The sequence below is a fragment of the Chiloscyllium plagiosum genome, unplaced genomic scaffold, assembly GCF_037043375.1.
Source record: "Chiloscyllium plagiosum isolate Xiang-an unplaced genomic scaffold, Cpla_swu_hap1 HiC_scaffold_7, whole genome shotgun sequence".
Lineage (NCBI taxonomy): Eukaryota > Metazoa > Chordata > Chondrichthyes > Orectolobiformes > Hemiscylliidae > Chiloscyllium > Chiloscyllium plagiosum.
Window position 1 is genome coordinate 9852639 of NW_028270145.1, and position 1058770 is coordinate 10911408.

Below are 1058770 nucleotides of genomic sequence, written 5' to 3' on the forward strand. Positions count from 1 at the left end.
CATTGTTAACTTTTCAGAACACAAGTCACAATTTAACCAAAGGTAATAAAAATCACTTCTGCTCATGTTAATTTTGGATATCATGCTATAGATACATGTATATTCAATACAAATTACACCATTCCCATTTTGCTGCAAGTATGGATAAGGGGTGAGTACTGAATGTAACTATATAGCAGAGCTTTTAAGGTTCTGACCTAGAATACAAATGAAATACCAACAGAATTAAGAGACATGCAAAGGTAGCCATTTTCAAATCTTCATGAAAGTAGAAGCAAACACAAGATACATTCTAAATTGACACAGGGAGGAAAACTGTTGGGTATTCTGTTTCCTATTGATATAACTCTCAACTGATTTATCAGGAGAATAATCTCTCCCCAAATTTCAAACAAAATATAGTCAGCATAATGTAACTTAACGTGGCAGAGTTCTGGAAATAAATGAGAAACTAAACAGTATATATATATAAATAACATTGAGAGCTGAAATGGAAAAGTTACTTCTCATGAAGCTCTCATGTTTCACATTCTGTACATTGGATTGTCATCAAGTGCTCAACGATAATGCATAAACTAACATTTCCTTTGACATGACTCCACTTTCACTGCTAATGTACCGATTAACTATACAGGCAAGTGTTTTATGTCTAGCCAGTTTCTGGATTCAGAGGCTTGATACTGATCTGGATTGGATCTCAGCATCAACAATTATAGTACTTGTCTATTAGTAGCCAGGCAATTAAATGAAGCTTCTCACAGTAGCAGTACATTAAGTCTTTAGAGTGTCGTAAACTGAAAACATGTTTTATATTAACCAAAAATGATGCAAAGGTGCTTGGTGCCCCATTCAAATTAATTGAGTGTCAAATGGTGACAAAATGGTATGAAATAGATTTTTAAAGATATGCAATACATGTATTTCAGAAAGGCTGCTGGAATGGCTGATGATGAACTTGAAAAAAAAACTGGAGTTTTGAGGGGGCACCAAACATCTTTGTGTCATTTTGGTTAATATAAAACATGTTTTCAGTTTATGTTACCCTAAAGACTTAATGTACTGCTACTGTGAGAAGCTTCATTTAATTGGCTACTAATTGGAGTTTTAGTAAATTTTGCAGTGAAAATGTCCAAGTAATCAAATGATTAAATAAATTACTGAATTTTGCATAGAAAACAATAGTTTACAGTTCCAAAGATACAATGGTTTAAACTTAGTAATGCTTTGACCAAATCATTACCTTGTGTTATATCTTGTACTAGCCACTAAAGACACAAAGGAAGAAATTAAACTTTGGAAGCAGTACTTAGAAGAACCGTAAGACTATTTGTTGATCTTATTCATTTAGACTTAGAGGCTTTCATATGGTGTGTGATGACACAGCCAAAGCATGTCTGTTTATACAGAGAGATTTTCCTGGAACAGATCACCCAGTCTATTGAGGAGTACCACTCCACATTGTGTTTCATTGACTAACAAACTCTTCCATTCTTGCCATCTGCCATAGACTATTAAATTAATGTGTAGACTAATAATCAAAGGTCTGAATCACCTTTCATGGTCATCAAGACCTGGAGTGCCACTGGAACCCAGAGCTTCTGATTCAGAGGCAGAGACATCACCTTCTATGCCACAAGTATGCCTTTTGTTATTTTTAGAGATCCAAATGATGGGAAATAGTCATAGAAATTTGAGGTTTCATGACAAGAAAGGATGCGTCCTAGAGGTGATCATACTTAGAATATTATGATATCTTCAGAGTAAATCTTATGGAAATTCTAGAGAGTTTTTACAAGTGGGCTTCAGTTAAAATTACTTGAAAACAAATTTAGGTCTGTTAGCAGGAAGTTATTTTTCAGATAAGTGATTATTATTGGGCTAGACCCACGGTCAAGGTAGTGGAGATATAAATCGCAGAATCGCTTAAGCCTACTCCGATACCACAGTGATGGAGTACAAGTTCCTTTTGGGTAAGGTCACCAGATCTTTGGGAACAATACAACCTGCAGGTTCCCCTCCAAACCACACACTATGCTGACTTGGAAATATGATCATAGTTCCTTCATTGTCGTTGGATCAAAATTCTGAAACTTCCTTTCTACTTGCGCTGTTACATTTCCCACATAGACTGCAGTGGTTCAAGAGGGAGGCACAGTACCAATATCAGGACTCATGGCAGAAGCAGTAATGCAGAGACTTGAACAAGCTGCCCTCCCATCCATCCAACCCAAGTTTTTGGGTCCACTACGCAGATGACACCTCTGTCATCACAAAACGAAACAAATTAGAGGAAACATACAACACCATCAATAATATCCTGACAGGCATAAAATTCACAAAAGAGGAGAACGACAAGACTCCCTAGATGTGACAGTTGAATGTAAAGTTAATGGAGAACTTCAAACCAGGATCAACAGAAAAACAACACACACTGACCAAATACTTAACTTCAGATGCAATTAGCCCAACACCCACAAACCGAGCCGCATCAAGACATTATTTCAATGAGCTGCAGCACCAAAGAACTGCAAACAGCAGAAGAAAAAATCTATACAACGTTTTCAAGAAAAACTAATCCCAATAAACGCAATTCGCCGACTCCTCAAAAACAAATCCAAACCAGCAGACACAATGCAACCAAAAACTATAGCCACATTACCTTACATCAAAGACATATCAGAAATGACTTCCAGACTACTCAGACCCCTTGGCATCATGATAGCCCACAAACCTACCAACAGACTTAAACAACAACTAATGAACCTAAAGGATTCAACAGATACCGTGTAAGAACTTTAAAAACAAATACTACATCGGACAAACTAGCAGGAAACTTGCCTCCAGGTTACATAAACACCAACTGGCCACCAAAAAACATGACCCACTATCACTAGTTTCTATACAAACATACAAAGTTGGAAACTACTTTGCGTGGGACAACACCCACATCCTTGGACAGTGAAGATAAGACACACACAAGAGTTCTTAGAGACATGGCATTCTAACCAGAACTCTATCAATAAACACATCGATTTAGACCCTATCTACCTTCCCTTGGGAAAAAAAGAACCTGAAATGACATAACCCACCTTAAGAAACCAAGACCTCTAAATAGAGAGGCGTGACATGCCACCAGTGCTTCACCAGAGACTGTCATTGATGATGTTACCTAGTCATGGTGACAAAACGTCTGAAAACAAACCTTCAAGCTCAGTGAGCAAACCTACATGCTTATAATTTTAAAAACTGTATCAGGTTGCCTCTCAGTCTTCTCTTTGTTCAAGTAAAGTGTCTTTCCTGATGGCTTTATCTTCTCAAGCTCCTTAAAAGCAGTTATGTTTTTTCAGTGCTTAAGGATTCTATAGGTAGTGTGGGTACCAGCCTGTGATTGATACCCTAAATGCAATCTAACCAAGGTTATTTTATAAATTTACATAACCCCTCTGTTTTTGAATTCTATGCCCTTACAAATGAACCACAACCTTTGTTTGAATTTCTTATGGTTACATTAAAGTACGCTCACATTTCCATCACTTTATTTTTAAGCTCTCATAAGTTTTAAATGCATGTTTATCAAAATTCTAATTCATTTAAGTGCATGCAGTAAATACTTTGAACAATCATGCACGTTACCTGCAAAATTCTGTTTTGTCTCATTGGCTTACTTGTGAAGGTGTGATCAGCAAGCGACATTTCAATTATGGTTATTACTGGGGTATCTATTACAAGGTATGAGAGGACATTGTAACATAATACAAAAAACAGAAAAAAAGCAATTTATGTATATGTGAAGAATAATCTCACAAAATTGAATATGTAAGCCTCCACCAAATGCTTCCCCAATGAAAACAAAGCCTTTTTAAAATAAGTCACAATTATGAAAATATTTTATAGTAAGCCACAGAGCTGGTCTAACATAATTTTACCCGAAATGTACTGCTGGATGAGGAACTGTTTACATTCCCCAGTATTTCATGTTTGTGATATAATTACTGCAAAGTTCCTGGAGTTCAACCTTTAATTACTAGTCTGCAGGACTGCCCTGTGTGCTATACACACCAATTAATTTAAATGTAGAGTTTTGTTCCATTTTATGAATATGCTATTGGAAGTTAATCAGACGTTAGAATTTGCCCACATTTGAAACAAGATGATGAAACTATTTCCTTAGTTTTTATAAAATCCTTATTTCTATGAAAGTTTATTAATATACAGAAATGGTAATAGGGCTGAGAAAGGAAAAAGACCCAGCTTTCTAATACACAACAAAGCGTGGTTATCTTGGGAAATGATTTCTTGTTGACTGACCAAGGTGCCAGATAATTATAACTCTAAACCTGGTGCTGGAGGTGAATCTCGTAAATGTTAAAAAAAAAGCTGAATTTCTGAATAAAATATATATGAAATATATTTACTTGGCTAAATGAAACAAGTATACATAAAATCACAATCCAGCATTCAGTTTGAGATCTATGGTTTGAATCTCTAGTATGATGTAATGATCATAAATAATAAAACACTATTAATGTATGAGTTCATATTTCTAAAGTCAGTGATGTTTCTTAGCTGTATTTATATATTAGTCCCATGTAATGAAATGATGCTGCAAATGCTTAACTAAGGTTTATTGAGACAGTCACACAAAAAAAACAGGGACAAATATTTGTTTCATTTCAGTTGTGCCATTCAAATTAATTGTACACATTTTTGTGGAGCAGGTTGGTTCAGTTAAATAGATGTAAAGACTTAGTCCTTTATCCAATGCTACTGCCATTTCAAATAAATCTACACAATACGTTATGCTTTTACAATGGCTGGTTGGTTTTATTGCTTTGCTTACTGAGCAAATGGGACAAAAAGATATTGGAAAGGGTGCAGCTGATTAACTATTTAATATAAAAAGACCCTGCCCTTCATCCTCATTGCCCTGCAATGAGGATGAAGATAGGATTGGGTTATGTAGATTTCCAAGAAACCATCTTGCCTTGAAACTGCAGCAAAAAATACAGTAAAACTGTCTTCAGAAGGAGAATCAATTTTATTAAAAGTTAATGTCATCAGTCCTGAATGCATACAGAATGTCAAACTGAGGCTTTTATTAATGTACTGTTTGTGCTTTTATATCGGTATAAAATTGTATCTTGTAACATTGATTCAGATGATTTCTGCGCCATCGTTAATTATATTAGACTTCTTCATTTTTTGCAAGTTATTTTTTAAAATAACCCACAAGAGTCAATTTTTGGGGGGTGGGGGCAAAGTTAATTTTTTTTTCTTTAATCAAATTAAAGATGTAAAATACTAAGAGCATTGTTGGATGGTTCCCTGTAAGACCAGTATCACTCAGATGGTGCCAACAGCATAAAGCAATAAATATTAAGACAGCATAGTTATCCAGTAAGAAAAATTGAAAATATGTTTACATTTAGGAAAATAAATATTAAGCAAAACCACTTATATACCATAATTTGTGATTGAACCCCTCACTTTGTGGTGTTAAAATCTCAGATCAGATATATATATGTAAGCTTTTCATTTTCTGTATCAAAGTGTAAGATCCAGGTGACTTACTAAGTGAATAAAGCCACAAGAACCCATGATTTTTGACACGTAACTATGTTAAAACAGTAATGCGATCCATATGTAGAACTCAGAGCTAACACCGAGATTTAGCATGTGTTATCTATAGGTGATAGACTGTGATCAACATCCCACAGCGCACATTAAAAAGCAAATGCAATTAAGACAGACCTAATGGATTCCTCAGTAATTTCCCCCCAGACAGTTGATTATCAAATATCATTAAAACTTCACAAGGGGTCACAATACTTCTCACTTACCAGTTTAATCTTGAAACTCCATCTCAGGACCCACCCCATTATAGACTGCCCCCAGTGAATCTTCAGTTCTGGTTAATTATTCTCCTGAATTCCAAAACAGCACTCCAGTATTTGTTCACAAGCATGACTCCAGCTCTTCAGTGACAGCAAGCTTCACCAGGTCAGTCTTGCCCCTGGGAATTTCCCCAGTTTCAATCCCACTCAGTTACATCAAGCAAATACTGCTTGTAGCCTTTTCAACTTCTACACTCTCAATTGCACTGAACTTTTTTTATATAGGTATTTTTATTGAAAAAAGAAAATTTTTAAGATTTTTTACAAAATTACATAAAATAATACAAACAAGTATAAGCACCAATATAAAATTAAATAAATACAAAACAAAACAAAAAAAGGAAAAAAAAACAACTAATCTATCCTATAAACAACCAAAACATAAAATAGGATATCATACATTAGCAGTAAACAACAAAATAATTAAATAACTAGATACATGCTCAAAATAGATTTACATCAAGTCATAATAAAACCCGTATTTATACGAGATTCCTCCTCCCGGGGGTCCCCGAACCAGCCAGAACCATTACCACAGCTAGACAAAAGCCCTGGACAGTGTAGCTGAAATATCTGTGTCAATGTAGTTCAAAAAGGACTGCCATGTTTTATAAAATAATTCCGCATTTTGGTGCACCATATTTGTGGGGAAGTCAAGGGGGATATATTCCATGACTATCCTGTGCCAGTTCGAAAGTCCTGGGGGGTCTTCAGCTGCCCAATTCACGAAAATATTTTTCCTTGCACAAAAGGAGAGAATGGCAAATAATTTCCTCCCGTACACATCCAGGGAGGGGAAATCTGAAGAGCCCAAAGATAGGGACACTGGATCCAATCTAATCTCCGTACCCAAGATCTCTGTCAAGGCATTCGCCACGCTATCCCAATACCTGTGGATCTTATGGCATGTCCATAAACAATGCATGAGAGGGCCAACTTCAGTTTTACATTTAGGACACATTGGGGATGCTCCTGCCTTGAACTTTGCGGGTCGTTCAGGTGCTATATGAGCCCTGCGAAGTATCTTCAATTGAATAGCCTAAGTTCTATTACAAATAGAGATCTTTCTGGCATTTTCCCTGATATTCTCCCACATTTCAAAAGAGATTTCCAACCCTAATTCTTGATTCCAGGTTTTAAATAATCGTTCCATGTCCTTCGATACCTTATTATATAATGAGTGATAAAGAGTACTGACTGAGGACGACCCCCATCCGCCATAGCACTCTCCTTTCCCTATCTGATTTGTAGGGATTAACGATCAATGTGGTCTTCTTTTGTATAAAGTCTCGTATTTGGAAATACCGAAAGAGGTCCCTGTTAGGCAGTCCAAACTTCTGGCCCAACTTCTCAAAGGACATCATAACTTCCCCATCGAGCAGGTCTCCCAAGCAGGAGATACCTCTGGACTTCCAAGTTTTAAATGTAGCATCTGTCAACCCTGGCTGAAATCCTGATGCTCCCACTATAAGGGTATAAGGGAGGTTTTTTTGCAGGTTACCCTCATCTTGTCACATTATCCTCCAGGCTTTAATTGTATTTAATACAATAGGGTTTTTACAATAGTCCATAATAGCTCTCATCTTGTCCATGAATAATAGATTGATGAGGGGACATTTTGCTTGGGTGGTCTCAGTATCTAACCAAATTGCTTGTGGGTCACAAGAGACCCAATCAGCCACATAGGATAATAAGGAGCTCAACTGATACCTCCTGAAATCTGGAAAGTCCAGTCCTCGCCTTGCTTGTGGGAGCTGTAGCTTTTCTAATTTGATAAGGGGCCGTCTATGATTCCAAATAAAGGAGCCGAGCCAGCCGTAGAGCTTACACAACACCTGTCTCAGCAGCATTCTCATAGGGTATAGAAGATGAAGTAGAACCCCATCTAGGACAAACCTATAAATAGAAAGCAGGAGACAACAGCTTCGCTTCACTTGGAGGTTGCCACTGATGATGTTACCTAGCCAGGTAATGAAACATCTGGATATCAAACCTACAGCTCAGCGAGCAAACCTCAAACTGAGCTACAAACCTTGTAGAATATTCATCTTAACTAAGGCTACTCTGCCTAGCCAGGATATTGGGAGATCTCCCCACCGTTGAAGGTCCTGCCTTATTTTCTCTAATAAGTGCACAAAATTGGCTTTATATAGCTGACCAAGTACTGGAGTGATAAAAATACCTAAGTATAGAAAACCTTCTAATGACCACCAAAAGGGAAAGCAAGATCTGTCCAGTAGATTGGATATGCTAGCGAGACAACCCAACGACATGGCCTCTGATTTCATAAAATTGATTTTATAACCTGAGAACATACCAAATAGATTGACCGCTTTAATTCGGTGGGGCACAGATATCAAAGGAGGAGGAGGACATCATCCGCATAGAGAGTGATTTTGAGCTTACCCGATCCAACCCTCTGAGCCGTTATGGTAGGGTCAGTTCATATAGCTTCCGCTAGTGGTTCAATCACTAGCGTGAATAATAATGGTGAGAGAGGACATCCCTGACGACAGCCCCTGCCAACACTGAAGCTATCCAAACCTAAACCATTGGTGAACGCTGCTGCTTTGGGATCATTATATAATACTGAAACCCATTTAGTAAATACCTCCGACACCGAACCTTTCCAGTGTATAAAAAAGATATCTGAAGTTTCCTGAAGAAGGGCTTATGCCCAAAACATCGATTCTCCTGCTCCTTTGATGCTGCCTGACCTGCTGTGCTTTTCCAGCGATCTCCAGCATCTGCAGCCCTCACTTTCTCCTATAAAAAAGATGTGGCCATTCTACCCGATTAAATGCCTTCTCCAAGGAGACAACTAAACCTGGTATTGTTCCCTGTTGACAGGTTTGTATCATATTTAAGACCCTTCTAATGTTATTAGTTGACCTGCGATCCTTTATAAACCTCGTCTGGTCTTCTTTTATGATGTATGGTAAGACCCTCTCCAGTCTTAATGTTAACATTTTGGAAAGAATTTTGAAATCCATATTTAGTAAGGATGTGGGTCTATATGATGAGCAATCTTCTGGGGTCTTTCCCTTTTTAAGAATGAGAGAGATATTTGCTTCTCTCAACGAAGGCGGGAAGCAGCCCTGACTATGTGAGTAATTGTACATGTTTATGAGTGGCCCAGCCAGTTCCACTATAAATTCTTTATAGAACTCAGCCTGGAATCCATCTGGCCCAGACGCTTTGCCACTCTGAAGCTGCCGAACCGCATCCAGTACTTCGTCGGTTGTCAGGGAGGCACTCAAGATCGATACCTGCTCCGAAGTCAAGCCTGGAAGGGCCAAATTTTTAAAGAAGGATTTCATCTTCCCAGTTCTATTCTCACAGTCCTGCAATTTATACAGTTCAAAATAGAACTTTATAAAGGCTGTATTGATCTTTTTATGATCACAAGTCAAGGTACCAGCACTTTCTCTAATGGACATAATGGCTTGGGGAGCCTTTTTCTTTCTAGCAAGGTACGCCAGATATCTGCCAGGCTTGTCGCCATATTCAAATAATCTCTGCTTTGCGAATAATATTTCCCTCTTTGCTGTTTGGGTAAGTGCGGTTATCAAGGCTGCCTAAGGGCTGTCATCCTTTATCGCTTAGTAATGGAGGGCCTGTCAACATACACTGTCTCAGCTGCCTTCAAGTGAGCCTCGAACAGGCGATGTTGCTCTCCCTTTTGTCTTTTCCGGGTCACAGAATATGAGATGACCGAGCCTCATGCATATGCCTTAGTGGGCTTCCACATCAATGACGCGTTACTGGCCGTACCTGAATTAATTTCCCAGAAGGTTTTGAATTCCTGCGAAAAATACTTTATAAATTTGCTATTCTTCAATACGAAGGAATCCAAACATCCAATGTCGGGGGCTTATCACATCATCCCTAGTCTTGACTTCCATATATACTGCGGCATGATCAGAAATAGCTATATTACCTATTTTACAAGTCAGTATTGAATTCAAAAGGGTTGAGGGGGCAAAAAACATATCAATTCTGGTATGGCACTTATGTGGGTTAGAGTAGAAAGTAAACTGTCTACCCTGGGGATGAAGGCACCTCCACACATCTACTAGTCCTAGCTCCTTATTCAGATCTGCCAGTTGTCCAGATCTCAGAGATATACCCGTAGTGCTCTGAGGTATCCTATCTGTCTCTGGGTCCATAATACAGTCAAAATCTCCTCCTATAATTGTATGGCAGACTCCAAAAGCCATCAACTTAGAGAACACTTCTGTTACAAATTTAGAAGGGTGTGCTGGGGGACAATAAAGATTCAAAATCCCGTATTCCTCTCCGTGTATTAGGGCTTTGATCAATATATACCATCCAGACTCATCTTTTATCTGGCTTAACATTTTGAAAAGAAGATTCTTCCGAATAAGAATGGCTACTCCTCTACTTTTTGAACTGAAAGATGAAAAGAAAGCCTGATCAAATCCACTCTGTTGTAGCTTTAAGTGTTCTTCATCAAGTAGATGTATCTCCTGTAAGAGAGCTACATCAACCCTTTCTTTTTTAAGACTTGATAATATCTTTTTCCTTTTGATTGGTGAATTGCTCCCCTTGACATTCCAGGTGCACCAACTAATCGAATGGCTCGCCATGATGGTCCAGGCAAGCCCGAGACCCCCCCCGCAGGAAGAAGAACCCCACCCAAAAGACCTTGAATAAAGACGATAGAAAATTCACAAATACAAGAATTCTTTAAAACATTTAAACCAACACAATTAAAAACTACTCCTAAATAAAAAAAATGCAAAACATATTTGAAAGGAGACTTTCCCCCTTGCTCCCAGGAGGCATAACGACCTTTCAATAACCCCACCATAACTTCTCCGAGCTCGGGCCCTGCCCTCTGCCCAGACATTATAGAATGGAGTAAACAGATTCAAGTGTTTTATCAAACCTGAGTTAAAAGTGAGTGACCCAACCACCCCCCAACACCAACACCTGGGTGCATTTAGCAAACACAATACAAAATAGAAATATATAAAGTTACAAAATTATAATCCCAGCAAGTAAGAGGCAACTAAGTAAGATGAAGCAAGAGGAAAACCCCGCTCTAGAAAAACAAAGCAAAACAGGACATGGCCCCCTCCCCCACAAATCAAGTAAGCTGCATTAACTATAAAAATGAGACCAAAGGAAGAGGAAAGAACAAGCCCCCCCCCCCTCACCCCCAGGGAAAGATGAGTGGAAGAGAGATGAAGAAGGAAAAAAAGGGTGAAAAAAAGGATAAACAAAGGGGGGGGCAAAATAAAGTCATTATCCATATGGTTCGAGTCGCAGTGTGTTTAAGAGAGTCCAAGAATTCTTTTGCTTTCTCCGGTGATCCAAAGTTATAAACAGATCCTCCATGGGTGAGGCACAGCGTTGCCGGATAATGCATGGAGTACTGAATATTAAGGTCTCTCAAACGCTTCTTCACCTCATCGAATGTCCTCCTCTTGCGGACCACAGCTGGAGAGAAGTCCTGAAATAACATTATCCTGGAACCCTTGTGCATCATGGCCTGGGGATCCATCCCCAGGACTCTGGAGGCTTCCAGGAGCATTTGTTTTTCTCTATAACATTGGAGTCGGATTAGAATCGGGCAGGGGTGCTGGTCCAACCCAGGCCTGTGTACAGCAACCCAGTGGGCCCAGTCCACCCGCACCCGGCCCGATCCCTGCACCAACTTCAATAATTGCGGAAGCCATTGTTCCAAAACGTCCTGAAGAAGGGCCTGTGCCCGAAACGTCGAATCTCCTGTTCCCTGGATGCTGCCTGACCTGCTGTGCTGTTCCAGCAATAAAGTTTCAACTTCCAAAACGTCCACAAGCTGGCCTTCCTCTTCCCATTTGGGAAGGCCCAGCAATCAAATATTTTTCCAACGGCCCTGATTATTGAAGTCGATGATCGCTCCTCCAAGGTCCGGATTCGCAGTTTGAGAGCCCAGACCTGACCAACGGATGACTCGGCAGCAGACTCCGAGACCGCGGCCTGTTGCTCTGCCCCTCCGACACGCTGCTCGAGTTTTTCGATCTCTCAGTCATGCTTCTGCAGCATGACCGAGATCGACTCTCACCTGGACCGGGTGTCCTCGATGAAAGTGTTGATCTTCTCCTGGAGTTTGTTGATCCCAGAGAACAGGCTCGCCACCGAAGGTAAGTCCCCCCAAAGCGGCCGCGGACATCTCTGCTGCTGTGGGAGGGGTCCCTGCCTGTTGCGAGCTGCGGGAGTTTTTGCCCTTAGTCATTTTAATAAAAACAACCAAACCATCCAAGTTTGTTGTAAAATGGCTGAGTACGCAGAGCAAAAACTATTCTAAATGATTTAAAGGGTAAGGTGAAGGTGGGGCCCCACTTTGCCCGAGTCTTTGGCAGAGCTCTACAGACTCAGACTTACTGGGTCGCTGCCATCTTGAATCCCCTTGTACTGAACTATTTATGCTTGCAAGCTTCTTAGCCCCTTACCACTCCCTCCAACACACAGTGAGTGGTTTTTCTCAGCTCCCTGGATAACTTCTGCAACTTCACTCTCAAACAAATTTACCGACTAATTCCTACAGCTTTTCCCTGAGCTCTAACAGGTCAGAGCCATCAGATGTTCTTGACTTCTCACTAAGTTCCCAACACACAACCTAGGAGAAAGTGAGGACTGCAGATGCTGGAGAAGCCAGAGTCGAAAAGGGTGGTGCTGGAAAAACACAGCAGGTCAGGCAGCATCTGAGGAGCAGGAGAGCCAGTGTTTTGGGCATGAGCCCTTCATCAGGTATGTGGACGGGGAAGAGGAGTGAGAGATAAATTAGGGGGATGGTAGTGGGGCTGGGGAAAGGCAGGTGGAAAGGCAATAGGTGGAAAGGCAATAGGTGGATGCAGGTGGGGGCTAATTGTGATAGGTCAGTGGGGAGGGTGGAGCGGATAGGTGGAAAGAACAATGGACAGGTACGACAGTTCAAGAGGGTAGTAACGAGTTGGAGGGTTTGATCTGGGATCAAGTGGGGGGAGGGGAGATTTGTAAAATAGTGAAGTCAGTGTTAATGCTGTGTGGCTGAGGGGTGCCAAGGCAGAAGATGTGCTGTTATTCCTCCAGTTGGCAGGTCTAGAAGGTTCAGGATTTCCATATCCTTGGGGGACTGTAGGGGGAGTTGAATTGGTCAGCCATAGAGCGGTGGGGTTGTTTGGTGCGTGGATCCCAGAGATGTTCCCTGAAACACTTCATCAGTTGCCATGCGGTCTCCCTGATGTAGAAGAGACCACAACAAGACCAGCGTATACAGTAGATGAGGGGGGTGGATGCACAGGAAAATCTCTGCTGGATATGAAAAGATCCTTTGGGGCCTTGGATGGATCTCTCATCCCACTCCCTCCCTCCACATTCCTGATGAATGGCTTATACCTGAAATGTCGACTGTCCTGCTCCTTGGATGCTGCCTGACCTGCTTTGTTTTTCCAGCAGCACCCTTTCGACCTGTACACACAATCAGTGCAGTTAACTGCCTTCCCAGCAGTCTGGCTAACTGAAGCACTCCTCAGGAGCAGTCTGCTTCTGTCTTCAAATCCTCACTGTTTATAACCTTTGAACTCCTTTCAGTGATCCAGTACTGTCTTGACTGACCTATCAAAATTCTTACAACATGACTCTCCCCTATTGCTTGGCAGAATCTTATTAACATTTTGAAATAGGTTTGTATCCTTGGAACTGAGCATACCCTGAAACTTACACTTTCATAGAGGCAAATTAGTACAGGACTTATACACATAATGGTAAGGTCCTGGGGAATGATGCTGAACAGAGACCTTGGAGTGCAGGTTCATAGTTCCTTGAAAGTGGAGTCCCAGATCAACAGGATAGTGAAGAAGACATATAGTATCGAGAGTGCACAGCATGTCAGGCAGCACCTGAGGAGCAGGAGAATTGACGTTTCGGGCCGGAGCCCTTCCTCAGGCTTATGCCCAAAACGTCACCTCTCCAGCTCCTCGGATGCTGCCTGATCTGCTGTGCTTTTCCAGCACCACACTCTCGACTCTGATCTCCAGCATCTGCAGTCCTCACTTTGTCCAAGACATGTATTATGCTTGCCTTTATTGGTCAGTGCATTGAGTACAGGTGTTGGGAGGTGATGTTGCAACTGTACAGGACATTGGTTAGGCCACTTTTGGAATATTGTGTGCAATTCTGGTCTCCTTGCTGTAGGACGAATGTTGTGAAACTTGAAAGGGTTCAGAAAAGATTTACAAGCATATTGCCAGGTTTATTGGGTTTGAACTACAGGGAAGACTGAATGGGCTGGGGCTGTTTTCCCTGGAGCGTCAGAGGCTGAGGGCAATCGTTATAGAGGTTTATAAACTCATAAGGGGCATGGATTGGGTAAATAGGTCTTTTCCCCAGGTTGGAGAAATCCAAAACTAAAGAACATTGGGTTAGGGTGCAAGGAAAAAGATTTAAAAGGGACCTAAGAGATAACCTTTTCACACAGAGGGTAGTGTGTATATGGAATGAACTGGGAGAAAATGAGGGTTGCAGATGCTGTAGATCAGAGTCAAAAAGTGTGGTGCTGGAAAAGCACAGCCGGTCAGGCAACATTGCTGATGAAGAGTTTATGCTCAAAAGGTTAACTCTCCTGCTCATCAGATGTTGCCTGGCCTGCTGTATTTTTCCAGCACCACATTTTTCAACTCTGATCTCTAGCATCTGTAGTCCTTACTTTCTCCATATCCATCTAAACCCTTCCTATTCGCATACCCATCCAGATGCCTTTTAAAGTTGTAATTGTACCAGCCTCCACCACTCCCTCTGGCAGCTCATTCCATAGTCAAAAAGTGTGGTGCTGGAAAAGCACAGCCGGTCAGGCAACATTCCTGATGAAGAGTTTATGCTCAAAAGGTTGACTCTCCTGCTCATCAGATGTTGCCTGACCTGCTGTGTTTTTCCAACACCACACTTTTTGACTATGGAATGAGCTGCCAGAGGGAATGGTGGAGGCTGGTACAATTACAACTTTAAAAGGCATCTGGATGGGTATGCGAATAGGAAGGGTTTAGATGGATATGGAGAAAGTAAGGACTACAGATGCTAGAGACCAGGGTTGAAAAATGTGGTGCTGGAAAAGAACAGCAGGCCAGGCAGCATCTGAGGAGCAGGACAATCGATGTTTTGGGCATAAGCCCTTCTTCAGGAATAAGAAGGGCTTCTGCCTGAAATGTCAATTCTCCTGCTTCTCGGATGCTGCCTGGCCTGCTGTGTTTTTCCAGCACCACATTTTTCAACTTTAGATGGATGGCAAATGGGATTAGATTAATTTAGGATATCTGGTCAGCATGGAAGAGTTGGACTGAAGGGTCTATTTCCATGCTGTACAGCTATATGACTCTATAATTAGATGTAATCACAGCTATTTGGTATTACAGGCAATTTACCAACATCCAACTTGTGAATGCGCATACCTACTCACTTGATCCCACTTTGTGTGTTAAATAATTTTAGAGATTTGATTGTAGTTATGTGCAGCTATTGTGTGTTTGACTTGCGTACAAATCCGTTTAGAATGTACTCAAGAATTGTAACCTGGGGACTGTCTGTATTTTCTTGTATTGATTGTTCCAGTCCTTTCATTACCCAAGTCTCATTGTGCATGCACGTTGCTTTCCCACTCTGCTCTGTTGTGTTCGTCTGCCTGTTTATCCACTGTTGAACCCATCTTTTAATGTTGATTCCATACTATACCAGCTTGCTTGTATGTGCTCACTGTTATACCAGTTATCTTGTATAATACTAGTCTACCTGTGAGCACTTTAATGTTGTACAAGATTGCGTATGTTCAGTGTAATACCAGTAGACTTGTGTATACTTGATGTTCTGCAATTTCTTTTTAAGAATCCCTACAGGATGGAAACAAGCCCTTCGGCCCAATAAGTCCACACCGACTCTCCGAAGAGTTACCCACCCAGACCTATTCCCCTACATTTTACCCTGACTATTGTACCTAACACCACGGGCAATTTAGAATGGCCAGTTTACCTCACCTGCACATCTTTGGATTGTGGGAGGAAACTGGAGCACCCGGAGGAAACCCACGCAGACACGGGGAGAATATGCAAACTCAACACAGACAGTTGCCCGAGGGTGGAATCCAACCACTGAGCACCCTGCCACCCTTTAAATTTGCTGAGTACATCCAACATAGCAGTTTGCCTGTGTGTACTCAGTTCTATGTTTCTGGGTAATCCAAAATGGAGGATGGGAAAAATTTCTGGCTGTAAGAGCTGCTCCTTTTTTTGAGGTATTTTAGGTGTTGGAGGTGATTTCCTCGAATTCCAGGAGCAGCAATTACTGTTTTATATGCTGTTGCATTGTTTTGGAACTTTGGAAAAAAAAGTCAAAACAACAGCAGATTAAAAGGGAGAAGAGCAGACAAAGGAAGCACATGGTGAGGACAATGCAGGAGAGAGAGAGAGAGAACCTGCACAGTTACTGCCTTTGCTGTTTGAATTTGTGTATCGCTGGACATCCAAGTGCATCTGGGAAAATTAACAAACAGTGAAATTCACAACTAATCTTGGAGGAACTGTTGGGCGAAGTTCACAGCACAGAATCAGAGAAGTTAATTGTTATTTTAAGTCTGTCCAAGAGAAAGGCTGCAGTAGTGAGTATAGTGGATTCTTTCTTGATTATATGTTTTTGGAGATAAGTCTCTTGATTAAACTTAAAATATAAGCCATAGCTATTAATTTAATCTGGGGCAGTGTTTGTAGAGGAATAAGACGGTGTTATTTTCTGGGTCTGTAGATTGTGAAGGAGCAAAAATGGCCTTTGCAGTGATATGCACTTCTTGTCAGATATGGGAGTTTAAAGAGAGTTTAAGGGTAACTGTGGATTATATCTGCCATAAATGCTGTTGGATGTGAATCTTATCAGATCGAGTGGATTGGTTGGAGAGACAGATAGAAGCAATGAGGAATTTGCAACAGCAACAGTATGTGATGGATGGCAGTTATAGGAATGGGGGGAAAGTCTCAGATACAGTCACATAGATGTCTTAACTCGAGGAAGGGTGAGAGAGGTCGGCACCTAGGGCAGGAGTCTTTTGTGGATATACCCATTTCAAACAGATATGCTGTTTTGGAAAATGTAGGGGGTGATGGATTCTCAAGGGAATGTAGCACAAACAGCCAAGTTTCTGGTATTGAGACTGGCTCTAATGCAACGAGGGGTACGTCGGCTTCCAAGAGATCAATTGTGTTAGGGGATTCTGTAGTCAGAGGTACAGACAGACGTTTCTGTGGCCAGCAGAGAAAAAGCAGAATAGTGTGTTGTTTCCCTGGTGCCAGGATCAAGGATGTCTCAGAGAGGGTGCAGAATGTTCTCACAGGAGAGAGGGGCCAGCGGGAGGTCATTGTCCACATTGGAACCAACAACATTGGAAAGGAAAAGGTTGAGACTCTGAAGAGAGATTACAGAGAGTTAGACAGAAATTTAATAAAGGACATCCTCAAGAGTAGTAATATTAAATTAGATTAGATTAGATTACATTACTGCCACCGTGCCGCCCACATCTGGATTACTCCGAGTGCTACGAGCTAGTGAGGACAGGAATAGGAGGATAGAGCAGATGGATGCATGGCTGAGGAGCTGGTGTATGGGAGAAGGATTCACATTTTTGGATCATTGGAATCTCTTTTGGGGGAGAAGTAACCTATACAAGAAGGACGGATTGCACCTAAATTGGAAGGGGACTAATATACTGGCAGGGAGATTTGCTAGAACTGCTTGGGAGGATTTAAACTAGTAAGGTAGGGGGGTGGGACTCAGGGATATAGTGAGGAAAGAGATCGATCTGAGACAGGTACAGTTGAGAACAGAGGTGAGTCAAACAGTCAGGGCAGGCAGGGACAAGGTAGGACTAATAAATTAAACTGCACTTATTTCAATGCAAGTGGCCGAACAGGGAAGGCATGGTTAGGAACATGGGACTGGGATATCATAGCAATTACGGAAGCATGGCTCAGGGATGAGCAGGACTGGCAGCTTAATGTTCCAAGATACAAATGCTACAGGAAGGATAGAAAGGGAGGCAAGAGAGGAGGGGGAGTGGCATTTTTGATAAGGGATAGCATTACAGCTGTGCTGAGGGAGGATATTCCCAGAAATACATCCAGGGAAGTTATTTGGGTGGAACTGAGAAATAAGAAAGGAATGATCACCTTATTAGGATTGTATTATAGACCCCCAATAGTCAGAGGGAAATTGAGAAACAAACTTGTAAGGAGATCTCAGTTAGCTGTAAGAATAATAGGATAGTTACGGTAGGGGATTTTAACTTTCCAAACATCGACTGGGACTGCCATAGTGTTAAAGGTTTATATGGAGAGGAATTTCTTAAGTGTGTACAAGACAATTTTCTGATTCAGTATGTGGATGTACCTACCAGAGAAGGTGCAAAACTTGACCTACTCTTGGGAAATAAGGCAGGGCAGGTGACTGAGGTGTCAGTGGGGGAGCATAATTCTATTCGTTTTTAATAAAGGACATAATTCTATTTGTTTTAAAATAGTGATGGAAAAGGATAGACCAGATCTAAAAGTTGAAGTCCTAAATTGGAGAAAGACCAATTTTGATGGTATTAGGCAAGAACTTTCGAAAGCTGATTGGAGGCAGATGTTCGCAGGTAAAGGGATGGCTGGAAAATGGGAAGCCTTCAGAAATGAGACAACAAGAATCCAGAGAAAGTATTTTCCTGTCAGGGTGAAAGGGAAGGCTGTAGGTATAGGGAATGCTGGATGACTAAAGAAATTGAGGGTTTGGTTAAGAAAAAGAAGGAAGCATATGTCAGGTATAGACAGGATAGATCGAGTGAATCCTCAGAAGAGTATAAAGGAAGTAGGAGTATACTTAAGAGGGAAATCAGGAGGGCAAAATGGGGGCGTGAGATAGCTTTGGCAAATAGAATTAAGGAGAATCCAAAGGGTTTTTACAAATATATTAAGGACAAAGTGTAACTAGAGAGAGAATAGGGACCCTCAAAGATCAGCAAGGCGGCCTTTGTGTGGAGCCACAGAAAATGGGGGAGAATACTAAATGAGTATTTTGCATCAGTATTTACTGTGGAAAAGGATATGGAAGATATAGACTGTAGGGAAATAGATGGTGAGATCTTGCAAAATGTCCAGATTACAGAGGAGGAAGTGCTGGATGTCTTGAAACGGTTAAAAGTGGATAAATCCCCAGGACCTGATCAGGTGTACCCAAGAACTCTGTGGGAAGCTAGAGAAGTGATTGCTGGGCCTCTTGCTGAGATATTTATATCATCGATAGTCACAGGTGAGGTGCCGGAAGACTGGAGGTTGGCAAACGTGGTGCCACTGTTTAAGAAGGGCGGTAAAGATAAGCCAGGGAACTATAGACCGGTGAGCCTGACCTTGGTGGTGGGCAAGTTGTTGGAGGGAATCCTGAGGGACAGGATGAATATGTATTTGGAAAGGCAAGGACTGATTCGGGATAGTCAACATAGTTTTGTGTGTCGGAAATCATGTCTCACAAACTTGATTGAGTTTTTTGAAGAAGTAACAAAGAAGTAGATGTGATTTATATGGACTTCAGTAAGGCGTTTGACAAGGTTCCCCATGGGATACTGATTAGCAAGGTTAGATCTCATGGAATACAGCCATTTGGATACAGAACTGGCTCAAAGGTAGAAGACAGAGGGTGGTGGTGGAGGGTTGTTTTTCAGACTGGAGGCATGTGACCAGTGGAGTGCCACAAGGATTGGTCTTGGGCTCTCTACTTTTTGACATTTACATAAATGATTTGGATGTGAGCATAAGAGGTGACACCAAAATTGGAGGTGTCGTGGACAGCGAAGAGGGTTACCTCAGATTGCAACAGAATCTGGACCAGATGGGCCAATGGGCTGAGAGTGGCAGATGGAGTTTAATTCAGATAAATGTGAGGTGCTGCATTTTGGGAAAGCAAATCTTAGCAGGACTTATACACTTAATGGTAAGGTCCTAGGGAGTGTTGCTGAACAAAGAGACCTTGGAGTGCAGGTTCATAGCTCCTTAAAAGTGGAGTCACAGGTAGATAGGATAGTGAAGGCGGCGTTTGGTATGCTTTCCTTTATTGGTCAGAGTATTGAGTACAGGAGTTGGGAGGTCATGTTGCGGCTGTACAGGACATTGGTTAGGCCACTGTTGGAATATTGCGTGCAATTCTGGTCTCCTTCCTATCGGAAAGATGTTGTGAAACTTGAAAGGGTTCAGAAAAGGTTTATAAGGATGTTGCCAGGGTTGGAGGATTTGAGCTACAGGAAGAGGCTCAACAGGCTGGGGCTGTTTTCCCTGGAGCATTGGAGGTGAGGGATGACCTTATAGAGGTTTATAATTTATGAGGGGCATGGATAGGATAAACAGGCCAAGTCTTTTCCCTGGGGTTGGGGAGTCCAGAACTAGGTTTAGGTTTAGGGCATAGGTTTAGGGTGAGAGGGGAAAGATATAAAAGAGACCTAAGGGGTAACTTTTTCACAGAGAGTAGTACGTGTATGGAATGAACTGCCAGAGGAAGTGGTGGAGGCTGGTACAATTGCAACATTTAAGAGGCATTTGGATGGGTATATGAATAGGAAGGGTTTGGAGGGATATGGGCCGGGTGCTGGCAGATGGGACTAGATTGGGTTGGGATATCTGGTCGGCATGGACAGGTTGGACCGAAGAGTCTGTTTCCATGCTGTACATCTCTATAACTCTATGAACTGCATGGTGTGTGTGTGTGTGAGTAAATACTGGAATATATAAAATCATACCTGTGGGAAATATCTAACAGTTTGAATACTTCCCTTTTGTGTCAATGAATGGCACAATATGCAATTATAATTGCAGTGTGAGCCCAGGAAGTTGGCGCCGAGTAGAATCCTAAATGATTTAACTTTGCATGGTGTAAACCAAAGGAAAATAAAGGGGGTGGGGGTAGTGAGCTGCTCACCCCTAACATGTCGCAACAGCTGGAGACAACAAGAAGATGTTGCTCCATGACCGGCTGTCCTGGAATCGTGCTGAACCTTGGTAACTCGGTAACCTCGGTGAAGCCAGTTCGGGGTGGTGGGCTGGTTTGATGTCTCTCTGGTGAAGGCTTTGTGGCGTTGCTGCTGTGATGGAGTATGTTTCTGTGCAGGGGGCGCTGCTGCCTTTTCATTAAATGCCTTTTAATATTTCTCGATTTTACTTCGAATTTCAAGGCTCGTGTCTGCGCCTTCCACTCGGCAAGAGACGGTCGTGCGCGCCTGGGGGGGGGGGGGGCTTCAACTATAAAACTGTGAGCAGAGCAGTGCTTCGGGGAATGCCACCTCTTGGTCTTTGTTCTGGGATCTTGAATGCATTGCAACTCCTCCCAAGGCAGCTTCAGAGAATTCGGCGAGATGGAGGAGACTGAGTGCATTTCTGACCCTCCTTCCAACTCCGGCTTCTATTGAATTCCAAACTGTAATCAGTCAGCATTATGTGCATGCGTGTGTGTGTGTGTAATTTATATAATTGCATGGCTTTATTGCACAGGTATTTTTAATTATCCGTTTACTAAGTAGCAAACGCAAACTACAAAAGTTGAAAACCATGGTCATTAACAGAAATTCAGAACCCAGTCAGGGGGAGGTCGGCGCAGGATGTGGATTGATTAATGTCTAACAAGATGTGAATGATACCAACAATGCAGTAATGGCTTAAAGCTGAGCTGGAAAGTCCAGCTCCTCCGTCAGGGCAGAGATGATGTATTTGTATTCATTGGGTGCTGGTGCAGTCAGTAGGATCGGGCTGGGTGCCAGACGAAGCAGTAGGCAATCCTTCTCCCTGGTTCGTTTCGTACATGATGGTAGGAATAAGACAGAAGACCAGAATAAACATGTTTAAAACACACAATTTGCTTGGGTATTGAACTTGAAAATGTACAGCGTGGCGGTAAAATATTAATCTCGGCTTCTACCCAAGGTTTCCAGGACAAATACTGAGGAGAAATGATTAATGTAGTAATAACGTCGAAACAGCTCGCTGCTCATACCGTATTCCATACCAGCCTCTCTCCACCCAAGTTCTGATCTCTCCAGCCAGTGGAAACATGCTGGAAGTTTAATCAGATTCCTTTTTATCTTACCTTCTTAATTCATATGCAACATAAGGCCGGGAGTAACGTGTGTGTTTTTATATAAATAGCGAGAGAGAAAGAGAGAGCGCACCTTTATTTTAAAAAAAAGATTGGCCAGAGATTGTCATTGGCAGAGATTTGTGACGCGATGACCTAGGACACAGAGCTATCTAGACAGAGGAGTATGCTTGCCACTTTCGAGCTCTGGTGTGTGTCCTTTTGCACGCAATCTTTCTCATATTTTCAATTAGTGCAAACGCATTCTGATTCTAGTTCGGACGTCAGTACAGGTTCAACTCTTGGGTCTTCAGATGTTCTCAGGAGGCGTGCAGGTCATGTTTCCACATGTGTGTGGCATTCGCTTGTCACCTCGGAGGCAAGGAATGCACAGGACAATGTATCATATTCCTGGAGAGACAGGCCGTCTGTGTTCCCATTCAGTCAGAATCTGGGATACAAATGCAATAGAACACAACCAATAAATCGGCTTTAGCGTTCTTGTGGTGAGTGGTATTCCGGTCCGAGTTTAAGCCCCACCTGCTCCAGAGGTGTGTAATAACATCTCTGAACAGGTTGATTCCTAAAATAAGAGGTAAATATATCTTGGAACCCTGGAGCCTAATGTTGTGTATGTTTCGGTGGAGAAATATAGGCGACTGGCCAAACCCAGTCCTCGTAATAATCTACTGTCAGTGGAATAGGTGTGTGTGGGTCAGTGGGGAATCATCTCAGAATGCATGGATCTAGTTAGTGCCCCTAAAGTGACAGATATAAAGGACAAGATAGATGTCGGAAAGCTGTTTTAATCTTGGGCTAGAAAACATGGATAATACAAATGACGAAGGAGCAATGTTAGAGGTGGAAGATCATTATACTTGTACAAAACGGCGAAGAAACTTCTCGATAAGGTAATTGATTCATTGAAACTTTTTTTTTCAAAATGGAGAAAACGTAATTAAAGATAATAAAAAACATATATTGTTTTATTTAAGATCGTACCCCTGAGCAGCTAACATCCAGTGAATTACTTGTGGATATGCCACATCCAACTACTTCCATCAAGGGCCCACAAACTATAGCTGAGAGGAGTGGCCAGTCATGTGTCACATTTTGGACGGAGTTGACATGATGGTTATTCTCTTTTACACAATCAAGCCAAAAATCATGAATCTGATTGAACGTCAGAAATAAAATTTAATAGCGCCAAGGGAGACCGTTCGATTCTTAAACTTTGTGTCATTGGAGACTTTTAACATTTTTAATCCGGTCATCAGGGCCTCAAATAGAAACGTTTTCTGAATAATGGCTTCCCTATTATCTCAAATGATGAGAGTGTGAAACATGGACCTATCTGTGTAATGAACTATAGTGCGCGATTGAATGAAATAGTCTTACTTCACTAAGTCACTTGTTCACACAGTTCACGGTTCGGTACCAATCGACTGAATAACTCTTTTGGTCCACTGTAAAACGAGTTATTCTGTATTGCTACATTTGAACGCGGGTTGGTTTTGAATGATGTGTTGTTGATCACAATGTTATGGAATTCAGAGATCAAAAATGACCTCAGCAGGAGAATAATCCCAGTCCGCAATCAGTGCCCATGGTAGAGCAGGCGGGGAATACTCTCGGAGCGTTGGCAGAGATGAGAGCGCAGTCAAGAGCACAAAGACACGCCGTTCACGTCAAAACATGTACTGCTTTAGGCCCTAACTACCCACAGTTAAACCCCCAAGAGAGTTAGTGGGCGTCCTATGTTACTGATAATGGGTTGACTCAGGCCCTAATAAAACATGAGGCGATTTCCCCCAGTGATGATAATACCAGAGACTATATCCATATCCAATATTCCTTTGTTCATACTAAGAATGCGTTATGTGTTGTACCTGGGTTGAAGTATTAGAAGGTATAGCTCTATATTTTGGCTGTTTCCTTTCCTAACACTAGTTATCTCTGTGTGTATGATGACGTGTAACCAACAACATAAGAATAACGCAATCATGTAAATGTGTTTCAAGCATTAATAAAAAAAGTGTCCAACTTGACCTAGTTTCCGAATTTTTCAGAGTCAGTTGCATTATTCATTCCTACAAATGTTGGTGGCGTCACAAGAAATGGCGTCAGGAAAGTTATTTCCAACTTGTTTGATACGCCATTAACGATCATGAGTACCAAGAGAACTGAGGCTAATGGTGGAATTGCAGAATTTCCTGCTTTTACCGGAATACACTCATGAAATAAGTCAGTTTGAACAGAGGTACAAAGAGAAAGTGAGGTCTACAAATGCTGGAGGTCAGAGTCGAGAATGTGTTGCTGGAAAAGCACAGCAGGTCAGGCAGCACCCAAGGAGCGGGAGAGTCGACGTTTCGAGCCGGAGCCCTTCGTCAGGAATGTGGGCTATCAGACGGTTCCGTAGGCAGGTACTGAGGCCTGTATCAGAACGCCGATTCTCCTGCTCCTCGGATGCTGCCTGACCTGCTGTGCTTTTCCAGCACCGCACTCTGAACAGAGATGCAGTCAATAACTCAATATTTTGCTAATCCTTCATCGCAAAGTCATGATGGGTGTAGGAGGAGAAAGTGAGGACTGCAGATGCTGGCGATCAGAGCTGAAAATGTGTTGCTGGAAAAGCGCAGCAGGTCAGGCAGCATCCAAGGAGCAGGAGAATCGACGTTTCGGGCATTAGCCCTTCTTCAGGATGGATGTAGGACTCCTTAACGTAAATTCGCCAGGATGAAGCCTCAACATCCTTAAAAAAAGATGTTGCTTCTGAGCAAGCGTCTAATTAAGAAACTAAGAGCAACCTTTTATTTCCCATTCTTTTAGTAAAGACTACATGTGAAAACTGAAGTGAGTTAACAGACAGGAGCTTAACTTCTGAAACTGATAATATTATAGATATTAAGACTGTATTAACGTGAAGTCATCTTCAAATGAAATAGGTTTTTCTGAATAATACTCATTACTAATTGACGATTATCCGTCTCCCGACTAATTTAGCAACTGTGTTAAAACGCTCCCACAGTCGCCCCGTGAGAATGAAGTAATAGAGAAAAAAAGTGTGGGAAGGGATATAATTAGCAGAATGTAAATCAGACTCTTCTCTCTGATATTAATACATTCATGTGAGGTACGTCTTTCATTGGCTTCCAGTGTTAAAACATGCACACAATCCAGCCAATTTGATGTTACCTGGGAACGGCTGCCACTCTGAAGATCCTCCCCATCATCCTGAACCCTGCTACTCATGTGACACGGCGTCTGCTTGGACAAAGCGGGCGCGGTGCAAGCGCTTTCGCACTGCCTAGGCTCTCCGAAGAGAAAGAAGGCACACGCTGGAACATCACCCGCCCCACACCCAACCCTTCCCGAATCCTTGGCTCAATCAGCATCAGCTCGAGTATGTCGCTGGCTTAACTTGGGATCAACTTTTCGGCTTTAGAGGGCAGGTTGGACTGAAGAAGCAATGATCGCTTCAGCTTGGCCAAAGCGCGCAAGTCAACACAAGTGCTCGGGTGCCTGGGGCTGACTCCTTGAGATCTGAGTCAATGTACTTACACTCATATCCTCTCCTATTGTTTAATCCTTTTTAATGGCTACGGCTGTTATTGTCAGTACACGAAAAGATGCCTGTCATGAAAGGGTTGCTTGCGCCGCAGAACACCTTTCTGGATACAATAGCAACACGATTCGACGGAACTCGTAAGTGAACTACATCGATGCATGTCTTTGCTTAGAAACCGGGTGAGTTTAGGTATGGGAGGAAGGAAGGGATGTTTCCTGTGTCAGTTCGGGAAGATTATTATTTAATCCGAGGACTTTTTTTTAATCTTTATACCAAAAGCGAAACTTTGCCAGCCTGTGCCGTGACTTTGATAAGGGCTGATGGAACACACTCACAGACAGTATTCTCATTGTAAGAACACACTTTCACTCCAACTTAGTGAAATCGTAAGCTGAATATAGACCTCTGTGCAGCCGAAGGACACAGGGGGTGTCTGCTATTTTAATTACAATGTTCAGTCTGATCCAGCGCCTCTACTAAAAGGGAAAGCGTGTTGGAACGGCTTCTTGTTAGTGATTATTGACCAGCTGTGATATGACATGCATAGTGCTGTAAAACGACCCGTTACATTAAGGCAGTATTTGGACACTGGAGTTCTCAGTACGACCTAGCACGATTCCCTCAGACAGCCCAAAATAAATTGCTTGGCTGAACACTGAGCCCCTTTAGAAATCACCCAGCCCATTCCTCTCTTTTCAAATCGCTTAATAATGTAACAGCTACAATTCCCACTGTCCCATTTCCCTTTGGGAGCGCTGCAGCTGGTTTCCTTGTTTCAGCACCATGGTCAGAGACAATGGAGGCGCCTAAACAAACAGCCAGGAACCTGACCAGAAATGAAACATAGCAGAGTTCCTGGTGAACGTTAGTCCTTTCGCCCGCCCACGGTCAATAAAGGAACTAGATACGCTCAAATAGTTTCTTTAAAAAAAAATCGGTTTCCGGATTATGATTTCCTGGTTAAAAGAAAAACACCAAACAATTGTCTGATTATTCAAATTCTCTTTTGATGAAGAGTGTATGTCTCCCTTTCAGATTATTCAATGTAAATGGTACTCAAAAAAACACATGAACATGAGTGCTCTGAGATTACAACCACCAGAGAGCAGAACATGAGCTTCGGATAGGTTTGAATAGTTGTGTATGTTAAATGATCCAGACTCGAAAGAGTCATAATTTAATGAAAGATTTAGAAATCACTCGCTGTTTGGCATAGTTCTTTCATCCTTCCTGATGTCTAATTCATTCACGAGCCAGAGTACTTGTGACTATGAAATACCTTTTTTTTTTTAACTTGCAGAAAGTCTTTAGGTCCACTTTGTCAGGGAGACAACTCAGACCTGACATAATTCAAAAAAAGCAAATGGGTTAGAAAAATAATGACTATTTATTGTCCACTACAGCCATTGAATGATAGATACTTTATGTAGGGAAAGCTGACATACTAAAAGTTAACAACTGCAAAGTAACACCATTTGTGATCAGCAGTAGATGGCTGGAGTGGGAGAGAAAGACACTTTGTGCACATTAGCACCCATTGTTTGGATGGGACAAGTGTCCTTGTACTACCAAATTGACATCAGCAGTGGGTGTGCATACACTTGAGGTTCAATTGCACTTTATTAGTGAGAGCACATTTCAATGGACACCCCATTCGAAGCATACAGCACAGACGGGTCATGGCACTGTCTATTGTGCAATGCTGATTTAGTACAAGCAGTGCAATTTTGGATCTGAGCACTCCAGCTATCAGCCTCTTGTAAACTCACACTGTTGAATATACATTCAGCAGTTTGAAGAATTACCCCCACCTCCATTAAGTGTTTTTTTCTGCTGCTATGATTCCCCAAGTATTTAGCACTTCCTACAGTTGTTTAAATTACAAAAGTCTACATGAATTAGTTCAATAACAGCTAAAAGAGTCTTCAAGACTTATGTACAAACCAATTACCTTTAGAGACTAGGAACCCTCATTCAAATACAGCATAATGTTGGGGTATAAACAGAGACTGTGAAGTGCAATACAGGTTGTTAGAAGAGGGAAGAAAGCTTTAGGTGGAGGTCAAAAACACACAAGGTGTTCAGGCAACAGTTCTCCAATCTGTGTCCCAGTGTGGAACAATCTGTGAGACATCTGTGTGTCAACAAGAATGTCCTCTCTGGAATTTGCCACTTCCTGCAGCCACAATTGCATCTTCAGAACAAGACAAGGACTGCATTGCCAGTGTCTATGAAGGTGACCATGTCAATGATTTTGTTTTGTTACTTTTTAAAATTAATTTGGAGGTATTGTAACTTTTCAGAGTTTGCTGTTGATTGCTGTGGAAGGCAGGTGATTGATTCCCTTTCTTACGACAACTAACGACAATAGATTTGTCTAAATAGAGAAAAGCAGGTGGAGCACACAGAGCTCTTCAATTGGCATACAGGCTTTCCCATGGCGCTGACTATTTATCATTTTATGAGTGCTTTATGTCAACTCCACCCTTTACCAGAGACAAAATGAATTTTCTCAATGTCCAGTTAGTGTGTGGCAAATCACAAGGTCAATTGTTAGTATTCAGCAAGGTGTCACACAGTGGCATTCTGTGGTACCAGTTACATTCCAGCTACCAAGGCAAAATAAAATTAGTTGCTGTGTAACAAGGGCTGATAATATGACTGAAAAACTGAAAGAAGACAATGGATTCATATTCTATGGAGTCACTGCCAGCCCTCAGTAGTCATAGTTATCTAGGAGAGACCAGATTGCTGGCTTGATGCAACACCACGTGAGCCATTTAGCAGATGATCCTCAACCATAATGGCAACAATCTGAGGCTGGGGACTAAGCTTATATGACTGTAGTCTCAGATTCTACTGCAGCACCCACATATTGTATGCCTGCTACTTGCACTGCAAGGGAAACTATGGCACTGGCTTTTGGAGGTTTCATCAATGTACCAATGGAATTGGAAACCACTTGCATTCTGGAAGTGTTGGACTACTACTTCTGAACAAACTTTATACCAAGCTGGTACTAGAGTCAATGCTTTTATGAGATTGATCACAAGTTTTCTGGAATGCTTCCCAATGTATTGAACATCTCAGTGTGCATACCCATTAGCATTCTTCTGTCAGCTTACACATCAATATCCTCAACTGAGGACTGTGTAGCTGAAGCTGTGCCTTTTGGTAATCTGGCATCTGTACTTAGTCCTTGCTGTGACTGCATATTACTCGTGGGTATTTTTCTTATCAACCTGTTCTGACATGTTATTGCAAACCTCTGGAGCAGGTGGGGCTTGAATGCGGGCTCCCTGGCCAAGAGGTTGAGACACTATTGTTAAACCACAAGAGCTTTTCTGCACATTACTTGTGCCGTATATCCCACCACATGCAGATCACCCTTCAGTTTTGTTCTCAAAGGTACACAAAATGTCAGTATTTGAGCTGATAGGTGCAAGTGTGCAATCGTTTGACAGACTATGTCATCAACACTGCTTTACTTCTCCTTTCGTACCTGACCGGGTTGTACCTCTTGAATATATGACACTTAAAAAGCTAAGGTTAAGAGTCTGTTGCAAGAAGTTAGGAAAGTAACAGATGCTTTCTTACACTACCTATGACTGGTAAATTAGAATAGAGTGTAGTATAAAGTGAAAGTTGGAGACGAGAAGGATGATTAGCTATCACTATAATGTTTAACCTGACCACTGGTTACGGTCTCAGCAGTGAGCATCCCGTTAATGGTCAGCACTATTTCCTCTTTGGGAGTTAGGAACTATGAGTGCCTGCCTCTAATTTTTTAGATTAGATTTCTTATGGTGTGGAAACAGGCCCTTTGGCCCAAAAAGTCCATACTGACCTCCGAAGAGTAACTCACCCAGACCCACTTCCATCTGACTAATGCACCTAACCTTATGGGCAATTTAGCATGGCCAGTTCACCTGATCTGCACATCTGTGGGAGGAAACCAGAGCACCCAGAGAATACCCACACAGACATGGGGAAAAATCTGCAAACTCCATGCAGATGGTTGCCTGAGGCTAGAATCGAACCCGGGTCCCTGGCGCTGTGAGGCAGCAGTGCTAACCACTGAGCCACCTTGCCATCCCTGGTTTATTGTTGCTGTCTCCATTTGTGTACCACCTTGTGGTGCAAATGAACTGGATGGTGTGTCAACATGTGTTGTATGATCTGTTTGGTGATATGACTGTCATGTAGAATAGATATCAGGGTTTGTAATCTGTGAGATGTGTAGTGTAAGCATTGCCATAATGCTAAGTGTAAAAATACTATGTAAGAATGAAGGCATATGAAAGTCAGGTATGAAATTTAATTGGTAGATATTGTTGATAGCTAAGTGATGGGGATGTGGCAATGTGAGCAGTGCCTGATACTACAGATGTAGTTGGTAGAGAGAACATGGTGTGTGAGGATGCATTTGTTGACCACTTATATGAACGTGTGAGGTTATTTAGCAACATGTTTTACTGCATCTAGGTCCTCGGGGCTTGACTTTCTGTGATTTGCTTTCAAATATTTGCTTTGAAAATATTTCAAGAGAATAATCTCAATTCTTAAATTTTTCTGTAGATTTCTTTCTTTTATATCGCTCTCTTTCACAGTTCAATCTTTTCGCCCACACCTTGGCATTGAATTTGCTTACCTGACCCAGCAGTGACATTAGGTCAGAAAATCCCAAAGAATTTGGAAGTCATGATTCTTTCACACAACCCATGGAGTGATAAGGACTTATTAAGATTGTACTTGAGAATGAATCAAAAACATTTGTGCTTTGTGACTCTGATCCATTGGAGCCCTGATGACAGCCTCAGTAAGTGCCATTGGGCTGGGTAGCCTGTGCTGGGATGCAGGAAGTTGGTTAATATCTAGCAAGAGTTAGTTTTGTAAATGTGGAGGCAAATGTTTTGTTTAACCATCAAATAGTGAGTGGGAGGTGGGATGAACCCACTGTGCTGGGATGCAGGAAGTTGGTTAATATCTAGCAAGAGTTAGTTTTGTAAATGTGGAGGCAAATGTTTTGTTTAACCATCAAATAGTGAGTGGGAGGGAGAGGGGAGCCTCTGTTCTTGGGGAGCGGATTGGAGGCCTCATTGGGAAGGTCACTAGACTGGTGCCTGATCCTGAGGACCCCTCAGGCAGGCTGCCAGTTCCAGGAAACATGTATAAAGACATTCATGCCCTGCATCCCTAAGTCCTGCCTCGATGTAGCTGCTGTGTTTCTAAATGGCAGCAAACCCAGACAAAAACAGGTAAAATTTAAAACAACAGATTAATATTTAAATATTATAATGAGGCTGTGAATTTCAAGAATTAAACTTTCTTTTTGGGGCTTGTTGCTACATTTTGCGTCTGTCATATGTAAGGTGACTCTCTCTTAAAGGTAAAATAAGACCTGTAATTTCTGAAACCATCACTAAACTATTCTCCTCACCCTTTTCCTATTGCATCCAAAGGAACCAGTCCCTGGTCCAGTTCTCAAACATCTCAAATCACCTCCCTCCAAAGCCTTCCCCTGGCATTTTTTCATGCAAGTGTAGAAAGTGTGAAGTCCATCCTTTTACATTTCTCCCCTCATCGTCCGGACCTCAGAAACACTCCTTTCAAGTAAAGCAGCATTTTACATTCCCTTCTTTCAATCTAGTACACTTTGGTGGATGGCTGGCTAAATGATACAGGGTGGCACCAACAGTTTGGGTTCAACTCCTGAACCAGCTGAGGTTACCATGAAAAACTCTCATTCTCAACCTCTCCCCTTGCCTGAGACATAGTGACCCTCAGGTTAAACCAGCACCAGTAGTCTCTCTCTGATGAGAGAGCAACCCTTTGGTCTGGTAAGTCAATGGCTACTTAATACTGTGTTCCTTGTTCACAATGCAGTCTGCCCTACATTAGGAACACAGCCACAGATTTTGGGACCATTTTTCAAAACATACTCATGCAGCCCCCAAGCATGGCCCTTCCAATGGTCATTCATTTTAATTTAAGTCTTCACTTTGCTTTTGTGCTGATCTTTCAGGTTTAGACCTCTGCCTGTGTTCCAATGAAACCAAACTCAACATAAGCTGAAGGAACAACACCTTATCTTTGAGTGTGGAGTTTACAGCCTTCCAAATTCAACACTGAGTTTAACAGATTTCATTGTTCAGTCTCATCTTTAGTTTCTCTGTTCCTTCTTTTTTCTGTCCCAACATTAACCCTTTTGTCATTTATTGACTCCTGTTCCACCCTATCATGCTTCTTTTCTTTGGGTCTTTTTCCCCACCTCTCCCCTTTCACCTGCTTAGTACCTTATTAAATTTCTAACTTCTCACCACTTCACTAAACTTTAACTTTGTCCACTCTCCACAAAAGGTGTCAGACATGCTGAGTATTTTGGTCATTTTCTGTCTTTATTTCAGCCTTCCAGCATCAGTAGTATTTGGTTCTTATAAGTTCAGAATCCTCTTCGACTTCATGCACATTCATTTTCATTCAGTGACATCTTGCCTTTCTATTTGAAGCTAAGATATGGTGATGCAGGCCAGATTATAGTTATTGTTAAGAGCATAGTGCTGGAATAGCACAGCAGGTCAGGCAGCATCTGAGGAGCAGGAGGATCGACGTTTCGGGCATAAGCCCTTCATCAGGAATTAGGCTTGTGGGCCGGGGCTGAGAGATAAATAGGATGGGGGGTGGGGCTGGGGGTAAAGTAGCTGAGAATGTGATAGGTAGATGAAGGTGAGGGAGAAGGTGATAGGTTGGAGAGCAGGGTGGAGCGGAAAGATGGGAAAGGTGATGGACAGGTCAGACGGGCAGTGCCGAGTTGGAGGCTTGGGACTGGTATAATATTTGGGGTGGGGAAGGGAAATGAGGAAACTGTTGAAATCCACATTGATACCATGTGGTTGCAGAGTCCCAAGGTGGAATATGAAGCATTCTTCCTCCAGACGTCGGGTGGTAAGGGTTTGGCGATGGAGGAGGCCCAGGACCTGCATGTCCTTGAGGGAGTGAGAGGGGGAGTTGAAGTATTCAGCCATGGGGAGGTGGGGTTGGTTGGTGCGGGTGTTCCAGAAACATTCTCTGAAATGATCCGCAAGTTGGCGTCCTGTCTCCCCGTCGGGTGCAACCGATACAGTAGATGACATTGGTGGAGGTACAGGTAAATTTCTGCTGGATGTGAAAGGATCCTTTGGAGTCTTGGACTGAGGTGAGGGGAGTGGTGTGGTCGCAGGTTTTGCACTTCCTGTGGTGACAGGGAAAGGTGTCAGGAGTGGGGTGTGGGCTTGTGGGGGGCATGCTCCTGACGAGTGAGTTGTGGAGGGAACAGTCTCTCCAGAACACTGATAGGGGTAGGGAGGGAAATATATCTCTGGTGGTGGGGTCTGTTTGTAGGTGGCGAAAGTGGTGGAGGATGATGCGATGTATGTGAAGGTTGGTGGGGTGGAAGCTGAGGACCAGGGAAGTTCAGTCCTGGTTGCTTTGGGAGGGGAGGGGTTTAGATTAGATTTAGATTAGATTACAGTGTGGAAACAGGCCCTTCGGCCCAACCAGTCCACACCGACCCGCCGAAGCGAAACCCACCCATACCCCTACATTTACCCCTTACCTAACACTACGGGCAATTTAGTATGGCCAATTCACCTAACCTGCACATCTTTGGACTGTGGGAGGAAACCGGAGCACCCGGAGGAAACCCACGCAGACACGGGGAGAACGTGCAAACTCCACACAGTCAGTCGCCTGAGTCGGGAATTGAACCCGGGTCTCTGGCGCTGCGAGGCAGCAGTGCTAACCACTGTGCCACCGTGCCGCCCACACAAGAGCAATGATGTGGGAATTGGAGGAGATGCACTGGAGGGTGTCGTCAACCACGTGGGAAGGGAAGTTGTGATCTTGGAAGAAGGAAGCCATCTGGGATTTCTTGGAAGAAGGAGGTTGTAGTTATTGCAAGCCCTGTTTGGTCATAGAGATGGAGGTGCATTTCCTCTTTGAACTAAAGCAGTAATTGTGCACTTACAGCCTGAGAAAGTTCCAGAATATTGATGAGCAATGATGAAAAATCACTGCTATATGCTTATCAGTTTGCTCTGAGACTTGGTGGGGTATTTAAAGATGATGATGATGATGATCCCAAGTTACTGCAGTTTTGCCCGAACAATTGAGAATGTACTTATCAGGCATCACAAATTGAAAGAGTACGTAAAATGATAGATGGACCTATTCGGTTGGATTTTGTTGAAGTCTTTTGAAAATATGCGTGTGTCAAGACTTAACAGTTGTAAATTATGGCTTGCCTGTGTGCTGGATTGGGAATGCCTGGTTAGCAAAGTCTGCAAAGTAGTGAAGTACTTGATATAGATGAGCAGTAAATGGATAGCCGATTGCCTAGCAATCATTTCTGTCGTGCACACTTAGGGTCTTACCAGTTACAAAAGTAGTGCTTAGTAACTGATCCTGGCAGTCTTATTTATGATTTTCCTTCATCTACTACATCTGCTGCTGTACTGTGTGGGATGTGCTGAAATTGACAACAATCGCTTGCTGAAAAGGTTGCACTGTTCTTGTCTAGCGCAAGTTCCTGAGTGTAGTAAATGTAGGAACTCTACTCACTTCCATAGAATAATAGAATTTTACATCACAGAAAGAGTCCCTTTAGTGTCTGCATCTATCAAGCACTTTACCCACTCTAGTCCATAGATTTGCATGCTTTGTGGTTTCAGGTATTCACCCCAACACATCTTAAACGCTGTGATAGTTTCTGCCCCCGCCACCCTTTCAGACAGTGAGTTCCAAATACCCATCACCCTCTATGTGGGGAAAAAATACTCTTTTAAATCCACTCTAAATTTCCCTGCCCCTTACCTTAAATCTATGCCCCCAGGTTAAAAGATATTAAGGGGAAAAGTTTAAAAGTTTAATTCGTTTTCTATCATAATCTTATACATGCAGTCAGGTTCTCTCTCCATTCCCCTCACCCACCCACCACCACCAGCAGGTATCTCTCCACTAAGGTAAAAAAAACTAACCTATCTTGTCCGTTTTCACAGCTGAAATACTCCAACCCAAACAACGTCCTCGTAATACTCTTCTGCACAGTCTTTTGTGCAATCACATCTTCCTTGTAATGTGGTGACTAAAACTCAACACAGTATTCCCGTGTGGCCTAATGGAATGCGTGTACATCTCAGGCATAACCTCCCTACTTGTGTATTCTGTGCCTCGGCTAATAAAGGCAAATATTCCATATGCCTTCTTAACTACATTAACTGCCTGTCCCCTGCCTTCAAGGAGCTCTGGGCATGCACACCAAGATTTAAGGCTTTCCTCCTCACTATTTACCACACCACAGATCTTCATGTCATCTGAGAAGTTGCTGATCAAACGTCGTGCCCTAGCTCTTCCAGGATCCATCAAATTATTCAGTGTGGTCAGAGGGGGGAGGTGGATGGACACCATGCAATTCCATAAATTATCAACAGTATGTTCCATCTCTCCATTTATACTCTTGCTATCATTGTTTTTGATTGATAATTTTATTTACCCTGTACAGCCTTTGGAACAGTTGAAATATTAATTTTAACTATTTTTGTCTTCATATGGACCGTAACTATTTTTTCCCACATATATGCAACCTTTAATTGCTCTTGCCTATTTGAGATTTTATGGTTTTTTTCAAGCTATCAGGTAAGTGATTTCTTTCTTATCCTTTTGTGGATCAAGAACCCACCATAGATAATGAATTGGGATTGATTGTGAATTCTACCTGGCAAGAGCAATAACTTTGCCGTACTCTAGTGTGAGCACCATCAGAAACTGTCCAATTGAATGGGGATAGGCAGGCACATTATCTTTCTAATACAATGGTTAGGCTGTGGCTGTGCTGTAGGGGGATGATATTCATACTATAACCAACTTCAGACAAAATTGAAATCAAGAATGAACCAATGTCCTGAATAAAGTTGATTAACAGTGAATATTACAAAGTAAAGGTTCCTGTTAACAATGTAACCCATTGATAAGTAAAACAAAGAATTAACATTTTTCGGTTCTTCACAAGAGCTAACATACCATCCCTGACTGTAGCATAATGCAGTTCCTTAGTTTACCTCAAGTGCAGTGACTGTATTTAAAAAATGATAGAAGGGAAATTGTTAATGAAGTTTTGTTTTAACTCAGAGCCTAATCTAATGAATATAAACAATGGCAGCTGATAGTAGCCATCAATTTGCATAGTGATTGCTGTCTGACATGTTTGCTCGTGGGATGGGAAGGCTTTAGATTGAAGTGGTATATGCTGGTAGCAGTACATGATGGAAGGGAAAGCAAAGCTGTTTGTTATCTCTAAGAGAATATGTAGTGTTTCTATAATACACTGGAAAGCACTGAGGTAAAAGATCTTTATGCCAAGAACTATTAATCTCACTGCTCTGCTCTGCATCGAATTTATCCTTCAACCTGACACTAATTCCCTCCAACCTGCTATCTCTCTCCCCTTCAAAAGCCTCATCAAATTGTGTTTCCACTAACTCTTCTTTCACTTCTTGCAGGCATAGCTATTTTCATTTCTGTGAAACGTGAAGGACATTGTAATGTTAATGCGCAGCACAAAAACAAGTTGTTCTTTGTGTGTTGACAGTATATTTGTACAATGATTGATTCTTTGATATTAATTATTTAAAGTTCTTTTTATTTGCACCAGCAAGTAATAGCAGAAACTTCAGATCACAAAATATCTCAAGAGGGGTGACCCTTATAGAGGTTTACAAAATCATGAGACATGGATAGGGTGAATAGACAAAATCTATTTCTTAGGATGGGTAAGTCCAGGACTAGAGAGCTGAGAGGGGAAATATGGAATGAGCTGCCAGAGGAAATGGTGGAGGCTGGTACAATTACAACATATAAAAGGCATCTGGATGAGTTTATGAAGGATTGAGAGGGAAATGGGCCAAATGCTAGCAAATGGGACCAGATGAGTTTAGGATATTTGATCGGCGCCAATGAGTTGGACTGAAGGGTCTGTTTCCGTGCTACATGATTGTATGACCTCAGGAGGAGCTTTAGGCACCAAGTAAAAATGGAGAGAAGCTGGGGAAAATACCAAAAACAAGGTGGAATAGATTGTTTCTGTGAAGGATTTGAAGTTGGTGTTAGAAATCTGAGAACTGAAAGCATTATTTCTGATGGTACAGAAGAGGAAGAAGAGGGGAGTATGATGTTTAGAAAGGTGAAGAACGCAAACTGAAATTAGAATTGGACAAAATCACAGAGGTGGTTTGAATGAAGATCTGAGAGAATTTGAGATTGAGGAATTTGAAGCTGATAAGTCAGAAGCCAAGGAGTCAGTAAAAGTCGGGGAGGATTGAAGAGATGCAATTGCTACTCTTTATTCAGTGTGAGATGTGGCTCACTTACCTCCCAACCAGGCCCAACAATAATCTGATAACTAATTGTTTATTTAATTGCTATTTGTGGGTGCATATTGTGCAAACATTGATCACTGTATTTCACTACGTTGTAACAATGTCTAGACCTCTTGGTCGTCAAATACTTTGAGAAGTATTAAGACCAGGAAAGATATTTTATAAGTATTGCTTTTGTCATTCATTTGTGAATGTTTTGACTGCAAAAGTTGATTTTGTAACTGTAAAGAAGGGGCATGTGAGAGAGAAATCAAGCTCTTCACAGAACACCCTAACCGCTGAGAAATTCGAGGGACTATCTCTCCCGTCTCCACCTCAGCCAGAATCTCTATCTGAGTTGCTTGCATTTCAGAAAAGAGGTGGTCACTGAATTGTGTCAATGACAATAATACTTGGATCCTCACAGCAGGGTGAGAATAATATTGTCAGCAGCAATCAAGATCATCAATGATGGGAGAGATGGCATCTACATTCAGTGTTTGCTGTCCACTTTTTCATTATGGAGATGACAGAGGCCCTGTATAGAAGGTGTGGGGACGTACCATGTTCTCACTGTCCAAAGAGCAGCAGGCGGTTAGAGTGTCTGGATTTACTAAGCTTATAGGGTTCTTGAAGTTGCACGATGCCATCGACTGCACACACATGGATCTACAGGCACCATATATGAAAGGGGAGGTGAATCAAAAGTAGTACAGCTTTATTAATTATTGTGCTCATGCTCAGATGTTCCACTTAATGAGTATTTGCTGTCCTGGCATTCATTCTGTGCCAACCAGGTACACTGCCATCTTTCATCCATCCATGAAGTACTGAAGGCTGGTTGACAAGGGATGCCCACTCAATACTCAGCTAATGTCTCCCATCCATCACTCAACAATTGGAGAACAGCATGCCAATAATACAGCCAAACAGTCATCAGATATATCATAAAACGAATTATCAGCATTCTCCACGTGGAGCCCTCCAATACTCACCTCCGCCAGAACCTGAATAACATGATCCCTTGCTATTTGGAGCACAAAGGCCATCTCAGGGGAAGGAGGAGGAAGTGGAGCACACGAGAAAGATCCCTTCACTTTGGTCTAACTATTCCTGGGCCAGTACTCAGATTCTGGTTCCCCTGAGACATCATTCCCACATCTACAATTCCCAATCTTTCAATCCATCTACCACACACCATTGGCATGTCCAAAATTCCAAAAAAGCCTTTTGCTGAATGTATCCTCACCAGCATTGGTTTGGCAAATGATACATCAGGCAGATATACTGCCATCATTCTCCTTTTAGATTGGGATCTAAACAGACTGACTTGTCTAGTGTGGCAGAGGAAAGCCACTAGCTTGCCTAATGAGAAGAGGCTTTTGGTTTAAACTAGATCTAGTTTATTGCATGGTCAGAATCATGTAGAAGTTACATTGGTTTGGTAGACATTGTTGCAAAAACTAGGAGAGAGACCTAGATGGTAAGTCTATCTCCATTGAAATTCTGAGCTGTTCTCTCAACCAACTCCATGACAACATCATGAATACCTCAGCATTATCCCTTTTAAAGCCTAACACCTTATACAGCAAAGTCCACCAACATAAAATCATTCCATAAGAGCTTTGTCCAATAATACTTTGACTAATATATTAAAAATTGAACTATTCAGTCTTGTGCATTCCTTTAGTAACTATTTTTGTGAATGGCTTTGTCTTACACTGCTACCCAGTGGTATCCCAGTGCTTGAGTAGAGTTGACAGAAGGTTTCTGAATTTCACAGGGGACACTAAAGATGGCTTTGCAGGTGAATCTCAGGCAGCCCTGAAAGTAGAAAACCCAGCTACAGGCTGCAACACCTTAGCATATGCAACAGCAGTCTGTGCTGGCAGGCTGAAAAGTGATAGCAAGCAGACTGGTCAGGTGGGAGTGCTGGAAGCAGGACTGCTGCCAACCTGAAAAGTTAGTGCTCCAGAGAGTCACTTGCACATTCCTGGATTGTGCCTCAACATGTGCTAGCAATCAGTTCGACTACAACTGTGTTGCTGCTGTGGGAACCTACATATACTTTGAGCGCAGGTGTCAGCCATGATAGCAACAATCTGAGCTGATATGGATCCAAACTTGCATCTCATGATTTCAGTCTGAGTGTCCGCTTTAACATTGAGGTATTGGACAGTTTCTGCTTGTGCTGCAATGGAAAGAAATACTTTGACCCCCAGATAAAATTTTCAAATGCTATAATGAATGAGTTCTGAATTCTGCAGAAACCAAGTGCCAAGGAGGAACCAGTGTTCTCCTGGTTCCTTGACAGTGATAAGTGGTTCTCTGGCTCAGGGTATGCCTTGTAGGATTCCTGGGTCCCTTTGGGACTTGGCAGATTTCCTCCCTTCTAGTTCTACATCACTAATTGTTTCAGCACCCCATCATCTGAAATCCTGGGAGCTTGTTTGCTGACATGTGTTTCTATTTACTTTGTTTTTCCTTCCAGATAATATTAGAGGCATTCTTGTTGCATGAGTGTAGCTCCCCTTTAAAATAAGAAAACTGTTTTTATACACTCAAAGCTAGCTGTGCTTCACACCAGCCACACATGTCACTGTGCCCACTCTAGAGTATGCAACCAGTCAGCAGTATTAGTTGCACTGGCTTAAAAGCCAAAGTTATTTAACTGAAGAGTATGAAACTTGCATTCTGTTTACCTCAATGCAACCAGATGTAGGGAATGTGATGAAAAAAACCCAGGCCTTATCCAATTTTCCCCCTTCATGTTCTTCCAAATAGAGGATGTTCATCCTTGAGATGCAGCATTTGTTGCTTAAAAATACTTGTTAAGTTTACTTTTTTTTGAGTCTGTAAGTTTTAAAGAGATGGTGATTTATAACTCACTGGTTAGACCTCATCCACATTGTAGATAATTGGGAGCAATTTGGAAAAGATGTCAATGCTTTAGAAAGGACACAATAGAGGTTTTCTATGACATTACTACTGCTGAGGGGTTCATTCATGAGGAAAGGTTTGAAACTTATGATTTTTTCTTGGAACAGTGAAAATTAAGAGATGTCCTCATCAAGAGATTTTGCGAAGATGTGAGGTTTAAATAGAGATCAAATTTACTCTGTATCAAAGGGACCAAGAACCTGAAATCAGAAATATTTTTACATAAAGAAGTGTTAGCATCTGTAGCAAGCTAGTTGATATAAGCTGATTCCATATGTAGTTTTAAAAAGGACTGAACAGATAATTAAGCATGAGAAAATTAGAGTTACTGTCAAAAGGGTGGAAGGTTTGGGCATAACTAAGTGCAATTATTCTTTTAATTAACCAGTAGAGGTAAGAAAAGCTGAATGATCTCCATCTGTAGTGTAAGTTTCTATAGTTCTGTAGTTCTCAAATTATTGTTTTTTAATACTTATTCATTCTGCTTTGCATTAATATAATCTATTTCCTACTACAATTTAATTCTGAGTTAATTAGAATTTTTGCCCACAATAAATCACATGCTTAATCAACAGATGCACACTATTTTCTGAAGGAGTCAAAATTCATAATTAGTTTTGGCAGTAGAACTGTTGATGTTGCAGTTCTACTCTTGCAGAACCGATGATAAATACTATAAATATAAACAGTGCTACATTTTGGCAGCAATTGCAAATTATTGTGCAAACCTGCAGTAATAAGATTATGACTTTTAGCTCATCATTTTGTAGTTTATAGTTGAGTTAATTTTGCATAAAAGAAGATAGTTGTGGTTGTTGGAGGAGATCACTGCAGGAGTTTCTCAGGGTAGATGTTTTGCTAATCAAAGATGTTATGACACACCTATGGAGCAGATGGGACTTGAACCTCCTGCACCTCCTGGGTCTGAGGTAGGAATACAACCACTGCACCATAAGAACACAACTGAGTTTCTCAGGGTATGATCCTGAACTCAACCTTTAGCTGCTTCATCATTATGTCAGAAACAGGGATATTAACTCATGATTTCACAATATTCATCATCATTCATGACTCATCAGACACTAAAGCAGTCCATGTCCATGTGAATCAAAACCTAGAAAGATCCAGAATTGAGTTGCTCAGTGGCCAGGAACATTGTGCCATACTAGTACAAAGCAATTACCATTACCTACTGGAAACATCTAACCATTGCCTTTAAAGTTCAATAGCATTTTTCATCATTGAATCCCCCAATATCAATGTTCTGGGGTTTGCTATTGACCAGATTTGGAGAGCCATATACATACTGTAGCTACAAGAGAAGCTAGGAATCCTGCAGCTCACCTCCTGATCCCTCAAAGCTTCTCCGCAAAGCAAATGTGAGGTTAATGATGGATGTTCCCCACCTTTCTGGATGAATACAGTATCATCAACAATTAAGAAGCTTGACACCATCAGGCCAAAGCAGTCTATTTGATTCATACTCCATCCACCATGTTCATCATTCACACCCTTCATTCTTTTTCTGTAAGAATTCTTCCTCTTAGAGAGTGGTGGGAATCTGGAATGTATTGCCTGGGAAGGCAGATGAGATAGGAAACCTCATAATCTTTAAAAATTACAGGGATGAACTCTTGAAACATCATAGAAGTTAAGGCAGGTTTGGGCCAAGTGCTGGGAAGTGAGATTAGTGTCAATAGGCCTGCACAGAGTCAATGGGCTGAAGAGATTTTTATGTGCTGGATGACTCTCTAACTATGATTATACATGGCAACACCACCATTTCCAATTTTCCCTCCAAGCCACACACTGTCCAGGCTTGGAACTATATCATCATTCCAGTATGTCACTGGATCAAAATCCTGGAACACCCTCCCTTAACAACACTGTAGGTGAATAGCCCACAGGTTTCAACAGCTCAAGAAGGCAGCTCACTACCACCTTCTTAAGAGGAATTAGGGATGGGCAATAAATGCTGGCCAGCTGGTGATTCCATGAATAATAAAAAAAAGACCCATCCCACATCTCACAAGACAAAGTACAGGAAGCAGATAGACAGCTTAGTGGCTTTGTATAAAGCAAGCAATCTCACCCTCAACGTCAGCAAAATGAAGGCGCTGGTCATTGACTTCAGGAAGCGGAATGTCTGTATCAATGGTGCTGAGGTGGATATGGTTGAGAGCTTTAAATTATTTTGAGTAAATAATACCAACGATCTACCTTTGTCCATCCACATTGATGCTACAGTTAAGGGAGCGCACTGTCTCTACTTTCCTATCCTGATGCATCACAGCTTGGTATAGCAACTGCTCTGCCTAAGATGACAAGAATTTACACAGATGTGAACGCATGAAAACCAGCCTTCCTTCCATTGACTCCATCTATATTTCCCACTGCCTTGGGAAAGCTGCCAACATAATCAAAGAGCCTTCCCACCCCTGTTATACCCTCTTCCATTGCTTCAATTGGGCTGGAGATAAAAAAGGTTGAAAATATGTCCAAATATATTTAAACACAGCTTCTTCCCCACTGCTATCTGATTTATGAATGGACCTCTCATATATTAGAGTTGATCTTTTTCTGTAGCTATAACACTATATTCTGCATTCTGTTCTATTACTCTGATAAACTTATGTAGGGTATGATTTGTCTGGCTAGCAGGCAAAACTATACATTTCACTGTAAATCAATACATATGACAATAGTAAATGAAATCAAATCTTTTTTTTATTTAATCACTCGATTTACCCATATCTTATCCCTCATTTTTAATTTGAATTGACTCCACAAGTGACTTCAAAAACCTTCAAGTATCCTAGAATGGTATAGGAAAGAAGTGTGTCATTTGGCCTATCAAGTCAATGGCAGTTTGTATAAAGAGTAATCCCAGTTGGTCCCACTTCCTTGCTTGTTCCCCATATTCCTGCATTTTTTTTCCTATTTATTCAATTGTCTTTAGAATGTTGCCATTCAATTTGTATCCATCACCCAACCATACGGTGGACTTGAAATCCTAATTTTCTGTTGTATACAAATGCTTTTCCTAATATTGCCACTGGTTCATTTGTCAATGATATTAAATGTGTGCCTTCCGATCTTCAAACATTCAGTTTTATTTTGTTTACCTTATCTGAACTCTTCAATGAGTTTATATACAGCTAACAAATTTCCTATTGGCCTCTTTGCCATAAAGCAAACAACGACAGCTTCTCTACTCTAGCCACATAGCTATCTCTTATCCATGGAACTATTCTAATAAATCTCTTCAAAACTGTCTCCAGAGTTTCTGCAAGCCTGAACGGTGGTGCCTAGAATTGGATACAATATTCCAGCTGGGTCTTAACTAACATTTTAAACAGATTTACCATAAGGTTCTTGCTTTTGCAGTTTGTGCCTCCATTTATAAAGTCTAGGATTACAAATATTTTCTTAACATCTACACACACACATTTCCCTCTCTTTGCAAATCATTTAACATTGCACTGCATTGTCTCTCCTCAATTTTCATATAAAAACACATCGCCATGGACTCTTCCATCACATAGTTATCTACTCACAGGGTGATGCAGCAAAACATTTCCTATTGATCCAATTTGTTCCATTCATTCACAGATTTCATAATAGTGATCTGTACCCCATGTACAAGTGGTTAAGTCCCATCTCTGAACCAGAAGGCCTAAATTCAAGTCCCACCTGTTCCAGAGATGTGTAATAAATCTCTCAGCATGTCTATTAAAATAAATCTCTCAGGTACCTAAGATGGACCCCAAATGTTTGACTTATCCATTTTATTTATGGCCTGCCTTGCCGGTCCCTCTTTATCTGTTCTTATGTCATCCTGTATTCTGCCAATCTTGTCATTTTTCATAACTCTGACTAAGTCCTCTATTTTAGGGAAAGAAATAAAATTGCCTACTGATTCTCAGTAACAGACCATGAATAAATAATAAATGCAAGGTCCACTAATTCATGGATAAGCAGGGACTGTGCAGAAGTGCAACTGAAACCTGAAAAGGCCACAATTGGATCTCATCATTGTTTTAATTCTGCAAAGGTGACTGGTTTTGAAGGGGGCTGGAGGATGGAAGCTGATGGCAAGAGTCATTAGCTATGATCCCAGAAATTGACAGGACAGGTAGCTGGAGGGGTGCTTAGTGGGATGAATTCAGAGCCCAGCGTGAGGCTTGAGATCAAAATTTGTTGGGAGCTGAGGTTTCAGGGCTGGCAAGTGTATAAGCTATGTGTTTTTATTTTGCTGTATTTTTGATTGTGGACTGAAGTAAGAAAAGAACTATGTTAAAAACAAAGGATTTTTTGAAGGAATACTGTGACTTTTAAAAGTATGTACCCTGCCACTCATTGTACACACTGTTTACACAACTGCTTGTTCAAGCAGTAGTTGCAGCATAGGTTGCAGACAAACTGGAGTTAAAGGTGGAGGTAACAAATAAAGATTCAACTGGCAACAAGAAGCTGATTGGTGATTAGTGATCAGTTATTGATGACAAAGACCTTCTGTCTGCCAACAGTTAGCTGAACAGCTTGAGGATGTGAACAATGAAGTAAGAAGCCATCAGATTTCCTCCAGCTCAGGAGCTCTCTCTGTTATCTGCAGTATGAGCCATTTTATGCCTGATGAGAACCAGTTTAATTTTTTCAGCAGTTGTAGGAAGCTGTCACTTTTAATTAATAAGTCAGAGACCTTTTATTTGTGTGAACCACCTCCTTTGGACCTCCTGCTCTCAGTGGAAGTACCTGGAGAAGGAGAATTGAGAAGCAACATTCAAATAAGTATATGGATCATTCAGCAAATCCTATGAACAGAGATGACTGAACTGCCTTCCTAGTTTTCCCACAGCCCCCAACACCCATGTTATTTTTATCCCTTCCTGTGTTTGTGCATGTATGTATGTGAGGGGTTGTTTGGTAAGGGGCATGATAAGGAGTTTTATCTGTTGGAATTATATGCCAATAGTTCGTAATTGTTTACCTGTAGCCAGAATTTGATTATTGGAATAAATAGTTCTTGTTAAGTACAGATATCTGGTCTGTGTTTTTTGTTAACCTGCATCTAAAAAAACAAGTACGTTGGGAATTACATGTACTATATAAAAGCGCTAACTTCTATCACAAGTCTGAGAATACTGGGCTTGATGTCTGGTACACTACTCCAGTAAGATACAACACAGGAAATGCATAACCGATTGGGGAATGTGGTGGTGAAAGTCGTTGACTTCAACACTAAGAATAGATTCTATTCAGAAGAAGCAAAGCTATATGGGTGGTTTTTAATTCCTATCTGAATTTTGCTTAAAGATTCTCTGAACTCTGTCCAGCAACTGTTAAATTTATGTCAGGCTCCAAACTGCTCTAGAGGAACCCCATTTAAAAATAACAATGATGTGTCCCACATGTTGAAGAACTCAGACATTTGTGTGACATGCAACCCATGCCATTAAAAATGGCAGTAGGCCGAGGCCACACTCCCCAGTTTTTAATCCATTTCCCAACTCTCTCCCAGACTGAGAGGATCGGTATCAATGCTCAAGGTATTATTTTGCCCTTGGGATTCGTTGCATGAGTTCAGCTATGTGATAAGGTAATAACTACCTTGTAAATGTTCCTGGATGTCCATTAGTCTCTTTGTTATTTCAAGTGGAATAATATTCCATCCACCCAGCTATAATTGTGCAGTGTGTCACTATATCCTAGTGGTTTGAATGGCTGCTGACTGTTTCTGCCTGCTGACAGACTGCCAGTTTGTGGTATGCTGACAGTCTTGTTACTGTATCTTTTACATAGACCAGTCAAAAGGAAAGAAAGCAAGATAGCCAGGGAAACGATCACGATCAGCAAAGAATGCACAAGTTACGCGTTTGCATTATACTATGATTTACAAACAACTCCAATCAAGTTGAAAAGAGCATATTTTAGTAGCAATTTTTAAAATTCACTCTTGCGCAAGATCAACATTTATTGCCTGTCCTGAACTGCTGTGGAGAAGGTGATGATGCAACACAGGGCTGCAGGGGAGAGAGTTCAAGGATCCTGACCAGTGACACTGAAGGAATGGTGATCTAGGCCTGACTTACTCCAAGTCAGGATGATTCAAGAGCCCTTTACAAATGACAGACAATCCCAATTCTGAGATTTCTATCTCAATCATGGAATTTCCGATTTTCACCACTGTGGATTAAGGTTCGGTTTATGAGGCTGAACCTTGGAAGCCTGACCCTGGCTGGCTCTATTGTGGGGGCAACCTCGTGTCATAGTTCTTCACATGGTCATGGAGTTGAGCCAGCTCAGAGTATTGTGAACCCTAGCTTGTATGCAAGTTAAGTTCAAATGGTCTGCCTCATGCCTTCCCATGCCAAACTATGACCTTGTCTCTCCATAGCCACTGATTCACCACATCCCATGTTATTGGCCTCAACCCCCAATCCCTGGGGCTCTCATGCTCCCAACTCCCCCAAGCCAAGATATGCCCCCTCTCCACACACACACACATCCATGTTCCACCCATTCTGCATTATGAAGCAATTAACCCTCTGGTGACAATCGGACGTGTAAAAACAGTTTTAAAAGAAAGTTATTCTTTAATTATTATCTCCATAGAGGCATGCAGTCATACAGCATGGAAATTTACCCTTTGGTCCAATCAATCCACACCAACCATGTTCCCAAACTAAACTAGTCCCACCTGTCTGTGCTTGGGCCAAACGTTACTGCAAACTTTTCCTACTCATGACTTATTAAAATGCCTTTTAAACTTTGTAACTGTACCTGAATTCACCACTTTCTCTGGAAATTCATTCCACACACAAACCACTCTTTGTGGAAAAAATGTTGTCCCATGTCCTTTTCAAATCTTTCTCCTCTCACCTTAAAAACATGCCCACTCGTTTTGAAATGCCCCACTTTTTGGAAAAGACTCTTTGGCATTCGCCTTGTCAATGGCCCTCATGATTTTACAAATCTCACTAACGTCACTGCTCAACTTCCTATGCTCCAGTGAAAAAAGTGCAAACTTTCCCGTCTATTTTTATAGCTCAAACCCTCCACTCATGGCAACATCCTAGTAAATCTTTTCTGAGCTCTCTCCAGTTTAATAATATCCTTCTTATAACAGGGTGACGAGAACAGCATGCAGTCCTCCAGAAGAAGTCTCACTAATGCCCTGTACAGCCTCAACATTATATCCCGACTCAAAGGTCTGAGCAATGAAGGCAAGCATGCTAAACACCTTCTTAACCACCCTACCTACTTGTGAATCAAATTTCAAAGAGTGATGTACCTGAACCCCTAGGTCTCTCTGTTCTACAATGCTTCCCAGGGCCCTACCATTAACTGTATAAGTCCTGCCCTTGTTTATTTTACCAAATGCAATTCCTCACGTTTATCCAAATTAAATTCCATCTGCCACTTTTCAGGTCATTGACCAAATTGATCAAGATCTGTTTGTAATCTTAGATAACCTTCTTCAATGTCCACTAGACCACCAATTTTGGTTCTCCAGTCTTGGCAATTTCTTCATATCTCCATATACTTCCTGGGGTCAACAATTACTGTTTGGGTCAGTGAACTCCTGAAACTGTCTGGTCTTCTAGTGCATGACAGCGAGCCATTAGGTCAGAGAATGGTCAGAGAAGAAGACTGGATTGATATCGGTGAAAGTTACAAACAGGAAAATACCAATCATCTGGCCTTGTCCGGTTGTATCAGCTCAGCGCTCCATTTGTAGACTTGTTGAAGCTCCCAAGCACTAAAAGAACAAATGATGCACCCTGGCCCAATCAAACAAGCAGCGAGATTTGACTTTCATGTCGGCAATCCTTGCGTTTAGTCTCCTCACGGTGGGTGGTAAGATAGGAAGCTGCCAAATAATGAGGCAAGATGAGCCGTTAACAAGGCTGACAACAACAGGCATTTCGCTGCTGCCAAGCGGGAATCTCATCTGGAACTCTATAGGAAAAAGTAGTTAGTTGCGCCCAACATCCAGAAAGACCTCACTGGACTTCCCAGATGATTCATCACAATTTCTTGTCACAGCCAGATACAAGCAGAGTCCTATAACATATCACCATGAGGAAATCATCTGTGCCTCATGACAGTATTGATGTGACTGACCAGCTAAATCTTCCTCACCTCACGTTGCAAAAAGCCCATTGACCTATTGATTCCTTTCTGATTTTGGTGGAAAGTCTCCCATGCCATTACGTCAGATTTCCTCGGCTCTGACATTGCCTTTCCCTCTCAGTGTCTTTCCTGTCACTCTTAGTTTTACCCATTCCTTCCTGAGATTGGGCACTTTGTTCATTCTCTTTTACCCTTGAACTGTGGTGTCCTTTCTACTCCTTAGTCTTTTCAGTGGTTATGTCCTGAGTCTATTAATTCTTCCCTTACTTTATTGCCCTATTGATTAAAATGAAGCCCAACCTCTGCTAAGTATTTTCCTATCAACAGCAGTGTCTGATTTTCATGGGACTAGTATCTGAAGCAGACATATCTTCTGACTTTCCCTCAGACTAATGCCAACTCGGCCTCGTATCTCACTAACACCCAAAAGAAGCCAGATCCCTCAGGAAGGTTTTCTTCCACCCCTGCACAAAATTAAGTCACCAAACAAATTTCTAACATGTTAAATGCAAGTTATGAACTGCGTTGCTCTGACAGGAACCAAAACATAACCAGGTAATTTCTTTCTTGTTTTTTTGAAAAATATCCACAGTCTTTCCCTTCCCTAACTGATTTTCTATTTCACCCAGAATACAAATTGTAAAGCAGACTATTCCTTCATCTGTTCCTCATCTATTTACCAAATCTGTGCTTTACTTGAAATTGTTTCAATGAAAGGTGCCTTTAATCTAACTCACTAAATAACACAGAGTATTCCATCACATTGCTAGTCTGTTCCCTTTAGATGGCAACTACCTCTGGTGTGTCAAGGGTTAAGTTATTTTTTGCAAGTGGACAAAAATTTGGAAGAACTTTGGCAGGAAGAGCATAAAAGTATAGTTTTTTTTAATGGAGAGAGATTGCAAACTTGGAAATTAAACGAGATCTGGATGTTGTGGTACATGAATTGCAAAAAAACTTAGTACAGTAAAGAAGCATAGCAAGTGATTAGGAAGACAAATGAAAAGTTGTTGCAAGGGAAATGCAATCTAAAAGTAGGGTTGCATTGCTACGTTTGTACAGGGATACCACATCTAGAGTATGGTGTACAATCCAATTATGTAGGATATGATTGCATTGGAAGCAGTTTGGATATGAGTTTGCTCAATTGATTCCTGGGATGAGGAGTTTCTCTTCTGAAGGAAGGCTGGATACATTGAGCCTGGATCACAACCACAACCAGATGGTTGAGGGCTTTCCCCCGATTCCTGTTGATTTCAGTTTTATTAGGGCTGTCTAATACCACATTTGAGAAAATACTACCCTGATATCAAGGCCAGTGATGCTAACCTTACCTCAGGAGTTCTTGGTCATGTTTGGATCAAAGTTCCTGGAAGACTTTAAACTGAGCACTGGTGAGCATGTTATTGGTGTGTAAGTGTCACTTGGTAGCTCTGTCAATGACACCTTCCATCACTTTGCTAAGATCTACATAGACTGATGGGCTAGGAATTGATTGGATATGCTTTGTCCTGCTTTTTGTGACAAGACACATTGTCCACTTTATCAGGTGTGTTCTAGTGCTGTATCTGAACTGGAACATTTGGTTATAGGCACCACTAGCACAAATCTTCAGTACTAAGCCTGGAATTTTATCAAGGCCCATAGCTTTTGCTGTGTCCAGACTGCTGAGACATTTCATAGTTAAAAATCACACAACACCAGGTTATAGTCCAACAGGTTTAATTGGAAGCACACTAGCTTTCGGAGCGACACTCCTTCATCAGGTGATTGTGCATGAAGGAGCGTCGCTCCGAAAGCTAGTTTGCTTCCAATTAAACCTGTTGGACTATAACCTGGTGTTGTGTGATTTTTAACTTTGTACACCCCAGTCCAACACCGGCATCTCCAAATCGAGACATTTCATGTTATCATACGGTACGAACCAAATTAACTGAAGACTGACATGTGTGATTTCAGGAAGAGACTGAGGTGGCACTTCTGACTGAAGGTGGTGACTTTGTCACTTGCACTGATGAGCTGAGTTCCACCATCAATGAAGGCAGGGATAGGAGTTGAGCGCCCTCCTGTTTAATTGTTCACTGCTGTTCTTGACTGGAATTCTCAGAACTACCTCTCCCTTTAACGCATGAATCATAAAGCTGTAATTCAAAACTCTCAGCCAGGATATTTCATGGGTGGACCACTGCAACTCTGCCTTTATGTAGCTCAGATCAGAAATTGACAATGTATGGATCAAATCTACCTTTATATTCTACAATTTAGTTTGAGCGGTAGTATTCAGTGCACTGTGTAAAGAATTCTATGTGTACAGCACAGATTAATAATACATTGTAATTGTTCAGTATAACTTTTTTAAATGGTTCAGGTTTATAAAGACTGCTCTTGTATTATCCATGTAAAACAGTTAGGCTGACAATACTTTATCATGACACACATTGCACGTTTCCTTGCTAGCAGTGATGCATTTCTTAATCTCACTACACACAGTGACATCAAAGGTTTTTATGCAAGACGATGATCTATTAAAATTGTGAAGGATCCTAGATAAGGTGAATGTAAAGGGTATTTTCCTTAGGGTGGGGGAGTTCAAGACTAGGGAGCATATTTTTAAGGTGAGAGGCGAAAGGTTTAAAAATAACATGAGGGGCAACTTTTTGCACAGTGAGTGGAATGAACTGGCAGAGACAGTGGTGGATTCAAGTACAGTAACAACATTTAAAGCACATTTGGATAAGTTAATAAGTAGGAGAGGTTTAGAGGGAAATAGGCCAAGTGCAGGCAGGTGGGACTAGTTACGTTTGGGAACATCGTCAGCATGGACTAATTAGACTGAAGGATCTGTTTCAAACTGTATGACTCAATGACTCTCCAACCTTTAATGTCGATGTAATCAGCACACATATTACTTCAGCTGCATTCAAAATTCAAATGAAGAAATACTTGTCTTTTATTACTTCAGAATGTTCTAAAGTGTTTCAAAAGTCAATGGGTGCTTATGAAGCATATTCACTGTTGTAACACAGGAAATGCAGTAGCCAATTTTCACACAGCAAGCTCCCACAAACTGTACATTGATAATGGCCAGATAATCTGTTTTAATAACGTAGGTTGGTCTACTTCAAAATAATCTTCTGGAATATTTTACATCAATTTAGTTGCTAAAGGGGGTTTCAGTTAAATATCTGAAAGATGGCACCTCCAACAGTGGAGCACGATCTCAGATTACTTTATATTATGTGGTCAAATCTCTGCAGTGATGGTCCAACCTACATGTTTCTGACTCAGGGGTGGAAATAACACTGATCCATAGTTAGCAGGTCTAAATTTACAAATGTTTTGCAGAACACGTCTGAATAGTTAGTGCTAAATGCACCAAATAGTATGATACTGAACCATATAGTTCAAATCTCAAAATATTAATTCTTGCTCTGCATTGAGTTGGAAATCTTAGGTACAGCTATAATAGGAACACCACAAATTCTCTTATCAGTTGAGGGGCAAGATTTGTTAAAGTTCTTACTGTTACTTACTATTCAGTGATATAGTGCAAAGGCATTGTATGCATGTTTGCATACATTCATCTGTGGGAACTTCAGTTGAATGGCTGCTGGCTTAGGAACCTAAGAGTTGTTAACGCTCAATGAATAGTACCTTTGCGTGAGACTTTTAGAAGAGACAATGGAAGAAAATACAAACAAGACTGCCTGCAATTTACACGATACAAAATGGAAGTGAGCACTTAATATTATTTTTAGATTGTATAGTTGACTATTTGTGCATTGATCATTTCAAAATAATATTTTCATTCTATCAGAGCAAAAGTAGCCATTCTTAATAAAGATTTTGATATCTATGTAAATGGCCATTCAGAGCCTTTTTAAGAAGTTGATTGACAATTAAGTTTCCTGCTAACTCTCATTGAACATGCTGCACGCCACACGATGTGTACCTCCCTTAACAATGACTAATTGAAGCCACCTTATGGTGCAGTAGTAGTGTCCCTACCCTGGACTGAGAGGCCTGAGTTCAAGTCCTGCTTCAGAGGTGTGTAATAACATCTCTGAACAGTTTGATTAGAAAAATAGGTTAAATTTTTAAAATTCTTTTAAAACACAATAACCAGTTGAACAGGAGTTCTGAAAATTCTCCAAGGACTTCACAAAGAAAAAGGTGCTTGTAGTTTGTGCTCCATAGGCGTTACCAGGAGAAAGGGAATGGGACCTCTGCTCATCTTCAAGAGGAATAGGAAAAGGAGTAAAGACCAAGAGGGACCACACTAATGGCTACAGGAGAAAGGGACAGTCGACTGAGATGGAATCCTTTCCTTCTATTAGTAAATGATACTAGTTCTTCTAACTACATGATCTTGAGCGCATCCTTCCTCATTCTCTGAGATATTCTGCAACTGTTTTTGAGACTCACTACACGTGCACAGTACCACTGAAGGTGTGGAGTTTGATCATACTGTTCCACAAAAATGCATGAGAGGTAGATCTGTGCCGATGTTTAATGTAATGTGTGCACTTAAGTTTATATTAGAAAAATAAGCAATTCAGATCAAAATTACATGTTAAGACCAGTCTTTCAGTTCTAGCATAGAATATGTTCATCACCTGTTTTCACCATTTAATTTCTGCCTGGTTCTCAAGAGTTTGACAATAGACAATAGGTGCAGGAGTAGGCCATTCAGCCCTTCGAGCCTGCACCGCCATTCAATATAATCACGGCTGATCATTCCTAATCAGTATCCTGTTCCTGCCTTATCTCCATAACCCTTGATTCCACTATCTTTGAGAGCTCTATCCAACTCCTTCTTAAATGAATCCAGAGAGTGGGCCTCCACTGCCCTCTGGTGCAGAGCATTCCACACAGCCACCACTCTCTGGGTGAAGAAGTTTCTCCTGAGCTCTGTCCTAAATGGTCTACCCCGTATTTTTAAGCTGTGTCCTCTGGTTCGGCACTCACCCATCAGTGGAAATATGTTTCCTGCTGCCAGTGTCCAATCCTTTCATCATCTTATACGTCTCAATCAGATCCCCTCTCAATCTTCGAAACTCAAGGGTATACAAGCCCAGTCGCTTCAGTCTTTCAGTGTAAGGTAATCCTGCCATTCCAGGAATTGACCTTGTGAACCTACGCTGCACTCCCTCAATAGTCAGAATGTCTTTTCTCAAATTTGGAGACCAGAACTGCACACAGTACTCCAGGTGTGGTCTCACCAGGGCCCTGTACAGCTGCAGAAGCACCTCTTTGCTTCTATACTCAATTCCTCTTGTTATGAAGGCCAGCATGTTATTAGCCTTCTTCACTACCTGCTGTACCTGCATGCTTGCCTTCATTGACTGGTGTACAAGAACAGCCAGATCTCTCTGTACTGCCCCTTTACATAAATTGATTCCATTGAGGTAGTAGTCTGCCTTCCTTCTTGCTACCAAAGTGGATAACCATACATTTATCCACATTAAACTGCATCTGCCATGCATCTGCCCACTCACCTAACTTGTCCAGGTCACCCTGTAATCTCCTAACATCCTCATCACTTTTCACCCTGCCACCCAGCTTTGTATCATCAGCAAATTTGTTAATGTTATTGCTGAACCCATGTCCTTCTGACTTAAACTCAGGGTGATAAAAGCTGACCATTAGTATCAGACAAAAAGTAGAAGAATAAAAGCAAATTACTGCAGATGCTGGAATCTGAAACCAAAAGAGAAAATGCTGGAAAATCTCAGCAGGTCTGGCAGCATCTGTAAGGAGAGAAAAGAGCTGACGTTTTGAGTCTCACTGACCCTTTGTCAAAGCCAAAAAAAGGGGGAGAAATAGGGAGGCATTTATACTAGGCTGAGAGAAGGTGAGTCATGGCTCCAGAAGCAAAGGTAGCAATAAAGAGGTGATAATGACAGTGCATAAAGAGATTATAGGGAGATTAGGAGCTGTGAATGACCAAGGCTGAAGCCAGTGCTATGTGACAAAATATGTGGGGGATGGGGGGTTGGGGGGAAAACAGAGGCAAAATGGAAAACAGGGGAGAAGGGTAGCAAAGGGGAAAGAGGAGTGGGAAAAGGTGATGAGAGAGTGGGGGTGCAAGAGAAAGAGAGACAATCAAAAAATAAGAGGTACAGAACAGTGAAAAAAAATATAAAAAGATAAATAAAATAAATGAAATAAAATTACAGAGCAGAATGAAAACAGAGGGGTCGAGATGGGATAATCATGTGAAGTTGTTGAATTCAATGTTGAGACCGACAGGCTGTAACGGGGCTAGTCGGAAGATGAGATGCTGTTCCTCCAGTTTGCTTTGAGCTTCACTGGAACATTGCAGCAGGCCCAGGACAGACATGTGGGCATGGGAGCAGGATTGGGTGTTGAAGAGGCTTCCCACCTACAGTTGTTGACAGGGCTCTCGACAGCGTGGGGTCCATCACCCGTGCCATGACCCTCACCCCCTCCCTGCCCTCCCAGAACAAGGATAGGGTCCCTCTTGTTCTCACCTTTCACCCCACCAGCCTTCACATGCAAAGAATAATCCTCCGCCAGTTTTGCCAACTCCAACACGATGCCACCACTAAACACATCTTCCCTTCCCTCCCCCTGCCTGCATTCCAGAGAGATCGTTCCCTCCGGGACAACCTAGTCCACTCCTCCATCACACCGAACACCTCTCCCACCACACACGGCACCTTCCCATCACCCCTAACACCTCTCCCACCACACACAGCACCTTCCCATCACCCCTAACACCTCTCCCATCACACACGGCACCTTCCCATGCAATTGCAGAAGGTGCAACACCTGCCCCTTTACCTCTTCCATGCTCACCATCCTTGGCCCCAAACACTCATTTCAGATTAAGCAGCGTTTCACTTGTACCTCTTTCAATTTGGTCTATTGCATTCATTGCTCCCAACGTGGTCTCCTCTATATCGGAGAGACAAAACACTGACTGGGTGGTCGCCTTGCTGAGCACCTTCGGTCTGTACACAAACAGGTCCCGGACCTTCCCGTGCCACTTCAACACCCAATCCTGCTCCCATGCCCACATGTCTGTCCTGGGCCTGCTGCAATGTTCCAGTGAAGCTCAAAGCAAACTGGAGGAACAGCATCTCATCTTCCGACTAGGCACGTTACAGCCTGTCGGTCTCAACATTGAATTCAACAACTTCAGATGATTATCCCATCTCGACCCCTCTGTTTTCATTCTGCTCCGTAATTTTATTTCATTTATTTTTTTTTTGTTTTCACTGTTCTGTACCTCTTATTTCTTGATTGTCTCTCTTTCTCTCGCTCCCCACTCTCTCATCACCTTTTTCCTCTCCTCTTTCCCCTTTGCGACCCTTTGCCCCGTTTTTCATTTTGCCTCCTTCATCCATCCCCCCCACCCCCCACATATTTTGTCACATAACACTGGCTTCAGCCTTGGTCATTCCCAGCTCCTAATCTCCCTATAATCTCTCTGTGCACTGTCATTATCACCTCTTTATTGCTACCTTTGCTTCTGGAGCCATGACTCATCTTCTCTCAGCCTCGTATAAATGCCTCCCTATTTCTCCCTTTTTTTAGCTTTGACAAAGGGTCAGTTAGACTCGAAACGTCAGCTCGTTTCTCTCCTTACAGATGCTGCCAGACCTACTGTGATTTTCCAGAAAGTAGAAGACCTCATTCAAATGTAGCTTGATTGCTGCATTGTCACTGTGGATTGGGAATTAAGAAACAGCTACTTCAAGGAACAGGAAAATGCAAATTATGGCACAGCGGTGTCTGTGATTTATATTTTTACTCTCAACAGAAAGTCTGGTGACCTGCAATTAATTTATTGTGGTATGTAAAGTTCTTTATTGAGCCCAAACCTTTTTTGGGACTGTCTTTGTGGAGTACTGTAACAAAATAAATGTGAGCAAGAGGTTGCCAGTTTTTCATTGGTGCAACCTTCACTGAAGTTATTAATGATTGTTGATACAAACTTGAGTGTCCTGCAAAAGGATGGACAACAGCTGTGAATATGGATCTTTCATCCCATTTCTGTGATTTGTGGATGCACAGATTTTGTAAGTAATGGCTACCACTAAAGATGGTCCCAGGTTTGTATGGAGATAGCCTAGAGGTTTGTAACTTTGAAACTCTATCACCAATGAAAGTATGTTAGGCCTTAGAGAGTTATCATTTTGTTAACATTTCCCTCGCTCAATGTGAAGAAAACATAAATTGCCTTTCCTGAACAGGTACTTCGTCATGAAATTGGCATCTCCATAAGTTACATAGTCATTTATCAGGTGTTCAGGTATTGTTTTCTAATGAAAACTGACAGGTATTGTTCTCTTGTGACACCTCTTGTTTTTCTCAAGCTTTGTTCTAAGATCCTAATTACCTCTGCATTTCCTTCTGACTTTCATTTATCATGAATGAAAACATGTACAATGTTTGCTCCCTGGTAATTTTCAGTTTGCTCCAGGCCAGCTGGGGGAGGTCGATGTTCACTGCTATTACCCACTCCTGGGATTAACCTAAGAAGCTATTTCCCATGAACATCAGGTCCATGAAGCCCTTCAAATCACAAACCATGTGAGACTTTCAGCCGAGCACAAAGCCCAGTTTTAGAAATTCGTGGACCATCCATTGGGTTGACTGAGGAGTTTTTATATCTTTTAAAGTCTTGCTCCCAACTGGACAGATACCTGTCCACCTTTGTTCCAATTTCATGGCATTTCAGATTCTGGCAAATTTGATTTCCTTGGCTGGTACTGAACAATTTTGAAGAATTAATGTAGGAGTGTTTTTCGTGACCTCAGCATGTCTCAGAATGAAGTATTTTGAGGTGTAGTCATCATTGAAATATAATAAAATGCAGGAGGGAAGATCCCTTGGACAGCTTTCTGTTAATGGACAGATTTTATTTTTGTGATGTTGTTTGAGGGGTAAGTAGTGCTCAGGACACAGTGGCTGTCATCCACTGTTCTGTTTTGAATTGCTGCCATGGTTTCTTTCAATACCACCTGAGAGGACAGACCGGACCTCATTTTAACTTCTCATCCATAAGATAGTACAATCTGACAATGCAGCATTCCCTTGTAATTTTTGCACAAGTCCTTGTAGAATGGAACAAGAATCTACAACCTTCTGACTGGGAGGTGAGAATGTCACCACTGAACCAACCAGATGAGTTGGAGTGATAGAGCTATAATATAACAATACTTTGGTGCAAATTGCTTACAATGTAGCAAGGCGAACACAAATGGGTTAAACAAAATCCACAAGCAAAAAACAGGTAACTCAATTTACAAAATCTTGTTCATCCATGATTAAATCACTTCTGAATCACAGGGCTATATTAACCTCATATAAATGGTGAGTTTGGGGTGAGCGGGATGATGAATATTTAAAAATCAGAATCCTGACCCAAATTTGCCAACAATCCACCCATTTCTGGCTTTAATTGAGATCAGGACACGGACAGATGACCAATCTGATCCACGGAGGCTGGTTGACACTATCATAGGCCAATGATTTTCTTTCTTCTTGAGTTTTATAACTTTAGCTATGGACTGCTGGGCTTCCCAATCCTCAGGGGACCTGGCAGCTATGTGGGCGGCACGGTGGCACAGTGGTTAGCACTGCTGCCTCACAGCGCCAGAGACCCGGGTTCAATTCCCGCCTCAGGCGACTGACTGTGTGGAGTTTGCACGTTCTCCCCGTGTCTGCGTGGGTTTCCTCCGGGTGCTCCGGTTTCCTCCCACAGTCCAAAGATGTGCAGGTCAGGTGAATTGGCCATGCTAAATTGCCCATAGTGTTAGGTAAGGGGTATATGTAGGGGTATGGGTGGGTTGTGCTTCGGCGGGTCGGTGTGGACTTGTTGGGCCGAAGGGCCTGTTTCCACACTGTAAGTAATCTAATCTAATCTAATCTAATCTATACCCAGCTAAGAGCTTGGCAGATCCAGGAGGTATACAGCAACCACTGATTGGTCACTATATCTGGCAGAATCCCTCTTACCTGCCTGTCAACCACCTCACATATTTACCAGCCTCTGATCCCCCTCATGTGCATCTGACTAGCCACCAGACATCAGCCACCAACTAGGCCTCTGACTGTCCTCTTTCACTTTCAATTTCCCCATTCTCTCAGGCCTCTATTCTCCTCAACAAGCTACTACAGTATCCTCAAGTATCTAATTCCACTCTCAGGCCTTCAATTGTCCAATGCTCTCTCCAGGCCTCCCACCATGCTCTCCTACAACCCTCCCCTGAGCCTTCCCCAAGACCTCTGATTTTTCCATCTTCTGCCCTCCAAACTTCTTATTAGCTCACCTGAATGCTCTGAGGCCTTCAATTCTCCTATCCTCTTCTCTGGCCATTTGAATCTTTCCCCTGATGTCATCCAAGACTTCTGCCTTTCACCTCCTTTCCCCCTTCTCCTGGAATTCTTATTCCCCTAGGGTTTGCACATCCACCAAATAGAATTCCCTTTTGCCACTTCCAGTGCCCTACCTGAGATCGCTCTCATTTCCTAGCCCTAGTACAGACCTACCTCAGCCTCTAGCCATCACCAGCTGGCTTGAGGGCCAATTGAAAGCCAAGCTTGTTAGTCAGGCTGACTTATGAAAGAGGAATCAGTTGATCATGTTATAACTCCAAGTGCCTGAGGGAATTTTAACTTCCTGGTTGCTTGTGCTTTGGAGGGTCAAGTCAGTAAAATTCAAGGCTGTATTTTCTGGGTGAAATTTCTACATTAATTGGTAAAAACAAACAATTAGATAAAATTGCCAACTATTAAGTCCAAAATGGTAAGAGGACATAAAGCACTATAAAATATCCTGGCCTACTCTTCCTTTAATACTGCCTATAAAGACCCCCCACTTTGTCGAAACGTTTGGTTGCCATTCTCGATGGGTTGCACATTACTGAGAAGGTAATGGTGTGATAATGACATAAACCATTATCATTGTATAGATCAGGCAACAAGTTCAGGAGATTAAGAGATATGCCACATGTTATAACTTTCCAGAACTTTCTGGTTTATAAATGTTACTTTGCCTTTTACATTACACATTGCTTGCTTCCCTGTAATTTTTCGGAACTTTCTGTATTTGTAAATTAATTACCAGAACTTTCTCTGCAGCAAGTTAGATTCATTATCTAAATGTATTTGGACATTTGAACAATGTGATTTTAGTTAATGGCTGCTATTCAACTTCTTGGGACCTGATAATGAATAATTACAAGTATGGAGTCTCATTCCTTTAAGTTGTAAATTGTTGTTGGAGATTTGGAAAAGGTTAATTTCAAATTTTTCTTTGCATTCTGTCTCTTTCAATTAATTTAATATTTATTTTCTTAATTCTTTTTCTGCATGTAATTCTGCATCGAGTCCATTCTTCTCTGCCCTCCATCATTTTCTTTCTCAATGCTTAGATTTCATTAAGTAGATACATTGTTGGTCCATTTATTCATTAAGGTCCCAGATGCTTTATTACCATAGCCACACTGTTAGGAGGTCACGCTTAGAATTTGTTTCTGTGTTAAGGGCACAATATAAATATAAGTTGTCAGTATTTGGGACTTCATATTTTTTGATGTGTTAGTTTATCTGTGAAAGCTTAAAACTTGTGATGTTGCCTGTGATATGTAAAAACAGGTTGTAAAAGTGCAATGCAAGTATGTCCAACATCGCATGGTTTGCGATGCAGGAAAAGCAAAATGAAATGTCAACCAAGAAACCCCAGCACATAATGTAAGGTTAAATGTGACAGATGTAGGGCACTGCAGAAGGAGACTTGTTTTTTAATGGAGGAAATTGTGTGGCTGGAGAATTCACTACTGGCATTTATGATTGAAGTAACATTTACATTAGTTGGGAGATCGAAGGAAAGTGGAACACCAAGACAGGAAAGCAGAATGCCTGCATGAATGTATTGATGCTTGTGTGGAGAATAAAAATCAAAATGATCTGCTGAGTTGAATGGTCTGTTTCTACTTTGAAATTGTTGATATAATGCTATTTAAAATGTAGCCCATATCAGAATTTTCAAAGAATTAACAGATTATCTTGTTTTTAGTGCATATCCTTTATTAAAACTCAGCTTTTATTCAAAATCCAAGACATGACAAATAACTTTTTTATGTCATGAGTAGTAATGATCTGAAATATGCTGCAGGCTCTGAGGCAGGTGGAAGTGGAGGTGGTCGATGATTTCAAGAGGAAATTGGATAGATCTTTGAAGGAGTTAAGTCTGTCCAGTGACAAGCCGTGTCATGGAGACTGGGAAGATTCCTGGTTCAGTGCCTGCCTTCTGCTCAGTTGTCTTAAGGAGAATAATTGTAGGATTGTGCAAATGACCTCAATGGCATTGATTCAAGGAGAGTAAAATGAGTGGAATTCTAACTCTTGCTCAATTTCTACTAATGCTTACTAGAATGGTTTAAATATGGCCTTTGTGTTAGTGCTTGGCCTAAATCATAAGGGCAATTGAGCACAATCCCACATGGAGGAGAAAGTGAGGACTGCAGATGCTGGAAATCAGAGTCAAAAAAGTGTGGTGCTGGAAAAGCACAGCCAGTCAGGCAGCATCGAGGAGCAGGAGGAGAGCCGACGTATTGAGCATAAGCTCTTCATCAGGAATGTCCATGCTGCAAAAGAGCCACTTTGACTCATCTTTTCCTCGCTTGCTGAAGTTTCATTGGAAAAGCTAGTTTAAGAAAGAGTGGTTGTATCATTGTATGCCAGAAAACCTTTGTAGAGATGCGAGTCTAAGAACATATCAATAAAATTCAGCCAATTGAACCTCTTCCACCATTCATTGCCGATCTGTGATCTAGCTCCATACATCTGATTTGTTACTTAGTCCTTACTACCTTTGGCGAACAAAATTCTACCAATCTCAGATTTAAACTTAACAATTGATCTGGCCTCAATTGCTATTTGCAGAAGGGAGTTCCAAACTTTGTGCAATTAAGTATTCCCGAGCGTTACTCCTGAGAAATCCAGCTCCAATTTTTAAACTATCTGAAATTTGTTTTTTCTTAACTTAATCAAAACATTGCATGATCTCTAAAGCACAGTAGTTGTTTACCATATCAAGGAATGATTTAAAAAAAATTAAAACTGGAAAACTTCCAAAATCAATGTATCTTTATCAAACCTGCATAAGCTTTAATAAAGAATGAATGTTCATGCGATTTTATATTTGCTTTAACGTTGATAATTAAAGTTTTTTAATTTCAGCTTTTAAATATCCTTATGTTTATTTGACGGTGTTGTGTATTTCTCAATAAATTTTATTGTCAGGTTCATGCAATAAATAATTAAGTGCTGTTGCTAATAAATTTTATATGTTTAACATCTGTCAATGTAGCTGTTATTAATTTTGAGTTTGAGTTTTACTCTGGGCATGATAAAGGAAAATGAATGTAAATCTAATTTGTAATCAGACCATTTATTTGGGAGATAATGGGTAGTTTTAACAGAGGTCCCATTTAATTCTGTCCAAGCTTTGGGCTGGTTAGATACCAGGAGGAAGTGTATTAACTCACAGTAGAGGGGTTTGTAATCGAATGATTTGCTGGTTGTAGATTGGTGAGGGAGCTGTTGATGTTGTGGGAGATGACACAGGAGATCCAGAATGATTGTAGCCACTTAACTTCTGGATTTCCCAATCAATTGAACTCCATTAAAAGAGCACAGCGAAAATGGTTTCTGGAAATGAAAAATGGAGCCCACTATTCTAACTGTGTGCCTTGCTGTTGTGATTCTTCCTTGGATGGGAGGCTGACGGCTGTAATGGTGCATAGAGAGATATTGTCCCCTACTGATGACATGAGGGTGGATTCCCACAAAAGGAGGAAGATGTGATGAGAGATTGTCTGTGAGATCAACAACAGAATTGTGGTATCATGCTCTTGGATCCTGTGCCAAAAGCAGTTCAACGAATTAATCGGGACAGGAAAAGATTTTAAATTAATGACATTCTGATCAAGCCAACTCTGTCTCCCACAAATCACTCCTGACACCTACGTGCCCTAGGGATACACCCACCAACCTCTGTCAGTGAAAATCTTCACATTCCCATCTGTCCAACTACCTCTAACCCTTATAGTCCTCTTAATATACCCCTCCCTCCATCATTCTCAATAAATGTTGCCATTCATACATTCAGCATATTCTATTGCTCTCACTTTCTTCTTTCCCTCTTTGCTGGGGAGGAAAGCAGAACACCAGGGAGAGACAGATAACTTGAAAGGTCCTTTATTAATCCAACAATTCACATTGACAGAGGAGAAGCTGGAATTGAGTGCAGGGTCTGTGCTTTTGGCTAGGAGAGATGAGAGCTTCCTAACTATTTCACAGCATTAAATACTAAACAGGAAATAGCATACGTTACAATGATTTCAGGTCAGCAGCAAGTGAAAAAGGTTGTGTATATAATGTTTATTTGAAACATTTGTACAGAGACAGCTCTGATTCACATCTGTAATAATATCCCAAGAGATGATGTCGGGTGACATCTCAGAGGAGGTCGCTCACTGTCAGAGAGTGCTGTCACAGGATCCATTTCAACATAGCAGCAGCAAGGATTCTTACACTTTGGTGGGATGACTAAGGAAGACAGTTGTGTTTTCATCACAAGTGAGAAAAAGGCAGATAGTGGAGACAGGGACAGAGAGGAAAGTCCATATGGGCAGGCATTGGGCACTTAGAGCTCTGCACAACTAGTCAGAGATATTGCAGTCCTTCAATAAAGCAGACACTCTGAAGCAGCAGAAGAGAGCAACTGATCAATAGTAGGCTTTCAGGCTGCACTGTACATACTTGCAGAAAGATTGGTAGAGTCCTCCTCAAGCGTGGGTGTCTCAATGTCACAGGCATTTGTGAAAGTAGCGCTCTTCATGGAAAGAGTGGCCACCTACGTGATGTATCAAAGACAGTGACCAAAAAGTGAGTGTGGGTCTCACCAGTGACTTGCCACCTTAAACAGGATTTCTGAAACCCAACTTTTGTCCATTCACTGCCTCACTGCTCTGCAGAAAAGTGTTTTCAAACTATGCAGAGTGCAGCATACCAGAACCACAAAGGAGACCTTGGCTGATGTATACTGCAATGAGGTGAGCTTCAAAAGTTATCAACACTCTGGAAGTGCATCTTCAGCGTGTTGGTCAGTTTTGCCACATGCATCTGGCTGTTACGTGGGCTTTCATTGTAGTGTTCCCAGGCCTCATTTGGAAGGTTCCTCATAGATGTTGTTAACCATATTTCACATGAATGTCCTTTGTTTGAGCAGTCAACTGGTAATCTTGCTACATGATGAAGAAACTCAGGGAGGTGGGTAGCTTGGGGGCAAATGGCTGGATAGAAAGTAAGTATTCCCCTTATCTGAAAGGTCAGTAACAATGGGGATACATTTTTTACGGTGAAAGGCAGGAGGATTAGAGGGGATTTGAGGATTAGTTTTTCACTTAGAGGGTGGGGGTCTAGAATGCACTGCCTGAGAGGATCATTGAATCCCACGACCTTTAAAACGGGCGTGGATGAGCACATGAAATGTCATTGGACCAAGTACTGTAAAGGAGCACTAGCATAGATTTAGTCTTGTCATGGTTCGATGGGCCAAAGGGTCTCTTCTATATTATATGATGCGACAAAAACCGTCAAGACAATTGTCTGGGAATCTTGCATATGAATGCATCAAGATCTTTTTTATGTTTGCATATTAATGGTGTGACACCCCCTGTGTTTATCTACACTCCTGGTCAGTTAAAACTCACCAGTTGACCTGTCTTATCCATTCTCATCCCCTCCTCCCACTGAGCTCTGCTACTCCTTGGCCTGTTGAAGTTTCTGGCTGGCAGTTCTGGAGAGTGAGATTTCCTTCCACTAAGGGGCAGAAGTCCTGTTTGCACACATTCAGCTCATCGACTGCTTGTTTTGCATCTGTCAACATATCTCCCAAGGCTCAGGAATAGGGCGTTGTGAGTTGCCCAAACCCACCCCACAACCCCACCACATCCCTTCAACCTCTGCCCAGAATCTTAGTCCAAATAATCCAATCCTTGTATAATTTAATTCCAATTGTTACCTCAAAGGGTTCATTTAATTACTTGTTAAACAGTATCATTTAACATCTGAATGAATTTCAGTCATTCATTATAAAAGGGTTAATTTCATTAACTAATCGATAGCATTTTTAGAATCTGAAATAATTGCTAAGTAATTAGTAATTATGTTGGAAAAGAGGATTATTAATACTTCATAGCATTTTAAAAATGTGATTCTTTTTAACTTTTAAAAATTACTTGAGGATAGAGAAGGAAAAAGAACAAAATGTATTTGAGAGAAGCCTGAGGTCCCCATTGTGATCTTGACAGAGTAATGCACTATGTGAGCTGTCACACAACAGTTCAAGTGCTTATTATTAGCTGTGACATGCTGCTGACTGGCTTCAAATCCAAAAACCAAGCTTTGCATTAATTTCCATAATCCCCAGCTCTCGAGGGATTTAAAATTAAAGACAATACAATAGCAACCATCTTGGAAAATTCCCTTAGGCACCATATTTATTTGTGTCTAATTTAATTAATGCCTATTTTTAAAGATGTAGTCTTGATTATCAATGAGTGAGGAGAAGTGGCAAAGAGCAATTTGTTAAGGTGTGGTCTAGCATTTCTTTACCCACTTCTGGTGTTTTTGATTTTGACAGTTAAGTGTGGCCTTAATTTTATTTTCCAATAGCCCATTTTGCTTCTTCAGTAGAGCCACTTAATATTCCACATGACCACGTTGGTCCCTGCCTCATCATCATTAAATTTATACAGGACTACTTTATGATCATTGTCATTATTGTAGCTCAATGGTAAACCACAGTGCAAATTCATAGATTAACCTACCTGGCATCTAATTACTAGTGTGCATTTGAAAGAAAGAATGTCCATATGATCTGACTAAGAGTCTTATAATTGGACTGCAAGTTCTCAATGACAACATAATTGATTAAGCTGCAGAGATCGTTTATTTTGAATTTAGAATATTAAATAAATGCCTCTTTAGAATTTCAGAACTCAGAGACACTTCCCATATGTTGTAACTATCAGGCAATCTATCTAAATGAATCAGTAAGTAACATTTTAATTATTTCACTGTTTTCACAAAGTTTTCTTCATGTACAGTGATGTATTCACTGAAATACAAAGAATAGGGTAGAGAATGATCTGAAAAATACAATTTAAAATCTTTCTGTTTTAGCCAGCTTTTGTGTGACCTTCATTGTACAGAATAATGTTGTCCAATGTCCAAGCACATTCAAGGGCTACATGGTGAAGGTGGGGGCTTGGCGCTCAGGACTTAAGGGATCTGATGCAGACATTATTGCACTGAATAGCTTCTTTCTATGCAGCAACTATTCAGAAATTTGCCTGCTTTCCTGTTGCAATCTTGTCAAGAGATTGGTGACCAAAGGACACAATACTGATAATTAAAAAAAACAGCAGGGAAAGGAAGGGCACCTTTCTGGGTGTGCAAAGGATAGTTTCCGAATTTCCAGGTGGCACAAACCTTTGCCCTGTTGTGAACCGCGGAGATGATATCTATAGTTTTCACAAGGCCATAGAAAGGTTTGTGGAATGGCCATTAAAACATAATTAGCCATTCAACGGTTTGGGCCAGGCCCAGCTTTCAGTAAATTCATTCATGTGTCTGATTATAATCTTAATTCCGCTCTGCTGTCTGCTGCCCATAGCCTCCAGTGCTTTTTGGAATAGAGAATTCCTCCAAGGGAAAGACTTTCTCCTTATATCCATCCCAAAAGGAAGGTCTCTTATTCTTAAACTGGGTCCCCTGGTACCAGTCTGCCCCACAAAAGGAAATTCACCGAAGCTTCCTCGCACATTCCAAAGCCATTGTAATTGCTATTCACAAAAACAAGAGCAGCTGTTACATGGAAACCTCACCACCTGCTAAAGTCTCTTTAAGCTCGTCACCACTCTGACTTGGAAATATGTCACCACTTCTTCACTATTGCTGAGTCAAAAGTCTGGAACTTCTTCTCCAGCAGCAACTGCAGCAGTTCGAGAAGGCAACTCATCCATCAATTTCTCAAGGACAGTTAACAATTAGCAATAAATTCTCACCTAGCCAGAGGTGGGATCAAGACCCTGGATAGCTGCAGGAAAACATTCCTTCTTTTATATTCTGTTCTTGGCAATCTTGGCAATTATTCTTACAATAATTGCCAAGATTCCAAGTGCCTTCCTAAATCAGTATCTGCACACTAACTTTTTGTGATTCATGTGCTTTTAGAGACTCTAACTATCTGTTCTTACATTACCAGCTAACTTTCTCTCATACTCTATCTACTCATATATTCGATCATTCATTATTCCTTGCTAGTTCTCAAAATGTGGAGAGATTTCCATCAGTGTACTTCCATTTGATATAACTCCTTACTCTATATTCAACCACTCATGATGCATCCTTCTCAGAAAGCCTTTCTTTCACATTGGTATGAATTTTTACTGAGAAGTATTAAATAATATTTTAAAAGTGTACCACTGCATCTCTCTTGCCTTAACCTTTTCACCTGGTTTCCTCGTTTACTGTTGATAGCTTTGCTTTCATATCTTATAATTACCTTTATTCAATTTTAAGAAAAAAAAACTCCTTGACACATACCTCTCACCTTCAAATGGAACTCAGCATTCTATCATGCTATGACTGACGGTGTCTACTTTACTGTGAGATTATTGATTAATTCTGTCTCTCTGCTTATTACCAGACCTAAAATAATCTACTAGTAAAAACAGAGAAGTGCAGATGCTGAAGGTCTGAAATGAAAACAGTAAATTGCTGGAAGAACTCAGCATGTCTGGCAGCATTTGTAAAGAGAAAAACAGAGTTAACATTTCTAGTCCAATATGACCCTTCTTGGAAGTGGAGTTGTATAGGAACAGAAACATTTGGGCCAAGGGGTCGCAGGTTGGATTGGAAGACAGGCCAGACGACACAGGAACAGCTTAGGAAGCTTACAGTGCTGAGGTGGACTTGGCAGAAAGTCTGGCTTTGGCTCTAGAATGGTGTCCAAACATTAAACTAAACTAATTAAATAGAGAGCATTCCTACAACTCCGTTCCACATAGTCCTCATGCCCGACCCATGCCAAATCATGGAATAATACTCCATTTCCAGCCCTATGGTTCCTTTGGCCTTCACACCACACCAAGCTTGGCTATCCACTCCCCCCATGGTTCCTCATGCCCCTATACCAACGTAGTACCATCTCATGCCGACACATGGTTCCATCCTTAACAGACCTTAACAATTTGTACTTAGATAGGAGTAGACCACATAGCCCTTTGAGTGTGCTATATTATAAATGAGACTGTGGCTGATCTGGTTGTGGTCTCATCTCCATTTTCCTGCCTGCATCCTAAAACCTTGACTCACTTTTTTATCAAGCATCTATCCCAGCTTTGACTAGACTTAAGGACCCAGCTTCCATACATTCTGAGGAAGAGAATTCCACAGACAATGACCCTCTGAGATAAAATAATCCTTTGTTATCTTTGTCTAAAAATGGAGAACTCTTACTCTTAGCTGAAAATGTGTTGCTGGAAAAGCGTAGCTGGTCAGACAGCATCCATGGAGCAGGAGAATCGACATTTCGGGCATGAGCCCTTCTCATTTTCAGCTCTGATCTCCAACATCTGCAGTCCTCACTAACTCTTATTCTTAGCCCATGCCACTATTTTCAGTATCCTCTACAAAAAAAAAAGAATTCCACACTATTCGGCCAGATCAAGGTCTTATATATTTCAATAATTACCAATCATCCTTCTCATCCCTGATGAATATAATTCTGGATCAGTGGTGCTGGAAGAGCACAGCAATTCAGGCAGCATCCGACGAGCAGCAAAATCGACGTTTTGGGCAAAAGCCCTTCATCAGGAATAAAGGCAGAGAGCCTGAAGCGTGGAGAGATAAGTTAGAGGAGGGTGGGGGTGGGGAGAAAGTAGCATAGAGTACAATAGGTGAGTGGGGGAGGGGATGAAGGTGATAGGTCAGGGAGGAGAGGGTGGAGTGGATAGGTGGAAAAGGAGCTAGGCAGGTCGGACAAGTCCGGACAGGTCAAGGGGACAGTGCGGAGCTGGAAGTTTGAAACTAGGATGAGGTGGGGGAACGGGAAATGAGGAAGCTGTTGAAGTCCACATTGATGCCCTGGGGTTGAAGTGTTCCGAGGCGGAAGATGAGGCGTTCTTCCTCCATGCGTCTGGTGGTGAGGGAGCAGCGGTGAAGGAGGCCCAGGACCTCCATGTCCTTGGCAGAGTGGGAGGGGGAGTTGAAATGTTGGGCCATGGGGCGGTTTGGTTGATTGGTGCGGGTGTCTCGGAGATGTTCCCTAAAGCGCTCTGCTAGGAGGCGCCCAGTCTCCCCAATGTAGAGGAGACCGCATCGGGAGCAATGGATACAATAAATGATATTAGTGGATGTGCAGGTAAAACTTTGATGGATGTGGAAGGCTCCTTTAGGGCCTTGGATAGAGGTGAGGGAGGAGGTGTGGGCACAGGTTTTACAGTTCCTGCGGTGGCAGGGGAAAGTGCCAGGATGGGAGGGTGGGTTGTAGGGGGGCGTGGACCTGACCAGGTAGTCACGGAGGGAACGGTCTTTGTGGAAGGTGGAAAGGGGTGGGGAGGGAAATATATCCCTGGTGGTGGGGTCTTTTTGGAAATGTCGGCGGATGATTTGGTTTATGCGAAGGTTGTTAGGGTGGAAGGTGAGCACCAGGGGCGTTCTGTCCTTGTTACGGTTGGAGGGGTGGGGTCTGAGGGCGGAGGTGCGGGATGTGGACGAGATGCATTGGAGGGCATCTTTAACCATGTGGGAAGGGAAATTGCGGTCTCTAAAGAAGGAGACCATCTGGTGTGTTCTGTGGTGGAACTGGTCCTCCTGGGAGCAGATACGGCGGAGGCGGAGGAATTGGGAATACGGGATGGCATTTTTGCAAGAGATAGGGTGGGAAGAGGTGTAATCCAGGTAGCTGTGGGAGTTGGTGGGTTTGTGAAAATTGTCAGTGTCAAGTCGGTCGTCACTAATGGAGATGGAGAGGTCCAGGAAGGGGAGGGAGGTGTCTGAAATTGTCCAGGTAAATTTAGGGTCAGGGTGGAATGTGTTGGTGAAGTTGATGAATTGCTCAACCTCCTCGCGGGAGCACGAGGTGGCGCCAATGCAGTCATCAATGTAGCGGAGGAAGAGGTGGGGAGTGGTGCCGATGTAATTACGGAAGATCAACTGTTCTACGTAGCCAACAAAGAGACAGGCATAGCTGGGGCCCATACGTGTGCTCATCGCTACCCCTTTGGTCTGGAGGAAGTGGGAGGATTCAAAGGAGAAATTGTTAAGGGTGAGGACCAGTTCGGCCAAACGAATGAGAGTGTCGGTGGAAGGGTACTGTTGGGGACGTCTGGAGATGAAAAGATGGAGTGCTTGGAGGCCCTGGTCATGGCGGATGGAGGTGTAGAGGGATTGGATATCCATGGTGAAGATGAGGCGTTGGGGACCAGGGAAACGGAAGTCTTGGAGGAGGTGGAGGGCGTGGGTGGTGTCTCGAACGTATGTGGGGAGTTCCTGGACTAGGGGGGATAGGACAGTGTCAAGGTAGGTAGAGATGAGTTCAGTGGGACAGGAGCATGCTGAGACAATGGGTCGGCCAGGGTGGTCAGGCTTGTGGATCTTGGGAAGGAGGTAGAACCGGGTAGTGCGGGGTTCCCGGACTATGAGGTTGGAAATTGTGGGTGGGAGATCTCCTGAGGTGATGAGGTTCTGTATGGTCTGGGAGATGGTAGTTTGGTGATGGGGGGTGGGGTCATGGTCGAGGGGGCAGTAGGAAGAGGTGTCCTCGAGTTGGCATTTGGCTTCAGCGGTGTAGAGGTCAGTGCACCAGACTACCACTGCACCCCCTTTATCTGCTGGCTTGATGGTGAGATTGGGATTGGAGCAGAGGGATTGGAGGGCTGCGCGTTGTGAGGGTGAGAGGTTGGAGTGGGGGAGGGGGATCGACAGGTTGAGGCGGTTAATGTCCCGGCGGCAGTTGGAAATGAAGAGGTCGAGGGCAGGTAATAGGCCAGCGCGGGGTGTCCAGGTGGATGCAGTGTGTTGGAGGTGGGCAAAGGGGTCCTCAGAAGGTGGGCGGGAGTCCTGATTGTGAAAGTAAGCTCGGAGGTGGAGGCGACGGAAGAAGTATTCGATGTCACGGCGTGTATTAAATTCATTGATGCGTGGACGGAGGGGGATGAAGGGGAGTCCTTTGCTGAGGACTGATCGTTCGTCCTCAGTGAGGGGGAGGTCTGGGGGGATGGTGAAAACTCGGCAGGGCTGGGAGCTGGGATCTGGTGTGGGTGTGGAGCTGGGAGTGGGGTCGGAGCCAGTACCTGGAGTGGGTGTGATGGTGGGGGGAATGGGGGTGGAGGCATGAGCAGGGGTAGTGTTCCCCTCAGGGTTCTGGGGGGTGGGGATAGTGACAGTGGGGTCTGTGGGGGGGGGCGTGTCAGCAGAATACAGGTGAGTGGCGCTGGTGAGGTCGGAAGTGGTGGCAGACATGGCAGTAGGGGTGGCGGAAGTCACTGAGCGTGTGGCATCAGCGATGATTTGAGGGCCGGAAGTGGCTGTGGGAGTGGCCATGATGGGGGCAGAAGTGACATCATCAATCAGCGTGGGGGTGGTAGCTGCATCAGCCGCATGGTTAATGGCGTTTCCGGAGCCAGGGGAATCTTCTGGAATGTTTGAGGAGCGCTGGTTATGGAGCTGGGTGGATAAAAGTTTGTTGTACTTACAGTTTTTGATGTTTGAGATGGAATTGAAATACTGTTTGTTGAGAGTATGAATTCTCCTGAGGATGTAGTACAGAGTGGGTCCTTTGCAATTCTGAGAGAGTGTGGCCCTCAGCTGAGGCAGGGCAGACTGTAGAGAGGTTAGGTGCCGGCGCATTGCTGCAAGCGTGCAGCGGACCACTGATCCAGAATCTGGTTTCCAGCATCTGCAGTCATTGTTTTTACCTGATGAATATAAACCTAACTTGTTCAGTCTTTCCACATAGGATAAACTTTTCATCTGAGAGTGAGTTAAGTAAACTTACCTTCAACAACTTTGAATACATTTTTCAAATCATGAGATCAAAGCTGTACACAGCACTCCAGATGTGGTCTCATCAAGTCCCTGTAAATGTCATCCATCTTTCAATATAGTACATAGAACATAGAACATAGAAAGGTACAGCACAGAACAGGCCCTTTGGCCCATAATGTTGTGCCGACATTAATCCTAATGTGAAATATAGTAACTTAACCTACGCACCCCTCAACTCACTGCTATCCATGTTCATGTCCAGCAATCGCTTAAATGTGGAGAAAGTGAGGTCTGCAGATGCTGGAGATCAGAGCTGGAAATGTGTTGCTGGAAAAGCGCAGCAGGTCAGGCAGCATCCAGGGAACAGGAGAATCGACGTTTCGGGCATAAGCCCTTCTTCAGGAATGGGGAAAGTTTGTCCAGCAGGCTAAGATAAAAGGTAGGGAGGAGGGACTTGGGGGAGGGGCGTCAGAAATGTGATAGGTGGAAAGAGGTCAAGGTGAGGGTGATAGGTCAGACTGGGGTGGGGGCGGAGAGGTCGGGAAGAAGATCTCAGGTTAGGAAGGCGGTGCTGAATTTGATGGATTTGACTGAGACAGGGTGGGGGGAGGGGAAATGAGGAAACTGGTGAAATCCGAGTTCATCCCTTGTGGTTGGAGGGTTCCTAGCCGGAAGATGAGGCGTTCTTCCTCCATACGTCGTTTTGTTGTGGTCTGACGATGGAGGAGTCCAAAGACCTGCATATCCTTGGTGGAGTGGGAGGGGGAATTGAAATGTTGAGCTACAGGGTGGTTGGGTTGGTTGGTCCGGGTGTCCCAGAGGTGTTCTCTGAAACGCTCCGAAAGTAGCCGGCCTGTCTCCCCAATATAGAGGAGGCCACATCGGGTGCAGAGGATGCAATAGATGATATGTGTGGAGGTGCAGGTGAATCTGTGGCGGATATGGAAGTTTCCTTTGGGGCCTTGGAGGGAGGTGAGGGGGGAGGTGTGGGCGCAAGTCTTGCACCTCCTGCGGTTGCAGGGGAAGGTGCCGGGAGTGGAGGTTGGGTTGGTGGGGGGTGTGGATCTGACGAGAGAGTCACGGACTCCGCCGCATCATCCCATTCTCCCAATTCCTTCGACTCCGCCGCATCTGCTCCCAGGAGGACCAGTTCCAAAAAGGCACAACCCAGATGGCCTCCTTCTTCAAGGACCGCAATTTCCCCCCCGACGTGGTCGACGATGCCCTCCACCGCATCTCTTCCACTTCCCGCTCCTCCGCCCTTGAACCCCGCCCCTCCAACCACCACCAGGACAGAACCCCACTGGTCCTCACCTACCACCCCACCAATCTCCATGTACAGCGCATCATCCGCCGTCATTTCCACTACCTCCAAATGGACCCCACCACCAAGGATATATTTCCCTCCCCTCCCCTGTCAGCATTCCGTAAAGACCACTCCCTCCGTGACTCCGTGACTTCATTCTCAGTGTCTGCATGAGGTGACAAACTACTCCCTTCATATTTGCTTATCTGCAACAGATACATGCCAGATGAAATTTAGTAAATAGAGATGTAAGGTGATGCATTTTTGTGCGAAGAATGAGGAGAGACATTATGAAATGAAAGGTCATTCTAAATAGGGCGCGGTGGCAGAGAGAGAGCGTTTATCTGCAATACTCATTGAAGATTGCAAGGTGGTTTGATAAAGTGCTTAAAAATACACATGGGGCCGTGTACATTATAAATCAGAGTGCTGAGTACCAAAGCAAGGTAGTTATAGTTAATCTTTTTTAAAAAATACACAGGTTCAGCCTCAGCTGGAGTACTTAGTTCAACTGTGGTGCTGCAATTTGAGGAGGCTCTGATGGTTTTAGGCAGAAACGGTTTCTGAGATTAATGTTAGTGAAGAGGCAACTTAGTGACATTAAGATTGGAGAAGTTTGGTTTTGGTGGTGAAACGGTGGTTTGGTGGAATTAGCAGTATAACTCCTGCAGAGAACCAACATGAACTTGATAAATTGAAAGGCCTCTTTATGGTGTAAACATCTATTCTAAATGTATTTGTTATCATCTCACTGTCATTTTTTTTCTTACATTCAGTACCTACTCAGAATCTGCCACAATGAACTGGCATCATCCCCTTAGCTGTGATGCAGCATACAGGTTATTGTTTAAAACCATAGAGAGGGCTTTTCTAACTTACTTAGTAATGTCATCACTTGTGAGCCACATTGCTTCTCTTGCTTATGAATAAATTCTGGATTCCATTTTTGGATATGGCCAGCAGGGTGTCCTATTATAATGAGGAAACCTCTGCAATGCTAAAACTACCCATGAAAGGGCTGGTGTGTCATAGACACTGCCTGAATAAATACTTGTGAATAGTTGCAATATTTACTCTCACTATTTTCTACAAGCTTCAGCCTGCATTCTGAACCACATTCATAGTGCTGTGAATAAGCTATGGGTTACTGAAAAACTTAGCAAAAGAACAATGGCATACTTTAGCTTTTGGAATACTGGGGCTGGATATTTCCTGTACCTCAGTGAACCAGGATATATGCCTCCTCCTTTCAAGAAACCAATGATATTTGTAAGGGCGAAGAGGGAAGTGAGGTGAGGACAGGCCAGTGTCAGTCAGCAGGTTAATTCCAATAGTTAAGGAGTTTATTCGGTGCTTTTCTGGACTGTTGTAATTTTCACACAGGTTGTGAGGGGCAGCCTTCAGCAGGTTATATTGCAGCTCAAGGAAGGCAAAGGTGATTAGCTGCAAACTTAGGTGAAATTCAGCAGTTCGAAGAAACTGAGCAAGACAGAAGATTCCAATCCCATTATGCAACAAAAAGAAATTAGAAGAAGACATTAAAAACCTACTCTGTGCCAGATGCCAGGCCTCCCACTGCCCTCCACAATGTGAAAAATATTAACTTTTCCAACTTTTGTGTTAAAACCTTACAGTATAACAAACCTCACCAAGCAGTCTTCTGTGGATATCCCATGTCTCCAATGAGCCTTCATAAGGCTGCCACCATTCCCCTCACCCCACTCCAATAAGCCTTGCCCTTTTCTTTATCTGTGACCTGATCTCTGTGCATCAATGCCATCTCTCCCATGATTCAATAAAGCTCCCCATCCAAGAAAAGCAGCTCCCACTCAGTCCAAATCCAGTATGAAGACTACCTGACCCTCTGTTCACCACTTTTCACCAATTCTGAATCTGAAGGCTCGGTGTTTATTGTTTCATATTTAGTTTCAAAAATGTGATTTAATCTGGAAGAGTTGTGTTTCAATGAGGATGTTTAATACACTTATGCATCAAAAATAGTTCCTGCTGCTTATCTTCAGGAAAGACAGTCTACCCTCAATTCATTGCCAACTTAATAAGCAATTTTCATCCTGACTTAGGAAGTAGTCATTTTATCTCCTGTTGAATTAAATGTCCCTGCCTACCTTGTTTCCTGATCCTGGGAACTTCATAAGATTCCAACCATTCCAGTCTGTTCATATGCATGTTTTAAAAAAAGATATATCTGGCATCTAATTTCACATTCTACTGAGGAGTCTATATTTTCATTGAGGAAGAAGGAGACCTAATAGGAATGAAATCGCATAAGGACAATAAAGTGGAGAGAAAACTACTGTCAGGAACTTCCAATGTTGAAACGGAACGTCACTGCGCCATGCAAAATGGGCAGTTGTGATATAAACCAGCACACTATTATTCTGTTAAACAAGCTTCTGTTAATTAAGTTGGTCTTGATGGTTTCCTAATTTTTGTTTAAATGTCATCAGTAATTCTGTTGAACATGTAGCTTGTTTATCTAGCAGTACTTGCGTATTATACAGTTAAACTGGAAGCATTAGGTAATGATTGCCCTTTACTGTAAGCCATGAGCATGAGTCAGAGCACCTCTAACTAACAACGAAAAAAGTTTTTGATGAAAAAGGATCTCCTATTTGCTTTATGTTAGTAGAGTTGAATTTTAGGTTTGATCTGCATCATCTCTGTTGTAAGCAAATGTGCAACAATTGAGACAGTTGTTTATGCAAATGCTGACCAATCATTAATTGCTGCATGTTTGTGTCTTTATTCTAATTGGTTTGTCGCAAGTAGTACCCAGAGAATTAATAACTTACACCACCGATGTAGCTGACAACGCTGAGAATCACAGAGAAGTATCTTGTACAGAAGACAGCATTTCTTACACATGAGCTTGTTGGCATAACAATCTATGATACATCAAAAGTCTTGGCCATTTACCCTCAGAGACTTGGCATTAGCCCTGCTTGCAAGGGCAGGTAATCAAGCCAAACCTACACAGGGAGAAAATGGGAGTGTAGAAAATGGAGTATTTCCATATCTTTGTATATATGAAATAGAAAACATCTTTCAACGTTATAATCGCAAAGTGCTTCAATGTTGAAGTTTTATGTTATACAACACATTACATTTGTTTTATGATAGCCAGCATGACAACCTCTGATAACAATATAACATGGGTGATTGGGCAGCCTGTTTTGCATCTCTCCCCATTTTTAATTCGATTATCCATGAATGTTTTGTGTTATCTCACAATGTCCTTGCCCATCCCAGTGTGCACAATTGGTTAATACAGTACCAGATCTCAGTACTCATAATAATTCACATGTATCTCACATTTCCATGCTACTGCTTATTCATGTCCAGGGTACAATTGTGCCTAAGATGGCCCAGCTTAAGTATCAGTTGGTGAAGATGCATGGAAATAAGGTGACAGCAGTAATGGTCTGCTCTGGCTGAGACAAGGAAGGCTCTTTGCATTAGAAAACTATTCACACTTTATTAATGCATTTTGATTACTGAAAATCCTATGTCTTCCTTTTAAATCTGAAAATAAAAAAAAAATTATGTATTTATGCAGTACCTTTCATGACTTCTGGATGTTCTAAAGTGTTTTGCAGTGAATGAAGAAGTCTTGAAATATGGTTATTTTTGTAATATAAGAAACCTGACAATCAATGGGCACACAGCAATCTCCCACAACAGCAAAGATTTCACTTAGTAATTTCTTACATGTTGATTAATGAATACATATTAACCAAGATACTGAGACAATATGTTCAGTTGTGCACACTGTGACCACATCTCATACAGAATAAATGGAGGTGTGATGAGAAACATAGGAATCATTGTGACTAAGCTAATACTGCCTTAGCAATGTATTCACAGAGGTAGGTAGCCCTAATATGGCCACCTGAGAGAATTCTATCAATCCAAATGTCAAAGCACAGTTTATGAAGCCTTCATGAAACTCAGCACCACGACTGCAAGTATTAAGGATAATTGCATTTGAATTCATGTCATTTCCTTGGTTAAATCAGATAGTTGTAAAGCATGGAATGCAGGGCTGCACAAATAACATTAAACTTATCATTTGCACAAATCATTGAAGCTGTTATTAATAACCGTTGTACCGAAAAATGAGAGAAAATTACATTTACAAAGCTGTCCAATTTCTCCAGTAAATGGATGATTTTCTGATTATCCAAATCATTTTATGTGTATATTTAAACAATAAAATCTATTTAGAAAAACTGTACAATTTACCTTGGTTGCTGCTTGTTGCCAAAGCAGAAGCTCTCTTACTCCTTCGTAAACTTTTGTAAAAGATTTTCTGCTCTCTAGTTATTTCCATGGGAACCTCTAATAGGTGAATTTTAGATGATTCCATAACTTTATAGAAACAGATGTCTTATGCAAATGTTAGCAACAAGTTAATGTGTTTACCAATATCTTTGTTTATTTGTCTAGAAAGCTAGTTTATTTGCTACTTCACAGATAGTATCAACAAGTGTTAATAATGTTAAAATATATACTGAAGCAATACCTGCTGGAAAATGGATCCAAAGTGATCATGGTTAATTAGAAGTCTCTGCTACCTGACTCCTTGACCAAGATAAGGCAAACTACTATAACAATACATACGAATACCAGAGGTAAAAACAAGGGCTGGAGATGCTAGAAACCAGATTCTAGATTAGAGTGGTGCTGGAAAAGCACAGCAGTTCAGGCAGCATCTGAGGAGCAGGAAAATCAATGCTGCATGAACTGCTGTGCTTTTCCAGCAACACTCTAATCTAAAATACGAATACCATAGCAAAGAGAAAAACAGTCTTAACTCTATTGCTTAGCTGATTGGTGAGATGAGGTCAATTATGTTTTTCCTTTGTAACTGTTTCCCCACCACCTGCCACAGATCCTGTCCAGCAGTGATGTTCTTTAAGACAAGATCAGTTGAGTCAGTAATGATGGTTCTGAGCCACTCTTTGTGGTGAACACTGAAGTCGTGGAATATGCCATTTTCAACCTCACTATTTCTTCCAACTGTTGCTCAACATAGAGGAGGTAGTGAGAACTGCAGATACTGAAGAAATCAGAGATGATAAAGTGTGGCGCTGGAGAAAGCACAGCAGGTCAGGCACCATTTGAGGAGCAAGAGAGTCAAGGTTTTGGGCTTAGCTCTTTTCAGAGGGTGGTGCATGTGTGAAATGAGCTGCCAGGGGAAGTGGTGGAGGTAGAACATTTAAAAGGGCATCTGGATGGATAAATGAAAAGGAAGGGTTTGGAGGGAAATGGGCCAAGTGCTGGCAACTGGGACTACATTAGTTTAGAGTATCTGGTCAGCATGGACGAGTTGGACCGAAGGGTTGTTTTCGTACTGTACATCTCTGTGATTCTGATTCATTGGCCAAGGAAGACAGTACTTAATAAGCAACAGGAGGGTTCCTTGCCAATGTTTGACCTATTGCCCTGAGACTTCATGGAGTCTGGAGTTAATGTTGAGGGCTCCGAGAGCAATTCCTCCTGACCTTCTACCATGTTCTGCCAACCTGGTGGGACAGGATATACCCAGGAATGATGGTGGTGGTGTCTGGGACTTTGTAAGGTATTATTCTGTCTTTGTGACTACGTCAGGCTGTTACTTGGCCCAGTTTGTGCACTAGACCCTAGATGGTAAGAAAGAGGACTTTGCAGAGGTGACAGGATTGTGTTTGCTGTTGATATTTCTCGTGTCTCTGTCAGTGCCTTTTGGCCACCTGATGTCACTACTATTTTGAGACGTTCCCATGCTTGATACAGCTGAGTGGCTTGCTAGGCCAGCTGAGAGTGAAACACATTGCTGTGGGTCAGGAGTCACATGGAACCAGGCAAGATAAGGTTGGCAGTTTCCTTCTGTCGAGGAGTTTCAGATGGGTTTTGATGACAATTGACAATGACTTCAAGGTCATCATTAGACTTTCAATTCCAGATTTTTAAGGAATTCAAACTCACCCATCACTGAGGTCTCCCCTAATATGGGATAATTGCCTGCATTATCATTTGCAAAATAATCTTGAGTGCGTGAAGAATTATTCTAACAACCAATTTAGTCTTAATTATATTGCCAATTTTGAACCGAGTGCAAGTTGTCTCAGATATTTATCGATGTAAAAACTCCCCAGCACTTCAATGCACAATAGAGTCATAGAGTAATAAAGGTGTACCGCACGGAAACAGACATTTCGGTCCAACCCGTCCATGCTGACCAGATATACCAACCCAATCTAGTCCCACCTGCCAGCAACCTCCAAACCCTTCCTATTCATATACCCATCCAAATGCCTTTTAAATGTTGCAATTGTACCAGCCTCCACCATTTTCTCTGGCAGCTCATTCCATACATGTACCACCCTCTGCGTGAAAAAGTTGCCCCTTAGGTCTCTTTTATATCTTTCCCTTCTCACCCTAAACCTATGTCCTCTAGTTCTGGACTCCCCCACCCCAGGGAAAAGACTTTGTCTATTTACCCTATCCATTCCCCGTATAATTTTGTTAACCTCTATAAGGTTACCCATCAGCCTCCGACGATCCCTGGAAAACAGCCCCAGCCTATTCAGCTCTCCCTATAACTAAAATCCTCCAACCCTGGCAACATCCTTGTAAATCTTTTCTGAACCTTTTCAAGTTTCACAACATCTTTCCGATAGGAAGGAGACCAGAATTGCATGCAATATTCCAACAGTGGCCTAACCAATGTCCTGTACAGCCGCAACATGACCTCCCAACTCCTGTACTCAATACTCTGACCAATAAAGGAAAGCATACCAAACGCCTTCTTCACTATCCTATCTACCTGCGACTCCACTTTCAAGGAGCTATGAACCTGCACTCCAAGGTCTCTTTGTTCAGCAACACTCCCTAGGACCTTACCATTAAGTGTATGAGTCTTGCTGAGATTTGCTTTCCCAAAATGCAGCACCTCGCATTTACCTGAATTAAACTCCATCTGGCACTTCTCAGTCCATTGGCCCATCTGATCAAGATCCTGTTGTAATCTGAGGTAACCCTCTTCGCTGTCCACTACACCTCCAATTTTGGTGTCATCTGCAAACTTATTAACTATGCCTCTCATGCTTGCATCCAAATCATTTATGTAAATGACAAAAAGTAGAGGACCCAGCACCGATCCTTGTGGCACTCCACTGGTCACAGGCCTCTAGTTTGAAAAACAACCCTCCACCACCACCCTCTGTCTTCTACCTTTGAGCCAGTTCTGTATCCAAATGGCGAGTTCTCCCAGTATTCCATGAGATCTAACCTTGCTTACCAGACTCCCATGGGGAACCTTGTGAAACGCCTTACTGAAGTCCATGTAGATCACATCTACCACTCTGCCCTCATCAATTCTCTTTGTTACTTCTTCAAAAAACTCAATCAAGTTTGAGAGACATGATTTCCCACACAAAAAGTCATGTTGACTATCCCTAATCAGTCCTTGCCTTTCCAAATACATGTACATCCTGTCCCTCAGAATTCCCTCCAACAACTTGCCCACCGACGTCAGGCTCACCGGTCTATAGTTCCCTGGCTTGTCTTTACCCCCCTTCTTAAAGAGTGGCACCACATTTACCAACCTCCAGTCTTCCGGCACCTCATCTGTGACTATCAAAGATACAAATATCTCAGCAAGAGGCCCAGCAATAACTTCCCTAGCTTCCCACAGAGTTCTAGGGTACACCAGATCAGGTCCTGGGGATTTATTCACTTTTATGTGTTTCAAGACATCTAGCACTTCTTCCTCTGTAATATGGACATTTTTCAAGATGTCACCATCTATTTCCCTACATTCTATATCTTCCATGTCCTTTTCCCCAGTAAATTCTGATGCAAAATACTTGTTTAGTACCTTCCCCCATTTTCTGCGGCTCCACACAAAGGCTGCCTTGCTGATCTTTCAGGGGCCCTATTCTAAGGTTTTGAGCTGACAAATATATTCTGGCAAATATATTGCAAAACTCCTTCTAAAGATCTCCTCATAACAATAAGAGCTAATATAGGCTGCAGTATAACTCTGGATGGGTGAATAGCTGCATCTCTCCAGAAACTTTGAATTAAATTTTTGTATTATTAAAAAGGAATAGATGTCCTCAACTATTCTCTAGTTAACTGGGGCTAAGGGAAGTACATAGAACATAGAACATCACAGTGCAGTATGGCCCTTCGGCCCTCGATGTTGCGCCGACCTGTGAAACCAATCTGAAGCCCATCTAACCTACACTATTCCATTCTCGTTCACATGCCTATCCAATGACGATATAAATGCCCTTAAAGTTGGCAAGTCTACTACTGTTACAGGCAGTGCATTCCATGCTCCAACTACTCTCTGAGTAAAGAAACTACCTCTGACATCTGTCCTATATCTATCACCCCTCCATTTAAAGTTATGTGCCCTCATGCTAGCCATCGCTATCCGAGGAAAAAGGCTCTCACTGTCCACCCTATCTAACCCTCTGATTATCTTATACATCTCAATTAAGCCACCTCAACCTTCTTCTCTCTAATGAAAACAGCCTCAAGTCTCTCAGCCTTTCCTCGTAAAACCTTCCCTCCATACCAGGCAACATCCTAGCAAATCTCCTCTGAACCCTTTCAAAGCTTCCACATCCTTTCTATAGTGTGGTGACCAGAACTGTACGTAATACTCCAAATATTGCTGCACCGGAGTTATGTACAGCTGCAGCGTGATTTCATGGTTCTGAAACTCAATCCCTCTACCAATAAAAGCTAACACACCATATGCCTTCTTAACAACCCTATCAATCTGGGTGGCAACTTGCATGGATCTATGTACCTGGACACCGAGATCTCTCTGCTCATCTACATTACCAAGAATCTTACCATTAACCCAGTCCTCTGTATTCCTATTACTCCTTCCAAAGTGAATCATCTCACACTTTTCTGCATTAAACTCCATTTGCCGCCTCTCAGCCAGCTCTGCAGCTTATCTCTGTCTCTCTCTGAAACCTACAACATCCTTTGTCACTATCTACAACTCTACCGACCTTAGTGTCAACTGCAAATTTACTAACCCATCCTTCTATGCCCTCATCCAGGTCATTTATAAAAATGACAAACAGTAGTAGACCCAAAATCGATCCTTGCAGTACCCCACTAGTAAATGAACTCCAGGATGAATATTTCCCATCAACTGCCACCCTCTGTCTCCTTTCAGCAAGGTAATTTCTGACCAAACTGCTCAATTGCCCTCAATCCCATGCCTCCGTGTTTTGTGTAATAGCCTACTGTGGGGAACCTTATCAAACGCCTTACTGAAATCCATATACACCACATTAACTGCTTTATCCTCATCCATCTGTTTGGTCACCTTCTCCAAGAACTCAAGCTTTGTGAGGTATGAGCTACCCTTCACGAAACCGTGTTGACTGTCCCTAATCAACTTATTCCTTTCTAGATGATTATAAATCCTATCTCTTATAACCCTTCCCAACACTTTACCTACAACCAAAGTAAGGCCCACTGGTCTATAATTACCAGGGTTGTCTCTACTCCCCTTCTTGAACAAGGGGACAATATTTGCTATCCTCCAGTCTTCTGGCACTATTCCTGCAGACAATAATGACATAAAGATCAAAGCGAGTTTTAAAAACATTTGTAGCTCAGGTTGAGGTTCTGGATGTAGGTTTGCTCACTGAGCTGGAAGGTTCATGTTCAGATGTTTCCTTACCATATTAGGTAAGATCTTCAGTGAGCCTCCAAATGGTGGTGTAGCCCACTTTCTATTTGAATGTTTGGGTTTCCTTGGGTTGGTGATGTCATCGCCTGTGGTGACATCATTTCCTATGGTGATGTTATTTCCTGTTCTTTTTCTCAGGGGGTGGTAAATGGAGTCCAAGTCAAAGTGTTTGTTGTTAGAGTTTCAATTGGAATGCCATGCTTCTGTGAATTCTTGTGTGTGTCTCTGTTTGGCTTGTGCTGGGATGGATGGGTTGTCCCAGTCAAAGTGGTGTCCTTCCTCATCTGTATGCAAGGAGTGAGAGTGGGTCATGTCTTTTTGTGGCTAGTTGATATTCATGTATCCAGGTGGCTAGTTTTCTACCTGTTTGTCCAATGTACTGTTTGTTACAGTTCTTGCAAGGTATTTTGTAGATGACGTTAGTCTTGCTTGTTGTCTGTACAGGGTCATTCAAGTTCATTAGCTGCTATTTTTGTGTGTTGGTGGGTTTGTGGGCTACCATGATGCCAAGGGGTCTGAGTAGTCTGGCACTTATTTCTGAGATGCCTTTGATGAAGGGGAGAGTGGCTAGTGTTTCTGGACATGTTTTGTCTGCTTGTTTGGGTTTGTTGCTCAGAAATCAGCGGACTGTGTTCATTGGGTTCCCGTTCTTTTTGAATACACTGTATCGGTGATTTTCCTCTGCTCTGCATAGTTCCTCTGTGCTGCAGTGTGTGTTGGCTCAATGAAATAATGTTCTAATGCAGCTTCATCAGCACCAACCCAAACATATAAATATGTGGGCTACACCACCAGTGCTTCATTCGGAGGCTCACTGAAGATGTTACCTAGCATGGTGACAAAACATCTGAAAATGAACCTTCCAGCTCACCAAGCAAAACTATATCCATAAAGATCAAAGCCAAAGGCTCCACAACCTCCTCTTTGGCTTTCCAAAGAATCCTAGGATAAATCCCATCCAACCCAGGGGTCTTACCTATTATTACACTTTCCAGAATTGCTAACACCTCCTCCTTATGCACCTCAATCCCATCTAATCTAGTAGCCTGTGTCTCCGTATTCTCCTCAGCCACATTGTCTTTTTCTAGTGTGAATACTGACGAAATGTATTCATTTAGCACTGCACCATCTCCTCTGACTCCACGCACAACTTCCCAGTCTTCTCCTTGATCGGCCTTAATCTTACTCTAGTCATGCTTGTATTCCTGATATACCTATCAAAAGCTTTAGGGTTTTTCTTGATCCTATCTGCCAACGACTTTTCATGTCCCCTCCTGGCTCTTCTTAGTTCTCTTTTTAGGTCATTCTTGGCTAACTTGTAAATCTCAAGTTCCCTAACTGAGCCTTCACACCTCAGCCTAACATAAGCCTTCTTCATCCTTTTGACAAGAGATTCAACTTCCTTAGTAAACCACGGCTCCCGCGCTCAACAACTTCCTCCCTGTCTGACAGGTACATGCTTATCTAGGATCTAGTAGCTGGTCCTTGAATAAGTTCCACATTTCAATTGTGCCCATCCCCTGCAGTTTCCTTCTCCATCCTATGCATCCTAAAACTTTCCTAATTGCATCATAACTGCCTTTCCCCAGCTTTAACTCTTGCCCTGCAGTGTATACCTATCCCCTTCCATCACTAAAGTAAACATAACCGAATTGTGGTCACTATCATCAAAGTACTCACCTACCTCCAGATCTAACACCTGGCCGGGTTCATTACCCAGTACCAAATCCAATGTGGCCTCGCCCCTTGTTGGCCTGCCTACATACAGTGTCAGTGATGGAAAGGGATAGGTATATACTACAAGGCAAGAGTTATAGCTGAGGGAAAGGCAATTACGATGTAATTAGGCAAGTTTTAGGATGCATAGGATAACACTAATAGTGCCTCGCCAACCCCTCTTTTATCATTTTCTCTGTTCTTACTGAAACATCTAAATCCCAGAACTTGCAACAGCCTTCCTGTCCCTGCTTTACCCATGTCTCTGAAATGGTCACAACATCAAAATCCCAGGTACCAACCCATGCTGCAAGTTCACCCACCTTCTTCCAGATACTCCTGGTGTTGAAGTAGACACACTTCAAACCAACGACTTGCTTGCCGGTGCCTTCTTGTGATCTTGAAATCTTTGGTCTGTCTTCACTACCCTCAACCTCCCCTATACTCGAACTACAATTTCGGTTCCCATCCCCCAGTCGAAGAGCATTACCAAATTCCTTCCCCCCCAAGATATTGGTACCCCTCTGGTTCAGGTGAAGACCAACCTGTTTGTAGAGGTCATACCTATCCCAGAAAGAGCCCCAATTATCCAAGAATCCAAAACCCTCCCTCCTGCACCATCCCTGTAGCCACATGTTCAACTCCTCTGTCTCCCTATTCCTCGTCTCGCTAGCACGTGGCACGGGCAACAAACCAAAGACAACTCTGTTTGTTCTAGCTCTAAGCTTCCACCCTAGCTCCCTGAATTTTTGCCTTTAATCCCCATCTCTCTTCTTACATATGTCATTGGTGCCTATGTGGACCACGACTTGGGGCTGCTCCCCCTCCTCCTCAAGGATCTCAAAAACAATATCAGAGACATCATGAACCCTGGTACCTGGGAGGCAACACACCAACCATGAGTCTCTATTGTTCCCACAGAACCTCCTATCTGTCCCCCTAATTATGGAATCCTCAATGACTTATGCTGTGTTCCTCTTTCCCCTTCCCTCCTGAGCAAAATGGATAGATTCTGTGCCAGAGACCTGTGCCCCATTGCTTACCGCTGGTAAGTTGTCCTGCTCAACAGTTTCCAAAACTGTATATTTGTTAATGAGGGGAATGGCCACAGAGAATCTTTGGACTGCCTGCCGGTTCCCTTTCTGTCCCCTGACGGTAACCCACCTGTCTTCTTCTTTTACCTGAACTGTGACTACCTCCCTGTAACTCCTATCAATAACCCCCTCCACCTCCTGAATGATCCAAAGTTCATCCAGCTCCAGCTCCAACTCCAGCTCCAGCTCCCTAATCCGGTTTTTGAGGAGCTGTGCATTTCCCACAGATGCGGTCAGCAGGGACACTAGTGGTGACCCTTACCTCCTACATTCTGCAGGAGGAACATTCAGCTGCCCTAACCTCCATTCTCACTATTCTAAATTCCCAACAAGACGACTGAAGAACTAAAAAAAAAAGAAACTAGTCACCTTACCAATCCAGCGCACAAAGCCTTTTTTTTGTTTGAGGAAGAGGACAGGTGGGTGATCCTACTGAGTCTTGGGGAAAGCAACCGCCAAAATCTAAAGCCTCACTTACCCAGCAGTCCCATGTCCACTCCTGCTCAGTGTGTGCTCCGCCTATTCATGAGGTAAGCTTTTATACCTTTTAAAATTTATCTTCCCATTGGGCCTCTGGTCCTCGCTGTTGCTCCTCCCACTTCAACAGCCGCTAAGAAAGTGAAGGTAATGGGAGGATGGGGTGCAATGAAGAAATGGAACATATGTTGCAAGGTGCAAAGCTCTGTGGTTACCACCGTTCCATGCTACTCAGCTGGCAGTGATGACGTATTAATGTAAGAGCAAGCTGACAACTAACACTTAAAAGGTTCAGATCATTAACTAAAATATAACTGTGGCCAAATTGCTAGCTAGTACACTTCAGTAGATGGGAATCAATGGGCAGAAATCAAATTTTGACGTCTGAAACTTGGAAATTTCATAGCTAATAGCATAGTGAAATGGAAATAGAATTGGTGGAGGAGGGTGAAGGGATTAATACAAAACTCCAGTTACAGCCTAAAAACATTTCAGCCAGATTTCCTGAAATAGCTGCTAACTTGTGTAAAAATAAAGCTACCTCCATTTACTGTATAGTAACGCAAATGCCGTCCAACTTTGACTCTGGGTAGAGATAATAAGTATAATCCCAAATAATACATTACTAAAAACATGCTTATGACAAAATATTTCATTTGTTTGCCTAAGAAATCATTTGAAAATGTGAAGATTGAAATTGCATGTTATGTATAAAACAAGGTTGTGCAGCGTAAATTGTCAGAATCCAGTTCAATCTGAATCAAAGTTCTGGATTGTTCTGAGTCAGGTTTAGCTAGGCCTGGGTGTGGATCAGTTGGCATCCATTTAACTGTAATCTTTTGAACTAGAATTCAACAAGCTAAGGTGGTCTATCAATTTGAAAAATTATCCTAATACAGTATTCTAAAAGTGTTTTATTTCTAATTAAGAAGCCAAGGACTATCGCCTGTAGTAATGATTACGAGGTTGAGAAGTGTAGAGAGAGAGAAAGATGTATTAGGTTGAGTCTAGTTTTAGAAAGTTGAAACAGTGTAAGAAAGGAAAGAAGGAGTCAGAGAAGCAATTCTATATTTTCTGAAGTCCTGGGGCTAGAATGAATTAGAGGAACAGCTGGTGCTATAAGTCTTAGGCTTCAACATGATTTCAACAGGGTAAGATGAAGAGGAACAGTTTGTACTGTGATAAGAGAAAGAAGAGAGAGAAACAGTCACAGGAGGGTTAATGTTCGTGACAAAATAAGAATTGCTAAGAAGGGTTACCATTGGAGCGAAAAGATACCAGGTAAGAGAAGGATTAGGTGGTTCCTTGCAATGCTCAGAAGCAAAAGCTAGGCCCAAGTCACACTTCATCTGAACTGAAGTACCTTTCAGGATTTGAACATTTTGGGATTTATGGATATAAGCATTGCTGAAGGAAAAAGAAATATTTAGCACAACAGTAAAAAAGTGCAACTTTGAGAGAGAGAACTTTTATTTAAAGATATTTGAGTGACTCTCCAAATATATACTTGGAGTGAAAGCATTCTTAACAGAAGCCCACGCTGATCCTGGAATAATATGCACTGGTTCTTGTTCTATGAGTTCTTGTCCAGCTCTGTCCACTGATCTGCTGCTGATGATTTGAGGTTGTACCAACATCCTTTTTTAAGTTCAGGAAATTACAGGGGGCTGTGTAATCTAATGTAACGGAGGAAACCACTTCCTGGTCTAATAGAAGAGTCTCCCTTTGAAAAGATACAGGGCAGAGTTTTTATAGTGACCTGAGTGATGTGGGCTATGTCAAGATGTGGCAGGATTAGATGAAAAATCTCTACTTCAAGATCAACAAATTCTATTTTTTATTCATTTGCTGAGCAATGAGGTGAGTTTTTCACTTGGCAGTAATGAGTCATCAATTAAGGAGTACTATTGCTTGTTAAACACTTTGTTATCCGCATATGTCAATACCCTTCAGCACAACTTACCATGCACACCAAACAAGTTAAATGTCGAGAATTCTTGACATGGAAATCAAAGGGTAGATGGCGACTTCAGTTGCTGCTTCTTCCAAGATGTGATTCCAAGATGGCAGCAGAGTAGGACTGTTCAACCACAGCTCGTTTTCTCTGTCCATTTCTTTTTCTTCGTTTTCTCTTTTTTTCTCTTTTGTGTTTTCTTTCCTTCTTGGCCTCAGCACAGACTTGGACTCTCAGCCTCAGCGTGGACCCAATATGGTGGTCTCCTGCCCCAGCATGGTGGTCTCTTGGCAGCTCAACTCCCAGCCCAGCGTGGCAGTCACTCAGCCCGACATGGCGGACTCTTGACAGCCCGACATGGCAGTCTCTTGACAGCCTGACATGGCATGCTCTTGACAGCCCAACATGGAGGTCACTTGGCAGCCCGACATGACGGTCTCTTGGTGAAGCTCAGTGTGGTCTGAAGTCAAGGCACAGAGTGAACCGGAGGATGGGTGCCAGCATGGACTGTTATTCTGAACATCTTATTTATTTTTCTACTTCATGCTATGAAATGTAACACCCGACTATTTATTTATTTACTTTTCTAATTTTTTGTCCCCCTAAAAATTCTTCAGCACTAGGGGAATGAATCCAGTAAACGGCTGGGAGGAGTGGAAGGGAGGAAGACGGGCTGAATAGGGTGTCCTGGGGATTTGAAATTAGAGAACTCAATGCTGAGACCTCCGGGCTGTAGGCTGCCCAAGTGGAAGGTGAAGTGCTGTTCCTCTAATTTGCGGTTTGGTTCGGTTTGACAATGGAGGAGACCAAGGATGGTCATGTCGGAAAGGCAGTGGGAAGGGGAATTAAAATGGGCGGTGACTGGGAAGTCTGGTTGGCCCCTGCAGGCCCAGCTGAGATACTCTGTGAACCGTTCTTTAAGCTTATGTAAGGTCTCCCTGATGTCGAGAAGGCCACATCTGGAACACCCGATGCAGTAAACTAGGTTAGAGGAGAGACAGGTGAAGGACCTGGAAATAGACCTTCTCATCTGGAAGGACTATTTAGAGGGATGGAGGTGAGGGGGGTGGTGTGCTGGTAGATTTTGCATCTTTTCTGGCTACAGGGGAAGGTACCTGGGGGTTTTGGTGGGGGTGGGTGGGGGTTGATGCAGAGAGTAGCGCAAACCAAGGACTGTCGAAGGGAATGGTCCTTGCAGAAGGCAGAGAGAGGTGAGGAGGAAAAGATGTTCTTGGTGGTGGGGTCTAATTGGAGTTGGCGGAAGTGTTAAAGAATGATACATTGGATGCGGAGACTGGTGGGGTGGTATGAGGACCAGGAGGACTCTGTCTTTATTGTGTTTGGGGTTGTGGTTTAGAGCAGTGGAACAGGAAACAGAAGTGCTGCAGTGTAGAGCCTCATCCGGATGACAGAGGGAGGAAAAGCACGTTGCTTGAAATAGGTGGAATCTGGGATGCTTGGGAGTGGAATGTCTCCTCATCTGAGCAGGTACAGCAGAGGGGGAGGAATTGGGAAAACGGGATGGGGTTCTTGCAGAATACTCGGTGGGAGGAGGTGTAGTTCAGGTAGTTATGGGAGTCTGTGAGTTTGTAGAAAATGTCCATCTGGAAATTGTTGCTGGAGATGGAAATGGAGAGGTCAAGAAAGGGGAGGAAGGTGTCTGAGATGGACCAAGTGAATTTGAGGGCAGGGTGGAAACTGTGGATGAAGTTGATGACCTGTGCCAGTTCAGCCTGGGTGCGGGATACAGCACTGATGCAGTCATCGCTGTAATGGTGGAAGAGTTGGGGAACAGAATCTGTGTCTGAAGAGTAGCTAGGGCCCATGCAGGTGCCCATGCCCTGGATTTGGAGAAAGTGGGAAGGATTGAAGGAAAAGTTATTGAGGGTGAGGATTAATTCTGCAAAGCAGAGGAGGGTATTGGTGGGGGAGGGACTGAATGGATCTGTTGGAGAGGGAAAAACTGAGGGGTCTGCAGGCTGTCATTGTGGGGCACAGACATGTATGAGGACTGCACATCCACAGTGAAGATAAAGCATGGGGGATCGGGGAACTGGACGTTTCTGAAGAGGTGGAGGGCATGGTTTCTGTCCTGGATGTAGGTGGGAAGTGACTGGTCCAAGGGGGTGAGAATGGATTCGAGGTTGGAACAAGTGAGTTCAGTGGGGCAGGAGCATGCGGAGACAATGAGTTGGCCGGGGTGGGGGTTGGGCTTGTGGATCTTGAGGATCAGATAGAACGCTGCCCAGGATTCTGCCGACAAAAGGATTGGGACCTGCCTCAACTTTCCTGCAACTTCCACCTCCACTCCAGACTCAACCCACTCCCTAATCAACAAATGGACTCCAATCCCCAGGGGCACTCCTGGGTCCTACTGCCCACCTACAGTTAGCCATCCCAGAGGGGACATGTATCTAGACCTAACAGACATGCCGAGGACTTTCTTGCCAGAGGAAAGTGGATGCTCCTCAGCTATAACTTCCAAGGTTCAGAGTGGGTTAGGCAGGGTGGAGGTGAAGCAGTGTCCTGTGAGGGGATTCCTGAGGGGCTTGTGTGTGCTTCCTTGCCCAGCTGAGTGCCTCCTGGCACTGCCTTGGTCTCCCATGAGGAAGGGCACCTGAAGGATGTGCCAGGTTCCCTGTCTCCCAGTTGACATGCCTTCGGTCCTGGAAGATTTGGGGGGTGAGGGGGGGGGGGGGGGGGGGTGGTGATGGAGTGCAGGCCTGAGAGTGCTGGACCTGACTGTCCTTGCCAGCACTAACCTGTAGCTGGGTACAGACAGTCACGCGCATGACCCACTGCCCTACTGCAGCTTCTGGGCAGTGAAGGCCACTGTGTCTTATATCCCTCTCGGCCTCTCCTGTTTCTCCCTGTGCCTGTGGGCCAAGTCTCTGATTGCCCACACCACAGGGTCTCCTCCTGCCTGGGGCTCAGCACCCCCCCAGTGCCCAGCTTTGGGGCAGTCCTCTGTGTGCCCGCTTCCTGGGGCTGTTTCTTCCTGGGCCCAGTGCAGAGCTGTCCCAGTGAGCTGCTCTCAGACTGTGCTCCCACATTTTCCAAAGTGATTGATCCCACCGAGGTGTCAGTATCTGAGCTGGCGGAGGTGCAGGAGGCAGTCTTGTTGATGCATCCTCAGAGGCCTCAGTACTGTCATCCTCAGAGAACAAGGAGGTGGCATTTCTCTGCCATGGTGTTTAAGGGAGTTGGCATGATGGCCAGTGGTTAGAAGTGTGTGCAATGAGTGACACTGACATTGGGGTTCATGTGAGAATGGAATGGTACTTACTTGGTTGGTGGGACGTCTCGACATTCCTGCAGAAGCAGTCCTGCTCTTTCCCTGCGAGGGCCAGGATTCTCTCCTGGGGGCCTAATATCTTGCAGCCTTTCACTCGTCTGGACTCACCTGCCTTGAAACAGGCTGTTTTGAGACAGAGTGATATGAAAGTGAGTGGGACAGCCATTAAACTCTGATCTCCAGCATCTGCAGTCCTCACTTTCTCCTAGCCATTAATGTTGGTGTAAATGTGCAAAAGATGGTGAGGTGTCCTGAGCAGATGTATAGGCTGCACTGAGGGTGTGCAGGGTACATGGGGTGGGGTGCAGCGATGGCACAGGACAGCAGTTGAGAGAAGATTTTACATGCAACAGTGAGAAGGTGGTAGAGCATGAGCATTGGTGGGAGGTGAAATAGAGTGAATGGGAGCTACCAGAGAGAATGCGATGGAGCCTCTTAACACCAGTCTGCCTTTCAAATCAAAAAGAATATGAGCTTTTAGTGAATATCCCAAAGTTCCAATTGATGGAAAAGGTAAAAATCTATACAGATAAAATTACCTTGATTTTCGTTTCAGGTCAAGAGTGCAGAGAAGGGAAAATTCCTGAACCAATCTTTAAAGTTTTTCCTCAAACTTCCATTTCTTGGGATTGCGGAGGGGGTAGTCTTGTTTGGAAGTCAGCTTGTATCCAGTATGGGTAGAGCTCAGGACCCCTGCACAGCTGAGAAAGGGAAAGTTACATAAATTAGCTAAAGTGAGTGTACTACAGCCTTCAGTATACTGGCAAATCACTCTAATTTATAAAAATAACATCATTACAGTTTCATTCATTCACCTTAATAAAACATCTTATCAAAATCAACTGCATTTTATTCAAGTGCAACAGACATTGGAATTCATAGATCCATATCAAAGAATCCAAAGCCATTTGTAGATAGCAATCAAACTGTGAAATAGAAGGCATCCCACTATGATAACGGATCCTCATGAAAACTAGTCATGCTGCACTAATCCAGGAAATCCTCAGGTTAATGTCTTCAGAAAGATTGGTATTGAAATAACTCTTCTTTGTAACTCTCCAGACTTTTATCAAAAATTAAAAGACCTGAGGTTTTAAATACCTTATGCACCTTGACAGCGTGACAGTTCCATTGAGTTTGTGCATTTCATGCACGGGCATATCTCCTCTTAACAATTCAAAAGGGGTACCCCACCTCTCCCACTAGGACACTTTTCCTCTCCTACTGCTATGTTAGCTCCCCAAAAGAATGAATCCACTAGGTTCAATCTGACTCTGATCTGGTCTCATCTCGGACATGTCAGCTTTGAGGCACCTACCTCACCAAACTCCCACAGTACTGGAGGCAGGTGATAATGTAAATGGTCAGCTGGCTCTGTAAACTGCACTTGAGCAAATCTCAACATCATTCCTGCCCCTGTGAAAATGGAAATGCTGTGTTTGGAGACAAAATGCAGGATTTCCGAGAACCTGCTCTGTTTTTGCCACCTTGGAGAGGCTGTCTGGTGTGGCAAAATTTGGGTCAGCATCTTTAAATATGAGTCTCCTGACCTGTCAGTAACTCTTTGTTACTTTGCGTGAAAATAATTCAACAATTTATTAAATCACGGTAGTATTTATTCATCTTTAACTTAGAGGGGCTGAGAAAACTAAAGACCTACTTTCAGATATCAGCACGGACTGTCTCTGAGTTAACACCAGTTACATTGCAGCTTTAGAAACATGACAAGTGATTCTGAAATTAAGTTCCATTTCTCTTATGGAAGGAACAATCCTTTTATATAGAGCGGGACTGATCAGTCTCGACTTTGATAAAAATTAAATTTGAACCAAAACGAACAATGCATTAGTGCTTTTCTTTTCAGCCATGTGATATTCTTTTATTGTGAACAACAGTGGAAGAGCAAACAGAAGGAACAAACTGATCACTGGTTTAAGTGGCGCAGAATCTGTAACAACTGGAGACTGTCATCTTTAGGACAATGACTTCAAAACGTTGGCTCAAGTGCCACAAACATCCAGTGCAACAGTTTTCTTCTCCCATTAGTTTTTGTTCTCACTATTTTCGTTTAGATGGTAACTTTAATGCCAAAAACATGGGAGTTGTGATCATCTGGGAAGGTTAAAATGCCAAAAACTCTGGAACAAGAAACCTAACCCATCTCACACTCTTCCACCTCTGGACTGGACTGAAGGGAGCAGATGATTACTCCACTTTCAGGGAATGAATCAGCCATTTAATTATTTTAAAAGGGCTATGTGCCATTATTTTAACAGCGATTGTATTGTTGACCACAGTCAGACTGTTTCCGGATGTCAGGGAACCGGTAAAAGGAGTGGCAAGGGTTGGACACAGTATGTAAATGTCTTTTCAACATGGTGTCTGGGTCAGCAGGAAGCAATGCTTTTCCTTCAGACCCAGCAAGCTAACCTGCAAAACCATCCACACCTCTGTGACTTCCATCCTGAGCTCTCAGGATCACCAACCTCCCTCTGTGATTGCTGACCACCTACTCCCTCTTATCTCTGAACACACACACGTTTCCACCTTCCTGTCATTACCCAACCACTCGCCAACTCTCCCATTGTGATCCATATGCCAAGTGTGGTCTAAGTGTTCCTATACTTTGGCCTTTCCTGACTTCTCTCCCATCAGTTGGGAGAAAAGTCAGTCAATCAGATTGGCTTTGAAAGAGAAAAACCTATAGTAAGAGAAAATCCATAATCAGAACTCTGTAGCATTTGGCCTGACTAGAATTTCACTCCCTTTTGAAATCCCATCTTGTAGTTTGTAAGATTTAACACAGATTAGTGCTACATTTTAGGAGAAAGTTTCATGATAAATAGTTCTTAAAATAAATTAGTTACGGTCACAAAAACAAAAACAAATAAATCTGACTTGTATAATATCTATTCTGAGCTAAAATTGCAGCACTGTTGTGCTTTCTAATCCTTATTCTCTCCTGCACTTGTCAGGAAGAATGTTTTATTCATATTTTTAAATTTTGTCATCAGCATTTCTCCTCTGGACCAAGGTTGTAATAGTGTGAACTTGACAGGTTTACCGAATGATAATGCTCTTCTCTGGGCTGAAATATGTGCTAAAATGGTGGAACTCATTATAAGCAATCTTCAACAAGACTTGACTTTAATGTCAGATATACTGTGTTCTCATCATATGTTGCAAAGCTGCATTCAGGAATCTGGGGTTACTGATTTAAAAGAGTACTTACTGAAGTAAGTGAAGCTTTAGAATTAAATGAGAAATTTCAAATGAGAAGTCTTTGAGATAGTTTGCTTTTAAAATTGAAAAGACGACTAATAAAACTGGAAACTTTAATGGTCTCTCAGAATGTTGAGTAATAAATAATCTCATTTAAACAATGCTGTTTTATTGCTGGCTTTTAACACACGACAAATAACATTCTGAAGAAGGGTCACTGTACTCAAAATATTAACATCACTTTCACTCCACAGATGCTGCCAGACCTGCTGAGTTTATCCAGCAGTTTCTGTTTTGTTTGTAGAATAATGCTTTATTGGAATTTTGTATTGTACACCAGTTGAACTAATGGTTTGGGTTTATATGATGGTGTGGTGATAATGCTAAATGTGTTGTGAAAAACAGGCATAGTATACACCGATTGTACACTGTAAGTTAGAGGTAAGGAGGCAGATAGAGAATGTGTTACCACCAGGCAGTCCAGGAGACACATGCACAGCTCCCCTGTGGTTCTGCTTACTTACCAATGTTCAGTTCTGGGTATTGGTGACGGTGATGGAAGAGAGCAGCAAGAGCCAAGCTCCATGGCCCAGCTGTACAGAGGGGATGGAAACAAAGACAAAAGGCCATACTGATATGGGACTATTTATTTGGGGAATACACCAGTGTTTCTGAGGCTGTCGATGTGACTCCAGGATGGTACATTGCCTCCATCGTGCGAGGGTCAAGGATGCCACAGAGTGGCAGGACATTCCTCTGGTGGAGCACAAACAGTGGAGGTCTTGGTCCATGTTAGCACTAATGACATAGTTAGGAAGGGAATGTGGTGCTGCAATCAAAATTTAGCGAGTTAGGTAGAAAATCAGCAAGACGAACCTCTGAAGTAGTAATGTCCAGATTATTCCCAATGCTGCATGCTTGTGAGTACAGAAAGATAAGGCAGAGGAATTTATTGTTGGAAAAATAGTACAAAAGGGACATTGGGGCTGGCTGTAGGGGAGATGTACGAGGCAGACAAGTTGCTGCTGTCAGGGTGAATCTAAACTAACTCAAAGGATCCTGGGAACCAAAAGGCAATTTTAGAAAGTAATAAAAGGGTGCATTAAATTCTGGCAGAGTCAGATATCATTAAAATAGAGAATAGAAAATGAATAGATGGAGTTGGAGTCAGGACGATAGCAATGAGGTCTGCATGTATGCAAATACATAGCGTATAGTTATTAGACTGGGAAGTTGCAGGCACAGATTGTCTTGTTGGATTATGATGACGTAGCAATAACAAGACCTAATTTAAGGAAGGACAAAACTGGATGCAAAAGATTCTTGGTTACAAGTTGTTTAGAAAAGATAAGAAAAGGAGAAAAAGAGGGGGCATTTTTGATTTTGTTTCAGAGGGCTCAAGGATAGAGTTGAATTGGCTAGAGCTAAGAAATAAAATCCTGCATCCTGTAAATAGATTGGAGCAGTGCTAGAGTAAGGGACCACATGGGCCAAGTGTTCCTAGGCAGTATTCAGAGCATTTCCTATTGTAGTATGTGTCTGGTCCAACTGTTGTCATGTTTAAATGACACTAGAAATGGATGTGGTTGAGAATCTGAATAAGGCAAAAGATTTATTGCACAAATGTGTACCCAGGTGATACTGCTTGTGAAGAGACAGTTTCTCTGTTTATAGCTTGGACTGTGTATTTATAAGCTATAGAGTCATATTAGTATCGCTGCCCCACAGTGCCTAGGGACTCGGGTTTGAGTCGAGCCTTGGGTGGCTGTCTGTGTGGAATTTACATGTTCTCCCCATGTCTGTGTGGATTTCTGCCGAATGCTCCACTTTCTTCCTACAGTCCAAAGATGTGCAGGTTAGGTGGATTGGCCATGCTAAATTGTCCTATTGTGTCTAAGACTGTGTAGGCTAGGTGGATTAGTCATGGTTAATACAAGGTTATGAGGATAGGGTGGTGGAGTGTGTCTTGGTAGGGTGCTCTTCAGAGGGTCAGCACAGCCCTGAAGGGTTGATTGGGCTATATCTGCATTGTGGGGATTCTATGATTAATCAGTTCCTCTACTTTGCACATTCCACAACGTATATGTCCCTTAATGTGACTTAGAGATGGTGAGGACTTCAGATGCTGGAAAGTCAGAGTCGGTAAAATGTGGAGCTGGAAAAAGCACAGCAGGTCACACAGCATCAGAGGAGTAGGAGAGTCAACATTTCAGGCAGAACCCTTCATCAGAACTTCTTCAGAGTCTTGATGAAGGGGTCTTGCCCAAAACATCAACTTTCCTGCTCCTCTGATGCGGCTTGATCTGCTGTGCTTTCTCCAGCTCCACATTTTATTGACTATGTCCCTTTATGTTTCAAGTGACAAACAAAAACAGAAACTGTTGGAGCAACTCAGCAAATCTGGTAGCATCTGTGAAGAGAAAACAGAGCTTACATTCCAAATCCAGTGACCATTTTCATGCCAGACTTGCTGAGTTTCTCCAGTCATTCCTGATGTTGTTTGTTTCAGATCTCCAGCAGCTGCTGCTTACAATGAAGTTATAAATCTATGTGTATTGGCTTGATCACACTTCGTGGTTTTGAACAGGCTCCACCTCTGTTCACTGGAACCATTTCTCTATAGGGTTCAACAACTTCCTGCTTTGCACATACTGAATTGGTTTTGGCCTCCTTTGTACTTTTAAGTAGTCTCGTTTTTGAGCCCGATAAGCAAGCATCAATCACTTTTGATGTCCACAGCCAAATTAGCTGGCTAATAATTTTCATATCTATGCCTTACTTCACTAACTTGAAAGGAGGCACTGCTAGACCTGGTTCTTGGGTATCAGGTGAGCCAAATAGATCAAGAGACAGTGGTGGAAGGGGCCAGTGATCTCTGCATCTAGGGTTTAGGATCATGGCAGAAAATGATATTGGTCAATCTAGAATAAGAATAAATAATTGACTTCAATGGTGCAAGAATGATTAGGAATGAAGGTTGGCGGAAGAAGCAGGAACTAAACAATGGACTATCTTCAATGCGGAGATAGTTCAGGCACAGTCAAGGTATATCCTCGCAAAAGGGAAAAGTAGAACAAACAAATCCTGAGCTCCTGGATGACAAAAGAGACAGCAATTAAATTAAAAAAGAAAAAAGTATACTTATGACAGGTGTCATATAGTAAATAGAATCGTAGAATCTCTACAGTGTGGAAATAGGCCATTTGGCCCAACAAGTCCACACCAATCCTCTGAAGAGTGTTCCACCCAGACCCATTCCCCTACCCTATTACAGTAACTAATGCACCTAACCTATACATCCCATACACTATGGGCAACTTAACATGGTCAGTTCACCTAACGTGCACTTCTTTGGACTATGGAAGGAAACCAGAGCACCTGGAGGAAGCCCACGCAGACATGGCGAGAATGTGCAAACTCCACACTGACTGTCGCCCGAGGCTGGATTGGAACCTGAGTCCCTGGCGCTTTGAGGCAGCAGTGCTAATCACCGAGCTACTGTGCCACCCAAAATGTTTAAGAATCAAGCAGTATACAGAAGATTCAGAAAGGTATTGAAAAAGCAAATACGTGAAGCAAAGAAGAATCATGAATAAAGCTGTCAGCTAGCATAAAAGGAAATGTCAAAGTCTCCTGTAAGTAAATCAATAGTAAAAGGATCATAGAAGGAGGTGTAAGGCTCTAGGATCTATTTTCAGCAAGAGCTGCACAAGCTTGTCCAAGGCCTGACTCAAGAATTAAGTGAGGTCATAAAGTAACAGGAAACCAGGATAATAAAGGGATAGCATGGTGTCTTACAGGTTAGCACTGCTGCCCCACAGCACTTGCGATTTGAGTTCAATTTCAACCTCGGGCAACTGTCTGTGAGAAGTTAGCACATTCACCCCATATTTGTGTGGTTTTCCACCAGGTCCTCTAGTTTCTTCCCACAGTCCAAAGACGTACAGGTCAGGTGGATTGGCCATCGGAGGTTGTGCCTTCATGCCTCAGGTGTGCAGGCTAGGTAGATTAGCCATAGTAAATGTGGGGTTATGTGAATAAGGAGGCTGTGTATGGGTGGGATACTTTTTGGAGTGTTGGTACAGACTTGGTGGGCCGAATGGCCTCTTTCAATACTGCAGGGATTCTATAATTACAGTGGAAGTTTAGTAAACACCTGTTAGTGCTGGCAGAGAGTTTTTGGGCAGCATAGATTCATGTATGCAGAATTAGCCAATAGGTAGGCTACAGTAATGGGAGTGTGTATCTTTAGATAAGTAATATTGGCAAAGTAAAAGTATTGGAGAAGCATAAGGGTTTAAAATCCAGCAAATCCGCAGGATTGTCTATTTCATACTATTCTAAAAGGAGTAGCTGCAGAGATAGTGGCGGCGTTAACTTTGATTTTCTATTAATTGGCCAAGTAAGGGTCTCAGTTAGCAGAAGGGCAGCTTGACTGGTACTTCTCCTGCTACTTGTAAAATTTCAATGGGAGAAACAGATATTGATCATTATCTTTTTCAGGCCATGTTGCCTGAAAACTCATTGCAGCAGGTTGTAAATTTCTGTCCCTGAAATACCATGCACAATGTTGGTCTCCATATCTTAGGAATGATATATTTGCCTTGGTAGCAATAGAGTGAAGATTCACTATATTAGTTCCCGGGGTAAGACACTAATTTTGTGCAAGACCATTAATGGAGAAGTCATACATTTTAAGATATTCTTTTAAGATTGCTCCTCATCAACTGATCAACGAATTGACTTAACATAACTTAATGCATAGACCAACATTAACTGTTTATCTTGGTTATTAATTACAATTTACAAGATAAGATACAAAATCACACATGCTGATCTAAAGTGCACATGATGTCTATTTAAGGGTGATGCCTACTTAAACAGCAGAGAGGATGGTAGATGTCTGAGACATGTGGTTGAAAGGGACTGAACTGTGTCACCTTCCTTGCAGCAAACCTTTGTTGCACACATTGGTATAAGAAGAAGGACCCAAATGTTGAAGAAAGGGTTTGAGGATTGACGCAGATAAGGACATTTTTTAATTTGTGCATCTACAGATATCCTGAAGTTTCATCTATGCAAACACAAGGGAATTATCTGCAGAACCTGCTTGCAATTCGGCAGGCAGCAGTCGAAGTTTCGAGGTTCTAGTTACCCAGCATGACAAAAATAGTTGTCCAATCCCAGATGGTCAGCTTTCTGTCTCTCCTGGAGATATGGGTGCTGGCAAGAGATTGCTGCTGGTTTTGAGAGCCCGTTTTGGCACACTGCACTCATACCATTTTGGAAGTTGAACCCTGCTAACAGAGGTCATTTTGGTTTATTGAGCACATCAGAATCTCCGGTATCCACAGAAGTTTTGCATTCAGGTACAGAAACAGTCCTACAAGATGCTCCATGTGCCTATATACTTGAAGTATTCACTGACTGATGTCAGCTTGGCAATAATCAAAACTGTAGACAAGTCTTGCTGCATGACTTTACAACAGTTTCTGCAACAAAATAATGGTTAATAGTGTTAGCTGGACTCCATAAGTATCTTCCATGGAGCAACCCGATAGGGACTTTCTTTAGCAGCCAATTCTATCTATGCCACCTGACAAAACGTACTTGCCTCTGGGCACACTCTTCTAAATCATCACAGTCATCCAGTGTCTCTTTCTGGATCAGGGTCAGTCTCAAGTTGTGGTAGAGTCACTGAACATCACAGTGAGATTTGTTGGTCAGGAAGACATACTTGTTACTCTGGGATGCAAATAGATACAGATAGACCCATCATATATAACGTTATCCATGTATTGTAATATCCATATTTAGGTTTGTCTGCCCATGTGCACATGTTAACAGAAATGCTTCCCTATTTAAAATGAACTCGCCAAGCAGTCAGATGTTGACTTTCACTTTGAAGGAATACTGTGGTAGATTTCAACTTCACGTTTTGACCTGAGTAGAAGTCCTCTCTGTGATGAAAGGTATCTAAACTCCGAAGGTGAAAATGACTCATACTGCTTTTAACAATATTTTAACCCAGATTTCCTGTCAGTTATTGCAGTGGTGCACATTACTTCCAGACTTCCCTGCTTTGCAACTGTTATGAACAATTAATGGGTATTTCCTGCAAAGGTTTTCTGTTTCAAAGCTCATTCGGTAAAGCTGCTCATCTGGTTTCAGAGTCACTTGCTCAATGTCTGGTAATGATGTGTAACATAAACCATTAGTGTCTAATGGATTCTCATCTCAATTTTTTACAGGTTCACTGTCATAGTGCAATCACATTGTGCTTATTTCATCAGTGAAAGTAATTCCTTAATACATATTTTATATGGATTGTTATTTAAATACAAAATATCTGCATGCTAATATCAGCAAAGTGATTCAGATGATATATAATCTAATAGATCCACTTGTTATTCAAAATAATCACAAATCTAAGAATTGTGATAAAGCCAAATCCTGTTTCTGCTAGAAATCTGACATTAAAAGCAGAAGGCATCAGAAATATCTGCAGGTCCGGCAGCATCTGTATAAAAACATGTTATCAGGTGTGTGACCATGTATCGGTATTGTGAAGAGTTGGGCTTATAAAATGTAAATCACATCTACTAAGACTAGTTGATTTTTTTTAGTGATAATTAGTGTGGTAGCTAAAAGAAGGTCTAGAGATATTTATATGGATTTCCAGAAACTGTTTACAAAAATGAGAAAATTGATTGGGAGGCAGGAGAAAGAAATAATGGATATGTTCTTAAATTAGCAGGATGTGATTAGGGATCTGCAATGGGGCTTCAGCCTTTTATTGTATTTATAAAATAATACTAAAATCTTACAAATCCCCGGGACTTGATGACCTACATCCTAGGATTCTAAAAGAGGTAGCAATAGGATGTACTGGTTATAATTTTCCAAAGTTCCTTAGATTTTAGAACCTAGTGGAATGAAGGTTAGCAAATGATTATTGCCATATTTAAAACATGATGGAGAGAGCTAAGAGGTCAGTTATTCAGCCATCTGGGAATAGCTAAAAACCTATTAGAAACACAGAAAGATTACAGAAAGAGACCATTCAGCTCATTGTGTCTGCACTGACTGACAAAACCCATTGCCCGTACAAATCTCATTTTTCAACATCTGAATTCCAGACACTCATTAACCCCATATGCCTTCTCTATCCTTATCAATTAAACTTTCCAGCTTCAGGGACATGTGGTTATGGCCTTCAAATTCTCTCACTGCTTCCTGTGATGGTATTATGGCTTTAAGAGGTTATTTCATCCTGTTTTTCTTTTGAAGAGAGGTTTTAAGGCAGATCTAGTGAGCAGCTTGCCAAATTCACTAGAGTAAACAGTTTGTAAAGCCTTGGATTTTTTGTTTAAGTTGGAACAATAGAAGCAGCCTGTATAGGTATGGCCAAGCTCCACAGAACTAGGATTTTTAGTTTTAGATTTCAGCATTGCTGTTGGGATCTTGAAGAAGGGGAAGCTATTTTTTTCTCTCTCTCAGGTACAGCCAAAAGCTGGGGTTCTCTTCCTGATGCAGGAGTTGTGTGTGAGACAACCTGTTTCTGAATTTGCCTTTGCCATGGGCGTGTTTATGGGATGTTCATATATTGGAACAGTTAATTCATAATAGTTACTGTATCTATGATTCTGTTAAGTTCTCTAATAGAGTTAAGCTATTCAAATTTCTCTTTTTTTTACTGTAGTGGATGAATTTGACCAATCAATTTGCATCTGGAATACAATACTTTAGATTTACTTTCAAAATAAGAAAAGGTTAGGGTCTAGTCTATCTTCTTAATATATTTAGAGGGTCTTTTTATTTGGTCCATAACATTCCACCCCTCTTAATATCCTCTAATTGATTGTGTATTCCTTGCTTTGTTTGCCGTCCCCAAATGCATAAATGTGCCCTTCTCTGGATTGAACTCCATTTGCTGCTTTTCCACCCACTCTAATCAAACTATTGATAACATCCTACAGTTGACAGCCAACAGTGTGCACTTTGAACCAGTTTTCATTCATGAAATTGACATTTGCCTCCTGCCACATCGTCACTGGGTTTTAATTGTTTCAACTGGTCTGCGATGTGGGACTTTGTCAAATGCTTTATTAAGATCCATGCAGACAACATCTGCCACATTATCCTTATCAATGCTCTTGCTCACTTACTTAAAATTAAATTAGACTATTAAGACACAACCTTCCCTTTATTAAAAATGCTGATTATCCCTGGTTACTCTGTGCCTTTCTAAGAAACAGTAACTCCTATCCTGTAGTCCTGCTTCTACTATTTTGCCACCACTGCCTTATCCTTTGCAGCTCCTTTGAATAATTGTACAACATGCACGGAAGGCTTTGTCAGACCTTTGACACAATTCTCCCATATTACTCATGTTGTTCAGGTCCCCGTGAGATTCTACTCAGGGACACCTTGACTATAGTGCTTGCTGTTGCTGACAACACAAAGCAAAGTGGGAATGTATGACTTGAGGAGGACAGAATTTGGAAAGGTTGATATAGACAAAAGAACACTGCTATTCACTGGATTTTCCTTTGGGCTGAAGCTCTCATCCAGTGTTAAGAGTTTGTCACTCCCTAAAGTTTGTCAGAATATAAAGTGATTCCATTGAATTATACATGATTCTGAAGGGGTTTGAAGGGGTCGCTTCAGAGGGGATTTTGTTCTCCTTTGATTAAGAGTGTAGAACATGAGGGCACAGTTTCAGGATAACGGGCCAAGTATTTAAGACAGAGTTGGGGACACATTTCTTTGCTCACATTCTCATCAATCTTTCAAAACCTCCACTTCAGAAGTTGCTGGAACTCCATCATCGAGCTCAGTTCTGAGGAAGGGTCACGAGACCCGAAAAGTTATCTCTGATTTCTTTCTGCAGATGCTACCACACCAATTTAAGGGTTTTTGTGGGTCACTAGAGGTTGTTGGAAAGTTGTAAAAATTAATTTAAAATGCAATTTGAATGTTGGCTCATGCCTTAAGGAGGATAGAATACATAGGACCGAAAAGTTTGGCTTGGTTTGGCTTCGTTTTAGAGAAGGATCAATTGGCTTTGCAACGGGTGCATCGCAGTCATCTGAATGATACTGAGGATAAAATGGTTAAATTATGAGGACAGGGGTCATGTAGATTAAGCTTGTATTCCTTTTAAAATAGCAGACTAAAGGAAGCATTCAGTTGAAATGTTTAAGATGATTTAAGGTGTTGATATGTTTAAGAAAGATAGAGGAACTATTTCCTTTGGGATCAAATCTGGGGATTTCAGAAGAAAGGCATACAATCTCAGATGGCAGTTCAGGAGTGAGGTCTGTTTTTCACACAAAGGTTAGTTGAAATCTGGAGCTCTCGCCATACAAAAAGCTGTTGAGACCATGAACTTTTCAAAAGTAATATTGATAGATCTTTGTCAAGAAAGCGTGATAAAAGTCGTGGAATCAAAGCAGATAAATGGAGCTGAGAAGCAGATTAATCCAAATCTCATTGAATCGGAGAATTGACTCAAGGGGCTGAATAGCCTATTCACATTACAATGTTCTACAACAATCACCCTTTACATAGTGCAACAATTTGAAGTGATAACATTTTAAAAACATTTTGAAGCCCGAATCCCTGAGAGTGGTAACAAAGTAGACTTATGATATGGCCATTAGTGCAAAGGATTTTGTTTTAGTTGTGGCATTATTACAATGGATTACAAGGCCCTCTGAGCCCGCATGAAAGTTGTATTAGAGAGATTTACTATTATGACAAGTTACAATGGCTATTCCAATTACTGGTTGGCAAGTTCCAATTAATAGCCTAATCTACAGTATTAAAAATCACACAACATCAGGTTATAGTCCAACAGGTTTATTTGAAAGTAATTGTTGGACTATAACCTGGTGTTGTGTGATTTTTAACTTTGTCCATCCCAGTCCAATTTGGATCATGGTATAATATCTCTGCTTGTCTTTCTGCTGCTGAGTTTCTGGATGTTTTATTTTGCATATTCGATCTTAAGTTGCTTTCTGATTTCCTTCAATGTCTTTTCTTCGTCTCAAAGGTGAATGATCATTTATAATGTTCTGAATTTTTTTTTGGAATCAGATTGGATTTGTAATTTTCCGTTACAGTACCAGAAGGCCAGATGGTATTGCGTATCCCCTCTCTCATCACTGCACCATCATAGATTTGATAGATGGACCATTGTCATGGCATCACATACATTACACCTGCTTGTCTATTAGTGCTAGCTCACATCACAAGTTTTTTTCCAGAATTCATTTATATAGAATTACATAGAATTTCAGCAAAAAAGGGATAATTTATTCCAACTTGTGTACTACAGTATTTTTGCTCTACAAGAACTTACCCTTTGAGAACTTTATCCAACCTGATAGGATTATCTTTATGCCACTGTCTCTCTAGTATTGTCCTTGAAGGTTTTCCTTGAACTTCATCAATGCTATCCACCTGAGCTTTCCCTTGTGGTACTAGTGTCCACATTCTATTCACACTCAGGATAAAAAAAATTCCTGAATTCCTTATTAGATTTGTTTCTTACATCTATCTTTTCACATTTTCGTCAGAGATAGCTTAACATCCAAATTAGTTTAGATGTCTGTGGATTTATTTCAGGTGAAATGAATTATGAATGTTTGGCTGAGTTCCAAAAAAACCCATGCATGTATTAGTTCAACAATTGTGAAAACATTCGAGAAAAAACTGAAGTAAAGTATTTACTCTAATTATATATTTTTTTTCTCAGTAATTTATTTGGTCAATGTCTGTACATTTATTTGTGCAAGATTAAGTTTTAAAGTAAGTCATTGCTACTGTCTGATAAATTTTATAATGTTATATGATTATGCAACTTACTTGCCTAGCAGATTTCTGAATGGGCATTTTTTTCAGCATTCGACACTTCCTATTATTTGATGGCTCCTTGGCTCTGTACTTATTGCATATTCAAATAGGGCGAATGGGAGAAGTATGAACGGGACATATAAAGTGGGTCAGTGATGCAAGTGGGTGATGGATGAGCACTGAGGGCCTAACTACTTGTTTAGTTCCCATGGAAAATAACTTAATACTATTCAGTGGTACTTACTCAGATCAAATCACCAAGTGCATTACCTGTGCATGAATCATCTACAGCTTTGCTGGTAGCTATACATTTTCTCTTGTAGTCACACTGTCGTCTTTGCATACACAGTCACTCATTTTCAGAGTCAGGAGACAGTGCAAGGCACATGCTAAGGACAACAGTACTCAAATGTAATACTAACATGGTGAGGCTACAACACAGGACAAAATGAATATTGAACAGTAGAAGCAGCCTGCTATAGGTAGAGCTAAATGACCTCATAGTAAGAGATCATATCAAAATTCTACATTACTGCCTTGACTGATGGTCAACAGTTAGAAAACAACCAAGAGAAAGGTCCATGAACATACAAATTATGGACAGTTTAATACACCAGTGCAAATAACAAGGCTGAAGCATTTTTAACCTTCATCGATCAAAAGTGCCAAGTAAAAACAGAATGTGTTGGGGAAACTTGTCACGTCTGACAGCATCTGTAGAGAGAACAACTGTTAATGTTTTGAATGCAATATGGCTGTTCTTCAGAACCCAACAAAGAGTCATACAGGACTCAAAATAGTAACTCTGCTCCATATCTCATTGCAGACTTGGTTTTTGAAGAAAAGAGCTAAACTCACAAGTAGTAATTGCTCTTGATATCAATACAGTATTTGACTGAGTATGGCATGAAGAAATCTGAGCAAATTTGAAGTCAGAAGTATCAGAGGGAAAGTTTTTCACTGGCTAGAGTCAGACCATCACTAAGGAAGATAGCTGTTGTCATTGAAGGCTAATGATCTCAGCCCCAGGACATCACTGCAGGAAATTCTCAACTCATTGTTCTGGATCATCTACCCTCCACTAAGAACTCAGAACTGTGAAGGTTTTGATGATCATTGTGCAGAGTTCCATACCATTCATAATTGCATAAAGCAAACTCAGGCCAAGATTTAGGTTCGGGCTGATAAGTGCTAAGTAGTAATCACACTTCCCAATTACAAAGCAATGACTAGTTCCAATGAGAGAGTTTAGACACCTCCCCTGAGTAATTGCTGAGACTGCCATCTTAGAATTTTCCGCCATCAACATCATTGGGTTGGCATTGGCCATTAGGAACTGAGCTGTGGACCAACCACATATATACATGACATTTGAGGTTGGGTAATCTGCAGAAAGAAACTCACCTTCTGACTCCCTAAAGCCCGTCTGACATCTTCAAGGTATATTTCAGGACTGTGTTGGAATAAGCTCCAGTTGCCAAATGAGTGCAACTCCAGAACAGTCAAGAAGTTCAATGCCATCTGTGACCATGCAATAATTTTGATCAGCACCGCATCCACCATCTTAAAAAGTTTTCACCTTTTAGTATCCCAAATGTTCATATGCTTTAGAGATACAGCTTTTAGTTTTAGAAACTGAATCTTTAACGTAATTTCAGTACCATTCACAATTCTTCAGATAATCAAGTAGTCTGTATCTTGAGGAAGAGTAAATCCTGTTGTCCAAGCTGCAGCCTGGAACTAAGAGCTCATATTTGGTACAAGACAAGGTTGGAAAGGGGCAAAAAAAATTGAGGTCTTGAGTAGTTCAAAGCTAAAGGAAGAAATCTGCAGTAAGCCTCTCAATAAAAGGATATCGACCTTGTTTTGGAAGTAATCGGCTTGGTTGCAAGCTATTCTCACATCAGTTTCCTAGGCCCAAGCATCTTCCCTCCATTACAAGTGGCTGTTGGAAACCAAGGTGTTTTCTGATGTTATAAGTTAGGGAGTTGCAGGAAGGCCTGTGCTTGAGCTATGAAATCCAGAATTGTGATGGAGATAAGGAAATTGGAGGGTCACTTGCCAAAAGCTATAGAGCCCCATTTAATCTTGTACTGTCACTGAAGAAAAAGCAGAATGAATTCTGCAGGATAGTGAAATACCTTTTGAAGAAGAGTGAATAAACGTGAAAGATTACATGAGATAAGGGATCTCTTGCAAAATGCAGAACTGAATTTATAGTTCTGGAACTCACTCGCTGACAGCAACAGTACAATAACTTCATCACACAGAGTGTAACAATTCAAAAATGCAACTCACCACCAATTTCTTGAGGGTAATTAGTTATGTGCAATACATGCTGGCATTCCCATATATGAATAACAGAATAACTCAATATAGAACAGCCCATTTGTAAGATATCAGCATTTTCTATTTTTAGCATGACCAATGGAGTGATGTCAAAAAGGGTAGCATGTGACTACTTAGATGACATCTTGATTGCATAAATACTGCAATTCCAGCTAATGCAACACTTAACCCTGAAGGATGCTGTGTCTGCACAATTTGCAGATCTCACAATCTGTGATACTTTTGCTAATATAATGCTTGTTATTATTTTGTCCCTGTCTTATGGCACCCAGTCTATCAGCCATGCAAAGTGCCCCCTGAGCAGACATAAAGCAATCCTCACATATGGCAGGGTATTCCAAACAGAAAGCATTTAATGTCAATTTATTGCATGATGGTATTTTATTTTTAGTTATTCTTCAGTAAAATGCTGCAACTTTGTTGAAAGTGATCATGATTGCAAAGTATAAAAATAACATTGAACATTGCAGTGGGACAGTGGCTCAGTGGTTAGCACTGCTGCCTCACAGTACCAGGGTCCCAGGTTTGGTTCCAGCCTTGGGTGACTGTCTGTGTGGAGTTTGCACATTCTCCCTGTGTCTGCATGGATTTCCTCCCACAGTCCAATGATGTGCAGGTCAGGTGAATTGGCCATGCTAAATTGCCCATAGTGTTAGGTGCATTAGTCAGAGGGAAATGGGTCTGGGTGGGTTATTCTTTGGAGGTTGGTGTGGACTGGTTGGGCCAAAGGGCCTGTTTCCACACTGCAGGGAATCTATTTATGCTGCATGGGTTATGAATCCAGGCAAAACTGTTTGCTAAATCACAAGACATTGTTAGAATTTAGTGGAAGCCATCAATTGGAATAAGGAAGAGTTGTTAGACAATGGCAATCTGTTCAGACATATTGTTAGGGCTACGGCTGGTCATTTGGCTTCAGTTAACCTCGTGAAAGCTGAATTTCGTTTCACGTGATCAGATATCTCAAATATATCGAACATGGTGAGTTGAAGGGGCAAGTTTCTTTTTAATAATACCAACAAGATGTAATAGGCAAGTGCTGTGCATAGACTCTTAAGATATGACAGATGTTTATAATAAAGATCTATGGAAAACATGAGAAAGCAAAATTGGGGAGAAAGCAGCGATGACACTCTGTCAACCTTCTGATGTAAATATTGTTTTATATGTTGACACATCTTGATAAGGAAATGCACTTATTATAATTGATGGATGATTTTGAGGTTGACTTCAAGTGTACTGGAGACTTGATTGAAATATAATTTTAGTCTGAATATTTACAAATGAAACCTCTATACTTCATTTTTCTCTGATGTCTATATTAGTCCTCTTTTCACAAACCCTCTTAAATTTCTTCTATGATCTGGGCAATCCCTATCATTTAGGTAATAGCTACAATCAGCTTCCCAGTATTAACTTCCCAGTATTATCACTCATTTTAGTTATTACAGAACCATATGTAAGAATGGAAAGATGACCGCAGACAAGGATTAATGTATAATTGCTTAATGTGCACATATATTAAATATATATCTGCCACTTTATTAATGTGATTCTTTAAACAACAAACAACAGAATCCCATATGAACATGTTCAGCATTTGGATACTGGTATTTACAGAAAATGAGTTCAAGAGCAAAGAATGCAGTGAACAGAAGTCATTCACCCTGATTTTTATATGACAGGCAATCAAGATAATTGGGAAATTGTTTGGAAATGTATCCAACCTCATTCATTTAACTTAGCTCAGAAGAAAAATCAACATCAAATTATCTAAATCTGAAAAAAAAAACCCCTAAGTTCTAAAATCTGTACAGGTCATTCTCCTGTAATGTACATTTTGTCCTCATGTTTTGGCTGTCATGCAATTGGTGAATTGGGGAACGGTTTTCTGAAAATGCAAACTCCTGTTGGCTATTATGTGATTCTGTGAGATCATGAACAAAGGAACTTGAGGAGATGGAACAGCTTCTAAGTGTGTGGATAGAAGATCAATCGAAAAAGCGATCTGGGACCACCTTTCTGACTGTAAAACAGAAAGCCTTATCAAGTTATGAGGACCTGAGGAAAAAAGCTGAAAGCCTTACAGATGTGCCTACTTTCAGTGCTAGTAGTGGCTGACTTGCTGGATTTGAACCGCTATGTTTTTCATAACGTGAGGTTATGTGGCGAAGCTGTCAGTGCGGCTGAGGAACGTGCGCTGTCATTTCCTCCCGTGGTGAAAAAAATTGATCAAGGAAAAAGGTTACACCTTAGGTCAAATCTTCAATTTGGACGAGACAGGTTTATGATAGGTGGAAATGCCATCCAGAACCTACATTTCTATGAATGAAGCAAAGGATGTTGGATGATTGGGCAATTTTTTTCTGACCTTATTGTTGATGTTTTCAAGGATGCTTTTAGGAATTATTGCAGGAGAAAAAAAATTGGATTTCAAGATTCTCCTCATTCTGGACAATGCTCCAAGCCATTCTTCCATCATTGATGAGCTTTTTGAAAACATCAAAGTGCCATTTTTGCCTTCAAACATAACATCTCTTATTCAACACATGATCCAGGATGCAATAGCAGCTTTTAAAGTTTATTATTTAAGATGCACACTCAGGAAGCTGATCGCAGTTACTGAAGGGGATATCGAAGACAGTGTTCTCCAATTTTGGAAGAGCTTTAACATTAAGAGTGCTATTGACATCATTGTGGAGGCCTGGGGTGATGTCAGTAAGGACTGCTTGCATGCAGTTTTGCAGAAGCTTTTCCCAGAATTTCTTCATGATTTTAAAGGCGTTGAACCGTTAAAGGAGCTTCCAGCAATCAAAGAACATTGTGTTGCTCTTGCAAAGCAAGTTGGATTTGAAGAAACGGAGACTGAGATGTTGAGGAGCTGCTTAGACCATAAGACCATAAGACCATAAGACATAGGAGTGGAAGTAAGGCCATTCGGCCCATCAAGTCCACTCCGCCATTCAATCATGGCTGATGCGCATTTCAGCTCCACTTACCAGCGTTCTCCCCGTACCCCTTAATTCCTCGAGACAACAAGAATCTATCAATCTCGGCCTTGAAGACATTTAGCGTCCCGGCTTCCACTGCAATTCATTCCGTGGCAATGAATTCCACAGGCCCACCACTCTCTGGCTGAAGAAATGCCTCCGCATTTCTGTTCTGAAATGACCCCCTCTAATTCTAAGGCTGTGTCCACGGGTCCTAGTCTCCTCGTTTAACTGAAACAATTTCCTAGCATCCACCTTTTCCAAGCCATGTATTATTTTGTACGTCTCTATTAAGTCTCCCCTTAATCTTCTAAACTCCAACGAATACAATCCCAGTATCCTCAGCCGTTCCTCATATGTTAGACCTGTCATTCCAGGGATCATCCGTGTGAATCTCCGCTGGACACGTTCCAGTGCCAGTATGTCCTTCCTGAGGTGTGGGGACCAAAACTGGACACAGTACTCCAAATGGGGCCTAACCAGAGCTTTATAAAGTCTTAGTAGTACATCTCTGCTTTTATATTCCAACCCTCTTGAGATAAGAGACAACATTGCATTCGCTTTCTTAATCACGGACTCAACCTGCATGTTTACCTTTAGAGAATCCTGGACTAGCACTCCCAGATCCCTTTGTGCTTTGGCTTTATTAATTTTCTCACCATTTAGAAAGTAGTCTATGCTTTTATTCTTTTTGCCAAAGTGCAAGACCTCGCACTTGCTCACGTTAAATTCCATCAGCCATTTCCTGGACCACTCTCCCAACCTGTCAAGATCCTTCTGCAGCCTCCCCACTTCCTCAGTACTACCTGCCTGTCCACCTAACTTCGTATCATTGGCAAACTTCGCGAGAATGCCCCCGGTTCCCTCATCCAAATCGTTAATATATAATGCGAACAGCTGTGGCCCCAGCACCGAACCCTGCGGGACACCGCTCGTCACCGGCTGCCATTCTGAAAAAGAACCTTTTATCCCAACTCTCTGCCTTCTGTTAGACAGCCAATCCTCAATCCATCCCAGCAGCTCACCTCGAACACCATGGGCCCTCACCTTGCTCAGCAGCCTCCCGTGTGGCACCTTATCAAAGGCCTTTTGAAAGTCTAGATAGACCACATCCACTAGGTTTCCCTGGTCTAACCTACTTGTTACCTCTTCAAAAAATTCCAACAGGTTTGTCAGGCATGACCTCCCTTTACTAAATCCATGTTGACTTGTTCTAATCAGACTCTGCTCTTCCAAGAATTTAGAAACCTCATCCTTAATGATGGATTCTAGAATTTTACCAACAACCGAGGTTAAGCTGATTGGCCTATAATTTTCCATCTTTTGCCTTGATCCTTTCTTGAACAAGGGGGTTACAACAGCCATCTTCCAATCATCCGGGACCTTTCCTGACTCCAGTGACTCTTGAAAGATCTCAACCAATGCCTCTGCTATTTCCTCAGCCACCTCTCTCAGAACTCTAGGGTGTATCCCATCGGGGCCAGGAGATTTATCAATTTTAAGACTTTTTAACTTTTCTAGCACTCTCTCTTTCGTAATGGCAACCATACTCAACTCAGCCCCGTGACACCCTTTAATTTTTGGGATATTACTCATGTCTTCCACTGTGAAGACTGACGCAAAGTACTTGTTAAGTTCTCCTGCTATTTCCTTATCTCCCATCACTTGGCTTCCTGCATCAGTTTGAAGTGGCCCAATGTCTACTTTTGCCTGTCGTTTGTTTCTTATGTACTGAAAGAAACTTTTACTATTATTTCTAATATTACTGGCTAGCCTACCTTCATATTTGATCCTCTCCTTTCTTATTACACTCTTTGTTATCCTCTGTTTGCTTTTGTATCCCTCCCAATCTTCTGATTTCCCACTGTTCTTAGCCACTTTATAGGATCTCTCTTTTTCTTTAATACATTTCCTGACTTCCTTTGTCAGCCATGGTTGTCTAATCCCTCCCCGGTTAATCTTTCTTTTCTTGGGAATGAACCTCTGTACAGTGTCCTCAATTATACCTACAAACTCCTGCCATTTTTGCTCTACTGTCTTCCCGGTTAGCCTCTGCTTCCAGTCTATTTTAGTCAGTTCCTCTCTCATGCCCTCATAATTACCTTTATTCAACTGTAACACCATTACATCCGATTTTGCCTTCTCCCTTTCAAACTGCAGACTGAACTCTATCATATTATGGTCGCTACTTCCTAAGGGTTCCCTTACTTTAAGATCTTTTATAGAGTCTGGTTCATTGCAAAGCACTAGGTCCAGAATAGCCTGCTCTCTTGTGGGCTCCATGACAAGCTGTTCCAAAAAGCCATCCTGTAAGCATTCCATGAATTCCCTTTCTTTAGATCCACTAACAACATTATTTACCCAGTCCACCTGCATATTGAAGTCTCCCATGATCAATGTAACCTTGCCTTTCTGACATGCCTTCTCTATTTCCCGGTACATGTTGCGTCCCTGGTCCTGACCACTGTTAGGAGGTCTATACCCAACTCCAATTATGTTTTTTTTGCCTTTGTGGTTCCTCAATTCCACCCACACAGACTCCACATCATCCGACGCTATGTCATTCAATACCATAGATTTAATTTTGTTCTTAACTAACAAGGCAACCCCACCCCCTCTGCCCACCTCTCTGTCTTTTCGATAAGTTGAAAAACCATGGAGGTTTAACTGCCAGTCCTGACCCCCCTGTAACCAAGTCTCTGTGATGCCTACTACATCATAATCATTCACTATTATCTGTGCCATTAGTTCATCGGCTTTGTTATGTATGCTACGAGCATTCAGGTAAAGTGCCTTAATGCTAACTTCCTTATCATTAGAGATGTTGGAAGTCATATGTCCTAAGTTATCCTTGCTTTTTACTGCATTCTCAGTCTGCCTCAATTTTAAATCCGCCTGGAAACATTCTATCCTGCTGCTAATCTTGCCATTTACCTCCATACTCCCTGATGCTTTCACTTTCCCTTCCCCCCAACTCAGAAGTTTAAAGTCCTACTGACCACCCTATTTATCCTCTTCGCTAGAACATTGGTACCTGATCGCCCCTGTTCCAAAACTGATGCCAATGCCCCATGAAGTGGAATCCCTCTTTCCCACACCAATCCCTTAGCCACGTGTTTACTTGCCTAATTTTCTTGTCCCTATGCCAATTGGCACGTGGCTCGGGCAGTAATCCGGAGATTATGACCCTTGAGGACCTGTGCTTCAATTTCCTGCCTAGTGCTTCATAATGCCCAAACAGGTCCTCCACCCTAGTCTTGCCTATGTTGTTGGTACCAACGTGGACCACAACAACTGGATCCTCCCCCTCCCGCTCCAATATCCTTTCAAGACGGTCGGAGATGTCTCGCACCCTGGCACCGGGCAGGCAACACACCATGCGAGACTCCCGATCCGGCTTGCAAAGGATACTATCTGTCCCCCTAATTATAGAATCCCCTATAACCCCTATAATTGCTTGAGTCCAATTGTGAAGACCTCTCCACAGCTGATCTACAACACTTTGTTGCTGTGGGGGAAATTGAAGCTCGAGATGAAAGCAATGAAGTCCAGGATGCAGCATCACAAGAGTTTTCCACTTCCCTTTTGTCTTTTATCCTGAGGGAAGTTGAGAAGCAATTGCAGCTCTTAGAAGACCATGACGACAACGCAGAATACAGCAGGATAGTAGTTAGTGGAATGAAGTCTTAGCGGGCACCCTATGAACAGCTTCTTCATGAAAGAAGAAAGATGGCAAAACAGCAAAGATTAGATGTTTATTTTAAGCCAACCCCCAAGAAACACTCTGAGGACAATGAATCACAACCATTCACTCCTGAGCTAAATATTTTATTTTGTTGTAACCTTGCACTTGAAAGGGATGATGATGCTGACGATGACCCTCAGCCCCTGCCTTAATACAGTACTGTAACTCAGCAAACTCAGAAACTCTTTAAAGTGTTAAATATACTTTATTATTTCATTAAAATCTATAATGTAAAAATTTACTTAGACTGTTTTATCATTTGTGTCAGGCTAGCTACTAATGTTGTTTTGATTTTTATTGATATTTTTGGTGGTTAGCCCCGAACGCTGTTTTTCCCATAGGCCCCGTTATTTCTATTGCACAATTTTCTATAACATGAGGTCGCATGGGAATGCAACTATCGTGTTATAGCAGGACAGCCTGTAAGACCATACATACAATGAAAAAGCAACATATTTCCTTTCTTCAGACAGAACAAGCCAATCTAGCAGGTCTTAAAACTAATGTTTCTCAGTCCAGATGCTGATGGCAAAGCTATTTGAAAGAGTATAGATAAAAATCTATGGTTAATAGTTCCATTTATCAAGTGACCTTAAACAACTTATTGGCTCTCCTATTCATAAATTAGCAAAGTGCAAGTTACTCCATATCATGGATTTCTGATGAGTTGTGACATGTCCTGATGTATGAAGGCAACTCATAAAAGAATTAAGTATCTGTGAGAGCAGACACAAAATGCATTAATCTACCTCAGAATTTCTCAAAGTGCCCATTGGAGAATAATGCGTGGTTAATGGTCCATTTTTCTGGCATCAGGTCACCCTTTTAGAGTGTCATTTTAGACTGGAAATACTACCTCTCAATTAGTCCTAGTTCATAATTAGCATTGGGTGTATAGACCCAGCACCAAATTACTTCATAATTCTAATCAAATATCCAAAATTCTATTCTTCCCTGTGAAGCATGAGATGAACAAATCATTCTGAAGTAATAATTTTGCAGAAGACTTCAGTTAGTCCATTTTATGCTTTTGATATAAATGTCAACTGCATTTTTTGAGACTGGAATATATGTGGTGGATGATTAATTATAGAAGTGGGAATAGACTTCCCTTAATCTGGGGAGGATATTGCAATGATTGGCTAATAAAAATAATTTATAATGAATGTATGTGAACATTTCAAAACTTCAGGTATAATTGAGATTTCACTTTTAGTTTATGATGTTAGCTGAATTTTAAAAGTGAATTACAGCTAAATATTCCTAATCATGCAGAGTAATAATTAATTAATCAATAATATCACTGAAAAGCCAGTTTGATCAGATTTTCCTATTCTCCTTTCATTAGTGTGAATTATGTATATTCAGTGACAATAAAGATGCTCTTTGGGATGAAACTGGAAACCGTCAACCAATGACAACTCTGCACAAATTAGAGTTGTAGTGGAAAGGCGGAATCCAAAAAGATACATGAACACAATAATTTATAAAACTAAATAAAGCTTTCAATCAAACAAACCATAATTGAATTGTTAGAATAATTACTGTGAAATGTGTTTTGTGACAATATGATTCACCATGCATGTTGTCAACAGCATCCATAATTAGGAGGGCATCTAGTGCATTGGGTGATCTGAAGGAACCTCAGAGACAGATGGTACTAATCCAAAAATAGCACCCTGACTAATTTTTGTCACTCATCCAACATCACCAGAAAGAAAAGAACATGCATGTATGCGGCACCTTTCTTAAGCTCAGGATGTTTCAAAGTGCTTTCCACCTAATGAAGTGAACTGAAATATATTTCAGTTGTAACGTAAGAAATGCATCAGCCATTTTGACACAACAGTTTGAAGTCCCACAAGCAGCAATGAGCTAACTATCAGAAAATCCCTAAACAAAAGGACCAAAGAACTGTGGATGCTGGAAATCAAAAACAAAATCAGAAATTTCTGGAGAAACTCAATAGGTATGTCAGCATCTGTGGAGAGAACGTAGAATTAACATTTCAGGTCCAGTCACCTTTCTACAGAGCTGAAGTGTTTCTTTAATAAATTAATTTGACTGAATGTAGGATCAAGACCATTGGCAAAAATGGAGTCAACAGGAATTAGAAAAAAACCTCTCCGCTTTTGCTGGCATAAGGAAGATGGTTGTGATCGTTGGGATCAGTCCTCTCAGTTCCAGGACATCTGTGCAGGAGTTCCTCAGGGTCATGCCCTGAGCCCAAACATCTTCAGCTGATGCTTCAATGACCTTCCCTCCATCAGAAGGTCAGCAATGGGCATGTTCATTGATGATGCACAATGTTCAGCACCATTCGCAATTCCTCAGATACTGAAGCAGTCCATATAAAAAATGATATATTAGTCTATATATGATATAGCGCAAGGATTCAAGAACAGGAGCGGGATGTCATGCTGCAGTTACAAAGGATCACACCTGAAGTATTTTGTAAAATTTTAGTCTTCTTAACCGAGGAAGGATGTTGTAGCTATTGAAAGAGTGCAACAGAGGTTCACCAGACTGATTTCTTGATAGCAGAAAGACTGTATGAAGTATGAAGAAGGACTGGATCAGTTAGGAACTAAATTCATTGGAATTTAGAAGGCTAAAGGAAGATCTCTTGGAAACCTGTAAAGTTTTAACAGGATTAGATAGAGGAAATGCAGGAAGGATATTCCCAACGACCAAAAGTCCACACCAGGGTCACAATCTAAGGGTACAGAGAAATCTGTTTAGGACTGAGATGAGGAGAAATGTCTTCACTTGGAGATTGTCAAGCTGTGGAAGTCTCTGCCACAGAAAGCAGTTAAAACTGAAACATTGACTGTTTTCATGAAGGAGTTAAGCACAGCTTTTAGGGCTAAAGGGATCAAAGGAGCAGGGCACTGAATTAGATAGTCAGTCATGATTATATTGAATGGATGAGCAGGCTTGAAGGGCTGAATGATTTACTCTTGCTTCTATTGTCTATTTTTCTATGTCTCAATGTCCAAATGCAAAACATCTGGACAATATTCGAATATGGACAGAAAGGTAGCAAGTTACATTCATGCCACACACAAAAGTGCCAGGCAGTGTCTGTCTCCAACAAGAGAAAATCCAATCATCACCCCATCACTCTCAATGGTATTCTTATTGCAGAGTCCTCACTGTCTACATCCTGGGGGTTACCATTAAACAGAAACTGAACTGGACCAGCCATTAAAAATACTGTGGGGAGAAAGTGAGGACTGCAGATGCTGGAGATCAGAGCTGAAAATGTATTGCTGGAGAAGCGCAGCAGGTCAGGCAGCATCCAAGGAACAGGAGGATCGACGTTTTGGGCATAAGCCCTTCTTCAGGAATATTACTGTGGCTACAAGAGCAGGTCAGATGCTAGGAATCCTGTGGCGAGTAACTCACCACCTGACTCCAGAAACCTTGTCCATTATCTACAAGGCACAAGTCAGGAGTGTGATGGAATATTGCCCACTAGCTGCTCTAGCAACACTCAAGAAGTTTGACACCATCCAGGACAGAGCAGCCTGCTTGATTTGTATCACATCCAAAACATTCATTCTCTCCACCGGTGCAATGTTAAACAATTATGTGTCATTTACCGCTGCAGAAATTTACCAAGACTCCTTAATCAGCACTTTTCAAACCAATGGCAAATATCAACTAGAAGGACCATAAGACCATAAGACATAGGAGCGGAAGTAAGGCCATTCGGCCCACTCCGCCATTCAATCATGGCTGATGGGCATTTCAACTCCACTGACCCGCATTCTCCCCATAGCCCTTAATTCCTTGTGACATCAAGAATTTATCAATTTCTGCCTTGACAAGGTCAAAGCAGCACAGACATGGGAACTTGCAAGTTCCCCTCCAAGCTACTCACTGTCCTTCTATGTTGCTCAGTCAAAATCCTGGAACTCCTTCCCTAACAGCATTGTGGGTACAGGGGTCCCTGATTTATGCATGTCCAATTTACAAATGTGACCTTATACAGAAGTATCTTAATATTAATTTTAAAGATCCGACATATGAATATTTCTTTGTCCTTACAAACTGCTACTTTATGTTGTCCTGCATTTTGTTTTGACTTGCGTACAAATCAGATTGCGAACAAACTCATGAATAGAATCCATATGTAATCCTGGGTATGCCCGTGGAGCAAATCAAATGGTTGTTAGCTCACCACCACTTTCCCAAGGGCAACTGGGTGCAGGTAATACATTCTGACCCAACCAAATGAATACAAAACCCACAAAATTATTAATTTGTTATTTAAAAAACTCATCCAATGGAAATGTAGAACTTGTTAACGTACACAGTTTGTAATCTGAAAATATAAATGTTTATCTCTCAATAGCCCAAAACATGCAGACAAGCCAGCTCACACATGCATTACAGATAAAAGGGAAAATAAAATGACGTTCTCACTTTGAAAAAGAAAAACACTTGCTTTTCTTGAGTGCAAAATTGGATATGGGATAAAATGTCTGGAGTCTGGTGTTTTTGCTTGTGTCATTATGTCTCTGGGGTCTTGGCAGACATGGTTTTGCTCAAGATACAAAATTGAGAAGATTTTTCAGTCACTCCCCAGAAGAGCAATCAGTTTCATCCCTGATCCCAAAGCAAAGGCTTTTCAGAAAAGGCATCGTGGGCTGAACAGCTTGTTTGGTAACAACCTGTCTCCAACTGAAACTTGAAACACAGCAAAGAGCTGGCAAATATGCTTAACAGGCCAGTCACAAATCCAATCCCAAAACAGCTGGGTGATTTCCCTGTAGAGTGTTTAAGCAATCAAGACCAAGAATTATCTGGTTCTAAGTAGTTCCCAGAAATGACTTTTTTTTAAAAAAACTCCAATATCTTTTCATTGATCTCTTGAAACAACAATTCGGTCATCTCCACAATCCATAAGATTAGACACAGTTGTGGGGTATGCCATTAGCATGGATAGAGGATTGGCTAACTCACAGAAGAAGGAGTCTTGGTTTAAAGGGTGGCATTCATTCATGGAATGTGAGCGTTGCTGGCTTGGCCAGCATTTATTGCCCATCCCTAATTGTCCAGGGGACAGTTAAGAGTTAACTGAATTATAGTGGGTCTAGAGTCACATATAGGTTGGAATGACAGTTTCGTCCCTAAAGAATATTAGTGAACTAGATTGTTTTCAACAATTGACAACAGTTGCTTGATTATCATTGAAGTATTAGTTTTGTTATTGAATTCAGATTCCTGGGTCCCAGACACGCTCTTGGTCTCTGAATGAATAGTTTAGTGATAATATCATGATGGCATCACCTTCTTGGAATCATAAAATTCCTATAACGTGGAAACCAGCCATTCAGCCAAACAAAAATCCACACTGACCCTCAAAAGAGCATTCCACCCAGACCCATCCCCCTACCCTATCCCTAAATTTCCCATGGCTAATGCAGCTCACCTATACATCCCTGGACACTATGCATAATTTAGCTTGGCCAACGCACCTAACCTGCACATCTTAGGACTGCGGGAGGAAACCGGAGTATCCGGCAGAAACCCACGCAGACAAAGGGAGAATGTTCAAACTCCACATATATTGAGTCGCTCAAGGTTGGAATTGAACTTGAGTCCCTGGTGCAGTGAAGCAGCAGTGTTAACCACTGAGCCACCATGTTGCCCTATAAGTTTCAGGATGGCAACCTGTAACTAGTGGAGAGCCACAGGAATCAGTGCTGAGTTCACGGTTATTTACAATATATACCACTAACTGGGACAGGGAAAGTGAATGTACTATTGCCAAATTTATGGGTGACACAAAAATAGATAGGAAGGCAAGTGGTGATGATGACACAAGAGTTTACAGTGAAATATAGACAGGTTGTGAGTGGGCAAAAACTTGGCAGAGGGAATATAATTTGGGAAAATATGAGGTTATGCACTTTGGCAAAAAGAATACAGGGGCGGCACGGTGGCACGGTGGTTAGCACTGCTGCCTCACAGCACCAGAGACCTGGCTTCAATTCCTGCCTCAGGCAACTGTCTGTGTGAAGTTTGTACATTCTCCCCGTGTCTGTGTGGGTTTCCTCCAGATGCTCCGGTTTCCTCCCATAGTCCAAAAAATGTGCAGGTTAGGTGAACTGGCCATGCTAAATTGCCCATGGTGTTAGGTGTAGGGGAATGGGTCTGGGTGGGTTGCTCTTCAGAGGGTCGGTGTGGACTTATTGGGCTGAAGGGTCTGTTTACACATTGTAAGTAATCTAATCTAATATAAAGTAAGAAAGTCTTGTTAAAACTATAGACGGTACTACTTCGATCACAGATAGAATACTGTGAACAATTGGTCCTTGTCTCTAAAGATATATTACTTTTGAAGGCTGTTCAGGGAACGTTCACTAAGTTAATCCCAGGTATTGAGGCTTTTTTTAAGAGGAGAGGTTGAGTAGGTTGGGTCTGTATTCATTGGAGTTTAGACGAATAAGGGGTGATCTTGTTGAAATATATAAAATTCTAAGGGGTCTTGGCAGCTTAGGTGCTGAGAGATTGTTTTCCCCTTCTGGCTGGGTTAACTTCCCGAGGACATAATCTCAGAATAAGGAGTTGCCTGTTTAATATAGAGATGAGGAGGGATTTCTTGTCTCAGCGAGTAGTGAACTCTTTTAAGTAGAAGGCCCTAGAGCTGGGTCATTATCTATATTTGTGGCTGACTTTTAGTAGGTTAAGGAATCATGAGTTACGGAGAAAAGCCAGAAAAATGGAGGTGAGGATTATCAGATCAGCCCTGATCACATTGAATAGTAGGGCAGGACCAATGGGCCAAATGATCTACTTCTGCTTCTACGTCTTATAATCTTCAAACCCAGGTTCACAATAAGTATTAAACATGGAGCATCTTCATCATAAATATGGACCAAAACGTTACTTCCAAGTATTTGGGCGGGACTCTGAAATCAAAGGTCTGTATTTAATGTGGCAGGACACAAAATTTCAATTTCTGATGATGGGTTTGAGAGGCAGCAATTAAGTGAGAGATGTAGGAAAAGTCAATCAGGCTTCATGCTATACCATGGTGGGTTCCTACTTCTAATACGTTTACATGTCATTACTTACTGTAATTTCTTCCTAACTTCAAAATTAAATCAGCAATGCATAGGAATCTCAAGGCACTCAGATCACATTCATGTAGAGGTGATATGTAACAATTAGTTAACTTGTGTGCTGCTGAGGAGTATTCAGTTTTGTTGTTGAACTCTGTCTAGAACAACAGAGAGGAGCAGAAGAATGGCAGCTTTCATGGATGCTCAAGATCAGTTGGAGAAAGTCCAGGGTGGAATGAGGTTAGGGGCATGGAGAAGTCAGGGATACTGCAGATGGTAGAGGCTGGAGACAGGAGTGGGAGGAGAGGGTATCACAAAGGAGGGCAAGCTGCAGTAGAGGTGGAGGCTGGTCAGGAAGCAGCCATCCAGGGAAGGCACGGCATCATAGAAGACAGGTACCGATGTCCTCAGGAGAAGAACTAACAACCCACACATTTTTGAGTGGTAATGTCAGAGACAGGCCCAGGACATTGTCACTGAGATCTATGGGATTGTGCAGCAAGTCCTGCATCCATGGTCCACATGGATGGGGTGGGACCTCAATGTCAGTGGCCCTCAAGATAACTGTGTTGTTCAATTGTTTTGCCATCAGTAAATTCCAGAGCTCTACATAGACATGGGGTGGCTTTTCACAGGTTGTCGCATGCAGATGCCTTCTTCCTCATTGTGTGAATTTGATAGGTGCTACATAAATGCGGTTTCTTTTCTATGTCATGGTCTGAAACAGAATGAATCCTCCTAGTCTATCGCAGTTCCTCAGAGATAATTTCATAATGAGTTCTGTAGAAAAGGGGTTTGCGCCGGTATTAGTCATCATTTTAGTAACATCAACATTAATCAAATGAAGATGAAGGTCATTGGCTGCCTGCAGTCAACTGCAGAAAGCTGCTCAATCTACTATTGGACTTGTCCTAATTCTTTCAGTCCTTCTTAAATTAAAGAAGCTCCACAGCCAGGAACTAACCATCATTATAACTAAAATACGCAGATTTCATGCATGCATTTACTCCAGTGGTTGCTTGTTAATTCTTTTATTGCAAATTGTTAGGAAAAAGGCTTATCAGATCAGCCATGATCCCAGTGAATGACAGAGCAAACTTGGTATGCCAAATGGCCCGAGTCTGCTTCTATCTCTTCCAGTCTTATGGATAAAGGAAAAATGGAGCAGTATTGTTGTGGATGGGTGTGGAAGTTCCATCAATCGAAACTAATCATTCACTGAATTTAGGGGATTTGTCATTGTTTGAGAGAGAGATTTTGAAAGAGATAAGAGTAATGTTGAATCATGGATCAGCATGATGGCATTTCCTAACAATGATGTTTGCCTTCCTTTACTGGGCACCCTGTCATATGCTGTGAAGGAAACTCTCCATTAAACTGAAATAACATGCTCCTTTTAAGACTAGGCAGTGTTCAGTTCTTAGGCTGTGTTATAAGTGAATTTTGGTTCATACATCATATCAAGATGTACTTTGCAATTCATTATCTTCCTTCCCTCCTGGGCTGTTGGATGTCTGGTATTGGATTTCAAAAGATTCAGACAACGTAGTAAAGCAAGTGAGCAAAGATCAGGAGCCAATGGAATCCAGGAATGAGGAATGGTCTGGTTTAAGGGGACAAGTCGCAGATGAGTGAAGACATATCAGTGAAGGAGCTTTTCATGGACAATACCCAAAAACGAAGTTGCGTTTGGTGGGGTGGAAAAGGATGAGATGGTTAAATAAGGGAAAACTGCTGTGAGATTTTGATATAAGCATCGCACCATCAACATAATGGAGAGATACAAATCTAAATGTGCAGTGGCTTTCTGAGGGAAAGGTATTGTCAGCTATGAACCAGTCTGTAATCTAGGTCAGGTTAAAATGTTCCTCCAGCAGAAAGATCATGGATAAAAATGCATTTTTGAACCATTTTGAACAAAGACGACTAGGGTGCAAGGGGGGTGCTGGCTAGTAAATCATGAGAAAGGAGATTGGCCACAGGCATTAGAAGAATCAGAAGTGTAGCACAAAAATAAGATGAGCGGTTTGCTCAGGTAGTCACTGGAATTGAACCAGCACTCAGTCAATGTGACAGAGGAAGCCCAGCTCGAGGCATAAGGATGATGAGTATTAGTCTTGGAGAAACAAGATGCAGAAAGAAAAATAATAAAAGTAAGCAGAAGCCAAACTGTGAGAATTACAGTTATGCAGGATGTGATGAAGATAACTACAAATAAAAGGAGAGCTTTGGAAAAGAATGTAGGTAGAGGGACTTGGCAAGGGAGCAAGGGTGATCAATCCATATGGGTACATGGCAGCATTAGCACAGCTCGGGATAAGCTGCAGGACAAATGGACAATATTCTAAGGAGATGCTTAGAGATTAAGGCTGCAGCATGTCATAGAGTCGTAGAGATGTGCAGCACGGAAACTGACCCTTCGGTCCAACTCGTCTATACCGACCAGATATCCCAACCTAATCTAGTCCCATTTGCCAGCACTTCCCTCTAACCCCTTCCTATTCATATACTCATCTAGATGCCTTTTAAATGTTATAATTGTACCAGCCTTCACCACTTCTGTGTTTTCTATTAAATCTGGATCCACCCTGAAAAAACAGTGAAGTGATAGAATTTGTAAAGGTGGCCTCAGAATTATGCCTGGAATGCTGTCAGACTCTAGGTCTTGAAATTGTCTGTTTGAATGCAGGATGATCCACAATGAAAATCACATTTAACCACATATTTCAGTTGAAAACACTATCACAATCATTGCACATAGACAAGTACATTTGTCAGGAGAAATATTCTGTACTCATTTTAAGCTCATTAATAAAAAGATTATATTCAGCTCATAAATACCAATTTGCCTTGCTTCTAAACTATATACTAAACAGGATTGATGCACCAAGGTTACAACATAGAACATAGAACAATACAATGCAGATCAGGCCCTTCGCCCTCAATGTTGTGCTGACCTGTAAACGATTCTAAGCCCATCCCCCTATACTATCCCATCATCATCCATGTACTTATTCAAACATTGTTTAAATCTCCCTAATGTGACTGAATTGACTACATTTGCAGGTAGGGCATTCCACGCCCTTACCACTCTCCGAGTAAAGACCCTGCCTCTGACATCTGTCTTAAATCTATCACTCCTCAATTGGTAGTTTGCCCCCTCGTACACGCTGACGTCATCATCCTAAGAAAACGACTTTCACTGTCAACTCTATCTAATCCTCTGATCATCTTGTATGTCTCTATCAAATCCCCTCTTAGTCTTCTTCCTTCCAATGAGAACAGACCCAAGTCTCTCAAGCCTTTCCTCATAAGACCTTCCCTCCAGACCAGGCAACATCCTGGTAAATCACCGATCACATCATCAATCACAAACACACCTTATTGATCACAGACACACATCATTGATCACAGACACATCATCAATCACAGACGCACATCATTGATCACAGACACATCATCGCTCACAGACACACATCATCAATCACAGACACATCACCAATCACAGATTCACATCATTGATCACAGATACACATCATCAATCACTGACACACAATATTGATCAAAAACACATATCACCGATCACAGAAACAAATCAATAATCATAGACATATCATCGATCATTGACATACATCATTGATCACACACACATCATCAATCACAGATACATCAATGAACACAGAAACACATCATCAATCACAGACACATCACCGATCACAGATACATCTTCGATTACAGACACACATCATCAATCACAGACAGATCATCAATCATAGACACATCACCGATCATAGACACACATCATCAATCACAGACAGATCATCGATCACAGACACATCACCGATCACAGACACATCAATGAGCACAGACACATCATCGATCACAGACACATCATTGATCACAGACACATCATCGATCACAGACACATCATTGATCACAGACACACATCACCAATCACAGACACACATCATCGATTACTGACATGCATCATTGATCACAGACACATTATCGACCATAGACACACATCATTGATCATTGACACATCACCGATCACAGACACATCACCGATCATAGACACACATCACCGATCATAGATACATCATCGATCATAGACACATCACCAATCACAATCACAGCATCAATCACAGATACACATCATCGATCACAGACACACATCATTGATCACAGACACATCATCGATCACAGACACATCATCGATCACGCACACACAGCACCAACCATATACACATCACCGATCACAGACACACATCACAGATCACAGACACACATCACTGATTACTGACACACATCACCAACCACAGACACATAACCGATCACAGGCATACATCATCGATCACAGACACATCATCGATCATAGGCACATCATCAATCATAGACACATCACCAATCACAGACACATCACCAATCACAAACACATCTTCAATCACAGATACACATCATCGATCACAGACACACATCATTGATCACAGACACATCATTGATCACAGACACATCATTGATCACAGGCACACCTTATTGATCACAGACACACATCATTGATCACAGACAAATCATCATCGATCACAGACACATCATTGATCACAGACACACATCACCGATCACAGACACACATCATCGATCACAGACATACATCATCGATTGCAGACACACATCACCGATCACAGACATACATCATTGATCACAGACACACATCACCGATCACAGACACACATCACCGATCACAGACACACATTATCGATTGCAGACACACATCACCGATCACAGACATACATCATTGATCACAGACACACATCACCGATCACAGACACACATTATTGATCACAGACGCATCCTCGATCACAGATACATCATCGATAACAGACACATCATCAATCACAGACACACCACCGATCACAGATACACATCATCGATCACAGACACATCACCGATCACAGATACACATCATTGATCACAGACACATCATTGATCACAGACCCACATCATTGATCACAGACATACAGCATCGATCATAGACACATCATTGATCACAGACACATCATCGATTACAGACACATCACCGATCATTGACACATCATCGATCATAGACACACATAATTGAGCATTGACACATCACCGATCACTGATACATCATCGATCACTTGACACGCCTCATTGATCACAGGCACACATCACCGATCACAGACACATCATTGATCACTTGACACACATCACTGATCACAGACACACATCATCAATCATAGACATATCATCGATCATTGACATACATCATTGATCACACACACATCATCAATCACAGATACATCAATGAACACAGAAACACATCATCAATCACAGACACATCACCGATCACAGATACATCATCGATCATTGACACACATCATTGATCACACACACATCATCAATCACAGACACATCATTGATCACAGACACACATCACCAAGCACAGACACATCATCGATCACAGACACATCATTGATCACAGACACACATCACCAAGCACAGACACATCATCGATCACAGACACATCATTGATCACAGACACACATCACCAATCACAGACACACATCATCGATTACTGACACGCATCATTGATCACAGACACATCATCGACCATAGACACACATCATTGATCGTTGACACATCACTGATCACAGACACATCACCGATCATAGACACACATCACCGATCACAGATACATCATCGATCATAGACACATCAACAATCACAAACACAGCATCAATCACAGATACATATCATTGATCACAGACACATCATCGATCACAGGCACACCTTATTGATCAGAGAGACACATTATTGATCACAGACACATCATCATCGATCACAGATACAAATCATCGATCACGGACACATCACCGATCACAGACACACATCATCGATCACAGACACATGTCATCGATCACGCACACACAGCACCAACCATATACACATCACCGATCACAGACACACATCACAGATCACAGACACACATCACTGATTACTGACACACATCACCAACCACAGACACATCACCGATCACAGGCATACATCATCGATCACAGGCATACATCATCGATCACAGACACATCATCGATCACAGACACATCATCGATCATAGACACATCACCAATCACAGACACATCACCAATCACAAACATATCATCAATCACAGATACACATCATCGATCACAGACACACATCATTGATCACAGACACATCATTGATCACAGACACATCATCGATCACAGGCACACCTTATTGATCACAGAGACACATCATTGATCGCAGACACATCATTGATCATAGACACATCACCAATCACAGACACATCACCAATCACAAACACATCATCAATCACAGATACACATCATCGATCACAGACACACATCATTGATCACAGACACATCATTGATCACAGACACATCATCGATCACAGGCACACCTTATTGATCACAGAGACACATCATTGATCACAGACACATCATTGATCACAGACACATCACCAATCACAGACACATCACCAATCACAGATACACATCATCAATCACAGATACACATCATCGATCACAGACACACATCATTGATCACAGACACATCATTGATCACAGACACATCATCGATCACAGGCACACCTTATTGATCACAGAGACACATCATTGATCACAGACACATCATCATCGATCACAGATACATCATAAATCACAGATATATCATCGATCACAGACAAACCACCGATCACAGATACATCATCGATCACAGACACACCACCGATCACAGACACACATCATCGATCACGCACACACATCACCAACCATATACACATCACTGATCACAGACACACATCACAGATCACAGACACACATCACTGATTTCTGACACATCACCGATCACAGACACACATCACCGATCACAGACATACATCATCGATTGCAGACACACATCACCGATCACAGACATACATCATTGATCACAGACACACATCACAGATCACAGACACACATAACTGATTTCTGACACATCACCGATCACAGACACACATCACCGATCACAGACATACATCATCGATTGCAGACACACATCACCGATCACAGACATACATCATTGATCACAGACACACATCACCGATCACAGACACACATCACCGATCACAGACACACATTATCGATTGCAGACACACATCACCGATCACAGACATACATCATTGATCACAGACACACATCACCGATCACAGACACACATTATTGATCACAGACGCATCCTCGATCACAGATACATCATCGATAACAGACACATCATCAATCACAGACACACCACCGATCACAGATACACATCATCGATCACAGACACATCACCGATCACAGATACACATCATTGATCACAGACACATCATTGATCACAGACCCACATCATTGATCACAGACATACAGCATCGATCATAGACACATCATTGATCACAGACACATCATCGATTACAGACACATCACCGATCATTGACACATCATCGATCATAGACACACATAATTGAGCATTGACACATCACCGATCACTGATACATCATCGATCACTTGACACGTCTCATTGATCACAGGCACACATCACCGATCACAGACACATCATTGATCACTTGACACACATCACTGATCACAGACACACATCATCAATCATAGACATATCATCGATCATTGACATACATCACTGATCACACACACATCATCAATCACATCATTGATCACAGACCCACATCATTGATCACAGGCATACATCATCGATCACAGACACATCATCGATCATAGACACATCACCAATCACAGACACATCACCAATCACACACACATCATCAATCACAGATACACATCATCGATCACAGATACACATCATCGATCACAGACACACATCATTGATCACAGACACATCATTGATCACAGACACATCATCGATCACAGGCACACCTTATTGATCACAGAGACACATCATTGATCACAGACACATCATCATCGATCACAGATACATCATCAATCACAGACACATCATTGATCACAGACACACATCACCAATCACAGACACACATCATCGATTACTGACACGCATCATTGATCACAGACACATCATCGACCATAGACACACATCATTGATCGTTGACACATCACCGATCACAGACACATCACCGATCACAGATACACATCATTGATCACAGACACATCACCGATCACAGATACACATCATTGATCACAGACACATCATTGATCACAGACCCACATCATTGATCACAGACATACAGCATCGATCATAGACACATCATTGATCACAGACACATCATCGATTACAGACACATCACCGATCATTGATACATCATCGATCATAGACACATATAATTGAGCATTGACACATCACCGATCACTGATACATCATCGATCATTGACATACATCATTGATCACACACACATCATCGATCACAGACACATCATTGATCACAGACACACATCACCAAGCACAGACACATCATCGATCACAGACACATCATTGATCACAGACACACATCACCAATCACAGACACACATCATCGATTAGTGACACGCATCATTGATCACAGACACATCATCGACCATAGACACACATCATTGATCGTTGATACATCATCGATCACAGACACATCACCGATCACAGATACACATCATTGATCACAGACACATCATTGATCACAGACCCACATCATTGATCACAGACATACAGCATCGATCATAGACACATCATTGATCACAGACACATCATCGATTACAGACACATCACCGATCATTGACACAATATCGATCATAGACACACATAATTGAGCATTGACACATCACCGATCACTGATACATCATCGATCACATGACACGCCTCATTGATCACAGGCACACATCACCGATCACAGACACATCATTGATCACTTGACACACATCACTGATCACAGACACACATCATCAATGATAGACATATCATCGATCATTGACATACATCACTGATCACACACACATCATCAATCACAGATACATCAATGAACACAGAAACACATCATCAATCACAGACACATCACCGATCACAGATACATCATCGATCATTGACATACATCATTGATCACACACACATCATCAATCACAGACACATCATTGATCACAGACACACATCACCAAGCACAGACACACATCATCGATCACAGACACATCATTGATCACAGACACACATCACCAATCACAGACACACATCATCGATTACTGACACGCATCATTGATCACAGACACATCATCGACCATAGACACACATCATTGATCGTTGACACATCACCGATCACAGACACATCACCGATCATAGACACACATCACCGATCACAGATACATCATCGATCATAGACACATCAACAATCACAAACACAGCATCAATCACAGATACATATCATTGATCACAGACACATCATCGATCACAGGCACACCTTATTGATCAGAGAGACACATCATTGATCACAGACACATCATCATCGATCACAGATACAAATCATCGATCACGGACACATCACCGATCACAGACACACATCATCGATCACAGACACATGTCATCGATCACGCACACACAGCACCAACCATATACACATCACCGATCACAGACACACATCACAGATCACAGACACACATCACTGATTACTGACACACATCACCAACCACAGACACATCACCGATCACAGGCATACATCATCGATCACAGGCATACATCATCGATCACAGACACATCATCGATCACAGACACATCATTGATCACAGACACACATCACCAATCACGGACACACATCATTGATTACTGACACGCATCATTGATCACAGACACATCATCGACCATAGACACACATCATTGATCGTTGACACATCACCGATCACAGGCACACCTTATTGATCACAGAGACACATCATTGATCGCAGACACATCATTGATCATAGACACATCACCAATCACAGACACATCACCAATCACAAACACATCATCAATCACAGATACACATCATCGATCACAGACACACATCATTGATCACAGACACATCATTGATCACAGACACATCATTGATCACAGACACATCATCGATCACAGGCACACCTTATTGATCACAGAGACACATCATTGATCACAGACACATCATTGATCACAGACACATCACCAATCACAGACACATCACCAATCACAGATACACATCATCAATCACAGATACACATCATCGATCACAGACACACATCATTGATCACAGACACATCATTGATCACAGACACATCATCGATCACAGGCACACCTTATTGATCACAGAGACACATCATTGATCACAGACACATCATCATCGATCACAGATGCATCATAAATCACAGATATATCATCGATCACAGACAAACCACCGATCACAGATACATCATCGATCACAGACACACCACCGATCACAGACACACATCATCGATCACGCACACACATCACCAACCATATACACATCACTGATCACAGACACACATCACAGATCACAGACACACATCACTGATTTCTGACACATCACCGATCACAGACACACATCACCGATCACAGACATACATCATCGATTGCAGACACACATCACCGATCACAGACATACATCATTGATCACAGACACACATCACCGATCACAGACACACAATACCGATCACAGACACACATTATCGATTGCAGACACACATCACCGATCACAGACATACATCATTGATCACAGACACACATCACCGATCACAGACACACATTATTGATCACAGATACATCATCGATAACAGACACATCATCAATCACAGACACACCACCGATCACAGATACACATCATCGATCACAGACACATCACCGATCACAGATACACATCATTGATCACAGACACATCATTGATCACAGACCCACATCATTGATCACAGACATACAGCATCGATCATAGACACATCATTGATCACAGACACATCATCGATTACAGACACATCACCGATCATTGACACATCATCGATCATAGACACACATAATTGAGCATTGACACATCACCGATCACAGACACATCATTGATCACTTGACACACATGACCAATCACAGACACACATCATCGATCACAGACACATCATGAGTCACAGACACATCACCGATCACAGTCACACATCATCGATCACAGACACATCACCGATCACAGACACATCAACAAGCACAGACACATCATCGATCACAGACACATCATTGATCACAGACACACATCACCAATCACGGACACACATCATTGATTACTGACACGCATCATTGATCACAGACACATCATCGACCATAGACACACATCATTGATCGTTGACACATCACCGATCACAGACACATCACCGATCATAGACACACATCACCGATCACAGATACATCATCGATCATAGACACATCACCAATCACAAACACAGCATCAATCACAGATACATATCATTGATCACAGACACATCATCGATCACAGACACATCATCGATCACAGGCACACCTTATTGATCAGAGAGACACATCATTGATCACAGACACATCATCATCGATCACAGATACAAATCATCGATCACGGACACATCACCAATCACAGACACACATCATCGATCACAGACACATCATGAGTCACAGACACATCACCGATCACAGTCACACATCATCGATCACAGACACATCACCGATCACAGACACATCAACAAGCACAGACACATCATCGATCACAGACACATCATTGATCACAGACACATCACCGATCATAGACACACATCACCGATCACAGATACATCATCGATCATAGACACATCACCAATCACAAACACAGCATCAATCACAGATACATATCATTGATCACAGACACATCATCGATCACAGACACATCATTGATCACAGGCACACCTTATTGATCAGAGAGACACATCATTGATCACAGACACATCATCATCGATCACAGATACAAATCATCGATCACGGACACATCACCGATCACAGACACACATCATCGATCACAGACACATGTCATCGATCACGCACACACAGCACCAACCATATACACATCACCGATCACAGACACACATCACAGATCACAGACACACATCACTGATTACTGACACACATCACCAACCACAGACACATCACCGATCACAGGCATACATCATCGATCACAGGCATACATCATCGATCACAGACACATCATCGATCATAGACACATCATCGATCATAGACACATCACCAATCACAGACACATCACCAATCACAAACACATCATCAATCACAGATACACATCATCGATCACAGACACACATCATTGATCACAGACACATCATTGATCACAGACACATCATCGATCACAGGCACACCTTATTGATCACAGAGACACATCATTGATCACAGACACATCATTGATCATAGACACATCATCGATCACAGGCACACCTTATTGATCACAGAGACACATCATTGATCACAGACACATCATTGATCATAGACACATCACCAATCACAGACACATCACCGATCACAGATACACATCATCAATCACAGATACACATCATCGATCACAGACACACATCATTGATCACAGACACATCATTGATCACAGACACATCATCGATCACAGGCACACCTTATTGATCACAGAGACACATCATTGATCACAGACACATCATCATCGATCACAGATACATCATCAATCACAGATACATCATCGATCACAGACAAACCACCGATCACAGATACATCATCGATCACAGACACACCACCGATCACAGACACACATCATCGATCACGCACACACATCACCAACCATATACACATCACTGATCACAGACACACATCACAGATCACAGACACACATCACTGATTTCTGACACATCACCGATCACAGACACACATCATTGATCACAGACACACATCACCGATCACAGACACACATCACCGATCACAGACACACATTATCGATTGCAGACACACATCACCGATCACAGACATACATCATTGATCACAGACACACATCACCGATCACAGACACACATTATTGATCACAGACGCATCCTCGATCACAGATACATCATCGATAACAGACACATCATCAATCACAGACACACCACCGATCACAGATACACATCATTGATCACAGACACATCATTGATCACAGACCCACATCATTGATCACAGACATACAGCATCGATCATAGACACATCATTGATCACAGACACATCATCGATTACAGACACATCACCGATCATTGACACATCATCGATCATAGACACACATAATTGAGCATTGACACATCACCGATCACTGATACATCATCGATCACTTGACACGCCTCATTGATCACAGGCACACATCACCGATCACAGACACATCATTGATCACTTGACACACATCACTGATCACAGACACACATCATCAATGATAGACATATCATCGATCATTGACATACATCACTGATCACACACACATCATCAATCACAGATACATCAATGAACACAGAAACACATCATCAATCACAGACACATCACCGATCACAGATACATCATCGATCATTGACATACATCATTGATCACACACACATCATCAATCACAGACACATCATTGATCACAGACACACATCACCAAGCACAGACACACATCATCGATCACAGACACATCATTGATCACAGACACACATCACCAATCACAGACACACATCATCGATTACTGACACGCATCATTGATCACAGACACATCATCGACCATAGACACACATCATTGATCGTTGACACATCACCGATCACAGACACATCACCGATCATAGACACACATCACCGATCACAGATACATCATCGATCATAGACACATCAACAATCACAAACACAGCATCAATCACAGATACATATCATTGATCACAGACACATCATCGATCACAGGCACACCTTATTGATCAGAGAGACACATCATTGATCACAGACACATCATCATCGATCACAGATACAAATCATCGATCACGGACACATCACCGATCACAGACACACATCATCGATCACAGACACATGTCATCGATCACGCACACACAGCACCAACCATATACACATCACCGATCACAGACACACATCACAGATCACAGACACACATCACTGATTACTGACACACATCACCAACCACAGACACATCACCGATCACAGGCATACATCATCGATCACAGGCATACATCATCGATCACAGACACATCATCGATCACAGACACATCATTGATCACAGACACACATCACCAATCACGGACACACATCATTGATTACTGACACGCATCATTGATCACAGACACATCATCGACCATAGACACACATCATTGATCGTTGACACATCACCGATCACAGGCACACCTTATTGATCACAGAGACACATCATTGATCGCAGACACATCATTGATCATAGACACATCACCAATCACAGAAACATCACCAATCACAAACACATCATCAATCACAGATACACATCATCGATCACAGACACACATCATTGATCACAGACACATCATTGATCACAGACACACCATTGATCACAGACACATCATCGATCACAGGCACACCTTATTGATCACAGAGACACATCATTGATCACAGACACATCATTGATCACAGACACATCACCAATCACAGACACATCACCAATCACAGATACACATCATCAATCACAGATACACATCATCGATCACAGACACACATCATTGATCACAGACACATCATTGATCACAGACACATCATCGATCACAGGCACACCTTATTGATCACAGAGACACATCATTGATCACAGACACATCATCATCGATCACAGATGCATCATAAATCACAGATATATCATCGATCACAGACAAACCACCGATCACAGATACATCATCGATCACAGACACACCACCGATCACAGACACACATCATCGATCACGCACACACATCACCAACCATATACACATCACTGATCACAGACACACATCACAGATCACAGACACACATCACTGATTTCTGACACATCACCGATCACAGACACACATCACCGATCACAGACATACATCATCGATTGCAGACACACATCACCGATCACAGACATACATCATTGATCACAGACACACATCACCGATCACAGACACACAATACCGATCACAGACACACATTATCGATTGCAGACACACATCACCGATCACAGACATACATCATTGATCACAGACACACATCACCGATCACAGACACACATTATTGATCACAGATACATCATCGATAACAGACACATCATCAATCACAGACACACCACCGATCACAGATACACATCATCGATCACAGACACATCACCGATCACAGATACACATCATTGATCACAGACACATCATTGATCACAGACCCACATCATTGATCACAGACATACAGCATCGATCATAGACACATCATTGATCACAGACACATCATCGATTACAGACACATCACCGATCATTGACACATCATCGATCATAGACACACATAATTGAGCATTGACACATCACCGATCACAGACACATCATTGATCACTTGACACACATGACCAATCACAGACACACATCATCGATCACTGACACATCATGAGTCACAGACACATCACCGATCACAGTCACACATCATCGATCACAGACACATCACCGATCACAGACACATCAACAAGCACAGACACATCATCGATCACAGACACATCATTGATCACAGACACACATCACCAATCACGGACACACATCATTGATTCCTGACACGCATCATTGATCACAGACACATCATCGACCATAGACACACATCATTGATCGTTGACACATCACCGATCACAGACACATCACCGATCATAGACACACATCACCGATCACAGATACATCATCGATCATAGACACATCACCAATCACAAACACAGCATCAATCACAGATACATATCATTGATCACAGACACATCATCGATCACAGACACATCATCGATCACAGGCACACCTTATTGATCAGAGAGACACATCATTGATCACAGACACATCATCATCGATCACAGATACAAATCATCGATCACGGACACATCACCAATCACAGACACACATCATCGATCACAGACACATCATGAGTCACAGACACATCACCGATCACAGTCACACATCATCGATCACAGACACATCACCGATCACAGACACATCAACAAGCACAGACACATCATCGATCACAGACACATCATTGATCACAGACACACATCACCAATCACGGACACACATCATTGATTACTGACACGCATCATTGATCACAGACACATCATCGACCATAGACACACATCATTGATCGTTGACACATCACCGATCACAGACACATCACCGATCATAGACACACATCACCGATCACAGATACATCATCGATCATAGACACATCACCAATCACAAACACAGCATCAATCACAGATACATATCATTGATCACAGACACATCATCGATCACAGACACATCATCGATCACAGGCACACCTTATTGATCAGAGAGACACATCATTGATCACAGACACATCATCATCGATCACAGATACAAATCATCGATCACGGACACATCACCGATCACAGACACACATCATCGATCACAGACACATGTCATCGATCACGCACACACAGCACCAACCATATACACATCACCGATCACAGACACACATCACAGATCACAGACACACATCACTGATTACTGACACACATCACCAACCACAGACACATCACCGATCACAGGCATACATCATCGATCACAGGCATACATCATCGATCACAGACACATCATCGATCATAGACACATCATCGATCATAGACACATCACCAATCACAGACACATCACCAATCACAAACACATCATCAATCACAGATACACATCATCGATCACAGACACACATCATTGATCACAGACACATCATTGATCACAGACACATCATCGATCACAGGCACACCTTATTGATCACAGAGACACATCATTGATCACAGACACATCATTGATCATAGACACATCATCGATCACAGGCACACCTTATTGATCACAGAGACACATCATTGATCACAGACACATCATTGATCATAGACACATCACCAATCACAGATACACATCACCGATCACAGATACACATCATCAATCACAGATACACATCATCGATCACAGACACACATCATTGATCACAGACACATCATTGATCACAGACACATCATCGATCACAGGCACACCTTATTGATCACAGAGACACATCATTGATCACAGACACATCATCATCAATCACAGATACATCATCGATCACAGATACATCATCGATCACAGACAAACCACCGATCACAGATACATCATCGATCACAGACACACCACCGATCACAGACACACATCATCGATCACGCACACACATCACCAACCATATACACATCACTGATCACAGACACACATCACAGATCACAGACACACATCACTGATTTCTGACACATCACCGATCACAGACACACATCACCGATCACAGACATACATCATCGATTGCAGACACACATCACCGATCACAGACATACATCATTGATCACAGACACACATCACCGATCACAGACACACATCACTGATCACAGACACACATTATCGATTGCAGACACACATCACCGATCACAGACATACATCATTGATCACAGACACACATCACCGATCACAGACACACATTATTGATCACAGACGCATTCTCGATCACAGATACATCATCGATAACAGACACATCATCAATCACAGACACACCACCGATCACAGATACACATCATCGATCACAGACACATCACCGATCACAGATACACATCATTGATCACAGACACATCATTGATCACAGACCCACATCATTGATCACAGACATACAGCATCGATCATAGACACATCATTGATCACAGACACATCATCGATTACAGACACATCACCGATCATTGACACATCATCGATCATAGACACACATAATTGAGCATTGACACATCACCGATCACAGACACATCATTGATCACTGGACACACATCACCAATCACAGACACACATCATCGATCACAGACAAATCATCACCGATCACAGACACACATCACCGATCACAGACACACATCATCGATCACAGACATACATCATCGATTGCAGACACACATCACCGATCACAGACATACATCATTGATCACAGACACACATCACCGATCACAGACACACATCACCGATCACAGACACACATTATCGATTGCAGACACACATCACCGATCACAGACATACATCATTGATCACAGACACACATCACCGATCACAGACACACATTATTGATCACAGACGCATCCTCGATCACAGATACATCATCGATAACAGACACATCATCAATCACAGACACACCACCGATCACAGATACACATCATTGATCACAGACACATCATTGATCACAGACCCACATCATTGATCACAGACATACAGCATCGATCATAGACACATCATTGATCACAGACACATCATCGATTACAGACACATCACCGATCATTGACACATCATCGATCATAGACACACATAATTGAGCATTGACACATCACCGATCACTGATACATCATCGATCACTTGACACGCCTCATTGATCACAGGCACACATCACCGATCACAGACACATCATTGATCACTTGACACACATCACTGATCACAGACACATATCATCAATCATAGACATATCATCGATCATTGACATACATCATTGATCACACACACATCATCAATCACAGATACATCAATGAACACAGAAACACATCATCAATCACAGACACATCACCGATCACAGATACATCATCGATCATTGACATACATCATTGATCACACACACATCATCAATCACAGACACATCATTGATCACAGACACACATCACCAATCACAGACACACATCATCGATCACAGACACATCATCAGTCACAGACACATCACCGATCACAGTCACACATCATCGATCACAGACACATCACCGATCACAGACACATCAACAAGCACAGACACATCACCGATCACAGACACATCATTGATCACAGACACACATCACCAATCACAGACACACATCATCGATTACTGACACGCATCATTGATCACAGACACATCATCGACCATAGACACACATCATTGATCGTTGACACATCACCGATCACAGACACACATCACTGATCACAGATACATCATCGATCATAGACACATCACCAATCACAAACACAGCATCAATCACAGATACATATCATTGATCACAGACACATCATCGATCACAGACACATCATCGATCACAGGCACACCTTATTGATCAGAGAGACACATCATTGATCACAGACACATCATCATCGATCACAGATACAAATCATCGATCACGGACACATCACCGATCACAGACACACATCATCGATCACAGACACATGTCATCGATCACGCACACACAGCACCAACCATATACACATCACCGATCACAGACACACATCACAGATCACAGACTACACATCACTGATTACTGACACACATCACCAACCACAGACACATCACCGATCACAGGCATACATCATCGATCACAGGCATACATCATCGATCACAGACATATCATCGATCATAGACACATCACCAATCACAGACACATCACCAATCACACACACATCATCAATCACAGATACACATCATCGATCACAGATACACATCATCGATCACAGACACACATCATTGATCACAGACACATCATTGATTACAGACACATCATCGATCACAGGCACACCTTATTGATCACAGAGACACATCTTTGATCACAGACACATCATTGATCATAGACACATCACCAATCACAGACACATCACCAATCACAAACACATCATCAATCACAGATACACATCATCGATCACAGACACACATCATTGATCACAGACACATCATTGATCACAGACACATCATCGATCACAGGCACACCTTATTGATCACAGAGACACATCATTGATCACAGACACATCATCATCGATCACAGATACATCATCAATCACAGATACATCATCGATCACAGACACACCACCGATCACAGATACATCATCGATCACAGACACACATCATTGATCACAGACACATCATTGATCACAGACACATCATTGATCACAGACACATCATCGATCACAGGCACACCTTATTGATCACAGAGACACATCATTGATCACAGACACATCATTGATCATAGACACATCACCAATCACAGACACATCACCAATCACAAACACATCATCAATCACAGATACATATCATTGATCACAGACACATCATCGATCACAGACACATCATCGATCACAGGCACACCTTATTGATCAGAGAGACACATCATTGATCACAGACACATCATCATCGATCACAGATACAAATCATCGATCACGGACACATCACCGATCACAGACACACATCATCGATCACAGACACATGTCATCGATCACGCACACACAGCACCAACCATATACACATCACCAATCACAGACACATCACCAATCACAAACACATCACCAATCACAGATACATATCATTGATCACAGACACATCATCGATCACAGACACATCATCGATCACAGGCACACCTTATTGATCAGAGAGACACATCATTGATCACAGACACATCATCATCGATCACAGATACATCATCAATCACAGATACATCATCGATCACAGACACACTACCGATCACAGATACATCATCGATCACAGACACACCACCGATCACAGACACACATCATCGATCACGCACACACATCACCAACCATATACACATCACTGATCACAGACACACATCACAGATCACAGACACACATCACTGATTTCTGACACATCACCAACCACAGACACATCACCGATCACAGGTATACATCATCGATCACAGACACATCATTGATCACAAACACACCTTATTGATCACAGACACACATCATTGATCACAGACAAATCATCATCGATCACAGACACATCATTGATCACAGACACACATCACCGATCACAGACATACATCACCGATCACAGACACACATCACCGATCACAGACATACAGCATCGATTGCAGACACACATCACCGATCACAGACATACATCATTGATCACAGACACACATCACCGATCACAGACACACATCACCGATCACAGACATACAGCATCGATCATAGACACATCTTTGATCACAGACACATCATCGATTACAGACACATCACCGATCATTGACACATCATCGATCATAGACACACATAATTGAGCATTGAAACATCACCGATCACTGATACATCATCGATCACTTGACACGCCTCATTGATCACAGGCACACATCACCGATCACAGACACATCATTGATCACTTGACACACATCACTGATCACAGACACACATCATCAATCATAGACATATCATCGATCATTGACATACATCACTGATCACACACACATCATCAATCACAGATACATCAATGAACACAGAAACACATCATCAATCACAGACACATCACCGATCACAGATACATCATCGATCTTTGACATACATCATTGATCACACACACATCATCAATCACAGACACATCATTGATCACAGACACACATCACCAATCACAGACACACATCATCGATCACAGACACATCATCAGTCACAGACAGATCACCGATCACAGTCACACATCATCGATCACAGACACATCACCGATCACAGACACATCAACAAGCACAGACACATCATCGATCACAGACACATCATTGACCACAGACACACATCACCAATCACAGACACACATCATCGATAACTGACACGCATCATTGATCACAGACACATCATCGACCATAGACACACATCATTGATCATTGACACATCACCGATCACAGACACATCACCGATCATTAACACACATCACAGATCACAGACACACATCACTGATTACTGACACACATCACCAACCACAGACACATCACCGATCACAGGCATACATCATCGATCACAGGCATACATCATCGATCACAGACACATCATCGATCATAGACACATCACCAATCACAGACACATCACCAATCACAAACACATCATCAATCACAGATACACATCATCGATCACAGACACACATCATTGATCACAGACACATCATTGATCACAGACACATCATCGATCACAGGCACACCTTATTGATCACAGAGACACATCATTGATCACAGACACATCATTGATCATAGACACATCACCAATCACAGACACATCACCAATCACAAACACATCATCAATCACAGATACACATCATCGATCACAGACACACATCATTGATCACAGACACATCATTGATCACAGACACATCATCGATCACAGGCACACCTTATTGATCACAGAGACACATTATTGATCACAGAGACACATCATTGATCACAGATACATCATCATCGATCACAGATACATCATCAATCACAGATACATCATCGATCACAGACACACCACCGATCACAGACACACATCATCGATCACGCACACACATCACCAACCATATACACATCACTGATCACAGACACACATCACAGCTCACAGACACATATCACTGATTTCTGACACATCACCAACCACAGACACATCACCGATCACAGGCATACATCATCGATCACAGACACATCATTGATCACAAACACACCTTATTGATCACAGACACACATCATTGATCACAGACAAATCATCATCGATCACAGACACATCATTGATCACAGACACACATCACCGATCACAGACAAACATCACCGATCACAGACATACATCATCGATTGCAGACACACATCACCGATCACAGACATACATCATTGATCACAGACACACATCACCGATCACAGACACACATCACCGATCACAGACACACATTATCGATTGCAGACACACATCACCGATCACAGACATACATCATTGATCACAGACACACATCACCGATCACAGACGCATCCCAGATCACAGATACATCATCGATAACAGACACATCATCAATCACAGACACACCACCAATCACAGATACACATCATCGATCACAGACACTTCACCGATCACAGATACACATCATTGATCACAGACACATCATTGATCACAGACCCACATCATTGATCACAGACATACAGCATCGATCATAGACACATCATTGATCACAGACACATCATCGATTACAGACACATCACCGATCATTGACACATCATCGATCATAGACACACATAATTGAGCATTGACACATCACCGATCACTGATACATCATCGATCACTTGACACGCCTCATTGATCACAGGCACACATCACCGATCACAGACACATCATTGATCACTTGACACACATCACTGATCACAGACACACATCATCAATCATAGACATATCATCGATCATTGACATACATCATTGATCACACACACATCATCAATCACAGATACATCAATGAACACAGAAACACATCATCAATCACAGACACATCACCGATCACAGATACATCATCGATCTTTGACATACATCATTGATCACACACACATCATCAATCACAGACACATCATTGATCACAGACACACATCACCAATCACAGACACACATCATCGATCACAGACACATCATCAGTCACAGACACATCACCGATCACAGTCACACATCATCGATCACAGACACATCACCGATCACAGACACATCAACAAGCACAGACACATCATCGATCACAGACACATCATTGACCACAGACACACATCACCAATCACAGACACACATCATCGATAACTGACACGCATCATTGATCACAGACACATCATCGACCATAGACACACATCATTGATCATTGACACATCACCGATCACAGACACATCACCGATCATTAACACACATCACAGATCACAGACACACATCACTGATTACTGACACACATCACCAACCACAGACACATCACCGATCACAGGCATACATCATCGATCACAGGCATACATCATCGATCACAGACACATCATCGATCATAGACACATCACCAATCACAGACACATCACCAATCACAAACACATCATCAATCACAGATACACATCATCGATCACAGACACACATCATTGATCACAGACACATCATTGATCACAGACACATCATCGATCACAGGCACACCTTATTGATCACAGAGACACATCATTGATCACAGACACATCATTGATCATAGACACATCACCAATCACAGACACATCACCAATCACAAACACATCATCAATCACAGATACACATCATCGATCACAGACACACATCATTGATCACAGACACATCATTGATCACAGACACATCATCGATCACAGGCACACCTTATTGATCACAGAGACACATTATTGATCACAGAGACACATCATTGATCACAGATACATCATCATCGATCACAGATACATCATCAATCACAGATACATCATCGATCACAGACACACCACCGATCACAGACACACATCATCGATCACGCACACACATCACCAACCATATACACATCACTGATCACAGACACACATCACAGATCACAGACACACATCACTGATTTCTGACACATCACCAACCACAGACACATCACCGATCACAGGCATACATCATCGATCACAGACACATCATTGATCACAAACACACCTTATTGATCACAGACACACATCATTGATCACAGACAAATCATCATCGATCACAGACACATCATTGATCACAGACACACATCACCGATCACAGACAAACATCACCGATCACAGACATACATCATCGATTGCAGACACACATCACCGATCACAGACATACATCATTGATCACAGACACACATCACCGATCACAGACACACATCACCGATCACAGACACACATTATCGATTGCAGACACACATCACCGATCACAGACATACATCATTGATCACAGACACACATCACCGATCACAGACGCATCCCAGATCACAGATACATCATCGATAACAGACACATCATCAATCACAGACACACCACCAATCACAGATACACATCATCGATCACAGACACTTCACCGATCACAGATACACATCATTGATCACAGACACATCATTGATCACAGACCCACATCATTGATCACAGACATACAGCATCGATCATAGACACATCATTGATCACAGACACATCATCGATTACAGACACATCACCGATCATTGACACATCATCGATCATAGACACACATAATTGAGCATTGACACATCACCGATCACTGATACATCATCGATCACTTGACACGCCTCATTGATCACAGGCACACATCACCGATCACAGACACATCATTGATCACTTGACACACATCACTGATCACAGACACACATCATCAATCATAGACATATCATCGATCATTGACATACATCATTGATCACACACACATCATCAATCACAGATACATCAATGAACACAGAAACACATCATCAATAACAGACACATCACCGATCACAGATACATCATCGATCATTGACACACATCACCAATCACAGACACACATCATCAATCACAGACACACATCATTGATTACAGACACACATCATTGATCACAGACACATCATCGATCACAGGCACACCTTATTGATCACAGAGACACATCATTGATCACAGACACATCATCATCGATCACAGATACATCATCAATCACAGATACATCATCGATCACAGACACACCACCGATCACAGACACACATCATCTATCACGCACACACATCACCAACCATATACACATCACTGATCACAGACACACATCACAGATCACAGACACACATCACTGATTTCTGACACATCACCAACCACAGACACATCACCGATCACAGGCATACATCATCGATCACAGACACATCTTTGATCACAAACACACCTTATTGATCACAGACACACATCATTGATCACAGACAAATCATCATCGATCACAGACACATCATTGATCACAGACACACATCACCAATCACAGACACACATCTCCGATCACAGACATACATCATCGATTGCAGACACACATCACCGATCACAGACATACATCATTGATCACAGACACACATCACCGATCACAGACACACATTATCGATTGCAGACACACATCACTGATCACAGACATACATCATTGATCACAGACACACATCACCGATCACAGACACACATTATTGATCACAGACGCATCCTCGATCACAGATACATCATCGATAACAGACACATCATCAATCACAGACACACCACCGATCACAGATACACATCATCGATCACAGACACATCACCGATCACAGATACACATCATTGATCACAGACACATCATTGATCACAGACCCACATCATTGATCACAGACATACAGCATCGATCATAGACACATCATTGATCACAGACACATCATCGATTACAGACACATCACCGATCATTGACACATCATCGATCATAGACACACATAATTGAGCATTGACACATCACCGATCACTGATACATCATCGATCACATGACACGCCTCATTGATCACAGGCACACATCACCGATCACAGACACATCATTGATCACTTGACACACATCACTGATCACAGACACACATCATCAATCATAGACATATCATCGATCATTGACATACATCATTGATCACACACACATCATCAATCACAGATACATCAATGAACACAGAAACACATCATCAATCACAGACACATCACCGATCACAGATACATCATCGATCATTGACATACATCATTGATCACACACACATCATCAATCACAGACACATCATTGATCACAGACACACATCACCAATCACAGACACACATCATCGATCACAGACACATCATCAGTCACAGACACATCACCGATCACAGTCACACATCATCGATCACAGACACATCACCAATCACAGACACACATCATCGATCACAGACACATCATCAGTCACAGACACATCACCGATCACAGTCACACATCATTGATCACAGACACACATCACCAATCACAGACACACATCATCGATTACTGACACGCATCATTGATCACAGACACATCATCGACCATAGACACACATCATTGATCATTGACACATCACCGATCATAGACACACATCACCGATCACAGATACATCATCGATCATAGACACATCACCAATCACAAACACAGCATCAATCACAGATACATATCATTGATCACAGACACATCATCGATCACAGACACATCATCGATCACAGGCACACCTTATTGATCAGAGAGACACATCATTGATCACAGACACATCATCATCGATCACAGATACAAATCATCGATCACGGACACATCATCGATCACAGACACATGTCATCGATCACGCACACACAGCACCAACCATATACACATCACCGATCACAGACACACATCACAGATCACAGACACACATCACAGATCACAGACACACATCACTGATTACTGACACACATCACCAACCACAGACACATCACCAATCACAGGCATACATCATCGATCACAGGCATACATCATCGATCACAGACACATCATCGATCATAGACACATCACCAATCACAGACACATCACCAATCACAAACACATCATCAATCACAGATACACATCATCGATCACAGACACACATCATTGATCACAGACACATCATTGATCACAGACACATCATCGATCACAGGCACATCTTATTGATCACAGAGACACATCATTGATCACAGACACATCATTGATCATAGACACATCACCAATCACAGGCACATCACCAATCACAAACACATCATCAATCACAGATACACATCATCGATCACAGACACACATCATTGATCACAGACACATCATTGATCACAGACACATCATCGATCACAGGCACACCTTATTGATCACAGAGACACATCATTGATCACAGACACATCATCATCGATCACAGATACATCATCAATCACAGATACATCATCGATCACAGACACACCACCGATCACAGATACATCATCGATCACAGACACACCACCGATCACAGACACACATCATCGATCACGCACACACATCACCAACCATATACACATCACTGATCACAGACACACATCACAGATCACAGACACACATCACTGATTTCTGACACATCACCAACCACAGACACATCACCGATCACAGGCATACATCATCGATCACAGACACATCATTGATCACAAACACACCTTATTGATCACAGACACACATCATTGATCACAGACAAATCATCATCGATCACAGACACATCATCGATCACAGACACATCACCAATCACAGATACACATCATTGATCACAGATACACATCATCAATCACTGACACACAATATTGATCAAAAACACATATCACCGATCACAGAAACAAATCATCAATCATAGACATATCATCGATCATTGACATACATCATTGATCACACAAACATCATCAATCACAGATACATCAATGAACACAGAAACACATCATCAATCACAGACACATCACCGTTCACAGATACATCTTCGATTATTGACACACATCATCAATCACAGACAGATCATCAATCATAGGCACATCACCGATCACAGACACACATCACAAATCACAGACACATCACCGATCACAGACACATCACCGATCACAGACACATCAACGAGCACAGACACATCATCAATCACAGACACATCATTGATCACAGACACACATCACCAATCACAGACACACATCATCGATTACTGACACACAACATTAATCACAGACATATCATCAATTATTGACATACATCATTGATCAATGACACATCACCGATCACAGACTCATCATCGATAACTTGACACACATCGTAGATCACAGACATACATCACAAATTACAGACACATCACCGATCACGACACATCAAAGATCACAGACACATCAACGATCACAGACACATCATTGATCACAGACACACATCACCGATCACAGACACATATCACCGATCACAGACATACATCATCGATCACAGACACCCATCACGGATCACAGACATACATCACCGACTACTGTCACACATCATCAATCACTGACAGATCATCGTTCACAGACACATCATCGATCATAGATGCATCACCAGTCACAGACACACATCACCGATCACAGACACACATTATTGATCACAGACACACATCACCGATCACAGACACACATTATTGATCACAGACGCATCCTCGATCACAGATATATCATCGATAACAGACACATCATCAATCACAGACACATCACCGATCACAGATACACATCATCGATCACAGACACATCACCGATCACAGACCCACATCATTGATCACAGACATACAGCATCGATCATAGGCACATTATTGATCACAGACACATCATCGATTACAGACACATCACCGATCATTGACACATCATCGATCATAGACACACATAATTGAGCATTGACACATCACCGATCACCGATACATCACCGATCATTGACACATCATCGATCATAGACACACATAATTGATCATTGACACATCACCGATCACCGATACATCATCGATCACTTGACACGCCTCATTGATCACAGACACACATCACCGATCACAGACACATCATTGATCACTTGACACACATCACTGATCACAGACACACATCATCAATCACTGACACATATCACCGATCACAGACATATCATCAATCACAGGCACATCATCGACCACAGAAACACATCATTGATCACAGACACACATCATCAATCACAGACACAAATCATCCATCACAGGCACATCACCATCGATCACAGACACATCACCGATCACAGACACACATCATCGATCACAGACACATCATTGATCACAGACACATCATCATCGATCACAGATACATCATCGATCATAGACACATCATCAATCACAGACACACATCATTGATCACAGACACATCATCGCTCACAGATACACATCATCAATCACAGACACATCATATATCACAGACACATCACCAATCACAGATACACATCATTGATCACAGATACACATCATCAATCACTGACACACAATATTGATCAAAAACACATATCACCGATCACAGAAACAAATCAACAATCATAGACATATCATCGATCATTGACATACATCATTGATCACACACACATCATCAATCACAGATACATCAATGAACACAGAAACACATCATCAATCACAGACACATCACCGATCACAGATACATCTTCGATTACAGACACACATCATCAATCACAGATACATCATCGATCATAGACACCTAATCATCAATCACTGACACACATCATTGATCATTGACACATCACTGATCACTGACAAACATCATCGATTACAGACCCATCATCGTTCACAGACACACATCATTGATCACAGATAACATCGCTCCCAGACACACATCATCGATCACAGACGCACCATTGATCACAGATGAATACCCGATCACTGACACATATCATCGATCACAGACACATCATCAATCACTGACGCACATCATTGATCACTGACATGTCACTGATCACAGATGCATCATTGATCACAGACGCATCCCTGATCACAGACACACATCATCAATCTCAGACACATCATCACCGATCACAGACACAAAGCACTGATCACAGACACATCATCGATCACTGACACATCACCGATCACAGACATACATCAATGATTACTGACACACATCATTGATCACAGACACATCATTGATCATTGACACACATAATTGATCACAGACACATCATCAATCACAGACACATCAGCGATTACCGACACATTACCAATCATTGACAAATCATCGATCATAGACGCATATCATTGATCACTGATACATCATCGATCACTTGACACACATCACCAATCACAGACACATCACCAATCACAGACACATCATCAATCACAGACACATCATCAACCACAGACATACATCATTGACCACAGACACACATCGTTGATCACAGACATACATCATTGACCACAGAAACACATCATCGATCACAGACATACATCACCAATCACAGACACTTCATCAATCACTTGAATCACATCATTGATCATTGACACACATCATTGATCGCAGACATTTCATTGATCATTGACACATCACCGATCACAGACACAACATCGATCACAGATACACATCATCAATCACAGACACAAATCATCGATCATAGGCACATCACCATCGATCACAGACATATCACTGATCACAGGCACATCATCGATGACTGACACATCATTGATTACTGACACACATCATTGATCACAGACACATAATCGATCATTGACACACATCATTGATCATTGACACATCACTGATCACAGACACACATCATCGATCACAGACACACATCACCAATCACAGACACATCACCGATCACAGACACACATCACCAATCACAGACACACATCATTGATCATTGACAGATCATCGTTCACAGACACATCATCGATCATAGATGCATCACTGATCACAGACACACGCCACAGATCACAGACACACATCACCGATTACTGACACACATCACTGATCACAGATACATCACCGATCACAGACACATCACCGATCACAGACACACATCATTGATCACAGACACATGTCATCGATCACGCACACACATCACCAACCATAGACACATCACCAATCACAGACATACATCATTGATCACAGACACATCATCATCGATCACAGACACATATCATTGATCACTGACACATCATCGATCACAGACACGCATCACCGATCACAGACACATCATCGATCACTGACACATCATCGATCACTGACACATCCCCGATCACTGACACATATCATCGATCACAGACACATCATCAATCACTGATGCACATCATCGATCACAGACACATCATCAATCACTGACATGTCACTCATCACAGATGCATCATTGATCACAGACACATCCCGATCACAGACACACATCATCAATCTCAGACACATCATCACCAATCACAGACACATCACTGATCACAGACATATATCAACGTTTACTGACACAGATAATTGATCACAGACACACCATATATCATTGACACATCACTGATCACTGACACATCATCAATCACAGACACATCACTGATCACAGACATATATCAACGTTTACTGACACAGATAATTGATCACAGACACACCATACATCATTGACACATCACTGATCACTGACACATCATCGATCACTTGACACACATCATAGATCATTGACACACATCATTGATCACAGACACATCATCAACCGCCGACACGCATCATTGATCACAGACACATCATTGATCATTAACACATCACCGATCACAGACACATAATCGATCAACTGACACACATCACTGATCACAGACACATATCATCAATCACTGACACACATCAACGTTCACTGACACATCATCAATCACAGACGCGCATCATCTGTCACAGAAACGCATCATCGATCTCAGACACACATCATCAATCACAGACACAAATCATCGATCATAGACACCTCATCATCAATCACAGATACACATCATTGATCATTGACACATCATCGATCACTGACACACATCATCGATTACAGACTCATCATCGCTCACAGACACACATCATTGATCACAGACACAATATCGCTCCCAGACACACATCATCGATCACAGACGCATCATCGATCATTGACAAGTCACTGATCACAGACGCACCATTGATCACAGACGCATCCCCGATCATTGACACATATCATTGATCACATACACATCTCATCAATCACGGACACACATCATCGATCACTGACGCACATCATTGATCACTGACACGTCACTGATCACAGACGCATCATTGATCACAGACACATCACCGATCACTGACACATATCATTGATCACAGACACATCTCATCAATCACGGACGCACATCATCGATCACTGACGCACATCATTGATCACTGACACGTCACTGATCACAGACGCATCATTGATCACAGACACATCACCGATCACTGACACATCATTGATCACTGAATCTCATCGATCACTGACACACATTAGCGATCACTGACATATCGTCAATTACAGACCATCATCAATCACAGACACATCACCATTGATCACAGACAACTCATCGATCAAAGACACATCAATGATCACAGCCACGATACAATTCATCGATCACAGTCACATCATAATCAATCACAGACACACATCATGGATCACAGAAAAATCACCGATCATTGACACATCCCTGATCATAGACACATCATCGATCTCCAACACATCATTGATCACAGACACACATCATCAATCTCAGACACATCATCACCGATCACAGACACACATCACCGATCACAGACACACATCATTGATCACAGACACATCACCGATCACAGACATACATCAACGATCACTGACACACATCATTGATCACAGACACATCACCGATCACAGACATACATCAACGATCATTGACACACATCACCGATCACAGACACATAACATTGGTCACTGACACATCATCAATCACAGACACATCATTGATCATTAACACATCACTGATCACAGACACATCATTGATCATTAACACATCACTGATCACAAACACATCATCGATCAATTGACACACATCACCGATCACAGACACATATCATCAATCACTGACACACATCAGTGTTCACTGACACATCATCGATCACAGACACATCATCGAATACTGACACACATCATTGATCATAGCCACACATCATCGATCACAGACACATCATTGATCATAGCCACACATCATCGATCACAGACACAGTATCGATCACTGACACACATCATTGATCACAGACACATCATCGCTCACAGACACACATCACCGATCACAGACACATAACATTGATCACTGACACATCATCGATCACAGACATGCATCACCGATCACAGACACATTATCGATCACAGACACGCATCATTGATCACAGACACATTATCGATCACTGACACACTTCATTGATCACAGACACATCATCACTCACAGACACACATCATCGATCACAGACACGCATCACCGATCACAGACACATAATCGATCACAAACACATCATCGATCATGGACACATATCATTGATCACAGACACATATCATTGATCACAGACACACATCATCGATCAATGACACCTCATTGATCGTTGACACACATCGTTGATCACAGACACATCATGTATTACTGACGCACATCAATGATCACAGACACATCATCGATCACTGACACGTCACTGATCAGAGACGCATCATTGATCACAGACACATCACCGATCACTGACACATCATTGATCACTGAATCTCATCGATCACTGACACACATTAGCGATCACTGACATATCGTCGATCACAGACCATCATCAATCACAGACACATCACCATTGATCACAGACACATCATCGATCAAAGACACATCAATGATCACAGCCACGATACAAATCATCGATCACAGTCACATCATAATCAATCACAGACACACATCATCGATCACAGAAAAATCACCGATCATTGACACATCCCTGATCATAGACACATCATCGATCTCCGACACATCATTGATCACAGACACACATCATCAATCTCAGACACATTATCACCGATCACAGACACACATCACTGATCACAGACACATCATCGATCACATACACATCATTGATCACAGACACATCACCGATCCCAGACATACATCAACGATTACTGACACACATCATTGATCATTGACACATCACCGATCACTTGACACACATCACCGATCACAGACACATATCATCAATCACTGACACACATCAGCATTTACTGACACATCATCGATCACAGACACACATCATCGGTCACAGAAACACATCACCGATCACTGACACGTCCCTGATCACAGACGCATCATTGATCACAGACACATCCCCAATCACAGACACATACCATCAATCACAGACATATCATCAATCACTGACGCACATATTCGATCACGGACACATCATCGATCACTGACATGTCACTGATCACAGATGCATCATTGATCACAGACACACATCATCAATCTCAGACACATCATCACTGATCACAGACACACATTACTGATCACAGACACATCATCAATCACTGATGCACATCATCAATCACAGAGACATCATCGACCACTGACACGTCACTGATCACAGACGCATCATTGATCGCAGACGCATCCCCGATCACAAACACACATCATCAATCTCAGGCAAATCATCATCGATCACAGACACATATCACCGATCACAGAAACAAATCATCAATCATAGATAAATCATTGATCATTGACATACATCATTGATCACACACACACATCACTGATCACAGATACATCATCGATTACCGACACATCTTCAATCACAGACAGATCATCAATCACAGACACATCGTCAATCATAGACACATCACTGATCACAGACACACAACATCGATCACAGACACATCATCAATCACAGATACACATCGTCGATCACAGACACATCATCGATCACAGAAACACATCATCGATCACAGACACATCATTGATCACAGACACATCTTCACTCACAGACACACATCAATCACAAACACACATCACCGATCACAGAAACACATCATCGATCACAGATACACATCATCGATCACAGATACACATCATCGATCACAGACACATCATCAATCACAGACACATCATCGATTACAGACACACGTCAGCGTTCACTGACACAGCACTGATCACACACACACACATCGTCGATCACAGACACATAATCGATCATAGAAATACACCATCGATCACAGCCACATCATTGATCACAGACACATCATCACTCACAGACACACATCACCGATCAGAGAAACACATCATCGATCACAGAAACACATTGTCGATCACAGAAACACATTGTCGATCACAGAAACACATTGTCGATCACAGACACATCATCGATCACAGAATCACATCATCGATCACAGACACATCATCGATCACAGAATCACATCATCGATCACAGCCACATCATTGATCACAAACACATCATCACTCACAGACACACATCACCGATCAGAGAAACACATCATTGATCACAGAAACACATTGTCGATCACAGAAACACATTGTCGATCACAGACACATCATCGATCACAGAATCACATCATCGATCACAGACACATCATCGATCACAGACACACTTCAGCGTTCACTGACACTTCACTGATCACAGACACACATCGTTGCTCACAGACACATAATCGATCACAGACACACATCATCGATCAATGACACCTCATTGATCATTGACACTCATTGTTGATCACAGACACACCATGTATTACTGACGCACATCAATGATCACAGACACATCCCCAATCACAGACACATCATCGATCACTGACATGTCACTGATCACAGACGCATCATTGATCACAGACAGATCCCCAATCACTGACACATCATCAATCACTGACACGTCACTGATCACAGATGCATCATTGATCACAGACAGATCCCCAATCACTGACACATCATCGATCACAGGCATAACATCGCTCCCAGACACACATCATCGATCACAGAAACATCATCGATCACTGACACGTCACTGATCACAGACGCATCATTGATCACAGACATATCACCGATCATTGACACATCATTGATCACTGACTCTCATCGATCACTGACACACATTAGCGATCACTGACATATCGTCAATCACAGACACATCACCAATCACAGACACATCATTGATCACAGACACACATCATTGATTATAGACACGTCATCACTCACAGACACAAATCACCGATCACAGACACACATCACTGATCACAGACACACATCATTGATCACAGATGCACGTCATTGATCGTTGACACACATCATTGAACACAGACACATCATCAATCACTGACACACATCACTGCTCATAGACACATCATCGATCAAAGACACGTCATCGATCTCAGACACACGTCAACGTTCACTGACACATCACTGATCACAGACACACATCGTCGGTCACAGACACATAATCGATCATAGAAACACATCATCGATCACAGACACATCATCGATTACTGACGCACATCAATGATCACAGACACATCATCGATCACAGACACATCATTGATCACAGACACACATCATTGATTACAGACACATCATTGATCACAGACACACATCATTTATCACAGGCACACATCATCGATCACAGACACATCATTGATCACAGACACACATCATTGATTACAGACACATCATCACTCAAGACACACATCGCTGATCACAGACACATCATCGATCATTGACACATCACCGATTACAGCCACACATCATCAATCACAGATACATGACATTGATCGTTGACACACATCATTGATTACTGACACACATCATTGAATGCAGACACATCATCAATCACTGACACACAACACTGCTCATAGACACACATCATTGATCAAAGACACATCATCGATCTCAGACACACGTCAGTGTTCACTGACACATCACTGATCACAGACACACATCGTCGGTCACAGACACATAATCGATTACTGACACATATCATTGATCACAGACACACATCATCGATCAATGACACCTCATTGATCATTGACACACATCGTTGATCACAGACACATCATCGATCACTGACATGTCACTGATCACAGACGCATCATTGATCACAGACACATCCCCAATCACTGACACATCATCAATCACTGACACGTCACTGATCACACACGTATCATTGATCACAGACACATCACCGATCACTGACACTTCATTGATCACTGACTCTCATCGATCACTGACACACATTAGCAATCACTGACATATCGTCGATCACAGGCATATCATAATCAATCACAGACACACATCATCGATCACAGACACATCACCGATCAGAGACACATCACTGATCACAGACACTTCATCGATCACAAACACATCATCCTTCACAGACACACATCATTGATCACAGACACACATCATCGATCACAGACACACATCATCAGTCACAGACACATCATTGATCACAGACACATCACTGATCATAGACACATCACCAATCACAGACCCTTCATCAATCACAAACACATCATCATTCACTGACACACATTATTGATCAAAGACACAAATCACCAATCACAGAAACAAATCATCAATCATAGATATATCATTGATCATTGACATACCTTATTGATCACTCACACACATCACTGGTCACAGATACATCTTCGAATACTGACATACATCATCAATCACAGACAGATCACCAATCACAGACACATCATCGGTCATAGACACATCACTGATCACAGATCACAGACACACATCACCAATCACAGACACATCGTCGATCACAAACATATCATCGATTACTGACACACATCATTGATCACAGATACACATCATCGATCAATGAGACCTTAATGATCATTGACACACATCGATGATCACAGACACATCATGTATTACTGACGCACATCAATGATCACAGACACATCCCCATCACTGACACATCATTGATCACAGACACATCACCGATTACTGACACATCATTGATCACTGACTCTCATCGATCACTGACACACATTAGCAATCACTGACATATTGTCGATCACAGACGCATCATCAATCACAGACACATCACCATTGATCCCAGACACATCATCGATCACAGACAGATCAACGATCACAGCCACATCACCATTGATCACAGACACATCACCGATCATAGACATATCATCAATCACAGATACAAATCATCGATCACAGACACATCATAATCAATCACAGACACTTCATCAATCACAAACACATCATCCTTCACAGACACACATCATTGATCACAGACACGCATCATCGATCACAGACACACATCATCAGTCACAGACACATCATCGATCACAAACACATTACCAATCACAGATAAACATCATTGATCACAGACACACATCATCAATCACTGACACACATTATTGATCAAAGACACATATCACCGATCACAGAGACAAATCATCAATCATAGATATATCATCGATCATTGACATACATCATTGATCACTCACACACATCACTGATCACAGATACATCATCGATTACTGACACATCATCAATCACAGACAGATCATCAATCATAGACACGTCATCAATCATAGACGCTTCACAGGTCACAGTCACACAACATCGTTCACAGACACATCATCACTCACAGACACACATCAATCACAAACACACATCACCGATCACAGAAACACATCATCGATCACAGAAACACATCATCGATCACAGAAACACATCATCGATCAGAGATACAGATGTCAGCGTTCACTAACACATCATCGATCACATAAACATCATCAATCACAGACACATCATCGATCACAGACACATGTCAGCGTTCACTGACACATCACTGATCACAGACTCACATCGTCGATCACAGGCACATAATCGATCACAGACACATCATCACTCACAGACACACATCTCCGATCAGAGAACCACATCATCGATCACAGAAACACATTGTCGATCACAGACACATCATGTATTACTGACGCACATGAATGATCACAGACACATCATCGATCACTGACACGTCACTGATTACAGATGCATCATTGATCACAGACACATCACCGATCACTGACACATCATTGATCGCTGATTCTCATCGATCACTGACACACATTAGCGATCACTGACATATCGTCAATCACAAACCTATCGTCAATCACAGATCCATCATCAATCACAGGCACATCATCATTGATCACTGACACATCACCGATCACAGACATATCATCAATCACAGATACAAATCATCGATCACAGACACATCATAATCAATCACATTCACACATCATCAATCACAGACACATCACTGATCATAGACACATCACTGATCACAGACACTTCATCAATCACAAACACATCATCATTCACAGACACACATCATTGATCACAGACACGCATCATCGATCACAGACACACATCATCAGTCACAGACACATCATCGATCACAGACACATTACCAATCACAGATACACATCATTGATCAAAGACACATCATTGATCACGGACACACATCATCAATCACTGACACACATTATTGATCAAAGACACAAATCACCAATCACAGAAACAAATCATCAATCATAGATATATCATTGATCATTGACATACATTATTGATCACTCACACACATCACTGGTCACAGATACATCTTCGATTACTGACACACATCATCAATCACAGACAGATCATCAATCACAGACAGATCATCAATCACAGACACATCACCAATCATAGACACATCACTGATCACAGACACACATCACAGATCACAGACACACATCACCGATCATAGACACACATCATCCATCACAGACACACATCATTTATCACAGACACACATCATCGATCACAGACACATCATCGATCACAGACACACATCATTGATTACAGACACATCATCACTCACAGACACACATCGCCGATCACAGGCACATCATTGATCATTGACACATCACCGATTACAGACACACATCATCGATCACAGATACATGTCATTGATTGTTGACACACATCATTGATTACTGACACACATCATTGATTACTGACACACATCATTGAACACAGACACATCATCGATCACTGACACACATCACTGATCATAGACACATCATTGATCAAAGACACATCATCGATCACAGACACATGTCAGCATTCACTGACACATCACTGATCACAGACACACATTGTCGGTCACAGACATATAATCGATCATAGAAACACATCATCGATCACTGACACATCATGTATTACTGACGCACATCAATGATCACAGACACATCCCCAATCACAGACACATCATCGATCAGTGACACGTCACTGATCACAGACGCATCATTGATCACAGACACATCACCGATTACTGACACATCATTGATCACTGACATATTGTCGATCACTGACACACATTAGCAATCACTGACATATCGTCGATCACAGACCCATCATCAATCACAGACACATCACCATTGATCACAGACACCTCACCGATCACAGATATATTATCTATCACAGATACAAATCATCGATCACAGACACATGATAATCAATCACAGACACACATCATCGATCACAGGCACATCACCAATCATAATACATCACTGATCACAGACACTTCATCAACCACAAACACATCATCCTTCACAGACACACATCATTGATCACAGACATGTATCATCGATCACAGACACACATCACTGATCACAGACACATCATTGATCACAGACACATTACCAATCACAGATAAATATCGTTGATCACAGACACATCATTGATCACAGACACACATCATCAATCACTGACACACATTATTGATCAAAGACACATATCACCGATCACAGAAACAAATCATCAATCATAGATATATCATCGATCATTGACATACATCATTGATCATTCACACACATCACTGATCACAGATACATCTTCGATTACCGACACATCATCAATCACAGACAGATCATCAATCACAGACACATCACTGATCACAGACACACATCACAGATCACAGACACACATCACCGATCACAAACACACAACATCGATCACAGATACACATCGTCGATCACAGACACATCATCGATCACAGATACACATCATCGATCACAGACACATCAGCGATCACAGAAACACATCATCGATCACAGAAACACATCATCGATGTTGTGGTTCTGTTCGCTGAGCTGGGAATTTGTGTTGCAGATGTTTCGTCCCCTGTCAGGTGACATCCTCAGTGCTTGGGAGCCTCCTGTGAAGCACTTCTGTGATCTTTCCTCTGGCATTTATAGTGATTTGTATCTGCCACTTCCAGTTGTCAGTTCCAGCTGTCCGTTGCTGTGGTCAGTATATTGGGTCCAGGTCGATGTGCTTATTGATTGAATCTGTGGATGAGTGCCATGCCTCTAGGAATTCCCTGGCTGTTCTCTGTTTGGCTTGTCCTATAATAGTAGTATTGTCCTAGTCGAATTCATGTTGCTTGTCATCTGGGTGTGTGGCTACTAAGGATAGCTGGTCGTGTCGTTTCGTGGCTAGTTGGTGTTCGTGGATGCGGACCATTAGCTGTCTTCCTGTTTGTCCTATGTAGTGTTTTGTGCAGTCCTTGCATGGGATTTTGTACACTACATTGGTTTCGCTCATGCTGGGTATCGGGTCCTTCGTCCTGGTGAGTTGTTGTCTGAGAGTGGCTGTTGGTTTGTGTGCTGTTATGGTCGCAGTAGTCTGGCTGTCAGTTCGGAAATGCTCTTGATGTATGGTAGTGTGGCTAGTCCTTTGGGTTGCGGCATGTCCTCATTCCATTGTCTTTCCCTTAGGCATCTGTTGATGAAATTGTGCGGGTATCTGTTTTTGGCAAATACATTGTATAGGTGTTCTTCTTCCTCTTTTTGCAGTTCTGGTGTGCTGCAGTGTGTTGTGGCCCTTTTGAACAGTGTCTTGATGCAACTTCTTTTGTGTGTGTTGGGGTGGTTGCTTTCATAGTTCAGGACTTGGTCTGTGTGTGTGGCTTTCTTGTATACCTTTGTGGTGAATTCTCCGTTTGGTGTTCTCTGTACCATCACGTCTAGGAATGGGAGTTGGTTATCCTTTTCTTCTTCTCTCGTGAATCGGATTCCTGTGAGTGTGGCATTGATGATCCGGTGTGTTTTCTCTATTTCTGTGTTTTTAATGATTACAAAGGTGTCATCAACATATCTGACCCAGAGTTTGGGTTGAATTTGCGGTAAGACTGTTTGTTCTAATCTCTGGCTAGGGTTTTGTTGATAGAGGTGAAAACCCTAGCCAGAGAAACAATAGCCAACCTGCTGGACATACAGAACAAACAACAGGACTTTAACCTATCAACAAAGACGGCATACTCAAAGTACTGGACCTGTGCCTCACAACACACTTCACATTCAACAACCAAATATATGAACACAATACCAATCACAGATACACATCATTGATCACAGACACATCATCAATCACTGACACACATTATTGATCAAAGACACATATCACCGATCACAGAAACAAATCATCAATCATAGACATATCATCGATCATTGACATTCATCATTGATCATTCACACACATCACTGATCACAGATACGTTATCGATTACCGACACACAACAACAATCACAGACAGATCACCAATCACAGACACATCATCGGTCATAGACACATCACAGATCACAGACACACATCACAGATCACAGACACACATCACCGATCACAGACACACATCATCTATCACACACACACATCATCGATCATTGACTCATCAGCGATCACAGACACACATCATTAATCACAGACACATCATCGATCAAAGACACCTCATCGACCACAGACACATCATCGATCGTTGACACATCACCGATCACAGACACACGTCACTATCACAGACACACATCATCAATCACAGATACACCTCACTGATTTTTGACACACATCGTTGATTACTGACACACATCATTGATCACAGACATATCATCGATCATTGACACACATCATTGAACACAGACACATCATTAATCACTGACACACATCATTGATCATAGACACACATCATCGATCACACACACATCATCTATCATTGACACATCACCGATCACAGACATCAATGATTACTGATGCACATCACTGATCACAGACACACAACATCGATCAGAGATACACATCATTGATCGTTGACGCACATCATCAATCACTGACACACATCATCGATCACTTGACACACCTCATTGATTATTGACACACCTCATTGATTATTGACACATCATTGATCACAAACACATCATCGATCACAGATACGCATCATCGATCAAAGACACATCCCCGATCACAGACACATCACCAATCACACACTCATCATCGATCACAGACACACATCATCAATCACAGATACAAATCATCGATCACATACACACACCATCAACCACAGACAGACATCATCAATCACAGATACATCATCGATTACAGACACATCATTGATCACACATACATCATCGATCACAAGCACATCATCAATGACTGACACATCAACAATCACAGATACACATCATTGATCACTGACACACATCATCGATCACAGACACATCATCGATCACAGACACATCATCGATCACAGACACACATCATTGATGACAGATACACATCATCGATCACAGACACACGTCACCGATCTCAGACACCTTCCTGGACCCAGCAAGACCAGATCACCATGGAGGACAGCATTATACTATGGGGAGCAAGAGTGATTGTCCCAAGTAAAGGTTGCTGCTAAATACTGGCTGATCTCCACCAGAATCATCCAGGGATTTCCACTATAACAATGTTCGCAAGAAGCTATATCTGGTTTGCCAAGGTTGGATGTCGACATAGCTGTGTTGGTGGTGCAGTACCCAGAGTGCCAACAAGCACAAAAAGTACCACCAGCCATTCCCCACATTCATGGGAATGGCCAGGTAATTCCTGGACCCTGTTACATGATGACTATGCCAGCCCTTTCATGGACTCAATGTTCCTGGTCATTGTGGACACCCTTTCAAAGTGATTGGACGTACATAGAATTCATTTGGCAAACTCAGGCATGACGAGTGAAAAGCTGTCAGCATTTTTGAGAAAATTTGTAGCTCAGGTTGATAACCTGGAAGGTTCATTTTCAGATGCTTCATCACCATACTTGGTAACATCATTAATGAGCCTCTGGATGAAGCACTGGTGGTATGGCCCGCTTTCTACTTATGTGTTCAGGTTTTCTTGGGTGATGTCATTTCTCGTGGTGGTGCCATTTCCTGTGGTGATGTCATTTTCTGTTCTTGCTAGAATTGTAACAAACATTACATTGGACAAACAGAAAGAAAACTAGCCACCAGGATACATGAACATCAACTAGCCACAAAAAGACATGACCCTCTCTCACTAGTATCTCTGCATACAGGTGAGGAAGGACACCACTTCGACTGGAACAACACATCCATCCTAGGATAAGCCAAACAGAGACACTCAAGAGAATCCCTACATTAGATTGATTAGATTAGATTCCCTATGGTACGGAGACAGGCCCATTGGACCAACCCTCCAAAGAGTAACCCACCCAGACCAATTTTCCTCTGATTAATGCACCTAATACTATGGGCAATTTAGCATGGCCAATCCACCTGACCTGCACATCTTTGGACTGTGGGAGGAAACCGGAGCACCCGGAGGAAACCCACGCAGACACAGGGAGAATGTGCAAACTCCACACAGGCAGTCGCCTAAGGCTGGAATCGAACCTGGGTCCCTGGCACTGTGAGGCAGCGGTGCTAGCCACTGAGCCACTGTGCTGCACTCTAGAAGCATGGCATTCTAAGTGGAACTCGATCGACAAACATATTGACTTGGATCCCATTTACCACCCCCTGCGAAAAAGAACAGGAAATGATATCACCACAGGAAATGGCGTCACCACCAGAAATATCGTCACCAACCCAAGGAAATCCAAACACAAAAACAGAAAGCGGGCCATGCCACCAGTGCTTCATCTGGAGGCTCACTGATGATGTTACCTAGTATGGTGACCAAATGTCTGAAAATGAACCTTCCAGCTCAGCGAGCAAACCTACATCCAGAAGATGTTAGCACCATTCACAATACATGGACTTCTGGAAACATTGGTCATGGACAATGGGACTTCATTTACCAGCAGGGAGTTCAAATATTTCCTGAAGTTGAATGCATTTTGCATGTTCGGACAACTCCATACCATCCATCTTTCAATGGTCTAACAGAAACATTGAAGGAAGGCTTAAAGAAACAGCCCACAGCTTCATTCAATACCAAACTGTCCTGGTTCCTGTTCGATTATCGGACAATACCTAAAACATCTATAGGGATGGTTCGAGTCGAGTTGCTGATGAGGAGAAAGTTAAACTTGATATTCCTGGGCCCTGGGGAGAGGGTGAAACAGCAGCAGGAATGTCATTGCCGGCCATTTGCTTCCCCAAAGTGCAAGTTTACTGCAGGAGGCAAAGTTTGGTGCCAGCACCACAGATATGACCCAGCATGTGTTTGAGACGAAATCAACTCAAGGTCAGGTCCCCTGACATATAAAGTTCGGGTAGGTGAGGTGGTCTTGAACAAACATATGGATCACCTGAAAGCTGCTACCTCATAAATGGGGCAGGAGCAAAATATACCTGGCGCCTCAGAACAGCCTGAGGGTGTATCAGAAACCATGGATTCTCCCCCACCGAGTAGCATCAAGGAAACCTCAGAGACCGAGATGGATGCAGCCTCGATACTATTACCACCAGAAGAAAAGGACAAAATTCTCCCAAAACACTCTGGACGTAAGGGTTGGACTACAGTCCAGTACCTGCCGACATGCTCACGTCTGAGTCAGAGGAACTGGATCTGGGGCAAAGACATCTCAGGTGAAGCTACTAGAGAAATACCAGACCTACATCCCCAGACTAAGTGGAGGAGGGATATAGTGATTGGAACCAGATGGATCTCTGTGACTATGAAATCCTTAATCAGGGTTGTTAACCTGGGCCAATCAGGGAGCCCTAGCTAACAGGTTTAAACAGGAGATTTCCCCTTCACTGTTTAATCACGCAGTATTGCCCTTTGATGTTAAGGGCACTGCTTGTCACTGGCCACTTGGATGTTTCTTTTCTTCCTGGTGGTGGAAAATGAATAAAGATTTGTGCACCTTGTGTAAGAAAAAAATATAAACAGGAGCGTCAGAGCTGGCCCTGAGGGAGCTGGATCAGTGTCAAGGACTCTCCATGTATAAATAAAGGGTGAATTGGTGATGGGACCCCAGCCTCTGTAGAGCTATTTAAGAAAAAAAAGAAAAAAAACCCAAAAATAAATAGGAGATACAAAGCGTGTTCTAACTTTCGGGACTGACTCTGAGCTGACTGGCCACAGCCAATGCACATGTAAATAAAGAGTGCTGGGATATTGGCCTCTATACAGTTATTTAATATGAAATTGCCCATTTTGGCAGGAAGTATAAAGAAGAAATGCATTATTTAAACAGTGAGAGGTCACAGAGCTCTGAGATTCAGAGGGACATAATGCATGAATCAGACACATTTATCACAAGTATTGGGGAACACTAGTGGAATGTTATCATTTCTCACAAGGGGAGTTGAATACAAAAGTAGAGAGGTTATATTAAAATATACAGGACACTAATAAGGATTTAAATGTGTTGCAGGCCATTCAAAGAAAGTTTGCTGGACTAATACTTGGAATTGATGCATTGTCTGATGTGGGAAGATAGGACAGACTAGTCCTGTAGTGCTGAAGTTTAGAAGAGTAAAAGGCAACTGAATTGAAACAAAGAATATGGAGAGGATGTTTCCTTTTATGAAAATCTATAAATGGAGTCATTGTCCCATGCTAATTACTTAATTATAAACGGTCTTTGAGCTTCTCTTGATTATATTTGCCATTACATTCTCGTATTCTTTCTTTGTTTTCCTAATTTCATTTCTCTCCTCCATAAGTGAGGATCCCTGGACTCTTCACAGAGGAGCGTGGAATCTTCCTGGCATTCTGATTAATATTCATCCCTTTACCAGGATATCTTCCAGCTCCTTGGGGAAAACTCTTTGGTGGCTATTCAGAGGATGGGCTAGTTTTATGGTGTCTCAAATCTGATTCTTCCATTCATCAAGCATAAGAATTAGGAGCAGGAGTATGCAATTCAGAATCCCGAGCCTGCCTAGCCTCGTGATAGCTGATCTCATCTTGCTTCCACCTTTCAGTCCACTCTTCATAACCGTTCACCCCATTACTATTTAAAAATCAGTCTATCTCCTGCTTAAACTTACTTGATGCTTGACATCCCACCACAATCTGGAGTAGTGATCTCCAAAAACTCATGGCCTTTTAACATAAGTGATTTCTCTTCATCACTATTTTAAATCTGCTACCCATTATCCTAAAACTATGACTTCTCATTCTAGAGTGCCCTACATGAGAAACATTGTCTCTTCATCTACTTTGTCAATCCCCTCTAGATTCTTATATACCTCAATTAGTTCTTTTCTCATTCTTCTAAACACTTGAGAATATAGGTCTAAGCTGCTCAATCTCTCTTCATAAGACAAGTTTCTCACCTCTGGAATCAATGCAATGAATATCCCCTGAACTGCCTCAAATACAACAACATCCCTGCTCAAGTAAGGGGAACAAAATGGTAAGCAATGCTCCAAATGTGGTTTCATTGATTCCCTGTACAGTTCCTGGAAATAATAGTTCAAAAGTAGGCCAGGCACCCATTTCCAACATTTTCTTAAATTGTTTCATTCTATTAAAGGTCTCCGATGAAGATTTTCAAGTGTCTGCAGCTAGGAGGTCAGAGCATATGGGAAGGATATGAATGGGATCGACAGTGATGTGTTCCCCCGTGATCCATTACCCAGTCCACCCTTTTGTTTTAGACTCTCAGTTGAAGAGTAGTTACTTCAGTGAAATATATTGGGCTATTTCTCCTGTGATTCAACATCAGAAGGAGAGGGTAACCTCTTTTTATATTATGTGGACAGTCATCTGAAGGATGCATCCAGAGTTCTGAGCTATATGGATCCTAACAGATTTTCCAGGGTGAGATTATGTTCTTTCATTTCACTCTTGGTGATGAGTCATGGACACGTCTGGTTTGGTCAGGGAAGTAGAATACAGTAGCAGAAGTGGCTGAACTCCATGAGAAGGACTGAACTTTAACCACTCTCCTCCACCCAGACTGCATGAAGTTGAATTTCTCTTAAATTAATGGAGGATCCACCTCTGCTATGAAGAAACACCTTGAAAATCAGGTCATTAGGAGAAGGTAGCTCTGGGAAATCTTATGTCAGGATTTCTACTCACTGGCACTGCCCTCTCTCTGCTCCTTACACAACAGCACATTTTTGGAGTATACACAGTCTCCATGTCTCAGCCCATAGTTTTAAAGAAGCCCCACTCAATTCCCATTGTGGAGAGCAATAGATAATCCCTGCTTTTTTGATCCCAACATTTCTTGTTAAGGTTAGCAGGCACGCCAACAGAACAGTTTGGATTCATTTCCCAAAGAACATAGAGTAAAATGAATTAATAGACTGGTTTGACAGTATATTCTCAAACAGGCAATGGCTGCACAATTGGCTGTAGCTGTACTCTTTACTATAGCAACCACAGTGAGGTACGTATGGTGACCTTGCTGCACCATGACAACAAACTCCAAAAAAACTTTGACCTTTTACACTAACAATAGATTTCAACATGAGTGAGCAGACAGCATTAATTAGTACCTGCTAACATAGATGCTAATTACCATAAAGAAATCAATATAAATGACGCTTGCTGTACACCTTTAAGATAGGACAAAATGGTTTAATCAGTCTACTAAGCATTTTAAAACATGAAATAACTGTGAAATAATATCCATAATATTTCTTGAAATTTTATAATTGGCTAGAAATTACTGTTGTCAATGTTAACAAATGAACATTTAACACATTCATTGTTCTGTGTGGAAGCATTAATCCAGTGGGCAGAGGAATGTGCCTTAAGCATCTATCCACTAATGTCATCAGTTAATAACTTCTACCTGTATATATTATTCATCTATCACTGCTTTAGTTTCATATCATGAACTGTGGTCTCTAGTTGAATTTCCATTGACAGAATCTGGTCCATTAAAAGAATTGGTCTTAATGTGAGATGTGTTGTTCTTTATTGCTCTTAATAAATCATCACTATAGCACATGCAGTTTTCTACGTACTTATAATGTTGACCCAGTGGTGCCTACGAATTGTTAAATATTTTGTACAGTTTTACCTAAATTGACCTTCCTCACAAGTGAGCATACTACACAACATAAGTGAACTAAAATGACTCAAAATTACAGATCTCATTAGCTAATTTTATTCTGCTTCTTGACTTATGTTTGTACAGATTAGTGTTTCCTTTCAGTACTTGAGAATTCTATCCCATTGACAATATCATTAGTACTTACATGGATTACGTAAAATCAAAAGTAGGAGCCCATCATTACATTGTCTCAAGATAATCTAAACTTCCCCCTTCTTTGGTGCTTGTTGAATTTTAGTTTCTTGTAACTCTAGACTGTGGCATGTTTTTACTGAGAATAGTTAGTTAAATCATCATTACCAGTTCCACAAACTCTGCTTTTGTCTAATGGAAGAGAAATGGCTGTCAGAGCCGTTTGGTGCTATTTGATGTATCTTTTTAACCCTACTGTTAGACTAACAATTTCAAAAGAACTCATAGCATAGTCAGCTTGACATTGACAAATACAATCGAAATAACTCTGCTATCAGTCTGTCAACACATTTACTTCATAATCCTTCTGTTCTCTTGACGTTGTTCAGTTAGAACTTTGTTAATGCTCTGGTGACTTAAGTTCCACATCTCAATCTTTCTAATTAAATTGGTACTGGTAAAACAATAGTTGCTCACATTTTCAAGCAGGTGTCGCTCTGTTTATTTCACCTTCCTAAGCTTTTCTATTATAATCAGCTAAGTAGTAAAATAATATTACCAGGTGATGCTTTGACATAATTTTCTGAAGCAAGTCACAATTTGACATTGGCAGAATAGTTGATATACACAGAACAGCTGTACTTTCACTCACTTACCTGTCTTCCTCAAAGCTGTGCTATGGAAACCAGTTGACATCTAGGATCTTGTTTAGTGACCATTTTTCATTTGAGAGTCTATACAGTGATTGTTTGCAGGTACTCAACACTGGAATCATATTAAAACAATGACTACAAATGTTAAAACTGATCTCCAGCCTATCCTCATCTGCCCCATCCATAGGTGCACTCGTCCAACCTGATATTATTGGTTAATGCTCAGGAGCAGGACCCCTGTCTGATTTGCCTCCTCCTGAGCCAAGGAGAATTGACAAAAATTGCGATGTTGCAATTGGCAACCTGTCTGAGGCCAGTTAACCAAAAAGACTGGAGATCGAGCCTGAACCTGATTGGCTCAAGCCCATGACAACTGAATAAAAGCTGATCAGGAGCCTCAAAGATGCTGGTATCACCTGAAAAAGTCTAAGAACTAAAACTAATTTTGAATACAGGCAATCCATTTAATTATCCAGCAAGAGTCAGGAGATAGGTGATTGTCATTATTTACCCAGAATTCCATCATGTGTATAATGGATGCAAACACCTTTCTTCACTTCTCAGTTGGTATTGGCACACACCTCCCTAACTCCCTCCACATCCGATCAATTCCTCTCCAGTAGCCAGTGTTTTGCCTTATCTTCTATAACGTGGCTGTTCCATTGATGACCCAATTAAACTAAACCATCTCCCATTCTGCCAAAAGCAAAGTACTGCGGTTGCCAGGAACAAATAAGAGCAGAAATTACTTGGAATGCTCGACAGGTCTGGCAATCTTGGTGGACAGAGAAGCATAGTTAACAGGTGGAATTTTCTACCATCTTTTGAGCAGTACAAGCAATGGTGAGAAAGTTGGAAAAAGGCAACAAATATTGAGAAATCAGATTCTTGTTATCGAGAACTTTAAAAAAAAATCCCCTTAGTGTTTAAACGGCAAGCTGGAAGTGCAGAGTAGATGTTTCAGTGGTCCTCAGCATTATATACCGCAGTTTTCAGCCAATTCAGTTCATTCCACATAATATCAAGAAAACTGTTGGAGGCACGGGATACTGCAAAGGCTATCGGCCCTGACAACGTTCCAGCAATACTACTCTAAACATCTGGTCCAGAATTTGCTGCTTCCCTAGCCAAGCTGTTCCATTAGAGTTACAACACTGGCATCTACCTCACAATGTGGAAAATTGCCCAATTGCACAAAAAAAGCTGAGCAAATCCAACCCAATCATTTTACCACCCCATCAGTCTACTCTCGATCATCGGTAAAGTGATGGAAGGTGTCATCAACAGTGTTATCAAGCAGCACATGCTGAATTGACCCCCAGTTTGTGTTCCACCAGGACCACTCAGTTCCTGACTGTATTATAGCCTCGATTCAAACATGGACAAATGAGCTGAATTCCTGAAATGAGGTGAGTGAAATCCCTTGACACCAAGGCTTCCGTCTAGAAGGACAGGAGCAGCAGATACATGGAGACACTTCTCTAAGCCACTCACCCATTCTGACTTAGAAATATATCATTATTCCTTCGCTGTTGCTGTGTCAAATTTTCATAATCAGTCTGGTTTCAACACGAAGCCAACAAGGGCATGGCAATTCAGAGGCCAGACAAAAGCTCACTGAAACCCACCATCAGGAACAATAAGTTGGGTTTGCACTTTCTTTCTTACTTGCATTTGGTTATATGGCAAATAGCCCTTGGTCAGTCAAAATCACTTGTGCACTTGGTGGTTCCTGGACTTCTTGAACTTTTCTGTTGGTATATCAATGTTTCCTTATCCGCATGATTGTACAAGTGGTATCTTCAATTGATCTCATTTTCAAGTGTCTGCACTTTACAGGTCCTCCTGACTATTCAGATCACAGCAGCAGTCAATGAGGCAGGACTGCAACATGGCAAGACACCAAAATCGGGTAGTTCTTAAGGCTGCAGCTGGCATATGGAATCTGAGTGCTGTTCAGTGCAGTGCAGGCCCTTATAATAGAAAGCAGGTTAGCAGTACTTCTGAGGCACCTCCTTTTCATTTTTCTAACATTACTTAGCTTTCATGTTTCAGAGTTTGCATTGACTGCTAAATTGCCAAGTGGGCGGCACGGTGGCACAGTGGTTAGCACTGTTGCCTCACAGCGCCAGAGACCCGGGTTCAATTCCCGACTCAGGCGACTGACTGTGTGGAGTTTGCACGTTCTCCCCGTGTCTGCGTGGGTTTCCTCCGGGTGCTCCGGTTTCCTCCCACAGTCCAAAGATGTGCAGGGTCAGGTGAATTGGCCATGCTAAATTGCCCGTAGTGTTAGGTAAGGGGTAAATGTAGGGGTATGGGTGGGTTGCGCTTCGGCAGGTCGGTGTGGACTTGTTGGGCCGAAGGGCCTGTTTCCACATTGTAATGTAATCTAATCTAAAAAAATCATTTTATAGGGCATAGTTAACCCTGAGAGAGGTAGTGCTCGGTGCAGTTTCTCTTGGCTAAGTTATGAGGGAGAGTGGAGATGTGAATTTCCCATGGTGCACCTCCCAGGTTTGAATGGCAATGCACCTCCCTTGAAGACTGAAAGACTGGTCACTCAGCATTTTCCTCATTACAGGATGAAGAGGCTAATGTCTGCCCTCTTTGCCCGGTTATGAGAGATTTCTTTTTCCTGCCATGACACAAATGAAGAGAATGCATACGTTGTAAGTGTATGGAAAATCTATGTTAGGCCTCATTTAATCATATTTATTAATGGCTTGAACAAGGGGATACAAAGTTAGGTTGCATTATAGACATCTCTAGGTCTCGTGGTGAAATGGGTGCCAGTTTCATTTTCTGGGCCATTTCCTCAGTTGCTCCATGCAAGGCCAATTCCTGCCTTGCAGTGTCAGAAATGCCATGGAACTGTGGTTTAAATAAAATGCCAGTGGCATGAACATTGCAAAGTTCAAGGGAGCAGCATGCTCTACCACCTCTACTGGCGCACAGTGCCACGGCGAGGGCAAACGTGGAGGTTGGTTGCGTATCTAATGAGCTGAAGAGCAGACCATTGCATGAGAAAAGGTGACATGGGCAATGGTGGGCCACCCATCATGAATCTTACTAAAAACATTGCCAAAAAATGGGAAAATTCATCCCAAGATTTTATGTCTGTCCATCATTAATAGTGTCATCCCTATCACCAAACCACAGGAACTTTCTGAACCTTAGTTTCAATAGTGTCTGGATTATGCTGCTGCATTTGCAAGTTGAAATTTTGGCATTGTATTGTCGGTAATTTCTAGTATCACAGCAGCAATTCTTTACCTGCATCATAGTCTAAAGACCTGCCACAGGGGTTGAATGAGCAGTTTACCATTATAAATTTGCTGTCTTGTAGCTTACCTTGCAGTAACATGGAATTATCGCCTAATTGGAAATAAACAAATTGTTAAGTCAGGAACTGATGAACTGAATCATTGAATTTATGGTTATCTCTTGGTCCCCATGCTTTCATGTGCTATTATTGTTTTCCTTGACACAATTTTTCCATCTCATATTACATCAGTAGGCCAGAAGTATTTGAGGGACATGTTTTTGACCATTATCTGCACTGAGGTAAAGCTGTTCATCTCTTTACAATGGAGAGTCATTGTTAAGAGTCCAGTCAAAGTGAAATCAATAAAATCTTCAGTAGCACCAGTGTGTAATTTAGTCAATGCATTATATTGTCTTTATTTCAGTTCTCTGGAGAGCCACATGAGACCATGGGAAAGAAAAGAGTGAACTTAATTACAGACATGTATTACACTGGGCTTCAGGTTTCAGGTTTAATTTTTTTTTCTTGTGGCTCAGTCTCCTGAATTTATGTCCTACTAAAATATTCAGACTGAACGAATATTGCTGCATATTTAATGTTTTCAACAAAAATTGATTTAAAGAATCTGCCAGCTAGTTAATATGTAATTGGTATAAGGCAATATGGAACAATCTGGATTTTCCAACTTTCCCTTCAGAAGTGGCTGGAATTTGCTCCTGAAGGGAGCCAGTTGTACAGTTCAAATCTCTGTATCAGACTGGGAGTTACTGTGTACAGTTCCAGTCTTCATATCAAACTGGGAGTTACTGTGTATAGTTCCAGTCCCTGTATCACACTGGGAGTCACTGTGTACAGTTCCAGTCCCTGTATCACACTGGGAGTCACTGTGTACAGTTCCAGTCCCTGTATCACACTGGGAGTCACTGTGTACAGTTCCAGTCCCTGTATCACACTGGGAGTCACTGTGTACAGTTCCAGTCCCTGTATCTCACTGGGAGTCACTGTGTACAGTTCCAGTCTCTGTATCACACTGGGAGTCATTGTGTACAGTTCCAGTTCTTGAATCAATCTGGGAGTCACTGTGTACAGTTCCAGTACCTGTATCACACTAGGAGTCACTGTGTACAGTTCCAGTCCCTGTATCACACTGGGAGTCACCGTGTACAGTTCCAGTCCCTGTATCACACTGGGAGTCATTGTGTACAGTTCCAGTTCTCGAATCAATCAGGGAGTCACTGTGTACAGTTCCAGTCCCTGTATCGCACTGGGAGTCACTGTGTACAGTTCCAGTCTCTGTATCACACTGGGAGTCACTGTGCACTGTTCTAATCTCAGTATCACACTGGGAGTCACTGTGTACAGTTCCAGTCTCTCTATCACACTGGGAGTCACTGTGTACAGTTCCAGTCCCTGTATCACACTGGGAATCACTGTGTACAGTTCCAGTCTCTGTATCACACTGGGAATCACTGTGTACAGTTCCAGTCTCTGTATCACACTGGGAGTCACTGTGTACAGTTCCAGTCCCTGTATCACACTGGGAATCACTGTGTACAGTTTCAGTCTCTGTATCACACTGGGAGTCATTGTGTACAGTTCTAGTTCTTGAATCAATCTGGGAGTCACTGTGTACAGTTCCAGTCCCTGTATCGCACTGGGAGTCACTGTGTACAGTTCCTGTCTCTGTATCACACTGGGAGTCACTGTGTACAGTTCCAATCCCTGTATCGCACTGGGAGTCACTGTGTACAGTTCCAGTCCCTGTATCTCACTGGGAATCACTGTGTACAGTTCCAGTCCCTGCATCACACTGGGAGTCACTGTGTACAGTTCCAGTCCCTGTATCACACTGGGAGTCACTGTGTACAGTTCCAGTTCTTGAATCAATCTGGGAGTCACTGTGTACAGTTCCAGTCCCTGTATCACACTGGGAGTCACTGTGTACAGTTCCAGTCCCTGTATCACACTGGGAGTCATTGTGTACAGTTCCAGTTCTTGAATCAATCTGGGAGTTACTGTGTACAGTTTCAGTCTCTGTATCACACTGGGAGTCACTGTGTACAGTTCCAGTACCTGTATCACACTGGGAGTCACTGTGTACAGTTCCAGTCACACTGGGAATCACTGTGTACAGTTCCAGTCTCTGTATCACACTGGGAATCACTGTGTACAGTTCCAGTCTCTGTATCACACTGGGAGTCACTGTGTACAGTTCCAGTCCCTGTATCACACTGGGAGTCACTGTGTACAGTTCCAGTCCCTGTATCACACTGGGAATCACTGTGTACAGTTTCAGTCTCTGTATCACACTGGGAGTCATTGTGTACAGTTCCAGTCTCTGTATCACACTGGGAATCACTGTGTACAGTTCCAGTCCCTGTATCACACTGGGAATCACTGTGTACAGTTCCTGTCTCTGTATCACACTGGGAGACACTGTGTACAGTTCCAGTCTCTGTATCGCACTGGGAGTCACTGTGTACAGTTCCAGTCCCTGTATCACACTGGGAATCACTGTGTACAGTTCCTGTCTCTGTATCACACTGGGAATCACTGTGTACAGTTCCAGTCTCTGTATCTCACTGGGAGTCATTGTGCACAGTTCCAGTCTCTGTATCACACTGGGAGTCACTGTGTACAGTTCCAGTCCCTGTATCACACTGGGAGTCACTGTGTACAGTTCCAGTCTCTGTATCACACTGGGAATCACTGCGTACAGTTCCAGTCTCTGTATCTCACTGGGAGTCACTGTGTACAGTTCCAGTCCCTGTATCACACTGGGAGTCACTGTGTACAGTTCCAGTCCCTGTATCACACTGGGAATCACTGTGTACAGTTCCTGTCTCTGTATCACACTGGGAATCACTGTGTACAGTTCCAGTCTCTGTATCTCACTGGGAGTCACTGTGCACAGTTCCAGTCTCTGTATCACACTGGGAGTTACTGTGTACAGTTCCAGTCCCTGTATCACACTGGGAGTCACTGTGTACAGTTCCAGTCTCTGTATCGCACTGGGAATCACTGCGTACAGTTCCAGTCTCTGTATCTCACTGGGAGTCACTGTGTACAGTTCCAGTCCCTGTATCACACTGGGAGTCACTGTGTACAGTTCCAGTCCCTGTATCTCACTGGGAATCACTGTGTACAGTTCCAGTCTCTGTATCACACGGAGAGTCACTGTGTACAGTTCCAGTCCCTGTATCACACGGAGAGTCACTGTGTACAGTTCCAGTCTCTGTATCACACGGAGAGTCACTGTGTACAGTTCCAGTCTTGTATCACACTGGGAGTCACTGTGTACAGTTCCAGTCCCTGTATCACACGGAGAGTCACTGTGTACAGTTCCAGTCTTGTATCACACTGGGAGTCACTGTGTACAGTTCCAGTCTCTGTATCACACGGAGAATCACTGTGTACAGTTCCAGTCTCTGTATCACACGGAGAATCACTGTGTACAGTTCCAGTCTCTGTATCACACGGAGAATCACTGTGTACAGTTCCAGTCCCTGTATCACACGGAGAGTCACTGTGTACAGTTCCAGTCTCTGTATCACACGGAGAGTCACCGTGTACAGTTCCAGTCTTGTATCACACTGGGAGTCACCGTGTACAGTTTCAGTCTCTGTATCACACGGAGAATCACTGTGTACAGTTCCAGTCTCTGTATCACACGGAGAATCACTGTGTACAGTTCCAGTCTTGTATCACACTGGGAGTCACTTGAGGGAGGTGATGGCCTAATGGTATTATTGCTGAATTGTTAATCCAGTGACCCTGGTTATGTTCCAAGGACCCAGTTCAAATCCTACCCATAAAAATATGGAATTAAGAATTGAATAATAACCATGTTGATTGTTGGAAAAATCCATCTTGTTCACTAATGTTCTTTCAGGAAGGAAATCTGCTATCCTTAACTGGTCTGGCTGACATGTGACTCTAGACTCACAGCCATGTGGTTAACTCTTATCTGCCCTCTGAGCAATTAGGGATGGGCAATAAATGTTGGCCTACCAGTGATGCTCTCTTCCCATCCACCAGCCTAGTTGAGATTCACTTTACTGCTTAAGCAGAATTGTCACAGCTGTTTGGAATGTGTGCCTCAGAAATGTGTGGTGCAAGGGTGCTATAGGCTCAGTAGTGTTCCAAGCTTTGCGCTGACCACTGCAGTTTAAAGAGCCATTTTCCCAGTTGGAATAATAATAATAAAAAAATTGTCTGAGTGGGGTATCAGTTCACTGAACCTATGGTCTGTAGGTTTCTTGGGAGATGTTTCATTGTACTAGATAACGGGAAGGAGTTATTCACATCAAGGCATGGATTTCAAACAAAAACAGCGTGCTTTTGGTATAGCACACATTTAAATTCTTGAAATGTCTGGCTGGCCCCACACAGGATAACTCAGTGACGTCACCAGGGAAGCCAAAGTAAGGAAAGGTAAACTTATGCATGTTTTAACCTGCTCTTGTCCCCCACCCCTCCCTGTTGAGCATTGCTTAACTGTTTGCCGCAATATATTTCATGCAACCTTTTCATTACACAGTACCCTTCTAAAACCTCACTATCACTCCCATTAAAGAAAGATTATTCATATCCAGTTGTACATTGTACTTGTGTGTGCAGCCAGGGATGTCTGAAGAAGGCTTTTATTAATTATTTGTATGTAGTGGAGACTGACAAATGTTTGAGCTGGAATTAATTGCTATTTCTGTAAAGGATAAACACGGTGATGTGACTGCATATGCAGTGGGCACAGGTGGTAATTTAAAAAAAAACATTCTTCCAACACAGCTGTTACCGTAGAGATCTGAACTTGACAAGAGATTTAGCTCTGTCGTAACAAAAGCAGTTCTCAGTCTCTGATCTTGCAATCCTGAATCTTTCTCCTCTGATGAGTCCTCTTCTAAGTACTAAATTATGAGAATACAATACAGAATAACTCCCCAGTTTGTTGAGAAGATGGCTTTATAATTTCAATTATCTATTGTAGAATCATAGAGCCATACAGCATGGAAACAGACCCTTTGGTCCAAATAGTTCACGCCCACCATATTCTCAAACTAAACTAGTCCCATTTGCCTGTATATCCCTCAAAAACTTTCCTATTCATGTACTTATCCAATTATAACCCGCGTTCACCACTTCCTCTGGCAGTTCACTCCACATACAAACCACTGTCTGTGTAAAAAAAGGTTGCCCCTCATTCTACTTTAAAAGATTGGTAGTGAGGTAGCATTTTCATATTGGTGCTCAGGTTTAGTATGAATGGTGCTAGGGTCATCATCCATCACTCCAGAAAACACCCTCCACCTCACTGACTTTGGCTAGTGAAATGTCGTGACACAATGAGCTAATTGTCCAAGGTTTGTCAATCTCACTCAAACTGCCACTCGGGTCCTACTCTTTTCTGTTAAGATTTAACCCTGAATTTCAGACAGGAGACTGTGATCACTGCTCCTTCAGATCCTTCAAAGTGCAAGATATTAAGAGAGATCAAACCTCACCACCTATTTAAAAGCAAAAGTCATTGTATTCTGTCATTTAAATGTCCATGAGCACAAGGCAACATTTTGATAGCTCAATTTAAAAGGTATGTTTAATCGGTAAGTACAACTTTAGGGTGCCATGTGTCTGATGTCCCAGGATGTAAGAGGTAGGTGGGTGCCAGGTAACTGATGGAGTGTAGTGATACTTTGCAGTGGGGATGGGCATCTTGTCCGGAAAGCAAGGAGAGGGGTTCTCGGGTCTGGGTGTGGAGGAGGGTTATGTTGATCTTGGTGTGAGGGCAGAGGTGGGGTGTCAGGTCCTGAGGGGAGAGGGAGTTGTTGGCTCTATCAGTGGGGCAGGAGGGCGAGAGAAGCCGATTCAGGTTCCAATGAGTGTGAGGGGTCCGGGGAGGTGCAGTAGGATTTGGTGAATGGACAGTCAGGGTTGGGGTTCATTGTCACACAGGCAATCAACTTGGTTTTAATCTTTTAACTTTTCCTCTGTGACAGTTAACAGCCGATGAACCTTCTGAAGTCTGATTACAATTGATACTTTTGGAGAGTTGTAAGCACAGGGAAATTACCCATCAGAGTCTTCAACTTCCTGGGACATCCCTCATAATCTATTATTTCGGGGATACTACAAGGTCCTGATGCACAACACCTGTCTACACTGCAAAATTGGCTATTTGGCCATTGAAAACTCCAGGGGATTAGTTTGCCTTTTGAATTAATAGTAACAGATATTTTACACCAAATATTTATACACAACATGATGCGTTGATCATTAACCAATGATTGATTCACTGAAACACTTTCCTGTTCAAGCAGTTGATAGCCTTTTGAAAAATGGTAGTCAATGATTCATTGAACCTATGGAAATCTTATCACTCAATAAAATTTATGTAGCTCTCCTTCACTGATGATCTGAACTTATTGGGAATGCAAAGAACTGGCTGGATTGAGAAACTGATGCAGAAGTAACTTGTTAGGACTGATGTATAGCTGATCCACTAGCACATCTGAAATTATCTCCTCATACAACAACCCTTAAGGACAAAAGTTAAGGGCTGTGGCTAGTTTTTGTCATTATATTTGGTGTGTAGAAGTAGCCTGTGTGAGCAAGCATGTGGGTTTACTCACTCTGCCGGGAGGCCAAACCACCTCACGCTTACTCATTGTTGAACTTTTGATTAAAGTCAGAAGTCACACAATGCCAGGTTATAGTCCAACAGGTTTATTTAATTTCACCCCTTCATCAGGTGAAGTGCAAGGGAAGCAGACGGAACACATAGAATTTATGACCAGAGAGATCAAGGGCAAAGAGATCAGAAGATCATACAAATGGTGTGAGTTGAGTGTCGAACAATAAATCTGTATAGGTGACCAAGGGTGTTAGACAGTATGAGTAAAGTAGGAGAAAGTGAGGACTGCAGATGCTGGAGATCAGAGTCGAGAGTGCGGTGCTGGAAAAGCACAGCAGGTCTGGGAGCATCTGAGGAGCAGGAGAATCAACGTTTGAGACAAAAGCCCTTCATCAGGAATGAGACCTCACTCCTGATGAAGGGCTTTTGCCCCAAACATCGATTCCCCTGCTCCTTGGACGCTGCCTGCTTTTCCAGCACCGCATTCTCAGTGTGAGTAAAGTATCAATAGCAGAATAAAAACCGAAGGGATGGTCTATAATCCAATTAAATGAGACAGAGAGATACAAAAAACACTTTAAAATAAGGTGGTGCTGAAGACACGCCAAATGACTGGAGTAACATGGAACAAAAACAGAAGTTGCTGGAAAAGCCCAAGAGTCCAGTGGCATCTGTAAAGAAAATCAGAGGAAGGATCACTGGAGCCGAAACATTAACTGTGATTCTTCTTCACAGATGCCACCAGACACCCCGCTCCCACAACTTGCGCCCTGGCAACCCCTGCCCTTGCTCCTGATTTACAATATCGGCAGTTCTTTCGGTTTTTATTTGACAGGAATGACATGATAGGCATATGAGTCACATGCTGAGGGTCTAACCCAAATAATAAGTAATCCAAAACTACACAAACTGTCTCATTTAATGGATTATAGGTCATTCCTTCAGTTGTCATTCAGCTATTAACACTTTACTCACACCGTCTAACATCCTTGGTCACCTTGGTCACAAACTAATTATTTGATACTCCACTCACACCATTTGGATGATCTTCTGATCTCTCTACCCTTGATCTCTCTGGTTCTAAATTCTGTGTTCTGTGTGCTTCCCTCACACTTCACCTGATGAAAGGGCTAAGCTCTGAAAGCTTGATATTTCAAAAAAAACCTGTTGGATTATAACTTGGCGTCATGTGATTTCTGACTTTGTCCTCCCCATTCTAACACAGGCATCTCCACAACATGAAGTTCTGATCGGAATATATTGCTTAGGTAGATGGGTATGTGTGAATCAATAACGTGTCCTCAGGTGCTAAAGGAGTCCTTATCCCCATAGAGCTCCTGTTCTGCTGCTTTCGTATCAGAAGAGGACTCACAGTGAGTGCCCAGGGGTCCATTGTGAATTATTGTAGTAAATTCCATACAAAGAACCATAGCAATAGTCTCATGCTGAATTTTGAAAAGTATCAAAATTATTGATTCAACCACAGCAGAGAGCATTCATCAATATTTCTGCCCTTTTGTTTTTGTGTTCATTAATACTTTATCATATATGGGAGCTGGCTGATGCATATCTGTGGTTTGTTTCCTGCATTACAACACTGATCACAGTTCAAAAAAGATCTCATCGTCTGTAAAGCACATTGTGACATCTGGTATTCACAAAAGTCTAGGTATAAGCAAGTACTTCTTTCTTTCGATTATACCTCTTGCACAGGCCTGTTTTGAGGTATGTACTGGGTAGTCATGGAAATAAATACCAATATCAAAGGACCATTTAAATTCAGTGCAGTGGAAGAACTTACGTGCATTGGAGAAATCTTGAAACATTGTTTACAGTAGGGAATTCAGCAATGATTCAGCAATCCCATTTTGTTTCATCCACTGAAAATCCATCACAGAACAGGAGATATTTAAGAGGAAATCCGAGGCCAATACATTGAACAGATGGAGATTGCAGTGGCATTGTAATAAAATGAGATATTACAATATCCTGGACCAAAGAACCTTCACTCTCCTGCGCACCACTATGAGCAGGTGTTAAGGCCAGACCAAATGGCAAGACAAGGGGTTAATACAGACCATTATCACATTGCCCCTACCAGATGGTTAGAACCATCTATAGATGAATTGGCAGAGAGCCAGGAATAGGTTATAATTTGGACAGGGTGATTTGAAAAGCAAAACATTGGAAGGCAAAACGGGAAAATATCTTTAGCTACACTACACCTTGGCTCTCTATGTGCTTGTTGGAACAGGAATATATTTTTCTTTTTACTTTCAAATTTATATATGAATGCTTTAATCAAATTGGAATTATTCTTCCTTTGCTAAATTTCTTTGGAAGTACAAACACAGGTTAGCTCTGTCCATACCAGAAATCAGTTCTTGGTTACATCATCGAAATACCTCCCCATCCACATTTTGCTTATCTACCTTAGTTAGTTAATATTTAAACAAGGAACAGTTGGGTTTAATGAGAATGGCTTGATGATAATGGATAGCAAAACCTTATCTAAATAATAGACTGATGAAATAAGACATTTAAGGTGAGGTAAAATGAGTAGATTGGCATTTCTTCTTCATTGTTTTAAGATTTGTAGATTTCTGTAATCTTGCAATATGCAAAAAATAAGAAAACACTTTGGATTGCTTATTCCATCATTATTCTTACCAATGAGGTCGACAGTCAGTCTCAACATGCATTATGTGTAAGGTAATACCAATCCATACAAAGTTACTCCAGTTTTATTGTGATGTTAATTCCTGTGTTTTCTGAAGGTTATCCGTGATGGCCATTTTAAGTCACAAGAGAAGCTTTCAATAAACAATAATCAAAGTTGAATGCTACTTCCTTTTTACAGCTCATTACACGATTAATTAACTTTGAAGTGTTTGACTGCACCCTGCACACAAAGGTAACATGGCCAAACTACATCAGCAACATCACTCAAACAGCAGGATTAGTGTCCAATTAATCTCTGCACATCTCTTTTAGCAAGAACAAAAGTACAGATGTATTTGGATTTTGGATTTAATACTTAAAGTAAGCCAGCAAAAAAAAGGAAATCGTCTTTGCAGAGTTGTAAAAATACATGATAGTATTAGAAACTCAGAACCATGAAGTGCTATGATATAGAACGAGGCAATTTGTTCTGTCATGTCCATGCCAGCTATTTGAAAGCACCTTTTAATTATTTCCATTCACATGCACTTTTCTCTATAGCCCTGCAATTTTTCCACTTTAGGTATTAATCCAATTGATTTCTAAAGGTTATTATTGAACATGCTTCCATTGCCCTTTCAGATAGTGCATTCCAGATCAAAACAACACTCTGGTTAAAATATGATTTATCTTGTTACTTTTAGTTCCTTTACATTAGATATGTGTCCTCTGGTCAACAGCCATTCTACAACTGGAAACTGTTGCCCTTAATTTACTCCCTCAAAACTCTTGCGTTTCAATACCAATATCATCTGGGATGTAAGGTTTATTATATTTATGTAAATTATGTATTTTTAAGTTTGATTGTTTGATTTTGCAATAGTGACATCTGAGTTTTTCTGTGTGTCTGGAAGGTTTAAGGATTAACTTATAAGAACATATCATTCTGATATAAAGTGTGTTTTTAATGCGAATTCACTATAACATGATTGATGAATTGGGGATACTGTTTCTAAAGTGTGAACTTTTAAAGCTTGTATTGGTTATAAAGTAATTCTAGTCCCATTAGTTTACAGGGTACTGCTATTAGGTGATTATTTTTTTAACATGGGTTGAACGAGCACGGAACTACTGTGTTATAGCAGAACCAACTGTATTTCCATAGCCATAATGATTTCTTATGAAACAAATTGATAAGTAGCATCTTCTAGATGAATGGGCTTTTGTATATATTAGGAGATTTTAAAAAAGAGCAAGGTAAACAATTGTGCTTGAGGATTCCCATTAGAAATTTCAGTGATTGTCTCTTTTAAGTTTAGAGAAAACATCCATAGTTTGAAAATCAGTGTTTTTGTTTGAGACTGTGGCAGTTCTGCAGAAGTCCTTGGATAAAGATGAATGTAAAAACAGTACTCCTGAGAAATGGGAAGGTGGCAAAAATAGATTACCTTAGAGAATGGAACTTAGCAATAGTTCCTTGCAGAATTGTTTTACTAAAACTCCACCAAGGTTGTTGGAGGCTGAGAATGTTTAAGTTCAGGCATATAACAGCTCCAGAAAAAGGCAATCAGATTTTATAGATTGAGAGTTAAGTCACAGTTAAATTAAACTATGGAGATGTAAGAGAAAGGAATTATTCTCTGGTCTAAGTTCTACACAATTGGCATTTTTAGGTGCTTCACAGGTTGTTTTGGGGATTTGTAATATAGTTTTTTTTTAGATTAATGGGGCTATATTTTACCATGTTGGTAAATTATTTCAAGTTTTCCAAAACTGTGTTGAATGGAAATAGTTTGATTTTATTCAATTTTACCTTCATGTCTTTTGTGACATAACCTTCTGTTATATTGGTAAAACCCAATCTGCAACATTGTTTCCGCCTGTTTCACTTAGACACCATCTCATTTATACCAAAACAAACTCATCAATGATTTACCAAGTCCAGATTCTGACTTGTCCTGTAAGAACATCAGCTGAGATAGAATACAGGTCTCCTCTTGCCCTACTCTGCTCTAAGGAGAACAACACCAACATTTTCAAGTCTCTTCAGAAAAAAAAATCTTTCATCACTGGTACTGTTTCAATAAATCCTGTCTGAACACTTCCCATTGACATTTTCCTAAAGAATGCTGGCTAGAATTTGACACAATACTCTAACTGGGGCCTAATCAGTATTATCCATAAGCTGAGCATAATCTCCTTGTTTTTGAGTCATTTATTTATGTGTGTTAGGCCAGGAATTTTTAACCTTTTCACTTGTTTCTCCAGAGTCTGTGTTTAGGTATGTTTTCAATTTATCAGACTCCCTACCTTCTTTTCAGTTGTGCTATTAATTTTGTATTGCCTTTTTCTTTCTTCTAAAATACTGAGCAATTCTCGGCACGGTGGCTCAGTGTTAGCACTGCTGCCTCACAGCGCCAGGGACCCGGGTATGATTCCAACCTCGGGCGACTTCTGTGTGGAGTTTGCACATTTTCACTGTGTGTGCGTGGGTTTCCTCCGAGTGTACAAGTTTCCTCCCACAATCCAAAGATGTGCAGGTTAGGTGAATTGGCCATGCTAAATTGCCCAGATTGTTCAGGGATGAGTTAGGTGTATGAGTCAGGGGTAAATATCAGATAATAGGGTAGGGGAATGGGTCAGCGTGGGTTACTCTTTGGAGGGTCGTTGTGGACTTGTTGGGCCAAAGGGCCTGTTTACACACTGTAGGGATTCTATGATCTATGATTCTATGAAAATGAGTTGCTCCACATGTTTCTTTGTTGAATTTCATTTGTAATATATCTGCCCATTTTACCAATTGTTCAATTGCCCCCTGGCTCTGCTACTATCTTCCTCACTGTTTACTAAATTTACAAGTTTTGTATCATTTGTGGATTATGATATTCTGCAAAGTTTACCCAAGCCAACATCATTAATATATATATATATATATATATATATAAGAGAAAAAAAATTGAGAGCCAAACATTGACTTCTGGAGATCACCAGAGCAAGATTTCCTCTGGTCCAAAAACCAAACATTCACTACTACTCCTGACTTTCAGTTCCTTGACTAGTTTCATATCCAAGCTGAAAATGTGTTGCTGGAAAAGCGCAGCAGGCTAGGCAGCATCCAAAGAGCAGGAGAATTGACGTTTCGGGCATGAGCCCTTCTTCAGGAATGTTTCATATCCACACAGCCACTTCCTCTTTTACTATAAGTTTGGTAGAATTCTATTCTCATGTGAAGACAGTTATTTCTTCTGTCTATGCAGGAATGTCCCTTTCTTGCTCCTTTAACAGCACTTCAGCTACCTTTTGGTTAGTAAAATATTTATAAAGACTGTTGGGTTAAATTTTTTTGCTCCCTGATAATGTATTCCCATAGACCCTTTTTTCCCCTCTAATCACAGGGATTTTAATTTTGCTTACAACTTATACTTTATCATGATATTTTTGTAGTCCATATTCACAACGTCAACTGCACTATCATCATTAAACCTCTCCATTACTTCAATGAATTCAATCAAATTAGTCAAATACATAACCCCAATGATGTCTTTATTATCCAGATTTGTCTAAATCTCAATTAATTTTGTTCCGGATCTTTGGCTCTAAAGGTTTATCCTGTCCAACATTAGGCTGACTGGCCGATAGTTGCTGGTTTTGCCATTCTTCCATTTTTGAGAGAGGTGTAACATTTATGATCCTCCAGTCCTCTACCATATCTAAGAAGGATTGGAAGATTGTGGCTCAAGCAACAGCAATTTCCATTTCCAACCTTCCTTTCCACGGCAACTTAAGACTCCCTTGAGACTGAGTGACATTATTTCTTTGAGGATAGTCAATGTTTTTACCATTTCCTCTTTTACTATAAGTTTGGTAGAATTCTATTCTCATGTGAAGACAGCAAGTACATCAGTTATTTCTTCTGTCTATGCAGGAATGTCCCTTTCTTGCTCCTTTAACAGCACTTCAGCTACCTTTTGGTTAGTAAAATATTTATAAAGACTGTTGGGTTAAATTTTTTTGCTCCCTGATAATGTATTCCCATAGACCCTTTTTTCCCCTCTCATTATCTTTTTCTTTTGCATGTATATCTTTGATCAAACCTGCTCTGACACTATAGACCGGTGAGCCTGACCTCAGTGGCGGGCAAGTTGTTGGAGGGAATCCTGAGGGACAGGATGTACATGTATTTGGAAAGGCAAGGACTGACTAGGGATAGTCAACATGGCTTTGTGCGTGGGAAATCATGTCTCACAAACTTGATTGTGTTTTTTGAAGAAGTAACAAAGAAGATTGATGAGGACAGGACTGATTAGCAAGGTTAGATCTCAAGGTAGAAGACAGAGGGCGGTGGTGGAGGGTTGTTTTTCAGACTGGAGGCCTGTGACCAGTGGAGTGTCACAAGGATCGGTGGTGGGTCCTCTACTCTTTGTCATTTACATAAATGATTTGGATGCAAGCAGAAGAGGTACAGTTAGTAAGTTTGCAGATGACACCAAAATTGGAGGTGTAGTGGACAGCGAAGAGGGTTACCTCAGATTACAACAGGATCTGGACCAAATGGGCCAATGCGCTGAGAAGTGGCAGATGGAGTTTAATTCAGATAATTGCGAGGTGCTGCATTTTGGGAAAGCAAGTTTTAGCAGGACTTATACACTTAATGGTAAGGTCCTCGGGAGTGTTGCTGAACAAAGAGACCTTGGAGTGCAGGTTCATAGTTCCTTGAAAGTGGAGTCGCAGGTAGATAGGATAGTGAAGAAGGCGTTTGGTATGCTTTCCTTTATTGGTCAGAGTATTGAGTACAGGAGTTGGGAGGTCATGTTGCAGCTGTACAAGACATTGGTTAGGCCACTGTTGGAATATCGTGTGCAATTCTGGTCTCCTTCCTATCGGAAAGATGTTGTGAAACTTGAAAGGGTTCAGAAAAGATTTACAAGGATGTTGCCAGGGTTGGAGGATTTGAGCTATAGGGAGAGGCTGAACAGGCTGGGGCTGTTTTCCCTGGAGCGTCGGAGGCTGAGGGGTGACCTTATAGAGGTTTACAAAATTATGAGGGGCATGGATAGGATTAATAGTCTTTTCCCTGCGGTTGGGGAGTCCAGAACTAGAGTGCATAGGTTTAGGGGTGAGAAGGGAAAGATATAAAAGAGACCTAAGGGGCAACGTTTTCACGCAGTGGATGGTGCCCCAGAGGATGTGGTGGAGGCTGCTACAATTGCAGCATTTAAGAGGCATTTGGATGGGTATATGAATGGGAAGGGTTTGGAGGGATATGGGCCTGGTGCTGGCAGGTGGGACTAGATTGGGTTGGGATATCTGGTTGGCATGGACAGGTTGGACCGAAGGGTCTGTTTCCATGCTGTACATCTCTATGACTCTATGACTCTATTTCATTCTCTGTCTTTACTGAATGCATTTCTCACCATTCAGCCTATTGTTTGACCCAACTTTTCATTATGATTTGTCCCATTGCTCAGTGTGTTTTTTATTTTCTTATCATGCCCCAGTGGACCACTTTGTATAAGAGGCCTTATATGTTAAGGTTATTGTGGGTTCTTGTGTCCACAGTTCAGTAATTTTATTTACCATGTCTTGTACATTTATGTATGTGTAATCTAAACATATCTTAGTCTCTCTCATGTTTCCAAACTGTTTGCTCCTTCCTATTCCTGAACTACTTAGTTGTATTGCTTCCTTTTCCTTCCCTGTCTCAGAAGCAGGGATCACTGTCTCAGGTTTTGGGGGAGGCCATTTAGGACAGAGATAAGGAAAAATAGCTTCTCCCAGAGAGTGGTGGGTCTGTGGAATTCTCAGCCGTTAAAGTGGTTGAGGCCACAACATTGAATGTTTTCAAGAAGCGATTAGATGTGGTTCTTGGGGCTAACGGGATCAGCAGATATGGGAGAATACAGGAAGAGGATACTGAGCTGGAGATCAGCCATGATCATACTGAGTTGGAGATCAGCCATGACCATAATGAATGGCAGGTCAGGTTCAAAAAATATATTAGCACTGCTGCCTCACAGCGCCAGAGACCGGGTTGAATTCCCGCCTCAGGCAACTGTCTGTGTGGAGTTTGCACATTCTCCCCGTGTCTGCGTGAGTTTCCTCCGGGTGCTCCGGTTTCCTCCCACTGTCCAAAAATGTCCAGGTTAGGTGAATTGGCCATGCTAAATTGCCCATAGTGTTGGGTGAAGAGGTAAATGTAGGAGAATGGGTCTCGCTGGGTTGCTCTTCGGAGGGTCGGTGTGGACTTGTTGGGCCGAAGGGCCTGTTTCCACACTGTAAGTAATCTAATCTAATTTCTGTTTCTATGTTTGGGCAATTGCATTGAATAACCCTTTACAATTTCATACTAACTCTAGGCTAAACCTTCTAATCAACTTGTCACAGAATTGCATCCCAGGCTCTAAACCAATAGATCTAATTTGATCTTCACCCAGTCCCTGCAGATACTGTGGGCACCATGAATTGAGTTAAAGGACAGCTCATTTAACACATTCTTCAGATATGTTATGACACACATTCAGGGCAGGTGGGACTTGGATGCCATCCTGCTAGCTCAGAGGTAGGGACACTACCCATGTGCAGCAAGAGCCCCAAATTAACATTATTACTCACACATATTTTTAATCAGCCCTGTTCAGACAGAGTTTTGATCCAGCTCTGGAACAGTGTGACTTGAATCCAGGCCTTTCTGGCTCAGAAGCAAAGATACTGACAGGGCACGGTGGCTCATTGGTTAGTACTGCTGCCTCATAACATCAGGAATTCGGGTTTGATTCCTGCCTCAGACATTTGTCACTGGTGGAGTTTGCATGTCCTCCCTGTGTCTGCATGGATTTCCTCCAGATGCTCTGGTTTCCCCCCCCACAATCCAAAGATGTGCAAGTTAGGTGGATTGCTAAGGAGAGCGCAGGGTAGATGGGTTAGCCATGGAAAATGCAGGGTTTGAAAGGGTCGGTGTGAACTCGATGGACTAAATGCCCTGTTTCCCACACTGTAGGAATTCGATGACTTTACTATCACATTACACAAGACCCAACACTTTCTCCTAACATTTTGGTAAGACGCTGTTCTAGTCTAGATATTTTACCTGTCTTCTTATGACCATGCTATAATGGCCATTGCAATTTGCATTTGGCAAATTATGATTGTGTGAAGGCACTGAAAATGTTCAAGGATTAGGCCTACCATTGATATGTAATTATAATGAATGAGTTATATACTTGACCTTGCCAGAGTACCCCCACATTCTAAGTTCATGTAAAAAGAATGAATTAAATCACCTTGTTAATTTCAGAACCATCACTGAGTTACACTTTTAAAACTTGAGCTGCTGACCTTAAAGATTGCTGTTTTGTTCAGTACAGAATTGTGGGTTAGCTAATCCATAGACATGGCTATTAATTAGCAACTGCTAATCTCATTCAGTCTTCACATCTGATAATGAAAAGATTACAGAGTGGAGATCAGATGAATTATTCTTGTACTGTTAGCAATCTTGTCATCATTAACAGGGGTATCAGTTTTGTAATGAGTTTTTTTTTAATTTCAGAAATTAGATTACTTACAGTGTAGAAACAGGCCCTTCGGCCCAACAAGTCCACACCGACCTGCCACCCAACCATTACCCTACACCTAACACTACGGGCAATTTAGTATGGCCTGCACATCTTTGGATTGCGGGAGGAAACCAGGGCACCCGGAGGAAACTCACACAGACATGGGGAGAATGTGCAAACTCCACACAGACAGTCACCTGAGGCAGGAATTGAACCCGGGTCTCTGGCGCTTTGAGGCAGCAGTGCTAACCACTGTGCCACCGTGCTGCCCATAATGGCATGTACAAATAGATTAGATAAATTTACAATAAAGCTTATATTTTTCACAATTCCCATTTTGTTTATAGAAATCATTTGACACATGAGCATGACATTTGTTGACTCTGAGGGAAATTATATGTTTTGGTCCAATATCCATCACTTCAAATCATTTCATGTTGGATTTATAGCAATCAGAGAGAAATTCACTTTCTACAAGTCTGGGCTGGAATTGGACCTTTGCAAGTATGGACCTCAGCATAACATTTATTCAATATCAATCATATAGTTCTTATTCTAAGGACTCAAGAATGCCTGCTTTTGAAAAAAAAAGTACATTTTAATGTTCATAATGTCACACCTATTTTGCTTGAGGCTTCAGATGAAGGTATATCACTTGACAATGCAGAAGGACTTTCTGTACTTAGCAACGCTTTCACTGTTCACAGGATGTAGATGTCACTGACTAGGCCAACACTTCTTGTCTTTCCCTAATTAACTTTGAGAAAGTGAAGGTGAACTGCTTTCTTGAATTGGGGGTGTAGATAAACTTACAGTGCTGTTAGGAAAGGAATTCCCGGATATTGACCCAGCAACAGTAAAGGAGCAGCAACATAGTTCCAAGTCAGGATGGTGAGCAACTAGCAGGTGGTGGTGTTCCCATGTACCTGCTGCCCTTGTCCTTTGAGACGGGAGTTGTGAAAGGTGCTACTGAAGGAGCCTTGATGCATTTCAGCAGTGTATCTTGAAGATGGTGCACTGATGGTGGAAGGGCCTGTTTCCACACTGTAAATAATCTAATCTAATCTAATTTCTGTTTCTATATTTGGGCAATTGCATTGAATAACCCTTTACAATTTCGTACTAACTCTAGGCTAAACCTTCTAATCAACTTGTCACAGAATTGCATCCCAGGCTCTAAACCAACAGATCTAATTTGATCTTCACCCAGTCCCTGCAGATACTGTGGGCACCATGAATTGAGTTAAAGGACAGCTCATTTAATACATGATTGTCATAGAATCGTGGAGTTGTACAGTGCAGAAATAGACTCTTCAATCCAACTCTTCCACGCCAACCAGATATCCTAAACTGAGCCAGTCCCATTTGCCAGCATTGGCACACATCCCTTAGAATAATTCTTATACATTTGTCCATCTAGATGCCTTTTGAATGTTGTAATTGTACCCGACTCCACTGCTTCCTCTGGCATGCATGCACTGTACATGTACCTCTCTCTGCATGAAAGAGCTGCTCCTCAGTTCCCTTTTAAATCTTTCCCCTTATTGGGTTGCATTTATTTTTTGTGTAAATATATTTATTAGCAAAAAAAAACTTTTTTTGACTTTACAAAAATATAGAGTTATTGAAAATATAACAAATACTAGTATAATACAAAAAACACAAATTACAATTACTGTCCATGAACTATTACCCTAACCTATATTACAAAACAAAACAAAACACTGTGCAAAATGACACCATTAAACCTGTGCAGAACTTTTAACTGCATAGTGTGTGTCCTATTACAAATTGAGATCTCTTGTACGTTCTCCCCTATGTCCTCCCACATTCCAGAAGAGATCTCCACTCCTAGCTCTTGCTCCCAGACCTCACATAACTGGTTAATATCCTGCCAGACCCTACCACCCAGCAGGCGATAGAGGGCACTAACCGAAAGGGTGCTTGTGGAGTGTAGCAACATCCTCTCTGTATTGGGCTTATGGTGCTTAGTGAGAAGCATAGTCTTCTTCTGGATGAAATCCCTAACCTGGAAAAAACGGAAAAGGTCTCTGCTGGGCAACCCGTATTTGCGGCTCAGTTGCAAAGACATCAAAACCTCTGCCACAAACAAGTCTCCCAAACTGGAAACTCCTCTGGCTGCCCAAAGTTTGAGCCCTGAGTCGGCGGCACGGTGGCACAGTGGTTAGCACTGCTGCCTCACAGCGCCAGAGACCCGGGTTCAATTCCCGCCTCAGGCGACTGACTGTGTGGAGTTTGCACGTTCTCCCCGTGTCTGCGTAGGTTTCCTCCGGGTGCTCCGGTTTCCTCCCACAGTCCAAAGATGTGCAGGTCAGGTGAATTGGCCATGCTAAATTGCCCGTAGTGTTAGGTAAGGGGTAAATGTATGGGTGGGTTGCGCTTCGGCGGGGCGGTGTGGACTTGTTGGGCCGAAGGGCCTGTTTCCACACTGTAATGTAATGTAATGTAATGAGTCCATCATCCCTGGTCGGAACCCCAGCATACAACTATGGGAGTGAGTGGCGAAGTCTTAGATAAGCAACCCTCACTCTGACCCATCACCCTCCATGCCTTGACCGTACTAATAACAATGGAGTTCCGGCAGTGGTCCATAATTGTCCTCATCTTATCCATGAACAGCAGGTTAACAAGAAGGCACTTTGCCTGGGATCCACATACAGTGTATTCTTGTGTACCCTCGATCCCACTTCCGAGTGGTTATGTGGATGTTCTGATGAATGGCCTCTGCCAGCGGCTCTATTACCAACGTAAACAACAGCAGTGAGAGGGGGCAGTCTTGATGATTATCCCTGCCAATCCTAAAGTTCCCAGACTTCACCCTGTTGGTGATGACCATAACCAGAGGGTAGCAATATAAAACCTCCACCCACCTAGCAAAGACACCCCCCAACCCAAACTGCTCTAAGACATAAAAGGGATACAGGAGAAAGTGAGGTCTGCAGATGCTGGAGATCAAAGCTGAAAATGTGTTGCTGGAAAAGTGCAGCAGGTCAGGCAGCATCCAGGGAACAGGAGAATCGACGTTTCGGGCATAAGCCCTTCTTCAGGAATTCTTGTGTAAAAGGGATACAGCCATTCCACCTGGTCAAATGCTTTCTCTGCATCTAAGGAAATCACCAACCCCTGAACTGATTGTTGCTAACATGTTTGGACCATATTCAGCAACCTTCTAATATTATTAGAAGACCTACAGCCCCTTATAAAGCCTGTCTGGTCCTCTTTGACAATATGGGGCAACACCTTCTCCAATCTCAGCGCCAAAATCTTAGACAGAATCTTAAAATCTGGGCCTATATTAGGCACAATCCTCAGGATCGTTCCCCTTCTAAAGAATGAGGACATTTTTAGCTTCCCTAGAAGATGGTGGTAGGCCTTCATGCATATAGGAGTGATTGTACATCTCCAGCATTGGCCCTGACAGAATCCCTATAAACACCTTGTAAAACTCACCTGGGAGACCATCAGGGCCAGGTGCTTTCCCACTCTGAAGTTGCCTAACTGCCTTCTATGTTTCCTAAACCGTCAAAGGGGCATTAAGGAGAGAGGCCTGTTCCAGGGTTAGCCTTGGCAGGTCTAGGCTCTTAAAAAAGGCTTCCATCTTGGCCCTCCTGTCCTCGCAACCTTCAGACCGATACAATTCAGATTAAGAACTCCAAAAAGCCTCATTAATCCCTTTGGCATTGTATGTAAGGACTCTGGCGTTGTCTGTAACTGCAGTAAAGGACTGGGGAGCACACTGTTTCTTAGTCAGATACGCTAAATACTTCCCTGGCCTATCCCCATTTTGACAGCCTTTGTCTAGCAAAAGCAAGTTTTTCTTTGCGGTTTGTGTCAATGTTGAATTCACGGCAGCCCAGAGGGCCGTGATCTGTTGTAGCGTAGTCACCGAAGGCCTCACAAAATGTGCCGCCACAGATGCTTTCAACTGCATCTCAAGTAGACGCTGATGTTCCCCCTTCTATTGTTTCCAGCTAGCCGAATGGGAAATAGCTAACCCCCTGACAAAGGCCTTAGTGGTCTCCCATAGCATAGACGGACTACTAGCTGTGCCTGAGTTGATAGTCAAGAACTCCTGAAACTCCTTCAAACAGTATTCCACAAATTTGGAATCCTTAAGGAGAAAAGGATCCAGATGCCAGTGCCGCAAACCTAGCTCCTCATTCTTAACCTGGCCTTAACCTCCAAATGTACCGCCACATGATCAGAGATAGCCATATTCCCAATTTTACAACCCATAGTCGAATCCAGAAGGGTTGAGCGACCCAGAAAAAGATCAATACTCATGTGCCAATTATGTGGGTTTGAAAAAAAGGTGAAGTCCCTGCCTGTGGGGTGAAGACATCTCCAAATGTCCACCAGACCCAACTCCTCACATAAGTCAGCATCTGCTTGGCCTGCAAAGAAATAGTTGGGGGCCCACTAGGCATCCTGTCCACTGTTGGATCCAAAAGGCAATTGAAGTCCCTCCCTATAATAATGTGCCGTGTTCCAAAGGCACTCAGATTAGAGAAGGCACTAATGAAACATTTGAGCGGATGCGCTGGAGGACAGTAGACATTAAAAATGCAATATTCTTCCCCATGTATCAGGGCCTTTAGTATCACAAATCACCCCTGCTCATTTTTCACCTGCTCTAATAACGTGAACGGAAGATTTTTCTGGTTAAGTACCACCACTCCCCTGTTTTTAGTAGTAAAGGATGAAAAAAACCCAATCATAACCCCCTTGTTGTAACTTCAGGTGTTCCCCATCATTAAGATGGGTTTCCTACAACCGGGTGTTATCAACCCTTTCCCTTTTAAGGCTAGAAAACACTTTTTTTCCTTTTAACAGGGGAATGACTTTTCATGATGTTCCAGGTGCACCATTTCACAAGATACTTAGCCACATCCCCTTTCAGGCACCCTTGAACCATGTGGAGGGAGAATCTTGCTTGCAATGCATCGAGCACAAGTAAATGGAAACTCAAAGTTGCAGAATTGTGGATACAAAAACTACTCTATCATAACTATAAATAACTACTGCTACCAAAAACTACAAAGATAACCAACTATAAAACCTTGAATGGGAGACTCTCCCCCCTGCTCATAGGGGGCACTCAACTGACCCATTCCCTCCTGCACAGCACCTTCAGGCCCAGACTGTGCCCCAGCCTTAGGCAAAAAGAAGTAAATAAACAAGGAGATGATCCTTAAGTTAACGAAAGAACAGAAGGTCAGGATGAGCACTCCACCCATTCCCGGCTTCATGTCACCCTTACTTGTGATTAAAAGAGAAAAAAGAACAAAAAAAAGGGAAAACAACAAAGGCACCCACAAAATTTCCCATGATCAAATCTAGTTATAAAAATATAATAGAAACAACGTATTCCAAAATGTTTGTTTTTTTCAAATTATGATTAGGGAAAGAGTTAAAAAAAGGGAAAAGGGAAAACACAGGGAAAGAAAGAAACAAAGACGAACATTAACTGTATTCTTCAGGCCAGTCAGTCTATTTTAATGTGTCTACAAAGTTCTTGGCTTTATCCAACTGAGTCCTCGTGGCTGGAATGTGGGGTATCTCATGGAGTACTGGATGCCCAGGTTCCTCAGCTCCTTTTAACTTCATCAAAGGGCTTCCTCTTTCGAATTGCAGCTGCTGAGAAATCCTGGAAAAACACAATTGTGGACCCGTTATGCAGCAGTTCCTGTGGATCTTTCCCCAGTGATCTAGAAGCTTCTACCACTCTTTGCTTGTACCTGTATGTGAGGAAGTGCATTAGGACTGGGCGGGGGCACTGTACCAATCCAGACCTGTGCACTGCCACCCGATAGGCCCTTTCAGTCTGCAGCCGCCTGGATTCTATTTGAAGGCCCAGAAATTGTGGCAGCCTGTTTTCAAAGAAGCTGACTGACTGCCCACCTTTTACACCCTCCAGGAGCCCGACAATCCAAAGGTTCGTCCTCTGACCTGATCTCGCAAGGCCCGCACTTCCCGCTCCCCAGTACTTGGATCCGTCCGGATGAAGACTCAATCATTGTTTCCGAGGCTGTGGTTTGACCCTCCACTTCCTGCATCCACTCCCCAAGGCCCTGGATCTCCCATTCATGCTTCTGCAGCATGGACACGATGGGTTGGACCTGGGCACACATCTCCTCGATCGCAGCCTCGACATTCGAGGTACGTCTCGCCATCACCACCGCCAATTCCTGTTAGTCAGTCAGGTCCCCCGGGGGTTCGGGAGAGGCGGCTGCTGTGGCCTCTGATGTACCTGGTGCTGCAGGAGAGTGCCCTCCTTGCTGCTGTCTGCTCGCACCTTTTCCTTTTGGCATCCTTCCCACTCCAAATTGTCAATGAATATGTGTTCTTCAAGTTTTTAAATTAACAATTCCTCCATATAATTTGGCCATGGATGGTAAAAAATACACCAACGTGCCTTGGCTGTTAGGCAGAGCCATCCACGACAGTGCTACTGAATCGCTGCCATCTTGCCGAGTCCATGTTGTGTTTCTTAAATGTTGCTGGTATTGCACACATCCAGGCATGTGGAGAGTGTTCCATCACACTGCTGACTTGAACCTTATAGATAGTAGACAGGCATTGTTTTATATTGAATTAGAGAATTGACACTCTTGGCTAAATGCAAAATTCCAATGGGTACTGTTCCAATTTAGATTGCTACAGTGTTTAAATGAGCTGACCCTATTGAAAGAGCAATACTGCTACCCTTGGGTACAGGATTGGAAATTATTCCCCATCAACCCATACAGGCAGTGTTCTTGTGACAATGTTTAGTCTGGTTTGACTATAGGTTTTTTAATGTTAAGTAGGTTGTCATACTTGAGTGCATGAGAAAGAAATGATATATGAGCAGAGAGTTGAGAGGATACTAATGTTTGGAGCCAGGCTGCAACTTGGGCAGAATAGGAGAAAAACTAATCGAGTGATATCAAAATAAAATAATCAGTTTGACAAACAACATGACTGATGTAATAGATGTAAGGTTATGATATTTTGGGTCCCTCGTCATAAAATGGTAATCCATATAAATAACTAATTTCCAGGTGAAGGCAGAGCTTGGAAATACAATAATACATTTTGAATTGGAGGTGGATTGGGATGGTGTTAGGTGCTGAACAAGAGAAAATAAATGTATGAAAACTGCAGGCCTTAAAGCTGCTTTGCATATAGTTACTGTACAGTGTTACAATGAATGCACTGTCTTTCTCTACTTCCACTATTTTATGGCTCATAACTATTGATTTAATTATCTTACCCAGTTCCTTTACTTTTGGGGCGCATACGTCAATTAATCTCAGGGGATCATTCCTATACATGGCGTTTGCTACAAGGAGGTGTCCCCCCACTACCTCCTTAACCTCGGAGATGGTAAATTTGCCTCCCCGCAGCAGAATAGCCAGGCCAGAGGAATAGCATTCATTGGCCATTGGGCCAATAAGCTTGACCATTTCCTGTAGCTGCTGAGGTACGATACCCATCGCCTAAAGAAACAGGATGTCCACTTTGTCATTTGTCAGGTAAGCCAACATGGAAACACATTATGTAGTAATCTACACACGTTGACACTGGCAACTTTAAAACCCATTTTGAGAATTTATAGAATTACCCAATGTCCGTTCTTGTCGCTGGGGGAGTCCCCGCAGCCTCTTGGGGTGGGTGAACTATTGAATACTCTCTGCACTGAGGTAGCTGTCCTGCTCCTCTCTGGGACCACTGTCTGACCCAATGTCATTGAGGTGAGGACAGAGTCCGGAAGGCCTGCTTCTGTCTCCGACAGATGGGCTGCCGTGCTCTGCTTCTTATTGAGAGCATTGCTGCTCTCAGTTGGGCAGAGCAATGGAGTGATGGGTATACCGTGGTTCCCAACAGCCGGAATTTGAGTTTCACCTGACTTCTCACGCTGTCCAGCATTTCTGTATTGGGATGTGCTCCTCTTCTTCTCCCCGTGGTGCTATTATGCCTCTTTTTTTGTTGGTGGCCATCCCTCTGCACAGGAGAGGAGTTGCTGGTATGTCCGTCATGCAGCTGCCTCTTTCCATTCTGCTGCTGGTCTGTGGGGGCTGATGTATTTTCCTTTTGCGGTCGCTTCTCACCGGTGTTCATTCCCCTGCCTTCTTCGTTTCTCCCTCCTCCATTGACTCCATCTGTTCAGGTGGAGGTTGAGTCGGTACACTGTGCCTCTGCACTGGCTACCTTTTCCTCCTCCCTGGCCTGCCCCTCCTTCTGGGTGTCCCTCGTTACAGTTTTCTTGCTGGAGGATGACATCTTATTGGCCTTTGAGGGTCCATGGCTTGCATTGCCTCCAGCTATCTGAGTATATGTGCCCCCTCCTCTGCCCCACCTTGTCCAGGTGGCCTGCATTTCCATACAGGTTGCAGCTCTTGGACATCTTGCAGTCCTTAATCAGGTAGCCCTCCTGTTTGCAGTTTCTGCAGAGGATCATTTTGCAGTCCACTGTCATGTTGCCTTGACCATCCATAGGTTCGGCACACTCTAGGCTGCCCGCCCCCCCATCTGCGTATGTTGGGTAGTATCAGCTGTCTCCCATAGCAAATCTGGAGGGCAGGTGGAGGATGTTCATATACTGTTGGTTTTGCAAAATGAAACATTGCTCAGTACAGAAATGATTACTGAATCGAATTGATGACATATGCTTTGATTCTAACTGTATGTATTTTGAAATACGGAACTGAAGTTTTTCCACAATGAATCAGGTTTTACAGAAATTAAATGTTCAATGATTTCGTGTGAACACAAACCGCTCTTGTTCTTTACTTGATTTGGAAGTGACCCTTATCACTTGGAGTCTCTGGTCAATTTGGCATTGCCTGAATGATTCTGTACCATGATGGAGTGCATTTTGAGAAAGAACTTCCCTCTTGATTAGAGTTAGTGGAAAAATGGCTTACCCATGTTCTGTGCACATCGTTGTTGCGTTTATTTAATAAAGTGTTGGAAGGCTATTGAAATGTATGTAAAAGGGTACTCACATAATATCAAATTATGCTATGGAGCTAATTCTAAAAGTATTATCCAGCAATTATATGCGAACTGCCTTTCAGAATTACTGGCGGCTAGGCCCAATGAGAGGGATCATGGGTCTTGAAGTTGTGCCTGATTCTGAGGCCGTATTTCCATTCACTAGCAGCCCTCCAACCTTTCACCCTCACATCATTCAGATTCCAAGAATTAACCGCCTGTGGGGTTGAAATATTTTGTATAGTTTTACCAAAAGTTCTCAGCTTTTTGTCCTCTATTGTTCTTTTTGTAAAGCTCTTCAAAACTTCAGATTTCAAACTGATACATTTTACAACCACAGATTTGATAGACAATTACAAACAAAAATCTTGGTCATTCATATTATCCAACAAGATCTGCTTCTTTGAACCTGGCCCAATGCGTTGTCTGAACAGTTACATCCAAAAGATTTTGACCAGGTCAACAGAAGATTTTTTTTTTCTTCCTATATTCATTCACGGGATGTGGGTATCACTGGCTAGCAGCATTTATTGCCCATCCCTTTGGGTAATTAAGAGTCAAACATATTGCTGTGTGCTGGAGTCAAACGTTGGCCAGACGAGGTAAGAATGATAGTTTCAAAATACATAGTTAGAATCAGAGCATATATCATTAATTTGATTCAGTAATCATCCCTGTACTGAGTAATGTTTCATTCTGTAAAACCAACAGTATACTAACAACTCCCTTCATTCTATAACCAGACCAGTAAGATTTGTTTTAATAAAGCTCCTGTTCTGTGTACTAACGCAAACTCATTAAGCACTTTGTGTTAGTCTATCAATATTAAGTATATTGTAACAATGAACAGCTTTCAATTTTCTTCTATTTTCATAAGATTGGAGGTCTTGTGGGTTAGGCATATCCCCAGTTGCTTTTGAGAAGGTGTTAGATCCTAGCAGTGGTCAGGCTGATGGAACTTAACATACCTTTGACATTTAAAACTCTGCCCTGTGCCTCAGTGATTCACAGTGGCTGTTGTTTGCCCTTTTGCATATACTGACATATGGCATCTTGCACATCATGCTGGTGGCATGAGTGAATCCATGAGGAAATGCATCATCACCCTCATCGACAAGCCGAAGAGGGAGAGGGAGGAAGTTAAAAATTGGCAGCCAATGCAGACTACAAAATTCTAGTTTCCTTCCTTAAAGGACATTATTGAACCAGATGCCACCAGAACATTGTCATTACAATTAGAGCAAAAATAACTCCATTTGCCATATCTCTGAAAAGCAATCAGTCTTAAAGTGAACCTTTCATTACTCTCCAGCAAGAAGTTCATTAGCAGCTGCCTGAGCTGAGGTTTGGCCCAACATTGAACAAGAATTAAAAAGAAGTTAAGGTCAGTAAAACATAAATAACTTGGTTAAAAATCACACAACACCAGGTTACAGTCCAACAGGTTTAATTGGAAATGCACGAGCTTTCGGAGCGACGCTCCTTCATCAGGTGATAGACGAAGGAGCGTCGCTCCGAAAGCTGGTGTTTTTCCAATTAAACCTGTTGGACTGTAACCTGGTGTTGTGTGATTTTGAACTTTGTACACCCCAGTCCAACACTGGCATCTCCAAATCATAAATAAGTTGCTGAGGATAAGACATATCAAAGTTGATCACATTTTGAAAAATAAGTCATGAATAAAAAACTAACCATGATGAAGTTGCTGGGTTGTGCAGGAATTTGTACTTTGGGATTTGAGTGTGTGTGAGGTTCAGGGGGAATGCGTGAGGTGTATGTAAGACTGAATGTGTGCACGTGCATGTGCAATGATGTGTGATATTGTTGTGCAGCTCACTAATGCTAAGGTTTTGTTTCTTGCGTTTTTTGAGTCAGAGGAGATTGGGTCTGGAAATGTCCAGCTCAGGGTCACACGCCATCAAGACAGAACAGCTTTGGAAGGGTCTTTGTGATGTTAGAGTGAGTTACGAGGCATTCACCTTACATTGTGCTCCCTCCAGCTCAAGTGAGGACTGCAGATGCTGGAGATCAGAGCTGAAAATGTGTTGCTGGAAAAACGCAGCAGGTCAGGCAGCATCCAAGGAGCAGGAGAATCGACGTTTCGGGCATGAGCCCTTCTTCAGGAATGAGGAAGGTGTGCCAAGCAGGCTAAGATAAAAGGTAGGGAGGAGGGACTTGGGGGAGGGGGCGTTGGAAATGCGATAGGTGGAAGGAGGTAAAGGTGAGGGTGATAGGCTGGAGTGGGAATGGGGGTGGGGGCAGAGAGGTCAGGAAGAAGATTGCAGGTTAGGAAGGTGGTGCTGAATTCGAGGGTTGGGACTGAGACAAGGTGGGGGGGAGGGGAAATGAGGAAACTGGAGAAATCTGAGTTCATCCCTTGTGGTTGGAGGGTTCCCAGGCAGAAGATGAGGCGCTCTTCCTCCAACCGTCGTGTTGCCCATGGTCTGGTGATGGAGGAGTCCAAGGACCTGCATGTCCTTGGTGGATTGGGAGGGGGAGTTGAAGTGTTGAGCCACGGGGTGGTTGGGTTGGTTGGTCCGGGTGTCCAGAGGTGTTCTCTGAAACATTCCGCAAGTAGGCGGCCTGTCTCCCCAATATAGAGGAGGCCACATCGGGTGCAGCGGATGCAATAAATGATGTGTGTGGAGGTGCAGGTGAATTTGTGGCGGATATGGAAGCATCCACTGGGGCCTTGGAGGGAAGTAAGGGGGGAGGTTTGGCACACGTTTTGCATTTCTTGCAGTTGCAGGGGAAGGTGCCGGGAGTGGAGGTTGGGTTGGTGGGGGGTGTGGACCTGACGAGGGAGTCACGGAGGGAGTGGTCTTTTCGGACCGCTGATAGGGGAGGGGACGGAAATATATCCCTGGTGGTGGGGTCCATTTGGAGGTAGCGGAAATGACGAAGGATGATACGATGTATATGGAGGTTGGTGGGGTGGTAGGTGAGGACCAGTGAGGTTCTGTCCTGGTGGTGATTGGAGGGGTGGGGCTCAACGGCTCCGGAAGATGGACTGTTCCACATATCCTACGAAGAGGCAGGCATAGCTGGGGCCCATGCGGGTGCCCATGGCTACTCCTTTGGTTTGGAGGAAGTGGGAGGATTGGAAAGAGAAGTTGTTCAGGGTGAGGACCAGTTCAGTCAGTCGAAGGAGGGTGTCAGTGGAAGGGTACTGGTTGGTACGGCGGGAAAGGAAGAAGCGGAGGGCTTTGAGTCCTTCGTGATGGGGGATAGAGGTGTACAGGGACTGGATTTCCATGGTAAAGATAAGGCATTGGGGACCGGGGAAGCGAAAATCATGGAGGAGGTGTAGGGTGTGGGTGGTGTCCCGAACGTAGGTGGGGAGTTCTTAGACTAAGGGGGACAGGACCGTGTCGAGGTATGCAGAGATGGGTTTGGTGGGGCAGGAGCAGGCTGAGACAATGGGTCGGCCGGAGCAGTCAGGTTTGTGGATTTGGGGCAGGAGGTAGAAACGGGCGGTGCGGGGTTGTGGGACTATGAGGTTGGAGGTGGTGGATGGGAGATCCCCTGAGGTGATGAGGTTCTGGATGGTCTGGGAGATGATGGTTTGGTGGTGGGAGGTGGGGTCATGGTCAAGGGGGCAGTAGGAGGAGGTGTCCGCACGCTGGCGTTTAGCCTCAGCGGTGTAAAGGTCGGTGTGCCAAACTACTACCGCGCCTCCCTTGTCTGCCGGTTTGATAGTGAGGTTGGGGTTGGAACAGAGGGAGTGGAGGGCTGCACGTTCCGAGGGTGAGAGGTTGGAGTGGGTGAGAGGGGTGGAGAGGTTGAGGCGGTTAATGTCACGGCGGCAGTTGGCTATGAAGAGATTGAGGGCAGGTAAGAGGCCAGCACGGGGTGTCCAGGTGGATGGGGTGTGTTGGAGACGGGAGGAGGGATCGTCAGAGGGTGGGTGAGAATCCCGGTTGAAGAAGTAGGCGCGGAGGCGAAGGCGGCGGAAGAATTGTTCGATGTCTCGCCGCCTGTTGAACTCGTTAATCCGAGAGCGTAGTGGGATGAAGGTGAGGCAATCCGAGAGTGTAGGGGAATGAAGGTGAGGCTGAGCGTAGGGGTACACTGGCACCACCCCCCACCTTTTCCTCCACTACATCGATGACTGTATCGGCGCTGCCTCGTGCTCCCACGAGGAGGTTGAACAGTTCATCCACTTTACCAACACCTTCCACCCCGACCTCAAATTTACCTGGACCGTCTCAGACTCCTCCCTCGCCTTCCTAGACCTCTCCATTTCTATCTCGGGTGACCGAATCAACACGGACATTTACTACAAACCGACCGACTCCCACAGCTACCTAGACTACACCTCCTCCCACCCTGCCCCTTGTAAAAATGCCATCCCATATTCCCAATTCCTTCGTCTCCGCCGCATCTGCTCCCAGGAGGACTAATTCCGATACCATACAACCCAGATGGCCTCCTTCTTCAAAGACCGCAATTTCCCCCCAGACGTGATCGACGATGCTCTCCACCACATCTCCTCCACTTCCCGCTCCTCCACCCTTGAGCCCCGCCCCTCCAATCGCCACCAGGACAGAACCCCACTGGTCCTCATCTACCACCCCACAACCATCATATACATCGTATCATCCTTCGTCATTTCCGCTACCTCCAAATGGACCCCACCACCAGGGATATATTTCCCTCCCCTCCCCTATCAGCGGTCCAAAAAGACCACTCCCTCCGTGACTCCCTCGTCAGGTCCACACCCCCCACCAACCCAACCTCCACTCCCGGCACCTTCCCCTGCAACAGCAAGAAATGCAAAACTTGCGCCACACCTCCCCCCTTACTTCCCTCCAAGGCCCCAAGGGATGCTTCCATATCCACCACAAATTCACCTGCACCTCCACACATCTCCGCTGCACCTGATGTGGCCTCCTCTATATTAGGGAGACAGGCCGCCTACTTGTGGAATGTGTCAGAGAACACCTCTGGGACACCCGGACCAACCAACCCAACCACCCCGTGGCTCAACACTTCACCCCCCCCCGCCCACTCCACCAAGGACATGCAGGTCCTTGGACTCCTCCATCGCCAGACCATGGCAACACGACGGTTGGAGGAAGAGCGCCTCATCTTCTGCCTGGGAACCCTCCAACCACAAGGGATGAACTCAGATTTCTCCAGTTTCCTCATTTCCCCTCCCCCCACCTTGTCTCAGTCCCAACCCTCGAACTCAGCACCACCTTCCTAACCTGCAATCTTCTTCCTGACCTCTCCGCCCCCACCCCCACTCCAGTCTATCACCCTCACCTTTACCTCCTTCTACCTATCTCATTTCCAACGCCCCCTCCCCCAAGTCCCTCCTCCCTACCTTTTATCTTAGCCTGCTTGGCACACCTTCCTCATTCCTGAAGAAGGGCTCATGCCCGAAACATGGATTCTCCTGCTCCTTGGATGCTGCCTGACCTGCTGCGCTTTTCCAGCAACACATTTTCAGCTCCCTCCAGCAGCCTCCAGTCAGCTTTGAAAAGCAGGAAGCTCTGACAGAGGCCTCGTGTGAATCCTGACATGAGGTGACTAAAAGAGGAGAATCTGGGGTGTTTGGTAGCAGCTACTTAGCTAACGATTGCTGTTGCTCAGAACAATTTACATCTCTGGATTGGAACCTGACCTGACAGCTTCCTGTCTCAGGTCAGAGCGTGTCTGACACCCAATTGTCTTTCATTCCTTTTTATTGCGAGTCTTGTTGTCCTCAAATTCAAACAGAGGTCATGTCCCCTCCACCATTTGGAAAGACAGGGGTTGTTGTCAAGTGTACTCTGGGCTCATTATAACTCACTTGCTTGAGTTGATAATAATGTGATTATTCCAAACATATTTTAGATGCTGTGTTGTATGTTAATGTAATTCTGGTGCAGTTAATTAATAGTTTGTTCAGATAGTTTATCCAAGGTCAATTTTTAATGGCATTTCACCAAGTTACAATATTTCCAGCAATTGAGCATGAAAAGTGTCTGACACATAGTGGACCCCTATTGAACTTAGCTGTTTGTTGCAGCTTTGCTACAAACTCTGTTTATAGAATCCTTTCTATATTGGCTATTGTCAATTAGTTGATAAAGTTGTTAATGAAACCCTGATTATCATAAAGAATACTGATAATGTCATCTGGATTAGAATGTTTTGTGAATTTATTTCCAAAGTAATTTATTATATTGTGTCTTGTTTCGAGTGGTTTATAAAGAAATATGGCATGAAACATGCTGTAATGTTATATGAAAGGGTCTCATTGAATTTGCCAGTTGGTGTGGTCCTATTTGTTATGTACTTTGAACAGATCAAGGCTGTCATATTTCCCAGAAAGAAACCTGTACTGTCAACTCATGTCTAGGTGTTCTGTGCTGCCATTCTGGTCACCGGTTGCCTGCCTCGGTCTTAATCTGAAACAGCAACCATCAATCATGCAAATGAAGAAAGTAGCTAAATATGTAGGGGAAAATTTACCTCAGAACCTTCATTTCCCAAGCATGCTAACTGTTTTACTTTACTTCATAGAGTTTTTTAAAGACTCTGTTTTATTATAATTGTAACTCTTAATGGTGCTTCATTGAATATTCCATATGAAGACAAGGCCCAGCCCTCGGATGCTGCCTGAATTGCTGTGCTCTTCCAGCACCACTGATCCAGAATCTGGTTTCCAGCATCTGCAGTCATTGTTTTTACCTAGTATATTCATAGGGTCTAGTGCTTCTCCTGTTTCCTGACCTCTTCATCTGTGGCCACCTTTAATTGTTGAGGGTGAGTGAGGGAGAAGATGATGGACAATGTGAGTCTGAACAGTGTCATGTTGATTATTACACGAGAGAAAGGTTCTTCAAACAGAGCAATGGGATTTTTTATTGCCAGGTGAAGTAGCAAGAGAGGGAAATGACTGCTTGGATTTAGAGGCCCTCTGCCATTGCTAAAGGGAACCCAAGCTTTAACCTTGAGTTGCTTTCATCTTGGAAAGAGAGAGAGAGAGAGAAATTCTTTGAAGCTAAAGCCAACCACTGCCAGCTTTGTTAATCTTCTTCCACCTTTAATGCCAGCTATTACAGGATAGAAATCCTGGCCATGCCAATCCTGGGAACAGCTGATTAGGAACAATTTCATGCAGCTCAGTCATGTTTGGGGTGACTAATATCACCCCATCTGATTCCTTTCTACTCATGCACCACTGCCTCTGTCACTTTGCCTCCCCTCCCCTCAAACCCTGATGGCTTCCAGCACCCCATCCTACCCAAAATGTTCCCACTGCCAACTATCACCCATAAGGCCACCTTGACCCTGACACCACCAATCAGAGATCTCATTCCCACAACAGCGAGCATCCATTGCTGTTCTTTTGCCCATAATAAAACCCTTGTCACACTAAGGGTGAACTGGTGCCTAGAGCACATGAATCCATCATTGTTAATCACCACCATCTGCTGCCCAACACGTCACCCTCTCCTGACAGGATTTTTTATTTGTCTTGATATTGATTGTGCCCCATAGGGCAACTTGCACATCCCCTATCCCGGACCATTTTCTGAGGATACAAAATATTAATTTGAAATAAAATATAACAGATTATCTTCTAAACGTTAATAATAATATGTCATTTGCCAAATGGTTAACTGTCTGGAGTCTGCATGTACTTAGAAAATAATAATATCAGATTGTGTTTTGCCTTTACAATAACCTACAAGAAATGTCTCATTGTGCCTTATTGTGCCTGGATACTCACTCTGGAGCACTGACAGCTCTGAAGATTCATTATAATTAAATAGAAGTCTCAGAACACACAAAAACAGAGCTGGGAGATGTTAATCTATTCAAGTGTATATAATGATAAATGAACATGTTTGAAGTTCAACAAAGAAAACATGGCAAGATAACACAACTTTGTTACGTTTCATTTTAAAATTGTTTCTTTCCCTATTTATCGCTCCGAGGCACTCAGTTTTGATGTTCAATTCCATAAGCAGTGACTGCCAAGTGATCGTTGTTCATGCATAAGACTGAAACTCTTGGGAGTATTGGTCGGTGGTCAGCAATGGAGGCTATCATTACCAGTATAGACCTGTTGGGTTTTTTTTTCTTTTTTTTTTCTTTTCTTTTTTTTCTTTTTAGACCTGTTGGTCTTATGTGATCTGCACACAAGATGACTTTTATATTTAATTAGGAGGAGCAGCTGTACCCAATTTCCTCATCCTTTCCTGCAATTGAATGCAATATTAGATACTAATGCTGTGATTGATTAAGGGGTTTAGGGTGTAGGTTTGCTTGCTGAGCTGTAGGTTTGATATCCATTGACTAAGCTGTGCTACTAATACCAGTTTGCAAAATATGGAATTTCTAGCTGCCAACATCAAAAAAGAAAATCAGCTTTTATAATTTGCTAATGCCATTGGCTATTACTTTGTGGTCACATGACTAGGGACAGTACTTGTTCAAAGTTTGTGCGAAGATTTGTAGCTCAGCTAACAATCCGCATACATGAACATCAACCAGCCACGAAACGACACGACCAGCTATCCTTAGTAGCCACACACGCAGACAACAAGCAACATGAATTCGACTGGGACAACACTACTATCATAGGGCAAGCCAGACAGAGAACAGCCAGGGAATTCCTAGAGGCATGGCATTCATCCACAAACTCCATCAACAAACACATCGACCTGGACCCAATATACCAACCACTACAGCGGACAGCTGAAACTGACAACCGGAAGCGGCAGCGACAGACAACTATAAACAACGGAGGAAACATCAAAGAAGCGCTTCGCAGGAGGCTCCCAAGCACTGATGATGTCACCTAGCCAGGAGACGAAACGTTTGCAACAAAATCTTCCAGCTCGGCGAACAGAACCACAACATAGGGACAGTACTAACTGTAAGAATTCTCAAGGCAGATTTCCTAGGCACTAGGCAGGAAGATCTGTTGACCCATCCCCACCCACCTCCAGACAGTTCCCACAGGTTTATTTATAGTGTTGTCAGTGACTGCAGCACATCTGCAGCTCAGTAGTCTTCATGGCAGCAACATTGTGTAAAAGCAACCATAAAAGTTCAAAATTTGTTTATGGTTAAGGGAGATTAAATTTATTTTACCCAAATGCTGATAGGTTTTGGAGTTTGGCAAAATGTTCACTGTGTGTTCTTAAATGGCTGCAGAGTCCCTTCGACTTCATGTCTTGAAGATCTACAAATGCATAAATCTGACTGGATTTGTATGCTTTTTCAGCAGCACAACATATGGGCGTGTCCTGTTGTTGATATCATTGTGCCAGAAGTTCGCTCATCAATAGTGGCCAAAGGATCAAGTATTCACTGATTATTGAAATTGTTCTGGCAGCTGCTGTACATGGAAACTGATTGTACTCCTTAAGACAAACACAGAAGATAGCATAATTGGCAGATCTTCCATTATCTGGACAATGGAGACCAAATTAATAGCACCTTAGCACCTTGGGATGAGAAATATTCATTAAGCACAAATCAGGAATTGAGTGATGCACGTTTAGTATGTGTAGTTACGGTTAAACAACATGGTGATTGTTCTGTTTGCATCCTAAGGGATGAGTATTTGGCTTTTACTGCTAAATACAGAAAGCATTTTGATCATAAACCAAAAGTTGGGGATTTAAACAGAAGGGATTTACTCACATATAGCAGAACTTAAAAATGAGTACAAAATTTACTTATGTATCAATGTCCCACCAGGTGAGAAATGTACTTACTGAGTCATTGATCAAATTACGCGTAACGTTGATTTGTGCTTATTGAAGTATAACATCTCCCATCCAAACACAGTGCTGTACAATGCTTGCTAAATATGATGCAATAGACAGCACCTCCAACCTGTTTTTTACTGTTTTTTACTTGTTTTATATATTTACTAATCAACCTGTTCGGAGATATTATTACACACCTCATGAATAGGTGTGACTAGAACCCGGGCCTCCTGGCTCAGCATGGGGACATTGCTGCTGCATCACAATAGTCCCTTCACCACTTAAATTGGAAGGTGAGGAGAGATACATCCTAAAGTGAAAAGGCACATACTTTGATAGAGCCAAAGTATATTTGACCATCTTTCTTTGCCAAATAAATAACATGCATCTCACATCAAAACGCCTTTTACTTTTCTTAAAAATATACTATTGTGCACAGGCTGACATTAGGTGTCTAAGGTTATATCAATTGCTTTGACCTATAGAAACAAGAACTGACAACATGTAGCATCTGAGAGAAAAAGAAAGATTAATTTTTTTTGTGTCAGTCTTCAGAAAAAGCCCAATCTGAAATGTTACCCTCACCTATTTAAAATACTAATTAATCTGTTGTGTATTATTTTAGATTTCCAGCATTTATATTTTTTCATTTTTATTTTTGTCCTGATCCCTAGCCCGTCGAAATGTGCCATATAGGAAGTACCAGCAAAAGTAGGCCATTTACCCCTTCCAGATTGGGAAAAAAGATTTTTCCTCATCTTTGTCTCCCCTTATTTGTAACCATGTCCATTATTCCCTGAGCAGGGGGCAATATCCAGGCCTCTGAGCTAAGAAGGTGGCCCATCCCCCAAGTCCCTCCTCCCTCCCTTTTATCTTAGCCTGCTGGACACACTTTCCTCATTCCTGAAGAAGGGCTCATGCCCGAAACGTCGATTCTCCTGCTCCTTGGATGCTGCCTGACCTGCTGTGCTTTTCCAGCAACACATTTTCAGCTCTGAGCTAAGAAGTTCTGCATTCAAGCTGCACAAGAAGACTTAGTGGTCGCAGTATGGCTAAACAGGTTGAATATCAACTTGTAAGTGCTTCCAACAATGGCATGGTGGCTCAATGGTCAGAACTGCTACCTCATAGTGTTGGGGACCTGGGTTCTAATTCCACCCTCAGGCAACTGTCTGTATGGAGATTGCACATTCTCCCCGTGTCTGCATGGGATTCCTTCAGGTGCTCTAGTTTTTTTTCCCATATTCCAAAGATGTGCAAGTTAGGTGGATTGGCCATGTTAAATTACTCATAGAGATGTGCAGGGATGTGCAGACTAAGTGAATTAGTCATGGGAAAAGTGGGGTTCTGGGTGGGATGCTCTTTGGTGGGTTGGTGCAGACTTGATGGGCTGAATGGCCTGCTTCTGCACTGTAGGGATTCTGTGATTCTCAGATATCAAGAGTGGGAGTGACTCCTGGACAGCCATGTGAAGAACAGAAATTGGAATGTCTACCATGACTGTCCATTGCGTTAAAAGTCTGAGTCCAACACTCAATGTACCTTCAGCTCAATTTTAATAAGGTAAGTACAGGGGTTAACAAGTTCACCAAGTTCACCAAGATCAGGTTGCCAGTTAAAATATTATAATCAAGTTGCATGCTTCATAGTTATCCACCAATTCATCTCTAACATTGAATGGGTTTCCTGAGCCCCCAGAAACAGTGGTGAAATGATGATGAGGATTGCTGGTCATGACTGGACACACTGCCCCACCCTTCTGATCTTCAACTTTCCACCTCTCCCCACATGTAACTAACCCGAGGCTGTGATCTATCAGACTTCTGATCCCCATTCATTTTTCCTCATGATCTCTAAACAATTGGGCCTCCCCCCTCCAACTCTAACACTCATAGCTTAGAGTTCGTGCCAATCTGAAGAGCCCTCTTTTCTAGCATTCTCCACCCAATGGGAAGGCAAGGCTGTTAATCCAGCTGACACTGATGTTACATGGGTGTTTCCTCTACCAGAAAAACCCCAACTTGCAGTAAATCATGGTGTTCAAAGTACCCTGTCCCTTGCTGTGACTTCCCTCTGAATCTTCTTTGCAGCTCAAGCAGATGCTTTTTCTTGCAAGGAATGATGCATGAGGTGAATTCCAAAGTTTTTGTATGTATCAACAACACAAATTCAACATTCTACCAGTAGTTTAACTTCCTTTTTTAAAAATACTTGTTAACAAGTAAAACTCTTGTCAATTATCCAGGGGAGATGATGGCCTAGTGGTATTATTGCAGGGTTGCTAATCTAGAGACCCAGTGACTGTTCTGGGGGCCTGTGTTCAAATCCTACCATAGTAGATGATAGAATGTGAATTCAATAAAAATCTGAAACTAAGAGTCTAATGATGACCATGTTGATTGTTGGAAAAACCCATCTAGCTCACTAGTGTCCTTTAGGGAAGGGAACTGTTATCCTTATCTGGTATGGACGACATGTGACTCCAGATCCACAGCAATGTAGTTAACTCTTAACTGCCCTCTCGGCAATTAGGGATGGGCAATAAATGCTGGCCCAGCCAGTGATGCCCTTGTACTGTGAATGAATAAACAAAAAAGAAGTGACAGCCTGTTAGTTATAATCCTAACAAATTCAAAGTTTATCTGAATGTGTTGGTAAAAGAATTTGCATTAATTTGCATATGATCTGAGAGACAATAGATACTGCCTCAAAGGGATTGAAGAGGGAAAAAATACTAGAGCAAATAAAATAAAGTTTTTAAAATGGCATTAAAACTATAGTACATGAAAATGGCAACATGAACTTCTTATTCACTATTTTAATAGAAAACTTAATGTGTTCAGTAATTAACCTGGGTTAAACCTGTTTATATTAGCAGAGAATTTCACCTTAATACCTTGATTTTCCCATAATTTCAACCCGTAGTTGTTATATTTGTCGCAGAGGTGACTTACTCTTGCCCTGTAGGCAAGCAGTTGGCTCTGCCACAAAACAATACAAATTGTGTTGTATTCAAATTAATGCACCGACATTTATATGCTTTAACTCGTAATGCTTTTATGAACGTACTTTAAATTACAACTATTTATACTGGTGAAAGATCATTCACTTACAGATGATTCGTGAATATTTTTGGAAACTACAAATATAATTATTACATTGCTATAGTAACCACAGAACCTCTTAAAATAAATACATTAACAGAGCATCATTACATTCACATTTACTTTATCATATTTGATTCACCTAAACAAGAGTACTGATCATGTGTACAACGTAACAATGGATTTGTTGTCCATTAAACTCTCTCTTTGCTAAAATCATTCCACACTAATTGACAAAATAATGTTTCCTCTGCCCCTCTTACTGACACACAAATTCACAAATCAAACATTAAACAACTGGTGGAAATCTGCCATTATGGGACTGAAAATGGGACTTTTGTGTACTGTATAACCAACCCCATTAATTTTAGTGAAAGAACTTCTATTTTAAACATTTATTTGCATTTAGATGTTTACAAATAAAATCAATTACATTGAGCCAACCAGGAAGTTAAAAATACTTAATTCTTCACTCTTCCTTTACATTTTCAGATATACCAAATAGATTATTGTGATTGAATCAAGATGAAAGCCAAAATAATGATAAATAAACAATATTGTATCTTTATTTTGAAACTTTTTTTATCATAATAGAGAAATTTGACATATTACAAATATAATATGAATTTTGCAAGTTGAAAAACAAATAACTACAAAATGCTGTAAGTAGCCCAGTTTTTAAATATTTACTCATGGGATGTTGGCACCTGTGGCAGACATTAAGAAAGTAATGGTGACCACCTTCTTTAATCACTGCTGTCTGTGAGATGTGGGTACATCCACAGTTCCAAGTCATGATAGTGTGTAGATTGCAGGAGAACTTGCAGTTGGTGGTGTTCTCATGCATCTGCTGCCATTGTCTTCCCAGATGGATGAGGTGATGGGATTTGAAGTGATATATATTGAAGGAGGCTTGGTGAGTTGCTGCAGTCCTTCTTTGCTATAGTACACATAGCTGACACTAGGTGTCAGTGGTAGAGGGAGTATATGTGCAGGTTCATAGCTCCTTGAAAGTGGAGTCACAGGTGAATAGGATAGTGAAGAAGGTGTTTGGTATGCTTCCCTTTATTGGTCAGAGTATTGAGTACAGGAGTTGGGAGGTCATGTTGCGGTTGTACAAGACATTAGTTAGGTCACTTATGAAATATTGCATGCAAATCTGGTCTCCTTCCTATTGGAAGGATGTTGTGAAACTTGAAAGGGTTCAGAAAAGATTTACAAGGATGTTGCCAGGGTTGGAGGATTTGAACTATAGGGAGAGGTTGAATAGGCTGGGGCTATTTTCCCTGGAGCATCGGAGGCTGAGGGGTGACCTTATAGAGGTTTATAAAGTCATATGGGGCATGGATAAGATAGATAGACAAAGTCTCTTCCCTGGGGTAGAGAAGTCCAGAACTAGAGGACATAGGTTTAGGGTGAAAGGGGAACGATATAAAGAGACCTGAGGAGCAACGTTTTCACGCAGAGGGTGGTACGTGTATGGAATAAGCTGCCAGAGGAAGTGGTGGAGACTAGTACCATTGCAACATTTAAAAGCATCTGGATGGGTATATGAATAGGAAGGGTTTAGAGGGATATGGGCTGGGTGCTGGCAAGTGGGACTAGATTGGGTTGGGATATCTGGTCGGCGTGGACGGATTGGACCTAAGGGTCTGTTTCCATACTGTGTATCTCTATGACTCTATGTTTAGACTTGTAGATTGAATGCTGATCAAGCAGGCTGGTTTGACCTAGGTTCTGACAAGTTTCTTGAGTGTAGTTAAAATTGAATTAATCCAGGCAAATAGAGACATTTAGTTGCACTCCTGACTTGTGACTTATACATGTTGGAAAGCCTCAGGAAGTGAGTCACCTTAAAATTCCTGGACCTGTGCTCTTAGTCAGAATATTTATATCACTGGTCTCATTCAATTTCTAGTCAATGGCAACACTAATAATGTTAATACTCGGGGATACATTAATGTAATGCCATTGAATGTTGAGATTCTTTCTTGTTGGAGATGGTTGTTATCTGGCATTTGTGTGGCATGGATATCACTTGCCACATATCAGCCATAATTCTTAATATTGTTCAAGCCCTGCCTTGTATGGACATAGAGTGTTTTGGTACCTGAAGAGTTGTGAATGATGATAAGTATTACCAACAAACATGATTTGTCTCCACCCAGGGCAGGACTTCCAGTTAATAGTAGGGCCCTGGGGAGTGTTGTCAAACAGAGAGACCGAGGGATGCAGATTCATAGTACCTTGAAAGTGGAGTCACAGGTTGACAGGGTGATGTAGGCAGCATTTGGCACACTTGCCTTCATCAATCAGAGCACTGAGTACAGGAGTTGGGATGTTATGTTACAGTTGTACAAGACATTGATGAGGCCCCAGTTGGAGTACTGCATACAATTCTGGTCACTTTGCCATTGGAAGAATGTTATTAAACTGGAAAGAATGCAAAGAAAGATTTGCAAATATGTTACCAACATTGGAAGGTTTGAGGTGTCAGGAGAGGCTGGATAGACTGGGGCTTTTTTCCCTTGAGAGTAAAAGGCTGAAGAGGCCTTATCCGGGTTTATAAAATTGTGAAGGGCATAGAGAAGGTAAATAGCCAAGATCTTTCCTTTAGGGGAGGAGATCCCAAAACAAGAGGGCACACATTTTATGGTGAGAGGGGAAAGATTTAAAAGGGACCTGAGAGGCAACGTTTTCACACCGGGTGGTGTGTCTATGGAACAAGCTTCCAGAGAAAGTGATAGAGGCGGGTACAATTATAACATTAAAAAAAAGTTTGAACAGCTACATGAATGTAAAACGTTTTGAGGGATATGGGCCAAACACAGACGGCTGAGATTAGTTCAGTTTAGGAATCTGGTCAGCATGGCTGAGTTGGGCCAAAGAGCCTGTTTCCATGCTATATATTTCTATGACACTAAGACTCTATCTGGTCTTATGCTGAAGAGAAGCTCATTGATTACACAATGGTTGGGCCTAGGACTACTAGACACTGAAGAACTTCTGCAGTGATGTCCTGGGGCTGAGATGATTGACCAACAACCTGCCTTCCTTTATGTTCCATATGAATCCAGCCAGCTGAGAGTTTTCCCTCAATTTCAGTTTTACCAGGGTTCCTTAATGGTGTATATTTGGTAAAATGCTGTCTTGAAGTCAAAAACAGTCACCTGCCCTCTTGATTTTGACTTTTTTGACCCTGTTAGGGTGCCAATTGTAATTATGTCAGAAGCCAAGTATCAGAACTTCAACTGAGCATCAATGAGTAGGTGATTGCTATGTAAATGCTGTTTGATAGTTTTGTCATGATATCTGATGTCAGTTTGCTGATGATCAGGAGGCTGACAGGTGATCCTGATTGGATTTGTCCTTCTTTGTGTATTTCATTGCATTTTGTGATATATTTCCAGCATAGCTGGAACTTGAACCTACACCTGATACAAAGGCATTTGTGTTTAATCATTGTATCCAAGCATGTAATGACGTAGCTCCAAGACAGGTAGAACTTGAATCCAGATTTTCAACCTTATAGGTAAGAACACTATCACTGCACCATGGGAGCTCTCTGGATTGTAACCTCCTTTTAATGACCAGCCTGGGCTTTTTTACATTGTTATCTATATGTCAGTTTGTAGATGCACTGGAACAGTCAGCGATGTGGCTAGTCCTGGAATACAGTATACGTCTTATTTCCTAATGCCAGGATGTTGCATGGCACATAGGTTTTTCAGTATCCAGTACCTTTAAGTTTCTTGATCTCATGTGGATTGAATCGAAGTAGCTGATGATTGGCATCCGTGATTCTGGGTACCTTAGAAGGAGGTTGAGATGGATCCCCTACTCAGCCTTTCTGGCTGGAGTTGAATGCAAAGGTTTCAGCCTTATTGTCCTCTGATATGCTGGGTTCCCCTGCCACCCCCCCCCCCCCCCCCCCCCCCCCCCCCCTTACTGTTAGTTGTTTAATTGTTTACCAATACTGGGTGAGAGATCACTTAGCTCTGTCTATCATCCTGTTTGTCACCCAAGTAATTGTATGTTGTAGCTCCACCTGGTGAACACCTTATTTTTAAGCAGAAACAGAAATTGTTGCAGAGACTTAGCAGATCTGGCAGCATCTGTGGTGAGGGAGCAGAGTTAATGATTCGAATCCAGTGACTCTTCTTCAAATCTTAATTTTTAAGTAATGTTTTGTGCTGTTTCTGGCATTGTCTGCATTTGAAGCAGGTTTGATCCCTCAGCTAATAGTAATGGTAGATTGAGGGATATGTCGAGCAGTAAGGTTATAGATTGTGATTAAATGTAATTCTTCTGCTGATGGCCCTCACTGTCTCCTGAATACCGAGTTTTGAGCTGCTTGATCTGTGGCAAATCTCTCCTGTTCATCATAATGATCATGCTACATGGTACAAATGATATTATGCTGAATACGAAAACAAAACTTTAACCTCACAAGAACTGCATGGGGGTCACTCTAACGTATATTACCATGGACAGATCCATTGACGGCAGGCTGATACACCTCATTCAACATAGTATGATTTTTTTTCTCTGTGAGACTAATAGTGTAAGGTTGGAAGTTTTTTTGTGAATTCATGGATTTTCAATTGATTTCAGAGTGGCAGAGGTAGGAGGATCATGTGTCACAGATGTCCACACCCCACTCCCAGAACCTGCCCCTGCCACCGCACCACACCGCACACCCCAGCACCTTCCCCTGTCACCGCACCACAGCCCACTCCCAGCACCTTCCCCTTTCACCGCGCCACACCCCACTCCCAGCACCTTCCCCTGCAACTGCGCCACACCCCACTCCTGCCACATTCTCCTGCCATCGCAAGAAGTGCAAAATGTGCGCCCACACCTCCCCCCTCACCCCCGTCCAAGGCCCCAAAGGATCCTTCCACATCTAACAGAAATTCATCTCTACTTGTGCAAATGTCATCTACTGTATACGTTGCACTCGATGTGGTCTCCTCTACATCAGGGAGATAGGATGCCAACTTGCGGATTGTTTCGGAGACCATTTCTGGGACACCCACATCTACCAACCCCACCACCCCGTGGCTGAACACTTCAACTCCCCCTCCCACTCCACCAAGGACATGCAGGTCCTGGGCCTCCACCATTGCCAAACTCTAACCACCCGATCCCTGGAGGAAGAAGGTCTCGTCTTCCTCCTTGGGACCCTACAACCATATGGGATTAATGTGGATTTCACCAGTTTCCTCATTTCCCCATCTCTCACCTTATCCCAGTCCCAAGCCTCCAACTCGGCACCACCCTCTTGACCTGTCCATCGTCTTTCCCATCCATCTGCTCCACCCTCCTCTCCAACTTATCACCTTCTCCCCACCTTCATCTACTTATCGCATTCTCACCCCTTCAAGCCCTACCCCCCCTCCCATGTATCTCTCAACCTCCCCACTGCATATGGGTTGACTCCAGATGCTTCTGGCAATTTCAATGTAAGCAAGATGGTAAATACTGACATATCTTTTGTTTTAACTTTGACAATATCCATGGTATTGACCATGACACACAAACAAGAGAGTCATTTAGCTACACTAATGTGCCTTCCTCTACAATAGTATTTAAGTGGCATTATTATTGGCATTTTCTGTTTATATGATTGATGCAGATCTCTGGGAGGTGTGCAGAAGAGAGAATTAGGTATCACGGAGACATGTCCTGATCGTTGCCAAACCATGGGCTTCATGACCATTAACATTTTGGAAGTAGGCTCCCTGGTCTATACTTTTACATCGCATGGTGGCCTTTGCTACACTATATTATTCCATGAATCTATGCAAGTCTTAGAATGGAAATGGTATGCTTGTAAAAGGAAAATGATGCCTTACATTTCAGCTCCTGCAAAGTGAGTGTTTACATGGATTCTAGTTCAATCAAAAAAAATCCTCACTGCAGAGCCAAGACACTTTGACCCAATAGCATCCCATTTCAAAATTGCACAAAATAAACAGAAAATGGTATGTTCCTAATTTTAATTTTATTGAAAAATGTTCTCCATAATCTACCTTCTAGACCCTCCTCTTTCCCTACTGAGATGAAATTGGAGTTGAATGATTTTTAAAGCATTAATTCCCACATCTGAATCATCCCTAATATTTGAGGTCATTGACTCTTGGTCAGAATTGTTCTGTCAAAACGGCTATTGCCCTGAAACCTTAACTCTGTTTTACCTCTCCACAGGTGCTACCTGACCTGCTGCTTATTTTGAGCATGTTCTACTGTTTGTGAGCAGCATGTATAATGTTCATGCTCAGTGACCATCTGCCATAGTGCGATAAGCAGATCTAATATTTAGCAGTAAAATGATTCTCTATTTTCTTAGCGCAGATGATGCATCCTAATAGTGAAACCTAAGATGTGCTGTTGTTGGCTTTATTTAGAATCCATGGCTTGGAACTATATTCAATAGCTCCATGTGGCTTAATTGTGCATAAGGAGTCATTTATTTAATGCCATTTGCTGTTAATTTTTGTCTGGATGGTAAACAGAATCAAAGTTGGAGCCATTCAAGCTGCCAGTTTTCTTTCTAAAATGAGCTATGTGACCACTTTGATATTTAGCCTCATACATTAATGGAGGTAGTTTCCATCCTCCTGCAGCAATTAGAATTCAAACCAGTAAGGGGTATAATTACATATTTAGACAAGGTTCATCCAACCCATTCCTGGGATGAAAGGCTTATTTTATGAAGGGAAGGTAGATCAGTTTGAGCCTGTACCCATTGAAGAGTTTAGAAGAATGGAAGATGTTCTAATTGAAATATATAAAATGCTGAGATGGCACATACCCAGGAAGACAATTCCTCTTGTGATGGAGACTAAAGTAGCAAACATGGGTTAAGAGTAAAAGAACTCCCTTTTAGGTCAGAGATGGGGGTTCTTCTTTTCTTTTCTTTCAGAAAGACAACATTCTGTAGAGTTCTCTTGCCCAGAAAACAAGGGAGGCTGTGGCAAGGAATATATGAGACTGAGTGAGTGAGACAGATTTCTGATACATAAGGGACTTTGGGGGCAGATATGATCCTATTAAATGGCTGAAGATGCTGGAAGGGCCAAGTAGCCTTTTGATACACCAATGCTCTTTTCCTGTTATTACAATAAGTGCTGTTTTAGATAACTGTTGTTATGGACTAGGCCAGACCACTCGAAACATTCTTAAGCAGGCAGCTCAGACCACAACTTTGCAATTTGTTTCGGTAAGTGTACAGTGAAAATTACCTGGAGTAAGGTAGCTAGGTTGACTACCAGGTTTTAAAACAGACAAAAACTTACTCACAAAAATTACACAATGAAACACAAAGAACAGAATAAGGAACCCCTACGGAAGTCAGTCTATCCAAACTAGACTTCATTACGCTGTTCCAAATATACACAACAGTCTCAATAAGCAAACCCCCTTTTAAAACAGTAAAAATGGAACAAATGCTCACAGATTGAAGTTAGAAGGGCAGAGGAGAAAGAGAGTTTTGCAACCTGTTTCCACACAGCTCAGTCTTGAGCACTTAATTAGTTCTGGACTGAACTGTTCAGCTAGAGAGCTAACCATTGCCCTTCCATTATACAGGTCACTTCTAAAATATGACCACCTTGGCCTGAAGTCTCATCTGTTTATATATAAACAAAAGGCCTCTCAAAATTCTTTTCATCTCTGCACCAAACCGGTCAGCTCGGAGCTGAGAGTTGTTTATGACCCCCCTGAAAAAAATCAAGGACCCCGTATCCTTGAGAAAAGGAACAGCTTTTAGAAAAAAGGGACCAATTATGTGACACCGTGTTTCAGGTTGTTCTATTTTAAGATTGATTGGAGCCTTTATATCTGTGTATCTTTGGAAGTTTTGTTTTAATGTTGTTATGCAAGACTCAAGATAGTACTTTTCGTTCTGAGGGACTATCTCAAGATTTTCTCAGGAACTTTTTTTTATTCCAGAGGGTACTTTTTTCATTCTCAGGCACCTCTTCATTCACATTATTTTATTCATTTTGGAAAACAGTCATGACCTAGTATTATGTAGTGGTGCTTGTGTTAACATATAGGATACGTGGACACATACAGAGCAACATTTGAAGAATTCATCAATATCCCCAATAAAGTTGTTGCTTCATTAAACTTAAAACCACAAACCACAAAGCTTTCATTTCTGAGATACTACATCATTTAAATTGGTGCAAGACAACAGGCATAAGCTTACAACAACAATGTTTTGAAAACATAACTCATGCAAAATTGTATACATAAAAAATTATCAATCTAAACATGCTTTCCACAGACAAATGAAGTCACCAGTAACCAGTATATGAAATATGAATCATAAATGCAAACTTTTTGAGTGCTTGTTAGGTGAGTATTCCTTTGTGAAAAGGTTTAAAGCTGTTATCTTTATTTGGACACCCCATTCTCAATCATCTAAAATCTAATGTGAAGGATGTCTGGCACGAGGACAATTAAGTGAGAGGCAGATTAGACAAGGAGATTCCGGGCGAGTGTGATCCACTGAGATTGTGATCTGGCGAGGGGGAGATTCTCCAAGAAGCGGAGATGGGGTGCCAAAGAACCGATGAATAGGGAAGTTCAATGTGAACGGGTCTCGGTGCCAGGGAGGTTTGGCATGAGAGTGTGCTCAGGAGAGGGAGATTCGACAAAAGGGTGGAACAGGAAGAGGGAAAACCTGCAAAAGTGAGAGTTAGAGAGTCAGTGAGAGCCCGCAAGGAAAATTGGTGTGAGGCAATGCTGATGAGAGGGAGTGTCAAGCACAGGAAGATTTGGCAATATGTAATTCTGGTGAGAAGGAGAATCAGGAAGCTAGATATTCAGGGATATGGAGTGGGTGACATTTAGAATCATTCGAATCATAGAATCCCTACAGTGTGGGGAGAAATAAAATAGAATTAGAAAGTGCCTTTGACACTTTTAAAATCTCTAAATAATTCACCAACTGGAGAAATGAACCTCTGCACTTTAAATTGTTCAAAATTGTTTTTGAACCAGAAAGTTATCAGGGAGTGATATTCTAAAAGTAGTGTTCTCTGTTAATTAACAAACCTGACTCTCTCTGGTGAATTCAAGTGATACTTGCAGGTAATTACCAGTTAGGAGAAAGTGAGGACTGTTGTGCTGGAGATCAGAACCGACAGTGTGATGCTGGAAAAGCACAGCAGGTCAGGCAGCATCAAAGGAGCAGGAGACTGAAACTAATTCCTGATGAAGGGCTAATGCCTGAAATGTCAATTCTCCTTCTCTTCAGATGCTGCCTGCCCTGCTGTGCATTTCCAGCACCACACTCTCAGTAATTACCAATCACCCAAATTTTTAAATTCAATATGGAAGCTAAGGCCAATTTGTAGTACGTGTGAAGGAAATGCTGGGCCAATATGAATCAGCATGATTTGGAATTATGGATAATCTCTTAATACCCTTAACGTGCTAACCGATTCAGACATAGCTGTCTACATTGTCAACATGCCATTATTTTTCAGCAAAGTATTTGTACATAAACATTACTCCATGTAATTTGTGCCTTCCACTGTTTAGCCTGAAGATTGGCCTCATTGGAAAGGAGGAAAAGGGAGTCACTTTACACCATGGATATCAGAGTCGATACTTCCAAGAAATATTGCCAATATTAGCTTGTGCTCCAAATTCAAGATTTGAAAACTGACTGATCTTTCATTTCTTTACACTTTATGGAGCTATGTACAAACTGACTAATATGTTTACCTATACACGGGTAGTTGCACTTCAAATATAATTGTTTTGTTGTAGTATCATTCTTCCATCCCTTCTTTTGTTTAAAAAATGCAACAGGGTTGAACTGTTCAATAACAGTCTGTTGTATACTTACAAAAGTAATACAAAGAAAAGCTCAAATGACAGATACTCCATATTTCCCATTTGTTTCACAAATGAGGTAACACCAAGATGTTCTTGGTTATATTAAGTTTATTCTTGTGTTCATCAGTACTGTTGAAGTATTCAACTTGTGTATTGTTTTATGTGTGCTCCTGATGAAGGAGGAACCTGTCACAACCTGGAGAGGTACTGGGCACTGAAGTGTAATTTTCCAGCAGTCTAGAATAAAGGGGCATGGAGTTCCATTTCCTAATGATTTTTTTCCTGCAGATGTTTTATGAGAGAGAATACCATTCACAAAGAATATGCTTAGCATCAATTTAGTACAACTTATATTATCTGTGGGAATATAACAGAGGTGTGCATATTCTTGTAATCTGATTTCCCACAAATTTCAGTGAATACTGATTGCAAAAGAATAGGCTAATCAAATAACAGATTGAATTCAATGTTGGTAAGCCTGAAAGGGCACAATTTCATTAAAAATAACAGCAGTACCTATACTCTGAATGGAAGTGGGCTTGTTGCTGAGGGATTTGGGGACAATTGTTCACAGCAATTCAGGTGGATAATGCTATAAAAAGGGAATGGAATCCTAGGTGTTATCACAAGGTGTTGATATAAAAACTAAGAATTAGCAAGGCCCTGTAAGACTTTAAGAAGACATTCATTGGAAACAGAATCCATTAATTGACTAAGTTCTACACGAATGGTATTCAGGTGAATGGGGAAATGGGTATAATGTAGATTAACAAGTTGCCCTTAGCTATTATGTGGAAATTAAGAAGTGAAAATATTTTAAAAGTGGTTTTATTTCTAAATGAGCAGCTCAAAAAATGGGGAAAAATGATAGAAATTATGAAAGAATGAGATTTAATATTTACAAATTGATTAAAATGCTGAGGGACCTAGACCAGAAGCTAAGAGGCATGATTAGATGAGAGATTTGGCAGAAAACCCTTACACGCACACGCACACACACATGCACACACCCAACACAGACACAGACACACGATTGTGTTATTTACTTGTCAGGTTGCTTGACGCAGAAGCTATGTTGACTTTCAGGTTTAATTAGACCTAAATGACCCTTAGTAATCTTTAAAGATGGTACTGTCTAGTGACAAAGTGATTCAATTCCACTTTTGTGTGGTGAGGTCAGTGCAGGTATTTTCAGAGATCCTTCAGTGTAGTGGCAATGTCTCTCCCCCTGTGCCAGAGGTCCTGGTTCAAGTCTGACCTGCCCTAAAAGTGGTGTTATAGCATCTCTGAACAGATTGATTATAAATAATTTTCAAATCTTCCAGACTAGTTGGAGGCTGGGCTTTGTCATGCTGCACTCCGACTACATTTGCACACGTACTCCTTCCCCACACAAACAAACACACACACTTACCGTCCTTAAAGGAAATAAGCGTATTGGAGCAGGGTGTGTAAACACGATTGGAAGTATTTTCTTCGATGGAAAGTAATGCGACCACAATCAGATCTGACCAAATACCCAGTTTCTACAATATGACTTCAGTGTATTTCTACAGTGTGACCATGGTGTACAATCAGTTATCATAAACAAGACGTTTGCATTTATAAAGTACTTGTAAAATAAAAGGATGTTCCACCTGCTTTCCAGACATAATCAGATGGGTGCCAAAACCAAAAAAAAAGATGTATTATAGAGGATAACCAAAAACAAGGCATGATGTGTATTAAGTAATGTCTTGACAGGAAGTGGAAGAACAATGTTGAGGACTTAGAGTTGGATCAAGATACTGAAAACAGAGGGGTGATGACAGTGTAGAATGTGCAAAAGATCAAGACCAGAGCAGCACAGAATTCTGCATAGGTACATCGATAGAAAGCGACAAGACCATGAAACAATATGAGAAGGAGTGGACTTTTAAAATTGGTGAACTGGAAACTTATAAAAGACAATAAGAGCACAAATGGCATGTCAGCAAGAATTTGGTGCAGGGTATAGACAGCAGATTTTTGGATAAGCTGAAATTTATGAAGCATGGTAGGTAGGAGGCTGGCCAGTGGAACACTGGAATAATGATTTTCAGCAGCAGGTTATGATGTGGAGATGGAAGTATGTGGCTTTTGAGATGCACGGGTTATAGACACCCGATCTTTGTCTGTTTGAGCTCAGTGAGGATGTCATGCTTAAAACTATTCTGTTTCAATTTGAAATAAATGGGGAGAATGATGAAATCATTTGCAAAGCTCCAATGTGTATGGTGGAACCTGATATAAGGCAATTTTAATTTCAGCCTCTTCATCATCTCTCTTGGTCTTCATTTTCATTGAAGTAAGCCAGTGAAGGCAGTTCCTCAAATCTGAAGAACAGAGAAGAGGCATTAGAGGATGACTATTTGATTGACTGTGTGAAAGGCTATATTGTGGGTGCAAAGATAAAAATTATTATAGTCATGAGTTGCGAAAGATCATCTGTGAGATTTATCCAAGTATTATCAAAGATGCAGAAACCTTGTGGTGTTGTACAAAACATCAACACCATTTTCAGAGAGGCATGCTAAAGAAACAAAAAACAGAAGTTGCTGGAAAAGCTCAGCAGGTCTGATAGCATCTGTGCAGAGAAATCAAAGTTAAAGTTTTGTGCCTGGTGACCCTTCCTCAGAACATGTTCAAGAAGTTTGGATCGGTATTTGAAGAAAAGTGATGAATTGTGGGTTTTTTTGAGGAGGGAGAATGGATGACAGTAGATTTGAAAAGAAAGTGGATTGTATCCAAGGAAAAAGAACAATTTTCATCTTTTGGACATTTTGAGTGTCCATGCTCCTGCATGAATAATTTTTGCATTTATTAGAAATGTTTTATTGGCTGGATAACATTTCTGAAAAATGTTTACGTATAGCTTTGGTGAAAAATTGCCTGATTCCCGAATGTCCGTCTTACAAAATGCTCATACTTACAGGTGCAATCTCATACTGAGGTGAAATTTTTAAAATCCAATATGTGAATGTTTCCTCGTACTTACAAATGACTATTTTCTCTTGTCTTAATTATGTTCTGGCTTGTGTATTAAATTGAATCAAATCGAATTGATTGTCACGTATACTGAGACACAGTGAAAAGCTTTGTCTTGCAAGCAATACAGGCAGATCACAGAGTTAGGTAGCTTAGATAGTAAGTAATAGGTAAACAGCAGCAAAAACAAAAACACAGATACAGGCAAATGTTAAGAGTTTGTGAGTCCATTCAGTATTCTAACAACAGTAGGGTAGAAACTGTTTCGAAACCAGCTGGTGCGTGTGTTCAGGCTTCTGTACCTACTCCCCGATGGTAGAGGTTGTAAAGAAGCATTGCCAGGGTGGGATAGATCTTTGAGAATGCTGGCAGCCTTTCCTTGACAGTGGGCCTGGTAGATGGTTTCTATAGATGGAAGGTTGGCCTTTGTGATTGTTCACTACTTTCTGTAACCGTCTCTGATCTTGAATGGTACAGTTGCCATACCAGGTAGTGATACATCCAGACAGAATGCTCTCGATGGCACACCTATAAAAGTTGGCAAGGGTATTCGCCGTCATACCAAATTTCCTCAGCTGCCTGAAGAAGAAGAGACATTGTTGGGTCTTTGTAACTAGTGCGTCCACATGAAGAGTCCAAGAAAGCTTGACCACTCCCAGGAGCTTGACTCTCTCCACTTGTTCCACCTCTGTGCTGTTAATGTGTAGGGAGTCATGCGTAACATCCCACCAAAAGTCAATAGTGAATTCCTTGGTTTTGCCAGCATTGAGAGCTAGGTTGTTCTCAGTGCACCACTTTTCCAGGTCTTCCACCTCCCGTCTGTAGTCTGTTTCATCGCCATCTGAGATTTGACCAACTATGGTGGTGTCATCAGCGAACTAGTAAATGGCATTAGTCTGGTATTTGGTGACGCAGTCATGGGTATACAGTGAGCACAGTAGGGGGCTGAGTATGCCCCCCGGGGGCTCCAGTGTTGAGTGTTAGTGAGGATGTAATAGTGTCCCCAATCTTCACTGATTGTGGCCTGTGGGTCAGGAAACTGAGGATCCAGTTGCAGAGAGTGGGGCTTAGTCCGAGATCACTAAGTTTAGTAATCAGTCTCAAGGGGATAATAGTGTTGAAGGCTGTACAAATCCACTTGCAAACAAACTGAAGAACAAAACCTGTTTATAAAGCAGGGACAGTCTGTATGTATAGAATCATAGAATTTTACAGCACAGAAGGAGGCCATACAACCCATTGTGTCTGTACTGGCATCTAAAAGAGCTACCCAACTAATCCCACTCTTAAACCCAATATCCGTAGCCGTTTAACTTTATCACTTTTAATACACTGATACATTAATAATATGAAGTATTGTCTTATGTGACACACATTACTCTTTCCTCTGTTTACAAGCTATGAATCATTTGCAAACTTTGAAATTATGGCAAATTGTATCTAAGTCCAGTACCTTCTCAGCAGTGTACAACTTCATATATTGGTTGGATCTTGGATTGTGCTTCAAGGAAATAAGTGGTATATATTGTGTAAGCGCAGTTTCTTTGACATAAAGATTTCACCTTTTTAATTGAATTCCTAGGCTATTGCAGCCAATATTATTTTTGTTAGTTCTTGCTGAAATTGAGGCAGGTAGTTAGATACACCTGAAACTTGTAATATCTCTTTATTATATGTCCTACGCATCATTCATCAGTTTCTTTCTACTTCAAACCATTTGCTGACGTTTCTACTGAGTAATAGGGTTTAGACATGTATCTTTGCGAACTTACTCAATAATTCCATAACAAGGAACTTACTCCTTGTTGTTTAATATAATTTGCATTAATTTTAAATGTATATCTTTATATGTTCAGAACGTTTTTTGTTGCAGCTAGAACATATACGTAATACCTTTGCTTTGTGTTTGAAACATCGAATGGTCATTTTCAGTATTCACATCTATCCTGTGGGTTTGATTGCAGCTGTTTCATAGCATTGTCCGCTGGAGCCTGTAAGGGTTTGCCAGTGATGCACGTCTTTCTCTATTGCTTTCTGTGCTCAAGTAGTAAATGCCTGATGTGACTCATTAACAAATATTATTGTGCACACCACAGCTGGAGTCAGAAAGTATTTCCATTTTTAAACAAAATAAATAGAGCAATTGATGTCAAACAAGTGTCCTCATAGCTTTAATTAGTTGTGTCCTAATTGGCTCATCAATGGCATATGCATTTGAGTAGCACAAATCTCTCAAGAATTATCCTGTTAAGCGTCTACGCCGATGCCTTTATTACTGAAGACAATAGGCAAAACGACACCATGGTGACACTGGAGTGAACAATTCTGTATTGTCATAAGTTAGAATGAAATTATTGCTGGCATTTTGTTTATGATAAAATTACCATCTCTTCTCAACCGTTCAATTAAGACAATGTGGTCTGTTCTAATCCTCTCTGCCCAGGTTACAGAGTTCTAAAGAGCAATTTGTTGTTGGTCTGATGTTTATTGCATGTGACAGATCAACCAATCAGGACCTTTTACGTGATTTTCATGCAGAGTTCAAGTAAAATATGTCTATTGAAACACAAACAGGAATTGCTGCAGAAACTCAGCAGATCTGGCAGCAGAGAAAAGGCAAAGATAACGTTTCTGATCCAGTGACACTTCTTCCCTATTTACTTTATTTATTTTATATAATGTATATTATATTCAAACATTTCTAATCTTAAAATGTGACATTAGAATACAATAGACACTTTACAGGCAATACATGCCTGTTTATTTAAATGCCACTTAAGAGTCATAGAGCATATGAGCAGACCGTTCAGTCCAACTTGTTCATGCTCACCAGGTATCCTAAACTTGAACTAGTCCCATTTGTCAGTGTGTAGCCCATTTCCTGCTTATGTACCTTTCCAAATGCCTTTTAAATGGTGGAATTGTACCCACCACTTCCACTTTCTCTTGCTGCATGTTCCGTATACGCACCACCCTCTGTATGAAAAAGTTGCCCCTCAGATCACTTTTAAATCTTGCTCCTCTCACCTTAAACCTAGTCAGAAGTCACATAACATCAGGTTATCATCCAACAAGTTTATTTAAAATCATGAGCTTTTTGAGTGCTGCTCCTTCATCAAGAGTCTGACATCAGGTTGGACTGTAACCTAATGTCGTGTGACCTCTGGTTTTATCCAGCCTAGTTCAACATTGGCATCTCCACATCATAGCTTCGACCTTAAACCTATGCTTTCTAGTTTAGGACTCCTCTATCCTTGGAAAAAGACCCTAGCTATTCACCTTATCTACACTCATGATTTTACAAGGCTCTATAAGGTCACCCATCAGCCTCCGACACTCCAGGGGAGGAAGTCTCAGCCTATCCAGCCTCTCCATTTCACTCAAATCCTGAAGGCCTGGCAAAATCCTTCTAAATATTTTCTGTACCCTTTCTAGTTTAACAACATATTTCTTTCAGTATACATAAAGTGTGTGTATGACAGATCTATTGTACACTTTATCTGTTGAAGGCAAGTATGGACTTAGGTTGTGATGTTTAAAGAGGGGAATCATATTTGTCCACAACCCTTCTGCAAACTCTGTTTCAGTACAGTAAATTTCAAACATGTGAAATTCACTTCTATGTAGTGGAAATAATTCACTGTTTTACTAGTAGATAAACTAAGAAAATGCTTTAGAGAAAGACTCATTGGCACTTTTGTGGTCATTTTCAACATCTGGAATTTAGGCGATTATTTTGCTGCACTGTTTTTCACAACAGGCTTACATAATTTAGGATGGTATATGCAAGATACTTTGGATCCATAACTAAGTGAGAGATTAAACATTTGTTCCCTGCCCAGAAACATGAATATTGATTACTGCCAATTTTTAAAAAAATTCCATTGAAATTTAGCTTTGAAACTATACTGCAATGACAATTTGTTTTAAAGTAAGCCGTTAACTCCAAAGGATTCTGTTTGAAACAAATACTTTAAGGTGATTGAAGTTGAGTTCGTTAACTGAAAACTTTGATGGAGAAAAGTGGCAGGTTCAATTTTGAGGGCATGAAATCAGAGTTAGGAGGATCAATGTTGGGCTGTTGGTTCCTTTTGGAAAATTGCTTCTGGAAATGCACAGGTTGGCAAATTGGTAGCCAGCAAATCACCAGCACAGGGGCATCCACCCAAAACAGGGGTTATTCCTGTTGTTGACAATAACCTATATGATGACACCTGTTTCAAGATCCCAATGCCAAATTCGTAAAAATTGAATGTGCCATATGTTGCACCGTAAGTAACTCTGAATAGGAATGTATTTGACAAGGTACCTCATGGTGGGCTAGTCCAGAAGATTAAGTCACATGTGATCAATGGTAAGTTGGCAAATTGGATACAAAATTATCTTGGTCATAGGAGACAAAGGGTATTTGTGGAGGTCTGTGACCAGTGGTGTTCCACAAGGATCAGTGCTGTGTTCTCTGTTTGTTTGCTTGTAATATGTATAAATTACTTAGATGAAAATGTTGGTGGTCTGATTAGTAAGTTGGCAGATGACACTAAAGTTGGTGGATAGTGAGGAAGGTTATTGTTTGGAAAGTTGGGTTTAAAAATGGCAGATGGGGTATCATCTGGTCAAGTGTAAGGTGATGCACTTTGGGAGGTCAAACACAAGAGGAAAGTATATCATTAATGGCAGGACACTTAGGAGCATTGATTTACAGAGAGATCTTGGAGTGCAAGCCCATAGCACCCTGAAAGTGGCAACACAAGTGTACAAGGAGGTAAAGAAGGTGTATGGCATGTTTGCCTTCATCGGTTGGGGGATTGAGTATAAACATTGGCAAGTCTTTTTGCAGCTGTATAAAACTTTAGTTAGGCCACATTTGGAGTACTGTACACAGTTCTGATCACCAAATTAGGAAGGATGTAGAGGCTTTGGAGAGGATGTAGAAGAGGTATATCAGGATGTAGCGTGGATTGGAGTGTATTAGCTAAAAGGAGAAGTTGGACAAAGCTGGATTATTTTTGCTAGTGTATTAGAGGCTGAGAGGCAACCTAATAGAAGTGTATAAAATTGTGAGGTGTGGATAGGGTGGATAGTCAGAGTCTTTTCCCAGGATAGAAATGTCAAATACAAGGAATCATAGGTTTAAGGTGAGAGGGGCCAAGTTTAAAGGATATGTGCGTAGAAAGTTTTTTAAAGTGGTAGGTGCCAGGGAGGTGATAGAAGCAGAGACATGAGCAACTTTTAGGGGCATTTTGACAGACACGTGAAAGGCAGGGAATAGAGGGATATGGACTGGGTGCAGCCAGTGTAGAATGCCATCATGGTCAGCACCGACATGGTAGGCCAAACGGTCTGTTCCTGCACTGTTCTCAGTTCTGCATTTGAATCACTCCTCCTCATTACTGCAGTTGGTCTGTTCTCATCCCCAGTACTTCCAATTCACATTTAACAAAAGCCCCATCATCCATGGAACTATTACAGAGCTACTGCTGGCTTCACAGCTAGCCTGAGTTGGTGCTCTCCAAAGCAGCAATCTACACAACAATCAGTACCCAAATGGTGTCCAGAGCTTGTCAGTTAAATGCAGATATGACCTGCCACTAATTTGGCATTGAGCCTTTCATTGGCATGGATCAAACTCACTGCTCCCTGTCCATCTGTTTCAGGCATGTGTCTAATTTCTAGCCATGTATTTTAGATTTGTACTCCACTGCACTATGCATTATGTATTACATCAGCCTTCCAGCTGGGCTTTGAGCAGCGTTACATCAGATTTACAAACATATGAGCAAGGAGTAAGAGAGGCCACTTGAATTAAAAAAAAGTTGAGAAATATTTCACTTTAGGGAAACGTAGAAGGTAGGAACAGGAGAAGGTCACTTTGCCCTTTGAACTTGCTTTACCTTTCAATAAAATCACAGCTGATCTGACTGGAACCTCAAATTCACCTATATACCTATGTACCTACCCCTGGTAAACTTTCACCCTCTGCTTCACAACAAACTAACCCCCCATGCCTTGAAAATATCTAAAGACTCTTCATTCACTACCGTTTCAGAAAGACAGATCCAAAGATTTGCGACCCTCTGACAGAAAATATTTGGCCTGAACACTGTTTCATTATTTTAAATGCATTATATATACACACATACAGACATACATATATGTATGTGTGTATAAATATATATATTAAATATATATATTACAAAAAAGTATATGTATATATAATATGAGTGTAGGTGACTGAACTGAGGTCCTGAATTGACAACTGTCTGAAACTAATGGTGTACTTGGCAGGTGATTTTAAAATGCATTCACTGAACTTGATCATTCATACATAGTCATTAAACTTCTTGCAGTACCACACCCAGGTTGTCAGCATTTCTGGCATTGACTGACCCACTGCTATCTCAGTATCCTGCTGGAGTGCATCCTGGCTGCCTGTGGGTAACAGTCTCTCTCAGTCCATCTCTTCCTTCAAGGCACAGTGTATCATTTTCTTGATATCTGTTGGGCCAAAATACTGAAACCTCCTTCCTAATGGTGCAGTTGATTTCCTTATGGACTGTAATGGATCAAGAATGGCATTTCCAACCACCCTCTCAAGGGCAATTGGCGACGGGAATTCATTTCTGGATTAACCAGCAATGCCCTCATTCCATGAAAGTCTTTCCCGGCACTGCTAGCACCTGCTGTCGTCAGGACTCACCCACCCTTGAGAAATGCAGACTGACTTTCAGTAATGCCAGTTGGTTTTAAATGGCCTCATGTGAATCAGCCCCTCCCCAAAAAATTTGAGGACTGTCGTTTCTCAACGGCATGTTAATTGGATCAGCAGTCAACACTAAGTTTCCATGCAGTCTTCATCGAAAGGAAAATATGCATATTAATTGCAGATTGTGACCTCTGAGCCCAGATTTTGGTCTCATCTGTTTCCCCAACCCTACTCCCCCATTGCCTTTAATGAATTCTGAAGGAGATTTTAGAAAAATTATATTCTGTTGACCAAGTTTTATCTGAACTTTGGTACTAATAAAAGTCTCTAATAACATTTATTGTCTCCTCATATTTAATCTTTAAGTAAAACAAATGGATTACCCATCAATTACTTTCTCAATTGGATTTAATTCTTCCAGTAAAATAAAATCTGTAAATTCAACAACTGTCAGACTTTTTGTCTACCAGGAATCTGCTTAATATATATTTGCCAGTGCGTGACCAGGTTCCAGATAGCAAAATGAGCAGACTTTCAGCAGTATTCAGTGTTTTGTTGGCAGCATCATTTAGTTATTTGTTTCATATGTTAAAGTTGAGTCCTTTCACTTAAATAATGATTGCAGAAAAATTGTACATTTTATACTTAATAAACAAAAGACAAATCCATTGAAGATTTGTGCTTTGTTTCAGATATTTATTTCCTGTAGGTTTACTTGTGCAGAGAATAATTCATTGAGTTTCCAATGAGCTGCAATCTATGCCTTTAGTCTCCCTGTTTTGCTTCAGCACAGTATTTGTCTTACAAATAACTCCAAATCACCGTAAACTGCTCATTGAGATATACATAGAATATCTTCCTCCTCCTTTTCCTCAATTAGTAGAAACATACCACATCATTAGACATATTGTGTACAATATAAAGCTACTGTTCAGATTGACTTGATAAAGTGATACAAGGAAGCAATAACAAGGTACTATGCTGTAAATAATCAAACTTAAACTATTTATAGTGCAATAGAAAACATGTACAAAACACACTTTTCCAGTCTATAAACCTTACATTCTGTGTCACAGTTTTGAGTCATATTTTAATGTCAGCACTTAATATTGTAGATCACTGTGTAGGCATATTGGTGAGAAAAATGGATATATTTATATACTTAGTTAGAAATCACACAACACCAGGTTATAGTCCAACAGGTTTATTTGGAAACACTAGCTTTCAGAGCGCTGCTCCTTCATCAGGTATGTGATGAAGGAGCAGCACTCAGAAAGCTAGTGCTAGTGTTGGACTATAACCTGGTATTGTGTGATTTTTAACTTTGTCCATCCCAGTCCAACACCGGCACCTCCACATATTTATATACTGTCTTTCATTAGCTCAGGGCAACAACTGTAGTGATTTTAACGAGGTCAGCCAGATGGACCTCAGAGTATGAGTTCCCTGATTAGGGCTGTTAATCAAGTCCTGGCTGATAGGTATAAACAGGAATGTCAGAGATTCTCTTCACTCCAGGAGCGAGCTCTGAGCTAGCTGGGTCAGTGTCATGTACTATATATATGTAAATAAAGAGTGACTTAGTGACAGGATACCAGCCTTCATGGACGTATTTCATCAACAAATGCTCTTCTAGCCGATGAGCTATTTTTTTTAAAAACGTGGGCATTAGAAGTTAGAAAAACCATATCCAATTTACATACAGCAAACGACACAAACTGCAATATGATCATGACCAGATCATTGATGTTTATACTGATATTAGTTAAGGAAATGCCCTATCTAGTATTGTAAATATTTACATTCAAGATGCTTTTAATAATCTTTGCTTTGGTGAATGAAATTTCTAATCTGTAAAATTAGTATTAAAAAAAATTAAAAATGCATTTTAAAACTAATTAGTTTTCTTCAAGTGAATTGTTATTTGTATCTTAAAGCATCAATTAATAGTTTGCATCAGGGAAACATAGAAAATAGGAACAAATAGAAACTATTCAGTCCTTCGAGCCAGCTCCACCATTCAGTATGATCACCCAATTCATTACTCTGTTCTTGCTTTTTCCCAGACCTATTCATCCCTTTAGACCTAAGAACTATATCTACTCCTTCTTGAAAACATGCAATATTTTGACCTCAACCACTTTCTATGGCAGAGAATTCCACATGTTCACTATTTCTTCACTCTCTGGATGAAGAAATTTCTCCTCAAGAAATGACCTGCACCAAATCCTCAGACTGAATCTTGGTCATCAGAAACAGCTTTTCTGCGTTTACTCTGTCTGCTCCTGTCAGTATTTTTAATGGTCCTTACGAGATATCCCGCTCATCCTGTAGTCCTAACAGATCCAGTCTCTGAATTAACCTGTTTCACTAGCCAACATTTCCACTGGAGTGCTGAAAGGTGTGAGTGGCTGGAAAGAGGTTGGGCAGTTTCTACTGTTTTCTGAGCTGCCTTTAATGATGACCAAGGTACTACTATAATACTATTTGGTGCATTCACTTCTGTTAGTAAAAACCTCTTGAAATTCACCCACTTTCTCTTCACATGTTTCTTTAAAAGAAATATACAGGTCGTTCTGCTATAATGTGCATTTTGTTATCGGGAATTCATTATAATGCAATTGTCGAATTGGGGATAGTGTTTCCATAGCACAAACCCTTAAAATGTGTGTTTGCTGTAACGTGGTTACATTGCCAACACTTAGTGCTGTTTCTGAAGTGATTTTTTTAATAACTTGGGGTTACATGAGCACTCCACCATCGTGCCATAGAAGAACTACCTGTACAAACTGCTTCATAGTTACAAAACTGTCCAAAATATTGTGGAATTTCAAACTTAGAATTAACATGAATCACGATTCCATGAACTTTTCCACTACTTTAATGAACACCCTCATAGAGACCTGCCCCATCCATAAAACTGGCCATACCCCCAAGATGAACTAATGATTTCTGTAATTTTCTGTTACTTGCATTAATTTCCAGTCCTTCAAGATGGCATTTAGAATTAAGCTGGATCTAATAGGCACACATAAGCTTTTGAATATAACTTTTTAACATTCATTCAAACTGAATACCATACACCAATGCAATTAATAAGTGTCTTGATATATTTTTTACTAGTCATTTTCAGTAATTTAAACTCTAGGTCATTCACAGGAGCTGAATTAATATTCAGTGAAGATGCATACCTTTTATGAAAACCATTATAAAACATATTAATCAACTGCACTGGCTTATAGCTCTTAAATATGTAAAAAAAAATTAAAGCACATTTTCTTTTTATTGTTTCATTGGAAAGGGCTGCCAGATCATCTGCTTACAGTAGATTTCCCCTTCAGGTGATATCCACATGATTTTGAGCCAAAATAAGCAAAACAAAGAAATATAGATTTGGAAATCTGTAACAAAAACTGAAATCACTGGAGAAACCTAGCATCAGAGTTAACGTTTTGAGCCCAATGACCCTTCATCAGTACTGAAAGCAGATCAAGTAGGGGTGGTATTTGTGCTGTTGACAGGGCTAGGGTTGGGAAGGAGTGAATAGAGCACATGGAGACAGTGTGAGAGACAGGGAGAAAATAAGGAGAAGCAAACAAAGAGATTGCTGATGGTAAGTGAGGATGGAGGTAAATGCCGAGAAGAGTGCAAACAAAAAACATGAACAGTTGCAAATGGGATGGCTGTGCTGGGAGCAACCCATCCAAAACAGACCTAGTGTTGTGGTGGTGAATAATGAGCATGGAGAAAGGTGTTCACATTCTGAAGTTATTAACCATGTTGAGTCCTGAAGGCTGGAGGTGTCTCGGCAGAAGATGATGTGTTGTTCCCCCCCCCCCCCCAATTACATTGACATTCGCAGGAGGACTGCAGCAGGCCCAGGACCAGAATATTGGCATGGGAACTTGGTGATGCATTGGAGTCAGAGGCAACTGGAAGCTCCAGGTGATTTTTATGTCCAGATGTAGGTGTTTCTCAAAGCAGTCACCCAGTCTGTGTTTCACCTCCCCAGTGCAGGGGAGATCATATTGTGAGCAGTAAATGCAGTAGACTAGATTGAGTGAAGTAAATTGCTGCTTCACCTGGATGGTTTGTCTGGGAGTTGGATAAATAGAATAGAATAAAATAGCCTTTATTATCATGTGCACTCAAATGAATGCAGTGAAAAGTTTGTAATGTTGCCTCTCAGTGCCATCTTAGGTACAGACTATCTAAGTATAGGTACTTTAAATGTTGTTGCAGCCTAAAAAAAAGGTTAGCATGGGAACAGAGTTTGAAAAGTCCAGAATGAAAATGGAAAAACTATAAATACTTGAGTTCCAGTCCCTCTCCAACATGAGTCTGTGCCCGCCAATCCCAGAACACGAGGCCACAATGCCTCCATATGCCGAAATCCATCCAGAACTTGCTAAGCCACCACTCTGGCTCTGGCTCTGTCCTGCTCCACCAATCTGCTCCGCCGCCATGGGACTCAGCCCACTCACTCTGCTCTCACCCGGTCTCAAGCCACAACCCGTCTCCCTCAACTCCACTCTCAAGGTAGGGCCAGGCACTCAAAAACTAGGGGCAGAAGAAAAAAGTAATAGAGAGGAGAAAAAAAGAAAAGAAAAGGAACTGGTGGGCAGAGGAGCTCCAATAGGAGGATTCTATTCTGCCGCCATCTTGGACAATTTGGATAGTGAGGAGCGAGGAGGTGGATTGGCAAGTGTTGCACTTTCTGCATTTGGAAGAGAAGGTTCAATGGTGTCTGGAGGTGTCAGAATGCTGACAAGGGAGGGGAATATACAACTGGGGTGGTGGCATCCTGTCAGAGGTGATGAAAATGGCAGCTAATGATTGTTTGGATGAGATGGCTGTTGGGTGATAAATGTAGACCAGAAGGGAGCCAATCATTGTAGTGGGAGGGAAGAGAACAAGTGAAAACAGGAGTGTGGGAAATGGATTGGACATGGCTAAGGGCCCTCTCAACCACAGTGGTGGGAATCCTCAGTTGAGGAAAATGATGTATATTTCTGAGGCCCCCTTGGAGAGATGGCATGATCAGAACATGTATAATGGAGACTGAGAAACTGCGAGAATGAAATGGAGTCCTCAAAGCAAGGTGGGAGGTTGTATAAGCAAGGTAACTGAGAGAGTTGGTGGGTTTGTATTGGGTATTGGTGGCCAGTAAAAGAAACATGTTGAGGAAAGGAGGAGTCAGAGATAGATGTAAACACTTTCAACTGCCTCTCCACATTAACACACTCTAGCTGTGAGTTCCTGCTATGGGCAAGCATCGTCCTTGTTCTGAGGGACTACCACACAAACGCTACTCCAAAACAAGCAAGAAAGTGCTGACAGTAGGTGCTATCCTAAGAGAGAAAAACAAAGGTGAATTGTCAAGAGAATGGCTACAAGTAAAGCCAGTCTTCAGTCAAATTGATTTAGTCCTTACTATCAAGAGATGGATAGAGGAAAGGTCATGAACCTTGAAAACATTACAACTATCATGCTAAAGACTTATTTATGCATCAGAACTAGCCCATCCCTAGGCAAGCTGTTCCAATTGAGCTACAATACTACTATCTATCCCACAATGTTAAAAAAACTTCCAAGCAGGTGTTGTCCAGGACTGATCCAATCTGGCCAATTACCGCCCCATCTGTTTACTCGCAATCATCAGCAAAGCAATGGGAAGTGTTGTCAGCAATACTATCAATTGGCACTTCTCTGAAAGCTGCTCACTGATGCTCATCTTGGGTTCCACCAGGGCCATTTTACTCCAGGTCTCATTACTGCTTTTGTCAAAACATAGACAAGAGAGCTGAACTCAAAAGGTCAGGCGAATACAACTGCCCTTGACTTCGAGATAGTATTTGACTGTGCCAGTAAACTTGATCTAATTGGAAGTCAGGTGAATATTCTCCATTGGTTGAAGAAAAAAAAACTAGCATAAAGAAATATTCGTTGTAGTTTGTTTTTTTTTGAAGGCAATCATCTCAACCCCAATATGTTGCTACAGGAGTTCTTCAGGGTAGTGTCCCAGGCCCAATCATTTTCAGCAGCTTCTTCAATGATCCTCCTTTCATCCCAGGGTTACTGGTACAGATTTCAGTGATTGAACAATGGCCTGTGTCATTCCCAGCTCCTCAGATAATGAAGCAGCACATATGCGCATGTAGCAGAACCTGGGGGGCAAAGTACATTTAGGATCATAATTGGCACGTAACATTTGTGTCACATAAATGCTGGACAATCCCCACTTCCAACAAGAATGAATCAACCATTTCCATCTAATGGTATTGCTGTTGTTGAATAAAAACCGTTACCATTCAGGAGATTACTATTGACCAGAAACTTCACAGGATTATCCCAGAAAAATAAATTGGCCTCAACAACAGAACAAGGGGCTGGGAATTCTATAGGAGCTCACCTTCTGATTTCTCAAAGCCTTTCCATCATATGCAAGGCACAATCCAGAGAACAATAGAATATCCTCTGCTTACCGGAATGAGTTCTGCTCCAGCAATGCTTGAGAGCTTGATACTATTCAGGACAGAATAATTCACTTGATGGTCATTCTCTTCACCATTGACTCTGCATGAAAAAAAACAGCATCTACAAGTTTCTGTGCAAGTTACACCAGCTTGACTTGGAATTGCTGTTCCTTTATAGCTGTCGGGTCAATATCCTGGGAACTCCCTCCCTCCCAGTGCAGGTGTACCTACACCACATGGACTCTTGTAGTTCAAAAAGGTGGCTCACTATCACTTTCTCAAGGATAATGTATGATGGACAATAAATGCTGGCCTTGAATGCCTAAATCCATGATAAATTGTTAAAGTTTGATATTGGTTTAAGAAGAGATGGATCCTGCAGTTTGAGGAAGAAAAGTAGAGATAAAGTCCTATACACACACCCCACTGTATGTCAGTGGAGGAATCCTACTCCAGTCACTCCTATTTACAAAATACCACTACTGTCTCTTTTCAGGTGGTTACACAGCTTTTCAACTAACCTTCATTAGAAGCCTCAAACTTCTAAAAAAGTCACCACGCACAGAAAAGAAAGGTCATCCACATAGAATTAGTTGAGTGGGCTAATTGTATTGTGAGTGAGCATGTTCACTGTTCTAAACAACCCATCTTTACGTGAGCAAAGGAAACTTCAGACACCCGAGAGCTGGTGCTTTGTTTAATGCGGGTTTCTCTTAAATATTTAATACTCTATCAATTAAAGATAAAACAAACCCTATTTTTATCTTAGTGAGATATCCCAGTGTGCAATAGAGTACATGGCTGTTAATTGGACACATTCATTGAAATAAATTTTTAATCTTGCCCCTACTCACCTCTGTTCATTTAGTGTTTGCTTAAAGGAAAATGTCATCAGTGAATAGGAGAATGCAGTGGAATGCTCTAGATTTGTCTTTCCTTTGTCTTTTATTTGACAAGTTTTGGCTAGATGGCTGACTACTAATGCCAAGCGACGTCAACAGCACAAGTTCAATTCCTGTACCATCTGAGGTTACCATAAAGGACTCTCCTTCTCAACCGCTCCCTTTTCCTGAAGTGTGGTGACCCTCAGATTAAACCATCAACAGTTGTTGCTTTCTAATGAGAATGCAGTCTATGGTCTGATAGATCTGTGGTGACTTGTTCTTTTATTTAACAATCCCCCCTGTGGAATGAACCAGAGGCAAACATTATTGAGGTGACTGAGAGATATGCTGAATTCTTGAATGAGTTGTTTCAGACCGTAAGGGTAATGGAGCAAAGTGTTAATGCCTAATACTGGTCTAATTTACCAGCTTCTTGCCCTTTTGAGTAATCATTTGCTCCAAAGTGGTGGGTAGTGGCATAGAGGTAATGTCACTGCACTGGTACTCCATGAGGTTTGAATAATGATTGGCTATCATGCAATAAAGTACGTTTCGTTTAAGACAAGAATCTGCTCTCATTAAACCACCAAATCATTTTTCTCTCCCACCCAACAGCAAGCAGGCCCTATATATACCAATCTGAAAAGAGGATTGTGCAGCAAATCTGTCATCATGATGAGGTGTGTTGAGAATTCACCTTACAACAGGCTTTCTTGTAAATGATAGATCCCTTTAATTTTAAACTGTGTCCCTTAGATCGAGATTCCCAGAAACTACCCTGTCAAGCTCCTTTCAGATTCTTTTATATTTTAATATTATCGCCTCTTAAACCCTTTGAAAGTAGAGGCCCAACCTGCTCAATCATTCCTCCAGAAGTCAAACTTCTCAACACAGGAATCATCTGAGTGAAGTTTCTCTGAGCTGCTCCCAGTGGATGTTTGTCTTTCCTGAAGTAGGTGACCAAATCAGACAGAGTCTCTAGGTATGGTGTCACTAATGTTCTGAACAGCTGAAATCAGACTTCCAAATGTACACATTCCATCCACCTTGCAGACCTTTTCTGCCATGGCAAACTGCAGTCACTCTCCCCATTTAAATGCTCTGCTTTTCTTTTCTTCCTGCCAAAGTGGATAATCCCACATTTCCCACACACTGTATCTGCCAATTTTTTTCTCATTCACTTAACCCATCCGGGCCCACGTTAGACCAGATTTAAAGCAGAAGGGAAATTTTAACTGTGTGGATGGCCATAATTCAGAAACCCAGTCTGGGGTGGAGAGAGCACTTGGGAAGTATGGAAATGCTATACACCAATTTCTAGCTACAGGTGGGGATCAGTCTTTGACATTTGTTTATAGCTACCATTTTATGTACACATGAAGCTGAGACTTTCAACATTTAATCCCTACATGATTAAAAGGATTACAAAAGCAAAACCTCTTTTGGTACTTTTCATACCCCATTATGATTAGTGATGGTAAGACTATTTCTACATTCTGTTCATGAGTTTAATCAATTAATCTTCAAGGTGTAGAGGTCTCCTATGTTAGTGCCAAGGCTAACAATGTCATCATTGTTGTTCAAGATGATCATCTTGATGAAGTAAATGATCAACATTGGAACCACCTTTCATGACCAGAATTTCTGGTGTTATTTGCTTCGTACCTCCAGTATCTACAGGTCTTTGTTTTTATCACCAATGTGAATATATTTTTAAAACTATCATCTTAAAGAAATTGTGTTCTCTAGTGGCACCAATTATCCTTTTATGTTTATGGCCCTTAAATAAATATTTGGTTTTGGTCATATATGCTGCCAGACTTGAGCAATGTATCCATTTTCCAATATAAGGGAATGTGTTGAGAGTGTGAATGATTTTATTCATTGGATTTCACATAAGATATTACTGCTGATAAGGCTATTTGATATGTTGCCACACTAGTTCATGCTCACTTGTCATAAACTGGTGTGTCTTTGTGCTTTATTTTTGTTGACATTGTAGGGTGAAATTCATTGTTTGCCTTGTCCCACATAGCATTCATGGAATCATTAGGATCCCTACAGTGGGTAAGCAGGCCATTTGGCCTATCAAGTCCACACCAATTCTTCAAAGAGCATCGCACCCCACCTCCCACCCCCCCATCCCCCCCACAATCCCTGCACCATTGCATTTCCCATAGCCAATTCACCTAACCTGCATATAGAACATAGAACATAGAACAATACAGCACAGAATAGGCCCTTCAGCCCTCGATGTTGTGCCGACCCGTGAACCATTCTCAGCTCATCCCCCTACAGTATCCCATCATCATCCATGTACTTACCGAAGGATCGTTTAAATCTCCCTAATGTGGCTGAGTTGACTACGTTAGCAGGTAGTGCATTCCACGCCCCTACCACCCTCTGTGCAAAGATCTTTGGACTGTGGGAGGAAACCAGAGCATCCAGAGAAAATCCACATAGACATTGGGAGAATGTGCAAATTCCATATAGACAGTTGCCCAAGGCTGGAATCGAACGCAGGTCCCTGGTGCTGTGAGGCAGCAGTGCTAAGCACTGAGCCGCTGTGATTTAATTGCTTGTATTTGAAAGCATCATTGTATTTGTTAAAACAGTTTTCAAGGCAATTTGAAATCACTTACACAATTGTTTAAGCAAGTGATGTAGAGGCTGAATGAGATTTAGTGAATGGATTAATGATTATCTTTTCAGTGGGAGATTAGTTAGCACAGAACAGTAGTAGCAGTACTTTTCATTGCCGTGTACAAAAGTTTCTAAATTCCCTCTATAATGATAATGAGCAAACGTAAGTCTATGCTGCATGCATCACCTAAATCAGTGTACAACAGCTACAGAAAGGAATAATATGTGAAGCAAATAGGTTTATCATCCTCTTTGCAATCCTGGTTTTTCTCCACAGAAGCTGCAGGAATATTGAGACTGTTGGACAATAGTAGGGACTGAGGTTTCCCCATTGCTCCTCTGTAGATTTCCACACTTGCCTTACCTGCAGTTACAATGTGCAGAATCTTTCAAGACACTGAACAAAATGGACATTGGCAAGAAAATTGTGTGATGTGGGCAGCCATGAGCTTCTTGATGTCGAGAGCAAAATGTACCATTTCCCAATTAGTTAGAAAAAGGGGTAGGAGATGGAGCATTTTAAGAGTACATTTATGGTGGTGGTAATGGGGCAGCAGCATGGAAATGGATGGTGCTTCTTACTTGGTTAGTACAATATGGACCTTTGGCATGAGCACATGAATGGTCACATCTTCATTGGCCAGCGCCAGCATCCTTACCTCATAGGGGAGAAGGAGCTGAATGGCAAGCACCTGACCATCCATTCCAGCTCTCTCAATCCCAGGCTGGGCCATTATGTCCTGCAATAAGACAAAAGAGGGGATTGAGTAGGGAAGGTTCTGCAAGCTGTCGTGAGAGTGATAGATCTTGAGCCTTGATGGGAGGTGTCTGCAGAATCAGAGAGAGGGGGAGTATGAGGTAGCAGGGGGGCATTGATACTTACTCTCACAAATAGGAGAATGTCATTGATGTGCTTGCAGTATGGTTGGCTGTTTCTCCTGACTGTCAACAATGCATTGACCCGCTGGCAGGGTGCCGTAGATTCCTCTGCCAGTCCTGGAGGAGAAGAACTGCCTTCCTTTGCACCTCCTGTCAACCAGGTCCTTACCTGCAAAGTGGAGTGCTAACTTCCCTTTGTCTGAACTGTCTGGAGCAAATGCCAGGAATCATGAAGAGCAGCTCCAGACTGTGAGCACTTGGCTGAGTGCACAACTGCATTTTAAATACGGTGTCAGCACTTAGTGCAAGTGGAAGAATATAATGAGCATGTCCCCATAGACCCATGGTGCATAGGCAATGAGGTAAGTTCAGCAAGATAGGATGAGGAGACTCAGTACTTCTTGTAGGGAGAAACTTTCCAGTGAAACTTGCCAAAACTGACACTTAGTTGATTTCTAGTAAAGTTCAATCCAATCTGCTTGACTGCAGGTCAAGTCTGAAGTAACTAGCCTAAGAAGTATAATTGACTCCTGGAACAAAGTTTCCATGTAACTTTCCTCCTTCCTGATACTTAATGCCAGAAACACTGTGGGAAATAAGGAGATGAATTAGTCCCTGCAGAGTAGACCACTTCTGACCTCCTGTCATCCACAGTGTTCATGTGGCTGGTCTAGTTACATTTCTGATTATGCAATACCTGCAATAATTTCTGGTTATGAATGCTACTTTCCATGTAGTAGTCCAAGCCTGAATTTTATATCAATTTTCTTTTCAGTTATACGTGCTTAAGTATCTGCGAAGTTGCAAATGGAACTGAACATTATGTAGTGGAGTGCCAGAAGGATTGGTGCTGGGCCCTCTACTTTTTGTCATTTACATAAATGATTTGGATGAGAGCATAAGAGGTACAGTTAGTAAGTTTGCAGATGACACCAAAATTGGAGGTGTAGTGGACAGCGAAGAGGGTTACCTCAGATTACAACAGGATCTGGACCAGATGGGCCAATGGGCTAAGAAGTGGCAGATGGAGTTTAATTCAGATAAATGCGAGGTGCTGCATTATGGGAAAGCAAATCTTAGCAGGACTTATACACTTAATGGTAAGGTCCTAGGGAGTGTTGCTGAACAAAGAGACCTTGGAGTGCAGGTTCATAGCTCCTTGAAAGTGGAGTCGCAGGTAGATAGGATAGTGAAGAAGGTGTTTGGTATGCTTTCCTTTATTGGTCAGAGTATTGAGTACAGGAGTTGGGAGGTCATGTTGCAGCTGTACAGGACATTGGTTAGGCCACTGTTGGAATATTGCGTGCAATCCTGGTTTCCTTCCTATCGGAAAGATGTTGTGAAACTTGAAAGGGTTCAGAAAAGATTTACAAGGATGTTACCAGGGAGAGGCTGAACAGGCTGGGGCTATTTTCCCTGGAGCGTCGGAGGCTGAGGGGTGACCTTATAGAGGTTTACAAAATTGTGAGAGGCATGGATAGGGTAAATAGACAAAGTCTTTTCCCTGGGGTCGGGAAGTCCAGAACTAGAGTGCATAGGTTTAAGGTGAGAGGGGAAAGATATAAAAAAGACCTAAGGGGCAACGTTTTCATGCAGAGGGTGGTACGTGTATGGAATGAGCTGACAGAGGATGTGGTGGAGGCTGGTACAATTGCAACATTTAAAAGGCATCTGGATGGGTATATGAATAGGAAGGGTTTGGAGGGATATGGGCCGGGTGCTGGCAGGTGGGACTAGATTGGGTTGGGATATCTGGTCGGCGTGGACGGAATTGGACTGAAGGGTCTGTTTCCGTGCTGCACATCTCCATGACTCTATGACTCTAGTCATCAGCAAGTACCCACTTCTGATCTGATATTGAAAGAAAGGCAATTGATGAAACAACTAAAGATGGTTAGACCAAGGACACTATCCTGGGGAGCTCCTGCAGAGACATCCTGGACCTGTGATGATTGCCCTTCAACAAGCACAACCATTTTCTTTTGTGCCAAATATGACTCTAACCAGTGGAGAGTTCTCCTCCTCATTCCCATTGACTTAAGTTTTAATTGGATTCCTTGGTGCTGCACTTGATCAAATGCTGCCTTGGTGTTAAGGGCAATTTCATTCACCTCCGCTCTGGGAATTTCAGCTCTATTGACCATATTCAGACAAAGACTGTAATCTGGTCAGGAGGTCAATTGCCTTGACAGAGCCCAAACCAAGCATTGATGAGTAAATGCCACTTCACAGCACTATCGATAAAACCTTATGTCAGTTTGCCAATGAGCAAGAGTAGACTGACAGGGCAGTAAGTGGCCAGGTTAAATTTGTTTTGCTTTTCATGGACAGGATTGCTTGGGAAACCTCATACTTTTGTTGAGTGGATGACAGTGATATAGCGGTTCAGGAACAGGTTAGCTCGAGGCTTGGGTACTATGGTCTTCATTACTACAACAGGGATATTGTTAGGCCTGTAGGTGGGCGGCACGGTGGCACAGCAGTTAGCACTGCTGCCTTGCAGCGCTAGAGACCTGGGTTCAATTCCCGCCTCAGGCGACTGACTGTGTGGAGTTTGCACATTCTCCCCGTGTCTGCGTGGGGGTGCTCCGGTTTCCTCCCACAGTCCAAAGATGTGCAGGTCAGGTGAATTGGCCATGCTAAATTGCCCGTAGTGTTAAGTAAGGGGTAAATGTAGGGGTATGGGTGGGTTGCGCTTCGGGGGGTCGGTGTGGACTTGTTGGGCCGAAGGGCCTGTTTCCACACTGTAAGTAATCTAATCTAATCTTTTCTGTATCTAGTGCCCTCAGCCATTTCTAGCTTTCATGTGAAGTGAATAGAATTGGCTGAAGACTTGCTTTCATATGATGGGGCCACAAAGTGGGCTGAGGGGTGTCAACTTCAACCATGCGCAAGGTCTGCCAGTATTTAGGGTTGGTATATTCACGGAGCCACCACCTCCATTGTTTCTTTGCATGCCACCTCACAACTGGATTTGATGGGACCGCAGTGTTTTGATGTGATTTACTGATTATGGGACCACATAGCAGTAATAGCACCATGTGCATGTAGTTGTGTATTGTAGCTTCACCAGGTTGGCACCTCTGCTCTTAAACACAATTGGTGCTGTCCTTGGCTTATATTTCTATGCTCTACATTGAATCAGAGTAGATTCCCTGGCTTGATGGTTAAGGCAGATTAAAGGGTATGCATCTCCTCCAAGACGTCCGTTTCCCCGGCCCCCAACGCCTCATCTTCACCATGGATATCCAATCCCTCTACACCTCCATCCGCCATGACCAGGGCCTCCAAGCCCTCTGCTTTTTCCTCTCCAGACGTCCCCAACAGTACCCTTCCACTGACACTCTCATTCGTTTGGCCGAACTGGTCCTCACCCTTAACAATTTCTCCTTTGAATCCTCCCACTTCCTCCAGACCAAAGGGGTAGCCATGGGCACACGTATGGGCCCCAGCTATGCCTGTCTCTTTGTTGGCTACGTAGAACAGTTGATCTTCCGTAATTACACCGGCACCACTCCCCACCTCTTCCTCCACTACATTGATGACTGCATTGGCGCCACCTCGTGCTCCCGCGAGGAGGTTGAGCAATTAATCAACTTCACCAACGCATTCCACCCTGACCTTAAATTTACCTGGACCATCTCTGACACCTCCCTCCCCTTCCTGGACCTCTCCATCTCCATTAGTGACGACCGACTTGACACTGACATTTTTTACAAACCCACCGACTCCCACAGCTACCTGGATTACACCTCTTCCCTCCCTACCTCTTGCAAAAATGCCATCCCGTATTCCCAATTCCTCCGCCTCCGCCGTATCTGCTCCCAGGAGGAGCAGTTCCACCATAGAACACACCAGATGGCCTCCTTCTTTAGAGACTGCAATTTCCCTTCCCACGTGGTTAAAGATGCCCTCCAACGCATCTCATCCACATCCCGCACCTCCGCCCTCAGACCCCACCCCTCCAACTGTAACAAGGACAGAACGCCCCTGGTGCTCACCTTCCACCCTACCAAATAAACCAAATCATCCGCCGACATTTCCGCCACCTCCAAACGGACCCCACCACCAGGGATATATTTCCCTCCCCACCACTTTCCGCCTTCCGCTAAGACCGTTCCCGCCGTGACTACCTGGTCAGGTCCACGCACCCCTACGACCCACCCTCCCATCCTGGCACTTTCCCCTGCCACCACAGGAACTGTAAAACCTGCGCCCTCACCTCCTCCCTCACCTCTATCCAAGGCCCTAAAGGAGCCTTCCACATCCATCACAGTTTTACCTGCACATCCACTAATATCATTTATTGTATCCGTTGCTCCCGATGCGGTCTCCTCTACATTGGGGAGACTGGGCGCCTCCTAGCAGAGCGCTTTAGGGAACATCTCCGAGACACCCGCACCAATCAACCAAACCGCCCCGTGGCCCAACATTTCAACTCCCCCTCCCACTCTGCCGAGGACATGGAGGTCCTGGGCCTCCTTCACCGGCGCTCCCTCACCACCAGACGCCTGGAGGAAGAACGCCTCATCTTCCGCCTCGGAACACTTCAACCCCAGGGCATCAATGTGGACTTCAACAGCTTCCTCATTTCCCCTTCCCCCACCTCATCCTAGTTTCAAACTTCCAGCCCGCACTCTCCCCTTGACCTGTCCGGACTTGTCCGACCTGCCTAGCTCCTTTTCCACCTATCCACTCCACCCTCTCCTCCCTGACCTATCACCTTCATCTCCTCCCCCACTCACCGATTGTACTCTATGCTACTCTATCCCCACCCTCACCCTCCTCTAGCTTATCTCTCCACGCTTCAGGCTCTCTGCCTTTATTCCTGATAAAGGGCTTTTGCCCGAAACGTCGATTTTGCTGCTCCTCAGATGCTGTCCGAACTGCTGTGCTCTTCCAGCACCACTGATCCAGAATCTGGTTTCCAGCATCTGCAGTCATTGTTTTTACCTCGCTGGGTAACTGTAACCCATGCTGTTATGGAGAGAGACATGCATCTGTATAAATAGATCAGTTAGGACAACATCGATTACTTTTTCCTCTGGTTCTCTCATCAACTGACGCATGCCTAGTCTGGTCCAAACTAAGACCTGTTTGGTCATTAATATTAAAGCTTTACACTCAGAATACATGATGAGTGGATTTCAATGTGTCGGAACTTTTATTCGTCGACTGAGGAAAAGAGATATGACAATCGGCAGGTTTCCTTGCTGATTTTTGAATGGAATAGAATAGCCTTTATCGTCACGTGCTCTCAATGAGCGCAGTGAAACGTTTGTAATGTTGCAATCAGTGCCATCTCAGGTACAGGGCACCGAGGTACAGATACTTTAAGTGTTGTTACACAGTTAAAAAAAAACACGTAAGCATTGGAATAATTTAATAAAAGTCCTGAATGAGAGTGAAACGTGACTATAGAATGCTAGTCTTTTTGCAACAAGAGTCATTGCTTGCTCAGCTTCAGAACATAAGGTAATGCTGCGTCCACATGCGAGCCCCATACAGGATTCTCTCAGGTCCCCGCTCGGAGATCAGGCTGCTCGATCTGCCACTGCTCTGGCTCCAGTCCATGCACGATCTGTTCCCCGCTCCGAGATCCCGCCTGAGACTCAGCGTGTGCTCGCTCTGCTCCCCGCTCCGGGACCCGGCCCACGACTCAGCGTGTGCTCGCTCAGCTCCCCGCTCCGGGACCCGCCCCGTGACTCAGCGTGTGCTCGCTCTGATCCCCGCTCCGGGACCCGGCCTGTGACTCAGCGTGTGTTCGCTCTGTTCCTCGCTCCGGGACCCGGCCCGCGACTCAGCGTGTGCTCGCTCTGCTCCCCGCTCCGGGACCCGGCCCGTGACTCAGCGTGTGTTCGCTCTGCTCCCCGCTCCGGGACCCGGCCCACGACTCAGCGTGTGCTCGCTCTGCTCCCCGCTCCGGGACCCGGCCCACGACTCAGCGTGTGCTCGCTCTGCTCCTCGCTCCGGGACCCAGCCCACGACTCAGCGTGTGCTCGCTCTGTTCCCCGCTCCGGGACCCGGCTCACGACTCAGCGTGTGCTCGCTCTGCTCCCCGCTCCGGGACCCGGCCCACGACTCAGCGTGTGCTCGCTCTGCTCCCCGCTCCGGGACCCGGCCGGCGACTCAGCGTGTGCTCGCTCTGCTCCCCGCTCCGGGACCCGGCCCACGACTCAGCGTGTGCTCGCTCTGCTCCCCGCTCCGGGACCCGGCCCGCGACTCAGCGAGTGCTCGCTCTGCTCCCCGCTCCGGGACCCGGCCCGCGACTCAGCGTGTGCTCGCTCTGTTCCCCGCTCCGGGACCTGGCCCGTGACTCAGCGTGTGGTCGCTCTGTTCCCCGCTCCGGGACCCGGCCCGCGACTCAGCGTGTGCTCGCTCTGCTCCCCGCTCCGGGACCCGGCCGGCGACTCAGCGTGTGCTCGCTCTGTTCCCCGCTCCGGGACCCGGCCCACGACTCAGCGTGTGCTCGCTCTGCTCCCCGCTCCGGGACCCGGCCCACGACTCAGCGTGTGCTCGCTCTGTTCCCCGCTCCGGGACCCGGCCGGCGACTCAGCGTGTGCTCGCTCTGCTCCCCGCTCCGGGACCCGGCCCACGACTCAGCGTGTGCTCGCTCTGCTCCCCGCTCCGGGAACCGGCCCGCGACTCAGCGTGTGCTCGCTCTGCTCCCCGCTCCGGGACAGTGCCCACGACTCAGCGTGTGCTCGCTCTGCTCCCCGCTCCGGGACCCGGCCCGTGACTCAGCGTGTGCTCGCTCTGCTCCCCGCTCCGGGGCCCGGCCCACGACTCAGCATGTGCTCGCTCTGCTCCCCGCTCCGGGGCCCGGCCCACGACTCAGCGTGTGCTCGCTCTGCTCCTCGCTCCGGGACCCAGCCCACGACTCAGCGTGTGCTCGCTCTGCTCCCCGCTCCGGGACCCGGCCCACGACTCAGCGTGTGTTCGCTCTGTTCCCCGCTCCGGGACCCGGCCCACGACTCAGCGTGTGCTCGCTCTGCTCCCCGCTCCGGGACACGGCCCACGACTCAGCGTGTGTTCGCTCTGTTCCCCGCTCCGGGACCCGGCCCACGACTCAGCGTGTGTTCGCTCTGTTCCCCGCTCCGGGACCCGGCCCACGACTCAGCGTGTGCTCGCTCTGCTCCCCGCTCCGGGACCCGGCCCGTGACTCAGCGTGTGCTCGCTCTGCTCCCCGCTCCGGGGCCCGGCCCACGACTCAGCATGTGCTCGCTCTGCTCCCCGCTCCGGGGCCCGGCCCACGACTCAGCGTGTGCTCGCTCTGCTCCTCGCTCCGGGACCCAGCCCACGACTCAGCGTGTGCTTGCTCTGCTCCCCGCTCCGGGACCCGGCCCACGACTCAGCGTGTGTTCGCTCTGTTCCCCGCTCCGGGACCCGGCCCACGACTCAGCGTGTGCTCGCTCTGCTCCCCGCTCCGGGACCAGGCCCGCGACTCAGCGTGTGCTCACTCTGTTCCCCGCTCCGGGACCCGGCCCACGACTCAGCGTGTGCTCGCTCTGCTCCTCGCTCCGGGACCCGGCCCACGACTCAGCGTGTGTTCGCTCTGTTCCCCGCTCCGGGACCCGGCCCACGACTCAGCGTGTGCTCGCTCTGCTCCCCGCTCCGGGACCCGGCTCACGACTCTGTGTGTGCTCGCTCTGATCCCTGCTCCGGGACCCGGCCTGTGACTCAGCGTGTGCTCGCTCTGCTCCCCGCTCCGGGACCCGGCCCGTGACTCAGCGTGTGCTCGCTCTGTTCCCCGCTCCGGGACCCGGCCCACGACTCAGCGTGTGCTCGCTCTGTTCCCCGCTCCGGGACCCAGCCCACGACTCAGCGTGTGCTCGCTCTGTTCCCCGCTCCGGGACCCGGCCCACGACTCAGCGTGTGCTCGCTCTGCTCCCCGCTCCGGGACACGGCCCACGACTCAGCGTGTGCTCGCTCTGCTCCACGCTCGGGAACCCGGCCCACGACTCAGCGTGTGCTCGCTCTGCTCCACGCTCGGGAACCCCGCCCACGACTCAGCTTGTGCTCGCTCTGTTCCCCGCTCCGGGACACGGCCCACGACTCAGCGTGTGCTCGCTCTGCACCCCGCTCCGGGACACGGCCCACGACTCAGCGTGTGCTCGCTCTGCTCCTCGCTCCGGGACCCAGCCCACGACTCAGCGTGTGTTCGCTCTGTTCCCCGCTCCGGGACCCGGCCCACGACTCAGCGTGTGCTCGCTCTGTTCCCCGCTCTGGGACCCGGCCCGCGACTCAGCGTGTGCTCGCTCTGCTCCCTGCTCCGGGAACCGGCCTGCGACTCAGCGTGTGCTCGCTCTGCTCCACGCTCGGGAACCCCGCCCACGACTCAGCGTGTGCTCGCTCTGTTCCCCGCTCCGGGACACGGCCCACGACTCAGCGTGTGCTCGCTCTGCACCCCGCTCCGGGACACGGCCCACGACTCAGCGTGTGCTCGCTCTGCTCCTCGCTCCGGGACCCAGCCCACGACTCAGCGTGTGTTCGCTCTGTTCCCCGCTCCGGGACCCGGCCCACGACTCAGCGTGTGCTCGCTCTGTTCCCCGCTCTGGGACCCGGCCCGCGACTCAGCGTGTGCTCGCTCTGCTCCCTGCTCCGGGAACCGGCCCACGACTCAGCGTGTGGTCGCTCTGCTCCCCGCTCCGGGACCTGGCCCGTGACTCAGCGTGTGCTCGCTCTGCTCCCCGCTCCGGAGCCCGGCCCACGACTCAGCGTGTGCTCGCTCTGATCCCCGCTCCGGGACCCGGCCTGTGACTCAGCGTGTGTTCGCTCTGTTCCTCGCTCCGGGACCCGGCCCGCGACTCAGCGTGTGTTCGCTCTGCTCCCCGCTCCGGGACCCGGCCCGCGACTCCGCGTGTGCTCGCTCTGTACCCGACTCCGGGACCCGGCTCACGACTCAGCATGTGCTCGCTCTGTTCCCCGCTCCGGGACCCGGCCCACGACTCAGCGTGTGCTCGCTCTGCTCCCTGCTCCGGGACCCGGCCCACGACTCAGCGTGTGCTCGCTCTGTTCCCCGCTCCGGGACCCAGCCCACGACTCAGCGTGTGCTCGCTCTGCTCCCCGCTCCGGGACCCGGTCCACGACTCAGCGTGAGCTCGCTCTGCTCCCCGCTCCGGGACCCGGCCCACGACTCAGCGTGTGCTCGCTCTGCTCCCCGCTCCGGGACCCGGCCCGCGACTCAGCGTGTGCTCGCTCTGCTCCCCGCTCCGGGACACGGCCCACGACTCAGCGTGTGCTCGCTCTGCTCCACGCTCGGTAACCCGGCCCACGACTCAGCGTGTGCTCGCTCTGCTCCACGCTCGGGAACCCGGCCCACGACTCAGCGTGTGCTCGCTCTGTTCCCCGCTCCGGGACACGGCCCACGACTCAGCGTGTGCTCGCTCTGCTCCACGCTCGGGAACCCGGCCCACGACTCAGCGTGTGCTCGCTCTGTTCCCCGCTCCGGGACACGGCCCACGACTCAGCGTGTGCTCGCTCTGCTCCCCGCTCCGGGACACGGCCCACGACTCAGCGTGTGTTCGCTCTGTTCCCCGCTCCGGGACCCGGTCCACGACTCAGCGTGTGCTCGCTCTGCTCCACGCTCGGGAACCCGGCCCACGACTCAGCGTGTGCTCGCTCTGTTCCCCGCTCCGGGACACGGCCCACGACTCAGCGTGTGCTCGCTCTGCTCCCTGCTCCGGGACCCGGCCCGTGAGTCAGCGTGTACTCGCTCTGTTCCCCGCTCCGGGACCCGGCCCACAACTCAGCGTGTGTTCGCTCTGTTCCCCGCTCCGGGACCCGGCCCACGACTCAGCGTGTGCTCGCTCTGTTCCCCGCTCTGGGACCCGGCCCGCGACTCAGCGTGTGCTCGCTCTGTTCCCCGCTCCGGGACCCGGCCTGCGACTCAGCGTGTGCTCGCTCTGCTCCCCGCTCCGGGACCCGGCCCACGACTCAGCGTGTGCTCGCTCTGCTCCCCGCTCCGGGACCCGGCCCACGACTCAGCGTGTGCTCGCTCTGTTCCCCGCTCCGGGACCCGGCCGGCGACTCATCGTGTGCTCGCTCTGTTCCCCGCTCCGGGACCCGGCCCACGACTCAGCGTGTGCTCGCTCTGTTCCCCGCTCCGGGACCCGGCCCACGACTCAGCGTGTGCTCGCTCTGTTCCCCGCTCCGGGACCCGGCCGGCGACTCAGCGTGTGCTCGCTCTGCTCCCCGCTCCGGGACACGGCCCACGACTCAGCGTGTGCTCGCTCTGCTCCACGCTCGGGAACCCGGCCCACGACTCAGCGTGTGCTCGCTCTGTTCCACGTTCGGGAACCCGGCCCACGACTCATCGTGTGCTCGCTCTGCTCCCCGCTCCGGGACACGGCCCACGACTCAGCGTGTGCTCGCTCTGCTCCCCTCTCCGGGACACGGCCCACGGCTCAGCGTGTGCTCGCTCTGCTCCTCGCTCCGGGACCCAGCCCACGACTCAGCGTGTGTTCGCTCTGTTCCCCGCTCCGGGACCCGGCCCTCGACTCAGCGTGTGCTCGCTCTGTTCCCCGCTCCGGGACCCGGCCCACGACTCAGCGTGTGCTCGCTCTGCTCCCCTCTCCGGGACCCGGCCCACGACTCAGCGTGTGCTCGCTCTGCTCCTCGCTCCGGGACCCAGCCCACGACTCAGCGTGTGTTCGCTCTGTTCCCCGCTCCGGGACCCGGCCCTCGACTCAGCGTGTGCTCGCTCTGTTCCCCGCTCCGGGACCCGGCCCACGACTCAGCGTGTGCTCGCTCTGCTCCCCTCTCCGGGACACGGCCCACGGCTCAGCGTGTGCTCGCTCTGCTCCTCGCTCCGGGACCCAGCCCACGACTCAGCGTGTGTTCGCTCTGTTCCCCGCTCCGGGACCCGGCCCTCGACTCAGCGTGTGCTCGCTCTGTTCCCCGCTCCGGGACCCGGCCCACGACTCAGCGTGTGCTCGCTCTGTTCCCCGCTCCGGGACCCGGCCCACGACTCAGCGTGTGCTCGCTCTGCTCCTCGCTCCGGGACCCAGCCCACGACTCAGCGTGTGCTCGCTCTGCTCCCTGCTCCGGGACCCGGCCCGTGAGTCAGCGTGTGCTCGCTCTGTTCCCCGCTCCGGGACCCGGCCCACGACTCAGCGTGTGCTCGCTCTGTTCCCCGCTCTGGGACCCGGCCCGCGACTCAGCGTGTGCTCGCTCTGCTCCCTGCTCCGGGACCCGGCCCGTGAGTCAGCGTGTGCTCGCTCTGTTCCCCGCTCCGGGACCCGGCCCACGACTCAGCGTGTGCTCGCTCTGTTCCCCGCTCTGGGACCCGGCCCGCGACTCAGCGTGTGCTCGCTCTGCTCCCTGCTCCGGGACCTGGCCCGTGAGTCAGCGTGTGTTCGCTCTGTTCCCCGCTCCGGGACCCGGCCCACGACTCAGCGTGTGCTCGCTCTGTTCCCCGCTCTGGGACCCGGCCTGCGACTCAGCGTGTGCTCGCTCTGCTCCCCGCTCTGGGACCCGGCCCACGACTCAGCGTGTGTTCGCTCTGTTCCCCGCTCCGGGACCCGGCCTGCGACTCAGCGTGTGCTCGCTCTGCTCCCCGCTCCGGGACCCGGCCCACGACTCAGCGTGTGCTCGCTCTGCTCCCCGCTCCGGGACCCGGCCCACGACTCAGCGTGTGCTCGCTCTGCTCCCCGCTCCGCGACCCGGCCCACGACTCAGCGTGTGCTCGCTCTGTTCACCCCTCCGGGACCCGGCCTGCGACTCAGTGTGTGCTCGCTCTGTTCACCCCTCCGGGACCCGGCCCACGACTCAGTGTGTGCTCGCTCTGTTCACCCCTCCGGGACCCGGCCCGCAACTTAGCGTGTGCTCGCTCTGTTCCCCGCTCCGGGACCCGGCCTGCGACTCAGCGTGTGCTCGCTCTGTTCCTCGCTCCGGGACCCAGCCTGCGACTCAGTGTGTGCTCGCTCTGTTCACTCCTCCGGGACCCGGCCCGCGACTTAGCGTGTGCTCGCTCTGTTCCTCGCTCCGGGACCTGGCCTGCGACTCAGCGTGTGCTCGCTCTGTTCCTCGCTCCGGGACTCGGCTCGCGACTCAGCGTGTGCTCGCTCTGCTCCCCGCTCCAGGACCCGGCCGTGACTCAGCGTGTGCTCGCTCTGTTCATCGCTCTGGGACCCGGCCCGCGACTCAGCCTGTGCACGCTCTGTTCCCCGCTCCGGGACCCGGCCCGCGACTCAGCTTGTGCTCGCTCTGCTCCTCGCTCCGGGACCCAGCCCACGACTCAGCGTGTGCTCGCTCTGTTCCCCGCTCCGGGACCCGGCCCACGACTCAGCGTGTGTTCGCTCTGCTCCCCGCTCCGGGACCCGGCCCACGACTCAGCGTGTGTTCGCTCTGTTCCCCGCTCCGGGACCCGGCCCACGACTCAGCGTGTGCTCGCTCTGCTCCCCGCTCCGGGACCCGGCCTGCGACTCAGCGTGTGCTCGCTCTGCTCCCCGCTCCGGGACCCGGCCCGTGAGTCAGCGTGTGCTCGCTCTGTTCCCCGCTCTGGGACCCGGCCTGCGACTCAGCGTGTGCTCGCTCTGCTCCCCGCTCCGGGACCCGGCCCACGACTCAGCGTGTGTTCGCTCTGTTCCCCGCTCCGGGACCCGGCCTGCGACTCAGCGTGTGCTCGCTCTGCTCCCCGCTCCGGGACCCGGCCCGTGAGTCAGCGTGTGCTCGCTCTGTTCCCCGCTCCGGGACACAGCCCACGACTCAGCGTGTGTTCGCTCTGTTCCCCGCTCCGGGACCCGGCCCACGACTCAGCCTGTGCTCGCTCTGTTCCCCGCTCCGGGACCCGGCCCACGACTCAGCGTGTGTTCGCTTTGTTCCCCGCTCCGGGACCCGGCCCACGACTCAGCGTGTGTTCGCTCTGTTCCCCGCTCCGGGACCCGGCCTGCGACTCAGCGTGTGTTCGCTCTGTTCCCCGCTCCGGGACCCGGCCTGCGACTCAGCGTGTGCTCGCTCTGCTCCCCGCTCCGGGACCCGGCCCACGACTCAGTGTGTGCTCGCTCTGTTCACCCCTCCGGGACCCGGCCCGCAACTTAGCGTGTGCTCGCTCTGTTCCCCGCTCCGGGACCCGGCCTGCGACTCAGCGTGTGCTCGCTCTGTTCCTCGCTCCGGGACCCGGCCTGCGACTCAGTGTGTGCTCGCTCTGTTCACTCCTCCGGGACCCGGCCCGCGACTTAGCGTGTGCTCGCTCTGTTCCTCGCTCCGGGACCTGGCCTGCGACTCAGCGTGTGCTCGCTCTGCTCCCCGCTCCAGGACCCGGCCGTGACTCAGCGTGTGCTCGCTCTGTTCCCCGCTCTGGGACCCGGCCCGCGACTCAGCGTGTGCTCGCTCTGCTCCCCACTCCGGGACCCGGCCTGCGACTCAGCGTGTGCTCGCTCTGCTCCCCGCTCCGGGACCCGGCCCACGACTCAGCGTGTGCTCGCTCTGCTCCCCGCTCCGGGACCCGGCCCGTGAGTCAGCGTGTGCTCGCTCTGTTCCCCGCTCCGGGGCCCGGCCCACGACTCAGCGTGTGTTCGCTCTGTTCCCCGCTCCGGGACCCGGCCCACGACTCAGCCTGTGCTCGCTCTGTTCCCCGCTCTGGGACCCGGCCTGCGACTCAGCGTGTGTTCGCTCTGTTCCCCGCTCCGGGACCCGGCCTGCGACTCAGCGTGTGTTCGCTCTGTTCCCCGCTCCGGGACCCAGCCCACGACTCAGCGTGTGTTCGCTCTGTTCCCCGCTCCGGGACCCGGCCTGCGACTCAGCGTGTGCTCGCTCTGCTCCCCGCTCCGGGACCCAGCCCACGACTCAGCGTGTGTTCGCTCTGTTCCCCGCTCCGGGACCCGGCCTGCGACTCAGCGTGTGCTCGCTCTGCTCCCCGCTCCGGGACACAGCCAACGACTCAGCTTGTGCTCGCTCTGCTCCCCGCTCCGGGACCCGGCCTGCGACTCAGCGTGTGCTCGCTCTGCTCCCCGCTCCGGGACACAGCCAACGACTCAGCGTGTACTCGCTCTGCTCCCCGCTCCGGGACCCGGCCCGCGACTCAGCGTGTACTCGCTCTGTTCGCCCCTCCGGGACCCGGCCCGCGACTCAGTGTGTGCTCGCTCTGTTCACCCCTCCAGGACACGGCCCACGACTCAGCGTGTGCTCGCTCTGCTCCCCGCTCCGGGACACTGCCCATGACTCAGCGTGTGCTCGCTCTGCTCCCCGCTCCGGGATACAGCCCACTACTCAGCGTGTGCTCGCTCCGTTCCCCGCTCCGGGACCCGGCCCGTAACTCAGCGTGTGCTCGCTCTGTTCCCCGCATCGGGACCCGGCCGGCGACTCAGCGTGTGCGCGCTCTGCTCCCCGCTCCGGGACCCGGCCCACGACTCAGCGGTGCTCGCTCTGTTCCCCGGTCTGGGACCCGGCCCGCGACTCAGCGTGTGCTCGCTCTGTTCACCCCTCCAGGACCCGGCCCGCGACTCAGCGTGTGCTCGCTCTGTTCCCAGCTCCGGGACCCAGCCCACGACTCAGCGTGTGCTCACTCTGTTCCTCGCTGCGGGACTCGGCCCGCGACTCAGCGTGTGCTCGCTCTGTTCCTCGCTCCGGGACCCAGCCCACGACTCAGCGTGTGCTCGCTCTGTTCCCCGCTCCGGGACCCAGCCCACGACTCAGCGTGTGCTCGCTCTGCTCCCCGCTCCGGGACCCGGCCCGCGACTCAGCGTGTGCTCGATCTGTTCCCCGCTCGCAGACCCGGACTGTGACTCAGCGTGTGCTCGCTCTGTTCCCCGCTCCGGGACGCGGCCCGCGACTCAGCGTGTGCTCGCTCTGTTCACTCCTCCGGGACCCGGCCTGCGACTCAGCGTGTGCTCGCTCTGTTCCTCACTCCGGGACCCTGCCTGCGACTCAGTGTGTGCTCGCTCTGTTCACTCCTCCGGGACCCGGCCCGCGACTTAGCGTGTGCTCGCTCTGTTCCTCGCTCCGGGACCTGGCCTGCGACTCAGCGTGTGCTCGCTCTGCTCCCCGCTCCAGGACCCGGCCGTGACTCAGCGTGTGCTCGCTCTGTTCCCCGCTCTGGGACCCGGCCCGCGACTCAGCGTGTGCTCGCTCTGCTCCCCACTCCGGGACCCGGCCTGCGACTCAGCGTGTGCTCGCTCTGCTCCCCGCTCCGGGACCCGGCCCACGACTCAGCGTGTGCTCGCTCTGCTCCCCGCTCCGGGACCCGGCCCGTGAGTCAGCGTGTGCTCGCTCTGTTCCCCGCTCCGGGACCCGGCCCACGACTCAGCCTGTGCTCGCTCTGTTCCCCGCTCTGGGACCCGGCCTGCGACTCAGCGTGTGTTCGCTCTGTTCCCCGCTCCGGGACCCGGCCCGCGACTCAGCGTGTGCTCGCTCTGCTCCCCGCTCCGGGACCCAGCCCACGACTCAGCGTGTGTTCGCTCTGTTCCCCGCTCCGGGACCCGGCCTGCGACTCAGCGTGTGCTCGCTCTGCTCCCCGCTCCGGGACCCAGCCCACGACTCAGCGTGTGTTCGCTCTGCTCCCCGCTCCGGGACCCGGCCCGCGACTCAGCGTGTGCTCGCTCTGCTCCCCGCTCCGGGACCCAGCCCACGACTCAGCTTGTGCTCGCTCTGCTCCCCGCTCCGGGACCCGGCCTGCGACTCAGCGTGTGCTCGCTCTGTTCGCCCCTCCGGGACCCGGCCCGCGACTCAGTGTGTGCTCGCTCTGTTCACCCCTCCAGGACCCGGCCCACGACTCAGCGTGTGCTCGCTCTGCTCCCCGCTCCGGGACACTGCCCATGACTCAGCGTGTGCTCGCTCTGCTCCCCGCTCCGGGATACAGCCCACTACTCAGCGTGTGCTCGCTCCGTTCCCCGCTCCGGGACCCGGCCCGTAACTCAGCGTGTGCTCGCTCTGTTCCCCGCATCGGGACCCGGCCGGCGACTCAGCGTGTGCGCGCTCTGCTCCCCGCTCCGGGACCCGGCCCACGACTCAGCGGTGCTCGCTCTGTTCCCCGGTCTGGGACCCGGCCCGCGACTCAGCGTGTGCTCGCTCTGTTCACCGCTCCAGGACCCGGCCCGCGACTCAGCGTGTGCTCGCTCTGTTCACCCCTCCAGGACCCGGCCCGCGACTCAGCGTGTGCTCGCTCTGTTCCCAGCTCCGGGACCCAGCCCACGACTCAGCGTGTGCTCACTCTGTTCCTCGCTGCGGGACTCGGCCCGCGACTCAGCGTGTGCTCGCTCTGTTCCTCGCTCCGGGACCCAGCCCACGACTCAGCGTGTGCTCGCTCTGTTCCCCGCTCCGGGACCCAGCCCACGACTCAGCGTGTGCTCGCTCTGCTCCCCGCTCCGGGACCCGGCCCGCGACTCAGCGTGTGCTCGATCTGTTCCCCGCTCGCAGACCCGGACTGTGACTCAGCGTGTGCTCGCTCTGTTCCCCGCTCCGGGACGCGGCCCGCGACTCAGCGTGTGCTCGCTCTGTTCCCCGCTCCGGGACACGGCCCGCGTCTCAGCGTGTGCTCGATCTGTTCCCCGCTCGCGGACCCGGACTGTGTCTCAGCGTGTGCTCGCTCTGTTCCCCGCTCCGGGACCCGGCCCGCGACTCAGCGTGTGCTCGATCTGTTCCCCGCTCGCGGACCCGGACTGTGACTCAGCGTGTGCTCGCTCTGTTCCCCGCTCCGGGACCCGGCCTGTGACTCAGCGTGTGCTCGCTCTGTTCCCCGCTCCGGGACCCGGCCTGTGACTCAGCGTGTGCTCGCTCTGATAACCGCTCCAGGACCCGGCCCGCGACTCAGCGTGTGCTCGCTGTGTTCCCCGCTCCGGGACCCGGCCCGCGACTCAGCGTGTGCTCGCTCTGTTCCCCGCTCCGGGACCCGGCCCGCGACTCAGCGTGTGGTCGCTCTGTTCCCCGCTCCGGGACCCGGCCCACGACTCAGCGTGTGCTGCCTCTGCTCCCCGCTCCGGGACCCGGCCCATGACTCAGCGTGTGCTCGCTCTGCTCCCCGCACCGGGACCCGGCCCGCGACTCAGCGTGTGCTCGCTCTGTTCCCTGCTCCGGGACCCGGCCCACGACTCAGCGTGTGCTCGCTCTGCTCCCCGCTCCGGGACCCGGCCCACGACTCAGCGTGTGCTCGCTCTGCTCCCCGCTCCGGGACCCGGCCCACGACTCAGCGTGTGGTCGCTCTGCTCCCCGCTCCGGGACCCGGCCCACAACTCAGCGTGTGCTCGCTCTGCTCCCCGCTCCGGGACCCGGCCCACAACTCAGCGTGTGCTCGCTCTGCTCCCCGCTCCGGGACCCGGCCCACAACTCAGCGTGTGCTCGCTCTGCTCCCCGCTCCGGGACCTGGCCCACGACTCAGCGTGTGCTCGCTCTGCTCCCCGCTCCGGGACCCGGCCCACGACTCAGCGTGTGGTCGCTCTGCTCCCCGCTCCGGGACCCGGCCCACGACTCAGCGTGTGCTCGCTCTGCTCCCCGCTCCGGGACCCGGCCCGTGACTCAGCGTGTGGTCGCTCTGCTCCCCGCTCCCGGACCCGGCCCACGACTCAGCATGTGCTCGCTCTGCTCCCCGCTCCGGGACCCGGCCCGTGACTCAGCGTGTGCTCGCTCTGCTCCCCGCTCCGGGACCCGGCCCGTGACTCAGCGTGTGGTCGCTCTGCTCCCCGCTCCCGGACCCGGCCCACGACTCAGCGTGTGCTCGCTATGCTACCCGCTCCGGGTCCCAGCTCATGACTCAGCGTGTACTCGCTCTGCTCCCTGTTCCGGGACCCTGCCCACGACTCAGCGTGTACTCCCTGTATTCCCCGCTCCGGGACCCGGCCCACGACTCAGCGTGTGGTCGCTCTGCTCCCCGCTCCGGGACCCGGCCTGTGACTCAGCGTGTGGTCGCTCTGTTCCCCGCACCGGGACCCGGCCCACGACTCAGCGTGTGGTCGCTCTGCTCCCCGCTCCGGGACCCGACCCGTGACTCAGCATGTGCTCGCTCTGCTCCCCACTCCGGGACCCGGCCCACGACTCAGCGTGTGCTCGAAATGCTACCCGCTCCGGGACCCGGCCCATGACTCAGCGTGTGCTCGCTCTGTTCCCCGCTCCGGGACACTGCCCATGACTCAGCGTGTGTTCGCTCTGTTCCCCGCTCCGGGACCCGGCCCATGACTCAGCGTGTGCTCGCTCTGTTCCCCGCTCCGGGACCCGGCCCACGACTCAGCGTGTGCTCGCTCTGCTCCCCGCTCCGGGACCTGGCCCACGACTCAGCGTGTGCTCGCTCTGCTCCCCGCTCCGGGACCCGGCCCACGACTCAGCGTGTGCTCGCTCTGCTCCCCGCTCCGGGACCCGACCCGCGACTCAGCGTGTGCTCGCTCTGTTCCCCGCTCCGGGACACTGCCCACGACTCAGCGTGTGCTCGTTCTGCTCCCCGCTCTGGGACACTGCCCACGACTCAGCGTGTGCTCGCTCTGCTCCCCGCTCCGGGACCCGGCCTGCGACTCAGCGTGTGCTCGTTCTGCTCCCCGCTCCGGGACCCGGTCCGCGACTCAGCGTGTGCTCGCTCTGTTCCCCACTCCGGGACCCGGCCCACGACTCAGCGTGTGCTGCCTCTGTTCCCCGCTCCGGGACCCGGCCCGTGAGTCAGCGTGTGCTCGCTCTGTTCCCCGCTCCGGGACACAGCCCACGACTCAGCGTATGCTCGCTCTGCTCCCCGCTCCGGGACACGGCCCACGACTCAGCGTGTGGTCGCTCTGCTCCCCGCTCCGGGACCCAGCCCACGACTCAGCGTGTGGTCGCTCTGTTCCCCGCACCGGGACCCGGCCCACAACTCAGCGTGTGGTCGCTCTGCTCCCCGCTCCGGGACCCGGCCCTCGACTCAGCGTGTGCTCGCTCTGTTCCCCGCTCCGGGACCCGGCCCACGACTCAGCGTGTGCTCGCTCTGCTCCCCGCTCCGGGACCCGGCTCACGGCTCAGCGTGTGCTCGCTATGCTACCCGCTCCGGGACCCGGCCCATGACTCAGCGTGTGCTCGCTCTGATCCAAGCTCCGGGACTCGGCCCACGACTCAGCGTGTGGTCGCTCGGCTCCCCGCTCCGGGACACGGCCCACGACTCAGCGTGTGCTCGCTCTGTTCCCCGCTCCGGGACACGGCCCACGACTCAGCGTGTGCTCGCTCTGCTCCCCGCTCCGGGACCCGGCCCGCGACTCAGCGTGTGGTCGCTCTGTTCCCCGCTCCGGGACCCGGCCCACGACTCAGCGTGTGCTGCCTCTGCTCCCCGCTCCGGGACCCGGCCCATGACTCAGCGTGTGCTCGCTCTGCTCCCCGCACCGGGACCCGGCCCGCGACTCAGCGTGTGCTCGCTCTGTTCCCTGCTCCGGGACCCGGCCCACGACTCAGCGTGTGCTCGCTCTGCTCCCCGCTCCGGGACCCGGCCCACAACTCAGCGTGTGCTCGCTCTGCTCCCCGCTCCGGGACCCGGCCCACGACTCAGCGTGTGGTCGCTCTGCTCCCCGCTCCGGGACCCGGCCCACAACTCAGCGTGTGCTCGCTCTGCTCCCCGCTCCGGGACCCGGCCCACAACTCAGCGTGTGCTCGCTCTGCTCCCCGCTCCGGGACCCGGCCCACAACTCAGCGTGTGCTCGCTCTGTTCCCCGCTCCGGGACCCGGCCCACGACTCAGCGTGTGCTCGCTCTGCTCCCCGCTCCGGGACCCGGCCCACGACTCAGCGTGTGCTGCCTCTGCTCCCCGCTCCGGGACCCGGCCCATGACTCAGCGTGTGCTCGCTCTGCTCCCCGCACCGGGACCCGGCCCGCGACTCAGCGTGTGCTCGCTCTGTTCCCTGCTCCGGGACCCGGCCCACGACTCAGCGTGTGCTCGCTCTGCTCCCCGCTCCGGGACCCGGCCCACGACTCAGCGTGTGCTCGCTCTGCTCCCGGCTCCGGGACCCGGCCCACGACTCAGCGTGTGGTCGCTCTGCTCCCCGCTCCGGGACCCGGCCCACAACTCAGCGTGTGCTCGCTCTGCTCCCCGCTCCGGGACCCGGCCCACAACTCAGCGTGTGCTCGCTCTGCTCCCCGCTCCGGGACCTGGCCCACGACTCAGCGTGTGCTCGCTCTGCTCCCCGCTCCGGGACCCGGCCCACGACTCAGCGTGTGGTCGCTCTGCTCCCCGCTCCGTGACCCGGCCCACGACTCAGCGTGTGCTCGCTCTGCTCCCCGCTCCGGGACCAGGCCCGTGACTCAGCGTGTGGTCGCTCTGCTCCCCGCTCCGGGACCCGGCCCGTGACTCAGCGTGTGGTCGCTCTGCTCCCCGCTCCCGGACCCGGCCCACGACTCAGCGTGTGCTCGCTCTGCTCCCCGCTCCGGGACCCGGCCCGTGACTCAGCGTGTGGTCGCTCTGCTCCCCGCTCCCGGACCCGGCCCACGACTCAGCGTGTGCTCGCTCTGCTCCCCGCTCCGGGACCCGGCCCACGACTCAGCGTGTGCTCGCTCTGCTCCCCGCTCCGGGACCCGGCCCACAACTCAGCGTGTGCTCGCTCTGCTCCCCGCTCCGGGACCCGGCCCACAACTCAGCGTGTGCTCGCTCTGCTCCCCGCTCCCGGACCCGGCCCACGACTCAGCATGTGCTCGCTCTGCTCCCCGCTCCGGGACCCGGCCCGTGACTCAGCGTGTGGTCGCTCTGCTCCCCGCTCCCGGACCCGGCCCACGACTCAGCGTGTGCTCGCTCTGTTCCCCGCTCCGGGACCCGGCCCACGACTCAGCGTGTACTCCCTGTATTCCCCGCTCCGGGACCCGGCCCACGACTCAGCGTGTGCTCGCTCTGCTCCCCGCTCCGGGACCCGGCCTGTGACTCAGCGTGTGGTCGCTCTGCTCCCCGCTCCGGGACCCGGCCTGTGACTCAGCGTGTGGTCGCTCTGTTCCCCGCACCGGGACCCGGCCCACGACTCAGCGTGTGGTCGCTCTGCTCCCCACTCCGGGACCCGGCCCACGACTCAGCGTGTGCTCGAAATGCTACCCGCTCCGGGACCCGGCCCATGACTCAGCGTGTGCTCGCTCTGTTCCCCGCTCCGGGACCCGGCCCACGACTCAGCGTGTGCTCGCTCTGCTCCCCGCTCCGGGACCTGGCCCACGACTCAGCGTGTGCTCGCTCTGCTCCCCGCTCCGGGACCCGGCCCACGACTCAGCGTGTGCTCGCTCTGCTCCCCGCTCCGGGACCCGGCCCGCGACTCAGCGTGTGCTCGCTCTGTTCCCCGCTCCGGGACACTGCCCACGACTCAGCGTGTGCTCGCTCTGCTCCCCGCTCCGGGACCCGGCCTGCGACTCCGCGTGTGCTCGTTCTGCTCCCCGCTCCGGGACCCGGTCCGCGACTCAGCGTGTGCTCGCTCTGCTCCCCGCTCCGGGACCCGGCCCACGACTCAGCGTGTGCTCGCTCTGCTCCCCGCTCCGGGACCCGGCCCACGACTCAGCGTGTGCTCGCTCTGCTCCCCGCTCCGGGACACGGCCCACAACTCAGCGTGTGGTCGCTCTGCTCCCCGCTCCGGGACACAGCCCACGACTCAGCGTGTGCTCGCTCTGCTCCCCGCTCCGGGACACGGCCCACGACTCAGCGTGTGGTCGCTCTGCTCCCCGCTCCGGGACCCAGCCCACGACTCAGCGTGTGGTCGCTCTGTTCCCCGCACCGGGACCCGTCCCACGACTCAGCGTGTGGTCGCTCTGCTCCCCGCTCCGGGACCCGGCCCTCGACTCAGCGTGTGCTCGCTCTGTTCCCCGCTCCGGGACCCGGCCCTCGACTCAGCGTGTGCTCGCTCTGATCCAAGCTCCGGGACTCGGCCCACGACTCAGCGTGTGGTCGCTCTGCTCCCCGCTCCGGGACACGGCCCACGACTCAGCGTGTGCTCGCTCTGTTCCCCGCTCCGGGACCCGGCCCACGACTCAGCGTGTGCTCGCTATGCTACCCGCTCCGGGACCCGGCCCACGACTCAGCGTGTGCTCGCTCTGCTCCCCGCTCCGGGACACGGCCCACGACTCAGCGTGTGCTCGCTCTGCTCCCCGCTCCGGGACCCGGCCCACGACTCAGCGTGTGCTCGCTCTGTTCACCGCTCCGGGACCCGGCCCACGACTCAGCGTGTGCTAGCTCTGCTCCCCGCTCCGGGACCCGGCCCACGACTCAGCGTGTGCTCGCTCTGCTCCCCGCTCCGGGACCCGGCTCACGACTCAGCGTGTGCTCGCTCTGCTCCCCGCTCCGGGACCCGGCTCACGGCTCAGCGTGTGCTCGCTATGCTACCCGCTCCGGGACCCGGCCCATGACTCAGCGTGTGCTCGCTCTGCTCCCCGCTCCGGGACACGGCCCGCGACTCAGCGTGTGCTCGCTCTGTTCCCCGCTCCGGGACCCGGCCCACGACTCAGCGTGTGCTCGCTGTGCTACCCGCTCCGGGACACGGCCCGCGACTCAGCGTGTGCTCGCTATGTTCCCCGCTCCGGGACCCGGCCTGCGACTCCGCGTGTGCTCGCTCTGTTCCCCGCTCCGGGACACGGCCCACGACTCAGCGTGTGCTCGCTCTGCTCCCAGCTCCGGGACTCGGCCCACGACTCAGCGTGTGCTCGCTCTGCTCCCCGCTCCGGGACCCGGCCTGCGACTCCGCGTGTGCTCGTTCTGCTCCCCGCTCCGGGACACGGCCCACGACTCAGCGTGTGCTCGCTCTGTTCCCCGCTCCGGGACACGGCCCACGACTCAGCGTGTGCTCGCTCTGTTCCCCGCTCCGGGACACGGCCCACGACTCAGCGTGTGCTCGCTCTGCTCCCCGCTCCGGGACACGGCCCGCGACTCAGCGTGTGCTCGCTCTGTTCCCCGCTCCGGGACCCGGCCCACGACTCAGCGTGTGCTCACTCTGCTCTCCGCTCCGGGACCTGGCCCACGACTCAGCGTGTGCTCGCTCTGCTCCCAGCTCCGGGACCCGGCCCATGACTCAGCGTGTGCTCGTTCTGCTCCCAGCTCCGGGACCCGGCCCATGACTCAGCGTGTGCTTGCTCTGCTCCCCGCTCCGGGACCCGGCCCGTGACTCAGCATGTGCTCGCTCTGTTCCCCGCTCCGGGACCCAGCTCATGACTCAGCGTGTACTCGCTCTGCTCCCTGTTCCGGGACCCTGCCCACGACTCAGCGTGTACTCCCTGTATTCCCCGCTCCGGGACCCGGCCCACGACTCAGCGTGTGCTCGCTATGCTACCCGCTCCGGGACCCAGCCCATGACTCAGCGTGTGCTCGCTCTGCTCCCCGCTCCGGGACCCGGCCCGTGACTCAGCGTGTGCTCGCTCTGTTCCCCGCTCCGGGACAGTGCCCACGACTCAGCCTGTGCTCGCTCTGTTCCCCGCTCCGGGACCCGGCCCATGACTCAGCGTGTGCTGCCTCTGTTCCCTGCTCCGGGACCCGGCCCACGACTCAGCGTGCGCTCGCTCTGTTCCCCGCTCCGGGACCCGGCCCACGACTCAGCGTGTGTTCGCTCTGTTCCCCGCTCCGGGACCCGGCCCGCGACTCAGCGTGTGCTCGCTCTGCTCCCCGCTCCGGGACCCGGCCTGTGACTCAGCGTGTGCTCGCTCTGCTCCCCGCTCCGGGACCGGGCCCATGACTCAGCGTGTGCTCGCTCTGCTCCCCGCTCCGGGACCTGGCCCACGACTCAGCGTGTGCTCGCTCTGCTCCCCGCTCCGGGACACGGCCCGCGACTCAGCGTGTGCTCGCTCTGTTCCCCGCTCCGGGACTCGGCCCACGACTCAGCGTGTGCTCGCTCTGCTCCCCGCTCCGGGGCCTGGCCCACGACTCAGCGTGTGCTCGCTCTGCTCCCCGCTCCGGGACACGGCCCGCGACTCAGCGTGTGCTCGCTCTGTTCCCCGCTCCGGGACCTGGCCCACGACTCAGCGTGTGCTCACTCTGCTCCCCGCTCCGGGACCTGGCCCACGACTCAGCGTGTGCTCGTTCTGCTCCCCGCTCTGGGACACTGCCCACGACTCAGCATGTGTTCGCTCTGCTCCCCGCTCCGGGACCCGGCCCGTGACTCAGCGTGTGCTCGCTCTGCTCCCTGCTCCGGGACCCGGCCTGCGACTCCGCGTGTGCTCGTTCTGCTCCCCGCTCCGGGACCCGGCCCGCGACTCAGCGTGTGCTCGCTCTGCTCCCTGCTCCGGGGCCCGGCCTGCGACTCAGCGTGTGCTCGCTCTGCTCCCCGCTCCGGGACCCGGCCCGCGACTCAGCGTGTGCTCGCTCTGTTCCCCGCTCCGGGACCCGGCCCGCGACTCAGCGTGTGCTCGCTCTGCTCCCTGTTCCGGGACCCGGCTCGCGACTCAGCGTGTGCTGCCTCTGTTCCCCGCTCCGGGACCCGGCCCACGACTCAGCGTGTGCTCGTTCTGTTCCCCGCTCCGGGACCCGGCCCACGACTCAGCGTGTGCTCGTTCTGTTCCCCGCTCCGGGACCCGGCCCACGACTCAGCGTGTGCTCGTTCTGTTCACCGCTCCGGGACCCGGCCCACGACTCAGCGTGTGCTCGCTCTGTTCCCCGCTCCGGGACCCGGCCCACGACTCAGCGTGTGCTCGTTCTGTTCCCCGCTCCGGGACCCGGCCCACGACTCAGCGTGTGCTCGTTCTGTTCCCCGCTCCGGGACCCGGCCCACGACTCAGCGTGTGCTCGCTCTGCTCCCCGCTCCGGGACCCGGCCCACGACTCAGCGTGTGCTCGCTCTGCTCCCCGCTCCGGGACCCGGCCCACGACTCAGCGTGTGGTCGCTCTGTTCCCCGCTCCGGGACACAGCCCACGACTCAGCGTGTGCTCGCTCTGTTCCCCGCTCCGGGTCCCAGCTCATGACTCAGCGTGTGCTCGCTCTGCTCCCCGCTCCGGGACCCGGCCCGCGACTCAGCGTGTACTCCCTGTATTCCCCGCTCCGGGACCCGGCCCATGACTCAGCGTGTGCTCGCTCTGCTCCCCGCTCCGGGACCCGGCCCGCGACTCAGCGTGTGCTCGCTCTGCTCCCCGCTCCGGGACAGTGCCCACGACTCAGCCTGTGCTCGCTCTGTTCCCCGCTCCGGGACCCGGCCCATGACTCAGCGTGTGCTCGCTCTGCTCCCCGCTCCGGGACCCGGCCCGCGACTCAGCGTGTGCTCGCTCTGTTCCCCGCTCCGGGACCCGGCCCACGACTCAGCGTGTGCTCGCTCTGCTCCCCGCTCCGGGACCCAGCCCACGACTCAGCGTGTGCTGCCTCTGTTCCCCGCTCCGGGACCCGGCCCACGACTCAGCGTGCGCTCGCTCTGTTCCCCGCTCCGGGACACGGCCCACGACTCAGCGTGTGCTCGCTCTGCTCCCCGCTCCGGGACCCGGCCCATGACTCAGCGTGTGCTCGCTCTGTTCCCCGCTCCGGGACCCGGCCTGTGACTCAGCGTGTGGTCGCTCTGCTCCCCGCTCCGGGACCCGGCCTGTGACTCAGCGTGTGGTCGCTCTGTTCCCCGCACCGGGACCCGGCCCACGACTCAGCGTGTGGTCGCTCTGCTCCCCGCTCCGGGACCCGACCCGTGACTCAGCATGTGCTCGCTCTGCTCCCCACTCCGGGACCCGGCCCACGACTCAGCGAGTGCTCGCTATGCTACCCGCTCCGGGACCCGGCCCATGACTCAGCGTGTGCTCGCTCTGTTCCCCGCTCCGGGACACTGCCCACGACTCAGCGTGTGCTCGCTATGCTACCCGCTCCGGGACCCGGCCCATGACTCAGCGTGTGCTCGCTCTGTTCCCCGCTCCGGGACACTGCCCACGACTCAGCGTGTGCTCGCTATGCTACCCGCTCCGGGACCCGGCCCACGACTCAGCGTGTGCTCGCTCTGCTCCCCGCTCCGGGACCCGGCCCGTGACTCAGCGTGTGGTCGCTCTGCTCCCCGCTCCCGGACCCGGCCCACGACTCAGCGTGTGCTCGCTCTGCTCCCCGCTCCGGGACCCGGCCCACGACTCAGCGTGTGCTCGCTCTGCTCCCCGCTCCGGGACCCGGCCCACAACTCAGCGTGTGCTCGCTCTGCTCCCCGCTCCGGGACCCGGCCCACAACTCAGCGTGTGCTCGCTCTGCTCCCCGCTCCCGGACCCGGCCCACGACTCAGCATGTGCTCGCTCTGCTCCCCGCTCCGGGATCCGGCCCACGACTCAGCGTGTGCTCGCTCTGTTCCCCGCTCCGGGACCCGGCCCACGACTCAGCGTGTACTCCCTGTATTCCCCGCTCCGGGACCCGGCCCACGACTCAGCGTGTGCTCGCTCTGCTCCCCGCTCCGGGACCCGGCCTGTGACTCAGCGTGTGGTCGCTCTGCTCCCCGCTCCGGGACCCGGCCTGTGACTCAGCGTGTGGTCGCTCTGTTCCCCGCACCGGGACCCGGCCCACGACTCAGCGTGTGGTCGCTCTGCTCCCCACTCCGGGACCCGGCCCACGACTCAGCGTGTGCTCGAAATGCTACCCGCTCCGGGACCCGGCCCATGACTCAGCGTGTGCTCGCTCTGTTCCCCGCTCCGGGACCCGGCCCACGACTCAGCGTGTGCTCGCTCTGCTCCCCGCTCCGGGACCTGGCCCACGACTCAGCGTGTGCTCGCTCTGCTCCCCGCTCCGGGACCCGGCCCACGACTCAGCGTGTGCTCGCTCTGCTCCCCGCTCCGGGACCCGGCCCGCGACTCAGCGTGTGCTCGCTCTGTTCCCCGCTCCGGGACACTGCCCACGACTCAGCGTGTGCTCGTTCTGCTCCCCGCTCTGGGACACTGCCCACGACTCAGCGTGTGCTCGCTCTGCTCCCCGCTCCGGGACCCGGCCTGCGACTCCGCGTGTGCTCGTTCTGCTCCCCGCTCCGGGACCCGGTCCGCGACTCAGCGTGTGCTCGCTCTGCTCCCCGCTCCGGGACCCGGCCCACGACTCAGCGTGTGCTCGCTCTGCTCCCCGCTCCGGGACCCGGCCCACGACTCAGCGTGTGCTCGCTCTGCTCCCCGCTCCGGGACACGGCCCACAACTCAGCGTGTGGTCGCTCTGCTCCCCGCTCCGGGACACAGCCCACGACTCAGCGTGTGCTCGCTCTGCTCCCCGCTCCGGGACACGGCCCACGACTCAGCGTGTGGTCGCTCTGCTCCCCGCTCCGGGACCCAGCCCACGACTCAGCGTGTGGTCGCTCTGTTCCCCGCACCGGGACCCGGCCCACGACTCAGCGTGTGGTCGCTCTGCTCCCCGCTCCGGGACCCGGCCCTCGACTCAGCGTGTGCTCGCTCTGTTCCCCGCTCCGGGACCCGGCCCTCGACTCAGCGTGTGCTCGCTCTGATCCAAGCTCCGGGACTCGGCCCACGACTCAGCGTGTGGTCGCTCTGCTCCCCGCTCCGGGACACGGCCCACGACTCAGCGTGTGCTCGCTCTGTTCCCCGCTCCGGGACCCGGCCCACGACTCAGCGTGTGCTCGCTATGCTACCCGCTCCGGGACCCGGCCCACGACTCAGCGTGTGCTCGCTCTGCTCCCCGCTCCGGGACACGGCCCACGACTCAGCGTGTGCTCGCTCTGCTCCCCGCTCCGGGACCCGGCCCACGACTCAGCGTGTGCTCGCTCTGTTCACCGCTCCGGGACCCGGCCCACGACTCAGCGTGTGCTCGCTCTGCTCCCCGCTCCGGGACCCGGCCCACGACTCAGCGTGTGCTCGCTCTGCTCCCCGCTCCGGGACCCGGCTCACGACTCAGCGTGTGCTCGCTCTGCTCCCCGCTCCGGGACCCGGCTCACGGCTCAGCGTGTGCTCGCTATGCTACCCGCTCCGGGACCCGGCCCATGACTCAGCGTGTGCTCGCTCTGCTCCCCGCTCCGGGACACGGCCCGCGACTCAGCGTGTGCTCGCTCTGTTCCCCGCTCCGGGACCCGGCCCACGACTCAGCGTGTGCTCGCTGTGCTACCCGCTCCGGGACACGGCCCGCGACTCAGCGTGTGCTCGCTATGTTCCCCGCTCCGGGACCCGGCCTGCGACTCCGCGTGTGCTCGCTCTGTTCCCCGCTCCGGGACACGGCCCACGACTCAGCGTGTGCTCGCTCTGCTCCCAGCTCCGGGACTCGGCCCACGACTCAGCGTGTGCTCGCTCTGCTCCCCGCTCCGGGACCCGGCCTGCGACTCCGCGTGTGCTCGTTCTGCTCCCCGCTCCGGGACACGGCCCACGACTCAGCGTGTGCTCGCTCTGTTCCCCGCTCCGGGACACGGCCCACGACTCAGCGTGTGCTCGCTCTGTTCCCCGCTCCGGGACACGGCCCACGACTCAGCGTGTGCTCGCTCTGCTCCCCGCTCCGGGACACGGCCCGCGACTCAGCGTGTGCTCGCTCTGTTCCCCGCTCCGGGACCCGGCCCACGACTCAGCGTGTGCTCACTCTGCTCTCCGCTCCGGGACCTGGCCCACGACTCAGCGTGTGCTCGCTCTGCTCCCAGCTCCGGGACCCGGCCCATGACTCAGCGTGTGCTCGTTCTGCTCCCAGCTCCGGGACCCGGCCCATGACTCAGCGTGTGCTTGCTCTGCTCCCCGCTCCGGGACCCGGCCCGTGACTCAGCATGTGCTCGCTCTGTTCCCCGCTCCGGGACCCAGCTCATGACTCAGCGTGTACTCGCTCTGCTCCCTGTTCCGGGACCCTGCCCACGACTCAGCGTGTACTCCCTGTATTCCCCGCTCCGGGACCCGGCCCACGACTCAGCGTGTGCTCGCTATGCTACCCGCTCCGGGACCCAGCCCATGACTCAGCGTGTGCTCGCTCTGCTCCCCGCTCCGGGACCCGGCCCGTGACTCAGCGTGTGCTCGCTCTGTTCCCCGCTCCGGGACAGTGCCCACGACTCAGCCTGTGCTCGCTCTGTTCCCCGCTCCGGGACCCGGCCCATGACTCAGCGTGTGCTGCCTCTGTTCCCTGCTCCGGGACCCGGCCCACGACTCAGCGTGCGCTCGCTCTGTTCCCCGCTCCGGGACCCGGCCCACGACTCAGCGTGTGTTCGCTCTGTTCCCCGCTCCGGGACCCGGCCCGCGACTCAGCGTGTGCTCGCTCTGCTCCCCGCTCCGGGACCCGGCCCGTGACTCAGCGTGTGCTCGCTCTGCTCCCCGCTCCGGGACCGGGCCCATGACTCAGCGTGTGCTCGCTCTGCTCCCCGCTCCGGGACCTGGCCCACGACTCAGCGTGTGCTCGCTCTGCTCCCCGCTCCGGGACACGGCCCGCGACTCAGCGTGTGCTCGCTCTGTTCCCCGCTCCGGGACTCGGCCCACGACTCAGCGTGTGCTCGCTCTGCTCCCCGCTCCGGGGCCTGGCCCACGACTCAGCGTGTGCTCGCTCTGCTCCCCGCTCCGGGACACGGCCCGCGACTCAGCGTGTGCTCGCTCTGTTCCCCGCTCCGGGACCTGGCCCACGACTCAGCGTGTGCTCACTCTGCTCCCCGCTCCGGGACCTGGCCCACGACTCAGCGTGTGCTCGTTCTGCTCCCCGCTCTGGGACACTGCCCACGACTCAGCATGTGTTCGCTCTGCTCCCCGCTCCGGGACCCGGCCCGTGACTCAGCGTGTGCTCGCTCTGCTCCCTGCTCCGGGACCCGGCCTGCGACTCCGCGTGTGCTCGTTCTGCTCCCCGCTCCGGGACCCGGCCCGCGACTCAGCGTGTGCTCGCTCTGCTCCCTGCTCCGGGGCCCGGCCTGCGACTCAGCGTGTGCTCGCTCTGCTCCCCGCTCCGGGACCCGGCCCGCGACTCAGCGTGTGCTCGCTCTGTTCCCCGCTCCGGGACCCGGCCCGCGACTCAGCGTGTGCTCGCTCTGCTCCCTGTTCCGGGACCCGGCTCGCGACTCAGCGTGTGCTGCCTCTGTTCCCCGCTCCGGGACCCGGCCCACGACTCAGCGTGTGCTCGTTCTGTTCCCCGCTCCGGGACCCGGCCCACGACTCAGCGTGTGCTCGTTCTGTTCCCCGCTCCGGGACCCGGCCCACGACTCAGCGTGTGCTCGTTCTGTTCACCGCTCCGGGACCCGGCCCACGACTCAGCGTGTGCTCGCTCTGTTCCCCGCTCCGGGACCCGGCCCACGACTCAGCGTGTGCTCGTTCTGTTCCCCGCTCCGGGACCCGGCCCACGACTCAGCGTGTGCTCGTTCTGTTCCCCGCTCCGGGACCCGGCCCACGACTCAGCGTGTGCTCGCTCTGCTCCCCGCTCCGGGACCCGGCCCACGACTCAGCGTGTGCTCGCTCTGCTCCCCGCTCCGGGACCCGGCCCACGACTCAGCGTGTGGTCGCTCTGTTCCCCGCTCCGGGACACAGCCCACGACTCAGCGTGTGCTCGCTCTGTTCCCCGCTCCGGGTCCCAGCTCATGACTCAGCGTGTGCTCGCTCTGCTCCCCGCTCCGGGACCCGGCCCGCGACTCAGCGTGTACTCCCTGTATTCCCCGCTCCGGGACCCGGCCCATGACTCAGCGTGTGCTCGCTCTGCTCCCCGCTCCGGGACCCGGCCCGCGACTCAGCGTGTGCTCGCTCTGCTCCCCGCTCCGGGACAGTGCCCACGACTCAGCCTGTGCTCGCTCTGTTCCCCGCTCCGGGACCCGGCCCATGACTCAGCGTGTGCTCGCTCTGCTCCCCGCTCCGGGACCCGGCCCGCGACTCAGCGTGTGCTCGCTCTGTTCCCCGCTCCGGGACCCGGCCCACGACTCAGCGTGTGCTCGCTCTGCTCCCCGCTCCGGGACCCAGCCCACGACTCAGCGTGTGCTGCCTCTGTTCCCCGCTCCGGGACCCGGCCCACGACTCAGCGTGCGCTCGCTCTGTTCCCCGCTCCGGGACACGGCCCACGACTCAGCGTGTGCTCGCTCTGCTCCCCGCTCCGGGACCCGGCCCATGACTCAGCGTGTGCTCGCTCTGTTCCCCGCTCCGGGACCCGGCCTGTGACTCAGCGTGTGGTCGCTCTGCTCCCCGCTCCGGGACCCGGCCTGTGACTCAGCGTGTGGTCGCTCTGTTCCCCGCACCGGGACCCGGCCCACGACTCAGCGTGTGGTCGCTCTGCTCCCCGCTCCGGGACCCGACCCGTGACTCAGCATGTGCTCGCTCTGCTCCCCACTCCGGGACCCGGCCCACGACTCAGCGAGTGCTCGCTATGCTACCCGCTCCGGGACCCGGCCCATGACTCAGCGTGTGCTCGCTCTGTTCCCCGCTCCGGGACACTGCCCACGACTCAGCGTGTGCTCGCTATGCTACCCGCTCCGGGACCCGGCCCATGACTCAGCGTGTGCTCGCTCTGTTCCCCACTCCGGGACCCGGCCTGCGACTCCGCGTGTGCTCGTTCTGCTCCCCGCTCCGGGACCCGGCCCACGGCTCAGCGTGTGCTCGCTCTGCTCCCCGCTCCGGGACCTTCCCCACGACTCAGCGTGTGCTCGCTCTGCTCCCCGCTCCGGGACCCGGCCCGCGACTCAGCGTGTGCTCGCTCTGTTCCCCGCTCCGGGACACGGCCCACAACTCAGCGTGTGCTCACTCTGCTCCCCGCTCCGGGACCTGGCCCACGACTCAGCGTGTGCTCGTTCTGCTCCCCGCTCTGGGACACTGCCCACGACTCAGCGTGTGCTCGCTCTGCTCCCCGCTCTGGGACACTGCCCACGACTCCGCGTGTGCTCGTTCTGCTCCCAGCTCCGGGACTCGGCCCACAACTCAGCGTGTGCTCACTCTGCTCCCCGCTCTGGGACACTGCCCACGACTCAGCGTGTGCTCGCTCTGCTCCCCGCTCCGGGACCCGGCCTGCGACTCCGCGTGTGCTCGTTCTGCTCCCCGCTCCGGGACCCGGTCCGCGACTCAGCGTGTGCTCGCTCTGCTCCCTGTTCCGGGACCCAGCCCGCGACTCAGCGTGTGCTCGCTCTGTTCCCCGCTCCGGGACCCGGCCCACGACTCAGCGTGTGCTGCCTCTGTTCCCCGCTCCGGGACCCGGCCCGTGAGTCAGCGTGTGCTCGCTCTGTTCCCCGCTCCGGGACCCGGCCCACGACTCAGCGTGTGCTCGTTCTGTTCCCCGCTCCGGGACCCGGCCCACAACTCAGCGTGTGCTCGCTCTGCTCCCCGCTCCGGGACCCGGCCCACAACTCAGCGTGTGGTCGCTCTGCTCCCCGCTCCGGGACCCGGCCCACAACTCAGCGTGTGCTCACTCTGCTCCCCGCTCCGGGACCTGGCCCACGACTCAGCGTGTGCTCGTTCTGCTCCCCGCTCTGGGACACTGCCCACGACTCAGCGTGTGCTCGCTCTGCTCCCCGCTCTGGGACACTGCCCACGACTCCGCGTGTGCTCGTTCTGCTCCCAGCTCCGGGACTCGGCCCACAACTCAGCGTGTGCTCACTCTGCTCCCCGCTCTGGGACACTGCCCACGACTCAGCGTGTGCTCGCTCTGCTCCCCGCTCCGGGACCCGGCCTGCGACTCCGCGTGTGCTCGTTCTGCTCCCCGCTCCGGGACCCGGTCCGCGACTCAGCGTGTGCTCGCTCTGCTCCCTGTTCCGGGACCCAGCCCGCGACTCAGCGTGTGCTCGCTCTGTTCCCCGCTCCGGGACCCGGCCCACGACTCAGCGTGTGCTGCCTCTGTTCCCCGCTCCGGGACCCGGCCCGTGAGTCAGCGTGTGCTCGCTCTGTTCCCCGCTCCGGGACCCGGCCCACGACTCAGCGTGTGCTCGTTCTGTTCCCCGCTCCGGGACCCGGCCCACAACTCAGCGTGTGCTCGCTCTGCTCCCCGCTCCGGGACCCGGCCCACAACTCAGCGTGTGGTCGCTCTGCTCCCCGCTCCGGGACCCGGCCCACAACTCAGCGTGTGCTCGCTCTGCTCCCCGCTCCGGGACACAGCCCACGACTCAGCGTGTGGTCGCTCTGTTCCCCGCTCCGGGACACGGCCCACGACTCAGCGTGTGGTCGCTCTGCTCCCCGCTCCGGGACCCGGCCCACGACTCAGCGTGTGGTCGCTCTGTTCCCCGCACCGGGACCCGGCCCACGACTCAGCGTGTGGTCGCTCTGCTCCCCGCTCCGGGACACGGCCGGCGACTCAGCGTGTGGTCGCTCTGCTCCCCGCTCCGGGACCCGGCCCTCGACTCAGCGTGTGCTCGCTCTGTTCCCCGCTCCGGGACCCGGCCCACGACTCAGCGTGTGCTCGCTCTGCTCCCCGCTCCGGGACCCGGCTCACGGCTCAGCGTGTGCTCGCTATGCTACCCGCTCCGGGACCCGGCCCATGACTCAGCGTGTGCTCGCTCTGATCCCAGCTCCGGGACTCGGCCCACGACTCAGCGTGTGGTCGCTCTGCTCCCCGCTCCGGGACACGGCCCACGACTCAGCGTGTGCTCGCTCTGTTCCTCGCTCCGGGACCCGGCCCACGACTCAGCGTGTGCTCGCTCTGCTCCCCGCTCCGGGACCCGGCCCACGACTCAGCGTGTGCTCGCTCTGCTCCCCGCTCCGGGACCCGGCCCACGACTCAGCGTGTGCTCGCTATGCTACCCGCTCCGGGACCCGGCCCACGACTCAGCGTGTGCTCGCTCTGCTCCCCGCTCCGGGACCCGGCCCACGACTCAGCGTGTGCTCGCTATGCTACCCGCTCCGGGACCCGGCCCATGACTCAGCGTGTGCTCGCTCTGCTCCCCGCTCCGGGACACGGCCCGCGACTCAGCGTGTGCTCGCTCTGTTCCCCGCTCCGGGACCCGGCCCGCGACTCAGCGTGTGCTCGCTCTGTTCCCCGCTCCGGGACACGGCCCACGACTCAGCGTGTGCTCGCTCTGCTCCCAGCTCCGGGACTCGGCCCACGACTCAGCGTGTGCTCACTCTGCTCTCCGCTCCGGGACCTGGCCCACGACTCAGCGTGTGCTCGCTCTGCTCCCAGCTCCGGGACCCGGCCCATGACTCAGCGTGTGCTCGTTCTGCTCCCAGCTCCGGGACCCGGCCCATGACTCAGCGTGTGCTTGCTCTGCTCCCCGCTCCGGGACCCGGCCCGTGACTCAGCATGTGCTCGCTCTGTTCCCCGCTCCGGGACCCAGCTCATGACTCAGCGTGTACTCGCTCTGCTCCCTGTTCCGGGACCCTGCCCACGACTCAGCGTGTCCTCCCTGTATTCCCCGCTCCGGGACCCGGCCCACGACTCAGCGTGTGCTCGCTATGCTACCCGCTCCGGGACCCGGCCCATGACTCAGCGTGTGCTCGCTCTGCTCCCTGCTCCGGGACCCGGCCCGCGACTCAGCGTGTGCTCGCTCTGTTCCCCGCTCCGGGACACGGCCCACGACTCAGCGTGTGCTCGCTATGCTACCCGCTCCGGGACCCGGCCCATGACTCAGCGTGAGCTCGCTCTGCTCCTCGCTCCGGGACCCGGCCCACGACTCAGCGTGCGCTCGCTCTGTTCCCCGCTCCGGGACACGGCCCACGACTCAGCGTGTGCTCGCTCTGCTCCCCGCTCCGGGACCCGGCCCACGACTCAGCGTGTGTTCGCTCTGCTCCCCGCTCCGGGACCCGGCCTGTGACTCAGCGTGTGCTCGCTCTGCTCCCCGCTCCGGGACCCGGCCTGTGACTCAGCGTGTGGTCGCTCTGCTCCCCGCTCCGGGACCCAGCCCACGACTCAGCGTGTGGTCGCTCTGCTCCCCGCTCCGGGACCCGGCCCACGACTCAGCGTGTGGTCGCTCTGCTCCCCGGTCCGGGACCCGGCCCACGACTCAGCGTGTGCTCGCTCTGCTCCCCGCTCCGGGACACGGCCCGCGACTCAGCGTGTGCTCGCTCTGTTCCCCGCTCCGGGACCCGGCCCACGACTCAGCGTGTGCTCGCTCTGCTCCCCGCTCCGGGACCGGGCCCACGACTCAGCGTGTGCTCGCTCTGCTCCCCGCTCCGGGACCTGGCCCACGACTCAGCGTGTGCTCGCTCTGCTCCCCGCTCCGGGACACGGCCCGCGACTCAGCGTGTGCTCGCTCTGTTCCCCGCTCCGGGACACGGCCCACGACACAGCGTGTGCTCGCTCTGTTCCCCGCTCCGGGACACGGCCCGCGACTCAGCGTGTGCTCACTCTGCTCCCAGCTCCGGGACTCGGCCCACAACTCAGCGTGTGCTCACTCTGCTCCCCGCTCCGGGACCTGGCCCACGACTCAGCGTGTGCTCGTTCTGCTCCCCGCTCTGGGACACTGCCCACGACTCAGCGTGTGCTCGCTCTGCTCCCCGCTCCGGGACCCGGCCTGCGACTCCGCGTGTGCTCGTTCTGCTCCCCGCTCCGGGACCCGGCCCGCGACTCAGCGTGTGCTCGCTCTGCTCCCTGTTCCGGGACCCGGCCCGCGACTCAGCGTGTGCTCGCTCTGTTCCCCGCTCCGGGACCCGGCCCGCGACTCAGCGTGTGCTCGCTCTGCTCCCTGTTCCGGGACCCGGCCCACGACTCAGCGTGTGCTCGTTCTGTTCCCCGCTCCGGGACCCGGCCCACGACTCAGCGTGTGCTCGTTCTGTTCCCCGCTCCGGGACCCGGCCCACGACTCAGCGTGTGCTCGCTCTGCTCCCCGCCTCCGGGACACGGCCCACGACTCAGCGTGTGCTCGCTCTGCTCCCCGCTCCGGGACCCGGCCTGTGACTCAGCGTGTGCTGCCTCTGTTCCCCGCTCCGGGACCCGGCCCACGACTCAGCGTGTGCTCGTTCTGTTCCCCGCTCCGGGACCCGGCCCACGACTCAGCGTGTGCTCGTTCTGTTCCCCGCTCCGGGACCCGGCCCACGACTCAGCGTGTGCTCGCTCTGCTCCCCGCCTCCGGGACACGGCCCACGACTCAGCGTGTGCTCGCTCTGTTCCCCGCTCCGGGACCCGGCCTGTGACTCAGCGTGTGCTCGCTCTGCTCCTCGCTCCGGGACCCGGCCCACGACTCAGCGTGTGGTCGCTCTGCTCCCCGCTCCGGGACACAGCCCACGACTCAGCGTGTGGTCGCTCTGTTCCCCGCACCGGGACCCGGCCCGCGACTCAGCGTGTGCTCGCTCTGCTCCCCGCCTCCGGGACACGGCCCACGACTCAGCGGGTGCTCGCTCTGCTCCCCGCTCCGGGACACGGCCCACGACTCAGCGTGTGCTCGCTCTGCTCCCCGCTCCGGGACCCGGCCTGTGACTCAGCGTGTGCTCGCTCTGTTCCCCGCTCCGGGACCCGGCCCACAACTCAGCGTGTGCTCGCTCTGCTCCCCGCTCCGGGACACGGCCCACGACTCAGCGTGTGCTCGCTCTGCTCCCCGCTCCGTGACCCGGCCTGTGACTCAGCGTGTGGTCGCTCTGCTCCCCGCTCCGGGACCCGGCCCATGACTCAGCGTGTGCTCGCTCTGTTCCCCGCTCCGGGACCCGGCCCACGACTCAGCGTGTGCTCGCTCTGCTCCCCGCTCCGGGACCCGGCCCATGACTCAGCGTGTGCTCGCTCTGTTCCCCGCTCCGGGACCCGGACTGTGACTCAGCGTGTGCTCGCTCTGCTCCCCGCTCCGGGACCCGGCCCACGACTCAGCGTGTGGTCGCTCTGTTCCCCGCTCCGGGACATGGCCCACGACTCAGCGTGTGCTCGCTCTGCTCCCCGCTCCGGGACCCGGCCCACGACTCAGCGTATGGTCGCTCTGTTCCCCGCACCGGGACCCGGCCCACGACTCAGCGTGTGGTCGCTCTGCTCCCCGCTCCGGGACACGGCCCACGACTCATCGTGTGCTCGCTCTGCTCCCCGCTCCGGGACACAGCCCACGACTCAGCATGTGCTCGCTCTGCTCCCCGCTCCGGGACCTGGTCCACGACTCAGCGTGTGCTCGCTCTGCTCCCCGCTCCGGGACCCGGCCCGCGACTCAGCGTGTGCTCGCTCTGCTCCCCGCTCCGGGACCCGGCTCACGGCTCAGCGTGTGCTCGCTCTGCTCCCCGCTCCGGGACCCGGCCCATGACTCAGCGTGTGCTTGCTCTGCTCCCCGCTCCGGGACCCGGCCTGCGACTCCGCGTGTGCTCATTCTGCTCCCCGCTCCGGGACCCGGCCTGCGACTCCGCGTGTGCTCATTCTACTCCCCACTCCGGGACACGGCCCACGACTCAGCGTGTGCTCGCTCTGTTCCCCGCTCCGGGACACGGCCCACGACTCAGCGTGTGCTCGCTCTGTTCCCCGCTCCGGGACCCGGCCCACGACTCAGCGTGTGCTCGCTCTGTTCCCCGCTCCGGGACACGGCCCGCGACTCAGCGTGTGCTCGCTCTGCTCCCAGCTCCGGGACTCGGCCCACGACTCAGCGTGTGCTCACTCTGCTCTCCGCTCCGGGATCTGGCCCACGACTCAGCGTGTGCTCGCTCTGCACCCAGCTCCGGGACCCGGCCCATGACTCAGCGTGTGCTCGTTCTGCTCCCAGCTCCGATACCCGGCCCATGACTCAGCGTGTGCTCGCTCTGCTCCCCGCTCCGGGACCCGGCCTGCGACTCCGCGTGTGCTCGTTCTGCTCCCAGCTCCGGGACCCGGCCCATGACTCAGCGTGTGCTCGCTCTGCTCCCCGCTCCGGGACCCGGCCTGCGACTCAGCGTGTGCTCGCTCTGCTCCCAGCTCCGGGACCCGGCCCATGACTCAGCGTGTGCTCGCTCTGCTCCCTGCTCCGGGACCCGGCCCGCGACTCAGCGTGTGCTCGCTCTGTTCCCCGCTCCGGGACCCGGCCTGCGACTCAGCGTGTGCTCGCTCTGTTCCCCGCTCCGGGACCCGGCCCACGACTCAGCGTGTGCTCGCTCTGTTCCCCGCTCCGGGACCTGGCCCACGACTCAGCATGTGCTGCCTCTGTTTCCCGCACCGGGACCCGGCCCACGACTCAGCGTGTGCACGCTCTGCTCCCCGCTCCGGGACCCGGCCCACGACTCAGCGTGTGCTCGCTCTGTTCCCCGCTCCGGGACCTGGCCCACGACTCAGCATGTGCTGCCTCTGTTTCCCGCACCGGGACCCGGCCCACGACTCAGCGTGTGCACGCTCTGCTCCCCGCTCCGGGACCCGGCCCACGACTCAGCGTGTGCTCGCTCTGCTCCCCGCTCCGGGACACGGCCCACGACTCAGCGTGTGCTCGCTCTGCTCCCCGCTCCGGGACACGGCCCACGACTCAGCGTGTGCTCGCTCTGCTCCCCGCTCCGGGACCCGGCCTGTGACTCAGCGTGTGCTCGCTCTGCTCCCCGCTCCGGGACACGGCCCACGACTCAGCGTGTGCTCACTCTGCTCCCCGCTCCGGGACCCGGCCCGTGACACAGCGTGTGGTCGCTCTGCTCCCCGCTCCGGGACCCGGCCCACAACTCAGCGTGTGCTCGCTCTGCTCCCCGCTCCGGGACCCGGCCCTCGACTCAGCGTGTGCTCGCTCTGTTCCCCGCTCCGGGACACGGCCCACGACTCAGCGTGTGCTCGCTCTGCTCCCAGCTCCGGGACCCGGCCCATGACTCAGCGTGTGCTCGTTCTGCTCCCAGCTCCGGGACCCGGCCCATGACTCAGCGTGTGCTCGCTCTGCTCCCCGCTCCGGGACACTGCCCGCGACTCAGCGTGTGCTCACTCTGCTCCCCGCTCCGGGATCCGGCCCACGACTCCGCGTGTGCTCGTTCTGCTCCCAGCTCCGGGACCCGGCCCATGACTCAGCGTGTGCTCGCTCTGCTCCCCGCTCCGGGACCCGGCCTGCGACTCAGCATGTGCTCGCTCTGCTCCCCGCTCCGGGACCCGGCCCGCGACTCAGCGTGTGCTCGCTCTGCTCCCCGCTCCGGGACCCAGCCTGTGACTCAGCGTGTGCTCGCTCTGTTCCCCGCACCGGGACCCGGCCCACGACTCAGCGTGTGCTCGCTCTGCTCCCCGCTCCGGGACCTGGCTCACGACTCAGCGTGTGCTCGCTCTGTTCCCCGCTCCGGGACCCGGCCCACGACTCAGCGTGTGCTGCCTCTGTTCCCCGCTCCGGGACCCGGCCCACGACTCAGCGGGTGCTCGCTCTGTTCCCCGCTCCGGGACACGGCCCACGACTCAGCGTGTGTTCGCTCTGCTCCCCGCTCCGGGACCCGGCCCACGACTCAGCGTGTGCTGCCTCTGTTCCCCGCTCCGGGACCCGGCCCACGACTCAGCGTGTGCTGCCTCTGTTCCCCGCTCCGGGACACGGCCCACGACTCAGCGTGTGCTCCCTCTGTTCCCCGCTCCGGGACCTGGCCCACGACTCAGCGTGTGCTGCCTCTGTTCCCCGCTCCGGGACCCGGCCCACGACTCAGCGTGTGCTCGCTCTGCTCCCCGCTCCGGGACCCAGCCTGTGACTCAGCGTGTGCTCGCTCTGTTCCCCGCACCGGGACCCGGCCCACGACTCAGCGTGTGCTCGCTCTGCTCCCCGCTCCGGGACCTGGCTCACGACTCAGCGTGTGCTCGCTCTGTTCCCCGCTCCGGGACCCGGCCCTCGACTCAGCGTGTGCTCGCTCTGCTCCCCGCTCCGGGACCCAGCCTGTGACTCAGCGTGTGCTCGCTCTGCTCCCCGCTCCGGGACCCGGCCCACGACTCAGCGTGTGCTCGCTCTGCTCCCCGCTCCGGGACCAGGCCCGCGACTCTGTGTGTGCTCGCTCTACTCCCCGCTCCGGGACAAGGCCCGCGACTCAGCGTGTGCTGCCTCTGTTCCCCGCTCCGGGACCCGGCTCACGACTCAGCGTGTGCTCGCTCTGTTCCCCGCTCCGGGACCCGGCTCACGACTCAGCGTGTGCTCGCTCTGCTCCCCGCTCCGGGACCCGGACCACGACTCAGCGTGTGCTCGCCCTGCTCCCCGCTCCGGGACACGGCCCACGACTCAGCGTGTGCTCGCTCTGCTCCCCGCTCCGGGACCCGGCCCACGACTCAGCGTGTGGTCGCTCTGCTCCCCGCTCCGGGACCCGGCCCACGACTCAGCGTGTACTCGCTCTGCTCCCTGTTCCGAGACCCTGCCCACGACTCAGCGTGTACTCCCTATATTCCCCGCTCCGGGACCCGGCCCACGACTCAGCGTGTGCTCGCTCTGTTCCCCGCTCCGGGACCCGGCCCACGACTCAGCGTGTGCTCGCTCTGCTCCCCGCTCCGGGACCCGGCCCACGACTCAGCGTGTGCTCACTCTGCTCCCCGCTCCGGGCCCCGGCCCACGACTCAGCGTGTGCTCGCTCTGTTCCCCGCTCCGGGATCCGGCCCACGACTCAGCGTGTGCTCGCTCTGCTCCCCGCTCCGGGACCTGGCCCGCGACTCAGCGTGTGCTCGCTCTGCTCCCCGCTCCGGGACCCGGCCCACGACTCAGCGTGTGCTCACTCTGCTCCCCGCTCCGGGACCCGGCCCACGACTCAGCGTGTGCTCACTCTGTTCCCCGCTCCGGGACCCGGCCCAGGACTCAGCGTGTGCTCACTCTGATCCCCGCTCCGGGACCCGGCCCACGACTCAGCGTGTGCTCGCTCTGCTCCCCGCTCCGGGACCTGGCCCACGACTCAGCATGTGCTGCCTCTGTTCCCCGCACCGGGACCCGGCCCGCGACTCAGCGTGTGCTCGCTCTGTTCCCCGCTCCGGGACCCGGCCCACGACTCAGCGTGTGCTCGCTCTGTTCCCCGCTCCGGGACCCGGCCTGTGACTCAGCGTGTGCTCGCTCTGCTCCCCGCTCCGGGACACAGCCCGTGACTCAGCATGTGCTCGCTCTGTTCCCCGCTCCGGGACCCAGCTCATGACTCAGCGTGTACTCGCTCTGCTCCCTGTTCCGGGACCCTGCCCACGACTCAGCATGTGCTCGCTCTGTTCCCGGCTCCGGGACCCGGCCCACGACTCAGCGTGTGCTCGCTCTGCTCCCCGCTCCGGGACCCGGCCCGCGACTCAGCGTGTGCTCGCTCTGCTCCCCGCTCCAAGACCCGGCCCACGACTCAGCGTGTGCTCGCTCTGCTACCCGCTCCGGGACCCGGCCCATGACTCAGCGTGTGCTCGCTCTGCTCCCTGTTCCGGGACCCTGCCCACGACTCAGCGTGTACTCCCTATATTCCCCGCTCCGGGACCCGGCCCACGACTCAGCGTGTGCTCGCTCTGCTACCCGCTCCGGGACCCGGCCCATGACTCAGCGTGTGCTCGCTCTGTTCCCCGCTCCGGGACCCTGCCCACGACTCAGCGTGTACTCGCTCTGCTCCCTGTTCCGGGACCCTGCCCACGACTCAGCGTGTACTCCCTATATTCCCCGCTCCGGGACCCGGCCTGTGACTCAGCGTGTGCTCGCTCTGCTCCCCGCTCCGGGGCCCGGCCCGCGACTCAGCGTGTGCTCGCTCTGTTCCCCGCTCCGGGACAGTGCCCATGACTCAGCGTGTGCTCGCTCTGCTCCCCGCTCCGGGACCCGGCCCACGACTCAGCGTGTGCTCGCTCTGTTCCCTGCTCCGGGACCCGGCCCACGACTCAGCGTGTGCTCGCTCTGCTCCCCGCTCCGGGACCCGTCGCGTGACTCAGCGTGCGCTCGCTCTGCTGCCCGCTCCGAGATCCCGCCTGTGACTCAGCGTGTGCTCGCTCTGCTCCCAGCTCCGGGAACCGGCCCACGACTCAGCGTGTGCTCGCTCTGCTCCCCGCTCCGGGACCCGGCCCACGACTCAGCGTGTGCTCGCTCTGTTCCCCGCTCCGGGACCCGGCCCACGACTCAGCGTGTGCTCGCTCTGTTCCCCGCTACGGGACCCAGCCCACGACTCAGCGTGTGCTCGCTCTGTTCCCCGCTCCGGGACCCGGCCCATGACTCAGCGTGTGCTCGCTCTGCTCCCAGCTCCGGGACCCGGCCCGCGACTCAGCGTGTGCTCGCTCTGTTCCCCGCTCCGGGACCCGGCCTGTGACTCAGCGTGTGCTCGCTCTGTTCCCCGCTCCGGGACCCGGCCCACGACTCAGCGTGTGCTCGCTCTGTTCCCCGCTCCGGGACCCAGCCCACGACTCAGCGTGTGCTCGCTCTGTTCCCCGCTGCGGGACCCGTCCCGTAACTCAGCATGTGCTCGCTCTGCTCCTCGCTCCGTGACCCGTCCCGTGACTCAGCATGTGCTCGCTCTGTTACCCGCTCCGTGACACGATCCACGACTCATCGCTCTGTTCCCCGCTCCGGTACCCGGCTCACGACTCAGCGTGTGCTCGCTCTGCTCCCCGCTCCGGGACCCGGCCCGTGACTCAGCGTGTGCTCGCTCTGCTCCCCGCTCCGGGACCCGGCCTGTGACTCAGCATGTGCTTTGCTCTGCTCCCCGCTCCGGGACCTGGCCCACGACTCAGCGTGTGCTCGCTCTGCTCCCCGCTCCGGGACCTGGCCCACGACTCAGCGTGTGCTCGCTCTGCTCCCCGCTCCGGGACCCGGCCCACGACTCAGCGTGTGCTCGCTCTGCTCCCCGCTCCGGGACCCGGCCCGCGAATCAGCGTGTGCTCGCTCTGTTCCCCGCTCCGGGACCTGGCCCGTGACTCAGCGTGTGCTCGCTCTGCTCCCGGACCTGGCCCATGACTCAGCGTGTGCTCGCTCTGTTACCCGCTCCGGGACCCGGCCCGCGACTCAGCGTGTGCTCGCTCTGCTCCCCGCTCCAGTACCCGGCTCACGACTCAGCGTGTGCTCGCTCTGTTCCCCGCTCCGGGACCCGGCCCACGACTCAGCGTGTGCTCGCTCTGTTCCCCGCTCCGGGACCCGGCCCGCGAATCAGCGTGTGCTCGCTCTGTTCCCCGCTCCGGGACCTGGCCCGTGACTCAGCGTGTGCTCGCTCTGCTCCCGGACCTGGCCCATGACTCAGCGTGTGCTCGCTCTGTTACCCGCTCTGGCACCCGGCCCGCGACTCAGCGTGTGCTCGCTCTGCTCCCCGCTCCAGTACCCGGCTCATGACTCAGCGTGTGCTCGCTCTGTTCCCCGCTCCGGGACCCGGCCCACGACTCAGCGTGTGCTCGCTCTGTTCCCCGCTCCGGGACCCGGCCCGTGACTCAGCGTGTGCTCGCTGTGTTCCCCGCTCCGGGACCCGGCCCACGACTCAGCGTGTGCTCGCTCTGCTCCCCGCTCCGGGACCCGTCGCGTGACTCAGCGTATGCTCGCTCTCCTCCCCGCTCCGGGAGCCAGCCTGTGACTCAGCGTGTGCTCGCTCTGCTCCCCGCTCCGGGACCCGTCGCGTGACTCAGCGTGAGCTCGCTCTGCTCCCCGCTCCGGGACCCGGCCCGCGACTCAGCGTGTGGTCGCTCTGCTCCCCGCTCCGGGACCCGGCCCACGACTCAGCGTGTGCTCGCTCTGTTCCCCGCTGCGTGACCCGTCCCGTGACTCAGCGTGAGCTCGCTCTGCTCCCCGCTCCGGGACCCGGCCCGCGACTCAGCGTGTGGTCGCTCTGCTCCCCGCTCCGGGACCCGGCATGTGACTCAGCGTGTGCTCGCTCTGTTCCCCGCTCCGGGACCTGGCTCAACGACTCAGCGTGTGCTCGCTCTGCTCCCCGCTCCGGGACCCGGCCCACGACTCAGCGTGTGCTCGCTCTGTTCCCCGCTCCGGGACCTGGCTCACGACTCAGCGTGTGCTCGCTCTGTTCCCCGCTCCGGGACCCGGCCCACGACTCAGCGTGTGCTCGCTCTGCTCCCCGCTCCGGGACCCGGCTCACGACTCAGCGTGTGCTCGCTCTGCTCCCCACTCCAGGACCCGGCTCACGACTCAGCGTGTGCTCGCTCTGCTCCCCGCTCCGGGACACGGCCCGTGACTCAACGGGTGCTCGCTCTGTTCCCCGCTCCGGGACCCGGCCCGCGACTCAGCGGGTGCTCGCTCTGTTCCCCGCTCCGGGACATGGCCCGCGACTCAGCGGGTGCTCGCTGTGTTCCCCGCTCCGGGACCCGGCCCACGACTCAGCGGGTGCTCGCTCTGTTCCCCGCTCCGGGACCCGGCCCGCGACTCAGCGTGTGCTCGCTCTGCTCCCCGCTCCGGGACCCGGCCCGCGACTCAGCGTGTGCTCGCTCTGCTCCCCGCTCCGGGACCCCGCCAGTAACTCAGCGTGTACTCGCTCTGCTCCCCGCTCCGGGACCCGGCCCATGACTCAGCGTGTCCTCGCTCTGCTCCCCGCTCCGGGACCCGGCCCATGACTCAGCGTGTGCTCGCTCTGCTCCCCGCTCCGGGACCCCGCCAGTAACTCAGCGTGTGCTCGCTCTGTTCCCCGCTCTGGGACCCGGCCAACGACTCAGCGTGTGCTCGCTCTGCTCCCCGCTCCGGGACCCGGCCCACGACTCAGCGTGTGCTCGCTCTGTTCCCCCCATCCGGGACCCGGCCCACGACTCAGCGTGTGCTCGCTCTGCTCCCCACTCCGGGACCCGGCCCGTGACTTAGCGTGTGCTCGCTATCTTCTCCGCTCTGGGAGTCGGCCCACGACTCAGCGTGTGCTCGCTCTGTTCCCTGCTCCGGGAACCGGCCCACGACTCAGCGTGTGCTCGCTCTGCTCCCCACTCCGGGACCCAGCCCGTGACTCAGCGTGTGCTCGCTCTGTTCCCCGCTCCGGGACCCGGCCCGCGACTCAGCGTGTGCTCGCTCTGCTCCCCGCTCCGGGACCCGGCCCACGACTTAGCGTGTGCTCACTCTGCTCCCCGCTCCGGGACCCGGCCCACGACTTAGCGTGTGCTCGCTCTGTTCCCCGCTCCGGGACCCGGCCCACGACTTAGCGTGTGCTCGCTCTGTTCCCCGCTCCGGGACCCGGCCCACGACTCAGCGTGTGCTCGCTCTGCTCCCCGCTCTGGGATCCTGCCCGTGACTCAGACTGTCCTCGTTCTGCTGCAGTCGCTCTGGAATTTGGCCCACATGCTCATTTTCTCACCAGGCTCCAATCACAACTTGTCTCCCTTGACTCCAGTCTTCGGTAGGGACTAGTTGCATCCTGGAGCAGAGGAGCTCCAACTGAGTTGTCGTGGTCATCATCAGACCGGGGCCTCAAGCTTCTCTCTCCGACCAGGAGGATTTTCCATCGTTTACAAAGTTGTCCAATCTATTCTCATTCCATTCCTCTGTACTTGACTTATGCTTACCTTTTATACTGAGCGCCTCACCCCCACATTCCTCAGCTATTCGCTCAGTTTGACCTAATGCCCTGAGATATTCCTGGATTTGGAATCAACGTTGCAGATTCCTCGGTCATTTCCTCCTGACTGCTATGGAAGACAGGAATTATCGTTAGACATTGTCTGAAATATATAGGTCTGTGGATACACCTCCGTCAGACCGATGCTTAATTATTCTTTGGGACAGGTCTCCCATTTTTGGCATGGGTGCCCAGAGATTAGGGAGGGCAATTTGTAATGGTCAACTGGGTAGAGGGTACCTTTGCTATGTCCATATCCAATGTTTAGTTCAATGCTGAAAAATTCACCTAGCTTTAATTTTATGCATTTTCACAGCAATTTTTTACAATCCTGGGCAGTTAAGAATCAAACATATTCTAAGTTTTTTTGTGGTATTCTTCGCATTTAATATTCATGTGAGTTGTTTTCCTTTTTCCATTAGACATTATTTCATTACTGGTGGGAGCGACAACTTGACAAAGTAGTCCAATCAATATATTGTTTTCAATTCAACAGACAGCAATTTTGTTCTGGGAAATGCTCAGGTATTGAACGTGTATCCTATTGTGTACTGCTCCGATGGATTCTGCGAACTGACTGGCTATGCCCGAGCTGAACTCATGCAGAAGAGCTGTGCTTGTAAGTTTCTCTATGGAGTAGAAACGAACGAAGCCATGAAAATTCAGATCCAAAATGCATTGGATGAGAAACGTGAGTTCAAGACTGAACTGATCTTCTATAAGAAGAGTGGTGAGTAAACAAGATAAAATTATTTTTCGCTTGCTTGCTGTTTGTAATTTAATGTATCCTCCTTTTCCTCTTCCAAGTTGCTCTTCCCTTGTTACCATTTTAATTTACATAATATTATCTCTTCCCTTCTCCATCCACCACTGGTATGAAGTTCCTGAGGGTGCAGGGGAGGCTGAAATCCACTCAACAAGTGACCAGGCTTGGGAAATGGAGAGTGGCCCTGGTGATCGTTGGGCACGGTGGTTTAACGGGTTCGATTCCTGCCTCGGGTGACTGTCTGTGTGGAGTTTGCACAATCTCCCCGTGTCAGCGTGGGTTTCCTCTGGGTGCTCCTGTTTCCTCCCACAGTCCAAAGATGTGCAGGTTAGATGGATTGGCCACGCTAAATTGCCCATAGTATCCAGGGACGTGCAGGTGAGGTTGATTAGCCATGGGAAATGCAGAGTTACAGGGCTAGGATAGGGGATGGATCTGGTTGGGATGGTCTTTGGAGGGTCAGTGTGGACTCAATATGCTAAATAGACTGTTGCCACACTGTAGGGATTCTGTGATTGTAACATCAGTCTCTCGTTTACTTATTCAACTTCACATCCCAGGTCCGTCTGCGTGGAACCTGCCTTGTTAATACCTTGATCCTACCTTTGTGGAAAATCCAAACCTATCATAACAACCCCTCCACTATCGTATCCTCAGTTTTTAAGAATGGAATATTTAGTTTTTTGAATGGAAATGTCAGTTGACTGTCAGAGTTACTGTTGAATTGTTCCAAACACTTTGGTTTATTTCTTTTATTTTATTGCATTTAATTGACCTGTTAGTATTGTACATATCAACTGTTCATAATTACAACTAACGGGTCATCAACATATATAGTTTGGAAGCAACTTGTGTAACAGCATGACTGGGAAAGGCTGGATTATTGACATCATTGCCTGGAAGGGGATATTTTTAAAGTATTGGTTTTTAAGGTACGAAAAGAGCAGATGTGTTCAGGGAGCATGCTGTGGACGCTGATGGCCTAATGTCTGAGTATACAGCAGTCAATGATCAAAGAGAAGTGATTGGAAATGAGGAGTGTAGGAGAAATAGGTCAGTTGGAATAAGGGTGCAGGAGACAGCTGAATTTGGGCAGGATATCAACCGGGAGAATCTTTTGTTTATTTACACAATCAGGGTGAATATAGAGGTGCGGAATGCACAGTTTGGAATGTGGGCTACAGCATTCTGTATGAATTGTAGTCGTTGCAAGAAAGCTGGTGAGAGAGGTTCGTTAAAAAAATCACTCCAGAGGGAATAGTAGTATTGAACTGTAGTGAAGCAATATTGAGTGCAAGCAGAGTGACCAAGATTTCAGAGTTGGAAGAGGTTGGTTTTAATACAGATCACATTAAGGTTGGAGGAAGAATGGTGAGAGATTTGAGTTTTAATAGTGCAATATATCAAAGCTTTCTTTGGCCTAGTCTGAAGTGGCAAACCGATGTGTTTAGTATGGGAAAGGTCAAACAAAGTGGGCTTCTGTTTGGCCAATATTGAGCTGAAGCAATTGGAAATTATCAGATCAGTTGTTACAAATGAAATGGGTTGGAATATGGGACTAAATTTAAAACTGGGACCAGAGACTACCAGAACCAGACAGTTTGGTTAAAACATGGAAAGTATGATTTTCAAAACCATTTAGTTTTCATTTGTCCACAACTGGTTCCATACAAACTTGAGGAAGGAAGGTTTAAAGATAAACTAATAATATCTGAGAGTTACAATTATTTGGAATTTGTTCCTTTACAAGTCACATGTAGCAAACAACTAGCTAAACCAATTTAAAAGAGCATTTATGTTTGTCAAAAGTATTTTCTGTGATACCAGACTGTTGTCACATGTGAAGTTATTCTTGACAGTCTTCAATTGCTTACTTGAAATAAAAAAAGAGTGTTCACTGATGTAAATTCATTTGAAAGATTTACTTAAACATTCCTGAAACTACTCTCTTAAAACAAACCCAAAGTCTGGTTAAACAGTCTTCAAACAGGCACTATAACAAAATATGATCGAATGAGTAACAAAAACTTGAAGATGAATGGAAATCATGTTATCTAGGGCATTCCTTAGCTATGTTTGTAGAGTAGCGAGGATAATTAGCAATGATCACTTTGACTTCCTTTTTACAAATTCCACTGACGCTTTTCAATTTAAAACTTTACCTGTGGTTGGCCTTGAACGTGTGTTGCAGAACCTGGTTACTTCTCTGGAGCTGTGGAGGTTATTTACAAGCTTATGGTTAAGTTCCCTTTGTTACCATTCAATAACTGGGGAGACCCATGCACTAACCCAGCTGGAGAGGTGACAGTACTAACTCTTCTGAAACAAAATCCTGCTCTTCTGATTGCTTGGTTAGCATAATGATGAAGAGGTATTTAAGTTGGGCAGTGGATTAAAGGATTAATCTTTGCAGGTGAGAGGTGAAAGAGGTTTAAAGGATTGGTGACTGTATTAAATGGAAGTGAAAGCTTCAATTATCAATTGTCCCAGGATCCTCTTCCAGGCGGTCACAGAGTGATTGTCATTTTGGTTCTCTGCCCTGCCGTTCTGTTTCATAGGCATTTCTAGCCTACCCCCATATCTTTTTGGATGAAGAAGAATCAGGAGACAGCAAGCTGCAGAGAGCTGGAGAACATTGCAGAGAACCTGTCAAGGCAGTGAAAATGACTTTCACATGATCTAATGATCCTCCATCACTCGTCCATTGGAGACATTTTCCTTGCCGCACAGCTCCACTTGCTTTTTGGGCTGTGGGAACAGGGGTACGCCTCACTAACCAATAATCATCCATTGACGTGATTCACTTCCCTGAGTAACTCTGCAACAGAAGGATTCTGACGGCTGAATGCATCATGTAAACTGGACATTGCGAATGTTGGTATTGATTTGTGTTTTAGGAAGTGGAAGCTCTTTACCTAAACTGGTGTAACCAAATGAGATCTGAAAACAACACAGGCGCTACTTCTCACATCCTTAAGTTTGGAAAGAAGTCTTCAAGATCGGATATTCTTCATTTTAGCTAAATGCACAAATCGTTTAATTTATTAGGTAATTCATAGGGTGAGGAGATGAGTTTTGTAGTGTTGGTTGGGCTGTGGGGTGGGGAGTGGTCGCATATGACCAATATGGCTTTTATCACAATTTTCTACATGACAGAACTGCTTGCTGCAAAAACAAAAACTGCAATTTGTATGGAATTTCAGGGCTAGTGAACGAGTCTATGAGAAAAGAAAATGTTTTTCCTACTGATTGTAAATCAAATATGTCCACACCAGTCATCTGATGAACACAATGCATGAAAATGACCACCTAAATCCATTTTGCAAAAGGCTTGTGTTAATTATCTCCAAGTATATTCAACTAATATGGTCCTATCATCAAATACCAGTGAAACATGGTGTAAAGTCCAGACTATCAGGAATTGGACAGTTAAATAACATTTAAGCAAATGCAATAAGCCTCTCCAGACATGGACCCCAACAAACACTGATTATTCTTCTATGAAGACTTGTCAGACAATGATTAGATACATTTAAATCTGCTCATATCAGTGTGACTCAGTTCCTTTGCAATGAAGTCCTATGACACTCTTTCTTTTGCAAAGTGTATCTTATCAAATGAAAATATCAACTAAATTAGCTTTAAAACTTTTGAGTTCTTTAATTAGAATTTCAGCTGATTTCTTTAATTGAAATGGAGTCATCAATCATGTAAAGAGTCCCGACCTCATCTCTGACACTCCAGGCTATCATTCTTACCTTGTGTTGGAAGCGCCAATGAATTGAGGTTGTGTGATAAAATAGTGATAGATTCCACATCAGAGTGACACAAACTCTGCCTCAGATGGATGGATTGCCCCATTTGGCAACCACATTGAGCAATCTTTAAGAATGAGGCTTCCATTTTAAGAGAGACAGAATCTTGACCAGCAGCTCATGTCCACCCGGCACATCAGCCACTTTCTTCACTCCACCGTTGACAGCTGGGCATGTGGCTACGATTTGGAATTCCCTTGACACCTCTCTGTCCAATTCAATATGTTCTTAACTTGGTGCTGTTTGTCCTAGCATTTGGTAACTTCTAATGTTTCCTTCATTTCAGATTTTCTGATTAAACTGCTATGAAATATTTGGAACAGTTTACTTTGTTTAAAGCTCTACAGATTTTTGTTATTTGTAAAGATGGGAATTTCATAGCCAAGGTTCAGAAATTGCCTGGTAAAAAGGGAAATATTTGCAAGAATACTTCAGTGCATTACTATTGAGCAATGTTTGTACATCACTTGAAACACTTAATTCCTAATAGTACTGAATATTCAGGGCTAGAAGCTCATAAGCAGCTGTGACACATAACTCAAAAGGACTATAGATGGGCTATAATTTGCCTTTATCTAAATAGTTTTGACAAGTTACCTCCACAGACAGGCCATTGGTCTGCAAAACTAAATTTAGAGGTGCTCATCTTATTAACTGCAGTTGCATGTAAATACCACTAGGGGCAAATAAACAAGGTTGCAACCAACAGGATTTGGAGATGCCAGTGTTGGATTGGGCTGTACAAAGTTAAAAATCTCACAACACCATGTTCTAGTCCAACAGGTTTATAGTCCATCAGGTGGTTGTGATGAAGGAGCAGCGCTCCGAAAGCTAGTGCTTCCAATTAAACCTGTTGGACTATAACCTGGTGTTGGTTAACTTTGTGTAACCAACAGGAGTCCACATCAAAACTTTTATTTTAATAACTGAGTTTGGACTAATCTTTTTGATGACATCTTTTTACTCAACTATATTGCCACTTGCAAGTAGGTAATCTTGCTCCTCTTGAACAGCCTAATTTCCTAGAAGCATCCTAAACAAGTGAAAGACCCCTCAGTAGAACATAAAAGTGCTGTTTTAGACAATTTGAAACTGGCTCCGCCCAATTTCAGGGTTGGGCCTTAAGGGAATGGACAGTCCCCATATTGTGTTCACTTTATGTCCGTCCAGTGAACCCAGTGAGATCCAGTTTCTAACCCTTACTGTTTCTGCAAAGTCTGATCCCCGCATCCAGCAGGAAAATACAAATGGAATCTTCAAGTTGATTTCAACCCGACTGCGAAGCCTCTTCCAAGGATGCCTACCTTGAAGAAGTTCTCCTCTTTTGCCCAAAACATCGATTCTCCTGCTCCTCGGATGCTGCCTGACCTGCTGCACTTTTCCAGCACTACACTCTCAACTTTGATCTTCAGCAGCTGCAGTCGTCATTTTCCGCTAGTTTCCGTCCTTTACCAAATAAACCAGAGACTCAAAGTGTTGACTATTAGCAAAGAAAACACACTGCTCTCTGATGCATCCATCAAGATGTTTCAATGTTTCACACCCAGTGAATTGTTTTTTTGAAGTACACTACTATAATGTAATGGAAGCCATCAAGGGTTTTGAGCACTGTGTTGGACAAAATTGTGTTTTACTGTGATCTACCATTATTGTCATCACTTCCAACTGAATTACAGGCATGCAGAGCTATCAATGTATTTTAGTTTCATTGTGCCACATGGAATTAAACAATAATGAATGAAACTGTATTTATTGATGTAAAAGATTGTTTGGTTAAGTTAAATCATGAGATTTACAGCTCATTCTTCCGTTGCATAAATTGCACGCTTCATCTGGTAATCACCAAAAGAAAAGATTAGAAATGATTGCTCTTTTATGTTGTTCTATATTCTGACATTTATTTTTCTAGTTCTACACTGAGGGTATTCTGGAGGATGATGGTCAGAGATGCTGTGGTGTCACCTTCAATGTAACGCTTGAAGTTGAGACTTGTTGAGCAATTCAAAATGGACAATGCTGGCAATCCAGTTATTTGACTCTGCTCACTCATCCGTCTTTCTGTCTGAATCACTCTGGATCGCCTTTTTATAGAACTGTACCCTTCTCCATACCCAGATAAGCCCTAGTGTTCAATGAAGTCCACATAAAAGATCTCCCAGTGCGAACCAGTTAAGGGGTGCACAATGGGAAGACAGGCTCACGCAATAGTTAGCCTGAGACTCTGTTTAAATAGGGGAATTACCTGGGCGTAACATCACAGACCCTTTGAGAAAATAAACAACATCAGACAATCTTCTCATGTTACACTCACAAGAAGCTTCCTTCCTATAGTTCACGTCCATCACTCACACAACTACCATTCTTACTCTTGGTTAAGCTTGTGTCAGAAATCTGGCTGAAGCAAGAGCCCGGTTTTCTCGGGTCCGTTTACTTGTTCACTCTGAAGACTCTGCAGTCGGTTTAAAAATGCAGCAGTATCAGAAGAAAAATGTTTGCGATGGAAGTGCCTTGTAAGAAGATTTTTTTTCCCAAACAGGTGAAGGTGAAAATCACATTATGTGAGTTGAATCTGAAGTTATGCCAAAAATGGCTTCTGGAATTTATCTGTTCCTCCGTCTCTCTCCTCCCCGCTACTTCCCCAAACAAATTGTTACATTATATTTCAGGTTAAGCAGTGCATTTTTAACAGCTCATTGTTTAATCTTTCAATCACTCTTTATTTAGTTGTACCACAAGCATGGATTCAATCACCTTGCTTATCCAGAATGACTGAATCTTGTGTTGCTTTGCATTTGAACACTATTAAGTATTAATAAGGAGTATTAATCATTGATGGTACCTGGTTGTGACTAAACGATCATGCTGTGACTTACTATAATATGCTGATTAATGGCAAGCGTTCCCTCTTCAAGTCTTGTTTCTTTCTAAGTAGCTGTATTGTCAGCTGCGTGGATAAGTGAATGATGCCCCCAGGCATTGAAATCCAAATGACACATGTGGATTTAAGGACATTAAAGATGGTACTTATTTTGAGACAAGTTATCTGACAGTCAAGTGATGACCTTTCTTAAATATTTTAATAACTCAACATGCTAGAGTAGCAGTAAGATCAAATGCATTATGATGTAACTGAAAACTCTCTTGAAATCTCAAAGATTAGCTCGAACTGCTTAGATCAGAAAACACTTCCATAATTTACTCTGCATACTGTATGGCCTCTCAGTACATGACAGAACTCTGGCAATGAACTGAAAAGGCTGTCATTGCCATCATTGCAAAGTTGCTGTGTGGAACTTTCTAGATATTTTCTAACCAACCTGTTCAGAGAAGTTATGACACACCTCTGTAGTATATGGAACTTAAACTCCTAACTCAGAGGCAGGGATACTAGCTAAAAGAGCATTCAATTGTTAACAATCTAAATTTAACAATACCTTATTGAATATAAGGCATCAAAGAACACTCTCAGTGTGCTGGCATTGTGCCAGTGACAACATTAACATAGGAATATAGGAATAGGACTAGGTCATTCAGTCCCTTGAGAGTGCTCCGCCATTCAGCTGGACCATATCTGATTATTTCCCTTTTCATTTTCCACACTATCGAGAGTGTGTTGCTGGGAAAGCACAGCAGGTCAGGCAGCATCAGAGGAGCAGGAGAATCGACGTTTCAGGCATATACCCTTCATCAGGAATGAGGCTTGTGCGTTGGGGCTGAGAGATAAATGGGATGGGATTGGGGTTGGGGGGAAGGTAACTGAGAAAGAGATAGGTGGATGAAGGAGAAAGTGATAGGTCAGAGGGGGCAGTGATAGACAGGTCCTGAGGGCGATGCTGAATTGAAGGCTTGGGACTGGGATAATGTTGGATGAAGGAGGGAAAATGACGAAGCTGTTGAAATCCACATTTATCACGTGTGGTTGCAGGGTCCCAAGGTGAAATATGTGGTGTTCTTCCTCCAGGCTTCAGGTGGTAAGGGTTTGGCATAAGAGGAGGCCCAGGATCTGCATGTCCTTGACGGAGTGGGAGGGAGAGTTGAAGTGTTCAGTCATGGGCAGTGGCAATGGTGGGTGTGGTTGTCCCAGAGATGTTCTTTGAAACGATCCACAAGAAGACGTCCTGTCTCCCCGATGTAGAGGAGACCACACTGGGTGCAATGGATGCAATTGGGAGAAGCACAGGTGAATCTCTGACAGATGTGGAAGGATTCCTTGGGGCCTTGGATGGTGGTGAGGGGAGTGGTGTGGGCGCAGGTTTTGCACTTCCTGCGGTGGCAGGGAAAGGTGCCAGGAATGGAATGTGGGCTGGTGAGGGGTGTGGACCTGACAAGGGAGTCGCAAAGGGAATGGTCTCTCTGGAATACTGATAGGGGTGGGGAGGGAAATATATCTCTGATGGTGGGGTCCGTTTGTAAGTGGTGGAAATGGCGGAGGATGATATGATATACACAGAGGCTAGTGGGGTGGAAGGTGAGGACAAGGGGGGTTCTGTCCTTGTTGCATTTGGAGGGGTGGGGTTCAATGGCAGTGGTGTGTGAATTGGAGGAGATGCGCTGGAGGGCATCGTTAACCACGTGGGAAGCAATCGTGGAAAAAGGAGGCCATCTGGGACTTTCTGAGTTGGAATTGGTAATTCTGGGAACAGGTGCGGCAGAGGAATTGGGAATAAGAGATGGCATTTTTGCAGGAGTTAGGGTGGGTGGAGGTGTAATATAGTTAGCTGTGGGAGTCGGTGGGCTTGTTGTGGATGTCTGTTGTTAGTTGGTCGCCAGAGACGGTGATGGAGAGGTCCAGGAAGGGGAGGGAGGTGTCTGAGATGGTCCAGGTGAATTTGAGGTCGGTATTGAAGGTGTTGGTAAAGTTGACGAACTGTTCAACCTCCTCATGGAAGCACGAGGTAGCGCTGATATAGTCATCAATGTAGCGGAGGAACAGGTGGGGGGAGGTGCCGGTGTAACTGCAGAAGATGGACTCTTCCACATATCCAACAAAGAGACAGGCATAGCTGGGTCCCATGCGGGTCCCCATGGCTACCCCTTTGGTTTGGAGGAAGTGGGAGGATTGGAAGGAGAAGTTGTTGAGGGTGAGGACCAGTTCAGCCAGGCGGATGAGGGTGTCGGTGGAAGGGTACTGGTTGGGACAGAGGGTTTGGAGATCTTCATCATGGCAGATGGATGTGCACAGGGACTGGATTTCCATGGTGAAGATGAGGTACTGGGGGCCAAGAAAACAAAGATCTTGGAGGAGGTGAAAGGCATGGGTGGTATCACGAATATAGGTGGGGACTTCCCGGATTGAGGGAGGCAAGACGGTGTTGAGATAGGATGAGATGAGTTTGGTGGGACAGGCGCAGACTGAGACAATGGGTTGACTGGGGCAGTCAGGTTTGTGAATCTTAGGAATGAGGTAGAATTGGGCAGTGTGGGGTTCATGGGCATTGAGGTTGGAGGCTGTGGGTGGGAGATCCCCTTTGGTGATGAGGTTGTGGATGGTCTGGGTGATGGTTTGGTGAGGGGGGGTGATGTTGTGACCAAAGGGGCAGTAAGAGGAGGTGTCTGCAAGTTGGCACCTGGCTTCAGCAGAGGTAGGTGTGTCACACTACTACTGCACCCCCCTTGTCTGCGGGTTGGGATTGGAGTGGAGGGCTGCGTGTTGTGAGGGCAGGAGGTTGGAGTGGGGAAGGGGGTTGGACAGGTTGAGGCGGTCGATGTCTCGGCGGCAGTTTGAAATGAAGAGGTCAAGGTGGGTAACAGGCCAGCACAGGGTGTGCTGTGGATGGAGTTTGTTGGAGGTGGGAGAAGGGGTCCTCGGTGGGTGGGCAGGTGTCTAAGTTGAAAAAGTAGGCTGGGAGGCGGAGGCGGCGGAAGAAACGTTCAAGATCACAGCATGTTTCGAACTCATTAATCTGGGACCATAGAGGGATAAATGTGAGGCCTTTACTGAAGACTAGACATTCATCCTCAGTCTGGGGGAATGGTGAACACATGACAGGCCTGGGAGCTAGGACCTGGGGTGGGGCTGGAGCTGGAGGTGGGGGGGGGGGGGGGGGAGGGGCGGAGACAGTTGCTTGCTCCCATTTTCCCACTATCTCAAAATCAGTAGATGTCATTAGCTTTCAGAAATCTATTGATGTCTGTCTTTGCCGACCACAATGATTGAGCTTTCATAACCCTTTGGGATAGAGAATTCCAACTTATTACAATTATGGAAGGCACTATATAAATACACGTTTTCTCTCTCTTACTTACTTAACATTAAGACAAGACTTTCTTCTCTATAATATCTGCAATGATATTCCCTCCTAGCAATATTTATGATGCTGGTTGTTATAAGGTAGAATTACATGATACAAGGTATATAAGGATACGCAAACAACTACAAGACCTTGCGATCAATCCTGAAAAATCTTTAAGAAGTATTATTGCAGGCATCCTGCCCAGTGATCACAAATAACTTTATAACTTTTAAACTGCAAACTTTCTTTAATGTCGGCTCCGAAACTAACCCTTTGTGTCAAAACTCATGATGAATGTGGTACTACAAGGATGGCTGCAAAAGGCCAGATGAGGTTTCTTGTGTATCCAAACTGACTGTGAAATAGAGACAAAAAATAGTGGAGACACGGCAATAAAAGAGGGCCAGCAGCTGTGTGAGTTTCAACTGCAGTACTCCTTCTAATTCAGTGTGCCGCTCTGTGGGAAGCATTTGACAGCATTAGGAAGTACGCAGAAAATATTTGCAAGAATGGTTCTGATGATGAGGAAATTCAGTTGGAGAATCTGGGCTGTCCATAAGAAAAGAGAAGGTTGAAATGAGCTGTAATAAGACAGTTCCTCATCATAAAGCATAAATACGGAGTTGATTGGGAGAAACCGTTCCCATTGATAGTAAGGTTGAGATCTAGAGGAAACTGATTTAAGTTAATTGACAAAATAATCAAAGGCAACAGGAGGTTTGTTATGCAGTGAGTGGTTAAAGCCTGGAATGCATTGCCTGATAGTGTGGCGGATGTAGATTTAATCATGGCTGTCAAAAACAGAATTGGATAATTATCTGATGTGAAAATATTTGCAAGGCTGCAGAAAAAAGGGAGGAGCGTGGGAACAGTGAGTTGCTTTTGCAGAGAATCAATACAGTCACAATGGACTTAACGGCTGAATTGCAAACAAAAAATACTAAATTACACTCTCTCTTTGTTCCTGAAGTAGCATAAAAATATATATGTACAATAGAATCTTTGGAGAGAGAAACAACGTTAATGTTTTAAGTTTAATATGACTTGGGAGAGTTCCAAACAGGAGTAATTGGTCTTGAAACATTAACTCTTGTTTCTCTCTCCAATGATGCTGCAAGATGTACTGAGTTTCTCCACCAATTTCTGTTCTCCAGAATCTATGAAAATATGTATGTCTGTCATATATTGTGCTGCTGTGATATGGTAAACAGAGGTTATTTAGCTCGGTTGACTGGACAGCTAGTTTGTGATGCAAAATGATGACAACAATGGAGTTTCAATTCCTGTACCAGCTCAGGTCACCGTAAAGATCCTGTTTTCTTCAACTTCTCCCTTCTCCTGAAGTGTGGTGACCCTCAGGCTTAACTCACCACCAGTCATCTCTCTCTCTCTCTCTCTATCTCTCTCGCTTTTATTTTTTCTCTCCCTTTTACGTTCTCTCTCTTACATTTTCTCTCTTTCATTTTCTCTCTCTTTCGTTCTCTCTCTCTTTCATTCTCTCTCTCTCTCCCTCTCATGAGTGAGCAGCCCTGTCGTTGTTCTGGGATGATGGTACTTTACCAGTAGAGTACACAGCTATGCATGTTGAGAAAATATTCTGAGTAAAGCTTATGAACAAAAGTTGAGAAGAATCATAAATCTATTTAAATACTTTGTGATTTAATCTTCAATGTTATGTTAACAGTTAAATAATTTCCTTAAAACTGAAATAGGACAGGAAAAGAGAGCTGTGATTAAACACAATGCACCAGCATTTATTTTCTAGTGGTCATTAAATAGGTTACATCCTTCCACAAAAGTAAATGCAAGATGCAATTTGAGGAGGAGTTCTCTCAATTATGGGCACTTTACAGACTGACAAGATTTTGAAGCTTGAGACTGCTAATAGCCTGATTTCACTTTAACATTTAGGCACAAGATTTCAGGTTACCTTATCCTTCAAAAAATTTTTTCTTGAGTTTATTCTCTGAAATAATTTTTCTAATCAACTTGAATCTTCTCAGGAAATAGCTTCAATTATAATATTTCTTCCATTCCAGAAAACGATATCATTGTATGTGTTAAAAGACTTGCCAGAAAAAATATTGAACTCTCGGTATGAGCAGTAATAAAACCCTATTTCAGAGGAGTACACTAATATAATTTTGTTTAGCTAACGTCTAGAATTCGGCATGAGAGTTTGATCTCCACTTCAGTGGTAGTACTCTGGCCTTGACTTTCAATCTCCTCAAGCTAGGTGGGAGATGGTCAGGAGATTAGAAATGAAATACATGGACCTCAAATTAAACCACTGCACGTGCAGCTGGATACGTTTTTCCAAGAGTTGGAAGGTTCGGCTCTCTCAAGGTAAGTAGCTCCGTCGGTACTCCTTGTGGTTCAAAAGGTGCTGACTTCTATGAGGTCCTCGGCATTCCCAATAACAATTTCCAGTTGTCCTTTCCCAACACCTTTCTGCAGCCTGCCTCATCAGATCTCTTTCCAGTCCCTGGCCTCCTGCCGTGGCTGTTTGCTTCCACCCACAAGCCAGGCTTTCCCTTTGGCTGGATGCAGGTTGGGAGACAGTGCTACACAATGTTCACTGCCTCCACATTCCCAGCTGTGCCGGATTCTTTAACTGTTTAATTGTATTTACAGACTAGTTTTTACAGGAATTCGAGGATCAAGGGAAGTTCAGCATCAAAGGTCCAAATGGCTTTCCTCGTCCAGAAGTCTCCTTTGACTAGATGTTACGGTTTGGACACAGATGACAAATATTGGGCACCCATGTTCAAAACATGATACAACAAAGGTTGATTTTGCTGACAAAACATGCAAATACTAATTTTCCAGGAGAATGGCTTGATGATTTTGTCATGTCGATGTGCAACTTTAACAAAAGTAAATCTGTTTTTTTTGGAGATACATCTAAAACACTCCTTCCGAATGACCTGGATTCCAGTTCCGAAATGTTTCTTTTAATCAACCTGGTCTGACCTGTTATGGCACATCTCCATGGTAGGTAGACTTCAAACTTGACCTTCTGGTCCAGAGGTAGGGATGCTACCATTCTGCTCCAAGACCCTATTCAATTTTTGTTCCACTTTTTAGCAGTTGGCTCTGAATCCACCCCTCAAGTGGATCAGAATTTGACCCTGGCATGTTGTCTCTGCATCTGCAGAGGAAGGCCGTGGTCTAAGATGCTACACAATTCTTGGCCTTTCTGTTCTCTCGGCCCTCTTCTCAGCTTGAGCTTTTTGTTTCTGCCCACCTCTGGCAATGCCCTTCTAAACAGTCACTAATACATTGGCTTGACCATAATTTTGACGGGATGTCCAGAGACTTTTAATATCCATTCTGTTCTAAAGAGCCATAAGAGGGAAGCCATTTAGGCTAGCACAGTTTATATACACCTTAAAAGAACTCACTTTAATCTTTTGTATTTCTGTGAATAAATTACATACTGAAAACGTGAGTTTATGGGACCCATGTTGAGTAATGGTGAGCTAAGTTAGCAGTTTGTTTTAACTGGGGAGAGACACTACCTGAAGAAAATCCTATCGAGTGAATGTGCAGCAATTTGCCAGTAGGAAGCCAATTACAGTCATCCAAGCTGAGCAAGAAGCTTTAATGAGAGATAGTGACTCCACTGAGTTTGAGTGTCTGTAAGGTTATTGTTGGGGTAAAAGTCATGAATCTTTATTTCTGACATTTGCTTCTGTCTAATGGTAATGTAGTTTGTGTTTTCTTCTCTTGTGTAACATACTTTGATGCTCATTTGTTAAAAAAAAGTATGTTGGCAGATCTTGTCAATTCATTTAGTGACTGATTTTCATGATAAATAAAAAGAAATAAAAACTTGTGATCAATCAAACACTCTGATTTCTGAATGGTCCTGAACTATCATTGGCTGAGATCATAACAAAGGATTATCTCCCAACTCTCCAAAGATCTGGCCCATAATTATAAGTCAGGACAGTGTGTGGCTAGAACAGGAATGTGGAAGTGATGGTGTTCCTGTGCATCTGCTGATCCTGTCCTTCCAGATGGTTTAAGGTGCTGAATAGGGTACCAATGTGTTTTCTCCTGTTGAGCTGCTTAAGTGATTTTGGGATCCCACTCATCCTGGCAAGTGGGGAGTATTCCATCACTTTCCTGACGTATGCCTCGTAGACGGTGGATAAGCTTTTGAGAGTTGGGAGGTTGGTAGATAAAATGAAGTCACCATAGTTCCAGAAGATCATAGTGCTGCTCTCATCAAAGAGAGACAACCAGTGGTGAGTTTAACCTTACTCACCATAGAATTCCCAGCCTCTGATATGCACTTGTAACTGTTGTATTTATAGGTTGGTCCAGTTAAATTTCAGTTCAATAGAATTGTAAATAGCAATGTGATATACAGAACTCCTGTGTTCTTATGACATGTTAAGCATGTCTAGAGAGTTGAAACCAAATGCAAGAACTCAAGACCCTGAGCACTCCTACTTCCTGGTTTAGTTTAGATACGTTGTATCACTGCAGGGTCACACAGTGAGTGTGCTGAAGTAAACCAGCCAGTGGATGGATGAAGATAGAACACATTATCAAACAGGTAAAGATAATAAACATCTTAGTCCCACCAAGCAAGGTCTACTTTAATTTTTCTGACCATCCTATTTATACAGGGGTCAAGCGGGAGATTATTAGGGTTCAGAGATGTTTGATCAGTGTAGAGTATTCCATAATAAACCTGCTCAGGGATGTTATTACACACACTGGGGCCACTGGGACTTGAAACCTGGGCATCCTGGCCCAGAGGAAAGGACAGTACCACTGCACCACAGATGTTCAATCAATGTACCCCTCTCACCACCCCTCACCCCAAGCAGACAGGCGAGGCACGTGGAATAAGTTTGTGCCCACTTCCAAACAGTGGCAGAAGAAGTCCTTGAGATAACTGGCTGGTGAAACACTGATAGTACCACCGAGAATAACTCCCAAGGAATTTTGTCCCATTAATATTTTTAATTCCCATCGCAATCCTTGACCACTTTGCTATAGTTCTGATTTGTTACTGCACAGGGAAATCTTGTCACATTTCATTTATACTGTGCATTCATTGGTATCAAAATTATATTTGTAGAGGCATGCTTAATGCGGTAGCTTTTCACTTGCAATATAAAATTATGGAAACTGTCCATCAAAGTATACAAAACTAAAAAAAAAAGTTCATTTAGCTATCGGAGCTTTAACCATTTTATTCTTTTTTTTTAAAGTTGGTGCTAGGTTAACAAGATATTGATTGGGATATCAAACTGCAATTATTGGATTCCCAGGCAATATAGTCCGATTGAATTAGAATTGAAACCTGAAGCAATCAGACCATTTTGATTTAACTTGTACCCAGGAAATATTGAATGCACCAAACTCTTGCCATTGACATAAAACAGAGTTTTGAAAAACCCGAAGATATGAACAGGAATTCCATTAACATACAGATTTAATTCAAAATGGTAGGATTCCAAAGTAACGATGAATGGCAATGTGGCAAGAATGGGAGGTAACTACCATCTCTTTTTATGGTACTTATATTTGGATTTGTCATTTTAACTGATTTACTGCCAGTATTATAATATAACATAGATTGAAAAATCCCAATTAGTAAGTCTGTCCAAATGGTGAAGAATGAACTAAGTGCAGATAGTTAGCTCTCGGGCCACAGTCACAACATGACAGCATGAAGAAGGAGAAACCATACAGTCCAGTCCCACTGTGACCTTTTAGTCTATTCCTTCTGAAACCACAATGGTAAATTTTCTTTTGATTGGAGAGCTGTCAACCCTGCGAGCATTGCAAGATTGTTTATGTCTATGTGCATGTTTATTGTGAAGTTTGATCACTGAGCACATTGTACTTTAGTTACTTAACCATCCTTACGATTGAATTTACATGTTAGCATTCATACATTGGTGCTTCAATATCAGAGTATTGGGGACTGAGGAGATTTTGGATTTGGCTCATACACTCTGAATGAAACAATTGTGGTTCAGATGACTGCTAAAATATTTGAATTTGATGATAACATAATTGTAATTAAATTTTTACTCGATTATTCCTCCTCATCATTAGTAGATATTGAATAAAAATGGGTGTATATGGATTTTGTATATAAGAACTTAGCACTGTCTTTGTTTCTGATGCTCTTCTTAATATAGGTACGACTTCTGTGTAGGTTTCCTTACTAGTTTTACAAAATTGTAAGTATGTTTGTTAACGTTGCATTTTGTAAAGTGGAAGCAGGCTCCAACACTGCATCTCTCTATGCTGTAAGAACAACTTAAAAACTTAACAGAATGCAGACAACTACTATTGGTTCAGTTCTCAGAACATTATCTCCCTTTTGGATTTTCCCAGTTATGGAACTATTTCTTTTTGTTAAATATTATAACTCTCCTATTCCTTCCCTTGGCTAGCCTAAGGTTGGCAAAGTGAACCTGAATGGTTCAACACATGTTCAGACCTCAGTGTACCGAACTTTGGTGGGCAGATCATTAGCAATGGCCCAGTCACACCTTCAACGATTACCTGCTGTCAGGAGAGGCCTTGCACTGGAAAATGTACAGGAGCAGACCTACAGTTGTGGAGCTGATTGTGCATCTCTAGCTTCAGGGCTGCAACTGGAGAAAAATAACCAGAAGCTTGGCTGACCTTGATGTATATTAGGATGCTGTAAGGAAAAGAAGTTCTGACCCTGTCTTGATGCCCATGCTCCCTCCTTCAAAACTACTACTAAGAGGGTTCCATGCTGACATACCATTGCCAGCTGTTTTTTTAATCACCTACATTCCACAGAACCAGCAAACCAAAGAAGCTCTAGAAATCTCAGAGTTGCATAAAGGAGGCTGAGATCCAAGACAAATAGTTCTGCTCCTCTTGTTCTCAATAGCGCCAAGGAATTGAGCAGCTTCGAGTTGCTCAGAGGGACTCAGCCCTCTGTCTACATTTCGGTTCTTTAAAAGTATACAAGAATTTAGTCCCAAACACCAAAGTCTCTCCAATCTTCTTTCTATCCCAAGATTTTTGGACATCCTTCAGTTAATCCAATCCCAAGATTGATCTTTCATTTTATAAACACCCTGACGTTATTAGTAACATGGTTTCACAGAAGTGTCCAAAATCAAAATGATCTCAAAAGAGTTGAAAGGCCTTGGAGAGTTTGTCCATTTTTTGTTAGTGCTTTTTGACCTATTTCTCACAATTTAAAATATCTGATTTAATTGCTTTATTCCAATACATTATCACATATAAAGGAGAATGGGATTGAAAAACATCAGCCATGATTGAATGGCAGAGCAAACTCTGGGCTGGATGGCCTAAATTTGCTCCTATATCTTAAGGGTTAATGGTCACTAATTTTACTCCTTTGCTAAAATCAAAACAACAAAAAATATAATAGTACATGCACTCCTTTCTGAGGCTTCTGCTGTATCTTCTAGTCACAACATTTTCAGACTGCATTTCTGCCTGAAGTAATGAATGCCAGTGCACCTTGGTAAATCATTGGGGATGGAGATTTTAAAACCAATTACAGGAGAGAACTTTGACACTCTCACTGCTCCAAAAAGACTTTGATTTTTTTCACAGTCAGATGATCTCTTGCTTTCTCCTCAGGCTGCCATTGAAATGTTCACAGTTATCTTTTAAAGGGACAACATGATAGCTCTGTCCTCCCTTTGTTTTGAAGTATTGAAATGATACTGCATTTTTATTGTGTTTCTGAATTTTACTCAAACCTAAAAATATTCTAAAGGGTTCTGCTGTAGCAAATACATCAATTGTTGCCTCAAAACTCTGCCAATCATCAGTAACATTCTGATCCAGTAACTCAGGTTCCAGAAATCATGCTCTTCAAACCACCACATTTGAAGTTCCATTTCTTGCACTGTAAGGATTTTCATTGCAAAAATCTTCATTTGCAATTTTTTTTTGCTAATTAACCAAAACTAACTTATGGGTGGCACGGTGGCTCAGTGGTTAGCACTGCTGCCTCACAGCACCAGCGTCCCAGGTTCGATTCCAGATTCAGGTAACTGTCTGTGTGGAGTTTGCACATTCTCCCAGTGTCCGTGTGGGTTTCCTCCGGGTGCTCCAGTTTCCTCCCACAGTCCAAAGATGTGCAGATCAGGTGAGTTGGCCATGCTAAAATTGCCCATAGTGTTAGGTGCATTTGTCAGAGGGAAATGGGTCTGGGTGGGTTACTCTTCAGAGTGTCGCTGTGGACTGGTTGAGTCAGAGGGCCTGTTTCCACATTGTAGGGAATCTAGTCTAAATAAACTGACTTTTTTTTAAGCATCATTGTTATGCTAAATGAGATTTTTAGCTATGTTTGTATAAGCATCCAAGAAGTCACATGACGTGTATGAATCGCAAAACGCACAAGTAATTAGGTGAGCTAACAGTCTATTAGTATTTACTGTTAGGGGAATTGAATACAAATAATGATGTGTTCAGGTACAGGAGATTGATGAAATCACATTTGGAGCAATGTGTACAGTATTGGCTATCTTATTTACAGAAGGACGCAAACACAGAGGAAGCAGTTCAGAGAGGATTCCCCACATTAATATCTGGAATGGGCAGTTGTGTTACAAGGAAATGTTGGACGAGCTCTGCTAATACCGCTGAAGTTTAACAGAGGTAGTGGTGATTTGATTCTGAGGGGTTTGGACAGGGTAGATGTAAACAGGATGATTTCCCCTTAGACTTAGGTTCACTGCATCAAACATGAGGCTTTTTTTCACCCCCCCCAGGGAGAGTTTTGAGTTTTTGGCACTGTCTTCTTGAGAAAGATAACAGAAGCAGAGACTTTGAATGGTTAAAAGCAAAAGTAGACAGGTTTTGTGACAAGCAAGGGTATCAAAGTATTTCAGGAGTAGGTGAGAATATGGAGTTGAGATTCCAGTCAGATCAGTCACGATCTTATCGATTGGCTGGGATCTTATTAAATGGTGGAACAGACACGAGGGGCTGAATGGCTTATTCCTGCTCCTTGTTCATATGGGCATATGATATTCTGCAGTCTGGGCTTACTTTGACCCAGGCAGTAATCACTTTCAGATTGCCACTGCATTCCTACTTTTTTTTCGGTACCAACAGAGCTCCATATTTCTGTCTAGGTCTTCTGATGCCAATTCTTTTCAGAGATTGATGCAAAGTTTTTGACCCAACACAGCACCATAGGTTAGTACTGCAGCTCCTCTTGGAGGAGAAAGAGGGAGATTGTGGCAGGACGATGAAACGTGTCCCCGGAATGTGACATCCCTGAACTGTAATGAAAGGATGAGCTTACAGAAGTTGACATTTGACTGTCTGCCATAACATTGACTGTCTCTTATAACCTTAAATGCATATTAGATATCAATTGTAAAGAAGAGATGTCTCTCACTTTGACATAACCTTCTTTTATGCAACAAAATGCAGCACACTGTGACAGTTTTGCCTAGGAAAGCCCATCCAGCATTCAGAGCTTCAGTTAAGGCTGAATAATTCAACGCAATAGTCCCATTGAAGTCATCACGACGGGAGCTGGAGGCTCTCTGAGTGGCGAACACTGTGCTTCTGACACAGTTTATACAGTGACCCATATGAGGGAGAGGGTTTGCCTGGGTTGCTATGTATGTAATTGTGTGGTGTTGCCCCTTTTAGAATGTGGGTTCGGGGAGACTGTCTAGAATTGACTGTGGAGCTGAGAGGATACATAATAAAGTAGTTTACCTTCCATCTACCCTGTATTAGTTCTAGTGAATACATGCTGTGAATACATCAGAAGCTTCAAACTGGCCAGTTCATTGCCTCAAGCAGCTGTTTGGGAAAATTTGGTGCATAATTCCAAACTTGGGCTGTGCAAGTCCTTTCACAGCACTCTCATCATACTCACCTAACAGCATAAATTCAACTGCAAAAGTGAACACACTCTTCCATTATATAAAAGACCACCAATCCAACTTGCAAATAAGATGACACAGGCTAATCACCGGTTTTGGAGGTACTGTGAAGTCATATTGGAGATGTTCTGGTGTATTTGGTAGGGAGTGTTGGTGTATTTGGTAGGGAGTGTTGCTGCATTCTACAGATAAGGGAAAGGATTTGGTGACCCACTCAAACGCAGGGGGCTGATTCACGGCCTTTGGGTCTGTAACAGAGCAAAAACTCTGGGAAGGGTGACTCTGCAGGGTACTCTTTGCCAAGTTGAAACCAATCTGTTTCTTAGACAGTGACTGGACTTCTCCGGTAATTCTGCTAGTGCCTTAAGCATCTAGGAGTGCATATGTGTCAGCCTTCTCCTGTATACTTCTCCCTTGAAATCCTTATCTCTGTCCCCTGTTGTAGAATCCCCTACGCTCCTGCTTCCATGTCAACTGACATATTTGCTATCCATTTCCCAAGCCGGGCTCTATATTCATGCCTGGTGGAGCACTACATTCAGATTCAGTTTCTGTACTGATCTTTAAAGATCACTCTATCAGTATCTGAGTTGGTAGCTGTAAGTGTCAGATCAAGTAATGAGATCTCTGCAATAACTGTGCTCTTGCTCTCCCTCTTCTTCCTGTAACTGCTGTAGCTGGAAACATGACTGGGCTATATAAAAGTAGAAAATTATTGGACTGTTCATCCAGAGACCCAGGTGATGTTCTGGGGAATCGGGCAGAACTGTCATCTGAAATATGTTATGGGAGATGGTGGAATTTTAATTTAATACATGTCTGGAATTAGGAGTCTCATGATGACTATGAATCCATTATCAATTGTTGGAAAGCCTCGTCTGGTTTGCTAATGTCCTTCAAGGAAGGAAACTGCCGTCCACCGGTCTGGCCTGCATGTGACTCCCGACCCTTAGTTATGTGGTTGGCTCTTAATTGCCCTCTGGGCAATTAGAGATGGGTAATAAATGCTAGCCTAGCCAGAGATGCCCTTATCCCATGATTTTCATGCTCCCTGATTCTGCCTGACCTGCTGTGCTTTTCCAGCACCACTCTAATATAGAATCTGGTTTCCAGCATCTGCAGTCCTTGTTTTTTACCTAAAATAAAGCATGAGTTGAGTGTGAAGCTAGTAACAGTGGAACTTGAATGGGGTGAGGTAGACTGTCTGAATGTCAGGCCTAAGCCTTGAGTGCCAGGGAATGCAGTTGAGTAAGTGATGGGGTGTGTCCAATGCTTCAATCATGTAAACGCGGAGACAGTTTTGCATGCTGCCTGCTTTAACAAGAATGAGCAGAGGTGATTTCCCTGACCTCTGGTCTGAGTTTATTTTTGTCCAATGTCTTTATTTGGTTGGATATGCTGCCTCCCTCCCTTGGGAAATTGAAACTTCCATTTTCACTCATTCAGGGTGGTGTGTATGGACCTCTTTTTGTAGATCCAGGTATTAGAAGACCAGTGGCACTTTTCTGACCTGACTCTCATCCTCCATTTCTTCCTCCAAACTGTTTGGGCATATGGGAATTCCATTTGCTGATACTGCATGTGGAATGGTAATGTCTTTATGAGTAACTTGAATACCAATTCAATGGAGACTAGACCTCCTAACAACCTTTACATTGGACACTCATTATATTAAGTTTAGTGTTCTACACACACAAACATCAGGAAATATTGCATGAGACAAACTGACATTCCTGTAGTTCTAATATAACAACATTGGGGTCAGTTAGATTAGTTAGCTGGACGGCAGGTTTGCGATGCAGAGTGATGCCAATAGCATGGGTTCAATTCCTGCATTGGTTGAGGTTAGTATGAATGTCCTATCTTCTCAACCTTTCCCCTTGCCTGAGATGTGGTGATCCTCAGGTGATCCTCAGGTTAAACTCACCATCAGTCTTCAGTCTCTCTCTCTCTCTAATGAGACAGCAGCTCTATGGTCTGGTAAGACTAAGGTGGCTTTACCTTTTTTATAACAACATTCCTGCCTGTTTCCCGTCTGTGCCTGTCACATTTTACATGCTGAAACACCATTAACTCAGTGGCCATCTGACAGAACAGAATTCTGTTGAATTCCAATGCCATTATTCCTGTTTGTTAGTGCACAAAGCTGAATGGAGACTAAGATTAGGCTCATTGGCCATCGTTACTGTGAAAATGTAAAACTGTTGTCTGAAATATGACACTTTTGAGTCAGGTTTGAATAACACATCAGTCATTTAGAACCTCTGAACAGCCAATCATTGTGTGTAATGAACAGAGCAGAGATATCCAGGCTGCAATTAGTGATACATTATAAAGTATAGGTATTACATGCAGTGACTAAAACATAGTGCATTTAAAGCAAGCTAAATAAACCATTAAAACAGCATTTTAACCCATACTGCAGTTAGTTCAAAGCTTTTCTAAGGACTGAAATAAATTATATAAGCCATCATCTTTGAATTTAGTACCATTCTGGAGTTTTACAATTACTCACTTCAAGAAATGCTGATATGAAGAGTGAAATCAATTATAGTAATTAAAATTTAGCTAAACCAACGAATAATATGTAAACAATGAAGGTAGTGGTTTTGAGCTGGGCTGTATTTGCCTTCCAGTTCCCAATACAAGGACTCATTCATCAGCGTGTGCAGTGAACTATAGCAAACATGTTGATCATGGGGGTATTATCCTATCCCATAGTCATGCACAAACATGCACACAGGACCCCACCTGAGCTTAGCTGACTAGAAGCAATCATTTTTGAGTCTTCCAGAGTATAATCGAATTCCTTCTGGCTGTGCTAACTAGTTAAAGCATCAATCAGATTCTCGTTCTATTAACCAGCTGAGCTAATGGGGAAATTTGTTGTGTTTAAATACTGATGCCAAATGCAGCTTTCAATCAGTACATGAATTTTTAAATTATTGTGTGTATTTAGTACTGCGTGTAAAAAGCAAACTGTTTCAGTGGTTTATGCACATAAGGCATGGTTGGACAATATGAGGATGAATCATTGTCCCGTGACTTCAGCTACTCATGTTGATTTGTTATAGTATTGGTATTGGTATGAATAGGTCTTATCAACAAGGATTTGAAGCAGTCCTACTGAATTGAATAGAACTGCGTGTGGTTACTTTTCATAGGTGTGGAAATAATTAATCCTAGAAAGAATGGCTCTACTGTTCACTGTTTTGTGATTTATTTTATAATGAAAGGAGAAAAATCAATACATTATTCTATTGTTTCTGTAAGAAAAGCAAAATATGCTGGAAATCTTTTTAAAAACCTAGAAAGTGCTGGAGAAACTCAGGAGGTCTGATAGCATCTGTGGAGACAGAAACAGAATTAACAATTTCAAGTCCTGTGACTCTTCTTCAAAACAGTTAGTCATAGAAGTGTATTGCATGGAAATAGACCCTTCAGTCCAACCTGTCCATGCGGATTAGTTATCCTAAATTAATCTCGTCCCATTTGTCAGTATTTGACCCATATCCCTCCCTTTTCATATACCTATGCAGATGCCTTTTAAACGTTGTAATTGTACCAGCCTCCACCGTGTCCTCTGGCAGCTCATTCCACACACGCCCACCCTCTGCGTGAAAATCTTGCCCCTTAGGTCCTCTTTAAATTTTTCCCCTCTCACCTTAAACCTATGCCCTCTGGTTTTGTACTCCACTACCCTGAGGAAAAGACCTTGGCTATTCACCCTATCTGTGATCCTCATGGTCTTATGAACTTCTATATGGTCATCCCTTAGCCTCCGACACTTTGGGGAAAATAGCCCCAATCTATTCAGCCTCGCCCTATGGCTCAAATCCTCCAACCCTGGCAACATCCTTGTAAGTCTTTTCTGAACCCTTTCAAGTTTTACAACATCCTTCCTATAGCAGGGAAACCAGAATTGAACACAGTATTCCAAATGTGGCCTTACCAATGTCCTGTAAGTTGCAACATGACCTCTCAATTCCTACACTCAATTCACTGACCAATAAAGACAAGCATACCAACCGCCTTCTTATCTATCCTGTCTACCTGCAACTTCCCTTTCAAGGATCTATGAACCCGCACTCCAAGGTCTCATTGCTCAGCAACACTCCCCAGGACTTCACCATTAATTGTATAAGTTCACCCTGATTTGCCTTTCTAAAATGCAGCATCTCCCATTTATCAAAATTAAACTCCATCTGCCACTCCTTGGCCTGTTGGCCTATCTGATCAAGGTCCCATTATACTGTGAGGTAACCTTCTTGGCTGTCCACTATACCTACAATTTTGGTGTCATCTACAAACTTATTAACCATACCTCCCATGTTCATATCAAAATCATTTATATAAATGACAGAACTTCTGAAGAAGGGTCACTGGACGTGGAACATTAACTCTCTTTCTCTCTCTCCACAGATGCTTCCAGACCTGCTGTTTTGTGCAGCACTTTGTTTCTGTTTCAGATTTCCAGCATCCATGGTTCTTTGTTTTACTTTACTCCTTTGAACAGTCTTTCTTTAATTTAAACCAAATGCTTTGTCAGTGGATAGAAGGTTAATATAATTAGTTCTGTACTATAAAAATAAATGTGCTTGGAATCTGAAATAAAAACATTTCAGTGGATCTGGCAGTAACGGTCAGAAAGAAACAGAGTTAGTGTTTCAGGTCTGTAACCTTTCAGCTGTTTAATATCTTGAGCAATGACTGTGTGGAGCTGGATGGTAGGGATGTATATCTATTTGTCCCCTGATACCCTGAGTCGAATTAAAATGGCACTGAGAGGAGGAGAGCCACAGACTCCACTACTCCTGATTCTGACTCACTGATTTGCTGAAGCATTTTGTCAGTGATAAACAAAAGTTAAAATGGTTGTTAACTATGAAGTTTTGGGTCCCAGGTTCCATAGTTAGTGGCAATCACTTGTGTATTAAGAAACAATTTTTAAAAATCAGGTCCTGGAAATCTGAAATAAATGCAAAATGCTGAGCAGCTCAAGGTGCATCTATGGTAAGACCAAGGTTGGAGTAAGGCTCGTCATTAAAATCTTGTATTGACCTTTGAATGACATTGCTGCCAAAATGAGGCTAAACCATCTCCTCCAGTGAAGCGGAAATTCTAAAGACAGCATCAATGGCTTTCGTTTGCTGCAGTTAGTGAGAACGATCAAATAGTCCTTTTATTTGCTTTAAAGTTAAATAGTGACCATCTGTTGCTAAAGTGTGAATTCTCGCCCTGCCTTAAATACTCTCTGGGTTCAGTGGTGACAGCTGCTATCATAAACGGACCTCATGTTTCTCACAGTGACGGCATTCACTGTACTGAATAATGACCAAAGAAAATCTAAGTTATAATTATAGTGACTCAAATTGGATGCCAAACTTTCATTCACATCATTGTGTTCTCCTTTTATTTTTTCAGTGATTGAACTGAACTCATTTTAGTGAAATGGGGAGAAATGTAAATTGTTAATCAATTTAATTTATAAAACATAGGAACTCAGGATTTGATTTATTATAATCACATGTACCTACGTACAGTGAAATGTTTTGTTTCGCATGTAGTACAGGCAGGTCAGAGAAAACAGTGACACACAGATCATAAGGTGCTTAGACAGAGTGAGGCACACAAGATTATGACTGCACAGGAAGTGTGCAAAGCAAGATCAACATTAGCAAGATCAACATTATTTGAAGTTAGTCCACTCAGCAGTCAAAAACAGCAGGGAAGAAGCTTTGTATCTTCTGCCTGATGGAAGAGGTTTAGGAGAGTATTACCTGGGTGGGATGGGTCTTTGATGATGTTGGCAGCCGTTCCGTGGCAACGAGAAGTGTAAATGGAGTCATAGAGTCATAGAGATGTACAGCACGGAAACAGACCCTTCGGTCCAACCCGTCCATGCCGACCAGATATCCCAACCCAATCTAGTCCCACCTGCCAGTGCCCAGCCCATATCCCTCCAAACCCTTCCTATTCATATACCCATCCAAATGCCTCTTAAATGTTGCAGTTGTACCAGCCTCCACCACATCCTCTGGCAGCTCATTCCATACACGTACCACCCTCTGTGTGAAAACATTGTCCCTTAGGTCTCTTTTATATCTTTCCCCTCTCACCCTGAACCTATGCCCTCTAGTTCTGGACTCCCCGACCCCAGGGAAAAGACTTTGTCTATTTATCCTATCCATGCCCCTCATAATTTTGTAAACCTCTATAAGGTCACCCCTCAGCCTCCAACCTCCAGGGAAAACCGCCCCAGTCTGTTCAGCCTCTCCCTGTAGCTCAAATCCTCCAACCCTGGCAACATCCTTGTAAATCTTTTCCGAACCCTTTCAAGTTTCACAACATCTTTCCGATAGGAAGGAGATCAGAATTGCATGCAATATTCCAACAGTGGCCAAACCAATGTCTTGTACAGCTGCAATATGAGCTCCCAACTCCTGTACTCAATACTCTGACCAATAAAGGAAAGCATACCAAACGCCTTCTTCACTATCCTATCTACCTGTGACTCCACTTTCAAGGAGCTATGAACCTGCACTCCAAGGTCTCTTTGTTCAGCAACACTCCCTAGGACCTTACCATTAAGAGTATAAGTCCTGCTAAGATTTGCTTTCCCAAAATGCAGCACCTCGCATTTATCTGAATTAAACTCCATCTGCCACTTCTCAGCCCATTGGCCCATCTGGTCCATATCTTGTTGTAATCTGAGGTAACCCTCTTCGCTGTCCACTACACCTCCAATTTTGGTGTCATCTGCAAACTTACTAACTGTACCTCTTATGCTTGCATCCAAATCGTTTATGCAAATCATGAATGGGAGGTTGGCTTCTGTGGTGGTCTGGGCTGTGCACACAATCTTCCATAGTTTCTTGCAGTCCTGGGCAGAGCAATTGCTCAACTAGGCTGTTATGCACCTAGATGGAATGTTTTCAATGGCGCATCTGCAAATTTCCTAAGCCGCCTGAGGAAGAAGAGGTGTTGTTGTGCCTTCTTGACCGTTTCATCTACATCACAAAAATTGGTTATTGGTTATTGTCACTCCGAAGAACTTTATGCTCTTGAACCTCTCCACCTCATCTCTGTTGATGTAGATAGGGTCGTTTTGTCCTCTTTTCTTCCTGAAGTCAATGATCAGTTGTTTTGTTTTGCTGACATTGTTATCATTGCACCACATCACCAAGCATTCATGTAACTCAGTGCTACATTTGTGCACTATCCCTTGATGTTATTAATGACTCGAAATCTATCAATCTCTGTCTTGAGCAGACATCAAGTGAATATACAGGGCAAGAGTTGTCACAGACCTTATTTATTCCAATTAATTTTCTTGATGAACAATTAGCAACATGAAATTTTTTTATCCTTGTATATATCTCTCTCCAAAGATGCTGCCTGAGCTGGAGTGTTTCTTAGCATTTTCTTTTTGTCTTGTCTAGGACTAAACATACCAGCTTGTAGTCATCTGTTAATATTAAATCAAGACGTGTGTTTGGCCTGGTAAGCTGTAACATCTTATTCCTACTCTTCACACACTCTCAACAGACTTGGTAAAATGACACTGATCTTGTGGCTGACAAAATACAACTAGGTGTGTTCATTGATGCTGAGGTATAAATGACAACAATCAGATTGCCCAACTTATTTTGTATTTGTTTCACATCTGGACAAATGTGTTTTCTGCCTTCTTGTCAGTGACTACTGGCAGCAAATCCTGCAAGTGATGAAAATTGGCAGAGAGCAGCTGAAAAGGGTTCTGTGTCATTTCTCTCTGCATTGCATCGGCTCCCAATTTTGGTTCTAATGGACTACTATGTTTAGTCTTCATTTACAGTCGGACAAAAGAGAGAATTTCGAGATTAATGAGCAATCACTAGAACTGTTACTTATGACAATCAAAGGCAACTGCTGAGACATTACCTCATCTCAGACACTCCCAGTAGCCATACCCATTCTTGGGCTTGAAATGTTTTTTCCTGTTGCACTGCGTAATAAAACTAAAATAGATTGTTGTATAAGCACGCCAGCTCATTGCACTGTATGAACTGTTGATCATGATGACGGTTGCTGCCACCATTCTCTTTCAATGCCACTCCACCCTTGAATTATGAACTCAGGGACGTAATAAAACAGAAACCCTGATATAGTCAATTGTTTAGACTGAGTGCTGTAAGAAAAGCAGATGAAAGAAGATAGGAATCATGTTAAAAACCGAAAGAACTGCAGATGCTGTAAATCAAACACCAAGACAGAAGTTGCTGGAAAAGCTCAGCAGGTCGGGCAGCATCAGTGAAGCGAAAGCATTCTGGGAAGGGGTCACCAGACCCGAGACGTTAACTTCAATTTCTCATTCACAGATGCTGCCAGACAAGCTGAACTTTTCCAGCAACTTCTGTTTTTTATTGGGAGTCATTTTGGTCCATTCAAACAAGTTGATCCATAGGTACTGGGAGGGAATAGCCTTGGTATTATTTTAATATTATTCCGTGAAGACAAGTTACACTGATTTAATTAATTGTGTCTGTTTCCTATGTGTTCAGTTGTTTTTAATGAAACAAAGCAACTGAACAATTTATATCAGGCCTTATCTTGCACATTGTGTTCTCTACACATTTTAAGAAGGTCTGAGACACATGAAGCTGTGAATAAGACATGAAAATGTCCGGTTGAAATTGAAAGGGTTGCAATTGATATTCTTCTGGGTTGTTTTGTTCTTCCACGTAGATATAAGATATTGAGAATCTACCCTTTCGTGTAAAGGTCATGGATTTGACTTCAAAAAGGAACAGAGACAGAGTCCAAACCAGTATTTACAAATGACTCTTAACTTTTAGCATTGAAAATAAAGGACAGGCTTTGGGAGTTAAGAGGCAAGTTATTTGCTAACCGATTCCTAGGCCTTGACCTGCTATTGTAATGAGAATACTGACATGGATCATGCAGTTCAGTTTCTAGTCAATGGTAACCCCAGGACGTTGATAGTGGGAGAATGTTCTCAGATTTCTTCATGGTTATAAGAATTTTCTTACAGATAAAGCAAGGTGAATAGGTAAAGACATTGAATTTCAGAGGCTGGGTGAGGTCAGGACAACTGAAGGCTTGACCAGCAGGAGTAGAGCAATTATCAATAGGAATATACAAGGGACCAGAATTTAAAAAATGTAGTCATCTCGAGGACTCTTGGGGTTGGGGAGTTTAGAGGGGGGGAAGTGCAAGGCAAAAAAAAAGTGATTTGAAAACAAAGGCGAAAATTTATTTAAAGTAAAGGTGTAATTGACCAGGAACTAGTGTGAGCACAGGACTGATCGTAGAATGGGACTTGAACTGTGAATTACACGGGAATATGAGTGAGCTCCAGTTTACTGAAGGTGAAATGTGGGCAACCTGCCAGGAGTGTGTTGGAATCGTCATGTCTCAAAGCAACAAAGGAGGAGAGCAGCATTTCGGTAATGGACGAGCTGAGACTGAGGTAATGTCAGGGGATGCTACAAGGCAGAAATAGGCAGTATCAATGATGGCAGGATTACAAATACCCCTTAAAATTAAAAAAAAAGTTAAAAAAATAAATTCAATAAAGTAAAAATCTTTCCATTGATTAGTTGTGAATATACCTACCCTTTGATCAATGAACCCAAAGTGGCATACTCATCCCGAAGCTGAGTTAACCAGCCATGATAATGCCCACTCTGAGTTATCAACTTCCTGCTTCACTACAAGACCCCCTTCTGTAAGCAAGTCTGTTTCTTTAAAATGTTGTCCATTTTTTTCTGTTTTGATAATAACTGAAAATTCTTTCCATATTTTAGAAACACTCTGTTTTCTAACTTCCCTATTTCTCCTTCATGGAATCATAGAATAGAATCCAAACAGTTTTGAAACAGGCCCTTTGGCCCAACAAGTCCACACCAACCCTCCAAAGAGTAACCCACCCAGACCCATTCCCCTACATTTAACCTCTGACTAATGCACCCAACCTATGCATCCCTGAACACTATGGGCAATTTAGCATGGCCAATTCACCTAACCTGCACATCTTTGGATTCTTCTATTCATGACCCTGAGTTTATGTCCCTACTTTATGTCCAAACTTTGAAAAAGCATTAATCTGTCCCTAGCTTTCTCCATTGCAATGGAAGAATAACCAAAATGTCAATGAACAGGAATGCCTCACTTTAGAAAGGAAAAGAAAACTAGTTCACTAAAGCAGAAGGCAATTGGCATCCTGTGGAAGGATGAAAGAAAGAGTTAATACTCCAAATATTCTTCAAAGATTAAAAGAAACAGAAACAAATTCAAGGCATATATGAAATAAAGACTCAAGGGACACTCTGAAAGCTTTAGTGTCACCCAGATAATATGACAACAAAGCATCAAGATTGCAAACAGATACATTTCCTTTCTGCTACATAACAAGAAAATAGACAGTTGACAAGTGCTGCACAGAACTAAACCCTTAGGACCGAGTATATCAAATAATTTATTCCCATCGGTTTAGTTCTGCATCATTATCTTCAATTCCTACTAAATGTCAGATCATAACATGTACACAATTTCAATTATACAGCTAAATACATGTAGTACACTGCCACTCAAATACAGGGTAGATATGTTTCACATTATGATCCTGTTAGAGTCCATTAACTTTTAAACAGGCATTATCTTAAACAATAGAACTACATCACAAGATCTCACATTTTTAAACAAGAAAGCACAAATTTTAAGTAGTAAGAAATGCAAACAAAGCAAGCCTGAGTTACTCAACAATATACTTTAAAGCTACGCTTTTTATGCACTTGGGTTTATTTACTTTCCCACAATTTTTCTTATACGATACATCAAAATTAAATAAAACAAACAACAAAGATTTGAGACAAACTCAGACATAAATTTCTGGAGAAACTCAACAGGTCTGACAGCAACTGTGGAGAAAGAAACAGATTTAATGCTTCAAGTCCCTATACCCTTCTTTAAAACTGATAATAGTTTGGAAAAGGTGGTTTATATGCTGATGATGGGGTATGTTGAGGGTGCAGGAAGGGAGGAGTGAGCAGATAGATGGAGACAGGGTCCAGAGAGAGAGAGAGAGAGAGATGTTAAGCAGACAAAGGGATTATTCATAGTCAGCTAGAGAAGAAGAGAAGCTGGTTAAGGGATAACTGCGACTATGAGTATCTGGAAATATAGAGGCTATGCTGAAAGCAACCCATGTCATGACAAGACCTGGAGTGTGGGGATGGATTATAGACTTGGAAGGAGGTGTTCATGTTCGGAAATTGTAAACTTGATGTTGAGTGCTGAAGGCTACAAGGTCCTCATGTGGAAAATGAGGTGTTATTCCACCAGATTGTGTTAAGCCTCGCTGGAGAACTGGAGCAGGTCTGACACAGAAGTGTTAGCATGCGAACATGGCAGAGTGCTGAAGTGGTACTCCACTGGATGTTCAGGGTCATTTTGGTGGACAGAAAAAAACATAGGTGCTCCAGAAAGAGGTTACCCAGTCTGCACCTCATCTCCCCAATGTACAGGAGACATCATTGTGAACAACAAAAACAGTAGACCAATAGATTGAAGTGCAGGTAAATTGCTGCTTCGCCTGGAAAATATGTCTGGACTTTTGGATAGTGAGGAGGGAGCAGGTAAACAGGCAAGTGTTGGAAATTGTGGATTTGCATGGCAAAATATCTTGTGGCCGTAGGGAGATGTTGGAAGTGATGGAAGAGTGGAACAGGGTATCCCAGAGGGAGCAGTCACTGCAGAATGCTGATGTTGGGGGGGAGGGGGGGGGAATATGTGATGGTGGAAATGGGAGTGCTTCTCCAAAACTTACAAGTTACTCTGCTGCTTATTGTCTTGTTATACATGACTCTGTGAACCCCACTATCAATTCTTACATTACTTTAAATTAGACAACATTCCAGCTCTGTTCCCTCATGACATTCAAATTGAAATTAAGCCTCACCTTCATTCCGTGTGGTGAATGATGAAACTAGTTTTTCGCTCAGCTGATGATACACGTTTAGCTAAGTATCATTTACCTCAGCTATCTCTTAGTGGTCCAAGTGCAGTCAATGACCACTGAGATTCAGCATGAAATTTTCACCTTGGCCAGGGTTGAAATGTTTAAGGCAGGCTTGGGAGAATTTCGTCATTGCACAGAGAAGAATTTTTCAATGAAAACTTAATCCAACTAGGGAGTCAACAAGTTGGATAAGAATGTGCTGAAACACCAACTCCATCAAGTTTTGAAAATGAAGCAATTGTCAACAGCTCTCAAAATAATGGAAGAGGCAATGAAAATCTTCATTGAGGATGGTCCAAACAGAAAGAACACAGTGCTGGAGCAAACAGGATGATAAATGATGGCATTAACTCCTGCAGAGATCTATCTAAAGAAATGAAGGGAAACTGTACAATTTCTGCAGCAATTCTGCTTTTGTCAGCAATTTATTTCACTCTGCAGATTATATCAGCTAGGAATGCAGAGTATTGCACAAGTCCACGATAGTGTTATGAGTTTTCTTGGAAAAGAAATGTCTGAATGAACCTAGCTGAGCCTTTAACATTGATTTCTATGGGAATACATGATTCACTTCAATTGTTCCACTTAAAATCGCAATGCTCAGGAATGGAACCATTTGTTAAGAAAGAATGAACTGCGCAAGACTCTTGTCGATGCCCTTTCCAATATTTTAAAAGTTCAAAATATTGTTCATAAAGACCTATTTGTAAGTTTTGTTATTTAATGAACTTTTCAGATTAATGTGTAAAAAAGCCGAAAACTAGAAATAAAAGTCATCAGCTTTAGTTGGAGATTTTAACTTTAATATTTCTTATCCTGTGAAAAGACAACTGATTGCCACTGGCTCTCACCTGTATTTTAATGCTGACTGCTTCTTAATGCATCTATATACTGATTGCTGTTTTCTGTTTGGTGTGATTACATCTTCACTGGCTGTCATGGATTTTGGAATTATGAAGTTAGATATTTCACTTTTACAGCATTGAGGCTCTTTTGCACAGAGTATGCAGAATGCCCTATAAAAACCAACAGAACTGCGAACGCTGTAGAGCAGAAACAAAAAAAAACCAGAAACTGTTGGAAAAGCTCAGCAGGGCTGGCAGCATATGTGGAGAGAAATCAGAGTTAATATTTTGGGTTGAGTGACACTTTCTCGGAACTGATGATAGTTAGGAAGATGTCAGTTTGCATGCAGAAGATATGGCGGGGGGAGAGGGTAAGGAGTAAACAACAGGTAATGATAAAGCCCAAAAAGAGAGAACAGTTGGGTAGACAAAGGAGTGGATATGGACAAACATTAATGAGGACTATTGGTGACCATATGTAATAGCAGACTAAGAGAAAATGAGGCCTGATATGTGGGGATTGGAGTAAGGACATGGGAGAGCTCAAGCCCTAAAATTATTGAACTCAATATTGAGTCCAAATGGTTGCAGTATCCCCATGTGGAAAATGTGAAGCTGTTCTTCCTGTTTGTACTGAGTCTTGCTGGAGCACTGTAGCAAGCCCGAGACAGAGATGTTGGCCAGGGAACAGGGTGATGTGTTAAAATGGCAGCCAACTGGAAGCTCAGGGCCTTTTTTTGTGCACAGAATGTAGGCGCTCTGTGAAGTAGTCACCCAGTCTGCACTTCATTTCTCCAGTGTAGAGGAGACCATATTGTGAGCAGTGAATGCAGTAAACTAGATTGTATGAAGTGCAGATCAAGTGCTGCTTCACCTGGAAGGTGTGATTGGGCCTTTCTGGAAGGACCATTCCCTACGGGACACCTTGATCCTTCACTCCCTTTGCTCCACACAGCCCCCCCCCCCGGCATCTTCTGCAACCACCAAAAGTGTCACACCTATCATTTACCTCCTCCCTCCTCAGTATTCAAGGGCCCAAACATATGGTGCAGCACTTCACCTGCACTTCACACAATCTAGTCTGCTGTATTTGCTGCTCACAATGTGGTCTCCTCTTCATTGGGGAAACGAAGTGTAGACTGGGTGACTGCTTCACAGAACACCTATAGTCTGTCCACAAAAAAGACCCTGAGCTGCCACTTTAACACACCATCTTGTTCCCATGGCCAACATCACAGTCTCAATCTTGCTGAAGTGCTCCAGCGAAGATCAGCGCACGCTGGAAGAACAGGTGATGGTCATCGTTGACCTGTTCTTTTTTTTTAAAAGAAGCTGAATTGTCCAGGTGATAAATTCATTTATGTATGCTGACACCAGTGATGGTCTATAAGCCATTGGAGCAGAATTAGACCATTTGGCCCATCAAAATTGCTCTGCCATTCAATCATGGCTGATATGTTTCTCAACCCCATTTTCCTGCCTCCCCTCCACCCCTCCCTCCACCCCGTACTCCTTGATCCCCTTAGTAGTCAAGAGCTTAACTCTCACTGACTTATATACAGTCAAATATTTGGTCTCCACTGCCTTCTGAGGTAATGAGTTCCACATATTAACCACTCGCTGATAAAGAAATTCCGTCTCATTGAATATAGACCCAGAGTCCTCAACCGCACTTCAAATGACATCTCTTCATCCCCAGGATCATTCTTTTAAACCTCCTCTAGAACCCTTTCAAAGCACATTCTTCCTTAGATACAGGGCCCAATACAGCTCACAATATTCCAAATGTAGTCTAACCAAAGCCTTATACAGTCTCAGCTGTACATCTGTTCTTGTATTCTAGCCCTCTTGAACTGGATGTGAATGTTGCATTTCCCTTCCCATCTGCCAACCTCCTAAGAGAATCCCAAACTAGGATTCCCACCAAGTCCCTTTATGCTTTAGATTTCCAAAGCTTTTCTCCATTTAGAAAATAGTTTATGCTTTTATTCTTTCCATCAATGAACATAACCGCACACTTTCCTACATTATATTCCATCTGCCATTTCTCTGCCCACCCTCCTAGCTTGTCCAAGTCCTTCTATAACCTCCCCACGTCCTTCTGAACACCACCTGTCCCTCCACCTATTTTTGTGCCATCTGCAAACTGAACTCTGTCCTCAATTTGTGATTGATACACTTGCTATCCTGTATCTCTGCCTTCCTATTATTTACATTAGATTTCTACTGTGTGGAAATAGCATTTGCACAAGGATAAAAATCCTTTCCTCCATTTTTATGCCATTATGTGTTTATTTGAGGAAAGAGTCCGGTGCAAAAATATTTAATGGGTAAATGATGAGCTGTGGCAATAGTCTTTAGTCAACACTACTCTCAAGGTAGTCGAGGTAGCAACAGTTTCTATGCCAGATATCACTGCAAGTGAGGACTGTACAGCAGTGAATCAGCATTCGGTCTGGATCTCCCTAACATTTTGACTGCCACTTTGTTTGTCCAAACCCATTTGTATATCACCTTTGGTGTGGAGAAATACCTTTTCTTTTTCATCATTCCTGGTTGGCATGTTAGCATTGCTAGCTAGGACACCATTTTCTTGGCTTACCCTTAATCTTCCTAATTGAAACTACAATCTGAAAGGTAGTTGGCTTGACACCTTTTATCATGGTTCTTTCGGGTTTGGCAGATAATTGATTGCATTTACATTGGTAGTTACACATCCTTTGTTAATTGTGCAACAGTGATAAATTGAAAGACCTCTGTTCCCTTAGCATGCAATGATTTTGGCTCCTACATGCTTATGAGCTAAACCCTGGAAGAATCCATGATCCATCTATTTGGTGGCTAATCGAACAATTGCTGAACATTTTCAAGGTGACAGAGGCTAGATGCCTGCCTTTAATAAAATCTGGGCCCATGCAGCCACTGCAGGAAAAATGCAGAGGTGGCTCAGTTGTGAGCACTGCTACCTCTAGGTGCCAGGGACTGAGTTCGATTCTATCCTCGGATGACTGTCTGTGTGGAGTTTGCATGCTCTGCCTGTGTCTGCATTGATTTCCTCTGGGTGCTCTGGTTTCTTTCCACAGTCCGAAGATGTACAGGTGAGGTGGATTGGCCATGTTAAATTGCCTATAGTATGCAGAGATGTGCAGACTGGGTGGATTAGCTATGGTTAATGCAGAGTTGTGGGGGTGTGGGTCTGGGTGAAATGTCCTTTGGAGAGTCAGTGTGGATTCGATGGGCTGAATGGTTTGTTTCCACACTGTAGGGATTCTATAATTCTATGAAATGCACAAGATCGAGTTGTGTAGCACCATTATTAATGATAGGATCAGAATGTTAAGTGAGATGTTCGACTGTGGACTCAAGTCATTTGAGTCATTCAAGTGGATGCCCGATAGAGTCATAGAGATGTACAGCACGGAAACAGACCATTCGGACCAACTCATCCATGCCAATCAGATATCTTAACCTAATCTGGGAGGAGGTGTAGGATATATTGAATCGCATAAAAGTGGATAAATCCCCAGGACCTGATCAGTTGTACCCTAGAACTCTGTGGGAAGCTAGGGAAGTGATTGCTGGGCCACTTGCTAAGATATTGCTGTTGAAAAAAAATGGTCTGACAAGTTTGCTGCAGGATGCAAAACATTGCATTGTTAGTGACATCAGCACGTAATTCACTGATGTTTGGCAGGCACCAAACAGAAGGGAAAGAAGTTGCACAATAAATTACTATTAGCTTACAGACAGCCAGGGGCTGATGATTGATAGCTTCCAAGAGAGAACATAAGATCAGAATTTGAACTAATTTAAAGGATAATTCAGGAACAGTTTTTCACAGGGAAAGAAAAATAATTTTGAAGTGTGATACAACATGATGTGGAAAGCCATAGTTGCAAAATGAATTTACATATCGAAAAAGGAGGTACTGACTTAGGAAGTAACGGACATGAAGAAAATACCAAGGACTTACTGTTAAAATGATAAATCTGTCATGGGAACCAAACTTATGGTTCAAATGGCCACCTTATGATTTTGTGTTCTTGAGCTGATTTCCTTGGACTCTTAGATTTTCTATGGCTGGATGAGACTGAGATGGATAGCTGAGGCTGTGGAACAACACAGGAAACCATTCAGCCTGTCATGTCAATGCCAGCAACTCAATTAGTCACCGTCACTTATTCTTTTCTCATGGCCCTACAAATTTTAGTCTTTTCATGGTAATCACTTAGGAGTATAGAACCTGAGTATTATTGGGAACAAAGGGCCATGCTGTTGAAGCTTTTTGGCTTATACTGTTCAAAATAGGATTGTAAGTTCTCAATGGAAACAAGAATTTGCACAACATCTAAACTTGCTAACCAGTCTCCCATGAGCACCCAGGTGAAGTGTTAAAGGGCTGGAGTGGTTTGAGTTTTTGGTTTATGAACAAACCACCAACCTCATCACAATCATTGTGCTCTTGGACCAACTCGTAAACCACTGCAGCCTTTCGACACTTTACCTGCGAGCTCAGGCCTTACATGCTTCTGCCAGGTTCCTCAGTGCACAGGGACACACATGCACAAAATATATCTAAACAGGTTGTATCTAATGGTTCTTAGCTTGCTGTGGTTCTGTTCGCCGAGCTGGAAGTTTTTGTTGCAAACGTTTCGTCCCCTGGCTAGGCGACATCATCAGTGCTTGGGAGCCTCCTGCGAAGCGCTTCTTTGATGTTTCCTCCGGTGTTTATAGTGGTCTGTCCCTGCCGCTTCCAGTTGTCAGTTCCAGCTGTCCGCTGTAGTGGTTGGTATATTGGGTACAGGTCGATGTGTTTGTTGATGGAGTTTGTGGATGAATGCCATGCCTCTAGGAATTCCCTGGCTGTTCTCTGTCTGGCTTGCCCTATATAGTAGTGTTGTCCCAGTCGAATTCATGTTGCTTGTTGTCTGCGCGTGTGGCTACTAAGGATAGCTGGTCGTGTCGTTTCGTGGCTAGTTGATGTTCATGTATGCGGATTGTTAGCTGTCTTCCTGTTTGTCCTATATAGTGTTTCGTGCAGTCCTTGCATGGTATTTTGTACACTACATTTGTCTTGCTCATGTTGGGTATCGGGTCCTTCGTTCTGGTGAGTTGTTGTCTGAGTGTGGCTGTTGGTTTGTGTGCCGTTATGAGTCCTAAGGGTCGCAGTAGTCTGGCTGTCAGTTCCAAGGTGCTCCTGATGTATGGTAGTGTGGCTAGTCCTTTTGGTTGCGGCATGTCCTCGTTCCGTGGTCTTTCTCTTAGGCATCTGTTGATGAAGTTGCGCGGGTATCCGTTTTTGGCGAATACCTTGTATAGGTTCTTAGCTTACTTTTTCAGTGTTTACTCATTTCCACCTGCTCGGAATCTACCTGTCTTGATGCACTTCAGATTGCATCCTTAGCACACACTCACCGACCTGACCACTGAATTACTGGCTGACAGCCTCTGTGTGGATCACATTCCTTCCTTAGCACACAGTGTCTTTAGAGTTCAGTTACAGGCTGCCAGCCTCTCTGGCTTGCATTGTTACTTCAATGCAGAAGGAGAAATAGGAATCTTGTGATGGTGGAGAGCTCTGAACAGTCAGTCTGTCAGATAGGTTGTGCACATGTTATGATAGGTTATGACCCCATGCTACATTAATGTCAAAACTGCAAAATGTGCTTGCTGTTTGCGTGGAGAGATACTGCTTTTCCTTCGTCAAATGGTCATGTGTGAATTTAAGGGAGCAGTGGGTGCTTAGTGGGGTGAAAGGGGTCAGTCATGGGGTACTGTAACAGTCAGCCACCAAAGTTATCTTATTCCAGCCCATGAAGTTGGCCAATCTCAGTTAGGCCTCTGGTCTTACCATGGTCCGGAACTCGATGTCTCCGGGGAATAGGCCAAAGTCAGGCTGCAAGTCAAATGCAAACGGTTTGCTGTTTGCAAGTAGGTCTATTGGGAGTTGTGGAGACATCAGTCCAGAGTGATGTATTGAGGCTGTCCTGCTGACTCTGTCTGGGTATGCAACCATGGTCAGTTTTGGGAGTTTAGTCAATAATAGAAGTGCCTAATCAGGGATATTCCATGTAGTCCTGGAGAAATGGGAAACTCAAATATAAGGATTGGCCTCACTGAATTAATCACTGAGGGAATGGTGACAATAATAGAGACCAATTGTAGATAGTAGGGTTGGACCTGATAGCGAATAGGCCAAAGCCATGATTTTCTCCTTGCAGGGTTTGGGGAGCTTTGTATCTGCTACACTGCAACAGGATTGACTCTCACATGCACACCTATACATTACCATACTAAAGTCATTACAGAAGAAGTCGCATGCATTTAAATATTACAAATCCAAAAAGTCACTGCGACATTTGACTCTATTGAGATGGAAGCCTGAAAATTATAGGACTGATTTTTTTTTTGGTGTGGTGAAGAAATGGACTGGAGGAGGTTTCTGCTGATGAATTAGGAGTGGCTTTTATTTTGAACAACAGCTTCCATTCACAGTGCAGTTGAACCCAACTTCAGCAAAAATCTGGTTTAGCTCTTTAAATCAGTTGATCAAAACTCGTCCTAAAAGTTCTGCCTACCGATGGATTTCACGCAGGTCCCCATTTTTCTGAAGCCTCTCTGTCTGCCCAAAGTGACTCACTGAGGCTGCTCTTGAAATATGTTTTAATGATGTGCCCCTTAGCACAACCTGGTCTCTGTTAGATGACCATTGCGTTTCATAGAGATTTGCAGCATGGAAACAGACCTTTTGGACCAACTCATTCATACTGATCAGGTTTCTGAAACTGAACCAGTCCCATTTTCTTGTATTTGACCCATATCCCTCTAAACCTTTCCTACCCATGTATCGGTCCAAATGCCTTTTACATGTTGGAACGACTTCTACCATTTCCTCTGACAGCTCATTCCGTACACGCACCTCCCTCTGTGAGAAAAAGTTGCCCCTCAGGTCCGTTTTAAATCTTTCCACTCTCATCTTAAACCTATATCCTCTAGTTCAGGACTCCCCTACCCTAGGGAAAAGACCTTGGCTATTCAACTTATCTATGCCCCTCATGATTGTTTCATATTTGTTTCTCATCTGTCCACACTAGTGCTCCCCGATGACTCGACTATTGACACACAACAGTGTTTGAGTTTTAACTATTGACATCTGCATGTAATAGAGTAGCTTTCTCCTCACAGCCATTCTGAAGAATTCCAATCTGAAGTCATGAAGCTTGCCAGGCTGTTATGGATTAGTCTCTGCAGCTGCTTGAACAAAGGCAGCCATTAAGTCAACAAGAAAAATCTGTTGCACTTTAATGTCTTCTCAATGACATTGTTTGAAAAGCTGTTTGCAACTCAACGCTCTGATTCAGCAAATGGGCTAACATCCAGTCTTGTGTAGTCCCATGTGTATTGGCAGACAAGAAGAGAAATGACATGACCTCTGTTTTGTATCTGAGCAGGTTTTCCATTGTCCATTTTTTAAAAAAAAGATGTCCATTTTTGAGCAAACCCATGAATATAACTCTGTGTACTTAATAGTTTCAACTTGGGCTCACAGTGCAAACTTGAACTTTGAGGCAAGTTAGAACTCACACTTCAGAAAGAAGAAAGACCACTTCACAAATAGCATTTATACTGAAAACAAAAAGTGCTGGAGATCACAACAGGTCAGGCAGCATTCATGGAGAGAAAACAAGCTAACATTGCTAGTGTTTTCAGTACAGATTCCAGTATCTGCGGTAATTTGCTCCTAGCACTTATACAGATTTGCTGTCAGAACACAAGAGCTTTTCTGAGGGCCTTAAAGAGAAATGTAATTTTATTTTAATTTCCAAGTTAAATTCGCCCTGAAATCAGTTTGTGGAAGACAACATACTGATCAAAGAACCAAAAGAGGCTAAATTAATGAAGGTGATCTTTCCAAACAGCACAGAAGTGTGGGAGTGAGTTTACATCACATTTCACTGCACCCCTGATGTCAACGTTAAGAACGACCAGGATATAAATAGACTTGCAGTTTGTCATCACCTATTTGGTGTTATCATCAAAGGTTAAATTCACAGCTGTAATATATAATATCCTGTCAGTGTGTCTGTCTGAGAGCAGACCTTCCAGTCAAGTCATTATTTATCTCCTTTTACGTTTTCCATAATAAGCCACTGAACTTCCAACTCACTTGAAGAGGTAAAATTTGTCAGCATGCAGTTGCTGTGGCACTCTAGGATCTACTGTTAACACTCAGCTGTGCTTTTAGCAGACAGTTATATTTTAATTTCTACCTGGTATGCGACAGATGTAGGAGGAACTACATCAAAATTCATTTTCTCCCATTCCTGTGACACCTAGCAGAAAAGATCTATGAGTAGCTGTTTAAAATAGTTGCTCTTTCATTGCCTCACATAAAGATTCCAGTTCTCCCACTAAGAAACTAGTTATTCCAATATTAGTGCTATAAATATTGGTGGAATTTGGCTTTCTTCAGAATATGGAATTAGAGGCTTAATAGTTTGTGATGGTTACACAATGTTCAGCACCATTTCTGAAACAGAAGCAGTCTGTGTCCGTATACAGCAAGACTAACCAGCATCTAGGCTTGGGCTGATAAGTGTCAAGTTACATTCAACCCACACAAGTGCCAAGCAACGGCCATCTCCATCAACAGAGAATTATCCCCGGCGTTCAGCAGTGTTATGATCACTGAATCTCTCACAGTCAATATGCCAGGGGCCACAATTGTTCAGAGACTGAACTAGACCAGCCGTGTAAATACTGTGATAATAAGAACTAGTCAGAAGCTAGAAATTCTGCAGTGTGGAACTTGCCAGTCTCCCCATTTCCTATCCCCCAACAATAAGATGCAAGATAGGAGTATGATGGAATACTCCCCATTTAACTGGATGAGTACAGTTTGAATGACATTCAAGAAGCTTGACACCATCCAGGATAAAGCAACCTGCTTGACCTGACTCCTTCCCTATAGTTGGATGGCTGTTGTCTGATGCTGAGTAACATCAGCAGCTTAAGACCAATTCCTGCATTGGCCAGGTCACCATAACAGTCCTGCCTTCTCAACCTTGCTTCCTGCCTAAGGTGTGGAGACACTCAGTTTAAACTCATTGCAATTGTCTGTCTAATGAGATGGCAGCCTATGTTCCTCTGGGACTTTGGCACCTTTCACTTTGTGAAGTCTTTTCTTGTCCTCTGTTATATCCTGATGGATAGGTGCTATACAAAGAAAGCTAACCTTTTAGTTTACCTTTTCCTCTTACTTCAATCTCACTAATATTAAAAACAAAACTAATTCCTTGACTATATTTTGTTACACAATGTAAGTACCACTTATATTTGAAAATAATAGCCTGGTAAAATTTGGGATACAGCTGTGTTTCAGAGAATGTGCTCTTTTTACAATGTGGATCTTTTGTGGTGCTTATGTGATGATGCTGCTCCTTTAACAAGGCTATTTTGTCCTTGGATTTTGTGAGAGGTTGTAAAGGCAGATGTGCAGAAATGTCTGGGAATGAACCAAGTTTAACAATGATAGGGGAGTGGCCAGTTCTCCAAGTTCAGATTTTTTCTAGTTTCTTTTAGTTGTAACAGTGAGAGGCTGCTGTAGTCCAAGCTCAGCAGATGGTTCCTGACTGGCTTTCTTACTGAAATCTCTTCGGGAGTTGTTTCCTCCTGCCTGCAAGAACCTTGGTTTGAATTTACCTTTTGCCAAGGGATGTGTTTATGGGATGTTGTCGGAATCAGAACAACTCCTTAGTTAAGTTGTTATATCAAGTTGGTTGTGTTTTCATTTAGTTAAGTTATTCTAAACTCTGTTTTCTTTTGTTAATGTTTCAACTATCGTGTTTAAATAGATTCTTAAAATCAAGTGGTTTGACCAGCTACATCATACCTGGAATATCCATTTCACATCTGCCTTTTAAAATAAGAAAAAGTTAGGGTCGAATATTTTGAGGGGGTCTGGCCTGGTCCATAACACTTATATGGTGACCAGATGTCTTTTGGGTTTAAAAAAATACCTAGTGGGGGGAATCCAAGATGGCGGTGTCCTGTTAGGATCATGTTTGCTGGGCTCTGCGCTACAACACCAACCCGACAGAGCTAGAACCCATCCCATATACCTTAATGTGAATAAAAACACAGTAAAGGAGCTAGAAACCTGAAAAAATCTACTTACCTTTGTCCTTGCAGCTGGAGAATGCCAAAGAAAAGAGGAAGCTCACCCGAGGCCAGGACCACGGCCTAGCCCATTGAAGCAGCAGGTTTGCTTACTCACCAGACCCTGGTTGAGGAGCTGGCCAAATCTCGCGAGATCCTGGGGAAACAGATCCAGGAAAAAAAATTAAAGAGAAGCTGGCTCCTGTATCTGCCATGCTGCAAGACCTGGGAGAAAGGAACGATGAGCTCAAGCACCAGGCTGCAAGGGTACAGGCAGAGACTGACTCCTCCAAGAGTTAGATTGAAGCCCTGGAAACACAGGTCTGTGGTCTGTTGGATCTGGTAGACGATCTTGAAAACAGGGGCAGAAGAAAGAACCTGCGCGTTGTTGGCATACTGGAGGGGATGGAAGGTGAGTGGCTGGTGGAGTTCTTCGAGGAGTGGTTCCTGGAGTTCCTTGATTTGGAGGTTGAGAAGGGATGGATAATAATTGAAAGAGCCCATTGGATTATGGTGCAAAAGCCAGGTGCAGATCAGCGCCCACACCCTGTCCTGGTAAGGTTCCATCATTATAAACCACAAGGGATGAACTCAGATTTCTCCAGTTTCCTCATTTCCCCTCTCCCCACCTTGTCTCAGTCCCAACCCTCGAACTCAGCACTGCCTTCCTAACCTGCAATCTTCTTCCTGACCTCTCCGGCCCCACCCCCACTCCGGCCTATCACCCTCACCTTGACCTCCTTCCACCTATCGCATTTCCAACGCCCCTCCCCCAAGTCCCTCCTCCCTACCTTTTATCTTAGCCTGCTGGACACACTTTCCTCATTCCTGAAGAAGGGCTCATGCCCGAAACGTCGATTCTCCTGCTCCTTGGATGCTGCCTGACCTGCTGCGCTTTTCCAGCAGCACATTTTCAGCTCTGATCTCCAGCATCTGCAGTCCTCACTTTCTCCTCCATCATTATAAAGAGAAGCAGACGGTCCTGGAAGCCTCTAGAACCCAGGGGAGGGATTCACGGGCATTGGTATATGGTGGCTCCAGGGTCTTATCGGTGGCAGTGGTATGGAAAAGGAATTCTTACGATGGTGTCAATAAGAGATTCAGAGATCTTGGTATCCAGTATTCTCTAAGATATCCAGCAGTGCTTCTGATCAATCATAATGGATCCATACATGTATTCGACTCACCAGAGAAAGCAACGAACTTTGTAGACATGTTGACTTAAATTGACGGTCGAATAGGCGTAGAATCAGAGCTGTTCGGGTTTGTTCTTCTTTAAAGAGGACTTGGTGGAGTCTGCTTTCTGGTAATAAATTGCATAAAATGATGTCCGGGATGGATGGAGTATTTATCTTTAATCTCTATGTTAAGGGATGGGTGACATATTTATTTTTAGTTTTCTTGTTTATAATACTAACCTTGCTATTAGTGTTTTGTTTCTCTCTACCGGGTGGTCGGTGTATGTGACGCAACCCTAGCTGGTAGGAGTTGAGAGGGTAGTTAGGATGGTTAGTAGGGTTGGAAGATGTGTAGGTTCGAGATGCGCCTGAAAGTTGCTGAAAAGGCATATTTTGACAAGCCCTTGGTGGTTACACTGCAGAGGATCACAGCTCTTCGGTCTACGCTGAACTCCATGCTCACACGGACAGCCAAGAGGGAGCTTACATTTGCAAGTCAAAGGCTGTTTGAGTGTGGGGATAAGCCAGGCAAGTACCTAGCTTATCTTGCTGGGAAAAGGAGTGCCCCCAAGCCACTACCTCGATCAGAGAGGACACTGTAACTTTAACCTACAATTCTAAAAAGATTAATGCAGCATTCTAGAAATTTTACTCTGAATTATACCAATCTGAAAGTGTGAGAGTGGACACGTTAGGCTGGAGTATTTTTTTAAGAACGTGAACCTTCCAGGACTGATCCCTGAACAAGAGTCTCTCCTCAGTGCCCCATTGTCAGAGCAAGATGTGCAGGAGGATGTGAGGCAGCTCCAGAATGGGAAGGCGCTGGGTCCTGACGGGCTCCCCAGTGAGTTCCATAAGGAATTTATAAGTATATTGTCAGGGACAATGTTTGATGACTCACATAGATGTGGCATCCTCCCACCATCTCTGAGAGAGGCGAGCATCTCTCTCATTCTCAATAAAGTAAGGCCCCAGAGGACTGTGCTTCCTTTCAACCCATTTCACTCCTGAATGTTGACTTCAAAATCCGTTCTAAGAGTCTGGCATTAAGGCTAGAAACTGTACTGCTCTCCATCATTAAGGAGGACCAGACGAGGGGGGGATTAAAGATGGCAGCGACCCAGTAAGTCTGAGTCTGTAGTGCTCTACCTAAGACTCGGGCAAAGTAGGGCACCCACCTTCACCTCACCCTTTAAATCATTTAGAATAGTTTTTGCCCTGCGTACTCAGCCATTTTACACCAAACTTGGATAGTTTAGTGTTTTTTTTAAAATGACTAGGCAAAAACTCCCACAGCTCGCAACAGGCAGGGACCCCTCCCCCACCCCTCCCATAGCAGCAGAGACGTCCGCGGCCGCTTCGAGGGACTTACCTTCGGTGGCGAGCCTGCTCTCCGGGATCAACAAACTCCAGGAGAAGATCAGCGCTTTCACCGAGGACACCCGATCCAGAACCATGACCGAGAGATCAAAAAACTTGAGCAGCGTGTCGGAGGGGCAGAGCAACAGGCCGCAGCCTCGGAGACTGCCGAGTCATCTGTGCTTCAGGTCCAGGCTCTCGGTTGCTGGGCCTTCCCGAACGGGAAGAGGAAGGCCAGCTTGTGGACTTTTTGGAACGATGGCTCCCACAATTATTGAAGTTGCTGCAGGGATCGGGCCGGGTGCGGGTGGAGTGGGCCCACCGAGTAGCTGTACACATGCCTGGGTCGGACCAGCACCCCTGCCCGGTTCTAATCCGGCTCCAATGCTACAAAGAGAAACAAATGCTCCTGGAAGCCTCCAGAGTCCTGGGGAAGGATCCCCAGGCCATGATGCACAAGGGTTCCAGAATAATGTTATTTCAGGACTTCTCTCCAGCTGTGGTCCGCAAGAGGAGGACATTCGATGAGGTGAAGAAGCGTTTGAGAGACCTTAATATTCAATACTCCATGCGTTACCCGGAAACGCTTTGCCTCACCCATGGAGGATCCGTTTATAACTTTGGATCACCGGAGAAAGCTAAAGAATTCTTGGACTCTCTTAAATACACTGCGACTCGAACCATATGGATAACGACTTTATTTTGCTCCCCCCTCCCACCTTGTTTACCTTTTTTCCTTCTTCATCTCTCTTCCATTCATCTTTCCCTGGGGGTGAGGGGGGGATTTGTTCTTTCCTCTTCCATTGGTCTCATTTTTATAGTTAATGCGGCTTACTCAATTTGTGGGGGAGGGGGCCATGTCCTGTTTTGCTTTGTTTTTCTAGAGCGGGGTTTTCCTCTTGCTTCATCTTACTTAGTTGCCTCTTACTTGCTGCGATTGTAATTTTGTAACTTTACATATTTCTATTTTGTATTGTGTTTGCTAAATGCACCCAGGTGTTGGTGTTGGGGGGTGGTTGGTCGCTCACTTTTAGCTCAGGTTTGATAAAACACTTGAATCTGTTTACTCCATTCTATAATGTCTGGGCAGAGGGCAGGGCCCGAGCTCGGAGAAGTTGGTGGGGTTATTGAAAGGTCGTTATGCCTCCTGGGAGCAAGGGGGAAAGTCTCCTTTCAAATATGTTATGCATTTTTTTTATTTAGGAGTAGTTTTTAATTGTGTTGGTTTAAATGTTTTAAAGAATTTTTGTATTTGTGAATTTTCTATCGTCTTTATTCAAGGTCTTTTGGGTGGGGTTCTTCCTCCTGCGGGGGGGGGGGGGGGGGGGGTCTCGGGCTTGCCTGGACCATCATGGCGAGCCATTCGATTGGTTGGTGCACCTGGAATGTCAAGGGGAGCAATTCACCAATCAAAAGGAAAAAGATATAATCAAGTCTTAAAAAAGAAAGGGTTGATGTAGCTCTCTTACAGGAGATACGTCTATTTGATAAAGAACACTTAAAGCTACAACAGGGTGGATTTGATCAGGCTTTCTTTTCATCTTTCAGTTCAAAAAGTAGAGGAGTAGCCATTCTTATTCAGAAGAATCTTCTTTTCCAAATGTTAAGCCAGATAAAAGATGAGTCTGGATGGTATATATTGATCAAAGCCCTAATACACGGAGAGGAATACGGGATTTTGAATCTTTATTGTCCCCCAGCACACCCTTCTAAATTTGTAACGGAAGTGTTCTCTAAGTTAATGGCTTCTGGGGTCCGCCATACAATTATAGGAGGAGATTTTAACTGTATTATGGACCCAGAGACAGATAGGATACCTCAGAGCACTACGGGTATATCTCTGAGATCTGGACAACTGGCAGATCTGAATAAGGAGCTAGGACTAGTAGATGTGTGGAGGTGCCTTCATCCCCAGGGTAGAGAGTTTACTTTCTACTCTAACCCACATAAGTGCCATACCAGAATTCATATGTTTTTTGCCCCCTCAAACTTTTTGAATTCGATACTGTCTTGTAAAATAGGTAATATAGCTATTTCTGATCATGCCGCAGTATATATGGAAGTCAAGACGAGGGATGAGCCCTTGACATTGGTGTATGGATCCCTTCGTATTGAAGAATAGCAAATTTATAAAGTATTTTTCGCAGGAATTCAAAACCTTCTGGGAAATTAATTCAGGTACGGCCAGTAACGTGTCATTGATGTGGGAGCCCACTAAGGCATATGCATGAGGCTCGGTCATCTCATATTCTGTGACCCGGAAAAGACAAAAGGGAGAGCAGCATCGCCTGTTCGAGGCTCACTTGAAGGCAGCTGAGACAGTGTATGTTGACAGGCCCTCCATTACTAAGCGATAAAGGATCACAGCCCTTAGGCAGCCTTGATAACCGCACTTACCCAAACAGGTAAGAGGGAAATATTATTCGCAAAGCAGAGATTATTTGAATATGGCGACAAGCCTGGCAGATATCTGGCGTACCTTGCTAGAAAGAAAAAGGCTCCCCAAGCCATTATGTCCATTAGAGAAAGTGCTGGTACCTTGACTTGTGATCATAAAAAGATCAATACAGCCTATATAAAGTTCTATTTTGAACTGTTAAATTGCAGGACTGTGAGAATAGAACTGGGAAGATGAAATCCTTCTTTAAAAATTTGGGCCTTCCAGGCTTGACTTTGGAGCAGGTATCGATCTTGAATGCCCCCCTGACAACCCAGGAAGTACTGGATGCAGTTAGGCAGCTTCAGAGTGGCAAAGCGTCTGGGCCAGATGGATTCCAGGCTGAGTTCTATGAGGAATTTATAGTGGAACTGGCTGGGCCACTCATAAACATGTACAATTACTCACATAGTCAGGGCTGCTTCCCGCCTTCGTTGAGAGAAGCAAATATCTCTCTCATTCTTAAAAAGGGAAAGGCCCCAGAAGATTGCTTATCATATAGACCCACATCCTTACTAAATATGGATTTCAAAATTCTTTCCAAAATGTTTGCATTAAGACTGGAGAGGGTCTTACCATACATCGTAAAAGAGGATTAGATGGTGTTTATAAAGAGTCGCAGGTCAACTAATAATATTATAAGGGTCTTAAATATGATACAAACCTGTCAACAGGGAACAATACCAGGTTTAGTTGTCTCCTTGGAGAAGGCATTTGATCGGGTAGAATGGCCATATCTTTTTTATACACTGGCAAGGTTCGGTGTTGGAGAGGTATTTACTAAATGGGTTTCAGTATTATATAATGATCCCAAAGCAGCAGCGTTCACCAATGGTTTAGGTTTGGATAGCTTCAGTGTTGGCAGGGGCTGTCTTCAGGGATGTCCTCTCTCACCATTATTATTCACGCTAGTGATTGAACCACTAGCGGAAGCTATATGAACTGACCCTACCATAACGGCTCAGAGGGTTGGATCGGATAAGCACAAAATCACTCTCTATGCGGATGATGTCCTCCTCTTCTTAAGTGATCCTTTGATATCTGTGCCCCGCCTAATTCAAGTGGTCAATCTATTTGGTAGGTTCTCAGGTTATAAAATCAATTTTATGAAATCAGAGGCCATGCCGTTGGGAGGTCTTGCCAGTGTATCCAATCTACTGGAAGGATCTTGCTTTCCCTTTTGGTGGTCATTAGAAGGTTTTCTATACTTAGGTATTTTTATCACTCCAGTACTTGGTCAGCTATATAAAGCCAATTTTGTGCACTTATTCGAGAAACTAAGGCAGGACCTTCAACGGTGGGGAGATCTCCCAATATCCTGGGGAGGCAGAGTAGCCCTAGTTAAGATGAATATTCTACCTCGTCTTCTATATCCTGTGAGAATGTTCCCCCTGATGCTGCCGTGACAGGTGTTGTGTAAGCTCTACGGCTGGCTCGTCTACTTTATTTGGAATCATAGACGGCCCCTTATCAAATTAGAAAAGCTACAGCTCCCACAAGCAAGGCGAGGACTGGACTTTCCAGATTTCAGGAGGTATCAGTTGAGCTCCTTATTATCCTATGTGGCTGATTGAGTCTCTTGTGACCCACAAGCAATTTGGTTAGATACTGAGACCACCCAAGCAAAATGTCCCCTCACCAATCTTTTATATATGGACAAGATGAGAGCTATTATGGACTATTGTAAAAACCCTATTGTATTAAATACAATTAAAGCCTGGAGGATAATGTGACAAGATGAGGGTAACCTGCAAAAAAACCTCCCTTATACCCTTATAGTGGGAGCATCGGGATTTTAGCCAGGGCTACATTTAAAACTTGGAAGTCCAGAGGTATCTCCTGCTTGGGAGACCTGCTCAATGGGGATGTTATGATGTCCTTTGAGAAGTTGGGCCAGAAGTTTGGACTGCCTAACAGGGACCTCTTTCGGTATTTCCAAATACAAGACTTTATACAAAAGAAGACCACACTGATAGTTAATCCCTAAAATCAGATAGGGAAAGGAGAGTGCTATGGCGGATGGGAGTCGCCCTGTCAGTACTCTTTATCACTCATTATATAATAAGGTATCGAAGGACATGGAACGATTATTTAAAAGCTGGAATCAAGAGTTAGGGTTGGAAATTTCTTTTGAAATGTGGGAGGACATCTGGGAATATACCAGAAAGATCTCTATTTGTTATAGAACTCAGGCTATTCAATTGAAGATACTTCACAGGGCTCATATGGCACCTGAACGACTCGCAAAGTTCAAGGCAGGAGCATCCCCAATGTGTCCTAAATGTAAAACTGAAGTTGGCCCTCTCATGCATTGTCTATGGACATGCCATAAGATCCGCAGGTATTGGGATAGTGTGGCGAATGCCTTGACAGAGATCTTGGGTACGGAGATTAGATTGGATCCAGTGTCCCTATCTTTGGGCTCTTCAGATTTCCCCTCCCTGGACGTGCACGGGAGGAAATTATTTGCCATTCTCTCCTTTTGTGCAAGAAAAAATATTTTAGTGAATTGGGTAGCTGAAGACCCCCCAGGACTTTCGAACTGGCACAGGATAGTCATGGAATATATCCCCCTTGACTTCCTCACAAATATGGTGCAGCAAAAATCGGAATTATTTTATAAAACATGGCAGCCCCTTTTGAACTGTATCGACACAGATATTTCAGCTACACTGTCCAGGGCTTTTGTCTAGCTGTGGTAATGGTTCTGGGGACCCCCGGGAAGAGGAATCTCGTATAAATACGGGTTTTATTATGACTTGATGTAAATCTATTTTGAGCATGTATCTAGTTATTTAGTTATTTTGTTGTTTACTGCTAGTAAGGTATGATATCCTATTTTATGTTTTGGTTGTTTTGTAGGATAGATTAGTAGTTAGTTGGGTATTTTTTCTTTTTTTTGGTAATAATTTTTTCATATTTACTTAATTTTATATTGGTGCTTATACTTGTTTGTATTACTTTTGTAATTTTGTAAAAAATCTTTAAAATTTTCTTTTTTCAATAAAAATACCTATATAAAAAAGGAGGACCAGACGGGGGTCATAAGCAGTTGCAGATCGACAGATAATGTCAGGAGATTACTTAACATGATCCAAGTATGTCAACAGCGATCGGTACAGGGATTGGTGATCTCATTAGATGTGGAAAAGGCATTTGACAGGGTCGAGTGCCCTTATCTTTTCCATACTTTGAAGCGGTTTGGCCTGGGAGAGACCTTCATCAGGTGGCTGGAGGTTTTGTATAGTGATCCTTTTGCTGCGGTCCTCATCAATGATATACGATCAAGCAATTTTAATATTTGTAGGGGCAGTCAACAGAGCTGTCCCTTGTTACCATTGCTTTTCACATTGGTGATAAAACGGCTGGCAGAGGCAATACGCAGCGATCTCAGTATAACTGCTCCAGAAGTGGGGACCAAGTGTCATAAGATCACACTGTGTGCAGATGACGTTCTTGTCTTCTTATCAAACGCAATAGTCTCAGTACCATACCTGATACAATGCATCAATCTATGTGGTGGCTTCTCAGGTTATAAGAGCAATTTTGCGAAGTCAGAGGCCATACCCTCAGGTGGTCTCCTGAGAGTGCCTGATTCCGAGGGTGGATCTCGGTTCCCCTTTAGATGATTGCAGGAGGGCTTTCTCTACTGAGGTAAATTTATTATTCCTACTTTTGATCGGCTATTTAAAGCCAATTTTGCCCATTTATTCGACAGAATCAAGCAGGATTTTTGTAGATGGGAGGCACTTCTAATCTCTTGGTTAGGTCGGATAGCTCTCATTAAAATGAACATTCTGCCCTGTCTTTTGTATTCTATGCGAATGCTTCCTCTGCTTTTTACTAAGCAAATATTTAGAAGGCTGAACAGCTGGTTTAGTTCTTTCATCTGGTATTGCACGCAGCCCCTAATTAAATTGACTAAATTGTAGTTACCTTACAGACGGGAGGAGTGGGCCTCCCAGATATCAAAAACTATCCGTTAAACCTGTTGCTATCTAATGTGAATGATTGGGCCCAGGGGGACACTCACTCACTTTGGTTGGACATCGAAGTATCTCAGGCAAGATTCCCCCTCATTAGCCTGGTGTTCTTAGACAAAATGAGAACAGTTAAGGAATATTGTCGTAGACCAATAGTCATCAATACTGTCAAAGCGTGGAGGGCAACGTGTTAGGGGGAGGGCAATTTTGCCAAAACATCATATTTGACACCCATAGTTGATATGCCGGGCTTTCAGCCAGGGATGATGGACTCTGAATTTAAACTATGGGCAGCTAGGGGCTTGTCTTGCTCGAGTGATTTATTTGAAGGGGACATATTTATGTCTTTGACCAGTTGGCTTGGAAATATGAATTGCCCAGTAGGGACCTCTTTCATTTCTTTCAAATTAGAAATTTCATACAAAAAGAGACTACACTTCTAACTGATCCTTATAGAAGAGGGTGTTGAAGGCTAAGGGTACATTATCTGTTAGCAACGTTTATCATCTATTGGGAGAGGGTCCCTCGTATGAAATTGAATGGCTCTGTAAGGTATGGGAGAGGGAGTTGAACGTTGAGATCTCTTCTGAAATATGACAGGATATCTGGGAAAATGAAAGAAGGATCTCCATTTGCAAGAGGGCCCATACCTTGCAACTGAAGATTCTCCACGGGGTCCATTTGACCCAGACTGCCTCGTTAAATTTAAAGCAAGAGTAGCTCCAAAGTGTCCTAAGTGTCCAAAGTATCCTTTGTACTCCAAAGAGTACCACACTTACTCATTGTCTTTGGTCCTGCCACAGACTGCGGGCATACAGGAGCGCTGTGGTTGGCGAAATAGAGAAGGCCTTGGGGACGGAGGTGGAAATGGATCCGGTATCTCTTCTTTTTGGCTTTGTTAATTCACTTTCATTCGATGCACACAAAAAAAGCTTTTCAGTATCCTCACTTTTTGTGCCAGAAAGAACATTCTGTTACGGTGGGTGTCAGAAAATCCCCCCGGGGCTGGCAGGCTGGCATGGGCTAGCCATGGAGTACATCCCCTTGGACTTTCTGATGACTATGGTGCACAATAAAACCGAGAATTTCTATAAGATGTGGTAGCCCTTTTGGACTACCTGGATACAGATTTGTCCACCTTATATAGACATGACAATTCTATGTAATGAATCTGGTATCCAGAGGGGAGGAACTACGAACATATGAATATGTATAAATTTATGCGCTCGATGATCCAGGGCTGTTGCTTTGTTTTGCTGAGCTGTGTTATGGTTATTATTGTTAAGATGTTTTTTTAAGCTTAGAAATTAGTTATTATTTATTTATCTATGTAATTAATGGGTTTGTTTTCTAACATTGGTTTGAATTGTTTGGTTTTGTATTTGTTGTAGTATTCAAAAGAAAATTTTTTTTTCAACAAAGTATATTTTTAAAAAATGCCAAGCAACAACTTAAATTGCACCTTCTCACAAACTGAGGAAAGTGAATGTTGCATTTTGAGTTACAAACGAAGACAAGCATCTCTCTCTCTCTCTCTCTCTTTCTACCTCTCCACCCCGCACCCACACCCCTTCACCTTTTGTGAATGGAAAAGAAACAGACCTCAAAAATTCTGAGAACACCTAACACAAGCAAAAAACCAGAACCAACTGACAACCTATTGAATTGAAATCGCTATGGCAAAAAACAAGATTATATCATTGCCAGAAATTAAAAGAACTGTGGGAATGTCACCTCATTTCTACCTTTGTGATTTAGACACTTAAACAGTCTACATTTCCTTTTGCCTATGGTTTCCACCCATGATATTTCTGCAGGGCTCTCTTTCTTGTTTGTTCAATTTGTGAATGAATCTGTACATGTTTGAATAAAGTGGCTATAGTTTAAGTTTGCAAAAATAAGAATTCACAATCTAATTTGTTGCTTGTTAAAGAATATGTTTGTTATAACAAATAAGTTTTGTTTTCTTGTTTATTGATGAAACCAGATGAGTTTATTTTGTCCTACATAGTCACAGTCAGACAAATTAATAATCTTTCTGATAAAATTGGCCATTTATACATTTTATGATAACTCATGGAATATTGGCACTTGAATCTCATTGCACAATTCCCAGCAAGATTATGACAAAAGGTAGATGACAACAGCACAGGTTTAGCACAGTCACCATTCCCATGTACATTGCTGGAACATGAGCTTCACTGGCTGGGCCAGCATTTATTATCCATCACTAAACGCCTTTGAGAAAGTCTTGGAGCTGCCTTCTGGAACCACGTCAATCCATTTGCTGTGGTTGACCCATAATGCCACCAGAAGGGAATTTCAGGATTTTGACCCAACAATAGCGAAGGAAATGCTGTTTCCCAGTCAGGATGGTGAGTGGCTTGGAGAGGAACTTGCACGTGTTCCCATATATCTGCTGCCCTTGCCCTTCTAGATGGAAGTGGACATAGGTTTAGAAGGTGCTGGCTAAGGATCTTTGAATAATTTCAGCAGCGAATCTTGTCAATGATGTACATAACTGCTATTGAGCATCAACAGTGGGTGTTTGTGGATATGGTGCCAATCAAGTGGGCTGATTTGTCATGGATGGGGTTGAATTTCTTGAGTGTTGTTGGAGCTGCACTGTCCTGGTTCCACTGGCTCCACTGGTCGTGGAGGTGATGTGTAGGCTTTGGGAAGTCAAGAGATGAGTTACTCGCTACAGGCTTTGTAGCCTCTGTCTTGCTCTTGTAGCCAATATGACGAGTCCAGTTCAGGTTTTCGTCAGTAATAAACCCCCAGAAAGTTGATAGTGTGGGATTCAGTGATGTAATGCCATTGAATGTAAAGGGGCAATGGTTCAATTCTCTTTTGTTGCATATGGCCATTGATTGACACTTGTGTGGTTTGAATTTTACTTGTCACTTGTTTCATTTAGTTTTAAAAATTGAATTGCTTTTGTTTTTTCACAAATCAACAATAATTTTGCGTTTATTAAACGATCCTGGCTAATGGACCTTTTTCTTTCAAACTTAATGAAGTAGAGAACATATGATTGACATATCGAGAACTGGGTAAATTGGTTAAAAGTATGTTGTAATGGTGGAATAGTGGGACTAAAAAAAGTCAGTCCATTCTTCATAACTTAGCGTGAACTCCTGTTAATCACAACTCTTCAATTCCATCTCGCTTACTCACAATTCATTTGTTCTTGAAATTTGCTTTTTCTTCCCCTAGCCTTTCTAAATACTGAGCTTTATCCCTTTTGGTGTGCTTTCAATATTACGTAAGCTGTTGTGAGGTCTTAAATTATGCATCACTTTGTAATTTCTGGTCAAATCATGACCTTCCATATAATTTTCAAAATATTTGTTCCATTTGTGGTATCTTTGTGCAGAAGCACCCAGATCTCCCCATTTACACTAAATACTTATCTCTCCCCAACATTTGAGGAGCATCCCCAGTTCTGGGCATGGTCTAAAGGGTGACACGGTCCCTTCACAGCACCAGGGACCTGGGTTTGATTCCAGCCTCAGCCGACTGTCTGTGTGGAGTTTGCATGTTCGCCCTGTGTTTGCGTGGGTTCCTGCTGGGTGGTCTGGCTTCCTCCCACAATCCAAAGATGTGCAGGTTAGGTGGATTGGCCATGCTAAGTTACCCATAAATTTTCAGGGATGTGTATATTTGGTGCATTAGCAATGGGAAGTGCAGAGTTATAGGGACAGAGTAAGGAAATGGGTCTGGGTAGGATGCTCTTTAGAGGATTCATGTGGCCTTGTTTAGCTGAATGTCCTGTTTCCACAGTGTGGGGATTCTATACTAAAAAAGAACATTCAAGTGTAGGTTTTAATTGGACTTAATAAAATATGTCTTGTGCACTTTTAGATAGGATGACAATGTTCTTTTCTGATTAACAATCCACCTCTCTCTGCTCAACTCTTAATTTCACTCAAGCATCCACTACTGTCGTCAGTGATCTAAACGTCTTACTCTTGTTCCTCAAGGTCCAAACATTCCAACCTATGGAGCTTCCCTCTGTGTTTAAGGCATATCACATAATTTTTTATTCTGATATACTTCCTCAGGATTTCAGAATTGCAGAAAACCTTATCTCTCTGAGTATACAATTCCTCCCACCATCTTTGGCCTTCTAAAATCCACACTTGGCAATACCCAATAATAACTCTCTGATTTAACGCATACCCTTGTACTCTTTTCAGCCTCAGTGGTTATCATTTGCCTTTCACCCATAACTTTGTGTTCTCAAATTTTGTTTCAAGAAGTAATTTGTGAAGATTAAGTTTTCACCATTAATTTATTATTAACCTATTTGTTTGGTAAGTATTCCTAATAATGTGTGCTTGCCCTTCATAATAAAGTCGGCATATTATCCCATTCCAAAGACCACGAGAAACAGGAACAGGAGTCAGATATTCAGCACCTCAGTCTGCTCCACCATTCAATAGGATCATGGCTGATCCAAAATTCCTCATGTCAATTCACCAATCCCCTCTAATCTTTTAATTTCACTCCATGGTACACCACAATGGTCAATGATCTGGAATGTTTTCACTTGTTCTTCCTAAACTCCATATTGCTACCAAAAAGCTAGTTAATTGCTCAAGGTCTCCTCTCCTGACTACTTTGTTTTAAACCATTTGGCATAAGATTTACTTTTCCCCAGCATGCTGTGAACAGTTGAGCAACACTATGTGAATTGTAAAGTGCACGTAATTTTGTTTTCCTTTATTTTTGACTGCAAACTAAAATGGGAAAATTATACAGATTTTAAATGGACTGTGGGAGGCGATTTTGCAGTCTTAAAATGAGTTACTGGAACTCACTGTGAGATGTATTGACACTTGCCTTGTTCAAGCAATGGGGGACAATGCTGGAGAGTCAATGATAATATGGGCGTATGAGGCAGCTTTGCACAGAGACAGGCTGTTCATTGTTGTTTTCAATATGGGGCAGAGTACATGAGCATGATGATAACTATCTGATTGGCTCCTGGCCGCTGGACACCCTGTGTGTGAACAATAAAGTAGCTGAAATCCTCCAAACTCTTAAAGGGACAACATCTTTACTCTTTGCAGAAAAATAATAAAGAATAGAAAGATAGCTAGCTACTATCACTCACCATTTGCTTCTAAACGGTTGTCTCTAATTAGTAATGGAGAGATTGAACAGTGTGCCAAATGCCCTGTGCCTGCAGTGTTGAACCGATAAGATGTGGATGAGAGAAGATTGGAGATCAAAATAACTCAAAAGAAGCAAAAAGGTCTCATTAAATTCTGCACACTGTTGTTGTTAAACAGTATTCCCCTCTTTTTTTTCCCTCTATCCTAAATAGACATCTTTTTGTCTATCACTGTCTACATGTCTGTGTAGGGGTTTAAGAAGAAGTAGAGTTTAAGTTAGAGAGTTATGTGTTGATAAGTCATTTTACTTGCCAGCAGGTAGAACTGATTTATTTGGAATAAATAATAGTTTTTTTTTGTTAAATATAGAGGCCAGGTCAGTTTTTTTGTTAACCTGATTTTATCAGGCAGGAAAGTCCAGGACTTCGATTAAATTAATTACATCCATGGTGATCCTGAAATTATTGGGGTTGCAGCATGATGTTAAAAATCACACATCACCAGATTATAGGAGAAAGTGAGGGCTGCAGATACTGGAGATCAGAGTCTAAAGTGTGGTGTTGGAAAAGCACAGCAGGTCAGGCAGCATCCGAGGAACAGGAGAGTCAATGTTTTGGGCATAAGCCCTTCATCTCAATTCAGTTCTGCTCTAATGCATTGTCTGGGCTGAGAGGTCACCTTTTTTATAAAACCTTAAATTATCTCAAGAATATGACTTAAAAGAAGTTCTGGGATTTACACATTAATGAACCAAAACCTACAACCCATTCTAAAATTTGAAAGACTTAACAGCAATCTAGGTTTATTCAATATATCGTTTCAGTTGCATGACACTAATTTTTTGCAATGAGTTCTGTGTCTTATGATCCTGCTCCACAACCACCTGATGAAGGAGCAGCGCTCTGAAAGCTAGTGCTTCCAAACAAACCTGTTGGACTATAACCTGGTGTCGTGTAATTTTTACCTTTGTCCACCCCAGTCCAACACTGGCACTTCCACATCTGAAATATAATAATAAGCTTTTATCGGCCTGAACTCTCATCTGCTGAACAAATAAAAGCCTTTGAAGTGGCTTACAGACACAAGAAACAAAATGTTCTGAAGTTTTCTTTTGAGAAAATATATTTGTGAAAGGCTAAATAATATTGTGCACGAATGGTATCAACATGCAGCTGAGGCAGCAGAATTATTCCATCCAATGTGACTTAAAATTACAATTATATAGCTAGAGCCCATGTTTTAACTTAACCTGCCTGATAGAGGTGGGAGTCATCAAAGACTTTGGAGCATGTAATCTGGTAGTATAAAAAGAAGCCCAACTCAACAACCCCCCCCCCCCACCCCCCCCCACCCGCCCACCACCACCACCCCCCACACCAAACTTTCATTCTCATGAAGCTACGTTAAAATTGGGGATGTGTAGGGATAAGGAAATGTAATGCTGAGATAAGTAGAAACTATTTTAATTGATCGGTCACGTTTAACTAATGTGATGCTGACTTTTCCCCCTACAAACTTGACAGAAATTCCAACTGGACCAGGAAGTGGGAGCAGGCCGTTAGGCAGTAGTAGGCCAGTACCAGGGACATGGGAATGGTCCTCAGCATAATTCATAAAGGGGAAGAGGGTTAGCAAGTTTGAGAAGATTTGGGAAGAGGGTTCCAGAGGCTTTCGAGTGAAGCATGTGAATGGGAAGTCTCACCCTTTGCTTATGGGTTCTTGGCCTTGTACAAGCTTCTCCAGGCCCAGAGTAAGTCAAAAATAAATTCATGCCTTGCTACTGCATAACATTGACTTTCAGTGGAGACTGACATCACAACTGCCAGTGATATTTCAAATTGAGTCAAATCCAAACGAAATAATCAGAATCTGATATTGCAATATTAATGAAGCCTCTGCCTGCTGTGTCCAAAAGCCCCCTGGTTAACTGGCCGCTGGCTCAAACACCTGCTAAATTCCTAGTTAGAATTTGGCCAAAACTGTGTGTATTACAGAACTTCAAATGAAACCTTCTGACCCAGAAGGAATTCTGGGTATTCATTGTGAGTATTCTATGAATTATTTGGGACAGTTTAAAAAGACCATTTAATCATAGCCAAAAACTGCTCAAAACATTAACCAACGTACCTAAAAGCATTTTCTCTGATTTTCACATGCTTTTTATGTAACATGGCTTTAAAGGTGCATGGGAACTTTAACAGATAGTCCTCAGTTACAGTCATAAAGTCCTACAGCACGGAGAGAGGCCCTTTGGCCCAAACTGGTCCATGCCAGCCAGAATGTCCATCCATGCTAACCCCATTTCCCTGCAGTTGGCCCATATCTTTCTAAGCAAAGGTGAGGACTGCAGATGCTGGAAACCAGAGTCTAGATTAGAGTGGTGCTGGAAAAGCACAGCAGGTCAGACAGCATCCAAGGAGCAGGAAAATCGATGTTTCGGGCAAAAGTCCTTCATCAGGAATGGATGAAGCCCTTCCTGATGAAGGGCTTTTGCCCGAACCATCAATTTTCCTGCCCCCTGCCCATATCTCTCTAATCCTTTCCTAACCACATATTTGTCCAAATGTCTTTTAAATGTTGTTAATGTACCCGCCTCAACCATTTCCACTGACAGCTCATTCCATGCGCATACCATCCTTTGAGTAAAAACATTGCTCCTCAGGTTCCCTTTTATTCTTTCCCCTCTAAGTATAAACTGATGCCCTATAATCCTCTCTTCCCCAACCCTGGGAAAAAGACTGAGCGCATTCACCCTATCCATGCCTCTCATGGTCTTCGACACCTCTATAAGGTCCTCCCTCAGTCTCCTATGCTGTAAAGAGAAAAGTCCTAGCTTGTCCAACCTCTCTCTATAATTCAGACCATTGAGTCCTGGCAACATTCTTCTAAATTTCTTCTGCACTTTTTCCAGTTTAATAACATCCTTCCTATAACTAGGTGACCAAAACTGTAACACAATATTCCAACACCCTGCATAACTGCAACATAACTTCCCAACTTTTATACTCAATGCCCTGACTGATGAAGGCCAGTGTGCTGAAAGCCTTCTTCACTGCCCTGTCTACCTGTGACTCCACTTTCAGAGAACCGTGCACCTGAACTCCAAGGTCCCTCTGTTCCACTACAATCCTTATGGCCCAACCATTCACCTTGATTTGACTTTCCAAAATGCCAGGCCTCAGACTTATCTATATTAAACTCCATTTGCCATTTCTTGTCCCACTTCCCCAGCTGAACAAAGTCCTGCTGCAATTTCTGATAACCTTTCTCACTGTCCATGTACCACCTATTTTAGTGTCATCTGTAAACTTATTAATCATGCTTCGTACATTCACATCCAAATCATTGATATCGATAGCAAACAGTGATGGGCCCAGCACTGACCCCTGAGGCACTCCACTGATCACAGGCCTCCAGTCTGATAATCATCCTTCTACTGTTACCCTCTGCTTCTGACCATCAAGCCAAATGTGTGTCCAATTTGCCAGCTCGCCTTGGATTCCACGTGATCTATCCTTCCTGATGAAGGGCTCATGCCTGAAATATCTACTGTCCTGTTCCTTGGATGCTGCCTGACCTGCTGTGCTTTTCCAATGCCATACCTTTTGACTCAACTTTGCAGGGCAGCCTATCATGTGGGACCTTATCAAAGGCCTTACTGAAATCCATAGAGACTAACTCTTTCACTCAATCCTTAGTAACCTTCCTGGTCACTTCATCAAAGAACTCTAACAAATCTGTGAGGCATGAACTCTCACGCACAAAACCATGCTGACTATACCTAATCAAACCCTGTCTTCCAAATGCATGTCTATCCTATCCCTCAGAATTTTCTCAAGTAACTTACCTACCACAGATGTTAGGTTTACTGTTCAATACTTCCCAGGCTTTTCTTTGCAGCCCTTCTTGAATAATGGTACAACATTCACTATCCTCCAGTCTTCCGGGACCTCACTGTGTCTAATGATGACGCAAAAATATCAGCCAAGGCCCCTGAAATTTCTTCTCTAGCCTCTTGCAGTGTTCTTTGATATATCTGGTCAAGACCAAGAGATTTATTCACTTTCATACAATCTAGTACATCCAACACCACCTCGACTGTGATATGGACTATCCCCAAGGTATCACCACTTACATCCCCAAGTCGCCTTGTATTTCTCCATGGTAAACACAGAGGAGAAATACTCAATGAGAACCTTACCCATCTCCTTTTGGTTGTACACATACACATCCAATATGGTCCTTGAGAGGCCGTATTCTCTCCCTCATTATTTTTTCCTTTATTATACTTAAAGTACCTCTTTGGATTCACCCTGATTTTCTCAGCCAAGGCTATCTCATGCCATCTTTTTGCCCTCCTTATTTCCTTCTTCAGTCAACTCCTGTATACCTCCAGGGATTCCCTTCATCCCAGCTGCCTGTCCCTGAGCTACTCCTTTTTTCTGATCAAAGCCTCAATATCTCGTGTCATCCAGGGTTCCCTATTCCTGCCAACCTTGCCCTTCACCCTCGTAGGAACATATAGACCTTGAACTCTAGCTATCTCGTTGTTCAAAGGCCTCCCACTTGCCAGAGGTCCCTTTGCCTGCAAACAAACTACTCCAATCAACTCCTGCAAGCCCCTGTTTAATTCCATCAAAATTCACCTTGCCCCAATTTAGAACTTGAACCTGTGGACGTTTTGCCCCTCTCCATAACTATTTTAAAATTATTTAACTATGGTCACTGATCCCAAAGTGCTCCCACACTGTCACCTCCGTCACCTATCCTGCCTTATTTCCCAACTATAAATTGAGCTTTACCCCTTCTCAAGTCGGACCATCCATATACTGCCTAATATCCCCTATTACTCCTGCAAGTCTCCCCAATTTCCCAGCATATTTGTTCCTCTAATTCCCGTTGACTAATTGGGGGCCTATAGTACAACCCTAATAACATCACCATCCCCTTCCTATTTCTTATCTCCAGCCACAAAGCCTCACTGGATGATCCTTCAGTTATTTCTTCTCTGATTACTGCAGCGATACTCACCTTAATCAAAAATGCAACTCCCCTTCCCCTCCTTCCGCCACTTCTGTCCTGCCTAAAGTACCTGTACCCTCACACAATGTGCTGCCAGTTTATTTTGCACAAGATCGAAAACTGAACAAGTATCAGAGCTGCCTAACTAAAACATCTCAAGCTACAAACAAAATCACACAGCAACATTAATATCGGAGCTCAGAATGTTTTTGTTTTTAAATCATATTAAGAACTAAAAAGTTCAACATTCCAATAGCAATCTGGCTATAAAGGCAGAGCCATTTTGCATCAGGTAAAACATGCAATATACATTGATATTATATAAAGTTTTAAAAGTTACATTGGATAAAGTTTTAAAATACCATCAGCAAAACATTTCTCAGAGTTGCTTCTATATAATTTCCTATCAGCAAAAAGATAGTTTGTAACTGATGTTCATATGGTTGGTTGGACTGTAATTACATTCGATGCTTTCAACTTGAATGGTTGTCCTGAATTCCTTCTTGTTGTTTCAGTGCCTGTATAGTTGTTCAAGATACAATAAATTGTTAGTTGAGAAGAGATATTCAGAATTTCTACATATAAAATAAGATTGCAAGAGTGTCTTAGATATATAAAAAGTGGGAGAGGCAAAAGTGAGCAGTGGACTGCTATAAATGAGGCTGGAGAAATAGCAATGGGGAACAAAGAAATAGCAGAGGACCTGAATAGGTTCTGAATGTAAGTTTGCTTGCTGAGCTGAAAGGTTCAATTTCAGATGTTTCATCACCATGCTAGGTAACATCATCAGTGAGCCTCCGGTGAAGCACTGGAGTGGTATGGCCTGTTTTTTATTTATTTAGGTTTCCTTGGGTTGGTGTTGTCATTTCCTATGGTGATGTCATTTCCTGTTCTATTTGTCAGGGTGTGGGCGGCACGGTGGCACAGTGGGTGGGCGGCACGGTGGCACAGTGGGTGGGCGGCACGGTGGCACAGTGGTGGGCGGCACGGTGGCACAGTGGTTAGCACTGCTGCCTCACAGCGCCTGAGACCCGGGTTCAATTCCCACCTCAGGCGACTGACTGTGTGGAGTTTGCACGTTCTCCCCGTGTCTGCGTGGGTTTCCTCCGGGTGCTCCGGTTTCCTCCCACAGTCCAAAAGATGTGCAGGGTCAGGTGAATTGGCCATGCTAAATTGCCCGTAGTGTTAGGTAAGGGGTAAATGTAGGGGTATGGGTGGGTTTCGCTTCGGCGGGTCGGTGTGGACTTGTTGGGCCGAAGGGCCTGTTTCTACACTGTAATGTAATCTAATCTAAATGGAATCCAAGTGAATGTATTTGCTGATAGAGTTCTGGTTGGAATGCCATGCTTCTAGGAATTCTTGTTTGTGTCTGTGTTTGGCTTGTCCTAGGATGGATGTGTTGTCGCAGTCGAAGTGGTGTCCTTTCTTATCTGTATGTAGGGGTAGGAGTGAGAGTGGGTCATGCCTTTTTGTGGCTAGTTGATGTTCATGTATGCTGGTGGCTAGTTTTCTGCCTGTTGTCCAATGTAGTGTTTGTTACAGTTCTTGCAAGTATTTTGTGAACGATATCAGTTTGCTTGTTGTCTGCGTAGGTTCTTTCAAGTTCATTAGCTGCTGTTTTAGGGGTTTGATGGGTTTGTGGGCCACCATGATGCCAAGAGGTCTGAGTAGTCTGACAGTCATTTTCAAGATGTTTTTGATGTAGAGGAGAGTGGGTAGGATTTCTGGAAGTGTTTTGCCTGCTTGTTTGGATTTGTTGCTGAGCTACAAATCTTCTCAAAACTCCTGAACTAAATAGGTATTTTGTATCAGTCATCATGATGGAAAACACCAGTAGCATAATAGAATTTCAAGAGAGTCAGGGAATATAAATGAATATTGTGACTGTCACTAAGCGTAATATGCCAGGGAAGCTGAAAGGTCTGAAGGTTGAAAAATCAGCTGGACCAGATAGACTACACCCCAGGGCTCTGAAGGAGATAGTTGAGAAGGTTATAGCTGCATTGGTGGTGAACTTTTAGGAATCACTGGAGTCAGGGAGGGTGCCAGTGGCTAATGTAACATCTCTGTTTAAGAAGGGAGGAAGGCAGAAGATAGGAAATTATAGACCGGTTAACTTGACCTCAATTTTTTCTAAAAGTTTAGAGTTCATTATTAAGGATGGTACTGCAGAATACTTGGAAGCTCATGTTAAAATAGGGCTGAGTCAGCACGGCTTTGTCAAGGAGAGGTCATGCCTAATAAATCTGTTAGAATTCTTTGAGGAGGTGACTAGCAAGTTAGACAAAGGAGAGCCAGTGGACGTGATCAATTTGGATTTCCAGGAGGCTGCGAATTAAAATAAAAACCCATCGTATTAGGGCAAGGTATTGGCCCGGATAGAGAATTGGGTGACTGGTAGAAAGCAGATAGTGAGGATAAAAGGATCTTTTTCAAAATGGCAGTCAGTGAGTAGTGGAATTCCACAAAGGTCAGTGTTAGGACCACAACTATTCACATTGTATGTTCACAATTTGGATGAAGGAACTGACAGCATTGGTATAGAGCAGACCAGACCCTTTCAAAATATTTTAAGAAAGTAGCTTAGACACTGATTTTTTTCTTATTTTAAAGGTAGATATGAAATGCATGTTCCAGATGTGATGTGACTGGTCAAACTACTTGACACTAATTTACTTAAACACTGTAGTTAAAATACAAGCAAAAGAAAGAAGAATTTAGAATAACTGAACTGTTGTAAAATTTAACTGAATAATAGATACAGTACTCATTAATAATTAACTGTTCCAATATAGTAAAATCACATAAACACACTCCTTGGCAAAAAGTTAGATTCAGGCACAGTTTCTTACATGCAGTTCTCCAATCCAGGAGGAAACAATATCAGGAGATATTTCAGAGAATGTAGCAGCTAGGAATCATTTACAGAAACTTTGAATCCTTCTGGGACCCCAAACAGCTTCTGACTGCTATAGCTAAAAACAAACTAGAAAGCCTGGTCTATGAGAACTGGCCACTCCCCTTCCACTGTTACAACCGTTTAAAAAAAAAACCTAAAACCCCCTAAATTGTTGACTTAGGCCATCTCCAGGAATCAGTTCAGCACCTCTGTCTTTGCAACCTCTGTTCAAAAAAAAAACCAGGACAACATAACCTTTTAGCTGAAAATGTGTTGCTGGAAAAGCGCAGCAGGTCAGGCAGCATCCAGGGAACAGGAGAATCGACGTTTCGGGCATAAGCCCTTCTTCAGGAATGAGGAAGGTTTGTCCAGCAGGCTAAGATAAAAGGTAGGGAGGAGGGACTTGGGGGAGGGGCGTCGGAAATGTGTTAGGTGGAAAGAGGTCAAGATGAGGGTGATAGGTCAGACTGGGGTGGGGGCGGAGAGGTCGGGAAGAAGATTGCAGGTTAGGAAGGCGGTGCTGAATTCGATGGATTAGACTGAGACAAGGTGGGGGGAGGGGAAATGAGGAAACTCGGATTTCACCAGTTTCCTCATTTCCCCTCCCCCCACCTTGTCTCAGTCTAATCCATCGAACTCAGCACCGCCTTCCTAATCTGCAATCTTCTTCCTGACCTCTCCACCCCCACCCCAGTCTGACCTATCACCCTCACCTTGACCTCTTTCCACCTATCACATTTCCGACGCCCCTCCCCCAAGTCCCTCCTCCCTACCTTTTATCTTAGCCTGCTGGACAAACTTTCCTCATTCCTAAAGAAGGGCTTATGCCCAAAACGTCGATTCTCCTGTTCCCTGGATGCTGCCTGACCTGCTGCGCTTTTCCAGCAACACATTTTCAGCTCTGATCTGCAGACCTCACTTTCTCCTCAAACATAACCTTTTAAACAGATAGCATTGTCATAGCATTATTCCTAAGTTTTCAGATGACACAAAGAAAGGTGGAGGGGCAGGCAGTATTGAGGAAGTGGCAAAGCTACAGAAGGACTTAGACAAGCTAGGAGAGTGGCAAAGAAGTGGCAGATGAAATACAATGTGGGAAAGTGTGAGGTTATGCACTTTGATAAGAAGAATACAGGCATAATCTACTTTCTAAATGAGAAAAGGCTTCCAAAAACTAAAAGGGACTTAGAATTCTTAGTTCAGGAGTCTTCTAAGATTAACATGCAGGTCAGTTTGCAGATAGGAAGACAAATATAATGTTGGCATTCATTTCGAGAGTTGAGAGTGTGGTGCTGGAAAAGCACAGCAGGTCAGGCAGCATCCGAGAAGCAGGAGAATCCATGTTTTGGGTATAACCCCTTCGTCATTCCTGATGAAGGATTTATGCCTGAAACGTCAATTCTCCTGCTCCTCAGATACTGCCTGACCTGCTGTGCTTTTCCAGCAAAACACTCTCGATTCTGATCTCCAGCATCTGCAGTCCTCACTTTCTGCTAATTCATTTTGAGAGGGCCAGAGCACAAAAGCAGAGATGTAATGTTGAGGCTGTATAAAGTTCTGCTCAGACCACATTTGGAACATTGTGAGCAGCTTTGGGTCCCATAGCTAAGGAAGGAGGTGCTGGCTTTGGAGGGGGTCCAGAGGACATTCACAAGAATGATTCTGGGAATTAAGGGCGTGTCATATGAGGAGCGTAGGGGACTCTGGATCTGTACTCGATGGAGCTTAGATGGATATGGGGCAAGTCTCATTGAAACTTCGAGAAAACTGAGATGCCTGGATTGAATGCTCATGGAGAAGATGTTTCCACTCGGAGGAGAGACTAGGACCTGGGGCACAACCTCAGATTGAAGGGACCACCCTTTAGAACTGAGATGAGGAGGGATTTCTTTCAGCCAGAGGGCTGTGAATCTGTGGAACCCATTGCTACAGAAGGCTCTGGAGGCCAAGTCATTGAGTGTCTCAAGACTGAGATAAATAGATTCTTGATTAGTGAGGGGAGCAAGGGGTATGGGGAGAAGGTGGGAAACAAGTCAGCCATGACCGAATGGCAAAGCAGACTCAGTGGGCCAAACAGTCTAATTCTGCCCCTTTATCTTATGATCATATAATGGAAGAAAATGAGGTTGGCCACTCGGCAGGAATAATAGAAAAACAGAATCTTATAAATAGAGCGAGACTGACAAATGTTGCAATGCAGAGGGATCTGGGCATCCTTGTACTTGAATCAGCACATCAGTGGAATCGCTCAGCAAGTAATTGGAGAGGCAGATTGAGGTGGAGCATAAAAGTCAGGAAGTCTTGTAACCATGGAGATGAACCACACCCGCAGTGTGGTTTCAATCTCCACATTTAGAGGGATATATTTGCATTTGAGGCAATCTAAACAAGGTTCTCTCACCTTGGCTTTAAAGGGTTTTCTTCCAAGGACACATTCAGCCAGTTGGACCAATATTTATTGGAGTCTAGAAGAATAACAGATGATCTTAAAAGACCGTTGAAGCAGAATTAGACTATTTGATCTATCAAGCTTGCTCTGCCATTTAATCATGGCTGATATGTTTCTCAACCCCATTCTCCTGATTTCTCCCTGTTACCCATCCATGGTGACCTCTGAACCATTGCAGCAATGCTTTGGATAATTCCCAGCTGTCTGTGCTGTCCACCTCATATCACAGATGGTTTTCAGATTTTCATGACTTCCTGGGGTAGTGCCACTAGAAAAATAAGCCAGAATGAGAAACTATTTTATTTAAACTGTCCAAAGTCATCAATTTATTAAGTTAACACCAACCGTCATTGAGTGTACAGGAGGAAGTCATATTAAAAGAAAGAATTCACTAGGTTTCTGTATTTGATGTGAAAATAACTTTGTTACAAACAAATTAGCTTTAATCAGTCATAATTAGGAAAAATTAATTGCTAACTTATATTTTAAATTCTATCCCTTTTCACACGACAGACAACATGAATATTAAGGGTGGAGGAAGAATGAAAGTATCAGGGAAGCACAGTTTGATCCCACCTATCTAGACCACATGTTTCGATTAGCCATTTGTTGTCCTTTCAATTCTTTGATGTTGATATGAAGTTGTTTGCACATCAACGCTCACTCTTTCACTCACTGAACATTCTTCCCCTTTTGTTGTCTCTGAAGGTGATCTTTCCCTTTTTTTGCTGCAGCAGTAAGTGGAAGGCAGCTTGCTGTTACAGGACACTTTCTGCTGCCCCCACAAGAGACAGGGAAACAGACAAAGATTTTTGATGCTCTCTCTTTATAGGGTAGGTGCTTCTCTGCCGCACTGGCCCCACACAAGCTTTGGTCACCTGGTCAGGAGCAAAGCATTGTTACCAATCAATTCTCCTTCCATTCAGAATGCATCAGCTCTGTGGTTTCTGCTTTTACTCACACACTGTTTCAGGAAAATGCAACAATGTGCTTCAGTAAATATGATTTTCAAAAATGTATATGAACACCAGGATTCATGAACACCAACTGGCCACCAAAAGACACAACCCACTATCACTAGTTTCCATATACGCATTGTTACCAGAAGTCCACCAATAAACACATCAATTTAGACCCTATCTACCTTCCTTTGAAAAAAAGAACCAGAAATGACATCACTCACCCTAAGCAACCAAGACCTATAAATGGAGAGGCAGGACATACCAACAGCGCTTCACCAGAGAACTCTCACTGATGATGTTACCTAGTCATGGTGACAAAACATCTGAAAACAAACCTTCAAGCTCGGTGAACTAACTTACATACTTGTCATCAACCTGAGCTAAAAACCTTCTCAAAAATCGCTAATGGACCAATCTGTTTGCATAGTCTCCTTGATTTAAAGAATATCTTCCTTTTTTTAGACCACCATGCAAAAAGTAATGGAAATAAAAATGTGTTTTTTCCAAGGTTATCATTGGCAGGGGTAACTGCTGGGTTTGTTTGGGCCAACATAATTAATGAACAAACACAATCAAAGCTTTGCATAAAAATGTGTTAACAATTGACAATTAAACCACATTTCCCTTTTTTAAAAACTGCATTAATGGGAACTTATTGCCAAAGTAGAATTTGCTACATGCAGTGGCTTGGCACTGTATTTGACCTTGCATTATACAGTTGGCAAAAATCTTCTGGCATGGTTCTGCATTTCACATGGTTCCACTTTGTATCGTGTATTTACTTTATGGGATGAAGGATTATTATGGGTTACTGTGGGCCTTTTGCCTTTTGCAATGTGGTACCAGGATGATTATTGCTCCATTGCTGTAGCCTAGAGACAGCCCCTTTGTTTTGTGAACACTGGGTGATTTTGTTCAGAAAGCCACCAGATGCTACTATCTATATAATTAAAGTTGACTCCCTGCCGTACTCTCAGCGATGGCTGGTGTTAACTTGATAATATGGACTGAATATGTAGCTCAGCATTCCCCAGTAAAAGGAATCAATTGAAACAGATCAAGAATATTTTGTAGCTTTCTTTCAAGATAAAATCAATTTAAAACACAATGATAAAACACAAAAGGAAAACCTGACCACATATAGCCGGACTGATTTATTTAACTGTTTAGAATGAAATATTGTAGGAACTGCCCTTTTAAAACTGAAGTATTGCAGTGGTTTATCTAGTTTTCCCTCATTTGTGACTGAATTTGCATCATCTTTGTAGGATTTTAGTTTGAATTGATTCTCTATAAATGGCTAGATTCTAAAATTAGCATCATAGCTTTGCTCTGTAAATTAGATAAACATTCCTTCTGTTTCCTTTTTTTTTGAGGTAGACCATTTAAGAGTTTCAATTTATCTACATTATTTGAGGATATCAAAGCTTAGACGTCAGTTCTACCCATGCTGAAATCCACCCTTTGTTTGATCTGAAATTCATTGGACAACCATGCTATGTTTAGTTGGCCATTTAGCCCCTCAAACCTGTTTGACATTCAATGAGATAAAGCACGATCTTAACTCCAGGCAAATCGTGCGAACTAATTCAAGAGAGCAGGCCTGCTCAGGTACATAATCGTAGCTATTAATAGTGTAGGAAATTTAATCACAGGATAAGCATTGAAAGTGAACCACAACAGCCATGGTCAAAATGAAGTTTGGTTTCTTTTGTGCTTTTAAACATTAACAAGGAGAGTATTTGTTCTGTTCTGTCATGTTTCCGTCCAGATAATAAACAAAACTTTACTACCAGTCATGGGACTGGAAAGACATTTTGCTTTGTTTCATAGCTCGCAAGCTAACAAACAGCGGTCAACCATTCAGTCTCTTCTGACATTCATTTGGATCACAGCTGATTTGTTTCTTAACACCACTTACACCAATTGGCCCTGGTCCTTATTACCCTGGCTTTACAGTCGTCTGGTTGGGTGGGCCAACTCTCACCTGGTTCCATTCTTATCCATTTAACTGTAGCCAGAGAATCACTAATAATAGGTTATTTTTGCTCTAATGTTTTTACGCCTGCTGTCCCAAAAGATCCATCCTTAGCCCCTTAGCCCTCCTGTTTTTATCTACTTGGCAACCTTTGGAAACAGTAAATACATGCTGATGACATCGAACTTTACCTCATAACTACCTCTCTCGGCATTTCCACTGCTGCTAAATTCAGAATATTTATCCCACAGCCAGTTCTGGATGACCAGTAATTTCCTCCAATTAAGTATTGGGAAGACGACAGCCATTGTCTCTGGTCTACGCCCAAATCTTTGTTCATTTTCTCCCAACTCCACCTCTGTCGCTGCCAACAGACTGAGATTAAGTCAGTTAGATGTAATACTTGAGCATGAGATTCGTTTCCAAACCCGCACTGTGCCATCATTAAACCAATCCTTTCCACCTCCATAATATCACCTGACATATATTCCCTGTCTCATACATGCTTCTTTCACCTCAGGGAGTGACCATTCCAATTCAGAAATTAACCAACGATCCTTAGACAGCACCTTCCAAATCCACTTCCGCCTAGAAGGACAAGGGCAGCAGATGGATGAGAACCTCACCACCTGCAAGTTCCCCTCTAAGCCACTCGCCATTCTGACTTAGAAATATATCACCATTCCTTTACAATCACTGGGTCAAAATTCCTGGGATTCCCTCCCTAAGGACATTGTAGGTCAACCTACAGCACATGGACTGCAGCGGTTCAAAAAGGCAACTCATCATTACCACCTTAAGGGCAAAAAGGGATGGGCAATAAATTCTGGCCCAGCCAACGATGCCTACAGCCCATGAGTGAATAAAACAAATTCTTGGCTGGTCTTCCATATTCTACCGTGGGTGCAACTGGGATAATTTGGCTGCTCATGTCTTAATATTCCCTATATTTATGGGCTAATATTGGCTCCTGGTCAAGCAACACCTTGATTTTAAAATTCGTGTCATTGTTTGCAAATCCTTAATGGCCTCAGCCTGCCTTATCGCTGGTATCTCCTGTAGCCCCTCAATCCTTCAAGCTTCTCTAATTTTAGCCTCTTGTGTATCCTCAATTTTAGATACTTCATCATTTGTTGCCATACCTTTACATCCTAAGGCTCCAGCAACAGCTTTCTACAGTTCTTCACCTTCGACTTAGCTCTCCTCAAGTGACTCAGTATCATATTTTTAGAATTAGAATCCCTACTGTGTGGAAACAGGCCCTGCGGCCCAACAAGTCCACACTGACCCTCTGAACAGTATCCCACCCAGACCCATTCCCCTATATTTATTCCTGACTCATGCACCTAACCTACACATCCATGAACACTATGGGCAATTTAGCATGGACAATTCACCTAACCTGCACATCTTTGGACTGTGAGAGGAAACCCACGCAGAGACGGGGAGAATGTGCAAACTCTACACAGACAGATGCCAGAGGCTGGAATTGAACCTGGGTCCCTGGTGCTGTGAGGCAGCAGTGTTAACCACTGAGCCACTGTGCCACCCCTGGTGGTGTTATTGGGATGTAATTTCTTGTGAACTGAATTTTGTTTTCCTAATAGTCTGTGAGCAACCTTGGAACATTTAATTCCCCAAAAGGCACAATAGAAATATAGGTTGTTGTTCTTGTAAAATGTTGCTATTATCTAACAGTCTCTCGATCTCAGTTTTGAGAATTAATCAAACTAACCTCAACAATGTTAGGGGCAAAAAGATTTTCAAACAATGATTTTGATTTTAGCTCTTGCTCCGTGGCTGCAGAAACCTGATGCAAATCAGGACTAAACCGAGAAAGCAAGTTATCTCCAATTAGGCTGGAGTGCTCACCAGGGCTTTTTTAATGGGCATCCCACCCTGGCATTTTACGATGCTGCGACTCCTGGTGGCAGATTAATTATAAGTGAAGTCTTTTGACAGCATTTCTCCAACACACCGTGGGAATGTGTGGTTGCGATGGGCCATCTCTTACCCAGCCAAGAAACTAGAAACAAATACTATGGAAGGACAGAAGCACCTGAGGCCTTTGATTTTTATGAGACCACAGCCCTCAAACAATGAATGTTCAAGGTAATTGGAGAAGAAGCATGGAAGGGTTGGACGAAAGAATCTGTTTCCATGCTGTACAGCTGCTAGACTCTATGACTCTACAAAAGGAGGTCAGTTTTAGGCATTTCAAAACAATAAATTCCTAGCTTCCCTACAAGCAGGTGGTGTTATTGGGATTTAATTTCTTTTGAACTGAATTAAGCTTAATACTGTCATAATATAAATAATTAGAAATTTATACCAGCCTTTTATTGGTCAGTGCATTGAGTGTAGGAGTTAGGAGATCATGTTGCGGCTATAGAGGACATTGGTTGGGCCACTTCTGGACTACTCCCTTCAGTTCTGGTCTCCCTGCTAAGGGAAGGATGTTGTGAAAATTGAAAAGGTTCAGAAAAGATTTACAAGGATGCTGACAGGCTCTGGAGGGTTTGAGCTTTCGGGAGAGGTTGAATAGGCTGATGCTGTTTTCCCTGGTGTGTTAAAGGCTGAGGGGTGACTTTATAGAGCTTTATAAAATCAAGATGGGCGTAGATAGGGTGAATAGCCAATGTATTTTTCCCATGATAGCAGAGTCCAAAACTAGAGGGCACAGATTTATGATGACAGGGGAAAGATGTAAAAAAGGCCTAAGGGGCAACTTTTTCATGCAGAGGTTGTTGCATGTATGGAATGAGTTGCCAGAGGAAGTGGTGAAAGCTGGTACAATTACAACATTTAAAAGGCACCTGGTTGGGTCCCTGAATAGGAAGGGTTTAGAGAGGTATGGTCCAAATGATGGCAAGTGGGACTAGATTAATTTAGGATATCTGGTTGGCATATATGAGTTGGACCGAAGGGTCTGTATCCATGCTGTGCAGCTCTACAAATAGTCAAAACCTGAAAAAAATTAAACACTTAAACACCGGCTTGTTTGTGGTATAATGAACCACCCTTTGAATACACAATATGAAAATGGACATTAGAAATCTCATGGCACCTTGAAAATTATAGAATTTTGTCTATGTACCTGAGTCAGCATTCTTCACTAAGTAATGCCGCACAGACATTGAAGGCGAATAGTCTAATGTAGCGCTAAAGGAATGACTCATAGTTGGAGATGCCATCCGTCAGGTAAGATGTTAAACTAAAATTGCATGTTTGTTCTGGAGGTTGAAAACACTTGGAAGATTTTATGGTAGTATTTCTAGAAGAGCAGAGATTCTTTTCAGGCTACTTTTCCTCCCTCAACCACATCACAGATTCAAAAACCTGAGCCAACTGGTTCTTCATCCAGTTGTTAATGAGCACACAGTTACCTGCAAAGTAGCAGTTCTTTCACTTAGAAGTAACTCATTATATACAAAGCACTTGAAGACCTTTATTGAAGGTGTTGGATACTGTGCAAACTCAACTTTGCTCTCAGAAAATGCCTTAAAAACAAATTTTAAGTGCCCCTTTGCGGCTTTATATAAGATGCTTTTGTGACAAAAGTGGATAATGCATTTGCCAAAATAACAATGGATTCCAAAGTAAATAATTCAGTTCTTGAGTTAGCATTAAAATCGATGTATATGTACATGTAAATGTATCGATAAAAGCTCTAAAAAACAGGCAGAATAAAATAGCAGTACACCATTCATACTTATTGTCTTGTACAGTCAATATTTAAGGACTGTGATCACTTAAAACATGTGATTTATCCAAAATTCAAACATTTTAATAGCAAGTATGAAAATTTTCAATGCTCATTCGAGGTAATTGATTTTGTTTTAAATTAATGTCGAAATAGCCAGATTTATTGTGAACGCCGCCACCAGGTGGGGCAATGAATGTGTATGTGCAGGAACCCGGTATTACAGGGTCATGTCACTGCTCAGTAAAGGAATAGTGGCAACAGCTGTCTGTTGCAAAGGTGGCACTGCTGATATAATCCTTCTGGGTATATACACTGGATCGAAACAAAGCATCACACACTTTCATCGAGGCTTCCCTTTCGATATAGCAGGATGTTTGTCATCAGTGACTGATGTCTCTGGGCATGTATGTTCATATCTATGTGGCAATTTTGAGGACCATTTTGCATTTGGGCCAATTATTCCAGTCAAATGTAGTAACTCTTCTGGCAAATCTTGGAATGCAGAGCTCTGAAAAGATATCGAAGCACATTCCCAGCAATGAGGCTAACTCAGCTACGATGAGATGGAGCTCCCATTTCTTTTACCTTAACCAAATGCATACAATTGTAAAATGATTACGGCACTGCAGTAGGCCACACAGCTGTTGTGTACAAGCTGGCTCTCTCAGAGCTATCCATGCTCATTTACCCTCTCCCTGCAACATTCCAAATTTTCTCTCATCATATGCTAATCCAATTCTCATTTTGAAAACCATGATTGTATTTGCCTCTATCACACTGTTAGGCAGCATACTTCAAATCCTAACCACTTGCTGCACCAAAAAGCTTCCCGTACGTCCAATGGAATTTTGGCTAATTAAATGGGAAAGTGAAGACTGTAGATGCTGAAGATCAGAGTCGAAAAGTGTGGCGCTGCGTACTTTTCGACTTTGGCTAATCAACTCAATCTAGTGTCCTCCAGTTCTTGGCTGTTGTGATTATTTATTTCCATATTCTTTGACTAGTTCCCCTCACAATTTTGAAACTCAATTAGCAAATATCCTCTCAATTGTTTTCTTCACTAAAAAGTGTTATGTACGAGTATTAGGATAGAAAGAATTTCCAGTACAGAATACTAGCTAGAGATATAAAGACAGCCAGTAAGAGTCTCTGCAGATATTTAAGTCAGTGAAGAGTAACTAAAGGTCATGTTGGTTTTCTAAAGTATGAAGCTTGGGAAGCAATAATGGAGAACAAAAAAAATGGCAGAGGCATTGCACAGGTAATTTGTGTCTGGTTTCACTGGAAAGGACTTTGAAAACTTCCCAAAGATATTTGAAAATCAACAGATGAATAAGAAGAAGGAAGGTTCATGATGTATAGTCATGATTATTATTTGGAAACTTTGATTCTAATGTATAGCTTTAACTTGGCTTATACCTCTATGTTGTATGAGTTAAGAAGGGGGGGTATAGTTTTAGTTTCATTCTGAGTTCTGAGATTGGTAAAGATTGTCTGGACATTTATTTACATGTACTTAAATGATTCTTCTAAAAAAAGAGAAACAATTCTTGGGGTGAACAGCTCTGCCTTTTAGAAAATAAGAGTCATGGTATCAAAATCGACTTTACTATTTTCCAAATCTCCCTTCCTCCCATATCCACCACCCAACCCAGCACTGCCCTCGTAACCTGTCCTATTTGTCCGTCTTCCTTCCCACTTATCCACTCCACCCTCCCCACTGACCTATTACAATGAACTCCCAACTGCATCCACCTACTGTCTTCCCACCTACCTCTCACCCCCATCCTCCCTATTAATTTCTCATCTCCCTTACCCCTCCACATTCCTGATGGAAGGGCTTTTGCCCGAAACATCGACTCTCCTGGTCCTTGGATGCTGTCTGGCCTGCTGTGCTTTTCCAGTGCCACCCTTTTTGACTTGAAAATTGAAGAGTTTTGGGCTGTTGCCAAGCACCAAGTTTTCCTATGACAGAGACAGTGACAAAAACATATTTCCTTTTAGAAAGAGAGACAAGAATGTCAGTTGAGTGTGTAGGTTTCTTTCAGTGATATCTATAATAGTAGCCATATAATTTGTAGAACTTCAAATAAATCATATGGCTTACAAGTTAGCGTAAAGGAAGCTTCAGAGACAGAAGAGCTTAAGATGTTGGAGAGGAAGGCATCCTCCAGACATAAATGATGTTAAGCAACACGTGTGATGGAGCCAAGAGACACTAATTAAGGAAGATTGGATTGAGCAAATTCAGAAGTTTGCCAAAAAGGAAGCAAGTACAGCTGGAAGTTTAAAATAATGAGAGACCATCTTCTGAAACTTATAAAAGTCTGAGAGGACTTGTGAGAGTTAATGCCTGGAGGATACTTGCTACTGTGGATGGCTAGAACTAGGGGACACAGTTCAAGAAAAAGAGGTTTCCCGTGAGAAGAAATTCTCTCACAGGAATTATTTTATTCCTTTAAGCACTCATGGTTGGACTATTAATTGAATCAAAGCAGAGTTAAGTTAAGTAGATTTTGGATAATCAAGTCAGCCAAGGATAATGGGAGGTAAACAGCAAAGTGGAATTGAGATTACAAACAGATCATGATCTGAATAAAAGGTGGGACAGATTTAAAGGGCCTGCTGCTTTGTTCCAAATCCCATTACACCAACTGCATATAACACAAAGGTAAAGAGGAAACTTAGTTGTGAAACTGACCTAAGGAGTCTATACAAGAAACAGGAACAGGAATAGGCTCTTTGGCTCCTTTAGCTTGCACTGTGTTCTAACACTGAGTAAACCCCTCTGCTAACTTGAACCAGTAATACAGAAAAGATTCACTCCGTGCTCTAATCTGTTAAAATTCAAGAGACAAAGAACTATCCCTAAAAGTCACTATTTAAAGTAAAAATTATTTTTTTTTTAGGTCTGACAAAGAATAATTAACTAACAACTATTTACAACTCCTTTCTGAACCCTATCTTTTAGCTCTCCTCTTCCATCTGGTCTGATAAAAGTCCTGATTATGATTTGCCAAAAAAATCATGTTTCAAAACCAGTCAGCTTTGCCGAGTATCCTCTGTAGATTTTGCTTTGTCTTTTCTTTTTCTAAAGGATTCTGTTTCCCAGGTCTTTGATAGATAAAGGTACCTTTAAGAGAGCAGATCTCTCTGCAAGCAATCTCTCTAATTGTTGGTGCTAGCTGCTCTTTGCCACTCTGGGTAACTGCTCAAAATGTCTGATATTTATACTCCAAAACATTGGATCATTTCATTGGTTTTAATATTGTCAAAATATTACATTCAAACTTAATTGAAGTTTAGTATCTTGGGGCATAATTTAAACTGATTGGCCAAATTTAGATTTGTTTTTGTATCCAGGCAACACATTCTTAGCTAGTTATTTCCACCAAATGTTAGACTGTTACCTTGTTATGGACTCTGTGCTTCTCTCAGTCCTTGCTAGCCTTTCAGCTCTTTGAAAGGTATGGTACCCCTACATCTTCATAACACCTCCTCCCTTAAGAAAAAATGAACCATCGTAATGAAAAGATGGCTTCACTTTTTTTTCTAATCCTTAACTACAATATCATGACATACATATGACTTTAATCTAATTTCATTATTAACTTCCTCCCACTGATATGTAACATTGAATAGATGTCCTATCTATACTTTATCAGTTAAATGCACAATAACGCCTTTGCAATTATATTCTTATGACCCACAACATGTACAATATGTAAATTAAAAGTCTGTAACATAAGACTCCAAAATAATAGTCTCATATTATTTTGTCTCATGTCTCATCAGACATGTCTATAAAGTGTCTGAGAATGTTAGCAGATTGTGATCCGTGTACACAACCGTCTTCGACACATTGTTCGTGACATGCACATGAAAATATTGTAAGGCCAGTACCAAATTCAATAGTTCTTTTTTGATTGTGGAGTATTTCCTCTGGTGGAAGTTGAGCTTTTTCAAAAAGTAACCAACTGGTCATTCATTCCCATCCTCATCTTCCTATAGGAATACAGCTCCAACTTCTATGTCACTAGCATTGATGGCGACTTTAAAAGGCATTGCAAAGTTTTATGTAGCTAAAACTGGTGTGATGTTTAATATTGCTTTTAAATGGTCAAATACCGCCTAGCATTCTTCTGTCCACCTAAACATTGTGTTCTTCTTCAGCAAATTGGTTAACGGTGCCACTACACTGCTTGAAGTTTGGAACAAACATCTGAAAAATCCGCTTAGTCCTAAGAATTGAAGCACCTCTTTCTTTGGGGTTGGTCATGGAAATTCCTCAATGGTCTTAGTCTTTTTGTTCCATGGGGTCAACCTTCCATGACCGATGTTATGTCCCAAGAGCGTCACTTGCGCTTTTGTGAATTCTGTTTTGTTTGTTTATCACCAGTTTTGCTCCTCGGAGTTGTTCAAAGTGCTCTGCCAACTGTACCATGTGATCTTTCCAGGACTTACGAAAGATCATTACGTCATCCAAATAGACTGCACAGTTTGTTAACCCAGCCACAACTCTGTGCATGAGTCTTTGGAATGTAATGGGGGTGTTCTTCATTCACTTTCAATTGATAGAGCCCATTTGGGGTTACAAACGCAGAAGTTTATTTCGCCATCTCTGATAAAGATACCTGCCAATAACCACGCAGCAAATCCAACTTGGTGATGTAACTGGCTTGCCCAATGTTCTCGATACAGTCCTCCAATCTCGGAATTGGATATGAGTCCGATTATGTAACGATATTGACCTGCCGATAATCAATGCAAAATCACTGAGTAGCATTCGGTTTGGGAACTAAGACAATCTGTGAACTCCACTTGTTCTGCCTTGGTTTGATGATATCCTCATCTAGCATGGCCTCCACTTCTTCTGGCTGGCTTTGAGAGGATTAAGCCAATAGAGGTGTTGTTTTATTGGAGCAGTATTCCCTACATCTGCTTCATATAAAATAGCATTAGTTCTCCCCAACTGATTCTTACATATGTCCTTATACTGCAGTAACAAACCTTTCAACTGCGTTCTATGCTCCTGAGATAGATAGCTTACTAATCTATCAAGCTCCTCAAGGACTTCTTCATTTCTTAATCTATTTTGAGGCTCATCAAAATTCACATTGTCTGGGTTAGATTCCTGACTCTGTGGGGCAGTAACTAACACCTGTTTCTCCAGTTATTTCTCTCTAGTGAAATACAGTTTCAACACGTTCACATGACATACCTAGTACTGTTTTTTTCCTATCTGGCATCTTTACTAGGTAGTTCACCTGACTTAACTGTTTCTCAATTTACCTAGCTTTGAAGGGATCTCCTGTCATTGGTAACAGTACTAACACATCATCCCCTCAGGAAAATATCAGAGTCTCAGAGTTTTTATCTGCCACTTGCTTCATTCTATGTTGTTCCCTCTTTAGGTGCTGTTTAGCTAACTCACCTACTCGACTTAATCTCTCCTTTACTTTGGATATATAATCTAAGTGTGAAATCTCCGACTTTGGTCCTCTTAAAGGGCCTCTCACTTCATGCCCGAATATTAACTTGAAGGGAGTGAACTGAGTAGATTCATTTGGGGCATCTCTAATGGCAAACAATACAAATGGGATATCTTTATCCCAATCATTCAGGTAATCCTGACTATGCTCTTAACATGGTCTCCAAGGTCTGATGCCACTTTTCTAAAGCTCCCTTGGATTCAGGATGACATGCAGTGGATTTAAAGTGCTAAGCTATCCATAACCTCCTTTAACAGCCTAGCAGTAAAATTTGACCCTTGGTCCAACTGAATCTCTCTAGGTAGCCCCTACTGTGTGAAAAATGCTACTAACTCCTCTACCACCCTTTTTACCTTGATACTCCATAATGGAATAACCTCCAGAAATCTGGTAGACACATCCATTATGGTTAACAAGTACTGGTTCCCACTTTTAGTTCTCGGGAGGGGACCTACGTAATTAATTATAACCCAGGTGAAAGGTTCTTCACTTGCGGGAATTGGCAACAAAGGTGCTGGTTTTATTACCACCTGTGGCTTATCTACTATTTGGCATGTATGATATGTTCAGCAAAGGTTAAACACATCTTGTGCATTCCAGGCCATTAAAAATGTTTTTGTACCTTAGCCTGAGCCCTTTGTACCCCTCGCTGACCTCCTACAGGTAGTTCATGTGCTACCCGTAACACCTCCTGTCTGTATGCTACTGACAACACAATCTGGTGCATTTCGGCCCGTTTCTTCTCTGCACTAACCTGCCATAGTCTCCATTTCCATCTTAGGATTCTGTCTTTCAGATAATAAACCTCTGGAATATTCTCTGCCTCCTTTTCAGAGAATGCATACACATATATATCTTTTATTGTCTTGTCTTGCTGTTGCAAGTCCCTTAGTGTTTCAGGAGTAAGCACTTCTGTCTGACCCTCTGCCTTTTAGGATTTTTCCTGCACCATTACATCAAATGGGGTGTCCGCTATCTGAACCTCAATTCCTTCATCTTTCTCTTTAGTTTTTGCTTTGTGCTGTGACTTATGATAATGGGATCTGGTTAATACATAGTTTGTGAAAATACCAGGATATTTCAGTTTTAACTCCTCAGTTTCTTGGTCTTCCTTGGGCTTCTCCACAACAAGGGGTGTCACTCCCACCTTGGATCCTGCCAAGTCATTCCCAAGAACAAACTGAATTTCTGGAACTGGCACTGTCAATCGCTCCCACTGTAACTTCCCCAGTCTTAAGTTGGCAATCCAAACTGATCTTACGAGGGGAAGGCTAAATTTCTGTCCATCTATTCCACAAATTACCACACTCTCGGGTAACAGATCAGAAGAAGTGCAAATTCGCTCATCTCTCACCATCAGTAATTGGTTAGATCCTGTATCTCTCAAAATTTTAACTTCTTGTCCTTCTCCCCCTGTTCTTTTTGAGTAAACTTTACCCACAGAGGTAAATTCTTTGTAGAGATCAGGTACTAACTCCATACCCATCCACTGCCGAGACTGTGCACTCTCCTGCAGGTCTTCGGCTCTTCTTGTGGTCTCTTATACTACCTTCACTAATGCCACTGGCTTTGCTTCTTTTATGTCTTTTCCCATAGCACCTCTCTTTAATGACCAACACTGTGACTTTACGTGTCCCACTTTACCACAATGGAAACACCTGAGGCCTTTCACCTCCTTTCCACCCTCTTCGTTTTGATCCTGTGGTAAACTCCACAGTGCTCTCCACTCTTTGTTTCATTGTCTAGGATCTCTGCAAATCCTGCTGTTCTTCTCATTTCCCGAACTTTCTGTTCCTCCATGTGAATTCTTACCATCTCTGGAAGTGAGTTTTTAAACTCCTCCAGCAGAATAATTTCTCTTTGAGTGTCATAGGTCCTACCTATCTTTAAAGCATGCGTCCATCTATCAAAATGACAATGTTTAATACTTTAAAACTCAACATATGTCTGACCTGGTTCCTTCTTTATGATTCTGAACCGCTGACTAAATGCTCCTGGTGCCAATTCCGCTGCGCTTAAAATAGCCTGTTTGACCTCTTCATAATCTCTTAACCTCTCATCTGACAGCACAGCAAATGCCTCACAAGCTTGGACGACCAATTTAGTCTGAACTAGCATTACCTATAAATCCTCGGACTACTCCATCTGCCTAGCCAATTTTTCAAATGAAATAAAGAAGGATTCAACATCTTTATCATCAAAATGTGGCAGAGTTTTTACATCTTTGTGTATATCACTAGCTTCTTTTTTAATCTCCATCCTGTTAACTTGACTTTGTTAACACATCTTCTCAAGTTCAAATTCTCTCTCTTTTTGTCTCCCCCTTTCTTCTCTCTCTGTTTCTCTCTCCCTTTCTGCTCTCTCTCTCTTTGCTCAGCTAAGAACCTTCTCTCTCTCTCTCTTTTTCCTCTATCGCTTTCCTCTCTCTCTTTCTCTTTCTCTCTCTCTTTCCCCCTTTCTCTTTGTTTATCTTCTCACTCCATTTTCCTCAATTGTAATTTAAGTTTTTCTACCTCTACTGCACTTGTCTGTTTCTCTGACACACCTAAGTGTTTGAGTAATTCCCTTATAATTTCCACTTTACTTTTGTCCTTGCTTACACCCAAATCTAAATTCTTTGCTAATTCTAAAAGTATAGCCTTTTTCTTTCCTTCTAAACTTTCTTGGCAAATTTGAGGATCATGTTCAAATCCCAGAACCTCTTTAGCAATTTTAAGAGCAGTTTCTCTCACTTTTAATTTAATCAATCACAAGTCACCAAAATTAAATAAATTGTCTCACCTACATTTTATCTAAAGATCTAGGACACTACCCTGCAAATGTTTAAATCTACTGAGCTTTTTTGCATGCCAAAGCTATTCAAATCTGTCCAAATCTCAGTCTGGATCTATCTAAACCATTCCAAACCACGAATCCTTGACCCAAATTGTTCAAATCCTGGCAACAAACCTTTAAACAGTTTGGATCCCGCCCGAGCCCCCAAACTGTTACGACTTGGGATAAACCCCTCTGCTAATTTAAACCAGCAGCACAGAAAATATTCACCCCATGCTGTAACCTGTTAAAATTCCATGGAATACAGGGAGAACTAGCCATTTGGATACAGAACTGGTGGGGGAGGGTTGTTTTTCAGACTGGAGGCCGGTGACCAGTGGAGTGCGACAAGGATCGGTGCTGGGTCCACTACTTTTTGTCATTTACATAAATGATTTGGATGTGAGCAGAAGAGGTACATCAAAATTGGCGGTGTAGTGGACAGTGAAGAGCGTTACCTCGGATTACAACAGGATCTTGACCAGAGATAAGTGTGAGGTGCTGCATTTTGGGAAAGCAAACTTATACTCTTAGCAGGACTTATACTCTTTATGGTAAGGTCCTAGGGAGTGTTGCTGAACAAAGAGACCTTGGACTGCAGGTTCATAGCTCCTTGAAAGTGGAGTCGCAGGTAGATAGGATAGTGAAGAAGGCGTTTGGTATGCTTTCCTTTATTGGTCAGAGTATTGAGTACAGGAGTTGGGAGGTCATGTTGCGGCTGTACAGGACATTGGTTAGGCCACTGTTGGAATATTGCATGCAATTCTGGTCTCCTTCCTATCGGAAAGATGTTGTGAAACTTGAAAGGGTTCAGGAAAGATTTACAAGGATGTTGCCAGGGTTGGAGGATTTGAGCTATAGGGAGATGCTGAACAGACTGGGGCTGTTTTCCCTGGAGCATCAGAGGCTGAGGGGTGACCTTATAGAGGTTTACAAAATTATGAGGGGCATGGATAGGATAAATAGACAAAGTCTTTTCCCTGGGTTTGGGGAGTCCAGAACCAGAGGGCATAGGTTTAGGGTGAGAGGGGAAAGATTTAAAAGACTCAGGGGCAACTTTTTCATGCAGAGGGTGGTATGTGCATGGAATGAGCTGCCAGAGAATGTGGTGGAGGCTGGTACAATTGCAACATTTAAGAGGCATTTGGATGGGTATATAAATAGGAAGGGTTTGATGGGATATGGGCCGGGTGCTGGCAGGTGGGACTAGATTGGGTTGGGATATCTGGTCGGCATGGACGGGTTGGACCGAAGGGTCTGTTTCCACGCTGTACATCTCTATGGTCTATAACTATCCAGAAATGTCACTATTTAAAGTAAAAGTTGACAACATTTTTTAAAGTCTAACAGAGAATACTTAACTAACAACTGCTTACAACTCCTTTCTCTAAACCTATTTTTCCTTTCCCCTCTACAATACTAGTCCAATAAATCTCCCAATTACAATTTACAAAAAAAAAATCATGTTTCAAAACTAGTCAGCTTTGCCGAGTATCCTCTATAGATTTTCCTCTGTCTTCTTTTCTTCTTCTGTTTCCCAGGTCTTTGATAGATAAAGGTACCTTTAAGAGAGCAGATCTCTCTGTAAGCAGTCTCTCTAGTTGTTGGTGCTAGCTGCTCTTTGCTGCTCTGGGTAACTGTTCAAAATGTCTGATATTTATGCCCAAAAACATTGGATCACTTCATTGGTTTTAATATTGTCAAAATGCTAAATTCAAACTTGATTGGAGTTTTGGTATTTTGGGGACATAATTTAAACTGATTAGCCGAATTTGAATGTGTGTTTGTATCCAGGTAACACAGCTCCTAGCTAGTTGTTTCAACCAAATATTATATTGTTACCGTGTTCTGGATTCTCTGTGCTTCTCTAAGTCCTTCTAGCTTTTTAACTCTCTTAAATGTACAATACCCATGTATCTTCATAACAATGCCATTTAATAAGATCATGGCCGATGTGACAGTCCTCAAATCCACTTTTCTGCATTTATTTCCATTACTCTTGACTCCACTACTGATCCAGAATCTATTTATCTCAGCTTTAAATATACACACGAACATCTGCCCCCACAGCTGTCTCTGAAAAGGAGTTCCAGAGACTCTCAACCCTCGGAAGAAATTCCTCCTCCTGCCAGAGTTAAATCAACACCATTTTAGTCTGAGGCTGTGCCCTTGGGTCCTGGACACTCCCATGAGGTGAAATATTTTCAGCACTGACCCTGTCAAGCCCCTTAAGAATCCTATATGTTTCAATGAGATTTCCTCTCATTCTTCTAAACTCCAATGAGCTTATTTCCAAACTTTTTAACTTTTGCTCATAAGACAATCCCTCCATACCAGGGATTATCCTATTGAACCTTTTCTAAACTTCCTCCAGTGAAATAATATCATTCCTTAAATAAGGGGATGAGTTGCGATTTTAGAAATGGTTTGTAACTCAAGTTGTGGATCAGGTTGTACATTTCCTCGCTGAGCTGGTAGATTTGTTCTCCAACATTTTGTCCCCATGCTAGGTGACATCATCACTGAGTGTCTAATGAAGCACTGGTGTTCTGTCTCATTTGCTATTTATGTGTCTTAGTCTGTTGTGGTAGGTGATGTCACTTCCGGTTCTGTTTCTGAGAGGTTGGTAAATGGAGTCCAGATTGATATGTTTTTTGGTGGAGTTCTGCTTTGAATGCCAGGCACCTAGGAATTCCTGTACGTGTCTTAGCTTAGCCTGTACCAGGATGGATGTATTGCCCTAGTCGAACTGGTGTCCTTCTTCGTATGTGTGTATGCATACTACTGATAGTTGGTCATGTCTTTTGGTGGCTAGTTGGTGCTCAGCTGGAGCCTCATTGGACGCTCACTGATGATGTTACCTGGCATGCTGACAAAACATGATGGGGCAGCACGGTGGCTCAGTGGTTAGCACTGTTGCCTCACAGCACCAGGGACCCGGGTTTGATTCCCATCTTGGGCAACTGTCTGTGTGGAGTTTGCACATTCTTCCCATGTCTGCGTGGGTTTCCTTCGGGTACTCCGGTTTCCTCCCACAATCCAAAGATTGTGAATTGGCCATGCTAAATTGCCTATAGTGTTAGGTGCATTAGTCAGGGGTAAATATAGGGCAGGGGACTGGGTCAGGGTGGTTTACTCTTCGAAGGGTCAGAATGGACTTGTTGGGCCGAAGGGCCTGTTTCCATATTGTAGGGAATCTAATCTCTAATCTAGTCTAAACAAATCTACCAGCTCAGCGAGCAAACTTGTAACTTGACAAGGGGATGAAAACTGTTCATAGTACTCCAGATGTGGTCTCACCAGCACCTTGTACAGTTGCTAAAAGATCACCCTACTCTTATACTCCAACCCCCTTGAAATAAAGCCAACATTCTATTAGCCTTTCTGATTACCTGCAGCCCCTATGTGCTAGCTTTCTGTGTTTCGTGCACAATTATTTCCAAGTCTCTTTGTGTTGCAGCTTTCTGCAGGTTTTCTCCATTTAAATAATATTCGGTTCTTTTGTTCTCCCTTCCAAAATGAACAACTTTGCATTTTCCAACATTATATTCCATTTGCCAACTTCTTGCCCATCACTTAACTGATCAATATCTCTTTGTAAACTGTTTGTATCCCTCTCTCAACCTGCTTTTTGTGTTGTCTGCAAATTTGGCTCCAGTGCAATTGCTTCCTTCCTCCAAATCATGATATAATATTGATCCATTAATTGAATGGGCAAAGATGTGCAAAATAGAATATAATGTGAACTTAGTATATTATCAAAATGATGAGAAATTGTTTGGCTCTGAGATGCAGAGGGATCAGGCTGTCCTAATGCATGAACTGCAAAAAGGCTCATATGCAGGTACAGCAAATAATTCAGAAAGCTACAAAATTATATTGTTTATTGCAAGGGGAATTGAATACAAAAATAACGCTATGCTCCAATTATATGGGGTATTGTTCACAACATCTGGAGTACTAAATACAATATTGTTTCCTTTATTTAAGCAAGGATGTAAAAGCATTGGAAGCAGTTCAGAGAAAGGTAACTAGAATGGGTGGATTGCCTTATGAAGAAAAGTTGGACATACTAGGCCTGGGTCTGTTGGAGCTTAGAAAAATAAGAAGCAACTTGATTGAAACATATAGGATCCTGAGGGGTCTTGACAGGGTGCATGTGGAGAAAATGTTTCTCCCAGTGGGAGAAACGATAACTACATGTGATTGTTTAAAAGTAAGAGATCACCCATTTAAGGCAGAAATAATAAGAATTGTTTTATCTCAGAGGATTCTGTGTTTGAAACTATCTTCCTTGAAAAGGGAATGGAAGCAGCAATTTTGAATATTTTTATGGCAGAGGTGGGTAGATTCTTGATAAGCAGAGGTATGAAAGGATATTGGAATACACAGAAATATGGAGTTGAGGTTACAATCAGATTCTATTGAATGGCAGATCAGGCACAAGGGTCAAATTTCCTACTCTTGCTCCTAACTTATATGTAGCATTTCTTTGTCAATTTTTTCAACCCATCCAGTATCTCAACTATTGCCTCTTTCATGAATGGACAGTATCTTCATTTTACATACAGAAACATAAATTAGGAGCAAGAATGAGCCATTCAGTCCCTTGAGATTTCTTCACCATTTGATAATGTCATGCTGATCCAATTGTGGCCTTAATTCTAATGTTCTTTCAAGTCCATATGCCCCTTTTCTCCGTTGCCATTCAAAAATCTATCGATACAGCCTTAAAAGATGTCCAAATACCCTGCCCTCACTGTTTTCTGAAAAAGCGAATTCTGCAAATCGGTGACTTTGAGAGAAAAACAATTATTGCTAACCACATCTACAAAGTATTCATTTAGTACCTTAGCCTCTTTGTCATGTATTTCCATAAGGAGGGGAGGAGGAGTTGCATTTTTGATTAAGGTGAGTATCACAGCAGTAATCAGTTAGGCTTTGTGGGTGCAGCTAAGAAATAAGAAGGGGATGGTGATGTTATGAGGGTTGTACTATCGGCCCCCAAATAGTCAATGGGAGTTAGAGGAACAAATATGCTGGGAGACTGGGGAGACTTGCAGGAGCAATAGGGTTGTCATCATAGGGGATTTTAATTTTCCTAACATAGACTGGGACTGCCAGAGCATTTAGGGCTTAGATGGGGTGGAATTTGTTAAGTGCATTCAGGAACGTTTCCTCAAGCTGTATATAGAGGCCCCTACTTGGGAAGGGAGAAAACTCTTGGGAAATAAGGCAGGGCAGGTGAAGGAGGTGACAGTGGGGTAGCACTTTGGGATCAGTGACCATAGTTATATTAATTTTAAAATAGTCATGGAGGGGGACAAAACAGGTCCACAGGTTCAAGTTCTAAATTGGGACAAAGTGAATTTTGATGGACTTAAACAGGGGCTTGCAGGAATTGATTGGAGTAGTCACCGATTTGTAGAATTCGCTTTCTCAGAAAACAGTGAGGGCAAGGTATTTGGACATCTTTTAAGGCTGTATAGATAGATTTTTGAATGGCAACGGAGAAAAGGGGCATATGGACTTGAAAGAACATTAGAATTAAGGCCACAATTGTTTGCAGAGAGAGAGACCTCTGGCAAGAGGGAGGCCTTTAAACAATGAGATAGCTAGAGTTCAAGGTCTATATGTTCCTATGAGGGTGAAGGGCAAGATTAGCAGGAATAGGGAAATCTTGATGACACGAGATATTGAGGCTTTGACCAGAAAAAAAAGGTGTGACTCAGGCACAGGCAGCTGGGATCAAGGGGATACAGGAGTTCACTTAAGGAAATCAGGAGGGTGAAAAAGGGGACATGAAATAGCCTTGGCTGAGAAGATTAGAGTGAATCTAAAGAGGTACTTTAAGTATATTAAAGGAAAAAGAATAACTGGAGAGACAGTAGAACACCTCAAGGAAATAGTGGATATGTATCTGTGGAACTGCAGGACATGGGTGAAGTCCTCAATGAATATTTCTCCTCTATGTTTATGAGGAGAAAGATGTGGGAACTTGGGGAAGTTGGTGGTGTTATCTTGGAGACAGTCCAAATCATAGTAGAGGAGGTGTTGGACATATTCGAATGTATGAAATTGAATAAATCTCTTGGTCCTGACCAGATATATCCCAGAACATTGCAAGAGGCTAAAGAAGAAATTGCAAGGGCCCTGGCTGATATTTTTGTATCATTATTAGCAACGGGTGAGGTCCTGGATGACTGGAGAAGAACCGGAAAAAAAAGCCTGGGAATTATAGACCAGTAAGCCTAAGATCTGTGGTAGGTAAGTTACTTGAGAAGATTCTGAGAGATAAGATATATATAAGGATAGGATTTGATTAGGGTTAGTCACATGGTTTGGTGCATGGGAGATCATGCCCTCACAAATTTGTTCAAGTTCTGGAGACTTTGATTTGGACCTGGAATGGTCCTTGCTCTGAGATCAAAAACGTGACCTGCTCTTTGAAGCACTGCCAGACCGACTTCGGCTGGTCCTACCACTTCCGCTATGTGAATGACAATGGCTTCGGGACCTGGATCACGATCGACTTACCAGAAGAGGAGCATCGATTACGGGTCGGTCTTCAACCAATCAAATTTTTCTTGCATTGATTTCTAAATTACTCTGAGTAGGAAGTGCAAATAGGGCTGTTACTTTTTGCTTCTATTGATAACCTTTTCAAAGTGTATTGTGCTATTTGAGGGAGCTTTGATTTTAATTTCCTACTTTTTTTATTGCTGGGATATTGCACAAAGTATTGTGCATGAAGAACTGTACAAAACATCCTGATAGTTACACTTCATTTTGGTGCCAAAACTCTAATTTTAAAATATACAAGTCATGTCAACTTTAAAAGTTTGAATTATCTAATTTGGCTCTCTGGCATGATCTTGTGTGCAGCAGGCAATTAAGCACTTCTTTGGAGGTGGCAAGACTATAATTGTGTATCATACTCCCTGAATTGTCTAATGTAATGCATATGAATCCTAATCTTTAACAGTTGGTGTCTGTGTAGCTAAACTATACATTTTTTTTAATTGCAACATTTAAGAGGTATTTGGATGGGTATATGAATAGGAAGGGTTTGGAGGGATATGGGCCAGCTGCTGGCAGGCGGGACTAGATTGGGTTGGGATATCTGGTCGGAATGGACAGGTTGGACCGAAGGGTCTGTTTCCGTGCTGTACATCTCTATGACTCTATGACTCTAAGTGACCAGGAAGGTCGTTGAGGGCAGGGTAGCGGACGTAGTCTTTATGGATTTCAGTAAGGCTATGGTAGGCTGCTCCAGAAAGTTGGAAAGTATGGAATCCAGGGGGAGCTGGCAAATTGGATACACAGTTGGCTTGATAGTAGGAAGCAAAGAGTAATAGTGGAAGCATACTTGTCAGACTGGAGGCCTGTGACTAGTGGTGGGCTTCGGGGGTTGGTGCTGGGCCTATTGCTGTTTGTTATCTCTATCAATGACTTGGATGAGAATGTACAAGGCTTGATTAGCAAGTTTGCAGATGACACTAAAATAGGCAGTATTGTGGATAGTGAGGAATGTTGTCAGAAATTGCAGCAGGACCTTGATCAGCTGAGGGAGTAGACTGAGCAATAGTGTTTAATATAGACAAGTATGAGGTCTTGCATTTTGGAAAGTTCAAATCAAGCTGCCATGCTGAATGATAGAGCCTTAAGGAGTGTAGTAGAACAGAGGGATCTTGGAGTTCAGGTTCACAGTTCTCTGAAAGTGGAGTCACAGATAGACAGAGCAGTGAAGGCTTTTAGTACACTTAAAACCTTATCTTAAAAGTAGACTGTCATTTTGCTCAGGAGAAAGTGAGGACTGCAGATGCTGGAGATCAGAGTCAAGAATGTGTTGCTTGAAAAGCGCAGCAGATCAGGCAGTATCCGAGGAGCAGGAGAATCGACGTTTCGGGCATGAGCCCTTCATCACTTTGCTCACCCTATCTGTCAAAAGTATGAAAAGTACATGAGGTTAATAGGAGAAACAAGTGAAAATTGTGCAATCTGTAAAACAAGCTTGAAGTATGTGTCAAGTTGTATTCTAACTCTTCCACTGGCACATAATTTTAAATTTATGTTTTTATGGATCTAAAGGTTAGAACAAAGACAAAAATATTCTCCCTCTACACTTCAGAGATCCTATATAGTATTTTCTAATAATATGAGGAGAGATTGAATAGACTGGGATTATATTCATTGTAATTCAGAAGAATAAGAGGGAGATCTTATCGAAACACATAGAGTTATGAATGAAATTGATAGGACAGACGAAGGGAGGTTGTTTCCACTGGCAGGTAAAATTAGAACTTGGGGGCATCGCTTCAAAATAAGGGGAGTAGATTTAGGACTGAATTGAGGAGGAACATCTTCACCCAAAGGGTTGTGAATCTGTGGAATTCCCTCCTTAGCAGTTGAGGCTACCTCATTAAATATTTTTAGGATAGATGGAGCTTTGAACAGTAAATAAATTAAGGGTTATGGAGAGTGGAGCTGAGTCCATGACAAGATCAGCCATGATCTTATTGAATGGTGGAGCAGGCTCAGTGGGCCTGATGGCCTACTCCTGCTTCTGTTTCTTATGTTCTTATGTCAATCAGCTGAAAAAATGTTGTAATTAACTAAAATGTAGAGAAATTGATTGAGATATTGCTGAATTTTGATTTGGAATAACATGAAGTTTCTCACTGATACTGGAACATATTTACCAATGATGAGTTCAGAGGTACATATGAAAACATGAGCATGTTGGTCATGAATACTCCACCAAGATCACACAAACAGCAATGTGAGGACAACCAGGTCATCTGGTTTTCTTTTGTGACATTGATTGAGGACAAATGTTGGCCAGGATATGTCAGTTCTTCCACAAAATAGTATCATAGCATCTTTAAATCCACCAGTAAGTGAAGCTAACAACTTAGTTAAACCTCTCATTTAAAAGGCTGCATTCCCTCAGTGCTGCCCAGAGTGTTATGCTAGATTTTGCACTCGTATCTCTGATGTAGGTCTTGAGCCCATAACCTTTGGGCTGTAAGTACTAACAATGAGCTGTGGTTGACAGTATAATAGTAAGAAAGCATTTGTCAATACTGACTACATATTAACGGCTTGTGTGTGCTTCCTTCAACCTCCTCAATTGTAGCTTTGTATTCTCGTACACACCAGAAAGTCATGTGGCGAAGGATAGAACTGGGAGTCAATCTTTATACATCTTTATAAGCATCTGATTACAGGAATACCCATGTATGCACCTCCTCACTCAACAACTTCAGTATTTTCCTATGTATACAATTACAACTGAATTAAAGTTTACACGAGAAAACAAAATTTGAAAGAAATTAAATGAAGACTTTGATATCCTACACTAAGCTTTGCATTGTGAAACACTCCTGTTCTAATACCCAAACACATTCTTCATTTTTCCTTTTGTAGAAAAGTCAGTCAATTGATGACTTGGATTTTTTTTTCTCTTCAGCAATTATTTTAAGCTTGCAAGGTTAGCATGTAATCTTTTCTCAGTCAAACCCTTCATATACAGAACCTTTTTTTTAAATAGAATCACTACAGTGTGGAAACAGGCCATTTGGCCCAACAAATCCACACTGACCCTCCAAAGAGTATCCCACCCAGACCCATTCCCCTCTCTTATCACCTTACACTTACCCTGACTCATGCACCTCACCTACACATACCTGAACACTATTGGCAATTTAGCATGGCAAATTCACCTCACCTGCACATCTTCAGACTGTGGGAGGAAACCGGAGCACCCGGAGGAAACCCATGCAGACACGGGGAGAATGTGCAAACTCTACACAGTCACTGGAGGCTGGGATAAAACTCAGGTCCATGGCACTGTGAGGCAGCAGTGCTAACCACTGAGCCACTGTGAACCTTGTACAATAATAAGTGATTACTTATTTAATGTTAATGAAATTTTTTCACAAATGCGATTCCATGAGTCAACAAGACCCAGTATTTCTACAGCTAAAATGCCCTGTATAATTAAAGCATAAAATCCTCAATTTAACATTCAGTTCCTCTTGTATGCTGTACCTGTTTAATAACTTGTTGTCACACATGCACAAGGACACCTAAATCCAGAATTCTGCAATCATTCTCCATTTCTTCACTTCTATTTCTTCTTCTTGCTGCTTTGAATCCATGTAGAATCCATTCAGATACTTGCTTCTCTTTTCTTCTGAAGTCCAAATTCTTTCAATCTGAATATTTTGAGTGTCACTCTGAATGCTAGAGTTGCAGCAACGTTCAGCACATCTACATCAGGCTGACCGAAGGGGAAACCTAGCAGGAAAATGATATTGAGGTGACTGAATTAAAAAGGCACTGTTAAGTGAACTGCACTTACTTCCTGGTTTCTCATATGCTATTAGATCACCCCTCCCTCCTTTCCAAGATCCCGGAATTAAAAATGTGGCCCAAGTTTCTAAATAGGCAAATCGGCATTTCCTTAGATTAATATTCCTCGTTTGATGAGTAGAATAATCCATTGAAATATCCGAATCCAAACTGAAGATTTACTTTGAGAGAATAATACTTATTATTCAGAATTGTGGGATGCGTTGATAAGGGACTCATTTGTCACAAGATAACAAACTATTCCTAATTGTGGATAAGGTTACTCAGCCAGAATCACCAATTAATTGTAGCAAAGTGGAAGATATGTGACTCCGTGGGACAATAAAGATATCTTAATGATTAACTGCTTGCTTCCTTAAAGGACTGGGGCAAATAATTTCTTTCATGGACATTAATGTTTTCTTCAAGCTCTTTTAATCAGCTATATCTTCTTTTAATATAATTTTGTCAAATTGATTTACCTTCCACTGTGGCTAAACTACTGATCTATTGCTGAATTATTATTGAATGTTAAATACTTCTACAGTAGACAATAGTGTGCTATTTGTTTCTTATACCACTTTGTGTACCGAAAGGCCAAGAACCATGAATTGATTTTTTTTCTTTTAAAGGAAGATTACGTTTTTGCAATTTTTGAGTTCCCAAACCACCTTGGCAGTGTTACGTGATTATCCCTTCCTCAATATACGTTTATGGAAGGATGAGCTACTGAAAATATGTTAAAGAATACTCTTAGACGGTGCACTCATGGAAACACATTTGAACTCTGTGGCCTAAATTTCCACTTCTGAGTTGAGAGTGCTGAGTTGAAAAAGGTTCCTGACTCCAAAAAGCCGACCTGAGATAAAAAATTCTCGATTCTCTAATTTTCATTCTGGGGGCACTTGATATATTGGAAGCAATGCAGAGGCAACCATAGACACTGCTGAGTGTGGAGGCAGGCTATGGCAAAGGCCCACATTGCTGCATTCTCCCAGTTCCTCCATCTCCATTGGATCTGTTCTGATGATACCACCTTCTATAGGGTTGTCTCTGACATGTCTTCCTTTTCCCTCAACTTGTCATTATGGATTGCACCTGTGTCTGCCTTGTCCCACATATTAACACATCAACCGGCTGTTCAATTAATTAATTTAGATGTTATATATTTCAGAAGTGAATTTCCAACCTGTTCTCTTTTGTTACAGTAACAGCTCCTTACTTAAACCGTGTGGCCAAATGAAAAACACAAGAAATACCCACTAATCACCCTTTCCTTGTGACGTCGCCTTTGACTCTGACGGGGATAAACAAGGTTAAGGGGCTCTCTGCCACCAACTTTATCTCCTGCCACCACTGTCCTTCTTATGCAGGCGTGTTCTTCTCTTTGTGAATTTACTATCCCCACACTGTCACTTGAGAAGCTACTGTGTCCCTGCTATATTAGAACATTCGCTCTCTCTCTGCAGCCACAGAAGCTGCATGATCTTCTGCGTTCCTCCAGCACTCAGTCCTTTTATTACAGGAATCATATTTTGGATACTCCACGTGAAACTTGGACCTAACGGAAGACAACTGCTCTTTAACATTTCACGTCGGTGAAAACAATGGGTGCTGTAATCAAAGGCAGAACCTCTAGAAACAGTGTGCCAGGGCTGCTTTGGTTAAGCTGGAGACCCTCTTTGATTGGCACTTTGTGCATACAAAAGCAGGCACTGTTCTGTGTGAACATGACACTAGACTCTTGGTGTATGTGGACACTAGCTGCTTTGTGTACATGACAGCAGATTTTCCATACTGTGTACATGAAAGGAGATAACTGGGCTGCCTCCAATATCCGGGAATTCACCAAGCATTCTGGAATTGACTGCCCTTTATAGATTGCACCTGATTTACCATTTCATTGACATAAAATTGTTCACAGTATGTAATGGTGATCCATCTACTATCACTCACTTTGACAGAATTAGAATGTTACCCCGAGAACCAATTCTACAACCTTTTTCACTGGAGATTGGCATTCAGAGTAAATTATATGCATTGTAGAAGAGAGAAGCCTGAGATTCGCTTAGTATCTTGGGCACATGGCACTGTGTAATTCATCTAGCAGTTTCCTGTTGTGCTAAGAGTCAGCACATGTGCTAAGGTCACAAGAAATATACAATTGAGATCTAGCCCTGATAATGTGCTCCAAGTGCCTGAGCAGTGTACAATTACTTAGCATGTACTTAAAAGAAGTGCTCTGTGGGGCAGCACTTTAGCTGCTTCCTTGCTGTGAAAGGTGTTTTTATTTCTGTTTGACTGATTGTCTGCTGCTGTTTGGTGATTTGTAGGATCCAGATGTTATTTGTGTTTCTGTACACAAATCACGTGCACTGGTGTAAGAAATCATCAAAAATACTGATAGGTTGTACAGAGTGTAAATGAGAAGCATCACTTTGCTCAAAGAGCAGTGGAAATCTGCAACTTGCTCCAGTTTGACCTTGAGGACAATTGGAGATTTAGATAGATTTTGACAATGTATCAATGCTCGTCAGAAAAGTCAGGTAAAATGGAATTGCTGTACAGATCAGTCAGGACCTGATTAAATAACAGACTGAATAGCCTACTCCTACTCCTATTTGTGTTAGTCTTTGCTACTGGAATACTTTTCTATAAGGGATGAAAGGGGGTTACTGGAACTTGCAGGAGTAGTACTAAAGTTGCACTCCATCTCCATCCAGTGTCCAATACTCTCAAACAACTTACTGTGTACTGCCGTGAAGGACTAAGTTTATACCTTATTCCATACCCAACTATTTGCAATGTTTTGACTGGATCATAAGTCAGAAATGCACCTGAACTGCTCAGACCAACATAACTAAGAGCACACAATGTTCACATATATGCTGTATAGTAAAGCATAACTATGTTAATAGTACTCTATATTCTACTTATTTTAAATTTTATACAATTATTCACCATCTTATGCTTTTTCTATTGTTGCATGGAAAGTGATTGTTTCCAGCAAAGCCATTATTGGTTCCATATCCCTACTTGCCTTTTGAGGTGGTGATCATGAGTCACTTCCATGAAACATTCAGACTATAAAACCGGAAGACATGGGAGCAGAAATTAAGTCTGCTCTGTCATTTAATGTTGGCTAATAGGTTTCTCAACACCATCTTCCCACTTTCCCCCTGTAACCCTTGATACTTAAGAACCTATCTATCTCTGTCTTAAATATACCCAACGATCTGGCCTCCCCCCAGCCTTTTGTGGCAATGAATTCCATTGGTTCACGACTCTGGCTGAAGAAGATTCTCCTCATCTTTGTTCTAAAAACTCTTCCCTTTTCTCTAAGGCTATGCCCTCAGGTCCTACTCCACCCGACTAATGGAAACATCTTTCCAATATCTACTTTGTCCAGGCCATTCAGTATTCTGAATGTTTCAATTAGATCCCCCCTCATCCCTCTAAACTACATTGAGTATAAACCCCATGAGAGTCCTCAAACGTTCCTCATATGTTAAGCTTTTCATTCCTGGGACCATTCTCGTGAACTTCCTCTGAGCACGTTCCAGGGTCAGTACATCCTTCCTGAGATATGGGGCCCAAAACTGCACACAATACTCACAATGAAGTCTGACCAGGGCATTATAGAGCCTCAGAAGCACATCCCTGCTTTTAAACCCAGTCCTCACAAAATAAATGCCATTGTTGTATTTGCCTTCCTAACTACTGACTCAACCTGCAAGTTTACCTTGAGAGAATCCTTGACTAGAACTCTCAAGTCTCTTTGCACTTCAGGCTTCTGAATTTTCTCCCCATTTAGAAAACAGTCCATGCCTCTATTCTTGAAAAGTGTTTGGTGCTGGAAAAGCGCAGCAGGCGAGGCAGCATCCGAGGAGCAGGAGAATTGACGTTTCGGGCATAAGCCCTTCTTCAGGATGCCCAAAACGTCGATTCCCCTGCTCCTCGGATGCTGCCTGGCCTGCTGCGCTTTTCCAGCACCACACTTTTCAACTCTGGTCTCCAGCATCTGCAGTCCTCACTTTCCCCTATGCCTCTATTCTTGCCACCAAAGTGCATGATTTCGAACTTTCTCATGTTGTATTCTGTCTGCCACTTCTTTGCTCACTCTCCTAACCTGTCCAAAACCTTCTGCAGCCTCCCTACTTCCTCAACACTACCTGTCCCTCTACCTATCTTTTTACATATGGGCCCTTATCATACTCAGTAGCCTCCCTTCTGGCACCTTGTCAAAGACCTTTTTCAAGTCCAGGTAGATAACATCCATTGGCTTTCCTTGGTCTAACCTGCTCATTACCTCCTCAAAGAATTCTAGCAGATTTGTCAGGCATGACCTTCCTTGATGAAACCATGCTGTCTTTGCTCTATTTTACCATATATTCACTGTAAGTGCACCCACAGTGAGTTTTGGAAGGGGCTTATGGGATTTTGACTCGACTACAGTGAAGGATCAGTAATCTTGTTCCAAGTCAAAATGGTGTGTGGATTGGAGTGTAAATTGCTGTTGTGTCTGTTGTACCTGTTTTCCTAGGTTTTAGAGGTAATGGCTTTTAAAAATTCTACCAAAGCAACATTGCTGTAGTGTATTTTTTAAATCATATACATTACCTCCACTGTCCATTGCATTGCTGGTGGTGGGAATGAATGTTTAAGATGTTGCATGGGATACTTTCTCCTGGGTGATATCAAGATGTTTGAGTGTTGTTCAAATAAAACATTTCATCCAAGCAAGTCAAGAGTATTCCATCAAATTCACTTGTGCCTTATGGTTTTGGAATCAATGATTGAGCTTCTTCTGTCAGAATTCCCAACATTTGCCAGGTCTTGTGACCATAGTGCTCATATTGTTGGTTCAGTTAACTCTTTGGTCATTAGTAACCCCAAGGCTGTTGATTGTTTTATTATTTAATATGGACAATCCTTTTCATCAAGTTTCCAGAGCAGAGCATTAAACATTTCATACCATTATAATTATCATGAAAAGTGTATAATTTTAATGCATTTCAACATTATTAAGATGTCTTTCCATTATGTTGTAAGTCTGTGTCTGGTGTAGCAGTCAACCTTAATATTACTTATTAGTCCATATTGATCATGCAATACCATAAACCAATCAGATTCACTCAGACTCGCTCAGTAATTTATAAGAGCCATTGTTTAGCTTTTGTACTGGCCGTTGTATCCAGTTTCGGATTTCTTTACCTTCTGGCAAAATCTTCTCTTCACTTAATCCATTTGTTGCTTTCTTGCATTTTTGATTGTCTACCTAATTACACATGAAATAAATACTGGAAACACACAGCAGGTCAGACAGTATCTTTGGAGAGAAACAGAGTTAATGTATCTGATGTTAAGTAACAGCCTGTAAAGTTTCTTACCACAGATGCTGTCTTACCTGAATGTTTCCATCATTTCCTGTTTGAGTTATTGATTTCAGACATCCGCAGTATTGGAAAATAATTAAATGCTTGAGTATTAGTTGGGAAGATGGCAGAAGTCAGATCTTTATGATTCACAAACAAAAGAATTGCTGGAGAAACTCAGGTTTTGTTTATGATTTCCAGCATTCAAAGTTATTTGTTTTATTTTATTCTTTTGGATTCATGTCTCTTATGTGAATTCAATCAATTTGATATTTAAGCAGTATACTACTTACAAATTACACTTTGTGAATTCATGATTCAGTATTGACAAATAAGAGAACGGTGGATGTTCATTGTTACCTTTGAGTTACATGCAACGGTGCCATGATATTTGAAGCATTAATCTGAAAAGACAAGTGACATTTTCTGACAGTTAAAAACATGTCATGGCAAAATGAACCTTAAAGACTTAACGTTCACAATATTAATGGTTTTTGACTGACAAGGGATAGCAAGAGGCAACATAGACAATTGAATAATTCTAGAAAGTGTGCAGAAACAAAGAGACCTGCTGGTTCATGAGTAGGTCTTTGAAGGTGGTGAGACATATTAAAAGAATGATTAGCAAAGGATCTTGAGACTTGTAAGTAAAGGTATTGAGTCAAAAAGCAGCAAAATTAAACTGAAACTTAATGAAAGGTCACAACAAGAATATTGCTTCCAGTTCTGCTCATCAGGTTTTCAGAAGGACATGAAGAGCTTTAGATGGATGCAGAGGACAGTTACAAGAATGATTCCAGGGATAACAGAATTTGTTTTCAGTGTTAGGTTGGAGAAGCTGGTGCTGTTCTCCTTGGAGCATAGGAGATTCAGGGGAGGTTTGATTGATGTGTAGAAGATTCTGACAGATTCAGATGGGGTAGATAATGATTGAAAGGGAAACAGACTTATGTTTTGGGTAGGGGGAATCACAGCAAGTAGTAATGACCTGTAACTTGCTGCCTACAAAGTTGGTGGCAGCAGGGTTAATGAATTACTTCAAAATGAAATCAGATAGGGTCTTGAGGGAAACAAAATTGTAGAGCTATGAGAATGAATCTGTGAAACAGGACTGATTTGGCTCTCCATAGAGAAATCCACGTGAACCTAATGGGTTGAGTGTCTGTTATAATTCTGTGACATTCAGAGTAATTGGCAGATGACTATGTATTTTTTAATGGGTTGCATTGAAAAGCAAAATATTATTGAGATTGAAGTCATCTAAAGTTGGTGATGCACGTAATGAATATAAGCTGAGGTTGGATGCCTTGAAATTTGTACCTTCTCAGACTGTAGTTTTCTAACTATTCATATTAATCAGCATAAAATAATTACCTAACACACATTTCTGGAATCACTGGAACAAAATAATCCTGCTTGTAGTACAGGTATAAACAATTTGAACAGTTATTCATTTTATTAGATGATCAGCCATGTAGCTGAATGTGATTCTTTTAAATTATTCCCTTCTTTAAGGGTGAGCTAAGGTTTTCTGATCACTGTAAACAATGTGAAGAACCATTGCAAATTATTAAGTACTAGAAGTGATGCATCAAGTCTCTTGAGTGATTGTGTTTATCTAATAAAATAATGGAATGCTTGAAGCTTCACTCTTGGGTATTAGCACTGATATTTCAATGCCACTTTGAAATGATGTTGAAAAGATTAAGAGAGAATAGATTCAATGGATAAAGAAGTATTGAGTTTAGGTAATGCTAAGATTGAATTTTCAGGTCATGGAAAAGAATAATCAGAATGGGTTGGTTACCTAATCAAAAATACACCAACAGACCCATTTCAACATCACAGACCACTCCAAACCCTCAAACCCTCTAACTTCTACAGATTGAAATGTTTGAGAAAATCTTTGGTTGGTGTTGGAGTGAGATTTGTTTGATATTTGGTTTTCCTGTACAGGTAAGTAGGAAAGTAAGTTGTACTTTCCTACCTAAGGAGGTTACAAAGGGATATAGGAAGTGGCAAAAATCTTCCAAATGGAGGAAAATGAGGAAAAATATGAAATTGTCTATTTTGGCATAAAGTATAAAAGGTAAAGGACATTTTAAATGGTGAGGGATTGCAGAGCTCCGAGATGCAGACAGATCTGGGTGTCCTAGTGCATGAAACACAAAAGTCTCTTATGCAGGTACAGCAAGTCATTAGTAAAAATCATTGAATATATTTGCCTATTGCCAGGGGACTTGAATGCAAAAGGAGGGAGAGTACATTTCAGTTAGAGAGAGCATTGTGAGGCCATCCTGAGGGAAAAGATTTACACACTTTTAGAAAGGCAAGGACTGATATGGGATAGTCAATATGGCTTTGTGCATTGGAAATTGTGTCTCACCAACTTGATTGAGGTTTTTGAAGAGGTAACTTATGTTGAAAGATTGGAGCAACTGGGCTTGTATACCTTTGAGTTTAGAAGACTGATTGATACATATAAGATTATTAAAGGATTGGACACTCTGGAGGCAGGAAACATGTTTCCGCTGATGGGTGAGTCCCAAACTAGAGGACACAGCATAAAAATAAGGGGTAAGCCATTTAGGACAGAGATGAGGAGAAACTTCTTCACCCAGAGAGTGGTGGCTGTGTGGAATGCTCTGCCCCAGAAGGCGGTGGAGGCCCAGTCTCTGGATTCGTTTAAGAAAGTTGGATAGAGCTCTCAAGGATAGTGGAATTAAGGGTTATGGAGATAAGGCAGGAACAGGATACTGATTGAGGATGATCAGCCATGATCATAATGAATGGTGGTGCAGGCTCGAAGGGCAGAATGGCCTACTCCTGCACCTATTGTCTATTGTCTATAACAAAGAGGATTGATGAGAGCAGAGGAATGGACATGATCTATATGGACTATAGTAAGGCATTTGACAAGGTTCCACATGGTAGGTTGGTTATCAAGGTTAAATCACATGGAATACAGGGAGAACTAGCCATTTGGATACAAACTGGCTTGAAGGTAGAAGACACGGGGTGTTGGTGAATGGTTGCTTTTTAGACTGGAGGCTTGTGACCAGTAGACGATAAGGATCGGTGCTGGGTCCACTGCTTTTGTCATTTATATAAATTACTTGGATGTGAACAAAGGAGGAATGATTAGTAAGTTTGCAGATGACATGAAAAATGGAGGTGTAGTGGACAATGAAGAAGGTAACCTCAGACTACAGTGGGACCTTGATCAGATGGGCCAATGAGCCGAGGAGTAGCAGATGGAGTTTCATTTAGATAAATGTGGGGTTCTGCATTTTGGAAAGGCATGACTTATCCACTTAATGTTAAGGTCCAAGGGAGTGTTGCTGAACAAAGAGACCTTGGAGTGCAGTTTCATAGTTCCTTGAAATAGCGTCCTAGATTGATAGGATAGTAAAGAAGGCATTCAATATACTTTCCTTTATTGGTCAGAGCATTGAGTTTAGGAGTTGGGAGATACTGTTGCAGTTGTACAGAACATTGGTTAGGTCATTTTTGAAATATTGTGTTCAATTCTGGCCTCTCTGCTTTAGGAAGAACATTATGAAATTTGAAAGAGTTCGAGAAAGATTTCCAAAGTTGTTGCCAGGATTGTAGGTTTTGGGCTATAGGGAGAGGCTGAATAGGCTGGGGCTATTTTCCCTGGAGCGTCGGAGGCTGAGGGCTGACCATTATACAGGTTTATAGAATCACGAGAGGCATCAAAGTAGGGTGAGTAACCAAGGTCTTTTCCCCAGGATGGAGGAGTCCATTGAGGGCATATGTTGAAGTGAAAGGGAAACGATTTAAAAGGGACCTAAGGGGCAATGTTTTCACACAATGTGTGGTGTGAGTATGGAATGAGCTGCCAGAGGAAGTGGTGGAGGCTGGTGCAATTACAACATTCAAAAGGCATCTGGATGGGTATATGAATAGGAAGGGTTTAGATGGATATGGGCCAAATGCTGGCAAATGGGATTAGATAAATTTAGGATATCTGGTGGGCGTGGACAAGTTGGACCAAAGAGTCTGTTTCCATGCTATACTGCTCTGATTCTAAAGGTCTATGTACAGTATTAATCTCTTTATTTAAGCAAAGATATGAATGTCTTTCAGAAAAGTTTTACTACGCCGATACTTGGAATGGTGTGTTTTGTTGTGAGAACAGATTGGACAAGCTAGGTTTGTGAAAATTCAAAGACAAAGCGGCAAGTTGTTTGAAACATACGACATTCCAAAAGATCTTGACAGGGTGCACGCGGAAAGGATGTTTATACTTACAGGAAAATGGGTCACTGTTTCAAAACAAGGGATTGCACAGGGTTGAGGAGAATTATTTTTCTCATAGAAGGTTATGAGTCTTTGGTCCTCATACTCAGAAAGCAGTGGAAGCAGAATCTTGGAATATTTTTCAATTTTTAAGGAAGTTCTTGATACGTGAAGGAGTGGAAGATTAGTAAGGATAAATGGTAATGTGGAGTAATCAGATCACCATGATCTTCTTGAGTAATGGAGCAGACTTGAGGGACCATGTGGCCCACTTCTGTTCCTAATTAATATATTTGTATGTTTGCATAATCCTGTGGAGCAGAATGAAAGGAAATCTCATTCATTGCTAACAACTGTCAACTGATGATCTGTACATAACTTTCAGATCTTCAGAAACATCAACATTTGACACATTGATGCCGAATACCATTATAATTTAAATGTACAACAATCAAAAGAAAATAGGTAGAGAAAAGACCAACCAATATAATTTCATGCATCCTGTGAATTTATACAAGTAGAGACTTGAGCTGATAATTTATTTATACTTTGATACCTCAGTGGGATTTGCTCAATCATCTCTACAAAACTTTCATGTAATGTTGCTGATGAGGAAATCAATGCCATTTTTTTTAATTGGCAAAATAGTTTGCTGAAAAGAATGAGCACAGGAGTTAACTGTTACTATTATCCAGTATGGGTACCTTGATGAGGTAGTTCTGAAGTGAACATTCAGCTCTCGATCCAGGGTCGAAAATCACTATTAGCACCATGCCAAAGGGTGCTTGATTTGCTGAAACACCAGAGGGAGCCTTTGATCATCAGTAGGTTACGAGTATGTTGCCTCTGTCAGGTATTGATGCAGGTTTTCATATTTAAATGATTATATCTTTAATATGTTTCTTTAAACGAGTACCTATAATGCACTCATCATGACAAAAACTTTATTTTCTGCTTTACTGTTAATTGCTTTGTTTGCTGGGTCAATCTACTCCTCCTTCAGGTATTAATAACAATTTCTTCATCTTTGATAGTCCTTGAGGATTATACACAATTTGCAGAGTATGTCACAAATGGAATTAGTGGTGCTTGCGAGATTGCAGTTGATAGGTTGTTGGGAAAGTGATGCACTACCTGTGACCACTACACTCTGCTGAAATGTGTTTCATGCCATCCCGAAAAAGCTTTCTCAGTTTTGGTTGATCATTAGCCAGCGACTCTCAGGAGTCAGCCAATATGTTTTCCTCTTCAGAAATTTTTTGAGGCCATCCTTAATTCATTTCTGATGTCCTCCTTCTCTAACAGAGTTCCACCGACAGCACGTTTGGAGCCAAGTAGTCAATTTAACACATGCTGTACTCTTTAATTTATAATGTACTCCAAGACCATTAGTGTCTACAATGCAAACAATTTGTTTCCCAGGAATTGGTCAATGAATTCACTACGAATTATTAAGCAAACCAATTACATGAGTGCAATTGTTCATGTTACAGTTCCACAGCATGGAAACCATTAACAATGTAAAACAGACCTGTCAGATGTGCTAATGACTATTCACTCCATTCACAGCATTGGCTTGCTGCAACTTCTGCCTCTTAATAAGAACACAACATAAAAAAAATAAGAACTAGGAGCAGGAGTATGCAATTCAGCTCTGTGAGTCTGCCCGGCCATTTAACACAATCATGGCTGATTGTAGTGACTAGCAGTAGTATTCTTGCTACCTGTGACGAACGGGCAGAATTGAAGCAATCGATATCAATCTATTCCTTCTTTTTAGATTCTGTTACTAACTAAAGAAACTTATTCTTGCTGATTTGGATTCGGATATAGCTAAGGAGATTCCATGAGATCAAACCTTCCAAAGTCAAATCCAATCCTAAATTATGAAGGCTTTTAAAGAGAATGGGTAAGAATGACCGTGATTTAGAGAAAAATAATGTTTTAGTTTCTCTCCTCCTTTGATGCTGACCTGGAGATTCTTTCTTCTGTTCATTATTTAATTTAGACAAGTCATTATAAATACTGTTCCCTGAGTAGTACTGACATGGTGTTAACACACTATTCTACACCTTTGAACATTTCATTTTTAACTAAATAAACAGGTGTGCATCAGGGCTTAATATAACTTTCAAGAATAAGTTTGCTTTCAACAACTACAACCTATTTGTTTTTGAAAACATAATCTAAAGTAATTTAGCTCATTGGAAGAATTCATGATCACAGTTTTTTAGATAAGCTTTTCAGCCAGTTTACAAACTATCAACAACTGAATCCAATTTAGTGAAGCTACCAGCATATTGTTGTTCTAATTGCTGCTCGTTATCTTTATTATGAATCACTGAATCAGTTTCCTTCACTTAATATTTTGGCTGATCAATTGGTTACATGTATTCTGCATTCCAAGTGGAATGCTTGGGAAGATGCTGTTATGTTTTGCCACATCATCAGTATGTCAGTGAGCCTTTAAGTTATATGCTCATGAAATTATTCCTGAAGATAATTATGACCTGAAGAGATAGAGATCATGTCAACCATCTTACCTTGGATCAAATAAAGAATGACATCTTTCTGGAAGCATACTGTTCTGTTGTAACCTAACAACTTAATATTAGACCAGTTACTTATATGCCTGAGGGATGATGTATTTGCAAAATAATTAGTTGTAATAATTATCCACTTAATTCTTCAATACTATGATATCCATTCCCAATTTCTTATGTTATGGGAGATACTATTGGCATAGCTGCATCCTATTGAGCACAAACTCTCACAATGGTAGCAGCAGTGGTTGTCTGGAAAAGACACTAGTGTTAGTAGACATTTGGAAAGTTAAGTGATAGTGAAGCAGGCAAAGTTTTGGACAAGAGAGAACTCAGTCAAATGTAGAGTACGTCAAATGTGGTAGCATCACTTTCTGTTTTTGTGAGTATTAAGAGCTGTACAGACCTTTAATGAAAATAGAAATTGCTGGTGAAACTCAGCAGCTCTGGTAGCATCTGCGGGAGGGAAACAGAGTTAACATTTTGAGTCCAGTGACTCTTGATCAGAACTGATAGCAGCCAGGAAAAAGTGGTATTTATGCTAAAGACAAGTTTAGAGTGAGGGTGAGGGGTAAGATAGGTGGTGATGGAGCCCAGAGAGAGAGAGATGAAAGGGGTAGGGAAACAAGTAGATTATTATTGCAGGCCAGGACAGAAGAGAAGCTGAGGGTAGCAGAGAATGAGTACTCTGAGATGAAAGCAAACCATGTAATGTGATAATGGGCCAGACTGGTTGAAAATGGGCTGGCGGTCGAGAAGCAACCCATGTCATAACATGACCAGGTATGGGGTGAATAAAAAACAATAGAAGGATGAAATCAGACTGTAAAGTTCTTGAATTTGATATTGAGTCCCAGAGGCTGCAGGGTCCCTAAGTGGAAAATGAGATGTCCTTCGAGCTTCCTTGAGCCTTGCTGGAACACTGCGGCTGACGTGTGACAGAGATGTTGGCATGGGAACACAGTGGTTCATTGAAGTGGCAGGCACCTGGAAGCTCTGGGCCATTTCTGCCACCTCCAGTGGGATGCCACCACCAGACATATCCCCTTCCTTGTCAGCATTCCACAGGAACTATTTCCTCTAGGAGGTTCTGGTCCACTCCTCTTCCATTCCCAATGCCACCTCACGCTCCCACAGCACCTTCCCATGTAATCACAGAGAGTGTCACCTGCCCATTTCCCTCCTCCCTCCTCATTATACAAAGTCTCAGGCACACCTTCAAGGTGAAGCAACCATTTACCTGCACTTCACTAATCTAGTCTCCTGTACACACTGGTCACAATGTGGTCTCCTTTGAATTGGGGAGATGGAAGACAGGCTGGGTAACTACTTTGCAGAATGTCTACACTCTGACGGTAAAAATTGTCTCGAGCTTCCAGTGTCATAATTATGACTTTGCCGTGAAGTGTTTATGGATATTTTATCATGTTAAAGATGCTACACAAAGCCAATTTTTGTGTTTATATTATTCTTAGATTGGAGTTATTAATAGCATAACAATTTTGCATGCTCTAGATTCTCTATGTATGCAAGAAGACTTCCAAAAGAACAAAGATTGATACTTGTTTTGTGATTTCCCTTCATGCCAGTCTTATGGTGCCTTTGTAAACCTTATTGTTACACGAGGACCATGAGCATGGCTGGGGAAGGCTGCAGACTTTCACTGAGAGATACTGCACATGGCCTCACGGGATGGACCTTTACCAGCTTCAGGTCTTCAGGGTTCCGAAACCAAGTCATACTAGACTCCAAAAATTAACTCTGTTTCTCTTTCTACAGAAGCCGCCAGAACTGCTGAATTTCTCAAGGACATCCAGCTTTTATTTCAGATTTCCAGCATGTGCAGTATTTTGCTTTTATCTGGACCTTGAGGGTCAGGGTTTAGACTGTACCACTGCAGCGCGGGAGGCAATACTCTGGGCTGAGTGGCACCATTGAGGATATTGGTGAAAGTGACCATGAATGCAGTCATCCTGAGAACAAGCTTTGGAACTGCTGAGAGTCTCCATGGTGGCACTACTGCCTGTCTAATAATCTGTTGGTCCACAGGCTAACAGACAACTGGTTCATTTGAGAACAAGTATCCATAGCCTTCATGATGGCATTTACATTTTCAATGGCAGAAAGCTGGGCTTCTGTGGCAATGTGCATGCTCAAGACCTCCAAGCTGTTTGCAACTCTAAGATATTGAGGGGCTTCTGTTCCTTGCGTTATACGCTTAGACAGTGGGCATCACATGCTGCAGCATGGTTGGGTTCACTAGTCAGTTTTTGTGGATTTTATCTCCACATCAATGCTGGAGAGGTTAGTCTTCAAGCTCAGTGGCACTATGGCTCAGTGATTATCACTGCTGCCTCACAGTGCCAGGGATCCAGGTTTGATTTCACCCTTGGGTGGCTGTCTGTTTGGAGCTTGCACATTCTCCTCATGTCTGCATGGGTTTCTTCCAGGTGCTCCGGTTTCCTCCCACAGTCAAAAGATGTGCAGGTTAGGTGGATTGACCATGCTAAATTGCCCAGGGTGTCCAGGGATATGCAGCCTAGGTGGGTTAGCAAGGGAAATGTGGGGTTACAGGGATAGAGTGGGGATCTGAGTCTGGGTGGAATGGTCTTAGGAGGGTCAGTGTGGACTTGATCGGCCGGATGGCTTCTTTTTGAATTGTAGGGATTCTATTCTTCTGCCCTCAGCCATATTGGCACTGGACTCCTCCTTGCTTCAAGCGGCTTTGTTGACAATCTTGCCAATGTACCATGTATGTTGGTACACATGCCAATCAACCTTCTCCTTACATTGGCGCGTTGATGTCCTTATCAGAGTAGTTTGGAGTAGAATCCGTTTTCATCTCTGCCCTCCAGCAAGCTGGTACACGTGATATTCTCTCACCGTGACTACTTGTATCAACAGCACATTTACACTGGGCAGCACCCAGTGATTATTCCCATTAGCATGCAATAGTAACTGCTGCCAAAAAATAAACAACATTTTTTAGTTCTACATGTCCCAGCGAGGATTCTTCAGTTTAACTGGTTGAGAAATCAATGCTGGAGAGGTTAATCTCCAAGCTCGGTGGCACAGTGGTTCAGTGGTTATCACTGCTGCCTCACAGTGCCAGGTTTGATTTCACCCAAGTTGTATAACAGCTTAAAAATACAGGCAGCTTCTCTTTAAACACTGTTGGGGCAAGGAGCTCTGTTTGGCATCTGCACATTCTCCCCGTGTCTGCGTAGGTTTCCTCCAGGTACTCCGGTTACCTCCCACAATCCAAAGATGCACAGGTTAGGTGGATTGGCCATGCTTAATTGCCCAGGGTGTCCAGTGATGTGTAGGCTGGTGGGCCTAGACTTGCTTCCCTTTGTCATACATGCTACAAGACCCTTATAGAGGCGCTCCACTGAATCATAAGCTGAATGACAGCTACTTACCACTTGAAAGCCCACAAAAAATATTTGGGTAGCTTTTTACATGATGAACTCAATTGTTACTGTCACAACAAACAGTTGTTGGTCTGGTAACAGTAAAACCAATTGTGATTCACATCAAGCTAATTTTTATTATTATTATTGATTTGGTCTTCAATTTTTAAATGATACACAAATAATACAACCATGTCCTCAAGTTCCAACTACCTTGAAGAATGCAGTCTACTATGAAAGAGCAACACAAGGCTTGGGGTGACCAGCTTTAAACTATCTGCATGGTTTCAGAGCTCCTCACCCCAACAGTGTTTAAAGAGAAGCTGCCTGTATTTTTCAGCTGTTATACAGCTTGGTCTGCTCTTAAATAAGACATTGGTACACAAAACTGGCATTGCTGAGGGTCACATTTTTAGCTGCTTCCCATATATAATTTTTTTCAGCGCGTATTGACATTGAGGTTTCAAATCAAGGTTACGTTATATCATTAATCAGACTTGTGTACCAGGCAGTGATATGTAAGGGAATGGATGTGTGTATTTTGCATATAAATTCAATACTCAAAAGGACAAAACAAGGTACTCGTGGGCAGTTCCGAGCATTATAATCACTGCAGTTGACGTTTCCACAAGCCGTTTTTTTTTTGTGCATTGCAAAAACTGCAAATTGCAGCACATCTAATGGAAAAAATCAAAAGACTTCTTATTTGCATTCATCCTGTACAGCTTCCCTTACTCTTGAAATGCCTTCTTCTTGAAAGATAACGTACATCAAAAATAAAGGGTAAGTTGCCCTGTAAGCTTCACACCTTTCTGACTTGGAACTAGATCGCCATTCCTTCACCATTACAGAATCAAAATCCTGGAACTCCCTGAAGTGTGGGAATGTTGCACCAGATGGACTTCAATACCACCATCTCATGAAAGGCCCTTAGGGATGGGCAAAACTACAGGCCTTGCCAGCAATGTCCACATAACGTGCAAAATCTTGCCTTTTTGAGAATCAGGTGTTGGGGCATTGATAGATTTTTCTCATTCACTTTCTTTATTGTAGTAGTGGGCAAGATCATGACTTATCCTTCCAACTTTTATGGTCCTAATCGTTCATTTTATATGTTCCCATTTTCATGCTTAGTGAACAATGACATGCATGACAAGGGAAAAGAGCTAATTTGGTGGTTTCCCATTGCCTTCCTAATGTGGGATTAAACAAAATACAAGTTCTCTTTCTGAAGGATCTTCTGCCTATGATCAGCCATTGTTGTTCAACTCTTTACTGCTCCTGTGTAATTTTAGTTGCTGTGTTTTGCAGTGATTGCATGTATTCTCACTGAACGTTGCTGTTTGTAATGAAATTCTACTAGCTCACCAGAATTTATTGTTGGAATACTCCTGGCTCTTCATCATGTTAATTTTGAAGAAATTTAGTAAGTCATAATCAAACACATAGGATTAGAAATCCAACTGAGGGCAATGGTTCAAAATGGGTGGTATTCAATCAACCATTCGTCAAGCACAGCATTTGTTATTTAATTCTTGACTGCAATGGAACTGAACATAAGGCACTGTACGTAATGGATGGCCAATAAATATCACCCAATTTGTACAATCTCCAGAGACAACTTTCTAGCCCACAGTACAACGGTAACTCTCCAGCCCTCCAATGCTGTGTAAATTGAGTACAACTTTATTTCAAAATTTGAATCATCTAAGGTGACTGTTTAATGTGCAAAGGTTAAAATCATGCACCCAACTTTAACTGAGAGGCTCCAAAGCTATCTGGGACCATATGTTTAATGTTCATTCTACCACAGCTAAATGTTCATGGCCTAAAAAAGTAAGTACCTATTTTGTATATCTTAATGAGACAACTTGATACATCATTCCTTTGATAAAATCCCTGTTCAGAACAGTGTCAAATCGAACTGAAAGATTCCAGGTTCAATCACAGGTCAGTACAGAGTTGGCTGCTGTATATTGACCCAATAGGGAAGAGCCTGGATTATGAGGAGAACAACTCAGGCCCCTTGTCATGGTCACTAATCTGTCTCTCCCACTGTAATCCATCCTTGTGTGTAAATACTGCGTGAGGATAGCATTGTGCTTGGTTGTAATAACTGTCACAATAAAATAATGTTAAGATATATAAGGCGCCAGTGGAATTCAGAGGAGAGGAATGAAAATGGGGAGAATAAAATTGTAGTCTTTAGATGGATTACTTTTACCTGAAAAGTATTTTCGGGCTATTCGGTCTTGATTATAACTTGCAGTTACACTGGAGGAAAGAAGACGCATCACACCTTCACTAGCTTTGTACCATACACAAGACTGGATAATCGGATAATCAAGAGAGAATACTCTATTCAGGCATTCTTCATATGTGGTAGATCTTTTACAAACTATTTTAATATAGAGCAATATTAAACAAGCTGCTCATGGCTTGTATGAGAAGTGAAATTTGCACCCTGCTTTACTCACATGCCTATCAAAACTTTGAGGCTTGCCTCAAAAAAAATTATAAGTTTAACAACAGAATTAATCTTCTTCACAGAATAAAAGGCATTCTGTACAGGAAGTGGTGATACCTACCTAACTTGGAGTGAAGTCATAGCAATGAACAAAAACGTCCTTGCATTGTTCTGAACTAATTGCCGAATAAAGGAATATATCAAAAAAAGAGATGAGCTTATTTATAGCTTTCTGGGGTTGATCTGAGTGTTACAGATTGGGCTGGCTAATATTTCTTCAGTTTGTGTACTATTTCGGACCTGTATAGTTTGAGGCTTTCTGGTAAATGTAGCGACATGCCCCACTTGTACATTTGAATGGTATACTTGGTACAGGTAATGTACAACAATCAGCATTAGGGACAAATGTAGCTCCACCTTTTCAATAAGGTAACAATGATCTGATTACTCCTCATTCCTGCCTACCTAAGGTACATTTCACCATCTTGCTCATCACAAATCTATCTATCTCCACCTTAAAAATATTCAGTCTCTCCTTGCACTTTTTTTTCAGGCACAAAGACTCATATCCTTCTACGAGAGAAAAACAACTGTCTTCATTTCTGTCTTAAATGACCAGCAGCTTTTTTTAAAATGTGACTCCTAACTCCAAATACTCCCACAAGTAGAAATGTCTATCGCACATCTTCCCTGTCAAGAAGTTTCAGGATCTTACAAGTTTCATTAAAGTCACCATATTTCTTTTTCTTCTAAACACCACCAGATGCAAGCTTAATCTGTGCAAGCTTTTCTCACAAGACAGTCTTCCCATTCCAGGTATTAGTCTAGTGAACTTTTTCTGAACTGCTAATGCATTTATATTCTTCCCTTAAAAACTGTAGAACTGAAGCACAGTTTTGGATTCAAATCATCTCATAATAAATGATACCATTCTATCAGCTTTCCTAAGTACTTGCTGTACCTGCATATTAACCTTTTGCGATTCATACACCAGAATACTCAGATACTCCTGCATCTCAAAGCTTTGTAATCTCTCACTATTCAAGTAACATGCATCTTTTTTATTTTTCCTGCCAAAGTGAGCAATTTCACATTTTTCAACAACATGCTGAATTTAGAAGATCTTTACCCCACCCCAATCCCTTATTTAACTGTTTTTATCCCTTTGTAGACTTCTTTATTTGGTGAAGTCTTCTCAAGATTGAATAACATGGGCTGTGGTGAGATTTGTGGCAGAATCCATTTGGAAGTTGTAACCACCTGATGAAGGAGCAGTGTTCCAAAAGCTAGTGCTTCCAAATAAACCTACTGGACAATAGCCAGGTGTTGTGTGATTTTTAACTTTGTACACCCCAGTCCAACATCGGCACCTCCAAGTCATGATTTTTAGTCTTTGTTTCAGGAAACCAATATAGCCTAGTTTTCATATTAGTGTCCAGCTGTTGTGTGTATCGCACTGTTAATTTGACTTTGGAGAAACCTTAAAGTACAATGGGACAAACAGCAGCATGTTGAGCACTGCATCTTTTCTGTATTTACAGTTCCCAACATGGCCACTGCCTGTCACTGCTGCTGGCACCAGGCAGACAGCTCTCATCTCCTGGAGCCACTCAACCCCACTAATTGGTGCCAAGCTCACCGGCTGTCCAATTAGTATGTTTAAATTTGAAAATATTGTTGTGGAGAGTGAGTTAGCTGACTTGCAGGGTTTGGACCCAGAATCGATCAACTTCCTGACCCTGCTTTGACAATTCCACTCTGGTCTGAACAACAAGAATATTGGTGTTTTAATAGAGTAATGTTAAAACATAAGGTTTCGGTCTACCTGTAGGTATTATGAATTGAATTGAATTGGATTGGATTGAATTTATTGTCACACGTACCAAGGCACAGTGAAAAGCTTTGTCTTGCAAGCAATACAGGCAGATCACATAGTTAAGTAGCATACGTAAGTAAATAATAGGTAAACAGCAGCAAAAACAAAACACAGGTACAGGTGAATGTTTAGAGTTTGAGAGTCCATTCAGTATTTTAACAACAGTAGGGTAGAAACTGTTACAAAACCGGCTGGTGCATGTGTTCAGGCTTCTGTACCTTCTCCCCGATAGTAGAGGTTGTAGAAAAACATGAGAAAATGCAAGGCACTTTTTACTAGAAGCTTTAGTGCAGTGGTATAGACAAATGGATGAGATCATTGCTATCATGTTCAGTTCTTAGAAGCCTAGAGATAAGCGTCAAAAGTTGTTATAGATGAAATTGGCATGGTTTCAGTGCTGTTTGCTGTTTCAAATTGTGTGTGCCATGTATTTCCATGCATTCAGACAAACCACTGTAATTGGTTAAAAGCATCTCTAAATCCCATTACATTGTACTATCCACTCTTGGATATCCACAGCCCCCATCTAAAGTATTTACTACATTCCTGAAATGAAACCTTGCTCTTAGAAATGGAGTAATTTTCTTTAATTTCTAGCTCTAGGTTAGAGTAGGGTCACACAATGTTTTCTGAAGTTTTCACTAAGATATGGCATTGAAACCTTTCTTTGAAGCTTATCCCTTATGGCATATTTTATAAATTGTTGAACTGAATACAGATGTCACTATAATTAATGGACATGGCCTTTCCAGTTCATAAAGGAACAACAATGAGGGAGAGACCCTAGTCCATGTAGAGCACTGAGGCAGCAGGTGTGCCAGCTTATAAAGGAACAGCAGTGAGGGGGTATCCTCAGTCCAGGTAGAGCACTTAGGGAGCGGCAGTGCAGCACACACAGCAAAGGATTCTCAGAATTTGCAGAACAAAAGAGACATTTTGCAAAGATTTTCACCTTGCACATATTAGGACAGATATGAGAATGACAAATTTTAAACGGATAAGTCACTTATACTGAATAAGACAAAGATATTTGTTGATTAGTAATTGGTCAAGATGTTGCCTTGGAGAATGTAGAAGGATGTTCCAAACTCTTCTATTTAATTCATAAAGGGCACAATTCTTTGATTTATTCTTTTTCCCAGCAGAGGGTATGTTCCTCATGTGAATATATGTAAATTCTATGAAAATGTACATGTTGTTCTGCTATAACACACGTTTCATCAATGCAAATTCATTGTAACGTGATTGATGAAGATGGGATGTTGTTTCTAAAGCGTGAACATTTAAAGTGTGTGGAGGCGATAGCGTGATTGTACTGCTGATACTTCAAATATAATTTGTATAGCATGATGTTTGTGTAGCGCGGGGTCACACAGGAACGCAACTGCTACGTAATAGCAGAACTACCAGTAATTTGTGATGAAGGTTCATAATTGCAGGAGAATGGGGCTAGCTGGTTAGCTCTTTCAGAAGCCAGTCCAGACATGATGGCCTCCTGGACTGTAAAATTCGATAATTCTATAATATATTACAGTTTGGGAACTTGGGTTTTACATTTGAGGAACGAAGTATATCAAGAACTTTCATTTATTGTGTATAGTTCATTCAGAGAGAAAAGGTTTGTAACAACAGAAGTGCTGTTGGGTCAGCAGTCTCAAATATATTGTGGGCAGATAGGAGAAAAATGTCTGAGTGGCTGAGAAGAAAGTGGAAATAGAATGACCTTTGATTGAGGTTTGAATGTTTGTGATATTGTGAGGTAAAAGGGTTTAAGATTTCATAATTTCATAATAATATAAGAAAGAGTAGGCCATTTGGCCCATCGAGCCATTCATTAAGATCATGGCTGATCTGTCCACTGTCTCAGCTCCTCCTACCTGCATTATCGTCATTCCCCTTAATTCCCCTACCATGCAAAATCCCATCCAACTGTGTCTTGAATATATTTAATGAAGTTGCCTCGACTGCTTCCTTGGGCAGAAAATTCCATAGATTCACTATTCTCTGGGAAAAGCAGTTCCTCCTCATCTCTGTCCTAACTATATTCCCCCTAATCATGAGGCCATGTCCCCGAGTCCTTGTCTCACCCATTAGTGGAAACAACTTGCCCGCCTCTATTTAATCTATCCCTTTTATTATTTTATTTGTTTCTATACGATCCCCTCTCATTCTTCTAGTTTCTAGCGATTACAGTCCTCTCCTCATAGGATAACCCCCCTCATCTCTGGAATCAACCTGGTGAACCTCCTCTGCACTACAGGAGACTAGAACTGTGCTGAATACTCCAGGTTCTGTCTTGTACAATTGCAGCAGAGCCTCCCTGATGTTAAATGAAAGCAATGAAAGCCAATATTCCACTTGCCTTCCTGATTATCTGTTGCACCTCCAAATCAACTTTTAGTGATTCATGTATGAGCACTCCAAAATCCCTTTGCACAACAGCATACTGCAATCTTTCACCATTTAAATAGTACTCTGACCTAGTATTTTTATTTCCAAAGTGGATAACCTCATAGTTACCAACTTTGCACTCCTTTTATTTCTGATATTTCTAATAGGACCTTTTTAAATAGTTCTTGTATAGTGCAACATAGTTTGTGTATTTTTTTCTATTGTGTGTAATAAACTTTAATGTCCTTTCATAAAAAATGCATTGACAGCCTCTTGTGAGTATTTTCAGTGACTGACCAGCACGGTAAACAAATAGCAAGAATGAGACATATTGTCTATCAAGCTAGGTTTCACTCTGGAATCTAATTTATGTAGTATTCCTATCATATCAACATAACTTCATTACAATCCCAACTGATAATCATAAATTAAGTTGTTAGTGTAATTCTTAGCTTGTTTCCATGTTCTACCCAATTGTGGAATTACATCTGTTATTATACAAGATATCGGATCAGTGGTGCTGGAAGAGCACAGCAATTCAGGCAGCATCCGAGGACAGGCAAAATCGACGTTTCAGGCAAAAGCCCTTCATCAGGAATAAAGGCAGAGAGCCTGAAGCGTGGAGAGATAAGCTAGAGGAGGGTGGGGGTAGCATAGAGTACAATAGGTCAGTGGGGAAGGAGATGAAGGTGATAGGTCAGGAAGGAGAGGATGGAGTGGATAGGTGGAAAAGGAGCTGGGCAGGTCGGACAAGTCCGGACAAGTCAAAGGGAACGTGTTGCTGGAGGTTAGAAACTAGGATGAGGTGGGGGAAGGGGAAATGAGGAAACTGTTGAAGTCCACATTGATGCCCTGGGGTTGAAGTGTTCCGAGGCGGAAGATGAGGCGTTCTTCTTCCATGCGTCTGGTGGTGAGGGAGCGGCGGTGGAGGAGGCCCAGCACCCCCATATCCTCGGCAGAGTGGGAGGGGGAGTTGAAATGTTGGGCCACGGGGCGGTTTGGTTGATTGGTGCAGGTGTCTCGGAGATGTTCCCTAAAGCGCTCTGCTAGGAGGCGCCCAGTCTCCCCAATGTAGAGGAGACCGCATCGGGAGCAACGGATACAATAAATGATATTAGTGGATGTGCAGGTAAAACTTTGATGGATGTGGAAGGCTCCTTTAGGGCCTTGGATAGAGGTGAGGGAGGAGGTGTGGGCACAGGTTTTACAGTTCCTGCGGTGGCAGGGGAAAGTGCCAGGATGGGAGGGTGGGTCGTAGGGGGCCGTGGACCTGACCAGGTAGTCACGGAGGGAACGGTCTTTGCGGAAGGCGGAGAGGGGTGGGGAGGGAAATATATCCCTGGTGGTGGGGTCTGTTTGGAGGTGGCGGAAATGTCGGCGGATGATTTGGTTTATGCGAAGGTAGGGTGGAAGGTGAGCACCAGGGTCGTTCTGTCCTTGTTGCGGTTGGAGGGGTTGGGTCTGAGGGAGGAGGTGCGGGATGTGGACGAGATGCGTTGGAGGGCATCTTTAACCACATGGGAAGGGAAATTGCGGTCTCTAAAGAAGGAGGCCATCTGGTGTGTTCTATGATGGAACTGCTCCTCCTGGGAGCAGATACGGCGGAGGCGGAGGAATTGGGAATACGGGATGGCATTTTTGCAAGAGGTAGGGTGGGAAGAGGTGTAATCCAGGTAGCTGTGGGAGTCGGTGGGTTTGTAGAAAATGTCAGTGTCAAGTCGGTCGTCACTGATGGAGATGGAGAGGTCCAGGAAGGGGAGGGAGGTGTCAGAGATGGTCCAGGTAAATTTAAGGTCAGGGTGGAATGTGTTGGTGAAGTTGATGAATTGCTCAACCTCCTCGCGGGAGCACGAGGTGGCGCCAATGCAGTCATCAATGTAGCGGAGGAAGAGGTGGGGAGTGGTGCTGGTGTAATTACGGAAGATCAACTGTTCTACGTAGCCAACAAAGAGACAGGCATAGCTGGGGCCCATACGTGTGCCCATGGCTACCCCTTTGGTCTGGAGGAAGTGGGAGGATTCAAAGGAGAAATTGTTAAGGGTGAGGACCAGTTCGGCCAAACGAATGAGAGTGTCGGTGGAGGGGTACTGTTGGGAACGTCTGGAGAGGAAAAAACGGAGGGCTTGGAGGCCCTGGTCATGGCGGATGGAGGTGTAGAGGGATAGGATATCCATGGTGAAGATGAGGCGTTGGGGGCCGGGAAAACGGAAGTCTTGGAGGAGGTGGAGGGCGTGGGTGGTGTCTCGAACGTATGTGGGGAGTTCCTGGACTAGGGGGGATAGGACAGTGTCGAGGTAGGTAGAGATGAGTTCAGTGGGGGAGGAGCATGCTGAGACAATGGGTCGGCCAGGGTGGTCAGGCTTGTGGATCTTGGGAAGGAGGTAGAACCGGGCAGTGCGGGGTTCCCGGACTATGAGGTTGGAAGCTGTGGGTGGGAGATCTCCTGAGGTGATGAGGTTCTGTATGGTCTGGGAGATGATGGTTTGGTGATGGGGGGTGGGGTCATGGTCAAGGGGGCGGTAGGAAGAGGTGTCCTCGAGTTGGCGTTTGGCTTCAGCGATGTAGAGGTCAGTGCGTCAGACTACCACTGCGCTCCCTTTGTCCGCTGGCTTGATGGTGAGGTCAGGATTGGAGCAGAGGGATTGGAGGGCTGCACATTGTGAGGGTGAGAGGTTGGAGTGGGGGAGGGGGGTAGACAGGTTGAGGCGGTTAATGTCCCGGTGGCAGTTGGAAATGAAGAGGTCGAGGGCAGGTAATAGGCCAGCGCGGGGTGTCCAGGTGGATGCAGTGTGTTGGAGGTGGGCGAAGGGGTCCTCGGAAGGTGGGCGGGAGTCCTGATTATGAAAGTAAGCTCGGAGGCGGAGGCGACGGAAGAATTGTTCGATGTCACGGCGTGTATTAAATTCATTGATGCGTGGACGGAGGGGGATGAAGGTGAGTCCTTTGCTGAGGACTGATCGTTCGTCCTCAGTGAGTGGGAAGTCTGGAGGGATGGTGAAAACTCGGCAGGGCTGGGAGCTGGGATCTGGTGTGGGTGTGGAGCTGGGAGTGGGGTCAGAGCCAGTACCTGGAGTGGGTGTGATGGTGGGGGGAATGGGGGTGGAGGCATGAACAGGGGTAGTGTTCCCCTCGGGGTTCTGGGGGGTGGGGATAGTGACAGTGGGGTCTGTGGGGGGCGTGTCAGTAGAATGCAGGTGAGTGGCGCTGGTGGGGTCGGAAGTGGTGGCAGACATGGCAGTAGGGGTGGCGGAAGTCACTGAGCGTGTGGCATCGGCGATGATGTGAGGGCCGGAAGTGGCTGTGGGAGTGGCCATGATGGGGGCAGAAGTGACATCATCAATCAGCGTGGGGGTGGTAGCTGCATCAGCCGCATGGCTAATGGTGTTTACCTCGTTTTTACCTCGTATTATACAAGATATGCTGAGTGTGCCTAATACAAGTTGTTTGAGCATAATCTGCCAATGGGAACAACCAAAGAAATATGTTGTTTGATATGATCCAAGATAAAAAAAAACTGCAGATGCTGGAATCCAAGGTAGACAAGTAGGAGGCTGGAAGAACACAGCAAGCCAGGCAGCCATCGGGAGGTGGAGAAGTCAATGTTTTGGATGAAACCCTTCTTCAGGGCTGTGGGTGGGTGTAAGGGGAGCTGCAGATAACGGGGATGGTGGGGGCAGGGTGCTGAGATGGGATAGGGAGAGACAGGTAGAGGGTAGGACCTGGTTGGTCAATGGGAGGGATGGGAAGGGAAGTTATTTGAAAGTGGAGAACTCAGTGTTGAATCCTCTGGGTTGTAGGCTGCCCAAGCGGAAGATGAGATGTTGTTCCTGCAATTTGCAGTTTGATTTATTCTGGCATTGGAGGACGCCAAGGATGGTCATGTTGGAAAGGGACTAGGAAGGGAAATTAATATGGGCATTGACTGGGAGTTCCGGTTGGCCCCTGTGGGACCGATGCTTGGTGAAATGTTCCCTTAGTTTACGTTTGGTCTCCCCAATGTAGAAAAGACCACACTGGGAGCACCAGATCCAGTAAACTAGTTTGGAGGAGCTCACCCTGTTAAGGACTCCCTTTCCCAAACGTGTAGAGGACCTCTACTATTCTACATCCAGTGCAGAATCCATCAGCTCAACAGTTTTTTTGTTTCATATCTGATATAAAAAAAGAAGTTTGCAAACTCAATTCCAGTCACAGAATTCGCACACTGTTAAAAATTCACACCCTGGTTCCAGCCACATTGAGACCCCGCCCCACTCTGCCGCCACCTCCAGACCCAGCCCCACACTGCCACCACCTCCAAACCCACCCCACACTGACACCACCTCCAGACCCTGCCCCACACTGCAGCCATGTCCAGACCCCACCACGCACTGTCACCACCTCCAGACCCCGCCCCACACTGTCACCACCTCCAGACACAGCCCCACACTGCCACCACTTCCAGGGCCCACCCCACACTGCCACCACCTCCAGACCCCGCCCCACACTGCCAACACCTCCAGACCCCGCCCCACACTGCCAACACCTCCAGACCCCGCCCCAAACTGCTACCATCTCCAGACCCTGCCCCACACTGCCACCACTTCCAGGTCCCGCCCCACACTGCCACCACCTCAAGGCCCTGCTACACACTGCCACCATCTCCAGGCCTGGCCACATATTGCCACCAGCTCCAGACCCTGCCCCACTCTGCCACCACCACCAGACTATGCCCCACACTGCTGCCACCTCCAGACCCCACCCCACACTGCCATCATCTCCAGACCCCACCCCACACTGCTGCCACCTCCAGACCCCACCACACACTGCCACCATCTCCAGACCCTGCCCCACACTGCCACCATCGCCATATCCCGCCCCACACTGCAGCCACATCCAGACCCGACCCAACACTGCCATCATCTGCAGACCCCACCGCACACTGCCACCATCTCCAGACCCTGCCCCACACTGCCACCATCGCCAGACCCCGCCCCACACTGCAGCCACGTCCAGACCCTGCCCCACACTGCCACCACCTCCAGACCCAGCCTTACACTGCCACCACCTCCAGGCCCCACCCGTCAACGCCACCATCTACAGGCCCCACCACACACTGCCATCTCCAGACCCTGCCCCACGCTGCCACCACCTCCAGATCCCGCCCCACACTGCAGCCACGTCCAGACCCCGCCCCACACTGCCGCCACCTCCAGACCCCACCCCACACTGCCACCATCTCCAGACCCTGCCCCACACTGCCACCACCACCAGACCCTGCCCCACACTGCAGCCACGTCCAGACACCGACCAAACTGCCGCCACCTCCAGACCCTTCCCCACACTGCCACCACTTCCAGGCCCCACCCCACACTGCCACCACTTCCAGACCCCGCCCCACCCTGCAACCATCTCCAGACCCTGCCCCACACTGACACCATCTCCAGATCCCGCCCCACACTGCAGCCACGTCCAGACCCCGTCCCACACTGCCGCCACCTCCAGACCCCACCCCACACTGCCACCACCTCCAGGCCCTGCCCCACCCTGCAACCACCTCCAGGCCCCGCCCCACACTGCAGCCACGTCCAGACCCTGCCCCACACTGCAGCCACGTCCAGTCCCCGACCAAACTGCCGCCACCTCCAGACCCTGCCCCACACTGCCACCACTTCCAGGCCCTGCCCCACACTGCCACCATCTCCAGACCCCACACCACACGGCCACCACCTCCAGACTTCGTCCCACACAGCCACCATCTCCAGACCCTGCCCCACACTGCCACCACCTCCAGGCTCCGCCACACCCTGCCACCATCTCCAGGCCCAACACCACACTGCCGCCACCACCAGACCCTGCCCCACACTGCAGCCACGTCCAGACTCCACCCCACACTGCCGCCACCTCCAGACCCAGCCCCACACTGCCGCCACCTCCAGACCCCACACCACACACTGTCACCACCTCCAGACACAGCCCCACACTGCCACCACTTCCAGGGCCCACCCCACCCTGCCACCATCTCCTGGCCCCACTGCACACTGCCACCACTTCCAGGGCCCACCTCACCCTGCCATCATCTCCAGGCCCCGCCCCACAGTGCCACCACCTCCTGACCCGGCCCCACCCTGCCACCATCTCCAGGCCCCGCCCCACACTGCAGCCACCTCCAGATCCTGACGCACACTGCCGGCAACTCCACACCCTACCCCAACCTGCCACCATCTCCAGACCCTGCCCCACACTGCAACCATGTCCAGACCCCACCCCACACTACCACCACCTCCAGGCCCTGCCCCAACCTGCCACCATCTCCAGGCCCCGCACCACACTGCCGCCACCACCAGACCCTGCCCCACACTGCAGCCACGTCCAGACCCCGACCAAACTGCCGCCACCTCCAGAACCTGCCCCACACTGCCACCACTTCCAGGCTCAACCCCACACTGCCGCCATCTCCAGACCCTGCCCCACACTGCCACCATCTCCCGACCCCGCCCCACACTGCAGGCACGTCCAGACCCCGACCAAACTGCCACCAGCTCCAGACCCAGCCCCACACTGCCGCCACCTCCAGACCCCAACCCACACTGCCGCCACCTCCAGACCCCAACCCACACTGCCGCCACCACCAGACCCCACCCCACACTGCAGCCACGTCCAGACTCGGCCAAAAACTGCCCCCACCACCAGACCCCACCCCACACTGCCATCACCACCAGAACCTGCCCCACACTGCCACCACCTCCAGACCCAGCCCCACACTGCCGCCACCTCCAGACCCCAACCCACACTGCTGCCACCTCCTGACCCCACCCCACACTGCCGCCACGTCCAGACTCGGCCAAAAACTGCCCCCACCACCAGACCCCACCCCACACTGCAGCCACGTCCAGACTCGGCCAAAAACTGCCCCCACCACCAGACCCCACCCCACACTGCCATCACCACCAGACCCTGCCCCACACTGCCACCACCTCCAGACCCAGCCCCACACTGCCACCACCTCCAGACCCAACCCCACACGGCCACCACCTAGAGACCCTGACGCACACTGCCGGCAACTCCACACCCTCCCCAACACTGCCACCACCTCCAGACCCAGCCCCACACTGCCGCCACCTCCAGACCCCAACCCACACTGCCACCACTGCCAGGCCCCGCCCCAACCTGCCACCATCTCCAGGCCCCGCACCACACTGCCGCCACCACCAGACCCTGCCCCACACTGCAGCCACGTCCAGACCCCGACCAAACTGCAACCACCTCCAGAACCAGACCCACACTGCCACCACTGCCAGGCCCCGCCCCAACCTGCCACCACTTCCAGGCCCCGCCCCACACTGCCACCACCTCCAGACACAGCCCCACACTGCCACCACTTCCAGGGCTCACCCCACACTGACACCATCTCCAGGCCCCACCGCACACTGCCACCACTTCCAAGCCCCACCACACACTGCCACCATCTCCAGACCCTGCCCCACACTGCCACCACCTCCAGACACTGCCCTACACTGCCACCATCTCCAGACGCATCCCCACACTGCCAGCACCTCCACACCCTGTCCTACACTGCCACCACCTCCAGTACCCGCCCCTCACTGCCACCACCTCCAGGCCCCGCCCCAAACTGCCACCATCTACAGACCCCACCACACACTGCCACCATCTCCAGACGCTGCCCCACATCATCGCCAGGCCCCGCCCCACACTGCAGCCACGTCCAGACCCCGCCCCACACTGCAACCACCTCCAGACCCTGCACCACACTGCCACCATCTCCAGGCCCCACCACATATTGCCACCACCTCCAGACCCTGCTCCACCCTGCCACCACCACCAGACTATGCCCCACACTGCCACCACCTCCAGACCCCACCCCACACTGCTGCCACGTCCAGACCCCACCCCACACTGCCACCACTTCCAGGCCCCACCCCACACTGCAGCCACGTCCAGACCCCACCCCACACTGCAGCCACGTCCAGACCCCACCCCACACTGCAGCCACGTCCAGACCCCACCACACACTGCAGCCACGTCCAGACCCCACCACACACTGCTACCATCTCCAGACCCAGCCCCACACTGCCACCACTTCCAGGCCCCACCCCACACTGCCACCACCTCCAGACCCCACCCCACACTGCCGCCACCTCCAGACCCCACCCCACACTGCCACCACCTCCAGGCTCCGCCACACCCTGCCACCATCTCCAGGCCCAACACCACACTGCCGCCACCACCAGACCCTGCCCCACACTGCAGCCACGTCCAGACTCCACCCCACACTGCCGCCACCTCCAGACCCCACCCCACAGTGCCACCACCTCCAAACCCTGCCCCACACTGCCGCCACCACCAGACCCTGCCCCACACTGCAGCCACCTCCAGACCCCGACCAAACTGCCACCACCACCAGACCCTGCCCCACACTGCAGCCACGTCCAGACCCCGACCAAACTGCCACCACCTCCAGACCCTGCCCCACACTGCAGCCACGTCCAGACTCCACCCCACACTGCCACCACTTCCAGGCCCCGCCCCACACTGCCACCACCTCCAGACCCCACCCCGCACTGCCACCACCTCCAGACTCGGCCCCACACTGCCACCACCTCCAGGCCCCGTCCCACCCTACCACCATCTCCAGACCCTGCCCCACACTGCCGCCACCTCCAGACCCCACCCCACACTGCCACCACCACCAGACCCTGCCCCACACTGCCACCACTTCCAGGCCCCACCTCACACTGCCGCCACCTCCAGACCCTGCCCCACACTGCCACCTTTTCCAGACCCCACCCCACACTGCAGTCACGTCCAGACCCTGCCAAAAACTGCCCCCACCACCAGACCCCACCCCACACTGCCACCACCACCAGACCCTGCCCCACACTGCCGCCACATCCTGACCCAACTCCACACTGCAACCACCTCCAGACCCAGACCCACACTGCCACCACCTCCAGACCCAACCCTGCACTGCCACCATCTCCAGACCCTGACGCACTCTGCCGGAAATTCCACACTCTACCCCACCCTGCCACCACCTCCAGACTCGGCCCCACACTGCCAACATCTCCAGACCCCGCCCCACACTGCAGCCACGTCCAGACCCCACCCCACACTGCCACCACCTCCAGACCCAGCCCCACACTGCCACCACCTCCAGACCCAGCCCCACACTGCCACCATCGCCAGGCCCCGCACCACACTGCCGCCACCCCCAGTCCCTGCCCCACACTGCCGCCACCACCAGACTATGCCCCACACTGCCACTACCTCCAGACCCCACCCAACACTGCCATCATCTCCAGACCCCACCACACACTGCCATCATCTCCAGACCCTGCCCCACACTGCCACCATAGCCAGACCCCGCCCCACACTGCAGTCTCATCCAGACCCTGCCCCACACTGCCACCACCTCCAGACCCCAACACACACTGTCACCACATCCAGACCCTGCCCCACACTGCCACCATAGCCAGACCCTGCCTCACACTGCCACCACCTCCAGACCCTGCCCCAGACTGCCACCACCTCCAGACCCTGCCCCACACTGCCACCATCTCCAGACCCCGCCCCCACACTGCAGCCACATCCAGGCCCCGCCCCACACTGCCACCACCTCCAGGCCCAACCCCACCCTGCCACCGTCTCCAGGCCCTGCCCCACACTGCCACCATCTCCAGACCCCGCCCCACACTGCCACCATCTCCAGGGTCCGCTACACACTGCCACCAGCTCCAGGCACTGCCCCACTCTGCCGCCATCACCAGACCCTGCCCCACACTGCCACCATCTCCAGACCCCACCCCACACTGCCACCACCTCCAGGCCGCGCCCCACACTGCCACCATCTCCAGGCCCCGCACCACACTACCGCCACCTCCAGTCCCTGCCCCAAACTGCCACCATCTCCAGGCTCCACCACACACTGCCGCCACCACCAGACTATGCCCCACACTGCTGCCACCTCCAGACCCCACCCCACACTGCCATCATCTCCAGACCCCAACACACACTGCCATCATCTCCAGACCCTGCCCCACACTGCCACCATCGCCAGACCCCACCCCACACTGCAGACTCGTCCAGACCCCGCCCCACACTGCAACCATCTCCAGACCCTGCCGCACACTGCCACCATAGACAGACCCTTCCCCACACTGCCATCACCTGCAGCCCCAACCCCACACTGCCACCACCTCCAGACCCCACCCCACACTGCCAGCACCTCCAGACCCAGCCCCACACTGCCGCCACCTCCAGACCCCACCCCACAGTGCCACCACCTCCAAACCCTGCCCCACACTGCCGCCACCTCCAGACCCCAACCCACACTGCCGCCACCACCAGACCCTGCCCCACACTGCAGCCACGTCCAGACCCCGACCAAACTGCCACCACCTCCAGACCCTGCCCCACACTGCCACCACTTCCAGGCCCCGCCCCACACTGCCACCACCTCCAGACCCCACCCCGCACAGCCACCATCTCCAGACCCTGCCCCACACTGCCGCCACCTCCAGACCCCACCCCACACTGCCACCACCACCAGACCCTGCCCCACACTGCCACCACTTCCAGGCCCCACCTCACACTGCCGCCACCTCCAGACCCTGCCCCACACTGCCACCTTCTCCAGACCCCACCCCACACTGCAGCCACGTCCAGACCCGGCCAAAAACTGCCCCCACCACCAGACCCCACCCCACACTGCCACCACCACCAGACCCTGCCCCACACTGCCGCCACATCCTGACCCAACTCCACACTGCAACCACCTCCAGACCCAGCCCCACACTGCCACCACCTCCAGACCCAACCCTGCACTGCCACCATCTCCAGACCCTGACGCACTCTGCCGGAAATTCCACACTCTACCCCACCCTGCCACCACCTCCAGACTCGGCCCCACACTGCCAACATCTCCAGACCCCGCCCCACACTGCAGCCACGTCCAGACCCCACCCCACACTGCCACCACCTCCAGACCCAGCCCCACACTGCCACCACCTCCAGACCCAGCCCCACACTGCCACCATCGCCAGGCCCCGCACCACACTGCCGCCACCCCCAGTCCCTGCCCCACACTGCCGCCACCACCAGACTATGCCCCACACTGCCGCTACCTCCAGACCCTGCCCCACACTGCTGCCACCTCCAGACCCCACCCAACACTGCCATCATCTCCAGACCCCACCACACACTGCCATCATCTCCAGACCCTGCCCCACACTGCCACCATAGCCAGACCCCGCCCCACACTGCAGTCTCATCCAGACCCTGCCCCACACTGCCACCACCTCCAGACCCCAACACACACTGTCACCACATCCAGACCCTGCCCCACACTGCCACCATAGCCAGACCCTGCCCCACACTGCCACCACCTCCAGACCCTGCCCCACACTGCCACCACCTCCAGACCCTGCCCCACACTGCCACCATCTCCAGACCCCGCCCCCACACTGCAGCCACATCCAGGCCCCGCCCCACACTGCCACCACCTCCAGGCCCAACCCCACCCTGCCACCGTCTCCAGGCCCTGCCCTACACTGCCGCCACCTCCAGACCCTGCCCCACACTGCCACCATCTCCAGACCCCGCCCCACACTGCCACCATCTCCAGGGTCCGCTACACACTACCACCAGCTCCAGGCACTGCCCCACTCTGCCGCCATCACCAGACCCTGCCCCACACTGCCACCATCTCCAGACCCCACCCCACACTGCCACCACCTCCAGGCCGCGCCCCACCCTGCCACCATCTCCAGGCCCCGCACCACACTACCGCCACCTCCAGTCCCTGCCCCAAACTGCCACCATCTCCAGGCTCCACCACACACTGCCGCCACCACCAGACTATGCCCCACACTGCTGCCACCTCCAGACCCCACCCCACACTGCCATCATCTCCAGACCCCAACACACACTGCCATCATCTCCAGACCCTGCCCCACACTGCCACCATCGCCAGACCCCACCCCACACTGCAGACTCGTCCAGACCCCGCCCCACACTGCAACCATCTCCAGACCCTGCCGCACACTGCCACCATAGCCAGACCCTTTCCCACACTGCCATCACCTGCAGCCCCAACCCCACACTGCCACCACCTCCAGACCCCACCCCACTCTGCCACCACCTCCAGACCCTGCCCCACACTGCCACCTCCTGCAGACCCTGCCCCACGCGGCCACCATCGCCAGACCCCACCCCACACTGCCACCATCTCCAGACGCCACCCCACACTGCCACCAACTCCAGACCCAGCCCAATACTGCCACCACTTCCAGGCCCCAAACCACACTGCCACCATCTCCAGACCCCACCCCACACTGCCACCACCTCCAGACCCAGCCTCACACTGCCACCACCTCCAAACCCTGTCACACGCGGCCACCACTTCCAGACCCAGACCCACACTGCCACCACTTCGAGGCTCCACCCCACACTGCCATCATCTCCAGACCCCACCACACACTGCCACCATCTCCAGACCCCACCACACATTGCCACCATCTCCAGATCCTGCCCCACACTGCCACCACCTCCAGATCCGACCACACACTGCCACCATCTCCAGACCCCACCACACTGCCACCATTTCCAGGCCCTGCCCCACACTGCCACCTCATCCAGACCCCGCCCCACACTGATACTAGCTCCAGTCCCCACCCCACACTGCCACCACCTCCAGATCCCGCCCAACACTGCCACCATCTCCAGACCCTGCCCCACCCTGCCAACACCTCCAGACCCTGCCCCACACTGCCACCATCTCCAGATCCTGCCCCACACTGCCACCATCTCCAGACCCTGCCCCACCCTGCCACCACCTCCAGACCCTGCCCCACACTGCCACCATCACCAGACCTCGCCCCACACTGCCACCACCTGCAGACCCCAATACACACTGCCACCACCTCCAGACCCTGCCCCACACTGCCACCACCTCCAGGCCCCGCCACACGCTGCCACCAACTCCAGGCCACGGCCGACACTGCCACCACTTCCAGACCCCGCCCCACACTGCCACCATCTCCAGACCCTGTCCCACACTGCCACCACCTCCAGGCCCCGCCACACGCTGCCACCAACTCCAGGCCACGGCCGACACTGCCACCACTTCCAGACCCCGCCCGACACTGACACCACCTTCAGACCCCGCCCCATACTGCCACCATCTCCAGACCCTGCCCCACACTGCCATCACCTCCAGGCCCTGCCCCACACTGCCACCACCTCCAGGCCCTTCCCCACACTGCCACCACCTCCAGAACTCATCACACACTGCCACCATCTCCAGACCCTGCCCCACACTGCCATCATCTCCAGACCCTGCCCCACACTGCCACCACCTCCAGGCCCTGCCCCACACTGACACCACCTCCAGGCCCTGCCCCACAATGCCACCACCGCCAGACCCCATCACACACTGCCACCATCTTCAGACCCTGCCCCACACTGCCACCACTTCCAGACCCTGTACCCACACCGCCACCATCTCCAGACGCTGCCCCACACTGACACCACCTCCAGGCCCTGCCCCACACCGCCACAATCTCCCGACCCTGCTCCACACTGCCACCATCTTCAGACCGTACCACACACTGCCACCACCTCCAGACACTGTCCCACACTGCCACCACCTCCAGACCCCACCCCACACTGCCACCACCTCCAGACCCTGCCCCACACTGCCACCATCAACAGGCCCTGCTCCACACCACCACCATCTCCAGACCTCGCCCCACACTGCCAACAACTCCAGGGCCAGCCCCACCCTGCTGCCACCTCCAGTCCCTGCCCCACACTGCCACCACCTCCAGACCCACTCCCACACTGCCACCACCTCCTGACCCTGCCCCAAAGTACCACCACCTCTAGACCATGCCCCACGTTGCCATCACCTGCAGACCCAGCCCCACACTGCCACCACCCCCACACTCTGCCCCAAGCGGCCACTACCTCCAGACCCCACCCCACACTGCCACCACTTCCAGGCCCCAACCCACACTAATACCATCTCCAGACGCCATCCCACACTGCCACCGCCTCCAGACCCAGACCGACACTGCCAACATCTCCAGACCCCACCCCATACTGCCACCACCTCCAGACCCTGCCCGACGCTGCCATCACCTGCAGACCAAGCCCCACACTGCCACCACCTCCTGACACTGCCCCATGCGGCCACAACCTCCAGAACCCACCCCACACTGCCACCACTTCCAGGCCGCAACCCACACTGCCACCATCTCCAGACGCCACCCCACACTGCCAGCACCTCCAGACCCAGACCCACACTGCCACCACTTCCAGCCCCCACCCCACACTGCCACCACCTCCAGAACCTGCCCCACACTGCCACCATCTCCAGACCCTGCCCCATACTGCCACCATCAACAGGCCCTGCCCCACACTGCTGCCACCTCCAGACGACGCCCCACACTGCTGCCACCTCCAGACCCTGCCCCATACTGCCACCATCAACAGGCCCTGCCCCACACTGCTGCCACCTCCAGACCCTGCCCCACACTGCCACCACCTCCTGTCACTGCCACACCCTGCTGCAACCTCCAGACCACGCCCCACACTGCCACCACCTCAAGACCCCGCCCCACACAGCCTCTGTCTCCAGACCTTGAACAACACTGCCACCACCTCCAGACCCCGCCCCACACTGCCTCTGTCTCCAGACCCTGAACAACACTGCCACCACCTCCAGACCCTGCCCCACACTGCCACCACCTCCAGACCCTGCCCCACACTGCCACCACCTCCTGCCACTGCCCCACACTGCCACCACCTCCAGACCCTGCCCCACACTGCCACCACCTCCTGCCACTGCCCCACACTGCCACCATCTCCAGACCACACCCTACACTGCTGCCATCTCCAACCTACACCCCCACTGCCACCACCTCCAGACCCTGCCCCACACTGCCACCACCTCCAGACCCCACCCCACACTGCCAACACCTCCAGACCCTGCCCCACACTCCCACCACCTCCAGACCCAGCCCCACACTGCCACCACCTCCTCACACTGCCCCACACTGCCACCACCTCCAGACCCCGCCCCACACTCCCACCATCGCCTGACCCCGTCCCACACTGCAGCCACCTCCAGACCCCACCCCACACTGCCAACACCTCCTGACACTGCCCCACACTCCCACCACCTCCAGACCCAGCCCCACACTGCCACCACCTCCTGCCACTGCCCCACACTGCCACCACCTCCAGACCCTGCCCCACACTGCAACCATCTCCAGACCACACCCTACACTGCTGCCATCTCCAACCTACACCCCCACTGCCACCACCTCCAGACCCTGCCCCACACTGCCACCACCTCCAGACCCCACCCCACACTGCCAACACCTCCAGACCCTGCCCCACACTCCCACCACCTCCAGACCCAGCCCCACACTGCCACCACCTCCTCACACTGCCCCACACTGCCACCACCTCCAGACCCCGCCCCACACTCCCACCATCGCCTGACCCCGTCCCACACTGCAGCCACCTCCAGACCCCGCCCCACACTGCCACCACCTCCAGACCCAGCCCCACACTGCCGCCACCTCCAGACCCAGCCCCACACTGCCACCACCTCCAGACCCAGACCCATACTGCCACCACCTCCAGACCCAGCCCCACACTGCCACCATCTCCAGACCCTCCCCAACACTGCCACCACCTCCGGACCCTGCCCCACAGTACGACCACCTCAAGATTCGGCCCCATGTTGCCATCAACTGCAGACCCAGCCCCACACTGCCACCACCTCCAGACACAGACCGACACTGCCACCTCCTCCAGACCCTGCCCCACACTGCCACCACCTCCAGACCCTGCCCCATGCGGCCATAACCTCCAGAACCCACCCCACACTGCCACCACTTCCAGGCCGCAACCCACACTGCCACCATCTCCAGCCCCCACCACACACTGTCACCATCTCCAGATCCTGACCCACACCGCCACCATCTCCAGACTACACTCCCACTGCCACCATCTCCTGACACTGCCCCACACTGCCACCATCGCCTGACCCCGCCCCACACTGCAGCCACGTCCAGACCCCGCCCCACACTGCAGCCACGTCCAGACCCCGCCCCACACTGCCACCATCTCCAGACCCAGCCCCACACTGCCACCATCTCCAGACACTGCCCCACACTGCCACCACGTCCAGACCCCGCCCCACACTGCCGCGACCTCCAGACCCTCCCCAACACTGCCACCACCTCCTGACCCTGCCCCAAAGTACCAGCACCTCTAGTCTCTGCCCCACATTGCCATCACCTGCAGACCCAGCCCCACACTGCCACCACCCCCACACTCTGCCCCACGCGGCCACTACCTCCAGAGCCCACCCCACACTGCCACCACTTCCAGGCCCCAACCCACACTAATACCATCTCCAGACGCCATCCCACACTGCCACCACCTCCAGACCCAGACCGACACTGCCAACATCTCCAGACCCCACCCCATACTGCCACCACCTCCAAACCCTGCCACACGTGGCCACCTCCTTCAGACCCCCCCCACAGTGCCACCACCTCCAGACCCAGCCCCACACTGCCACCACCTCCAGGCCCTTCCCCACACTGCCACCATCTCCAGACCCTGAGCCACACTGCCACCACCTCCAGACCTTGCCCCACACTGCCACCAACTCCAGGCCCTTCCCCACACTGCCACCACCTCCAGAACTCATCACACACTGCCACCATCTCCAGACCCTGCCCCACACTGCCATCATCTTCAGACCCTACCACACACTGCCACCATCTCCAGACCCAGCCCCACACTGCCACCATCTCCAGACCCTGCCCCACCCTGCCACCACCTCCAGGCCCCGCCACACGCTGCCACCAACTCCAGGCCACGGCCGACACTGCCACCACTTCCAGACCCCGCCCGACACTGACACCACCTCCAGATCCCGCCCAACACTGCCACCATCTCCAGACCCTGCCCCACCCTGCCACCACCTCCAGACCCTGCCCCACACTGCCACCATCACCAGACCTCGCCCCACACTGCCACCACCTGCAGACCCCACTACACACCGCCACAATCTCCCGACCCTGCTCCACACTGCCACCATCTTCAGACCCTACCACACACTGCCACCACCTCCAGACACTGCCCCACACTGTCACCACCTCCAGTCCCCACCCCACATTGCCACCATCTCCAGACCCTGCCCCACCCTGCCACCACCTCCAGGCCCCGCCACACGCTGCCACCAACTCCAGGCCACGGCCGACACTGCCACCACTTCCAGACCCCGCCCGACACTGACACCACCTTCAGACCCCGCCCCATACTGCCACCATCTCCAGACCCTGCCCCACACTGCCATCACCTCCAGGCCCTGCCCCACACTGCCACCACCTCCAGGCCCTTCCCCACACTGCCACCACCTCCAGAACTCATCACACACTGCCACCATCTCCAGACCCTGCCCCACACTGCCATCATCTCCAGACCCTGCCCCACACTGCCACTACCTCCAGGCCCTGCCCCACACTGACACCACCTCCAGGCCCTGCCCCACAATGCCACCACCGCCAGACCCCATCACACACTGCCACCATCTTCAGACCCTGCCCCACACTGCCACCACTTCCAGACCCTGTACCCACACCGCCACCATCTCCAGACGCTGCCCCACACTGACACCACCTCCAGGCCCTGCCCCACACCGCCACAATCTCCCGACCCTGCTCCACACTGCCACCATCTTCAGACCCTACCACACACTGCCACCACCTCCAGACACTGTCCCACACTGCCACCACCTCCAGACCCCACCCCACACTGCCACCACCTCCAGTCCCCACCCCACACTGCCAACATCTCCAGACCCTGCCCCACATTGCCGCCACCTCCTGACCCTGCCCCACACTACCACCACTTCTAGACCCTGCCCCATGTTGCCATCACCTGCAGACCCAGCCCCACACTGCCACCACCTCCAGACTCTGCCCCATGCGGCCACCACCTCCAGACCACACTCCACACTGCCACCACTTCCAGGCCCCAACCCAAACTGCCACCACCTCCAGACACTGCCCCACACTGCCACCATCTCCAGACCCCACTACGTACTGCCACCATCTGCAGACCGCACCCCACTCTGCCACCACCTCCAGACTCAGACCCACATTGCCACCACCTCCAGACCTTGCCCCACTCTGCCACCATCACCACACCCCGCCCCACAGTGCAGCCAAGTCCAGACCCCACCCCACACTACCACCACCTCCTGACCCTGCCCTACGCTGCCATCACCTGCACACCCAGCCCCACATCGCGACCACATACAGACCCTGCCCCATGCGGCCACCATCTCCAGACCCCACCCCACACTGCCACCACTTCCAGGCCCCACCCCACACTGCCACCATCTCCAGACCCCACCCACACTGCCACCACCTCCAAACCCTGACCCACACCACCACCACCTCCAGACCTTGCCCCACACTGCCACCACCTCCAGACCCCGCCCCACACTGCCACCACCTCCAGGCCCCGCCCCACACTGCCACCACCTCCAGATCCCACCCACACTGCCACCACCTCCAGACCCCACCCCACACTGCCACCACCTCCAGACCCCACCCCACACTGCCACCACCTCCAGACCCTGCCCCACACTGCCACCATCAACAGGCCCTGCTCCACACCGCCACCATCTCCAGACCTCGCCCCACACTGCCAACAACTCCAGGGCCAGCCCCACCCTGCTGCCACCTCCAGTCCCTGCCCCACACTGCCACCACCTCCAGACCCACTCCCACACTGCCACCACCTCCTGACCCTGCCCCAAAGTACCACCACCTCTAGACCATGCCCCACGTTGCCATCACCTACAGACCCAGCCCCACACTGCCACCACCCCCACACTCTGCCCCAAGCGGCCACTACCTCCAGACCCCACCCCACACTGCCACCACTTCCAGGCCCCAACCCACACTAATACCATCTCCAGACGCCATCCCACACTGCCACCACCTCCACACCCTGCCCGACGCTGCCATCACCTGCAGACCAAGCCCCACACTGCCACCACCTCCTGACACTGCCCCATGCGGCCACAACCTCCAGAACCCACCCCACACTGCCACCACTTCCAGGCCGCAACCCACACTGCCACCATCTCCAGACGCCACCCCACACTGCCAGCACCTCCAGACCCAGACCCACACTGCCACCACTTCCAGCCCCCACCCCACACTGCCACCACCTCCAGAACCTGCCCCACACTGCCACCACCTCCAGAACCTGCCCCACACTGCCACCATCTCCAGACCCTGCCCCATACTGCCACCATCAACAGGCCCTGCCCCACACTGCTGCCACCTCCAGACCACGCCCCACACTGCTGCCACCTCCAGACCCTGCCCCATACTGCCACCATCAACAGGCCCTGCCCCACACTGCTGCCACCTCCAGACCCTGCCCCACACTGCCACCACCTCCTGTCACTGCCACACCCTGCTGCAACCTCCAGACCACGCCCCACACTGCCACCACCTCAAGACCCCGCCCCACACAGCCTCTGTCTCCAGACCCTGAACAACACTGCCACCACCTCCAGACCCCGCCCCACACTGCCTCTGTCTCCAGACCCTGAACAACACTGCCACCACCTCCAGACCCTGCCCCACACTGCCACCACCTCCTGCCACTGCCCCACACTGCCACCATCTCCAGACCACACCCTACACTGCTGCCATCTCCAGACTACACCCCCACTGCCACCACCTCCAGACCCTGCCCCACACTGCCACCACCTCCAGACCCCACCCCACACTGCCAACACCTCCTGACACTGCCCCACACTCCCACCACCTCCAGACCCCACCCCACACTGCCACCACCTCCTCACACTGCCCCACACTGCCACCACCTCCAGACCCTGCCCCACACTGCAACCATCTCCAGACCACACCCTACACTGCTGCCATCTCCAACCTACACCCCCACTGCCACCACCTCCAGACCCTGCCCCACACTGCCACCACCTCCAGACCCCACCCCACACTGCCAACACCTCCAGACCCTGCCCCACACTCCCACCACCTCCAGACCCAGCCCCACACTGCCACCACCTCCTCACACTGCCCCACACTGCCACTACCTCCAGACCCCACCCCACACTGCCAACACCTCCAGACCCTGCCCCACACTCCCACCACCTCCAGACCCAGCCCCACACTGCCACCACCTCCTCACACTGCCCCACACTGCCACTACCTCCAGACCCCGTCCCACACTGCAGCCACCTCCAGACCCTGCCCTACACTGCCGCCACCTCCAGACCCCGCCCCACACTGCCACCACCTCCAGACCCCGCCCCACACTGCCACCACCTCCAGACCCAGCCCCACACTGCCGCCACCTCCAGACCCAGCCCCACACTGCCACCACCTCCAGACCCAGACCCATACTGCCACCACCTCCAGACCCAGCCCCACACTGCCACCACCTCCAGACCCAGCCCCACACTGCCACCATCTCCAGACCCTCCCCAACACTGCCACCACCTCCGGACCCTGCCCCACAGTACGACCACCTCAAGATTCGGCCCCATGTTGCCATCAACTGCAGACCCAGCCCCACACTGCCACCACCCCCACACTCTGCCCCAAGCGGCCACTACCTCCAGACCCCGCCCCACACTACCACCACCTCCAGACCCTGCTCTACACTGCCATCACCTGCAGACCCAGCCCCACACTGCCACCACCTCCAGACCCTGCCCCACACTGCCACCACCTCCAGACCCTGCCCCATGCGGCCATAACCTCCAGAACCCACCCCACACTGCCACCACTTCCAGGCCGCAACCCACACTGCCACCATCTCCAGCCCCCACCACACACTGCCACCATCTCCTGACACTGCCCCACACTGCCACCATCGCCTGACCCCGCCCCACACTGCAGCCACGTCCAGACCCCGCCCCACACTGCAGCCACGTCCAGACCCCGGCCCACACTGCCACCATCTCCAGACCCAGCCCCACACTGCCACCATCTCCAGACACTGCCCCACACTGCCACCACGTCCAGACCCCGCCCCACACTGCCGCGACCTCCAGACCCTCCCCAACACTGCCACCACCTCCTGACCCTGCCCCAAAGTACCAGCACCTCTAGTCTCTGCCCCACATTGCCATCACCTGCAGACCCAGCCCCACACTGCCACCACCCCCACACTCTGCCCCACGCGGCCACTACCTCCAGAGCCCACCCCACACTGCCACCACTTCCAGGCCCCAACCCACACTAATACCATCTCCAGACGCCATCCCACACTGCCACCACCTCCAGACCCAGACCGACACTGCCAACATCTCCAGACCCCACCCCATACTGCCACCACCTCCAAACCCTGCCACACGTGGCCACCTCCTCCAGACCCCCCCCACAGTGCCACCACCTCCAGACCCCGCCCCACACTACCACCACCTCCAGACCCTGCCCGACGCTGCCATCACCTGCAGACCCAGCCCCACACTGCCACCACCTCCAGACCCTGCCCCATGCGGCCACAACCTCCAGAACCCACCCCACACTGCCACCACTTCCAGGCTGCAACCCACACTGCTACCATCTCCAGACCCTGACCCACACCGCCACCACCTCCAGACCTTGCCCCACACTGCCACCACCTCCAGACCCCACCCCACACTGCCACCACCTCCAGACCCCGCCACAAACTGCCACCACCTCGAGGCCTTGCCACACCCTGCCACCACCTCCAGACCCAGCCCCACACTGCCACCACCTCCAGACCCTCCCCTATACTGCCACCACCTCCTGACCCTGCCCCACAGTACCACCACCTCAAGACTCTGCCCCAAGTTGCCATCACCTGCACACCCAGCCCCACAATGCCACCACCCCCACACTCTGCCCCAAGCGGCAACTACCTCCAGACCCCACCCCACACTGCCACTACTTCCAGGCCCCAAACCACAGTAATACCATCTCCAGACACTGCCCCATACTGCCACCACCTCCAAATACTGCCACACGTGGCCACCATCTCCAGACCACACCCCACACTGCTGCCATCTCCAGACTACACACCCACTGCCACCACCTCCAGACCCTGCCACACACTGCCACCACCTCCAGACCCCGCCCCACATGCCACCACCTCCAGACCCAGCCCCACACTGCCACCACCTCCTGACACTGCCCCACACTGCCACCACTTCCAGACCCTGACCCACACTAACACTATCGCCTGACCCCGCCCCACACTGCAACCACGTCCAGACCCCGCCCCACACTGCCGCCACCTCCAGACACTCCCCAACACTGCCACCACCTCCTGACCCTGCCCCAAAGTACCACCACCTCTAGACCCTGCCCCACGTTGCCATCACCTGCAGACCCAGTCCCACACTGCCACCACCCCCACACTCTGCCCCACGCGGCCACTACCTCCAGACTCCACCCCACACTGCCACCACTTCCAGGCCCCAACCCACACTAATACCATCTCCAGACGCCATCCCACACTGCCACCACCTCCAGACCCGCCCCACACTGCCACCACCTCCAGACCCCGCCCGTCACTGCAACTACCTCCAAACCCAGCCCCACACTGCCACCACCTCCAGACCCTGCCCCATGCGGCCACCACCTCCTGACCCTGCCCCACAGTACCACCACCTCAAGACTCTGCCCCACGTTGCAATCACCTGCACACCCAGCCCCACACTGCCACCACCACCACACACTGCCCCAAGCGGCAACTACCTCCAGACCGCACCCCACACTGCCACCACTTCCAGGCCCCAACCCACACTAATACCATCTCCAGACCCAACCCCACACTGCCACCACCTCCAGACCCAGACCGACACTGCCACCACCTCCAGACACTGCCCCATACTGCCACCACCTCCAAATCCTGCCACACGTGGCCACCTGCTCCAGACCCCGCCCCACACTGCTGCCATATCCAGACTACACCCCCACTGCCACCTCCTCCAGACCCTGCCCCACACTGCCACCATCTCCAGACCACACCCCTCACTGCCACCATCTCCAGACCACACCCCACACTGCTGCCATCTCCAGACTACACCCCCACTGCCACCACCTCCAGACCCTGCCCCACATTGCCATCACCTCCAGACCCTGCCCCACATTGCCATCACCTCCAGACCCCGCCCCACACTGCCATCACCTCCTGCCACTGCCCCACACTGCCACCACCTCCAGACCCTGCCCCACACTGCCACCACCTCCAGACCCCTGGACCCACACTGCCACCATCTCCAGACCACACCCCACACTGCTGCCATCTCCAGACTACGCCCCACACTGCCACCATCTCCAGACCACACCCCACACTGCTGCCATCTCCAGACTACACCCCCACTGCCACCACCTCCTGCCACTGCCCCACACTGCCACTGTCTCCAGACCCTGAACAAGACTGCAATCACCTCCAGACCCTGCCCCACACTGCCCCCACCTCCAGACCCCGCCCCACACAGCCACCTCCTCCAGACCCCGCCCCACACTGCCACCTCCTCCAGACTCCGCCCCACACTGCCACCACCTCCAAACCCCACCCCACACTGCCACCACCTCCAGACCCCCGGACCCACACTGCCACTACCTCCAGACCCCACACCACACTGCCACCATCTCCAGACCACACCCCACACTGCTGCCATCACCAGACTACACCCCCACTGCTACCACCTCCAGACCCCGCCCCACACAGCCACCTCCTCCAGATCCCGCCCCACATTGCCACCACCTCCAGGCCCCACCCCACACTGCCACCACCTCCAGATCCCGCCAACACTGCCTCCACTACCAGACCCCACACCACACTGCCACCACCTCCAGAACTCCGGACCCACACTGCCACCACCTCCAGACCACACCCCACACTGCTGCCATCGCCAGACTACACCCCCACTGCCACCACCTCCAGACTCTGCCCCACACTGCCACCACCTCCGGACCCTGCCCCACACTGCCACCACCTCCAGACCCTGCTCCACACTGCCACTGTCTCCTGACCCTGAACAACACTGCCACCACCTCCAGACCCAGCCCCACACTGCCACCACCTCCTGACACTGCTCCACACTGCCACCACCTCCAGACCCCACCCCACACTGCCACCACCTCCTGACACTGCCCCAAACTCCCACCACCTCCAGACCCCACCCCACACTGCCACCACCTCCTGCCACTGCCCCACACTGCCACCACCTCCAGACCCAGACCGACACTGCCACCACCTCCAGACTTTGCCCCATACTGCCAACATCTCCAGACCCCACCCCATACTGCCACCACCGCCAAACTCTGCCACACGTGGCCACCTCCTCCAGACCCCACCCCACACTGCCACCACCTCCTGCCACTGCCGCACACTGCCACCACCTCCAGACACTGCCCCACACTGCAGCCACGTCCAGATCCCGCCCCACACTGCCCTCAGCTCCAGACCCAGCCCCACACTGCCACCACCTCCTGACACTGCCCCACACTGCCACCATCTCCAGACCACACCCCACACTGCTGCCATCTCCAGACTACACCCCCACTGCCACCACCTCCAGACCCTGCCCCACACTGCCACCACCTCAAGACCCCGCCCCACACTGCCACCACCTCCTGACACTGCCCCACACTGCCACCATCTCCAGGCCACACCCTACACTGCTGCCATCTCCAGACCCTGCCCCACACTGCCACCACCTCCAGACCCCACCCCACACTGCCACCACCTCCAGACCCTGCCCCACACTGCCACCATTTCCAGACCCTGCCTCACACTGCCACCACCTCCAGACCCAGACCCACACTGCCACCACCCCCACACTCTGCCCCAAGCGGCCACCACCTCCAGACCCCACCCCACACTCCCACCACCTCCAGACCCTGCCCCACACTGCCACTGTCTCCAGACCCTGAACAACACTACCACCACCTCCAGACCCAGACCCACACTGCCACCACCTCCAGACCCCCGGACCCACACTGCCACCACCTCCAGACCCTGCCTCATGCTGCCACAACCTCCAGAACCCACCCCACACTGCCACCACTTCCAGGCTGCAACCCACACTGCTACCATCTCCAGACCCTGACCCACACCGCCACCACCTCCAGACCTTGCCCCACACTGCCACCACCTCCAGACCCCACCCCACACTGCCACCACCTCCAGACCCCGCCACAAACTGCCACCACCTCGAGGCCTTGCCACACCCTGCCACCACCTCCAGACCCAGCCCCACACTGCCACCACCTCCAGACCCTCCCCTATACTGCCACCACCTCCTGACCCTGCCCCACAGTACCACCACCTCAAGACTCTGCCCCAAGTTGCCATCACCTGCACACCCAGCCCCACAATGCCACCACCCCCACACTCTGCCCCAAGCGGCAACTACCTCCAGACCCCACCCCACACTGCCACTACTTCCAGGCCCCAAACCACAGTAATACCATCTCCAGACACTGCCCCATACTGCCACCACCTCCAAATACTGCCACACGTGGCCACCATCTCCAGACCACACCCCACACTGCTGCCATCTCCAGACTACACACCCACTGCCACCACCTCCAGACCCTGCCACACACTGCCACCACCTCCAGACCCCGCCCCACATGCCACCACCTCCAGACCCAGCCCCACACTGCCACCACCTCCTGACACTGCCCCACACTGCCACCACTTCCAGACCCTGACCCACACTAACACTATCGCCTGACCCCGCCCCACACTGCAACCACGTCCAGACCCCGCCCCACACTGCCGCCACCTCCAGACACTCCCCAACACTGCCACCACCTCCTGACCCTGCCCCAAAGTACCACCACCTCTAGACCCTGCCCCACGTTGCCATCACCTGCAGACCCAGTCCCACACTGCCACCACCCCCACACTCTGCCCCACGCGGCCACTACCTCCAGACTCCACCCCACACTGCCACCACTTCCAGGCCCCAACCCACACTAATACCATCTCCAGACGCCATCCCACACTGCCACCACCTCCAGACCCGCCCCACACTGCCACCACCTCCAGACCCTGCCCCATGCGGCCACCACCTCCTGACCCTGCCCCACAGTACCACCACCTCAAGACTCTGCCCCACGTTGCAATCACCTGCACACCCAGCCCCACACTGCCACCACCACCACACACTGCCCCAAGCGGCAACTACCTCCAGACCGCACCCCACACTGCCACCACTTCCAGGCCCCAACCCACACTAATACCATCTCCAGACCCAACCCCACACTGCCACCACCTCCAGACCCAGACCGACACTGCCACCACCTCCAGACACTGCCCCATACTGCCACCACCTCCAAATCCTGCCACACGTGGCCACCTGCTCCAGACCCCGCCCCACACTGCTGCCATATCCAGACTACACCCCCACTGCCACCTCCTCCAGACCCTGCCCCACACTGCCACCATCTCCAGACCACACCCCTCACTGCCACCATCTCCAGACCACACCCCACACTGCTGCCATCTCCAGACTACACCCCCACTGCCACCACCTCCAGACCCTGCCCCACATTGCCATCACCTCCAGACCCTGCCCCACATTGCCATCACCTCCAGACCCCGCCCCACACTGCCATCACCTCCTGCCACTGCCCCACACTGCCACCACCTCCAGACCCTGCCCCACACTGCCACCACCTCCAGACCCCTGGACCCACACTGCCACCATCTCCAGACCACACCCCACACTGCTGCCATCTCCAGACTACGCCCCACACTGCCACCATCTCCAGACCACACCCCACACTGCTGCCATCTCCAGACTACACCCCCACTGCCACCACCTCCTGCCACTGCCCCACACTGCCACTGTCTCCAGACCCTGAACAAGACTGCAATCACCTCCAGACCCTGCCCCACACTGCCCCCACCTCCAGACCCCGCCCCACACAGCCACCTCCTCCAGACCCCGCCCCACACTGCCACCTCCTCCAGACTCCGCCCCACACTGCCACCACCTCCAAACCCCACCCCACACTGCCACCACCTCCAGACCCCCGGACCCACACTGCCACTACCTCCAGACCCCACACCACACTGCCACCATCTCCAGACCACACCCCACACTGCTGCCATCACCAGACTACACCCCCACTGCTACCACCTCCAGACCCCGCCCCACACAGCCACCTCCTCCAGATCCCGCCCCACATTGCCACCACCTCCAGGCCCCACCCCACACTGCCACCACCTCCAGATCCCGCCAACACTGCCTCCACTACCAGACCCCACACCACACTGCCACCACCTCCAGAACTCCGGACCCACACTGCCACCACCTCCAGACCACACCCCACACTGCTGCCATCGCCAGACTACACCCCCACTGCCACCACCTCCAGACTCTGCCCCACACTGCCACCACCTCCGGACCCTGCCCCACACTGCCACCACCTCCAGACCCTGCTCCACACTGCCACTGTCTCCTGACCCTGAACAACACTGCCACCACCTCCAGACCCAGCCCCACACTGCCACCACCTCCTGACACTGCTCCACACTGCCACCACCTCCAGACCCCACCCCACACTGCCACCACCTCCTGACACTGCCCCAAACTCCCACCACCTCCAGACCCCACCCCACACTGCCACCACCTCCTGCCACTGCCCCACACTGCCACCACCTCCAGACCCTGCCCCACACTGCCACCACCTCCAGACCCTGCCCCACACTGCCTCTGTCTCCAGACCCAGACCGACACTGCCACCACCTCCAGACTTTGCCCCATACTGCCAACATCTCCAGACCCCACCCCATACTGCCACCACCGCCAAACTCTGCCACACGTGGCCACCTCCTCCAGACCCCACCCCACACTGCCACCACCTCCTGCCACTGCCGCACACTGCCACCACCTCCAGACACTGCCCCACACTGCAGCCACGTCCAGATCCCGCCCCACACTGCCCTCAGCTCCAGACCCAGCCCCACACTGCCACCACCTCCTGACACTGCCCCACACTGCCACCATCTCCAGACCACACCCCACACTGCTGCCATCTCCAGACTACACCCCCACTGCCACCACCTCCAGACCCTGCCCCACACTGCCACCACCTCAAGACCCCGCCCCACACTGCCACCACCTCCTGACACTGCCCCACACTGCCACCATCTCCAGGCCACACCCTACACTGCTGCCATCTCCAGACCCTGCCCCACACTGCCACCACCTCCAGACCCCACCCCACACTGCCACCACCTCCAGACCCTGCCCCACACTGCCACCATTTCCAGACCCTGCCTCACACTGCCACCACCTCCAGACCCAGACCCACACTGCCACCACCCCCACACTCTGCCCCAAGCGGCCACCACCTCCAGACCCCACCCCACACTCCCACCACCTCCAGACCCTGCCCCACACTGCCACTGTCTCCAGACCCTGAACAACACTACCACCACCTCCAGACCCAGACCCACACTGCCACCACCTCCAGACCCCCGGACCCACACTGCCACCACCTCCAGACCCCCGGACCCACACTGCTGCCATCTCCAGACTACACCCCCACTGCCACCACCTCCAGACCCTGCCCCACACTGCCACCACCACCAGACCCCACCCCACACTGCCACCACCTCCAGACTCTGCCCCACACTGCCACCACCTCCTGACACTGCCCCACACTGCCACCACCTCCAGACCCCACCCCACACTGCCACCACCTCCTGACACTGCCCAACACTCCCACCACCTCCAGACCCTGCCCCACACTGCCACTGTCTCCAGACCCTGAACAACACTGCCACCACCTCCTGACACTGCCCCACACTGCCACCATCGCCTGACCCCGCCCCACACAGCCATCTCCTCCAGACTCCGGCCCACACTGCCACCACCTCCAGGACCCACCCCACACTGCCACCACCTCCAGACCCCGCCAACACTGCCACCACTACCAAACCCCACCCCACACTGCCACCACCTCCTGCCACTGCCCCACATTGCCACCACCTCCAGACCCTGCCCCACACTGTCTCTGTCTCCAGACGCTGAACAACACTGCCACCACCTCCAGACCCTGCCCCACACTGCCACCATCGCCTGACCCCGCCCCACACTGCAGCCACGTCCAGACCCCGCCCCACACTGCCGCCACCTCCAGACCCAGACCCACACTGCCACCACCTCCAGACCCAGACCGACACTGCCAGACTTTGCCCCATACTGCCAACATCTCCAGACCCCACCCCATACTGCCACCACCTCCAGACCCTGCCCGACGCTGCCATCAACTCCAGACCTTGCCCCATGCGGCCACAACCTCCAGAACCCACCCCACACTGCCACCACTTCCAGGCCGTAACCCACACTGCCACCATCTCTAGTCCCCACCACACACTGCCACCATCTCCAGACCCTGACCCACACCACCACCACCTCCAGACCTTGCCCCACACTGCCACCACCTCCAGACCCCACCCCACACTGCCACCATCTCCAGACCCCGCCACAAACTGCCACCACCTCGAGGCCTTGCCACACCCTGCCACCACCTCCAGACCCAGCCCCACACTGCCACCACCTCCAGACCCTCCCCTATACTGCCACCACCTCCTGACCCTGCCCCACAGTACCACCACCTCAAGACTCTGCCCCAAGTTGCCATCACCTGCACACCCAGCCCCACAATGCCACCACCCCCACACTCTGCCCCAAGCGGCAACTACCTCCAGACCCCACCCCACACTGCCACTACTTCCAGGCCCCAAACCACAGTAATACCATCTCCAGACCCTGCCCCACACTGCTGCCATATCCAGACTACACCCCCACTGCCACCTCCTCCAGACCCTGCCCCACACTGCCACCATCTCCAGACCACACCCCACACTGCCACCATCTCCAGACCACACCCCACACTGCTGCCATCTCCAGACTACACACCCACTGCCACCACCTCCAGACCCTGCCCCACACTGCCACCACCTCCAGACCCCGCCCCACATGCCACCACCTCCAGACCCAGCCCCACACTGCCACCACCTCCTGACACTGCCCCACACTGCCACCACTTCCAGACCCTGACCCACACTAACACTATCGCCTGACCCCGCCCCACACTGCAACCACGTCCAGACCCCGCCCCACACTGCCGCCACCTCCAGACCCTCCCCAACACTGCCACCACCTCCTGACCCTGCCCCAAAGTACCACCACCTCTAGACCCTGCCCCACGGGGCCATCACCTGCAGACCCAGTCCCACACTGCCACCACCCCCACACTCTGCCCCACGCGGCCACTACGTCCAGACTCCACCCCACACTGCCACCACTTCCAGGCCCCAACCCACACTAATACCATCTCCAGACGCCATCCCACACTGCCACCACCTCCAGACCCGCCCCACACTGCCACCACCTCCAGACCCCGCCCGTCACTGCAACTACCTCCAAACCCAGCCCCACACTGCCACCACCTCCAGACCCTGCCCCATGCGGCCACAACCTCCAGAACCCACCCCACACTGCCACCATCTCCAGACACCACTGCACACTGCCAGCACCTCCAGACCCCGCCCCACACTGCCACCACCTCCAGACCCAGCCCCACACTGCCACCACCTCCAGACCCTCCCCAAATCTGCCACCATCTCCTGACCCTGCCCCACAGTACCACCACCTCAAGACTCTGCCCCACGTTGCAATCACCTGCACACCCAGTCCCACACTGCCACCACCACCACACACTGCCCCAAGCGGCAACTACCTCCAGACCGCACCCCACACTGCCACCACTTCCAGGCCCCAACCCACACTAATACCATCTCCAGACCCAACCCCACACTGCCACCACCTCCAGACACTGCCCCATACTGCCACCACCTCCAAATCCTGCCACACGTGGCCACCTGCTCCAGACCCCGCCCCACACTGCTGCCATATCCAGACTACACCCCCACTGCCACCTCCTCCAGACCCCGCCCCACACTGCCACCACCTCCAGACTACACCCCACACTGCCACCTCCTCCAGACCCTGCCCCACACTGCCACCATTTCCAGACCACACCCCACACTGCTGCCATCTCCAGACGACACCCCACCCTGCCACTACCTCCAGAACCTGCCCCACACTGCCACCACCTCCAGACCCCGCCCCACACTGCCATCACCTCCTGCCACTGCCCCACACTGCCACCACCTCCAGACCCTGCCCCACACTGCCACCACCTCCAGACCCCTGGACCCACACTGCCACCATCTCCAGACCACACCCCACACTGCTGCCATCTCCAGACTACGCCCCACACTGCCACCATCTCCAGACCACACCCCACACTGCTGCCATCTCCAGACTACGCCCCCACTGCCACCACCTCCAGACCCTGCCCCACACTGCCACCACCTCCAGACCCTGCCCCACACTGCCACCACGTCCAGACCCCGCCCCACACTGCCATCACCTCCAGACCCTGCCCCACACTGCCACCACCTCCTGACACTGCCCCACACTGCCACCATCGCCTGACCCCGCTCCACACTGCCCCCACCTCCAGACCCCGTCCCACACAGCCACCTCCTCCAGACCCCGCCCCACACAGCCACCTCCTCCAGACTCCGCCCCACACTGCCATCACCTCCAGACCCTGCCCCACACTGCCACCACCTCCTGACACTGCCCCACACTGCCACCATCGCCTGACCCCGCTCCACACTGCCCCCACCTCCAGACCCCGCCCCACACTGCTGCCATATCCAGACTACACCCCCACTGCCACCACCTCCAGACCCTGCCCCACACTGCTGCCATCTCCAGACTACACCCCCACTGCCACCACCTCCTGCCACTGCCCCACACTGCCACTGTCTCCAGACCCTGAACAAGACTGCCATCACCTCCAGACCCTGCCCCACACTGCCACCACCTCCTGACACTGCCCCACACTGCCACCATCGCCTGACCCCGCTCCACACTGCCCCCACCTCCAGACCCCGCCCCACACAGCCACCTCCTCCAGACCCCGCCCCACACTGCCACCTCCTCCAGACTCCGCCCCACACTGCCACCACCTCCAAACCCCACCCCACACTGCCACCACCTCCAGACCCCCGGACCCACACTGCCACTACCTCCAGACCCCACACCACACTGCCACCATCTCCAGACCACACCCCACACTGCTGCCATCACCAGACTACACCCCCACTGCTACCACCTCCAGACCCCGCCCCACACAGCCACCTCCTCCAGATCCCGCCCCACATTGCCACCACCTCCAGGCCCCACCCCACACTGCCACCACCTCCAGATCCCGCCAACACTGCCTCCACTACCAGACCCCACACCACACTGCCACCACCTCCAGAACTCCGGACCCACACTGCCACCACCTCCAGACCACACCCCACACTGCTGCCATCGCCAGACTACACCCCCACTCCCACCACCTCCAGACCCTGCCCCACACTGCCACTGTCTCCAGACCCTGAACAACACTGCCACCACCTCCAGACCCCGCCCCACACTGCTGCCATATCCAGACTACACCCCCACTGCCACCACCTCCAGACCCCGCCCCACACTGCCACCACCTCCAGACCCCACCCCACACTGCCACCTCCTCCAGACCCCGCCCCACACTGCCACCACCTCCAGACTACACCCCCACTGCCACCACCTCCAGACCCTGCCCCACACTGCCACTGTCTCCAGACCCTGCCCCACACTGCCACCACCTCCTGACACTGCTCCACACTGCCACCACCTCCAGACCCCACCCCACACTGCCACCACCTCCTGCCACTGCCCCACACTGCCACCACCTCCAGACACTGCCCCACACTGTCTCTGTCTCCAGACCCTGCCCCACACTGCCACCATCGCCTGACCCCGCCCCACACTGCAGCCACGTCCAGACCCCGCCCCACACTGCCACCACCTCCAGACCCTGCCCCACACTGCCACCACTTCCAGGCCCCAACCCACACTAATACCATCTCCAGACGCCACCCCACACTGCCACCACCTCCAGACCCAGACCGACACTGCCACCACCTCCAGACGTTGCCCCATACTGCCAACATCTCCAGACCCCACCCCATACTGCCACCACCGCCAAACTCTGCCACACGTGGCCACCTCCTCCAGACCCCACCCCACACTGCCACCACCTCCTGCCACTGCCGCACACTGCCACCACTTCCAGACCCTGACCCACACTAACACTATCGCCTGACCCCACACTGCAACCACGTCCAGACCCCGCCCCACACTGCCGCCACCTCCAGACCCTCCCCAACACTGCCACCACCTCCTGACCCTGCCCCAAAGTACCACCACCTCTAGACCCTGCCCCACGGGGCCATCACCTGCAGACCCAGTCCCACACTGCCACCACCCCCACACTCTGCCCCACGCGGCCACTACCTCCAGACTCCACCCCACACTGCCACCACTTCCAGGCCCCAACCCACACTAATACCATCTCCAGACGCCATCCCACACTGCCACCACCTCCAGACCCGCCCCACACTGCCACCACCTCCAGACCCTGCCCCATGCGGCCACAACCTCCAGAACCCACCCCACACTGCCACCATCTCCAGACACCACTGCACACTGCCAGCACCTCCAGACCCCGCCCCACACTGCCACCACCTCCAGACCCAGCCCCACACTGCCACCACCTCCAGACCCTCCCCAAATCTGCCACCACCTCCTGACCCTGCCCCACAGTACCACCACCTCAAGACTCTGCCCCACGTTGCAATCACCTGCACACCCAGCCCCACACTGCCACCACCACCACACACTGCCCCAAGCGGCAACTACCTCCAGACCGCACCCCACACTGCCACCACTTCCAGGCCCCAACCCACACTAATACCATCTCCAGACCCAACCCCACACTGCCACCACCTCCAGACCCAGACCGACACTGCCACCACCTCCAGACACTGCCACACGTGGCCACCTGCTCCAGACCCCGCCCCACACTGCTGCCATATCCAGACTACACCCCCACTGCCACCTCCTCCAGACCCCGCCCCACACTGCCACCACCTCGAGACTACACCCCCACTGCCACCTCCTCCAGACCCTGCCCCACACTGCCACCATCTCCAGACCACACCCCACACTGCTGCCATCTCCAGACTACACCCTACACTGCCACTACCTCCAGAACCTGCCCCACACTGCCACCACCTCCAGACCCCGCCCCACACTGCCATCACCTCCTGCCACTGCCCCACACTGCCACCACCTCCAGACCCTGCCCCACACTGCCACCACCTCCAGACCCCTGGACCCACACTGCCACCATCTCCAGACCACACCCCACACTGCTGCCATCACCAGACTACACCCCCACTGCTACCACCTCCAGACCCCGCCCCACACTGCCACCACCTCCAAACCCCACCCCACACTGCCACCACCTCCAGACCCCCGGACCCACACTGCCGCTACCTCCAGACCCCACACCACACTGCCACCATCTCCAGACCACACCCCACACTGCTGCCATCACCAGACTACACCCCCACTGCTACCACCTCCAGACCCCGCCCCACACTGCCACCTCCTCCAGATCCCGCCCCACATTGCCACCACCTCCAGGCCCCACCCCACACTGCCACCACCTCCAGATCCCGCCAACACTGCCTCCACTACCAGACCCCACACCACACTGCCACAACCTCCAGAACTCCGGACCCACACTGCCACCACCTCCAGACCACACCCCACACTGCTGCCATCGCCAGACTACACCCCCACTGCCACCACCTCGAGACCCTGCCCCACACTGCCACTGTCTCCAGACCCTGAACAACACTGCCACCACCTCCAGACCCCTACCCACACTGCCATCACCTCCTGCCACTGCCCCACACTGCCACCACCTCCAGACCCTGCCCCACACTGCCACCACCTCCAGACCCCTGGACCCACACTGCCACCATCTCCAGACCACACCCCACACTGCTGCCATCTCCAGACTACACCCCCACTGCCACCACCTCCAGACCCTGCCCCACACTGCCACCACGTCCAGACCCCGCCCCACACTGCCATCACCTCCAGACCCTGCCCCACACTGCCACCACCTCCTGACACTGCCCCACACTGCCACCATCGCCTGACCCCGCTCCACACTGCCCCCACCTCCAGACCCCGCCCCACACAGCCACCTCCTCCAGACCCCGCCCCACACAGCCACCTCCTCCAGACTCCGCCCCACACTGCCACCACCTCCAAACCCCACCCCACACTGCCACCACCTCCAGACCCCCGGACCCACACTGCCGCTACCTCCAGACCCCACACCACACTGCCACCATCTCCAGACCACACCCCACACTGCTGCCATCACCAGACTACACCCCCACTGCTACCACCTCCAGACCCCGCCCCACACAGCCACCTCCTCCAGATCCCGCCCCACATTGCCACCACCTCCAGGCCCCACCCCACACTGCCACCACCTCCAGATCCCGCCAACACTGCCTCCACTACCAGACCCCACACCACACTGCCACCACCTCCAGAACTCCGGACCCACACTGCCACCACCTCCAGACCACACCCCACACTGCTGCCATCGCCAGACTACACCCCCACTCCCACCACCTCCAGACCCTGCCCCACACTGCCACTGTCTCCAGACCCTGAACAACACTGCCACCACCTCCAGACCCCGCCGCACACTGCTGCCATATCCAGACTACACCCCCACTGCCACCTCCTCCAGACCCCGCCCCACACTGCCACCATCTCCAGACCACACCCCTCACTGCCACCATCTCCAGACCACACCCCACACTGCCACCACCTCCAGACTACACCCCCACTGCCACCACCTCCAGACCCTGCCCCACACTGCCACTGTCTCCAGACCCTGCCCCACACTGCCACCACCTCCAGACCCAGCCCCACACTGCCACCACCTCCTGACACTGCCCCACACTCCCACCACCTCCAGACCCTGCCCCACACTGCCACTGTCTCCAGACCCTGAACAACACTGCCACCACTTCCAGACCCAGACCCACACTGCCACCACCCCCACACTCTGCCGCAAGCGGCCACCACCTCCAGACCCCACCCCACACTCCCACCACCTCCAGACCCTGCCCCACACTGCCACTGTCTCCAGACCCTGAACAACACTACCACCACCTCCAGACCCAGACCCACACTGCCACCACCTCCAGACCCCCGGACCCACACTGCCACCACCTCCAGACCCCCGGACCCACACTGCTGCCATATCCAGACTACACCCCACACTGCCACCATCTCCAGACCACACCCCACACTGCTGCCATCTCCAGACTACACCCCCACTGCCACCACCTCCAGACCCTACTCCACACTGCCACCACCTCCAGACCCTGCCCCACACTGCCACCACCTCCAGACCCTGCCCCCCACTGCCACCACCTCCAGACCCTGCCCCACACTGCCACCATTTCCAGACCCTGCCTCACACTGCCACCACCTCCAGACCCAGCCCCACACTGCCACCACCTCCAGACCCAGCCCCACACTGACACCACCTCCTGACACTGCCCCACACTCCCACCACCTCCAGACCCTGCCCCACACTGCCACTGTCTCCAGACCCTGAACAACACTGCCACCACTTCCAGACCCAGACCCACACTGCCACCACCCCCACACTCTGCCGCAAGCGGCCACCACCTCCAGACCCCACCCCACACTGCCACCACCTCCTGACACTGCCCCACACTGCCACCATCGCCTGACCCCGCCCCACACAGCCATCTCCTCCAGACTCCGGCCCACACTGCCACCACCTCCAGGCCCCACCCCACACTGCCACCACCTCCAGACCCCGCCAACACTGCCACCACCTCCAAACCCCACCCCACACTGCCACCACCTCCAGACCCCCGGACCCACACTGCCACTACCTCCAGACCCCACACCACACTGCCACCATCTCCAGACCACACCCCACACTGCTGCCATCACCAGACTACACCCCCACTGCTACCACCTCCAGACCCTGCCCCACACAGCCACCTCCTCCAGATCCCGCCCCACACTGCCACCACCTCCAGGCCCCACCCCACACTGCCACCACCTCCAGATCCCGCCAACACTGCCTCCACTACCAGACCCCACACCACACTGCCACCACCTCCAGAACTCCGGACCCACACTGCCACCACCTCCAGACCACACCCCACACTGCTGCCATCTCCAGACTACACCCCCACTGCCACCACCTCCAGACCCTGCCCCACACTGCCACCACCTGCAGACCCCTGGACCCACACTGCCACCACCTCCAGACCCCCGGACCCACACTGCTGCCATATCCAGACTACACTCCCACTGCCACCACCTCCAGACCCTACCCCACACTGCCACCATCTCCAGACCCCGCCCCACACTGCTGCCATCTCCAGACCACACCCCACACTGCTGCCATCTCCAGACTACACCCCCACTGCCACCACCTCCAGACCCCGCCCCACACTGCCACCACCTCCTGACACTGCCCCGCACTGCCACCACCTCCAGACCCTGCCCCACACTGCCACCACCTCCAGACCCTGAACAACACTGCCACCACCTCCAGACCCTGCCCCACACTGCCACCACCTCCAGACCCTGCCCCACACTGCCACCACTTCCTGACACTGCGCCACACTGCCACCACCTCCAGACCCTGCCCCACACTGCCACCACCTCCTGACACTGCCCCACACTGCCACCACCTCCAGACCCCGCCCCACACTGCCACCACCTCCTGACACTGCCCCACACTGCCACCACCTCCAGACCCCACCCCACACTGCCACCACCTCCTGACACTGCCCCACACTGCCACCACCTCCAGACCCCACCCCACACTGCCACCACCTCCTGACACTGCGCCACACTGCCACCACCTCTAGACCCCACCCCACACTGCCACCGCCTCCTAACACTGCCCCACACTCCCACCACCTCCAGACCCCACCCCACACTGCCGCCACCTCCTGCCACTGCCCCACATTGCCACCACCTCCAGACCCTGCCCCACACTGCCACCATCGCCTGACCCCGCCCCACACTGCAGCCACGTCCAGACCCCGCCCCACACTGCCGCCACCTCCAGACCCAGACCCACACTGCCAACATCTCCAGACCCCACCCCATACTGCCACCACCGCCAAACTCTGCCACACGTGGCCACCTCCTCCAGACCTGCCTCACACTGCCATCACCTCCAGACCCTGCCCCACACTGCCATCACATGCAGACCCAGCCCCACACTGCCACCACCTCCAGACCCTGCCTCATGCTGCCACAACCTCCAGAACCCACCCCACACTGCCACCACTTCCAGGCTGCAACCCACACTGCCACCACCTCCAGACCCAGCCCCACACTGCCACCACTTCCAGGCCCCACCCCACACTGCCACCATCTCCAGCCCCCACCACACACTGCCACCACCTCCAGACCCTGCCTCATGCTGCCACAACCTCCAGAACCCACCCCACACTGCCACCATCTCCAGACCCCGCCATAACCTGCCACCACCTTGAGGCCCCGCCACATACTGGCACCACCTCCAGACCCCGCCGACACTGCCCCCACCTCCAGACCCGCCCCACACTACCACCACCTCCAGACCCCGCCCCACACAGCCACCTCCTCCAGACCCCGCCCCACACAGCCACCTCCTCCAGACCCTGCCCACACTGCCACCACCTCCAGGCCCCACCCCACACTGCCACCACCTCCAGACCCTGCCAACACTGCCACCACTACCAGACCCCACCCCACACTGCCACCACCTCCAGACCCCCGGACCCACACTGCCACCACCTCCAGACCCCACCCCACACTGCCACCATCTCCAGACCACACCCCACACTGCTGCCATTTCCAGAGGACACCCCCACTGCGACCACCTCCTGACCCTGCCCCACACTTCCATCTCCAGTCCCCACCACACACTTCCACCACCTCCAGACCACGCCCCACACTGCCACCATCCCCAGACTCTGCCCCACACTGCCACCATCGCCAGACCCTGCCCCACAATGCCAGCACCTCCAGACTTCACCCCTCATGGCCACCACACAATTGCCGCTGCCATTACCCCATTGGAGACTCCATCCTGCTCTGTGCGTGTCCAGTCTAAAGCTTCTTCTGGGTCGGACTCTGCTTCCAGTTAGTTTCCCTGGTCTTCGCGACCACCTACCTGGACCCCCAAGTACTCACCCGCAATCTCCATCACCGCTCCAGACGTTTCCTGCAAGGCTGCCCCAGATCCTTTCGACAAAAAACACTTGGACCACCTTGACTTTCCTCCAGCTTCTGGCTCTGCCCACTCTGCAATCAAGACTCGGACTACATTTCCCAGGGTCACCCGTGGGTCCTACTGCCTACCTGCAGCCAGCCAGCACACCAGCTCTCCGTCCTCACCCATCAACCCCCACAATGCACCCTATCCCTCCACCTCTCCACCTTCACCTCATCTCCCTGTATCCCAGTTCCCAACCCACTCCCTCACAATCTCCTTTCTCTTCCGCACCCAGTCCACCCCGCCCACTGCTCTAATCCCCCCCGCTATAAAACACAATAAATACAGGTTCCCTCCTGTCCTCATCTGCCATTCTCCAGACTCCGCATCCAATGTATCATCCTTAAACACTTTCACCAACTCCAACTAGATCCCACTGCCAAGAATATCTTCCCCTCCCCACCTCTCTCCATCTTCTTCAAGGACCGTTCCCTTTACCAATGCTTGGTTCCCGCCACTCTCCCCACAAACAACACCCCTCCCCGCACAACACCCGGGTACCTTCCCCTGCAACTGGAAAAGATACAAAATCTGCCAGCACACCACCCCCCTCACCTCCATCCAGGACCCCAAACAGTCCTCTAACCTAGTTTATTGTATCCAGTGCTCCCAATGTGGTCTTCTCGACATCGGAGAGACCAAACGTAATCCTAGGGAACAGTTCACCGAGTATCTCAGCCGGGCCCACAGGGGCCAACCTGACACCCAGTCGCTGCCCATTTTAATTCCCCTTCCCACTCTCTTTCCGACATGACCATCCATGGCCTCCTCCATTGCAACAACAAATCAAACCATAAGTCGGAGGAGCAACACCTCATCTTCCACCTGGGCAGCCTACAGCTCAGAGAACTCAACATTGAGTTTCCCCAATTTCAAATAACCTCCCTTTGCATCCCCAGGACTCCTAATCCAGCCTGTCCCCCTCCCTTCCATTCCTCTGATCAATCCTTCCTCCCTGCCACCAACCGGATTCATTCCTCCCATTGACCAACCAGGTTTTACCCTCTACCTGTCTTCATTAACCCACCTCACCCATCCTCTTCCCCACTCCCTTTATCTGCAGTTCTCCTTATACCCACCCTCAGTCCTGAAGAAGGTTTACACCCAAAACATTGACTTCTCCACCTCCTGATGCCGCCTGGCTTGCTGTGTTCTTCCAGCCTCCTGCCCGTCTACGTTTGATATGATTGTCCAGTCATTGGGATGTGCAGCCTGTGTAGCTGGAATTGTGTTGATGTGGAAATGTATATTCCATGCTATTCATTTGTGTGGTAGAATTTTGGCAGAATCCTGTTAGTATAAAACACCAAACACTTTTCTACTGCAGTGCAGCACCGCAAAGTGGCTTGGAAAACATTTTACGCAATGAGTGGTTAAAATTTAGAATGTAGTGCCTGAGAGTGTGTTGGTAAGCAGATTCAGTTGCGGCTTTTAATGGGGAATTAAATAAGTACCTGAAGAGAAATAAATGCTCATCGAAAGGAAAGAGCAGGGGCTAGGTCTGGCAGTGTTGGCCCGACTCGAGAACAAGCCAATCCCCAACTCACTGAGTGGCTTCCTTCTGTTCTAGAACAATCTATGATACTACCATTGAATGATATTATAAAATCAGGAGGGGACAAGCCATTGAGTCACTTTAGTGGTCTGTCGTCTTCTCTCTTAATGCATGGTCAATTTTGAGAGATAGGTGTCTTAATGTGAATGTGATTGACTTTGGAAAGGTGATCTTCTATTCTGTTTTATTTTACCGAATAACATGCAAAAAGCATCAGTGCATGAGAAAGAAATGTAAACTATGTGACAGGCATCAAAGATTTGGATTGAATCTAGATACTATAAAAACAAAAACTTGTGGATTTTAGCAACTATTACATGATAATGTATTAATTCGACCCCCATGTCATAGAAACTGGATTCCGTGATCCTCATGTATAAATCTTCTGTATTTCTCCAATCTTCTAGAAGTTGCACTGTAAAATAAATCGGTTTATTAGCCAGTTACGGCTATTAAACTGACGTAATTTGCAGTTGGCAGTTGAACCTACAACATAATGAGCACAGCTAATTTTACCTTGATACTGAATTCATTACTTCCTTGTTTAAAAGAAAACAATAAATGAGCTGTACTATCCTGTTCACGAGCTCGAGCATTTTTCTTGGGTCAGCTGTTTCTCTGTACAAGGCATGCTGTGAACCTGGGAGGAAGTGAGGACTGCAGGTGCTGAAGATCAGAGTCGAGAGTGTGGTGCTGGAAAGCACAGCAGGTCAGGCAGCATCCGAGGAGCAGGGGAAGCAATAGCCCTTTATCAGGAATGAGGTTTGTGGGCCAAGGGAAGGAGAAATAAATGGGAGGAGGGGGTGGGGCTGGGGGCAAGACAGTGCGATAGGTAGGTGGAGGTGGGGATAATAGTGATAGACCAGAGAGGAGGGTGGATTGGATAGGTGGGAAGGAAGATAGGCAGATAGGATAGGTCATGAGGGCAGTGCTGTGTTAGAAGGTTGAATCTGGGATAAGGTGGGGGAGGGAAATGAGGAAACTGGTGAATCCACATTTATGCCGTGTGCTCGGAGGGTCCCAAGGCAGAAGATGAGGCATTCTTCCTCCAGGCGTCGGGTGGTTAGGATGTGGCAATAGAGGAGGCCCAGCACCTGCACGTGTTTGGTGGAGTAGAAGGGGGAGTTGAAGTGTTCAGCCACAGGGCGAGGGATTGGTTGGTGTGTGTCCTGGAGATGTTGTTTGAAGCATCCTGCAAGTAGGCGTCCTGTCTCCCCAATGTAGAGGAGACCGCATCAGGAGCAAAGGATACAGCAAATGACATGTGTGGAAGTGCAGGTAAAACTGATGGATGTGGAAGGTTCCTTTGGGGCCTTGGACTGTGGTGGGAGTGAGGTGTGGACACAAGTTTTGCAATTCCTGTGGTGGCAGGGGCAAGTGCCAGGAGGGGAGGGTGGGTTGGTGGGTGACATGGACCTGACAAGACAGTCGCGGAGTGAACAGTCTTTATGGAAAGCAGATAGTGGTGGGGAGGAAAAAATATCTCTGGTGGTGGGGTGCTTTTGTAGGTGGTGAAAACGGTGGGTGATGATGCGGTGTATCTGAAGGTTGATGGGGTGGATGGTGAGAATCAGGGGTTTCTGGCCTTGTTGCGGTTGGAGGGGTGGGGTTCAGGGGTGGAGGCTTGGGAAGTGGATGAGACGTGCTGGAGGGCATCATCGACCACGTGGGAGGGGAAAATGTGGTCTTTGAAGTGTCACAAAACTGGTCCCTTTTTTCTGAAGCATACTGTGTCCTTGTTTTTTTTTCAAACGGATCATAAAACCATCCTGGCTCCGAGGTGACGAGTTTGGTACAGAGATTAAAAAGGATTTTGAGAGGCCTTTTGTTTATATGTAAACAGATGAGACTTCAGGCCAAAGTGGTTATGTTTTAGAAGTGACCTGTATAATGGAAGGGGTGTGATCAATTCTCTAGCTGAGCAGTTCTGTCCAGAACTAGCTAGGAGTTCAGCTGTGTGGAAACAGGCTGCTAGACTCTCTCTCTCCTGCCCTTCTAACTTCAACCTGGAAGCATTTGTTCCATTTTTAAAGGGGGTTTGCTTATTGGGGCTGTTGTGTATATTCGGAACAGCGTAATGAAGTCGAGCTTGGATAGACTGAGTTCTGTAGGGGTTCTTTATTCTGTTCTTTTGTGTTTCATTGTGTAATTTTGTGAATAAATCTTTGACTGTTTTAAAACCTGGTGGTCGACCTAGCTAACTTACTCCGGGTAATTTTCTCTGTACACTTACCAAAACGAATTGCAAAGTTATGGTCTAGGCTGCCTGCTTCAGAATGTTTTGAGTGGTCTGGCCTAGTCCATAACAGAAGAAGGAGGCCATCTGGTGGTGTTGTCTGGTGGAACTGGTCCTCTCGAGAGCAGGGGCGGTGAAGGCGGAGGAATTAGGCATAAGGGATAGCGAACCTATTCTGCTCTCCTCTTAAGATAACTTTGCCTTTCTCAGCAAATCTTACTAAATTATCTCATTTTTTTTTCATGATGAAGCAAGACAGGTCCGTTTCTCCTACAATGAGAGACAGTGATGATGTAGCAGTAATGTTCCTTGATGTTCGTTAATGTTCACAACTGATGCTGTTAGGACATGGGCTCAAACTCCATGGAGTCCTAACAGCATCAGTGAGAGCTGATGGAACTTAAGGTTCTTTAATAAATCTGGAATGTAAAGCTAGTTTTGGTAATGGTAACTGTGAAACTAGCATTCATTGTTTAAACAAAACCCATCTGGTTCACTAACATTCTTTTAATGGAAGGAAATCTGCTATCGCTACTTTCTGATCCAGCCAACAGGTAATTCAAGATCCACAGTAAAGTGTTTGACTAGCATTCTATGAAGGTACTCTCTTCAAGGGCAATTAGAATGAGTGGCAAATCCTGGCCTTGCTAGTAATGCCTACATCTGATGAAAGAGTAAAATTTTAAATGTCTATTTGAGGAAGTAGCTAACAAGTTGTTAATTAAAGTTGCTACCTGATTTTCCCTGTCGCTGATCCCCTGCAACCTCAACCACCAGAAACCACTTCCTGTTCTGAAAAGGTCTGACTGCATAATAATGAGCATGGAAGGTTTATTTTCTGATCTGAGGACAGGGAGTAGTCCGTACAAAGGGTGGTGATGCCCTATAGGTATTATCACAAGACTGTTAATCCTGAGACCTGGTAATGTTCTGCAAACCCAGGTTTCAAATGCTGCCATAGCAGATGGTGGAACTTAAAATCAATAGATCTCTGAAATTAGGATAATCTAATCATCACCGATGTGCAGGCTTAGGTCGATTGGCCATGCTAAATTGCCCATCGTGTCCAGGAATGTGTAGCTAGGTGGGTTATCCATTGGAAATGCAGGGTTATAGTGATAAGGTAAGTGGTTGGGTCTGGGGGATGCTCTTCGGAGGGTCCATGCGGACTTGATGGGCCAAATGGCCTGCTTTCACACTGTAGGGTTTCTATGAAACCATTGTTGATTGTCAGGAAAAACCCATCTGTTTCACCAATGTATTTCAGGAAAGGAAGCTGATGTCCCTATCTGGACTGGACCACATGTGACTCCAGACCTACAGCTATGTGGTTGATTTTTGATTGCCCTCTGGGCAATTAGTGATGGGCAATAAATGTTGGCCTTGCCAGTGACATCTTCATCCCATGAATGAGTTTTTTTTAAACTGCTTTGCCCTGCTTGGTATGAATATACAGTTCCTTCCCGAGTCATATCTCTTGTTGAAAAGGAACTGAATTTTAAGTTAAAGCTTCAATATTAATGATACCTGGAACCTCTGTGGCAAAATGATCAAACATTTTCACACATTACACAGATCCGGATGTTAATTCAGCATACATGTCTTATTTGAGTCGCAGAAGCCTGTTGTATAATTCACAGAAGTCTGTTGTATAATGAAAATAACTTTTTACAAAATGTATTTTACATTATCTCATATATTAATGTTGGGAATTTGACTGCTTACTAGGCTGTAAACAGCATTCAAGCAGCTTGTCGGACACTCTCCTTGTAAAGTAAATATAAACCCATCTTTAACATATTTTGTCAATTTGCTTTGTGGTGGTCTTAAATGTGAGGAGACCACACAAGGCTTTAACCAATAAGGGAGGTGAAGGTTAAGGATTATGAGGGCCGGAAAGTGGAGTTATAGCCACAATCAGATAGCTAAATCACAGAGCAGACTTGAGAGATCAAATAATCTAGAAGTAAATATTAATGTGAATGTTGGCCCAGGCTCAGTTTTGATGGCTGGTTGGAGAGAGAAGTTCACTGCCTGTAGATATCCTGGGCAAGCCACTGGAAGTTGTCCCCTAGGAGCGTTAATTGGCTAGTGACATGCATCCCAAGCTTTGACAGTTCCATCACTGTCACTAGCAGAGGCTACTACTGGGTCTACAAGCCATTTCCATGGTTAAGGTGCCTGAATGCCAAGATAGAAAGATGCCTAGAGTTTGAGACAAGGAGGAAGGTAAGGCCCAGACAAGGTAGTGTAGAGGAACAGAAACACTGGGGGGTGTGATGGTAAATGAGGTGGAGGACACGATTGGAAGGACAGGCATGAAGAATGCACCAGAGATATCCTGACGGTCACCTTGGGGAAGGGGACAGTAACAGAGTCACCTTCTATTTCTTCCAAAACCAAGCAGGATAACCTGTTGGCCTCAAAGTTGAGACTGGGGTGGGATGTGACCCATGAATGGTCATTAAATGGGATAATTATGGGAAAGCTGCCATAGGGTTCCCTATCACCTTTCCTATCCATCATGGCTGGGTGTGACGGCAGAAAATTTATAGACCATGTGTTTTAAGCCAGAAATAATACTTGCTGTCTTAGTGAAATTTAAAACAGTCATCTGGTCCAGAATGGTAAGTAAACATGATTGTGAAGAAAATAGAGTCACGGTCCTATTTATTAGAAAAAGAGATTTCAGTTCTTTCCTTTTTAAAGCTTTGAAATCTTTGCAGCAAAAGGACTGATTCGCTTTCTGTTAGTGTGATTCACAAGCTACATACAGAATATTGTGATTGAGTGATCAAAACCCTTGATCTTTCCTGCATTTAAATAAAATATCTATTAACCATCATAGCACTTGTAACAATAATAAGATCTGACATGTCATTGCTGATTATGAGGTAATAACGTGGAGGAGGTATCAATCTTTGCAATAACTTCAAGATACATTCAAGTGTGATTTATTTTTAATAAGATGAGGACCACCCTATGAGACAATGAATTAAAAAGTAAAAGTTTGTTTTTTGGTTGTCAAAAAATATTCAAATATATAAATATGAATACTAAGAAGATTAATTCACTGTTCAAAAGAGAAATGAATTAAACAATAACTGAGACATTTGAAACTGATTTGAATTAGAGAGTCACACAGCATGGAAACAGACTCTTTGGTTCAACCAAGATTAGAGTGGTGCTGGAAAAGCACAGCAGATCAGGCAGCATCTGAGCAGCAGGAAAATCGATGTTTCAGGCAAAAGCCCTTCATCAGGTTGAACTTTTGGTTCAACCAGTCCATGCCAACCATGCTCCCAAACTAAACTACTCTGACCTGCCTGTGGTTGGCCCATATCCCTCCAAACCTTTCCTACGAATGAACATATCCAAATGTAATTTAAACATTGTAACTGTGCCTGCATTCATCACTTTCTCTGGCAGTTCATTCCACATATGAACCACTCTGTGTAAAAACATTACCCTTCATGTACCTTTTAAATCTTTTTCGTCGCACCTTAAAAATATGTTCCATAGTTTTGAACTCCCCCACCCTAGGGAAACGACTCTTGTCATTGTCTACACCGCATATGTTTTTATAATCCTCAATAATGTCACCTCAACCTTCGACACTCCAGTGAAAAAGGTGCCAGCCTTCCCAATCTATTTTTATATTTCAAATGCTCCATTCCCAGCAACATCTTGGTACATCTTTTCTGAATCTTCTCCAGCTTAATAATATCCTTCCTATAACAGGGCAACCACAACTGCATTCAGTACACTAGAAGGGGCCTCATTAATGTATTATACAACCTCATCATGACATCCTAACTCCTATAGGAGAAAGTGAGGACTGCAGATGCTGGAGGTCAGAGCTGAAAATGTGTTGCTGGAAAAGCGCAGCAGGTCAGGCAGCATCCAAGGAGGAGGAGAATCGACGTTTTGGACATAAGCCCTGAAGAAGGGCTTATGCCCGAAACGTCGATTCTCCTGCTCCTTGGATGCTGCCTGACCTGTTGCGCTTTTCCAGCAACACATTTTCAATCCTAACTCCTATACTCAAAGATCTAAGCAATGAAGGCAAGAACATTCTTAACCACCCTTTTAACCTGTTTTCAATGTGTAAAGTGGGCACATAATATAATTATTTACCACTATCTATACCTCAGCAATACAAGTGCTAGTTCCACTGCTCATTTTTAGGCAGAGTGAATGGACATCTTAATTTAATTGGGTAGCTTGAATATCTAAGTGGGAGGCCTAACTCCTGGTCAACCTAGTGTCCAGTTTCTGCAGTGGCCATTTAGGGTAGCAGGCAAAGCCACCTATGTACAAGCCACATATCTCCCTGTGATCATCCCCCAGTGACTCCACTGAGTGCAACAGCTTCTGCAGTGTCTGTAATAATTCAGTCAAGGGCCCAAGAAGCAACTTCTATTGATGATTATGCTTTTTGCTTCAAGTGTGTGCTTTCTTGGCAACTTGGGTTTCAGCCCAAAGATGAGCATTTTTGAAATTTTAATCAATTGAACATTGCCACTGCTTCCAAGTGTTCCCTTTGACTGGACTTTTTTGAATTACTAAAGAAAAGGTAAAATAGAGAGGTAACAAAACAAAGAATTGCATATGCTGGAAATCTGAAACAAAGGCAGAAATTGGTGGAGAAACTCAGCAAGTTTGGCAGCATCTGTGGAGAGAAGGCAGAGTTAATGTTTTAGGTGCAGTGACTCTTCTTCAGAAGTTTAGCTCTTCATGCTCCCCTAACCAAGCTTTTCCAATACAGTTACAATACTGGCATTTACCTGACAATGTGAATGGTTCTGGTTGTTGGAAGTCAGTCATCTCAGCTCCAGGACATCTCTGCAGGAGTTGCTCAGAGTAGTATTCCTGTCCCAACCACCTTCAGCTACTTCACCAATAGCCTTCCCTCCATCATAAGGTCAGAAGTGGGGATGTTCGCTAATGATTGCACAATGATCAGCCCATTCGCGACTCCTCATATACTGAAACATTCTATGTTCAAATGCAACCTGATTTGGACAATGTACAGGAATATTGAGGTCAGTAACTCACTTCCTGACTCCCGAAAGTCTGTCCATCATCTGCAAGGCACAAGTCAGGCGTGATAGAAAGTTTTTCACTTGCCTGGATGAGAGTAGCTTCAAAAACACTCAGGAAGCTTGACACCATACAGGACAAAGCAACCTGGGTTGATTGGCACCATATTCATAAATCTCCACTCCATGCACTACCAAAGTTCAGTAATAGTGGTGTATAATATCTACAAGAAATTCACCAAAGACAGCACCTTCCAAATCCCGATCACTTGTATCTAGAATGACAAGGGCAGCAGCAAGATGGGAACATCACCATCTGCAGGTTCCCATCCAAGCCACTCACCATCCTGAATTTGAAATACATCACCATTCTTTCACTTGCTAGGTCAAAATCCTGTAATTCCTTCCCTAATAGCATTGTGGGTTCACCCACAACACAGTTCAAGAAGGCGTCTTACCACCACCAAGTTAAGGGCAACTAGGGACATGTAATTAAATGCTGGCCAGCTAGCGACACTCATGTTCCATGTACAATGTGAAAAATATAGTCTTTTCGTTGCAACCTGAGTCTAAAAAACAAAGAAATGAGGATATTTTTCCAACTCCATAGAACGAAATGTAGGGGCAAGGGAACGATGTTTAAATGTTAAAAGAAAATTGTACTGGGATGCATCTTTAAAATTATTGAGCTGTGCATTTTCCACCCATATGAATGATGCCTCTGCTAAGGCACAGAGCAACCGCAATGTGCAATCAATGTCATTTAGAGACAGTCAACTTTTAACTACCAGTAGGAAGCAATGTCCCACTGTGATTTAACATTTTCCCATGTAAATGTCACACCTTGTAAAATAACACAGAAAGACAGGAGTCAGGCATGTTTATGCTGATGGCAGAGTTTGTGGTCATTAATGACTGAGTGAAATTAACACAGAAAATATTTTAAAATAAAATAGATGTAGTTTTAACTTGTCTAGAAAGTTTTCAGTGCTTTCCTAAATGCTGTGCCTTTCTCTGATTTTTCTTTCTACAGTTCTTGTTACTGCAAACCTCTTTGTCTCTTATTCAGCTGATCGAAGGAACTCCTTTCAAAGCAAATAAAGATGTGAATTTCAGTTTCCAGGATTCATATTCATATGAATGCATCCATAGAGCTGTGTCTTCAAGTCACTGTTGAACATGGGTGTTTGACTCAAGGATTGCCGAGCAGTTAGGCAAATCTGTATGCAATGGTCACTTGATACTGGTCTTTTAATGTACAAACTCCACATTCGAGAAGCTGGGTGGAATCGTTTCCACTTACATGGGAGGTCATGTTGTGGCTGTACAGGACATTAGTTAGGCCATTGTTGGAATATTGCATGCAATTCTGGTCTCCCTCCTATCAGAATGATATTGTGAAACTTGAAAGGGCTCATAAAAGATTTACAAGGATGTTGCAAGGGTTGGAGGATTTGAACTATAAGGAGAGGATGAATTGGCTGGGACTGTGTTCCCTGGAGCGTTGGAGGCAGAGGGGTGACCTTATAGAGGGTTATAAAATCATGAGGGACATGGATAGGATAAATAGGCAAAATCTTTTCCCTGGGGTGGTGGAGTCCACAGTTAGAGGGCGTAGGTTTAGGGAGAGAGGGGAAAAGTTTAAAAGGGTCCTAAGGGGCAACTTTTTCACACAGAGGGTAGTCCATGTATGGAATGAGTTGCCAGAGAAAGTGGTGGAAGCTGGGACAATTGCAACATTTAAAAGGCTTCGGAATGGGTATATAAATAGGAAGTGATTGGAGGGATATGGGCCGGGTGCTGGCAAATGGGACTAGATTGGGTTGGGATATCTGGTCGGTATGGACTGGTTGGGCCAAAGAGTTTGTTTCCATGCTGTACATCTCTGTGACTCTATGATCCAGATGGAATGGTTGGACCATTTCTAGGTTGGGAATGCTTTTCCTAATGGGCAACCTTTGCTGGGACTGTTTCCCAGGACTATATTCCACCACTAGGCTCCCTGACCTATAAGGAACATCCACTGGGTCAAAAGGAGGCTTTCTAATGAAAAGGACAATGGGTGTGGTTACAAAGATTAATCAGCACCTAGAACTTTGCCTGCTGTAGCCACAGGAATGGGGACTAGACCTGGAAGACTGCTCCTGGGGCTTCACAGTTTTACTTGGAGGGCCTGCTGTTCTGAGGTGAATTCTCCCAGGAATGGAAGGAAGGTAATAATCTCTCTAATCCAGCAGCCACAGATAGAAATGACAGTAAGGTAGAAGTTAGCAGCAGAAGTGTGTCTCCTCCACCCTGATAACATTGCACCAAGAGGATCCATGACCTCAGAAGAGCATGACTGGCAAATGTCGTAACACATTCGGGTGCCAAGCTCAACGCTTTCATTGTATTAGCATTAACGACCAAACTACTCAGGCGCCTAGGCATCATGGTAGCCCACAAACCTACCATCACACTGAAGCTGCTACTGATGAATTTAAAGGACCCCATAACCACAGCCAGCAGAACGAACATCATATACAAAATATTCAGCAAGAAACTAGCCACCAGGATTCATGAGCACCAACTAACCACCAAAAGACATGACGAATTATCACTAGTATCCATACACACAGACAAAGAGGGACACTAGTTAAACTGGGACAACACATCCATCCTGGGACAGGCTAAACAAAGACACACGGGAATCCTAGAGGTCTGGCATTCAAACCAGAACTCCATTAACAAACAAATAGATTTGGACCCCATCTGCCAACCTCTCAAAAACTGAACTAGAAATTATGCCACCTACCACAACAAGCCAAGACACATCAATAGCAAGCGGGACAGAACATTTCACCTGAGACTCACTGATGATGTTACCTAGCATGGTGACAGAACATTTGAAAACAAACCCACCAGCCCAGCAAGCAACCAACAATCTGATCCACAACCTGAGCTACAAACCTTCTCCAAAATCTCAAAGAATAACATTTCCTGCATAGTATTCCTCAAGTCAACACAGCTTACAATTCTGCTCATTATTCTTTCTGCAAGCCCTCACATCTGCCCAGCAGCCAAACCTCAACCACAGTCTATTGTCCCCTCACATCTACGCTTCACATTCACCATCTAGAAATGGTATGCTTTCCTCCTCTCCAAACAAGCCATTTTGAAGCTCAAACTTCCCTGCTTTCTCACTTTGAGGGAGAAGAAAGCATATTAATTTACCAGAGGGTGATATTCAGGCCAGAGGAGATGGAGGACAGGTGGTCTTCTGGAGCAGATACCCCATCGGTCCCATTGGCAACACGAGGCATTGACGCTCCAGGGAGGAAAGTGAAAGACGAAGGAAATCTGGTTCCAGGAGACTATAAATGTCAGCAGGCATTTAGAGTTGATCCATTGCTTGTAGACCCAGTGTTCAGGGAGGTCTTGCCACCTTTCAATTGGTTCTCTATGTCTATTCTATGAGGAGAGTGGTGTGCAATAAAAAGAAAGCATTTGGAGCTAGGGTTGGTGTTACTGCTGCTGCTATCATTGGTGGTATGGTTTCTGTAGTTGCCCCTCAACAGAGGTGGTCGATGGAACTGCCATGCCATGGTGAAGACTGATACTAGGGAAGAGCAGCTGAAAGTGAGGGATGTGCTAAACAAGTGAAGTGCCTTCCAAAAGGTGTCAATTGCCTGTCAAATAGTGAGAGAAGAAGTGCTTTTAACAGCAGCCTCTTAGTGGCCAGGAAAGCACCAACAATTTTACAGTCAGTAAGGATCACTAGAACTCACTGACATTTACTGTCTAGTCTAGCTTGTTGCACTTGACACTGCTGCACTCTTAACATGCAGAAAGTGGTGCATCTCCTGTTCAGTATCCTTAGCTTCCTCCTTGGAAGACTACTGCTGCTCTCTCAGCTCTTCAGAGTTCATTGCATCCTCTCAATGCTTCTGTAGATGTGTAGCATATAAGGAGTACATGGTACACTATGTCTGAACTGAACTTCTGGCCTCTACAGGACAGTCCACCATCGGAACCTCATATTCAACAGGCTTATCATTTGCTTCATGGTGATTTTGGTCAATGAATGGGTTGCACTGCATCCATGCTAGGCTTCAGTCAAGCAATTGCATAACAAAGTCATCAGCATGGTTACAGTGGGTAACCTTTCTATCCTAGTAACCATCCTTTTGTAATAAATTTGGTCCTTGATTCAAGCAGGAACATGAATACAGTATTCTCAAAGATATAAATACCATATGAACTTTCAGGCAACCTGGAGCAGACTTCTAAGTTGTGGTGATAATAACTACAGATGATTTTGTTGGAATGGAACCCTTTTCTGTTGATGAATTCAGCTACATTATAATATGATGCTCTCATTTCAATGTGTATAAATTCTGTAGCATCTCGTAATTAGGGGAAACCTCATGCCTGAGCAGCACTGACTTTATCACTGAGAAATGAGATGAAGTGGTGTGATCTGGTAAAAATTGTATTGGTAACAGTTATGATATATTTACGAGTTGAGGGTTGTGAGACCCCACATGGGTCCCCAGTGGATCCTTGGAAGCAGCCAGTTGCATATATGTTTAGCACAGCTGTCAACTTGCTAACCGCCAGGATAGGATGGGCTCCTACACCTTGTATTGCAGGTTCTGCTCCAACGGTTGGTATAGTTCAGTGACAGCATCCTGACAAATCTTCAGGACACAGTGACATCACGTCTCCCTCATCAGAAGGAAATGGCTTAGACGATGATAGACTTGAGGGACATACAACTGCAGCCTCTTCATTTGTAGGCAGAATGGCAACCATTGGAGGTTGCTGACTCATCTATTGTTCTTCAATTTCTCTGCAACACTTTGTTACACTTTGGCTACAGTGATAGTGACCCCGACTGTGACTAGATCAATTGGCCGTGGTTCCAAAGATCCATTATGAGGCGTGTCAGAAACAGAACAGGTCCTTAGTAATGTGAACAGTCAAAATTTGCAGCACTCCCAACTGATGGGTTAGCGTAGTCCTCAATACAGTCAAATGTGGAGGTCTCTGACAAGGAGGGCCTTGGAATGCCTCAACATGGAACTTTAAAGTCAGGGTGATGTTAGACTGGTGAATGCAGCAAAAGCTATGTCATTGTAAATTAAGAAGGGCATTAGAAGTGTTGCACAATTACTAATGCTTTGTACTCTCACCACAAGTCACTCAATAAAAACACCATTGTACATATGAGCATGTTGGTGAATACTTACAGTTAAAGTGATTGTGCAGCCTGTCAAATCTTACATTGTCTTTGTCAATTGTGACCTGCAAATGCCACTCCTATAACCTTGCGTTTGATTACATCTACTTCACAGAGATGACTAGCTTCAATCTGCAATGACCAATGAAGTAGTCAAGGGACCTGCGACCGGGATAATTGGACACTGTATGCATTTCCTATGCAGGATACTATGATTACAGATGATTTCACTCTGTACCTGTTCTGTGAAGGTGCCTGATTAATGTGATTGGCTCTTGGAGGACATCACACCATTTACAAGTTGAGCCATAGAACATAGAATGTAACACCGTAGTACAGGCCCTCCGGCCCTCAATGTTGCGCCAACCTGTGGAACCAATATGAAGACGATTTATTCTACACTATTCAACTTTCATCCATATATTTATCCAATGATCATTTTAATGCCCTTAAAGTTGGCCAGTCTGTGACTGTTGACAGGCAGTGCATTCCATGTCCCCACCACTCTCTGAATAAAGAAACTACCTCTGACATCTGTCCTATATCTATCACTCCTCAATTTATGTCCTCTCATGCGAGCCATCACCATCCAAGGTAAAAGGCTTTTACTGTTCACCCTATCTAACCCTCTGATTATCTTATGTGTCTCAATTAAGTCATCTCTCAGCCTTCTTCTCTCTAATGAAAACAGCCTCAAGTCCCTCAACCTTTCCTCAACATTTACAAGGATGTTGCCAGGGTTGGAGGATTCGAGCTATAAGGAGAGGCTGAATTGGCTAGGGCTGTTTTCCCTGGAGTGTTGGAGGTTGAGGGATGACCTTCTCGAGGTTTATAAAATCAAGAGGGGCATGGATAGGATAAGTAGACAAAGTATTTTCCCTGGGGTGGGAGAGTCCAGAACTAGAGGGCATAGGTTTACGGTAAGAGGGGAAAGAAATAAAAGACATCTAAGGGGCAGCTTTTTCACTCAGAGGGTGGTGTGTATATGGAATGAGTTGCCAGAGGAAGTGGTGGAGGCTGGTACAATTGCAACATTTAAAAGGCATCTGGATGGGTATATGAATAGGAAGGGTTTGGAGGGATATGGGCCAGGTGCTGGCAGGTGGGACTAGATTGGGTTGGGATATCAGGTCGGCATGGACAGGTTGGACCGAAGGGTATGTTTCCGTGCTGTACATCTCTATGACTCTATGACTCTATAAGACCTTTCCTCCATACCAGGCAAAATCCTAGTAAATCTCATCTGCACCCTTTCCAATGCTTCCACATCCTTCCTATAATGGGGTGACCAGAACTGTACGCAATATTCCAAGTGCGGCCGCACCAGAGTTTTGTACAGCTACAGCATGACCACGTGACTCCAAAACTCAATCCTTCTACCATATGCTTTCTTAACAACCCTATCAAACTGGGAGGCAACTTTCAGGGATCTATATATGTGGACACCAAGGTCTCTCTGCTGTTCTACATGACCAAGAATCTTACCATTCGCCCAGTACTCTTTATGCCTATAACTCCTTCCAAAGTGAATCACCTCACACTTTTCTGCATTAAACTCCATTTGCCACTTCTCAGCCCAATTCTGCAGCTTGTCTATGTTCCTCTGTAACGTGCAACATCCTTTAGCACTATCCACAACTCTACCTGCCTTAGTGTCATCTACAAATTTACTAATCCATACTTCTACACCCTCATCTAAGTCATTTATAAAAACGACAAACAGCAGTGGCCCCAAAACAGATCCTTGCGGTACACCACTAGTAACTGAACTCCAGGATGAACTTTGCTCATTAACCACTACCCTCTTGTCTTCTTTCAGCAAGCCAATCTCTGATCCAAACCACTAAATCACCCTCAATCCCATGTCTCCATTTTTAGTGCAATAGCCTACCGCGGAGAACCTTATCAAATGCCTTACTGAAATCCATATACACCACATCAACTGCTTTACCATCTCCACCTGCTTGGTCACCATCTCAAAGAACTCAATAAGGTTTGTGAGGCATAACCTACCCTTCACAAAACTGTGTTGACTATCCCTAATCAAATGATTCCTCTCTAGATGATTATAAATCCTAAATCTTATAAGCTTTTCCAACACTTTACCTACAACTGAAGTAAGGCTCACTGGTCTATAATTACCAGAGTTGTCTCTAACCCCGTCCCCCGCCTCCCCTTCTTGACAAGGGAGCAACATTTGCTATCCTCCAGTCTTCTGGCACTATTCTTGTAGACAATAATGACATAAATCTCAAAGCCAAACGCTCTGCAATCTCCTCCCTGGCTTCCCAAAGAATCCTAGCATAAATCCCATCTTCTAGGGGTCTATTTTCACATTCTCCAGAATTGCTAACAGCACTTCCTTGTGAACCTCAATCCCATCTAGTCTCATAGCCTGTATCTCAGTATTCTCCTCAACAACATTGATTTTTTCCAATGTGAATACTAAGGAAAAATATTCAATTAGCGCTTCCCTTATCTCCTCATGCACAACTTCCCATTACTATCCTTGATTAGTCCTAATCTTCCTCCAGTCATTCTTTTATTCCTGATATACCAATAGAAAGCTTTAGGATTTTCTTTGATCCTATCTGCCAATGACTTCTCATGTCCCCTCCTGGCTCTTCTTAGCTCTTTCTTTCGGTCTTCCCTAGCTAACTTGTAACTCTCAAGCACCCTAACTAAGCCTTCATGTCTCATCCTAATATAAGCCTTCTTCTTCCTCTCGACAAAAGATTCAACTTCTTTAGTAAACCACGGCTCCCACATTCGACTACGTCCTCCCTGCCTGACGGGTACATACTTAGCAAGGCACACAGTAGCTGCTCCTTGAAAAAGCTCCACATTTCAATTGTGCCCATCCCCTGCAATTTCCTACCCCATCCTATGAATGTCTAATCGTATCATAATTGCCTTTCCCCAGCAATAACTCTTGCCCTGTATTATATACCTATCCCTTTCCATCGCTAAAGTAAACGTATCCGAATTGTGGTCACTATCACCAAAGTGCTCACCTACCTTAACGCTCAGATGGGGAGAAGACACTTAATCTGGATACTTCACTTGTGCCCGCAGTTATTTTCATTTCCATTGCAAGCCACATTAGAATGGACGGCAGTGCAGGTCACACTTGGTACAGTGAGTCTCAGGCTCAGCCTGGTCATCAAGTCTCCCCCGCACCCCTCAAAACTCCATATTCTTTCACCCTGGTACTCTTTGTTGGACCCATTACTACTGAACTTCTAAATGCTCCCACATATCAGTCTGATTTGCAATGTCACCTTTCAATCGAATCATGAATCCAACCACTGCACTGTCTCTGCACCCCCTTCCCACTGAGGCCAGGGTGACTGTGACCATCGATGATCTCCCCTTCTGCAGTGACCCATGTCCTCCAATGCAATGTTGTCTCCTGCCAATTAGGGAGTTCCCCTCCTTCACAGCGATTGTCCTCTCTGCATTCTAACAGGTTGCCCCTGATAATGGGCTTTTGACTTCCACTAAGCTGATTGCCAGGACTGGCTATCGCCCAATCCCTTGAATGACTTGGGCGGTCAGCCCTGACATGTGTGTGACTAGACTCCTGACTGATCTCTGACACAGCTGCTTGACTGACCTCTCCCTAATCCTCAAAATGGTTTTACTGGTCCTGCAGGATTGACTGTGATCTACTCCCCAAACTGGATTGATAACTACCTACTGACCCTGACAGCTCCATGAAGCTGATACACTATGTCCAAGCTTGTGGACAGATATTGACTTACTATACTGGGCCCTGACTGAAAACTGTCTTGTTTAATTTGACTGAGGACCAATCCCCCAAGACCTCGAGACGTGGCCATTTGGTTGGTGAACATGCAGATGGCATAAGGTTCAGTCTTGAGATTGACATAATGGAGTGGTTCCAGCAGTTTCAGGTGGCCAGCATCTGCAATCATTCTTTCCCCGTGTAATTGGATGTAGCAATAATTAGAGAAAATCAGAAACCTATTCCGGTGTCTGGGCAATATTCCTTCCTCCGCCATCTCTGCACTTAGTCATTTATGCTCTTGTGCAATAACTTTGTACAAATTTCAGCCCATTGGTCTCAAAGTGGTGGCTGTTGTTTCCTTTGCATTCTTCACACTTGCCTGTTGTGAACAGTATCTCTCGACCCTTCACTTAGATTCTTAAGCTAAAAACAGTGCCATCATTGTGGGGATATTGCAAACATTAAAAAAAAAAGATTTTGTATTTGTGTACTGCGTTTCATGTCCTTAGCATGTGCCACAATGACGTACAATCAACCAGCTGCTCATTGCCCAAAATCCAACCCTTCCACTGCCCACCAGCTAAATAAAAATCACATGTTCATGATGAAATGTGGGTCATAGATCCTAATCCTAAAAGTGAAAGTGAAAGCTTCAGATTCTTGAATTCTTAGCTAAGTATACAAATAAATGTATTTCCAAATGTAACAATAGAAAATCATTTTCTCTTCTGTTTGTTCACTTTACACCAACCTTTGGAAGAAACTGACCGACATCTGCTCCAAACATAATGTTATTTAAACTAGACACACCAGGATTTGTTGTACCCTGAAACATGATTGAAATACTCCATTAAGAAAAGAAATCAGTTCCTAATACTGAATGTTGTAATCACTAAGACTTCAAAAATGACTAATGACCTAGGCAAGAGTGAGGACTGCAGATGCAGGAGACTAGAGTTGAGAGTGTGGTGCTGGAAAAGTCAGGCAGCATCCAAGGAGCAGGAAGACCGATGTTTCAGGCAAAAGCCCTCCATCAGGATTCCTGTTGAAGGGCATTTGCCCGAAACGTGATTTTCCTGCTCCTCGGATGCTGCCTGACCTGCTATGCTTTTCGAGCACCACACTCAATGATTAATGACCACCTACCAAGATAAACAAATTAAATTGTTGTATAAGGTGACAGTTCTGATAGGGTTATTGTTTGTGTTACAATGGCTCTGCCAATACCACTGATGTCACAGACAATCTGTGAATGGAGACAAGGAACAGACGTGTCTGTCCCAGCTCACTAAGGTTCTCATAATATTCCAGACTAAATACGGTTGCACTAATTGCTATCATGCTAAAAAGCCTTTTTGAAATTTGTTTATAGGACATGGGCATTGGCAGTCCAGGCCAACATTTATTGCCTAACATAATTGCCCTGCAGACATTAGTGGTGGACTGTCTGCTTGAACTGCTCTCGTCCTGTGGGTATAGGAACATCACAGCACTGTTAGGAAGGGAGTTCCGAGATTTTGACCCAGCAACAGTGAAGGAACATTCACCTTGTTCCAAGTTAGGATCATGTGTGGATTGCAGGGGCATTTGCAGGTGGTTGTATTATGTGCATCCAAAGCCTTTGTCTTTGCAAGTGCAGGAGGTTTGAAAGGTGCTGTCAGAAGAACCTTAGTGTGTTGCTGCTGTATATCTTATAGATGATGCAGGCTGTTGTACTGTGCATCAATGAAGGGAGCAAGTGTTGCAGGTGGTGTATTGGTTGTCACTCAAGTGGGCTGCTTTGTCCTGGATGATGTCAAGCTTCTTGAGCGTTGTTAGAGCTGCACTCAAGCAGGCTAATGGGGAGTATTCCATCACACTCCTGACTTGTGTATTGGAGATGGTGGACAGACTTTGGAGAGACTAGAGGTGAGTTACTTGCAACAGAATTCCTGGCCTTTGACCTTCTGGTGTAACCACAGTATTTGTGTTGCTAATCCAGTTCAGTTTCCAGTGAATGGTAAACCTCAGGATTTTGATAGTTGGGAGTACAGCAATTGCAATTCCAGTGAACTTCAAGCACGATAGTCAGATCCTTTCTTGTTAGAAAAGGTCATTCCCTGACATTTGTGCAGCACAAATATGACCTCGCTACTTATCAGTTCAAGCTTGGATATTGCCCACATTCTGCTGCATGTGACATAGTCAGTTTCAGTATCTGAAGAGATGCAAATGGTACTATACATGGTGCAATCATCAACATATCTCCCCACTTCTGAATGTATGATGGAAGGAGGATCATTGATGAAGTGGCTGAAACTGGTTTGTCTCTGGACACTTGTCTAAGGAAGTCCTGCATTGATATCCTGAGGCTTGGAAATTGGCCTCCAGCAATGACAACCATCTTCCTTTGTGTCAGGCGTGACTCCAACTAGCAAAGAGTCTTCCCTTGATTCCCATTGACAACAGTTTTGCTCAGGCTTCTTGATGCCACACTTAGTCAAATAATGCCTTGTTGTCAATTGCAGTTACTTTCATCTCCCCTCTGGAGTTCACCTCTTTTGTACAGATTTGGACTGAGGTTGTAATAAGGTCAGGTTTAGAGTCTCCATGGCAGAACCAAAAGGAAATTAGCGAGCAGCTTACTTCATTGTTAATTGCCAATTGAGTGCCCTGTCAATGATCCTTCCATCACTTGGCTGATGATGGAGAATAGATTGATTTGTGCTCATACAAAGAACTGCAGATGCTGGAGATCTGAATGAAACAAAAACAGAAATTGCTAGGAAAATTCATCAGGACTGGCACAGGTCTGTGGAGAGAAAACAGTGTTAATGTCTTGAGTCCTGTGACCTTTCTACAGAACTGATTCGCTGTAATTGGCTAGGCTGTATTTATCCTTCTTTTTGCACACAGGACATACCTAGGCAAATTTCCACATTGCAGGGAAGATGCCATTGTTGTAGTTGCACTTGGAACATCTTGGCTCAGGGCCAGGCCACTTCTAGACTCGGGGTCTTCAATACCATTTCCAGAATGTTGTCAGGGCATATTGACTTTTGCAGTATCCACTGTCTTGTTTCCTATGAACAATGCCTGTAGATACTCCACAGTGGTCTGTTGTTTACCATTAATCAGTATTAGGCCTAAAGGAAAGCAAATTTAAAGGCGGATGAGCAAACTGCTCCAAAAACCCAAACCAAGTATCACTAGTAGAGGTGCCAAGAGAGTTCACCTGGGAAAATACCACACAAGCAACACCTATCTCTTTGAACAATCAGTCAGCAATTTTTAGCTACATATTCAATGCTTTTTAGTCTTCAACCGGGAGCCAGTTAGCTCAGTTGGCTTGATGGCTGGTTTGCAATGCAGACTGATGCCAACAGCATGGGTCCAGTTCTCACACTGGCTTAGGTTATCATGAAGGACTCCTCTTCACAACCTCTCCCCTCACCTGAGTCGTGGTGACCCTCACAATAAACCACCACCAGTCACAAGAGCAGTCTTAGGGTCTGATAAGACTATGATGACTTTACCTTTAATCTTCAAAAATATCTGTTTGTCGCGGTTCTGTCAGCCATGAAAATAATAAATCTGTGAGCACTATAAATAAAGACAAGGAAAAGCTGAAGATGCTGGATAGGCACAGCATCTGAAAGGGAAATAAAAATATGGCTAAAAATTATTGTTGGTAAAATTAGCACATACAAATACTTATCGCCATACTTGAAAATTATTTATCCTTTAAACAGTGGCTGTGTATTGGACATTAATTAAAACCTCTTTTGAAATATATCAATTGCATCTGCAAAACATTATCACTAGAAATGTTTAGATTTTATTATTTCAGGTGATTTGTTTTTAGAACAATTCCATGCAAGGTTCCTACTTAGAGTATCAACTCAACTTTCTCTTTCAAATGCTGACTCATGAGTGTGTATCAAAATGATTTCAATTTTTATTTCAGAAAAATGATTCTGATTCTTGCCCGTTGTAATTGTAGTATACCAGTTTCTATCTATTGGTTTACTGCTTCATGGATTTTCCGTGCTCTACATGCTGACATCAACTTTTAAATTGTTCCAAGTTGCTTTATGAAGACAAGCCCACCATATTAATAAATAACCTAAAGGGTTGCTGTGCACCATTCAGCTCCAACGAATTTTTTTTAGTGTCTTGATTTTGGTTTACATAGCCCAATCTGATGACATTCTATCTGAGCCTCATTGAGGACTCCCATGCTTGAAATCTCAAGTTGTTTAGTTTAAAAAAGATATTTATTGATTTAAACCAAAAGAGAAAATGCTGGAAAATCTCAGCAGGTCTGGCAGCATCTGTAAGGAGAGAAAAGAGCTGACGTTTGACCCTTTGAACTTTGACAAAGGGTCAGTTAGACTCGAAATGTCAGCTCTTTTCTCTCCTTACAGATGCTGCCAGACCTGCTGAGATTTTCCAGCATTTTCTCTTTTGGTTTCAGATTCCAGCATCCGCAGTAATTTGCTTTTATTGATTTAAATCCGGGTAATGAATTGAAGCAAATGATTGATTTGGAAATAACAGAACTGTGAAATTGTGACCAAAACATAATTGGCTTGAATATATGGGTGACACGGTGGTTCAGTGGTTAGTACTGCTGCCTCACAGCACCAGGGACCAGGGTTTGATTCCAACCTCGGGAGATTGTTTGCATTGAGTTTGCACATTCTCTCCATCTCTGCACGAGTTTCTTCTGAGTGCTCCGGTTTACTTCCCCAATCCAAAAACATGCAGGTTAGGGTGAATTGGCCACGCAAAATTGCCCATAGTGTTCAAGGATGTGTAGGTTACGTTCATTAGTTAGGGGAATGGTTCTGGGTGGGTTACTCTTTGGAGTGTCAATGTGGACTTGTTGGTCCAAAGGGCCTGTTTCAATACCATAGGGATTCTTTGGTATGAATGGGAAAGTACTGGATAATGTAACTCACAAGTAATTTGTTTCACACTAACTCAGCAGATAATTTTGAAAACTAATAGTTAGATCAGTAGTGAGGAGGTGAAAAGACAGTTCAAAGAATAAACAGCATCTGAACATTTGTACGTGACAAAAAGTAAAGACAAGCAGCAGATGTGGCTGGAGCATAAACAAGTAAAGGAGTAGAGAAGATTGCAAGAGGATGGTGTCCAATTGTAAAGTACAAAGTCTGTCAGGAATGTTAAATAAATATTTGTTTTCATAAGTGATGATGAAAGTGAACATTTGGGTAAATTAGAAGAAAATGCATATTATACCTTGGGATGCAATTCTTTTGTTCAATGAGGTTGGGAAGAAATCAGGTGACTAGCTCAATTAGTCAACAGTCTGTTGGTGTTATTGAGAATCCATAATGTTATGATCTTGGTCAAGACTGGTACTTCTGCAAAAGTAGAATTCCAAAAGCTCGGTCATTTACTGAAAGAATTAAGTTACAAGATTGCACAGTTTCAGACAAGAGAGTTTTTAATATAGAAGAGTCGTACAAAGCGAGCACTAAACACACTCTTGACTGTACTCTAAAACACAGAATTAACTTAAAAGTTAACTTAACTTAGTGGTCATTTATGAACCGTAAATTACACATTAAACAGCAGGGGTAACTCTCACAGATGGTGCACATTAGCTCAGCATATTGGCTTTTGATCTCAGTCACAAAGGCCTTCAAACTTCTGACTTCTTCACAGGAAATCACAGCTCCTCCTATTCTAGGATTTAGCCTGATTCCCAGACAACTACAATGCACATTGAACTCATAGAAACATAGAAAACATTAAAGAAAAGCAACGGATGTAGGCCATTCGACTCTTTGAGTCTGCTCTACCATTCAGTATGATCATGGCTGATTACCCAGTTCAGTACCTTGTTCTTGCTTTAACTCTATTCCCTTTGATCCCATTAGCCCTAAAAACAGTATCCGATAACTCGTTGAAAGCATTCAATGTTTTGGCCTCAACTGTTGTCAGTGGTAGAGAATTCCGCAGACTCATCACTCTGTGAGTGAAGAAATTTCTCCTCAGCTGAGCCTTAAATGGCCTATTCCATATCATTAGACTGTAACCTCTGGTTCTTGGCTGTCCGCTCATCAGGAACATCCTTCCAACTTGAGTTCCACAGCCATGGTCTTCTCCAAAAGGGCACATGTTTATAAAGCCTCCTTGACTTTGCTGTGATCTGGATGATGCAGATTCACTGATGTCAACAAAAGCAGCTATACTAACTGTATATTTGCCTATTTTCAGCTTCTGGATCTCGCCTCTGTCTTCAACCTACCTGTACTGCACCACTGCATTCATTATCCTGTCCTGAGCTCTGATGGCTCTGTACCTTTTTAATATGGTTTTAAACAGTTTCAGTCTCCCCCGAAGTCTCGATTTCCAATATCCATTTCAATCTTAGCTTCTTTAGCAATCAGAAGGGTCACTGTTTCTGTATGCAATTTTTCCTTTTCTGTTCTCCTTTTCAATGATCAAATTGTATCAAAAAAAACCTTGAAACGATAGATTCCATTCCAATAACTTGAAATAAAATTGATAAAATTGCATGTTAATCAGGTTTTTTTTAGCAAGTCACTTTTGACAATTTTTCATAGATGCAGGGCACCTCACAATGGAGGGGAGGGAGCATCATGGTGTGGTTACTGGACTAGTAAAGCCATCATCTTACCAGACTATAAGGCTGCTCTGTCATCATAGAGAAATGTTTTGTGGTGGTTTAACCTCACATTCACCAGACCTCCAACGAATGGCAGACTTGAGAAGGCGAGTCCTTCATGGTAGCCTCAATCAGTGCATGAATTGAACCCACGCTGTTGACATCACTTTGCATCACAAACCAACTGTTCAGCCAACTGAGCTAACTCCAAACCTATAGTAATGTGGTATACTATGAACTGCTCTCTGAAATGGCCGAGCAACTGTGAATAGGCAACAAGTATTAGCCCAGCCAGCAATGCCAATGTATCATGAATGAATCGATTTAAATAAAACACGCATAAGAGGAGATGTAGCAGCAATGACTGTGATTCATTGGCAATCTGTAAATCAGCAGTTAAGGTGTTGTTTAGGTTATAGAGAGTTAGAAGTGGTGTACTGCAGGAAGTGGAAGTGATTATCCTTTGCTGTAATAATTACAGATTATTTAAAGTTTAAGCATAGGATGCATATCTAGTTTGAGAAATTCATTAATGATATATAAAAAGAAAAGATGATGTTGGGAGTCATATTCCAGAGTCAATCAAATTGGGTAAAGGTAACAAATGCAACTTAATATTGATGATTAAGACACATTATTTTTTGACAGAAAAATAAAACATGGAAACACACTGAGGTGGGAAGATGAGAGATCTGGGTGTTCAAGTATTTTCTGGAAATGTAAGTGCATGAGGATAAAGTTGCAGTAGGGTTTTATGAATCGTGAGAGAGGATTTAAGAGGAAAGGAGCAATGATAAATGTATACAGCATTCTACAATAACATTGATGAGTAATGAGCTGTTTTGGGTCCACTCTCTGCTCCCCAAAGATGGAAACAGCAAGGAAACCATAGAGAGATCATATACAGGAGAATCAGTCAGATGGTGAAAAGACTGAAGAAGAAATACTTGAAAAACCGGAATTATATCCAAAGGCACGGCAAAGATTAAAAGAAAACTTAATAGATGTTTTTAAAATGAGCCCGGACATGTTTGACTGAAGAATTGGAGAGACTATTTTCCCAAGGTAGGGAATTATTAAGAAGAGGTCATCAATTTTTAAATCTGAATTGGGAGCAGGAAGGTTAGAAATTGTTTTACTGACAAGCCCACTGGCATAAGAAATGCTTTTAGTCAAGAAATAGTTGAAACTATAGCTGAAACTGTTTAATACTTTAATATAAAAATTGAGAAATTGTTTGATGCAGAGCACAATGTAAGCTTATGAGATGAGTGCTCGGGGCTCTATTCTATCCTGTGAGCACTGTGATTTCACAACCAGTATAAGGCATAGTTGTCTAATTCAATCTTCTTCACTCCTACAGGGTGGATTTATAAAATCCAGTAGTCCAAAAGCTGAGGTTGTTTGTAACCAGACATTTTTGGTATTTAGTTAAATTCTTCAGTTTCATAAATATGTTCAGAGAACACAGAAACATGAGCACCCATGAGACCTGAGTCTTTAAAATCTGCCTCCCCCAGTGTTCTCTATTCTCTGTCACACCACACATCCAGCTGCAACATTCCCAGTGCTTTCGGATCCCATGTTCATAAGCCAAGAAAGTCAGAAATCCAGAGTGGTCTCAAAGCTAAAGCTGCTGGATTTTCGATATGTATGTTCATTTTGCAGTCTCCTTGTTTGCCACCACATTCTATACTAGTGCTCTTTTGTTTCTCCATTTTCTAGTTATATTCCTATTCTTCTATCAATATCTTCCAAATTCATCCCTGTGATTTCTCTGGGAAAAATAGAGTAAAAGAGAAAGGGAGCTAGAAGTATAAAAACTGATAGTAAGAGCTTCTATAGACATTTAAAAGAGGGGGGGTTAACAAACTGCACATTGGTTTTATTGAGAGTATGAAGAATTAATAATGGAAAATGAGGAGATGGCAGATGGATTGAACAGGTATTTTGCATTTGTCTTGACTCTAGTGGACACAAGTAATATCGCAGGGATAGCTCTAAAAAAGAAAATGAAACTGAGAGGGTAGCTCAAGAAAATTATAATCACCAGAGAGGTGGTCTTGAGAAAACTGTTGGACTTTCGTTAGATCTCCAGAACACAGTGGATATGGTGTCACTACAAAGATTATTGTGGAAAATAAAAGTTATGAAAATAAACATATGAGCATGGATTGAAGATTAGCTTCCTAAGAGGAAACAGAGGGTAGGTATAAATGGGCCATTTTCAGGTTGGCAAGAGATAAAGAGTGGTCTGCTGCAAAGAGCAGTGCTGAGGCCTGAACTTTTTTTACAATTTATGGAAATGAATTTTAATAAATGAAGGTGTGGTTACAAAATTTGCTAATGACACGAGATAGATAGGAAAATAAGTTGCAAACGGACTTAATGAGGCTACAAAGAGATATATTGATAGGATAAGTGAGTAAGCAAGGATCTGGCAAATGGAGTATAATTTGGAAATATGTGAAAATTTTCATTTTGGCAAGAGAAATAAAAGTGCATTATCTTAAAATTGAGACTCCAAAGCTCTGAAATACAGAGAGATCTAAGTATCCTAATGTGTTAATCATAGAGGTTTCATCTGTGGACAACAAGTAATTAGAAAACCTATTAAAATGGTGTTGTTTATTGTGGGAGGAATTGAATACAAAAGTAGTTAGCTTATGCTTCAGTTTCACCAGGGCATTTGTCAGACCACATCTGGAGTATTGATCTCCTTATTTCAGGAAGGTTGCAAATGCATTGGCAGCAATCCAGGGAAGGTCCACTAGACGAAAGTCTAAAATGGGTGGAATACATTATGAGGAACAGTTGGATAGGCTAGGCTTTTATTTGCTGAGGTGTAACAAGACAACTTGTTTGAAACAAATAAGGCTCTGAGGGGTCTAGACAGCTAGCTATGGAAAGGGAGAATCTTGGTCTAAGACTCATCATTTTAAAAAATAAGGGGTTACCCATTTACGACAGAAATAAGTGACTCTAGATCCATAGAAATGCAGTTTGACTCTTAATTACCTTCTGAAAATGTCTAGCAAGCAAATCATTTCCAGGGAGGTTGGGAATGGAAAATAAATTCTGACATTGACAATAATACTCACATCCCATGAAATAACTTTTTTAAAATCCATCAAAAACCAAAGATAATGTGGATAAGTGGGAGCATGTCATTAAGAAACATTGCAGGCCTTCTCAGCAAAACTAATCAATGGAAGTAAGGGTTCCTAAAAGCCCAAAAGCTTTTATTTATGAAATGAAAAAATACCCTCTCATTTTGAGGAATCTGAATAAACAGGCATTATGGGCACTTGTTTATCATTTTCGAGTTTGCACTGTGCCTGGAGCCTTAGATGATGATGAAAATATATTGTGGATTCATTCTGCCCTCATTTAAATAAAAGTAAGAGGATATGAGCAGAGAATGTCACTTACGAAATCCAAGAAATTTGACACTTTATGTTGTGTGCCAATTTTCACAAAATTGGACATAATATTTTAATATTTGTATCTGCTTCCTTTATTTCTTACTCCCAAAAGGTAAATATCTCATGTTTCTTCATGTTAAATTTCATCCAGTTTTTATGTATTCCATCTTTTCATTTGTCTGTCTCCTTCTAAAGTCAAGTAATTAATCACATTCCTTGTTTTTGTGATATATGCAAACTTTGATGATGCCTCCTATTCCAATCTAGATTGCTTATGTGTAAAACAAGGAGAATATTTCTAACAATAATCCCCAGGGAATTGAGTGTTTACATTCCAGCAACTGAAAAACATCCATGAGTTATAGTCTCTGCTTTTTATACTTCAGCCAACTTCCTATCCATGCTGCTGCATACAATTTAATCATGTGTTTTAATGTTATCAAGGAGTCTTGTTCATAGCAGCATATCAAACAACTTCTAAATCCATGTGCACAAATTCACTGGATTTCTTTTGTCAATACATTCCATTGCTTTCTCAAATTTAACATGTGAATTGTCACTATAGATTAGTATTGACATACTCAGTTAGCCCATGTTTTTCTCTGCATTTTTCTCTGAACCTATTATCCCATTATAAGGAAACAACGTAAGTGCAGAAAGGTGTAAGGGAGGAAGTGCAAATTGTTGAAGACATATTATTGATGGCGCATTACCGAGAGGGAGATGGAGCTCTGAGGTAAGCTTCCTTGGAAAGTGTCAAAACATTGCATTAAAAATGATTAAATTAAAATCTTTATTTACTTGATAGAGAAATGATTTTCTGTATCTCAAATTTACCATCTAAATAATAACATTTTCAGCAAACTAATCAGAGCATCACTTTCCAAGCCACTATGGTAATTATTTACACAAATTTATCACTTATTTCTCTGAACATTTAAAAACCCCCCCATCAATTGTCCTACCCTATTCTCCTTCAATCTCTCTATTTCATGATATACTTGCCTCTGCTTTTTCAGTGCAACTTGTAACTTAACTCCCATTTCAGTTTATATTAGTACTCTTCTTCCATTCAGTAAAGCTCCCATTATTCTTCCCTCCTCAAGTTGACAGCCTCCACCTCCATCATTCTGTCTTGCTCTTAGAGCTCCCACAGTTCAAATAGCCAGCCCTTCTTCCAAGCTTCTTTGCTCTAATACTCTTCCCTGGCCTCCATACCAGCAGATCTGAGAATTATTGACAGTGCTCGAGGACAGACTGAGGGAGCCATGCTCACTCAATACGTGGTGCCCACACATGCATAATGTTTTCAGTAACTAAAGACTGAGCATTTCTTCTTGGAAGTTATACATGGGTTGATGTATGTCCTGCGGGATTGCTGACCCTCCAGGGTTATTCTGGAGGCTCCATGAATTAAACTCCTGGATATTATTGCAACAACCTGGAAGAAGAATCAGAAGCTGAGAGTCCAGAGTGTACTCTTGCTCGTGTGGTGCAATGCTGTAAAGGTAACCACAGACCTTTAATTCTCACACTATGTATTTGGCAAATTTCATCAGCTATTTCATAGCAAATATAGCGAAGTTTCATCAAATAGCAGCAGACCCCCTTTTCCTTCTGCAAGTCAATTGTTGACATTAGAACAGTTCATCCTTTTATAGCATTTTCCCCAAATTCTGCTGATCCCCACGCTCTTCAGTATTCTGTTTTATTCCATGAGGTAAATTTAAAATGCTATGTGATCTATGCTCCATCCTATAGGATTCTTTGAAGGGTAAATTAAAGAGTGTTTGTTAATATTTACATTTAACAAATGCCCATTGCAATTGCCCATTATATACATCCATTACATATGTCTCTGTTTAACCATCATACAATACACAATCTTTAATTGCTTTAAAAATAAGTGTCTCAAAATCCTTTCCCCAAGATGTCTGTTTCCTTTCATTTTGGTATAAAGTTTGCACTATCATAACCTAATTTTTACTTAAACACATTTATCAGGAATTCTTCTGACCAGATTTATTTAACACCCCATTGCTAACTATTGGTTTCTAACCAATGTTGTCGTACCTTCCTAAAGCACCAAATAAATAGTATTTCATTGACTTTGTAATTTTATTTACCTTGCACATCTGAATAAAAAGAACTTGAAAAAAATCAGTGGTACTCTTCACACAAACCAGGGATTTGCTCTCGATAACAGCTACCTGCTGCCCTTGCTTTCAGACCCTTGTCCCACTCTCTGCATGACCTCCATTTCCCAAAGCTCCCCTCCCACTTTGCTTACCAGAAGATAAGCCCTCCATGATTGCAGGACTCCAATGGGAAGAGGGTTTATTCTGGCAATAGGCACCGCCTCCTCTGTAGCATTGCTGACCCAAAAGCTTACGGCCTCAATGTGACTTCTGCTCTTGGTAGGCCCACTGGTAGTCTCCTCCCTGGCTGGTTGGCATTGTTTCTGTAGGCCTTCCAGAAAATAGGCAGCACACTTCTCAAGGACTCTCACATTTACAAATAAACATACATATTAGTGGAAGGTGTAGTCCCCTCCAGCCCTAAATAAGATCACGGCTGATCGGATGATTCCACATTCCCACCTACCCACAATAGCTTGTCAGCCCCTTACTTAACAAGAACCAATCTTCCTCTGCCTTAAAAATATTCAAAGATTTTGCTTCCAGAGTCTTTTGAGGATGAGTAATCCAAAGACTTATGACCCTTTGTGCAATCCTTATTTGGAAGCAGTGACCCCTAGTTCTATGTTCTAAAGTAAACATGCTCTCCACATCAGGACTCGTCACAATTGTAGGGAGTGGCATCACATATCTGAGGCTTTAATGGAAAAATATTTTGGAGGCTGTCTGCAAGAAAGGAAAAGATTGTGGTTGTGTCATTGGCAACTGCCTTGTCGTTCTTCACTATTGAGTATTGGGAAGGGATGCATGGGCTGGAATGTTCATCTTTAGGTGAACCCATTAATAGAAAGATGCTACCAATCGGAGGGATTTGATTGTCCTTGTGAATGAATTGCATAAGGCATTACGTCAGCATAGCAAGTAATTAGCAGGGCAAATGGAATATTGCCCATTTTTGCAAGAGGAATGTGATATAAAAGTGGGACAACCTTGCTATAACTATACAGGATGTTAATGAGACTGTACGTGAGGATGATAATATCAACAGTGTGTGATTTCCTGGAGGTTTAACCTGAATGTATCATATTTCCATTCCCTTGTTTTTTTGCCAAGTGTTTACAATTAATTAAATGCTGGCAATGTTCTGGGAAATTCTTGCTATCACATGGAAGGGAAGTCTCTCAGTGGTGAAAACAGTCATCAGCTGAAAATACAGTTGGCACGGGCAAGCTGGAAAAGAGCCTTTTGGTCAAACAGGGAGTCTCAGCAACACAGCCAAACTTGTCCGGCTCAACTCCACTGTCACTAATATTTTGAGAGCACAAAGATGTTCTGTCAAACTTAAATTTCACTTGTAAGTAAATCACATTACATTGATTTCATGTTATACACGTGTGCATTATCATCGTTTGTTCAGGTTAGCTTTGTCAGAGGGCTAAGTGTACTGCCACAGCTCATTGTTGGCATGTTTTACAGGGCAGTTGGGAATTATGTTATTGTGGATGAAACACAATTTCTTTATGTTTATTCTTTATTGAATGTTTGTGTTAGTGTCCAGTCTTGTACTCCCCAATCTGTGTGACATGCTTAGCTGGCCCTCTGTTCTGGACATTGTGAAGGACATCGGTTGATATCACTCTCAGTGGGGTTAATTGAAACATTGTAGGTGAATTCAAAGCCCATTTCCGGAGAGCACCCTGAGATGGACCCATATTTGGACAGACTGACACTGCCATTTAGGTCCTCTCATTATCTTACCTTGATTGACGATCCCCATGAGACTCCCAAATACGCCCAGGTTGCCAGGCCCTACTCATTTCACTCCTCATGTTCTAGCCTGTGTTCTAGCTTGGATCCTTCTTCCACCTGTCCACTCCAAATGCCATCCTTACCATTGACTCAGTCTCACTGGTCAGAAGCCTCTCTGCAAGTGTGGAGTTAAACAAGGAAAACTGCTGACTTCCTGTGCAAGTGCACAAAGCTGACTGCTGCACAGCCATTTTGAACAATCATTGAGTGCCATGACATTCCCATGCTCTGCTGACTTTTTCCTGAAGGTTGCATTCAATTTTTTTTAATCCCACCAGTCTTCAATGTAAAATCATTTACAAGGATGTATCTACCACAGGCCAGCATGAGATCACATAAATATATGACTCAATTCATGTCTACATTTCAAACTGCAATCGGGAAATCAAGATCTGGCATTCCATCGAATTCAGTGACCCTGAAAATCCATTCCTGCTCTTGAAATCAGTCCATTGTGGAATATTAATTTCCTTATTGAAGGGGAGACTTAGTTGTAGTAGAAGTAATTCACAGAAGGTTCACTGAGCTGATTATTGGGATGAGTGGTTTGTCTTTTTAGGAAGGGTTTGACAGGTTGGGCCTATACTCATTGCAAAAAGGAGTGATTTAGAAGAAGGAGAGATGATCATATTGAAACAGTTTGAACAGGTCTGACAGGGTAAATGTTGAGAATATATTTCCTTTCATGGGAATCTAGAATGAGGACATAGTTGTTTTGTAATTCTCGTTTAGAGGGATATGGGGAGGTTGGGTGATTGAATATGTTCAAGGCTGAGTTAGATAGATTTTTGGTGAAGAAAGAAGTAAAGAGTTATTGGAGGTAAGTCCAAAATCAGATCAGATTTGATTTTACTGAATGACAGAGGGACAAAATACTGGATTAGTGGCGCTAGAAGAGCACAGCAGTTCAGGCAGCATCCAAGGAGCTTCGAAATCCTGAACTGCTGTGCTCTTCCAGCACTACTAATCCAGAATCTGGTTTCCAGCATCTGCAGTCATTGTTTTTACCCCAGAGGGACAAAATAGTCTTCCACTTCAACTTCTTATGTTCCTATGTCTGTGATGCAACTGCAAGATCTTATGTAATGTCAAAGGAATCTTTCCCTTGGACTTTTCCACGCCAGCACAAAAAGATGTTCCAAACATTCAGATGCTGGAGCTTCAAACGGTGAAGCTTTCTTAAAACATAGAAACTAGGAGCAGGAGAAGGCCATGTGACCCTCCGAGCTGCTCAGCCATTCAATATGATCATGACTGTTCATTCAATTCAGTACACTGTTCCCACTTTTTCTCCATGACCATTAATCCCAAGAATATTATCTAACGTCTTCTCGAAATATTCAATGTTTTAACCTCAACTGCTTCCTGTGGCAGAGAATTCCACAGGCTCCACACTTCCTGGGTGAAAAAACTTCTCCTCATCTCAGCCTGAAATGGCTTACCTCATGTTCTTAACTGTGATCCCTGGTCATTGGGAACAGCCTTCCTACATTTACCTTGTCTAGGGCTTAGATTTTATAGTTTCTCTAAGACGTCTCTCATTCATTCTAAATTCCATTCTTCTAAATTCCTAACCAATCCAATCATTCTTCATACTAATCCTGCCATCCCAGGAATCAGACTGGTTCACTTTATTTTCACTCCCTCTATAGCTAGGATATGGAACATTACAGCGCAGTACAGGCGCTTTGTCCCTCCAAGTTGCACCGACCTGTGGAATTAATCTGAAGCCCATCTAACCTACACTATTTCATTTTCATCCATATATTTATTCAATGACCATTTAAATGCCCTTAAATTTTGTGAGTCTACTACTGTTGCAGTCAGGGCTTTCCATGTCTCTACTACTCTGAGTAAAGAAACTACCTCTGTCATCTGTCCTTTATCTATCACCCCTCAATTTAAAGTTACGTCCCCTCGCGCTAGCCATCACCATCCAAGGAAAAGTGCTCTCACTGTCCACCCTATCTAACCCTCTAATTATCTCTGATATCTGAGATTGTATGTCTCAATTAAGTCACTTCTCAACCTTCTTTCTAGCAAAAGCATTTTTCCTCTGATAAGGAGATCAAAACTTCACACAAAATTCCATGAGTGCACTCACCAAGGCATTGTGCAATTTTAGCTATTCCTGAATTCAAGGCCAACATATCTTCTGCTTTGTTCACCACCCGCTACAAAGTTTGCAAAATGTTCAACCCTAAATCAGACTTGTTCCCCTGTACACAGTGGAGAAAGTGAGGTCTGCAGATGCTGGAGATCAAAGTTGAAACTTTATTGCTGGAACAGCACAGCAGGTCAGGCAGCATCCAGGGAACAGGAGATTCGACATTTCGGGCACAGGCCCTGTACACAGTGACTGATCCTTCATGGGGAACACGGCTTGCAGACATCAGAGCTGTGGAACTGTCTGTTCCATGACTGTCACCAGTCGTAGATTGCTCATTGATTGTTTAGTAACAAAAAGGGACACAAATAGATGATCCCACCATTTCGTTTCAATTATCAAATATGTATCCAATAACCACATAAAATTGTAACATCCTCTTAGAGCAACCAGACACAAAATCTATTCTGAAATCACGGTTTTTGGTGACTGTCTTTATCTTTACATTGAAGAACTCGATGAAAGACGGGCCAAGGCAAGTTTTGCATTTTACTTAACATTGGCTCTGCTCTAATGTGCTTGGTGACCTTGGCTGAACTGTGGTATCCATAATTTCTCACATCATGAGACATTTATTTGTTGTGAAACAGCTTGATGTGTTGGGAATGTTTGACCTATCATCTGCTACATCAAGTCACTGAAATATCGATTCAGAAGGATTCCCTTCAATTAGTCTGCACAAACCAGTATGCTAATCAGTTTAGAGAATCAGGACGAATGTTTGATGTGTGTATGCAAGTTAACTGATGCAATGTTTTAATGTTTTAACATCTGTAGAATTGAAATTAGTTCATTCGATCTGTAGCACATAGCTGCAGGCAGGATGGACTGCAGTGTGACAGTGCTTCAAAGCCGATTGGTGCAGAGAATGATTGGTGGATCAAAGAATACAAAATACAGCTCCTTAGCACTACTCATGCCAGTGCAATAGACATTTCAGAAAGTTTTGACCCTTCTCCCGTGATCCCTGAAATGCCCCACAAATCTGAACACATTACCTCAGATGTGTCAGCAGCTTATGTGGCAAACACACTGCATGAGCTTCAATTGAATTGAATTGAGTTGAATTTACTGTCACATGTACCGAGGCACAGTGAAAAGCTATGTCTTGTGAGCAATGCAGGCAGATCACAGAGTTAAGCAGCACAAATAAATAAATAATAGGTAAACAGCAGCAAAAACAAAAACACAGGTACAGGTGAATGTTAAGAGTTTGTGAGCCCATTCAGTATTCTAACAACAGTAGGGTAGAAACTGTTTTGAAACCGGCTGGTGCGTGTGTTCAGGCTTCTGTACCTACTCCCCGATGATTGAGGTTGTAGAAAAACATTGCCAGGGTGGGATGGATCTTTGAGAGTGCTGGCTGCCTTTCCTTGACAGCGGGCCTGGTAGATGGATTCTATAGATGAGAGGTTGGCCTTTGTGATTGTCCGGCCTGAGTTCACCACTCTCTGTAACCGTCTCCGATCTTGAATGGTACAGTTGCCATAGCAGGTAGTGATACATCCAGACAGAATGCTCTTGATGGCACACCTATAAAGGTTGGGAAGGATATTCACCATCATGCCAAATTTCCTCAGCTGCCTGGGGAAGAAGAGACGTTGTTAGGCCTTTGTAACCAGTGTGTCCACATGAAGAGTCCACATGAAAGCTTGTTGTGGATGACCACTCCCAGGAGCTTGACATTCTCCACTCGTTCCATCTCTGTGTTGTTAATGTGTAGGGGGGGCATGAGTAAAGTCCCACCGAAAGTCAATAATGAGTTCCTTGGTTTTGCCGCATTGAGAGCTAGGTTGTTCTCAGTGCACCATTTTTCCAGGTCTTCCACCTCCCGTCTGTAGTCTGTTTTGTCATCATCTGAGATTTGACCGACTATGGTGGGGTCATCAGCAAACTTGTAAATGGCATTAGTCTGATATTTGGCGACGCGGTCATGGGCATACAGTGAGTACAGTAGGGGGACGAGTATGCACACCAGGGGGGCTCCAGTGTTGAGTGTTAGTGAGGATGAAATATTGTCTCCAATCTTCACTGATAGTGGCCTGTGGGTCAGGAAACTGAGGATACAGTTGCAGAGAGTGTGGCTTAGTCTGAGACCACTAAATTTAGTAATCAATCTCAAGGGGATAATAGTGTTGATGGCTGAACTGTAGTCAATGAGTAGGATTCTTACATAGCTGTTCTTGGTGTCAAGATGTTCTAGGGAGGAGTGAAAAGCAAATGATACGGCATCTGACGTGGATCTGTTGGTCCGATACGCAAATTGGAGTGGGTCAAGAGTAGTAGGGAGGTTGGAATTGATTAATGCCATGACCAGCCTTTCAAAGCACTTCATGACCACTGAAGGTAGGGCCACTGGGCGGTAGTCATTGAGACATGCTGCATGAACCATCTTAGGCACAGGGGTGATGTTGGCCCTCTTGAAACAGGCAGGGACAGTGGCCTGCTGCAGGGAGAGGTTGAAGATGTCCGAGAAGACCTCTGCCAGTTAATCTGTGCATGCTGTGAGTGCACTCTGTCTGGTCCCATTGCTTTCCTTGGATTCAGATGAAGGAAAACTGATCTGACCTCTGAAGCGGTGACAGTTGAGTAGGTTCATCAGGACTTGTCGGACTCCCCAAAAGGCCTTTGGGGAGTAACCCTCAGTCAGGGAAGGCCATCGTGGGGCTTGGAGTCAGCATGCTGGGATGTAAAAGGGACAATAATTGTGACCAATGCATCTTCCAAGCTGCTCTGTGTGGCTCCGTGCGCAGGGATCGGTGTTGGCGTACCAATCCCAGAATTAATTTCTGTTTCTGGAAGTCACGGCGGTGTAGGGACCTTGGAAGCCTGTACAGCCAGAAAGAAAATAAGAGGGAACACTGATTGTGACAGGGAGCACTTTGGCATGTAAGGTTGGGAGAGAGCAATATATTAGAGTATGCAGGTTCCTGTTGGAGCTGAGTCATCGATGGTCACCATCACTCTGGCAGCCTGATGATTGGCACGGCTACGGCTGAGGACTAGAGCTCTTGGGAAATGTTGGGAGATACAGACTTAATTGGAAAATTTGTTTGGGAACATGTGGAAGCTCAGAATAGCTAGGGTTAACAGAGAATGAAGTAAGAAAGGAACATGTATGTTAAGGGGTTACCTCAGTTGAGACCTGGACTCATTCTGTACTGTACGATGCGTTGCTTTCCATCCTCATCTGAATCGCCAACTTGCATTGGAAATGAGAAATGGCAACAAGCACACTTTAGAGTTGCAGAGAAACATTTCTGGAGGGGGCTCTATTTGTGGGCCCGTGAAACCCAGTGAGGGGCAATCGCATTCATCGGGCACTTGTGCGGTGGTGATCAAAGTCATCTATAATCATAGCACCTGCATGTGAAATAAAAATCCTGGCCACAGTCAATCTTGACCATGTCAGTGATCATTACAGATTGATCATAGATGTCTCTGTAAAACAGAAGTAATCACAGGTGACCATAAAAGTGTTACATGTGTGTAGCAATTCACAAAGAAACCCAAGCTCTATCAAGCTGCACAAGGGCACAGAGCTGATTTCCTCTCACATTGAACTACAAGTATTCACCAGCCTGCTCTTCTCTTGTGTAATGTTGGGGATGGGGGTGCATGGTTTCAGTAATTCTCCCACATTTACAATCTCTGATTGTACAATACTTGCAGCATGGCTCCATACATCAGAATAAGGTCCACAATATCAGAGATCCATGTAGAGGTTCTCTTTGGTCTCCCTTTCAAGAGTCCTTCACATTCCACTGTATCAAGGACTATGCTAAACTGTTGATTGAGGTGTGATGTGGATATTGACTTATGATATTGCCCAAACAAGTTAATTGGAACCATCACCGATGGGTCTAGCCACAGCATGGGGTCATTGTCACAGTAACCGCAGCGCAACAAAGGTGCAGAGAAATTGGGGAGGAACTGATGTAATTTGTGCTAGATCACATACTTTGTCTCATTTCCCTGTGATGGTTCAGTGCTGCAGTCCTGGCAACAGACTTCACAAATGTCGCTGTCTGCCCCACCAACAGGGTGTTACTTGGGTAAATAAATTAAGCTGACTTCATCAGTAGAAAAGGATTTCATTCCATCAATTTACAGGTCACCTGTGATCTTCCTTACCACATCTTAGAAGTCTGTGCTAGGTACATTGGAAGTTGCCATGCTGCCTTTATCTTTCATAACAACTAGATCCTGGATGATGTTCCCCAATTCATTTCAGGTTCCAGATGAGATACCCCAACTATTAGGTGTGGAGGAACAAACTGGCTCCTCTTCATTATTCACTCACCCCTTAAGTTGGTTACGAGAAGGTTAATATATAAAGGATCCTTTCCCTTGTGGATCACTCTTTCCCAGACCCAATGAAATTACAAAAACTGGAAGAATAGCAGATGCTGGAAATCTCAAACAAAAACAGAAATTGCTGCAAGAGGTCAGCGGGTCTGAAAGAAATCAGAGTTAACGTTCCAGGTCCAGTGTTTGGAAGAAGAGTCACTGGACCCGAAGCATTAACTCTGATTTTTCTCCACAGAAGCTGCCAGACTAAATGAATTTAAGTTTTAAAAAGGAGCCAATTTCAATAGGCTTTCTTGAATTAACAAGAAGAGTGAACTTATTAATTATTAAACGTACGAATTAGTAATACATCACACATATACAGAAATTAGAAATAAAAAATGAATTTAAAAACATACAAGTTTTAAGAATGGTTATGCGGATCACTTTCTGAATTGTTTCTGAAGAGTAGATTCTGATCATTGTCGTGGATGTTAATTGACATTGATAGGTGAACTCTTCATTTCGTAGATTAGTTGAAATTCTGTAGGTCTGGTGCTTTATGACTGTTAATGGATTCTAGTATTTCGGATGGAACAGAATCCTTTGCTGTCCTGTTCCTTTCTTTTAACCGGTTCACAGCCCTGAGTTAGAGAGGGTTTTTATCTGCAGCCTCAGGTGAACCTCAGGGATAGTTCTTCGATTATGACTGTCACAGCACGCCAACACTCTATTGTAGGGTGGTACACACAAGAGTGTTCAGTCTCACTAATCCACATTAGAGTTAAAACGGACTTTTTGACCCCTATCTTTGTGTACTCCTGAACTGTAAAATACAACATGTGTCTGCAATTGGAGATGTAATCTGCAGGGATGGCTTGCTGTTCGGCAGGCAATCATCAACACCTCTGTAGTCACAAGAGGTCAGTCCATTAAATTTCTTTGATTCCTTGAGGTATTACATCCCTGAATCCCAGTATCTAAGAGAGCCGGTGGTGGTTCATCCAGAGTGAGATTTCACATCACCCTTGGTCTCCCTGTTCGGGCTGTGATCAACTGCACTGATAATACAGGGGCCAAGAAACTGTATATCATCTGTCATAGGCATCAAGGGACATTTGAACAGACTACCAGCCACTGGTGTTGGTGACATGATCATGCCAACTATAAAAAATAGCAAACCAGAGCTCAGGAAGAAAGGTGCAAACAACAGTATTGATACAGCAACAGAAAGCTAATTAGCATAAAGATGGGGTGTTTCTCTTCTTGAAGACAATGAAGGGGTGACAGTAAATAATGAAGGAGCAGCGAAAGGCACTGAACTCACAGGCCCTGTTGCCAAGGAATGTGCAGATCTGTGGCCCAGCATTGTTTCCAATGCTGGGAGCATCACACAAGAATTGTAAACATTTTCTGCAATGATATCTGTACAATTCAACAAATTGTACCCTCAGAAAACAAAATACATCTCATTGATCAAGAGGAGCTTTGATGGATATTAAAGAGTTGTGAGAATGGCAGCAGTTCTCTAAGGAGGAAGGTAAGGACATTGAGCAGGAGGAACATCACTTTCAATGTGATAGACCAGTGCAGTGTTGATGCAAAAAAACCAGACGGGACCTAATTGATTAAAAACTGAAAGAACTGTGAATGCTGTAAATCAGAAACAGGAACAGAAATTGCCAGAAACGTCTGGCAACACCTGTGGAGAGAAATCAGAGTTAATGTTTCAGATTCAGTGACCCTTCCTCAGAACTAGCTACAGATGGTAGCGAGGAAACAGTTGGTTTTTATGCAGAAGATAGGTTGGGCAGAGGGGGTAAGGACTAAACGAAGGTGGACATAGAGTCCAAAGAGAGATAAGAACACTTGGACAGACAAAAGAGTGGATAACAATCCGGCTAGGAGGATGAATAACAATGGACTAATTTGATACCTCCTTCCAGTAGATCAGAGCTGGGTGAGGTAATTGTTCATTGACTCAAAGTTAAAAATCACACAACACCAGGTTATAGTCCATCAGGTTTAATTGGAAGCATACCAGCTTTCGGAGCGACGCTCCTTCATCAGGTGGTTGTCTCAGGTTCGATTCCAGCCGAGGGCAACTGTCTATGTGGGAGTTTGCACATTCTCCTTGTGTCTACTTGGATTTCCATTGCATGCTCCAGTTTTCCCCCAGTTATGAGGACTAGCCATATTAAATTGCTATCCAAGATCCACATGCCTGACTACCCCGGCCGACCAATCGTCTCGACCTGTTCCTGTACCACCGAACTCATCTCCACATACCTCGACACTGTCCTATCCCCCCGGTCCAAGAACTCCCAACATACATTTGGGACACCACTCACGCCCTCCACCTCCTCCAAGAATTTAGTTTCCCACCCCCCAATGCCTCATCATCACCTTGGGAATCCAGTCCCAATTCACCTCATCTGCCATGACCAGGGCTTCCAAGTGCTCTGTTTCTTCCTGTCCTGACATCCCCACGAGTACCCTTCCCCTATCACTCTCATTCGTTTGACTGAACTGGTCCTCACCCTCAATAATTTCTCCTTTGAATCCTCCCACTTCCTCCAGATGAAAGGGGTAGCCATGGGCTCCTGCATGGGCCCCAGCTATGCCTGTCACTTTGTCGGTTATGTGGAACATAACATTTTCCGTACTTACACCTGCACCATCCCCTACCTTTTCCTCCGCCACATCGTTGACTGTATCAGCACTACGTGAAATCATCAATTTCACCAACACATTCCACCACGACAATTCCCCTGGACCATCTCAGACACCTCCCTCTCCTTCCTGGACCTCTTCATCTCCATCAACGGTGACCAACTCAACACTGACCCCCACAGCTACCTGGATTACACCTCCTCCCACCCTACCTCCTGTAAAAATGCTATCCCGTATTCCCAATTCCTCCGCCTCCATCGCATCTGCTCCCAGGAGGATCAGTTCCACCACTGGACACACCAGATGGCCTCCTTCTTTAAAGTCTGCAATTTCCCATTCCACGTGGTTGATGATGCCCCCTAGCGCATCTCATCCACTTCCCGCACCTCTGTCCTTGAACCCCGCCATACAACCACAACAAGGACGGAACCCCCAATCCTCACCTTCCACCCCACCAACCTCCGTATATACTGCATCATCCTTCACCATTTCCACCACAAACAAATCACCAGAGATATTTTTCCCTCCCCACCCCTAACTGCGTTCCATAAAGACCATTCCCTCCGCAACTTGCTTGTCAGGTCCATGCCCCCTACCCCCTACCAACCCACCCTCCCCTCCCATCACCTTCTCCTGCCACTGCAGGAATTACAAAACTTGCGTCCACACCAGGCCCCTCACCTCTGTCCAAGACCCCAAAGGAGCCTTCCATATCCATCAGATTTTTACTTGCACTTCCACACATGTCATTTACTGTATCTGTTGCTCCCAATGCAGTCTCCTTTACACTGGGGAGACAGGATGCCTACTCGCTTCAAAGGACATCTCTGGGACACCCGCACAACCAATCCCACCGCCCCATGGCCAAACACTTCAACTCCGCCTCCCACTCCACCAAGGACATGCAGGTCCTGGGCCTCCTCCATTGCCACTCCCGAACCACCCAACGCCTGGAGGAAGGATGCCTTATCTTCTGCCTCGGGACCCTCCAACTACATGGGATCAATGTGGATTTCACCAGTTTCCTCATTTCCCCTCCAACCACCTTATCCCAGAACAAACCTTCCAACTCTGCACTGCCCTCATGACCCATCCTACCTGTCCATCTTCCTTCCCACCAATCCGCTCCATCCTCCTCTCCAAACTATCACTATTACCCCCGCCTCCATTCACCGAGCGCACTCTCAGCTACCTTCCCTCCAGCTCCACCCCAATCCCATTTTTCTCACCACCCCCTTGGCTCACAGCCTCATTCCTGATGAAGCGCTTTTGCCCGAGACATCGACTCTTCTGCTCCTTGGATGCTGCCTGACCTGCTGTGCTTTTTCAGCAGCACACTCTCGATTCTAATCTTCAGCATCTGCAGTCCTCACTTTCTCTATATAAATTGTCATAGTGTCCAGGGATGTGCAGGTTTGGTGGGTTAACCGTTCGAAATACAGGGTTACACGGGATAGGGTAGGGGACCTGGCTGTGGCTGGGATGCTCTTCGGAAGGATAGTGCAAACTCATTGGGCAAGATGGCCTCTCTCCACACTGTAGGGTACCTATGATTCCCGTAAGCATTCTGAAATGTTAATTGCCTTTACCACTCCATTGATGCTGTCAAATCTGTTATGTGTTTCCAGCAATTTGTGTCTATGTCAGATTTCCAGAATTCAGGGAACTTGACTTTTGGAGCTGACTGTGCTCATTTGAATCGTTGTTAATTACTGTGGCAGTGAGTTAAATGAGCAGTTGTAACTTGGATGTGAATCATAAGCTCCACATATTTGCTATGGCACAGACTGTGAACGATGTATTGTGAAAGCTTCATTAACAATGTGCTAAACTTGTGAATATGGTGCAAATGATAAATCAGTATGGGGGAGGGGCAAGTGTTAATCATTATTTACTCAAGTAGGTGGTAAATGGTTTCCTTTTGTTCGTAAGCCAGAAGGCTGCAACTTTCTGAAGCTGCCAAAGAAGTAGCAGGTACAAAAGATAAACAATAGAAACTAAACAAATATGTGACAAGCGTGAATGGTGCTTCCAGGGTGTAGCGCTTTTTTCAGTGCAATTTTTTTAATGAAAGTTGGGTTTTTGTTTTTTTCACTCCTAGAAAGTAGGTATCCCTGGCTGGCCCATTTCTAGTTGCCTTTGAGAAAATGTTCATCTAAGAACAGATTCCTCTACAATCTCCTACTGATACCATGAAGGAAAACTATCAGCCTTCATGATGTATGTCAGGAATTTATTATGGGGTGGAACTGTGGAATTTGAGAAATGTATTTTTAAAATGATTGTTCAAATTTAAAATTGAAGTCAGCAGTGTATTTAAATATTAAACAAAGAAGCTACAGAATAACTCAAAATCAACAGTTCTGTTCATAGAATTCTACTCCGATCTCAGTTAATCATAATTCCCTCATCAATGAGAGACTATTGAATTAGCTTTATTGACACATGTGCCCAATTGGGTGCAGTGAAAAGTTTACAAGTCATCACTTACAATGCCATCTTAGGTACAAGGTACCAATTCTTAGGAAGAAAAATAAAGAAAAAAAATTCAGAATAACACTCATAAATGCACTGCCAGCGGTGGTAGTAGAGTCAGATACATTAAGAGCATAAAAACAACTCTTGGATAGGCACATGGATGATAGTAAAATGAAGGGTATGTAGGTTAGTTTGATCTTAGAATAGGATAAAAGGTCAGCACAACATCAAAGCCAAAGGGCCTGTACTGTGCTGTAATGTTCTATGTTCTATAAAAGGTTCCGACCTGAAACGTTGACTCCTCTTCACCTCTGATGCTGCTTGACCTCCTATGCCTTTCCAAGCTCCAATTTTTATCCACCCCAACTCTCCAGCATCTGCAGTTCTCAACTATCTCCCAGAATAACAGTCCTTCCAACCCAGTCCACAGCAGCACATTACCTCCAGTCTGTGTCAGGACTTGAGTCACCTTGAGGCCAGAAGTGCAGGTTGAGGCCATGGCAGGCCAAGAGGACACCATTCTGGGCCAAGGGGACACCATGCTGGGTCAGTGCTGAGACTGATAGTTGAAACTTTATTGCTGGAACAGCACAGCAGGTCAGGCAGCATCCAGGGAACAGGAGATTCGACGTTTCGGGCACAGGCCCTTCTTCAGGAATGAGCAGAGAGTGTTCAGCAGGAGAAGATAAAAGGTAGGGAGGAGGGACTTGGAGGAGGGGCGTTGGAAATGTGATAGGTGGAAAGAGGTCAAGGTGAGGGTGATAGGTCGGAGTAGGATGGAGGCGGAGAGGTCAAGAAGAAGACTGCAGGTCAGGAAGGCGGTGCCGGGCTGGAGGGATTCGGCTGAGACAAGGTGGGGGGAGGGGAGATGAAGAAACTGGTGAAGTCCAAGTTCATCCCCTGTGGTTGGAGGGTTCCCAGTCGGAAGATAAGACGCTCCTCCTCCGACCGTCGCGTTGTTGTGGTTTGGCGGTGGATGAGTCCAATGACCTGCATATCCTCGGTGGAGTGGGAGGGAGAGTTGAAATGCTGTGCTACAGGGTGGTTGGGTTGGTTCGTCCGGGTGGCCCAGAGGTGCTCTCTGAATCGCTCCGCAAGTAGGCGGCCTGTCTCCCCAATATAGAGGAGGCCACACCGGCTGCAGCGGATGCAGTAGATGATGTGGGTGGAGGTGCAGGTGAATCTGTGGCGGATATGGAAGTTTCCTTTGGGGCCTTGGAGAGAAGTGAGGGGGGAGGTGTGGGCGCAAGTGTTGCATCTCCTGCGGTTGCAAGGGAAGGTGCCGGGAGTGGAGGTTGGGTCGGTGGGGGGTGTGGATCTGACAAGGGAGTCGCGGAGGGAGTGGTCTCTACGGAAAGCTGATAGGGGATGGGAGGGAAATATATCCTTGGTGCTGGGGTCTGTTTGGAGGTGGCGGAAGTGACGGCGGATGATGCGCTGTACATGGAGATTGGTGGGGTTGTAGGTGAGGACCAGTGGGGTTCTGTCCTGGTGGCGGTTGGAGGGGCGGGGCTCAAGGGCGGAGGAGCGGGAAGTGGAGGAGATGCGGTGGAGAGCACCGTCGACCACATCGGGGGGGAAATTGCGGTCCTTGAAGAAGGAGGCCATCTGTGTTGTACGTATTTTGAACTGGTCCTCCTGGGAGCAGATGCGGCGGAGACGAAGGAATTGGGAGAATGGGATGGCGTTTTTACAGGGGGCAGGATGGGAGGAGGTGTAGTCCAGGTAGCTGTGGGAGCAGAGAGTGTGGGAACACTCTCTGCTCATTCCTGAAGAAGGGCCTGTGCCCGAAACGTCGAATCTCCTGTTCCCTGGATGCTGCCTGACCTGCTGTGCTGTTCCAGCAATAAAGTTTCAACTTTGATCTCCAGCATCTGCAGACCTCACTTTCTCTGCTGAGACTGATAGTCCAAGTCTGCTCTGAGGTTGGGAGTTCAGGACATCACTGAGAGGGAGGAAAAGAAAAATAAACAGAATGGACGGGTTCTGGCTGAAGCGTCCTACTTTGCCACCATCTTTGGAATTATATCTAAAGAAGGTATAGAGCAGTTACAAAGCTGGATGAGTCAGTTTGGTACTCAAGCTAGGCTAGGTATTTATTTCGGTGCATTGGAGTTATGTACCAGGATGAGACACCCTAAAGTCGAGAAGTTTAAGGGAAAACAAAAATATTAAAATTAAATCTGGAGAAATGCATACTTATACTTGCAATCAGTCCTTTTTAGTAATGCTTCACATGTTAATCTTCTTCGTGGGTCTTTCAGTACTGCTGGTTTCATAATGAAAAATAATTCCCTTTTCTTGGAAGACTAAGAAAATAACATTGTTATTCAAAAAAAAGTTTTCATTGCTAAAATGCTAGCTCTACTGAGGTGGTGGATATGGGATTCTATTTGTCAAATATTTTAAGTTAGATTCTGTACAAAGAGCACCTATTGACTGTTGTGTCATTAACAGTTAATGTTTGGATAATGTATTTATTATGAAAACTTAGTAAAAAAAAATTACCAGTTGACCTCACTGGTCATAGAGTCATAGAGATATACAGCATGGAAACAACCTTCGGTCCAACCCATCCATGCCGACCAGATATCCCAACCCAATCTAGTCCCACCTGCCAGCAGCTGGCCCACATCCCTCCTGACCCTTCCTATTTATAGACCCATCCAAATGCCTCTTAAATGTTGCAATTGTACCAGCCTCCACCACTTCCTCTGGCAGCTCATTCCATACACGTACTACCCTCTGTGTGAAAACGTTGCCACTTAGGTCTCTTTTATATCTTTCCCCTCTCACTCTAAACCTATGCCCTCTAGTTCTGGACTCCCTGACCCCAGGGAAAAGACTTTGCCTACTTACCCTATCCATGCCCCTCATAATTTTGTAAACCTCTATAAGGTCACCCCTCAGCCTGTGATGCTCCAAGTAAAACAGCCCCAGCCTGTTCTAGCCTCTCCCTATAGGTCAAATCCTCCAACCCTGGCAACATCCTTGTAAATCTTTTCTGAACCCTTTCAAGTTTTACAACATCTTTCTGATAGGAAGGTGACCAGAATTGCACGCAATATTCCAACAGTGGCCTAACAAATGTCCTGTACAGCCGCAACATGACCTCCTAACTCCTGTACTCAATACTCTGACCAATAAAGGAAAGCATACCAAACGCCGCCTTCACTATCCTGTGTACCTGCGACTCCCCTTTCAAGGAGCTATGAATGTGCACTCCAAGGTCTCTTTGTACAGCAACACTCCCTAGGACCTTACCGTTAAGTGTATAAGTCCTGCTAAGATTTGCTTTCCCAAAATGCAGCACCTTGCATTTATCTAAATTAAACTCCATCTGCCACTTCTCTGCCCATTGGCCCATCTGGTCAAGATCCTGTTGTAATCTGAGGTAACCCTCTTCGCTGTCCACTATACCTCCAATTTTGGTGTCATCTGCAAACTTACTAACTGTGCCTCTTATGCTCGCATCCAAATCATGGTCAAGTGATGTGGAGAAAGGAAATCTCTAAAACTAAATGGATGCATGTGAAATATCAACAGTCTAAATGAAAATACATACAAAGAAATAGGTGTCCTGGGAGAAGAACACTTCACTTTGTACAGATTACGGTTGCCTATATCATCTCTAAATTTCATTTAAATAGAAAGGGGCATTTGTTAAATGAAGATCAATTGTATTTAATTATGGTCAGCTTACGGGTGTTAAATAGGAATTCACTTGATCCCTCGAAAGAAACACACATTAAAACTGTGGCTGTGCATTACGTGTAACAAGCTTTACATGTATATATCCAACTGGCTATGCAGCTGATTTACTGGTGGCAGTTAAGAGTCCAAAAAAAGTCATGGTGATTTGGTGGTAGAAAAATAATGTTTGGTTGCGTGTGATAGCACTTCTAGATATTAAAAACAATTTTTAAAAACCGTGGCTATGGGAACTCTTGTGCTGCTTTAGCATGTCCCCATCTCTGAGCCAGGAAGCCTAAGTTCAAGTCCCACCAACCCCAGAGGTGTATAAATGTAATGACATCACTGAGCAGATTGATTAGAAAATGCTGAAAACAGTAGCTATTGAGTTAGGAGTTGTTTACCAGTAATATGTAGTTCTGTAAATAAATATAATGGTATCCCCTTCTAACTTTCACTGACTTTCTGGAAGAGAGAAATATCCTTCATTGTAAGACTGCACAATCTGGCCAAGGACCTGGTTAAATTACAGGGAGAATTTTCTCTGGAATATAGAAGGACAAGGGTGATCTGGTCAAAGCCTTCAAGATATTAACAGGAAGATAAAGAAAGATAAACTATTTCCACTGGTTAGGGATTCTTGGACAAGGGGCACAGTCTGAAATTGGGACCAGACTGTTCAGCAAAGATATTAGGAAGCACCGGACACACAAAGGGTGGTAGACCTCTCTTCCACAAGAGAAGGATGATATGGAAGTGGTGGAGGCTGGTACAATTGCAACAGTTAAGAGGCATTTGGATGGGTATATGAATAGGAAGGGTTTGGAGGGATATAGGCCGGGTGCTGGCAGGTGAGACTAGATTGGGTGGGATATCTGGTCGGCATGGACGGGTTGGACTGAAGGGTCTGTTTCCATGCTGTACATCTCTATGACTCTATGGAAGAAACGTACTATTATACTGCAATGTTTTAATGGCACAGCATTCCAGGGCCTCTGACATTACAGCCCATAATGTGGTGCACTGAGGAATTCAGGTGATGCAGGTATTTCCGTCCCCCCATCTCCATTGGTTCTCCAATACTCCCTTCTCTTTTGTGCAACTTTGCCCTACAAGAGGGGTGAAGAGTTTTGGTGAGCGTGTTGCAATGTATTCGGCTGTCATATGTACCATGGCTAAATATCTGAAAGCAAGTGTAAGTGCAAGATGTGGTTTAAGGCTGGGAGCTTTGGCTGAGGGTGGGGTGGAGGAGCTGAATGTTAGGCATAAATCCTATTGCAGAAACATGGAGCTGCGAAACATTGAGTAGCACAACAGGCTTGTGGAAAATGGGGTCAGTTGAAAATGAATTCATTAACTTTACTCACTCGCAGCAGGTCATTGAATCTTTGCCAGTCATGGAGCTTGATGCTTGCTGAAAGATTCTGAAAATCGACCGTTGTTTCCTTTTACAGGCTCCTTTGTCGTAATGTGAATGCGCTCCCCTCCCTCAGCCCTCGTGGTATGATCTCCAGTGCAATATTAGCAAACCTGGAAGCCCTCCTTCTGGTTTACGCTGCACCGGCAGTCTCATTCATCCTAAAGAAGACTTTCTAACACAGCTTCACTAACTTTGGTAGTGTTAAGACATCCTCCCCCATTTCGGAGAAGCAGGCTGTCATTTGCAAATGCAGGCTCTCCACCCCCAGCATGGAGCCCCTTGTTGAGAGAGCTGTTCTCAGAATGGAAGTTGTCAGTCAGAATCTTCCCCTCACGCATTCATGTTGGCTGCTCAATTCCCCCCACCCGTCCTGGCTTTTAATAAATGTTGCTACTAGATCAACCATTGGAGAGAAATGGTAAGATGGTTAGCTACCATAGCTAGCTGTAGCCTGTAATCCAGCCAGAAACGTAAAAGAAATTCACCCTGTCTCAGTGACCAGTGGTTAGTGGAGCGGAACACAAATCTGAGTTATAATTCTTCCTTTGCTATTTGGACTGATCTGCATTTGGACAAATTTGCATGGGTCAGCCACCAGGGGAAAGAGGTGGATTAATAAAACATATTCCCATTCAAAGGAGAGGGCAGCATGTATGAGTATGATCTTTTCAACAAACAGATCTTGGATACACGTTAAAGAGTAACTGCTGACCAGCTTTTTTCTGCGTGTGTCCCTGATTTCACTGCCCTCAGCAAATGACAGAAATCTTAACATATCAATGTCCTTTATTCACTATAGAGAGAAGAGGAATTGAAAACTATTGGTGTAGATTTTCTGATTGATATTGGTTAAATGTGTCGCAGCATTGCAATCATTTGGACCAATGTTAAATTTCCCTAATGATATCTTGTCTTCATTTTCAGGTGCATCATTTTGGTGTCTGCTCGATATTGTCCCAATTAAGAATGAAAAGGGCGAAGTGGTGCTGTTCCTAGCTTCGCATAAAGACATCACTGATAGCAAGATCAAGCTGTCACCAGACAATACAAAGGATTTAGGTAATGAACGTTTGTGAGAAAGGTGTATTGACTTATTTGCAAAGTATTGAATGAGTAATGCAGCAAACATTTCATTGTCCGATAAAAGAACATTTGTAAAGCACTGTCGAGAGTGTGGTGCTGGAAAAGCACAGCAGGTCAGGCTGTGTTTTAGGCATAAGCCTTTCATCAGGAATGAGGAACATCACCTCATTCCTGATGAAGGGCTTATGCCCAAAACGTTGATTCTCCGGCTCCGGATGCTGCCTGACCTGGTGTGCTTTTCCAGCACCACATTCTCGACTCTGATCTCCAGCATCTGCAGGCCTCACTTTCTCCTATTTGGAAAGCTTTACTGGGATTAGACAAAGACAGCATTGGTTTATGAAACAAATGTACTGGAATTCTTTTGAGAATATAGCTAGTATAATAGATAATGGAGAACCATTGGATGTTCATAAAGATCACATGTACATCAACATATGCCTTTTGAATTATCAGATCTTCTTCTCTGATTCTAACTCTCCAACAAAAAGGGTAAGCAGTGTACCTTGTCATTATCACTCCCGTATTTTCCTGTGACTTGAGAAATGTGTTTTCATCATCTGTTCAGCATCTTGCCATCATATCAGATTTTTTCCCCTAAACTTCTCCATAGCTATGCTCCATCTCTTTCAAAATCACCTGAACCAAAATGTCTCACAGGCAATCAAATGTGATGTTTAATGTTCGGAAGTTTCTCTATGTGTCAGCTTTGATAAATGCTTTCCTGCCAGTAGGTAACACATTTAGGTTGGCAGAGAAAGTGGAGGTAGCAGTAGTTGTCTCTAAGACTGGAGTGTCATCACATACAGTGAGAGGCAGTTATAGATTATATGTACCCATTTGTACAGGCTATACGTCCACCATTTGTAAATACATTTTGGCATAATCCAGTCATTGCCAGAGCAATATACAGCTTGTAATTTGATTGATTCGTTTGTGTAAGGTTTCATCATTTATGGTATGATTTCTTTCAAACAATTGCTGAATGGTTTTTTTTTTACTAGTAGTGTCTATAACTACAACTTTCTAAGACCTCTAACAGAACCATAAACCTGTCATATTAAAAAAAAAGGAATATTTGCATAAATTCATTGTTATTCCAAGACCCATACCAATCTATATTCCCCACAACTGTATCCATTATTGTATGTTTGTCCTTGTTGTTTATGACTGACATTATGTTGAACCCAGTCACTATATCTATGCTTATGTAACAGATATGATTTGGAGGTACCGGTGTTGGACTGGTGTGGACAAAGTTAAAAATCACACAACACCAGGTTATAGTCCAACAGGTTTAATTGGAAGCACTAGCTTTCGGAACATCGCCCCTCATCAGGTGATAGTCTAGATGCACTATCACCTGATGAAGGAGCGACGCTCCGAAAACTAGTGCTTCCAATTAAACCTGTTAGACTATAACCTGGTGTTGTGTGATTTTTAACTTTATGTAACAGATAAATATTTTGATCCGTTCCGCCATTTTTTCAGATCCATAGCCACCACTCCATAAATTCCTGGGTTAATGGCATCTTTTGACGCATCTAGCACTTTGCAGTATGATTTGTTCAACAGGGGATTCATATTCCTTATCCACCACTCTGGCACCTCTCGGTAGTAGCTTTAATATTAGTGGTGATGGGTGGGCAAATTGTCCACGTAATGTTTAGATATTTCTTTTCTTGTTAGCCAGATTCCTGTCTTAAGTTCTGGAAATATTACTTCTCTCTTATCAGCAAGAAATATTGGTTGCCTTTCTGGAAACCAAACGATGTTCTGATCCCGTGAATTGTAAATTTAAAATTGCACAAAATACAAATGCTTTGCTATTGCTCAAGTCCAATCTTGCCTTTGCTTTTTCCATCAAGGTCTACTTAGCAATAATTGTATGTCACATAGGATGACATCAGTGCTGATAAAATGATGCATCCCTGCTGCTTAAAAGGAGTCCTTCCATGTGAGAGGTGTGACTGTATTATCGTCCCTGAAATGAATTAGGTAGTGCTTTCAAATGATTTAACTTGATCTGCCTTGGCAAGGGATTTGAAGCAACAGTTTAGCCAATTGGCATTCCCAACATACACACAGTCTTGAATGAATCACCAACTAACATACTCCAGCCTCATTATTCTTTGTTTTGCTGTAGGATTTCTGATTTGTGACATGAAGTTAGCTGGAACAATTGTTTCCCAAAGAATGTCTTTACGGCAGTGGTAATTTGTTCCTAAAAAGCGTCTGCACCATAAAATTGAAATCCTATCAAATGTGAAAGTCTATCCATGTGTGATATTTTGTGCACAATCTAATAATTGTGAATAAAATCAATATTACAGTTTGAAAATGCATAGTTTTGATATTACTGTTCCTGGTAAAGACAAAACCAAGACCTATCTTGTTTCTTCAGGATTAACAAAGTAACCCAAGTCCACATTTCCACCTGATTCAGGGTGGGATCTGAAGAAGGGTCACTGGATCCGAAATGTTAACTCTGTTTTCTCTCCACAGATGTTGCCAGAACTGCTGAGTTTTTCCTGCAATTTCCTGTTTTGTTCCTGGAACATTTCTGTTGCCTCACTGAATAGATGCATAAGATTATAAGAAAAAGGAGCAAGAGTCAGTTATTTGACCCAACTGCTTGAACAGACTCTATTTTTCAATAATATTATAGTTGATCTAATTACGTTCACTTTCTTGCCTGCCCTTCATAACCATTTAATGTCGTGTATGTCAAAAATCTATTTAATTCAGCTTTTAACCTTTTCCGTAATCCTCTACTGCTATGTGGGGAACAAAATCCCAAAGATTAACAACTTTCCGAGAGAAAAGACTCCTTCTCATCTCTGTCTTAAATGGGAAATTCCCCTCCCCCATTATTTTGAAACTACAGCCCTTGTTCTAGATTCCTCATGAGTGGGCGTATCTTCTCAGCACCATTCTGTCAAGCCCTTAGAATGCTTTTTTAAATAAAATCAATTCTCATTCTCCACAAAGGATAGCATCAAGCTTTTTCAGAATTTCCTCAAAAGAAAACTCCTTTGTCCAAGAAATCAGCTTCTTGAACCTTCTCTGAAATACTTCCAATGCAAATATATCCTTCCCTAACTAAGGAGATCAAACCTGTACATAGTACTCGATGTGCAGTGCCACTAATGTCCTACACAGTTGTTGCAAGACTTCCTAATTGTTATACCCCATCTCTGTAGCAGTTCCTCATTTACTATTTCCACTATTAATTTGTGTGCCTATGTTCAAAGATAAGCCCAGCAACTTCAGGCCAGTCAGTTTAACCTCGGTGGTGGAGAAACTACTAAAAATGATCATTTAGCACAAACTTAATACAGTATGTACCCAAGTAATATTCAATACCATGTAAAAGTTGACCCTTGACTTGAGGCTCAAATGTCCTTTATCTTACGTATACCTCACGCTAGATTTGGGAATGTGATTAATCAGGTATTGTGTAGTAAGTTTTTTTTCACAATTGCTGTTTCCCCCTCTTTAAATTGATGGATATAGATAGCTGGGACAGAAATTTCTTGCTGAATTTAGGACCATGGCTAGCTACCACAAAGCTGTAACATTATCAGCAATTCACAAGAACTGATATGGATTTTCAACCCCTCAAAAATATGCATATTTGTATGTCAGTCAATTCCTGATGATTTGACTATACATTTGTCTCAAAAACCAAACCTTTCTGTCAGCATATCTGTTCAGGTAAAGTCATGATCATTCCAGAGGACCATAGAGTTGGTGGTGGTTTGACCGGACCATCACCACACCTCAGGAAAGGGCCAGTACTGAGAAGTTGGGGTTTTTGTGGTAATCTCAGCTGGTACAGGCTTTGAACTAGCTAACCCCCAAGAGTATATTTGGATCATTTATGTGAATGTAGGTTAATTATTGAATGCCCGCATGATTTGTGACAAGCAATTTGTGTTGAACTAACTTGCTCGAGTTACTCAATCAGTTAACAGGGAAGGCTGATCACAACAATACTGTTGTTGTGCTTTACATAGACTTCCAAAGGCATTTTGATAAAGCACCACATGACAGACATGAGAGCAAAGTTGTAGCTGATGGAATAAAAGGTACTGTAGTGACATGCATACAAAATTGGCTGAGTGGTAGGAAACACTGAACAATGATTAATTGATATCTTTCATGCTGGAGAAAGGTTTGTTGTAGAATTCTCTAAAGGTTTGTGTTAGGAACCTTCCTCTGCCTGTGATATGTCAATGATGTGTATATTGGTGTACAGAGCACAATTTGGAAATTGCAGATGAAACAAAACTTGGAAGCACTGAGAGCTATGCGGACAGTAGCATAGAAGTTCAAAAGGACTTGGATGGATTGGTAGAATAACAGGCAAGTGGCAAATCAAATTTACCACAGAGAAATGTGAGGTGTTTTTATTTTTGCTAGGAAGTACATGGACAAACGATATAAAATAAAGGATACAATTCCAGAAAGGATGCAGTCATAAAGGGACCTGTCTGTATGAATGTATATGTTATTGAAGTTGACAGGGCAAGTTGAAAGCACAAGTAATAAGGGATACAGCTTCCTAGGCTTTATCAACATGAACAGAGAGCGCAAAAACAAAGAAATTATAGTAAATGTGTATTAAACAGTGGTGTTATTTTGATACATTTTGTTTTGCGTTTGGATGTTTGTGAAAGTCCTTGAGTACAACTGGCTCATTGGATAGCCTGCTGACATAATTGCAGCCCCACATTGTGAATGTCCAGTGAAGAACATTGCAATCAGTCACAGGACCATTTTGGAGAGGTCAGAGGTAAAGTTCTCATGAGAAAGTTCATTGTTCTCTCCGAGGAACTCACTTTGTGTTCAGCAGTGAGTGTCCGTGTTTTGTCGCTGACTGTAAACTTTCCAGAGGCAATCTGAGCTCAAATAGACCAATCATCAGTAGTCCGGCAGTGATTGTAGGTTTTGAGTACATAATGTAAAGAAGTCAAAAGAGTAAATTGATCGTTGTATAGATATGGCCAAGATTAAATGGACCAGAATCTTAACTCACCTCAAAAAGAGTTAACAGCAATTTGGTCACTCAGTTACAGCACAGTATGCAGCAGCCGAAAGAGGTGGATTTTGCAAGTAGATACTTATGGCTTTAAGACACCACACTTTCCCTTAGCAGCAAGACCAAATAACCAATTGCTGCATCTAACAATCTGGTTACGTTCAGGAATTTAGGAGGGTTGGATACCAGACCGAAAGGCCTACCAGTCACCATGCACCTAGATTCTAGTATAAAGGTTGATGATCATATCCCCAGAGGGGTCTCCTTAGTCAGTTGTTTATGCTGCAACAGAGTGCTGAGTCGGGAGCCAAAGAGTAATCACATCACTATGAATGGGAGTCCTTGTTCACCAGTTGCTGAAGGTAAGACGGGCAGATGCAGCAGACAAATAGTATGTTGGCCTTCAGAGAGAGAAGATTTGAGTACAGGAGCAGGGATGTCTTTGTACAGGACTTTGGTGAGAATAGACCTGGAAAATTGTATGTGGTTTTGCCCTCATTTGAAGAAGGATATTTTTGCATAAAGTAAGTGCAGCAAATGTTTACCAGACAGATTTCTGGAATGGTGGGTCTGACATATGAGCAGAGGTTGAAGCAGTTAGGATTATATTCGCTAGGGTTTAGAAGAATGAAGAGGATATTTCATAGAAACCTATAAAATTCTAACAGGGTTTGACAGGGCAGATGCAGGAAGGATATTCCTGATGACGGGGAATCCAGAAGTGATTGGTTACAGTGCAAGGATACAGGTAAACTATTCAGGACTGAGACAAAGGGAAATTTCTTCACCTGGAAAGTGTTGAGCCTGTGGAATTTGTTGTCACAGAAAGCAGTCGAGGCGAAAACATTGTATGATTTCAAGAAGCAGTGGGATATAGCACTTGGGACTAAAGGGTTCAAACAATGTGGAGGGAAAAAGAGGAAACAGTCAATAGGTTTGGATAATCGACCATGTTCCAAATGAATCGTGGAGCAGGCTAAAAGGCCAAATGGTCTACTCATGCTCTTATTTTCTATGTTTCTGCACTCATTTTCAGGCTTTCCTCTTTCTATTCTGGTCCTATAAATTGATCACTGCTGTCCCAGGTGAGACCTCAGCAGCATAGGTAGGTGATTTGACATGGTTCCTCACTTCTGTGACTATATCACTCATTGGACAAATTCACGAAGACACTAGAGAACAAAATGATCATTTTATATGATAAATGAGGATTTCTTTGTGAAAAGCTTCACGTGGAAAACACAGTCAGAAAAGCAGCAATATTTCCTTGTTAAACTATTGCATTGAGTGTGTGTAGACTACAGAACACTAATCCCATTTGCACTTTATTATATCACTAGTGTTGACATCACTGCATGTCTTATTATGGTTTAGCCATTAGGAAATGAAAAAGTTCATTTACTTGATGCCTTTAAAGGTCCCAGGATATCTCAATTTCTTTACAACATATTAGTTACCTTTGACATATAAGGAGACACATAAATGAATTTATGCACAGTAAGGTTCCACAAACAGCAATTAGACAATCTGTTTTAGGAACGTTTGTTGAGAAATAAAGATAAGCCAGCACACCAAAAGAGGGTGCTTTCTCTATTTGAAAACATACCTGTTATCAACTCCAGTGGTAGATTACCAGAGACAGTGGAACAAGGCCCTCAAGGAACTCTGGCTCAGAATTGATGATCTGGAATCTGAGCTTCAAACACTGCGGCACATCCAGGATGGGGAAGAGTTACCTGGATGTTTTGTTTCAGGAGGCAGTCATACCCAGTCGATGAAGTAATTCAAATTCAGTCAGTGATCAGCAACAACAGGGTGTGACTGTAAGTGAGGTAGGTAGGGGGATTCTGAGCTCAGGAGTGGAGGAGCCTCAGACCTTGACCTTGTCCAACAGGTATGAGATTTTTGCTCCCTGTATGGATGAGGAAAAGGGCTGTGGACAGGATAAGCCAGCTGACCACGGCACCATGGTGCAGAAGGCCATTCAAGAGGGGGGAGCAAAAAGACAAGTAATTGTTATAGGGGATTCTATAATTAGGGGGACAGATAGTATCCTTTGCGAGCTGATTGGGAGTCCCGTATGGTTTGTTGACTGCCTGGTGCCAGGGTGCAGGACATCTCCGAACGGTTTGAAAGGATATTGGAGTGGGAGGGAGGAGATCCAGTTGTTATTGTCCACGTCAGCACTGACAACATAGGCAAGGCTAGGAAGGAGGACTTGTGTGGGAAGTATCAAGCACTAGAAAGGAAATTGAAGAACAGGGCCTCGAGAGTCATAATCTCTGGATTACTGCCCGAGCCACGTGCTAATTGCCATAAGGATAAGAAAATTAGGGAAGTAAACATTTGGCTAAGAGATTGGTGTGGGAAAGAGGGGCTCCATTTCATGGGGCATCAGTTTTGGAACTGGAGGGATTTGTACCAATGGGACAGTCTCCACCTGAACCGATCTGGAACCAATGTTCGAGTGAAAAGGACAATTAAGGTGGTCAGTAGGACTTCAAACTTGTGAGTCGGTGGGGGGGAAGGGAAAGGGAAAGCGACAGGGAGTATGGAGTCAAGTAGAAAGATAAGCAGCAGGTTAACATGTGTGCAGGGTTTAAGTTCAAGGCAGACTGGGAATGAAGCTGAAAGGAAGGATAACTTAGGAAATATCACTAGAGATGTTGGAAGTCATGAGGATAAGAAAAATAGCATTAAGGCGCTTTACCTGAATGCTCGTAATATTCGTAACAAAGTAGATGAATTAACGGCACAAATCATCATGAATAATTATGATGTGGTAGACATCATAGAGACATGGTTGCAGGAAGTTCAGGACTGGCAGTTAAACATCCAAGGATTTGCAACTTATCAAAAAGATAAGGAGGTGGGTTGAGGGGGCAGGGTTACCTTGTTAGTTAAAAATTAAATTAAATCTATGGCAATGAATAACATAGGGTCAGAGATTGTGGAGTCTGTGTGAGTGGAGTTGAGGAACCACAAAGGCAAAAAAACCACAATGGGAGTGGTCAGGACCAGGGGCACAAGATATATCGGGAAATAGATAGGGCATGTCAGAAAGGCAAGGTCATGGTGATCATGGGAGACTTCAATATGCAGGTGGACTGGGTGAATAATATTGCTAGTGGATTCAAAGTAAGGGAATTCATGGAATGCTTACAGGATGGCTTTTTGGAACAGCTTGTAATGGGGCCCACAAGGGAGCAGGCTATTCTGGACTTAGTGCTATGTAACGAGCCAGACTTTATAAACGATCTTAAAGTAAGGGAACACTTAGGAGGCAGCGATCATGATATGGTAGAGTTCAGTCTGCAGTTTGAAAGAGAGAAGGCAAAATCGGATGTAATGGTGTTACAGTTAAATAAAGGTAATTACAGGGACATGAGAGAGGAACTGACGAAAATCGACTAGAAGCAGAGCCTAATGGGGAAGACAGGAGAGCAACAATGACAGGAGTTTCCAGGTGTAATTGAGGACACAGTACAGAGGTTCATCCCAAAGAAAAGAAAGATTATCCGGGGGAGGGATTAGACAGCCATGGCTGACATACGAAGTCAGAAAATGTGTCAAAGAAAAAGAGAGAGCCTATAAAGTGGCCAAGAGCACTGGGAAATCAGAAGTTTGGGAAGACTACAAAAACAAACAGAGAACAACAAAGAGAGAAGCAAGGAAGGAGAGGATCAAATATGAAGGTAGGCTAGCCAGTAATATTAGAAATGATAGTAAAGGTTTCTTTCAATACAGAAGAAACAAACGAGAGGGAAAAGTAGACATTGGGCCACTCCAAATTGATGCAGGAAGGCTAGTGATAGGACATAAGGAAATAGCTGAAGAACTTAATAAGTATTTTGTGTCAGTCTTCACAGTGAAAGACATGAGTAATATCCCAACAATTAAGTAGAGTCGGGGGCAGAGTTGAGTATGGTAGCCATTACAAAAGAGAAAGTGCGAGAAAAGTTAAAAGGTCTAAAAATTGAAAAATCTCCTGGCCCCTTTGAGTTACGTCCTAGAATTCTGAGGGAGGTGGCTGAGGAAATAACAGAGGCATTGGTTGTGATCTGTCAAAGTCACTGGAGTCAGGGAAGGTCCCAGATGATTGGAAAATTGCTGTTGTAACCCCCTTGTTCAAGAAAGGATCAAGACAAAAGGTGGAAAATTGCAGGAAAATTAGCCTAACCTCAGTTGTTGGTAAATTCTAGAATCCGTTGTTAAGGATGAGATTTCTAAATTCTTGGATGTGTAGGGTCGGATTAGAACAAGTTATCATGGATTTAGTAAGGGAAGCTGATGCCTGACAAACCTGTTAGAATTCTTTGAAGACATAACAAGTAGGTTAGACCAGGGAAACCCATTGGATGTTATCTATCTCGACTTCCAAAAGGCTTTTGATAAGGTACCCCACGGGAGGCTGCTGTGTAAGGTGAGGGCCCATGGTGTTCGATGTGAGCTACTGGCATGGATTGAGGATTGGCTGTTTGACAGAAGGCAGAGAGTTAGGATAAAAGGTTATTTTTCAGAATGGCAGCTGGTGATAAATGGTGTCCAGCAGGGTTCAGTGTTGGGGCTGCAGCTATTCACTTTATTTATTAATGATCTGGATGAAGTGACTCAGGACATTCTGGTGAAAATCGCCAGAGGGTCAATTTAGAATGGAAATGGGGAGACATTTCTTCAGCCAGAGAGTGGTGGGCCTGTGGAATTCATTGCCATGGTGCGCAGTGGAGGCTGGGATGTTAAATGTCTTCAAGGCAGAGATTGACAAATTCTTGATCTCGCAAGGATTTAAAGGTTATGGAGAGAGTGCGGGTAAGTGGAGTTGAAATGCCCATCAGCCATGATTAAATGGCAGAGTGCACTTGATGGGCTGAATGGCCTTACTTCCACTCCTATGTCTTTTGGTTTCTTGTGGATTCCACCCACCCCCCTCCCCCGGAAGCCCCCAACTTTCACCACTTTTGTACTCAATTGGATTAGGAAGGCTAACCTGGACTTTTCCTGCAGTAATGTAATCGGGAGAATGTGGAAGGTATATACCTTCCTACCTGAGTAAATCCCATCACCCCCGCCCCCCCCCCCCCCCCATCTATTCCCTGGTCGGAGTGAGAGAGGGTGTGCCCATTAAACTCCACTTACACATCCACAAAACACAGAGGGCTCAAACGTGGAGATAAAGATTACTTCAGGACCTTTTCAGCTAGGCTTGTTTTAGTCTTTGCAATGACAAAGCTGTTTTCAGGTGGCAGGTGGGTTGTGTGAAGGAAATGGATGAAAGGTCGTCCCACATTTCTGTCAAGAAAACACCAAACCTGTTTTTTGTAACCAAAAGTCCATTGTCATGGCAATGGGGAGGGTCAAGGGATAACTGTCCACAACTCGTTGTGTTTGATTAAAAATTGGTCTATAACTAACATTTATACTCCAGTTCTGTACGAAAGGCCCCTTTGTCAACCTTCTAATGCCTAATGAACTGCCTAATACATAAATGGAAGCTTTTATAACTGCACCTGACTTAGACCTTTACTGTAATCATACAGCTGTTCTTTAACTTTAGTGAATATAACTTCTTTCTCAGACTTTGCATGTTTAAAGAATAGACTTTTATAAAATATGTCTAACAAATCTCCTGGATAATGTTGAGATAATTTAAACTCTAGATATCCTGAAACAACTGACAAATCTATGTGAAAATTTACCACGGATAATACCACAATATGTTTTCTTTGTCTGGGGCATACATATGTGAGTTATTTTCTCAACCTTCACCCTAACTTCAGCCAAAAGGGGCTGACTTGAAATAAAAATGGAAAATGCCAGATAAAATCTCAACAGCATCTGTGGAGAAAGAAAAGCAAAGTTAATGCTTTAGACTGGTGGTCTATTATCAGTCTAAAGCATTACTCAAGGAATTCAAATTACCCAAGGAATTCAAACTTGCTATAAATGCTATTTGTAGAGTTAGTGGAATTGGTTAACTGACAAAATTGTTTGTTTATTTCTTAATCCATTGTACATTCCCATCTCACACAGTTCAGCACTGGAAGCAAAAATTCAAATAAAGCTCTGAATAACCTGTAACATGTCTGTGATTGTGACATTCATACTTGTGCTAAGTGGAAAATAAAATGTTTCTGGCTCATTAAGTTCTGTATATGGCTTAACGAGCCTTGCTGCAAGTGAAATATAGACTAATAAAACATGTCAATAATTTGTTAGCTAACTGCAGTAAAATAACTGCATCAAACAATAGCAATTAAGTGAGGCACTGATGTGCAACTTCACAATAGCAGGCAGTAACTGTGATGAGCCAGTGTTTTACTCACATTTCACTTAAGAGAAATTACTCAATTCAGTTCCTGGGACAGTTTGCTTACAATAATCCCTGACCAACAAACAACAACTCTGAGCCCCCACTTACATAATTGGGTTGAAGATCATTTTCTCCATGACCTTACAGACAATGGATGGAACTTGTACCCCTTGTCCTGTTTCAAGCTTGATAGAACAGGTAAGCATTTAAATTGGTTGGGAACCCTCACTTACCTGTTACAAATTCAGACCCTTATGTAGGTAATTGAGGTTCACTCAAGGGTCTTAATCCAGCGATGCTGGTATGGACTCAGCAACTGCCAGGGAGCTTGCTGTCTGGGGAAACTGACAAGCAAATCCTAGCACATATGCTTTGATATTTTGTCTCATATTTAATGTTTTGGACTTTGTTACAAAATACACCATTTGGGTCACATTTGTGATTGAATTCATGGTGCGAGTAAAATTGAAATTCCTCATTGTTAATGCTTAAAATTGGAAAGGTGGTTGGTTGCTACTAAGGACAGGAAGGGACCCGCTGAGCCTGCTCTATCATTTAACACAATCATGGTTGATCATCTATTTCAATGCCTTTTGCCCACACTATCACCAATTGCCTTTACTTAATTGCTATTTAGAAATTTCTTGATCTTTTCAGCAAGGCTTTCAACAAGGTTCCGCACAGTTAGCAAGGTTAGATCACAATCAATCCAGGGAGAGCTAGCCATTTGGATACAAAATTAGCTTGAAGGTAGAAGGTAGTAGGCAGAGGGTGGTGGTGGAGGGTTGTTTTTTTGGAATGTGACCAGTGGTGTATTGCAAGTATCAGTGCTGGGTCCACCGCTTTTTGTCATTTATATAAATGTTTTGGATCTGAATATAGGAAATATGGTTAGTAAGTTTGCAGATGACACCAAAATTTGTGGTGTAGTGAACAGCGAAGAAGATTACCTCGGAGCACAATGTGACCTTGATCAGATGGGCCAGTGGGCCGAGGAGAGGCAAATGGAGTTTAATTTAGATAAATGTGAGGTGTTGCATTTTGGAAAAGCAAAGCAGGACTGGACTTACACACTTAACAGCAAGGTCCTGGGGAATGTTACTGAACAAACAAACCTTGGAATGGAGGTTCATATTTCCTTGAAGTTGGAGTCATAGGTGGACAGGGTATTGAAGAAAGCATTTGGTTTGCTTTCCTTTATTGGTCAGAGCATTGAGTATAGGAGTTGAGAGGTCATGTCGCTACTGTGTAGGACCTTGGTTAGGCCACTTTTGGAATACTGCATTCAGTTCTGGCCTCTCTGCTATAGGAAAGATATTGTTAAACTTGAAATGGTACAGAAAGCTTTACATAGATGTTGCTGAAATTGGAAGGTTTGAACTATAGAGAGAGGCTGAATAGGCTGGGGCTGTTTTCCCTGGAGCATCAGATGCTGAGGGGTGACATTATAGAGGTTTATAAAATCATGAGGGGCATGGATAGGGTAAATAGCTAAGGTCTTTTTATGAGGGTAGGGAGTCCAAAACTAGAGGGCATAGGTTTAAGATGAGAAGGGAAAGATCTAAACGGGACCTAAGGAGCAACCTTTTCATACAGAGGGTGCTACGTGTATGGAATGAGCTGCCAGAGGAAGTGGTGGAGGCCGGTAAAATTACAACATTTAAAAAGCATCTGGATGGGTATTTGAATATGAACAGTTTGTAGAGGTGTTGGTCAAATGGGACTAGATTAATTTTGAATATCTGGTTAGTATGGGCAGGTTGGACTGAGGGGTCTATTTCCATACTGTACATCTCTATGATTCTACATCAAAAATACTCAATGAGTGAACTTCCCCAACTCTTTGGGGGAGAGCATTACAAAGATTCACTACCCTCTGAGTAGAAAGATTTCTCCTCATCTTAATCCTAAATGGCATGCTCCAGATCTTCAAATAGGGTGTCCCTGGTTTTAGACTCCCTAACCAAGGAAAACATCTTACCTTCATCTACACTTTGTATTCCTGTAAATATTTTGCAGGTTTTATTGAGATCAATTCTCATTCTCAGAACTCGAGAAAGTATATGACAAATTTCCTTGATTTTTCTTTGTAGGACAGTCCTGTCATCTCAGGAACAAGTCTAAAGATGTTTAGTTAAAATTATGACAATAATATTCATCCGAAGATAGGGAAACAAAACTGCACATAGCACTCAAGTACAGTGCAACCAAGGTTTATATGATTGAAGTAAAATTTTGCTACTTCTGTTCTCAAATACTTTGTGATACAGACTACCTTAGCAACAACCTCCATAATTGCTTGCTGCAGCCTTCAATGACTCACTGATGAGAACATCTACATCCACATCTACACTTTCTGACACCTTATCATTTACGAGAAAACTTTTCAGTTCTCCACATTTTCTCCATTTGCATGTTCAAGCCAACCCCTATCTCTTGAAGCCACTTTGTATCTTCCTCGCAGCACACATTCTCACCTAGTTTTGCATCATTTAGAAATTTGGAAATATTACATTTGGTGTCTTCATGTAAATCCTACCGGGAGCAGTTGAGGCTCAAGCATTGATCTTTGCAGTACCCAGTAGTCACAGCCCATCATCATAAGAATGATCTGTTTACTCTCACATGTCGTTCTGCTATAAAGCACATTTCGTCAGCGTGAATCGGCTATAACACGATTGATGAATTGTGGACACTGTTTGAATAATGCAAACTTTCTTCTATAGTGATTTTCTATTAGTGATCTTCTACAGTGTGATCTTCTATAACGGTTTTCATAGCACAATCTTCTATAGCACGAGATTGCAGAGGAACACATCTGTCGCGTGTATGAGTACTCTCAATTTTCTGCCCATTTGCCAATCCTTAATCCATGCCAGAACATTATTTCCTATCCCATGTGCTTTAAGTTTGCCAGCCAATCTCCCATGAGGGACTTTATCAATAGTCTTCTGAAATTCCAAGAATGCCACATATTCCACCTTCACTTTAACAATTCTGTGAGTAGCGTGCTCAAGAACTCCAACATGTTTGTCAAACGCAATTTACCACTTGCCAATCCTTGCTGATTATGCCCAACCAGATCATTATTATATGTGTCATATCTTTTATAACAGATACACACATTTTCCCCACTACTGATGTACTACTAACTGGTACATAGTTCCCTGGTGTCTTTTTTGCCTCGCTCCCCTCTTAAATAGTGGGGTAACATTTGCCATCTTCCAGTCTGCAGGAGACATACCAGAATCTACAGAACTTCGGAAGATGATCACCAATGCATCCATTAACTTCCAAAAGCTTGGGATTTAGAATGTCAGGTCCCAGGAATGATGAACCTTCAATCACAGTAATTTCTCCAACACAACTTTCATAAGACCGTAATAACATAAGGATTAGGAGCAGAAGTAGATCTTTCAGGCACTCAAACATACCACGTCATTTTATAAGACCATAGCTGATCTGTCATAGACCTCAACTCCTTTTTCACGCCAGCTCTACATAGCTCTCAACTCCTCAAGGTTTCAAAAATCTATCTCTTCAAAAAATGTTAGCATGCAGGTACAACACAAAATTCAGTGATCTTGTCTCTACAATTCTCTGGAACTCTAGACATTCATTACTCTCTGCGAGAGGCAAGTCCTTTGCATGTCAGTTGTAAAAACATGTCTCCTTCTGTAATTATCTCCCCAAGTTCAAGATTCCCCAACTGGAAATATCTTACCAAACATCTACCTTGCCAAGCCCCCTCGGAGTCTTATATATTTCAGTAAGATCATGCCTCATTCTTCTAATCTCTAATGAATAAAGACATAACCTGTTCTGCCACTTTTGAAATATCAACCCCTTCATCCCAGGAATCAGACTTGTTTATCACTTTTGAACAGTCTCCAATGCCCGCTGACTCTTTCTTAAATACAGGGACAAATGTTTTAGACAGTAGTCCAGGTCATTCATTGTCCCACCAACACCCTTTATACTTGTAAGATGACTTCTGTTTTTTAAAACACTAGCCCCTCTACCCCAGCAATAAAGGCCAAAATTCTATTTGCCTTCTTAATTTTGTGTTGTACCTGCATGCTAACATTTTTTGCTTCATGCACAAGAACACTCATCCCTCCACACTGCACTATTTTGGAGTCTCTGTCTCTCCATTTAACTGATGGTCTTTTGTCTTTTTTTTACCAAAGTGCATGACCTCACACTTTCCTACATTATACTCCATCTGCCAAGTTTCTGCCCATCCATTCATTCACTAAGCCTATCTACGTCCTCTTGCAGTCCATTATATCCTCAATACAACATGCCCTCTTACCTCTACTTTGTATCATCATAAAATTTTGATATACTACACTCTGCCTCATCTGTGAGAGTGTCTCTGAAACAGGGAGTATGTGCACACATGACAGAGAGAGGGAAGGTATGTGTGTGTGGGAACACCTGCATGTCAAAAACACTAAGTACCTGAACAACCTGCAGAAAGGTGTCCTGTGAGATATCCCTATCTGATGTGAATATCAACACCCTTTGGCCCCTCTCTAAATGACACCAAACCTGAGAAACCAACTGTCTCCAGATGCCTTGCCATTACTCTGAATTTTCAAGACAGTGCTGGGCTTTGATTGGCCAACAGCTGTCACTGCCAGGCAGGACCTTGGTCCAAGGGTCTTGGATGGTGGCTTTCTCATTGCTTTACCTTCCTTGCAAGAAGCAGCAGGAGTCCATCACCATCTCTGTCTAGCTGATGGTTCGCCCAGACACCTCAAGTAGATTCTTCTATTAGGGGATACAGGGAGAGTGCTGGTAAGTGGCATTGAAATGCCCATCAGCCATCTTTGAATGGCAGAGTGGACTTGATGAGCCGAATGGCCTGACTTCCACTCCTATGTCTCATGGTCTTATCGTAGCGTTTCCAGTAGAGTCCATCCAAAGGAGTAGGGGCTCCAGCTGAGAGTTTCAGAGGTTGACAAGCCTGCTGTGCATTTCCAACTGCTTTTGCATTTTTTTTCCAATGAATAAATGTCCTTTTCAAATTTCAATCAACTCTGGTGCCACAATGTCAACAGTAATGAATGTGATAGTGTGCAATCAATTTCAAATCTGCTGTTCGGAGCATGGGGTCTTCCAAATCCTGCTCTTCACCTACTAGTCACAGATGTTGAGAGATTTCTTCTTCAGTCGCTCCATTAGAAGTTGTATTAGATTGAATTGTGAATCAACATCTCAAAATAAGTCTCTAATTATTGTGCTAGTGTACATGCTGCTGTTGCCCCGATGAGGCTTCCCAGTTTAGTTGTGTGAGCTATTTATAGTAAAACAAGCACTGCATTAGACGCGAGCTATTGCAGAAAGGAGCAGCTGATATTTGATAAATTGTTCAATTATTCGAAATGTTCAGGCCCCTATACTTAATGAGAATTTTAATATTTATTTACTCAAATCTGCTTTGCGGGGAAAATGGAATAATTTTTTCAGTGCAACTAAAATGTGCAATGACTACTAATGATCAAACCATCCTCTCAGAGACTTCAGTGTGACATTGCAATTGCAATGCATAATCTAAAGCAACTGAGTAAGTCCAATGCAATGTTGGATTAGCATGTAATTCATACTGCAGTCCATCCAGGATTCAAAGCTCTTCTATCTTACTATTTGGTAATTGAAAGGAAAGACTTTTCAGGCTAGTCCAGCAAATACTTTTTTTGGTTGTGACCAATTCCTTAAGACCCAGTGTTTCAAAGCCATGGTTTGGTTCCGAAATGGCACCCATGCACATATTTCCATCATGAGCTATGCCACAACCATACTGGTAGGGGTGTTGGAGCTTGTCACAACCCATGTTATTTTCCTGTTCTTTTCCTCTTCGTTTGATAATAACAGGCAATTGGAAATGTAAAAGACAGACTTGCCAATCTGGTGAATGTACCTAAGTGTTTATTTGCTGGCTGTAATGGATAAGTCTGACAGGTTTTCTTGACTTTTTAACAATCTAAGAGGTCAAGTTCTGAAACTTACCTGGGTAAAAAATTTATACACTTAATATAAATCCCAAAATGCAACACGTGTAATTGAAATCCATGTCCACTATTACTGATTAAAAGGAAGCAGATAGATGAAGCAAATAGTCTCAAAAAATAAACAACAAGTTCACAGTTTATGGCTGGTATTCTGGTCTGACTTTAGTTTTTGCAAGGGTTTAGATCTCCCATAAGATCATGTTTCAAAATGTAGCTGCAATGTTCTTCATTTCATCCGAAGACCTTGCTATCAAAATGCAAAGACTTGTCCTGTAGAATTCTCTGCTGTCAGCTTACAGAGATGTAAACACAGTTCACAGTTCAGTGAATGCTGTTTGAGACTCAGTCAGCATGAGAGTCCATTCTGCCACTGAAGCCTCTGTCAGTGCACAAAGCTTGACTGGTCACGTGGTTTTTCTCTACCTGCCATCAGAGGCTCAAAAACGTATTATACAGTCCAAAAGGTAGCTTAATTAGTAGGTGACTGCAGAGCTTCTTGACCATTGTTTCATGTACAGTACTTTTCATCTCCATTTCTGATTAAACAAGCTGTTTGCCAATCTCCATGTTTAACATCTCTGGGGATCTTCACAGACAATGCACTCCATGCATTAGAGTGTGGCTTCCATGGTGCTGCAGATTGGTAGCCTTTTTTTTAACGCAGTCCTTTTATTTCAGTGAAATGTCTTTCTGAGCTAAAATTTCCTCTCTTTCAAGATTAACGCAGTTGATGAATTCCTAAAATTAATCATTGATCCAACACAGCTTAATGGAGAAAGTGAGGGCTGCAGATGCTGGACATCAGAGCTGAAAATGTGTTGCTGGAAAAGCGTAGCAGGTCAGGCAGCATCCAAGGAAGAAGGAGAATCGACGTTTCGGGCATGAGCCCTTCTTCAGGGCTGAAGAAGGGCTCATGCCTGAAACGTCGATTCTCCTGCTCCTTGGATGCTGCCTGACCTGCTGCGCTTTTCCAGCAACACATTTTCAGCCCCCAACACAGCTAAATGACAAGCTGTTGACCAAGAGAAATGCAGACCACTGGAAGTGTCAACACTGGTATGCAGTGTATTTTTTTGCGTCGGTAACTAACATTGGCAGCTGATTTATTGGTGACATAGCTTGGGGTCAAATTAAATTGAGCAGAGCTTTTGAACTCATGCTTGTGCCATCACTCGTACTGCTTATTTCCACCTCACTAACATTGCTCAACCTCCCTCGGCCCCAATTTCCCTGCTGCTGACATCCTCATTCATGCCTTTGTTACCTCGAGGTTAGTTGCTGATTGATTCCTATGTGTTTTTGCTGTGACTAGGAATGTGTTTCATGATTCCCTGAGTTGCTTAAAATCGATGCTGTCATAAGGGAGATTGCAGGAATGAGGTGGAACATTCTGTGGAACCTTGTCATGAATTTAAGAGTTCAACTAGAAACCACTTGCTTCCAAAAAGTGGGTGAGGTAGTTTAATCTAGACCTCCCCGGGAAGAATGAGCAGAGGCAACACAAAGTAGGTACCTGGATGGGGAGGAGGAGGAGGGGCAAATACACTCTCAGCAGAAGCCTCAGGTGTTCAAGGAGGAATTGTCTGACCTGAATTGTGATAAGCATCAGCTTTGTTCCCCTGTATTGGTGCTTTGTAAACGAAAGGATTATTAATGCAAAACGCAAGAATCTCCAGTGCTTGAAATACTTGTTTCTGCCGAGCAACAAGGGGCAGAGCACACTGTGCGATTTTTAAGAGGTCACTCAAATGAGTTCAAACATCAAGAGAATGTCAAATCAATATTGGAATAAATAAAACCTCAACAACACCATCTCATGAGAAGACATTAAACTACCAGGATATGATTTTGTCATTGAGGCAAGCCAGAATTGTTGCCACTTTTAAGGAAATTCAAAGGCTAGATCTTCCAAAGTGAAAATTTGATATCCCACATGCAGGAAATGAGGATTTTAATGAGATTTGACTCATTAGAAATAATTGATTGAATTGAATTTATTGTCACATGTACCGAGGCACAGTGAAAAGCTTTATCTTGTGAGCAACACAGGCAGAGCACATAATTAAGTAGCATAGATAGTAAGTAATAGGTAAACAGCAGCAAAAACAAAGCTATTAGTAATTTTTCAAAGCATGCTATTAAGTTTAAAGAGTGTAGAATGATTGTAGGAAATAGGAAACTTAGATCTGCACGCAGGAACTTGCAAGGACCCAACCGTATCCGATGCCATCTTGCTGTGAATTTGGTACCAATAATGGCCTCTATCTGCATTTACCAGTCTTTAATCAGTCTTTACTTGCAAATACCATATGAGAAACAATTCATACCAGCAGTCCTCACTTGCTCAGAATTAATTTTGGGCCTGAAATATTGAGCAAACACACTGATTGTAGCTTACTTTGGTATCCTTGACCAAAGGGCTGCAGCTGCCCTCTATCAGCCACCCTTACTTAATCAGCTTCAATTACAGTAGAGATGCCCAGTGCCAGAACCAGGTGAATGACTCGGTAGTGGGAGTACCTGGTGAAGAGTACAGGGACACCTGGCCAAAAGCTGGGGAGAAGGGTCAAAGCTACCGTTCAACACTTCTTTCTTCACCATAAACTCCAAGCCCATACATCTGAACACTGGATGATGAATGAAGCCAGTTCATTTCCCCACTGCTGTAAAAACTAGAGGGGTGCAGTCTCTCTCTGTGAATTCAGAAATGGACCTCAGCAATTGATATAACCTCAAATTGTGAGCTAATTGAACTCCTGAAGGTCAACAGCTAATCTTGTGTAAATTGTCCCTCAATATTGTCACTGGTGACTGTCTGATGTCTGACTGGGTTGTTGTGGAATCCAAGGAATCTGTCTGGACTGAGCAGCACTTTGGTATGAACTGTAGTGTTTTCAACCACAGTTTGTCATTCATTAATCCATATTTTCCTCTTGTTAAATTTGGATGTTAGAGTACAAGTTGTACATATAATAGATTGATTACTTTCCTAAGATTGTGTAATAAGGTTTATTTTGTTTGTTCAAAACTGTGGAATCTTGAAGTTCTATTCTGTTAGAAAGCAGGTGGAGGTTTCAAAATTTGCTTACTATGAACAAAGTTGCCATATAAGTACTTGTTGTAAAGTGAAAGGTGTGTGAATGTACCCTGACTAATCTTGATCAGTTTGCAATAACCCTTTTTAACTCAGGCACATTTTGATACACAAAGAGGACAAGAGTTCATCTAACACAGCTTTATCAAATATAAAAAATATTTATCAGACCCTGGCAACTCTACCAATCCCTTCACAGGACTCTTCAGTAAACAGCCTTAACTCACCAAGTAAATAGTCTCAAATCTTCACTAGTGCTTTACTTTTGGCATCCACTTCTGAGGATTCACTGCACCCTATCCATAGTCTTACAATTGTTTTTGAATGTTCGTCTGAAAAGACCGGGAATACCCATTCAATAAGGTTGGGATAGGCTTTCCTCTATCTTGAGGGTTAGTTAATGTCACGGGATCTGTGGTCATCAATTTGGGCTTCCCATCAAATTTAGGGCTGGCTCTGGTCTTTGGGTCATCTCACCGAGGTAGTCTCTGTGGGTCTGATAAGCCTGATGATGCTCACCACGAGATACAAGGAGCTGAAGATGCTGTGCAGCTCAACTGCTCATCAAAGTTGCTCCCTGAAGACACTGTTGAAGAAGGTGCAAATGCAGAGTGCGTTCGGTTTCCAGGTTGCCCCTTTTTATCCCCCTCATCATGTCCTCCTCAAACATTCTGTGGCCTGTATCCAATATTAGCCTCAAGCAGGGGACAGAAGATCCAATAAGGTGACTACCTTCCATATTTGAAGGTCAGAGAACAGGATTTTGAACCTTTACCTATCAAGTGCTGCCCTTGCCACTCTATGCCTCTGGACTTATACTGAGCTGTGTGCCAGGTCTGTGGAGTGTTCTTCTTACATAGCAGAGTCACAGGAGATGGTAGCAACAGTTCATTCTGAAACAATGGGACTATTAGCACCTGGTCAGGCAGTTCCAGATCTGTCTGGTTTCAATGAAAAATTCATTGTCCCAAGCCTGGCTGCATAAATACTATTTGTTCCAGCTCTGCAGTTTCGAAATTGCAGAGTCCAGCTAGTTTTAAACTTGGCTTCCTCATTTCAAGTTTTTATCCATGCTTGTGAAAATATATCAGCACTTCTGTAAAAATCCTAGAGGTCATGGGTCACCTGACCACATGTAGTGGCTACAAAAGCAGAATCAGAGGCTGGGAAATCTGCAGTAAGTAACTCACCTCCTGACCCTTTAAAGCCTGCCAACTGTATACAAATCAGGAATGTGATGGAACACTTCCCTTTTGCCTAGATGGTGCAGCTCCAACAACAATCGAGAAGCTTGACACCATCCAGGACAAAGCGTGTTTGACTGGCACACCAAAAAAAGGATAGACTGCAACAATTCACCTTGGTTCCATTGACAGTAGCCTTCAAGTCCATGACCACGACCACTTAGAAGGACAAGTGCAGCAGATAAGGGGAGCATGCCAAACTGCATGTTGCTCACCAAGTCATACATCATCCTTATTAGGAACTACATCACCATTTGCACTTCTTTTTGATTTTTTACTTATCCCATTAGCATTTTCTTTGGCGTTGCTTGATCATTCCCTTGGTCATCTCTTCTCTTCTATCTTTCATCCGATTACAGATTTTCCTTATTTACCCCTTTCCCTGACCCTTGATTTGTTTCAAATCTATTAAATCTCTAACTTCTTCCAGTTCTGAAAAATGGTCATTGACCTAAAATGTTAACGTTGGTGCTGCTCTCCTGGAAATTTCTGTCCTTATTTCAGCATTTACCATATTTTACTTTACGTTAGCAATACAGGTTTATTTATTCACTTAGCGTAATAAGAATTAGTTGTTTCACTAGTTATAGATAATTCACCTGCAACTTTACTGTAGAATAACACTGCATTATTATTATTAAATGTATATGTTTAATAATATGTATCTACACAGTACACAGTCAACTTGTAATATTGTTGATTGGTCTGTAGTTACAGATTTCATGTAGACCAATTACACCCCAGAGTCATTGTATACTCTCCATTAGCTACTGCAATTTAATCTCACTTCTTGGGGGAAAAAAGCGTCAATTTTCTTTAATCAACATTGTTCCTCAGCTTTGTGTCCTCTTCCAAGATGAGTCCTTCCCTTCAACATTTGTTAAGTCCTATAATCGTTATTCTCTCCCAGAACTGCTGCAGAGTGGCTGTTCTGTCTTAGTTCTGATTTCAGTTTCTCCCCAAACTATCCTAGATCTAAGAGTATAAGGTACAGAAGCAGAATGTGATCATTCAGCCCATTGAGTCTTCTTCGCCATTTGATCATGGCTGATAGGTTTCTCAACCCCATTATCCTGCTTTCTCCCCATACCAATCAAGAACCTATCTAACCCCATCTTAAATACTCTCAACGGCTGGACTCCACAGTCTTCTGTGGCACTGAGTTCCACAGATTCACCACCCTCTGGCTGAAGAAGTTACTGTTCATCTCAGTTCGAAAGGATCATGCTTTCACTCCGAAGCTGTCCCCTCACATCTTAGTCTCTCCTGCTAGTGAAAACACCTTCTCCCCGTCCACTCTATCCAGGCCTCTCATTATTCTGTAAGTTTCAATGTGAGCTCCCCACTCCTTCTAAACTCCATCAAGCATAGACACAGAGTCATCAACTACTCCTTATATGAAAGCCTTTCATTCCCACGATCATTTTTGTAAACTTCGTTTAAACCCCCTCCAACATCCTTCCTTAGGTACGGACCCAAAACTGTTCACAATGTTTCAATATTGTAGCCCTCTTGAAATTAATGCTGACAATGCATTTGCCTTATGAACTGAATGTACACGCTAAACTGAAGAGAATCCTGAACTAGGGCTCCTCTTTGTGTTTCAGATTTCCAAAGCCTTTCCCTGTTTAGAAAATAGTCTATACCTCTATTCTTCCTACCAAAGTGCATGACCTCACACTTTCGCACATTGTATTCCACTTGTCACTTCTTTGCCCACTCTCCTAGCCTGTCCAAGTCCTTTGCAACTTCCCCAGCAATATCTGTCCCTTCAACTATCTTTATCATCTGCAAACTTAGCAACTTAGTGTTCAGATCACTAATGTGTATAATGTGAAAAGTTGTTGTCTGAGCACTGACCCCTGCAGAATTCCACTAGTCATTGGCTGTTTTGCTGAAAAATAGCCCATTATTCCTACTGTCATTCTATCAGCCAAACCTCTATTCATGCCAGTACCTTGTCCCTAACATCATGAGCTCTTATCTTATTTAGTAGCCTCCTCTGCAGTACCTTTTCACATCAACCAGAGTCCTCCACCTTCAACTTTGTTTCTTCCCTCTGTAACTGAGAGATTTGTAATATGTATAATGTATTTAGTATTTGATATATAAAATAATGTATTCTAATATCATTTCCTGCAAGTTTGGACTTGTCTATATATTTGGAGTTAACAATTAGCTTTTTAAAAACTACAATTCTAAGCCAAGGGAAGTTACCCAGGGATCTTATTTGCCTGGTACTAACCTCAAATGGGCTTTACCCATAACAATTTGGGCCACTAGATCATAATACCTGATGGAAGGCACAATCCCACTGTTTCATTAACTCAACAAATTCCAGATAGTTCATACCTTTCAAAAATTCTAGTGATCCCAGTGCCCATACCTTTTCTCACCATTGCTGCAATGGATCCAAACCATCTTCATTAAATATTGGCACATGGTGTTGTAAACCAGCAATTTTAGGCAAATAGATAAATTTGCTCAGATCCAAGACAAATAGATCAGTGTCTCAAAGTTTGTTTATAAATTGACTTTTTTAGAAGGCGTAAATACATCTCAGCATCAATTGGATATAATGATTGATGCACTGATCAAAGCATTAAAATAACATCTTGATTGAATCTTAAACAATTTTTTTTCCAGATCCACCAATGAAATATTTGGTGAGATTTAATGCCCATCCTTTGAGTGAATAATGATTGGACACATTGTGAAAGATGTATATATCATCCTATCAGCTGTGATGTAGTTGGTGGATATCTCACCTTTATGTTAGAAAATTCTGGATTCAAGTCCAACTAATGCCTTTAAACACAAAAATATAGGCTGACGTCTCAGTGTTGTGCTGGGGAGTGCTGTACTGTTTCATAGAACATAGAACATAGAAGAATACAGAGCAGTACAGGCCCTTCGGCCCTCGATGTTGCGCCGATCTAAGCCCACCTAACCTACACTCGCCCACTATCCTCCATATGCCTATCCAATGCCCGCTTAAATGCCCATAATGAGGGAGAGTCCACCACTGCTACTGGCAGGGCATTCCATGAACTCACGACTCGCTGAGTAAAGAACCTACCCCTAACATCTGTCCTATACCTACCACCCCTTAATTTAAAGCTATGCCCATCGTAATAGCTGACTCCATACGTGGAAAAAGATTCTCACTGTCGACCCCATCTAAACCCCTAATCATCTTGTACACCTCTATCAAGTCACCCCTAAACCTTCTTTTCTCCAATGAAAACAACCTCAAGTGCCTCAGCTTTTCCTCATGCGATCTTCCTACCATACCAGGCAACATCCTGGTAAACCTCCTCTGCACCCGTTCCAGTGCCTCCACATCCTTCCTATAGTATGACGACCAAAACTGCACACAATACTCCAGATGCGGCCGCACCAGAGTCTTATACAACTGCAACATGACCTCTGGACTCCGGAACTTAATTCCTCTACCAATAAAAGCCAGTACACCATATGCCTTCTTCACCGTACTATTTACCTGGATGGCAACTTTCAAAGATCTGTGTACATGGACACCAAGATCCATGTACACAGGTGAGGTATTAAAAGGAGACCCTGTCAGATGGATGCAAAGGCTTCCTGACATTATTTGAAGACAGTTCTTTCCTGACCAATATTTATCCCTCATCAGCGAAAAAGAAGTTGGCTGGTGATTGTTACACTGCATTTAGAGGACTTCAAGTGTATCCAAATATCTGCATTACAGCAGTGGTTCCACTTCAGCACAGATATCATAATGGCATTTTTCTGTAAATAACTACAGGGGAACAAACTCAAATCTTAGTGTATCAGCTCTCACTAAATCAGAATAGTGTGTGGCTTCAAGCCCCATTCCCAATCCTTAATGCATAGCTCAATATCAACTCTCTAGTCAAGTTCTGGGCCCAATAATATTTGTTGCTCCCAGTTGTCACTCCTTGTCCATGCGATTCTGTCAACATTTCTCCATATGCTTCTATCATTTTCAACTAATGCCAATGTTTTCATCTTGTCACCCCAACTGCAGATGATGTGGAAATCTACCAAAACACCAGGCCACCTGGTTTCAACGCCAACAGAAGAAGAAGCAGGGCTGTCTTGTACCACCTGTCAGGACACTTACAGAAACAGGATAAGAGCAAGCTCAAGCTCAACAATGTATGTACAAGAACCCACCGATTATTTGACCTCGTGGTTCAGACCCCTGTCTATTCTACAAGTCGATTTAAAAAAAACTAAGCCTTGGTGATCAGTCTTTTGTGTAAGGAAGTGGCATCCACTCATGCCTTGTAGAAAGTAAGACAAAAACAACAAGCACTTCCTTATTCTACCAAGACTTAGAGGTGTCGGTGTTGAACTGGGGTGGACAAAGTTAAAAATCACATAACACCAGGTTATAGACCAATAGGTTTATTTGGAAGCACTAGCTTTCGAAGCGCCACTCCTTCATCAGGTAGCTGTGGAGATTAAGATCATGCTCACAGAATTTACAGCCAACTGAGTCCATGTTATGGAGATGTGGTACAGTTAACAATCTTAGATTAAAACTTTCATCTTTTAGAATAGGATATGCTGGTTTTTGTTCTTTGATGTGTAAATCCCAGAACTTCTTTTAAATTACATTCTCAAATTAGCTCAACTTTTTAAACAATTGGTGTGAAGTCTGTCTGTGTTCCAGTGCTATGTCAGACTGACAAGCCCTCTTGATTGTTTTACATGGACTGATGCAGTCTTTGATCAAATAAAATGTAATTCTGCGAAAACAAATTCACCCCATAAGCTTACATGTGTGTGTGTATGTAGGAGGGACAGATTGAGTGTGCATGTGAGTGTGTGCAAGCGGGTGTGAGTGCACATGATAGAGTGTGTGTATGAGTGTGATTGGGTATGTGTGAGAGGGTGCATATGTTGGTGTGAGTGCGGGGCTGAATGTGTGTGAGGGAGGATCTGCGTGGGTGTGTCAGTATGTTTTAATCTAAGATTGATTACTGTATCACATCTCCATGACACTGAACTCTTTTGGATGTAAATTCTGTAAGCATGATCTTAACCTCCACAACCACCTGATGAAGGAACTGCGCTCCGAAAGCTAGTGCTTCCAAATAAATCTGTTGGACTATAACCCAATGTTGCGGCATATTCTACCAAGAACACATTTATTATTCCTAATTTTGTTTCATGTGCTCGACAATCCCAATATGAACTAATATATAACATACAATATACTTTTACATGTGCTAAATGTGAAAGATTACACTTGCAGGAAGTGCACCCATCTCCAGCTCCTCCAAGACCGTGTTAGGGAACTGGAGCTGGAGTTGGATGAACTTCGGATCATTCGGGAGGCAGAGGGGGTCATAGATCAGAGTTATAGGGAAGTAGTAACTCCAAAGATGGCAGATAGATGGGTTACAGTGAGGGGGACTGGGAGGAAGCAGCCAGTGCAGGGACCTCCTGCGGCCATTCCCCTCAAGAACAAGTATACCGTTTTGGATACTTGTGGGGGGGATGACTTACCAGGGGTAAGTAACGGGGCTCAGGTCTCTGGCACGGAGCCTGTCCCCGTTACTCAGAAGGGAAGGGTGAAGAAGAGCAGAGCAGTAGTAATTGGGGACTCGATAGTTCGTGGCACAGATAGGCGGTTTTGTGGGAACGAGAGAGACTCACGTTTGGTATGTTGCCTCCCAGGTGCAAGGGTACGTGATGTCTCTGATCGTGTTTTCCGGGTCCTGGAGGGGGAGGGGGAGCAACCCGAAGTCGTGGTCCACATTGGCACCAACGACATAGGTAGGAGAAGTGCTGAGGATGTTAGACAGGCTTTCAGGGAGCTAGGTTGGAAGCTTGGAGTTAGAACAAACAGAGTTGTTGTCTCTGGTTTGTTACCCGTGCCACGTGATAGAGATTCGAGGAATAGGGAGAGAGAACAATTAAATGCGTGGCTTCAGGGATGGTGCAGGAGGGAGGGGTTCCAGTTTTTGGATAACTGGGGTTCTTTCTGGGGACGGTGGGACCTCTATAAACAGGATGGTCTACACCTGAACCTGAGGGGAACCAGTATCCTTGGGGGGAGGTTTGCTAGTGCTCTTGGGGGGGGTTTAAACTAACTCGGCAGGGGCATGGGAACCCAGATTGTAGCTTCAGGGTGCAGGGCCTGGAGTGTAGGGAGGTGAGGAACATGGCATCAATTTCCAAGGAGGGTGCCTGTAAACAGGGAAGTTGTTTGAAGTGTGTATACTTCAATGCAAGAAGTATACGAAATAAGGTAGGTGAACTTGCAGCGTGGGTTGGTACCTGGGACTTCGATGTTGTGGCTATTACGGAGACATGGCTAGAACAGGGACAGGATTGGCTGTTGCAGGTTCCGGGATTTAAATGTTTTAGTAGGTTTAGAGGTGGGGGTAAAAGAGGGGGAGGTGTGGCATTGCTTGTCAAAGACAGTATTACAGCGGTGGAAAGGACGATGGATGAGGACTTGCCATCTGAGGTAGTTTGGGCTGAGGTTAGGAATAGGAAAGGTGAGGTCACCCTGTTGGGAGTCTTTTACAGGCCTCCTAATAGTCCTAGAATCATTGAAGAAAGGATTGGGAAGGTGATTCAGGAGATGAGTGACAGTAATAGGGTGGTTGTTATGGGGGACTTTAACTTTCCTGATATTGATTGGGAAAGCTATAGCTCAAGTTCGTTAGATGGGTCAGTGTTTGTTCAATGTGTGCAGGAGAGTTTCCTGACACAATATGTAGACAGGCCAACAAGAGGTGAGGCCATACTGGATTTGGTTCTGGGTAACGAACCAGGCCAGGTGTTAGAATTAGAGGTAGGTGAGCACTTTGGGGATAGTGACCATAATTCGGTGATTTTTACACTCGTGATGGAGAGGGATAAGTGTGTACTACAGGGCAAGAATTATAGCTGGGGTAAGGGAAATTATGATGCGGTGAGGCATGACTTAGGATGTGTGGCTTGGAAAAGTAGACTCCAAGGCAAGAGTGTAAATGATATGTGGAACTTGTTCAAGGGGCAACTATTGAGTGTCCTTGATAATTATGTACCTGTCAGGCAGGTAGGAAAGGGTCGTGCGAGGGAGCCGTGGTTTCATCAGGAATTGGAATCCCTTGTTAAATGGAAGAGGGCGGCCTATCTCAAGATGAGACGTGAAGGTTCAATTGGGGCGATTGAGAGTTATAGGGTAGCCAGGAAGGACCTGAAGAGAGAGCTAAAAGCAGCAAGGAGGGGACACGAAAGGTCCTTAGTAGATAGGATTAGGGAAAACCCTAAGGCTTTCTATAGGTATGTTAGGAATAAAAGAATGACTAGGGTAGGAATAGGTCCAGTCAAGGATAGTAGGGGGAAGTTGCGTGTGGAGGCGGAAGAGATTGGGGAGACACTGAATGAATACTTTTCTTCAGTATTCACTCAGGAACAGGGCATTGTTGTCGATGAGAATACTGAGGCACAAATAAGTAGAATGGATGGCTTTGAGGTATGTAGAGAAGAGGTGTTGGAAATCCTGGAAAAGGTGAAAATAGATAAGTCCCCTGGGCCTGATGGCATTTATCCTAGGATTCTCTGGGAAGCAAGGGAGGAGATTGCAGAGCCATTGGCCTTGATTTTTATGTCCTCTTTGTCTACAGGAGTAGTCCCAGAAGACTGGAGGATAGCAAATGTGGTTCCCTTGTTCAAAAAGGGGAGTAGGGATAGCCCTAGTAACTATAGGCCGGTGAGTCTCACTTCTGTTGTGGGCAAAGTCTTAGAGAGAATTGTAAGGGATAGGATTTATGCACATCTAGATAGGAATAATGTGATCAAGGATAGTCAGCATGGTTTTGTGAAGGGCAAGTCGTGCCTCACAAACCTTATTGAATTCTTTGAAAAGGTGACGAAGGAGGTTGATGAGGGGAAAGCGGTAGATGTGGTATATATGGATTTTAGTAAGGCGTTCGATAAGGTTCCCCATGGTAGGCTACTGCAGAAAATACGGAGATATGGCATTGAGGGTGAGTTGGAGGTTTGGATTAGGAATTGGCTGGATGGAAGAAGACAGAGGGTAGTAGTTGATGGCAAAGTTTCTTCATGGAGTGCCGTCACTAGCGGTGTTCCGCAAGGATCTGTTTTGGGACCATTGCTGTTTGTCATTTTTATAAATGACCTGGAAGAGGGGTTAGAAGGTTGGGTGAGCAAGTTTGCGGATGACACGAAAGTCGGAGGAGTTGTTGACAGTGAGGAAGCATGTGGCAGGTTACAGCAGGATATAGAGAAGCTGCAGAGCTGGGCAGAAAGGTGGCAGATGGAATTCAATGTAGCTAAGTGCGAGGTGATTCACTTTGGGAAGAATAACAAAAAGATGGGGTACTGGGCTAATGGTCGGATACTTGGTAGTGTGGATGAGCAGAGGGATCTTGGTGTCCATGTACACAGATCTCTGAAAGTTGCCACCCAGGTAAATAGTGCGGTGAGGAAGGCATATGGCGTACTGGCTTTTATTGGTAGAGGAATTGAGTTCCGGAGTCCTGAGGTCATGATGCAGTTGTATAAGACTCTGGTACGGCCGCATCTGGAATATTGTGTGCAGTTTTGGTCGCCATACTATAGGAAGGATGTGGAGGCATTGGAACGGGTGCAGAGGAGGTTTACCAGGATGTTGCCTGGTATGAAAGGAAAATCGTATGAGGAAAGACTGAGGCACTTGGGGCTGTTTTCACTAGAGAAAAGAAGGTTTAGGGGTGACTTGATTGAGGTGTACAAGATGATTAGGGGGTTAGATAGGGTCGACAGTATGAACCTTTTCCCGCGTATTGAGTCGGGTATTACAAGGGGGCATAGCTTTAAATTAAGGGGGGGTAGATATAGGACTGATGTTAGGGGTAGGTTCTTCACTCAGCGAGTCGTTAGTTCATGGAATGCCCTGCCAGTAACAGTGGTGGACTCTCCCTCTTTATGGGCATTTAAGAGGGCATTGGATAGGTATATGGAGGATAGTGGGTTAGTGTAGTTTAGGTGGGCTTGGATCGGCGCAACATCGAGGGCCCAAGGGCCTGTACTGCGCTGTATTCTTCTATGTTCTATGTTCTATTAGGACATTTCCATTTTGTTGCACTATGTCAGCATCAAGCATCACCAAAAGATACCACATTGTGTGATAATGTCAAATTTTCTCTGCTTTGCCGCTTATTATTTAATCACAGCTTCAGAAGAATGCCTCATACTGTATTGATGCATAGTATCTTACGATAATCCACACCAGCGTTCCTTATACATTTCCTGAGTTCCTTGCAAATTGAGTGCTGATTTATTATGACAAAAGTCATTTGGGTTCATATAGTAGCATAGCATGGAAAAATATCTGAGGTGGTTTCAACTAAGTTTAGTTTACAACACTGAGATAAAAGAGGAAATATTGAGCGAGAGCATACCCTGAAAGGTTCATCAAAGAGTTGATTTGAAGATTGGAGGGAGCTGGAGAAGTGGAGGGGTCAGTGTTTTTCGTGAAGGCTTTTGAGAAAACAAGTATTTATTTGCAGGTATCAGTGAGATAGGTGTATCTGCTACTCACTGCAGAGTTTGCCTATTCTTAATGCAATGTTTGATAACAACACATTGGATTCAGACTGCCCAAATTTAATTACCCTATAACATTTAGTTAGGACACTGAAGCTCAATAGAAAGGAACACATTCCTTCAGTATGGTTATGTTTGTCTACAAAGGCATGAAGTGTGCTAACCCACAGAGACCCTCCATCATAAGTCACATAAAACAACAGGGTCTTTGACAAAATATCCAAAATAACCTTCATCGGAGTCAAGGAGTCATAATGCTCATTGTTCAGAAGAGGTTTGCTCAGGCTGGATTTGTCAAAATAGATTGGATTTCTGCTTTAAAATTGTATGTTCACACCGTTTATTTCAGGAGGGTTAATATTAAAGGAGGGTTAATATTAAAGGAGGGTTAATATTACATTATGTTATTCCTTACTTTGGATAATCTTTATTGGTGTAATGTTTTTGGTGTCAACAGATGAGCTGAAAACCAATCACCAATGGGTTAATGAAAACCAATGGGTTAATGTTAATTCGAAGTTGTGTTTCACTTGTTAAAGAAAGGGGTAAATGCAGAATTAATTAAAATTTCTAACTCTGTTCCATGTCAAGTATTGTAACTAGGTGGTGCTTGGCACAGGATTGCTGGCTTTCATAAACTTACACTTAACAGCAGAGGGGACAGTGGTGTCTTTTGAGCACTTTTTCTTATCCATTTACAACTGCTGAATACCTGGCAGGCTTCATAGGGAATTAGCTACAATCACTAACTCCATCAATAAAAATCACTGCAGCCTGAGAATGCTGCAGACAACTCCCAATCCATCCCCACTTTGTATCATCTTATTTGAATACTATCTTTCAGAGACAATTAGAGGAGATTCCTGTTGACTCAGGCACACGTTTAATTAGTTTGTGTTGAAATGAAATGTTGAGACTCAGTCATGGAGGTAGACATATTGTAACTAATTAAAATAGAACATTATGAGAGCTGTGCATGTATTTGATTTGATTTTGCACTGAATAATGATTCTTGACAGGGAACACTGAAACTGGTTGGAAAGTGTAGAGTCAAATTTATCAAACTCCAGTTTTAAATCATTAAATGTAAACATTGCACCCTTGACTTTTACAGCAACTAGGTGAGTAGTAAATGTTCCCTTCAGTTGATACAAAAGTTATTCTGTCAGCTCATGGCTTATAAAAACCTATACAAGTGCGCATGTTATCCCATCCAGCCACGGTTATTATCTACGTGACCATAATTCACTTGAGCCTGAGCTGTAAATGTCAGTAGGCTCTTTCATGGGGGAAGTCACAGCTAAACCTGACTGCGCTCTTATTCAGCATCCATTCAGGTAAAGCCTGGTAGGATTTACTGTACAGCAAACTGGAGGTGAGGACCCTTACCGCTTTTTCCCTCTTTCCCTGTGATTTGTCTTGCCGGAGATCATTTAACTCGAAGACCAGGAATAAGACCTTGGGACATGCCTAGTCAGTATGGTTTACCAGCAAATATTTTACTTGTATTTAAGCAGTCCCTGCAATCTTCAGACAATTTGAAATTAATGAGTTAAAACTTTGGGCTGGTGCTGTCACTGTCAATAAGTTGCATGACACTTTGGATACCCCATCTAAATTTTAACACTAACAAAAGCACTGCTGTTGAAAACGTTGTAACAACGCTTTTAAGTAAACAGGTATTTACTTGCAAATATCAGTGAGATGGGTCTATCTGCTACTCACTGCAGAGTTTGCCTATTCTTGATGCAATGTTTGATAACAACATATTGGATTTTATATAGAATGACTAATGTTGCTTGTTTCTCAGAGAAAATGAATACAATTGCCGCACAAACACTTCCCCAAAAAACACTTGTAAAAATCCATTTAAATTAAAATAACATTCATTGTTCTAAGTCTGGTAAACCAGTGGGAGACTGGTTGAAGAGTGGTCTGTGACTAATTTTCTTTGTCACTTCCTTGAAGAACTGCACCAGTGCAGGAGACTGCCGGCTTGGTTAACTGGTAATGTATTAATTCATGTAGGACTTTTGACAAAAATACTGATTTATGACATGACCATTACACCCTAGATGCTCACTCCCTTGTACAGTACCTGCTCAGTAATCACAATATTTTACAGACACCCTGGAAATGGTCTAAGGTTCACAACCACCTCCACCACTCCCCACTCACTCACCCACCCTGTGATCATGGGGACATAGTTTGAGAGCCACTGAATTACTGATGTTACAGGCAGAAAACACTAACTTTGACTCTGCGGCATCAAGGTACTATGGCCACAGTATTGTTCTAGCCTAGATCCACACTATCTAGAATTTAGGAGTATGGGTTCTTGTGGTATTTCAAAATTGAAATATTTATCACGTTCATATCACACAAGGAATAGGCCTACCAAGTGTGGATAATAAATCTCATACAAATACAATTACTCATGGCATTTAGCATACTTTTCCATTTCAAAGTGGTTGCCAATTTTATGATAATAAATTATTGTGGAACAAACTAGTACTGCACTGGTAAGAATGAGGCACCTTTATAACACTACTTGCAATATTACCAGAACACTATTGGAACACTATAAAGTTGCCTTACATATTACATACAATTCTATATGTGGATAGACACTGTAAATTGTTGAGTAAATATTTCACATATTACAGATTACATTACAGTGTGGAAACAGGCCCTTCAGCCCAACAAGTCCACACCGACCCGCCAAAGCGAACCTACCCATACCCCTACATTTACCCCTTACCTAACACTACGGGCAATTTAGTATGGCCAATTCACCTGACCCTGCACATCTTTGGACTGTGGGAGGAAACCGGAGCACCCGGAGGAAACCCACGCAGACACGGGGAGAATGTGCAAACTCCACACAGTCAGTCGCCTGAGGCGGGAATTGAACCCGGGTCTCTGGCGCTGTGAGGCAACAGTGCTAACCACTGTGCCACCGTGCCGCCCACTGTGCCACCGTGCTCCATCATTCATCAATGTACCAAACTAGCCTTACAGAGTTTGGTCTGAATGTGTTTGTGATTTATTTGAGGATAAAATAAAATAGTCACATTCTCTGTGATTTTGAGATTTCAAGCATTACACATTATCCTTCATGATATCATTGGGCACAGCAGCAAGCAAGGAAACATGCAAATAAAGAGTCATGGTTACATTAACATGCTGTGAGATGTCTTCAGTTTTAAGTTTGAATGTTTTGTATCCAAAAAGAGGAAAATATAGGAAGGAGAGCAGCCTATTATTACCTATTATGATCCTGTTCCACTATTTAATGAAATCATGGCTAATTTGTTTTCAATAATGTAAAGAAGCCAAAATATGTGATGTATCATTGGATATCCACATTTGTCACTTATTATTTTAGATCTAATATTATGATTTTCTTCTGTTTAGTAATGCATGCATTAAAAATAAGGGGATAGAAAACACAAAATCTGGCAAGAGAACTAGACAAGAACAATCTCTCACTTCCCAGTTTGTGACTAAGTATTTTTAGTGGATGTTATGCTACAAAGCTGCAGTGTGCCCAACCTCATACTCACATCAAAAACATAAATAAAGCTCTTCATGTGACATCATGAAGAGAAAGTCTCCACAGAAATTATCTCCCTTGAATCATCCTCTGACTTCTCTGTTTTCCATGGGTTTGTTTAAATTTGTTTCATTGTGGTTCTCCAGAAATGATTAAACTCTTTAAATTAAAACAAGTGCCTGTGAACTTTGACAGAAAGGACAAAGGATTACTAAAAACGTGTAGCTGTTATTGGTATCCTCTTTGCAAATACTTGAAAATATTCAACAAACTTCATAGATGGTAGTATAACCTTTTTGTTATTATTTCTAACAGTTTTTACATTTTTTAGTTATGTGCTTATTTTATCTGTCAATTGCCATTGAACTCATTGAGAATACTTCATCTCGACCTATTTTCTTTGTTAGTGTTTGTTAGTTATGATTTGTTACTGCCTTCCACTGTTGGTGCAAAGTGAGGAGGCAAGATTCAAATCGACCTCAGCCAGGCCATAATTGAACCTATGGCGATAGTATTATTGAGCCACATGCTAGCCATCTAACCTGGCTCCCCGATTGTACAACATTCAGATAAGATACAAAAAAAGAAATTGCTGGAAAAGCTCCACAGGTCTGGCAGCATCTGTGAAGAGAAATTAGAGTTAACGTTTTGGTCCAGTGACCATTCCTCAGAACCAGACCCAAACATTAACTCTGATTTCTCTTCACGAATGCTGTCAGACCTGCTGGGCTTTTCCAGCAACTTCTGCTTTTGTTTCTGATTTACAGCATACACAGTTCTTTGGTTTTAATTCAGATAAGATAAATAGGTTTGCATTACCATATAAGTTAGCTACAGATTTCAACAGGAACAATATACATTTATCAAATAAATAAAGTGAAATACTCTTGAGTTTATGGTGTAAACATACAAACCTTATAGTGAAATAAAAAATATAGAAATATATCAATGTCAAATGCCTTTAATCAACAGTATTGCGGTGTGCAGCCTACAGAACCTTAGAGAAAGGTTAATATCTTACAGTGAAAAGCAATGCCAAGGTTAAAAATAATAGAAGATGATGAAAATGAAGTAGCAATTGTTACATGAGGAGCGAAGATTCACAGCTTTGGTGTTCTTGAAAATAATTTGTTCAAGTAGAAGATGATACAATGAGTCTTTTAAAGGGGCCTGGATGTGCAAAGGGGGTAAATTTATAAACATGGTTTGAGAATGGAAGATCATGAGTAGCAGACAAGAGGAAAAATTAGGAAGGCGAGCCCTTCATGATAACCTCAGCTTGTGCAGAAATTGAACGCACATTGTTGGTGTTACTCTGCATTAAGTTAAAAATCACACAACACCAGATTATAGTCCAACAGGTTTACTTGGAAGCACTAGCTTTTGGAGCGCTGCTCCTTCATCAGCAAGCTAGCTGTTCAGCCAACTCAGCTAACCGTCCCCTTTAATTGCAGTTAGAAGTGAATAGAAGAAATTGAGACCAAAACAGCACCCAAACAAGGGGTTGAATCCTGGATCCTCAGATTAAAAGTCTGATGTTCTTCTGGCTGATCTACCCAAGCTTCATCTGAGGGCCATTCTCTACTTGATGCAAGTGATGTAATTACTTCTGGACTGCATTAAAGGCACAGCTTCTCTTGTCGTGCATTGATTACTGCAATTGCAGTGGTATATCTGGTGATACATGCTTACTACATACGGTTGGGTGACAACTGCTCTACACAGGTCTCAGGTTGCTATGTGAGTTGACCCTTTGTGACTATTGAATGTCAGCTCCCTGACAGTGCTCAGTTCTCAAAATGACTTGGTAGTTGTATTAAAGTGAGGGAGTAAATTACTGCAAATGCTGGAATCTGAACTAAAAAAAAAAATTGCTGGAGATCACAATGGAGGAGGGTTGTGGGGGGGGGCGGGGGGGAGTGCGGGTGTCAGGCAGCATCCATGGAGAGAAAACAAGCTAATGTTTGGAGTGTAGATGACTATTCATCGTCAGACTCTGATGACGAGTCATCTCGTTGCGAACGTTAGCTTATGATATCTGGCATTTTTTGTTTTCAGTTATTAAAGTGAAGTTTGGCTTTCATCTTGATATTGTCACAATAGCTGTTACTATTTCTGGCATCAGTCATTTTTACATTCTTGAAAGAGTAGTTTGGGTATGGCAATGGCCATAGTCTTTGGACTAGAATGCTTCCACACCCTCAGAATTTATATTTATCCACTCAAGGTTTACCTTGCACAAGTCTGTGTTGGATTAATTCAATTTCTTTATGATCATGGAAACAAGTCAGCCCATCAAGTCCACACAGACCCTCCAAACAGCATCCCACCCAGACCATCCCCCTACTCTGTAACCCTGTATTTACCATGGGCAATCCACCCAACCTACACAGCTTTGGACTGTGGGAGGAAACTGGTGCACCCAGAGGAACACGCACACGCCCGGGAGAACATGCTAATTCCACACAGACAAGTCACCCAAGACTAAAATTGAACCTGGGTCCCTGGCGCTATGAGGCAGTAGTGCTAAACTGCTGAGCCACTGTGCTGCTCTTTTGCAATTTTCACTGCCACCTCAAATTTTCATTTGAGCGGAGAATATGTGGAAATGATGAATGTTGTTGAATTTTCCCATTCTTTATGAACGTCTGAATTCTTCATTCAGATGATGCACTGCTGTTGCTTATCACGATGCCTGGAATGTCAAAAACACTGAAGTGTGTTTTCAAACATTCTATAATCTCACCAGAAGTCAACTAATCTAAATCCCCCCCAGCTAATCAGAAGAGTAATCGATGGTGGTAAGAGTGCAGGTGTAAAGAAGTCTACTCCCAGTTTCATCCAAAGTCTGTCTGGAATGCATCCTAAACAGACATTCAGCTTGCTTAGTTTGGCAATTGTTATAAGCAGTACACCAGCTGATGTAGTCCTTAATCTCATTGTTCAGATGTGGACAAATGAGCACTTCCTTTACCTTCCTCAGACTAGACTCAATTTCTTGATGTCCTGCGCTAACGTACTTCAGCATCTCTTGTCTCATCCTTTTGGACTGTTCCTACATCTCTGTATGACTAATACAACAGCAGGTATGTCTTAATGCTTTCAGGAGAGTTGCACTGTTTTGCATAGTTTGCTTGTTTTGAGCAAATTGCTTACCTTTCTTGCTCAATGTTTCTGCTGGATTGATGTTCTTCGGAGAATGCCAGGCTGATTCTTCTAATCAAATCTGCAAGGTTTCACATTCTCTGTTTGTATGTCACTTCTAGGTGTTTCGCTGCAAATGCAGTAACATTCCTTCCAGATATTTTGGAGCAGAGAGAAGCCATTTGAGGAAGGAGCTTTGAAGTAGTTTGTGCTTGGATTTCTCTGACATTCTCTTTCTCAAATAGATACTGGGGGATTAGAATGCTCACAAGCATAGCCAGGCACATACATTCAATCTGAGCAGAGCATCGTTTTGTTGATATTAATGCCAAAATGGAAATGCAACTGATTGTTTTTGCTGCATAAGAGTTTCTCCAAGTCCTGTCTCACTGGTATCACACTGTAAAGTGACTTCACATTGACACTGTAGTACCTCAACACTGGCGTTATCGACAGTGGTTGCTTGATCCTAATTAAAGCTGCTTTGTAACCTGTATCCTAATACCATTGTTTCCGCTTAGCAATAAGATTGTGTAAAGATTCATCCTGTGATGCCAAGTAAGTCAAGAACTTTGCTGTATAATTCACAAATCCAACAACCTGATTGCTTTCACATCTGTTGGTTGCTACACCACTGTTACGGCTTGTCAGGATCTGGGTGAAGTCCTTTTGCTGTCAGGACAGGATTTGACTTCAGGCATCTTCAAATTGTATATTTTTGTTGTTGAATGTCATGCTCATCTCGTGAACCCTCTCGAGCAGTTGCAAAAGATATTGGTTATTGGTATTTGCTTTGACTTCTTTCATTGTGTCATCACACCTATACACTAGGCAGAAGTGGGTACTGGAGATTAGAGTCAAGATTAGAGTGCTGCTGGAAAAGCACAGCAGGTCAGGCAGCATCCGAGGAGCAGGAAAATCGACGTTTTGGGCAAAAGCCCTTCATCAAGAACCTATACACTATACACCTATATACTAGCAGACTGTATAATACATCCAACAATGGCAATATTGTTTCCTCATATTGTCTGTATTTTTGCACTTCTGGAGTAATGGTAAAGCGATATGGGCAATGCACAACCATATGGGTGTCACAAACGGCATCCAGAATTCTGCTGCTTTCATCCAGCTTCACTTGCCAGTCTTTGTATTGAGGGTGGAAAAGACCTTTACTTTGGTAATATTTCTTCAGTGGTTGGCATGTGTATAAGATTTCCTCAAGGATTTATGAAGAATCTTTGGATTTTGCATGGTTTCACTTTTCCAGATTGTTAAGCTTCTTCCACGTTGTTCATCCAGTCTGTAGACGTCATTATTTTCTTGATTAATTCCTCCTTTCCAGCTCTTCTATCTTGCTTTTCTGGCTGGACGTGAGGAGGGCTGGAACTTCCCTTGGCAGATGCTGAATTAGTCTCACACTATCATTTACTTTGAGATGATATTGACCAGGAATAAATCCAGACCTATAAAGATATCTTTGTAATGTTTTTGGACCTGTTCAATCAATGGCATTTAATGGCCTGTGAAATGTTTCAGATCTCTTCTGATCCAAGTTACAAGTCCAAGATTTAGACTTGCTTCAGCTGACATGAGAGGATTTTGCTTAATGTCTGCTACCTGGACCTCTAGATCTTCGTTCTTTCCATTGCACTGAGCTCTGACCTTCATGTTTCCTCTCAAGATGAGTGTCGTTCTATCATAAAGCCTCAACGTTATTTTTGAGGGCTTCATTTTTGGGTCATCAACTTGAGCCAAATTGTATCCCACAATGTGACACAACGTCTATCTGACACTTCTCATTCACTTGCTGTTCTTCTTCTGCAGTCATTATTCTAGCTGTCACCAACCAATCATAGAATCCCTGCTGTGTTGAAGTAGGCCATTTGACCCATCCGAAGAGCATCCTACCCAGACCCACATTCCTCTCCCACCCTATCCCTATAACTCTGCATTTCCCATGGCTAATCCACATACCCTGCACATCTCTGGACACTATGGGTAATTTATCATGGCCAATCCAGCTAACCTGCGCATCTTCATGACTGTGGGAGGAAACCGGAGCAAACCCACACGGACACGGGGAGAATGTGCAAACTCTACACAGACAGTCGCCCAGAGGGTGGAATTGAGCCCAGGTGCCTAGAGCTGTGAGGCAGCATACTGTCCCACTCATGAGTAAAATTAATATGGGGTCTAAAACCTCTGTCTTCAAAGCTTCCAATATATCTGCCAACTGGCTTTTCTGCTTCTCAGTAAAGCTTGTAGCATTCTTTCCCCACAGGATAGCAGCTTTGCTGGTTTTATTTGCTCAGGCTTTTAAATTAACTGTGTAGCTATTTGCTACCGAGAGCAGGAAGAGAAAAAAAACTCCAATTCTGTATCATGTTTCTTTTCACTTCCACAGCACCAGAGAATGGAAACTGCCCAATCGTTTTGGCTAATCCAGTAATTTAGAGTTGCAGACTGCCGTCTTTTAATTTTGTTTCTCTTCTTGGCCATTTCTTTCAGTAGCTGATCCTCTTACACCACTGGAATTCCATACGCTTTCAACTTCACCTTCCTTAGCTCCATGTCTGAAGTGATGTGTTTAATGGCTGCCACAGATCACTCACTGAGACACTTTAGCAGAGCTGGAGGTCATTTGGCCTCAGCAAGACAGCTAGTAAATTAAAGTTAAATTGTATTTCTCCAAGAGGCACTTAGATTGAAAACTACCGAATGACAACCTTAACTCCGACTTCATAGAGTCAGAAATCAACCGTGTTTCCAACAAGATAGATAGATGATTCATTCATTTATCTGAATAATTGTAAATAAACCATCTATCATTTACTTTGTGTGTAAATAAATTCTCTTTAGCTTATCCACCACCCATTGCCAATGTGACATTTTTAAAAAAAAACTTGTATGCATCAACATTTCTTTTAAAGGCCTGACATCAAACTAACTCTTTTCACAAAATTATTTATAGAGAAAATGGTTAAAAGACTCCGGAACATGACAGGCAATTAATGTAACCTTGACAACATTGCCCACATCTCATTAAGAAATGATAAAAATAATTATTCTATGATCTGGTTTAGATTTTGAAGCAGGCCTCCAGGTGTCAGAAGTCTCTCTTGAATGCTTTTAATTGAAGTTTGATGTCAATTTACCTTTGAATGCTAATTGAAAACATTCCAACTGTGGTACTTTCTGTTTGGAAAGATTCAATTTCCCCCTTCGAATCTTTGACTCCACCCAGATGTATGTGCACATCATGATTGACAAATCGAAGATGCATGTATGATGGAGGATGTGATCTTGTAAACTGGGGTGGGGAGAACAAGGGGAAGATTTATGTTATCCCTAAAGGCCCCAATAGATAATCTGGACAGGTGCTATCACTGAAACATAGGAAAAGGAGCAGGCCATGTTGACCCTGTTCTGCTACTCCATAAAGTCATGGCTGGCCTGTGACCTATGTGAATCTACCCATTTTTACTCCATGTCATAGAATGGATTCAGCACAGAAGGAAGACATTTAACCCATTCTGTCCACCACATCCATTATGACCTTTCACTCAGCAATAAACCTGTTGATCACAGTTATAAAGTTAACAATTGGTCTAGCAATAATGTGCTTTCTGGGGATAGAGTTCCAGACTTTTAGAATCTTGATGAACCGAGGCAGTAATAGATAATACAACTGCTGGTGATGATTGGTTGCTTTACCGTGGTTTGTCTGGTAAGTAGAAGTTAAAAGACAGACACAGCAAAAGAAAGCTACTCAGGTTGTGACAAGTATGGGGAGAAGGTTTTACCTTGTTCTGCAGTCAGAATGCAGGGAGTTGGTACACTGAAGTGAAATTATAAGACCCACTGCAGTGTGTACATAATTTATATATTAAATAATTTAAAATTAAAACTAGTGCAGTATAGAATTGAGTAGATATTAGTATTGCTCAACAAACCCTTCTGGACTGATAGATAGGGGAGATCATGTCTGACAGGTGTGATTGAGTTTTTCCAAGGAGGTGACTCGATGTTTCAATAAGGGTAGTGCAACCTGGACTTCAGTAAGGTCTCACATAAGGGTCTGGTGAAGAAACTAAGAACTCATGGGATCCAGGGCAAGTTGGCCAAATAGGATCCAAATTTGACAGGAGGCAGAGGGTGATGTTTAAAGGTTGCTTTGTGACTGGAAGCCTGTGTCCAGAGGCATGCCACAGGGTTCAGCACTGGATCACCTGCTGTTTGTAGTGAACGTGACTGATCTGGACATGAATCTAGGATGTTTGATTGGTAAACTTGCAGATGACATAAAGATTGGTGGTGTGTAATTAGCAAGTATGAAAGTTTTGGACTAAAGGACAGTATGTACAGGTCGATCAGATAAACTGAACAGTGTCAAATCGAAATTAATCCTGAAAAACGAAGTGATGCATTTTGGGAGGACTAACAACATAAAAGAGCACACAATGAATGCTTAGATACTGAAAAGTACAGGAGTTCAGAGGGACCTTGGTGTGCTTATCCATAGATCCTTGAAGCAAACAGCACAGGTAGATAAGGTGGTAAAGAAGACATTTAGGATATGCATTTATTAGTCAAAGCATTGATTAAATGAGCAGAGATGTTATGATGGAGCTATAGATATTGCTAGTTTGGCTACAGCTGGAGTACTGCATACTGTCTGGTTGTCACACAATGGGAAGGATGTGATTGCATTAAAGAGGGTGCAGAGGAGGTTCAACAGGACGCTGCCTTGGAATTCAGCTAGGAAGAGAGACTGGAGAGGATGGGATTGTTTTCCCGTGAGCACAGAAGGCTGAAGGGGAAGCTAATTGAAGTGTACAAGTTTATGAGGGGCATAGATAAGAAGAATCTTTTCCCTTTAGATAAAGAATCAATAACCATGGGACAAAGGTAAAGGGAAGGAAGTTGGGGGGGTTTGAAAGAAGATTCTTTTCACCTAGAGAATGGTGGGAACCTGGACATCACTCCCTTAAGTGGTGGTAGTGTCAGGAACCATCACAATATTTGAGAAATATTTAGATGATCACTTAAAGCACTCTGGCATACAGGGCTATAGGCCAAGTACTGGATAATGAACCTAGAGTAGATAGTTAAAAATCACACAACACCAGGTTATAGTCCAACAGGTTTAATTGGAAGCACACTAGCTTTCGGAGTGACGCTCCTTCATCAGGTGATAGTGGAGGGCTCGATCATAACACAGAATTTATAGCAAAAATTTACAGTGTGATGTAACTGAAATTATACATTGAAAAATTGATTGTCTGTTAAGCCTTTCATCTGTTAGAATACAGTGATAGTTTCACTTCTTTCATGTGTAAATCACAAAACATTTTTTTAAAAGTTGCATTCTCAGGGTAGCTGTTAACAATGGGTGATAGCTACACGATATGTTGAAGGTGTTGGCCCCCTGTGTTATCTGTCTATGCCATGATGTTTAGATTGATTCTAATCTAAAAAGTGAGATAACAGAGTTTTACATAAATTCATGTAGGTTTTGAGCTCAGAGTTCTACATGAATGCGTGCAGTTTTTGAGCAAAGTACAATGTAACTCTGCAAGTACAAATTCACCCCACCAAATATATGTGTGCATGTGGGTCTTTGTCTGTCTGTGTGTGTGTGTGTCTGCCTGGGGTGGGGGTTGTGAGTGTGAGAAAGTGTGTGTGTGTGTGTGTGTAGTGAGTGCAGAGTGTCTTAAGTCTGTGAGGGGGTGCATGTGTGAGTGTGGGGGAGTGTGTGTCCATAAGGGTGTGTGTGGGTGTCTGTGTGCGCGTCTGTGTGTACCTGTGTCCGTGTGTACGTGAGTATGTGTGTGTAGTGCAATGGTGATCACCTGTAATGTGACATGAACCCAAGGTCCCAGTTGAGGGCTTCCCTTTGGGTGCACACACACACCGATATTCCTACACACACATCCTGGTAATTTTTTTCTAAACCTTCCACAATGTAATAATTCCCTTCCTTTAGCAGGAGGACCAGAACTGTAGACAGTACTGCAGAACAGCCTTCACCAATGTTCTGTACAACCTCAACATGTCGCCACAACTCCTGTTCTCAATGATCTGAGCAATGAAGACAAGTGCGTTAAATGCCTTCTTAACCACTCCATCTACATGTGAGACAAATTTCAAAGAACTCTTAGGCCTGTCTGTTTTACAATGCCACCCAGAGGCATACCGTTAATTGCATAAGTTCTGCCCTTGTTTATTTTACCAAAATGCAATATCTCACATTTATCCACATTAACTTCCACCTGCCACTCCTCAGCCCATTGACCGAATTGATCAAGATCTCTTTGTAATCTTAGATAACCTACTTCATTATCCACTATACCACCAATTTTGGTATTATTTGCAAACTTACTAACCATGCCTCCTATATTCTCATCCAGTTCATTTATATAAAAGACAGATAAAAGTGGACCCAGCACCAATCTCTGTGGAACACCACTGGTCAGGGGTCTCCATCACCACCCTCTGTCTCCTACCATCAAACCACTTGGAGAGCTCCACTTGGAGCATCCACTTGGAGAGCTCTCCCTGAATCCCATGTCATCTAACTTTACTAATTAGTCTACCATGCCGAAACCTGTATTGAGTGAAGTGCAGGTAAAGTGCTGCTTCACCTGGAAGGTGTGTGTGGATCCTTGGATACTGAGGAGGGAGGAAGTAGGTGTGCAGGTGTTACACCTTCTGCTATTGCAGGGGAAGAGGGTGTTGGGGAAGGAGGAGTGAACCACGGTGACCCAGAGAAAGGATCCTTGCAGAAGGCTGACAAGGAAGAGAAGATGAATATGTGTCTGGTGGTGGCAGCTCACTGGAGATGGCAGAAATAGCAGCTAATGATCTGCTGGATGTGGATGTGTGAGGAGTATTAAGTGAGAAGCAGGGTACCCTATCGCTATTGTGGGAGGATAGAAAGAGGGTGAGGGCTGAGTGCGAAAGATGGGTCAGACCCAACTGAGGGCCCTGTCAACTATAGTGCTGGGGAACCCTTGGTTGAGAAAGAAGGGACAGTTCAGAGTCCCCCTTGTCAAAGTTGGTATCATTAGAATAGATGCGATGGAGATGGAGGAACTGGGAGAATGGAATAAGCCTTTCCAGGAATTCGGGTGTGAGGATGTATAGTCCAGGTAACTGTGGGAGTCGGTGGGTTTATAGTGGATTTTGGTGGCCAGAGTATACCCAGAAATGGAAAAATATATCGAGGAAGGGAAGGGAGTGTTGTCCCGTTCCCCCTCAGTCAAAGCAAAATGCTCAGAGACACAGTATGACTTTACCTCCTTCATCTTTATTCTGAGCTCTGGAGGGAGAGAGAAAGATCACCCACGTGCACAGAGACATGAGTTCACGGTCTTCTCTGGAACAGCAGTTTCTCAATGAAATATATATTCATTTTACAGGGAGGAGCATCCAGATAAAGCAACATACATATTGATTGGGTGACCATTACAATCAATAAGTTATCAATAGTAAAGATTAAGCCATCTGCTGTTACACAATGAATAACTGACTTCATATAATGTATACTTTTCACCTTGTTAACTGAGTTTACATACTGAATACTACCTCATCTTGTTAAATGGTCCTACACAATTACCACTTTTCTACCTCGTTAGCCAAGTACCCTTGCCTTCAGCGCCCCATTGTTAACTGTAAGTTCTTATCTGATCTCAGTCATGCTCAGTTGAACCTCTTGTTTCACAAAACTCAGAACTTAACTCTTTCCCTGCCTGCCTATACCCTGTGCACATTCTCATTCGCTCCTTTTATCATTTCATGATAACCACCGAGATGGCACTACCAGCTTTCATAAGTCTCTAAGAGCCAGTATTTAAGCAAGTTATTGACGCACAGCATACCATTATTATAACAACAAAAATTATTAGTCTGTTACAGTAAATAGAATTTGAAGAATCCTTCCAAGTGGAAAAAAAATTCACCAGTAAAGTTCTTAAATCCACAGTCCCTTGTGACCACTACATCCCCTCCAAGTTGAGTGGAAATGAGCCAGTTTTCCAAAATCTCCGTCTGTAAAGTCCAATCTGAAAACAAAATTCAGTCTGTTCTTACATTGCTCCTCTGAGAAATCTGAATTCTTGGATAAGGGCAGTTAAATACAACACAAGGCTGACAAGACTTCTGTCCTTCCAAAGATGCTTCAGATGGAGGATACCAATGCATCTGAGTATGCAGTGCAGCAGCTGCAGCAGCAGGCTAGGTGACTGCAGCATTCTTTGCTGCTTCCAACCCCGCTGTGCTGTTAAATGTAACAAAACCAACTGGCTGTTGTGATTTTAGCTTGATCAGTGAACCTTCATATCCCTTAAATGATCGAATGACAAGGTAAAACTCAAACGGTTTAATGTCCGTAGGAAGGCCACTGACAAAAGGTGTACCAACCTCTTTTTCACCATTGTTAACTTCACTTTTTGTGCTCATGAATGGGGAGCTGATTGAATCCATTGGATCAGGTTGTGGAGGGGTGGGCAGTTATCCGAAGGCATGCTTTACCAGTGAATGGAGAAACTCTAGAGAAGATGTTAGCTGCTGAAAGTATCTTTGCATTTCCTCTCTCATTCCTACCTTACCAGGGTGGTTATCAATATGCAGTCTCACATTTAACTACATTAAATTGTGTCTGCTATTTCAACATTCTTTGAATTCTTGAAGTCTGTTACTCTGTTCACTATTTGTGACATTATCAAGTTTGATACAATCTATAAACTTCTAAATTGTACTGCTGAAACAATTCAGTCAATTATAAACAATAATCAATGGTCCTAAAACCAAACCCGCGGGCACCTCATTCGGATTGTTCAAAAATTATTTTCTTTTAACAAATTGATACTTGGCAAATGTGAAAGCTATCAGGAAAAGTATTTCAAAATTCTGGAATAGCAAGAAAATAACAGAATGTTTCCCGCGCTTTAGCAATTGAAGAGGCAGATTCAGTTCAGATTTAAATCTCAAATATTTGTGGGAAGCAAATGCAGAATATTTTAAAATATGTTCTCCAAACGAAACTTCCCAAATAAAACAGTCGGAATTACTGTGGCAACTTTGGTAGAGATCAACACTCTTTGAATTTGTAATATGAAAAGGCCAATGAAGCCTAAACAATAATTAACAGAATTTAAACAGCTCAGCCTCAAGTTCTGATATTCTCTTGAATCTTAACAAAACATCATACTCAAAATCTTCTTTTTGTGAACACTCTGCAAAGATATTATAATACAATACTCTTGTCTGGCTAAAGCATGACCATTGACCCAACTGTTTTTTTTTAAAAAAACAGGTAAACACAATAGAATTTGTAACAAATCAGGGGCTCAGGCCACTCAATCAATTGGTTTTAAGGTTCCAAGTTTGATCATTTTAATGTTGTACAATTGCAATTTAAAACAAAATCTGCCCCATTACATAACCCATAAAACACATGCAAATCATTTACTTAAAGAGCAGTTTCTGAACCAGTATTTGAACAAACCAAAATTTTTAAACATCAAGCATTCTCAGCAGGGCACAATTTATATTGAAACTTCCTCCCTCAACCCAAGTATTAGTACAACATTAATTTCAGCGTTTCTTGGTTTTTTTTTGCATCCTCTCACTGAAATTACCCTTATAAAAAGAGAAAGCCCTCGCAGCAGACCACATGGCACTGCAATCCAAGCCACTCTGCTCCCCCAGAACAAAGACTCACAGAGCCTCAAATTTCGCCACCTTGGGGACTTTAACCCCTTTCTCACATTGCTCAAACCCCACTTAAACACAGAGAACCCAAATGCCACTTAACACAGAAAACTCAAACCCCAATTAAACACCGAAAGCTCGAATCTCACTTAAACTTAGAGAGCTCGAACCTCAGCATAGTGGGGAGGACTTGAACCTCAAATCAACCCACCCAGGGGACTTGAACCCCAGTACTGTGCAGAGGACTCGAACCTCAATCACACCCCCCTCCCCCCAATGCAGCACAGAGGACTTGAACCTCTGTCTGCCAGTGTGCTTACAAAATTGTGTCTCTTGACTGAACTAATTACCATTCGAGGAATCCATAGAAAAAAGAGCGAGCAAGCGAGCGAGGGGACCATCTCCAGCACACAGGAATATCAAGAGGGACCAAGGTTTAAAACCTTATCTTGTGGGTCCGTCCACCTTAAGGCACCGATGTTCCGGGTGGCCACTGACACCATCCAATTGTAATTATTCGTTTGGATGCTGTCGACTATGCCAATATTGTTGTCCTATATCCCCCCCTTAGATGAAGCAAAATGCTCATAGACACAGTGTAGTTTTATCTCCTTCATCTTTATTCTGGGCCCTGGAGAGAGAGAGAATGATCACCCATGTGCATAGAGACATAAGTCCACGGTCTTCTCTGGAACAGCAGTTTCTCAATAAAATATATAGTCATTTTACAGGGAAGAGCATCCAGATAAGGCAAAATACATATTGATTGGGTGACCATTACAATCAATAAGTTATCAATAGTAAAGATTAAGCCATCTGCTGTTACACAATGAATAACTGACTTCATATAATGAATACTTTTCACCTTGACAACTGAGTTTGCATACTGAATACTACCTCATCTTGTTAAATGGCTCTACATAATGACTGCTTTTCTAACCCAGTACCCTTGCCTCCAGCAACCCATTGTGAACAGTAAGTTCTTATCTGATCTGAGTCGTGCTCAGCTGAACCTATTGTTTTACAAAACTCAGAACTTAACTCTTTCGCTGTCTACATATACCCTATACACATTCTCAGGAGTAATCAGAGATGGATCAGCTGAAGGTGAGAACAGGTTAGGAATTGGAAGTGAAATTGATACACTTTTCAATTCAGAACAAGAGAGGGTAGGAACACTGATGATATCATCAGTGTACCAGAGAAAGTGTTGTGGGTGGGGGCTGAAATAGGAGTGGAACAAGGAAATAAGCATAACTGGGGCCTAACTTGATATCCTAACCTAATGAAAATCTATTGTTATCAGTCTTGAACACTGCAATCAACCTTCTGTCCACAGACTTGTAAGGATGAGAAGTTCAGGTGTTTTCTATCGTTAATGCAAAAACTGATTTCTGATCTCACTCTCACTTTCTGCACTGTAACTTCAAGATTGTAGTGCCTGTTTCTAGAATTCTCATTCACTGTATCTACCTTATCAAATTGTTTTATCAGTGTAGAGATAGTTATGATCCTAGTGGAAGATAGGTAATGCTGGATATATTAGATCCCAGAGTGAAACATGGTTGGATGGATCATAAGTTTTATTTTTTCTTTTGCTTACTGTGGAGGTCAGTCACTGTACTTATTCACAAGAGGCTGTCAACACAGTTTTAGCAAAAGAACATCGAAGTTGATAACACAAAAGAAAAATAATGCAAACTACATTACATTAGTCATAACTGTTGAAATGATCTCATTACAAACATCAAAAAGATGGATTTATTCCTTTCACCTTAGCAAAAGGCACTCAAACTTTTTGTGAAGAATCAGCTTATCTCCACACGAAAGCCTCTTGCTCAACTATGATCAGTTTTCTTTTGACTGCACATTTCCTAGATTTTTTTTTCTTCCATTTAATCTATCTCTCAGACAAACTGCTGCTCAGCTCACTATTAGTTAGCAATGGGTTCTCTAATCTCACATCTTCACCTTCCACTGTGACACCCTCAGAGCCGTCTGCTTCTGGAGCTTCCTTCTCACTGACATCTCAGCAACCTCAGACTGCTTGGAGACTGCTAATAACAGCACCTCTGATGTTAAGTCCCTGTTTCCTACATGAACCGAACTCTCCCTCCCTCGTGCTCTCTCTCTCTCTCCCTCTCTGTGGGGACTAGAATAGCCAAGCCAGCCAGCTTGGTACATGGTTGTTCATTTTGCTGAAATCACGCAACTCCTTTTAAATGAAGTTTGAATTCCATGTTCAAAATGACCTTCTGGTCCTTATATTAAAAAAAGTCAAGTAAGACCTGTACAGAACAGAAAAATAAAATCCAATCTTCCTATATTTCCAAACCCAAGTGCCCAAATACTAAGGACATGTGTTGAACCTTCATCACAAGGCCCTAATGAGATCTTGAATTTTCTAAATGCAAGGGAATACAAACCAGGTTTAGGCAAGCTGCCCTCATGACCTAACCTTGACATTATTCTGATGACTATTGCGCTGTCATTTTTCCACATCAATACTGAAGGTTGGAGCCTGAATCTGAACACAGGACTCCAGAAATAATCTACCCGTGGTTGTGTAGAACTGAATCATAACTCTCTTGATTCTGTATTCCAACATCCTTGAGATAAAGGACGTCCTTCCGCTTGATTTTTTAAAATTAATCTCCATACCTGCGAATTTGTTTTTGTGGACTTCTGTCTATGGATGCTTAAATCACTTAAATCTCCACAGTCCCAAGTTTATCACCATTAAGGAACTATTCTGACTTGTCTTTCTTGTATCCATGTTACCTCTTCCACATTGAATTGCATTTGGTATAATTCGCTCACATTTTTACTCAATTACTGGATGTTGTAATTGTGCCAGCAGTTATTGGCCATCATAAAGCAACACAGTAGCGTGCTCAGTCATTTGAGAAGATAGTTAAGAGTCAGCCACGTTGTTGTGGGTCTAGAGTCACATGTAGGCCAGATTAGGTGATTGCTATGAGACTGAAGTCAGATAAAGATAACAGATTTCCTCTCTAAAGGAGATGAACCAGCTGGAGTTTTACTTATTTCTGGTAGTTCCATGCCCATTAAAAAAAAACAAATGTGTCTATTAATTAGATTTAAATACTCCCAAGTGCTGTGGGTGGGATTTGAACTCATGTCTCCAGATCATTCATCCTGACCACCAGATCGCTAGCGTAGTAACATGGTCCCTATGCTACCCTATCCTCAATCTAGCTCTGTCCCTTTATAAACATCTGCACAATTCACAGTTCCTTGTAACATAGCATTATCTATAAACTTGAATATACAGCAGTCATTTCCTTTATTCAAGTCATTGACTATAAATAGGGCGATCAGCTAAATCTTAGTACAGAATCTTTGGGAACACCATTTTCAAATTCTGACATTCAGACAGTATTCTATATATTACATCTCCCTACAATCTTCCAACTAATTCCAAATACACATCACAAGAGTGCCTTCAATTTCATTCATTTTCTTCTTTATTCGTAGCTCTTTTTGAGAATGAGACACTAGATAAAAGCCAAGAATGGGAATACAACTCATTTTCATTCCCAACCTTGCGAAAAGTTCAGAGAGACCAATGATAACATGGATATTATTTGACCAAAGATCAGCCAGCCAGCTTACTATGGACCATAAACAAGGGGTGCAATATTTCAATATTTTTTAAAGTGTCAGGCTGGACCTGTTAGGAGCTGACTAACCCACTACTGAGAAAACTTGACCAACTGCATGTCATTCAGTTTTTAGGAACAGACAGGCAGAATATAGGCAATTTTCTTGACATAGTTCAGGCCTTAACACTGGTGTCCATGATCACGAGAGGTTGCCAGCCCAGTCAGAGGCCAGCAGTTTCTGGATCATAAGGATTCCCAGTTGAGGCCTACTCGTTGGGGGAATCCAGAGATGAGAAATTAAGTAACTTTTACAATCTTCTTGTGGAGTGGAGACATAGAGAGAGGGGGCTTCTGAGGCAGGACAGACAAAGGCAGGCTTTCAGAAATTACCCCTTGCTTTTCCCCATCACTGTCTCCAAATTGTCCCCTCACCACAATCTGGCAGGCAGATCACCCTTGTTTCTATTTGAAAAAATAGTCAGGATGGCATGAGATCAGGGAAATGAGAGGTTGACCTCCTTAAGTGGCCAACAATTGCCCATTTAAGTGCCTTGATTGGTGGCAGGTTGCCCGTGGATCTTCTCACACAAACCTTCGTTACTAAGGTAACCCACTCTGCGTTAGATTTGTATTCACTCATGATTGTTTCAATTCTGCGTATATAGACTCTGTCTATCCTTGAATGTGGTCATTTCAAAAGTCAGACATCAACTCAGATCTGTATATTGAAGGAGAGAATCTGTAATATGTTAAGCAATTTCCATAGCTTAGCAATTGGCTGTCTCAAAAGGTCACCACTGATAAAGGAGATCCAACACTGAATCAGCTGCACCAACACAATATGATAACAAGTGTTGAACAACAAAGACCTCAACAATCACAGAAAGTGTGAGAGAGCCCTTCCATTAGTAATACCTCTGGCGCTTCATCTGAATTCAATGGGAGCACTGTTGAACAAATGTTGGTATCCTACTTGAAGCCAGTTCCCTAACCACTAAAGCATAACTCTTGCAAAATCAACATTGATGGATTGGATAACATGTTTGTATGCAAAACAAAAGTGTTTTGCCTGACATGCCCTGTTCTTTCAACTCTCAAGTGGAAAACATTCCAGGAGACGACAAAGAAAGTGTTCCGGATAGACATTCTGAAGCTCTTCTTGATGGCATGGCAACATTACTATTAGCAACGAGGAGGAGATGGTACCAATCAAAATGGTAGCAAATCATTCCTCAAGCTCAATCACATTTTTAATTTAAAAATTTAGTGATTGAGCAGAGAAGGACAGAAAAAGCAGCAAATCCTGCACTTGAGCTCCCACTTTGTTGGACACATTGGGCAGGACATCCAAAGATCTGTGGGCCAAGAATCAGCAGCTGAGTCACATGAGGATCCCTTGCATAAATTTGCAATTTGTGAGAATGGCAACAATTTCCTTTAATTTTTCTAAAACTACAATCAAATCACCTCTTAATATCCAAAGTTCCAGGGAATACTGTCCTAATTTGTGTCATCATTCCTCATCATTTAACATTTGGAGTCCTGGAGTATCATTCTGTATCTCCATCAAGGCCAATACCTCCTAACTAGGTAAGGATGCGCTGAACTGCTTACACAGCTCTAGGCAACGTTTTATATAAGTGAAGCATGACTTCTACCTCCTTATATTTTCATCATCTAGATTATAAAGGATAGTATTCCATATGATTATAATTATTTCTCGTGGTTGCTTATGACAATCCTTTAGGCCTTCTCTGTTTGATGCGCTCATATTTTCCTATATTGAATTCCATTTGAGATGATTTTACCCATTCACTTCATCTGCTAATATGTTTGTAGCTTTATGGCTCTGTCCACATCCCTAAAGTTGGATAAATATAGTTAATAAGTGGGTTCCCAACACAGAGCTTTCCATGATACTACTAGCCACACTATCACTTTTGCTTAGCCAATTTCCTAACCAGACCAATAATTTGCCTTCAGTTTCACATACCTCAGTGTTTCTGTGCCATAGAGATACATGACAAATACATATATGACACATTTGCAGACTAGACACACAATCTTTTCCGTCATGTATCAATGTATATTTTTCTTTAATTGGTGTAGTTTTCTTCCTGCTCATTAACTTGGTCTAAAATAAAACTGCATAAGGTTTAAATACTTATGGTCTCAAGCTTACAATAATCACTTTATGTTATGGTGACAAAGTGCAGCATTTTATTTCCCAATGCACTGAATGCCTCCGGTCACTAATTTTCCACTCTGCGTATGCCGCACTCTATTCTGCGATCATTCAATGCCGATCTCTGCAATATTAAACACAATATTTCTGGAATAAGAATTTCCATCTCCGTTTTAAAAAATAAATTCTCCAAAGAAAGATATCCTTATTATCTATAGTTCACACTTGATTGGAATTGTCCCTCATATTAAGTCACTTCGTGGTATATTTACTGCATTCTGAAAGTTTGCTTTGTAAAGTATTTTGGAGATAGTTCCAACTGTACACAGAACACTCTTTTTCTTTACTTGTTTTAAACAGAACGTCTTTGGAGAGAAGCCGGCACTTCCAGAGTACAAAGTTGCAGCTATTCAGAAATCCAGGTTCATTCTGCTTCATTATGGCACTTTCAAGGCCGGATGGGACTGGTTGATCCTCTTGGCAACATTTTATGTTGCAGTCACTGTTCCGTACAACGTCTGCTTCAGCATCAGCAGAGATGACCATTCTGCTGCTTCAAGAAACCCTCCTAGCGTGAGTGACATCTTTGTGGAGATCCTCTTCATGCTCGGTGAGACTTCCATCTTATCAATTTATAATGCGTACCCCCAAAATGAGCAACCATGGACTCAAGACAAATAGTCCACATTTCCCCATTGTTATAGTTCCTCTATAGCACAGGAATGCACAAGGAGAAGGAAATGTGGAGTAAGTGACTTACTCTGTAAATCATGATTTGGAGATCCCGGTGTTGGACTGGGGTACACAAAGTTAAAAATCACACAACACCAGGTATCCACCTGATGAAGGAGCAGCGCTCCGAAAGCTAGTGCTTCCAAATAGTGCTTCTGGTGTTGTGTGACTTTTAACTTTGTAATCGTAAAGTAATACCATTCCATTGTTTCCTGGGATTTGTGCTCCACCTTTGACCTCACCTAAATCTTAGACACTTATCCTAGCTACAGCCCCTTTAAATCAATTCTGTTCATGATTTTCATATATTTAAGCCTATTTTCAAGCTGATGCCACTTAAAAATAATGGCAACTTGACAGAAGCTTGACGTATTACCCTAAATCAGTTTTTTAAGCATGTTTGGTTAGCTTAATGTACTTCTCTCTTGTTCTTCATTGTGATGCTTTCGGAAAAAAACTTTTCCCAAAAAACTTGGTCCATAACATCAAGGAAATCTCAACAAATTGTAATTGCAGAGAAGAATAAACTGATAAATCAGTTGACATGCAGAGATACATTGGAAGGAATAGGGACAATGTGAGAAAGAACAGTAGGACAGAGTAAAGAACAGTACAATGTTGAAACAGGGAGAATAAATGGAAAAAATTATATGCACTGGACATAATAAGGGACTAGTATGTTTTTTCTCTCTCTCTCTCTCTCTCTCTCTCTCTGATGTATTAAACATTGTTCAGTAAATCCTGACATATGCATAACAACCATACAGAGCAGTACAGGTCATTTTACTGTCAGCAAAGTGATAGCATTCACCATTGACCTCAAAGAAAACTTTGCACCCCCAGAGGTATGGATTTCCCCTTTCGTATTGTTAGTTTAAATCTGGCACAAATCAAGGAGATTCCAAGTATTTGGCAGAAATAATATCATCAGCAGGGAAGCAACCAGTCACAATTCTCTCAAACATCACCCCACAAAAACTACCCTTCTATTTTTAATATTAGTTTTTAAATAACTAATAAATGATTGGGATGTACACATTGAATTAAGATAGAAACTAAAATATCCGAAGCAAACTTGTAAAATAATACTTCTAAAAGATGTTTTTTAAATCATAGCAGAGATCTTTCACACACTATAAATATAACGTTTGTGCTTTTTCTGGGCCGGAGTGTTGTTCAATAGTAGTTAGAATCTTGACAGGGCATTGAAAACCCAGTTGTATTTCATTCAACATGGTGTAACTTTTACAAGGCTTTTTACAGGGATACTAACAGCACAAAATAGCAATTTTTATCACACTCAAGGACAGTCTCTGTCCCCTCACCTCTGGAATTCAGCGCTCTCCTGACCATGTATGGGCCTATCTCATAATGAGGCCTGTCCTTGCAGATCCAAACTGAGCGTTGGTGAACAAGTTACTGGTGAGTAACAGAGAGGACTGTCAATGATTTATTTCATTACTTTGCTGATGATTGAAAGTAAACTGATAGTACAGTAATTGCCTAGATTTGATTCATTTTTGCTTTTTGGAGCCAAGACTGCAAAATTTGTCTACTTTCCTATTTGTGGAGTAGTTGCTCATGTTGTAGCTAGATTAGAATAGCAGGTAACTTTGGACCACATATCTTAAATATTTGCAGGCAGGAGCTGTCAGGCAAATAGCATTATCCATATCCAGTGGACTCAGCTATTCCTTTTTATTATGTGGAGTAAAAAAAATTGAATAAAAGTATTTTTAACGCTTGTGGCATCATGAGGAGGCCAAGATAGAACAATCACTTTGCACTTCTAGCAGAAGAGTTTTTAAGTATTTCCACATTGTCGTTTGCATTAATTTGCTGAGCTTCAACACCATCAAGGATGTGAATATTCATGGAGATGTCTCCAGCACATAACTATTGTGGCTATTTACCATCTGTGTAGTCCATGTTGTAGCTTCTCCAGGGTAGGCACTTCATATTGACATAGCCTGGTGCTACGAAACCCAGCTGTAATCTCCTTTGTCCTCAATATTAGTGTGTTCCCATGTACTAAGTAACCACATTCAATCGACCTACAACCATACCACACTACAGGGATTGTATGATTATACAAACTATAAATGAGAAGCTGGAGTAGGCCGCTCCACCATTTAATTGGATCATTGTTGATCTAATTTTAACTTCAACTCCATATTTCTTCCTATTACCAATAACCTTTGATCTCCTTGCTTATTGATCATGTATTTTTGGACACTGGCATCACTAAGATAGTTAGTAACTTTAAGAACATAAAAACTAGGAGCAGCAGTAGACAACTCAGCCCCTTGAGCCTATTTCGCGATTCAGTATGATAATGGCTGACCCCATCTCAGCTAAACTCCACTTGCCTGCCTGCTCCCCATAACCCAACCTGTTACTAATTAAACATTTGTCAGTCTTCTCAGGCTTACTCAATGTCCCAGCATCCACCACACTCTGGGTTAGTGAATTCCATAGCTTCACAACCCTTTGAGAAAAGTTATTTCCCTCATCTCTGTGCTAACCCTAAAATCGTGACCTCTCATTCTAGATTGTCCACAAGAGAATACATACTTCATACAACTACTTTGTCAATCCGCTTTAGTGGATTATGTGTGGCAATTAAATCTCCTCTCACTCTTCGAAACTACAGCAAAGTATAGGCTAAACTGCTTAATCACTCTTCATAAGACAAACCCTCATCTTTGGAATCAATCTAATGAACTTCCTCTGAGCTGTGTCCAATATAACTATACCCTCCTCAAGAAAAGGAACCAAAATTGTATGCAATACTCCAGGCACAGTCTCACTAATACCCTTGTACAGTTGCAGAAACACTTCCCAGCCAATTTGCTCCATTCCTTTTGCCATATATACCAAAATACTGTTATGTATGCACCTGCATTCCAGCTTTCTGGGATTCATGCACAAGAACACCCAGATCCCTCTGCACCAAAGCACTCTGAGGTTTCTCTCCATTTAGATAATAAGTTGCCTTTCTGTAGTCCTGACCGAAATGGATATTCCCACATTTATTCACCTTAGACTCTGTCTACCAAATTTCGGCCTTTTCATCGCCCTATCCATATCCATTTGTAAAGTTCATTTTTCTTCAGACCAACTTACTTTCCCAATTATTTTAGTGTCATTTGCACTTATTCAAACTTTTACAAATGCACCTACCTAAAATTAAAATCATTTTAGATGCAGCTGCCACTTGAGTGATTAAATAGGTTGAAGTCCGAAAAAAAAGACAAATTGATCATTCACTTTGCTCTTCACATCTCCCTCTGCATCACTGAATTTGTAATAATGTCAAATGAAAGTCATAATGTGTCCTCTCCACAAATTAATCTCAATTGTGTATACATTAATTGATTACTACTGAAGAAACTAACTTGTGTAAAAGACTCAACAACAACAACCACTGTTGCGAAAAAGGTACAATTCTTGTCAGGTTAGTAGGTGCAGGAATTGGTCCTCACTGCACCTGTTACATGGACAAAAAGCAGTTACAGAGATTCCCAAGTTCAAGGACCGACATCCTGTTACCTGACAGATGCCTGACAACAGTGAATGCAAATTTGGATATCTCAAGTGGCCACTAATATATTAGAGAGCTTGAATATTTGAATGCAGGCTGCTTTAGGTCCCCTTGCTGAAACTGGAATTCAAAGTAGAGCAAGCACCAGATCTACTCTCCACGTCTTCATTGGCTACTGTGGCCTAAGCAGCTGCTGCTAGCAAACTGTCAGTTTTTGTTAAATTGCAAACCATTGTGGTGAAGCCAGGTGGAGTCAAAACCTGTTCATTCCCTTTCTTCTTACTTTTCTACCAGCCTCAATGCCCCAGGATATGACTTGGAGAGCACTATTGGCCAGGTATTGGTTGATATTAATTTTCTAACATTGATGAGTTGCTTGTGGAAGCAGAACAGGATCCAGCAGGTTGTCCCAAGTTATTGAAATTAAGTCCATTGTCTAAACTACAGGCTGCTGTCAGGTATCCTAGGTAGAAAATGTCATTTCTGAAGTTGATGATTAAAAGGTTTCTATTTATCAATAGCTTAAAGAATCTTTTTTGCACCATGTACAATTGCTTGAATGTTTGTTATTTCATAAACCCACTCGCAAAATAGGTCCATACAAATTTCTACTCCATAAATGTGTTTTACCACTAGGAAGTTCAAAACTTTCAGTTATTTCAATGATTCAAGCAACCACTTCAAATTTCAGATATTTTCCAGGACCATCAAATTACTGTCATAGTGTAGGAAACACATCAGCCAATTTACATTTATCAATGTAACGTGATGTGCTTCTTACGCTATAACAGTAATGATCAAATTGCAATGAAGCAAGATGACTGGATAAATTTGTTTGGGGTTGGGTTGGTTGCAGATCACCGAGGGAACTTCCCAGCATTTTTTTTATATGAACAGTGCTGTGGAAATATCTATATCCAGCTGAAAGGTAGCAAGAGCCTTGGTTTAATATCCTATCTGAAAGATGACTGTCGATCACTGCAACCCCATACCACTGTACTGAAGCTTCAACCTGGATGTGTGCTCAAGTTTCTGTAAAGACACTGCACAGTCTCCTGGCTCAAAGGCAAAAGTGTTACCCCCGAGTTGTGGCTGACACTTTACTCTCTTTCAAAACCTGCATGCCAAGGCTACAGTGGCCTTGCTATTCTAGTTAACCATATCATTTAATTTATTTGCATTTGGGCCACATGGAGATACCGGCTGGGCTAGCATTTATTGCTCTGAAGAACACAGTGATGAAAGCAGTGCTGACCTTGGGATATAGAAGCACCAACTGTGATTTGAGGAAGGGTGTTCCAGGATTTTGATCCGGCACTCTAAAGGAGCAGCAATAGGATAATGGAGTTCCCGTGCATTTACTGCTCTTAGCTTTCAAGGTGGTTGAGGTCATGGGTTTGAAAGATGCTGTCAGAGGAACCTTGTTAGGTTACTATAGCACATCTTGATGATGGTGCACACTGCTGCCACAGTCCCTTGGTAATGAAGGACATGAATTTTGAAGTGCCAGTCGACATACTCATTGAGGTCAGTGGAGAGTACTTACACATATCACACTCCTAACATGCGGCTATAGGTGGTATGTAACCATTGTGGGCGGCACGGTGGCACAGTGGTTAGCACTGCTGCCTCACAGCGCCAGAGACCCGGGTTCAATTCTTGACTCAGGCTCTGACTGTGTGGAGTTTGCACATTCTCCCCGTGTCTGCGTGGGTTTCCTCCGGGTGCTCCGGTTTCCTCCCACAGTCCAAAGATGTGCAGGTCAGGTGAATTGGCCATGCTAAATTGCCCATAGTGTTAGGTAAGGGTTAGATGTTGGGGTATGGGTGGGTTACGCTTCGGCGGGTCGGTGTGGACTTGTTGGGCCGAAGGGCCTGTTTCCACACTGTAATGTAATGTAATCTAATCTAATCATTATGGGGATAGGAAGTGAGTTAGTCTCCATTGAATTCCTAGCCTCTGACCAGATATTGGATACATAGTATTTACATGGTTGGTCCAGTTCAGTTCATTGTCAATATCAAGCCCTCAGGATGTTTATGCTAGGGAATTCATGATAGTAATGCCACTGAATATCATGGGGCAATGGGCAGATTCTCTTTCATTGGCTGATTATGCCTACATGGCATAAATGTTACTTGTCATCTGTCAGTCAAAACCTGGATTTTGTCCAGTTTTGCTGCATTTGGGCATGGACTGCTTCCATATCTGAAGAGATGCAAATAACACTGAACGTTGTGCAATCATTAGCGAACATCCCCACTTCTGATCTTATGATGAGAGAAAGGCCATTGGTGAAGTAGCTGAAGATGATTGGGCCAAAGACCATGATGTCCTGGAGCTGAGATGATTAACATCTAATAACCCCCCTCCCCATGTTCCTTTGTCTGAGATATGTTTCTCATAGCAGAGAATTTATGCCAATTTCCATTGACAGCAGTTTTACTAGGGCTCTTTGATGTTTTATTTGATCAAATGTTGCCAAGGTTCCAAAGGCATTCAATCTAACCTCACTCTGTAGTTCAGGTAAACTAAGGGAATGTTTGGCCGTGCATCTCAACTGGGTCCGCAGGGGCCAACCGGACCTCCCAGTCACTGTCCATTTTAATTCCCCTTCCCACCCCTTTTCTGATATGACAATCCTTGGCCTCTTCCATTGCCACAACAAATCAAACCACACATTGGAGGGACAACACCTCATCTTCTGCCTGGGCAGCCTACAGCCTGGAGGACCCAAGTTCTCCAATTTCAAATAACCTCCCTTCCCATCCCTTGACTCCCTTCCCAGCCCCTCCCCCTCCCTTCCACCTCTCCCAGCCACCTACTGGATTCATCCCTCCTATTGACCAACCAGCAACTTGACAAGTGGCACCGCCATATATGGTGCATATATATCTGTAACATTGCTGGGCCCATAGCCTCTGCAGTATCCAGTACTTTCAGTTATTTCTTGATATCATGTACAGTCAGCTGTGATGCTAGGAAACTTCAGTGAAGGCTGAGATGACACATCTGCTTGACACTTCTGGCCAAGGAAAGAAATGCTTCTGCCCTGTCTTTTGCACTTATGTGCTGGAGCTGGGCTTCCCCATTGATGTAGATGGGGTTATCTGTGGAGCCGAAGCATCCTGTTGTTTGCTGCTCCACCACTACTCAAGATTGGATGTGGCAGGATTGCATAGCTTTGATCTGATCTCTTAGTTGTGGAATTGCTTAGATCTGTCTATTGCATGTTGTTTCTATTGTTCGGCATAAGACCATAAGACCATAAGACATAGGAGCGGAAGTAAGGCCATTCGGCCCATCGAGTCCACTCCGCCATTCAATCATGGCTGATGGGCATTTCAACTCCACTTACCCGCATTCTCCCCTTACAAGTAGTCCTGTGTTGTGGCTTCATCAGGTTGACCCCTGTATTTCCAGCACGCCTGGGATGCCCTTCTGCACACCTCATTCATACTGGGTTGATCTCCCACCTTGATTTTAATAGAACATAAAACATACGAAATAGGAGAAGGAGTAGGCCATTCAGCCCCTCCTGCCTGCCCTGTCAATCGGTAGTATAGTATAGTGGAAAAAAAAATCATAAAGTTACAGATTGTTATTGAATATGAGTGTGCTCTGTTCGTGGCTCGCAGCTTCTTGTAGTTGCCAGTTGGAGTTTCTAGGTCTGTTGAAAGTCTATCCCATTTAGCATGATGGTAGTGCTGCACAACACAATAGACAGCCTCCTTAATGTGTGTAAAGACAGGACTTTGTCTCGATATAGACTGTGTGGTGGTCCCTCCTATAAAACAGTCATGGACAGACACACTTGCATTGGGTAGTTTGGTGGGGATGAAGTTAAACAGACTTGTGCCACTTGAGGGTTCCTTTGCTGCCTGTTGGAGGCCCAGTCTGGCAGCTATGTCCTTTAGAAATTGGCCAACTTGGTCTGTCATGTTACTCCCAAGCCACTCATGATTTCGGTCATTGAATCCCCAGTCTAGTATGCATTTATAGTATTTTACAACCACAGGCATTTTATCTGAAGAAAACAGAATTGTTTGCTCGGCTCAGAAGTCTTTGAACTGTTTTGTGGTCATATTACATATACTATGTGATCAAAAGAGGACACTCAACTCATTCACTCCTTTGCTAGCAGCTTTTTGAGCTGCCCAATAATTGCAAATGGTGTTCAGGTTGATATTTTCTCCAGATTAAATGTACAATAATTTGTATCAAGTTATCTAAATGATCTTGCCTAATCTACTTCTGAATTAAGGTAAAAGCAAGGACTGCAGATGCAGGAAACCAGATTCTAGATTAGAATGGTGCTGGAAAAACACAGCAGGTCAGGCAGCATCCGAGGACCCCCTCGGAGGCTGCCTGAACTGCTGTGCTTTTCCAGCACAACTCTACTTCTGAATTGATGCTTAATTAAGTCTATGAGGCTAAATTCACACTTAACAGTCAGTACTGTACTTGATGTCTCAAATGTTCCACAAATGTCCAGAAAAATATCTAAAAACTGGTCGCCTTTTAGAGCCTAATCCACCAAGTAACTGAACATTGGTATGGATCCCATCTTGACTTTTTCCACAACTCTGAGTTAAATCAGAGCGTTCCTGACATATCTTTGTGGCCACACTTTCTTCATAGCTTGAAATAAAAGTGGAATATTTTATTACCAATCGCACAGTACTAACTTCTATAAATTCAGAACCGGTTGAGTTGACAGCTGCAGCTGATCAAATGCATGGCACTCCCATTGTTCCACTAACAGAAATTTGCTTTCCAAGTGATTACAGAGCAGTTAAACAAATGGAAGGACTGCAGCAGCATCTACATCACTATTGAGAGCAGACCTTTTAACTTCATCACTCCAATAAACACATTCACCAAGATACTGAGTTTATTAACTTTGGCCTTTGCAAATTTCATCCCTTCAATAGCTTCTCTGCAAGAATTTGCACAGTGATGCCAGTTCACAAAGAAAAGCATTGAAATCTGTCAATGCAATGCAATATAGTCCCTTTGAGAGATTTTTTAGGCAATATTTATTTATTAGATTGTTGCACTTATTCACTTGTCCTGTTCAGAACATGATCAACATTGTATTGTAGTTTTTCATTAGTGCATCCATTGCATTGCCTTAAAAATCAGACACTTCATTCAGAGATTAAAACGCCACTGCATCACATGCTGTGACTTTTGACACAATCTTCAAATTGTCCTTTCTTCACAGTTGGCCTGCTGAACATTGTGTACATTGCTCTCAGCAACAGAGATTCAAACTGTTGTAGACGTCACCATCCTTTGTATATCAAGGTTTCTGTTAACATAAAATTGCTTGATTGCTGTCACAATGGAGGCACTGTCACAAGCAGTCAGTTTTAAAATTCCTGCAAAGACAGCCTTGTAAGCAAGATTCTGGTCAAAGCTTGAAACACAAAGCCAACATTTTTTGTGCTGAAATATTCGTGCTTTTGCCCACTATCAAGTTATGAAAAAGCAATTTGCACAATTCATCCAGGAACCGTACACTCGACAAATCTGAAGGTGTAATTCTTACTGTATAATTCAAGGCATGATCATGAATACCTTGCATAAAATGCACGGACACTTTCATCATTACTGAAAGGATGACATTATCAATGAGAACTTTCACCATATCTTGGTCTTTTAGCGGCCTGTCTGCTCCATCCTCATCTCATAATCTCCTAGTGTTTTAGTGAACAATAGTAAAGTTCAACCTTTGCTTTGGTGTGATAAACTAAGAATGGCACCCATGTGCATTTTGTGGTCAAATGTCGCGTTAGGTAGTCCAATTTCCAATCCTGCCACATTTCTCCTGTGCTGAACTCACCGCCAGTGCCTGCGCGAGAGTAAATAGTGCATACAACATCATCCGTTTAACAACAAGTGAAAATCTCACTGACCTGTCTGCTCTGTTTCTGTGTTGAAGATGACATTTCGGTTTCAATGACTCCAGAAAGCCATTCCCTTTTGAACTGAGATTGAAGGTTCATTTGTTTTTGTTCTGGACATATTTGAGAATTATCAAGAAAACAAAGCTTTAAAATAGGAAAGAGAAGTGTAACCTGCTCTTTGCGTCACAACACTTGCTTCTGGAATGTCTGCCCACTTCCGGGTCTTTATGGCTTATCCTTATGGTTATGGCTGCAAAGACTGTAAAGACTCCAGAACTTCCCAGCCTTGTTCCTATAGCTTTCAACTCAAGTCCCAAACAGGAATGATGTGACCTAACTTCTTCCCTGATTATCAGATCAGCCAGGATCTCGGCCATGAACAGCAGAGCAGACGTGATGGGCTGAAAAGCCGACTTGTGCTTTTAAGTTTCATGAGCTGCTCAGTCCCAGCTGTGGGAGCAACCTCCAAGTATTCAACTACAGACGCTGCTTAATCTGACTTAACGTTTTTAACCCCTTCACCTTGAAAGGAGAATCCTCAAGTAAGGCAAGCCAGACATAGCCTTTACCTTTACTTTAAATTTTTGAACCTGTATTTTAGCTAGTAACTATACAATTTCTCACTGAAATAACTTTCAACAATTGTTGCGTATTAAACAAATATGCTACCTTGTCCAAAACATAAAGCTGTGCTGCTGGTAATGTTTAAATGGAAACATTCAAAAACTAAAAGAGGGCTACAATCAATCTTCTACAAATTTAAAATTAAGTGGCACAGTGACACAGTGGTTAGCGCCGATGCCTCACATTGCCATGGACTGGGTTTGATTCCACCCTCGGGTGACTGTGTGGAGTTTGCATGTTGTCCTCATGGTTTCTTCCAAAGATGTGCAGGTTCAGTGGTTTGACCATGGTACAAACCCCATATGGGATTACAGGAATCTGGTGGGGGAGAGGGTTAAGTTAGGATGCTCTTCAGAGGGTCAGTGTCAACTTGGTGTGGCTGAATGGCTTCTTCCTGCACTGTGGAGATTCTATGATAACTCTCAGACCACTCTGAGGACACGCCTGGCGTATTCGTGACACATCAATAACAATATTATCCAGGATTTTTTCTTTAAATGGAGAAGTTTGTCCCACGACAAAGTTATCTGTCTGCATTTTGCTTTTAGTTGAGCTCAAACCTTTTCAAAAAAATTCCAAAATTTGTCTTTTGTTTTCCCATTACAGTAGAGGTTTCAGCATTGGAGCTTTTTTCTGATTTATATCATTGAGTAGCTTTCCTTTTTTTTGAGTTCCAGTTAAAATTTTTATTGCATTTTCAAAGGGTAAAGTAGTTGTCATGATCCTTGACAGAATCAGTGTGACTATGGACCTTCTAGAAAGCAGCAAGAAACTAGTGAAGTTCCTCAACTTCTTTTAACTATGGATCATTTTCTAACCGTCTTCAAGAGGCCAAGAAGAAAAGAAAGTGCCTGCAACTTCAAAGAAGATTGTTTTAACAGCTGTGCTTGAACAACACTTCATCTGTTTAAACTAAAATATCACTTTTCTCTCTTGCAGTTGTTACAATTCAATACATTCCTATCATACTGCAAGGCTTTTGTCTAATGAGTTTTTGAGTTCTCCTTCCAGAAGATTTGTTCAGGGATTTGGAGACAAAGAAAAAAGCTTATCTTAAAAATACACCTTTCTGCCAATGTTTTAATTCTGCCTTTTCCCCCTATGTTTACCCAATGGTAGTGATGTTTCTGATCGAGTAATCCACAGATCCATCCAGTCATAGAAATACCCATAATTCTTAAATCAGATTAGACGCTAATATAGGTGTGCAATCCTTTATCTGAAATGCTTGGGACCAGCTGGTTTTTGGAATTCAGAATTTTTTGAATTTCAGAATAAGTGACAGTGTGATGGTGAAATTTTTTTTAAATCTTACCAATCAGCAGATGCGCTGTGAGTAAAACAGGCCCTGAAACAGAATTGAGGCCTGCCAGTGCTGGGCCATGTCCCCACATGTCGCATCTGAGTGACATGCATCGAGTGGGCGTGGAGTTAAGTTCACTATTTGCACACCAAACAACCTTGTTAATGAGAAAAACACCTCACCAAAAAACCTTTGGATTTCGGAACTTTTTGGATTTCGGATAAAGGGTTGTCTACATGTACTAACTGAACTAGCACACATAAAGATTTATAGAGGTAAGAAAAGTGGCTCCATTATGTCTCTCGGATAATCAACACTGGTGTTTATTACAACTGTAGTAAGTACCATCCTGCATCATTGAAATAGACAGAGTTGGAGAAAGGGTTTCATAAAACATTCAACTACCAATTGCCCTGCAGCCATGTGTACAGGGTATGATATCGCTACCTATAGACTAGAATGCTAAACTTGAGGGTTAAATTTTAGAGATAATTGCATCCTCTGTGGTTTTTAAGGTGATTGCTCTGCTTAGTGTCTACATTAGAGTTGTAAGGTCTTCAGAGCCTGCAGGTTACTATCCAGTATTTAGTCCAGATGCCGCAGATCTTGTGACTGATGCTTAATTTCACCATGTCCATTGAAAAATAATTGTTATTCAGAGACCGAACCTAGGATCTCTCTGGTAGTAGGAATGACACCAGTGTGCTGTTTCCTCAAATTTAAGGCTAGTCTATTGCACCCTGTAATTAAGGATTCTGAAATGTATCCACTCCTTCAAGGTCTGGATGGGATTTGGCCTCATCCGCTCCATTTTCCAATTCAACATTATACATACTAATGTATACTATTTTGGATACCTATGAATCATACATTATGGAACTGAAGTATTTCAAAGGCAGGAAAAGTTTGAAGGGGGGTGTCTTCCAAACCTACAAAGACACTATTTGCACTGTATGAGTTACAGCAGTCCCTCCTGCAAATGTAGCCAATTCTTTTGTTATTGGAGAAAAAGCAAATCTTACCAACGTCCACAAACTGTCACCTATCGTGTATTTGAGAATCCATAGGATTCAAACGTTTTTGAAAAAAATTCTTACGAAGCTTCCTACGAAAAGATTCACAGCAGCTGATCCTTGCAGAAGCCTTCCTTGATCACCTTACTATTGTAATTCAGGTTATTCAAGATTTGTGACACCAATTCTTATTAAATTTTGCAAGAGAAATGCTCTTCCAGGAATCAAATGATGCAGATTCAGCAGAAGAAGATTCAGCATTCTGCGCTCAAAGGTGCCACCAGAAAAGTCTTCTTTCGCTGTGCTTATAATGAATTTCCAATGGCTATTCTTTTACTGCTAATTTTTGAATCTCTCTGAAGATTGCTCTGGTAATGTCATTTTATTAATAAAATGTGAGCAATTGAACAATGATCTACAGCCTTTATTAGGTAATTTGTCCATTGTAAAAATAGGCTCTGGAATTTATAGTCTGACTTCAAACAGACCATAAGCTCTTGGACCTATTAATCACACAGTGAATTAACTGTGAATGGTTGTGAAATCAGCCCTGCAGCCATAATCCTGTAGTAATAACCCACTATCTTAAGTCAGCAGACAGAAATAGTAAAGACTTTTTTTTTAAAAAACACTCAGGTAAGTTTATTTTTCAAATACTTAAAGAGGAGTTTCAAATACCTTGAAAACTTGATAGCGCACATTGACAGCTCTGCTGACAGTTCCAACAGTTCTTTTGGCAGAGTTATTGACACAATCCCAACAACCTGAACTCTTCCAAACTGATTCTGCACATTCATGTCCACGTTTATGTACATTCATGTCAATAATTGTATGAGATTGCACTTCCCCTTGTCCAAAGGGCACCCAGTCCTCTCCCAGAGATACCTGCTACTATACCCAAAAGAATGCTACACCTCACCAAAAACACAGATGGCTTTAGAATTTCTCTTTCATTGCCTAAGTAGTACAAGTTGGGGTGTTTGATATCCTACTAGTGAAAACCAGATCAAGCCATGGTAGCTGCACAGCAATAGGCAATCACAGGTGTACAAATGTGTACCTGCACATTTCCATTACCACTCCACCTCCTGCCAAAATGATAGGTGCCAGATTCAGAGCTGGAGCTTCCAGATTCACACCAGCACTTCCATTTTCTGAATGATGGAAAATCTCTATGCCTACATGAAAATCCAGGCACTAGAATAATGGGGAAGGGCAATGTATTCATACTTACAGTAATGGAATCAAGGGTTATGGGAAAAGGCTGAAAATTGGAGTTGAGGATTGTCAGATCAACGATGATCTCATCGAATGGCAGGGCAGTGTAGAGGAGTTGAATTGCTTACTTTTGCTCCTATGTTTTATGATCCTATGGTCTAGTCCCATCAGGGCCCAGGTGATTGAGTATTCAGGTCTTTCCTTCTGGACTGATGATTTGAAACCTCATGGAGTATCATTTTAACAAACATTTAGTATAAGACACTAAGCATTAAAAGCTTGCTAAGTTTGGTTTTATTTTCGGTTCATAACATCCTTTGAACCCTTAAGCAACTCTAATGAAGTCCAAGTTTCTGTTTTGTATAACTCAAAGAAACAGCATGAATTTTTCAAATGTGTTTTCTAGTGTCAAATAGAACCCTTGTACTCCTTATTGGTATTCTTTTAAGCTTTAGGTATGTTAATTTCAGTACCACCTATAACGTGGTTTTACATTGTTTACAGTCTATCACCCCTTCACTTGTAGGATTAAGCACACTAACTGTTTAGCAGAAATCTGAGCCTCCACTAATTGGACTGGCTAGCTGTGTGTGAAATATTGAGCAAAAATGAGATGCTTTCTCCTTCATTTTTTCTTGTTGCGAAGGTAATAAAAGTAAATCTTTATCAGGTTTCCTCTGCTGTTTTTGGATTTTCTTGCTCTTCCTGTGGGGAAGAAATTGACAATAGCTAGAGCATTTAACAGCGAGAGTTCAGTGCGTAGAGAATTGTGTGTGCAGAAAACCACTTGCAGGAGACTAGCTTTTGAGGAAGGGCTTGTTTGTGATTATGATACCTGGGGGAAAAAAGCTAGTGAGCAAGACTAAATAATAGCGGTAATTATTTGTATCTTAATTGGCGATAGGGTTTGTTGCACCAGCAATATCTCAGAATCTGGTGAAACCCATGGTGACTGAACCTTACCAATTGTACACATTAACATTAATAACAAAATTGATTTTCTCCAGCCTTAGCCATTCTAAGTTGTCTAAATGAATTCTGGAGATTGTATTGAATTTCACGGCATGTTCCCTGTGCCCATCTGCTAACCGAAGGTCCACATGAGGGTTAATTCTGCAGGCTAGAAACATGCAAGCTCCTGGCTTATGAAGCTATTCCACAAACAGAAAAAGACACAATTTCCCTGTCATTCTAAGAAAATGGCAGCTTTTCCTGTTCTCTTAGCTGGTGCCTACATTTCTCGTTCAAGTGACACCATGAAAAACAGATTATTTCATTATTAACTACATCTGCTTTTTGTGGAATCTCAGTTTGCCAAAATAAAAGGCTGCTGTCTTCACCGACTTGGCAACATTGACTGCACTTCAAAATAATTCATTTCTAATGAAGTACTGAGGGATAAAAGATCATTCCAATTCACATTCTTTGAACTTCTATTACGCTACATACTTTTGATAAATAAGATGTCTTCGATCCTCCACACAAGTTTCAGACAATATTTTGATGCTTGGAAAGTGATACATTTGGAGAATGTTTTCACTTGCCTTGACAGTAATTCCGGACAATCTCACAAAGAAAGGCAAACACACTTTAATCACCAGGAAAACATGTATGAAGTCCTCGGAACCATCTTGGTACATGCTTTTTGAGCAGAAAAATGTACCTTGCAAACAATTCCTCAGTAAAAATGGAAACCTAGAACCCTTGAGATTTGCTCTGAATGTCCAGATACAAATCTCTTTACCTTCTCTTTGTCAAACAAAAAAGTTTATTTTGTTTATAATTAGCCTATACCTGCTAATTAGTAAGTATTTACTATTTATAGTAATAAAAGTCAGAATCAAACAAGTTTCCCTTATGTTTAGAAAATAAAACTGGATAACTTTTATTGTACTTGGCCCTGCGTAAGTTACATAATATAATATGCTCTGACCTTCACAACTCTACACTCAGAATTCTCATTCAGTCTCTCACTCTCTCTTTCTCTCTCTCTCTCTCTCTCTCTCACACACACAAACACAAATAGATTTGAGTGAGGAAGGTGCTTTTAAGCAGTTTAGATTCCAGTAGAATTAAAGTCATATGCAGTTTCTCGTGGGTTGTCTGCCTTCAGGCTGACTTTGGCAGAACTCCCGCTTTTACTTGGTGGTTATAATGCTTCCAGCATCAAGGCAGGACTGATGAGGGGGAGTCAACATGGTTTTGTGCATGGGAAATCATGTCTCACAAACTTAATTGAGTTTTCTGAAGAAGTACAAAGAGGATTGATGAGGGCAGAGCGGTAGATGTGATCTATATGGACTTCAGTAAGGTGTTCGACAGGCAGAACTAGCCATTTGGATGCAGAACTGACTCAAAGGTAGAAGACAGAGGGTAGTGGTGGAGGATTGTGACCAATGGAGTGCCACAACGATTGGTGCTGGGTCCACTACTTTTCATCATTTATGTAAACGATTTGGATGTGAACATAAGAGGTATAGTTAGTGAGTTTGCAGATGACTCCAAAATTGGAAGTGTAGTGAAGGAGGTTACCTCAGATTACAAAGGGATCTTGATCAGATGGGCCAATGGGCTGAGAAGTGGCAGATGGAGTTTAATTTGGATAAATGCTTTGTGCTGCATTTTGGGAAAGCAAATCTTAGCAGGACTTATACACTTAATGGTAAGGTCCTGGGGAGTGTTGCTGAACAAAGAGACCCTGGAGTGCAGGTTCATAGCAGCTTGAATGTGGAGTCGCAGGTAGATAGGATAGTGAAGAAGGCATTTGGTATATTTTCCTTTCTTGGTCAGAATATTGAGTACAGGAGTTGGGAGGTCATGTTGCGGCTGTACAGGACATTGGTTCGGCCACTTTTGGAATATTGCATGCAATTCTGGTCTCCTTCCTATCAGAAAGTTATTGTGAAACGTGAAAGGGTTCAGAAAGGATTTACAAGGATGTTGCCAGGGTTGGAGGATTTGAGCTATAGGGAGAGGCTAGGGCAGTTTTCTCTGGAGCATTGGAGGCTGAGGGGTGACCTTGTAGAGGTTTATAAAATCATGAGGGGCATGGATAGGATAAATCAACAAAGTATTTTCCCTGGGTTGGGGGAGTCCTGAACTAGAGGGCATAGTTTTAGGGTGAGAGGGGAAAGATATAAAAGAGACTGAAGGGGCAACTTTTTCACGCAAGGGTGGTACATGTATGGAATGAGCTGCCAGAGGAAGTGGTGGAGGCTAGTACAATTGCAACATTTAAAAGGCATCTGGATGGGTATATGAATAGGAAAGGTTTGGAGGAATATGGGCCGGGTGCTGACAGGTGGGACTCGATTGGGTTGGAATATCTGGTCGGCATGGACGAGTTGGACCGAAGGGTCTGTTCCTATATTGTACATCTCTATGACTGTATGACACTATGAATTCTTTCAAAAAGCTATATCTGCAGATCCTGACAAATTCATTATCCGCAGACAGGCTTCACAAGCACATGATAGGTAGGGAGGGGGTGGGGGAGAGAGAGAGAGAAAGAGAGAGAGAGAGAAGGTGATTCATACTCTTAGTCTTTTCTCAGCTGCTTCCCTTGTTCTGCAGAAAAAGCAGGTGCTTACAACACCAAAAGGTCATGTTATCTCATGACCTTCTCTCTCCAGCTCATGTTATGTCAAATAATGTCAAGACCATCGGATTCCATTTGTAGCCTGATTAAATCATGTCTGGGAACATCTCTCATCCAGGGCTTAAATTATTTGTCTCCATCCAGTTAAATGGATGTTGCACTAATGGAATAGAAGATGTTATTTCATCAACATTCTCCACAGGTCATTGTCTTTGGTGCTTTTTTGCATTCCATCCCAATGGGAACCTGTAAGATGAATTGGTCTAAATTGTGCAGCCATCTTTATCTGTCAGGCCAAGTCCCTAGAATACAGATTTAGTTGTTATTTTTTAAAAAAAATCAATTTGGAGTTTCCAGTCAGTAGATTCAAATATCAGTTTTTGAACTAAAAAACACAATTTATGAGAACTAAATTGAATACTAAATTATTACCAAGTTTCACAATGCTAAAGAAAGTAATGATACCCTGTCTTTGTATCAGTGACAGGAATTAACTTACTATAACACTATTGGAATTAATTCATTTGCTTCACAATACTTGGTTATTGAAGGTTCCCCCTGACTGCATAGACTCTCATTTTAGGGTGTTCTTTTTTGTCTTCAAATGCTTATTGCTATTTCCATTTCCTTCCATGTGATTTCCTTCTAATCATTCACTATATCTTTCATTTACACATTTTCTAATCAGCATGTTAAGAGATGTTTTTACACATCCCCTGAGCAGGTGGGACTTGAACCCAAGCTTCTTGGCTCAGAGGTAGGGACAGTACCGTTACATCATGAGGACCTCTGGTACTTTTTATTTTCCATCTTTTATTTATATCCTGAAGTACTCTTACGACAGAATGGTTTTTCAATCACCAAATCACTCGTAGCTTTTTTTCATCTATTAACCATGACCAATAAATCACCCATGTTTCCAATTGATTAACTTACATGTAAAGTCCATTGAGGGAAATGCAGGTCATCAAAGATGAGAGAGAGTCAGGGAGAAGAGGGGAGGGGGCTAGTGGATACATTTATTATTTATTTCACCTCTTCATGAGGTTTGCATTTGGGAATTTCCCACAGTGGACCAATTAACACAAACAATGTGGAATGCAGGCACAAATGTCTTTTCTATCACTATCATCGGGCTATACTGAGACAATCCTCTGACCATGGTGCTAAAGCAGGAAGACCTTGGAATGATGACCAGGCTGCCCAAAACCCAAGCTGAGCCAATCTCATGATATTTACGTAAAAACATAAGAACTTGGAGCAGGAGTAGGCCATCTGGCCCTTTCAGTCCGCTCTGCCATTCAATAAGATCATGGCTAATCTTTTCATGACCTCAGCTCCACTAACCTGCCCTCTCACCATATTCCTTTAATTCCTTAACTGTTCAAAAATCTATCTATCTCACCTTTTAAAAATTCAATGAGGAAGCCTCAATCACTTCACTGAGCCGGGAATTCCACAGATTCACAACCCTCTGGGTGAAGAAGTTCCTTCTCAACTCAGTCCTAAATCTGCTCCCCCTAATTTTGAGGCCATGCCCTCTTGTCTTAGTTTCACCCACCAGTGGAAACATCCTCTCTACTTCTACCTTATCTATTCTCTTCATAATTTTATATATTTCGATAATATCACCCCTCATTCTTCAAAATTCCAATGAATATTATCCCAGTTTACTCAATCTCACCACATAAGCCAACCCCCTCAACTCCGGAATCAACCTAGTGAACCTCCTCTGCACCCCCTCTAGTGCCAGTACATCCTTTCTCAAGTAAGGAGACCAACACTGCACATAGTACTCCAAGTATGGCCTCACCAGCACCCTATACTGCTGCACATAACCTCCCTACTTTTAAACTCAATCCCTTGTGCAATAAAGTACAAAATTCCATTTGCCTTCTTAATTAACTGTTGCACCTGCAGACCAACCTTCTGTGTTTCATGCATAAGGACACCCAGGTCCCTCTGCACAGCAGTAAGTAGAAATGTTTTACCATTTAAAAGTAGTCCTCTTTACTGTTATTCCTACCAAATAGATGACTTCACATTTATTAATATTATATTCCATCTGCCAGACTTTTGCCTACTCACTTGAAGTATCTATATTCATCTGCAAAGTTTCACAGTCTTTGGTCTACTCTTCATCTTAGTGCCATCCACAAATTTTGACACACTATTCGTGGTCCCCAACTCCAAATCGTCTATGCAAATTGTGAATAATTTTGATCACAACACTGATCCCTGAAGTACACCACTAGTCACCGATCGCCAACCAGAAAAGCACTCATTTATCTCCATTCTTTGCTTCCTGTTGGTTAACTAATCCTCTATCCATGCTAATACATTGCCCGTAAATCCTTGTATTTCTATCTTATGCAGCAGCCTTTTGTGCAGCATTTTGTCAAATACCTTTTGGAAATCTAGATACACCACATCCACTGGGTCCCCATTGTCCACTATGTTCATAATGTCTTCATAGAATTCCAGTAGATTAGTCAAGCATGACCTACCTTTTATGAATCCATTTCCCTGTTGTGTTCATGGTAAACTCATGATCTAGATTTGGTTCACCTGTAAGAGTTTGCTGAATACAGTGGACAGGAAAAAGGGCATATTAATTATTAAATGATGGCATTTGAGTTTTATGGAGCAGAAAGAGACAGTAACAGAAGCAGGACAGAAATGATCAACTCAATTTTTAGAACCATTTTGGAGATCTTTTTTGTAAAGCATGGCAAAATGATATTGTCCCTTATTTTGCTCTCAACAAAAGGCATCAGCTATTTGGTGAGATGTGGTACTCAAGATAATTGCAGTCAAAACCAAAGTACTTGTCCACAGGTAGAAAATAGGTTAATAGCTTCTTTAAAGCTGTCTAGGTGAGCTAGCTAGAGCACCACTATAAACATCAGATGAACAAAGGAGACAGCCCATCAATGCTAACTTTACTGCACACTGAGCATGTAAGCTAAGGTCTGACAAAGATCTTTGTAAACCATACATGCTTTCTCAGACTGCAGAAGCATGCACTTTATTATTAGAAGTTCAACCAAACTGTCTTCATATAATTGATTGGCATAATGTTTCCACATCGAAATCTCATGGCATGACTGTCCATGGCTAAGCTTGTTCGGATACTCAGTCACAATCTGTTACAGTCATTAACACTCAAACGTGAGTGGCTGCATGTACAGTATCTGGTTTATTATTTAATATTTCAGCAAACAAAAAAGAAACCTGCCTCAAAGTATTTTTCATCTTTAAAGTAGAGAGCCCTGTAGTATTTAGGAAAGAACGTAAACAAGCAAAAAACATTTACACTCATGGTATCGTCAGAGTCTGCATCAGCCTCCCACCCTCATCGCTCCTGTGGTTCACTGAGCAAAAGCACCAAAGAGGAGCACAGTCATTCAGAGAGAGCTCAGCTTCAGTCACTAGGTTGTACGGAAGTAGCACGTGCTAGAGTGTTGTTAAGGTTAGTGTTCTTTCCATTGCTTGGAAGAATTAATTCAGAATTCCCATTCCTTAGCTCAGCTCAATGATCTGCTTTGAATGTTTGTGAAGTGTCTATGGGCTCAGAATCAATGCCTGTCAGCACCCACCATGTACACAGACAAAAATGAAAGGTTGGTCTTTATTAAGACAAGCTACTCATGGCCTGTCAATATTCAGGTAACATGGTAAAAAAATCAGCCCAATTGGAACAAGAAGGAACAAAAAAAAATGCAGTGCACTCTTGTAATCAGTCTCTGTAGTAAAACTGAAGAATACAATGTGGTGACCACAACATGTATAGCAAACCTTGTGGGAAATTGCATTATAAAAACATGCTTGCAAGATTGTCTTTTATTTGTGGTTCAAACTCAGTTTTGGCACCAGAGTTGGAGTTTGTTATTTTTTTTCTTTTTCAGCCATTCTCCTAGAATTAAATTGATTGCAGTGTTTCCGAGAAATTGAGCTTTTCTTGGCTCCACAATTAAGATTCCCTTATGAAGATTTAGGCCACCTGAAATCTGTGCTCTGTTCAGTTCCACTGAAACAATGCTGAGAGATTATGTTCACAATATTCCAAACAATAGGGCAGCTTATAGGATGGCATGAGTGGGACAAGTACTTGCTTGACAATTTTGGAGGCGGGCTGTGAATAATAAATTTAGAATTCAAATCCTTTTCCACGATTTAGATGCAGAATCTATTACCTTCCAGCTAAGTATAGGAGTGAGAATGCAGTGAACTTGAGGATGTCCTCTGCTGCTAATCTATGTAATCAAATTGATACTAAAGATTGAAGGATATTTTCAAAGTAAAGCAAGAAGATTAAACGAAGTAAATCAGGAAGCAAACCAGCAAACCTTATTATCACACTATCTGCTATTACACATAACCCACTGTTAGCCTCTAACAGTCCCCATTAATAGCTATCCATCCTCCTAATCTGATCATTATTCAATCTTGTCCAACTGTTTATTTTTAGATTAGATTACTTACAGTGTGTTCTTCTCTGTCTTTGGGCTCTATTTTCACCTATCATTTATTCCTTCCCCCTTCCCCCATCCTACCTCTGTATAAGAACCACCATTTTTCTAGCTACCATCAGTTCTGACGAAGGGTCACTGGACCTGAAACGTTAACTCTGCTTTCTCTCCACAGATGCTGCCAGATCTGCTGAGCCTTTGCAGCAATTTCTGTTTTTGTTTCTGATTTCCAGCATTCGCAGTTCTTTCTGTTTTTAAACCAGGAAGATGCCTGACCAAAATACCTCTATCAACCGTAGCAAAGGCAAATGAATTACTTCAGGAAGCAATAACTATACTGCTGCCTCACAATCCTGTTTTGCTGGGCTCACTCGTACCCAAGTGTATAATTTGCTAGTACCATGCAAAAGTGACTACGACGTTAAAGGGCATTTTCGTTAAATATGACAATATAACGAGATTGGGAAATACTTAAATGATGTGTGTGGTTTGTTTCAGTTATTTGGGCTCCAGCCATTCTTTTTATCAGGAACCTTTCCTCTGGTACCACATTATTTCCAATGTCAGCAGAGAGACAGCTTAGTGGAAATTACATAGTTCCTATCAAGAAATCTAATTTTGATTGCTTTTGATCCATATCTTTGACTATCCTTAATGACTTGAATAAGTGCTTCTGCGGAAACAAAGAAGCTCTACACCATCTAGGCAAACCAGCCTGTTTGATCTGTTCAACATCCACCAATGTAAATGTATATTCCTTCCATCACTGCTGCACTTTGTCTGCACCGTCTACAGGATGGACTGCAGCTACTCCCCTAAGCTCATTTCAACAGCATCTCCCAAACCCCACAATCTAGAACCACAAAGGGAACGTGCACACAATGACACAAATTCTTGCAAGTTCCATTCCAAGCCCTACACCATCCTGATTTGAAACTTCATCGGTACTCCACTCCTGCTGGGTTAAAATCTTGGAACTCCCTTCATAACAGTTACTGTGTGTGTCCTTAAGCCACATTGACTGCAGCAAAGAAAGTGGCTCACCACCAACTTCTCAAGAGCAGTTGGGGTTCTCAACAAACTCTGGCCTAATCGGTTACACTCACATCCATTGGACTAATTAAAGAAGGGCAGACTATAAAATTGACTCCTGCAGCAGGTTATGGCCTTTTGTAATTAGGAAAACACTAGATATGTTGTTGAATTGGATGATCTTGAAGCATATTTTTGAAGAGAGTTTTTCCTATATCCTTCAATTTAATTTGTTGCATCTTTACTTATTGGATATGTGTGCCGATAACAATGTCAGTAGTGAAGAACAAATTAATAATAGCACCAATAATGTATCTTTTTAATCAATAACATTTAAGGATTGAGACAGAAATGGAGGAACAGCATAGAAGGAACTGGAGTGGGTGAATTAGAGTCACATCAGGTGCCGAGAGAGAAATGAAATTGGATAAAGAGAAAGAGAAAAAGACAAAAAATAGTAAACATTTCCTTTTCAGGATTTCACCTTCCATCACAATTGGAATAAGTGTGAGATTTGACATTTCATATCTGAATACAGAGCCAGGGAAAAAGTGGGGTTGGGATGTTGGGGAGCTCAAGGATATTCCAGTTTTGATGAAAGATCTTCGACCAGATGCTTTTGTCCTTTTTCTTTTCCTGTATGCTGCCTGACTTGAGAATTTTCTCTTGGTATTTCATATTTCCATCAAATACATAATTATGGATGATGTTTTAATGATTGATGAGAGTTGCTTGATATAATTAATCCAAAGTCTGCATTTGTGCTGTTATAAAAATAAAGAACATACAATCACTGATTCAGTCAAAATCAAGTCCAACTAAAAGCATAATCTCTTTGTAGCCCCTTATAACATCCAGAGCAAATGTTCACTCCCTTCTGTTCCTTGACAACCACTTGGTTTCTGTGATTGAATTTTTAAACCCTCGCTTCACAGCTTCCACTGACAGTTAAAAAAGAGTTTCCTAAACCAAGGAACGGTGTCTTTTCAAACAACTGGGTATAATAAATTATTTATCTGCTTTTAAAATTCTTTTTTTGTAGTGTCATTTGCTGTACATCTTTAGTTGTCCTTGGTAAAGTGGCAGTTGGCTGCTGCAGTCTTTGTGGTGTTTGGAATAGAATTCTAAAATTCGGACCCAGTGAGCAATGACCATAGAGTTGCAGAGTGTGTGGTTTGAGGGAACATGCAGGTGGTGTGGTTGTGCTATGTATCTGCTGCCCTTTTTATTCCAGGTAGTAGAGATCACAGGTTTAGAAGATGCTGCCAGATATCCATTTGTTAGCTACTGCTATGCATTCTGTGTTAGGGTAGTGCTAAAATATGCACCATCAGTTTCAACTTGCATAAACTGATTTTAATACCAGGGACATTGAATGGACTAAGGCAGTTTTAAAAACTGAAGAACACTGACTTAAGATGACTATAATGAGCAATTAAGCCAGGTAAAGCCAAGTTTCATTAGTTGTCAGTAAACAGGAATCAGTCGGATATGCCATCAGAATGACAGACTAGTCACCTCCTGCTAGATTTACACCTTTCTGGAAATTCCACATGTTGGAATGAAAACTCACCTGTCGATTATCGAACTTAGCAAAACAAACAAGTCAGACACGAGAATACACAAATTAACTATATTTCAGGCAACTGGTCTTGGCAGAGCAGAGAGAAGAATGATGGATTTGTAACAGGAAGAGTTATTCTCTCTCTCCCTGTTTTCTCTCAGTATCTGAGAAGGCAAAGCCAACATCAATGTTAAAAATATTTAACAGAGGTGTTCTCTGAAACGTTCCGCAAGTAGGCGGCCTGTCTCCCCAATATAGAGGAGGCCACATCGGGTGCAGCGGATGCAATAAATGATGTGTGTGGAGGTGCAGGTGAATTTGTGGCGGATCTGGAAGGATTTCTTGGGGCCTTGGAGGGAAGTAAGAGGGAGGTGTGGGCGCAAGTTTTGCATTTCTTGCGGTTGCAGGGGAAGGTGCCGGGAGTGGAGGTTGGGTTGGTGAGGGGTGTGGACTTGATGAGGGAGTCACGGAAGGAGTGGTCTTTTCGGAACGCTGATAGGGAAGGGGAGAGAAATATATCCCAGGTGGTGGGGTCCGTTTGGAGGTGGCGGAAATGACGGTGGATGATACGGAGGTTGGTGGGGTGGTAGGTGAGGACCAGTGGGGTTCTGTCCTGGTGGCGGTTGGAGGAGCGGGGCTCAAGGGCGGAGGAGCGGGAAGTGGAGGAGATGCGGTGGAGAGCATCGTCGACCACATCTGGGGGGAAATTGCGGTCCTTGAAGAAAGAGGCCATCTGGGGAGAGAGGGACTCACTGAAATCCTTGTAGAGGGATGAAGAGAGCCTCTTCAAGGAAGGCATCCTTGCAAGAGGATTCACAGTAGGTTAAAATTTTCGAGGAGAAGAGAGAGGGACTCTCTCTTGAGGGTTTGGTTAAGAAAAAGAAGGAAGCATATGTAAAGTATAGACAGGATAGATCGAGTTAATCCTTAGAAGAGTATAAAGGAAGTAGGAATATACTACAGAGGGAAATCAGGAGGGCAAAAGGGGGACATGAGATAGCTTTGGCAAATAGAATTAAGGAGAATCCAAAGACTTTTTACAAATTCATTAAGGACAAAAGGGTAACTAGGGAGAGAATAGGGCCCCTCAAAGATCAGCAAGGTGGCCTTTGTGTGGAGCTGCAGAAAATGGGGGAGATACTAAATGAGTATTTTGCAGCAGTATTTACTGTGGAAAGGAATATGGAAGATATAGACTGTAGGGAAATAGATGGTGACATCTTGCAACATGTCCAGATTACAGAGGAGGAAGTGCTGGATGTCTTGAAACACATAAAAGTGGATAAATCCCCAGGACCTGATCAGGTGTACGCTAGAACTCTGTGGGAAGCTAGAGAAGTGATTGCTGGGCCTCTTGCTGAGATATTTGTATCATCGATAGTCACAGGTGAGGTGCTGGAAGACTGGGGGTTGGCTAACATGGTGCCACTGTTTAAGAAAGGTGGTAAGGACAAGCCAGGGAACTATAGACTTGTGAGCCTGACGTCGATGGTGGGCAAGTTGTTGGAGGGAATCCTGAGGGACAGGATGTACATGTATTTGGAAAGGCAAGGACTGATTAGGGATAGTCAACATGGCTTTGTGCATGGGAAATCATGTCTCATAAACTTGATTGAGTTTTTTGAGGAAGTAACAAGGAGGATTGATGAGGGCAGAGCAGTAGATGTGATCTATATGGACTTCCGTAAGCGTTCGACAAGGTTCCCCATGGGAGACTGATTAGCAAGGTTAGATCTCACGGAATACGGGGAGAACTAGCCATTTGGATACAGAACTGGCTCAAAGGTAGAAGACAGAGGGTGGTGGTGGAAGGTTGTTTTTCAGACTGGAGGCCTGTGACCAGTGGAGTGCCACAAGGATCGGTGCTGGGCCCTCTACTTTTTGTCATTTACATAAATGATTTGGATGCGAGCATAAGAGGTACAGTTAGTAAGTTTGCAGATGACACCAAAATTAGAGGTGTAGTGGACAGTGAAGAGGGTTACCTCAGATTACAACAGGATCTGGACCAGATGGGCCAATGGGCTGAAAAGTGGCAGATGAAGTTTAATTCAGATAAATGCGTGGTGATGCATTTTGGGACAGCAAATCTTAGCAGAACTTATACACTTAATGGTAAGATCCTAGGGAGCGTTGCTGAACAAAGAGACCTTGGAGTACAGGTTCATAGCTCCTTGAAAGTGGAGTTGCAGGTAGATAGGGTAGTGAAGAAGGTGTTTGATATGCTTTCTTTTATTGGTCAGAGTATTGAGTACAGGAGTTAGGAGGTCATGTTGCGGCTGTACAGGACATTAGTTAGGCCACTGTTGGAATATTGCATGCAATTCTGACCTCCTTCCTATTGGAAAGATGTTGTGAAACATGAAAGGGTTCAGAAAAGATTTACAAGGATGTTGTCAGGGTTGGAGGATTTGAGCTATAGGGAGAGGCTGAACAGGCTGGGGCTATTTTCCCTGCAGTGTAGGAGGCTGAGGGGTAACCTTATCGAGGTTTACAAAATTATGAGGGGCATGGATAGGATAGATGGGCTAAGTCTTTTCCCTGGGGTCGGGGAGTCCAGAACTAGAGGGCATAGGTTTAGGGTGAGAGGGAATAGATATAAAAGAGACCTACGGACAATTTTTTCACACAGAGAGTGGTATGTGTATTGAATGAGCTGCCAGAGGAAGTGCTGGAGGCTGGTACAATTGCAACATTTAAGAGGCATTTGGATGGGTATATGAATGGAAGGGTTTTGGAGGGATATGGGCCGGGTGCTGGCACGTGGGATTAGATTGGGTTGGGATATCTCATTTACCTCTTCCTAAATGAGAATAGCAAAACATCACTCAGTATCTGAGTAATGATCTCACCAATATCCTGTATAACAGAAGCAAAACATCCACATTAACATTTGATAAGGTGGTACCATTGTACATTTCATAAGCAAGCCATTAGGGAGGGAGTTACAAGTTTTTGACCTAGTGATATTGAAAGAATGGCAATATATTTCCAAGTCAGGATAGTGAGTGATTTGGAGGAGAATTTGGAGGTGGTGGTGTTCCCACATACCTGCTGTTCTTGACCGCTAGATGGTGGTGGTTGTTGGGTTGGAGTCTGCTATCTAAGGAGTGTTGGTGAATTTCTGTAGTGCATCTTGTAGATAGTACACACTGCTGCTACTGAGTGTTGATGGCGGCGGGAGTGAATGTTTGTGGATGATGTGGTGCCAATCAAGTGAATTGCTTTGTCCTTGATGGTGTCAAGCTTCTTGAATATTGTTAGAGTTGCACTCATTCGGTCAAGGGGAGAATTTTCCATCACACACCTGGCTTGTGGCTTGTAGTTGGTGGACAGGATTTGGGGAATCAGGTAGTGAGTCAGTTGCTGTAGGATTCCTGGCCTCTGACCTGCTCTGTAGTCATACTATTTATATGGTTGGTCCAGTTCAGTTTCGGGTCAATTATAACCCCCAGTTTGTTGATAATGGACAATTCAATTACAGTAATGCCATTGAATAACCAAGGGGAGAAGTTTAGATTTTCAGTTGTTGGATGTGGTTATTGGCCCTTGTATGGTCTGAATGTTACTTGCTGCTCGTCAGCCCAAACCTGGATATTGTCCAGGTCTTTCTGCATTTGAACATAGACTGCTTCAGTATCTGAGCAGTCGTGAATTGTGCTGAACATTGAGCAATTATCAGTGAACATCCCCACGTCTGATCTTATGACGGGGGCAATATCATCGATGAACCAACCTCGGACACTACCCTGAGGAACACTTACCGCAGACATAGTTGCCTTGAATCATAATGATATCCAGGAGCTCACACATACTGTAGCCTTGACACGTCACCTGTCTTGCCATCCTTAATGAGTTTTAATTGTTTATTTATTTGTATTATTTATTTACTTATACTTTGTTAAATTTACCGTCAATTTGAAGACTATGATAAAACTTATCAATGAAGAAATCTTAACCACTTACAGGAGACTCCTCAAATAATTCTTTGTAGTAGAGCAAGAACCAATTCCAGTCAACTCTGAAGAGTCAGTTTTGTTCTTTATTGAAACAATGATTCATATTTACTTTGGCTCTGTCTAGAATGTTTAGATAACTTTTTAAGTAACATTCAAACATCTTAATTCAAATCATCAAGTTTCTTTTGTACATTTAGATTTTCAGCTGTTTTTATCAGAGTGGATTACAAAAAATGACATTTCTATTCCATGTTCAAGCTTAAGAGCATCATGAGACATTCTTGTCCTTCTTGCTTTGCTTCAGTGCATGCATTGCTCAGGAGAGAACTAAATGCTCTGCTGTATCAGTCAGTGGTTGTTCATCCTTTATCTAAACTTTGTAAACAGGGTCAAAGTAAATATGATGCTCTGTTCCAATAAGATGACAGGTTAAGTAGTGCTGCTCCTCATTAATCTATCATGCAGTGAACCATGGTGTCAATGACCCTTTCACATCCCCAGCTACTTTCTCTTAATATAATGTTGATGAAAAATAATGACAAAGATTGGAATTTCTGCTTAGTTTAACATTTGGTATATGAATATTTGAATGTGAGCTGAAACGTTCATTAATTTTATTGTTATTAACTAAAGAAACCCAATCATAATCTTTCTGCTTTTGCAAACTATCACTCATCCACACACCCCCTCTCCTCTCCTAAGCCCTTGACCATGGTGTTGCTTTCTAAACACATCCCTGTGTTTGAATCCTTCTGAACAAGTTTCCACTTCAGCCACAGCACTGAAGTGCCCCTAATCAATGACATCTGTAATAATTAGAACTGTGGTAATGTGTCCATCCTCTGGCTTCTTGACCTTTCTCCAACTGACACACTACAAGCCTCCTACAAACACTCACCTCTGTTATACAGTTAAATGCGACTGCCTACAACTTATCTCCGTCCACCCATGGCTAGAGAACCACTTGCAATAGTTGTTGCTTTTCCCACTCCCACTGTTACCTCTGGTTTGCCCCTAGGGATCTATCCCAGGGTCCCTCCTTTATCTCACCTGCAGGCTGGCCCTTGATGACATCATTCAAAAGTATAAAATCAGCTTGACTCATTGTTCATCTTATTTGATTCTGATTTAAACTTCCAATTCCATCCAGCTCTGTAACATTGCCCATTTCAGCTCCTCTCGCAGCTCATCTGTTTCTGAATCTCTCACTCTGTAAACCTGATTACTTTAATGCTCTAATGGTCAGCGTCCTATCCGTCCTACAATTTGAGTTCACCCGTAGTTTCTTAAGAACGTAAGAAATAGGTACAGAGAATAGGCTATTCAGCCCCTTGAGCCTGCTCTGCCAGTCAACAGGGTTATGGCCGATCTGACATTCCTCACATCCACTTTCCTGACCTTTCCCCGTGACCCTTGATTTCCATACTGATCAAGAATCTACCTCAACCTTATATATATGTACACACAAGGACTCTGCCCCCACTGCTCTCTCTAGCAGGGAGTTCCAAAGACAGTCAACCCTCAGAGAGAAAAAACTCCTCACCTCAGTCTTAAACTGATATACTTTATTCTGAGACTATGCTCTCGGGTCCTAGACTCTCTCATGAGGGAAACATCCTCTCAGCATCGACCCTATCGAGTCCCTCAAGAGTCTTATTATTTCAATGGCATCACCTCTCATCCTTCTACTCCAATGAGTAGAGTCCCTGTTTAATCTTAGCTCATCAGACAATCTCTCCATGTCAGGTTTCTTCTGAGTGAATCTTCTATGAACTGCCACCAATGAAATGATGCCTTTTCTTAAAAAAAAAGACCAAAACTGATCATAGTACTCCAGATGTTATCTTGCCAGCACCTTGTACAGTTGCAGTAAGACTTTCCTAACCTTATACTCCAATCCCCTTGGAATATTCCATTGACCTTCCTGATTTCCTGCTGCCGCTCTGTGCTAGCTTTCTGCATTTCATACACAAGTACCCAAGTCCCTTTGTGTGGCAGCCTTTTTCAATTTTTCACTATTTAGGTAATACTCTGTTCATTTGTTCTCCATTCTAAAATGAACAACTTCATATTTTCTCACAATCTAAACCATTTTCCAACTTTCTACCCACTTACTTAACCTATCAATATCTCTTTGTAAATTGTCTGTATCACTTTGACAACTTATCATTCCACCTATTTGTGGTGTCTGCAAATTTAGCTACAATATACTCACTTCCTTCTTCCAATATTGTAAACAGTTGAACTTATCCTGCAGAACCACACTGATTATAGGTCATCAACCGGAAGAAGAATCCCTTAACCCCCACTCACTTTTTCCTGCCCATTAGTCAATTTTCTATCCATGCCAATGTACAACACAAACACCATGGGCTGTTCTTATTATTTGACCTTTTTGAGATACCTTTGTCAAATACTGGCTCCCCCTCTATTCCGTCTAGTTGACATTTTCTTGAAAAACTCTAAATTAGTCAACACACAATTTCCCTGTCATGAGTCTATGTTGAATCTGCTTGATTAGATTATGATTTTCCAAATATTCAGCTATTGCTTCCTTAATAATTGATTTTGATACTTTTTAAACTGTAAATGTTAGGTTAATCAGCCTATAACTACCTGCTTTCTGTCTCTCTCCATTAGTGAATAGGGGTCTCACATTAGTAATTTCGCAATCCTCTGGTATTTCTCCAGAATCCTAAGATTTTTTGAGAAGAAGAACAAATGCATCCACTATCTCTTAGTTACTACTTTTGGGATCCTTCTCGGATTCAAGTAATCAGGACTGGGGTCTTTAGCTTTGTTTTTTTTTGTCTAATACTACTTCTCTAGTGATGATAATGGTACTTAATTCCTCCCCTGCATTCTTTTGAAATAACGGGATGTTCAAGGTATCTTCCACCATAATGAATGAGATAAAATATTTGTTTAACTCCTCTGCTATTTCCTTGTTCCCATAACTATTCCAATGACTGTTCCATTGCTTTATGCTAATTTTCACCAAGTCCCATTTGCTCAGTACCCATGTGCTCACTGAGTACATTTGATCATAGTCTAGATTAGAGTGGTGCTGAAAAAGCACAACAGGTCAGGCAGCATCCGAGGAGCTTGAAAATCGACATTTCGTGCAAAAGCCCTTCATCAGGAGGGGATCATAGTCTAACAACACTCTAGTTTTAAAGTTTCACCCTCATTTCAAATCTCTCCATAGTCTCTTCCATCCCTATCCCTGTACCCTCCTCCAACTCTAGAACTTCCAAGCGCTCTGTACTCTTTAAATTCGAAGCCCTAGAAGCTAAGCTGTAGAATTTCCTTCCTGAACCTTTCCACCTTTATTCCCTCTTTGCCCTTCAAAATCTTCCTTATAAGTTATTTCTTTGACCAAGCTTTTTTTCACCTGTCTTAACATCTCTTCTTTGTATCTCAGTATCAAATTCTTTAGAGAGCACTTCTGTGAAGTGTCTTGGGATGTTTTATTCTTATTAAAAGCACTAGCTTATTCCAATTTGTTGTTGTTACGGTGAACTGCAAAATCTGATGAAAGTAATGCACTTGGAGTTATCTTCTGACTTGGGCTGCTTGACTTGTATATTGAAAACAGTCTTCCAACTATTTTATGGTTGGGAGATAGTGTAAAGCCAATGCTGAAATTAACATGATGCAAGACCAGTGGGCAAGGCTCATTATCCAGCTCATAGTTGGAAAATCACTTTCTGACTTCACAGTTCACATCCAGACTTGGGTTATGGATTCAATCATTTCAACCTCTGTTGTGTAGAGTTTGAAATTACTAAATCTCTTTCACCTACACTTACAACCTACAGTTCCAGTGGATCTTAATACCCTTGTTTGCATCTACAGAACACAATTCCAATGTGTCACATTACTTTTATTCACTCACACTGCAAATTACATAGAGCACTGGATGTCGAACAAGGTCTAGATTAGAGTGGTGCTGGAAAAGCACAGCAGGTCAGGCAGCATCCGAGGAGCAGGAAAATTGATGTTTCAGGCAAAAGCCCTTCATCAGGAATCTGGTAACACTGAGCCAGTAGAGACGTCAGGAATTAATGGCAGGGTATCATCAGTGTGCAAACAGAATCTGATCAAATCACATTAAAACTTGATAAGGCATTACAAATTTCACTTTTTCAATCTAGCCTTAAATTCTTCTCGAGAAGAATTCAGTCAAGGGCTGCTCATGGCTGGTTGGTCAGCCTCCTTTCTTGGGACAATACCACCCTAGCTACAGTACAGCACTTACTCATCTACATAACTCCAGCTCATCACCGACAGCTAGCGTCACCAAGCCACTACTGCCCCTGCATTCCTCAAAGCTCCAAACTTGTTCTACTGGTCAAAGTAAATAGTACTTCTGTGCTTCTTTCACCCTCACTGTGAGCCATACTGAAATGTAAATGGCTTCTTCTGAGACCCAATATCTCCCAGGGTTTTTTCTGATTCTTAACCCCAATTGAGCATATACTCTGGAAGCCAGGAGGTGCTGCTGAATTCCAATGGCTCAGAACTTACTACAGCAAAATCTTTTCAGAATAGGAGTCTCTTCTCCCTGCTCCTAATTACCAGGTTGAGTAGCAGCCCAAATTTCTCAGTGTCCTCATTGGAGATTCCCCCATCTTCCACAGAGCAAAACATGCCGGTCAGCAACCCTTGAACTGTTCTGAGTAACCAATTGAAATCTTGCCAACAGCTTGTTCCTAGGATGTATTGAATATAGCTAACGCTTTGTAACAGTCAGATGTAACAATGTCTTGGAACACTCTGTCCTTGGATCTTACGATTTTCAGATTGCTAGCTTAAGTAACCAAATTATAAACAATTAAAATTGATTTTATCACACCTCCCGACTTCCAAGAAAGGAAGCTTCCGAGATTGGATATTTCAAGTATCAGAAGTCCAAAGTATTTTCCATTAAATTTTAATTCTACATTTATTTGTCCAGGAATAATATTTAATACAGAGTCAAATCCTTACACACAACTATTTATTTCCCATTTCTTTGCTTTTTAAAATGATTTGTGCTCTATCCTTTTCTACGTAATGTGCCATTACCGTTGAGTGAGTATTTTGAAATAATTGCTTTCATGATCATTTTTATTTTCTAGACATCATGCTGAATTTTCGGACAACATATGTCAGTAAGTCGGGACAGGTTGTCTATGACCCTCGCTCAATCTGTGTGCACTATGCAACTACCTGGTTCTTTGTGGATCTTATAGCTGCACTTCCCTTTGACCTTCTCTACGCATTCAATATCAATGTGGTGAGTCTATCTGCTTAGGAAATATTGCTCTGTGGAAAGTTACAGATTACAATGCAAACAAATGAACAAACAGCACTGCTTCATGCTCTTTCAAGCTATGTATCTTATGTCTATTTGCTTTAAGTTCGGAAGCTAATTTTAGGAGCCCAGAATAAGACAGATTCTGCCATCAGCATTTAGAGAAATGGATTGATTTAGTTCATGTGTTTTAAAAAAAATACTTTCCACATTTCCTTCCCTTCACCATGTAGATACTGCCACCTGCTTATGAAACGTGCAGCGAGCCCTTTGGCAACATAGCAAATGATATTGGAAACACAGAACTGACAGGCAAGAAAGAACCATTTGGCCCACCAAGCCTAGCCCACACTCATGGTGCATAGAACCTTGTGATGAGATATTTACTATACCCTCATTCTCTTGAGACTCCTGGAAGTGGCAAAAAAAGTAGGAAAAACTGAAAACATTAAGAAATGTAGAAAAAGATCTGGAAAGTTCCTCCCCAAGCCCCTTAGGTAATAGAAATCAGTTCACAATTTTGATTCTCCACTTGGCATGCATGACGTCAGACAGACATGTTCTTTTCTAGTTTGACTAATCAATGAGATGCCAAGAAATTGAATATACACTAATTGAATGAAGAGTCTCTTCTTCATTTTTGAACTAGCTGATTTGGCACAGGAAGTGGCAATGGAGGAGTGTTTGGAGTCTGAGGTTGGGTTAGACATGGAATAGGTGCAAGCCAGTTTGTTAATGCCGTTCTCACTTTCAAAATCTCAAAACTAACAGAGTAGAGCAATAGATTGGGGATTTGACAGGAGAAGAGGGTACAAGGAGATAATGTAAATTGAAGCTGAGTTGACTGTGGGCCATTGGTCTCCTCTCTGGCTGGGAGTATTGACACAAAGTTTGTCCAATAACAGATCAGTAACCTGTGTATTGGCCTTCTTAGGTGAGGAAAGTAATATTTCATCTTGCAAAGATCCTGCAAAGATTGCCAGCAAACAGAACGAGGCTACAATTGGATACAGATTTGAATCTGTAGTGGGTACATCCTCCCAATTTCTTATTGTCTCACGGAGGGCCAGAAATTAAGATGATGAATTTTGGAAGTAAACCATCTTGTTCCCAGCTGAGGTATCCATTGTAGTATTTACTTGCCTTGTGTTATCTGCCTGATTTGACTGATGCAGCAACGTATAATTTGGTGTTGCTTTCACTCACGGTAAGTACGCTTTGAATGTGTTTTTTAATCATCGACAGAGGAATATGAATCCCAGTGGACAGAAACTGGGAAGAATTAGTCTAAGCAACTTTTCTGTAGTTTCCAAAAACTAGCTACCAATTGATTATATAACTAAACAAAAAAGAATAATGGAAACTGAATTTGTAACACTTTGCTCATGTCAGGTTCTTGCTCACAACCAATCCTAAGACCATAAGACATAGGAGCGGAAGTAAGGCCATTCGGCCCATCGAGTCCACTCCGTCATTCAATCATGGCTGATGGGCATTTCAACTCCACTTACCTGCATTCTCCCCGTAGCCCTGAATTCCTTGTGACATCAAGAATTTATTAATTTCTGCCTTGATGACATTTACGAATTTTCTCACCGTTTAGAAAGTAATCCATGCTTCTATTCTTTTTTCCAAAGTGCAAGACCTCTCATTTGCTCACATTGAATTCCATCAGCCATTTCCTGGACCACTCCTCCAAACTGTCTAGATCCTTCTGCAGCCTCCCCACTTCCTCAGTACTACCTGCCTGCCCACCTAACTTTGTATCATCGGCAAACTTCGCTAGAATGCCCCCAGTCCCTTCATCCAGATCATTAATATATAACGTGAACAGCTGCGGCCCCAACACTGAACCCTGCGGGACACCGCTTGTCACCGGCTGCCATTTCGAAAAAGAACCTTTTAAACCAACTCTCTGCCTTCTGTCAGACAGCCAATCCTCAATCCATACCAGTAGCTCACCTCGAACACCATGGGCCCTCACCTTGCTCAGCAGCCTCCCGTGTGGCACCTTATCAAAGGCCTGAGTTTGGTTCCTTTTCAGATAGTGATCCAATTCCCTTTCTGAATTTGAATCTGCCTTAACTACACTTTAGAGCAGTGCATTTCCAAATCTTGACCACTCACTCATTTAGATGTTATCTTTATGTCTTCTTTATCTCCTCCTTTTGTGAATAACCTTCAATATGTTCTCTTGTTCTCAATTCCAATGGGAACAGTTTCTCTCTGTCTATTCTGCCTGGTCCCTCCAGGATTTTGATTCCTCAATCAGCATTGGATGGTTGAAAATATTTATGGCACAAGAAAAGTCTGCATTTTTGGATGAATCTGGGCCTTTTATATTACTAGTTCTTAATCATTTTTGAAACAACCTGCTGTACTACCCTCAAATCAAGCATAGAGTCACCGATTCCAAGCACTGCTACCTTTCAAACTGTCCTGTCAAGACTACGCTTTTGTACATTATATTTGTGGTTGCAAGATTTTGTTTTCATGGTGTACTGTTGGATAGTTTGTTCCTATGATTTGTGCTGGAGTCCAACTCTGGCAAGGCCTTCTAAGCACACAAATATTAGGAAATACCATTTAACATTTTAATATATACATGCTTAAATAAAGTCTCAATAAATGAATGCCAGCTGGATCTAGTTAAGTGCTTTATTTCAATACCAAAATGTTTGGGGAGTTACTTCATGGACTTACAACCTACACATTTTTCTTGAGAATACAACACAGTACTGAGAATATAACTTTTTTTGCAAAACTACTTCACAACCAAGTGAGGCTGATAGTGCCTTTAATTTGGTGGATTTTAAAACACTGAAGCAATTTTGCATGTGAGATGGAAAGAAATTACCACTTACAATGGACTCCCTGTTGTGGCAGGCAGCAGCAGCATCTCACTGAAACACAGTAATATTTCCAGAACTGAAATTACAGTAGTACTCCCAGAACATGAATTGCCTTTGTCTGCGCTGCTGTAAGGGAATTTTCATCTTCCATTTCCAGTCATTAATTGGTTAGCCAATGGACTTTTGAAGAGGCTAATTAGTTTTCAAATTTGACTAATTATATAGTTTGTGTATATCAGCTCTATCTTTTCCACTTCCTCTTCAATTGTTGAACAGATTTAATTGCCCAGAGTAAACTCCAGGAACTAGATCATTTAATGAAGTTTCAAGGTCAAATAAAACAGCTCAAATCGTTCTAGTGACAAGATGATTATATTATTGACTGAAGACCATGGGATGAAACAAGGTCAAAAGAAATCATGAAATGAGGTAAAAGGGGTATATAATTATTTTCATGAGCTATAAGGAGGCTGCAGTCTCTGGCAAGCAAGCTTTTGTTGCCCACCTCTAATTGTTTTTGAGAATTCTTTTCTTCATGTAAAGTTTTGCCAAGTCATAACAGAATATTGGCAAGTCATGGAATAATATATTTCATATAGCATTGCATTCTTGGCAAAGCAATAAGCCTTCTCTAAGTTGAAATAACATTTTTGTAATGGAATTGTTTAATTTCCACAGTATTTTGGCGTTCATCTACTGAAAACTGTGCGCTTACTACGTCTGCTACGGCTGCTTCAGAAACTGGACCGCTACTCACAGTACAGTGCTGTGGTCCTTACACTGCTCATGTCCATGTTTGCCCTAATAGCACATTGGATGGCCTGTATCTGGTACTTTATTGGGCAGAAGGAAATTGAAGCCAATGACCTTTCCACCTGGGAAATTGGTAAGTGACACTACTTTTTATAGGAGTTATCAAAATGCAATAAGGTTTCTGAATCTGCACAGCAGAAAAGGGATAGTTTTTCACAGGTAAAATATCACTTGAGGCAGGAAGAGATGGTAGTGATATCTGCTTATTCAGGTCTTTTGTAATTTATATTTGCTGAGGTTTTATTCAAGAACAGTGAAAGGCAGCCCTTAATTTCCACCCCATAAAAATTGCACAATAATCCGCCAACACACCATATGGCATTGTATTGCCTATTTTCATTGCAAACATTTACAATATTCCTTTTTTAATGTCACTTGACAGTACACAGGAAGCAATACGTTCACGGGCTCTGAATTCAATTGGGATAAAGACATTTGTTTAATGAAAATTCTAAGAGGAAGCTGGTTGAACAGTAATGATCCAGAAAGGCACTGTGAACTTGCTGTTTTTTAATATAGTTTTAAAGAGCTTCTCTGCTGCAAGTTGTCCTCCAATAAAAACCTTGAATTAAATTTCATCCAAATCAATGTCTGTTTTAAGAGTACCAAGAAGAAAGTCAGATTTTTTTTAAACTAGCAAGCCTTATCAGGAATACTTATTGTTACATGTCATCAAAATGACCTTTAAACTTGTATTTGCCCTCAACTGTGATATTTCCTCCGGGTGCTCTGGTTTCCTCCCACAGTCCAAAGATGTGCAGGTTAGGTGGATTGGCCACGCTAAAAAAAATTGCCCATAGTGTTAGGTGAAGGGGTAAATGTAGCGGAATGGGTCTGGGTGGGTTGCTCTTCGGAAGGTCGGTGTGGATTTGTTGGGCCGAAGGGCCTGTTTCCACACAGTAAGTAATCTAATCTAATCTAATCTAATCACTAGCTCACCAACCAGAATCATTGGTTCAATGTTCATTTTCAGAGTACACAATAAAAACTTGTATTTATATTATGCCTTTCACAACTTCAGGACCATAACAAGCTTCAAGTTTTAAATGTTGGCATGGTACAATGTTGGGTTCATTGCAATGCTTGATATATAGCAATGTTTCACAATCTGTAAGGTGATAATCTCCAAATAATCTGTTTTTTTTTGAGGAATTTGATTTAGAGACAAATCAACCAGGACAGTGTTCCACTCTCCTGCTCTTCTTTGAGACAGCATCGTGGAATCTTTTACCTCCATCTGAGATGATAGACGGAGCCTCGGTTTAATTACTAACCAAAAGGCATCACTCCAGCAGTGCAGCTCTCCCTTGATTCTGCACTGGAGTGTCGGTCCACATTTTTGTGCTTGAGTATCTGTAATGGTGCAACCTGAATTCACAGCCATTCCCACACTAAGGCAAGAATGCTCCAAACTGAACCATAAATATAGCTTTCCAAAGTTGATGGGGTTGCCCACTGAGAATTTAGATCTCTTGCAGCAATGAATGTCCTGGGGAGCGAAGACTAAATTATAACAGTTGTGCTCCACCTCGAACAGAGCCTTACTCCGTGTTTCTCATCCAACTTTTGACTTCCAAATTTCTTATTGAGGGCTCACAGTAATTTTCAGGCCTTGAAATGGGGTCATAGTGGGAACACATTTAGGGAGTCCTGGCCTATTCAATGCCAATTATTCAGTGGGAATGTTTAATGATTTGATTTATTTCTTGTTGCATGTACCTAAGTACAGTGAAAAGCTTTGTGTACAAGCAGTACAGGCAGATCATAGTAAACAAGGACACACAGATCATAGAGAGAAAAAAGAACTTAGAGGTGTACAGGTTCCATTGCACAGGCCATGAACTAGACAAGATCAACATTAGCAAGATCAGCATCATTTGGAGTTAGAGAGCCCATTCATCAGTCTAATAATAGCCAGGAAGCAGCTGTTTCTCAAGCTAAATCCAGTATGCTGCATAGAACAGCCTATTTCCGAACAACTTGGCTAATCAATTTGGCATAAATACTTCTATTGAACCATGACAGTAATATTAAATAAAAAAAATGCAGTAAGAATAAGGTTGGTATTCAACACTTTGAAATAAGGTGAAAGATTAAATAGGCAGTTGTCCCCAGTCAGCTTCAACTACAGACTGCACTTGTTTTTGACTTCAGATACGCAATGACATGCTAGCTCATCAAAACAGGTCAATTTACACTATAAGGAACATAAAAGGAACTACTAAAGTCTTAAAGAGTGAAGAAAAGAATAGTTAGAGGATCAAACCGACCAAGTAGGTACCAAAAAGGAAATTGGTGGAAATAATACGCATAGCTCAGCAAGTGAATGAGCACGCTGGCTGTGTATTCACGAATTAAGATGCTGCTAATGTTACAGTAAAGAAGGAGCTTGAGAAATTGGATAGGAGGAAAACAGATAGAAATAAGTAAATGATTGGAATGGCTCAAAGCAATCATTTTCCAGCCAGAATGAATACATCTTGGGTTGATGAGAGAAGCAAGCATAAAAATATGAGATTCTGGTCATAAGCTTTCAATCCTCTTTCAATACTGATGTAGTGACAGATGAATGAAGGGTATTACATCTCTGAAAATAAAATAAATAATCAAGAAATCATGAGCCAGTCATCCAAATGTCAGTGTTGGAGGGTAACATTATAGATACCATGATCTGCGATAGAATTAACTTTCAGTTAGAAAATCAGGAGATAATAAATGACAACCTATGCGGGTGTTAAAAATAAAAACTCGCAAACACTATTGAGTTAATGAAATTAGCTGAATGATGAAGGTAGTCCTGTTGATGTTATGTATATGGATTTAATAAGATGTCCCGTACTATTCTTACATATTACCAAAATTAAAGTCCATTGGATTAGCAAGTCCTGGCAGTCATAGTATTGACACAATATTGACTACGGGACAGAAAAGATGAATTGGTGGTGAATGGATGTTTTGCAGAATAAAAGGGACATATATTGAGATGTCCTTTAGGTATAAGTATTAGGATCACTGCTCTTCTAATGTATATTAATAATCTGAGTGTAATTTAAAAGTTTGTAAATGACACACAACTTGCAAATGTAACAAACAGTGAGGAAGAGAACAGCAAACTTCAGGAGGACATGGACTGCAGAAAACAGCAGATACACAGCAAGCCTGAGAAGGGTGGGAATCCATTCTAGAAGAAAGAATGAGAATAGGCAATTTAAATTAAATAATATACACCATGATTGCCCTAAGTTCCATTATAGCGAAGAAGGTGTTTCCATGCTTGCCTTTATTGGTCAGGACATTAAATATAAGAGTTGGGAGGTCATGTTGTGGCTGAACAGGACTTTGGCTAGGCCACTTTTGAAATAGTGTGTGCAATTTTGGCCTCCCTCCTATAGGAAACTTGTGAAACTTGAAAGGATTCAAAAAAGATTTGTAAGGATGTTGCCAGGGTTGGAGGGTTTGAGCTACGTGGAGAGGCTGATTAGGCTGGGGCTGTTTTCCCTGGAACATCGGAGGCTAAGGAATGACCTTAAAGATATTTATAAAATCATGAGGGACATGGATATGGTAAATAGACAATATCTTTTCCCTGGGATGGGGGAGTCCAGAACTAGAGGGTATAGGTTCAAGGTGAGAGGGGAAAGATTTGAAAGGGACCTCAGAGGCAATGTTATCATGCAGAGGGTGGTGTGTGTATGGAATGAGCTGCCAGAGGAAGTGGAGGAGGCTGGTACAATTACAACATTTAAAAGCATCTGGATAAGTATACGAATATGAAGGGTTTAGTGGAACATGGGCCAGGTGCTGGCAAATGGGACTAGATTAATTTAGGATATTTGATCAGCATAGATGAGTTGGACCGAAGGATCTCTTTCTGTGCTGACTATGACTCTACGTCAGCCACCCATACCAACTCATCTTGCAGTTTCAGGCATTCTTTTCTGCTTACCTTGCATTCCCATCTGACCATCCATCATTGATAATCATCCTCATCTTAATGCAATGTCAAACCTAGACTTCACCTTCACCCTTCTCAATTGTTCTTCATCTATTGACAATATTCTATTATTATCACAGGTCAAATCCTTCCCTCCTTGTAAGCAAAGAATACACAGAGGGGTCCCTGAATTAGAGCAGCCAGGACAGCAATGAGTGCCATTGCTGATGCCCCTACTACAGTAAGTCTCTCTCCCAACTTCCTATGCCTGCTGTTGTTCCTCTTCCACCTCCCTAAGAGACAGTGTGCTCAACACATTCCTTTTCCTGGAGTTCCAGTCTTTGTTGCTTTGTTATATTGTGTGAAACACAGTTTAGTGCCATCTGTCCAATGAGAGGAGTCTCCAGACCTGTCCAGGCATCTGAAGCACATTTTTAATATCCTGTGCAGAGACAGCTCACACGTCAGTCTATAGTTTTATGCTTGAGTATCTGGAATGGTGAGACCTGAACTCTTAGCCATCCAGCACTAAGGCAAGAATTGAACCACAAATTAACTCTTTTTAGTCTATTTGATCTGGGAGAAAGTTATCCATGAAGAAGGGGGTCCTTTCTAATTAACCCTGTTGTGACCAACCAAGAGGGCACGTGAATAAAGCAACTCTCCTGGCATCTTGACAATCTGAAACCGCAATAAATTCAGTAACGCTCTCTAGTGACAGGATACAATATGAGGTACTGAGTCTTCCTTTTTCTTTTACCCTGAGTTTTTCTTCTCACCAAGACAAGTTGTCTGATTTCACTCTCTTTGGAGTTGAAGCTTTTTAAAATTCCATCTCTTTCCAATTTTTCTTTGCCTTTCCTTTTCAGTTCTCTTTTGTGTCTGATTTAAGTTTTCATTCAGTTTTCTTTCTCTATCTTTTACCTCTAATTCAATGTTTTAATTTCAAACTGAATCTTGGCTAATTCTAGCAGTGATGTTTCCGTTTTTTCACATTTCCCTTTTTTGAATCCTAAATACTGAGCATTCACTTTAGACACCACATACTTACACCACATACTAAGATCCTGATTTTATTTCTACCTGCAATTAACCCATTAACACTCTCAGTCTAGCCTTCATCAAAGATTTCAAATAATCTACTGTAAGAAGCTGCAGAGAGTTGTGAACACAGCACCGTGCACCACACAAGCCAACCTTCCATCTATTGATTCCATCTACATTTCTTGGTGCCTCAGAAAGGCAGCCAACATAATCAAAGATCCCTCCCAGCCTGGTTATAATCTCTCCTAACCTCTTCCATCAGAAAGATACAAAAATTTAAAAACATTTACCAACAGATTCTAAAACAGCATTTTCCCCACTGTAATTCAACTTCTGAATAGACCTCTCAAATTTTAAACTTAATGTTGATCTTGTTCCTTGTTCACCTTCACTGCAGCTGAACCATTGTGTTCCTCACTCTGTTCTTTTTTTTAGATTAGATTACATTACAGTGTGGAAACAGACCCTTCGGCCCAACAAGTCCACACCGCCCCGCCGAAGCGCAACCCACCCATACCCCTACATTTACCCCTTACCTAACACTACGGGCAATTTAGCATGGCCAATTCACCTGACCTGCACATCTTTGGACTGTGGGAGGAAACCGGAGCACCCGGAGGAAACCCACGCAGACACGGGGAGAACGTGCAAACTCCACACAGTCAGTCGCCTGAGTCGGGAATTGAACCCGGGTCTCCGGCGCTGTGAGGCAGCAGTGCTAACCACTGTGCCACCGTTCTATCACCCTTATTGATTTTTTTATGGTATGATCTGCCTGTACTGCATGCAAAACAGAACTTTTCACTGTATCGAGATACAGATGACAATAATAAATTCAATTTTAAAACATCAAATCAAAAATCTCCTCCCAGAAAAATGGTAACAGCAATCAAACCCATTTTGAAATCCTAATGTAATTAGATGTTACAATTTTTACATCTGTGTCCACTCCACCAATGTACTAATTTTTAAAGATCCATAAATCCCTCTTGAAGAAAGTTATTGCATTTCCCAGCAAGAGCGCCTACTTTGTTATGATCCCAATTAATGGTAATACTGGGCAAGTCAAATTCCAGAGTGGAATCTGGCTTAATAAACCATACATTTTATTTATTTATCTTGCCAATGTTCTTTTAACAAACAACATCAAAACGTTTATTACGTACAACAGGAAAAATAACACAAACTTTACAAGAACTAGTTGAAACAGTCTTATTACAAATGTCAGAAATAAAGATTCAACCCTTTTGCCCTCAACAGCAACCTTATAGATACTCTAACATCAGTCCAGTATCATTCTGTTTCCATTTCAAAATGGTCTTCAGTGGGCATGACTTGGTTTCTTTTTAATTAACTTCTGTATTTACTCACATTATCTGCTTTAGTTAATGTGTATTCATGAGACCTTTGAACAAATGGCTAACACAGCTCACTTATTTTGTTATCTGCTTCCTTAAACATCTTTTCCACAGCTTTCTGTTACTGGAGCTTTCTCTTCCTGACATTAGACTCATCAGGACTTCTTTCCTCATGCCCTAACTATTTTGGAGACTGCTCAACTGAACCGCTTATCCTTTCTGAGTAATCTATTTCTATCTAAAGCAAACCTACACTTTCATTGGCATTCTATTCATTAAAGTTTGTGCGAAGATTTGTAGCTCGGGTGCTCGTTGTTGTGGTTCTGTTCGCCGAGCTGGAAGTTTTTGTGGCTAGGCGACATCATCAGTGCTTGGGAGCCTCCTGCGAAGCGCTTCTTTGATGTTTCCTCCAGTGTTTATAGTGGTCTGTCCCTGCCGCTTCCGGTTGTCAGTTTCAGCTGTCCGCTGTAGTGGTTGGTATATTGGGTCCAGGTCGATGTGTTTGTATGGCTGCTCATTTTTCAACTGATGGAAGGGCAATAGGGCAATTGTTGCCTCCTACCTTTTTGTCCAAGCAGTGTAGATGACAATCAACAGCCATTTTGTTTTCTCATTAAATCCTTAAACTTACAGCCAGGGTGTAGTTTTCAGAGTTTTCTTGGATTTAATCACTACTCTGAGCCATTGGCTTGATAAATAATGCTTGGTAAAGTTCAGTCATCTAAACCCTGGAACTCGTACTAAAAAGAAAATGTTCTCAACAGAACATTCATTGTTAAAATTCATTTCCCCAACATCAAATGTTGTGTAGCAGTAACTTCCTCCAATTAAGTCTATAATAAACTATTTCCTTACATCCCCACCACCAATTCCCCCAATTATGGATCCTATTGTAATCCAGATGAAGAAGACTGAATAATTGTTACATCATTATACTGTGAGAGAAGGCGGGATCTACTTAACACAAAATACCTATTCTTCACTCACTGTGTTTTGTTGGAGAAATCGTGTTGCTTTTTCTGGGGAATATTATTACAGTTTCAGTCATGAATACTGTTTGTTGTATTTTGCAAAGATTCTTTTTAAATGGTTAGTGCATTACTGAACTGCATTGTTTATCAAACCTGTTTCTTAAGACTTTGGTTTCTATGAAATGGACCGTTTGCCCATAGTCTCCATTTTGGTAGCACCAAATCGCTTTCTCTGGCCAGGGTTTGAGACTGAACCAGACAGTTCACAACTTTGGTATTGTATTTGAACCTGAGCCAAGCTGCAGACCTTAGATCCTCTCCATCACCAAATCTACCTACACTGCGGCATCACTTGACTCCACCCAAGCCTCAAACTATCAACTGGTGAAACTCCCATTCAAGTTTATTTTTAAGCTCTAGATTTAATTATTCCAATGCTCTCAAGGCTGACCTCCCAACTTAATTCGTCTGCGAGCTTGAGAGCAACCAAACTTTTTTTGCCCGTGTACTAGCTCATACTGTGTTTCAATCACCTATGATCCCTGTGCTTAAGGGTCTATAAGGAGTTATACAAGTTGCCATTCTGGCTGATGCTTTTAACTGTGAAAATAAGCCTTTATAAACTTGGAGGTGACCTTCCTCAGCAGCACTGTATTAGAACAGAGAGAAATTTTGGGATAGTGTAGGGGGACGAGCCGAGAATAGTTCACTAGTCGGCGCAACATCAAGGGCCGAAGGGCCTGTTCTCCACGTACTCGGAGAATCCTACAATGCCTTTGACACTGGCCACTTGGAATGCTTATACTGCAGCAAGCAATATCTGTTCCAAAGTGAAATTTCAGAACGCAATTCAATGCAGTCATCCCAATTTTAATTTATTCTTTTGACAGTTACTTCTTCCTTTTGATGCGACTCCACAAGTGCTTGCAAACCTTTTGTTAAGCAGCCATTGCAATTCTCGAAAATGAAGATGCAACTCTGTTTACGTTCCAAACGAGTATGGTCCTACTCAATATCCAAACATGTGGAATATCACGTGGCAGGTTGGGAACATTGTAAGGCTTTTCCAACTCATGACCATTCTGTTTGTTCTGTCCAGTCAAACATCCCAGCTAAGACCAAATGGTTCAAGGTTCAAATCTGGAAACTTTGACACTGCATTGCTCAGGTGAAGCATCTCTTATCCACTTCTAAATTATTGGATAATTTAGATTCTTTATTCTAAAAGCATTATTTTGACTTTACAAACACTGTTATAAAACTAGAAATTGTAACATTATCATTTGTATTTAAACAAGTGAAAAGGATAAAGGAAAAGTAAAAACATTAGTTACAAGAGCTTTGGAAATTTTTCAGTTGAATATCAGTGAAAAGGTCAAACTTGCTGGAATTTTTGATGATATTGCTTTTTTTAATTCAGAAAAAACCTTGACTTGTGTTCTAATATCTGTGGATTTAGTATCATGAATTATTTTTAAATCTGCTTGCCTAAACATTTCACTGACAAGGCATTCAAATGATCAGCAAAAGCTGAAAACGTTTTTATGTTAGCTCCTTGACCAATGTTATTCACAAAGGCTAAGAATGTATCCAGTCACAATAAGCAATAGCATCGTGAATGCATTTGTGAAGATCTCAGAATGAGATTTGAGCCTGGCCTGTTAAAAGTCCAGTGCAAACTAAAGCCCTAAAGATTGATAGAGTTCTGTGCACTGAAGGCAAGTTGTTGTTGCTGCTTTGGCCAGGTTTTGAGAGGCAGATCACTCAATGCTGAAGATTATGTGGGGTGTTTGCCTCACCAAATACAACCCTCAGGTACGTTTGGGATGGCAAAAATGATACCTTTGGAAATAATTATAACATTTCAGTGACATGAGTTCAGGAGCTATTTTATTTTACTGATTATGACCAAACTTCACCTTCTTCTAAATGGCTTCTGAAAGAGAACAGTAATACAAATATATCACAGTCGCCTTTATAGTACATTAAAGAAAATTGTTTTTCGTATACAGTCCTTTTTTTCTGGCAGCTGGCCAGTCATTCACCAAAGTTGAAACTTTATTGCTGGAACAGCACAGCAGGTCAGGCAGCATCCAGGGAACAGGAGATTCGACGCTTCGGGCACAGGCCCTTCTTCAGGAATGAGATTTTCACCAAAGCCAACTTTCTTCTAAAAAAGAAATTGCTTATACCTTACTGGCCTGCTTCCCAACATGTCACACACATCTTTCCTGCCCCAGAGCAGGTTAGAGTTGGGTTCTCAAACCTCTCACTTTGGGTTTGGTGAGACAAGTGGTCAGTCAAGCATTACACAGCCTCTTTTCCAAATTCCTAAAAATAATGTCCTATTCTTAACATGAATGGAACATCTTGAAAACAATAAATTAGTCAATTTATTTTCTCAGTTCAAAACTGTATGAAAGTCACAGGATTGCACAGAGCGAGTTAGCTTTAATGAGAATAGTCCCATCAGTCCCCTCACTGTGACAAATTTGAATGGCTCCTTTGAGAACTTAAAAAGTAATATTTTTAATAATAGAACAAAGGAGCAGTGTTTTTTTCCCTGTGAAAAGTAGGTTAGAATCTTTTAAATAACAACAGGGTAATAGTTTGAACTAAAACCACAATATGTTTATTCAGGAGCACAATATAGAGAAGCAAGATGTTGGACGAGAGTCACGACCTGGGCCTCGGTGCATTAGTGATAAGGAGAGGCTCGATAGGCTCAGACCATTTTCCCTGGAGTGTAGAGAGGTTGAGGGGTGACCTTATGTAGTTTATAAAATAAAAACGGGCATAGAAAAGTTGCACAGCTGAGGTGTTTTTCTCCAGGGTAGGAGAGTCCAAAACTAAAAGACATAGGTTTAAAGGTGAGTGGGAAAAGATTTAAAAGGGACCTGAGGGGCAATGTTTTGACACACAGTGTGGTACATATATGCAGCAAACTGTCAGATGTAATGCAATTACAACATTTAAAAAGATACTTGTGTATGTACACGGATAGGAAAGATTTAGATGGATATGGGCCAAACTCAGGCAAATGGGACGAGTTCAGTTTAAAAAATCTGGTTAACATTAACGAGTTGGGCCAAAGAGTCTTTTTCATGCTGTATGACTCTGGGATAGGGCCAGACACTGGACCCTGACTATGGGGAGCATTCTCTGCTGACATTCCTTGTGGTTGTCAGGCATTCTTTTGGCCAATCCTTTACCACCAAGTGGCAGAGATGGAGGAGGTGCCTGGTCAGCCTTTCTTTGTGCAGGGAGTGATGTTCATAGCAGTCGCAGGTTAAACCAAGAAGCCATGAGGGATCTGCCTGAGGCCTATGCTGAGGCCTGGAGAGGAGCGCAGTGGAGTGGCCATCCACCTATTAGAGATCTGGGAGCATGGTTTGGACAACATGAAATCCCTCCGATTCTAAGGGGACTCGAGACCCTGAAAGTATTGTTTATTGCCTGGATACGAGCCATCATGTGGTCAAGGGGAACTAGCAAAAGAATATCTATGAATACGCTTGCTCAGCCCTTAGTTTCACCATGTTCAATTTCTGATGGATAGGGTTAGGAATCAATCAAAAAAATGTCTGGGATCAGGACACATCACTCCTGCTGAACTCAAGGCAGACTGGCTCCTTTTTGTTTGAAACATGCAACACGGCAACACTACTGATTCACACAGATTCTCAATGGCTTTTTTTCTGAAGAAGAGTTATGTATTGTCAAATTAACTGTTAATTTATTTAAGATAAGCTTTTTATAGGTATGCTGTGGGTAGAATAAAACAATCACTAGAATTTCCATGCATTCTCTCTGCTTAAATTCTGTGTTACATAGAGCATAGAGGCAGCTGAACACAATAACTGACTTACATCTGCCTGTTGGAGTATTTTAAGCTTATATGGTGCCTGTTCAGAAATAGATGCATGTTAACCATTAGGCCTGTACTCAATTCTGTTGGCCATCATTTGACAAATTGTGCAGCTAAATTAGTAAACAGAGAACAGTGACTGTAAGTCCAAAGTACTTTATTGGCTCCAAATAATTTGTGATGTCCTAAGGTCATGAAAGTTGTAAAGCTGCAAGATTTTTTTCTCTTTTCTAACAAATCCATGTTCAAACAAATTGATTTACAGCCAATTAAGTATTTGAAGTCTAGTTGCAGTTGTACAAACAAGCTCCCACAATGTGACAATAACCAGATAAACTGCTAATTGAGGGATGATTATTCACCAACACAACCCTGGTAACTCCTCTGACAATGTAGCACTCCCTCAGTAGGATGTGTAGTGTTCATCCAAATATTTGTGCTCACATGCTCACGTACCCAAAACCTTCTGACACAGAAATGAGAGTTTTATTTTAAAGTTTATGAGCGTTGCTGGCAAGTTAAGCATTTGTTACCCGTATCTTAATTAGCTTTGAAAAGTAGTTCAAAGCTACAGTCTATCTGGTATACGTGTGCCCATAGCACTGTTAAGAAGGAAATTCCAGATTTTTAACTCTGCAACAGTTAAAAAGTGATGACAGTTCCAAGTCTGCACTATATAGAGTTGTACACCATGGAAACAGGCCTTTCAGCCCACCAAAGGCGAAAGTGAGGACTGCCAATGCTGGAGATCAGAGTCTAGATTAGAGTGGTGCTGGAAAAACACAGCAGGTCAGGCAACATCCAAGGAGCAGGAAAATCGACCTTTCAGGCAAAATCCCTTCATCCTAATGAAGGGCTTTTGGCTGAAAGGTTGATTTTCCTACTCCTCGGATGCTACCTGACCTGCTGTGCTTTTCCAGCACCACTTTCAGCCCACCATGTCAATACTGACCAACCAACACCACACACACGGCCTACTATGCCCTGGCATTTTAAGGAGAAAGTGAGGACTGCAGACGCTGGAGATCGGAGCTGAAAATGTGTTGCTGGAAAAGCGCAGCAGGTCAGGCAGCATCCAAGGAGCAGGAGAATCGACGTTTTGGGCATGAGCCCTTCTTCAGGAATGAGCCCTTCTTCCTGAAGAAGGGCTCATGCCCGAAACGTCGACTCTCCTGCTTCTTGGATGCTGCCTGACCTGCTGCGCTTTTCCAGCAACACATTTTCAGCCCTGGTATTTTAAGCACTTCTTAAATGTTGTGAGATTACATGCTACCACCACCCTCTCAGGTAGCACATGCCATATTTCTACCACCATCTGGCTCATATCTCCTCTAAATCACATACTCCTCACCCTGAGCTTATGTCCTCTGGTTGTAGACACGTCTGCCTTGGGGAAAGGATTCTCACAATCTATTTTGTCTATTCCTCTCATAATTGTGCACACCTCAATTAGACCTCACCCCCCAACCTCCTCTGCTCCAAGAAAAACAAACTAAACTATTCAGTCTCTCCTTATAACTGAGACCTTTCACTTCCAAGGCAATATCCTGGTGAACCTCCTCTGCACGCTCTCCAATGCAATCACGTCCTGATAGCATGGCGACTAGAACAGCATACAAATGATCCACCTGTGGCTTAACCAATGTTTCATAAAATTGTAACAAGATATCGTTGCTCTTATATTCTACAGCCCAGCTAATGAAGGCAAGCATCCCATATGCTATCTTCATCAGCTTGTCTCCCTGGGCTGACACCTTCAGGGATTTGTGGACTTGTACACCAAGATCCTTTTGTTCCTCAGTACCTAGTGATCTACCTTCATTACACGTATCTTTCCCTTACCAGACTTCCCAAAATGCACCGCCTTGCACTTAGCAGAATTAAATCCCATCTGCCATTGCTGTGCCCAATTTACCATCTGATCAATATCAGACTGCAGCCCAAGACCATCCTTCTCCTGATCAACAACACAATTTTGTATCAATTCCATATTTACCATTTATATCTTTTACACTCACATCAAATATGTAAATATACATAATAAACAGCAAGAGTTGCCGGCATTGAACCCCGTAGTATACAACTGGTCACAGGCTTTCAATGACAAAAATATTCTTCCACCATCACCCTTTGCCTCCTGTTTGTAAGTTAATTTTGGATCCCATTTGCCAACTTGGGCAAAGTGGCTTAGTGGTTAGCAATGCTGCTTCATAGCACCAGGGACTTGGGTTCAATTCCACCCTCAGGCAATTGTGTGGAGTTTGCATATTCTCCCTGTGGGTTTCCTCTGGTTTTCTCCCACAGTCCCAATTTGTGCAGATAAGGTGGATTGACCACACTAAATTGTCCTATGGTGTCCAGGATGTGCAGGACAGGTGGATTAACCATGGGGTATGCAGGGTTACAGGGACAGGTTAGGGAGGTTGATCTGAGATGCTCTTTGGAGGGTCAGTATGGACTCAATGGCCTGCTTCTACACTGTAGAGATTCTACATTCCAACTTGCCTTTGATCCCATGGACACTTACCTTTTGAACTGGGTGTTGGCAGAAAGCATACTACTTTTGAAATATTCCTACTTTCCAAATGTCAACTTACCTACAAGTTGCTTTGCCCGTCTATGTTTGCCAGTTCCTCTCTTGCTCTGTCCCATCTCTAATAGGACTATGTACTGGCACAAAATGCTCTTCAGGATGCAGTTTAAAAATACCAGCATGTGTAATCCTTTCACATGAGGGTGATCCTAGTTAGTGTTTACGAAGTTGAAATCCCGACAACCATAACCCTGTTTCTCTCACACCTTTGTGATTTCCCTACATAACTGTTCCTCTACGTCCCTCTGACTGTTGGGATGCCCTTCACATAATCCCAGCAAAGAGATCTCCATTTTTGTATTTCTAAGTTCTACCAAAGTGGCCTCATTTGAAGACCCTTCTGCAACATCCTCCCCCCGTTACTACAGTGACGGCTTTCTCTATCAATAATGCAATGCCCCCACCTTTCTTACTTTCCTCCTCTTCCCCACCAGCATCTGGAACTTCCATATCCTGGAATATTGAGCTGGCAGTCCTTTCCTTCCTACAACCATGTCTCAATGATTGCAACAATATCATGTTCTTATGTGGCAATCAACGCTTTAAGTTCATCCACCTTACCAATCCCTCAAGTCAAAGATCCTTGTATTAAAAATAGATGCAATTTAGCTCCAACGTGAATTATCCTGCCCATGTCTTCCCCACCACCTGGACTGTTGTAGCATTCTTTCTATATTTGATTGAATATTGCTCCCTACATTACATCTACTCTGTGCCTTATCCACCTGCCAAATTAGTTTAAAGCCTCTCCAAAAGCAAGAGCAAACCTCAGGACTGTGACTTAAACCAATACTGCTATATGCACATTGAAACAGAGCTCTGGACTATCTTGGAGCTGTGAATGACTGCATATGCATTTTGCCTGGGATTGATTGCTCCTTATCTCAGATTCTTCAACATCTTATGTACTGTAAACACTTTTTTTCACATCAGTACATAATATAGCTGTACTGTGTTATATCTGCAAGCTAACTTTTCATATGTTCATTCTAGAATGATCTCTTTCGTAGCAAAAACAGGAATGCTGATATGAATGCAATACTTTGGGAAAGAGAGAGATGCAACAAGACTTGGGTGTGTTCGTCCACCAGTCACTGACACTTCTTCACCCAGAGAGTGGTGAGCCTGTTGAATTCTCTGCCACAGAAAGCAGTTGGGGCAAAAGTGTTGAATATTTTGAGGGAGGAGCTTGATATAGTTCTTAGGTCTAAAGGGATCAAAGAGTATGGGGAGAAATAGGGAGAAGGCTGTTCAGCCGCTATCACACTGAATGGAGGCTAAAGGGATGAATGGCCAACTCGTGTTCCTATTTTCAATGTTTCTTACTATTGTCAGAGTTACACAATCAGTTTCATCATCATGATTAAACATGAAACTTCTTGTACTACAATCAGGATGTTGTATGACTTGGAGGGAATCTAGTCAGTCAACCAAAACCAACTTACGGCAATTGCACAGTGCCTCTTGGATGGTGTGCAACAAAGGATGTGAATTCAACAGAGTAATGTGGATTTGTGAATACATAAAATACGTACATTTTTCTGATCTTTGACTTGAGGGATTCCCAGCAGCAGTCCTTCTGCACTTGGATGTGTGACTGCTGGCCACAAGCACGGATGGAAGCAGTGAAATCAACCTTGATTTTTCCTACATCATGCCTCACTGCACATAACTAAAGGAGCCATAACTGTTAATTGAATGCCAAGGATTTGGACAAGCACTAATATTTGGACAAGCACCCCATTGTCATTGCCTTGCTGAAAGCACTGCTCTTTTTTTCGTGGGCAATTTTCTCACCCGCTGTTCATGCAACAAACCCTTTCAAACTGGCCCTAAAGATCTGTTCTGAAACTTTTACAAGCTAGGAACAGGAAATATCTACAAATGTATGCATGACGTTAAAAGGGGAATACTCAAATTTTGTTTTAAAATGTAATTATCAGTTCAATATTGTCACAGAAATACTAATTACGAAGTTGTATCTGCGAAGAAATCTTTCCTAGTGTATTCAACACTTGTGCCCAAAAGCAAACTAATCTAAAGATCACAAATTACCCTGCAGGCAAAGAATTCTCAATCACGTACGCTGGTCTCATTAAGCCAACAAGAATGCCGCAACTTTAATCATCAGAATGTCATTTTAATTTTGATATAAAAACTCCTAGACTTAAGTACTAGTATTCAATCTGATACACTGTAAAACAAAAAACAATTCTTTTTCACCAATTAAGTTCAACCTTCTGTAATTTACTTAATTCGCTGCAAATTGTAGCTTCTGAGAATTAGCGCAAACTTAAAGGGTCTAGAATGTACTATTTCTTTAATTATGTTGTCTGCTGCAAGCACTTGACAGCAGCTTTTTGAGTCAAAGTAAAAAAAACTTGGCAGCTGTGATAACACACTGTGAGGTTTTTAACATCCTTTGGGTATTCTAATTACATATTGCTTACATATGTCATGAGACACTTTGCCAATCCAGAGAGTTTGACAATATTCCTTAAATTTCCAGTAACATCTTGTTAAAAGTGGTGATACAGGCATTATTCTGCATACCCAGACAAAACAGCTGTCTAATGACTACTGGTGTATGATTTCAACTTTCTCCTTCTGTGGAAATAGTGCTGCTAGCATTTCACAAGAAACAGGAACCGAGAAAGCACAAAGTTATAGAGCTGTTGTATCAGGATCTGAATAGCCATGTCTGTGGCTCATCCCAGATGTCCACCTATTTGAACAACACAGTTTTCCTCCCTCTGTCATCCAGACAGCCCTCCATCGCATCACCTCCATTCCCCGTTCCACTGCTCTAAATACCCCCCGCCTCCCAACACAGGTAAGACAGAGTCCACCTTGTCCTCACCTACCAACTGATCAGTCTCCGCATCCAACACTTCATCCTGAAACATTTCCGCCATTCCAACGAGACCCCAAAACCAAGAGCAGCTTCCCCTACCCATCCCCCTCCACCTTCTATAAGGACCGTTCTCTTCGACAATCCTTGGTTTGTGCCACTCCCCCCACCACCCCCCTCACCCCACTATCTTGCCCTGCAACTAGAAAAGATGCAAAATCTGCCAGCACACACTCCCTCACCTCCATTCAGGGCCCAAAACAGTCCTTCCAGGTGAGACAAAGGTTCACCTGCCTCTCTTCCAACCTAGTTTACTGTATCCGATGCTCCAGATGTGGTCCTTCTGTACATCGGAGAGACCAAACTTAAATTTAGAGAACATTTCACCGTGCATCTCAGCCAGGCCCGCACTGGCCCACTGGACCTCCCAGTCACCGCCCATTTTGATTCCCCTTCCCACTCCCTTTCCAACATGACCATCCTCGACCTCCTCCATTGCCACAATGAACCAAATCGCAAATTGGAGGAATAACACCTCATCTTCCGCTTGGCCAGTCTACAGCCCGGAGGACTCAACATTGGACTTCTCCAATGTCAAATAACCACCCTTCCCATCCCCTGACTCCCTTCCCAGCCCCTCCCCCCCCCCCTTCCATTTCTCTCTGCCACTGACTGGATTCATTCCTTTAATTGACCAACCAGGTCGTACCCTCTACCTGTCTCCACCTTTCCCCACTTCACCACCTCCTAATGCTGCCTGGCTTGTTGTGTTCTTCCAGCCTTCTGCCAATCCCTTCAAATGGGCAAGTTATTGACAAATGTCTATCTTTCAAATGCAAATTACACCAGTTTGAAAGGGTTTGTTGCATGAACAGCGGGTGAGAAAATTGCCCACAAACAAAAAGAGCAGTGCTTTCAGCAAGGCAATGACAATGGGGTATATTTTCATTCCCAGCATCTGAGGTCCATTGAGGAACTCTTTGGTGTGGAGAATCTTAGATGAGATTGTTGTCCTGAGAGCAGAGAAGGTGAAGGGAGATCTAATGGAGGTGATCAAAAATTATTAAATGTTTTGCAGAGGTAGAAAATTTTATAGGAGGAACTTCTTCCATTGCTAGGGGGCTTGGTTATCAGATGATGCAGATTCTGGGTAATTGGCAAAAGAATCAGGGTCACAAGCAGTTGTGAATTTGAGATATTGTTTCTCCATGATCTGGAATGTGCTGTCTGGAAGTTGGAAAAGCAAATGCATTAGTAACTTTCAAAAGGGAATTGGACAAGGAAGTAAAAATCGTAGCTGTTGAAAACAAGTGGATCCAATTGAATACCTCTTTCAGAGATCTGACACAGATTCAATTAATCAAATATATTCCTTCTGTACTTCTTAGAAACTCAAACCATTTTTATTTTAAAAGAACATTACTCAACCTCAACTGACTGCATGTTAACTTCTCTCCAAACTCCTTAAGTTACTCTGAACAGCTGACCCAGTGCTACATGGAAAGTTTAGACTATTTTTACATGTATCTCAGCAAATAGATTTGATCAGGCTTCAAAGAGAGCAATCAGTACAGCTATCTGATTTCTCTGAATTTAGTTACAAAAGAAGACTTCAACTAAAGCAGTTCAGGACAAGTTTGTTTGATACCTGACACAGTATCAAAGGCTTGTTGCAGTCAGACTGATTCCATCAAAACAAGATTCCTCCATCAGTGTAACAGTGCCAAAAGTAGAATTGGTCTCTGACATTCTTAACAACTTTAACACCTCATATTAAGTGTGGATTAGATTCTTGCAATGTGCTTATGGCAGAGATGTGCAAAGCATGAAGCAGCTCAATTAAAGCAGTACCTCTTTCAGACCAGACCCAATGTTCAAATTAAACATTGTTTCAGAAGGGGGTGATTTCATGAGTTAGAATGTCCAACAGGATTCATCACTGACAGAAAACTTGTCACAGGAAATCATGATTACAGGACTTATAATTTTACAACCATTAAAATAAGCAGACAAAAATATCCATTGAAGCAAGATGGTGATTTTCCTGGTTTTTTTTCCCTGCAGATCCTATTCATCAGTGAGGGTATTATTAAAAGGATTAGGAGAAAGTGAGGACTGCAGATGCTGGAGATCAGAGCTGAAAATGTGTTGCTGGAAAAGCGCAGCAGGTCAGGCAGCATCCAAGGAGCAGGAGAGTCAACGTTTCGGGCATGAGCCCTTCTTCAGGAATCCATTCCTGAAGAAGGGCTCATGCCCGAAACGTCGACTCTCCTGCTCCTTGGATGCTGCCTGACCTGCTGCACTTTTCCAGCAACACATTTTCAGCTATTATTAAAAGGATATCCTCTTACATTTGAACATATTTTGCATTTGTTTCATGTTAAAAACATTAATAATTATTACAATCACTTTTGAAACAAATAACTGCACAAAAGTGTTTACGTTTTTTAAATCACCAGCAACCAACAGAAAAAAAAGATAAAATTTCACGTTTTAAGACATTTACTGTAACAAATAAACTAAATTTTCTTAATAACACTATCAAAATACAATAGATTACAACATTGCAAATGTTTTAACAACTAAGTTATCATACATAGTACAAGTTACATTCTCTCTGGAGTCTTAATTTCCCTGCATACAAATTTTTTTGGTACTATTGTTTAATTTACTTTCCTTCAGTACACACAGAGGATTTTTTTTTTGTTTTGTATAGTCAGTGCAATTTTTCATATCCTTGGTTAAAAGATTGTATTACGATTTTTCAGCCTTCGTGTTGCTTTGTAAAATCTGTGTTGCATTCTATACAGTTGAAACACTGGGACAATAATTGTAATGTTTTTGCAATTTGCCTCATCTGCTTAACTTTGATAAGAACAACATTGTTGACAACACATTTTATTGAGGGGGTACTGACAGCAGAGAACTGCAATCCAAAAAGGAATCTTAACCTTTGATTCCGGCAGGTCAAAACACTGGTGATAGGCTTCAGTTTTGCTTATCTTGGAAGATATTTCTCAAAGTTGAGCTGAATACTGTTTAGAACTTTATTATACCACATATAATTTATACTAGAATCTACCTAATGCCTCAGGACCTCTTCACCACACTGTTTTATGATTCAACAACCCACTTATCCCTTCTGTACAGCAGTCTCACCTTCCTCCTTTGAACATTTGAGAAACTGTGCTGAGTGCTCAATCTGGCAACCTATTTCAAAGGTCAGTGACCTTCTTACCTGGCAAATTTGCCCCAAGTTTGCATGATTTAACTGATTTCTCCAATATTTTGCTTTTCCATGATATCAGAAAATGAGACTTTTGTTATTTTAATTAATTTTGAGGAGAAAGAGCTGCTGTCCATGATATGTTATCTAGTCTTATGCATTATTAGTGCTTTTACATAGGGGCCAATGCTTTTGATAGACAACTAATCTGGAAATAAAACGGTGCAGAGGTTTGACTTTTTTTTAAACAAGCAAGTTGTTATTTGGTCTCTTAGATGAACATTTTTTTAAAAAAAACATTCAGTCATACCAAAATCAAGCACATCAATCTCTCTGCCAAAAAGACAGAAGACCGTCTTTCATCAGAGTGCAGTTTCTCACACATTTTAGGAGTTAGAACTTTCAGACATATAATTACATTTTCATGCTGTCATATCCATTTCACTATGCAAATTATCAATCTGACAGATTTTCTTTACGAAGCACTTTGAGCAGTATTTTTTGCCACTTTAGGCTGTTCTGATTGATTAATAAGAGAATATTAGGCGACTGTTAATGACAGTGGAAAACCCTTTGTTTCTTCTGCAGCTACTGTGTTATCCATTGAAACAATATGTCATAGGTCAGTAAGTAGATCTGTATTGGACATTGCTTTTGGTCATCGTTTCAGTTATCTACCTCCATTACTTCCATTTCCTTCCCCTGAAATTCCTACCTCCAATTCCACTCTCTCTCTCACCTGGCACGTCCTTTCTGAATGTGTGATTCATTCTGGGATTCAATCGATTGGGCCTCCAAGACAAAATAAGAATTTTGAATCTCATACAAAGGGTTATGAAGTTAAGAAATCATTCAGTCCATGATGCATGAGCAGGCTCTTTGAAAATGAATTCCACTCCCCAGCTCTTACCCCATAGCTATGCAAGTGTTTCTCTTCACATACTTGTGTAATAATTTTTGTAAGGTACTGTTGATTCTGCTTTTGACTACTCTATCGTATAGCTGCACAAACTCCTATCTTCCATTGTACATAAACTTGAGACTATCCAAAAGTCTAATTGCCACACTCTCAACAAATTCAGTTCATCTGTTACCACTAACTGCATTGCTTCCTGGTTCAACAATAGCTTGATTTTAGAATTTGCATCCTTGTTTTCAGAACCTTCCATTGCCTTGCCCATCCTTATTTGTGTAATCTCCTCCAGCCCTACACCCTGCAGACACCCAGATAACTACACTCCAAATCTAGCCTATTAACCGTTCCTGATTTTAATTATTTCTAGCTGTATCCTTAACTGCTGAAGTCCTAAATTCCAATATTCCCTTCCAGAATCATTCTAGCTCCTTAAAGTCATTCCTTAAAATGTCTCTCTTTAAATGCCTACCCAAATATCTCTTTATGTCATTCAATTTCAACTTTTCTCTTTTGTAAGAACCCTGTGAAGTGCATGGGAATGTTTTACTCTGTCAAATGTGCTATATTATGCAAGTTGATGATGTTGTTGCTTTCACATTCATTCAGATCACATACTTCAAATTGTAACAACTTGCTGTGTAAGAACGTTGTCCTGACTTTGCCACTGCTTCTTTTGCCAATTACTTTAAATCTGCATATTCAAGCCACTGATTGTCCTGTTCGTGGACACTAATATATTACAGTTGGCAGGTTCACATAGAAGGCATCTGAACAAACTGACGCACCATCTTTATGAGAATAAATTTGAGAAGTTTTGAACATTACAACAATATTGACTTGGATAGGTGGTGTAGTGGACAGCAAAGAGGGTTACCTCAGATTACAACAGGATCTTGACCAGATGGGCCAATGGGCTGAGAAGTGGCAGATGGAGTTTAATTCAGATAAATGTGAGCTGCTGCATTTTGGGAAAGCAAATCTTAGCAGGACATACACACTTAATGGTAAGGTCCTAGGGAGTGTTGCTGACCAAAGAGACCTTGGAGAGCAGGTTCATAGCTCCTTAAAAGTGGAGTCGCAAGGAGATAGGATAGTGAAGAAGGCGTTTGGTATGCTTTCCTTTCTTGGTCAGAGTATTGAGTACAGAGTTGGGAGATCATGTTGCAGCTGTACATTGGTTAGGCCACTGTTGGAATATTGTGTGCAATTCTGGTCTCCTTCCTATCAGAAAGATGTGAAACTTGAAAGGGTTCAGAAAGGATTTACAAGGATGTTGCCAGGGTTGGAGGAGTTGAGCTATAGGGAGAGGCTGAACAGGCTGGGGCTGTTTTCTCTGGCGCATCGGAGGCTGAGGGTTGACCTTACAGAGGTTTACAAAATTATGATGGTCATGGATCGGGTAAATAGGTAAAATCTTTTCCCTGGGTTCGGGGAGTCCAGAACTAGAGGGCACACGTTTAAGGTGAGAGGGGAAAGATATAAAAGAGACCTAAGGGGCAATGTTTTCACACAGAGGGTGGTACGTGTATGGAATGAGCTGCCAGAGGAAGTGGTGGAGGCTGGTACAATTGCAATATTTAAGAGGCATTTGGATGGGAAGAGTTTGGAGGTATATGGGCCGGGTGCTGGCATGTGGGACTAGATTGGGTTGGAATATCTTGTCGGTATGGACGGGTTGCCCTGAAGGGTCTGTTTCCATGCTGTACATCTCTATGACTCTTTGACTCAAAGAATGGTGTGGTTTCAATTGGAACAGCACAAGTTATACTGGACACCCTTTCATCTTAGAAGTAAACAAAGATTTACTCAGTCTGAGAAATACATTCTTTAACAACATTATTTACTACTCTGTAAAGTGAATTATTAATCGACTTGGTGAGAACATGAGGATTATTTGTAGCTGTGACTTAAGAACTGGAATGCCATCAAATTGTCTCCCACTTGTTCTTTTCTATCAGTTTTCAAATAAAAATCAGCCAGATAGATCTCTTCCCTCCTTCCGTCGTAAAGGTTTTCACAGTTTTTGTTTTGCTCTCCCCTGTTTGAGGAGAACTTGAAAACCAGATGCCCAGCTCACCAACATAATTGATGATGTATGACTGGTACTGTTGTTTAGTAATTGAAAATATGTTGGTAAAATGGAGAATTGAATGATCACAGAATCACTCAACACCCAGGTCCTACCAATTGTCAAAGGTTTATTATTACATCAGTTGGCAGTAAGCTGCCGAGAAGCCCAACCTCTCCACTGAACAAAGGAATACATACATATATTACAGCTCTACTTTTACATTGTTCATTACATAATCACATATACTATTAATTGATTACATATGCATACAATGAGGTTCATCAAGTGCCTATGTGATCAGTCCATGGACATCTTTGTGTCATTTCATGATCTCACGATGTTTACCAGATTCCCCTTATCAATTACCTTGGACCTTCACAGTACATTTTATTCAACCACCTTCTAATCTTAGCTCCTGTAACTGTTTTACAGCACTCCACTTCTGAAAGGAAGGGAGCCTCTTCTATCTGCCTTAGACAGAATATCTGCAGGAATTCAGTTAAATCCCATAATGCCTATATACTTAATACTCCATTTTAGTATATCACATATGGCTACCCTTCCTTATATAACATAAAGCATCACACAACATGTTACTATAGATAACTGCTTCTGCCATAAATTGTCCCAACAGTGGGAACACTGCATGCCGTTATACAGTCAGCCTTGCACTACTTCGAAACATAGGCAATCATTGAACTACAGAGATACAAGGACAGGAATAGGCCAGTCAACCTCTTCAGCCTGATCTCTCCCACCATTTTGACAGAGCAAGGCTGCTCTATGTCTTAATTTCAGCTACCATCCTTGGTCTGTAACCTCAGTATGGTTGCCAAACAAAAAGCAGTTATACTGTTTTGAAATGTTCCATTGGAATTATATTTGTATTTCTTGGAGGAGCAGGTTCCATATTTCTACTATTTTCAGGAAGAAGTACTTTCTGTCATTGTCCTGACATCAGGCCTAGTTCTGAGGCGTTACATGTTTCAGTGTTAACTTCCATGTTCATAAAACAATTTTGTGAACCAGTGCAGGTAACATTTTTCATAGTTGTAAAAGTTTCTTGTATTCTAAAACAAGGCTCATATATATCATGCAGTGGCACAAAGTTAAATCTGTTGGTGAGACCATGTTTGATAATTACATTAGCACATTTTGCAATTACTTAACCAATTTGTACGAGACAGTATGTGATCGGAGTGACTATGGAGGAGTCTCTTGGCCTCTCCCACCCAATTGTATATAATTGATATGCCCATCTTGACAAAAGATATCCAGGAATTAAGATAGACGTGTCTATATGTTAATTTGACGAATACAAGAATGTCATGCTGTGTTTGATTGATCTGTGGGACAGTTCCACTGAGACTTTGCTGCCTAGATATTCCAAATGCAAATAATCTCCACTGCCTTCAGGCAGTAGTCACTAATTTTCATTTAAGAACCTGGACAATGATTTGGGTTCACATTAAGAGGTCGTGACTCTCATCTCTGTCACCGGCAGTCCCTCACAGACAAGGATGACACTTTTCCACTCTCAGGGTGAGTCCATAGTAGTCTGTGCAGTCCAACACGGCTTCCGCAGATTTTGCCATACTTGGAGCAGAAGATGGTCATGGGAAGGGGTGGGTGGGGCATTGATGTGGCAACATGCTCCTTACGCTGTTTTCAGCTGGTTTCCACTATTTCCCCGACATCAAGTCACAATGAGCTTGATGCCTTCCTGGATGCTCTTCTTCCACTTTGGATGGTCTTGGGCCAATGATTCCCAGGTATGGGTGGAAATGTCACACTTCATCAGCGAGGCCTTCAGGGTGTCACTGAAGAGCTTCCTCGGTCCACCTGGGGTTTGCCTGCTGTTATGCAACTAGGAATAGAGCACATGCTTGGGGAGTCTCATGTTGGTCATGCAATGTATGCAGCCCATCACAGCCAATCAAGGGTGGTCAGTGCCTCAATGCTGGGGATGTTGGCCCAGATCGAGGATGCTTGTGTTGGTGCATTTCCAGTGGATTGGCAGGACCTTGCACAAGCAGAATTGGTGGTATTGCTCCAGTACCTTGAGGTGTCTGCTGTAGACAGTCCACATCTCAGAGCCGTATAGGAGGGTGGGAGCCACCACAGCCCTGTATACACGAGCTTGCTACTGGATCTGATCTTCTTGTCCTCAAACACTCTTTTCCTCAGGCGGCCTAAGCCTGCTCTAGCACACTAAATTCAATGCTGGAACTCTTCATCAATAACTGCTTTGGTTGACAGGACACTCCTGAGATACTGGAAGTGGCTAACATTCTCCAAGGCCTTCGCATGGATCTTGATGATTGGGGTTTTCTCTGCAATGCCATACATAGCAAATAAGCAAATAATATAAAACATGGTGGTGGCAGTTGTGAAATTGTCAGGAACACCAAATACAAAAGAATGGGAAGTGCTAAATGAGTGGGGGAAGACGATGGCTTATTGGCATTATTGCTGGACTGTTAATCCAGACATCCAGATAATTTTCTGGGAACCTGGGTTCAAATCACATTACAGCAGATGGTGGAATTTCAATTCAATTTTTTAGAGGTCTGGAATTAGAAGTCTAACGATGACCATGAATCCATTGTTGATGGTCAGAAAAACCCATCTGGTTCACTAATGTCCTTTAGGGAAGGGTTACCATCCTACATGTGACTCCAGACACAGAGCAACATGGTTGACTCTTAACTGCCGTCTGGGATGTTAGAGATTGGTAAGACATGCTGCCTAGCGAGTGACACCCTCATCCTATGAATGAGCAAAGAATTCTGATTATGAAGTCTGATAAATTGAGTTAGACTGGCTGAAGATATCTTAAGTGTTCAATAGTACAAAAATCCCCAACACAGGGGAGATGTACTGTGTGAGTTCAATCCCTACATAGTAATGGTGGCTCAGTGGTTAGCACTGCTGCCTCACAGCACCAGGGTCCCAGGTTCGATTCCAGTCTCGGGCGACTGTCTGTGTGGAGTTTGCATATTCTCCCCGTGTCTGCATGGGTTTTCTCTGGGTGCTCCGGTTTCCTCCCACAGTCACAAAGATGTGCAGGTCAGATGAATTGGTCATGCTAAATTGCCCATAGCGTCAGGTGTGTGGGAAATAGGTCTGGGTGGGTTACTCTTCAGAGGATCGGTGTGGACTGGTTGGGCCGAAGGGCCGGTTTCCACACTGTAGGTAATATAATAGTAGGCAGATCAATGGTCAAGTGACAAGTTAACATTCAGAGGATAGGTGTCGCCATCTGTTCTGGCAGTGGGACAAAAGTAAGCAGCAACGATGCATCAGTGTTGCTGACCATGGATTTTATGAAAGAAAAATGCCTGAGCTTAAATTAGTTCAACAACATTTGGAACTGAGCTTCCTGAATCAAAGAATGTGAGTGAATCAGAAAAACAGGCTGTAAAGATCAAGAATGAGCTAGACAACAAGGGACTGTAAAAGACCAATATGTCATGATCAATAGCTCAGGCTGAGCGCTATGGAGAGTTCCAGAAGACCGACTCAAAGTAATGGTCATCTTCCAATCCATAGGTTAAAACAAATGACTATTGGCAAAAACATTAAGCATTTCATTAAAAAATGCTGAAACAAAACCCAGGGGTGCAACATTTTGGTTGTTGAATTGTCAGAATGGATTTGGGGAACCCATTACATGGCTCTCAGAAACAGAAAGAAGAAATGGTATGACATTGATGCTTTACTAAATAATGGAAGGAAATTTGAAATCATTGTGGCTGGTCCTCAGCGGTTACAAGCGTTGGTAGCATCCTTACAATTAGTGTGGTAACTGTCGCTTAGAAACAAATCAAATATTTTGGTAAATGTGGCCTGATTCTTACAGTTTGCAATCGTCTGTCATAATGGGTCTATGGAAGTTGTGCCATGCACAGACATTGGACAAGGCAGTGCAGGAGGCCAAACTTGGAGCATGCAATTAAAAATGGTGAGGAGTCATGCACAGAGGAAAAGCATGCAAGGCACGGCAACTGTTACAGTCAAAAGTAGGTCAACACATGATAGAGTTCTAACAGAATGTTGGTGACACAGTAAAATGGGAAGAGGTTCCAAATGAGATCCATATTCAGGTGCAGGTTGAACAATGTTCAATATTGTCAGCATGAATCAACTTGTTAATCCATCCTCAGGCAATCATCAAGAATGGGATTACACATCCATTAAGAATGAGAAGCACTCTTCTAAGATTAAAATCAATATGGGAGCAAACACTAAAATTTTGCCTTTTCATAGATTGAAGGCTATTTATGGAGAGAAACGGAAATCTATGACTGGACCCACCATTAACTTCAGACAGTGATTCACTAATCAAGTGCATTTTAACAATAATCTTTCAGTGAAGCTGGTAATGAGTTTTAATGGGTGAAACTGTTCCATAGCATAGACATAGCAGGACCAAATGTCACAACACATGAAGTCAACACTGCACCAGTTAGAGAAGATTATAGTTAGCCAGTTAGAGGTCTGAAATTGCTGCAACCAGACAGGTTTGATGTAACTGCTGTGCTCATAGGAAAGGGAGGATGCAGCTTCTACAATTACTGCACCACAGAAGAGGAGTTTCCAAAGAGGAGAACATTAAATTTGAGCTCAACGAGAAAGAATGCAGCAGAGTCATTTGCCAGCTGTACCACCATATAGTTTGGTACAGCTCCACTACCTGTATACTAAAAAGATGACACATTGAAGATTTTGATTGGGATGTCTGAATTTGGCCGTCAAGTGATGTCTGCAGAACATCCCAATCCATGGGGAACCCTAAGCTTACTAGTGGTAAGTGCTTTTTTAAAGCTCAGTGTGATGCAGGACAAGTGTTTTATTTCATGTAGCCAAATAGTGTCAGCTGCTTATATCATTTGCAAAGCCACTTGCAAGATATCATTTCAGATAGTTAGCATTCAGACTGTGAGTAAGCTATGTTTCAATAATACAATGAACAGGGGGAAAAAAAAAAAGAGGTATTCCAGACTGAATCTATACAACCAATTACATTGGGTAATGGGGCAGAATACTACCAAAACTTCTTGCTGCTAGTTCTGGCTGCAGATTGTGATTAATAGTGTCAGATCAACATTGGTCTTATCAACTTCTTTGGGTCAACATATTCAGCCACAGGCACATGCTCAGACCCAAACAAAACAGGGGCTGTAAAGGTGGTGCAAAATCCTCAGAAGTGGGAGGACTTCAAACAGTGCTGAGATGATGTTGAGAATCTAGTGAATCCTGTGAGGCTGTTAAATATTAACAATAAAATTACCAGAAGACTTTTGATAAGGTCCTCCCCAGGAGGTTGATGAGAAAGATTAAAGCACATGGTATGGGAGGTAATTTACTAGCTTGAATTAAGAATGGACTAACAGACAGAAAACAAAGAGTAGGAATAAATAGGTCATTTTCACATTGGCAGACTGTGACTAGTGAGATATTGTATGAACATGACAGGGAGAACATAATGTAGAAAAATATGAGGTGATCCACTTTGGTAGAAAGAACAAGATATAAAGTATTTCTTCAAAAGTGAGAGGTTGTAAAGTGTACAAACAGCCTTGAGTATCCTCGTTAATAGGTCACTGAAGGCTAACGTGCAATTGCAAAACATATTCAGAAGGCTAATGAAAGGTTTGCCTTTATTGCAAGAGGATTTGAGTACAGGAATATTGGGGTCTTGCTTGGTTAAACCAGAACTGTGTAGGCTTGGCCTTTTTAATCTCAGGGAAAATATTATTATCATAGAAGGAACGCAAAGATTCACTAGACTTGTTCCTGGGATGACAGACTGTCTTTTGAAGAGAGATTGGACAAACTGCACCTGCAATCTCTGGAGAATGAGGGGTGATCTCATTGAAAAGCACAAAATAGTTAAAAGGGATAGACTGGATAGTGTAGTTTGGGAGTTTAGAACCGGGGGACACAAATTATTATTGCCTACAAAATCCTGACAAGTACATTATTGACATGGACTTAGTTCCTGTACAAGGTAATAACTTTATCTTTGTTACAACTATTTCATAAAATTATTATCAAACAGCTATAGAATGCATCAAATGCAGTAGTTGCAAAAACAATCAGTGCTCTTTACGCCTATGACCACACCAGAATAAATTGCCAAGATAATTGGCTACAATAGAGTCATAGAGCTGTCATGGAAACAGACACTTCGGTCCAACCCGTCCATGCCGACCAGATATCCCAACCCAATCTAGTCCCACCTGCCAGCAGCTGGCCCACATCCCTCCAGACCCTTCCTATTTATATACCCATCCAAATGCCTCTTAAATGTTGCAATTGTACCAGCCTCGACCACATCCTCTGGCAGCACATTCCATACACGTACCACCCTCTGCCCCTTAGGTCTCTTTTTTTTCTTTCCCCTCTCATCTTAAACCTGTGCCCTCTAGTCCTGGACTCCCAGACCCCAGGGAAAACACTTCGTCTATTTATCCTATCCATGCCCATCATAATTTTGTAAACCTTTATAAGGTCAACCCTCAGCCTCCGATGCTCCAGGGAAACAGCCCCAGCCTGTTCAGTCTCCCCCTATAGCTCAAATCCTCCAACCCTGGCAACATCCTTGTAAATCTTTTCTGAACCCTTTCAAGTTTCACAATATCTTTCCGATAGGAAGAAGACCAGAATTGCACACAATATTCCAACAGTGGCCTAACCAATGTCCTGTACAGCCGCAACATGACCTCCCAACTCCTGTACTCAATACTCTGACCAATAAAGGAAAGCATACCAAACGCCTTCTTCACTATCCTATCTACCTGCGACTCCACTTTTAAGGAGCTATGAACCTGCACTCCAAGGTCTTTTTGTTCAGCAACACTCCCTAGGACCTTACCATTAAGTGCATAAGTCCTGCTAAGATTTGTTTTCCCAAAATGCAGCACCTTGCATTTATCTGAATTAAACTCCATCTGCCACTTCTCAGCCCATTGGCCCATCTGCCCCAGATCCTGTTGTAGTCTGGGGTAACCCTCTTTGCTGTCCACTACACCTCCAATTTTGGTGTCATCTGCAAATTACTATCTGTACCTCTTATGCTCACATCCAAATCATTTATGTAAATGACAAAAACTAGAGGACCCAGCACCGATCCTTGTGGCACTCCACTGGTCACAGGCCTCCAGTCTGAAAAACAACCCTCCACCACCCACCCTCTGTCTTCTACTTTTGAGCCAGTTCTGTATCCAAATGGCTAGTTCTCCCTGTATCCCATGAGATCTAACCTTGCTAATCAGTCTCTCATGGGGAACCTTGTCGAATTCCTTACTGATGTCCATATAGATCACATCTACTGATCTGCCCTCATCAATCTTCTTTGTTACTTCTTCAAAAAACTCAATCAAGTTTGTGAGACATGATTTCCCATGCACAAAGCCATGTTGACTATCCCTAATCAGTCCTTGCCTTTCCAAATACATGTACATCCTGTCCCTCAGGATTCCCTCCAACAACTTGTCCACCACCGAGGTCAGGCTCACTGGTCTATAGTTCCCTGGCTTGACTTTACCGCCCTTCTTAAACAGTGGCACCACGCTTTCCAACCTCCAGTCTTCCGGCACCTCACCTGTGACTATCGATGATAGAAATATCTCAGCAAGAGGCCCAGCAATCACTTCTCTAGCTTCCCACAGAGTTCTCGGGTACACCTGATCAGGTCCTGGGGATTTATCCACTTTTAACCGTTTCAAGACATCCAGCACTTCCTCCTCTGTAATCTGGACATGTTGCAAGATGTCACCATCTATTTCCCTACAGTCTATATCTTCCATATCCTTTTCCACAGTAAATATTGATGCAAAATATTCATTTAGTATCTCCCCCATTTTCTGTGGCTCCACACAAAGGCCGCCTTGCTGATCTTTGAAGGGCCCTATTCTCTCCCTCGGTACACTTTTGTCCTTAATATATTTGTTAAAAACCCTTTGGATTCTCCTTAATTCTGTTTGCCAAAGCTATCTCATGTCCCTGTTTTGCCCTCTTGATTTCCCTCTTAAGTATACTCCTACTTCCTTTATACTCTTCTAAGGATTCACTCGATCTATCCTGTTTATACCTGACACATGCTTCCTTCTTTTTCTTAACCAAATCCTCAATTTCTTTAGTCATCCAGCATTCCCTATACCTACCAGCCTTCCCTTTCACCCTGACAGGAATATACTTTGTCTGGATTCTTATTATCTCATTTCTGAAGGCTTCCCATTTTCCAGCCGTCCCTTTACCTGCGAACATCTGCCTCCAATCAGCTTTCGAAAGTTCTTGCCTAATACCGTCAAAATTGCCTTTCTCCAAATTAGAACTTCAACTTTTAGATCTGGTCTATCCTTTTCCATCACTATTTTAAAACAAATAGAATTATGGTCGCTGGCCCCAAAGTGCTCCCCCACTGACACCTCATTCACCTGTCCTGCCTTATTTCCCAAGAGTTTATGCCATCAGAACATTTCAGGACACATGTTGTCACATTATTTAATGTCTAATACAATCAAATTATTCATTGTACAGTGTAGATATATGGGACGAGGCATTAATATTGCAATGTGACATCTCTGAGCTTCTGTTTTGCAAATGGATGCACAGTTGACTGCATACTTAAATGTTTGGGAAGAAGATAAGAAATGTCCTGCCTAGTCTTCTATCCCAGTTTTCAACTGTACCAGATGGACTTCTTTCCAAACAAGTGCAGATGAATGTGTCAAACAACTGGTAAACAGAGCCATTTGCAAGCAAGATGTAAAGTCAGTCATTCATTAGGGACCTTATCACCTCCAGAGATTGCTGGAGTATGTGACAGGCTCAGATCAAGACACTCAATGGTACAATTTTGGAACGAACAAAAGTCAACACAGAGTTGTACAATGTTGCCACATCTGATAATCTGGTTATGTCATAGTCAAAGACAGGGTTGGATGGTGAGGATGTGGATGTCACATTTACAAGTGAAGGACAGGTTGGAAATGTTTGCAGTTGTCAGTGAATCAGACAGTCCTAAGTGGAGGTCTACAACCACGGAATGTGATAAAATAAGTGGACTTCCTTTACATTTTCAAGGGTTTACATCCTTGTACCTTATACTTTGTTATATTCCTGTTTGATAATTACTCTGGTACATATGTTTTCTGATTAACATTTTCCTTGGGAAAACAATGGGATTTTATAGGATTATTTTTAGAGACTGTAAGTGGAGAGTCACTGAAGGAAGTGAGTTGTGGGTGTAAATTGACCAAGGCAAGTGTTAATAGTTTTCTGTACTCATGGCATATGTACATATAGCATATTTGTTCAAATTGCAATAACAAATCTACATATTTGTTCTATATTGTTTGCATTCCTGTGACTCATACAGCAGTCACTACTGAAAGTGTATTTAATATAGCAGAAAGTATCTGGAGGAGTGCCACCCAGCAGTCACCTGCTGCCCTTAAAAATCAATCAGGAATGTGGTAACATTTTCCCACCTCAACTCCATGGCACTGGAGCTGAAGTGGTCTCTCTATCATCAACCAAGAGGAATTCAGGGAACCCAGTACAGACAGTGGTCAGATTTGGTAACCTATGTGTTCAGTATAGGGTTTTCCTTTATAGACCAATGGATTCACTGAAAAAGCCTTTAGTTAGGCATTCAACTCACCATAGAGCAAGTAAGGTAATAGGTGATTGTGTCTGTTTAAATCCAGGTGACAATAGAAACGTCCACACCTAATGTGACAAATACTACTAATGGAAACTAAGATCAGACAATGTCTATAATGGGCGACTGATCTGATTCTCTGTAGCCAAGTTCAGAGTATTAATGTTTTAATTACAGAACGTCCTTGCTCCTGTTGCGTTAGACGGGTGCCTACACACTTGACGACAAAAGATACGAATATAGCATCAGACACACACAGAGTTCAGTATGTGTGAGAAAACTCGTGATCTCAAATGCTAACTTCTGGTAAAAATTTAAAGTTTCCTGTCTGCCATATACGTGGCAAATGTGAGGAACTGTGCAGGTCAGCTACAGATTGGGTGCACAATGACCTTGGAAAGATTGAGCCAGGAACGCCTGTCAATTCCATATAATTCTGGTAGTGAATTGGTCCAGGAATGGCATGTGATGGGACAAGGTAGCATCAGATGAAAGGATACCTCAGGGACAGGCTGGGCAGTTGATGAGGCAAGTTTGATAAGATGCAGCAAGGAAACGCACTCAGCGTCACGTGAGAAACCTTCCACGATACTCAACAAAACAAACATTGAGTCAAAGAAATGTAAATTTCAGCCCTTGGCTTTTGAGAGCCATCACTAATGCCACTGATTCATATGGCACACTGAAAAACTTTGTGACAGTGATCATGCCTCCTTTCCAGATGAAGATGTATTAAAATATAAGAAGTGGAGAGAACTTGTGCCCGGATGTTGATAGGGGAGGTCCTTAATTAATACTTTGCTTCAGTATCCACTACTGAGAGGGGCGTTGATCATTCTGAGGACAGCGTGAAACAGACTGGTATGCTCAAAAAAAGTTGATATTAAGCAGGATGTGCTGAACATTTTGAATAACATAAGGAAAGATAAATTCCCTGGGCTAGATGGGATATACCCTAGGTTACTACAGAAGGCAAGGGAAGAAATTGATGCACCTTTGGTGAAGATCTTTGCATCCTCACTGTTCACTGGAGTAGTGCCAGATGATTGGAGGGTGGCAAATGTTATTCCCTTAAGAAAGGGAATAGGGAAAATCCTGGGAATTATAGACCAGCTAGTCAGTGTGGGCAAAGTATTGAAGAGGATTCTGAGAGACAGGATTTATGATTACTTGGAACACTATAGTTTGATTGGAGATAGTCAGCATGACTTTGTGAAAGACAGATGATGCCTCACAAGCCTTGTTGAACTCTTTGAGGATGTGACAAAACACGTTGATGAATGTAGAGCCGTGGACGTGGTGTATATGAATTTTAGCAAGGTGTTTGATAAGGTTCCCCATGGTAGGCTCATTCAGAAAATAAGGAAGCATGGGATATAGAGAAGCCTGTCTGTCATAATTGACTGGCCCATAGAAGACAGAGGGTGGTGATAAACAGAAAGTATTTAGCCTGGAGCTCGGTGACCAGTAGTGTCCCACAGGGGTCTCTTCTGGGACTCTGCTGTTTGTGATTTTTCTTAATGACTTGGATGAGGAAGTGGAAGGTTGGGTTAGTAAGTTTGCCAATGACATGAAGGTTGATGGAGATGAGGATAGTATGGAGGGCTGTTGGAGGTTGCAACGGGACATTGACAGGATGTAGAACTGGGCTGAGAAGTGGCAGATAGAGTTCAACCTGGAAAAGTGTGAAGTTATTTACTTTGGAAGGTTGAATTTGAATGCAGAATGCAGGGTGAAAGGCAGGATTCCTGGCAATGTTGCAGAACAGAGAGATCTTGGGTCCATGTCCACAGATCCCTCAAAGTTGCTGCCCAAGTTGATAGGGTTGTTGAGAAGGCGTATGGTGTGTTGGCTTTCATTAACAGGGGAATGAATTTAAGAGCCATGAGGTTATGCTGCAGCTCTATACAGCCCTGGTTAGACCACACTTGGAATATTGCGTTCAGGTCTGGTTGCCTCATTATAGGAAAGATGTCAAAGCTTTAAAGAGGGTGCAGAGGAGATTTACCAAGCTGCTGCCTGGACTAGAGGGCCCGTCTTATGAAGGAAAGTTGAGGGAGCTAGGGCTTTTCTCATTAGAGTGAAGAAGGGTGTGAGGTAAATTGATAGAGGTCTACAAGATGTTGAGAGGCATAGATAGAGTGGATAGCCAGAGACCTTTTCCCATGGCGGAAATGTCTATCACAGGGGGAAATAATTTTAAGATGATTGGAGGAAGGCTTAGGGGAGATGTCAGAGGTAGGCTCTTTACACAGAGTGGTGGGCGCGTTGAATGCACTGCCAGCAGTGGTAGTAGAATCAGATACATCTTGTACGTTTAAGTGACTCTTCGATAGGCACATAGAAGATAGTATAATGAAGAGTATATAGGTTAGTCTGAACGTAGAGTTGGATAAAAGGCTGGGCCGAAGGGCCTATACTGTGCTGTGCTGTTCTATATTCTATATTCCATAACTAAGTATTGATAGAAGCATAGAATTATAGAGCTATACAGCATGGAAGTAGACCCTTCAGTCCAATTCATCCATGCTGACCAGCTATCCTATATACATCTGTTTCCATTTGCCAGCATTTGGCCCATATCCCTCCAAACCCTTGCTTTTCATATACCCATCCAGATGCTTTTTAAATGCTGTAATCATACCAGCCTCCATTACCTCCTCTGGTAACTCATTCCACACACACACCGCCCTCTGTGTGAAAAGGTTGCCCCTTAAGTCCCTTTTATATCTTTCTCCTCTCACCCTAAACTATGCCCTCTAGTTCTGGACTCCCCAATCCCAGGGAAAAGACCTTGGCTATTCACCCTCACCATACCTCTCATGATTTTATAAATCTCTGTAAGGTCACCCCTCAGCTTCCAACGCTCCAGGTAAATAGCCTCAATCTATTCATGGTCTGCCTAACGCTCAAATCCTCCAACCCTGGCAACATCCTTGTAAATCTTTTCTGAACCCTTTCAAGTTCCACAGCACAGCATCCTTCAGATTGGAGGTGGACCAGAATTACACACAATATCCCAAAAGTGGCCTAACCAATGTCCTGTACAGCCACAACATGACTTCCCAACTCTGATACTCAATTTACTGACCAATAAAGCAAGCATACTAAATGTCTTCATTATCCTGTCTACCTGTGATTCCACTTTCAAACAATTATGAATCTGCACGCCAAGGTCTCTTTGTTCAGCAACTCTCCCCAGGACCTTACCATTAAGTGTACAAGTCCTGCCCTGATTTACCTTTCCAAAATGCAGCACCTCACATTTAGCTAAATTAAACTTAATCTCCCGTTCCTCAGCACACTAGCCCATCTGATCAAGATCGCGTTGTACTCTGAGGCAACTTATTCACTATTCCCTACACCTCCAATTTTGGTGTCATCTGCAAACTTACTAACCATACCTCTGATGTTCACATCCAAATCATTTATATAAAAGATGAAAAGCAGTGGACCCAGCAACGAGCCTTGTGACACTCCATTGGTCTCAGGCCTCCAGTCTGAAAAGTAACCATCATTCCGCCACCCTCTGTCCCCTACCTTCAAGCCAGTTCTGTATCCAAATGGCTAGTTCTCCCTATGTTCCAAACCTCCTATCGTCTTTCTCCTTATGACTCTAATAATGAGTACGAGGCTTTTCCACTAATGTGAAAAACCACAATGGGACATAAACAACCAAAAAAAAATCAACAGATTATTTCTTAATGAGTTGAAGACCATATAAGTCATAGAAGCAGAAATTAGGCTGTTCAGCCCATCGGGTCTGCTTTGACATTTAATCATGGTGCTAAGTTTCTCAACCCCATTTTCCTGCTTTCTGCCCATAAACCTTAATCTCCTTGATATTCAAGAACCTATCTATCTCAATCTTAAATATACGTAATGATTTGGCCTTCACAGTCTTCTGTGGCAATGAATTCCATAGATTCACCACTCTGTGGTATAAGGACAAAAGGAACTTGCAATTATATAGTGCCATTAGTATAGAAATATATTGTGAAGCATTCTGCAGAGGGGCTCCCAAGAAAATAACACAACAGTGAAAGTGTTTCATGTATTTCATCGATTCTTTTGATAAAACATGGGAGAATAAACACGTGTTTCTTTTCGCTGAACAATCACTCTTATGTTGCGAATGCTGCAAGAACGTACTCATTATTATTTTGTTGCAGGGAAGACGTTCACAAACAATTCAGGTTGTAATATTGTCTTGCAAAGGAGACTGGCACCAGATCTGGAAGAGATTGGTTAAGAATTTGGACAATATCCATTCAAAGGATACAGTTGCTGTAGAGAGTTATGCACATTTCTTGAAGGTTGGATCTGACAGATCACTATAAAGTGTAGAATTGGCTACTGGTGTTAACACTGATTATTACTTCCAGAACCATTTCATTTTTTATCGTGCCACCAGTAATTGTAGCAAACACATGGAAATGTGTAATATTATAAACTCTACTGTAAACTAATTAACATACAGTAAATGGTTACTCTATTATTTTGAAACTGATAAATGTTTACTGAGGCATAATAATCTATGGGACCACCACACTGGAATTCAGGCTAATCCTGAAGTCATCGCAAAAGCTAAAGATTCGATACAAGTGTGCAAAATTCTCCAATTTAACTGTCTTTTCGACCCATGTTGACATAAAGTAGATACTCGCTCTCTGTACTTAATGATTGCTATTCATTACAAATAAATAAATAGTAGCTATAAGTAAATAATTATGAACTGTTGATATATAACTGTACTAATTAAATCTCTAATCCTTGTATAAAACTTCCGCACACAAATTCACAGGCAGACACAAGAAAATGGAAAAGACTAGGAAGGCAATTCGATGGACCCTGGCTACAGGGTTCACTGAGATGATTTGTCAGGACTTGCTGTTTCTCAATCTTCCTGCTTACAGAAGGCGTAGAGTAACTGATTCACACTTGTTCTCTGATTTACCGATTGAAAGCCATAGCTTTTAACTGATGACATATATTGGCTTTCTTCAGGTTTAAAGTTTTTTTGCTGTAGAGAAATGGACAGTTCCTTTCTTCTCAGAAGCCTGAAGGCTTTTGTCCAAATATTCACACCCGATCACAGACTGTTCAGATTCCTGGAAGCTAAGCACATAGCTATTGACAGGGGGAAGGCCTTTGTCATCAATAACTAGTGACCATTTCACAGACCAATCAGCTACTTATTGTCAGCTGAACCTCCCTTCGTACAGACACCCTAGTTCCATTCCCGAATACTTGAGCAATCAGCAGTGTAACAGCACTTAAAAAATTCCAAATAACTCGTTTTTAAAAAGTGCAACAATCCCTTTAACAATCTGTTTTTAGAAATAGTCCTTTTCCCATTTCGGTCCACAATTGAAGATATAGAAAAATCAAAAAAAGAATTGGTGCAGTGTTGATTTAAAGGTTAAAGAGGGTCTTACCCAGCTCTCTCTGTTCTGCTAGTGGATGCCAACATTGAATGTCCAATAACGAAAGACTTCCCAACAGGCCTGAGGTCTAACTAACCGAATTTAAATACCAAACGTGGTGGGATTAGGTCCTTCAACAGTCACAAGGGCCTCAGTTGGCCGGAGGATGGGAAGGTTATCTTTGAGCATCCTTCACTGGACTACATTGGAAGGTATTGGTATCTCCACCCATAAGATATAGGAGTAGACTTAGGCCATTTGGCCCATCGAGGCTGCTCTGGCATTTGATCATAGCTGATATGTTTCTTAACCCATTCTCCTGCTTTCTCCCCATAACACTTGATCCTCACTAATCAAGTCACTTGATTGAGAGTTTTCTATATAATCCTCCCAATAGCAACAGAGACACATTGGAGCAGGTTGGGAGGCAGATTTTGGAAAAGTTCATAAGTGCTAGGGTTGTTTTCATGGATGACTTCAACTTCCCTAATACTGACTGGAACCTCCCTAGTGCAAATAGTTTGGATGGAGCTGATTTTGTCAAGTGTGTCCAGGAAGGATTCGTAGATAGGTCGACTAGAGGAGAGGCCATATTGGATTTAGTACTTGGCAACGAACCAAATTAGGTGCCAGATGTCGCAGTGGGAGAGCATTTCGGTGATAGTGATCACAGCTCCCTGACCTTTACTATAGTCATGGAGAGGGATAGGAGCAGATGGTATGGGAAAGTTTTTAATTTGGGTAGGGGAAATTACTATACTATTAGGCAGGAACTGTGGACCATAAATTAGGAACAGATATTCTCAGGGAAAAGCATGACAGAAATGTGGAGGTTGTTTAAGGAGCATTTGCAGAGAGTGATAGATAGGTTTGTCCCACTGAAGCAAGGAAAGGATGGTAGGGTGAAGGAACCTTATATGACAAGAGATGTGGAACATCTAGTCAAGAGGAAGAAGCAAGCTAACTTGAGGTTGAGAGGCAAGCATCAGACAGGACTTTAGAGGGTTACAAGGTAGCCAGGAAGGAACTGAAGAATGGACTTAGGAGAGCTAGAAGGTGTCATGAAAAAGCTTTTGTGGGTAGGATTAAGGAAAAGCCTAAGGCATTCTACACTTAGGTGAGGAATAAGAGGATGGCCAGAGTGAGGGTAGGGCTGATCAGGGATAGTGAAGGGAACTTGTGCCTGGAGTCAGAGGAGGTAGGAGAGTTCCTTAATGAATACTTTGCTTCATTATTCACGACTGAGAGGCACCTCGTAATTTGTGAAAACAGCATGAAACAGGCTGATATGCTCGAACAGGTTAATATGAAGATGGAGGATGTGCTGGAAACTTTGAAAAACATGAGGATAGGTAAGTCCTCTGGGCCAGACGCGATATATCCAAGGTTACTGCAGGAAGCAAGGGAAGAGAGTACTGCGTCTTTGGCGATGACCTTTGCATCCTCATTGTCCACTGAAGTTGTGCCAGATGATTAGAGAGTGGCAAATATTATTCCCTTGTTCAAGAAAGGGAATAGGGAATTATAGACCAGTCAGTCTTACATCGGTGATGGGCAAATTATTGGAGAGGATTCTGATAGATAGGATTTATGATTATTTGGAAAAGCATAGCTTGATTAGAGATAGTCAGCATGGCTTTGAAAGGGGCAGGTCATGCCTCACAAACCTTATTGAATTATTTGAGGACGTGACAAAATACATTGATGAAGGTAGAGCAGTGGACATGATGTATATGGATTTTAGCAAAGCTTTTGATAAGGTTTCCCATGGTAGGATCATTCAGAAAGTACGGAACCATGGGATACAGGTAAATTTGGTTGTCTGGATAAAGAATTGGCTGGCACATAAAATACAGAGGGTGGTAGTAGATGGAAAGTATTCAGCCTGGAACTCGGTGACCAGTGGTATTCCACAGGAATCGGTTCTGGGACCACTGCTTTTTGTGATTTTTAGAAATGACTCGGATGAGGAAACGGAAGGGTGGGTTAGTAAGTTTGCCATTGACACAAAGGTTGATGGTGGTGGATAGTGTGGATGGCTGTTATAGGTTGCAACAGGACATTGACAGGATGCAGAGCTGGACTGAGAAGTGGCAGATGGAGTTCAAACTGGAAAAGTGTGAAGTCATTCGTTTTGGAAGGTCTAATTTGAATGGAGATTACAGTGCTAAAGGCAGGATTCTTGGCAGTGTGGAGATATAGAGGAATCGTGGGGTCCACATCTATAAATCCCTCAAAGTTGCCACCCAGGTTGATAGGGCTGTTAAGAAGACGTACAGTATGTTGGCTCTCATTAGCAGGAGGATTGAGAGCCGTGAGGTTATACTGCAGCCTTTTCATTGGCAACAACGAAAAGTGGCCAAGCAGAGGCTATTAGCCAACTTCAGTACACATGGGGATGGCCTCAACCGAGACCTTGGGTTCATGTCACACTGCAGGTGAGCCCACTGCACTATACACAGACAGACAGACAGACACACACATGCTCAGACCCTTTCTCATACACACACTCTCACACACATACACACATCGTCTGACAGACACTCATAACACACACACAAGTTTGTGGGGTGAATTTGTACTTGCAGAATTACATTTTACTTTGCTCAAAAGCCACATAAATCCATGTAAGATTCTGTAAATCCATTATTTTAGATTAGAAATCAGTCTGACCATTGTGGCACAGGCAGCCTCACAGGGAGTTAACACTTTCAATACCTTATCCGGGCCGACACCAATTGTTAAAGTGCACTTGAGAATGTAACTTCTTTAAAAAAGTTTGTGATTTACATATGAAAGAATTGAAACCAACATGGTCATTCTAAAAATGAGAGACTTAACAAACAATCTGGGTCTTTTTCAATATATAATTTCAGTTACATCACATGTAAATTTTTGCTATAAATTCTGTGTCTTACAATCTTATTCTCCACACTCACCCAAAAGCTCCAAAGGCTAGTGCTTCCAGTTAAACCCGCTGGACTATAACCTGGTGTTGTGTGATTTTTCACTATGAAAATGACTCATTTTTTTAAAACCAAGAGTTCTCATTGTTGCTCTACAGTCCCTGATTGATGCATTTAATTTGCCATAAACTTTTCTCTTTTTAACCTGCTTGTATTGAAAAGTCAGTCTTGCTCAGGGGCAAATTTTTTTTTGTGTTTAAGCTCCATAGAACAGATCTGATTTGATTTAAGTAGCTGGTAGTAAAGGCAACGGCCACTTTGTCCAGGAGCAGGAGCAGAAAAGCTAGCTCCTTTTAACTGGTCTGCTCACTAGGTGAGACCGCACCTGGAATATTGTGCGCAGTTTTGGTCTCCAAATTTGAGGAAAGACATTCTGGCTATTGAAGGAGTGCAGGTCAATTCCCAGAATGGTGGGACTATCTTACGCTGAAAGATTGGAGAGACTGGGCTTGTATACGCTTGAGTTTAGAAGGCTGAGAGGGGATCTGATTGAGACGTATAAGATTATTAAAGGATTGGACACTCTGGAGGCAGGAAGCATGTTTCCACTGATGGGTGAGTCCCGAACCAGAGTACACAGTTTAAAAATAAGGGGTAGGCCACTTAGAACAGAGTTGAGGAGAAACGTCTTCACCCAGAGAGTGGTGGGTGTATGGAATGCTCTGCCCCAGAGGGCAGTGGAGGCCAAGTCTTTGGATACTTTCAAGAAAGAGTTGGATAGCGCTCTTAAGGATAGTGGAATCAAGGGTTATGGGTATAAGGCAGGAACAGGATATTGATTGAGGATGATCAGCCATGATCATAATGAATGGTGGTGCTGGCTCGAAGGGCAGAATTGTCTATTGTCTAATGTGCCAGTTCCCAAATTTCCACAGGATCAGTCTCAAAACTTTTGAAGAATCCAAAAAGGACTTTGAAAAGAACATTCTACAAATTGCTCAAAGTCTCTTTTGATTTTTTTTTGTCACTCTCAAGTTGAGATGATTTAGTTGTTTTTTAAATTGCCAAGTGTAAAAGGTGCAATTTTATCAGATTCACAACAGAGGGAATATATTTGAGAGTATTTTAGTCCACACACACCCTCCAGCTGCCCCCCCCCGCCAACTTTCTTTTCATCAGAGCTCATGAGAGAGGCGAGAGTAATGCATTTATTTTCTCAGCAGGAAGAACTTGACAGTAGTATTGAATAACACGATTCAAGCTGGGCTGGTAGCTTGCTTTAGATGACCCTACCTTTCTTCACAGAAAATAGGCCCTAGAGCCAAGCTGATGACATGATGTTGAACAAATAATCAAAACGTTAGAAGATTGGAACAATCAGCACAACATTGACGCACTCTTTCATTTTCAGATAGAAGGTTGATTTTTCTTTTACAATTACCTTGCATGAAAAGCATTCACATTTTTAAATAATACCAATTGCCTGAACAAACTCTTGACTGATATCCTTCTGAGTAAATTAAAGCCAAACATCACTAATGGATTCAGATGCTCAATTTATACCTTCAAGAGAGTGTTGCCACTTTGTTGATTGCCTTGTTATTTTTAAGAGTCCTCACCTCGAAGCAATCACCAAATTTTGTGGAAACAATGACAGTGTCTGGGTGCACAGTTCTAAAAGGTGGATTTAATGGTTTATGCTATGGTCATTTTAATGGTCATTAAAATTGATGCAGACAGACTATTATCAGGACCTCTACACAGAAATGTCTGATGAAAGGCTCCTGCCTGAAACATTGATTTTCCTGTTCATCGGATGCTGCCTGACCTGTTGTGCTTTTCCAGCACCACTCTAATCTTGACTCTGATCTCCAGCATCTGCAGTCCTTACTTTCGCCTATCTTAATGTGTAGGCTATTGAATCATATTGTCTCAAGTGCAATATATATATATACAGCTTATATAAGGGGTGGAAAAATATTTGCAGAAAAAGTCTTTGCAGACTTTTTTAGATCTATTCTTTTGTGAGTAGATATTTTTTGAGAAACAGTTGTGTATTATTGGGTGGAAAGTATGTTGATTTAATGGATTATATTCAACATTTTATTAACATGCAAACAATCTATAAATGAATAACTGCTAAAATAATACACAACTGTTTCTCAAAAAATATCTAGTCAAAAAAAGAACAGATCTAAAAAAATCTGCAAAGATTTTTTCTGCAAGTATTTTTCCACATCTTATAGAAATGGCACAGATTCATTGAATGCAAAATATTTAAGTCGTCACTCAGACAAATGAATCTCAGACTTTCTGAATAGAGATATTGATTACAATAGTGGGAGAGATATGTTGAACCATCATAAAATCTGGTTAAGCCAAACTGGTGAATTACATTCAGTTCTGTCACTACCTTTTAGAAAGGGTATGAAGATTCTTGATATGTTATAGAAAATATTTACTGAACTATTTATCGGGATGAGGCATTTTAGTTAAAAGATTAGGTTGGAGAAGTTGAAATTTTTCAACTTAGGCCAAAGAAAATTGAGGGGTGAATTCATGAAGGAGTACAACATTATGACAGGTTTAAATGACACAAACAAAAAAAACTGCTGTTCCTGTTAGCTGATGATGCAAGGACGAGGGAATGCAGACTTAACATTTTGTGTAAGAGATTCAGGGGAATTGAGGAAGAACATTTTTTGAATTAAATTGAATTGAATTGAATTTACTGTCACATGTACCGAGGCACAGTGAAAACCTTTGTCTTGCGAGAATACAGGCAGATCGCAGAGTTAAGTAACATAGATAAGTCAATAATAAGTAAACAGCAGCAAAAACAAAAACACAGGTACAGGAGAATGTTAAGAGTTTGTGACTCCATTCAGTATTCTAACAACACTAGGGTACAAACTGTTTTGCAACCAGCTGGTGCATGTGTTCAGACTTCTGTACCTTCTCCCCAATCGTAGAAATTTTAGAAAAGCATTGCTAGGGTGGGATAGACCTTTGAGAATGCTGGTGGCCTTTCCTTGGCAGTGGGCCTGGTAGATGGATTCTATAGATGGGAGATTGGCCTTTGTGATTGTCCGGGCTGAGTTCACTACTCTCTGTTGTTTCCAATTTTGAATGGTACATTTGCCATCCCAGGTAGTGATACATCCATAAACAATGCCTGAGGAATAAGAGACATTGTTGGGTCTTTGTAGCCAGTGCATCCACATGAAGAGTCCAAGAAAGCCTGTTGTCGATGACAACTTCCAGAAGCTTGGCCCTCTCCCTCATTCCACCTCTGTGCTGTTAACATATAGGAGGGCATGAGTAACATCCCACCGAAAGTCAATAATGAGTTCCTTGTCTTTGCCGACATTGAGAGCTAGGTTGTTCTCAGTGCACCGTTTTTCCAGGTCTTTCACCTCCCGTCTGTAGTCTATTTCATCACCATCTGAGATTCGAAAGACTATGGTGGCGCCATCAGCGAACTTGTAAATGGCATTAGTCTGGTATTTGGCGGTGCAGTCATGGGTATATAGTGAGTATAGTAGGGGGCTGAGTATGCACCCCTGGGGGGCTCCAGTGTTGAGTGTTAGTGAGGATGAAATATTGTCCCCAGTCTTCACTGATTGTGGCGTGTGGGTCAGGAAACTGTGGATTCAGTTGTAGAGACTAGGGCTTAGTCCGAGATCACTGAGTTTAGTAATCAGTCTCAAGGGGATAATAGTGTTGAAGGCTGAACTGTAGTCAATGAGTAGGATTCTTACGTGGCTGTCCTTGGTGTCAAGCTGCTCTTGGTGTCAAGCTGTTCTCGGGAGGAGTGAAGGGCAAGTGGATCTGGAACTCACTGTCTGTGACGATGCTGGAAGCAGATACAACAAAAGGAAATTTGATGTGAACTTAATGGAAATACAGGGACAAAGTGGGAGTATGAGACTGATTGTTTTCTGCATAGAATGTCACAGAATGGATGGGCCATGACCTCCTTGTGCAACATAATGTTTCTCAATGTGGATTAAAGTCATGGCATAACCCGTTAAAACTCTTCTTGTAATAATTTTTCTGACAGTACTCCAGGTAATGATTCAAAACTGGGATCCATCCTTTGTCTTGTGTTGACAGAATTGTAATCTAATAATCTGTCTACCTCAGCCTTAAATATATTCAGTGATGGAAAATTCACAACATTTTATGGTAAAGAGTGCCAAAGGCTCACAACCCTTTGAACAAATTTCTCTTTGTTTCTATCTTAAATGATCTAACCCAAATCCTCAGACTATGCCCTCATGCTCGAGAATTCCCAATCAGGAAAATAACCTCACAGTGTCTACACTGTCAACTCCCTTTAGGATCCTGTATGTTTCAGTGAGATGACCTCATTATTCTAAAATCCAGAAGTAAACTCCCAGTTACAAATGCTTCTCATCAGATGAGAACACTCGCATCCCAGGAATCAAACTGAGTGAACCTTTGCTGCAACACCTTCAATTCAATATATTCTTCATTAAATAGTGAGACTAAAACTGCACACAGAGTCCAGGTGTGGTCTCATGAAGTCGTTGTATAATTGTTTAAACAAAAGTACTCCAATCCCAGATCATATTTAGCTTCACAAGGGCAATAATAGCCACCAACACTCATCTGATCAATTAACAAAAATACACTTTCAACTATTTGCTTTTCTGGGCCTTTTGTAACTAACTCCAACTCCTCTTCATGTCAATTCTTTGTTTTCATATATCTAAATTAAGCACCTCTACTTCTTCTCACCTACCTGCTTTGAAACCTCACCCACCGAGCCCCTTCCAACCCCACCTTCCCTAAGCTTTCCAAACTTTCTTAAATACCCCAGACTTACTCTTACTCAAAGGTCAATAGTTCCTCCTCAAGGGCCAGCCTATAGTACTGGCAGCAATCACTGTTGAGATAATAGTATTGCTAATACTGCTGGAGCAGCCAAGAAATATGATTGGCCAGCATCACCCAAGGGACGTACTCCCTCTGTGGTGAAGGGCACAATGTTATCATCTAACATGATCTAAAGGGATTCCTCAGGCTTAAGAGAATGAGCAACCAGATGAAGGATATTTTAATTAAGGGTTTATTGAATAGGAATGAGTTGTATGACAACGAGGGGCTAGTAATTATTGGGGTGCGAGTTTTATGGCGTTTGGTTAAAGGGCTGTTGTGGCACAGGACCCAAGAGACCCGTGTTCAAGTCCCACCTGATCAGGAGGTGTGTAAGAACATCTCTGAGCAGGTTGATTGGTAAAATAGGTTAAATGAAAAAGAATTATGGAGTATTATTAACTGAAATAAAGCTCTCATTAAAATGATGGATTTGGACTTTAATCAAAAAGATTTATCTTCTAATGTCGTGGAACTTGTATACTTTTTGCTGTGTTTGCTCACTGCAGACTTTCCCATGCAACCACCCCCCCCTTCAGAAACTTTAACCTCCCCACTTCCCCCAATGCCTCCCCCCATCCCAGGAACTTTAGTCTCTTATTACGACTTTTTTTAAAAATTGACTATAATTGCTCTTTATGTGCTCCTTTGTATTTCGCCTTACAACAGCAAATTGTGATAAAGCACTCTCTGTCTCTTCATTTAAGTTATGAACAGAAAGCTAAAAAGAAAGGCTTGTTTCACATAGTCTTTTCCATGACCCCCCACATACATCTCTAGTATGTTTATTATTTTAATATAGAAAATGCAGCAACCAAGATGCAACCAACAAACTGCCACAGACAGCAATGTGATAATAACCCATAAGTTGGTTTTGAGATTATGTTGATTGAGGGATAAATATTGCTGGGACACCAGGGATGACTGCACTCATTCTTTATAATAGTGCCAGAGGATCTTTTACATCTCCCCGAGCAGCAGATGGGCCATCAGATTTTGGTTTAATATGTCAGCCAGAAAGTGGCATCTGTGTCAGTGCATTACTCCCTTCGGGACACACAGTTGGGTCAACCTTGCGCATTTGTTCTTAAGCCCTGGAGTGGGATTTAAACCCAGAAGCAGGAGTGGTGCTGAGCCATGACTGACACATAAATTAATGCAGACTGTAAATAGCTACAGCCCTGGCAGTGATCATTGTGGCACTCTAATAGTCATAGTTTGTAAATGAAAAGGTCTCTTTGCATACTGTCTGGTAACCAAGCCGTCATCTACACTCATATTACCCAGTATTCCATGAGTCTTTATCCTGTGTATGAATCTTATTCAAGGTCTTTTGGAAATCCAGCTTCATTATTTCAATTGTTTCCCTTTATCTAATCTACTAATTCCGTCCTCAAAAACTTTAATAAATTTGTCATAATTTCTCTTCCATAAAACCATGTTGATCACACTATAATTTTCACAGTTAAAACTTCCATAAGATTCCAGCATTTCCCCAAATAATAGATGTCTGTCCAATTGCCTCCAGTTTTCTCTCCTCCTCCTTTCTTATTGGTGGAGTTACATTTGCTAACTTTCAATCTGCTGAGACTGCTCTAGGATCAATGAAACGGGAAATTCATAACCAGTGCATCCACCCACTCTACAGAACCCTAGCTGTCAGGTGCTTGGGATTTGAGGGATTTTAGACCTATGAGTTTCTCTGATTTTTTGTCCCTTCTGCTGATATTAATCCCCTTAAGTTTTTTTTATTCTTTTCGACTTGTTAGTTACCCTCTGTTGGTAATTTATCTCTGCTACAGTGAAAAGAAAAAAAGTTTTTGTTCAATGTCTCTGCCATTTCCCCATTCCCTATGACAGAGTCAGGAGAAATTGTCACTAAGGGACAATGTATACTTTAGCCACACTCTATATTTTTAAATGCCTGTTAAATGTTCTTACAATCTGCTCTTATATTCCTGACTAATGTACTCTCATTCTTTTCTCCTTCCTCCTGTGCTCCCCTTCACTCCCACACCTTATAGTCACTTTTTCATATCTAACTTAAAATATGTAGATACACGTTAAACCAACATTTAAATGTTAGTTCAAATCAATTTCCAACAAAGCCAAACTCTTATAAGAATCCGAACAAATGCAAATCGGATAAAAATTGAAAAAACAGAAATTGCTCGAAAAACTTAGCAGATCTGGCAGTATATGTGAATATATGGTATATGTGAATCTAATGAAGGGTCTGGCAGCATCAGAACTGAGAAAGGGCCACTGGACCCAAAAGTTTAACCCTGATTTCTCTCCACAGATGCTGCCAGACCTGTTAAGCTTTTATAGCAATTTCTGTTTTGTTTCTGATTTACAGCAGTTCTTTCGGTTTGTATCTGATGTAGATGCACAATATACAATGTAGTGGAAATACTTCAATTGTATTATGTTGTAATTCACCATTCTGCCTTAAATGTTTGCAATTTAAAATTAAGTATGACATGTTCCACCAAAGGTTTGGTGAGTTATTCTATGAATTACCTATTTAAATATACTTGTTTAAGGAGCCATTCAGAATTTTCAACCTTTAATTTCCATGAGAATAATCTGTTGTTGAATGGTACTTGTGATTTATCTCAATTAATGGTGCAAATTGGTTGTTTTGTGTACAAACTTTACATATGTGATCAAGGGTCATATAGAAATCATTTGCAGCCGTAATTCTGTGTAATTGAGTGTTATCATTTTCCATATTCATTAATGTCCTGAGAAGGTACTGTAAATTTTAAACTTGCTACACGATCGGGGAAGCTGAGAATGTTAATTAAGTGTTAATCCACCCACATTTTTGGAGAGCCATCAAGAGCAATGTGACAAACTATTATGACATTATAATGTACCGATTCCAGTTAGTTTAATTCAGATTTCCAACTGAAGTTGTATTGTGTAGAAGGATTAGTGCAACAGTACCCAGCAACAAGGAGAAAAATGTTTTCTTTTATCTCGGTCAGACAAAATGTCAGATTAGTATTTTTATGGCAGCATCACAGTCCAAAAGAAATCAATTGAAAAAGAAAACAGCACTTTTCTTTCAAGGTAGTCATGATTTGGAGATGCTGCTGTTGGACTGGGGTGTACAAAGTGGTTGTCACCTGATGAAGGAGCAGCACTCCGAAAGCTAGTGTTTCTAAATAAACCTGTTGTGTGATTTTTAATCTTTCAAGGTACATTGCCTACTTCATTCAATGAGGCTTCACTCAAAGAAAGATGAGAAGTTTGATACTTAAAAGGTTTTGTCACGTAACAAAAGCCACTTGACACCTGGAGGCGTGACAAGAATATGCCATGTAATGTTGTTTGATCACAATAACAACAATTAACAACATAAAAGCTCCTCTGACAGAATAGTAAAGGAGAATATGGAGTATGAAACACAATGGTACTGGGCCAGGCTTGGAGGAGCACCTGAGGCACATTTGAAGAGTTGAAAGGGACATCTCAAAGGAGTAGTAGTGTGATGGATTGAAGTTCAACAAATAGGAAGAATTTGAAAGAGCAGCAAAAAACTGAGCCTCAGTGAAGTAGAGAATATGTGTAAGTGATAAATAATATGGGATCAGAAATGGGGAGGGGTTGGAATGGGGAATGTGGCTGCAAATAATCAACTATGATGAGATGAAGAATGCTATGAGGTAACAGAGAATAAGTTGGGCTATTCAAGGAAAAACGTAATGGCTGTAAAGGTTTATGTCTGAGAAAGGACATGACATTCAAATTGACTGGTGTTCCAGAAGGCTGGAGAAGACAACTTTGTTAAGGTAATTCTCAACTTCAGTTGGAAATCTCAGTTAAACTAACTGAAATTAGTGCAGAATGACGTTATATAACAAGATTGTCATTGTCCTTGATGGTTCTCAAAAGTGGGGGTGGATTAACAAGGCACTGATTCTTACACTAATCAAGACATAGATTTCACAAGAGGCCAGTATTGGAGGAACATTACCAATTTCTCGTGAAATAAAAACAAGCAGGGCTAAGTGTCAATTTCATGGGGTTTCATGCAGGATTTCTCTTATGAGCCCTAAAGAGTTCCTCATTAGCTGTGCACTATGTCTCTGAGGCACCTCGTCATACTCTAACCAAGCACCCGGTCAAGTGGCTACCAGCCAGGAGTTGCCCTTCACAGTGCATGGAGTGGGAGCAAACCAAACAGACATGTTTCTGAGGGCACAAAGGTGGTGCAGACAACATTTCATTGCAATTGCAAGTGTATGTTGCTATTTAAGAATCAAGCTACACAAATTACCCAGTGTCACCCATCTTAGAAACCTGTCTGACAGAGTGCTACTCTTTTCCCACTGTCAAGCGTAGCATAGCATCTTTTCATTGTTCAGGGTAGGACGTCACATTGCCTCTAAACAATCAAAATTGCTCTATTTCATTCAACAATAACAAAAGGGAAGAAAACAAACAGCAAAAGAAAAAGCTGCATTTGTTTCTGGGGACACATTAGGACTGCCTGCCTTTCAAGCAAGAACTTATTTACAGTCAGTGAATGCTCACTGCACTGTGCCTACAATGACAAGGACTCTGCTGTGGCTGCATCCATTGGTCACAATCTCAGTAAAGCTGTGTAGAAAATATTGCAAACAGATCCAGCTCTTGGCAACATGAGCAGGCAGCATTCACATACACACATGATGGTTTTGTGTAATCCTCTGTTTGTGAAACACAGATGACTCTGACAAGAAGGCTAAGGCAGTGTGGTAGGATTACTGATATCCTGCCTCCCAACTCCTGAATGCAATTACTTCCACCCTACATCACCCAAGAAAGGCAGCATTGCATATAAAATCATGTTGTCACATACTACAGTTCAAGGTGGGAGAAAGTACTTTCCTGGGCCCTCACATGACCAAAGATCTTGGATAGTCTTTCCTAAATAGTGTCCTCCAGTTGCTACTTTTATGGTCATCTGTGGTTACAGAGGTGACTGTGATCAATCTGTAATGATCAGTGACATGGTCAAAATTAATTGGGATGAGGGTTGTATCCCTCATAGTTGAACGCTTTGTGCACCTCACGTCATCAACCTGTACAGAGTTGGCAGCTGATTAATCTAATTGCCCCATGAAGGGCTTCACATCTCTCACACATACTCAGATAAATAACACACTTACTCCGCCCACTCCAGGCGTGGTCACAGTCACTTTGCATATCCTGTACACATTCACAATTTGCATTAGGACGGAAGGCAATGCAAATCATACTTGGCAAAGTGAGTCACGGCCTCAGCCTGGTAGTCCCACACCGAAACCTCTGGGTACCTATCTCTCTTATAATCTATGTCAACCCTATCGATTCTGAGCTTCCAGACACCTTTTTGAATCACGACTTCATTTCTCAACATTACATCAAGCCACAGCCCTGCATCTTGCATCTGCCTCTATCCTTATCCCCCCGAACCTGTATCCATATTTACACCCTTCCACCGCCAAACACCACCCCCCCAAGAAGGAGCTGGGAAGTTGTTACTGGCAAAGATGAACCACTGCATCCCTCCCACAGTATGCCATGTCCTCCAATGCACAATGATCTCCTCCCTTGTATATTGAGATTCCTGCCATCACAATTTTCTCCCCCTCAGCATCCCTGAGTTACTCCCTGATAACCCTCTTGACATTCATTAGTTGACTGCCAGGACTGATTATGGTCTATATCCCTGACCATTTTAGACAGACAACCCTGATTGATGGGTGAATAGATCCCAGACTGGTCTCTGTGCAGCTCCCAAACGTCCCTCCCACAAATCCCCAGACTGGTGGCCCTGCACCTGCAGGACTGACCATGGCCCACCCCCCAGACTGTAACGATACAGAATCTTTGAACCTGATAATCTAATTGGCTGAATATTCATGTCCAAACCCCTAGATTGATATCAGAAAATGCCTTTGACTTAATGTGCTATACTCCCCCACTGATGGCCTGACTGAAGACTACTCCATACTCCCTGAGACTTGGCCATTTGGTTGAAGCACATGCAGTGTCCTTGCAGCATAAGCTGATAGCACATATTGCAGGGAGAAATTGACTTCGCACAATGCCATACAGCAACATATTCATCACCTTTACTGACCCATTTTTACAAAATTACAAGCTGCACAGTTTTGTATTTTCTCTAAAAAGGCAAGACAGATATTCTGTGAGCCTTTATGCTCTGGCTGAGTGGACAAAGTGCAAAACAAAACAAGGCAGAAATGTTAGTGCAAAATGAGTGAGAGTAAGCTAGCAACCCTCAGATGCACTCTGATCCAACCTGAGTTGGATGCATGACCCTATGCAAAAATTGCCCAAGCAGCATTACGATTGTAGATGCCGGTGTCCTCCAGCATGCATCAATGAAGCACAAAGTTGTATTGTGATGGAGTTTGAGCTGTATCATGAGGATGCAAAGAGGCTAGTGCATACCTCATGCCACCTCCCATGGAGGGGCAGTTGCTGGCAATGGCATGTGTCCTAAATGTTAAGGACTGCTATCTAAGAAGGAGGCCAAGAAGAGAGAGTGGAGAGCTTAAGTCACCAGGTACCCGCACTGACTTTTATGTTGGGAATTGTTGCTGTCTAGTGTTTATTCACTCCATGGGAGAATAGGACAATACATATCCAAGAGGTGATATTTGGTACTAAGGGCATGCAAATTCATGTAAATGGACTAAAATAGATCTTTTGCTGCTCAGGAGTGAAATTCTCATCTTAATATTCAAAATCTCTTTGAAGATTAAGTTTTTGTTTTCTCAGCATTGAGAGAATCTCATTCTTCTAACATTTTCCCAAATGGCTCGCCCATTTTGACTTTGTCCAGGGTTGAAAAGATCCTGCCCACAGAGTTCTTGGAGGGTTGTAGGACTGGAAGAGGTTAAAGATAGGGAGTGTGCAAGACTGTGGAGGGATTTGGAAACAGGGATAGCATTTAAAATTGTCAGAGCTGAAGCCAATATGGGTGAACAAGATCAGCATTCACCCCTGAGGACTATCCTTCTTTCACAGTCATCCAGCTGTGTGGGACTGTTCACACATGGTTCCAGACTTAGTTCTCTAATCATAGCTAGAGAATCACCTCTCTTTTATTAGGCTTCTCTTCCTGCTCTCACACTGGTATTCCCCCAGGATCTATTCTTGACCCCTTTCCTCTATTTCTGAACTACACACTGCTCCCATCAGCAATATTAATTGAAGAAACAGCAATAGATTTCACATGTACACTAATATACCCAGCTCTACCTTTCCTCTCTTAATTCCTCCATTGTTGATCGATTTGCCTGTCTGACATCCAGCACAAGATGTGTAGAAATTGACTCCAAATAAATATCAGAGAGACTGAATCCATTGCTTTTAATCCCCACTCCAGCAGAGATGTGGAGAAACAGATTAGCAGCAGAGATGTGGAGAAACAGATTGGGAAACAGATTTTGGAAAGGTGCAGAAGCCACAGGGTAGTAGTCATGGGCGATTTCAACTTCCCAAATATTGATTGGAAGCTCTTTAGATAAAGTAGATTGTTTGCGCAGTGTGTCCAGGAAGCTTTTCTAACTCAGTATGTAGATTGTCCGACCAGAGGGGAGGCCATATTGGATTTGGTACTCGGTAATGAACCGGGACAAGTGATGGGCTTGTTAGTGGGTGAACATTTTGGTGATGGTGACCACAATTCTGTGACTTTCACCTTGGTTATGGAGAGAGATAGGTGCGTGCAACTGGGTAGGTTTTACAATTGGGGGAAGGGTAATTACGATGCTGTAAGACAGGATCTGAGGAGCATAAGTTGGGAGCATAGGCTGTCAGGGAAGGATGTCGTGGAAATGTGGAACTTTTTCAAGGAACAGATACGACGTGTCCTTGATATGTATGTACCTGTCAGGCGGGAAAGAAATGGTCGTGTGAGGGAACCTTGGTTGACGAGGGAGGTTGAATGTCTTGTAAAGAGGAAAAAGGAGGCTTACATAAGGTTGAGGAAACAGGGTTCAGACAGAGCAGTGGAGGGATACAGGATAGCCAGAAGGGACCTGAAGAAAGGGATTAGGAGAGGTAAGAGAGGGCATGAAAAATCTTTGGCGGATAGGATCAAGGATAACCCAAAGGCATTTTATGCGTATGTGAGAAACATGAGAATGACGAGAATGAGGGTAGGTCCAATCAAGGTAGGACAGTAGTGGGAGACTGTGAATTGAGTCGGAAGAGTTAGGAGAGGTCTTGAATGAGTACTTTTCTTCAGTATTTATGAACGAGAGGGACCGTATTGTTGAAGAGGAGAGTGTGAAACGGACTGGTAAGCTAGAGGAGATACTTGTTAGGAAGGAAGATATGTTGGACATTTTGAACAACTTGAGGATAGACAAGTCCCCCGGGCCTGACGGGATGTATTCTAGGATTATGTGGGAAGCAAGAGAGGAAATTGCAGTACCGTTGGCAATGATTTTTTCGTCTTCACTGTCAACGGGGGTGGTACCAGGGGACTGGAGAGTGGTAAATGTTGTGCCCCTGTTCAAAAAAGGGAATAGGGATAACCCTGGGAATTACAGGCCAGTTAGTCTTACTTCGGTGGTAGGCAAAGTAATTGGAAGGTTACTGAGGGATAGGATTTATGAGTATCTGAAAAGACACTGCTTGATTGGGGACAGCCAGCTCGGATTTGTGAAGGGTAGGTCTTGCCTTACAAGTCTTATTGAATTCTTTGAGGAGGTGACCAAGCATGTGGATGAGGGTAGAGCAGTGGATGTAGTATACATGGATTTTAGTAAGGCATTTGATAAGGTTCCCCATGGTAGGCTTATGCGGAAAGTCAGGAGGCATGGGATAGAGGGAAATTTGGCCAATTGGATAGAAAACTAGCTAACCGGTCCACGTCAGAGAGTGGTGGTAGATGGTAAATATTCAGCCTGGAGCCCAGTTACAAGTGGAGTTCCGCAGGGATCAGTTCTGGGTCCTCTGCGGTTTGTAATTTTTATTAATGACTTGGATGAGGGAGTCGAAGGGTGGATCAGTAAATTTGCAGATGATACAAAGATTGGTGGAGTTGTGGATAGTGAGGAGGGCTGTTGTCAGCTGCAAAGGGACTTAGATATGATGCAGAGCTGGGCTGAGGAGTGGCAGATGGAGTTCAACCCTGCCAAGTGTGAGGTTGTCCATTTTGGAAAGACAAATAAGAATGCGGAATACAGGGTTAACGGTAGGGTTCTTAGTGAGGTGGAGGAACAGAGGGATCTTGGGGTCTATGTTCATAGATCTTTGAAAGTTGCCACTCAGGTGGATAGAGCTTGTAAGAAGGCCTATGGTGTATTAGCGTTCATTAGCAGAGGGATTGAATTCAAGAGTCGTGAAGTGATGTTGCAACTGTACAGGACTTTGGTTAGGCCACATTTGGAATACTGTGTGCAGTTCTGGTCGCCTCACTTTAGGAAAGATGTGGAAGCTTTGGAGAGGGTGCAGAGAAGATTTACCAGGATGTTGCCTGGAATTGAGAATAGGTCGTACGAGGATAGGTTGAGAGTGCTCGGCCTTTTCTCATTGGAACGGCGAAGGATGACGGGTGACTTGATAGAGGTTTATAAGATGATCAGAGGAATAGATAGAGTAGACAGTCAGAAACTTTTTCCCCGGGTACAACAGAGTGTTACAAGGGGACATAAATTTAAGGTGAAGGGTGGAAGGTATAGGGGAGATGTCAGGGGTGGGTTCTTTACCCAGAGAGTGGTGGGGGCATGGAATGCGCTGCCTGTAGGAGTGGTAGAGTCAGAATCTTTGGTGACCTTTAAGCGGCAATTGGATAGGTACATGGATGGGTGCTTAAGCTAGGACAAATGTTCGGCACAACATCGTGGGCCGAAGGGCCTGTTCTGTGCTGTATTGTTCTATGTTCTATGTTCTATGTTCCAAACCCTGTTTCCCGATAAATTGCTGATTTCTTCCCTCTCCCAGATAACAGCCTGAAATAAATCCAGTCTGTTTGAAACCTTGGTGGTTTGATCATCTGATTTAATATTCATGCCATCAGTAATATTTCCTATTTCCACCTATGAAACATCACCTGACCTTACCCCTGTGCCAGTTCATCTGTTACTGAAACACTCATCCATGCCTTTTCTTTTACCTCTAGACTCAACAATTCTAATACACTCCTACCTGGCCCCTCATACTCTATCCTCCATATAGAGGCCTCCTAATGATTGGTGCCCAGGTCTTATCATTCAGGAAGCCCCGTTCCTCTGTCACCTCTGTGCCTCAGGTGACTTACATTGCCTCCCTACTAACTAATTTTTTGACTTTAAATATTTTATTTTTGCTTTCAGACCCTTCACCCTTACCCCTCCACATTTATGTACGTCCTTGAATGCTCAACATATTGACATCTCTGTTGTGTCCAGTTCTAGCATCTTGCGCATTCCTAATCTTAATTGCTCCACTATTAGTGGCCAGGCCTTCAACTTCCTCAGCTCCAAGCTTGAGATTCCATCCCAGTACTTCTGTCACTCTCTATTTCACTTCCTCCTTTCATACACTCCTTAAAGATATCTCTTTGACCAAGCATTTGGCCTTCCGACCTCATACCTCCTTAAGTGACTCAATATTGTGTGTTCTTTATAATGCTCCTGTGAAGCACCTTGAGATATTTAATCATGTTAATTGCACTATGTAGACGCAAGTTGTTTTTTTTGTTGTTGGAAGATTCCTTAGTATATGATGGAACTGTAAAGACAATTATGAAGAGCAGTTTATGCCATCGAGGCAGTGAGAAAGTTGAGCTGCTGCTGCAAATTTTATAGAAATCTGCTCCATTATCTTGCCATCGACCTTACATAATAATTTATCAACTTCAGGATAGTCAACATGGCTTTGTGCGTAGGAAATCATGTCTCACAAACTTGATTGAGTTTTTTGAAGAAGTAACAAAGAAGATTGATGAGGGCAGAGCAGTAGATGTGATCAAAATGGACTTCCGTAAGCGTTCGACAAGGTTACCCATGGGAGACTGATTAGCAAGGTTAGATCTCATGGAATACAGGGAGAACCAGCCATTTGGATACAGAACTGGCTCAAAGGTAGAAGACAGAGGGTGGTGGTGGAAGGTTGTTTTTCAGACTGGAGTCCTGTGACCAGTGGAGTGCCACAAGGATCAGTGCTAGGCCCTCTACTTTTTGTCATTTACATAAATGATTTGGATGAGAGCATAAGAGGTACAGTTAGTAAGTTTGCAGATGACACCAAAATTGGAGGTGTAGTGGACAGCAAAGAAGGTTGCCTCAGATTACAACAGGATCTGGACTAGATGGACCAATGGGCTGAGAAGTGGCAGATGGAGTTTAATTCAGATAAATGCGAGGTGCTGCATTTTGGGAAAGCAAATCTTAGCAGGGCTTATACACTTAATGGTAAGGTCCTAGGGAGTGTTGCTGAACAAAGAGACCTTGGAGTGCAGCTTCATAGCTTCTTGAAAGTGGAGTCGCAGGTAGATAGGACAGTGAAGAAGGCGTTTGGTATGCTTTCCTTTATTGGTCAGAGTGTTGAGTACAGGAGTTGGGAGGTCATGTTGCGACTGTATAGGACATTGGTTAGGCCACTGTTGGAATATTGTGTGCAATTCTGGTCTCCCTCCTATTGGAAAGATATTGTGAAACTTGAAAGGGTTCAGAAAAGATTTACAAGGAGGATTTGAGCTACAGGGAGAGGCTGAACAGGCTGGGGCTGTTTTCCCTGGAACGTCGGAGGCCGAGGGGTGACCTTACAGAGGTTCATAAAATTATGAGGGGCATGGATAAGGTAAATAGGCAAAGTCTTTTTCCTGGGGTCTGGGAGTCCAGAACTAGAGGGCATAGATTTACAGTGAGAGGGGAAAGATATACGGGCCAACATTTTCTTGCAGAGGGTGGTACGTGTATGGAATGAGTTGCCAGATGATGTGGTGGAGGCTGGTACAACTGCAACATTTAAGAGGCATTTGGATGGGTATATGAATAGGAAGGGTTTGGAGGGATATGGGCCAGGTGCTGCAAGTGGGACTAGATTAGGTTGGGATATCTGGTTGGCATGGACGGGTTGGACTGAAGGGTCTTTTTCCATGCTGTATATCTCTATGATTCTATAACTCTGTCTTGAAGATTCCTCTATTTCTCCAGCAATCAAGCTACGTTGTGCCAAGTTTTTATAAATTCACTTCAGATTCCCTTCGTGTTCCCATTATTCTTCAAAGACATTTCATTCAGAAATTTCCATAATGAAAAAATTGAACAGCCTATTCACATATACAAACCACAAAACATTAGAAAAGTTTTCTAGTGACTTAGTCAGTCCCCATTTAAAATGTTGTGTTAAATTGGGTTCGGATGGGAATCAGCCATAATCAAATTGAATAACGGAACTGGCATGAGTTGCTAAATGGCCAACTCTTGTTCAGATATATCTTAGCAGTGAGCAGTTATTATAGCTGAATGGTGTTAAAAACGTTTTCCTAACTGGTGAAATCGTTTATCTGTCAAAGGAAAACTCTAATGGCCAGATAAGTGCTAGAAATTGTACATAATTGTACTAAGCCCTTTATAAATGCCAGCTAATTCATTTTTTTTAAAGAGTATTTGTTCGCATTAATATTTCTTAGACCACTCTTTTATAAAGTCAGACAACAGAAATATTTTTGTGGGTGTAAGACACACAAGATTTCAGTTACTGCAGTTCAGCTGAGCAGGACGTCTACTTGTGACATAAGTGCAACACCAGTTATGCAGATTAGTCATTCCACATTTACAAAAATACATTTCCTTGATTCTCTGAAACCCAAACTACTGTTATGCAGGTCCTACCATCTTAACCAAAGAGTGATTATTGCCACTAGTGGCAGATAGACACTGAACATGTTCACGTGATATTCCGTCATCCATTATTTTAGCAGCACTATAACCCATGAAACAAAAATATAGATGATCCCCTCCATTAAAAGGGTGGATGGAGGATCAAAATCCTTCAATATTCATCCACTAATATCAGCAATATTTGTTTCTGCTTCTAATGGTTCAAAAGTGTTTGTAAGTTGACTGTCAGATATGTCCTAGTTGTGCTTCAGAATCCAAGTGTGTGGGGCAGTAGTGGCTGAACACTTCAATATTATACATACCTATTGAACAATCGATCGCTAGCCTGAATAATCAGAACCGTACTTGGTGAGTAGGAAGATGTCGAAGCTTTTTTTTGTCACCATTATATTCTTATTTTCAAAAGGTTCAAAGGCTGTAACATCATTGCTGTATGTGTGCTACTGAAAGCAGCTTTTCTCCAAATGACCCACAGCAAATACAAATACTTGGCCTTAACAACTACACTAAACCATTTTTGTGCATTTGCAGTAAATTACAAACCAGCAGGAAGCAACACAAAACTGCGCCTCATCGAAATGTTTCCATCAAATTCGTGCCTTCAGTCATTGTTCTAAGCTTCAATCTTTCTTGGCTTCACACACCTCGGCTGGTATCATGCTGAGCTTCAGAAGATAGCAAGAAGTTAGTCCTGTGTTACAATGCCACACATCTAGAGTTCTGGAAAAGTGAATACTCTACTTGACTCGTTTTTTTTAATTGAAATCAATTGTTTTCCTCCTGTATGCCCACTAAAAACTGATGAAGTGAATATTCTTTTCTGTTTACGCCTGGAGTGTTTTGTGTGCAATATAGATGGAGAGGACTTGTGAGCCTATTCCATTTCGTAAACCAATGAAATTTTGCTGTTGCACAGCTGCAATTCTAATTTTCTACAACTACCACTGGGGTCCTAACCTTTCCCAACCCTACATATCAGTATTTCTTGATTATGGACCGGAAGTTTTACTTCCCGAGGGTTGGCAACTACAGTCAGATTTCCACTCGTTTCTTAACATTCCCACATTCCTGACAGAGGAATCTTGTCAGGACTCCTGTACAAATGCATAGCATATCTTAAATTTGACAGGTCCTTTGTGGTGCAGGATAATCAGGATAATTTTTCACAACAGAAGTAGTAGTTGCAATATTCTGTGTTTAAATGTCCAGCCAAGAATCCACCAAGTTATAGGCCTCAGGAATCTGTACAGAGATGAGATATAATCACATTTTAAATGTGCATTGAAAACTTCCCAATTTGAGAAAAAAATCTCATTATTAAACAGTTACTACATATATGTTCTTTCAACAGAATAAATCCTCTTAAAAGCAAACATTTAATCCTCCTAGTACAACAAATATTGGAATTCATAGTCCTGCAAAGTGTCTGAAACCACTCGTAGTTGTCAATCAAATGGTGTATTAGAAGCCACTCCATTGTGATATTGGATGGTTTCAAGATTAATCACACAGCAATAATTCATTCACAAAAAGTCTGAAGGTTACATCAACAGATGGAAATAGTGAACAACCAATTTTAACACTCCAGAGACTTTTTCTAATATTTCAAAGGTAGCTCTACTCTTGGCTTGCTACTTTTGATCTTTCTCTTGTCAGCTCCCTTTGATGTTTTTGACAGCTCCCTTTGACAGCCTCTCACATGTTCCTTTGAGAAGTGCTTCTGAAAGCACTGACATGGAGAAGATGTTTCCACTAGTCAGAGACCAGCATCAGAGGGAAAAACATCAGAATGAAGGAATGACCTTTTAGAACTGAGATGCTGAGGAATTTCTTCAGCTAGAGAGTGGTGAATCTGTGGAACTCATTACCACAAAAAGGTATGGAGACCAAGTCAATGAGTGTATTTAAGACAGAGTTCTTCATTAATAAGGGGATCAAAGGTCACGGAGGGAAGACAAGAGATTGAGAAACATATCAGCCATGATTGATGACAGAATACGCTTGTTAGGCTGAACAAACTAATTATACTCCTGTATCTTATGGGATTATGAAAAGTTTGACATGGTTGACTTTGACAGGTCTACTGACTATTCCCAGTGAGTTTGATAGTACCATAAAATCCCGACAGTGTGGAAACAGGCCATTCAACCCAATAAGTCTGCAGAACATCCCACCCAAAGTCAACCCTCCTGCTCTATCCTTATAATCCCATGGCAAATCTACCTAACCTACACATCCCTAGATACAATGGGCAATTTAGCATGGTCAATCCACTTAACCTGCACATCTTTGGACTGTGGGAGGAAACTGGAGCCCCCGGAGGAAACCCATGCAGACACGGGGAGAATGTGCAAACTCCACACAGACAGACAGTCAATCACCCGAGGCTGGAATTGAACCCAGGTCTCTGGTGATGTGAGGCACCAGTGCTAACCACTGAGCCATCAGTAATCAATCATTATGCTTACTTTTTCCTTACTGTTTGTCCTACTGTTGTATCTCAGCCTCAAATACTTAAAGACACAGCCCTCTGTGGTAAAGAATTCCACATACAGAACAACCTCAATTATCTGAACGTCAATTACCCAATAAGATGTCAAGATCTTGTAAAAACATTATCAGTTATCCGACATTCAGTTATCCGAACAATTGGTTATCCAAACAAAATACTCCCCTCCCGTCTCATTCGGATAACTGAGGTTGTTCTGTATGTGGCATTCTTTACCACAGAGGGCTGTGTCTTTAAGTATTTGAGGCTGAGATACAACAGTAGGACAAACAGTAAGGGAAAAGGGCAAAAGGCAGATAAGTGGAGTTGAGATTTATTAGAATAGGTTCTCGTTGAATGATGGAGCAGATTTGATGGGCCGATTGATCTAATTTCTCTCCAACATCTCATTGTCTGATGGATTAGAAGTCAATGTTAATAAGATGAGTTGAAGTAAGGTGAGAGGAGACTCTGTGGAGGATAAACATTGACATAAGTTTGTTGAACTGAATGGTCTCATCTTTTGCAGTAAATAGTATGTTAGACTACTACCAGAATATCTCTATAATGTCTTTTAATTCAACAGTATGGTTTTTAATACGAAGATCATACTCAGGCTGCACGCTCATAAGGACCCATACGTCCATCCGATGTGGCATACTGAGCTAGACATACTAGCTGAAGTGTAGCTAGACCTTTATAAAGGTTCAACATAACATCCCTACTTTTGTACTCATTTATGTGTTTCTTTGTATGAAGTCTACATGCCTTAACTTTTTCTATTCTTTCAAAGAATAATGTGCATGCAACCCTCAAGGCCCCTATGTCTCTACACATGCTTTAGTCCACACTCTATTTTACCTCTTCTGTATGGGCAAGTGCTGGCAAATGGGACTAGATTAATTTAGGATATCTGGTTGTCATGGATGAGTTGAACCCGAGGGTCTGTTTCCGTGTTGTACATCTCTATGACTCCATGACCTCACACTTGTCAACATTAAATTACATTTGCCACAGGCCTGCATAGTCTGTCAGCACATCTATGTCCTGTTGCAATTCACTGGTGCCACCCTCACTGTTTTCCATACCTCCTAGCTTCGTATCTTCGGCAGGTTGTCCTCTATCCGATATCTTAAAAATAAACAATTATTCTAACACTGACCTTGGGGAATGTCACTTTTACTATCATTTAAACTGAAGGTCATTACCATGTATCTTTCTTTTGTGTTACTGAAGCCTTTTTTTAGATCCATCTGACCCTCCTATTCCATGAGTTTCTATTTTGTTAATTTGCATTTGTCATAGACTTTCTTGAGGTCTGTGCAGACAACATCCATTCCCATCACCAACCTTCAGCAAAACCTTCTGTATTTCACCAGAAAATTCGATTAGATTAGACCAACTCAATCTGCCTAAACAAGTCTTTTCCAATTAATTCAAATTGTTCCAAGTGGCCTCTTTGATATTTTCCTACATTATTATTTCAAAATCTTTACCAACCATTGATGTTAAACTGATTGGCCTGCAGTTACTCACAATGTTTTTACACGTTTTCCCGCCTGACACTGTCACTTTTGCCACTTTCCAATTTACAACAACTCAACTTCCTTTAGCAACTTGGATGTAAGCTGAAAATGTGTTGCTGGAAAAGCGCAGCAGGTCAGGCGGCATCCAAGGAGCAGGAGAATCGACGTTTCGGGATGCCTGAAGAAGGGCTCATGCCCAAAACATCAATTCTCCTGCTCCTTGGATGCTGCCTGACCTGCTGCGCTTTTCCAGCAACACATTTTCAGCTCTGATCTCCAGCATCTGCAGTCCTCACTTTCTCCAACTTGGATGTAAGCTATCTTAATCAGGCAACTTATTCACTCTAAGCATAGCCAGTCTTTCCAGTATATTCTGTCTATCATTTTTCAGCCCATCTAATACCTATATCATCTCCATTTCTGCCAATATTTTATCAGCATCCTCTTAAAAGTAAGCATCCATACAAAGCACTCATTAAACCTTGTCCTGCACTGCAAAGTTTATATCATTGATAGTGGATGCACTTTGCTACCTATTTACTGTTTGCACATTGGTTGAAGGTAATCCAAAAATCTTCTATGTAAAGACCCATTATGTTCTCATATTTTTCCTTGGCCAGTATTAAATTCCTCTTTCCTTACCCCTGCAAATTATCTGATTTGTTCTGGTTCTTTTTTGATAAATTTATTTGATGTCCTTTTAAAAAATAATCATATTTTTCCCTGGGGAGCATTGGGTGCCCTTTGGGATTGTTTAAAGCTTGCATAATGTCCATAAATTGATTACTGGTGGCTCAGTGGTTAGCACTGGTGCCAGCAAAATACTCCCCTCCCGTCTCATTCGGATAACCGAGGTTGTTCTGTATTCATTGCACTTAGAGAAGAAATTCTTCCTCATCTGTCTTAAAATGGGCAATCCTTTGCCTGTGAGATTATGCCCCTTGGTCTTTGCTTTCCCTTGTGGAAAAATCTATGTCTCAGCATCTACCCTGTCATGCCCACTAAAAATCTTATGTTTCAACAAGGTCACCTCCCATTTTTCTAAACTGCAGTGAATACAGACCCAACCTCCTCAACCTCTCCATAAAAGAAAAGCACTCCATCCGAGCATCAACCTAGTGAACCATTTTCTGACTTCAATGCTGATATACCTTTCCTGACAGAAGGGGAACAAAACTATTTACTGTATTCCAGGTGTGGTCTGACTAGTGCCCCTATTTTGAGACTTCATTCTCTTTGAAAGAAAGACCAACATTCCATTTGCCTTTTGTATTACTTGCTGAATTTGAATGCCAACTTTTTGAGATTTTTGCACAAGATTAGGAAGGGAGGTTGGGTGGCCAGCAGGTTAATGGGAAAGAGTCCAGGAAGAAAGGGTTCAAGTTCATGGGGAAGATGAGCTCAAAAAGTACATGAAGGGAAATAAAAGAGAAACTTGACAAAAATAGGAGTTCAAGGCCAGGAGTAGCTCTGAAAGAAACCTGTTCTAATGGACTCGGAGACAGGAGGAAAGCAGCGAAGGCTGTTCACATTCAATCAGCCTACTCTCCGCCATTGTATAAACCCATATATGAAGAATGGCTGAGGTATCAAGTTGTTGTTGGTGCCGTTGGGACATATTCACATTTTCAGGGAGAGGAGGAGAAAATAAGTGAAACCAGGCATTGTTATGTCCAGTCTAATAAGTCATAAATTAGTCATTTAAAAATGTAGGCAAGGGTTCATTTAAAAAGTCCATGGGATTATACCATATGTGGAGGATAAGGGCATAAACTAGTTTGAAGGAAATACCCTCTTTTAATGTTATAGCTCTATATAAACCTTTACATAAATAGATTAAAGCCAGGGCTAATTCCACGTTAGCTATTATATCTAATGTTAAAAAAGCTGGCTGGGTGTGGTTTCATGCAAATATTTTGCAATTGTGTGGCTCTTTGGAATTTCTGTGATCATTCTGATTTAGTCTTCTCATATCTATGGTCCTCTTCAGTGATAAATATCCCTCTTAATCTGCTACCATCTGTAAAATTACAAACTGTGGTTTTGATTCCAAAGTCTGTATCCTGAATAGAAATTGTGAGTAACACTGATCAATGTGAGAATCACATTCCCTACCTGCTGCTTTACCATGTTCTACCTGAGTTTTTGCCTTCTGCCTTTAAATCAGTTAGCTATCCATTCTGCTAATTCTGCACTAACTATGCATGCTCTTGTCTTGTTCATTTAGTCTATTATGGAGTATCTTGTCAACATTCTTTTGGAAATCAAAACATATTTAAACGACTGAATTACCCGTTGACTCTTCCATCTCCTCAAATAATTCAGTGCAAGACTTTCCCCTTTTGAAAGTTATGTTGACTAATCATTACTTTATTTTTTGATTTCAAGATTTTTTCTATTTCCTCCTTTAGTAAGGATCCATTATTTTTCCTGCTACCAACATTAAGCTAATGGTTGCACGGTTTCTTGGGTGTTTTCTATCTCCTCCTTAAATGTAGCAATCCAAAAGCCCTCAGGCAATGTACAAGTTTCTAACGAATCTCTATTGATGTGAAGTGGCTCAGTTACCTTGGCCCTAGATTTTATTTTAACGTCAGATGCAATCAGACTGGGCCAGGAATTTTAACCTAAGTTTGATCAGTTAATTTGATGTTTATTTTAAATGCAGTTATACCTCTTTTAACCTCACCTTCTGCTGCCATGTCCCCCTCGTAAATACTGAACCAAAATGATTCAATATTTTGGCCATATTGCTATTGGTGCCTCTGATTTTATCCTGTGGTCCTTTTCTCATGACGACTTGCTTTTTTAATGGTAGTTTGATTCCATAGTTCCTCTTTCCCTTCCTCATTTTTTTTTTTACATTTCTTTCCTAACTACTTCATATTTTCCCTTGGCATGCTTCTGTCCTGTCCAGATTATTACTGTGTCCCTTATGCTTTTATTCACCCATATTGTTTAAGTAAGGATTAGTTTAATATATTTTTTGCAAAATATCTATTTTCCTGCACTTCATTGAAAACTGTATCAAACATTTCCAGTTGTTCCATTGTTTGTTAATATTGTTGTCTCATTTTATTTTCCAAAAGTCTGATATGGGTTTTTCAGATTTTGTTTACCCCCACCCGCCCTAAAACTACAAACCTGGTCTTTGTCATACTTGTTTCTTTCTCAATTATCATACATAGTATACTGTTAGCACCATTACTTAGATGTTCCCTCAATTATCATACATAGTATACTGTTGGCATCATTACTTAGATGTTCCCTCAATTATCATACATAGTATACTGTTAGCACCATTACTTAGCTGTTCCCTCAATTATCATACATAGTATACTGTTGGCACCATTACTTAGATGTTCCCTCATTTTTACTTCCCCTACCGACCAGATCTAGAAAAGCATAAAAATAAGGATTCATTACATGTAAAGAGTTAGAAAGGGCTCATGAACACATTGTAGGAAACACATTCACTTAACCTCTTTACCTAACTCTGATCAGTTGTGGTTCAAATCCCCTATGATTATTCTTTTGATTATTTCCATCATTTAATTATTTGAATAAAACTAATGTTAAAGGGGACAAAGCAAGGTACTTGGTAATGATGTTCATTTAACGAGTTGGCATAGGCTTTCTCCCTGCATTGTAACATTTCTGTAATTATTAGTTTACAAGTTTCACCCTCCACCTTCCTCACTACTAAGTAATCACTAATAATGTGCTAAATCCTCCTTTTTATCTCTTAATTCTAAGATAGCTACATTATCCTTTTCCTTTATTACTGTTATCTCAAAAATATATTTACTCCACCCTCCCTTTTTCTGTCTTTGCAGAGCATAAAATCTTTACGAAATTCCCTGTTCCGATTTTGTTTTTTGAGCCATATCTCAGTAATCCCTACTATACATAATTCCTAATATCATAATGCTGCCTCCTGCTCCCCTGTTGTAGAGTTTTACAATTAGCTAAAGGGGAGTCAGTGACCAGCACTCCCCCTTTCCCTCTCCTCATTTGAGCACAACAAGGTAAAATAATTAGGAAAAACGGAGTACTGCAGATGCTGGAAAGTCAGAGTCGAAAAACGTGGAGCTGCAAAAGCACAACAGGTCAGGCAGTTTCCAAGGAGCAGGAGAATCAATGTTTCAGGCATAAGCCCTTCATCAGGAATGTTGGGGGCTGGGAGGTGGAAGTTGAGAGATAAATAGGAGGGTGGGGTGAGGTGAGGTGGCTTGGAAGGCAGGCGGTAGATGCAGGTGGGAGGGTGATGGTCGGCAGGGAGGGTGGAGTGGATAGGTGGGAAGGTAGGTAGACAGGTAGGACAGTTCAAGAGGGCTGTGCGGAATTGTAGGATTGGATCTGGGATGAGGTGGGGGTTGCGCAGGGAGGGGAGATGGGGAAACTGGTGAAGAGGACATTGATACCATGTGGTTAAAGGGCCCCAAAACAGAAGAGGAGGTCTTCTCCCTTCAGGTGTGGGCATGGACTTAGCGGTGGAGGTGGCCCAGGACTTGCATATCCTTGGCAGAGTGGGAAGGGGAGCTGAAGTGGTCAGCCACAGGGGCATGGGGTTGCTTGGTGCGTGTATTCCATAGATGTTCCCTGAAAAGATCCGCGAGTTGGTGTCCTGTCTCCCCAGTGTGGAGGAAACCACTTCGAGAGAAACAGACAAGGTAAAAGGCGTTGTTTGTCAATTCAGTAAATGTTTAACTATTTAAACATTGTGATTGTAAAAAGTTATAAATAGGCAAGATTCCTATTTCTTTTAGAGAAAGGCAGTAAAACTTATTGTACTTAACCCTGTCTGAGAAAAAAATTAGTGTTCTGACTTTCTCTCACACATACTCAAAGTTCACATACACAGAAAAATCGACTAGGAAGTGGGAGGATGGCTTAAGCAATTTAAAGTCTATAAAGTAAACCCACATACAACTCTTGAAGGCTGGCTTCAGGCTGAACATGGTGGTCCAGCTGGGTTTGGTGTGAGGTAATTTGAGGAAGAAGACAGATGATTTATTTGATATTTTGAAGACAGCAGCTACAGAGTTCAGTTATTTCTTTTTTAAAATCTCTGTCTGCAGCACATGGAACGTCAAAATTAAACAAACCAAAACCATCAGTAAGAGTTTGAAACTTGCAAGTTGCATGAACAGAGAAACCCACACAGGGATCTGGTTTCTTCAGCGTCTCCTGGCCTACAGAGAGAAACAGGTGCTTAAACACACAAAGGGTTAACTGGCTTGTCACAGAAGCTTCTCTCTCCAACTATCCAGTGACTCAATGTGACTGTGGCATAGTGGATTCCACTTACCTGGCTTGTCTGACTAGATTGCATTTAGGCACATTTTCTGCCGAGCCAGAGTAATATTATCCAAATGATTATAATCATAGAGTTATTCCCATTTCGTAGTACTTTTTAAAAAATTCATTCAAGGCATTTGGCATCAAAGACTGGACCAACATTTATTGCCCCAATTCTGGATCAGTGGTGCTGGAAGAGCACAGCAATTCAGGCAGCATCCGAAGACAGGCAAAATCGACGTTTCGGGCAAAAGCCCTTCATCAGGAATAAAGGCAGAGAGCCTGAAGCGTGGAGAGATAAGCTAGAGGAGGGTGGGGGTGGGGAGAGAGTGGCATAGAGTACAATAGGTCAGTGGGGAAGGAGATGAAGGTGATAGGTCAGGGAGGAGAGGGTGGAGTGGATACTCCTCCCTGACCTATCACCTTCATCTCCTTCCCCACTGACCTATTGTACTCTATGCCACTCTCTCCCCACCCCCACCCTCCTCTAGCTTATCTCTCCACGCTTCAGGCTCTCTGCCTTTATTCCTGATGAAGGGCTTTTGCCCGAAACGTCGATTTTGCCAGTCTTCGGATGCTGCCTGAATTGCTGTGCTCTTCCAGCACCACTGATCCAGAATCTGGTTTCCAGCATCTGCAGTCATTGTTTTTACCTCATTTATTGCCCCAACCCTAGTTGTCCTGGAAAAGGTGGTTTCTTCTAGATCCATTGCCATCCATTTGGCATCAGAACACCCACAATGCTGATAGCAAGTTCCAGAATTTTTTGAGCCAGCAACAATGTAAGAACAACAATGTATTTTCAAGTCAGGGTGATGATGAGTGGCACAGAGGGGAACTTGGAAATAGTAGTGTTCCCATGTATCTGCTACCCTTGTCGTTCTAGGTGGTAGTTGTGGGATTGGAAGTTGCTTTCTAAGGAACTTTAGTGAATTTCTGTACAGCGACTAGTAAAGTTGGGCTCTCAAACTACTCTCTCACAGGTTAAACCACCATTAGTTGTGTTTCTCCAGAGGTTCATCACCCCTCAGACGAGGGAAGAAGTTGAGAAGGATGTTCCTTCATGATAACCTCAGCCGACATGGGATTTGAACCCATATTGTTGGTGTCAGTTTTCAGCCAACTGAGTATTGTTTATGCCAGTGAGGCAGCTGCTATGTGAGTGACATTGGGGAATCTAGTGGCCAGATGCAGCTAGTATTTTAGGTTAATCTTTGATGAAGCAGAAAATAAACTCACAGTTAGCAATAAATTACTGAATGTGCTATGAATGGAGATGTCATTATAGCCATAAAGAAGCTATGATGTCTCAGTAGGACAGCTCCAAAGTGATCATCCTGGCCCTGTTCCAAACTGGAAATGCAGCAAGAAATTGTACAGAGACAGGTGCCTTCTCTCCTCATCTTTGAGTGATTCTAGACAATTGTGGTCAGATTATATAAAAAAAAAATGCAAAATTATACATTTTGTGATTATAGTAAGCAGACTCATGGGATTGAAAAGCTTATCACTAATACTTATCAGGACAGAGTAATGTTCAAGTTCAGGAAAAGAAAGTCATAGGAACCTCCACAGGAACTGTTGAATATTACTTAGTCACAGCACGGAAACACACCCTTCGGTCTAGCTCATCCATAACAAATCAGATATCCTAAATTTACCTAGTCCCATTCGCCAGCAATTGGCCCATATCCTTCTAAACCCTTCCTATTCATATACCCACCCAGATGCCTTTGAAATATTGTAATTGTACCAGCCTCTCCCACTTCCTATGGCAGTTCATTCCATATGTGCACCACCTGTGAGAAAAGGTTGCCCTTTAGGTCCCTTTTAAAATCTTTCCCCTCTCACCTTATACTCTCTAGTTTTGGGCTCTCCTACCATGGGAAAAAGACCTTGGCTATTCACCTTATCTGTTATACCACACATGATTTTATAAGCCTCTATAAAGTTCACCCCTCAGCCTCCGACACTTCAGGGAAAATAACCCCAGTATATTCAGCCTCTCCCTAAAACTCAAACCCTCCAACCCTGGCAACATCCTTCTAAATCTTTTCTGAACACTTTCAAGTTTAACAATATCTTTCTGCTAGCAAACAAACTAGAACAGAGTGAAACAAGAAGTACAAAATGGCTTAGGAATAACCATTGTTGTCGATAAATTAGAGGGACATTTCAGAGACTACAAGGAATTACATTCCTCACCCACAGCACTGTCCTTATTTAAGAAAACTGATCATCTCCTGACAATGCTGTACAGATATGTCCAAGTGTTTTGAGAAAACCACATTACATAGAACAGTACAACACAGTACAGGCCTTTTGGCCCTCAATGTTGTGCTGATCTTTTATCCTACTCTAAGGTCAAACTAACCTACATATCCTTCATTTTACTATCATCCAAGAGTTGCTTAAATGTGCCTGATGTATCAGACACTACTACGACTACTGGCAGTGCATTCCACACACCCATCACTGTCTATGTAACGATATAAGCTTTGACATCTCCCCTAAAACCTTCCTCCAATCACCTTAAAATGATGCCCCTTCATGATAGCATTTTCGCCCTGGGAAAAAAAAAGTCTCCGGCTATCCACTATATCTACACCTCTGTCAAGTTCTCTCTCATCCTTCTTCACTCCAATGAGGAAAGCCCTAGCTTCCTCAACCTTTCTTCATAAAACATGCCCGCCAGTCCAGGAAACATCCTAATAAATCTCCTCTGCGCCCTCTCAAGTTTCCATATCCTTCCTATAATGAGGCGCCCAGAACTGAACACAATATTCCAAGTGTAGTATGTGGAAGTGCTCACCTTATTAATAATCTGATCAGAGAAAAGGAAAGGGCTTTGCGGCTTACATTCATGGAAGTTTAAAGCCATGAGTGCATCTGGGTCAATGGAGAAATAATTGTTCACACGTTAAAGTTACTTTCCAGTACAACTTCCCGTCCTTTATTATTCCTGAAGCAGTTCTTAAAACTTGATGTGCTAAGTTAAAATGTTCTCAGCAAAGATCAATTTCTCATTTGAAAATGTGTAATACAGTTCCTGACCTATAATTTTTACCATTATATACCTATTGGTTAACTTGAACCTAACTGGTCCAAAAATCTATTACTAACTTTCAATAATTTAAAATTATAACTCTTAACTTGCTCCCTGATCCTCCTGCTTGTCAACTTTCCCAACTCACCACCCACTCTTCCTGCTCACCACTTCCCAACTAGCCACATCATCCAACAAGCCTCCTGTCTACAATACTCGGGCTCACGCCTCTCTCACTCACTACCCCCTTGTGAGACCTTCCTGCCTCCCCCAACTCCCATATTCTCTGCAAACTCTCACTCTGCCATTCCTCAAACTTCCTGACCCTCAATCACCATCTCTCCCTTTTGCAACACCCCTCTCCAACACACCACCTGTCTCTCCCGACTCTCTTCCTGATCTTTCTTTTACCCAACTTCCCTATAAACGTGAAGGGGAGACCATTCAGCCCTTGAATCGCGCTCAGTCATTCAATAATAACATGGTCCTGACCCACAGGCCACAATCAGTGGAGATTGGGGACAATATTTCATCTTCACTAACACTCAACACTGGAGCCCCCCCCCCCCCAGGGTGTGTACTCAGCCCCCTACAATGCTCACTGTATACCCATGACTGCATCATCAGATACCAAACTAATGACATTTACAAGTTCGCTGATGACACCACCATAGTTGGTCAAATCTCAGATGGTGATGAAACAGACAACAGACGGGAGGTGGAAGACCTGGAAAAATGGTGCACCGAGAACAACCTAGCTCTCAATGCTGGCAAAACCAAGGAACTCATTATTGACTTTCGGCGGGATGTTACTCATGCCTCCCGACACATTAACAGCATAGATGGAACAAGTGGAGAGTGTCAAGCTCCTGGGAGTGGTTATCCATAGCAAGCTTCCTTGGACTCATGTGGATGCACTGGTTACAAAGGCCCAATATTTCTTCCTCAGGCAGCTGAGGAAATTTGGCATGACAGCGAATACCCTTGCCAGCTTTTGTAGATGCTCCAGAGAGCATTCTGTCTGGATGTACCACTACCTGGTATGGCAACTGTACCATTCAAGATCGGAGACGGTTACAGAGAGTGGTGAACTTGGCATGAACAATCACAAAGGCCAACCTCCCAACTATAGAATCCATCTACCAGGCCCGCTGTCAAGGAAAGGCCACCAGCATTCTCAAAGATCCATCCCACCCTGGCAATGTTTTTCTACAACCTCTACCATTGGGGAGAAGGAACAGAAGCCTGAACACTCTCACCAGCCCGTTTTGAAACAAACAGTTTCTACCCCACTGTTGTTAGAATACTGAATGGATTCATAAACTCTTAACATTCGCTTGTAGCTGTGTTTTTGTTTTTGTCATTGCCACGGTTTACCTATTATTTACTTATCTATACTACGTGATCTGCTCGCAAGACAAAGCTTTTCACTGTGCCTCGGTACATGTGACAATAAACTCAATTCAATTCAGATTTTAACCTTAAAGCTACATTTGTAATTACCAAGTCAACAAAAGACTATCTTAAAGCCTAAAAAATGGAAAGAATCTGCATCCATTACCTTTTGAGGAAGGAAATTCCAAAGACAGTCAACCCTCAAAAGAAATGTTTTTCTCTCATCTATCTTAAATGGGTGACCTCATATTTAAGATATGATAATCACACAAGAGGAAATTTTCTTTCCACATGCACCCAGTCAAGTCCCCTCAAAGTTGTGTTTCAATTGAGTCAGCTCTGACATTTCTCAACTCCAGAGGATATAGACCTGGTTTGTCTAGCTTTTCATTTCAAGGAAATCTACTCATAGTTGCAAGTCTATTAAACCTTCTCTGTACTAAAAGTGACACAATAAAATCCTTCTACAAGTAGTGATCAGTACTGCACAGAATAGTCTGAATGTGGAGTCACCAATGCCCTGTATATCTGAAGCATAACCTCTATGAGAAACAATGCTCACACACTTCAATAATTTCAGTCTGAGACAAGATCTGAATCAGTAGTGTCATTTATTTTACACTTGCAAGTGGGTGTGATGTCCACAAGGCAGGGACAAAACACACCGAGTTCAACAAATACTCGATATTTATATAATTTGGTTCCTACATTTTTTTTCTTATTTCATTGTTTCCTCCCCTGTTTACATCCTCCACTTCCCTAAGAATGGTCCCACCACTCCTGCTTATCTCTTGCCGTATCCAGCCTTGTCTGTGACAAAATGCTTATTTCTGGCCTCACAAGGCCGTTTGACCTCATCACACTGCAGGTCATTGTTAGGCATATTCTTTCTTCATCAGTATCTACTCTTTCCATCTGGGCTTCTCCCGAAGCCACTCTGATCTCTATGACCTCTTTAATTAGGGTTTGTTCCTGTGTCTCTGTAAAAGTGGGAAACAGATGTTCATACCTACTAGGCGTATCTGGCCTAACTTCATCCCCTCACAACATCTTATCTATTTGCCCATAATATCTACCATTGTTTTCCAATCACGTTTCATGCTGACATACAATTTTAGCTAATACAAAAACAATTATATATTTCCTCCACATAGTTTCCATTCTTGTTGACTCAGCTCCCGGCCAAAACAACCACACACTGGTGCGAGTTCATTTACTTTGTATCAGAAATCATAATTGCAGAATTGCAAAACTGCAGAAGTAACATTAATTTACCTATATCCCACACCTCCTTACTCTGGCATTCAATTCCCTATCCATCCTGAAAAATACCCTTATTTCCTACTGTCTGCTTCCCGTTTACCAGCCAATACTTCACCCCCTCCATCAGAGCTTCTGTTTTGCACAATGACCTTTATATGTCACCTTATAAAATGCCTTCTGGAAGTTTAGGTATATTACATTCACCTTTTATCCACAGCACAAGTCAATTCTCCAAAAGAACAGCAGTAAATAGTTAAATATGCTGTCCCTTTGTCAAAACCATGTTGGCTCTCCCCTGTTACCTTAAACCTATACAAGGGATCTGTTGTAACATGATTAATAATAACTAACATTTTTTCTATCACAGATGTCAAGCAAACTAGCCTGTAGTTTCCTACTTTTTTTGCCTCCCTTCCCTGTTGAAAAGAAAGAGTTACACTGGCTGTTTTTCTCAGGCCTCGCATATGCTGGTTCTCTTACTGACCTCTCTCTAATTCTTATGAACACCAAAATTGTTAAAATTTAGTTACAATATAGGTTTAATCAAAAGGAAAAATTCCCTCTGATCTGTCAAACACTGAAAGTTTTCAATTGAATCCTCAATGACAGCAATCCACATCATGTTTCTCACTGGAATTGTCCATTTGTGTTAGATTAGAAACAGGCCTTTGTCTGGGACCAGGACACATTAGTAACATTAAAATGCAAATAAATAACATAGATGCTAGAAATCTGACAAAAATAAGTACTGAAAACACTCGGCATCTATGGAGAGAAGAACAAGTTAATATTTTGATACAAAATGACCCAGTTCCAAGGAAAAATGAACTCAAACCATTAAGTGTTGCTCTCTCCACAGATTCTACCTACCCCAATATGAACAGGATTGATACAGTAAATTTAACTTCTCATTAAGTTGCAAATTTCATTTTTACACTACACCTCCTGCAAATACGGTTTTCTTTCCACAGAACAATCTTTTCAGAGACATATTCCAATAGTAAAGGATAGAGAGGGGGTGGGTAGGGGAAAGAGTGTGCAAGGATTCATGAACCATGAGCAATACTTGATGTTTCAGTAAAGGTGGAATCATTCTCTCCTTAGTCCCAATGATTGATTGCAATCCTTTTCCCTTAATCAGGTAAACTGGTGAATAAATTATTTCATAAATCAGAGAAAGGTTTACAATAGGTAGCTCATTTGCTGCCAAACCATCTATCTAGGTGATCAGTTAATTGTTTTTATTATCTAACAAATACCTCTGACTTCCAGCTGCTTCTTATTTGATTTGCCACCATCATGTGAATACCTGCTGATATACTATTGTCTCCTACCTGATGAGCCATAGGTTCTTGTATGAAACACCCTTTACTCAACAGCAGCAGAACATCACAACTGATTGAGGAGGATAACTGTCCTTTAATTATGGGGAGGCAGCGACTGGTGGAATTTAAATTAAATTCAATTAAATGAAATATAAAGCTAGTCTGAGTAGTGGTGCCATGGTTGTAAAAAAATCTAGCTGATTCATTAATGTCCTTTAGGGAAGGAAGTTTACCTGCCTGATCTACAGCAATGTGGTTGGTCCTTAATTAGGCCCTTAATTATCTTTTGAAATAGCCTAGCAAGTCAATCAGTCCAAGGACAGTTAAGGATTAGTACTAAGTTATAGCCATGCCAGCAATGCCTATGTTCCATGAAAGAATGACTTAAAAAAAGTTAATGTTAGTCACCTCCATTTATAGCAGCTGTTCACAATTTAGATCTTTATGTTACAGTCTACATTCTGATTTGTCCTTTCTGATCTGTATATGTTTCTTTATTGTTAAATTATGTGTGAGTATATGACATTACAAGCAGAGCTAGTCTCCTATTGTGTTTATTTGATGTGCTATTAATAATTAAAGTCATAACAGAAGGTAGGTGAACAGCTACCATCTGTTGCTGGATCAAGTAATAAAGATGGATAGTCATGCATTTATTTTTCCTTCTGGCATTGCTGCTGATCAAATGGATAGCACTTTCAGGTCAGCTGCCTGGAGATGGAGTGGAGAAGTGGTGAAAGAATGGGAGGGCAGTTGTATGTAACTGCATACCCCTGCCTCTTCTGCATAATAGCCTAGTTTCTATGTCTATATAATTGGTGGGACTTTTAGCTTTTTAAGCATCCAAAATATCTCCAGTAATTTCCCAATTCCCATATTTCTGATATTAAATATTTTACCAGGTAAGCAAGAAACCTACCAGATGGTAGGAGGATTCTAATTTAAATAATCTAATAAACCTATTTGTGCTTGACTACAAACTTAAGCTTTAGCCCAGGTGGAAAAGGAGCAGAGATTGGCAGATTCCATGAGCCTTTTAAAAAGATGCAAGCTAGATAAATTTGCATATGCCTACAGAAAACAAGGTCAACAGGCACTTTAATGGATGTTGTGTATATGTCCCCTGGTGTAATTTGTAAAGCTGCAGCTTGTTTTACTGCTGATATCAGAAAACATGTAAAACATTGTTTCCACAAGAACATTCAGGAAGGTGGGAATTCTGTGGTGAGTGACTCAACTTTTCAGTCTCTAAAGCCTATTCACCATCCACTCAAAGCAGGAGTGTAATGGAACTCTGTCCACTTCTGTGGGGGAGTGTAACTCCATCATATTTAAAACAAAACGCTATCCAAAATCAAGCAGCTCACTTGACTGGCACCCCATCTAGAGATGTGTGTTTGTAGATCATTGTGTTTTATTTTTTGTGGCAATGTTTGTGATCTCACATAATATAAGAAACCAGACATAGATATTGGAAAATCCATACACATTTATGGTGGATGACTGTCATCATTACAGTTCTCAGACATATAGGTTTCTGGGCTAATATTGATCTAGTAGGTTACAGCAGCAAAGTAGGCTTCCAGTAAGTTATCATGCTTCAAGTGATCTGATGTAAGATGGAGTAGGAAACCTTTATATTTTCAGGACATAAGTTATGATACAGTGATAATGTCATGAGCATGTCTCTGACTTCCTGACTATAAGACATAACATAACTTCTACCATCTTAAACTTCCATTCCCTTCACCACCCGGTGCACAGTGATAGCAGTATTTGCCATCTACAGGAGGCACTGTAGCCAAGGCACCTTCAACACCACCTTCCAATCTCCTCCAACAAGAAGGACAAGGGTAGCAGAAGCAAGAGAATGCCATGAACCACAAGTTCTCCTCTAAACCATGCACAATCCTGATTTTAAACGTCATCATTCCTTCACTGTCACTTACTCAAAATTCTGAAATTCCCTTTCTAATGGCACTGTGCGTATACTTACATCTCATGGACAGCAGCAGTTCAAAAGGATCGCTCACTACCAACTTCTGATAAGAAATTTGGAATGGGGAATAAATTCTAGCCCAGCTAGTGAGGGTGACCTCCCAACAGCAAGCAAAACAAACACAGGAAATTGATGGTGGTTTTATTGGGGGATTTTAACTTCTACATTGATTTGGAGAAGCACATTTCACAAAGTTAATGAATTTCTTAAGTGAGTAGGAACAATTTTCTGAAGCAATATATGTAAGAACCTACAAAAGGTAAGCCATATTAGATTTAATAATGAGTAATGAGTCAGATTTAGTTAAAAACCTAGCAGCACATGAACATTTATCTTGTAGTGATCTTCATATGATCAATGTTTAAGACATAATGTTTGAAAGTAATATGAAACAGCTACTAAGACTTAGGTGAGACTGACTTCATGAAATATAAACTTCTACCATAAACTGTGTAAATCGGTTACTGGGAAATTACCTGAGAATGAGTATGAGATGTTTAAAAAAAAACATCAAAAATGGCAAAACTCTGTTTACCAAAAAAGATAGAATGGACAATTAAGAGAGAAGTGACAATGTAAAATAAATGAAAAAATCATACAAGGTTGCACATGTAGTAGATCCTGAATAGGAAAGATATAAAGAGCAGCAAAGGGTGACAAAGCAGATAGTTAGATCTTAGCAAAGACAGCATGGAAAGAAGGTCTAAGAAATATCAAATTCATGACAAAAATCTTACAAGAAAACAATGAAGTGGGTGGAAGAAGTGTGTACCTATGAAAACACATAATGGTGATGTTGCAATGAAAATAAAGATAATTAATTTGGATCATTATTTCCAGTAGAGCATGCCTCATATCGCATGGAAACCATCATTCTTTCAGTAACACAGCCTCATCCAAATTAATGCAAACAAACTCACATTAATGGAAAAATAATGGCATTAATGCAGCAAAGCCCAAGTTGGCGTTGACCTCAGGGTTTTAACTGAAGTAGGTGAGAAGATAGCAGATGCAATAATTGTTATCTTCCAAAATTCTCTTGATTCAAGATCGTTTTTTGAAACCGGTAGATTAGATGGGTCATTCTGCATTTTAAGAAAGGTGGCGCTTAGACTAGCATATTTGTTAGAAATTTTTAGAGTCTATAGTTAAGGATAAGGTGACTGAACATTTAAAAATCTTTAGCTGATCAGAAGTAGCATAGATTTGTAAATGAAATGCACAGATAAATCTGATTGACGTTTTTGAAGATATGGCAAAAGTATTGGACTCAGGAAAGTCTGTAATGTTGTTCACTTGAGATTACAGAAAGTAGCGTGTAAGATCTCCCATAAGAGACTGTCAGGTAAAAGCGAAGCTCATGGAATTGAAGGACAATTTTTGGCCTTGTTCAAAAATTAGCTGAGCATAACGAGACAGAGAAGATGGTTAATGAACAGGAACATTGATTGGCAGAATGTTGTGTCCTTCAAGGAATGTGTGCTGGGGTCTTCAATTGTTCCGTATTCGTCAGTAATATAAATGGGAGGATAGAAAGCCACATATTCAGTTTTACCAGTGACAAAGATAGATTGCTGGTAAATAGTGTAGATAGAAGCATGTAAATACTAAAAGATATTGATAGCTTAGGTAGCTGAGCTAAACTATATAACTAAATATAAGGTAATTCATTTTGGACTTAAGAAAATAGATTAGTATACTTTCAAAATGAGGAAAGTCTAGAAACAGTGGAGGCCGAAAGTGCCTTTATGGGACTTCATAAAGGATTACAACATAACATGCTTGAAGCCAAACTTAAATTTATACTAGCCCACACCTGGGTAATATATACATACAAATCTTACAATGGATATATGAGCCTTGTAGGGAGTGCAGCATGCATACACTAGAATGATGTCTGGACACCGGCAACAAACTATTCCCTAAAATTTGAATAAAGTTTCCATGATAATAAGAGAAACAGACAGTTGAGGTAGAGAGAGGCTATTTATGCCAATTGGAGAGCTACAGATTGGGCACATAGTCTAAAATTTTCTGGAGTGGTAGCAAATAGCAATTAATTCTAGATCAGCTTTTAATTTTAGAACTGAAATTAATAGATTTTTGTTACACAAAGGTGCCTAATGTGATCTAAGGGTGTACGGAATTAGATCACAGATCAGCCATCATCTTATTAAATAGCACAACAGCTTGAGGTGCTAAATGACCTACTCCTGTTCCAATGTACTAATACCCACGGAATTTGGATCAAAGTTTCTGTCTACAGGTGGTTCTTTTATAATGTGCGTTTCATCAGTGTGAATTTGTTGTAACACGGTTGACAAATTGGGGATGCTGTTTCTACAACGCAAACTTTTAAAACATGTAGGCTGTAATGCGATTACAGTGCCAACACTATAAATGCTGTTTCTAAAGTGAGAATTTTCTGTAACGCGGGGTTGCTCAAGAACGCAAACCTTGCGTTATAGAAGAACTGACCGTACTTTGAACTTGGGCCTTTATGTGGAAAGGGCATGTTTGGTAAATAGTGTACTAACCCACTGATCATCACAAGGAGGGCCCACAAAGAGGTCCAGATCTGAGATGTGGCTTGGGCCACTGCATGTGCAAAATAAAATTCACAGCATATTTTGACCTTTTGTAATAATGAACTGATTACCCATTTAAAGGATGTTTTTGAACCAGGAGCAAAAACGTGGGCAGCAACATCCTCCCCTATATGAGAAAGATTAAAATTTATGGATCAAGCACGTATAAAACTGCACCCTAGAGTGCCGCGGGGACCTTCCATGCATATTTTAAAAAGACGACCCAGTATATTTTGATGGGGACAATGTAGATCACAGGTGGATAATCCTGGCACTTATATTGCTTCTCTGTACTTCAACTCCATGATATTTAGATAGAGAGAGGGTAAAAGCTCTAAATATTTCTCATGTGATCATTGTTTCTATTACTTTGGACTGAGGGCCTCCACCTCATGTGGCTCTCCAATACAGATTTTCTTTAGCTATAAAGTTCCTTTTTAAAGTTTATAAATTATAAATATTGTGTTACTATTCCAGGTACCACAGCAGGTGGCTATGCAGAGAAGTCCAATCCCTTCTCTACAGACTCCACAATGGTGGAGCTAATCTGAATGTAAAGAGAGATAGACAGAAAGCAGCAGCAACATAGACAAGTGATAGACCATGGGTTATCATTATATTCTTCAACAATTGCAACTGTGCAATTGAAGAACTCTAGATAAGAAAGTCAAAATGTTCTGCTAATACAAAAAAAAGGGAAGTGTCCAGAACAAATTATCTTTATTTCCTTCATAGATTTCTACTGATGTTCATCAGAATTAACTTTAATAAATATGCATTCCTCCAATTTCTTCTAGGATGGCTTCATGAATTGGCAAAGAGGTTGGGAACTCCATACATATCCATTTCTTCAATGAGTGCCTCCAACTCTGTGGACTCCACGAGCCAGGCCACCTTTGTTAACTCCAGCACTGGAGCTAACAGTTCCAGCTTTGAACTGCTCGGTGGTCCCTCAATCCGAAGCTCCTACATCACTTCACTCTACTTTGCACTCAGCAGCCTAACCAGTGTGGGCTTTGGGAATGTGTCGGCTAACACTGATGCTGAAAAGATCTTTTCCATATGCACCATGTTAATTGGAGGTAGGTTTGCAGTACTTTCCAGTGTAAGCATGTTTTCTCTTCCCAGTATTGATAGGAGAAATGCTGAGGATAAAGAAAATAACAATTCCAAATGCCCTGAATCTAGTTAACATAAGTTTAGCAAATATCAAAATTTGCCCCAATTCAGGCACTTTAACTTCAACTCAATCCTTATCCACAAGAAGTGAACTCAGTTTTGAATCAAGACAAAAAAGGCAGGGAAGATTCAGCAGGAATGGCATTGTGGAGGGACAAGCAGAGTTCACAGGCTGGACTTCTGGCTACCCCTGAGACAACAATGGTTGGCAGGCACTGGGTCACGATGCCTCCAGAACGGAAACCAATTTTCAAAGTCCTAGTAAATAACATCTACCACTCATCGATCTTCTTGGATACTTCCTCAAAAAATTCAATGAAGGTAGTGAGATACCTGTTACCAGTTGCTGTGCTGGAGATGGTTATGATTTAAAGTTGGTGAACTCATTGTTAAAGTAGGAAGCCTTAAAGAACTCAATCAAAAGGTGACGAGCTCTTGTTCAAACCTTACTTTTATTATTTTCTCCAGATTACCACAAGATTGCTACCATCACAACTTTTGTTTGTGTGCCCTAGCTGGAACTCAGTGGTAGATGAGTAAGGTTTTTCTGTATTTGGCTAAGGTTCCAACAATTTTCAAAAAGTGCTTTTTACGTCTCTTTTTTTTCGAGCTCGTTTCAGCAGCAGTTAAAGCATAACTTAGTGCATATTTCAGAACAGTATTTCAATCCTTGAGCAGAAATTTCTTGTAAAAGCTAAAGGAAGAGAATTGCATCACATATTAGTAAATGAGATGTCGATAATTAATATGGCCTGAGGCTGAAATATTAAAGTTGCCCAAACTCTCAAAATTAATTGGGTGGCCCTGTTTTTGATCTTCAACTGGCTTGATTCAGATTTGATTCCTATTTCTTCTTCAAAGGTTTCTTCTTCAAGTGATGCCAACCTGGAATTATAAACATTCAGCTGAGTTAGGTTCTAAGTATTGACTTTGAATTTAATGCTCTTGAGTGGAGAGAAAATTCGCATCTGCTCAGGTCAAACTGAGGACTGATTCTTTCATATTTTGTGGATAGGTGTCAGAGTGTATGAATGCAACAGTGTCTAAGTAATTCCCTAGGATAGCAGCTCGTGAGTGCTCAGCCTGTTGGCTTAAAATGTATAATTTGAGCAATGATGGTTGAAATCAATTGACAATGGTGGTTTCATGTTACACAGAAATAATTTATTTAAGGCTATATGAATTGTTTTGTTTCTGGTTTATGTTCCAACAATTCTCCTATGAATATAGTAGCATCTACAGTCAGGATGGTTTGGCCTGAGCTGTATGATTTTCTGAGACTACAGCTGTTCCTGTTTATATGTTGAACTAAAGTACCAGAAGGAGAGTATCAAGTATAAAAGTATTTTTATTTGCAGCCATCGTAAAAATGTCAGCAATGAAATAATATTGCTTGGGTTTATAGTCTCTGCTGTGAATGCTGAAGCTTTAGTTGTTGTTTGATTTGTCAATTGGCATTGCTGCATAAAGATAATAAGATCCTGAATCAAGCTTATTAATTGTATAAGTTATTAAACAATCCATGGACTTGCAGGCTCCCTTTTAAGCTATTTTACAGCATTATTTATATGCCAGCTATTGAATACTTCATATTAATTTCATGCACTATATACTTTAACTGCAGTTTCTTTTTTTTAATATGTACTAAATGAGAAGGATCACAATATTTAAAGTAGTCACCAAAGCTCAGATTATATTTTCATTTCAGTAAGATGTGAATGCTTATAATAAATTGAGTTTCTTTTATTATTTTTTTCTTATATCCAGTTAAGGAATTAGTTCTCCAGTCAGACAGCAATTAATTTCACTCTTTTGACGATTTCAACGCATGTCAGTCTTTACCATCTGTGAGAGTGTAGATGCTCCAGTCATGCTTCATTAGCTTTTAGTGAGGGAAGTAAAAATTACTACCACTCTATGGAATTGTTACCTCGTGCTAAACAGTTTTTCACAGAATGTCAGTGTAAACAGTACCCCAGAGAGGAACTTAGACAATTAAAGCAGCTAAATGGGCTTTTGCCAATTTTTGCATTCCCACTGTGTTCTCACCTGCTTTCATGTTAAGGTGTTGATTCCCACTCAAATAAAATTCAAAAGTGTTAATTACAAAAGGTTTAATGCTGATTTAGACAGAGTTCAGATATATGCTTCTCTAGTCTCATTTCAGTTGAGTTTCATTTCAACTGTACATCACAAAGCTCCAGAATACTAATTCCTTACTTTCACTTCTGCATTTCACTTAATTCGCCCCTCAGGATCTAAGGAAAACAACACTACCCTTTTCAATCTTTCCTTACACCTGCAATCTTCAGTCCTGGCAACATTCTTGTAAATTTCCTTTGTATGCTCTCTCGAGGAATTATGTCCTTATTATAATGGCATAACTAGAACTCTACATGCAACTCCAGCTGTGGTCAAACCAAGACCTTTATTTGTTCCAGCATTGCATGCTTGTTCTTGTATTCAGTTTATCATCAATTAAGAAATGTATCTCATGCGTAATAGTTTGTCTACTACCTTATCTACCCATCCTGCCACATTCGGGGGCCTATGACAGCAAGAGCTCTCATTTCCTACCCATCTCTGTATACTCACTCCTTCTCCATGGACATTGTCCTCTGACATCTGTCACCCCACATTTACCCTCCTAGCATTTCTACTATGTATTGGCAGTGTGATCTCGTTGCACACTTGCTTTGCAGGTCTGACCAAGAAACTTGCATTGGCAAAACGTAGCGGGTTGGCTTTTACACAAACAATCATTATGAAGTGTTGGAACCCATGTCAGCTCCTTGTAGCTGCTAATAACAACATTGATGTGGAGGTGCCAGTATTGGACTGGGGTGGACAAAGTTAAAAATCACACAACTCCAGGTTATAGTCCAACAGGTTTATTTGGAAATACAAGCTAAGGAGCAGTGCTCTGAAAACTTGTACTTCCAAATAAATCTGTTGGACTATAACCTGGTCTTGTGTGATTTTTAACATAGAACAACAGTGACATGGGATGCTGGTCATGGTGATGAATTCAACCAGAATTGTCTGTCCCAGCCTATTGACTGGTATTATTAAGAATGTTATGATTGAATTTGTGTTAGGCGTAAGGACATAATAATGGAGTGATTTAAAGGCTGTTAAGTGGCACAGATGTATTTAATATTTGGGCTATTTTTACAATGACACGCAATAACAAAGAGTACAGTGGACTCAGAGCAACATTTCAGACTTTGCGTGAATTGAGAAATAAATGCAAACGAAAGACCAGCATAATTACACAGTTGGGCAATAAGTCAGACCAACCTGAACATAGCTGGGACCAGACCAACTCTATTTGAGAATCTCAGTCCTAAATTTAGCCAAAATTTGGTCTCAGTAGCTCGAAGTTTATAACTGCCTTGCGAAATATGGAGCTAGGAGGTACAGTTGAGCTTCTTCTGGATCCACTTCACTTCCATAGACTACTACCAGTCATCACATTCCCATTTGGCACTTGTCCCACTCACTTTCATTCCCAGTTATTCCCTCACCATTGCCATCCCTTTCTGAACAGTCACTGCTTGATTACCATCCTTTCCAATTACTCACCCTCCTGGCTGATATCTTACTACTTGTCAACCTATCCTTTATAAGTACCAATCTGAAGCCACTGCCAGGGAAGCTGTGGCTTCTAATTCAAAACATTTAATCCTTGCAAGATTCCTCACACATCAACATGCTCAATTACACACACAAATGGTAAGACATCTTGCCCATTATGAAAGTAAGAGTAGATTTTTGATGTCACAAGCACACAAAAAAAATGAATATGTTATTTCTTACCGACATGCTTTCGACTTCTGTCAACATAAAGCTGGTAAAGATATACAAAAGTATAAATTTGTTGAGATCCAATTAGCTCAGCATTTGCTGTATTAAAGAAACATGATTTGCTTTGAACTTTGCTTTGTGCTTTCCTTTAACAGCTCTCATGCACGCTGTAGTATTTGGAAATGTGACTGCTATAATCCAGAGAATGTATTCCCGACGGTCCTTATACCACACCAGGACAAAAGATTTGAAGGATTTCATCCGTGTTCATCGAATTCCCAAGCAGCTGAAACAGCGAATGCTCGAATGTTTCCAGACTTCATGGTCTGTCAATAATGGCATTGATGCCAATGAGGTATGTGACACTGACACTTTCTTCAACCATGTTAACCACTGGGCTCCCACTTATAGTCCAGGAATTGAACAGCCAATTACTCTGTGGGGTATAATAACATGTCAAGAAAGAAAAGGTCATATTGCATTTTTTTCTCACTTTGTTAGTAAACTGTTCCCTTACCTATACAGCCAAACTATTCTATTTGAATAAATAACAATCTGTTTTCAGTAGTTTAAATCTCTTACAGCCAATTAACATGGCTGTGCACCTGTATGAATCTTTCCTCACCTGTTAAAAGACCCATGAACACAAATTTAAAACAATGAAACAGAGACCAAGAAACACAATGCACAGGTGAGTGTATCCAATAATCTTTCCATATTGTGGCTTCTTCTCTTCTAAAAATGATGGTTGCATCTCGCCAGAGAAGTTTGTATCTTGAAGGAGGTATTTGTGTAAATGCCAGTTCCTTGCCAGAAAAGACAAAACCAATTCTGTTCTCTCCTTGGCGTTTTGATATCTTCTGTTTCAAATGATCTCTTCTTCCCTTAAAGATAATGGCATCTGCTTCAACTACTCCCTGTGGCCCTGTATTTCATTCTTTAGAAACCATTAAAAACAACTACTTCTATTCTATCTTCTTAGCCTTTTTTCTCATCATCTGCAAATTCCTCAGCATCTACTCCAACCTAAAGAAATATTTATTTCTTTTTCTTTCTGTCAGCAGCTTTCATCACCTTAATATTTTCCTGTTACAGCGGTTTTAGACCAGTGTCATTTTTTTTTTGCATTTCTTAATTTTCTTCCTGGCAAAGCAATTGTTGTAACATATTCAGATCTCCCTTCCCCATCAGTTGCAAATCATTTTTGTGGGAGCATGACTTTGAAACCCAGAGGTGAGTGGGTCAGAGCAGCATGCAGAAGTTATGCTCAGACAAGGGATAGGGGAACTGTGCTCCTGAGTACAAATCTGCTATTCAACCAAAGAAGGCCAACAGTGTGTAATCTGAATTTACACACTTCAGTGCTTGGGAGCCTCCTGTGAAGCGCTTCTGTGGTGTTTCCTCCGGCATTTATAGTGGCCTGTCCCTGCCGCTTCCGGTTGTCAGTTTCAGCTGTCCTCTGTAGTGGCCGGTATATTGGGTCCAGGTCTATGTGTTTGTTGATGGAGTTTGTGGATGAATGCCAAGCTTCTAGGAATTCCCTGGCTGTTCTTTGTTTCGCTTGCCCTATAATGGTAGTGTTGTCCCAGTCAAATTCATGTTGCTTGTCGTCTGCGTGTGTGGCTACTAGGGATAGCTGGTCGTGTCATTTCGTGGCTAGTTGATGTTCATGGATGCAGATCATTAGCTGTCTTCCTGTTTGTCCTATATAGTGTTTTGTGCAGTCCTTGCATGGGGTTTTGTACACTACGTTAGTTTTGCTCATGCTGGGTATCGGGTCCTTCGTTTTGGTGAGTTGTTGTCTGAGAGTGGCTGTTGGTTTGTGTGCTGTTATAAGTCCTAGTGGTCGCAGTAGTCTGGCTGTCATTTCAGAGATGTTCTTGATGTATGGTAGTGTGGCTAGTCCTTTGGGTTGCGGCATGTCCTCGTTCTGTTGTCTCTCCCTTAGGCATCTGTTGATGAAATTGCGAGGATATCCGTTTTTTGCGAATACCTTGTATAGGTGTTCCTCTTCCTCTTCCTCTTTTTGCAGTGTGCTGCAGTGTGTTGTGGCCCTTTTGAACAGTGTCTTGATGCAATTTGACTGGGACAGCACTACCATTATAGGGCAAGCCAAACAAAGAACAGCCAGGGAATTCCTAGAAGCACAAACTCCATCAACAAACACATAGACCTGGACCCAATATACTGGCCACTACAGCGGACAGCTGAAACTGACAACCGGAAGCGGCAGGGACAGGCCACTATAAATACCGGAGGAAACACCACAGAAGCGCTTCACAGGAGGCTCCCAAGCACTGAGGATGTCACCTAGACAGGGGACGAAACGTTTGCGACAAAATCTTCCAGCTCGGCGATCAGAACCACAGCAACGAGCACCCGAGCTACAAATCTTCTCACAAACTTTTTACACACTTTCTTTGGAGTGTCAACAAATAGGAACCAGATCAAAGAGCCAGGAATGCCTGTAATTCTCTCTTCTTTAACCAGAAAAACTGTGTCCAGTCCCAAAGCCTCTTACAACTACCACAGAATAGTGTTAAAAATTGGAACTTTCATTGTTTGTATGATACAGTGTTATAGCAAATATTAAATCTACCTATTCAGCCACACAGAGCCATCCATCATCCTTAAGCCTTAATCAAGACCATAGTTTTAAAATGGATTGACCTCAATTTTTCTGACCAGTGTTGAAACCATTGCACTCAATGTTGATCAGACTGAGAATTGCAAACTTAGACACATTTACAAAGACTCTAACTTCCAGTGCAGCAGCCAAAACTCACTCAATGCAGGACACAATGTAGAAACCTCCAATGAGAATAAGGGCAAAAGGCACACACCTTTTTATGGCACTCTCTATCATAAAGTAAGTTTAATGTCCAGTGCGAATATTACTGAATGGGTGAATGCATGAAAATTATAGGGTGGGATTGTAGGATGGGCTAAGTGAGTGCATAGATCAGCAGCTGATGAAATGATAAACCAATAGAGTGGTTGATGGATACGTTAGTCAGCCAGCAGGTAAGTGGGGTGATAAAATAGCTGGTGGATAGGTTGATAGATGGTTAGGGTGGTCACTTGGTAAGGTTACAGATAGTAAGATGGTATGTTAATACAACAAGTGGATAAGCAGATGATTGGGAATAACTTATTCTTTAATTGACTGCATAGATATAAAGGGCGAGCAAAAATAAAGAGCTGTTATGTCATAGTGATAGTGTCTCTACGCAGCTCGGAGGCCTGCATTCAAGTCCCACCTACTCTAGAGGTGTTTCACAACATCTCTGAAGAAACTACCTTGAAAATATCTAGAAAGCAAAACTGGTTTGAAAGAGCAAAGGGAGAACAGGTAGAGCTGGTCTGTGGAAGGAATTGAAACACTGAAAAATTAATAAACTCTATTTACATGGAAAAACTTCTATCTCACCAACTAGTTTGGTCCAGATTGATAATGGCACTCGAGGATAGTTTCTAAAGATAGGAAGATAGGTCTTGGAAGATTGAGACAGAAGATTGCTTCGGAAGGATGTATTGGCCTTGGAGAGGGTACAACAAAGGTGTGCAAGACTGGTACCTGAACTTCAGGGATTAAATTATGAAGAGAGATTATACAAATTGGATTGTTTCTGCAGAATTTTGAAGGTTAAGTGGTGATCTTCAAGATATAACCAGAAAAAGACAGAGTAGATAACAATAAACTAAATCCACTGATTGAGGATTCTAGAGCTAGGTGACATTGACTAAAAATCAGGCCCAGACTGTTCAGGAGAGATATTAGGAAGCACGTTTACACATAAAGATGATAGATGTTTGGAATTCCCTGCCACAAACAGCAGTTGATGCTGGATTCAGTTGTTAATTTTAAATCTGAGCTAGATTAAGTTTTGTTAAGAAAAGGTATTAAGGGATATGGGGCAAAGGCAGGTATATGAAGCTAGGGTACAGATCAGCCATGATTTCATTGGATTGTGGAACAGATTCATGGGACTGAATGGCTGCTGCTGTTTCTATGTTCCTAAAATTGTAGTTGGAGTTACGTTGGAGAAGAATGGTTGAAATTAAAGTTACGTGCGATGATTTACCACTGACACTTTGTTAAGCTGAACCTTACAGTTGATAGAAAAGTAGATATGTGGACACAGGGTACATCTTTCCTGAAAACAAAGTATCATCTTAGCACTGTTGCTTCTTATTAACCAGTGTCATATCCAAAGTATTCTCAGAGCAAGGGATTCAACAATTAACACTGAATAAGGTTTGCAAATTCTATCTGAATTTATGGACACCAATTAAAAGAAAGGCAATGTATTAAATCCATATGACACATGGTCCGGCATTGATATAGTTGGAATTCAGAATGGATATTCTATAAAAGAGTTTATAATAAAATTTAAGAAACTCTGTGTAAGATTGCAACAATTCTACTTGGAAATTCCTAATTCAGTACTTGCCTTTACATTGTTGGACTGTGCTAAGGCGTCAAACTTGGGTAGACTCCTGACATCAATCTTCAGAAATAAACAATATACTGGAATAGATGGCAGAAGCCTTAAAAAAGGATCCTTGTGAAACATTCATTCTTGCAGCCTTCATGGCTCACATTGGACATTCAGCAGTCATACAAAAGATGGAGAATTCATTGGTGCCGATAACATGGGACCACCCAGATCCAAGCTGAAGGTGGGTAGATGAAAGGAGAGTCACAACTGCCTCTGGAAATTCTAGCAGAGGACAGGAATTATGGAACTTAAACAGAAGAATGATCCTAGTAATGCCCAAGGTATGGTCAGCAGATGCTTTGGATATGACTCAAAATAACATTATGCAATAAATTTTCTTAAATGGACTAGCAAGGTTTTGAAATTACATACAGCTCAGAATAAGAAGGTGGTGGTACTAATCAGGGAGAATTACAAGAATTGTTACCAGTTACAAGAAGCTTCAGTGCAATAATGAATATTTTGTTCATGGACACATGCAATTGTGTCTAGCCTCCCTTCTATTGATTCCATTTATACTTCCCACTGCCTCAGGAAAGCATCTATCATAATCAAAGACCTCTCCCACCCTGGTTATACCCTCTTCCACCCTCTTCCATCGACAAAAGATGCAAAAGTTTGAAAATACATACCACCAGCTTCTTCCCTGCTGTTATCAAACTTAGGAACAGGCCTCTCATATATTAGAATTGATTTTTCTCTGCACTTCTCAGTAGCTGTAACACTATACTCTACATTCTGTTCTATTACCCTAATGTATTTATGTAAGTTATGATTTGTCTGGATAGCAAGCAAAACAATACTTTTCACTGTATCTTGGTAAACGTGATAATAATAAATCAAATCAAATCAAACAGTAGATTGGTATCTCAGTTTGGATGTAGGATCGGTTAAAATATCATAAGTCATAGAGATGTGTGCAGAGGGAAGGTTTTTCATTAAGTCTCAAAGTGTGGTGCTAGAAAAGCACAGCCATACTGCAGCATCTGGGGAGCAGGAGAATTGACGTTTCGAGCATAAGCTCTTCATCAGGAATATCTGATCTCCAGCATCTGCAGTGCTCACGTTCTCCCTATTCATTAAGGCTGAAGATTTAGAGGAAATCCAGCAAGCTGAATCATATCATGTAAGGTTATCAGAAACAAATGATAATCCAAAGTGTAATACAAAGACAAGCACATTAGGAGTAGAAGGGCCTGGATAAGTTTACATGCAGTGTTGGAAAACAGTAGTTATACTGCATGGCAGCCAATATGTTTGGGAGCTTAATTGTAGTTTAAACTTCCTAGGCAAATGCCATAGTGTGAACAGATCAGAGTTTCCACAATGCAGAGACCAAAGGTCTGGTCCATGGTTTGAACGTTCTGGCACTCAGGCTTTCTCAGGTTTAGATGCTTGACTCCAGCTGACTCCTGTCATATTTAATTCTGTGGATTTTGTCCCAAAAGGATGGCATTAGTACAGATGGCAGACTGTTCTCATCTACACTGTTAATAATTAGAACTTCTGTTGCAGCTCCTTTTGCACTCACAAACAAGTCGAGGCCAGAAACCTATTGGTGGAGATAACAAAAATCAGTAACGGCTACTATTCTAACAAAACAACATTATACATTAACAGCGGAGCAGATGGTGCAGGACATTTTAATGCAGAATAGAAGAACAGTTTTCTTTGTGTAACTGTCTTCTTTCAAAGCAACTTTATTCTAAGTGTCTGACCTGTGTCATAGGTATTTGAGCTAATCAAGGACAGATGTTGCATTTACATTCACAGGAGTAATTAGTACGAGGTCATCCAGTATAATCCTCAAAGCAGGCAGCATCATACTTACATATTGATAAATATTTCTGAGCTTTCCTTTAATTGCTCATACTATGTGATTGCAACCATCTTCAACAATGGAATGGCAAATGGATTTTGGTTTCACACTGAGATCCCCACCATGAGAGAAGCCAGTTTACAGGAAATTCAATCCACTCCATGTGATCACAGGAGATAACAGGCTCCACTGAATACAGCAAAAGCTACCAGCTCCACAAACAGCCCAGCTGTGGTGCTGAAGACTTATTTTCCAGAACTAGTCATGCCATTAACCAAGTTGTTGCAATGCAACTACCATACTGTCATTTACCTGGCAAAGTGCAGAATTGCTTAATTTTGCCTTTGCCAAAAAAACAAGAATAAATCTATTCCACCCATTCACAGCCCCATCCTTCTACTCTCAATCATCAGTAAAGCGATGGAAGGTATTGCTGACAATGCTATAACCAGCATCTACTCACCAAAGCTTATTCCCTGACACTCACTTTGCATCTGTCAGAACCAGCCAGCTCCAGACTTCATTTCGGCCTTGGACCAAACACAGACAAGAGATTGCTAAAAGGATGCAAGAATCAAAGCTTTTTGTTAGGTGGTAGCCAAGAACCTGAGAACCGACTGGCAGATTTCTCAACTGATTGTTCCATTTCAATGGTAGGTGTGAGTGCAGGGTGGAGCCCATTAAGCCATGTTAAAGAAATTCTTTGATGCAACGCAAATTCAAATATTGCAAATGTGTCATCCACATTGTGGAAGCGTGTGACGGTTAGGAGGTGAGTGGTCATTGCATCAAAGACACGCTTCTCATTATAACCAACTATGATGTTAATAAGAGCTCAGCATGGAGAGAATCCCATAGTCACATCATCTACTTAGATAGACATGGTGTCATTGAAACTGAACTTAACTGCAGAAGTTGCCATAGTTCATGAATTCAATTAATACAAGTTCAAACAGCGATAGTACATCTCAATTGCCATGCTATAGTGACATACTGCCGATGTCAATGGCTTCCTTGAATGGTATGTTGATAAATTTTGCTGGCAATGTTGAAAGAGCACATGGACATGCCATTGCTCTTAAAAAAATAGGAGAGCAAAAAGCTACAAAGACTCGCGGAAGTGAAAGAATCCTTCACTGTGTGGGTAGGAAACTTATTTGAACTGGTTGCAACAGCTCACATAATCATTTGGCCAATGCATATTGGGCAAAACCAGTCGTAGATAAAATAAGATATAAAGGGACATTTCTTTATGTGCCTTAGATGGCCCATGGTGAGTCGTGAGGACAAATTATACCATATACATCACTCGGAAAGTTACCACCCTTATGCAAGTCTAACAAGTGGCTGTGTGACTTGCCATGAAATGAAGCTGTTCAGTTATGTGTAGTGACAGGTCCTATAAGTCTAAATTTGGAACTACCAACATTCTGGCATGGTCCAAACAGTTGTCGAGGAACTTAAGTGGACCAGCCACATGCAGACTGTAAGTACAAGAGCAGGTGAAATGCTGAACATTCTGCAACGAGTGGCTTACCTCCTGTGTCCCCAAAACCTTTCCACCACCTACAAGTCAGGAGTATGATGGAATACCCTTCACTTGCCTGGATGAATGCAATTCTCACCACAATCAATAAACTATGTGGGATAAAGCAGCATCTCACCAATCAGCTTAAACATTTGCTCCATCTATCATTATTACTTTGTGGCTACAATGTGTGCTGTTGAGAACTGCACTGCAACAACTCACCAATACTCCTTTGATAGTAATTCTAAAACCTGTGACCTCTCTTATGCAGGGAGAAAGTGAGGACTGCAGATGCTGGAGATCAGAGCTGAAAATGTGTTGCTGGAAAAGCGCAGCAGATCAGGCAGCATCCAAGGAGCAGGAGAATCAACGTGTCGGGCATGAGCCCTTCTTCGGGAATCTTCAAGAAGGGCTCATGCCCGAAACGTCGATTCTCCTGCTCCTTGGATGCTGCCTGACCTGCTGCGCTTTTCCAGCAACACATTTTCACCTCTCTTATGCAGAAGACCAAACAACAGCCTCACCTTCAAGTTTTCTTCCAAGTCACACACCATCCTGACCTGAAAATGTGTTATAATTCCTTCATCAGCACTGTGTCAAAATCTTGGAGCTCTCTGTCTAACCGTATATGGGTGTACAATACCACACAGAGGCCTGTCCTTCAAGAAATTGTCCTTCTCGAGAGCAAATAGAAATACACAATAAACACTAGATTTACCACCATCACATGGATGACTAAGAAAAAGTAACAGAATATTTTTAGTAGTAATTGCTTCTTGTCACAGTTCTGTGTTCTTACTCTCACTCAGCTCCTTTCTCAATTTGTTGTGCAGGCTCTGTACTTGAAGGTCTGTACTCCAGCTTTGCACTAAACCCTTTGTTCTGTCCCAGCCCTATGCAAATGCATCTTGACATTTTTATTTCTCTGATTTGGCCCTCTCCTAACATTTTCTCTGTTTCTCTATCCCTGTTTCAGCCATGTGCATTGAAATGGTGTGCAGGGATATGGGGAAACGGCAGGAGATTAGCACTAGAGAAGAGACATGATGGGTCAAATAGCCTCCTACTGCACTGTACCATTTCTGTGCTAATCCCTTCCCTCATTCTACACTTCTGCTGATTAGGTTGGAAAATTGAGTATAGAGGTATGCACAACACATATCACTTACTGTGTAGTATTTCCATATTGTTCATCATGCACACTATCTCCCTTGTTTCTACATACATTGTTGTGAGAGGAATCCATTTTATTCAATCTCGAGCAATATAAAAAAATTGTGTCATGGTGGAGGAATATGTCACTTAGGTTTGTGTAGCAAAATTCATGCAATATACATTGATATTGAAAAGTTTTGACATCCCATTGCTGTATCTAATACCTGCATCTCTGGCTTGTATTTGCAATGCCAAAATGTATCATGGATAAAGAAAACCATTGCAATTCTCATGAAACCGTCAACTTGAACATGACTTGGGCATGACCCCTTCTGGGAATGAAATGCAATTTAACAAGTGTAGTGAAATGGCATTTGAGTTTCAGAAACTGTGAAGTTAACTGTCAGTAAATTGACTCAACTGAGAGGCAGAGATGAGTAAACCTAACAACCTTGTACACTATTTGAAGAAGTGCCAGGGATCTGCAATCAATGTCCATTTTGAAGTGTGACAATCGTTTTGACAACAAGTCGATTTTGCTTTGTCAAAACATTCATCTGGTTTTCCCACCTGAAGGTTGCCTTGCATAATGAGATCATGAGCTGTTGTTGATGAGAGAAAGATTATTCGTGGGCTGACTCAAGTGCGGTCATGCCAAAGCTTACAACCCCTTCCCCCTCCACCACCACCCCAATGCCCATTCACTAAATAACAATATGCACAGAACTCCTGAGGCCCAAAGTACCATTGAAAAATGAGGTGCAAAATAGTTGTTTAAAATAGTCAATCGAAAACCACTACCCCAATCCTGATATGCCAGTGGGAGGCCAGACAATGGTACCAGCTTTTCCCCTGCCAGATGTAAATAATGCTAGGGTCTCAAAATTATGACAGTCTACTAATCAGCTGGCCAACTGTCAAAATCAAACCCAAATCTTCTTGTTGATTCAAACAAAAATCAAAATTAAACAAGCTATTGCTTTCACTCTTAATGGTCATTTTCAAAGTAGACTTTGTGAATGTACTGTTTATAAAGTTAGGAGGATTTTAAACTCACCGTGTTGAAATCAGAATTTATCATTAATGAGGCTGAGTGATTCCGTGAGCTAGAACCTTTATCCTGCAATTTGGGTCCGCATCCATTTCAAATTGATGGTCGAAAATTTCTTAAATGGAATGTTTTGGAAAATCTGACACCAGTTCTCAAAATACCAAACTGTTCATTTGTATCACTAAATTGTGGATCCTGTTTTTCAGACATGGGTATGTAAAATGGAAGCATAATTTCAGGAAAAGAGATACACTGTGGGGTTTCTACAAGAGGTATGTGCAAGGTGATGAGGTTCAATATGTCCCCATTTAAAAAAATAACTCTCATCAATCATAGGCTGGGCTTTAACATGAAGATGGTGTGGATGTCCAACCAACTGGCCTGAAATTTGGTATCAAGGCCCCTTACAGTAGCACTGGAAGCTTTGCCTGTATCTTGGGTGGTTCAGGCAAATAGTTGCCTGAAGGTATGGCCTCAGCCCTCTTTAAGAGTAGACAGCCAGCCAGCAGCTTCTTTGTCATAGCAGCACCACAGTGAGTGGTGTCCACTGCTGGGACTGCAACAAGTCTTGGACAAGAAACTTCAATAAAGGCCAGGAAGCAAAGTGGATGATGTGGGTTTGCTGGGATCGATCAAGGCAGGCAGGCCCTGGCTAGATGGGCATTGTCCTGGAAGGCTAGATGGATTCTGGCAGAAGCTGCTGAAGGGGGTCTTCTTTGGATTGCCTGTGAACCGAGCCTGTAAGTAGTCCACCGGGATATACCTTGCAGTCTCACCAAATGCCACTAGCACCCTCCTCCCCACATTAATTTGCCAATTAAGGATTTCAATTGGCCTACTCTCTGATAAGCCACTCACCACCTACCTAACTGCTCACAAAATATGGACAAAGGCAGGAAGGAACAGTCTGGTGCCCAGCCATCCATCTCACCCACTTTCTTTGTCCCTCCTCACTTGCCAGCCCTCCCATGGAGGCTGGGCATATAAATCCAGCCATCATGTGACCATGTGTATTCAATCACATTTGACTTAATGAATTTACCATTTATTAATGAATTTACCATGGTTGTTCATATCCTTTTGGAAGAAAACCTTTGGGCTGTTTCACTATCTTAAAGTCTTGATATAAATGCAAGTTGGTGTTCCAAATGATTAAAAGACATATTTTGTTTAGGATGAATCTCTCTCTCTCACTCTCCGTCTCAACCCTGAAAGACAGTTATGGTGACAAGGTAAATATAAGGATCACTTTTGTCAGAAAGCAGGAGAAACATACACAATCTTGCAGCCTGTGTGTTGTTCCAAGTGACAATAGCAAAGCTAATCTTCAAGTCCTAAAATGTAAGATCAAGGTCAGAATGCATCTGAAATCACCCAAGCATTGAGCAGCTCAAAAATTGGCTGAATAAATACATAATTTTGAGTCACTGTCTTCAAATCCAAGATATTGAATCTGGAACACTGGATCGAAACACATGTGAATAATTTATTGAAATATAAAATTATTTTCAACAGTGTTGAATTTCCCAATAATCCTAGCTTGCTGTTTTATTTGGAAGCAATCAAAAAGAGATCAATATCACTGAATAAAAATGTATTTCACATTTAATTAGGTATCAGGTTTTTGCTACAGCATTGTGGATCTGCTGCATAGTGACAACCTAAATTGAAGCTGGAGACATGGAAAAGAATTGACAACTAACAAGGTGAAAACTGAGGAAGCTTGGCAATTCAACGACAGACTACAGTGGATCAAGAAGTGTAAGGGGTTCAAGGGGAAAGAGAAATGGCCTGAACCTTAATATTCTGACTGTGTCACAGTATTGTGGGGGGTGTGGGGCCTATCAGCGGGTCAAGGACATGGAGATTTGTCGAATCAATGACTTTTTAAATTCAGATACTTGCATATACATGGGATTTCCAGGTTTCCCGATCAAATTGGGTGGGCAAGTGTAATGATGACCTACACTATTTAGAGGAACCCAAGAGGACATGGTGGTCAAAGGTGTCAGGAATATTCCAAAAGCTGGACAAATGGAGGACACTTGGCAAAGGCTGCACTTATAAATGGATCTCCATGACACCCTTACTGCAGATGGGAAGGGTGTCAGGAATGCTCAGTTTCTCATCAACGGGAGGAAGAACTGAGCCACAGAGAAAAAGCAAGGCATCATTGGAAATGGCAGCGAAGAGTGTGGTGCTATACTCCAAGATACAGTGCCAGAGGTCAGTCTCTTTGGCCAGGAAAGCTGATGGCCTGGCCTACTCAGGGCCCTCAGTACCTTGTCAAGCCTTTCCTTGTGATCACGTTGCATGCCACAGCAATTGTAGGGGTTGCACTCACAGTCCATGCCACCTCTGTGCATGTGACATCACTGCCAGAAATACCACAGGTCTTGTGTAATGGCTGCATACTCCCAGTTTATTTAATGTGGCGGTTTGGTGCCCCTGCGATGAATGATAATAATGTTCATACAGAGGAGCTCCCCTGAAGAATTGTTGCTGGCTCAACCACTGCCTGAGTGAATTGATGTGCCAGGCAGTGAGCAGGTTTGCCACAGGAAGCAGCTAGGGATGTGGTGAGTGGATCCCAGAGCAGAGAATGGTGCAGTAAGAGAGGGCAGCAACAACGGTGCATGATGATGACATAAGTGAGTCAAACTTCTGGTCAAAAATGTGGTGCAGATACTTAGGGACGGAATCAGTGACAATGACGCCCTGTTTCAGTGCACCACTGGGTGGCACAGTGGTTAGCACAGTGCCACAGTGCCAATTTCCGCCTCAGGCAACTGACTGTGTGGAGTTTGCACATTCTCCCCGTGTCTTTGTGGGTTTCCTCCGGGTGCTCCGGTTTCCTCCCACAGTCCAAAAATGTGCAGGTTAGGTGAATTGGCCATGCTAAATTGCCCGTAGTGTTGGGTGTAGGGGAATGGGTCTGGGTGGGTTGCTCTTTCGAGGGTTGGTGTGGACTTGTTGGGCCAAAGGGCCTGTTTCCACACTGTAAGTAATCTAAAACCAGCAGGAGGTACAGCATTCTCTTTCACACACCCCTTATTTCAGCACAGCTTGCATATACATCCATCCCCCTCAACCTGGGGATGGGGGCGAGATCCTTCTGAGAACCTGATCTGACCAGCCACCACTGACACTTGTTCTCAACTTATTGCAGTGTTAGGCCTATCCCTCACACAGTTCCCTGTTCACCACGTTCCCCAACTCGCACTCTTCGTTTTCTCCTAGAGCAGAGGAGAGTGCAGAAGAGCAAACCAAATCACCAGAAACATTATCCTCCGATGATAGCCTCCCGCCGAGAGGGGAGAAGGAAGCGCTGGAGATAAACTAGGTCTCTGCGTGACTAACCACTGGAGACGGCAAGGTGGGCAGAATTAAATGACAGATAGCCTTACTGTATTGAGCACTCTCTAATGGTGAATCGATGTCACCAACCACTAAAATATGATTATCTGCAAAATATGGCTTTGAACCTTTCACCTTGTCAGTTCTGATTCATGACTTTTGTCACGCGAACCCAACAAGTGTTTCTGAGTGGCTGTTGCCAGCAGAAGATGAAAACTACTCACACTCAACAGGTTCCTTCTGGTGTGGTGCAAGACAGATACTAAGAAAGGTCTTGTAAAGCAATGGGGTTGATGTCAGATGCCTGCAGAATCATAGTGATGTAGCAATGCTGTCAAAATTACACAATTAACAAGAGCTGGAAGGGAGCAGAAGCTCTAATCTCAAACTGAGAACTTATACCTGTAGGATCCTATCAAACCTAAATAAAGAGTTCTTGCAGGAAGTTTAATGGACTCCAGCAGATTTACCTTGGAAAATTAAATAGAGATAGACTTAACCAAACAACAAAGCTTCAAAGTGAGCAAACAAAGCAAACTCATAGTCAAGAAGAATAGAGGAAATTGTTTGAAGACACACCGCAACAAGAGCCACCACAAGAACAAAAGGACATTACACATTTACCCTGGAGACCCAAACAATGATGAGCACTGAGCAGCGGATCAGACATGATGGCAGAGACAGAAACATTTCCAGACCTCAAAAGTATAGTCCAGATACTAAGGAATGGAATCAGTGACAATGATGCTGGAGAAACAGGGAAGCCACTCTCGGAAATGTTCCACGCAACTGAGTAAGGGCACCAGGTGCAGGAGTGGAAGAACTGGGGAGAAAAAGCTCACTAAGTAACAAATATCTGCTGCTTTGGATAAGCAAGGCCAGAGGACCAAGTTTGTAGACTACTGTATGTTGTGGGAACGAACACTAACCTTGATGAGAATGCAGCATCATGTGAATAGACATAATTGGTGTTCAATGCTTATTTCAATGTTTGAAGATATTTAATTGTTGAGCTTGCAAAGTTCAATAGAAGATGACAGAGGTCAGGTAAAAGCATGGATTTATTCAATAATGATTGTTATTGGATGGTAGAGAATTGTGCTTTTGAAGGATTGAAAGCAGAATTGATTCATGATTGGATTGTGTTTTGGGTTGCAGGTGAGGCCTTATCATAGGAGAAAGTGAGGTCTGCAGATGCTGTAGATCAGAGCTGGAAATGTGTTGCTGGAAAAGCGCAGCAGGTCAGGCAGCATCCAGGGAACAGGAGAATCGACGTTTCGGGCATTAGCCCTTCTTCAGGAATGGGGAAAGTTTGTCCAGCAGGCTAAGATAAAAGGTAGGGAGGAGGGACTTGGGGGAGGGGCGACGGAAATGTGATAGGTGGAAAGAGGTCAAGGTGAGGGTGATAGGTCAGACTGGGGTGGGGGCGGAGAGGTCGGGAAGAAGATCTCAGGTTAGGAAGGCGGTGCTGAATTTGATGGATTTGACTGAGACAGGGTGGGGGGAGGGGAAATGAGGAAACTGGTGAAATCCGAGTTCATCCCTTGTGGTTGGAGGGTTCCTAGCCGGAAGATGAGGCGTTCTTCCTCCAACCGTCGTTTTGTTGTGGTCTGACGATGGAGGAGTCCAAAGACCTGCATATCCTTGGTGGAGTGATGGGTGGACACCACCCATGCCCTCCACCTGCTCCATGATTTTCGCTTCCCCGGTCCCCAACGCCTTATTTTCACCATGGACATCCAGTCCCTGTACACCTCCATCCCCCATCACGAAGGACTCAAAGCCCTCCACTTCTTTCTTTCCCGCCGTACCGACCAGTACCCTTCCACTGACACCCTCCTTCGACTGACTGAACTGGTCCTCACCCTGAACAACTTCTCTTTCCAATCCTCCCACTTCCTCCAAACGAAAGGAGTAGCCATGGGCACCCGCATGGGCCCCAGCTATGCCTGCCTCTTCATAGGATATGTGGAACAGTCCATCTTCCGCAACTACACTGGCCCCACCCCCCACCTTTTCCTCCGCTACATCGATGACTGTATCGGCGCCGCCTCATGCTCCCACGAGGAAGTTGAACAGTTCATCCACTTCACCAACACCTTCCACCCCGACGTCAAATTCACCTGGACAGTCTCAGATTCCTCCCTCCCCTTCCTCGACCTTTCTATTTCTATCTCAGGCGACCGAATCAACACGGACATCTACTACAAACCGACCGACTCCCACAGCTACCTGGACTACACCTCCTCCCATCCTGCCCCCAGTAAAAACGCCATCCCATTCTCCCAATTCCTTCGACTCCGCCGCATCTGCTCCCAGGAGGACCAGTTCCAAAAACGCACAACCCAGATGGCCTCCTTCTTCAAGGACCGCAATTTCCCCCCCGACGTGGTCAACGATGCCCTCCACCGCATCTCTTCCACTTCCCGCTCCTCCGTCCTTGTACCCCGCCCCTCCAACCGCCACCAGGACAGAACCCCACTGGTCCTCACCTACCACCCCACCAATCTCCATGTACAGCGCATCATCCGCCGTCATTTCCGCTACCTCCAAACGGACCCCACCACCAAGGATATATTACCCTCCCCTCCCCTATCAGCATTCTGTAAAGACCTCTCCCTCCGTGACTCCCTCGTCAGATCCACACCCCCCACCAACCCAACCTCCACTCCCAGCACCTTCCCCTGCAACCGCAGGAGGTGCAAGACTTGCGCCCACACCTCCCCCCTCACCTCCCTCCAAGGCCCCAAAGGAAACTTCCATATCCGCCACAGATTCACCTGCACCTCCACACACATCATCTATTGCATCCTCTGCACCCGATGTGGCCTCCTCTATATTGGGGAGACAGGCCGGCTACTTGCGGAGCGTTTCAGAGAACACCTCTGGGACACCCGGACCAACCAACCCAACCACCCTGTAGCTCACCATTTCAATTCCCCCTCCCACTCCACCAAGGATATGCAGGTCTTTGGACTCCTCCATCGTCAGACCACAACAAAACGACGGTTGGAGGAAGAACGCCTCATCTTCCGGCTAGGAACCCTCCAACCACAAGGGATGAACTCGGATTTCACCAGTTTCCTCATTTCCCCTCCCCCCACCCTGTCTCAGTCAAATCCATCAAATTCAGCACCGCCTTCCTAACCTGAGATCTTCTTCCCGACCTCTCCACCCCCACCCCAGTCTGACCTATCACCCTCACCTTGACCTCTTTCCACCTATCACATTTCCGACGCCCCTCCCCCAAGTCCCTCCTCCCTACCTTTTATCTTAGCCTGCTGGACAAACTTTCCCCATTCCTGAAGAAGGGCTTATGCCCGAAACGTCGATTCTCCTGTTCCCTGGATGCTGCCTGACCTGCTGCGCTTTTCCAGCAACACATTTCCAGGCCTTATCATACTAATATAAGCCAGAAGCAATTTGCCATTAGACAGAGCTATGCAGATTACTAACCAAATGGAACTTTGAAACAAAACAGGATGTATGTTCGAGGGGAAACTGAGGTGCTATATGTAAAAAAGGAACATAGTGATTGAGTTCATAAGCTGCAACGAAGAAAGAGAGCGTACACTACAGTCTGGCAACATGGAGAAATTGGCCTCAAAATGATGGGAAATAGCTACACAACTGAAAAGAACACCCTGTTTTGAGAGCACACTGCCATTACTGTGGAAAAGTGTGTCTGTTTAAAATAACCTGTCAGTTTAAAATCCGACAACAGTGAAGCAAAAGGACTCATTCTTTAAACAATCACCGGTCCAGAAAAAAGTCGTTTTTGAGAAAAATTAATGATTCTGAAAACAAAATCACTGTCACCCCCTGAAGGTAAACGGACACCCCACACAATTTAAACTTGCAATGTTAGTCAGTCTTTTACTGTTATCAGATCAGCTCAGATAATCTTAACGTTGCAGCCATCCTCAATAAAGTTGCAAGGTTCTGCAGGAAAAGCATTAAAAGTATTCATGGCAAAGCTTAGGTTTGAGGGAATGGTACTCGTAACATATCTCTGTGTCATTCAGAATCAACAGTGTGCTCTGCTAAACAGAGATTAAAGCTGAGATTAATCTGTAAATCAATAACACTGGAGACACAGACCATGTAAATTGATTTCAAAGTGAATTACTAAAATAGTTCTCAGGTTTGGGGAAATTGAAGACACAATATCACATCATCCTATGGGATAATATTAAATCAGTCTGATGATCCACACCAAGAAAGATGCCTCAATCACTCAAAGTTAATAAAGTAATTGAGAATAAACTGTGACAAGGAGTGTTTTCACCAGTTACTATGCCAAGAAGATGGTATTCAAGCACGGTTACAGAACCAAAAGCCAATAGTTCGATAAGATTCTGTGTGATTTGACTAATTTAAACAAAGCAGAGGATCATGGGATTTAGCCAATGGACTCATTAGAAGTAAGCCTTGCAAGACTAGCCAAGAATACCCTACAGAATATAGATATGATCATTGACTGAGAAATGTGATTTTCAAACCAAAGATAAAATTACATGGGCATGTTACCTGAATTAAAATAGATCCACAAAAGACATAAGTAATAGAAGAATTTTCAAAGCCTTGGACCTTCTATGATTCCTGTGATGATAAATCAGTTGAGCAAGTTTCTACCAAGTTTTCTGAGGTTAATGAACCTTTGAGATAGTTTTTACACCATGGTTAGCAATGTGTTCAGGAAATTGATCAGGAAAAGGCTTTTAACACAATGAAACCACTCAGACCTCTTCAGAAATCTTAGTACACTGTGACCCACATCTACTGACGATAACAGCAAATGAGGCATCCTCAATAGTATTGGGGCAGTAATCTTTCAAGTGCAGAAAGTTGGAAACTATAAATTGGTTTATTGTGCTTGTAGATCATTAACAGTGACAGATCAACGTGATGCAACAAATGACAAAGAAGCTTGAACAGTAACATGTACATGTGAAAATGTGTAGATTATGTGATGGAATTATATACAACCTAAGTTATATGCTATAAATTTGAAACTGATCATCAACCACACTTCTGAACACAAACAAAATAACTAAGATGCCCGAATTCAATAGTTAAGATTGAGGTTAATGCGATACATCTCAATTACAGAATGTATATACAGGGAAAATATCAAACAACAGCAAACGTTCCGTCATGAATGCCATCAAATGGAATGAAACAAGCAGACGAACACTTAATTGAAGAGATTATAGCCTACAGAATCATTTGCCAACCACTGAATGAGATCTGCAAGAAATATGGGAGCAATGGGATGAAGAATGTATACAGACCTGGAAGTAATGACTGGATGAATAGTGAGATTGTTTATCTAACAATCCAACTACATATTTTGATATTTTTAACAGTACAGACACCTCACCTTCAGGAATAACATGTTTGTCTGCAATGAGAGATTGGCAATACCAGGAGCTCTTTGACTTGAGATACATTCGAGAATTTATTAGAATTAGCTTTATTTTCCATGTACTCAAATGAATACTGTTTACTAGTTGCCGCTATGGCACCATTTTAGGTACAAATGGTACTATGTACAGCAATATAAAGAAATAAAAGTCTAGTATTATAGGTCATAAGATTAATTCAGAAAAATTTATCAAGGACAATTGGGAATTACAGAGTCAGGAAATGATTGCTAACTGTGTTCCATGCATTGTAAACAGCCAAGCAAAAAAGTAGCCACTTTAACCTTTATCTTTTCCATCAAGGCCATGGGAATGGATTTATTTGAGTTCAAAGGGATGATCTTCATTATCATCCCAGACCATTACTCAAGATGGATTGAAGTCACAATATCATGGCAGGTGAAGTAATAAAATCACTCGAGAGAATCTGTTAATGGAATGGGCTTCCAGATATTGTAGTAACAGATAATGATCTGAATTTGTAAGTGAGCAATTTATTCTCAAACAAATGAAGAAACTGAGTGAAGAGTGTACACTGCAAAAATGTTACTGAAGAAGAATGAAGATTTGAATCTTATATTTTACATAACTGATTCTCACCAGTATAAAATGGGCTATCACTATTAGAGTTACTTGTGGACAGGACATTGAGGACATAACTTACATCTCTGCCGCAGAACTGACAACCTGGTTTGAAATTTCAATGAAAAGTACAAGAGTTACCAGATCTGCACACGAGGAGCGAGTATGGATATTAGATCAACAAGGGAAAGGAGTGATCTTAGCAAAGACACAACAACTGAAATCATACAGGATCGAAATAAATCATAGAATTCTAAAGAGAAATCGTAACACATTTATATAAATTGAGCAAGAAACAATAAAAATGTGGAACTAGTTCTCAGAAAACCAGAAAGAAGAAAGATCCATAACCGCCAAAGAGAGTAATCATCATGCTGACAACCATCCTCAACCTCAGAATGAGATCAGAAAATGTTTGCATTGTAAATATAAGGGGACAAAGGCTTTGGGAAAGATGTTGTGTAATTGGTGTAACATAGAAGCAAAAGGATTTTGATGCAGCAATGATGTCAGAGCCATTTGATTAAATGGAACTTGCTGGCATGGAAGAAAATGACATTATGACAGTTTTCTGGATAGCTCACACAGCCAAAAATACAAATCTTCTGGTGGTTATACATTAAAAAAGGGGAATTCCCTTCAATTTATGCTTGTTGCTGTTGATCTGGGGTCATGTTGAGATGGTCACAAATGCACAATCTATGACTCCCTGTACCTGGTAACCCAGAACCCAGCAGAAAATGTAAGGGCCTTTTATTGTCATTGCTGTAGTCAGTAGCAAAATAGATATAAATAGCAGCCCTGAGCATTGGTTATTTGGGAGATGTCATTTTTGGCAGGAGATTGTGAAATCCTTGCAATTGCCACCAATATAGTTTGTCATTTGAAAATGAGCTTGATCACCTTGAGAACTTATATCAGATGAATAAACTTCTTCCTATACGGCAGGATTACTACTACTCCTACACAATGAATGGATTAAACACCTAACCTTAATATATAGTGATTGTTGTAAAAAGACATCAAGCAGCCCTGCTGTTCTCACATGATTGGACTTAGCAGTAATCTTCCAGAAGTGTCTCAGACATCAAAGTCAGCCAGTCATCACTTCACATAGACACTGATGGGATCGGAATGTTTACTGTTGCATTATAGATATTTTCAAATCAACCTGTTCAGAAAGATTATAAGATACGTCTGGGGCGCATGGGACTTAATCATGGACATCTATGCTCAGAGGTAGGGACACTACCACTGCACCACAACAGCCCTTAAAATGGCACAATGTAGCGATAGTTATTCCAACAAACTGTTCAGATATGTGGTGACTCATACCTGGAACAGGTGGGACTTGAACCTGGACTTCCTGGTTCAGAATAATGGGACACTACCATTGCATTGTAAGCTGACACAGAGAGCGAATGTCTCCAAGAAAGCCCCATATGCAATAGAATTGCAAACCACTTTTATCTGGTAAGAAGTTGAGATAATGAATTCCCACGTAACCTCTGAGATGGGCCATGAGCTGTTGGATATCTGAAATTCAAGCCTTTGTCTCATTGGTAACTGTTCCCCAACCCCTCCGGACGATTTGTGAAATTACTCTCAGAGTACTCAATCCAGCTGTCTTTTAACAATACACTTTTAAAATATCAATTAGTAAAAGGGGTCAACACTGTTTCGTATATCTACCGACAATATCAAAATCTCTAACTCCAGGCTACATAGGAAAAACCGCTGGATTATAAAAACAGCTATCAACCTACATTTTCTGCTCTCTGCAAATAATTACATTTACTTGGTCAAAACAGAAAAACAGAAATTACAGTTCAGCAAGATTCCTCAAAAGATCTTCAATGAAATTTCAAATAGAAAACTGCCTGTGACTTATGAACTGTTGGTTAGTCAATTAATTATGTCCACACTGAATTCCAGACTGTTAATTCTAGCTTAAAGCTGTTGCATTCTCTCAAAACTAAGGAAATGGAAAACCCAGTAACCCACCATTTGTTTTGTAAACGGGTTGTTGCTAATTGAATAAACTCCTAATCCTTTTGATTTTGGTTTCCCCTTGTACAGTTGGAAGTTTTCCAGTGCTGCAAAGTATTCCCCCCACCCCGTAGCATGTCTAAGAATGTGTGAAATAAACCCTGTCTCTGGTTAACCTTAGAACAGTGTTGTTGCAGTTCTTACAAAATCAGAGTTTCAGACAGAGGGAGTGGAGCAATATGTTTTTAAAAACATGAATTTTGGCAGCCACAGTGTCTCATCCCCTTTAAAGCATACAGGCTGGCTTTGAGTAATAGTAGCCACTTATAATAGTTCCCTGTTGGTGTGTGCAGTGAGTAATCAGTGTCGGGTACATCCAGCAATCATTTAAACTAGCAGACAGCCTAGATTTAACATGCTGACTACAACACAGTGGAAGGGCATGGGTTAATTATGTACTGTGAACCCCTGTTTTCAGGAATGAGCCAATTTAACCTTCAGAACATTTTGCTAGTGCATGAATCTTAAGGCTTCGAAATCGAATGTTGCTTCCAATATTTATTGAGGTAATGAATAATCCTACTAGAGAGCAGAATACTTTTCCACTACATGCAGGTCTTCAGTCCTAGACTGAAGACAATGTATTATAAATTATAAAAAACCCTCAACAAACATTCTTCACCAGAAAATCTCAGAATGAAAACCTCATTAACTCTGCCACCTTGAATCCCACTCTGAATTCAGCTGTTCCTTTGGTACAGTAAATCTCAGTGGAATTAGTTAACAATGTGATAAGAAAGCTCATGTACATTCTGGACTTTAGAAATATTGCACAATTTTTTCCGAAGTGGGTATATTCACTGAGTGAAGTCAATTGAACAGAATTTATTTTCCCAGAACTACCAACAAACTTTCAGAATAATGAGACTCACATTACTTCATTGAATTGCAATTCTATGTGGAGAAAGTGAGGACTGCAGATGCTGGAGATCAGAATTGAGAGTGTAGTGCTGGAAAAACACAGCAGGTCAGGCAGCACCTGAGGAGCAGGAGAATCGACGTTATGCTCAAAACATCAACTCTCCTGCTCCTCGGATGCTGCCTGACCTGCTGCACTTTTCCAGCACTACACTCTCGACTTGATATTCTGTGCCAATTGCAATTGCTGGAACTCCCTGCATGCCATAGATCTTATACCTGAAACTCGACTTCTCTACCTCCTGATGCTGTGTCTTTCCAGCCTCCTGCTTGTCTATCTTGGAGTCCGGATTTTCCAGGGTTTCTTTGTCTGTAGACCTTACACTTGCAAGAGATTTGGATCCGACATCAATTTACTTTTTTTAATACACAACAGGAATTAACACGTAGTGTTTCAGCAGTCATTTACAAGACCGAGCAGATCACATATCACTTGTTGAGTTTTGGACAGAGTAGCATTGTCTTGTTCTTTAACTATGTGCTGCTGGAAAAGTGCAGCAGGTCAGGCGGCATCAAAGGAGAAGGAGAATCGATGTTTCGGGCATAAGCCCTTCTTCAGGAATGAGGAGAGTGTGTCCAGCAGGCTAAAGATAAAAGGTAGGGAGGAGGGACTTGGGGGAGGGGCGTTGGGAATGTGATAGGCGGAAGGAGGTCAAGGTGAGGGTGATAGGCCGGAGAGGGGGTGGGGGCGGAGAGGTTGGGAAGAAGATTGCAGGTCAAGAAGGCGGTGCTGAGTTCGAGGGTTAGAACTGAGAAAAGGTGGGGGGAAGGGAAATGAGGAAGCTGGAGAAATCTGCATTCATCCCTTGTGGTTGGAGGGTTCCTAGGCGGAAGATGAGTCGCTCTTCCTCCAGGCGTCGTGTTGCCATGGTCTGGCGATGGAGGAGGCCAAGGACCTGCATATCTTTGGCGGAGTGGGAGGGGGAGTTAAAGTGTTCAGCCACGGGGCGGTTGGGTTGGTTGGTCCGGGTGTCCCAGAGGTGTTCTCTGAAACGTTCCACAAGTAGGTCGCCAATCTCCCCAATGTATAGGAGGCCACATCGGGTGCAGCGGATGCAGTAGATGATGTGTGTGGAGGAGCCGGTGAATTTCTGATGGATATTGAAGGATCCCTTGGGGCTTTGGAGGGAAGTGAGGGGGGAGGTGTGGGTGCAAGTTTTGCATTTTTTGCAGTTGCAGGGGAGGGGCCGGAGTGGAGGTTGGGTTGGTGGGGGGTGTGGATCTGACAAGGGAGTCGCGGAGGGAGTGGTCTTTCCGGAATGCTGATAGGGGTGGGGAGGGAAATATATCACTAGTGGTGGGGTCCATTTGGAGGTGGCGGAAATGACGAAGGATGATCCGATGTATCTGGAGGTTGGTGGGGTGGTAGGTGAGGACTAGTGGGGTTCTGTCCTGATGGCGATTGGATGGGTGGGGTTCAAGGGCAGAGGAGCGGGAAGTGGAAGAGATGCGGTGGAGAGCATCGTCAACCACATCTGAGGGGAAATTGCAGTCTTTGAAGAAGGAGGCCATCTGGGTTGTTCGGTATTGGAATTGGTCCTCCTGGGAGCAGATGCGGCGAAGGCGAATGAATTGGGATTATGGGATGGCGTTTTTACAGGGGGCAGGGTGGAAAGAGGTGTAATCTAGGTAGCTGTGGGAGTCAGTTGGTTTACAGTATACGTCCGTGTTGAGTCGGTCGTCCGAGGTAGAGATAGAGAGGTCTAGGAAGGGGAGGGAGGAGTCTGAGACGGTCCAGGTAAATTTGAGGTTGGGGTGGAAGGTGTTAGTAAAGTGGATGAACTGTTCAACCTCCTCGTGGAAGCACGAGGTAGCGCCGATACAGTCATCAATGTAGCGGAGGAAAAGGTGGGGGGTGGTGCCAGTGTAGCTGCGGAAGATGGACTGTTCCACATATCCGACAAAGAGGCAGGCATAGCTGGGGCCCATGCGGGTGCCCATGGCTACTCCTTTGGTTTGGAGGAAGTCGGAGGATTCGAAAGAGAAGTTGTTCAGAGGGAGGACCAGTTCAGTCAGTCGAAGGAGGGTGTCAGTGGAAGGGTACTGGTTGGTTCGGTGGGAAAGGAAGAAGTGGAGGGCTTTGAGGCCTTCATGATGGGGGATGGAGGTGTACAGGGACTGGATGTCCATGGTGAAGATAAGGCGTTGGGGGCCGGGGAAGCGAAAATCATGGAGGAGGTGGAGGGCGTGGGTGGTGTCCCGAACGTAGGTGAGGAGTTCTTGGACTAAGGGGGACAGGACCATGTCGAGGTATGCAGAAATGAGTTCGGTGGGGCAGGAGCAGGCTGAGACAATGGGTCGGCCGGGGCAGTCAGGTTTGTGGATTTTGGGCAGGAGGTAGAAATGGGCGGTGCAGGCTTGTGGGACTATGAGGTTGGAGGCGGTGGATGGGAGATCCCCTGAGGTGATAAGGTTATGGATGGTCTGAGAGATGATGGTTTGGTGGTGGGAGGTGGGGTCATGGTCAAGGGGGCAGTAGATCACCTGTCTAAAGACAAGGGAGGCACGGTGGTAATTTGGCGCACCGATCTTTACACCGCTGAGGCTAAACGCCAGCTCGCAGACACCTCCTCCTACTGCCACCTTGACCATGACCCCACCTCTCACTACCAAACCATAATTTCCCAGACCATTCATAACCTCATCACCTTAGGGGATCTCCCATCCACCACCTCCAACCTTATAGTCCCACAACCCCGCACCGCCCGTTTCTACCTCCTGCCCAAAATCCAAAAACCTGACTGCCCCGGCCGACCCATTGTCTCAGCCTGCTCCTGCCACACCAAACTCACTTTTGCATACCTTGACACAGTCCTGTCTCCCTTAGTCCAAGAATTCCCCACCTATGTTCGGGACACCACCCACGCCCTTCACCTCCTCCATGATTTTCACTTCATGTCAGCGTTCCGCAAAGACCACTGCCTCTGCGACTCCCTTGTCAGATCCACACCCCCCACCAACCCAACCTCCACTCTCGGCGCCTTCCCCTGCAACTGCAAAAAATGCAAAACTTGCACCCACACCTCCCCCCTCACTTCCCTCCAAAGCCCCAAGGGATCCTTCAATATCCATCAGAAATTCACCGGCACCTCCACACACATCATCTACTGCATCCGCTGCACCCGATGTGGCCTCCTATACATTGGGGAGACAGGCCCCCTACTTCGGAACGTTTCAGAGAACACCTCTGGGACACCCGCACCAACCAACCCAACCACCCCGTGGCTGAACACTTTAACTCCCCCTCCCACTCCGCCAAGGACATGCAGGTCCTTGGCCTCCTCCATCGCTAGACCATGGCAACACGACGCCTGGAGGAAGAGCGACTAATCCTCCGCCTAGGAACCCTCCATCCACAAGGAATGAATGCAGATTTCTCCAGCTTCCTCATTTCCCCTCCCCCCACCTTATCTCAGTCCCAACAATCAGACTCAGCACCGCCTTCTTGACCTGCAATCTTCTTCCCGACCTCTCCGCCCCAATCCTCTCTCCGCCTATCACCCTCACCTTAACCTCCTTCCACCTATCGCATACCCAATGCCCCTCCCCCAAATCCCTCCTCCCTAACTTTTATCTTAGCCTGCTTGGCACACCCTCCTCATTCCTGAAGAAGGGCTTAAGCCCGAAACGTCGATTCTCCTTCTCCTTTGATGCTTCCTGACCTGCTGCGCTTTTCCAGCAACACAATTTTTAAGCTCTGATCCCCAGCATCTGCAGCCCTCACTTTCTCCTTGTTCTTTAAGTCGACAAGTGTGAGTTCCTATTAGAATTATGTTGACCTGCTCAAGCCCCATACCATCTCCTTGTCTTCTAACCCTACATCTGATTGTTAAACGTCCTCTTCATTTGACCCCATGAAGATTTTGGATAGCTGACTTAATTGATCAAACTTTGTTAGGTAAGTTTTAATGCCCTGGAGGCAGCAAAGAAGGTAACGCTGTCCAATTAGGAACAGTGACTGTGATCCATTCAGCGCGATAGGTGGTGCCTTTAACCATGCTTACTGTATGGCTGCTGCTCAGAGGCCTATAGCAGAAAAGCCCATATTGTCACGATGGTGCCTTCATAAGGACAGCAGCAGCTGCAAGTACAGCAGGTATGAAATTGCTGGAGTCATCGCTCTCCCAGAAGTAGCTTCTGTTTGTGGAGGACCAAGTCCTATGAGTTAATGCTGGGATCCAAAGTTTCACATCTCAGACCACCTGCTGTGAAGTCACTGCATTGAAGGATTCCTGACACAGCAGAGTGTCCCTGAGCAACCAGATATAAGTACATCAGAGGCAACCTAATGCAATTCTATCAAAGTTCCAACCTCCCTCAATCACGTACAAAGTCAATTCTATAGCATTGGAAAAATTCAGCCCAATGATTCCAATCAATTTTGCCAGAACAATTCAAAATTCATTTTCCATTTACCTAGCAGGTTTATATATCCTAAGTTAATTATTGGCACACATTTCTGACCCAATCCAAAATCTTGCTGAGATATCCCCTTAAATCTGGACCATCAACCATTGTTGCTGTTATTAGCTTAGTTCAATGATTTTGCATAAGCAATAGTAATTGCTGAGGTGACTCACATGTCTAGGTTACTCATTAATGATGAGAACTTTCTGAACCTGTTTGAACAGAGAGGGCAGTTCAAACACACAGTTTACATTTTATGATTACTCAAATTGTTGAGTTGCCAAACACAGAGCCCTATTTTACAAGTCTATCAGTAAATTAATTAATCAATCAGTCATTAGTAGATTATCCTATGATAATATTGCTTTCAGAAATCTTAGATCAAAGATCAGACATGTTAATTTCATCTAGAACTTGCAATGCATTGTGCATAATTTCAAATCAAAAAATTAAAATTCATTGAAAATGAATGAGTGCAGTCATGTATCCTATTGGTACACCCTAACCACAAGAAATGAAATGCTTCCGAGATGACAGGGCTTGCCAATTTGTGGGGTTGGGCTGAAAGTTTGGGGTCATGAGTTCATAGCCAGCAATGGCCACCATGGAGTTCTGTATAGATTTTACATACGTTAAGTGAGGGGCAAAAGTATGGCAAATGGAGTATAATATGGAAAAAGGTGAAGTTGTCCATTTTGGAAGGAAAAATTCAAAAAGAACATACAATCTAAATGGTAAGAAGTTGCAGATTTCTAAAATGCAGAGGGATGTATGTGATCTAGTGTATGAATTCCTGATGAAGAGCTTATTTTGGAAACATCAACTCTTCTGCTCCTCGGATGCTGCCTCACTGGCTGTGCTTTTCCAGCACCACACTTTTTGACTATGAATTGCAAAAGGCTAGTATGCAGACACAGCAGGTAATTAGGAAAGCTAATTCTATCAAAATGAATGTTGTCATTTATTGTGAAGGGAATCAAATACAAAAATAGATGGTTATTGTAGTGATTGTAATGAGGTCAGCCAGCTGGACCTCATAGAATATGAGTTCCCTGTTTGCAGTTGTTAACCTGATCCAATCAGGGAGCCCTGGCTGACAGCTTAAAAAGAGTGTCAGAGATACTCACACCTTGATAGCTGACTCTGAAGGCCCAGTACTGAAGTCAAAGACTGTTCATGTGTAAATAAAGGGTGACATAGTGATGGAATGCCAGCTTCTGTGGAGTTATTTTGGTTATGCTTCAATTATACAGAGTACTAGTGAGACCACATTTGTGGTGATTTTATACAAGAAAGGATGTAAATACAATGGAAGCAGTTCAGAGAAGGTTTGTTCAATTAGCACCTAGAATTGGCAGATTGTGTAATGAGGAAAGGTTGGATAGGTTAGGCCTGTGATACTGGAGTTTAGGCAAACAGTGAATTGACTGAAACATATAAGATCCTGAGGGGGCTTAACAGGGTGTGGAAAGGATGTTTCCTCTTGTGGGATAATCCAATAGTACATATCACCATTTAAAATCAGGAGTTACCCATTTAAGGCAGAGGCAAGGAATTGTTTTTTTCTGTCAGAGGGTTATGAGTCTTTGAAACTTCCTTTGTCAATAGGTGATGGAAGCAGTGTCTTTGAATAGTTTTAAGGCAAAGATTCTCGGTTTGCATGGGGGTGAAAGGTTATGAGGGGTAAGAGGGAAGATGTGTTGAAGTCACGATCAGATCAGTCATGATCTTATTAAAAAGCAGAGCAGGCCCAAGAAACTGAAGGGCTTTGCCCGAAATATCGATTTTCCTGCTCCTTGGATGCTGCCTGACCTGCTGTACTTTTCCAACACCACTCTAATCTTCAGCATCTGCAGTACACACTTCCGCCAAGAAACGGAATGGCCTACCCCTTGTTGGTATGTTTGTACATGATTGAAATACTTTCTTTTGCTAGTTATATAAAAAAAGGATGTTAAAGCCTGAGTGGATCAGGGGTGGGAAATGGAAGCTGGAGATTATATGATGCAGTTTCCAGGACTTCAGCCAGCCAGAATTAGAAATCACAGATTGGATCCTAATTCAGGAATTTCCTCCGTAAACCTTTACAACTCATTACCTGTCTCTCCTCTTTTAGGATGTTTTTAAAACTATCCTCTTTGACCAATTTTGTGGTAACCAGCCCTAATAACATCTTATGGTAGCTTGTTAGCTGATTTTACTTAATAAGGCAAGTAAAAGTTCCTGCAAAGCACTTTGTGACATCTTATTATGTCTGCAAATAAATACAATGTTTTGTTTTTGTTTTAAGAATGTGCTTCCTGTGCTCATGTAGAAAAAGTATTTTAATGACATAGAAGATTCTCAATCTCTATTGATATGTTTGATTGGAAAGTGGACTCAGAGTTTGTGTACTATGGATGCATTTCAAAGCTTTTAATAATATAGGTAGCTACAATAGCTGACAATTTTTATTAATTTCATACTCCATCACTTTCAATACTTATTCTCCTGGAGCACTTAAGGAAATATTTTCCTTTTTTAACCCCACCTTTTATGGCAAGTCAATTCAATTACTTTTGGGCAGACTGAAGATGACGATGAGTTCCCAACTTTATTCCTGTTGTTATCCACCATGTTAATTCAGTAATAGCCATCGATATCAATAATATTCTATTCACAATTCTTTAGTAGCTATTCATCCAATTAAACTAGGAAGGATGCAGCTAATTCAATGCACAGAGCCTAAAGTTCACAATGTTTTATGTTGCTGATTGAAACATTTTTCAGGGTTGACTAATAGTGATTTAGGTGAACCGATGGACTCTGTTATTAGGAAGTAGGATATCCTTCAGCAAAGGAAACAGTATAGAAGCAGTTCCAAAAGTGGGACACATGGAAATATGAAAAGTTAGTGAACTTAATATCCTGGCAAGCCCAGACCTGCACACTCCAACTTTCACCCCACAACCATTAAATCTCACTTAAAGTGTATCTCATATCTTTTTGTAATTACCATTCCAGCCTAAATGTTGGCCCCAGTATTAGGACATTTATAATTTAGGAAATGGCAGTAAGCAGATTAATCATATTTTACTTTTTAAAATGGTAACGCTCATAACTTCAGGTCAGGTACTGAAGGCATTGGATGTACATGGCAGGTCATGTTAACTTTTTAAGTTATATGTTAAATTGAATGGAAGATGAATAATGAAAAATAACTGCATTTATATAGTTCCATTCATGATATTCTAATGAGCTTTAGTCAATGATTGTTCAGAGACTCTCCCATTCAGTTGAATATGCAAGCATTCCCTATTCCAACAAGATTCACGCCTACACAGTGCTCACCCTTTTGAAAGAGCTCGAATGTTTCGTTTCTGATAATGACATGTTATGAAATAATTGGACTGACCTTTATAAATATCTGCGTAAGTTATCTAAATACAAGGCCCTGTTCCAGAATGCTGAGCAACTGTACATTAATCATAGAAAGTACTGACTTGTAGTTCCAGGCCCCAACGAATACCTTGCTACTTCTACCCTCTTTGAAAAGCATTGTTACAGGATGCCCTATGTTTCCTTAGACAGCAAAGGCAAGACAGAAAGGTGTTCTCATATTCTGGTTATTGTTATTTGCTTTCCATTATTACATGTTGCATATTAAAATTGCAGTTGTAATTATATTTATTAATGTACTAAAGAACAAAATTGCATGAGAACTAATATTTATGGATTCCCATAAATAGAAAAAACTGAGTTACTGCCCTTTCGTTTTCAATTGGCTTGAACATGTAGCCCATTATATGTAATTATCACTTTATAATGTTACCTTCAGTCTAATCAAATTGGTGGGTGATTACATAGAAAATAGAGTAATAATTTCATTTAAAAAATGAAAGTAGCCTCCAAATACAGTGTAAGTTACATTATTAATGCAGCAAGGAAAAGAATAAAATTACAGGCAAGGTCGATAGCTACTCTGTGTTTGGAAAGGCTTGAATGTTAATGTTGACCTGCTGTCTACATGCAGTGCTGGTATCCTCTAATGTACACCTTGTCACAATATTCTCTGATGAACAACCTAATTGTATATCTTCCAAAATATACCCAGTGGCAATCTCCTGTAATGTACATCCAATTGTAGTACTCTCTAATGTGCACCCAGTGACAGAATTCTCTAATGTATACATAATGGCAGCATCCTCTAATGTACATTCAATGAAAGTATCCTCTGATGTACACACAATGGCAGTAACTGAAGGTGAGGCTTAGGCCATTCGTCTTCTGAGATATCTTCCACTTCTTTTAAGCCTCTCAATGTGCCTCTGGGATCTGAACAGTTAACATTTCCCGGCTATCTCAAACTACAAAAACATAATGGATGGATCGGGGTAAAGGAAAGAGGTTTGGGAGAGGAAATCAGAAGGTCATGCTCATTTTGATGTCCGTTTCCATTTCATGACACTTCTCAGAATGAGAGTGTGGAGTTACTGATGAAGGTATAATAGTCATCCACAATGTCTTCCAGTTCCACCAGTTGTTTCTAGGTCTGAGATGTTGATGGTCTTGCAACTAGGAACCATCACCTCCAGGGTGCTGAGAGAATGCATTTTTTGTGGGCCTCTGCAAATGCTCCAGCTTTCTCTCTTATTGTGGGTGATCATCTACAGCAAGGGAGAGAGCAGAATGTCATTGACTATGAGTCAGTGTTTTGGATCAAGTCCAGCATAGCTAAATAGCAGAAGACATAGGAAGCAGTGAGAGGCATCCTAGTATATGACCTATAGTATCAGTATGTTAGGAAGGAGTTCTAAGTATCAGGATGTGCTGCTAGGTTCCTAATAGAGGTCTGGAATATTGAATAGTGTGAGAAAGTATGGAGTCAAATGGGTATGAGACGTGCCCCCCGCCCCACCCTGCCAAACATCAGGATGATTGATTTTCATACTCCTGACTTTTTTTGTGGTGATGTTAATGGAATTAACATAGTAACCTTGAGCAGATGTAATGAAGAATGGGGACAACTTTGAAGTTTCCATTCAATCTCAGTATGCAAGATTGTAAAGGAAGGAGCGAAAAATTAAAACTAAAAAGATAGTAAACAAAGGCAGATGGCAAAAATTTTTGCACTGAAGACAAAGTGAAGAATAAAAAGTCAATTTATTGCCCTAAATTTCAAGCGAGAGTATACGTAAAGGTCCAGTAAGGTCGAAGGAAGGATTTATGCTTAAATTTATGTTCTAGAATTCATACCAAAACACTTACTGAGAGAAAGTGGAAACCTATAACAGTGTGAATTATTTCTGGTGTCGAGGGACACATGGAGTGTCTGGTTGACCAATTTTCACAATGGGATGCCTCAAGCCTATTTTATTTGCTATCACATTGGCTTCCTACAATTGGGTAAAATTATTTACTTCAGAGATAGTGCTGTTGAAATGTGCAAATGGAATAACTTCTTTTTCATCAATAAACTCACAAACATTTTAAAACACACAGTGCTATGAATTCATCCTGTCTGACTTTGAATAATGAACTCTTTTTGACCTCCTTCTGATGTCAGTCTATTGCAGCAACAGTGTTTATTAGCATAAAAATTGATTCTCACCGGTTTTGTAAAGGCCATGTAGATTCTGCTATTCCACAAGGCCAAACAGTGCCTCTCTTTGTGGAGTTTTATTTTTGTATTAAACTGGGGGTAAATGTTTTTTATTTTTATTTTTGTTTCTTCAATTCAGTTGAAGTTACAGTAGCTCTTGAGGTCAATGCTGTTAAATGAAGGCAAACCAGCACACGTAATGCATTTCGAGAAGTTTCTCCTCACTATTTGCATGACAATTTCACACCCCATGTAAAGCTAGTTACTGAATGAGTTGGATTTACAGTAACATAAAGTTTTTGGCGATTGTTGTTATTTCAATAGTGAGATCCAATGGTATTTACAGTCATAGAGATGCACAGAACAGAAATAGACTCCGCGGTCCAACTCATCCATGCCGACCAGATAGATGTCGCATAATATTGCTGCACTGTGAGTTATATACCCCTTTGACTGAGAACTAATGACCAGCAAGGAAAGTTGGCTGGTTAGATATGACTGCCCTAACTGACAAGGCAATGCAAGGCAGAGATACTGCAAATGTCCAGGTGACCAAGCATTAGACAGCAAGTGAGCAGCTCTGAGATGTGACGCTAGTTGCCAGTATGCCATGGAGTGCAGATCTGAGCTTCCTCAATGTCCTGCGAATGGATTGAACAGGTGCCCCGATGGTTAGCAGATATCAGATGTCAGTGTCCGTGGACAAGGGGCGCATATGGCTGGTGCCTGTGGATCGTGCCCTGAGGTGCAGTTTGGTGCTGAGCATCATGAGGGTGGGTCACAGCCAGTATTGAGCTGATGTTACCAGGTACCAGTTCTGACATCCATGTTGAGAATTTTATATATAAAACAAATATATATATGTATATATGTATAATACATAAACAAAGTTACATATTAATGAGGTATATTCTATATCTATAAATGTTCTTTAATGCTCTCTAGAGAGAAACTCATGTCAGCATTCAGCAACTGCACAAAGGTTGCAGTGTTTTGCTCCTAAGGTTGAGATAGTCCTCACTGGACGTTTCACCCAACTCTGCCACATTTCATACCCTAGTCCACATCACTCAGGTTTTTATAGGATTCCACCTTCTATGTCTGACAAAACATTGAATTTACACCTGGGACTTAGAATTGACACAGAATTTACTAGCCTAAGAAAAATTGCTTCTTATTCAGGTCTGATATCAGTTGGTTAGTTATAAAGCCATGGAAGATATAAAATAACATTGCCGTTGTCTTACTAGACCATAGGGCTGTTCTCCCATTAGAAGGAGGGAAAGATGACGGGTGGTAGTTTAACCTGACGGTCACCATGCCTCAGGTGAGGGGAGAGGTTGAGAAGGAGAATCTTTCATGATAATCTCATTCAATGTAGGAATTGAACCTCTGCTATTGGCATCACTCTGCATCGCAAACCAGCCGTCTGAGCTAACCAACACCTCCCCCCGCTCCCCCCCGCCCCCCCCCCAGGACAATATGCTTTACAGTGCAATAAAAAAAGTTAAAGTGCTTTTTAAAAAAAATGACATTACTCCTTTTTCTATTATTTTACTGTTTTTTAAAAAAAGTATTATTGAGATAGCAGTAGAATCTTAATTTTCATGTTGCCATGTGAGTGTGTAATTCACAGGCTGATCGAATAAGACCATGTTCAATGAGTGCAACTGTTATATGTCAATACATCATTTATTTTTAAGTAACTTATTTGGTAGTATTCAGAAAAAAAGTAATGATCACATCTTTGAGAAGTGTGATCTTTCCATCAAAAAAATGCAATAGAAGCAAGTTATTTAACTTCTACACAACGTAATCCAGTAAATCTACCATTTCAGTAGCTGCCACATGGGTCATTTACTCTCTGTTTGGTCTCTATTTCAGTGATACTTATATCAACATGCTGTGTTCCAGCATGATAGAGCATAGATTTATGATAAAGCATATTCTCAACATTCACTATTCAAAATACTAAACCCCAAAGCTATTATGCCTGGTTTCAGTAAGTGGTCTGAAAATAGGTCACCTCATTTTTCACACTTAGTCTATATTTCACTGTAGACAGAATTTAATGTGTTGCAGAAATGAAACCTACAAATACATATGTAGCTTAAACAGCTATGTGTGGTGAATGTGTTGAACATATCCTGTAGGAATACTGCAACTTAGGTTTTGAATTTCAGGAATATTGAATGAGTTATATTTTGGCTATCTGTATTTTTCTCCCGTGTGTAATATTTGACCTTATGTATTGCTGCACATTGCAAAGAGAAAATAAATATTCAGCAGACTTATTCCATCTATCACTTCAGATAAGCAGTTTTATCTGCAGATGGAACATCGTCCTTTACTTGAGTTAAAAACAGTTGGCTAAATGTATGGATAAAGAACTAAACATGATTGGGAACAATTTATCAGCTTGTAGAAATGTCTGCCACTGTCATACATATCTAAGCTGTTTTACTTAACAGAACTGGTATACTTACAGCACATAATATATGATTTGGGGCCTTTCTCTTCTCAAAAATATTTTGTGATATTGATTAATATCACCAGTTGCACTTGTATTTTCACGTTTCCATCACAGAATCAGAATCAGAAATAATTGTTACAGTGCAGAAAGAGGCCATTCAACCCATCATGCCAGTTCTTTCTACCTTTCAATCCTCTCCAGTTTGCTTTATAGCTAGAGGCCTTTTTACAATTTCATCCTAGTTTTATGGCATAAGGAAGGGAATAAAAGAAAGGATGAGTAGTGATAGCACCTGCATGCTCAGGTAACTTTACTGAAAAACAATTATTACCATCTTACCAGGAAACATGCTTTTATTCCATGCCAGTTTTAATCATGTAATATGTTGTCCTCATTCCAGCTTCTGAAAGATTTTCCTGATGAACTGCGAGCGGACATTGCAATGCATTTGAACAAAGAAATCCTTCAGCTGCCAATATTTGAATCTGCTAGCCGTGGGTGCCTTCGATCCCTCTCCTTAAGCATCAAAACTTCTTTCTGTGCTCCAGGGGAATACCTCATCCGTCAGGGCGATGCCTTACAGGCTATCTACTTTGTCTGCTCAGGTTCCATGGAGGTCCTGAAGGACAACACTGTGTTGGCTATTCTAGGTGAGTGAGCACTGTTTTGCCTTTGATACTCATTCCTGCCTGTCATAGCTTACTTGATGGTCGCTGTTAAACCCACATCCCTCTAGTGCTAACTAAAAATCAGAAAGATAAGAGGAATCGATGGATGCAGTGAATTTAAATTTGCAAAACGAATTCAATAAAGTGTCACAAAAGAGGTGATGCCATCAATTCAGGACTTGTAGAAATGAGGTATAACAAATGAGCACAGTTTGAGGATTGGTTAACGGACAGAAACAGAGAGAAATGAGTCATTTTGTAGTGGAACACTATGACTAATGGGCAACAGCAATAGGGCCTCAACTATTTTTGCAATTTAAATCCATTGCTTAGATGAGAGGACTAAGTTAAATGTATTCAAGTTTCCCGATGATATTAACTGAAGTCGGAAAATAAGTAGTGGAGAGAAGCTAAAGAAGTTGCAAACAGATGTGGAGAGGTTCCAACAGTGAGCAAAAATGTAGCAGGCAGATGTGGAGAAATATGAAGTTACCTACTTTGCAGGACAACATAGAAAAGCACAATTTCTTCTATAATATGTGGCTGAAAATGTTGGCATTTAAATCGCCCTTCCATAATTACAGCAAGTCAATGTGCAGGTGACCAGCAATTCGGACAGCAGATAATGTGTTGCCTTTTCTGATAAAGAGATTGTGTATAAGAATAAAGATGTCTTATTACTATTATATAAGGCCCGAAGTAGAGTACCATGTTCAGTTTTGCTTCTTAAATAAGCCTGTGTGTGAGGTTCAGACAGCAGGAAAGGTGCTTAAGTAGTGCAAACGTAATTGTGTCACAAATTCTACTCTAATGATTATGAATGCTTGGGATTCTCTAGAAAGCTATGGCTGTTCAGTCATTGATGGATTTTTGGCTCAAATGTTATTGGGATAGAGCAAGAACATGGAAGTAAGTTAAAAAAAAATTAGCTATATCTTATTTAATGACAGAGAGAGCTACCTCAGCTCCAATTTCTAATGTTTTTAAATGTGGCACTCAGTCTGCACAAAGCAAGATGGTACAAACAGTCATGAGATAAATAGCAACATAATCTGCCTTAGTGATGCTGAATAAAGGAAAGATGTTGGACTAACCACCCTGCTTTTGTATGGAATAATAACATGGCATCTTTTAAGTTCACCTGAAGGAGAACATGGGCCTTGTTTCCCCATCACATCCAAGTCTCCAGTTAATGATGTGAAAGAAAACAAACTTCTCTCTCGAATAAGTAATAATGGTGTGGAATTGAGACATACAGGCCAGAATAAATCAAAAATATTCAGCCAAACTGCAATGTAGGCTACCATGAATTACTTGGAGGGGAAAGTAAGGATTGATGACAATCTTGCAGAATGTCATAGATCTGTCCACTAGATGAAGACTGGATTTAACTCAGCTTTAATATTCCATCCATCAAATATGGTGCCAAAACTATGTCAAGATTTGGGTGTGCTAGTGGAAGGTGACCACTACCCATGGATCTGGATAGTTTAACACAGGAAAGGAGAAGAATTTGAGAGAAAAGTAAATGCACAAATCCTTTTAAAATAGAGTTTCTGCATTGAGTTTCGCATTTAAATATGTACAGATTTTTAAAAAATATATACATTCCGCAATTTAATCTCTATAGCAGTCTCATTATCTAAAATTGAAGGCGAACTTTCAACTTAAGTCTACAGCTCAATCTTACATTTCAGATACTTTCTGAAAATCCATATTCTTATGACCAAGTTCACAGGAGTGAACTGATTCATTTTCTTGTTCCACTCTTGGTCACAACAATGTTTGAATTTAAAAAGGTGACATTGACAATTATTTTATATTGATATTTATTATTGATCAGGTAGTAAATAGCTGTGTATCAGAAATAAATCTGTTAGGTTCTTTTTGTAACAAATAAAGAACAGGTTTATTGCAAATAAAACAGACTCAACAAAAATGTAAAACCAAGAGAACATTTAAACCATGTGCAACTTTCCTGCACAAAAACACACAGAGACGCAAATAGCCTCCAAATCTTCAGAGTGTTATCTTGAAAGTAATGTGGCCAAGCAGTAGTTAAATTCCGGAAAAAAATATTTAAGATTGTCAAAATGTTGGTCCATAGCAGAAAGGTGGCTTCTAGTCAGCAAATATGTTATTGGCATTGGTCAGCACTTCCAATCTAGAAAGGATGGGCACCAAGCTCCTCACAAAGCCTTATTAGTACCTAAGCCCTCCACATTACTTCATATTATCCATAGACTGTCTGGCTGGCCTGCCAATACACCAAGCATTTCAGTATGCATCCCCATCAGCATTTTTCTGTAAACCAACCATTTATCTTAGTCACTGTTTGTCAAGCCAACAGCTGCACTCTCCTGTTCCGCTGTCTGGCTCCAAATATCTCAATGCACACAGTCTCGCTATGAGCAGATCCTGACACTGTACTATCCTCAAAGTGGATGCAATTGACAATCTGAATTGGTGAAGTGCAATATGAAAGTGTTTCTTCACAGTTCCGAACAGTTGTCTTTATTGCAGTTATCAGGTCTCTGAAAGAGGAAAGACATAAGAGTAGAGTTGTGGTGCACAGAGGCAGAGAAAGCGATAGATGAATTCCTACATCATCTGCAGCTCCTATATCAGAAGAGGGAGTGGTTTGAGGGGCAGTTAGGATATGAGAAGGAAAATTAAGTTGGAGGATATTGGCATCCTTATTGGTTTCAGCCTCACTGCTGGATATAACCTCAGTAATTGCTACTCCATCATCTCTTCCATTGGGGTTAGGACATGTTGGTATGGCATTCATTCACTGGTGAGGTGCTGCCTCCTCTGATTGAGCCATTTTGCCCTGCAAGGGAGAGGGAGGTTTAGCACTGTGTGTCAGCTGTGACTTGTGGTTGTAAGGTTAGCATCACTGCTAATTTTTTGATTATCACGCATGAAACAGGATTGATGAAAATATTTAGGAAGTAAGTGATAGGGGCTGTGGTGTGAAGTTGGTAGCACATGGAAGCTACAGACTGTGACCACTTGTGTGAGGTCATTGACTTTCTTGTAGGACTGCATCCAAGTCCTTAAATTAAGACTCTTGACACTGAACATATGGCTGTCTACTGCCATTTGTTTTAATCCCTGAGAGCAAATTACATCATCCTCTTTAACTCCAGAATCAGAGCCCTCTGTGCAGGATAGAAAATCATGGAGCCCCCTATTTGTCATGCATGTCAATGTCTTCCTTCTCCCAAATCTATGTCCATATAAGTTGTGGATTTTTTTTTACATCTACTCCAGTCATAGTGCAGCTCCCTTGCAAATGTTATGAACTTGCTTTAGGTAGTGCACACTCATTCTAGCCTGTCATGATTTTACATCCCCTGCTCAGCATATAGCTACTTAACAACAAGCTTATCCCTGGCTACGAACATTTCAATGAGTAGGAAAGATGAAGTTTCAAAACTACCTGAATCAGATGCAAAGAACATGAATTAATCCCAGGAGTTCAAAGGACGAAGGTGTGAGATCGCCCAGTTTAGATCTAGGAAAGACAAATCTGAGTTTTTTTAAAATTAGGGCCTAATTCCATGACTCTGGTTAAGCACAACTCATGGACTGTTGACCATTTTCTCAGACAGGCTGGACAGTAAGTTGACTTTAGTTGGACAGGCTCCAACTGGATTACTGTTATGGGCATGGAAAGCAAGCCAAACCAAATCAGCCTTAGTATGACTGGATTTGCAAGATGGTGAAATTAAAATATTCAATGACCCTCAAAATTTGCATGGTTGTTCCTAACCAGATTCTAATTAATAAGGGATCTTGGACACCACATTTATAACTTAAATAAAAATTAACAATTTATTATTAATATTGTAACTTCAACAGGACAAAATTAAACAACAAGGTCATCAAAATAATATTCAATTTAAACACAATCCTCTTTGATCGTAACCCCACTCATACACAGACAGACTGACAGACACAGTTAAGGGATATATTGAAAAGAGAAACAAAAGAATTGTAATTTGCCACTTCAATTAAACTATTTCAAACAATGGATGCCAAGTCTTCATACAATGCTTGGATAATAAATTGTTCACAGGCATGCTTGTAGATCTAATTTCAAAGTCACTGGTGAGTACGAACAGCTTCAGTAGACTTCCAGAATTATGCACTGATTTTTTGCAGACTCATTCTTTTCTCAGAACATTCATCAATTCTTTAACTGGAAGAAACCTAGAGAGAGTTAAAAAAAGCGCTGTCTAAGAGTTTCCAGAAATCACTCTATACCTGCCAAAACCAGAAGTGGTTTTCTCTCTCCCTTTTTTTTGTTAATTAATATTTTCTGTAGGTTGGCTGGTTAGTGAGTTTCTCCCTGGATTGACCAACTCAACATCCAACCAGCTACCATCTCCAATCATGGCAACACATGGTCTCGAATCATTCCTGCAATTAGTAATTAAGTTCCATTATCCTCCAGGCCAGTCACCGATAGATAACATCTCCGTCTGTTCTCCTCCCTTTTTTAGAGCACCCACAGCTGTTCAAAGTTCAACTAACCCTAACCTCAGTTGACAGTACCACCAACAAAAATGAGAAAAAGAAATTTAAAATGGGGTGCCGACAATGTAATGGACTGAATTTATACTCAGCCAGAAATCCCCTGACCTTGATGCAAATATCAGAATGAAACCTCTTTCTGTCCTGGCAACTTACCCAATAGTGCATTAGCCGGTGGTGGATCATAAGTATCTTGAGCTAGGCCTGCTGTCTCCATTTGAGGTGCAAATCTTTCCACTTCTGGAAGTTCTCATTCAATCAGGCAGTTGGCAGCTTGCTGGACCCAGCAGCGCCACAGAGAGATGTGGGTGGTTCTTTCTGGGACTCGTCCAGTCTGCAAAACAGATCAACCTCCATCCCCACCTCACAAAGACCTGGATATCGAGGGGAGTGTGATGTTTATTGCTGGAGCCCTGTTGGCAGGCCCAGGGAGGGAAATGGGGGTCCTGAGGTGGCAGGGCTGGCTAGGGAGGGGAATGGGTGGGAAGTCCCTGGGTGCAGCCTATAAAGGAGATATCTCCCCTTGCTTCCCTTATCCTGTCCAGTGGCAGATAGTTGGACTTCACAGTTGGCCTCACTGAGGAAAGAGCCAAAAGTGAACCTGATGTGACTACTAGTTGAACATTGAAGGTCTTTGCTTCTCCCACCACATATAATTTTGTAGCATGGGGTAGGTATGCAAGAGGACAGTGCCCAATTGTACCCCACTCTCCCGCCATCCCAGCCCCTGGGTATGAACAGTACAGTGCAGTTTTCAGGTCCGGGTACTGCGCTTCAGAAAGACACATTGGTGATGGCTGAGGTACACCATAAAAGAATGATATCAGGATTTAAAGGGTTAAATTATTAATACAATCTGCATAAACCTGGCTTGTATACCTTGATTGAGGAGATTGAATGATAATCCAATTGAGCTGTTTAGAAATATAAATGACTTTAATGGGATAGTTACAGAGGGTGCTATTTTCTCCTCCTCGGAGATGGCAGGGGAGATTGCATGAAGAGAAATCATTTGGTGCAATGGCCATGGAAAGATACTCAACCGTTCTAGTGATGTCAACATTTAAGTGCTAGACAAGATGAACATTGTGGACTTTCTCAACTCGCCAGCGATTAAGCCCTTACATTAGTAGCCCCTTTGGGCCTCAATTCACCATCTCCTCAATTACCAGCCCTCCCATCAGGCAAGAAAAAGGCGGCCTTCCCATCTTTGTAACCAGGGTAACCTGTCTGCCCAATTGGGGGCAGCACCCCATTTTTCACAATCTGGGAATGGCTGCTGGCTTGGTGGGGGCAAAGGACTGACCACTGAAAGTCAGCCACTGCCTTTGCCTCCAATCCCACTTAACCCCCACCCCAACTCCTCATGGTACCCACCCTACAAGAAGCCAGAGGTAAAGGCTACCTTTTCACAGTTGGATCCTCTGATGAGTAGAACTCAAACAGCAGTCTGAGAACCCAAAAGCTTCCATCTCTGATTGGCTGCAGCATCTGAGGAATGGGGGGGAAGTGGGGAGCACCACTAGCAAGGCATGTGGTAGGATGAACATCTCACTGAAGCCCATGAGAACAGAGAATTTATGGACACTTAGTGCACCCAGCTCCACACTTAGCCTGAAAAAATGAAAATCACACCTGATTAACTACTTCCCTTGGTAGGAGAATCAAGAACATTGGGAATATTATCTTAAAACATCCCGAAAGAGAAGTTAAAATCTGTATCTCTTCACTAAAATGTCATGTACATACACCAAGTAGAAATTTCCAAAACTGAGATTGGTAGATTTTGGTTGTGTATGGAGCATGAGTGGGTAATTAGAACTGATTAAATTATTGCAGCGCAAGCCTTGGGGCATGAACACTGGGCTGTTACCCACATATTGTTAGGAAAGGAGTGTAAGTGTAGATAAGCTATGTTCGAATTGAAAGGCAAAATTGGATCGATGGGCTGAATGGTCTACTTTGGTCTTACATTCCTTATCTATCCCACATTATAACTCGGAACAGAAAAATAGGTCATCTTACTTCATAATTAATTTATATTTAGAATAGCAAATTTTCTTTCCAGAATTTATTTGCAAAATGGCAAATTAAGTACATTTCAATTCAATAAATTATGTAAAATTAATGCTTAAAAGATAAATGCCTGACTGGAACTACTGGAAAGGCACTTCTGAGGATTTGGTTCCACTTGGTTTCGATGGAAATTGTTGTATACAATATGGAAACAAATATAAAGCCTCAACCTCCAACCTCTGAGTCGTTTTATTTACAATTGATTATTTCTAAAATGTTTGGAAATGAATGACAACTTGAATTTATATTGCACTTTTAAAATATTCCAAGGCACGTCAGGGAAGCAGAATAAAATAAAATGGGATTTGAAAACAAAAATGAGAATTTTGAAATCAGGGCATTGCTTAATCAGGAGTCACTCTGGTTACAACATCAGGTGAAAGGAAATTTGATGTAACTAAGGACACAGCAGCAGTTTTGGATGAGTGTAGTTTACAGTGGATGGAAAATGTGAGGCTGGCCAGCAAAGTGTCAGAGTAGCCAAGTCTAGCAGAAAGAAAGACATGGATGAGGCTTTCAGCAGCAGATGTGAGATGATGGTGAGTTGGAGTTGGGCAGTGTCACTGAGATTGAAATCAGTAGACTTTACAATGGCACAAACATGAGGTGGAAGCTCATCTTGGAGTCAAGTATGCCACCAAGGGAACATACAGTCATGTTAAGCATTGTTCATGGATTAAAAATTTCCAACGTGACCTTCAGCACTGCTGACATTCTGAATTTTACTGTCACATTGAGGAAAATGCCATCTGACCTGACAGCAGTGCCATACCTGACTTGGCATTGACTGTGTCTGCCTTAGATTCACACCTATGTGATTCAGTCTGAATCTTTATAGTTTCATTGTAACAGCATTGATTTCTATTTAGGAAATCAGCCTGCAGTTTAAATGGGATGATTCCTCATTACAATACCACTTTAATTAGAAGTAATGCAAGAAAATAGGTTAATGACAGACAGCAGAGCATGTCATTAATAGATGTTTGTTCGACCCTCAGTTTTCCAGGACCCCAACTTCAATATAAATGTGGCCGTAGATTGAGACTTGAATTCTCCAGGGGAAAGGTGCATTCACCCACTGGCAATTAACGCCATGCAATGATTGTGTTTACATGAGTCCTGAAGGGGACATAGAAATGGTTAAACTCTTAATCTTGTGGTGCCTGAGAATACTTCTATCTTGCATCCAGAGAAAGACTGGAGAGGATTTAACAATGTCATACGTGTTATTCACATTCTAGTTATTGCTCTGAAGTGTTTATTTCTAATATAATGTTAGTCTTCTGAATATAGGACTTGGGAGAAGCAGCAGGTCATTCTGCCCCTCCATGCAATAAGATTATAGCTGATCTGGTTGTGGTCTCAACTCCATTTTCTTTTCCACCCCCTTGACCTTTGACTCCCTTAATCCTCAAAAACCTATCTAATTCAGGCGAGAATAATTTCAGTGATTCAACCTCTACTATTTTCTGGGGAAGAGAATTCCACAGACTAACAATTACCTGAGAGATAAACAATTTTGATCTCTATCTTATTCTTAGACAGTGTCCCCTAGTTCTAGGCCCCTCCATCACCTTAAAGAAGTCATTCCTTCCTAGCATCCACCCTGTCAAGTCTCCTAAGGTCCTTAGATGTTTCAGAAAGACCACCTCCCAATCGTTCTCAATTCGAATAGGTAAAGGCTCATTACTTATCCAATTTTACTCCACAAGATAAGCCCTTCATCTTCTACAGTGAAGCAAGCCTTCCTGAATTGCTTTGAAGCAATTATGTCCTTTTCAAATAAAGAGATCAAAACTGTACACAGTACTAACCACAGATATGGTTTCAATAATGGCCCTTACAGCTGCAGTAACATTTCCCAGCTTCTGTACTCTATTCCACTTGCAATAAACACCAATATTCCAAGTGCCTTCTGGAATGCTGTATTTATGTGATTTATGTACCAGGAATCCCAAATCCTTTTGTACAGCTGACTTCTCAAATCTCCAGTTAAATATCATACTGTACTCCTGCCAAAGTGGACTACTTTACATTTTCTGACATTATACTCCATTTGCTCAATTTTTCTCCTTCACTTAACCTCCTTATTTCCCTTTGTAGAACTTTTTACCTCCTCTTGACAATTCACTTTCCTACCTATCTTGCTGTCATTGACAAACTTAGCTACCATACATGCAGTTCCTTCATCCATGCATTGATACAGATTGTAAATGGCTATGATCCCAGCACCATGCCCTGTGGAACTCCAGTCAACTGCCAACTTGGAATAGTACCAGTTATTGCTGCTCTGCTTCCTGTTAGTTAGCCAGTCTTTATCTGACTAATACATAATTCCCTGTACCATGAGATCAATTTTGTGTAGTTCAGCACATCTGTGGGTCTCTTTCATCCAGCTCATTTATTACATTTTTGTATTAATTCACAGAATGTGGGCATCACTGGCTGGGCCAGCATTTATTACTCTTCCCTAGTTGTTCTTGAGGGGATGGTGTACTACAGCAATCTATTTGCTTTTTTTGTAGATCCACAATGCCATTAGGGAGAGAATTCCAGGGTTTTCCCAGTGCCACTGAAAGAACAGTTGACATCCTTCCAAGTCAGGATGTTATGTGGCTTGGAGGAGAAGTTGAAAGTGGTGGTGTTCCTATATATCTGTTGCCCTTGTCCTTTTAGTTTGGAGTGGTCATGGGCTTGGAAGCTGCTGTTGAGTGAGTTGGTGACTTGGTGAGTTTCTGCATGGCATCTTCTAGATGGTACAAACTGCCTGTTCGAAGCGATCGGTGGTGAAGTAAGTGAATATTTGTTGATGTGGTGCTAATCGAGTGGAGTGCTTTGTTCTGGAAGGTGTCAAGCTTGCTTCTTAAATATTATTGGAGTTGTCTTCATCCAAGCAAATGGGGAGTAATTCTACACACTCCTGCCTTGTCCTTGTAGATGCTGGACAGGTGTTAGGGAGTCAAGAAGTTACTCTTTGCAGGTTTCTTAGTCTCTGCATTTGTAGCCACAGTATTTATGTGGATAATCTAATTTAGGTTCTGGTCAATGGTAACCACAGGATGTTGTTAGTGGTGGAATTCAGTGATGGCAATGCTATTGAATGTCAAGCAGTGATGATTAAATTGTCTCTTATTGGAGATGGTCATTGCTTAGGACTTGAATACCATGGAGATCATTTGCCATTTGTCAGCTTAAGCCCAGATATTGTCCAGATCTTGCTGCATTTGGGCATTGGCTGTTTCAATATTTGGGGAGTTGCCAATGGTACTGAACATTGTGTAATCATCAGTGAATATCCCCACCTTCTGACCTCATGATGGAGGGAAGGTCATTTTTGAAGCAACCAGAGATGATTGAGCCTAGGATACTACCCTGAGGAATTCCTGCAAAGTTGTCCTGGAGTTGCGGTGACTGACCGCCAACAACCACAACCATCTTCCTATGTGCCAGGAATGACTATAGCCCTGATTCCCATGACTCTATGACTCCACTTTTTCTGGGGTTTCTTGATGTCCCACTAAGTCAAATACCATCTTGATATCAGGGGCAGTCAATCTCACTTCACCTCTGGAGGTCAGCTGTTTTGTTCATGTTTGATCTATAGCTGTAATGCAAACTGGAGCTGAGTGCCCTGGTGAACCCTCAAAGAGTTCTAATAAGTTAGTTAAACATACTTTCCCTTTCACAAAACCACGTTACATACGAACAAATGAATTAGGAGCAGTGGTAAACCATTTGGCCCATCAAACCTGTTCTGCCATTCACTAAGGTCATGACTGACCTGATAGTGACCTCAATTCCACATTCCAACTAGTTTAGTCTGCCCGGATTCCATTACCATATTTTGTGTGACCTGGTATAAGCTCATTTTTAATGGATTGTAGAAAGTTTCCTGTTGAGAGATGTTATGCTAAATGCCCAATATCTTCCTGCTTGTTACCTCTCTGTTTTCTCAATACAAATTTGCTAGTTTCAAGTGCCCTGGTACTCATCCCGAACATAAGGAATTCTGAAATATTTTGGACCCTTGCCAATCATGCACTTTCAATCTGGCTTTCTAAATTAGATAATCAAATGATTCATCCAGTGATATGAAAATAGCTCCAAGTCAAATAGCAAAATAAGTATTAAACATGAAATACGTGTGGATTAATTCACATTGCAAGCCCATAACTAATCAGGCACATTTCTGCCCTGCAGTCAAAATACTTTTTTCTTGCCTTTTTAATGAAATAGAGCTGAAACATTTGAAGAGATTGGTCTTTAGGTTACATAAGTAAGTGACATTGCACTTGATGTACACTCAATACTGGAATTGTACTTGAGATTGCATTACACTTTTTTAATGTACTCCTTCTACTTTTCTAACTAACCTGTTAAGAGATGTAATTACACGCCTCTGGAGCAGGTCTACACTGGGTATTAGGTAAAGAGTAGCTCTCCCTTGATGGGATAAGCTATGTTGCTTGGTTCTTAAACAGCGATAGATGTGAGAATGTACGATGTACATGCAATAAAGTGTCCCTGACTAAGGAAGTGCTACTCTTTCCCCAATATCTAGTGGAGCCCAGCATCATATCATTGTGTCTGCACTAAGCAACACAGCAAAACAGAAGTTCTGTGAACATTTAAGCTCTGGCTGGGGACCAAATGCTTAAAGGTAAGGCAAGGCAGGGCAGGGATGCGAGACCATCAAAGTAGGCGCAAAGTGAATGAGTACCAAGAGATTGAGCCTTGAAATGCACCTTGGTTAAGGCCATGAGATGGGCACTTGTCCCTGTGTGCAAACTGATCTGGCAGCAGCATTTCCCGGTGGACAGTGCCAGTCTGCCCTAAAGTGCAGCTTTGAAGTACTGACCTTTGCCATGATGATGTGGTGTGTCAGATATTAAGGTTCATGAATGAGGGGTTACCTGCAGTCATTTCCCATGGAGTGTAGCCTGAAACGTTGGTGACTGGTGTCCACAATGGCTGGAGTAGCAAGCAGCGGTGTCAATTTGCCAAGCCCACTCTCTGACGTTCATAATTGCCCTGCCTAGTTTTGATCCAGCTGGTGGGAGGACAGTAGAATGACATTTCAATAAGATGTTATCATATGCTAATGTATGCAAATAGATCTCTCACCACTCACTGATGAGAATCCCAACTTGCCATTCAACACTTGGTTGGAAAATGGGATCTTTTGCTTTCGATGACAAGCAGTTTCTTGCTGGAATCTCCCACATTTTCCCAACTTTCTCACTATCCTATATTATTCAGGGGCCAAAGAACTCTGTCCTTTAAAATTAAAGGCTAAAATTGAGTCTTTTTCAATGGAAGACGATTTCAGCTTACAACATTTAAAATACATTTGTAAATATTTATGAAGAGAAAAGGTTTAGAGACACATGGGCCAAACGGAGGCAAATGGGGCTAGTTTAATTTGGGAACCCTGGATGGCATGGATGAGTTGGACTGAAGGGTCTGTTCCATGCTGTGTGATTCTAACGCTCTATTACAGTGGCTTTGCTAATGCCTTATATTTAGCAGTGAGCTGACATTGTTGCCATATTTCATTTCATGAGATACAAAGTAAAGATATAACACTAAACTCTACACAATATAGTGAGGAGCAATTGATGCCACTAATAAAATTGAAAAGAAACCTCGCAACATAGATCCAATCATTCCTCATACCTCACTACAAAAAATATTTTCTCAGGAAGTTATCAAAATCAAGATCCCAGCAAAAATCGGTTTGATATCAGCTTCCCATTTCACTTTAGGAATAAAGCTGCTACGGAACATTTTAGTTTAAAAGCAAGGGAAGCAATTCATTCATCTGAAATTATTGAAACCATAATGAAGCTTGCAGGTCAAAATCCCAAATACAGTGTCATTGTTTCCCCTATGAACGACTTCCTGACTGACCTTTCTGAATCCTTTCAGGAAAGACAAGATGCATCATTTTATCTTTCTATTGAGAATACTATGTGGCATTAACTGAGATTGGAATAGAATGAATGACACTTTGGGATCAATCGAGAATTCAGGAGTGAGTGCCATACTATTTACATAGTAAGGTCAGTGGAGAGGACTGTATAATATTTAACTGACAACAAAATAGCATGAATAATGCTGTTCAATTTTCTGAAAGTAGCAATAATTTGTGTTTTACTTTGATTTATTTGATTAATTGGAGCTGCCTAAACTAAAGCTATGATGTGGAGGTGCCGGTGTTGGACTGGGGTGGACAAAGTTAAAAATCACATAACACCAAGTTACAGTCTAACAGGTTTATTTGGAAGTACTTCAGTGCTCCGAAAGCTAGTACTTCCAAATAAACCTGTTGGACTATAACTTGGTTTTGTGTGATTTTAAATTAAAGCTGGCATAATCAAATCGAAGAGATTTTGATTTGCTGGGAAAGCATCGTTTTAAATGCTCATGTAAGGTACCCCTTGTCCATTATGAGGTTATTACAACCAGTCCCCAGTAAAGGTACCCAATTTGTTACAACTCTGAGTGAGTTCCCACAAATCAATATGCAGCCAGACAAGGAGGGATGAATTGGCTCCTGTTCTTCGGTCAACACCTCTCTTAGTTAGTTGCAAAAAGGTAAATCTAAAATGGCTGCCACCACTGATGGATACCTTTCTCCAGTCCAAATATATTTTGGTTTAACAGGAGCCAGGTGATCTGGAGTTTAAAAAATTGAGTTTATTAGCTATTAAAATGCAAGAGAATATAATAAAACATAACACAAATACTCACATATTAGAAATGAGGTGAGTCCAAAAAGTAAAAGGCAAAAACAAAAATGAATTAATCTGTTGTTTGTCCATGATGATAATAGATTATAAAATGATGTGGTCGTTAAAGTGGGTGATTCCATTCACACTGACTTTATGACCATTGAATAGTTGTTTTGAATGTCTTGGTTCTGCAGTTAGCTGAAAGGAATTTGTCCAGTTTCCTCAACAGAGCATTGAGTTTAGGAGTTGGGACGTCATGTTGCTTTTGTACAGGGTATTGGTGAGGGCCCTTTGGAGTACTGTGTACAGTTCTGGTTTCTCTGCTGTGGGAAGTATATTACTAAATTGGAGACAATACAGAAAAGATTTACCAGGAATGAAGGGTCTGTGTTATAAGGAAAGACTGGGTCTTTTTTTCACTGGAGCATTGGGGATTGAGAGGTGACCTTACAGCGGTTTATAAAATCATGAGGGGCATAAAGAAGGTGAATAGTAACGGTCTTTTCCCTAGAGTAGGGGAGTTCAAAACTAGAGGGTATATATAATTTTAAGAGGAGAAAGACATAGAGGGACTTGAGGGACAACTTTTTCATACAGAGAGTGGTTTGTATGTGGAATTAACTGCCAGAGCAAGTGGTAGATGCTGGTACAGATACAACATTTAAAAGACATTTGGATATATACATGAATAGAAAGGGTTTAGAGGAATATGGGCCAAATGCAGACAAATGGGACAAGTTTAGTTTAGGAAACCTACTTGGGATGGACGAGTTGGTTAAAGTGCCTGTTTCTGTGCTGTGTGACTCTATAAGAGTCTTAGCAAGTTTTGAGAAGATTTGTAGCTCAGGTTAAGGTTCTAGATGTAGGTTTGCGTGCTGAGCTGGAAGGCTCATTTCCAGACATTTCGTCACCCTACTAGGTAACATCTTCAGTGGGCCTCCGGGCAAAGCAATGCTGATAATCGCCCGGAGGCCCACTGAGGATGTTACCTAGTAGGGTGATGAAAGGTCTGGACATGAACCTTCCAGCTCAGCCAGCAAACCTACATCTATAAGAGTCATTTGCATTTTGCTGATGCCTTATTTTTAGTAATCAGAAAGAGAGACTTGATATCATTTTGCCTGTACATGCAGGGATGTCTGGTGGAAATTCTCAGCTATGTGACCTTCATACCACATCTTAGCACAGTGAGAGCTGAATGCCAAGCAAACCTGCTAGCACCCACAAACCAAGAGCTACAGTTGATTTGTAACACACTCCCACCACACCCACTCCTACCACCCCTTTCTCCTATCCCCCTTCCCCCCACGCCTTTGTGTGTATTCCTGGAAGGGTAAAGCACAATCATGTCTTTCAAATCAGGACAGTCTTTCTTTCAGATCATCTAACATGTCCACAACTGAACACAACTTACAGGAAATAGTATTTTTTGTTTTGAAGAAGGTAATCAGCTCCTCATTATCTCTGTAGCCACAATAGATCACAGTTCATTTTGCTTTTTGATAAGCATCTCTCCATTTGAAGTGTGGCTGATGAAGTTCCTTTGACATTCTTCAGCTGCAACTTTCCATGGTGATCACACAGGCATTTTCCAGACAGCCAATTGATTTCCTTCATCTGTCATCTTTTGATTTCTTTTTTTAAAATATGGACATTGTACTTAAACAGTCAATATATCTGTAAGTAATTTGGGATTATTGTCTAGTGACATACAAACAGTGAGTTGAGAACCTGAGACACAGAATCTGAAGTAAGAAAACTGAACTTTCTGCTCCGCCTGATGCAACAAGACAAGTTGAAAAAGGAAAATATTACACTTGTATCCCTGTGGTGCATTATTCCTGTTACAATTGCCAACATTACTCTGTCATCAGCTATAAGGAAGTAAGTGCAGAAAACTATCTGTTTTCTTAAACTGACCAAACCTCCCAACCATACAGTGACTTAGTGGTTAGCACTGCTGCCTCACAATGCCTGGGATCCAGGTTCGATTCCAGCCTCAGGCTACTGTCTGTGTGGAGTTTTCACATTCTGCATGGGTTTCCTCCCACAATCCAAAGATGTGCAGGTTAGGTGAATTGGCCATGCTAAATTGCCCATTCTGTTCAGGGATGTGTAGGTTAGGTGCATTAGTCAGGGTTATGTGTAAAGTAATGGAAAGGGTCTGGGTGTGTTACTTTTCTGAGGGCCAGTGTAGACTTGTTGGGCCAAATGGTCTGTTTCCACACTATAGGGATTCAATGATCTACTTATCATATTTATCATATGCTGCCAGGTGTAAGATGTGTCCAGGGAAGTTCCATTGGATTTGCTTGACGATATGAAGTTTGGCTTAGCCCTCTATAACTTTGAATGTAAGAGAGGAGAAATAATTGCAGAGCACCTCCATGAGGTTGATACATCCCAAATCAGTTCACAGTTGGTAAAGTACTATCGAAAGGTCATTGATCTTGTAATGTAAGAAAGTGAGCATCCAGTTTGCAAACAGCAGTGTCCACAATGTGAGAATGTGAGAGATGTGATAATGACCAGATGGTAGTGTTGGTTGAGGGATTAGTTTTAGCTAGTATCAGAGACTACTTTAAGCACCATCCTTTGCACTCTTAAAAAACATCATTACTGTTAAACGGTTATATAAATGCTTCCCTTCCACAGGAGACCCACAAAGCAGGCGATCTGGAAGCTGTCTTATTATCTGCCGCTGAATTGACTATTGCAGTTTTCAGTCAGCTCCTTCTAACAATGGCTCTTCTCCATCACTTTAATTTGATCTTGCAATTCACAATAAAATAAAACTCATCAAATCAGATGAACATCACACTGAGAATTTTAATCTTCTCTATTAGATGCCTGATTTGTTATAAAGAAGTGAAGAGTATGTGAAAATAGTCTTTTTTTCTCTCTCTCTGCTAGATGAAGCTTGTGGAAAATCAGTTCCCACTGGTGGAATATATTTTGGAATAGACTGTCACTGGTGTGTTTCGAATATATTATGACTAGAAATTGCACTATTGTTACAATTCTACCTGATGGTGATATTCTACAGGTCAGATTCCAAAGCGAAACCTGGTTTGTTAAATCCTAGCTTTGTTTTTTTTAAATCTGTGGAGGTCAGTTACTGAGTATATTCGTGAAAGGCTACTAGTGTATTCTTAAAAGAAACATTGATTAAAAAAAAGGAAAATAATCAAAAAATATATTATAACAGACAAAGGTTGAAAAGACTTCATTACACCAGAAAAGGATTCAAATTCATACTATTCCTTTTATTCCAACATTATCCTTAATAATACTGAAATCTCAGTGAAAAATTACCACTATCTCCACATTAAGGCTTCTCTGTCAGATTTGTACATCTCTGACCAGCTTGCTTTACGTCCATTCACCAAATGCTATTTTCCATCTCACCCTGAGACACCTAAAACAAACCATAAACTCAACACAATATTGCCTTAAATTTCGAGCAAACACCATGGATTTGTTAAACTCAGTTTCCAGTAATCCTTCACTCTCTGGCACATACCACTAACTGACTTATTTACTGAATTGATCTGTCTCTCTCACTGAACCTCTGACGAGAGGCAGCAGAACCCTATCTTCTCTCTATTTTTCTTTTAATACAATGAACCCTTTCCTGCCACCACCCCCCCGCCCCCCAACCCACTCCCAGATCTTCACTTAAAGGTAGTAATGCCTCATTAAAATGAATGTAAACAAAATATCCAGCCAGATTCTTGACACCAAGGCACCAACAACTCAAAAAATGACAAACCATGGCTTCTCCTTCTTAACACAAGATACAAAATGTAAATTAAGCATAAAGTTATACATTATTCTTAACACAATCAATGTATAAGTAGTGAACACAGTGTACATGCTCGTTCTTAGGAGGAGCACAAATTAGCCAATGTTCTACTGTATTGATTGATAAACTAATATAGGAACAGTGGTTGTAATATCAAGGCTGTCTGTTCTACATCTCAGAACATAGGAACAGGAGTAGATATTTCAGACCCTGAAGCCTGTTCTAAAATTCAGTTATAACATGTCGATTCGTTTTCAAACTGTTTACATTTTTAATACTGTCTGCGTTATTATTATTACAAACACTTTTGTACTTAGCCAACTGGGAACTAATCTGGTATTCAGTGCCGAGGGCTACTGAGGAGATAAACAAGTCAGCTAGCTGGCTGAGGATCAAACAAGTGGAGGTAATCAGCTGGGAAGCACAGCATCAACAGAGCTGGAAAGGAATCAAATATCTAAGAGCTGCAGAAAGGAGATTTTTGTGGCTTGTGTTTGTAGATGCTGAACAAATGCACCATAAACTTTTCTGATGTATTTTTTAAGAGAATGAAAATTATTCCAAAAAGTTTTTTTTTCTGTTTACAGCTTTGATTCATTAATGATTTGGGTGCCATTCATTCAGGCACTCCATGGGTCTTTTTCATACCAGGTCTTTAAATTGACCATTTTGGACTTGAACGGTCTGTTGCAAATTCTGGAGCGGTTTTGTTTCAGAGTACTTGGTTGTGTTAAAGTACCAGACACAGTTCAGGAAGCCATCCAATAGCACTGGTGAAGATTAGACTTATTTGGTTTGTGGGGGTGTTAAAAGAAAATTAATCACAAACAGCTTCCATAAATATCCACTTGACAATATATATTCTGAATTATTATCAAAGCAGAGTAAATGCATTTGGAGATTTGTGATCATTGGAGTGGTTTCCATTTTCTCTGCTATCTCGTAAAGATAATGTAATTATCAGATTGGCTGGTTTGTTGGATAAGCTTTAGATCATATATCTATGCTTTGAAGAAGTCTTAGTGAATCCAAACAAAACACAGACAAAACACAGTCTTTATCTTAATGAGCAATATAAAAACAATCAACTTTTTAAGGCATATAATACTAATAATTGTCAATATTTCTTATGATTACACCTATACTTGAGTGCGCTACAGTTTTATACCCACCTTACTTTCTTTAAATGATTCTTTTTCAGAATTGTAACAGGACACACAAACAAGGACCAGTGTTTAAAAAAAAAGACTCTCTCTTACTTCTATTTATCTTCATTCCTTAAACAGTTTACTTTAAATAATGAATGGAGAAACCATGGGCTGAATCTCATGATATATTTTGATTAAATGTGATTTTTGTCAAGTTTCATGGAGGGCTTCTCTCCATGGAGCGTCATTGGCTTTCTCATTGCTAATGTCTCAAAAGCACCCCATTAACAACTTACTATGGCACCCCTCTCATCCGATACTAGCTGGATTCTACCACTCGCTGTAGCCAGAAAAAAAACGACCACTGCTGGGATATCCTGAAATAGACCATCATTTCCGGCGCTGATGACATCTTTGAAAGCCAGCCAAGTACCTGGCCAAGTGTCGACAGTCCAGAATTGCCCTTTACCATCAACATAGTGGCACAGCAGCCAAAAACTAGTGCTTCTCACTGCACACTATTGGCATGATTGAAACCTTCTTACACATACAACTGCACATTCCTACCCCAATCACCACTTACGTATCAAGCCACAAAACCCGCTAGTCCATGGGGAGATCCCATCTTACAACCTTGTCTAAGTCATTGCTACTCTTTCCCAATGCCCAGTGTAGCCCAGCACATTATCATTGTTCAGTGTGGGGCCATCACGTTGCAGAGAGTCAAGATTTGTAATGAGAGATGCCATTGTGCCCCAAATTGGAGTGTAATAATGCAGAATCATCCTGGAAATGAATACCATGATGATGCAGAGAAGTTGGCATGTGTCGGATGTCAGCATTCATTGACATGGGTTTACATGGCCATTGGCTTGGAGCATGCCCTGAGATGTTGGTGCTGACTGTACAAGATTGCAGACTGGTGGAGCAAACAATTAGCTGCTGACGACTCTGACTTTCATGTTGTGAATGCTCGGTTTTGTATCTGTCCAGCAGGTGGTAGAATTGGAACGTGTCTATTAATGAGGTGAGATTCTGTAATAGTGAGAGTGGTGACAAGAAATAATCCCCCTTCATAGACATCTCGCCATGCCCTTGGGTAAATCTCATTCTCAACATCCGGAACTCTGTTGGAAACCACAACTTGTTGCCCTTGAAATTGAGAAAGACCTCTCTCGGTTTCTCATGTGGTTCTTCCAGATTTCTCATTAAAGCCAACGTTGTTCAGGACCTCATAAGATTCCAGACCATGTATTGACATGGATAAATAGATAATTATCTGTTTAGCTCATTGGAATGCACCCATACAGAATGATCCTTAAGTCCTCTTCGTTACAGCCCCAAATTGATATGAAGTAGATGCAGGCTATTACTTCTGAGAGTCTGTTTCAGAAATTTGTGTGAAGATGGGCTTGCTAACATCAATCCGTCATTTTCTTAAACCTGTAATCCACACCTTCTCTCCCTTGTTCTACCTCCTTAGTTCAAAATTTTTATACTTTTTTTTGTACTATTTATAATCTTATACATGAAACTTTTTGAGTTTCCCATTTCAGATCTAAACATCCCCAGTTTTGTTGGTTCTTCTAATAACTGAGGTACTGAGGCTAGGGGTCAACCTTGTGGTTCTTCTCTCTGACAACTGAATATCTCCCATATATCTCAGTGACCAGAACTGAATGCAATGATGTTTAACCTGAGAATTATATAGTCTGGTTGTAACTTTCTATCACTTAAGGTCAATTGCTTTGATACCATAGTTCAACAGTCTATTGGCTTTGTTAACTTCTACTGTGCCACGGTCAGACATTTTAAGAATCCTGACATCTTTTTCACCTTTAGCTATTTCAGCACAATTTTCAGGGCACATGTGTTGCCTGTATTTCCTATCAAAATTTAATATTTTGTTTTTGTCTGTTATTGTACACCTCCAAGATATCAACATTATATGTTAGGAGCCAGAATTGGTGTTTTCATTAGCTGGCTCAGTGATATAATTTGCTCCAGTTTATGTTTTCCTAGCCATTCCACAAAAGTGGGATTGGCTACTTAATCCTAAAGTCACCAGTTAAGTAATAAATGTCTGGTCTTTCATATATCTTAACCAAACATGCATAAAAGAGAGGGGGCAGCCTGCTTATCAGTACAAATAGTTGGAGCACAGACCGAGTTTCGTTAGCTTGTTACTAGGACAGCTACAGGCAAGTCAGATGCTTTTTTAACCCATTGCAAACTAAACACTCAAATAGTTCTCTTAATTTTGTGAGAAAAGAGTTCACCTATATGCTCGTGTCTATATGTGTGGTGCCTGATGAAGCCTGAAGTTGCACAACTTAAGTTGTTATTGATTTCAAATTCTCAATTGCCTTGAAGTGGTGTGGTGCATCAGCAATGACAAAAACAAAATGGTATTTGGGAAATCATTTCACTTGTCCTCTAAGGGCATTTACATCTGATAATTATCATCAAAATGTGAAGATCTTGATTAAATACTGGATAAGGAAAATTAGATTTTCTATCAACATCCTTATCTTGCCTTGAAAGTGTTTAAAAGGATCTACTTTCTTGTGTTAATGTGACATCCATCTTTTTGAATCATTTCAACCTTCAGGAAATCAATATGTCTCTTCACTGAGTGAACATAATGATCTTATGATTTTATCACTTCATTGCTGTGTTTCTATCACAACTGGGCTCCTATTTCAAGTGCTTGTGGTATTGACAAATATAGCAGCTGAACTTCATTCAAACTCTTGGAAGCACTGAGAGTGTCTAACTTTATCTAGGTACATACATTGAGAAAAACTGAGAGGAAAGGGGCTATTAACTATAGGAGTAGTACTGTAATCCTACACCCCTGGTAGAGAAGCTATTATTCAAAGAATTGAAGCAGCACCTTATAACCTTATCTCCAATTTTGTGAGAATGGTTTTCTGCTAGGAGAACCAAATCCTTTTGTATAGTTGATGTTTTAAAGAATTGATAAAAGTTATCTACTTGATCGGTACAAGTCATTCATTCGAAAAGAACGATATAACTGTAAAGAAGACATTTGGCCTGTCATTTCTTGCAGGTTCTTTGAAGAGTCTTCCGATTAGTCGCACTACTAGGATTTTTCACCATTGCCTTTCATATTTTAGCTTTTCAAATATTTGTCCAATTTTCCTTTTAAAATTACTATTAAATCGCCTTTCACCACTCTCCCAGCAGTGCTTTCCAGATCACAACTCATTGGACAAAAGAGAAATTACCCCATCTCCTTTCTAGTCTTTAGCCAATTGCCATTTGATCAATGAGTCCAACCCCCATACCCCAGTACTATTCCTGAAAACAATTCCTCCAATTTACTCTGACAAATCGTTCATAATGTGGGCCATCTCTATTGAAATCTTCTCATAACTCTTTTTTCCTTGAAGAACGCCAATCCCATGTTCTATACTATGATTAATCAGGGGGTCCCACCCCCAATTAATATCCAAGGTTCACACAAAGCAGTTTGACCTATAAATATGCGAACTGTCAGTGGATAATCGATCAGTGGCATATTTAACACTGTATATAGTAACTACAAATTCCCCATAAGGATCAGGTAAGACAAACTTCTTCCCCACTCTCTTCTTATTATGATCTCTTCCCCAACACAATTATTCTGCCCATCCAAATCTCATCAAAGTTTCTCATGAATATACTTTAAAACCTTGAAAATCTAAGAAGCCAAATGTTTTTGAAATTAGTTGCTTCAAACACAATGTTGCAAGATCCAAAGTAGCATCAAAATATTACAAAACCGAGTACTGTATTCTGCCACTCTTTGTCATCTGTTTACTCATATCTGCCAGCACATCAGTGCAAAAGATAAGGCTGAAGCATTCACAAAAGTCTTCAGCCAGAAAAGCCGGGTGGATTGATCCATCTCAGCCTCCTCCAGCGGTGCCCAGCATTTCAAATACCTGTCTTCAGTCAATTCGATTCACTCCACGTGAAATCAAGAGATGTTGAAGACACTGTATACTGGAAAGGCTCAAGGCCCTGACAACATTCGGGCAATTGTACCGAAGACTTATGCTCTAGAACTTGCCATTCCCCAGCCAAGCTGTTGCAATACAGCTACAACACTGGCATCTCTCCAACAATGTGGAAAATTGCCCAGGTATGTCGTGCACACAAAACTCAGGACAAATCCAACCTGGCCAATTACCACCCCATCAGTCTACTCTCAATCATCAGTAAAATGATGGAAGGTGTCATCACTACACTGTCCAGCAGCACCTGCTCAGCAATAATCTGCTCAGTGTTACACAGTTTGTATTCTGCCAGAGCCACTTAGTTCCTGATCTCATTACAGGAACAAAGATGGACAAAAAAGCTGAACCCCGCAGTTAAGATAAGAGCGATAGCTCTTGACATCAGGGCTGCATTTGACCAAGTGTGGCCTCAAGGAGTCCTAGCAAAACTGGAATCAATGGGTATCAGGGAGCAAACTCTCTGATGGCTAGAGTCACGCCTGACACATAGGAAGATAGATGGGGTTGTTGGCGGTTAGTCATCTCAGATCCAGGACATCTCTGCAGGAGTTCCTCAGGGTAGTGTCTTAGGACCAACTATCTTCAGTTACTTCATCAATGACTTTCCCTCCATCAGAAGTGGGAATGTTCAGTGATAATTGCACAACGTTCAGCACCATTCACGACTCGTCAAATACTGAAACAGTCCATATTCAAACGCAATAAGATCTGGACAATATCCAAGCTTGGACTGATAAGTGGCAAGTAAGATCCATACCACACAAATGCCAGGCTATGATAATCTCAAATAAGAGAAATGTAATCACCGCCTTTGAAGTTCAATGGTGTTAACATCACTGAATTCCTCATTATCAACATCCATGGGGTTACCATTGACCAGAAACTGAACTGGACTCACCACATACACACATTGGCTACAAACGTGGCTATGGTTGTACTGTGTATAGCTATAATGTAACCTTTTTTCATTTCCCTAGTGTGTAACTAAGCCTAGGTACTCTGTACCTAATATGGCACCATGTATTGGTGACATTGTTACACCATACCTAATTGATAACTGAAGAAGCTTACTTTGGCACCTTTGTGCATAAGTTGGCACTGTATGTGGAAACTTATAAACTTTTCACTGTACTCATTGAAGTACATGTGACAATAAAACTAGTTCATTCATTTGTTCATTAGTTAATTAATTAATTCATTCATTCATTCAAAAGCAGGACAGAGGATAAGATTACTGTGGCAAGAAACTCATCTCCTGAGTCCCCAAAACCTGTCCACCATCTACAAGGCACAAGTCAAGAGTGTGATGAAATACACCCCACTTGCCTGGATGAGTGCAGCTCCAACAACACTCAAAAAGATTGACACCATCCAGGATGAAGCAGTCCAATTGATTAGCACCATATCGACAAACATCCATTCTCTCCACCACTGATTCTCAGTAGTAACGTTGTGTATTGTCTACAGGTTGCAGTGCAGAAAATCACCAAAGATCCTTAGACAATACCTTTCAAACCCACGACCAGTTACATCCTGTAGGACAAGACCAGCAGATACATAGGAACACCCCCACCTGCAAGTTCTCCTCCAAGTTACTTGCCATCCTAACTTACACAGACAATGAGCAAAACTAATGTCATTTACAAAATACCGTGGAAGGACTATAACAAACACTACATTGGACAAACAGGCAAAAAACTAGCCACCAGGATACATAAACACCAACTAACCACAAAAAGACATGACCCTCTCTCACTAGTATCCTCACATATGGATGAGGAAGGACACCACTTTGACTGGGACAACACATCCATCCTTGGACAAGCCAAACAAAGGCATGCACGAGAATTCCTAGAAGAATGGCATTCCAACCAGAACTCTATCAACAAACGAGTTAGATCCCATCTACCACCCCCTGAAAAAAGGAACGGAAAGTGACTTCACCACAGGAAATAACATCATCACAGAAAATGATATCACCAACCCAAAGAAATCCAAACATATAAATAGAAAGCAGGAATTTTCAGTATTGCTTTGCCTGAGGCCCACTGATAATGTTACCTAGTAAGGTAACGAAATGTCTGGAAATGAACCTTCCAGCTCAGCGAGCAAATCTACATCCAAAGCCTCAACCTGAGCTACAAATCTTCTCAAAAATCCTGACTTGGAAATATATTGCCTTTCCTTCAGTGTTGCTGGGTCAACATCCTGGAATTCCTTCCCTAATGACGTTGTGTGTTAAACAGCAGCATGTGGACTGCAGTGGTTCAAAAAGGCAGTTCACCAACACCGCCTCAAGGATAACTTGGGACAGGCAATAAAATGCTAGCCAACCAGCAACAGTGAATAAAGCATCGAAGTGGCCGCACAGAAAACATTATGGCTCCAAATGTTTTTCTTCCTAACAACAAACTACACTTTAATGGAATAAATGTCCCACAAATAAACACCAAGCATTCAGCGAATAGTCAGATTTTAAAGAATTGGAATGTTGTTTTGCTGGGAAAGTTAAAATGTGTTTTTCAATGATCACACAGAAAGTTAAAAACCTAGGATTTAAATGTCTCTCTAGAGTTAATCTGAACCTAGGAATAATTTAAAAATCTTTGATGTTGAAAACTACAGTAGCACAGCTTAATCTTACCTCGGAAAAACATCTGAGCAACAAATTTGATGACAGTCAGCATGCAAATGCTGTACTTAAAGAGAGGCCAAAGAATCTGCTTTTATCCATCCTTCTCTGATGTAGCTATGAAAGTTTAAACTGTTAATTTACTTACTTATCTGTTTCAGAACATTGACTTCTTGATGTTGTCAGCTGGAATGAGACCAGATCCCATACGTTACTGTGAACATTGATAACAATGCTTCGGTTTCATATCAAATTTCTTCCTTTGCTGTTTTTGTGGAATTGCCAACACTGTTTTAATAAAATAATCCACCTGAGAAAATGCTACAAGCTGCAGAAGTTAATCCAGGGTGCTCCCAAAATTTAAGATTAAATTTGTTGCTTAAATCCACAAGGGAGGATCCACCATCAATCATTACTTTTTCAAATGAAATTCCAACAGTTTTTGTGAAATATAGAGGTCCTCAATCGTGATTCTGTGTTAATGCACCTCAGTTGGTGGGAACCCATCTCTGAAGCAGTTGGTGGGGTCTCAATTGTCTCAGCTCCAGGACATTTCTGCAGGAGTTCCTCAGGGCAGTGTGCTCGGCCCAACTACCTTCAACTGCTTCATCAATGAACTTTCCTCCATCGTAAGGTCATAAGCGGGGATATTTGCTAAGGATTAAATAATATTTAGCACCATTCACGACTTCCTGAATATTGAAGCAGTGCGTGTTCAAGACCTGGACAATGTTCAGAACTGGGCTTATAAGAGACCACTAACATTCATGGTATATAAGTGCCAGGCAATGACCAGCTCCAACAGGAGAGAATCTGACCCTCTGCAATCTAACCCTTAACATTCAATTGCATTTTTGTCACTGAATAGCCCACTGCCAATATTTCAGCAGCAGGCCACTCTGACCTGCCCTCTGGAGTTTAAATCTTTTGTCCATGCTTGGTCCAAGATTGTAATGCGCATCAAACTGGTGTTGTCCATTATACCTTGGCAACAACATGGTAGAGAGTGTACAAGCAAAAAAAGAAACTGGAATTGAATTGAATTTATTGAATTTATTTATTGTCATGTGTACCGAGGCACAGTGAAAAGTTTTGTCTTGCGAGCAATACAGGCAGATTGCATAGTTAAGTAGCATTGGTAAGTAAATAATAGGTAACAAAAACAAAAACATAGGTACCCTGCACAGGTGAATGTTAAGAGTTTGTGAGTCCATTCAGTATTCTAACAACAGTAGGGTAGAAACTGTTTTGAAACCGACTGGTGCGTGTGTTCAGGCTTCCGTACCTTCTCCCTGATGGTAGAGGTTAGAAAAAAAATTGCCAAGTTGGGATGGATGTTTGAGAATCCTGGCCGTCTTTCCTTGACAGCAGGCCTGGTAGATGGATTCTGTAGATGGGAGGTTGGCCTTTGTAATTGTCTGGGTCGAGTTCAGCGCGCTCTGTCACTGTCTTTGATCTTGAATGGTACAGTTGCCATACCAGGAACCCAGTGTGTCTCATTTTGCACTACTTTCTGTCTCTTCCTTTACTTTTCTCAGCTTGTTTGGGGATGCTATAAAAGTCACCGAATCATCCTCAGAATTTTAAAATTGTAAATTAAACAGCAGGTCAGCAGATTCATGTGGCCCAAATCCACTGCTCTCTGTATTTCCAGAAAGTAGAAGAACTACAGAAGATGTGGAGGTGCAAATGCACCAGCCTTTGTGGAAATTACACAGGAAAGTTTAAACTTGCAATGGGTAATTTGTCATTCCTGACGAAGGGCTTATGCCCGAAACATTGATTCTCCTCCTCCTCGGATACTGCCTGACCTGCTGTGCATTTCCAGCACCACACTCTCAACTCTGATCTCCAGTATCTGCAGTCCTCACTTTTTCGAATGTAATTTGTCAACTGGCTGAGACCTTCTGGAAATGTCTCTGATTCTCAACTGGAGTTGGAGATTAGTAAGCACTTACTTAGTACCTTCCTGGATAATGCACCCAAAAGTGTTGGACACTTTAAAACCTGGTCTGGTACCTCAGCAACTTACCATCACCTCTTCACCTTACTTTCCCAGTCACCAGTCTCTGACCTGTTTGCTCATCCCACACAAATAGAACCGTCTAATCTTGACTATCCTCTGAAACAGACCCAATCCCTTCTTGACCTGGCTCAACTACCTCACTGATAAATTGACAAATCAACCACACCCCAAACCTATGTGACCTGATCTGACTGTCCCCTCACCTGACATCCATTCACCCCTACCTATGCGCCCACCCATTTGTCTCAGTTCAATCATAAATGATCAAACCTTTACCTTGCTACTCTACAGTAAATTCAGGTCCTCTTCATTGTTGTTTGACATGCAGTGCACATTTTGGCTGTGCAAGAGGTAGAAAACTAGGAGATGAGGACAACTTTTTTTGTCAAGTCTTCCTGGATGAGGAATCAAATGAGGATTCAGGTAAGGAACATCAAGATGCAGTCCAGCAGGTTCATGCTACATGAAATTCAGCAGTGGGTACCAGGGAGATCCCAGAGTCCTCGATCATGAGGCTGTTCAAAGATCCAGAAGCGTATTGCAACCAGTAATCAAACACCGCTTTTTATCTGTTAACTTGATTGGTGAGAAAACACTCACATACCCATTGCTCACAACACCATGTTGTGTTGCCAGCTGTCTTGAATGTTTATGTCTGACTATATATATCCAGGGCATATCCAGGAAATGGTGCTTATTAACTTCCTGCACTTACCTGTACCGATATCACTTAAAATTAAGAAGCAAACTGAGGAGAATCCAAACCATTCAATCTTTGTGAAATTATCCCACTTACCATGTGCAGTGAAAATATCAATCAAAGGAAAAAGCCAAGGGTATGCACTAGTTCAGAGAATAAGCCAGCTGCCAGACTATTTGCTGTTTACTGTCTTCTATAGTTTTAGCAAGACATCTCGACTATACTACATCCCTTTTGCAATAAAACCAACTTACCTTTCATCTTCCTAATTATTTGTTGTACCTGCATACTAACCTCTTGTGGTTCTTCTACAAGGACTCACAGATCCCTCTGTACTACAACAGTCTGCCAAAGAGCCAGCACTTGAATGTTTTATTCAAAGTATCACCAACACCGAATAGTAAACAAAAGCTTGTAAATTTTTATTAAAATGAGATGCTTGGTACTGAATCAACAACAACTTCACAGTACATTTTGCTGTTCAGTAAGAATGCATATTTCCAGAGGCACAGTAACGGTGGAATAAATAAATAAATAATAAGATATTTAGTAGCTCCAAAATTTGAGCAGATTGAATTCAGTCAGTGAACCTCGTCTATTGCATCTCTGATTTTGCACGCATTCCAACAGTTGGCCCAAAGAGATTCAGAAAATTATTGACTTGGGGTTTCTCTTCATCTATCCAGGTAAAGGCGACTTGATTGGCTCTGACTTTTTGGCAAAGGACCAAGTGATTAAGACCAATGCAAACGTGAAGGCTCTGACCTACTGTGACCTGCAGTACATTATCCTGAAGGGTCTGAGGGAAGTACTGGAGCTGTACCCTGAATACGCGCAGAAATTCATTGAGGACATTCAGCATGACTTGACCTACAACCTGCGAGAGGGGAATGATGCTGATGTAAGTTCATGCCCTTAAACTATCTTAGATGTACTCTTGGGTGTTTTTCAAATTTACAAATCCCACAATTTATAAACTGTGTGAGGGACAAATTCTTGAGCTTCCTTATAGCTTAGTAGTAAGTGCAATCTATGCACAGTTGAAGCAGAGATAAGTGATTGCAGCTTAGACTAGATGTAGGGTTTGCCCAATGGCCTTGAAACATTTAGGCTAAGGAGAAAAGGAACAGAAAGAGTTGGACTCAAAAATCTCATGCAATCACACTGAATGTGGCCCTGCATTTTGAGGCTCCTATCCTAAGCCACTTCGTCTCTCCATCTGCCTTTTCTCTTGGCAGATACGGGTCAAAACCTCTACGTTCAGCCACACCTTATATCATTGAGTGTAATTTCTCTCTTCAGCATCCTTTTCCTCACAACCAGCTGAAGAGCACCTCAGATTGTTTCCTTAAATCATACAGATTCAATTCATAGTTTAGAATCCTCACAGCGTGGAAACAGGCCCTTCGGCCCACGCTGACGTTCTGAAGAGTAACCCACCCAAACCCATTCTCCTACCCTATTATTCCACATTTACCTCTGACTAATGCACCTAACCTCCACATCCCTGAACATTATGGGCAATCCACCTAACCTGGATTGTGGGAGGAAACCAGGGGACCTGGAGGAAACTCACGCAGACAGGGGGAGAATGTGCAAACTCTACACAGACAGAACAGTCACCCAAGGCTGGGATTGAACCCTCAGGTCCCTGATGCTGTGAGGCAGCAGTGCTAATCTCTGAGCCACTATACCACTTTGATTCAGTGTGTATAAGAGAGGAGGGAAGAAGAATGGATAAAAATTAAAGATAAAAATCTGTCTTTTTGCAAACCTCATACAAAAGGAAGCATGAGGGCTGCAAAATGTGGCTGACACCATTCATCACTGACAAGCACAGCATGAAATGGATAATGGGGGGATGGGAAACGATATTTTATAATGGTGGTGAAATCAGACAGGGCATTTCTGAAGGATTTTCTTGCCATTAGTCTGGGAGATTGAAAGCAACCAAATTTAGAAACATATAATTGTGCAGTGCTAGGGCTTTTACTGTTGGGAGTTAAACGGTATTTCTGCTTCAAATGAGTACTGACAGACTGTTTCTAATAATACCTGGCACAGCTTAAAATAACAGCAGCTTGTCCTGGAGCTCTGCAAGTCTCTCAGGGACTCTAGCTGATACTAGAGCTAAAAATAGCAGGATGTACTCTCCCATCTCTCTAGCCTCATCAATAACACAGACAGGGCAGGTTTCTCTGCACATGCTGATACCACAGTTTCAAGAGCATGGAAGGGGAAGAAATAATTGATTTGCAGATTCTTGTAATTACCTCCCAGATAATATGTGGCAGTCAAAAAATGAGAAAGACGGTTTCAGTAATTCGAATAAATCCTTCCTTTCGTTTGCAAACTGTCTGAAAGAGTCATGACTGCACATAAATTGAAGCCTGCTTGTTTGCTCAAAGGATTTGTGCATGCGGGCAATTTTTTAACCTTTCTTCTGGCTAGCTAGCACTTCTGAGTTCCTGAAGGGATTGCTTCTCTGGCTAAAAATAGAAGTTGGAAGGCTGAATGAATCCAGGTTCATGAATTATTGATAGCGAGAGTTAAAAATACGTGGCAGGTTTATAATGAGAAGCCTCCATGAAATCCCTTGGACTGTTCTCGTGTCACCAGTTTCATCTCCACTAGAAATTTCAGAAGGAGGAAAGGGATTGCATGTATTTCCCCAAAAATATGACTCAGATTTGCCTTTTTTTTTAATTTTTGAGGTTAACAAAGTACTTTTGATAACCCCTTGAAATTAGTGTATTTTTTCATTTCACAGATAGGTTAGTTAACATCACCATCACTGCACATAACCCAGTGAGTATTAACACTTTCAATTCAGCAGAAAGCTGCATTGCTTTTTCTAATTTATATCTTTTGGCAATCTTGCTTGTGCTTATCCATAAAAGACACAACAGAGATATGATCTTCCTTATTAATACTATGATGGCAGCATCGAATTCTCTCATCAGTTATAGCACATGCCAAACTTCAGTATTCTCTGACATAAGAATATGTCTGAACCTCCACAAGTGCATCTTCTAAGATTCTTCAGCCATTTTAAGTCATACAGCTTGTTTTAGCTGAGAGATTTGACCTCACTGTAACCATATTATAGGCATACTTAATCCAAATTGGTAGCTGGTCTGCACACACCCATTCTGTACTAACCCACCTTATTGGGTCAGGATTCTCCATCGACCTCCAGGTGGTGGTGCAACAATGCATTTAAAATGTTCATTCTAATATTGAAATAAAGGCTCTTCCTTGTTTAGAACCCTATTTTGGAATAGATTTGCCTCATTGTCTGGCATAACGTGATGAACTCAGCCAGAATGCAATAGCACCAAAACGTAGGAAGGACCCTATAAGTGTTCCATTTGAAGGGTTCATCACAGTGCTGAGAAGCAGCAAAGATGACAGGAGCAGTTGGGAGAAGGAGGGCATTCACCAGCAATAGACTATTCAGTGGGAGCAGTCTTAATAGCTCAGCATCACTGAAGGGCAGTTCCTCCTGTATCTCTGTTTCACAAAAGAGGCGATCTGTTAAGCTATGTCACTTGCTGCAACCACAGCTGGAGCCTCAAACCATGGAGAGCACTGCTCTGGACTCCTTCCAAGCTGTAGCTGATCACATAAGGGACAGCTCAAAGTGGCAGCAGTATGTAACTGGACTGAGGAATTACTGACTTCCCCAGAATGTAGGAGACAGAAAACTACACTCATAGTACCCTTACAAACTCCCTGCCTTCATCCCTAGCATTTTTTGCAATGGAAAGTGTTCCACTTTTGTACTCAGCATCCAGACAGCATTATTAGTTAATTCATCCTGTTATAATGCTATAGTTCACCTTTATTCCAAATACGCAATTAATTGCAATCTAGTTCTTTGCAACAAAGATTCTCCCCTCATGAGTCTGTACAGGAGCCACTCATCTAAAAGCATTTCGTATGAAGCATCTTTCAACAATAGTTAGGCTGCCCTGCTCACCATCACTCTCATTATCACCACATAATTGCTTTCTTTCAGCTAGCACTACGGGTTTTGCTCAATAAAATATCAAAGTCAGAAAAAATTACACCAAAAATTCTCTTCCATAGGTGTATAATAGGAAGGATTAAAGATCACCGCAATGCGAGCACCTTAATGCCTGTCTATTGTGCTCTATTTTAATTCGCCTTCTAGATGTATTCCTAGGTGATAATGTGCAGCTTAAACATATGTGAAGCTGCAGTCTTCAATGCTTTGAATCATCACACAGCCAGTAACTTGAAATTCCTGAAAGATCCCTATCAGCCCATTCAGAAGAATGGGTTCTTAATTCAGCTTTTGAAACCTCTTCAATAAGGCTAGCATGTAATCTCACTTGTGCCACATTATTCCCCTCCCCTGGTGCCTAAACATTGATTTATCTTCATGTGACAATCCTTCCTTTGGGCTATCCTATAAAGTACATGGTAATTTTTTTATCTTTACAGCACTGATGAGGTCACTGAATTATTGGCTCCGTCTCCTGGGAGTAAGCATTGAGCTCCTCTGCAACACTGTATTACTTGCAGTCGAGATGATGCCTGGTGAACCTCCTGGCTCCCAAAACCCGAGGGGGAAATAGGAATTTTTTCCCTTGGTTCTGATCTGTTGGAGAGACAGTCTGATCATTCCGTTCCTCTTACAACGATTTCTCCACTTGTGATGTTTGTCTAGTGTCTGCAACCAGAGTTGCCTCCTTTCAGAGGTGCTGACTAGCATTGATTGGCTTAGCAAATGTTAATTTTCCACTTCTCCCAAAGGCTGTGCAACCAACAAACATACTGTGTCATTCTGTCTGTACACCTGCCAGTTACCACATGAATGTCACATTGTCTTTGTGTCCATATGAACAAGTCCATGAACAGATAGTAAACATTCTAGGCCATGTTCTGGATGGAGATCCTTTCCCATTAGAGTTTTTGTTCTGTTAAAGATAGTAGAGAGACATGATATATTTTCTCATCGTTTGCCTGCAATAAGCTGAATATATGGGAGTGTTTTAAATGTCTTTTGAATGTTGTGACTTTTAGTAAGAATTCATATTAACAACTAATATTAGACATGAGACAGGCTTTCTGGTACATTTAAATCAGAGCAAAAGGTAAACATCTATTCACAAAACACCCTGAAATGTAAAAGCAATGAAATTACTCCCTCAAATACAGAAACACACAAATGCAGTAGTAAAAATGAATTCGAGAGATAAAGCAAGCATTTAGATAGAATAAGAAGCATGTCACATGCTTAATTTAATCCTTAAAGATGCATGTGTTACTTGCCTGGATGAGTTTTCTGTCATGGTTTTATGGAGATAAATGGAAATTGGAGGTCTCTGGGTTTCCAGAGAAAGATGTGTACAAGTATAAAAACATTTTGTAGGCAAAGATAAATTAGACACTCTGTCTCTGGCTGGAGTAACTGGTTATAGTAGGCAGGCTTCCCTACTTCCCCTAATGTCCTGTTGTCCCCAGACTGACTTATCTCTGGTTCATTCCTGAAATAATCAGTAGCCAGTTTTGATCATGTGACCAGGTCCTACATAGTGCACAACAGTCAAGGGAATCAAACCAGTGGTTTGCCGTAATAGTTTGCTACAACAGTGGTTGCTTTATTCTCTGTTATAAATGTTCAGCATCACAGACAGCCACTTTGACAGCTCCTGTGAAAGGATAAGAAAGTAAGGTAGGTTTTTTGGTCAGTGTGCCAGGACAATAGGATGCCAGGTGGATGGGATACAAGGACAAAACGTGGGAAGCAGACCAAGTAAGTGATGGAGTGTTTTGGGTAGGTTATGGTGGCTTGGGGATATTGTATCCAAATGGGGAGTGGTGGGCTCTTGTGTTCAACAATAAGGGGGGTCCTGGTCCTGCAGATTGAGGGGTGTCAGGTCCCAGGGTGGTGGAGGTTGTCAATTTCCTGAGCAATTCCTACCAATGTCAGGGATTCTGCAGGATTCCAATAAGCAACTCTCATCAACACTACATAACAACTGTCTGATTATTGGACATGCCAGGCCATGGGACTTTAGTGGATACTGCCCAAACGTATTTTACGTCGCCTGCACATCTTCACACTGCACAATTTCCATTGATTCATCTTGTTGAATCAAAAGGCTAGTCCTACAGCACCATCTGTCGTAATTCAGAGTACCAAAATGAAGAGAAAACTTTGCCGTTCATCTGCACAAAGATAGGGTTTGCTACACTTTTAATTCTTTTTCCTTGTGATCTTCCCATGATATTTCATCATATCCTGACCAAGAATCCAAGGAGACTGCCTGTTCTCCAACTTACATGTTCGAGCATTTGGGACATGCATAAGAGCCGCTTAGTGAAAACATTTTTTCCAATCTCTGATAGATGTAAGATCCAACTCCAAATTATCCAAATCAGAGTTTATGCTTGATTCTTTCTTAATGTCCAAATGGTAGTGAATAGCAATGCAGTTGAGTGAAGTTTCACCTAAGAATGAGGCACATTATTCATATTATTCATACAGGGCTGTATTTAGCCCTGTAATCCGTAACCAGAGTGTTCTCAATGGGAATGCTCGAAATGGGAAATACTTCATTTTCCCAGAAGGAGTGAATGAGGGGGACAGTCTATATCAAAGCACAGCAGATCAGAAGCATGAGGAAGGTACGAAGCTGAAGAGGATGTGAAATGGAACACTTCTGTTCCATTTCTTCGTATTTCAGATCCTCACAGCTAAAAAGGCCTCTTCATTGCTGAGTTCTAGGATTACTCCATGTCTTTACAAAAATACCTATTTTTGAAACATAGGCTTAAGTGATTTTCTTTTCAGAGTTCTTTGGGACTTACATTTTATTGATGGTCTGGGGCTAAGACTTCATGCTCCAAGTATTGGAGCATCTTGACCATTCAGTTTCTGTTCAATACAGGGTGAATGCTGTAAAGATCGGCCAAACTGTGTCCATGCAACAAGTGCAAAATTTACTCACTTATCGCAGTTACGGAGGATTCTCTCTGTGATGATAAGGAAATGAAACATCGTGCTTGATCCTATCCCTTCTGTGCCATCTCAACATCTAACATTAAATTTGAATCTGTCATAGCTATTTGCTCACCAAACTTGCACTCCAAGTTACACAAGTTATAGATTTATCTCTTCACGGCTGTCCTTTTAGGAAATAACATGTAACATCCTTACCTAGCCTGGTTTATATGTAACGCCAGACTACAGCAACATGGTTGACTGTTAACTGTCCTCTGATTAATAAGCATGGGCAATAAATGTTGGTCTTGTCAGTCATACCCACATCCTGGAGTACAGTCCTGCTGCTGTTGATGGCTTACAGTGCTTCATAGATGCCCAATCCCAAGGTACTAGACTTGTTTGAAGTCTGTCCCATTTGGCACAGTGATAGTGCCACACAACACGATGGAGGTTATTCTCAGTGTGAAGGCAGGACTTCACCTCCACAAGGACTGTGCAATGCTCAATTCTACTGATACTGTCATAGACAGCTGCATCTGCAGCCGGCAGATGGGTGAGGATGAGGTCAAGTATGTTTTTCCATCATCTCCTGTCACTGACCCAGTCCAGCAGCTATGTCCTTCAGGACTCAACCAGTTTGATCAATGGTGCTGCTACCACTCGTGGTGCTGGACACTGAAATTCCATAGCCAGAGCACAATTTTCACTCTTGCCATCCTCAGTGCTTCCTCCAAGTGTTGTTCAACATGGAGGAGGACTGATTCATCGGCCAAGGGAAGGCAGTATGTGATAAGCAGCAGGATGTTTCCTTGCCTGTGTATAAGCCATGAGACTTCATGAGGTCCAGATGATGACTCCAACCCAACTGTATTCCACTGTGCCGCCACCTCTGCCCTGCCAGTGGGATATATCCAGGAATGGTAATTGTGGTGTCTGGGACATTGTCTGTAAGGTATGATTCCTTGAACATGATTATGTCAGGCTGTTTCTTGATTAGTATGTGAGACAGACCTCCCAATTTGGGACAAGTCCCCAGATGTTAGTAAGGACAACTTTTCAGGGGTTGAACAGGACTGTTTCTGCTATTATTTTCTCTCTGTTCCTAGGTCAGTGCCAGTTGGTCATCTAGTTTCATTTCTTTATTGAGACTTCGTTGCAATTGAGTGGCTTGCTAGGCCACTTCAGAGGGCAGTTGCGAGTCAACCACCCTGCCCTAGGTCTGGAATTATATATAGGCCAGACTAGACAAGGATAACAGTTTCCTTCCTTGAAGTCAATTAGTGAGCCAGATAGAATATTCTGACAATTAATGATGGTTTTATGGCCATCAGTAAATTCTTAATTCTATCATGGAGGGATTTGAACCTAAACATTAGCTGAGTTTCTAGCTAGCAATAATACCACTGGGCCATCACCTCCCCTAATGCTGTTTTGGCTTCTAATCTACTACTTTGTCACTGTAATCTGGATTTGCATCGCCCTGAGTCTGCACTTTTGGTTTAAATTGTTTGTGTGACCTTTGATTTCCTTTACTGTGGCTGGGCCTCATGATGCTCACCTGTTGTGGTGGTGATGCTCAATCTGAGCTGTCAGTTCTTTCCTTATTTTTTGCTTTCCCAGCCTGTGATACTGAACAATTGCTTAAAGTTAATCCTCACCCACCAGAGATTTTAATGTTACTCATGAGACCTCTGACATCCATGAGCTCTCCCAGACTCAGAGCCTTTCCTCTAGACCACCACATTTTGAAGCAGTCCGCTCTGGAGTGGATTAGATTAGAATCCCTACAGTATGGAAACAGGCCATTTGGCCCAACAAGTCCACACCGACCCTCTGAAGCGTAACACACCCAGACCCATTCCCCTATCCTATATTTACCCCTGACTAATGCACCTAACACTACGGGGTAATTTATCATGGCCAATTCACCTTACCTGCACATCTTTGGATTGTGGGAGGAAACCGGAGCATCCAGAGGAAACCCACACAGATATGGGGAGAATGTGCAGACTCCACACAGACAGTCGCCTAAGGCTGGAGCCGAACCGGGTCCCTGGTGCTGTCAGGCAGCAGTGCTAACCACTGGGCCACTGTGCCGCCCACAGAGCAAATCCAGGGAAACCTAACTCTCCTACTGTAGTCTGTTTCCTATCAGGTCTGAAATGCTTTTACTATTAACTGTAGATTCTTCATTGTTGCGTACTGCAAGGTCCTTAAATCATTAGCTCTTCCTGACTATTGACTGCACAAACAGACAACATAAAGCTTGGTTTGAAGTCTCAGACCTCCAGCACTGCCAGCATGTTGTATGTGCAGCTAAAGGGAATGTACACCGCTGCTCACCATGTTGTATGTGCAGCTAAAGGGAATGTACACCGCTGCTCACCATGTTGTATGTGCAGCTAAAGGGAATGTACACCGCTGCTCACCATGTTGTATGTGCAGTTAAACAGAGACAGCACCTCACTATGATGTGTGTTTGCTGCCATCATCCTCAAACAACCTTTTCATCTCCTTGTCTGGTGTGCTAAAGGAAACGTTCTTGCTGGCCTAACTAGAAGAGGCTCTTTTATTAAATAGAAGTGGTTTGCTGCAAGTTATTAATTAGTTGTAGGTTACTTTTGTGCAATAAGCATTATGGCAGAGACTAGGAGGTGAATCTGGATATTAGGTCCTACTCCTCCAAGATTCTAAGTTGTTTTGCCCACAAGTCCACATGACATCTTCATAGTAAACACTGTTTATGGCATTCCTGAATGTTAAACCTTTTAGATACAATACAACAATTGTTAGCTCCCAATTGTGAACTGTACTGGATCACTTAAAATCGTAGAATCCCTACAGTGCAGAAAGAAGCCATTCAGCATATCAAGTCTGCACCTACCCTCCGAAGTGCATCCCAACCAGATCCACACTGCACCTGGATGAGTTGGGGTCACTAGCACTTCAAAACAAGATTATATCAGCTTTAGGTACAACAAAATATTTGATTAATTTCATCATTTATTGATTTATTTGGATAAATTTCAAATTTGTGGTCACATCCTCAAACTTTAACACACCCAATCATGAAAGTGGAAAATTGGCTTTTTTAATATAGGCAGACATAATGGCCACTTATAGAAAAGTGGCCTAATTAAGTTAACAGAAACAGTGAATAAAGTGATAAACTAGGGAGGAAATTTTAACCATGTAGTGAGTCACCATTTTACAACAAGAAGGCAGTGTTAAAATCATTGCTCGTGTCTAAATGCTTTCTGCATGGGGTTTTTTAAAAATGACATTTCTTAATGCATACCTATGATTGCCTTGTAATGTTAACTCAAAAGACCTCATGTGTAAAGTCTAATAGCACTTACTTTGAAGGGCTGAATGATCTATTGTTGCTCTAATATTATACATTTGCTTGTCATTCTCTCTGCACTGGTCACTTGAATGCTCTTGTTTTTGTTTTGCGCACTTTTGCAGTTGGAATATGAACGTAATGGAGGTCTTATCCAAAAGCTGCCCTCTATCCTGGAGGATGAAGAACTTGAAGATGACGAGAACACACCCCTGGCTCCCAATGCAAATAGTACTACAGGAATAATATCGCCCATCAAAGCGTTTTGTTCACCTAAGATTAGTAGATGTTCGCTGCCAGTGAAGCATTTGTCCAAGCCAGCTACTCCCCCTGCAGGAACGTTGAATAATAACAATAAGGATTTTGGCAAAGGCAGACTTTCAAACAGTAATGGAAGCAAGCCATCCAAACTGCAAATCCCTGCTATAAACTGTACTGCAGCCCCTGACCTCAGCCCAAGGTAAGTGACTTTCATACCTATTAAGTTCTCAGTTCAGTGAAGTATTTATACAGTTCATCATTCCTATCCAGCCAGTCCAGATTGCATAAATCATTTTTAAATGGTCACAATCAAGGTGTTATTTTTAATGTCAGATTTAATTGTAAATCAGGTTGAAAGGATAGTGGGTTATGTGGGAAAAGTGGATTATTGCCAAAATCAATATGTGCATTAAAGATTTCTTCATATTTGTAAAATACAGCGAATGGATTATCTTTTGTATAAGCAAAAAGGGGAGGTAATTGTAGATATTGGTATATTTACCACAACTCAATGAATGAGCCACACACTGATCTTTTTATAATGTTAATAATCTCTATGCAATAGCTGTTGATATCTACAGGTGAACAAGCGATTTGTGACTATTTTCTGGAGTTTAGTGCATGCCTTTTGGTATATTTGCAGGCTCTTGTGAATGGTGTGTTTGCTACCATAAATAAGTAATATTTTTTAAAGATTTACTGAATGGGTTATCCATAGTTAATACTTTCTGCGTGTGAAACAGTACGTCAGTGAATGCTCCAGGAATCTGTATGTCTGCCTGTTCGTTTATATCCTGTTACTTGGCAAGTCTACTGGGTATTTTCTGTGTGCATAGTAAACTGTAACCTGATCATTTAACCAACAACTCAACAAAGTCAAAACTTAATCCACAACCAACCTTTAAAGAGAAACTCTGATTATTTTTTTCCTGAAACATGTCTAATCTAATTTTCGGTAAAGTCACACTTCACTGGGGATATATGCTGGAGATCAAGCCCAACCCCCAAATTCCCAGACTCATTACAAAAGTTAAATATTCCCCAAACTTGCGTTTTTAGACCCAGGTTGAAGAAAATATGGACTAGGTTTCTGTACTTAATAAGAATTATGACTTATTTCAAATATATAGATTCTAGTTATGGTAAACAAATATGAACTATCAACATATAATTCTATTAATCAAAACTCTAACACTTTATAAAACTCCCCATAAACACTCATGCAGACAGATACAGACAGACACACACAGATACAAAGAAAATAACTGGTTTTATTTTATTTTATAACCCCCACACTACCTCCTAACTGCGGTAGTGCTTATATTTTCGCCAGCATCATGTTGTGTGTGTGCAGGTGTGAGACACAGTGAAAGACAACAGGTGTACAAATCCTTATTCAATTTCCACCACCAGGAAGAAAGAAAACACCGAAGTGGCCAGTAACAAGCTGTGCCCTTCTCAGAGGGTAATGCTCCGTGAGCAAATAGCCAGGGGTAGGCAGGGATCAAATCTAAATAGAGTTGGAGGGGGAAACAATACACTCCACTTCCTGTGGTGCCCACTTTTCCCTGAAAAAGCACTGGTTTTATTGGTGGAGGAGGAAATTGATCCCAGTCCACAGGTTCACTAAGATAATCCTTTTGGCTTGTCAGACGTAGTGTTTGTTGATTTTGTCTTCTCCAGGTACTTTCTATAGGGATTGTAACAAGTTCAGCCAGGTGGACCTCAGAGACTATGAGTTCCCTGATTCGGGCTGTTCATCTGGCTGACGGATAAAAAGAGTAATGTCAGAAGTTCTGTGAGCTGGCTCTGAGGGAGCTGGATCAATGTCAATGACCCTCCATGTGTAAATAAAGGGATACCAGCCTCAAGTGAGTCACATTCCTGAAATGATGACCACCTACAATCTGTCCTGGTCCACACATTTTGATGCAACAGTCAGGAAAGCACAGCAACATCTTTACTTCCTCAAGAGGCTAAGGAAATTCGACATGTCCACAAGGACTCTTTCCAGGTTTCATTGATGCATCATAGAAAGCATCCCAGTGTGGTATGGCACCTGCTCTTCCTAAGACTGCAAGAAACTACAGAGAGTTCTGAACACAGCCCAGTCCGTCACACAAACCAGGCTTCCATCTATTGACTCCACCTATACTTCTGCTGCCTTGGGAAAACAACTAACATAATCAAAGACCCCTCCCACCCTCCTCCATAGGGCAGAAGATATAGAAGTTTGAATATACATGCACACAGATTCAAGCTTCTTCCCCCCAGACCTCTCAAACGTTAATTCTGATTTCTCTCTGTACCACCTCTGCGGCCGTAAAGCTATATTCTGTACTCTGTTTCGCAAACCTAATGCACTTTGTATGTTATGATCTGCCCATAGAGCATGCAAAACAACACTTTTCACTATATCTCAGTACACGTGACAACAATAAATCACACTATACCATATGGACGGCAGCAAATCCAGAAGAATTCTGCATTCTGTTCTGTTATCCTGATGTACTTATGTAAGGTATGATTTGTATGGATAGACAATACTTTTCACTGTATCTCTTTACAGGTGACAATAACAAATTAAATCAGATCAAAAATCAAGAACACTTAGAAATGAATAATAAATGATGATCTTGCTTGTGATATCCACACACCACAAATGGACAAAAACAAAGATTCCTTTAATGATCGTCAGCACTTCAGTTCTACCTTCTCTTAACTTTCTTTATTCACAGAAAAAACCTCTGCCCCTTCAACCCTTTCTTGTGATTGACCCTTTTGACCCTTTTATCGTTCCAGTCAATCTGTGCTACATTCATCCCAAGTCCAATGAATGATGTGATACCCAGAATTGAACACAATATTCCAGATAGGGTTTATGCAGAGTTTTGGCTGGCTCAAGCTTCTTTTCACTGTTTGTATCATTCTAGGTGTCTCCTTTTTGAGTACACTTATGGATTTCTGTCAACCTGAATCAACTTCATTTGCACCTGTGTGACTTCAGTGTTTCTTAATATATCCACAGGTTTCTGGAGATTTAATCCAGCTCCCACAATTCTCTGACTTCAAACACAATAGTTTCATGAAACAGTGTATCAGCTCCCACTAGAATCAGAATCTGCCAGATGCCAAATCAGAATAAGGCAGTGATCAATCAACTTCCTTTGGTTTCTTAAGTAAAGTGTATGCATTTCTCATAAATTGTATTTTATTCTTAGGTGGGAAAGCTCTCAGAAATCCCAGTCTACTTTATATCTTTCACTGTAAGACTGTGATATTACTACCGTGGCACAGGATTTTGTGCAAGTTTGAAGAGAGGGACTGCTTTTTCAGTTATTAGGAGCCTGGCTTTCCCCAAGGCACCATATACTAAAACCTTTCAAGAATTGATGGATTTCGTTAAGGAATATTATGACTCCAAGTCTCCTCCAGTTCTGAGATGCTATCAATTTTACTTGGCAATTCAAGGACTAAGGGAATCTATATCAGGATTTTTGACTTGGTTAAGACAATGACTCTATGACTCTATGACTAGCAGAGGCATGTTAGTTTGGTTTAATGCTGAATGAGATGCTGAAAGACTATTTGGCAAATGAGATTTATAACGTAACCATGCAAAAGGACATACTAGCTGAAACCCAGCTGGACTTCAAACAGGCAGTATAGCTGGCTTTGTCTTTGGAAAATGTGACAAGTGGAGCAGACGAGTTATACAGTATTCCGATGGAAGTGGACAGCATCGCCAATCCAACTGAGCTTGTGAACGCCACTTCAGTGAAGGAAATTGCACAGCCTCACTCGGGACCTATCCTATACAGAGGGACTCCAGGGTCATCTCGCAGCAAAATGTGAAAACAAAGCCAAGCCTCGGTTAAAATTTTCTTCAGGATCTGGATTGGCAAGCCAGTGTGGTTGCTCCGGTATAAATGCCAGAGGAAACATCACAGAAGCGCTTCACAGGAGGCTCCCAAGCACTGAGGATGTCACCTAGACAGGGGACAAAACGTCTGCAACACAAATTCCTAGCTCGGCGAACAGAACCACAACTACGAGCACCCGGCTACAAATCTTCTCACAAACTTTGAAGTTAAATGGTCACCCTGTTCTATTGAGGTTGATACCAGCATGGCCATTTCAGTGATCTCAGAACCAGTTTTTAACAAAATTTGCTCTGGACTCCAATTCTTGAGTTTACACATGACCTTGATTAAACTAATGGTGGAGGCTGGTACAATTGTAACATTTAAGAGGTATTTGGATGGGTATATGAAGAGGAAGGGTTTGGAGGGATATGGACCAGGTGCTGGCAGGTAGGACTAGATTAGGTTGGGATATCTGGTCGGCATGGATGGGTTAGGCTGAAGGGTCTGTTTCCATGCTGTACATCTCTATGACTCTATACTGGGTAACATTTATAGATTAAGGGTACAACTTCAGTTCCGGTCTCTTATAAAAAGCAGCTGGTTCAGTTACCAGTGATTGCAGTGAAAGCCTCGGGCCTAAGCTTGATGGCATGAAATTAGTTGAGAAAGATTCATCGAGGTTGGCTTAACATTTTTGATTAGAAAATGGCTGCCTGAATGAAGTCCAAATTAAAGATTTTTCAGGACAGTCTAGGGACTATCAAAGAAACCAAGGCCACCTTGCATTGTTAACCACTGCAGGTTATGTCTATGCTCATGTGCAAACACATTATAAGTAAAAACTCTCAATTTGACATGTAGCAATCAACTGCCTAAAGGATGAATGATATTTCAATTCGACACCAAAAATTAAGAGCATTCAAACTGGACAAAGTCTAACAAAAAAACTGAAAAACTGGTAGAGATTAATATGAAGAAGAAAAGATGTGCTTATGATAAATGTCAGATGAACAATACAGTCAAGGATCAGGCAAAAAACAGAAAGTTCAAAGGAAATCAATAAAACTTATCAGAGAAGCTGAGGGAGTATGAAAAATTATTGGCAACTATCATAAAAGGAAGTATGAATGTTTTCCATGGGCATAGGAAAGGTAAAAGTATGATGAAAAGAGGGGTGGAGCCAATTAGGGACCACAAATAAGATTTATACTTGGAAGCAACTGAGTTATTAAATAACTAGTTTGCATCTGCCCATGACCAAGAAAAATGTGCTACCTCAGTTTGTAAAGGAGACTATTTCAGACACTTGAAAGGATTAAGACGGATCAGACGATGTATTGGATAGATTATGGATAGATTAGGAATCAGAACCAGATGAGATGTAACCGAGTGAGGGTGTGTGTGTGTGTGTGTAAATTGCAGAGGCACTGATGATAATTTTATAACCTTCAGAAGCGCTGAGTGGTGCCAAAGGTCTGCAAAATTGCAAATGTTGCAACTTTTACAAAAAAATGGTGTAAACCTAAACCCAGAAACCACAGATAATCAGTTTAACCTCGGGGAGAGAGCTTGTAGAAATGATAAGACAGGACAAAATTAATAGTCTCCTGGGCAAGTGCAGGTTAATTATGGAAAATTAGTATCACAAGTCCAGTGGGAATAGTGCACTAGAAATCAAGCCCCACTATTCAATGAGTCATGAAATATGATCAATTTAATCACCTGGCTGGTCCATGCCTAACTGTAACCACTGTCTAAGGTAAAAGAACCAGGTTTCATTAACGATCAAGAAATGAAGTCCTATTTATTGTAAAGAAAAACCTAGCCTCTAGCATGTAGCAAATACAGAATACTAAGTACTGATATAAAAACATAAACAACACTTCTTTTAAATCTGAACACGCACACATTCATTCACACATAATACGAACAGATAGATAAGGCAAACAATATATTTAGAAATGTCATGGGTGGAAAGTATTGACGAAAAAGTGTGTTGATCAAATTCCAATCCAAAAGAGCATTGTACTTTTTCAGTTTTTTTTTTGTTTGTTGACAGCAGAGATCCTCAATTCATTAGCTGGTCAGTTGGAATTAGTTTTTGGCTTGAATTCAAAGTTTTCTTTCATTTTGCAAAATTGTTGTTTATTATTTATTTACTATTAAAAAGACACAGGGTGATTTGGCTTGCTGCAGCATTTTTGAAGGCCTGCATTCGAACTTTTCAGGTCTGTGATAAACTTCACTTAAACTAATTCAAACTCGATGGTTGGGCAGTTACTATGTATCACAGCTATGTATCACAAAGTAGTCACATCCGACTTCAGACAAAGCTGGATGCTCTGGTAACTATTAAATGTCTGCACAGTTCTACTTTCCTTTTTAAGTTGTAACAGAAAATAGCTATTGATCCAAACTTTCATTTTCCCATTGACATTTCCAACTAAACTACCCAAGTTCTTAAATCAGCAAGATTATTTCAGGGTGAATAGCGTTTAGCTCAGTTGTTTGATAAAATAATAGAGAGAGGGTAATGCTGTTGATATAGTACACACGGACTTGTAAAATCAACAAACCCCCTGTGAGCAAAGTCATAGCTCATGGAATAAAAAGAAAAGCAGCAACATGGATACAGGATGACTTCAGTAACAGGAAACAGAGTAATGGTAGTAGATGACTTTGGACCAAAGAATTATTTATAATAGTGTTCCCCGGTATTTGTTTTCTGAAGGGTATTATTGACTTGGACTCTTGGGACTTGGGCATTATTTCAAAGTTTGCAAATGATACAAAACCTTGACAGTACTGTGAACCACGAGGAAGAAAATGTACACCTTCAAAAGGACAGGCTGGTGGAATAGGCAGGTCGGTGGAAGAAGAATTTAATGCAGAGAAGTTTGAAGTGATTCCATTTGGTTGGAAGAACACAAAGAGACAGAACAATTTAAAGGGTACAGTTTATAAAGGGGTACAGGAGTAGAGGTATCTGAATATACATGGACATTAACATTGACTGCAACAGGACAGGTTGAAACAGCTGTTAATAAGATCATCCTAGGCTCAATAAATAGGAGCTTAGAATACAAGAATACAAAAGCACATGAGTTCTATAAAACATGTACAAAACACTGGTTCAACCTCAACTGGAATATTATGACTAGACATGGACACCACACTTTAGGAATTAGATTAAGTTGTGGGACTGCCTTCTTCTTTCAGGAGAGAGCATTGAGAGGAGATTTGATTGAGATGTTCAGAATTTCAAGGCATCTGGAAAGAGTAGATAGAGAGCAGATAAGCAGAGTAAACAGGGAGAAAATGTTTCTGTTGATGGAGGGATTGAAAATCAGAGGGTATAGACATAAGGTAATTGGTGAAAGGAGCAACATCGGAATGATAATGATTGGAACACACAGAAAGTGGTTAGGATCTCAAAAGCACTACCCGACAATATGGTAGAAGTGTCATGACATACAGTAAACCCCCACTGCTTAATTTAAACCAGCAACACAGAAACGATTTATCCCATTCAGTAATCTGTGAAAATTGGAGAGGGCAAGAACTAGTTAAAGTAATAAGTAACAACTTTATTTCTTAAAGTATAACGGAGAATAATTAACTCATAATTATTTACAGCACCTATCTTTACTTTCCCTTCTGTAATGTTAGTCTGATAAAACACCCGATTAAGATTTACCAAAATTCAAATTTCAAAACCAACCAGCTGTTGAATCTTCTCTTGGTATCTATCTCTGTAGATTTTCTTCTTCTTAGGGATTTCTATTTCACAGGTCACTGATCAATAAAGGTACCTTCAAGACAGCTAATTTTCCAGGCAGTCTGCAGATGTTGGAGGCTTGGCAGCTCTCTCTCAACTGTTCCTGTTTTCCCGGTCTTATACCCCCAAAGCATCGGATTGTGTCATTGATTTTTAATATTGTCAATATACTACATTCAAACTGGATTGGAGTTTGATATTTTTTAGGGTCTAATTTAAATTGATTGGCCTAATTTGAATTTGTTTTTTGTCTCCAGGCAACCAGCTACACTAGCTGCTAGACCAAAAGATTATATTGTATCTTGTTCAGAACACTTGGTGTTGTCAGGTAGTTCTGCTAGCTTTTAACTTTCTTAAAGGTACAGTACACTTCTACATCTAAACAGAAGGAAGATCAGTCAATGCATTCAACAGGCAACTGGATTATTATCTGAAAAGAAAGACAGTGCAGGGCTGTGGAAGGAGGAAGGGATTATTGGCTCATTCAAAAAGGCAGCATAGACACAGCATGCTGAATGGCTTCTTTCTGTACACTGCAACCATTCCTTAATTCTTTTTATAAATTCACTCTATGTTTCATGCCCTCAGAGTATTCTGGATTATTAGTCCAGTGGCATTGCCAAATAGCCACTGTTTTGTCCTTATTAATCTCATACAAGTTGTTGATGTTTGTGATTACAGCAGGCAAATATGTTAATAAATCAGCACAAGCTAGCACAATTAGCAAGCCTGCCCAGTAACCATAAGGATGGCTGAAGTGGAAGATAAAATATAGGAACAAGAGTAGGTCATTCAGCCCCTCACGTCTGTTTCACCATTCACTGAGTTCATGTCTAATCTATGGCCTAACTCCATACAGCTACATTTGTCTCACATCCCTTAATACAAATGCAATGGGAGATGCTGAGCCCGTGTGGGAATTGAAATACATTACTGGCACAGAAGTTAGAGAGATTACTCTAAACAAGTTACACTGTGTATCATTTATTACGAACACAATGTCAAGAAGTGGAATTGGGCTCTGTTGCCCCATTCTCACAGTATCTCATTACTGATGTCTTGGATGAGAAACGGGAATTGTGTGTGGCTTTTTTTCTATTAATGAATACTATTGGAGCTCCATAATACTATTTGTAGTGCAAGTTCACACAACTGCAGCATTGCTGAGGGCATTCACATATGGAGCAAACATCTGCTGGAAATACTTGAGGAGCCACATCGTAACATGGTTCAGTATGGAGTGTTACTTTGATGACAGCAGTTGCATTTTGGATCTCAGTGTACCAGCAGTGCCCTCTCCTAAACTCACGCAGCTGAACACATGTAGGAAGTAGGTAGGCAGTAAGAATTCCTCCATCCCCACACCCTGCCCACCCGGCACTATTTAAAGGGATCATCAATTATTTTGAGATTACTTACTGATGGATTTCTACTAGCTGTTGCATTTGTAGAAGTGGTTGGTGCTTTTTATAGTTATTTAACATTGCAAGAATTTATAGGCAGTGATATGGGAGGTGCCGAAGAATATTATTCAGACTTAAAGACTTCCGCACATACCAGTTGCTTCAAAACATGGTCAGTCCAGAAGGCATTTGGTGAGGAATACGCTATGGCTTTGAGAATGACTAGAGGCTGTAGAGAGCAGGGCAAACTGCTGAAAGAGTGAGGAGAAGGGGGAAAAGACCCTTACGCAAAAGGTCCTTTATGCCCTGGATACTCAGAGAGCAATTGTCTGATGTGAAGTTCAAAAAGGAACAATCTTTACATCAGTAAGAACATCTTTATTTAAATCTGTCATCTGTTGCTATCTCGGAGCAGGGCAAAGGCTACATGGTCCGTGACTGTAAAGGTGACCATAGCAATTAACATGTATATGTTGGGCTCTTCCCAGGTTGACACTATTTGTAATATCTCAGTTTGCTGCCACCTTGGTGTAAGGAAGACCACTAAAATTCTCCAGTCAATGACAGCTAACTGTATTTTATTCTCTTGACACAGAGAAGCAGACAAAAACCAGTGCACAGCTTGAGTATGACTGGAGGCTTCCCTGTAGTGCAGTGTGCTAGTAATTGCATACACATCACTTTTTAGTCACTGCAGGTTAACTCTGTCCTATAATGAAACTGAAAGGGATTCCATTCCCTCAGTACCTAGCTGTTTTGTGTCCAGAAGGCAGAAAATTATACAGGTCCCTGCTCAGTATCATGGCACCAGTCAAGATGTCTTCGCTCTGGACGGTTCATTGTACCAGCTGCTTTTGATCCACATCAGCTAGTTGGTGACAAGGATTAACTGTTGATGACAGAGTAGATTTTCCGATCCCGGGAAATGCACGTTAGGGTATCTCAGAAATCCAAATGAATTCACAATGCAGTAATTGCCTGGCATTTTAAACTTATGTTAGTCAATTACATGGCATCTGGAGCCCCCCAACAATGTCCCCAATTCTGAGTCACAGTGCAAACTTCAGAGGGTTGCAACTCACTTACCTGAAGAAGGGTCACTGGACTCAAAACATTAACCGTTTTCTCTTCACAAATGCTGATAGACCTGCTGAGTTACTCCAGCAATTTCAGTTTTTGTTATATTTTGTTATATATTGTGGTATAACTTGACTTCGCACCTAACATTTTCTATGTAGTGGCTTCATAGCTCCCTGTGTTTTTATTTGCTTTTCCATTAGGGGGAATATAAATAAACAGAAAAAAAGGTGTGAATTGCAAACTAAAACCTGGTTTCCGTGTTATTTTATTCATTTGTGGATAAGCGGTTGCTTTTCTCTTCTCTTGTTGAGGTATTTTGCCACAGAATCCAAACACACAGGAGTAATGGGTTTGTAAGATTATTCAATATTGAGCAGTACCATCAGCAACTCATTTTCGGTAATGTTATCATAGAATTAGTCCACTCTCACCCATTCTAGCTTCAAATCAACTAATATCCGTGATCTAAACTCATTATTCATGGATATTCATTCAGTTCTTAAGTTAATTCCATTCAGTCATCATTTTGTTTTTGATCAAATTGTCAGTATGCTAAAAATAGTCACATTCTCCCATAAAACTGAGCTTACTGTCACTTTAGGTTAACTATATATCGAAGAACTAAGGAAATTGACTTTTGCCTTATTAATTCTGGTCATTAGTTTGGGCTTGTCAGACTTATTGATTGTTGTTAACCCCAGGGACTTGAGAAAAATTTCAATTTGCAACCAGAAGTAGTTATGTACAAACATCTCAAATACAACTGATTGGAGATCATTTATAATTCTATTATCCATTCTTCCTCCCAGATTTTGCTTCATGTTTTTTCGAAATGTCGAACCTTTCCTGCATTCAGGTTAAAGGGGACAAAGTTAGACTCAGTGGAGCCCCTTAAAAATTCAGTCCACTGTGCCCCACCGCACACTTCCAACTGGAAGTCAGATTGTCACCACACACCTAATGAGCCCTGACAAAGTCCAGAGAAGGCAGATACACTTGGGCTTGATGGCAGGGCTCTATGAAGCTCTACACTGAAACCTAAAAGTCTTCTCCTAACCTTACACAGCTAAAGTGGCTTTCAAAGCATTACCAGTTTTATTTAGAAGGATTTTCGATTACATGCAGAATAATAGCTGGTTGACTTTCTCGTGGTGGTGCTATATTTCTCCACAGGATTTTTCAGACTTGTCTAAGGTTCTGTCGCCTACAATAAATGAACTGGCTGATGCCGAGGCACATTTCAGTGGCTTAAAGATTTTTGCACTAACCAATTGCTTCTAGGCACAAGTATGCTAGTGAAATTTCCTGTTGGCATTGAGCATTATGGGGAATTTGAGCAGAACAGGGCAAGCTGCCTGAAGAGGGAGAAGGAAGAGTAGAAAAGGTTGTTGGGTTTAAAACATGAAGACATGCCTCCCCTTAAACCTTGCTGCCTGTAGTTGAACACCAGTAGTCTCCAAGAAAGAGTGACGTGTCAGTGATTGTCATACAATATGGTTTGGGTGATATGGCAGTCATGACTGAATGGTCGCCAGTTTGTGAGTCGTGAGGCTTGCCACGTTACTGTGTGTGTGAGGATAAGGTGACGCCTGCAGATGAGAGGTGCTAGTGCTGATAGTCAGCAATTGTTGATCGGTAAAATGATTTGTATATAGTAAATTGAGTAGTGGATGACACAAGTGATAAAATTGGTAGGATGTAGTATTTGGAGATGCACTCCTGTTCTTGACACTTCTTATATGATCATTAAAATCCATCCACCATTCCATCCTGCTCCAAACATCGCTGAATTCTTGCTGTCATCCGAGCATCTGTCGAGAGAGAGTCTAACCCCCACTGAGGATTGGGGATATCTTTCCTTGTTTCTATTTCTTTCACCAAGATCTCCAGTCTTAAAACTTTGCTGTGTGTTCTCACCAAAGGGTAGCCATTTGCAACACAATATTCAGACTCCCGTCAGTACCACCAGGAGCCACAAATACCTTACCTGAGCAGTGTACAACACCCATAATGTTGTTTTCAATAGTGTGGGAATTTTAAAACATACAAACAAAGGAGAAGCCATAAATCATTTGGCCATTCAAGCCTGCTCCACCATTCAGTACAATCTTGGCTGATCTTCTGCATCACTATCCTTTTACACCAGCTCCTCATATCCTTTAATTCCCCAAGTTACAAAACCTGAATATCTGAATATTATAAATACTCAACAGTGGAATAATTCTTTTCTTACATCTTAATACAGCCAATAAGGTTACTACAACCATAAGTGACAGCTTCTCCAGAAACAACAGTTTACAAGCCAAGATATGTCTGAATCTGAATCTTCTCCTCTGCCGTCACACCTCCTCCTCCTTCACTTACCTCAAACTCCCTCCTCCTCCACCACCCTCACACTCCACCTCCACCTCCCTCACTGCCCCACAACCACTGAGTAAGGGGTGAGAGTGTTACATTGTCATGTTGCTCACAAGAATGGTACTCTGAGAGTATGGGACCTGACAAGGTTTCCTGAAAGGTCTGATATTCATGGTCTAATTTCAGATATGGTCTTTGAACATTATATCACAAAACACCAGTGGAACATTTACCCTGGCAAAAGGTTAGGCACCCTGCAGCAATAACAGAGAAAAAAAATTATTTTAAAGTTGAGAAGCATTTTGTAGATATTTTTGAGACTCACACATGTGGCTCAAAAGAATTCCAGTGACCCATGGAAGAGCTGATTCTTACTGGAGTAAAATTAAATGATTCACTGATTATCTGGAGTGTTGTAGATGGATTGACCATCATTTATTTCAGGACTTACACTCATTGCAGATAGGGAAAGGACTTTGGAAATGGGTCCAAACTCCAGTGAAACACCAGATATGCACCAGATATGCACCAGATAAGGTTGTTTGTGCTAGTTTCATTTGCTTTATTTGTAATGGTTATAGTCTGAGGCAAACAATTTCTTTCAAACCTCCTCTGTGATGGTCTGTATCACTCTGCTGCCTTTGGCTCCCAATCTTAATAAAGCTCCCCAGCTGTGAGAGCACGTCGCAACAGGCTCCGTGTATTATTGCCTTGGTTGGTATTGATTTCCAACACAACCTCTCTCTATACAGGGCGGTCTGTCTGCTTGATAGAAGTGCAGTTTGAAACGTTGCTGATCCCACTGCGATGTTATAAGAGCTGTGAGTCCTTATTATATGCAATTTTCCATTGGTTATCTTGCTACTTCCATCAAGTGAACTCAGGATTTTTTTTTGTTTAACTAGAGGAATGCAGCAACTGAAAGTTGCCTTCTGTCAGATATGGTTCTTTTTTAATGAATGTCCTTCTTCACATCAGTCAAGAAATCCAGTCACTGATCTTGTCCTTCTAGATTGCCTATTGCCTCCATTGTTCCTTCCACAATGATCCCCACCCAGTACAATCCCTGCTTCCTACTGTAAGTGACTGGTTTCTGTCGGACAGCATGAGGGGCCATTTAGTTGACCCAGTAGCCTTGGCGAAATTGGAAGAACATCATCCAGCTCTTGGTGGCTTGACATTAGTCCCCGGGAAACTGTTTACCTGCCAGGTGAAAACACTTTCAGGTTGGAACCTGAAGCCATCTTGACAGAAAATATTTAAATGTTATTACTAAAGTAGAAAATATCTTAACCCATCTTGACAAAGGGCTGTAGTAGTACTGGAGTAGTGCCCCTACCTTTGAGCTGGCTTGAAGTCCTACCCACTTCAGAGCTGTATCATAACGTGGCTGAAAAACTTCATTAGAAACTATCTAACTCATTGTGATTGAAGTGTAAGAAGAAAGGTAGAATGCAAATGTGGCAAACTCAAGGACCAAATTAACTAGAGGTTCCTTAGAGTTATATAAGAATGCAACCTCAACTGGACATGGGAAATTGGCACAAGCAGGTAAATTTCATTCCAAATGGACCATATTTGATGTGTTGTTGGGAATGTTGCCAAATTCAATGGTTGAATTTATCAAATAGACATAGGCATCTTGGAGAATGTTTTGGTTATTCCAAATGTTTGCGATGTCATTTTCAATTTATTAGACCAAAATTCGATCTGCAGAGATACACTTAAAATGCATGATAAACGTGTAATATTTAGAGTTTAACAATGTTATGACATCATAAAACTAAAAAATGGTTTAATAATCCTAAGTATAACCTTTAACTAATTAACATATCATTTGTTAACAAACCCTGTAATGACCTAAAATTAAACTTGCAAACACCTTTCAAAATACCTATTTTCTTTGATAGACCCAATTGGTTCTTGATAGTCTATAGATTATTCACACATTTACTTGATAAACACAAATGAAAAAGCCAGATATTCAGCCTATCCCGACTCACCTATCAACCTCACATTTTCCAGGAAGATGCCAGGATTGTAGCTGTACTTGGAACAACTTAGGTAGGCTTGCAACAAGTTCTGGAGCACAAGTATTTCGTATTCCAGCTGGGATGTTGTCAGTGCCCATGGCGTTTGCAGTATCCGGTGCCTTCATCCACTTCTTGATAACACATGGGTGAACTAAATTGGCTGAAAACTGTTAACTGTGATGCTGGGAACCTTTGGAAAAGGCCAAGATGGATCATCCACTTGGCAGTTCTGCTGAAGATTGTTGCAAATATTTCAGCCTTATCTTTTGCACTGTTGAGTGGATGTTCCTTCATTGAAGATGAGGTTGTGGAAGTTACTCCTCCAGCAAGTTGAACATTGTGTTTAAGTACAATTTTGCTGCTGCTAAAGGTTCACAGTGCCTCGTGGATGCCCAATTTTGAGTCAATAGATCTGTTGAAAGTCTCTTTCATTCAGAAAATTATTTGTGCCACACAACATGAAGATGAGTGAATGAGCAAGTGGATGAATGGGTTAATGAATAGGTGAGTGAGGTCAGCAGATTGTAGATGGGTGGGGTGAGTAGATGGATGGATGAATAGGGAATATGTGGGCAGGATGGATAAGTAGTTAGGTAAGTGAGGTGGGTGAGTGTTTAGGGACAGTTGGTTAAGGTTGGGAAGTATATAGATGGGTAAAGGGTTAAATGTGTGAGGTGGGTAAATGAGTAGGTGTAGGTGATTGAGTTGGATATGTATGCAAGTGAGTAGGTTAGGTGGGTGATGTGAGTAGCTGGGTGAGGTAGGTAAATGAGTGGCTGAGTGCATAGTGCAAATGGAGAGTTGGGTGGGTTAAAATAAGTGACGTGGGTAAGTGAGTAGGGAATAGCTGAATTAGTAGGTGGGTGATATGGCTCCATGGATGATCAGGCAATCAAGATGAAGGATAGTCAGGAGGTTGGTTTAGGAGGTATTCAGGTCATGTGGGTAATCAGATTGGGTCAATTTAGATGGGTAGCGAAGTCCTCAGTAGGTTGTGAAGTCAGGTTGGGGTGTAGTCTGTTTGGGATTGTGACTGGGTGGTTGAGGCATAGTCAGATTGGGTTAGTAGTAACTGTGGGTGTCAGTTGTTCTGTTATCCAGATGTTAGACTGGATTTTTACCTAGCTGACACTTACTGGCTCTAACTCAGAATTTGAGGCATTCACCAGAGAACTGATAAATTACCCAACAGAAGTCAAAACCTCCCAGGCAATTCCTACAAGCATGTCAGGATAAGACTCCAGATTCAATTATACAAATACAGGAAGCAGCCCAACACATCAACCTTTTACTTTACATGTTAATGGTGAACCTACAGTGCCTGACCCCTGACTCTTCAGGTTAAAAACAAAAAACACCTGCTTAGTAACAAACAGAATGTAGCATTTACAGGTACAAAGTAAATGTACTTGAGTTGTATTCTGGCTGTATCACCTTGAACAACTCCCCCAGCTGATGTTTCCCATTTTGTGTATACCGTCCTACTAACTGTCCACTTCACTGGTTGCAGTTCATACATATACATTCCAACAGTAATGTAAAGTTCAAAGACAATTCACAGAAACATTACCAGACAAACATTGACACTGAGCAAAAGAAGATTAGGTTCCCTACAGTATGGAAACAGGCCCTTCGGCCCAACATGTCCACACTGGCCCTTCAAAGAGTAACCCACCCAGACCCATTCCCCTACCCTATATTTAGCCCTGACTTGGCAATTTAGCACGGCCAATTCACTTAACCTGCACACCTTTGGATTGTGGGAGGAAATCCACGCAGACACAGGGAGAATGTGCAAACTCCACACAGACAGTCACCTGAGGCAGGAATCGAACCTGGGACCCTGGTGCTATGAGGCAGCAGTGTTAACTACTGAACCACCATGCCACCCCAAAGAAGGAAACATTAGCTTAGTCAATGGCATAGGTTTTACAAAATACCTAAAAGAAAGTAAGAGAGGTAGAGAGCTGGAGATTTAAAGAGGGACTTGAGAGTTCAGAGTTTGTGCAAGAGTCCAAAATCGAAGGCATACAAACATCTCAGAGTGATGAGTCTGAAATGAGTTATGGCAATTGTGATGGTAATGGTCACGGTTGAATTTGAACTTGAGGATGAATATTTTAAACTCAAGGTATTGGAAACGGACCTCATGTTGGATTAGATGCAATAAACAGCTGGATGTGTTCACGTTTATGGATAATAGAAGGCTAATGAAGTGACCATTGCACTAATGTAGTTCAGCAATTTATTGTTTAATGTTACTGTCCTGGATGGACTCGCCACCAAGTTGTGGCAAGAGCTGCAGCCAAAATTATAACTTCAGAAATGTTGGGTCACAGACACGTAGCCTCCAAAACTACCCAAAAAAAACTGTTCAGTCACTTCTCCAAATCCCTTTCTCATCTCTCTACAGAAGCTCTTCCGAGAGTGTATGGAATTAGCAAAGGCGTCTGTTCCTCAGAAGCAGCAGCAACCAAACTGAGGTTGTCAGGCTGCAGGGTGTTCAGCTTCCTGAGGAGATTGAAAGAGGAGCCAAGATGGTCACAGGGAGAAACTGGAGAGGTCACGGAGGTGGGGAGAAGATCACAAAGCTAGAGAGATGGGAGGAGGAGGAGTGGAGATTGCAGAGAGTCAGAGAGAGAGAAGAATATGGAGGGGGTTGGAGTTGAGATCACGTAGATTGGAGTTGGAGGTCATAAAAGCAACCAGTGGAATATATTTGGAAAGAGTAGATTGCAGGCTTAGGAGTACATCAAGAAAGCTCCAAATCATTTAGGTTGGAGAAGGGGTGATTCTGAATGCTGGGGATATTAACAGGTTTTGTTGGAAGAATTCCTGCTTCCTGTAGCTCACAAGCAGTTCTAGAAAAGCACTTACTGTTACATACAGCAATGCTAACCTCAATTTATCTGGCCTTTTAAAGCTGTTATCGGGAAAACCTAAGTCATTTGTCAATATATTTTAAATGAATGACCAGTTGGGAATGGGTTAATTTTCTGCTGCTCTCTCATCCTGTCTCCACTTAAACCTGAAATAAGCAGCTTTCAGAAGAGTTACATTTTAGTTAAAGATTTTTTATTTTTACTTTCCATATAACTCAAATCCACCCATTTATTGAAATGTTTTACATGAACTCAAGTCCATTTAAAACCCACCATTCCTTCACTGTTATGGAAGCAAACTCCTTGAACTCTTCCTACTGACTCTGTGGGTGTACTACACAATAGAGATGCCAGCAGTTCGGGAAAGTGACTGAAATAACACCACAGAGGCTAGTTTCCCATCACCAAGTCACCCTTTATTTACACATGACTATCACCTGATGAAGGAGCGGCGCTCCGAAAGCTAGTGTGCTTCCAATTAAACCTGTTGGACTATAACCTGGTGTTGTGTGATTTTTAACTTTATTTATACATGCACTCTGACCAGTTAGCTCAGAGCCGGTGTCTGGAGTGAGGAGAATCCCTGAATCTCCTGTTTCTAGTGGTCAGCCATGACTCCCTGATTGACCCAGGTTAACAACCCCAATCAGGGAATTCATATTCATTGAGATCGACCTGGCCAGCCTCATTCCAATCACAACAGTGACTCGCCACCACTTTCTCAAAAGTAATTGGGAATGGGTAATAAGGCTGGCCTTGCCAGGCGCACATCGCAGGAGCTAATTTTTCTAAATAATAGAAAAACCACAATGTAATTACCAGGATTAAGGACAATGGATTTCTAGATGAAGTTTTGGATTAGGTCAAAATTTCCTTTAGCCTTACAGTGTAGATCGAAGAATTTTGTGTAGAAAAGGTTTCACAATTTCTGTTTCAGGCTAATCCATTAGTTCATTTCATAAATGCAACACCAAGCATAGTACAAAGGCAAATGGATCAGGTGGGCTGCAGGGTTCCTTTCTGGTGTGTCTTTAATTCATTCAGCTCACCCAGCAATACAATCAATCCCAAGTGTCATTTGGTTAGTGAGAAAAAAAAATCAATCAAAACTCTTCTTATTTCTGATTACTTTTCAGTAACTCTCACTGGTGTGTGCATGGAGCACCAGGAGGGAGCACGAATGATTTGCTTTTCCGTGTACCTCATGGTGAGATTGCCTTCTAGTACTTGATGCTTGTAAAGAATTATCTCTCGGCTGAGGTTTTAGGACTTATCGGCAAACTTTGATCCATAACACAGCAAAAGCCACTGTCCACAGGAATGGGATGGAGGGAGAAGAAAGCTGAGAGTGAAATAGTGTATTTTTGATGATTTCCTGCCATTTGTCAGAGCAAACAGTGTAGATGAGTTTGAATTGCTAGCTGACTGGTATTATAGAGAGCAAGTCAAACCTGTTGAATGACCTGACTGGCAGATCTAGTAAATAGAGTTCAGCTTGAAATGGTTGGACTGTAATTGCAGTGTTAAACTTGGATTTTAAACAAACAGATCATGAGAAATACTGAAGAAGTTTGAAGCTTTATCTGCCCACTTGTATGCTGCAATGTGTTTGGAAACAAAAAAACCATATCCTATTTGACCCTGATCTGGCTTTCAAAGCATATTCCCCAACCGTCACTGGGACTGTCTATTTTTATCTCCACAGCACGATTTTCTTCATTTTCTGCCTCAGCTCATGTATGAGAAAGGCTGATCCACACATTTAGCACCCCAATGCTATCCTTGCCAGCTTACCATTCACCTGTTCTCAGTTTGTCATGCATCCATAGTTCTTCCTATTGCATCTGTGTTCAACACCTTTCACTAGCTCTCTATCCTCCTTCACACTCATTTCAAAATGCAATCCTCTTTTATACCTCTAGATTTCCCTTCTTCCAGCTCCTCAACCTCTTTCAGCTTTATGCTCCTGCGTACTTCCCTCACTGCAATGAATTGAATCCCCTCTTTCACCTTAATTTTTGCCTTCCAGTTTTCTTAACAGAATCCTCCCAGCTTGGGAACAGGCCATTCGGCCCAACAAGCTCAACAACCAACCCTCCAAAGAGCATCCCACCAGGACCCATCCCTGTATTTCCCATAGCTAATGCACCTTACCTATACTATGGCTAATTGATCTAATGTGCACATCTTTGGACTGTGAGAAGAAACCAGAGCACCCAGCAGAAACCTACGCAGACATGGGGAGAATGTACAAACCCCACACAGCCAGTCGCCCAAGGCTGGAGTTGAACCCAGGTCACTGGCGCTGTGAGGCAGCAGTGGTAACCACTGAGCGACTGTTCCACTGACGCTGCATTCATCCATATACAACAGCAATTTGTTTTATATTGCAGGTTAATGCAAGAAAATATTCCCAGGCACTTCACAAGGTGCATTTATTGAATAAAATTTGAAACCAAGATATATGAAGTCGGACAACCAAAGGTTTGGCCAAGAGGATAGGTTTTAAAACATGGCAATAAGGAGGAAAATGAGGTCACGAGATGCAGAGTTGTCAGGAGGGAATTCCAAAATTTGGGACTGAAGCAACTGAAGCCATGGCCTACAACGATGAAGCAATTGTGACTGAAAATGCACAAGAGGCCAGAATTAGAGGCATGCAGATAATTTGGAGGGTTCTGGGTTTGGAGTAATTGCTGAGATAGTGCTGAGCAATGCCATGGGGAAATTTTGAAATTAAAGGTGAGAATTTTAAAATCAAAGACGTTATTTGACTGGCATCTAGTACAGACCAGCGAGCACGGGGTGACAGGTCATGGGAACATGCTGTGAGTTAAAGGCACAGAATGTACTTCATATATATGAATATATACAGCAAACATTGTACTAACCAGCACTGTTGATAACACGGCAAAACTATCTACCTCGAAAACCACAAAGTTCACTATAATATTCTGTCCAATTATTATAGTTTTCTGATTTATTTACCTCAGTGTAAATTGTTGTTCAATTCAACGGCTGCATGAAATATCAAAATTTCTCCTCAAATACCACAATGTCCATGTTGTCAGTCAAGGGTGCTTTTTGCTTGTCGGTTTTATATAAGACAAAATTGCATTATTATATAAGTGATTAATGCTGTAAATAAAGTGTAACAGTGATATGTATACCCCCCCCCTTCCTATTACTTAGTGTCTTTCTTACATTGATTATGTGAACCTCTTGATTATCCAGAATATTTGATCAACTGGCACCCTCCTTGTCCCATAGGTGCTGATTAATAACGTATTTGCTGTGTATAAATACTGTGGAGGTAGAAAATTCTTTAATAGTTCAGTCATGTCTTTGTCAAAACTAAAGAGCGCTACAGAGAAACATGATCTATAGAACTGCAGATCACTTCCAACGTCCTTTTCTTTCAAGTGTTTAGGCAAAAAAAGTCTGCAAGATCAATTACGTTGGATTGGATGCTGTCTACATAAGATATAAGAGCAGGAATAGGTCACCTGGCCCTTCGAGTCTGCTCCGCCATTCAATAAGATCATGGCTGATCTTTTTGTGGCCTCAGATCCAGTTATCTGTCCTCTCACCATAACCCTTAATTCCTTTAATGTTCAAAACATTATCTTTCTTAGCTTTAAAAGCATTAAATGAGGAAGCCTCAACTACTTCACTGGGCATGGGATTCCACAGATTCACAACCCCCTGAGTGAAGAAATTCCTTCTCAATTCAGTCCTAAATCTGCTCCCCCTAATTTTGAGGCTGTGCCCATTTGTCCTAGTTTCACCCACCAGTGGAAACATCCTCCCTACTTCTATCTTATCTACTCCCTTCATAATTTTATATGCTTCTATAAGATCCCCCTCAACCTTCTAAATTCCAATGAATATAATCCCAGTCTACTTGGTATGTCCTCATAATCCAACCCCCTCAACTCTGGAATCACCTAGTGAACCTCCTCTGCACACCTTCTAGTGCCAGTATATCCTTTCTCAAGTAAGGAGACCAAAGTACACAGTACACCAGGTGTGACCTCACCAGCACCCTATAGAGCTGCAATATAACCTCTCTGTTTTTAAACTCAACCCCTTTAGCAATGAAAGACAAAACTCCATTTGCTTTCTTAATTACCTATTGCACCTGCAGTCCAACCTTCAATGAATCATGCACAAGGACACCCAGGTCCCTCTGCACAGCAGCATGTTGCAAAACTAGATAGTTGCAAGCTGTCTCCTCTGCCTGGATCTATTTTGTCAACTCCCAAATGATCAATATAAAGAAAGTATTTCACCAACATTCTGAAGCTCCCTTTGAAGTGCAGCAGAATTGACATTAATGACTAGGAGGAGCTTGCTGCCAATCATTCTGAACAGTGACAATTTGTTCATCTAGTTACATCACAGTTTGACTGGCATCTTTATAATCAGACAGAGCAGCAGGGGGAACGGAAAGAAAAGGAAGCACATCCTGGACTCCAGATCCCACTACCTCAAGGGACAACCTGTCTCATGTGCCAAAGATTAGTATTTCAGGAATCAACTTGTTCAGTCATGAAGATCCATGGCGGAAAATAGAGACTCTGATTATAGACACTGCTTTCCAGTGAGGGGACAGCAGAAACAGTGATACTGCAATGAGGATTAGATTTGATGGAGTTAAATTATGGCTTATTGAGGTTGTTTACCTGTAATGAAAATGCCACCTGAACTTAGCAGCAGGTAGACATGTTTATGTAATGGATGAGATCTAAGCTTCCAGCTGAAGTGTGTACACTCCATAAAAAGACACAGAGCACCAGGGCCAGTCTGTTGCCATTTTATGAGACTAATAATGCAAAATCACAAAAAAGCAGGCAGCCACTAACAACGACAGCATAATTGAAAATGCTCAGGGTAACTAAATAAAGAGCATTCAATTCTAGGTACAACAGGCTGTAGTACCAACAGATATTTACAGAGCCCTCTATATTTGTACATTTCAATTGATTTCCTTTTTTTTTCCTGAAGTAGCATTTTAAAAGCTTGTAAGGAGAATTGTTGCCTAAAATTTATCAATGATTCATTAACTTCTCATACCAACATAATAGCCCAAACATTCATTCAAGCAGACTTTTAGTTCAATTAAATGGATCATCTTTTTCTAATAAGGCTGTTATAGGATATTTTATAATTAATGTAGTCTAATCTCCTTCGCCAATTATACACTGTAATGCTAGAGATTGGAAGGTTCTAATAATGAACAGAAGCAATGTTTCATCGTCACATTTTTCAGAATGAAGGATTTCGCTAATAGCTAGGAACTGGGAAAGGTGTTTGTACTGCTCTGGTAATGACCCAATGCTTGTACTACAGCAGTCTAGGCTGAAATCCCATATTTTGCACAAAACAACTGTTCGTATTCACATAGTTCATTGTTGCAATAGTTACTTAACTCTGTAAGACTAGGCTTATTTAGATAATGAAATATCCAAAGCAGGCTGAAGCCAGTTTGCATCACAAACAGCTCACAGATTGCAGAGTTCAGAAATCTAAACATAGGTTCCAAATTGTGCCAGATCTCTGTAATGTCAGTACAGTGGTATCCTACTGCATTTCTAAAACAAAGCAAAAGTATATTGGACTAGGACTAGGTTGTGAAGAGGAGAGTGAGAACTGTAGGAAGGAGATCAATGGTGTTCTACACTCTGCCAAAGTAACTGCCACCTGTCTTCTCTCTGATACCTCATGTTCACTCTATCTCTGCTATTGTACCAACCTTCCATCAAGGTTCAAGCTATTCGTTCTCACCATTGCCTTCAACACCTTCCAAACTCACCCCAAGCCACTGGGCCCACTAAACTTGTTCACTCACTGAGTTGCGTACTCATTCACTCGGGTTACCTCACCACCTGCACCAAAAGTATGAGTTGTCCCACCCATTTTCATCCCCTGTCAGCACTGCCTCTTTCTCATTCCAGGAGGGTTGATCCTGTCAGGTGTTTCCCTAAACAGACAGTCAAAATCATTTGGCAGAATGCCTCATCACTAGAACTTTCCAACATGCACCAAAATGTAGTTTTGCTAGTGATGAGAAGGGCACTGCCCGTCAGATGCTTCACGTATACCCGGTCTCTATATGCCACCGCACACTGCCCTTGAAGCAACTGCAGAGACTGTGACACATCTCCTTGTGGAATGTGCCTTTGCAAAGGAAGTCTGGAGAGAGACACAGTGGGTTTTGTCCAGGTTCATCTCAAGTAGCTCCATGAAGCAGGATGCTGTGCTGTGCAGGCTGTTCCCCGGGAAGCACACCGATATGAACATCGACTGCCTGGAAGACCATCAACTCAGTGAAAGAAGCTCTTTGGTCTGACCAAAACTTGTTGGTCTTCCAATGTAAAGAGCTGACCTCAACTGAGTATTGCAGACCGGCACATTCCGAGGTCCAGGACTTTATGCTGAGGGACGCTCTAAAGCTTGGGGCAGCTGCCACCAAGGCCCAGTAGGGACAGGTCAACATCTGAGGTCTTTCTGACAAAGTTTAACAAGGGTCTGTTACATTTCAAGATCCCTTTGTACCCTTAATAGGAATGTAAATGGTTTTGTTTCGTGTTTGGAAAATCCTTTATTTTATTGCAACTGGATTGAAGCTCTCATGACTAGTGACAACATTTCATTGTATTTTCAGTAAAGTCTGAACTGAACTGTTTTAAATCTTTTGTACTTACTAAAAGATAATTAATGAATAAAGTGTATTTTTGAAATAAATTTTAAAAAATGTAGACACCCACAGCCTAAAACTACTCAGGAGAAGTATCTACCGTCGCAACTTAGTCTAGAATAAAGCAGGAGAGGCATAGCCTTCAAAACTCCTCTGGTGTTCAAATGTGACACCAAGGTTATGAAGAGACTGGCTTCATCTCAGATTGTCACCGGGCAGGGGGATGGAGTCAGCAGCTAAATCAGCTCAGATTGTCACCGGGCAGGGGGATGGAGTCAGCAGCTAAATCAGCTCAGATTGTCACCGGGCAGGGAGATGGAGTCAGCAGCTAAATCAGCTCAGATTGTCACCGGGCAGGGAGATGGAGTCAGTCGCTAAATCAGCTCAGATTGTCACCGGGCAGGGAGATGGAGTCAGCAGCTAAATCAGCTCAGATTGTCACCGGGCAGGGGGATGGAGTCAGTAGCTAAATCAGCTCAGATTGTCACCGGGCAGGGAGATGGAGTCAGTAGCTAAATCAGCTCAGATTGTCACCGGGCAGGGGGATGGAGTCAGTCGCTAAATCAGCTCAGATTGTCACCGGGCAGGGGGATGGAGTCAGTCGCTAAATCAGCTCAGATTGTCACCGGGCAGGGGGATGGAGTCAGTCGCTAAATCAGCTCAGATTGTCACCGGGCAGGGGGATGGAGTCAGTCGCTAAATCAGCTCAGATTGTCACCGGGCAGGGAGATAGAGTCAGTAGCTAAATCAGCTCAGATTGTCACCGGGCCGGGGGATAGAGTCAGTAGCTAAATCAGCTCAGATTGTCACCGGGCAGGGAGATAGAGTCAGTAGCTAAATCAGCTCAGATTGTCACCGGGCAGGGAGATAGAGTCAGTCGCTAAATCAGCTCAGAGTTTGAAGGAAGCACACTGGAGTCAATTTCCTGCTGAATATAGAATGTACAGCTATAGATCTTTTGACACGAACCCACTCGTCCATTCTTTTGACTAAACATATTTCCAGGGATAGTGGAAAGGTGAGGAGCAGTTCAGACGCTTTTGTTTAACAAAATCATCAGTCAGTGGACCCTAAAGTAATGCTAAAGCTGACACTGGAGTTCAATGTGGGTCTGACATTGCTGGGGAGTTTGGAATGGCTCCAACAGGGTTATTTTGTGACTTGTATTAGATTATGGCTGGAATCAAACGCATCAGTGTAACAAGTTGGTGACCTGCTATTTTATACACAGCCTGGTGATCAGCTGTTAGGCTCCATTGTAGGAGATGCTGATGTTGTACCTTCAGCTCCCTCTATTGGCCTTTCAGGGTAAAATTGGTTTCCTCAACAGGCTAAAAGTTCATTAAATATAAATTTCCGAAGGGTCATAGGGCAAGAGCACTTCACTTTGGACACTGGGATTCACTACGTGGCTCACTGGTGGCGTGTGGCCATGCATCTTTCCTGCACTCTTCTTTATCAAGGCTCCCCCTGCTAATTTTGACCTGTATTAGATTAAATTCCTTACAATGTGGAAACAGGCCCTTCCGCCCAACCAGTCCACACTGACCCTCCGAAGAGTAACCCATCCAGACCCATTTCCCTCTGACTAACGCTCCGAAAACAATTTAGCATGGCCAATTCATCTGATCTGCTCATCTTTTGGACTGTGGGAGGAAACCGGAGTACCCGGAGGAAACCCTCGCAGACGCGGGGAGAATGTGCAAATTCCACACAGTTTGCCCGAGGCTGGAATTGAACCCGGGCCCCTGGCGCTGTGAGGCAGCAGTGCTAACCACTGTGCCACCATGACAAATTGGTGACAAAATGACGGCCTGAGCCAGGGATTCCCAAACTGTGAGGCACAACCCCATGGGCAATTAGGGTCACAGGTTTCTCCTCCTCTGAGACAGCAGGCCCGAATGCAAAATGTAGAATCTGCAGGAGAACCCTGGATTTGACTTTGATTCCCAGTGACATACATAAACTCCCCCAACAGCCACAACACCATGACAAGAAGATAAAACAGATTTACCTTCTCATCACTGGATCCTCTGGAGAGTTGACCTCAACACACAGTTCTTAGGAGCCAGGAGCTGCCAGGCCTTGATTGTTGTTTTTTATTGGTGGTGGTGACAGTTTTTTTACCACCAGGTATGATGTCACCCATGATTTAAAAATAATAGGAAATTGCACCAAAAATTTACATTAATTGTGCTGATGTATATCACAATGATTTGTATTTGCAAATAGATATATTTCTTACCTTAATCAAAGAGTAGATTAGCCTTTGTTTTTATGCCATGTAAACAAATTTGAGCTTGCATCAAAATTTCTCTTTAGTAGTTTTCGTCAGAGATTGGGCTAATTATTGTAGGAGGTTTTAACAACAAGTTCACAGAATTAAATATTGTCAGAAGACTATTGTGAGCATTGGTCTCCAAGTTCCTGAGTGTGAACTTGTCAGGTTTTTCTAACTGCTCAAGTCCACATTTAGTTAAAATTTAATCAAATTTGATTAACTTCAAAAAAATTAGAGGTAACAGCACAATTTCACTCTGTGGCCCAGTTACTCTCTGAATTTTAAGAACAAGAACAAAAATAGTGTCTGTGTTATATAAATCTACAAATAATAATGAGATAGGAAATACAGAGAGGGATAAAGTATTTCAGTAAACAGTTAAGGAATATGTGAACACAAATGACTTTAGCAGTGCACCATTTTAAAGGATAAATTATTTCTAGTCCTCTTCAAGCATTGACCTTCTGTGCTCTATTAATGAAATAAAATCCACTTAATTGTACAGACTGTTTTGTAGCTAAAGAACTGCATTGAGTTGAGCTATGTGTCTGACTCCCATTAAGTAAAGGTATCTGAAACATTTCAGATCACTGGAATAGTAAATAGAGCCACTTAACAGAAAGTAGTTCAATACAGACAAATGTATTATCCCTGCCTATTCCTAACATAATTTATACCCCGCTGGTCTCTCTGTAGCATACTTGGTTCTTTTGTTCTCTGTGTAGTCATTCCATATCATTGACTCTCTGCTATATAATTCACTTCTTGTTAACTATTGCTATGTACAATATGTCTTTACTTAAAGTTGTGGTTGCAATCCCGAAAATGATAACTTTTTAAGTGAACCAACTAAGTCAAATGTTGATCTCTAAAGTGGCCAATGCTCAGACTTTAATTTGGTTCTGTAGGATCTTCCTTATCAGAAAGAATAAATATTGAAACATTATATCCACTAAGTTGAATATCTGACATTGCTAAAATCTTATGTTAGTAAGTGAATTAACTTCCGAAATAAAATGTTTGAAAATAAGAATGAAACGCGTAACTTGCTCTGTTATATCCTTGCCTCTTACTGTGAATTCTTCTTCGCAAATCTCCTGCTCCCTGACACTCTTGGTCACTGCAGACTTCCCTGACCTTGGAGTTGCAGCCTCCCTGTTTCCCAACCTATCCTCTTGCCGCTTCGTCCTCCTGGAATTATGTTCCCATTTAACATCTAGATTCAGTCTGAAACTGAAGCTCCGATGTTGTGGAAAAGTGAGTCCAAATGGTTCCGAAGCGCTGGGGCTTTTCCAGTCCATGTGTTTTTCTTAATGCTCCCATTTGCCAGTTCCTTCGCTTGTGAGCAATGCCTGGGGAGAGGAGCTGTGAGACAGAGAGAGCTCTAAAAGCCATTATCAAACTACATGTACTTTGGGAGGTGGGTTTTCTCTGACCCAATCTGGGATTAACCATCTGGGATTAGAAGATCCTGCAGAAAATGGGTAATATGGTTAAGTCAGAGAAAATCTTATAAACAGCATCAAGCACCCAGCATTGGCATTGACTTGGAAGGTCTAGGCCACTATTATCTATTCCACTCAGTACTTTCTTCTGTGATTCATCTCTCTGGCATTCATTCCCTGTTAATTGATATTCGATATGGAAGCTAATCCCTGTTAACAAGTGTACTTTGTGTAATTTAATTTTTCCTGATCCCTATATAACTCATTGTGTTGTTCTTGTTTATTTTCTATATAACAAACTCCATGTCTTTTACAGCTATTGGTAATATTCTGTTACTATTTGGGATTCCTCAGTACCCATCTTATCTTCTTCAATTGTCCAATTCTTGTATACTTTTGTCTTACACTATTGTTCTTTTTGTTACATACCCTGCTATTTATCTTGAAACATCACTCCCTTTCTATGTCTCCGTATTATCTGTCATTCAATGTGAAATGTATGTTCTCTGCTTGGAACTGTTAAATTAATTGCCATATTCATGGTTTCTACTTAAAGGATTTGGTTAAAAAAAATGTTCAATACTGGTTTTTATGCAAACTACATTCTTAGAAGACTGACAAAGGCGCTATGGTTAAGGGAGAAAAACAATTCATTATTTTGTCAAGATGATCAAAAGATAACTTCTCAGTCATTGTGTTCAAACATTCTTTGCTTCTTATTGGCAAAGAGAGGCTTTTTGGAATAAGAAAACTTATAAGCCAATCATGTTAGCAAATAAGTAATGAGAAGCTTTCACATTTCACATGCATTAATCACTTTTCGCTCCTCAAGCCACTCATTGTTGGTTCCTTTCAAAACTGCTATAACAGCTGATAATTTCTTAATCATTATTTTACTTATTCTAAAGAGAAGTCAAAACACATTAATCTAATCTTACGTAAATCACTGATAGAAATACCATTTTAATACCACTACATCAGAATGAGCTCATGGGGAGTGATAAACATGGTTTTGTGCTACCTGAGATTCAAGGAACTGGGTGTGTTTACAGTGAAGGATAGAAAATTAAAAAGTAGCATGATCCAAGCATATGAAATGTTATAAGGCTTAAATAAGGAGATATAAAGAGACCATTGTGAATTATGAACACTTGACAGGAGCTCTTGAGCATAAAATTAAAACCCTACTAAAGGCTAGAAATTAGAAATAGTAATTTGTCTATTCACAGAAAAAGGACACTGCCAGCATTTAATGTTACACCAAGTAATTTATTTAAAATAGCTGTAATAAGTATGTGGTTAGGAACGAATTGAAAATTAGACAAAGGCAGAGTACTGCTATGGATATTGATGATCCCTGAGCTGTTAGAGCTATAGTCATTTCAAAGTTATAAAATGGAGATTGTGTAAGTAAATTGATATTACTTGATTAATTTTGTAGCCTGGGAGAAACTTTGCTGATCTACCTGCAGAATGTTAAATGAGGTGGATAGGTTATGCTGGAGCAAACCCATATTTTGTGGAAGGGATCAGCCTATTGGCCAAATAGCCTATTCTCTGCTTTCCTCTGCATGTTGAGAATCAATTCAAGGTCAGTACACTTCAGCCCGGTGTCCCGGCACAGTAAGACAAGGGCAGCCCTTGATATCAGATAGTTGACCACTCAGAGTAGTCAGGGCCAGAAGATCTGTACCTCTACACTCCAAACAATGGGCCACAGGCAGCCCTGTAGGTCCAGTGGAACCAGTCCAGGGATCCTGATAGCACAGCCAGATATCTGCCAAAGCCTGAGCACTTACCATTTGGGTTGCTCCAGGGAATGAGCCATAGGGATTCGGTGACAAAGGTTCAGGGGAGGTTATCAGCAACCACTGCTGCCAAAGGGAAGCTGGGGAACTTAATTTTGGGAATTGGAGGCTGAATGCTGGGATGTAGAGGGAATAGGGAGAAGGGGGGAAGCAGCTCAATACATGAAAGGGGGAGATAATACAGTATGGCAGGGAAAGGGGCAGCGTGTCATTGAGAGTCAGTAGCACTCTGGCTTCATTGGATATAGTGAGCTACTAGATCTGGCATATTTACTCAAAATGCTAGGAGTTCAGGCTGTGAAGTACACAGATGTAGATTTAGATAGATGGGCTTGGTGGGAACCTAGGGAGGTTCAGAGCTGTTGGGGTTAATTGGGAATGTGAGCAAGAAGGAAATGTTTATATTTTGATGTTCACAAATAGTAGGAGTCTGTGTCCAAGACTCACTGTGTGAGGAGTAGACTGCTTTTTGCCTTCCATCATGCTGTTAAAAAAAACAAGTGTATGCATTGGAGCTCAAAATTGCTGCGACCAGACCTGGAGAGGGTGGGAGTAGGTATTTCATACCTTGAGGAAAGGGGCTGCCACTTCAAGTAGTGAATGGTTCTTTGAAGGGAAACAGCGTGACACAACAACTCACTCATTAAACCCGTAACACACCTACAAGCACTGCATGCTTTGTGAACCTTAGACATTAACTATTGTGTTCAATCCCAATCCTTGTCCCAAGCAAGACCACATTGTGCAACAGTATGAATCCATCCCACTAATGACTGTGATTCTCTAGCAATGTGTTGCCAGCAGAAATCATCAACCCTTGTTGCCAAAGGAGCCAGTATCTGCCATTAATTTATAGATTGCACACGATGTGGGAGCTGCTTGTTTCACACCTTTGCTCATCAGACATCTTGCAGTGCTAAGGATGGTGAGAGCTTGTGCCTTCAATGTTGTAGTTGCAGCTAGTCAGACACTCACTCACAGACAATGAAGAAAAATGAACAATATATGTACAAATGAGATAATGTATTTGCAGCAATGTGTCACCTGTGCCAGCTATGTGTGCTCAGACGGTTTTTCCTTTTCCCCCTCCTACTACATCTCAGTGTGGTCTGAGCTCCAGAGTCATGGTGGAGCAGACCTGTTGGCATTAAAAGTTTGCTTGGATAACCCCAAAATCACATGTTTGAGGGACCAGACCGTCTCCTACCCAGCAACGAATGCATTCTCCTGGGCTTGAACTCCGACAGGGCTGAAGGGAGAGATGAAAGGCCCAAGCACCGCTGAAGTGCTCTGAGAGGAGATTTCTGAAGGGCCTGTGTGTGCTTTCTCCTCCAGCTAGCACTGCCTTATCTCCTGCAGTCAGCTCATCCCTTAGCCCTGTCATCTTGCTGTTGCTGCTGAGCACCAGCAGCTGGAGCGATGGACTGTAGGTCTGAGCTTTTTTCTAGCAGACACTAAGAATGCCAGCGCTGGCTCTCCACCAAGCTGCCCACAGAGGCTGACAGATGGCCATATGCCTGAGACAGCAAGCTCCCAGTCGTGTTGCTGCAGCCCTCCACTGCAGTTTGCTCCGTGCCCCTGAGACACCTGCCTGCTGCTGTTGTGTCTCCCTGTGCATGTCCGTGACATTGTGAATTGCACGCACCCTGCGTTTGTCTCCTGCCCGGGGCTGAGTAAGTGCCTGGTCTCTGGCAGTCTTCCGGGTGCCAGCTCTTTGCAGCATTGCTCCCTCGACCAGCTGCAGAGCTAGATGTAGCAAACATTGGAGGTGTTCCTAACCAACTCTAATCCAGCCATAATGCTCCCCAGGGGTGTCAGTCTCCGAAGTTGGTGGAGGGGCTAGCAGGCAGCATTGCTGGTTCTTCTTCAGAGGTTTCTGTGCTCTCCACCACAGCAGTGAAGGCGGAGGAGGGGATTAGTTTGAGCAGCATTTTCTTGAGCATGGAGACCATCAACTCTGTGGTGTTACGAGCAGGAGATGAAAGAGAGAATGTGTTGAGAACGGGGTGAGAAGTTGTGGAAGGCTAAGAATGCACTCACAGCAGGGGTAATGGGAGAATGACATAACACTGAACAATACTTTATACTTGGTTGGTAGGCGAGACTAGGACCTAAGAGCATAGCCTTAGAGTAAAGGGAAGACCCTTTAGAACAGTGACGAGGAGAAATGTCTTCAGCCAGAAAGTGGTAAATCAATGGAATTCACTGCCACAGAAGGCTGTGGACGCCAGATCATTGAGTATATTGAAGACGGAGATAGATAGGTTCTTGATGGTCAAGGGGATGAAGGATTACAGTGAGAAAGCAGGAGAATGGGGTTGAGAAACTTATCAGCCATGATTGAATGGTGGAGCAGACCCAATGAACCGAAAGGCCTAATTTCTGCCCCTATGTCTTATGGTCTTACGATATGGAGGTTCTTGCATCTCCACAGGAGCTGAGGAAAGCCAAGAGCATCTCCATGAAGTGGGTGAGAAGCTGAATGTCAGACATCCCATCACCTGTACTCTCTCTTTTAACCCTATCATGGCCCATTTTCTCTGGGAATGAGAGAAAGGGAGGGATTGAGTGAGATGAAAGTGCCTGGCACAGCTGAGCTGGTGCAAGGGGAGAAGGTGGTATGGTGCCCCGAGTGAGCAAACAGGCAGCTCATAGGGCATCCAGGGTTAGTCAGAATGGAGAGTTGGGATGAGAAAAGGCTAGTGAGGGAATATGTTGCATGCAGTAGCAAGGATGGTAAAAATGAGCCGGTGGGAGGTGGGTGCAGAGCAGAGATAGAATGAAGATGGGGGCACTTATCCTTGTGGGCATTGCCCTTCTTCCAGCACCACCAGCTTCATCTCCAACTGGTGAAGACTGTACAGACATAGGAAACCAGGATCTTTTGACCTTGTCTGTTGGTCCTGGGAGAAAGGTGTTCCTCCTTTGTACCACCCTGTCCATCAGCACCTTCCTGACAGCAAAGCAGTTGGCAATTTTCTCTTGTTTGCCATGGCTGGGCCATATATCTCTAACCATGATGGGGAAGTCTGGCCTGGCAGCACATGACAGAGTTCACAACAGCCTTTTAAATATGGTGTTGGTGCCAGGGATCCCAAGATATCCCTACTTTGATGAATACTTCCGACAACAGTGATGGCACTTGGCAGGGGACCAGAGGGGAATCGTAGGGCACTGTACCTAGTTAATGAGATTAATTTGGGATTACAGTATAAGAAAACCCTGAGGGCTTCATGGAGAGAAACCCTCCATGAAACTCAATGAAAATGAAGAATGTGCGCTATGATTGGAAAGGTTTACCACATCTAATCCTTATTACAAGTAACTGGAACTAGCCTAATACTTGCTAACAACAAGCAAAACAATGTCATTCCTTTCTACTCTCTGTAAACCTCAACTCATCTAAAACTCAACTGTCCATATCCTAATTTAGACCCAATGTCTTTATTGTCCAACATCCTTATGCTCAGAGCCAGAGAAATACCTTTCAATTCCAGTATGTGATCAGCCATGTACTGGGCTGTAGCTGAGCCCTCCTAACAATGTGCAGAAAAGCAGACGACAGGAAATCTATTTGAGGCCAGTATCCATTAACTTTCTCACATGGATTGTGGGCCAGGAGTAGAAGTATTAGTTAGGTCTAATTCTTCATGATATTTTTCTTGTGCAAGAGAGACAAAATGTTAGCATGCAGGTGTTGCAAGTAATTAAGAAGGCTGGTGAAGGTTTGACATTTTTTGTCAAGAAGTTGAAGTTTAAAAACATGGATGTTGTGTTACAGCTGCACAAAGTACCAATAGTACTGTGTACAGTTTTGGTCCCGTATTTAAAATAGTATATACTGGCATTGGAGACAACTCCAAAAAAAGTCACAAGGTTGATTCCTGGGATAAAGGGGTAGACCTATCAAGAATGGTGAAACAGTTTAGGCTTTTATTCATTAGAGGGGTGATCTTATTGAAACATGCAAGATTCTGAGGGAGCTTGATCAAGGTAGTGTTGAGAATATGTTTCCACTCGATGGGGAATCTCAAAATTGGAGACATGATTACAGACTAAGGGGATACTCATTGAAACTGAGATGCAACTGAGTTTCTTCTCCCATGACTGGGCTTCTCTACCTACACAGAGCTATAGAACACCGAAAAATATGAAAAGGAGTCATACTTTGGAAATCCTGGTCGGTTCTTTTCACCAAAAAAGCCAGCACCAGGTCTAAGCAGCTGTGTTTCAGACATTATCCAATCTGTAATTTCCCTGCAAGGATTCTCATTATTGTTGTGGTATGTCCATTTGAAGGAAAGATCACCTCTTATGTAATGTTTGCTTCGTCCAAAAGGACCTCAATAGCAGTGTCTGGAAAGAGTAGTGTCATTGTAATTCTGCTTACTCCCTCAGTAATGCACGCTCCCTTCACCAGGATGGAATGGTTAAACTCCTTCATAGCACCGAATGGTAGACCCACAGGATGCCTCCTATTGCCCATAGTCAATTCCCAAACCACCCACCCTCTCCTCCATAAATGGCAAATTAAGCAGGAAAATGTCATTTTGTACTGGGTGCTTTCTTGTACGTTCAAGTGTGGCTGAACGAAGTAATCAATTATACCTCCCACCAAGTCCATCAGACTGGTGGAGTAGAAATCCTACCCACTACTGACCTGACCTGGTCTGCAAATGATAAGCTGTCTCCAAGGAAATCAAAAGCATAGCCTTCAAAATAATGCTGGTGGCGTAATCTATAACCCTCATCCTTCCAGGTCAAGTTAATAAACTGTTTTTTTTTTTGTCCTTGGGGGGAAAAAACATACTTCAAATGTTTTGGAAATCCAAGTAATGCTTTCCACAGTAGAAAGTCCAGCCCCAGACTCAGATTATCTTGTAGACTCGGGAATTTGTTTCATTTGCTTCTGCAAGCACGCCAAGCCAGAGCAGATTGAAATGTAAAATGAGCTTGGAGACAGAGAAATCATTGCCATGACATGTGTGCAAAGGTACTGATTAAACTGTAATAGAAAACAAATGGGAAGCTTGGTTTCCCAATGAACAGCTTGAGCTTGTTCTGTGGTCCTTTGTTTGTCATGTGGGACTGTCAGCAAAAGCCTGGCTTCCCAACACAGCACAAGCTGATTAAGCATTACTGTTGAAAGTAGAAGCCAGCTAATGAACCAATTACCATTGATGTAGACTTCTGGCTTTTTTACAAAGCTGATTTTAGTTGGTAAATAGGAACTATACAGGCATTTACTTCAGAATTGCACTGCATCAGTAACAATACAGCAGAATGCTGTGCTGACTAGCCTCACTTAATCAATGGGCAATATCCTCAAACATATAGCATAGGAACAAGCCATTTGGCCCACTATATCTGTGCTGACCATGATGCCATTCTAAACTAATCCCATCTGCCTGCACAGGGTCTGTAACCCAATATTTCCTACCTGTTCATGTGTCTGTCTAAATGACCTTTAAACTTTGCTATCATATCTGCTTCTACCCCCTACCCTGCTAGCACATTCCTGGCACCTACCACCCTCTCTGTAAACAACTTGCCTCACATACCTCCTTTAAACTTTCCCACTCTCACGTTTAACCTATGCATCCTTGTATTTTACATGGTCACCCTCGGAAACAGAATCCAACTATCTACTCTATCCATGCCTCTCATAATTTTACACACTTCTATCAGGTCACTCCTCAGCCTCCACTCTAGCAAAAACATCCTCGTAAATCTCTTTGCACCCTCTCCAAAGCCTCCACACCTTCCATAGTGTGGTGACTACAACTGCACACAATATTCAAAATGTGGCCTAACTAATGTTTTATACAGATGCAACATGATTTGCCACTTTCCAGACCAATGAAGACAAGCATGCATATATATATGCCACTTTTAACACCTTAGCCATTTATGCTGCCACTTTCTGGGAGCTATGGACTTGCACTCCAAGATCTCTCTGTTCATCAATTCCCCTGAAGGTCTTGCCACTTACTGTACATTTTCCTCTTGCACTTAACCTCCCAAAATGCATCACTTCACGCCCTGTCCAGATTAAACTGTATCTGCCATTTTTAACTTTCCAACTACCCTGCTGTATCCTTTAACAACCTTCCTCATTATCCACTATTTCACTAATTTCCATGTCATCTACAAACTCCCTAATCAGGTCACCTATGTTTTCATCTGAATCATTTTTATATACTATAAACAACAGGGATCCCAACACTGATCCCTGTGGAACACCATTGGTTCCAGTCCTTCAGTCAGCGAAACAGCCCTCCACAATTTAACTCTGTTTTCTATGACCAAGCTAATTTGTATTCAGTTTGCTAATTCACTATAGATTCCATGTAATGTAACATTCTGGGCCAGAAGAGGGACCTAGTCAAATGCTTTAATAAAGTCCATGGAGACAACATCCACTGCCCTACCTTCACAATTACCTTTGCCACTTCCACAAAAAATCAATCAAGTTTGCGAGACAAGATCTTCTCCTCACAAAGTCGTGCTCACTATCCCTAATAAGTCCATATTTATCCAAGTGTGAGGTAATCCTGTCCCTAAGAATTTTCTGTAATAATGTCTGATGTAAGACTCACTGCCCTATAATTTCCTGGATTATTCCTGTTGTCCTTCTTAAACAAATCAACAACATTGACTATTCTCCAGTCTTCTGGGACCCTTACCTGTAGCTAAAGAGGATACAAAGACCTTTGTCAAGGTCTCAGCAATCTCCTCCTTTGCCTTCTGGGATAGATCCAATCAGGCTCTGAGGACGTAGCTACCTTAATGTTTTTCAAGACATTACCTTACCATTATCCATGTCCTTCTTCTTTGCAAATACTGATGCAAAGTATTCATTAAGGATTACACCCACTTCCTCCGTTTCCATGCATAAATTCCTTCTTTTGTCCTTGAGTGGACCTAGCTTTTCCCTATCTACCGTCTTGATCCTAATATACATATAAAATGCCCTGAGATTCTCCTTAAACCTACTTGTTAAGGACATTTCATACCCCTTCTATCCTTCCTAATTTCTGTTCAAGCTCTTTCCTGCTTCCTTTATATTCCTCTATGGTCTTGTTTAATTTCAGCTTCCTAAATTTTACACATACTTCCTTTTGCTGTCTTAACTTTCAATATCTCTTGTCATCCAGGGCTCCTAAATCTTGCCATTATTATCATTATCCTCAGAGGAATATGCTGGTCCTGAACTTTTATCAAACGGCTTTTAAAAGACCCACATGTCAGCTGTGGACTTACCCCCAAATAGCCATCTCCAATCTGATTTTTCCAGTTCCTGCCTAACGCTGTTGTAATCAGCCATCACCCAAGGACTGTCTTATCCTTATCCATAAGTATCTTAGTATCGTTTTACATATCTATCTTAAGATTTATAGAATTATCAACACTGTTCCCATAACGCCCCCTCACTGAAACTTCAATCACCTGGCTAGGCTCATCCCCCAATTCAAGGCATATTTGACCCTTCCTGATTGGACAATATATAATATTGTTTCAATAAACCCTACTGGATGCACCCAACAAATTCTGCCCCATCTCAGCCGCTGATACTAAGGGAATACCAGTCAATATCAAGAAAATTAAAACCATCCACTACAACGGCTCTGGTGTTTTTAGATCTTTCCATGATATATTTACATTTCTGTTCCTCTATTTCCCTCTGGCTATTGGGATACCAATAGCATAACCCCATCATAGTAATTGTACCTTTCTTATTCCTGAGTTGTACCATTGCGGGCTTGCTGGATGAACCCTCCAAGATGTCCTCCCTCAGTACAACTATGACAGTAATCAGTAATGCAACTTCCCCACTCCTCTTACATCCCTCTCTATTTCACCTGAAACATCTAAACCCTGGAACATTGAGCTTCCAGTCCTGCATTTCTGTAATGGCTACCACATCCAGACTCTAAGCTCATCTCCCCTACTTGTTATCTTCCTTGCAATAAAATAAATACACTTCGGACTGCCAGTCCTGCTGTATTCATTGATCTCATCCTGTCTGTCCTTCATAGAAGACTTACTTACTTCCTTCTCCTCAATCAGTCCACATGCTGACCTACTCCTCTGGTTCCCACCCCCACTGCCACAACTGGTTTAAACTCTTCCAAGTGGCAATAGCAAAACTCCCTGCAAGGATATTGATGCCCCTCCAGTTTAGGTAAAACCCTTCCTTCTTATGCAGGTCCCTCATGCCCTGGAAGAGATCCCAATGATTCAGATATCTGAAGCCCTCACTCTACGCCAGCTCTTTTGCCACACATTCAACTGTATTATCTTCCTGTTTCAGGTCTGACTAGCATGTGACACAGGAAGTAATCCAGAGACTACAACCCTAGAGATCCTGCATTTCAACTTCCTACCTAACTTCCTAAATTCACTTTGTAGGACCTCATCTCTCTTTCTGCCTCCGTCACTAGTACCAAGACGGACCATGACGTCTGGCTGCTCACCCTTCCATTTCAGAATATCCTGTGCCCACTCAGAGACATCCTTGACCCTGACACCAGGGAAGCAATGCACCTTCTGGAGTCTTGCTCACAACCACAAGAATGCATCTGTGCCCCAGACTATAGAGTCCCCTACCATTGCTACTCACCTACACTTTGACTCACGCTGCTGTACAAGAGTGCCAGTCATGTGTCACAGATCTGGCTACTGCTGTTTCTTTCTCCTGTGAGGCCACTTTCTCCCCCCCCCCCCCCCCAATCAAACAATATCCACAACGGTTTACAACTATGAGAGGGGAATAGCCACTGTGGGCTCCTGCACTGTCTGCCTGCCCCTCCTGGTGGTCACCCATCTCTCTAGCTTTGGTGTGACCACATCCCTGAAACTCCAAGCTATAAAACCTCCAGACTCCTGTCTGCCCCTCACTGAGTCCAGCTGCAGCTCCAACTGATCCATGTGGTCTGAGAGGAGCAGAAATATTTCCTGCAGACAGAGTTATCAGGAGCATTGGACTTCTCCCTGATCTCCTACATCTGACAGGACAAGCAGTCTTTTTAGTTGTTATTGAAATCTGTTTTCCAAACATAGATCATAATTTTTCAGAAAGCGGCGTGGTGTCTCAGTAGTTAGCACTGCTGCCTCACAGCGCCGGGTTCGATTCCAGCCTTGGGTGACTGTGTGGAGTTCGCACATTCTCCCCGTGTCTGCGTGGGTGTCTCCGGGTGCTCCGGTTTCCTCCCACAATCCAAAATGTGCAGGTTAGGAGAATTGGCCATGCTAAATTGCTCAAAGTGTTAAGTGCATTTGTCACAGTGAAATGGATCTGGCTGGGTTACTCTTCGGAGGGTTGGTGTGGACTTGTTGGACCAAATGGCCTGTTTCCACATTGTAGGGAATCTAATCTCTAATCTAAAGCATTGAGCCACTGGCCTGTGGAAGATGATGATTCCAGCAATGTTAATAATTTAATCTTGTTTTCTGCTTGCTGTTTAACTTCATGCCTGATGTGATGTGTCTTGAACAGGTTTGTGGATGGAATTGAAACTGACAATAGTACACCAGCCAGACAGAAATTTGAATTCAGCACAAATGAAGTAAATGAAGACAGTAGCCTTTCTCAGTTAAACTCAGGTAAATATTATTCCTAGTATGTGATGTGTGCAAAATGTTTCACCTCTGTAACCAGCAAAGTCCAGCTTGGTTGGCAATTCCTTTTTGCAACTGCTCTGCTTTTCCCTTCTGTCCACCTCCAAAAATTCATGCCATCTCTTTTGCTCTAAATGCCCCAATACATGTTTGCTTTACAAATCTTAAACTTCTGTTCTGGCTTTTAAATAATAAAGCAACACAAATATCACAGGTCTGTTGCTTTAATCTTAGTGGTGGCAAAACACAGAGACGATAACCAGAGACAAAATAAACAGTCATTTGGATAAGAAAGGGTTAATTATGTAAAGTCAGCAAGAATTTGTAAAGGCAAGTTGTATTTCAGTAAATTAAGTTATTTTTTATTAATTTTTGAGATGGAACCACCAATGACAAGGTCAGTATTTGTTGCCAATTCAATAATTTGCTCTTGAGAACATAATGGGAAGCTACTTTCTTGAATCTATTGCAGTCCTGAAGGTATAAGCATTCCCACCCTGCTGTTAGGAAGAGAGCTCCAGGACTGTAACTCAGCAACAGTAAAAACCAGTGATATAGTTTCCAGTTAGTATGATGTGTGGTTCAAGGCCTGGTATCAATGGAGGAGTAGGGGAATGGTGCAGTGTACCAAATACCGTTTATGCCCACAAAAAGCAGGATAAATCAAACCGAGCCTGTTACCGCCAATCAGAACACTCAAAATCGTCAGTGAACTGACAGTAAGGGTCATCAACAGTGTTCTTAAGCAGCACTTGCTCAGCAATAACCTGGTCAGTTTGTGTTCTGCCAGGACTAATCAGCTCCTGATCTCATTATAGCCTTGGTCCAAACATGTACAAAAGGAGCTGAACTCCAGATATGAGGTGGGAGCGACTGCCATGAACATCAAGGTAGCGTTTGACTGACTGTTCCAAAGGAGGAGCTGTAGCAAAACTGGTGTCAAATAGCATCAAGGAAACCTCTCCATTGATTGGAGTCATACATACCATGTGTTGGGTATTATCACTGCTGCAATACTGTCATAGACAGATTAATCAGTGATTGCCATATTGGGAAAGACAAGGCTTTTTGTTTGTTTTTTCCCTTTCTGATTCTCTCGCCACCTGCGGATTGTCAATTTGAGGCTATGCTATGAAGAACTCAATACACAGTTGTGGCGTTACATGGCTTCAGATGCTGAAGGCCTCTCCCCCACCCAGAATGCACTCTGTGACTTTGCTACCTGCAGTGTTTCTTTCAAGCAGTTTTCATGAATGAAGCAGCACTGATACATCAGCTGTGGAAAGGTGCAGGATTGTGCTGCTAGACTCTGTTTTAACTAGCCTCAATTAGCATAGTTACATTATTGCATGGTTTAAAAATTCATGTAATCCCCTTTGCTTAGTGTACAGTCTGCCTTTTATAAAGTAGTTTGGCAAATGTTTATTAAATATGGAGTTGAAAGAGATGATGGAAAGCATTCAAAAGCTGAATTAACATGTTACATGTCTTCAGGCAGCTCTTTCAGAGGCTCCAAAAAGGCTAGTTCTGACACATCTGTATGGAAAGTTCACAACGGCCCTTGAGACAGAGTCCACTGTATACAGCATTCTGTGAATGAGCATGGAGGGTTCAAGGAGGAGTGCTCCCTAAGACAGGCAGACTGCAAGAATGTTCAAGCTGTAGCCTAATGGTTTTCTTCAATTTTATCCCTTTTAAAACCTGACTTAAGTCTGCAAGCTGGCTAGCAAACATGCATTAAGTAGAAAAATAAAGAGGCACACAATTGCTCTGGAATAAAAAAAAGAGATTCTATAGTCTGACTCTGCTTGTGATAAGAAGTCGGCACCCAGAGCAACTTCATTTAAGCTTCCACCAATGACAGTATGTACCATCAAGAAGAACAACGATAGGTTAGTGGACATGGTGCTGCTTCCCAAAGTGCAATGAAGATCACCCGATTGAGCCAGTTTATTCTATTTTCCAAGACCTAGGGCAGAATCTTATAGGGGCCTGATAGACGTGGGCCATGGTGAGATTTGAAGCAGAACTGGACAAGATGTCCAGCGAGACCCATCTTGCTACCGAAGCACCTCGCTGGGTTGTAAATGCATTCGCTGATCAGTAAGGCAGGTTTCTCAATAGGAAACAGTGAGATGCCAATCAAAGGGTTATAGTTCATTAAATGCCTTGTTCGTGCCACAACCTGTCTCATTAATATTCAGCTTGAACCCCTGGACAAGGAAGCCCGAGAAGGATCTTGGTGAATTAAGCAGCTCCAAAAGGCCTCCATTTTGGACTCCATTATGCCTGATATGCTCCATACACACGCACACCCAATGTTCTCAAGCATTGGAATCTGACATGTGCCATCCTTTAAGAACAGTCACTCATGGCACATTTTTCATTCCACTGACAAGATATTTCTACACTTCAATGCTGCACCTCAGGCTGCACCGATAACTTGTTGTAATGCTGCAGCAAGGACACTATGTGCTCATGGACTCGAACAGGTTGCATTTCCAGGTTTTTCACATGCTCACCAATATTCCCTGTAAGCTGTGCCCATTCCAAGGTCCTGTGTACTGCGATCAGCATCAGCACCCAATCACGGCATTGACTGGGAGAAACTGCGACGCACAGGCCCCTGCACAGTCAGAAAGAAGAGGAAACTCACTCTCTCTGAGCCTATGTGGATAGAGTCATTGTGTCATGCAGCACAGAAACAGGTCCAAATTTCCCAAACTAAACTAGTCCCATTTGCCTGCGATTGGCCTATATCTCTCTAAACATGTCCAAATGTCTTTTAAATGTTGTAAACGTACCTGTCTCTGCCACTTCCTCTGGCAGTTCATTCCATATACAAACCATCCTCTATGTGAAAACATTGCTCCTCAGGTCCCTATTAATTCGTTCTCCAGTCACCCTAAAATTACACCCTCTAGTTTTGAACTCCACAATGCTAGGAAAAAAAGACCCTTGTGATACACCTTACCTGTAACTATCATGATTTTATAAACCTCTATAAGGTTACCGCTGGGTCTTCTACACTCCAGGGGAAAAAGTCCCAGTTTATCCAGCCTCGCCTTATAACTCAAACCCTCCAGTCTTGGTAACATCCTGGTAAATCTTTTTTGCACCTTCTGTAAAATTTAATAATATCATTCCTATAACAGGGTGACGAGAAATGTAACCAGCATTCCAAACATGGCCTCACCAACGTCCTGTAAAGCCGCAATATGATGTCCCAACTCCTAGTGGTCTGAGCAATGAAGGCAAGTGTGTAAAATGCCTTCGTTACCACTTCTCTACCTGTGACACAATTTTCAATAGACCTGAACCGCTAAGTCTCTCTGTTCTACAACACTCCCCAAGAACCTAGCATTAACTGTGTAAGTCCTGTCCATGTTCAACTTAGCAAAATGCAACACCTCACATTATCTAAATTAAACTCCATCTGCCGTTTCTCAGCCCATTGGCCCATCTGATCAAGATCCTTTTGTAATCTCGGATAACCTTCTTCACTGTTGACAACCCACCAATTTTGGTGTCATCTGCAAACTTACTAACCATGTCTCCTAAATTCTCAGCCAAATTGTTTATATAAATGACAAACAACAGTGGATCCAGCACCAATCCTTGTGGAACACCGCTGGTCAGAGGCCTCCAGTCTAAAAAGCAACCCTTCCCCATTACCCTCTGTCTCCTACCATCAAGTCAATTTTATATCCATTTGCAAGCTATCCCTGGATCCCATGTGATTTAACTTTACTAACCAGTCTATCATATAGAACCTTGTCAAAGGCCTTGAGAAAGTCCATATAGACAATGTCTACCACTCTGCCTTCATCTATCTTCTTGGTCACATCCTTAAAAAACTCAATCAAGTTAGTAAGACATGATTTCCTGCACAGAAAGCCATGTTGACTATCCTTAATCAGTCCTTACCTCTCCAAATGTATGTAGATTCTGTCTCTCAGAATCCCCTCCAAAAACTTGCCACCATTGATATCAAACTCACCGGTTCAAACATCCCTGCTCTGGTTTGCCGTTTTTTTGTACCTGACTCCTCAGCCAGAGATACCATGTTCACCATCCTGCCGTATTTACCTAGCCGTTTACCACAGACACAAAGGAAGCTCGTCATGGTTGTGCGCAGTCCTCAGTTGAGTCAGGGTGATAACCTTTGCTGTGGGGGTCCTACACAGTAAGTCAAGGACTGTCTCCAAAAGCAGCCCAGGGACTTGAACATAGTAAGTCAGCCTGTTTGTCAGCAGTCAGAGAAAGGAACCTCTCCACATAAGATGTGATGAGCCAAATGTTAGGAAGCCTACCATGTGTCTTGCCTCTTTCGACTCTGCTGGAGGCTCTTTGCCTGCCAGAATGGGAGCGAGGCCGGTATTAAGAGAGAGGAAAATGAATTGCAAAGCTTTGTTGATGCAGGTGGGTTAGTGTCCTGAGTGAATGAGTCGGCAGCAGAGAGACCATTGAGGGTTAGTGATGTGGGAGTTGGGTTGGATGACAGCGAGTGGGGAAAAATGTTGCATGCAGTAGCGCGAGTGCTAAAGCATGGGCCTTGATAGGAGATTGGTACCGGAGCAGAGATAGAGTATCAGAGATGGGATGTTGGCATTTTTGCTGGCTGAGTGACCACTTTCCTACAATGCTGGGCCTTCTTCCAGACAATTGAGATTGCATTGGTACAGGTGATAACCGCATCAGGCTGATGTGGTTGGATATCATGGTTTCCTCTGCAGGTCCCAGGAAAGGAAGAACCTGTTCCAGCACATCAGCCCATCCACAGGACAACTACTAAAGAACAGTACAGCCCTTTGCTGATACATGATGGCTTTGTAATCTAAAAGCCATTTGACTCTACACTGTCATATCCTTGTATTCCCTGCCTTTACATAAATCTCTCAAGATGTCGGTTCAGTGTTGCTAATGTATCCATCTTCATCAGCTCCTCTGGCAGCACATTCCAGGCAATTACCCCTCTCTGTGTAGAAAAATGTAACTCTCACATCTCCTCTAAGCTTATCCCCTTCTCCTAATAATTGACATTTCTACCCTGGCAAAAAGACTCCAACTATCCATCCTATCCATGCCTTTCATAATTTTGTAAACTTCTACAGGTCGCCTCTCATCCTTTGAAGTTCAAACAAAAACCAACAAAGTTTGTCCAATCTCTCCTCATAGCTAATACCTTCCAAACCAGGCAACATCCTGGTAAACCATTTCTGTACCCTCTCCAAAGCCAACACATCCTTCTGGGGTAGAGTGGCAACGAGAACTGTACACAATATTCCAAATGCGGCCAAACCAAAGTTCTATACAGCTGCAACATGACTTGCCAATTTTTGGACCTCCAGCTTTCTGATGGCAAAGCGGTGTGACAAATTTCCCTTGACTGCGATGTCTGGGAAAAATGTCCGGAACCAGCTCTGCAGTGGTAGCTGTCCGGTATTACAATAGAGACTTCTAGGTTTGAGTGTAACACAAGTTGACAACTTTGACAGTGCTGCTTGTAGACACCAATGTGCTCCAGAATCTAACTGCAAAAAAAAACCCAGCAACATGAATAATCAAGATGTGAATCTATTAGTCTGCAGAAAGAAATGAACATTAAGGCAATTTTAGGGAGCAGTTATATTGAATTATTTATTTACTACAAATCTCAGTAAAAGGCTCCCTGGGACTGAGAAGCTGCCAAGTCCCACAACTCTCCATCTGCTATAGGAACTCAATTGTAGGTTTATTAATTTTTAAAAGGAAATGTTATTTTACTTTCTAGGAATTTTATGACTTTCAATATTTTCATTGGGATCTTAGTTTGGGTTAAATCCAGTCCCAACATCTTTGTTGATAACAATCGGTGTATAGCTCTCGTTCTCAGGATCTAATTGACTGAACTGGTGTTTACTTTGTTTCCAGGGGAGGCTGAAGAGACCAAGCAAAATATCTCTAAACTTAATCAAGAGGTCAGTACACCATCGTCAAGACCTTTCAAATGAAGAGTGACAAACTGAGCCCTGCATTCTCCTTCTCCGTACAACCACCTCTCCTTCTCTATAATCCTTACTTGATTATTTTTCTGAGTGCATTGACTGAGTAAGAATTGCCCAGGATGCTTAAACTTCTATTGGGCAATTCCTCTGCTCCACAGGGGCCTCCATAACTGTCTTCATCTCTGACTTGGAATTAGAGGAGGACTCCAAATTGCATATCTTATTACATACTGGATAGTTACCCAGTAAATGACACCAGAAAAATGGTACCGATCATTACTGCTGGGTAATTAAACAATGAAACTCTCAATCATTGACACTGACTCCTCCCCCCCAACTACTTTACCCCAACTACCTCTCCTGATCCACAACTGCCCCCTTACTCCTGGTTTCCTGCAACTCCCTTCAACCTGACCTGAGTAGTTTTGACTACCAGACTACCCTCATTGACACCCTGTCTGACCCCTGGCCTTTGATCCAACTACCTCCCTTACCCACCTGCTCATTCTCCCAACTGCCACCCTGACCACCTATCACCATTGCCATTCCCACCCTATAACTTTACCTTCTTGCCTCACCCACACTCCACCTCATGAATCCCACCCCTTTAAACAACTACCTTGTCACCTTCCCATCTCACCCTTCCTATCCCCCTCACCACCCAACCCAATACCCAGTCTACCCATTACTGTGCCACTTTGTCTTACCCCATATCTGTTCTACACCATTATCCACTTACCCCTTCCATCCTTCCCTTTACATAATTGGAACACAATAGCAAGAATTAGGGGGAAGTGCTGGCCTAGTGGTATTATCGCTGGACTGTTATTGTAGGGACCCAGGTAATGTTCTGGGGACCCAGATTCAAATCCTGCCACGGCAGATGGTAAAATTTGAATTTAATAAAGAAACAAAATCTGGAATTAAGAGAGTTATGATAACCATGAATCCATTGTTGATTGTCAGAAAAATCCATCTGGTTCATTAATGTCCTCTCAGAAAGGAAATCTGCCATCCTTACCTGGCCTGGCCTACATGTGACTCCAAGCCCACAGTAATGTGGTTGATTCTTAACCATCCTCAGGGCAATTAGGGATGGGCAAGACATGTTGCTTAGCCAATGACACCCTCATCCTGTGAATGAATAAAGAAAGAAAATCTTATGGGGAATTGGGAGTGGAATGGTCAGAGTTTGGTTCTTATCCAGAGTACCTGAGCCCTGGACAGAATGGAATACTATAGAGTTAAGTCATGGCATACAAGGATAGAATTCCCAGATTGTGTTTTATTTGATTGCTGAGCTCATAACTTTATAAATCGGTATTAATGAATGATCCACAAACCCTGGGATTGTCTCCTGAAATGTGTGTGAGCCCTCACCAATTATTGGTTGAATTCATACTTAGCACAAGTTGAGTAAATCAATAGATGTTCAAAACAATTTTTACTTAATGGAGCTTTTGAAGTTCCTAGAACAAACCACTAAAAAATCTATTCTCGGACAATCTATGCAGTACCTACACACTTTAATGGTTTTGAGTCCTGTGCCTTGTACAAGGCTCCAAGCTCCATTAAATAAAAATTGATCATAGTGTTTTTAATTCAGCAAAGTAGATTGGAGGCAGAGATATGATCATAATGAGTTTTAAGAAGATTTGTAGCTCAGTTTGAGGTTCTGGATGTAAGTTTGCTCGCTGAGCTGGAAGGTTTGTTTTCAGATGCTTTATCACCATACTAGGTAACATCATCAGTGAGCCTCTGGTGAAGCACTGGTGATATGGCCTGCTTCTTATTTATACGTTTAGGTTTCCTTGGGTTTGTGACATCATTTCCTGTGGTGACGTCTCACTAGTATCTTTACATACAGATGAAGGAGGACACCACTTCAACTGGGACAACACATCCATCCTAGGACAAGCCAAACAGAGACATGCATGAGAATTCCTAGAAGCATGGCATTCCAACTGGAACTCTATCGACAAATATATTGACTTGGATACCATTTACCACCCCCTGAGAAAAAGAACAGGAAATTACATCACAACAGGAAATAGCATAATAGGAAATGACATAACAAACTCAAGGAAACTAAACACACAAATAAAAAGTGGGCCATACCACCAGTGCTTCACCAGAGGCTCACTGATGATGTTACCTAGTATGGTGATGAAACATCTGAAAACAAACCTTCCAGCTCAGCGAGCAAACTTACATCTAGATATGATCATAAGTGATTCAAAATGTTTGACCTGTATATCAATGGTGCAGCACTAAATTCTCAACAATCTATATCGTGGAGTAATAGAATCTATTCATAGCCTGCTTCTCTGGAATTTCTGCATCATTTGAACATTAGTCACTAGAGCAGCTTTTCTGCAAATACAGTCTCATTACTTGTTGAAGTTATGATAATTTCCAACTAATCTTTTATCTTAATGAATCAATTTTGAATAGTGGCTTTAAGCCCAGGGCAGATGTAGTCATTAATTTGATCTGAATTTAAAATGGATAACATGAGGTTTAATTTCTGTGAACTCATCAAACTGGATCACTGAAAATGTTCTACTTGTGAAATGCAATTATTCATAATCGGTTTTAACACTGGGATTCTTTTACCTTCCAGATGGTTCACCTGTCGGAGCAAGTCACCCAGCTGAGTAAAGACCTGCATGATATGATGCAACTCCTGAAGCCTTTGTTGACGTCCCAAAAGTACCTGGCTCCCTCTCCAGACCCCACCCTGAACCCCAGCTCGGCAGCAACCCACAGTAACAGCAGTGGACTTGGCAGCATCATTCGATTGCAGGCTCCCTCCACGGCTCCGACTTTTCCCACTCTGTTGAGACCTGACTTTCAGCAGAGAGGCTCATGGCCTGACAGCAGCCCTTATCCCACAAGGTCATCAGTATCAAACTTGAATAGCACAGCGGAGAAAATACAAACTGTTCAGGCCTCATTATCTCTGGACTCCTTTCTAGTGGGTTCATCCCGGAGTACAGGCCTCGGAGACTGTGAGCCCCCAAGTCAGAATCAGTCTGTGACGCCAGACATTAACCAATTAACTCAATTTCTCCAGGAAGATGGAATGCCCCTTGTGCAGTCACCCTCCATTGTATCGGTCAGTTTGCAGCAGGTAGCTGAACATAATGCTAAGGAAAGTGAGGCGCCGCTAGTAAAACTCTCCCTCCCAGCAGATACTGCCTGCTTACCAGATAAAGTGGCTAACTTCCTAAGCCCATACAACATAAGGTTAACGAGGGAGCCACAAAGGTCAGAAACGTGTTCCCTTGAATTGATAAGGACCTCAGCCGAGGACTCTAGCAGTGATTCAATTCAATTCATTGATGATGAAGGGACAAATGTATAAAGGCCTGAGATTGGAGAAATGGATAATGTTTACCATGTCAATGGCACCAATACACCTCTTTTCTAGAAAAGCTTTTTTGATCTGGTCTTGAACCTAAAACAAAAATAATTCTTCTCGTTGCTCCGAGAAGCTACAAACAAATGGATATTATTTAGCCATTAGAAATATATGATACATGGAGCCAACTTGCAAGCTATGGAGCACATAGATTGACACAAGAATGTGCAGCCTGAGAAAGTAACAAATGAATGAATTACACTGTCTTAGGTCGCCTATGAAGTTACTGTAAAATATAGGTTTAAATCCAGGAATGATCAGCTTTTAGCAATTTGTTTCTAGCATGTACCTTCCAAATGAGCCAAATTGTGTATAAATACAGAGTACAAACCCGCTACAAAGTGTTGGAACTTACTGATTATACATAGCAGAGAAAAGGACTTATTTTTCTACCTTTGTTACATGAAAGAAAATCTTTATACAGTTTACTGTTTCCTTTCTTTGCATAATGAGACAAGCATGTTTATTAACCAGGTTTTAAAAGATCAAAATAATTGCATGTAATGTTTTCCTATATATTTATGCATGATGCATATGGGTCCAAGGTGGTTTGAGCAGGGAACCATGGGACTGAATATGTATTTATTAAAGGTGATGCATTCTGAGAAGTACCAAACTCCAGTCCAAGTGATTCAAACTTTAAACACTAAAGAAACAATGGGAAAAAATGGGGTGTGCTGTAAAAAGTATAAGTATATCCTACGGTGGATTTTTCAACCATGAGTTTTCATTGGACTGTTGTATATTTTCTTCCTTAATTGGTAATTAACACAGATTTACTGGCATCAATTTGGTTTTACCTGAAAAGCTCAAACTGGTTTACGAACAGTTTAGACTTGCACTTAGGGTTAATAATGTGTACAACCTCCTCAAAGCATGCTCATTGCTGGATTGCACATCGCAGTTGGTCAAATGGTTTACAATCTGGTCCTTGGCTCATCAGTTTATCAAGCTTTTAAAGCAATGCAGCTCTTTAAACAAAAAAAAACTCACAAACTGCTTGCATTCTCCCAAGTCAAATTTACATACAATAGGAGTGAAAAAGTGTGTACGTTATAATAGTTGCAAAACTATTTACACAGAATTGAAAAATTGAATTGAAAAGTACAGCTGTCATGTGTATAATAAATGAAAGAGATGTGGATGCTGGAAACCTGAAACAATGTAGGTGGTTTAACAATCATTCCAGTGGCAGCATAACATTCCAGAGATTTGGACTTCACACTTTAGTGATCTCAGCTTGTAGGTGTATTGGAGTCTTGCATGTTAATTGTTGTCCAGATAGTCTTCCACACTTTCATCACCCAAGCTTATTTTTCTGTGCTCTGTGCAGTGAGTATGATGCAGTTCCCTGTGTTTCTCCTCAATGTTAGTCCATTCACTGTTGGGAATTCCTAGGATCTAGACTCACACTTTGGATGGATTTAGGCTGTAATATGGAAGCATTGTGGATGATTATAATTCAGTGAATGGGCAAAGGACTGTGAAATACAGTACAAGGTGGAAAAATGTGAAATTGTCCATTTTGGCAGAGAGAATAAAGATGAAGCATATTATCTAAATGGTGAGAGGTTAAAGGGTTCTGAGATGCAGAGCAATCTGTGTGTCCTCGTGCATGAATCAGAGACGATTAATATGCAGGTAGCAAATACTGGTCACCATACTTACAGAAGGATGTTAGTGTGTTGGATGCAGTTCAGAGAAAGATTACTAGACTAATACCTGGAATGAGTGGATTGCCTTAAGAGGAGAAGGTGTTCAGACTAGGCCTGCATCTTCTATAGTTTAGAACTTTATTGAAACATGAGATTTGTTTCATATGCGCCTGCTAAAAGCCAGGCATGAGGCCTGCAGATCAGGAGACTCATTTAAATATAAGGAATCCGAGTATGACCTTCGCAGAGCCATTAAGACAGCCAAGGACCAATACCGATCAAAACTAGAGACCCAGACAGACACCCGGGAACTATGGCAAGGTCTGAACAACATCACAGGTTCTAAAATGAGACAATGCAAGTTAGCAGACTATGACATATCCCTCCCAGATCGTCTCAACACCTTCTAAGCTCGCTTTGAGCAGAATTTCGGCAGAGAGGTAACACCTATTATGACAAGTCCTGATGAACCTATCCCAACAGTCACTGCATCAGAGGTCAGATCAGTTTTCCTTTGTGTGAATCCAAGGAAAGCAATGGGATCAGAGAAGTACCAGGCCCTGCACTCAGAGCATGCACAGATTAACTGGCGGAGCTCTTCTTGGACATCTTCAACCTCTCCCTGCAGCAGGCCACTGTCACTGGCTGTTTCAAGAGGGCCAACATCATCCCTGTGCCTAAGATGGTTCATGCAGCATGTTTCAATGACTACCGCCCAGTGGCCCTACCTTCGGTGGTAATGGAGTGTTTTAAAAGGCTGGTCATGGCATTAATCAACTCCAGCTTCCCTACTACTCTTGATCCACTCCAATTTGCCTCTCGGACCAACAGATCACTTGCCCTTCACTAGAACATCTTGACACCAAGAACAGCTACGTAAGAATCCTACTCATTGATGACAGTTCAGCCATTAACACTATTATCCCCTTGAGACTGATTACTAAACTTAGTGATCTCGGACTAAGCCCCACTCCCTGCAACTGGTTTCCTGACCCACAGGCCACAATCAGTGAAGATTGGGGACAATGTTTCATCCTCACTAACACTCAACATGGGAGCCCCCCAGGGGCACGTACTCAGCCCCCTACTGTACTCACTGTATACCCATGACTGCGTCGCCAAATATCAGACTAATGCCATTTACAAGTTTGCTGATGACACCACCATAGTCGGTCAAATCTCAGATGGCGATGAAATAGACTACAGCCAGGAGGTGGAAGAGCTGGAAAAATGGTGTACTGAGAACAACCTAGCTCTCAATGCTGGCAAAACCAAGGAACTCATTATTGACTTTCGGCGGAATGTTACTCATTCCCCCTACACATTAACAGCATAGAGGTGGAACGAATGGAGAGTGTCAAGCTCCTGGGAGTGGTCATCCACAACAAGCTTTCTTGGACTCTTCATGTGGACGCACTGGTTACAAAGGCCCAACAATGTCTATTCTTCCTCAGGCAGCTGAGAAAATTTGGCATGATGGCGAATATCCTTGCTAACATTTATAGAGGGCCATCGAGAGCATTGTGTCTGGATGTATCACTACCTGGTATGGCAACTGTACCATTTACGATTGCAGACAGTAACAGAGTGGTGAACTTGGCCCAGACAATCACAAAGGCCAACCTCACATCTATAAAATCCATCTACCAGGCCCACTGTCAAGGAAAGGCCGCCAACATTCTTAAAGATCCATCCACCCTGGCAATGTTTTTCTACAACCTCTACCATCAGGGAGAAGGTACAGAAGTCTGAACACACACACACCCTGGTTTTGTAACAACTTCTACCCTACTGTTGTTAGAATACTGAATGGACTCTCAAACTCTTAACATTTGCCTGTACCTGTGTTTTTATTTTTGCTGCTGTTTACCTATTATTTACTGTCTCTGCTACTTAACTCTGTGATCTGCCTGTATTGCTCGCAAGACAAAGCTTTTCACTGTGCCTTGGTACACGTGACAATAAATTCAATTCAATTCAGTTCAAGATCCTGAGGGGACTTGACCAAGTGGGTATCGAAAGGATGTTTCCTTTTGTGTGAGAATCTAGAACTGGGGATTGTAGTTTAAAAATAAAGACATTTAAGACAAATATCACATATTTTTTCTCTGAGGGTTGAGTCTTTGGAATTCCCTTCCTCCAAAGGTAGTGGATGCAAAATTGTTAACTATTTTAAAGGCAGAGGTAGATAGATTCTTGATTACCAAGGGGATGAAAGATTTTTGGAGATATGGAGGAAGGTTAAGGTTAAAATCAGATCAACTGTTATCTTATTGAATGTTGGAGCAAGCTAAAAGGGCTTATTCTTGGTCTTACTCTGTCTATACTCATATGGTCTACCTACACCCAAACGGACTGCAGCAGTTCAAGAAGGCAGCTCACCACCTCCTTCTCAAGTATAATTAGGCATGGACAATAAATCTTGAAATAAGCTTGCATCCCCCAGCGAATATTATTTTTGTAAAGAAATCATCCCTCTCTGGTTTGCTGGCAGCTAGGCTGTTGCTGTTCCTGCCTTTGGAAATATCTAAGATGGCAGGAAGACTTGCTCTATGGCTGTCTTCCACTGCCAACTTACCAGCCCACCACCTTCCCATCTGTCTCCAATGACCTGGTCAAATCTTGAATGGGGTTTGAGTTTCCTGGTCTCTGGGTGTCACCAAATTTAATATCTAAGAGAACGTTAAAGCAAAACTTGCAGTGTTTGTGTTCCTGATTAGTTGGGATCTTGTGAACATTTCTCTAAATGTAAAAGGAATGTACATTTAAACTATTCACAAAGGTTTCACCATTAAGCAAACTGACAGCATAAATAGCATCATTATGCAGGGTCGTGAACAGGCCACAGGCTCAGGAAGGAATGATAAAATCAGGTCAGAAAAAGATCATTGAGAAAGAGATTGCAGAGAGTTACTATTCTAGACAGAGAGAGAAGTAGTGACAGAGAGGGTTGGAAGGAATAAGGAGAATGGCAGGGGGAGAAAGGGAAAGTGAAGCAGCAACGTGATAATTCACAAAGACAAACTGCTGATGTGTCCAGAACAATAAGTGAGAGAAACTGAGAGATGAAGCTGTTATTAGGTTGTTGTCAGCTTGTGTGCGGTTTATTGTTGGAATGGTTGCCTATATATTTATTCCTGGCAGGTTCTCAATCTGATTGGGAAATTGTTCATTTTCCTTGCCTACAGACTGATTAAATAAAAAGCATAGAATCAACAATTTATTGATGTTAAACCATTATTTAAATACTGCACTTTAACAATCCCTATGACAACTGATTTCAGTCATACACTTAAACTCTCTTTGTGCCTCACTGGCAAACAGGTTTGTAGCAAACATCATGACAGTAAAGGGACATATGTGCTCTATGTATCAGCAATGTCATAACAAAAAGCAGTGAAGAATTTGTGCATTCACTCAATTCCATCAAAATCCATCAATTGCTTTTCACAAAATGGAATTGTCTAGACCTCAGAGCTCATTGTGTGGTATAGAGTATTTGATTGCTTCTCTCTCTCTCTACTGATTCCCATGGCCTCCATTTATCACTCAAAGTTTTTCTTTACATTTGGTGTATCTGCAGATCAGGTTAAAGGAGAATTGTAGCACGAGGTAGTTACTTATCCTTTTCCATCTGCCTTTCTCATTGTGGTAGTAGGAATTATAAGCTGGGGCTTTCACCGTTTGAGATAATGGAAATGGTTTTGCTCTTGTAAAAGCAAGGAGATGGGCCACAAACATCACTCTACCCTGAATCGAACCATGAAAGAGGCAAGTATAAAAGTGACCGATTTGACATTATTATGTAAGATGTATTCTGAAGAAGTTAATAATGATGATATTTTCCAGCATTCAGCTCCCTGCAAATGATGTACATGTCCTACTGACCTCACACATTTCACAAGGTCCTCAGTGTCAGGCTATTACAAACTAGCCGCCGGGTTTGTAAAGAACCACATTTCTCACATTTTTGAATGATTTAGCAAATGTTATAATATCTTACTCATTACATACCCAGAAGACACTAAATTACACATGTTCCTCCCACGTAAGCCTGTATGTGAATAGAAGGTCAACGTTAGGGCTAAAAAAACAAAGTTAAAAGTCACACAACCCCAGGTTATAGTCCAGCAGGTTTATTTGGAAGCAGTAGCTTTCGAAGCACCGCTTCTCCATCACGTATTTAGTGGGGCAGGGTCATAAGGCACAGAATTTATAGCAAAAGATCACAATGTCATGCAATTAAAATGCTGTATTGAACAAACCTAGATTGCTGTTAAGTCTTTCATCTTGCAGGTTTCGGTTCATTAATAAGTAAATCGCAGAACTTGAATTTTAAGTTACATTTTCGAGATGATTTAAGGTTTTATAAAAAAAGGTGACATCTCAGCTCAGACGATGCATTAAACGTGTAAGGTTAGAGCCAGTCTGTATCCCAATCTTGAGTCAGACTAGTTCTATTTATATCTAGGAATTTATAAAATGTTATATGGATCGACTGTCTGTAGGTTGTGTGTTTTTTGAACAAAAATAGAATGTATCTACAAATACAATTCTGCAAATACAAATTCACTCCATAGATTTATGTGTGTGTGTGAAAGACTTAACAGCAACCTAGGTTTGTTCAATATACCATTTTAATTGCATGACACTGTGAACTTTTGCTATAAATTCTGCTTCTTATGATCCTGCCCCACTAGTTCCCTGATGAAGCAGCAATGTTCTGAAAGCTAGTACTTCCAAGTAAACCTGTCGGACGATAACTTAGTGTTGTGTGATTTTTAACTTGGTCCACCCCAGTCCAACACCAGCACCTCCATATCAGGGCTAAAAGAATTCATCTCTTAGTTCATAAAGTTGCGATTTTTTTTTATATTTCAAAAAATCACATTCTCCACCAGCTATGGTATATATTAGCACTTGTGGGGTATACAGACCTAGCCTTGGATTGTGAAATAGTGTAACAAAGTGATAGTGAGCAAAATATTACCTATCAGCCTTCTAACAGTTACAGCTAGGTGGTGGTTAACTCAGTTGGTTGGATGAACGGTTTGTGAAGTAGAGTGATGTTAACAGCATGGGTTTAGTGTCTGTACAGGCTGAGGTTACCATGAAGTTGCCACTTTTTCAACCTCATCTGAGGTGCGGTGACCCTCAGGTTAAACCACCACCAGTTCTCTCTCTCTCTCTTTGATAAGCAGATAGCCTTCTGCTGCATGGATTCACAAAAACCAAGCCAGAGATAAGTTTTAACCATTTGTAGCAAGGAGAATACCATATTTAAAGACAAAAATGGAAATTACTGGAAAAGCTCAGCAAGTCTAGCAGCATCTGTGGAGAGAAATCAGAGTTACCATTTCTGGGCAAGTGACCCTTCCTCGGAACCCCAGAGTAAAATATTAGCCCAGATTAGCCCAGAGGGTGGCACGGTGGCTAGCACTGCTGCCTCATAGCGCCAGAGACCCGGGTTCAATTCCCACCTCAGGGGACTCTCTGTGTGGAGTTTGTACATTCTCCCCGTGTCTGCGTGAGTTTTCTCTGGGTGCTCCGGTTTCCTCCCACAATCCAAAAATGTGCAGGTTAGGTGAATTGGCCATACTAAATTGCCCATAGTGTTAGGTGAAGGGGTAAATGTAGGGGAATGGGTCTTGGTGGGTTGCATTTCGGCAGGTCGGTGTGGACTTGTTGGGCCGAAGGGCCTGTTTCCACACTGTAAGTAATCTAATCTAATCTTCATTTGGAGAAGCAGCAAATGTACAAACGTTTGCCACTGTTGAGCATCAGAAGACAGAAGATGTTCAAATCTACAGTGAGTGTCTGGCTTACCCCACTAGGAAAAGCCTCAAGATCAAGGTCTGAGAGCAAATTCTAAAAATTGATGATTCTCCAATAAGGACCATCAGAGAAAGTCATGATACCAGACCCTGCCAGCCTGGGTGAAGGTTGCAACCCAGGACAGTATGGTCTCAATTGTCCAGAGGTATGTGCGGAATTATCTTAACCCTATTTGCCAAAGCTTTTTGCTCTCCTGAGTTCCCTCGTAAGTATACTCCTGCTGCCTTTATACTCTTCTAAGGATTCACTCAGTCTCTGCTGTCTAAACGTGACATATGCTTCCATCTTTTTCTTAATCAGAAGATCAATTTCTCTCGTCATCCAGCATTCCCCACACCTACCAGCCTTTCCTTTCACCCTAACAGGAATATACTTTCTCTGGACTCTCATTATCTCATTTTTGAAGGCTTCCCATTTTACAGCTGTCCCTTTACATGCAAACAACATCCCCTAATCAACTTTTGAAAATTCTTGCTTAATACTGTCAAAATAAGCCTTCGTCCAATTTAGAACTCGAACTTTTAGATCTGGTCTATCCTTTTCCATCACTATTTTAAAACTAATAGAATTATGGTAACTAGCCCCAAAGTGCTCCCCCACTGACATCTCAGTCACCTGCCCTGCCTTATTTCCCAAGAGTAGGTCAAGTTTTGCACCTTCTCTAGTAGGTAAATCCACATACTGAATCAGAAAATTGTCTTGTACACACTTAAGAAATTCCTCTCCATCTAAACCTTTAACACTATAGCATTCCCAGTCTATGTTTGGAAAGTTAAAATCCCCTACCATAGCCACCCTATTATTCTTACAGATAACTGAGATCTCCTTAAAAATTGTTTCTCAATTTCCCGCTGACTGGGGGAGGGGGGGTCTATAATACAATCCCAATAAGGTGATCATCCCTTTCTTATTTCTCAGTTTCACCCAAATAACTTTCCTGGATGTATTCCCAGGCATATCCTCCCTCAGTACAGCTGTAATGCTATCCTTTATCAAAAACACCACTCCCCTTCCTCTCTTGCCCCCTTTTCTAATCTTCCAATAGCATTTGTCTCCTGGAACATTAAGCTGCCAGAACTGCCCATTCCTGATCTATGTCTCTGTAATTGCTATGATATCCCAGTCCTATGTTCCTAACCATCCACATACTGAATCAAAAAGATTTCTTGTACACAACAAATTCCTCTCCAGCTAAACCTTTGGTAGTCCCAGTTTATGTTTGTTGAAACTTTATTGCTGGAACAGCACAGCAGGTCAGGCAGCATCCAGGGAACAGGAGATTCGACGTTTCGGGCACAGGCCCTTCCTCAGGCCACAGGCCCTTCCTGTGCCCGAAATGTCGAATCTCCTGTTCCCTGGATGCTGCCTGACCTGCTGTGCTGTTCCAGCAATAAAGTTTCAACTTTGATCTCCAGCATCTGCAGACCTCACTTTCTCCTCCAGTTTATGTTTGGAAAGTTAAAAACCCCTACCATAATGACCCTATTATTCTTACAGATAACTGTCCTGACTTCATCTGCCAGGCCTCTTGCTTTGAAGTAAAGGCAGTTTAATTTATCAGTCCTCCCTCATTCTCTACTTTGTTCCGACCTGCCCTGTCTGTTTGGCTTGCTCCTTTTCCCATCTGTCCTAGTCTAAGACTGATCTCTTGCCTTACTATCTGCCTGGGTCCCACCCTCCCAACCTTACTCGTTTAAACCATCCCGAGAAGCTCAGCAAATCTCCCTGCCAGCATATGGGTCTCTTTGCAATTCAGGTGTAATCCATCCTCCTTATACAAGTAACTTCTACCCCAGAAGAGATTCCAATGATCCAAAAATGTGAACCCATCTCCTGTGCACCAACTCCTAAGCCACACATTTGTCTGCTCTATCCTCCCATTCCTACCCTCAATAGCTCATAGCACCGGGAGTAATACAGATATTACTACCCTCAAGGACCTCCTTTTTAAATTCCTGCCTAACTTCCTATATTCTCTCTTTAGAATCTCATCCTCTTTCCTTCCTATGTCATTAGCTCCAACGTGTACAACGACCTCCTACTGATCCCACTCCCCTTTGAGAACATTGCGCACCTTCTCTGAGATAGCCTTAATCATGGTAGTGGGAAAGCAACACACCATTCTGATGTCTTGCTGTCGGCTACAGAAATGTGTGTCTGTGCCTCTGACTAGAGAGTCCCCTATCACAATCGATCGCTTTGAACCTGACCTATGCCTCGTTACATTAGAGCCAGTCTCAGTATCAGAAATTTGGCTGTTCATGCTACATTTCCCTGAAGGTCCATGACCCCCTCCATTTTCCAAAACAGCATATCTGTTTTAGATGGGGTTAGCCACAGGAGACACCTGCAGTACTCTATGCTACTCTCTCCCCACCCCCACCCTCCCCTAGCTTATCTCTCCACGCTTCAGGCTCACTGCCTTTATTCCTGATGAAGGGCTTTTGCCCAAAACATCGATTTCGCTGCTCGTTGGATGCTGCCTGAACTACTGTGCTCTTCCAGCACCATTGATCCAGAACCTGCAGTACCTGCCTACCCCTCCTATCTTTCCTTGGGTTAACCCATCTACCTGACTGTATCTGCAGTTTTTCTCCCTCCCTATACCTGCCATCCATCAAACCCCATAGCTCCTGTAAATTAGTCATTGACTCTAACTGCCGCTCCAACCGATCCATGTGATCTGATAGGATTTGCAACCAAACACACTTACTGCAGACATAATCTACAGTAACATGGGAATTCTCCCTAATCTCCCACATCCAACAGGAAGAGCACATCACTCTACTCAAGGCCAACTTTGCACCTTAACAAGCTACAGACTGAGAAAATAGCATAGTATTACTGTTTTAAAAAACACTGCTCCAGGCTAACATAGAACCTACACATTTGAGAGACACTATGTTTTATATTTTTAAAATTTTAATCAAGAGACAGATCTCAATAAAACACACAACCAAGAAGAACACACTCTACTCATTATTGTAGATTTCCTGAAATTCCCTCCATAAAGACATTGTGTTTACCTGCTTCAAATGGATTCCAGTGGTTCAAGAAAACAGCTCATCACCACCTCTATAAGAGCAGCGAGGAATGAGCAATAAATTCTGGCCCAGGCAGCAATGTCAACATCCCATGAATAAGAAAAAAAAGGCAATGGGCTAAAAGGAATATGAGAAGAAGGCACATGGGATGTTTTCCCTCATTGGGCAAGATATTAAATTCAAGAACAGGGGTGTAATGATAGAAAGAAATAAGACACTGGTTAGGCCATAAGAGAATACAAATATTACCACAGCTTAAAAATTGCAGCTATGAGGAATGTTTGGCTAGACCAGGGTTGTTCTCCTTAGAACGAAGTAGGCTAAGGGATGACTTATTTGATTTGTACAAAACAATGAGGCACTTGGGTAGAGAAGACCCTGTTTCACTTAGCAGAGAGGTCAGTTACCAGATTTAAGGTAATTGATGGAAAGATTAGAAGGGACAAGGAAAAATGTTTTCAGGCAGAGGGTGTTCGGTGTCTGGAGTGTTCTGCCGGGTTTGGTAGCTGAAAAGAAAACACTCAACTCATTTTAACAGGGGCCTGGATCTGCACCTGAAGCAAAGTAACCTGCAAGACTATGGACCAGGTACTAGAAAGTGGAATGAGAGTGGGCAGCTCCTTTATGCAGCTGAAGCAGATATGATGGGTTGAATACCCTCTTACTGTAATTTTTCTATCGTTCTATGGAAGCAAAGATAATTTAAAGAGTTAAGAAAAAAAAATCAGATGAAGGATAGAGATGAAATGACAACCAGAAATCTAAGTGAAAATAATAGGAATGTTCTGAAGACAGACTATGCAGGTGGAAAAATCCAGAAAAAAGTGCAAGGTTAATGAACACTAAATCCTGTTATGGTAATAGCAGAAACTCCATCCTGTTTATCAGGAGTAAGCAAAGCTGCAGGGTCAGAACAACCTATCTCTCAAGCAAAAGGATTTTAAAATGCTTTAATTACTTTAAAAGCCTTCCCTTGAATATTATACTTGTTCAACAAAGCAAAACACCCATGCAAAATAGAACCAGGTAATCCAGTGGCCTTGGCTGTCTGCAGTGTTTTTGCTAGTGTCTCTCAAATTTGTAGTCTGCATGAATTTATTCAGTTCTATTACTATTTTATTGGGTAATGAAAAACTGTACAGAAAATTCAATACACGACCTGATATCTTTGAATAATGGACAAGTAGCACCCTACCCAACCACATCTCAGCTGTAAACTGAAAATTCATTACATTGTAATATCAAACCATTTAAAAAGAATAAAAATCCTGAAGCTTAGGTATCATTTGTTGAATTGTGTGTGTCTGAGTGAAAATTGGACTGTATGGAATAGTACAGCAGCCCAAAAAAGAGTATTGCAAAACTGTTGGCAGGTGAGAAACTACCACACAAATCAGTAAGTCTCAATTATATTTTTTAGTTGTTTGAAGACAAGGGAAAAGTTCAAATCTGCTACATGTAAACAAAATCATTCAAACTACAAAGCAGCATTCATGAACAGCCAGATTAATTATTCTAAAATTAAAATTGAAAAGCTGAACAAACATTTTAGTGGACTAAAAGGGGAGAAAAAGAGGAACAAACAGAGCAAACAATGGTGTGCTGCTGGTAATGTAACTGCACTAATAATTCAGAACTCTGGGTTCCATGAGTTCAAACCAACCACTGTGGCTGCTGCAATTTCAATTCAACTAATCAGTCTGCATTTAAAAATACGTCTCAGTAACAGTGACCCCCATGACAGCTAGGATGTGATTGCTGTAAAACCAGTCTGGTTCTCTAATGTCCTTTAGGGAAGGAACCCCACTGTCCTTAACTTGGTCTGGCTTATTCATGCACAACCATGTGGTAATGGTCGTAACTGGCCTCTAGAATGGCCGAGCAATCAACTCAGTTCAAAGATAGGTAGGGCGAGGGAACAAATGCTGATCTTTCTAGTCATGTTTTGGAGATGCCGGTGTTGGACTGGGGTGTACAAAGTTAAAAATCACACACCAGGTTATAGTCCAACAGGTTTAATTGGAAGCACACTAGCTTTCGGAGCGTCGCTCCTTCATCAGGTGGTAGTCTACCACCTGATGAAGGAGCGACGCTCCGAAAGCTAGTGTGCTTCCAATTAAACCTGTTGGACTATAACCTGGTGTTGTGTGATTTTGATCTTTCCAGTGACAGCCACATTGCATGAAAGAAAAAAAATTGAAAAGCTGTAATGAAACACAGGAAGATAATTGGTTGAGTGAACGTAGAACCTGATCACATTTTCTTTATAAAAATGAAACAAGATCATTTCAGTGAGGCACTGAGAAAAGTATTGAGACAATATTAAGGTGCAAAATGCTAGAAAAAAGCAAGAAATCCACCTGAGAAGAAGGTGATGCAACGAGGGAAATTGAAAAAAAAGTCAAAACTGATAGGTATAATAATGTTTGATCAACCTGGTTATGATTTTTTGATAAGGTAGCAGAGGGGTTGGATGAGGGCAGTGTGGTCCATCTGAATTTGGTGTTTTTTTTTAAATTGATATGAAAACACTTAAACTTGTCAGCAAAATTGAAGCCCATGGAATAAACAAGCAGTAGCAGCATGGATACAAAATTGATTACAGGATAAGATCTTCAGTCTGTCCAAGTAAATACAGCCTCTCTTCCATTCTGGGTTTTCTTCATCTTTGAGGAAGTCAATTCCATGAGGAGGAAAATGAAATAAAGGCCTAACAAAAAGACTGACTGCACCAGAGTTATACTGAAGCATCGGGTCCACACAAAAATGTCAACCCACTGATTCAATGAGCAACATCTAATATTGCAAAGAAAAGGCAAAGGTAAAAATAAAGCATGAAGTCACTAAAGTTAGTGTCTTAGAGCTGAGAATTACAAATTGTTTAATGGAAAATGAAATACATTGGAGGATTTTAACATCTGAATGGAAAGCTACATTAAATAAGTGGAGGCACCTGCCCAGGAGCTGCATTAATCTATCATAAAGGCCAGTTACCATGACCAATCTGTCAGCTTGATACAGATGTTCAAAAACTGTACACTGGATTTACAAATATGAAGTGCCCTAAGTGCTGCCAGACTGACAGTCAGGGAAGTCACAGTTGCAGGTTGGGGTGGATTTTCAGGTCCATAGAGGAGATCACACCATGAGCACCAAATGTAGACATGAGGAAATGCATGCAAATTTCATTTCCATGAAGACTATTGGAGCTCTTGAAAAATATTATGGAAGGTGGTAAATAAACAAATATAGTACCTGCTATGGTCACACTGGAAAATGCTATGAAACGAGGTACAACCAAAACTGAATGACTGCACTGTTGTTCTAGTCTCACAGATCACATCATTAAAAAAATTCTTCCCAGTTACCAGGATGACGAATGAAATATCATATCTATATCACGCTTCAAAAAAGATCTATCAACGAAGTTTCTTAATAAAGTCGACTAAGGTACAATAATTGGTTGACGCACAGAATCAGTAATGTACAGATATAAATGCTTACCCCTTGAAATATCCCCAAAATACACATGCAAACTTATTCACAAATACTTTAGGAAAAGAGAAAAGAAATAGATTTCTTTAAAGAGGTACACTTGATGAAAGAAAAGATCGCTTTGGCCAATGGGCTATTCTTAAAATGATGAAGGATAGAATGACAGGGAGTCTTGCTCTATTGTTAGTTTCTAAATCACTAATCAGGAATGGTTGGCTGTCAGGAATTACAATCTTGAGATGTTCCTTCAATTACTCTTTTAAGATAACTAATAGTTACACACAGAGGTCAACAAGTGTTTTTGTTTTCTGGAAATAGGAAAGATCAGCTGGGCAGCTGGCCAACACAGCTTGTTCTGAGCAGGCTTACCTCCAACGGCACCAGATAAGACAAGCCCCTCTCCAAACCAGCCACTGTTCAAAGTAGCCCCTGCAATTATCAACAGTCACATGTCTTACCAGAAACCATGGCAGAGAAAGCCTCCAGTCAGCAGTGAACATTTCAAGAAACCACTCCAGTTAGTTCCATAAAACGTGAAATAAATTAATTTTCCACAATCATTCAAAACCAAAGTCCTCGAAGCAAAATCAAATGTGAAGCATCCAGAGGGAAGAGGGGAATTCAGGCAGTGAAACAGTGGATGTGCACTTGCAGGAGATAATGTACACTTTGTAAAGCACAGGGAGAGAAAGGGAATACATAGTTAGCATGTGTAAGAAAGAGAAAAGAATCTTTGGTGATGTCACTAGTGCAAAAACAAAGAGTCAGAGAAATCTGGGAGAAAGGGATGGAGGATTTACAGAACAGGAAAAAGCATAGATCTGGTAGTGTGGAGAGTCAGTAACATATATCATTGAAAAGAATATTGTTAAAGGTGGAAACCAGAAATCCAGAAAAGGAAGCCTGAAAACTGTCAAGATGAGATATGAATGCAAATTAGAAGCATAGTGAACACTATCATCTTCTGAGACAGGCACCAATACCTAAGGCATGTACAATAGCACATGAAATGTGTTGTAAATACAGAAATCTTACAGTCCAGTAGTCAATGCTAATTACCCAGGAAGGTTGAATTTTTTTTCATATTAATCTAATGAGCAGGAAAATAGTTGATTCCAGTCGTACATATTTCCTCAGATTTAATTAAAGGCCTCAGAAAAACAAAAGCGTCAAAAGTCACTTTAACTGAGATCAACTGATATTGGAGTCCTGGTTCAAATCCCTAATGCATTTGATATCGTCAAACAGTTCTCAGCAAGCAGCAACCTATCTAAATGAGTCACAATAGTGGCACAGCGATAAACACCTCTCCTCAGTAAGTGCAATTAAATTTTTATTAAACAGCCTGCCTTACACATACCTTATTAATGGATACCTTACTGTGAACTTCAAGAGAATGTTCCACTGAACTTATTGGGAGCAGTTTTAGGAACAAAGCTGGAGTTTAAACAACTGCTAATGAACGAAATGAACTACAAGGATAAAATCACAAATATTGAATGATGATGTGCAATGAAACATAAAAGAAATATTTACCCATCTAATTATGAAGAGGAAACTCTTTGTAGATAAAGCATCACCGCAGGTGCTAAATATAGACATACTATACCTGGTCATATATCTAAAGTTACTTCATATTACTTATATCTTGAAAGAGAAAAAAATGCTTAATCCATAAATTAGCAACCAAACTGGGTTTCTTTTGCAATTCTCAATCTTGATTAGATTAGATTACTTACAGTGTGGAAACAGGCCCTTCAGCCCAACAAGTCCACACCAACCCACCGAAGTGCAACCCACCCAGACCCATTCCCCTACATTTACCCCTGCCCCTAACAAGAATGCTGGACAATGACCATCTCCAATAAGAGACAATCTAACCACTACCCCTTGATATTCAATGGAATTACCATCACTGAATCCTCCACTATCAACATCCTGGGGGTTAGCATTGACCAGAAACTGAACTGGACTTGTCAGATAAATGCAATGGCTTCAAGAACAAATTGGAGTCTAGGAATCCTGTAGCAAGTAACTAACCTCCTGACTCCCCAAAGCTTGTCCACCATCCACAAGGCTCAAGTCAGGAGCGTAATGGAATACTCCCCGCTTGCCTGGATGGATGCATCTCCTACAACACTCAAGAAGCTTGACACCATGCATGGCAAAGCAGCAGCTTGATTGGCGCCACATCACAAGCATCCACTCCCTCCACCACTGACGTTCAGTAGTAGCAGTGTGTATTATCTGTAAGATAGTACACACTACTATAAGATGCATTGCAGAAATTCATCAAAGATCCTCAGACAGTACCTTCGAAACTCATGATCACTTCCAACTAAAAGGACAAAGGCAGCAGATATATGGAAGTGCCATCACCTACGAATGTAACTCCGTTTTTTCACTGTTGCTGGGTCAAAATCCTGGAATTCCCTCCTTAAGGGCATTGTGGGTCAACCCACAATGGACTGCAGTGGTTAAAGACAGCAACTTACCACCACCTTCTCAAGGGTGACTAGGGACGGTCAATAAATGCTGGCCACCCAGCAACACCCATGTCCCACGAGGGAATAAAAAGAACATTGATCATAGAAAAGTACAGCACAGAACAGGCCCTTCAGCCCACGATGTCGTGCCGAGGATTATTTCTAATCTAAAATAAAATAACCTAACCTACACACCCTCAATTCACTGCTGTCCATGTGCATGTCCAGCAGTCATTTAAATATCCCTAATGACTCTGCTTCCACCACCACCGCTGGCAATGCATTCCATGCATTCACAACTCTCTGCGTAAAGAACCTACCGCTGACGTCTCCTCTATACCTTCCTCCTAATATCTTAAAACGATGACCCCTCATGCCAGTCAATCCTGCCCTGGGGAAAAGTCTCTGGCTGTTGACTCTATCCATGCCTCTCATTATCATGTATACCTCGATCAGGTCACGTCTCTTCCTCCTTCTCTCCAGAGAGAAAAGTCCGAGCTTAATCAACCTCTCTTCGTAAAACAAGCCCTGCAGTCCAGGCAGCATTCTGGTAAACCTTCTTTGCACCCTCTCCAAAGCTCTCGTATCTTTCCTGTAACAGGGCAACCAGAACTGGACACAATATTCCAAGTGTGGTCTCACTAGGGACTTGTAGAGTTGCAGCAAAACCTCACAGCTCTTAAACTTGATCCCCTGTTAATGAAAGCCAAAACACTGTATGCTTTCTTAACAACCCTATCCACTTAGGTGGCAACTTTGAGGGATGTATGCACTTGAACACCAAGATCCCTCTGTTCCTCCACAGTGCCAAGAATCCTGTCTTTAATCCTATATTCAGCGTTCAAGTTTGACCTTCCAAAATGCATCACTTCGTGTTTATCCACGTTGAACTCCATCTGTCATATCTCAGCCCAGCTCTGCACCCTAAGTTGCGCTGCAGCCTGCAATAGTCCTCAAAGTAACCCAGTTCTCTGGCCTTGCAGAGCTAGGTCCCAGGTCACTACATGCCAATTGCTGGAAAGCAAACAGCCTTGCTTCAGCAAGAACACTAATTTTGCTTTTCTCCTTGAAGCAGAGAATGATTTGGAATTCACTCTGTCCTTGCTCACATATCACGCTTGGGATCATCTTTTCACTGTGAGGGAAAACATTCTAAGTTGCCCCTGAAATTGCTTCTTACTTAATAATTTATTTTCCAGGACTATTCAACCTTCAGAGAATTACCTACTAGTGCCGCAACATTGTTTGCTCTTCTATTACAAGTCTAATCAGCACCTTTATCACATATAAGTTTGACTCCTTCAATGTCCACTATACCAATTTCTCCCCCCATCATTTATGACAATGCAGTTAGTCGAGATGAGAAAAAAAAAATTAAGCTGTACATAGAAAAAGCAGTGGATCATTCAAATTATATCCAACACTCTGGAGGCTTGTCTGGAAGCAGTGTGCATGATTGTTACCTCATTCATTAGCTGAAATATCTCCCCCACACCACACAATCTTCCTCCACTAGTGCTGTACCATGGCTGCAGTGTGTTCTATCTAAAAGATGCACTGCCATAACTCAATGAAATTTCAGGTTGTACGTTTGCTCGCTGAACTGACAGGTTTGTTTTCAGATGTTTCGTCACCATGCTAGGTAACATCAATGAGCCTTCAGTGAAGCGTTGGTGTGCTGTCCCACTTTATATTTATGTGCTATTGATATTCTATCAACAAAGCTTCTTGGGCAGATGAAAGAAAATCCATGAGAACCGAGAAAAACTGAGCATTAGTTGCACGAGGACACTGTAACATCCACATTTTCTGCCAAGTTACACACCATTTTGACTTGAGACTACATGATCATTCTTTCATCATGATTGGGTCAAAGTAGTCAATCCAATAAAACTATCAGACCCTTCACCTTACAAATTGGAGCAATTCAAACAGATCTCCCACTTTCTCAGAGCAACTAGAGAGAGTTTAATTCAGATAAATGCAAGGTGTTGCATTTTGGGAAAGCAAATCTTAGCAGGACTTGTATACTTAATGGGAAGGTCGTAGGGAGTGTTACTGAACAGAGAGACCTTGGAGCGCAGGTTAACAGTTCCTTGAAAGTGGAGCTGCAGGTAGATAAGATAGTGAAGAAGCATTTGGTATGCTTTCCTTTGTCGGTCAGAGTATTGAGTACAGGTGTTGGGAGATCATATTGCGGCTATACAGGATATTGGTTAGGCCACTGTTGGAATATTGTGTGCAATTCTGGTCTCCTTCCTATCGGAAAGGTGTTGTGAAACTTGAAAGGGTTCAGAAAAGATTTACAAGGATGTTGCCAGGGTTGGAGGATTTGAGCTATAGGGAGAGGCTGAACAGGCTGGTGCTGTTTTCCCTGAGCGTTGGAGGCTGAGGGGTGACCTTATAGAGGTTTACAAAATGATGAGGGGCATGGATAGGATAAATAGTCACAGTCTTTTCCCTGAGGTCGGGAAGTCCATAACTATAGGACATAGGTTTAGGGTGAGAGGGGAGAGATATAAAAGAGACCTAAGAAGCAACTTTTTCACGCAGAGGGTGGTATGTGTATGGAATGAGCTGCCGGAGGAAGTGGTGGAGGCTGGTACAACTGCAACATTTAAGAGGCATTTGGATGGGTATAAGAATAGGAAGGGTTTGGAGGGATATGGACTGGGTGCTGGCAGGTGGGACTAGATTGGGTTGGGATATCTGGTCAGCATGAACAGGTTGGACTGAAGGATCTGTTTCCATGCTGTAACATCCCTATGACTTTATGACCTGTAATGACTACATTCACAGAATTAATTATGTAAAGATCCAGAAGCTTTTCCCTGTTGCATCCCACTTTTTCCTATCCAGTTATATCGAAAGAGCTCCAGGAAAGGTTCCTCCTTGTAATGCTAACTCCAGAAACATTAAAGGGTTGATTATTTTGTCCCTCCTTCTCATCTATGCCCTGACACTTGGTGCAACAATCCACAAACATCAAATTCCATTCCACCAGTATCCTAATAACTTCCCATCACTTGTGTCATTACATTATTGAGCCAACGTCAGTCTTGGATTACAATCCCCTCAAGTTAAGTTTTGCAACAATTGATGCAATGGTCCCAGTCCCAACCCTGAAGTCCCATCTCCCGTTACAAGATGAGGTAAACCCTCCTGCAAAATTTAAAACCAACAACACAGAAAAGATATATCCCGTCCAGTAACCTGTAAAAGGTTGTTTGGCCAAGAATAATTTAAGGTAAGAATGAACAACTTAATTTCTTGAGGTATAACAGAGAATAATTAACTAATTATTCTAAGAGGAATACCTGTACAAGGTATTCGCCAAAAACGGATACCCGCGCAATTTCATCAACAGATGCCTAAGAGAAAGACAACAGAACGAGGACATGCCGCAACCCAAAGGACTAGCCACACTACCATACATCAGGAGCATTTCAGAACTGACAGCTAGACTACTGCGACCACTAGGACTTATAACAGCACACAAACCAACAGCCTGCCTCAGACAACAACTCACCAGAACGAAGGACCCGATACCCAGTATGAGCAAAACTAATGTAGTGTACAAAATCCCATGCAAGGACTGCACAAAACACTACATAGGACAAACAGGAAGACAGCCAACGATCCGCATCCATGAACATCAACAAGCCACGAAACGACACGACCAGCTATCCTTAGTAGCCACACACGCAGACGACAAGCAACATGAATTCGACTGGGACAACACTACCATTATAGGGCAAGCCAAACAGAGAACAGCCAGCGAACAGAACCACAACAATGAGCACCTGAGCTACAAATTTTCACCCAAACTTTGAATAATTAACTAAGCACTATTAACAATTTCTTCCTCTAACCTGTATTTTATCTTCCTTTCTATAATTCTAGTCCAATAAAACTCCCAATTAAGATTTACATAACCACATTGCTTATCTCAAAACCAGGCAGCTTTCGTTCTTCTGTTCGGATCTTCCTGTGTCTTCTTTTCTTCTTAGGAATTTCTGCATCACAGGTTACTGATCACAAAGGTACTTTTAAGAGAGCTATTTTCAGGCAGTCTGTTTACATGCTGGGCTTGTGAGTTCTCTTCTCAACTGTTCAATTTTCCCCAGTCTTATACCCTAAAGCATCAGATTGTGTCATCAGCTTTTAAGATTGTCAATATATTCAATTCAAACTGGATTGGAGTTTGATATTTTTCGGGGTATAATTTAACCTGATTGGCCGAATTCGAAATTGTTTTGGTCTCCAGGCAACCAGCTAATCGAGTTGTTCGGCCAAGTATTACAGTGTTGCCTCATTGAGAACACTTGGTGCTGTGTCCGGCAGCGCTGCTGCTTTTAACTCTCTTAAAGTACACCAACATCTTCATAACACCTCCCCCCTTAAGAAAATAAATGAACCATCATAATGAAAAGATGGCTTCTTTTTTCTCTACTTTTAAAACACATTGCCCAACATACAGATAACTTTAATATAAGTTCACCTTAATTTTCTCCCATATACCTATTTATGTATAATATTAAATTAAGACAAATCTCATCTAAACTCTATCAGTTAAATCCACATTAATGCATCTCCGATTACATTCTTCCGCCCCGCAAAATATATGATTTTAAATTAAAAGTCTGTAACATAAGACTCCAACGAAATAGTCTCATATTCTTATCTTTAAAACGTTCTAAGAAGACTGGATTGCACACAACTGTCTCCGACACATTGTTCATGGCACACACTTAAAATGCTGTAAGACCAATACTAAACTCAATCGTTCCTTTGCGATTGTGGAGTATTTCCTCTGATGGATGCTGATCTTCTTTGAAAAGTAACCAACTGGCAATTCAATCCCATCCTCATCCTCCTGTAAGAGTACAGCTCCAACTCCTATGTCACTAACATCAATGGCAACTTTAAAAGATTTTGAAAAGTTTGGTGTAGCTAAAACTGGTCTAGTGGTTAATATCGATTTCAAATCATCGAATGCCTCCTGGCATGGTTCTGTCCACAGAAACTTTATGTTCTTCTTCAGTAAATTGGTTAACAATGCCACTACACTGCTGAAGTTTGGAACAAACTTCCAATAGAATCCGCTCAGTCCTAAGAATCGAAGTACTTCTTTCTTCGAGGTTGGTCGGAAATTCCTCGATGGCCTTCGTCTTTGTGTTCCGTGGGGTCAACCTTCCATGACCAATGGATGGAGGCGAGGATAAAGGTGATGGGTCGGAGGAGATGGTGGAGTGGATAGGTGGGAAGGAAGATGGACAGGTGGGACAGGTCATGAGGGTGATGCTGAGCTGGAAGATTGGAACTGGGATAAGGTTGGGGGGGGGGGGGGGCAGGGAAATGAGGAAACTGTTAAAATCCACATTGATGCCATGGGGTTGGAGGGTCCTAAGGCGGAAGAGGAAGCGTTCTTCCTCCAGGCGTCAGTTGGGAAGGGAGTGGTGTTGGAGGCGGCCCAGAACCTGCATGTCCTCGGCAGAGTGGGAGGGGGAGTTGAAGTGTTCAGCCACAGGGCATTGAGGTTGGTTGGTAAGATGTCCGGGAGATGTTCTCTGCAGAGCGTAACAGATCAGAAAGATCATATTCGCTCATCCCTTACTATCAGGGACTGGTTAGATCTTGTATCACTCAAAATTACAGCTTCTTGACCTTCTCCCCCTGTTTTTTCTGGGTGAACTTTACCCACAGAGTCAAATTCTTTGTAAAGATCAGATATTAACTCCATACCCAGCCCCTGCTGAGGTTGTGCATTCTCCTGCAGCTCTTCCTGGGGTCTCCTTTATGACCTTCACTAATGCCACTGGCTTTGCTTCTTTTACCACATCTTTTCCCACAGTGCCTCTCTTTAATGACTAGCACTGTGACTTTACGTTTCCCATTTTACCACAGTGGAAACACCTGAGGCCTTTCACCTCCCTTCTGCCCTCTTAGGCTTCTTTTTTATCCTGTTGTAAACTCTTACCAGTGCTCTCTACTCTTGGTTTAGTAGTGTAAGATCTCCCCTTCTCCCAACTTCTATCCCTCACAGGACGAAGTTCTGGTCAGAAGCTTGTCTAATGCACAAACATGTACTCATCTGCTAATTCTGCTGCCCTTCTCATTTCCTGAACTTTCTGTTCCTCCATGTGAATTCTTACCATCTCTGGAAGTGAGTTTTTAAACTCCTCTCTTAATGCCTCAAATGTCCTATTTTCAAAGCGCACACCCATCAATCAAAATGACTGTGTTTAATTCTTTCAAACTTAACATAAGCTTCACCTGGTTCCTTTGTGTTTCTGAACCGCTGTCTATACGCTTCTGGTACCAATTAATAAGCACTTAAAATAGCCTGTTTAACCTCTTCATAATCTCTTGACACCTCATTGACAATGTGGCAAACACCTCACTAGCTCTGCCTACCAATTTAGTCTGAACTAGGGTTACCCACAAATCCTCAGACCACTCCAGCTGCCTAGCCAATTTTTCAAATTAAATAAAGAAGGCTTCAACATCTTTCTCATCAAAATGTGGCAGAGTTTGACATATTTATATATATATATATATATCACTACCTTATCTTTTAATCTCTGTCCTGTTAACTTGACTTTGCTGACTAAGTCACAACTTGTGGGCGGTACGGTGGCACAGTGGTTAGCACTGCTGCCTCACAGCGCCAGAGACCCGGGTTCAATTCCCGACTCAGGCGACTGTGTGGAGTTTGCACATTCTCCCCGTGTCTGCGTGGGTTTCCTCCGGGTGCTCCGGTTTCCTCCCACAGTCCAAAGATGTGCGGGGGCAGGTGAATTGGCCATGCTAAATTGCCTGTAGTGTTAGGTAAGGGGTAAATGTAGGGGTATGGGTGGGTTGCGCCTCGGCGGGTCGGCGTGGACTTGTTGGGCCGAAGTGCCTGCTTCCACACTGTAAGTAATCTAAACTTCTCAAGCTCAAATTCTCTCTTTTTGTCTCTCCCTTTCTTCCCTCTCTTTGATTAGCTAAGAACGTTCTTTCTCCCACTTTTTCCTCTCTCTTCTCTCTTTTTCTTTATTGTCTCTTTTTCCCTTGCTCTCCCTCTTTTCTCTCTCTCGCTCTTTGTTTATCTTCTAACTACATTTTCCTCAATTGTAATTTAAAGTTTTTCTACCTCTACTGCACCTGTCTGTTTCTCTGACACACTTAAGTGTTTGAGTAATTCAATTACAATTTCAGCTTTACTTTTGTCCTTGGTTAAACCCAAATTCTAAAAGTATGGCATTTTTCTTTCCTTCTAAACTTTCTTGGAAAATCTGAGAATCATCTTCAAATCCCAGAATCTCTTCAGCAATTTTAAGAGCCATTTCTCTCACTTTTAATTTAATCAACCACAAGTCACCGAAATTAAACAAATTGTCTCACCTGCATTTTATTTAAAGATCTAGGACATTAACCTGCAAGTGTTTAAATCTTATGGATTTTTTGTACCCCTAAATCTATTCAAATCTGTCTCAACCAGTTGAAATCACAGACTCGAGCCCCCAAACTGTTACAACATGGGGTTAACTCTCCTATTTAATTTAAAACCAACAACACAGAAAAGATTTATCCCATGAAGTAATCTGTAAAACTTCAAGTGGCCAAGAACTATGCAAGGTAAAAATGAACAACTTTATTTCTTAAAGTATAACCACTATTAACAATTTCTTCCTCTAACCTGTATTTTACCTTCCCTTCTATAATTCTAGCCCAATAAAACTCCCAATTAAGATTTACAAAACCACAATTCTGATCTCAAAACCAGGCAGCTTTTGTTCTTCTATTCAGATCTTCCTGTGTCGTCTTCTTAGGAATTTCTGCATCAAAAAGGTACTTTTAAGAGAGCTATTTTCAGGCAGTCTGTTTACATGCTGGGCTTGTGAGTTCTCTTCTCAACTGTTCAATTTTCCCCAGTCTTATAACCCCAAAGCATTGGATTGTGTTATTGGCTTTTAAGATCGTCAATACTCAATTCAAACTGGTTTGGAGTTTGATATTTTTTGGGGGTATAATTTAAGTTGTTCAACCAAGTGTTACATTGTTGCCTTATTGAAAACACTTGGTACTGTGTCCAGTAGTTCTGGAGCTTTTAACTCTCTTAAAAGTATACCCATATCTTCATAAGATTTCTCCTCCCAATCGTAGTGACAGGCTGAAAAAGGCTGCTTGCAACCTTAGCCTTTAAACACCTTCTGACTGTTGGTAGGTCTTTTATATCTGAACCAAAGATTGTGGGTTAATTCACCACTCAAAGACTTCAGCAGAAAAACCAGGTTAACAATCCAGAGCATTACTAAGGAAATATCAGAGACACTATTGGATTGAATTTATTTTATCATAGCACTGTTTGAACTTAGTTATTGCAGCGTCAAATAGATTAATTAAACTGTACTCTGCATGTAAAATGGCTACAAAGCCTAATGGATGAGCTCAGATGAATGTTAGCTAAAATCCTGTATAAGTCAAGACATACCGCGAAGCTATTAAATGGTCATGAACTCATGTAAAGATCTTTAATTTAAAAATCATTACAATGTGGATAATCCCAGGAAGGCTACTAGCCTTTTAAACACTGAATACTGTGAATGTATTCGGTCTAGTTGAAAAGCTGTGAAATAAGATAAGCACCATATCAACCCAACAATAGGTCATATGTGATGAAATAAACTGGACAATGATGCTGAATCAAGGTGTAAACTTTAGTCTTGGGCTCCGTGAAGAAGTTCATCGAGTCAAAAAAGCATAAAGCTGGAATGACAACAATGATAACCTAAACCAGGCTCAACTCATTACTGACCAATCAGATAACAGAAATGGTATTTTACCCAATATACCAGGCAGCCAAGTTGGAACCATGTATAAAATAAGGATTTTTAAGATGCGCATCATCATCAAGAAGAAAAAGCCAAGCATAGACCTCAATCAAGAGATGAAGTGCCATACAAATGTCCCACCATGGCAACAAAGGCTGACCATTGCCCTGTGTTAAGTATCATAATTTTGTGGTAAACTTAATAAAGTTGTGAAGCTTGTGAAAACAACCTTGTAACCATCCTGTTTGTAGCTAGTGTAAGCTGGAAGTCCCTTTTGGATTTGCTGTCCCAGTTTAGTCTGTAATTGCAAATAACCAAGTCTTACAATTAAATTAAAGCAAATGCCAGATCTTACAATGTTAACTTTTGCAATGAAACATCAAACCATGATAATGGATGTGAAATATAACTGCATGTTATTATGTTACGTTGCATAGAAGTTATTCCTGGTATACTGACGATTATTTATCCCTCTATCAACATCATAGAAAACAGCTTAACTGATTACTATTACATTTCCATTAGCGGGAGCTTGCTGTCCACAAACTGCTATATTTTTGACATTACAGTAGTATTGCACTTCACAAGTTCTTCAAAAACATTGGGATATCCTGTGGTCATAGAAGATGCTATACACAAACAAGTTTTATTACTTTTCTTGATTGCCAATTTCCACCTGTGTAACATTGCATGCATCTGCCCTTGCCTCAGCTGATGCACTGTTAGAGCCCTCATTAATGCCTTTACCACATTTGAAATTGACTTTTTAAAATGTTTCCCCAAGTCAGCTGACTACTCATCATAAACCGCAACTCATCGAAAACTCTACATAGCTCCTCACTTCTCTCAGTGACAGACACTTGACCCCCAGCCTCCAACTCCCAACCTCCAAATCAGGCTCAACAGGGACACCAGCGACTGGAACAGGGTGATGCCAGCGGCCAGAAGTGGAATGTAGCGCCAGTGGCCAGAGCATGAGCAGGTATAGCAGCCCAGTGCAGAGTGGGGCAACAGTCAGTGTTCAGACCACATGGAGGCCCCCTGCGTCGGTCTGCTGTGGACAACCTTTGGAGAAAGACTGTGATGTTTGTCTTTTTAACTTCAGTTCTTGTTTTTTTTTTGACCTACAGTAATACTCTGTTTGGATGTAATGTAATTGTTTTTCTTCATTTCTCTATTCTGTAACTAAGGATTGTACCTAGGATGGTGCTGGAAGTGGTGACTTATAAAGTTTTCACTGTATTCATTTAGTATATATGATTATAAAGCTAATTCAATTCAATTCAGCTCAGTTCAATGCTGCACATATTCTACTCTGCAGATCCCTTTGTAACCTTCATCCTGTCATTTTTAACTTATCTCAGGCTCCTGGCTCAATGTTTACAAATTAAAATGCTTGTTCATGTAAATCTATCTGAAAAAGGGCTGATGCCCGAAACGTCGATTCTCCTGCTCCTTGGATGCTGCCTGACCTGCTGTGCTTTTCCAGCAACACATTTTCAGCATGTAAATTTATGTCCTTTTGTATCTCTGGAACCTTCTCCATATTCACATTCTTGCCCTTTTTACACTTGCCCCAACCCCGACATTCCACCATTGTTGGTTGTATCTTCAGTACTCTTGGTCTACAGTCAGCATTCCACTTGTAGCTGTGTTGCCTTTTCTCATCCCTCACTTTAAAAACCTACTTAATAACTACCTCTTTGACTGTGTTTTTTTCTCATTACCTTTACTAACTGCTCTTTGATAAAGCATCCACTTATTTAAGGTTATACATTGAAGCACCTTGGGACACTATACAAAGTTAAAATAAACAATAGACTATCACAGGCAATGAGATGGTGGCAAATTTCCAAAAATGAGTCTAGGCAGCCTCAGAGATGGAAAGAGGTACATTTCACTGCTGGATCTGAATCATCCTCCATTTATATCAGCCATTTAAAACTAAATTTATTAAGAAGAAGCTTCTGTTTATATAGCGTCTTTCATGACTGCCAGCTATCTTAAGGCTCTTAATAGCCAATGAATTACTTTAAGACAAACTCACTGTTATAGGAAATATGACATTGATTTGGACACAGCAAGTTCCTAAAAGCATCCATGTAATAAAGGATGAATCTATTTTAGATGATGTTGATTGAGGAAGAAATATTGGCCAGGACATCAAGGATAAAGGTCTTCTTGAAAAAAGTGTCGTGGGATCTTTTACATTTACCTACTATTCCTAAATTAATGGAATCTCATTATTTTAATGAAGATAGGTTAAGAATGTTAGGATAGGGAAATCACGTGATTGAACATGTTCTTGGAGGACATTACATATGTAATAAGTATTCACAGATATTTATTTCCACATACCCCACTGCAACGTCTTTGGGTTTTTGAGTTTTTAAGACTCCTTTTCTCCCCCTAGTTGTCCGCTCATTCAACAATGGAGGAACTATATGAATTTGTGCGGCTATTCTTACTTCTATTAAAGGCTACATACATCGGATCAGCCTTCTGATCTACTTCAGAAATAACCCATAATTCTCTCAACCATCTTTTCTCAAAGCCATATTTTGTTATTCAACAATTAATTGTAACATTGATACATTTAGGCCATTTTTTAGGCTACTATTTCCAATTCCATAAGTTATTCAACCTGTCTGCCTTACGAAAGCTGTTGAAAGCATTTTACTTGTCTGGAGATGTTAGTAAATTGACCTTTGAGTATAGAAGTTGGGGTGGCATGTTGAGGTTTTACAAGAGGTTAGTGAGGCCTCTTCTGGAGTATTGTGCACAGATCTGGTCAACCTGTTATATGAAGAATATTATTAAGCTAGAGAGGATTCAGAAAAGATTTACAAGGATATTGCTGGAATGGAGGGTTTGAATCAGAGGTGGGGAACCTTTTCATGTTGGAAGGCCACATTATGTTAGTTGTAATCTAATAAGGCCGCATCCAAGAAACTTCGATTATATATTCTTCAAAATTCACATTATTTCGTAACTACTATGTACTAACTAAAAAAAAGTTGATACGGTTAGACTGTGTAACTATTCACAAATTTCACTTCAAATGGAAAACTATGTGCACTGTTGTCATAAGTTGATAAACACTGGCGCACTGGATACCCACAGGCTCTCGCCAACCAGCCTCGGGTGGTAGTGGCATCAGTCAGGCGGTGAAGATAACGTACATTCTAGAGTTGCATTATAACTAAATCATGAGCATAGCAGGTGTCGAAATAGCCCTTACGACTTAGCAATTTTTTAATTGTGGCGGTCAGTCTGTGAGGATTATTTCATTGAATTTTCTTTTACTCTCTGGTATTTTAAATGCATTCATTTTAAGAGTAAAATAAAAGTAATAAAAGGACAAAAGAAACATATTAATAAAAAATAAAAGATTTGTTCTGCAAAATTTGGACTGGGACCTTTTTCACTGGAGCATAGGAGGTTGAGGGGTGATCTTTTAGAGGTTTATAAAATCATGAGAAGTTTGGATAAGGTGAATGGTAGATTTTTTTTCCGTAGAGTTGGGGAATTCAAGACTAGGAGGCATATTTTTAATGTTAGAGGAGAAAGATTTTAAAAAGACATGAGGGACAACTATTTTACACAGAGAGTGGTTCATGTGTGGAATGAATTTCCAGAGGAAGTGGTGGATGCAAGTACAGTTACAACACTTAAAAGGCATTTGGATAAGTTTATGAATAAGGAGGATTTGGAGAGATATGTGCCAAGTGCAGGCAGGTGGGACTAGTCTAATTTAGCACAATGATTGGCATGTACTGGTTGGACCAAAGGGTCTGTTTTCGTGCAGTACAACTCCATGACTATTTTAGTTTCTCCTCTTGTAGCCTTTTTAAAATATTACATCTCAACCAGTACTTTGTTAAAATTCTGACTACTCTCTTCCACAAAGCCACATCAACCCTTTGCTTTAACTCTTGGGCACCAGATATTGTTAATTTATTTAATATGCTTGGGATTTCTAGGTTTTGCAGATTCTCTTGCAATTCCTTGCTGACATATTTGTAGAATTCTGCAGTCATCCATTGTCTTTGTTTTTATTTCATCATACAGGACCAATCATAATTATTAATAACTAGGCCCTTATGAATGACTTGCTCATGAAACCATATTAATGGAAATTGGCTACTTAAAAACTGTATTTCCGAATGCTTTAATCATGAAACAGCAACTCCCGCTTTTTATTACATCGTGTGTTGCTACTTTAGAAATAGAGACAAGCAGCCACAAGTATAGCACCTCAAAGGGAATATATTTCAACTTTTAAAAATCTAATAAAAACTCTTCAAAGTTGAATATTATCACTTATGTGCAAACAGTAATTACTGTTTAATTTGAGGAGCTAATACTTACCCTAGGAGTGTAAAAAAAAGCCTTGAGCACATCTAATGTTGAATAATTTTTTAACATAATACATCATACTGTTAAAAATGTAGGCATTTATTGTGTCCATAAGAGATTCTTTTATTTTGTTCTTGTGTTCTGATGAAGAATCATACCACATTCAAAATGTTCTCGCTCTCTTTCTCTCTGTCAGATACTGCCAATCTACTGATTTTCTCTAGTATTCTCGTGTCTGTTTCTTTTATATTCAATGTTTATACTGTTAACCTGTTTTAAAACAGCTGGGACAGCGGCATTCCCACTGACTGAAGCTTATGAAGAATAGGTTGAGCATTATCCTTAAGATTCATCTGATGGCAAGAATCCAATTTGATTCCACAGCTGAATGGCACCAATGTGAAAATACGAAAGACATGAGAAATGTTTCCAGGACACCCCAAACCACTTTATAATAAAGAGACAGGGCCTTAGCTCATAATCCGGAATGTAGTTATCAGCGGGACTGTTATTGATAAGCGAGGCAGTCTGGTTTTACCCTAACAGCCTATGCCATTGGAATTTTTGAAATCTTGATGATTATGGAATATTCAAATTTTATTGCAAAATCCTGGATGAATTAAAACCTTGGCTATATTTCCATATTATCCTGAAGAGCAGATTGGCGATCTAGTTTGATGCGTTTTGAGTGCTGTGTATGCAGAGTAGGTGTTAACTAGGCCTGCCTCAGGCCAGTTAGGGACCAAATACCTCCTGTTGTTGGTAGGATACAGTAATGGAGGGTACCAGACCTAACTGATTACATCAAAAAGACAAATGAATGTGTCCATTCTTGGCTGCAGTACAGTTCCATTTAATCAGTCAATTCAGCAAAGATGAAGAAAATGAACCTGAGAACATTTTGACGTTGAGACTTGTGGATAGGTTTATGAGCATTCAAGATATTGACTGTTGACTTTAAGTAAATGAGGCTGTGAGGAGGGTGGTGAGGCAGGCAATAAGAAGTAAAAAGAAAATGATCAAAATGAACATATTCATTGCATCAGTTACTAAACTGCATAAAATGCTTGGTTTGCCCTCCCGATTTCAGTTTCATCACGTCAAACTGTTGCAATTTGCGATTAATCTGAGCGAAGTCCATTATTGTAAATTGGGAACTATATTTGGAATCCATATTTGAGAGAAAATACCTTGGAAATGGATAGTGACCCTAACCCTGAACCCCAATTTTGTGAAAGCTTCTGTGCCTGTGATGTTCATAATGTAGCAAGGTTATATTCTGATATTCATATGAACTTCATCCTGGATCATATGCACTTTTCCACTTTTCGTGTATATATTGAAATGCTGAGCTCACTTTGGTGATTTGCTACAAATTGGTCCACTATCTTGACTATCATAAGATAAAGGGAAAACAACCTTTTCTACCCAAAGTCTAATAATTTCATCTAGTTGAAGTGGCCTGGAAGCATTTTCATTTCACCAAAAAAGGGCTATTGGGAGTCAGTTGCTGGACAGCAGATTTGTGATGCAGAGGGATGCCAACAGGGTGGGTTCAATTCCCCACTAATGGAGGCTTACTGTAACACCCAAGAAACTTGACAAAGCAGCTCACTTGATCAGCACCACATCCACTGTTGCTATGTACAAGACACACTGCAAATATTCATCAAAGATCCTTAGGTAGCACCTTCCAAACCCGCGACCACTTCCAACTAGAAAGACAAGGGCAGCAGATACATGGGAACACCACCATCTGCAAGCTCCCCTTTAAGCCATTCACCGTCCTGACTTGAAAATTTATTGACATTCCTAAACTGTTGCTAGGTGAACACCCTGGAATTCCCTCCCTAAGGACATTGTGAGTCAACCTACAGCAGGTGGACTGTAGCAGTTCAAGAAGGCAGCTCACTACCAACTCCTCAGGGCAACAAGGATGGGAAATAAATGCTGGCCAGCCAGCAATGCCCACATTCCACAAGTGAATAAAAACCATTGTGCTCCAGCAGAGCCCAGCAAATCTATGAAAACCTTGTGCTAATGCCAATAAGGGTAACAGGAGAAGTCACAGTGTGCCGATAACTGTTAGAAGCTGACACACATTTAGCTCTTCTGATATCTCCTGGAATGTCATTCAAGGCCCATACATTCAATGCACCAGATTCAAGGATATGAAGGTCTATCTCGGTTGATTATGCTTCACCCTCTGCAGACTTCCTGATTCTCTTCCTCCTGCTGCTCCCATTATTAAAGCAGCAACCATGAGAAACACTGGCAAAGGAGGCCTCAAGAGGAAAGTTTTGCAATTTTTTCTACATTCCTCTTACTTTGCTGATATAACGCCAATTATTGAGGCTTAAAAAACGAGGGGGTTAGATAAGGTGAATGACAAGGGTCTTTTCCCTAGGGTGAGGAGATCAAAACTAGGGGGCTTATGTCTAAGGTGAATGATTTAAGAAGGACATGAGGGCAACGTTTTTTAAAATCCCAGTGGTCCGTGTGCAGAATGAATTGCTAGGGAAAGTAGTGCTTGCAGGTACATTTACATTTAAAAGACATTTGGATAAGTTCATGAATGGGAAAGATTTGGAAGGATATGGGGCTGCTTTAGTTTGGGATTATGGTTTGCATGGACTGGTTGGACCGAAGGGTCTGTTTCTGTGCTGCATGACTTTATTAGCCGCGGAATGGCTTACTGTTTGAGGAGTGTGAACAGAAATTGAGCAATACAGTGCACTCAATCACCCAGATGTGATGAGCTGGTATAGGCATGTGTATCAAACAAGCTTATCTTGAGAATTCAGACCACAAAGTTAGCACAACTGATTTCTAACGTGATCTTCCAAATTCATTTTAAATAAACAGAAAACTTCACCTGAATGCCAGAGTTCCCAAAATAGGGAAGAATTGGTTAACCTTGATAAAGAGCTTATGGATCGAGGCATACCAGTAGCTGTGTTGATTCACTGCATTTCAGAAGGCGTGGTAAATTTGTGCTGTTTGCTGATTTACAAGATAGCGCATGTACAGCTGACTCTCCCCAACTATTCCTTGGCTATATATATTCACAGGGGGACCAAGAATTGCTACATATAGCTAGTGCTACTTAAAGATGAGGCAGCTATACCTCCTGACAAATTTAGTATGCTGCGGAAAGACAGTCATGGAGGTCTGTACCAGGACTGTAGCTCCAAGGATTCAGTACAGGAAGTTTAATTACCTATTTGACCCCCTCAAGATTTCATGGTCAGCAAGTTGATATTCAAATACCAACTACATATTAGCCTCACCTGCTGCTCAATTTACTCCATCCCATCATCCATCTATCAAAATCAGCCTGAAATTTGTGCACTTCACTTCAGTCCCACACATTTAGTTCTGTTCCAAGACCCACACACACAGCTTGTACACACTGCAATGCTGACACAGCTGCATCTCTCATAAATATCAAAGGGCATTCACTTAGACTTTGCAGGAGAAAATGATGCACAATGTCAAACAGTGAGAGTGAATGAGAGGAGTGCAAGCACATTGCATGTTTTAATTTCCATTAACAAAACAGTACTGGCCGTTATGGGAAGGGGTATTGCTGAGGCTAGACCACTGGGAGGACTGAAATGATTGATGCTGAGATTTACTAATTCGCTCACCATCCTTTGCTCATCTCATTTCTCCTTTATCCCTCAACATCTGTCTCAAAAACAGCTTGTACATCCTACCATCTCTTCTCAACAAATCCACAGCTCCCTTTTTTTTAATAAGGAAAATTTGAATAACCAAGATATGGTACATTCCCAGTCAATGCAATTATCTAACCCCTCAATAAGTACTGTATAGTTATAAAGGCAAATTGAAGCAGCAACTTGCAGATGGGAATTATGAGCATACAGTAACCCATGAGCATGCCTCTCCTCTTCCCTGCATTTCACTACCAGAGGTTGCTTTCTCAAACTCTCCTCCACCTTCTATATTTTTTTAAACTGCTTTCGTTAAAAAAAATGTGGTCGCCATTGGTGCCAACCTAAAAAGATCTAACAAGCCATTCTTTTTAACATGACACTGCATAGCAAGTTCTAGCAAAGTTGAAAAATGAGAAAAATCACTTCGCATTTACCTCTACATTTTCTAGCAGGTAGCAACCAGAGCAGGAACTTCAGATCACTTCCCTGACCTTCCTTATGAAGATCAATAATTTCTGACAGATAGATAAATCAATATGGGCTGAGAATTGAGCCAAGGACTTTCTTGATCCATATGATTCAGTACAATGGAAAGAAACATTTACTGGGATGTTCCCAGAAATTCTTTTGATTTGTGACACTAGGTAAGTCATATTCTCTGCAAGAATAGCCATGGTGTGCCAAAGGCAGATAGTTTATGGATTTTCTTTAAGATTTACAAACAGCAGCAGGAGAAATTCTTGAGGAAAGTAAGTCTTTGGATTCTGTACAATAGGTTAACTGAAAATCATTTTTAATAAGAAAATATAAATTTCCTGCACAGACACCATGTGAGTACATTATACGGTTTTCACAATAGACCCTTGTTAATTATAGGACATAACTAAAATTTCATAACCAGTGTTATATAAAACAGCCTAAGAAGCCACACTTTATTTAATTGACTTCTGTCAGCAGAGCTTAAAATTACATCAGAAAAATGTGATAGTCTCTTCGCAATATATTACACAGACAATGCTGCTAAAATACTTGTGTATAAAAGCAGAAACCTATTCAAATCAGCTGCAGGTATGTACAAAAAAACTGAGCAAGATCAGTTTAAACTGCAATGTAATCAAAATAATCCATTGGGAGGAGTGTACTTAAAATGTAGTGGTCACAACCTTTTTGTTTTGAAAAGCATTCTTCAGATTTTTTTAGAATTTGTTCCACGTTCAAACCCTTCATACTTAAATTATTTCAGCCTTTGATTACTTTGCTTACATTTTCCATCCATATTTCTGCACAGTCCATTTTGCTCCAAAAAAGTACCTGCCAAAATAATGGTAATGGTTTCCTGCAGCCAGGCCCTGACACATGCAGCAACCAAGACAACACAAACATGAATACTGGAAATTTCATCGCAAATCCTTACAAAACTTGCTTTCTTTTTTATTTGTCAAGAACCAGAATGGAAACCCCTTTTCATATTGCTGTGTTAATCCCAGTTGTGTACAAATACCAACAAACCTTCTGCAACAACGTAAAACAAGACAGGTACTAAAAATCCATGAGCTAACATTTGAAGAAAGTTGTAAGCATCAAAAGCAAAAGCAACAGAATAAACCAGAGCTATCACATGACAGCAATTTGTGCAAGCTCGATAATTCCAATTAAAATTGAAAATGCTACAAAAATAAAAAGAACTGCATTCTTTTCAATTGGCCTACACAGATTTTAAGTATTGAATTCAGATAAGGTTCTTTTAAATGGTCATCTAAAATACGCAGTGCAGTTTATATTTTTAACTGGAGATGAGAGCACTCTAGTGGATGCAAATATTAGCTATCATTCTTATGCATTCATAAAGACAAGGGGCAACAGTGCAAGATAAAAAGTTCACACACCAACAGTGGCATTGTTAACTCCAGCCATGGCACACCAAAGTGTGCAAAAGCCAGGTTTGGTATATGTGGATACACAAGTCATTTATGCAGCAACACCATTTGTGTGGAAGATGTATAATCTTTATGCAGCTACAATATCAGAAATATCATAAATGCAGCTCAAGGTTCATGAGTGTCAATATACTCTGTCTTAACTCTAGGTATCAGATTCATCACCTCAGATAATGCCTCCGATATGGCTGGAGTTTCCTTAAAGTGATTGACAGTACTAACTTCTCAACAGCTCTACGCTTTACCGTCTCCAAATTACCAAATATTCCACAACTGTGCAAGTATATAGGCAGAAGCAGTGAGATCAAGCCTACAGCTCATTGGACAAGATCACCAGTATTCAATCCATTCGAACCTGCTCATATGTTATAATTAGGTTCTTCAACAACAGAACTGTAACATATCGAACAAGCACTACTGCCTCGCGTCAAAGAGGATGAGTGAGGGGATTCCTTCATTACCTGTCCCTGAGTTGAACTGCACCTGGATCTTTTGTGGAAGTTAATAACCATGCATCCATATTCTCCTTTCTCAGGAGTATCTTTTGGGGGTTATGAAAGGTTGCATTAAATAATCGATTTCTAACACTGTGTGGGCCTATAAACAGATGCAGTTCCAAAGTAAACACAAATAACTAAGTTCATCAAATACATACAATATTTTACACACTCCATAGAGCTTGCAATCAAAATTATATTTTTCCCCACACTTTTGTTTAAATATTACATTCTCTTCAGGATGTTGTGTATAAGTAAATTTTTTAAACTAAGTACAACCTTTATTCAGCAAGCAGTACTGCACCCAGGAAATCTGTAGAAAACACTTTTTAAAAAAAAACAGGAAGTAACCAATCTCACACAAAATAGTTGCAGCAAATGTTGATTTTTTTTCTGACTCAAAAGGGGGCAAACCAATTATTCTCTAAGTAGTTGTGGAAGTTGTCACACTGAGACTGAACCTCTTTCTCCACTGCATTGTCTGTTTGTTCTTCCTGAATGACTAACATTTCTTCATGAATCACTGCACACAAAAACTGCAGTCCAAGGTGACTTGTGCAAACAAAAAAGGGTCAGGGGCAAGCTTTCCATTGAACCTTCTGCCTTCTGTCCATTTAGAGCTTCGGATGAGACCCCAGCAGGTTGTTTACTCAGGATAGAAATTGCTGCAGCGCTGTTTTTGCCCTGTAACAAATTCAGAAATTTTTTTTCAATGTTTTCAATGATAGTCATTGCTCAGTTCAGTTTTTTCAGAACAGCAAAAGAAATATGGGCAGATTTTTCACTGGGCAATCAAGCAGTTCTTCCAGTGAAGATGGCAGTTGTGCATGGAGACCCTGCAGAATACTCATCATAGCAGACTCCGAAGGAATTCCCCAGGAAATTGAATTTTCCTCAGGCAAATACCACTATATCTGGAATTCTATGAAAGTCACCATGAAAATCAGAGACTGTGGACAACACAGATGAAATTGAGTGAAACACCTCCTCAGGAAAATTTAAACCAATAAATACATAGTCTAACTCTTGAGAAACTATTAAATAGACTCCATACTCCTGCCACTCTCAAACCTCAGATCCTGGGCCAACATTTCATAGGAAGACATCACACCTTATTCCCATCCAACCAGGGACCCAACCTAACTTCCGACTGCCCTTGAACCCTGCCTATCTATCCCAACAAGTCTGCTTCAGGACCTAACCATCCATTCTCCTATGCCTTCTAGACGAGGAACAACCTCACCACTTACCACCCCCACCCCCCACACATCCCCCCCCCTATACACACACACACACACACACACACATCACACCCTGACCCACACAGCAACACTCCTCAACCCAATTTTCCAGCTCCTCCCAAACACTTACTTGCCCCTTGTACTGTACTCCCACGCCAGATGTTACCCTATGGCTCCCAACAGCTTTCCTATCTGGCATCCTATCACCTAGCACCCTACCCTCTTCCCAGCCAACACCCATTTACCTGACACCCTGCCCTCTGCCCATCCTAGAATCACACTTACCTTGTGACACCAGCAAAGAGGCTGACTGGATGTTTAAATTTCAGATTACTGCAGCTGATTGTGGTGAAAGGAGGGCTACACTACAATAGAGCTGTCAGAATGGAAGTATCCTTTTACATTTCTGAGGGACACTCGAGTGTCATCTCTTCCCAGAAACATGGAGCTCCCTGCTTTTATTAAAAATAGAGTTGGTATGGCAATTTACATGAATTTGCCACTCACTGAAAAATCTGGCCTAAACTGTAAGGTCAGTATTGATTTAATGCTCCAGATTACTGTTAATAAATTACAAAACCAATTACCATGCAGACACTTTATACAAATGAATACTTTAAATAAAGCTGAGATCTTCAGCATTGCATCAGACAGAAAACAAAAACAATGAAAACAAAAATCAAGAATGAATTCAGAAGGGTTGTATATGGATTGAAGCACAGTAGGATTCACCGAACAATGCTAACCCAAAGTTGAGAAATCCTCTTTCTCTTTGCAAGATAACTAGATTTAAAATTCATCCAGGAAATGTGTTCTTGGTGGAGGTTTAATCTGTTTAACTCTTATTAATTCCACTATTATGCTACTAAAGTTTGCATTGTAGCACACACAAAACTGCAAACATTGTACTGTTTCTGAATGACATACATTACTCAAGGACTGACCACATTAATTTATGCTACATATGACTGGACATTTTGATTTTATTAAAAGAACAGAAGGTATTCAAATGAAGACTTAACACTTACTTGTCGCAAAGATTGGGATCCGTAGACTGAACTAATTTATGTAAAATATCTACTATTCCCAGCTCTCTGAGTTTACCTTGACGCTCATGAGAACCTAAGAACAAAATACAAATGAACTCTTTGTAATTATTGATTATTTATCACTGCCCAGCACAAATATAGTGCTTTGTATGAAAGTAACATCTATATTTTACACTATAAGAATGAAACAAGTCATCAAAGTCTCTGATCTTTTATTTCCTTTTGGCGGTGCCCTAATAAACCATTGCTGCTCTGGGATACAGAAACACTCGACGTGCTATAAGGAAGTAGTCCCAGGATTTTGGCTTTCGTTAATATTAAAGTGTAGACAATTTGTGAAATAGAAAGTAAACAGAAAGGTTAATAATTAGCAAAGGCTTATCATTTTATGTTTTAAAAGAAAAAGAATCTGAAATAGTATTCAACTTGCAAGAAAATAATTGCCTAAACTATAATGGCCTTACCTTCTTCTTCACTCCATATGAGATTAGATATACAAAAGGTAGCAGCTAACTGGAGTTTTACATTTGAATGACCCTGAAAAATAATTATTCCAAATATTATGGATATAAAGGGTAAAATGAGACAAAATGTATTGATTGCTAGCAAGCTCCTCAGCCAGTTAAACATCTCAATGAACATTCAACATTCCCTTCTCCTTAAGTAAAAACCAGATGTATGCTGACGTAGTGCAAATACTGAAGAACATTGAACACCTTGTCATTTGGGGTAAATTTAAGTCTGGTTGCTTCCATCATACAGGATGCCTGTCCAATGGAAACATCCATTGTCGTGCCTCAGTAGCATTATGTTAACTGGAGAAATTAACCAATTGAAGCAAATCAGAAATTTGGCAGCTCTGTCAAGGGGGGTCAAGCCGGTTTTTGCTAAGAAAAGGCAATCATAGAATCCATAGCTTGGAAGGAGGACATTTGCACCATTGAGACCACAACAACCCTCCAAAGAACATCCCAACCAGACCAACCCCACCACACTGTCCCAGACCACCTAGATGACCCACCCACATTGTCCACCTCCCCCAACTCAACAACACCCCACCCCTCATGAATTTCCCATGGCCAATCCATCTAACCTGCACATCTTTGGAAGGCTGTAGAAAGTCAACAGGATTGGCACATAGTGGGAATGCTAATTTTGCATACATCATTGATACAAACTTTTTTTTAACTTGTAAATCTACTTAATTAGTTAAGTTTAATTATTCAGATTTTACATATGAAGGACACATCCCAGATTAAAAGAATCATATTGAACTACATCAAACAGTTAGGTGAGTCAGAGGTTCCTATTGTTGCACAAGACTAATTCCCAAACGTCAACCTTGCTTCTTGCCTACTGCACCATTCAGAAGTTGGTATGAACAGCTCCAGAGCAACCATTTTGCCAATAGTTAGGTGACATTGCACAGATTCTCAATAAATTATTTTGTAGACTTTAAGCTTTGAATTTAAAAGCACTGTATACTTAACCAATGCTTAGACATAGCTAGTTTGAACAGCCAGGCACCTACAAAAAATAGCAATCAGGATTCTCAATGGAAGACACTAGAGAAATCCAACCCTATGCCCTGCAAGTTCCTGCAGAGTATGACACAGAACCATATTTATACAGATGTATTCAAGCTGGAGCACAAAGGGCATTGGGCGGCACAGTGACACAGTGGTTAGCACTGCTGCCTCATAGCACCAGAGACCCGGGTTCAATTCCCACTTCAGGCGACTCTCTGTGTAGAGTTTGCACGTTCTCCCAGTGTCTGTGTGGGTTTCCTCAGGGTGCTCCGGTTTCCTCTCACAATCCAAAAATGTGCAGGTTAGGTGAATTGGCCATGCTAAATTGCCCGTAGTGTTAGGTGAAGGGGTAAATGTAGGGGAATGGGTCTGGGTGGGTTGAGCTTCGGCGGGTCGGTGTGGACTTGTTGGGCCGAAGGGCTTGTTTCCACACTGTAAGTAATCTAATCTAATCAAAAAAAAACTTTGAATCACAGAATCCCTACAGTGTGGAAGCAGGCCATTCAACCCATCAAGTCCACACCAACTCTCTGAAGAACATTCCAACCAGACCCATCCCCGAACCAATCCCTGTAACCCTACATTTCCTATGGCTAACCCACCTAGCCAACACATCCCTAGACACTCCAGGCAATTCAGCAAAGCCAAAACACCTAACCTGCACAGCTTTGGACTGTAGGAGGAAACCAGGGCACCTGAAAACCCATGCAGTCAAGGGGAGAATGTACAAACTCCACACAGTCAGTCACCCGAGGTTGGAATTAAACCCATGTCCCTGGCACTGTGAGACTGTAATGCCAATCACTGAGCCACTGTGCACCTGCTTCAGGGAGGGAATGCTGTGAAGTTAAAAGCATAAACACATTGTCCTAGAATATGATTTGTGACAACACACAGAACTCTGCTGAGAGACAGCCCCATGAGATAAGGATGTTATGGGGACAGAGGCCCAGATCAAAACTGTCACAAGCGCCAGTTTTCACACCTTGGCTCAGAAGAGGAGCAGATTGTCTTGCTGGAGATAGACAGTCAGACAGAAGACCCAGACAGATGAGAAATATCTCCTGATGTACTATTCAGAGGAAGAGATAGTTTTTGTTTTAACTACCATTAGAATAGAATAGAAAAGATTATGACTTATTTTACAGCAACATAGCTGTCAGCAACTATACATCCCTTCAAGACACATAACCCTAAATAAAAGTCAGTCAAACCGTGAGTAACAAAGGAAATTAAGGATTGTACAATATCGAAGCAAACTCAGCACTGGAGGGTTTTAGATTACAACAATGGAGAATCAAGAAACTGATTATAGCATAGGATAAATCTATTTGGTCTCTCCTGTCTGCACCAACGCAATGCCATTCCCTCAATCCTGAATATCCTTCAGATTTAATAATCGCTCAATGTCCTCATGAACGCCTCAACTAAACTTGTTTCCACCATACTTCTCAGAACTATACCCCAAACCTCAAGTATGAAAAAAGAGTCATTTTACATCATGTTTGCTGCTTTTTCAAATTAATTTATATTTGCATCCTCTGGTTCACAGTCCTACTATGAGGTGGAACAGTTTGTCTCTTCTAACTCTGCCAAGCCTCTTATGATTTTGAAAACATCAAATTGCCTCACAACTTTCTCCTCTCTGAGGAAAATACCACAGAATACAATGCGTGTGTAAACTTGCAAAAAAAAACGGAACAGACTATAAAAAGATTCTATTGGTAGGTATAAAGGAAATGTTTGGCAAAGACGACTGTGAGCCTATTACAGACAGAGTCAAGAAAGTTTACAGTAGGAACTACAGAAGTGGCATAAACGTAAAATGGACTATTTTGTGTTGTCATGACAATAGATCATAACTCCAGGTTTCTTATGGACAAATTAAACTTTTAATTACAATGTGCGTTGCTTGAAAGATGACAAACAGCTAAAAGATTACTGTAAATGTAAATTCAGTGGCCATGTGGCAAAGCCTTGAAAGGAACTTGGAACGTCACATCAAATAAAGTTGCCAACGAAACTTCAAACAACAACTCTTCAAAGATGAAATTCAAACCAAACGGACTGAGATGACTATTCCTACCAGCAGAAAGCAATCTCCAATCTTCAGAGGGCATTGTTGCAAACAGCAGGCACATTTGTGTTTTACCCTTACAGGAATGTACAAAAAAAGGGGTTAAAACCAACTGCAACCAATGTGTTAGTGGACTGATGTGCTAAAATGGACTAGCAAAATGCGAAGGTTACAGCTTGAGGACAGTTATTAGCCACCCCTGCATATGAAGAAAGATTCTCTCTCTCTCTCTGAACACTGAATGCTCGCTATGCCAATAAAGTCACTACCAAAAAGGAAAGGGGAGACAAAAGCTTTTCAGCTGACTTGCAGAGCCTAGAATCTTGAAATTAACTGCTCCATTACCAAAATCAGGACTACCAGTATAATCCAACTTAATGGCTGCCACACTCCACCAGCTATTCTTCACAGAACCCAGATGCTAACTGAGACATCTTTTTAACTGTCATCTTTCGATTCAATTCACATTTCAAATCTATAACTGTGTGTTTAACTCACACTTACTTTAACTCAAGAAAGCCTGTTAAAATATTGCCCCTTTGAAACGAAGCACATTTGGATTGGGAAAAGGTATCCAGGAGGGAAGAGATGCTTTTTAAAATCAACCAGTTGTTGCGACCATCAAGTGAGGGCTTAAATTGAGAAGGGGAGACAGTCTGTCTCTCCTCACTCAAGACAATAACCATTTGGGGTACCCCAGCCAAAACTATTAACAAATTTGGGACCTAGGGTCAGGTCATAACAGTGTTTGTTTGCATACTCCCCTTCTGTGAAGACAATCTCCAGTCTTAGAGATCCAAGAGGCTAGGGAGAAGTACAAATTGAAAGGAATCAGTAAGAAGGTTGTCCTGGAGAAATTAATGGGACCAAAGACTGATAAATACTTGGGAGATTGTATTCTAGAATTTTGAAAATCATAGCTATAGTGAATGCATTGGTGATCATATTTCAAAATTTTATAGATTTCAGAATGGTTCTGCAGATTGAAAGTACTAAGTGTCACCCATCATTCAAGGTGATAGGGAGAGAGAAATCAGGAAATTACAGACCTGCACTACACACCTGAGAATGCACTATAGTCAAGTTTGCAGATGACACAAAAATAGGTGGGAAGGCAAGAGGTGAGGATGACGCAGAGGGATATATACAAGTTAAATGAGTGTGCAGAAAACGGTCGGATGGAATATAATGTGGGAAAATGTGAGGTTCTGCATTTTGACAGTAAGAATACAGGAACTAAAAATTATTTAATTCAATAAAGGCTGCAGAAAGATACAGAAGAGAGGGTTTCGGGAATCCTCATGCATGAAATAGAAAGAGCAAGAAATCCAAGTTCAATGGGTTATGTAAAAGGCAAATGGAATAATGGTCTTTATTTGAAAGGAAATGGAATATAAAAGTACGGAGGTTTTGTTAAAACTATTAAAGACTAGTTAGACCATAGCTGGAATACTGTGAACAATTTTAAGCCCTTTATCTTATACTGTACTGATTAGGCTAACACTAAGTATGGAGAGACTGTCTTAGGAGAAGAGGTGGAGTAGGTTGGGCCTGTACACAATGGAATAAAGAAGGAAAGGCAAACATTGCAAAGGCAATGGCATTGAGGTAATGCCACTGGACTGGCAAAGCAGAACCCCAGGCTAATGTTCTGTGACCATGGGTTCAAATCCCACCAGAGCAGATGATGTAATCTGAATTCAATAAAAACCTTGCCTAATGGCAATCATGTAACTACTGTCGATTGCCGTAAAAACCCTTCACTTATATCCTTTAAGGAAGGAGACATGCCATCCTTCTATTGTCTGGTCAGGATATGACTCCAGACCTAAAGAAATCTGACTATTAATCAGCCTCTGGGCAATCAGAGATGGGTGTTAATTGCTGGCCTAGCCAGTGACACCTTTATCCTGCGAATGAATTTTTTTTAAAAATCCTTTAGGGTCTAAACAGGGTCAAAGCAGAAATATTGTTTCCCCTTATGGGAAAGTCTAGGACCAGAGGGCAAAATCTCAGAATAAGGGGTCACATTTAACACAGAAATGAGGAGGAATTTCTTCTCTCAGAGTGTAGTGAATCTGTGAAATTCTTAACCTTAGAGCACTGATGAGGCTAGGCTATTAAGGATATTCAAGGTTGCAACTGATAGTTTTAAATCAGCAATGAATCAAGGGTTTTGGAGGAAACAGGCAAGAAAGTGGTGTTTAGGATACCAAATCAGTCATGATCTCACAGAAAGGTGAAGCAGACTGGCGAGCTGCATGGCCTACCTTTACACTCTCATCTAATGGTCTAAATTATTGACATCTACATGGGTTGCAAAAATTGCTCCATCATGAATATCACTAACTTCTATCTTCAAGATATGATAAAATAAATCAATAAAAAAAAGTTTACAGATATGGAATCTTCCAGTAACATTTTCTTCTGGCAGATTTTAATAACTGAGCACTCAAAAAGAATTTCTCTCTGCATAAAGAATGATCCTGCAAGTCTGGTTACAAGACAGACAAGATATAACCCTCAATACTATGGTAAGGATACATATCAATTAATGAAACATCATGTTTCACTAGTTCTGTCAAATTCGATGAGGTAAGCTCAAATCACAGTAAAATATGTCGAAAAGGCAGTGACATCAAGGATTGTATAATTGTTTAAAACAAACTTATTGGACTTGGAAAGTTTTATTGGTGTAAATTGAGGTTAGGAATAGGAAAGGTGAGGTCACCCTGTTAGGAGTTTTCTACAGGCCTCCTAATAGTCTTAGAGATGTAGAAGAAAGGATTGCGAGGATGATTCAGGAGAAGAGTGAAAGTAATAGTGTGGTTGTTATGGGGGACTTTAACTTTCCAGATATTGACTGGGAAAGCTATAGCTCGAGTTCGTTAGATGGGTCGGTGTTTGTCGAATGTGTGCAGGAGGGCTTCCTGACACAATATGTAGATAGGCCAACAAGAGGTAAGGCCTATCTGGGTAACGAACCAGGCCAGGTGTTAGAATTGGAGGTAGGTGAGCATTTTGGGGACAGTGACCACAATTCGGTGACTTTTACTCTAGTGATGGAGAGGGATAAGTGTGCACTGCAGGGCAAGAGTTATAGCTGGGGGCAGGGAAATTATGATGCGGTGAGGCATGACTTAGGATGTGTGGCTTTGAAAAGTAGGCTTCAAGGGAAGGGCGCAATTGATATGTGGAGCTTGTTCAAGGAGCAACTATTAAGTGTCCTTGATAAGTATGTACCTGTCAGGCAGGGAGGAAAGGGTCGTGTGAGGGCGCCGTGGTTTAATAAGGAATTGGAATCCCTTGTTAAAGGGATGAGGGCGGCCGAAGTAAAGATGAGGCGTGAAGGTTCAATTGGGGCGATTGAGAGTTATAAGGCAGCCAGGAAAGATCTGAAGAGAGAGCTAAGAGCAGCGAGGAGGGGACATGAAAAGTCCTTAGTTGGTAGGATTAGGGAAAACCCAAAGGCTTTCTATAGGTATGTCAGGAATAAAAGAATGACTAGGGTAGGAATAGGTCCAGTCAAGGATAGTAGTGGGAAGTTGCGTGTGGAGGCTGAGGAGATTGGGGAGACACTGAATGAATACTTTTCGTCAGTATTCACTCAGGAACAGGACATTGTTGCCAATGTGAATACTGAGTCACAATTAATTAGAATGGACAGCTTTGAGGTATGTAGGGAAGAGGTGTTGGAAATTCTGGAAAGGGTGAAAATAGATAAGTCCCCTGGGCCTGATGGCATTTATCCTAAGATTCTCTGGGAAGCAAGGGAGGAGATTGCAGAGCCATTGGCCTTGATTTTTATGTCCTCGTTGTCTACAGGAATAGTGCCAGAAGACTGGAGGATAGCAAATGTGGTTCCCTTGCTCAAGAAGGGGAGTAGGGATAACCCAAGTAACTATAGGCCGGTGAGTCTCACTTCTGTTGTGGGCAAAGTCTTAGAGAGAATTGTAAGGAATAGAATTTATGAACATCTGGATAGGAATAATGTGATTAAGGATAGTCAGCATGGTTTTGTGAAGGGCAGGTCATGCCTCACAAACCTTATTGAATTCTTTGAGAAGGTGACTAAGGAGGTAGATGAGGGTAAAGCGGTAGATGTGGTGTATATGGATTTTAGTAAGGCGTTTGATAAGGTTCCCCATGGTAGGCTATTGCAAAAAATACGGAGGTATGGCATTGAGGGTGAGTTGGAGGTTTGGATTAGGAATTGGCTGGCTGGAAGACGACAGAGGGTAGTAGTTGATGGTAAAGGTTCAGTTACTAGCGGTGTTCCGCAAGGATCTGTTTTGGGACCATTGCTGTTTGTCATTTTTATAAATGACCTGGAGGAGGGGCTAGAAGGTTGGGTGAGCAAGTTTGCGGATCATACGAAAGTCGGTGGAGTTGTTGACAGTGAGGAAGGATGTGTCAGGTTACAGCGGGATATAGATAAGCTGCAGAGCTGGGCAGAAAGGTGGCAAATGGAGTTCAATGTAGCTAAGTGTGAGGTGATTCACTTTGGTAAGAGTAACAAAAAGATGGGGTACTGGGCTAATGGTCGGATACCTGGTAGTGTGGATGAGCAGAGGGATCTTGGTGTCCATGTACACAGATCTCTGAAAGTTGCCACCCAGGTAAATAGTGCGGTGAAGGCGGCATATGGCGTACTGGCTTTTATTGGTAGAGGAATTGAGTTCCGGAGTCCTGAGGTCATGTTGCAGTTGTATAAGACTCTGGTGCCGCCGCATCTGGAGTATTGTATGCAGTTTTGGTCGCCATACTATAGGAAGGATGTGGAGGCACTGGAACGGGTGCAGAGGAGGTTTACCAGGATGTTGCCTGGTATGGTAGGAAGACCGTATAAGGAAAGGCTGAGGCACTTGGGACTGTTTTCATTGGAGAAAAGAAGGTTTAGGGGTGACTTGATAGAGGTGGACAAGATGATTAGGGGTTTAGATAGGGTCGACAGTGAGAATCTTTTTCCACGTATGGAGTCAGCTATTACAAGGGGGCATAGCTTTAAATTAAGGGGTGGTAGGTATAGGACAGATGTTAGGGGTAGATTCTTTACTCAGCGAGTCGTGAGTTCATGGAATACCCTGCCAGTAGCAGTGGTGGACTCTCCCTCATTATGGGCATTTAAACGGGCATTGGATAGGCATATGGAGGATGGTGGGCTAGTGTAGGTTAGGTGGGCTTAGATCGGCGCAACATCGAGGGCCAAAGGGCCTGTACTGCGCTGTATTTTTCTATGTTCCATGTTCTAAATTAAATTATAGCTGGATTATGCATCTCGTAATGCAACTTTAAAACCCATACATGCAGTAATAAAAGCACCAAACAAGCTGCTGCCTTCGGCAGATAAGGTTTTCCACAAACAGCAGTTCCTGTAACCTAAAGCCATTGTGCACAGCACCACACTTTCAACCTGGTTTGATAGAAGACTGTGAATCAATTAGTCTCAGAATAATGATCACATTCATTTGCTGCCATGGTCTATTAGCTACTTTATTAAATGAAAATCAATACCCAGAAAAACAATTCATAATTTATGGAAGTTTAAGAAAAATATTTACTTACCATGTAGTATTTAATTTTTTGTAAGATGTCATCATTGGTCATGATGAGGTCTTTTGCCGTTGTTCCATCTGCTATATTAGCAAGTATACATAATGTCTAGATAGCACATTTAAAAAGAAGTTAATTAGCACAGATACAGAACTTACTGCAAGTGTCATGGATTAATATTGAAATAGATAAATTCAAAATAAAATTGTTATGTAAAACTCTGGTTTTGAATTGGAAACAATATAAATAGAATCACTGCGACATCATGCATGCTTACTGAAGCTAATAGAATGTGATTTTTCAAAGCACTTCAAAATGGTATAGATAAACAGGAATGAATTTATAATTTTCTAACATGAGGCATTTATCTGCAAACACTTTGCCATGTCACGTATCCATATCAGCCTGAAGCATTTCCAAGTCAAATAGCACACAAGTAAATTCCTACAAAACACACCATTTTATAGCAATGAAAGGTACAAAGACTAAGTTTATTTTAAACACTCCCAGGTAGAAACTATTCTTTAATTTATTACTTGTATTGTTGGCGTTATGGTTAATGTAATTTCAGCAATTTTTACTTATATATAATCAAATAATTGGAATTTAACATCCTGAAGTGTCATACTAAAGGGAAAATCCTCCACTTGAGGGAGCTTACAAGACCAGACATTATCTACTCATGAAGTTTACCCTAATAATGCCAAAATCTTATAATTTTTTTTTAAACTTGCTGATTTGCGCTATGAACTCAAAAAGTTAGGTTATAGCTATTTTGTGCTGGCAGTTTTTAAGTTGCATTACAATGTAAAAATCTCTTATTGTCTGCAATTGTGATATCCAGATGGCCTGAGAAAGTCCACATTCCAACAGCACAATAAAAACATTAAAGTGTTTAGTTATCTTCTGTTCCAAAACACAGAATAAAACATTCATTTTAAACACAGAAATTCCAATGCCCAGACAGTCAGACTGGGGTTGCACATTGGAGTCATTCAGAATCCCAAACTCCATGAGAACTGCTCAAGAAATTGAAAGTGGGACATTCTTCTTCATCTGAAATCCTCAGAGAAATGAATGAAGTAAAATTTAGAGTGTTCCACTTCGGCTGAACTAATAGTTACTTCGGCAAGTTAGTGGATTAAAAACTTAGACTAAGTCTTGGATAACTACTAAACTGACAACCCCTCTCCACCCACCTGAAGTCACCAGCCCCATCTCTAAATACACCTCACCCAACCCCTCCCACCCTCTGGACTCCTGATAACCAAACCCCAACCAGCCCACACCGCTAACCCCATCACAGCTGAACAAGCACCAACCACTCACACACGAGAGGCCGGACCCAAGCATCCCTGCTCCTCACCACATACCACTTCTATTTCCACCAGACCTGACCTGACCGCACAACCCATTGCCTGCCAGGCCCAAACCAAACATTCTCCAACTTGCACCCTGCCCATAGCTGATCAAAACCTCCCTACTGCTGGACTGCACAGTCTCCCAAACCTTCCCAAACTTCCATGAGTAATCCATCACTTACATGCCTAGCATCCTAAACCCTCACCCTAAACCACACTGACTTACAAACTTGCTTTTTCAGAGGAGCTGGCAGTGGTGATTGTCATTTAAATCACAGAACACAGCATTTACCATTTTGCAAAAAGGGACATGGTTGACTTTTTTTTAAGATTAGAATACATTACTTACAGTGTGGAAACAGGCCCTTCGGCCCAACAAGTCCACACTGACCCGCCGAAGCGCAACCTACCCAGACCCATTACCACACATTTACCCCTTCACCTAACACTACGGGCAATTTAGCATGGCAAATTCACCTAACCTGCACATTTCTGGACTGTGGGAGGAAACCGGAGCACCCGGAGGAAACGCACGCAGACACGGGGAGAATGTGCAAACTCCACACAGACAGTTGCCCAAGGCGGGAATTGAACCCAGGTCTCTGGCGCTGTGAGGCAGCAGTGTTAACCACTGTGCCACCGTGCCGCCCAAAATTACTGGCAATTCTTGGACTCACCTACACTATGAGGGAACTGTTGAATTTCAAGTACTCTGCATTTCAGAAGGAGAAGGGATTAGAATGGCCAGCAAGAGATGCTGAGGTCAGTCTTAATGCAAAAAAAAAAGGAGCTGAGTGGCCATCTGACTAAGACTGCTACTCCTCGGAATATCCACGCCATCAACATTATTTTACCTTTATGAGACAATAATATTTACCATAAAATTATAAAGGGTCAAAAACAAAAGCACACTGACCTTTCATATCTGTTTACAATGATATAAATTCATTGGCCAGCTTACACTCAATGCCTCAACTGAAGTTCTGAATATTAACCTAGTAAGCTACTACAAATAACTTTTTTGCTGACGACATGTATAAAATATAGTTCAAACATCTACTTAATAGATACTGCAATAAAGCTGGAATTACTTTGATATCCTAGATAAAAGTGTTTAAAGTATTAGAATAGGAAATTACAAAGACAATATAATTACATCGATTATACAATTTAGATAACCATCAATTATTTACAGCATGTATAAATGGATAATTTGATCCATTTGCCCTAAGGCTCCTTGTCAAAAGAAGCAATATGAATTTTACAGTACCTATTCAAACTGCCTGACTGCGAATTACAACACAGTAGTAGAAAGTGAGGATCACAGATGCTGTAGATCGGAGTAAAGAGTGTGGTGCTGGAAAAGCACAGCAGGTCAGGCAGGATCCGCGGAGCAGGAGAATCGATGTTTCAGGCATAAGCCCTTCATCAGGAACGTCGATTTTCCTGCTCCTCGAATGCTGCCTGACCTGCTGTGCTTTTCCAGCACCATGCTCTCGACTGCAAATTTCAACACAGACTGAAGTTGAGGTCCCAGGTTCCAACAAAGATTCTTCATCATTGCCAATTGAGAATAATCTTGCAGCAATACAAAGGCAGTTGTAATAACTATATAGGAGTAGGTTGTTTTTACGTACACATTAAATTTCGAGCACTGGAGTATTTGGTCCCTCAAGTCTAATTTCTTCCATCCATTGCATGGCTGAAGTCAAACATGGGAGGCAGTGATAACTATAAAAGGATAGCTTGTTATACTAGCATAACTATTTCACTGTGTGCATCATTGAGACCCTTTAATGTGACAGGCTCGATATAACTGTTACCCATAAATATAATTTAATTACATGAACAATTGTCTGACTGGCAGTTTAAAACTCGCGAGCAACAAACCACAATTGCTGAGAAACGGACATTTTTGATTACTTTCTAGTATTGCTCTCCAACTCTACCCAACTGCTTTCTAAAATTCCTTCCATCTGCATGCACCCATGGGGAAAATAAACACTCAATTAACTTAGAACTACAATTTCCAAATCCCAACTGGCCCTCCATTCATCACATCTCTGCAATTATCTATTTGCTCAAACATATCCTTCATCCCACTTTTTATGGCAAGTTCCCACTAAAACCAGAAATCTTTTTCATGCTGACTATTACCCCAGCACAGCTCTTAGCTCCAGTTCCTGAAACATAAGGGATCCAGCAGACAACTGCTCTAGCCATTCACCACTACAGCTGGCTCGATCTCATGAAGTATTATCAGGCTTGATCTTGTTTTTTTATAATTGATTATTCTACCATCATCCTGGAATGTAAAGATAACCTCTGGCCTTTTTTTTTGTCTCCTGTAACCTGTTTTCTTGAATCCCACACCCATTTCTCCTTCTCAAATCCATCAATAGGTGAGGAGTTCATGAACTTCTTTGTTACTAAAATTAAAAGCATTCAGTCAACTGCCTTGTCACTTTCTCGCATGAGCACAATGGACCTAACTACCTGTAAGGGACGTGTTCTAATATTTATATTGCTCTTCTCCCGAGTTCTTTTCCCCATCTTTGCTCATGGTCCTGAGCTCACTGTCCATGACGTCTATCTCTTGCTCACTCAACTCTACTTCCACAAAACTGATCATTCAATTTCCCTTCCTGGCTTCCATGTTAGCTAATATTACCAATTCTTCAGGTACTAATCCACTCTTCTGCAAATCTGCCATCCTCAGCCTGCTTGCCCTACAGTGAGTCTTCAACTTTCCTTTTCCCCTCCAAAGTTCTTGAACATGTTATTTACTCTCAAGTGTGTCCATCTTTCCTTGACCTCTATGTTTTAGTCTTCTAATCAGAATTTCAGCCCCATCACAGTAACAAGGCAGCTCTCAAAGTGACAAGTCATAACCCATGGCTGTGACAAGGATCCCTCCACACCTTTCTCAATTTGTTTGCAGCCTCTCACACATCTGTCTCTTCCAATGCTTTATCATCAACACTCAATTAGATGGACTTACTCTCCACCATTTATATTCTTATCCATAACCTGCATTGCTTTTCTCTTCCCCGTCACACACAGTTACCTTTTGCATCTTCAAAGGACCTATCGTTGGTGTGCCCTCCTATTTCTTACTCTGATGCCCTTGGGCAACATCACCTGAAGATTTGTCAGGTTCTGCAGATACACGACTAACACAAAGCTCTGCCTCACCACAACCATTCAACCTCCACTCTCACAAAATTATCAAATCATTTGCTCAACAGCCAATACTGGATGAACAACTAAAATAGGGAAGACAGAAATCGTTGTCTTTAGCCCCACTCTGCTGTCTAGCCAACAGTGACAATCCCCTCCATGGCAACTGTCTGAGGCTAAACAAGACTGTTCGCTATCATGGTGTCATATTTGACTGAGATGAGCTTCCAGCTATATATCCAGAGCATCACGAAGACCACCTATTTCCACCTCTATTTATGTTACCAAAACTTTTATTCATGCTCTAATTACCTTTATGCCTGACCATTTTGTTGCATTCTTTCTACATTGTTACCTTTGTAAATCTGACACAATCCAATGCTCTGCTTCCTGTGACTAAGCTCATACCAAGTATGACTCACCCATCGTGTCTGTGCATACTGACATCCAATACTTCCTAGTGAAGAACTGCCTTGCTTTTCTTATCTTAGTAATCCTGCCCTGGCCTAAAAACTTCCAAGCTTACCTAATCTAACCGTTCAAAGTTTGTGCGAAGATTTGTAGCTCGGGTGCTCGTTGTTGTGGTTCTGTTCGCCGAGCTGGAGGTTTTTGTTGCAAACGTTTCGTCCCCTGGCTAGGCAACATCATCAGTGCTTGGGAGCCTCCTGCGAAGCGCTTCTTTGATGTTTCCTCCGGTGTTTATAGGTGTTCACTATAAACACCGGAGGAAACATCAAAGAAGCGCTTTGCAGGAGGCTCCCAAGCACTGATGATGTTGCCTAGCCAGGGGACGAAACGTTTGCAACAAAAACTTCCAGCTCGGCAAACAGAACCACAATAATCTAACCGTATCTAATTCTGGCCACTTTAGGATCCCCAATTATAATCATTCCATCTTTGGTGACAAAGTGCTTAAACTCTGAAATTCTCATTGCTCCTCCTTTAAAATGCTCTTAAAAACTCTGGTTAAAGCTTTGGTCATGCGGTCTAACATCACAACATCTGCAGCTGGGCACTGAATTTTATTTGATAATGGAACACCTTGGGATACTTTACTAAAGTAAACATGCTTTATAAGTGCAACTTGTTAATATTTCAATTTTTCCTCTTCTATTTGGTCTGCTCTTGCTGACACCCAAAATTGCTGTTATATAGCCATGCCAAATATGCTGTGATAGCAAGGGGTTTGTTACGCCATCTGATCATTATGGCTGATACTTTAGCCTGTAAACTGTTCAGAACCTGATTACTGTATCAATTACTTATAGCAAAACTCTAAGTCATTTATAAAAATGGAGCCAAACACATTTGATGGCTGAATGTATAATGCTGTTTTGCCATAAAACATATAGAAGTAAATTAGCACCATCTGGTGGACACTGAAGAAAGTTATTTTGCATTCAACCTCGTATTTCTGCATGTGGTAGCATCAAACTCACAAACCACTGGCTATGGACAAGTGAAAGTGATTGCACCAAATTGCCTTGTTCAAAATTATATGAAATCATTGTGGTGTAACCCATCATCCAGAATAAAGCAATTTGTAGAGATCTCCCAATATCATCCCTATAATGCAGGGCGATGTCCTGAACAGGAAATCAAGCCAGGCTGTGTGAATGGGCTAACAGTATGCTTTCTGTATGAGACAGTATAAGAAAATGAAAAAAAAGCAGTGCCAGGGAAGTGACTAATGACTACACCTATCATACAGTTTTTATCTTTTAGAATGGTTAAAGATAAATTTAAGTTGATATCAGGGTGTTCTTCACACAAATGTTTAGCACCACCTGGAACAACATTGTGGGTAGCACAGTAGCGGTCTACGCTTAGTGGGTAAATCCAGTTCCCATTATCATACTGAGTAATACAGAGCAGGAACCACCATGCTTGAAACTATAGTCTGTTTTCAATTCAAGCACATGTGGGAATGGTATGATGGCAGAGAAAATGGCCTTATTCCCTGTTTAACATTCTCTGCAGGTTCATATGAGAGAAGGACAGACAAGTCCAGACTGGCTCCACAGTGATGTCAATCACTGCTGAACTGCCTGCTGGAATTCACTTACAAGGCTCACAAATGAAGATGAGGAGAAAGTGATGACTACAGACGCTGGGGATCAGAGTCAAGAGAAAAGCACAGGTCAGGCAGCATCAGAGGAACAGGAGAATCGATGTTTTGGGCAAGAGCCCTTCATCAGGAATGAGGCTTGAGGTAGCTCCTACCTCCTCGGCTCACAAGCCTCATTCCTGATGAAGGGCTTTTGCCTGAAACGTTTATTCTCCTGCTCCTCGAATGCTGCCTGACTTGCTGTGCTTTTCCAGCACCACACTCTCGTCACAAATGAATACTGGCTATTTAGATGAGACAGTGAAAGATTCACTGTTCCCAAAAGACTGAACACAAAGGAAAAACATAAAAAAAATCTTCTGCACACTATTAGTACCTCCATCACAACATCCAAATAAATGATCAAAGTTTTGCTCTTGGTCTGTTTTTGTGGTGGCGCTGGTTAAGGGGAGAATGTTAGGAAGGTAACACAGAGAACAAAAATAATAAAGTGCCCTCCAGTCAGTCAAATCAAACAGAATTTATAAAAGGAGGAAACGGAACCATGAAAACTCAATTCTGAAACATCAATTTTCTTCTTTTCTTTATGAATGCTACCTGACTTGCCCAATGTTTACAACATTTTCTGTTTATTTCTATATTTCCAGCAATGACAGATAACGGAGATACAATTTAGTCTTATCAAATAATACTTTTATTTCTGTTAGCGATTAAACTCATGACATTTCTTCAACTTACTAACAATATCTTTGGTGAATACTGAAATCTGCATTGTTAATCTTTAAAAATGTTGAGGGAGAGGTGTAAAGACAAATGGACAGTTTTTTTTCCGAGAAGCAAATTCTAATTTGCAGTGTAACTCCAGTTTTGTGGTCTTTGCTTCACACTGTAACACCAGATTTGAATTACAACTTAAATTACAGAAGGGGTCCAGTAGATAACATTCATATTGACACCTCATCACTCCCAATGGGTGCTCGAACTACAATGTGTTAGGTCAGTTGGCTCAATGGCTCGTTTGTAATGAAGAGTGATGCCAACAGCATGGGCTCAATTCATGCACCGGCTGAGGTTACCATGAAATATTCTTCTTTTCAACATTTCCCCTTACCTGTCATGTGGTGACCCACCACCAGTCATCTTTCCCTCTAATGAGACAGCAGCCCAATAGTACAGTAGGACTATGATGACTTTACCTTTTTAATATGTGGTGATATGAAGGAAGCCTATATCCATATCTGAACAGGGCAGGTTTAACCTCAAATTATCCACCTTTGCTATTTGTTTGCGCCTTCAAATAAAGTGGCATCTTCAGACAGGATGAAAGAATAGTAGTGAGGCCTGGGAAATGTTCACGGAAATCATTAAATTAAACTTTATCATCAATGACCAGCCATACGATAAAGTAGTGGACATTCAATTAATTAGTCTAAGTAACAAAACTGTAATTGGATAGGGATATAAAAAAAGAATTTCTTCCATCTTAGGGAATCTAACAAATCAGTGAAAGCAGGCAGCTCTGTCACAGTGCTACTCTGGTTGTAATAGTTGACCCAGTCAAACAGTGCATCTGTTTGGATACAGAAGTAACACAGGTAGCTACTTTGTATATGCTAGGTAAAAACGAGGACTGCAGATGCTGGAAACTAGAGTCTAGATCAGAGTGGTGCTGGAAAAGCACAGCAGGTCAGGCAGCATCCAAGGAGCAGGAAAATCGACGTTTCGGGCAAAAGCCCTTCATTCCTGATGAGGGGCTTTTGCCCGAAACGTCGATTTTCCTGCTCCTCGGTTGCTGCCTGACCTGCTGTGCTTTTCCAGCACCACTCTGATCTAGCCCCTACTTTGTACATGTCCCATGCAACGCTGTTGAAGGAACCATTGGTTTAAAGTTTTAGAGCAGTGCTGGCTTCAACATTCCTTGGCAGTGAGATACCTATGATAAAGTTTGCCTGCAAATCAATTTCCAAAAAAATGGAATACTTCTGCAACTGCTTTTTGGCTGCACTGCAGCCCATGACAGCAGTTTCCTTCTAAAGTTTCCAAATAGATTTATTTTTGTCTGCAGGAAATGAACTTACGTGAAGGAGAATGTCAAGAATGTCAATCGTGTTGCAACATCTATTTTATCAACTTGTCTTTGATGTTTTTCATCATCCTCTTTCAAATATGGCTAGAGATGCTACCAGTAACCTGACGTAACTTTTCAGTCAATAACAATTCTTTGTAGCCAAATTGGAATATAATTGTTGCACCAAAATCTAGTTTGAATTAGTGTGCTCAGCACCACCATGAATGCATGTGATAAATTTCAGAACTCTGCACGTTGGTCAGTTTGTTCTTGTGTTTTGCAAATGTTGTTATACATTTTGTGTAAAAGCAAGGACTATCAAGCCTGCAATTTCTGCTGGTGCGCTATAGGAGCGGGAACATTGTAAATTCAGATACATCTCAAATTCCACTTGTTTATTTCTGAAAGGCAAATCTTTACCCTCACATTTTCAACATATCTCCAATACCATTTTTGAAATAATTACCTTCTCTGTCTGAACTTGCTGCATTCCATCCTCTCAGGTCCATATGACTCTGTTATCAAATCTGCTTATAAGGATGGTGGCTGCTGTCATCTGGCATGTTGACCCCTGTCTGGCACAGACTGAGGCTCAACTCTCAGGCACTTTCTTCTTTTGGCTCCCTTTTCCATGACCCCACCACTGAACATCAGGCTGTAGTTTCCAAGACTATTAAATACCTCATCTCCTCTCGAGTTCTCCCCTCCACAGCCTCTCACCTCACAGACGCCAATGCCTGACTTTTAATTGACTAAGAGCACAATTTGTACAAAAGCATCACATCATGATGTCATCTAGCTGTCTTAAAGGTACAGAGTCATTCTGAGACCCGTGCAATAAAACAACAGATTAATCATTCAAATGAAAAGTAACAGACAAAACACTAGGTTTTGAAGTACTGTAAGAAGTTAACTCTAACATTAAACAGCCTCTTCTGTCTTCCTCTAGTTTTGACTGTGTAGTATCAACACATAAATTATATAATCTGTGACCATACATCACAGGTGTTGCTGCCTCTTCTCTTGAACGGGGAACAGACCTCACAGAAAACTCCGAGCTCCAGAGGAAATCAATTAACCAAATAATCAATTATCCGAATGAAATAGTGCCTGCCCACCTCGTTTGGATAATTGAGGTTCCTCTGTATTTGCTTTTAGAATAGAGCTCCGTGTAGGCAGTATGTTTTGCCCAAGCTACACCATCAACTGTTGCCACCTACTACTGAGGAACAAAGGAATGCCAGATTTGTTACTGGATTTAGATTTCATTTCCATACCAAATAGCCAGACATTAATTTTAAGGTCCATATTTCAACAACTGTTTTTAATTTTTCCTCTGAATCAGCAACAGGGAGGCACCCAAGATAAATAAATGTTGACAAAGGGAAGCTGGAGAATAAATAGTGACTTAGAATGGAGTTATAGATTGCAATAAGTAATTTAAATACAAATATGAAACTAATTTTGAGATGCAACACTTCTACTGTTTCTAGTATAGACGTTAAAGACCTCCATTAGTCCAAAGTTAACCTGAACTGAGCAGATTCTTGGTAAAATATTATTAACTGTCAGTGAAGGTAGCATTCAGCATCCTTCCACTGACTCCTAATTAACTGCAGAGCCATAGTCTAGAACAGACCTCACTTCTCCAAAAGTATTTCACTTTTGGGGGCAGCCCTAATGCCTCACAGTATCAGGGACATGGGTTCGATTCCACTCTCGAACGAATGGAGTTTGTACATTCTCCCCGTATCTGCATGGGTTTCCTCCAGGTGGTCCTGTTTCTTCTCACATTGCAAAGATGGGCAGGTTAGGTGGAATGACCATGCCAAATTGCCCATAGTGTCCATGGACGTGGAGGCTAGGTAGATGAGCCATGGGAATGCAGGGATTGGATGGAATGCTCTTCAGAGTGTCAGTGTGAACTCGATGGTCTGAATTCCACATTGTAAGAATTCTTATTAAAAGAAAGATGTTTTACAAATATTTCCAAGAAAAATTAAGCTTACCTGTTCTTTAACTTCAATATTATGCTCCCCTTCAAGAATGAGGGTCACTGCTTGCATTATCTGTTTTCCATGTGTGTTCATTATCTGGTCTATGTGCTAACAATAAAACAGAGCTCCATTACGTTCTGAAAATTAAACTGAGCATACTTTTTTTCAATGTTGAATTGGTTTATACAACAACTCCATATAAATGCAATACAAATGAATGGGTCTGCACAGGAGACAAAAGTAAACTTGCAAAAGTTTATAGATGCTGCTGTAAATGCAAAAAGATAACCTAAACCAAAAATTACTCCTTCCAAAAATTTTTTCTCTTGTAAATAAAACTGAATCTGGACTTGATTTTTAATTGCAGATGTTGGTGAATTCAATGGAAAAAAATGAAGAATGACAAAACAAAGTTTCTTTTGTTCATTATAGGATGTGGGCTTCACCAGCCGGGTTAGCATTTATTGCCCATTCCTAGCTGCCCTTGAGAAGGTGATGTTAAACTGCCTTCTTGAACTGCTGCAGTCCATGTGCTGTAGCTGATCCTACAATGCAATTAGGGAGGGATTTCCAGGACTTTGACTCAACAATATTCAAGGAACGGCAATATACTTCTAAGTCAGGCCGGTGAGTGGCTTGGAGGCGAATGTGCAGGTGGGTGTGTTACTATGTATCTGCTGCATTTGTCCTTCTAGATGGAAGCTCCACAAGCATTCAGACAGGACTCCTACAAAATCAGCTTTGATTAGATGCAGGGCCTGGATGGCCAAAAAACAGCCTGCTTGACAGGTCCTGCTCTGAATTCAAGGAAGAACAAAGACAAGGCTTCAAAGACATTCTAAAACACCTCGTGAAGCAATGTTGTGCCCACTTGTATGCTATCATCCACAGGAAAAATATATGGGAAAGACTTGGAATTAAAGAAAGAAGTTCCAGTTGAAATGTTAATATCAGATTAGGATAGATGGGACGCAAGCTAACTTCTGATACAATTTCTAAGATTTTACTATGAAGTTCTGAATTATGATGTCTCACTAACATTACTTCTGAGAATATTATAATCTCTGAATAATACAAATGTCATTATCCCAAGACAAGGCCAACAAATATAAATATTCAGCATTTTAATATTCTGAAATCAGATTTTGCATAGATACCTTGTCAACTATTGTCGCTATACTATTTTATACACAATACTGGAATCCCAATCACATACAGTGTGCATTTCAAAGCTGTCAATGTGCTCCCCTTTAAGAGGGCCTGTCAATTTTGGCTGCACTCTCGGTGATGAGCAGGGGTTGCAAGAATTAATGCTTCCTACCAGTTGAATTAAATGTTCCTTGGCAGTTCTTTCTAAGCTGAAGGAATTTCAGAACACAATTGGTGAAAGTCTGGGTATTAAATTGCATGCCTGCCCTCTCAGCTGAATCATGGTAGAAGGAATCTCAAATGAGAAGAGAGAAGAAGAATGCTGAAATAAAATTTGCTTCTCATTAATCAAGTCAAGTGAGAAATGGTTAGTTGTGAAATTCAAAAGAGCAGAGCAGAACAATTTTATACGTCAAGCAATGGCAAAAATAACATTTCACACACACAAGTCGAAAACTCTCCAGAACCAAAAAACCTCTCCTGGAAATACTATTAATAGTTATGTATACTTTTTATCCACGCTGATATACATATGGCTGTCTGCAAATATATACAAGATAATATCTTACGGTCTCATCTAACAACCATAAAGGTTCCATTTATTGTTGTACTTCATGTAAGCTCTCTATAAAATTGAAAACCAAGCTAGGTGGTATTTGGAAAGGGCAATTTGTAAATGTTGTGAAATGTTACACACATATATAACAAAGTTTAAATCTTTAAATTGACATTGACCATGAGCTTGAAATGTATAATCTTGTATGCTTAATTTCTGATTGATTTCAGTACTTTATTCATATTTACACATTTGATCACAGACTTAAAGGTAAAGGCCATTTTAGCAGATGGATATCACAGTACTCAGAACTGGAGACAGAATTGTTAGAATAGTAAAGTTTTGATACTCAAATTACAAATACCTACAGGTCTAGTAGAAAGGAGATTCCTGAGGAGTCCCAGAGTCTTCATTAGTACATTCACATCTGAATCAGAGAGCAATCTGAAGAGTTGTTCTGTACTCAGACCTCGCAAAATATCTGTTTTTATCTTCTGATCAGCTTGAAAAGCCATATTCTAAAATGAATAAATCGCATGCTTTAAACTGCAATTTTTTGCCATCTACTTCTGAAAATTCATTTACCATATATTTTACGCGATATGTTTCTTAAACTTCAAGACTTCCCTTTGAAGTATCTATAGTATTTGAAAACTATGCCTAAGAGAAATGGGAGAAAGTGAGGACTGCAGATGCTGGAGACCAGAGTTGAAAAGTGTGATGCTGGAAAAACACAGCAGGCCAGGCGGCATCCGAGGAGCAGGGGAATCGATATTTCGGGCATAAGCCCTTCTTCAGGGATGAGAAATGTGCAGGCAATATGCAAGGGCAAAAAAAAAACAAGGAATCCTACATGAGGTATAGACAAAAAGATGCTTTCACAAGTTTCAAAACTCAAGTTAAAAAATATTCTTTTTAAAAAAACTACTGGTCAACTCATATCAGATGGCAGATTGCCAGAAGTTAAATTATATTATGTTTAACATGAATTTCATTTCACAACCTTTGCAATATTCAGTAAGAAGGGTATTCAACATAGTGACTAAGTGGTGCCAGTAAATTTTTTATGCAAAATATGACATATAAAAAATGTTTAAATTATTATTTAAACATTAGAGATGATCTTTCTCTGCACCTACTTTGTAGCTGTAACGCCATATTCTGGATGTTGTTCTGTTACCCTAATGTACTTATACAAGATATGATTTGTCTGGTTAGCATGCAAAACAATACTTTTCACTGTATCTTGGTACATGTGACAATAATAAATCGAATCAGATCAAATAATGTATGCCAAGTGCCAAATGTAAGACAAGTGTCCCATATACCCTGGCTCTCAATTCTGATCTCTCGCACCTGCAGTCCTCACTTTCTCAAAGTGGAATTTAACCCGATAAGATTTACAAGTCTGTTACCTGGGTTAGAGAGTTTGGGCTATAAGGAGAGGCCCCATATACTGGGGCTATTTTCCTTGGAGCGTTGGAGGCTGAAAGGTGACCTGATAGTGGTTTAAAAATTATGAGGGACATGGATAGGGTAAGTAGTCTTTGCCCCGGGTTAGGGGAGTCCAAAACTAGAAGGTTTAGGTTTATGGTGAGAAGGGAAAAGATTTAAAAGGGGCTTAACGGGAAACTTTTTTATGCAGATTGGTGAGAATGTGGAATGAGCTGCCAGGAGAAGTGGTGGAGGTTGGTACAATTATAACATTTAAAAAGCAACTGGCCTGGTCTGAGTAGGAAGGGTTTAGAGGGATATGGGCCAAATCGGACTGGATTTATTTAGGATATTTGGTCGGCATGGACAAGTTGGACAGAAGGGTCCGTTTCCATGCTGTATACCTCTAAGACTCTTAAGTGAGAGGCGATGCACTTTGGAAGAAGAAACAAGACAAAGGAGTAGTCAAGGAATAGCAGGATACTAGGAAACTCAGAGGATTGAAGGGATCTTGAAGCGCATGTCCACAGATCCCTGAAAGCAGCATAATAGGGTTAATAAGGCAGTTAAGAAGGTATATGGGACACTTGCCTTCAGCAAGTGTCCCATATACCTTACATTTTTAAATGTAATAGGTTGCCCCCCTCTAGGGAAGTAATGGAAAAGAATGCCAGCAAGGCGAATTCAGTAGACCGGTATGAATAGAAAGCTTTAAACATTTTAACTTAGAAGTCACACAATTGTTTTTTGGTGACATGTATACACTAGGCTGTTAAATACTGACCCTGTTCTGAAGAGATATCACAGAGAAGGGCAATTTTCTATGATATCACCAAATAATCTTAATATTGTTCATTGGAAAATAATTTTGTATGAAGAAAAAACTTGCAATCTCCTATATAAATTCTCAAATAATTCTCTCTTCTAGTGCAGAAACTGTTTCTGAATTGACTGTTGTTTTACAACTTTGCAACAATTATATTACAGAAGTACAAACAAGTCGCAGACCAAAATTCATCCAGATATCTCAACAACTAAAGAGTGGCAGGCATTTAAGAAGTTATTGAACCATTTTTTAAATAACATTAGATTGTAAGAATTAAATAATTAGAAGTGCACCAGTGTGATTAGTCATTTTATGAAATACTCTTACCATTAAAGCCCATATCCCATTAACTCGGAGGGCTGGATTTTCACTCTGAGTCAAGTTGCACAACAGCTCTACAGCTCCTGACTCCAAGATAGGCTGTAACATAGAAAATTAATTACAGTTTATTAAGAAGGAATTTTGCTAATTCCTCCCAAAAGGTCTGATTTTGATAAGGTATATATTAAAAAAAGTGTATTCTGACAAAAAGTATGCATTACATTGACACTCACCATTTCAGGCCAACTCACTAACAACTATGGCCTACTGATCATCTTTGACTTAAATAAAATTCACTCAGGCATTTTAAGAGAATATGATTTTAAATCTTATGTTTTCAAGATATATGACCTGAATAATACATCAAATGAATTACTTTAGCAGTCACCAGTTATCATTCAGACGCAATTAATAATTAATATGAATAGCAATAGTAACTATATGTCCATTCACTTGATAATACATACCTCTTTGCTTGGAGAGAATTCAAGCAGAAGATTGCACAGTGTTGATGACGCTACCACAAGAACCTCATCAGGAGCATTTTGTAACAACTGGAAGATAAAGATATAAAGGAAAATTTCTTCAAATGCTTTGTTTATTTCAACATGTTTTATCAAACAAAACGTTGGCTGCAATATGTTATATACTATACTTCAAAAACATTTAATTGGTTGTGAAGCACTTTGCTGCATTAAATGTCTTCTGCAACATGTCCAGCAACCTGCCCTCTCAAATTCCAACTGCCTTCCTCACAATAATTCCAGGTTTCATGTCACATGCAAATTTTTTAAAACTGTGCCCTGAACCCCAGAGAACTAATTATAAAGCTTTCTGGAGTCTGATAATTAATCATTTACCACAACTCTGTATCCAGCTCCCACAATCACTTTTAACATGCAAGACCAAATATACATCAGCCTTTTGACACTCATCAATCTCTTTGTTAATGCACAAAACTCAGTCAAGTTTCTTAGACACAATTTGTCTCTCACAAAACTATTCTTGCATTCCTTATTAATCCATATTTGTCCAAGTCTACCATTTACATTTCTTTTTCCTGAGCCAGAAGATCTAATTCAAAAGATCTTGTTCAAAAGTTCCACTTCCTGAAGATGTGTCATAATATTTGAAAATGGCTTGTTTATAAAGATATTCCACAGATTACATTGACTAGCCTACCGTTGTTGAGCTTACCCTGAAGCCTTTTTTGGAAAAGGGCATTACAAGTCAAATTCGCCAGTCCTCTGGCACAAACCTAATGTGTGAGGAGGTCTGGATGATTATGGCTAGAACATCTGCAATTTCTACCTTACTTCACTTGGATCCTTGGATATGCCCATTTGGTCCCGTTGACGTATCAATTTTAGTTATAGCCAACTTTCCCAGGTTTCAATTTCAAGGCCATGCAACAACTCAATATTTGTGCCCTTTCGCTGTGACCTCAGCAGCACCTTCTTCCTTGGCTAGTAAGAATGTTCAGCTGCAATCATGAAGTCAGCAACTTTGCCCTACCTCATTCAACAAGAAGGTATCTTCTACCAAGGATTTTTTTTTTTTTGCAACAAGATTAATAGCATGATGGTGAAATGCTTTGCCAATTTGTAGAGGGTGAGCCTCACTGATGAGGTTTCCTAGTATGGTGACAAAACGTCTGAAAATGAACCTTCCAGTTCAGTGAGCAAACCTACATCCAGAACTTCAACCTGGGCAACAAATCTTCTCAAAACTCACTAACAATGAAAGTTACACCAGTAAAATTGCATTACTATTGCAATGGGTCCCCAAGTCCAATTTATGTGTCATTGCAAAATATATGAAACATTTCCTAACTGCATCCATGTTTATATTCCCAGTATTGTTCACTAATTCAAGTTGTTCAGTGTTTGAAATGAATGAGAAAAGTTTGCTAATTTAGTAGACACTATTTTGAGAAACTAGCTTTAAAATTGGAATTTTTTTGTTCGTTAAAGCTTATCAAAAAGTTGACAAGGTCAGGCTACAAGCAAAGTACAGTCATAATACCAAAGAGCACCATTACTAACAGCTTGATTTATGAATTGAGCTAGTTTCACAATTTAACAATGAAATATTAGCAGTTCAGAAAACTGTAAAGTTTTGCTGAGCTGACATTTTTAAAAGGTACAACAGCAGTGATAGTATCCTGCTGAGTCATGGATATTAGTCTGCAGCAGTAACAATGTAGAAATTGCTCACAGTTGCTGACAGATTTCCATTCTTAAGTCAGTTAAATTATTAATGGCTGGGATTTTGGAGTCAACAGCAAAAAAGCATTACTCAAAGAAGCTGTGCATTAAGGTCTGGTGATTTTTGTGGATTTCACCTTCCTCATTGTGAAGTTGAATCTAGTATCAAAACAATCTGCAAACATCCAGCAATAATGATGTAATCAAGCATGCTACGCAGCCTCTGAGGTATTCTCACAGACAGCAACCATAGAATAAAATTCACTGATTATCTTCCAATGTTCATCCATTTTACAAAGTAAAATAATTGACTGGGACTTGCAGAATGCTGAAAATAAAATCATGATATTTAATAATCAATATGGAAAATGTTGACATTATACAAATATTGAAACAGAGAGGTTCTTCAGCAGTACTTTGACTTACATGATGATTAAAAATCCAACTACAATTCATTAATAAGACTTACACGTTTTGTGATTTCAACCCAAAAAAGCTTAAAAAAAAGGGAAGTTCTCAATAGTCAATGATTTCTAATTTAGTACCATTTGCAGAAACTCATCTGACCACCCAGTGGAGAAGCATTGAATCAATGAAAACAACTTTCTGGATTTCCACATTTAATTGAGCACATGCAGTCTCCAGAAGTTACTGTCAGTTTCAGATGACTAATGATGATAAATGCTGGCAGTTTCCCCTCCATTACTTAAAATATCGGTCACTATAGTGTCGCTTTTAAAGCGGTGATATTTAATAGCCTGGTTGCTAACAAGAAAAAATACAAAGAATTCGACAAGCATCTTAAAGTAAACAGAATGAGAGAAGTGGTTGGGCTGATTTGTGGATTGAATATCTTCTTTTATGATATAATGACACAAATTGAACTGTGTTGATGAAGTTAGAATAATACAAGGTGCTACCAAATGGAGACCTATTGATGGTAGCAGAAAACATGGCTGAGAAACTAAATGAACACTTGCTTCACTGTCAATCAATCAATGAAGAGGACTTTCCTAAAATGGTGGTAAACAAGGGTACTGCTGGGAGACTGGAGTGTATAAGAACAGATATAAGACAGACTCATAAGATTAGAAGTGGAGAAGTCACCTACTTAGATGGAGTGCGTCCAAGGTTCCTCATGGAATTAAGGATAGAAATTGTAATGTCATTGGCCACAATGACCCTTAGATTCACAAGTAGCACCAAAGGGCTGGAGAATATAAAATTTCGTATTTTTCAAAACATGATTTCAATTATTTTCAATGAAGGGAAAAGGGTAAACTTGGCAACTACAAGTCTGTTTAACATCAATGATGACAAACACTAACAATCATCCAAATGAAAATGGCAGTGCCATTGACATGCCTTGCTTGACTAATTTTAAGGTATTGGATGAGATAACAAAGAATGGATAAGTGTAACGCAGCTATCTCTATGATTTTAAAATAGATGCTTCATAAAGTATTAGGATTAATAGAGAAAAATTAAATCTATGGGATAAAAGGGGCAGTACTGTCTTACGTACAAAATTGATGAAAGGATAGTAAGATAGTTGTGCCAAATAGCTGTTTTTCAGAGAGGTATATGATTCATATGGTATAATGGGAGAGGTACATGGTAGAAGGGTCAGTTCGAGGCCCACTGTCATCTTTGATCTCTGTGAATGACTTGGGCATTGGTGGAGCACAATTTAAAGATTTGCAGATGTCATGGAACAAGGAAGTGTAAAAGACAATGACTTAGATTGCCATGGCCTTGAAGAAAATGGAGATTGACTGGTGGAATAAATGAAAACATGACAGATGAAATTTAACACCATTCAGTGCAAGGTAATACATTTGGGTAGGAAGCACGAAGAGACAAATATGCTAAATGATATAATTTTTTAAAGAGGTGCAAGAAGAGAGATACTCAGGAATATTACTGAACAAATCTTTGAAGATGGCAGTGTAAGTTCTCAAAACAATTAATAGAATTATAAAATTCTTCATAATAGAAATACAAAGTATAAATACATTCTGCTAAACATGGTGTAATGAGCCTAATTTTGGAAACCACACTATACGAACATGAAGTTTTGAAGACGTTTACTAAAATGAATCCAAAGATATAATGTAGATAGACTACAGTAGCAGGGGTTGTTCTCCTTCAGCAAAATTTTGAAGGCTTTATATCGGGAAATAGGGAAATATTTCAATGGTCCAATGACTGATAAGCACAGCATATAGATATGAACTGATTGGCATAAAAATCAGAAATGGAATGAAGGTTTCTTTTTCTTACTCAAGAATTGACTTGGAATGCATTGCTGATTGAATGGTAAATGCAGATTGTATACTAGTCTTCAAAGGGAACTGCATAAATATGTGATGCAGAAATACATTCTAGAAAATTAAGCAGCAGCAGAGACATTTCAACCTGCCATGTTAAACTTGCTGGCTTTCACTCTGAAGCATGTCCTTTTAGGAAAAAAGTAACATATGACCATTATATCTTCAGATACGACATACACCGTATCCACGATTATAAGTTAATGAAAAAAACATTTTTGCTCAGGTTTATATAAATTATATTTTAGCCTGTATACCAAGTACAATCAGTTGTTAGTAGTGCACTTGGTATGTGACTTACCCAGTGCACCAGTGACCTTTCTGGTTACGGGCAAAGTGGCACAGTGGTTAGCACTGCTGCCTCACAGCGCCAGAGACCTGGGTTCAATTCCCGCCTCAGGCGACTGACTGTTTGCACATTCTTCCCGTGTCTGCGTGGGTTTCCTCCGGGTGCTCCGGTTTCCTCCCACAGTTCAAAAATGTGCAGGTTAGGTGAATTGGCCATGCTAAATTGCCCATAGTGTTAGGTCCAGGGGTAAATGTAGGGGAATGGGTCTGGGTGGGTTGCGCTTCGGCGGGTCGGTGTGGACTTGTTGGGCCGAAGGGCCTGTTTCCACACTAAGTAATCTATGGAATAGTATCACATACATAACTGATTTATTTTCTATTACACTTTACAACTCTCAAATTAGTGATACCAACAAAATTAATTTCCTAACAGCAGGAGCTCTATTGAGACAAAATATTTTAAAATTATTCTGGAATTACAATATAATTGAAGTTCCTTAAAATAAGTGCCATTACCTACCTTCATTAGTGGTTTCCACACTGTATGATCCTGAAAGCTTGTCCGGAGTTGTTGTACTGATCTAGACAGGCTATGCAAACACCTACAAATGGCAATCAGAACAGTTACTAGTCTTTAAAAAGAAACAGAATTAAATGAATGGGAATGGAATGTTTGATTATCCCTTAACCATGCAAGATTAAACAGCGATCAAACATTAGTGATCATTAGCAGATAAATTAAGCCTAACTCCAACAATACCTGAAGGAATAAATCAGGTAATGCTAATCTAAGAACTGCGTCAAAAAAATCTGACAATATACTCAGAACATGAGCAAAGGATAAAAGCTTAGCAGAAGAACTGCACAGTTATTTTAAAACTTTACTTTGTAGGTGGGAGATATAATACATGAGTGTTTACAGAAAACTAAAGATTATTGTAGGGAAGAATTCAAATTAATTTAAAACATACAAACTGTGAAGAGATAAGTTGATGAAATCACGTGAAATCTTTAGACCTTAATAGCATCTACACCTACTAAATGTAGGAGGCAAATAAACTGGGGGCATTCATTATAAACCGATAAGGCTCAATGAATTTTGGGACAATAAGATCGAGCTGAAAGTAACATTTAAAAAGATGAAAAACCAAGTAATTACAGATGAATGAGACCAATGTCAGTAATAGGAAGATTTTAAGAATACAATTAAGTGGAGTAAAAGTTCTCTTCAAAAAATGATTTTGGAAAAGGTGGAGCATGTCAGTCAACTTATTAGAGGTCCTTGTCACAGTAGGGGCGCAGAGACAATTAAGTGATATATTGCTATTTTTGTACTGTTTTGAATTGCATTGTTTTGTATTTGTTGTAATATTTAAAAATCTATTTTTTCTTAATAAAAATATATCATTAAAAAAGTGATATATTGATTGGTTTAAGATTCCGATCACGAGCTAAAATTGAGGCATGTGGAACTGAATGGAAAACTGGTTGGAAGATGAAAGTAGACAGTATAGCAATATGATTGTTAATACTCCCAAAGATCCATATTATTTCTCAACTTTTCATATTAGATTTTGAGATAGACTGTAGGTACGCAAAGATAGCAAACACTAAATTGTGAAGACGATAGTACAAAATTACAAAAGAACCTAAATGGAAAGTGCAGATGCAACTTAACGAAAAGTGAGGTAGCACACTGAGAACTAAGACTGTCAGATATGCTTAAATAATTGGAAAATACTGGAGGACTTATGCAATGTTTTAGGGGCGCGGGTACACAAATCATTCAAAGTTTGCGTTCAATTGAAAATAGCAATCAAAAAAAAAAGATACAGACTTTATCACAAGCAATATAGAATACAAACAGAAGTATTACTTCAATTATACAGACTGGCCATGAAAGAAAACCCAACAACTATTCACCAGTAAAATACCTGGAAGATTAAAAAAAAAGTCAGTAGACATTGGGTTGTTACTCAATAGTTGAGTCTTAATGATTATTTGAAACACATTAGGCAGATAATGAAGACATATTTATTGGAAATCTACAACAAAATAGCACATTATTAGGACTCCAGTTGAAGGCAAATCTAGGAATGATTTTTCCTCATTGTACTATGACAAAATCAACTGATACACTTGATGTATGCCTCAAGAGAAAAGTGAAGAAAAGACAGCTAGATGGGACTAAAGAGAATCAGCAGGGTTAACAGAGATGATGGCTTGAATGGCCATATCAATGTCAAATTTGAACCTGCATTCCAGATTAAGATTGTCTACTCAAAGTTAAATTCAAAAGTTAAAAATCACACAACACCAGTTTATAGCCCAACAGGTTTATTTGGAAGCACTAGCTTTCGGAGCATTGCTCCTTCATCAGGTAGCTATGGAGCAGGATTATAAGACACAGAATTTATAGCAAAAGATCAGTGTCATGCAACCGTTACAATATATTGAACAAACCTAAATTCTAAAGGATTAGTGCCAAAAATCAAGCCATCCAACTGCGTTTTGAACAGATCACAAGAAAAATGAGAGGTTTTTCAGTTAACCTACAGACAAAATCCCTATTACAGTATTAAGCGTTTTCTTAAATAAACCAGCATCAATATAAAATCTTTCTTTCATTAATTATTTGTCTCCTTATGCCACTATCAAAATGTAACTTGAGAATTTACTATTTCTACACACCTACTATACTGGCATAACTAGAGAGGTCGCCTCCCAATTGCCTCAATCTCAGGTTGAACAGCTGAATTATTTTTGTCTTTTCTCATAAATCAGTCTTCTATGCCTGGGACGAGTCTCTACCACCTCAGATCAATCTCTTAACTAAGGGTTCTCTAGTAAATCTGACATATATCAAAAGAATAAAAGAGCTCCAGCCCCTCAAGCCTACTGTCATTCAACAACATCATGGTTGATCTGCCCCAAGCGTCAACTACACTTGTGTTGTACAGCATAGTTATCAATGCCCTAATATTTCAAAAATCTTCCCTTTAAATATTTTCAGCAACCAAGCCTCCACAACTCTCTGGGATAGAGAATTCAAGATACTCATTGTCCTCTGGGAGAAGAAATTCCTTTGCATCTCCCTTTTAAACGAGTGTCCCCTTATTCTGTAACTTTATCCCCTAGTTTGAGATTCCTTCACTCATGGAAATCTCTTTTCCACATCGATCCTCTCAAGTCCCCTCAGAATCTTGCAATTTTCATCTTTCATTCTTCTAAACTCTAATGAATAAAAACCTGTCTAGTGTTCTTGTTAAATGAAACTCTTCAGCCCAGGGATCAGGTTGTGAATCTCTTCTGAATAGCCACAAAAATTTAGTGACCAAAACTATATACAGTACTCCAGGTGTGGCCTCCACAGTCTGTACAGTTGTAAAAAGACTCTATTGTTAGGGAGTTGGAGTTCAAAAACAAAGACCAAAGTTCCATTTGCCTTCTTATTTACTCTGATGTACCCACGTGCTAAATTTTTGTGTTTCATGTACTAGAACTCCCAGATCCCTCTGTGCTGCACTTTTTGGAATTTCTCTCCAGTTAAATACTGACTTTTAATTCTTCCCACCAAAGCGCATGACCTCACACTTTCAGAGATGATGTCCAAGACTATAACTCAAAACAATCTTGTGGACAAAATCAAGTTAACATACAAGTTTACATGATTGCACATTGCACAAAAATCAATATCAAATTGGAATTTGCCTAACTAGTTATACTCATTAAAATGCATCTTTGAATTAGTAAATTATTCTATTATTCCCAGATCAATAGATTTGCTGAATTTAAATTTCTGGAAAAAAATTACATTTCAACCATGAATGCTAAAAGTTGCCCTCCAGGCAGTTGAAAAGTTGAAAGCTTAGCCACAAAAGGGTCAGATCAACTTTTATTTTAATTAGCTCTTTAATGTGGTCATTCTTTCTCAAAACTAGAATTTACTTTTTATCTGTCATGCAACTAATCATTTGAAATTGACAACGCATATGCATTATATTGCAGTAAAATTTTATTAGTAGTAGTTTAAGAATAACTCTTCAAAATAAGTACATAAACTTCAATGTCATGGATAATCATAACCTAGCCAGTTGCTATCTTTCATTCTGTACTTTATTTTCCTTGGAAAGTGCTATGACAGTATTTATTGAGACAATTAAATATTCAGTGTCTGTTGAGCCAACGCAACATGAATCGCTACTTTTACTTTAGAATGATCAAATTGTATTTCAGACAGGAAAGCTCAGGAATCCATACCTTACAGCAGCTAACCGCACCTTGATACTAGACTCAGCTAAGCCAGTCACAATTCGATCCATCATATTTTCAGTCTCAATAATCTGTAACAAAAAGATAACAAGAGCATAAGCAATCAACATGGTTTGCAACTTCACAAATTCACTGAGACATAATCAAATTAAGTATTTATAATTTACAAATATATTACTTTAGCTGGGGCTTAGTAAAAAGCATACAAAATATTCAAACAGTTTTCACAAACATTGCAATTTCCCAACACACTCATTACAAAATTTATTGTATCCAGATGCTGTAATGAAAGCATATCTGCTTGTCTTCTGTTGTTTCAAGCTATCATTATCAACCTATTAGTCATAAATTGGGATCAAGTTGGTCTCCATATTCTATTGCCCAATATCATCACTCTATGTTTTATCATCCACAAAAGAAACCTCAACAGAGTAATAATGTTTGCAAGCAAATAAAAAGCCATCCATGCGGCAATTGTTCCTGAAATGAACTGGTCTTGTAGGAAGCTCCCATGCAGTAACAATCGTTCATCTCTTGGTAACTCAGCCAATCTAAGAAATAGAGATCAAACGTATCATCTTGGTTGGCATTGTTGGTCTTTCAAAACAGTAAAAGGTTAAGTTTTCAGAATCTTTTAAAAGTGATAGTAAAAGTTGACCACTAAGAGACAAATTATAGATAAGTATTTCTCAGATTTGGTTACTTTGATTTCTCTGCTTCAACATCTATATTCTAGAGATGGAACAAAACATAAAAATAATTTGTTGGACTGATTTCTTTCATAACAGTCCTTCCTTCATTCATGGAATAAACATGGATCAAGTAAAGCAGAAATCTATCTTGGTCAATTTGTAGAGATACAAAGGCTTGTAAAATCTTTTCTTCCAGTCTTTGATTAAACCTCTCAAATTAGATTTTCATCCTGGCCACAGCACTGAAATGACTCCCAAAGTCTAACCTTACGTCCTGTGACTAATTGTTGTGCATATGACTCTATGACTCTTATCTCTTTCCATCCTCCTTGACCTGTCTGCAGCCTTTGATACAGTTACCACACTACTCTGATCCGAAGTTATCTTTTCCATTATCCAGCTGCTTTCACCAAATTATACCGTCTCCTGAAATGGCACTGTTACCTCTGGAATACACCATGATCTATCTTCAGTCCTCTCCCAATTCACATCCCAACCATCCCTTACCAATATTTCCACTACCATTTCTCAAACTATCTATTGTCTCGGATTTGTCATTCTGTTTGTCTAACATTCCATGTTGGACGAGCAGAAATTACCTTCAAATAAATATTCAAAAACAGAGACCCTTACCATATGCATTGGAAGGAATATAGGAACAGGAGTAGATAATTCAGTTCATCAAGTCTGCTCTACCATTCAATTAGACCATGGCTGATCATCCAGCTCAATATCATTTTCCCTCACCATCTCCACAATCTTCAATATGATCGATTTGGAGGAATCTATCAATTTCTGTCTTGAACCGGTCCAAGGATTGAACTTCCACAATAGGAACAGGAGCCGTATTTTAAAGTGCTCATTTCTATCTTCATGTTATTCGATTCTGCCTCAGCTCAAACTGTGGAAATCTTCATCTAAATGTATATGTATTCCAGACTCAATTATCACCATGTTTCCCCATCTAGCCAATCACCTTGATAAACTAAGCTACCACAAATTCTGTTCATGCATCATTTATGTTCATTATCCTAGTCCAACAATGCTGAAATCTCAACCTAATGTTCAAGTCACTCAATGACTTTGTCCTTCCCTATGCCTGCAATCCTCCCACATCTCTCTCTCTCCTTTCGATTCTGGTTTCTTTTCCTGAACTCTCACTTTCAGCCAAGGATCTAGATTCCCTCCTTAAATTTTTCATCCACTCCAAAACCGCACCTTTCATAAGGTGTCTCCATAAGCTCAACAGCAATTTTCTATTTTGAGAAACATCTTGTAATATTTTACTACATTAAAAGGTGTTTATTAAAATTCTGGTAGCAGTTGTGAAGGCAACACTCAGTCACAAGTTCCAGGTGATCACTGAATTCAATCCCTTAAAATCAATTTACAACTGCCCTGTCCTTGTGCAATACTTCTCAAAATGCAGTGGTCTTCAAGAAAAATCATGTACTTAGATGGTCAACTTGGCAACACGCAGCCATCCAATCAAGGATATCATTTCCGAGGCAGACCTTCTGTGAAACTGAGATATTTGCATCAAGCCTCAGCATCACAACACTCCCACCTGCTCTCAGAAATAACTGGCTCACCAGCTTTCAAAAACAGTCTCCTTAAAATGTCTTTCACTTAGCATCTCCCCTCCACAAAGACTCCAAATCAAGCAGCAAAATTTTGTTTTTAGTTGATGGAGCAGTACTTACTGCCCGTTGAAAACATTAAGAGACAGACAATAATGCAGTGCAGGACTGGAGTTCAATGTAAACTAAGTAGAGAAAGAAGCCCCTTCCGGAAGGGCACAAGTGTTCCACTGGCTTTTATAACAACCTGGCAGTTTTCATTGTCCATTTTTTTCATGGTGCTAGTTCAGCAACCAATTAAATTTAGTTTTACTTTTTACCATCATGGCATTTAGCCTCAGGATTTTAATAGCATTGTTAGCCCTGTAACATAACCACTCAGCCCCTGTACTCTTTAAGGAAACGCAAAGACAACACATCCACTTTCACACTAATTGCTTTTGTTAAATTATCACTCCACATGCAAGCAATTTTGAAATTAAAATGAAATATACTAAGATGCATTTTGATATAGTTATTTCAAAACTAACTTTAGGTCACACAATGCGTATTAAATATAAATCCTGAAGCTACTGAAAATTTTCCAGCTGGTCCTGGATTGATTGGACTTAACTTTAAAACTGATCATCACAGAGTACATTTTATCAAAATCTTGTTCATAAATTGGTATATGCAAAAGAGATAAAATAACTACAGAACAATCATTGATTAGACATTACTGCATCTCTATTATTCAACTGATACAATCGTTTTTAATCCCAGAGGGAGAAAAACAGCATTTTAGCAAAGCTATATAGGATCTGTTTTCAAAAGGTTCTTTTCAAAAAATGTTCTTGATTAGATTAGATTTCTTTATGACTTTATTTTAGCAATGTATGCAATAAGCATTTAAAGTTAGGTTATTACATTAAATCAACTTAAGTGACCATGAAACTCTTGCAAAGTGTAACTTTTAAATAGCCATTATAAGGTAACCAGTCTCAACTCAACTAACATCACCTATTGAAAATTGATGCCTATAACAAAAACCTCAATACTGGGGTGCAGAATCAGTTTTGAAAACTTGTACCCCTAAAACATTTGTTCCTGGAAATTTACATCTTTATTAACTGTGAAATTCAAATTTATGTTAGAAAATGAAATAAATCCCATTTCAATTTGCATCTTTAATTCTTTACAAATCTTCTGTTCTAAAGGCCTTCTTGACTGAAGATGGATTTTTAAAAAAAAAAATCATATGCCAAATTCATATTTAGTTAATTATTTTGTGGTATAGTGGAATCATAGAAAACTATCACACCAACGAATCAAGCTGCAGTTGTGACAAGATTCCCTCCCAGTCTTCATTGTCACACGTAGCTCCCAACTGTAGTTGCAATAAAGTTACTATTTAGACAATCGGTTTAGATTAAACCCCAAGCTCAAAACATTTGAGGCTTAAGGCTGATGGTGATAATAGTATGATAATATTGTTGAAAGACTGATAGATCACAGAAACACTATACCGTCTTCCCTATTTTCTAGCCAAGGAAGGTGACAATAAAATCTCTGCTTCTTCAAGTCAACCCCAACAAAATGAGTTGCTCTGCTTCTTGGAGGAATAATCGGGTGGGGGCAGAGAGAGACAGGTGGATGGAGACAGTAGTAATCCACATCTAAATATTTCATGTTTAGTGGCAAAAGGATCCAGCATGCAACTTTAGGAGGGTGTATTTGATTTCACACGCACAGATTACATTTTAAGAGAAAGTACATCTTGAGCGCATATTATTTTAAAACCTCTCTGAAAGCTTTTTGCAGTGGGACAGGATTGACAATCCCCACTGCTTATACTAGAATGCTTGTGTAAATGAAATTTGTTCGTTAAGCACAACAAACAGAGGTATAAGTCAGACTCATTGAAAATTAGAATTTTGTCTTCCTTAGGCTACACTTTTACGATACAGCCTTTGAGCAACTACTGTAGAGCATCAGCAGCCACAACCATTCCTCCAAGAAATTTCACTCTGATTTGTTTCCAATCAGGATGCATGCCATCTCAGTTTGTTCTATAATTTTAGCATTGATGCAAAGTGAAATGATACTACAGTTGCAGAAAACCAAATTTAATAAAAGTAAAATTGGAACAGTTATTTCTATCCAGATAAGCATCATTTGCATAACCAGGGTTACTGGATACACACTACATGTTGGTTAAATCCTTCTCCTCCAAATAAAACATGCTTTTATATTGTATTTAATCACATCTCAGAATGCATCACTATGTATTGCAATTATTTCTATGTTGGCAAATGTAAAAGCCATACTGCCAGCAACAAAAACAAACAACAGAAATAAGTTGTTTCATGACATTAGCTAAGAAAACATGCCCTGAAAATTGATACAACTCTGTTCTTTTTGAATAATGAAAAGTCAGCTTTAACATCCACAGAAACAGGCATCTTAGCTTAACATCTCACCCAAAAAATGTTACCATCAAGCACTCTACATTCAGGTGTCATCTTAGTGTTTGAACTCAAACCTAAGGATAGAAATGGAACTTTCAACCTTCTCATTCACTGATGGAATTGCTGCTTAATGAGCAAATCAGCCAAAGTTGTAACCATCAAACTAACAAGGCTTTACTACCATATTTCTACTAATCAATAAGCAATTAAATATGGTCATGTTACATTACAATGGTCCACTCTGAACTTGCTGTTCTATTTTATTCATTAGAAAAGTTGTTGAATGAACATAACAGAATAGCTAGCACATAGTGGACCACTGTAATGTTACCATGCCTAATTACTGTGCCTGAAAATGTATGCACATACAGTCATCAGTTATTCAATGACTTTTCATATAGTTTTAATTAGCATTGAGATTTGATCACCATCAGCAGCACATCTCTGAAATGATCAATTATTTAAAAAGAATGTAATCAGACATTTCATGTATATTTTAAACAATGTCTATTGATGACATGCAGGGTTTTGAGCCAATTGCTGTTATTAAAAAAGTTCAAGAAGGTAAATGATCAATGCAACTACTAACTGGTACATCAGGCATTCTCCTTTACACTGCCAGCCTAACTCCCAACTAATTTTGATCAGGACCTGTTAATAAAACTACTGATATTTAAAGAAAACCAGGTATGTTGGTTGATGAAAATGCTTTGTAATAATTTAATCATGCACCAAACCCTTCAATTATTTTTAATATTAGGAAGCATTAGAAGATGTAGACAGAGGTGACTGAAAAAAAGACAAAATGTATCAATTTTGGTGGTTACAAAGAATAAAGGAGATTATGAATAGGTAGTGCAATACCAATAGCAGTCACAGATTTCCTCGTACAACATACATGCTTCTTCAAGAGAAAAGATACATCTTCAACATACATTTTATTAATGTAACTTATGACATTTATGGCTCATGAATGTTTTAACAACTTTATTGAAAATAATCTTAAATTGGGAACCACTATAATCAAAATTTAAATTCCTTGCTGATATGGAACTCAATAACTAATTTATTAAAGTTTGATATCATACATTACGCTTTTTAAGATTTCATTTTTAAATCTAAATGCCTCATAACATGTCTTCATTGTTATGTTATTAACGAAAGCAGGAATAAGCTTAAAGCCTCATTAAAAGGCAAATCAGATAGACAATATGGTAAAAGGAATTTTCCTATAACGTGTAATATGGCAACCTCCAATAGGAATGCAATGCCATCTTACAGTCAGCTGCTGATTCACTGTAAAATGAGGAACTTAAATGCATTAAGGAAATTGAAAATTGTTACCTAATCTTCAGATTGCTTGGAAAATAATTTAAACCCCAGTTTTAGATCGCCCTTCAAATCACTTAAAATCCCCAAAAATATTTAATGCAACAAAATCATGAAATCTGTAGCTTTAATAAATCATTTGCTCATACCTTTATCAAAAATGTAAGTCAGTCATTAGGAACCAAAATAAATAATTAAATCTGCTGCATTCATATATAAAAATCAAACATATATCTATCCTTTCATAGTCGATGGAAGAAAATCTATTAGAACATACCCAATCTACAACATTCTGAAGGTACTTGTACCTTAAATTTAGTGTAACTTTACAGCAGTTAGTCAATCCCATGAGAGTAAAACAGTTTGCAGAGATTTGCAGTTTAAACCGTTAAATTGCTAACAGAATGAGCAGCACTTTTAAATACTGGAAGTTGTTTTACATCTACAGTTTTAACAAATTACCAATTAAACAGCAGTTAAAATCAGAATGCCACCAAAATTACTTCTATCTAGGGCATCAATTTTGCTATGCACATTTGTATTGTTCTGTTGCTTGGAACTGAATCACAGCATAGATTCCCTACAGTACACAAAGCTATTCAGCCCATCAAGTCTGCATCAAAAAGTCTCCCACCTTGTTCCTGGAACCCTGTATTTACCACGGCTAATCCACCTACCCTGCACATCCTTGGACACCATGAGACAATTCTGCATGGCCATTTCACCTAACCTGCACACCTTTGGACTTGTGGGAGGAAACCAGAACATCTGGAAGAAACCCATGCTGACACAGGGAGAATGTGCAAACTCCACACAGACAGTCATCTAAGGCAGGAATCCAACCCAATTGGAGGGCTTTCGAAATCTTCTGAACTCTTCACTGGTTTTTGAAATGAACTATTGATGGTGAGTATTCTAATTTTGTGGGGGACCTTTCTGTACTGAAACCTGAAAGATGAGGAATGTCGGAGCTAAAGAATGAAACACTTTTATTTCAGGCAGTATTTTGCACAACATATCCTGCCATGTGCAGCATAGACAGGTACAGTGACAGCTTCAATTATGCTGTTCCAATAATGAGCCTTAAACACAACCTCATAAAAAAGGCTTTATTATATTTTAGATGTATATTTTTCTCTAGGTACTAAATTTAATTTCCTACTTGCTATTCCAAAAAGGAAAATCATTTAAAATAAATTGTTGAATTGAAACTGCTTTTTGCAAAAGCATCAAACAAGGAGAATCACACTGGCAAACAATGTTTATCCTGAATAGCTATGGTAAGAAATGGGATGGGTGGAATACCATCAATGTCTTTAAGAAATCATAATATTATCAAGAGGAAAGTTCACACAAATAAGCAAAATAATGAATAAAACAGTCACAAAGATTTTTAGTTGCTACTATAATGCACATAATAAGCCACATGACAGTACAATTCTAAGCTATTCATAGGCTCCCTACATCTGTCCCCAGAAACACAAAAGAAATCTAAAAGCCTAAATATTGGACAGTATGCAAAAGGTTATTTTTAAATTCATAGCACAGCACAAATTGGGTAACTATCTATTTTGAAGAAATAAAAGTAATTACTATGATAAAACAAGAGGACACCGAACCAATTGGAAATTAATTAAAAACATTTAAACCTTATTTCAAAACCAGAAAACTGCTTTGGAGTGGACAGGAAAGGCAGAGTGCAAACAAAAATGTCAGACAAGTTACTACAATTGATTTAATTCAGACACTATGTGATGTCAGTTATTGGCCTAGGATCTCTTGAAAATATTATGAAGTATTTGAACACAGAGTGGAAAGAGTTTAAACGACTCGTGCTGTAGGAGATGACTTCATGCAGAAAGTATCTCAACTATGTCCTGGAAAACAATTTCTATTCATTTTCTAACTGTGAAAATAAATCAAAAATATATTTATAAATGTTGTCAACAATGTTGAATAGGCCCAAGGTAAAGGATCCTATAACTCATCAGTTAAAATTAATAAGATGTGGAAACAAATTATTTGGTGCAGTGAGATGCTATGTCCAGTTTTACACAAGCCTTGGTTCAGTAGCTCAAAATTCTGGGCACTGAACATCACAATTCATTCTTTTAATATTCTTAAATTATAGACCCAACCCAATTTTATCAAATAATGCAATTGATAGTTATGCATGAATTACCATATTGATGATTCATGCAAAAACATATTCAAAATCAAAGGATATACTTCATGTTAGAGCTATATAACTGCACAGGCCATGGGTAGCAGACAGCAGAGGCCCTGGAGCATAAACGCACAAGTGTGAATATGGAATGTAGTAGAGTGCATCTTTTCAGGTATTTGAAAATGCAAAATTTCCAGTAGTGGGCACCGTCTTGTTTCTAAGGTTCTACCTGTGTTGTATATTTACACCACTAAATTATTCTACTTAATGCTATTTATTCTGAATAGCAAATATTTTGCATAACTTAAATGACTGAGTTTCATAACTTGCAGATTTAATAAGTCCAATTGATCATTATGTTGAGAAATTTTATACATAACCTTTGAACTTAATATTCTTTCAGATAGTGCCCAATGTTTGGACAGCAAGGCAGACAGCCACAATCACTAATAATTAGTAACAGTAGAGCTTTCTAATGAGACAGCAAACAGCACAAAGCAAGCATGTGAATGCAGAAAAAGGTTATATTTTAAGTTTTATTGAAAATTTTTCATTGAGGGAGGTGGATTTGAGAAATAGACTAATATGAAACTATAACGCAGATTCCCAGTCAATAGATTAAGCAGTGGAACACCTGCTTACTGTCTACAAATGAATAATGAATGCTTCAAGATAAGGCAGTTAAGGGTAATGAGTGAATTTTGAATCGATTTGGTTCCCAGCTATGCTGATACAAGGTCAGATCCAAATAAGTGCCTATATATAAATGTAATTCAATCGTTGGTCTTCTGTTACATTAATATAACATACATAGGACTGTTTTATTCCACGTCCAAACATAATAAAGGACATGTTAGCATGAACAATAGCAGTCAGAATGCAGTTATTAATGAACAATACATGCATAAAGAACAAGAAAGAACTAGCATCCACTAATAAGTGAAAACAGTTCCTTAAAAAAATTACATGCCATGGAAGTACATTAAAAAGGCCTGTTTTGATGAATATCCTCAGAAATCATATGGGAATGAGGTACTATGCATCTTTATTTGCAAATTCCTAATTTATAGCTTATAAAACTGCCTTAAGCTCTATGACAGGACAGCGTATGAACACTATTTGAGTGTATTTGCATTGAAAGTACTTGCACATAATATAACCAAATTCACATTACTTTTCCTTTGGGATAATAACCCAAAGTCAAGTTTATAAATTGGGCCACACAAATTATAATCCAAAAAGGTTTATCCAAAAAATATTCCTCAATCATTGGTCAAGTCTCACTGCACATTAGAAAGAATGTCAAATGGCTTGAAGTTGGAACAGAGATTCACCAGAATGATAGTGGGTCTTCAGTTATGGTAAGAAAACTAGAGAAGTGGGATTGAGTTTCTCATAAAAGGAGTGTTTAAAGGGAGATTTTATTGGGGGGGGGTCAAAATTATGGTGTCTAGAGTAGATAGGGAGAAACAATGTTACATTTAAAGAAAAGTTCAAGCAAAAGAAAATAATTGGATGTAAAAATACCAAAGTGAAGGAGGAATTTCAATCATTTGAAGAGAGATCTAGACTTGGTGGATTAGAACAAAGGACTGATGACTAAAACAATAAATTACAATGGGGGCACTCAAAGAGAAGATAGTGGAGAAAGGCAGCAATTCAAAGCTAGGATGACTATAGATACGGAGCTAAAAACAAAATAAAAGAGTAATCATAAATTTCACCTGATAAATTCAGTAGGGAACCAAGCAGATCATAAAATGTACAACAAAGGGGTGAAAAAATAGGGGATAAAGTCTGGCTTGAGGATCAATTAGCAAGTAACATAAAAGAACGTGGAAATATATTTTATAAATATACAGAAATGAACAGGATGATCAAAAGCAAGGGAGATTGATTATGAACAAAAAATATCTTGCAGAGGCAGTGGGCATAGCTGTAGGATTAAGAAATCTTTTACCTTTAATAAAACAAAGAAATGCTGTTAATGTCACAGCAAGAGAAATTATATAAATAATAGATCTGGATACAAATATTAACAGTATTCAAACTACAAAAGTCACCTGCTTCCAAAGAGCTACATCCTACATTTGTTGAAAGAAGCAAGTGCAGTGGTTCTGGCCACAACGGGAGAGGTATCAGAGGACCGGAAACCTTAATATATTATACACTTGCTGAAACAAGGGACAGAAAGAGGGAGGAATACAACCATTACCAATCAATTGGTCATCTATTGGCAATGATAAAACAGAGATCTTATTCCAGACCAGAACTGATTGGTATTTAGGAAAGTATGGGTTAAACAACGACAGTCAGAGTGGACCTATGGCTACTTGCTTGCTATGGCTATGCCGTTGATGTGTAATTAAACTACCAAAAGACATTAGATAAAGTACCACATAGTAGACATCATAGCAAACGTTTGTAGGATTAAAGGCATAGTGTGGATACAAAATTGGCTGAAAGACAGAAATCAAGAGTAATGGTGAACGGTTATTTTCTCAAGACAGGACGAATGCATGGGCAGTAGTGTCTTCCAAGTATTGGTATTGGGATCTTCGCTCTTATTAATATTCATTAATGACCTGGATTCAGCATCCTTTCAAAGCACTGTTTCAAAAGTTTGCCGATGACAAAAAATTCAAATGTACATTGAAGAGTATAGTAACAAATATCAAAAGGGCAAAGACTGATGAAAAGGGCAAATATAACTCACCTCAATTTCAAGTCCCATCATTTACAAGACACCAAGTCAGGAACATGAGTGGAAATTTCACCACTGGCCTGGATGAGTGCAGCTCCCACAATATTTAAGAAGCTTGACCCCATCAAGGACAAAGGAACCCACTTGATCAGCATCCTAGCTACCTTAAACATTTAGTCTGTCGTCACTAGGATACAGTGGCATGAGCATGCTCCATATACAAGATGTACTGTAGCGAATCGTCAAGGGTCCTCCAACAGTATCTTCCAAACTTGCAACCTCTACCATCTAGAAGGACAAGGACAGCAGATGCATAGGAACACCGCCATGTGCATCCATTCCGAAGAGGAGCCATATTGGGCTCGAAACGTTAACTCTGTTTTTCAGTTTCCACAGCCGATGCCAACCCGTTGTGTTCCTTCAGTTCTTTCATTTTTATGCCACCCGCAAGTTTCTCTCTAAGCCACAAATCACCCAGATTTGGAACTAGATCATTGTTTCTTTATGGATACAGGGTCAAAAGCTTTGAACTTTCTCCTTAACAGCACTGTGGGTATAACTAGCGTTCAAGGACTACAGTAGTTTAAGGTGTCTCACCACTACCTTCTCAAGAGATAGAAATCAATTAGGAATGGACAACAAATGCTGGCCTTTCTAGCAATGCTCATATTGCATGAATGAATATTATAAAAAAGTGAAGTAATTAATTTTTGTAAGATTAATGAGATGATGCAAATTATACCATTAGTTTATATTGCTTATATTTTTATTGGCTGCAGGAAGAGAGAAAGACCTAGAGAATCAGAAACAGCACAAGTACAATGAATCAAATATTCTTCTCCTATGATCACTTTTACAACTTGGATTAAATTGACCTGAACATTTTTGCACAAATTTCACAAAAGGTTGATAGCAGTATAACATGTACTTAAACAGTCCAACAAAAAATTGATTTCACAACAATCATGCAAAAGCCACTGAAGTGAAATCATTGTGTTTTAATTTTGTTGTTTTTAAAAAAGGGATTTTTTTTTGGGCGTTTCATCCCAACTATCATTTTCAGTTAACTTTAGCATCCTCAACATTCAGTCCAGCGATGCTAGAAAGGCACTTTAAGCATGTATTACACCCTGACAACCACATAATCAAAGTAGAATGAGGCATTTCAGGTGCCGTGACCAATAACCATATACTACTGTATAACAATCACTAACAGGGGAAAAAAATATACTGCAGACCCACAGAATGCCACATTGGGAGACTGCACACCTACAGTATCAGATCTGTTCACATTTAGGATCAGATTCTGATTTACCTACATTTTGTCCTTTCTAGTATTTCATTCCTGTAGCCAACTCACTTTTGTTAGAAATTACTGATGAAAAGAATTTTAATTTCCAAACAAAGGTCAAAATGTCATTTTTCATATTGTAAACCTGAAACTTTCAACAAAACTATGAGATGATTTCAATAATTAGTATAAGATCAGATCCCACACCAGGTTAGAGGTGACAATTATTTGAGGAGGAAATTGTGAATAAATTATTTTCAAAGTCCATGGCATTGCCTTGACAATCTTGCTCATGAAAAGCATAGAAAGTATATGAAATGGATATTGCCACATTGTCGCAAGAAGAGGACACTAAAACTTTGAGACTTCAGTCATATTGCCAGACCAATATCGAAGTGTACACATTTTCCAGTATTGGTGGCTCTCTATTTAGATGGATACACTGCATGCACAACACAGTCCTCTTTTATTTAATATAAACTAAAGGCAAAATGCCATTTTGGTGGCTTATCTTAACGCTGTGTGCTGATTAGAATTTCAACTATATTTTAGATGCAGTAATTCAAGTTACCTAAAAACAGTGTTTTGCTTAACTGTAGATTCAGAAAACAAGCTACCAGCAATGTCATTGCACAAAGCTTTATTTACAATTAAACTTGCACATCAGCAACACAATGAACACATCAGCAGGCCACAAATTAAAAGTGATACAGAAACAGAAGCTGAGTACTTCCGGTTTGCAGCAAGTAGGTAGGCAAGCATTTATATAACTGGAATTACAGTACTACTGTATTATGAGAGTCAGTACTATACACTACACTTCACAGTGCTTATTTTGTTACTATTGTTACGAACTCATGCAAAGAATGTAACTTAAGGATCCAGTGCAGGTTCAACACAGGGAACACCAGTACTTCTCAATCCAACATGAACACGTCACAACTCATTTCTCTAGACAAATGAGTCTCAATCCCATTCATTCTTCAGATCTGATTATGCTCTTTCGTAAAGTCACTGTTAATTCTCTTCACCTTGTTCTCAGGTTGACGTCACTCCCTGCCTGTTGGTTGCCAGGACCGGGGGACGCCCCTCTCCCAGACTCACCTTCTTCCGGATGTCTTCATCATTCGCTCCAAGAGAGGCATACAGCTTGAACGCAGCTTGGCGAAGTTCATGAGCATGCTTGAGGTCATGGTCGAGCTGAAGAATATTAGGAAAGAAAAAAATGAAGTATTCCTGCAACTTTGTAAATATTACAATCAATTAATTAATAAAAATAGCATTTAAATTGATTTAATATAAATTATTATTCATGCAAATTGTTAACACCAGATAATTCTTCAACTGTTATCCATTTGAATTATGTGAAGAGGACATAGTTGCAGGAAGAAACAACTGCCAATTTAAATTCTGAAATTGTATGGCTACAATAAACAAAGCATGACAGGTAAAATTAGATCTTTTTTGTTGACATTGTACAGAACAAACAATTCACTAATTGTAACAAATAAATGCCAGCTTTGTCATGTAGCAATACAGTCTCTGCTTTATCACTACAAGTTACAATAATTCAAACAGCTGTTTTTACTGAAGGTTTATCAGAAATAGTGAACTAGGGCTTGATTCAAGTGAATGGCCCCATCTTCTGGAGATAGTAGGGAAAATACCTCCATCCTATCTCTCAGTGATGTGGAGCTGCCTTGAAGACAGCAGTGGAACAAAAAATTCACAGGTTGCTGCCCTCTGGCTGACCAGTGTCAGCTTAAGCAATGCAATAAGAACTGAAAAGTGAAATGTTAGGAGATAGGAAAACTACTAGTGTATAATTATTTAAATTAAAACCTTGAATAGAGATGTCTTTTATAATGAATCATCCTATTATGACAAATATTGAAAACTAGTCATCTACATATTTATAATAAACTTTATACACTTTATAATTGGCATTATAATTCCTTAAAATAAAGCACTTACAGAATTACAAGTTAGAAAACTTACCCTTTTAATATCTGTGATTGCACTGACTGAACTTGGATACTTGAAGTAATCAGCAAGCATTGCAATAAGATGATCTGTGATGCTGGCAATTCTCTGCAACTCTACATCCGGTTCTATCAAGTATGCTAAGGTTTCAGCACCTTCCACCCTCTCCTCCAGAAGCCTCTCTTTACTGCACATTCTAACCAAGCATGGGAGTGTCTAGACAGAAGGAATTTGTTGTGATTAATCAAGGTACTTTCAAAACACAAAACAGGCTACATTTCCTATATTTGGTGAGGAGATCCACATGAACATCAACTGAGAATTTTTCAAGATTAAAGAACTTTTAGTGTACTGCCATCTTATTATTACTCAACTGTGTTGTTTGATTCAACAAACCCACACTCTTAAAAACTGGTCACCTTAAAACTCTATTCTGTTACCAGTTGGATCCACCTAACATTGTGTAAAGTAACTAACTCTACACATGTATAGTTGGGTGGGAAGTGGCACAACAAAGAAAATCAAGTTAGTTTCAATGGACAACTTGATCTTATGATTCAGACTGGATGAGATCTTGCCGGAGCAAAACATCTCTCACTGTGCTCAATGAACTCTACTCCTTTCAGCATTCTGAACTCAGAAATTATTTGAAATTGCAACCTGCTTCAAGTATGGCGAGGCAAAGGAGTATCTGAGACTCCAGTTTTTCATCATTCTTTTATGTGAGCATCGCTGGCTAGACAGGTTTACCAACCATTCTAATTATCCTTGACAAGAGGGCGGTAATCTGCTTTCTTGAACATGTGGGGTATGTTCAATATGACTTATCATCTATCTCAATAACCAAAGGGATTTAACAATTGTGAAAGAAAGAGGCACATCAGAGGAATCAAAATCAGAATTGGAATCAAAATCTGGGACAGAAAGATAAGTTAAGATCAGAAATCATAAATTTGGAAAAAGGTCAAAGGATCAAACAAGAAAACAAAAATTCTGGATCACTGGGCATTTTTAAAACAAACACCAACTACATGCAGTAATAAGATTTAACATTTCAATGAATGTTCCCCTGCTGGACCAGCAGAGCTGATTCACATTGGATAAGCAATTATCACATTCTTGTCAAAGGTGCTTCATGTTCCAGCAGGAGGTTAACAGCAGTGAATCCTGTGGGTGCTTAAAACACAAAAGGAGTGATGTTGGTTTTGTAAAGCAAATGTCACAAAACAATCAGCATGTGCCCAGAACATGCCATTAGCTTTCCTGTAAATTTCAGCCTGGTGTCTGATAAGACTGAAAAGCAACTTTTTTTTTGCATGTCTTCCCAACCCATGGCACCATTAAAGATGACTGCTGTGAACCATTTGCACATGCATGGAGGGCCCAGATGGCATTAGACTCCAAGAATCTCAGTTGTCAACATTAACCTGTTCAAGCAAGTGCAATCAATAATGAGCTGAGCTGAAATTCTAAGTTAATGTTCACAATCAAACACAAAATCTGTGTGAGGTCTGAATGCCAAATAAAAATTATTTAACTCATCCACTCAGGAATCTCAACCCATAGCCATTCTCACACAATCGTAGAGAACTTTCTGCATGATATAGAGTCATAGAGATGTACAGCATGGAAACAGACCCTTCGGTCCAACCCGTCCATGCCGACCAGATATCCCAACCGCCAACACCCGGCCCATATCCCTCCAAACCCTTCCTATTCATATACCCATCCAAATGCCTCTTAAATGTTGCCATTGTACCAGCCTCCACTACATCCTCTGGCAGCTCATTCCATACACATACCACCCTCTGCGTGAAAAAGTTGCCAGAAGTCTCTTTTATATCTTTCCCCTCTCACGCTAAACCTATGCCCTCTAGTTCTGGACTCCCCCACCCCAGTGAAAAGACTTTGTCTATTTATCCTATCCATGCCCCGCATAATTTTGTAAACCTCTATAAGGTCACCCCTCAGCCTCCGACGCTCCAGGGAAAACAGCCCCAGCCTGTTCAGCCTCTCCCTGTAGCTCAGAACCTCCAACCCTAGCAACATCCTTGTAAATCTTTTCTGAACCCTTTCAAGTTACACAATATCTTTCTGATAGGAAGGAGACTAGAATTGCACGCAATATTCCAACAATGGCCTAACCAACGTCCTGTACAGCCGCAACATGACCTCCCAACTCCTCCACTCAATACTCTGACCAATAAAGGAAAGCATACCAAACGCCTTCTTCACTATCCCATCTACCTGCGACTCCACTTTCAAGGAGCTATGAACCTGCACTCCAGGGTCTCTTTGTTCAGCAACACTCCCTAGGACCTTACCATATAGGTCCTGCTAAGATTTGCTTTCCCAAAATGCAGCACCTCGCATTTATCGGAATTAAACTCCATCTGCCACTTCTCAGCCCATTGGCTCATATCCTGTTGTAATCGGAGGTAACCCTCTTCACTGTCCACTACACCTCCAATTTTGGTGTCATCTGGAAACTTACTAACTGTACCTCTTATGCTTGCATCCAAATCATTTAGGTAAATTACAAAAAATAGAGGGCCCAGCACCAATCCTTGTGGCACTCCACTGGTCACAGGCCTCCAGTCTGGAAAAACAACCCTCCACCACCACCCTCTGTCTTCTACCTTTGACAACATCCATCCCACCAGAATAGCTATTTGTATAGATTCAGGCTTCAATCACTAAACAACCTGCATAGAATTCCAACCAAAAACCCCTCAAGTATTTAATTCAGGGGAAAGAGGAGGCCTTTCAATTTCTTGCTTACCCTCAACCATATTAACAAATATGGAGGCTTAGAGACATTGCTGGCTGAGAAAGAATCAAATTTCATTTAGTCATCCTTCCAGCATCTTCTTAGTGACAAGCTATGATAGAACAGTTCCTAACTAATCTTGGCGGTCAGATTCTGAAATGCTTAGGTAGAGACAGATCATCCTTTTAAAAACGATGGAGCAAACACATAAAAGAAATATTAAAATATCTGAAGGGGATAGGTTACAGGAAAGAACACGAGCACTGATGCCAAGTGACTTCATGTAATGGAATATAATTTCCAATATTTCTCAAGAAGTAGCTTTAAAATGTTGCTGCTGCGCCAAATTTAGGATGATATATCTCTTGAGAAGTGCCCCAAACACAAAGTCTACTGCCATTTGAGCAGTCTCGCAACTTATCTGGTGCATGGCTGAGGATTCTAACACATGAAGTTCTAGAATCGAACAGCTGTGACTGAAGTTCCCAGTCCAGAGTATTCAGCTTTACACAGCTATTAGGACCAAATCAGAGTCTAGGGACACATTTTCAAACATCATATTGTGGTTACTATATCACATAACCAAACTTCCAGTAAGGCCTTCAACAGCTGGCAGCCATGCTGTCTTCTAGGAGAAAGTGAGGACTGCAGATGCTGGAGATCAGAGCTGAAAATGTGTTGCTGGAAAAGCGCAGGTCAGGCAGCATCCAAGAGGCAGGAGAATCGACGTTTCGGACATGAACCCTTCTTCAGGAATGAGGAAAGTGTGCCAAGCAGGCTAAGATAGAAGGTAGGGACTTGGGGTAGAGGCGTTGGAAATGCGATAGGTGGAAGGAGGTTAAGGTGAGGGTGATATGCCGGAGAGGTCAGGAAGAAGATTGCAGGTTAGGAAGGTGGTGCTGAGTTCAAGGGTTGGGACTGAGACAAGGTGGGGGATGGGGAAATAAGGAAACTGGAGAAATCTGAGTTCATCCCTTGTGGTTGGAGGGTTCCTAGGTAGAAGATGAGGCGCTCTTCCTCCAGCTGTCGTGTTGCTATGGTCTGGCGACACGGAGGAAGAGCTGTCTTGTGCGGAGGAAGATAGAAGTAAATTTAACTGACGAAAATTACCGTTTCTAACATGTAACATTCTAAGGCTGTAAAAATACAAGTACAATAAAAAAGCTCAATGTCCACATTCCTCAGCTTTATATAAACAACTAAAGTTGTCCTATTTCTGAAATATTCACCATGCTACATGATGTCAAACTAACTAGTGTTTTCGCCTCAAATTCTTCCTATGAAATGGCTGAATGCAGCCCTGAGGTAATTTCCTTAGCCATCTGACTTAAAATGCATGAAATGACAATCCTGTCAGCAATGAGGAAGCAGAAGCAGGCAAAAACATGCACCCGGGAGTAAAAACCCATACATTATTGCTCAACAATAGAAAGTTCACAAAACTAACCCTCCAATCAATCTTCTCTTGGTGTACCATACAAGTCAGAGAATCTCCCACGATAGAACAGAGACATTTCATTTAAAGCCCGATATTGCCATCACCTTCCAGCCTTTTGGAGTGTGTGCACCCACATTATAATTGCAATATGTACATCAGAATACATAGAAATCAACAGGACTGCGTGAGACATAGACCTCAAATGGGACTGTTGTGCAAGACATTAGACCCTAGATTCATTAAGCCAATTGGGCATCCAGAAATGGTCAATTGAATTCCTAACTGATAAGTAAAAAGGGGCAATAGCAACTCCAAGCAGCCTGTAATTTCAATAACTATTCCCAAATTGAAGTATCAATAGTCACACAGGTGAGGTGCCAGAAGACTGGAGGTTGGCTAACGTGGTACCATTATTTTAAAAAGGGTAAGGACAAACCAGTCAACTATAGACCAGTGAGCCTGACATCCATGGTGGGTAGGTTGTTGGAGAGAATCCTGAGGGACAGGATTTACACGTATTTGGAAAGGCAAGGACTGATTAGGGATAGTCAACATGGCTTTGAGCGTGGGAAATAATGTCCTACAAACTTGACTGAGTTTTTTGAAAAAGAAAGAAAGAGCATTGATGAGGGCAGAGCAGCGGACGTGATCTATATGGACTTTAGTAAGGCATTCAACAAGATTCCCCATGGGAGACTGATTAGCAAGGTTAGATCTCATGGAATACAGGGAGAACTAGCCACTTTGATACAGAACTGGCTCAAAGGTAGAAGACAGAGGGTGGTCGTGGACGGTTGTTTTTCAAACTGGAGGCCTGTGATCAGTGGAGTGCCACAAGAATTGGTGCTGGGTCCACTAATTTTTGTCATTTATATAAATAGTTTGATCGGAACATCGGAGGTATAGTTAGTAAGTTTGCAGATGACACCAAAATTGGAGGTGTAGTGGCCAGCAAAGAAGGCTACCTCAGATTACAAACGGGATCTTGATCAGATGGGCTAATGAGTTGAAGAGTGGCAGATAGAGTTTAATTTAGATAAATGCGAGGTGCTGCATTTTGGAAAAGCAAATCTTAGCAGGACTTATACACTTAATGGTAAGGTCCTAGGGAGTGTTATTGAACAAAGACCTTGGAATGCAGGTTCATAGCTCCTTGAAAGTAGAGTGGCAGGTAGATAGGATAGTGAAGGCAGCGTTTGGTGTACATTCCCTTCTTGGCTAGTGCATTGAGTATAGGATTTGGGAGGTCAGGTTGCGACTGTACAGGACGTTGGTTCGACCACTTTTGGAATACTGCATGCAATTCTGGTCTCCTTCCTATCGGAAGGATGTTGGAAAACTTGAAAGGGTTCAGAAAAGCTTTCCAAGGATGTTGCCAGGATTTGAGCTATAGGGAGAGGCTGAATAGGCTGGGGCTGTTTTCCGTGGAGCGGAGACTGAGGGGCGACCTTATAGAAGTTTATAAAATCATGAGGGGCATGTCTTTTCCCTGGGGTGGGGAAGTCCAGAACGAGAGGGCATAAGTTTAGGGTGAGTGGGAAAAAATATAAAAGGGACCCAAGGGGCAAATTTTTCACGCAGAAGAGGATGGAATGAGCAGCCAGAGGAAGTGGTGGAGACTGGTACAATTGCAACATTTAAAAGGCATTTTGATGGGTATATGAATAGGAAGGGTTTAGAGGGATATGGTCCAAGTGCTGGCAAATGGGACGAGATTAGGTTGGAATATTTGGTCTTTTTCCATGCTATACATCTCCATGACTCTAAGTTGAAAGGTTAAAAAGCAGAGTGTGCATTACTTTTTGCCTTTAAGCTTTACTTCTTTGGTTACTAAACGATAGAAGATATTCATAAAGTAAACTTATACTCAAGAACATTTACCATCACCTGTGGGTGCATGTTGAGGAAACCCTCATGCAAATCTATTTCCTAAACATTACTACTTAAATATTGTCCACAAACTACAGCTCTTCAAAAATCGTGTTAGTATATTATATCCTGCAAGTTTCATTTTCATTCACAGGAAGACAGCTACACTGGCTGTGTCAACAATTATTGCCCAGCCCTAACTCAAACTGCTGCAGTCCATTTGATGTAGGTAGACCCACAACGCCATTAGAGAGGGAAGTTCAGGATTTTAAACTTAGTAGCACTCAAGGAACAGCAATATATTTCAAAGTCAGGATGAGGAGGAGCTTGGCAGGTGTGTTCCCATGTACCTGCTGCCCTTGACTTTCTCGATGATTATGGTCTGAATAACCTTGATGCATGTTTGCAGAGCACTTTGTACAAATTGCTGCTACTGAGTATCAGTGGTTGAGGTAATGAACGGCACCACGTTGAAAACAAATGAAGCAGGCATCAAGGTTAGAGTGTTGTCGGAGCTGCAGTCATCAGGCAAAGGGGAAGCATTCCATCATATTTGTGCCTGATAGATGATGGATAGGCTTTGGGAAGTCAGGAAAGCAATTATTCCCTGCAGGAATCTGAGCCCTGACCTGCTCTTGCTGGCACAATGTTTATACAGCTACTCCAATTCGGAGTTTCATTCATGGTAACACCAGGATGTTGATATTGCTGGATTCAGCTATGATAATCCCATTAAATGCCCAGGAAGTGATAGAGGCATAGAGTCGGAGATATACAGCATAGAAACAGACTCTTTAGTCCAATCCGTCCACGCCGACCAGATATCCCAACCCAATCTAGTCCCACCTGCCAACACACGGTCCATATCCCTCCAAACCCTTCCTATTCATATACCCATCCAAATGCCTCTTAAATGTTGCCATTGTACCAGCCTCCACCACTTCCTTTGATAGCTCATTCCATACACATACCACCCTCTGCGTGAAAAGGTTGCCCCTTAGGTCTCTTTTATATCTTTCCCCTCTCAGCCTAAACCTATGCCCTCTAGTTCTGGACTTCCCAACCCAAGGGAAAAGATTTTGGCTATTTACCCTATCCATGCCCCTCAATTTTGTAAACCTCTAAGATCACCCCTCAGTTTCCGACGCTCCAGGGAAAACAGCCCCAGCCTGTTCAGCCTCTCTCTGTAGCTCAGATCCTCCAACCCTGACAACATCCTTGTAAATCTTTTGTGAACCCTTTCAAGTTTCACAACATCTTTCTGATAAGGAGACTAGAATTGTACGCAATATTCCAACAGTGGCCTAACCAATGTCCTGTACAGTCACAATATGTCCTCCTAACCCCTGTACTCAATACACTGACCGATAAAGGAAAGCATACCAAATGCCTTCTTCACTATCCTATCTACCTGCGACTCCCCTTTCAAGGAGCTATGAATCTGCACTCCAAGGTCTCTTTGTTCAACAACACTCCCTAGGACCTTCCCATTAAGTGTATAAGTCCTGCTAAGATTTGCTTTCCCAAAATGTAGCACCTTGCATTTATCTGAATTAAACTCCATCTGCCACTTGGAGAGGTTTATTGCCTGGTAATTCTTTGACTCAGACATAATTTTCCACTCGTCAGCCCAAATCTGGATACTGTCCATGTCTTGCTGCATTTGGGCATGGACTGCTTTCATATCTGAGGAGTTATGAATAATCTAGACATTGTACAATCCATCAGCAAACATCCTCACTTCTGACCTTACGATGGAGGTAAGGTAATTGATGAAGCTGCTGAAGATGATTGGGCCTAGACTACTATCTGAGGAGGTCCTGCAGAGATACCCTTCATAGCTAGAACATCCTTCCTCAGATACAGACAACAGAATTGCACACAATGCTCCAGGTGGGGTCTCTCCAAGCCCCTGTACAACTGCAGCAAGACATCCCCGATCCTGTACTCGAATCCTCACTATAAAGACTAACACATCATTTTTCTTCTTCACCACCTGTTAATCAAGGCAAATGCTGCTTGATAGCACTGTTGGTGACACCTTCCATTATTTTATTAGTCAGAGTGGACCCATAGTTAGAATAGGTCTTGTTGGATTTATCCTACTTATTGTGTACAGGTCATAACAGAGAAATTTTCAACATTGTCCAGTAAATGCCAGTGTTAGAGCTGTACTGGAACAAGTTAGCAAGAGCACAGCAGGTTCTGGTGTACACATTTTCAGTACTATTGCCGCTTAGTTATGAGAGCTCATAACCTTTGCAGTATCCAGTGCCTCCAGCTATTTTTTGATATCAAGTGGAGTAAATCAAATTGGCTGAAGATACCATCTGAGATGGTGGGGTCATCTGCAGGAGGCCAAGATGGATCATCTATTCGGCACTTCTGGCTGAAGATTGCTACAAGTGCTTGTTCATGACCGGGTATGGCACAATTGCAGAATTTAGTTGTGGAATTATTTAGCATTCCCTACACCATTTATCACACAAATAACCCTGTTTTATATCTTCACTGGGTTGGTACCTCATTTTTTGGTATGCTTGGTGATGCTCCTGGCATGCTGACTTTCATTAAACCAGAGCTGATCCCCTGGTGATGGAAATGGTAGAATGAGCGATATGCATAGCCATGAGTTTGTAGATTATGTTGAAGTACAATTCTGCTGCTGCTGCTTGTGGTCCACAACACCTAATCGATGTAGTCTTAAGTTGCTGTATCAATTCAAAGTCAATTCCATTCAGCACAATGGAGGACATTCTCAAATGTGAATCTAGCTGTGCCCTTTACAGTTCAGTCAGCTCAGTTGGTAGCGGTGTCTTTTTTAAATTCATTCACGGGGTGAAGACGTCGCTAGCCAGGCCAGCATTTATTGCCATCCCTAATTGCCCAGAGGGTAGTTAAGAATCAATCACATTGCTGTGGGTCTGGAGTCACATGCAAGCTGTTGCAGGTAAGGGTGACCGATTTCCTTTCCTCAAGGACATGAGTGAACCAGATGTGTTTTTCCAACAATTGACAATGGATTCAAGGGCATCATTAGACTCTTACTCAGATTTTACGGAATTCAAACATCTGCCGTGGCGGGATTCAAACCTGGATCTCTGGATAGGTCCTGTGACAATACCACCAGGCCATTGCCTCTCCCTAGCTTCACTGGTTGCCAAGCCAGTCTTTATAGTAGACATTGAAGCGCCCCCACCCAGTGTTCTGCACACTTGCTACCCTCAGTGCTTCATCGAAGTGGAGTTCAGCACAGATCAATCAGCAAGTTTGGGACATGTATGTGGTAAATTGCAGGAGGTTTCCTTGCCTATGTTTAATCTGATGTCATGAGGGTGTGGAATCAATGTCAAGGAGTCGTTGGGGCAACATCCTCTCAATGGGACAGGACATACCCAAGCATGTGAGGGTACTATCTGGGACATTGTGTGTAAGGTGTGATTCAATAAGCATGACTATATCGGACTGTTGATTTACTTGTCAACCCAATTTTGGCATATGCCTCCAGAGGTTAGTGAGGAGAACTTTGCAGCGTCAAGAGGGTTGAGTTTACCATTGCTATTTTTAGTGCCTTATTTGGTGACAGGTGGTTTGTTTGGTTTCATTCATTTTTGAAGATTTTCTTGCAGTTTTGTACAACCAAGTGGTTTGCTCAGCCACTTCAGGGGACAGGTTATTTCAGAGAGCCAACTGCATTGTTGTGCATCTGGAGTGTCAGTGAGACCAGGTAAGGATGGTAGATTTTTCTTCCTGAAAGGACATCAGTGAACCAGATAGCAATGAAACCATTGTCTATCATTAGATTTACTGCATTCAAATTTTACCAGCTTCTATGGTGGAACCCAAACCTATACCCCCAGAAAATAAACTGGGTTTCTGGATTCCTAGTCCAGTGACAATACATCTACGCTATCATATCTCAGGCGAAAGTGCTACTTAATGGATAGTCCTATCTTTACTGAATTATATTGGCCACCATTTTTCTATGCCTCAAATGCAAAATTCATTTGCCCACGCTTAAATATTCTCTTTGTGTTGCCCTTCCTCTGTAACCTTCATTAGTACATCATCATCCTGCTCCCCGAGCTCACTCTTCCCATTAACGTAGACTACTGCATGTTCCATCTCAAATTTCAAATACAGACAGATTGTCAGCCAGCTAAACAAGTTGGAATGCTCTCAAATCTGTGTCTTGACCTTCATTTCATCCTTTAAGATCTTCTTTGCAAAAGGTATCATTGATACAGCCTCTGAAAGTATTTTTGTGCCAGTTTCCTTTTGAATTTTCCTTTTTTTCCCACGGCCCTTGTATGATATCCCAATTATAGTACAGACTCCAAAACAAAATACTTGATAGCAGAAACATGAGGGGCTTAGAGTGTTTTGATCACCAAATTCGATCATTTTTGTCTTTTATAAAACTCTTATGTCGGACTTGCAATGCTGTAAAAGCTGCCAGAAATCGTATTATGACCATCACTAAAACAGCGGAGGACACAAAGGCACAAAAAAAAAAAAGGTTACTCTCCAAACAAGTTGAATATACTATTGAAACCTCATACCAACCTTTAAAACTATACTGTTATCATCTGTCCGGATTGCACCAGCCCTGCACATATAAGTCAAACTGTAAAATGATAAAATGAGAACATAAGTTACAGAAACAAATGGAATGTTCAGACTTTATGTTTGCTAGTTATACAAGGTAGACAACAAACCTAATTAACATGTTAAGAACAAAGTAAATATCCCAAATGATACTATAAGTCACAATATTTTGAACAGCTGTGATCCAAAGCCACGGAAACAGTTTATCCATAGATTTAATTTAAATGGCAAGACACATATATTTAATATATTACCAAAAGCAAAAACAATTTAATAGGTACCATTTTGCAGATGTCAGTTGCATTTCAATAGGTTTATCCCTCTGCATCATCTTCACAAATACTTGGGGCAATAACTCACCATCTACCAACACTAAAACAGAAAAATACGCATTAAACATTTTATAACCAAAATGTTTGAAAGTGAATGTTTGTACTGACTTAACAGTAGCTTTTAAAAGAATGAACTTGTATTGCACTGAACAAAATAGCAAATGGTGGATTCATTATATGAAAACAAATGTAAAATTAATAAAATAAACAATCATAAAATACTAATATGAAAACCATCCCTGTGGCTTTGGAGTCCTACAAAACATAGATGAGCAGTGTTAATTCAATCTCTGGCCTAGAAGACCACAGAATGTCTCTGATCACAAAACCAAACATGATTTCAGACATTGAACATCCATGTAATGGGAAAGCACACTAAATGGATTGTTAAATTACTTCTGTAAAATTAGATCCAAAAAATTCTTATACTACATCTATTTTAGAGACTTAGTAGTTAGATTCAATCTATCACAATGATTCTAAATGGTGTCCACAAAGAATATTTTATTAATAGTGGCTGTGGGTGCGAACACACACACATATTATGGTTCCACCCATGCACTGGACTTCATACTAGACAGCAGTTATTTGAAACATGATGTTCTATGCTTCTTGAAATGATAACAAGTGGACAAAGAAATTCTACAAAATACAGTACTCACCATTTACAAGAGTCATAGAAACTTGGGGGTTCTCATAAGCCAAGACTGAAAAGCATTTTAACGCTTGCATCTGAACCTATTGAGATGTAAAAGTTAAATAAATATTCTAATTATGAATATATTTGTTTATAAGTCAATTTAAGATACAGCTTGAAAAATCTTTGAAAATCGGTTTCCACTCATACATCAACATCATCTAGCTCTGCATTTGCAACAACTATAACCACCCCTAGTGGTTACAACCAGTCTTACAGAAGTCAAGTTCACCTATTTGATCATTGAGAAGCTTGGTGGTCATCAAATCCATCTCTCTCCTTCGCCTTACTAAGGTTAGATTATACGAATTGCAGTTTCATCATCATCTTGTTTGACTTCAAGCTGAGTTTCAGACCCTAATATTCTTTACATCAGAGGGGTTGATTGATTTCCAGCTCCACTGTTAGTTTAGTTCATTTGCTAAGAAAACTCTTTTTTCACAACTTTAAGAACTCCATACAGGATTATTCTGACATCCTCGTGGTTGGTCTCATTCTGAACCCTTGCTCCAGTAAACTTCAGAGATGCTTCTCATCTCCAACACGATAAGTATCCGTCACAGATCACATCCCCTTTCTGGCAGAAACCCTTGAATGCCCCCAGATTTAAAATTCTTAGTCTTGTGGTTAAATTCCTCTTACAGCCATGCCTTTTCTTAAAGCTGTGGCGTCTTCAATCCTTATAATCATTTCCTGAAACCTCTGTGCTCCGACATTGGCTTTTTTTCCCCCAAATATAATAAGGGGGCCAGATGGAGATGCTCATTCAACATCAACTGAAAGAAGTGGGCAATGGTTGGTACTGACAAGTAATACAGTGATCAGCTTAGGAAAACACCAACAACTCCTACGAATGTGAGTGATTTTCCTGCACAAAGAACTTCAGTTCTTCAATGACATATTGGAAAGATTATGAATGGTTCTCCAGCAACATCTCAAAACAACTTGACAGTTTTCTAAGCTGGTACCCAACATAGCACACTAGACAAGAATACATAAAAAGGACTTGGATCATAAAGGGGTAATAATTCAAACTAAATAAAGTTTATTTTCATAAAGAAAATAGTTCTTCATTTTTGTTCAGAACTTAAATTGAGCATTTCCAGTAAAAACAGGATGCACTATATATTTTTTACTTTAAGGGTCTTGGAAACATTTTAAAATTTCTTTAGTGAGGCCTCAATATATTTCTACTCCACATAACTTTCAAAACTTACTTTGTATGAAGGTGAAGTCAGCAGGTGGGCAATGTTCTGAACTGCACCATGGGTGAACAACACAGTCTGGTGTTCTGGAGTCTAACAAAACAAAAAGCATTTTAATATTTCTGTGCAACTTCACTGACAAAAGGGCAGCAAGTTTAAAGTGAGGAAGGAAAACGTTTAGGGAAACAAACACCCTCATATTTAAGACATTCTTATATTAACGATAATTATTTGGCTAATACTCCAAAGACAGGGTCAGTTCATCTTAAGTATGGATCAAAAGGCAAAATTCAATCCATGCAGAAAGGAAAATGATTGACTTAAAAACTGCACTATTTTGAAAACAAACAGACAAAACATTACAATTTTATTTCAAGTATTACTGAAGATTGTTGCCCCTACATTCTGTCTACAATAAACTGTTGAAATGGCTGAGCTATATTGCTAAAAAAGTGATGACACCACCAAAAAGGGCCCTGGTCAGGAAAAAGGTGAGAAATGTCACATTTGAATAGCAACTTCTCACACTCAGCAACTTCTCAAAGTACTTCATAAAGATTGATGTACTCAGCAAAAATAAGGCTAATGAAAAGACAAAGCTACTTAAGAAGTGAAAAATATGTCTCACTAAGATTGAATTTTTTTGATCAATGATTGGGAAAATGGGAAGAGAGACACCAGTTCATTCTCTCCTCCATGAAAATTACAGCTGAGTCAAGCTATTCAACGTTCAAACATTGTAGTTACAGATTTAATCACTAAAAGCATGAAAATAACAAAAGCAGAGTGTTAAGAGAAAGCCAGTGATATTCTTGTATAACTTTCAAATGAGAAAATTAAATGTTCAATATCCTCCAGTAGGAAAGTATAAATTGGACTCAAAAGTGCCATTAACTGAGCCAATTTGGTAGAAAATAAATGCACTTAAACACAATTAAGCACAAACAGGAAAGTATATTGTAAATAAAATCACTTAGTTCAGTGTTATATTTGCCAATTATTAATCACCACATTTCTTTTCTTTTTAACTCCCAATTTTCTCTCCCACTGCATTTCAGAAGGATGTGGTGGTGGTTGTGGGGTGGGCGATCTCACTGAAGAATAATGAGAACTGAATCGGATGGACTTGGAGGTGTTTCCACTTGTAGGAGAGACTCAGTAGAAGGGCACAGCCTCAGATTCAAGGAACAACCCTTTAGAACTGAGACAAGGAAGAATTTCTTTAATCTGTGGACCTCATTGTTGGTGAATACTGTGGAGACCAAATCATTGTGACAGAGATAGATAAGGCTCTTGATTCGTAAGGGGAAATCAAAGATTGAGGGAGAAGACAGATTGAAAAACATATCAGCCACTGGACCCAAAGCATTGACTCTACTTTCTCTCCACAGCTGCTGCCAGACTTGCTGCGTTTCTCCAGTTATTTCTGTTTGTGTTTCAACTTGTGTTATATTCTCTATCGTAGCCAGCCAAGCACCATCCTACATAAATTTCAACTCTCTTAGCCTAACACGCCTTCCTCCATTTGTTAAGTCTTAACATATTTATTTCCAAATTCTTGTCATAATTTACAAAGACAGCCAGTGATCTTCAGGCTATATAAACTAAGACTCAACACACATCTACTTCAAACCCAACAAATCCCGCAGCTACCTGGACTACACCTCCTCCCAGCCCCACTCCTGTCAAAATGCCATCCCTTACTCCCACTTCCTCTGCTATATCTGCTCCCAGGAAAAGCAATTGCACTCCAGAACATCACAGATGGCCTCCTATTTGAAGGGCCACAATTTCCCTTCCACATGGTCAACAATGCCCTCCAGTGCAACTCCTCCAGTTTCTGCACCTCTGCCCTTGAACTCCACCCCTCCAACTGCAATAAGGATAGAACACCACCACCTCCTCACCCCCTTCCCCGTCCTCATCTTCCACCCCAATCATCTCCGGATACAGCCCATCATCCTCTGCCATTACTGCCACCTACAGTCAGACCCCACCACCGGAGATATATTTCCGTCCCCACCCCATCAGTATTCCACAGAGGCCATTCCCTCCGCAACTCCCTCGTTAAGTCCACACTTGAAATGGTCCTTGCACATCTATCAGAGATTTTCCTGTACAGGACATTGGTTAGGCCACTGTTGGAATATTGCGTGCAATTCTGGTCTCCTTCCTAACGGAAAGATGTTGTGAAACTTGAAAAGGTTCAGAAAAGATTTACAAGGATGTTGCCAGGATTGGAGGATTTGAGCTATAGGGAGAGACTGAACAGACTGGGGCTGTTTTCCCTGGAGTGTCGGAGGCTGAGGGGTGACCTTATAGAGGTTTACAAAATTATGAGGGGCATGGATAGGATAAATAGAGGTCGGGGAGTCCAGAACTAGAGGGCATAGGTTTAGGGTGAGAGGGGAAAGATATAAAAGAGACCTAAGGGGCAGCTTTTTCACACAGAGGGTGGTACGCGTATGGAATGAGCTGCCAGAGGATGTGGTGGAGGCTGGTACAATTGTAACATTTAAAAGGCATTTGGATAGGAATAGGAAGGGTTTGGAGGGATATGGGCCGGGTGCTGGCAGGTGGGACTAGATTGGGTGGGGATATCTGGTTGGTATGGACAGGTTGGTCCGAAAGGTCTGTTTCCATGTTGTACATCTCAATGACTCTATGACCTCATCTACTGCGTCCATTGTTCTCTATGTGGCCTCCTCTAATCTGGGGAGATAGGACGCCAACGTGCAGAACATTTCAGGGAACATCTCCAGGACACACAGACCAGACAACTCCACTGCCCTGTGGCCGACAACTTCGAGTCAAAGAGATGTATAGCACAGAAATAGACTCTTCGGTCCAGTCGCCCATGTCGATGAGATATCCCAATCCAATCTAGTCCCACCTGCCAGCACCTGGTCCATATCCCTCCAAAACCCTTCCTATTCATATACCCATCCAGATGTCTTTTAAATGTCACAATTGTCTAGTCTCCACCACTTCCTCTGGCAGATCATTCCACTCAAGCACCACCCTCTACGTGAAAATGTTGCCCCTTAGGTCGCTTTATTGAAGTTTATATAGATCATGTTTACTGCTCTGCCAACATTAATCCTCTGTTACTTCTTCAAAAAACCTCAACCAAGTTTGTGAGACATGATTTCCCATGCATCAAGCCATGTTGACTATCCCTAATCAGTCCTTGCCTTTCCAAATCCTGTTGCTCAGGATTCCCTCCAACAACTTACCCACCACCGACGTCAGGCTTACCAGTCAACTGTTCCCTGGCTGGTCCTTACCACCTTTCTTAAATAATGGTACCACGTTTGCCAACCTCCAGTCTTCCTGCACCTCACCTGTGACTATTGATGATACAAATATCTCAGCAAGAGGCCCAGCAATCACTTCCCTAGCTTCCTACAGAGTTCTAGGGTACACCTAATCAAGTCCTGGGGATTTATCCACATCTCAAGACATCCAGCGCTTCCTCCTCCGTAAAATGGACATTTTTCAAGATGTCATCATGTACTTCCCCACATTGTATCTCCACGTCCTTCTCCACAGTAAACACTGTTGCAAAATACTCGCTTTGTATCTCTCCCATCTCCTGCAGCTGTACACAAAGGCTGCCTTGCTGATCTTTTTAGGGCCCTATTTACTCCCTAGTTACCGTTATGTCCTCAATGTATTTGCAAAAACCCTTTGGATTCTCCTTAATTCTATGTGCCAAAGCTATCTCATGTCTCCTTCTTGCCCTCCTGATTTCCCTCTTAAGTATACTCTAACTGCCTTTATACTCTAACGATTCACTTGATCTATCCTGTCTATACCTGACATCTGCTTCCTTATTTCTCTTAACCAAACCCTCATTTTCTCTCGTCATCCAGCATTCCCTACACCTACCAGCTTTTCCTTTCACTCCAACAGGAATACACTATCTATCTACACTCTTGGTATCTCATTTCTGGAGGCTTCCTGTTTTCTAACCATCCCTTTACCTGCAAACATCTGCCCCAATCAGCTTTTTAAAGTTCTTGCCTAATACTGTCAAAATTAGCCTTCCTTGAATTTAGAACTTCAACTGTTGGTTTTAAAGGATAGACCAGATTTAATAGAATTATGGTCGCTAGCCCCAAAGTGCTCTCCCACTGACACCTCAGTCACCTGCCCTGCCTTATTTCCCAAGATTAGGTCAAGTTTTGCACCTTCTCTAGTAGGTACATCCACATTCTGAATCAGAACATTCTCTTGCACACACTTAAATTCCTCTCCATCTAAACCCTGAACACTATGGCAGTCCCAGTCTATGTTTGAAAAGTTAATATCCCCTACCATAACCACCCTATTATTCTTACAGATAGCTGAGATCTCCTTACAAATTTGTTTCTCAATTCCCTCTGACTATTAGGGGGTCTATAATACAATCCCAATAAGGTGATCATCCCTTTCTTATTTCTCAGGTCAACCCAAATACCTTCCACCCAAATGTATTTCCAGGAATATCCTCCCTCAGTATAGCTGAAATGCTATCCCTTATCAAAAACGCCACTCCCCCCTCCTCTCTTGCTTGCCTCTGTCCTTCCTATGGCATGTGTGTCCTGGAACATTAAGCTGCCAGTCCTGTCCATCCCCGAGCCATGTTTCTGTAATTGCTATGGTATCCCAATCCCATGTTCCTAACCATGCCAAGTTCATCTGCCTTCCCTGTTAGGCCTCCACATCCCTAGACACTGTGGACAATTTATCATAGCCAATCTACCTAACCAGCGCATCTTTGGACCGTTTGACGAAACCAGAGCACCTGGGGGAAACCCACACAGACCCAGGGGAAACATGCAAACTCCAGTGTCAGTCACCCAAGGCTTGGATCAAATCCACATCCCTGGTGCTGTGAGGCAACAGTGCTAACCACTGAGCTGTCCTATGACTGTCAACTCATTGACCTCACTTGGCTCATACAGGATGACTACAACATGACATGCTTTTGTTGATAATGCTTTATTTGTTGAATTTTATCTAGTTACAAACTCCAGGATTAAATCCAGCTTCTACCACATAACATTCCAAGCTCAAAAGGAATATGAAAGTAGCAACATATCTCTGAAAAAACTAAATGCCATCTTTTTGGGTCAGCTAACTTTTGAACCCTATAGCTGATTAGCTACTTTATGCAACAATAAGACACTTTAATTTTAACATCCTGAACTTCTAGATGGCAGACTTTATCTCCACATGAAGCCAACGAAAATACAGGGATAAAAAGAGCTTTTAACAAAAACCATTTATGGTTAGTTTGTTTAAAACCAAGCTCTGATCTGTTAAGGACTTTTCTGTTTCCTGAAGTTAAGGACATCAGGTACCTGAAGGGCTTTTGCACGAAATGTCAATTTTACTGCTCCTCGGATGCTGCCTGAACTGCTATGCTTTTCCAGCACCACTCTAATCTAGAACCTGGTAATATCCTAGGAAGCCACAATACCCCAGCAAATGTTTATTGTGTCTCTACTATCAAATAGCTACATTTAAAGCGTCTTACCTTGCAACAATGGGAGAAAATCTGACAGATGTACTCCTGTGTATATCGAGATCTACTAAGCAAGGACATGAGATGTGGGACCACAGTAACATCCTAAGAACAATATTAAAACAAAAGTTAAAAGAAATTATTGGATATGCTAAAACTTCCAAACATTAGATTCTGAAGGCGTGCATCTTCTCCCATTCCCTCCAGTTTCTCACTCCTTAATGGCCTCCCCTCTGAAGCCATATACAGCTAAGAAGCAGGCATGAATTTTGTTGTCATGCCAACAGTGACTGACAACAAGAGAGAAGCTCTCTGAAGGCTTCAATGATGGCCTTACTCTCCATGGTGAGATACACTTGATGAAATGAACAGAGCCAAGCAGAACGCAAGTAAAAACGGAAATGGAAACTATACCTACTCCTATGTCTGAGGCTTTGTACTTACCGTATAAAGTACCTCCACCGGTGTCACAGGACTTGTTAAAATTGTGCGAAGACATCGAAGGCATGCTTCTATAAACTTCAGGTCTGGAAGGAGGAGACCTAATTCAGGATTATGAAATGTTAGAATGATTTACTACACTCAATGATTTACAATATTTCAACTCGGCAACAATCACCAATTAACTATTTAGGAGAACAGCTCAAATTAAATTTCCTATGCAAGCATATGAATGCACAAAATGAGATTAATAAAGTTGTTGAGATGTAGCCATGGTTGACCAAACCAGAACATTATATTATGGTTACATCAGAGATCTGGCTCAAAAAAGGGTGGAAATAGGCACTAAATACTGCTGTATAAAAGGTGTTTCTGGAAGGAAAGGATGTCAGTGGGGTTTGCAGCACTGATTAACAAGAACAATAGCATTGGTGAAGAGAATGCTCCAGAGGAGTCATGGACATAATTATTTAATTATGGCTAAGAAATATTAGTTACAATTATACTACATAGATGGTATTGCATAGATTAACAGCTAGTATCAAAGAGGTGAAGGAACCAATGCAATAGGAAATAAGTGTGCAAGATAGATAGTCATAACAATAATTTTGGTTTTCCTCGTGTCAACTGAGATAGTAATAGTGCAAAGGGCAGAAAAGGGGAAGAGTTGATGATGTTCAGGAGAATTTTCTAAATTAGTATATTTCTTGCCCAATGAAGAACATACTGATAGATCGGATTCTGAGGCATAAGTGGGACAAGTGGATCAACTGTCATTGGGGGTGTATTGATGGAGCAATGATCATAAGGTTTAGGTTCACAATAGAAAAAGAACATGGAATAATCCAGAGTAAGAATTATTAACTGGAGGAGGGGCAACTTCAACAGGGCGAGAACAGATCCATCCAAATAAACCGCAATCAAAGTTTAGCAGAAAAACCCAAAACTGAACTTTCTCTTCTAAAGAGGAGATTTGCATATATTTGAGATACATTCATGAAGGAGAAAGAAAAGACAAACAAATCCAAACTCCGTGGTTGATGAAATGAAGATAAAGCAGAAAACCTGTGTACATAACAGACATTGAGTAGATGTTACAATGAGAACCAGATTGAGTAAAACAAAAATTCAGAATAGAAATGAGAAATGAGAAATGAGCAAGGGAAAAGTTGAAAGGAAACTGTCAGCTAAAATATAACTGAATATCAAAAATCTTCTACAAGTATGAAAATAGCAAAAGGGTAGCAAAAAGAGTAGAGCAGATTAGGAACAAAAGGCACAGGTATGGTTGAACCTAGGAAGAACTTGCCCAAATTATAGTTAAAGGGCAGGTCACTGAGATGCTGAATGGGCTAAACATTAATGATAAAAGATAATGGATAGGCTAAGTGCTCTTAAAGTTGGTAAGAAATCAGGGTCAGATGTGATCATGTATTCCAGGCAAGAGTGAAAATTGTGAAGAATTAGCCGTAATCTTCCACTCCTTCTTAGAAATACAAGAATGGTGACAGAGGATTGGAGAACTCCAAATGTTACAGGTTTGTCCAAAAAAGTTTGGAAAGATAACACAGCAACTCTTTCATTGAAATGGTGGAAAAGCTTTTAGAAACAATAATTTGGGACAAAATCAACAATAACTTGGACAAAACTTAATTAAGGAAAGACGGTATAGTTTTGTTAAGGACAAATTATGTTTAACCAACTTGCTTGAATGTTTCGTTGAGGTAACAGAGCGGATTGATGAGGGTAATTTGTTGGATGTGGACTTCCAAAAAACATTTGATAAGAACAAATAAAAAAAATTGCCAACAAAGCTAAAGCCACAAAAAATGGACAGTGGCAGCAAGGAAAAGAGTGACAAGTTTCCTGATGAAGCATTTATGCCCAAAATGTCAATTCTCCTGCTCCTCAGATGTTGCCTGACCAGCTGTGTTTTTCCAGCAACACACGCCCGACTCTGATCTCCAGCATCTGCAGTCCTCACTATCTCCCAAGTGAGGAGAAACAGAGGTCTACAGGTTCAAACACTCTTAAAGGAGGTATACAGTGGGGTTCCCTGTATTTGGACTACTTGCTTTTGTGGCAACTATTAGTGACTTATACTTTGATGCACAAGGCACAATTTCAAAAATTTGCAAGGCCAAATATTTTGCAGGAATTATGAATTGAGAATGCCAAGTGGATAGTGAGAAACTTCTAGACAATTTGGGCAATACTGTGGAATGGGCAGAGAAGTGGCAGATGAATCAATGTAGAAACATGGAAAGTGATTCATTTTAGTAGAAAGAACAAGGGCAGATAATACAACAGAAAGGATTCAATTCTGAAGTAGATGCAGGAAAAAAGAAAGCTGCTTGGTAGCAAATATGCACACATCACATGGAGTTTGAGAAAGTGGTTAATAAACCATATTGCATTCTGTGCTTTATAAACAGAAACAGAGCACAAAAGCAAGAGATTCATAACTAATTTGTATAAGACCCTGGCTCAGCCTCAACTGCAGTACTGGGTAAGACTTGGAGCATCACAGAGGCTGCAGAAAAAGATTCCTGGGTATGATTCAAGGAATAAGGATGTTCAGCTACATGGATAGAGTGAAGAAACTGGTGTTTTTTATTCCTTGGAGAAAAACAAAGTCAGGAGATTGTTTTTATCCCTTATCATTTTAATCCAAAGAAATTGCCAGAAAAACTCAGCAGGTCTGGCATCAACGGTAAAAGGAAACCAGAGTTAACATTTTGGGTCCAGCGACAGCTCCTCAGAACTGTTACTGGAACCGAAATGTTAACTCTGATTTCTCTGCAGAAATATTGCCAGACCTGCTGAGTTTTTCCAGCAATTTCTGTTTATATTTCCAGCATCTGCAGTTCTTTTGCTTTTTCTTTAAATTATAAAGAGATCTGGGCCAAGTGACATGGAGAAATTGCTCCCTTCAGCAGAAAAATCAAATCAGTGGAAATTCAGTTCAAGTGATTAACAGGAGCAACCCTGACAGGGGGAAAGCAGTTTTTTATATTGTGTGGTTAAGATCAAGAATGCTCTCCATGAGAAAACATTCCAGACTGATTTCATTCAAGCCTCCTAAAGAGGATCAGATAAATATCTAAAAAGTGAAACCGTTGCAGGACATTTGTGAAAAAAAGGTTGGGGATGTGGGATACGATGAGTCACTCACTCAAAGAGTCAACATACATACAATAAGTTGAATAGTCTCGTCCAGTGCAAAAACCATTCTATGACAATTTATAAAAAGATCAAGGTTAACACTTGTAATAAAATTCTCAGCAAGTAACTAACACCTTCAAAGATAATTAGGGTTAGGTACAAAAAGTATTTTGCTTAACTAATCCTATGAAGGAATAAAAAAACCTTATATTCAATATTTTCTACAATCTTGATTTGGAAATGCCAGTGTTGGACTGGGGTGAACAAAGTTAAAAGTCACAACACCAGGTTATAGTCCAATAGGTTTGAATTCATGTATCTCTGGACATCAGAGTGCATCTGGAAAATTAACAAACAGTGAAATTCACAACTAATCTTGGAAGAACCTGTTTGGGAGAGGTCACAACACAGAAACAAATAAATGAATATTTTTAAGTGTGGCCTCACAGTAAGTCTGCAGTAGGGAGTAGAGTGGATTCTTTCTTGATTATATATTTTATCGAGCTAGGTCTCTTGATTAAACCTAAAAATAAAGCCATAAGTATTAAGTTAGCCTTAAGTTAGCCTGGAGCAGTGTTTTGTAGAGGAATAAGACAGTGCTATTTTCTGGGTCTGTAGACTGAAAGAAGCAAAATGGCCTTTAGTAGAGTGGATATGCTCTTCTTCCTGATGTGGGAGTTTAGGGAGAGTTTATGTATTACTGAGGATTATACCTGCAATAAATGCCGTTGGTTGCAAATCCTATCAGATCGAATGGATCGATTAGAGAGACAGTTAGACACAACGAGGAATTTCCAAGAGCAAGGGGATGTGATGGACAGCAGTTTTAGGAAGAGAGAAAGGTTGCAGACACAGTCACATAGATGGGTTAACTCCAGGAAAGGTAAGAGAGGTAGGCAGGTAGTGCAGGAGTCTTCTGTGGCTATCCCCATTTCAAACAAGTATGTTGTTTTGGAAAATGTAGGGGGTGATCGATTTTCAGAGGAATGTAGCATGAACAGCCAAGTTTCTGGTATTGAGACTGGCTCTAATGCAATGAGGGGTACTTCAGGTTCCAAGACATCGACTGTGTTAGGGGACTCTCTAGTCTGAGGCACAGACAGAGGTTTCTGTGCCCAGCAGCGAAAAATCAGAACGGTGTGTTGATTCCTTGATGTCAGGATCAACGATGTCTCAGAAGGGGAAGAGGGAACCAGCAGATCATCATATACATTGGAATCAATGACACAGGAAGGGAAAAGGATGAGATTCTGAAGGGAGAATATAGAGAGTTAGGCAGGAATTTAAAAAGGAGATCCTTGAGTGTATTAATATCAGGACTACTCCCAGTGCTGCGAGCTAGTGAGGACAGGAATAGGACGATAGAACAGATGAAAGCATGGTTGAGGAGCTGGTGTATCAGAGATGGATTCACATTTTTGGATCATTGGAATCTCTTCTGGGGTAGAAGGAAGGAGGTTCTGAAACTTGAAAGGATTCAGAAAAGATTTACAAGGATGTTACCAGGGTTGGAGGATCTGAGCTACAGGGAGAGGCTGAACAGGCTGGGCTGTTTACCCTGGAGTGCCGGAGACTGAGTGTGACCTTATAGAAGATTATAAAATCATGAGGGCCATGAATAGGATAAATAAACAAAGTATCTTCCCTGGGGTGAGGGAGTCCAGAACTAGAGGGCATAGGTTTAGGGTGAGAGGGGAAAGATATAGAAGAGACCTATTGGGCAACCTTTTCATGCAGAGGGTGGTACATGTATGGAATGAGCTGGCAGAAGTAGTGGAGGCTAGTACAATTGCAACATTTAAAAGTTATCTGGCTGGGTATAGCTCTGAAACTCAATTCCTCTACCAATAAAAGCTAACACACTGCCCGCCTTCTTAACAACCTTATCAACCTGGATGGAAACTTTCAGGGACTATACACATGAATGCTATAGTAAGCTAACGGGGTTTAGCACTACTGTCTCACAGTGCCAGGCACCCGGGTTTGATTCCGGCCTTGGGCGACTGTCTGTGTATAGTTTGCACAATCCCCCCCAGTGTCTGTGTGGGTGTCCACCAGGTGCTCCGGTTTCCTACCTCAATCCAAAGATGTGGAGGTTAGGTAGATTGGCAAATTTAGCATGGCTATAGTGTTCAGGAGCGTGTAGACTAGGTGCATTAGTCAGGGGAAATGTAGAGTAAATGGGAGGGGAATGTGTGTGGGTAGGATACTCTTCAGAGGGTTGGTATGGACTTGAGGGGTCAAATGGCCTGTTTCCACACGTAGGGATTCTATAAAATACAGGTCAAATTTGGGATTGTTCTGATCTAGCTGAATCGATGCTGTATGATGTAAGCCACTTAGCTTCATATCAAACATGATGTTCACTCAACTTTACCAAACATTCCTTCACGATCGTAGTACCTTGCAGTAATGCTGGAATTATGTGGCAATCTAACAAAGACTTGACATTATTTTCTGTGCCCATTGCAAGACTTCCTAAAACTACTGCACATTCGGTTTTAAGTTCTACAGTTGAAGTCTCTTGTTGTAGTAGGTAAAGTAATCTGCAAAAAAGAAAAAAAGCATTTCAACATGTATTTAAATTCAAATTGAAGTCAAAAACATTGTTCAATTCATATCTACAGTTACTCAAGCAGATTTCTCTAACTGGCCAGATATAACTTCTTTAGAACCAACAGGCACTTACAGGGAAATGGTAGGGTAATAGAGAATGTCACTGAACCAGTAATTCAGAGACCCAGGCTAATGGTCAAGGCACTTTGGTCCAAATTCTACCAGGACAGCTGGTGGCATTTTAATTTAAATAATAAAATCTATAATTGGAAGCTAGTAATTGTGACCATGAAACTATCAATTGTTATTAAAACCCATCCTTCAGGTCCTTACTTGGCCTACCTAATGTGACTCTAGATCTAAGCATTGGTTAACTCTTGACTTTCAAAGGACAATTAATGACAGACAACAAACACAAATGTCCAAATTCCAGCAGAGGTATAAAAATCTTGCAAACATTAATACTTTCCTTTGGCCAAAATGTAAACCAAGAATTGAAATCATAGAATACAGTTTTATATTTACCCCTTATATGACCAGTGGTCTCAAAAACTGTGGTCCATATTTCATTTTTGAATTAATAACTGTTTCAGATTAATTAATTAAACTAATTTGTCATATTCCACAATCAGATGTAAAATGTTGACATTCATGGCATTTAACATTTGTAAAAGAATCCTAATACAACCAACATACAATACACCAGAATGAAAATATCAACTTTGCTTATTAACACTGTCTATTTCTCTTGATTAAAACTCACATCACAAATGAAACAGCAATTCAAGTTTTACAAAATTCCTACTTTGCCATATTACTTAGCTTGCTTAATGCAACATTTTGAAAATGTTTTATCCCTCGGCACATATGACAGCAGAAACTCAATTAAAAGTTGAGTTTCTAAGATTTAAGCTTATCAAAACAGAAAGTGTGTGTGGGTGGGGGGGGGGGGGGTGTGGTCTACATTTACATGCACTAGATTTGGAAAAGGTGAAATCCACCACCACTTAGCACTTTGCTGTTGGAGAGTTGCTGTTTGCCACCCGTGCCATACCCTCAAAAATAATACAAGGTGTCAAACAGCTGCCTTCAATGGTATGCTCGTCTATGAATCTATCCAGGCGATCTAAACCAGGGCAACTTTGATTTCAATATGGAGTGAGTGGTAAGCACAAAGACTTTGGTCTTAGGTGAGATCAGTCAATACTCTAGTATATATGGTAGTTGATACTGATGCTAGAAGTAGAAGGCTTCCTCTATTCCAAAAACTATTAGTAACACAGGTTGAATTTCAGCAAAGAACCCTCTTTTTTACTCAACTTTTACTACATATCCCCCACAGAAAACGAAAAGGATTGTGTGAAGATAATTTGAAAGTGTCCCTTCCTCAAAATGTTTTATTTCTAAGTTGAATGATCAACCTGCCCCAAATCAATCCATGCTCTGGAATTATGAAGCCTTATACACACACAAGGACTTATTCCTAATATTACAGAGTTATCGAGTTAAATACTTCCATACCTTAGCAGTGGTGTAGATTAGCAGTTTAAGATATTGAGGGTGAAACGAGAAAAAGGTCCAGATAAACTACTCCAACCAGTTAATGAATCAAGACAGAGCCTAAATGTTGCGAGTCAAAATGGTCGAAATCCTGGAATTCCCTTCCCAAAGATATTATGGGTCAACCTACAGCACATGAACTGCGGTGGTTCAAGAAGGCGCTCATCACCACCTCAAGTACAACTAAGGAAGGAGAATAAATGTTGGCCAGCCAGCAACACCTATATCCCACAAATTCATCAAAACATTAGCATAAAATTGCCACCAGGCCCTTAAGGTTTAAAGTTGAGAAACAACTCCACATGCAAGTAAAACACACTGTCATTTTGGAGCTCTTTTCCTAACTGACAGACTTTACAACGAATGGAGCACTTCTGAAGGATAGCAATATTGTATTGTAGGAAAGATAGTAGTTAATTTGCACAGAGCAAATACGCATAAGTAGCAATATGTTAATGAATAGATAATCTGCTTCTGTGATGATGATTCAAGCATTAAATATTAGTCTGGCAACCAGGATAACTGCTTGCTCTTCTTCCAAGTAATGCCAAGGGAGGACAAAAAAGACCATAAAAGGGGAGACAAGGATGCTGATTAACAGCTCCTCTGAAAGATGGCATCTCTAACAGTGCAGCACTCTATCCATTCTGCACCACTTGTCAACCAAGATTATCATAATTAAATTGCAGATTAGGACATGGAATTTACAACTTTTTGACTCAGAGGTGAGTGCACTACAAACTGGACATGACCAAGCTCTGTTTCTTCCTCTCATGCCATCCCATCCAGTACCTTTCCACCAACCCCCTCATCCGCCTGACTGAACTGGTCCTCCCCCTCAACAACTTCTCCTTCCAATCCTCCCACTTCCTCCAAACCAAAGGGGTAGCCATGGGGACCCGCATGGGACCCAGCTATGCCTGCCTGTTTGATGGATACATGGAACAGTCCAACTTCTGCAGTTGCACAGACACCACCCCAACCTGTTCCTTCGCTACACCGATGACTGTATCGGCGCTGCCTCTTGCTCCCATGAGGAGATTGAACAGCTCATCAACTTTACCAACAACTTCCACTCCGACCTCAAATCCACCTGGACCATCTCGGACACCTCCCTCCCCTTCCTGGACCTCTCCATCACTGCTTCCAGTGATCGACAAACCACAGACATCTACTACAAGCCCACTGACTCCCACAGCTACCTAGACTACACCTCCTCCCCCCCCCACCTCCTGCAAAAACACCATCCCTTATTCCCAAATCCTCCGCCTCCGCTGCATCTGTTCCCAGGATGACTAATTCCATCCGAGACAGTCCCAGATGGCCTCCTTCTTTCATGATTGTAACTTCCCTTCCCACATGGTTGACGATGTCCTCCAGCGCATCTCCTCCGCTTCACAAAACTGCCCTCGAACCCCACCCCTCCCAACGCAACAAGGACAAAACACTCTGGTCCTCACCTTCCACCCCACCAAGCTCCGCATACATCGCATTACCCTCCGCCACTTCCGCCAACTCCAAACGGATTCCACCACCAATGATATATTTCCCTTCCTACCCTTATCAGCGTTCTTGAGACACCATTCCCTCCACAACTCCCTCGTCAGGTTCCCACCCTCCACCAGCCCACACCCCATTCCTGGCACCTTTCCTTGCCACTGCAGGAAGTGCAAAACCTGCGCCCACACCACTCCCCACACCTCCGTCCAAGGCCCCAAGGGATCCTTCTACATCCAACAGAACCTTCTACATCCAACAGAAATTTACCTGTACCTCTCCCAATGTCATCAACTGCATCTGGTGTGGTCTCCTCAGGGAGACAGGATGCCTTCTTAAGGATCGTTTCAGAGAACATCTCTGGGACGTCCGCACCCACCAACCCCACCGCCCCATGGCTGAACACGTCAACTCCCCCTCTCACTCCGTCAAGGACATGCAGGTCTTGGGCCTCCTCCACTGCCAAACTACTAACACCAGACGTCTGGAGGAAGAACGCCTCATATTCCGCCTTGGTACCCTGCAACCCTGTGTGGATTCCAACAGTGTCCTCATTTCCATTCCCTACATATTAACCCAGTCCCAAGCTTCCAACTCAGCACCACCCTCCGAACCTGTCCATCACTACCCCCTTTTGACCTATCACCTTCATCCACCTATCTCTTTCTCAGCTACCTTCCCCCCCGCAACCCCACCTCCATCCCCATCATCTCAGCCCCAGCCCACAAGCCTCATTTCAGATGAAGGGCTTATGCCCAAAACGTTGATTCTCCTGCTCCTCGGATGTTGCCTGACCTGCTGTGCTTTCCCAGGAAAGCACTCTCAACCATGACTAACTCAGATCAGTAAAAGTTTGTAACACTCTTCTGCAAGTGGTCACTAACGTTGGGTAAAATCCTAATTTTGAATGATTCTATTGATCAAATGTATTAAAGGGGTAATGGGCAAAAGTGGGTATAATGGAGTTAGCTTCTAGATCAACCGTGTTCACTAAATGATAGAAGAGGCTACAGGACTGTTCCTGTATTTATGATTCCACTATGGAAAAAAATTAAACTGTTACAATACCTTGGTACTGCTCCCAGGACAATCAGATTAGCTTTTTGTTTGTTATTTCCAATAACAGCATTCTTCATGTCACTGCCAAAACAAAATGAAGCACAAACACAAAACGATTACTGAAAACAAAGTGTTTTGATAGTTCAGCACTTCATTTAAATGTAAAAGATTTTGTTTTCAGAACTTATGTACCTGGATACTCTACCCTCAATATCAGTAGACCCACTAACTAACAACCATACCAAACCAAACCAAAAACAGTTGACCACCTGGAAACCCCATCAATCCTAATTCATTTTAAATGGCTACCTCTGCTTTAAGGTGACAATGTCCTATGTAGTGCTTGGTCAACTTCCTAGATTTTTTTTTAAATATAACAAGGTCCCTCCAATACACTTTGTTGAGTTAACATTGTAAATTATCAGCTTCTCTTACATTTCAAAGGAAGTAACTTAGACTGCTCAAAACAGGAGGGCAAAAAGGGGACATGAGATAGCTTTGGCAAATAGAATTAAGGAGAATCCAAAGGGTTTTTACACATACATTAAGGACAAACGGGTAACTCGGGAGAGAATAGGGCCTTGTGTGGAACCACAGAAAATGAGGGAAATAATATTTGAGTATTTTGCATCAGTATTTTACTGTGGAAAAGAACATGGAAGATATAAAATGTAGGGAAATAGATGGTGACATCTTGAAAAATGTCCAGATTACAGAGGAGGAAGTGCTGGATGTCTTGAAATGGTTAAAAGTGGATAAATCCCCAGGACCTGATCAGGTGTACCCTAGAACTCATTGGGAAGCTAGGGAAGTGATTGCTGGGCCTCTTGCTGAGATATCTGTATCATCAATAGTCACAGGTGAGGTGCCAGAAGACTGGAGGTTGGCTAACGTGGTGCCACTATTTAAGAAATGTGGTAAGGACAAGCCAGGGAACTATAGACTCGTGGGCCTGACGTCGGTGGTGGGTAGGTTGCTGGAGGGAATCCTGAGGGACAGGATGTACATGTATTTGGAAAGGCAAGGACTGATTAGGGATAGTCAACATGGCTTTGTGCGTGGGAAATCATGTCTCACAAACTTGATTGAGTTTTTTGAAAGAGTAACAAAGAGGATTGATGAGGACAGAGCAGTAGATGTATTCTACATAGACTTCAGTAAGGCGTTCGACAAGGTTCTTCATGGGAGACTGGTTAGCAAGGTTAGATCTTACGGAATACAGGGAGAACTAGCCAGTTGAATATAGAACCGGCTCAAAGGTAGAAGACAGAGGGTGGTGGTGGAGGGTTGATTTTCAGACTGGAGGCCTGTGACCAGTGGAGTGCCACAAGGATCGGTGTCAGGTCCACTATTTTTCGTCATTTATATAAATGATTTGGATGTGAGAATAAAGTGGTATAGTTAGTAACTTTGCAGATTACACCAAAATTGGAGGTGTAGTGGACATTGAAGGAGGTTACCTCAGATTACAACGGGATCTTGATCAGATGGGCCAGTGGGCAGGCAAGTGGCAGATGGAGTTTAATTTAGATAAATGTGAGGTACTGCATTTTGGGAAAGCAAATCTTAGCAGGACTTATACACTTAATGGTATGGAGTGTTGCTGAACAAAGAGACCTCGGAGTGCAGGATCACATCTCCTTGAAAGGAGAGTCACAGATAGGATAATGAAGGCGGCGTTTGGTGTGGTTTATTTTATTTGTCAGAGTATTGAGTAAAGGAGTTGGGAAGTCATGTGGTGGTTGTACAGGACATTGGTTATTGGAATATAACATGCAATTCTGGTCTCCTTCCTATTGGAAAGATGTTGTGAAACTTGAAAGGGTTCAGAAAAGATTTACTAGGATGTTGCCAGGGTTGGAGGATTTGAGTTATAAGGAGAGGCTGAACAGGCTGGGGCTGTTTTCCCTGGAGCATCGGAGGCTGAGGGCTGCCCTAAGAGGTTTACAGCATCATGAGGGGCATGGATAGGAATAATAGACAAAGTCTTTTCCCTGGGGTGGGGGAGCCCAGAACTAGAAGGCATAGGTTTAGGGTGAGAGGGGAAAGATATAAAAGAGACCTAAGGGGCAACTTTTTCCACGCAGAGGGTGGTACGTGTATGGAATGAAGTACGAGAGGAAGTGATGGAGGCTGGTACAACTGCAACATTTAAAAGGCATTTGGATGGGTATATGAATAGGAAGGGATTGGAGGGATATGGGCTGGGTGCTGGCAGGTGGGACTAGATTGGGTTGGGATATCTGGTCGACATGGACAGGTTGGACCAAAAGGTCTATTTCCGTGCTGTATACCTCTATTACTCAAAAACAAGCCAAATCAAAAGTATATTGCAGTGAAATTTGCTCCAACACTCCAACTCTTTTGAAGTGACATCTTCAGTCACTATTTAGAAGCCTAACTATAATATTACATACATTTATGAATAATCATTGAGATCATTGTTTAAATATGGTTCACTTAGTACTTTAAACCATAAGCATGTCGATTTTTTTTTAAATCACAGAATTATGGTTTTCAATTAAAGTTCATAAATGCTTTTATAACTATTTCCATACATCCAGTTACACACAGAGAACAAAGTATCTTTAATTGCTCTTTCATTCCTAGAATACAAAAGACTTGCAAATATTTATTAACTTCATTAACTGCAGTCTTCAGGCTGATTAGAGACTCAAGACCCTGTAATCTGAAAATTGCAATGAACTTTAGATAAGGATCAGGAGAGACGGAACGCTTATTCTCATACAGTACTTACATAACACCTTGCAACACCTTCTGGGGGTCAGGATCAAAGAGCCGGTCAACATAATGACGACTGCTGGCTGTAACTTCCTAAAGAGAATGAAGTGCTTAAATTAATAATTGCACTTTTCACTAATAGCATTCCTGTTGTTAGCAACCAAAAAAATCATCAAGTTAACCTCACGAGTAGCATTAATCTTCTACCCAAAATGCATGAGGTTCTGAGTTATTTATTATATAAAGATTCAAAACCAAGAAAAACTATAAAGACAAAAGTGCATCATTTTAAAAATAAAACTATTCTTTTCTAAACACCAGAAGCTGTTGTCACAGATACGGCTAATTTCAAATGGAAAATGCCTTACACAAAATAATGGTCGTTTTCCTTCTGTACGTTTATTTAGCAAATATCTACCCTTCAGTGCAAACCCCATCTTTGACATCTTACTCTTTCAATGTTTGCAATTCTGTCCTTGAATTTATCATACAGGACATTTATTGCCACTTCTAAATTTCTGTCCAGTAACTGTTCATGGTAATCGAATTTCAAAATTATTCCCGAGAAAGTTGACTTGTGTACCAGGTGCCAGATCATAAGTTCTCAAGAACATGATGTAGCTTTCCTTTTGTCACAGTGTGTCTTGTTGGACTGATTGTTGGATTTTACTTTTTTCTGACATATGGAGCTTATTCTGACAGGTAAACTATGGATTGAGGAACGCTATCAATGCTGCTGGTGTTTGCATGATGTCTATTTATCCATGGTAAACAGCACTTTAGCAGAAACAAATAAGCACACACAACAATCAAAACGTATTACCATGTTGCTAAGAAACACAAGAAGATTAAAGAGCATGTGCACCATATAGCACTGAGGTTACATACCCAATGACAGTCTCTAACTCTCATTTATGAATCAAAGTGACAATTAGCCCCATATGGATTCTAATTTACCAGACGGTTAGTGAATAATATATTGGACAGAACTACATTCTACCTCTGCATTAAATAAATATATTAATAATGTCAAAGTTATGGTCTCAGATTTCAAATGTACAAAAATCCAAATTTCAAAAGTACTTGTTATCGTAATATAATGGTTCCAAACAAAAGTCTTATCCCACTGTCCTAGTATTTAAGACAAGAATCTATTTTGAATGCGCACACATGACTCATTACAGTAGTGATTATTAAAGTGGATTTCTCAGATAGTGAAGAGCATGAAAAAGGACTTGATGCAAATTCCTAAAATAGTTTATTACAAATAACCTACACTTACAGGCAGTCAACATAATAAACCAGCATAAGGTACTTTAAACCACATTATGCTTTACAACACCTTCTGGGGGTCAGGATCAAAGAGCCGGTCAACATAATGACGACTGCTGGTTACAACTTCCTAAAAGAATTAAATGCTTAAATTAATAATTGCACTTTTCACTCATAGCATTACTGTTGCTAGTAACCAAAAAAAATCAATGTTAATCTCATGGGTAGCATTAATCGACTACCCAAAATGCATGAGGTTCTGAGTTGTTCATTATATTAAAAACGTTCAAAACCAAGAAAAACTATAAATACAATAGTTTTATTTTTTAAATGATGCAAGAAAGCATCACAGAAGCAAAACAAAACAAAATATGGCACCAACATGTCTCAGGAGACATTAAGGCAGATGACCAAAACTAGGTCAAAAAGTATATAGATTTTAAATATTTAGAAAAACAATGAAAGACAAAAAGGGTAAAATGGTGCAAAAAGGAAAGAGCTTAGGGCTTGGGCAGCTGAAGGCACAGGAACTAAAAGATATAACATTTAAAACAGAGTTTTCTGAAAAGGCTAGAATTTTTTTTTAAATTCACTCACGGGATGGGAGTACTGTTGGCTGAGCCAGCATTTGTTGCCCACCCCTGGTTTCCCTTGAGAAGGTAATAAAGAAATGGTTTCTTGAACCTCTGCAGTCCATTTGCTGTACACACACACACACACACACACAACACACACACACAATGCCATTAGAGTGAGAGTTTCAGGATTTTGAACCAAGACATCATCTCAGAGGGTTTTAAGGATGACGGAGGTGTCAGAGGGGCTAAGGACATGGTAACTGAATAATGCTGCTAACTGAATGCATGGTAACTGAATTATTTTAATTCACTTGATTTCATTTAGCGCAGTCACCAGTAGGATTCTTATTCAAGACTGAATGTCATACAAATATTGCAGAAAGTTGGCTCTATAGACAATAAAAGATAAACAATTTTGTAATGATACTCCAGTTCAGTGGAAAAAACGATATCTTGATTAAGCCAGAAAGACTACTTAGTGGCAAACCAGGCTCCTGACTCATGAGAAGCCAGTGATCTGTTTTAGTTTTATAGATATATAAATCCAGCTGTTATACAGAGAACCTAGCAATCCAAACCCCACAGTTACAATCATTTCTGTAATCCATGAATTTTGCCGAGCTTTACTTCTTAGGTCTCTCCAACTTCTCCTGAATTCTCAAATATTAAAGGCAAACAGGCTAAACAGAAGAATGAAAAATAACCCTTTCAAGCAAAATTCAACATCCACAACACATATCTTCCTTCCACTTTTATTTTGACAAGAATAATTAAATCAGTCAAATCTAATGGCAACAGTTACTTTAAAAAATAAATCAAATTTTATCACATAAACTGGCATGTGCTGAAAACAATCTGAATTCAATCCAAATCTCAAGTGAATTTAGCCAACGTCATTTGAAATGTACGTAAAACTTACAACACCTGACATGCCCATAATGCTGCAGCACTATGACTGAATCAGTTCAAACTTCTGACAGGTATTTCTAGTTCATAACCAATGGCTGACAAGTTCATAACCAGATCCTGAAGAGTATCATTGTTGCAGCAGCAGGAAAATCTGGAGAAAACCTTCCCTCATCTAGATTACATTACTTTACAGTGTGGAAACAGGCCCTTCGGCCCAACAAGTCCAAACCGACCCGCCGAAGCAAAACCCACCCCTACATTTACCCCTTACCAAATACTACGGACAATTTAGCATGGCCAATTCACCTGACCTGCACATCTTTGGACTGTGGGAGGAAACCGGAGCACCCGGAGGAAACCCACGCAGACACGGGGAGAACGTGCAAACTCCACACAGTCAGTCGCCTGAGGCGGGAATTGAACCCGGGTCTATGGCGCTGTGAGGCAGCAGTGCTAACCACTGTGCCACCGTGCCACCCACATTCTGACCACTGTCATTCTGGATATTGAAAATTTGATCAGGGTAGAAAAAGATGGGAAAAGTATCACATTACAGACAGATGCAGTTTGTTGAGAATAAGTCAATTGTTAAACAATTCCTGACTGCTTCCTTTATGGCCACGTTTGACACTTTCCAATGGCTTATTTTGTCAGCATTTCTTCCGCAACTTAGGGTGGTTGCCATTCATTTGTGTGACGGCAACGTTGCAGCATTAATTCTTAGTCCAGTTTCAACCTAAACACAAGAATGGATGGAGCTCTGCCAGATGGACACAATCCAAACTGAGGGATTACGACAGATTTAAGATGTCATGAGACCATCCCAATATCAGTTTTAAATTTAATCTATTTCATTTAAAATGTCTAGGAAGTATTCACTGCATTCTAGAAACATTTAAAGTTTACTGAAGGAAGATCTAGCGCCAAGACACAAACTTCACTTTCACAGGGTAACGAGGACAAGGGAGGGGTGTGAGGCACCATCAGAAAAATTCCCTCTAAATTGAATTATTTCCAATTTATTTTTTCTTCCTCTTTCCCCATTTACGTAAATACAGGTATATAAAACAATAAGCTCATAAATAATAAAACTAAAATAAACGTCATGCCAAATGAACAGATACAGCCTTGTTTGAGTATACCCATATCTTCTGTTTGCAACATCAAGTTTCCAGAATCCATGATATTTTTCTTTAGTTGAGTGTTCAATTCCTTCCACTTCACTTTCAGAAATGCTCACCTTTAAGTACTTCTGTTCTCCACTCCAACAAGGTTGCCATTTTATCCTGGTACAGTCCATCTTTCCGTTCTCCTTCTCCCACTTGATTAGGAAGCTAGTAAAAACTGACTTTCACAGCCATACCCTTTTCCTCAGCATCTGCTCTGAAGCAATACATATGAATTCTGACTTGAATTCTACTTATGCAGTTTAGATCCATGCATGATCTCCATACATAGCACTCTTAACATTTCTACAATTAATATTGAACAATGACTTTCTCAGACAGCAAGGACTGGTAACGTTTTCGTTCTATCCATTCACTGCTCTGCACATATTTGTTGTTTCTTTATTACACCTTTGCTCTGTAACAGCATGCTTTTAAGACTTAAATCTTAACATCTTTCAGTTCTGAGGAAAAAGCATCAACCTAAACATTAACTCAGTTTCACTGGCTCCAGACCTGCTGAGAACTTCCAGCCTTTTTTGTTTGTATTACAGAACTAAGTTGACACATTTAGATTCTGTAAATTACTCCAAAACTGAAGACAATTATTATCCACAGCCAGCAGAAACACGTAAGAATTAGGATATTTTCTCTAGAATGTAAAATGTTAAGCAGTGATTTGTTCGAAGTATTCAAGCCATCATGGGGGATTAGGCTAAATCAGGAGTGCCATGCAATCTTCATCTCCAACAAGAGAATCTACATTGACCCTTGACATTCAAAGACAATGTCATCATTGCATCCCCGCACAAATCAATATCTTGAGAGTTAAAACTGAGCAGAAATTAAACTTAATTAGGGTTGTTGTGGCACAGTTATAGTATCCCTATCCCTGTGCCAGCAAGGCTGGGTTCAAGTCCCACTTATTGCCGACATGTGTCATAAACAGGTGGGTCTTGAACCCAGTCTTGCTGGCTCAGGGGTAGGGATAAACATCCATAAACAGCTTAATGAATATATATCTGTAAATACTATCACTCCAAGAACGAGTCGAAGACTAGGAAACCTGCAGCAATTAACTCACCTCATGACTCCTCATACCTTGTACACTACCTACATGGCACAAGTCTCCCTACTTGCCTGGATCAGCACAACTGATTAACACTCATGAAGCTTGACACCATCCAAGCTGAAGCAGTCAGCTTGCTTGGCACATCTACAATCACTCCTTCCACCATCACTGAAATACAGGAGCAACAACATGTACCATCTGCAGGAGACACTGCAGAAATTCACCTAGGTTCCTTCAACAGCACCTTCCAAAGCCATGACTAATATCATCAACAAGGACAAGGGCAGTAAACGCATGGCAACACCACCACCACCTGGAAGTTTCCCTTCAGGCCACTCACCACCTTGATTTGGAAATAGATAGTCATTCCTTCAGTGTTGCTGAAGGAAATTTCAGAGTCCCTCCCAAACGGCATGGTGGTTCTATCTACATCAAATAGAATGCAGCATTTCAAGAAAGCAGCTCAACAACACCTTCAAAGGGTGGACAATAAATGCTGACCCAGCCAGTGACACCGACATCCCATGAATGAGCTTTTAAAAAGAAAAATTTCTTGATGAGTCTAAAATTGAGAAATGTGGGATAAAAATCAGATCCAGTCAATTTGGAAATTAAATTATAAATATTTCTACATACAATGGTAGAAGTTTCAAATTCCTTTATACAAGTGATAGTAGATCTAATATCTATTTTAGAAGTGAAGGATAGACTTTTATGACAAAATGTCACTGATCTGAAACATCAACTCTGTTTCTCTCTTCACAAATACTGCCATCAACCTTTAAGCATGTTCTGTCTAAGCAGTGTGATTGCACAACCATTGCAAGAGTCCACGTATGGTAGTTGGCATTTCAATGCCATTCACAACAATGATTTCTGGTTTCAGAAGTCATTGCCATGATCAAATTTGACAGGGAATGTAGGCTACTATTCTTGCTAAAAAAAAAAACAGAAAATTCTGGAAATAATTTCAGATTTCCAGAAAACATCAAAAAAAGTTTTACTTTTGAATTGATAATACTGGAGAAATATTTTTCTGCATGATTGGTGATGCATGAAATGCTTTGTCACAGGGAAAGGGCAAGGCACAGACCATCACATCTTTTAATGATAATCTGTACAAAAACTTAATAAACAGAGATAGTTATACAAAAAGTGCAGGGCAAGGGGAATTTGTCTTGGATTGCTACAATAAAAAAAACAGACATTTTGTGCTCAAAAATACTACCAATATAACCTCAACAGCAATCCTTGAATCCTTTACAGTAATGCTCAGATCCAAAAGAGAAGCTCTGATCAGCTCTGGATATCCATTTATCTGGGATTCCAGGGATTTTACTTCAACTAAGCCCTAGTTGTTGTAAGATGAAAGGTTGCAAATGGTATGAGCATCTTCATAGTTTGTCTCCTCAAAATTCATTGGTGTTTATCATAGATACAGAATCACAATCTCATGGAATAATATAAAACAGGTGGCATCCATTTGGTACATTGTGGCTTTACTGGCCCTTTGAAAGAGCTTTCCACTTTGTTCAATTCCTCTGCCTTTACCTTAGAAGCGTACAAATCTGAATGTACATCAAAAAATCTAAATACTACACAAGATTTCAGTAGGTTTTAAAATATATACAATAGTATTCAGGAAAAGCTATTGCATATCACTATACTGAATTACCAAAATTTCAATTTCCTAAACATAAATTTTCTTTCAATTATTAAGAGATGTGGCTGTTGCTAACTGGATCAGCACTTAATGTTCATCCATACTTTCCTTTCAGATGGTGGTGATCTACCTTCTTGAGCCGCTGCAGTCCAGCCGGCATATATACATCCACAGTGCCATGAGAGAAGAGGTTCCAGGATTTTCACCAATCAACACTTACGGAACAGCAATGTATTTCCAACATAAATGGTAAATGCCTTGGAGACAAACTTGTAGGTGGTCTTCTCATGCATCTCCTTCTAGGAGAAAGTGGTTTTGGAAGGTGCTGTTCATGAAGTCCTGGTAAATTTCTGCTGTGCATCTTGGTGCATGCTGCCACTACAGACTGTCAGCAGTGGACAGAATTATTTATTTATGGCTGCGATGCAAATCCAATGGGTTGCACTGTCCTCAACAGTCTCACATTCTTGCATCCTTTTCAAGTTGCACTCATCCCAGAAAAGTATGGGGAATTCCATCACACTCTTGACAACGTGCCTAGTGAGTCAACAAGATTTGAAGAGTCAGGAAGCAAGGTACTCAATGCAAAATTCCTGCCTCTGACCTGGTCTTGAAAACACAGTAGTTACATGGCAAGTCCAGTTTAGTTTCTGGTCAATGGTAACTTTCAGAATGTTGATAGTGGGGAAATTCAGCATCTACAAAGTTACTGAATATCAAGGGGTGGTGTAATATTCTCTCTTGTTGGAGATGGTTATTATCTGACAATTATGTTGCACAAACATCAATTGTCACTTGTCAACCCAAATGTAAAGAGCCTGCGTTTGGACACAGTTTGCTTCAGTATGTGAGAAATTGTGTGCAATGTTTAGCACTATTCAATCAGCAGCATACATCTCCACTCTGACTCAATGATGGATGGGTGGACAGTGATGAACAACAGCTGGCAGCTGATGATGTTTGAGGCCAGGATACTATCCTGAGGAAGGAAAGGCTCCTGTGGTACAGTCATGGAGTCCCTAGCTCTGGACCAGGAGGTCTAGGTTCAAGTACTATCTGCTCCAGAGATGTGTAATAACATCTCTGAATAGGTTGATAAAAAAAACTACCCTAAGAAACGCTTGCGGAAGTGCATTGGAGTCAAAATGACTGACCTCCAAAAACCACAACCATCTTCCTTTGTGCTTAAGTATAACTACAACCATCAGACTATTTGTCCCCCCATTTCCATTGACATTAGTTCTGCTAGTCCTCCTTGATGCCACACATTATCAAGTGCCAGCTTGATGTCAAGAACAGTTACTCTCAGATCACCTCTGGAATTCAACTCTCCGGTCAATATTTGAACTAAGGCCATAATGAGGTCAGACGTTGAGTAGGCTGACAGAACCCAAAATGAGCATCACCAAGCTGGTCGTTGCTAAGCAAGAGCTACGTGATAACACTATTGATGACCCCTTCCATCACTTTACTGATTAGCAAGAGGAGACTGACAGGGAGGATTTGTCTTGCTTTAAGTGGACAGGACGTGCCTGGGAAATCTTTGACATCGTTGGGTAGATGCTAGTGTTGCAGATATAATGGAACAGTTTTGGAACTTTGCATGGTGGTACAGAAAGTTCTAAAGAACATGGCTTCAATAATATTACTGGGGTCTATGGCCTTTGCAACAGTCACTGCCTTCAGTCTTTTCTTGATCCGATAAGGAGTGAAATAAATTGGCTGAAGACTGACATCTGCTATGCTAAAGACCTCTGGAAGATGCTGAGGGACGATCCACTTGATGCTTTGATAAAGACTATTACAATTGCTTCAGCCTTACCTTTTGACTGATCCATTGGGAACCCCTATCATTGAGGATGGGGATATTTGCACATCCTTTGAGTGAATTGTTAAGTTGTCCACCACCATTCAACACTGGATTTGGAAGGACTGCAGAGCGTAGGTCTAACTTGTTGTTTGTAGAATCATCTAGCCCTGTCTATCATTTGCTGCTTATGTTGTAGGCACACAAGTAATTAATCCTGTGCTGTAGCTTCAACAAGTTGATACCTCACTTTTAGGAATACCTGGTGCTGCTCCTGGCATGACCTCCTGCATTGTTCATTGATCATCTGGCCTAATGGTAATGGTGGCAAAGGGGCTATGTCATAAGATAGCAAATTGTGTTCAACTACAATTCTGTTGCTGCTGATAGCAGCTCATGAATACTCTGTCGAGTTGCAAGAACTGTACCCAGTATATCTCATGTGGTGCTGTGACAGTGTCACAGGTGATGGAGTGTGTGCTGAATGTGAAGCTGGGATTGCGCAGCAGTTACTTTAACCAATATTATAATGTATAGGTGCATCTGCAACAGGCAAACTGGTGAGGACGAGCTCAAGTATGTTTTTTCCATTTTGTTGGTTCCCTCAACATCTGCTGCAGATTCAGTCTGATCGCTTTGCCTTTTTTAGGGCTTGACCAGTTTGGTCAGTAGTGGTGCTGCTGAGCCAGTTTTGTTATGAACATTGAAGTCCACTATCTTACCTACTGAATATTGCCAGCATTTTCTGCTTTTATTTTCCCATTTTCCAAGTCACGTTTAGCACCGTGCAATACGTCTTCATGAGGACCAGAGTTAACGTTGAGGACTCCCAGGGAAACCCCCTCCTGATCGTATACCATTGTGCCATCACAACTGCTGGGCTTGTCCTGCTAGTGGTACAGGACATTCCCATGATAGTGAAGGGCGTTTATCTGGGACAGTGTGTAAGGTATAATTCTGAGTGTATGATTATGTCAGTCTGTTGCTTGACTAATCAATGAGACAGCTCCCCCATTATTGAGAGGAGCTGTCAGACGTTGAGTAGATCAACGCTGCAGGTCAACAGGGCTGAGTTTGCTGTTGTCATTTCTCCCCTCTGCATAAAATAACAATCAGCTGATTTAATTTACTGTTTTCAAGTGATAAAAATTCTGCCAAAGTATTTTTAAAACAAATGGCCATGTAGTATTAAAATAACACAGGAATTTATACAAACATGTTAAACAGGGTGCTAAAAGTAACAGGGATTAAACCTGTTGGAATTGTAATTATTCAACGTGATTTACAAATTATAAACACAAAGTTTAAAATGCTAGGTTACAAACAGTTCAAAAGCTAAAAGTAATGACAGTAATTCAGTCAAAATTCACTGTGCCTTACATTTTCAGAGAAATTAAAATTTTCAGTGCTGGGCTAAATACAAAGCATGAAACAAGGTAAGGCAATTCAACCATTTTTTTCATAAATCAGTTCCAATACCAATCACCCAATACACAAAAGTCTCTGAAGGGAGAGTGCAAAGATACTCCTTGCCAAAAATTAATGCAAAGAAAACTCTGGCCTGATTTTGCAAGTTTTATTTCCTCAGCAACAAGCATATTCTTAGCCTTTGATCATTTACAATTGCACTTAATCTTTATAGAGAAAGTTGAGAGTTTTGACAAATGCGTTCAAAATTATGAAGGGTCCAGCAGTAGACAGATGGCAACTGCTTCATTGGCAGAAGTTTCAAGAACCAGAGGATACATGTTTATGATAATTGACAAAAAGAAACATGCGGCAAAACATTTTTTGTGCGTTCAGAGTCTAGGATGCACTTGAGTGTGTGGTGGAAGAAGATTCAATTCTAGTTTTCAAAAGTGAAATGGAAATACAGTCAAAGAGAAAAGATTTGCAGGACCAGTGGAACAGGCAGGGGAGTTGAACCAGCCAAGTTTCTCTTTCAGAGAGCCAGAACAGACACAGTAGGCCAAATGGACTCTTTCTGTAATATGACTATTGTTATATTTAGGTGGGATTGGTTCCATGATTGTTTAAAGTGGCGTTCCATGATTCTGTCAGGTTATTGTCAATTTTACAGAAAATAATTTACAACTGACCAGATGTACACAATACCACACAGTTTTATATTTGGCAGTCCACTTTACTATAAAAGTAACAGCTATGCAAATAATATGCTACATTCAGTTTGTACTGATTTACTTTTGATATACAAACCCGATATTTGTATACATGAACACTTTGGTCTCATATCACAATTTAATTAGCCAAGGAACAGTAGCAATGTTATTTATCTATTTAAAGATATTGTAGAGTCAGATCTTTTCTAGCTAGACTATATTCTGCTAAAACTAATTACAAAGAAATGCATTGCTCTGATACTTCCAATCACCATGCAAATGCTGGTTGAACTATAGAATAATATCTTACCCTTTAGTAAATATTAATGAGATGAAAGAATAAATATCATCATGTATTAGTAGCACTTGCATCTAACACATCTTTGTATTACATTTCAAACCTCAACCAAGTTCTAAGTGAAACTTGATGAAAAACATGGCCTGCAATGAGCTAAGTAAGAAAAGAACTTTTTATTCATTTCTGTGAATTATCACATTTTGTCACACCTACAGAGAAGAGATGCCTCTCATACTCTCCAAAAGTAATCAAAAAACAAATTGGCATGCTCCTAGCAGTATATAGTGCGACAATCATTGACTTTTTTAGTTCTCTATTCCACTGTCCCTTTTTCTTACCTTCATTGTTACACTCAGTGTTCCACTTTATTGCTGTTCTGTAGTGAGAAAATCAAGAAACTGCAAAATTAAGTGACAATGACCACCAAAATAGAGATCTTTAAAATCTGCACTGGAAAACAGCATGCTCTTTAATTTTAGAAATAGCACCTCAAGAATTCAGTTAAATTGAATAAACAGAGCTAATATGTCTAAGATGTAAACATTAGATTTTAAGCATGAAGAATTACCAACATGTTTTGCATTATCTACACAATTGAAAGTGGTGAAATCTTGCACTGATCAGAAACATTCACTCTGGAAAGACCTCTACAATCATTCTAACTTAGAATTCAAAGCAGGCTCAGTCAGTATTCAGATGGAACAAGTTAGATTGTGTATTCTCTGGAAAGTGACTGATACATGCTACAACTGGGGCTAGCTGAGAAAAAAGCAGATTGGAATCAGGTTCCCGTACTCCAATTAGCAATTTCATGAAGAACTTCAACTAAACAATAGCTTATTTTACATATATTATTATTCTTTAGTTCCTACATTAAAAAGTACATGTTCTAGTGTGTTAGAACTACAATGTATAATCACAGTTCCAGGACAAAAAGTTGAAAGTTCCAACATCATTACAGTAAAAATTACATTCATTTTTTTTCTCTTTAACCAAAATCTCACTGATTGTATTTTAATCAATATTGTTAAAATCACAAACACAAGTTTTTCTCAGAACATTTAGGCATAAAAATGCAATGATCAGCGTTTATCCGCTATTTTCCCATTGAAAACCAATGATTGAGAAGGAAAAGAGCTAGTACTTTTTCTCTATTATAGTTAAAATAACAATGCAACCAGAACATTTCAAAATGAGTTAATGCAACTAACAATGGAGATATGCAAGTAAATGTAACCCCTCTTATCAGTATCTGACAATTCCCTAGTTGCAATATCATTGTAATATTGTGCATTGACTTTGAATATTACAGCAAATTCAAATTAAAGAGCTATGGATCAACATGAACAAGGTATAAATTGCTTTTCTCAATACTGTTCTCCCCCTTTACTGGAGATGTCGAGCCCTTAAGGTGGACGTGACATCTTCCCCAAATGGCCATTACTTAGGAGGGTGCCTTGATTACAGAATTATCTCAACTCAGAAAGCCATTTAACCTGTCATAGCTGCACCAACTCACTGAGTGAGCAAGTCAGAGATAGAATATTCAACTGCAATTATACCCAAGGCCATTGCTTGGGGTGCAATTGCAGGTCACTTTCTATTTTCTAATCTGAAGATATTGAGGACAATTAAAGAAAATAAATACAAAAAAACTGCCTCAATATTCAAATCTCTCTGTTGCACAGTTTAAATAGTTTGTAAGAGTTCAGGCTGAACATGCTCCCAATGTGGGTAGGCCAAGGATAGACTCCAGAAAAAGAAGTTAGGTCAGTGTTCCTGAAACTTGGGCCTCCAAGACTCCAAAACAGGGCAGCAATTGAGTGATCCTCATCTTACACTACGCAACAGGCAAATGAAAGACTCCAAAGTGCATTTTGCCACCAGCAAACAAGTGACAAGGATAAATCTCAAAAAGCTAAATGTTCATAATATAATTTATTTTTACAGACACATACTGAAATGCTCACAAAAACTATAAACTCTCCACTAAAATCACACAAATGGAATAATTTAAATGGCAGTCCATCACTATAGTGTCACTGTAATATAAGTTGATAATCAAATACTATAAATAACCAATTCTCCGAACTACAGAAGCACAAATATGTTAAACTACAATTAAAAAAATTTATATAATGTTGTTCAGGCTTCCCTAACATAACAATGTCACAGGTGCTTCACAGAGGTCTTGTAAAACAAGACTAGGACACCAAGCCACATGTTGGGACCACAACTATTCATGTTATACATTAACAATCTTATCAAAAGGAACCAAGGGCACTGCTACTACGTTTGCAGGTGACACAAAGGTAGATGGAGGAATAGGTACTGTTGAGGAAGTGGGGAGGCTGCAGAAGAACTTGGACAGGCTGAGAGAGGAGGTAAACAAGTTGCAGATGGAATACAAGGTGGAAAAGTGGGAGTTATGCACTTTCGTAGGAAGAATTGAGGCCTAGACTATTTTCTAAACAGGGTAAAAACAATGACTGCAGATGCTGGAAACCAGATTCTGGATTAGTGGTGCTGGAAGAGCACAGCAGTTCAGGCAGCATCCGAGGAGCAATAAAATCGATGTTTCAGGCAAAAGCCCTTCATCAGGAATAAAGGCAGAGAGCCTGAAGCGTGGAGAGGAAAGGCTTTTGAAATCTGAAGCACAGAGGGACTTTGGAGTTCTGGATCAGGATTCTCTTAAGGGTAACGCACAAATTCATTTGGCAGTTAGGAAGGAAAATGCAATGTTAGCATTCATTTTAAGATGGCGAGAATACAAGGGCAGAGATGCTGAGGCTGTATAAGGTTCTGGTCAGCCTGCATTTGGAATATTATGGGCAGATTTGGACCTTAATCTAAGGAAGGATGTGCATGCATTGGGTCGAGAGGAGGTTCACAAGAATGATCTCGGGGATAAAGGGCTTGTCATATAGTTGAGGATTCTGGATCTGTGCTTGACAGAGTTTTAGCAAATGAGAGGCCCAAATAGAGCAGACAGTGAAAATGTTTCACAGTGGGAAAGACTAGGTCCCAGAGGGCACAGCCTTAGAGTGAAGGAACAATCCTTTAGAACAGTGATGGGGAGGAATTTCTCTAACCAGAGGGTAGTGAAGGAGGCCTGCAGAAGGTTATGCAGGCCAAGTCTTTCACTCTATTTCTTTTTATTCATTCAAGAGATGACAGCATTTATTGCCCATCCCTAATTGCCCAGAGGGTGGTTAAGAATCAACCATATTTCTGTAGGTCTGTAGTCACCTGTAGACCAGACCAAGTAAGGATCGCAGTTTCTTTCTCTAAAAGACATTAGTGAGCCAGATGGGTTTTCTCCAACAATCAGCAATGATTTCACGGTCATCACAATCTCCTAGCTCCAGATTTCTACTGGAGTCAAATTTCACCATCTGTCATTGTGGGATATGAACTCAAGTATCTAAAACTTTAGCGTGGCTCTGGTTTAACAGTCCAACGATAATACCAACAGACCACTACCTTCCCTTTAAGACAGAGTTAGATAGGCTCTTGATTAGTATAGGGATTAAAAGGAGGGAGCAAAAGAATGGGGTTGAGATATTTATCAGCCAGGATCAACAGGCAGAACAGACTCATGGGCCAAATAGCTTAATTCTGTTCCTATATCTTATGGTCTTAGGGCATAATGGACATAGGACCGAAAACTTGTTGATGAGGTGGATCTTAAGGAATGCCTGAAAAGGAGGAAAACAAGATCAAGAGGTTGAGAGGTTTGAAACTATAGAATGGTCACAGCACAGAAGATGTTTGTCTATGCTGACTCCATAATGAATTCAATGGCTGAGGATGTAGGCATAACCACAAATACAAAGTAAATAAATTTGTGGATGCGTTATAGACCAAAATTAGAGAAGCACAGATATTCAGGAGAACGGGAAGACTACAGATATAAGGGGCCAAGTCATTAAGGATTTAAAACAAGGATGAAAACTTTAAAAATCAAGTCTTTTCTGAATCTGGAGGCAATAAACATATGGATGACAGTATTAGCAGTAGAAAAGCCAAAGTGAGGAGTTAGGTGATGTTATGTAGATAGAAGTAAGTCTTAATGATGCAGTACTACGTGTTGACAGAACATTTTGTGGCTACATATGACAATGTTGCACAATTAAACCTCAAACTAATGGGGCAGTAGATAGGGAGTAAAGTATATAGCATCACCCAAAGACAGCAGATTACTTCATTGTTTCCAATATTTAATTGGGGAAGACTTCTCCTCACCCAGTGCTACATATGAGACAAGCAATCTGACAATTTACAGAGATGCTCGTGAAATACAGAAAGATACTATCAGTGTACACATATGCAAAGGTGATACAGTTTCAGATGTTTTAGTTGAGATAGCATTCAAATGTGAATTAAAAGTAGGCCAAAGATAAATTCCTTGGGGCGGGTTGGGAGAGGAAGCATGGAGGAGGGAGAGATGGACAGCAGGTGTAACTGTGCAGAAATAGGGAGAGAAGTCAATGATCGCAATTCTTTGACTACAGTGAACTAAAACAAGAAGATTGATTAGAGCAGAGTGGTGGACGTGACCTTTATGTACTTCAGTAAGGCATTTAACAAGGTTCCCCATGGGAGACTGATTAGCAAGGTTAGATCTCATGGAATACAGGGAGAACTAGCCAACTGGATACAGAACTGGCTCAAGGGTAGAAGACAGAGGGTGGTGATGGAGGGCTGTTTTTCAGACTGGAGGCCTATGACCAGTGGAGTGCCACAAAAAGTGGTGCTGGGTCCACTACTTTTCATCATTTATATAAATTATTTGGATGCAAGCATAAGAGGTATAGTAAGTAAGTTTGCAGATGACACCAAAATTGGAGGTTACCTCAGATTACAACAGAATCTTGATCAGATGGGCCAATGGGCTGAGAAATGGGGTTTAATTTAGATAAATGCGAGGTGCTGCATTTTGGGAAAGCAAATTTTAACACGTCTTATACACTTAATGGTAAGGTCCTAGGGAGTATTGCTGAACAAAGAGATCTTGGAGTGTAGGTTCATAGTTCCTTGAAAGCAGATTCACAAGTATTTGGATAGTAAAGGTATGATTTCCTTTATTGGTGAGATATTGAGTACAGGAGTTGGGAGGTCATGTTGCAGATGTACAGGACATTGGTTAGGCCACGTTTAGAATATTGTGTGCAACTCTGGTCTTCTTTCTATCGGAAATAGGTTGTGAAACTTGAAAGGATTCAAAAAAGATTTACAAGGATGTTGCCAGGGTTGGAGCATTTGAGCTATAGCGAGTGGTTGAATAGGCTGGGGCTGTTTTCCCTGGAGTGTCGGAGGCTGAGGGGTGACCTTACCGAGGTTTATAAAATCATGAAGGGCAAGGATAGGATAAACAGACAAAGTCTCTTCCCAGGGGTGAGAGAGTCCAGAACTAGAGGGCATAGGTTTACGGTAAGAGGGGAAAGATATAAAAGGGACCTAAGGGGCAGCTTTTTCACGCAGAGGGTGGTACATGTATGGAATGAGTTGCAAGAGGATGTGGAGGAGGCTGGTACAATTGCAACATTTAAGAGGCATTTGGATGGGTATATGAATAGGAAGGGTTTGGAGGGATATGGGCCGGGCGCTGGCAGGTGGGACTAGATTGGGTTGGGATATCTGGTCAGCATGGACGGGTTGGACCGAAGGGTCTGTTCCGTGCTGTACATCTCTATGACTATGTGACTGCAGTCCAATGGAGCTGTGGGGAGTGGAGAGATTTTGGAAAGTGATGTGATGTGATGAACTGTGTCAAAGACAGTTGGAATAGATTGCCTTTGTCACAGAAAACCTGGTTCAGGTTGGATAAATTTAATTCTGGATATCAAAGAGAACTGCTCTGCTCTTTTCTTACAGTGTAGTGAATTTTTTGTCCCACCTCAGAGGAAACACTGAAATTGTCTGTAGCATTTCCAACAATGTAACACTCTATTCAGAGACAAGAGTTCAACCATTGAAGCACAGTTACCATTGTCATTTATTTTTATTCTTAATATATTACTTGGACTCTCAATAATTTGCTCTGCTCCTATGTAAACTTATTTCCAAACTTGGGATGTGCAAATTTCTGGCCAATTAAGCATTTTCAGGTAACTAACAAATTTCTTTGAATTTGGAAGTGGCAGAGGATCCAGGAAATAATCACTATCCGTTCCAATTCATTTGCACATGTTTACACAATGAAAATTCTGTTTGTGTTCTGGGACGTGAGGAAGGACCCTTTTTTTTAAAATGCAAGGAGTCGCAATGAATTGAAACCTGCTGCCACGAAGGACGTTTGATGGGGAGACAACGAATAATTTCAAAACGAAATTCATTGGCCATTTGAGTAAAATAAACTTGCAGGACCAGGTGAACGTAACTGACTGGATTGTTCCAGAGCGCCCTGCATGAACTGGACGGCCCAAATGGCCTCCCTCTCTGTCGCACATGACTACTATTACTCTCATCAGTTGCTCGTTCCTGAATTAAAGAAATTACGATTTAAGGGAATGGCCAGTATCGGGTAGCAAGTGTAAACATGAATACGGAACGAATAAACAGATGTTCTCTTTGAAGCCAATTAGAATTTTAAAAACAGATTTAAAAAGCCACAACGTGTAATTAAACACATCCCATTTTGTACAGATACGTACGAATATTAAACGGTCAGAGGAATGTATGGAAGCTGGCGATTTATATTTTAAAGGAGGCAGGTTTAGAGCAACTCTCAGGCCCAAACCTGCAGCACTATTCCCGGAGATCTAACATTAAAACACAGGAGCTGCGGGGGCAACGGAAACAGCGCCCACATCGCGCGAACACCACGTCGAACCCTCCGCTTGGGGATCACAGCCCAACCGAGGCCTGAAGAAAGGCCAAGCAGACGATCACATACTCACCGAAAGCACGCTCATCCGCATTGGGGCCTCCAGCAGACACGCCATCTTCCGCAGCAGCAGCACAGCGACCCAAGCCCCGCCCCTTCACACCGGCCTATCCCCACCGTCAGCAGCTGCCGATCCGAGCCCCGCCCCTTCACACGGGCCTATCCCCGCCGTCAGCAGCTGCCGATCCGAGCCCCGCCCCTTCACACGGGCCTATCCCCGCCGTCAGCAGCTGCCGATCCGAGCCCCGCCCCTTCACACGGGCCTATCCCCGCCGTCAGCAGCTGCCGATCCGAGCCCCGCCCCTTCACGCGGACCTATCCCCGCCGTCAGCAGCTGCCGATCCGAGCCCCGCCCCTTCACACCGGCCTATCCCCACCGTCAGCAGCTGCCGATCCGAGCCCCGCCCCTTCACGCGGACCTATCCCCGCCGTCAGCAGCTGCCGATCCGAGCCCCGCCCCTTCACACGGGCCTATCCCCGCCCTCAGCAGCTGCCTATCCGAGCCCCGCCCCTTCACACGGGCCTATCCCCGCCCTCAGCAGCTGCCTATCCGAGCCCCGCCCCTTCACACGGGCCTATCCCCGCCCTCAGCAGCTGCCTATCCGAGCCCCGCCCCTTCACGCGGACCTATCCCCGCCCTCAGCAGCTGTCTATCCCCATCCTCATTAGCTGCCTGAGCTCCGCCCTTTCTCACGTGCCTCTGAGTTCCGCACCCTTCACACGGGCCTGGCTCGCCCCGGCCCCGCCTCCACGTCCTGCCGATCACAGCGCCCCCCCCACATTTAACACCCCATCACACATGCCCCGCCCCCCAACTGTCGAACAGGGCTCCCTCCCTCCAGACCGGTCATAGTCACGCCCCCTTCGCACGACCCCACCCCCTCCTGCTGACGAGCACAACCACGACCTCGGCACCAGGCAATGGCCACGTCCACTTCCACCAGACCCCAGACACTGACGACTGGATCCCGAAGCGTTTCACCAATTCACGTCCCCACCTACCAGATTCAGGCCCCACCCAGTCGGCCCTGCCCCCTCCCACCGGATCCTCCGCCACCGCGCTTGCACATCCCTTCCTCTTTAAAAATACCCGGATCCCAGCCCCGCCCCCTCCCTCCAAGCCCGCATCAGCCAGGCCCGGTTACACGTCACTGCGCAGTCGCACAACCGGCGCAGTACTCCCCACACCCGCTCAACAAAAACATACAGTGCCAGACCTTTACACGACAGACTTTTCCCGGTCAAGTGCCTGTTTATTGATTCATTTACGTTGTGTACTTTTCTTCCAAACATACCGTCGCGTTTCACCTTAATCGAAAGTGAGGCTTCCGGTTATTTGCATTTACCTTATCCATTGCCAGCAGATTCGGATGAACTGTAAGTTAAGGCTTTGAGATTACTGAACGAGCTTGTTTTTTTTTGTCTGTTTCGCCGATCGATTTTCGGAAGGATTTTTTTTTGCTGAGTTATTTTCTCTCTCCTTCCAGTGAAAGTGTTGAATGTTGCGTTGCACCCGGTGCTGGGTTTACTTGAATGTAGGGTTAGGGAGGGAGGGGGGTGGATAGGCGCGAGTGGCGCATGCGCGCGGCGCTCACCGGGCGGTTGGTCGCTGTGGCTGATTGAGTGCGATTGACAGCATCCGCCCGTCCGGAGAGAGAGAGAAAGGGAAAGCAGGTAGGAAGCGGCGGACCGAAGATCAGGCTCGAGTCTGACTGTGCCTGCTGCTTGTCGGTGTCGGGTTGAGGGAGGAGCTGGCCTCTCCGTTCCCGCCGCCATCCCTGTCAATGGCGGTGGAGTGGACAGAATAAAGCCCATGGGGTGAGGGGCCCAGCCTCAAAGGTGATGCCCTCAGCGTTCAGGTGGCCCACTTCTATCCCCCCGCCCGCAATCTATTGGAGGGGGGGAACTGAGGAGGTTCTGTGAAAACTGGAGAATGTGTTTTTGGTTTTAAAAACCGAAAAGATTGCTGGGTTTGGTTTCAACTAAGATACTAGTCGTTATTTGGCTCTATATCGAGGAGAAAGTGAGGGCTGCAGATGCTGGAGATCAGAGCCGAAAATGTGTTGCTGGAAAAGCGCAGCAGGTCAGGCAGCATCCAGGGAACAGGAGAATCGACGTTTCGGGCATGAGCCCTTCTTCAGGAACGTCGATTCTCCTGTTCCCTGGATGCTGCCTGACCTGCTGCGCTTTTCCAGCAACACATTTTCAGCATTTAGCTCTATATCTCCTTGTAAATCTCCTGAAAGCTCCCTGATATTTACAGGCCTGAAAATAATTATGCACACATACCGGTGTTTGTCTTGTCACCTGTCTCATTGATTTCTGGTCATAAATCTATGGTTCCGATCATAAATCTGACACGATTTCACAAGTCAGCTGGGCAGTGATGGTATTTTATTGTATTACGTGTCTGTCCACAGAAGTTTTACTAAAGGTATTCCAGAGATGATGAACCCCAGTGACCCTTTTATGTTTTTGAGTGAAATGTTGCTGGTCAATAATTTGAATTGTTTCAAATGTTTTAAAGGATCAAAAATGTTGTACTAATTCCTGCATTTATTGTGTATTTTTTGTTTGGAAAGTAAGGAAAGGAAATTTAATTTCACAGAAAATTCTCCCATCCTGTTTGCTCTAACAATAACCTTAGACCATTGAATGAACCTCAGGGTGCACGATTTTTTCCATCTGCCACTGACTTTTTTTTTCTCCAATAGATTCTCTAGCTTTTAGTCACTCTTGAAAGCCTTTATTAAATTCAACTGATGATTCATCTGGTGTACCTCTGAGGTGGACATAGACAAAAGCTGTTCGCTTAACTCTGTAGGTTATTTGATGCATTGGGTCCTGTGGGTTAGGGATAAATAGTTGGCTAGAGTCCTTGATCTTGATTGAAAGTTTGTATGCATAAGTACCAACGATTAATAATTAGGCTGGATCGTGAATCCCAACTCGGTCAAATTGCAAATATTTGCAGCTGTGATTTACCTGATTACTTGCTATATCTGCATAATATTTGACAGCAATAATTTCCCACGGAATTGCTTATGATCGTGCTGTTAGTGGGGGATGCTGGAGATTTTTAAAAAACAATTGAAAAGAATATATTTGCCTGTATCTCAATTGTTAGAATTTGATCAGAGTTATATCCAGACTTAACATATTTGATAACATCCAAATGATTCATTTCATCTCCGGTTCCTTGTCACGAATAACATGGAGTAACAGTTGGAAATTGCTCACCCAACCATGTTCAAATAGCAGGTTTTGAACGTAAAGCTGGAGTTCTATTGCACTTAATGTTTAATATTAACACTTTTATAGTGGGATTTTCTGGACACAACGGTAAAGTTTTTGCTCAGTTCCTCTAAAGCTTGTTGGATATAATTATTTCTCCACTTTGCATCTTTTGAGGTTTGTGAGTTGACTGTCTGAGTGGGACATAATCCCTTACTTGTGATGATTCCTTGTTATTGGCTGTCAGGAGTTGGTTAGTTAATTTGGCTGAATGGCTGGCTTGTAATGCAGAATGATGCTAACAGCATTCAAAAGTTCAATTTCTGTACTAGCTGAGATCACCGTGAATGTCCCCTTTCTTAACCTTGCTGCAGTGTGATTACCCTCCAGTTAAACGAGAGAGAGAGGGAGGGGACGAGAGAGAGGGGAAAGTGGGCGAGAGAGAAGAGAGGGAGCGGGTGAGAAAGAGAGGGAGGGAGAGAGAGAGAGGAACGGGGACAAGAGAGAGGGAGGCGGACGAGAGAGAGAGGAAAGGGGCGAGAGAGAGTGAGGGAGGGGGTGAGAGAGAGAGAGGGACGGGGAGAGAGGGAGGGGGGCGTGAGAGAGAGAGAGAGGGAGGGGGACAAGAGAGAGAGGGAGGGGACGAGAGAGAGGGGAAAGTGGGCGAGAGAGAGAGAGGGAGCGGGTGAGAGAGAGAGAGAGAAAGGGAGGGGGCGTGAGAGAGAGAGAGGGAGGGGGACGAGAGAGAGAGGGAGGGGGACGAGAGAGAGAGGGAGGGGGACGAGAGAGAGAGGGAGGGGGACGAGAGAGAGAGGGAGGGGGACGAGAGAGAGAGGGAGGGGGACGAGAGAGAGAGGGAGGGGGACGAGAGAGAGGAAATGGGGCGTTCTCTCTCCCTCTAATGGGAGAGCAGCCCTGTAGTCCTCTCGGACTATGGTGACTTTACCTTTATTGTCTGTCAAACAGTCATGTTCATCTTGTGATGAACTACACAAAGTATAATTCTGTTTTAGGCATACTTGTGAGTGACTTGGATTTAGAATCTTAAGCTTGGATCTAAAATACATATAATGAGAATTACTTTAAACTAAATACTGCCATTTGCAGATGCAATTTGTATTATTCAGATTGTCATGCTTTGAAATGTGGTTAAATGAATAAGAACTTAAACTCTTTCAACCAAATTCTTGTTTGATAGGATTAAGTTTTTAGCATCCTTAATTCATTAACTTCTTATTGTTATTTGATACAAAATATAATCAAACTGCATATTGTATTGTTTATGATTTGTAGGATTAGGTATGTTTTGCTATTTTATCATCGTGGTGAGTTATTAAACTGATAGTGATGATTAAAAATGTTTTAATGGTTTGATCAGAATACAGGCCTAATAGGACATTGACAGTTATACATATTTCACTGCCTGAATTTAAGGAGTCATACTTTAACTATCAATTCCATTGTCAAATGGTCTTTGAAAATTCAATTAAATGTACATTTTTTTTTGAGTGTCTGTCTTGACTATTTAACAGCCTGCAAGAAAGAAAACAGCTGTATTTTATGTATATCTGTAAATTTAACTTTAATAATTAATAAATATTGCCCTTTCTTTAATTTCAGAATCTATGGTAGTTTAATTGGGTCAGTACACTGAGACATGAGCGTGTAAATAGGGCCCAGGAAGGGAGATTGCTCCTAAAGGCACCCAGCTCATTGGAACTTGTAGTGCAAGCTATTGCACACTGTTACAATGAAGGTAGCAGTAGAAGGTTGCTGCCATGGTGAACTGGACAAAATCTATGAGAGTATTCAGTTTTTGGAGAAAAAGGACAATGTTAAGGTGGACCTCTTGTTATGCTGTGGAGATTTTCAAGCAGTCAGGAATGAAGCTGACATGATTTGCATGGCTGTACCCGTTAAATACAGACAAATGCAAACTTTCTACAAGTAAGTAGGTGTTCAAGGTTGTTCTTTTTTCATATCTCCTCGTTACTTTGTCCTTTTTTGAAATTAAGCATTCATTTTTGTTTATAATATTGAATCTCACAAATAAGTTATTGTACTCAAATGCTTGCAATATTAAGCATTTGCAATTTTGTTCATAATGTAAAATATCTTCTAAAATTTCCATGTAGAGATTTTTTTACCTAATGAAAAGTACACACCAGTAAATTGTAATTTAACTTTTGTCTCAAGATGAACTATTTATGAACTTAAATGGTATTTATTGAATTGTTACATATAGATACTACTCTGGAGAAAAGAAAGCCCCTATTCTCACGATCTTCATAGGAGGCAATCACGAAGCCTCTAATTACTTACAGGAGTTGCCTTATGGAGGATGGGTGGCACCAAACATTTACTACCTAGGTATTAAACCTCTTCTTACATTTTTATGCAGTAAGTCAGTATGTATTACAATGCCAGGTTTCGAGCTCAATGTGTTATCTGATAACAGAATTAATTTTGATAAAGACATTTGATTATATATTTTATTTGGAAAGATGGAAGCAAGTCTTTCAGAATTAGTAAATCAGTATAAAATCATGTCTCAGTTTTAAAGTTGTCTATTTATCTATTGGTCATGCTGAAAACTTTATAGTCTCGATGTATCTTTGAAATGGTGTTCAATATATATCTTGAAAATAAGATTTAAAATTGGCTGTAAGGAGTTAGTCAGAAATTCAGGGTTATTGTGCATGTGATAAATGGGAAACTGAGGAAGAAAGACAGCAAGGTTTGCGTCATCTAGCATATGACAGGTTATGCAGAATCAATGAGTATAGTTTCTCTTGCCTTATATTTGTAAATGATTCTACTTAGTGAGAAAGAATTTAAATGGTAACACAGCAACAACTTAAGATAATGGCTGAGTTTTTTAAAAATAACATAAGTGCTAGAGAGTGTGGTGGTTTGTTGCATGTAAGTTTATTCAGAATGTGTATGTTAGAGTAACATGTTGTTTCTTTCTAGGGTATGCTGGCGTGGTAAATTATCGTGGCATACGCATCGGAGGGGTCTCTGGTATTTTTAAGCCACATGACTACAAAAAAGGTAACTTAATGTAGCTTAGCCATGTTCAAATTCCCAAGACGTAAATTCCAAATGAAAATTACCATAATTCTGATTTTTCTCAAAACAAATGTCTGAAAGCTCAACTAAAAGTTGAAACTATAGATTCAAAAATAATGTATGTTGTTTGATTTTATTGTTGGGAATATTAATCTAATGAACAAAAAGCAAACTTGATTGAAAATTAATATTTCAGTTCCAAATTTTCAATTCACAGTGTCAATTTTGATTAATATGAGGAAAAAGAATTATGAAGTTTCTTTGAAATATATCCTGAGGAATTATTTCAGTTTGGTGAACATTTTAGGTTTTAGTGGTACATAATAAGGAAAAATTTACACTGAACCTCTATCACCTACCACTTTTCTTTTATGGTTTTCAGGCCATTTTGAATATCCACCATATAATCAGCAGACAATGCGGAGTGCATATCACGTCAGAAATATTGAAGTGTTCAAGTTGAAGCAGGTTAGAAGAATTAGTACTGTCCATTTCATTCTTAGTGCCATGTATTTTGGAGATTTGATCTGGTTGGTTGGTTGGTTACAATGCTTTTCACTTACTCCAAGTTTAACTATTGTGTTTTCTACATTAAACAAATTGTAATAAAGAACAGGAAACATGTAAAGATATGGTCTAAATTGGGATGTCAGTTGATGATTGCAATGTTCAGCGCCAATCACAAATCCTCAGCCATTGAAGCAGTCCATGCCCATAATGCAGTAACACTAATGTTATGTGCCACACGAGTGCCAGACAATGACTATCTTCTCTTGATATTAATGTCACTATCTTTATTGTATCCTCCAATGTCAACATCCTGAGGATTATCATTGGGCAGAAATTTAAATACACAAGTCAGATAAATAACATGGCTGTAAGAGCACATCAAAAGTTGAATTCTGTGCTGAGTAGCTTCCCTTCTGATTCTCCAAAGGCTGCCTGCTGTCTACAGCACACACAGCGGGAGTGTAATGGAATAGGTGTTTCAACAACCCTGTAAGCGCAACGTGATCTAAGTTAAAGCAGCCTATTTGATCAACATTTTGTCCATCATTAAAAAGCTACACTCCCTTTACCTCTGTTACGTAGTCATAACTGTATGATACAATACACTATGCACTACAGTAACTCACCAAGCCATATTTGATGGGAAGTACCTTTCAATCCAGGACTTATCTTCAAAACCACCATCCCCCATCATCACATGAAGTGAGCCTGCTCAAATAGTAAAGCTAAATCCTTCTTGTAGATAATGGCTTTTGTTGGAGGAACAGCTTATGACCCTTATTGATTCTGATATAATTGAGGAATAAATTATCCTGGATATGCTGTTAGAAGCCATTTCTTTATCTTAAGGATCAATAGATGAAAGTGTTCTATTCACCCTCTACAGCTAGAGTTAATTTGTTTGGAAGATTATTTAATGACAGAATTAAAACAGCAAAAGTCAAAGTTGTGTATTTTACGTCAAGTCTGCTTTGGCATTCAACACGATCATGATTGATCAAACACTTCAAACCTTTCACCCACGTTCTCCACATAACCCTTTATTCCATCGATAACCAAACATTTATTCATCTTTACTTTAAATATATTCAAAGATTAAGCTTCCCCAGCACTTTGAGATAAAGAATTCCAATGTTTCATAACTCTCATCTCAGTCTAAATGCCGTATTTTTAAGTTGTACCCCCAGCTTTAGGCTCCCCAATCAGGGGATGCACATTGCATCTCCCCTATCTATCATAGTATTTTGTAGGTTTCGATGAGATCACCCCTCATTCTTTGATAGTCCAGAGAGTATAGGCCAATGCTGTCTAATCTCTTTAAATGTCAGACCTCTCATCCTGGGAGAAGTTTGTTCCAAATCCTTCTATGGTGGTAATATCTTATGAGATAGAGACAAAAACTGAGTTCAATATTCCAGGTGCAGTCTAACCAGCGACTTGACAATTGAAGCAAGACCTCATCTTTAATCCCCTTGCAATAAAGGCTAACATTCCATTAGCCTTTTCTGATAGGTTGCTGTACCTGCATAATAGCATTCAATGACTTATTGACAGGGATGGCCAAGTCTTTTACACATCATAGCTTTCTGACCTGTCACCATTTTAAAAAATACTGTGCACATCTGTTCTTCCTCTGACTTGATAACCTCACATTTTTCCACATTATATTATCTGCTATTTCATACCCAAATCACTTAACTTTTCCAAATCCTCATAAAAACATTTAATCCTTGTAACACACAGTTCTGCTTAACTTTGTATCATCCGCAAACTTGGAATTACATTTCATCCCCACATTCAATCATTGTTGTATATTGTGAACAACTGAGGACCCAAGTACTGTAGTGGCAGTTGCTGGCCTATTTAACTAAAAGCAATGCATCTAACACGTTGTAGTCAATGGTTTTCTTCAAGTACTTGATCATTATTATTCCTTTTTATTCTTTATTTTCAGTTAAAACAACATATGGACATCTTCCTGTCACATGATTGGCCACAAGGTATCTATCACTATGGTAACAAAAAACAACTGCTTAAGAAAAAAGCTTTCCTCCGCCCAGAAGTTGAATCTAATACCTTGGGCAGTCCTGCAGCCACAGAGCTTCTGCAGCACCTCAAACCTTCTTATTGGTTTGCAGCACATCTACATGTGAAGTTTGCAGCTTTAATGCAGCATCCGGTAAGATGAGAATGGAAGAAAAGCAAACTTGCATCTTTACTTTGTATTTTACTTGCATTTTATAGAAATTAATTATACTTGAGTAATTTGTAGTTCACCTATTTCTAACAATATTTTTACAGAAACTTCTATCATGAGTGAACCAGGTATGTTTTGTTTATAATGTCAATCTGAGAAGAAAGCTCGCTGATCTGACTCTTGTGATTCTAGGTCACAAGTGCATTTGTTTCCTAGTTTCCCTCTGAAATGTCCTGGCAAGACACTACTAACAATTCAAGACTGTAGCCTACAACGGCCACATCAGGACAACCAGGAATGGAGAACTAATGGCAGTCTTGTCAATATCACTTACATTCAGAGAATTAAATTTTTAATTATTATTTGGGCTAAGACTCTGATGAATGAAGAAATTATGTTAGTTACAAGTGTATTTTTACCCAAGTTAACATTTAGCAGGTTTATTCAAATTGTTTTCTATTTTCTTCCAGAAATGTGATGGTGAGCAGCTACCTAAAGCAACAAAATTTTTAGCTCTGGATAAATGTCTACCTCACAGAGACTTTCTGCAGGTATTAAAAGTTACTGATATCGTTTTGATTAAAAATATATATAAATAAATACTCATACTATTTTCTACCTAAAAACAGGTCATTCTACTAGAACGCATGTTTCATTCACACAAATTTGCTATAATGCAATTAACGAATTGAGGACACTATTTCGATAGCACAAACTTTTAAAACTTGTGTTGGCTGGAACACAAATTATCACCCACAGTTTAAGCACCGTTTCTAAAGCACGATTTTTTTTAACAGTCGTCGCACAAGAATGCAACCATCATAGAAGAACAATCTATAGTAAATTCACATGTTTGTTAATGTGTCATTCAGTGATATATCTGAGAGAAAATACAGTGGTTATCAAAGTAAATTGGGTTTGCAGAACAATTGAATATAGTATATTCATGTCGACATACACTGAAGTATCTGGAATTCCCTTCTGGAATCTTGTATGCAGGTTGCATGACAATTCGAGATGCTTGGGATAATGGAAACTTATCTGGTGTCATTATTGGAAGGGAATAATGGGTCAGGAGCTACTAAAGCTAGTTCAAGGCTTACCTTATCAATAAAGGCAGAATCACCCAACACAGCCTGACATACTGATCCTGGCTGCTCATTTCTAAAACGCACGTTCATCTTTTGGTAGTGACCACTCAAGTTCTTCCAGCCACCCCTAGTATTTTTCAAGCAACTGACAGATTCAGCAAACCAGCATCCCCATTCCCTGTCACGCTGGACACTATAGGAATAAAAATATCAATTTTAGATCATTTTCTTTAATTGTTTTGCCTCTTAACATTCTACATATATCTAACTGTACCATAGCTTACAGTTTTGCTGAATTTAATTTGCATTTTTAATCCTGTTTTCTCTCCCCTTCTGACTGTAGATTGTTGAAATAGAACATGACCCAAATGCTTCTGAACATTTAGAGTATGATTCCGAATGGCTGGCCATTCTAAAAGCAACAAATGATTTAATTAATGTTACACCTAAATCATGGAACATGCCAGAAAATAACAGTCTCTATGCAAAGTAAGTCTAACCTAGTTATATTGAATTGTGCATTGTTTTACAATAAGCTGAATATTTTGGAAAAACTAGATATGAAAACTACAGATTTAAAACTGAAAATGCATGTTTCATTGCATGCTAGAATAAAGTATTTTATCATATTGTGCAAAAGCAAAGAAGTTGTGTTGAACCTTTGAAACATTTGTTTCGTCTCCACGAGAATATTATATCTGTTCTAAGCCCCACACTTAAAGGTTGATAAAGGCTTTAGAGAGGGTGCAGGAGAGATTCACAATAATTTCGATGAGGAGACTCTATTCTTGTGATCTGTATGTCCTTGCTTACTATGATCTGCCTGTATTGCTCGCAAACAAAGCTTTTCACTGTACTTAAGTACATGTGACAATAAATCAAATCAAATCAGCTAGAAGGATGGGTTGGAGAAGCTGGGGTTATTCTAAAAGAGAATGTTGAGAGAAGATCTAATAGAAATGCTCAAAATAATGAGAACTATAGGCACACTGAATTAAAGGCTGTCAATAGAAAAGATTTTATGCTGTATATTAGGATCTGAAATACCTAATGCTATGATTCTGTTATTCTGGTATTTTCTTGTGTTATCTATAAACCATTATAGTGATCATTTCTCTTTAATGCAGGTGGGACTATAGTGTGTCTGAAGATGACATTAAAGAACTATTGGAAGAGCAAGCTAATAACCTCCAGATCCCCTGTAACTTTAGCCAGGTAGCACCTGTCTATGATCCAGCACATCCACAGAGATCTAGAGAACCTGTCCATGTGATTAATCCACAGACAACTGAGTTCTGTGCCACCTTTGGCCTCACAGATCTGAATGCCAAGGTGAAACAGATGGAAAGTGAGGGTCTGATGGAGGAAGAGGATGAAATGGATGGTGCAGATAACCCAGAGGAGCCCAGTTTTTATACTACAGACACTTCTGGACTTTCCTCCTCTATAAATCCAGATGAAATCACACTTGATGATGATGACGACGATGATGATAATGGGGAGCTGAGTGCACATAGCATAGAACCATTGCCAGATAATCCCTTTACAGACTCGTCAGCGAATTTCTCTGATGTGAGAGATCTCCCTGATTCTATGGTTGTATCATCTGATGAGACACAAGACTCTGCAAATGAGGAATTGGACAAGTCTGGAGACAGCAGCATGACTGAGGGAGAAGGAAAGACAACACGCACAAAGGCTGTGAAACGAATTAGCAACGAGCATGAGAATGGAAGCAGTGGAATAAAATTAATTAAGAGGCGCAACCAGAGCATCTATCATACACAGGGTAATGAGAATGAAGATATTGAATGATTATAAATATTAACGGGATATTGAACTTCAGGAGAAGCTGTAGCTTCTGTGCACAATTGAGTTTTTAAGATTGTATTTCAAGTCATTGCTAGCAAACAACATTAGTTTCCTGTTTTAAAAGCTGGACTTAACTCAGCAAACTTTATATCCCGAATGGATATGTTATAGTGTTGAAACACACTTAATAAATGTATTTTTACATCATGAATAAATTTTCTGCATATATTGGTTCTCAAGACTTGGTCCAGGTAATGAATAGTGAAATAGCTAAATCATTTGTGTTTGTGTGACACATGATACCCTTTAAAAATGCTGAGTTGATGATCCATGTCACCCTCATTCTGAGGTCCTCACCATCATACATTCTAGCCTTTAGTCAATTTGATTCACTCCCTGTGAGATCAAGAAACAGCTAGAGGTCTATGGGCCCTGACGACATTCCAGCAATAGTACAGAAGACTTGTGCTTTTACTCACCACACCCTCTAGCCAGGCTATTCCAGTACAGCAACTACACTGGAATTTATCTGGAAAATTGTCCACAAAAGACTGGCCAATCAGACTGATGAACATTGTCATTGGCAGTGCTATCAACAATAAGCTGCTCATTGACACTCAGTTTGGGTTCTGTCAACCTCTGACTTCGTTAGTGTGTGATGGTACTTTCCATTTGCATGGATGAGTGCAGCTTCAAGATTGCTCAAGCTCAACATCATCCAGGACAAAAGTGATTTTCCACCATCTCTTTCCTCCCACCCTCACCTCCATTGACAGTCAGTCAGTTTTGCTATTTTTAAGTTCACTTCTGATTTCTTAGTTTTGTTCATTATTATGGACACGAAATTACAGCATTTTCAAAAAGATTCCCCTTTATTCCAGAGTGATTAGGAGTAGATAGTTTCAGCTGATTGGAAATTGAGAGGCACTCCTGAACTGAGAGGAGATGATCCAACTTCAAAAAGACCAGAGAATAAATCCAGCACTGGATTGCAGTACACAACTCCGTGTCACGTCATAATTGAATCTGATCATAGTTACTGTCTTGTAATGAGGCCTTGCTACAAAGTATTCATGATGCATTTTTTTAAAAATAAAGTTATACTTTACTATTGCTTGTGAGAGACAATGTTCGATTAAAATGCAAATACCATTCATCTCTGAATTCAGAACACAATTACTACTTCAGACCATAGATCACAAAACATTGGAGCAGAATTAGGCCATTTGGTCCATCCTGTGCACTCTGACATTCGATCACAGCTGAGATGTTTCTCCACCTCATTCACCAGTCTTCTACCTGTAACTGTTGATCCTTTTACTAAACAAGAACCTATCTCTGCCTTAAAGACCCTCAAAGACTTGAGTTTAATAGATTCTCCGCCCTCTGGCTGAACAAATTCATCCTCCTCTCCGGGTTGCCCCCTCACTCTTTGCCTCTCTCACTAGTGGAAACATCTCCATCTTCACTCTATCAAGGCCTCTCAGTATTTAGGTTTCACCATACCCCATTGAGCACAGAACCAGAATCCTCAAACACTCATGACATCCTTCAACGTGGGTCCAATACTGATTACAATATTCCAGACTCTTTATACAGTTTCAATACTACATTCTGCTCATATTTTAGTCCTCTCAAAATTAAACATTACATTTGCCTTCCTCCCTGCCAATGGAGCCTGCATGTTAACCTTTAGAGAATCCTGAACTAGAACTCCCAAGCACTTTTGTGGTTTCAGTTTTCACTTAGAAAATAGTCTACACCTCTATTCTTCCTACCAAAGTGCATAACCTCACACTTTCCTATGTTATTACTTCTTTGCCCACTCTTCGAGCCTGTCCAAGTCTTCTGCTGCCTCTCTGCTTTCTCAACACCACTTGTCCCTCCACCTATCTTTGTGTCACCCGCAAACCTGGCAGCAAGACCCCAGTTCCTTCAGCAGTAAGTTGTTGGTTTGTAATCAACAAATTATGCCCAATCGGTTAATTTCTGGTCCATTTATCAAGGAACTTATTGATTGTGTCCACTGATGAGCACAAAACCATGGCAAACAAAGAGTTAATTTAAGACTTTGAGCTCTGAAGAAAAATCTCACTAGCAAGGTGTTAATCCAAAACACCTTGTATGTGACTTTCTAACCACAAGGAAGAGATTAATTTATAAAACATATCCAATTGTCTAATGTGATCAGTGAATGAGATTCCAAACACAATCTGGACTCTTCAAATGGGTCGTACTCGCCTAAACTGTTAAATTTGCCTACTTTCATCACAACTTGTTCTTCTTGACCAACTCTCAACAGTCATACATTTTTTTTAAATGGGCCTTTAAATCAAAATAACGTGCCACCTCTTTCACAATAATTAGCTTTCTCAATTCATTCCAATATATGTCTAACACACTAAGGGAATAAATGCTGTTTAAAATCAAAACTAATGTGGTGAAAAACTTAATATTGCATGTGAACAAATTTCAGTAATTGGTCAACAGCTTGAAATGCTGACTGTTCCTCTTTCCATTGATGCTGCCAGACATCTTGTTTTTATTTCAGATTTCCTGTATCAGCAGCATTTTGATTTAGAGTTTAGTATGTGTTATTCCTCCATATCTCTATGCTGTGCTCTATGATCATAAAGTTGTAACAACCGCCTTCCTATTATGTGCACAAACATATACAGAATGTCTTTGCAAATGATTTAACTAACTTAAAAATCATAGGCAACAATGTAAAATGCAATGAATGAGCTAGTGACTTAAGTATGTTTTGGATTAATGAAACAGTATATGCCTTATTCTTTGCTCCTCAGTTAAAACATCAACAGAATCTGTATACAATGCTGAAACTTTAGAACACGTTTGCATCTCTTTTTCAATTTACAATATTCCAGTCAATGAGTGGTACAAGACCTAGCTCATCACTTTTCAGGGCGATGTGCCTCATACTAACCTCAACAGTGGGACTGGTGATCTTGCAAACCACTCTACTTCTCTAGTTGAGTGAACTTTTCAAACTAAAAGGGCAAAATGTGGGGAAAATGCAACAGAGGAAGGAATTAATGTGAGAAATTACAGCAAGGGATGTAGAATGCAAATTGACGAGCAAAGCAGCAGATACAACTTAAAGAGGTTTATAAAATCATAAAGGGGCATAGATAAGGTGAATTACAAATGTATTTTCCCGAAGGTGGGAAGTTCAAAACTTTTAAAGGTGAGAGAAGAGAGATTTAGAAAGACATGAGGGGCAAACTTAGAGAGTGGTTCATGTGTGGAATGAACTGCTAGAAAAGTGTTGAATGCAGGTACAGTTACAACATTTAAGAGACATTCGGATAAGTACATAAATAGTAAAGATGTGGAGGGATATGGGCCAAGTGCAAGCAGACGGCATTGGTTTAGTTTGGGAATGTGTTTGGCATGGAATACTTGGACCGAAGGGTATGTTTCCATTCTACAGCTAAACTTAAGGCACTGTATTTGAATACAGTTCAAAATAAAACAGGTGAATTAGTTGTTGAAATTGAGATTAAATAAGTATGACCTGTGGCCATAATTGAGATGTGGCTGTAGATTGGGACCTGAATTATGAAGAATATTGACATCTAAGAAAGAGAGCAAGTTAGGAAAGTGTATAATGGCCCTTAACCATATGGTAGAAAAGAGTATAAAGGAAGAAATAATGGGAACTTGTCAAAACGGTACAGCAATTATCATGCAGAATTTTAACTTACATATAAGACTAGAAAAATCAGATAGGAAAATTTAGAGGAGGAATTCATTGATTGTTTTGGGGACAATTTCTTAGTTGAAACTTTATTGCTGGAACAGCACAGCAGGTCAGGCAGCATCCAGGGAACAGGAGATTCGACGTTTCGGGCACAGGCCCTTCTTCAGGAATGAGCAGAGAGTGTTCAGCAGGAGAAGATAAAAGGTAGGGAGGAGGGACTTGGAGGAGGGGCGTTGGAAATGTGATAGGTGGAAAGAGGTCAAGGTGAGGGTGATAGGTCGGAGTAGGATGGAGGCGGAGAGGTCAAGAAGAAGACTGCAGGTCAGGAAGGCGGTACCGGGCTGGAGGGATCCGGCTGAGACAAGGTGGGGGGAGGGGGGATGAAGAAACTGGTGAAGTCCAAGTTCATCCCCTGCGGTTGGAGGATTCCCAGTCGGAAGATAAGACGCTCCTCCTCCGACCGTCGGGTTGTTGTGGTTTGGCGGTGGATGAGCCCAATGACCTGCATATCCTCGGTGGAGTGGGAAGGGGAGTTGAAATGCTGTGCTACAGGTTGGTTGGGTTGGTTCGTCCGGGTGGCCCAGAGGTGCTCTCTGAATCGCTCCGCAAGTAGGCGGCCTGTCTCCCCAATTCTTAGACCAGTATGTTATGGCACTTGAGAACATGCAATAGAAGATCTGGTTTGACCGAGGAGGTAGGTTAATTACCTCAGTGAAAATAACCTTGAATAGCAGTGACCATAACATGACTTGAATTTTACATACAGTTGGAGAGAGAGAGAGAGAAGTGTGTATCCAGGACTAGTTTTTTTGCATTTAAACAAGGGTAATCATGAGGGCATGAAATCAGAGTTAGTGGAAGTGAACTGGCAATTCAAGGGATAAGTCAATAGGAGATGTAGTGGCAAAGTTATGGGGATATTCCAGAAAGTGCAGAATAGATACTTTACATTCCAGTAAATAAGAATTTTAAGGGACCGACCCACCATCCCTGGTTAATTAAAGTCAAAGATAATATCAAACTCTGAGACATATAATTGTACAAGGATAAGTGGTAGGTCAGAAGATTAACATTTAAAAATTGCAAAAAATTACTAAAGGATTAAGGAGAGAAAAATTAACTTTGAGAAAGTTGGGCAAAATTTAAAAGCGAGATAGGAAAGTTTCTTCAGATGTTTAAAACAGTTAAAGTAAGTGCTCGTCTGATTTATTTTAAAAGGAGTCTGGAGAATTAGTAATGGAAGGTACAGAGATGGCAATTGAATTGAACAGATATTTGTGCTGGTCTTCATTAGAGAAGATACAAGCCCAGAACTAGCCATAAATCAGGAATTGAAAGGAATGGAGGAAATAAAAAAGGAAGGCAATTACCAGGCAAGTAGTACTGCTTAAATTGTTGGAATTGTGAGTTGATAAGTTCAAGGTCCTGATGGATTTCATTCTAGTATCTTAAAAGAAGTAAAGTGAGATAGTTAAAGTGAGATTCATTCAATTCCAGAAATGTTACTTTAGATTGGAAAATAATGTAACTCCTTTATTCAAAAAGGGAAAAAGCCAGGAAGCAGGAAACTACAGGCCAGTTACCTTAACATCTATCATAGGGAAAATGTTATAATCTATAATTAAAGAAGATAAAGCAAGCCACTCAAATCACGTAGAGACAACATGGTTTTGTCAAAAGGAAATCATAATTAACTAGTTAATTGGAGTTCTTTGTAGAAGTAACTTGTGTAATAGATAAAGGGAGAACGAGGGGATGTATAGTACTTAGACTTTCAGAAGGCACTTGATAAGATGTCATATCAAAGGTTATTGTGGAAAATTAAAACTCAAACTATAGGGCTAACATAGCACAGAGAGAAGAGCAGAGAGTTGGAATAAGTAGGTCTTTTTCAGGCTGATATGAGTGGTATATTGCAGCAGTCAGCACTGGGCATCAACTCTACAAAACTATTTGGATGAAGGAACTGATAACATAAAGGTAGGTAGGAAAGTGAGTTGTGAAGTGGACGTAAGGAACCTACAATGGGTTATGGATTGTTTAAGTGAGTGGGCAAAAATCTGACAAATGGAGTACAATGTGGGAATGTGTGAAATTGTCAATCGGCAGAAAGAATAAAAAAGAAAATTATCTGATTGGTTAGAGGGTGAAGAGCCCTGAGATGCAAAGAGATCTGGGTGTCCTCGTTCATGAATCACTTGGTTAGTACACAGGACAGCAAGTAACCGGGAAATGTAATAGAAAGTTATGTATTAATGCAAGGGGAATTGAATGTAAGAGAAAGGAAGTTATACTTCAATTGTACCAGACATTTGTGAGACAGCATCTGGACTACTGTGTACAGTACTAGATTATACTTAAAAGAGGATGTTAATGCATTTGAAGCTGTTCAGAGAGGTTTACTCAGCTAATATTAGAATGTGTGGATTACCTGACAAGGAAAGGCTGGACAGGCTAGGCCTTTGTCCTCTACAGTTTAAAACAACAGTAGCGATTTAATTGAAACTTATAAGATGAGGGGACTCGACAGGGTGGGTATCAAAAGGATGTTTCTCTTGTGAGAGAATCAAGAATTAGGGTCATAATTCAAAAATAATAGGTTGCCCACTTAAGACAGAGATGAGGAAACTTTTTTTGTGTTGTGAATCTTAGGAATTCCTTTCCTCAAAGGGCACTAGATGCAGAACCTTTAAATATTTTCAAGGCAGAGGTAGACATATTCTTGATCACCAAGGGGATGAAAGATTATCCAGGGGGGACGCAGGAATGTAGAGTTGAGGTTAAAATCAAATCAGCTATGGCCTTATTGAATGGCAGGCCAAGCTCAAAGGGCCAAGTGGGTAACTCTTTTAGAACATATAGAACATTACAGCTCAGTACAGGCCCTTCGACCCTCAATGTTTCGCCAACCAGTCATACCAATCTGAAGCCCATCTAGCCTACACTATTCCATGTACGTCCATATGTTTGTCCAATGACGACTTAAATGCACTTAAAGTTGGCGAATCTACGACCATTGAAGGCAAAGCATTCCATACCCTTACTACTCACTGAGCAAAGAAACCACCTCTGACATCTGTCCTATATCCGTCACCCCTCAATTTAAAGCTATGCCCTCTCGTGCTTGCCGTCACCATACTTGGAAAAAGGCTCTCCCTTCCCACCCGATCTAACCCTCTGATTATCTTATATGTCTCTATTATCTCAACCTTCTTCTCTCCAACGAAAACAGCCTCAAGTCCCTCAGCCTTCCCTCATAAGACCTCCTCTCCATACCAGGCAACATCCTAGTAAATCTCCTCTGCACCCTTTCCAAAGCTTCCACATCCTTCTTACAATGTGGTGACCAGAATTGTAGACGATACTCCAAGTGCAGCTGCAGCAGAGTTTTGTATAGCTGTAGCATAACCTCATGGTTCCAGGACTCGATCCCTCTATTAATAAAAGCTAAAACACTGTATGCCTTCTTAACAACCCTGTCAACCTGGGTGGCAACTTTCAAGGATCTGTGTACATGGACACCGAGATCTCTCTGCTCATCGACACTACCAAGAATCTTACCATTAGCCCAGTACTTTGCATTCTGGTTACTCCAACCAAAGTGAATCACCTCACTTTTCCGCACTAAACTCCATTTGCTACCTCTCAGCCCAGCTCTGCAGCTTATCTATGTCTCTCTGTAACCTACAACATCCTTCGTCACTATCCACAACTCCACTGACCTTAGTGTCGTCTCGAATTTACTAACCCACCCTTCTATGCCCTCATCCAGGTCATTTATAAAAATGACGAACAGCAGTGGACCCAACACCGACCCTTGCCGTACACCACTAGTAACTGGACTCCAGGATGAATATTTCCCATCAACCACCACTCTCTGTCTTCTTTCAGCAAACCAATTACTGATCCAAACTGCTATATCTCCCACAATCCCATTCTTCCACATTTTGTACAATAGCCTACTGTGGGGAACCTTATCAAACGCTTTGCTGAAATCCATATACACCACATCAACTGGTTTACTTTCATCTACCTGTTTGGTCACCTTCTCAAAGAATTCAATAAGGTTTGTGATGCACGACCTATCCTTCACAAAACCGTGCTGACTATCCCTAATCAAATTATTATTTTCTAGATGATTATAAATCCTATCTCTTATAACCTTTTCCAACACTTTACCAACAACTGAAGTAAGGCTCACTGGTCTATAATTACCAGGGTTGTCTCTACTCCCCTTCTTGAACAGGGGAACCACATTCGCGATCCTCCAGTCTTCTGGCACTATTCCTGTAGACAATGACGATTTAAAAATCAATGTCAAAGGCTCAGCAATCTCCTCCCTGGCTTCCCAGAAGATCCTAGGATAAATCCCATCCGGCCAAGGGGACTTATCTATTTTCACACTGCAGGATTTCTAATACCTCTTCCTTGTGAACCTCAATTCCACCTAGTCTAGTAGCCTGTATCTCAGTATTCTCGACAACATTGTCATTTTCTAGAGTTGAAAATGAATACTGTTGAAAAATATTCATTTAGTGCTTCCTCTATATCCTCTGATTCCACACACAACTTCCCACTACTATCCTTGATTGGCCCTAATCTTACTCGTCTTTCTTTTATTCCTTAAATACCTATAGAAAGCCTTAGGGTTTACCCTGATCCTATCCACCAACAACTTCTCATGTCTCCTCCTGGATCTTCTGAGCTCTCTATTTAGGTCTTTCCTGGCTACCTTGTAATCCTCAAGCGCCCTGAGCCTTCACATCTCATCCTAACATCAGCCTTCTTCTTCCTCTTGAAAAGAGATTCCACTTCCTTTGTAAACCACGGCTCCTGCACTCTACAGCTTCCTCCCTGCCTGACAGGTACATACTTATCTAGGACACTTAGGAGCTTTTCCTTGAATAACCTCCACATTTCTAATGTGCCCATCCCCTGCAGTTTCCTTCCCCATCCTATGCTTCCTAAATCTTGCCTAATTGCATCGTAATTGCCTTTCCCCCAGCTGTAACTCTTGCCCAGTGGTATACACCTATCCCTTTCTATCACTAAAGTAAACATAACAGAATTGTGATGGCTATCACCAAAGTGCTCACCTACTTCCAAGTCTAACACCTGGCCGGGCTCATTACCCAGTACCAAATCTAATGTGGCTTCACCCCTTGTTGGCCTGTCTACAAACAGTGTCAGGAAGCCCTCCTGCACACACTGGACAAAAACTGACCCATCTATAGTACTCATACTATAGTGTTCCCAGTCAATATTTGGAAAGTTGAAGTCCCCCATGACAATTATCCTGTCTCTCTCACTCCTATCGAGAATCATCTTTGCTATCCTTTCTACATCTCTGGAACAATTCGGAGGCCTATAGAAAACTCCCAACAGGGTGACCTCTCCTTTCCTGTTTCTAACCTCAGCCCATACTACCTCAGTTGACGAGTCCCCTAACATCCTTTCTGCAACTGCAATACTGTCCTTGACCAACAATGCTACACCTCCCCCTCTTTTACCATCTTCTCTGTTCTTACTGAAACATCTAAATCCTGGAACCTGCAACAACCATTCCTGTCCCTGCTCTATCCATGTCTCCGAAATGGCCACAACATCGAAGTCCCAGGTACCAACCCATGCTGCAAGTTCATCCACCTTATTCCGGATGTTCCTTGCATTGAAGTAGACACATTTCAAACCAACTTCTTGCTTGCCAGTGCCATCTTGTGTCCCTGAAACTTGATTTTGGACCTCCCTACTCTCAACCTTTTCTATACTCGAACTACAATTTTGGTTTCCACCCCCCGCTGGATTAGTTTAAATCCACCCCAATAGCCTTAGCGAATTTCTCCCCCAGGATATTGGTACCCCTCTGATTCAGATAAAGACCATCCTGCTTGTAGAGGTCCCACCTACACCAGAAAGAGCCCTAATTATCCAAGAATCCAAAACCCTCCCTCCTGCACCATCCCTGTAGCCACATGTTCAACCCCTCTCTCTCCCTATTCCTCGCCTCACTAGTACGTGGCACGGGCAACAAACCAGAGACAACTCTGTTCATTCTAGCTCTAAGCTTCCATCCTAGCTCCCTGAATTTCTGCCTTAAATCCTCATCTCTCTTCCTACCTATGTCGTTGGTGCCTATGTGGACCATGACTTGGGGCTGCTCCCCCTCCCCCTTAAGGATCCCAAAAACACGATCAGAGACATCACGAACCCTGGCACCTGGGAGGCAACACACCAACCATGAGTCTCTCTCGTCCCCACAGAACCTCCTATCTGTCCCCCTAACTATGGAGTCCCCAATGACTACTGCTCTGCTCCTCTTCCCCCTTCCCTTCTGAGCAGCAGGGACAGACCCTGTGCCAGAGCCCTGTGCTCCACTGCTTTCCCCTGGTAAGTCCCCCACCCCAACAGTATCCAAAATGGTATTCTTATTGTTGAGGGGAATGGCCACAGGGGATCCCTGCACTGCCTGCCGGTTCCCTTTCCGTCCCCTGACTGTAACCCATCTGCCTTTTTCTTGTACCGGAGGAGTGACTACCTCCCTGTAACTCCTCTCAATAACCCCCTCTGCCTCCCGAATGATCTGACGTTCATCCAGCTCCACACAACCACACAAATATATGACTTCCCAGAAGTCCTTCGCTCCTCCCTCGCACCTCTCAGCAAATGGAGGTCCAACTTGCAAGCTAAGTCCCTTTTAATGCGGGAAAACTCACCCTTCCCGACAGCCCTCGCTTCACCACTCCTTCTCTCCTTGCCGCCTGTTCTCCTCGACTACCTTGTTCTTTACTCATATGTTGGTATGCTAATTTTCTATCAAAGTCCCTAAATTTTGGACCATAACCCCCTTCCTCCTACTGTTGTTGGTGTCAACACAGGCCACAACTTCTACTTGTTTACCCTCTTCCAAAAGAATGTTCTGCAGCCCTTCTGTGACTTTCTTGTCCCAATGACAACAGTGACTGCACTTAAAAATTCTTTAAGGCGGCTAGTGGTCATGAAAGTTGTGACACAAATGCCAGTCTTTTTTATTCCCATTTTTTGGGGGGCTGGGGGACGTGGGGAAATGCTGCAGCACCTCAAGTCTGTGCTTGTTAGAACATAATACAATTTTTAAAATGACAGATTAGGTTGCAGAGTCTCACACTGCGTATTTTACCTGCATTTTATATTACTGGTATGACTATCTTTTTATGAAACAAAGGGAGAAACAGTAAAATAAAAGTTGGACAGCGAGTTTGAAATGTAGCATGAGATTTTTCCAGAACAGTATGCATCTAAACAGCTTAACAAGTGCAAAAGATTAAGGTATGTCAACCATAAATTATATCTAATACAAATTGATTTTGTGCTGTTTTGAAGTTAAGTCTCACCCACAAAATTAGCCATGCTTCCAAATTAATTGCATCAGTGATTTCCACAAGTTAAATTTGTTTGTAAACCTTCAAGACAACTTTCAAAGCCCTCTTTTTAAAGCGCAGGAACACTAATGTAAAATATTTAGGAATTTGCTGCCAAACAATATTTTATATAGCAATATTTAAACAAAATTGAAGCAAATATGCAGTTTACCAGTCTCCTTTATAAAATTTTAAACATTAAAAGATCTCATTTACAAAGGAACACCATGTAACTCAAATGCTGGAGAAAATGCTCACCCCTTGTGATAAACCCATTTTCAGCTGTATGCATAAAACTAGATACACCTAAAAACGTCAACCAACTTGTTAGTTCCAGAGAAAATAATTATAGTACATGGACAGATTTTGCTGTTCGTAAGTTTTTAAATATGATTATGCAAATGAGCTTGAACATAAATTTGAAATAGAAGATCTAGTTGCAAACCTAGTACAACTTCCTGGGCAAATTCTATTTGGACTGACAATTGCATCAGAAGCAGAAACAATTGTACAGTATTTAGAATACTTTCGTTATATTATATAGCTGTCACTTTAATATAGTTTAGAATCCTCAAACTCTACTTTGAACAAACTTGGACAGTGCATGAATAAACAAAATACGGTAATTAAGAAAACAATTCACCATTTCCTTAAGAACCATCCCTTTGGTTCAATACCTGAAGAATGATTCTTGCGTTTTCTTTCCCTCGAATCAAAAGAGAACACCATTTTGACAAATGCTTGCAGAATTCAGAAGAGAGATATCAGTTAAAATGGAACTATGAAGGGTGGACGATATTGAAGGATGCAGTGGCCAACTGTACTAAAGTCCAAACAGATGCTCCGGAGAATGAGGAACAATCTGGCACTTTTTAATGTGTCATCACTGGCGACTTCAGCACAGTGCTGTCGGGCTGCAGCGATTTAAACAGGAAGTGAATTGGGAGAAATTTGCATCTGTAAAGACGATGTCATTCATTCATTCCGTTATGAAAAAACGACTCCACGCGAGTGTACCAGTTTCTCAATGGTTCAAGCAGCCAAACATCCACACTTAGCTATATTATCTTCTAGGACTGAATAACTAATCCTCGACCACTGCTGCTTCAATGTGAAGTTACTTTTGTTTGCCATGAAATGAGTGCAAGTACCAAAAGCAACAATATTGTTGGCTCGAGGCAAATTGCCTCCTCACACCGAGCTTTTCTACAGGTTCAATACAACGCCCAATCCTGTTTCCAACAAATGAACTTACTAACGCAAAGGCAGTTAGTAATTCTGACAGTTTACATTCTGTGATATTGCAGGAAATATTCATGTTCTCAACAAGTCCATTCTATGCATTTGGTGTAAGGACGAAGGGAGTTAGCATGCTTCCCACTTTCTGCGGCTTATTTGCTTCTCGTTTCCTGTCTGCACTGCTGGCTAGCAGCAATACAAACAGAGCGACCTATTTGTAATTCTTACCTGGCAGTCATCATGATAATGTAAAAAAATGGATTATTAATCTTTGAATTCTCATCGATTAACGTAATAACCGTGGACTTTGGATTGAGAAAAATACATTTGGAAGTGAGCAAAGATACTTTAAAATGGCCAAAGTCATCGGAAGTACCCAAAGGAATTTACGAATCCATTACTAGGCAGCATGACAAAGATTTACATTCAGAAAAGGCCATCTGAGGGATAATTATCTAGACTTCAAAATTCTTCAGCGAGAATGTATAGTTCACAGTGAGGCCCTAAAGTGTCTCAGGAGATAACCTTTCTTATTACAAGCAACGTTGCAACACGTATATCTGAAACACAATATCTAAAAGGAGGATTGAAGCTGAAAGCTTTCACCCCCAATCCGTCCAAGGATCACAGGGGAACTTTGCCAATGGACCATGAAAATGCCTAATAATGGATTGTCCCGCGGAACGCTCCGAGTAGTTGGACCGTTCCACACTACCTGTCCCTCGTGGAGAAATTTATGAAGAAAAACACCTTTGACCACAAGTCCATCAGGAAGTCGTCAGCACATAGTGTCCTTGAGACCCTTCGGGAAAAGGAGAGGGCGGATCCTGTCGAGCAGTTCCCTGAGCAGACTGTCAAAGCCATTTGGCAGAATGCTTCATCGCCAGAACTTTCCAACAAGCACCAAGACATGGCTTGGCTGGTGGTGAAAAGGGCTCTGCTTGTGAGATCCTTTATGCACGCCTGGACTCTCTGCTGCACCACACGCTGCCCTCGAAGCGGCTGTGGGGGGGACGAGACTGTCACACACCTCCTTCTGGAATGTGCCTATGCAGAGGAAGTCTGGAGAGGAATGCAGTGGTGTTTGTCGAGGTTCGTCCCGAGCAGCGCCGTGACACAGGACTCCGTGCTCTATGGCCTGTTCCCCGGGACGCACACTGAGACGAACATCAACTGCTCTTGGAGGATCATCAGCTCGGTGAAGGACGCTCTCTGGGCGGTCCAAAACCTGTTGATCTTCCAGCTGAAGGAGTTGACCCCGACTGAGTGTTGCAGACTGGCACATTCCAAGGTCCAGGACTACGTGTTGAGGGACGCGCTGAAGCTTGGGGCAGCTGCCGCCAAGGCGCGGTGGGGAAAGACCACCGTGTAACATCTGCCTGCCTAAGAAGAGCAGGGGGCCCACGCAGTGATTTGGGCTCTGCTGACGCCTCAGCTAAAAATGTAATCGTACAGACCTGTAAATAGGAATGATTACTCTGTTTCGGTATGCAAACAAATGGAATGTTTACATATGTATGGCATGTCCAGTTGTACAGATCATCAAAGTATTTTATGAATAAAGTATATTTCTGAAATAAAAAAAAATGGTTTGTCCTCATTCTGGGCCAGTAGCCAGGCTTGATATATCAAAACACCCTTCCTGTGAGCGATGATAAGCCTGTGGTCTTTGCGAAAGTAATGCTCAGAAATATGGAGTAACATCCAAGAATTTGCAGTATCACCAAAAGTAAAGGCTTCCTCTTTCTTTGGAAGGAGGTGCCTGGATCTATGAACAGCCCTGAGTAAAAAAAAAACAGCTGTCAACAGATTTTTTTTAAAACAATTGCAATAATCATGACTATGGACTGCATCCAAGAAGCCAGCTAAAAAATGTCAGCACTGGATTACAAAACCTTATCCCTCAAAAACAAAGAAATTATACATCCTTTCCTCACAATTTGTGTTGGATGCTATTAACTTCGTGTGGTCATACATAGATGTGGGTGCAAGTCATTGTACGAAGGCTGTATGCTTGACATTGCGCTGTTATTAACTTTCTTGGATGTAGCAGGTAACAATTTGCTCCATCTTTGACTCAAAAACACTTTTTTGAATTGGCTCCTTCTTGCTCACGGGAATATTTTTAATTGGATGGAGGTATAGCTTCAAGCAGACCCTTGATGTGGCTAACCAAGTAAGTTGATCAGAGGATAGCTGGTTCACCCCTCCTTACCTGACTGTAAGACAGTTGATCATCTCTCTAGAGGCAAGCCATTGTTTTACTGCTTCAGTTTATTGGCACACAAAAATGGAGTCTCCTACAGCTCTGACTATATCTTCAGGAGAACTCAGTGAAGACTTGGCCTCCAGATGCATAGTGTACAAGTTCACTGGCATGTGGGTACACTGTAGTACTCATGAATCAAACTCCCAGCTACAGGCAAGTAGCTTCACTATTTTATGGACAGCGGAGGGAAATTGAAGGCTCAAGGAGTAAGCAGTGACAAACATAATCCTGTGTGTAGCCCAAAGGCAGACAGATGTCTAAATACGTAGCCTTTCTAGTAACACCACTTACAACTATTCTTGTACAAAACAGTGTTTTGCAGCATTGTGAGCCAACTGGATAGGTCGTGACTGGAAGCCTGATCTTTGGACAGCCCATTGTCTCTAGAAATAGACACAAGACAGCCCAGTCTTGTGTCCCGGAGAGGGCACTTCAGTTTTGCTTTAGAGTATTAATACAATGTGGCAAACAGTGATTCTAAGTGGTATTGAAGGACTCTTGCTCAAATTGAATCAATAACCTTAACAACTTGCATTGCATGAAAAAGTCCATAACTCAAAAGGGCGGCACTGTGGCTCACTGGTTAGCATTGCTGCCTCACAGAGACAAGGACCCGGCTTTGATTCCAACCTTCGGCAACTGTCAGTGTGGAGTTTGCACATTTTCCACGTGTCTGCATAAGTTTCCTCCAGGCGCTTCAGTTTCCTCCAATAGTCCAAAGATGTGCAGGTTAGGTGGCTTTGTTATGTTAAATTGACCATAATGTCCAAGGTTAGCTATGGAAAATGCAAGGTTACAGGGATAGGACAGGGAGTGGATGGGGTGGGATGCTCTTTGGGTCAGTGTTGACTCAATGCGCCAAATGGCCTGCTTCCACATTGTAGGAATTCTACAAAACTATAATGTAGAAAATGAATACTATGGACAGTCTCCAATGTTAAGAGGGGCTATGGGATCATAGTGGCCAGCTGCCATTTACCTCAAGCCAGCAAGGAGCAAGCTGCTTATCCACAGACTTCATTGGGTGTTTTTAACTTAAGCTCTTCGTTCAATAAGTGGACTGAGTCCAGTGCACCAGGCAATTAAATAAAATCAAGAAACAGAAGATGCCAACTCTTAGACTGGAATGCTGGAACATCAAAACTGTGTGCTCCGAATTGACAGGAAACTGCTTGATAATGTTTGCAAGTGTCTTATTCATTTGTGGGATATGCTGACTGGGCCTGCATTTATTGCCTAGATCCGAATGCATGCAAGACACCAGTGATCCACATTGAATTTGGTTAGCTGAACATTGGCACAGCAGAGTCCAAGCTCAGAACAACATTACATGTTCATCTGGCATGGGCAAAGTTCAAAGGAAAATCATCAGCATGCAGACTTCGCTGGAAGGAACCTACGCACTTCAATGACAGAACCCACCACAAATGCTTCAAAATTTATTTTCTTCATTTGCTCCTCAGCTCCAGCAAGTCGTTACCTTCATGGGTTCCTGTGCTTCGAAACTATGCTCCATTAGCGGGGTGAAGGATCAGTTCTATGAGGAGACTGACAATTCCTATGTCAGAACATTATTCCCTACTTTGTCAGTGTACTTCAATGCAAGGATGCAGATCATGAGACACGGCCCTCCTGTTTCAGACATCATGGCCTGGGAGAGATCAATGAGAATGGACACAACTATGTGACCTCAGCTGCTGCCATGAGCTTTGTGTCATCATCACTTTTTCTCCGAACAAACAATGTCACAAGCTGCCCTGGATCCAAGGTCAGGGCATTGGCACCACCGGCCAAATCTGATCATCCAACTTACTCTCTCAGCAATATTCTCAACACACAGAGCTGCCACAAGGCTGGTACTGATACTGATCACTCCCTACTCTGACCCAGACTGAGCATGCAACCTTTGAAGCATTTCATCCAAAGCAGAAATGCCATCCTTGTATTCAACAACAGCAAGCCTTGCTGCCTTCCCAGATAAAAGCAAACAATTCCTCCACATTGCTGGAGAGTACCTTTTCAAACATTGTCACACAGAGTACAGGAGCTAAATGGAACACAGTTCAAGATACTATCGACAATCCTAAACTGTCAACATACAGGAAGCTACAGCAGAAAACTATCAACTCATTCAAGACTAACATCACTGTGATTGAACCAAAGCTCTCTCTTCTCTCCAAGAGAGATCCAGTTGAGAAGACTGAAGGTGCTCACAATTGTTTGAAGCAAAATCAAACTAGCTAGACACTGCAGCAAGGACTACTTTGTACTTTGCCAGAACATGCAGATGTCCTTAAACACTGAGATTGTTAGGAGCATGTGTAATGAGTTCTAAAAGAAACATTTCCAATAGCAAAGAAAACAGATCCACTGAAATCGAAGGCTTTGGTCATTCCCAAATGCAATAAATATTTGAGGATGGGTGAATGGCACCTGAATTGTACTTCAGGGAGAACATGGTCACCAAGGAAACTTTAAACAACATTGGAGGTGCTGCCTGGTGTGGGTGAGTTGACATCAAGCACACAGTAGAGGAACTCAGCAAAGCTATTGACTTGCTTCCTATGGGCAAAACTCTGGGTGCAAATGCTACACCAGCTGAAATCAACAAGCTCAGTACTAGCAAGTCCTATAGGATCTGCGGAAACATCACTGCTTCTGCTGGAGGAAGCCAGCAGTTCCCTAGGATTCAGCTCATGCAACAATCATGACCCTGTCACAATTTCAAAATAAAAGTGCAGAGATTGCAACAACTATGGAGTCAGCTCACCGCTGGGCAGCATGGAGGAAATATTTGTCCAGGTAGACCATGTCAGATTACAGATCACAGCTGAATGCATCTATCGCACATATCATAGTGGTTTCACAACTGGAAGATCCACAATTAACATGATTGTCGCAGTCCAGCAACTACAAGAGAAATACTGGGAACAGGGGACACCACTATGGTTATAACTTCAGAAGAGAGATGTTCTGACTGGGCAAGCCTCTATTCCTGGAGTTATCACTAAAGTTAAAGAGTTTAAAATGAATACACAAAATTCCTCCAGTGTACCTGACATTCTGATTTAGGTTGATAGAAAGCAGAGACCAGATTTCTGTACCTAATCAAGAATCACTTCCTTCTACGATATTCCCAGCTCCAAGCTGTTCAGCTACTTTGGGAACCAATCATGTGGTAGTTGACAGGCAAAAGTCCTTTGACATCGATAACTGGTCACTACTTCCTAGACCAATCAAATTCTTGCACCATCTTAATAGAGAACATTTCAGCCCCAGTTCCCAAACAACTGTCACAACTTGAAGATGGTGGTAATTGCATGTATCTGCTACCCATGCCCTTCTGGATGGTATCTGCTGCAGGTCTATCCATTTAGAAGGACAAGGGAATCCTCTCCTTCTAAAGAGCCTTGGTTAATTTCTGAATATTAGCAAATTCAATTTGAGTACTGTCTGGGCCTCTTCTGCCTAATTCTCACTACCTCTATCCTGACTACATATATTTCTTATCCTTCTATTGATGAAGATATTGCTTCAATATGTTAACATCTGCAACCAATTTTACTTCCAGTGAACTTGAGTGTCAATCAAATAATTTACTTTACAATACTTCTGACTAATCCATATCAAGCACCGAACATTACATTCAACAAGTCGCCTTGTATTGATATTAACACTTCATTGAAATAGGTGAAAGTGAGTACTGCAGATTAGAGTCAAGAGTCTAGTGCTGGAAAAGCACAGGTAAGGCAGCATCCAAGGAGAAGGAAAATCGACGTTTTGGCAAAAGCCCTTCATCAAGCATAATCATGCTTTCCTGCCCATTTCTTCATAGTTGTTGGTGACAGTTTATAAATGTGGTAGACTTATTAGGTAAATCTTGGACAGTGATCGAAAGAAATTTTGACTCTTTATCTAAATCATGGACAGTACAGTCTGATCTTCGGTTTGAGGGTTTGATGGTACAATTCTAAAACCCCTGTGTCTGTGGGTAGTACAATGAAGGCTTTAATTATGTTCAATCCAAATTATTCATGACTTCCTTAAGATTTTTAAGATATAAATTTGGAACTTTGATCAACATTGATTGAAGAACTGGGTCAACAGCTCCCCCATTCCATCAGCAGGAATTGTTTTCAAGGGTATAGCCTCTGAGAAGCAGAGGTCAGAGGTCACAGTTTCAATTAATGGTGTTTCACCATGTGTTTTAGCTTACTATCCCTCATTTTCAGTCAAGTGCATCCGATTCACAGTAATGCGATTCATAGCTGACTCTGTCCCAGTGGCATGAAGGAATTAATGTGTACCATAAGTGCGCACGGTGGCTCAGTGCTGCTGCCTCACAGTGCCAGGGACCTGAGCTCGATTCCACCCTTAGGTGACTATCTGCATGGAAGTGCACATGGTCTCTGTGTCTGTGTAGGTTTCCATCGGATGCTCTTTTTTTAAAAAAGAGGAATTCATTTGAGTGACACTCGCTGGGCCAGTATTTATTGCCTGTTCGTAGTTGCCCTTCAGAAGATTGTGGTGATCTGCCCTCTTGAACTGCTGCAATCCACCTCTTACAGGTTGCCCACAAGATCGTTAGGGAGAGAATTCCACGGTTTTTGCCCAGCAACAGTGAAGAAACAGCAATGCACTTCTGCAGAGAGGTCCTGGAACAGAGATGACTGACCTCTAATAACCACCTTCCTGTGTGTCTGGTATAACTCCAACCAGTAGCAAAGAATCCTGCAGCATAACTCATTTTTGACTGTCCAAAACCTGTCCAATGTCTACAAAGCACAAGTCAGGAATACAGTGCTTTGCAAGCTGCATTAAAGATCCAGGACAAAGTATGGTACTCTATTATCACCAGATCCATCAACATCCACTTCCTTCATCATCGATGGACATAAGCAGCAGTGTACATCATCTACAAGATGCACTGCAAATGTTCACCAAGATTGCTTAGACAGCACCTTCCAAACCCACGACCACCATCATCTTGAAGGACAATGGCAGCGGACATATGGAATCACTTGCAAATTCCTCTCCAAGTCAGTCAGCATCCTGACTTGGAAATATCTCACCATCGATTCAATCTCAATAGGTCAAAATCCTGGAACTCTTCCTTAACAGTATTGTGGGTACACGTACACCAAATGGACCACAGCGGTTCAAAAAAGCAGCTCTCCACCACCACCACCGCCTTCTCAAGGGCAGTGAGGGATGGACAATAAATGCTGGCACTGTGATGCACATATCCTGTGATATAAATGCAGATTTCCCACAATTTGACATACAGGATGTTTCACAAAACTACTCCACATTCTTGTGAAGATCTGGCCAGTAAAAATATTAACAAACACATGCCTAGGTCTTCTGCATTTCTACTTCTCTTGCGATAGGAATTTCATGGGCCATCTTTAATATTTCACATTTGGGCACCATCATTCTTCATCTGCAAGTCTGTAATGAGGTCTCTGCTGCCTCACCAGACTTCCATTTTTGATATACTGCACTTCAGCTTCAGTCTGAGCTAATTGGTCAGCTTTCCTTAATTCTGCATCAGCTGACCGATCTTCGATCAGAAAAGACTGAGTGAAAATTTCCTTTGAATTACCCAAATCCCCAAAAGAAAGTTTCAGACCACCAAATATCAGTTTACGGTGAGAATTAGACTTCCAACATAGGACTTTGTTTTGCCATTGCGTGGGTCACTAAACATGAAGGAAAAGTTCCTGGAAACCTTATCTTTGTAACTGTTCTAACTCTTCAACTTCATTTGGCCTTACCATGACTACAAGAAAAAAGTCTACTACCTTCACCAGCCAAATCTTGACCATCTCTAACCAGAGATTCTGATCATTGCCCCTAAACACTCAATGGCATTATCATCACAGAAACTCCCACTACTCAAAATCCTGGAGATTAACACCAATAATCCAATCCATAAGACCATAAGACATAGGAGCAAAAATTAGGCCATTAAGCCAATTGAGTCTGTTCTGCCATTCAATCATGGGTGATAGGTTTCTCAAACTCATTCTCCCTGTAACCCTTGATCCTCTTTATGATCAAAAACCTATCTATCTCCGTCTTAAATATAGGGCAACCACTTTGAAACTGCGAAAAATTATTCCACGGTTTCAGTTACCCGCAGGCTGAACCAGTGATCAAAAGGCTGGAATTTTCCATTGAAATGGATGGGTTTGCTCCATGTCGTGGAACATATTCTCCGTGGGTACAGGGGGACTACTGTATACTCAATGACTTGGCCTCCACAGCCTTCTGTGTGATTTCCAAAGATTCATCACTCTCTGGCTGAAGAAATTTCTCATCTGTTCTAATTTTCTCCCCATTCAGAAAATAATCCATGCCTCTATTCTTCTACCAAAGTGCATCACCTCACTTTCCCATGTTGTACTTCACCTGCCACTTCTTTGCCCACTCGCCTAACCTGTCCAAATCCTTCTGCAGCCTCCCCAGCTCCTCAATGCTACCTGTCCCTCTACCTATCTTTGTACTATCTGCAAATCTAGCCAGAATGCTCTCAGTTTCTTCATCCAGATTGTTAATGTATAAAGTGAAAAGTTGCAGTCCCAACACGGAGCCTTGTGGAACACCACGTGTCACCAGCTGCCATCCTGAGAAGGACCCTTTTATCTGCTTTCTACTTATCAACTCTCTGCTTTCTGTCAGACAGCAAAGCTTCTATTCATGCTAGCACTTTGCCTCTAACACCACAGGCCCTTACCTTACTCAGTAGCCTCCTGTGCAGCACCTTGTCAAAGGCCTTCTTGAGGTCCAGGTAGATAACATTCATTGGCTCTCCTTGGTCTAACCTGCTCGTCACTTCCTCAAAAAATTCTAGTTGATTTGTTTAGCATAATCTCCTCTTGACGAAACCATACTGACTTTGCCAAAAGTCAGAATTATTGTTTTTGCTAGGAAATAAATTCCAATGGTTCCTTTAATTCATCTTTTTAAAAAGGAATCCAGGTATCTCCACAGAACTTGGAACAAATTGATCTTCCCACAATCTTTCAAGCCCCTCAAAAATGAAATCTTCACAAAATTATATCTTGCCTTCGTCAATCTAATCAAATCATGTCAGCATAAACAGTTAAGTCGCTGCAGAAAACTGTCAGCCCTCCAAAGCTGCTCAGTGTGATCCCTTTCATAACAAAATAATAGATAAGGTTACAATGGGGCAAGATTGGAGCCCTTCGAGAATCACAGTGGAGCCAAACAGGGTTATATTCTGGCACTGACTGGCTTTGGCATGTCCCTCCCTTTACTGCTGTCATATGCCTTCGTTCATCTATAAAGGGTGTTGACTTACATTCCAGAATTCTCAGATTCCTGTTTAGCCTTGCATACCTGAAACTCAAGTGTGTCAAATCCTCATGCAAACATTGTTCAGATGTTGACAATATCATATTAGCATTCCATATCAAGGAATATGGTGGCAAATGAACAAAATCTCTCACATTTGTAAAGAACTTGTTTTGACTGTCAACATGAGAAAAACATGGTCAGGATGTTACCACATCACCATCTATCAACAGCGACAATGTGACACTCAAAGTAGTTGATAACTTCACATATCTGGGTTCTACAATTGCCAGCAATCTGTCATTTAATGCTGAAATAAACATAGACATTACAAAAGCTGCAGCTGTTAGATCTAAGCAAAGTAACAGAGTGTGGAAGGAAGAACAGCATCAGATTGCGAACACCAAACTGACATATCGACTCTGCATCCTCAGCATATTCCTTGACTGTAGTGAGACTTGGACAACATAAGCTAGACAGGAAAAAAGCCTGAACAATTTTTATCTTTCCTGTCTCAAATCTATTATATGTCTTGGCAGGACAAGATCACTACTCAGAAGTCCAGGAGTAATCCATCATCACATTCTCATTACAAACGGCATCAGTTGGCTTAGCCACATTCACCAGGTGGATGACAGCAATATACCCAAAAATCTTCTGTATGTGGAAATTGCCACTGGGTCATCATCTGCTGCCTGCCAATTCTGGGACACCAGCAAGCAAGAGATAAAGATGGTAGAACCTATCACCATCAGCCATTTACTTGGTGTAATGGCTACACTCGTCCTGCAAGTAAGAATTAGATTTATATTTGGGCCATGACTCGCATTAAGTCAGTCACTGTGCAAAGCAAAATCAAGCATTGAATCCTGACATTCTCTCCTTGTCAAGATAGCAAGTTCCCTCAACATTACAGTTCTAATTGGGAACTTTGCTGAATATCAGGTTGAATATACAAACCACAAAGGTATAGCTAACACCAGAAAATGTGCCGGACAAATACTGCATTATTCAACTGTGTGGGTCGTTGGTTAAAATGCCCAGAGAATCTCTGTGTAGGTTTGTAGCTACAGAGCAGCAGTCCCACCAACATCTTGCTAAACTCTGGATCTGGTAAAATTATACATTTGACTGGAGGACAGTATTCATTTCATATACACCAAATCTATCCTTTTCACTTACTCTTAAACACAATAGATTTCCATGCCAGACCAAATGCCGTAAACCAAAATGAGTTTGCTACAGCCAATAAATCAAATCATTTTTTAGTTTTTTTCTCATGGCAGTCAGTTAAAATTATAGTAAACAAGGATAGTTTAATGTTAGGTGCAGTTCTATTAGCCCTTTTTAATGTTACTTATTTCAAAAATCATTAAGTGGGCTGAAGCTACGAGTTTAAAATTGAAAAACAAAATGCTGACCAGTCTATTCTAAGTGGCCTAAACAGCAGTTCTCAAAATGGCCAACCATTTATGTAGTTTTGTAATTTGCCAGAAAAAGTGATTAGAAAGTAGTCCAAAGCTATACTAACTGCTGTGTACATACTGCCACAAGCAAAGGTGTGCTGTACTGCACCATTAACACCCTAGAGACGAGGCCCTGTTTATTGTAACTAACAACTTCAATCAAGCCAATCTAAGGAAGCTGTTGGCCACCAGGGGCCCGAACATTTTAGACCAATGCTACACCACTGTGAAAAGATGCCTACCACTCCATCCCTCACCCTCATCTTGGGAACTCCGACCACAATGCCATGTTTCTTCTCCTGGCTTACACGCAAAAGCTCAAACAGGAGACCCCCTCACAGATACAGGTCCAGTGCTGGTCAGAGGAGGCAGAGGATCAACTCCGGTGCTGTCTGGAATCGGCTGATTGGGCCATGTTCAAACAGTCCGCAGGTACCTTGGACAAGTACACCACCATGGTCACAGACTTTATCAGCAAGTGTGTGGAGGACTGCATACCGAGGAAGCAAATCTGGATGTTCCCCAACAGAAAACCCTGGATGAATCAGGGTTCTCCCTGCACATTGCCCCTCACCCCTACACATTAACAGCACAGAGGTGGAACGAGTGGAGAGTGTCAAGCTCCTGGGAGTGGTCATCCACAACAAGCTATCTTGGATTCTTCATGTGGACGCACTGGTTACAAAGGCCCAATGTCTCTTCTTCCTCAGGCAGCTGACAAAATTTGGCATGAAGGCATATGTGCTTGCCAATTTTTATAGATCTGCCGTTGAGAGCATTGTGTCGGGATGTTTCGCTACCTGGTATGGCAACTGTACCATTCAAGATCGGAGATGGTTGCAGAGAGTGGTGAACTCGACCCAGACAATCACAAAGGCCAACTTCCCATCTATAGAATCCATCTACCAAGCCCGCTGTCAAGAAAAGGCTGCCAGCATTCTCAAAGATGTAGCCCATCCTGGCAATGCTTTTCTACGATCAGGGAGAAGGTACAGAAGCCTGAACACGCGCACTAGTTGGTTTCAAAACAGTTTCTACCCTACTATTGTTAGAATACTGAATGGACTCTCAAACTCTTAGCATTTGCCTGTATCTGTGTTTTGTTTTTTCCCGCTATTTACCTATTATTTACCTATCTGTGCTACTTAACTCTGTGATTTGCCTGTATTGCTCGCAAGACAAAGCTTTTCACTGTCCTTGGTACACGTGACAATCAATTCAAATCAAAGACATTCCATGTCACTCAACAGTACAAACAAATACATGCTGACACTCCCATGCAAACTTGAATTAGCCCACCAAGTTTTAAAAGAGCGAAAATGGCCCATCCCTTCAAGTTCTCACAGAAATAATCTGTTTATTCAGGTGGGTGTGGGCCAACTTTCCCACTGACGATTTCATCCCACTCACTGTGGCGAGTAGACTTAGAATGAAATTAAGAAAAAATACCGTTTAAAAAGTCGGCAGGTATGGCGGATCTGTGGAGTCATATCAGACTCAAAACAGTAACTCTGTTTCTCTCTCCACAAATACTACCAGATCTGCTGAGTTTCTCCAGTAGGAGCAAATTACTGCAGGTGATGGAATCTGTACTAAAAACAGCAAATGCTGGAAATCACACCCGTTCAGGCAGCATGCATGGAAAGCAAGCTAACATTTTGAGTCTAGCTGACTTGTCATCCACATTATTTTGCTTTTGAGTTACTAGAATGAGGGTTCCCCAGCACTTATAACTAAATTTTTCAACTGACTAGTTCGTAAATGGAGGTGCTAACCTTGTATGTTAAGTAAAATGCTGTTTCTCCAGAGTCAGTTGAGAAGATAACAACTGGGGAGGCTGTGGTTTTCTTTCTCCCCAGCCATTAAACATGTAACTGGTTTACATCTGACCAGCCAAACACTGCAGGCATCATAGACCAAACAGCTGCTGACTTCAGAGGCAAAGACAAAGATCATCCTTTAAGATTTTAAATAATTTCTATGCAGCGTGTGGAAAAATAACTAAACATGGCTTGAAAACATCCAATGCAATGACCTACAGGCATCATGTGCAATTGGCTTTTTGGACCCTGAAATACTCCCTTCCTTGTAACCTGATTGTGTGCATGCACATAAGTCTTGTAGACACGTGTGAGGGACATATAAACTAATCAACTTCTTTCTTTTGGAACTTACAAAAAAAACTGCATTTTTGCAGTCACAGCATCTGAACAGATACTCAGTAAATTGACAGTGGCAGAAAGCGAACCCACTTCTTGGGTTGCTATAACAAATTCATTTTAGACAATCACGAAACTGATGATCCCTGTACATGGATGACATTGCCATTTTCTGCTCAGATCTGCTGTCCATGCACAGATTCATGTGCATACGTGACCAGTTCGAACGGGGTCTCGGGGGCCAAGGTAAACCGAGGCAAGAGCGAGGCTATGCTCTTCAGGAACTGGGCTGACCAATCCTTGATCCCCTTCACCGTCAGGACTGACCACCTGAAGGTGCTGGGTATTTGGTTCGGGGGGTTGGGGCGTGCGCCAAGTCTTGGGAGGAGCGTATCAGCAAAGTGAGGCAGAAACTGGACAGATGGAAGCTATGGTCGCTCTCCATCGCAGGAAAAAACCTGGTCATCAGATGTGAGGCACTGTCATTGCTGTTATACGTCTGGCCTATTCCCGGAGCCTGTGCCGCTGGTTCGTCCTGATGTGGGACTCCGTGCTTTACGGTCTGTTCCCCAGGACGAACACTGAGACAAACATCAACTGTGCCTGGAGGATCATCAACTCGGTGAAGGACGCTCTCTGGGCTGATGAAACCTGTTGATCTTCCAGCTGAAGGAGGTGACCCCGATTGAGTGTTGAAGACTGGCATATTCCAAGGTCCAGGACTACGTGTTGAGGGACGCGCTGAAGCTTGGGAAAGACCACCGTGTAACGTCTGCCTGCCTAAACACAGGGGGCCGATGCTGACCCCCCCCCCCCCCCCCCACCTAAATGTGGTAGTAATCATACAGACCTGTATATATGAATGATTAGGTAAAAACAATGACTGCAGATGCTGGAAACCAGATTCTGGATTAGTGGTGCTGGAAGAGCACAGCAGTTCAGGCAGCATCTGAGGAGCAGTAAATTCGACGTTTCGGGCAAAAGCCCTTCATCAGGAATAAAGGCAGAGAGCCTGAAGTTTGGAGAGATAAGCTAGAGGAGGGTGGGGATGGGGAGAAAGTACCATAGAGTACAATAGGTGAGTGGGGCAGGGGATGAAGGTGATAGGTCAGGGAGGCAGGTGGAGTGGATAGGTGGAAAAGAAGATAGGCAGGTAGGACAAGTCATGGGGACAGTGCTGAGCTGGAAGTTTGGAACTAGAGTGAGGTGAGGGAAGGGGAAATGAGGAAACTGTTGAAGTCCACATTGATGCCCTGGGGTTGAAGTGTTCCGAGGCAGAAGATGAGGCATTCTTCCTCCAGGCGTCTGGTGGTGAGAGAGTGGCATTAGAGGAGGCCCAGGACCTCCATGTCCTCAGCAGAGTGGGAGGGGGAGTTGAAATGTTGGACCACGGGGCGGTGTGGTTGATTGATGCGGGTGTCCCAGAGATATTCCCTAAAGCGCTCTGCTAGGAGGCGTCCAGTCTCCCCAATGTAGAGGAGACCGCATCGGGAGCAACGGATACAATAAATGATATTGGTGGATGTGCAGGTAAAGCTTTGATGGATGTGGAAGCCTCCTTTAGGGCCTTGGACGGAGATGAGGGGGGAGGTGTGGGCGCAGGTTTTACAATTCCTGCAGTGGCAGGGGAAGGTGCCAGGATGGGAGGGCGGGTTGTAGGGAGGCGTGATATAAATGATTACTCTGTATGCAAAGAATTGGAATGTTTACGTATGTATGGCATGACAAATTGTACAGATCATCAAAATATTTTATGAATAAAGTATATTTTTGAAATATATGGCCTGGGGGCAACGATAGCCACAGCTCCAGCCTGGGCATCCTGTTGCGAGGAGGCAACTTCACCATCTCCGAGGTTAAGGTGGTGGTTGGCAGGTGCCTCCTCGTCACTGACGTCATGTACAGGAACGTTCCCCTGATACTGATTAATGTGTACGCCCCAGTGGGTAGGAGTGAACGGTTGGCCATCCTGCAGTAGCTTCCACTGTTGCTGGCTACGTCCAGGCTAGTCATTCGGACCGGAGACTTCAACTGTATCATTGATGCAATGGATAATCCGGCGGGGGGGGAGACAGTAAACTGGACGCCACGTCCAGAGCCCTGATGAAAACAGTCAAAGATGCCAAGCTGCACGACGTCTTCAGCACCCCTGCTGATGGAGCACAGCACAGATACACCTGGTCCTCCCAACCCAACTGCTTGTTCTGTGGCACTGTGGAGTCCGTGGACCACGTGTATATTGGGTGTGGGCGTTTGCACTCCCTTTTTGATTTCCTGAAAAACCTCCTCCTCTGCTTTTGGTTGCACTTCAGTCCCACGCTCCTGATCTTCGGGCACCCGGTACGGAGGAGGCAGGGCAGGTCTGAAGACCTCCTCGTGGGTCTGCTCCTGGGCCTGGCCAAACTGGCCATCAACAGGTCCAGGCAGCAGGCTGTGGAGGGGGTCATTAGGGCTGACTGCCTGCCCCTCTTCCGCTGTTACGTTAGAGCCCGGGTGTCCTTGGAGAAGGAGCACGTGGTGTCGACCAACACCCTGGAGCTGTTCAGGGAGAGGTGGGGGCCGCAGGGAGTGGAGTGTATTATTTCTCCCTCCAACTCTATTTTGATTTAGTCCCTACCCTCCCCTTCACTGTTTTGATCACACAGCACTGCCCTTTGATGTGAAGGGCAGTGTTCGTCACTGGCCACGCGAGTGTTTTCCTATCTTCCTGGTGGTGGAAATTGAATAAAGATTCGTGCACCTTCTGTCTCTCACTGTGTCTCACACCTGCGCGCACACACAAAAAAAATAGATACACCTGGTCACAGGCAGACGGGTCTATCCGCTCAAGTATAGATCACCTGTTTGTCCCCCGAAAGCTCTCGGTCAGATCCACCGACATCAAGCCAGTGTTCTTCTCTGACCACTGCCTCCTGCTGGCCGACTGTCACTTACAGGACGAGCAGCAGGCTGGTAAGGGAATGTGGAAGCTGAACACAAAGCTGTTCACCCCAGGAAACATTGAGGAGCTCAAGAGAGACTACGCAGGTTGGAGAACCGTGAAGCCCCTCTTTGAGTCCCCAGCGGACTGGTGGGAAACAGTAAAAGGGAACATCAAGAGGTTCGTCATCCTCAAAGGTGTTCAGGAGGTGAGAGAGAGGCAGGGAAAACTGTCCCAGCTCCAGGAAAGTATGCAGAACCTGCTCCTGCTGCAGACGATGGGGGTCGATGTCACGGAGGACCTCAAGGAGGTGAAGGGCCAGCAAGCCTCGCTCTTTGCCTCGGAGGCCTCCAAGATAATCTTCCGGTCCAGGGTCCGCTCGGTGGAGCAGGATGAGATGTGCTGACGTTTCTTCTTCCAGAAGGTGCACAAAGAGAGCTCCGTGCTCAGCGACCTGAAGGAAGAAGACGGCTCGATAACATCATCTCAGGCTGACATTATGAGGATCAGCAAATCATTTTATGCCAGTCTGTATGACACAAAGCCAACCGACAGCACGGCCTCTCAGTCATTCCTGTCCTCTATCATGGAGATCTTAGATGACAGAACACAGGAGGCTGGACCAGCTGCTATCTTTGGACAAGCTGACCAAGGCCCTTGAGTCCTTCGAAAAGAAAACTCCCGAAAGCAATGACTTACCGGTCGAGCTCTGTGGGACTTGATTGGCCAGGACCTGCTGGAGGTGTATGTCAGTATGCTTCTGCCAGGTACCATGAGTGAATCCATGATACAAGCGGACGGGGGAAGAGGGAGGAACTCAGAAATTGGAGACCAATCTCACTATGGAATGCCGATTACAAAATTTTGTCAAAGGTTATCGCCAACCGGTTCAGGTCTGCTCTGGGGTCGGTGATTCACCCTGACCAAACCTGTGCTGTACCGGGCAGGAAGATCAGAGAGTCTCGCACTCCTCAGGGATACGATCGCCTACGTGCAGGACAGAGGGTTGGACACCTGCCTCATCAGCCTGGACCAGGAGAAAGCCTTTGACACACGTATATGAGATGTTCTCTCCAAAATGGGCTTTGGGGAGGGAATCTGCAATTGGATCAGACTGCTCTACACCAATATTCAGTGCAGTCTCCATCAATGGGTGGGATCAGATAGCTTCCCAGTCAGATCTGGAGTCATGCAGGGCTGCCCTCTCTCTCCTGCCTTGTTTGTGTGCTGCCATTTGCCGAGTCCATCAGTAAGGATGCAAGCCTGAGAGGAGTGACTATTCTTGGCAGCTGGGGCCTGTAGGTTAAGGCCTCCCTGTTTATTGACGACGTCGCCATTTTCTGCTCGGATCCGCTGTCTGTACACAGACTAAAGTGCGTATGTGTCCAGTTCGAACGGGCCAGAGGGGCCAAGGCAAAAGCGAGGCCATGCACTTCAGGAACTGGGCCAACTAATCCTCAATCCCCTTCACCATCAGGACCGACCACCTGAAGGTGCTGGGTATTTGATTCGGGGGGGCTGGGGTGTGCGCCAAGTCTTGGGAGGGGCATATCAGCAAAGTGGGGCAGAAACTGGACAGATGGAAGCTACAGTCGTTCTCCATCGCAGGAAAATACCTGGTCATCAGGTGTGAGGCACTGTCATTGCTGTTATACGTGGCACAGGTCTGGCCTATTCCCAGAACCTGTGCCGCTGCAGTCACCTAGGCCATCTTTCAGTTTATATGGAGATCAAAGATGGACGGGTGTTGCGAAGGATGGGCCTGGCCTCGCTGCCACGGAACGCTCTAACTAGTTGGACCGTATCACCTGTCCTTCATGGAGAAGCTGTGACGCAGGACTCCGTGCTCTACGGTTTGTTCCCTGGGACGTACAGAGACGAACATCAACTGTGCCTGGAGGATCATCAACTCGGTGAAAGATGCTCTTTGGGCGGTCCGAAACCTGTCGATCTTCCAGCTGAAGGAGTTGACCTCAACTGAGTGTTGCAGACTGGCACATTCCAAGGTCCAGGACTACGTGTTGAGGGATGCGCTGCAGTTTAGGGCAGCTACCGCCAAGGAGCGGTGGGGAAAGACCACCATGTAACATCTGCCTGTCTACGAAGAACAGGGGGCCCACCCTATCATTTAGGCTCCGCTGACGCCTCAGATGAGCTGGATAGTAAATATACAGACTTGTATATATGAAAAATAAATTTCGATGTCTGTATGTAAAGCAATGTAATGTGTGCACAAGAATGGCATGACCAATTGTATAGAGATCCAAATAACTTTATGAATAAAGTATATTATTGAAATTAAAAAAAACTGATGCAACTGATAAAAAAAATCTAGAGTTAAGTTGGTGTGTTACTTTCATACCTATTGCCCACACTGTTAGTTTTTGCTCTGTTGCCAAGTTCCACACACAGCATGGGCTCTATGCTGAGGAGGAATTCAGAGGGCGAGACATTCCAAAAATTCTTATGCACATTTCATAGTCTCCAATCAGCTATGACAGCAAATAGGCAGAACTCATTTTTGACATCAGTCCTCTTTATCTTCATGTTTATAGTCAGCTGTATTGATCACTACTGCTCCAATGCAGATCATGAATAAAATAAAAACTTGGCATGAACTTCAGATCCTCAATGACTTCAGCTGTGCCTCATCCATCCAAACCCCAAAAAACAGAGACCAAAAGATCCTGTGCCCACAATTAATCAGACAAAATAGAAGCTAATGTTGTAGGGACAACATATTAGCATGGATAATGGTTGGGAAGAGCACATAAGGAGTGCGTAAAGGAATATGATTGGTCATAGGTGGGCAAAGAATTTGGAAGATGGGAGTATTAATGTAGGAAATATAGGAATTTTTTCACCTTGGTAAGAATTTAAAAAGCACATTATTAAATAGAGAGCACTTTCAAAGTAAGGTTCAGAGTATTCTGGTATATAAGGTTAACAATCAGATATAGCAAGTGATTGGGAAGACATATGGAATTTGTTGTTTACTCCAAGTATGAAGTTCTGAGGAAGGGTCACTTGACCCAAAACATAAATGCTGATTTCTCTCCACAGATGCTGCCAGACCTGTTGAGCTTTTCCTGTAATTTCTGTTTTTGTTTCTGATTTACAGCATCCACAGTTCTTTCAGTTTTTATTAATTAGCTAGCATACAATATACAGATCAGGCTCCGTATTTAAGGAAAGACACAGTTACATGAGAAGCAGTTTGGAGAAGGTTCATCTTAACTGATTCCAGGGATGAGGGATTATTTTAATGAGGGAAGATTGGGCATATTGGCCTGTATTAATTGGAGTTTAGAACAAAATGTTGTCTTAGTGAACATACAAGATCCCGAGAGGCATTTTCAGAATGGATGTAGAGAGGATGTTTAACCTTGTTTGAGAGATTCCCATTTAAGGAGATGAGGTTTTTTTTCTCCCCAACATTGTAACAGTTTGAAACATTCTTCCCCAGAGGGTGATGGAAGCAGAGGTAGATAATTGAATATTAAGGCAGAGGTAGATAATCTTTCCACTAAAATTCAAAAGGTACTCGAGGTAGGCAGGATCATGGAGTTGAGACTACAGTCAGATGAGCCATGATCCTACTGAATGGGAGAGAAGGCTCAAGTGGCTAAATATCCTATTCCTGTTTCTAGATTTTTAAAATGTTACTTGTTCATGAGATTGGATATTGCTAGCTAGGCCAGTATTTATTGGCCATCCCAAATTACCCTGGAAAAAGTGGTGGTGAGTTGCCTGCCTGATCCAGTGCATCCCTCAGTGTAGGGATACCCACAGTACTGTTAGGAAGAGAATTTCAGGATTTTGACCCAGCCAGTGAAAGAATGGTGATCTGGTTCCAAAGACAGAATTGGTGTGTGGCTTAACAGCAACTTGGCGTCCCCTTATATCAACTATCCTTATGCTTCTGTATTAGAGATAGCAGGCTTGGAACGTGCTATCAGAAAACTTTTGGTGTGTCATTGCTATGCATCTTATAGATGGTACACACTGCTGCCAGTGTGTTGGTAGTGAAGGGAATGAATGTTGGGACATCAAAGGGAGTTGCTTTGTCCTATGATCATAACAAGGTTCCAGCCAGTTTGAACAAACGTCAAGGTGAAACAAAGGGAAAATGTACTCATGCCCAAACCCCTGGCTTCCTCCTATAAATGGAGATGAAGTTAGCATGCTCGATTGTGGAGAACTCAGACCACTCCCCATAGAATCTACAGCTGACACCTTTCACAGATTCACCAGCAAACTTCTCCGGTGACATTTTTCTGACTGTTATCTGAAATATAGAGAAGTGCAAGTGAGAAACTAGACAGAACTGAAGGCAGCTGCATTGCCAAGGGAGAAGAAAAGTGCATGTATAAGAGATTCTGAAAAGAAATCTCGAAGGTTGGGAGCATAAAAAGCTAAGAAAAAAAAATTGAGCGCGCCAATCAAGATTCTGAGAAACAAACTCCACAATCTGAAAATGGACATGTTCCTGTGGACAGGTTTTAAATGCATTTCTAATTATTGGTCATGGTCTGTATACTATTTTACTGTGTTTGGATAATGATTTAAATTAATATTGTTTGAAACTAAGGCATTTTTCAAATAAAACTTGCAATGTTTTAGTGAAACTACATTTGACATTATATTTTAAAATTTACCCACCGCATTGGAGTCAGTATGAATGCAATTAAATCGTTGGTACAACGGAGTAAAACTTGCAGTTAATTTGAACAAACATATGATATCAGAGAAGCTTTTTTTTAAAAAAAGGCCTCAATAAAATTTTTCATCGCCCTGTGAAAGACTAACCTCTTTTTCTCAAGAAGGGAGGAAGGGATGGACCAGGAAACTACAGACCAGTCAGTCTAACCTCAGTGGCAGGGGAACTATTCTAAGTAATTCTGAGAGACAGAATTAATCTGCACTTGGAGAGGCAAGAATTAATCAAAAACAATCAGCATGGTTTGTTAAGGGGAGGTCATGTCTGACCAACTTAATTTTTCTAAGAGGTGACAGGTGTATAGATGAGAGCTAAAAATGTGTTGCTGGAAAAGTGCAGCAGGTCAGGCAGCATCCAAGGAACAGGAGAATCGACGTTTCGGGCATAAGCCCTTCTTCAGGAATCCAGAAATGTCGATTCTCCTGTTCCTTGGATGCTGCCTGACCTGCTGCGCTTTTCCAGCAACACATTTTCAGCTCTGATCTCCAGCATCTGCAGTCCTCACTTTCTCCTCCCAGGTGTATAGATGAGGGCAATATATTTGACAGTCTTCTTGGACTTCAGCAAGGCTTTTGATGAGATCTAGCACGGGAGACTGATAAAGCTAAGAGCTCGTAGGATCCAAGAAAGTTTGGCTAATTGGATTCAGAATTGGCTAAGTGGTAGGAAATAGATGGTATTGGTCGAGGAGCAATTGTGGGATGGAGCCGGTGTCCTTTGGGTTGCTACAAGGATCAGTGTTGGGGCCCTTGTTGCTCATGATATATACAATGATTTAGACTTCAGGAGGGTTGATTGGTAAGTTCATAGATGCGTTAAAATCAGTGGGGTGGTAAATAATGAGGAGAAAAGCCTTAGAGTACAGAAAGATATGGATGACTGATCAGTGGCTGAAGGAATTCTGAAAGATGGGTATGAGGTGATGCACTTGGGCAGGACAGACGAGGCAAGGGGATGATGACATAGTGAACAGCAGGACCCTGGAAAGCACCAAAGAGGTACTTTGGTGTATATGCATACCAGTCCTCTAAAGGTAACTAGATAAGTAAAGTTGTTAAGGCAGCATATTGGATACTTGCCTTTATTAGCTGTGGCAGAGTGTTTACAAGCAGGGAGGTTTTGCTGAAACTGTACTGTGCACAGTTCTGGAATCAACATTATAGGAGGGATGTGAGGGTGTGGGAGATTTACCAGGATGTTGGCTGGGTTGGAGAGTTTTAGTTATGTTGAGAGATTGGATAGGCTTGGGCTGTTTGTCTTGGAGCAAAGATGATCAAGAAGAAACTTGATTGATATATTGAATTAGGAAGGGCATAAAACATCCTTCTTGGGAAGAGGGATTAATGACCAGAAAGCATAAATTCAAAGGTCAGGTTTAGTGGGGATAAGGGGAAACATTTCTTCACCTAGAGGGTGGGAATCTGGAACACTCAGCCTGTGAGGGTGGTAGAGGCAAAAACCCTCATAACATTTTAGTCATATTTGGACGTTCACTTGAGACGCCAAGGTATACAAGACCATGTACTGGAAAAGTGGATTAGAATAGCTAGGTACTCATTTTTGACTGGCACAGACTTGATGGGCCAAAAAGCCTTTTTGGATACTGTAGACCTCTATGACTCTATACAAACTATTAGGTGCCATGTTTAATTCTTGAACGGCCAGAGGGAGATAAAGGAACAGCACTTGCGGTGTTGGAACTCACCTATACAAGACACAAAGATTTTCCTTCAAATCAGCCAAGATTCAAGTTCCTAATCACTCTTCTGTAAAACAGTGAAAATGAAAGCCAGTCGACTTTAGACAATGGTAACATTTGCCTCAATAGAGATGCTGTCCACAGCCAATCACTTACAGTCAAATGTTAATACCAACAAATGAAGAACTGTTGCTCGGGAAACATGTCAAAGAGCTGTGTAACTACAAGTATTACCACCTTTGAGATAGTGGTTTAAAAAACAAACATGTACATCATCATCACAGCCGTCGAAATGTAATTATAAAGTTGCAGCTCCAAAAGCATAGGCAACATAGAAATATAAAATGTTAGTATATTTTCATCTAAGGTGAAACCAAAACCAAAATTGCTGAAAAATCTCAGCAGGCTTGGCAGCATCTGTGGAGAGAAATCAGAGTTAATGTTTCAGGTCCAGCAACCCTTCAGGACAGTTAACTTTGTCTCCACAGATACTGCCAGACCTGCTGAGATTTTCCAGCAATTCCTTTTTTTTTGTTTTAGATTTCAAACATCCAGTTTTTTTTTGTTTTTTAAAATTCATTTGATCCTGGAAGATGCTATTGGCTGTTAAATGTAGATTTACTAAAGGGGGAATGGAATATAAAGATAGGAAATCTTGTTAAAGCTGCACAAGTAATTACACCACACTCGGAATACTGTGTACAGCTTTAGACTGGGGGTAAAAGGTACACTAGTATTGAAGGCAGTCCAAAGGAGGTTCACTAGGTTGCTCCCAAGTATGGAGGACTTTCTTATAAAAAGACAGTGAGTAGATTGGGCCTTTACTCATTGGAGTTTAGAAGAAAAGCAAAATATAAAAATTCTTAAGGCCTTGACGAGGTAGATGCAGAGTTTTTGTTTTCCCTTGTGGAGGAGTCTAGGACGAGAGGGTGTAATTTCAGAATAAAAGATCACCCATTTAAGGCACAGATGAGGAGAAATTTCTTCTCAGAGTCGTGCATCTGTGGAATACTTCAATCACAGAGTTGTCAAGGTTGGGTTGGTGGCTACATTCAAGGCTGAATGGACAGATTTGTTTAAAATCAGTAAGGGGAAATCAAAGCTATGTAGGAAAAAGGCAGAAAAAAGTGAATTTGAGAATAATTCCATCAGCCATGATCTCATTGAATGGTGGAGAAAACTCGAGGGGTCAAATTACCTACTTCTGCTCCTACATCTTTTGGTATTCTCTTATTAACAGATGGCTAAAACTTATGAGGAGGAAAGGACACCACTCATCAGAAGCCAGATGAAGAAACGAACAGCTCAGGCAAACTTCTTTCTTTTATTAGACTGGCTGTCATTTTAAAAGACAGCAGAGTCAAACCTCCTCCCAACCAACACCACCCCCCCCCCCCCCCCACCTCCGCTTCCACCCAGATCACAGTCGTGAAGGCTAATTTCAGTATGACTACTGCTATAGTTGTCCAACTGCAGTACCTTCCCACCAGTTCACCTCTGAACCTACCATTAGATAATGGAATGGTGGAAAGTTTTCCCACTCTGTGAAGCAACACAAGATATCCCAGGGGGGTGGAAAACCAAACGCACCAGAAATTATCCTTTTGCAGTTCTGAAGCTTCTTTTGAAGAATATTTAAATTCTTTGAAATATTGCAGCTGTTGTGAACTTGATTAGGGCAATTTTTGAGTCAGCAGCAAATTAGTCAGGACTCTGGTCAGAGAAGAAAGAACAGGAATCCAAAGAATTTATTATTATTATATTAGCAATTGTTTAGGAAAAGACTTAAATTCAGCCCTATATTTCTCCACAGATGAAAGACAAGATTAATCTACCAGCTGGTGACAGGTACAGTAATCTCAGGATGGCTTCAGAGTTTGATGATGATTCCCATGGAGACCTCCTTCAGAATGTGAGAGGGGCACAGGAAGTCACTATGCCAGAAAGCAGAAGAGATCTCTGAGCCAGCTAAAACCTGCCTGGATGTAATTGCAAGTGGTGCAGTCATGGGATTGTCCAGAGGACCTGGTTGTAATGCTGAAAAAAGACTGAATTACCTCCTGAGATCTGCCAGGGCAAGTTGATATTTTGGAGATGGACCCAAATAGAAAGATACAAAATGGCTCAAATGTAATGTGCCTCTGACAAAGACTCACCACTCTGCATTGTAACAGGGACTTTATTTGTGTGTGCGTGTTGGATGGGAGGAGAATGGTGCTGCAGCACATGAGCTAGCAAGGCAAATTGAGAAACGTTGACCCTGACAAAGTACTCGTTGGCCACACATTTAAAGGAATCATTACAGCACATCACATGGTTCCCCATTTCCAATGTAAGATGCAGCAAAAGAGCTAGGACCAAAGACTGTCAGCCTAACCTGGTTATCCTCACCCTGCCAATTTATTAGAAAAGATGAGGTCGGAGGATGGAAGTTGAGATGCAAGAGCTTAAAGCTATCTTCTGCAAGATGCTTTTGAGGAATGGAGGCAACAATCTTGAAGATAAGGAAGACTGTCAGGAAGATGGCTTTTGGCTGTTGAGGCTTGCATAATTCAGGGATGATGGTCTGGCTGACAGGAAGACTCAAACACTGTCCATCATTCCCCAGTGGTGTCAATGTGTTTTAGTACAAAAGGATCCCAATTAAGAAACTGGTTCATTTCCTTCCTACCTTGCATCCACCATTAGGAAAGAATATTAAGCAGTAAATTTATTTTTTTCAAATTAATCTGTGAAATATGACATTAGTATAATTAGTGACCAGTTGCCTCAAATCACAGTTTTGCTTATCTGCATTTATTGCAATAAAATAAGACAACTAAAAACATTACAAAGTTATATCCACTCTACTGATCCAAAGAATATTAGTGTATTGTATATAGTGCTTATTTTCAAGCTGTACTCAAGTTACAGCATCAGCTTTCATCAGAACAGAGAACAACAGTTCTAACACTTCTGTCCTCCATCTGTGAAGGAACAAAAACAGAATAACCAATTTTCCAAATTAATTTCTCCTCCTCTCAAAACAGGAGAAGGGAAAATATTTCCTTCTTTCCAATTTCATGTCTTTTTTCCTGATGCTGGACTAACCTTATTGAAAATAGGCAATGCTCTGCTATCTTACTGTTTAATCATGCAGTGTACTAATGTCCAAAAATGCAGTCTTCTCAACATCAGTTAGGAACCCCAAGACTCCCAAGCAATGGAGTGCTCAGGCTCAAAAATGTGCCCAATTACAGCCACGACTGAGTTCAGACCACATCACAGACCAAGAAACATACTTTTAATTAGCTTGGTCAAGTCTAGATAACAGTCAGTTCTGCAAGCTAAGTTTCTGAAACATTGTTTTCATTAGCTGAATTTATGCTGTTGTTTGGTTTTGCTCAATTTACAAGGTTTCTGGGTAATTTTAAAATTACTGCATTTTGTATGATGAACAAATGTTACTGTTCAGGATTTTGAAAAAGTGAATAGTATCTGGTTTAATATAATCTGATGCGCACAGTGCTTTTTTTTGTTGCACAAATCTGGGAATAAAAATTAGACCATACACTATTCTCAAACATTTCATAAACTAGTCACCATTACATATAATCTTTTAAATAAGAATAAAGATCCATTTTTAAAATGATTTTGCTATTGTAAAGAAAGATGAAATATCAATAATGCAAACAATTGAAAGTAATGTTACCACTGTTTAGAAGTGTTACATACTGAATTTTTAAGGAACAAAAGCAGAATGCATCAACAGCACCATAATAAAAGCTTTATAATGGGTGTGAAAATGTATCCTAAATTAATAAAAACTTTATGTCTGGTATCGCAGTATACTGAAACACCAACATGCTACATCACAGAAGTGAGACACTAGCTTTCATCAGATCCATTCTTGCCAACCTGCAAGGGGAGTTGGAGAACAGCAGAGGGTGATTTGGGGTGGAGTGGGAGGAAATAGAACTGAAGGGCTATCATCCTCTCAGTTGGAAAAACATATCTGCCAGCAAGCCAAGAAGAAAGTAACATTAAACAAAAAAAAAATCACTTAAATTCCAAAAGGTTGAGCTTTCCATTAAGCACAATTTAAACTTAATGTAATAACACTTCTCAAACTTGACAAGTACATCCTCAAATGTTACTCAGATCTCACTTCCATTCATTTCTTCCCTCTAAGTCAGCATCTACTTTTCTGACATTCTTCTTTATGGGATAAGTGTTATGCAAAGCTTTCAGTCCTGATACTCAATGTGGAAGGAGCCATGCTTTCTAGGTTGCATTGAGATAATTGTATCTTCTTGAACCACCCTCTAGCATGGTCAAACATTTGCATTGTATATTTAGTAACTAACTGATGAAATTAACTATACACATAAACAATTAGATTTGAACAAATCTGCACTCTGGTACAAAACTTTATCCATCAAGACCATAATATGGAAATTTAGCTTGGAAATCAGCATGTCCCATGATGGATTTTCAATTATTGATGAAAAAGCACCTGTTGAATTCTTTGCCAGAAATCCCAAAGTGCACTATTAGCAAAACAAAAACTCCAGGGCTGCAAATTTGTAAGAATCTACCCTTTAAAGTAAAACACATGTTCATAGAAAAGTAACAGATGTATGTTTTCACAGCAGGCTTTGATTTGATTCAGAAAGGCACGTAACTCAATTTCAGATGCATTAAACCTGTGGTCATCTCTCACATTCTATGCAATAGACAAATTAAATCAATTGTAAGGCAGGATGCTTTGGGGTGTGGGTGTGGAGCATGGAGTATGCAGTGAGTACTGCAGTTCCAAAGGCAGGGATGAAAAGGCATGTCAACTAAGTCCCCTTATATAAATGTAAAAATTAAATTGAGGGGCGATTTAATGACTGACTGTGATAAGCCTATCTCTATCTTATCTTGATTTGGTGGTCCACGAATGCACCCTAGTCTAAAAGGGTTTCTTCAACAGCCTAGCCTTTTGGGATACTTTGCAAACTAATTGCTAAGCAGGGCAAGACTTGGCTGTCCTATTTTGTGACCCATTTATTAAGGCATTAACAAGTCCTTGATTTTTCTAAATTATCAAAAGCATTAAAATTTTCAGTCAGAATAGAAGATTGAAAGATGAATTGCTCATACTATTTAAGGGAAGATGAAGAGGAAGTATTTGCTCTGGGGTAAGAAAGAATGAGAGGGCACAATCCCAAGGGCAAAATCAAGAATCACTTCTTTGACACAAAAGGTAGTACAAAACTGAAATTTTCTATCCGGAACACATTTGGATTCAGGGATGATTAAAGTTTTCAAGTAAGAAATGGAATTACTTTTGTTACCTTAATAAAAGGTATATGGAGTAAAGACAGGTACATGAATTTGAAGTATACATCAGCATGACCAAACTGACTGATGCAGAAGTCTTAAGCAACTGAATAATCTTCACCTCATGCTTCCAACAAACAAGACAGCTACAAAAGTTAATAAATATGGTCTAGCTCTGAGGCAACCCCAATACTTTAAAAAAAATTAGTACAATATATTCTGATGGACCGAGAAAATGTGATAATAAAGTTAGAGCAATGGAAGAGATTATCTGCAAGAAAAATACCAAAATCAATGATACAGCTTCATTAGTAGTCTGTTTAGTTGCACTAAATCCTTGTAAGTGGGTGTTGATACTAAGCAGCGTCAAATAACAAATCAATGCTTACCTTTTTCACCTAACAAATCAAGGCCCCAAAATATCGTGTCACCTGTTAACAATCTTTGCTGTTTTAGAAAAACTGGTCAAAATCAAACCCCAACATTCATTTCTGTAGTATCAAAGTTTTGCATGTCTTCCAACCATGAATATTTGTCTTGCTGTTCTTTTGATAAATGAATCAAAAGTGTCTAGCTTTAAGCCGTGTGGCTCAATAAAGCACTAAGAAGTTCATAAATGGTACAATGTTCCATTGCTGTTAAAGCCTCCTAGGGTGGTCCCTGCTCTGCATGCCAAACTATTCGGTCAATAAAAGAACAATGTTTTTGGTCTCCTTTTGTCAGGTAGCTGATGCAAACTTCAACATTGAAGCAATATATGAGGGAGATCTGATGCCAAGAACTTACTCTGAACTAAAGCACCAAGAGTTTACTTTTTTCATATGGGCTTAGGAAGAGCAAGACTTGTAGGACAACTTTACACACACCTTAAAATTTGACCAAAAGAAAGGGATCATTTCAGACTGTTAACTTGAACAACTTCACACCCCACTAATAATCCGTCACAAGAATTTGTTAAAAGAAGAGACATCCTGCAACTAATACAGATTTGGATGCAACTTTTTTTTTCCCCTTTCGCTGTACAAGAATATCTAATATTCACTCAATTTACTATACTGAGAATAGACATACAAAACACACCGTCAGTACAGCATTTTCTCCCCCTATTGATGTACAGGAAGAAATATATACATGGCTAGGGTCTATATGTGAAAAGAAAAACATCAATAGCACAAAAATAAAAACAGGCAACTGTAACAGTTTATCCCAATAGCTCTCTTTGACTTAGCCATGATACATGGAAGATAAATGAAGAAGGGCACTGCCACTTGCATTATAGACAAGCCTTGTTCTAAGCAATCTTCATTTATTAACAGGATTTAATTATCTGTTATTATGGGTAAGACTTGACTAGGGTTTCAAACTACAACAGTGAAAAGCAATGTTGAGCTTCTAAATATTGTGCCCAAGTAATCAGAACCAGCACACTCTTGTTCTTAAAGATTTGCATAAGCAACTGTTGAAAGCTTTTCAAAACTGTATTATATTACATTTTAAAAATACTTTCCCTACACCAAGCTAAACTTGTGTATGAAGTTAAGAGAAAATGCATTCAAAGAAAGATTTTGAATATTGCATTTCAGAATACCTGCAAATTAGGCTCTCTTATTGTACATGAAATAGTAATCAAATTAGATAACAGGAAGAAATTATAGTGGATTGAGTATAAGATTAGGAAAGTGTGGGAGAATATTTATCCTCAACAAAGTTTGATTTGCAGAGAAAGCCTTCATTGAATCTGGTGAAAAGGAGTAACTAACCTTTACACATAGTGATTTGACAAGCTATTTACATCATTTACTTTCTACAGGTGCCAGGTAAAAGCAGAAGAGACCTGTAGTCAACCATGAGAAGAATGACTCATGCAGTAGTCCAAAATGGGAGAGAATAAAAGGAATTAGCACAGTAAAGCGTGCTAATATAAAAAGGAAAGAAAATCTCCAATATCCATATTTTCTATTGTTCATGTTGTTCGAGGTCCAAATACTGTTAATTGCCACAGCAACCCCTTTGGCTTTGCTGGTTTGTTTCCTGAAGATTTACCCCTCGATTTCTGGCAGCAGTTGCTGGATTTTGAGGATCATTTTTTGGCATTTTCTTTGCTGTGGAGAAAACAAAACAATTTAACTAACATAGCTAAACAGTTTACTCTTAAAAACTATGAGACATTGTTTGTACTACATCTCATGCTGTCTACATTTTTAACTTACACTGCTACACAGAAGCTCAGTTCCATATAAAAATCAAGCAACAGTCATATTTAATGACAAGTTGCTGTTAATGATCTTCATTTCTATGTCGAGATGTTGCTTTAACCACTTTTGTATTTTGGTATAATATACTGCTACTTATATTGAATAGCAAGCGTTTTATCCTAACTACATAAACATGAGCTGGTTTCCTTATGTAGCATTGGAATTTTGCATACATGTTCCTCTATTCAGCTTTCAATAGAAGCTCTACAGTAAAAACTGAATTTTGAAAGTTAAGCTTTAATTAATGGACAGGGCCATCATTGCTTTTTAAAACCAATAATTTGTACTGAAACATTGTGCACTAAAGAAGAAAATTTCAGTTGGCACCAGAAACCTCTCTCATGAGACTGGTCACATAATAAACTATGAAAAGCAATTTTTTGTTTGTAATGCTATACATTAGAATTAAATTCAAAAAGTCAAAAATGGCTTTATAGAAGACCCAATAAGCCAGAAATGAAAGTTGATATTGCCAATATTTGCATTAATTAAAATCTAAATTGGAGTTGAAAAGGATTATGTATTAAATTACACTGTCATCTTGACTGTTAAATTTTCCAATGATTTTGTAAATCCACAACATACAAATGCCATGTAATCTTAAAGCATTAAATTGGTTTAATGAATTTCAAGTTAAATAATAAAATGTAGAACAGTTCCTGCATCTCCGCTTAGGTTGCCCATCAACTGGAAGATGGATACACCTTATCTCAATAGTTTGAGACAAAATATTGAAGGAAAAAAAAAGGTGTACACAAACAAAAATACATTGAAAAGTATACCACCTAGATACTGAAATATACACTTCCCTGAAACAATAGGTACAGATAAATAAACTGTTTAAAAATAGGCTAGTAGGATGTTATCTTTCATAAATAGGAATACAGAACACAAAAGTGAGGTGATAATGCTGCTAGAAGGCAATATGCAATTTTCAGCACCCCACCACACAAGGAACATTAAACCCAGAGAAAACATACAGTGCAGATTCACTAGTATCTGCAGGTTTGCAACATTATTGTTGTGAAGGAAGAAAGGTACTTAAAGTATTTTGGTACATTAAGTTTTAAAGACAATTATGAAGAGTTTTACTGAAGTGAGTGAGTAAACAAAAGTATTTCCACTGGCTGATGGAGCAGAATGAATTTGGGACAGGTTTAAGAGAAACTGTAGAACAGTCTATAGAATCTTGTCACAGAGCAGTGATTGAGGCAGTCTAGATTAGAGTTGTGCTGGAAAAGCACAGCAGGTCAGGCAACATCCGAGCAGGAAAATCGACGTTTTGGGCAAAAGCCCTTCATCAGGAATGGGCAGTGATTGAGGCAGTGCTGATCATTGCTTAAAAAGAAAGACATTAAGAAACATTCAAACCAAAAAAAAAAGGCTATGGAAATAGCATGTAACAGTGGGTTTAGTTTTATATTGCTCTATATAGCAGACATGCTGATGGCCCAAATGGATTGCTGATGCAAATAGCTTTGGCTCAAATTTTGGATTATTAGAAAGATCATATATAATTTCCGGAACTTTAAAAATAAATGCTTATAGATTTGCAAAACACTATACATTGGAAATCTGAAATCAAACTGTACATTCATAAACATGTTTAATTTTTGCTTGGATTAAAACTATGGTATTGCTCTGCATATTGTCAGTCCCTTGAAGTGAGGAAGATGTATCCCAAGCATGACAAATATCATTTCCTCAGGTGACTCAGTCACTCACTCCTGGAGCCACAGGGCTCTGAGCAGAGAGGACATGAGTTGCTCTGAAAAAGGGAGATTCTCAAACCAGGGCTTTGCACTCTCTTTCCACTTTTGTAAACTATCTACAGCAGAGTTTCTGCAGTCAGTTTCCAACTATGTTGTGGTTTGATGATCAAGATAGGAAAACTTTAATTAAAACTGTTTCAACTCCTTAATGGAACAATGCATTTATATAGGCTTCCATGAAGGACTTCTATTAAATTGAGATTTAAGGAATTGCACTATTCTCCTGCTCCACAAAGTAAGACAAGTTCTGTGTTTTAAGCTAACTAACAAGCATTTAGATTTTTCACATTTTTAACCCATATCTAAATAAACAATTAGAACAGTGCCATCCAAAACACTGTACCTATTGCGAGAAATATGTCATTGACATTCATTGCTGTCTTAGCTGATGTTTCCATGAACAGCAAACCACAATCTTCTGCATATGCTTGTGCTTCCTGCAAAAAAAAAAGGAAATATCATATTCAGTGTTAAATATAAGTTAAATGTATTTATTTATATGCAGATGGTAAAATTAACTGGAGATTAATCTGAGCTCCTACAGATGGACAAATTGTGAATAAAAATGCATGTAAAGATGTCTTTCACGAAATTATGTTCGAGTTAGACGTGGCAGCAGAAAATGGACAAACAAGGAGAAGGTTGGAAAATATTGACGGACTTGCCAGGTAGCAAACCAAGTCAACATGGAGAAGTATGAGTTGAGGGAGGTGAAATAATGCAAGTGAATACTCAACTGATGGGAGAGTAATAAAGAGTAGTACAGGGTTAGAAGTCACATGATACCAGGTTACAGTCCAACAGGTTTATTTGGAATCACAAGATTTCAGAGCGCTGTTCCTTCATCAGGTGAAATGGCACTTTATCTGACGAAGGAGCAGCAGTATGAAAACTGGTGATTTCAAATAAACCTGTTGGACTATAATGTGGTGTCGGGTGACTTCTGACTTTGTCCACCCCAGTCCAACACCAACACCTCCAAGTCATAGAACAGAGTTGTCCAACCTTTTTACATGGGAAGAAAACATTTCATTTTTTTCCCGCTTAGGGGGCTAGTGAACAACTGTCAGAAATTTAAGATTTTTGACAATAGCAACATGAAAAAAGGTTTCAAAGCAATAAACTGATCATTTTAATGAGTAATTATTAAAAACGATTAACACTGCCAAGCAGCAAAGCTAACTAATAAAGCATTTCTTTTCCAGATTTTAAGGTACAAGTCCTGGTCACCAACTAAGAAGGGCGAGTACGAGCTGAGTCAAACAGTTGGGTTTAACTAACAATGCCCTCAGTTTGTCCCTCATAAGTCACAAGTCAGAGTTGCATTTATTTGAGACGTGGGTTACCTTTCAGCCTAATGTTTCCTCCCCTCCCAGGCTATTATGTGGGGGCAGGAGGAGAATGGGAAGGATGCGTGGCTGCCACTTCAGTCTCATGCAGCCACCCACACAACCCAGTCACTCACACATGACCAGTAGGCTTGATGATTAATACCATTAAGAACATGAATGGGATGGCTGTGACAATACCAAAATGTGCTTCCTCACTCTCAGTGTAACAATCCAGCTGCCAAACTGTGCTGTTGTTGAACCATCATTTTCCTGACCTCCCTGTACCAGACCCACATCCTGGTGAGGCAATGGCTCAACTCCCCTACTCCATGATAGAGCATCACATCTGCTCCTCACAGGTTCAAAGCCTGAACTTTCATGCCTCCTTGCTCTAGTGGCACGACTCATACTTCCATCACTCCAGCGACTAGGCAGCAGCCTGACTTTCATTCCCCCCCCCCATCCCAGGTGCCAACCCAACTCTCGTGTTCCTCCTCCACAAGCCTGCATCTCCACAAGATTCTGCCAATTCCCAGACTCACTCTCATGGTCCCAAGCTGCAAGCCAAGTGAAACCATTCACATAGCTCTGTTTTCTGCTCCTCCAACCACAGATTTACTCTCTCATTTGCTGCTTAGAAGTGAGCCTATCAGCAGCAAACACAGGTAATAACAGACTGTGAAAGGACGAGTAGCTTCTTCAAATTCCTCTAGTTAGACATACCCATATTTTGAACAATGGCTTGGCAGGCCACCTGGCCCCCATAGCAGGGAGCATGTGGTGGCCCATAGGCTGCCTGTTGGACAAGCCTTGATCTAGAGGAAGTGAAGGATGTAGGTGTGTAGATGCAAAGATTCCTGAAGTAGCAGGACAGTCATTAAGAAAGCTAAGGTGACACATGGAATCCTTTAATAACTGAGGCTTACAGCATAAGACCAAGGAGGTTACAGTGAAAATTTATAAATAAGTAAAAAAGCCACAGCTTGAGTTCTGTATGCAATTATGGTTCTCTCTTTAATAGAAAGAATGTAATTGCCTTGGAGATGGTACAGAGGAGACTATATAGTGCCAAGGGTCGAAAATTTCAGTTATGAGGAAAAACTGAATAGTTCGGGGCTGTTCTCCTGACAAGAGTGGAGGGAAAATGAGATGTGATTGAGATATACAGAATTGTGTGGGGCCTAGATACAGTGGATATGTACAGCCCATTGAGGTGAGTAACTAGAAAACATTGATCAACATTGATCAGAGGGGAGGGGAAGCAAAGAGGGTGGTTGGTAGGTGGTCTGGAATATACTGCCTGAAAAGGGTAGTGGAGACAAATCCTTCAATTCATTTAACAGATGTCAGGATATGCACCTCAAGTGCTGTAAACTTGCAGGGCCATGGAGCAAATGCCAGAAAGTAGGTGGATTATTTTCAGTTTGCACAAACAGGAAGAGCCAAGTGGTCTCTGTGTCATAAACTTCCTAGGATTCTAAAAACAAATTCAAACATGCAGAAATACCCTGACAGACTAAGTGCATGCATGCAGAGGCCATAGCTTAAACACTTTAAATAATGAGATTATGATTACAAAACAGTCCCTAAACACAACCAGAAGTCAAAGTCTTCATGATTATGAAGTTTTGATAGCTGCAAACCAGAGGATAAAATGACAAGAGGAGTGAAATATATGGAATTAGTTACTTGGAGTTTATTTCGAGGTAGGAGGTAAAGGGTAACCAGTTTTTATGAGGTAGGTGGAAAAAATCCGAACACACGGGGCTTAAAACTAAGGCATGCATAGTTGCAAGGAGCTCTAAAGAACGACTGAGTGATTGGATGTTCGTCAACTTTTCCAAAACTAGAAAAGTTACCTGGAACATCCTTAAGACTTTTAACCACATTTTTATGATGGGTTGGTAAATCAGCATACAAGTTGCACTTCTGCAAGGAAATACTGTTCAAATAAAGTTTCTGAAACAGCCCAAAGAGGCAGCGGATACAGAAAGAGAACTCTGGAAACTAAACAAAATGTGTCTGTGGCTTTAATAATATTTCAAAGGTGTAGCATTTTAAATGAAATCTGCTTTGTGAAAATAGTTGGTGTTCAATGACAAATATCCTGCAATGCTTTCATGATATTGTAAAAGAAAATTTTCAAGAACCTTCACAATACAAATTAATGATTTCTTATGGAATGATATTATGGAATTGGAGAAATGTGTTATTAATAGGATTAGAGTATAATTTATAAATTGGAAGTTAGGTCAGGCTAATGGGGGCAGCATACCGGTCGAGATCAATATTGCCCATACACTCATCACTCCCACATGGTGAATCCATCAGTCATGTGGTCCGACCACATTTAAAGTATTATGTGCAATTTTCGGCCCCAAATCTCAGGAAGGATGTACTGGCCCTGGAGCGTATTCAGAGGAGGATCACAAGATTAGTCCCAGGAACGAAAAGCTTAATATATGAGGAATGTTTAAGAACTCTGGGTCTATACTCAATGCAGTTTAGAAAGATGAGGGGGGGATCTAATTGAAACATACAGAATACTGAATAGACTGGGCAGAGTGGATGTTGTGAGGATGTTTCCATTGGTCGGAGATACTAGGATCAGAGGACACAGCCTTAGATCAAAAGGGAAGACCTTTTAGAGCAGAGATTAGAACAAACTTCTTCAGCCACAGAGTGGTAAATCTATTGAATTCATTGCCACAGAAGGCTATGGAGGCCAGGTCATTGAGTATATATAAGATAGAGATTGATAGGTTCTTGGATTGTCAAGAAGATCATGGGTTATGGGGAGAAAGCAGGAGAATCAGCCATGATTGAATGGCAGAGCAGACACGATGGGCTGAATTGCCTAATTTCTGCTCCCATGTCTTATGGTCTCCCTAAGAATGTAACCAGATGAAAGATGTAATGTGGCAGCTATTCAACTGCAGATACCGTTCCGTATTCCATGTGACATTTTTGTCATGACCACAAACTAAGTATAAAATCCTGCACAAAAATAATCCTTTACATTAAAAAACTGTTAGGAGATTCGCTCCATTAAGATATGCGGTAAAGAGTCTCCATGGAAGGACATTATGTTGAAATATTTTAGCTGTTACACCACAACTGAATGCCATGTAGCAATTAGTTGCTGCTAAAAATATTGTTTGACAGTTCTGCTGTCACAATACAGTGCAATATTACTCAATTTAGACCTGCCCGATATCCTCAGTTTAACACAAACTGCTACAACTTCACTCCCTCCTTTACATATATTTTGTATTGCATGGGCAAATATGGCGAGCTGATCACTAGGAGTTTGGTGAACACTGAAATCCTATCAAACAACACTGGCTTACTTTGAGGTGCGGGAGTATAGAATAACTTAAGATCAACATTTCTATTTACATTGTTACTCCTAACCTAGTTAATCACACTCAGCTTCATAGAAGATGATATATTTAAACATGAAGCAAAGCTTGATCAATCAGCTGAAATGGTTCCATATTTAAACCAGACCAGATGCTACTTTTGACATCATGCAGTTAACTACTATGGTGAAACACCTTAAGGTGATAATATTTTATTTTATTTCCTTTTAAAACAAACTAAAAATGAAGAATTGTCTATTTAAGTTCTCATCAGGTGAACCAACTTGTTTCAAAAATTTCTTGGAGTGAAATTTTAAACTAAATGGATGGGTGCAAGTCTAATCAACCTGTTCAGATATGCTATTTCACACATCTGACACACGTGGGACATGAACCCAGGCCTTCAGGCTCTAAGTTGCAATACTACTGCACAGTATGCTTGTAATCTATAACACTTTAGACAAATATTCAGTATTGCAGGCACAACGGACATTTTCCTACCTCTGTGCCAGAACATCTGGGTTCAAGAAACACCTGTCCAGGAGACAGGCCATAACATGTCTGAACTGAGTGACTGAAAAAAATTGATGTACATAAGGTCCATTTCTATCCATTACCAACTGGCTTCCTGGATTAGAAGATGTTAAGACTTGGAAGATAAATTCAAAACAAATTTTAGGCTAAGCACAGAAGTCATAAACATCTTCATATGTCGGTCACATTTTTTGTGCACTGTGCAATTAAACTCTAATTGCACTGTCTCATATTTAAAGTTCTTTCCTGGGTGTATTTACTCATGAGTATCAAACCTCTATAATACACATTATATTTCTGTAAAGTAAAAGCTGGATCTTTGATATAAGCTTTGTTTTCTAAAAATCTAAGAGTTGGGAGCATTACAGATCTTTGCACAGATGGAAGCTCAGACAACAGTGATTAGTGTTAATACCCAACTCTTTCACTCAATATATGTGTAGTACAATACATTGTCATTAGTGTGAAGTGTTTGGTTTCATTTCTGGCCAGATTAAAGGACATTATTTCAACATAAGAATTAAAACAGCATTAAAGGGAAATTACAATTCGTTAAATGCTGTACCATTGTAATTATGAGAGATTTCCGTATGCTTACATATCTGAGTAACCATGTGCTGCTTGTGTGTTGTTACCAGACTGCACATTTTCAACATCATAAGAGGGGTGGGGGGAAGAGAAAGGTTGGAGGGTGTGACCTTAAACACTAAGGTTCTGAGTCATTCCAATAGTCCTTAGTTGGTAGGATTAGGGAAAACCCTAAGGCTTTCTATAGGTATGTCAGGAATAAAAGAATGATTAGGGTAGGAATAGGTCCAGTCAAGGATAGTAGTGGGAAGTTGCGTGTGGAGGCTGAGGAGATTGGGGAGACACTGAATGAATACTTTTCGTCAGTATTCACTCAGGAACAGGACATTGTTGCCGATGTGAATATTGAGTCACAATTAATTAGAATGGACGGCTTTGAGATATGTAGGGAAGAGGTGTTGGAAATTCTGGAAAGGGTGAAAATAGATAAGTCCCCTGGGCCTGATAGCATTTATCCTAGGATTCTCTGGGAAGCAAGGGAGGAGATTGCAGAGCCATTGGCCTTGATTTTTATGTCCTCGTTGTCTACAGGAATAGTGCCAGAAGACTGGAGGATAGCAAATGTGGTTCCGTTGTTCAAGAAGGGGAGTAGGGATAACCCTAGTAACTATAGGCCAGTGAGTCTCACTTCTGTTGTGGGCAAAGTCTTAGAGAGAATTGTAAGGGATAGGATTTATGAACATCAGGATAGGATTTATGAACATCTGGATAGGAATAATGTGATCAAGGATAGTCAGCATGGTTTTGTGAAGGGCAGATCATGCCTCACAAACCTTATTGAATTCTTTGAGAAGGTGACTAAGGAGGTAGATGAGGGTAAAGCGGTAGATGTGGTGTATATGGACTTTAGTAAGGCGTTTGATAAGGTTCCCCATGGTAGGCTACTGCAAAAAATACGGAGGTATGGCATTGAGGGTGAGTCGGAGGTTTGGATTAGGAATTGGCTGGCTGGAAGACGACAGAGGGTAGTAGTTGATGGTAAAGGTTCAACTTGGAGTGCAGTTACTAGCGGTGTTCCGCAAGGATCTGTTTTGGGACCATTGCTATTTGTCATTTTTATAAGTGACCTGGAGGAGGGGCTAGAAGGTTGGGTGAGCAAGTTTGCGGATGATACGAAAGTCGGTGGAGTTGTTGACAGTGAGGAAGGATGTGTCAGGTTACAGCGGGATATAGATAAGTTGCAGAGCTGGGCAGAAAGGTGGCAAATGGAGTTCAATGTAGCTAAGTGTGAGGTGATTCACTTTGGTAAGAGTAACAAAAAGATGGGGTACTGGGCTAATGGTCGGATACTTGGTAGTGTGGATGAGCAGAGGGATCTTGGTGTCCACGTACACAGATCTCTGAAAGTTGCCACCCAGGTAAATAGTGCGGTGAAGAAGGCATATGGCGTACTGGCTTTTATTGGTAGAGGAATTGAGTTCCGGAGTCCTGAGGTCATGTTGCAGTTGTATAAGACTCTGGTGCGGCCGCATCTGGAGTATTGTGTGCAGTTTTGGTCGCCATACTATAGGAAGGATGTGGAGGCACTGGAACAGGTGCAGAGGAGGTTTACCAGGATGTTGCCTGGTATGGTAGGAAGATCGTATGAGGAAAGGCTGAGGCACTTGGGGCTGTTTTCATTAGAGAAAAGAAGGTTTAGGGGTGACTTGATAGAGGTGTACAAGATGATTAGGGGTTTAGATAGGGTTGACCTTGAGAACCTTTTTCCACGTATGGAGTCAGCTATTACGAGGGGGCATAGCTTTAAATTAAGGGGTGGTAGGTATAGGACAGATGTTAGGGGTAGATTCTTTACTCAGCGAGTCGTGAGTTCATGGAATGCCCTGCCAGTAGCAGTGGTGGACTCTCCCTCTTTATGGGCATTTAAGCGGGCATTGGAAAAGCATATGGAGGATAGTGGGCTAGTGTAGGTTAGGTGGGCTTGGATCGACGCAACATCGAGGGCCAAAGGGCCTGTATTGCGCTGTATTTTTCTATGTTCTATAAAACATCAAAAGCCTGATAGTGTACCTTTAATGAACCTACTATCCGGGAGAACTGCCTTCTGATTTCTAGAGAACTCCATTAAGTTAATTATATTACATGAATTAAAAGAAGTCTCCCATCAGTGTAATGAAGAAAGATTTCAGCAATATTGCAGCCCATGGGCAGTCAATCTCCTGATCAGAATCCTTCAAGGGAGAAGAGCTCCAAAAGACAGGTTCTGGTCATGTGGAAACATTTTGCTTTACATGATTCTTTTACATGTAGTTTGAACTGAACTACTCAGCAATAATAGAATTTATTAAATTGCAAAAATGAGTCAATACATTTGCCGGATGTCAAATAATAGGAAACAGAAGCAAGAGAAGACTAGTTGGCCCTTTGACCTGAAATGCCATTAATAGATAAGCTTACCTTCTGCCTGGGTGTTATTTTGTTGTAGTGAAGTTAAGGTTACAGCCCTTGACATGAGACAGCATTTGATTGAATACAGCATCAAGGAGCCTCAATAAAACTAGAGTCAATTGAAATGGGGGAAAAAACTCTCCACTGATTGGATACATAGATAGCACAAAGAAAGATGGCTGGGCTGTCAATGGTCAATCATCTCGGCCTCAGAACAGCACTGCAGGGGTTCCCAAGATAATGTCCTAGGCCCAAAATATCTTTTGCTTCATCAATGATATTCTATCCACTGGGATGAGGTTGTTTGTTGCTGATTGTACAATGCTTCTCACCATTCATGTTTCCTCAACTATGAAGTAGTCAGAGACCAAGTGCAGAAAAACCTGGACAATATCCAGATTTGGATTGACCAGTTGCGCAAATGATACTTGCCACTTAAATGCCAGACAATACCATCCCCAATAAAAGAGATTCCAAACACTGACTCTTCACATTCAATGTCATTACATTCACTGAATCCCCTACTCTCTTAAATATTCTTATGATTAACATTGGTCAGAAACTGAACTGGGCAGGCCATATAAACAGTGGCTACAGAAGCAGGTTTGAGGTTTGGAAATTGAGGCAAATATTTCAAAATTTCTGGACCATCCACAAGGCACAAGCCAAAAGTCACATGTTCTGGAATCATCTCCACTTGAATGGATGACTGCATTTCCAAAACCATTCAAACAGTCTGACACCATCCAGAACAAAGCAGCCTGCTCAACTGGTACCACCATCTAACACTTTCAACATCCACTATTTGACACACAGTGACAGCAATGTGTATCATCTTTAAGATGCATTGCAAGAACTCAAAGCTCCTTACACAACACCTTCCAAACCAGTGACCATGACCACCTACAAAGAGATTAGATATTTGGGACACCACCACTTGCAAACCCTCATCCAAGCGACAAATCATCCTAGATTGGAACTTTATCGCCATTTCTTCAATGTCACTGGGTCAATTTCGTAGATTCCCTCCTTCACATCCCACTTCCCTAGGACAGTTATGTTTTAAGAAAGCAGTTCACAGACAAATTCTCAAAAGGTAATTAGGGCAATCCATGCTGGCCTCACCCAAAAAACTCTCCCCAAATCCTTCGATTTCATTACTAACCAGAGATATATCCATTTCTGTCTTGAACGTGTTTGTTGACTATCCCTCCTCAGAGTTCTGAAAGAGAACAAACAATCGCCACCGAGTGAAGAAAATCCTTCTCATTATAACCCTAAAAAGCATACCTTTTACTCTAAGATTGTCAAGCCCATTCCAGTCAGGAGAAACATTGTTCCTGAAACCACCTTGTTGAGCCCTGTAAGGATTTGTATGTCTCAACAAGGTCCCTTTTCATTCTTTGAATGCCAGAGAAGCCAGGTCTAGACTCCTCATTCTCTCCATACACACTAAGTCCACCACGTCAGGAACCATAACACTGCACACCTCTACGAAGTATATGTCCAAGAGGTAAACAGTCTCAAAGTTCATTCAACTGCAGCAACAATTCTTTACTCCTGCATTCAAAACTTTTGCAATAAAAGGCCAATATACCATTTGCCTTTCAAACTGCTTGTTGCACTTGCACATTAGCTTTACAAGTACTTGTTTACAAGTTGCTGAAACAGGTTCCTTTGGACAACAACCATTTGCAATCTTTCATCTTTTTAGAAATACTGTATGCCTGTATTTGTTTTTGATGCCATTTTACTCAAGCAAAACTAAAACAACAAATTATAGTATTTAAGGAGACAACAGGGGCTTAAGCACTCTGATAAATCCTTAACACTCTCCAAATCCTCAGCTGCTTTAGCGGAAATGTATTCAAAATAGTGATGATAAAACATAGTTGATCATAATTGACAAACTGAATGCTCTCCTTGCCAACCTCCTGTCTTCCACCTTTTATCTATATCTGTGAAGTTCACACCCTCTTGCTAAAAATCCCACACACCTATTGTTCCTGTCCAGATTTCTTGGCTTCCCCAAATGCTTGTGTGGATAACCCACTAACCTAAAACCTTTCACATCTCTGACACAGTAAAGTACTAGCAATTTATGTTGATATCTTTAGGCCCATACATTACTAATTGAAGACATTCATCCATGAACCTCAATGTACATATATCTACAGTTTTACTGAAAACAAATATTCTTAAATTTTGTTTTGACGAAAGGGACAATACAAATTTGGAGGGACAGAAGCCAACAGCAGCTTTTTTTTTTAAATTTAACACATTAAATACCAAAGATGTCAAAACACGTGGGATGTTTCAAATAGAAGATAGTTTGGTGGAAACAAAGGTTGCTTGTCAACTCATCAGGTTATTTTAGTATGTCAACAACATGACAGCATGAAGCAAATTGTAAAGGCAAAAAAAATCAAGACTAGTGAGGTTGAAAAAAGTGAATGTCGACTTGGGTGGGGTTAAAATAAATGTATAGTACTGTATCCTTTTCTATCCTATATAGGATCTGAGACCTCCTCTGTAATGAGTGCTTTATAAATGTAAACAGTTATTGATCATTACCTCATACTCCACCATTCGTTTATCTGCTAGGTCAGCTTTGTTGCCAGCCAAGGCTATCACTATATTAGGACTGGCCTGTCTCTGCAATTCTTTTACCCATGCTTTTGCTCGATCAAATGTTTCCTGGAAAAACAACAGAAAAGCAAATGTATAAATGCAATTTAATTTTTAAAAATCTCAAACACAGTATAGTAAATCTAGTACAATGTAGCAATATCTGGTAAACACGGGGAATGGGGGTCTGCTATAACATGAATGTGACAGTTGCAGCCAGGGCGCTACTCATAAATACCATCAGCAGTGGATGATCAATAGGAAAGAGACCACTAAATGTTCAGTTCCCAGAACAAGGAAACCTAACTCCCGTCCATTGCCAGTTGCATGAGAATTCTGGGTAAGGTGTACTGGATACCAGGCATTTTACTATAATTATCATAAATTGTCCCTTATTTTGAAACTTTACTCAAATATACAAAACAACACATTGGTTAACACGTCAAATCAATATATTTTCAACTAATGCATACTGATAAAAGTTCTACTCTAAAACAAAATATACCAAAACTATTTTAAACAGCTACCCCTTTAACCTGCAAGATGAAATTCCTCAGATTTAATCTACTCTTAATCAAATAGTTACCGCATTTTAGCATTCACAATTTAAAACAGTTTTTGGACATAATCTTAGCTTTACTAAAAGTTGCAAGACCACCTGATTTCTATTGTTTAGCAGGGTCAACAATGTTAGGATTGCAACACAGAACAGATCTTCAGCTGATACAAATCAATTTCCTGTGTTTGGAAAAATTCCCATTCAGCTTTCATCAAAACTTGATGTTAAAGGTGTCACCTAATGGGTTACAAAGCCATTATGGCCTACGAAATCCCAAACTTGATTTGTGATGAATTAGTAGATCTTAGTTAGATTGCTATATAACCGATATCCGTTTCATTTGAAAGAGGAAACGGAAAATAAAGCTATATTAGCCAGACTTTCCCTTTCATTCAGTGTTATTCATGTTAGAAAATTAACATTTAAGTTATGCAGTTAGGTGATGGCTTGGTCTGGTTGGGATATCCTCCACTAGGATATTAGCATTTCACTTATTTAATAAAATGAATAATGCCTATTTGGATCAAGCCTGAATAGCTGAGGTTGTTGGAGAGTCATTTGTGACTAAGTCAGTAACCTCAGACCATAAGATATAGCAGAATTAGGCCATTTGGTTGATCAAACCTGTTCCACCATTCGATCATAGTTGATATATTTCTCTACTTCATTCTCCTGCCTTCTTCCTGTAATCCTTGATGCCCTCATTAAACAGGAACCTATCTCAGTCTTAAAGACACTCAATGACTTAGCCTCCACAGCATTCTGCAGTAATGAGTTCCATAATTTACCACCATAACTTTGGTGCGAGTGGGAAAAGAAATTTTTAAATAAAAAAATGTCCCTGTACAGAAAAATGCAAAGCCCAGTATGTTCAATCAATATGTATGGTTATGACCTACATAATTTTACAAAGTGTAACTCGTCTCAATGCATCAACATACGTCACATTGGTTTATTGAGATTCATCACTTACCATCGAACGATCAAGATATGAGATACCAACAGTGGCTCCTTTAAGAGCAAATCCAATAGACCTTCAAACTTTCAATGCAACATAAAACCCCTTTATAAAGCTACCTTTAGTATGTTTACAATACACTTTGGTTCTTAGCATCATTTTGATTTGGCCATTTAAAGCTTCTGAAACAACAGATACTTAAACTGAATTTAATAATCCAAAATTAATCTGGTAAACAGCTATCTTGAAATGGTGAACCCAATTCTTAATCTATAATTCCATTCCAATGTACTTACCAGTTTTCAGGGTCTTTTCTGATTTATGGACATTTAGAAGGGCAAACATTAATTAGGGATAATCAGCATGGTTTTGCGTGAGAAAAATCATGTCTCACAAACTTGACTGAGTTTTTTTGAGGAAGTTACCAAAAAGAAAGTTGATGATGGCAGAACAGTAGATGTTGTTTATTTGGATTTTAGTAATGCCTCTGACAAGATTCCACATGGTAGACTAATTAGCAAAGTTAGGTCATATGGGATTGCCAATTGGATACAATATTGGCTTAACAGCAGGAGATAGAGTAATAGTGGAGGGTTGCCTTTCGGACTGGAGGCCTGCAACCAGCAGTGTTCCACAGGGATTGGTTCTGGGTCCTCTTTTATTTGTCATTTATATAAACGATTTGGATGAGAATAGAGAAGGCATGATTCGTAAGTTTGCAGATGCCACCAATTTTGGTGTTAATGGCGGTTGACTTTTCCCTAGGATGGGGAATTTCAAGATGAGAGAGGAGAGATTTGAAGACGACATGGGGCAATTTTTTTTTACAGAGGGTAGTTCGCATGTGGAATGAATTTCCTCAGGAAGTAATGGATACAAGTACAATTACAATGTTTAAAAGACACTTGGATGGATACATGAATAGGAAGGTTCGGTGGGATATGGGCCAGAAGCAGGCAGGTGGGATTAGTCTAGTTTGAGATTTTGGTCAGCATGGACTGTTTGGACCAGAGGATCTGCTTCCATGTTGAATGACTCTACGACTTTATGACTAGCGTTACAGGACAAAGCCCAAACTCAGCTTATATAGGGATAGCTTTACACACAAATAGAAACTCTTACCTTATTTGTAGGTATTGAACACCTTTGCTGAAACTCTGACAGCTTTAAAACTTCAAAAAAGCTTTATTCCTTCCAACAAATAATAGGGATTAAATTTCAATTGTACTGTTACCTGTTTTGTGATATCAAAAACCACTATGGCAGCTTGAGCCCCCCTGTAATACATTGGTGCTAAACTGTGGTAACGTTCCTGACCAGCAGTATCCCAAATCTCAAATTTCACTGTTGTGTCATCCAGACAGACTGACTGAGCAAGAAAAGCAGCTGCAAGATAAAAATGAAAAGTTGATTAATTCTATGCAGTCAAATGACAGAGCTTGTTTACCCCTCTCAAAAATGTTTTCGATCCTCTTCATGTCAGGCTGCAGATGCAAAGCTACATCCTACAAAACAGTGCAACTTGCAGGAGTTCTGGATCAATTCTGTATGATCAACTATCATCCTGAAATAAAAATATTGCAGCACAATGCAATGCTATAGTGTAACACTAAAATACTGATTAAAAACCAAGATAACTGCAAATGCTGTAAGTTAGAAACAAAAACAGAGGCTGCTGGAAAAGCTCAACAGGTCTGGCAACATCTGTGAAGAGAAAATCAGAGTTAAAGTTTCGGGGAAGGGTCACCAGACCCAATTCATTAACTCTGATTTCTCTTCATACAGATGCTACCAGACCTGCAGACCTTTTCCAGCAACTTCTGTTTTTGGTACTACGACTTTGATGATTCATCCCAGTGGCAACACAATCTCCTAAGAGTTCAAGGATTTTCTAACCTACTCTGTCACTTATTCCTCAATTCTGTATTTGCAGAACGTGAACTTTTCCTCACCTGTATTGTCTATAACATGATTTCAGTTCCATTCATTTAAATGGTGCTGCTATTATGCGATTTTGTTGTAACACGGGATCACACAGGAACAGAACTATTGTGTTATATCAGAACAGACTAAGGATTAAAAAAAAAATCTGTTGCAATATTCAAGCAGTTTCCCTCCATCATTCCAAATCACCACACCACTGCCTTTATCAATTCTTTAATCACTTCCTTCTCTGAAAATAGAATAATCTCCTCCCCCCACCCCGTCCCCTACCTTCCAGGGAATTCTGTAATTTTGTACCAAAAAGCACATAACTATTTGATTGGTTAAAATATTTGTCAAATATATCTTTGTGGAGAGAGGACATCTTATTACTAAACCTCAACATCTTTAGCAGACAGAGTTCTTCACAAAAATACTGTGTTTTCATCAAGTCAGTTACTCATCCACTGGCAATCAGCAAAATGTAACCACAAATCCAGCATCTTAAACAACCGCCAATAACTAATCCTTACCCTTCTCAGACTCTCAGCTTTAAAATATCAGCAAATTAAAAGAAAACTCTTGGAGTAACCTAAATCACTATTATCTGATTTATGTGAAGTCAAAATGCATACATTGTGAAAGTAAACAACCCCTGAAATGCAAAATCGGATTGATGGATCACAGCCTTCAACGGTGGCAATCTTTGCTCATGCTACACTATTGAAATTGACCATGGGAATTTAAGAATGGCATTAGAGGGGTTGATAAACATTGGTGCATCATATCCAGATAGGCTAAGCTTCATGGGCAAGACAACTTTTTCATGCATTTTTATGCTTTTAAGTTAGATATAAACATTAACAAACCTTTATCAAAATTCCCAAAAAGATTAACACTTTGATCTAAAACATTAAAGTTGTATTTCTGTGTTAGACCACAAATGTTGCACTTGTCAATCTATTCATATTCTTAGACGCGAGTCTATCTTCTTGATCTTTAGAAGGAGAAGCGCAGTTTAAGACTTTCTTGTCTGATTCACCCTACCTCAGATTTGGTTAGAATGTAACATCCTTTGCAAAGACAAAGTTGTAATTAAAAAATGCCAAATGCTGCACAATTTAAAATAAACACTTACCACCAATTGTTGTCTCTTGGAATTCATCAAACTGGCCTTTGACAAAACGCAGGACTAAACTTGATTTCCCCACCGCCATATCTCCTAATAGAACCAGCTTGAATTGACAGATCTTTGTCTGGCCAGGACCATTTGGTCTAGAAGCTCCTCTGCTTGCCATGATTCTTTCAGTTAGTAAGTTCAGTATTTTAGTTGCAACGATATTTCAAATTGCACAACCATGGAAGAGGTGATCTTTATAATCTTGCCGTTGAGTAACCACTTCGAAACTGTAAAAATAAAGACTCAAGATAAGGTTGAAGCATGTAGGCTTTTTCCTGAAACCAATTTAACATTGATGTAGATAACGTTCATTCAGAATAAAATGCATTACTGAAATGCCACTTCTCTCGGCTGTAATAACAGCATAATTGTAGCAATAGCACAAGATACTTTGACTTCACAAATGAAAGCTGTACTGGAAATCCAGAAACAAGTTTGGCTCGGACTATGGATTTGTACTAACTTCATAACACTGGTGTGAGATAAAATGAACTTGCATTGTACAGAGCTATACCTTCAACTTAAATGAAACCTATGACGTAACAGGTCCCTTCTAGAATTATTTTACAAATTAGCAAAACACATTATGCGATTGTTAACAATAGTTTTGCAATAAAACATTTAGTTTCCCTTAAACTAAAGTCACCCAATCACCTGGTTCATTGTGTAACTTTCACTAAGTTTAACAAGAGCTAATGAATACAGTAGCCGAACTGAATCCAAATATAACAGCTACATAAATGTCAAAAAACAAGTTATATCTTAATCTAGTTTACCAAGCAATCTAGAAACACACAAAAATAATTACACAAGCAAACAATGTTCACGATTTCATTTAGAAGTAATAGGATTTTTGTTTGAAATCAAATCAGTAGATGGACTTATTCAACATTGATATATCCAGTCCAAGGTGGTGTTGAGAATAAAAATTACAAATATGATCTCTGCTATATTTGAACTGTTAATTGTCAAAGTTAAGGGAGTTGTTTTTTTAATTCTCTCGTGGGACGTTGTGGTGTGCAGCCTTCCTGAACTGCTGCAGTCCATGTGCTGTAGATATACCCACAATGCCATTGGGGAAGGAATTCCAGGATTTTAACACAGAGACACCAAATGAAAGTGATATATTTTCAAGTCAGGATAATGAGTAGCTGAAGGAGAACTTGAAGGTGAATGATGCTCCCAACTATCTGCAGCCTTGATCTTTCTAGATGGTAGTGGTGGTGAGTTTGGAAGATATTATCTAAGGCACTTCTGCAGTGCATCTTGTCGATAGTACACATTGCTGCTACTGAGTTTCAGAGGTAGAGAGTGAATGTTTGCAGATATGGTGCTAATCAAGCAGTTGCTTGGTCCTGGATGTTGTCAAGCTTTCTGAGTGTTGTTGGAGCTGGACTTATTCAGGCAAGTGTGGAGTATTCCATCATACTCCTGACTTGTGCCTTTTAGACAGCAGACAGGATTTGAGGGAGTTAAGAGGTGAGTTTTCCTAGCCTTTGACCTGCTCTTGTAACCACCGTACAGACAAACCTCGATTATCCGAAAGATATGGGCAGGGAGCATTTCATTCAATTAATTGAATGCTAGATAACAGTTTAGCTGAGCATCAAGACCTTGCAATCTAGCTGGATAATCGACGTTCCTCTGTATTTATATGGCTAGTTCAGTTCAGTCTCTAGTTAATGATCAACTCCAGAATGTTGATAGTGGGGGATTCAGTGATGATAATGCCATTGAATGTCAAGGAGTGATGGCTAGGTTGGATTTTATGGGAGATGGCCGTTGCCTGGCATTTGTGCAGCACATGTTACTTGCCACTTTCCAGCCCAAGCCTGGATATTGTCCAAGTCTTACTGCACTTGGAAATGGACTGCTTCAGTATCTGACTTTTCATGAATGGTATTGAACAATGTGCAACTATTGATGAACATCCCCACTTTGAGGCAAGGAAGATCATTGATGAAGCAGCTAAAGATGGTTGGGCCTCGGTCACTATCGTGAGGAAATCCTGCAGAGATGACCTAGAGCTAAGATGACTGACCTTGAACAGCCACAACCATCTTCCTACGCGGCAGGTATGACTCCAGCCAGCAGATGACTTTCCTCTTGATTTCCACTGATTCCAGTTTTGAAAGGACTCCTTGATGCCACACTCTATCAAGTGTGGCCCTGATGTCAACAGCAGGATAGTCACACTCACCACACCTCTCGGTTCAGTAAGTTTGCCCATATTCAAACAAAGGCTGAAATGAGGTCAGGAGCTGAGGGGGCCTTGTGGAATCCAAACTGAGCATCAATGAGCAGGTTATTGCTAAGCAGTGCATATGATCCTCAAAACCAGACAGATTGCACAAACTGCAATGAACCACCTCCAACTGCTACACATTTAGTTTTTGAAATAATTTCCTGCCAACCATCAACCATACACCCCATGGCAGAAAAATCACAATTTTCCATGTACAGCACATATTAGGATAAAGTACTTCTGGGATGAATCTAATTTATGTTTGTATAATAACATTTGCTAAAACAACTGTTCAACAAAATAACACCATAGATATGTTCTATTCAATTCTAATTTTGTTATTGTCTCTATACTGTTCAGTCATTATACACCTTGTAAAAGAAAGAAATTTTATATTTAAATATTAATTCATAAAGACTATTTCAAATTGCTGATTTGTCTAATAACGTTCAGTGGTACTGCACTGTCAAATGGAATTCTCACAATAATATCAATTTTACTTTGTTTTCCATCTCCACATGCGGAGGTGATAGTCCAGCAATAATGCCACTAGGCTATTAGTCCAGAAACTCAGTTAATGTTCTGGGGAGCTGGGCTTGAATCTAACCAAGCATTTGGTGGAATTTGAATTCAATTTTTAAAAAAAACTGGAATCAAGAATCTATTGATGACCATTAATCCATTGTCAACTGCTGGAAAAACCCACCTGGTTCACTAATGTCCTTTAGGGAAGGGAAGTGCCATCCTTACCTCATCTGGGCCTACATGTGACTGTGCATCCAGAGCAATGTGAGTGACTCTTAACTGGCATCTGGGCAAATAGGGAAGGGCAATAAATGCTGCTTACCCAGCAACACCCTCATCCCGTGAATGAATAAAGGGAAACAAAAACCCACCTCACGTTTAAAATCACATGTACTTCCTTAAGTACTGATAAAGGGGCTGATTTCACCAGTCAAACTATTTGACTTTATAAAAATTAAACATGTGAACATTATGGTCAACAACAAGAGCAAGCCAAGTACAGTGTACTGGATATTGGTGGCCAGCATATCCTTAAGATGTCATCTTAATTCCTGTGCACTCCCCCCTCTCCCCCCCCATCACCCATTCAAACATATCTCCCTCTGAACTCACTGTATCTATGCTCTCAGATCCAACCCTGACTTTGTAATCATAGCTGCAGACAAAGGTGGTGATGTTGTTGTCTGACATACTAACGCCTACATTCTCGCCTTGTCCAGTCCCTTCCCATTACATCTGCAATTCTTCTGATGTTTTACATAGGTTTCAAATTTTCCAGTTCGAGGGTATCCAGCCACCTACTCTTCACCATAATACGCACCATAATACATGATGCTCTCAAGACTCTCTTCCTGGAAAGAGAGGCTAAACTGTCCCCACCCACCAACACCCTCCTCTGCCTGGCCAAGCTCATCTTCACATTGAGCAACTTCTTTAACTACTCACTTTCTTCAGGTCAAAGGTGTAGTTATGGCTACTGGCATGGGCCCCGGTTATGCCTGTCTCTTTGTGAGCTATGTGGAACATTCCTTATTCCAGTCCTACACATACCCCTCGCCACAATGCTTTCTCTGGTATATCAATATCATTGTTGGTGCTGCTTCCCTCTTGTCTGGAATTGGAAAAGTTCATCAATTTCACTTTCAATTTCTTCCCTGTCCTCACCTTCAACCTGGCTCCTCTCTTTCTCAGCATCACTGCTTCCGTTTCTGGGCATAGGGTGACACTAATATCCACTACAAACCCAACTCCACAGTTATCTGGACTATACATCTTCCTGTAAGGACTCTATTCCAATCTCCCAATTTCTCAGTCTTCAGCACATCTCTTCCAATAATTTCAACTTCTACAAGTGGGCCCCCAAAACGTCCACCATTTTCTTCAACAGAAGATTCCCCACCACTGCGGTTAACAAGGTCTCCAAGCTGTGTCTGACATACTCCCGCACATCTGCCCTCATCAATTCGTTTCCTTCCCATAACACTGATAGGGTCCCCTGGTCCTCACTTACAACCCCGCCTGCATCCACATTCAAAGGATCATTAGCCACCATTTCCCCACCTCCAGCCGCACATTCCCTTCCCCTTCCTTCTCAGCATTCTGCAGGGGACATTCCCTCCATGACACCTTAGTCCACTCCTCCTCCATTCCCAACACCCCCATGACCCACTTGGCACCTTACTTTGCAATTGCACAAGTTTAACACCTACTTGTTTACCTCCTCCCTATCCAAGGCTCCAGACACACATTCCAGGTGAAGTAGCAATTTTCCTGCACTTCATTCAACCTATTCTAAATGTATTTGCAGCTCATAAAATGTGGTCAGCTCTACATGTGGGAGACAAAATGCAGACTGGGACCACTTTGCAGAACACCTACGTTTTCTCCACAAAACATAACCCTGAGCTTCCTGCTGCTTGCAACTTCAAAATACCACTCACTTCATTTCTAGCCAACATCTGTCTCAGGCTCACTACAGTATTCCAGCCAAGCTCAGTGCAAACCAGAAGAATAGCATCTTATTTTCCACTTGGGGACCCTGCAGCCTCCTGGACTCTAAAGAGTTCAATAATTTTAGGGCCTGGGCACCTTCTCTCATGTCCTTACCCCAAAAGATCAAAAGACTAAGTTTCACTTTCGACTCTTTGGATGGCTAAATGGCAGCATTGCTAAAGGTTATGAAGATGATGAGAATGACTTGTTCATCATCTCAGCTAATGCCTTGGTGAACAAGAAAAAAAAACTCTCCATATTTAAAAATTTGACAGTTGCATAAAAAGAACTAAACTCCAGTGAGCTTCTCATATTTTCATTTGTGCCCAAGCAGATCTGACATTAACACTTACGTAACGTATTTTGCAAAAAAAATGCACATTATATTCTATAACTTCCTGTTAACATTTAGCAAGCATCCGGTATGCTGACAGAGTCTTCGACCAAAACTTTAGAGAGGGGGAGAAATTAAATACACAAATCCCACAGCAAACAAAACATATCAAATGCTCCTGTTCTACATTTATATATAGATTATTTCAACATTCATGGGTAGCTGCAAGCTGTAGAAAATAAACTGCAAGTTCAATGATTGAAACATTATGGACGCTAGTTCTTTTTTCAAAGAATTAATGCATGCTACATCGACCCTCTCTTCAAAATGTTCTCACTCTCTTAAGTAATCAGAGCCATAGAGTCATAGAGATGTACAGCATGGAAACAGGCCCTTCGGTCCAACCCGTCCATGCCGACCAGATATCCCCACCCAATCTAGTCCCACCTGCCACCACCCACCCCATATCCGTCCAAACCCTTCCTATACCCATCCAAATGCCTCTTAAAATGTTGCAAATGTACCAGATTCCTGCACTGGTTTTTGCCACTGAGAAGACTGTAAGATAGTTTCTGGCTTCCAAAGAAAAACACAGATCGGATTATAATTTTACTTTTAAGAGGAGTACCAGCACTGTTAAATGCTTACACAGTTATTACTTATGGAAGTAACATAATTAAAAGGGCCATTTATACTGTAGACACATCTCATTCGAAGCTTGCAATCCTACTTCCTTTAAAATAGCTTTTCATGGGAAAATTGAAATAAATATTTAGAATGCACACATGATCAAACTAATCACGAGTTGATTCTGTTAACTCAGCAATCCAGCTGGGGTTTCTAATCCCTCAGCACTGATCAAATAGATGCTTCCACTTCACAAACACTATTGTAACTTATAACTCTTAAAAGAATGCAAAATAATACTATTACAGTGGCTTTAAATGATTCCACCTAACCAACGCCACTAAGGACAGTTGCAGACAGGCAGGTTAAAGATATAATACCTAATCAAAATTCTGTTCAGGATTGGAAACAAGGGAGATTCGGGGTAAATTCAGCATTTGTCACAATAAAACATTCTGAACAGCTTTATCAGATAAAAGTCAACTCCAAACCAGATAAGCTGATTTTAGGGTAGCTTATTTAAAAATTGTTGAGAGAGATACATACTGAGCAGATTCAATGAGAAAGAGGAAATGAGCTTTAGGGAGGGATTTCTAGGTTCAAACAGTATTGATATGATCGTTGAGCAGTACCTAGAGAAAGTAACAACAACAGGAGCAGATTTCCAATTTAATTTGAATTCATGAAGACTGGGAGAAGAGGAACATTGAATGAGTTAAGTTTACAGGTAACAAGGGATTAAACAAATTTAATCATAATCCCCCCTTCATCCAAATAATTCTCCAGCAGAACCTCAAATGCTATATGGATGGATGGTACTGATAGAGTCTTGTGGCACAATGGTAGCATTCTTATCTCATGGCCAGAAGATCTGGATCAAGTCCCATCTGTTCCACTTCTCAAAAAAATATCATAGTTGAGAGATGAAAAATATGGGCAAACTTTAAGAAATTATTTGTTATTAATTCAATGCTAGAACTACAAATAGTATTGCTTAATCCTTCAATCATATGGATAAATTTTCTCCTGTTGTCATTGTGTACCTGACATTCATACTTTATATAGCAGATATCACAGAATTCCTACAGTGCAGAGAGAGGCCATTTAGTGCATCAAGTCTGCACCAAACAGCATCCCACCCAGACCCAGATCACTAGTTTATTCCCACATTACCATGGCTAATCACCTAGCCTGCACATGCCTAGTCAATACAGGGTAATTTAGAGCTGGAAATGTGTTGCTGGAAAAGCGCAGCAGGTCAGGCAGCATCCAAGGAACAGGAGAATCGACGTTTCGGGCATAAGCCCTTCTTCAGGAAACGTCGATTCTCCTGTTCCCTGGATGCTGCCTGACCTGCTGCGCTTTTCCAGCAACACATTTCCAGCTCTGATCTCCAGCCCTCATTTTCTCCTCACAGGGTAATTTAGCACAGCCATTCCACCTAATCTGCATATCGTTAGACAGTGGGAGGAAACCAGAGCACCCGGCAGAAACACATGCAAACGCAGGGAGAACAGAGTCACAGATGTACAGCACGGAACCAGACCCTTTAGTCCAACTCGTCCACGCCGACCAGATATCCCAACCCAATCAAGTCCCACCTGCCAGCACCCAAACTATATCCCTCCAAACCCTTGCTATTCATATACCCATCCAGATGCCTTTTAAATGTTGCGGTTGTACCAGCCTCCACCAATTCCTCTGGCAGCTCATTCCATACATGTACCACCCTCTACGTGAAAAACTTGTCCCTTCGGTCTCTTTTATATCTTTCCCCTCTCATTCTAAACCTACACTCTAGTTCTGGTTTCCCCCACCCCAGAAAAAAGGCATTGTCTATTTATCTTATCCATGCCCCTCATAGAGGTTTATAAAATCATAAGGTCACCCCTCAGCCTCCGACGCTCCAGGGAAAACAGCCCCAGCCTATTCAACCTCTCCCTATAGGATAGCTCCCTATAGCTCAAATCCTCCAACCATGGCAACATCTTTGTACATCTTTTCTGAACCCGTTCACGTTTCACAACATCTTCCCAACAGGAAGGAGACCAGAATTGCACGCAATATTCCAGCAGTGGCTAAACCAATGCCCTGTACAGCCGCAACACGACCTCCCAACTCCTGTACTCAATATTATGACCAATAAACGAAAGCATACCAAACACCACCTTCACTATCCTATCTACCTGCAACTCCACTTTCAAGGAGCTATGAATCTGCACTCCAAGGTCTTTTTGTTCAGCAACACTCCCTAGGACCTTACCATTTTGTGTATAAGTCCTGCTAAGATTCACTTTCACAAAATCCAGCACCTCACATTTATCTAAATTAAACTCCATCTACCACTTCTCAGTCCATTGACCCATCTGATCGAAATCTCGTTGTAACCTGAGGTAACCTTCTTCCTGTCCACTACACCTCCGATTTTGGTGTAATCTGCAAAGTTACTAACTGTACCTCTTACGCTCACAAACATGCAAACTTCACAGTCACCCAAAACTTGAATTAAACCCCGGTCCTTGGCGCTGTGAGACAGCTAACCACTGAGCAGCCACCCCAATAAATTTTACCAGTTACCTTGGCAGGATTTGAACCCATGGCCCCAAAGCATTCACCTGGGCCTCCATGTTATTACTACCTTACCAATTGGCTAGCCTCTTCCATCTTCCCAATTTGATAGAGCTCCAGACTTGCATCAACAAATCAGTAGTGCTACTTTCAATGTTCTTTCTGGAGTATCTGAGAGTTCAGCCATTATCACATCAGTTCTTATTCTGATTTATGGGGTTATAGATGTACACCAGGCTGAGAGTTTGAGAAATATTTTTGCCTGCATTAGGTTGATACTATTGCTTAGTACTTGTTAAAATACATATACAGGTCAAAGATTCAGTTATTTCCAGCTTTAATTTGTGTATACTTCTTTCTATTTACTCAAAATGAAGAGTATTTACAATTCAGTCTGGCCATTTCAAATACAGAAATTTCATAGTTCTAAAAATCCTGAACTCAATACTGCTACATCTAGAAAGTGAACTTATACAGGTACGTGAATTGGTATCGACAGGGGTATATTTATCAAGAAATCTGATTGGGTCTACTGAAATAAAGTTAGTTTGAGCATGCTCATTTGGATACAAGTTACAGACAACATACTGTTCGAAGGTTACAGTATTTGACAAAGAATGGTGCTCATTTATTGAAGGAAAGTACAGATTTTGTGAACAAATTTTATTTAAATGCACCTTCAAAGCAGCTTGGTTTTATTAGTAGAAGAAACGTTCCAAGGCACTTCACAGTAAAGTTATAACATTTGAGACTAATCCCCATAAGGAGATACTTGGTAACCAAAAGCTAGGACGAAAGGCAAGTTTTAAGGCATAATTTCAAGAAGGAACAAGAGCTAGAGAAGTGGAGGGGTTTTGGAGGGAATTCCAGAATGAATTTTGAACAATACTTCTACTGGTGTTTATCTCAATGGTTGATCCATAGCCTGTAATTTACAAAAAAGCTTGGCTATTAGAGTGGCTCATCACATAAAAGGGGTAAAATGTGCGATGAAATACAAGGTGCATTGTTTTAATAATTTTTGATAGTGCACTGTGGAAGATAGCAGAATTTATAGCAATCACCCCTTATATATTTAATACTATTAATTTACCTGTTCTATGTTTATATCCTTAGTCTCAGTTTGATAGCGTCTGTATTCAATCCGTCTATTGAAGAATCACATGGTGGCACGCAGTACATTCCAGTAAGCTGATATACGGCAGCAAGGCCTCTCCATTTGCTCGTCAGGTTTCACTATTCATTATTTAGATCCTAGGCAGGTAAAGATACATTGGGGATGGGAGTGGTCAGTGACGCTAAATCTAAGTAGAAAGTAAAATTCAAAATTTAGGCTGATTTGCCTGAATACTTCAAGATGTCACAATCCTGGTGAAGCAACAATATGGAACTACTTCCACAAAGATCCTTTAACATTAAGTGGTATAATTATCATATCATGCTTTTATAAAATGTTCAAGACATAATTTTCAAACAACTAACTCTATAATCAATTCTCAAACCATAGAATGTGGAAAATTCAGCCTGGGACTCAAAACTAAGAAACTTACAAATACATAGGGCATGAAGAGACCACATCTATATGACTATATGCAGTTTGGCCTTCCTCTAACAATGGTTCACTAGATTGGTTCCTGCAAACAAAGGGCTATTCTGCGATGAACTTCTGAGCACACTGGAGGCTGTACTCTCTGGACTTTAAAATAAGGATTGGTGATCTCACAGAAACAATACAAGGCTCAAAGTGGGAGACAAGGGAAACACTGGGATCATGATCCTGAGCAAGGGGAACAACAAAGACACAGCCTCAGGAAACAGGATAACCATTGAGAACTGTGATGAGAAAAGCTTTCACTTGCAAGGTTTGGGAATCTTTGGAATCATTCTAGAGCTTTCAAACCAACTGGATGATCATGATGTGGAGGAACCGGTGTTGGACTGGGGTGGACAAAGTTAAAAAAAACACACAACACCAGGTTTATTTGGAAGCACTAGCTTTCTGAGCGCTGCTCCTTCATCAGGTAGCTGTGGAGCAGGATCATAAGACAACTTATAGCAAAAGATTACAATGTCATGCAATTGAAATGATATATATTGAACAAACCTAGATTTCCCTTAAGTCTTTCATCTGTTAGAAAGAGTTATTAAAAAAACCCAAGGTCTCAGATGAGGCCATCCTCATGGGTACCAAACTTGGCTATCAGCCTCTGCTCAACCACTGTGTGTTGCAAGGCGGACTTTGGGACATGCGACAATGCAGAGTAGCTGAACAAAGGCTGCAAGCCAAGTTCAGTACCCGTGAGGATGGCCTCAACTGGACCTTGGGTTATGTCACACTACAAGTGACCCCACTACACGATACACTCACTCACACACACACACAGACCCTCATAAATAAGCGGTCTCTCTCACACACATGCAGACCCTCTCTCATACACATGTGTGCTCTCGCTCATACACACCTTCCCCCCACCAGCTTATACTCCATGACACACTCTCATGCTGACACACACTCTCTCTCATTCACACACAACTCTGAGGTGAGTTTACATTTGCAGATACATTCTATTTTGCTTAAAAAGTGCACAATCTGCAGGCAGTCATTCCATGTAATATTATAAATTCCACTTTTGAAATTGAACCAGTCTGACTCAAGATTGGGATACAGACAGACTCTAACCTCACACCTTTAAAGCATTGTCTAAGCTGAAATGTTACTTTTTTTTTTAAAAACCTTAAGTTATCTCGAGAATGTGACCTTAAAAAAGTTTTGGGGTTTACATGTTAATGAACTGAAACCTGCAACCCATTCTAAAAGGTGAAAGAATCAAGAGCAATCAGTTGCATCGCACTGTAATCTTTTACTATAAATTCTGTGCCTTATGGTCTTAATCCACAACTACTCGTGGAAGGAGCAGCGCTCCGAATAAACCTGTTGGACTATAACTTGGTGCTGTGCGATTTTCAATTGGATGATGGCAGAGGTGAATGGTGTGATGTAGTCAACTCTGTTACCAGCTACAGCCAGGATGAAGACAGTCAGTTTACCTCTCATAAAAACTAACTGCTGATTATAGGCTATACGCTGTTGCTGCTCGCAGATGGTTTGGGATACTTGTAGAATAGTAAATACAATTTTAAAATAATCAATTAGGTAATGGTAGTTTGAAAAACTTCAAGAACCTGAAAGCCCTAAATAAATGCAAGGCTTTTCATTATAAGAGGTATGGATACTTGGTTACTTGTATTAACTTACATCTGGCAGCACTGCATTCAACCCCCAGATTTAAGTTTAGCTTTGCCTGATGATGTTAACAAATTACATGTATACAGCACCTTTAAATGTTGTGAAACTTGCCAAGGTGCCACAAGGAATGTCAAACAAAATGCAAAACTAAGTATTTTCAGGAGATATTAGGGTAATGAAAGGGGTGGGTTTTGAGAGTGTCTTAAAGGAAGAAAGCAAGTGATCAACCCTCTCTATTTTAGGCAGGCAGATAAATTCAGGAAAGGCACAGCATTAACACAAGCACTTTCAGAAACTATACATTAACAGTGCCATTTCCAGGAATGGTAGATTGCTGTAAGGTACTAATTATGATATGACTGCAGAGTTAGATATGACGGAATGGATTGTCCTGCTTTTTATTATTCACAGCATTTCCTTCCAAGATGCTGTTGTCCAGAATTTCTGCAGGTCTTGTGCAATTGTGCTTCTGGAACCTTTGGTGTTTACTATACATATGCTGCTACAATGTCAATCCATTCCTGTCAGGATTTGGACTGGAGCTAAAATAAGCATGGCAGAACTCTTTTTCACACAAGTGGCAGAGGAGCACTTAAGGTAAGGATCTGTTACCCAATAGGCTTCCAGAAACTGTGATCTAACGCCAGACAGGCAGGGAAACATAGAAGCTCACCAATCCAATGGAGGAGACCAGCATTCCCAAGAGAGGAAGCTCCAGCAATACAGGGATCCAGCTGGTCCAAGAATAAGGATGCAAGACAGAAGGGGATTGGGACAGCACATTCACCATACCCTCCCCCTTCACTCCACATAAGTCAATGAAGGTGGCTCATCACTCCCATCCTATGAAGCATCCCTTATTTTCTGTCCCTCAAAAGTGTTCACTCTGGAGGAAACTGAGGTAGAGACATGACAGACTTAGCAAGAAAAAATGAAACTTAGAACCTTAGTAGTTAAAGTCACAGCAAATGAATGGTACACTTATAAAAATCAGGATACATAAAAGATCAGAATTGGAGGAGTGCAGACATTAGACAGGTGCAGCCTGGAGCAAAGATAGGAATCATGGAGGTAAGTGAAAACAATAAAGTTTTGAATCTTCTCCCACCAGATCAGACAGTGCAATTGGATCATACCTGGAACCTTACAGCACAGAATGAAAACCATTCAGTCTACCATTCCTGCAAATGGCAGTATTTGCGTTGATGTTTTTGGAAAGAGCTTGTGTTAATGCTATATCTTTCTAACTCGTCCACACACTGCACAGAACTTCAATTTCTTTATAGAAGATCGTATCAAATTACACATTCTAAACAAAGTGCTGTCTGCATTTTGTCCTCCCACTTCCTATTGGTGAAATTAAGAGATTTTCTATTTTGGTTGTGAAAACAGATGCAGTCATCTTTAAAAGAGGCTACTCAATAGTCCCAGTCCTCTGCTCTTCCCACTGTCCCTTAACATTGTCCCTTTCAAGTATATTGCCAATTCTTTTATAAAAGTTAATATTAAATTGTAAGTAGCAATCAGATCATTGATCAGAGCATTCAAGATCATAACAACATGCTGCATATAAAAAAAAACCCTCCACCTCACTTCGGACTCTGTGAATTACACTGAACTTATTTCATCTGGTTACCCACCCTTTAGTCACTTAAAGTAGCTTCCCTTTAGTTATTGTGTCAAAGCCCCAAGTCCCAGCTGAGAATTTCCTATATTCCCGGTTTTTATTTCACCATTCTAGTAAATCTCCTTTGCCTCTTCAAGGCCTTGACATCCTTTTTAAAGTGTGAAGTTTAAAATGGAACACAATACTCCAACTGAAGCCAAACAAACAATTATAATGTTTTAGCACCTTTTTTGCTTTTGTACATGATGACTCTATTCCTAATGCAAATATTTTATTGGCACCTGCTCTTAAATCTTCAAAGATTTCTGTAGGTTAATCCATCTATGATCCTCTGAACCCTCAAAAATTGTACAATTTAGCTTATATTGTCAGGTGTATTTAGAATGTTCCGCATTCAGGTTTGAACCCTTGAAACAAACAACCTTAAAATAAAGGGATACTGAAATTGTAAAAGTATAAATTGCTGTGAATTAGGAACTTCAAAAGTAAATGCTGTTGGAAATTGCAGACTTTACAGCTCTAACATGAAATACATCAGAAATCCATTTGATCAAATCAGAAGTAGAACCTTACAGCACAGAATGAAGGCCATTCAATCTACCATTCCCAGAAGTAGCAGGGTTGGTATTGACACTTTCTGAAAGTATTCGTTGTAAATGCTGTGGTCTTTTCTGAACTGTCTTTTGGAAACTGTAGACTCTACAGCTTCATCATAACATACATCAGAAATTCTCCTGGAGTACTAAATTTCTTCCAAAAGAGGAAGAAAACCTACATTGTATAATCTCAGGAGTTCCCAAAGCAACTTAAAGCCAATATTTAAATATTTTAGAACTGTAGTCACTGATGTATGTACAAGCTCAGCAGCCAACTAACTCATTGCAAGATCCTAAGATAGTGACAAGATAATCTGTGCAAAAAAATTGATCAAGAGGTAATTGTTGGCTAGAACATTGTGAAGAGCTGTCCTGCATTTTTTCCTGAATGTCTTTACATCTCTTTGAGCAGCAAGCAGCAGCTTTATGAAAATTCAACATCTTGAATGAGCTACAACCATTCTTCAATATGTGAAATAAGCAGTAAGATTATTCAATGTAAATATTGCCTGGCATGCAGTTACTTTTATTTTTAAAGATGAAAGTCAAACAAATGACTGTCCAGAACCATGTTGACATCATAATTAAGCAAGACATAAAACATCACCTAGTCAATGCCAAAACTTCAATGTTATTTTTGACAAAGCTATCCACAAAACAAAATTCCGGATGACCCTTTTGTGTTACTCTGCAACTTGGGTATTACACAACTGTTGAAAGCTTATGTCCTTTTTGAACCCTGGACTGAATGTTGACAGTCAGTGGATAATAGAGTATTAATCTTTTTATACAAATCTAATTTTGTCTGGAGATAGTATTTACCTGAAGTCTACATTTAATTCTAAAATTCCCAACATTCAGCAGGGCTTCAACAACTTCACTGGAAGAGCAGCTGGGCTTCAGTAATTAAATCAGCAGCTGCAACTAGTGCCTTTGATTAGCCTTTTGTTAGAAGCATATTAACTCCGTCAACTTTATCTATAGACTATATCTAACTATAATCTTGAGTTCCCTAGATACAGTTGTTGTTCCTCTGGAATGGAAAATTACAGATCACTCCACTTTTTAAGTGCAAAAAAAAAATCAGCAACTGACAGATGGGTTAGCCTCACAACTGTGGTGGGGTAATTGTTGGAGCAAAATCAAGAAGGGAGTAACTGAACACTGAAAATTTCTATTTAATCAGTGAGGGTCAGCATGGATTTATGACAAACCTATTTAATTTTTTGAAGAGGTGACAAAGTGGACAGGTACAGTTTAGATTAGATTACTTAGATTAGTGTGGAAACAGGCCCTTCAGCCCAACAAGTCCACACCAACCCTCCAAAGAGCATCCCACCCAGACCCATTCCCCTACATTTACCCCTTCACCTAGCACTATGGGCAATTTAGCATGGCCAATTCACCTAACCTGCACATCTTTGGACTGTGGGAGGAAACTGGAGCACCCGGAGGAAACCTACGCAGACAGGGAGAATGCGCAAACTCCACACACACAGTTGCCAGAGGCAGGAAATGAACCTGGGTCTCTGGTGCTTTGAGGCAGTAGTGCTAATCACTGTGCCACTGTTATATGGGCTTTCAGAAAGCATTTGATAAAGTCCTACACTGTTAACTAAGGTAGAGGCCCACAGAACTGAGAGCAAATTACTGACATGGTTGAGTAGCAGGTGACAATGTAGGTATTCTGATAATAGGTAGGTACTCAAATTGGCAGGTTTTGAACAATGGTGTCCCAGAAAGATCTGTGTTAGGGCATCAATTATTCAAATTAAGTATTAACAACGTGGATAATGGCATAGAAAGTCATATCAAAATTTGCTGCTCACACAAAGTTAGGCAGCATTTTAGATGATTATCATAAAATTACAAAGAGATACTGATAAACTAGTTGAATGGGCAAAACTGTGGCAGATGGAGTTCAATGTAACCAAATGTGACTATCCATTTTAGACTGAGAAAGGATAGATCAGGGTACTTCTAGATGGTATGAAATTAAATACAGTGATGCCAAAAGACATGAGGGGGTGGGGGATAAACTATTTCCACTGGTCGGAGATTCTACAACTAGGGGCCAAAGTTTGAGAATTACAATCAGACTATTCAGGAGAGATGTTAGAATCTGAGATGGATATGTGTTTGTTAAGAAGAGGTATTTAGGGATTTGGGCCAAAGGCGCGTATTAAGTTAGGCCACAGATCAACCATGATCTCAGTGAACAGAAGAACAGATTCCAAGGGGTTTTTGGCCTACTCCTTTACCAATTTGATTTGGGGTTGTTACGGGTGGAAGTTCAAAGAGGTTCTTTGCTTCTTTTATGTTCCCTTACATTTTCAGCCTTCAAGATTTGGTTCTTACTCTGCTAAAGGAGCAGCAGTTACAGGTCATTCTGCTATAATGTGTGTTTTGTTAATGCAAATGCGCTATAACCCAACTGACGAATTGGGGGTCACTGTTTCCAAAGCGCAAACTTTTAAAATGTGTGTTGGTGTAACACTATTATATCACCAACACAGTAAGCATGGCTAAAGCGCGATCTTTCTATAAATGCAGGGTTGCACAAGAACGCAGTCACTGCATTATAGAAGAACGATGTGCAGCCAAATGACCACTGTTTATTCTATTCCTAAAGTTCAAAATAGTATAGCAATCGCTGGTAATAAAATATGTAGAAACTAAGTAAACATGTAATTGAATAAAATAATTTAGTTAAGTTAATCATGTTAAGAATAATGAGATGGGTGAAGTGTCACAATTGCAGCACCTGGGAGCTCCAAAATGCCAGTTTGATCCAAAGCAAACAGGTTTGAAGTATTTGATTTCTGAGCTGCTTCAGCTACTTTATAAGCTCAAGGATAAACTGAAATGAATCAGGGAGCAGAAGGTTATCTGGATTTGTTGTACTAGGTGGTAGTCATACCTGTTAGGATAGTACCTTCTGGTTTGGTCAGTATTCATGGATGCGAGTGTGTGACTGCAAGTGAGACAGGTAAAGGACCCAGAGGGCAGAGCCTTAGTCTTTGCAATTGTACAGCAGGTATAAGTTCTTTCAGCTTGCATGGGTGAAAGTAGGGCTACAGTGACTGACTGACTATAGTACTTTGCCCAGAGAGTGGTGGGGGCATGGAATGCGCTGCCTGTGGGAGTGGCAGTGTCAGAATCATTGGTGACCTTTAAGCGGCAATTGGATAGGTACATGGATAGGTGTTTAAGCTAGGACAAATGTTCGGCACAACATCGTGGGCCGAAGGGCCTGTTCTGTGCTGTATTGTTCTATGTACTGTGGTACAGTAAAATGTGAAGAAATGTAGTCATGGTAGGGGACAGTATAATCCAAGGGATTGACTCAATTCTCTGCAGCAAAGATCAGTTGTCCTGGAGTCAGATTGCAGACATCCGCTCAGGGCTGGAGGGGAATTTGCAGTGGTAGGAGAAAGATCAAGATATTGTGGTCGATGCAGGCAACAGTGACGTAGGCCAGACCAAGATGATTATATATATTCAGCAGGAGGAGCTAGCAAATTAAACACAACCTCAAAGATCATATCATCTTTGGTTATCTGATGTATGTGAAAAGTGGCAAAGTGTAAAGAGATTAATGCATAGACTCGTGGAAAAAGTGGGTTCCTTTTCATGGATTAATGGCACCAGTTTTGCAGCAAGTTGAGTCTGTACTAATAGGGCATCTCAAACTGAACCTGTACTGCAGCCAGTATTCCTGCAGGCCACATAACTAAGGAAGTAGACAAGATTTGAAACTAGTGGGGGCATGGAATCAAATTTAAAGATGGAGAAAATTAAATAATAGAGACAAGGCAACAAGAAAGGTTTAATATGGGAGATGATAAACAGGCCATAACAGGGAGAAATAAAGAGTATAAATCTAAATGTTAATCCACAGATAAAGCAAGATGCTATATAAAGAATAAAACAATATAAGTAAAGACATAGTTCTGAATGCACATAGCATTCAAAATAAACAAAGCACAAAGAAATAAACTTGTATGATTTGGCAGTCATTGCAGGAAAATAGCTGCAGGATGACATGATTAATACGTGGATTCTGCGAGGTACAGGTCATATGGGAAGGTCAGGAAGCTCAGAAAAAGGTTGAGTGGGGCTCTGTTAGTTAGCGATTGCATTAACAGAGGGAGGACTGACCCAAGTGCATGAGTACAGATGAGAAATGATAAAGACAGGAACTCACTTGAGTGAGTTATGTACAGGGTCCCCAATAATAATTTCACGGTAAGACGGAGCATTAAAAAAGTCGTAGGACCTTGTCAGAAAGGCACAATCTTCATGGGAGATTTTAATTAATGTCAAGTAAAAAAGTCAGATAGGCAAAGGTAAGAAAAAGAGTGAGGGCTGCAGAAGCTGGAGATCAGAGTCAAGAGTGTGGTGCTGGGAAAGCACAGCAGGTCAGGCAGCATCCGAGGAGGAAGACAGGCAACGTTTCGGGCATTAATCTTTCATCAAGAAAGAGGCTTGTGGGTTGGGGGGAGGTACCTGGGAAAGTGATAGGTGGATGAAGGTGAAGGTGAAGGAGAAGGTGATAAGTCACAGGGGACACTGATGGATGGGTCCAGAGTGTGGTGCAGAGTTGGAAGCTTGGGACTGGGATAATGTAGGGGGAGGGAAATGAGGAAGCTGTTGAAATCCACAATTATCCTGTGTGATTCCAGGATCCCAAGGTGGAATATAAAAACAGCAAAGAATAAAAATTAATAAGGAAGAATTAGAGTGCAAGAGAAAGCTTGTCAGAAATATAAAATCAAATCATAAGCGTTTCGCTAAATAACTAAAGTTAATAAAGTGAGCATTGGTTCTTTGAAAGCAAGTTTACAGCATTAATAATGGAAAATAAAGAGAGATGGCAGATGAAGTGAACTGGTATTTTGCATTAGACTTCACCATACACAATACAAAACAATATATCCTTGTATCTACTGATACATTAATCAAGAAAAAAGATGGAATACCTCAAGAAAATTACAATCACCACAAGTGGAACAGAGTAAATTATCAAAACTACTAACAAGTACCCAGGTCTTGATAGACTTTGTCCTAGAATCTTCAAAGAAGTGGCTGCTCATATAGTTGATGCATTGATTTTGATTTACCAAAATTCATTAGATTTAGAGAAGGTCCCATTAGATGAGAAGATGGTCAATGTAAATCCTTTTTTTCATTAAGGAGAAAGACAAAAATTGTGAAGTAAAGGCTTGACATTTGTCATAGAGAAAAATAGTAGAAGCTTTTCTAAAGAAGTTAGTAGGACCCTGAGAACTTAAAGGCAATAAGGCAAAGTCAACACATTTTTGTGAAAGAGAAACCAGGTTTAACCAATCTATTGAGTTCTCAGAAGTAACATGCCATGGATAAGGGGAATGTATAGAGGTGATGTACTTGCATTTCCAGAAAGTACTGATAATGTGCCACAAAGGCTGTTGCAGAAAATAAAACATTATGGTGCAAGGGTAGCATAATTGAAGATTGATTGGCTAGCATGAAACAAAGTAGATATATATGGATTTCTTCCAGGTTGGGAAGATGCAAGTTGTACACAGGAGGAATTTGTGCTGAAACCTTTACTGTTTATAATTTGTAGAATTTACTTTGATGAAGAGCCATAAGCTTTGGTTATCAACTTTGAGAGGACACAGATTAGATTCCCTACAATATGGAATCAAGTCCACAATGACCCTCCAAAGAGTAACCCACCCAGACCTGTTCCCCTACCCTATATTTACCCAACTTGGCAATTTAGCATGGCCAATTCACCTGACCTGCACATCGTTTGGATTGTGGGAGGAAACCCACGCAGACATGGGGAGAATGTGCAAACTCCACATAGTCACCTGAGGTAGGAATCTAATCCGGGTCCCTGGCACTGTGAGGCAGCAGTGATAACCACTGTGCTACCGTGCCGCCCCCTAGATAAGTGTTCATTTGCAAAAAAGGACATTAGGAGGCTACAGAAAGATATAGATTGGTTATTAATTAACTGAGTCAAAAGGTTTAGCAAATGGGACTATAAAGTGGAAAATGTGAAACTTTCCATTTTGACAGAAAGCATAAAGAGGTACACTACTTAAACAATGAGAGCGTGTGGAGCTCTAAGATGCAGAGGGATCTGAATGTCCTAGTTCATGAATCACAAAAGGGTAGTATGCAGGTACAGCAATTAAGTATGAAAACTAATTGAAAGTTATCATTTATTGTGAGGGGAATTAGAATCAAAAATACAAGTACAACCTCTCTGCAAGGCACTTGAGAGACATATTTGGCATACAGCACACAGTATTGAGTTCCTTATTTAAAGATGTAAATATGTTAGAAGCAATTCAGAGAAGCTTAAGCATTCATTCCTGGAAGTGGAAAACTATCTTGTCAAGAAAAGGTTGGACAGGCTACGGTTTTATCTATTAGCATTTAGGACAAGAAGAAGCAACTTGATTGAATCATTTAGATACACTTAAAGGTCTTGATAGGATTTTTGTGGAGAGGATATTTTGACTTATGGGAGAATCTAGAACTAGAGGTCATAGTTTAATCGGAGGCTGCAAAATGAGCAGAGTGAGTGGGAAGGTGGATATGAAATTACAACCAAATTGGCCATGATCTTGTAAAGTGACAAATGGGCCTACTCTTGTTCCTTGCTCATGTGTTTTTGGTGTTATAATCTGAAAGTTACCTTACAGTAAAATAAAATCAAATTTCTTTAAAACATCACAACTAAAAGTCTTGGGACAAGGAACCAGGCATAAATAAACACTGGATTGAAAGTGAAAGAAACTTCACTTTTATTTCAATTTTTCCAGGATTTACATCACAGAAAAGAGATTAGCTATTAACATATGAAGATTAGTAAAAAGGTAACACATAATGCAGTGATTCTAAGATTAACTACATTAATCTAGAATTAAAACTACATTAAAAAAATCATTAAAACATTTTCCATCTGCGCAATAGATCATATAATTCAAAGAATATTGTGTTTCCAATATTTTACCTAGCAATAAGGTATAGTCATTTATATTATAGCAAGAGGTTTATTTTGGCAAACATCATAACACTTGGGAATCTCAAAAATATGAAAAATGCATTAGGCCACGGACAAAAACAATTTGAAAAGGACCACTACACATTCATGCTTTGAAACAGAAAACAGTTGCAAACAGCTACACAAGTTCGACAAGTGGAATTAGAATTCCACATAAAAATGTATTATAAATAATGAACAGACATCTCTCCATTCGCCAAACCACTAGGAAACATATAACACTGCAATTAGCCCATTACAGGATTCAAGTAATCATTGCTGATCTGCAACCCAAACCCATTTCGTCCTTTGCCAATATCCCTCAATACCTTTGATAGCCTTCTGCTAATCATCAGATTTAGAGTTAATGGTTGCCTCACTATTAATTGGTGTTTTTGGAAGAAAGCTCTCCATTTCTACCAACTTGTGTATAGAAGCGTTCGCTAATTTCACTCCAGAAAGCTCTGCCTCTAACTGTTAAACAGTGTCCCTAATCCAAGACTCACCAACCAGCAAAATAGTTTCCATCTGAGATATTAAAGGGTTAATTTGCTCTGCTGACCTGCAGGCTAGAGTGGGATGCCTCTGACTGACAGGCAGATTTTAAGGAATTTACATTCCCATGCCTTGCCATTCAGAACCACTTGCATGGCTATTTCCTATTATTTAGAGTAAAGAAATAGATCATCCTATTCAAAATCAATAAGAACATTGCAGTTGGAATTCTGACTACTCCCTGTAGTTAAAAAAATAAGATTCACAACAGATTTAACTATTAAGAGATGATTTACATTATATTGTTTCTGGAAACAATGTGGTCACTGCATTGTGTGTTGTGCAGCATATGACTGTGGGGAGTGACTGGGTAGGGGGTGTCTTGTGGGCATTACTTACTATGATGTAAAGATTGTGTATAAAGGAAGGTCTGTCCCTTTGTTCAGGGAGATCCTTTGATACGGCCTAGCAAGCATTGCGAAGAGTGTTAAAGGGTTTCTCTAGAAAGCTTGTATTGTACTGTGCTTAATACATTTTGCTTGTTCACAGAAGTTGGCATCTGCAGTTGCATCAAGTGTGTAAAAATCTCAGGAAAAAAAAATCTAACACATCCAACCTGTATGTTCTCCTTAATATAATTAGTTTGATCCAATTGCTACTCCGGATTCTAAATTTCAAAGACATACTCCCATTTTCTCTCTTTCTCAGTAAATCAGCTGTACATCTCCAAAGCCCGTGCATCCTTCCTGTGACTTGTGCACAAAGCTGCTCACTGTGCAGCACCTGTCCACAATTTTGAATGTCAACTGTTTCTGGGTTTTCACCACTGAAAGCTCACTATTCTATCTTTTTTAGGCTCAATTTGGAACACCCTACTTTTGTCTGCTCCAAAATCCATTTGCCATAGTTTTGCCTTTTCAGTTAATCAATAGCTTTTTGTAATGTTATGTTTGCATCTACATTGCAAACAATGCCATCTATTATTTTGTTATTAGCAAAATGCATATGTATCACATTTTAAAGGCCTTATGAAAAGCAACAAAGATTGAAGCCTGCGAGCTGGCTACCTTCTTAAAAGCAGCTGGAAATGAGTGTCATTAAGCATACAGTGAGGAACATAAAAGGCGGCAGCAGAAAAATGGGCAAGCCTTCCCAATAATTTAGCATGCTGCACTGAGCTATGGTTCAGAATCTCTGATTTGGTCCTTGGGTTTGAATTAATAACATGTAACCAAATCCTAGAGTCCCATAGACTGTCCAGGAGCTATCACTATCATAGAATCTTACCACAAAGAAGTCTGTACTTAAGGTGAAAATCCTGAAAGAAGTAAATCAGGATGAAATAAGCTCTTGTAAATTCTGTTCTATTTCTGGATCATTTGAACTTTAATGTTTCTCTCCATGTTTTAAAGCAGTGACTTGGGAGATTGTTCATATTGTATTCAAAGCATTTAATTTTGACTTAAAAGGACTTTAGGTATGTGCAGGAGAACGAGTGAGGTTCTCACTCTTCATCATTATCCAGTGGTTCCTGAACATGTTCATATAAGGTAAAATCAAGTCAATGTCAGTTGCAATGTTCTGACAATCAAGTAGCTTTCAAGCCACCATCTAGCTTAAAAGTAAATATATTCATTGTCTTGAAGAAAATGGTATTTTTGAAGCACCATCACCACAAACTTTATCTATTCTTGACTGGATCTAAGATTGTATCTCCACTACACAGCCCAAAGTTCATTCTAAGAATAGGCAATTTGTGCATGAAGTGGTTCCTCATAGTATTAGTCCTGAAATCAGCCATTAAACCACTTAAAGTTTTTTTGTTTCTATTTGTTCACAGGATGTGGATGTTGTTGGCTACCTAATTATCCTTAAGGTAGTTTAAATGAGCTACTTTCTAGAAACGCAGTTGACATTTTTTGGGAGACGCTCCAATCTGCTGTCATATCAGCATTTAAATGGAATTGGCTCTTGTGGTCTAGTGGTAATACCCCTACCTCTGAACGAGAAGGCCCAGGTTCAAACTGTGTAATCTGAATAGTTTGATTACAAAATATCTAGTATAATACAGACTTTGGTCAACGGTAATTTTCTATGTTAATAAATGGACAATTCATCAATGGTAATGCCATTGATTATCAAGATGAGATAGCTGCATTATATCTCATTGGAGACAAACAATATCTGGTTCTGGGAGACACAAACGTTGCAACTTATCAGCCCAACCCAAATATTTTTCAGGCATTACTGCAAATGGAAATCAGTTGTTTCTATATGTGAGTGTTGTGAGTGGTGCTGAACACTGTACAATCAAACATCCCTGCCACTGACTTTGTGATGATGGGAAGGTCATTACTGAGGCAACTGATGATGGCTGAGCCAAGCATGTTAGTCTGAGGAACTCCTGCAGGGTTGTCCTAGGACTGAGATAATTGACATCCAACAGCCATAACCATCTTTCTTTGTGCTATCTAAGATTCCAAATTGTCTGGTGTTCAAATTTCTTAGTTTTTATTGAATGAGTACCCTGGATTTATTTTATCCTGTTGCACATAATACATTGTGTACTTTTATAAAAGTGTCTCTATATCTAAACTTAAGACTGCCCAGTCTTTCCTCAAAATATAATCCTCTGACACCTTAGCTTCATGTCTCTCTGGACCGTTTCCACAACCTGCAGGTTTGGTTTACAAATTCACAAAAGTTAAAACATTCAAAGGTGCAATCACAGCAAATAATTGTACAATATTAATGTCATATCCAACTACCTATTGGATTAGTAATAATTTGACATTCTATTTGCAGAGTTCTTCTAGTGATTTGGCATAACATTCCAGGCACCTACAGGTCCTTTTCATTTCATCTTTAAGTTTCCTAAACAATGCAAATATTTACTTTACATTAATATTCAATACCATGTAATTTTACTGTATTTCACCTGTCACTGCTCTGCCAATTTTACAAGTATTATCCAGATTACTTTGAAGTCTTGTGTTGTTTCTCCAAACTCAACTGCCACTCTTTCCCTAAAGCAACTACAATCTTCACATTTATTTGCAGCAGTTTCATGAAACTAAATTGCCAATGTAGATTAGAACTCATTAAAGTTCCACCAAGGTATAGTCAATCCCTTTCATTTATTGTTCATATAGCCCAAATTAAGGTATATTAATTAAAATGCACATGTTGAGGGGTAAATCAACAAGACTATTGCCATTTAGATCAGGATGCGCCAGTAACTTAGTATAAATGCGTGGTTTGGGTCAAGTCAATATAAAATTTTTATAATTTCCAAAACCAACCAGCTGATTTATAGCCATGTCCTTCATTTGTTGTTCAAAACACAATCATTAACCAAACAAAAATTTGAAGATTACAAATTAAATATGTAATTTCAATCAAGGTGACCAGACTTAACACCAAATATATTCTTACATCTCTTTTCAGATGTGCAATATTCAAATATAGCTTAAACAGTTTTAGCCAATATGGTCAAAGTGGACTTAATATTAATGCATTGAAGTATAAAGGTCTAAATAATATGAATCGATCAATCAAGATTAAAAGCATGATTATTGAGGGAGTGTTAGGAGAATACTAAGCAACGCAATGATGGATAAAGTTCCAATCCACTTGTATCCTGAAAGTCTCTCGTTTTTCTGCATCATGTTAAATTAATAGAGACTTAGCAGTTTATGGGAATAACTGACATTAATTGCTGATTACACTTAAAGTTAGTTATCTTCTTTCACAGAGCGGTCAAAAAACGTACTCTTCAAACAGGTCTGACTTCATTCTCTGAAAAGGATAATAACAGAGATTCAAATGACATACTCAAAAATAACTCAATTTGTGGACAACAAGGTTCAACAATTCTCAGAATGCTGAAACTTGCAATGCAAACAGCTGTAAAAGTGCTGTGTAACAGCCCTTGTGGTGCAATGGTAGTGTAGGTTCAAGTCCACTGCTCTAGAAGTGTGTAACATCTCTGAACAGACTGATTAAAAAAAATTTTAATAACCAATGCTATACAGCTCTCAAAGTCTTGAAATTGACTAGAATCATTCCCAAACCCTCACACCATGTAGCCTCCGCTCCCAGAATTTAGAGATATTCCATCAAACAAAATCTACCATAAATGAACATCTTAAGATAAGGTACATCACTTTGCAGATGCAAAGTAAAGCTTTATCTAAACTTCCCCATTAATATGGTTTAACTACAAAGAAAACAAAACACTTCAAATGTCATCAATGTGCCTCTTAAATTCCAACACAGGACATTGGTTAGGCCACTTTTGGAAAACTGCATTCCAATCTAGTCTCCCTACTATAGGAAAGATGTTGTGAAACATGAAAGGATTTAGGAAAGATTTACAAGAATATTGTCAGGATTGGACAGTTTGAGCTTTAGGCAGAGGCTGAATAGGCTCGGGCTATTTTCCTGGAGCATCGGAGACTGAGGGGTGACTTTATGCAAGTTTGTAAAATCATGAGGGACATGGAGGGTGAATAGCCAAGGTCTTTTTCCCAGATTAGTGGAGTCCAAAACTAGAGGACATAAGTATAAGGTGAGAGGGGAAAGATTTAAAAGGGACCAAAGGAGACACTTTTTCATGCAGAGGGTGGTGCGTGTATGGAATGAGCTGCCAGAGGAAGTGATGAAAGCTGGTACAATTACAACATTTAAAAGGCATCTGGATGGGTAGGAAGGATTTAGAGGGACATGAGCTAAATGTTGGCAAATGGGACTCGATTAATTTAGGATATCTGGTCAGCATGGACGGGTTGGAAAAAAGTGTCCGTTTCATGCTGTAGAGTTATCTGCCTCTATGAGTTATCTACATAACCTCGTTAATAAACTGTATTTTGACAACTTTATGCTCCTGATTCATGTCCAACAACAATGATTGAAACTCAAACTAATGGGAAGACTTGTGTTCGTCTTTCTGGCCAGAAAATGGACAAAAATAGTGTACTAATCTAATGTGACACTTGCTCCTTTTCCAAACTTGCTTCTTACCATGCTCCTGATATTGGTATGGCTTTCATTAATTAAAAATTGCATTTTTTAAGAAAAAAGTAAAACTCCAACATGTGATCTACAAAACCTAGATCTACATGATGCTGAATCACATTTTTTTTAAAAAACACTGTCTTCCAAATTACTGATTGCTCTGGGAGTGGTCAATCTGTGAGAAATGAAGTGATTCACTTATGCCATTCAAGAAATGGTTCCAGAAATGAGGAGATTCAGTTACAGAGTTCGGAACTGCTTTCTCGGGATAAAAAGAGGGTGAGGGGCGATTTGATAGAGATATTCAAAACCATGAGGGATCTGAACACAGTAGACCCAGTAAAACTGGTCCCACCAGAAGGGAATTGTTGCCATTTACACACTTTTAAATCCATCTTTTGTTTACTTGTCCTATTATCACATTTTTCCATGCAGCTTGTCAGTTCATCACATCTGCCTTCAAGAACCCTTCTCTTCTCTCTTCCATACTTGCTTAAATATTGTAACATCTTTGATTTCTTACAACTCCGACAAAATTTATTAACATGAAATGTTAACTCAGATTCTTGATCCACAGGTGCTGCATAACATTTGTTATTTCCAAAATCTACTGTTTTAATTCAGATTTTCAAAACCCATAGCATTTTGCTCTAACATTGATTCAATGAGGCCAGTTATCTTTGAAGATACAACAGAATATTAGTAAGAATTGGTATTCTAGTAGGATGAGATCAAATGTGTGTAAGGACATTTTCATGTAACTTCATCTTATGAACTTGCAGTTCTGTTACATAGTAACCATGTTAGAGATATCAATATTTCATTCTAATCCATGCTCCCAGCTGAAGGATTATGTAAAAACTGCACAAAAATTAAATAAGGCTATGATCCTGATAGAAGTTTGGTTCTGCATATTTCAGTTCTAATTTTAACATTATTAATTAAGTCATACTCCATTGGGCAGAAAACATTTTTCTTTGACATATTTATATTTGAATGCCTTAATAAAAGTAACTGCATATAAATATTATTCAGCTATTTCCTCACCTGCATCCTTTGATGTTGTAGACCCTAATAAAACCATTACTCTGACCATGACTGTTCACCCAGTAGGGCTCGCATCTCAGATCACTTAAATAAGGGATGCAAAGTATGTCAGGCAGCCATTGTCAGACATGGCTGGACTACTTAAAACACCATCAGGTCTTTCTTGCATCTGTTAAAATTGTAATGCAAAGATGATCCTCACTTCTGTTCTCGACACAAGACGATATCTTAAATCCCTCTGCCCTGTCTCCTACATCCTCACTCCATCAATGAGGGCAAGGAGCTCAGTAACTTTGCCTTAAAGATAGAGAAAATGCTGAATCCCTCCCTTTTATTAGCACATTAATGCTCCCCACTGCTTTAACTAAAATTTTAATCTCTCTCTAGTCTGTCCATTCAGTCTCATGTCCTCTGTGCTCATCTTTTCCATGTTGAGCCAACCTCTGGCTCCATAAAGGCTGATTACAGAATTCTCTTTCTAATACCTATGTTAGTCAATTCTGTAAATGGTTTTCTCACTTTATGTGTACATCCTTGTTCCTTTAAATTTACCATAGTCTAAATTTTATTCAAAAAACTATTCTTTGATCTCATCATCCTTGCAAAACCAACATACCATCTAAAACTGCACTTTCCCCTCCAAAATCTTTGAACATGTTGGTACCTCTTCATTGCAATCAGGTTTCCGCCCATACCATGATACCGAAACAAAGTCACAACTAATATCCTGTGAGCATGACAAGGGTTAAGAGGAATGAGGAGCAAAAGTTTTCTTGTCTGCAGATTTTGACATTAGGTGGCCACAGCACCCTCTCTTACGTGGTTGCATTCTTATCTAACTGTAATTAATCATGAGCAATGACTAGTCTCCCTACTCTCATGTCCCACAGAGGATCTATCCTAACCTATTTCTTATCAACATACTGCCTTTCCATGACATCAATATGGGTTTTCAATGTTTGCATTTTTGTGGTTTTCTAAAGTTAATTTGATTCACTTTTTGTCATGTATGATTTTCACAATCAAGGAGTTATTTTCAATAAATCAGAAATGCAAAACTAATTCATTGTTTTTGGAATACATTTCTTTATTATCCAAGATGGAGTGATTAATGCTGAAAATGGCATCCAGTCTCAGCATCATGCACTCTCTGGTCAGGTAGAATGCAGTCAGATTCACATACAAATAATTTCAAATGTATGACAAATATCTGACAAATATCCACTGGCCAATCTGGTGCCAAATTTAGGATAGATTTTATGCTTCAAGCCCGTGCCTACTGAGAGTAAGACTGATCCTGCCAAAAGTCATTCCACGAGCCCTTTACTGACAATAGATGAAATAAATCATCCCGTTGACTTAGATGACTCAAAACACAGTTGAAAAATCATTTGTATCATTTTTTTAAACCAAGGCATGAAGAGCAACAGTCACAGCTTTATGTAAATAGACAGCAGAGGGAAAATACTTTTAAAAGATCAACAATTATAAAGCGGATGTCATGCTAGTTTATGATTACCTTATCAACATGCAAAGTTATGCATACAATCCCCTACATTGAATAGTACAGATCAGTCATGTCACTGGAGGTGCTATCAAAAAGAGGCAAAAGAGAAGGGTAGGAAATATCATTTGACGGGACAACTTGTCCTATTTCAAATATATCTGCATTAGTGTCAAAATCCAGACTAAAATTTCTAGGTCAGCCTCAGTGCAATTATTCAAAAATAATAACAGCCAGTTACAGTTTCAGATTAAATTTCCTTCGTGTTCAGGTGAGTTAAAGCTATCTGAGAAAGCTGTACACTCAATCCAACAGCTATAATAAACCTCTCAATAATGTTCCTTGTTGTAATCCCTCACAGATATCACACAAAGACAAAAAAAAAATCCTTTCAGATCTTCAGATCTATGTGAAATTTTCTCACTATGACTAACTAGACAATAAATCATAATTAAGGGGACGAGTTTCACATACCCTATCACGTCTAACTCATCTAGGTACAAACACAAGATGCTCTACAACGAACGACAAATATTCAACATAAACGCTTCTGGCTTTTAACCCAGTGAAGTTCAATCGCACATCGGTACAGGTGCATGCAATAAGGCCATGTCTTACATTACCATGTCAAAAATAAAGACAATTATTCCTCCCATCTGTCTTACTTGGATCTTTGCGAAGCATTTTGTCGGAGGACACCGGTAAACTCTGTGAGCGCTTCACTCTTATGTCTGAGCCAACACCCATTCCATCAAAAACAAGCCCAGTCAAGTACAGGGATGGTGGGGAAACTCAACACCACTTTGAGTGATAACTCGACGCAGTCACTCGGGCTGAAACAAAGCCATTACTGCAGCCAGCACCACCCAGCCGCCCCCCACCCCCCACCCCCTCACTCCCTCCCTTCTCCCCCCCACCCCCTCCCTCACTCCCTCCCTCCCCCCCAGCCGCCCCCCCTCCCTCACTCCCTCCCTCCCCCCCAGCCGCCCCCCATCCCTTCTCCCCCCCACCCCCTCCCTCCCTCCCTCCCTCACCCACAAAGCAGTTACGCACCAAAATACACAACAAGCCGCCGGCCCGGGCAGCCTTTATACACCGCCCCGGCCACAACAGAATCTCCCCGGTCACTGGGGGTGGGTTTAAATCACAAACCCTGAGCTGCATCCCCCCCCCCCACCTCTCCACCCCCGGGGGTGGGCGGCCAGGGAAATGTTTACTCCGGGCCCCACATCCAGCTGACAACCCGCGATCCGGCAGGAAAGGGAGGCCCCACGGGGAGGGGCGGCCTTCTCTCTCTCCCTCTCGCCCCCGTCCGGTCCGGTCCGGGCCCCCGCCCCGCTCTCCCCTTTGGGCCTACGCCCCCTCCCATTCTCTCCGGGACCGGGCTAGGTTCCCCTCCCTCCCCCCCTCCCTCGTCCCTCTCCCCGGACGGCGCGGAGCCAAGACTGAGCTCTCTCTCCCCCACCCCCCCTCCTTCCCCAGGCCAGACCTTGATCCCCGGTGTGAAGTGTTCCCCCCGGGCCGGGCCGGGCCCCGCTCTTACCTGCTCCGTCGCCCCCGGGGGCCGCTCGACTCCTCACAGCCGCCGCACTCAGTTCGACAGCCGCCGCGGTGCCGGCAGTGTGTCCATCCGCCGCAAACAGTGCCCCTATTGTCCCGCGCGCTGTCTGCACCGCAACTGAGGGAAGCTCCAGACTGCGCAGTGTCTGCATCTGACCACAAAACCCGCTGCAATCACTTTCACAGCCTCCACACTGAGACCAAATGCACTGGAATTCCCTTTCCATCAATCAATCAATGACTGTAACTCACTCCCAACTCTGTCCAAGACACATGTCAAGTGATGGAATGCTTCCCCCCCTTTCCTGGATGAAGCTCAGCACCATCCAGGACGAAATAACCCTACTTGGTTAGCCACCATCTCTCTCTTCTTGTACCATTTCCAAGATGCACTGCAACAACCCCCCAAGGTTCTTCCAAACGCACACCCTCAACCCACGGCCACCACCAGCTAAAGGGGCGAGGGCTGCAGAAACACCCTCATGCAAGTTTTTTTTTACTCCAAGTCAGACCTGGAGCTAAGTTGCTGTTCCTTCCTTAAGTCTGTTTCAAAATCTTGGAATTTCGTCCCAACAGAGCAGTCGGTGTACTGACACTCCTGCATGGGGGTGCAGCAGTCCAATAGGGTCACTGGTTAAAGGCAATTAAGGATGAGCAACAAATGCTGGCCTTACCAATAATGCAGATGTCCCATGTATGAAATAAAACCTGGTTATTAGTATTAACATTTCAAAGGTACAATACTGAAAGTGTTGTAAGTCAAATAAAAATACAATGTTAGGAATATAAAGTGGACTAGGTAGCATCTGTGGAGAGAGAACCACAATGACAACCATAAAATAATATTTGCACATTCTCCCTGTGTCTGTAGGTTTCATCTCACTGTCCAAAGATTTGCAGGTTAGGTGGACTGGCCATGCTAAATTGCACATAGTGACCAGGGATGTGCAGGTTAGGAGGATTAGCTGTGGGAAATGCAGGGCTACAGGAATAGGATTGGAGAGTGTGGGAGGTGAGAAATGTAGTTTCTGCAGGTGGGGGGGTGGGGTGTTGCAGAGGGTGGGACATTGTTGCGGAATTCTTGTAGCATACTTAAGGCTAAGGCTTTAATGAATATAGAGGGCCTTTTAAAGAAAATAGTTTTAAGCTAAAAAATAACTATGAAGGGTTGAAGCTGACCACAAAAGAAGCAGCAGGGGCATTTCACAATAAAGCTTATAGTATGATAAGAGAAACTGGATAAAAGAACAAGCTGTAACAAACAAGGAACAAAGAATGCAGACATACAAGGACAGCAGGATGGCCAGATAAGAAAATAACTAGAGAGAAAAAAAACTAGTGAGGTAACCGGCTTATGATAGGATGAGATTAGACCAATGAGAAAAGGGAGGTGTGATTCAGCAACTTGCAAACTGAAAGTTTACATGTTTTGTTACGCGCGCGCATTTTTGCTTGATTGCAGAGGCGTCCGGTACTTGCAAGGCCGTAATAAATTGTTCTTGTTTCCAAGGCTTTGTCTCAGGCTGATTTGTGAGTGAGTTCTGTTTCTCACAAGAGTGAGTCTGGGTGGGATGCTCTTCAGAGGGTTGGTGTGGACTTGATGGGCCAAATTGCCTGCTTCCATGAGAACATAAAAAGCAGGAGTAGGCCATCTGGGCCATTGAGCCTGCTCTGCCATTTAATACGATCATGGCAGATCTTTTCATGGACTCAGCTCCACTTAGGTGCCCACTCACCATAACTCTTAATTCCTTTGCTGTTCAAAAATTAACCCTTCGTTGTTCAGTATTTCCCAGGAGGATACCCTTCATTGTTCAGTATTTCCCAGGAGCTGAAAAACTACGCCATGTTCTTCGTGACCTGCAACTCATTATCAATGAGGATGTGCACCTCACCAAGACTTTTCCCACACCTCCACTACTTGCCTTTAAACCACCGCCAAACCTCAAACAGATCATTGTTCTTAGCAAGCTGCCCAGCTCTCGGGACAACACCATACAACCCTATCATGATAGGCGCTGCAAGACATGTCAGAGTGTGGACACAGATACCACCATTACGCATGGGGACACCTCCCACCTTATACATGGCAGGTACTCATGTGATTCAGCCAACGTTGTCTATCTTATATGTTGCAGGCAAGGATGCCCTGAGGCATGGTACATTGGGGAAACCGAGCAAAGGCTACGACAACGGATGAATGGGCACCGCACAACAATCAACAGACTTCGGGACAGGCAGCAGCAAAAAGTGGCCGAGCAGAGGCTGATAGCTAAGTTCGGTACCCATAGGGAGGGCCTCAACTGGGACCTTGGGTTCATGTCACATTACAGGTGACCACCATTGCAATATACACACACAGAGACACTTCTACACACACATACTCACACACACACACACACACAGAGGCACTCCTATACGCACATACACACAGACACACATATACACAGATGCGCACACAGACACCCACACACAGCCTTACAGACACACACACTCCCACACTCACACATGCACCCCCTCACAGACTTAAGATACTCTACACTCACTACACACACACACATACACTTTCTCACACTCACAATCCCCAACCTAGACAGACACACACACACAGACAGACAAAGACCCACATGCACACATATATTTTGTGGGGTGAATTTGTACTTGCAGGGTTACATTGTACTTTGCTCAAAAACTGGATGAATTCATGTAAAACTCCGTTATCTCACTTTTTAGATTAGAATCAATCTAAACATCATGGCATAGACAGAGAACACAGGGGACTAACACCTTCAACATATTGTCTAGCTATCACCCATTGTTAACAGCTAACCTGAGAATGCAACTTTTAAAAAAAAGGTTTTGTGATTTACACATGAAAGAAGTGAAACTTTCACGGAATTCAAACAGATGAAAGACTTAACAATCAATTTTTCAATGTATAATTTCAGTTACATCACACTGTAAATTTTTGCTCTAAATTCTGTGTGTTAGGATTGAGCCCTCCACTACCACCTGATAAAGGAGCGACGCTCCGAAAGCTAGTGTGCTTCCAATTAAACCTGTTGGACTATAACCTGGTGTTGTGTGATTTTTAACTTTGTACACCCCAGTCCAACACCGGCATCTCCTAATCAAACATTAATATGTTTGCCTTAAAATGTTCAATGAGGTAGCCTCAACTGCTTCACTGGGCAGGGAATTCCAGTGATTCACAACCCTTGTGATGAAGACGTTCCTCCTCAATTCAATCCTAAATCTGCTCCCCCTTATTTTGAGGATTTGCTTCCTAGTTCTAGTTTCACCTCCCAGTGGAAACAACCTCCCTGATTCTATACTATTTATTCTCTTCATAACTTTATACATTTCTTTAAGCTTGCCCTCATTCTTCTAAATTTCAGTGAGGTCCGTCCCAATGTCCTCATTAGGCAACAAACCAATAAATCTCATACTGTAGCAATTCTATGATTCTAACCAAAATTCCCTCCAAGACTTGACTTTGATGTGTGTAATAACAGCATTGCTCAAGAACGTCAACACCAGCCATGAGAGATCAGGTCACTTTATCAGTATCCCTGATGCTGTATTCAGTATTCAGCCTCTCCATTACCTGTTGCTGTGGTGTGACTAACCTGCAGGAGACATTGCAGCAACTTGACAGACTTTGATAGCATTTGCTTTCTTGCAACATCTACAACTGAAAATGCAAGAGAAGCAAAATCATGGGGATATAGTCATCTAAGTTCTCTTCAAACCACAATTTTTTTTTCTGCTCTGGACATGTATCCTTACTCATTCATTATAATTCAGTCAGTGTCCTGGAATTCACCAGCTGACACATTTTGGAAGCACCATGACCACAAGAAAGATTGCAGAGAACAGGTGGGAGGCTGGGTAAACAGCAGCACTAATTTCCCTGGGAAACAAGTGACAGACAATAAATTTACTCATTTATGGGATTTGGGCATCAGTGGCCAGCCAGCATTTCTGGGTAATCCAAGATGGAGGACGGGAAAAATTTCTGGCTGTTAACAAGCTGCCCCTTTTTTGAGGTATTTTAGGTGTTGGAGGTGATTTCTTCAAACTCCAGGAGCAGCGATTACTGTTTTATATGCATTTGCATTGTTTGGAACTTTGGAGAAAAAAAAGTCAAAACAACGGCACTTTTAAAAGGAACAGACATAGGCAGCACATGTTGAGGTCAGTGCAGGAGAGAGAGAGAGAAAGAAAGAAAGAAACCCACATTGCTAACTGACACAGCAGTGAGCCTCCACAGTTACTGCCTTTGCTGTTTAATTCATGTATTGCTGGATGTCGGAGTGCATCTGGGAAAATTAACAGTCAGTGAAATTCACAACTGACCTTGGAGGAACCTGTTTGGGAGAGGTCACAGCACAGAGACAGGTAAGTGAATATTTATAAGTGTGGCCTTGGAACCGAGCTGTCAGTCTGTAGTATTGAGTAGAGTGGGGTTTTTTTTTATTATATGTTTATTAAGATATGTCTCTTGATTAAACTTAAAACTATATGCCATAAGTATCAAGTTAGCTTGGAGCAGTGTTTTGTAGAGGAATAAAACAATGCTATTTTCTGGGTTTGCAGATTGGAAGAAGCAAAAATGGCCCTTAGTAGAGTGATATGTTCTTCTTGTCAGATTTGGGAGTTTAGGGAGAGTTTACGTGTTACTGCGGATTATATCTGCAATAAATGCCGATGGTTGCGAATCCTATCAGATCAAATGGATCGGTTGGAGTGACAGTCAGAGGCAATGAGGAATTTACAAGAGCAAGGGGGTGTGATGGATGGCAGTTAAAGGAAGGGAGAAAAGTTGCAGATACAGTCACATGGATCAGTTAACTCCAGGAAAGGTAAGGGAGGTGGCAGGTAGTGCAGGAGTCTTCTGTAGCTACCCCCATTTCAAACAAGTCTGCTGTTTAGGAAAATGTAGGGGTTAATGGATTCTCAGGAAAATGTAGCACGAGTAGCCAAGTTTCTGGTATTGAGGCTGGCTCTATTGCAATGAGGGGTACGTTGGGTTCCCAGAGATCAATTGTGTTTGATGATTCTCTAGTCCGAGGCACAGACAGACGTTTCTGTGACCAGCAGCAAAAAATCTGAATGGTGTGTTGCCTTCCTGGTGCCAGGATCAAGGATGTCTCAGAGAGTCTGCAGAATGTTCTCAAGGGGGAGAGGGCCCAGTAGGAAGTTATTGTACACATTGCAACCAAACACATGGGAAGGGAAAATGACGAGATTCTGAGGGGGGAATATAGAGAGTTAGGCAGGGATTTAAAAAGGAGGTCCTCGAGAGTAGTAATATCTGGAATACTCCTGGTGCTATGAGCTAGTGAGGGTAGGAATAGGAGAATAGAGCAGATGAATGCATGGCTGAGGAGCTGGTGTATGGGAGAAGGGTTCACATTTTTGGATCATCGGAATCTCTTCTGGAGTAGAAGTGACCTGTACAAGAAGGATAGATTGCACCTGAATTGGAAGGGGACTCATATACTGGGAGGGAGATATGCTAGAGTTGCTTGGGAGGATTTAAACTATTAAGGTGTGAAGTGGGACCCAAGGAGATAGTGAGGAAAGAGATCAATCTGAGACTGGTACAGTTGAGAAAAGAAGTGAGCCAAACAGTCAGGGCAGGCAGGGACAAAGCAGAGAACAAGATAGGACCGATAAATTAAACTGCATTTATTTCGATGCAAGGAGCCCAACAGGCAAGGCAGATGAACTCAGGACATAGTTAGGAACATAGGACTGGGATATCATAGCAATTACAGAAACATCAGATGAACAGGACTGGCAGTAAATGTTCCAGGATACAAATGCTACAGGAAGGACAGAAAGGGAGGCAAGAAAGGAGGGGGAGTAGTGTTTTTGATAAGGGATAACATGACAGCTGTACTGAGGGAGGATATTCCCGGAAATACATCCAGGGAAGTTATTTGGGTGGAACTGAGAAATAAGAAAGGGCTGATCACTTCATTGGGATTGTATTATAGACTCCTAATAGTCAGAGGGAAATTGAGAAACAAGTTTGTAAGGAGATCTCAGTTATTTGTAAGAATAATAGGGTGGTTATGTTCAGGGATTTTAACTTTCCAAACGTAGACTGGGACTGCCATAGTGTTAATGGTTTAGATGGAGACGAAGTTGTTAAGCATGTACAAGAAAACTTTTCTGATTCAGTATGTGGATGTATGTACTAGAGAAAGTGCAAAATGTGACCTACTCATGAGAAGTAATGCAGGGCAGGTGACTGAGGTGTCAGTGGGGGATCACTTTGGGGCCAGTGACCATAATTCTGTAAGTTTTAAAATAGTGATGGAAAAGGATAGACCAGATCGAAAAGTTGAAGTTCTAAATTTGGAGAAAGGCCAATTTTGACGGTATTAGGCAAGAACTTTCAAAAGCTGATTGGGGACAGATGTTCGCAAGAAAAGGGATGGCTGGAAAATGGGAAGCCTTCAGAAATGAGCTAACAAGAGTGTAGACAGTATATTCCTGTCAGGGTGAAAGGAAAGACTGGTAGGTCTGGGAATGTTGGATGATGAAAAAAATTGAAGGTGTGGTTAAGAAAAAGAAGGAGGCATATGTCTGATATAGACAAGAGAGATTGAGTGAATCCTTAGAAGAGTATAAAGGCAGTAGGAGTATACTTAAGAGGGAAATCAGGAGGGCGAAAAGGGGACATGAGATAGCTTTGGCAAATAGGGTTGAGAAGAATCCAAAGGGTTTTTACAAATACATTGTGGTCAAAAGAGGCCGTATTCTCTCCTTAGTTACCCTCAAAGATCAGCAAGGCTGACTGTGTATGGAGGCACCGGAGATGGGGGAGATACTAGATGAGTATTTTGCATCAATATTTACTGTGGAAAAGGACATGGAAGATATAGAATGTAGGGAAATAGATGGTGACTTCTTGAAAAATGTCCAGATTACAGAGGAGGAAGTGCTGGATGCCTTGAAACGCATAAAGGTGAATAAATCCCCAGGACCTGATCAGGTGTACCCTAGAACTCTGTGGGAAGCTAGAGAAGTGATTACTGGGCCTCGAACTGAAATATTTGTATCATTGATAGTCACAGGTGAGGTGCCGGAAGACTGGAGGTTGGTTAACGTGGTGCCACTGTTTAAGAAGGGTGGTAAGGACAAGCCAGGGAACTATAGACCAGTGAGCCTGATGTCGATGGTGGGCAAGTTGTTGGTGGGAATCCTTTGGGACAGGAGGTATATGTATTTGGAAAGGCAAGGACTGATTAGGGACAGTCAACATGGCTTTGAGCATGGGAAATCACATCTCTCGAACTTGATTGAGTTTTTTGAAGAAGTAACAAAGAGGATTGATGAGGGCAGATCGGTAGATGTGATCTATATGGATTTCAGTAAGGCGTTCAACAAGGTTCCCCATGGGAGACTGGTTAGCAAGGTTAGATCTCATGGAATACAGGGAGAACTAGCCATTTGGATGCAGAACTGGCTCAAAGGTAGAAGACAGAGGGCGGTGATGGAGGGTTGCTTTTCAGATTGGAGGCCTGTGACCAGTGGAGTGCCACAAGGATCAGTGCTGGGTCCACTGCTTTTCGTCATTTATATAAATGACTTGGATGTGAGCTTAAGAGGTATACATGGAGTTAGTAAGTTTGCAGATGACACCAAAATTGGAGGTGTAGTGGATAGCGAAGAAGGTTACCTCAGATTACAACGGGATCTTGATCAGATGAGCCAATGGGCTGAGGAGTGGCAGATGGAGTTTAATTTAGATAAATGCGAGGTGTTGCATTTTGGGAAAGCAAATCTTAACAGGACTTATACACTTAATGGTAAGGTCCGAGCGAGTGTTGCTGAACAAAGAGACCTTGGAGTGCAGTTCATAGCTCCTTGAAAGTAGAATCGCAGGTAGATAGTATAGTGAAGAAAGCATTTGGTATACTTTCCGTTATTGGTCAGAGTACTGAGTACAGGAATTGGGAGGTCATGTTGCGGCTGTACAGGACATTGGTTCGGCCACTTTTGGAATATTGTGTGCAATTCTGGTCTCCTTCCTATCAGAAGGATGTTGTGAAACTTGAAAGGGTTCAGAAAAGATTTTCAAGGATGTTGCCAGGGTTGGAGGATTTGAGCTATCGGGAGAGGTTGAATAGTCTAGGGCTGTTTTCCCTGGAGTGTCAGATGCTGAGGGGTGACCTTGTAGCGGTTTATAAAATCATGGGGCATGGATAGGATAAATAGAGAAAGTCTTTTTTCTGGGGTAGGGGAGTCCAGAACTAGAGGGCATAGGTTTAGGGTAAGAGGGGAAAGATATAAAAAGGGACCTAAGGGGAAACTTTTTCATGCAGAGGGTGGTGCATGTGTGTGGAATAGGCTGCCAGAGGAAGTGGTGGAGGCTGGTACAATTGCAACATTCAAAAGGCATCTGGATGAGTATATGAATAGGAAAGGTTTGGAGGGATATGGGCTGCGTGTGGCAAGGTAGGACTAGATTAGGTTGGGATATCTGGTCGGCATGGACAAATTCAGCCAAAGGGTCAGTTTCCATGCTGTATATCTCTGTGACTCTGTGACTGTTGTGCCTTTCTGTTATTTGTCCTTTGAAGTGAAGATGACCACATTCATTGCCTGGGCTGTTTGGTTGGGTTCCAGGTAGTATGTAGCTGATTGCTGAGGTCAGCTAGGATCTGGAAGGTTCTGCTGCACATAGGACACGATAGAACAAATCTTTAAATATCGGATAGGTTTCCAGTTTAAGACTTCGCTCCTTGTTTTTTACCCATCTGCCTCTGATTGTCACTTGATTTCAAAGGAGGAAGCACATTTCTTTTAATTTTATTGTGCTAAGTGGAACAATCCTGGATGGGTTTATCCAGGACTCCACATCTATATCAAAACTCCCCCAAGGGAACCCTTCAGGGTGTCCTTATATCACTTCCTTTGTCTATCATGAGAGCGGAACTCTAACCCAAGCTCTCCATTGAACATTCCCCCTTGTAATTGAGTGTGGAAACACTCTGGTTACACGACCATGATCAATGTCATGCTTGTTACTAAATATGTACAATGTCTCATTGGGACAGGAAGTTTTGAGATTTAAATGAACAGAAAAGACAACTGACTGCATCTTTGACCCTGGATTCTGGTTTTAACTGCCAGAACATTCCTGGGCTACTCAGGAGCAACACAGGAGCAGAGGAGGATTGACAGGGCTGACTTCATTGACAGGATGGAAATCCTTTAAATACTGAGTGAAGACTGATGCTTCTTTGCCTAAATGAAATACATTTGCTCACAGGGCTTGTTCTGATGTGGACTTTCCCTGCTTTCCAGAATATCTCCAAGACTTTGAAGGTTATTCCTGTGAGCTTGTACTGCAGCTTATGCAGCAGGAGGGGCAATCTGCCATGGGTGTCTAAGGAAATAAGGCAGGCAATCAAAGTGAAAGAGAAGGCAAACAAAGTGGCCAAAAACAGCAGGAATCTAAAATATTGGGAAAACTTTAAAGGTCAACAGAAAGCCACAAAAAGAGCTATAAAGAAAAGAAAGATAGAGCGTGAGAAAAAACTAGCACAGAATATAAAGACAGAAAGCAAAAGTTTCTATAAATATATAAAACAAAGAAGGGCGGCTAAAGTAAATGTTGGTCCTTTAGAGGATGAGGAGGGGCAGTTAGTTATGGGATATGATGAAATGGCTGAGGCATTGAACAGGTACTTTGCATTGGTCTTCATAGTGGTCTTATCATACTAACAACATGCCAGTAAGTGACGAAGAGACGAGGGTAGGTCAGGACCTGGAAACATATTATTATAGAAGAGTTAGTGTTGGATATGGTAATGGAGCTAAGGATAGATAAGTCCCCTGGCCCTGATGGAAAGCATCCCATGGTACTAAAAAAGATGGCGGGAGAAATAGCAGGTGGACTGGTGGTAATTTTCAAAACTTCGCTTGACTCTGGGGCAATCCCATCAGTTTGTAAAATAGCAAATGTGACACCACTGTTTAAAAAGGGAAGTAGACAAAAGATGGGGAATTATAGACCAGTGAGCTTAACCTGTCATGGGGAAGGTGCTTGAGTCTGACATCAAGGAAGAAATAGCAGTGCATCTCGAAAGAAATTAGAACTTAGAATATAGAAAAGTACAGCACAGAACCGGCCCTTGGCCACGATGTTGGGCTGAGCATTAATCCTAATGTAAAGTAAAATAACTTAACCTATGCACCCCTCAATTCATTGCTATCCATGTGCATGTCCAGCAGTTGCTTAAATGTCCCTAATGACTCTGCTTCCACCACGACTGCTGACAATGCATTCCATGCATTCACAACTCTCTGCATAAAGAACCTTCCTCTGACGTCCCCTCTATACCTTTCTCCTAAAATCTTAAAACTATGACCACTAATGCCAGTCAATCCTGTCCAGGGGAAAAGTCTCTGGCTATTGACTCTATTCATTCCTCTCATTATATTGTATACCTCGATCAGGTCACCTCTCGTCCTCCTCCTCTCCAGAGAGAAAAGTCGAGCTTAAAATTGTCCCATTGTACAGATGCAGCATGGGTTCATGAAGGGTAGGTCATGCTTCACAAATCTTTTGGAATTCTATGAAGACATTACGAGCAGGGTGAACAACGGGGACCCAGTGGATGTGGTGTACCAGATTTCCAAAAGGCCTTTGACAGTGTGCTGCACATGAGGCTGCTGCATAAGATAAGGATGCATGGTGTTAAGGGTAGAGTAATAGCATGGATAGTGAATTAGTTGACTGACAGGAAGCAAAGAGTGGGGATAAATGAGTGCTATTCTGGCTAGCAATCAGTGACTAATGGTGTGCCTCAGGGATCAGTGTTGAGACCACAATTATTTACAATTTATATCAATGATTTGGAGTTGGGAACCCGTGTATGGTGTCAAAATTTGGCAATGACACTAAGATGAGTAGCAGAGCAAAGTGTGCAGATGACTGTGAAACTTTGCAGAGGAACATAGATACATTGAGTGAGTGGGCAAGGTCTGGCAGATGGATTACAATGTTAGTAAATGTGAAGTCATACATTTAGGTAGGAATAACAGCAAAATAAATTATTACATGAATAGTAAAAAATTGCAGCATGCTGATTTGCAGAGGGACCTTGGTGTCCTTGTGCATGAATCACAGAGAGTTGGACTGCAGGTACAACAAGTAATTAGGAAGGCAAATGGAATTTTGTCCTTCATTGCTAAAGGGGTTGAGTTTAAAAGCAGGGAGGTTATGTTACAGCTGTACAAGGTGCTAATGAGGCCACACCTGGAGTACTGTGTGCAGATTTGGTCTCCTTACTTCAGAAAAGATGTACTGGCACTGGAGGGGTTGCAGAGGAGGTTCACTAGGTTGATTCTGGAGTTGAGGGGGTTGGTTTATGAGGAGAGGCTGAGTAGACTGGGGTTATATTCATTGGAAATCAGAAGAATGAGGTGGGATCTTATGGAAACATATAAAATTATGAAGGGAATCGATAAAATAGAAATAGATAGGTAGTTTCCACTGGTGGGTGAGACTAAGACAAGAGGGCGTGGCCTCAAGGTTAGAGGAAACAGATTTAGAACTGAACTTAAAAGGAACTTCTTCACCCAGAGGGTTGTTAATCTATGGAATTCCTTGCCCAGGGAAGTAGTTGACACTATTTCAGTAATTGCTTTTAAAGCTAAGATACATTTTTGAAAAGTAAAGGAACTAAGGGATATGGTGAAAACGCAGGTAAGTGGAGCTGAGTCCACGAAAAGATCAACCATGATCTTACTGAGCAGCGGAGCAGGCTCGAAGGGCTGAACGGCCTACTCCTGCTCCTAGTTCTCATGTTCTTATGTTCATTGTTGCCAATGGAGGGAATGAGTATTAAAAGTGGTGAAAAGGATGCTGGATTGGGTGGTGTTGAACTTCTTGAGTGTTGTCAGAGTTGTACTCATCCTGACAAGTAAGACCATTCCAACACAATCCTGATTGGTATATTACAATTGGTGAATTGACTTGGGGAGTCAGGAGCAATGTTCACTCTAAGTTGTTCAGCTGCACAATCACTGGGATGTTCTGTGCACTCCGATCAGCATACTGACACACTGGCTTCCACTTCTAGAAGCTACTCCCTGTGCACAGATCTTGGAGATTCACATTGCAGCAAAAGAATTACAGGGAGCATAATTCTAGGGGTAAGATATTTAATGAATGGCAGGACAGCACAAAGCTCAGAGCAACAGAGGGATCTTGGGGTGCTTGTTCACAGATCTCTGAAGAAGGCAGCACAGGTTAATAGAATAGTTACAAAGGCATACGACACACTTTCCTTTATCAGTTGAGGCACATAAGAACAGGGAGATTATATTGGAGCTATACAGAACATTGGGTGAGGGAACAGCTGGAGTAATGTGTGCAGTTCTAGTACCACACTACATAAGGATGTGATTGCATGGAGGGAGTGCAAAGATTCACCGGGATTTTGCATGAGATAGAGCATTCCATCTATGAAGAAAGGCTGGATAAGTTTGGCTTGTTTTCGTTGGAGCAGAGGAGGTTGAGGAGGGAGCCTGATTGAGGTGTATAAGAATATGAGGGGCATGGAAGCATGGATAGGAAACAGTTGTTCCCCTTGGTTGAAGGGGGTAATTGAAGCAGGTAACCACACAACCTTCAAAAAGTTGGATGAGCATTTGAAGTTTCATAACATTTAAAGCTATGGGTCTAGTGTGAGAAAGTGGGACTAGTGTAGGTAGTAATGCATTTTCGGCTGGACAGATTCAATGAGCCAAACAACCTATTCTGTACTGTATGATTCTCTGACCCCATAAGTTCTGAAGAATTCCAAGCACCTGACTTGCTTTTTTAAGTTCATTATTTATGATTTCTCTGATTAAGTTCTGGTTAATTGAATGTCAAGAGGAGGTGGTTAAATTCTCTCCATTTGTCATAGCAGTTGACTGAGACAAATGATTTTTCAAGCCATTAACCACCAATTCAACAACATTTTAATTGATGCCTTATTGTTTGAAATTCATCAAAGGAGAATTGAACTTGACCCCAAGTGAAGGAAGGTAGCAGAGCTAATTGAGAAAGTGGTTAAAATGACATGAATGATCCTGGATTTTATAATTTAAAGCACTGAGTACAAAAGGTATGAAGTTATGATGAACTTTCATGAAATGGTGATTTGGCCGCATGTGAAGTAATGTGTCCAATTCTAGGCACCACACCTTTGGAAGAATATAAAGGAATTAAAGTTGGTGCTGAAAACATTTATGAGATTGGTTTCAGGAATTAGAAACCTGAGTTTTGTGGATAGATTGGAGAAGCTATGGTTGTTCTCAAAGAGAAAGGGACTTTGGGAGGAGATTTGATAATATTCAAAAATCACTTGAGGTTTCAAGAGAATAAATAGAAATTATTGTTATTGCTGGAATGATCTACCGCATGTAAGACTAGTTAATAAAGTAAGAGACTATGGTGTTAGAGGTAGTATATTGGCATGGATAAAGTATTGGCTAACTAATAGATGACAGACAGTTGGGATAATAGAAGTATTTTCATGATCATAGCCTCTAAATAATGGAGTGTCACAAAAATAAGCGCTGAGGCCTCAATTATTCATAATATGTGTGAATGCCTTGGATGAGAATATTGGATATATTTTAGCCAATTTTGCAAATGTCACAAAATGGGTGGGAAGGCAAGTGATGAGAGTGACACAAATAGTCTGCAGAGAGAGTTATAGACCAGTTAAGTGAGTTGGCAAAAAGTTGGGAGGTGGAACATAATGTGGGAAAATGTGATGTTATGCACTTTGGCCCGAAGAATAGAGGAGCTGAATATTATTTAAATGGAGAAACACTGCAGAAAGCCACAACACAGAGATTTGGGAGCCCTTGTGCATAAATCACAAAAAGCTAGAATACAACCTCAGCAGGACGAGAATGTTTATTTCAAAGCAAAAATAGGGAAGTCTTGCTGAAAGTATACAAGACACAAGTTAGATTACCCATGGAATACTCTGAACAGTTTTAGACTCCTTATCTAAGGAGAGATACATTAGCAATGGAGGCAGTGCATTGAAAGTTCACTAGGTAGATCCTGGGTATATAGGAATTGTCTTATGAGGAGAGTTTGTGTAGTTTTAGCCTGTATTCATTGGAGTGTACAAGAATAGGGGCAATCTTGTTGAAACATACAATTTTCTTTGTGGCCTTGACAGTGAAAGACTATTTTCTTTTGTGGGACAATCTAGGAACAGAGGGCATAATTGCAGAGAAAGGATTCACATATTTAAAACAACGATGAGAATGAATTTCTGATGGATCTGTGGAATTCATTTCTTGCGGAGAATTGTAGTGAGTGGGCCATTAGATATATTTAAGACTGACTTGCACAATTTTGAATCAGAAAGGGAATCAAGGATTATGGGAAAAAGGCAGGAAAGTGGAGTTGAACATTATCAGATCAGCCAGGATCTCATTGTTGGAGTTGATTCAATTGGCTGAATGGTCTACTTTCATCATATTCCTATGGTCTTAAGCGATTAGGATCGGGAATGTACTACTTGAGAGTATGGTGGAAGTAGATGCAATCATAGCTTTCAAAAGGAATTGGATAGGTCCTTAAGAGAGAAACGAAAATGCAGGGATAAAGTGAAAGGGTGGAAAACTGACACTACCAAGCTACTCCTCTAGAAAATCAGCACAGACACACATGATGGGTCAATTGGCCTCCTTCCTTCAGTAACTAATCTAATATGAGGCTTCATGCTATGCTGCAGTCATTTGGATATTGTTGCTATGGCAATACTTGTGAATTGCTACAAAGATTTTGTTTAGCAAATTAGCACCCATGTTCAACATGTTGCTTGATCTTTTTTTGGATATACTTCTAATAATTACACTAGAGAGCATGCTTCCAACTGAGCTATCAAAAGCCTCATAAAGTTTTGAATGTTTTATTCACTTTTCTGTGAGAAGAGTTCTAACTTTAGCCACATACTCGCTTGCATGACCAACAGGATGGACTATTTGAACCACTGCCATTTCCCCCTTCACATTTCATTAATACTGCTTGTTGTTTATCTCTAATTGTGCTTCTTTTTTTATATCAAATTATCCTAACAATTTTATTTGAAGACAACCATTAGTCACAATTTCTCTTCCTCTGTCTTTTCTCATATTGCCAGTGTGTCTAGAGAAACAAACACATGATATAATTTGCTGCTGTTTTTTCATATTTTTGCACTGTCCTCAGGACTTGTTGCATCTGAGACCTCAATCACTTCCTTGAAGACTTTCAGTTTATCAACATTGATCTGCTGGCCAAGAAGGCCATTGGATGCAGGGGTTGAGCATCAGTATGTTGTCATGGGCGACAATTAGATTCAACCACTCTTCCTCCTGTCTTCCGTCACCTCCCCCTGCCCCTACTTCCTTGTCCCTGACACCGCCTGGTCAATTCTGACACACTGGTCTGCAGAGCCACTCTCTAAAGGACTGATAGTTTGCTGAACTCTTCATTCTAGTTCCCAAAGATTGCACCTCATTCATCTCAGCTACCTTCCCGAGAAAAAACCTGAAAGTGGAGCTGACTTCCTTTCAGGTGGTTCACCACCATCTCTCCATTTTTTTCTGTGACTGGTGTGCAGACACTCACTGTGTTGTTAGGAACAAAGTTCCAGGATTTGGTCCCAGAGAAGAAATATCAATAGAATGACTTGTAGGAGAACTGGCTGAGGGGCAGCAGTGCATTGGAAGGCAGGAAGCCAAGTGGCAGTTCTGAACCTCAGCTGAAAAGTTTGCAATAAACTGTCAGGAGACACCGACAATGTGCAAGGTGCAGGTGAAATTTAGCATACAAAACTACGGTAGTAAAGGTGGAAGGACAAGTGGACAGAAAAGTAACTAAAATATAATAAGAGTATAGAGTACAAGACTAAGGAGGTTGTGCCGAACTTGACTGGGTCAAAAATCCTGGAATTCCCTCTTAAAACATTATGCTTCTGTCTATCGCATATGCATTACAGTGGTTCAAGAAGATGGATCACTTTCTTAAGGACAATAAGGAACAGACAATAAATGCTGGGCCAGCCAGTGATGTCAATGTCTCACAAATGAATGAAAAAACATACAACTTCAGTTTCAACTTCAGAATATAGCATCTGATTCTAGGCAGCACGCTTTAGGAAGAGTGTTAAAGCTGTGGAGAGAGTGCAGAAGAGATGTACAAGAATATTTCTAGGGATAAGGAACTTCAGTTATGAAGTTAGGCTGAAGAAATTGAAACTATTTTGTCTGAAATTGAGATAAGATAGTCATGTTCAAAATCATGACTCATTCAGACAGAGTAGGTAGGGAGAAATTATTTCAACTTGAGACATATTCAAAATGAGACAACACAGATTTAAAGTAATTGGCAAATGAAAAAAAAAGATATGAGAGAAAAAATATTTTATGCAGTGAGTAGTTCAGGTCTTTAATGCGTTGCCTGAGAATGTGGTGCAGAATTGTTCAATCATGGCTTTGACAAGGGAGTTAAACTATCATATGAGGAAAGAACAAAATCCAGGGTTACAGGGAGAAGGGAGACGAATGGCATTAAGTGATTTTTCCACCTGGAAAGGCGGCACGGACACAATGGGCAGAATGATTTCTTTCAGCATTGGAATAACAATTCTGTGGCATAAACAGCCACTTTGAGTCTTGTAAGGTTCAGTAAGTAAAGATTTATTCAAGCACATGCTAGGAACAAGTTCTTCTGGTAACCCAGAATAATGTCTCAAAAATACAAAGATTTTAGCGTAGTTTATAATTCTCAATTGAATACAGGCTTCTCTTTCATCTCAATCTCATACCTGGATGTCTTGCTTTCTGTGGCATCCCACCCTTTAGTTCCCCTGACTTCCTTGTTCTTTATACAATTGAAATTAAGCATATTTACCGCTAAGAGTACCATGCACATTAATTTAAATGCCAATTGTGTTCATGCTATTGTCCCTATATCAGTTCTTCCTCCTGTTGGCACTGGTCAGAACCCTCTGAGCTAGGAATGCCATTCACTTAAATATACCATTAGAAGGATTTCCAGGTATTTGTCTGTACCCTGCAGTTGTTGTTGACTCCATAAAGAAACAGAACAGCACAACCTCACAATCTTTTAATTAATTTGCATTTCACTGCAACTCTTTTTTTCCTTTTTGAGAATTGTAATAACACAATCTAATTCCTACGCAGATTAAAACCCAGAGATTCACAATTTACTTTACAAAATAGCAGTCACAGACTTAGCGCCTACCTGGGTGCTCAGAGCATCACTGCTTTGCCTATAAGCAGTCACACAACCAAGCAGTCCTCAGTCAAGATAGGGGGTGGTAGACATCTTTCTATAGTCTGCATGAGAAGCATTTCAGAAGCAGAAAGTTTGCCTCACTAATTTGTGACATGAATTGTCTTATGAGGAAAGGTTGGGCAGGCTAGGCTAGTATCCGCTGGAGTTTAGAACAGAAGAAGTGACATGATTGAAACGTATAAGATTCCGAGGGGTCTTGACAGGATAATGGAGAGACTGTTTCCTCTTACTGAAGGATAAAAAACTAGGGGTCATTTATAAAAAAAGGGTTGCCATTTAAAATATAAATGAGAGCAATGTTTTTTCTCAGAGTTGTGACCCTTTAGACCTCTGTTCTTGAAAAAACAGTAGAAACTGAGTCTTTAAATACTTTTAATGCCAAAATGGATAACTTCAAAGGTGCTTGGGAATGAAGATTTGAGGTTACAATTAGATCAGCCATGATTTTATTTAATGGTGGAATAGTTTCAAGAGGCTGAATGGTCTACTGCTACTCCTTATTCAGATTTCCATGCACCAATAATACTTATTCTCATTCATTACTCTTCATAGTAACAGCATTTTTGCCTTTGAAGAAATGTTTTCTAAACTACTAACCAACAACAGCCTTTTACAGCCAGAAATGAAAAAGGTCTTTGAGCTTTCGTTGATAGACCTCACATTTTCTCTACCTCAGAGTGTCAGACTTTTAAAAAATCTCCTCTTCCCTTTTCATCGTTCCTCACCCTTGTCTGGAGCTCATTGTGCAACCCAGCCTTGCTCTATCATTTGATTTAGGGTCTTTTTTATTTTTAATCTGCCAAAGATTCAGTGTTGTTCAATGTAAGGTTTTTCTTTGCCATAACTAATGTTATGTTTATAATCTGATCATTCTTTCTTCGATAAACAGTCTCTCCTGTTGTACTGTACTGGCTCTGTTTCCAGAAAATGGTCTCCCCCATTTTACCCAATGATCATTGGTCAACTCACTTTAGTTTGTTCTGAGAACAATCACAAAGGTATCTTCTTGTTTACCCAAGGAGCCAAACCAAGATAGTGGTGCCATATTGTTTCTATTAACCACATCCACAGACCCATTCTCTGGTTTGGATTTTCAAATCAGCCCATTGGCAGTCCATTCAAATGTTGACCTCTTTGTCGAATGGATGGTAAAATTAGGGTACTCACTTGTCCTTTGATGTTAATGTGATGTTGATTTTACAAGGACCCTGGTCAAAGCACCAAATTATAGTGGCATAAACAGCTGCTTTGTATTTCATGAGGTTCAGCCACCAAATATTCATCTAAGCAGATTCTGGGGACCCGGGGTCTACAGAAGAAATTCTCAATTTCTTTTTGATTTTTGATCCTATATTTGGGAATCAGTTATTAATTTGTTTTAAAACATTGTTTTCTTCTGCTTTTTTTTTCTGTATCTTTGTATTTTACTTGATTTGATTGTAAAGCCTACCTTAATGAAAGGAGTTGACTTAAATGAGTAAAAACATTTGACAAATGAATGAATGAATGAACAGAACGGAGGAAGAGAAGGTATAACTTCTGCTGAATCCAATACACTGCAATGTATTATCACAGTAGAAAATGAACATGAAACTAAGAGTGGGCAATATGCTAGAGTAATTCCTGAGGAAGGGCTTCTGTCCGATTCTCCTGCTCCTCAGATGCTGCCTGACCTGCTGTGCTTTTCCAGTACCACACTCTCGACTCTAATCTCCAGCATCTGCAGTCCTCACTCTTGCCTAAAATGTTAGTGTACTAAATCCAATAACAGGGCTTTCGTGGATATCAAAAATGATTGAACTCAGGAATATGGCAGAATTAGGAGAAAATACTCTGGAGGTGTTGTAGTTAATCAGTCTTCATTGGTAGGAAGATAGAAAAAGGAGTGGGTCATTTAGTCCATCAAGCCTGCTCCATGTTTAACATGATTATAGCTAATTGAACACCTTAATGTCTTTTAACCACATATCACCATTACCCTTCACACTACTGGAAATCAGAAATCTAACAATCTCTACCTTAAAGATACTCAAAGACTGGACTTCCACAATCCTTTGGTTTAGAGATTGCCAAAGACTCACAACCCTCTGAGCAAATAAAAATACTTGCCACTTCAGTCCTAAATAGTACCCTGCTAATTTTTATTTTGTGCCACCAACCATTGGGGGCGTCTTTCAGTACAGAATGAGAATACAACTGCTTTCTTTGGTAACAATGACTGCTTGCATTGTAGCATCATTTCTTGACTCTCAATTTTTTAAACATTTAGCTTTTCCTTTGGAACTCATATAAGTAATTAGTCTTCCATCTGTAATGAGTTTTCTTCCACCATGCAGAAGTTTTATTGACCGCTTTGACCTGATGTGTTGTGGAGAATCGTATTGGATAGGGATACGGTAAAGCGAACCTCTGGAACTGAATTTTCTACGTTTCCACAAAAAGATAATCAAATGCTGAGATTGTATGCTCCCTTATTGGCCTGGGTACACGTTTTGGACTTATAGGATTTCCCTTCTTCATAAACTGCCTATATATCTGCCTCCTCACCGTTTATACAGAGCATATATATATATGTGTATTTCTATATCTGTTTGTGAATGCATTTGTATAAATCTGTAGTCAAGTATTAACAATTAAAATATTTGTAATCTAAGCACAGAGAGCAGAATGTTTTATATTTGGTATATTGTTCCTTAACATCAATTTGCAAATGTTTAGGTTTTGTACCACAGAGTCATACAGCACAGAAACAGACCCTTCTGTCCAACTTGTCTATGCTGACCAGATATCCTAAACTGATGTAACCCCATTTGACAGCATTTGGCCAATATACCCCTAAGGGTTATCTCTCTAAACCTTTCTTATTCGTGTACACATCCAGATGCCTTTTAAATGTTGTAATTGTATCCACCTCCACCACTTCCTCTGGCAGCTTGTTCCATACATGGACCCCTTTCTGTGTGGAAAAAGTTGCCCCTTCACTTGAGGAAAAAGGATCCTAGCAAAAGCAGAATGGATCAGCATGTCTTCTGATGAAGGATCAACCCTGTTGTCCTGGTTCTCTGAAGTAGCCCTGAAGAACATAGTAAAAAGTGAGGACTGCAAAAGTGATTTTGATGCCACAATGCATATGAAATTCATTGATGTGTGGACGGAGGGGGATAAAGGTAAGGCCTTTGATGAAGGGCTTTTGCCCGAAACGTCGATTTTCCTGCTCCTCGGATGCTGCCTGACCTGATATGCTTTTCCAGCACCACTCTGATCTAAACTCTGAAGAACATAGTAGTCCTTGAACTGTAACCTGAAGAGAAATATTGTTCCCAGCAGAGAAGAGGTAGAGGTCAAACAGGCATGGCTGCAGGTGTCTGAGGAGGTGAGGAGTATGGTGCCTTGCTCACAGATACAGGTACTCAATAGATTAAAGATATGATCAGAACAGGAAAGATGCCTCATTCAAGTGCCAATTCCACACTCTGATCCCACTGTCTTTATGCACAATGGTCCACAAACCAACGCATGTTACTCCTTCACCCACTCCTCTCACATAAGTCACATCCTCATTTAAACAACACTGACATTCACCTTTATTCCAATGACATCTCATCGCTTTCTTGCCACAAATATTGTCATTCCATTCATTCAACATGTTCCATCTAATATTCATTATCTCGTGTGGTTGCCACTGCCAAACCATTATCACACGATGCCTGGAGGAGGAACACCTCATATTCCGCCTTGGTCTCTGCAACCACACAGGATAAATATAGATTTCAACAGCTTCCTCATTTCCCCTTCCCCCCACATTATCCCAGGCCCAAGCCTCCAACATGGCACCGCCCTGCAGACCTGCCTATCACTCCCCCCTCTGACCTATCACCTTCTCCCTCACCTTCATCTACCTATCGCTTTCTCAGCTACCTTTCCTCAAACTCCATCACCTCCCACTTATTTTAGTCCCGACAAGCATCATTCCTGATGAAGGGCTAATGCCCGAAACATCGATTCTCCTGCTCCTCGGATGCTGCCTCATCTGCTGTGCTTTTCCAGCACTACACTCTCGACTCTGATCACCAGCATCTGCAGTCCTCACTTTCTCCTGGGAGGATGATGTAGGAAGGGCTGACTCTTCAGTCATTATTACCCTGACCACCCAGCAGAAAGTTATCAAGGAGATCGGCAAGGTGAAGAGCTACATGGCCATTGGAGATGAAGAGATAATAGCCTCTCAGAAAACCAGAGGCCCAACAGGACATCATTCTGCAACTCGACGCACCATAAACACTCATATTAATGTGATGAATTTAAGGAATTTTGTCCAGTAGTAAGTGAGCTAATCAAGTATAGCCTGTTTAAAGGTCTCAGGCAGGAACATCAACTAAAGAAAACAGCATTATGCAAATGCATTGTCAAGAAAACCCCATTTAAAATATTCCAATTGGGCAAGGGACTTTAGCATGGAGAAGGAGTGACCATTTATTGAGTTTTGACTATTTGTGAGGTTGTAGTTAGGATAAAAGGGTTGAACCTTTGTTTCATTTATTTGCAATTGCACAATTTCAAATAGTTCTTGTATATTGTAACATAGCTCATGGGCTTTTCTTTTCTTTGAAATAAACTTTTATGTTCTTTTGTTAAGAATACATTAGCAGCCTATTGGGAATATTTTCAGTGACTGACCACCACACGAAACATATAGCAAATATAATTGATCAGTCCAGGTTTCACTCTGGGATCTGACCTATTTGGTGTTACTATCAAATGAAACTATAACAATCTCTGTGAAATGACTAGCCATCTGCATGGAGCATCAGATATGAGGTCAACTATGCCTAGGCCGGCTTTGACTAGCAGGCTGCGTACAGCTGGAGTTTCCATGATTCTCACAACTTGATCAATTGATTGATACCTTATTGATGCTGAGTCAATAGATAAAGTCGTGAACTATTCTCTTTTTCTGCACTCATGTGACCTATACATACATGGTCTACCATATCAAATTGAAAAGTATGGCACTGGAAAAGCACAGCAGGTCAGGTAGCATCCCAGGAGAGTCAATGTTTCAGGGATAAGTCCCTCATCAGGACTGATGTCCAAAACATCGATTCTCCTACTTTAAGGCTTCGCTCCTTGTTTTTTTACCCATCTGCCTCTGATTGTCACTTGATTTCAAAAGAGGAAGCACATTTCTTTTAATTTTGTTGTGCTAAGTGCAACAATCCTGGATGGGTTTATCCAGGACTCCACATCTATATCAAAACTCCCCCAAGGGAACCCTTCAGGGTGTCCTTATATCACTTCCTTTGTCTATCATGAGAGCGGATCCCTAACCCAAGCTCTCCATTGAACATTCCCCCTCGTAATTGAGTGTGGAAACACTCTGGTTACACGACCATGATCAATGTCATGCTTGTTACTAAATATGTACAATGTCTCATTGGAACAGGAAGTTTTGAGATTTAAATGAACAGAAAAGACAACTGACTGCATCTTTGACCCTGGATTCTGATTTTAACTGCCAGAACATTCCTGGGCTACTCGAAACTTGTCAGACAACACAGGAGCAGAGGAGGATTGACAGGGCTTGACTTCATTGACAGGATGGAAATCCTTTAAATACTGAGTGAAGACTGATGCTTCTTTGCCTAAATGAAATACATTTGCTCACAGGGCTTGTTCTGATGTGGACTTTCCCTGCTTTCCAAAATATCTCCAAGATCTTGAAGGTTATTCCTGTGAGCTTGCACTGCAGCCTATGCAGCAGGAGGGGCAAGGCAAACAGGAGCATAAATTGCCTTCTCATCAACCTCCTGCTGCTCCACAGGACAGAAGGGTAAAGAGTGTCACTATGCGGGAGGCAATCCTCCAACAAAGGGCCCGCATGCAAAGGATCAGCTGCCTGGACACAACTGAGCACCATATGTTCAGAATGCTCAGGTTTTCAATGCAATACATTGTGAACCTTCTTAAAAGAGACCTTTCAAGTGTACCATGTGGAACCGCATTGCCAGTGACAGTTAATGTAAGTACAATCCTGAACTTTTGTCTTTGGGCGCTTCCATGGACCTCTTGGTGAAATCTAAAGGATTCACAATCGGTTATGCACAAGTGCATCTCCGAGGTGACCAATGCTGTCTGTTTACCGGACAGAGTTGCCAATTCTATCCATTTTGCTACTGGTGAGTACAGTCAGAAAACCTTTCATTTGCTGCTATGGCTTGGTTGAATTCCAATATGTGCAAAGAATGAAAAATTGGGCCCATGTGAGGATCAGGGCACCTTAGATCAATAGCACCTCATCATTTAAAAGGCAAAATTTAATTCCACTTAAAGAATGTGCAGCTGACATATAACCAACTGAAGAGAATCTTGCATTTATGTCCAAGATATCTCACAGATTTTCCAATCTCCAACCAGACTTGGAGACAAGAGCTACCCATAACACTTATGAGGAGAGCTACCACTGATGCCAAGGGGAAGTATAACAGAAGGATGTTGAATGGCCATTGAACATGTCATTGGGCTGCTGAAACTGTTATTCAAGTAGCTGGACAGATAAGTGGATGGCATTATTAAGTGCCTACACCAGAAAGAACATTCTTGCTTAGGGACCTGCTCAGTGTGTTCAGGCCATTGCTGCTGCTGCTGATCTTTTTGAGCATTTACAGCATATCATCAAAAGCAGGTTCAGAATGTGTTGTGCTTGGCTATAACCCAGGCATTTGAGATTGACACGAAGATTATGTTCTAGCACAAGTTCAATAATATCTGCTTATAGGTCTGGAGGAATGTTTTTGGACTTAGCAGGGTTTGAAAGTTAGTAAAGAGCATCTGGAATAGTCATCAATGAACTTGGCTTGTATTGCATTTCTAATTAGACCCTTAGACCTTCACAAACTGTTATTTGAATTGTGGAGGCTCACTTGTGTGGCTTCTGATAGATCATTTCCAATAGTAATGGTTCAAATCATGTTTGAATCAATGAATCATACAATGCTTCCTCAGTAGGTCCATGTGGAACTATTCCTTTTCAAAACCTAAAACAAGTCTTTGCAAGTTTGAATAGTTTTCCTAAGCCGTCATATAAACTTTACAACCAAATACAACAGGCTTGTCATCCCATAAAAAACATGCTTCAAGACGTTTCTGAGCTTTGTCTCCTTCCAACATGGTTAGCTTAGAACATAATATTGAACAACACACTGATAAAGATGGATGATAAAGCAGTTTAACTTATTGGGAAATATGGCAGATAATCATTCAGCTAGATATATGGTGCCTCTGTGGAGAAGAACCTCTCAATGAGGAAAGACTTTGGTCACAAAGTTTGAAATACATTGGAATAAAATCTTGAAGAAACCAAGACACCTTCGTAACTCACCTTTGTCTTGTGGTGGAGGTCTTCTATTTTGTTCGGATCATGCTCAGTACACTTATGAGCAGCATTATCAGAAAACATAATTTGGCTCATGTTGCTTTGATAATTTTCTGTTGAAAACAAGACAATATTCCCTTCCCATTGTCATGAGCTGATGAAGGTTTGTATCATGTTTAGTTATTCTGAGGATTGCAATGTCATCTGTGACACGGGGCCAGCCAAGTAGATTCTTAATGATATGTCTCATAGGTTTCTGGGATATGTCTTGGCTGCCAGATAATCTGGAGAAATGATCCCAACCAAAAGATGCAATTTAATTTGAGGAATATCAAATACAAATTTTACTGAATTTGGTTCTTCACTTCAAGTTGGAACAAATATCACAGTCTCGGTTTGCTTTCCTTCCCTATTAAAATACCATTTGAGAATATTCACCTGACACACACTGTGAGTTTTCCTTCTATTTGATGTTTTTATCAAATAATTCACCCCACTGAGTTTTCTCTCAATTTGATAAAATCCACTAGACCTTACTTTTAAAGGTTCACCTATCACTGGTAAATTACAGACATTTTATTTCCACTAGCGAAACTGCAAATATTTGTTTTCTTGTTTCCTTCCTTTTTCATCACATGCTGTGTTAGTTCCAAATGCTGTCTAGCCCATGGACCCACTCTATTTAATCTTTCCCTAAAATTTGACAAAGATTCCAAATATGTTGTCAGACTTATCAATTTTTGCTTAATTAATTTTGATGGTCCTCTCATCTGATGTTCAAAAACTAATTTATATGGACTGAATTTAGTTGATTCATAAGGTGCATCCTTAATTGCAAAAAGTATGAATGGAATTCCTTTAACCCAATTCTCTGGATGGTCATGATTAAAAGCCCTCAATTGGTGTCTAAAATTTAATGCCATCATTCTAAGTGCTCTTTGTCATTCTGGATGGTATGTAGTTGATTTAAATTGCTTTATTCCTAAGTTATGCATAACTTCCTTGAATAATTTTGATGTAAAATTTGACCCTTGATCTGATTGTATATCTGTGGGTAGTCCATATCTGGTAAAAAAAAAACCTTCTACAATACTTTGAGCCATGATATTGCATAATGGAATGCCCTGCAGAAATCTAGTAGACATATCCATTATGGTCAACAAATATTGATTCCCAATTTTTATTTTAGAGAGGGGTCCTGCACAATTAATTAGGCCTTTTGTGAAAGGGTTTTGATTGCTGGATTAGGTGTTAACGGTGCTGGTTTTACCACTACCTAAGGTTTTCCTCTTATCTGACATGTGTGACATATCTGGTAAAATGTAACCACATCTCTATGCAGTCCAGGCCAATAAAAATGTTTTTGTATTTTGGCTTGAGTTTTCCTTGCTCCAAAATGACCTACTGAGACCTCAGGTATTATCCATAACACTCCTTTCTATGACACACTGATAATACGATTTGATGAACTTCTACTTATTTTTCATCTGCCTGAGTATATAATGGTCTCCATTTCCTCATCAAGGCTTCATTTTTGGGATAGTAACATTCTGGAATACACTCAGATTCTTCCTCTGTGTATACTTTTGTTACAACTCCTTTATTTTTTTCAACTTGTTGTTGTGATTCAGCTAACTTCTCTGAACTAAAAATATCTACTTTGTCCTTCACTTGCATTTTTTTTCTCAACCATTTGATCAAACATAGTTTCTGATAACTGAACTTCAACTTCCTTATCATTATTCTTTGATTTTTCCTCCTGCTTCAATCTGTAGCTTTGTAACCTTGTTACCACACTGTGAGGAAACATCCCATAACATCCCATTGTATCATCTTGGTTGCCTGACTTTCCACTGGCTTTCAACCACATTAGTCATCAGTCCTACCTGTGATGCAGTGTCACAAAGCTGGTCCCTTTTTTCTAAAAGCTGTTCTTTTTCAGAGGCATCGTAAAATGGGCCGGGCTCTAATTAGACTAGTTTGGTACAGAGATGAAAAGCATTCTGAGAGGCGTTTCGTTTATATGTAAACAGATGAGATTTCAGGCCAAAGTGGTTATGTTTTAGAAGTGACCTGTATAATGGAAGGGGTGTGGTCAGCTCTCCAGCTGAGCAGAGCAGTTCAGTCCAGAATTAGTTGGGATTTCAGCAGTAGACGGTGTGAACACACTCTTTCTCTCCTTCTAACGTCAACCTGTAAGCATCTGTTCCATGTTTTATTATGTTTTAAGGGGGTTTGCTTAGTGGGACTGTAGTGTATATTCGGAACAGCATAATTAAGTCTAGTTTGGATAGACTGAGTTCTGTAGGGGTTCTTTATTCTGTTCTTTGTGTTTCATTGTGTAATTTTGAGAATAAATTTTTGTCTGTTTTAAAACCTGGTAGCCAACCTAGCTAACTTACTCTAGGTAATTTTCACTGTACACTTACCGAAACAAATTGCAAAGTTATGGCCTGGACTGCCCGTTTACAAGTGTTTTGAGTGGTCTGGCCTAATCAATAACATTCAGCTATATCATTCCTGAGGATAACCTGTATCTCTGGAACACAGAATTTCTCCATGAGTCCTACCAACACTCCATCACGTTTCACCAGACCTTTCAACCTCAACTTATACAATAGAACAGTATTCTTCTCACCACAAATTCCACGTATTACCACCTTTCTGGCAATACTTCTTCCAAAGAACATACCTCCTCATCTCTCACCATCAAACATTGACTTGCTCCTGTACCTTTAAAATATTAATTTCTTTACCTGCTCATCCTTATACATATGAACAAACCTTACCCACACAGGTAAATTCCTCAAAGAGATCTGGTACTTTTTTTAATCAACCAACTCCTGACCAGGCTCTACATTCTTTTGCAGCTCTTTATCTTCCGTTGGGATCTCCTTTACTACTTTAATATACCCCACTGGCTTACCTTGTTTTATCCGTCCATTCTCCCATTGCTTTTGTTAAACCACCAAAACTGCGACTTTGTGGGTTCTACTGTATTACAATGAAAACACGAGTTTTTTTTTACTTCTCTCTCCCCCCTTCATGGATTCCTTTCTAACCTGTAACAAACTATCTTTATATCTTCAATGAGATCACCTTTTCCTTTACTGTCTGAGGATGTCAGTTTCCCCCAATTTCTATCCCGAACAAATTGAAATTGTTGTAGGAAACCAAACTTTGATTTATGAAGTACTTCATAACCATCTGCTTTCAGTGCTGCTAATATTTCAGTTATAACTCTCTGCTCTTCACATGAGTTCTCATTATTTTTGGGAAGTGATTTTTTGAACTCCTCCAAACTAACAGTTACTCCAAGAGCATCATATGTTTGATCTATTTTCAACACCCTTCTCCACTTATCAAAGTTACTTTGTTTGATCCTTTCAAACTCAATGTAGTGAGGTCAAATACCGATTGACCAGATTCCGTCTTTAGATTCCTAAATCATTGTCTGTAGGTGTTTGGCACTAGTTCATGTGCACTTAAGATGGCTTTTTACACTTCATCATACTCCCCAGATACTTCTTCTGATAGTGATGAAAATACCTCACTTGCTCTACCTACCAACTTTATTTGAATTAATAATAACCACATAGTTACCGGCCTATTCATGCTGCTTCTATTAAAAGTTATTCTATTAACTGTTAAAAAAAGGGCTTCACAACCTACTTTATTGACTTGGATGAGACAGCTCCGCTAAAAACCTTACCAAAGAAAAAGGACAAAATACACAGCTTAAAGTCAGTATTGTCACACTATGCTTGCTGATTTTACACCTACATTGTATGACTAATACTACACATGGCTGACTGTAATTGCTACACATTGCACTGACCTGATTGCAGCATGAGTATGGAAGGTGAGGCTGGAACATCAGATGATGTAATATAATTGAACTATTTAGTACGATTTATGGGATCCTGGCAACAGGAAAGTTCAAAAGTTTTAATACTGTCCCTGTGCAATTGCGCAATGTTTCATCCAAGTGCTTTAATATCATAAAGGCAAAATAACTTCTGTCTACAACAAAATCGTGATGAGTCAAATTGCAGAGAAATCAGCCAGAAATGATAGTGAAACAGAGCTTTTTAGCTGAGGAGTGCCTATGTAACCCAATTTACCTATAAACATGATTTATATTAAATAAAATCTCTAATGAAAATACAGTAAATAGTAAATATGTCTTTATTTCTTGCACACATTAGAATGGCCTGATCTTGTACAGTAAAAATCATATTAGAAATATTAGGAGTTAGCTCTAAAAAACCTCTAAACTTTTTCTCTAAAAGTGTATTATCTTTGGTCACTGATGTTAGATGCACAGGATAGTTGACTGTGATGATACTATTCTTCTTTAATTCCATTGATATATTTTGTCCACTTTTCTGATCCACAGCTCAGGCCATCGGGATGGTTCTATTAGCCTCACACAGTTTGGATAGCATCTTGACATTTGCAAAGTAACATGGCTTCTTGGCCTTTCCCACCACCAGAAGCATCAACTTTTCAGTGCTATCCGTGTTGCCGCAGTGACACGTTCCTTTCTCCATTTACTATCAATACATTTTTACCTTTAAACATGAAACAGCAGTATGGTTTCACCTGAATTAAAATGGTGTATATTATGTGGGACCTGGCAAAACCATTTTGTAGTGAATCATCTGTTATTGCTGCCATAAGTGTTGCACCTCTCCCATCTACCATGTGGAAGACGATGCCAGCTGAATTGGTCCAGCTGTCTCTCACTGCAGATGAGTTACTTGTGGCCCAGTCTTTTTGCCACGGTGACTTTCCTTTCCTGTAGGATTGGACTGGAGGTGGAAACTGTCTGTTTGGCTGCATTGAACCACATTGACAGAGTTTTATTTAACATCAGGATAGGTGATCATTCTCATCTCTTCCTTGCTGGAGAAAATGCCTGCTTGTCAAAATATTCCAAGAATGTTCAGTTTATGCTTCAGAATAGTTGACAAATTTAAGATTGGCATTTTTTAGCAATGTCCGCTTTCTATTTTGCACCATGGTTTTCTACTTGTTTAAAGCATCAACTTTAATTTTCTCACACATTTGATCAAACTAGCAGGATTTGATTAATCTTCCTGTCGAGTGACAGCTTGCCCAGAGCTTTGTGAT

At 43.0% G+C, this 1058770-nt stretch overlaps 4 protein-coding genes, 1 long non-coding RNA gene and 2 pseudogenes across 16 annotated transcripts; 4 read left to right on the forward strand and 3 right to left on the reverse strand.

Annotated features, from left to right (window-relative positions):
• Positions 1–25401: 25401 nt before the first annotated feature.
• On the forward strand, positions 25402–797007 carry kcnh3 (potassium voltage-gated channel, subfamily H (eag-related), member 3). The gene is made up of 15 exons (XM_043692965.2): positions 25402–25712; positions 289430–289663; positions 493606–493740; positions 519504–519634; positions 547617–547866; positions 581351–581508; positions 585057–585264; positions 665501–665785; positions 669845–670044; positions 704938–705187; positions 733580–733794; positions 743341–743675; positions 782610–782716; positions 788645–788691; positions 791342–797007. The coding sequence occupies exons 1-15, from the start codon at positions 25637–25639 to the stop codon at positions 792083–792085; spliced, it is 3375 nt and encodes a 1124-aa protein (XP_043548900.1). The 5' UTR covers positions 25402–25636; the 3' UTR covers positions 792086–797007.
• On the forward strand, positions 335546–483823 carry LOC122552062 (large ribosomal subunit protein uL14 pseudogene; annotated as a pseudogene).
• Positions 797008–826291: 29284 nt separating the features above from the next.
• Positions 826292–928332, reverse strand: armc8 (armadillo repeat containing 8). 7 transcript variants are annotated; one of them, XM_087988699.1, is made up of 23 exons: positions 928091–928109; positions 920323–920360; positions 909116–909192; positions 906367–906438; positions 902089–902231; positions 896524–896621; positions 896092–896184; positions 890580–890660; positions 889328–889403; positions 888615–888705; positions 888292–888352; positions 877664–877864; positions 876770–876865; positions 863444–863526; positions 859704–859785; positions 854826–854912; positions 854365–854457; positions 852146–852295; positions 850085–850180; positions 839411–839506; positions 830704–830776; positions 830219–830312; positions 826292–828633 (listed from the first exon to the last, which is right to left on the reverse strand). In XM_087988699.1, the coding sequence occupies exons 2-23, from the start codon at positions 920326–920328 to the stop codon at positions 828600–828602; spliced, it is 1983 nt and encodes a 660-aa protein (XP_087844825.1). In that variant the 5' UTR covers positions 920329–920360; positions 928091–928109; the 3' UTR covers positions 826292–828599. The 7 variants fall into 7 exon arrangements, 6 of the variants coding, with proteins under 6 accessions (XP_087844825.1, XP_087844824.1, XP_087844823.1 ...); XM_087988698.1 differs by lacking the exon at positions 928091–928109 and adding an exon at positions 926887–926987; XM_087988697.1 differs by lacking the exons at positions 920323–920360; positions 928091–928109 and adding an exon at positions 928220–928332.
• Positions 928075–939902, forward strand: dbr1 (debranching RNA lariats 1). 3 transcript variants are annotated; one of them, XM_043685512.2, is made up of 9 exons: positions 928075–928250; positions 931728–932054; positions 932353–932477; positions 933081–933161; positions 933562–933647; positions 935644–935868; positions 936357–936437; positions 937321–937466; positions 938105–939902. In XM_043685512.2, the coding sequence occupies exons 2-9, from the start codon at positions 931858–931860 to the stop codon at positions 938790–938792; spliced, it is 1629 nt and encodes a 542-aa protein (XP_043541447.1). In that variant the 5' UTR covers positions 928075–928250; positions 931728–931857; the 3' UTR covers positions 938793–939902. The 3 variants fall into 3 exon arrangements, with proteins under 3 accessions (XP_043541447.1, XP_043541448.1, XP_043541450.1); XM_043685513.2 differs by lacking the exon at positions 928075–928250 and adding an exon at positions 928477–928547; XM_043685515.2 differs by lacking the exon at positions 928075–928250 and adding an exon at positions 928599–928712.
• On the reverse strand, positions 933568–951227 carry LOC148149552 (uncharacterized). Its single transcript, XR_015757584.1, has 3 exons — positions 950554–951227; positions 936990–937170; positions 933568–934176 (listed from the first exon to the last, which is right to left on the reverse strand). It is a non-coding gene; the product is annotated as an uncharacterized LOC148149552 (long non-coding RNA).
• A 15239-nt stretch (positions 951228–966466) lies between these two features.
• LOC148149553 (uncharacterized) lies at positions 966467–967944 on the forward strand (annotated as a pseudogene).
• An 8532-nt stretch (positions 967945–976476) lies between these two features.
• On the reverse strand, positions 976477–1029048 carry rab5b (RAB5B, member RAS oncogene family). Of its 4 annotated transcripts, none has more exons than XM_043692971.2 (7): positions 1028899–1029048; positions 1007872–1008032; positions 998446–998714; positions 996619–996770; positions 993814–993936; positions 983380–983473; positions 976477–981111 (listed from the first exon to the last, which is right to left on the reverse strand). In XM_043692971.2, the coding sequence occupies exons 3-7, from the start codon at positions 998603–998605 to the stop codon at positions 980999–981001; spliced, it is 642 nt and encodes a 213-aa protein (XP_043548906.1). In that variant the 5' UTR covers positions 998606–998714; positions 1007872–1008032; positions 1028899–1029048; the 3' UTR covers positions 976477–980998. The 4 variants fall into 4 exon arrangements, with proteins under 4 accessions (XP_043548906.1, XP_043548910.1, XP_043548907.1 ...); XM_043692975.2 differs by lacking the exon at positions 1028899–1029048 and adding an exon at positions 1028021–1028155; XM_043692972.2 differs by lacking the exon at positions 1007872–1008032 and having other exon boundaries at positions 1028899–1029044.
• Between the last annotated feature and the right edge of the window lie 29722 nt (positions 1029049–1058770).

Excerpts from the sequence above, each read along its gene's own strand:
- kcnh3 (XM_043692965.2), top strand. The coding sequence starts at position 25,637 with ATGCCTGTCATGAAAGGGTTGCTTGCGCCGCAGAACACCTTTCTGGAT. Across the intron at positions 670,045-704,937 it reads ATGGCATTGATGCCAATGAG|CTTCTGAAAGATTTTCCTGA; the intron begins GTATGTGACACT and ends TCCTCATTCCAG. Across the intron at positions 743,676-782,609 it reads GCCCCTGACCTCAGCCCAAG|GTTTGTGGATGGAATTGAAA; the intron begins GTAAGTGACTTT and ends TGTCTTGAACAG.
- armc8 (XM_043692969.2), bottom strand. The coding sequence starts at position 913,158 with ATGGACTGTACCAGGATAAAATGGCAACCTTGTTGGAGTGGAGAACAG. Across the intron at positions 909,193-913,098 it reads GAGAACAGAAGTACTTAAAG|GAAGTTACAGCCAGCAGTCG; the intron begins GTGAGCATTTCT and ends CATTCTCTTTAG. Across the intron at positions 890,661-896,091 it reads TTTTCTCCCATTGTTGCAAG|ACTCCAGAACACCAGACTGT; the intron begins GTAAGACGCTTT and ends TTGTTTTGTTAG.
- dbr1 (XM_043685512.2), top strand. The coding sequence starts at position 931,858 with ATGAAGGTAGCAGTAGAAGGTTGCTGCCATGGTGAACTGGACAAAATC. Across the intron at positions 933,648-935,643 it reads AAGTGTTCAAGTTGAAGCAG|TTAAAACAACATATGGACAT; the intron begins GTTAGAAGAATT and ends CTTTATTTTCAG. Across the intron at positions 936,438-937,320 it reads CTCACAGAGACTTTCTGCAG|ATTGTTGAAATAGAACATGA; the intron begins GTATTAAAAGTT and ends TTCTGACTGTAG.
- rab5b (XM_043692971.2), bottom strand. The coding sequence starts at position 998,605 with ATGGCAAGCAGAGGAGCTTCTAGACCAAATGGTCCTGGCCAGACAAAG. Across the intron at positions 993,937-996,618 it reads TTTTTGATATCACAAAACAG|GAAACATTTGATCGAGCAAA; the intron begins GTAACAGTACAA and ends TTGTTTTTCCAG. Across the intron at positions 983,474-993,813 it reads AACGAATGGTGGAGTATGAG|GAAGCACAAGCATATGCAGA; the intron begins GTAATGATCAAT and ends TTTTTTTTGCAG.